The 1131423-nt window shown below is 44.0% G+C and overlaps 2 protein-coding genes across 4 annotated transcripts; both read right to left on the bottom strand.

Moving 5' to 3' along the window:
• Nucleotides 1-10696: 10696 nt before the first annotated feature.
• On the bottom strand, nucleotides 10697-57783 carry LOC139277983 (hepatocyte growth factor-like). The gene is made up of 18 exons (XM_070896631.1): nucleotides 57683-57783; nucleotides 50171-50327; nucleotides 44949-45061; nucleotides 43403-43517; nucleotides 41139-41281; nucleotides 40735-40855; nucleotides 39894-40012; nucleotides 38926-39091; nucleotides 35682-35815; nucleotides 32626-32728; nucleotides 29209-29339; nucleotides 27096-27125; nucleotides 24869-24980; nucleotides 21277-21351; nucleotides 19996-20139; nucleotides 17790-17896; nucleotides 13814-13959; nucleotides 10697-11189 (listed from the first exon to the last, which is right to left on the bottom strand). The coding sequence occupies exons 1-18, from the start codon at nucleotides 57735-57737 to the stop codon at nucleotides 11004-11006; spliced, it is 2157 nt and encodes a 718-aa protein (XP_070752732.1). The 5' UTR covers nucleotides 57738-57783; the 3' UTR covers nucleotides 10697-11003.
• A 108864-nt stretch (nucleotides 57784-166647) lies between these two features.
• LOC139278518 (voltage-dependent calcium channel subunit alpha-2/delta-1) lies at nucleotides 166648-960949 on the bottom strand. Of its 3 annotated transcripts, none has more exons than XM_070897370.1 (39): nucleotides 960365-960949; nucleotides 871262-871343; nucleotides 863138-863254; nucleotides 691482-691541; nucleotides 629493-629537; nucleotides 611956-612076; nucleotides 519011-519142; nucleotides 489540-489609; nucleotides 436093-436143; nucleotides 435894-435993; nucleotides 379086-379244; nucleotides 366374-366478; nucleotides 346652-346730; nucleotides 346453-346502; nucleotides 343249-343338; nucleotides 330223-330291; nucleotides 328010-328084; nucleotides 326513-326587; nucleotides 307899-307955; nucleotides 300718-300789; nucleotides 298582-298653; nucleotides 295979-296040; nucleotides 292212-292288; nucleotides 286848-286908; nucleotides 284311-284408; nucleotides 244137-244221; nucleotides 231959-232021; nucleotides 223875-223978; nucleotides 220083-220178; nucleotides 207636-207703; nucleotides 206100-206138; nucleotides 204959-205030; nucleotides 202207-202359; nucleotides 200321-200373; nucleotides 198680-198735; nucleotides 196404-196533; nucleotides 195195-195307; nucleotides 191195-191277; nucleotides 166648-170985 (listed from the first exon to the last, which is right to left on the bottom strand). In XM_070897370.1, exons 1-39 carry the CDS (start codon nucleotides 960460-960462, stop codon nucleotides 170869-170871), a joined length of 3309 nt encoding a protein of 1102 aa, XP_070753471.1. In that variant the 5' UTR covers nucleotides 960463-960949; the 3' UTR covers nucleotides 166648-170868. The 3 variants fall into 3 exon arrangements, with proteins under 3 accessions (XP_070753471.1, XP_070753473.1, XP_070753472.1); XM_070897371.1 differs by lacking the exon at nucleotides 166648-170985 and adding an exon at nucleotides 178825-178920; XM_070897372.1 differs by lacking the exon at nucleotides 307899-307955.
• Between the last annotated feature and the right edge of the window lie 170474 nt (nucleotides 960950-1131423).

Consider the following 1131423-nt stretch of genomic DNA (forward strand, 5'->3'; position numbering starts at 1 on the left):
GGATAGCATTTGGGTTGCTCCCCTCTATATTGTTCTCCAGGACTTTAATATCCCCCCTCCCCCACCATGTTTGGGCTCTAAGAGTCGGCGTAATGCTCCAAATGTCATACAAAGCTTTGTGCAGCTGAAGTGTAACATTCTTAGTTTTATAGCAGACCGAGGATTGTTTTAAAAAGTGTATATTTTATTAGTATTAGCTTTATATTACTGTTATAAACCATTGCTGACGGTGTTTTATAAAATGTGGCCAGCATAGTGGTATTAGCAGCAAGATCAAAATAACTAGACTAGGTTAACTGCAGGCAAAAAGAAAAACGCTGCAAATGCTAGAAATCTGAAATGAAATAAGGAATACTGGCAATATATTGCAATTCTGTAAGCTTGTGAAAAGAAAACGGTTTGCATTTTGCATCGAGACCCTCTGTCAGAGCTCAAGTGGACTGCAATAAGCCAGCATTTAAAAATGAAGATTTTAATTTTAAAATAATAATTATGGTAGAACTCGATTGGAGAAGAGTGACAGCCACACTGCAATATGAAGTGATGAACTAGTTGACAATGAAAGAATGCTACTTTTGGTAGAATAATATCACACTATTCCTTGTGAAAGAGACATATTGCACTACTTCTTGTGAAAGAGTGATACCGTACTGTTGGTGAAAGAATGATATCACACGAATCCTTGTAAAAGAGTTATATTACATTACTTGTGAAAGCGTGCCATCACATCATTCTTTGTGAAAAAGTTGTATTACACTACTTGTCATACTAAACCTTGTGAAAGAATGGTATTGCACTACTCCTTGTGAAAGTGTTATTGAACTACATCGATGGCGAAGTCCAACACCGCCTTCAGTGTGCCAGTGCAGACTTCGGCTGCCTGAGGAAAAGAGTGTTCGAAGATCAGGATCTCAAACCCGGCACCAAGCTCATGATCTACAGAGCAGTAGTGATACCCGCCCTCCTATATGCTTGAGAGACATGGACTTTGTACAGTAGGCACCTCAAAGCACTGGAGAAATACCACCAACACTGCCTCCGCAAAATCCTGCAACAACGTCAGTGTTCTCTCTCAGGCCAACATCCCCAGCATCAAGGCATTGACCAGCTCCAGTGCGCAGGCCAGATTGTCCTCATGCCTGATACTAGACTCCTGAAACAAGCACTCTACTCCAAGTTACATCATGGCAGGCGAGCCCCAGGAGGGCAGAGAAAACGCTTCAAGGACACTCTCAAAGTCTCCTTGAAAAAATGCAACGTTGGCCCAAGATCGCTCAAAGTGGAGGAGAAGCATCCAAGAAGGCACCAACGAACACTTCAAGTCTCTTCACCGGGAGCACGCGGAAGCCAAGCACAAAAAGCAGAAGGAGCATATGACAAATCAAGCACCCCACCCACCCTTCCCTCCAACCACTGCCTGCCCCACCTGTGACAGAGACTGTAGATCCCGCATTGGTCTCAGTCACCTTAGAACTCATTTAAGAGTCATCGCGACTCCAGGGGACTGCCTAAGAAGAGGTAACGTATCTAATTCAACAATCTACATTTGGGTAATTTATTATCATTTCTATTAATAGATATTATTGTATTCATCATCATCATCATCATCATAGGCAGCCCCTCAAAATCGAGGAAAACTGGCTTCCACTCCAAAAGTGAGTTCTCAGGTGACTGAACAGTCCAATATGGGAATTACAGTCTCTGTCACAGGTGGGGCAGACAGTGGTTGAAGGAAAGGGTGGGTGAAGGAAAGGGTGGGTGAAGGAAAGGGTGGGTGAGGAGTCTGGTTTGCCGCATGCTCCTTCCACTACCTGCGCTTGTTTTCTGCATGCTCTCGGTGACGAGACTCGAGGTGCTCAGCGCCCTCCCGGATGCTCTTCCTCCACTTAGGGCAGTCTTGGGTCAGGGACTCCCAGGTGTCGGAGGGGATATTGCACTTTATCAAGGAGGCTTTGAGGGTGTCCTTGAAACATTTCCTCTGCCCACCTGGGGATCGCTTGCCGTGTAGGAGTTCTGAGTAGAGCGCTTGCTTAGGGAGTCTCGTGTCGGGGATGTGAACAATGTGGCCCGCCCAATGGAGCTGGTTGAGTGTGGTCGATGCTGGGGATGTTGGCCTGATCGAGAACACTGACGTTGGTGCGTCAGTCCTCCCAGGGGATTTGCAGGATCTTACGGAGGCATCGCTGGTGGCCAAGAATGTGGAGTCACTCATCAAGGACACCGAGTCAGTCTGGACCTGCTGGAAGGAGCACTTCGAAGATCTCCTTAATCGAGACTCTGTCTTTGACACGAGTGTCCTCGACTCCAGCCTGCAGTATGCTACCCGCCACTATCTCAGCTAAACCCCAGCCCTCCACAAGGTAGAAAAGGCCATCTGTCAGCTCAAGAACAAGGCATCGGGAGAGGATGGAATCCCCGCTGAGGCACTAAAGTATGGTGGAGAGGCACTATTGGCACGAATGCATGACCTCAACTCTCTCATCTGGAGGGAGGAGAGCATGCCGGGAGATCTCAGAGATGCAGTAATCGTGACCATCTTTAAAAAAGGGGACAAGTCCGTCTGCGGCAACTACAGAGGAATCTCCCTGTTGCCAGCCATTGGGAAAGTCATCGCTAGAATCCTCCTCAACCATCTTTTCCCTGTGGCTGAGGAGCTCCTCCCGGAGTCACGGTGTAGATTCCAACCACTACGGGGTACAACGGACATGATCTTTACGGCATGACAATTGTAAGAGAAATGCAGGGAACAGCACCAACCCTTGTACATGGCCTTCTTTGACCTCACAAAGCCATTGACACTGTTAACCGTGAATGACTATGGAGTGTCCTCCTCTGTCTCGGCTGCCCCCAAAAGTTTGTCGCCATCCTCTGCCTGCTCCATGACAACATGCAAGCCGTGATCCTGACCACAGACCCAATCCACATCCGGACTGGGCTCAAGCAGGGCTGCGTCATCGTGCCAACCCTCTTCTTGACCTTCCTTGCTGCAATGCTCTATCTCACTCTCAACAAGCTCCCTGCTGGAGTGGAACTAAACTATAGAACCAGTGGGAACCTGCTCAACCTTCGTCGCCTCCAGGCCAGATCCAAGACCGTCCCATCCTCTGTCGTCGAACTACAGTACGCGGACAACACTTGCGTCTGCGCACATTCAGAGGCTGAACTCCAAGTCATCGTCAACATCTTCACGGAGGCGTACGAAAGCATGGGCCTTACATTAAACATCCATAAGACAAAGGTCCTCCACCAACCTGACCATGCCACACAGCACTGCCCCCCAGTCATCAAGATCCACGGCGCGGCCCTGGACAATATGGACCACTTTCCATATTTCAGGAGCCTATTATCAGCAAGGGCAGACATCGACGATGAGGTTTAACACTGCCTCCAGTGTGCCAGTGCAGCCTTCAGTCGCCTGAGGAAGAGAGTGTTCGAAGATCAGGCCCTGAAATCTGGCACCAAGCTTATGGTCTACAGGACTGTAGTGATACCTGCCCTCCTGTATGGCTCAGAGACGTGGACCATATACAATAGACGCATTATTGTATTATGCCAATAATAACATATATAAAAAGTATTGTGCAAGTTTGGTTTGACTTATTCTTGGAATTTGGAAAAAGATCATGTAAAAGAAAGCCGTAAAACTTAAAACAACCATAATATTCTAAATTACTATTATACTGGATTGGTAAGCAAACACACTGAAACATTTTGAAACCATTGAACTGAACAGTTTTGTGTCCAACTCTTTGTTTACAAAGATTGTTATTCCCCTTACAGATATGAAACAATGCAGTGTTTTTGGCCAGAAGGTCAGGGATTAATTATTTGCATATTAAACCTCTCTTCACCCTTTGTAAGTACAGCCAGTCACACAGTTTTTGACCTATTCTCATATAGTATCCCAGTGTAATGACTATTCAGTAAACTTTATAATCACAGGATTACTGGACTTTGCAGAAGTTTGTTGGATTTCTGAACCTATTATTGTTGCGATATCTACTTCCAGTAACTAATATTTTGCTCCTTGAAATCCTGGAATTTAATTATTTTCTTTATTATTTCTACAGAATGCATTTTCTCCCTTAAAACAAGGAAAACAAGATTGTATCTTCAATCTTGTATTTGCAGATTCTTTCCAATCAACCAGCCATGAAAGGTTTGCTTATTCTATATAATAAAACAGAAGTTTCCATCTGGCTTGCACATACTTAATTCCACTGATAATGTGGAAACAACCCATACATAATTATATGAAATAGGAGTAAATCTTCCCGCAGAAGTTAAACATTTATGTCATCTAAGCAACAATTTGCTCATAATAATAGATACCAGACAGCAAGTTACCTTGCTGTAATTTAATCTGGGGATGGCAAATTATATCATGAAACACAAAAGTGAAATTCAAACTGTTTTCAAATACAGCAATATTGGATTAGAGTTTTTAAACTTAGTCATTGGTTATTTTACTTACTGCTAGTCCAAAGGTTTAATTTCCTTGCCATTATTCAGTGGGCATGCTGAGATCAAGCTGGTGGATATAGGATTTAAGAGTGTTACTGTTACACAGTTCTGATAATTCAGTGAATGTGCCGTGTACTGTGTTACTGAGTTTTAAAGACCCAGAAAGGAGGCAAGGTCAATCTCACGTCTCTGCTGGGCTAACTGACCTCAGATAGACTGGTGGTGGTAAGGTGATGATTGGCCTCAATATATTGGGCTTAAGGAGGTATAAGTAACAACCCAAGTTTCTGTTCCCAATTGCTGTTCAGTACGCCCTGCTGGAAGGTATAGGGCTAATTTTAACCAACTCACCAGGCGGGAAACCCATGGGATCATGTGAAACACCAGTTTAACTTCAATGTAGAGTAAAATTGGGCGGAGTGCAAAACCAGCATTGCACTGGATGCCTCCGGGTGGGTTGGGTTAAAGTCCCCCACATATGTATCGGTGCAGACAGAGACAGGAATCTTCATTCTGTCCATCCATCTTTCCCACCACAGACCATAGTGGATTTCCTGTGGTCAGTCTTATACAAATTATTTTGGTGGGGGTTTCCTCAGTATTTTCACTTGTACTGAGGAGCCCACCACATGTAGTGGGGAATCATTGCTGTTGCAGGATCCTCATACTATCTGTCATTGTGCATTGGTTTAGCAGAAGCATTTGGCTACTAAATAGGCAGACAGAAGTGTGGAGCCCCACTGTTTCCTGGCAAAATCTGATGTGGTGTGCAGTGCATGGATTGCTCCATGATTGTAATTGAAATTGCCTACTCCAGACAAACACTCTCTGCTGGCCCTAGAATGCCGAACGCCTGTAAAATCTGCTGTTGAACATTGCTTGGGCAGTAATGACAGAAACTGTGACATATGATGCCCCCTATCATTAATACCATATTTGAATGCACCCAATCATCAACAGGCACTTTTGATATGGCCACAGAAATAGTTGGAGAAGCAGCCATAAGGGACCTCACCCATTTTTTCACCCATACAATGCAGGAAGACTAGTGTAACTAGGGTGGAATATCAAGTATCTGCCAATGCTCAGTGCTTCAGCTCACGTGAAATATGGCTACATAGGTAACATACTCAAATGCTACACTATTCACAATGTATCAACTAACTAGAGTTGTGCAAGTCAAAAGGTTCAATTCCTGAAACCTAAACTAATGCACAATGACAGATAGTATGATTCAGTTGCAAGGACAAGATTCATTTTCACAGGTACCATTAGAAACCAACCAGCGGATCTCCAGTGATGTTCCTCGTGGGTAATCCGGAGGTTGAAGCGTTGTTATGGGATTCAGTGTGGACTTATTCTAACCAGGGAATGTAGCACAACCGAGCCCAGGGTGCAGAGTACAGCCTGTGATAGGGGAGGGAATAGTGCATAACTGGTTAGAAGGCAAAGAGTACTACAAGGACATTCATGTACTGCATAGATTGTTGACCCTAGCAGTCACCTCCTGTCAGAGAAATTGTTCTGCTGTGTTCTGGGGAGGGTGCTCCTAAATACCACATAGGATAACCCCACCCACCTGATTCACTTTGACAATGAAAACAGAGGTTGGATGATGTACCACTCCATCATTTACCCACAAACTCAATTTTCTGCCTTCACAGTGCTTTCCAAAGGCTCACAAATATTACCAACATCTATTTGAAGTTTCATAAAAACTGGAACATTGGCCCCGATATTTACAGAGAGGGAAAGTTCAAGGGCCGGGTGGGGGGGGTGGGGGGGCAGTTGGGTTCCATCTGCAGGTTGCGAGGAGGGTGTCTGATCATGGAAGGTTAGCTTGAGGGGCCAGGAGGAAGCATTGCTGCTCCTCCTGGCCCACAAGCAGTACTGAAAAACCACTTACTTACTGGATCCGAATGTTTCTCCTCCCTTCAGCTGCCAGGTTTCCCGAGCCCTGGGAAACCTGACCCGCAGCTGTTAAATCTAAACGTCTCTTGAAATCTCAGGCACGCAGCCTTACTAAACAGTTAAATTACTGCCCCTCCTCTCGAGAGCAGGTTATTCACCCGCCCCGGTGAAACCAGAAGCAGATGTGTTTCCAGTGGGTTGGATCCTGAGGGGGTTAAAATTCCCCCCAATATTTTTCCCGAAAGCTACTTACTTTCAATTGCTCACATCCCTTTAAATGTGAGCCATTAGACTTATCGAACACCACTCCCCAATTGCCTAGTTGATAAAGCTGTACTTGATGTTTATGCTAATTATTTAAATGAGCTAAGCTTGCGACGCGCTCAGTGTACTGTGCCCCAGTTTAGCTGTCACCTTTTCCAATTTAGATTTTTGCTGGTCTTAGAAAATTGTAAAGTGCAGTGAACCAAGATTGACAAAAGAGAAACAGCCATAAATTATCAAGCTAATAATATTTTTATTTTATATATATATATATATATATTGTTCATTATAAAAAAGTACACAAAAATATTTTTCAACAATCAGTACAGCTTTCAGATCGAAATTGATGTCGTACAAACCCTTCCCTTGGATAAATGGTTAAGTCTCTCCTGCTCAACAGAAGTTACCAAAGTGTATTTAAACATTTGCAGAATATGCAACACAAAAATTATTTAACAAGTCAATAGTTGTATACAGAATTGTGCAACACAAATGGTTTTCACCAGTTTCAAAACACTCGCAGAAAACAGTATTACTGTGCATTAGTGCCACTTGCAAATGTTAGTGTCAAGTACATTGCAAACAACTTTATTTCCATAGTAACACTTATCTGCAAAAGTACTATGGTTCAAAAAGAGGGGAACTCAGCCTTATTTTTATTTTTATTTTGACACAAACTGAATTCTCAGCCCAGTGGTCTGAGCCAAATGTGGAGGTCTGGTTTGTATATTGCAACCCCATCATTCAGTAACATCACAAACTTTACAACATTCCACGAAATGGACTCTTTTAGGGTCTATTCACGCGACAAGTTTAGCATTTTCTATTTCACATCAGCAATGCAAATCTGAAGTTAAAGCCCACCTGACTCTGGAGTAAAGTGGAGAGAGATTCTCTCCTCCAGGGTTTTAGTCTGCACTTACACTACTGCAATGATTGAGGAGTGTGTGCTCCCAGCAGGGAACTCCCACTTCAGGAGCACATTTTTGGAAAACGCAGCCAGGATCCCGAAGACTTTGTCAAAGTCGGACCTTAAAACTACTGCAAAGTGAAATCGCTTCACACCATATGCTACCCTTGTACTATAATTACACTCTTCGATCCTCCAGTACTGCTGGTGACCCCCCCTCTGCATGTTTTTTCTTCTTTGGGAGCTGGGAAGCAGGGAAGAGGAGGAGAAAGACAAACTGAAGACCTTTAAAATTATTTATTTCAACTTTACAAATTCCTTTGATGTATTTTTCAAAAAAGAAACCAGTTCTTTGTAAAATACAGGGAGTACAGTCAGAGAAAGATAACTGGAAATATTTTTTGATAAAGCAAAGCTGGAAACGTTATCTGGGTATTGTTTGAAATGTACAGGGTCGCCTCAAACTACTGCTATCATCATCACAGCAAGCACCAGAAAAAACTTGGTAATTGTACCTTTATACATTTGATAGCAAGTATGGTTTGGTTTGCTTTCAGATGCACAACCACATACAGCAATTGTGGCTTTAAATAATAACACAATCCTAGGTGCTAGAAGCACCATCAAGTAATGTCAAAATATAAACAGCTTTCAGATTGTCAAAAAGGATCGACAAAGAAATAATGAAATCCAAAAAACACTGATGTATATACACAAAATCTAGTCCAACATGCCTTGAATTTGCCAAAGATCACAAAAGCATTGAGACAAGAGATGACACAATTTGCACCAGCTTTAGTGCCAATGCTGCAACAATGCTCAGACGCTGTTTTAAAATTATATTGTTGTTCAGCATTAAAAAAAAAACTGGCTGGAAATCATTTATAGTTTTTAACCATTGGAGCCTGTGGGTAAGATGGACAAGTAACACCAGGTTATCTCTTAATGATTCGAATGGGGAAACAGTGAATGCGTAAAACTACCGTCTGTATCCACTAGAGGACATGAATGTAAATTTAAAAGAGCAACAATAATAAAATAACTTAAAGGTAAACACACAAGCAATCAAGAAGGTTACTTAGTAATTATGTTTGATGAAAACTTGTAACGTTTACTCAGTGGACACTCAACTTTCACCCAGTGGACACTGCAATTTATAATTTTTGTTCTCCCTCCCCCCAACCCCACCGACCTGCCCCCTCCCATGACCTTATTTTCTCCGCTCCTGAGAAATTGGTTTGATAGGCACTGGCAGCCTTCCTCTGCCGCACTCAAGTGACCACAGGTAGCCATTTTTAATATGGAGCCTACACATGCAAGTGTTGGCAGACTATTTTCACTGCGGAGGGCATCAGTTGAGCACATTCCTGTTCTCATCGGATATCCATGTGTATTTTCCAAGTAGGAGTGACTGGATAACAACAATATTGGGAAACCTGACTGACTCTTCCTAGGCCAGTGGCACTTGGGCCAATTATAACACATCACTTGCTGCCTGGCTCAGGTCAACTAACTCAGCACAGAGCAAGCATTTCATCTGGGACCTTCTGGTTTGCATGACTTAGATTTGCATCTGCTGCTGCTTTTAGCCAAAAGCCACTCAAAATTAGACACAAGATCGAAAATTGTTCATCTTATTGCTGGTATGGACACCAGATTTCTGTATCTTTTCTTGCACGAACATATTCAGAACATTTCAGCTCCCCATAGCAATCTGGGTACACAAAGAGAATTACAGAAACATAAACAGAATTCTACATTTTGTCACAGTCTGACTTTTGCAATCTGAAAACAGAGGTGTTTAAACCCAGGTAGTCATAGTTTGGTGGAAGATCTTTAAAAAACAGTCCTACAGCTGTACTTTGTATTCCAAGAGATTTGTTTTTCTATTCTCCATTCAAATAAAAGGAATGATTGAATAAAGATGGAAAGCTGCGTAGTTATTTCCATCAGTTCTATCTTCAGTGAAGAATAAGAAATGGAAAATTGGAAACATAACCGACACTAGGAAATGGAACTACCCGATAAGAAAACAAACAGAACTTCGAGAACGCAGATTTCTAAACTTGGGCTGAACTGTGTAAAAAGGGTATACCAGTGCACACATTATAAAGCAACTTAACTGGTTGTTCAGGGATCAGCTCCAAATCCCTTGTTACCCCAAGTAAACAGTTCTTAAATGTTAATCATGATTAGTGGAAGAGCAGTCACTTGAGGATTCAGCATTTCTCTAATTGCTATCACAGTCAGGTCGGAGGTCAGCAGGCGACAGGGCAGAAAGGTTTGGCTAATGGCCAAAAACACAGGCACCAAATAAAATAAAAGGCTCAACAATACTTTACTGCAATATCACCACAAAAGTAGTAGAAGCTCCAACGCTGCAGAAAAAACATCTGTGCTTCAGTTTTTGGAATGTGGATGTTGGGATATTTCAAATCTGCTTTTCTGTTTTGGATCTCATTCCCCAAGTTAAAAAAAAGCCTCAGTCTGACCAGCAGATAAGTGAAGGAGCAAGCTTATGTACAGGTGACACCACAAGTTTGGAGAAATGATTCTCTGGTTGCAGTGGGTTTGCAAGAGGTGTTCCAGCAAACAGAGGCTCGGCACTTTCATACTGGCATGGGGACAGTCTCACTCACTCAAGGAATAAGTAGAGGCTTATTTGCAGGTCACCCGATTTGTTGGTGAATAGAAATTTATGTCTTTGAAAAAAGATGAATAAACTTTAAAATCATTCCCTTCGCAGGGCACATTTGAATAAATGTGTACCACTTGAATTTTAATGAGAGCTTCAAAATCTGAAAATCCTGATTGAAATCCAATTCAGCGAACATGAAGGATTTTTAAAATCACTCTTACCGAAATTGGAATCAAGTGTAAAAAACACTTTCTGGAAAACTTACATCAAATTATGGAGAAGTGATAGTTGGAGGGTAAATGAGCCCAAGCCAAGACAGGTCAAGTTTCAACTACAGGGTATAGGTATATTACTGTGGTGTCTAATTCTTTGCTTGCCCTGATTCAATGTCAAAGATTTGGATCAACACTCTTAACCAGAAAAAGAGAATTTAAGAAACAAATTTGAAATAAAAGCATAAAAGTTTTAAGGAGTCTGCTGAAATTTCTGTCCAGGACAGGGCAGGCAGTTTTTCCAATGTATAGAAACTCAGACATAAAAGATTTTCAAGTGTAAATTATACATTTACATAAAATATTTAAAAGGCTTCCTTATGTGTGTCTACATTGCTGTAGCTATACTTTTTCAAGTAACCTCAGGAACCCTTCCAAACACATACACGCACACATATACAGATACAGTCTACTGCAACATGAAAAGGTCAGCGCAATCATTTGTAAAGGATAACAGACTTGCTAAGTATTTGCAGCAACATGGGTCTTCAATTGATAAATTATGTATTTGATAATTAAGTATTTCTGTGGACATACATTATATTCATCTCCTTGCGCTGTTATTTCTTCTGTATGTCCCAATAACTTTTCTTATCCATGTGACATAGTATGACACCCTCACAAAAATCCCAGGACGCTTTGGTTTTGCACAACCTCGGCCAGGAATGATGACACCTTGTAATAAATTCTTGTCACCTACTTCACAGACTAGAGGACCACCATAATCTCTCTGCAAAGCAAAAAACAAAATACAAGTAATTATAAAAGAAAATATCGTCAGCATCAGTTTATTGCACTTATTTTCTGTTCCGACATCTGGAGATAATATAGAGCCTTCTTTATGAAATATAAACAATTTATTTTGGAACAGCTAAAGTTCCATGTAATGTAATTTAAAGATCACAATTAAGGCAACCAAACATATCCAAGAACTAAAAGCTATTTGATCAAATAATATTCAGAGCCAAAGAATGAAAAAAACATTAGAATATTTATGTTCAGGCTCCTTGATAAAGTTATTGGGATATTACAGTGAAGGTTAATGAAACGTGCAAAGAGAGCAAGCAAGCTTCAAAGTGTGGACACCACTGCAATAAATACTCCCAATTACTCCAAACAAAATCAGTCATTATTCCACCTGTACTAAAAGTTGGGATTTTAATCCTTTCGCTTTTACCAGTTTTATTCACTTTGAACAGTTAGAGAGAGAAATGAGTTTAGTTTCGGCCAACTATGCCTGATGGTGCAGGAAAGCAAAGGAATGAATCCAGTCACACCACATGTTGCTGGTGATGCAGCTCCATCTTTTGCACTGCGCTGATGGGAAAGGTAAAGAGCTGGCTTAGCACAAATCTGGCAATGTGGCTCAAGTCGAAAGATAACAGGACCACCTACTTCGGAGCAGCCAACTTTTCAAAACCATTACGCTGGAGCACTGCAATCTAAATTCTAATTACCAAAAAGAGCTATTCTTCATCACTGAAAAGAATCAATGATTTCACTGGCTCTTTTCTGGCAGTCAGAGGCTGGGAACAGTACTCCATGCAGTTCAGACTTCAAACTGGCACAGCCTTCTTCCCCTCCCATCGCGCCCCCAAAAATATCAACAGTCAGTGCATTCCACCACTTCTCGCTCACACCACACTGCTATGGTGCAGTATATATGAGCAGAATAGGACACAATTAAGATAAGAGTAAAAGACTGTGTCAGTAGATGTTAATTCAGTTCCTGATATTGTCTGGCAGAGTAACAGCCACAGCTCCCAATTACATGTATTATCAGTGCACAGTTTCATCAAAAATTAGCTTTAATTTTTAGAAAGGGGTGTTGCAAAATGAACAGGGTTTAAAACTAACAAGACTAACCAGTTAATATTAGTGCACTTCATTGGCTGTGAAGCGTTTTGGGATGTCCGGTGGTTGTGAAAGGCACTATATAAATGCAAGTCTTTCTTTTTATATTGCCCATCTTATAGCAAGAGGCAGGATGAGGCATGCACAAAGCATTCTCCTACATTTAGATTCTGGGTGCTTTCCAGATTTATGATTTTGAAGTTCTGCTAAAATGATCTTACTCCATCAGTGCAGTATACAGAAGGTTGCTACTTTCAATTTAGAACGTTAATCCCAGCAATGCTTTGTTCTATGCCCCAATGTCACCCCCTCGCCCCTCAATTTGCAACAGACACTAACAGAAAACCTGTCCTCTGCCCCATTACTAAATATATAATTAATAGCACTTGTGGGGTAGTTATTATAGTTGAGGGGGAAAATCATGACAGCTGTTCTGGTAAAAAAAATGGTCATTCTTTCACTTGTAGATGTCTCAAGTTCAACTAGTCTAACAATTAACAGTCTATTGTATATTGTGCTCTCAGTTTAAGATGCACGCAGACTCAGAATAGCGAGGAGCGTTACTGAAATGACTATGCTCTATCAGGGTGTTAGTAAAATCTCTCGGTATAGACATGGTTTCTTTCATGGAGTTCCTAAATGGCCCCTATAACCCCTTAATATCAATTCCAAGTTATCTCACTAAACACATTTTTTAAGCATATGAATTAGGCATAAAATTATATTCATACCATTTATTTTAGATTGATATGTAGGAACTGGAGCTAGAATTTCAAGCACAGGTCTAAGACCTGACACTCAGTTTGCTGCTGTTCAACAATCTTTCATCTTTTGATCAACACTAATGCACAAGCAATTCTCACTTCATACTGCTCTGCACAAATTCGGTAAGCAATGAAAAAAAATTGCAAATCAGGGGTAACATTTCATCCTAATGTTAACAAAAACAAGTCAGTGTGACTATACAGCACACTGCCCTGCTTTAAACTTGCAATGATCTTTTCATTGTTTAGCGAATTTGTGCAGAGCAGTATGAAGTGAGAATTGCTTATGCATTAGTGTTGATCAAAAGATGAAAGATTGTTGAACAGCAGCAAACTGAGTGTCAGGTCTTAGACCTGTGCTTGAAATTCTAGCTCCAGTTCCTACATATCAGTGAAGGAAAGCATGGCCCACATTTCCTAAAATACCAGTTGCACCAACAACATGTGTGATAATGGGCAATATACTGCTCATCACTCTCGCCAGGCAAGTTCCACAATGCAACAAACTGCACATTATTTCTTCCCAGCAAGTATTTGTTTTAGGGTTTCTGCTTTGCCAATTAAATGCTTCAGGACAGGCTTTTTCCTGCAGGTGCACTACGTTAGCATTTGACAGATTAATCGAAGCATGAGTTATCTCGTGCTTGTTTTCTTTAATGCTGTGTGGCATTTGACAGTTTGACAAAAAGCACACATTTGCCTTTAAGTTATTTGTCCTTTAAAATGTTTCTCTTACCTCACATGTACCGACAGTCCCCTTTTCATCTCCCGCACAGATTTCAGATTCGTTAATTTGGATTTTTCCTTGATGATACTCATTGCATTTCTTATTCCCAACTATAGGAATCTGGGCAACTTTTAGTTCACCTTCATAGCCAGTACCTAAAAAAGAAATGGTAAAATTGGTTAAAATACCTGTACATACGCTAGATACGTACTACTCTCTCTCTGTATATACACAATATATATATAAATGGAACAGCCGAGGAAATGCTGGCAATTAAGATATTAATTTATCAACCAGCCTGGGGAAGAGAAGAGATGGAAAGAGAATGGAAGAAGAGAAACCTCCTGACAGCCAGCCAATAATACCAATGCATAGTTCCTTCCATTGAGCAGAGATCTACAGTGAAGGCATGAAACAGAACAATACACCGCGAACAAGAATATTTTCTCCTAGACATTTGTTCATGATCATCTCCGGTGAAAGAATTAGGGTTGAAAACCAGAGTGTGATTGATATGGGGATGGGTCAGCAAGGTGCTGCTCCAGCACAGTGCTAGGATGAAGGTTTATGCCTCCAGTTGCATGAGCTGTGGCTTCTTCTTAAGAGAAATGCAAAGTGGAATCTATGTCCCCGATTTTAACTGCCCCCACCTGGCAGAATCCGGGCTGGGGAGGATGCAGTTCAAATAAACAACCCCCACCGACCCGCCATATTAACCTGCTCTTTTGAACAGGCAACCAAAGGAAGGAAGTGGGGCCCTGCTTTAAATATGCAGATCAGGTCCAATGATGTCTTCAGGACCCGGTCTAGAATATCAACCAAAGTCCTGAGGCAGTATCGACTTCCCCGAAAGGCAAAAGCTATCGGGAGCCGGATCCCGAGCCAGAAGAGGCCCCGGGGTAAATATTACATTTATTGTTCATGTTTTCTAGTGGGCAAGGAGTTCTCCTCCAGGGCAAACCTTGAACCAGGTCACCGCTTTCCCGATCGTGGCAAGACCACTTCCCGTCAACTGATCACAGCCCCAACCTATCAGCCCTTAATTGTATCTCAATAGCATAGATGCATTTAAGGGGAGGCTGGACAAGCATATATGAGGGAGAAGGAAATAGAGGGTTATGCTGATAAATTTAGATGAGGACACACGTGAGAAGGCTTGGGTGGAGCATAAACGTTGGCATGGACTGGTTGGGCTGAATGGCCAGTTTCTGTGTCGTATACCCTATGTAAGCTCCCTCCCTCCCCTCCCGATCGTGGCCCCAAGCCATGGACCCCAATAACTGCCGGAGACTATCTATTGATCTGGCCGGCCGACGGGGGCAGACAACAGCATTTTATTTAAACATGATCCCCGGCCTTGCCAGGTTCTTCACCCTATCACAATCTCCCCCTGCACCGTTCACGCCAATATCGAGACCTATGTATATTGTCCATAATGGGAACATCAAGAGGTCCGGGGGAGGGGAGGGGGAAAAAGAGAAAAAGACGAAGAGGGAGTAGGAAGTGCAAGCCACACTGGCATCCTCTTACAGCACCGGTTAGTTCAACAGCAGGATTGACAAGGGATTAGGAGCAGGTCAATTCCCTGCTTTCTGGGCTGGAAAAAAAAAGCAATAAACTGTCGGCCAAAGTAGTCGAAGGCATTTGTAGGAGCAGGGCATCTGTGAAAATTGGTTTTATTTTGTGCGTAGATAGTTCAAAGCACTGAAGAGTTGTGATTAGTTAGGACAGGTGAAGCTTCTCGATTGCATGTCAATGCCACTCTCAGTTACTCGCAAGTGCACTATTGAGCACAAAAAATGTTCTTAGTGCTTCGTGTGTTATTAGTACTGATGTGGAATTAACATATTGCAACGTATATCGGGGATTGATTCTGTTTTGGGTGCAATCGGGAAATTGCGCCCAAAGCACACTTGAAATTGCACTGGTTAGGTGAGGCTTCAAGTTTCCACTAAGATTCATTTGCAAAACCACAAACGTAAAATCTTCAATGAACCAGCGCAAACGGGCAGTGTAATAGAACGTAATTGTTTCTTTTTTTCATTCCATTAAAAAATATTCCTATATGTTTTTAAGAGTGTTAACCTGGTGCAGTTTTATTACTACAGCTGAAAATGGGTTTATCATCAAAAATAAACATTTTTAATAAGGGTGGCCAGTCCTCCAGCTGTGAGTAATCTGATCAAAAATAACTTAACAACTATACTGAACCATTTACTAGTCCCATTAATGTGCACTAGTCAGTTCTTAATTTAAATATTTTTTGACATGAAAAAAAAAGGCCTACTGGTGTCTGTGCGTCGAAGAAATTGGGCTCAATTTGAAGAGCCTTCCTGAACCAGCGCAATTTCGACCAGTTTTGGGGGTGGAGCCTTGAATCCTGAACCAGTGTAAAAGATTGTGGAAAACTCAAAGGCAAGTGGTTTTGGGCATAACTCAGGTTTAAAATTCTACAATCCTTTGCACTGGTTCAACAGATTCTGCTGGGATTACATGGCTACAACTGACGGAAACTCAAAGTCATAGTGCTCTCATCCTGCCTCTACTCCAGGGATGAACATTGGCCCGAAATCTGCCATCCGGATGACGGCGAACTGGCAGCATTCGGTGTCATTCCGCCTTTGAAACTGACCGCAACTTCGGGATTTGGTGCATGCGGAAATCCTTAAGTTGTGGTCTGTCATTCACAGCTCATCCACAGGTTGTGCTGTCACATCGCGCGCCCCGCGCCCCCCCCCCCCCACACACACACACACAGAGCCGGCAATCAGTGTAATCACCCAAATCAGGGAAACTGACGAAAACTTTGGCTCTTCCGCGGTAATTACATTGTTAAATTCCCCACTAAACGTGAGACCCAAAGGGATTAGGTGTAACTGGGATTTTAACAGCGTATTGACTGCTAAACAAAGGCTAAGGGTCTGAAAAACTAATTTTAATTTTGTGCAGTGTGAAACTTATACATTTCAATTAAAATTTACATTTTTAAGAAACTTTAAAAAAAATATGTAATTTTATTTTTTTTAAAGTTTGTTCATCTTTATTTCAGGTTTGCCTTTTCCCCATATGAGAATCCTAATCTTTCGTTTGCTCTCTCTCACAGTTTAAAAAGTCCGAATTTTAAGAGCTTACTCACTTCCTTGTTTGCTGTCTGTGAGAATGATACGTTTTGATTGGCTGCTTAGATAGCGTGTTGATGTCCCAGCACTTCACACAAGGGGATCCCCATTATACTCTGTTAATGTGAATTGATGGTCGGAAAACCCGAAGTTCTCGACACAGAGATCGTGAGATGATTGTGCGAAGCTTATTTCAGGACCAGCAGTGAATGCCTTTGTTTCGCTCCTGACCACAAATTCCGGGCCAGTGGCACATATTCTGCCTTCCCTGATAATGTGCAGGACAGCTCTCAGACCCTTTACAGAACTGGCCTGATTTTCAGTTAATTGATTTCAATGGAATGAAATTCAGGCGGGATTTATGAAATCTGTGTGTAATCTACCTTATGAGTGAAGATGAAAATTTAACCCATTATCTTTCAATCTTGAAATCTCAGACGCTACATGAGAAAATGGCTTCACTTTCTACTTTGCTAGTCTAAAACTCATTGTTGAATTTCCACAATACATTCAGAGCACTGATTAAAAATATTTAGATTTAGTGGCACGACACGCGTTATGGTTTTAGTGCGACTGATTTAAAAATGAGTTAATGACCTGCCCTCAGGAAGAACAAAGTAAAAGCTCATTCAAGCTTTGGAGTGTCATAGGAAAGGACAGGAACAGAATACAGCAACACAGAACAAACTAAAGAGAACGCACGAGATTCCCATATGACAAGGCAAATTTACCCTCAGTATGAATCAAAACCAAGGGGCTTGCGTTTGGGTGAATTTAAATGATCCAACATAGGCCACGTCACCCGGACTGGAAAATATCTGGGACGTATTCTCCCCCTCCCAAATGCTAAAAGCTTGATTATTTACCTTTGGTATTTCCCCATCCAGAAATATTACAGTAGACACCTTCATGTATTACACATCCAGGCAGAGGCAGTTTAATCCAGTGGACGTAATCGGTTGATTTTACTGGTCTGGAAATAAATAAAAAACAAACAGATTAAAGCATAAAATTGCTAGGAAATGCTGTGCACATTCCAATTCTGGGCAAGTTCCAAATATCTAAATTAATAACATTCTAAAAAAATACCCCGGGTCAATAGATATTCTGTGCACATTTCCAATTCTAAATTTGCATTGACTAAATTCTATTCTTTGTTATTTTCTGGCAGATATTTTTTTCCCCCAGTAGAAACCAGATGATGCATCGACCTTTTACCTCGGTGACTATCCTTTTAATCAGCCAAGGCGGACTGAAGGATTGGTCGAGAACAATTAATTCAACACTGCATTCAGTTCTAATTTATATTGAAGGATTAATTCTGTTTCAACACTGCAATCGGTTCTGATGTATATTGAACAAACTTCATAACATAGTGAAGGTATTAAACTGCTTGATTCAGAATAGTCTTGCAGCTACCATTCCCATTCATAAGGCTTTGCAACAGATGAACTGTATCAGATATCCCTGTAGCTTTGTGTGTTAATCATAGAGACTGTGCAGCTCATAGTGGGGCCAAGGCAGGCAGCTCTTGTCTGGAAATACAGTATTTGTGATGCACACTGCATTAACAGTGTCTGGTCTTCACCCCTCCCCTTCCCTATAAAGCACGTTTTCAGACACTGGCAAGGGCAGTTTGCAGTCAGGTTTCTTGTGGCACTGTGCCAGAAGACTAAACTGCTTTCCATCTGGCAACACATGGTACTGAATTAGCGCTCTCCCTTAGGAGAGAGAGAGAGAGAGAGAGGACAATATAACATTTAATCCCCAAAAAAATTCAAGGCAGAGAGCTCGTGCAGGGGTTCAGTGCAATTTGCAAGGTCCAAATCAGTTGCTGGTTTGGTTCACTTTGTTAAACAGGCCATTCGACAGCACTCTCAGTGACACAACTTCATAGAACCGTATGGGGGCAATTTTTGTTTCAGGCATTGATCGGGCGTCCACTCCCCCCACCGGATACAATCTGCGGGAGAGCTGATCAATTTCCATGGTCGAGACTGGTTGTCACCAAATCGACGAGCTGCCAACACCACGCGTGCTTCTTATCAGGAGGGCGGGAGATCAAGTAGAATGGCCGATCTTAATGGGCCAGTAGTGGCAGCTTCAACAGTGACTATTGGAAACGTCGAGAGTGAAAGGGAGCAGCAGTTTAAAGTGGCAGGGAACATTTCTGCAAGGCCTACAGAAGCAAGGAGATCAAAATTTTGAAGTCTTTAAGGCCCAAACCACGCATGCGACTGCTGTAAAATGTGTTAATCAGCCCTGCTTTCAGCTTTCCGTTATCACAGCTAAGGATCCCTTTAAATACAGCTGGAAATTGCAGCCGACTGACTTGTAACGCTATGGTTTGTGGGCAGGTTAAGGAACTGGCAGTAGAGACAAAAATGGCATTGGGGTGTTAATTGTATCATTTGCGGCCCTAAGTTGCACATACTAATGAGGTCCCTGCCCGTTTCTGGTGAAAGCTCTGGCCACCTAAATCGAGGTCCATCTGAAAATCGGAACAGGCAGAGAAGTTGACGGGTCAACTCTCCACACAGTTTTGGTCCCACTACTGCCCCATTTTTGGGCGTAAATGGGACGGAAGACAAAAATTGCTCCCTATAAGCTTATAGTACAGAAGACAACCATTTGGCCCGTTGTGTCCATGCTAGAGCAATACAATACTAATCCCACTGCTCTACTCCCTCCCCTTATCCTTCTGTCTTGCTCTGCTTCAAATTTTTAACCAATTTTCCCTTAAAAAAAAGTTTCAGTGGTCTCTGGCTCAACCATTCCCTGTGGCAAATCACTCCAAGCTCCATCAACTTTCTGTATAAAGACATTTCTGAAAATAGCAATAATGACAACTCAAATATTTGAACGGAAGCCAGGAGAATAAATGGGTACAAGTGTTACACATGTTGATTACCTGGATTCACATGTAAGAAACCAAAAACATCATTATCCATATCGCACTCAGCGATCAAACAGACTACAAAATTGAATAATAGTAAATGATTCAAATGGATTTTGGCCGAGATGCCAATTCCTGACTTTGATATTCTACAGCAAAGTGGTTAAGTGACAAACCTGGCCAATTTCAACATCACAAGATTGGATCCTTCTGGTCCACAGACAAGTTGAGATATCTCCGTTACTTGCTTATGGGCTTCCTCACTTTTGTCATCTTTGAGAATTCCCATCACAGCTTCATATCCTCGCAAATCTGGCTTACTAAAACCAAAAACATATGCATCAATTCGACAGATTCTTCCAACCTACGCACAGCATCTCTCTTCAGCCTAAAATCACAACAAGCTAGATGCACGGAATTATACCAATGACTACAAATTCATAAAATATAAATATACTACAACAGTTTGAAAAAATAAGTCAATAGGAGAAAGCCTGATTATTTTCAAAATTAACTAGTGTGCTTTTTGAAAGCAATTACAAATAATGAAAGTCCAGTCAGCTAGTGATGTTCAGTGCATCATTTTTAATTAAAAAAAAACCCATCAATTTAATATAAACCTGGGCTAGGTTGACTAATCTGTACAGATGGCGTGAGTTTACTCCCAAAAAGGAAATTGTGATAGATATTCATTACTGTGATATTCCCTTATAGCACACAGTGAAATTAATCCTGAGACATAGTTAATCAAATGACCTGGTACAACAGCACTGTTAACCAACATTGCTCAAAGACGGAAGCAGCCAGCTAGTTCGCTGAACTCCAACACCACAACTGAAGTCAACATTTCAGGATAGATTCCTAAAAACTTTGTTCTTGTGGCTCACAAGATGTTTTTTTATCATTGTATGACTATCTTGTAGTAGACTGTGAGGGAACATTACAGCCTAAAATTGATCCCTTACTATGTGCTATGTAATTACTAGCCTTTTATAACCACCATGTTGCTGCAAAGCCCACAAACAGCTGTTACTACGATTAAAGGCACTTGGGATTATATCTGTCCTACACTTCTGGAATTGGTATATTTCTTTGGAACTTTTGCTTATTATTCTATGCTTGGGGTAAGTTTCCACATTTGCAAGTCATTCTCTTCTTGGTCCTCCCAACTTGATACCATCTGCAACCAAGTGAACAGCAGGACCGCTTGCTCCCGGATGGCAATCAGCACCCATGTACCCAGCTACCAAGAGGCAACAAGGGCCACCCAAGGTGTGACCCTATCATCTGAATTCCCTCCCTCCCTGCTGGGATATGCCACAGCTTCCACAGGCAACACCTGCATTTGTGTCTGCTTCCCAACACTGAACACTCGTGGTCTAATGCTCCGCTCCATGCACCCACAACCAGACCCTTTTAGCTTTTGAATAGTTGAGTCAGATGAAAAACTTGAATACCATGTGGAAAAACAGTGCTTGGCTGTGAGAACCCAGTCCTTATCAATCAGCGAGCCTCCACAGAAATGTATATCCCTGAGAGGAAGAGAAAGCATTTATAAATTAAACTGTTACGGAAATATGCTCATTACAGCCACTTGCAGGTTATAAAATACATATTTGCAAAAATAGCTTAGGGGATGTTCATTTTCTTCAGTAATCTGAATATTGGGAGATGCAAAATGAAGATCTCCACTCAGAGTTATTTGTCAATTAAATCTGAAAGTTGTTGATAAAAACCTCTGGCCAAGCAATCTTGCCAGTTAATCAGTTATAGTGCTCTACTGGTCTGAAGCCAGCAGCGAGAGTGTAAACCACAGCCAGCAAGACTCAGTTACATTGCGGGTCAGGAGAGAGAGTGCTGCATATTGTGTACTTGTACCATACGCAGAGCTCCACTCCTCCAGCAGCTTCTTTGTGAATGTTAGAAGGGGGTGGGGGAGAGGTGCATCTGCATTTTCCAATTCCCAATTTAGTAAAAAGCTGCATTCTGTATCAGTCTATGGGGCTAATTTTAAATTTGGGCGATGGTGTAAAACAAGCGATACCGAGTTAGTCGCCCATTATACATCCCGCCCGATTTTCCTCATCATTAAAGTCCAGCGAGCAGAGTGCATAACGGGCAGCTAATCTATAGCACCTGCTTTACACCGTTCGACTAAAGTTAAAATAACTTTTGTTGCAAATTATTAAATTATTTTTGTTGAAAACAATTCCTTGAATTCTGGAAATGGAGGGGGTTAGAAAATCCAGATTGGAGGGTAAAAGGGGCTCACTCAATGAAGTCAATGCATAGTGAATCTTGACAAATCTTCTAGAATTTTTTGAGGATGTAACTAGAGAGTGGACAAGGGAGAACCAGTGGATGTGGTGTATTTGGACTTTCAAAAGGCTTTTGACAAGGTCCCATACAAGAGATTGGTGTGCAAAATCAAAGCACATGGTATTGGGGGTAATGTACTGACGTGGATAGAGAACTGGGTGGCAGACAGGAAGCAGAGAGTTGGGATAAACGGGTCTTTTTCAGAATGGCAGGCAGTGACTAGTGGGTTGCCGACGGGATCAGTGCTGGGACCCTAACTATTTACAATATACATTAATGATTTAGATGAAGGAATTGAGTGTAATATCTCCAAGTTTGCAGATGACACTAAGCTGGGTGGCAGTGTGAGCTGTGAGGAGGACACTAAGAGGCTGTAGGATGACTTGGACAGGTTAGGTGAGTGGGCAAGTGCATGGCAGATGCAGTATAATGTGGATTAATGTGAGGTTATCCACTTTGGGGACAAAAACACAAATATTATCTGAATGGCGGCAGATTAGAAAAAGGGGAGGTGCAACGAGACCTGGATGTCATGGTACATCAGTCATTGAAAGTTGGCATGCAGGTACAGCAGGCGGTGAAGAAGGCAAATAGTATGTTGGCCTTCATAGCTAGGGGATTTGAGTTTAGGAGCAGGTAGGTCTTACTGCAGTTGTACAGGGCCTTGGTGAGGCCTCACCTGGAATACTGTATTCAGTTTTGATCTCCTAATCTGAGGAAGGACGTTCTTGCTATTGATTGAGTGCAGCGAAGGTTCACCAGACTGATTCCCGGGATGGCAGGACTGACATATGAGGAGAGACTGGATCGACTGGGCCTGTATTCACTGGAGTTTAGAAGGATGAGAGGGGATCTCATAGAAACATATAAAATTCTGATGGGACTGGACAGGTTAGATGCAGGAAGAATGTTCCCGATGTTGGGGAAGTCCAGAACCAAGGGACACTGTCTAAGGATAAGGGATAAGCCATTTAGGACTGAGATGAGGAACAACTTCCTCACTCAGAGAGTTGTTAACCTGTGGAATTCCCTACTGCAGAGAGTTGTTGATGCCAGTTCATTGGATATATTCAAGAGGAAGTTAGATACGGCCCTTACGGCTAAAGGGATCAAGGGATATGGAGAGAAAGCAGGAAAGGGGTACTGAGGTGAATGATCAGCCATGATCTTATTAAATGGTGGTGCAGGCTCGAAGGGCCGAATGGCCTACTCCTGCATCTATTTTCTATCTTAAAATTAAGGCACATGGTATTGGGGGTAATGAATTGACATGGATAGAGAAATGGTTAGGAGACAGGAAGCACAAAGTGGGAAAAAACGGCTCCTTTTCAGAATGGCAGGCAGTGACTAGTGGGGTGCCGACGGGTTCAGTGCTGGGACCCCAGCTATTTACAATATACATTAATGATTTAGACGAAGGAATTGATGTAATATCTCCAAGTTTGCAGATGACACCAAGCTGGGTGGCAGGGCGAGCTGCGAGGAGGATGCTAAGAGGCTGCAGGGGGACTTGGACAGGGCATGGCAGTTGCAGTATAATGTGGATAAATGTGAGGTTATCCACTTTGGTGGCAAAAACTGAAAGGCAGATTATTATCTGAATGGTGACAGATTAGTAAAAGGGGAGATGCAACGAGACCTGGGTATCATGGTACACCAGTCATTGAAGGTAGGCATGCAGGTACAGCAGGCAGTAAAAAAAGCAAATGGCATGCTGGCCTTCATAGTAAGGGGATTTGCGTATAGGAGTAGGGAGGTCTTGCTGCAGTTGTACAAGGCCTTGGTGAGACCACACCTTGAGTATTGTGTGCAATTTTGGTGCAGCGAAGGTTCAGCAGACTGATTCCCGGGATGGCAGGACTGACATATGAGGAAAGACTGGATTGGCTAGGCTTATACTCACTGGAATTTAGAAGAATGAGAGGGGATCTCATAGAAACGTATAAAATTCTGACATGACTGGATAGGTTAGATACAGGAAGAATGTTCCGATGTTGGGGAAGTCCAGAACCAGGGGACACAGTCTAAGGATAAGGGGTAAGCCATATAGGACCGAGATTAGGAGAAACTTTTTCACCCAGAGAGTTGTGAACCTGTGGAATTCTCTGTCACAGAAAGTTGTGGAGTCCAGTTCGTTGGGCATATTCAAAAGGGAGTTAGATGTGGCCCTTACGGTTAAAGGGATCAGGGAGTATGGAGAGAAGGCTGGGGTGGGGTAGTGAGGTTGCATGATCAGCCATGATCATATTGAATGGCGGTGCAGACTCAAAAGGGCCGAATGGCCTACTCCTGCACCTATTTTCTATGTTTCTATGTTTCATAGTGTGATACTCAACCACATAGATCAGGACCGGTCAGGACCACAGTGTGGGCACAACAACAAACATCACGGTCTGTGTGCTCCAGAGAAAAACAGCAAACAAAAGCACAAATGAGAAAAGACTGGCTACTCTGGTGAAGTTCCAGAGAGCTGGGGAATGACAGCCAAACTCACGTCCTCAATGCCAAGGGAGTAAGATGGGGAACGTGGATAGGGGGGAAATGTTGAATTCAGTGCATCAGGATATCAGTGATGTATATAATAAACTTTTACAGAGAGAGAGAGTGAGAGACAGAGACATGTGTTTCTTTACGTTTGTATAGGCCACTTCTCGATAGATATTTGATCATATTTAAAAATAAATTTGTGGACTAACTAGGAAGATTTGTTCACAAATCAGACTGGTTTACCTGTGTCGCAAACTAACCATCCAGCTGGACGTTTTGGCTTTTGCTTGAAATCCATTTATTATTCTTGTCTCTTTTTTAATTATACAATTTTGAGTGCTACCTGGGGCTGGGACTGGGAGGAAGAAGAAATAGTTTGCCATTAAAATTTAGACTTCACATAAACCGCTAAAACATAATGCATTACCCTTTTAACCCCCCCCCCCCCTCCCCGCAACCACAAATAACATTTCTGTTCTTGGCATAATCTCATTATGAATAGCAAGTCACACACCTCTTAAAGATGGAGCGGTAGATCTGAAATATATTCTGAATATTTACAGGTGCGATGTCCAAACTCCGGAGTTCCGGAAACCGGGCCGATCCGTGGCAGGATCATCCGGAAACCGGAAAATGTTCCAAAATCTGGACTCTCTGGCCTTGGCCTGACCTCTGGCCACTCTACCTCCCCCTGCCTCGGCCCGACCTCCGGCCGGCCTACCTCGGCTCGACCTCTGGCCACTCTACCTCCCCCTGCCTCGGCTCGACCTCTGGCCACTCTACCTCCCCCTGCCTCGGCTCGACCTCCGGCCGTCCTACCTCCCCCTGCCTCAGCTCGACCTCCGGCCGGCCTACCTCGGCTCGACCTCTGGCCACTCTACCTCCCCCTGCCTCGGCTCGACCTCCGGCCGGCCTACCTCGGCTCGACCTCTGGCCACTCTACCTCCCCCTGCCTCGGCTCGACCTCCGGCCGGCCTACCTCGGCTCGACCTCTGGCCACTCTACCTCCCCCTGCCTCGGCTCGACCTCCGGCCGGCCTACCTCGGCCCGACCTCCGGCCACTCTACCTCCCCCTACCTCGGCTCGACCTCTGGTCACTCTACCTCCCCCTGCCTCGGCTCGACCTCCGGCCGCCCTACCTCCCCCTGCCTCGGCTCGACCTCCGGCCGGCCTACCTCGGCTCGACCTCTGGCCACTCTACCTCCCCCTGCCTCGGCTCGACCTCTGGCCGCCCTACCTCCCCCTGCCTCGGCTCGACCTCCGGCCGGCCTACCTCCCCATGCCTCAGCTCGACCTCCGGCCGGCCTACCTCGGCTCGACCTCTGACCGCTCTACCTCCCCCTGCCTCGGCTCGACCTCTGGCCGCTCTACCTCCCCCTGCCTCGGCTCGACCTCTGGCCGCTCTACCTCCCCCTGCCTCGGCTCGACCTCTGGCCGCTCTACCTCCCCCTGCCTCGGCTCGACCTCTGGCCGCTCTACCTCCCCCTGCCTCGGCTCGACCTCTGGCCGCCCTATCTCCCCCTGCCTCGGCCCGACCTCCAGCTGCCCGACTTACCCCCTCCCCCCCCCCGCCCCCAGCCCGACCTCCGTCCGCCCGACCGACCCCCCTCCGCTAACTACCACAGCCCAGACAAAGACGTTCTGAAATCCAGAAATACCCGGAATCTGGAACCCAGTCCCGAGGTTTCCGGATTTCAGACGTCACACCTGTACCTATATTCAGATGGAAGTAAAATGTAAGTGCGTTTATGTATGGGATGTGTATTCCGTACAGAGAGCTAATAAAAAGGTAAATTGAAGACTTGAAGCGTATTTCAGTGGGAAGGTTTATACTTGCGAAGGGAGGAAGAGGAATACATTAATTTAGAAACACCAAAAAGGTCATTATTGGAAGATAAATGTTTTAGGTACTGTGTGCACATTGATTTTGGAAGTGTGTATGTGTGAGAGTGAGTGAGTGAGTGAGAGAGAGAGTGAGTGAGTGTGTGCGTAACAGAGGAAAAACCAAAAAAGCCACAAAAGTGTACAATCATTGCGATAACATTGGACTCCAAAGACATGATATCCGTGTGCTTAAGTTTTGTTAACACACACATTACAATAGTTTGACAGATAACTTTACTGCATTTATATTACAATGCTCTACATGTTTCTGATTTAATAACGGATTTAAGGAATTCAAAGAAAAGCAGTTTGAAAACAATTATAAGAAAGAAAGTACAAATGAAAGAACAAAAGAAAGAACGAAAGAAAAGAAAGTTAATACTTTTAACAGCTTGATAACTCAATGGAGGGGAGGTTTAAATTAGAAGGCTGTGAGGAGGCAGAAAAGGCATGAACATTCTGTCCAAGCTACAGTTTTAACATGGACCAATAAGCTCCTGTTTAGGTGAAAGGCTCTCACTAAGAAACAAAATCAGAACATTCCCATAAAAGCATATGACGCCAAATGACAAAATGAGAAGCATACCTGCCGAGGGTAATTTGAATATTTTGTCACCTGAACAGAAAGGATATGAAGTTAATACAAGGCAAATCATTCCTGAACACAACGGATTGAAATGCAATATGATAATCATATATTGTGTCCTCACACACATCCAAAGCAAAATTCAGTTTTAGGAACCATCTAAAACCAGCTAAGGCTAATCTTCTCTGTACTGTTCCAATTTTAGTATATGTGCTGCCGAAACAAGTGCAAGGAAGCTTCGATAAGGATGGGGTTTGAAGCTACTCGTGCATCATCATCATAGGCAGTCCCTCAAAATCGAGGAAGACTTGCTTCCACTCTAAAAGTGACTTCTCAGGTGACTGAACAGTCCAATGCAGGAATTACAGTCTCTGTCACAGGTGGGACAGACAGTCATTGGAGGAAAGGGTTGGTGGGGAGTTTGGTTTGCCGCACAGAGAGCAATGGGTTAGCAGTTAGAAGTTAATAAACACTTACAATTTAATCTGATGCCAATTAAATTAAAATGAGCATTAAGTTTCAAAAAGATACAATGTAGATCCAATTGTGTGTGTGTGCACATACATACAGAAAAGGTTTAAACTAAAGCTTAAGTAAAATGACATACCCAATATACAAATATCGTGTTTTAGTACATATTTTTTTTTTGCCAACAATTCTTTGGCACTCGTAGCTACAGTATTAGCATGCTTTCTTTGGGAAGCATGGAAATCTGCACTGTTTAGACAGGGAGCCTTAAGTAGTTTATAAACAGAGGCTAAAAGTCATGGATAAATAGTATTATATCCACCAGTTCCCATTCAAAGATTAATGTGGCCTTAAATGTTTTCTCCAGTGGAGTTTGAGAGTTTGAATTTCTAGGTAATGTTTAAGAACACTAAACATTTATAACTGGTTTTTAAGTAAACATTAGCAAGTTCCCACTTCATGCTTTGAATAATGGAAACATGGACTCATCATTCTATTGAAATGCAGAGGCAATAGATGACAATTTCACTCGTCACCTTTTTCTGTTCCTCAACCTAGCTTTTCCTCAGGGGCTTTGGAGATCTGCTGGAACTTAACAAAACACACAAACACAGCAAAAGGTTGCAACATCTATGGCAGTCTGTCTGGGAACCAGATGCGGAATTGTGGTCCAATCATTACAATGTCACGGTGCACATATACTATTAACACACAGATCCTGATGTAATTTCTCTGAAATGTTTGCATTGCATCATGCAACGAAAGAATACAACAGTCCCAAAATTGTGACTCTCACTTAACGAATCGAGCATGGGTGTCCACATACCCGTCTAGTGAAATTCCCAATGTTCTGGCCATTCAAATACAAAGCAGACAAATCAGAAGCGCTGTAATGCACATATGGATCTCCATGCCCAATTCCTGATCCGTGCTCCTGTTGAGCAATTCTTTGCATTGGGTGTTGATACCCGCCCTCCTATATTGCTCTGAGACGTGGACCATATACAGCAGACAGCTCAAAGTGCTGGAGAAGTACCACCAGCGCTGCCTCCGCAAGATCCTGCAAATCCACTGAGGATAGGTGCACCAATGTCAGTGTCCTCGCCCAGGCCAACATCCCCAGCGTCGACCAGTGGACCACACTCGACCAGTTCCATTGGGTGGGCCACATCGTCCGCATGCCCGACACAAGACTCCCTAAGTAAGCGCACCACGCAGAACTCCTACACGGCAAACGAGCTTCAGGTGGGCAGAGGAAACATTTCAAGGACACCCTCAAAGCCTCCTTGATAAAGTGCAACATCCCCACTGGCACCTGGGAATTCCTGGACCAAGATTGCCCAAAGTGGAGGAAAAGCGTTCGGGAGGATGCTGAGCACCTCGAGTCTCGTCACCAAGAGCATGCAGAAACCAAACGCAGACAGTGGAAGGAGTATGCGGCAAACCAGGCTCCCCACCCACCCTTTCCTTCAACCACTGTCTATCCCACCTGTTAGAGACTGTAATTCCCGCATTGGACTATACTGCCACCCAAGAACTCACTTTTAGAGTGGAAGCAAGTCTTCCTCGATTTCAAGGGACTGCCTATGATGATAATTGGGAGTGGAGGCTTACAATCTCTGGGTTAAGATCTTCAGGTACTTACAAGGTTCTATTGCACAGTAGTCCCATGGAGTGAGAGGATCAGTAGTGTGACACCAGGGACCATGCTTGTCTGTATCTGGATTGCGACAGTAGTTCATCACCAGGCTTTCAGAATTAGTGTACGAAATGGTTCTGCACATGGGTAAAGGACAGCGGTTACACAATGAAAAGCCTTGCTCACCTCTGAAAGGATATGGCAGGATGGATGTTTTAACTTTTCCGCCCAAACAATTCATTAATAATTTGTCATAACATTTAAAACTAATGAGCAAAGTCAACCTTAAAAGTAGCCCCATCTAGCCTGCGCTCCACAACCTACAGAGAGACGGGTAGGCAGGTCATTAGCTTTCAAGTCTCGCAACCACTGAAGGTTGACTACCCAATTCTCCAAATATGTGTCTGTGGAGGACCCAGCAACACTCACCATTCACCTGGATGGTTGCAGCAACACTCAAAAAGCTCAACACCATCCAAGACAGGCTCTGCCACTGGACTCAATATCCACTCCCTCCATCACTGGTGCACTATGGTTGCTTTAACCTACGCCGTCTCTAGGCCAGGACCAAGATCACCCCAACCTCTGTCGTTGAGCTACAGTATGCGGACAACGCCTGCATCTGCGCACATTCTGAGGCTGAACTCCAGGATATAGTCGATGTATTCACCGAGGCGTATGAAAGCATGGGCCTTACGCTTAACATCTGTAAGACAAAGATCCTCCACCAGCCTGTCCTCATCGCACAGCACTGCCCCCAGTCATCAAGATTCACGGCACGGCCCTCGACAATGTGGACCACTTCCCATACCTCGGGAGCCTCTTGTCAACCTCTCGGCCGCCTGAGGAAAAGAATGTTTGAGGACCAAGCCCTCAAACCTACCACCAAGCTCATGGTCTACAGGACTCTAGTAATACCCGCCCTCCTGTATGGATCAGAGGCATGGATGATGTACAGAAGACACCTCAAGCCGTTGGAGATATATCACCAACGATGTCTCCGCAAGATCCTGCAAATCCCCTGGGGGGACAGACGCACCAACATCAGCGTCCTCGCCCAGGCTAACATCCCCAGCATTGAAGCACTAACCACACTCGATCAGCTTCGCTGGGCAGGCCACTTAGTTCACATGCCAGACAAGAGACTTCCAAAGCAAGTGCTCTATGTGGATCTCCTTCATGGCAAACGAGCAAAAGGTGGGCAGCAGAAACGTTACAAGGACACCCTCAAAGCCGCCCTGGTAAAGTGCGACATCACCACTGACACCTGGGAGACCCTGGCCGAAGACCGCCGTAGGTGGAGAAAGTGCATCCGGGAGGGCGTTGAGCTCCTCGAATCTCAACGCTACGAGCGTGAAGAGGTCAGGCGCAGGCGGCGGAAGGAGCATGTGATAAATCAGTGCCATCCCCCCTTCCTCTGATAAATGTCTGTCCCACCTGTGACAGGTTCTGTGGCTCTCGTGTTGGACTGTTCAGCCACCAAAGAACTCATTTTAGGAGTGGAAGCAAGTCTACTTCCAGGGACTGCCTATGATGATGGCTGCTGTATGTACTAACTACAGGATGCACTGCACCAACTCACCAAGGCTACTACAACAGCAACTCCCTCCCTGTTTCGTCAATCACGAAGAAAGACAAGAGCATGGGAACACCATTATGTCTAAGATCCCCTCCAAGTCAGACACCACCTTGAACTGGACATATATTCCCATTCCATCATTGTGGTTGGGTCAAAATCCTGGAATTCCTCATCGAACACCATTGTGGGAATACCATCAGCACATGGGCTGCAGCAGCTCAAGAAGACCCAGCAGGACCTTTTCAGAGCATCTAGGGAAGAGCAATAGATGCAACTGAACCTGCATCCCAAGAACAAGAAACGAAAATGTGGATTAGGAGCTTGTGAATCTGAGCATGGAGGAGATTTCACAACTCGAATCCATAGTGCAGCTTATTGCTGCAGCAACAAGCCATTTTGTACAATGCTCCAATTTGATTCAAAGCTTTTCTTTTGAGCTGCACAATGTAGAAGACACAGCAGATTCTGATATGAAGGTTGCCCATAGTAACACGATTCAAAAGATTGCATTCGCACCAAGTTGAATACTGATCTTTCACATTTCCAGATTGAAAATCAGCTCAACAGATCACTAAACAGCTACACATTTCTAAGACTCAAACTTCCGTGAAAGGTTGTGTTAAAAGGCAATCGTATGAAGGAAATTGTATTGACTAATTATGGGAATCAATTCTTTAGCACGCAATCTGTGGGGAAGTGGGAGGAAGGAAAATGAGAGATGGTGGTAATAGGTACACTGAATTATTCAATAAACGGATGGCTCCTGAAAAGGAAAAACTAGGAAGAATTTAAAACTAAAGAACCCATCAATAGTTATAAATCTATTATTTAATTATGAAGAATATTTGCACTTAGATGCTCAATTACAAAAACGTAGTGACATGGTCAAATGTTGCTAGCAGGGCTACACCATCATCCAAGTCATCGCTGCATATAATCCTTAAGTATTAAAGTAGTGTTTCAACAAAATGTTGGCAAACCTCAGTCCCAACAGATATTCAGCAGGAACAACCTTGTATTTTATTACGGACGGACACAATGGGCCAAATGGCCTCCTTCTGTGCCGTTATCTTTCTATGATTCTATGATAAAAGCCAAATTCAGTAGACATCGAGAGTCTTTTACTTCATCTCTGGGATATGAATTTGAATCCAGCCCAATAGAATGAAAGTCTAAAGGGTTGATCCACAACACAGTCATTCATAATTCAGAGTTCTTCAGTAAAGACAATAGGGTTGCACCTCCCTTATCCGGAACCCTCGGGACCTGGCCTGTTCTGGATAAGGGATTTTTCCGGACGAGGGGTGGTGACGTTAAATTGGATGGTACAGGTACTGAGCAAGGGGATATCGGGGCGGCTGGCTTGGGGCTGGGCATGCGGCAGCAAGATCATTTGGGGGGATGGGGGAACAGGCGGTGGGTCGCAGGGTCAAGCCAACGATTGAGGGATTCAGCAGTGAGAAAGGACTTCAATTTGTTCATGTCGGAGTTCTGCGGATGTGCAACCCAGTGGCCGGGAATGGTTCTGGATGAGGACTGGTTCCAGATAAGGGAGTTCTGGATAAGGGAGGTTCAACTTGCATCACTTTGAGGTCATATGAATGGCAAGTGTAGGGAATAGAAATTTACAGTAGGGGTTGAGACACATTGTTGGAGCAGAGTAAACTTTAATCTAAACCTATCTAAACCATGCTATTGCTGACCTCCATCTTAAATGCCAATACTGTGTGCTGATGTTTAAAGGGGTGTGGACTGGTTAGACATGTTAAAGACCGGGTGGTGGGACACAAGTGTTCAATTTCTTCAGCACCAACAACTCCAGCACCCAAAATAATGAGTCTTACCTTTTAGGAGCCTGGTTGTAATTTATCCACGGTGCACATGCTATGCCAGTCCTAGTTTTAGATACAGCTCCTCTATAGGCTGTTCCAATCCCTTGGTAACATTCTAGACAAAAGGAGTCATAGATTAAAGTTAAAAAATCACAGTATCAACTTGGATTTTTATCATTGTAATTGTTTTCTTTTATTATCTTTCCAATTTTCTCTCCTTACTCCCAGTTCTTTGAAAGTAATTTCACAGACCCCACCACAGCACCCAAGGGTCCTGTTGACGCAGACAGCCCAGCATGACAGGAGCACAGCAGTGCAAAATACCCATCAAGTGCATTTCTTCCACAGACTCCCATCAATCAGATCTTTTGACCCTACTGATTTCTTGAACACGTTTTACATAAGAACATAAGATTATAGGAACAGGAGTAGGCCATACGGCCCCTCGATCATGGCTGATCTGATCATGGACTTAGCTCCACTTTCCCGTCTGCTCCCTATAACCCCTTATTCAATGTTCCAGTTTCCACAGCTCTCGGAGACAGTGAATTCCACAGATTTACAGCCCTCAGAAGAAATTTCTCTTCATCTCTATTTTAAATGGGTGGCCCCTTATTCTAAGATCATGCCCTCTAATTCTAGTCTCCCCCATCAGTGGAAATATCCTCTCTGCATCCACCTTGTCAAGCCCCCTCATAATCTTATACATTTTGATAAAGATCACCTCTCATTCTTCTGAATTCCAATGAGCAGAGGCCCAACCTCCTCAACCTTTTCTCAAAAGTCAACCCCCTCATCCCCGGAATCAACCTAGTGAACCTTCTCTGAACTGCCCCCAAAGCAAGTATATCCTTTCGTAAATATGGAAACCAAAACTGCACGGAGTATTCCAGGTGTGGCCTCACCAATACCCTGTATAGCTGTCGCAAGACAGCCCTGCTTTTATACTCCACCCCCTTTGCAATAATGGACCAAGATACCATTGGCCTTCCTGATCACTTGCTGTACCTGCATACTATCCTTTCATGTTTCATGCACAAGTACCCCCAGGTCCTGCTGTACTGCAGCACTTTGCAATCTTTCTCCATTTAAATAATAACTTGCATTTTGATTTTTTTTCTGCCAAAGTGCATGACCTCACACTTTTCAACATTATACTCTATCTGCCAAATTTTTGCCCACTCACTTAGCCTATCTATGTCCTTTTGCAGATTTTGTGTGTCCTCCTCACACATTGCTTTTCCTCCCATCTTTGTATCGTCAGCAAACTTGGCTACGTTACACTCAGTCCCTTCTTCCAAGTCGTTAATATAGATTGTAAATAGCTGGGGTCCCAGCACTGATCCCAGTGGCACCACACTAGTTACTGGTTGCCAACCAGAGAATGAACCATTTTTCCCGACTCTCTATTTTCTGTTCTGCAAAATTTATTCCCGACACTCAAAAGGTAATTAAGTGAAATTCCAAACAAACATTTGAACCATTCCCACGTCGCAATTCCTAATGAGGAATTATGTTCAGCATGACCTCCGTGTCCCCGGCCTTGGCAAGTTCTTCAGCCTTATCCAACCTCTCGCGCCCCTGCACACCAATATCGGGGTCGATGATTCAGTAACACCTGATGCAGTTACCCATTAAACTACCAGGGAAAACCCTGCCATCTGTTTAATCACATCATCTGCACATGTTCTGTGAGCCAAAACAAAATCCAATTTCTCAGATCTCATGAGTTTAAATCTATAGATGAACTGCAACACAAAAGGGCTTGCATAATGAAGGTGTCGATCTAATGTCTAGCTATTGAATATTGAAACATATTTAATTATAATTCTATATTTAAAAACAAACGTGGCAAAATTAAGTTGGCTTTTACAGATCAGGCCTCATTAAAATAGTTTGGAAGATTAAAAATGACACTGCTGTCCACTGGGTCATTGAATATATTTAAGGTGGAGTTCGACAGATTTTTGAAAGATAAGGGGGTGAAGGGTTATGGTGAGAGGGCAGGGAAGTGGAGCTGAGCCCAAGATCAGATCAGCCATGATCTTAGTAAATGGCAGAGCAGGCTCGAGGGGCCAAATGGCCTATTCCTGCTCCTATTTCTTTTGTTCTTATTAAAGAGGCAGTATGAGTTTAGAAAGGATGGTTATTAATTATTATATAAACCCCTATCCTATTATTAATTTCTGTAATAAAAAGCCTAGTGACCTGAATCTACAGTTTGCATGCCTTCTGGAAGTAGATTGTCTTGTGGGACATTTTAGGGTGACTGCAGTATATACACAACAGAGTAAAGTTCAGCAAAGTTCCACAATCTGTTTAATGTCCCAGAAATGCCACATGAGGCAATCAACCTCAGGAATAAAAGTTAATCAGCCAAATATTCTTCTAGAGTTGATTTGTGTATGAACTAAAAATTGTTTGGATAATTTTTTTCACCCCCCTCCACTTTTCATTCCCTTTCCAGTCTCAATTTAAGTGGTTTTAGTCAAATCCACCCCACAGTGTACTTCAGCCATGATAAAAAGACAAATCGCAAATAAAAACAGGAAGTGCTAGAAATACACGCAGGACATAAACAGGTTACATCAGTATTGGAGATGGACCAAAGTTCATGTTTTGGACGTGATATAATGAGGTGTTATTTAAATGCAATGCTTTTTCCAAAGGGCCTCGCCACAAAACACCATCAATTTTTCAAAGTTTCTAATTCCATAGTTCTCTTCAGATGCTGACCAACATGTTGTATTTTCCTTTCAGCAATAGTGTACTTTACTTGTCCAATGATTCTGTGCACAGGAGTGTGTATAATTCACGGATAGTGCATGCTTTTGCTGCCCTCTTGTGCTCCAATAGTTTTCAATGAGACTGTAGTGAGGTACTTTGCTGTCTGTTTAAATGGTGCAGAAGTGTCTAAGGAAAGCAGTCAATTAAACAGTAACCGAGATGCAGCAGGTTCATCTCTGTGAAATTAGAAGCACCTTCAGTGACTCAAAAATTTTAATGAAAGCAACTCCCTATTTTAGGTAAATTTAAAATCCAGACAGATGGTCATTTGTGCATTTTACCTTCTGAATGCAAAGCCTCAATCTCACATCTTGGGATATGAAAGCAGTAGGCCACTCGAATTTCTGGATCAGTAGTGAAACACCAGGGGGCTTCTGTTCCATCAGGATTCCGGCAGTAATTTTTGTTCAAGTCCCTGTAAAGCGATCAGAACTAAATATTGCAGGATGTAAAAGGTCTGGGTAAAGGAACAGACTTACTCCTTATTCTGTACAAAACTACAAAATGGAGTATTCACTTTGAAAAACAATTCTAGTTTCAGGGTTTTTAAATATAAAAATGATCAATTTAATTTTTATATGTTTTAAAAGTGTTACACTGGAAAACATAGACTATATGCCTGCTTTTTCCAGGCGTAAGAGTTTGAAGGACATTCGCTGGGCAGGAGTTCCCAACCTCTGCCCCGCAGATGTCCTTCGTGTGGGGATGTGTAGAATCTGTTTAAAGACATTTTGACAAAGCGGAAAAGCCGATTCTCAGTTATGCGCATCGCGCCCCAAGAACCGGCTTTTGAGAGGCCTCGCCGGGTGCATGCGCACTTCGTACGAGGCTGCAATTTTCGGCCCATTTACTCTGTTTCTCTCTCCACAGATACTGCCTGACCTGCTGAGTATTTCCAGCATTTTTGGTTTTTATTTCAGATTTCCAGTACCAACTATGGCCCTTTCTAACCAGGCAAAACATAGCTCTGCTTGTTAACATCCAAATGTTTGTTACATTTGATGAGACAGTTGCTGTTTACTAACGTTAAGGAATTGAAACGTTCCTTAGCAATCCAACTGATTGTGTGATAACTGGCTTGCTTCGTGCCATTTGCAGTCCATCACCGACGGCGTTTGATCTGACTGACTTCACTCCAAGTTATACTACACCGTTTTGAGTTGAAGCAAAGCTAAAATTGTTTCCCATTGCAAACTGGGAAGTGTAACTCAGCTGTTAAAGATCTTCGTTTTGTTCATGATGCAATATTAACTTAAGCATTTTTCTACTATAATATCATGACTACTACATAGGAAAAAAATGGTGAAGTATTACACATCATGGATGCAACCATAAAATGCATTAAACCTTAAAATTATTAATCGTGAAACAAAAAGTTAAAGATTATTCAAGAATATAAATTAGAAACATAAAAAGCAGCATTATATTCAAAGATTTCTAACCTCCATGCCAGAAATTTAGTTTACGGTTAGTTCATGAGCATCACAAGCAGGCGAACAACATGGATGCATTTAAGATGAAGCTAGATAAACACGTGGGAGAAAGTAACAGAAGGTTATGTTGACAGGGTCAGATGAAGAGGGGTGGAAGGATGCTTGTTTAGAGCATAAATGCCGCACAGACCAGTTGGGCCGATGACCTGTTCCTGTGCTGTACATTCTATGTAATCAAGGAGACTGACGGAAGTGCAAGACAGCCACAATTTCTTTTGACGAATTTGCAGGAAACTGCTATCTACCCCTCAACCTTTCACGGTCAATAGGATTTTCTGTTTTTCAACTATTTCTAAAATAGGTTCCAAGTTTTTTTTTTAAATGACTGTGGGCTATAAGAGTTTTACTGGTCCGCTATGAATGAACAGTTGACTAAAAACAGGCAAGGAAAATCATAAGAATCCTACTTGACCTTTATACCACTGAGTGTTCACAGCTTTCTAAATACACATGCACAGAACACACACGTCATACATATGCACACACACACAAAATATTTGGGCTAAACAACCACCAGTTCTTAAATTACTACAATTCTGAGAATATTAGAAACACAATAGGCTGAAACACGGTTCGATCATAAAATGGGATGATTGTATAGAAAATTCCCGTAGAATGTTTTAAAATTTAAACAAAAGTTTCCAACATTTGGAAGGACTGTACTTTCAGAAAGGAAAAAAATCTACCCCGTACCTAGCCTCGAAATAGTGATGCAACTATCTTACACATTCATAGACCAATTCACCAATAATAATGTGTAAACAGTATTTTGAGTGAAGGATTTACATCTTTATTAAAATTCTGTATTCTCCACTAATCAACAAAGCCTTCGATAGAAGGGCAAAAGGATATTATGCTTTGCACAAGTCGTTTGTGTAAAGAAGTTATTCCTCCAGACTAAAATCAAACTGCACAAACAAATTCAAGAGTAACAGGATATATTTACAAACCCTCAGGCAGTCATCATGACAACTTAGTTTGAGGGGACATATCTAAAAATGTCCACCAAGTTATTACAACTTGGTCCTGCGTAGGTGTGTACAAATGCACCACAAGCTCATCATAAGAAGTTGTTATATACCCTACTTATCACAATTTTTTCTGGTCTAAACCCCTGAAACAGAAATGGTAACACCTCAAAAAGATAGAAAAGAGCATCCTTGGCATGCCCAAGTTTGTAATAGCAAAGTTAAGTTGCCCAATGATTTGAATGATGCAGCAAATCTTTCCAATTATGGAATCTTGCAATTGGAACACAAACCGAAGACTGTAACCATGGTAACATCAAATCCTCTAAAAGACTAAACAATAGCGACCAGTATTCTGCAACTGAATGACAGATATAATACGTTTAGTTTTCTCTGCCCCAAAGTATGGAGCAAGAAAAGGCATTTGGCCCATCAAGTCCATTCCTTCCACAAAGTATGGACAATTTACTCGATCGCAATCTCTGCCTCCCACTGTAAAAAGATTCTACACAATTTCATTTTGCACCTGAAAATGTAATTCAGTACATCTCCAGTTTGTCCTTGAGCAATGTTATTGTCTCTAGTTGGGATATTGTATTCTTCAGTGCGACAATTATTACAGTCTTTGATTTGTGTTTGGGTGAAAGATTGCATCATCTTATTTTAGGAACTTGGCATCAACCAATTTACTGTCAATGCTAAAACTCTGAGTATACCTGATATCCAGTATCAATCAAAACTAAATTCTTAATAATCTTTGCATTTAAGAGGAAGCTAGATAAGCATGAGGGAAAAAGAAACAGAAGGATATGCTGATAAGATTAGATGAAGTAGGGTGGGAGAAGATTCATGTGGAGCATAAACTCCAGCGTAGACCAATTGGGATGAATGACCTGTTTCTTTGCTGTAAATTCTACGGAATATTCTGCTCAAAGCAATAGGTCATACAAGTATTTCAAGAAGGATGGGAAAAAAACCCACACATCATCTGGAAAAACTTAGATAGTCTTAAAAAAAGATACATACTCAGGGTTTATAACCTCAGCAACAGCTAGCTTACTCACTTGCACTTATAGTTCTCAGGGGTGAAGTTGTGATGGTGAGGATACTGCAAATCCCATCGTTGGCAGGGGATTCCTGAAGGTGTGGTGTTCATAGTCCCTCTGTAACTCTCCCCAAGCTCCTTGAAGCATTCGGTAGTCACCTCCGAATCATGATCACAGTTATGAACTGAAACATTTGTAACATGTTAAACAGATAGAGGACCACTTTCAGAATGAAGTTGTTTTTGACATGATAAAGCTGTTACAGAACTCACAACTCCAACTTCAAAATACAAAATGTTTCTAATCCACGTTCTTTAGAAAAATCCAGCCTTTTTTCAGAAATATTAATGTATTTGCATGAGGCCAGAGGTCCCATTCTCTATTCATTCTACATTAGAAATAATGCATTTACACAAAATTTTCTATTGCCAAAATCATCTCTCTAATATTAAGGATGATACATGTCTCATTAAGTAAACATCTTGAAACAATTAATTACATAATTTCAGAGGATAAGGAAATGCATAAAAAAAGGCAAGTTGTGAAGCCCAAAGATGCTTTCTGCTTTTGCAAACTCCCTGGAGTGATTATGGTTTAATGAGGTTCCCAAATGATTAGCTGAACTCCAAAGACCAGTTCTTGAGTCATTATCGTGCAGATCTTGACCAGAGCCAAATGTGAACAGGGAAGAGGGATTTTGTAAATAACACTTATTAGTCACACTGTATATCACTGAAAAGATCATTGCTTTCATGCTCAAATGCTAACAATCCGATACATGAGATTTTACAGTGGTCAGTAAGGTTTTTTCCAACTAATGTTTCTGCAGAAAGGAAAATATGAATCATGCTTCTGGGTTTTAGGATTGACAGTGTGTTTGAACTAAGGAAGTCATTAGCAATGACCAAAGCCTTCACTAGTTGCTAATGTGGAAAACCTCCAATTATTATTTTTATTTAGCAAAAAAAGAGAAAATATTTACTCACCACATTCCTTAATTGCACAGTATTCCCAAGGGGTTTGGGGATCAAGAGTATAACACCAAGGCTTGATACGACCATTAGGATTACGGCAATAATTATCATCGAGCCCCTTATCTGGAAATCTGCAAATTAAATCACAAGAGTTGCACTGGCTCATGTTGCTCAAGTTTTAAGTAGTCTCAATGTTATAGTTAAGTCAAGATCACCTTTTTGGAGAATCCAAGAAGTTTCAAATAGTTCATGAAATAAAATGAAGTGTGCAGCACAAAGCTGACAAACAAGATGGAACATTACAACTTATTGGCATGCCAGATGATGTCTGATTTTCTGTGAGAAAAATGTTAATGTCAGGGAAGGCAACACCTTCCCCATTTCAGGCAGCTAATGCAAGTGGCAAGCACTCTCTGCTGCAGTGTAAAACTCCTCTTCCCTGCCTCAGCATGCGATTTAGTCCAAAACTTAGAACAGCAGCTCGCTTCATCAGTCTGATATTTCTATTGCCCACATCAATCACCCTTGTGGCACTTTGAACAAGATTGCCAATTTAGTTTCACTTTGTGCCAAATTAAAGGCAGCTTCATGTGTGTTTCTATACTCATAAGGTAAGCTGTCAGAACTAATTCCGTGTCAGTTCTTGCATTGAATCTAAGTAGAAAACTCTGATGTCATTATTCCTTTCTTATTAATTTGAAATTTATGCTCAATTCTTCAGGTCAGTACTGTATTGAGCGCCTCTTTTGACAGCACCCTGTTTGATTTATGCGAGTCATTCAAAGCATGTGGGGTTGTTGAAATCTTGCAGGTCAATCTCAAACAAGCTCTCCTGCATTTCAGCCTCTCTCACCGTTCAGGATGGAATCTGTGATTATGTGGCATCTGAAGGTCCCAGCGCTGACATTCCTTTCCAGATTCTGTGTGGTCCATGGGTCCTCTGTAAGTTTCTCCATTACAAGTTACACATTCGACTACATTTTAAAACAGGAAAAAAACATTTTGGTCAAAAGTTTTTTGAAATCAAACATTCCACATTATTGTTTTGAGCGGGTGGGGAAAGGTGACCTGGAAAGAACAAGCTGACCTTTTCATCTCATCACTGAGTCGCATCATCTGATTCTAATGTGCATTCTAAAATACATGAGATGCTTGTTCTCAATCCAGACCCTTAACCTTACTGATCAGATCTTGCAAATCAGATTTAAATATTTAGCAAATAGAGATTCAGCTTTTTTGTGCAAAGAGAGTAATCACCTTCTGCACATTGTGGAATAGCGCAGCTCTCCAGACGGATCTTTGGGAGCATCGTGAAGCACCATGGACCTCCTTCCTCACCTCTTGGATTCCTGCAGTAGTTCTCTTGCAGGTTCTTATTACGGTTATTTGAAGGCAAAAACCTAGTCAAACAGACAAAAGTTGTTCCAGGTTAAGGACATGTGCAAACTGTATCCAGCCTAAAAATTATGAAATGTATTGGGTTTCAAAATGTGGAATCAACTAAAACAAGAATCATCTGGATTTTATCAATCTCCCATACTATGTCCTTTTACCTCTGGGAGCTGGGGTTTAATCTAGTTCAGACAGATGGGTTGAAATGCTATGCTAGCTGCAAGAGTTCAAAATCCTAAATGAGTCTGAATTTAGTTCCATGAATAGAGTTAACAGCACAGAAATATATTATAAGGCTCCAATTTGCACTAAATTAACAACTTTATTCAAAGATGCCAAAACGATGGCAAAATAAAAGGACATATCACCCCAGAACACAAGACATACTTTGGAGGTTGAGGTTCAGATTTCTTGCTGGGTTTTACCCTGTATTTGACCCACATAATAGCGAGCTGGAAGTGACTGATACCAACACTCGATGCAAAAGTATTCCCCAACACAGATATTCCTCAATTTGATAAGGTAATAAGAAGCCTTGTTCAAATCAAAAATTGGTGTTCATCTGCATATTTTCAGTTATTAATATAGTTTACAGAAGTGCTTCATGTTTGCTTTCTGAAAGTTCAAAACACGAATCCACTTGACATGCTTTATGTTCACTGAATACTTGATGTCAGGATTGCATAACATCTATCAGACAATGGTTAGTTTTCTTTTGCCTTTACAGAAGAAAATCTCTTTGGATCATCAATCATGACATATGCTTACATCATGTTTTTAATATGCAAAACAGAAGCTATTGTTTTGATGTGGTGACTAAACAATTATCAAGGGACAAACAAATGAACAAATAGGACAAAAATCCCCTTTGACTCAACTTGGTTACAAAAGTGGAGGAATTAGGATGGTTTGAAGTGAGGATGAAATTCTGACTCTTCAGAGTCAAATATGGTGCCGGGAAAGCAGTTAATTCTGTAGACAACAATTACTGATTCACGACAAGCAAAACCAGTTGATTCACAATCCTAGATTTTAAAGTCAATTTATTCATACAGAAAGAAGTGACCATAAGGAGAAGTGCAGAACTACACTGGTGTAAGCTGCAAAGCTCCATCTACTGTATGATGTTTAGAAGCATGGAAAGAGTATTCATAAAAAGTTAGTTACCAATCAGATTGTTTTAATGGATAAAGGATGTTACTTGGACATTCTGACAATGTTCTTTAAGGTTTCTTAAATGGATTTTGAGTGTTTTTCTACAAGTAGTGGGCAATGATGCTCCATTCAGATGAGTGGTACAAGAGTCTATGACAGTGAAACAGAAGTTTGCTTGTATGTCATCTACAATTCCTTCGAAAAGCCATGGATAAAAAGCAAGTCACCCAGAAGGTTACTGTTCGCAGAAGAATGAGCACATTCCTCCAGGAGTGATAGAAAGTACATTGGCAGAATCAAATATAGAGGTTGAATTACCTCCCAGGAGACTGTTTAGTCTGTATCTGGACAAATATCATTTGTAACAGATTGAAATCTTTGTTGAAGGACTTATGGAAAGCATATTTTGCTCCTCAGGTTTATCTGCAGTATCTAAAAATCACAGCTTTAAAATCTAATTTTTCAAACGTAATGCACTTTTTTGTGCAATGTCATCTTACAAAAATATATTTTTCTTGGCACTTCGCAATCTTACCATCCAGTCAATGACTTTTAATTTTTCTCTGATGCAGTTGTTTAATGTTCTAGCAGCATTTACAGTGAATTCGAAGTGATCGGTATCCTGCACAGCAGGCCTCGGCCCAAGGCTGCAGGCCCAGGAGCAAAGAAGCAAATCAAGAACCAGTAATTTAATGATGACAAGCTTGAGGTTTAAAAATCTGTAAATGGGAAGACAAACCAAAGACAGAGGGAGGTATTGTGTTCCTCAGTTTTGAAGTTCTTCTGTTAAACATATTCCCAACTGCAGCAGATTAACAGAAACCTGGGTGGTATTGAATTCAGACAGTGAAGCTACTTTGGGATGGCTAAACAACGCATTGTTGCATTACGATCTTTACACTAAACAAACTGTTTGGCTTGGTGGGAATTAAATCAATAACATCACTCACGTCAAAACGAATGTTAAAAGTTACCTGTGGTCGTGTGGGATTGTTGAATTCCAGTGTTGACAGGTTTGACCACTTTCTGTCACTGACTTTGTACCCTGGTAGTTTTTCCCTTTTCCAATAATGCATTCTCGAATATAGTCTGCACAAAATGAGACCGTTTTGTTAATGAGATGCTCGTACATTAAAAGATTTTCATTGACACCATATGCGTTAAAGCAAGTAGCTTTCCAAATTTCACTTTAGATACATTAGAATGATAAGATGGAGATCACTCCCTGCTATTACCTCCCAAGTCAGATTTCTGTTTTTGGCCTCCCAATGTCGAGCTGTTAATCAGGCAGCTGATAGTAGAAAATGAGCAGGAATTTCATCCTGCAGGAACTCCTCTCACTTTACACTATGGCCAACTTTATTGAGGAGCATTTGAGGAGGGAGACATGCTAGCCACCATTTCCCAATCAATGGGCATATAGGATGTCAAGTCTAGAGGATTTCTAGGGTATCTCTGTGGCATTGGTTGATTTAAGGAGCACAATTAAGTAACTTTTCATAATTTGTTTCTGCTGCTACTTTCAGTGGCAGTGAATGAAAGAAAGTATATCACAGTGATCAATAGGCAACTTACCCTGATTGAGCACTGCTGCCAAGATCTCAACACATTTGTTGGTGCAGGCACAGCTACTTGACAATGAGCATGAAGAGCTATCTTTGCAGGGTAGGCAGAGAGCTAGATGTAAAACCATGCCCCCTGCTGCAAGGACACCTTCAGCTACCATGCAGCATAGGGCTGGCAAATTAAGTAACTGATATGACCTGAAATTTGACCCCGCTTCCTTGCTGGCACAGTATAATGCTGCTTTATGGGGATGGTGCTATGGGGTGGTACAAAAGGCCATCTTCCTCACATGCATCTCCTGCACCACTACCACTTTAGCAGGCATGAAACAGGAGGTCAGGATGCTGAACTGACTACCTCCACCTTAGGTTTTCTTATTCTTAGGTTTTGGGTGTCACTTCTGACATCCACTTTTCCTTCTGTTTAAATTTCACATGCCCACTACTAGTCTGCTCCCTGTACCTATCCAGATCTGTATTTGAAGCAACCCAAATATGCCAAGCTTGGAAATTTGGGTATAAATAGTTCACTTCCATTGGGTCTGTCTGAACCCCATTACTGGCCATTCAGGTCTAAACCATGACAATAGCAGAAATTCAAAGCTCAGGTAGCTGCAAACTAATAAAACTGAAATATAGTGAGCTTCAATCCATTTCACTCCATCAGAAGCTGTTAGGCTACAAAATAAAAAGATTGCTTGAAAATGATTTCCCAGAAGTAAAACACCTGATAGAGTTTATAGGTTTTTTTTCTCCAGTTTTGTAATTTGCTGGGATAATCTAGTGAAAGCTGGAAAGTTGTAAATCTACACTTTGAGGGATCTGTAAATGGGGCAGTGCCCCAGAGGTGGAAATTCTACCAGCTTTATCCTCCTCTCAAAAATCACTTAGCCCATAATGCACTTGTTATTCAAATTAGCAGCTCACACATTTATTCCATTTTCACCGACATTACCTTTTCTCTCGTAAAGGTCAAATCCTTTGACTTGCTTTCCCTTCACCCCTTTTGTTTTGCTATTAAATGACAGCCAATGGCACCGCTTCTCACTTTTAGCAAAATAAAAGGCCCTGGAAATAAAAGCAGTAAGTTAGGCTGAACTCTTTGGTTAGACCTTTCACAACTAGACAAGTTTCATTTGCAGATAATAGAACAACATTTTCAATAAATTAAGCAACTCCTATTCCTACATTTTATTGCTACATGTAATAATGGAACTATTTTAAATAGATCCAGAAAAAAAATTAAACACACTGCAATAAAAAATGTTGGGGTTGAGTTTCCGCTATTTTTTTTTGGTGCAAATCACCCGAAAAGATCGGCAAACTTCAAGCACAAGTTACGTCGAGCTCAACTCGAGCTTCCGCAATCTTTTGCGCGAGCTTAAAAAACATGCCACTAGAAGCTGGCCACACCCATAAAACTGGTCTCCGCCCACCCAGAAAAATAAATTACCATTGGAAGTTTCTGCAAATTAGTGTCAGCTGTGGCTCAGTGGGTAGCACACTCACCTCAAAGTCAGAAGGTTGTGGGTTCAAGTCCCACTCCTGGGACTTGAGCACATAAATCTAGGCTGACACTACATTGCAGCACTGAGGGAATGCTGCACTGTCGGAGGTGCCGTCTTTTGGATGGGACGTTAAACCAAGGTCCTGTCTGCCCTCTCATGTGGACGGAAAAAATTCCATGGCACTATTTCGAAGAAGAGCAGGGGAGTTATCCCCGGTGTCCTGGCCAATATTTATCCCTCAATCAACATAACAAAACCAGTTTATCTGGTCATTATCACATAGCTTTTTGTAAGCGCTTGCTGTGCACAAATTGGCTACCGCATTTCCCACAGTACAGCAGTGACTACACTCCAAAAGTACTTCATTGGCTGTAAAGCGCTTTGAAACATCTGATGATCATGAAAGACGCTATATAAATGTAAGTCTTTCTTTTAGTCTTTTTAATTGTGCTCGTTTGCAGGCCTTTGAATCTAAAAATTAAGCTGGATCTTTTGGGCACAATTTAAAAGCTTTTGAATGTAATTTTACTAAGAAACTGACTACTGTACCCCAATATAACGAGCAAATGGTTCTGTATATTTTTAAGTCATTTTCAGTAATTTAAAAATGAGTTACTGAACCAGATGGTGGATTGGCAATGTGCTAAAAATGCTTATTTTTTGTGATAACCCATTTTCTTTTGTAGTGATCAAAATACACCAAATTACCAATCTTAAATAGGAGTAAGGAATATTTTTTTTTTAATGTTTTAAAATGCTGCCCTCATGACAGACTTTGCATTCAGCAAAATGAAAATTACATAAGAAGAACATAAGAATTAGGAACAGGAGTAGGCCATCTAGCCCCTCGAGCCTGCTCCGCCATTTGAGCAGAAACTCAAGAAATAAAACCACGTCTCATAACGGGTGCAAGATGTACCAGAATCGGCAATTGTGCTCAAAAAATAATTAATACGAATGTATCTCATTTGCTCGCCAATATATCGGGGTCAAGTTTCGGTCGCCCGCTAGGAGGGCGCACATCGGTGAGGCCCGCCTAATTTATAGAACAAAAATTGCGCCGAATACTTCCCTCGCGATTCTCAGATAGCTGTAGGCCCAATTCCACCTCGGCACTGCGCAGCAGGAGCTGCTGGGGGCGGAGCTGAGCGCGTGCGCAGTGGGGGCTGAGCGCGTGCGCAGTGGGGGCTGAGCGCGTGCGCAGTCGCTGCCGGCGTCTTGTCTTCAGGGCAACGACCCTATTCCAGGCCTAGTGGCCTGTGTATCTTACCTCGGCGGTGGGGCCCGCCCGCCCGCCCGGCCTCTTGCTGGGGGCGGGCCCCGCCGAAAGAACTCCTGGCAGCCGGCGTTGTCGTTGTCGTCGGCGGGGCCCACCCATCCAGCCTCTCGCTGGGAGCAGGCCCCGCCCGAAGAGTCGGCAGCCCAGCATCGGCTGCGTGCGGGCCCCACCCGAAGTTCTCGGCAGGACCCGGCTTCCTCGTTGGCGGCGGGGCCCGCCCGCTCACATCTCGCTGGGGTGGGCCCCGTCTGAAGTCCTCGGAGGGGCCAGGCTTCTTCTTTGTCGTTTTCTATCTCTCCCCGCACCCCCCCTCCCTCATCTTCTCCCCTCCTCATCTTCTTCTCTTTTCTCCCCCCCCTCATCTTCTACACCCCCCCCCCCCCAAATCATCTTCTACCCCCCCCCCACACTTCTTCTCCCTGGTGCTGCAGTAGGTGAGTAGAAATAATTTTTTATTTATTGAGTGATTTTTAATTTTTTTTTAATTTTTTTATTTATTTGGATTGATTTATTGGTTTATTTATTGATGTATTTATCATTTATTATTGATGATGGCTCTTTATTTGTAAAAGTGAAGTGTTTAATGTTTGTAAACCCCCCTCTCGCTCCCCCCCACCTATCTTTCGTTCCTTACGCCTGATTTCCAAGTGTAGGTAAAGTTTTTCTGAGCGTACAAAAATCTATACTTACTCCATTGTAAGTTAGTTTGGAGTACGTTTTTTGCTGCCTAAATTTGCAAAACAGGCATAAGTGGCTGGGCATGCCCCCTTTTGAAAAAAAAAAATCTGTTCTAAAATGAAACTTTTCTAACTCACTAGAACTGGAGCAAACTAAAGGCTGAGAATTGCAATTTCTAAGATACTCCATTCTAAACTAGTTGCTCCAAAAAAATAGGAGCAACTCAGGCCAAAACTTGACCCCATAGAATCCCTCCTTGCTTGATGTCAAGCCTTTTTATCTAATTTCTCTATAAAGTTCAAATGCAACATCCTACATGCGGAAATCAAGGCTGCTTGCAGGATTTCTCACTCAAACTCTTTCCATTTCAGGATCTCAAAAATCAGGAGCTCCTGAAAGATCTCCAGTCTTCCATTATCTTGCAATCAAAAACCATTTAAAGCTAAAAACTTAGCTTGCCCAATGGTATCATGAATAAAGGCAATGCTCAATGCACAGAAGATCACAGCTTTCATTACTATTTTTTGCTGAAGTAGCTGATTTTAGCCATGGCAATATTTGAGGCACAACAATAAAGTCCTCGCTCCTGGTTGCTAACCTCTGACTCCTGCTGGAAAGCGAGCACATTGTATAAAGGGAGAAACAGGTTTGAATGGGATGCTTTGCAAGAGGAATTAGGCTGCCAATATTCACTGTCTGCACTCACACATGAAGAAGGACCTCTTGGGAGAGGTACAAGAGAGCTGCGGGAACCCATGGAATTATACCCCAGCAAGTCAGTGCTTTCAAGAGAGATGGTGAGAAAACAGATGATAGGACAATGGCCAAGCTTGGCATGATTGAATTATTACTTCTCGATTTAATCTCCCATTCTTTTCAACCCTTATGTTTTACACTACAAGTCTTTATCTAGGTTTCTGAAAATAAAAAAATGATACGATGTGAATGTTTCACTACACTAGGAAGTAATATATTCCACAAGTCAATATTTAGAAAAGTATTTAATAAAGTCTTATTTAACTCAATGCTTCCTTAGATTGTAATTTTTTTTTAAACTTCTGGTCCAGAACACAAAAAAAATCTTCAAATCTCATTAATTACCTTCATTTACAATGGAACAGAAAATCAGATGCTATGTAAAATGGGCTGCTAATTCGCTACCACCCAAGACCAATTTCAACCCCATTGGGTTTTGAACAGATTAACCGAACCATAACTTCCCCAAATCGACCTCAACAACTCCTCCAAATCCTCCTCTCTCCCCCAGAGACACTCGATCACCTCTGGATGCAGTTCAAAGAGACAGTATACTTCCACCAACCCCACCCAACTCACAATGATGGACTTTCCCCTTCCAGTTCTTGCTGGCACTCCTCTCCCTCCCCTACTTGAAGACGTCACTCTCCTTACCCAGCTCAAGTATAAGTCTTCCACCAGAGATTATGCTGCACTCTCCTTCCTTTTCTCCCCCCATCCAAATTAGAATTGTCTCCCTGTTCCCAGTTCGATATGGCACTCATCCATTCCCCGTAGTTCATGTTGCACTCTCTTCCGAGCCCTCCAGATCACGCTGGCACTCTTTCACCCCAAAACACTCCTCAAAGTAAATCCCTTCAAGGAGTACTGCATCTTGCCTATGGTTCCATCCTCCAAGTGATGTTCCTGGCTCTGTTGCTCTCTCCTTCCCTCCCCCAAATTACTTTTCACAGCTTCTCCACCCTCGCCCGCCCCCTAACCCCACCCCTCAGATAGTGTTGCTCGCATCTATTCCCTTCTCTTTCTGGTTTCTGGACTGTGGAAGATGGTGCCTAGGTAGGGCAGTTGGATCGGTGAAGATAAATATGCTCTAAGAGTGTTCATTTATGTAGAACTTTGACTATGAAGATTAAATATGTGGGTGGACTCATAAGTAGATCTCACAGGTCTGTGGAAAGAGTGTGATAGATCAAATGCCTTTCCCAATTCAGTTTCTTCCTGGAGATGTAGTAACCACCTTCAGAAAAAAACGGACACAAGCAGACCACATTTTGTGCACACTCTACAATATGGATTAACAATGATGGATCATCAGGAAATTACCAACTGCTTTTGACTAGATTTTTTTTTGGATTGGCACATCACAAAACTACCAAATTAAACTGCAATATAGGAAAACTACTTACAGTAGAAAAAAAGTTCAAATTGCCAATTCATTACAAGTACACAACTACACCACATATAATAGTAAGTTTCATTTCCATCACCAAAGCACATTAAGCTTTGACGGTTTGGTGGTGATAATGAAAAATGTAGCTCCTGCACCTTAAACACATTTTGAATGACTCCAAAGACAGGAGCAGATAATGCAATGGTTGCCGCAGATGCCAGATCCCCATATAAAATAAGCTCTAGTCACTAAGTGCCATTTTGGACACTACAGGAGAAGCCCAGAGGGGGGAACTTTGCCATTGGATGACTCTCTTCCAAATGTAGGAGCACTCTTTTCTTCAGTCATCCACAGCCAGATCCACCAAGGAGGCCTCAAGTTCCTTGTGGCAGTTCAGAGGGTGGGGGTCAGGGGGAGGTAAGGGTTGATCTGGCAGCAATTATTTGGCAGCCAGCAACCCTTCACTGGCAATCAACATCTCCGCTCCAACTCCACTGTACTCCCAGCATGTCATGCGCCATGCTAGGAACATATTATTGGTCTTACAGTCTTCAATGTTTATTTACCTGCAAACAAATCCTTTGTATTTTGTACATCGCTTTGCACATTCTTCAATGGTGTTCATTCTCTTAGACTTATGCGGCAGGGACTTTTTGTCCAATTCAAGTCCAGGTGTTTTCAGAAAATCGTGAAGTGCATTTTTTCCTGCTGTCATTGTATCAACTGATGAAAAAGGGAATAAACAAGTCTATAAATATTGAACTAATTGAAAATAGGGTTTCCACAACTTATGCAAAATCCATAACTGTATAGTGGTAGAGTAAACACAGGGTAGGCTGTTTCATGTATTCAACTGTCATTGTAACCCATGTATAAGCTGACCTAAGTTGTACACCTTGAGAACATTGACCACAAGTGGGTGAACTTGTGGGAGACACTCCTAACCTAGACTTTCCGGTATAAAAGGGGAAGCTCCACCCACCTTCATCACTTGAGGTCTTGGTAATAAAGGTAACTGGTCACAGAGTGACCTTCTCTCAAGTATGGGCCTCGTGTGCATTTATACTGTATAGTAAGGACATATCTTTGGCGACGAGAAACTGGAATTTAAACCATGCAAGCATGGCCACTAGCAGCACAGAAGAGAGGTACTGTGTTGGTGATGATTGGGACGACTTTATTGAGAGACTAAAGCAAAGTTTTGTCACTGGTTGGGACAGGATTCGGCCGACAAACGCAGGGCTCATCTCCTGAAGGTTTGTGGATCCAGAACGTACTCCCTGATGAAGGACCTTCTAGTGCCAAAGAAGCCGGCGGACAAGACGTTCAAAGAGCTCAGTAAGTTGATCGGGTAACACCTTAAACCGACGAGCAGCATGCACATGGCGAGACACTGGTTTTACACGCACCGGCGGCGAGAAGGGCAAAGCGTTCCAGACTTCGTGGCAAATGTCCGGTGACTGGCGAGCCTATGTAAGTTCCCAGATGCATGCAGAGCGGAGATGCTGCGAGACTTTTTTATTGAGGGCATCGAGCACGGTGGGGTTTTCAGGATACTGATTGAGACTAAAGACTTGACCTTGAAAGCGGCGGCTCTGATGGCCCAGACATTTATCTCAGGGGAGGAAGAGACCAGAATGAAGTATGACAAAAATCTTGGCTCAAATGTGGCAAACGACCAGGGAGTCAACATTGTTAATGCGGCACACAGTTCTCTAGGCAGGCAAAGGCAATCGTTCATGCCCCAGCAGGTAGTCGAACCCAAAGGGGGAATTCAACAGAGACAATGGCTAGCTGAACGGCGATTCATGCCATCGCAATGGACAATGCGGCCAGTAATGGGGCCATCAACACCTGTTAATGGTGCGCTTAAGGACAGTTACAGAGACAGTCAACTGGTAATGGACCTTTTATTTTCAACAACAGGGCCTCCAGCTCATTCTGGAGGTGTAGAGGCAAACACCCAGCCAGAGCTTGCAGGTATCAGCAATATACCTGCAGAAACTGCAACGTCAGCAGTCACTTGGCACGTATGTGCAGGAAGCCTGTAGCCAAATTGATGTACGAGGAAGATGGGCCCGATGTAGGCCCTTCGAGGCCAAATGAATCCTGGGAGAAATCGCTGGAAGCTGAAGTTCAGCGAGTTCATGTGGAGCACATGTACAGTTCATACACCAGGACGCCACCGATAATGATGAAAGTGCTCCTCAATGGCATCCCAGTATTAATGGATCTAGACACGGGGCCCAGCCAATCCTTGATCAGTATCAAACAGTTCGAAAGGCCAGGAGGCCAAAATTATTGCCGATTGACGCACAGCTACGGACATATACAAAGGAGATCATTGCGGTGCTAGGCAGCGCCACGGTAGTCGTGACCCACAAAGATTCAGAGAACAGGTTGCCACTCTGGATTGTCCCGTGGGACGGTCCCGCACTACTGGGGAGGAGTTGGCTTGCTATCATGAACTGGAAATGGGGCGATGTCAATGCAATTTCCTCTGTGGAACGAGTATCATGCTCACAAGTCATGGACAAATTTGACTCAGTAAAAAAAAAATGCACCAGTACCTGTTTGGCAGGAAATTTGAGCTGGAGACAGAACACAAACCCCTAACGTCCCTTTTGGCCGACACCAAGGCCATAAATGCGAATGCATCGGCCCGCATACAGAAGTGGGCACTCACGTTAGCCGCCTATGACTACACAATTCGGCACAGACAGGGCACTGAAAACCGATTCACTCAGCAGGCTCCCACTAGCCACCACTGAGGGGGCAACCGAGCATGATGCTGAGCTGGTCATGGCTGTTGAAGATTTCGAAAGCGAAGGCTCACCTGTGACAGCCCGTCAGATTAAAGTCTGGACAAATAAAGACCCGCTACTGTCTTTAGTTAAGAAATGCGTCCTGAATGGGGACTGGGCAGCCACGTACGGGGCATGCCCTGAGGAATTTAAACCGTTTCATAGGTGCAAGGATGAACTCTCGATTCAGGCCAATTGCCTACTGTGGGGAAACCGAGTAGTCATGCCCCAGATGGGCAGAGAAGTGTTTATCAGAGAACTTCACACTGAACACCCGGGCATTGTCATGATGAAGGCAATTGCCAGGTCACACGTTTGGTGGCCAGGGATAGATGCAGACCTGGAACTTTGTGTTCGCAGGTGCAACACATGTGCTCAGCTGGGCAAAGCACCCAGGGAAGCCCCCCCCTTAGCCCCTGGTCCTGGCCCGCCAAGCCATGGTCACGCATCCATGTGGGCTACGCAGGTCCTTTCATGGGAAAAATGTTTTTGGTTGTAGTAGACACCGACTCCAAATGGATTGAGTGTGCCATTTTAAATTCAAGCACATCATCTGCCATGGTAGAAAGTCTACAGGCAATGTTCGCCGCCCATGGTCTATCAGATGTCTTGATCAGCGACAATGGCCCGTGCTTCACAAGCACTGAATTCCGGGACTTCATGGCAGGCAATGGAATCAACCATATCAGAACGGCACCGTTCAAGCCGGCCTCAAACGGCCAGCAGAACAAGCAGGGGATGCTCAGGATCCAAATGGGTTCCCTACAAAGCCACTTATCACGCCTCCTGTTGGCCAATAGATCCCGACCACACTCGCTCATAGGGGTTCCACATGCAGAGCTGCTAATGAAAAGGACGCTCAAAACCAGGTTATCCCTTATACACCCCACTATGAAAGAAATTGTTGAGAGCAGGCGTCAGTCACAATGTGACTACCATGACAGGAATGCGAGGGCGTGATATATTGATGTCAATGACCCTGTTTTTGTCCTTAATTATGCTGCAGGGCCCAAATGGCTTGCAGGCACTGTGATTGCCAAAGAGGAGAATAGGGTTTTGGTAGCTAAACTTACCAATGGACAAATCTGCCGCAAACACGTGGATCAAACTAAAAGGAGGTTCAGCAACCCCATAGAAGAAGCAGAGGAAGAACTCCACCACAGGTGACCGAACACCGGAACCAAGTGGGGGAGAGCCCAGTCACTGTGGGCAGTCCGGACAGGCCTGAGGCACCGCAAACAGCAGACACTCAGGCCAGCGCCCAACAACCGGAGCCCCAACTCAGGCGCTCTACAAGGGAGCATAAACCACCAGAGAGACTTAACCTGTGATCCCAATAAGACTTTGGAGGGGGGGGGGGGAGGTGATGTCATGTATTCAACTATCATTGTAACCCATGTATAAGCTGACCTAAGTTATACTCCTTGAGAACATTGACCACAAGGGGGTGAACTTGTGGGAGACACTCCTAACCTGGACTTTCAGGTATAAAAGGGGAAGCTCCACCCACCTTCATCACTTGAGATCTTGGTAATAAAGGTAACTGGTCACAGAGTGACCTTCTCTCAAGTACGGGCCTCATGTGCATTTATACTGTATAGTAAGGACATATCAGGCTGGAGTTCTGATGTATGCTTTGCTGCTCATAAAAAGTAATCGAAAGTCGACATTCAATGTATAAGATAGAAGTCATAGAATCATAAATGGTTACAGCACGGAAGACGGCCATTCAGCCTGTCGAACCCATGCCGGCTCTCTGCAAGAGGACTTCAGCTTGTCCCACTCCCCCACCCTTTCCCCCTAGCCCTGGAATTTTTTTATCCATCAGGTATTTATACAACTCCCTTTTGAAAGCCATGAGTGGGTCTGTCTCCATCACCCTTTCAGGCAGTGCATTCCAGATCCTAACCACTCAGTGCGTAAAAAAGTTTTTCCTCATGTCGCCTTTGGGACTTTTGCCAATGACCTTAAAAGTCTAAATAAAATGGACTTCTATTTAAAATATACTTCTGACAAGTCTGCATTTTTGGGTACAGGCGTAGAACCATAACAGAGCATGAAATTTGTGCTGGGTGGTGGGGGAGGATGGGTGCACCAGCATTTGATAAGGAGCATCTAGTAATCCCATTGTTCTGCTTACTCCTGGTACTCTCTTTTTCAAGAAGATATCCTTTTAAAATAAATAATTTATGGGCTCTGTTTTAAAAGGACTTGTGGTGGAGAATTCCACATTCTAATCACCCCTGGTATGACGGATTTTTGTTGCAAATTGTGCACGGTCATTACTCTCACTGACCATCATACTTAGCTTTTTATATCTACGTCACACATTACATTTCCCCACTCGAGAAAAAAAGTCTCAACTTCTTAAGTCTCTCTTAATAATTCTAATCCCTGGTAACATGTTTGGTAAATCTGCATTGAATCTTTTCCATTGTGTTTACATTCTTCCTACAATAGGGTGCCTAAAACACTGCACAATACTTCATTTGCAGCCCAAGATCTTGTACAAATTTATAATTGCTTTCTTAGTTTTATATTCCATGCACTAGATACAAAACCAAGAATTAAGTTTTACTTTTTTATAGCTTTATACACTTGGACTTTCAGTTTTATTGACCTTCGTATCTGCACACCAATGCTGCTCTGCTGCCTTTACGGTGTATTTACTTCCCTTACTCTTCCTTAAATGTAATATTAACATTTTTGCACACTGAACTGCATCTGCTGTCCAGTTGCCCATTCTGCTCACTATCCATGTCCTCCTGTAGTCTTTGTCACAATGTGGTGTTGTTAGCCAAGTTCAATATTCCCTCAATTCCCAAGTCTACATAATTTTATAGTGAATATGCGTGGTCCCAACATGGACAGGCCCATAATATATTACTCACTACACCTTTCCTTTTTGAGAAACTTCCTTATACTCTTTTATTCCTCCAAATAGCGCTTCATTCATATGATTTCCTTTAATTCCATATATCTTATGTAGCACCTTATCAAATGCTTTTTGAAAATCCATATGAACTAATTGTTCCATATAAACAATGTCTACTGCTATTTCTTCAAAAATTTCTATCAGGATGGCCACATATAACCTGCCTTTTAGTAAGCCATTGTTTCTCCATGTGTTTCAATATTTCATCCTGTATTATTGTTTCTGGTATCTTGCCAATAACTGAAGCAAGACTACCTTCCAACTTCCTAGCTTACCCCGCTCTCCTTTTTTTTGAAGTGGGGTTTCAGATCCGCCAACCCTTCAGTCCTCTGGCACAATTTTTTGTTCCACAGAAAATCAGAGCAATAATGCAAAAAGTGACAAAGCAACCCTTGAGCTGCTTTGGCATTTCAAACCCTTTTAGCAGATGCAAGAGGCAGTGTGGAGTTCAGCTATACTGGAGGATGTTGAATGATCATCTAATGCAGCAATTTGCAACAATATGTAAATAGGATTTAAGGAAACCAGCTCATTGAGAATTTTTTCTGATAAATTGGTGCAATGTATAAAAGACATAGAATAAATAATTAACTGCAGATTTTGATTACCTTCTTGTAACTACTTTACACATTAATTATCACTCTTCAACAACACCAATACTCACTATAAACACACAGCTGCTTCTGGTACAAACGTGGCAGAATAAATTCCCCATATATAACAGAAACTCATCAATGAGGGAATTACATACAGACAACCAATTGTGTGGGTTCATGTGCTGGTTAAAAGTCACAACGACAGATCTCCCACTGTCAGCAGAACACAATTAAATTACTGGCTTATAATTACTCCCAGGTATCCATTCCATATTTAAATTTGCAGCAACCTACAGTCATCATGAAGTTAATTTTGATGATCAAAAAAAAATGTAAATTACTCTTGGTTGTCAATCCCATTTATTATAAACAAAAACAAAAACATTTTTCATCAGCAAATAACAAAAATGTGAAATGAAATCAGGGACTGCATCTGAAACATTGACGTAAGTTTTCAGACACTGCTGTCTATTTTTTACCATTTGTTGTACAGTTCCAATTAGAAGTGTGTGGTCTGTGTTCTCTCATGGCTGAGCTCCACTCTTCAACCTTGGGTTGTGTCTCAGATTGTCAGCAACCCCGAGGCCAAGACTGAGTATTCAGCAGTATGAGCACACAAACCATGGCCTCCTGAAACTCAACACTAGCTGTAAATTCTTAACAACAGACAAGGCTAGAAAATCTCTATTTCAACAAAATAAACAGGCGTTCATTACTACACTCAAACCTTTCCTGCAGAAAATTAAAGAAGAAGTGACTTTTGGAGGTGGAAGGGTGGTGGTGGATAAGGAGCAACGATATGTAAAGTGTTGAGAGGGAGGCATGGGGAGGGGGCAAATTGGAGCAAATTAATATAAAAAGGGGAACACATCCCACTTCAGTTACTACCCTCACCCCATGATTGCACCTTTGACGGAAGGGAATATTTATTTTTCAACATTAATTTACAATGTTGACTGGGAGGTCTCAGCCACCCGGTGAGAAAACTCCATCAACTTTTTAATTACCTGTGATAATTATTCCCACACACAGCAAGCAGGTTACCCTGCACACTAACTCCTCAAACACTCTCATGCATACTGCTTATCTTTTTAAAAAGCACACAAAAGAAAACATTTTAAAGTAGTTAACTGACAGTAAGTCTGTCCCTTTAAATAAATATTGAAGCTATTCTTTATCATTCGGATCTCGTTATCTTTCCAATTTCTAGATTTCCAGAACAGCAGCAGTCAGCGGGCAGAAAGAAGTGGTTAAACAACTCAGCACACAATCCTGCCCCAATAAACTATGACTTAAAGTGGTATCACAGTAAAGGGGAGGGGATCAGCATTTGATCCAGAAATTCCTCAACAGGACCTTAGAATCTCTTGTTGTGATTGAGGGAAAAATAATCCAGAGCCATTTCCAATAATAAAGATTTTTTCAGCTAATTTCCCAAATGTCTAAATAACAGCCACTGTTTGCCACTCAAAAGATCGGGTTATTCCAATCAACATTACTACAGTGCTGCTAACTGTCCAGGGAGCCGCCAGCTCTTTAAAAGCAGTTTAACTCCTTCAAGAACACTAAAAGCTTCCATCCCGATCTCTAAAGCACACACAATAATTGTTCTGTAAATGCAATTTCCCCGCTGTCAATGCACAATGTTGGATCTCCTCTAACTTTCCAAGTTATCCACTGAACTCTCTCTTCAGCAACTTTTACCCCGCATTAGACCCAGATGCACAAGACAAAACATCAAACCTGCTAAGATGAAGCTGGGCAGCAGCAGCAACAGGAGCCTGATTGTCCACAGCATGGTGAGTGTCAGCAATGGATATGAGCAAAGGATGCTGCTCCCGAGGTTTTATCCTCTCCTGCAGTGTTTGGAAAACATTACTGGAAAAGTGTGTTTTTTTCCCGTAAAAACTGCTCTCAGGCCAACCAATCCGGCAACATCCCCGCCCCTTACCGATCTCCACCAATCACGACGCTGCTCACTGGTTTGGACTATTTCAGTCGAACAACATTCGGAAATGAATCCCAGGATCAGATTACTGGAGTTCTGAATGATCCCCGGTAATCTATAGGCATGTTTTAAACAAATCTGCATTGTATGAGGCAACAAAAAATGCACAATTTCCAAACTATGATCCTATTGCTATAATATCACACAATACATTACTTCACCAACAGACCAGTAAGAATGTGTTAGATAATAATTTACATAATCCATCACTTGGTGTAGGCATTGAAATGAACCTATTTACACCAGTTAATCTGTTCAATCTGAATTTAATTTACAATATTTAGGCTAATTTAAACCCATAAATGTCAATTGAGGGTTTATGCAAAGTTACATAATTACTGTAACATTCCAACCTGATTTTATAAAATGATTTCATAATTCTGGCATTCTTTAACTGGACGGCTGATAAATGCAAGGAAAAATTGGACTAAAACCAAGCAGATTGTACATCTGGTGCTGCTCAAACCATCTCATTGGTGAGACTGAAACTCACTGTAAAACTTTGCGAGTCCTGTATATAGTACCCTGGCCAGAAACTTGGAATCATTACATTAGCAAGATCCAGGAATTTAAACTTGTTGCATTAATATTGATCTGAAATGCTAAACCTGTTTCTGATTGTTTTATTACAGCAACGCAGATGTTCTATGGCTCAGCTGTGACTAGTCTGCTTCTGGAGTGCATTTCTAATGCTTATTGTCGTCTTTCAGTCAGAGCAGGATTAAGAATTTTTGGGGCTGTGGACCCCACGGACATTCGGGGCCTTCCGCACCCCACCACGTAAGCCCTGGCCCAAATCCATTAAAATCCATGAGAATGTTTGCAGACTGCAATGGTTGGATGCAGTTTTACACCATTATAATGGGCTGGGGGCCCCATTTTTGCCTCGGGCCCGATCGAGGTGCCCATATTTTGCTGGGGCTCCTAGGCATGGCCCTCACTGGCCCGTGCGTTAATCCGTCCCTGCCCGTGGTAGCCTGAACCTGACGGCAATTTACCCATACAGCAAATTTACTGAAATAATGTATCTGGCACGAGGTAAAATACTACACACCTAACTGGTACTGAAGGATACAGGTCTCACAAATATACTTGTAATAGACCATAATTATACATCACCAATACACTTTCTTCAGAGGAGAGTAGCTTTGTTCTTCTCTGTCTCCCTATAACCTCTTCTCAGTTAGATTGGAATCCTCTTGTATTGATCATGCAAAGGGAAATGAATGGATGGGACATTCACGCCCGAATTCCCGATATGCCATCCTGGGGCTGAGGGCCCACATCAGGAGTACGATGTGTAAAATGACTCTGAAATTGCTCAAATCCCTCTTGCCAAGACCCATTTGAGACAAAAACAGAAAATGCTGGAACTACTCAGCGGGCCAGGTAGCATGTGTGGGGAGAGAAACAGAGTTAACGTTTGAGGTCGATGACTTTTTATCAGAGCTGGAAAAAGTTAGAGATGTCATTGGTTTTAAGCAAGTACAGAGGCAGGGAAAGGGGGAGAGGAGGAAAGAAAATAAGGGAAGGTCTGCAACAGGGTGGAAGACAGGAGACATTAAATTACAAAAGGGATGATGGTGCAAGGTGAAAGGAGACAGTAATAGGACCAGTAAAGAAACAAAAAGGTGGGTCTAAAGGAGGTAGAAATGCGAATATCAGTATTACCAGCAATAGCTGTCATCTGAAAAAATCTGAGCAGAAGTTATGATCTGAAATTATTGAACTCAATGTTGAGTTCGGGAGGCTGTAAAGTGCCTAATAGAAAGATGAGGTGCTGTTCCTCAAACTTACACTGAGCTTCATTGGAACAGTGTAGGAGGCGAAGGACAGAGAGGTCAGAGTGGGAGTGGGGTGGAGAATTAAAATGACAAGTGGCCGGAAGCTCAGGGTCACACATGCAGACTGATTGAAGGTGTACCACCATTTGGTCATCCAATCTGAAGGTGCATACTGCTCCAAGCTCGGCTCGTCTTCAAATGTTCATTGACAGCTGCTTTCTGGCTCGTCCTATCTGCTTGCTGCCTGCTTATTGGTAGATTTCTTACCCGTTCAGTAGTATTTGAGTCAATCAGCATCATTCAGCTAACAGCAATTTGTTGCTTTTTTCTGATATTTGAGCCAATCATGGCAAGCATGTTGGACAATGTGGCATACACTTTGCACATCTGGCATTTTGCAGTGGGCCAGACATAATGGATGTTGGACTTAATTATATAGATAATTATCAGACACAACCACGGTGAGTGGAGTTTTCTATAATAAATAGAAAGTATCATTGCATTGTAACACCTGCTTTGAAGACAATCAGTAGCTCGTACAGTTTTATTAAAGGGACTTTGGCTTAAAGGGAACTGTTCCGTGGAGCGGTCTATGATTGAATGATGCAGTCAAGCCAGCTCTGTGTCTGTAAAGACTTAAATTGGAAATGAAAACTAGCATTTTAAAACAATTATAGTGTTGTTGGAATTCATTCCATGAATGGTGTAGTGCCTACTTGCTTTGATCATATTCAATTGTGCTTTTGGAATGAGCTATTAACCTTTACACATACTGCAGTACTTGAATTCAAAACCCAGGTTTAGACATAATTATTAGCAGAAATCAGTTTCGGATCACAAATGCTGACTTACATGCAACAGTGGGAAACAGGACTGAGACACTGTCAGATCTGATGTCACTGATGGTCAGATAGTAAGCTTTCAACTGTCCTTATCACCGGCACATTAATGCTGTTTCCCTCTAGTTTTACCCATTTAAAACAGTGGCCCTGAAATTGCGATCGGCGGCGTTGTTCAGGAGTACGCTGCTGATCACCGAACAAAATCTGCACGTACCTGGTGTGAAGCCCCAAGCCAAAACTCGCTTTGAAACGCTGTGGAGATGTGGGCAGCGTAGTGGCCCACGGACTCCAGGGTGCACTGTTGTACGTAAGCGCACCTGGGGTCACGTGGGACGGTGCTCCTTCCACTAGCCAATCAGGAAGCATAGAAATCCCCATGTATTACAACTTGTGAATGAAACGGTGTGATACTAATTATATTTATTTAACAAGTGTAGTACTTGGCTTGAAAAAGCACAGGGAATACACTTGGAGTAAGTACAGTTATCTAATGGAAGACACTACAACATTTAAAAAAAAGATGAAAACAATCTCATCCCTTAAAGTGAGCCTTTCCAGCTGCCTGGTAGGTTATTTTATGTGTTCCTTTTTAATTATATAATTTTCTCATTCCCCCCCCTCCCCTTATGCTGTGCGAAACAGGCTGCTGTGCCAGACGTAGATTTTCCAGCATAATTGATGTGCAGTAGGACGTCAATTAACCCAACTTTTCGATTTCAATGAGGAGTTGAAAGTCGCAGCGGATCATCTGTCTATTTGGAACTTGATAGATCACAAGTTCGGCACATAGCGCATGTGCAAGCACATCCAGAAATCCCAAACTTGCCGTCCATTTCAAAGGTGGAATGCTAGCGTACTCTGAGACTACAGCGTCATACCGACCCCAAATTCAGGGTCAGCGTCTATTCTCACTTTAAGACAAGATTCATTGGCCCTTAACAATTTCAGTATTTGCAGCACTTTATTACCGTATTGCCTGTTTGTATCTATTGGGCTAAAAATTGCGGTCGGAGGCTTTTACCAGGCATAAGAATTTGAAGGACAATCGCTGGTCAAGAGTTGGGCAAATAGCCCAAATTTCTGCCCACTAAGGCCCTTCTCCCAGGGATGCATGCGATCTGTCAAAAGACATCTTGACAGATTGCAAGTGCCAGGTTCAGGCGGATGCACTTTACACGCCTAAACCGGGAACTTGCGAGGCCTCTTCGGGCCATTATAGTACGCAGCTGACAAGGCTGTAATTCGAGCCATTCTGCAGATGCCATGAATTGCAAGAGTAAAATCCTTGTGTTCATTAATGTAAGCAGGCCTCTGTGATTGAATTACAACAACGAATGCTGTCATCGAATTTGTTGTTCTAACTGATACTGGTAACCTATTATTTTTAAATTAAACATTTATTTTCGATTACTTTACTGCTATGCAAGAGAAATTATGAGTATGATAAAGGCTAGGTGATGTAGAGAAAAGAGTAACAAAGCTGAAAGTGATCTACAACTGGCAGATACCCAATAAGGCAACATAGAAAGATATTCTTATAACACCAGTATTGTTTCATTTTGCAATGAACCAGTCAATAAACTATATTTATTTCAATGGAGTTTTTTATTGTTCCCAATTTTCTCTGTCTTCTGAAGGTGCTGGGTCATGGCGATTCCAATGACTTGGCTTTTCAGCCAGAGGAATCAAGACAAATGGCAGAAATTACCAACGAGTTACACACGTGGGAGATCAAAACTGTGGGATGGAGGGGTCATGACCTGTCATGTGAGACAACCATTGAATGCAGGACAGTTGGTAGGATTGCTTTGAAGGTTGACCAAATCCCAATTGTGACTTCACTATTCATGAGTCGTGAGGTAAGGCTGATTGAAACAAAATGTTATCGTACTTATTACCTAAAGCTTGGAGAATGTTACAGGGCATTAACCTGACGGGTTGAGATGACATCATAAACCACAATGGTGAAAATCAAAGAGTTTACTAAGTCAGATGAATCCCAATATACCTTAAAGCTTAGAATTATCTGAGCAAGTGCTGCCTAACAAAGTTCCCTACCACCAACACGTGCTCATAAAATGACCCCACACTCCTACGGCGCTGTTTTACTACAGGCACCGTTTTGACATCAGGACCTGCTCTGGAAGGCACTGAGTTACACCACTTTACATTAAAGTAAAATGTTAAGCATGCTTGCTCTATTGTTTCTTTTATTGTTTCAATGTATTTAGTTTTCTTAATGTCTCAAATATGTGAAAGATGCTTTAATACCTGCATTGGAAAAACATTTCAAAATAACAATATACTCCCGCCACTGAATCAGATCGTTTAAACTGCAATGACATTTTACCATTTGACTCCAGATACTGTGTTTTATTCCACATAATATTACAGAGAAAAAGGCATATTCTACGATAATTACTGTTTATTTTTTGCTTTCTTTTATCTATAAGAAACAGAACTGCATTGTCACTGAGCTGACTGAACATTTATGAGCAAGACAGCAATCTGCAGTAGTGATATCATCTAAATGACCTCATTCATAGTCTGAGTGCAGCTCCAGCCATGGATCTGGGACTCAGTCTGATAGTGATGCTGAACAATGACATCACACTCTTCTGACTCAGTTCTCTTGCTCAGGGCTTGTCTCAAGATGTTTTCACTCCTTTTCCGAATGCACAGTGTTACATTTAGGTCTTAAGCACCATGCTAAACACTGAAGCAGTATACTAGGGCATACTGAGTATACCCAACTTTTATTTTTGGAGACTACGGTATGTATTTCTTCCAAATACATATACACGTGAATTAATCCTCATTTGTAGCTGATCCCAATTATCATTATATACTGCGTATAATGCACAATACCATTACAAAAATTGATTAATTCATATTCACATATTGTTCATATTTTCCTGACCTAGAATTCTCCCCATATAAATGTAATTTTCATTAATGGTAAGAAATTCTACTGCTATGTTAAAGGGATAATTCTGAATACTTTTTGGCCCATTGGTTCATTTGATCATTTCAGCCATCTTTGGAGAGTATTAGAACATAAGAATATAAGAATTAGGAGCAGGAATAGGCCATATGGCCCCTCGAGCCTGCTCTGCCATTCAATATCATGGCTGATCTTCGCCCTCAACTCCACTTTCCCGCCCAATCCCCATATCCCATGATTCCCCTCGCATCCAAAAATCCATCTATCGCAGCCTTGATTATACTCAACGATTCAGCATCCACAGCCCTCTGGGGTACAGAATTCCTAAGACTCACAACCCTCTGAATGAAAAAAATTCCTCCTCATCTCAGTCTTAAATGGCTGACCCCTTATTCTGAGACTCTGCCCCCTAGTTCTAGACTCTTCAGCTAGAGGAAACAACCTCTCAGCATCTACCCTGTCAATCCCCTTCAGAATATTATACATTTCAATGATATCACCTCTCATTCTTCTAAACTCCAGAGAGTATAGGCCCAATTTACTCAATCTCTCCTCATAGGACAACCCTCTCATCCCAGGGATCAATCTAGTGAACCTTCGTGGCACCGCCTTTAAGACAAGTATATCCTTCCTCAGATAAGAAGACCAAAACTGTGCACAGTATTCCAGGTGTGGTCTCACCAAAGCGCTTTACAATTGTAGTAAGACTTCTTTACTCTTGTACTCCAACCCCTTGTTCTTATTTAAGATTTTTTAGCTGAAACTGTATAGATTGCTCACTTCTAATTTGATGAAACCCCAATTTTGAAGAGCGCAGAATATTTATTAAGACAATGCTCCTCATCTAAATTAAATCTCATGTAGTTGACCTGAATGGACCACCTCTTCCCTTGTGAGATGTAAAGAAGTACATTGGATCCTGGCTCCAAAAGTGCAAGGAGGCAAATGGCGCAAGGTGAAGGTAATATGGACATCCATCTTCTGATGAAGATTGCATGGCTCAGTGACGGTTATATTAGTGAGTCAGTCTGATCCCTAAGCCTAGAAAATATTTTTGCTGGTATTAGAGGAAAAGCTTTTCAGGCGTTCATAGGACAATTCTTTGGTTGCTAGTTTAACAAATATGTTCGGGTTAATGTTCAATGCCTGAAGGAGGCTTTATGACTTTCATCGAGGGGGAGTCACTGATCCTTCCAGTCATACTGCCCAATAGAGGGAAAGACTTCTCACAACCTGAATATCAATATGTTCAATGATGGTGATAGCAGCAGAGTACAAAATAAACTTAAAAGAGACAAAGGAAAGCCAGCACAGATTTGTTGAAGGCAAAGCGTGTTTAGCTAACTTGATTAACTATTTTGATGAGGTAACAGAGAGGGTTGATGAGGGCAATGTGGTTGACGTGGTGTACATGGATTTCCAAAAGATGTTTGATAAAGTGCCACGTAACAGGCTTGCCAGCAAAGCTGAAGCCCCTGGAATAAAAGGGCAGCATGGATTCAAAATCGGTTCAGTGACAGGAAACAGAGAGTAGTGGTGAACGGTTGTTTTTCAGACTCGAGGAAGATATGCAGTGGTGTTACCCAGGGTCGATACTAGGACCACTGCTTTTCTTGATATAAATGACTTGGACTTGGGTGTACAGGGCATAATTTCAAAATTTGCAGATGACACAAAACTTGGAAGTATAGTGAACAGTGAGGAGGCTAGTGATAGACTAAGAGGATATAGACAGGCTGGTGGAATGGGAGGACACGTGACAGATGAAATATAACTCAGAAAAGTGTTATGTGATACATTTTTGGTAGGAAGAACTAGGCAATATAAACTAAAAGGTACAATTCTAAAGGGGGTTCATGAGCAGAGAGACCTGAGGGTATATGTACACAAATCGTTGAAGTTGGCAGGGCAGGTTGAGAAAGCACTTAAAAAAGCATATGGCATCCTGGGCTTCATAAATGTAGGCATAGTTTATAAAAGCAAGGAAGTTATGACAAACCTTTATAAAACACTGGTTTGGCCTCAACTGGAGTATTGTGTCCAATTCTGGGCACCGCACTTTAGGAAGGATGTGAAGGCCAGCCACCTGGTTCAGGAGGATTGACCCCGAGGCTGGTGCAGCCACCAGGAATCCTGAGCCCTGGGATGCCCAGCCACCTGCAGTAAAACCTGCAAAGCAGGGCTTCAGGCCTCTTTATCATGTGTAAATTGCCAACCCGCCTCCTGGCAATGGGTTGGCAGCCCCTCCCTCCCGCCCCGCCTGAATTAAAGGTGAAAGTGGGCGAGTTGGGGTTGGGTTCACATTTTTTCAGCTTTCACTTCCCCCGCCCCTCCCCACCCCCCACGCCTCCAACCCACCGGTTCTTACCTCTGAAAATTCTGGCCATAGAGTACAAAAGCAAGGAAGTTATGTTGAACACTGATTCGGCCTCAACTGGAGTATTGTGTCCAATTCTGGGCAGCACACTTTAGGAAGGATGTATAGTCCTTTGGGAAGGTGTAGAAAAGATTTACGAGAATGATTCCAGGGATGAGGGACTTCAGTCACTTAGATAGACTGGAGAAGCTGGGGTTGTTCTCCTTAGAGCAGAGAAGATTGAGAGGAGATTCAAAATCATGAGGGGTCTAAACAGAGTAGATAGAGAGAAACTGTTCCCATTGACAGAAGGGTCGAGAATCAGAGATCACAGATTTAAGGTGATTGGTAAAATAACCAATGGTGGGTGGTTAGGATCTGGAATGCACTGCCTGAAAGGGTGGTGAAGGCACTCAATCATGGCTTTTAAAGTGGGAATTGGATAAGTAGATGAAGGAAAATAATTTGTAGGGCTACAGGAAAAGGGCGGGGATGGGGAACTAGCTGAAGTGCTCTTGCAGGGAGCCGACACGGGCTCGACGGGCCAAATGGCCTCCTTCAGTGTTGTACCCATTCTATGATTCTCAGAAATGGAGGGGCTTAGACTTTGGAGCAGATTATGGAGCAGCAGACAGGCTGAGGTAGGTGGGGATCATGCAATTGTTAACCTCTCCCACTCAGAGGAGTCCAAACGTAGCCATCATATCATTCTCTAAAATGGCCTTAACTACCTTGCTATAGTTATCACCTTCTTTTGAAACTACTTATATAACAACTTTAATATTACATATTGCTATTATTTATAATAGTAAAACAATAAGAATGTTGCCTATTGGAGACATAGGCGCAAGAAGAGGTTATTCAGCTCATCCCGTTTGCGTTATCATTTCAGACCATTTTTCAGGACCCAACGTGTTTGAGTTATTTCTAAACATTATTTTAGGACTGTATTGTGCAAGACATTAGCCATTAGCCACATGTGGCTAATTGGGGATCCAGATGAGGGTCATTTCATTTCTGAGTGGTAAATAAAAATTGAGTAATAGACACCGTACTTGGGCATGTGATCGCAATGCTCGTATTCACACGGCATATCCATGTGTACTTTAACCTTTTTGTACATTGGTTGGTAAAATAAGATGAAAAGCATAATGTGCGAGTACTTTTTGATCATTGTGAATGTCTTTCTACCTTGGGTACTGTGTAGTGGTCAATGTTTATTAAATAAAAATACACTGAAGTACAACATTTATCTATATTGTGTGTGAGTGCATGTGAGGCACTTTCTGCTAAAATGTGTGTATGGCTAAAAGGGTGTTGCCATGGCCACACCTGTATCTAGTCAGCATTTTTTATTGGACAGCATTGTCATCGGATTCCTCTGCGCTTTGCAGAATTTGGAATTGATCAAACTCCCTTTTAAATCCTTCAACAGAACCAATATGTACTGCAATCTATTTGACATGTAAAAATGTATTCCTAATGCTAACATTTACTTGTGGCTTCTTCTGTTTACAATTTGGTCTGCTGATTATTCTATTCTTTATGGATACACTTAGTTGTACTGCCAAAACAACCAAAATGCTCCACTCTTTGTTTATGATTGGTTCCCTTGGAGGATAAGTCACACCCTGAAGTTTCACAGGAATGTGTAACTGGAACCGCCCATCCCAAGATCTCACTGACTTTGCAAATTGTGACTCGATCCACTTTGACTCCCTGAAGCAACAGAGGACAGAGCTCCGCAGTAGACAGCAAGGCCAGCCAAAGTGCCTTAGCCCATTCCAAGTGCATGCCTCCCCCAGCCGAAGTGCCTTATCCCAGCGCAAGTGCATCCTTCCCCCATCCCCCTGCCCCCCCACCATACATAGGGCAGGCATTGTGTATGGATTGTTAACAGGTTATTTGGGTAAGAAGTGAATAGTGACAGTGTTGTGACTTCTGGATATCATCCACTCCAACGATGTCCCTTATAGGGAATTGGAAGAATGTGATCCGACTTCCCCCCTACCCAGGTCTCTCTCTCCCCCCCAACCATGATTTCCCCCCCACCCCCCAGCCGCTCTCCCCCTCCAGCCTCTCTCTCCCCCCCAGCCTCTCTCTCCCCTCAGCCTCTCTCTTCCCCCCAGCCTCTTTCCCCCACGCCAGCCTCTTTCCCCCACGCCAGCCTCTTTCTTCCCCCCCCCAGCCTCTCCCTTCCCCACCCCCAGCTTCTCTCTCCCTCCCGCCAGCCTCTCTCCCCCCCACCCCCCCAGCTTCTCTCCCCCACCCCCCCAGCCTCTCTTTCCCCCCACAGTCTCTCTCTCCCCCAACCCCCCAGCCTCTCTCTCCCCCACTCCCCCCCAGCCTCTCTCCCCCACCCGCCCAGCCTCTCTTTCCCCCCCCCCAGCCTCTCTCTCCCTCACCCCCCAGCGTCTCTCTCCCCCACTCCCCCCCCCAGCCTCTCTCTCCCCCACCCCCCCAGCCTCTCTGTTCGCCCCACACCCCCCCCACCCAGCCCCAGCCTCTCTCTTGCTCTCAGGCCCAGGCTCGCTGATCTTGGGCTCCCCCCACCGCAAACCCCCCGCCACTGCCATCAGCCCCAGGACTGCCGCTCTCGGGCCCAGGCTGGCCGGGGTGGGGGTGGGGGCGGTGGAGGGGGGGGGGGCAGGGGTGTATGGAGAAGAGTCGGAGCCTCAGATCCTGCTTCTCGCTTCTCGGCACCACGTGCATGGAATGATTCGGGCCGGGGGGGGGGGTAGGCGGAGCTTGACAGGGGGCGGGGCAGACACCTGTCTGTCAAAGAAAAGTGCAGTATAAATAGTTACATTGATTCTTTATACCAGAACAATTTGCATTTTTACAGTGCCTTTAATATTGTAAAACATCGCAAGGTTATTCAGTGCCAAGCAGTGGCAGCAAGTTGTGGATGTCGGAGTTTTGAACAAGTTGAGAGTTTATATAGAGAGGAGCATGGAAGGCCAGTGACGAAGATTTTGGAGAAATTAATTCTACGGGTGACAATTGTATGGTTAAGGATTTCAGTGGCTGTTTAGACAAGTCAGGTTGAATCAGGCCATGCAAAGCTTTGGTATTCCATTCAACTTAGAATCAAGTTTGAAATCCAAAATGCACTTCCAGTCCCCTGCCTTTCAAATGCAATGTGCACAAGTTTTGTCCGCAAGAAGATTGAGTGAATGAGGTTGAGGCCACCATTTCGGGACTGTCTCTCAGACCGTCAATGTATTAGATCTGCTGGTAGCACCCTTGAAAGTGGACGCCTGGTTTTCAGGTCCTGCATGCAAATAATTGCTATTGGGGAAGATGGCAACTAATACAATGTCACATCGAGACTTAGTGAACCCCTTAAGCACAAAGCAGTGTGAAGTTTCTTGTGCTGATATTCATTTTAGAGGGTTAACAGTGTTGTTGCCTATGAAAAGGGAAATTGTCTGGTGTATTACCATGCCTTCCCTCATCAGGTCATTGAACTTGTGACACTGCTGCCTCCCTCCACATGGCGCACTAGTTAATCGTTTTGCCGCTTCCTCACATGGGCATCCAGCAGTCTTTCACTCCCTGGTTGCATCTCATCCACGAGGGTTTGTAGAGTGATCCCATTAAAATTTTGGGCTCTCCTTTTTTTCCTCTTTCTAATCTCCTAGTCCCTTCTCTGTGTGCCACTACCAGATCTTCCACATGGAAACATGCTTTAAAAACACCACAAAATCTCATTTTAGGTTCTTTAAAGGTCTACATCTGCAATTTCCTTTCTGGTGTTCCATCGTAGTGCGTCCAACCAATGCTAAAGAAGTGCCCCCCTCCTATTTACTATGAGGGCAGCACTAGAAAGGTACGGCAAGTTGGAGTGGCCCCTCCAGAGCATAACACTGGCTTAAATGGCCCCATAGATTTTTGAGGCCAACACGTCAATAGAGCAGGGTGAAAGACTCCCTATTAGTATTGTACTTCAGGAACTAGCCACTGAATTTAGAAACATGTAGGTCGAGTGCAGGCTTTCAAACCCCTCGAGAATAGCGGCACTTTGAAGGAGCAGAGCGTGCACTCTCAGTATAATGGGTCAGAATTTGCGGTGGTATGATGGCGTACTGGCCCTTGAAATGGACCACAAGTTCGGGATTTTCGCGTGCACGTGCACATGCACTAAATCCCAAACTTGCAATCTGTCGCGTTTTAACTTGAGGAAATCCTCATTGCTGGCACAAAGTTGGGCTAATTGCCCACCAACTGCACAGCAATTACGCCTGGAAATGTTGTGACTGGTGCAAACAGACACAGGGCCTGTTTCCACAGCATAAGGGAATACCTCCTGACAAATCCAACTAATATTAAAACCTTATGAGGCCGGAAATGGAAGCATTTTCGGATTTTGTCCATGGAAAGTATTTATTCATGAAAAGTTCAGAGGAAGCGGTTGCTACATTGAGGGTTTCATTTTTGCATCGATGTGGAGCATAAGCTTAAAAAATATCCGCACTGGAAGTATAATGTTTATGCACATTAAATCACGGGTTGTTTTTTTTCCCTTTCTGGAGATCATAAATGAATGTGACCCCTTCTGTTTACTGTTTGGCGACCCACTCATGTGATCCCAGATAGGCTTCCACATAAGGTGTGCCCTGAGATCCGTGGGCCATTACATTGCCCTTTAGTACGCAGCGTCAAACAGCTAGTTCACGAAGGAGGGTCCCCAGCAGGTAAGTTTGCATTCCGTTCGAATGCCAGCGGCGTAATCCATAGTTACGCCGCCGATCGCACAATCGGCAATAAAAAATATATACTCGTTGAATCGAGAATCAGGTGGGACAATGTCTCCCAAAGGATAACGCTGCAGTCAACAAGCTCCCCGCATGAGTGGAACTAAACTACAGAACCAGTGGGAAGTTGTTTAATCTATGCTGCCTCCAGGCCAGGTCCGAAATCACCCCAACCTCTGTATCTTATCAATAAAAGCAGACATTTATGCGAAGATTCAACATCGCCTCCAGTGCGCCAGTGCAGCCTTCGGCCGCCTGAGGAAAAGAGTGTTCCAAGACCAGGCCCTCAAATCTATCACCAAGCTCATGGTCTACAGGGCTGTAGTAATACCCGCCCTCCTGTATGGATCAGAGGCATGGACGATGTATAGAAGACACCTCAAGTCGCTGGAGATATATCACCAACGATGTCTCCGCAAGATCCTGCAAATCCCCTGGAAGGATAGATGCACCAACATCGGTGTCCTCGACCAGGCTAACATCCCCAGCATTGAAGCACTGACCTCACTCGATCAGCTTCGCTGGGCAGGCCACATAGTTCGCATGCCAGACACTAGACTCCCTAAGCAAATGCTCTATGCAGAGCTCCTTCACGGCAAACGAGCCAAAGGTGAGCAGTGGAAACGTTACAAGGACACCCTCAAAGCCTTCCACTGACACCTGGGAGTCCCTGGCCGAAGATCACCCTAGGTAGAGAAAGTGCATCCAGGAGGGCGTTGAGCTCTTCGAATCTCACCGGCGAGAGCGTGAAGAGGTCAAGCGCAGGCAGCAGAAGGAGCGTGCGGCAAACCAGTCCCACCCATCCCTTCCCTCAGCAAATGTCTGTCCCACCTGTGACAGAGTCTGTGGCTCTCGTATTGGACTGTTGAGCCACCAAAGAACTCAGTTCAGGAGTGGAAGCAAGTCTTCCTCGATTCCGAGGGACTGCCTATGATGATGGATGATATAAATGACATTCTGCACGAGTGAAAGAGGTAACAAGAATAAAAGACTGCATTGCCCAATCTCCTCTAAGACTGGATCATTTGACCTGTCCATTTTCACCTTTGGCTCAAACCCAGCTCAAACTGCCTTCTCTCTGTCTCTCTGATGGTTGCAAGGGTCTAAACAAAAATGTGTTTGAAACAATCAAAACCTAATGTCAAGTTTACAGTGCAAAATTACAAAGACATGGTGCAAATAGAAAATGTCACATTGGTAAAGTTGAGGATGCTTTTCTGAGCGAGGACTTGAGGTGCAGAGTAGAGGAACTTTACTCTGTCCCGACTGGAGCAAATTGAAGCTGACACTGGGTACTTACATGGAAACTATTCCTTTCCTTAGCACCTGGATGAGCGCACAGAATAAGATTGCCCCCAAGATACTCCAGGTCACGATCCCCTGCAGTTATGCCCGCATCATGCCCAATGGTGCCCTCCAGCGCTGACGTTACTGAACTTTGCGGGATCAACAAGAGGTCACCTTATTGCATCGGCCAGTCAGGCACCAGTGCCACTTTGGGAATACCTCCATTACTTGCCTGCACATGCCTGCTGGAAGCTCCAGTGCCTGCCTACTCATTGAAATAGGGAGCTTGTTCAGTGCTGCCCTCTCACTTTGTGTGGCCATTATATCTTCAGTTCCATGAACAAAGAGGCCAATCTGGAAACATTTAAAATCAACATTTTTGGAGAGCCAGGCTGTTGTCCAGTAGCCTCCCTATATAAAGAATGGAAGAAGAAAGAAAGACTTGCATTTGTATAGCGCCTTTCACAACCGCAGGACGTCCCAAAGCACTTTACAGCCAATTAAGTACCGTGCTTTTAAAGTGTAGTCACTGCTGTAATGTGGGAAACATGGCAGCCAATTTGCACACAGCAAGTTCCCACAAACAGCAATGTGATAATGAACAGATAATCTATTTTAGCGATGTTAGTTAAGGGATAAACATTGGCCAGGGGAGAACTCCTTCCTCTTCTTCAAAATAGTGCCATGGGATCTTTTACGTCCACCCGAGTAGGCAGACATCTCATCTGAAAGACAGCACCTCCGACAGTGCAGCACTCCTTCAGTGGAGTGTCAACAGAGATTTTGTGCTCAAGTCTTTGAATCCACAATCTTCTGACACAGAGGTGATAGTGCTACCACTGAGCCACGGCTAACTGTGTGTCCACACACGGCACACTGGCTGCTACACAAACATTCGACCTTGACTGTGGAACTCGAGTGGGAACTCCCATCATTGAGAATCCCTGCCCCTGGCTCTATCACGTGTCCATCATTTGCCATGTAAGATGCGGGCTGAAGTTGCACCCGTTACAGGCCAATGAGTAATTTCCCCGAAATGGCGGATACCCCCGCTGGTGGAATTTCTAAAAGCTTTCCAATTACGAATGAGGAATGTCTGTACTTATCTTGTGAGCAGCTATATTAACAGCTCCTGAATAATCATAGTTTTTGTTGGGTTCATACTCTATTTATTTGTTACAGTTCACTGGATGGGCATTAGGACCCTGCGGGAGCTATTCACAGTTGCTGTATTCATTCTGGTTCATGCTGATTTGGGATTCCATTTTGGGAGTTGTTATAAAGCACAGTTAAGTTACATTTCTCCTGGCTCAGTTTGTCAGTTATTTACACGTACACAACAGTTTTCATTAGTATAATTGTGGTGGTCGTTTTTCTATTTCTTGGGGAAAGTCAGGTTTTTCCATGTTCATATAAAAGCTAATACAGAAAAAGAGGGGGCTTTGTCTGGAGACATGTCACAACATACCACGTGATTATGGTTTCAACAATGAAACTTGAAATGAAATCTGGCTCATTTTCGTTGTTGAGATTGTGCAGTATACTGCACAGCAATCCAGATTGTTGTCCTCTTTTTTCAAGACTAAATGAATTATAATTTGTAATATAGTTTATACTGATAGTTGCAACAATTAGCCTTGCCCAAATCAATTCAAATTGTTTTGATTGAAAGCAATCTTTATTTCCTTTACATTTTGGTGCAATTTGTGTTCATTGAGATGAAATATGTTATTACTGGGAAGCTAATCACATTCTCACTGCGGGCACGTAGTGGGGATGTTAATTAGTGCCCGGGAGGTACTGCGAGAGGCTTGGCCTATGCTAACAGCCAGGCCTCGTTGAAATAGACGCGGTGAGCTGACCACCTGAAATGGGCATCCAGGGGCAGCTCCCCTGACCTGCCTCTGTGCTTCTTCCGCCAACCAGAGCAAAGTGGCCAGGATCGCGCCCACGTTCAGTACTGTCCAGTCCCTTGCTCAGCTTCTTGAGGGTTTTAAAGCAGAAAAAAGCAGAAATCGAATGGATTTCCAAAGCCAAAATGCAGCAAGGTGAATTGCGAACAGATCCCAATGATCTGAGTAATTGCAAGTGAACGCCACTCTAAACTGTACTTCCAAATACAGTTACATGCCTTTACCACCCAGTAGTACTGATCCAGTACTGCATGCTTACTTGCGACTTTTCCAGTAAAAGTGACTTTAGGGTCCTATTGACGTTGTAGGACTCTGATTACTTTAATGAGGCCCCCGTTTGTTTCAGCCAGGTGTCCGGGCCGCTCTCATGGAGGCCTCGAACAAAATTGGCAGCGTGCAGAAGCGGGAACAGGGTGGTAAGCACAGCACTGCGATTTTCAGAGTGCAAACACCCCATTCCTTCGTGGGAGAGGGAATTAAAATTGTCCCTTTCAAAACAGGATATTGCAGCAATTAATTTCTGATTTTGGCTCATTGCTCATCCTTAGATGCAGCTAATAGCGAGTAATCGCTTTTGTTACAACAGAAAGCCATTGCAACATGTGGACAGACACGCACATTGACACTGACATTTATCACATGGAAAACATCTGATTCTGATCAACAGAACTAAAAAATGCATTTTTCCTGCTATTACTACTGAGGTAGTTTCCCCAGCTGTAAATTCTCTAGACTGCTTCGAGTACCACTAATAGAATCACCAACATTACAGCACAGAAGGTGGCCAATTGGCCCACTGTGCCTGTGTGTCACATCTTTGAATGGAAACTCGCCAGGATTAAGAGCTTTTCACAAGAAAGCAAGATTTAAAAGCTAAATTACAAAACACTTTCAGACTCGGGGCTAGATTTTACACTTTTGTGCAGATCGCCCAAAAATGGGCGTTATTTCTGGCGTGGGTGTTAAAAATTGGTTTTCAGATCGCCGGCTTTCTGCCCATTTTCAAAGCCCCTAGACTCTATTTGAAAATTTGGGCATTACCGCGAGCGATCTGAAATGGGCGTTCGTGTTAAATTTCTCTGACCTTCTGCCGTAAAGTGTCGCCGTCCTTCGCAACGGCATGGCAACGCTCGTTTCCCGCGATTCAGGAGGTCAGGGGTCATCATTACAAGCGCAGAAGAGGAGACAGAGAGAGAGAGAGCAGAGAGGGACTGAAAGCGTGTGTGGGTGTGGTGTGTGCTTGTTTGGCTGTTGTGGGAGGCACGAAGGAGATTCACCGGCAGCAAAAAGCCTACTAAGCACCAAGAACGTAGTCCAACAAATAATACATAACATGGAGGGGATGGAGGAGGCCCTGGAGCTGTTAGCCAGGAACACTGGTGGCAGGGGGCTCCCAGTGGTCCCGGAGAGCGGCACTGCACCCCAAGGTGCCGAACCCCCATTGCCAATGACACATGAGATCCAGGAGGAACATCTTGCTTCTGGCTCGGAGCACGTTCCCACCTCGGGACCGTCCTCTCCCGTATCCGTCCAAGCAGCGATTCTGCCATCATCCCCCCCCCCCCCCCAAATGAAGCATCGCCTGAGGAGCTCTTTGGCCAGGCGGCGGCAGGGGGTGGGGGGGGGGGGAAGGAAAGTGAGGTACATGGCTGCAGGTGTTGTCTACAGCATATTTTTAGGTTGCTGTTGCTATTTTGGTGGGAGGGTCGAGGCAAGGGGCGAGGGTGCTACCTTATTGGTTTGCATTTGTGTTCTGTATTGCGGGAAATGGGGACCATTGTAATGATGTAAAGGTGATAAATTTGTTGTGGGCTGGGGCAGGGGTGGGGTATTTTTTTTACAGATATATTTATAATTTCAGACAAATGGTCGGATTAAATGTTTTTTATTTAACATAACCTTGTTGCGCATTGGCTCAGATAGCTGCACTGTTACACACTGGTGATTCCTTAACATGAAAGGGTATAATTACACTTAACTTGAATCAACTTTAACTGTCACCAAGGTGATGCACACCATTGATGTATGACCTGCATACCCAGCAGTGTTGCAGCTTTGTAAACACCAACATTCTTTCAAGCAAAGCGCTCATTGATGAGCTCCTGATGTAAGAGTCTTGCAGCTATGATGCCACCACGGGCCCTTTCCTGTGGTCCACGTGGGGGCAGGGGCATGGCTTCAGCATCAGCCTGATTGTCTGGCCTGATGTCAGCATCCATCTCCTCATCCTCCTCTTCCTTTCTCTCCTGAGGTGGACTCTCAGACCCTCAGGCACTTCTTGTCCCCTCCTGATAGCCAAGTTGTGCAGCTACTGCTCAGGGTCATATTGGAGCTCGCCTCCTGAGTGGTCCAGGCATCTAAAGCGTTGCTTAAGCACTCCAATGCTTTTCTCGACGATACTGCGAGTGGCTCTATGGCTCTTGTATTGCTTCTCGGCTTCAGTGGGGTGTCATGCAGGGGGGTCATCAGCCAGGTGGCGAGGCCATATCCTTTGTCACCAAGCATCCAGCATTGACCTTGTGACTGATTGGTAAACATGTCAGATACAGTGCTCTCACGCAGGATGTGAGCATCATGGATGCTGCCTGGAAATTTAGCATTCACTGCCATTATAATTTGCTGGTGGTTGACAACGAGTTGCACATTCAGTGAATGGAAACACTTGTGCTTCCTGAAAACCTCTGTATCCTGAAAAGGTGCCTGCATTGCGATGTGTGTACAGTCTATTGCACCCTGCACCTTGGGGAAGTTAGCAATTCGGTAGAATCCTAAAGCCCTCTCAGTCTGAGCCTCCCTGGTCATAGGGAAGCTGATCAAGTCCATCCCACATGCGTACTTGGTTTCAGTGACCTGTCTAATGCAGCAATGTGTGGCAAGCTAAGAGATACCGCAAATGTCGCCAGCTGAGGCCTGAAAGGAACCCAATGTGTAGAATGACAGTGCCGCGGTGACCTTGACCTCGAAGGTCAGTGCTGTCCTGATGGTGCTGGCAAGCTGCAGATCTCCCTTACTGAGCTGGCATATCTCAGTGATAACCTCTTTGTAGAAGTGCAGTCTCCGAAGGCAGGTGGTGTCGCACAAGTTGAGGTAAGACCGCTTGTCCCTGTACTTGCGGGTGGTGTAACGTCTGGTCCTCCTCATCAGTCTGGCATGTCTTACATTGGGCATATGATGCTGTCGAATGTACCTTCTGCCATCTCAAGTGTGCAGCATGTGCGTGGTGATCAAAAGAGGGTGAGAAATGACAGACCCCATTCCAATAGCTATCTGTTTTCCACCGATTGTTCACAAAGATTGAATGTCTCCACTAAGACACCTTGTAAATTCCACAGTAAGATAAGATGTTTGGTCAGATGTTCACATCACCTCCAAACACCTCCAGAGTACATCCGATCTCCCCCGAGGTTGAAGCAGAGCAGCCTTTTAAATGATGCGACCTGCGATTTAGAACATGGTGTCCATAACACTGTGAGTAGTTCTGGTTAGTTCAACTTATTCACAGCATTTTTTTCAGTGAGCAATATTGTCGGTAAGATGTGTGCGAGGTGCCGAAAGTAAGGATGGGTGATATACTAGGCGTTAATTTCGGCAAATGTGATCTTTACGACAAAAAACAGTGGGCAGTCGGTATTATTAAATCTTGGCGTTAATTACGTGCCGAAAGTAACGCTTGGCGATAAGTGACCGAGAAATGGGCGTGAGTTTCCATTTTGTGGCTAAATGGGCGATATATGGGCGTTACACCTCATTTCAGCATTAAAATGGACGTTAAGTGGGTGGTATGCATGCAAAAATAATGGAAAATCTAGCTCTCAGTCTTCTAAAAAAAAAATCTGGTTTTGTCATGATAAAGTTTAGGAAAATAAACTTTTATTGCAAGATATGCAGTCATCTTTGTCAATATTTAATTAAAAATCAGCTAGTGCCTGCAGCTCACCAGCTTTCAGTATTCCTTCAGATACATGGTTGATATCAATTGTAATTAAGTTGTTCAATCACAACAAGGGTTCATTCATGGATAGATGGCCCCTTGAGAAACGAGCAGATTTTTTTTTAGCTGTTTAGAATATTTGTCACAACCAGAAGGGATTGGCCCCGAAGTCGATGACAGCGTGTGCACATCGTAAACCTGATAAAAGGCCCTGCAAGTTCTGAGTTTCCGGATGCGCTGCGCGTGTGTGAAAACCCGGAACTTGCAATCTGTCGTGGTTCGCCTGGACAGATTATCCGAACCGGAAGTAAATTCACTTTCGCTGCCGCAGAGTTGGGCTCAACTACAGCCCGGCAAATAAACTGCCCACGAAACCCTTATGGCTGGTAAAAACAGGCGTAGGGCCTGCTTGCACCAGCGTGAGGATTAATATAACTGTTAAATTCAAATTTTTAAAATGAATCATCCACAAACATTTAAAATTAGTTTATGTAATTTATAGCCTGGATTAAAATATTTAAAATTATTTGTTTTAATGTAATTTTTATTGTAAAGAGACTTTTAAACTAAATGGGAACATTCATTTTTATTAGAACTGTGTTAATTTTTTAATTATTTGGGGATTCTATGGCTTGTCATTAGGGGATTCTTTTTGGAAATGACAGCAATGGAATCCTCCTTTCTGATACGAGGACCTGGTCCATGTGATCCCAGGGATGCTTCCAATTCGCCTGGATCCCTGGGATACATGGGCCTTTACGCAGGCGTACTCAATGCCTACAGGCCCAGGACCCGAAGTCTTCGAAGGCAGGAGCCAGCAGGTAGGTTTGGATTTTTTTTTTAGAACAGAAGCGTACTCCGAAGGTATGCCTCCAACTGCAAATTCCGACCCATTATATGGTTCATATCTAACAATTATCTGAACTTCACTTTTATCCTTTTTCCTAAAAGAGTCTCTACAGATAAGGAATAAATGTTCTGAATTCGAAAGTCTTATACATTATGTCATGATTTACCATGGTGCTCAAGTGGTTTACAAAGAAGCTACTCCATGGCTCATTATGGGATGTCATATGCAAAACAGTAAAGTCAACTTTTAAAAATTAATTGGACAACATGTTTAATAAATTCAAACGTATCTAACCAAGAACATTTAAATGATTTCAAAATATTTAAAATTATTTTGAAATTAAAGAAACTGGAGCCTTTCCTATAACAGTGTGGTGCACTACAGTTTATAATGCTTCAAATGTACTTTCCGCATAGCCCTGTCTCACACTCTTAGAATGTTTTACCACTGGTACATCTGAAGAACTGGAAACCACTGGAGCAAATATCAGTGCAAGAATCATCATTCATTTGTGGGCTGCTAAAAGTATGGGCACTTGTGATCTGTCTAAAATTCTTTTGACAGATCGCACACCTCCCCGGATGAAAGGCATTCGCGGGTGGAGATTTGGGCTATTTGCCCAACTCCTGCCCAGCGAATGTCCTTAAAACTCTTACGCCTGGTAAAAGCAGTCATAAGGCTTGCTTTTACCCGTATAAGAGTTTTAAAAGATAGAAAAATTAAATGTTATCACTAATTTTTATATTAAAAACCCTGTCCATTAAGATAAGTTTATTGTTAACCCTCTTAAAGCATACTAAAGGAAATTTCAAAAAAATAGTTTTTTTTCTAAAAAATTTAATTTAATTCAATTTCAATTAATTTTAAATATGTATGGTGTTTTTTTTTATTTATCTATCGTGGTTTCTGTGTTTTTGGGGTACTCTCATTGATAGTAATTGGAGCTCCATACAAATGAAACTCAGCATTACTATCAATGAGAATACTCCATTGTGATTGGTGGTCCAGGCCCACGTGATTCCAGGATATGCGCATGCTCCTGGGGTGCGTGGGCCTCTGCGCTGGGCTGCACATCTAGGCCTCGAAGCCGAAGTGTTCGTTCCTCTGGGACCACCAGGTACTTTCGCAAAAAAAAATTGCCCGTGGGAAGTCTTCAACCGCAATTTCTGGCCCTATTATAAGCTTACACATTGACACAGAGGACAATGTGCTAACTTTGGCCTGGGACTTTACGGGGCCTATGACGGTATACGTATCCCATCGTAAGTACCTCTCATGTTCTGAGTTTCCGTGAAAACCTAGAACTCACGATCTGTCAAGTTTCTCCTTGACAGATTGTATGCATGCTGCAAATTCACTTTCGCTGGCACAGGCTTGGGCTATTTGCTCAACGACTGCCTGACGAATACCAACAAAACCCTTAGGCCTGGTAAAAGTGGGTGTAAGGTCTTCCTTTACCAGCATAAGGGTTAAAATAAATGATTTAAACATCCACTTCCATTTAAAATTAGCTTAGGTCAATTCTGTCCCTGTAAAAGATTTTTACATTTATTTTTCAAAAAATTTAATTTTTATTTTAAATGCTTAATTAAAAGTTATTTTCATTCATTTTGAACCTGCGATTATTTATATTTATTTCAGTGTTGTGAAATTATATTTTTTAGGTGATTTCTATTATACTTACGTACATAAATAGAATCCCCATAAGCATCCTAGGAATTCCCCTTTGTCATTGGTAGGTTTGGCCCACATGATCCCAGAGATGCTTGGGAACTGCCTGCACCCCTGGGATACGTGGGCCTTTACACAGGCCTCGCATGAATCCGAACTCCGGAGCCATCAGGCAAGTACGGAGTTTTCTTACAGTTCGGAAGTGTGCATGGGGGCAAGCCCACGACTGCAATCTCCAGGTCATTGTTGACGAATATGAATCAAGTAAGAAAATTACGCAAAACAAATGTGTTTAGTCTTATGTAACATGGCATGAAATACCACTAGGATATGGGAGAACATAAAAAAGTAAATCAGGAACCTGGAACAAGACAATGTCATTAAAAGAGAAACACAAACTGGGGAAGGAGAGAGAGAAACAAACTGGGGAGAGCGCGATTAACACAAATTGGGAGAGAGAAACATAATCTGGTGGAGAGCGAGAGAAAAACACAAACTGTGGAGAGAGTGACAAATAAATGGCCAGAGAGTGAGAGAAATAAAAACAGGACGGAGAAAGACACAGAAACTGGGGAGAGAGAGAGATAAATTGGGGAGAGAGAGAGAGAGAGAGAGAGAGAAGCACAAACTGTGGGGGAGAGAGAGAGGACAAACTGGGGGGAGAGAGAGAGACACACACACACAAACTGGGGGAGAGAGAGAAACACAAACTGGGGAGAGAGTGATAGAACTGGGTAAGAGATAGAGAAAAACACAAACTGGGAAAGGAGAAAGAAAGAAACAAAGACTTGGATTTATATAGCGCCTTTCATGATCACCGGATGTTTCAAACGTTTTACAGCCAATGAAGTACTTTTTGAAGTGTACTCAGTTTTGTAATGTAGGAAACGCGGCAGCCATTTGTGTACATGCAAACTCCCACAAACAGCAATATGATAATGCACAACAAAAGATATGTACTTATTTTTCCATATATATATAAATCAAACTTAACCATTGTTTTTCTGTTTTGAAGAGAATGCCTTCGCTCTTGAACAGAACTTTCCCAACTTGGTGTCGAATTTAGACTCATTCCAGGCTTATTTTGACTCACTACAACTTCAGACTGTTCGTCTGCCTCAGACTTAAATTCTGACTTTCTCCTGGACTTGTTTCTAGTACATTTGATGTAGGATTTGCTACTGGTACTCTACTTGTAACCAGACTATCTGATTCATCCAAAATAATCGAATCATTCCAACTTTCAACTCCTTCCACATCAGTCGGTAAAATATGATCAATGTAAACAAACCTAACCTTTCCATGATCAAATATCGACCAAATATGTGTGAGGGCCACATATCTTCACAACTCTTCCTGGTAACCCGTTAACCATTTATGGTGATGGTTCTTAACTCTGACCTTCTGATTCAATTTCACACTTCTCTCTCTCACGCCACCTTTATCATGATTCTCTTTCTGTCTTAATTGTGTCTCTCCTACTGACTGTGCCAAGTTTAGCTTGAACAACAAGAACCTGGTTTGTGGCTGTTGTTTGAAAAACAGCTTTGCTGGTGTTCTACCAGTAGATGTATGAGGAGTATTACGATAAGTAATTGGAAAATTTGCTAGTTGGTGGTCCAATGACAAATGATTATCAATCACAATGAACAATTGTTGTCCTTCTACATGTAACCTTTGCCACACCCTGGAAAGCCATTTCCATAGCTGCAATGGTACTGATCATGGTTTCTTGCTTACCGATTGACATGTTGTACACTAACTAATGAGGTACTCTATGGGCTCAATTTTCCTCAATGCCATTTTTTGGCGTATTTCAAGAGTTATGCCAGTTTTTTTTGGCCCCCAACTACTCCCAAAAAATAACTTGCAAGTTTCTCCGTTCTCATTTTTGAAATTGGTGCCATGCAGCCTGTCCTTTAGCTTTGGGGGAGGGGGGTGGAGCCTAATGTCTGCACCAAAAAAACAAAGTCCCCCCTTCTGCACATGCGCAAAAAAAAGAATGACATTTTTTACGTGACTGCTATGGGCATGCATGCTCAGTACAACTCCCGATCTGCATCCGGCCATTTTTAAAGAGCCAGTTGTGTGTGAGAACTTTAATTGGAGCTGCATTATGCAACTTGGCTCGAGGACCAAGAATTTCTCACAAGATGAAGTGGAGGCACTAGTTACTGTAATTGAGGCCAGATGGCACGTGCTGGACACATAAAAGTGGTGTCTTAAAGCAGAGGTCACATAAAAGTTTCACCAAAAGAAATGAAGAAACGCTGGAACCAACTTGCAGAAGATTACTGTGCAATGGTGACCACCCCGGGGTCTGGAGGCCAGTGCAAAAAGAAGTGGCAGGACCTTGGTCAAGTAGTTAGTATAAGTAATATTTTCATTTATTTACTGGAATTGCAATTGTAAATGTAACCATCTGTATGTCCCGTCCAGCATAAAGACACCCTCTCTAAAAAGTTATATTTTCATCTTTGCAGAGGAAGGTGGCACACAATAAAAGAGAGAGAGAACTCGAACAGGAGGAGGCCCGGCAAATCTGCACCCACTGACACACATGGAAGAGAGGGTCACTGCTTTGATGGGCCCTGCCTGGAGAAAAGCAATCACCACTGCACAAGCTGGGCCCACACTCGAGGGAGAAGGAAAGTACTGCAAATTCCACAGTCTGGCTTTGCTAAAAGTCAAGTATTGTACGGACTAGCCATGGGGATGTCTCCGTCAGCTACGCTTCGGTTGATGCAATGTGCTATCATTGATCGTGCTCCTTCAAATCAGCCTGCTGCCTGCGCTGTGTGAGCCTACTCATGCCACCCTGCCCCCTCCTCTGCTGCTAACCATTTGTCTGTTCGGTTATATTTTGCAGAACATGAGGCCAACCCTGATGAGGCTGAAGCCGATGCAGAAGAAGATTCAGACGCAGACCAAGAGCATGGGGGTGAGGGGGAGGGGCAGGGGGAGGGGGAGGAAAAGCCTTTCATCTTGTATTTACTCTGCAGGAGGTGCAGGTGCCGCCCATTGAGGTGCCAGCCCCTTTCCTGAGTGGTATGAGTGTTGGGACATTCCATGGTTTCGCACAGTCTGAGGCTACGGGTTCCAATGGGGTGCAGCGAGGCACACCTAGGGCCCCACCATCCCAGGCTGCGGGTCCCAGTGGGATGCAACAAGCCACATCCAGTGTGAAGAGGGGAAGATGAGTTCGACAGCGCTCTCCTGAGGTGTAGGATGTAACAGATGTGGTTCAGATGATGGAAATGAGTGCGGAGAGCATTGACCTGACACGATCACTCCTACACACCATCAGTGGGGGTGGGTGATGAGGTATCGGGACTGTCGGGAGAAGTAACAACACTCACGAGAAATGGGAACACTGTCAGTGAACACGAGGGAGGGAATGTCGCAGGTAGTTGAGACACTGTCGGAGCACATGAAGGAAGGAATGTTGGAGATAGCTGCTGCAATAAGGGAACACGCCCAGACCCCGCGGCCATTGACAGAATCAGCTGCCACTCCCACTACAATCCCCAGACCAGCCACTGAAGAGGCCCAAGCCGGGCCTTCCATGTTACCGGCTGTCCACGCCTCCCATCAAGAAGTGCACATTACCTGAGATGCACGAAAGAATAAGCTTGGTACCAACCCGAGAAATGCTGCGTCATCGCCTGCGGGCAGGGGTGGAGTCACCAAGACCAAGCGCAGCGGGCGGTCTTAGAATAAGGTGGAGGCGAGATGGGTGCAGCCTTTCTTTGCTGCTGCTGCTGTTATTGTTATTATTGTTGTTACTGTTGTAATTGTTCTCAAATTTAAAGTTTTTTGTAAGTGATGTCAATTTACAAGTTTAAAAGTTTGTCAGTGATATTAAAAACTGAAAACTTTAAAGTTTGATAGGAGAATATTTTTATTAAAGTTAAGTTACGTACAAACAAGTGTTAAACTTTTGAATAAAGTATATTTTAAATTATAACGGAATCATTTCCATTATTTGGTCCATTATTAACTCTTTGAACGAAAGAATAATCATTTCCATTATTTGTTCCACTAACACAACACAACATTACAGAACAGGTCCAAACAGTAAACCTGGTCCATTTGGAATAGTTGCCGCTGAGCCTTCAGGCAGCAAAGCGTTCACGGATGAGCTGCTGGTGCAAGGCTCGAGCAATCGTTAAAGGGGCACGATGGCCCGCCCTCCTCCGCCATCGTGCTCCGGGTTCAGGTAGTTGAATGACTTCCTCCTCATCGTCCTCATCCTCCTGCTCATCATCTCCATTTTCCTCCTCATCATCAGCAACTCTCACCACAGCTGGGTCTTGCACCAGCAGCTGCTGCTGCCTCATGATGGCTACATTACGCAGCATGCAGCACACAACAGTGAACTGACTGACAATCTCAGGGGAGTATTGCAAGTAGCCTCCGGAATGGTACCAGGCATCGAAAACGCTGCTTCAAGATTCCAAGGGTCTGTTCTATAATGCTGCGCATCGTAATGTGTGACTTGTTGTATTCCCGGTCAGCTTCCGTCCGGGTTACTTGTAGAGGCATCATGAGTCAGGTGGCGAGGCCGTACCCTTTGTCTCCGAGCAGCCAGCTCTGCCCTTCTGGCTGCTGCTGAAACATGGCAGATATAGCACTCTTGCATCATGGGTGCTCTCAGGGTATCTCGCATCAACTGCCGTGATGCGATGCATGTCATTACAAATGAGCTGCACATTCATGGAGTGAAAGCCTTTTCTGTTCCTGTACATCTCGGAATCCTCCAAAGGTGCTCGCAAGACGTTGTGAGTACAATCAATGCAGTCCTGGACCTTTGGAAGCCAGCAATCCTGGAGAAGCCCACAGCCGTTTCACACATTGCCTGGGCGGTCATGGGGTACTTTATGTAGTCATTCCTCCGGGCATATAGTGCAGCAGTCACCTGCCGAATGCAGATATGTGTTGCATGTTGAGAAATGGTGCACACATCCCCAATTGTGGCCTGGAATGATCCAACTACTTAAAATGAAAGTGCAGCTGCAACCTTTACCTCAACTGACAAAACAGTCCTCCTGATGCTTCTAGGTTGCAGGTCTGCTTTTACTAACTCACAGATCTCAGTTACAACTTCTTTGCAGAAATGCAGCCTTCTGACACAGTCTGTATCACTCAGGTGCAGGTACAAACGCCTGTCTCGATGTACCCGATGTGGTTAAGGGCTCCTGCCCATAGAAACATAGAAACATAGAAAATAGGGGCAGGAGCAGGCCATTCAGCCCTTCTAGCCTGCACTGCCATTCAATGAGTTCATGGCTGAACATGCAACTTCAGTACCCCCTTCCTGCTTTCACGCCATACCCCTTGATCCCCCGAGTTGTAAGGACTTCATCTAACTCCCTTTTGAATATATTTAGTGAATTGGCCTCAACTACTTTCTGTGGTAGAGAATTCCACAGGTTCACCACTCTCTGGGTGAAGAAGTTTCTCCTTATCTCGGTCCTAAATGGCTTACCCCTTATCCTTAGACTGTGACCTCTGGTTCTGGACTTCCCCAACATTGGGAACATTCTTCCTGCATCCAACCTGTCCAAACCCGTCAGAATTTTAAACGTTTCTATGAGGTCCCCTCTCACTCTTCTGAACTCCAGTGAATACAAGCCCAGTTGATCCAGTCTTTCTTGATAGGTCAGTCCCACCATCCCGGGAATCAGTCTGGTGAATCTTCGCTGCACTCCCTCAATAGCAAGAATGTCCTTCCTCAAGTTAGGAGACCAAAACTGTACACAATACTCCAGGTGTGGCCTCACCAAGGCCCTGTACAACTGTAGCAACACCTCCCTGCCCCTGTACTCAAATCCCCTCGCTATGAAGGCCAACATGCCATTTGCTTTCTTAACCGCCTGCTGTACCTGCATGCCAACCTTCAATGACTGATGTACCATGACACCCAGGTCTCGTTGCACCTTCCCTTTTCCTAATCTGTCACCATTCAGATAATAGTCTGTCTCTCTGTTTTTACCACCAAAGTGGATAACCTCACATTTATCCACATTATACTTCATCTGCCATGCATTTGCCCACTCACCTAACCTATCCAAGTCACTCTGCAGCCTCATAGCATCCTCCTCGCAGCTCACACTGCCACCCAACTTAGTGTCATCCGCAAATTTGGAGATACTACATTTAATCCCCTCGTCTAAATCATTAATGTACAATGTAAACAACTGGGGCCCCAGCACAGAATCCTGCGGTACCCCACTAGTCACTGCCTGCCATTCCGAAAAGTACCCATTTACTCCTACTCTTTGCTTCCTGTCTGACAACCAGTTCTCAATCCACGTCAGCACACTACCCCCAATCCCATGTGCTTTAACTTTGCACATTAATCTCCTGTGTGGGACCTTGTCGAAAGACTTCTGAAAGTCCAAATATACCACATCAACTGGTACTCCTTTGTCCACTTTATTGGAAACATCCTCAAAAAATTCCATAAGATTTGTCAAGCATGATCTCCCTTTTACAAATCCATGCTGACTTGGACCTATCATGTCACCATTTTCCAAATGCGCTGCTATGACATCCTTAATAATTGATTCCATCATTTTACCCACTACTGAGGTCAGGCTGACCGGTCTATAATTCCCTGCTTTCTCTCTCCCTCCTTTTTTAAAAAGTGGGGTTACATTGGCTACCCTCCACTCCATAGGAACTGATCCAGAGTCAATGGAATGTTGGAAAATGACTGTCAATGCATCCGCTATTTCCAAGGCCACCTCCTTAAGTACTCTGGGATGCAGTCCATCAGGCCCTGGGGATTTATCGGCCTTCAATCCCATCAATTTCCCGACTAATAAAGATTTCCCTCAGTTCCTCCTCCTTACTAGACCCTCTGACCACTTTTATATCCGGAAGGTTGTTTGTGTCCTCCTTAGTGAATACTGAACCAAAGTACTTGTTCAATTGGTCTGCCATTTCTTTGTTCCCCGTTATGACTTCCCCTGATTCTGACTGCAGGGGACCTACGTTTGTCTTTACTAACCTTTTTCTCTTTACATACCTATAGAAACTTTTGCAATCCGCTTTAATGTTCCCTGCAAGCTTCTTCTCGTACTCCATTTTCCCTGCCCTAATCAAACCCTTTGTCCTCCTCTGCTGAGTTCTAAATTTCTCCCAGTCCCCAGGTTCGCTGCTATTTCTGGCCAATTTGTATGCCATTTCCTTGGCTTTAATACTATCCCTGATTTCCCTTGATAGCCACGGTTGAGCCACCTTCCCTTTTTTATTTTTACGCCAGACAGGAATGTACAATTGTTGTAATTCATCCATGCGGTCTCTAAATGTCTGCCATTGCCCATCCACAGTCAACCCCTTAAGTATCATTAGCCAATCTATCTTAGCCAATTCATGCCTCATACCTTCAAAGTTACCCTTCTTTAAGTTCTGGACCATGGTCTCTGAATTAACTGTTTCATTCTCCATCCTAATGCAGAATTCCACCATATTATGGTCACTCTTCCCCAAGGGGCCTCGCACAATGAGATTGCTAATTAATCCTCTCTCATTACACAACACCCAGTCTAAGATGGCCTCCCCCCTAGTTGGTTCCTCGACATATTGGTCTAGAAAACCATCCCTTATGCACTCCAGGAAATCCTCCTCCATCGTATTGCTTCCAGTTTGGCTGGCCCAATCTATGTGCATATTAAAGTCATCCATTATAACTGCTGCACCTTTATTGCATGCACTCCTAATTTCCTGTTTGATGCCCTCCCCAACATCACTACTACTGTTTGGAGGTCTGTACACAACTCCCACTAACGATTTTTGCCCTTTAGTGTTCTGCAACTCTACCCATATAGATTCCACATCATCCAAGCTAATGTCTTTCCTAACTATTGCATTAATCTCCTCTTTAACCAGCAATGCTACCCCACCTCCTTTTCCTTTTATTCTATCCTTCCTGAATGTTGAATACCCCTGGATGTTGAGTTCCCAGCCCTGATCATCCTGGAGCCACGTCTCCGTAATCCCAATCACATCATATTTGTTAACATCTATTTGCACAGTTAATTCATCCACCTTATTGTGGATACTCCTTGCATTAAGACACACAGCCTTCAGGCTTGCTTTTTTAACACCCTTTGTCCTTTTAGAATTTTGCTGTACAGTGGCCCTTTTTGTTCTTTGCCTTGGGTTTCTCTGCCCTCCACTTTTCCTCATCTCCTTTCTGTCTTTTGCTTTTGCCTCCTTTTTGTCTCCCTCTGTCTCCCTGCATTGGTTCCCATCCCCCTGCAATATTAGTTTAACTCCTCCCCAACAGCACTAGCAAACACTCCCCCCAGGACATTGGTTCCGGTCCTGCCCAGGTGCAGACCGTCCGGTTTGTACTGGTCCCACCTCCCCCAGAACCGGTTCCAATGCCCCAAGAATTTGAATCCCTCCCTGCTGCACCACCGCTCAAGCCATGTATTCATCTGCGCTATCCTGCGATTCCTACTCTGACTAGCACGTGGCACTGGTAGCAATCCCGAGATTACTACTTTTGAGGTCCTACTTTTTAATTTAGCTCCTAGCTCCTTAAATTCTTTTCGTAGGACCTCATCCCTTTTTTTACCTATGTCGTTGGTACCAATGTGCACCATGACAACTGGCTGTTCTCCCTCCCATTTCAGAATGTCCTGCACCCGCTCCGAGACATCCTTGACCCTTGCACCAGGGAGGCAACATACCATCCTGGAGTCTCGGTTGCGTCCGCAGAAACGCCTATCTATTCCCCTCACCATCGAATCCCCTATCACTATCGCGCTCCCACTCCTTTTCCTGCCCTCCTTTGCAACAGAGCCACCTACGGTGTCATGAACTTGGCTGCTGCTGCCCTCCCCTGATGAGTCATCCTCCCCAACAGTACTCAAAGCAGTGTATCTGTTTTGCAGAGGGATGACCACAGGGGACCCCTTCACTATCTTTCTTGCACTACTCTTCCTGCTGGTCTTCCATTCCCTATCTGGCTGTGGACCCTTCTCCTGTGGTAAGAGCAACTCACTACACGTGATACTCACGTCATTCTCAGCATCGTGGATGCTCCAGAGTGAATCCACCCTCAGCTCCAATTCCGCAACGCGGACCGTCAAGAGCTCGAGGCGGATACACTTCCCACACACGTAGCGCCCAGGGACACCAGAAGTGTCCCCGAGTTCCCACATGGTACAGGAGGAGCATATCATATGGCCGAGCTCTCCTGCCATGCCTTAACCTTAGATACACTTAAATTGGTAATAACAATGTTACAGTTCACTTACTGATATGAAAAATAAAAGAAAAGCTACTCACCAATCACCAGCCAATCACTTACCCCATTGGCTGTGACGTCACTTTTTGATTACTTTCTACTTCTATTTTGCTTTCTCTCCCGCTGTAGCTGCCTTTTTATAGGCTGCTCCCACGTCTCACCAACTGCCGCTGGCTCTCGATCTCCCGCTGGGCCTTTTATAGGCCGCTCCCCTCTCACCAACTGCCGCTGGCTCTCGATCTCCCGCTGGGCCTTTTATAGGTCGCTCCCCTCTCACCAACTGCCGCTGGCTCTCGATCTCCCGCTGGGCCTTTTATAGGCCGCTCCCCTCTCACCAACTGCCGCTGGCTCTCGATCTCCCGCTGGGCCTTTTATAGGTCGCTCCCGCGTCTCACCAACTGCCGCTGGCTCTCGATCTCCCGCTGGGCCTTTTATAGGCTGCTCCCGCGTCTCACCAACTGCCGCTGGCTCTCGATCTCCCGCTGGGCCTTTTATAGGCTGCTCCCGCGTCTCACCAACTGCCGCTGGCTCTCGATCTCCCGCTGGGCCTTTTATACGCTGCTCCTGCGTCTCACCAACTGCCGCTGGCTCTCGATCTCCCGCTGGGCCTTTTATAGGCCGCTCCCCTCTCACCAACTCCCCTCTCATCCTGAGGTTCCTCATGTGATGATGTCTAATCAATCTTCTCCTCCGCAGCATCATCATGCAGAAGGCTTGCACGAGGCATGGCATTGTCAATATTGCCCCCTTAATCAAATTGTAGCTTTGCAAGAAGCTCAAAACAGCAGGAGAAAGCACTCACACCTTCTTTCCTCTCTCTCCCCCCAAGGTCGACGCCCTAGTATGGACCACATGCTAGTCTGTGCATGCGCAATAGGCTTGCTTAGAATGGGAAGCTAGGCATTCAATGAAGACATTTGGGGCAACGAAGTCTAATGCAATTCTTTAATTTTCGATTTTTTTCAAAGTATCTCCTCACCACCGACCGGACGGCTCCTCACCGGGCTCGAGGGTCGGCCGGTAGAATCGCTCCCTCGCCCGGACACAAGGGCTCGGTGTCCATTCCTTCCCCTCCCGGGCTTCTTTTGAAGCTGCTGTATAGTCTAAGGGTTCTCATCCCTTCAGTTCGGCTTCTACCACACCCCAACCCTGCCCCCGGGCTTCTTTTGAAGCTGAGCCCCGAGCCCCTCTGTGATGCAAAAAAAATACTAACCTAAAAAAATCATAACCAGCTGAGTTACGCTGGCACAGAAACTTTGGGGAAATTTGCATATTTTAATTTATGCCAAAAAAAGTGGCGGACGCCAAAAAAAACGCCGCAGATAACGTGAAAATTCATCCCTATATTTTTATCGAAACCTGGCCACCATAAGTAACTGCATGCAAAATTCTTGGTCCAGCACATTCCCAGGTGTTGGTCATGAAGATCTTCTAACAATTTAGACCTGAACTTGTCAAGAGAGAGAAACACAAACTAGGGGGAAAGAGAGAGAAACATAAACTCCGGGGAGAGAGAAACACAAACTGAGAAAGAGAGAGAGAGAGAGAGAGAGAGTGAGAAACACAAATGGGGGAGAGAGAGAAACACAAATTTGGAGAGAGAGAGAGAGAGAGAGAGAAAAAGACAAATTGAGGAGGGAGAGAGAGAGAAACACAAACTGGGGGAGAGAGAGAGACAAACACAAGCTAAGAAAGAGAGAGAGAGAGAGTGAGAAACACAAACTGGGAGAGAGAGAGAAAAAGAGAGAAATACATAGAAACATAGGGCGAGACTTCCCACTTCACATCGCCCATCTATGGCCCATCTATCACCCAAAACGGACCTCTATCACCCATTTTGAGCAAAAAGTGGAAACTAGGTCCAAAACATCGCCGGAAAAACAGGTGCTTAAGTTTCCACTTTGATCGCCGAGATGATCGCCCACACAAGGCCCATCCCAAGTTTCGGCACCTAGCATGCACTTCGCTGGGCCCAAAAGAGTGCTGAAAAATAGTTGCTTTTTCAGGGCCTAAGAGAAGGAAATGGGCACTGCGGACACCATTTTGAACTTCGGAGGAAGGGTGGAGAATTAGTTGTGAGTCATTTAGAGAGAAAATTGAAGAAAATTGTACTCAGAAATTTGGGACAGGGAATATAAATAGGTATTATCAACTTATTTATGCTAAATAGATCTCATATATTGGAATTATTTGGTAAATAGCTTTTACATGGTGAAGTTATTTAATGATATTGTTGGGGCCATTAAAACTGACTGGTATACAGCTTAGAGAGTAGAGAGAATGCAGACTACAGTGATTAGAGAGTACAGAGTAGAGAGATTATTAAAATTAGTGAAAGTAATTATCGATAGTGATGGGGCCCATGCTTTCCCTGCCTTTAATTGCAACTGCGCACACACTGATTACTGAAAGGATCAATCGAAGAGGTGGCAGAGAAATACATAGATGGAGATGGAGACAGAGGAGGAGACCGTACAGCCAACGAAGGTACTTGGAAAAGCAATCCTACCTGAACTTGTCTGAAAATGCTTGTCTTAGGAGGCTGTGATTCCAGAAGGAGGTCATCGATGAGATATGTCAACTCGTCAAGGATAATCTGCAGCCTTCCAGCACCATCAGAACCACACTGTCCGTTGAGGTGAAGGTTACTGCTGCCCTAGCCTTCTACACATCAGGATCTTTTCAGGCTACAGCTGGCGACATCTGCCATATCGCTCAGCACGCTACACACTGCTGCATTCGACAGGTGACTGAAGCCCTTTACGCTTGCAGGATGGACTTCATAAGCTTCCCAATGACCAAGGAGGCACAGACTGAGAGGGCTTTGGGTTTCTCGAGAATAGCAGACTTCCCCAAGGTGCAGGGAGCAATAGACTGCACGCACATTGCCCTGAAATCACCCTTAAAGAACACGGGGGTGTTTTGTAACAGAAAGGGGTTCCACTCACTAAATGTGCAGCTTGTTGTCGACCACAATCAAACAATTATGACAGTAAATGCTACATTTCCTGGCAGCATCCATGATGCGCACATCTTACGTGAAAGTGCTATCCCTGACCTGTTTGCCAATCAGCCAGAAGGTCACGGTTGGATGCTGGGGGATAAAGGATATGGCCTTGCCAGTTGGCTGATGACCCCTCTGCGTAATCCCATCACTGAAGCACAGAAACGGTATAATGAAAGTCACATAATGACTCGCAACATCGTTGCAAAGACAATTGGAGTCCTAAAGCAGCGCTTCAGATGCCTGGATCATTCTGGAGGCAGCCTGCAGTACCACCCTGATCAGGTTGCAGAGTTTATTGTGGTGTGTTGCATGCTGAATAACCTAGCTATAAAGAGAGGACAAATAATGCCAGATCATGCTGCAGGTCCACCTCCAGAAGGAGATGAGACAGAAGAGGCAGCCGGCGAGGATTAAGAGGAGGAACAGGCGGGAGAGGACGTGGGCGAGGACATAGGGGAGCTTATTCAGCCTGGCGATCTAGCACCGGTACCACCACACCTTTCCCGAAGACCAGTAGCCAGTGGCAGTTACACGGCCGCTAAGCTTTTGCGTCAGCAGCTCATTAATGAACGCTTTGCATGAACTATTAATTGTTGATATTCAAACGTTCAATTACAGTTACGGTTAATCAAAAGTTTCATTTCCGTGGGGGAACAGAATAAACAAACAAATATGCATGAAAAACTGTACATTGTAAAACTTATGTAACTAAGAGAGAAGGTACAAAAGTTGTAGAAAAACATTTTTTTATTAAGAAACAAAATTTTTTTTAAGAACTAATGAACAACACCCTCCCTCCAACCCCCCACCCCCTGCACCAACCCACCCTTCCCTCAATATCCCCAAAATATTAGAAGAAGAAGAAATTGGACATTGAAGTATTACTAACAAGTGGCCATTTAAGTGTTGATAACAAGTGATCATTTAAGTAATAATAACAAGTGACCATTTAAGTAATAATACCAAGTGAACTTCTAAGTAATGATAACAAGTGACCATTTAGGCAATAATAACAAGTGACCATTTAAGTAATGAGAACAAGTGACCATTTAGGCAATAATAACAAGTGACCATTTAAGTAATGATAACAAGTGACCATTTAGGCAATAATAATAAGTGACCATTTCAGTAACAATAACAAGTGACCATTTAGTAAGAATGACAAGCGAACAGTGAAGTAATGATAACAAGTGAACATTTAAGTAATGATAACAAGTGACCATTTAGGCAATAATAACAAGTGACCATTTAAGTAATGAGAACAAGTGACCATTTAGGCAATAATAACAAGTGACCATTTAAGTAATGATAACAAGTGACCATTTAGGCAATAATAACAAGTGACCATTTCAGTAACAATAACAAGTGACCATTTAGTAAGAATGACAAGTGAACAGTGAAGTAATGATAACAAGTGAACATTTAAGTATTGATAACAAGTGCCCAATTTAGTAAGAATAACAAGAGAATAATAAAGTGATAATAACAAGTGAACATTTATGTAACAACGGAACTATTGAAAAGCACTCCCCCCTCCCTACCTGTGGCCACGTTTCCCTCCAGATCCTGTCCCACCCTGTGTTCACACCCCACCCGCCCGTTTTGGTCAACACAGACCGACACCAAGACGTCGTGCAGAGTGGAACGGCAAGACTTCCTGCCGTGCTGGAGGTAACGGAGCGGAAGCAGAAGCCTCAGGCTCTACTTCTGAGTCAGGAGGAACTGTGTCCTCCGTACTCGTTTATGTGCTTGGGGTCTCGCTGAGAGTGGACACAACACCTTGGATAGTAAGCTCTCCGTCTGGTCCTCCGTGGCAGGCGAGTGCATATCGCGCTGAATATTCTTATTCTTATTCTCATTCTCATTCTCATTCTCATTCTCATTCTCATTCTCATTCTCCTATACTTGTTGACCTTTGAAAGACAAATGGAAGTTATAAACAACGTTTAATTATTCAAATCAATTCATCTCAATTTTTCAAGAACTCAAAACATTACCATAAGCCCATATGCACAAGTGCTCACCAGGCCTAACATGACCTAATTTGAAGGTCAATAGTACATCTCAATAGTATAACTCAATTATATATCAAATTAAAGTATCATTGCATAGGATTACCTGTGCAACAAATATTTACTATTAATTCACACATTGCACAATGCACAGTTCTCATTACTCACGTGACTCTAGGGTGGGTTCGGCCACACCACGGGTTGTGACCGAACGGCTTTCTGCCTCAAGATATCACAGATTGACGACGAGGATGGGATTTTTGGATTCTTAGCTGATATTTTTGTTGGTGGATAATCCTGCCAAGCATCGGAGAGATTTTGAGAGATTCTTTGTTTCGCAGAACTGCTAAAACACCAATGAACATTTCAAGCAGACGGTTGAATTGTCGAGGTTGCCAGACTCCAGATGGCCACGCCTGTGGGAATAATAGGGTACTTGAGTGGGTTCCATCATGACCAAGAGACTTTCGGAGCATATGTGGAGCGGCTAGAAATGTTTTTCACCGTGAATAGTATTGTTGAAAGTCCCCGATGATGTAAATCATAACCAGGTGGTTTTAGAAAGGAAACAGGCTATTTTCTTGCCTGAAGCAGGCGTCGGGTTGTATGAAACCCTGAAAAATGTGCTTGTTCCCTCCAAGCCGAAGGACACACCACTGATGGAGAGTCTAACCAAGTTAGAACAGCACTACAGTACTGAGCCACTGGAAATTGCTGAAAGTTATTGTTTTAGAACACACAATCAATTAAACAATGAGGGTATTAATGAGTACATTGTAGCTTTAAAAAAGCTATCCATTCACTGTCATTTTGGAAACTTTCAGGACCGAAAATTGCATGACCGCTTTGTTTGTCGTTTGAAAAATGAAACAATCAGAAGGAAATTGTTGACAACTCCTAACTTGACTTTTGATTTAGCTTGTCAGACATCAATGTCGATGGATATGACCAACCAATACTCCCGAGAATTTGGTGCCATTTCCAGTTGTCAGTCAACCGAGGTGAATCAGCTGCCAGGCTAAAAGTAAAAGGCAGTTGGGCCCCAAAGGCTCAGCAACTGGCCATAGTAACAGGAGCACGAAGATATCTAACAGCAATTCACAAAGTATCAACACCCAAGTAGACATTGCAGGAATCAGGATACCCATGGAAATCAACACTGGTGCATCCGTGAGTATTGTACCAGAATCGTTATATCTCGACAAGTTGCATTATGTTCTAGAGAAATTGAAGATAGAGCTGCGAGGCTACTCAGGAGCAAATCCCTGTTGTAGGAAGTATCGCCATATCGGTGAAATATAAGGATCAGTTTCAGAGCTTGCCTTTCATAGTAGTATGCCTTGATGGGTAGAAATTAGTTGGGATCACTGAAGCTGGATTGGAATGAGATTTTTCATTTGGAAACAAAATTTGCATCAAAAGATGACATTATCAAGCAGTCTCCAAAGGTGTTCCATGAAACAGGCAGTCCGATCCAAGACTTCAAGTAGAGTGTCAGAGTGCAGAAGGATGCAAGACCAGTTTACTGCAAGCCACGTCCCATACCATGTGCACTCAAGGAGAAGTTGAGCAAGAACTCAAAAGACTAAAAACTGAGAACATTATCTCTAAGGTAGATCTAATTGGGCTACACCCATTGTTGTTGTACCTAAGTCAGATGGTAAGGTTGTGTGGTAATTATAAAGTAACTGTAAGCCAGGTTCTAGAGGGTAATCTACCCAATATATTGGCAAATGTAGAAGATTTGTTCACAACACTGACAGGTGGCCAGATCTTTTCAAAGTTAGATCTAACAAACGCCTACTTACAACTTAAGTTAGATGAAGAGTCCAAGTCATGCTTGACTATAAATACTCATCTAGGCCTATATCAGTTTAATAGGCTACCAGTTGGAGTGTCTTCCGCCCCCACCATACTCCGAGGGGTGATGAACCAGATTTTGCAAAGGATTGAAGGGGTAGTGTGTTATTTAGATGACATATTCATTTCAGCACCAAACAGGCAAATCCATGATAAGGTGTTGAATGAAGTGCTCAAATGGCTAGGGAAGCACAGAGTATGAGTGACTGCGCACAAGTGTGAAATGTTTCAAAACTCAGTGGGCACAGAATAGACAAAGGTGGTTTACATCCATCCAACCAAGGGAAAGCTGGATGCAATCAGAAAAGCAACCACTACCAAGAATGTCTCTGAACTGCGATCATTTTTGGGTCTTTTGAATTATTATGGGACGCTTCTCCCAAATTTGGCTACAGTGTTACATCCATTAAATGAGCTATTGAAAAATCAGGTCCATTGGAAGTCGTCAGAAGAATGCGACACAGCATTCAAAGAGTGTAAAAACCAATTAGTAGAGAGTACCATTTAGTTCACTATGACGTATCTAAGGAGATCAAGCTAGCATGTGACACCTCTCCATATGGATTGGGGCAGTGATCTCTCATGTACTAGATAGTGGGGAGAAGAGACCAATTGCTTTTGCTTCACGCATTCTCAATGCCAGTGAGCAGAATTATGCGCAGATCGAAAGGGAAGATTTGGCATTGATTTTTGGGGTCAAGAAGTTTCACAAATACTTGTTTGGTCATAAGTTTACCATAATTACTGACCATAAGCCCCTGACAGCAATCCTCCATCCAAAGTCCCCAGTTCCATCCTTAGCTGTAGCCTGAATGCAGAGATGGGCTTTGATTTTGTCAGCATATAATATGACATTGAGTACAGACGATCAGCTGATCACAGTAATACTGATGCTATGTCCAGGTTGCAATCCCCATCACAAGTTACACCCAATAGGGAAGAAGTGTTCTATTTTTCATACATTGATGAGCTGCCAGTCACAGCTGAAAAGATTGGTAGGGCAACCAAATGTGACCCAGTTATGTCAAAGGTGTAAGATTACATAACAAACAAATGGCCAAACCAGTTATCAGAGGAAGATAGTCATGCATACTTCGTTCATAGGAATTAATTATCAGTGGATAAAGATTGTATCATGTGGGGAGCAAGAGTGGTTATCCCACATAAGTTCAGGTCCAAATTGTTAGGCGATCTTCATGACCAGCACCTGGGAATGTGCTTGACCAAGAGTTTTGCATACAGTTACTTATGGTGGCCAGGTTTAGATAAAGAGATTGAGTACATCATCAGTCAGTGTACAACATGTCAATCAGTGAGCAAGAAACCACCATCAGTACCATTACAGCCATGGAAATGGCCTCCCAGGGTGTGGCAAAGGTTACATGTAGATTTTGCTGAGCTAGAAGGACAGCAATTGTTCATAGTGATAGATTATCATTCAAAGTGAGTAGAGGTTTTCTGATGCAAAAAATAACAAGTAAAACACTAGAAAAATTTTAAAGATTGTTTTCTTCATATGGCCTCCCAGAAGAAATTGTGTCTGATAATGGGCTACAATTTTGTTCAGAAGAATTTACACAGTTCATGAGTAGAAATGGTGTGAAACAAAGTAAAGTTCCATCACACCACTCTGCTTCAAATAGTGCAGCAGAATGCACAGTACAAATTGTAAAACTTGCCCTCATCAAGCAAATGTTGGATCCAAGGAAATGGACCACAAACTAGCAAATTTTCTGATTACCTATTGGAATACTCCTCATATCACTCCTGGCAGAACACCAGCAGAGTTGTTTCTCAAATGACAGCCACACACCAGGTTTTCTTTGTCAAAGCCAAACTTGGCACAGTCAGTAGAAGATAAACAATTAAGACAGAAAGAGAATCATTATAGAGGTAGAGAAAGAGAGAGAAGTATGAAATTGAATCAGAAGGTGAGAGTGAAGAACCATCACCATAAATGGTTAAAGTGGTTACCAGGAAGAGTTGTGAAAATATGTGGCCCTCGCACATATTTGGTCAAGATGTTTGATCATGGAAAGAATAGGTTTTTTCACATTGATCATATTTTACTGACAGATGTGGAAGGAGTTGAAAGTTGGATTGATTCAATTTATTTGGATGAGTCAGATAGTCTGGTTACAAGTACTAATAGCAAATACTACATCACCTATACTAGAAACAAGTCCAAGAGAAAGTCAGAATTTTAAGTCTGAGTCCGAATCAGACAGACAAACAGTCTGAAGGTGTAAAGAGTCCAAATGAAGATCAAAAACTTTTCTCAGGCTCAGCCTAGAATGAGTCTATGTCCGATAACAAGATTGGAAAGTTCTGTACAAGAATTAAAGCATCCTCTTCAAAACAGAAAACCAGTGGTTAAGTTTGATTTGTAAATATGGAAAAATAAGTTCATATCTTTTGTGGTGTATACTATGCAAATTATGTATAATGATTATTTTGTTGTGATTAACTTCTTCAATAAGGAGGGAGAAATGTTGTAGATTAGTGGACTACTCCCTCTAGTGGACTGCTGATGTAATAACTACTGATGTAATAATAATAAAGCACATGATCACACAATTCTGTTGGAAGCCAACTTGTAAATGTGTGTGCTTGTGTAGCTTTGTCTCAAGATATCACAGAGAGAGAGAGAGACACACATACAAACTGGGGAGGGAGAGAGAGAAACATAAACTGGTGGAGAGAAAGACACACGCAAACAGGGGGAGGGGGAGAGAGAAACATAAACGGATGGAGAGAGAGACACACACAAATTGGGGGTGGGGGGAAGAGAGAGAAACATAAGTGGATATAGAGAGAGACACACACACACAAACATGGGGGAGAGAGAGAGAGCAACATTAACTGGGGATGGAGGATGTGGGAGCCAATTACATTTGGTTTTATTTATTATTTTTACAACGTGTTGTGTATTGTAAAAAGTCATAAAATTGTATGAAAACTTTAGTTAGAAATTATTTAGAGCGATGATGTTTGTGGAATTTATTTGGTGTTTTTCATTGACATCGATAGTGTAGAAACATCATGAGTAGTATTTATTTAAACAATACTTCACCTTAAATCTTTCTATTCTTTTGCATTCTTTATTTGATTGACAAATTGCATTATTCATCTCACTATAAAACAAAAATTTAATATTTTCTTTGGGGCTTGGTGATACAAAGTCACTCAACTAAGGTAAATTCAATAACATTTGCAAACAGTGATTGACTGGCAAGCAATCAAGTGTCACATGATCAAATCTCCTGGAATTTGTCAAACCAGAGTTGGCAATCTTAGACGAAAATAAGGCAAGTTCTACAAAGGTGACAAAGGTGAAAATTATCCCCATGGTGTAAGTCACTGGTTTGACTTTGCGGTGCTTCATTGAGTCTGATCACTTACAGTATCAAAGGCTATTTGCAGCTTCCATGCCCTTCCTTTGAGTCATGCAGAACAGAAGATGTTTGCAAAACAAAACACATGTTTAATAACTTACAAAACTCCTCTGCGGAAATGTTTTCAAAGTTAACAATTTTCACATTCAGTGCATTGAAAAATAAGATTAAAAAAATAATTCCCACATGCATACTTTTTATTATATATTACTTGGCAATAGTTTTAAATCACAGCCCACATCGGGTGAAAAGGTCATCCCAGTTTACAGTATTTGGGTCTAAAGCAAAGTAAGATGGAAATTAAATGAATCAGTCAGAATGTTTGGTGCAATAACAGATGTGTGATAACCAGCTCTCAGGAAAGCTCAGCTTCAAACATTGGGCCGGATCGTGCTGGAGTGGGACATCTCGCAGCAAGCGACGCTAGTTAAACTTCTTCAGCTCAAAAATATATTGCGCTGTAACTTGCTGGATGTGCGAGCTGATAACGGCATGGCGAGAACAACAGGGCATCTGGGACCTCAGTGACCAACAAGACCAACACTGTGTCTCCTTAACCAATGAGACTTAAGTAATGAAAAAGAAACAGAGGAACAGAAGGAGGGTGAATTCATCATCATAGGCAGTGTAAGAATAAAAGCATTTAGTAATGATAAAATTGATTCTATATATATATATGTAACTGTTAAAAGTGTAGATTATATGAAAAGACAAGTTAAAGAGACAAAATGGTTACCTTCCCCACGTTCATGTCTTCTGGTTGGGCAGAGCTCAATTTACAAAGGAAGCATGGATTTGAAACTCACCAAATTAGAAAAGATGTTAATTGGAAAGCCACTAACCTAATCAAGGAATGGCACCAGCCCTCCAGACAGACACATGTATGAGGAGAAGCCAATCAGGAACGGCCCTGGAACCAAAACCCAATCCTAAGGCTTTCTGAGAAACCATGGCCTTAAGAGGTATTAAAACTCAAGCCAAAGATTGCTCTCTCTCTTCTTAGCACACGGCAAAAGCAGGATCTCCCTCAACAGACAAAGGAGCAGGCCCTGTGCTTTGCCAGAGGGAAATAAAATATACCTTTTTGTACCTTTTTTATTTTAACATTCGTGTATCTGTTGTAACTAAGTAGATCCGTAGGACTACTGTTTCTCTGATAGATATGCATGTATGTGTGTTTAATAAACTATTCCAAATTGTTTGGATGAAGGGATGAAGGGATCGGTCATGTACAAAAAAAAGCAGCAAAAGATATACAGGTAGTCTATGAGAAGAAAGTATACAAAAAGATACTCATAAAGGACATACAAGAGTTGCATGCACAGGCACCATACTTCTGTAAGGGCCAACATGCGCCCTTTCGGTAGCTCGTGGTATTTATCCAGGAGAAAGTAAATCAAGGAGAGCTAAGGCCAAAGCGGGTAAACAGTCTCTTGGCATACATCGCACATTACTGTGCTCAGAGAGATGTGAGATTAATGAGGCAGGATGCAAAAGAGATTCAAAATTTAAGGAAAGAGATACAAGATTTAAAAGACCAAAAGGCAAAAGAGATACAAGATTTAAAAGAATCGCAAGTAAAAGAGGTTTGACTAAACAAAAAAGCGATTCAAAATATAAAAGAGCGAAAGGAAGAAAGCCTTCAACTTATTCTGCAGCTAAAGGAGGGAGAAATACAGCATTTGAGAAAATAAATTGATTGATTAAACCATAGTATTAGGCAATTAGAAAGAGAGGCCACACAGGCAGCTTCATTGCTACAGCAACAAAGCCTCTCAAATTTAAATGCTACAGCATTCATCATTAAAGCGAATGAAAACAAATTAGAGTTAAAAAAATATAAATTGGAAAACTTGGGGTTCCAGCAAGAGGTAGAAGATGCTAGGGGAGCATTAAGGGAAGTAATTAAGAAGCCACATAGGGAGGCAGACCACTCCCGGTGCCAACTAGAAATAGCGAGGCTAAATGTAAGTTAGGGGAGCAGCAGGCCCTGGTATCCGCAGTAACACAGGGAACCATAACAGAGACAACAGAAGGGGACAAGTGGGATACAGATTGTAAAGAGGAAGTCAAGTCAGTATAATCCCCAGGAGGGTGGTGAAGGATGGGATACCTTGGAGACACGAGGGCTAACCGCAGCAGTAGTAACCACTTCTTTACGACGTAATGCGCATGGTCACATCACTAGTAACCATACCGACTCATGACCCATGTCTCATGCTGATACCACGGAGGGTAGCCACAAGTTGGGGCTCATTAATGATAGGGATGACCCACTGGGAGTTAACAGGAGGTGGGCAAATTTCAGGAGAAGTCACCCCGAGTTAGAAGAGAGAGACTTAACACGAGTCCTCCTCTTGGCCTGTTCCACTTCCCTAAAAAGATAATCTGCCAGACACAGTCCTCCAGCCTGGCACAGCAGCCGATGCAGACATGACTGAGATCCTAAACCATTTAGGGATCCAAAACTTAAACTTAGTGGCTCTGCTTAATCAGACCAAGCAGCGCCCAGAAGAAACCCCTAGAGCCTTCAGTAATCGCCTGTACGATATCTATCAACGTACCCAGAACCAGGCAACCGCAGATGCTGCAGTAGGAAAGAATCAGGAACAATTTAAATCGATGGTCCTTACCCAACTCCACTCTTCAGTTAAAACAACCCTGAGTCACCATTACATCTGACACACCATAAAATCCCTAATCGAGCAGAGTGTTCTTAGGGCAGGCACTTTCACGACCAATTCGCCCACATGGCCGGTTAAAAAGCCTGACAGCAGCTGCCGACTGACTAATGATTACAGAAAGTTAAATACTGTAACACCAGACTGCTCACTGGTAATAAGAGAAACTCCCACCATATTATCTCAAATTCCTGCTGGTTCCAAGTACTTCTCGACCTTCGACATCGCCAATGGATTCTGGAGTATCCCTGTTAAAAGGGAAAACCAGTACAAATTCGCGTTCACGTTTGAGGACCAGAACTGTACCTGGACATGCTTGCCGCAGGAGTTTCACAATGCTCCGACGATTTTTCACAAAAGAATGGCTGCAATTCTAAAAGACCTTTCCCCCCCTACCTGTTTGCTGCAGTACGTAGACGGCCTACTGTTGGCAACCGACAGCATGGAGGCGCATCTGGTCCTTTTGCACGAACTGTTGACATTGTTGGCTCAGGCGGGACTAAAGGTGAATCCCCGTAAAGCTCAATTAGAAAAAGAACCGGTCACCTTTCTAGGAGTGTCTCTATAGAGAAATAAAGGGGACAAAATTGCCCTGCACCCCGATTGGGGGCTGTAACCTGCTGGGGGCGGGACTTCCTGCACCCAGCAAAGCAATCCCGCCCCCGCCGCTGAATTCTGCTTACCACCCCTCAAAGGAAGTGGAGCGCAATCTCGCACGCTCCACATCCTTTAGGAGCGGGACCCAGGGCGCTACTGGGGTGGGGAATGAAGCACTACACAGATGCTCTGCACCCATCCCCTTCGCTTCAAGCGGGTGGGCCGTTGAACACTCTGCAAGGCCTCTGATATCCTCCACTAGGCCACCAGGGCAGTGCGGGACTTGACCTGCAGCCCGGCACCTAAAACGGAGTGCTGGGTTGCACGATGGCGGCCCGGAACACGCAAGGGGGCAGTTAGTGCAGCCGACCCAAGAGTCGGCAAACCAATTAAGATGGCGGCGTGGGGCGCTGGCAACCTCCCCTTTAACTTCCGCTACGCAAGCGGATGTCAGCCAACTTCATGACCTGCAAACTGGCGTTGACATCCGCTCGCACCAGCCTCGCTTGTCATGGGGCAATATCCCGAGGGGCGGAAAGGGATCACCGCACATGGCGATGACGTATTCGCCGGTTGCGTAGCGGCCGGGGGCATTACCCGTGGTGTGCATTGCTGCCGTGACAGCGCCTCCGCAAACTGCCGGGAAATCTCCCGGGAACCGGTAGCACCGCACCCCAGGGTGAAAAGTGTCTTCTGACCTGTTAGCGCCGCCAGGAGGTGTTAATGGGCCTCTAAAAAAGGGGCACTTTCTCCCCCAAAGAGAGGGAAATAAATACTGGGTTAAGAGAGAGAGAAAAGAAAGGTAGAAAGGAAAAGTAAGAAAACGTATTTAAAAATTTAAAATCTCCAACAACAATTTACTACTTGCAGAGATGAGACGCCACAGTTTAAATTGTTCCATTTCTGGGCCAGCGAGATTGATTGGCATTTCATTAACAATTATTACATCATCAAAAGGGTACTTACGCTATTAATTATGAGCCCTAACTTTGTGTAGCGAGTTTAATGGACAATTAATTTGCAAATCCAGCAAGTTCGGGACAGTAATGGAAAGCGGGAAGGGGGAGGGGAGGTGTTGTGGTGCTAAGGACGAGATGCCGTTTGTGCGAAGCAAACCGCGGAGTGCCGTGAATCGATCAGCACGTTCTGGAGATTCGCAACACGTGACATATCTCTTCGTTCCTTGAACTTGCTAGTCCAGTTGCATATTAATAATGGCGTGCATTGTTAACACGCTGTTATTTTTCCAGGAAGATTTTGCCCCATTGTTTCCCGAACTGTGAGGGTTACAGGGCTGGAAGCAAGTGGGAAGTTTTATATGGAAGCACAGGAAGAGCGCACACAGGTTTCTTCCCCTTTCACAGCTATTACATTTAGGAATTGCTGGGCAATTCAAGCATACAGTTAATCTTCATGTCAACTTATTTCAAGATTCCAAATTTGCTCAGCTGTCTCAAAGATCCAGTCCCACAGGACAATAAATCTACACTTTATCGCAATAGGTGTGAGTGTGGTTAAGAGTACACTTGGGAACAGAAAGATGACTGAAAGGTAAGGTTAAGTGAAATTGAAAAATATATAAGGATATAATCTTAAAGGACAGTTCGGCTCCACACTGCAGTTTAGCATGGTGCCAAATGATTAAAATAAAATCTATGAATATCAACTCAGAGACTATCATATTATAAAAAATAAAGACAAGAATAGTGAAGAGAAAGAGAAGAACTTGCATTTATAAAATACCTTTCACGACTTCCAAAGTGTATCACACTCAAGGAATTACTTTTGAAAAGGAATCACTGTTAAATGTAGACAAGTGAGACAACCAATTTGCGCACAAACAGCAATGAGATAAATGACCAGATCATTTATTTTTAGTGTTGAATGGGGTATAAAGGTTGGCCAGAACACTGGGCTGAATCCTTGCTCTTCTTCAAATAGTACATGGCATCTTTTACGTCCACCTGAGAAGGCAGACATGACCTTGGTTTAATGTCTCATCTGAAAGATGACCCAATCCAACAGTGCCGCACTCCCTCACTACTGCACTGACATGTCAATCTAAATTATTTCCTTCCAGGCCTGAATGAGAGTTGAATTCACAACCTTCTGAATCAGATGAGAGGATACTGCACTGAAGCCAAGCTGATACGTCATGATTAAAATATTAAGGGCTAGAAATTCCGTATCGTTCCGGTTGGGGCGTTAACTTTTGAGAAGTTGGAAGTTAAGCGCCAGGCACTAATCAATCTCGCTTCCCGCTAAATTCAGTCTCAGTGCTCAAAGAATGCAGGGGAGTACGAAATCAGGTGCTAATAACGTAGGTGAGTGGCGTTAAGCTCCAAGCGATAACAAATATTAGGTGTTGTGTAATCGGGAGTGAGGATTGGCGAAGGCGCCGTTCAACCATTAAAGGGGAGGGTCACTGAAGTCTGCACACCAGCCCCCAATGAATCAGGCAGTGCAGAATGGCGATATGCTGTGGGATGAAATGCAAAGTCTTTTGATGGCCCGCAACACTCCGCGGATTAAGCAGCCCCTATATTTGGCTGCAGATACATCCTGCACTCTCTGCCACTCATAACTGACCTTTGGAACGGAAGTTCCTTGACAGCTGGGGTGCATCCCTTTAAGTAGCACCTCGCCAGCCACCAGTCAGCTTGTTCACGCCTCTGCTCCGTAGCGTTGTCAGCACGAGGTGATAAATTGGGGGGTGCTGCTGAAGGTTGCAGATCGGGTGCCCAGCGAGCGTTGCATACGCACTGACATCATGATCTGCATGGTGAAAGGTGGCGACACCCTAACTGTTATCGCCGGCACTACAGGGCCAGCGAATTTGCCGAGCAACGCAGGATTTATCCCGCCATGGCGCTGCTGTCTGACTGAGTGTGTATTATTTGACTGTATAGAGCTTCACAGCTGAGCTCAATTTTATACTCACCCAACCTCCACGCCCAAGCACCGTTTAAAAAGGGAACTCTGAATAGCAACCAGGAATGGGAATCTTGGATTGATTTTCTTCCTTCTCTCGAGTTCAGAGGCACCAAAGCCAATTGTTGCACCCCAACAGTTGACTGGGATGAGATCAGTTAACTAGGCACTGAGTACAAATCAAACATGGGGACTATTCTTCACGTCTCATAGAGAATTGGGAGGTTAAGCAACAATGTTAATAATCCTCAACTATTTTTGATAAGAATACTTGGATCTGGTGAGATATTCCTTGAAAAGTTCCTGCTGTTTAAGTAGTGATGAATAAATCCTCAGCTATTAAGCCATATCTTCTACATGCATGTCATCATGCACACAGGCCGTGATCCTGACCAATGGATCCATTACAGACCCAATCCACGTCCGGACTGGGGTCAAGCAGGCTACGTCATCGCGCCAACCCTCTTCTCAATCTTCCTCGCTGCCATGCTCCACCTCACACTCAACAAGCTCCCCACTGGAGTGGAACTAAACTACAGAACCAGTGGGAACCTGTTCAACCTCCGTTGTCTCCAGACCAGATCCAAGACCGTCCCAACCTCTGTTGTCGAGCTACAGTATGCAGACGATGCTTGCGTCTGCGCACATTCAGAGACTGAACTCCAAGTCATAGTCAACATCTTCACTGAAGCATACGAAAGCATGGGCCTTACACTAAACATCCGTAAAACAAAGGTCTTCCACCAGCCAGACCCCGCCACACAGCACTACCCCCCAGCCATCAAGATCCATGGTGCGGCACTGGACAACGTGGACCACTTTTGATACCTCGGGAGCCTATCAACAAGGGCAGATATCGACAACGAGATTCAACACCACCTCCAGTGCGCCAACGCAGCCTTTGGCCGCCTGAGGAAAAGAGTGTTCGAAGATCAGGCCCTCAAATCTGCCACCAAGCTCATGGTCTACAGGGCTGTGGTGATACCCGCCCTCCTGTATGGCTCAGAGACGTAGACCATATATAGTAGACACCTCAAATCGCTGGAGAAATATCACCAACGATGTCTCCGTAAGTTCCTGCAAACCTTAGCGTCCTCGACCAGGCCAACATCCCCAGCATCGAAGCACTGACCACACTCGACCAGCTCCGCTGGGCGGGCCACATTGTTCGCATGCCTGACACAAGACTCCCAAAGCAAGCGCTCTACTCGGAACTCCTACATAGGTGGGCAGAGGAAATGTTTCAAAGACGCCTCCTTGATAAAATGCAACATTCCCCCCGACACCTGGGAGTCCCTGGCCAAAGACCGCCCTAAGTGGAAGAAGTGCATCCGGGAGGACACTGAGCACCTCGAGTCTCAATGCCAAGAACATGCAGAAACCAAGCGCAGACAGCGGAAGGAGCATGCGGCAAATCTGTCCCACCCACCCTTTCCTCCAACAACTGTCTGCCCCATCTGTGACAGAGACTGTAATTCCCGTATTGGACTGTACAGCCACCTAAGAACTCACTGTTAGAGTGGAAGCAAGTCTTCCTCGATTCCGAGGGGCAGCCTATGAAGATGAGATTTAACTGGCAGTAATTACACTAGAAAGTTTATAATGGCAGCAGATGCAGGAGTATCAGCACGATATATGTCTTTAGATAATAAACACAGAACAGTAAACTGTCTGTTTTAAGTAGTCACCTCCCGATAAACAGTTGCATGGTTAAGTGTAATTGTAATACTCAATACTGGACCACATCCTGCTCAAACTGTTTGTTTAGAAGATCCGATCCCACCATGAAATATTCACATTTTCCCAGTGATTACCAAATATTACCAAGGGACGTCAGCAGATTTTGAAAGTCTAATTAATTTAATATGCCTGTACTATGTATTTGTTTAGACTAAATTACTGAATAAATGATTAGTTGGGCTTTGGTACAATGTTGACAAATTCACAGCTTACAAACATCATGATCTAAGCAGAAATTTACTTGGCAAATCATTTATACAAAGAGTTCAACTGAATTTTAATTTTGAATTTTTTTAGCGGCAGCTGACAGATATCTTTCTTTGTGTTTTGAAGAGGGATTGTTGGTAAAATGATTGGCACAGCATTATGACAGGTTTGCAAATGGAAGCACACATTGATGCCATTGGTGACGTGATGAAGCTGCCATACAGCTGGTCACGCTTGCTGTTCTGAATTTTCATGTTTATTCAAAGTTTACAATAAAATTCTAGCATATAGATAGGTTCCTGGAGCGCAGATTGTTTTGGAACATGCTGTTTGAAAAACTATTCTTGCCCAAAAAGTAATCAGACTGCTGCAATATGAGAATATTTCCCCGCACTGATATAATTTACCATTTGTCCTTACAAAAATGTTAGCCTTTCACCTTCAGCAAGGGTACCAGTCCTGTATCTGTTCAGCAAAGGTACCAGTCCAGTATTTATTCACCAATGGTACCAGTCCTGTATCTATTCAACAACTGTCATCATCAGCATCACAGGCAGTCCATCGAAATCGAGGAAGACTTGCTTCCACACCAAAAATGATTCTCAGGTGACTGTACAGTCCAATATGGGAATTATAGTCTCTGTCTCAGGTGGGACAAACAGTCGTTGGAGGAAAGGGCGGGTGGGGAGTCTGGTTTGCCGCACGCTCCTTCCGCTGTCGGCGTTTGTCCTCCGCGTGCTCTTGGCAACGAGATTCGAGGTGCTCAGCGCCCTCCCAGAGGCTCTTCCTTCACTTAGGGCAGTGTTGGGCCAGGGATTCCCAGGTGCTGGTGGGGATGTTGCATTTTATCAAGGAGGCTCTGAGAGTGTCCTTGGAACGTTTTCTCTGCCCACGTGGGGCTCACCTGCCGTGTAGGAGTTCCAAGTAGAGCGCTTGCTTTGGGAGTCTCGTGTTGGGCATGTGGATGATATGACCTGCCCATCGGAGCTGGTCGAGTGTGGTCAGCGCTTCGATGCTGGGGATGTTGGCCTGATCGAGGACACTGACGTTGGTGAGTCTATCCTACCAATGGATTTGCAGGATCTTGCGGAGGCAGCATTAGTGGTATTTTTCCAGCGCTTTGAGGTGTCTGCTGTATATGGTCTATGTCTCTGAGTCACATAGGAGGGCGGGTATCACTACAGTCCTGTAGACCATAAGCTTGGTGCCAGATTTGAGGTCCTGGTCTTTGAACACTCTCTTCCTCAGGCGACCGAAGGCTGTGCTGGCGCACTGGAGGCGGTGTTGGATCTCGTTGTTGATGTCTGCCCTTGCTGATAGTAGGCTCCCTTGGTCTTTAGAATCCCACCACAATCAGCCCCAACATCATCATCGGCAGGCACACGAGCATCACCAACAACAACACCAACCGTCTCCGCAATCACCTGATGCTGCACAGGACACATGGCATCAGCACCTGACCATATTACTGCCTGGGAGGCCCTGGATGGCCTCACCATGGCCAGATTTACTTCACTTGACGCTGTACACCCTGACTGCCACATGATGCACCAGATTGGCACCACCCCACACCAGCTCCATAAAGCATCCCTGCAATATCCAACCCATTCCTTTCACACTTATCACCATTGTGGAGGGCACCCTTATGTCTCACCATTCACTACAACTCACTTCCAAAGCTGCCTACAAATCTGTCCAAGAACGCAAAGTGCTGAAAATAAAAATGTCAATGTTTGACAACACATCAACATTAACTATACATGAACATTAGCTAAAGGACCCAAGTGCCTACCCTTGTGTGTTGTTAGTTGGTATGATTGGACAAGGATGAGGATGGGTGTTAAGGGTGGCTGCTGAAATGGGGAACTGATAATGCAGATATATAGAGAGAGCGGGATGGGTGGAAGTGCAAGGTAAGTTGGTGTGACTAAGGATTGTGCAAGGGTAGAGTAGGGAAGGCAGAGTGATGGGGATTTAATGAGAGGCACAGCAGGATGAGGTTGAGTGTGGCTTTGCAGTAATGTTTCATGATCTCCTGAGATCATTGAAAGGTTTGCACCATTGCAGCCAGGTCCTCCTGACGACATCCCTGCTTGTGCCCTCCTGTGCAATGTGCAACCAGGCTGTGTTGGTCTCTTGGAGAGGTCTCTTCCATCAATTGGAATGGAAGCATCTGGAGGGAGTCATGGGAGAGCCTGTGTGCAGCCGTGCACCATTGTGCAGTGCTTGTCAGTGTTTTCCGAGACTCAATGCTGCAAAATACTGACAGAAGAACTGTCAAAAAAAGTTGGGAATGGTCCCTTTAAGGAAACCGGCTGATGATGCATCATCAGATGAGGTCATCAGACCCACTTCCAGTTAATTGGCTAGGAAACCCGCAAGGTGGGCTTAACAAGCCCTAGCCACAGAAAATTAAAGGGAGAGAGCGGGCTGCACTTCGGAGCAGGTTTCCCACACTGCACCAATGCCGCCCGCATCGAACTCGCCTCTGTTGGCGAAACCACAGCGTTTATGTCCTCCTCACAACTTAGAGCCCAAAATTCATCATATTACCGCCCACTTACCGCCCAGAAATGCAAAGTTGATCAAAAAAAAATCAATTATTGCTCACTTACTGCCCACATTCCCGTTGGCAGTAAATTCATCAGATATTTACCGCCAGCGGTATTCAATACTGCCCGCCCATCAGAGAAGGCCCAAAAACGCAAATTTGATCACTATGATCCATTTACCACCGGGCCTAAATACTGTCCTGAAAAGTAAGGTCTTACTTAATCTTAGCCAATCTTAAGTAGGAACTTTAGTACATCTTGAACAATTTTTTTTTTCTTACACTCTCTCTCCACTCTCTTCTCATCTATCTATCTATAAACTGACTTTTCCTGCTTTTCCCTTTGTCGTTTATACTTTCTGTTTTGTCTCTCTCTCTCTCTCTCCTAAAGCTTCTGACTGTCTTCTATCTCTTTTGAAATCCCTATCCCTCCCAAGCTGTTCTGCACATGTGTGGGTGACCCCAAATCGCGGGAAAAATAAAGTTAAAAAAAAATTGTGCATGCGCAGAACTCGGTCTCCGATGTTTGTCGAGTCTAATGCCCTCTACCACTCGCCACCACTCGCTACATCCTGCTCCCGCCACCACCTGCTAAATAATGATGAAATTCGCACTCCTCGATCTCAGCGGTATGCAGGTGGTAAAAAACCAAGGACTGCCCGAATACCACCGAGAAACGGGTGGCAGTGCGTCTTCATGAATTTTGGGCCTTTGCTTTCCCACCTATCTTTGTTTGGCTACTGTACACTTGGTCCCTTCATCCAAGTTATTAATATAGATTGTAAAAAGTTGAAGCCCCAGCACTGATCCCTGTGACACCCCACTTGTTACAGTTTGCCCATCTGAAAATGACGCATTTATCCTGGCTCTCTGTTTTCTGTTAGTTAGCCAATTCTCTATCCATGTGAATATGTTACCCCCAATCCCGTGAGCTTTTATCTTGTGTAGTAACCTTTTATGTGGCACCTTATTGAATGCTTTCTGGAAATCCAAATACTGTTCCCTTTTATCCGCCTTGCTCATTACATCCTCAAAGAACTTTAATAAATTTGTCAAACATGATTTTCCTTTCATAAAACCATGTTGACTCTGCTTGATTGTACTATGATTTTCTTAAATGTCCTGCTACTACTTCCTTAATAATGGATTACAGCAGTTTCCCAATGACAGATGTTTGGCTAACTAGCCTATAGTTTCCTGCTTTCTGTCTCCCTCTTTTCTTGAATAGCAGTTTTACATTTGCGATTTTCTAATTCCCGGGACCTTTCCAGAATCTAGGGAATTTTGGAAGGTTACCACCAATGCATCCATTATCGCTGCAGACACTTATGTTATGACCTTAGGATGCAGACCATCAGGTCCAGTGGACTTGTCAGCCCTTAGTCCCCTTAATTTGCCTAGTACTTTTTCTGTGGTGATAATGATTGTTTTAATTTCCTCCCTCCCTTTGCTCCCTGATTTTCTACTATTATTGGGATGCTTTTAGTGTCTACCATGAAGACAGATACAAAATATTTATTCAAAGTCTCTGCCATTTCCTTGTTTCCCATTATTAATTCTGCAGTCTCATCCTCAAAGGGACCAACATTTACTTGAGCTACTCTTCCTTTTTATATACTTGTAGAAGCTCCTACTGTCTGTTTTAATGGGCCCGAACTCAGTGGAAGCCAAGGCGCACCCAAGTGCCGCCCAAACAACAGCCGACGGCCGGCGAGAGACCGGGCGGTACTTTGCCAGGAAGATCCCTCTAAAAAAGATGGCAGTACCGGCCGGCGGCCAAATAACGGCTTATGCCGTCAATCTGGGCAGCAGCGGGTAGGAGCTCTAAATCTCGGTGGCAAATGCGTTCCTTGCCAAAGTGCTGCCGAGGATTGAGTTGGGCCCAGGGAGGGGGGACCACTGAAAAATAAAAATATTCACAATAGCAAAAAACACCATAACACCTTCAGGGTACCCCATACAGGTAAAACCCAGAAAGAAAGAAAATTTAAAAATGGTCACTAACCTGTTTTTTTGCAGGTCTTCTTACTTACCGTCAGGGTCAGACCTGCCTCCATGCAGCGGTCCTTCCTCCTGCTGCCGCCGACTCCTGCCCGCACCAATATGCCAGCTCGGCGGGCGGGAGGTCACTTACGCAACTTGGCCGCCAGAGGCCGTCAGCGGGCGATTCCCGGCGGTACTCCCCTCCCGCCGGATGCAGACCTGGAGGAATCTGTCACCGAGGGGGGAGCGGCTAACAAACTTGGTGGCAGACGGTGGCAGTGGGTAATAAGGCCACCAATTTCGGATCCTATATTTCTTGCTGGTTTACACTCATAGGCCCCGAACTTGGTGCACTCACCGCCCGTTGCCGCCCGCTGCCGGCGAGTTTTCTGGACGGTCTCCCCTCGGTGCCAGTTTCCTCTCGACCTCCCGCTGACAGGAGGGGAGGGGAGGACCGCTGGGAACCACTCGCTGACGTCTGCAAGCGCGCAAAGCGCGTAAGTGTCCTCCCGCTCGCTGAGCTGCCAGATTGCTCCGGGCGGGAGTTGGTGGCAGCAGGGGGAAGGACCACTGCAGGCCTAACCTCAACGGTAAGTATGAAGACCCGCAAAAAAAGGTTAGTAAACTTCTTATATATTTTTTTTCCATCGAATCAGGTGGATGAGGTCCCCTGAAGGTTTTCCAGTTTTTTTTTGTGTACATTTTTATTTTTACGTGTTCCCCCCCCCCCCCCTCCCTGGGCTCAACTCAATCCTCGGCGGCACTTTGGCGAGGATTGCATTTTGCCACTGAGATTGGGAACACCTGCCCGCTGCCGCCCAGATTCACGCATAAGTTGTTTTTTGCTGCCGGGCGATCTTTGCAGATCTTTTTGAGGAATCTCCCTGCCAAAGTATCACCAGGTATGTCAGCAGTCCTTTGGGTGGCACTTGGGCTTTATTTAAAGCTTTGGCCAAATTCGGACCCACAATCTATTGTCTCCCTCTTTATCATATTTTTTAGTCATCCTTTGTTGGTTTCTAAAAATTTCCCAATCTACTAGCCTACCATGAATCTTCACAACATTGTATGCTTTTTCTTTCAATTTAATACCATCCTAAATTTCCTTAGTTCGCCACGGATGGTTTATCCTTCTCATAGAGTCTTTCTTTCTCCATGGAATATATCTTTGTTGATAATTATGAAATATCTCCTTAAATATCTGTCACTGCTCATCTAACGTCTGCCCTTTTAATCTATTTTCCCAGACCACTTTAGCCAACTGTGTCTTCATACCTTTGTAATTGCCTTTATTTAGGTTTAAGACACTAGTTTCAAACATAATTTTCTCACCCTCAAACTGAATGTGAAATTCTATAACGTTATGATCACTTTTCCCTGGAGGATCCTTTACTATGAGATCATTAATTAATCCTGTTTCATTACACATTACCAGATCTAAAATAGCCTGTTCGGTTGGTTCGACAATATATTGTTCCAAGAAACTGTCCTGAACATACTCTATGAACTCGTCCTCAAGGCTCCCTTTGCCAATTTGATTTCTCCAATCTATATGAAGATTAACGTCACCCATAATTATTGCAGTACCGCTCTTACAAGCCACCATTATTTCTTGATTTATACTGTGTAGCTACTGTTAGGGGGCCTATAGACTACTCCCACCAGTGACTTCTTTCCCTTGTTATTTCTTGTCTCCACCCAAACTGATTCTACATCTTGGTCTTCCAAGCCAAGATCATTTCTCACCACTGTTAACTCATCCTTTATTAACAGAGCTCCCCCAGCTCTTTTTCCTTTCTGCCTATCCTTCCAAAATGTCAAGTACCCCTGAATATTCAGTTCCCAGTCTTGGTCACCTTGCAACCACGTCTCTGTAATGGCTATCAGATCATACCTGTTTATTTCTATTTGTGCCATCAATTCATCTATCTTGTTATGAATTCTGCATGCATTCAGATAAAGAACCTTTAATGTTGTCTTTTTACCATTGCCATTTTCCGTACTCTGAACCTATTTGCTGGTACACTCTTATGTTTGAACGCCCTGTTCCTTCCCATCACGCTCTGATTATCATTATCAATATTGTTACCCTGCACTATTGCCTTATCCTTTCTCTTTAATTTTCTAAATTTCCCCTCACCTGACCCCTCCCCCTCATTTTTAGTTTAAAGCCCTATCTGCTGAGACACCGACACCTTAAAAAATGGGCTCGTATGGGAATTGTCAAATAATATTGTTTATATTGAGGCTTTACAACACAGATTCACTAGGATGCTGTCTGGTACGAGAAACTATTACAAAAAAAGATCTGAAAAGTTGGGACTTCTTTGTTAGAACGATGCAGATTATGGGCGATATGACAGAAGTATGTCAAATTATGAAAGGATAGGACAAGGTAGATAGAAGCAAACTGCTTCCAGTAGTTGATGGTCTAGAATGAGGAGCCAGAGATACAAAAATAATTGTAAGAGATAAGAACAGAGGGGAGGAGAAATGTCTTAACGCAGAGAGTTTTGAGGTTGGGCAATTCACTTCCAGGGTTAGTGGAGGAGACAAAAATTGTCAACATTCAAGAATGGATTGGATAGGTGAATGAAGGAGAAGGGGATAAAATGTTATGGGCTCATGATGAGGACTAATTTATCATGTGGATGGTAACTGTTGATAAAGACTGATTTGGCCAAATAGCATGTCTCTGTGTTGCAATTGTTGTGCATTTCTGAGTATTGTTATCTATCTCACTTTGGTAGGGTAAGGAAAACATGACATCTTCAATGAAAGCTGTGGTTAATTCTGTGTTATAAAGGTTTTTTTTAAATTTGAGAAATAAAACAATATGTCAAACCACATAGTCGTGTCATGCTCTGCTACTTTAGTATTGGGAAACATTGGGAAACATTGGGATTCCACACAGACTTGTTCAGAGAAACTAATCCAAGTTGTTGCTTCCACAGTATTGAGGAAAATATTCCAACATAACATGCAAGGCGATGGATGTATTAGATGAAAGAATGTGATCTGGGCCCAGGGGAGGCGTGAGTTCGGGGCACAGAAGAGGCAAGGGCCCAGGGGCAGCACCGGCCAGCCCACACTGCGATATGTGTGTGCGCTAGATCCGTGCAGCAGAGCAGGTCTCCAGATGTCTTGGGTAATCCTTGCCACTGGACCAAGCCCGTGTCAAGCCCGTGTGGTGGCTGGTGTGCAACAGCCACCACACGTTAAAAAAAATCCAAGCACAGGCAACTTCCACCCTTGAGGATGTAGTTCGGGTTCTTCATTCGAAACACCTGTGAATTCATCCTTTTTTTTTGGCGTGGAAGCAAATCATCCTCGTTTCGAGGGACTGCCTATGATGATGATTAGCACAGTGAATGCAGCGGTACCAGTCCTGTGTCTATTCACCAATGGTACCGGTCCTGTGTCTATTCACCAATGGACCAGTCCTGTATCTATTCAGCAAAGATATTATGAAAGGTTGTGAAAAGTAGATAGAAGCAGATTGTTTTCAGTAATTGAAGGTCCTAGAACGAGGGGCCAGAGATACAAGATTAAATGTAAGTTGTTGCACACTTGAAAATCTATTGTAAATTGTTTGGCAGCAACCAAATGTATGGTTTGTCTATCTGGCCTTCTATGTCTTTTGAATATCCCTGCCACGGCGGGAAGGTTCTTTGTCGAATTATTTTTGAAATGGTAATAAGGGTCACTGTTAATCACTGGTGACAGAAAGCTTCCGATACTTCCTTAGGCTGTGGCCTGTACAGCACTGATAGCATGAGGTCCAGGCTTACACATTCCGATTGTTGACATGCTGAACATTTCTACATAGTGCCATACTGAGTGATGATGCATGGTGTGCAGCACCTACCCACAAGACTTATTTTTCCTCTGTGGAATATTAGATAAAGGACAATAGTTCACGAGAAGTGGTGCACTAGCTTTTAAATCAAGAATATGAAAGATCACACAACTCATAAATGTCACAGGCATGAGCTACTTTATAAATGAGGTTTGAGATTTTGTTCATAACTGATTATGACCCTTTGAAAACCTGAATTTTTTTTTACATCGTTCAACTACTGACCACATATTCACCTGAAATCCCAAGTGACATAGCATAATTAACCCACAGGCAATGTTCACATCTCTTGCAGTTCTGTATTTCCACGAACACCATTGCTAAAGGAACAAAACCAGTAAGTCACAATGCATTGAAAACATATAACCATTGCAAATCTGTAATTGGACATTTTAAAAGTCAAATACTTTCGGGGAATTATTGAATACACAAAAAGAGCAATCCCACAAATATGATCCAAAAATCCACCTTTGATTCAGAAAGTACCAGAATAACCTCACTATTTCTCTCAATATTGACCTTTCAAAACAGTCCAACATCTGATTTGATTTACGCCCTTAAAAATATTCCACTTTAACCAATGATCACACAGGCACTCACATCTAGTAAGATGAGTGGTGGTGCTCACAATGTTGCTCATACTGAGCTTCAGCTATCTGCCGAGTAAATGTTCAAGCCCATGTTCGTCAGTTGTCTGATGAGCAACTGGTGACCATCTTTCCTGGAGTATTTTGAAATAATGACTGCTTGTCTAGACAAAGGAAATGCAGTAATTGTAGCATGTATAGATTTTCAGAAGGCATTTTACAGGAGGTTTGCTGCAAAAATTCAGAAATGCAACAGCATCGATTGAAAGTTAGTTGATGGACAGGAAACAAAGGGTCAGGATTAATGGGTGTTGCTTGGTTTAGAGAAGATTTGGAAACAGTGTACCCCAGTGGACAAGGCTGGGTCCACTTTTGTTCTCAATACATGCAGATGATTTGCAGTAGGGTATAGAGAGCATGATATCGAAATTTGATGCACCATAAAAGTAGGGGATTTGGCAAATGGTGAGGAAGACTGCAAAATACTTCAAGAGGAAACAGATAAGTGGCACATACAATTTAAATGAAAAGTTTGTGTGAGTGGATAAATACAGGAATGAGAGTACACTGAGAAGATACTGCTCTGTGTGGAGAAACAGAGAGATTGAGGGATGCAAATGCATTAATCCCTTGCAAGTGCGGTGCAAATAGATGAAGCCATAAAAAAGCCAGTAGCATTTTGGGTTTTATAAATGAGGACATAGAGTACAAGGACAAAGAGGGAATGATAATTCTGTACAGACAATGGTTAGGCATGAGTTGGAGTATTGTGGGCAGTTTTGCGTGCCCAATTATAGAAAGGACATGAAAGAGATAGAGATCATACAGAATTGATTCACCAAGATAATGCTAGGGGTGACAAATAATAGTTGAGGAGAGTGTGAATATTTCTACTGAAGCAGTTAAGAGGAGAGTCGATAGTTTTGTTTTAAATTATGAAAAGAGTGAATAGGAAAAGATTATTTGCTCTGGTTGGGAAGTCAGTGATGAGGGTTAATCTATTTAAATTGTCTCCAAGAGCATGAGGAGAGAGGTTATGAGAAATTGTTTATACAGAGAGTAGTTGAGACAGAGACCATTAACATATTTTGAAGCAGAGGAAGATACCGGGCTAATAGCAGAGAGAGCAAAGCAGTAAATGTAGTTTTAGATTGCTCTGGCAAAGAACTGGCACAGACATGATTTACTAAATGTCCTGCTTCAGTGCTGTAAACCTCCATGCTTCTATGGGAAGGGGGGGAATTAAGTATGGTATCTTTCGGACTGCGTTGGCACTAAGAAGTAACCTAGAGCTTTGCTTATGACTGACTAGCCATCCTAGCTCATTAATGAAACCTGGAGGGCAGACCAATTAGTAGGGTTTGTAATTCTTCCCACTCCACTCCAGGAAATGCTGAAAACCATTGCCCTGGCAAACTGCACGGTTTTAGCTAGTTAAACTCCATCTGTATCTATACTTGTGGGTCCCTAAAGCTTGGCTTTTGCCAAACTGAAGCAGGGCTCTACAGTTAGGTAAGCTCTTATCAAATCTCCTCTTAGCCTTCTTTGCTTTAGTGGAAATAATCCCACTATCTGAAGTCTCATCTCTTAACTACTATTTCTCATCCCTAGCATTATCTTGGTGAAACAATGCTGTACGATCTCTATAGCTTTAATCACCAGGTAAGAAATATGTGCCACTATGGGGACAGAATGGGTACTCCATATCAGCAAACAGAAAGTACTTGTACGGATTTCACAGTCGCCTGGTTTGAAGACACATGAGAATGGTGATCGGTTTCCACACACAACAGATATTAAACATTAAATTGACACAATAGTTATTTAGTGCGCCTTACATCTCAAGTGTAAGCTAAACTGCATATGCAACAGCTGAATGATTAATGTTTTGTATACACACAGCTGGTGGATGAATAAATGGCCTCTCTCATTTGGTCATACGTTGGACAAATAAAGGAGCAGAATTTTTATTTTACTTACTAAACCACAAATTAAACATTGCTGATCGTTTTGTTTGCATTTTGTCTCAAGTCACATTTAGACTGGATATTGTGTTGCTTCCTATATGATGTGTGGCATCAAAAAGATTCTTATGAACTAGTTGCAGTTTAAACTGAATTCTCCACGTTTCGCTGGCAAAGCTTAGATCTGCCGAGCACAGTAATCAGTTCTTCCCCCTCCCCCTGTCGTCCCTTGCCAACTGGCCCCATTCAGTGCTGAAGGATATTGGGCCAAATTGTGCTGTAACAGGACATCCAACAGCATCTGCCTTCAGTTAGACTTGCCCTTGCATGTTTAGGTTTTTAAATTTTTTGCGTGGGAAGTTGCTGAAAGTGCGAGCTGATAACATCGCAGTGAGGGGAAACAGGGCATCTGGAACCTGAGTGAACAGGCCAAGCAACTGTGTATCTCCTCAACCAATCAGATTGAAGGATTGTGAAATTAACAGAAGGAAGTGTAAATTAGAGTGGGTGAATTCAATGTCAAATCAGGTACAGAAAGAGAAATAAAGAGAGGGAAAAAAGATTGGATTAAGAGAGAGAGAAAAGAGACAGAAAGGAAAAACTTTTTAAAAAGTGAATTTAAAATGTTACATTTTTAAAATCTGCAACAACAATTAAAACCTGAAGGAATGAGACTCCACACTTGTAATAGTTTATTTTCAGTACCAGAGAGGTGGATTGGCAGCAATTTACACTTATCACTTTGTGAAACGGGTACTTAGGCTGAAATGGAAAAGACGTCGGGCTAGATTTCCTCAGCACGTTTAGATTAAAACGCATGTTTTAATGTGATTTTTTGTTCTTAAAATGAATTGCACAAAATTCCGCAAACTTTAAGAATGGCATTTTCAAAATATCGCCAAAAAGCGGATTGCCCTGGTGCAACGCGAAAAAAACCCACACCGCCTCAGTTTGGCCATTCGGCAAACCCACTCTCAGATGGAAAAAAAACGCTCAAGAAAAGCAGGCGTTGCAGCCTCAGAAATATTGGTAAGTAGGAAGACCTGCAAAAAAGATAAGTTAAAGTTTTTAATTTTTAATTTTTTTGCATTAAGGATCTTGTAAATGTTTCGTGATTTTTGATTTTTTGTTTTTTGCAATTTTTTTTGTGTTTTCTTCCCTCCCCCAGGACCTGTATTTTTGCCGTTGATAGGCCTTGGGCTAAAGTTGGCGACATCGCGGTTTTTAACGTGAATCGTTGTGCAACGCCATTTTTTAAGAACAGGGGTACTTTGTGGCCAAATTTACTCCCTTAAAAATGGTGAAATTTTTATTCTTATTTATTCACTAAAATAAGAATAAAAATTTCTTATTTACTAAATGATGTTATTTATCAAATAACGACAGGCTAGGGCATTTCTAGCCCTTTATTTTCAGTGGTGGGTTTAGTTTGTAAATACCACACAAACACAGCAACTCCACGCCATTCAATGCATTTTAATGGTGAGGCAGACAGCGAGATGCTGTTTTCACAAAACCAATGTGGAGCAGCCCAACTCAGACAGCAATGTTTGGATATTTAAGTTTAACCATGCATCCCTCCCTCGCCTGATGTTTCTGTGCCATTTGGCATAAATAACAGTGAGCATCATTAGCCTCTCGGCTATTTTGACAGGAAAATTTATGCCATTACATCTGCCCTTTGAGAGAACAATTAGATTTATGTGGCTCCTTATCACTTCGCTCAGAAACATCCCATAAGTGCTTCACAGTCAGTGAATTACTTTTAAGTGCAGTTACTGCTCTGTGGGTAATAGACTGGTTTTGTGATATTTTCTACCAATTCCTAGATTTGCAACAGATGTCAAGTATTGAGGCAAAAAAATACAAAAGCAGAGCTGTTACAGCAATTTACCACTAAAAGAGTTGCATAATTAATAGCAATTTTCTTTTGAAGATTTGTTCCACACAATATAACCCATACTATTTTAGAGGAATTGGTTTTCAGTAGTTTGCAAAGGCTTTTAACCCAAGGCCAAAGTTTGACACATTTATATTAAAATTAAGTATTTGTGGCATGGCAGGCCAGTGCTCTAACACATGTTCCAATTGCCTCTGGACCCGAGTTTCTAATCTGACTGATGGGATGAAAGTGTCTTGCTCCAAGCTGTAAGGCTGCATTCTACTGAATTGAGCATAGAGAGTCTCAATCCAGTTTCTCATAGGCATGGCCATGTCCCTAGCACAGATGGGCAATTAACTGGCAATCTCATTCTTGCATTAATTATGTCAAGATTTCTGGCCTAATTTATCCTTGTAAGTAGTATGAATTTGTAATGAAAATTTGTGTAAAGAACATCTAAGTTATGCTTTGCTTACAGATGAAAGATAATTAAGATTAAAAATTCCAAAAGGAATGAAGGTTTCCTTCGGAAAAAAAATTCCGAGTAGGCCTTTATAATTCAGCCTGCTAAATTTCCAATCAGAAGAGGTGGTTCTGAGGATAACATGAGCTGTGGGTGAGATCAGTTACTGGGGAGAGGAAGGCCAGTAAACGCCATCACTGCTATGTGGAGTGGGGTTTGACAATATCCATGCTTTTCTAAGAGCTGCGATGAATAAGTGCTTTACATATCTCAACCTGAAGCCAAGAGTTTATCTGAGAGCAATAACAACATTGAGGAAAAAAATAAATAGGGAAACAACCATAATCAGAGCAGATTGGGAAACTCGTGTTGAGGGGAAGTAGGAGAATAGCCATCATAGAACATGGCACTGTGTACAGGCTACCAGCATAAAGCAGATTGAGGGCGAGTTTGTTTACAGTCCCTTAAAAGTCATATACAGTACACTAAAATTACAGAGTGCGTCAACAGAATGAATTAAATACTAATTGTGACTAGCTAATTACAGAATATTTTTTGGTTAAAACGCCCTAATTATGCAATTAAACACAGGAAGTCACTGTTCAAAGATAGATATGTAGGAGAGCCCAGGGAAGGTAGTCAATATGGGCATGATGTTATATACAATATTACAGACATTCTAGACATTTGTGGTAGTGGCTTCTTTAATTCTCTGTACACAAGGGATTAAATAAAACCAGCTTCAGTCACAGAAAAACATGTTCTAGTTTATTTTGAAATAAATCTAGCAGATTTATTTAGTCTCAGCCAGGTATCTGAGGAAAGGACAATACCAATCAATTCAAATACAAACATCTTGTGGGATTTGTTCAAAAATATTTTTGATTAGCAGCTTTTTTTCCAATTTAACAAGGAGTCTTTAAATTTGATAGCCCCCAGTCATTTTCTGGAAAGTTTTTTTTCCAGCTAGGCTGGTTCAAATTGGAGTCGGTCTTGAGCCTTTGATGAAGTATTTTCATCCCAACTAGCTTCAGTGGATGGAGTTAAAAGGAAAAGATTGGCACATAAATATCTAGATTGGTGCAGCAGTCACCACTATTTCCTATTTTCTACTTACTCAAGGAGATGGTTATGTTTGATAATACTATGTTTTGTTATTGTTGTTATTCACTTTTTTTTACGGTATTTAATGAAGCATGCATCATACTCTAAAGTAGTGTCATTCTGCCACCTCCCAACGTCAAAGCAACCTAAATTCCTTCGCGCCACAGACTTTCGGGCTGTTTTTGGGCAGTGCACACTCTGCTCATTTGAACCTGAAAATTGCAGTCCGGGTCCTACGTATATTTGAATATCACGTGGCCTCATGCCTGAAACAGGTGAAAGCTCTGGCCACCCATTACAGGACCCTAACCCAAGATACGAGCATACAATCAGTGACGGACCGGTAAAGACCCTATGGTCCATTCAGCCTGTCCCACACAATTGTGATACCTTGTGTATCATAATATATACACTCCACCCCATCCAAAACCATGCGATCTCCTGGGAGAGGCAAAAAAAACAGATTAAAAACCCAGGCCAATTTGGGAGAATAATATCTGGGAAATTCCTCTCTGACCCGTCTAGGCGACCAAAATTAGTCCAGAAGATCATTCTGCCTCTGAATTCCCTGCGGCACCTACCTTTTGTGAGCGGTGAAACCCGCCCCAGCCAGGAACAGGTCCACCTCTTGTTTGAAGGAATTCAGAGTATCGGCGTCCACTGTACGAGATGGCAACCTGTTTCAGATGGTGGCAACTGGAGCTGGCCCGCTGCCATTTTCAGCCCACTGCTGCACATGTATGCCATGTCAGTGTCCTTAAAATCAGCCACAAAGTGCGCATGTAAAAGCGAGAGAGGGACTGTATATAGGATCTGATGAGATGGGCCTCATTGTGGTCTGGCACCAGGCCCGGTTTTCAAATCCATGCAGGGGTTTGTTTGGCACGGCTTTCAGATCTGTTTTTTTCATGTGGGACTAGAATCCTGATTCATCATTGCAATTGCAATTCATTGTCCTGGTTCAAAAGTGCAGCACCCTTGTTATGGTAGCAACCTTCTTAAATCTAGCAGTGTAGCAGTTATGTTGCTGGACTAGTAATCCAGAGAACGTGAGGTCAAATCCCATCATGGCAATTTGAGAATTTCAATTCATTTATTGAGAAAGTCGGAAAGAAAAGCTGCTTTGGTAGAAGTGACCGTGAAGCTGTCGGGTTGCTTTACAACCCAACTTGTTCATTAATGTCCTTTCGAGAAGGAACACTGCCATCCTTACCCAGTCTGGCCGACATGTGAATTCAGACCCACGCCAACATTGTTGACTTTTTCTAAAAAGTCGGAAAGCCAGTTGGTGAAGGATAGAAGACTAGAGCCTAGTCTTTAGTTCCCTCCGAACTTCAAAAAAAACCAATGAACTTACGTGATGGTCCAGGAGGTTTGGACACGCGCTCCTGGTTTCTATGCATAGGCCTGCGTAGAGGCCCACGTATCCCAGGGGCGCATGCCATTTGCAATCAAACAAGGGAATCCCATTCATGCTTATGGGGATTCCCAATGTACGGAATGTGCATAAGTATGAATGCAGATCACATAAAAAATACCTCCATACAGCAAATAAATAAATAACATGACATTACATATTTAAAATTAATTAAAAATTTGATTTTTTTGGAAAATAAATTTACAGCTTAATGGGGTTAAAAATAAATACCTTATTGCACAGGGTTTTCAATGTATAATTGATTGATAACATTTTATTTTACTGTTTTTGAAATCTCTTACGCTGGTAAAAGCATGCCTTACACCTGCTTTTACCAGGCATAAGAATTTCAGGAGCATTCGCTGGGCAGAAGTTAGGCAAATAGCCCAACTCTCCGCCTGCGGAGGCCCTTTTCTCGGGGATGTGGATTCTCTTGACAGGTTGCAAGTTCTGGGTCTTAGCGCATGCGCAGTGCATACCTAAACCTGGCACTTGCGTGGCCCCTGCGGGTGTGTGTTCAGCTCGTATGTGACGCAAGTTAAGGCCCATTACATACCGTGCACCTCCAAGATAAGCTTGCAACTCTTCCCCAGCCTACTCCCATATATACATGAGAGCAAGAGAATCCTCAATTAATTCCCACTACCTGAATACCATTAACACCCAATTGCTATACATCACTTGAATAAAATTAACACTCTTGACTGCCCTCTGAAGTGGCCCAGCAAGCCATTTAGTTGTATCAAACCACTGCAGCAGTTCAAGAAGCTCCACTGCCACCTTCTGAGGTTGGGCAATAAATGCCAGCCTTGCCAACAATGCCCACATCCTGAGAATGAAAAAAAAATCTGGTACTGCAGCATTTATGCACGTGCTTACAAATGAACTCTTAGAGATGCGTCAGTTTTAAACTATGGCCGATTAACATACGCTTGCATTCGTTTCCATGTCACAATCTGTTCATATATAACCCCAAACAGAAGCCTTCCTTAATAAGTTCAGGCTAAATTAATTTCTGACTTCTTGCACTATTCTGATCTGAAGACTAATAATCAGAACACTGTTTGAAAAACAATGTTGTATAATGCTCCTCAGGTACTGGAAGGTGTTTCAATGCACTTTACAAGGCGGACAAAAAACACTGGCCATTTAACAGAAGGGGAAAGGGAAAGTTGAGGGTCGGTGTGGGGGGGAGGGGGGGGGGAGGTATACTCAAAGAAAAACCTTTTGAAAGCAGTCAGGGAGGTGACACAGTGGTAGGAATTCAGAGAGCGAATTTCAAAAGGCATAGCGGCTGAGAGAGTGAACACTAATGGTGGAGCAGAGGGAGTGAGAAACAAGGGCTACACAGGGGTAGGAGGACTAAATGCCGTGATAAATAAGGTGGGACATGGCATTAGAGGGTTTTGATAGCAAGGCCAGAGATCTTGAAGTCGATTTTCATGGGTGTGGGAAGCCAGTGGAGTTTGAAAAGTTTGAGGGGTAATGGGATCATTTGAGCGAGTGAAGACATGGAATTGGGGGGGGGGGGGGGGCAGGGAATAGAGGCAGGGAGACCAATTAGAAGTGTGTTAACTGGATGTGTTTTTATTGACTAACTTTGCTCTTGATTTGAAAAAGAAAGTGTTACTTTTGAAAATGATTGGTATTCGGCCTGATCAAATGCTGAATAGCCAGAGGTCGAGAAAGTGGTGGTGAGCTTCCTGCTTGAACCGCCACAGTCCGTGAGGTGTTCGCAGCAGTTTGGTATAACTAGGCCATTGCAGAGGGCAGTTAAGAATCAACCATATTGCTGTGACATAAAGGCCAGACCAGGCAAGGACGGCAGATTTCTTTCCCTAAAGGACATTCGTGAACCAGACAGGTTTTTACGACAATCTACCAGTTTCACCATCACTGACACTAGTTTTTTAATTCCAGATTTTATTTAATTAACTAAATTTAAATTCCCCAGCTGCCGTGGTGGGATTTGAACTCACACCTCTGGATCATTAATTATCATGGGCCCAAGTTTCGGGCCGCGCCTAGAACGGCGCAGCCCCGACCTGGACGCCCGTTCTTCGCGCCCGAAAGTGCGCCTAAAAAATACCCGCAGATTCTCCGGCTCCCTGCAGGTCCTTTGGAGCTCGGCGCGGCGCAGCACGAGCTGCGGGGGGCGGAGCCAGGTCCCTGCACTGAAATCAGTGCCGGGACCTCTGCACAGGCGCGCTACAGTGGGCACGCATGTGCAGTAGCTCCAGGCGCCCGAAACTGTGTGGGAGGGGCCCAAAGCATGCAGCCCCTAGCCCTGGCCGGATGGGCTCATTGGGACTGCGAAGATCAGGCTGCACCTCCCTCGTCCAGTTCCTGCTCTGGCTCCAGCTTCCTCCCCTGTTTAGCTCCCGCTCCGACCCCCCCCCTCCCAGCTCCCGCTCCGACACCCCCCCAGCTCCTGCTCCGCTCCTCTCCGGACACCCCAGCTCCCTCACCGACCCTCTCCCCAGCTCCTGCTCCGCTCCCCCCCGGACCCCCTCCCCCCAGCTCCCACTCCGACCCCCCCCCAGTTCCCGCTCCCCCCCAGACCTCCCCCCCCCCCAGCTCCCGCTCCCCCCCAGACCTCCCCCCCAGCTCCCGCTCCGACGACACCCCCCCCCCCTGCCAGCTCCGACTTCGACGACCCCCCGTCCCCAGCTCCGGCTTCCCCCGGCCACCTACCTTTAACTCCGCTCCCTCTTCCTTCGGCGGGGCCCACCCGCCCGAAGTCTTGGGCCCGGCTTCTTCACGTCCGCTGGACCCGTTCAGCCTCCTCCCTCTCTCTCCCCCCTCCCCCTCCCTCCCTTTCCTCTCCCCCTCCCTCCCTCCTCCCCCCTCCCTGCCCCCTCTCCTCTCCCCCCCTCCCTCCCTCCCTCTCATCTCCACCCCCTCCCTCCCTCCCTCTCCTCTCATCCCCCTCTCCCCCCCTCTCCTCTTCCCCCCCTCCCTCCCTCTCCTCTCCCCCCTCCCCCTTGCTCCCTCTCCTCTCCCCCCTCCCCCTCTCCTCTCCCCCCCTCCCCCTTCCTCCCTTTCCTCTCCCCCTCCCTCCCTCCTCCCCCCTCCCTGCCTCCCTCTCCTCTCTCCCCCCTCCCTCCCTCCCTCTCATCTCCACCCCCTCCCTCCCTCCCTCTCCTCTTCCCCCCCTCCCTCCCTCTCCTCTCCCCCTCCCTCCCTTTCCTCTCCCCCTCCCTCCCTCCTCCCCTCTCCCTACCTCCCTCTCCTCTCCCTCCCTCCCTCTCATCCCACCCCCTCCCTCCCTCCCTCTCCTCTCATCCCCCTCTCCCCCCTCTCCTCTTCCCCCCCTCCCTCCCTCTCCTCTCCCCCTCCCCTTCCTCCCTCTCCTCTCCCCCCTCCCTCCCTCTCCTCTCCCCCCTCCCTCCCTCCCTCTCCTCTCCCCCCTCCCTCCCTCTCCTCTCCCCCTCCCTCCCTCCCTCTCCCTACCCCTCCCTCCCCCTGCCTACCCCTCCCTCTCCCTCCCTCCCCCTGCCTACCCCTCCCTCTCCCTGCCTTTTATTATTATTGATGATGGCTCTTTATTTGTAAAACTGAAGTGTTTAATGTTTGTAAACTTCCCTTTCCCCCCACCCCCCCATTCCCTACGCCTGATTTGTAACCTACGCTTGATTTTCTAAGTGTAGGCAAGGTTTTTCTGAGCGTACAAAAATCTACATTTACTCCATTCTAAGTTAGTTTGGAGTAAGTTTTCACTGCCTAAACTTTCAAAACAGGCGTAAGTGGCCGGACACACCCCCTTTTGAAAATAAAATCTGTTCTACAATGAAACTGTTCTAACTGACTAGAACTGGAGCAAACTAAATGCCGAGAATTGCAATTTCTAAGATACTCCATTCTAAACCAGTTGCTCCAAAAAAACAGGAACTCAGGCCGAAACTTGGCCCCTATGCCAGGAACATAACCACTATGCTACCGTACCGTCTGCAGTACACTTGACAACCAGCAGATGGCACAATGCTTTAATTGTTAAAAATTAAACTCCAATAAAAATACATATGCCCTTTTACTTCAAAGTTTAGAGAAAGAAATCAGTGCTTTTACTGCTTGAAAATACCTTTCAATTATTAAAAAAAACTTTCAAATACGCAGCATGCCCTTGTTCAGCTGCTTCTGATGTAAACTGTTTATTTCACAGGCTAAATGTTTCTATTTCCCCTTCTTTTCTTCTGCCAAATGTTCCCACCCACTCATGAAGGCTTTGACTATTTTCTGGCGTAGGTTCCACATGGCCAGTTGCCCTCCAGGGCTTTGTCCAGAAGACCGTTATATGTGTGCAAGCTCAGACAGTGAGTGTCAGCTGGTTATTTAACTGTGGGGCACATGAACAGATTTTATCAGCAGTGGGCAAATTGACTTAAGAAATCTTCTCTGAGTTCAATGACATTACAAGGAGACACGTCCTTTGCTCTGGATTCAAAACATTGGTGTAGTTAAAATACACAGGTGACAGGTCTATTTAAATTCCCTTTTTTTATTAGCTACGAGGAAGGTTAGGTTTAAATATTGTCCACTCGTTTAGGATCTTGACATCTTTGTATGAATCACTTTCAGCTTGAACCGTTTCACTAGACAGCTGTGGTCCTGCAAATATAGTCACGGTTGAGTCAGCTCTGATTGCAGTACAAGTTTGCACCTGTGAAAGAATTAAATAATACACTTGCTCAACTCGCGCACACGGTTCTTAAAGGGGCACATTCTTCAATATAAAATGTTTGCCAAACTGTTTTTATTTGCAGAACACTGCAACACGATACGACTTTGGCAAACTGATCCACTGCAAGTTTAGCTTCCCCCTCAATATCGGCTCCACTTTCTTCCACTCCTGCAACACTGGGGGCAATTTTAACCCTCAAAAACGGGTGGGTTGGGGTCTGGTGAGATGTGAACATTTCAGAAATCTCAAACCCGCCCACTTCCGGATTTAATGGAAGCAGGACAGGGGGCGGGCAGCCAACCCGCTCCCAGGAGGCAGGTTGGCTATTTAAATATTATAATGAGTCTGCGAGCCTCACTTTAACCTGTCTTACAGGTTTAACCCTGGCCGAAGCAGGGAACCTGTTAAAGCTCCTCCCCTCTCCTGCACTCCACCCCCGCCACCCCAGGCAATCCACCCCCATCAATATCCGGGCCATTACCTCCAGCCACCAAAACCCCCAATTCATGCTTTCTTCACCTTGCGTTCTTACTTTTGTCATGTTCTTCTAAATAGCCTCCGTGCCTCAACCCTTCACAATCTTCAACTCATTCAAATGTTGCAGCCCACATCCCAACCAGCACAAAGTACAATATGCTTATCATCTCCTCAGTGTTAGAAACTAAAGATGCGACTAAAACTGTGACATGAAAAAATGCTGTGTTTAAACTCTGATGTTCGAATTGCAGACAAAAAGTCTCTTTGGACCAGATGGATGCTTAGAAATACTAATGTCTTGGTTTCCTGTGGATGGTATGGCTTCTTTGTACGATATACAATCTCCCTGTTTGCTAAGCGATTATCTGTCGTTTTTAAGTTAAGACTTGAGCCTTGATAATATATTTTATGTATAATGCTAAGGTAGGATTTCAAGTTAGCTTAACAGAAGTGCTTGCGAAGATAATGGAAGGAAGTTTGTTAGGATTTAGCATAAACACACGACAGTTTGCTGCGTCATAAAGGAGGTAACACTCTGAAGCGAACAGGTTTCTGGCTTGGGCCTTATGGGACCAAAAGGCAGGATAGGGACGAAAGAGATAACATACGAATTTCAAAGTATGAACCATGGGAAAATGTAAACAGAGAAAGACATGTGGCCAAAATCTTTAGGGCGGGCTTTGACTCAAGAATCAAGACAAAAAACACGATACGACATTGGGTATTAAGGTTTTAGAAAACCTCTATAGTTCAAAAGTTGGTGGCAATTGCGGCCGAGTGCGGTGTTTGGGGCTCCGGCCTCCCAGCAGGTCTGGCCGGTGTTACTGACCCGCCCCCTTCCTGCAGGGAGCCTCCTGTGGGGCCCCGAGACTGCGGGGGCTGAGAGAGAGACTGGAGTGCGAGGAGGGGAGAGACTTGGGTGCGAGTAGGGCGAGAAGAGAGACTGGGGTGTGGGGTGCGAGGGGGGAGAGATTGAGATGCGAGTGGGGCGGGAAGAGAGACTGGGGTGTGACGGGGGGAGACTGGGGTGCGAGGGGGGCGAGAAGAGACACTGGGTTGTGAGGGGGGAGACTGGGGTGCGAGGGTGGGGTAGAAGAGAGATGGTATGAGAAGGGGAGACGAGAGACTGGGATGTGGGGGGGGAAGAGACTGGGCTGCGAGGGGGGGAGAGACTGGGGTGTGGGGGGGGGAAGAGACTGGGGTGCGAGGGGGGGGAGAGACTGGGGCGTGGGGGGGGAGACCGGGGTGTGAGGGGGGGAGACCGGGGTGCGAGGGGGGCGAGAAGAGACACTGGGGTGTGAGGGGGGAGACTGGGGTGCGAGGGGGGGGTAGAAGAGAGATGGTATGAGAAGGGGAGACGAGAGACTGGGATGTGGGGGGGGGAAGAGACTGGGGTGCGAGGGGGGGGAGAGACTGGGGCGTGGGGGGGGGAAGAGACTGGGGTGCGAGGGGGGGGAGAGACTGGGGCGTGGGGGGGGAGACCGGGGTGTGAGGGGGGGAGACCGGGGTGCGGGGGGGGGGAAGAGACTGAGGTGCGAGGGGGGTGAAGAGACAGGAGTGCGAGGGGGGGAGAGAGAAAAAAAGAGAGAAAAGGAGAAAAAAAAGTGGAGATAGACAGATTTTTGAGCAATAAGGGAATAAAGATTTATGGGGAGTGGGCAGGGAAGTGGAGCTGAGTCCATGATCAGATCAGTCATGATCTTATTAAATGGCGGAGCAGGCTCGAGCGGCCAAATGGCCTATTCCTGATCCTATTTCTTATGTTCTTATGTAATATCCCGGTTCAGGCCCACCCCTAAAGATAAGAGAGGAAGAGAGAGAGAAGGGGAAGTTCTAGATGAAAGGAAGGGGATTGCTCACGTGGTGTCACCTACTTGTCACGGTCGTATGTTTTTGCTGTATAACTAATGTTATATTCCGTCTTAAACTCTGATTAAACACAATATACCCACCATATTGGTTTGCACTCGATCCTGATTATTTAAAGTGACCAGAGATAGCAGTAAAGAGGTTATTTCTAACAAATTCAGCTCCAGTGGACAGTCCAATCAAAATTCTCATCCTCACTTTCAAATCTCTCAATGGCCTTGCCCCACTCTGCTGTAGTGATCTCCTGCTCAACATCTTTTCATGCACTCTTAGCTCATCTGACACCAGCCTTCTCCTCATCCCCCAGGCTCTCCACTCTACCATTGGTGGCTGCTCATACAATCATTGCACTCCTGCCTGTTGCAACTCCCTGTCCAGTTCCTCTGCCTTACCACCTCCCTCCCTGCTTCTAAAAACCACCTCAAAACCTCAGCTGTGCCTTGGGCTCCCCATCTAATGTTCCCTTTTACCCTCCTGTTCGCTGTCAATTGTCTTCCCTTCCTAACATTCAGCACTTCAAGACATCATCCTGTATGAGATGAGTGCTATGGAAATGCAAGTAGCTGTTGTGTATGTCAGCCTGATAAAAGCAACTCATAGCTGCTCTCCGTCCCTGGAATCGACAGTGTCTCTCTCAAGTAGAACAAAGCTTGTGACTAAAGCCTAAAAGGCTGAATGTATGCTCATTTTCATGGCTGATGCTCGCGAGATATAGGTCAACTCATTCACCAGAAAAATCAAAGGGAACCATCGGTTTGCCTGAAGTAGTCATTTTCAGGACGGTGGGACCTCTGTGGGTTGGAGCAGAAGTAACTTTACTGCACCACTGTTTGAAATCAGTCCTTCGCTGCTCAGTGCTGTACACCAGGAGATGGACAGTTGGATTTTCCACTGCCGGTTCCCCATTGTAGTACAGCAAATCAGACATAAACTGGTTGAGAGTTCTGTCCCACCAGTCATTCAAAACTCGGCTGTCCATGTCCTAACTCGCACCAAGTCGCGCTCACCCATCACCCCAGTGCTCGCTGACCTACGTTGGCTCCCAGTTAAGCAATGTCTCGATTTTGAAATTCTCATCCTTGTTTATAAATACCTCCATGGCCTCACCCTTCCCTATCTCTGTAATCACATTCAGCCTCACAACCCCCCCCGAGATATCTGCGGTCTTCAAGTTCTGCCCTCTTGAGCATCCCTGATTATAACTGCTTAACCATCGGTGGCCATGCCTTCAGCTAACTGGACCCTAAGCTCTGGAACTCCCTCCCTAAACCTCTCTGCCTCTCTTCCCTTCTTTAAGATGCTTCTTAAAACTTACCTCTTTGACCAAGCTTTTGGTCATCTGCCGTAATTTCTTCTTATGAGGCTCGGTGTCAATTTTTTTTTTTGTTGTCTTAAAACATTCCTGTGAAGAACATGAGTATAAGAGTTAGGAGCAGGAGTAGGCCATTTGGCCCCTCGAGCCTGCTCCGCCATTTAATAAGATCATGGCTGATCTGATCATGGACTTAGCTCCACTTCCCTGCCACTCCCCATAACCCTTTATTCCGTTATTGCTCAAAAATCTGTCCATCTCCACCTTAAATATATTCAATAATCCAGCCTCCACAGCACTATAGAGCAGAGAATTCCACAGATTTACAACCCTCTGAGAGAAAAAAAATCCTCATCTCAGTTTTAAACGGGCAGCCCCTTATTCTGAGGCTATGCCCCCTAGTTTTAGTTTCCCCATGAGTGGAAATATCCTCCCTGCAACCACCTTGTCGAGCCCTCTCTTATATATTTCGATAAAATCACCTCTCATTCTTCTGAACTCCAATGAGTATAGTCCCAACCTACTCAACCTTTCTTCATAAGTCAACCCTCTCATCTCCGGAATCAACCAATGAACCTTCTCTGAATAGCCTCCAATGCAAGTATATCCTTCCTTAAGTACGGAGACCAAAACTACATGCAGTACTCTAGGTGTGGCCTCACCAATACCCTGTACAGTTGTAGCAGGACTCCATCCCCTTGGCAATAAAGGCCAACATTCCGTTTGCCTTCCTGATTACTTGCTGTACCTGCATACTAACCTTTTATGTTTCATGCATAAGGACCCCAGGTCCCTTTGTACTGCAGCACTATGCAATTTTTCTCCATTTAAATTATAATTTGCTTTTTATTTTTTCTGCCACATTTTCCCACATTATACTCCATCTGCCAAATTTTTGCCCACTCACTTAGCCTGTCTATATCCCTTTGCAGATTTCTTGTGTCCTCCTCACAATTTGCTCTCCCACCCATCTTTGTATCATCAGCAAAATTACACTCGGTCCCTTCATCCAAGTCATTAATATAAATTGTAAATAGTTGAGGACCCAGTACTGATCCCTGCAGCACCCCGCCAGTTACTATTTGCCAACCGGAAAATGACCCATTTATCTCGACTCTCTGTTTTCTGTTAGTTAGCCAATCATCTATCCATGCTAATATATTACCCCCAACCCGGTGAACCTTTATCTTGTGCAGCAACCTTTTATGTAGCAATTTATCGAATGCCTTCTGGAAATCCAAATACACCACATCCACTGGTTCCCCTTATCCACCCTGCTCGTTACATCCTCAATGAACTCCAGCAAATTTGTCAAACATGATTTTCCTTTCATAAAACCATGTTGACTCTGCTTGATTGAATCATGCTTTTCCAAATGTCCTGCTATTGCTTCCTTAATAATGGACTCCAGCATTTTCCCAATGACAGATGTTAGGCTAACTGGTCTATAGTTTCTTGCTTTTTGCCTGCCTCCTTTTTTAAATAGGGGCGTTACATTTGCGGTTCTCCAATCTGCTGGGACCGTCCCAGAATCCAAGGAATTTTGGTAGATTACGACCAATGCATCCACTATCTCTGCAGCGACTTCTCCTAAGACCCTTGGATGTAATGCATCAGGTCCAGGGAACTTGTCCGCCTTTAGTCCCATTATTTTACCAAGTAGTAGTCCCTTGATTATCCACGATTGGGATATTTTTAGTGTCTTCTACCGTGAAGACTGATACAAAATATTTGTTCAAAGTCTTTTCCATTTCCTTGTTCCCCATTATTATTATTTATTGTATTTATATAGCGCCTTGAGATGTTTTATTACGTTAAAGGCGCTATATAAATACAAGTTGTTGTTGTTGTTGTTGTTGCACCACAATATGACATCCGGTGAGTGGGGACCATTGGCGCTGGGAATACCCACCTCAAATAAGCAAGCGCTTCACTTAAATGTTAATATGGGATTATGTCAACCCTGAATTCCATTTCCCAATATTTGAGCAAACCTTTTTATCTTCCTTTCAGGCAGCAAGCTCAAGAAACTCTTGGATCCTAGTTGATCTCCTGACCTCTGTTCCCCTTCATTTTCTACTGACCCATATCCTCTTCCAACCTCATTCCTGTCAGGTTTTCGCCAGGTTTTCACTATCCTCCTTTGACAACCTCCCCCCCCCTTTCTGATCTTTAATGATCTATTGTCAGCATGGACTTTATCCCATTACATCCCACCTCAACGAGTTCCAAATTCAATATGACCCAAGCTCTTCTTATGCTGTCTTATCAGTGGTGCTTTTTTTTGGCCCTTCCAACTCGGTCCTGGCTGGCTTCCCTCATTCTACCTTTTGTAAACTTGAGGTCATTCAAAACTTGGCCGGCCATGTCCTAACTCGTACCAAGTCCCATTCACCCATCACCGATGTGCTCGCTGACCTACATTTGCTCCTGGTTCAGTAACACCTCGATTTAAAAATTCTCATCCTTGTTTTCAAATCCTCCCATGGCCTCACCCCTCCCTATCTCTGTAATCTCCTTCAGCCTCACAACCTCCCCCACCCCCCCCCCCCCCCCCGAGATATCTGCCCTCTAATTCTGCCCTCTTGACCATCCCTGATTATAATTGCTCAACCATTGGTGGCCATGCCTTCTGTTGCTTAGGCCCAAAGCTCTGGAAGTCCCTCCCTAAGCCTCTCCGCCTCTCTGTCTCTCTTTCCTCCTTTAAGACTCTCCTTAAAACCTACTCCTTTGACCAAGCTTTTGGACATCTGCCTTAATTTCTTCTTATGTGGCTTGGTGTCAAATTTTTTGTCTTATAATACTCCTGTGAAGTGTTTTGGGCCGTTTTACTGCATTAAATACAAGTTGGTTTTGTTGTTGTATAAGGGTGCACCTCACGAATTTGACCACTGCTGTCTCTTGCCTTCGCAATCTCCCTGGAGCTGTCCCTCTGGCTGTTTCCTAGAGGTTGGGCTTCCTGGGATGTACGGTTGTAAACCTTTTGTCAAAACATTGTTCTGGCTGGTGGTGGGCGGGGGTGGGGGAGCAGTGAGATTGTCTGGACCTGGGATGTTGAGCAGTAATTTTTCTATATTATGCCCTTTTGTTCCATAATGCCTTACTGAAGTGATGTTCAAACATTATCCACCAGCTTTCATCTTTCTCCAGTGCTAAACAAAAAACTGTTTTGGTCATTTAGCCCCTTCAACTCAGATCTGTTCAAATCCATCAAAGCCCTCACTTATCTTCTCACTTCCAGTTCCAGTCCTCAAACACAAACCCATTTTTTTTCTCTTTAGACACTGCTGGACCCGCTGTGTATTTCCAGAATTTCCTGTTTTTATTTGAGATTTTCCCGTATTCACTGTTTTTTAAATTTCACTAATATGGGGGTTTGCATTTCGGAGTTTTCAACTTGCAAATCAAATGAACCTGAAGGTAAATGGACTGTCCTTCTAAACTCATGAAGGGCTAGAAATTTGCCCCCAAGAAGTTGCCAGTTCTCTCATTTCACCAGATTAAAATCAGAACATCGTTCACTTTTCAGAGAGAAAATGTTTTGAGGACGAGTCAATTTGTTAATTAGTGGGCAATGCATTAGTTGTTGGATTTGCATCAGTGGTAATTTGGGCTTTTTAAGTATAATTCTGCAAGTTCCAGAGGACATCAGGAAACATTTACGGGAACAACTAAAGTGTTCCCATGGAAACACATACAGTTCAGTGGAGAGCCAACTAGAAAGCCATATTTAGAATACACACTGAGTTGAAATTGCCAAAAGCTACATGTGCACTTTAAGATTAACATGCGATTCTGAAGTCGAAGGTGTAGAACACTCCTAAAGTTGAGCAAATTGTAGGATCTGGAATGTATCCACCACATTTCTGGAGGAGGTGGAAACCTGCACCAAACCGATAGTCGTATTTACTCCAGCTACATGCTGATAGCCGTATACACTCCAGCGACAAAGTCCCATTGTGTAGTTCCATTGTCATGTAGATGAATCAAAGTAAATAGGAATAAATAGGTGAGTCCTAACAAGAAGGAGTACATTTAAGATCATTCCTCGAAGAACAGAAAAAAAGATTTTGATTGGTCATGGACTGCCTTACTCAATGCCTTACTAAAAGCAGTGCAGGAAGCAGAATCTATAAAGGGATGGATTTTCGTTATTTTGCTTTTTCGAGTCTCTCCGGGTGCAATTCGCAGCAGAGCGAAACATTTAGCACTGAGACAGCATTAGTGTCAGAGCGAGCAACTTTCGCCGAATCAAAGTTCACGTGGAGCATTAGCGTTAACTCCGACGTTACGCCACAGACTCTGTGCGCCGGAGCCGAAAGTTTCAGCGTTGTTGCAATCTTCCGTTTTGCACATGCGCTTTTTTCCCCTGCGCTTCCACCTTCTGCTTTCCTGTCGCAAACGCTAATGCAGGGCGCGGCCACTTCCTGCGTGCGCATGTGCAGAACAACCGGGGCATTTCACATTTCACATTTTGAATTAGATGATGGAGGCAGAGGATAGGCTGGGTTTGTTCTCAGTGGAACAGAGGCGGTTGAGAGGAGACCTCATTTGAGGTGTACAAAATATTTAGGGGCCTGGACATAGTGGATAGTAAGGATCTATTTCCATTGGTGGAGGGGGCTATTACGAGGGGGCATAGTTTTAAGGTGGTTGGTGGAAGGTTTAGAGGGGATTTGAGGGGCGGCTTCTTTACACAGAGGGCTGTGGAGATCTGGAACTCACTGCCTGGAAGAGTGGTGCATGCAGAAACCCTCACCATTTTTAAGAGATGGTTGGATGGGCACTTAAAGTGCCGTAACCTGCAGGGTTACGGACCTAGAGCTGGTAATTGGGATTAGACTGGATGACCTTTTGTTGGTCAGTGCAGATATAATGGTAAGTACTGCAGGAAATAGAATACGGCCAGGGTGATCTCCTGGACTAGTTTCGATTGCCTGGATGGGTTGGAGAGGGATTTTCCCAGATTTTTTCTCCCTAAATTGGTCTTGGTTTTTATCTGGTTTTTGCCTCTCCCAGGAGATCACATGGCTCCGATTGGGGTGGAGTGTAGATGTTTTTAGTATAAGGGGTGTCGCAGTGGTGTGGGGCGGACTGGTTGGGCTGGGTGCTCTTTGCCTTTCTGTCATTGTTCATGGGTTTGTATGTAACCTTTAGGGCTGCTGACCAAGGGCCATGCGGCTCTTTATCGGCTGGTGCAGACACGATGGGCCGAAATGGCCTCCTTCTGCGCTGTAAATTTCTATGTTTCTACGATTGAAGATAGCGTGCCAGGCGATTCAGCCACGAGGCTAATGAAGCTTTAGTGGGGGCTGCGGAACCGAGATGACAGGAGTTGCATCTTCGGGGTGGTTCTAGATCACTGCCATCCACGTTTAAGAGAATTTGGAGAAACATCGCAGAGAAGGTCTCTGCCTCAGACACTGTGGTCAGGACTGGCACACAATGCCAAAAGAAATTTAACGATCTCACCAGGGTCATCAGAATAAGTACCATTTTCATTCATGCACTCCTTCAATACTTTAAGGATAAACCTGACATACTTTTTGATCTCATGCTCTTAACACTCTGTGGGTTGCCTCCTAAAATACATGACACATAGGTAGGCTTAGTTCAGCACCCTATTTGCCATGAATGATCTTTACGCATTATTAAGATTGCTTTCTGAGATCTCATAAGATGGCTCCCTAATGCGATGTCCTCTTGATGAACCACGTGGAACTTCCAAGGCCATTAAACAGAGAACTCTATTACATTCAGACTCTATTACATTCAGACAGTATGGCGTAAGTGGTTTGGTGGCTATCTGTGCCACAAGAGCCGTGAGCAGGTACTGACAAGCAACGGTCCACTTCAGACCCTGCCACTCACTGACATTGAAGAGAGGGTGGCAGGCCTCATCGGCGTCACAGGTCAGGCAGCTGCCAATGAGGGTGCTGCCCCCCACTCGGATACTGAGGGTAAGTCCTGCACACGCCCTGGGCTGGGTTGGGGCAATGTTCTGCACACTCCCTGGGATAGGTTGGGGCAATGTTCTGCAGTATCTATGGACTAGATATAATGGAGCAGCGTCAGTCCTTCAAATGAGCCTGTGCTATGTGACCTTCCTCAAGCCACCTTGCCCCCTACCCTACTGCTAACCACTCGTCTGTTGCTTTCTACTTCCAGATGACCAGTCACAGGCACCGCATCCCTCTGATGAACCCTCCATGTCAGGCCATTGTCTGGAGAAGGAGGCGGAGGAGGAGGAGGAAGAAGAGGAGGATATGGATGTGCTGACTCCTATGGCCCCTGTTCCACCATCGGCACTCAGCTCCTACGTGATGTTCTCGGGGTTTGAGGAATCCAAGGCTCCTGGAACCAATGGCGTACAGCAACGCAGTGCTGGGGTTGAATCCCGCAGGCCATTTCTCTAGGAGGGTGAGTTGGCAAAGTCGGTCTGCTGACAGACAGGCAGACGTGGAACTGGACATGGTGGGAATGTCCAGGGAGAGCATGCAAATCACCCGTCTGCTCCTTGATGTCTTGGGAAGGATTCCCACGAGCATTGACAGTCTGAAAGCGATGAGTACGGAGGTAGGGTTGCAGATTGTCAATGCAAGCCGTGACACCAGCGAGGCCATCAATGTCCACACGAGGCCGGTGGCCTCCAGCAGTGACAGTGGAGTCCCAGAGAGTGTGGTGCGAACCCTCGCAGAATATGGCGCCTCACAGGCACAAGCTCTGCTTCAGCTTGGGCAGGTGATGCGGTCCATGCCTGCCGCCATACTCTCTGCGTACCCCACTGTCACGCAGGGAAGTGACGATTCCCGAAGCATGCAGCAAGGTGTTAATTTACATCGTGCTCCGGTTGCTAGGGGCCAGCCCCGTTGGCAACAGAGTGGCTCCAGGGATATGGGAGGTGGTGTCATTCTTCCGGATGACAGCATTCCGTCTCCCCCCACTCAGTCACCAACCAAGCATCAGCGACAGTTGTCACCCAAACCACCTGTGACTGGCGACGCTGATGAAGAGGCTAGCCAATCAGAAGCAAGGCCTTCCACACCGCGAGCTGGCCCAGTGTGTCCCCAGACACCGTCTCTCCCCCAACACAGCTGCGCTCTGGCAGCCTTACTGCACACCCTGGTGCCACTTTGATTAGGAGCAGCAGGCAAGGGAGGGTTGAAGGGAAGGGGGCAAAAGACAGTGGGAAAAAATAATGGGGCAGGAATTGATGTTATTGTATCACACTGTCGGATTATGTTCGTGATGCTGTTCTGATAACGTTCTTGAATTATCACACTTCTGGATGTAGCTCATTATTTTATTTAAGTATCACAATGAAGGTTACAAAGTTTACAATGTTACCATGTTTAATATATTTTTTTGTTCACCTTAAACATTCCTGTGTAGTGTCTCATTTGCAGAATAAGAGGGGAAATAGTCAACAAGGTGGGATAGCGTGGCCAGGCAACGCTCAAACCTGCCGTTCACCCTTCAAACAAAACATTCAATTATGAGCTGCTGATGTAAGGCTTTTGCAGCAGTGAAATCTCCACGATGCTGCCCCTGTGGTTGTGGTGGTGGTGGTGATGGTGGCATGGGTTCCTTGCCAGGCTGCTCTTTCTCGTCTTCCTCCTCCTCCTCACGCCCCCGACCCCCCTCTCTCCTGATGTGGCCCTGCAATCCCCATTTACAAATCCTGTCCCCTCATGATGGCTAAGTTGTGTAGCATGCAGCACACCACAATGAACTCAGAAACCTGCTGAGCTGAGTATTGTAGGCAGCCTCCAGAGTGATCCAGTGCCAATTGTCTGTTCGACGATGTTGCGTGTGGCTGCATGGCTCTCATTATAGCGATGCTCGGCTTCTGTCTGAGGGTTCCGGAGCGGGGGTCATGACCCAGGTGGTGAGGCCGTAACCTTTGCCCCCGAGCATCCAGCTCCGGCCTTGTGGTTGATGCTGGAACATGCGTGAGATACTGCTCTCATGCAAAATGAAAACATCATGGATGCTCCCTGGATATTGGGCATTGACTGCCATGATGTGCTGAATATGGTCGCAGATGATCTGTATGTTCAGGGAGTGGAATCCCTTTCGGTTTCGGAAAACCTCTGGATTCTTTAAATGTTTGAATACAGTCAACAGCACCCTGAACCTTGGGGAAGCCAGCAAATTGTCCAAAACCTATAGCCCTTTCATTTTGGGTCTCCCTGGTCATTGGGAAGTTTATGAAGTCCATTCTGCGTGCATACAGTGCATTGGTCACCTGATGAATGCAGCAATGTGTAGCGTGCTGTGAGATGGAGCATATGTCTTCTGCTGATGCCTGGAAGGAGCCAAAGGCATAGAAGGCAATTGCCACTGTCACCTTCACTGTACAGTCCTGTTGCCGCTGGTAGGCTGTAGGTTCGCTTGTAGGAGCTGGCATTTCTGTCAACACTTCTTTTCAGAAGTGCAGCCTTCTAACGCACTGTGCCTCAGAGAGTTGGAGGTATGAGCGATGTTCCCTGTAAACTCGTGGGAGGTAAGGCCTCCGCCCCATACGTCTGCGACCGCTTCGATTACTTTGCAAATGATCAACACTACGCCCTCTTCCAGCTTGAAGCCACATGGCAATAGCAATCAGGATTACTGGCTCCTGGCCTAGCATGGCACCCATATCTTTTAAAATATCCTTAAAATGTCCTTTATAAAACAAACTACAAACTCGTATAAAACTTCACAATGAAAAGTATGTAGTAATGCAGCATTTTTCTCCCAATCCTTTTAATCACTCTGGTTAATCAACTGCGACTTCTCCTTCGCTTTCAACATGGCGCCGTTAGCCCCTGGTGCGCCCTGGTTTTTCTGGCGGGTCCTCGGGCGGACGCTAAATCGGGTGAAATGCTCGAAAGTTCTGCATGAGGCGCATGCGCAGCGATGCACGATGATTTACATCATCCCAATGGTCAAGGCAGCGGCGCGGCGGGAAGTTTTAGCGCCACTGCAAAACGATTATCTAACGTTCCGCCCAGGCGCTAAATCTTGTGTGTCTTGTTTCATGCCAAAAAACAGTTCTACGCCCTGCCGAGGTGTTAAAAGGACAAAGATTAACCAAAAAGGGTGAATGGCTAATTATTTGAAAAATATATTGGAAAGGATCTGGGGAAAAGGAGAACTCATTTAGAGAACTAGCTACAGGTGCACTAGGCTGAGTGGCCTCCCTGTGCTGTGAACTTTACGATTCAATGACTGAATATATCGTTGGGAATAAAGTCTACAAACTCTGCCTGCTGGATTTTTATGATTTTGCTTGTTATTGTTTTCCATCGCTAACAATAATTTAACTCTTTCTCGCCCAAAGCTAATTAGTTGTGCCTAAAGACAGGTCCTGGTACAACTTACTAGGAAAAGGTTGATATTGAAATTCCTCGCTCACAAAAAGAGGATAATGCCTAATTAATCTTTAGGTAACAACTACTGCAACACGTGGCTCATTGGGGCTCCAACAGGCTTCCCCATTCTCAGAATGTTTTAATGTACACTAGTCAATCTCCTGTGTCATTGAACATAGGGAGTCAAAGGTAAGTCTAGTATTCAGGTTAGGCAGGTTAAAAAACAATGAGATAACTAGGCCTTGGTCAAGAGACAGCGAGGAGGGAGATGGGGTGAAGGAGAGATGAAGAGACACAGAGAGGAGCTTAAAGGTAAGGAGAAGGACAGAGAGAAAGTGGAGGGAGGAAGGGAAGAAGAGCAAGACAATGAAGACAATGTGGCCAGTCCTGTGTCTTCAAAGTGGGGGAAAGGGAGATTTGGAGAGGGGGGAAGGTGGACAGGGAGAGGAGAGGAGGGAAGATAGCAGGAGAGGAAGAGGAGAGAGACAGGGGATGGAGGAAACGGGGCAACTGTGGATGGGTTGAGTTGCATCAGAGTAGGTGCAAGCCAATTTTCCTCACTGTGAGAAGGGGGAGCTGCACTGGGTCAAGGGATTCAATGATATCTCCTTGAGGGGAAGTGGTGAGGAATGCAGAGGATAGGTTTTCAGCTTATGGAGCGGGTTGGAAGAGTATCATTTGTTTTTCAGTGGGTGGAGAAGGGCAATTATTTCTACTGGGTAGGAGCTAGGTTTAGTTCCTGCTCACAGAGGGCTGGAAATTGGCCCGCGACCCGATTGAGGGCGGTAACCTTCCGGGGATGGGACTTTTAACGCCCAGCACGGAAGTCCCGCCCCCAACGCTGAATTGGGCTTACTGCCCCTCAAAGGAAGTGGAGCGCAATCTCCGGTGATCCACTTCCTTTGGGGGAGGGTCCCGGGGCACTACTGGAGCGGTAAGTCAAGCGCTACGCGGATGCTCCATGTAGCGCTGATGCGCTTCAATGTCCCTCCACTTCGATTAAAGGGGCGTGCCGCTGCGCACGCTGCATGGCCTCGATGGCCGCTACTGGGCCACCAGGGCAGCGTGCGACCGGGCCTGCAGCCTGGCACCCAAGCCTGCAACTATATTAATGACTTGGATGAAGGGACCGAGTGTAATGTAGCCAAGTTTGCTGATGATACAAAGATGGGTGGGAAAGCAAATTGTGAAGAGGACACAAAAAATCTGCAAAGGGATATAGACAGGCTAAGTGAGTGGGCAAACATTTGGCAGATGGAGTACAATGTGGGAAAATATGAGGTTATCCACTTTGGCAGAAAGAATAGAAAAGCAAATTATAATTTAAATGGAGAAAAATTGCAAAGTACTGCAGTACAGAGGGACTTGGGGGTCCTTGTGCATGAAACACAAAAAAGTTTATTGCAAGGAGTATGGAGTATAAAAGCAGAGAAGTTCTACTACAACTGTACAGGATATTGGTGAGGCTACAGCTGGAGTACTGCATACAGTTTTGGTCTCCATATTTAAGGAAGGATATACTTGCATTGGAGGCTGTTCAGAGAAGATTTACCAGGTTGATTCCGGAGATGAGGGGGTTGACTTATGAAGATAGGTTGAGTAGGTTGGGCCTATACACATTGGAATTCAGAAGAATAGAGGTGATCTTATCGAAACATATAAGTTAATGAGGAGGCGCGACAAGGTGAATGCAGAGAGGATATTTCCACTCATAGGGGAAGCTAAAACAAGGGACTATGGGCTTAATTCTCCCCAGTGATTTGCGCCGTTTTTTTGGAGCAGGCTGCTTTTTCTGGCCTAACTTAAAAATCCACAGATTCCCCAAATCAATTTGCACCAGCGTAACACATTTAGTTGCGATTTTTTTTTTTTAGGTAAGTTTTTTTTCATCCAAAGGGGGCATAACTAGCCACCAATGCCAATTCTGGCCATTTAGTGAACTTTGGCCAGCTGTTAGTTATTCCATTTCTGCTTAGACCAGCGTATGTGGCCTCTCCAGAAAACCCTTGCGGAGAGTTAAGAAATCGGCGCAGGTAAGTAAATCGGAGGCCATTCGGCCTGGGCTAGGGGCGGGGAGTGGAGCGGACTGGGAAGGCACTCACTCGGGACCAGGAGAGGGTCGGTGGGGGAGGGAATGGACGGACCGGCAAGCCCTTCGGCCTGGGCTAGGGGCGGGGAGCGGAGTGGACTGGGAAGGCACTCACTCGGGGCCAGGAGAGGGTCGGTGGGGGAGGGAATGGACGGACCGGCAAGCCCTTCGGCCTGGGCTAGGGGCGGGGAGCGGAGCGGACTGGGAAGGCACTCACTCGGGGCCAGGAGAGGGTCGGTGGGGGACGGAGCGGATGGACCGGCAAGAGAGGTTGTTGTGCAGTAATTAAGACATGCCACACCATTAAAAGGATACTTAAGACTATAATGGACAAACCCTAACATTTTGTGGTGCGTTTAGTCCGCATCTACAACGTTAATACAGGAACTTCATGCCGTTCAGTACAATTCAGTAGGTGAGAAACCATTTTTGGGATGCCTCTCCTCGCCCTGAGTGCCTTCCCGGTCCATTCCGCTTCCTGTCCCTAGCCCAGGCCGAATGGCCTCTGATTTACTTACCTGGGCTAGGGGCAGGGAGTGGGGCGGAGCGGAGCGGGAAGGCACTCGGGGCCAGGGTCGCGTGGGAGGGAGCGCTTCTCTGTAAACCCTGTAGAATAGAAATTTTAAAATGCGCACTTACCTTAAGCTGCTGTGCCCGCTTATGATCCCAGTCCCAATCTGTAGGTCTCTCCATTGCCAACTCGGAGCTGTTCATTGCAGCGAAGTCAAAAACATAAGGTTTTTTTCCCGCGCGAGCACAGAAGGCCGAGCTGTGTTTTTCGGTGCAGACAGCATGCTCCACCCTCTCCCCCTCCCCCCGCCTCCCGAGGCGACTGGCCACGCTGCGTGGCTCCTGATTGCAGTATAAAGATTGGGGATGTTTGGACATGTTTTTCTGGTGCATTTCTGGACCTAAAATCCCGGCATAACTCTGGCAATACGCCAGAAAACGGGCTTGGGCAAAATTGAGCCCATAGTTTCAGAATAAGGGGCCGCCTATTTAAAACTGAGATGAGGGGGAATTTCTTCTCTCAGAGGGTTGTAAGAAATTCTCTGCCCCAGAGAGCTGTGGAGGCTGGGTCATTGAATATATTTAAGGCGGAGATAGATAGATTTTTGAGCGAGAAGGGAATAAAAGGTAATGGGGAGCGGATGGGGAAGTGGAGCTGAGTCCATGATCAGATCAGCCATGATCGTATTAAATGGTGGAGCAGGCTCAAGAGGCCAAGTGGCCTATTCCTGCTCCTATTTTTTATGTGCGAATGTGCGCCAGCTTCGCTAATGGGGCAATAAAAATTGGCAATTTCGCCCCCTTTGTGTGAGCTATTTTTGTATAATATGCTGCTGCTGTCTGCCCGCCTTCCAGTTTCCATAGAAGCTTTCTCAATAATTCTTTCGACTGTTTGCCTATGTGTTGACATTCACTAAATGTCCAGTGGACTTTCAATGGTATTATTTTAAGTTAGAAAGCTCCATTTCACGACAATATATTTAAAACATTTGTTCCCCTTGGTTGTGCTTATCTTGGATGCCTGGTATTGCAATGTTTTTCCGGAAAAGGTTGTGCATTACTGAATATTGAGCAAGGGGTTGTCATGTAACTAACTATAAGTGCTGCCCCATTGCAACCAGTTGTAACTGAATGGTATATTTATAGTTGCAGTAACTTGGTAATCCTGAGACCACACACTGTTTAATAGATAATTTAATATAGGCCTTGTTGGAAACCAACATTTGGTCAACTCAATTTGACCCTTCTTTTGACCCGAAATAATTGGTAATTACTTAGCCTAGATTTTCTGATCTGCCAACCCATTAATTTTAAATGGATTAATGCTGAGGTTAAAATAATGCTGATAAGAAAAGCTGAACTGTTTTGTCTCCAGTGGATCTTATAGTATCAGAAAAATCGATACAATATGAAGTTCCTATTTTGTTTCAGTATTTCAGTAAAGATATCCCTTTTGTACTTCGGCGAACTAAATAGGGCTGACATGATAACTTGGAGATTTACCGGGAAACACGGAAGATAAGTACAATAGCATGAACAAGGCTGTTCTTGGCATCAAATGGGTCCTGTTAGCCTGATATTGGGAAATTGATGCACTGTTGGGAAACAAGAATTAGTTGACACGGAGCAGAGTTAAGAATGACCTAAAGCACAACAAGAGCCATGTCTGGTTCCAAAAAACTGTCAAACTAAACTGCATGGATTATGTAGAGATTCTATGTGTCCTCTTTGAAGTTCAGGCTCTGCATGGCACCAAGAATAACTAATTAGCACTCTTTATAAAGAAGTAGGTTACACTGAGATACATAGAAGCTCAGAAGAGAAATTGTAGAAATGTTGTTATGGGTAAAGCAAGATTAAGGTAATTATGTATTGGGCTGCAGAAGAGACAAACTTAATTGACTGAATGGCCTTTTCTCATTCCAAGCTTCATGTTCTAATGGCACAACAATGATCTCTATACATTATAAAGAATAACATATAAAAACAGAAAATGCTGGAAAAAAACAAAGTTAGCGTTTTAAGTCAATGACCTTTCATCAGAACTAGAAAAAGATAGAGCTGTAACAGGTTACACGCTAACATTTTCCAGTTCTGATGAAAGGTCATCGATATGAAACCTTAACTGTTTCTCTCTCCACAGATGCTGCCTGACCTGCTGAGTATTTCCATTATTTTTTGTTGTCTCGCGATTTGTTTCAGATTGAAATTCTATCTTGAAGTTCTACTGATGCCAAGTTTTGCTGTGCCAGTTAATGATATAATTAAAACTACATGCCTTGTGTTTACTGCCACTCGTCTTTTAGCCCATATGTCACCCTCATTTTCTCCTTCCTTCCTTTAAAAACCACAAATTTTACAACATTGTGCGTCTTTTTCTTCAATGAGTCAACCAATTCACCCATCCGACAGCCAGCAGCCAGGCTGTGGAACCCCTGGTTCAAAATGAAAGAGCTGTGAAGCAAGCAAGCCGGGACATTGCTCAATTCACCTCTACAGATCATATATTTTATAAATATCTATATACGATATCAAAAATATTGCATGATGCACACTTCCTGACCACAATTTTACTTCCCGTTTGCCTAATTTTTATTTCTTAACATACCTGTATAAACATTTGTAATGACAATCCTCAATGTAAACGATAACCTGTCACTGTATGTTGAACCAATTGAATCACTCAAAATGCTTTTTGGAAAAAAAATCATCCACAATTTCTTTCTCAGTAACTGAAATTTTTATCATTCAAAATAAGGTTCGAAACAAAATTAAAAATGAAATATTTCAAAACAACGTGATTACTCACTGAATTATAAATTGTCTTTTCTTATCGTTTTTGAAGTTTTACTTCAAGATCTCTGTCTCCCAAAAGCTTGGCCTTTTACTTTTTTACCTTGCAGTAGTTGGAGAGAGCTTTCAACCACAGCAGTGTCATTCTGAGCACATGCAGGTAACAGAATGCAATCTGTGTCAACAGACTTTGAACGGTAGAGGGGTTTGTCTCTTCTTCTTCTGAGAGTTTCTTTGCTTATTCCAACAGACTTTGAAAGAAACAAAGGCAAAATACTGTGGATGCTGGAATCTGAAACAAAAACAGAAAATGCTGGAAATCTCAGCGGGTCAGACAGCATCTGTGGAGAGAAACCGACTTTGAAAGAAACTGGGGATTGAACTGTCAAAGCTTTGGTTGAAGCAAGTCTGGCACTGATTTAAATGTATTAATGAATGCTGCTTGCTATTAAGGGGAAGCTAGATAAGCACACAAGGGAAAAAAGAATAAAAGGATATGCTGATAGAGTGAGATGAAGAGGGTTGAAGAAGGCTCGTGTGGAGGATAAATGGCCACATAGATCAGTTCAGTTGAATAGCCTGTTTCTGTGCTGTAGACAGTGCGAATCTATATAATTCTGAATTGATCAGACAAACAATACCAATGAACAATGGGACCTGTAATTGTGGTTTCTCTGATGAAGCTGGAAAAGAAAACAAAGAAAATTGAATTCATAAATATTTCTTTCAAATCATGTTTGAGGTGTAAAGATTTTAATCTAGATATATAAACAAATACTTGGACGCTGTAAAAACCATGAACTTTTGCGCATATTATGATGTCGGTTTTGTTTGTTGACAGAAATTTTTCCTTATCAAAGACTATTTAAGTCAGCAAACGTCACTAGCCGTGCATTGTATTTTCTTGGCTTCTGCACTTGCTATCCATGCCAGGAGTATACCCGAGATAATTGTGCACCCCAGTGAATGGATTACCATCCATATGCCCATCCATTCACTGTAACAAGCAGAATATTTACACGATAGATTTACGGCAGGAACATGAAGCTCAACAGTGGCTGACAATGGGGAAATTAGTGGGGGTGAGGGGGGTAGCTGAGGGTGAAAATGGGGGTTTCAACAGGTTGGGGAGGCGGCTGATGGGTGGGAACATGGTGGGGAGCTTAGAACCTGACGGTTTGAAAGGGACTAGCGGCAGATTGGCAGCGTCTATGTAACACCGCCCCATGATGGTGGGTTATGTTTTTGCCACAAATCATTTCCTGGAAAAAATTCATCCGCCATTTTATTGCTCAGGAACTGGAATTTCCAATGTCTAAACCAAGATGGTTTTGAAAAAATTCCCAAAACATAATTAACTGCAGCCATTGCCTTTCTTTTGTGCTTTTACACCCCCATTGAAGTTTTTATTTGAAGGCATCAGCTTCTTCCAAAAGCCTTGAACTTGATGCTGTTGCCCAGTGCGGTGACTCTTGAATAGATACAGATTGTGCTGTCTGAGAATATGCACCGTACCCTCATTTCCAGGATGCATTAACACCATTTAATCCGAATATTTTTCGTTCGCTTCTAGCAGTTTCTGCTTGATGGTTTTTGAAAACTATTTGAAGAAAAACAAGGGGATGGATTTCAAAATATTCTTTCAGGCAAAGTTTATATTGAGTGTTTTTTGTTAAACAGAAAGACTGTATGTGTAATGAGAGAGAGTAAGAGAAGAAATCAGATGGGGTCTATTTTAACTTTTGGACAGCCGACTGGCATGGGGTTGGGGGAAAATGAGAGCCATTTTGAGGCCCTGGCCTGATTGAAATGGAACTCGCTGGATTCAGGTTGCCCCATATCAGGGAGCTCAGAGGCCTCTGTGCAGACAGTAAGGTTAGTCCGTATAGGAGATGTTGCGACCTCAGGGCATGGGAGGTGGGCGATTGCTGGGGGGGGGGGGGGGTCAGTGGGGGAGTCCTGGGCAGCAGAGGCACAGATTACTTTTGGGGGGCTAGAGCACTGTTTCTGGTGTTAGACAAGGGAAGGGCGAGTGGTGGTAAGGGGTAGGGAACACAATGGGAATGAGGGGTGGTGGCAGTATGAGTGTTGGAGGAAAGGGACGTGAAGGCCACAATTTCCCTGCAGCCCTCAGTGGCTCATTTCCCGCTTCTTACCATGGGGTAAATGCCCTGTAAATTGCCTGAAATATCTTCTCAAAATGGAGAATCAGCTAAAAGGTACTCACACAAAATAGAGTCAGTAATTCAACTGAATGCTGCGAAATTAAATCTAAATTCGTAAAACTAATTACGAATTAACTTTGACATCTTCCAGCCTATTTGCATGATAGTTAGAAATAATTGACACCAAGAGAGGTAAACTCTTCTGTCACATGCATTACACCGATTTGGTGAATTGCATAAAGGAGTTGTTGTTCTTTGAATTTAGGGCGTAGAAGTTGTTTAATCAGAAGAAGATTCTCTTTGTCTTCTGTTGTAATTCTTCCTGGAAGATGTAGAGGGCTACCCTTACAAGTACAAAGTATGTTCAGGACAGAGAATAAGGGGTTATACAAGTCAGAATGTATGGATATACAAGTCAGTTGCAAGCAGATATGAGTGTGTCATTTACTTGTACAAGTTGTCTTGAGATCAAGGAAAGTGAGCATTAAGCCAGCCAGCACAGATACAGCAACTCATGTGTAAGGAGTACTCAACCAGAACAGAGGATCCAAGTGAACAGATAATCCTGTCATCCAAGAACATATATTCTCTAAATTTAAGAACTCAGGAGGGGGAAATTCAGTTTCGGCCAGTTTGGGGTCGGTAACAGTCGGGAGGCGCGAGACTTAGCACCAAGCGCTGAGGTCTCGACCCCCTCGAGAAATGAAGGTTACCGCTTCCTCCCTGGGGCGGTAACGGGGCGGGTTCCTCAGCAGCGCTGCACACAGGGCCGTGCCGCGCTGCCACGTTGGAGGGGCTTTTCCCTCACATAAAGGGAAGGGCCCACACTGCAGGCTCTGGAAAAGAAAAAGGGACCTACCTGGAACACCATTTTTAAAAATTTTCCATCAGCCACCTCGCCTTTAATTTTCACCCCGGGAGCAGGAGACACGCCCCCTGCAGCTGTCGGTGTTATCACCTGGTGCTGCTGCAGGGGGCGCCAGCGGGGCGATGCGCACGGTGATGGCGCAGGAGATTGAAGCGCAAAGCCATAACTCCACCGCAACTCCCACCCAATATGGTGGGAATCATTAACAGAGCCGCTGGTCATTAACTCATTTGCGTTCCCCCCCCTCCCCGCTCCTGTAGGTGCAAATGCACCCAATTTCTCCCCCTAAGTTTTCTTTTGTCGTGAAGTGGGGATCCCAAAGAAAGTAATATTTTCTTTAGTAATTGGTCACTCTTACTATTTTTGTACCCGTGTCAGAGTTGGGCTTTTAGGTTGCCCGAACAACGTTCATTAACTGCAACCAGGGCAAAGCAGTCTCACGGCCACTAAACAAATGTGACGTTCTATTTCTTATGCCGGACGTTATTGTGGTTTATCGGAGTGCCATTTGCTATCAGGCATAAAATAAGTTTGGTGTAATGTCTAGCTCCACGTGGCTACATAAACAGATGCTAATTAGGGCCGTGTTATTTCCCTAATAGTTTGTTGGCATTATACCATGTACCAAACCCTGCATCAAACTGTCCAGAAAAGTATGTGCATGTTCTCGTGGAGATTAAATTGAATTTACAAAGGTTTGTTTTTGAGGATGAAAATGTAATTTTGAACTGTTCTGTTACAATTGATTATCCATACTTTATGCCGGCGTCTTGTATTTTAGAAAATTATGGGTTAGATTTTCCTGCAACAGAGAGATCGGTGACACACACTGTAAATGTCACCATCTCACCCACCACTCTTGCTGTTGATAACTTGCTCCAGGGTTTGCTGCTTTTATAATGAGAATAGGCCGCAGCGAACACCACGGTGGATCAGGCACTCCCTGCCGGTCAAAGAGCTGAAGTGATGGCACATTCACTATCCGGGGTGCGTTTCAGTGAACGGAAGAGTAACTTCTTGAACAAAAGTTTAATCTGCAGTCCAGCTTTGCATTAAGCATCGATGTCCCGCTAAAATACTCACGTACACATGACCGAAAGAGTAAGAAAACTAATTGACTCAACTAAATAAATGAATCAGTAAAAACTGCCTTGGTTCATTTGCGATTTAAGGCAGATGAAACGTTCCCCAAATAGTCACCATCACAAAACTATAGCACAGACTTCCGAGTAAAGGATAAATAACACAGTGGAAAACAACTTAAAGCTCTTCCCTCTATTACTCTGTCTCTCTCATTATAGCACCCAGCTGCACTTTGAACATCCCTGATGCTTCAGCTTTTACTACTCTACTCAGCAGATTATTCCCAATGTCCATCACATTTTAAATACAGAAGGTATATTTATTTTGAATTAAACTTTTACTAGTTTAAACTTATGACTTTTCACCCTAATTTGAAGTAATATTCTGTGCTTCCATTGTCTATTATATATTCCTCAGTCTCTCTCTAGACTGTAGGGAACGAGGTTTCTTCAATCTTTCCTCATACCTTATCTCCACAATTGGGATCAATATTATTGGCTCTCCTTTGTACCCTCTCCAATGATTGAATGTTTTTTTTGGTAGTTCATACTTATGATAGGCTTGCATTGATAGCCAATGAAGTACTTTTGAAGTCACTGTTGTAATGTAGGAAACGTATAAGTCGACTGCCAGGGAACCAAAGCCTTTACCATCCAACGTATTGCCTGGGGACAGAGCATATTCCACTGCCAGGGAATTAGATACATAATAGACAGCTTAACAATCGGAAGGAAACATGGGGGGGAAAATTGTGGTCGGAGGTTTCCTTCATACGAACGCATCCGACATGAAAAAAATCTATGAAATTATCTGCTGGTCCTGGAGAAACGTAGGATTCCGGCCTGAGGCCTTCATTCGCAGTGCAGCATGCAGATGTCTATATTGCAATCATGTGGGCCTGGACCACAAATCACTATGTAGTATTCTCATTGATAATAATGGGAACTCCATTTGACAAGGTCCCACACAAGAGATTAGTGTGCAAAATTAAGGCACATGGTATTGGGGGTAATATATTGACGTGGATAGAGAACTGGTTGGCAGACAGGAAGCAAAGAGCGGGAATAAACGGATCCTTTTCAGAATGGCAGGCAGTAACGTGGGGTACCGCAAGGTTCAGTGCTGCTATTACCAATATATATTGATTTAAACAAAGGAATTGAATGTACTATCTCCAAGTTTGCAGATGACACTAAGCTGGGTGGCAGTGTGAGCTGTGAGGAGGATGCCAAGAGGCTGCAAGGTGACTTGGTCAGGTTAGGTGAGTGGGCAAATGCATGGCAGAGCAGTATAATGTCGATAAATGTGAGGTTATCCACTTTGGTGGCAAAACAGGAAGGCAGGTTATTATCTGAATGGTGACAGATTAGTAAAAGGGGAGGTGCAACGAGACCTGGATGTCATGGTACATCAGTCATTGAAAGTAGGCTTGCAGGTACAGCAGGCAGTTAAGAAAGCAAATGGCATGTTGGCCTTCATTGCGAGAGGATTTGAGTATAGGAGCAGGGAGGTCTTGCTGCAGGTGTACAGGGCCTTGGTGAGACCACATCTTGAATATTGTGTGCAGTTTTGGTCTCCTAATCTGAAGAAGGACATTCTTGCTATTGAGGGAGTGCAGCGAAGGTTCACCAGACTGATTCCCGGGATGGCAGGACTAACATATGAGGAAAGACTGGATCGACTAGGGTTATACTTGAATTTAGAAGAATGAGAGGGGATCTCATAGAAGCATATAAAATTCTGATGGGATTGGACAGGTTAGATGCAGGAAGAATGTTCCCAATGTTGAGGAAGTCCAGAACCAGAGGTCACAGTCTAAGGATAAGGGGTAAGCCATATAGGACCGAGATGAGGAGAAACTTTTTCACCCAGAGAATTGTGAACCTATGGAATTCTCTACCACAGAAAGTTGTTGAGTCCAGTTCGTTGGATATATTCAAAAGGGAGTTAGCTGTGGCCCTTACGGCTAAAGGGTTCAGGGGGTATGGAGAGAAAGCAGGAATGGGGTACTGAAGTCGCATGATCAGCCATGATCATATTGAATGGCGGTGCAGGCTCGAAGGGCCGAATGGCCTACTCCTGCACCTATCTTCTATGTTTCTATGCTTCTATGAGAATAACTCCCTAAAACACCGAAACACAGCACAATAAATAAGAAACACCTCACATAGTTAAAATTAATTGAAATTAAATGTAATTAAATGTTTTAGAAAAAAAAATTGGGGGGAATTTAAAAAAAATGTGTTTTAATAGGGTTAAAAAATAAACTTACCTTAATGGACAGGGTTTTTAACATAAAAATGAATGATTAAATGTTTCTATTTTTTTTAAAGCGTTACGTAAAAGTAAGCTATGCACCTGCTTTTAGCAAGCGTAAAAGTTTGAAGGACATTCACTGGGCAGGAGTTGGGAAAATAGCCCAAACTCTGCCGCGCGGTTGTCCTTCCTGCGGGGATGTGTTCGGTCTGTCTGAAGAAATTTTGACAGATCGGAAGAGCCGGTTTTCAGCGCATGCGCATCCCGCCCCAAGAACGGGCTTTTCCGAGGCCTTGCCAGTTGTGTGCGCACTCCGTACGGACCCAGCAGGGCTGCAATATTCAACCTATGATCTTTACACAGTCACCACAATAAACCAAAATCAGAAACAAGGGGCACACAGAGAGGTCTAAATCCCTCACTAAAAGCACTGCTTTCTGTTTCTAGACAGCCTATGTAGGAAATTGTCACTAAACATCAGTGAGGTGTGGCCTGTGTAGACCTGAACCAACAAATAGTTCTTCAGCATATTCCTGCCACATTTTAAATAAAAGAAAACATTTTTTTTAAATGTTAGATTTATCCAAATCCAGGAGATCCAATTTGGAACAAAATTCAGATTTTCTGAATAACAAACCTTAGCCCCAGAGGAGTTTATTTTGGATTTAGAGTCGGTGTTCACCCTAAGTAACATTCCAAAACTAAGACTTCATAACAACATCTGGGCTATTTCAGAACAAATGTAATTTCGCACCACTTAGTGCTTAGGCCTTTCAAGCTGAGCAGGGGTGAACTGGAGAAACGACTTTCACAAATCCTTGAGAAGCAACAACATTCCTTAATAGTGCTTAAAATGACTTCTTCACCTCTCTCCAAATATCACCACTTCAGTATCATAGAAATAGAAAAAATACAACACCATAGTGAATGGCATTGTTGACTTCTCAGTCCCTGCTGTTCTGCAATAATTGCAGACTTCAACTGTTATTCTATATCAATAACACCTTTCCCCTCCTCCTGATCTCAACCAGTTCCAGTAAATTATTATATGATAAATACAATAATACAATATTGTAGTCCTGACTGAGACACTTATTCAGACCATCATCTTTCTATTCAGCACCCAACAGAGTGGAGATTTGACCTAATCTCATCCAAGCATTAGAAACATAGAAAATAGGTGCTGGAGTAGGCCATTCGGCCCTTCGAGCCTGCACCGCCATTCAATAAGATCATGGCTGATCATTCCCTCAGTAACCTTTTCCTGCTTTCTCTCCATATCCCTTGATCTCTTTAGCTGTAAGGGCCATATCTAACTCCCTTTTGAATATATTTAGTGAATTGGCCTCAACTACTTTCTGTGGTAGAGAATTCCACAGGTTCACCACTCTCTGGGTGAAGAAGTTTCTCCTCATCTTGGTCCTAAATGGCTTACCCCTTATCCTTAGACTGTAACCCCTGGTTCTGGACTTCCCCAACATTGGGAACATTCTTCCTGCATCTAACCTGTCTAAACCCGTCAGAATTTTAAACGTTTCTATGAGGTCCCCTCTCATTCTTCTGAACTCCAGTGAATACAAGCCCAGTTGATCCAGTCTTTCTTGATAGGTCAGTCCCACCATCCCGGGAATCAGTCTGGTGAATCTTCGCTGCACTCCCTCAATAGCAAGAATGTCCTTCCTCAAGTTAGGAGACCAAAACTGTACACAATACTCCAGGTGTGGCCTCACCAAGGCCCTGTACAACTGTAGCAACACCTCCCTGCCCCTGTACTCAAATCCCCTCGTTATGAAGGCCAACATGCCATTTGCTTTCTTAACCGCCTGCTGTACCTGCATGCCAACCTTCAATGACTGATGTACCATGACACCCAGATCTTGTTGCACCTCCCCTTTTCCTAATCTGTCACCATTCAGATAATAGTCTGTATCTCGGTTTTTACCACCAAAGTGGATAACCTCACATTTATCCACATTATACTTCATCTGCCATGCATTTGCCCACTCACCTAACCTATCCAAGCCACTCTGCAGCCTCATAGCATCCTCCTCGCAGCTCACACTGCCACCCAACTTAGTGTCATCCGCAACTTTGGAGATACTACATTTAATCCCCTCGTCTAAATCATTCATGTACAATGTAAACAGCTGGGGCCCCAGCACAGAACCTTGCGGTACCCCACTAGTCACTGCCTGCCATTCTGAAAAGTACCCATTTACTCCTACTCTTTGCTTCCTGTCTGACAACCAGTTCTCAATCCACGTCAGCACACTACCCCCAATCCCATGTGCTTTAACTTTGCACATTAATCTCTTGTGTGGGACCTTGTCGAAAGCCTTCTGAAAGTCCAAATATACCACATCAACTGGTTCTCCTTTGTCCACTTTACTGGAAACATCCTCAAAAAATTCCAGAAGATTTGTCAAGCATGATTTCCCTTTCACAAATCCATGCTGACTTGGACCTATCATGTCACCATTTTCCAAATGCGCTGCTATGACATCCTTAATAATTGATTCCATCATTTTACCCACTACTGAGGTCAGGCTGACCGGTCTATAATTTCCTGTTTTCTCTCTCCCTCCTTTTTTAAAAAGTGGGGTTACATTGGCTACCCTCCACTCCATAGGAACTGATCCAGAGTCAATGGAATGTTGGAAAATGACTGTCAATGCATCCGCTATTTCCAAGGCCACCTCCTTAAGTACTCTGGGATGCAGTCCATCAGGCCCTGGGGATTTATCGGCCTTCAATCCCATCAATTTCCCCAACACAATTTCCCGACTAATAAAGATTTCCCTCAGTTCCTCCTCCTTACTAGACCCTCTGACCCCTTTTATATCCGGAAGGTTGTTTGTGTCCTCCTTAGTGAATACTGAACCAAAGTACTTGTTCAATTGGTCTGCCATTTCTTTGTTCCCCGTTATGACTTCCCCTGATTCTGACTGCAGGGGACCTACGTTTGTCTTTACTAACCTTTTTCTCTTTACATACCTATAGAAACTTTTGCAATCTGCCTTAATGTTCCCTGCAAGCTTCTTCTCGTACTCCATTTTCCCTGCCCTAATCAAACCCTTTGTCCTCCTCTGCTGAGTTCTAAATTTCTCCCAGTCCCCGGGTTCGCTGCTATTTCTGGCCAATTTGAATGCCACTTCCTTGGCTTTAATACTATCCCTGATTTCTCTAGATAGCCACGGTTGAGCCACTTTCCCTTTTTTATTTTTACGCCAGACAGGAATGTACAATTGTTGTAGTTCATCCATGCGGTCTCTAAATGTCTGCCATTGCCCATCCACAGTCAACCCCTTAAGTATCATTCGCCAATCTATCCTAGCCAATTCACGCCTCATACCTTCAAAGTTACCCTTCTTTAAGTTCTGGACCATGGTCTCTGAATTAACTGTTTCATTCTCCATCCTAATGTAGAATTCCACCATATTATGGTCACTCTTCCCCAAGGGGCCTCGCACAATGAGATTGCTAATTAATCCTCTCTCATTACCCAGTCTAAGATGGCCTCCCCCCTAGTTGGTTCCTCGACATATTGGTCTAGAAAACCATCCCTTATGCACTCCAGGAAATCCTCCTCCACCGTATTGCTTCCAGTTTGGCTAGCCCAATCTATGTGCATATTAAAGTCACCCATTATAACTGCTGCACCTTTATTGCATGCACCCCTAATTTCCTGTTTGATGCCCTCCCCAACATCACTACTACTGTTTGGAGGTCTGTACACAACTCCCACTAACATTTTTTGCCCTTTGGTGTTCTGCAGCTCTACCCATATAGATTCCACATCATCCAAGCTAATGTCTTTCCTAACTATTGCATTAATCTCCTCTTTAACCAGCAATGCTACCCCACCTCCTTTTCCTTTTATTCTATCCTTCCTGAATGTTGAATACCCCTGGATGTTGAGTTCCCAGCCCTGATCATCCTGGAGCCACGTCTCCGTAATCCCAATCACATCATATTTGTTAACATCTATTTGCACAGTTAATTCATCCACCTTATTGCGGATACTCCTTGCATTAAGACACAAAGCCTTCAGGCTTGTTTTTTTAACACCCTTTGTCCTTTTAGAATTTTGCTGTACAGTGGCCCTTTTTGTTCTTTGCCTTGGGTTTCTCTGCCCTCCACTTTTCCTCATCTCCTTTCTGTCTTTTGCTTTTGCCTCCTTTTTGTCTCCCTCTGTTTCCCTGCATTGGTTCCCATCCCCCTGCCATATATTTTTAACTCCTCCCCAACAGCACTAGCAAACACTCCCCCTAGGACATTGGAGAAAACAGGGGCCTCTCTATGTCACTCTTAACTACCCTGCTGTTGCTTTTAATAAGTGCTAATGGTGGAACTGATATCTGTGGTCTTTACAAAACTATCCTCCAATGGTTATCCAATGGAAGCATCTGATTTTTGGTCAACAAGTAGAGTGGAAATCTAAGTTCTAACAGGGAGAGAGGGGCCATATCCATTTCAGAGGAGCTTACTGCTGGGCCTGTGTCCATATTGTCTCATGATCTTGGCCATTTAGATAGGTCGGACTATCCTGTCTTCACCCCCCCCCCCCCAAATAAAGTCAGCCATGCAACTTCCATTTAGACACAACAATCAATGGACTTTATTTTTTTTAATGGATGCTCCTATTGTGATTGTTCTGTATTAAAACCAGATTCTAGTGTCAGCTTGGCTCAGTATATAGTGCTTTTACCTTTAAGTTAAAAATTTGAGGATTCATGCCCTACTCCAGAACTTCTTAACAAAATCCAGGCTGATACATCAGCACAGTACTGAAGGACGTTGCACTGTTGCAGTTGCCATTCTTCAGATGAATTGTTAAACCAAAACCATATTTGCCAGTTTTGATGGTTCCGGTGTACATTAATGGTCACATAGCACTATAGGAAAAAGAGCAGGACATTCTACCAATCTCCTAGCCAACTTTCTTCTATCAACCAACACCATCAAAAATAGATTAACTGGTCATTTATCTCCATAGCTTTTTGTGGGATCATGCTGTGTGCTAAGTGGCTGATCTATACATAACCAGTAGTGATTGAATTATTTTGAAGTACTTTGTGTGTGAAGTGCATTGGCTGCCTTTGAGATGAAACGCTATATAAATGCAAATCTTTTTCTTTTGTGCTGAATTTTTAATTGTGACACAACTAACATAATTTTCATCTCCATGGATAGAATGTTTGATGGTTTCAAACACTGACAATGTCTTCATTTCTCAGAACAGTTCATTCATACAATAACAAAGCTTCACAAACGCAGCATGGTGAAACAGTTTAATGATTTAACTGATAAATCTTTTATTCTGAATATATTTGCACAAGAATAAAGTAACACACCATTTCTAAGATTATAAACTTTGTTTTTTTAACAGTATTGTACAAATTTATACAAAATTTCTTTCAGGCTTGTCAAGTTCCACAAAACGTTCAGAAAGCACAAGAAGTAAAAGGGAGAGAGCCTCGAGCTGCAGGCAGCAGTGAGAACCTCTTGCAAGAGCACACATTGAACCATCTGCGACCATAAATAAATCATCCATCAAAGCAGGATCTGGACACTCTGTACTATGGTCAACAACAGCACGATTCCCTTCATTCACATTGTAAAACAGCTTTGCAACTTGCAACCCAGTAAGGCTACAGGGCTAGATGATTTTGAAAAAAAGCTATATAAACCTCATATAAACACACACAAATGGCAGCAATGCTCTTCAACAATTTATCTACCAGCTTAAGCTTTAAAAAAAATCAACATCAAATTGTACATGTACCAGGGACTTTGAAACTTCACAGCTCAATCATAACTAAAGCTGCTTCATTGAAAATGTATTAAAAACCAAACTGTTCACTAACTGGCAGTGTTGTGGATACAACAATTCTACTGTTTTAATCCCAATTATTCTTAAGTCATGACTTTTGAATGAATAATCAGTAAAATGATCAGTCTATTTTATTTTCCCCTTCACAGTTCTATCTTTGTAATCTTATTAAAGGACATTAATACTTTATTGATTATGCTTTATGGGATGTTAGTTCATCCATTGTTCACCGTGTGATGGGATTCTATTGCCATGTCAGTTAAGTTCAAATCCCTAGAAATCTTGCTGTAAGTGCACAATGCTCAATTCAGGCATCATTTGGAGTGTACAATATAGTATCATTGCCAAGGTACAAGGGACTCATCCAATCCCCTGAGGTGGGTAATGCCGACTTTGCCAACCAGATTGATCCCGAATATTAGAGGGATGAACTAAGCAGAATAACTTCATAAAATACCGTATTTCAGTTTTGAAGAAAGATATATCGGAGGAGCTGCTTACAGTACTTTATATGATGCTTATCACGACAGAGAACGTAAATCTTAATAATACTTTAGGATGTGCTAAATATGCCCCTTGCGTTTGTATTTAACAGCTCAGGAGTCGAGGATTGTTCCCATGGACTGGAGGAAGGCTCATGTTATGCCAATATTCAAAAAGGGCAACAAGTCACAACAGGAACGTTAGAGGCCCACAAACTTAACTTCAGTTATAGGCAAGTTGCTGGAAGGGAACATTAGAGATACACTGTATGACCACCTAAACAGAAACGAGGTTATTAGATAGTCTCAACATGACTGAGAAAAATAGGCCATATCTCACTAACCTGGTTGAATTTTCTGAGCAGGATACTAGGTTGGTGAATGTCGGCATTGTATACTTGGTTTTCAAAACGCTTTTGACAAGGTGCCACACAATAGGCTGCTTTACAAGATAGATTTTTGTGAAAACAGATACTGAGTTGGATAGGAAAATGGTTGCTTTTTTCATAGGCAGAGGGTTGTTATTAATTATAGTGCTTCTGTATGGAAACCGGTTACTAGTGAAGTCCCACAGGATCTGTGTTAGTTCTGCTGCTTTTCATAATCTATATTCAAGATCTGGATGAAGTCATGGGAGAACTGTTCATGTGTCCATGGATTTGTGCAACTGTTAGAACCTTGGCTAAAAAATTACTATAATCAGATCTAGATGCGATGGGAGATGATCACACATCTGGAAGATGACACTGAATATAGATAAACATGGGTAGGGCTAATGCCCTGCATGTGTATGCCATGCAGGCTTCTGAACTAAAGCCTGTTGAATGGGAAAGAGACCTCGGTGTTATTGTACAAGTCTCTTAAAAAGTTCTCTACCAGTGCTGTGAGGCTGCAATGAAAGCAAAACAAAAGGTTTTGAATGTGTCACTCGGATAATCCAATATAAAACAAAAAGCATTATAGTGTCCTTGTACAAGATCTTGGTATGGTCTCATCTAGAATACTGTGTCCAGTTTTGGTCTCCTCACCTGGTGGATGATATGGAAGTGCTGGTAAAGATTCAGAGAAGAGCCACTAGTGTAAAATACCTAGCTTAAAAGCCCTTACTTAGCATGATAGGTTTAGAGAGCTGGTTTTTCTTACTCTAGAAAAGCATAGTACTTCAGAGAGATTGGATTGATAATTTAAACAAAAATGAAGAACGAGGCTGTGCCCGTGTGGATAGACTATATGAATTAGATAGGTTAGGGAGAAACAGGGGACATGCGCATAAGTTAAATAAGCATAGAACTAGCTTGGATGTTAGAAGGTTCTTCTTTTCGCAGAAGTCATCAGCCTTTGAAACAAATTATCGACTCATGCAGTGAGTGTGGATTCACTGCAAGTGTTCAAAAGAGAGCTGAAGGCGCTCCTGACTGTAGCTGATATCACTGCATACAAAAGGTAAGTGGGATGTTAGGGATGTGCCTCATGGCCACTGTGATCTCTTGGAACTCATTTGGATCACTTTTGTGATTTGTTTTCTATGAATTAGTCTAGGTTATTTTTTAAATGTTTTTAAAAATCTTTTCCAGGTGATTACTTAGCTTCTGGTGGGTGGGAATAATGATGCTCAACTACAGCATGTCTGTATTGGACAGACTCGATGGACCAGCTGGTCTTTTCCTGGTAGTTTTTTTTTGCTCGGGCAAATATATGCTAGGGCAGCAGGACAAGGGTTACGAAAATCAAACTTAGGACAGGGGTTTGGAAATATTTCTTTGCAAAGATGGTGATCAGCAGTTGAAACAGGCCAACATGAAAGGCCATTGAGGAAACACACTACTTTCGTTTGTAGGAGTCAAATTAAAAGTTTAAGGAGATATTTAGTTGCCTTGATGAAAGTAAATGTGAAAAATGAATTGGCAATCTGATGAAGGAACACTTTATCGCAAAGGGCTAATTGCTCAATATTGTTCATCACACTAGAGAAACCGAAAGAGCTTTTGACCGAATTGAGAGGACTACCCAAAAACTGTCAATTTATTGAAATTTAGAAGCTGATTTATGTGCGGGCTCACTTAAATTCAATTCAGAAAAGAAACTCTGAGGAAATTCATTTAAAAGTAAAAAAGCACTTGACATTGCCTCAAGTGTAGAGAGAGTGTAAACAGACAAATGTGTATTCCTACAACAGGCTGCAGCAAACGAGGATTATGGAACCCAAAGGGAACTTTTTCATTGTAGGAAATTAAATCATAAATGCAGATTCTTGTTGTTACTAGTGTCATCTATGTAATGAGATTGGACATATGTGGAAAATATTCCAGTATAACCGAGATTGTCAAAACTTACAGGACATTCTGAGAACTGAGGTTTCAAAGGAAAGACAAAAGCAAAACCTTATAAGCTAAAGAGAGAATCAGTAAAACAAACATTCTTACCATTAGAAGGGGGAAGGGCTGAAATCTGACTACATCATCTAAAAATTAGTAACCAATTTGTACTCTCAAATCAGGGAAATCAGAATCAAACTCTGAAATTATTATTCCACTACAAGAGAATAAAAGTTTGGCAGTAGAATTATGTTTTTATCCATTTTACAGGAAGAAACTTTTATTTAGAAAAAGTAACACTCCAAGATATAACAGCCATTTTAAAGTCAGGTATGAGATAAATAAACCTGACATTGGTAAGATTGATCGATCTGTGACACATGAAGACCAAATGGTTGTCTTAACTTTGCTTCTTGCTCAAGAAAAATGTCTGTTTTTTTCCAAATAAAGCTAATCATCTTCCATACAGCTAAATCGGCTGAAAAGGGTAGAAAAGAGTCACCAGAGGCAAATAGTTACTGCAGAAGGGTGCAGTGTTTTGATGACATACTGAGAGCTGTATGTAGCGCAGAGTACAAGAGTAAAAGAAAACACACATCAATATGCTTTAAATCAAGATCTATTCCATAAACTTTAAAAACAAACTTTATGATGAGCTGAATAGATTGAAAGGACAAAGAGTAACCATAAAGATGGAGTACTCAAATAGACAACACCCATTGTTCCAATATTAAAACCAGATAGAAATATTAGAACTTGGTGATTATAAAACCATGTGGTATTGCAGACATGAAAAGCTTGGCAAGAACACATGTTTGGTGGGCAAGTTTACATCATGCTGATCAGGTATATGAAATCTATTATCTTGCTATCACAATCAAACTAAGCATATTACAAGCCCAGATAATCCCTGGATTTGATCTTCAAATCAATGACAATAAGATCAAACTGATTTTGCTGGCTTTAGTATGAATGAGAATGTTCTTATATTGGTGAATGCAAGATCGAAGTGGGCTGGCATCATTCCTAGGCCATTTATAACCATCAGTACTACTGCTACTAATGTTGTTTTTCACCTCTGGTCTACCAGGGAAACTGATTTAAGACAAGGATCCTCAGATTACAGCCAAAGAATTTAAGGTGTACTGGAAGATCTTATCATCCCATAAGATTATATGAGGCTGCCACCCCCCCCCCCCCCCCCATGTCTTATGCATTTTTGCAGTATCTGCTCATTGTCCTTTGTATACTCTCCTCACCTGCCCTGAGACTTGTGCATTCTGTTAGAGCCAGCTGAACCTGCGAAACCCATGACTGTGGAGGTAACCCAGGTGGTTTCCTCATCAACATGAGGATGAACTTCAATATTAACAGGAATGATTAGTGGCACAATCCTATCCCCCGCCCCCCCCCACCCACCCAAAGCACCCTCATTTGTTTATAACTTGTATACATATGTACTGAAATATTTTTCGAGAAGCTGTAAGATCTGTACATCTATTCATTGCATTAAGTTGTGCAAGCTCAATGTTTGTCTCAATAGAACATGATTCCAATTTGTCTTTCAACAAAAATGGCTCCCTGGAATCCCCATTGTGGAAATAGATATATTGTAATGTTTGATCATGTAATGATATTACATATTGAAACAAGTGAATGTTATTTAATTTAAAATTGTATTTTTTTTTTAATAAATATGTCCCCAGCAAGTGATATACAGAAGCAGGCTCAGCAAAAACTGATTCATTTCCTTATAGATACTTTAAATTATTTTACTAGTGACTTGCAAATTGTTGGAGGATTTATTCCTAATAAAAGTGGGTCAAAAATGGATCTGAAAGAATGTGATAAAAACAGCATTTCTATTGGAAAATTAAGTTTTTGTTTAGTTAACGAGTGAATATTATAATTACATAGGTAACCAATAGTTTCCTTGCGGACATTATCTTGCTAAAGCTACCCGTGGTGCCTACTAACAAAACTGACCACAATTAGCAATTAAACATGAACTAGCCAATAAGCTTCGGTACTGCAACCTGATCGCAGGGTAGTCACACAGAGAAACTTGGAGACTAAAGTGAAAATAACCATGAGTAACCCAATCTGGTTTGGGGTTGGGCAAAAGGTAGCAACCAGCCTACTTTTACCCTGGGCATGGTGAAGTACTATTGTGGTCTCTGGAACTGGACGAATGAGTATGAGCTTTCTATAAATATCCATTGTGTTGATTTGAGGAGCAGCAGGAAGCAGAGTGACGATGAAAGAGTTTACAATTCAGTTTGCTGACCTGCCTCTGGTTCGAACAAAGTGAAGCAGGTGGCACAATCTGCATCACTGAAAATGCTTTGCAAGAACTGCATTATAACTGCAAGTGGTGTCAATTTAATGTTTGCCATTGGGTGTGAGACCACCTTGAGGAGGTCGTTTAACATTTTCAAGGCTTTGCACTAGTTGCAATTTAATTGAAGTTTAAGATGAGTCCAGGTAGCCCAATGGCCACCTTTAAGTTTCCAAGGGTAGAAAAAAATCAGCTGCCCCATCAGCTGTTTTCTATTATTAGAAATGTCACTGGCACTCTTCGAGGCCGACGAGTGGAGTACTGCGCAGTGTTTACTTAGGTGCTGAGTTTTGGTTCACCTTGTTGAGAGTGTTGTGTGTGAAGGCAGTGTAACTCAAAGCTATCCCCGATCATGGTGCTAACAACACTACAGGTCTTAAAATGGTTCCTCCAACATGACACCAGAATAAAAGAGTTGTGAAAAATGTCCAAAAATTATGACTAAGAGGATGAAGACTCACAACATGAAAAATATATATTCTCAGTACGAAGGGTTACACTGTGAATAAGAAAATAATTATTTTACTGAATTTGAACCATTAACAACCAATCAGAATTATAGGGCCCAAATTTCCCCGACCACTTTTTCCGGCGCACTCTCCCGAGATGCGCTGACTTTGTGCGCTCAAAATGGCGCCAAAGAACTTACCACTCTGGCCACTCTGCTGTGTGTCCCGGGTCCTGGCGGTGCGTTTCTCATGGAGTGGGGGACGGAGCTACAGCCCTGCGCTGAAAACAGTGCTGGCAGCTGCGTGCATGCGCAGTGGAGTCTGCGCGCATACGCAGTAGCTCCTCGCCCTCCTAGTGCATCCTGCAGGCTGTGAGCCGGACCCAATGCTCACCGCCCCATCCCTGGCCGAAGGGACGACCCGATAATCTTCAATGGCACCTCCCGATAAAACATGGGCCAGCAGGCAGCAGTGTGGAGAGAGCATTGCATTGTGTGTGGGCACATGTCAAATCGTTATGACCCAACACTGATTAAGTTTTCCCTGGAGAGAAGTCCAGTCCCTCAGTCAAGTCCCTTGGAGAGCCAAGTTAGGAAGGTAGGACTTAAGTTTTATTTATTTATTTATTTATTAATTATTGATGGTTTTTATGCTTCTTCAATGTTGTTGTGAAGGTGTTTAGTGCTTTGCAAGATCCTCTGTGCTTCCCTCCACGACCACCCCCCCCCCCGACAATCTCTGGCTACCTGTGCTGATTTCTTAACTCTCCGCAAGGGTTTTCTGTGCGGCCACAAGTGGCCACATATGCTGGCCTAAGTTAGTTTGGAGTAACTGTTAGCTGTCCAAACTGGCTTAAATGGCCAAAACAGGCGTAGGTGGCTGGTAATGCCCCCTTTTGAAAAAAAAAGAAACTAAAAAAAATCCTAACTCATTTACACTGGCGCAAATTGAATGTGCAGAATGGGGATTTTTAAGATACTCTAGAAAAATCAAGTTGCTCCAAAAAAAATGGAGTAACTCCTGGGCAAATTTGGGCCCATTGCATCCAACTCATTTAAGTGCTTCACATCTGTATTGAGTGATCCTTTTGTCTTCACAGATTGACTACACAATATCTGAAATGACCTATACATTCATTCTGACTGGAGTTCAGACTATTACATCAATCGTGATAGCCACTACAATTGCACATATTGATTCAGATCCATAACATCAGGCTCTCGGCCGGATTCAATAAACTTTGCAGGATCAGAGCTATCACAGCTATTAAAAATAAGATTTACATACCAACCCATTGCTTCAAACTCATTTCAAACAATAAGACAAAAGCAAAAATCAGACCACTCCTTGTAATTTCCTGCAGACGTATCTGTAATCTAATATTTCCTTCTATTAAATCAACAGGTTAACCTCAGCCAACAAGCTGTAGAATTCTACCCAACTAACTGACTGCGTGTGGCGAAGAGCAGTAACCAGCCCTGATTTATAATTTCTACTCCTTTTTGAAACTTAGCAGAATGTACACTATTAAGTTTCCTACAAAAGATCAGTAAAAATTAAACCGAAAGTAGGACAATTCCTTTGGAAAAGCCAACATCTTTTAGGTGTTAATTGTTTCCTTTCTCTTTTGTTATAATTTCCATTTGGCAATGAACATGTGCATAAGGATTTGTGAGCTGAGAATGTGCGTACTGGATGGCAGCAAAATACTTGTGCAAAAATGTGCTCAGTTCAATTCTTGAAGCTCGTGAGCAACACTGGTTTCCCAGAATCTTAAAACCAAATTGGCTCAGTGTTCAGGACGATATAATATACATAATTTACAGTAACACAATGCTAGTTATTGAACGGAAAACACAAAAAAATCTGAATTTTTCTTCACAGGTTTTAACATTTTGGGTGAAGTTTACTTATCAATATTTAAATACAAACCAACCTTAAAATGACATAGTAGTATGGAGAAATTCCAAAATAACAAGTGAAATATGCATTATGTTTTAATTCTTAAAATATTAATGACATCATCACAGAAATGTAACACCAATTAGATTTCCAGAAGGCATTTGACAAGGTGCCACATAAAAGGTTACTGCACAAGATAAAAGTTCACGGGGTTGGGGGTAATATATTAGCATGGCTAACTAATAGAGAACAGAGAGTCGGGATAAATGGGTCATTCTCTGGTTGGCAACTAGTAACTAGTGGGGTGCCGCAGGGATCAGTGCTGGGACCCCAACTATTTACAATCTATATTAACGACTTGGAAGAAGGGACTGAGTGTAACGTAGCCAAGTTTGCTGTTGATACAAAGATGGGAGGAAAAGCAATGTGTGAGGAGGACATAAAAAATCTGCAAAAGGCCATAGACAGGCTAAGTGAGTGGGCATAAATTTGGCAGATGGAGTATAATATTGAAAGTGTGAGGTCATGCAGTTTGGCAGAAAAAAATCAAAGTGCAAGTTATTATATAAATGGAGAAAGATTGCAAAGTGCCGCAGTACAGTGGGACCTGGGGGTACTTGTGCATGAAACACAAAAGATTAGTTTGCAGGTACAGCAAGTGATCAGGGAGGCCAATGGTATCTTGGCCGTTATTGCACAGAGGATGGAGTATAAAAGCAGGGAAGTCTTGCTACAACTATATAAGGTATTGGTGAGGCCACACCTGGAATACTGCATCCAGTTTTGGTTTCCATGTTTACGAAAGGATATACTTGCTTTGGAAGCAGTTCAAAGAAGGTTCACTAGGTTGATTCCGGAGATGAGGGGGTTGACTTATGAGGAAAGGTTGAGTAGGTTGGGCTTCTACTCATTGGAATTCAGAAGAATGAGAGGTGATCTTATCGAAACGTATAAGATTATGAGGGAGCTTGACAGGGTAGATGCAGAGAGGATGTTTCCAATGATGGGGGAGACTAGAAGTAGAGGGCATGATCTTAGAATAAGGGGCCGCCCATTTAAAACGGAGATGAGGAGAAATTTCTTCTCTGAGGGTTGTAAATCTGTGGAATTCACTGCCTCAGAGAGCTGTGGAAGCTGGGACATTGAATAAATTTAAGACAGAAATAGACAGTTTCTTAAATGATAAAGGGATAAGGGGTTATGGGGAGCGGGCGGGGAAGTGGAGCTGAGTCCATGATCAGATCAGCCATGATCTTATTGAATGGCGGAGCAGGCTCGAGGGGCCGTATGGCCTACTCCTGTTCCTATTTCTTATGTTCTTATAAGATTAACAAATTGGCTAGAAGCTCATTTGATGAACAAAATTTTCTATGCAAAATGCTTACTCTTAAATCCCATGGCTGCTCATAGCTGTATGCTGTGAGGTTAATGCCACAACATAGCTTCTTTCACATCTCATTTGCAAACCCTATGAGCAGTACATTGGCCAGAAGACAGACAGGTAACCATGTTATGACAGCATTTAAATCGGTGTGCGCTGCCTATTAGTATCAACCATTTCAGCAGGGGGTACTTGCATTAAACATTTATAAAGTGTATACACTTAGGGAGAGCCCCAAGTGGAGGCAAAGCGCAACTCCACTGAGGCAGAAAGAAAACGGGTTAACTGAGAGTGTTCATGTGTGCCTGTTAATGGTGGTTACAAAGTGGTATCATCAGAGCAAGGAGGCTGTCTGCCTGACTGCTCCATCAATCAGAAAATGGCATTTGCTACAAGGAGACTGAAAACAGGAGAGATAAATATTAACGTGGAGATGTTTTTTTATTTGTACCTGCTGTTTGTGATATACTGATGACGTGCTGGTGAATTCTGCATCAGTGTCACACTGTGTGTAAAAGCAAAACTAAATATGTGCACATAGGATAATACTGCCTGGACAGACATGAGCTAAGCATGCTAATCCACAAGTAATCTGGCCTTTGGGATATCTAGGTCAGGTTGCATGCAGAATAGTATCTGCAGTCCACTGATGAAGCTGTAGTGTTATATTAGCATTGTGATAATGCTGTCAAACACTGGTAGCATTTCAATTTCTGAAAAATTTTTGAATGTGGCCTCACTGTCACAAGGGCAGATTGGCACCCTAATTGTGAGGTCATTCATTGGTCACGTGCCTCCGCAACACTTTGCCAAGCCCCAAATCAGATGCGTGCTTTTGCATGGCATACCTCTAAGTCACAAGCACTGGGCACTACATATTCAATAGTGCATTGGACAATTTTCCTGGCCTTTTAAAACAAAAACATTGAGATGAATGAACTCTTCTGCTAATCTGACACTGCATCAATGAAAGCTAACAATTTAAATCCTACTGGCAAAAGGGTCACTGATACAAAAGCTATAGAATCCACTGAATTTGGTACCATAACTGACAGACTCTCAATTAAAACTCTTACCCAAAACGATTACAATCAGCCATACAGCAAAACTATCCTCATCTTATCCAAACATTTTAAATACTGTTTCCACACACAAACATCTGATTACTTACATATTTTGAAATACTGAACTGATCTTGCAAACTCATTATTATGGTGCATTTCCATTAGATGGCCAAAACAACCAAAAAGTTGCAAATGATTTGCTGCCATCTTGATTTTTTTTTACTGATGCAGTTTAAATTCTTTAGTCATTTTAATTGTTTTTTAGGAAAATTTCCCCCTCTCTTTATCCCCAGAGGGCTGATGTTGACAGAACAACCATTCCAATTTAGTTTCAATACTTTGGAGTTACATCCATTTATGACCAAGACCAGAGGATGATACTCTTAAAAATAAATAAAAGACTTATGCACAATCAATAAATGTGCACTAAGACAGGCTGAAATATAAAGTGAAGGTGGTTATCCATTATCTCAAAGCACTATTTAATTCAAATCCACTCCTTTTTGTGTTTTGTTGACATATCCATGCCTTTGGTTATCTAATATCACATCACAATTTGTTGGTAAATAAAATTACTACTTAGCTGTGATATGAAATCAATTATCAGGCATCATATTATATAATTTTGCTGTAGAATCAATTGCCTAACAAACATCAGCTTTAACTGTTCGGTATTAAATTCAAATTTCCTTTGTTGCATTTCAAATACTTTGGGAACTTTCCTGTAACTCAATTAAATGACTCCTATTTCTCATATATTACAGAATTGCACAGAAGTAGATTGTGCTATGGGAGTAACGTGGAGCTCTTGGCTCAATCCCATCCATTTAAAATATAAAATCTAAACCTTGAAATGGCATTTGAGTATAATTCCCATCCTTTCAGCCTGTTCACTGCACTTTGAGAGAGGTATGTTTGACAATATTTAGTTGTGATAAGTGAAACAGTTATATTACATCATATTATCTAAATTCCACATCAACAACATTTGGTTCACTCAGTCGCTCTTGCACATTAACTATACTCCTACATTAAAACAAAGAGAGAAAACAGTAGCAGCAGCTTCATGCAAAAAAAGCATCAGTGTCCAAAACTCAATCGCCACAATGACAGCTTTTTCATTCACAAGCCTTAGCACTATTTCTTGAGTGGGGTACAACAATCATTATGCATTTGCTTCAGCAAACATGAAGGGCATCAGGCATAGAGTTATGGCTTAATGAGGTGGAAGAAGAGGGAGACAGGCATCCTATGGTAACAGAATAGCTAACGACAATGTAATAGCATAAGCCACAGAATAAGCAGTGGACTTTGGTGTTTCAAACCCTTAAAAAGGTTGCAATTACTGGTTGGTATCCAACATGATAATGGTTAAGCTTTCTGGTGTCTTATACCAATAGGACAGTTGGTCGTGCCTGTGTGTTACTAGGCCAATTAAATGGTGTTAAAATTAGCGACAGTCAACCAATCTAAGCCATGAACAAAGATTACCCTTCATCTTATTTCGAGAAAGCTAAACAAAATATGAACCTGATGATAAGCAAATCTAGGGTACTTTTTATGAATTGTTTCTTTGTATAAATGCATTAGCGTTCCCATAGGTTGCCTGGCAGGTTTCAGTACTGACAATCCAATTTGCTACCATTGTATGACTGTTACATTTTTCTTTAAACTCATCAATGGAGCACCTTAACCATTCTTCATATGGAGAGTCAACAATGAAGCTTTCACACAGTGATACACCAGGACATGGACATGGTCAGTCTGCTACTGCCTGGGGACAAAAGTTTCCCTAGTTTAATCCAGGGCTACAGTGTGGTGGGTCTAGAAAGCGGAGATGGGTGTCCGTTCTCTGCGGTCATGATGGATAAGGTCTGGCACTACTTAGCAGCCAGAGCAGAACAAGCTGAATCCCTATCATTGACCATAAGGATGGGCTCAGACCAGAGCCTCCGCCACACTCAGAATCATCTTCCTGTTGTCAAGGGAAAAAAAACAAAGTTAGTCACCATGTTATATTCTGCACAAGCAGATGCCATTGACCACTTAAGCTCAGGCAGCCTTTAACCACATTTCTTTGTCCAATTTTGAAATTGTATGTGTTGGTTTTACCATTATGCGTTAGGTGACATCCAGCATTTCTGTGAATTATTGCACACATTATGCACTATGCAACTTTCCATTGCTTGAATATATCATTATCTTCTTCCCCTCTGAATCTACCTTAAATCCTCTTGGAATCACAATCCCAAATTTGAACCAATAAGTTCAAGTCCTAGATCCCTAATAGTTTTACAAGATTGGATCTTTATGTCAAAGTTAAAACAACTGGAGGTGCCAGAAACAAAAAAAAGAGTTTGAACAGACTGGCTGCCAAGAATGCCTGCAGAACAGTGTGACTCCATTTCAAAATTCATGCATCGGTTGTTAGGTGCTTTGTGACATCCCAGGACGTTAAAGCTGCAGCATAAATGCAAGTTTTTTTTCTTTTCCTTTAAGTATTTACTACGTATTTTACAAAGGCTGTGAAAGGAAAGGCCAGTTTTCTTCAATTAAATAGGTATACAACTTAAGCCTGGGAAGATAGAAACACCATTAAATTTTAATTTTGTTTGAAACATATACATGAATACTCTGAAAATGTCACTTTTTGCCTTCCGACCATGTACCAAGAAATTTCACATTTCTCTTCTCTGCACACCAGTCCACCACCACCAAGTTTGCTTCATTACTACACATTGCTGGGGGATACGGTACCTGGAACTTCCCACTTCAGTGCCATGAAGCTAACTAGTTGAAGCATACAAACTAAAGAAAACCAGCTATCTCAAGGTCTTTGTGCCAGAAGAAGCCCATCCCATCATCAGTGTTCAATATCGAGACATTCCTCACAGCTCCACCTCTTTCCCACAGAAGTGTATACATTATCTGAGAAATTAATCAAACTATTTTGCCCTGCAAGCAACAATATAAACAGAGGTGAGTCACTCCCTGTAACACTAGTGCCCATGCTCCACAAATTGTCTGTGCATTTGCTGTATTTATGATCCAAAAGGTTACAAGAGTTAAAAACAGCAACCATGGTCCCCATTTTAACAACAGCAGTACCATGGCCTTGCTACAACTACAATAAAAAAGATATAATAAAGAGATTCCGAAAGAGAGGAAATCATCATTTCTGTGACACTCAGACTAGGACAAATTACCATTTCTGTCACACTTTACTGCTCACTTTTCCACCTCTCAACAGCAATAGTAACTTCCTTTGAACTAGTGTTCAGAATTACACACACTTCTCCAGACAGGGTTTGACCCATGCATTAAACTGCGATCTTTTATCATTTCTACCCTTGATGACATCCTGCACGATAGGCCTCAGCCCTTGACCCTGGTTTCACAACAGAAAAATAATTTTTTGAGATAAAAGTGAAAAACTGGGAATGTTGGAAATCTGAAATCTAAAATAGAAACGAAAAATGCGGGAAATACACAGAAGATCTACTGGCGTCAGAAAGGATGATTTATTTTGATTTCTTCTTCTCTGCCAAAGCAACTCAGAGGGGCCGATTCTAACCTGCCCCATCTGGCATTAACAGGACAGTAGCAAGTATTAAAATAGTATCGGTACACTTCCCACCGTGTATATACTGGCGATGCTGCCCATGCCATTTTGGATAGGGTCCTGATTAGGCAGCCGCCGATCATTATCTAAATTGGGGTTCTATAATGTAGATAGTACACTAATTTGATTTTAATGGCAAAGAGCAGGACTATCACTGAGTGGAGGACCAGGCCAGTAAAGTGGCTGGTAGGCCCTTTGGCACATAATTTAAAGGGAAACTTACCTGAAACTTGTTGGATCAGTTGGTCCAGGTGGAAAATAAGCCTGGCTTTGGTTTGGGAAAGAGAGAGAGGGATGTTCTCAAATTCGATGACTTTTGGAGGCTCGAACCATCTATGAATATCCTGGAGGATGGAAATGCTCCTAGCAATACCCACATGGTTGCAGGGGAGGAGGAGGAACAGGAGCAGCTGCAAGAATCACTGAGGACAATACAAAGGCAAGACTACACACCACTCGGGGAGTACAGAATCAAAATTCACTGAGGAGCAATGTCTGAGGAAACTGCGTTTCAGCCGAGGGGCTGTAACTGCCCCATGCCACTTGACAGGGCCTGGTTCTGATGGTAATGATGGGATTAACATGTGCACGAATTAAACAGGTCAAACGATACGTCAGGGCACGCACTATGATTAAGGCCATAAGGGATGAAAATTTAAGCAGTCATACAGGAAGGACTTACCTTATATAACTCTGTGGGAAGGTTTCAGGAGGTCCCGAAGCTTGGGAGATGGCCACCCAGGTGAACGAACCTATCTGGAACTCGCCTACAGGGAGATAGTTGTCGGGAATTATGGTCAGCTTGGCGTATAGCCAAGGGCCAAAAGGGGGGAATTGTAAGAGAAATTTGGCATTAGGGGTATCAGCGGGACAAGGGTTAAAGTGCTGGTTCCTGCAATGGCCCATAAGGAGGTAAAAGGCCCCTTGTCGGCCTTGAACCAAGGCTCCAGAAGTTATCAATTCAATAATATTCCGACAGGATACGATGTGAGAACCTAAACAGACATTGATAAGACCCTGCGAAGAGGCTCAAGAAGACTCACAGGCACCAAGGAAATGTATAACAAATTCCGACCGAATGAAGTCATTCTAGTCACAGCCTAAAGCGGTCACGAGGGTCTTGGCCTGTCAATCCAAAGTAGCACTAATAAGGTAGTCCAATTAGAGAAGTAGTACTGATAAGGTAGTTCAATTAGAAATCTAGGGAGGTCTTGTCCGGGAACAGAGAGGTTTTGAAATGTATAAAAGATGTATGATTGTGCTGTTCGGAGAGCATCTCCACTCACAGGCTACTGTGATAAGAGGTGTTCCCGGACGTTCGTAATAAAGATCGTTATACTTTGCCATCCGTCTCTGTCTGCTAACTTTGAGAATTGCTACGTGGGCTGGGGCGAGCGTCGACCCTCTATATCAGTGGGCCCGCTCGTGGGAGTGGAAGCCTTCCCATCTCCCCCTTACATCAAGCCAACAGTGAGAGATTGACATGCCTTGCTGTTGGCCATGAAGGTGACTATGGCTCCACATTTTTTCACCTCCGGGTACTTACAGCCTGCAGCAGGTGACATGGTCCACAGCCATTGTGCCATGCACTGCTGTATAAAACAGGTCACAAAAACCCTTTTTTGCAAGCCTAAAAGATGATCTCCTTCCTACAGGCAGCAGGATCCAACATGAATGGGGGAGGGAGGGGGTGTTGGCTTTGCAGCCACAGTAAGCTTCCTCAAGCCTAGGCAGTAATAGACTGCTAAGTAGCTATCAGGTAACCAACCATGAGTTGGCAGCATACCTCATGTGAAAAAAGTTTAATTCCCTAACGGCGAAAGAATAGAAGAACATAAGAAATAGGAGCAAGAGTAGGAAATACGCCCTCTCGAGCCTGCTCTGCCATTCAGTACGATCATGGCTGATCCGATCATGGACTGAGGTCCACTTCCCTGCCCACTCCCCATAACAGCTTATCGGTTAAGAAACTGTCTATCTCTGTCTTAAATTTATTCAATGACCCAGCTTCCACAGCTCTCTGAAGTACCGAATTCCACAGATTTACAACCCACTGAGAGAAGAAATTCCATCTCATCTCAGATTTAAATGGGCGGCCCCTTATTCTCAGGTTATGCTCCCTAGTTCTAGTATCAGTAGAAACTTCCTCTCTGCATCCACCTTGTCAAGCCCCCTCATAACCTTATACGTTTCAATAAGATCACCTCTCATTCTTCTGAATTCCCATCCTACTCAACCTTTCCTCATCCTACTCAACGTCCCCCCCGCTGCCCCCTCCATCTCTGGAATCAACCTTGTGAACCTTCTCTGAACTGCCTCCAAAGCAAGTATATCCTTTCTTAAGTATGGAAACCAAAACTGTATGCAGTATTCCAGGTGTGGCCTCACCAATACCCTGTATAACTGTAGCAAGACTTCCCTGATTTTATCTCCATCCCCTTTGCAATAAAGGCCAAGATTCCAGCTGGTAAGTAAGTAAATGCAGATGTGGAATCGGTATGGGTGGAGCTATGGGCAGAAAACGCTAGTGGGAGTTGTGTACAGACCACCAAACAGTAGTAGTGAGGTTGGGGACAGCATCAAACAGGAAATTAGGGATGCGTGCAATAAAGGTACAGCAGTTATCATGGGCGACTTTAATCTACATATTGATTGGGCTAACGAAACTGGTAGCAATGCGGTGGAGGAGGATTTCCTAGAGTGTATTAGGGATGGTTTTCTAGACCAATATGTCGAGGAACCAACGAGAGGGCTGGCCATCCTAGACTGGGTAATGTGTAATGAGAAAGGACTAATTAGCAATCTTGTTGTGCGAGGCCCCGTGGGGAAGAGTGACCATAATATGGTAGAATTCTTTATTAAGATGGAGAGTGACACAGTTAATTCAGAGACTAGGGTCCTGAAATTAAGGAAAGCTAACTTCGATGGTATGAGACGTGAATTGGCTAGAATAGACTGGCGAATGGTACTGAAAGGATTGACAGTGGATAGACAATGGCAAACATTTAAAGATCACATCATGAACAACAATTGTACATCCCTGTCTGGAGTAAAAATAAAACGGGGAAGGTGGCTCAGCCGTGACTAACAAGGGAAATTAAGGATAGTAAATCCAAGGAAGAAGCATATAAACTGGCCAGAAAAAGCAGCAAACCTGAGGACTGGGAGAATTTTATAATTCAGCAGAGGAGGACAAAGGGTTTAATTAGGAGGGGGAAAATAGAGTATGAGAGGAAGCTTGCTGGGAACATAAAAACTGACTGCAAAAGCTTCTATAGATATGTGAAGAGAAAAAGATTAGCGAAGACAAACGTAGATCCCTTGCAGTCAGATTCAGGTGAATTTACAATGGGCAACAAAGAAATGGCAGACCAGTTGAACAAATACTTTGGTTCTGTCTTCACGAAGGAAAACACAAATAACCTTCCGGAAATACTAGGGGACCGAGGGTCGAGTGAGAAGGAGGAACTGAAGGAAATCCTTATTAGGCGGGAAATTGTGTTAGGGAAATTGATGGGATTGAAGGCCAATAAATCCCCAGGGCCTGATAGTCTGCAGCCCAGAGTACTTAAGGAAGTGGCCCTAGAAATAGTGGATGTACTGGTGATCATTTTCCAACAGTCTATCGACTCTGGATCAGTTCCTATGGACTGGAGGGTAGCTAATGTAACACCACTTTTTAAGAAAGGAGGGAGAGAGAAAACGGGTAATTATAGACTGGTTAGCCTGACATCAGTAGTGGGGAAAATGTTGGAATCAATTATTAAAGATGAAATAGCAGTGAATTTGGAAAGCAGTGACAGGATCGGTCCAAGTCAGCATGGATTTATGAAAGGGAAATCATGCTTGACAAATCTTCTAGAATTTTTTGAGGATGTAACTGGTAGAGTGGACAAGGGAGAACCAGTGGAGGTGGTGTATTTTGACTTTCAAAAGGCTTTTGACAAGGTCCCACACAAGAGATTGGTGTGCAAAATTAAAGCACATGGAATTGGGGTAATGTACTGATGTCGATAGAGAACTGGTTGGCAGACAGGAAGCAGAGAGTCGGGATAAACGGGTTCTTTTCAGAATGGCACACACTGACTAGTGGGGTGCCGCAGGGCTCAGTGCTGGGACCCCAGCTATTTACAATATATTTCAATGATTTAGATGAAGGAATTGAGTGTAATATCTCCAAGTTTGCAGATGGCACTAAGCTGGGTGGCGGTGTGAGCTGTGAGGAGGACGCTAAGAGGCTGCAGGGTGACTTGGACAGGTTAAGTGACTGGGCAAATACATGGCAGATGCAGTATAATGTGGATAAATGTAAGGTTATCCACTTTGATGGCAAAAACATGGAGGCAGAATATTATCTGAATGGCGGCAGATTAGGAAAAGGGGCGGTGCAAGGAGACCTGGGTGTCATGATTCATCAGTCATTGAAGGTACAGCAGGCAGTGAAGAAGGCAAATGGTATGTTGGCCTTCATAGCTAGAGGATTTGAGTATAGGAGCAAGGAGATCTTACTGCAGTTGTACAGGGCCTTGGTGAGGCCTCACCTGGAATGTTGTGTTCAGTTTTGGTTTCCTAATCTAAGGAAGGACGTTCTTGCTATTGAGGGAGTGCAGCGAAGGTTCACCAGACTGATTCCTGGGATGGCAGGACTGACATATGAGGTGAGACTGGATCAACTGGGCCTTTATACACTGGAGTTTAGAAGGATGAGAGGGGATCTCATAGAAACTTACAAGATTCTGACGGGACTGGACAGTTTAGATGCGGGAAGAATGTTCCCGATGATGGGGAAGTCCAGAACCAGGGGACACAATCTTAGGATAAGGGGTAGGCTGTTTAGGACTAAGATGAGGAGAAACTTCTTCACTTAGAGAGTTGTTAACCTGTGGAATTCCCTACCGCAGAGAGTTGTTGATGCCAGTTCATTGGATATATTCAAGAGGGAGTTAAATATGGCCCTTACGGCTAAAGGGATCAAGGGATATGGAGAGAAAGCAGGAAAGGGGTACTGAGGGAATGATCAGCCATGATCTTATTAAGTGGTGGTGCAGGCTCGAGGGGCCGAATGGCCTACTCCTGCACCTATTTTCTATGTTTCTATGTTTCTATGTGTTTGCGTTGGTTCCTGGGAGTACCTTGATGCTTCCATACTGTGGGTAGGTGTAAATTCCAGCATGGGTTGACCAGGAGCACCCAGTGCCTGGATAGCTGATGGGGCACATCGAATACCCTCTCACCACCTGACCAATGGCACCCTCAAGACATCCTCACTTGCCCACTGAAATAAAATATAAGCAGAGCAACAGTGACACAAGAGCCAGCGTAGAGCAGACTGCTCGCCATATTGAAACATCATTATCATCATCATAGACAGTCCCTCGGAATAGAGGAAGACTTGCTTCCACTCTTAACATGAGTTCTTAGGTGGCTGTACAGTCCAATACGAGAACCACAGTCTCTGTCACAGGTGGGACAGATAGTCGTTGAAGGGAGGGGTCGGTGGGACTGGTTTGCCGCACGCTCTTTCCACAGCCTGTGCTTGATTTCTGCATGCTCTTGGTGACGAGATTCGAGGAGCTCAGCGCCCTCCCAGATGCACTTCCTCCACTTAGGGCGATCTTTGGCCAGGGACTCCCAGTTGTCACTGGGGATGTTGCAATTTGTCAGGGAAGCTTTGAGGGTGTCCTTGCAACGTTTCCGCTGCCCACCTTTGGCTCGTTTGCCGTGAAGGAGTTCCGAATAGAGCACTTGCTTTGGGAGTCTCGGGTCTGGCATGCGAACTATGTGGCCTGCCCAGCGGAGCTGATCAAGTGTGGTCAGTGCTTCAATGCTGGGGATGTTGGCCTGGTCAAGGACGCTAATGTTGCTGCGTCTGTCCTCCCAGGGGATATGTAAGATCTTGCGGAGACATCGTTGGTGGTATTTCTCCAGCGACTTGAGGTGTCTACTGTACATGGTCCATGTTTCTGAGCCATACAGGAAGGCGGATATTACTACAGTCCTGTAGACCATGAGCTTAGTGACAGTTTTGAGGGCCTGGTCTTCAAACACTCTTTTCCTCAGGCGGCCGAAGGCTGCACTGGCGCACTGGAGGCAGTGTTGGATCTCGTCGTCAATGCCTGCTCTTGTTGATAGGAGGCTCTCGAGATAAGGGAAGTGGTCCACATTGTCTAGGACCTGGACAATTCTGAGGGATCCGTCCATGACAGCTCATGATGGTGGCATGCTGTATCCTGAATAATTTAGTCTTGCAGTGTGGTCATCCACTTGAGACAGAGGAAACATCAAGACCTGTTAGATTCAGATGAAGTGGAGCTTAATGATGAAGGCAAACCAGCAGAACAACAGCAGTAAAAGCTGTTTGTGACCAACTCATCGCCCCAGTGCTTCACAAGCATCCCACCCTCACTTTAACAGTGCTGCCAAACACCATGATCAGACATGCAGTTCTTCCAATCTGGAAAACCGCCTGACCAGGGAACAATTAAATTCTGACTTACCTCAAACTCCACTCACTTAACAATTAGACTCTGTGGTTTAAATACTTAAATAAAGATAGTGGAGATACATTTCACTGAACCCGCCCAACAGGACACTGATCGGGTCAGACTGGCCTTGCGATGTTTGCCTGATTTTACTTTCTATGGAAATCCATCTGGTAAGTTGATGGTAAGTTGCTTTATTTAGTGAGTTGGTCTTGCCGCAGGTAAAGGGTCCACAGCCAGATAGGGAATGGAAGACCAACAGGAAGAGCAGTGCAAGGAAGGTAGTGCAAGGGTCCCCTACGGTCACCCCCTGCAAAACAGATACACCGCTTTGGGTACTGTTGGGGGGGATGACTCATCAGGGGAGAGCAGCAGCAGCTAGGTTCATGGCATCGTGGCTGGCTCTGCTGCATAGGAGGGCAGAAAAAAGAGTGGGAGAGCAATAGTGATAGGGGATTCGATTGTAAGGGGAATAGATAGGCATTTCTGCGGCCACAACCGAGACTCCAGGATGGTATGTTGCCTCCCTGGTGCAAGGGATGTCTTGGAGCGGGTGCAGGTCACTCTGAAAAGGGAGGGTGAACAGCCAGTTGTCGTGGTGCATATAGGTACCAACAATATAGGTAAAAAATGGAATGAGGTCCTACGAGTCAAATTTAGGGAGCTAGGAGTTAAATTAAAAAGTATGACCTCAAAAGTAGTAATCTCAGGATAGCTACCAGTGCCACGTGCTAGTCAGAGTATGAATCGCAGGATAGCTCAGATGAATACGTGGCTTGAGCAGTGGTGCAGAAGGGAGGGATTCAAATTCCTGGGACATTGGAACCAGTTCTGGAGGAGGTGGGACCAGTACAAACCAGACGGTCTGCACCTGGGCAGGACCGGAACCAATGTCCTAGGGGGAGTGTTTGTTCGTGCTGTTTGGGCAGAGTTAAACTAATATGGCAGGGGGATGGGAACCTATGCAGGGAGACAGAGGGGAATAAAATGGAGACAGAAGCAAAAAATAGAAAGGAGAAGAGTAAAAGTGGAGGGCAAAGAAATCCCAGGCAAAAAACAAAAAGGGCCACTGTACAGCAGAATTCTAAAGGGTCAAAGTGTGTTAAAAAGACAAGCCTGAAGGCTCTGTGCCTCAATGCGAGATGTATTCGGAATAAGGTGGATGAACTAACTGCGCAGATAGCAGTTAACGGGTATGATGTGATTGGCATCAAGAAGACATGGCTCCAGGGTGACCAAGACTGGGAACTCAACATCCAGGGGTATTCAGCATTTAGGAAGGATAGACAGAAAGGAAAAGGAGGCAGGGTGGCGTTACTGGTTAAAGAGGAAATTAATGCAATTGTAAGAAAGGACATTAACTTGGGTGATGTGGAATCGGTATGGGTGGAGCTACGGAATACCAAAGGGCAGAAAATGCTAGTGCGAGTTGTGTACAGGCCACCAAACAGTAGTAGTGAGGTTGGGGACAGCATCAAACAAGAAATAAGGGATGTGTGCAATCAAGGTACAGCAGTAATCATGGGCGACTTTAATCTACATATTGATTGGGCTAACCTAACTGGTAGCAATGCGGTGGAGGAGGATTTCCTGGAGTGTATTAGGGATGGTTTTCTAGACCAATATGTTGATGAACCAATCAGAGGGCTAGCCATCCTAGACTGGGTGATGTGTAATGAGAAGGGACTAATTAGCAATCTTGTTGGGCGAGGTCCCTTGGGGAAGAGTGACCATAATATGGTAGAATTCTTTATTAAGATGGAGAGTGACAAATTCAGAAACTAGGATCCTGAACTTAAGGAAAGGTAACTTCGATGGTATGAGGCGCGAACTCGCTAGATTAGACTGGCAAATGATACTTAAAGAGTTGACGGTGGATAGGCAATGGCAAACCTTTAAAGATCACATGGATGAACTTCAGCAATTGTACATCCCTGTCTGGAGTAAAAATAAAACGGGGAAGGTAGCTCAACCGTGGCTAACAAGGGAAATTAAGGATAGTGTTAAATCCAAGGACGAGGCATACAAATTAGCCAGAAAAAGTAGCAAGTTGGCGGACTTTGATAAATTTATAATACAGCAGAGGAGGACAAAGGGTTTAATTAAAAAGGGGAAAATAGAGTACGAGAGGAAGCTTGCCGGAAACATAAAAAATGACTGCAAAAGCTTCTATAGATATGTGAAGAGAAAAAGATGAGTGAAGACAAATGTTGGTCCCTTGCAGTCGGATTCGGGTGAATTTATAATGGGGAACAAAGAAATGGCAGACCAATTGAACAAGTACTTTGGTTCTGTCTTCACAAAGGAAGACACAAATAACCTTCCCGATGTACTAGGGATCCGAAGGTCTAGTGAGAAGGAGGAACTGAAGGATATCCTTATTAGGCGGGAAATTGTGTTAGGGAAATTGACGGGATTGAAGGCCGATAAATCCCCAGGGCCTGATAGTCTCCATCCCAGAGTACTTAAGGAAGTGGCCCTAGAAATAGTGGATGCATTGGTGATAATTTTCCAACAGTCTATCGACTCTGGATCAGTTCCTATTGACTGGAGGGTTGCTAATGTAAAACCACTTTTTAAAAAAGGAGGGAGAGAGAAAACGGGTAATTGGAGACCAGTTAGCCTGACATCAGTAGTGGGGAAAATGTTGGAATCAATCATTAAGATTGAAATAGCAGCACATTTGGAAAGCAGTGATAGGATTGGTCCAAGTCAGCATGGATTTAAGAAGGGGAAATCATGCTTGACAAATCTGGAATTTTTTGAGGATGTAACTAGCAGAGTGCACAAGGGAGAACCAGTGGATGTGGTGTATTTGGACTTTCAAAAGGTTTTTGACAAGGTACCACACAAGAGATTGGTGTGCAAAATCAAAGCACATGGTATTGGGGGTAATGTACTGACGTGGATAGAGAACTGGTATACAGTCAGGAAGCAGAGAGTCGGGATTAACGGGTCCTTCTCAGAATGGCAGGCAGTGACTAGTGGAGTGCCGCAGGGCTCAGTGCTGGGACCCCAGCTCTTTACAATATATATTAATGATTTGGATGATGGAATTGAGTGTAACATCTCCAAGTTTGCAGATGACACTAAACTGGGTGGCGGTGTGAGCTGTGAGGAGGACACTAAGAGGCTGCAGGGTGATTTGGACAGGTTAGGCGAGTGGGCAAATACACGGCAGATGCAGTATAATGTGGATAAATGTGAGGTTATCCACTTTGGGGGCAAAAATTCAAAGGCAGAATATTATGTGAATGGCGACAGATTAGGAAAAGGGGAGGTGCAGCGAGACCTGGGTGTCATGATTCATCAGTCATTGAAGGTTGGCTTGCAGGTACAGCAGGTAGTGAAGGCGGCAAATGGTATGTTGGCCTTCATAACTAGGCGATTTGAGTATAGGAGCAGGGAGGTCTTACTGCAGTTGTACAGGGCCTTGGTGAGGCCTCACCTGGAATATTGTGTTCAGTTTTGGTCTTCTAATCTGAGGAAGGATGTTCTTGCTATTGAGGGAGTGCAGCGGAGGTTCACCAGACTGATTCCTGGGATGGCAGGACTGACATATGAGGAGAGACTGGATCGACTGGGCCTGTATTCACTGGAGTTTAGAAGGATGAGAGGGGATCTCATAGAAACATATAAAATTCTGACCGGACTGGACAGGTTAGATGCAGGAAGAATGTTCCCGATGTTGGGGAAGTCCAGAACCAGAGGACATAGTCTTAGGATAAGGGGTAAGCCATTTAGGACTGAGATGAGGAGGAACTTCTTCACTCAGAGAGTTGTTAACCTGTGGAATTCCCTACCGCAGAGAGTTGTTGATGCCAGTTGATTGGATATATTCAAGAGGGAGTTAGATATGGCCCTTGCGGCTAAAGGGATCAAGGGGTATGGAGAGAAAGCAGGAACGGGGTACTGAAGGAATGATCAGCCATGATCTTATTGAATGGTGGTGCAGGCTCGAGGGGCCGAATGGCCTACTCCTGCATCTATTTTCTATGTTTCTATGTTTCTATAAGGACAGGAGTGTTACTGCAGTGTATTATTCTGCTGGTAATGACATCCTATTTTGACCGCGAAATCTAATAAATAAGTAAACAAAGTTGAAGGTCAGTCAGAATTGTCATGGAACTTGGTAAATTAGAATGTGCAATTCAGTGTGGGAACGTAGGTTGCGCTTAATCCAGCAATATGACAATTGAAATAAATTTGAGTCCTGGAGCCTCTCGGCTAGGAAGTGAAAAAACATCGGGGGGGGGGGCGCTCGGTATGGGGCACTTATTTCAAATTAAGTGATTGTTTTTCACCCGGTGGTAGGTGGACGCAAGAGCCCCGGAATTGGGCACTTTTACTTCCGAGCACTCTTGGGAGGCGGGAGCAGGTTGCTGTGAGTCAGCACGACGCGGACATGCCATGGCACGCTGACTCACGCAACATCCCTCCCCTTCTCTTAAAGGGGAGGGTGCTGTGAACCATGGAGCTGGCTCTCTGGCGCCCATTGGGCCACCAGGGAGGGTTTCGGCCGGGCAACTGGCCCGGCACCGAAGAGGTGGGTGGGGGGCTGCCTGTTGGTGGCCCGGCCGAACTAACGGCTTCCACTTTCGGGCCGACTGCAAAGTCAGCTGACAATAAATTAAAGATGGTGGCCGCGGCGCAAGACCCTCTCCTTTAAGGGCAGCCGGGTGCGCCAGCCACCACAGCATTGCGACTCACAAAGCGGTCGGTAGCATCGTCCTGCGCCAACCTCACTCCCAAGGCGCAATTTCCCCCGCGGGGCTTAAAGGGGTCACGCAGGACAATAAGGGGTTAGCACACATGGCGATGACGTCATCGCCGCGTGCGCCGCCGTGCGGGGTGAAAACTCCGAGGCCCAGCACAAAGCTGCTTTCGCCCACGGCATCCTGGGGGCAATTCCAGGATGGTCGCTTCCTCCGTCTGCCCCTTGTCGAAAAGTACTTAACGCCCCATTAGCGCCTCCCAGAGGCGCTAACAGGCCTTTCAAAAAGTGGCAATTTCAGCCCGGCATAGCTCAGAAGTGGAAAGAGACCCATAGACTCAATGCTAATCATGTCCAACTATGCAGCAGCAATCAACAAAGCCAATAGATGGTGGAGCTACAGAGCAAAAACAGTACAATATAAGTCACAGGAAATTGTGGTCAAACAGCACAGTGCATTGCTCAGACTACAACTTGAATACCATTGTGAGCTCTGTCACCACAACAGAGTCATTCAAGTAAAAGATAAATTTAGAACTGATATCAGGAAGTTCGTCACTCAAAGAAGGATCAATAGTTGCAGATAGAATCACAAAGCCAAAAAACGTGGATCCGTTTAAGAAACAATTCGATTTACGAATCTGTATGGAAGAATGAAGATGGGCTAAATGACCTTCCCAATTTGTAAGATGGAAACTATCTTGATGTCTGAGCAGTAGTTACACAGGATTGTATTTCATTTCACATTTAAATAAAATGCGATAAAGTGCTGCCTAATCTTAAAAAAGAAAATCATTCATTCTATTTGCTCTTAACAGTGTCCAATAGTTTAAATCAGGGGACTCCATAAGATAAAGATATCGTTACAATCAAAATCAAATGACTTTAAAAAGAAAAATATAATGCTGGAAATTCAAATAAATATTACATATTTTTTTGTCAGCTCTTAATCATTTTGAATTAAGTTCTGAATAAAATTTGTGACAGTTTTGTTTTAAACTACGTAACTAAGGGGTAAAAATTCCAATGCACCTGCTCCTGGCACATGCCTGAAGCACATAACACAGAATTGCACAATTTTGTGATATGGACTTGTATCAGAATTATAAGCCCCAAAGTAACTCATCAGTTCAGGTGTGCAGGGAGTGAATGGGCTGCTTTTTGGGATTTTGCTGTTCTACATCTGGAAGGCCCCAAGAGAAGGATGGAGCAACAGTGAGGAGATTTTTTATTCCAGATGGAAAAAATAGCTGCTCGATCACTTGCCATGGTTGATGAGCTTGGCTCACCAGGATCGACTCAGGACAGAACCACAGATCCTGTCAGTGTTTGGACCAGGGCTGTGGAGAGGTCCATAGTCCCACTTATCCATCACACTCACCCAGCCAATGGGGAACTAGAAGAGCTTGAGAAGGGAAGGGCAATATTTGGAAGGGGAAATACAGAGATTACCATTTATATTATATCAAACTTATAAAACTAAAAAACACATATATATATTTTATCTTTATATAATCTCAGCCTAGTCATGTTAAGTTCCATCAAAAATTTATATTTTCTTAATCTATTTTGTAATTTTTGTATTTCAGGAAATTAAAATGTACATCTTAGTGCTGCAAAGCTTTTTTTTAAGTCAGTCTATTTTTTTTAAGTAATTTCCCTTTACTGAAAAGCAGTTAATATGGCTCTCCATATGGTATAATTACATTTAAATTTTACCTACCAAACTGACAAACTATTAGGTATGATTTCTGTTTATGAAAATAAATTCAAATGCATTATTAAATAATACATACACGATGTACAAACACTCATGTTCTGGAAAGAACACTAAGGAAAAAAAGCTAATTCCAAAAGGAAATACAAACTTAGTTGTAAAAAACTCGCTTTGCAATTATCAAACCACAATAAGTTCGCTCTGGACCACAATCATTTGTAGGATGTTAATTTCATGTTAATATCACACCTAAGAAGGAAACTAAAGAACAAAATCCAGTGAAAGTAACTGACCCTCCGCACCACATCAAAACGTGCAGTAAAATGAAGAGAGGAGCTGACTCCACGGCAGTGGCCCGACTCGTTGTGCATATAGGCTCATCCTATTAACAACGGGCAAAGTAGCAAGAAGAAAAAAGAAAGGGAACACAAAAAAAAAAGACAAACAAGATGAGTTCATGCATTTTGCTGGCTGCTGGCAGAATTAATGTGAGCGTCCACCTAGAGCAGAAAGTCACAGTGTAAATCACAAAACAGAAAATACCCCACTATCAACAAATTAAAATCACACACAATAACACATCGATCAGCAAAGACGACAAGCTTGTGAGCAACAGTGCTACTGTACTTTCACGCAAAAAGACTTGCGGGGAGCCCACATGATATTTTTGGCATCATGAGAGATCAGGAATATACAGATCTTCAGCTAGTTGCAGGTATGGTATGTGTAACCATCTCAAATGCATAATATGGAACATTTTTTTTGTGACTAGATCCCCAAACAGTTATGATGCAAGTTTATGAAGGGCAGCATGAGGCCAAAGTGGATAAATAGACCACATCTTTTAATGTACTTGGTTTGGGATGTGTAGCAATGATATTCCCACTCAGTATACAGAGAAAATTGCTATTATCTGAAGGCAGCAACTCAATCAAACAATTCTTAAATTATGAGTGAAAGCCACCATGAGTGTTGTATAATGTAGAAAGGTCAGAACAAAACTCAAGCCATGTAGGAAAATCATTAAACTCGGAAAATGAATTATTGCCTCAAGTCACTACATTTGCTATTCCTCATACCACCTGCAGGATTACGAAAAACTGTTTATGAAGAAGGCTTCCTGGTGACCTGATTGAAGTTTCCAAGATTATGAATGACCAAAGTTGATCTAGGCTAATTGTTCAATGCAATTAAAATTTCAAATGCCAGGGAATTGGGGAAGTCAAGAGAGAGAGAGAAAGGAGACTGGCAAAGTTTGTAACGTACCCAGCTGATACAATATGTTCTCAGCAGGCATAACATTCCTAAGCCTGTTCTTAGCTGCAGTCCTCACTATAAGGAATGGGGCCCATACATTGTCCTCGTGAGGTCATGGAATTGCTCTGGGTGGGAAGGAGACCCAAAGTGCCAGGTCTCTGTGAAGACTAAAGATTCAAGAACATTTTACTAATGGTGCAACATGTATTTTTAATTATATTTTTTGAGATAGGTACTGAGGAAGCACTCTGAACAGAAACTGTTCCTACTTCAACTTTAAAGGGGACTGTAATGGTAAACATTCAGCTGCTGGTAGTCTAGTACTGCAAGTTGTAACTGTGTTGACAGTGCTGTAGAGTGCTAGGTTTAGAGTTCACAACTCCCGGCCTAATTATTGGTGGAGGCATAGAGTGGCAGCAAGGTGGTTTCCTAGCTCAAGGAAGAGGAAAAATCACAGGGCAAAACATCTTTGACGAGGGTCACACAACTCACACTAAGTAAAAACAACACCAGTTTAGATCACCAAATCATCTTCTCAGCAAAGAATGGTGTGCAATATAGTACAAGAGGAGTAAACTCAAGTTTAGAAATGGGGAACACAACCTTGTTTTTTTTTTTAAAACACAGCTCCTGCAGCTCATCTATTATGTTGGGGTTTTTTTTAACCAAAAAACGCACCCATAAGTGAATGTTTTAAGGAGCTATGCTACCCAATAATGTGACGTAATACACTTTGGAAGTACTGGAGAAAAGGAAATATGGCTTTGGTGTACAGATCACAAGTTACTAATGACAGTAATTCAAGTCGATAAGGCTATACAAAAGGTAAAGCAGAATCCTTTGTCTTGTACATCAAGACACTGAACAAAAATGTATGGAGTTAATTTTGAACTTGTACAAGAAATTAGTTAAGCTGCAGTCAAATATTGTATAAAGGTTTGGCCATCCCATTATATAAGGAAGGACATACAAGCAATGGAAAAGGTGCAATGTAGATTCACAAAAATGTTACCAAGGATGGTGGGTTATTGTTATGAGGAAAGGCCTGAGTGGAACGAGCTTTATTGCTAGAGTTGAAAATGTTCAAGGTGACATGACAGAAGTTGTCACGATCATGGAGGTAAATAGTAATAGATTACTGAAGGTCAGTAAAAAGATTCTTTGCACTAAGGATGGTTAGAATATAGAATTCTCCATACTAAGTGCTTGTTGGAGCAGAGTCCATTAATTCTTTTAAAAAGGAATTAGATAGTTGCTTGAAAAAGAGAAATATTAAGGGTGCAATAAAGGTGTAGCAGTTATAATGGGTGACTTTAATATGCACATAGATTGTGCTAGCCAAACTGGAAGCAATACGGTGGAGGAGGATTTCCTGGAGTGCATAAGGGATGGTTTTCTAGACCAATATGTTGAGGAACCAACTAGGGGGGAGGCCATCTTAGACTGGGTGTTGTGTAATGAGAGAGGATTAATTAGCAATCTCATTGTGCGAGGCCCCTTGGGGAAGAGTGACCATAATATGGTGGAATTCTGCATTAGGATGGAGAATGAAACAGTAAATTCAGAGACCATGGTCCAGAACTTAAAGAAGGGTAACTTTGAAGGTATGAGGCGTGAATTGGCTAGGATAGATTGGCGAATGATACTTAGGGGGTTGACTGTGGATGGGCAATGGCAGACATTTAGAGGCCGCATGGATGAATTACAACAATTGTACATTCCTGTCTGGCGTAAAAATAAAAAAGGGAAGGTGGCTCAACCGTGGCTATCAAGGGAAATCAGGGATAGTATTAAAGCCAAGGAAGTGGCATACAAATTGGCCAGAAATAGCAGCGAACCTGGGGACTGGGAGAAATTTAGAACTCAGCAGAGGAGGACAAAGGGTTTGATTAGGGCAGGGAAAATGGAGTACGAGAAGAAGCTTGCAGGGAACATTAAGGTGGATTGCAAAAGTTTCTATAGGTATGTAAAGAGAAAAAGGTTAGTAAAGACAAACGTAGGTCCCCTGCAGTCAGAATCAGGGGAAGTCATAACAGGGAACAAAGAAATGGCAGACCAATTGAACAAGTACTTTGGTTCGGTATTCACTAAGGAGGATACAAACAACCTTCCGGATATAAAAGGGGTCAGAGGGTCTAGTAAGGAGGGGGAACTGAGGGAAATCTTTATTAGTCGGGAAATTGTTTTGGGGAAATTGATGGGATTGAAGGCCGATAAATCCCCAGGGCCTGATGGACTGCATCCCAGAGTACTTAAGGAGGTGGCCTTGGAAATAGCGGATGCATTGACAGTCATTTTCCAACATTCCATTGACTCTGGATCAGTTCCTATGGAGTGGAGGGTAGCCAATGTAACCCCACTTTTTAAAAAAGGAGGGAGAGAGAAAACAGGAAATTATAGACCGGTCAGCCTGACCTCAGTAGTGGGTAAAATGATGGAATCAATTATTAAGGATGTCATAGCAGTGCATCTGGAAAATGGTGACATGATAGGTCCAAGTCAGCATGGATTTGTGAAAGGGAAATCATGCTTGACAAATCTTCTGGAATTTTTTGAGGATGTTTCCAGTAAAGTGGACAAAGGAGAACCAGTTGATGTGGTATATTTGGACTTTCAGAAGGCTTTCGACAAGGTCCCACACAAGAGATTAATGTGCAAAGTTAAAGCACATGGGATTGGGGGTAGTGAGCTGACGTGGATTGAGAACTGGTTGTCAGACAGGAAGCAAAGAGTAGGAGTAAATGGATACTTTTCAGAATGGCAGGCAGTGACTAGTGGGGTGCCGCAAGGTTCTGTGCTGGGGCCCCAGCTGTTTACATTGTACATTAATGATTTAGACGAGGGGATTAAATGCAGTATCTCCAAATTTGCGGATGACACTAAGTTGGGTGGCAGTGTGAGCTGCGAGGAGGATGCTATTAGGCTGCAGAGTGACTTGGATAGGTTAGGTGAGTGGGCAAATGCATGGCAGATGAAGTATAATGTGGATAAATGTGAGGTTATCCACTTTGGTGGTAAAAACAGAGAGACAGACTATTATCTGAATGGTGACAGATTAGGAAAAGGGAAGGTGCAACGAGACCTGGGTGTCATGGTACATCAGTCATTGAAGGTTAGCATGCAGGTACAGCAGGCGGTTAAGAAAGCAAATGGCATGTTGGCCTTCATAGCGAGGGGATTTGAATACAGGGGCAGGGAGGTGTTGCTATAGTTGTACAGGGCCTTGGTGAGGCCACACCTGGAGTATTGTGTACAGTTTTGGTCTCCTAACTTGAGGAAGGACATTCTTGCTATTGAGGGAGTGCAGCGAAGATTCACCAGACTGATTCCCGGGATGGCGGGACTGACCTATCAAGAAAGACTGGATCAACTGGGCTTGTATTCCCTGGAGTTCAGAAGAATGAGAGGGGACCTCATAGAAACGTTTAAAATTCTGACGGGTTTCGACAGGTTAGATGCAGGAAGAATGTTCCCAATGTTGGGGAAGTCCAGAACCAGGGGTCACAGTCTGAGGATAAGGGGTAAGCCATTTAGGACCGAGATGAGGAGAAACTTCTTCACCCAGAGAGTGGTGAACCTGTGGAATTCTCTACCACAGAAAGTAGTTGAGGCCAATTCACTAAATATATTCAAAAGGGAGTTAGATGAAGTCCTTACTACTCGGGGGATCAAGGGTTATGGCGAGAAAGCAGGAAGGGGGTACTGAAGTTTCATGTTCAGCCATGAACTCATTGAATGGCGGTGCAGGCTAGAAGGGCTGAATGGCCTGCTCCTGCACCTATTTTCTATGTTTCTATGTTTGTATGTGTTAGAAATAGTAGAGAAGATTGGAATGGATGGTTCATATGAAGAAAGACCATGCAGACATTCTTTGCTGTAATATTCTATAATATACAGGAGAAGCTGTGATCCTGTTGTCATCAACAGTGTGCTCCAGTTTACACAACTACTGTTTTTCTTAACTCAAACTTATTGCATGAAATTTGAGATCAGCAGAGAGATATATCCATCCATTATGTAAAAACTGTCTTGAAGAACATGGATATAGAACAGCCTTATGGTATTATAGAAAGAGTGTGCATAGGAGAAGCTAGGCTCCAAGCACTGGGGATAAACTTCAGTCACGATTAACCAAATTTCATGCGTGAAAGTAGAGTATTCGAAGAAAGGATATCGAAAGCTGCAGTTAATTTTATGTTAACATTCCAAAAGAGTTATGATATGTTATCAAAATAAAGAAACTATGGCCCAGAGCAGTATCACATTTGTACAAAGTTGCTATCTGAACACAACCTCGCCAGATGCTACATATTACAAGTAGCCGACAGCAAAACTCCAAGATATTCATTTACTGCTCGATTTTCTTCCTGAATCCTAACCTTGCATACTTACACGCTCATCAGAATCAAAGCATACATCGGGACCTTTCCTGTGTCTAGGGTTCTGAGCTAAAAGACATGGATCAGGTCCATCAGCTGCAAAGTGTAATTAAGGAAAAACAAACTATGAAAGAAAACAAAATACACCCCATAACTGTTCACTTTACATTATTCTCCACCTATTCATCATTTCGTCAACTGAAAATCAATTGAGTTGGTGTTTTTGCACGCTCTTTCACATTTAACCAATTAGTGAGGATTTATATGGTCTATAGTTGAAGGGAAATTGGTCAAGGCAGCAGGGTTGCCTGCAATTCCCACAGAGATTTTTTGTTTGGTCCTTTCAAAATGAATGCATTCAGGAATGATCAATTGTAACATTACTTATTTTATGTAGCCTGGGGCCTCTCTCAGTCTCCCGGCATATCACCAGTCATCAACTGTGTGCACCATATTGAAACTAAAATTCAGGAGATTGGGAATAAATTAAGATTTATAGAATGTGTCAAGAAGGGAGAGAGTGCTCAATGGGCCTTTTACAGAAGCAGATTATAAAAAATGATTGAGATGCCAAGAAAAAAAACTGGAGAGGACATGGGACCCAAATTTTCCCAACCCTTTTTTCCGGCACACTCACCCGAGATGCGGCGACTTTGTGCACTCAAAACGGCGTCAAAAAACGTACTCACGATTCTGGCCGCTTTGCCGTGTGTCCCAGGTCCTGGCATGGTGTAGAAAGTGGAGTGGGGGACGGAGCTACAGCCCTGCACCGAAAACAATGCCGGCAGCTGTCCGCACGCGCAGTGGAGTCTGCACGCATGCGCAGTAGCTCCTCGCCCTCCCAGCGCATCCTGCAGGCTGTGAGCAGGACCTGATGCTCGCCGCCCCTATCCCTGGCCAAATGGTCTCCCACACCAGCCCGTGAGCTATTGAACAAATGGAAACCTGCTGTGCTAACTTGTTTCTGGCAAAAATATGGGGAAATTGTTTCTATTTTACACATCTTTTGGGAGTATCGTGGCATACAGCCTTTGGAGCCAATTACTTACAGAGAATGGAAACATCGTTCAGCTTAATTTGTTTTTGGGAGATCCCTGTACAGGTAAAAAAATGATTGTAAAGCAGACCTGTAAAAATGTGCAAAGTAATGAGTGATATGAAAAAACCCCGGTACATGTAAGTAGCTGCTTGTGTTATTTAAACTATTGTGATTGTGTGTTTGCAGAGTTCCTTTATTTTCTTTTAATCTTTCCTTAAAACCTTGTAAGTCTTGGTGCTTTAGTTGCAGGTCTTCTCTGCTTCCTACTATTTTTTATTTGTTATTGAATGCTTTTTGTGCTTTGTTTAGTGCTTGTAAGTCTTGGCGCTTTAGAATGTACTAGCCTGCGCTGATTTCTTAACTCTCCGCAAGAGTTTTTTGTGCAGCCACAAGTGACCACATACGCTGGCCTGTTAGTTTGGAGCAACTATTAGCTGTCCAAACTGGCTTAAATGGCCAAAACGGCTGGTAACGCCCCCCTTTTGAAAAAAAAACTCAACTTGAAAAAAATCCTAACTAAATCACTTATACTGGCGCAAAGTAAATGTGCAAAATGGGGATTTTTAAGATACTCTAGAAAAATCAAGTTGCTCCAAAGAAAACGGAGCAACTCCTGGGCAAATTTGGGCCCATTGATCTAAATGCAAAACATAATTCTAAAAAAACAAAATCTTAGGATCTAATAACAGCAATAGGGCAGTCAGGGAGGAACTTAAGACCTGAAGGAACCCATATGGAGCTGAACAGGAGAATGAACAGGTCATAAAACAAATTCTTGGAGGATTTTTTTTTTTAAACCAAGCTGGACATATATTCCATCCAAATGAAATGCGCCTCAAATGTTATCCAGGACTTCACCATAAGTGAAGCAGAGATTTTAAATAAAACGAAAGGACTGAACCATCAAAACAAGAGATGAGAGTTCTGAAGCACTGACTGGTACTTTCTAGGAATCAGTGAATACTGGGGAAGTTCCAACAAACTGGAAAGAGACAAAAGTATTTCTAATATCCAAGAACAGCGACACAAGCCATTCTGGCAACCACAGAGCCATACCTAGAAACTGAAGGGTGATCTGTAGCTGTTCAACAATAGGAACATAGAATCAATAATCAGGGAAAAATGAACTGTATGGATAACCTCATAAATAGCCTAAAAAGAGTAAATACTGCCTGAAACTTAGCCGTTTGAGGTAGTGACATCCCAAATTAATGGGGAAACCATCAGACAGTGCACTCAGACTTCCATAAGACTTTTGTTAAGTACTACATGGAAGACTCGTCAAGAGTGTGAGCTCGGTGGGCATTGAGGGGAAGACATGGATTAGTAACTGACTAGCGAGGAGAAAGCAGAGAGTAGTCAAGAGCTAGACCACATTGTTTGGGGGTGGGGCGGTGTGAGTATTGAGTTTGCCTCCCCAGGGGTCTAACCTGGGGCTCCTTCTGTTCCTGTTCTACATCGATTCCCTGGACTTGTAATCTTAATGAAGATAGTTATTGAAGATCACATCAAGCTATGACTCAGCCGAGGCAGCCTAGGATGTTCAATAGCAAATTAAATTCAATATGGACAATGTAAAGGTATTGTATATTGGAAGTACAAGTAGGAGGCACGTGCACTTGACAGGTAGGATGGAACTTGTCAAGAATGAAGTTGAAACAGAGGAAGGGATTGTAGGAATGGTGCCCCATAAAATGCCCAAAAGATGCCTTCAGAGGAACTACCTGAAATGTGACTAAAATTGAGTTTTAGTTTGAAAGCTGGCTACACAAAATGGAATTGAGCTGTTGAAGTTAATGCTGGGGAAAGGCTTTTAGCTAACACAACCTCTCAGCTAGTTCAAGCCATTGAAAAGTCATAAACTAATTAAAGCTTCCAAGCTAAGTACTCCAGAAGGGACTGTGTTTATACTACAGACATTCCTTCCTAGTATGAGAAGCCATTATCCCAAACTCGAACCACTCATCTAATTCTAAATGGAATATAAAGATGTCACAGCTCCCCATTTGTGTGAAAAAAATGCTTGAGAAATGCGCGATTGATAGGGAAAAGGCCATAAAACTGCAGACACAAAGTCAGTCATGCTGGGGGTGAAGCCATGTCAATGACAGTTGCAGGACTCCCCAGATTTATCAGGTTTGATTCACAGACAGGAGGGGGGTCAAGATCTTCTAGCACAATCTCAGTCTAGACCCCCAAGTGAGCCCTATTTCCTTCTTTTGATAGTAATAGCACACTCCAACCAACCCTACACCAGATCCCTCTGCAGGCCAGAGATGTGGAAGCTCCTGATGAAGGGAGTCTCCAGCCCACCTTATACCTTTAGCTTTGGTTGAGATGGGCAGAGGCTCCCAACAAGACCTGCATGAATTTCTATGCAAGAAATTGGCTGATCCAGGGCCTGGTTTAAATTGTGCCTCACCAAAGTTATTGTGGGAGTGCACCACAGGGGTTGCAAATTTTTGGCCTCCACCTTCTTTAAACACACTACTAAAATGATCCGTTACTACTATTAATTCCATAGTTTAATATTCCAACTGTCTTGCCGCTTCACAAAAATGGATCTAATAAAGGATTTCCAGTAACCATTTTGAGCCTGCAACTCACGGGATTGGCAGCATACTCCAGCATGTGCTTTCTGGGAATATTAAGATAGATCTCAAGTCTAGCTTTGTAATCTCCAGTCTGTTGGCTATGCACTGGCAACTGATCTGGAGGAGGATGTTGCAGCCCATTACATCCCAATATCAAATCATGTAACATTTTTATCATTTGTGATTAACAATGCCTCTTTTATTACTGTGCAACACATACAACAATTTTGAGTTGACTCCACATCTTTGAGCAGTGATAGCATCACTATTGCAATCACATTAGTGCCCCATTTGTAACTACCATTCCTAATCGCCCATTAAACTACTGTGCTCGGATTGAAAATAGCCCTTTAGTACAGCATTGGCCCAGGAGAGGATACATTTTTGTTCTGCTTGCATAAGAGGCTTTGAGTCACAGGACTGACACGTGGGCTTACTCTCCACCAATATAAACACCAGGTTAGTCTTGGAGAGCTTCTCCGCATGGTAAAGCCTAAAAATTAAACAAATAAATCAATTTAATATTGAGCAGAGTGAACACAAAAAAAGTAATAACTTTTGATCAAAAATGATTTTGTGAAAAAGGGGGATGGATGTGCATCATGTCAGGGTTGACGGATCAAAGATTCTGATCAAAGGATAGGCCATTACGCAGCCATTTTAGTCTCACTTTTAGGGTTAGATTTCATGGGGATGAAATTGATCTTCACCAGTCACATGAAATTGACTCTCAGTCGATCAGCAGCCTCTTTTACACCACGCCCAATTGTCTTTCCCATTGACTTCCAGGGGTGGTGTAAAATGGGCTGCTGATTCGCTGGAAGCTCATTTCGTTCCACTGGTGAAGACTAATTTCACCTTCTTATTTTTAATATTAACAAAAATAACCACAAGCATTTTACCCAACCCCATTTCTTTTTTACACAACCTACAGTCGGATCCCATATGGCACACATCAGCATTGTGTCATTAATAGTGAGGCACCGCCTTTCATGAAAGGTGTCTCGCAAACTTCTTCCCTATGATTGTCAAATGGTGCAACGTAATTTAACAATTTCTGTTAAATTGAATTGAATTTCTTGCTAATTTTATTACAACAGTAAAAATGAGCATGTAGCTCTCCCGCAACAAATGCAATGCTAATGTTCCATTTGCCAGGCATGCTCATCATGGGAGCAGCTTCGGCAGGAATAAGATGGAGATGTCATGAACCATGAGCTAGGTGATGTGCAGACACCAATGTCGCAATTGAGTCGCCTCCCTCCTTCCTGTTCAGTGTCAATTATTGCTGTGAAAATGCCTTGGCATGTTTCATTACATGGCAGCTTCTGCATAAATGCAAGTTGCTGTTGTATTTCTGTTCCTTTAGCGCTTTTATCTAGCCAAGCTAAGGATTTCTGTGCATTGGGGCCATTCACACTTTGCAATAACAACAACTTGCATTTATATTCAAAGTTTTAATGTAGAAAAATGTCCCAAGCTGTTTCATAGAGACGTAATCAGACAAAAATCGAACAATCTGAAAATCGCTGATCCAAGCCACATCACAAATAGAGTTCAACAGTGCGAGTGCTTTGTTGTAATCCTACCTCGAACAGTTACCACAGTCCACAAGCCCATAGAAGGAGGATTCATTGTCATAAAAGTAATACTGAGTCTGTTCAGTGATACAGCTCGACTTTGATAAAGGTTCGGAGAACTCCTCAGCATCTGCGTCAACTGCAAACCAACAATGAAAGGCGAGTCAATGTTGAGCTGCAATATTATTCTTCACACGGACAGGTTAACATGCTTATAGTCACTATAATATAAATGTACTGTCAGAATAAAGATTGTTGCATTTGTAGAATAAATCCTCCTAATAAATCCCTTTAACGGTGCATTCACACTGCAGGTGCAGCAGCATGAAGATATGTGCCGGCGTTAGATGTTAACCCTTGATAAGTTTCGGAGGAGGGCCACGAGACTGATACTTAGTTTAAAGGCCCATAGTTACCAGGAAAGGCTGAGAGAGCCAGGGCTTTTCACTTTGAAAAAAACATAGACATTGAGAAAATAGGATTAAGGTCTTTAAAATAATGAAAGGGTTAGACCCGGTCCAAGTGGGTAGGCTACTGGAGCTCGCTAGGTTAGGGAGGATCAGGGGAGATAAGTAGAAGATACAAAAACATAGATCTAGGTTAGATGCTGGGAAGTACTTTATTTCTGCAGCGTGTCATTGACCTCTGGAATAAGTTGCCGGCACATGTAGTGAGTGTGGATTCACTGCACGGATTCAAAAGAGATATGGAGGAGTTGCTGAGAGTGGCAAATATATCCACCTGTAGAAGATAGGTGGGTTATTGAGGGTTCTGTTACTCAGTTACCAAAAGAGTCTCCTGAAATTTGCTTGATCACCTTTGGGAGTCGGAGAGGAATTTCCAGAGCATTTCTAAATTGGCCTAAGGTTCTTTTTGCCTAACCCAGGAGATTACGTGGCTACCTGGGGCGGGGTGGTGGGTGCACGGGGAAGGTGGGGCCGATGAAGGGTGGAAGTTGTACCATGCCAAGTTGGGACAGGCTTGATGGATCTGCTGATCTTTTCCGATCCTTTTTTTGTATGTTTTGTGAGTCAGTGCCAAGAAATTTAGCTTGGAAGGCAGACACCCTGGAAGCAATTGTCTTACCCCATGTCTCACTTTAGAGTCAGCTCAGGCATCGACACACTGATCTACACTGCACAACTTTAATGTCCGTACAAAGTCAAAACTGCCCATCACAACTGCTAAACTTGTGGGCCCGCATTTTCTGCTGGAGTTATCCGGCTCTCCACTATCACTCCAATAGACAGGGATTGGAACTCTCTTATGGAGCTGCCCTACCAGCTTCCTGCTCTCCCATGTCACGCCTGGAATTTTCCATCCAAAAATAGGTGGGCTTAATGTAACAGCAAGTAAATGAAGGGAATACATCATTCAACAAATTACCCATCACTTGCGCCTCGGCAATGTCGAGAAACACCCAGGCATTGCTGGTGGCCAGAGTTGCCACGGCAACGGGGAGATTTAAAAATTAAAGGACCATGCCAGCCTGTACAGTCAATCGCCGGGTGATCGACTGAAGAGGCTTATTCGTTCAAAAGAATTTTGACATAATCTGATTGGCAGCACCAATGTTGCCAGCCACATTACAATGCAGCAGATCTGAGGCCTTCCACTGCCATTTTCCTGCACCCCTCAGGTGGGATTCACAACAGAGGCCCACCAAAAAAGTTTCAAATAACCGTAACCCTGGAAGATCGTTCATGGTCAAGGGATGGGTAGGCTCTCGCCGAGGGTTGCCAGCCCTCCTGGGTTCACCTAGAGTCTCCGGAAATTGAAGATTGATCTCCAGGAGCGCTGTAAGCAAACCAGGAGAAAAACAATTGTCTTTTTTTCCCCATTTTTTTGAATATTTTCACTTATTTATAAAAATTAGTTACAAAACTAAGTCATAAAAATATTGGAGATGGTAGGCAAAAGGCCGTTTGACTGAGTCAAGAATTATCCAATCAGGTAACAAAAAGTCTGTTAATTTACCAATTGGTGAAAGGAGATGGATTCCGATGAGGATGGAAGTGTCAAGTGACTAATAGCGGGACACTGGGGGCTGGGCGGTTGGAGACAGTAGATCATGTGATGAAACCTCCAGGAATACGCCCCAATAGAGTTAGCAACCCTACTCTCACCTGACCAAAATGTGCAGGGATTCCATCCAAGTGGAAAATCGTGGCCATAGTGCGAATGCACCATAATTCATTTCTCCTCTAATGTTTTTTCATTTATAATAAAATCTGCATAAAGGCATGTTAGAAACAGCAGCTTCCACCAAACAAATCTTCATGTACCTGCTTCAAGGAAGTGTGGGAAGGTAAGGCTGAGGAACACCTGCTGCAGTAAGGACCTAGACATCAATTCAGAGATAAAGAGTGAATGTTCGAACACTAGCGACAAAAACTGCAGGGTCGATTTCCCCCCTCACTGCCCGGGTAGTAATCTGGCTCGGCGGGTCACATGTCCTTTATAGAACCTGCCAGATGCTCATTCCACTGTGGAACAAAAATCAGGCCGGGGCTATAAAGGCCATGTGACCTGTTGCCCCAGATTCCTGACCAGGCGGTGAAGGTGAATATCTAACCCTTCTTGTTGAAAGCTGAATGCAGAACTTAGTAAATAATGACATATTTAAGCAGTTCCTAAGTAAGAATACTTAAAACAAACAACATTTGAAAAAATGATTAATGGCAGCTATATTAAATCATTTATTTTTCTTTCAACAATTATATTTAATTGAATTTAAACTCTATAGTGAAACAATTTATTCACTAATTTGTGTTACTGTGACATTTTTCACTAATATATAAGCTTATATCGAAACTGTCTCACAGCTAGAGCAGTCATAAAAAAACGTGGCCCATCCGCATGTCCCGATCCCAATGGCCTGCCTCTTCCCAGAGGAAGGTGCCAGCTGGTATAACAGCTACAAGATCGGCACTTATGAGGAAGGTCATTTGACATATCTTAGCTCATCCGTGCGAAGTATAGAAAAATAATGACATCTCCATTATTTTCAACTCCACTGCTCTGCCCAGGTTGGCTTTCTGGCCGAGGCTTTCTGCCTCTTACTTCTTTGTTGGTCTGGTACAGCTTGAGGTGGAAAGCTACAGCTCTGTTGCATCCCCTTCTCCCCACTGTTTTCCAGGAAACAACAAGCCCACCCACACACAGGCGGGTATATGTAAGCCACATGCAAATGAAGGAAACCTCAGCCTCCACTCTGTATCCTGCCATTTGCACTCCTCAAACCTGTTCGGCTCTCGCATGCAGTGTATGGTCAGCAAAGGAAGGGGGACTCACTCACTCTCGTGACAGTTACTCTGTATTTCCAGTAATATTTACATACTGCTGGGTGCACCCGTTTAAATTTGGAAAACTCTCCCATAAGAGAGCTGCTCACTCGTTGGTCCATAAATCCAAAATCGAGTCATGAGGAAGCAGCACTGAGAACAGGCCTTGCCGAACCATTGGCCACACCAACTTTAAACAGGTGAACCGAGCAACATAATAAAAAAATACACAGGAATAGAAGCAGAGCGACAAATTCAAACAGGCACTGAACCCATTTGATGAATCACTGCTGCGCAGGTTGGGGCAGTAACGCACTCTCAAAATTAACATTGGGTGAATGGCTGGACTCCTCTCCCGAACATGTGCAGGTGGAGCATACAGGTGCTGTAAGAAAGTTAGAGCACCATTAACAAAGTTAAATGCTCGACGAACAAGATTAAAGTCGGGCAAAGTTATCCCAGAATGTCTATCTGAATTTAATCTGTGGTCAAACCGCATGTCCAAAGCCTGAACCGTTACATATTTAATCCCGCCTAATGGCTGTTCAACTCACTGCTGCCTTCAAAACGGGGGTATTTTTGTCACGTAACTAGCTAATTGAAGTAAGGCTGATAATGTCAAAGTAAACTAATTTCACTTACCATGCCGCAGCTGATGCCCACCAACCTATATTCAAAATATCGACTATGCTGGGCTAAAAATGATTTAAGAAACAGCATTATTAATTGAGGAGATTATTGAAATCAGTAAGCAGTTTCCAACTAACCATGATTTTAAATGTTTAATATTAATATAAGATAATTCAGGAAGACATCATTCAAATTGCCAACACTTTTCCAAGGTAGATCAACATGTTTAAAATGGAAGGGGTATGGGGGAGGTGGTGAAGAGCTGGCTGGGTCTCTCCAGAAAGAACTAGTGAATTAATATATAGTAACAGATAACTATGATTCTAGGTGAATGGGGATAATACTTGGCAGAACAACAATGATCCCTCTGTCATTTTGTTTATTTTTTGTTTGCAGGACTCTACTGTTATATACTTGCAGTGTATTCCCATTCAGTCTGTAATGTTTAAGGATGAACAAGGCAATTGAAATCAATTCAAGTTCCCCCAACACAAAAAAAAACCTTGAAGTGTGTTCACACCCAGAGACTGAAGCTACTCCTGTCATTTTTTCTAAAGGTCACTATAAAGCATTACAGCCTCACAATATCATTGCTGCATCACTCATGTACGACACAACAATCCCACATTTAATAACATGTTCCCCCCTCCATGTTGGGAGGGTTTGGGGCTGAGGGGAAGGGCTGCCTACACTGGGAGTGCTGATCAAGCAGACTGCTTTGTCCTAGCTGAGGAACTGCAAATGGAGCTGAACACTGTGCAATCATCAGAGAACAGCCCCACTTCTGACCTTATGATGGAGGGAAGGTCATTGATAAAGCAGCTGAAGATAGTTATAGGGCCTAGGGCACTCGCCTGAGGAACTTGTGCAGTGATGTCCTGTGGCTAAGATGATTGGCCTCCAACAACCACCTTCCTTTGTCGCAGGTGTGAATCCTGCCACTGCATAGCTCCCCCCGCCCCGCTCCCCCCACCCACCATTGACTTCGGTTTGACAAGAACTCCTTGGTGCCGCATTCGGTCCAATCATCATCATCATTGGCAGTCCCTCGAAATCGAGGAAGACTTGCTTCCACTCTAAAAGTGAGTTCTCAGGTGACTGTACAGCCCAATACGGGAATTACAGTCTCTGTCACAGGTCGGACAGACAGTCATTGAGGGAAAGGGTGGGTGGGGAGTCTGGTTTGCCACATGCTCCTTCCGCTGCCTGTGCTTGCTTTCTGCATGCTCTCAGCGACGAGACTCGAGGTGCTCAGCGCCCTCCCAGATGCTCTTCCTCCATTTAGGACGGTCTTTGGCCAGGGACTCCCAGGTGTCGATGGGGATGTTGCATTTTATCAAGGAGGCTTTGAGGGTGTCCTTGAAACATTTCCTCTGCCCACCTGGAGCTCGCTTGCCATGCAGGAGTTCCGAGTAGAGCGTTTGCTTTGGGAGTCTCATGTCGGGCATGTGAACAATACCTCTTTGATTTCAAGGGCAGTCACTCGCATTTCATCTCTGGAATTCAGCACTGGTGTTAGAACATGCAAATCTGGAGCTGGGACTGATGGGGTTTGGTATGCTCCAGACAGAAGGCAACACTGCACCATATGGAGGCCCACAATTACATTTTGATGGGGCACGCTGTGCTTAGTGACATATAGTAAGAAAGTCTTGCAGTCTTCAACTACTTCTCATTACAATGCCAGTAAAACATATTGAGGTTCTTAAATTAAATGCAAATTTGGGAACAATCTCCTTGTAAGCAAAATTCTGTAAGCTAAACATAACATGTAGGTCTGTGCCTCCAGTGATGTGAAATTAAATCTGTTCCAGTTTGTAATTCTCCGACCATATGCAGGCATTGTCTTTGAAGTAAGGCGACATTGTGATTGATATCAATAACTTTAATTCACTTACAACACAGACCGAACGAAGCCCAGCTGCTGCTTTTGTCTCACTTTCTGGATCACACACAGACTGAAAATCATAGGATTTGTTGAAGGCGTACAGCGATGTGTTCAGAAGGCGTCTCATCAAACTTGGGTCAATCTCACCAAAGAACTTGCCAATCTGAAACGGCAACGGGAATTTGACGTAACTGTTCGGCCCACAGCTCATGCCAGAGTCTACCGCCAGGAATTGCCTCAGGTGTTCTCCTGATCAGCTGCCATAAATGTGTCAGAATATCATCGGAAATCCCGGATAAACCGTGTCAGTGGGCTTTCCAAAGTTGTGGCGACCGATCGGGAGAAGCCTCGAGGAAATTCCAGGCGTGCAAGTCAGACATCAATTACTTTGCACAAATGATCGATGTAATTGATAAATACAGAGCAACACAGGCATCATAAACACTACAAAATATTACTTTGAAATCATCATCATAGGCAGTCCCTCGGAATCGAGGAAGACTTGCTTCCACTCTAAAAGTGAGTTCTCAGGTGACTGTACAATCCAATGGGGGAATTACAGGCTCTGTCACAGGTGGGACAGACAGTGGTTGAAGGAAAGGGTGGGTGGGTAATCTGGTTTGCCGCACGCTCCTTCCGCTGTCTGCGCTTGGTTTCTGCATGCTCTCGGCGACGAGACTCGAGGTGCTCAGCGCCCTCCCGGATGCTCTTCCTCCATTTTGGGCGGCCTTGGGCCAGGGATTCCCAGGTGTCGGTGAGGATGTTGCATTTTATCAAGGAGGCTTTGAGGGTGTCCTTGAAACGTTTCCTCAGCCCACCTGGGGCTCGCTTGACGTGTAGGAGTTCCGAGTAGAGCACTTGCTTTGGGAGTCTCGTGTCCGGCATGCAGACGATGTTTGAAATGGCTTCCAAGAAAACCCAAGAAAGAAATAAATAACAGCACAAACTGGATGCTGTGATTGCCTACAAGATAACAGCGACTGCACTTTATAAAGTAACACCACCGGCTAATTCTGCCTTGAGTCGAGCACTTCAGAGGGTCAATCAGACCAGGGCCCCGATTGTAATTCGGGATGAATTTTGGGCAGGCGGACACAATGTGGACAGCGGGATCGGGTTCCGGGGGCGTCTTATGGGATTCCCACATCTGAGAAGAGAGAGCTTCTAAGCTTGAGCACAGAAGAGCACTCTGGCTTCTTCATCATTCCCGGCGAGTCCTGACTGGCCTTCACCTGGTGGGAAACCTGTGGTGCCTCAGTTCAAATGCCATCATCGAGACTCGATGTGCATATGTAAGGAAGGACCTCGTTGACTGTGTGTGGGTGTCCTTGCTGCCTGCCCTGGAGAGCAGGTTAATATCCCGGACAGCTTACGAGCGAGTAAGTAACTTGGGCAATTATAACTGCCCACCTGCCAGGCGAGTAGGTTTAAATCCTACAATGGATTTCAGACCCCAATGAAATATTGAGCTTCCACAGCGCATGCCCCACCCAGTGGAGCTGAATGCAGAGCAGCCAAAGCAGCGGACCTTAAAGGGGTAGCATGAAGCTGCTCGGAAAATGTGCTGGTTAGTTTTTTTTTAACAATTTCTGTTGTTCAGGAAGAGCATGAATATTTTTCCTGGCCCCACAAAAATCGACCTACACCCGGCGGTCCACCTGCAGCATTACCACCGCCTCCCCCCACCCCCCACCTCTCCCCGCCCTCTTACTATCACCTGGCTCCCTTCTTAAAGCCTTTGCCAGCTCGGCTCTGTGGAAGACCTGCCGGGTTTACCGCCCCCAATTGACGAGCTACCTGTCAGAAACAGTTATTTTGCACTGGCAGTTCTCTGACTTTATTTAAACATGGCTCGGATCACCAAAATCGATCGATCCCTCTCAGTCATTGGCCCTCAGGCTGGTGGTCCGATTGTTGCGCACACCACCTGCTCAATATACGCTTGACATGAAAATCGTCCCCCACGTTTTTCAGGTGGAGGGCTTGACAAAAATGTAAATCTGGGAGATCTAACTTCTGGGCAATCAGACCGCAGGGCCGGGCATGGCAGTCTCGGAATCTCCACATGTTATCAGTTTCTCCACGATCAGCTGACAGATGGAGCATTTTTTAAAGGTTTTCCTTCCCTCAATCTGGTAAGCTGCCAAAATTTCCGCACCTGAGTGACAGGCAGGCCAGACACTGACCGCTTGATCAATCGATCAGGAAGCTTGTGTTGACTAAAGAAATGTTGCAATTGTTAGTTTTTTTCTTTTTGTTAATTGTGTGTCAGGCAGGAGCCATCGGTGTTGAGGAATTGACCACTTTTCCACTGATTGCATCCAGCACTACTCGCTCAGGTTTTGCATTGGATTGATGCAATGATTCCTAGCTATCCAATGAGAATCAGAAGAGCAGCCCCTACTATACCAGAGAGACATATCCATTTTCCACACTAACTATACATGTAGCCTCTCATAATATTGCTAATTTAGTGCCAATTAGGTTTGAGCAAGGGCCAGTTTTCTGCTATAGGAAATAGTCTGGGATGAATTCAAACCCAAAGGTGCAAGGACCATGTGCAAACCCATTGTGTCGCCTATTCTTCCCTTACTTTAAGATTATTGCCAATGTTTGTCCTGAACAAAATCAATATTATGACTTCAGAAAACATTCCTGTAAATGTGCGAAGGAAACAGGTTCATCATCTTTAACATAATGCAGCTATGGAATAACCCGAAGGATTAAAATTGATCAAGGCCGAGGGGCAGATGGGAATTTACCTTTCCAATATAATCATCCTGGTTTGACATGAGCAGGAACCCACCATCGTCCAATATAACACAGTCAAAGTGCTGTAGGGAAAACACCGGCAAAAGTGATTAATACAATCTGAACTGCATAAACATGCATCTATGCAACTTTTTGGACTCCGATACAGTTACAGGCTAATTTTCACTTAAGGCCCTCCCAGTTACTGCACAATAGTCAAAGTCAGTAGCTTGCATGAGATTTGCACTGCGGACTCACACTCACTAGGCTGAGATTGTCCAAATGGTTTCATTTGGCATTAATGTCAAGTGAATATTTTATCCGCAATCCATCTCAGTAAAAAGTCTAATCCAAATGAGGAAAGATATTTTTTGCTCTTTTATAATTATAATTAATCAACAAATTCTATTACAAGTTTATGCTGACATGAAACTGCAAAACTCAAATTTCAAGTTTCATTTTCAAAATGTGTGTAGCAAAACATTTTGCAACGTACTGACAGGAATATTTCAATTCATGGCGCTCACAATTTTCCAGTCCTTAAAATGAATCAGAAAATGAACGCCCCGAATCAGGCACACTGACCTCTGGGTCAGGTCCGTGATCCGTGCATCTCTTGAATGAAGCACACAAAATTTATTGATATGTAAATCAGGCGCGTGGTGTGAAATCGCCTCCATTCTTGGTTTTCCAATCAGGCCGGAATGGATTCAGGATTATCTCCATGCTGCCTTTGGCACAACTCCTGGAACTTTTATTGCCCGTGTATGCTTGTCAAATCAAAGCTATTCCTGACCTTATTAAAATGATTCTGCTCCATACTTTACCACTAGGTTGGGCACGACCACCATTAACAGACTGTCAGCACTACTTATTTTACAAATGTTAAATGCCTGACTACCACTGACAGTATTTCTTTAGCTGGGATCAATTTATTTTACTTTCTGAAACAAGGATTGAAACTTGCACATATTAAAATTTAGCTCAAGAGCAAAAAAGGCAGAATTTGGGCAAGTTTATTCCACAGAGCAGCCAGGGAACAACCTACTCTCAAACCCTCCACTGGAGAACTCTCATGTTGACAAAGGAAAGGCAAATATGTCTTCTTCTGGTCGAACAACACAGGTGCTGTAAAGGTGAGCTCAGTCTTACCTTGCTGTTCTTTGTGCAATCGCAGATCTCTCCGTAACACTACAACAAAAGCATCAGATTAGTACATTAGAAAAGTATTCGCAATTTAAAATTAAGACACATAAGCCATATTTGCCAACTGCTGTTAATTTGTTATTTGGACCTTTGGGAGATGATGCAAAGAGGGTTTCAGTGGGGATAGAGTGAGCAGGGTTTCAATAAAGGTGGACAGAGAGCAGCACTTCAGTAGGGGGGTGGGAATGGCAAGCTTTTGGTGGGGCAGGGAGAGAGAAAGACAAATGTGTATTTGAAAAAGGGAGCGTTTTTTTGAGAAATGAGGGAGGAGGATGAGTTAGGTGCTGCTGCGTGAGGGAGTTGGAGAAGGTTCAGCTTGATTTACAAGTAAAGTAAGGCCCTGAAATTTGGATGGGTTCATTCAGACAGTGCATGTGCAGTGGAAGAAAACCCACGCTCGCCCTAGCCCCAAACCAGAGACGCTACCCAAGCTCCTAATGCAAGGGTGATCCATCCTTATTCTATAGAAGGCTAGGGGCATTTGGAAGGCCTAAAAGAGACTCACACCAGCTCTCAGCTGATGAGAGTTCTGCTGAGGCCTTTTAAATACCCGCTTGAATTTGAAGTGCTGTTATAAATGGTGTGGAATCCCAGTGTAACCGGCTTCTATATTCCAACTTACCCAAGTGGAAATTGACCATTCAACCCTCTCCAACCGCAGGAATTTCAGGACTTAAATATATGACGTGGGAAATGGTAAGGTGTAATTGGAAGTGAAGTCCAGAGTATATAAATTAGAATTGTCCTAAAAATCGAGTCAGTATGGGTGTCAACAGATTGTCCAAAATATGTTCAATTGTAATAATATTTATGTTTAGTACTTCTGAAAAACTTTAAAATTAAGATAACCATGAACTATCTGCACCCACAATCGACAAACTACCTCTGAGAGTTAACAACAACAACCTCTATTTACATAGCGCCTTTAACGTAGTAAAACGTCCCAAGGCGCATCACAGGAGTATTATTCGACAAAGAAATTAACACTGAGCCACATAAAATGAAATTAGGGCAGGTGAGTAATTGCTTGTTGAAAGAGGTAGGTTTTAAGGAGCGGCTTAAAGGAGGAAAGAGGTAGAGATGCGGAGAGGTTTAGGGAGAGAATTCCAGAGCTTAGGGCATAGGCAGCTAAAGGCATAGCCACCAAAGATTGAGCAGATTAAAATCTGGGATGCACAAAAGAGCAAAATTAGAGGAGCGCAGACATCTCGGGGGGTTGTGGGGTTGGAGATTACAGAGATAGGGAGGGGCGGGACTATGTAGGGATTTGAAAACAAGGATGAGAATTTTGAAATCGAGGCGTTGCTTAACCAGGAGCCAGTGTAGGTCAGCGAGCACAGGGGTGATGGATGAGCGGGACTTGGTGCGAGTTAAGACATGGCTAGCAGAGTTTTGGATGACCTCAAGATTACGTAGGGTAGAACATGGGAGGCCAGCCAGGTGTGCGTTGGAATAGTCAAGTCGATAGTTTCATGCTCTTACCTTGCTCTTACTTACTACTTTTGTGAAGTTTTCCATCCAGGCATTTACATCAAGCTTTATTCCAACAACTGCAACCCAAGCAGAAATACACCCATCAGTGAATTTGTGTTTTGTTTTTTGAACTCTCTCTATTTCATTTAGTTTTTTCCTAACTCCCCATTATACCATGCATCATTCTTCAGACAAGACACAGAACCATCAATCTGTCAACATCACTCTGTTATGTCTATTCAAAGTGAGGTGAAAACAATCCTCCCAGTGTTCTTCCCTCTTGCGAGCCTACCTGGCCGAGATTGGCAATGTATTCAATAGTGCATTATCGGTGTGAAACCACAAACTCAAGGATGCGTTCTGTGCTCTTTATCTGGGGTAGATTTTCTGAAGTTACCACAAAAATTAGCAGCTCACAGGAAGCTGGGAGTAACTCATCCTTGTAGTTTTGAAGAGGCCATCACTGTGCTAGATGCCAATCTGCATGCAAACTGTTCAAGTTGCTCACAGGAGCAAAAGGAGTTTGGATTGTGAATGTTTTCAGACCCCTTCTGTAAACAAACTGTACGATAGTGATGGGTTTTACCTCTTGCTATGAATGAATAAAATCAGCTTGACAACATTTCATAATTTTCAAGCTTAATTTTCTTGTCTATATTTATCTTGGGTTCAAGTGACATCCATTAAGAAGTTATAAAAAAAAAATTGTAAATCCATTCTGACAGTACAGCAGAAATGCGCACACAATGGGGTCAAGTTTCGGGCCGTGCCGAGAACGGCGCAGCCCCGACATGGATGCCCGTTTTTCGCACCTAAAAGCGCGACAAAAATCTACCTCGTAATTCTCGGGCTCCTTGCTGGTCCCTGGGAGCTCGGCGCAGCGCGCAGACAGCAGCGGGGGGCGGAGCCACAGAGGCGCGCCAATTCTGCAAGTGGGGGGGCGGGGCTAAGTCAAATGAGGAACGTCATGCCGGCAGCCCTGCGTGTGCACGTTGGAGCGTGTGCACACGCACAGTAGCCCATAAACATTGGCACTCGGTCATTTTTAAAGGAACTTGAAGAAAAGTGCTGATTTGTCTCGTGGACCTCTGGAAAGGCTTGGGATTGAATTTTGGTGATTTTTTAGTGTCTGAAGGAGTGTTTTAGCAGCACTGTTGAATAAATCACCTGCTGAAATCAGTGAGTGCTGCTTTTCACTGCTAGACTTCCAGAACAGGTGCTGCATAGGTGCATGCAAATTAAGGACTGTATGTTTTGAAAAATCAGAGTGTCAATTCAATACAGCAATGGAACAACGTCCACCAAGAACAAAGAATTTCTTGCATGAGGAAGTAGAGATATTAGTCAACGTCATTGAGCAGAGATGGCAGGAGCTAAATACCAGCGACAGAGGTTGCATAAAAGTGCCACCTAAAGAAATGAAGAAACATTGGAACCAAGTTGCAGAAGATCACTGCGCAGTGGTGCATACCATGAGATCTGGAAGCCAGTGTAAAAAGAAATGGCACGACCTTGGTTAAGTAGTTAGTGTAAGTAATATTTTCATTTTTTTATGTAATCGTAATTGTAACGTGACTATCTGTATGTCCCACCCTGCAGAAAGGCGCAATCTGTAAAAAGTTATATTTTACTTTTTGCAGAAGAAATTGGCCCACAACAAAAGGGAAGCAACTCGGACAGGAGGAGGCGTGCCCAATCTGCTTCCACTGACACCCTTGGAACAAAGGGTAGCTGCTATGATGAGTTGTACATGGAGAAAAGCAATCAGTACAGCACAAGCTGGGCCCGCACGCGAGGAAGAGGGTAAGTCCTGAAAATGCATCGTGGCCCTTCAAATAAACCTGCTGCCTGGCCTGCTATGTGTGAGAGTACTCATGCCACCCTTCCTGACCCCTCCCTTGCTGTTAAACATTTGACTATTCTGATGTATTTTGCAGAACATGATGATGTTGATGATGATGATGCCAACCCTGAGGATCCTGAAGATACAGAACAAGAACCAGTACAACCAGATGTGGACGATCCAGACTGAATGATGGCTGCGATGACTGAAATGTCTACAGGGGAGAGCTTCCAAATTAATGTTTATGAGCCCCCATTAAGGGGCATCAGAGTTTCAACTCTTTGTATAGGTTCTGGTTCCACCTGCCATGGTTTTGATTCCGATGTTGCGGGTCCCAATGGTGCTGCTGGTGTAATGCAGCAGTTTACAGCCAGTGCACCACCGTCCGAGCCTGCGCCTCCCACTCGCATAGATTCTGGTTCCACCTTTCATGGTTTTGATTCCGACGTTGCAGGTCCCAGTGGTGCTGGTGATATAATGGAGCAGTTTACACCCATTCACCCACCATCCCAGCCCACGGCTCGCACTCTAGTACTGTCGTCTGGAACACCGAGCACCCCACCGTCCCAGCCCGTGCCTCCTTGTGTAGTGGTGCCGTTTGGAACACCGAGCGTCCCAGCGTCCCTGCCCACGCCTCCCAGTGTAGTGGTGCCGCGAGGCAGACCCAGGCAGAGGAGAAGGAGCTTGGAGACACGCTCTCCTGAGATGCTGCGTGCAACAGATACGGCTCAGGTTGTGGCATTGGGTATGGAGACCAGTGAGCTTACCCGATCACTCATCGGTAGCGTCAGCGCAGTGGGTGAAGAGGTGACGGTCCTGACGGGAGAAATAGCAGTAATGACACGGGAACTTAGGGAGGGAATGTCCGAGGGAGTGCAAGTGTCGGCACAGGCCGTCATGGAGGTAGCTGCTGCAATAAGGGCACACAGCCCGGCCAATCAAATGACACCCTCATGAAGAAGTGAACATTCACTGAGATGTGGATGAGAGATGGTTGCAGCCTTTCTTTGCTGCTTTTTTTCTTGTTCTTGATGTAGCTGTAGTAGCGTTTTTCAAATTGAAATTGTTTTGTAAGTTTTGTAACTTTACAACTTATAAGTGATCTTAGGGTTTTTAAGTGATCTTATAGTGTAAATGCTCTCACTTTTTGTAACTTATTTAATTTTGTACCTAAAACTGATCTTGAAGTTTAAATGATCCTAAGAGTGTAAGATTTTTCACATTGAAATTGTTCTGTAACTTTACAAGTTTATAAGTGATCTTAAAGTTTTTAAGTGATCTTCGTCATATTAAAAAGTGAAGTTTGATACAACAAATATTTTATTACAGTGACGTTAACTTTTCAAGAAAATATTTTTTCATTAAAACTGAATCATGTTCCATTAACACAACACAACGTAGGAACGACTCCAAAGAATAAACATGTCCATGCGCAACAGTGGTTGCAGAGCCCTCAGGCATCAGTAATTGAAGCTTTCACGGATGAGCTGCTGGCGCAGGGCTCAAGCAATCATTAAAGGAGCACGATGGACGGCCCTCCTCCGACTCGTGCTCCGGCATCAGTCACTTGCATGCTTTCCTGATCATTGTCATCATTCTCATCCTGCTCTTCCAAAATACTATCATCAGGCACTGGACCCTCACGTGGGTCTTCTGGTTCCACTACCAGCTCCTGCTGCCTCATGATGGCTAAGTTATGGAGCATGCAGCACACAACAGTGAAGTGACCGACAATCTGTGGAGAGTATTGCAAGTGGCCTCCGGAATGGTCCAGGCATCAGAAATGCTGTTTCAATATGCCAATGGTCCTCTCAATGATGCTGCGCGTCGCAATGTGCGCCATGTTGTATTGACGGTCAGCTTCTGTCCGTGTCACGCGTAGGGATGTCATGAGCCAGGTGGTCAGGCCGTACCCTTTGTCTCCCAGTAGCCAGCTCTGCCCTTCGGACTGCTGCTAAAACATGTCAGATATACGCTGTCGCGTAGGATGAACGCATCGTGGGTGCTGCCAGGGTTTCTCGCATCGACTGACATGATACGCTGCTTGTCGTCACACACAAGCTGCACATTGATGAAGTGGAAACCTTTTCTATTCCTGTACTGCTCGGAATCCTCCACAGGTGCTCGCAAGGCTATGCGGGTACAATCAATGCAGCCCTGTACCTTTGGGAAGCCAGCAATCCTGAAGAAGCCCACAGCCCTCTCATGGATCGCTTGTGCGGTCATTGGGAAATTGATGAAGTCATTCCTCCGCGCATACAGTGCAGCCGTGACCCTGGTAAACGTAGGCATGTAGTGTACGTTGAGAGATGGCGCACACATCTCCGTTTGTAGCCTGAAACGATCCCGAGGCATCGAAGGCAAGTGCAGCTGTTACCTTCACTTCAACAGACAAGGCAGTTGGGCGTTCTGCTTCTGGGCTGAAAATCTGCTCTCGGCATATCACAGATCTCAACGACAACTTCCCTGCGGAAACACAGCCTTTTGACACAATCAGCCACGCTCATGTCCAGGTACGAGCGCCTGGCTCGATATTGCCAACGTGGGTAAGGTCTCCTGCCCATCAGCCTACGGGCTATGACGTTCCTGGTGCAGTGAGCTCTAATCAATTCTCTCCTATGCAGTGAATTGCTGGCGAACCATTGCACAATCCGTGGTGTTGACAATGCAGCACCCATTCTGCAATTACAAATTTAAGTTTCAAACTGCCTCTCCCTGTCCCTGGCCGAATGGCCTCAGCTTCCCTCGGAATTGTCGTCATTTAGTTTGCTCCAGTTCTAGTCAGTTAGAACAGTTTCACTTTGGAACAGAATGTTTTTTTCAAAAGGGGGCGTGTCCGGCCACTTACGCCTGTTTTCAAAGTTTCGGCAGTGAAAACTTACTCCAAACTAACTTAGAATGGAGTAAGTGAAGATTTTTGTACCCTCGAAAAAACCTTGTCTACACTTTAGAAAATCAAGCGTAGGTTACAAATTAGGCATAGGGAACGAGGTGGGAGGGGGATGGGGGGGGGGTGAAGGGAAGTCATTAAATTCTACAATCAATCCTTAGTTATACTTATACAAATATTATACAAATAAATCCAACCTGAATAAAAATTTACAAACAAAGAAAAGATTAAATAAACCATGTTCCTACCTGTGTGAAATAGCGGCCGCCTTCGAGCTGATGTGCTTCAGGCAGGCCTTTCATGTTGGAGACAGGCAGGGGTGTGACATCAGTGTCTCGACAGCAGCGGCAGCAAGCAGCCTTCGAGCTGAGCTGCGGTGCTTGAGGCAGGCCTTCATTCTCTTCGTGACTGGCCGCGAAGAAGCAACACCGGATGGACTTGAGGCCATTCGGCCATGAGATAGCAGCGGCGTCAGTGGCTGACCGGCAGCCGAAGAAGCAACACAGGACACACGCAGCTCATTAAGGTTCTTGAGGCCATTCGGCCATGCTTTAGGGGCGGCGTCAGTGGCTGGCCGGCAGCCAAAGAATCAGCAGCGGACGGACGTGAGGCCATTCGGCCATAGGATATCAGCAGCGTCAGTGGCTGGCCGGCAGCCGAAGAATCAACACCTGACACACGCAGCTCTTTATGGTGCTTTAGGCCATTCGGCCACGCTGTAGGGGCGGCGTCAGTGGCTCAACAGCAGCCGAGTCCTTTTAAAAATGGCCGAGTGCCAATGTTTGTTTGACACTGCGCGTGCGCGCACGTTCCAACGTGCACGCGCAGGGTTGCCGCACCACGAAGGCTCATTTAAATTGGACCCGCCCCCCACTACTTATAGAATCGGCGTGAGTGTTTGGCTCCGCTCCCCGCTGAGAAGAGCGTGCCGCGCCAAGCTGAGATCGAGCTCCGAGGAGCCGGAGAATATTGGAGTTTTTTTTTAGCGCACTTTTAGACGCAAAGAACAGGCGTCCAGCTCGGAGGTGCGCCGTTTTCGGCGCGGACTGAAACTTGGGGCCATAGTGTGGGTCATAATGAGGTTAGAAGGGGAGAAATAAAAAGTCACAAGCCAAGGTTGCTGACACAATAAATGGATAATTTGTTAAGGCTTGATCGAGTATTTGACTATAACAGGGTGGGATAAATTGTTCGAATGTGAATCTATAGACCACCAATGAAAACGTGGCAGACAATTTATGTGCAGCAAGATCCCACAAATAACAATGAGATGAATGACGAGATAATCTGTTTTAGTGATGTTTGCAGAGGGATAAATATTAGCTAGGGCATTCACTGATTATGAGAATCAGTGGAAATGGAAAGCAGGCAGCAAAATATGATTGAACAGATAGATGTGCCATGACTAGCAAAATGGGGAAAATTAATTTTGTCTGTTCCACCGTAAATCTTAAAACAAACTTATACGGCCCCACCTCCAAGGGTTGTGGTGTGTTCCGAGTGCTCAGGGTGGTCTTGGCTTCGATCCCAAGTCTCTACTGCCCTAATTTCAGTTGCTGTGATAGTGGGGCTCTGTGAATTCAAACCCCACCACGGCAGCTGGGGAATTTAAATTCAGTTAATTAAATAAATCTGGAAATTAAAAAAGCTAGTACAGGGTTGAGCGTCCAAAATCCAGAGTTCCGGAATTCGGAATGTTCCGGAATCCAGACCAATTGGTGGCAGGGTCATCCGGAATCCGTAAAATATTCCGGAATCCAGATCCGCCGACCCTGCCGACCTCAGAGCCCCACCGCTGCCCGACCTCGGGCCTCACCTTGCCGCCGCTGACCTTAGCCCGCCACCACTCGCCCCGTCCCATTCGCCGCCGCTGCCCTTACCTCGGGGCCTCCTCACCGGCCCACCCCAACACCTCCTCTGCTATAGGGCCCGCCGGCCCGAACACCTCCTTGGCGGCGGAGCTCACCAGAATAGCTCCACCTTGGCGGGGCCCCGCCCGAACACTTCCATGGCGGCGAGGCCCTGCCTGACGACCTCCTGGACAGGGCCAGCGACCCGAACAGCTCCTCGGAGAGCAACCCCATCGCCCCCCCCCCCCCCCCGCCAACCCCCAACCCCCTTTCTGACATTCCGAAATCCAGAAATACTCGAACCTGGAGTCAGGTGTTTCCGCATTCGTGACATCAGAAACGCGTTCTGAAGTCCGGAAAAACACGAAAACCGGCTCGGCCTCGGTCCCGAGGTTGCCGGATTCAGGACACTCAACCTGTATCAGTAATGGTGACCATGAAACTACCGGATTGTCGGGAAAAACCCATCTAGTTCACTAATGTCCTTTAGGGAAGGAAATCTGACGTCCTTACCTGGTCTGGCCTATATGTGACTCCAGACCCACAGCAATGAGGTTAATTATTAACTGCCGTCTGCAGTTCAAGAGGGCGGCTCACAACCAACCTTCTGAAGGGATGGGCAATAAATGCCGGCCTTGCCAGCGACACCACATCACGAACAAATTTTTTAAAAGCACGGCAGGGAAAGGCAGCCAGGGTTCTCGTTCCTCATCATTATCCAGCAGCACCCTGCTGGATGTTTCACATAAGAATGGTTATCAAAGACCGCGTTCAGCTTTGGTTGTGATGATCACCATGAAGGAAAAAGGCTTGCGTTGATGCAGCAACTCAAAATGTGTCATAGATTTGATTTCAGTGGAGTGAGTCTTGTTTTGACAGCAAACATGACAGCCACTTTTCAACACAGCAAGATCCCACAAGTTGTGTCCGCAGCCTGCCTACAGTCAGATGAACACTCTGCTGAAACCTTCATTTAGGTGCTGTCCATCCATCTGAATGTATCTGTATCTGTCAGTGATGCACTGCTGTCAGGAGCTGGGCTTATTGAGCAGACACAAGGGGATGAATTAAAAGTTTGTGACAGTAGCTGCAGACATAATTTATAGTCCACCAATTATTCTGGCACGAAAAAGGAAAGATTGGCTCGCATTTTAATTAAATGCTTGTAATAGTTTTAATGATTAACTGGTAATGAATAGTACAGGAAACTCCAGATAAGCACATCTCTGACCCGAATCCTAACATAAAATTAAAACATAATGCTTCAGGACAACAACAACTTGTATTTATATAGTGCTTTTAACATAGTAAAACATCCCAAAGCATTCACAGGAGTATTATAAGGCAGCACATTTCACACCGAGTCACATAAGGAGAAAAATAAATGAACGGCTGGGGTCCGGAATTCTAGTGCACACATCTATTTCCCTTTCAATCCCACTGTACAGATTTCCAGTGTCCTAGAACATCTCTCATTTCCTCCTTTGTACAGAATTCCAATGAATCAAATGACCTCCCATTTCCTCCACTACCAGGTATTTCCATAACCACTTTCCACTCATTAATGAACAGAATTCCAATCGACTGGATTATGAATTTCATAGAAACATAGAAGATAGGTGCAGGAGTAGGCCATTTGGCCGTTCGAGCCTATACCACCATTCAATATGATCATGGCTGATCATGCAACTTCAGTACCCCATTCCTGCTTTCTCTCCATACCTCTTGATCCCTTTAGCTGTAAGGGCCACATCTAACTCCCTTTTGAATATTTCTAATGAGCTGGTCTCAACAACTTTCTGTGGTAGAGAATTCCACAGATTCACAATTCTCTGAGTGAAGAAATTTCTCCTCATCTCGATCCTAAATGGCTTACCCTTTATCCTTAGACTGTGACCCCTGGTTCTGGACTTCCCCAACATCGGGAACATTCTTCCTGCATCTAACCTGTCCAATCCCGTCAGAATTTTATATGTTTCTATGAGATCCCCTCTCATTCTCCGAACTTCCAGTGAATTTAAGCCTAGTCGATCCAGTCATTCTTCATATGTCAGTCCTGCCATCCCGGGAATCGGTCTGGTGAACCTTCACTGCACTCCCTCAATAGCAAGAATGTCCTTCCTCAGATTAGGAGACCAAAACGGTATACAATATTCAAGGTGTGACCTCACCAAGGCCCTGTACAACTGCAGTAAGACCTCCCTGCTCCCATACTCAAATCCTCTCGCTATGAGGGCCAACATGCCATTTGCCTTCTTCACCGCCAGCTGTACCTGCATGCCAACTTTCAATGACTGATGTACCATGACACCCAGGTCTCGTTGCAACTCCCCTTTTCCTAATCTGTCATCAATCAGATAATATTCTGCCTTCCTGTTTTTGCCACCAAAGGGGGTAAACTCACATTTATCTACATTATACTGCCTGCCATGCATTTGCCCACTCACCTAACCTGTCCAAGTCACCCTGCAGCCTCTTAGCATCCTCCTCACAGCACACACTGCCACCTAGCTTAGTGTCATCTGCAAACTTGAAGATATTACATTCAATTCCTTCATCTAAATCATTAATATATATTGTAAAGAGCTGGGGGTCCCAGCACTGAGCCCTGTGGCACTCCACTAATCACTGCCTGCCATTCTGAAAAGGATCCGTTTATTCCTACTCTTTGTTTCCTGTCTGCCAACCAGTTCTCTATCCACATCAATACATTACCCCCAATACCATGTGCTTTAATTTTGCACACTGATCTCTTGTATGGGACCTTGTCAAAAGCCTTTTGAAAGTCCAAATACACCACATCCACTGGTTCTCCCTTGTCCACTCTACTAGTTACATTCTCAAAAAATTCTAGAAGATTTATCAAGCATGGTCTTCCTTTCATAAATCCATGCTGATTTGGACCGATTCTGTCACTGCTTTCCAAATGCGCTGCTATTACATCTTTAATAATTGATTCCAACATTTTTCCCACTACTGATGTCAGGCTAACTGGTCTATAATTCACTATTTTCTCTCTCCCTCCTTTTTTTAAAAAGTGGGGTTACATTATCTACTCTCCAATCAATAGGAACTGATCCAGAGTCTATAGAATGTTGGAAAATGGCCACCAATACATCCACTATTTCTAGGGTCACTTCCTTAAGTACTCTGGGATGCAGACTATCAGGCCCTGGGGATTTATTGGCCTTCAATCCCATCAATTTCCCTAACACAATTTCCTGACTAATAAGGATTTCCTTCAGTTCCTCCTTCTCACTAGACCCTCGGTCCCCTAGTATTTCCGGAAGGTTATTTGTGTCTTCCTTAGTGAAGACAGAACCAAAGTATTTGTTGAATTGGTCTGCCATTTCTTTGTTCCCCATTATAAATTCACCTGATTCTGACTGCAAGGGACCTACATTTGTCTTCACTAATCTTTTTTTCTTCACATATCTATAGAAGCTTTTGCAGTGAGTTTTTATGTTCCCTGAAAGCTTACTCTCATACTCCATTTTCCTCCTCCTAATTAAACCCTTTGTCCTCCTGTGCTGAATTCTAAATTTTTCCCAGTCCTTAGGTTTGCTGCTTTTTCTGGCCAACTTATATGCCTCTTCTTTGGATTTAACACTATCCCTAATTTCTCTTGTTAGCCACGGTTGAGCCACCTTCCCCGTTTTATTTTTACGCCAGACAAGGATGTACAATTGTTGAAGTTCATCCATGTGATCTTTAAATGTCTGCCATTGCCTATCCACCGTCAACCCTTTAAGTATCATCCGCCAGTCTATCCTAGCCAATTCACGTCTCATACCATTGAAGTTACCTTTCTTTTTCAGGACCCTAGTCTCTGAATTAACTGTGTGACTCTCCATCTTAACAAAGAATTCTACTCTTCCCCAAGGGGCCTCGCACAACAAGATTGCTAATGAATCCTCTCTCATTACACAACACCCAGTCTAGGATGACCAGTTCTCTAGTTGGTTCCTCAACATATTGGTCTAGAAAATCATCCCTTATACACTCCAGGAAATCCTCCACCACCGTATTGCTACCAGTTTGGTTAGCCCAATCTATATGTAGATTAAAGTCACCCATGATAACTGCTGTACTTTTATTGCACGCATCCCTAATTTCCTGTTTGATGCCATCCCCAATCTCACTACTATTGTTTGGTGGTCTATACACAACTCCCACTAGCGTTTTCTGCCCTTTGGTGTTCCGCAGCTCTACCCATACAGATTCCACATCATCCAAGCTAATGTCCTTCCTTACGTTAATCTCCTCTTTAACCAGCAACGCTACCCCACCTCCTTTTCCTTTCTGTCTATCCTTCACTTTCATACTGTATCTCTTGAGGCACAGGAGTGCTAAGTGCTCCTAAAATTGTCACACAATGGCAGCTTCCTGTGCCTGTTTCTTTATGCTACCCAGTAAACTCATAGCACCTGGAAATCTGTTCCTGTTGTGGCAGAGTTCAGTGCATTTGTGCAAGAAAACATAGTCCAGGGGTTCAGTGCATCATGACATCATGATTGTTCTCGTGCAGCCAATCCTTCAGATCAATCATTTAAAAACAAAATAATCGACATGCTGTAAATTTCCCCAATCGAACCTTTCACACCCAGAGTAGTTGCAGGCCACTAGACCACACAAGAGGAGGGAAGTGAGCAATGTATCTTGATGCAAAAAAGCAATTTGCTGCTGCCAGCGTGATGAATTTACACTGCAAAGGGGAAGGTGTTGACACAGGAGGGATGCAACACTTCAGAATTCCTTTCAATGGTTTAAGACAATGGTTGATCTTTCTACGAATCTTTCTACAAAGGGTTTATTTCTAAAGGTATAGAATTGAAAAGTAGGGAAGTTATGCTAAACCAGTATTGAATCTTGGTTAGACTACTACTACGTACAGTTCTGGTCGCCATATTATAAAAAGGATATAGAGGCACTGGAGAGCGTGCAGAAAAGATTTCCAAGAATGATACCAGAAATGCGAGGGTATACATATGAGGAAAGGGTGACCTAATAGAGATCTTTAAAATTATGAATGGTTTTGATAGAGTGGATACAGAGAGAATGTTTCCACGTCGGGAAGAGCATAACTAGAGGCAAACACTATAAGCTGGTCACCAAGAAATCCAATAGGAAATTCATCCCTGTAATCCTTGTAAATCTTCTCTGCACCCTCTCCAGTGCCTCTATATCCTTTTTATAATATGGCGACCAGAACTGTACGCAGTAGTAGTCTAACCAAGATTCTTTACCTAAAGAGTGGTGCGAATGTGGAACTCGATACCACAGGGAGTGGTTGAAGCAAATAGTAAAGATGCATTTAAGGGGAGGCTAGACAAGCATAGGAGGGAGAAAGGAATAGATTTCAATGAGAAGGCTCGAATGCAGCAGGACTGGTTGGGCCGAATGGCCTGTTTCTGTGCCATATATCCTATGTAATCCTATGGTAACAGAAGGCTGTTACATTAGTTTTAGCTCCTTTACCTAGTTGGACCTACACCTTCCCTACAATCAGACGGGCACTTGGAACACTATCCATTAGAAAGTATCTGTATCTGTCAATGATGTATTGCTGCAGGGAGCACAGCTTATTGAGCAAGCGCAAGGGGACAAGTGAAAAGCCCCAGTCCAATGGGTTTTGTGCTGCTGCAAACATTTCCTGCCACTGCGCAGTTTACATTGTGAAGTGCCTCCAATGACAAACTTGCTGTGTGAGGCAACATGAAGGTAAAAGAGGAGCAAAGTTAAGCACATGTGGTTTTGACCTCCAAAGACTGGTAGCGTACTTTCCCCCATGCCCTTGTGAAAACTTCAACTGATTTATAATGGGATAGCGTACAGTGAAAAATGTAAAGCAACTACTGAAATGATCAACCTACCCGCAGGCTTCAGAAGTTTGCCATCGATTTTAATTTCGACGGCTCGGCTCACCATAATGCCAGACTCTGCACTGCTCTGTATCCCGTCCCAAGTTTCTGCAATAAGAATGGAAAGAAAACAATGACTATTCTTCTGTCAATAATGACACACTGCCATGTGGTGGCACAGCGGGATTTAATTCTTCGAGCACTGTGTTTCATCAAGTGTAAAATAACATTTCTGTCCCCAGAAGCAAACTGAACAGTAAAATGTCAGGAGCAGCAGATATCACGGGGCAGGCTAATATATTTTTGCAAAGCTGCAATAGAACAAAAACAGCTGTTGGGAAAATAGCAGAGCTACAGAAAATCGTTAACACGCTGAAATCTGCCGTTTAAATCCACGTTAGGATGAGACGACAGGCACACAAGGAACTCTAGGATCTTGCCTAGAGTTACGCTGTTGCTGTGCTTGCTGGAGAACCAAAGTAGTCACACCAGTCGTTGCCCCGACTGGTCGACTGTGTTGCTGTCTACAAACACCCCATCAAATATCACTCACCTCATCAAGTATGTGGTCAGCAGATTTATACACGAGCCACTCCTGGTACTCGGACCCATGACCAAAATTGACATGAGACAATCTTCTGAACATGACTCCTGCCGGCTTTATTTGGGTATATTTTCCTCTTTGCTGAGCCTGAAGAAAGTTTAATTTACAGGCGCGCAAGAGGAAAACAGAGATGATGACCTGTCGTGTCAAGTCTCCGCCCCTACCGCTCTGCCGGGATTCCCTGGGGTTTCCCAGGTGGGCGGTACCAGGCCTGCGCCAGTAGTAAACACAGGCCCAGTTAAATGAGGCAGTCGGGGGACCAGCCGGTCTCCCACTTTATTTCCCTCATTGTTGGGCCACTCAATGACCAGGGGGATATGCGAAGAATCCACGCACCAGGGATTGCAGCTGCAGCGTGTAGATTCTGCAGACCTCTCAGGTTTGCAACTGTCTCATGTTTACTGCAAAGCTCTGCCAGGGGCAGGAGTGAGCTTGTGCCAAGTGAATGGCCAAGGCCAGCAAATTCAAGGACACCTTTTTCCTCAAGGGTGCAGTGCAGGGGGCCCCAGAGGGCAATTGATTCTATTTTCTTTCCCCAGATTTGTCGTCCCTCTCCTACAAGTGCTCTCTTTTGTTGGCGTACAGGGTGTCAGGAGCCTTCCAGTGCCAATGCCAAGTGCCCATTCTACATATGTGAGATTGGACAATGAATATCAGTCGGTTATTTGACCAGAACGTGCATCATAACTGAGCCTCATCTTGTGCTCACCTAATGCTCATACATGTACTTTTTATCCAGGATTGGTGGACAGTGATTAAGGACAGCAAACTTTCTTCTCGTTCATTCTCGGGATGTGGGCATCGCTGGCAAAGCCCATATTTATTGCCCATGAGGCCGGCATTTATTTGTCTGGTTTGTGCCCTATTGGAGTGCTAAGAACAATTAAAGCATCCTAATTTCTTTTTATGGCTGAGCTTAGTTAACTTAGTACAGATGAAGGCTCAAGCCTCCTGATGGAATTGATCTGACTGATGTACTGGCTTGACACAGCTGTATTGTATAATGGTACTGTGAGAAGCTTTATGATCGGCAAGTAATGGTGCTGGCCAAAGAGTAGGCTTGAACTAACAATGCAGGGCTGCAGGCAGATGTAAGATTTAAATTGACTGTTTCATTAATCCGCTAGAGTCTTGATGAGAGTTTTGCTCAATGGATTACAGATTGAGAAAGTTGTGGGTTCAACTGCTTGATCTGAGCACATGATCAAAGCTGATGCTTCAGTGTATTACCGAGGGGACGATACACTGTCACAGATTCTGCCTTTTGGCTGAAATGTTAAACAGAGGCCCAGTCTCACTTTTCAGGTGGATGTAAAAGATTCGATGACACTTTTTGAAAGAAGAATGTTCTGAGCAACATCCATCCTTCAACCAATGCCTAAACGGATCATCTGGTCATTAATCTAATTCCTTGTTTGTGGAACCTTGCTGTGTGCAAATTGGCTGTCACACTTTCCTACAGAACAACAGTGACCACACTTCAAGAGTAAATAATTGGATGTGCAGCACTTAGGGATAACTTGAAAATATGAAAAGTACGACAAAAATGCATGTTCATTCTTCATTTCAACAACGAGCCTGTTGTAGTTCAGGAACACCATTATGCCTCTAGCATCTGGAAACTGGCAAAGTGACTATAATTACATAGAAATTACAATATGGAAACAGTTCATTCAGCCCAACCAATCTAGGCTGGTGTTTCCCCTCCACAAGAACAGTGTTCCTAATCCCATGTGCCCTATCTATTCCCATAATCGTTTATTTCAAGACTTGGGGCTAGAATTTAGTCAGCATTTCTGCTGCATTTTTTGGAAGTATTCGTATTTTTGGGTAGAATACCACCCGGTGCGAGTTTGATCAAAGTGTTCCGCCGGTGGTTTCGAAATACCGCTGAGGAGCGTACCGCCGGCGTGCAACACCAATAAAACCGCTTTTCGCCCAAGTTTGGTGGTAGCGGTGAACCGTAGATGAGGAGAAAGTAACCGCCCAGGAGAACCAGCCCTTCAATCGGCGGTAGGCATGAAACCTGCAAAATAAGGTAAGTTAAAGTTTTTAAAAAAATTATTTTGCAGCGATTCAGTGGAAAAGGGTCCTGTGAATGTTTTTTAATTTTTAATTTATTTATTTATTTAATTAATTAATTAAATATTTTTTGTGCTTTCCCCCTACTAGGCCCAACTCGCAGCCTCGGTCTAAATTTGACTAAAATATGACTGAATTTGACCAGGATCGTGTTTTCCACCGAGAATCCACGTGGAACACCTATTTTTCCCACCAGGTGGATTTTTTTTTACATTTGCTGATTAATTTTCCGTCGATATTAATTAAATAACCATAGCGTTTTTTTTCGGTGGTAATCCAGTGGTGGCAGTTTTTCACCAAATTCCAGCCCTTGTTCTCTGCTTCAATCACTAACTCTTGTAGTATATTCGACAGCCTCACAACCAATCCCATCATTACAATGGGAATCAGAGATTATACGTACCAGATACAAGGAAAACATTATCAGCAGCTTTTAAGAAAATAACAGGGCTGAATTTAACCGCCTCCCCACTTCACTCTCACTCGGTGGGACAGTAAGTGGGTTGGGAGGGCGGGGTAGAAGTGGTTAAAATCATCCTAGTCCACTCAATAGCCCGACGACATTCGATCTTCACTGAATTTGAAGTTGGATGAAGCTCCACTACAAGCAGATTGGGGCCTGAATTTAACTCTAAAAGTCATGGGCGGATGATGTCACTGGCACCGCATCCCCCATTTGAACTGATGGATTCAAGAGGCCTGCACAGTACCAACGGCGACCGCTCGACCATGGCAGGAATCTGTGGAGTAGCCAGATGGGGCCAATGCAAGTTAAAAATTTTATTCCTAATCCTTGAGGGCCAGGAGGAGCAGGGAGTGCTCAATCTTCGGTCTCTGCAGCCCCAGCCTCGTTGCTCCCTTCTCCGACCGGCATCAGCTCTGCAACCCATCACTTCAAGCTTGTGCCGGGATCCATTCTCTTAGGACCCCGGCTCCCACGCCAATTCCTGCTCCCACCCATGGTCCTGACATCATTCCCGCTGACTTCAGGCGGGAGGCCGATTTTAAACATTTAAATGAGGGCCGGCATTAAAATCGGCGGGTTTGTACAATGGTGAGCCCAATTTCCAACCGTCACTGGGAAAGATTCCCTATTCAATAAAGCACGGTAAGCTTACTGTTGATGTAAGGTGCAGTGAAGATGTAAATATTGTTGTTTAGGCTCCTTTTGTAGTAGCTCGCTTCATATGTCTCTGGATTTTCTGTCCATTCTTCTCCAGCACTAAAAAGAAAATAATATTTTTTGAGAAATAACAAGAATCATACTTTAAACTGCTCTTCAACAAAATCTTGAAAGTCTTCTAAACCCACGATCTTTTCTGTACATCTATGAAAGGGAAGGAGAAAGTTACAAATACAGAATGCTCCTCAATTAAATTGCACATTAAAAACCCTGGAATTCTCAACACTGGGTTAAATAAACATCTACTGCAAACATCTGCTGGAACCACCAAGTAGATCAATCTGCAAAAAGTCTATTTTCAGGTCAAAGGGCCGAAGATTGTGAGCAGACCCTGGTGCTTCTCTGGTGGAACTGCTGGAGTGCACTGGAAAATGGGGCACAGCTCACTTCTGCCAGGATTCCGCCCTGTGTGAGGAACCCAGTGATATTCTGAAGGGTGGAGGGAATGAGGGGGAATCGTTCATTCACCCCCACACATGAAGTAGACATGGCTGCTAGAGTTCCTAGACTACCCTTGGAATTTTGCCGAGTACACCCTTTATAAGGCCTTAGAAAAATTCTCGCCAGCTGACATCTGGTTTTAGTCCAGCTGAGGGCCCAAGGCCCCCAAGACTACACCAGCAATCGATCCTAGAGGAGCTCGATCACCTTCAAATAGAGGCCTGCTTGCTTCATGAGGAGCGGAAGAAAAGAGTTTATTTTTTTAAATGGTCCATACCCAAGGCCTTCCTTCTTCCCATGGAGTGATACAGCACCACTCCGTGGAAATGGCCGAGACCTTAAACAATTATTTTGCTTCGGTCTTCACAGTGGAAGACACAAAAACCATGCCAAAAATTGCTGGTCACGGGAATGTGGGAAGGGAGGACCTTGAGACAATCACTATCACTAGGGAGGTAGTGCTGGACAGGCTAATGGGACTCAAGGTAGACAAGTTCCCTGGTCCTGAAGAAATACATCCCAGGGTATTAAAAGAGATGGCGGAAGTTATAGCAGATGCATTCGTTATAATCTACCAAAATTCTCTGGACTCTAGGGAGGTACCAGTGGATTGGAAAGCAGCTAATGTAACGCCTCTGTTTAAAAAAGGGGGCAGACAAAAGGCAGGTAACTATAGGCCGGTTAGTTTAACATCTGTAGTGGGGAAAATGCTTGAAGCTATCATTAAGGAAGAAATAGCGGGACAACTCGATAGGAATAGTGCAATCAAGCAGACACAACATGGATTCATGAAGGGGAAATCATGTTTAACTAATTTACTGGAATTCTTTGAGGATATAATGAGCATGGTGGATAGAGGTGTACCGATGGATGTGGTGTATTTAGATTTCCAAAAGGCATTCGATAAGGTGCCACACAAAAGGTTACTGCAGAAGATAAAGGTACACGGAGTCAGAGGAAATGTATTAGCATGGATCGAGAATTGGCTGGCTAACAGAAAGCAGAGAGTCGGGATAAATGGGCCCTTTTCAGGTTGGAAATCAGTGGTTAGTGGTGTGCCACAGGGATCGGTGCTGGGACCACAACTGTTTACAATATACATAGATGACCTGGAGGAGGGGACAGAGTGTAGTGTAACAAAATTTGCAGATGACACAAAGGTTAGTGGGGAAGCGGGTTGTGTAGAGGACACAGAGAGGCTGCAAAGAGATTTAGGTAGGTTAAGCGAATGGGCTAAGGTTTGGCAGATGGAATACAATGTCGGAAAATGTGAGGTCATCCACCTTGGAAAAGAAAACAGTAAAAGGGAATATTATTTGAATGGGGAGAAATTACAACATGCTGTGGTGCAGAGGGACCTGGGGATCCTTGTGCATGAATCCCAAAAAGTTAGTTTGCAGGTACAGCAGGTAATCAGGAAGGTGAATGGAATGTTGGCCTTCATTGCGAGAGGGATGGAGTACAAAAGCAGGGAGGTCCTGCTGCAACTGAGGCCACACCTGGAGTACTGCGTGCAGTTTTGGTCACCTTACTTAAGGAAGGAAATACTAGCTTTGGAGCGGGTACAGAGACGATTCACTCGGCTGATTCCGGAGATGAGGGGGTTACCTTATGATGACAGATTGAGTAGACTGGGTCTTTACTCGTTGGAGTTCAGAAGGATGAGGGGTGATCTTATAGAAACATTTAAAATAATGAAAGGGATAGACAAGATAGAGGCAGAGAGGTTGTTTCCACTAGTCGGGGAGACTAGAACTAGGGGGCACAGCCTCAAAATACGGGGGAGCCAATTTAAAATTGAGTTGAGAAGGAATTTCTTCTCCCAGAGGGTTGTGAATCTGTGGAATTCTCTGCCCAGGGAAGCAGTTGAGGCTAGCTCATTGAATGTATTCAAATCATAGATAGATAAATTTTTAACCAATAAGGGAATTAAGGGTTATGGGGAGCGGACGGGTAAGTGGAGCTGAGTCCACGGCCAGATCAGCCATGATCTTTTTGAATGGCGGAGCAGGCTCAAGGAGCTAGATGGCCTACTCCTGTTCCTAATTCTTATGTTCTTATGTTCTATGTTCTTACTACTGGTGGATCAGGTGCCATTGATGCATTGTTACAGGTGAAGGCTGCCCAACCTGAGTATGCAAATGACCATGTCCCCGTAACCTGGGACAGGATCTGGGCCTCCTCACTTTGGGCCTATCCTGTTGCACCTCACCCCGATTGGAATTTAGGGTTCTAAAATGTATCTACATGTAGAATAGGGAGATTGTGATTGAATACGGGCAGGCATTTGTTTTTGCATTAGTGCTCCACCAAAATGATCGAATGGTACGATTAGAAGGAAAAAAAAGAAAGACTTGGATTTATATAGCACCTTTCACAACCAACAGATGTCTCAAAGTGCTTTACAGCCAATGAAGTACTTTCGGAATGTAGTCACTGTTGTAATGTAGGAAACGCGGCAGCCAATTTGCGCACAAGCAAGCTCCCACAAACAGCAATGTGATAATGACCAGATAATCTGTTTTTTTGTTATGTTGATAGAGGGATAAATATCGGCTAGGATACCGGGGATAACTCCCCCGCTCTTCTTCGAAAATAGTGCCATGGGGTCTTTTACGCCCACCTGTGCGAGCAGACGGGGCCTCGGTTTAACGTCTCATCCAAAAAACAGCACCTCCGACAGTGCAGCACTCCTTCAGCACTGTACTGGAGTGTCAGCCTAAATTTTTTTGTGTTCAAAGCCCTGGAGAGGGACTTGAACCCACAACCATCTGACTCAGAGGCGAGAGTACTACCCACTAAGTCACAGCCGACACAGAGGGTACATATGCAACCCTGAGAAGAATGAGGAATTCGAACATGTCTGGAATTCCTCTTCCTGTGATTTGAACAGGGTTTGATTGTAAACCAGCAAAAGGAACAGCACCGTGCCAAAGTGAAGTGTAGTCCACAGCGAGAGACATCAATGGGTCCAAGTCGGATTTTATGATATTAGTAACAAATACATAAAATAATTGGCAGAAAGGTTAGTGTGTTTATTTTTATTATCGAATTGTGCAATATTAACCTTCAGTAGTTGTGAGGTGATGAATACCAGACAACATGGAGTGAGCAATGCTAGCGAATCCAGAAATGAATTTAATAGTTTACAACTTATACCATACACATGCTGTCAGCCCCATTTATTTAAATTTTGGGGAGATGATTTCTTTACACTATATTTCAGTTTAACTAGTTGACACTCACACTGCCTCCACAGAAACATAGAAACATAGCAAATAGGTGCAGGAGTAGGCCATTCAGCCCTTCGAGCCTGCACCGTCATTCAATGAGTTCATGGCTGAACATGCAACTTCAGTACCCCATTCCTGCTTTCTCGCCATACCCCTTGATCCCCCTAGTAGTAAGGACTACATCTAACTCCTTTTTGAATATATTTAGTGAATTGGCCTCAACAACTTTCTGTGGTAGAGAATTCCACAGGTTCACCACTCTCTGGGTGAAGAAGTTTCTCCTCATCTCGGTCCTAAATGGCTTACCCCTTATCCTTAGACTGTGACCCCTGGTTCTGGACTTCCCCAACATTGGGAACATTCTTCCTGCATCTAACCTGTCTAAACCCGTCAGAATTTTCAACGTTTCTATGAGGTCCCCTCTCATTCTTCTGAACGCCAGTGAATACAAGCCCAGTTGATCCAGTCTTTTTTGATAGGTCAGTCCTGCCATCCCGGGAATCAGTCTGGTGAACCTTCGCTGCACTCCCTCAATAGCAAGAATGTCCTTCCTCATGTTAGGAGACCAAAACTGTACACAATACTCCAGGTGTGGCCTCACCAAGGCCCTGTACAACTGTAGTAACACCTCCCTGCCCCTGTACTCAAATCCCCTCGCTATGAAGGCCAACATGCCATTTGCTTTCTTAACCGCTTGCTGTACATGCATGCCAACCTTCAATGACTGATGTACCATGACACCCAGGTCTCGTTGCACCTCCCCTTTTCCTAATCTGTCACCATTCAGATAATAGTCTGTCTTTCTGTTTTTACCACCAAAGTGGATAACCTCACATTTATCCACATTATATTTCATCTGCCATGCATTTGCCCACTCACCTAACCTATCCAAGTCACTCTGCAGCCTCATAGTATCCTCCTCGCAGCTCACACTGCCACCCAACTTAGTGTCATCCGCAAATTTGGAGAGACTACATTTAATCCCCTCGTCTAAATCATTAATGTACAATGTAAACAGCTGGGGCCCCAGCACAGAACCTTGCGGTACCCCACTAGTCACTGCCTGCCATTCTAAAAAGTACCCATTTACTCCTACTCTTTGCTTCCTGTCTGCCAACCAGTTCTCAATCCACGTCAGCGCACTACCCCCAATCCCATGTGCTTTAACTTTGCACATTAATCTCTTGTGTTGGACCTTGTCGAAGGCCTTCTGAAAGTCCAAATACACCACATCAACTGGTTCCCCCTTGTCCACTCTACTGGAAACATCCTCAAAACATTCCAGAAGATTTGTCAAGCATGATTTCCCTTTCACAAATTCATGCTGACTTGGACCTATCATGTCACCTCTTTCCAAATGCGCTGCTATGACATCCTTAATAATTGATTCCATCATTTTACCCACTACCGATGTCAGGCTGACCGGTCTATAATTCGCTGTTTTCTCTCTCACTCCTTTTATAAAAAGTGGGGTTACATTGGCTACCCTCCACTCCATAGGAACTGATCCAGAGTCTATGGAATGTTGGAAAATGACTGTCAATGCATCCGCTATTTCCAAGGTCACCTCCTTAATACTCTGGGATGCAGACCATCAGGCCCTGGGGATTTATCGGCCTTCAATCCCATCAATTTCCCCAACATAATTTACCTACTAATAAGGATTTCCCTCAGTTCCTCCTTCTTACTAGACCCTCTGACCCCTTTTATATCCGGAAGGTTGTTTGTGTCCTCCTTAGTGAATACCGAACCAAAGTACTTGTTCAATTGATCTGCCATTTCTTTGTTCCCCGTTATGACTTCCCCTGATTCTGACTGCAGGGGACCTACGTTTGTCTTTATTAACCTTTTTCTTTTTACATATCTATAGAAGCTTTTGCAGTCCATTTTAATGTTCCCTGCAAGCTTCCTCTCGTACTCTATTTTCCCTGCCCTAATCAAACCCTTTGTCCTTCTCTGCTGAGTTCTAAATTTCTCCCAGTCCCCGGGTTCGCTGCTATTTCTGGCTAATTTGTATGCCACTTCCTTGGCATTAATACTATCCCTGATTTCCCTTGATGGTTGAGCCACCTTCCCTTTTTTATTTTTATGCATGACAGGGATGTACAATTGTTGTAGTTCATCCATGCGGTCTCTAAATGTCTGCCATTGCCCATCCACTGTCAATCCCTTAAGTATCATTCGCCAATCTATCCTAGCCAATTCACACCTCATACCTTCAAAGTTACCCTTCTTTAAGTTCTGGACCATGGTCTCTGAATTAACTGTTTCATTCTCCATCCTAATGTAGAATTCCACCATATTATGGTCACTCTTCCCCAAGGGGCCTCGCACAACGAGATTGCTAATTAATCATCTCTCATTACACAACACCCAGTCTAAGATGGCCTCCCCCGTAGTTGGTTCCTCGACATATTGGTCTAGAAAACCATCCCTTATGCACTCCAGGAAATCCTCCAGATGTTGCAGAACACTAAGCAGCAAACGTACACCACTGCATCCAATTATTTGCAGCCTATTTCTTTACCAGATGCCTTTGAACACTTTCGAATACAAGGTGAGGTTGGTACGTTGGTTCTATATGCTGTAAAAGGAACCTAATCTTTGCTTGTTTGATAGCCCACTTATCGCACTGACCAGAGCACACTGCTGATTTAGTTGTTCATGTAAGTCGACCTATACTGGATCCCATACTAGGGATGAGCATTTGAAATATAACTTCTGTCATTGGGAAAACCGGGCACCACAAAGACAACATTTAAAGTTGACAGAAATGTCCATTGCCTGGATAACCCAAATAATGGGCAAAACAGATCTCTCAGAACCAAATACAAGTATCAATGTAAACATTCCTACATTACATCAGTGACTACACTCCAAAAAGTACTTAATTGGCTGTACTGCGCTTCGAGACGTTTGGTGGTCGTGAAAGGCGCAAGAGCAAAATACTGCGGATGCTGGAATCTGGAATAAAAACAGAAAATGCTGGAAATCTCAGCAGGTCAGGCCAGCACAATTCCCACTAACCCTTTTCTGCACATGCGTCCAACACCACCTTGCCTCCGATCCATCCAGCAACAGCCCAGAGGCTCGATCAGCCGAACGCATCTGCCGAGTCCCGAGCCCCCTGCAGCGCCGAGCCCCGAGCCCCCCGCAGCGTCGCAAGAGTCTGCTTGGGGGGTGGGGGGGGGGGGGTGGGAGGAGAGAGAGCAGGGCGGCGGGGAGAGCGAGAAGCGGGGCGAGCTTGGGGGGGGGGGTGCGGGGAAGAGAGAGAGAGAGAGAGAGAGAGAGCCTGGAGGGGAAGAGAGAGAGAGAGCTTGCGGGGAGAGAGAGAGAGCTTGGGGTGGGGGGGAGAGAGCTTGGGGAAGGGGGGAGGGAGAGAGAGAGAGAGAGAGCCTGGGCGGAGAGAGAGAGAGAGCCTAGGGAGAGAGAGAGCGAGCGAGCCTGGGGGGGGAGGGGGGGGAGGGTGGGGGGTGGGCGACAGAGAATTTGGGGGGGTGGAAAAGAGAGAGCTTTGGGGGGGGGGCATCGGCGGGGAGAGAGGGAACTCAGAGAAGATGGATCACATTCCTCCAACCCCTGATGCGTGCAATCTTGGTGTGTGTTACAAGGGACATCATTGGGATGGATGAAATCCAGAAGTCATGACACTGGGGGAGGGATGCACTTATGCTGGGGTAATGGACTTCGGCTGTGGGAGGCAGCACATGTGCTGGGGTAAGGGTCTTCAGCTGGCGGAGAGGAGCACTTTCGCTGAGATAATGGACTTCGGCTGGAACTTGGTGTCTTTTGGGGAGATCTATCCTCTGTGGCTTCTGGTCAAAATGGATTGAATTACAAATTGGAAATTTACTTAGAACTTGGGCTGGGCGGTTCCAGTTACATATGCCAGAGGAACTTCAGGGTGTGGCTTATCCTCCAAGAGGACCAATCAGCAATAGGTCCTGTGAAAATGGAGCACCAATCAGCGAAACGGCTGCCTTTCAGTTAGTACAAACAGACACAGCCTTAAAATAATGGCTTCCATTGTTCAAATACCTTTGTTGGATGATTGCAAAGAATGCAAGGCATCTTACTTAATATCTTGACAGGAATTGTCCATGTGAAGTCAGGTTTATGTAATGGAGGCAGAATAGTTTGTATGTGCTCTGGACAGTTCTGAACAAATCTGTTTTTAGCTGAAGGAATAGGATTCTTGAAGTCACCATTTATTAATGATCGACAATCCTCAATTAACATCGACATCTAACAATATTCTATAATTAACCGGTATGAACTGTGGCAAAAACTGAACACACAATTGTTTCCAAGACACGCACTATTGGTTGTAAAAAAAAAATCCTACCTTTTGGGGTAAATTCTTGTAATTCCACCATCAGTCGCTACAAATCTGGCAAGAACCCCAGCCCTATTTTACAAAGAAAAGTTAGATTATTTGAGTGGCAACATATAAATCATCACAGAACTTTCCTACATATACTGGTACTCTGATTCTTGATGGAGCAGTTTTGCCCTGTTGTGTTTCCTGCTCCATGACTGGGTTTTAGAGCTGGGGGCCAAATCTTTGTTGCTATAACAACGGTTTGTCCTTAGAGCAGGACTTCCACACACCCCACATCGGCGCTCCTGATCCCTGCCCATTTCATGTGGCGAGAGATCTCAAAATATTTTGGCAGGCACTGAGGCCCTTAATGATACCAGTGGGGTGCCTGCCCTCTGTGGAGGGTATGGGGGCAGGCAAGTCACTGAGGCTCCTTGCTGGGGTCCTGAGGAACAGTTAAAAAAATAAATGATGGCTGGTTAATTATGGCAGTGCTTTCCCTGATGTGGTCGATCACTCTGTGATGGAGCGCATTCGGGAAACTGTCTTCTAAATGTTAACCCTTAGCAACACTGGATACCAGGGACATGCAGGTGACCTTTCCATCCAGTATTACTGGGGCATATATGATGGGAAAAGTGTCTTATTTTAATATTCGCACTCATATTTGGCTGGTTGGATTAAACATCTGACATTATGATGTAAACTGCTGGAACTGTGAGGGTGTCGGGAGGGGGAAGTCAGAGGAATGTTACAATGGTTTGCTGTCAAAGTTTGGGCCGTAAGTGTGGGTGAGAGGTTTCATTTTGCCTTGTGACACACTCTCAAATTTTGAACAAGTACACTTTTCAGCGTCTGTTACTAGGAGTGCATAGAGGACAAATTAAAACATTCATGCTGTGACTGGTGCATCCATTAATTTAGTATTAGATGTCTTCACCCAAAGAATTTTCCAATGATGAGAGGTGTACTACAAAGAATAATGTTAAATATGAATCTGTAAGAAGAAAGGCAGCAGAGGTATGTTAGAATTATATATAATCCAAGATTTATTTTGGCAGATGGTCTTGATGTTGTTACATTACTAGAAAAGCAAAGATAAATAGCAAGCATCCTGGAAGAAAGAGTGTTTTTAATAGTTAGTTTGAATACTGTACTTTGTATTAATTAAAAATGCTATGTCGAAGCACATTTGCTGTCAACATTTTCTATTATAAATTCTTATATCCACATTTATAATGGAACTGTCTTGTATATACTTCTCATACTATGATTATACCTCCCCCCCTCCCCGATGCAGACACTGCACTGGTGTAATTACAATGGGGCAAGTTGACACAGCGAGTTTTCACATTAAATGTGGAAGCAGGAATTTATAATGGGAATATAAAATTAAGGACAGAATCTATGACTTTAACATTGGCTCTGTGCATCTTGTTCCAATTATCGAATTATTTTTGTTTGTTCCTCTCTGTTGTTTTATTTGTCTGCTGCTTTTAGCTTCTCGATGAGGTTCTTCCAGGTTCTCTGTCAAAGTGGAAGGCAACATGCCAAAGCTGGGTACTGAAATTGAGCAGTGAGATACCAAGAGCCGTGAGGGAAGAAAGGGTTTCGGGCAGATTTCAGATCACGCCCAGCTAAGAAGGACTGAGGCTCAGGGTTCGGTCTGGGAGGGAGACCGTGACCTGGAAGGAACAGAGCAGAGGTAGAGGATAGACCTTCAACCAAATGTAGACGAGAGGCTAGACAGAGTGGATAAAATGCCTGTGGTTGAGGTTCAGTGGAGGGGTGAGATGGAGAATGATCATGGCATTTTTTGATCTGCGATGTTACATGATTCGCTGTTGGAGTAGTGTGGTGTGGTTAGTGTAGACAAAAGAGCAGTCAGAACTCTACAATGGTCCATTCTAACCACAGTACCACAGGGCGAATGATTGCATACATTTCCAGAAGTTTGACAGGCAACACAGAAGCTGCCAGCAACATCACACTGCTGCAGCCAATCACTGTCTCGCTCTCCAGGCAGGCTCGCCAGCGGAGACCAGAGACCCAGTCTAAAAAATGCGCATCATCCTTGACTGAAGACAATCATTCAGGACTGGGAGCACATTCTTGTGACAGAACTCCCATTACTGAAAATGCACGTGGATTTTGCATTAGTGGAAAGTCCAGTCTATAATGTTACAAACGCACAACTTTTAATAATATTGATTACACGCATTCCCATTACATTGATAGACTTGATGAAGCTAGCCCAACATATTTCTGCACTTTTGACTTCTTTTTTAATTGCAGGATTCTAATTATTTATAGTCCACAACAGTAAATGAAAAAATGCAAGGTTGGACTGGAAGAATTTGTAATTGTATATACAGTTCATTATCTCTCTCTTTAATATGGCCTTTTTATTTACAATTATTTCTGAATTGTAAGGAGGTAATGTCAGCCTGACATGGTGAAATAAATAAAAACTACTGTGTGTACTGTTTGGCTCATTTTGATTTTGTGAAGCTTGTTATAGAGCTCCACCTAGTGGACTACTGATGTAATGTAACTACTGATGTACTAACAATAAAAGGTCATGTGGTAAAGTCACATGATGACAGTTTTTGTAAAGGATCCTTCTTGTTGAGTGTGCTTGTGTTAGATACCACAGATGGCAACGAGGATATGATATTTGGATTCCCTAGTGGATATTTTTGTTGGTGGATATTCCTGCCAACTGATAGAGAAACTTTCAGAGGTTCTTTGTTTTGCAGAACAGCTAAAAATCCAAGGTAAATTTCAAGCACACTTGGCTGAACTGTCAACGTTGCTAGAGTCCAGATGGCCGCGTCTATGGGAATAATAGGGCGCTTGGGTGAGCTCCATCATGACCGAGAGACTTCCGGTGTGTATGTGGAGTGGCTAGAAATGGTTTTCACTGCGAATTGTATAATTGAAGTCCCTGATCACGTATACCATAATTGGATGGTTTTAGAAAGGAAGCGGGCTATTTTCTTGACTGAAGCAGGCCCTCGACTGGCGAAATCGAAGATAGAGCTGAGAGGCTACACAGGAGAGCAAATCCCTGTTGTAGGATGTATCACCATACCGGTGAAACACAAGGGTCAGTTTCAGAGCTTGCCTCTCATAGTAATGGCAGGAGACAAGCCTCCCTTGATAGGTAGAATTTGGTTGGGATCACTGAAGCTAGACTGGAATGAGATTTTTCGTGTTGAAATGAAATTTGCATCGAAAGATGACGTCATCAAGCAATATCCGAAGGTGTCCTGCGAAACAGGCAGTCCGATCCAAGAAGTCAAAGTGAGTGTCAGAGTGCAGAAGGACACAAGACAAGTTTACTGCAAGCCATGTCCCACACCATACGCACTCAAGGAGAAAGTTGAGCAAGATCTCAAAAGACTAGAAACTGAGAACATTATCTCTAAGGTAGATCGAAGTAATGTTGATCACAGTAATGCTGATGCTATGTCCAGATTGCCATCCCCATCACAAGTTACGCCCAATGGGGAAGAATTGTTAAATTTTTCATACATTGATCAGCTGCCAATCACAGCTGAAGAGATTGGTAGAGCAACCAAACATGACCCAATTATGTCAAAGATGTATGCTTACATAGCAAATGGATGGCCAAACCAGGTATCAGAGAAAGATATTCATGCATACTTCATTGGTAGGAATGAATTATCAGTGGATAAAGATTGTATCATGTGGGGAGCAAGAGTGGTTATCCCAAATAAGTTCAGGTCCAAATTGTTAGGAGATCTTCATGGCCAACACCATGAATGTGCTTGACCAAGAGTTTTGCACGCAGTTACTTATGATGGCCAGGTTTAGACAGAGTACATCATCAGTCAGTGTACAACATGTCAATCGGTAAGCAAGAAACTACCATTATAGCCAGGAAGTGGCCTCCCAGGGTGTGGCAAAGGTCACATGTAGATTTTGCTGAGCTAGAAGGACAGCAAATGTTCATTGTGATTGATAGTCATTCAAAGCAGAGGTGTTTCCAATGTGGAAAATAACAATAAAACACTAGACAATTTGCAAAGATTGTTTTTTTCATATGGCCTCCCAGAAGAAATTGTACCTGATAATGGGCCGCAATTTTGTTCAGAAGAATTTGCACAGTTCATGAGCAGAAAGGGTGTGAAACATACCAAAGTTCCATCATATCATCCTGCTTCAAATGGTGCAGCAGAGCGCACAGTACAAACTGTAAAACGTGCTGTCATCAAGCAAATGTTGGCTCCAAATCCAAAGAAATGGCAGATGGCTTTGGACTACAAACTGGCAAATTTTCTGATTACTTATCATAATAATCCTCTTACAACTACTGATAGAACACCAGTAGAGTTGTTTCTCAAATGACAGCCATGAACCAGGTTCTCATTGTCAAAGTCAAACTTGGCACACAGTCGAAGAGAAACAATCAAGACAGAAAGAAAGTCGTGATAGAGGTACAGTAAGAGAGCGAAGTGTGAAATTGAATCAGAAGGTTAACCATCACCATAAATGGTTAAAGTAGTTACCAGGAAGAAAAGTGAAGAAATGTGGCCCTCGCACATATTTGGTCGATGTTTGATTATGGAAAGGTTAGGTTTGTTCACATTGATCATATTTTACCTACAGATGTGGAAGGAGTTGAAAGTTGGAATGATTCGATTATTTCTGATGAGTCAGATAGTCTTGTGACAAGTAGCGCACCAGTAGCAAATCTTACATCAGATGTACTAGAAACAAGTCCAACACGAAAGTCTGAATTTAAGTTTGAGTCCGAGGCAGAAAGACAAACAATCTGAAGTTGTAAGGAGTCCAAATATAGATCAAGGGCTACCCTGGGAGAAAAACTCTCCTCAGGCTCCACCTAGAATGAGTCTAAGTACTACCACAAGTTTGGAAAGCACTGTACAAGAGCAAAGGTATTCTCTTTGAAACAGAAAACCAGTGGTTAAGTTTGATTTGTAAATATGGAAAAATAAGTTCATACTTTTTGTTGTGTATAGCATGCAAGTTATGTACAATGATCATTTTGTTATGATTACTTCTTCAATAAGGATGGAGAAGTGTTATAGAGCTCCACCTAGTGGACTACTGATATAATGCAACTACTGACGTATGAACAATAAAAGGTCATGTGGCAAAGTCACATGATGACAGTTTCTGTTAAGGATCCATCTTGTAGAATATGCGTGTGTTAATGGTCTCTGTAAAGATATCACAAAGCTGATCTGATGTTGACGTCAGTAAAAATGAGTGTACAGCTATTGAATGAACAAATGGACAAAAGTTATGAGAGTTGAAATCCATTAAATGTAATAAAATATGAACTTATTTGTCCCTATTTCAATATCTCACCTTAAAGGCAATATCTTTAAAAAAGCAAACTTGCATCCCATCAGTCCTGCCTATTTATTTTTCATCCTCAGTAAGACTATTTCCACAAAAGCAGCCAAAAAAACATTCATATATTATTTATTGAATGGAATCTCTCAACATTTTTCATTCAGTGTCTTGAGTTTGTGGCTAGTCAGGTTCAGTTCCTGCAAACGAACTGAAAACTATCCTGCCACCTATCTGCGAACAGTTTATCAGTTGCTGCACAAATTTTTAATGCAGTTTTTGCAAAATAAAATTTTGTTCCAAATGCAATTCAAAACCAGTAATATCAGGTGTAAGTTAATCAAAACAATTTAATTAAAAGCAATACAAAACAAAAAACAATATTACTTTGTCATTCTGGTTCCAGCCACCCGATATTAAATAAATCTGGACTAAAAAGCTAGTATCAGTAATGGTGACCAGGAAACTATCGGATTGTCATTAAAAACCCTCCTGGTTCACTAATGTCCTTTAGGGAAGGAAATCTACCGTCCTTACCTGGTCTGGACTATATGTGACTCCAGACCCACAGCAAGAGAGGTAAGGCCGGGGGATTGACCTGGAGGGCTGATCGGAGGCCTCATAAGAACATAAGAAATAGGTACAGATGTAGGTCATACGGCCCCTTGAGCCTGCTCCGCCATTCAATAAGATCATGGCTGATCTGATCACTTCCCCGCCCGCTCCCCATAACCCCTTAACCCCTTATCGTTTAAGAAACTGTCTATTTCTGTCTTAAATTTATTTAATGTCTCAGCTTCCACAGCTCTCTGAGGCAGTGAATTCCACAGATTTACAACACTCAGTGAAGAAATTTCTCCTCATCTGTTTTAAATAGGCGGCCCCTTATTCTAAGATCGTGCCCTCTAGTTCTCGTCTCCCCCATCAGTGGAAGCATCCTCTCTGCATCCACCTTGTCAAGTCCCCTCATAATCTTATACATTTTGATAAGATCACCTCTCATTCTTCTGAATTTCAATGAGTAGAGACCCAACCTACTCAACCTTTCCTCATAAGTCAACCCCCTCATCCCCGGAATCAACCAAATGAACCTTCTCTGAACTGCCTACAAAGCAAGTATATCCTTTCGTAAATATAGAAACCAAAACTGCACGCAGTATTCCAGGTGTGGCCTCACCAATACCTTATATAGCTGTAGTATAACTTCCCTGCTTTTATACTCCACCCCCTTTGCAATAAAGGCCAAGATACCATTGGCCTTCCTGATCACTTGCTGTACCTGCATACTATCCTTTTGTGTTTCATACACAAGTACCTCCAGGTCTCGCTGTACTGTGCCACTATGCAATTTTTCTCCATTTAAATAATAACTTGCTCTTTGATTTTTTTCTGCCAAAGTGCATGACCTCACACTTTCCAACATTATACTCCATCTGCCAAATACTTGCCCACTCACTTAACCTGTCTATGTCCTTTTGCAGATTTTTTGTGTCCTTCTCACACATTGCTTTTCCTCCCATCTTTGTATCATCAGCAAACTTGTATACATTATACTTGGTCCCTTCTTCCAAGTCGTTAATATAGATTGTAAATAGTTGGGGTCCCAGCACTGATTCCTGCGGCACCCCACTAGTTACTGGTTGCCAACCAGAGAATTAACCATTTATCCCAACTCTCTGTTTTCTGTTAGTTAGCCAATCCTCTATCCATGCTAATATATTACCCGCAACTCCGTGAACTTTTATCTTGTGCAGTAACCTTTTATGTGCCACCTTGTCAAATGCCTTCTAGAAGTCCAAATACACCACATCCACTGGTTCCCCTTTATCCACCCTGTTCGTTACATCCTCAAAGCACTCCAGAAAATTTGTCAAACATGACTTGCCCTTCATGAATCCATGCTGACTCTGCCTCATTGACTTTTGCTTTTCCAAATGTCCTGCTACTGCTTCTTTAATACTGGACTCCAACATTTTACCAACCACAGATGTTCGGCTAACTGGTCGATAGTTTCCTGCTTTTTGTCTGCCTCCTTTTTTAAATAGGGGCATTACATTTGCAGTTTTCCAATCTGCTGGGGCCTCCCCAGAATCCAGGGAATTTTGGTAAATTACAACCAATGCATCCACAATCCCTGCCGCTACTTCTCTTATGACCCAAGGATGCAAGCCATCAGATTCAGGGGATTTATCTGCCTTTAGTCCCATTATCTTACTGAGTACCACCTCCTTACTGATTGTGATTGAGTTAAGTTCCTCCTCCCCGATAGCCCATAGACTATCCACTGTCGGAATATTGTTAGTATCCAACATTCAGGAAGAATGGACAGAAAGGAAAAGGAGGTGGAGTAGTGTTGCTGGTTAAAGAGGAAGTTAACGCAATAGTAAGGAAGGACATCAGCTTGGATGATGTGGAATCGGTATGGGTAGAGCCGCGGAACACCAAAGGGCAGAAAGCGCTAGTAGGAGTTGTGCACAGACCACCAAACAGTAGTAGTGAGGTTGGGAATAGCATCAAACAAGAAATTAGGGATGCATGCAATAAGGGTACAGCAGTTATCATGGGCGACTTTAATCTACATATAGATTGGGCTAACCAAACTGGCAGCAATACAGTGGAGGCGGATTTCCTGGAGTGTATTAGGGATGGTTTTCTAGATCAATATGTCGAGGAACCAACAAGAGGGCTGGCCATCCTCGACTGGGTAATGTGTAATGAGAAAGGACTAATTAGCAATCTTGTTGTGCGAGGACCCTTGGGCAAGAGTGACCATGACATGGTAGAATTCTTTATTAAGATGGAGAGTGACACAGTTAATTCAGAGACTAGGGTCCTGAACTTAGGGAAAGGTAACTTCGATGGTATGAGACGTGAATCAGCTAGAATAGACTGGCGAACGATACTTAAAGGGTTGATGATGAATAGGCAATGGCAAACATTTAAAGATCACATGGATGAACTTCAACAACTGTACATCCCGGTCTGGAGTAATAATAAAACTGGGAAGGTGGCTCAACCGTGGCTAACAAGGGAAATTAAGCATAGTGTTAAATCCAAGGAAGAGGCATATAAATTGGCCAGAAAAAGCAGCAAACATAGAAACATAGAAAATAGGTGCAGGAGTAGGCCATTCAGCCCTTCGAGTCTGCACTGCCATTCAATAAGATCATGGCAAACCTGAGGACTGGGAGGAATTTAGAATTCAGCAGAGGAGGACAAAGGGTTTAACTAGGAGGGGGAAAATAGAGTATGAGAGGAAGCTTGCTGGGAACATAAAAACTGACTGCAAAAGCTTCTATACATATGTGAAGAGAAAAAGATTAGTGAAGACAAATGTAGGTCCCTTGCAGTCAGAATCAGGTGAATTTATAATGGGGAACAAAGAAATGGCAGAACAATTGAACAAATACTTTGGTTCTGTCTTCACAAGGGAAGACACAAATAACCTTCTGGAAATATTAGGGGACCAAGGGTCTAGTGAGAAGGAGGAACTGAAGGAAATCCTTATTAGTCAGGGAATTGTGTTAGGGAAATTGATGGGATTGAAGGCCGATAAATTCCCAGGGCCTGATAGTCTGCATCCCAGAGTACTTAAGGAAGTGGCCCTAGAAATAGTGGATGCATTGGTGATCATTTTCCAGCAGTCTATCGACTCTGGATCAGTTCCTATTGACTGGGAGGTAGCTAATGTAACACCACTTTTCAAGAAACGAGGGAGAGAGAAAACAGGTAATTAGCCTGACCATCAGTAGTGGGGAAAATGTTGGAATCAATTATTAAAGATGAAATGGCAGCGCATTTAGAAAGCAGTGACAGGATCGGTCCAAGTCAGCATGGATTTATGAAAGGGAAATCATGCTTGACAAATCTTCTGGAATTTTTTGAGGATGTAACGAATAGAGTGGACAGGGGAGAACCAGTGGATGTGGTGTATTTGGACTTTCAAAAGGCTTTGGACAAGGTCCCACACAAGAGATTTGTGTTCAAAATTAAAGCACATGGTATTGGGGGTAATGTACTGACGTGGATAGAGAACTGGTTGGCAGACAGGTAGCAGAGAGTCGGGATAAATGGGTCCTTTTCAGAATGGCAGGCAGTGACTAGTGGAGTGCTGCAGGGCTCAGTGCTGGGACCCCAGCTATTTACAATATACATCAATGATTTATATGAAGGAATTGAGTGTAATATCTCCAAGTTTGCAGATGACACTAAGCTGGGTGGCGGTGTGAGCTGTGAGGAGGATGCTAAGAAGCTGCAGTGGATGACTTAGACAGGTTAGGTGAGTGGGCAAATGCATGGCAGATGCAGTATAATGTGGATAAATGTAAGGTTATCCACTTTGGGGGCAAAAACACGAAGGCAGAATATTATCTGAATGGTGGCAGATTAGGAAAGAGGGAAGTGCAGTGAGACCTGGGTGTCATGGTTCATCAGTCATTGAAAGTTGGCATGCAGGTACAGCAGGCGGTGAAGAAGGCAAATGGTATCTTGGCCTTCATAGCTAGGGTATTTGAGTATAGGAGCAGGGAGGTCTTACTGCAGTTGTACAGGGCCTTGGTGAGGCCTCACCTGGAATATTGTGTTCAGTTTTGGTCTCCTAATCTGAGGAAGGACATTCTTGCTATTGAGGGAGTGTGGCGAAGGTTCACCAGACTGATTCCCAGTATGGCAGCAGTGACATATGAGGAGAGACTGGATCGACTGGGCCTGTATTCACTGGAGTTTAGAAGGAGGAGAGGGGATCTCATAGAAACATATAAAACTCTCACAGGACTGTACAGGTTAGATGCAGGAAGAATGTTCCCGATGTTGGGGAAGTCCAGAACCAGGGGACCCAGTCTAAGGATAAGGGGTAAGCCATTTAGGACCGAGATGAGGAGAAACTTCTTCACTCAGAGAGTTGTAAACCTGTGGAATTCTCTACCGTAGAGAGTTGTTGATGCCAGTTCGTTGGATATATTCAAGAGGGAGTTAGATAAGGCCCTTACGGCTAAAGGGATTAAGGGGTATGGAGAGAAAGCAGGAAAGGGGTACTGAGGTGATGATCAGCCATGATCTTATTGAATGGTGGTGCAGGCTCGAAGGGCCGAATGGCCTACTCCTGCACCTATTTTCTATGTTTCTATGTCCTCTACCGTAAAGACTGATACAAAATATTTGTTCAGAGTTTCTGCCATCTCCATGTTCCCCATTACTAATTCACCGGTCTCGTCCTCTAAGGGAGCAACATTTACTTTAGCCACCCTTTTCCTTTTTATATACCTATAGAAACTCTTACTATCTGTTTTTATATTTTGCGCTAGTTTACTTTCATAGTCTATCTTCCCTTTCTTTATCATTTTTAGTCATTTCTTGCTGGCTTTTAAAAGCTTCCCAGTCTTCTGCCCTCCTAATAGTTTTGGCCACTTTGTATGCCCTTGTTTTTAATTGGATACCATCCTTTATTTCTTTAGTTAGCCTCATGGGGGGCTGGTCTCCGATCACAGGGGAATGGTTTAGGCAGGGAGCCTGGATCCAGGAGGGAGGTATAAATCCACTTACCTCCTGGATGCAGCAGTCCCTGCCCCTGTTTCACTGCCGGGTTTCACGAATTGTGTGAAACCTGTCTACAGGCAGTTAAATTCAAAATGGAGGGGAAAAAAAGAGGCTTTCTGCCTCATTACAATATTTAAATTGAGGTACCGCCACATGGGAGCGGGGTTGGTCTCTCGCCCCCGGCCCACCCCCATCCCCCAAAACCGGAAATGGGTGGGTTGAAGGGGGAATCCCATTTTTAACACTAACTGCCCTCACAATCCAAACCCAACGTTTATTCTTCAGGGAAAATTCCAGCCAATGTGTGTCCTCTCAATTCTTGAAAAACTATAATTCATTTTTTAAAAGAACTGTTTATGTTATTGAAATACAATTCGCAGTGCAGACCAGTGATTTATTCAATATACCTCACTCACACCTGCTCTAGTACCAAGTAATGCAGCCTGCACAACACAACGGGCCAGAAATTGCGATTGGAGATTTCCCGTGGGCAAATGCCTCCAGTCCTCAAGAAAAGTACACACTTACCTGGTGCTTCATACTCTTGCAATCCTGGGCCTGCAGCGTACACCATGCATAAAGATCCACGTATCCCAGGGGCTCATACGGCTCACAAGCATCCCTGGGATCACGCAGGCCGGCCCAACCAATCAAAAAGGAGGATTATGCTTCTGGGGATTGCATTTAAATACAGAGTCCCCATAAGCATAATAGGAATGACATAAAAACATACTTTCACACAACCTAAATAAAAATAAATCACCATATGTTTAAAATGAATACAAAAATACAATTTAATTAAACATTTCAAACAAAAATTTAATTTTTTGATGAATAACTTTAAAAATTTTAAAGGATCCAAAAATAACTTACACTAATTTTAAAGATTTTTGAATGTTTAAATGATTTTTAAAAATGCATTTAAATATTTATTTGAACCCTTACATTGGTAAAAGGCCCTATGCCTGCTTTTACCAGGCATAAGAGTTTTGTGGGCATTCGCTGGGCAGTAATTGGCAAATAGCCCAACTCTCCACCAGCAAATGTCCATTTCCTGTGCATGTGGATGATCTGTTGAGCTGAAATGTGACAGATCTCAAGTTCCGGGTTTTTGGGCATGCACAGCGCACACAGAAACCCGGTCATAAAAAATCCAGATCATAGGCTTATTTTCTCTAAACCACTGCTTTCTGAGATGCATCTTTCCATTTCTCTATGTGCTTATGGTGTAAATACAAATTCATTGTACGGTAAGAAATGAAGCAAAAGTTTTCTTTTTAAATTTTGTACAGTTCATACGAAGTGGGAAGAAGTAACTTACGGCTTTTGTTTAGTCCAATAGTTGGTAACAAGTTCACTTGTAAATCCAGCATCAAGCAACAGGTTATTGATCAGATCAGTTTTGCCTAGAAAAAGAATGAAAGACCAGTCAGGAAACAAATCCGCAGCCTACAATAGGAGAGGCCAAGTACTCGAATAGTATCAAACAAACACAATAACGGTTGCTTTCCTTACAATACAAGTCATTACAGCTTCAGGCTCTAACTAAAAATCAGCTCGTGGCATCCAACTTCTCAGCCGGACTCTGCCTAGTCATTGGCCGGAACCCTTTCCCATGTGACAATTAGCATTCCACCGCATCATCCTCTCCTCTGCACTCTCAATCCTTTTCATCACAGCTGTGATTTTATACATTTCTTTGCTAATATTTTCCAAGTTATTTTCTACCAGTTTTGTAGTTTTTTTCTCACCTCCCAGACCACACTGGAATAAAGATCACAATTAGTCTACCTGAACTCTGACATTCTCGGTCGAAATCGGCCTGTTCAAGGAACGCACAAATGCTGTGGGCGGACTATTTTCCCTTCCTTCTTTACAAGAATCACTTTGTCCCCATGTTGTGGCCACCCTCATTCAGCTATGGCTGGGATTAGGACTGTGCTGTGTGGAGAAGAATGGGCAAGAACCCATGCTCTACCACGCCATGTTACAGCAGGCCAGTGCACTGACATACAACCTCCTCTGTGCTGCCTGCAGAGCCTGAACACCTAAAGACGTCGAAGGTTTTACCACCCATTTCCCAAGCAGGTCCAAGATTATCTCTAACGAGTGAAATTATGAGAAGCAATGATAAAGAGACCAATGCTGCAACTGAATCACTGCATAAAATAATTATATCCTTACATCAAACATGTCAACCAAACTTGTACTTGATTATGTCAAATTGTGTAATCAAAAAAGCATTACATCTCCCAGAAGGAAGGAAGGAATATGATCCAAATATTTATTTATAAATGGGAATACTTATATATTAATCACAGGATACACTATTATTTAATAATCATAATATTCAAATCTAATGTACTAGATCACTTTAAGCATAAAACTCAGGCAGGACTGCTTTCCTATGTTAAGTAGTTGGGTTACTTTGGCAACTCTAATATATAGAACATATAAACAATATTGTATTAACTTTACAAAATATTTTACTTTGAATTTGAACATTGAATATTCAAAAAAATGTATATGTATATTGCTGCCATTCTTGGGTTCCCTGTGTTTGGTTGAATGAGGATCTGTTTCAAAAACTTAAGCTTCTACATTGCTTCTCAGGTAGAGAACAGGCAAAAGCACAGTCTGGAAGCAGGCAGGAGATGGTGTGATGGAAGGACTTTGGGACAGACTTCCAGAGAATAGGGTCATGAAGCTGCATGAATGATTACCATTAGTGCAGCAGAGGAAGCAGAGAGGTCAAACATCCAGCTGATAAAGGGATATGGATAGCTTTCGGAAAGAAAACAGACAATGTTTTCAAGGTGGAAAACGGGATCTTGGTAATAGATCAAATATAAAGAGGCTCAGCTCCACTTTGAACAGGACTCTAAATGCCACTTCTAAATTAGCTTCCTGTCAGATGCTGAGAGGTTGACAAGAGGAGCCTATATAGACTCCCTTGAAGGTTTTTAAACGGAATCATCTCACAATGCCAGAGCTGAGATCAAACCTTGTGGGGAACCACAGGTAAGAACCCACATACTTTGATTCCAGAGTACAACCAATTTCAGGTTCACAACACCTGACGCTTAGCCATCCAAATAAGTAGCTTTAGGTCCGCAATAATGAAAACATAGTTTCATGCAGGGCAAGACATTTGGTCCATCTAACCGACCTATCTTCAGTATTCCCTTGGTGCATTTCTAATAACCCTGAATCCCATTTATTGGCAAGAACCTATCTATTACCTTCTTGAAACCAATTAAGGTTTCTTGTTCCACCACCCATGCTGGTAATCTGTTCCACATACCACCCTTTCAGAAAAAATGTTCCTTATTTCAAAACATGTGCTGTTAGGGAGGGAGTTTCAGGATTTTGGCCCAGCAACAATGAAGGAACGGCGATATAATTCCAAGTCAGGATGTCGTGTGACTTGGAGGCGGACTTGCAGTTGATGGTGTTCCCAAGCGCCTGCTGCTCTTGTCCTTTTATGTGGTAGAGATTGTAGGCTTGGGAGGTGCTGTCGAAGAAGCTTTGGCAAGTTGTTGCATTGCATCTTGTAGATGGTACACTGCAGCCATGGTGCGTCGGTGGTGGAGGGAGTGAATGTTTAAGGTGCCAATCAAGTAGGCTGCTTTTTCCTGGATGGTGTCAAGCTTCTTGAGTGTTGTTGAATCTGCACTCATCCATGCAAGTGGAGAGTATTCCATCACACTCCTGACTTGTGTCTTGTAGATGGTGGAAAGGCTTTGGAGAGTCAGGAGGTGAGACACTCGCCACAGAATACCCAGCCTCTGACCTGCTCTTGTAGCCACAGTATTTATGTGGCTGGTGCAGTTAAGTTTCTGGTCAATGGTGACCCCCAAGATATTGATGGTGGGAGATTTGGTGATGCTAATGCTGTTGAATGTCAAGGGGCAGTGGTTAGACTCTCGCTTGTTGGAGATAGTTATTCTGTGGCGCGAATATTACTTGCCACTTATCAGCACAAGCCTGAATGTTGTCCAGGTCTTGCTGCATGAGGGTATGAACTGCTTCATTATCTGAGGAGTTGCGAATGGAATTGAACATTGTGCAATCATCAGCGAACATCAGGAATGCCCTCCTGTATGTCCTATTTTATTTTATTATCCTTAATTTGTAAATATCACCCCTTCTGCTTAAACTCTGTATGCAGCAGAGAAGCTTACTTGGACCCAATTTGTCCAATGCTTTCATAATTTTAAATACTTCTATCATGATCCCCTCTCAGTCTTCTCTATTCAAAGAATGTGGAATAGAATTCAGCTGAAATGCCAGTCCAGAATGGTGCTTCCTGCATATTAACTTCAGGTAATGGATGTTTATTAAAGACATTCCAGTGAAGAGTCATGCATGATGTGTTGGAAAGGCTTCATTCATGTGAACCCAGTGAGGCTTTGCTGCCTGGAGCCGAGACCTAAGAGGGCAGAAGCAGGTTTAATTGGTAGCGCGATTACGCAGTTCCTGAGCATGGATAACTGGGGGAGTGTCAGAGGGCAAGCCTGTGGCTTCCTTTCCAGGTAAGAAAGGAGATCGTCTGCAGAGATTTTGCAAAGAGCTCAGAGAGTGAGAGCTCCAGGCTTAAGTTCAGCCTTGACTAATTTCCAGTCAGAAAGTGTAGTTAACCCTGCTAAAAAGCATAGCTTGGTTTACTTTGTTATTTTTTTTATAAGGAACAATTAATCAAAGGTTGTTCCATTCACTGGCATATTCTATGTAAAATAAATCAGCTTTTGGTTTATAGTTGGTGCTGTCTCAAAAGAGTGTTCATCAGTCCACCTTCCAGAAGATAGGAGAAAGCAGAAATCCTTGCTATGAATTCAATTTCAAACAAGTACACAGTCTACCTCGGAGGCCATAAATTACATGGCCAGAGGAGTTACTGTACAGCTCATGAGGAGCACGAGATTACAGTATCCAGTTCACATAACAAGCGGTTGCATTGTTACAACCCAAGACATGCTATCGTATGACTAAATATTAGGCAGTAAAGGTAAATGCCTGATTGTGAGGGAAATGGGATCAGGAGGTGCTGGTGCACACTGAACCCGTGAGAATATTTTTAGTGTGGACCCAAAATCTCCAAAGAATGGTTCAGCACAGCGAATTTGTGATGAGTATGTCCATGCTTCAGTCTTTATTTAATGGAGAACATGTTCTCATTTAGCTGACCTTTTGTAAGAGGTGCCAAAATATTCAGGCTACAAAGTGTGGTTAAAAAAAGTGTGGTGAAACAATCACATTAGACACACACAAAGAATTGTTAACTGGCTAGACATTCTCTTCAGTTTGTCTCCATCCTTTCTCTTCAGTTGTAATAGTTTGAAGAGCGAGTGTCAATGACCAGGGATTCTCATTCTGAGTCGTTACTGAGTTCATAAAACACTCACGACAGAGTTATTTTTGTGATTTATGGCAATAGAACTTGTTGGGTGGATTGTATAATCGTTGTCCAGTTTGGGATTAAATTTGTGACAAGGATTTCTGACCAAGCGTCAGGCTAACGCTTAGCAAAGTAAATATCAATCACCTGCTAAATTTTACCCAAGAAAGCAGCATATTTTAGAAGCTGTATCACTTCTGTACAAGACATCTGTTTTTGCTTAGTTCTTTCTGCAATCATTTTATTGCATTGTGGAAGTGGTTATGGTACAAAGATCAGCAACTTGTTCAAATTTGTCCACAATTCTTCAAAGTCCTGTTTCAATCATAAATTATTTTCACAAACCATTTCTGCTTTGCTAGTAGTTACTCTAATGTAAGGTTGGTGTGTTTATTCACCTGTACAGCCCTCAGTCACGTGGGCACAAGTGGAACTATAAGCTTGAGAGAGCAGACTGGTTTCTCACCATGTCCATAAGGCTCACATTTAGCTCTAAATATAGACCATTACAAAAACACACAGTAGATACAGGTTTATAATGAATGGGAATTGGGAAAAACTGCTTTTTCACACCAAAATAGGATTATTTTGAAATGCATTTTACAATCACAGAAAAAAATTTAGTTATGCTGTTTTAGAGCACTTTCCAAATTAGTTTGGAACAAAAAAATCTTCTTTAGTTTCTTTGGGCCCAAATTTGGCCCTCTGGGTTTTTTGGCGCACTTACCTGAGGTGCGCCGACTTTCTGCTCTCAAAATGGCGCCGAAATGTAGCTCCGTATTCTCTCCACTCTGTGGCCACTCCCACGGCTTGGCGCGGCGTGGTCTGTCCATTAGGGGGTGGAGCTAGGACACTGCGTGAAAAACAGTGCCAGTAGCTCAACGCATGCGCACTGGAGGTTTCGCGCATGCGCAGTAGCTCCTGTCCCCAGCCGGAGGTCCCTCGGAGAAGTCCCTCAGAGAAGTCCAGTCCTCGGAGATGTCCCTCGGAGAGTCGATGCGTTCTCCCACCCCTAGCCCTGGCCGAAGGGCTTGCCAGTGCGTTCTCGAGTCGGTGCATTCTCCCGCACTGGCCAGCCCGGCCCACTGACTTCCCCAGCCAGGTAAGACTTGAGTTTTATTTTTTATTTATGTATTTTTTATTTATTATTGATGGTTTTTATGCTTCTTGAATGTTGTTGTGAAGGTGTTTAGTGCTTTGCAAGGTCCTCTGTGCTTCCCTCCCCCTCCCCCATCTCTGGCTACCTACGCTGATTTCTTAACTCTCTGCAAGGGCTTTCTGTGCGGCCACACATGGCCACATACGCTGGCCTAAGTTAGTTTGGAGCAACTATTAGCTGTCCAAACTGGCTTAAGTGGCCAAAACAGGCGTAGGTGGCTGCTAACGCCCCCTTTTGAAAAAAACGAAACTAAAAAAAAATCCTAACTAACTCACTTACACTGGCGCAAATTAAATGTGCAGAATGGGGATTTTTAAGATACTCCATAAAAATCAAGTTGTTCCACAAAAAACGGAGCAACTCCTGGGCAAATTTGGGCCCGTAGATGCATGTACAATAGCTCATGAACAGCAGTAGGATAAAGAAAATAATTATACGGAACTATGAGGAAGACAAACTAGATACTTGTGGCTAGAATCATAGAATAGCACAGGACAGAAGGATGCAATTCGGCCCATCGAGTCTGTGCCAGCTCTTTCGAAGAGCAATCGGGTTGTCTCACTCCCCGGCTCTTTCCCCATTGCCCTGCAATTATTTCTCCTTCAAGTATTCATCCAATTCCCTTTTGAAATCTATTATTGACTCTGTTTCCATCTTTGCTCTTTAATTGTACTGGTGATTCAGGTGGTCCAGGCCCACGTGACTCCAGTATTTTTGGACGTACGGGGAAGTTATCTTCCCGTACGCTACACATCGAATTTAGGCCTCCGACCGGAATCGAAGAGCCTCTGGGACCACCAGGTATTTTCGCTAAAAAATTTGGGGTCGGAGGCGTTCGTCCGAAGGAAGCCTCCAACCGGAACTTGCCCCCCAGTATATTTTTGTTTGAGTATATTTTTACCTATATGCTATTACTTTAGGACTCCGGGGCAAAGGGCAGCAGGATTTCAGAAGAAATCTAAAATATAACAAGCATCTTAAACTAGTTTGATTGAATGTAATATTTGAATTACGATACTGCAATACAGTTGAATTGTTATAAAGCAAAAAGATCATTCTTTTCCGGACAGGATGAACATATCCAGGCTTTAGCAAATTCAACAGTTGTTATTTTCTACTTCTGTACTTGCTGACCCTGATTTTCCATCGAGTGAATGGGAGATAAATCATTGGCTAACAAGTGCAGAAGTGTAAATTCTGGCCACAAACTCTAGTAGAGAGCATCCAGTGACAGTTTTGTATAAATTGTCTATTTTTTAACTGCCACAGCTGTTATCTGTTCCTGGCGATGCTCAGACATTAGCTTGGCTCAGTTGAAAGCACTCTCATCTCCGAGTCAGAAGCTCCACTACAGACTTGAACTCAATCTGGACTGACACCTCAATGTAGTACTGAGGAGACTGCTCCAGTGCTGAAGATACTGCCAGCTCAGGTCACATAAATGATCCTGTAGCAGTATTCAAAGAAGACCATCCAAGTCACACACCATATCGACTTGGAAATATATCGCTGTTCTATCATCGTCACTGGGTCAAAATCATGGAACTCTTTGCCCAACAGCACTGTGGGAGAACCTTCACCACACGGACTGCAGCGGTTCAAGAAAGCGGCTCACCACCTCTCAAGGGCAATTAGGAATGGGCAATGAATGCTGGCCTTGCCAGCGATGCCCACATTCCGAGATTGAATAATTAAAAAAGGAGCTTTTCTTCCTCAACTCACATCACTAAAAATAGATTAGCTGGTCATTCGGTTGCTGTTTGTAGGACCTTGCTGAGTTCAAATTGGCTGCCACATTTGACTATAGAATAACAGTGACTGCATTTCAAAAGTAATCCACTGATTGTAAAACAGATTGGAGTGTCCTGAGGATGTGATGAAGCACTATTTTGTATATAAATGCAAGTTCAGTCTTTCTAAAGTTTTTTTTTAATGGGTCGCTTTCTCACAGTCATGTCCACATTTTACATCAGCAGTCTCACTGAGCTTCCAGGTGGAATAGACTTTAAACTGATGGTAAGTTCAGAACACATTCTCTCGGAGGAGCTCAGCAGTGAACTCTAATTAGACACACGCAGAGTTTGCATTGTGCTCTCTTTGAAAGGATTCGCAGCTCTCCATCACAATGTTGCTTGGCACTACAAGTTCCCCATCAAGTTCCATAGTTCAGGTAAGCTTCTCTGTCCCTCTCTGCACTCTGGGCTATAAAGTCTCACGTTTATTACAATATTTCAAAGTAACCTGGAGGCTTCTTAAAACATCGGGTTTATAAAGAAGTACCCATTCTTAATTCATGTTTGAGAAGTACCAATGTAATAGAAGTTGGATGTTCATGCATACCGTATGAGGTTACCTACATTATATAGTCTGCTTGTTATACAGCAACAATGGAATTTAGTTCTTTGCCACGAGCTGGTGGCAGGGAAATTATAGTGAACATATTTTTAGTTTAAGTAGGATAAATAATATTTTGTTCTTAAATTGTTATTGCACAAACAACTCTACTAAAACTATCTATGAGGTGGTAGTGTGACAGCATCATGCCACAATAACCCTTCTGAAAAAGGACTACTAAGAGACAGGTTCCTATTGGGGTGGGGTGGAGAGTGAGATCAAGGGTCTGGACACGTATTTGGACTGTTTGTTGTTCCTTTAAATAAAATTGAGTTTTCACTGAATATGAGGAAGGTGTGGCCAGGATATATTAGCACTATATGCAGATGTATTCAGGACCTCAGAGAAAATTAACACTAATATGTTCAGATTCTAGTGTTATAGCCTGTGACACACCACTAAACAGAATATCACTAGTCATAAAGGCAGTCCCAATGTCAACAGTAATAGCAATTGTATACCCTTGCCTTTGGATTTTTTGAATTTAAGAAAACATTTTTAATTTCTAATAATTTAGCTATCTTTAAAGACCTATTTTTGGATTACAATTATTGCTGGCTCGATTAATTGGTGGAAAAATACATGTACAGAATTAAATTCCTTAAATCATTATAGATTCAAAAATCAAAACTCTATGGCACATAACCCATGCATTTCCTGGAAGCCACAGTATAAACAGTATGACATTAAAAAAACAGACATTTTTATTTTCACTCAGACAGTGATTTCATTTAAACCACATGATCAAATCTGACCTTGGTGGTTCCATAATTCATTCAAGTTGCTGCGCTTTCAAAATGAAATCACAGCACTTTTCATAAACCAGATATTTCCTCGATCTGCAATATAACCAAGGCAGCCCTGTACCTCTGGCGACTCGTCAAAGGAACACTTAAAACGTTATGTTTCGTAGCCTTCTCCATCAAACAGAACTGCAGCAAATAAAATGGCAGACCCTAAGGTCTAATGAGTCATCTGTGGGAGGGACCAATTGGTCCCAAATGACTCATGGATGTTGCAGGGAAGGATGTCAGTGAATGATGATGCAGTAATTCACTGTAATGGTTTGAATTTCTCCTCCCCATTGACTGTGCCACTTTGTATTTATTTTACCATCTGAATGCTTCTCACTTTGATTGGACAATATTATTAGCTCAGCTGGAAGGTTCAAATAGCCTAGGATAACAGAGAAGCTTTCGAAACAAAGCATATAATCACAAACTGTTGGCATCTATTAGCAAAGCTAAACTGTTCTCATATTGTGTTAGCTGTTCACTGATATCAATTTTAGCTCTATAAATGAGAGGGGTTGTGGTTGAAGACGTTTCTAGACACTGAGATATCCCATTCCATGCTCCCCTGTGGAGCACCACATTAAAATTCCACCCACAGTCTACAAATCTTGGGAAGAAAAGGTCCCAACAGAAAATATGAAACAGATTCCCTCTTCAAAGATTCAAATTTATATTATTAGTTGTTTTTCTTATTGATGTTAATATTGCATTGTCTCAGCAGAGATTTCAACTCACAGCATTATAGTCCGTGGAAGCTGATGTTTTTATCAAAAATACAAGAGTCCATCTGTGGTTCTAATGGTTCACGAGTCTACAGATCATGCAGATGATACAAAAGCAGTACACAGCGTTGCTGGCACTACACAATACGCTCTGAACGACTGAGGAGTTTGCTTTTTGCAGGTAACACATGAATGCGATATCACATGACTGACAATAAACAACTTATTTCAAATCCAGCCTTTTTTGCTTTCTTTCAGAAATATATTTTTTTATTCATTCACAGGATGTGGGCGTCTCTGGCAAGGCTGGCATTTATTGCCCGTCCCTAATTGCCCTTCAGAAGATGGTGGCCACCTTATTGAACCGCTGCAGTCCATGTGATGTGTCATAGCGGTTTGGTACAACTGAGTGGCTAGCTAGGCCATTTAAGGACAGTTAAGAGTCAACCACATTGCCTTGGGTTTGGAGTCACATATAGGCCAGACCGGGTAAGGACGGTAGATTTCCTTCCCTAAAGTACAGTAGTGAACCAGGTTGGTTTTTAACGACAATCTGGTACTTACATGGTCACCATTACTGACACTGGCTTTAGATTTCAGATCTATTTAATTAACTGAATTTAAATTCACCAGATTAGTCCAGGCCTCTGGATTACTAGTCCAGTAACATAACCACTGTGCTACCATCCCTAAATACACGGTTAAGATTTTGTGATACGATGCAATACCTATATGAAAAATAATAGCGAATACTGTTTAAATGCAAGACTAGTTTACGAGAAAATGCAATGCTTGGATCAGAACTTGCAGGAACAATAAATAAAATATTTGCAAATATTGAATTAGTCATTCAATAATTTAAGTTTCTAGGAACAGACTGAAGAAAAACAGTTTACACAAATCAATCTGATTTCTAAAATATATCCTAGTTTGTGGGTAAGCTTTGTCTGGGTTGTCTACACAAAGCTAACTGGGGGTAAGACTGTAATCCACTGACCAACTAGGCAACTTGCAGCTACACATTCAGCCCCATCCCCAGTTACAGCTCAGCACAGCTCAGTAGTAACAAATACCAGACACCAAGTGGTTGTTGAACAACCAGATGGTCATAGATCTGAATGCCAGACCTAAACCACTACCTCAGGGAAATAGAGTATTCCTTCTCAGGATGATGTTGTATTGTGAGGTTTAAAGCACCATTTTTTTTCATTAATTGCTTTCGTAGCATTCCTGTGAGTGGACCGTGCCCTCATGAACCAGAAGTTGCACTGTTACAAGGTTTGTTCTTGCGGTTGGTGAGAGACCTGGGCTTATGCTTACTAAATTGCAGCAATCAGTGCACTTTGTCAGCTGTGACTCAGTGGGTAGCACACTCACCTGTGAGTCAGAAGCTTGTGGGTTCTAGTCCCACTCCAGGAACTTGAGCACATAAATCCAGGCTGACACTCCAGTGCAGTACGGAGGGAATGCTGTACTGTCGGAGGTGCCGTCTTTCGAATGAGATGTTAATTGAGGTCCTGTCTGCTCGCTCAAGCGGACATAAAAGATCCCATGACAGGGGAGTTATCCCCGGTGACCTGGTTCATATTTATCCCTCAATCAATGTAACAAAAATAGATTATCTGGTCATTATTGCTGTTTGTGGGAGTTTGCTGTGCGCACGTTGGCTGTCATATTTCCCACATTACAACCGTGACTGCACTCCAAAAGTATTTCATTGGCTGTACAGCGCTTTGAGATGTCTGGTAGCCATGAAAGGCATTATATAAATTCAAGTCTTTCTTTCTTTCTTTTCTTTCACTGGACCTTTTTGCTAGTTTATATGACTGGGGCATGCAATATTTTCCATTTCAGGTACCGAATATTCGTATCAAGCACTCCTACCTAGGTCAGGTACATTACCAATGATGTTGAATTAGGGTTGTGTTTGTGTCGTTGGCCCATACCCCCGTGGAATTAACATTGTCCAGACTTATTTAGCATAGGACCCCTAGAGTCAGCAGGCAGAAGAGAATTTAATCCTGTCATTTGAACTCTAGTCCCAGAGATGAAAGGTCAGTTTCTAACCCATTGCACCCCCCAGTTTCCAACACATGACTTTACATGCAAAAGAAAAATAATATTTCATCAAGGGTTTATTAATTTTCCTTTACTGTGTGTCTCAGTTTAAAATAGGTTTCTGCAATGCTACACCCAGGCTGGAGATTACCCATTCATCAGCAAGCACGCATGTTGGCTAGAGCACTCCAAGCACGAACATAAAATCATTCTAATCTAATTAAGTCCTGATCCAAAGATGGTTAATTGAATGATTTGTGCTTTGAACAAGATGCCAATGGGATAGGTGAAATGGCCCAAATGCAGACAGTATGCCTCATAAACCACAGGCTGGCATGATTAAAACTTTGTGATTAATTATTTTGGAAGATTGTTGACATTGTTCAAGAAGACTACCTCTATTTCATAAGTTATCTTCCTAACAATACCTGTTTTTCAAAGACTTACGAATATAGAACTCTAGTAACATTTCCTGCATCAGCAGTTTAGATCTGTCAGGCTTTGATGTATGGGTTGGCCAAGAAACAAATTTGCTACCTTTTCCCGACAAGTATTAAGGTCTGCAAGGAAGTTTTCGAAGGACTGCATTTGGTTGGTTCGTCTGTTTAACCTTTTGTGAACTGATTCTAGACAGCATTCAATATCTTGCATTTAAGGCTTGTTATTGTAAATAAACCCATTTGATAGCTTTGCTTGTTACAAAAAATATCTAATGCGGCTCATATTATCTGTCTTCTGAAGTACATGGAATATAACGGAATTCTCGTGCTATTGAGTAAAAATAGAAGGGCTAGAAATTCCGTTGCACCCCATTTGGGGCGATAACTTTTGAAATGTGAGAAAATCCTCTTTTGATCCCAGGAACTTGAGATTTAGCGCTCCAAGAAGGAAGTGGAGTGCTAACTCAAGCATTAACCACTTCTCTTATTGCACTAAAGTGTGAGAGAGGAGCGGTAGCGGCAAAGTGCTGAAGAATGCGCAGTGTATTGCTGCCAGCATCAGAGGCTTCATTCCTCGCTTAAAGGGAGGGCAATAATAGGTCGCAACATTCTTATTCATAGTTCTGTGGGGCCAGTGGACCTGGGCGACTGCAATTGGAGCCCCAATCACTCTCCGAGTGGAGGGCTGAGGCATCGTGCAGCAATGAGGCTTCCAAAACTTTCAGCAGGCACCCGACTGGCGCGAAGAATAACGTTTGGCCTACCTGACCACCACTGCCTTTAATTATTGCTCCCCTAGCGGCCAACTGAGGTGACAACGCCTCCTGTTGTTGTCATTGTTGATGCCCAGTGAGGCGGGAGCGAATTTCGCATCCGAGGCGGTAACGGGGCACTGTGCACTTGATAACATCACAATCTATGGGGCGCTAGAGAGCAAGGCAGTAAGTGTTAGCGCCAGCGCAAAACCGCCAGGGAAGTTCATGGGCATCGCTAAATTCTCCGCACCCGGTCAGTAACCCCTTAGCTCCCTGTTACCGCTCCCCGCAGACGCTAACGGGAGGCGCAAAGCAGCCAAATTTCTCCCCCAAAGTGTTCATTGTTTGCTCAGAACACGATATTCCAGATGACTATTTTTGATCATAGGGAATAAAGACTTGTCTATGTAAACAAACTTCTTGAGTGAGCACTAATCATAGTTCCAGGATATTTTCAATTAATTCAGCATTTCTGAATGTCAATACACAGAGCAGGGCATTTACAGGCAAAATTAACTAAAAGCATTTATTTTTTCAAAATAAAGCACCTAAGAAATTACCAGAAATAGTAAAATGCAAAATACCAGAAAATTTAAACAAAAACAGAAAATGCTAGAAACATATAGCAGTCAACCAGCTTCTGTGCAGGGGACAGATGCTCTATGTTTTGGGTAGTGTAATATATTTGCTTCATGGGTTCTTTGCTTAAGAATTCATATCAACACGTTGCTATTAAGTACTACGGGTTGTACCTCCCTTATCTGGAACCCTCGGAACCTGGCCTGTTCTGGATAAGGGATTTTTCCGGACGAGGGGTGATCACGTTAAATTGGATGGTACAGGTACCGAGTAAGGGGATATCAGGGCTGGCTGGCGTGGGGCTGGGAGTGCGACAGAGAGATCATGGGGGGGTGGCGGAGGGGGCGGTGGATCGCAGGATCAGGCCAGCGATTGCGGGAGTTGGCAGCGAGGAAGGACATCAATTTGTTCAAGTTGGAGTTCTGCGCATGCGCCACCCGGCCGGGAATGGTTCTGGATGAGGGGTGGTTCCAGATAAGGCAGTTCTGGATAAGGAAGGTTCAACCTGTAGTTGAGTAGCAAAGGTTTAACAATCACATTAAACATTACCAGTTCATCCACCAGGCTCACAACCACATGGATCATTGTGGATCCCCTGAACCCAACTGGCTGGAGTTTTATTGAGTCTTGTGAACACCATGTAACTGGCTAAGCCACTTACAACTCAACAGGTCTACAAACGTGGGTACCTTCTTCAAAACAGAAGGTGGTACACACACAAAATGTCAATTGTCCACGCTCTCCACAGATGTTAGTTGACCTGTGTGTTTCTAGTTTTATTAAGATTAGGCACAGCACAATATTATAAAAATCCTTTGCAATGTCCACAGAAGTTAATTATCTTTTTGAATGCTAATAAGAAACGAGAATAAGTCTTTCTGTTTTGCTGCACCAAGTTACAGGATAAAATACTGCAGCAAAGAGCTCCTTTTTTTTTTAAAGCTCTCTTGATCAATGCTTCCTTAATGATTACTTCCCACAAATCAGGGTTCAGTGATAAAGCCCTGAGCAAAGATCAGCTTTTACTATTCAATATATTCCTTTAATTTTATACTTCCCCGACACTCTCAACATTGATAAACATAATTAAGAATGAGTTTGTGTGATGGGCTGAAAGATGGAATATTAATTCCAAGAACCTATTTTCTATGTTTCTATATTCAAAAAGGAGTTAGATGAAGTCCTTACTACTAGGGGGATCAAGGGGTATGGTGAGAAAGCAGGAATGGGGTACTGAAGTTGAATGTTCAGCCATGAACTTATTGAATGGCGGTGCAGGCTAGAAGGGACGAATGGCCTACTTCTGCACCTATTTTCTATGTTTCTATGTTTCTAAGTCACTAACAATGGATACTGGACTACCCTTTGACACAGAAACACTTGCATTTATATAGCGCCTTTAACGACCTCAGGATGTCTCTTTACAGCCAATGAAGTACCAGTGAAGTGTAGTCACTGTTGGAATGTGGGAATTGCAGCAGCCAATTTTGCGCACAGCAAACATCAATGTGATAATGACCAGATAACCTGTTTTTCGTGATGTTGATTGAGGGATAAATATTGGCCAGGACACAAGGGTTAATCCCCTGCTCTTCTTCGAAATAGTGCCACGGGATCTTTTACGTCCATCTGAGAGTGCAGACAGGGCCTTGGTTTAACATCTCAACCGAAACACAGCAACTCCAGCAATGCAGCACTCCCTCAGCACTGCACTGGAGTGTCAACCTCGATTTTCGTGCTCAAGTCTCTGAAGCGGGACTTGAACCCACAACCTTCTGACTTAGAGGCAAGAGTGCTACCCACTGAGCCATGGCCGACACCAAGGACAAAGCAACACATATTGAAATGCATATAATCTATACATTTGCACAGTTGCTACTGCCAGAAACAGACATAACTATTTTTAGTGAAAATCTTTCTCCCCAAAAGTTGTCAAAATCTTTAGTCATCTTTAACATACATCATCAATTATACACCTTTGTTTGCAGGAACAGAAAAATCACCACATCTGGGGGGGGGGGCGGAAGAGGTAGAATCCTAGCGCCGAGCTCCTGTGCTTGTTTCCGGCCAAGGGAGCGATCCTTCGGCTGGCCGGCACGCCTCCAACCCGTGCCCGGAGCCCGGTGAGCAGAGATTCAGTGATGTGGTGGGGTGGAGTCACAATTTGCCCATTCTCAAAAACATTCTGTCAGAAAAATTAACTTTCCGAGTTATTTTCCGAGTTCCCTCTGCAAAAATCATGATGAATTTGTGTTTTAAATTGTCTTCTTCCCTCGCTTCAAAAAGTCAGAAATATACTCAGCGACGATTTCCTTAAGTTAACGTAGGGTTTTTCTGATCGGTACGTAAGGCCACTGTGTGCCGTCCTGAAAAAAATCGTTGTTAGCGAATATCGGTTAAAGGGCCTAAAACGACGCGGAAATCAGTTTTCAACTAGACCTGCGGCAAAAAATCTTGCGTACAAAAAACCGCGCTGACAGTCGCTGCTGGCATATAAAAGTTGAGAAAAATTGCAAAATCATGATGGCTCAAAAAAAATCAGCGGACGCCAAAAAACGGCAGCCAATGGTGGCGAGAATAGAGCCCCAGATATCTCAATAAATATCTCAAACCAAAATCCAATTCCCATACAGAAATTCTAATTAGGCTGGAGTACCTACATCTTAGCGAAAGGACATATATCGACTTGATTAAAGTACATTTAAAAAAATACAAACACATGCCGATTATCAGGACCTATTTTCAATTTGCACCAAAGAGAAAAGTTCATAAACTGGATACCTCTGTTTGAAGAAAACTACATGGAGATTATGATTTGAAATTTGCCAGAAATAACCTTTATTTCAAAAATTATAGGCATATGAAAAATATGAATCTGGGCATCAAAGCTTCTGTGCACATTTGCTTATTCTGCTTATCTCAATATTACCCAGTTATGGGGGGAGGTTGGAAAAGTTAGGACAGTTCTTCTTGGAACCGAGAAGATTAAGAGGTGACCTGATAGAGGTTTGCAAAATGATGAGAGGTTTTGATAGAGTAGATAGAGAAAACTATTCCCGCTGGTGAGTGAGTCAATAACCAGAGGTCATGGATTTAAAATCACTGGCAAAAGATCTGGAGGGGAGATAAGGAGAATGTTTTTCACTCAGGGAGTTGTCGAGATCTGGAACGCTCTACCTGAAAAGGTGGTGGAAGCTGTTTCCATGGATCATTTTAAGAAGGAGTTGGACAGGTACAGAGGATGAGGAACTTACGGTGTTACGGACAAAAAGCGGGCGTGGGGGACTAAACACGACTGCTCTTTCAAAGAGCCAGCACAGACACAATGGGCAGAATGACCTGCTCCTGTGCTGTAAGTTTCTATGATTCTATGCTCATACCAGCAAGTTTCCTGTAGCATTGCTCCCAGCAAGTTAGACAATTTGTGCTTTTAGAATGACAGTATTATGTAGGAAAACAGTCTTGAGCCCAACAATAGAGTTAATTTCCAACATGATTTCTACATTCAGTCAGAGAGTTCACTTTATATAGAAGCAAGTGGTATTGACTAAATAAAGGAGAATATATTTCTGCGTCAAGTAACCTTGGGCCTTGGTTAAAAGCAAGTCTTATGATTGATAACACTGGCCAGACAGTGTTATCAGTTCAGCATGCTATCTTAGAAAATTCCCGCAAGTCAGAAAATGTATTGCCGTCATACTTTGTAAGCCCCGTCATTAGCTGAAGTGCACTTTTAAAATGGAGTTGTCTATTTAATGGAATAATACCTTTGTTTCAACAAAAGTTTGAGGGCGGTCATCGGTACCAAGCCTTCCTGCCTGGTTTACTACACAGTATGAAAAAAAGGATTAAAATAATTGGAAGATAGCTTAACAGCTTTCTGTGAAATTAATTAAAATCTGGCAATACTTGTTTAGTGAAATGCTACCTTTGACAGTGATCTACAAAGCCGAATTGGCCACTTTAATTAGTCAGGTTGAAGTAGGATGTTTCAGTGATCCTTTCAGGTCAAACAACGTACAATAAAATAATTAGATTCAGAAGATCTTTGAAGGTTTTAGAAAACTTTTGTAGGAGGTTAGAAGGCTAAGAATGCTTTTAAAAGTTTGAGGGAATGCTTAAAAATATAATGTTAGGTTTAAGGAAGGTTAAGCTGCAGTAGCTCAAAATAGCAGAAGCTATGGGGGCGAAATGGGCCTGTGCCCCGATTGGGGCGGTAACCATCTGGGGGGTGGGACTTCCTGCCCCCGGCGCAGAAGTCTCGCCCCCGCTGCTGAATTCGGCTTACCGCCCCTCAAAGGAAGTGGAGTGCAATCTCGCGTGCTCCACTTCCTTTGGCGGCAGTTACTGGGGCGCCGCTGGGGTGCTGAAGGAAGCGCTATGCGGATGCTCCACGTAGCACTGATGCATTTCAACGCCCCTCCCCTTCGCTTAAAGGGGAGGGCCACTGCGCACTCAGCAAGGCCTCTGATGGGCTCCACTAGGCCACCATGGCAACGTGGGACCAGGCCTGCAGCAGGTACCCAAAATGGAGTGCCAGGCTGCATGATGGTGGCCCGGAACACGCTAGATCCGCCATCGTTCAGCCGACTTGAAATTCAGCAATCAAAAAAGATGGCTGCCCAGAGCACGGGCACCCTCCCCTTTAAGGAGCGCCCCGAGAGAGCAGGTCAGCCAGCTTCTGGCGTTGACATCCGCTCGCTCCAGCCTCGCAGCCCGCGGGGCAATTTCCCCTGCGGGGCGTTCAGGGCCGGCGCGGGTGGCGAGGGGTAGCCACGCATGGCAATGGCATCATTGCCGGTTGCTCGATGGCCCGGGGCGCGGCATTGCCATGGCAACGCCTCCACAAACTTCCGGGCAATTTCCCAGGAGGCGGTAGCGCCCCCTCCCCCGGGCGAAAAGGTCCTGTTAGCACCCGCCGGAGGCGCTAATGGGGCTTTAAAAAGGGCCAATTTCGACCTCTATGTAACACAACAGTTAATTAATAGCCCAAGTTCCAGATAGAACGCAATGAGGTTTTCTTTTCTGTTAACTTTCATGGAAAAGAAAATCAAGGGAGGTACAAAAAGAGCTACTGAATCGCTGTCACCTTATGATAAAAGTTAAAACTACCCCCAATTAATTCATGCTTGTTCAGTCTTAAATATTCCACCAATTGTTTGTTCAAATATTAAATGCCATCCCATTGCTTTTGCCCTTTTTGCCCACAACCATACTGCAATGCACCAGTCTGAAAATGTGTTAGATGAAATAAGTGAGCATATAATGCAACGAGAACAATGCATCATCATCTAAAACAGGCCCAACAATAACCTTTTGTTGTTTTTTCAATCTAGCACTGCAGATTCATCTCTACATAGCAAAAAGGCAAGAGATACGTTGGGGGTAATTTTAAACCCAACGATGGCCGGGGAAAATGGTAAACATGACCCCAACCTGCCGTGACCATGCCGACTTCCTGCGGGTTTGTGGTTGGCCGGGTAACCCGCCGTGGAGAGACAGGTCGGTCATTCTAATATTTAAATGAGGTTGCGTGCCTCAGATTTTGCCAACCATTTGCATTTAGTGGTTGAGGGCTGGGTTTCACAAGGCTCGAGAAACCCGGAAGCTGAAGGGAGGTGAGAGCTACTAGATTCATCAGGCAAGTGCTTTTCCAGCACTGCTTGTAGGCCAGGAGGAGCCGGAGTGCTTTCCCCCATCTTTCAAACAAATCTGTTGCCATCTCTTTCCCCCCGCTCCCCCCCCCCACTTTCTTTGAGCCTCCTGCAACCCCACCCCTGCTGCCTTCCCCCCCACTCCCCAAACCCCCACCGATCTCTGCGGGCCTCTTAGTCTGGCCGGCTGCCCAGTTGGAAATGGAGTTAAAAGATTGTAATGAGGTCTGCCATTAAATTCAGCAGGACCTTAGCATCCCCGGCATATCCGGATTTCCTGGTATTTCACGGTTATCCAGTTGCTACCGCACTCCCTTCCCGCCGCCCCGAAAGATCATTAACTCTTAAAAGTAACTTCAACAATAAGTAAATCACAGTCAATATTCAATATTGCATTTAAAAAAAAGAAAATTAATATAAGGCTCCCCACAATCACAAGTACATCCTGTATCAGCGGAGCATTCGAGGTTGCACAGCAGTCAATAATAATGGGCCAAAGTTCAGAATGGCGACTGCATTTGTCTATATAGTAATCGACGGACAGCAAAAAAAAATAATTGTCTCAACATTTTAAATTGCTTCACACAATGTGATAGCGCACTATATAAATGCAAATATTTACTTTCCTTCTGACAGTAAGCAATGCCAATATGTCTAAGTTCTTCTCATTAATCTTTGAGAAGGTGCATAATTAGGTAGGTAAAACTCTTACAAAATATAATAGAACAAGTCGTTCAATGTACCATTTTAGAGAGCAGTGGATTTGTTGCACGCAAATACTTGCTTCAGTAACTAAACAACTCATTGCAGAATGTAGAAATAGGTTGATCCACAGAGGCATCCATTTTCCTTTATAATGCAGCACCGAAGGAGTATTGCCCTATTGAAGCTGCCAACTTTTGGATGAGACATTAAACCGAGACCCCTTCTGTCCTCTCAGATGGATGTACAAGATCTCACGACACTATTCAAAGAAGAACAGGAGAGTTCTCCCCAAGTGACCTGGCCAATATTTATCCCTCAACCAGCATCACTAAAACAGATTATCGAGTCATTGCTATCTGTGAGATCTCACTGTGCACAAATTGGCTGCCTGTTTTCCAATATTACAATAATCGACTACACTTCAAAAGTACTTCATTGGCTGGAAAGTACTTTGGGGAGTCCTGAGATCATGAAAGGCGCAATATAAATGTAAGTGCTTTCTTTTTTCTAGGTATTATATAATTCTAAGCATTATAATTTAGAAGGGAATTACATTTTCCAATTGAATGATTCATCTGAATTTTTAAGTGAGGTTGTAAGCCACTCTTTTAACTTAGTTTCATTTTTTTCATTCTCCGATGTTAAAGTTAAAAAAAAAAAGAAACACTTAGATTTATACAGTACCTTTCACAACCACCGGACGTCTCAAAGCACTTTACAGCCAATGAAGTACTTTTGGAGTGTAGTCAATGTTGTAATTGTGGGAAACACAGTAGCCAAATTGCGCACAAGCAAGCTCCCACAAACAGCAAACAGCAGTGTGATAATGACCAGATAATCTGTTTTTGTTATGTTGATTCAGAGATAAATATTGGCCAATACTCACCTTCTCTTCTTCAAAATAGTGCCATGGGATCTTTTATGTCCACTTGAGAGAGCAGACAGGGCCACAGTTTAACATCTCATCCGAAAGATGGCACTGCCAACAATGCAGCACTCCCTCAGCACTGCACTGGAGTGTCAGCCTAGATTTTTGTGCTCAAGTTCATGGGGTGGGACTTGAACCCACAACCTTCTGACTCAGAGGCGAGCGTGCTACCCACTGAGCCACAGCTGACACTAAAGGCAATGTTAAAAATAAATATCATGGATGAAAGGACATACCAGTCATATCAATGGAACTGTTATATATTTCACATAACAAGCTTTTGAACACTTCTGCAGCATGTTATCTAAAATAGATGAGTATAAGCAGATGCATGAGCTGGCTGGATAATTCAGCAATCTTCCTTGCAGTTAAGATTGTTTTTGCTTGCTGACGGAATATGTGCATTACGAAACAACTCCATTATAACAATACACAACTATCACCCAACTGGAAATGATGTGAATGCAAGAACGACGTGATTGCAGAGATTGAAATTACTTAAACCTAATGGCTGTTTTTGCAGTGTGTTCGAGGATTAAATTATTTGGAGATTACATTTAAGGTTTCCTAACTGCATTTGGTTAAAATGAAGAGCTGTATTATTCTTGAGGAATATTTTATCCAGTATTTTATAAGAAACCAACTGCAAGATGATGCTTACTTTTTTAGATCCCGACTATGTGTGCAGATGTGTGTGCATATATATTGGAGGGGTTCCACTTTCTTGAAGATCATGTGCAGATTACTTCCACCTCATGTATTCCTCTGTCAGTTTAACTGGAGAGAAAACCACACAAAACAAAGCTAGAATGGCAAGATCTCCACCAAGCATACCAGTTACATCTGTGCTCATCATCTCAAAAGGAAACCATGATTTGTGGCTGTGTTCAGGTACCTGCAAATGATGACATTTTCTGGATAACATTGGGATTTATTTAATCACATGAATTGTTACCTATGATGAATATTCTTGCTAAATTTAATTGAGGTTTTTTTGGACCAAGGACACATTCTCTTTTATATATCTACCCATCTTTGGCTCCATCTCCCACCCGCCCTCACCCCCCTACCTCCATCTTAGTTTTTTTCTCTTTTTGATTCCAATGGCAGCTGCTCATTAGTCCGCCATTCACAACCTATCTAGATTAACCTCTCTCAAACTTCTGTCATTACCATTTCATCCCGTTTGTCTCTCTAATCTCTCCTGCCTTCCACCCTATCACAGACCTTCCCTTTTGTTCTTTCTTCCCTTCCTCCTTTCAGTGCGTCTTAAATATGTTCTTTTCGAACATTCGGCAGTAGTGAAGAAGGGTCATCGACCTGAAACGCTAACTCTGTTTTTCTCTCCGCAGCTGTTGCCTGACCCGCTGAGATTTCCAGCATTTCTGTTTTTATTTCAGATTACAGCATCCGCAGTATTTTGCTTTTAAACACATTCTCTTTGTTCTTTTTGCACGCCTGGAGAACATCCCAGATAAATACTGGTATAACAATGAAGAAACTCCTTTGATCACCTCAAAGTACAGTTTAACACAATCTGCTCTAAGTGGAGGGAGATCAGAGCTCTGGAAAATCCCTGACTGAAATGAAAAAGAGACAGAGGACGAGCCATTAATTACAATACGAATACAGTGATTAAGGAAACTAGACAGCCATGAACATAGCTGTGCTGGGAATGTATATAGCACTAAATTGTTTCATCGTGCATGGGCCAGACTTTGTCAAAGCAATAACTTTGGACCAAAATGTTCAAGAACAGAATTCCAGAGTTGAGAACATCATAGGCTATAAAATTATTAGTGTCGTGGCCAAGCCTGAGAGCACTCTGAAGATCAAGGATTAGATCATAATGTTCACGGTTGAATTAATTTGAGAGTTAACAGTAGCTCCTGTAAGTTTACAAAATACTGATGGAAGGGCAATAGAACAGTAGTTAAAAGGGTAAAAGGATCATCTCTCTTAGGGACGATAAACACAACAACATTTCCAAGGAGAAAGAAATGTGGACTGGCGATGGAAGAGATTAAAGAGAAGGCATTGTACGCTGATATGTTTGGATGCACAAATCTAGAAGATGATGGCGCGCATGGCACCAGGGTCATAGGTCTCACTGGAGATTAGAGAGCAGAGGACCCAACAGACCTGACAAGAATACATTTTGGTCACAGTGGTCAAATGGTATGGACAATTGAAGGGTAAACTATACAAGATCATCAAAGTTAGAGCTGAAGCAAAACAGTGAACCAAAACATCACCTTTCCATTTAGGAGGGCGAGCAACAGTATGTTCAGGCGATGAGAGAGGTGGACAGGAAAACTCAACAAATAATATACGTTTCAAAACAGGTAGCGGCAGGAAGGCAGCAGCAGTTGATGCATCTTTCAATAAAGCTGCAATTAGCAGCTCCAGTAATGGATTTACAGAAGCTACAAGCAGAGATAAAGCTGAGTCAGGTGCTTCAGACTGATCAAGGCAGCAGATATGATAATTAGGATTTTCTTTACAAGAGAGATCAGAATGACAGGTCTGATTGAACTAAGTATAGCAGTACAACTGACAACCGAGGAAGAATGAGGTATGTAACCTTCCATACCAAACATTAATTCAGTGGAACAGACAGAAAGGTGAAAGCAACAGTCGGATGAGTGAAAGGCAGTTAAGTATTCTCAAAGATCGTCGCAGCTGGCTGAATTATAGGCTAAAATATTCTGAGGCCCTGCACATTGAGTTCTGTAAGGAACAAAAAATGAGGATTGGATGACTGAAATTATAGAATACCTATACAACTCACAGGCAGCGAATACTTCATAATGTAAACAACACTGCAAGGTCTGCAGTATTTTCTGAGTAAATCAGAAATCATTACTTGATGACACATTATTTTTTGTGGAGATACTCTTAGAAAAAAATAGATATTTATTCAACACTCTCTCTATATATACACGCACTGCCCTAGATATACTGAAATACTCCTCATGGAGAGTGTGATAGTTATGGGGAAACATTGCTTTACCTCAAGGGAGTTAGAAACCAATGTGATGACCTTGCCATGCATCAGCCACAATTCCTATTGGGAGATATAAGAACTGTTGGTTGCTGGTGGTGTCTCAGGATAAGCACATGCCGCTGCTGGAAACAATTAAACTTAATCACCTGATGTCGGGCACCACTCGATATCGACTTCCACAATGGTGAATATGCCCGAGAGACAAAATACCTAATTACACATTAGCCTTGTGCAACAGAAAAGCTTTCAAAATACCGGAAAGAAAACATATGTTTATAACCAACACTTTAAGATTCAGAAGAATGCCTGTGTGGGAGGGGCACATTTCCTCTGTGTATTACATGTAACAAAATTATAAATATGTTTACAAAACAATAAGTATATGATTTTGCTAAAAATGAGAGAGAGGAATTCTTACCCCCTTATCATGGCTGATATAACTCGATGACCTTTCATCAGAACTGGAAGGCGATAGAGATGAATAGTTTTTAAGCAAGAACAGAGCTGGGACGGGTAACGGGCCGGGGGTGGGGGACAACAGCGGGGGAGGAAAGTTCAAAGGAGAAGGTCTGTGATAGGGTGGAGGGCAGGAGTGATTAAATTACAAAAGTAATGATGGTGCATGACAAAAGGAGGTGATAATGAGACAAATAAAGAAACAAAAGATGGGTCTAGTCCATCTCTAACATCTTCCACTTCTGATGAAAGGCCTGTGGCTGGAAATTCGGTATCGGCTGCTTTGAGGCGGTGATGCCGTCGGGGTGGTACCTTTAGCGCCGGCAATGTTTACCGCCTCAAAGTGCGATATTCAGTTGTATCGCCCCACGAGGAGAGTGGAGCGATAAGAGAAGCGTTCCACACTCCTCTTGGGGCACTAATGGAACGATAGTGCAGGAGGCCTACTCAATTTGTTGGCATTAGGATGCCGGCATCCTAGCCCCTGAAGATGAAAAAGAAAATCCTGGTGAAAATTTCAATAAACTTCACCCACACTTCCCCACTCCTGCAACAAATAAATAAAAGTTTTAAAACTGAAATTTCAGCACTTACCACGCACTGTGGATGGGTCCGACTGCTTTCCCCTGCTGGTGTCAGTGCCAGGCGCTGCCGCAGGCTAGGGAGTGAATTTTGCAAACGCGGGACTACGGGGGTGTTGCACACTCAGTGACATCACCGAGTGGGCGGTGCTAGCGAGTGCAGCGCAAACTGTCAGCATCGCCGCTAGACCCTGACTGAAGTTCGCGGCACTCGTGTGGGAGGTGTTTAGCGGTCCCTTGGCGCCCCTCTCTAGCGCCACTATTAGCACCAAACAACCGAATTTCTACCCCCGAAACGCTAAATCGGTTTCTCTCTCTATAGACACTGTCTGACCTTCTGTTTTTATTGGAGAAAGTTAACTGTAAATGACTACTTTGATTTTGTTTGGCACGACACAGCAATCCGTTTCCTTTCAGGCTGGCCATACCTATTATCTTGGCTTTTCCTTCTCTTCACTGGTTAACACATATGAATAAAGCCAAGAGAAATGGAACTGCCTCTGCCCTTTCTCCTTTTTATAGTTCTTTGCTTTGTCTTTTTGCATTCTGTCACATTATGAAAGGGCACAGCACATCATTCAGAAACAGGAACCCTGTATCCAGTAAATCAACTGAATAGATAACACAATGCCTGGGGCCGCTGGGCACATGGCAGTGAAGCACAGAGGCAGAGGATTGAATAGAGTGTATCAGCTTATTGAGTGCCTATCGGGATAATCTAAAATGCTTCAGTCATAAATAAAGCTGAGTGAATATGCGCTCTTCATAACCTCAGTACATCCCCAAATGCTTCACAGCCAAGTGTATCTTACCAGTTATTACAGGCTAACCGTCGATATGACACATTCTACTTTTTTTATGGAAGTAAGCAAGTGGTCCTAAGTTCAGCCAACAAATGAAATATATTTTCAAGAATTGCTTTAAGCTGTGTGGGTCTCAGCCAGGAAGATGACAGGTGGAGAAGATTCAAACCACAAAATAGAAATGTTTGGAAAAGCACAGGAAGTCTCCCTGAAATCTGTTGTGCCCAATTACTAGTGCATCGTGACTTCACATGTACACACGCACACAGTAGACAGGGAGATATCAATATAATCACACTCTAGGTAACAGAAGAAGCCAGTGGCATAAAAGTTAATGGCTGCAGCAACTTCACAGTTAGAGGTAATGCAATGAGCTTCAAAAAGAGTGATTCCAGACCTGATGGGTTATGTCACTGAGCAGGTCTCCATTGAGGTGAAAACAATGCATTAAGTAATTCTCTGCTTGTAAGTTCTCCTGTATGGATAGTACTTAATTTGTCCTTGCTGTTCTATGATCTAGTATTTCTTCAAGCTCATTCATTTTATACTCAAGAGCATCACTTGAAAATCGTAATACTGAGAAGCAAGTTTCCCCAATACACATCCTATGCTGCAATGGGATATAGATCTACTCATCTGGCTGGATTACTTGGAAATGTTGATATATCCACACAAAGGGCCCAAGTTTCCACATGATTTGCGCCTGATTTTTAGGAGCAACTGGTGGAGAACGGACTATCTTAGAAATCGCAATTCTCCACATTTATTTTTCTGCAGTTCTAGTCAGTTAGAACAGTTCTACTTTGGAACAGAATTTTTTCTTCAAAAGGGGGCGTGTCCGGCCACTGACGCCTGATTTGAAAGTTTCCACAGTGAAAACGTACTCCAAACTAACTTAGAATGGAGCAAGTGAAGATTTTTGTCGAACTGAAAAAACCTGTTCTACACATTAAAAAATCAGGCGCCGGTTACAAATTAGGCGTCCAGAACGAGGTGGGGGGGGGAGGGGGGGGAGGGAACTCATTAAATTCTACAATAAATCCTTATTTATACTTATACAAATATTATACAAATAAATCCAACCTGAATAAACATTTATAAGCAAAGAAAAGATTAAATAAACCATCTTCCTACCTGTGTGAAAGTGCTTCAGCCAGCCTCACAAGTTCGTTCGTTCGTTCCCGACGGCAGGGGGGGAGGAGGAAGCCGTTCCCAATGACGGGCGGGAGGGAGGGAGTGCGGGACCGACCGACCGACCGCCCGACCGCAGCGGGGGGGGGGGGTGGGGGAGGAAGACGTTCCCGACGGCGGGCGGGAAGGAGACAGTGAGAAGGCTGCAGGAAGCCTCAGTGCTGATGTGCTGATGGCAATGTGCTTTTATTAAAAAATGTTCAAAAATTAAACAGCTACAAAGAACTACAAAAATGGCCGAGTGCCAATGTTTCCTTCACACTGCGCGTGCGCGAACGCTCCAACACGCACGCGCAGGGTTGCCGGCAGGAAAAAAACTTTTAAATAGTACCCGCCCCCTCCCACTTACAAAATCGGCGCGAGTGTAGGCTCCGCCCCCCCTGGGCGCCGCGCCAAACAGACAAGGAGCTGCAGGGCGCTCCAGAATCGCGAGTTTTTTTTCCGGCGCCGTTTTAGGCGCGAAAAACGGGCGCCCAGCTCGGAGGGGCGCCCGTTTTTTATCGTGTGGAAACTTGGGCCCAAAGATTTACAGGCAACATGTTCATCCAATGAGTCACACTGGAACACAGCTATGTTCTCCCCTGCCTGCCACACACAAACAACCATTAAACTGATATATTAAAAATGCATTTCCTGTGCAATATCATTCAAGGCCCTTTATCCATAAAACTGAATGCTGGCTATTTAGAGAGAATTCTGCTAAAAATGCAATGTCCGATGACTTTCTGCTCCGAATTCTTCTCCACACACTTGAATGTATCTGTGCAGCAGTCACCAGATTGGAAATATTAGCTACATTCTCCAGAGTAAATACGATAAAAAATTCCCAACCTGCACTGACTCAATTAATTTAGATTTCTTTTAAACTATTAATACTTTCACAGCTACCAACTGAAATTAAGAATCTTCTGTCTCCCCATAGTCCAGGATGGTTTGTATTTCCAACTAGATGCAATTTCCATGAATCTACAATTCCAATTAAGAAGTATCTCCATGGAGTATGCATGCATTATTTGGAAGGGATGAGGACCGACTGTACAATTGCATGTTAGGGACATTATGGCAAAAAGAGCAGTCAATTTGACTTGTGGATCAGTTACTATTTCATACATTGTTCGCAGTTAACATTTACACCTTATTTAACAAGTCTTCGCTAAAAAAAACTGCATTTTGAAAGCTGCAAAGTAGATTCTGTGCTGCAAAGGTTTATGAATAAATTCTGCAATCGAATTCAATTTTATTCACTTTACATCATTTAGCATTCATTTGGAGGACAGGACAGGACAGCAAACCACTTAATTCAGAATGGATGCAAACCTTTATGCAGGAAATTGCTTTTGCTTATTTTCTTTTTGAAACAGTTTGTAACTTTGGAACAATGAATGCTTTTGCAGTGCAGTCTCTCTTTGAATGAGGTAATAATCCTCGAAAAATGTAAACACACTAGTGGATCTGCCGTGATACCGTTCATGGTGATGAGCAGTAATATGATTTTAGTAGTGCTGAAATCATAGTCCAGGGGTGTGGGAAAGAGATGGTGGGCCTTGGGAGGAGTAGAGGTGTGTGGGAGTATTGGAGAAAAAGGTGGGGGGTGGGTTAAGGGTCCTTTGGTGTCGGAGTAGTGGTCTGGGAGATACTGTGAGTGTTATATTGGGAGTCCTTCCCCTTCTGTATATCTCTTACTTTCCCTGTGTACATCTGTCTTCTCTTCTGTGTTTCTGTCCCCTTTCACCATCCATTTTTAATCTCGTGTTCTTCCCCTGTGATTCTTCAAGTCTGCCCTTTCAGTTTCTTTCTCTGCTCCTTCCTTCTGTCTCTTCCTTCCTGTGTATCTCTCGCGCCGGCTTGCATTGTGAGTTTTTCTCTCCTCCTTCTGCCTATATAGTCCCCTTCCTTTCTCACCCTTGTCGATTTCTCTCTGCCTCCCCCTATAGTTCCAGCTCTTCCCCCCACCCCTCTAGTTTGCCTTCTCTTTTTGTTTGGGCTCTATCACTCCCTTCCGCCTTTTCTGGCTTGCGATGTCTCACTTTACTTTTCAGGTTTACATGCTCTCTACTCCTCGCCCACATTCTCCGCTTGATGCTCCCTGCTCCCTCTTTGTCCTTTTCTGGTTTGTGCTCCCTCTCCCCTCGGTTTGTGCTCTCTCTCCCCTCGGTTTGTCTCTCTCCCCCCTCGGTTTGTGTTCTCTCTCCCCTCGATTTGTCCCTCCCCCTCGGTTTGTCTCTCTCCCCCCTCGGTTTGTCTCTCTCCCCCCTCGGTTTGTCTCTCTCCCTCGGTTTGTGTTCACTCTCCCCTCGGTTTGTGCTCTCTCTCCCCTCGGTTTGTCCCTCCCCCCTCGGTTTGTGTTCCCTCTCCCCTCGGTTTGTGTTCCCTCTCTCCTCGGTTTGTGCTCTCTCTCCCCCTCGGTTTGTCTCTCTCCCCTCAGTTTGTGTTCTCTCTCCCCTGGGTTTGTCTCCCTTCCCCCTCGGTTTGTGCTCTCTCTCCCCTCGGTTTGTATTCTCTCTCCCCTCGGTTTGTATTCTCTCTCCCCTCGGTTTGTCCCTCTCCCCTCGGTTTATGTTCCCTCTCCCCTCGGTTTGTCTCTCTCCCCTCGGTTTGTCTCTCTCCCCTCGGTTTGTGTTCTCTCTCCCCTCGGTTTGTGCTCTCTCTCCCTCGGTTTGTGTTCTCTCTCCCCTCGGTTTGTGTTCTCTCTCCCCTCGGTTTGTGTTCTCTCTCCCCTCGGTTTGTCCCTCTCCCCTTGGTCTGTGCTCTCTCTCTCCCCTCGGTTTGTGCTCTCTCCCCTCGGTTTGTGTTCTCTCTCCCCTTGGTTTGTGTCCCCTTTCCCCTCGGTTTGTGTTCTCTCTCCCCTCGGTTTGTGTCCTCGTTCCCCTCGGTTTGTCCCTCTCCCCTCGGTTTGTGTTCTCTCCCCCCTCGGTTTGTGTCCCCTTTCCCCTCGGTTTGTCCCTCTCCCCTCGGTCTGTGCTCTCTCTCCCCTCGGTTTGTCTCTCTCTCCTCGGTTTGTGTCCTCTCTCCCTCGGTTTGTGTTCTCTCTCCTCGATTTGTGTTCTCTCTCCCCTCGGTTTGTGTTCTCTCTCCCCTTGGTTTGTGTCCTCTCTCCCTCGGTTTGTTCCTCTCCCCTTGTTTTGTGTTCTCTCTCTCTCCATTTCCAGTTTCATACTTATATCTCATTGTCTGCTTCACCTTCTGTCTTTTTCTGGTTCATCTTCTTCTGATCTGGTTCTTTCTCTATCTGGTTCACTTTCTCTTTATCGAATTCTCTTGATTATTAATGTACTTTGCTTTGTGTCCATTTCTAGTTTGCTTCAGTTCTCTTCATTTCTGCTTCGCTCTCTCTCCTGTCTCCCCACAAAGAAAGATTTGCATTTATATAGCCCCTTTCACAACCTCAGGACATCCCAAAGTGCTTTACAGCCAATTAAGTACTTTTGTAGTGTCGTCACTGTTGTAATGTAGGAAACACAGCAGCTAATTTGCGTACAGCAAGCTCCCACAAACAGCAATGTGATAATGACCAAATCATCTGTTTTTGTCATGTTGATGGAGGAATAAATATTGGCCAGGACACCAGGGATAACTTCCCTGCTTTTAGTGCCGTGGGATGTTTTATGTCCTCCTGAGAGAGCAGACGGGGCCTCGGTTTAACATCTCATCTGAAAGACGGCACCTCCGACAGTGCAGCACTCCCTCAGTACTGCACTGGGGTGTTCAAGTCTCTGGAGTCAGACAGTAAATGTCTACTGTCACTGCCACCCGGAGATTTCAAAGTTAAGGAGCAGCAGCACCTACCTTGGAGACCAAAGATGGAGGACTGAACCAGAGGCAAGTAAAATCAATAGAAATACGTTAGCATTACAGAAAAGTGTGACAACAACAGTATGGTGGAAATAGTGGCCCCAAGTTTCCACATGATTTGCTCCTGATTTTTTAGGAGCAACTGGTGTAGAACGGAGTATTTTAGAAATCGGAATTCTCCACATTTAGTTTTCTGCAGTTCTAGTCAGGTAGAACAGTTTCACTTTGGAACTGAATTTTTTTTTCAGAAGGGGGCGTGTCCGGCCACTGACGCCTGATTTGAAAGTTTCCACAGTGAAAACGTACTCCAAACTAACTTAGAATGGAGCAAGTGAAGATTTTTGTACGGTTGAAAAAACCTTGTCTACACTTAAAAAAATCAGGCGCAGGTTACAAATTAGGCGTCGGGAATGAGGTGGGGGGGGGGCGGAGTGGGGGGAAGGGAAGTCATTAAATTCTACAATCAATCCTTAGTTATACTTATACAAATATTATACAAATAAATCCAACCTGAATAAAAATTTATAAGCAAAGAAAAGATTAAATAAACCATGTTCCTACCTGTGTGAAAGTGCTTCAGGCAGGCCTTTCAGGCAGGGGTGTGGCGCCAGTGTCTCGGCGACAGGGGCAGGCAGCAAGCAGCAAGCAGCAAGCAGCCTTCGAGCTGAGCTGCGGTGCTTGAGGCAGGCCTTCATTCCCCGCGAAGATGCAGTACCCGGACGGACTTGAGGCCATTCGGCCATGGGATTGCAGCGGCGTCAGTGGCTGGCCGGGAGCCAAAGAATGAACACCTGACACAAGCAGCTCATTAAGGTTCTTGAGGCCATTCGGCCACGCTTTAGGGGTGGCGTCAGTGGCTGGCCGGCAGCCAAAGATACAGCAGCAGCCTTCGAGCTGTGAGGGGGACTGAGGCCATTTGGACAGGGAGAGGCAGCCACATCGACATCTTTATATTTAAATTTGCAGAATGGGTGCACCACATATTATGCAATGGTTTGCTTCCTCATGCAAGAAATTCTTTGTTCTTGATGGAAGTTGATCCATTGCAAAGTTGAATTGGCACTTTTATTTCTCCAAACACACAGTCCTTAATTTGCAGACACCGGTTCTGCAAGTTTAGCAGTGAAAAGCTGAACTCACTGATTTCAGCAGGTGATTTATTCAGCAGTGCTGCTAAAAGCACTCCCTTACACACAGAAATATCAAGAAAATTAAAATACAAGCCTTTGCAGGGGTCCAAGAAACAAATTTTCACTTTTTCTGCAGCACTTTTAAAAATGGCCGAGTGCCAATGTTTACTTCAGACTGCGCGTGCCCGAACGCTCCAACGCGCACGTGCAGGGTTGCCGGCATCAAGAAACCTCATTTAAATTGTACCCGCCCCCTCCTACTTACAAAATCGGCGCGAGTGGTAGGCTCCGCCCCCTGCGCGCCGCGCCAAGCAGACATCGAGCTCCAAGGAGCTCGAGAATATCGCATTTTTTTTCAGGCGCCGTTTTCGGCACGAAAAACAGGCGCCCAGCTCTGAGGGGCGCCTTTTTCGCCGCATGTGGAAACTTGGGGCCAGTGTAACAGAAAATCATGACAGAGAAAGCATCACAAGAAGAATTTTAATTTATCATGGATAGATAATTAATGCTTATTAAGACTGTCACAATAATTCATGAGCAAATTAAGCCCAATAATAAATGTTTAATAATATCTTCGAAGGCAACTGAATCTGAATTCAGTGAAATGTAGGAATGGAAACTTCATGCGTCACGAGGGCTGACATGTGAACTAAGCTGCATGGTGCAAAACATGATATAAAACTATAATTAAATAAGTAAATGCCATGTGGAGGTTGCTACCTTTCTAATTTTCTGACAACGGAGATGAATCAGCAGCTATTTATGTTCATGCAGCGGAAGAAATTCTCCTTTCATCTGCTTCGAATGAAACCCCTGAGAAAATGCAGGTCTCTTGTAAACACAAATGAGGCATTTGTGAGCATGGGGACCACAATGTTTCCCCAATGTTATTTGGGAAGCGAGAAACCTGAACCCAACCAGACCACTGCAGGCAGTTTAGAAGAGCCTGACTGGGCTCAGATTTCACAAATTGCATCATGGCTCCTCAGGGCAACTGGCCCACTTTTTTTACATTGGGCTTCTCCTGTTTCTCTGACTTCATTCACCCGAAAGACTGATTTGCCATTTTGACTTCTTTCCATACTCTCAGAGACACAACCAGCAATCTACAACTTTATAATCCAACAAGCGAAAGTTGGAAACTCGATGGATGCTGTCACGTATCTATTTTAGCATGGGAGCAGAATTTCATGAAGGAAAAGCAGAACGATAAATCTGACAAAGTCACAATGACTTATTTGTTTCTGCTTCAAGGTTAAATTGCAGCACCTTAAATTGTGGAATCTACAACATTTAACCAGTAGTCTCCTTTTCCGAAAGGAGTTCCTAGTTTTGATTTGTTTGCTGAGTGGTTATTCCAATTAACCCAATATCAAATGGTAGAACTAAACATACACATCTCCCTAGATAACCCCCCCTTCTCCTGCCCAATGTTCCCACCTGACACACGCACACATTGTCGGCTCTCAGGCAGGTTTCTAGGAGTCTATATTTCCCAGCGGTCCTTTCAAGCTCCCCCAAAGTTATGATTTTTTTTTGTTGATTAAGGGTTAGAAGAATATTTAATTTCCAGCAGAAACAATAAATAACCTCATCATAAATATTAACTCGATGTAGGGAATCTGACACACAAATTTATCCTTAAACAACATCGCTGAAAATGTTCCTTCTTTCAGCAACAGGAAGCTTAATAGTTTGCTCCTGGCTCCTCTCAATACTATAATCCAAATAACGTTTGATAAAGGCCTGCTGTTGATATGGTTACACAGGACAGGACACATTTAAATTTACTGATGTGCACATTGAGGATTAGCGGTTCATTCACACTTTGCCGGTGGGGTGTGGTTCAGCCTTGCACCAAAGCTAAGCACGAGGGGCCCTCATCATGGGGTCGGTGGATTTAATGGGGTCAGTGGATTTACTGCCCCATTAACATCGACGCTCTGGCCCCTTTCTTTACAGGGGCCTGCTGCAGGACATCCAAAGTGAACGCCTAATCCAGGCAGTAGGTCTCTTTTAATATGCAAATAGGGGTCCTTTGATGTCCATAGGGCGCCATTTGGCATTTGAGGACGGGACTGGTAAGAGCACGTGCCAGTTTTACTGGAGAGAGGGAGGGGAGGGGAGGGGAGGAAGGAAGGAAGGAAGGCACCCATTACAATTTTCAAAATCATTCCTTTCCAACCGGTACTGTTATGTCTGTCTGCCGACTGCAAACTCGGAGGCTCACACACCGTGCTATGTGTAAATGTTGCAGTGATTGTGACCTCCAAGGGAAGCGCTTCCTCATCCCTTCAAGTGGTCACCATTTAACACCTCTGAAAGGCTGTACCGACTGTTTTTTCAGACTTGATTATTGGCTGTCGCTAAATGAGGCAGCCGCACCAAATTTACGACCGGGGACCAAGCGTAGGTGTTGCACCAGGAATACATCAGGATCAGAGTGATTGTCAGCAGCCAGGCGCTAACGGTTTACGCCCCCGGTGAGCCTCTAATGAATTTTCGGTCGGGGCACTAAAAGCTCTGCTCCTGGTCGTTGACCTCTTACGCTCCCATTAATGCACCCCCCCCCCCCTCTCCCGGCTGCTAATTGAGATGTTAACAACAACCGAAAATCCAGCCCATAATATTTAAAATTGGATATGGCAGGCTAATTGGTTTGTATTATGCTTGGAACAATGATATTTAGTTGTAAAATTAAGATATTTTAAATATTACTGCCTGAACAGAGAACTTTTCAATGCATGATTATGTACTTCCCATAAGCCATGGTATTTATCTTACAGGCAAACGATAATTTCTTTGATGTTTAAAATAGCTTTGTTGGGTTCAGAAGAATTAAAACAATTGTACAGAATCTATTAATCATCTTGAACAAATTGTGTGCTTGTATTTTCTAGCTTTTATTCTGCCATTGTCAGACTGGATACCATTTGTTATTAATTAATTGTAAAAAGGGACATTTTGTTATTTAGCTGAAAGGAAACAGCTTGAAATCCAATTATCAGTAATATAATTAATTCTGTTTTGCCTTTTTTCTAGAATTTTTATTTTAATTTATGAAGATTAAAGTGGCTCCAAACTTCAATAGTAGAACTATTCATTTCGTTTACTCTGCTTAAAGCCACAGTTATACTGCAGTGTCCAGTCTCCGAGTGTGGCGAGCGACACACAGTCAATAGACTGGATCTGCTGCACTGCTCACTGCACATCACAGTATATTGTACTGAAGTCAGTTACAAAAAAGCTCTTCTCCCCAAATGGGAAAGTTTTCACATTAAGAAAACATTTCCCCCTATTACTAAGAACGATCTCACACAAAGTTTTTTTAAATTCTCAGGCAGCTGAATAAACCATCTGGCACTTACAAAATGAGGCTTCATATCAGGCAGGAGTGATATTGCATCCATTTTGAATTCAAGCTGATGTGAGATGGCTTTGCTTCGTTTTTAAAATAACAAATCCTTGTCTGGTAAAGTTTGAATCCTACTGATTTAAAGCTTAATGCATAGTTAGACATATGTAAAGGTCATTCGACTCATCAGAGCCCATTCTTCCAACACATTAACTCTCCTCTCACAGCATTCAACTCTATTTTAGAGTTTCCCTACATTACAACAGGGACTACACTTCAAAAGTATTGGCTGTAAAGCGCTTTAGGACATCCTGAGATTGTGAAAGGTGCTATATAAATGCAGATCTTTCTTCCTCCTTCTTTCTGAAATGGCAGCAACACCTCTACCCCGGCACATTATTCCCAGCACTAACCACTCTTTGGGTAAAGCACTTTTCCAGATATCTGTTTCACATTTACATTTCGTTAATTTCTAGTTATGTCTTCTGATCCTACTTAGTTTGCATATTGTGATGCAATAATCATGGTTTATTTTATCTATATTGGCTCATATATTTATACAGTTTGATTAGCCCTATCCCCCTTAATTGCTTTCTTTCTAATATACTCTTTTATATTTGAGATTAATCTTGATGCTCTTTTCTACTTTCTAATCCAAGTATATCACCAAAACAGAACACCATTCTCTTCTTCTCTTCTTAGACGGTCCCTCGAAACGAGGATGACTTGCTTCCACGCCAAAAAGGAATGAGTTCACAGATGTTTCAAAGAAAGACCTAATATTTCAAGTCCCGAACTACATGTTGAAGGATGGAAGGTGCCTGTACGTGGATGTTTTTAACGTGTGGTGGCCGTTGCACAGCAGCCAAAGTGTAGTCTGACCAGCACAGTGCAAAGCCTCAGTACAATTTCTGCAGGCTTATAATCTACTATTCTGGCACTCTCTCTCAGCATTCTATTAGCTTTATTTTTAAATGCTTCGGCATGTCTTCCAAGACTCCCTGTGCCAGTTCATTGCCACTAATTGCAAACTTACATCTTACATTTTTTTGAAATATATACAACATACTACTGCGATGTGTTTGCAGGCGTGTTACCCTACTTTTATCAAGGCAATCACACCAAGTAGGGCCACATTCTCACTGGGTTACATGAACTAGGTCATCCATTCACTGCGTGCATTTTCTTCATTGTGCCTAATTTGTTTTTCTGTTTGGAAGCCAGCACACTTGAGTAAAGAGCAACATGTTTCTTATTATCAAGTGTGAGATCTCGATCACATGATGTTGACGAAGAGGAAAAGTGTAAAATGGCTTTGTGATGGAAGGTGTCACTCATGCTATTTTAACTTGTACAAAGGAAAGGCCTAAAAGCAGTGGTCAGAAGGAGAGCAAACATTAGGATTAACAGCTCAAAAAATGGCCGTATAGCAGATCTCAAGTGATATTATAAATTACGCACTTGAGAAAAGCATGATGAGCAAGTTTTCTGATGGGGAAAAAACAATGACCTAAGCTCTGTTTTACCGAGCTCAGTATTTTGTTGTTCCCAGCGGAGTTATTCTTTTTCCTAATCTATCCCAGACCACTTATTTTCTTTGTCAGTCCAGTCTCTCTTCCTTTCACTTTCCTAAATTATCTCTCTTCCTTTTCCAGCCCAGTCACTCCGGTGAGTCAACATTAACCAGCTTGGTGAATACTCAATAAAAGTGATGGCTTTTCCTGCATCCTTAATCTTGGAGAGAGCTAAAGGACCAATTAGACAAAGCCTGTCCTTCCAATTTGTTTATATTTGCCCTTAAAGAATTCTCCAGTTTTCAAATCAGTTCAAATCCTATCTCAATATTTTTTTTAAAAATCACACACACTACAAGACCAGCAATTATAGAGTCCTTTTAGATATCTGTGAAATGGAATATTTATTAAAATTCGCTTGTGGTTTCATTTGCAGTTCCATCCTAATCACAACCTCGTCACGTGTCCTTTAACAGCGTTTATCCGTCTGCATTACGAACGGAACTGACCTTTACTGTTAGCTCGAACTAGGACGAGTAAACATTAGGCTTCATCCAACTGACTAGTGCAAGAGACTGGACAATTTGGAACATTGTGCAGGCAGTGTTTTCTGAGTAGGGACTGTGACCACAGACCACACAGGATGCTTAACTTGTACAACAGTTCAGGATGCTTAACTTATACAACAGTTAACAGGCCAACATACACAGAATTTAGAACAATTTTTAATAAGGCTTTTAAATATCACAGATCAGTTTGGATGAAGAAGGCCCTACAATTTGCTGGAGTCCTTCGAGGATGTAACAAACAGGATGGATAAAGGGGAACTAGTGGATGTGGTGTATTTGGACTTCCAGAAGGCATTTGACAAGGTGCCACATAAAAGGTTACTGCACAAGATAAAAGTTCACGGGGTTGGGGGTAATATATTAGCATGGATAGAGGATTGGCTAACTAACAGAAAACAGAGAGTCAGAATAAATGGTTCATTCTCTGGTTGGCAACCAGTAACTAGTGGGGTGCCGCAGGGATCAGTGCTGGGACCCCAACTATTTACAATCTATATTAACGACTTGGAAGAAAGGACTGAGTGTAACATAGCCAAGTTTGCTGATAATACAAAGATGGGAGGAAAAGCAATGTGTGACGAGGACATAAAAAATCTGCAAAAGGACATAGACAGGCTAAGTGAGTGGGCAAAAATTTGGCAGATGGAGTATAATGTTGGAAAGTGTGAGGTCATGCACTTTGGCAGAAAATAATCAAAGAGCAAGTTATTATTTAAATGGAGAAAGATTGCAAAGTGTCGCAGTGCAGCCGGACCTGGGGGTACTTGTGCATGAAACACAAAAGGATAGTATGCAGGTACAGCAAGTGATCAGGAAGGCCAATGGTATCTTGGCCTTTATGCAAAGGGGATGGAGTATAAAAGCAGGGAAGTCTTGCTACAGCTATACAGGGTATTGGTGAGGCCACACCTGAAATACTGCGTGCAGTTTTGGTTTCCATATTTACGAAATGATATACTTGCTTTGGAGGCAGTTCAGAGAAGGTTCACTAGGTTGATTCCGGGGATGAGAGGGTTGACTTATGAGGAAAGGTTGAGTAGGTTGGGCCTCTATTCATTGGAATTCAGAAGAATGAGAGGTGATCTTATCAAAACGTATAAGATTATGAGGGGGCTTAACAAGGTGGATGCAGAGAGGATGTTTCCACTGATGGGGGAGACTAGAACTAGAGGGCATGATCTTAGAATACGGGGCTGCCCATTTAAAACAGAGATGAGGAGGAATTTCTCCTCTCAGAGGGTTGTAAATCTGTGGAATTCACGGCCTCAGAGAGCTGTGGAAGCTGGGACATTGAATAAATTTAAGACAAAAATAAAGAGTTTCTTAAACGATAAGGGGATAAGGGGTTATGGGGAGTGGGTGGGGAAGTGGAGCTGAGTCCATGATCAGATCAGCCATGATCTTATTGACTGGGGAGCAGGCTCGAGGGGCCGTATGGCCTACTCCTGTTCCTATTTCTTATGTTAACATATTTGATCTCATCCCCCCAGGACACCAATCCGGACAGGCTAATACACAATACTCCCAGGTGGAATCAAGGGGTGATCCAGAGTCTGGCTAGACACTTTGACTGGGTTTTAAATTGACATGGGCACAATGAAGTATTCGGTATCATGAACCATAATCTCAGAATCTAGTCAACACTTAACCCATGCAGCAACACTCAAGAAGCTCGACACGATCCAGGACAAACAGTCCGCTTGATTGGCAGCCCACCAACCACCATCTTAAATATCCACTCCCTCCTTTATCGTGTGTACTATTCACAGGATGCAGTAACTCAGCAAAGCTTCTTCAACAGCAGAACCCACACCCGCGACCTCCACCACCTAGAAAGACAAGGGCAGCAGGTGCATGGGTAGACCATCACCTCCAAGTTCACCTTTAAGTCGCACACCATCCCGACTATATCCTTCATCGTTGCTGGGTCAAAATCCTGGAACACCCTATCTAACATAAGAACACAAGAAATAGGTGGAGGAGTAGGCCATAAGGGCCCTCGAGCCTGCTCCGCCATTCAATAAGATCACAGCTGAACGTCTACATCAACTCGACTTTCTGGCCCTATCGCCATATCCTTTGATTCCCTTAGTGCCCAAAAATCTACGATCTCAGCCTTGAATATACTCATCGACTGAGTATCCACAACCATCTGGAGTAGAGAATTCAAAAGATTCACAACCCTCTGAGTAAAGAAATTTCTCCTCATCGCAGTCCTAACAACACAGAGACTGCAGTGGTTTAAGAATGCGGCCCATCACTACCTTCTCAACTAGTGGTGGACAATAATTGCTAGCAATGCTCATATCCTGAGAACAAACTTTAAAAAATGAATAAAAAGTCTGGAAGATTTTGCAATCTAAATTTTTGCTTCCAAAGGCAATTACCTCCTCCTTACTCCCTCCATCATAGCCTGCAATCTTGGCTGTTTATGGCCAGGATCAAATGCAAGACTTTTAGTAAAACAAAGCTATTTCTTAGCAAAGAGAAACAGCCAGATGACTAAACTACCGGTGCATGTCTGCATACCTGTCTGCAATGATCATGTTAACTTGTCCGAGGGCCATCCTGAATATCTGTCTGTACTGATAAAGTTCATTCAAAATTCAGACAATCTGTAATGTTCACTCACTTGAATAAAATGAGATCTAATATATTTTGTGCAAAGGTATAACCATTCCAGGAAACAAAATGATAAATACAGCATAATTTTTTGAAATGGTACCTTATGTCTCAGCATATTCTCTATCAATTGGTTGTGCAAATTAAATGATTAGCAAAATTGTCTTCCCTTTCCACCATGTTAGGACTGCAGGCTTGGAAGATTTCTTTAGAATGCCAAGTACATATTCAGGAGGCAGAATCGCATCTGCTTGTCAGGAAATAACTTTTGATTTTTTTTTTCTCTCCTGGCGTTCAGAACTGATGCTCCTATTGCATCTGAGCATTGTGATTCACAAGAATCTGTTTTCTCCTGTCTGAGTTTCGGGCAAGATTGCCTAATGTTATTCAAACCTGTCGGTTCATATGTAGCATGTGGTTACCTCGACTGTTCTTAATCAGCTAGTCCATTCTTTTGTACCTTTTTGTGCTGTAGCAGCAAGGTGCAAATATCCACATATGCCTGAGTTCTACTCCATAAAGGTGAAGGGTACAATTCCTACCCCGATGGTCTGAAACAGTGTGTGAGTAATCCACTACAATACCGTTGTGCACAAAATCATTAATAACATGATCCAGCAGTGGTTGGAATTCTGCTAACTGCAGCAAACTGTATATGAAGGTGTATGGGGGATATAACACCTCTTCCTTTCCTCTACAGGCTCATAAGACCAAGTCTTGTTTTTTTTTACTAACCACTGCTTGATTAATCATCTTCTCCCCAAGTGCTTTTACTCTTTGTGGTCTTGCAATGTGGGCCTTGATCCCTTGACAGGTTCTTCACAAACTCAACAAAAGCACTTTGAATATTTGGAGTTCTACACCACAGACAATGACGAATGGTACTCACAGTTTGGAGAATTTGGAGTTTGGCGGTCAATAAAATGGATAAAGTTCTCCAGGAATGCTGTATTGTTGATTGAATGAGTCAGTCCATTGCAGTATTCCCTGAAAGGCATGGTTAACACATGCACACTATAACAGCCTTCCCACATGTAAACAAACATCGTCACTGTGAGAAGAAAACACATACAACCAGGCGGTGGCAACAAGACACGTGAAGCGGACTCGGCTCTACACATCACAGCACACAGAGCACAGCAATCTCTAAAACACACAAAAGACATTGATTACAGAACAACACCGTCAGTGCTGGGTTCAAAAGGTGCCAACTATAGTTAGAAAATTCCACTGGCCAATCTAAAATCCAAATCTACTCTCCTCCTTGAATATAGCATCAGGGTGTTTTTTTCAGCAAAGCAATTGATGTTGTTCCTTGTTGTGCTTTTCTGCTGCATCTGATTCATTGTGGCCTGTTGCAAGGGCCATCACTTCTCACTGACTGTAACAAAGATGGCGTTTATTTATTGCCAAAATTCATATTTTCTAATTAATTTATTTCCCTTCCTGTCCTGAAGGTAATGGCTCATGTTAAGGTGCAGGTCCATGGGTGTCAATAGCACTCCCGTACCTTATTCAAGTGACTTTTCTATGTTTGAACCTAGACAGTCAACATGCTATTTGTGAAGGGTAGCACAGCCCTGTCAACCCCTGTCTTCACTCGACCACACTTTCCAACACTGGATAGTGCGCAGGAACTGGAAACCTGGCTGATTTCCTTAGTCCAGTGTAAGGTCTTAGCTTTTCACGGCTCCCTCAGTTAAGATCAGTTGACTCATTACAGAGCAGGGATTAAAACTGGGATCCTCTTGGTCAAGCTGCACATTCACCCATTGGGCTAACAGAGGAGCCCTGACTATCTCTGCTGAAAACCCACATGGTTTTGTGAGTGAAAAGTTAACTTAAGTGAGGTTTCCCCATAACATCTCACTCAGCAATCACTGAATAATAGACAAGGCATTTTTCCAGTATTGAAGCCAACATTACTGCTACTGTATTAGAGTACGTTCCAATAAACAACATTCTATCCTATTTCTTATGGTGATCCAAAGTATAAAGAGAAATTAGATAGTGTTTTTTTGAGGGCTGCAAAGCCCGAGCCCGAGGCAATAGCTATTGAAAGCAGGTGTTTTCATAAAGTTCTCATGTTTCGAATATTGGCTTTAGTCTGCAGAACTCTGCTAGTAGGGTAATGCTTGCCCGGCCCTTGTGTGTAGTTTCTGCTGCTCGGAAGGCTAGAACAGGAAAACATTTAAATGAAATTATGAAAGGCTTCTGTCGCATCTTATTGCTTATTTAATAAGGACGTTTGTGAATATAATTCACAGATTTCCCTGTGTGCTTGACATATGCTGTCAATTTAAATATTTCATTCCAACAATTCCTCAGTTTAATGGTAAATAGTTGTGGAAACTAGTTAACAAGTCTCTTGCAACAGATCAATTTCTTATTCATATTTATAATTTAGTGCTCGTCTTGTTATGAAAGAACCCCCATTGTGTTGTAATGTTTTCAGTTTATATTACTTCAGCAAAGCTGAATTGCCACTTTTACATGCTATGCATGCACTGCTGACTTAATATAATTGTGGCAAAGGTCCCATCTAAAATGTTAACCTCTCTCGGTTCCAGGTGACCTTTGTGTCATTCTTAAGTGATTGGTCCAGGAAGACGATTCACGAATTGCTATCAGGATCCAGACTGTGAACGATCACCCTCGACAACCAGACGACTGTTTGTTTCTTAAACGATGCTACGAATGCCGTTCAAATGTATTTTTACTTTTCCTTCTTTGGCTCGTTTACCGCTTTTGTGTTTTGATTTTTCCTCTATTTTATATCTTTTCATTTTCTTCCCATCTGCCTTTTCACCTTTTTTGCCATTTTTATTTCTGCACTTTTTTCAGACAAACTAATAAAGTCAGGACTTTAATTCACAACCACAGGCTTTTTTGTGTTGGTATATGACTGGCTAAAGAAAAACGATTGGAGCGAACAAATGATCTCAATGTATTAATAGATTGTCAGAGGCCATTTTTATTTAAATCAACACTTACGGATTAATTCAAATTTGTTGTGTTAAAAAACACGGCATGTTTTGGTTAATCCTCAGGTCCTCAAGACCAAGAGTTAGGAAGTGTGGACATGCTAAGACCATTGAGGACTCAATGAACGACTGCTTTCAAAATATTCCTTGCTCGTGAAAAATGTGTTTTCTTTCTTTGGGATTTAAACCTACTGAATGTCGCTGAAACAGGATGGATGAGAAGCAGGCCAGAAATGGAAGTTCTTCACCATAGGCTAAACGTCAACATTTTTAACTCCTGTCCAAAACCCAGCGATCTCCTCAAGTTGGCACCAGTCCGGATTACTTTAAAAGCAGTTATTCCAGTGCCAGGAGCTCCCAAGTCACAGCAAATCAAGCCCCTCCTCCACCAAACAGTCATGCTTTACATGCGCTCTCACAACGAAGCATTAAACTGAGCTACCTTGGTGCGAGATACACATATCCTGTAGTGTCGAAGTTATCGGGCATTATTGATTCTAAGTCTGAAAAGAAACAATTGTTAAGATGCTCATTATTACTTCCATTTGTAGCCCTTTAGGTAGCCAGACCTTGACATGGAACAGTTTGGACAGAACTTCTCTTACCAAAACAGCAAAAATAATTATTCATCGACCAATTCTTTTTGCATAGTGCAGCATTATAGAAAATAAACAGACAGCAAGCAGTAATTCATATAAAGTAAGCTAAAGCTATTAATGTAATGATAATGGACACCAAGAGCTAATAAAGATCAGATACGATAAACACAGGAAAATATCCAACAGGGATAGGAGCACTAGTGCATTACAGTATACTCTATAAAGACAATACAATGAGGAAATTGACCAACAAAAAGATACTTGCCCTTGCTTTTGGCTGTCAGAATCCATCAGAAAGAGAAAGCAGGGAACAGGAAAAAGGGTGAAGTAGAAGGGATTATAAACAATATTTTATTCAACGAGTGCTTGAATAAAAATATTGTGCTATACTGGGAGACTTAATGCACAGTAGAAGTCTGAAAAAAGACACACTCGCTTGCAGACTGAAAAACTGTATGTGATCACCATTAACGTTACCTTCGAGAAGCTGTATCATTTAAAGGTCTGTTTACTGAGCAACAAATGTATCTCAACACAAAGGTTATACAAGTCTGGTTATACCCAAGGCCCTCGGCTCGGGCAATAGCATGCACAGTATTAACTATAATGAGAGGCATTGCAACTCTTTGAGAAGTGAAGGACCTTTAGCTTCCCTCAAATAATGTTCTTCAATAAAATGTAGAAATAGTGGTTTGCAAAATGGATACAGTAGCATGAGGTGCAGAACATATGGCCCAATGTCTCTCGTCGTCATGACAAATCATTACTTTTTATTATTTTTGGATACCAATTTGTTTAAAAAAATTTGTTTTCTTAGATAGTGATCAATAATCTTCCTTAATGTCTTACAGACCAACAGTCCTTTAAAAGTGCACAAAGATTCAGGCCTACACAAGGAAGAAAGAAATGCATAGAAACACAAATCTCCAGGGGAGTTGTAGTTTGAATTATAGCGGATTATTCTGCTGAACTTACACATGCTCTGTAAATGGTATTTTTAAATTCTAAAGCTGTTGCTGACCTGCGTGTGCGTATTTACATTTCTACTGAACTGCCTGGACAACGCAAGGCTGTTTCCAATAGCAACATCGTCTTTTGAATGCGACCCAGAACAATAAAATATAATAGGTACACAATGTATCATGCTGTTTAGTGATTTTCTTCTCATCTTATCCCTATCCAATTGCTTTTTGGTATTCCCCCCATAATTTATAACATCTCTGTTGTTCCACTAGACTGGATAGGGCTGTAAATCCAGCCCAATCAGCTCCTTCCGACTGAATTCATTTCACAATAATAGCAGGAATTTATGATGAATCTCCTGATAAAAATTGATATTCTTCATCAGTTTATGAGCAGTTGTATGACAATGACATGATGTTGTGGGGCAGCATGTTGGAGCACCAACAGACAGGGCCATGTCACAGACTGGACTTTCAATTCTACCTTATTCAGCTCCTGATCTCATTCATAGTGTTGTAGAGAAGCACCAATGGAGGAAATTATAATGCAAAGTAGAGTAGTTCCCAGGCCTGGTCATTGTCGAGGCCTTAGTGCAGATTGCCTTTCTTTTTGACCATAAAATGCACAGCACAGAGAAACCAAAAACGGCTGGAGAAAAAATGAGTTAACTTGTTACAAATTAAATCTAGCCATGGGCAAAACATTATTACAACACTGCCATTGAATGGCATTAACTAATAAGTGGCATCTTAAAATTACAGAAAGGGAGGAATTCAACTTGTAACCAAAACAGGCATGAAGTCGGTGGAGCGAATGTTCCGCATGCCAGACTGTGTCGGCTCAAGGCCCAAGCCAAATTTGTTTTTGAGGCCTCAGTTAAATGCTGCCAATAAGTTGTGAGCACAAAACAGGGGTCAAAGATGAAGCCCACCAGTTGGGGAGGGCGCAAAATTGTCTGGCTGTTACATGGAGCTAACCTGCAAGTCGGGTCAGGGGTGGGGGGAGCGGCTGGGAAATGGTGGGTCGGGGATGGGGGGGGGGGGGAGAATAGACTATTCCGTATTGGGGGGGGCGGAGGAATGGTGTGGGGGGGGGGAGAATAGACTATCCGTATAGGGGGTGGGGCGGGGAGGGGAGGGTGTGGTGAAGCGTGGCTCAAATATGCTGGCAGTGGGCTGGAGTTCATTGTTAGGCCCAGGAACAATTCACCCGCTTCTCTTGGGCCCACACCAACAAAAACTGAAAATGTCTGGTGCCACTTTTTGAGCAGCCTCCGGTCTCTTCAGGGACCACTGGTTAGCTGCCCAACACCTATTATAGCTAATTGTAACAAGCTCCATTTGTAGCTGCATTTTGCATTTGTGGTCCTAAAAATGGCGTATTTAAATCACCTGAGCCAACATGTCATCCAGCACACTTCCAGATTGCAATACGAAATTGGGAGGCTGAGCGGCCATTTTACAAGCACCAAATGGGCAGCTGTGAGTTGAATTTCTCCCCAAATGTATTTTAATCTTTCCCATCAATGGCAGTGGGAGGATGCTGTTGTGATGGGACAAACAGCCCCAAAGAAACCTCGACTAATGACAAAATGGGCGACAGATAGAATTCCAAGAATTTTGTGACAAACAGCCATCCTCAGCCCAGCCCCACTAAAGCATCACTCTGGAGAAGACACCTTTGTGGAGTTATACTATCACTTAACATAATGCCACAAATATATTTGCAGATCCTAGGAATAAGGGGGCAGAAGTTTCCAATGGTTTCAGTGTAGTTTTAAGACAGCTTCCCTTTTCCCTTTTAGTATAGATTTTTTGTGGTCAGCCATGGAAAGACATTCATTTCTTGGGTTGTGTATGGTCAATCTTTGCCTGTGCACGTCTTGTATGAAAGGATGCTGGAGATACATTTAAAAGGAGGGATGTAGCATTAGTCACCTAGAACAGGAAATTTGAAACATCTGTGATTATCACTTTATAAGCTTCCTGTGGTTTAGTTTTCCGTCATGCCTTATCTGCATGACAAACCATTACTAAATTTATATTTATAGTCACAGGCTCGGAAAATGTATGGGTTAAAGGTTAACAAGTGAATTATTTTGCCCAAATCTTGCTGCTCACACGTGCCGAAGGTGCCAGGGTCTTTGTTTAGCCAAGCATGATGTAAATGGGCCTTTGGAACACAAGGCTAAACGGCACTCTGTGCCAAATGAATATGCTGGGTATAAAAGGGGTGGGAAATTAGCGCATGCTTAAGACTATGCCATCCAGGCTGCTAACAGGTTTCAAATATCACACATGCAAGTGGGGAATTGTCATTTTATTTTATTTCTTTGCAACTTTTTTTTAAATGTTAAAGTGCAATAAAGAATTATGTTGCAAGATAAAACAACAAGATAAACTAGCACAAGGGAAATGGGTGGGTGAGACTTGTATTACTTCTGTGAAATTGATTCAGATACAAGTCAAATTAAACTTGCAAAGAAATTCCATTGAGGGGCAAACTCATTTTTTTTGAATACAATGGCCCGAATTTAGCGGTCAGCTATTAACAAACGGCACAGGCTGTTCACTATGCTTACACTTGCCCACAGACGTTCTGTGGGCTTTTACATTGCGATTTGCTGTTAGCAACAGTCAAAACAGCCCAGCGCCCTCTACAGGGGATCTGGGACCTGTGCGGAAAGGGCAACGAACGGCGTGTCGCTTCAACCAATCAGATTGAAGAATCCTTACTGAGGCATGCAGATTCTAAACCAGGAAGTGTAAGTTAGAATGTTGAATTCAATATCTACTCAGGCACAGAAAGCAAAATAAAGAGAGGGAAAGATAGGTAAGAGACAGAAAGAAAAAGTTAAAAAAAAGTATTTCATCTTTTTAATGTTTTAAAATCTCCAACAATATTTAAAGTTTGACGAAGGGAGACTCCGCACATGTAATAGTAAATTTTTCAGTGCCAGAGAGGTTGTTTAGTCATAATTAAAACATATCATGCCATTAAAATTCACTTACACTTGAATGGACAATGCCTAACATTTTCTGGTGTGATTAGTGGGTAAGTATCGCCATGTCAGGCCCGACATGTGTTTGAATGCTGAAACCGATGTAGCGAAGCTTGTGAAGGGGCAGGACAAATTGGACAGCAACCTTCTGATTTAAATTTAAGAAAGGCTATATTTGCTTTGGAGGCAGTTCAGAGAAGATTCACGAGGTTGATTCCGGAGATGAGGGGGTTGACTTATAAGGAAAGATTGAGTAGGTAGGGCCTCTACTCATTGGAATTCAGAAGAATGAGAGGTGATCTTATCGAAACGTATAAAATTATGATGGGGCTTGACAAGGTGGATGCAGAGAGGATGTTTCCACTGATAGGGGAGACTGGAACTAGGGGGCATAATCTTAGAATAAGGGGCCACCTATTAAAACTGAGATAAGGAGGAATTTCTTCTCTCTGAGGGTTGTAAATCTATGGAATTCGCTGCCCAGAGAGCTGTGGAAGCTGGATCATTGAATAAATTTAAGACAGAGATATACAGTTCCTAAAACGTTAAGGGAATAAGGGGTTATGGGGAGCGGGCAGGGAAGTGGACCTGAGTCCGTGATTAGATCAGCCATGATCGTATTAAATGATGGAGCAGGCTCGAGGGGCCATATGGCCTACTCTTGCTCCTATTTCTTATGTTCTTATGTTCCGTGTTTAACTGCGCATGTGCGGTCGCTGGAAGTAGCTGTCCGATTTACTCTTTAACAGCAGTGAGCTGTTAAATAGCCTCACCATTATTCTTATCGCAAAATCCGGGCCAATATTTCAATGAATCAAAAGCAGGGTTTTGTTTCTCTCCCATACTATTAAATTATTTATACAAACATGCAAAAAAATCCATTAATCAGAAGAAATAAACAGACCTTTTAATGGATGCATAGAACCAGAAGGTACAGCTGTACAATGATTCTAAAAATTACATGGCAAGGGAAATTGTGCATATTCAATAACGGAACTGTGACATAGAAAGAAAATGAGCACTCTTGCAGATTCAAACCATGCAGTCATTTACATCCTTGCATGTTTGTTTCTCTGATGCTTTAGAATCATTGCTTCACACTATGAAGGACATCTATCTGATAACCTACTTCTTACTGTTTCAGAAACTTTCAAAATATTTATCTTAAGATCTTTTATTACTTTACTGCATCAATACTTTGGCATGCATTAACTGGTCAGCTTGAGCCCCTCCCAATACTTACGTTTCGCCTGGGTGATAACCTCGTCTAACTTGGCTTTGATGTAGTAGGAACCATATGGCGGCAGAACCAGTGCCAAACTGGGGAAAACAGATAGATCTTATCACATAACTTATTGATTCTGGTGAGCGAGAAGCAACCATACAGGAAACAGCATGAATAAAAGATATCATTGCCACGATGGTAAACTCGCTGCCATTAATGTTCCCATTGCAATTCCTTCTCATTGCCACTAGTCAGCCGGTGATTTCAAAGGTTAATTTGCCTTTGCTGCCAAATGGTTTTAACATGCAAAGTGCCGATCCCCGGTGGAAAAGGGAATAGGGATGATGCAATCTAGCAGAAAATGACAGCAGATTTTTGTTATGGTGATACAGGTAGTGGCTTTCCCCTCAACTAAACTCTCTTGCCTGCTTTCTGAAATACCGCAAACAAAATCACATTTCCTAACCTGTCCTTGATTCCAGTGAACTGCTTACATAGGAGGCCAACAGGCCAGTGTGGGCATCAAGCAGAACGTGTGATTATTTAGCTGACGCCAGTGTGTCAGTCAATAAAAACTCAGTATTTTTGAAAGTTGCTCACACCACCAAAATAGATGGCGGAAGCCAGGAGAAAGAGAAAAATATTTTGTCTCAATTAAGAATGCTGATGACATATTCCATTGAGCTGGCTTAGAGGAGTTACTGAGTCAGACAGTCTAGTGAATAAATGGACATATATAAAGCCATTCTTTGCTCATTGCTAAGTCAATATCCTGCAAATTCTCTGCCTAAAATCATACTAAATCTGAAATAACTGAAGGCACGAGACTGGTAAATCACTCTGACCGAGTAACTGTGGTATTCTGCACTCTCACACGGTTGCAATGCTAACCTTCCTAGCTGTTCCCCCTTCCCAATCATGTCACAGAGAATCTTATTTAGTTAACCAGATTGAATGGATCAGAACAATGACAAAATGCTTTAATCAAAGTTGAAATGTAATGTTCTCTATAAAGCTGACTTTATAAAGCGGCATCTGTTGAGAATGTTCCTCTGCTTTCCAGGAAGAGGCATTTATACACTTGACTGCAGCTAAAAGATGTCTTCTTACAGAACCTCAGGTCACAGAGGTAAAGCAACATACTCAGACTTCCACCCAGCAGAACAGAGCTGAAGAAACATAAATGGTCAAATGTTTTCTTCTGAATACAATCACACAGGACTTTTTTTAAAAAAGGTGTGAAAGGTAGCAACGGAATTCTCCAATCCAAGTTCCCCAACAGTGTGAAGAAAGTTTATTTTAAGGCATGAAAAGGTTCTTGGCTTGTTCAACAAAACTTGTTCCGTGAATAGCTAAGCCACATACACCAGGGAAGTTCCAGTTTTCATCCTAAGTTTTTGATCCCAGCTATGGCAGTGATACAGGAAAAGTGATCAGGGTTATCCATCCATCCATCCTGGAAGTGTGTGTGTGTGAACATCAGGTGAGGAGAGGATCATGTATGGTTGTGATGACTCATATGGCGAACAATGACTGGCAAGGTTCGTATGTGAATTATGGCTACTTGAACCAGGCAGCAAAACATGGCTAGCATCTATGCAACCATACTAAAGCATGGGAACACCACCTTTAGGAGAGACATGGCAAGGAAGAAAAATGGGAGAGAGAGGGAAAAACCGATATCTCCATCATCCTGGCATGGAAAATATCAAGCTACGTTGAACAACTAGTAAAGAATAATGATCCTTTTGGTTCATCCATGTGTTATGTAAACAGCAAGCATACTTCTTTTGTGGGTAGGTGTTCATTCATGTTTGTCTACTTGAAAGATTTTGCAGGGTAGGAATACTTTTGATAATTTTCACTTGATCCTCGGCCATCTGATAATGGCCCAGGCAGGCTCATGCACAAGCTTGCCTGTCAGCTGCACCAACTCTTCTGATGGAGGTTCCTCATTCACATTAGAGGGAGGTACGGCACATGATCAGAATGCTTCGAGAGCGTGGCCTGCAGCACACTTGGTTGGGAGCAGAAAATCTGGCACTGCAGCAGTTCTTAAAAGGCAGCAGCTCATTGAAGGGGATGTTGAAGGGGGTGATAGAAAAGTTGACTGTTTGCTCACAAAGGCTCCGTGGAGAAATGTGAGCAGAAGTGTTACCTACATTTTAAGGTGATTGGCAAAAGAACCAAAGGTGACGTAAGAAAAAAACTTTTTTTACACAGCGAGTGGGTTAAGATGTGGAGAGAGACTCAATTTTATCTTTCAAAATAAGTATCTGAAGGAAAAGAAATTTGCAGGGCTACGGGGAAGGGGCAGGGGGAGTTTCATTAGCTGAGATTCGGCATGGGCTCGATGAGTCGTATGGCCTTCTTCCGTGCTTTAACCATTGTATGATTCTATGATTCTATACTTTTGAGGTCTTACCTAAGAGATCTTATTGCAGGAAGTGACCTAAAGAAAGGTTTTTTTTGGGAGGGGGGGGCTTGCCTTGATAAAAGAACGGGTGTAATCTGTATTCAGAGAGGTTGTTGACTGAGTCAATACAGTCATCTAGATCCTTAACACCTGGCTCCAAGTGAGCAAGACGTTTTCTGGTATCAGGAAGGCAGCAAGGATAACCATACTCCTCACATTTCATGTAGGGCCCATCTTCCATAGCACAAACCTAAGTTGGTAACTTCCACCTTCTCTGAGAAGTACCATTTGAAGCACTGTGCATAACCACTGTCCTTTTACACACACATTTTTATTTTTATTGTGCCAAAGTACACAGCACATGTTTTTGAAGATGAGAATCAGCAAACTGATGCTCAGGCAAACAGGTTGTGGTGATTCTACACAGAGATACACAGGGTCAAAGCAGCACAATGTAATCTACCAGGAATGATAATTGGCATTCCCCTTTAAAACACCAGGTCCCAGGACTCCTGCATGACCAGTTTAGATGGGAGACATGCACGCAGTAGATGATGCCTTGCCCGGAATTAGAAGTTACAGCGTGGGACCCATCTTAAATCATTTAAATGAGGCTTCTGTTGGCTAGATGTATTCTTTGGTCCCAAATTCCCTGTTGGATACAAACTGGAAGCTTGAGGTTCAGGGATAGAGTTTCTAAACCCCACCTGCCATCAGCAAGCCACCATGTTGCAGAAAGTGTCTCCATAAAATCAGGGCTTTAGTGTCAGCATCAAGCAATTCCAAGTCAGGCATGGGTAAGAGATAGAATTATGCTCTCCCTACATTGTCCGAACAACCACAACCTCAGAAAGGTACCCCTACTGCACAAGTGAGACATTTTTCTTTTCTGCACCAGCCATCCAGTCAGTCCCTGCAAAATAGGTGCACTTCTGTAGAGAGTTCCCTTTCCTTGGATGGCTAATTTTCAAAGAAAGAATACAAGGCAGGGACACCTGCTTTCTCCTAATATTGATAAAGACCCTGTGCTATGTTTAGAAACGTCCAAGGAGAATTCGTGGATTGCATGAGCACCTTTTAAACTTGGATTCGAGTCCAAGCAGTTTCAGAAGTCAGATCACAGACTGACTCCACAATTGCGTTGCTTTTGCGTTGATGCACATTTGAAGCCATTTAGCATCATGCAAAATTGATAGTATAATGGCAACCTGACTGAGACAGATTCAAAACCAGGTCCCAGAGATGACAAAGCAGAACTCAAAGTTTAATCAATTGTGCTCCTTCCAAAAATAGATTGTTTGAACAAAGCTCAGCCTCAAAAGGTTATTGGAAAGGAAATGGGACCTCTTTTAATATAATATTTCAGTACCTGTAATCTGTACTATTTACTAGAGTCCACGTGTACTTTCGAGTCCCTCTGTCAATATACCTCTGTGAAGACAAGAGAAGGTTTTTTATTAATGCAATTCAATTTATTTTCAGTGTCCTTTGCATTGTTATATATTCATGTACTTCGATTGCAGTAGTATATTGCATTTACATAGTGCTTTTCACAACCTCTGGATGTCACAAATCGCTTTACAGCCAATGAAGTACTTTTCAAGTGTTGTCACTGTTGTAATGTAGGAATCACAGCAGTCAACTTGCACACGGCAAGCTCCCACAAACAGATCTTATAAAAAAAATTAAAAATAGTAAAATTATCAGCGTGATTGTTGCACATTTGATCTGATTGCCTTTCGTTGCACTGCAACGGTTTGTATGTGATGCCTGGCCTCCCTCATCAGTATTTAAAGATCTGGACTTAGTAATGTAGGGCTGGATTTTACCGACGTCGGTGGGTCTGGGGCAGGTGACATCCTTGCTGATTCCTGACTCCGGCCTCCAACATAATCTTACCTTGATTGGGCTTGTTAAGCCCGCCCTGCGAGGTTCCCGGCCAATTAGAGGAAGCGGGTCTGATGGCGTCATCTGATGATGCGTCATCAGCCGGTTTCCTTAAAGGGACCATGCCTACATTTATTTTGACAGTTGTGCTGTCAGTGATCTACAGCACTGAGGTGCTGCAAACACTGACAAACACTGCACAGAGGTGCACGGCTGCACCCAGGCTCTCCCATCACCCCTCCAGATGCTTATGGAGGGAGTCACAGCATGCAGGGAGGTTTTCTTCCCTTCCAATGGGCAGAAGCGACCTACCCAGGAGGTCGACGCAACCTGATTGCACATTGTACAGGAGGGCGCAAACAAGGATGTCATCGGGAGGAGCTGGCTGCAGAGGTGCAAACCTTTCAATGATCTCAATGGATCACAAAATGTTACTGCAAAGCCACATTCAACCTCTTCCTGCTGTGCCACTCATCATATCCCCATCACTCTGCCTTCCCGATTCTGCTCCTGCACATCCTTACTCACACCAACTTACCTTGCATCTCCACCCATCCCTCTCTATCTACATTATCATAGCCCCCATCTCACTAGCCACCCCTCACACTCACCCTCATCCTTGTCCAATTATACCAACTAACAACACACAAGGGTAGGCACTTGGGTGTTATCGCCAATGCTGATGTAAAGTTTCTACTAATGTGTTGTCAAACATTGAGATCTATATTTTCAACTCTTTACATTCTTGGACAGATCTATGTGCACCTTTGGAAGTGGCTTAGTGAGATGCAGTGAATGGCGAGACATAACAATAACCCCCTAATGGTGATGAGTGTGAAAGGAATGGCTTAGGCATTGTAGGGATGCTTAATGGTCTTGGTGTGGGGTGATACCAACCTGGCGCATCATGTGGCAGCCAAGGTGCACAGCGTCAAGTGCAGTACATGTGGCCATATTGAGGCCATTCCTGGTCTATGTGGTTGGGTGCTGATGCCCTGTGTCCTGTGCAGCATCAGGTAATTGCGGAGAAGGCTGATGTTGTTGTTGATGATGCTGGTGTGCCTGGTGATGTTGATGTTGGGGCTGATTATGGTGGGATTCTGAGGACCAAGGTGAGATTTTTTTTCAAGGGCACCGATGCTGATGGAATAGATGGCAGCTAAAGTTGAGATGACAGAAGCGATCTGTCAATGGTGAGAGAGGTTGCTCCAAGGGGATGACACTGGATGGAAAGTTCACTGTAAACACTTCAAACCGCCATAAGGCTGAAAAGTGTATTCCACTTGAAGGCTCCAGCTTCTTTGATTGGAAATTGAACAGCTGTGAAATGGTAGCTTTTATACCACTTCTGCAGCTGTCAATTAGTCAAACCAATCCAGAGTTGGTGAAAACCTGACACACTTACCTAATGTGATCCCCGAGGGACATGAACCTCGTAAAAAACTTGGAAAAATCCTTTGGACCTGACAAAATGCTGCATAACTAGCTTTAAGCAACTTCATAACTAGCACAATTGCCTGACACGTCGCTTAGTACCAGGTGTGCAATCCGCAAGTAGAGCTGCCGCTTTGGAAATTCCCCAGGAGGTGGGTACAGAGCGGACTTTCGTCCCGCTGTCAATCACGGCTATTTTGACAGTGGACGCACCTCCAAACTCGCAGTGGCAGGGCTAGTAAGATTCCAGCCGTAGAGTGGGCAATCAGTGAGCTACTGAAGGGATACTGGTGCAGGTGGAACCACATCTTAGGAAGAATCAATCCTTCAGAAGAGAGGGGAAGGAAGAAAGAAATTTCAGCAGTGCTAACTGCAGGGAGGCAATATAATGCTTGCATCGTTAGAGAGGATTAGCAAAACTTGTCTCAGCTCAATATCTGTTTAACACCAACACTCTAATAATATAACCTTGTCCTGGGTGATTGTAGTGAAGGCTGACTCTTTATTCCTGTTAATTTTCACATGTGAGACTCAGTAAATATTCAAAAACAAAGTACACTGCGTATCCCTTTCTTGAAGCAATTAATTTCTGTTTAAAAAAAAATTCAACACAAGAGACCAGTTAGATAAGCAATTAGCTGTAGACTGTACCTCATCGTAGGATTTGATTAGTGTCTCAAGAGTTCTCTCACCATTTTGTCCTTCTATCATGCTGTGTCGAATCTGGAAGACATCAATGAATAACTTGAGTTATTCAGTTTTGTGCTACAGTTTTCTCCAGTGACTAATATGGGATGATGCCTCCAAACTGTTCTGCAGCCCTACCTCAAGCAAAGCACAATGAAGCCATTTAAAACGCTAGTTTAACATGTAACTCTATAAAGAAAGGGACCAAGGGCACAGTAGTAGAGTAGGAACATAGGCCATTCAACCCCTCGAGCCTGTTCTGCCATTCAATGAGATCATGGCTGATCTGTGACCCTAATTCCATATATCCGCCTTTGGCCCATATCCCTTAGTATTTTTGATTAACAAAAAGCTATCAATCTGAGATTTAAAATTAACAATTGATCTAGCATCAATTGCCATTTGCAGAAGAGAGTTCCAAACTTCTACTCCCCTTTGTGTGTAGAAGTGTTTACTAATTTCACTCCTGAAAGATCTGGCTCTAATTTTTAGACTATGCCCCCTAGTCCTAAACTCCCCAACCAGCGGAAATAGTTTCTCTCTATCTACCCTATCCGTTCCCCTTAATATCCTGAAAACATTGATCAAATCACCCCTTAATCATTTAAATTTTAGGGAATAAAACCCTAATTTGTGTAATCTCTCCTTATAACTTAACCCTTGAATTCTGGTAAACCTACTCCCTCCAAAGCCGCTATTTCTTTCCTAAGGTGTAGTGCCCATGAAGTAGTTCGAATGTACCATCTAAAAGAAATATGAAGATGAAATTGTAAGTGTAATATCATGAATTACAGGGATCAAAGTGCATGATGATTGATACATGAATGGCTCAAAGACTGCTCAAAATCAATACTGCCTTAGGGAATTAAGAAAATTGCTATGTTCTGGAAACATACACACATTAATAAAACTCAAGATTAGCTGTTACCAAATATTGTGGACTTTTGTCAGTTTCATTCTCCAGCTCTTTAATTACCACAAACATTTTAAACATTTAGTTCTATATATATATATATATCCTATGTCCTATTCACAAACCTTACTTCCTGTTGTCATGATTTTAATTCATGCTTTCCTGCCAATCGTTCCCATTCAATTTGCTTGGTCTAAATTGCGGAACTCCCTCCCTGACAGCACTGTGGGAATACCGTCACCCCATGGACTGCAGCGGCTCAAGAAGGCGGCTCACCACCACCTTCTCCACGTCAATTAGGGATGGGCAATAAATGCTGGCCTTGCCAGCGACGCCACATCCCGTGAATGAATAAAAAAAAACTCTAGGTCAAATATCACAATCTCGTTGTAGGCTTGAGTCCTGGTTGACTCTCTGGAGAGAGTTTCTGAAGTCTCCCTTCCAAATTTGTTGCCACCTTGTATATGAAATTTACATTTATCAACCGACCGTGGGCAATGTCACTAGGTAATTTGCTGATCATCGGTAAAATGGTGTATTGAAGCTCCCCTCTGTATTTTACGGAATTGCAATCAAATATGTTCCTTTATAGTGAAGAGCACAGCACTTAAATTATTTGTAGAAAGCACATCAATTTGGTTTGGGGTTTTTGGCATAGTGTTAGACCTGGATACATGCACTTTTAAGAACAGGCAGACAATCCAGCTATTACATTGTGTGGTAGCCCATTAACCAGCAATCAGTGCTTAGATTTTCCAGGAGTGACAACACTATTCAGCAGTTCAAAGATCTGAATGGTTGCCAAAAAATATATAAAATTTCACTAAAATAAAAAAGTTTTGTTATTAAAAATGAGGCACATCGCATCACATATGTGCAAGCTACTTAACCGCTAACTAAAATAATCTCCCATGGTCCGGCCAATTGGCACTGAAGGTTTGCCAGCCAGAGTCTGTTCATGATTACACACACAGGCTGTCATGTTCAATTAGGAGAAGGCAAAGTTTCTTCAAGTAAGCACATGATCTATACTAAACAAAAAACCACGGGAAAAAATACAGGCAATTTACATTAAATATAGACAGTTCACATTATTATTATTTTTTAAAGTGAATCCAGACATTATGGAGTTAAAAGGCTTTGACATGACACTGTCGGTAGCCACTGGCCAACTAAGATCATCTTACCTCCACTTTAATTTCATTCTCCAGCTCAGCATCTAGAAAATCCAAAGTGACGGGCTCCTGAGATTTAGGATTCTAAACCAAAAGGAATAATCATCAAACAATAAATGGAAAGAAAATACTATGTGACATAAAGTTCAACATTTGAGCCTGAACCAGTGCAGTCTAGATTTACTTTTTGTGCCCTTCTCAGTAAGGATGGTTAAACAAAAGGTTCGCAGTAGATGAAACAAAAGGTTTGTTTAGGAAATCATTTCTCCAACATATCATCCTATGTAATATTCAGGCGTAATATGTTTCATTTCAAAAGTGTTGGTCGGAGATTATTGATCTGAATGCACGCACTGTAAAATATTTCTTCTACGGTAATTGTTTTAACATTGTATGGATGTTTGTTGACATTTGGCCCGTATTAACACCCGTCGGCATTAAACCATTGCAATTAACTGTTCAGTGGTTTAACCTTTATGTAACAAGTAAAACTATTGAATTATAGTAGCAATGGCTATCTCCTGCATCTCCAAAGGTGAAACTGCATGAATTTAGTTATATTATCCAGTACAATAAGGATTGTGCATTCTCAGGAGCAGAATAGACCAACTCTGTCTGGTTTAATGAGCTCAATGTAAATGTTACAGTCTGTCATTCAGCCCTGTTGGCAATAGTCAATAATGTACATGATCACTTTCTTCAGCAAGGTTCAGCTTTTCCTCTGCATTATTTTTTCAATTTGCAAGTGATACATCAACACATTTTGTTGGTATGTTTTATTTAATTCACGACCCATTAAGAGAAAAGCTCCACAAAATTAATCTCTACTAACTACACGGAATAGTAAGGTCAAGTAATCCATTTTAATTACCCTACTGGGATGTGGGGAATGTTTATGAGACAGGTGGAATTGCCTCCTAATACTGGTTGTGCATTCTTTTGATGCTATGCACTATTTTTTGAACAATTTGATTATGGATTTTGCTTGAGGAATTGTTTCACACAGGAACAACATGGAGCTGTAAGCATCACATGGCTCAGGCAATGGTGAATGAATGCCAATCACAATTATCACTGAACTGAGGATTGAAATCCTCTTTCCTGAACACTTGGGTTTTGGTTGGAGAATTAGGGAATGAATTACAATGGGAATCTTACAACTTGCCTGCAAACTGTGTTCTGAGCAGCAGACAGATTTTTTTTTGTGGAAACTCAGCTATCGTTCAAATTGGTCATGAAAGTGTGAGCTCTCTTTCATGTAGTTTGATGAGCTTACTACTGCAGCTCTTCTGATTGGGGTCAAAGCACTCATTTTGAAGGGGTTAGAAATTGGATTTTTCAACGTGTCAATCTTGAAATCAGGCGAGAGATTTTAGAAAGTGTGTGGCCAAGCATTGGGAGCCAATGATGACCCCTCACCAATGGACACCACAATCAAACTGATCCAGTTTCTCAGCGTACACCTCACATTTATTCAGGATGTTAAAAAGAAAGATCAGGAAAGAAGCACAAGATCGTATCAAATTAGTCTCTTTTCGTCTAACTGAACTGTTTTAACACTTATCAAATATCAGTAAACATATCTGTTACAACATGCCAATCACACATTGGCTTCATTTAGCGTCCGTAAAACTTATATTCAATTTTGCAAATAAAAGTGGATTGGTGACCAGTGCAGCTTTTATCTATGGACCAAGGAGCACCTTACTGCAGGTGCTTAATGCAGCAACATCCTGTTCCTGCAGACAGAGCAACAGAATACTCTCTCTTGATGTAAGAGTAGATATGGGTTTTGTTACATATTTACAATATAGAACACAGAGATTACCCTCATTAAATATCAAATCACACTGAATTAAATGACAGTAGTTTACATGCACAGAAGACCCCATGACATTACCAACCATGCAGCATGCATCAAAACATTGATACGGTGAGGTAAGCAAGTCACGTCACATCCCGATACATGCGGCCATGGAAAGAAAAATAAGAGTCAGAAGCAATGATATCAAACAGCTTACACAATAACAAAATAACGAATTACAGAGGAAGAAACTGGCCACATTATGATGACTTTAAAAAAAAACACTGGGCTAGTCATTTATAAAATGAAAGTATTTGTGTGCAGAGTAATGCAAATCTGGTCAAATTATTTTCGTGAAAAAGTGTTAAGTAGCAATGTGAATACTATGTTATGCAAGAGATGAAAGGTAGTCATGCCTTGTTGGATATTTAAATTGGATTGGGCCCTGATACAGGTGGGGTCAACCCAAGAAAGAAATCAGATTGCACTGTGTTCAGAATGACATTCTTAGGTCCCATTTGGAATCAGTGCACCACCATCTCTTCCACCACACTGACACCAGATGCACAACATAATGTTGCCAATTTTGCAGTAACAGGCAGTTCAGGGCTGATTGCAAGACTGCACATCATTGGCATTGCACATCAACAACACACAGCCACGTGCTAAGTTTAAATTATTCAGCTGGCTCAGTATGGAATAGAGCCGACTGCCCTGTCAGCTCGAGTCTGCGCTGGGAAATCGCAGCAGCAGTTTGAGGCCAGTGATCAGTACTCCAAGTACGTGTTTGAGTGTGCACAAGTACAAACGTGTAGAACTCTGCCTTCTCCCATGCAACAACAATGAAAGCAGGCAGTACAACTGTGGCTGCTTGCTCACATCATTGTTAAACATGCAGTGGAACATCCATCGGCTGGGACCTGATAAACCTACGGTTTTGGATTTCAGTTTTTTTCCTATGTATTTCAAAAAGAAAAAATACCTAATTCTGTTGGTCACGTTTCCCCTTTTCTGCTGGCCACAGGCCTATTGATAGGGGAGGCACACAGTCAGTTTCTAAGCTTCTAACAATGCTCCTACTCTACTTCCACCACTATATTATTATTGGTCTCTGGTGCGAGAGTATCATAGAATGATTCAAGACAATTTCCCCTCTATTTTGGACAAGAGGCCGCCTTCTCAGCTTTTTGCATTATGACAGTGGCACACCCATAGACTTACAGCCCCTATGTATAAAATTAATTCTATCGCCGGATAATCAAAAAAGATCACACTTCTTTAAATTTTATGGAACCAGAGCTGCAACCATGGTAACAGAAATCCTTGCTGCCAGGATATGAAACATACTAGACTAAATTACTTTTCCCCCGCAGCAACCAGAGCCACCTTTGTATGTTAGATCTACACTAACCCCTTGGTTATTTTACATCTTATTGCAGCGAACTGCATGGCATTTCATGTCTGGTGAAGATTTGATGAATTCTCTGCTAACTTTTGAAACAACATAGTCAAGAGAACCCCCTTTCAGAAGTTTTCTGTCAGACTGCATTTTCAAACATTGGGGATTAAGGTACCATGGTTACCTTAACCATGAACAGGCATTCTGATGAAGGGTTACACTTTAAACACAAACCCGTTTCTCAGATCCTGCTGTGCATTTCCAGCATTCGCTGGTTTTATTATTGCCATCCCTTGAGGGGAACAAAAATGCATCAAAACTCTTAACAGAACAAAACCTCAGTCTTGGGTAGGATGTATCCACAGCAAGAATCCGGTAAAAGAACCATACATTATCTACCTAACCAAAAGTATAGTGTTGAGGGTGTACCTTTTGTAAATGTGACAGATCAGCCTGGACTAACTGTATCAGTAAGTGAGAGTGGAACTAGGGCTCATGAGTTTAAGATGAGAAGTAGAATCGGGCAGTGTGTAAGGAAACATTACTGAAAAAGTGGTTGTTTATTGTAGCAGCAGCAAGTAGCTTAGACATCTTCAGGGAAAATTTGAATGAGTATTTTGAAGAGAAACACTTGATGAGATCCAACCGCTAGGACAGTAGGACAGCAGATCAGATGGGCTTACGGTAGAGTTCTGTTTCTATGCTGTTTCCTATATGACTTTGGTAGCTGAGATGACCTTACTTTTTTGATTATTTTGAGCCCAGACATAAATTCTGATATATAAATTTCATGTTAGGAACTGGCATCTAGAATTTGTTCCCATGAAACTCTGGAAACTGCAGAATATTGGAGCATGAAATGGCAGGGAAATAGCATTAAAACGATATTTTTTGGTTATTGCGAGTGTTTGTTCAAGATTCCCGAGTGCCGTGATCCATGAGTTAAGTGACAATATTCTGTGGTGCAATATTACCAATGTATTACAAATTCCTTAGTTTCTTCCACTGTACTTCCATTAATCAATGGCAACTTACCAAAAATGTTACTACAGGCAGCGAGCTTACAATGGTTGTTTCCCACAATGCACGCATGCAAGTATTTCAAAGGAACTCCTACAAGTCTATAAAAAGCAGCACATCAAACACAAACAAAATCAACAGCCTCCAAAGAGATGTCACTTGAAATGGAAGGAGCAAAAGAATTCAAAGTATTTCAGAGAGTTGTGCATGAAACAGAAAATGGAGGAACTTTTTCCACATCCATTTTATGCTTTCAAATGTAGTTCACATTAGTTTCATGCAAATACTTTGAGTGAAAATGACAACGAAATAGTGATGAATATTTGACAATTACATATTTATACAGGACCTAAAAAAGGCTAATTTTTGCAAAGCTGTGTTTCTTATATTTTAAAGAACATTTAATTGTAAACAAGTTCTTAAATTTGGCAGAATCCTGAACTCTTTTCCTTTCTATGTACAGAACAGAAGTTGTTAAGTCATACTGGCACTGAGGCTATTCATATTGATGAACAATCCACATGTAATATATGTGAAGTTTACAGAGAATTTATTAAATAATATTCAGAATGAAAGCAAGACCAGTTTGCAGATAAGAATCCTTAATAGCTATTATGGATGAGCAAATCAGTTCATTTCAGATTCCTAAGCCCAAATCTGGTTTAGATTTTACCAATATGCACTGCAAAACTTCTGGTAAGTTATTATTTGTGCTGTCCTAATTTTACCATATGTCACTAGTTTACTTTAAATTGTCTATGACCTCGGGGCAATCTCCTTGGCCCTGTGTGGGCATCAAGCAGCATGCTGAGTTACAACTTCTTGCTCACAGTTCCCACACTAGGAGCACCTTATTGTAACTGGGCCACTCGAGGAGTTGGGAAATGCAGTTCAAGTACTTGCCCGCAGGGAGGGAAGGTAAGTTAGACACTGTCTATAGGCTGCTTAAAAATTGGCACTGGTGGAAACATAGAACAGGTTCTCTATCAAGCCTTTTCCTTGGGAGAGGGCTCATGGATTAGAAGTACGTAAAGTGGGAAAATAAATGGCTCAAGATGGCAGAGATGTAAACCCAGAACATCTTAGAGCATTTGACAAAACATGTTGATGATTTGTTCTCACTGTACAACATAATGACCTGTAATTTGCAGTCAGCGGCGAAGCAAAGGTATTCGCTGCTGGCCCCGAAGAAAGCTTCCCACAAAGTGCATGCGATCTCTGTGGCCAGAAGTTCGGCTTTTTCAATGTGCAGTTGAGATCAGTGCCGTTTAGCGGGAATCCCATAGTGCAAGCTACTGTGATGCCAACAAGTTGTCTAAGCAGCCAATCACAATACAGAATTCTCACAGACAACGAACAAGGAAGTGGGTAAGCTCCTCTGATTCTAACTTTTAAAAAATGTTAGAGAGCAAAACAAAGACTGAGGCTCTTACATGGTGGAACGATAAACCTGAAATCAATATGAACAAACTTAAAAAACAATATATAATTTTTTACGTTTCTTAAAAATTGTAATTTTTAATATAATGGAGAAATTTGACACACTACAAAATAACGTTTGTTTAGCATTCAATACATTGTTAAACCCCGAGTTACACCAAATCCAACAAGGTCTAACATTTAATGGGGTATTTAACAGCGATATCACCACGGAAAAGCCCGTTTTCATCAATTTCACTGATTTCCCTGATTGCCGGCTATGGTAGCGGGGTGTCACTGCGCAGCCTGTGTCGGAGCAGTGAATGACTGACCGCAACTTCAGGATATCTGCATTGGGGTGAAATTGCGGTCAGTTTCAGAGGGGTAAAGGGAGAACGGTGTTCATTCGCCCACTGCAAATTCCGAGGCCATTTTTCTACAGCTCACCTTGGGTTTGTTACTTTCACAATTATTTGTGGAGAAAAATTCAAATCTAAGTATCGGGTTAACATGTTATCTGAAAACTGATTAACTATTTCATTGCTGAATATAATGATATAAAAGTTAAAAGCAAGCGTGATTTTTTTAAATTCAAGTAGGATTTTACCAGGAAACAAATACCAATTAAAACCCAATTGCAAAACAAAATCCGAATCAAGATTATTTTGGGTTTCAACTATTGCTCATCCCTGACCAGCTACCATTTGTAAATCAACAGACATGATCTGCTATTGGGTACTTAGACTTTATTTGCAGTGTTAACCAACAGGTATTCGATTTTGTACAAACAATTCTTACATGAACCAAAAGGTAATGTATTTCACCAAGTGATAAACCCATTTATATAATCATCAGTTGTGTGTCAAACATTGAACTAAAATGGATTCATTGTATTGGTTTTTATAAGGGGACTTCCATTAGTCAGCATTGTGAATTCCCTGAACAACTCTGTAGTATTTTATCCAAGTCTATTGCAGTGAAACAGCTTGAATTTGAGGGTACATTCATGTTGATTTCTACTTGAGATATGGTGATTATATTTATGACTAAAAGCTTCTTGTTCTAAAAATAGTTATGATGTGCTGGTCAGTCAAATCTATGAAGGAATGGCCTACAATAGAAAATTTACTGTCCACAGTTACATCACCGTACATGAATGCCTACCCTAGTCACCAAAGAAATGCCTGCACTGCATTCAGTGTCTGTAATAAATAGTATGGGCTGTCAAATACAAAACTGACCATTTGCTTCATTGATCTTCAAATCAACAACAGTAATCCTAAATGTTACATTTCTCTTTACTCTGATGTTATTTTCAAATATAGCAGCCTGCATTAGAAAACAAGTGCACGATACAAAAAGTTATCGCTAGGCTAGTCATGCACCAATGCTCCTTTGGCAGTTTATTAGTTATCGTCTAAGCCAGTTGAAAGTCATGCTTCAGGATATTTTGCCACAGGTAGGCAATTAAATGTAATCTTGCCAAAGCTCTTTCCAAAAGCTTCAATACTGGCAGCTTTGCAGCGCCAACACTCCCTCCAACTACATTACCTGCGTGTTAGGGTGCCTCTGTCTTAAATTAATCTTTGGGATCTCTACACCAATTGACTGAGGTAATAAGAAAGTAAGGGTTTTAGGTTAACATGACAATGATCGGTATGAAATGTAATGTGACTGAAATGCTACATTAATGGGATGAAAATCAAATCATGTATTTCAGGTTTGAAATGAATCAATATATACAGCAATGGTCTTGTTATCAATAACGTGTGAAAGTTATTGACAAATTCATCAGGCATGTTGTATCTATCAGAATCCAACACTCATGAAGGCGTAAGTTCTGAAGGCAAATTTTGACTTCAGCATCACCTGGGCTCATAGTGCATTTTATAATAAATCTGTTATTTCATGTGAAATCATGGAGGTAGACATTGGACTTCATTGCATGGGTTTTATGGCCAAAAAATGGGAGCAATGAGGCCCAATTTAAGGGATCAACACTCCAAAGCCGCCTGAAAACGAGCTTAAACAGACTTTAGGCCTCTAGCATATGCTAATGAGGAACCAAACGCCTGATAATGACCACTCGGAGAAATGGGCTGTTCAGGTTTTCCAGGCGATGCTAAAGAGGTAAGTAAATAAATTATATTTTTTTATATAATGAGGAGCCGGGAGAAGCTCCTCCCTGCTCAACAGCACTTTTCAATGCTGCCGTCAATCGCCCCCTAACCCGCCTTTTCCACACCCCCTCCTGGCACTTACCTGAGGATTGCTACCAGTGAGGTAACCAGCCTGAAATTCATTGTTAGCGATAGGTGGGTTGCCCGTGGAGGCCCGACAAGCACCAAAAACTCCCCCAAATTATTGAAATGAAGCCCGAGGCCCAATTTCAGGCCAGCCTTGGGCCTCCTCATTGAGGCAAGTGCGGCACTGAACCTGGGCCCAAATGAACTTTAACCATGTTAATTTTGACTGTCATTTGATCCCAGCTGGTAAGGTTACCAGCTTTAGGTTTTGGTCATTATTGAGGGAAAGAAGTTCTCTTCCTTTCCTGTATTGTTCAAACACACTTTACGGCTCTTCAGTCGTAGTGTTACTTTTCATGAATATATCCATGAATTGGATTCCTCCCTCTTGAATGAGGACAATTTGTAAGCAGGGGGTTCCTATGAAATCTCTGATTATCTTAATAGGCTATTAGTCAATACATTAAACTGGGAACGCCTGTCCTGTGATAGCTGTAAGAATATTGGACGGTCAGGGGATCTTCTGTGAACACCAACGCAATGAATTCTACATCTTCTCAAAACTAAAAATGGAAACTAAAAGGTGTTGACTGTTAATAAATTAGAATGAAAAACAGTTTCAACAGCATTATAACAATTAGCAAGCTCAAGTTAGAAAAGTGAACTGTAAATAGAATAAGTCTGGAGATCAACATTCTCAGAGTAACAGAACCGTTTACTTGCAGTTCTAGACTGTAACCCACTTTTTGCAACAATCTCCATAGTAGTCATATGTCTTTATTCTTAAGTTGCCATTATCTTTAATAAACTAACACACAAACTTGAATTTATTGTTTATATATCTAAAACATTCTTGAAAATAGTTTTTCAAAATATCTATTTTCTAATTCTATCAGTGAACATCAATGTTAGAGAAATATGACTACTTAGGAATTAAATTCACAACAGGTTTAAAGAAAGTTCTTCTTTCAGGTTTAGATTGAGAGTAACATATACATTAAAGAAAAACACAATTCAGAGTCTCAAGACTGAATTGTTGACAAGCCAGTTTACACCTATTTTCAAGCCTTTCCCAGTGTTATTAGTAACGATGTTCTCACTTCCCCGGCACTGTACAGGGAGAGAGTTTATGCGCTTTCATTTTCTTGAGTTTCCCTTCAAATATTCTCTTCCAACATGAATAGTAATGACTTTGCAAAGCAATGGCTACAAAAGGTAACTTTAAAGAAAAGCATATCCACATCCCCAGCTCATCACAAGCTCAATTGCACCTTTTGTTTTATCAGGCACTTACAGAAAAATACCCAGGCACTTAGCTTCTTTCTGTCCAATTACACCCCCCAAATATGAGTTCCAATGTGAGTGCACAGGCTTTTGTGCAACCATGCTAGTTGACCAAGTTAGTAACTAGCTGGTGCTGAGTGGGACTGGATGGGGGAAAGGCTAGTCAGTATCGGTTTTGCTCTGTATTTGTATTATATATTTTATACATAGTTAGTGCTTTTTTAATGGAAATATCAGTCTTTATACTGAAACATCTAAAATGATGAAACAAGGGACTGACCACAGAGTGATGCGATGAGTAAAAAGGATCAGCAACGCCATATTCAAATTGTAATTTGTTTTTGTCTATTACTCCAATGTTGAGCATTGCATTTTTAAAGCAAAGTTGTGCACTACATTAAATGCCATCTATTTTATTTGCATTTCTATAACAATTAGCTGTGTGCAAAATGTATATATAGAACACACAAATACACATACACACACTCTATATATATGTATTAAATACTTACGACTTTTTAGAAATACAAAAATCAGGAAAACGAATTCAGTTTTAAAAGGTTGGCTTGGCAAAGTAGTATGTTGGGGGAGAGGAAAAAATAAATTATGCTCTGACACTGCTCCAGTCATATAATGCTCTTTCATGCCCTGCTTTGGCCTGATCCTCAGTATCAAATGTAATTGGTTAAGTGCCAGAAATAATGGAACCTGAGCCTAGGTGAGTTGTGTTAGTCCTCTCGCCACTTCATGCAATTTGATGAGGTGGGATTGTAGAAGCCAACTCTTTAGAAATCTAAAATACACTTGAATCTACACCTTTGGAAGGATTGTAGGAACGATCAGCTAACGATAGGGTTTGAAATTTGCCTGGAAAATGCAGCTTTGCATTGTTGGAAACATGAAACTGAGTAGATTTTACGAATCAGACATCTATAAATTGCACAAATAATCTCTTTAGAAGATATTGCTGGCTTTTTGAACAACAGTCTGCTCATATTAATCAAATGAGTCTGTACATTAAGTATTTTGCCATGCTCAGACATTGATACTTATTATCTGCAGATCTGAGAGCTGCTTGATGCATTATCCTTCCTGTGGGGTCACTGGTATTTCAATTTGCATTACTGGTCTTTATGTTGACTGACCTGACTATCTACTGCAAATGCTAATTAGCACACTTTCACATTTCCAAACATCTTAAAAATATGCAAGAACCAGAACTGCCGTTTAAGTTATTTGAATGTAGAGTATAAATGCATTTCTGCTATTGTCTAAAGACTATTATTTGAAATGATTGAATATAATTTTAAATAGGGGCGTTTGTTAACTGTGATCAACAACAACGAGACTGTGTCTTAAAGCCTGCCATAGTGCAATCGATTGCGATCTGCTGCTTGTACAAACTTTTAAAATTTAGTATAAATATATTCAAAGGATCTGCTGTCCTGGCAAGATGCCATGGGTCTTGTTTATACTTTCAGAAACAGCTCATATTGAATGTTAAATATATCTAAATGCAGAACTCATTGAACCCGAATTTAACTGCATGTTAACTCATTACAAATCAGATTCAACTTAAATAGTAAAAATATAAAGAAAAATCTCTTTTACTGTAAGAGGACATGAAAAAAGACTTGGCAATTGTCTAATTACTAAACATTTGACGAACATCTAATTACAATGTAATAATTAATTCGTCTCCACTGACATATTACAAATGACTTCATTGTTTAATGACTATACAGGAGCAATGGGCTTATTGCAAAACAATGACGAGCATTTCTATAAAAAATGTATTTACAACAAACCAAACAAATTATTATGTTGTTGTCAAAAGATTACAAATAGAAAATAAGTTACGAGGGCCTGTGGTGTATACGTATGTGCAACTGCCAAGGTAATCTTTGCCCAGTTTACTCATCAAAAGAATCACCATAAATCTTGTTTCCTCACAGCACATTCCATTTATAACTTTCCAGTGGATTGCATTGTGCAGTGGTTGTTTGAAGAAACTTTGATTGTGGAGAGTTTTTATTACAAGATTATGTGAGACAGTTCTTCTGCAACACCTCACTTGTGCTCTTGATACAGAAGGGTGAAAACAGGGATATGAGGAGGTACAAAATAACATATGTGATTTTGTTGGATTGGGTTTGATTTTGTTTTCTTTGGAACAGAGGAGGCTGAGGCAAGACCTTATTGAGGTGTATAAAATTATGAGGGGTCTAGGTAGAGTGGATAGGAAGGACCTATTTCCATTAGCAGAGGGGTCAACAACCAGGGGGCATAGATTTAAAGTAATTGGTAGGAGGTTTAGAGGGGATTTGAGGGGAAAATTTTGGTGGGAGTCTGGAACTCACTGCCTGACAGGGTGGTAGAGGCAGAAACATTCATCACATTTAAAAAGTACTTGGATGTGCACTTCCAGCGCCGTAACCTACAGGGCTAAGGACCAAGAGCTGGAAAGTGGGATTAAGTTGGATAGGTCTTTGTCAGCTGGCGGGGACATGATGAGCTGAAATGGCCTCCTTCTGTGCTGTAAATTGCTATGTTTCTATGATTCTATGATTAGATGAGGCACAGCCTGCAATCTGTAGCATTTTGACAAAAAATAAAAGTCGTAGTCAGCCTGTCTAGGGTTTTAGCTTGGTACATTTCAGTTTGCATACTATATTAAAATGTATGAGAAATCTACGATAGCTTTGATAGGGGAGTTTGGAGGAGAGAGTTGTATTACAATTGCCACTGTTTGGGATAGATGTGGCAGTAGAAGTGGCCTTGACAGTTTACTTTTTGTTGAGATTGAGAGGGGTTCTGTTGCTCTGGTAACAGTTATATGGGGAATGCAATACTGATCGGCCCGTGATGTCTAAAGTGTGGACTGATGAAAAACAATTCCACACTTTAGAGTCCACGCAAGTATTATAAATTGCAACTATGTAAGATTTATTAGCTCGCTGAGGTGAGCAAAACAAAGCCTGACAACCAGGTGAAATTATTAATACAATAAAAACAGAAAATGCTGGAAGCACTCAGCAGGTCAGGCAGCATCTGTACAGAGAAAAACAGAGTTAACATTTCAGGTTGATGACCTTTCGTCAGAATTGGAAAAGGTCAGCGACCTGAAACCTCAGATTTCCAGCATCCGCAGTTTATTGTTTTTGTATTGGGTGAAATTATTCTGGGCTGCAGAAGCCACAAAGAGGACTGTCTAGTTAGGCAGTCAATAAAATTCAAAATTTAGAGACAGAATTCTCTTCAACACACAGCTAAAATTCGTTCAGTGATCTTGAGGTGAACTCCCCAAGATGAATCCCTTGGTGATGAATTTGGAGCGTGGTAGCATAGAGGACACTTTTCCTTCCCTTCCTCCAACTGCTGTTGGGTCCTTTCCAATTTTATCTTTCACCGAGGCCCAGCTGCAAGTCTGAGGCGGGGGCGGTGGAGGGGGGGGAGGGGTATGAGGGCGGGGGCAAAGTGGGGCTGGCATATAGCAAGCTCCAACTAGGGCAAATCGATTTCGGAGTCCGGGTCTGGAGAGAGCACAGGAGCCTAATTTCAATATTGAAATAAGGCCTGCGCTCATTTTAAGTGGTCACCTAAAAAAAAGTCCCCAACCAATTGAGCAGTGGCCTGAATGCCCATTGGTTATTGGTGCGCCTGTTAGGTCCATGTCAACCATGGTAAGTATACAACCCTTTGGCAGCACAAACAATTTGAATCAATGTTGCCTTTTGTGAAAGCTTCTATTACACAGCACAGAATGAGACAGCTTTTAAAGGAAAAAATTATATGCAGTTTATTTTCTAATTCGGGGTGTGCTTTCCTCTTGTATTGTCTCCAACTTTTTTTTACTGGCACTTCCTTTCTCATCTTTTCTTTCCTATTTTGTATCCTATTCTTTCATCTTTTCTCCTTCGTCTTGCTTTTCTTTCTTCTGATCTCTGTTTTTGAATCGTCCCTTTTCTTTTGGTCACTGACATTTCCCTCAGTGTTTAGTGTCGGCTCAATGTGGTCTTTCTGCTACTTAAGAAATTTCTACTAATTCTTTCCAGGTAGTGATTCTTTTCATTTTGACTAATACTGATCCTAATTTTGTTAAAAAATAATTACTTTCAAGCTCCCTTTCAATCTAAACTGCATGTGTTGGATTTTCGGCTCAATTGCGCCTCTGTTTGCACCATGGAGGGGCCAGACGAAAAGCCGGGCGTCCAGCTTTTACCGGCTGGCCATCAAATTTGGCTCATGTTTGTGGCGGCACAAAAGCTTACTATCCTGCCCTCTGGTTTCACTGAGATCATGACGTCAATCGTCGTGCATTGTTCTGCTAGCGCCCCGGCTGCAAAATTCGACCCCAACGCCTCATTTAACGCCCACCCCAGGAAACGTCTGAAATACCAGGCATTCCCTGGGGATAGCAGGTGGTATTGGCAGCATTTTTAAATGGAGAGATGTGGAACCTACATCGAAGGTCACATTGACTGCAACGATTGCGCACATCACGCTTGTGTCAAGCTCCAACTCGCAAACGGCACTTTTATCTGCCATTACAGTGCCCTTACAAGGTGAGTGGGAAAAGTTAATGGGCATTACTAGTTCGCCAGCGTATCATGCTCCATGCTATTGCCAGGCGGTGTCAAGCTGGAAGAAGGGCTCTTCGCCATGTTGGCCCACGGATGAGAAGACGCCGAAGACATCTGGGGAAGAGCGCTTAACCCCCACGGGTTTACAGGCACCAATGCTTATACCTCCAGCTCTCTAAGGAGCAATGTGAGAGAAGGCTGCGCTTCTGAAAGGAAGTGCTGACCGAGATATGCCATCTGCTACAGGCAGACTGGTGCCTGGACCTCTTTGGAGGCAACCTTCAATGCTCCCCTCAACAGGTATCTGAATTCATTGTGGTGTACTGCATGTTACACAACTTGGCCACCATGAGAGGGCAGGCATTGCCAGTGGAGATTGCATGCCCACCTCAGGAGGAGGAGGAGTAGGACGAAGAGGAGGAGCCTGGCGAGGCCCCCATTGGATAACCACCCCATCCACAGGGAAGGCAGCGTAGAGATGCTGTCGGACCAAGAGTCACATATTGTCAGCTCATAATGGGCCGGCTCTCCTAAATGGAGGAAACTGAGGGTTGGAGCTAATACTGGACATGCTATCTGCCCCCATAAAGGTACATCTCCAGTGAATGTTGGAATGATGCACAAAACACCAATGGCAAATGATGAATCATAAATTTTACTGCAACAAAGTCACAAAAACTCCCCCCACCAAAATAAAACCATACAATATGCAACGTTATGTTCCAGGGCAGTAAACAACAAAACTTTCTTGACGCCGCAATTTTCGGCTCGGGTGCAAAAACCCAAAAACCTCCTTGTGTAATGCCTGATTTTGCGCCCTGATCATGGAACCTCATTTTTTTTTTACTGAATTTTGCAGACGAAGGCGCAAACTTTTTCCAGGAGATATCAGGACCACCCCACTGCCATTACCGCCCCAAAATCTCCAAGGTCGAAAATCCAGCCCTCCTTCTCCTTCGCTGGGATCTATGATGGCGTGTCCTTCCATTTTACCTCACCTGCAATATCTTTCAGAGAAAAGAAAATTCCTCTATGTGTAAAGAACGACTGTGGACTTCAAGTTTTACTTCTCCGGTTTCCTACAAGATGTTCAATTTGCTGCAAATTCTGGATACGGAGTGAAGCTCCCTCAACTCTTATAGTATACCTTGACGACTTTCTCAGAATAGCACCTCTACTGGCCTTCCCAGTTCAGGCACCCGTCTCTCTTGTTGCTGTTGTGTATCTCTAAAGTATGCACTCCCATGTTCCGCCACTAGTGAGTGCATCCCCTGAAGTCCCAAGGGATCCCAGCATCCCTTGTGAGCACTGTATATAAGCTGGCCCCTAAGGCCTGTTCCTCACTCTGGAGTGTCTTAATAAAGACTGAGGTCACTGTTACTTTAACCTCCTGTGTGCAGTTTCATCTGTGTTAGGAACACAATAACTGGCGATGAGTATACGAATCCAATGCAAAGATGCAGCAAACTGTGATCATCCTGGAGAAGTTCTCGGAGGGTGAGGACTGGGAAGCCTATGTCGAACGGCTAGACCAGTACTTTGTAGCCAACGAGCTGGACGGAGAAGGAAGCGCTGCAAAAAGGAGAGCGGTCCTCCTCATGGTCTGCGGGGCACCGACCTACAGCCTCATGAAGAATCTTCTGGCTCCAGTGAAACCCACAGCTAAGTCATATGAGGAGCTGTGTACACTGGTTCGGGAGCATCTTAACCCGAGGGAGAGCGTGCTGATGGCGAGATATCGGTTCTAAACGTGCCAGCGATCTGAAGGTCAGGAAGTGGCGAGCTACGTCGCCGAGCTAAGGCAACTTGCAGGACAATGTGAGTTTGATGGCTACCTGGAGCAAATGCTCAAAGACTTTTTTGTACTGGGCATTGGCCATGAGACCATCCTACGAAACCTTTTGACTGTAGAGACACCGACCCTCAGTAAGGCCATTGCGATAGCACAGGCGTTTATGTCCACCAGTGATAACACCAAACAAATCTCTCAACACACAAGTGCTAGCAATGTTCATAAATTAACTGGAACTGTGTTTGCGAGCAGAAATGTACAGGGCAGAAACCACAAGTCTGCAACTGCCAGCAGACCTCAGGTGACCCAGATGACTCAGAGTCCGCAACAAAGGATGCATGCAAGGCAATTCACACCTTGTTGGCGTTATGGAGGCTTCCATTCAGCCTATTCATGCCGCTTCAAAGGGTATGTTTGCAAGAGCTGTGGAACAATGGGGTACCTACAACGAGCAGCAAGCTGTGGAAAACCTGCTGACCACCACGTGGCAGAGGAAGATCGGTCCATGGTGGATCAAAGCAATTTCGAGCCTGAGAGAGAGGAGGCAGATGCTGAAGTACACGGGGTGCACACATTTCCGATGAAATGTCCACCTATAATGCCAAATGTAAAATTGAATGGCTTACCCGTAGCCATGGAACTGGACACTGGCGCTAGCCAATCCATCATGAGTAAAAAGATATTTGAGAGACTGTGGTGCAACAAGGCACTCAGACCAGCCCCTGAGCCCCATCCATACGAAACTGAGAACGTACACCAAAGAGCTTATCACTGTCCTGGGCAGCGCCATGGTCAAGGTCACCTATGAGGGCACGGTGCATGAACTGTCAATCTGGATTGTCCCGGGCGATGGCCCCACACTGCTTGGAAGGAGCTGGCTGGGCAAAATACGCTGGAACTGGGATGACATCCGAGCGCTATCACATGTCGATGAGGCCTCATGTACCCAGGTTCTTAACAAATTTCCTTCCCTTTTTGAGCCAGGCATTGGAAACTTTTCCAGGGCAAGGTGCGGATCCACTTGGTCCCAGAGGCACAACCCATTCACCACAAGGCGCGAGCGGTACCTCACATGATGAGGGAGAGAGTGGAAATCGAGCTGGACAGGCTGCAACACGAGGGCATTATCTCCCCAGTAGAATTCAGCAAGTGGGCCAGCCCGATTGTTCCAGTACAGAAAAGTGATGGCACGGTCAGGATTTGCGGTGATTATAAAGTAACTATTAATCGTTTCTCACAACAGGACCAATACCCACTACCTAAGGCAGACGACCTATTTGCGACGCTGGCAGGAGGCAAGACATTCACCAAGCTTGACCTGACTTTGGCCTCCATGACGCAGGAGCTGAGGAATCTTCGAAGGGCCTCACCTGCATCAACACGCACAAGGGACTGTTCATCTACAACAGATGCTCATTTGGAATTCGGTCGGCTGCAGCGATCTTCCAGAGAAACATGGAGAGCCTACTCAAGTCGGTACCACGCATGGTGGTTTTTCAGGACAATATATTGGTCACGGGTCGGGACACTGCCGAGCACCTACAAAACCTGGAGGAGTTCCTCCAGCAACTGGATCGCGTAGGGCTATGGCCGAAGAGGTCGAAATGCATCTTCATGGTAACAGAAGTGGAGTTTTTGGGGAGAAAGATCGCGGCGGACGGCATTCGGCCCACAGACACCAAGAGAGAGGCTATCAGGAACGCGCCCAGGCCACAGAACGTCACGGAGCTGCGGTCGTTCCTGGGACTCCTCAACTATTTTGGTAACTTCCGACCGGGGTTAAGCACCCTCTTAGAGCCCCTACATGTGTTATTGCGTAAAGGTGAGAACTGGGTATGGGAAAAAAACAAGCAATTGCTTTTGAGAAAGCCAGAAACATTTTATGCTCCAACAAGCCGCTTGCATTGTATAACCCGTGTAAAAGACTTGTGCTAGCATGTGATGCGTCGTCGTACGGAGTCGGGTGTGTATTACAACAAGCTAACGTTGCGGGGAAGTTGCAACCTGTTGCCTATGTCTCCAGGAGCTTGTCTAAGGCCGAGAGGACCTACAGCATGATTGAGAAAGAGGCATTAGCGTGTGTGTTCGGGGTAAAGAAAATGCATCAGTACCTGTTTGGCCTCAAATTTGAGCTGGAAACCGATCACAAGCCCCTCATATCCCTGTTCGCTGAAAACAAGGGGATAAATACTAATGCCTCAGCCCGCATGCAAAGGTGGGTACTCGCGCTATCAGCTTTTAACTATACCATCCGCCACAGGCCAGGCACCGAGAACTGTGCAGATGCTCTCAGTCGGCTACCATTGTCCACCACGGGGGTGGAAATGGCGCAACCTGCAAACTTGTTGATGGTGGCGCAGCCCGCAGACTTGTTGATGGTCATGGAAGTGTTTGAAAATGATAACTTACCTGTCCTGGCCCGCCAGATTAGGACTTGGACCAGCCAAGATCCTCTGCTGTCCCTAGTAAAAAACAGTGTATTGCTTGGGAGTTGGGCCAGCATCCCCGTTGAAATGCAAGAGCTAATCAAGCCGTTCCAGCGGCAAAAGAATGAGCTGTCCATTCAGGCAGACTGCCTGTTGTGGGGTAACCGTGTAGTGCTACCTAAAAAGGGCAGGGAGACGTTCAGCTCGGATCTTCACAGCACACACGTGGGTATAGTAATGATGAAAGCGATAGCCAGATCCCACGTGTGGTGGCCTGGTAGCGACTCTCATTTAGAGTCCTGTGTACGGCAATGCAGCATGTGTGCTCAGTTGAGCAACACGCCCAGAGAGGCACCACTAAGTTTGTGGTCCTGGCCCTCCAGACCATGGTCAAGGATCCATGTCGACTATGCGGGCCCGTTTCTCGGTAAAATGTTCCTGGTGGTGGTGGATGCTTTTTCAAAATGGATTGAATGTGAAATAATGTCGGGAAGCACCGCCACCGCCACCATTGAAAGCCTGAGGGCCATGTTTGCCACCCAGGGCCTGCCTGACATACTGGTCAGTGACAACGGGCCATGTTTCACCAGTGCCGAATTTAAAGAATTCATGACCCGCAATGGGATCAAACATGTCACCTCGGCCCCGTTTAAACCAGCCTCCAATGGGCAGGCAGAGCGGGCAGTACAAACAATCAAACAGAGCCTCAAACGAGTCACAGAAGGCTCACTCCAAACCCGTCTGTCCCGAGTACTGCTCAGCTACCGCACAAGACCCCACTCGCTCACAGGGGTGCCCCCGGCTGAGCTACTCATGAAAAGGACACTTAAAACCAGACTCTCGCTGGTTCACTCCAACCTGCATGATCAGGTAGAGAGCAGGGGCAGCAGCAAAATGTAAACGATGGTCGCGCCACTGTGTCATGGGAAATTGATCTGAATGACCCTGTGTATGTGCTAAACTATGGACATGGTCCCAAGTGGATCGCGGGCACGGTGATAGCTAAAGAAGGGAGTAGGGTGTTTGTAGTCAAACTAGACAATGTACAAATTTGCAGAAAGCACCTGGACCAAATGAGGCTGCGGTTCACAGACTGCCCTGAACAACCCACAGCAGACACCAACTTTTTCGAGCCCACAACACACACCCAAAGGATCAACGACACCACAACGGAGCAGGAAATTGAACCCATCACGTCCAACAGCCCAGCAAGGCCAGGCTCACCCAGCAGCCCTGCAGGGCCAAGAATACGCCAGCCCAGTGAGGGCACAACCAATACACCAGAACAGACATTTGTACCGAGGCGGTCCACCAGGGAAAGAAAGGTTCCTGACCGCCTCACCTTGTAAATAGTTTTCACTTTAACTTTGGGGGGGAGTGATGTTGTGTATCTGTAAAGCATGCACTCCCATGTTCCGCCACCAGGGAGTGCAAGGGAGCACTGTATATAATCCAGCCACTAAGACCTGTTCCTCACTCTGGAGTGTCTTAATAAAGACTGAGGTCACTGTTACTTCAACCCCCTGTGTGCAGTCTCATCTGTGTCAGGAACACAACACCTCTGTGCCAAGAATGCCAATTCCTGTTGAATTATGGGTGGTATCAAGCTGCAGGCTCAAGCCCAGTAGAATTACTTTGCAGTGGCTCAATCTCATTTCTGCAAGAGCCCTTATAGTCTCCGTGGATTTGAATGCAGGCCTCAGAGATGAGTTCCAACCTACTGCTAGTGCTAAATAATAAATCACAAAAATACATGGACAATAGAGTGAAACACTGGGGAAAGTATTGTTAGATGATTCTCCCTTTTCCTGCAATATTTATGGGGCTAATTGGTCCTAATAAAATCAGTTTGAATTGTAATATTTAGTATTATGGATGCTGCTCAAGGGCACAACTGTCCTTTAATTACATTGTGGTCCTGACAAGAGGCATCATAATTGGTGATTGCATTCATGAGGAGATATGTCCTCAGTGACAGTTGTGGGGAAAACCCATGGCTGCCTGTCTTCCTGCCAGTAAAAAAAAGTTTACCGTTTTTTTGACAAATAAGAATGACTTTGACAGTATTGTTTGAATTATTAAGATTAGTTCATGAAGATTCATTCTGGATGCAAATGGTGCACAAAATCAATTCTGTGATTAATGATAGAAAAGCACAGACACAATTTAAGAATAAGATGGCTAGAGGCAAGCAACATCAGTAAGCACTTGCCTACATCCATGTCGGAAAACAAATAACTCTTCCTTCTGCAGGGGAAGGAGGTGAAGGGGCAAACATAGAAACATAGAAAATAGGTGCAGGAGTAGGCCATTCGGCCCTTCGAGTCTGCATCACCATTCAATAAGATCATGACTGATCATTCACCTCAGTACCCCTTTCCTGCTTTCTCTCCATACCTCTTGATCCCTTTAGCAGTCAGGGCCATATCCAACTCCCTCTTGAATATATCTAACGAACTGGCATCAACAACTCTCTGCGGTAGGGAATTCCACAGGTTAACAACTCTCTGAGTGAAGAAGTTTCTCCTCATCTCGGTCCTAAATGGCTTATCCCTTATTCTTAGACTGTGACCCCTGGTTCTGGACTTCCCCAACATCGGGAACATTCTTCCTGCATATAACCTGTCCAATCCCGCCAGAATTTTATATGTCTCTATGAGATCCCCTCTCATTCTTCTAAACTCCAGTGAATACAGACCCAGTCGATCCAATCTCACCTCATATGTCACTCCTGCCATCCTGGGAATCAGTCTGGTGAACCTTCGCTGCACTCCCTCAATAGCAAGAATGTCCTTCCTCTCTCAGATTAGGAGACCAAAACTGAACACAATGGCCCCAAGTTTCGGCCCGAGCTGGACGCCCGTTCTTCGCGCCTAAAAGTGCGCTAGAAAAAAACTTCGATATTCTCCGGCTCCTTGGAGCTCGATCTCAGCTTGGCACGGTGCGCTCTTCACAGCGGGGGGCGGAGCCAAACACTCGCGCCGATTCTGTAAGTAGTGGGGGGCGGGTCCAATTTAAATGAGCCAACGTGGTGCCGCCAATCCTGCGCGTGCACGTTGGAGCGTGCGCGCACGCGCAGTGTCAAACAAACATTGGCACTCGGCCATTTTTAAAAGGACTCGGCTGCCGGCCAGCCACTGACGCCGCTCCTATCCCATGGCCGAATGGCCTCAACCCCCTTGAAAAGCTGCGTGCCTCCGGTGTTGATCCTTCGGCTGCCGGTCAGCCACTAACAGAATGAAGGCCTGCCTGCAGCACAGCAGCTCAGCTTGAAGGCTGCTTGCTGCCGCTGTTGGGGCTGCCGTCGAGACACTGACTCCACACCCCTGCCTGTCTCCAACATGAAAGGCCTGCCTGAAGCACAGCAGCTCGAAGGCTGCTAATGTTTCACACAGGTAGGAACATGGTTTATTTAATCTTTTCTTTGCTTATAAATTTTTATTCAGGTTGGATTTATTTGTATAATATTTGTATAAGTATAACTAAGGATTGATTGTCGAATTTAATGACTTCCCTTACCCCCCCTCCCACCCCGCCCCCATTCCCTACGCCTGATTTTCTAAAGTGTAGACAAGGTTTTTTCGAGCGTACAAAAATCTTCACTTACTCCATTCTAAGTTAATTTGGAGTAAGTTTTCACTGACGGAACTTTGAAAACAGGCGTAAGTGGCCGGACACGCCCCCTTTTGAAAAAAAAATTCTGTTCCAAAGTGAAACTGTTCTAACTGACTAGAACTGGAGCAAACTAAATGCCGAGAATTTGAATTTCTAAGATACTCCGTTCTACACCAGTTGCTCCAAAAAATCAGGAGCAACTGAGGCCGAAACTTGGGCCCAATATTGGGCCCCAGGCGAGGCCTCACCAAAGCCCTATACAACTGCAGTAAGACCTCCCTGCTCCTATACTCAAATCCCCTAGCTATGAAGGCCAACATGCCATTTGCCTTCTCCACCGCCTGCTGTACCTGCATGCCAACTTTCAATGACTGATGTACCATGACACCCAGGTCTCGTTGCACCTCCCCTTTTTCTAATCTGCCGCCATTCAGATAATATTCTGCCTTCATGTTTTTGCCACCAAAATGGATAACCTCACATTTATCCACATTATACTGCATCTGCCATGCATTTGCCCACTCACCTAGCCTGTCCAAGTCACCCTGTAGCTTCTTAGCATCCTCCTCACAGCTCACACCGCCACCCAGCTTAGTGTCATCTGCAAACTTGGAGATATTACACTCAATTCCTTCATCTAAATCATTGATGTATATTGTAAATAGCTGGGTCCCAGCACTGAGCCCTGCGGCACCCCACTAGTTACTGCCTGCCATTCTGAGAAGGACCCGTTTATCCCGACTCTCTGCTTCCTGTCTGCCAACCAGTTCTCTATCCCCGTCAATACATTACCCCCAATACCATGTGCTTTAATTTTGCACACCAATCTCTTGTGTGGGACCTTGCCAAAAGTCTTTTGAAAGTCCAAATACACCACATCCATTGGTTCTCCCTTGTCCACTCTACTAGTTACATCCTCAAAAAATTCTAGAAGATTTGTCAAGCATGATTTCCCTTTCATAAATCCATGCTGACTTGGACCGATCCTGTCATTGCTTTCCAAATGCGCTGCTATTTCATCTTTAATAATTGATTCCTACATTTTCCCCACTACTGATGTCAGGCTAACCGGTCTATAATTCCCCGTTTTCTCTCTCCCTCCTTTTTTAAAAAGTGGTGTTACATTAGCTATCCTCCAATCCATAGGACTTGTCTGAAACTTGGGAAAAGCTGTATTTTCTTGACACAGATGAATTCTAATACACTGTTGGTAATTGTAGATATGGGAAATGGTCCACGTTGTCCAGGGTCACGCCGTGGATCTTGATGACTGGGGGCCAGTGCTGTGCGGCGAGGACAGGCTGGTGGAAGATCTTTGTCTTACGGATGTTTAGATGTTTAGCATAAGGCCCATGCTTCTGTATGCCTTAGTAAATATGTCGAAGATGTCCTGGAGTTCAGCCTCTGGACAAGGTGGACCATTTCCCATACCTCGGGTGCCTCTTATCAACAAGAGCAGACATTGACAACAAGATTCAACACCGCCTCCAATGTGCCAGTGCAGCCTTCGGCCGCCCGAGAAAAGAGCGTTTGAAGACCAGGCCCTCAAACTGCCACCAAGCTCATGGTCTACAGGGCTGTAGTAATGCCCGCCCTCCTGTATGGCTCAGAGACATGGACCATGTACAGTAGACACCTCAAGTCGCTGGAGAAATACCACCAACGATGCCTCCACAAGATCTCACAAATTCCCTGGGAGGACAGAAGCACCAACATGAGCATCCTCGACCAGGCCAACATCCCCAGTATTGAAGCACTGACTACACTTGATCAGCTCCGCTGGGCAGGCCACATAGTTCGCATGCCAGACACGAGACTCCCAAAGCAAGCGCTCTACTCGGAACTCCTTCATGGCAAACAAGCCAAAGGTGGGCAGAGGAAACATTACAGGGACACCCTGAAAGCCTTCCTGAAAAAGTGCAACATCCCCACTGACACCTGGGAGTCCCTGGCCAAAGACCGCCCTAAGTGGAGGAAGTGCATCCGGGAGGGCGCCGAGCACCTCGAGTCTCTTCACTGAGAGCCTGCAGAAATCAAGTGCAGGCAGCGGAAAGAGCGTGCGGCAAACCAGTCCCACCCACCCCTTCCCTCAACGACTATCTGTCCCACCTGTGACAGGGACAATGGTTCTCATATTGGACTGTTCAGGCACCTAAGGACTCATTTTTAAGAGTGGAAGCAAGGATTCCTCAATTCCGAGGGACTGCCTATGATGATGATGATGGTAACTATAATGTTAGTGTTCTTTTCACTATATAGAAAAGTGGCAGTAGAGCTAAATATGCCAACTGAGAATCAGGGCCAAGGACTCCCCAACTCTTGGTGCAAGTCCATGAGTATACATATTGTAATGTATGCGCCTGTGAGTATGTTCACAGGTTTGTAAGCTGTTGCATTGTGAGTGGCTTAGCCAGTCACGTGATGTTCACAAAACTCAATAAAACCCGTCAGTTGGGTCTAGGTCATCCACAATGAGGTATGCAATTGTGAGTCTAGTGGATGAACTAGTAATGTCTAGTATGATTGTTAAACCTTTGTTAATAAACCGACTTCATGAATCCATGAAGTAAATACATTGTACATATCATTAATGAAAGTAGAATCGATATTTTCCTATTACCCAAGTACCAATGTCTGATTTCAATCAAAGCAATGGGATTTTTTTTTATTAGTTACTGATGTGATGATACGTGAATTATCTCCCCCTGACCTGGCAAATTTCAATCCCTAACTGCTACAACTCAATTAGGAAAAAGCGTACTTCTACTATATTTTAAACACACTCGCACAAGCTCACCTCCTTGTATGATATGTTAGTGATAATTTTAGGTCTAAGAAGCAGTTTCTAGTGAAAAAAAAAGATTGAAGTTCCAAAGTCAGTATATATTTTCTGTTAGTGCTAGCTAACATTAGTGTTCTAGTTAATCAAAGACAGCCAATGCATCAGCTGCCTTTGCCGTGTACCTTATACTCAGAAGCGAATTTCTTTAGCAGACTCCCTGCCATGCCGCATCACAAGCAAACTGGCAAAATTGTAGAAACTCATCAGCATTCCTGTTGGGGATTTTATTAAAGGTGTTCAAACTGGCTTGGTTAAAATGATGCCACTTCCGTCAAGTTTGAACTCAATTTTCTGGATGCTTTGCCATTAGGCTCAAACAGAGAAAGAAAACAATGGCTTACCGATGTTCATCACTGCCCAATGCAGGTTAATTTGTGAGGTTTTAAAAAAATGACTATAACCTTTGCCCCCATCATTGTGAATTTACATCAAAGTGAAACCTGCAGAACAGACTTAACCCACACACCGCTATATCTTGCGTACATCATTTACAATATTCACATTGTTATTATCTAGCATTGTACACAGGACAGGTTTATTTTAATATCTACAGTACAGATGCAAAATACTCCATTTTGTTCAGATTAATTGGAAAAAAGAATCAGGTATAAACATGTATTGCATGAATTTATCAAATGGGATGGAAAATATCCAATACAGAAGTGCCATGTTAATATTGGCTGCATATACATAAGGCAGTTACATTCATAATTAACTTAGCTCGCTCAACTAGTCGTCTTAATGGAGCATGAGCGCATCATTGCCCATACTTCCAAAATTTCTCCCAGGACCAAACCAGTTTAATGTGCTATCTTACAGATGCTGCATGAACATGTTTTGACTTATAAATGGCCAATTCAAGGTGAATGTGCAGATTTGCTCACCCTTTTCTTCCAACCTGCCAACAGATATTTACATACATGTTCAAAAAGAGACTGTACAGGGTCTCAGATTCTCACATCGCTCTTTGTGCAGTTAAGAGTACAAAGTATAAAATGGAATCACTCCTTCATGATACAGACTTACATAAAGTGTAACAAAGATTTCAGTTCTTGCAGTCCTATTAAAATTGATAACTGTAATTTGTACACTTCTAATATTACAACAGTAGCATTTAATGACTCAAGCAAAGCATCTCCATCACAGGCACAGAGTAGTGCCATTACGTTATTAAATGATGTGTTGTGAATTGCCTCATTCTACTAGGAGGCTAAGAAACAAAATCAATAAATAACTGGGATGCTTCATTTTGGCAATTCCTAGGATACCCAGTTTTAATAATTTCAATGCAAGTCACTGACTCTCTTTTTAATAGCTCTAGATAGTAGGTCCCCATACATTTATCATTAGAACACATAACATTTTCATATAACTTACCTTAGGCTGGAGATTTGGATGAAGCAATACATAACCATTAGGATCGATGGCAAAATAATACCCATTCGGCCCAAGCTGTTATAATATAAAAAAGGACTTTAATAATGCAACAATATAGTTTACATCCAAAATGAAAGAAAACATTTGAATTACTTCAATAATATTCAATATAATGTGTATGGTCTCCATTTCATTCAAAGACTGTGGTAATATAAATGAATGATTTTCTAATTTTTAAACATTGAACAATTTTACATTTTCAAAAGGATACAGCTGCACTCCTTAGAGTTTGATAATCTTTATGCGAGTGCTTCATAACTGTAATTATGTACAATTACATATTAAAGGCAAAGTAATTAGAACACATACAGAATCTGAGGGGAGACAACACTGAATCTCATCAGTAAATCCATTAAATGCTTTGTATAATTTTCAACTTAAGTCTACTTTAATTTTTGTGTTAGCTTCCAATTTAATTTGTTAATTAAGCAATTTAATGATGTAAACCAACATTGATGATAAAGCAGTGATATTTTCTTCATGAGCATCAACCACATATCCCATTGGACATTGCGAACTTTGGACATTAATCTGTACGTAGAACTGAAGAGTACAGATAGCACACACAAGATAGAGTGCGCAGAATAATGGACATAGGGAGAAAACTCTACAATATACTGTGTGGAAAACATTAACGCAGAAGTCGGGCTGAATGGTGTACACACGGAGAAAATAAATGAACATATAGGGCTAGAAATTGTGCAGCGCCCCATTTGGGGCGATAACTTTTATGCTAGCACGAAAGTAAGCCAACGGGAACTTCCGGTTTAGCGCTCCAGGAAGGAAGTGGAGCGCTAAATCAAGTGTTACCACTTCGCTTGGAGCGCTAAAGCTAGCAAGAGGGGCTGTAGCGGTGCAGCGCTGCCCAATGTCGAGAGCAGCGCTGCCGAGATCCGAGGCTCCTTCCTTCCCTTAAAGGGAAGGGCCATTGCTGCAGGCTCTGCATTATGGCGGTCCCTGATCGCCAACAACAGTCACGATCCACAACGATCAGCCCCTAGCACACTAACAGAGTGAAGGGCTGATCAATCGCTGCAGAACAGACTGTAAAAAAAATCACCTAAGGGCTGAAAACACGTTTTTAACTTACCCGAGCGGCATCACCTTTAAATACCGTTGCGTAAGTGGCCGGCCTCTCTTACAACGTCTCCTGCAGCTGCCGGTGTTGACATCCGACGATGCTGCAGGGGACGGAACCAAAGTTCGCGCCCGGGGCACTACTGGGGCACTGCGTAGCCGAATGACGTCATGATCTCCGGGGCGCAGGAGATCGTGGTGCTTGGGGTTACCGCCACGGCAATTTCACGGGTGTCGGTACTCTCACCGCGCCCGGCCACAGAGCCGGTAGCGCCCCGTTATCGTCCCCCCTGGAGGTACTAACGGGGGGCGCAAAGGAGGCCAATTTCTCTCCCTATAGGATTTCTGAACTATACTTACAGTGTATCGAGGTGTGAGTCTCTCTACATCCACGAGAGACACATCAATGCCCATCACGCCAAGAATCAATTGGTTCTGAAAAGTAAAATAAACAAAATAATGATATCTATCTCTCAAAAATGTATGTTTTGCTCCCCCATTATATTTTCTTTTCATCTCAAACTTACTTTTGTATCAAACTATTGGGCAACTTTTGCACTTAGTGAGGTGGAGTGAGGCAGTGCTTTTACACCAGGTGTCAGCACTAACCCAACAGTGTGGCAGGTCCTGGGAATTGCAGACTGATCTTTGTTGAAACTTTTCTGGTGCCGCACTGTTATGCTGAAGCAGACATTAGCAGCGCGGTAATAACTCTACTCATATTATTACTGTAATATTTTCCCATAAAAAACAAAATAAAAACAAAGCATTTTTTGGTGGAAATTTGGTTGCGTCTCTGTCGTGGCGTTAACCTGGACGAAGCGGTAAATTTTGCGCCGGGAAATGGTTTGGTCTCCAGCCACAAAATTTATCAGCTGGGCCCTGAGTGCGGAGCGGAGCGCTAAGGGAGGCATTCCACACCTCTTTTAGGGCACTAGGCCAGCTGAGCAAATGAAAATCCCGAGAAAAACAGCCGGCCTCGGAGCGCCCGTAGAGAGGCTTCCGTGAAAAAAAAAATCTGATAATAACCCACCAAAAACATTCCCAATACTTTCCTGAAGCCACATCCACATGAATCGCAAAAATAAAAAAATTAGAAACAAATCACATTTCCCTTTGGCACACATTTCTTCCCTCACTGCGACCGCTACAGCTGGAACTGCCAGCTTTCACAGACGGTCCCACTAGGGTGCGCTACGGATCGGGCGAGTTTGAAATTTCGAGTCGGTGTCGCAACAAGGGGCATTGTGTGCCGGCTCGCCTCTCCCGGGCGGTACTGCTCCACGCCCCAGCAAACCCGGCGGGACGTTGGAAGCCTGCCGTCTACCCCCCCCCACCCGCCCACCCCGGAAATGTTTTCTGCCGCTATTCCGCTATTACCGTCACTCCAGGGCGAAAAAAGAGACGGCAACGGACCGAAAATCCAGCCCAAGATACTTCAATTTTCCTTGTGCTATTGAAGCACCTTGGGCTTCAATAAATATATAACTGCAAACTGTTTTTGTTATTCTCGGCCCCATCTACTTCCCCATTCTCAGTCTCTTCTATTTTTGTGTTAACATTATTTTTATGTTAACATTATTTTTGCTCAAATTCTAGTTAATGTAACCTACTCAAACTTTTTCCAAGCTCTTTTTACTTAAATATTTCACTTATACCTCTTTCATTACTAGTTATTGTTTCTGCCTCCCAACTTCCACTATCAGAAACAACTTCATAACACAGTTTTTCAGCCATTCAGAGCACAGATGGTTCAACCGATTATCTTATTGGTGGCCCTGGGACCATGATGCATCTGGGTGATGCACGGCATTACAATTGCTCCAAGAGTTAAGTGCCGTCACCTCGATTAAATATCGCACAGATTAGATACACGAGCGCTGAAAATCTGGAGCCATTCTGGTAGAGTCTCAGTGTTACTCCAGCAGGAGTTGACTGGAATGATCGCATCCTCTGCCAGTACACGGATACTCCGTCAATGGCAGGGAGTGGGGCTACGGGAAAGGTGAAGTGGGAGGGTGGGGGGGAGGGGGTACAGGGATATGGAGTTCAGAAGGACAAAATTCCTGCGTCCAGACTCTCAGTCAAGTCCTGATGTAACATGAGGAGCGTGCAAATTTTTTAAAATATATACATTTATAAAGAGACCTCTTACAAAGGAATGACACGGACATGGCATTTTGTCTCTGAAGGTCACAGATCTGACGTAGTGGCTTTTTAGCTGAGGATAAAAAGCGAAACCATTGTAAGGAAGTTGGGGCAGACCCAGAGGGCAAATCACCTTGCGACCAGACTCAGCAACTGTATGGAGAGGTCTCGCGCAGCCCTCCCATTAGTGTGTGTGACATGGGTGAGTATCATTCCCTATAATAAAATCGGTAACGTTGGACTCTGCGTTGGCTGAAGCTGGTCTCTCAGGCAATATTATAACACTCAGAGAGTATTATAACTTTGATGTGGTATCATATTTTAGAAGGAGCCTAGATTGAAATGTCATACATGGTAAGTACAATATCTGTATATAGCACCTAATAATGACAGCCCATACTAAACTCTGCTACTACACAACCTACCTGGTTTCCACTAGCATCTTTAGTCAGGTTGAAGACTGGCAGTGTTCCTGTGATAACAAGACCGAGTTCCTATTGTAACGGTAAAGTGACAGGCACATATAGACAGACAGGAATACAAGACACACACAGATGCACATAGAAACAACAACAGGTTAGAATATCTGTTGACATAATTCAATTAAAACACATTAATCAGGTTGAAGCGAACAAAAACATTCAAATTCCAAAGATTGTTGCTCATCTGGAAAAATTCATACATCATTCAAGTATTTAAGCATTATGAAGTATCACGAACCTTATCATATCCCTTTCATTTTCATTGTGTTCACTGAATTACATTGAAGTGGTGTAAATCTGGTCTAACTAGTCTGCACTTCATGAACATCAATATAAGTGAGCCCAAGAATTAGGACCATTGCACCATACTATGTGGCTCTACAATTAATTTCAATCAAATTCCTTTAAGGGCAGCCGGAGTGAGAAAATCAACGCTGGGTGATGCAGCATTCCCTGCTGGGAAATGCCAGTGGGACAATAATTGAGTTTGCCAGTGATGCCTGCCATGATTGAATAGGCTGCCAGCACTTACTGTCTAGGCTCCCACATGAAGAATGGTCACTTGCGTGAGATGCTGGTGAACTTTGATGCCAATACATCACATAACACCATGAGTCAGGACAGCAGAAAGAAAATCCAAAGAAACAACATAAATATCAAATGTGAGCCGTACTTACTGGCACGCAAATAGTTTTAATCAAATGGACAATGGACGGCACATGAGATATTGTTAACTACTTCAATTAGTACATGCCATTTCTTTCTGTGCAATTGTGTGCATGTTTTGAGAATGCAACTTCTTTTTAGAGATGTTTTCTCTCCTTTCTTTTTGTCGTGTGTACCTGTGCCAGGTATCACCAACGGGGAATGGGCAGTTCATCTTCTGCTTGGACTCTGCTACTCTAAATCCAGCCGCAGGAAAGTGCATGGCCTGCTGTAATTCCAGTTTCTAATGTTCTCACTCTCACGATGAGAAAGTATCTCTGCTCAACACCTCCCCAGGAAGCACAGTTAGAATTAGGAACTCAACCTACAGCTGATTGTGGGCACAAACCACAATGTTGGAGCTCCAGTATGCTGTGCCATCCTACCACCCTTTACCACATTACACTGTTTAACAGAGGAAGTAAAATAGCTGAAGCTCAGTACCAGTCATTAAGATCACTGTTCCATCTCTTCCACATGGTGATTGTAAAACCCTGGGCAATACTGAGGTCGCAGCATAAAAAAAATGTGATTCTACAGTGCTTGCAACTTACACAGAACTACATAGAAGGTACAACATGAAAACAGGTCATTCAACCCAACCAGTCCATGTAGGCATTTATCTCCAAACAAGCAAATAGTTCTAAGCACAGTCACCGACAATGAGATGAGAAAAACAAATTGACTAATAATCATGGGAGATTTCAACTACCCCCAAATAAACTGGCAAGAGGAGGTAGGGAGAGGGGAGGGGAATAGAGTTGTTACAATATGTTCAGGACTCTTTTCTTACATAAAAATCCCAACAAGAGAGAAATCATTGCTGGATCTAGTGATGGGAAAGTAACCAGAGAAGATAAGAGTAAGCATTGGGGAACATCTACGCAATAGCGAGGTTAATAAGTTTTAAAATAATGATTGAGAAAGACATAAGTAAGACAAAGACCAAAGTAACAGATTGGAAAAAAGCTAATTTTGAAGGGGCTGAGAATGGAACGAGGGAAGATAAACTGAAAAAAAATTGGCAGACAAAGAGATAGAACAGCAGTGGGAAATATTTAAAGCAGTGATCAATACAGTTCAGGAGAAATATATTCTGCTGAAAACAAGAACAAACTAGCCAATAATTAAACAGAATTGAATAAAGAGATAAAAGTAAAATTGAAACTAAAGAAAAAGGCATACACTAGGTAGGTGGACAATAAAGGAGAGGATAAGGGAATCAAGGGATATGGGGATAGTGCAGGCAAGTGGAGTTGAGGTAGATGATCAGCCATGATCTTACTGAATGGCAGAGCAGGCTAGATAAGCCAAATGGCCTACTCCTGCTTTTATTTCTTATGTTCTTATGTTCTTATAATATAGTAGACTCATGACTAAGGTCGGAGCATGTGGATTCCGGGGACAGGTAGAAGAATGGATAGCAAGCTGGCTACAAAACAGAAAACAGAATAGCGGTTAAGGGTAGTTACTCAGACTAAGGGGAAGCTAAATAAGCACATGAGGGAGAAAGGAATAGTGGGATATGTTGATGGGATTAGATGAAGAAGGATGGGAGGAGGCTCACATGGAGCATAAACACTGGTGTGGACCCGTTGGGCCGCATGGCCTGTTTCTGTGCTGTAATTACTATGCAATACAAGGAATAATCGAGGCAAATAGCATAGAAGCATTTAAAGGGAAGCTAGATAAGAACATGAGGGAGAAAAGTATAGAAGAGTATGCTGATAGGGTTAGATGATGAGCGGTGGGGAGGAGGCTCGTGGAGCATAAACACCAACATAGACGAGTTGGGCAGAATGGCCTATTTCTGTGCTGTAAACTCGAGATAAGAATTACATTAGCTTTTGTTATTACAGCCTGATCAACCTGAGGTGGTGCCTTTAATATCCTATGAACCTATTGTCCTTGGATGTATCCTGTCGAGCTTTGTTGCTTTGTCTTGCTTTAGCCTTTTATCCATCATAATATTGCACTTCACACTCTCAACCACTACAGAATTCACCTCCTTTCCAATATTCTTCTCTTCAGTAATGACCAGTGTGAAGTACTTATTAATACCTCTGCAATTTTTTGATCTTCTATAAATTGACAATCCCTGGGGTCCCACCTCACCTTTAACAATCTCTTTTTACTGACACATTTGAGTGTTATGTGGATATTATAGATTCGCAGGCAAGTTTTAGTCAGATTTCCAGAGTCATTAACAGACAACAGCTTGTTTGCTGATATTTCAGGTGGGGCGTGTGCAGACACCATTATTAAAGCGAGACACCACTATTAAACAGAAACCGCCAATGCTATGAAGATGTATGCATATAAAAGCAATCAGTTGGGATAAATTTTTCACCAGCATCTTTAAAATGCTAATTGGAATGATTCATTTTAATTTTTGTAAGTGATTTATGCAAAGTAACATGGCCCCTAATTCCCACTCCAATATGGTAGAATGAGCAAGGTCATTCATTCCGCCAGCACAGTTTAAGGATTTGAAAAATTGGCAACCTTCTGAAATATTTTACTTTGCATAGATATCAAAGATGTCCTAGATTTCAAATATTAATGAAAAGAGTGATTAGACCAGTAAAAATAGAATCTACCTTTAAGTGTGACATCGCTTTTAAGATAAAGCACCCAGGCGTTGAACTCGGGCTTCCAATACACAAAGTCTATACGTGCCTGGATTCTAAACACTGTATCCATGAAGGTCAATTTAAAACTCAGCAGAATTACTACCAAGATATAAGATGAATTCAGCTTTTAATCAACTCTCTTGCCACTAGATCCGCTCTTCCTAAATGTAAATACTGTCATATCGCCCTGTATTCTGCCTCCGTCTGACGAAAAAATTACCCAATTATTCAAGTCCTTCTATTTCCTAATAGCAGGTAACGCGAGCAAGTGATGAGAAAACATCACTTGTGCCTGCAATCACCTCCTGCACAACAGCAAAGTGGGCTTTTCCATATAACAAGTAGTTAAGACTGCTGCTATTGTTCACCTCAATGGAGAGAACATCATTGCCTGATTTTTGTAATGATAGTACTGCAAAGTTATTTGAGCTGCCACCGAATAAAATACTGTTTGTAGGGAGGGGGTAAGAGAATTGTTGAGGTTTGTTTCTACCTAGAATGGGTTATCAAAAAGAAAAATGTTAGAAATGTAATTAGCTTTAGTTTTAGTTGATTGTCATTAATGTTTAAAACCTCTTTATTCTCTAATCTTCACACCTATAAAAATCGATTTGATACAAGGATGTTTAAATCCCACCTCAAACGTAACCAAACTGTAAACACATTCAATATACTGAGATTTATGATTTCACAAATAATAAAGATCAGAAACCTTTCCCCTCCAATTCCTGATTGAGAGATTGAGCTAGCAACCTTCTCCTGGGCCCCTGCTGACAGCGACCCTTTAATCAATCACTACAAGATGTAGAACTATAAAGGAAAAATAAAACACAGTGAAAGCTGGAAATCTGACATTAAAAACAGAAAGTTTTGGAAATGCAGACCAAATTTGTCGGCATCTGCAAAGAGAAAAGTGCAGTTAATATCTCAGCAAATCTTTCAACCTGTTCTCTTTCTGGAAGCCGGCAGACCTGCGGTGGATTTCAAAAACTCCCTGTTTTTATTTAATTACAGGGTGTACGCGAATGGAATCGGTTAACTGTTTTCCTCCTGGCCCTGGGAGGGGGAGCCCCTTGCATTTGTTTGCCAGCTCAGAAATTCAGCCTTGAACAGATTGTTACTATGTGGGAAATCACAGGCATGAACTCTCACCTTTCTGCGACATGACACCAAAGCACTAGCACAACGTTGCATGCAGAACTAGGTCACTCCAGTTCTTTTATTGCTTGACGAAATTAAACATGCTAATACCACCATACATCAACAACAACTTGTATTTATATAACACCTTTAATGTAGTAAAATGACCCAAAGCGCTTCACAGGAGCATCATAAAATTAAATCTGACACTAAGGCATGTAAGGAGATATTAGGGCAGATGACCAAAAGCTTGGTCAAAGTGGTAGGTTTTAAGGAGCATAAAGGAGGAAAGAGAGGTAGAGACGTGGATAGATTTAGGGAGGGAGTTCCAGAGCTTGGGGCCCAGGCAGCTGAAGGCACGGCCGCCAATGGTAGAGTGATTAAAATCTGGGATGCTCAAGAGGCCAGAATTAGAGGAACGCAAACATCTCTGGAGGGTTGTGAGGCTGAAGGAGATTACAAAGATAAGGAGTGTCGAGGCAATGGAGGGATTTAAAAACTAGGATGAGAGTTTTTAAATCATTGTGTTGCTTAACCGGTTGTCAATATGGGTCAGCGAGCACAGGGGTGATGGGTGAACGGGACTAGATGCGAGTTAGGACAGCAGTGTTTTGCTTGACCACAAGTTTACGGAAGGTAGAACGTGGGAGGCTGGTTAGGAGTGTGTTGCAATAGTCAAGTCTAGAGGTATCAAAGATATGGAGGAGGGTTTCAGCAGCAGATGAGCTGAGGCAGTATAGAGAATTGAGCGATGTTCTGGTAAAGGAAATAGGCGGACTTAGTGATGACCAGGATGTGTGGTCGGAAGCTCATCTCGGGGTCAAATTATGGCATCATTTGCTTATTCCAATGCTGTTATCGGTTTTTTAAACTAGGAAAAGAAGAAAGTGGCAATAAGAATTTATGTATTTTTACAATAACGCAAGAGGTAAAATTTGTCTATACACAAGGCTCGTGAAAATTCCCTAATGAATCACCAGAAGCATTCCCCATAAAAAAACCTAATTTTCACGTGATCCTGTAAACGCACAACCTAAACTGGAAACATATGCTTGCCAAGTACTCACTTTTTAAAAGGAAAAAGGTTGCATGATTTGTTTTTTGTTTTAAATTTAAAATCGGTTGCTGAAGGTCAAGAAAAAAAATTGCCTGCTAATACTTTAAATGTCAAATGATGTTTCCATTTTCCTGGTACATTGTGTTCCTGCCATACTGTCCATTCGGCAATGACATTGGCCCACAATTTGCTGTCAAAATAATGGCATGGATAATAGCGCTGGCCGTTATTGATGTGCAAATGCCGCAGCAACCTCAGGTGTGGGGCAGATACACGATTAAAGGCAGAAGTCCAAAAGTTACTGTCTAAGTTGTGCCGCTCTGCCGTTAGTTTTGTGAAAACGGCATCTCGCTGCCTGCCTCAACAGTGTGCGGTGGCTGGATTTACACGATCGATACAAACTAAACTTGCCACAAAAAATTAAAGCTGATCTCAAGTGATGCAAGGGCCTGTTTTGGAGCCATTTGGGGTTTGCTTGGATGAGCTGTCAGAGGTTCTTTTAATGATATACTAATTGTTAATTACTGCTAATGAGCTTCTCATGCAGCATAGAAACATAGAAAATAGGTGCAGGAGTAGGCCATTCGGCCCTTTGAGCCTGCACCACCATTCAGTAAGATCATGACTGATCATTCCTTCAGTACCTCTTTCCTGCTTTCTCTCCATACCCCATAGAAAACTAACTATTACAAGTGTGGTTTTAATTGTTGTCGGACATTTCAAAAATATGAAATTTAGAATTAAAACTTTTCTCTCTTTTCCTTTCTGTCTCTTTTCTTCTCTCTCTCTCTTAAACCCATTTTTCTTTCCCTCCCTTTGTTTCTCTTTCTATACCTGATTTGACATTTAATTCAAATCTAATTTGCACTTCCTTCTCAGTCCTTGTGCTTTAATAACACAATCTTCCATCTGATTGGTTAAGGAGATACCCAGTTGCTTTCCCTGTTCACTCAGGTCCCAGATGCCCAGTTTCCCTCATTGCGCCATTATCAGCTCGCACTTTCAGCAACTTGAAGCGCAAAATATCGTCAACATTAAAACGGACAAGGGCAAGTCTAACTGATGGCAGATGCCATTAGATTCAGTCCATCAGCAAATTATGGCCCATTATGTCCAAGGTTTTATTGTCATTACTGGCCTTGGGGCTTTAATTCTGGTGCAGGTGAAGCGAGGAAAAGTAATCAGCCCATCAGGCACCCTAATGGTCAATAAAATGGAAAATGGGTTATTCTCACTCTCGCAACTAGATTTGTAATTCGCTGTTTATGTTTTATGTCATGCAGAGGTTTTGATAAAAACAGTCTTCTCAACGTTACTTGTCGAATTACTCTATCTCCTGCTTCCTCTCCTGTGTTGAACGGTCAGCTGACATCAGCAAGATATTTGATTACATAAGAACATAAGAATTAGGAACAGGAGTAGGCCATCTAGCCCCTTGAGCCTGCTCCGCCATTCAATAAGATCATGGCTGATCTGGTCGTGGACTCAGCTCCACTTACCCGCCCTCTCCCCGTAACCCTTAATTCCCTTATTGGTTAAAAATCTATCTATCTTTGACTTGAAAACATTCAATGAGCTAGCCTCAACTGCTTCCTTGGGCAGAGAATTCCACAGATTCACAACCCTCTGGGAGAAGAAATTCCTTCTCAACTCGGTTTTAAATTGACTCCTCCGTATTTTGAGGCTGTGCCCCCTAGTTCTAGTCTCCCCCACCAATGGAAACAACCTCTCTGCCTCTATCTTGTCTATCCCTTTCATGATTTTAAATGTTTCTATAAGTAAGATCACCCTTCATCCTTCTGAACTCCAAGGAGTAAAGACCCAGTCTACTCAATCTATCATCATAAGGTAACCCCCTCATTTCTGGAATCAGCCTAGTGAATCGTCTCTGTACCCCTTCCAAAGCTAGTATATCCTTCCTTAAGTAAGGTGACCAAAACTGCACGCAGTACTCCAGGTGCGGCCTTACCAATATCCTATACAGTTGCAGCAAGACCTCCCTGCTTTTATACTCCATCCCTTTCGCAATGAAGGCCAACATTCCATTTGCCTTCCTGATTACCTGCTGCACCTGCAAACTAACCTTTTGGGATTCATGCACAAGGACCCCCAGGTCCCTCTGCACCACAGCATGTTGTAATTTCTCCCCATTCAAATAATATTCCCTTTTACTGTTTTTATTCACAAGGTGGATGACCTCACACGTTCCGACATTGTATTCCATCTGCCAAACCTTAGCCCATGCGCTTAACCTATCCAAATCTTCTTGCAGCCTCTCCGAGTCCTCTACACAACCCGCTTTCCCACTAATCTTAGTGTCATCTGCAAATTTTGTTGCACTACACTCTGTCCCCTCTTCCAAGTCATCTATGTATATTGTAAACAATTGTGGTCCCAGCACTGATCCCTGTGGCACACCACTAACCACTGATTTCCAACCGGAAAAGGACCCATTTATCCCGACTCTCTGCTTTCTGTTCACCAGCCAATTCTCTATCCATGCTAATACATTTCCTCTGACTCCGCGTACCTTTATCTTCTGCAGTAACCTTTTGTGTGGCACCTTATCGAATGCCTTTTGGAAATCTAAATACACCACATCCATCGGTACACCTCTATCCACCATGCTCGTTATATCCTCAAAGAATTCAAAGTTAATTAAACATGATTTCCCCTTCATGAATCCATGCTGCGTCTGCTTGATTGCACTATTCCTATCAAGATGTCCCGCTATTTCTTCTTTAATGATAGTTTCAAGCATTTTCCACACTACAGATGTTAAACTAACCGGCCTATAGTTACCTGCCTTTTGCCTGCCCCTTTTTTTAATTAGCCAAGCTGAAACTAATTACAGCCACGTTTCATTAGGTCTGGATTAATCACCATTTGGTCACAAAGATATTAATGTTATTTTAGGCAAAAATGTTGATTTGCTGTGAAACCGCTCAAGCATTCGCTTGTCTTCCAATTCTCTAATTCTTTCAGGTTTGCTCCCTCTGTTCGCCACATTTTCTGACACACTTCTTTTCTTTCCTTGCATGCCCCTCACAGTTTAGTCATTATCTCTCGGGGGAGAGTTTTAACCTAAAAAAAATGGGTGGGTTGAGGTTGGGTGGGAAGTTAAATGTTAAAAATCTGAATCCCGACCTAAATGCGCCTGCAACCCGCCCAGTTTCGGTTTTAACGGAAGCCAACCCACTCCCAGGAAGTGCATCATCTATTTAATATTATAATGAGGCTGGAAGCCTCTGTTTTAACCTCCATTTGGAATTTAACTTTAGCTGGTCAGGTTTTGCAAGCCTTGTGAAACCCGTCAGTTAATGCAAGGCGAGGACTGCTGGATCCAGGAGGTAAGTGCCTTTACACTTATCCCCTGTATCCAGGGTCCCTGAGTAACCCCCCCCCCCCCCACCACCACCCAATGGGCTTTTGATTTGTTCCCCCACCCTGCAAGCCTCTTATCCCCCCCCCCACAAAGCCTTCCCACCCCCTGCTCTCAAAGCCCTGATTTTCACGCGTGCTCCTCCGGCCCACAATCCTTCTCTGACGCCCCCCTCCTGTCGCGCTGGTCCTGGTCCCCGATCGTTAGCAACCCCCACCTCCCCCACCCTGTATCTGCGGCCGAGTGCCGCAGGCCTGCTCGACCGAAGACAGCCAACCTCTCCATCCAGCTGGCTATGGTTGGGAAACAGAAGATTCCCATGCAAATCATGCCCTATGGGAAACCTGTTCTCCCAGGGTTTTCCAACTGCCTCAGAGCACCACACCCTTCCCCCCGGCCCCCACCCCCACCGCACCACACACTCCCAGCCCGCCTTCCCCATTCAAATTCAGCCCAATATCTCTGCTTGTCTGGCTGTTCTCACTCTTCCTCTATGGCTTTCCTACCATCATTTTTTTCTCTCTTCTAAATATCTCCGCCTCTCACCGTATATCTCTTATATATGCGTCTTTCATGTTTAAATGTTTTTTTTAATCCTCAGGGCAGCAGTGAGCTGCCAGTTAATAGATACTTGGTGAGAAGTGGGGACCAGGGCCTTGAGTGTGGGTGAGTTTGAAACTTTGAACTGCTGGAAGAGATAAGGGGCAGGATATCTAGTTAAATACTATACTATGCAGATAACAAATCATTTTGTATAGTTTTTTTAATAATTGTCTATTAATTCAATATACTACTGGATCTCCCGTGGTGTTGATCACAGTAGGTTGTTTGATATGGTGTTTTATAGCAATAGGAACATTATACCATATAACACACTGTATTAATCTGCTGCTGATGTGCAGTTGTGTATAATTTGCTATATCCTTTTCAGGCCATAAGGTACTGTGCAAATAATTATAAGTATCCATTTTGGTAGGAAAATTAAGAAAAAAAGAAAATATAGCATTGATATTAATTGTCACAAGAATAAAACATCACCTGTATTCTTATAGTTATGGAAAAAGACTTTGATCCTTCAATAAGTTTATTAATGCACAATATCAATATTTGGATTTATCATCTGTACTTGATAATGTTTCCCCAAATAGGTTCATCAAATTAGACAAAAATAGAACCTTCCTGGGATAACGGAAAGGTTCCTAACATATGCTGGACACTTCCAGTAAAGCGTGTTATCTAAAGCTTGGTAAATGTGGTCACTGTACTTTGATTCATGTACTGCAATGCAGAAATGTGGAGAAGCTGTGGCAATTTAATTAAGAGGAGAAAGGCAAAGCTATTTTGAACTGGAACAAAACATGTGGAGGCGGGGGAAGCTTTCTTTGGTTTCATGTAGAATGAGCTCCCTGATAAGATAAATAGCATTTTGCTATAAACCAGTTCACAGGGAGAAGAGCACAACTTAAAGCAATAAAGCTAACCTTCTGTACTACACTCAGTATTTATGATATCATTAAGGACCAGTTCCAGTTTATCAGCAATGTACGTGTGAGATGCCACATGCTATTGATAACTCAACAAGCTCATGAAGGGCAAATGAGCAGAGGTTGAGCTGAATATTTGGGGGTAAACTACAACATGCATGACTCCACAGCTGGCAGGTATGGACCCTGGAACAGCTGTTTTAACAGCTTCCTGCACTCCCCACGGGTTACAGGTGGCTTATTGCTACTTTACTCCATCGGTATATAAAGCAACGGTGTCACTGTGGTTGGAGCACCATTATTGGTACTTAGTAAATGTCTTTGGGTTCTACACTCCTGGCCCCTAATGAACTCCGTGAACGAATAAACAGTCTCAGCGGTGCTTCTATAGGGAAGAGCTAAATGGAGCACCAAACTTCAACTATCTTCCCCTCTGCCACACACTGACAGCAGGGAGAGAACATTGAATGGGGGCTCCACACTCACACAATGTTGGCAGCTGACCAAGAGCAACATGAATGGTGGCCTGGGAGGTGTATGTTCGAGGAAGGAGAACATCGAAGGGAAGTCAGAAGCCACCTGCTCTCACTGAAGAGGAAGATACCCTCCAAATAATCCCTTAAGGGGACAGTTTGATAAAATGTTATCTCACTACAGTGAAAGAGAACTAATCAAACAGCACGACACGATACCACTGCAACCATGTATCTCCCAGCACAGCGCCCAACAGTCAGCAGCCTCCTGGTACAGCCAAATTAAATCAATATTTCTTTTAAATTTAAAGGACACGAATATTTGTTAGTGGCGGTACAGTCTAAAAGAGCTCGCGCGAGATGTACCGAGAGGGGATAAAAATCTCCTTGAGAGAAGATAATCTCCAATTTGTCAGGTTACAGTAGATACATCAAGCCCTGTCACATATAATGGGTCGGATTTTCGAGAGGTTTGCGAGCAGGCTTTCGCTGCGATTTGACTCCGTGGTGAAAACCCAGTCGCAAAGCTCGGGCGGGATCCTTGGGTGCCTGTTTGTGGTAGCCGCCAGGGAGAGGTGCGCCGACGTACAATGACGCGGACTGCGTTTGCGTTGGACTTTCGGCATTCTCCCGGCCTGTACACCACACCCAGAATAGCCTGTACGGTACAGCCCTGCCAGCAGCGGTAAGTATGAAAACCTGCAAAAAAGGCAAGTTAAAGTTTTTATTTTTTAATTCTTTTTCAGCAATTTGCTAGCTAAGGGTTTTATGAATGTTTTTTGTAATTTTATTTTAATTCCCCCCCCCCACCCGCCAGGCCTCTCTTGCAGCGCTCCTGGCCCTGAACTAAATTTGGCGAAACTCACGTTTTTGCGCTGCGAATCCTCATGCAATGCCCCCCTTACACAGACGTAAAACCCGAAAGTTCGACCTAAAAATGTTAGCGCAGCGAAAACGGTAAGTTTCACGTATCGCTACCATTTTCGCCAAAAAAAAACAAAAGCCGAAAATGCAGCCAAATATTGTGTCTCCCAGTTACATAAGAGCTATTTTGAGGGTATGAGTAATGCGTGCACCTCTGACTGATTTTACTGAGCTCAGTGGAAATCAGCAACATTCTTGGTCCTGGATGCCGATTTCAATATTCAAACAGAAATCAACTTGGTTGCTCAAAAACAAAGAGGTAACTAATGATCAAGAAAATAAACCTGCTATACAAACAGAACACTGTGAAGCACTTTGGGATCTTTTTATATGTGTTATCTAAGTGCAAGGTGTGTTGTTCTCTTTATAACATCAGAGAGGCAGGACTATATGACTCATCCACATTTGTGTCACTGTTTGCGTGCCTCCACTACGTGATGAACATTGTATCACTGCCATTCGTGTCAAACATCCCAAGTTAATTGTGTGCGCTCTTGGTCCATGACACACCCGTTTTACATGATGAAAATAAGCACAGTAATAGCTAAGCTTTCTCAGGATTATATTTTTGGTTCAAAATAACTCATTAATATTTTCTTTGCCAGAAGTGCATCTTTGAAATTTTGAAAACATTCTGGGGCGAAATAGCACATTACAATTTTTACCCAAAAACTGCTAATCTAATTAGAGTTGAACAACAAGGAGTAAGATTAAAATTGAACTCAATTCTGTCACTTATTTTTCTTTTTATTAAGATAAAAGGCTTATCTTTTATTTTTCATTCCCATTGTCAAACTACACTGGGCTTCCCTAATTAGAGCTATTCAGTTGCCGTGACATCCTTTTTCTGCTTGGAATAAAAGGGCCACAGTGTAATTGAGGACTGATGTATCCAATTCAAAATAATTCCGTTCTCAAGTGCTCATCAGCATTACGTATTGTTTCATTCAAGCAGGAAAACAATTTGATTGCATCTGACAAGTGTGTTCTTGTTAATAACTGCTCACGTTCCTGCTAATTTAAAGCTGTATGTTGCAAAGAATGGGATGTTTTCCAGTAACAATCACTCTTTAGCAGCTTTCCAATGTCTATTCTTAGCTGCTCTTAAAGTAATATTTCTAGTCTCAATGAGGATGCTAGCAGTGCTAAGTATAAATTGTTCATATCATACCAATGCATCCAGATATACGTTGGTCCACTGAACTTGCTTTTCCTTTGTGCCAGCTAAAACCATCGGTCTCCCGAGCACATCCAAATATTCCTATCAAAAATAAACAGAATAACTGATTACAGAAACAACAGCAGTCAAAGCTTTCAACAATGGTCATCACAGACAACAATTCTTACTTTCTGTCACACTTCATAGATACTGAAGATTTCAGAGAAAAAATACTTTGCAGAGCGTGTAGGTTTCTTCCACAATGGATTGGTTTACCAGAAGTGGTGTCATATTTTGCTTATAGAGAGACTGCAGAACATTCAATATTAGTGGACCTCCGATATAATTGCTCATGGTAAGTCACACGATCCACTCGGGGGAATTTTAACTCTGGGGCCATTGAGTGGCGAAAGGTGCCGGCAGACCATTCGGGAGGTACGGTGGGAGGTCCGGTGTATTTTAATGGCCGAGCCTTATATAAATGGGACTAGCGGGCTGCCTACCCCAAATGGACGTCCAGAGGCAGGTGTCACGAACGAGAAGGGAGAAAGAGCCCGGGGAGGCAGCGGCCCAAACTATTTCTGTCGGGTTCGGGGGGGAACCCCTCCCCCAAAATGTATTTCTAACTTACGTTGGGGAGCCTCCACTTCTCATCCGACAGCTTCTACCGTCGAGGATCCACGGTGAACTCACCCATCCATTGCTTTAGGATCCTATCTACCCAACAGGATCGTGATTAGCATGATTCATGAGGCTCCCATCTGAGTCAGGCATGCACCTCACAGGAACACTAGACCATTCAACCCCTCAAGCCTGTTCTGCCATTCAGTTAATTCATGATTGATCTGTATCTGAACTCCATAAAGCAAAGAACTTTTGCTCCATATCCCTTGGTATCCATAACCCAAGAAAAATCTATCGATCTCAGTCTTGAAAATTTCAATTGACCCAGCATTCACAGTCTTTTGGGGAGAAAGTTCCAGATTTCCACTAACTTTGATGTGAAAAAGTGCTTCCTGATTTCAATCCTGAATGGCCTAGATCTAATTTTAAGATTATGCCCCCTTGTTCTGGATTTCCCCACCAGAGGACATAATCTCTCTGTATCTATACTGTCGAATCCCTTGATCATATTAAACACCTTGATTTAGATCACCCTTCAATTTTCGAAACGCCCCAGAATACAAGGCAACGTTTTGCAGCCTGTCCTCATAAGTTAACCCTCTAAGCTCTCGTATCATTGTGGTGAATCTGCACTGTACTCCCTCCAAGGCCAGTATATAAACTTCCTGAGGTATGGTGCCCAAAACTGAATGCAGTAATCCAGATGGATCTGGCCAAGGCTCTGTACAACATCAGTCCCCAGGGGCTGTAAAAGAGCAGTGAGCAGACCACTTTGATTTTAACTCCCATACCTCCCGGTTTTATAATGACAGGAGCATTACACCAGATACTATTATTCTGTTGCTGTGGTGTAGCTGTGTTTAAGATGGCCTATCCCTTTAATGTCTGAAAGTTTAATTGTTGTAAGCAACCACAGGCTGAGGATACAATGTTTAATTGTTGTTTGGTCAGGGAACTTTGCAGATTAGAGTGGGCTCATCAGTTTCAGATTCAGCTCAGAAGTACCAACATTTTAAGATTATCTTGCATCTTTAATAAAGTGTGTTGTCTCGAGTGTGGCAATTGTATGCACTTAACATCTGCTTAAATATAGTTTATATTACATACATGATAATTAGCTGTTCTTTATGATGTTGATCTCGGGTAGTTTGGGATCTGAAGCACAATTATAATGTCTAACTGTTAAAAGGAAGCTCTTGTTGACAGCCTAGCTTATCAAAGTTAAATAAATAACAGAAAATGACTAATTTTCGTTCCTTTTTAATATTATTTTAAGAAGATTGTTCAGATGAACTGTGACATCAGACTTGTGACACCAATGACTGGCACACACTAAATACAACATTGCAGCAAATCTCCTGCAGCATTGCTTAGAGCAAGTCAGAGGATGCAATGTGTTATAAGAGCAGTAGCATTTTACCACATAACACACAATATATTATTCTGCTGCTATGTTTAATCTTTAATGTCACAAGGTCTATCTGCATGCCTCCCTCAGGTCAGTTAGAGGCTAAATTCTCCTGCTTTTGTGCATTTAAAAAAAAAATTATGAAACATAAATGTGCATGTGTGTTAATAGACTCCTAAAGTATCCCAGCTCTGTCAAGCCGTGTGGTGGCTGGTGTGCAACGGCCACCACACGTTAAAAAAATGCACGCACAGGCATCTTCCACCCTTCAATATGTAGTTCAGGACCTGGAATATTAGGTCCTTCATCTGTGAACTCATCCCTTTTTGGCGTGGAAGCAAGTCGTCCTCGATACGATGGTGAAAGTGTCACATAGATGTCTCTAAATGTTTACATAGAAAGGTACGTATGCAGATATGAGGGATATTACCTCTTGGTGTGAATTATATTTCCCCATATATTGACCCAATGCCACAAATATCTCCCAAGTCTAGCATAGATCGAAATGAAACTTCCTTTACTCTACCCCAAAGTATCATAACCCTCTGTTCAAAAAACAAAATTAATTTCCAAAGCCAGCCCCCTTGGTGACCTCTCTAAAAGAATGCTAATTAATGCTAAATTTTGCATATATTGAGCAAGAACTGAGCCCTAAGAACTGAGTTTAGATTTATCAAACACTTTCATGTAGAATCTTTTGGGGATGTCAGAGAGTAGACCTTCTTCCCAGCAATCTAGCTGGATTGAAGCTCAGGTCACAGAGGTGAAAGGGCAATGTATTCCAACTCAATGTGCATGAACTTCAGTACATTCACTGTAGTCTGAATTCTGAAACAGTCTTTCTTTATAAATAACAAAGATAGAAGGATGTGAGCTGGGGCATATCGATGATGACACAACATCTCTTTAAAAATACTTGTCTGATGTCAACAGGGATTTTAAAAAAATGATAAAGGCAAACTACAGGCACCATGAACAACTTTTAGTTCAGTACAATATCTTAAACCGGATGGAATGTTACTTGACATCTTTACCACAAGAACTATTTTAAATTTCCAAATATTTATCTACTAATTAATCATTATCCAATTCTGTTCCTGGATATTTTTTTTAATCCACAACAAGCACCAGACTATTCAGCAAGTTGCTAAGTTCAGCCTAGTAAAGTAAACTAATATTATTACCTGTGTGTTAATACGTATCGCTCCAATGGATGGAATTTCAAAAAAGTAACCTGAAATATAAAAAAGAAAATATGTAACAATGTATTCAGAATCATTTGTTGTAAATTGAAAATGCGGAAGTGGAACAATTAAAATGGCCAAGTGTTCTCTAAATATATTATTGCTACACTGTGACCCTAAAGGACGAGTCATCAAATACCTTTATTGGTGCAAGCCATCCATTGTAATGGTCCTTTATCATAGTTATGTTGACCAACGGAAAAGGTGAATACTCGCACCTAAAATGGAAAGTCATGACTGTTTAGTAACTCAGGAAATTTGAATTGCACTATTAACACATTTTGCATTATCCCACTGTATGTATATGCAGCATAATAGTTATATTATAGAATCTTATGGCATAGAAGGAGGAAATTCGGCCCATCGTGCCTGTGTCAGCTCATCGGAAAAACTATCCAATTAGTTCCACTCGACTGCTCTTTTCTCATAGCCCTTCATTTATTTTCTTTTTCAAGTATTTATCCAATTCCTTTTTGAAAGTTAACATTGAATCTGCATCCACCACCTTTCCAGGCAATGCATTCCAGATCACAACAACTCGCTGCGTAAAAAAAATTGCCCTCATCTCCCCAATGCTTCTTTTGCCAATTATTTTAAATCTGTGTCCTTTGGTTGTCCGCACTCCTGTCCATTGAAAATGTTTCACCCTATCTACTCCATCAAAATCCCTCATAATATTCAACATCTCTAATAAATGTCTCCTTAATGTTCTCTGCTCTAAGGAGAACAAGTCCAGTTTGTCTAGTCTTTCCACCTAACTGAAGTTCCCCATCCCTGGTATTATTCTCTCTGCACTGTTTCCAAGACCTTGACATCCTTCCTAAAGTGCGGCATCCAGAATGGGACACATTACTTCAGCTGATGCCCAACCAATGATTTATAAAGGTTTACTATCACTTCCTTGCTTTTGTACTCTATGCCTCTATTTATAAAGCCCAGGACCCATATACTTTTTAAACAGTCTTATCGGCCTGCTCTGCCATCTTCAAAGATTTGTGCGTGTGACCTCCAGGTCTTTCTGCTCATGCAGCCCCTTTAAATTTTTACCATTTAGTTTATATTGCCTCTCCTCATTCTTCCTTCTAAAATTAATCATTTAATACTCCTCTGCATTAAATTTCATCTGCCAGAAGTCTGTCTATTTCACCAGTCTGTCTATGTCCTCTTGAAATCTGCTACTTTCCTCCTCCTTGTGAACAACATTTCCAAGTAAAATGTCATCTGAAAACTTTGAAATTATTCTCTGCACATCCAAGTCCAGGTCATTAAAGTATATTAAAAAGAGCAGTGGTCCCAATACCGGCCCACTGTATAGCGACATCACAGTATACTTCCCTCTAATTTGAAAAGCAACCATTCACTATGACTCTCTGCTTTCTGTCTCACAGCCAATTTTGTATCCACTCTGCCACTGTCGCTTTAAGCCTACAGGCTTTGATTCTGCTAAGAAGTCTATTTTGTGGCATTTTATCAAACACAGTCTGAAAGTCCATATACACATCAACGGCACTATCCTCACCAACCCTCTCCGTTATCTGACCGATATACTCAATCAAGTTTGTCATACATGATTTGCCTTTAACAAATCCGGATTGGAACCTATGATCTTCCAAGTGACAATTAATTTTGTCTGGGATTATGGTCTCAAGAATAATCTAGTCTCAACAATATTACTAAAACAGATTTTGTAGTCATTTTGCTCATTACTGTTTGTGGGATCTTGCTATGCACAAATTGGCTGCCATTTGTCCTACATTATAGCAGTGACTACATTTCAAAAGTAATTCTTTGGCTGCAACGATGTTCTGAGGTCATGAAACATGCAATATAAATGCAAGTTCTTGCTTTCCATAAAATCCTTCAATATACTTTTTTCATTGTTGTTCCTTCATTATCCTTGCTTGGCCATTTACACTGAATGTAGATTGAAAATCCTGATGGAATCAGATCAGAACAGGGTAAAACGTGGTCTGTAACATTCCTTGTCCCACTATTGCACTAGTGTAGGTGGAGATAAAAGTCAGTCCCTCCATTGACTCGTTTTGCATAGCAAACAGCCCATATCATCCAAACCTCACCATCGTTTGAAAGTACCACCACATTTTCCTCCATTCTGAAGCCACCAAATATATCAGTATGGAATTCATAACTATTTGTTTGTTTTAAAAAAAAAAATGAGTAATAAAGGAATGAATGTCATTGGAAAGGGGGTAAACAGAGGAAAATGAGGGAGAGAGAAACACCCAGCAAGAAACCTCCAGTCGCAGATTTTTCCAGAGAATGAGTCCACCAATTCCGGATTCCCGGTTAGGTACACATGCTGACCTTTTTGGGTAATATTACTAACAGGAGGAATTTCATTCTCTCAGAAAGCCACAAGTAAAGAGGGGAAAGAAGGAAAGGAGGAAGCAATGGAAGGAGGGAAGAAGAAAGTATAACTGCAGCCAGTCCCATGATATTGTGAGCTTATCATTTCGATTTTGGATTCTCCCATCCTATAATACCGAGGCTTGCAGAACCCTAAAGATGGTACTTTTTAAATTATGTGACCTAATGTGATTTGTTATATTAACGAATAAAATCACAGCATGTTTTGACTGTCACACCTTATAAATTTTCTGCATAACCATAGGCACCAAAGTACATGGAGAAAAATCAAATTCACTGGACTGCATCTGGATTCCTCCAGTCTTTCACTTTTCAGAAGCATCCTTTGTCATTTTTATTCAGATTACTTTCTTTTCCCCAGCAAAAAAGTGAAAATGACAAGAACAGATCCCTTCCTTGACTCACTGTAGACAGACGCCTGAGGAGCTTCATTTGTTTTTAGTTATTTGCCCATCAAAGCTGCACAATAGTAGTCTCCTTTAAGTAAAAATCATGAGTGATTTCCTCTCTGCACTTGGTGCAAGAATGTCATCAACATATTCTTCATAAGCAGGTTTACACCTGGAACCTTTCCCCTTCACGTTCATCTATGGTGTGGTTAGTCGTTAATTAACAACTATGACATACTGGGCTGCTCTTACACTTTCTCCTTCCAGCATGTTGGGGGTGGGGATAGTTGGGGGAGTTTTGCAGTGCGGGAGTGCAGCAGCCATGTACACCTTCACTGAAATAACTTAGAAAGCTCGTATGACATTCCACTCAGAGACACAGGTCCCTGGGAAATAAAATTATTTTCTTATCTATTACAAGTAGATAAGTAGCAAGTGCATTTGTTCCCCTCATATCACGCTGTTATATAAGTTAGTAAATTTGTGCATATCCAATGGGGATTGGAGGGAGAGGGCACAGGGGATTGGTGTGGGGGGGGGGGGGGCGGGGGTGGAGACAGCTCTTTACCTGCACTATCAAATGGCACTGTCCAATTTTTGTTGAGAGTAGGTTATATAGTGAGGGCCAACAACTATAAAACTTATGAAAAGATTAAATTAAGTTGCATTTATTGTGTTCCTAACACAGGTGAGACTGCACACAGGGAGGTTAAAGTAACAGTGACCTCAGTCTTTATTAAGACACTCCAGAGTGAGGAACAGGCTTTAGGGGCCGGCTTATATACAGTGCTCCCAAGGGATGCTGGGATCCCTTGGGACTTCAGGGGATGCACTCCCTGGTGGCGGAACATGGGAGTGCATGCTTTACAGATACACAACATTACTCCCACCCAAAGTCAAAGTAAAAACTATTTACAAGTGAGGCGGTCGGGAGTCTTTCTTTCCCCGGTGGACCGCCTTAGTACAAATGTCTGTTCTGGTGTGTTGACTGTGCCCTTGCTGGGCTGGCATGTTGTTGGCCCTGCATGGCTGCTGGGTGAGCCTGGCCTTGTTGGGCTGTTGGGCATGATGGGTTCGATTTCCTGGTCCGAGGTGGTGTCGTTGATCCTTTGGGTGTGTGTTGTGGGCTCGAAAAAGTTGGTGTCTGCTGTGGGTTGTTCAGGGCAATCTGTGAATCGCAGCCTCATTTGGTCCAGGTGCTTTCTGCAAATTTGTCCATTGTCTAGTTTGACTACAAACACCCTACTCCCTTCTTTAGCTATCACCGTGCCTGCGATCCACTTGGGACCATGTCCATAGTTTAGCACATACACAGGGTCATTCAGATCAATTTCCCGTGACACAGTGGCGCGACCATAGTTTACATTTTGTTGCTGCCGCCTGCTCTCTACCTGATCATGTAGGTTGGGGTGAACCAGCGACAGTCTGGTTTTAAGTGTCCTTTTCATGAGTAGCTCAGCCGGGGGCACCCCTGTGAGCGAGTGGGGTCACGTGCGGTAGCTGAGCAGTACTCGGGATAGGCGGGTTTGGAGTGAGCCTTCTGTGACTCGTTTAAGGCTCTGTTTGATTGTTTGCACTGCCCGCTCTGCCTGCCCATTGGAGGCTGGTTTAAACGGGGCCGAGGTGACATGTTTGATCCCATTGCGGGTTCTTTAAATTCGCCACTGGCGAAACATAGCCCGTTGTCACTAACCAGTAGGTCAGGCAGACCGTGGGTGGCAAACATGGCCCTCAGGCTTTCAATGGTGGCAGTGCTTCCCGACATTATTTCACATTCAATCCATTTTGAAAAAGCATCCACCACCACCAGGAACATTTTACCGAGAAACAGGCCCGCATAGTCGACATGGATCCTCGACCATTGTCTGGAGGGCCAGGACCACAAACTTAGTGGTGCCTCTCTGGGCGCGTTGCTCAACTGAGTATACACACTGCATTGCCGTACACAGGACTCCAAGTCAGAGTCGATACCGGGCCACCACACGTGGGACCTGGCTATCGCTTTCATCATTACTATACACGGGTGTGTGCTGTGGAGATTCGAGACGAACATCTCCCTGCCCTTTTTGGGCAGCAATATGCGGTTACCCCACAACAGGCAGTCTGCCTGAATAGACAGCTCGTCCTTTTGCCGTTGGAACGGCTTGATTAGCTCTTGCATTTCAACGGGGATGCTGGCCCAGCTCCCATGCAGTACACAGTTTTTTACTAGGGACAGCAGAGGATCTTGGCTGGTCCAAGGCTGGCCGTAACAGGTGATTTATCATTTTCAAACGCTTCCATGACCATCAACAAGTCTGCGGGCTGCGCCATTTCCAACCCCGTGGTGGGCAATGGTAGCTGAATGAGAGCATCCGCGCAGTTATCGGTGCCTGGCCTGTGGCGGATGGTATAGTTATATGCTGATAGCACGAGTGCCCACCTTTGTATGCAGGCTGAAGCATTAGTATTTATCCCCTTGTTTTCAGCAAACAGGGATATGAGGGGCTTGTGATCGGTTTCCAGCTCAAATTTGAGGCCAAACAGGTACTGATGCATTTTCTTTACCCCGAACACACACGCTAATGCCTCTTTCTCAATCATGCTGCAGGCCCTCTCGGCCCTAGACAAGCTCCTGGAGGCATAGACGACAGGTTGCAACTTCCCCGCAACGTTAGCTTGTTGAAATACACACCCGACTCCGTACGACGATGCATCACATGCTAGTACGAGTCTTTTACACGGGTTATACAATACAAGCAGCTTGTTGGAGCATAACATTTTTCTGGCTTTCTCAAAAGCAATTACTTGCTTTTTTTCCCCATACCCAGTTCTCACCTTTACGCAATAACACATGTAGGGGCTCTAAAAAGGGTGCTTAACCCCGGTTGGAAGTTACCAAAATAGTTGAGGAGTCCCAGGAACGACCGCAGCTCCATGACGTTCTGTGGCCTGGGCGCATTCCTGATAGCCTCCGCCTTGGCGTCTGTGGGCCGAATGCCGTCCGCCACGATCTTTCTCCCCAAAAACTCCACTTCTGTTGCCATGAAGATGCATTTCGACCTCTTCAGCCGCAGCCCTACGCGATCCAGTTGCTGGAGGACCTCCTCCAGGTTTTGTAGGTGCTCGACAGTGTTCCAACCCGTGACCAAAATGTCGTCCTGAAAAACCACCGTGCGTGGTACCGACTTGAGTAGGCTCTCCATGTTTCTCTGGAAGATCGCTGCAGCCGACCGAATTCCAAACGGGCATCTGTTGTAGATGAACAGTCCCTTGTGCGTGTTGATGCAGGAGAGGCCCTTCGAAGACTCCTCCAGCTCTTGCATCATGTAGGCTGAAGTCAGGTTGAGCTTGGTGAACGTCTTGCCTCCTGCCAGCATTGCAAATAGGTCGTCTGCCTTAGATAGCGGGTATTGGTCCTGTAGCGAGAAACGATTAATAGTTACTTTATAATTGCCACGTATCCTGACCGTGCCATCACTTTTGAGTACTGGAACAATCGGGCTGGCCCACTCGCTGAATTCCACTAGGGAGATAATGCCCTCGCGTTGCAGCCTGTCCAGCTCGATTTCCACTCTCTCGCTTATCATGTGACGTACCGCTCGCGCCTTGTGGTGAATGGGTCGTGCCTCTGGGACCAAGTGGATCCGCACCTTTACCCCGGAAAAGTTTCCAATGCCTGGCTCAAAAAGGGAAGGAAATTTGTTAAGAGTACATGAGGCCTCATCGAAATGTGATAGCGTCCGGATGTCATCCCAGTTCCTGCGGATTTTGCCCAGCCAGCTCCTTCCAAGCAGTGTGGGGACATCGCCCGGGACAATCCAGAGTGGCAGTTCATGTACTGTGCCCTCGTAGGTGACTTTGACCATTGCACTGCCCAGGACGGTGATAAGCTCTTTGGTGTACGTTCTCAGTTTCGCGTGGATGGGGCTCAGGGCTGGTCTGAGTGCCTTGTTGCACCACAGTCTCTCAAACATCTTTTTACTCATGATGGATTGGCTAGTGCCAGTGTCCAGTTCCATGGCTATGGGTAAACCATTCAATTTTACATTGAGCATTATAGGTGGACATTTCATCAAAAATGTGTGCACCCCGTGTACTTCAGCATCTGCCTCCTCTCTCTGAGGCTCGAAATTGCTTTGATCCACCATGGACCGATCTTCCTCTGCCACATGGTGGTTAGCAGGTTTTGCAGAGCTTTCAGCTCATCTACAAGTTCGTTGTAGGTACCCCATTGTTCCACAGCTGTTGCAAACCCTTTGAAGCAGCATGACTAGGCTGAATGGAAGCTTCCACAAGGTGTGAATTGCCTTGCATGCATCCTTTGTTGCGGACTCTGAGTCATCTGGGTCACCTGAGGTCTGCTGGCAGTTGCAGACTCGTGGGTTCTGCCCTGTACATTTCTGCTCGCAAACACAGTTCCAGTTAATTTATGAACATTGCTAGCACTTGTGTGCTGATAGATTTGTTTGGTGTTATCACTGGTGGACATAAACGCCTGTGCTATCGCAATGGCCTTACTGAGGGTCGGTGTCTCTACAGTCAAAAGTTTTCGTAGGATGGTCTCGTGGCCAATGCCCAGTACGAAAATGTCTCTGAGCATTTGCTCCAGGTAGCGATCAAACTCACATTGACCTGCAAGTCGCCTTAGCTCGGCGACGTAGCTCGCCACTTCCTGATCTTCAGATCGCTGGCACGTGTAGAACCGATACCTCGCCATCAGCACGCTCTCCCTCAGGTTAAGATGCTCTGGAACCAGTGTACACAGCTCCTCATACGACTTATCTGTGGGTTTCACCGAAACCAGAAGATTTTTCATGAGGCTGTAGGTTGGTGCCCTGCAGACCGTGAGGAGGACCGCTCTCCTTTTTGCAGCGCTTCCTTCTCCATCCAGCTCGTTGGCTACAAAGTAGTGGTCTAGCTGTTCGACATAGGCTTCCTAGTCTTCCCTACCCTCTGAGAACTTCTCTAGGATGCCCACAGTTTGCTGCATTTTTGCGTTGGATTCGTATACTCGTCGCCAGTTATTGTGTTCCTAACACAGATGAGACTGCAGACAGGGAGGTCAAAGTAACAGTGACCTCAGTCTTTATTAAGACACTCCAGAGTGAGGAACAGGCCTTAGGGGCCGGCTTATATACGATGCTCCCAAGGGATGCTGGGATCCCTTGGGACTTCAGAGGATGTACTCCCTGGTGGCAGAACATGGGAATGCATGCTTTACAGATACACAACTGCATTTTTCCTCCTTCACCAAATAGCTGTACACCAATAATTAGTGTTACTAAAAGATTCTGTTCAATAAATATGATAATAAATGCTATTCCGAACCTCCCTCCATTTTTCTACTTATTGATTTGCGTTTTCTCTCAAGGACACATAATGTAAAAGAAATGCAGTTGCTACAATAATTGAGAATACATTACAAAATACAAATAAAAATTATAACCTGGAAAGATTACTGTTTTGCACTGTTTTACTGCTTCCACTGCTTCCTTTATCTTTGGTTGGATTTGAATTTTCCTTCTCGATTGATGGTTTCCAAACATCCTGAGTAGTTTGTCATTGGAAATTTATTCATCCAGTTCTCCCCATTTGTTGCCTGTCTCGCCAGTTGTGATTTCCCATTGTGTTGTGAGTATGAAGTGCAAGTGTGACACAACATTTGCATATATTAAAGTGTCATGTACAAAGTATGATGTCTGACGTTTGATGGACAATATGCCCTATACAAGACACATGTACAATCAACTCATTCAGATAGCCAAGCTATTCTTGGGAGGTGGAATCAAATGTCTGCCATTGTGACAAACGGTGAAGTCACCTGTGATACAGACTAGAACATGGATGTTCTAACCAATGTCACTAATTCCTTCAAAGAAAACGGAAATAATCCGTAGACAAAAAAGGTCACATGGCAGAGAGTTTATGGAGAGTATTCCAGAGTGTGAGGTCGAGATAGCTAAAGCCTTTGCAGCTTAAGGTGGAGCAGAGATCGGAAGGGGATACAAAGGAGGCCAGGGTCAAAAGACTGGATGGTGTATGCAGAAACATAGGACTGAAGGAGGTTGCAGAGGTAGGGAGGGGCCAGACTGAGGATGAGGACTGTAAAGTCCTTACTCTACAGCATGAAACCACACGAGGCACATTCTGGGGACAAGGTCACTCCGTGACCTTAACTCTTTATTTCAGGACTCCAGAAGTGATGACCCTGCATGGGACCTCCCTTTATATATACCTGAGTGATCAGGTAAGGAGTGCCTCCCACAAGTTCACCCCTTGTGGTCAAGGTGTGCATCTAGATTGAGTGTATACAGTGATACAGTGGTGTTACATTGTGGTTACAAACATGACAAGGACCAAGATTTTAAAATCGATACATTGGAAGAGGGAGGTGCCAATGTTGGTAACAAGGGCATTGCAGGAACAGCAATCAGTATGGGGACTAAGATTAAAAGTCTGAGATTCGTATATGTTGAGAAGTGGATAGGATTGATAGACTGCTTATACATTAGTCTATACATCGCTCTAACCCATGAGAAAAATCAGTTCTCCTCTCACCAATGACTGAATGGTAGTAAAACTATATTGGGCTGGATTATCAGATGGAAAATTTTGTCAGGCGATAATGGCGGGAAATGGTTTGTGTGGCAGCCACAAAATTTAGCAGCTGGGCCCTGAGTGTGGAGCGGAGTGCTAAGGGAGGCGTTGCACACCTCTTTTACGGCGCAAGGCCAGCTGAGCAACTGAAAATCCGTTGTTAAAGAGCCAGCCTCAAAGTGCCCAAAGAGAGGCTTCCCTGGGAAAAAAAAAATCGACATAAACACAAAAAATATTCCCAATACCTTGAACACCGTACGTTAAGATAAATTGCAAAAAAAAAAACAATCAAACTTACCTCAGTCAGTATTTCCTTCACTCACAGCCACCGGGACAGCTCTGACTGCCTGGTTTTCAAGGCGGTCCCACTATGGGCCGCTAGAGGGTCAGCGTCAACCTAAAATCGAAGCAACGGTGAAACCGGTGGCGTTACACACCAGCTCGCGCTCCTGGTGTTGCTCAGCGCCCACAAAACCGGCGACAAATTTTCCAGTGGCATGCTGGAAATGGGCCGCCCGCCCGGAAATCATTCCCGCCGCCATTACCACCCCTCCAGGGCACAAACAGAGGTGGCAACATCGCAAAATTCCAGCCTTGTAACTTTAGGATACAGCTTACTGTTCTCCTGAGTTGTCTGCCAGCCTTAAAGTTATTTAAATTTCAGATTTTTCTCTTATAATATGCTAAGTTAGTTTTGTACTTCTTGACAAAACAAAAATAAAACTCCAATTATTCATCTGTCCATTGTAGCTTATTTAGAAAATGCACACAAAACAATGAATGGATATTTTTGGAAGTGGCCATAGATTTCCTTCGCTAAAGGACATTAGTGAACCAGATGGGTTTTTCCCATAATCCGGTAGTTACATGGTCATAGAAACATAGAAAACATAGAAAACATAGAAAATAGGTGCAGGAGTAGGCCATTCAGCCCTTCGAGCCTGCACCGCCATTCAACAAGATCATGGCTGATCATTCCCTCAGGACCCATTTCCTGCTTTCTCTCCATGGCCCTTGATCCCCTTAGCCGTAAGAACATAATAAGAACATAAGAATTAGGAACAGGAGTAGGCCATCCAGCCCCTTGAGCTTGCTCCGCCATTCAACAAGATCATGGCTGATCTGGCCGTGGACTCAGCTCCACTTACCCGCCCGCTCCCCGTAACCCTTAATTCCCTTATTGGTTAAAAATCTATCGATCTGTGATTTGAATACATTCAATGAGCTAGCCTCAACTGCTTCCTTGGGCAGAGAATTCCACAGATTCACAACCCTCTGGGAGAAGAAATTCCTTCTCAACTCGGTTTTAAATTGGCTCCCCCGTATTTTGAGGCTGTGCCCCCTACTTCTAGTCTCCCCGACCAGTGGAAACAACCTCTCTGCCTCTATCTTGTTTATCCCTTTCATTGTTTTAAATGTTTCTATAAGATCACCCCTCATCCTTCTGAACTCTAACGAGTAAAGACCCAGTCTACTCAATCTATCATCATAAGGTAACCCCCTCATTTCCGGAATCAGCCGAGTGAATCGTCTCTGTACCCCCTCCAAAGCTAGTATATCCTTCCTTAAGTAAGGTGACCAAAACTGCACGCAATACTCCAGGTGCGGCCTCACCAATACCCTGTCAGTTGCAGCAGGACCTCTCTGCTTTTGTACTCCATCCCTCTCGCAATGAAGGCCAACATTCCATTCGCCTTCCTGATTACCTGCTGCACCTGCAAACTAACTTTTTGGGATTCATGCACAAGGACCCCCAGGTCCCTCTGCACCATTAGTCATCATTACTGATACTAAATTTTTTTATTCCAGATTTATTTAATTAACTGAATTTAAATTCCCCCAGTTGCCGTGGTGGGATTTGAACTCATGTCACCGGATTATTAGTCCAGACCTCTGGATGACTAGTCCAGTCACATAACTGCTATGCTACTGCTCCTATGGAGAGTTATCCTTGAAGATCAAACAGAACAAAACATAGGCTGCAGCAAAGGTGACTTCAAAATGAACATGAATAACATGCACTTACATGGCCTCTTTAATGTAACAAAATATTCCAAAGTGCTTCATAAAGCAGGAGCAGACCCAAGCAGAACTAGGGAGACAAGTTAAAGGTGCTGGCCAAAGACATGGATGCCAAAGAAGATTTTGGTTCTGAGGAAATAGAACAACCCAATCTAAAATGGTGTAGAATGGAGATTTTAATGGGGAAATTAATTTGGTTTAGCCCTTTAAGGAGTTATGACCTTCAATAGCTGAAAAATAATTGATTTACTAATGAATCAATAGGCTGTATATTCTGTATAGCTTGGCTATATCTGCATTTCTGGATCACTAATATGAATATTAAGTTTAATGTTGATGAGTTGTGTTGTCGTATCTTACTCTTCCTTTGGAGAGCAGTGGCAGGATTCTCAGGCTGATGAACAGTGGTCAGAACCATCTTTATACCAGCCAATAGAGTGGTGTCCTGTACGGAGGGAGGAAGTTGTGGACTCCCACAACTCATACAATGAAGGGGTCAACTCACACCATGCAGGCGTCAAAGCCAAAGCTCCAGTTTCCACTCACCAGGACTGTCCTGAGCGTGTTTCGAATCCTACACATTCTGACTCAGAGGTGTGAATGCTAAGGACTCACTCAAGTTGGTGAGCAGCAAGACAAGAATAACCTTACTATAGTACTGTTGGCTCTCAGTTCAAGGTTGCACTAAAAGTGGCCATGTGGCTTTGTTGTTTTCCACATCTAATATCAAGGGCAAAGACTATATCAAGCTTCCAGATGCTAACAGGCTTAAAACAAGTTGCGTCACACAAGACCCTCTGAAACGTTTAGTTACTGGAAAAGTCTTCAGTTGCCAGGTTATTAAGTTCAAGTTCGCTTTTAGAATGGGCGTAGATCCAAATGATACTGTATGTACACATAATAAAGGAACAAACACAACATAACTTCATGTCTGGGAATAGCTACAGCAATTTATAGAAGTGATAACGCTGCTTGAATTAAATGATTTTTTGCTTATTTTAGACAAAGACCGATGCTTTGTTCTACTGGGAAATTTCAAGGCCAAAGAAACCATCGTGTTTCCTTTGTCCTCTAGAATCATCCTGGATAAATGCAACAAAGCACAATGGTTGACAGCTTCAAAATAAATAATTAGCTGATTGAATAAAAAAGGAAATTTGAGCGATATTCATCCATATACTCCATCTGCAAAGATTTGGCAGATGGAGTATAATGTTGGAAATTGTGAGGTCATGCACTTTGGCAGAAAAAATCAAAGAGCAAGTTATTATTTAAATGGAGAAAGATTGCAAAGTGCTGCAGTACAGCAGGACCTGGGGGTACTTGTGCATGAAACACAAAAGGTTAGTATGCAGGTACAGCAAGTGATCAAGAAGGCCAATGGAATCTTGGCCTTTATTGCAAAGGGGATGGAGTATAAAAGCAGGGAAGTCTTGCTACAGCTATATAAGGTATTGGTGAGGCCACACCTGGAATACTGCATGCAGTTTTGGTTTCCATATTTATGAAAGGATCAACTTGCTTTGGAGGCAGTTCAGAGAAGGTTCACTAGATTGATTCCGGGGATGAGGGCGTTGACTTATGAGGAAAGGTTGAGTAGGTTGGGCCTCTACTCACTGGAATTCAGAAGAATGAGAGATGATCTTATCGAAACGTATAAGATTATGAGGGGGCTTGACAAGGTGGATGCAGAGAGGATGTTTCCACTGATGGGGGAGACTAGGACTAGAGGGCATGATCTTAGAATAAAGGGCCGCCTATTTAAAACTGAGATGAGGAGAAATTTCTTCTCTGAGGGTTGTAAATCTGTGGAATTCGCTGCCTCAGTGAGCTGGAACATTGAATAAATTTAAGACAGAAATAGACAGTTTTTTAAACGATAAGGGGATAAGGGGTTATGGGGAGCGGGCGGGGAAGTGGAGCTGAGTCCATGATCAGATCAGCCATGATCTTATTGAATGGCGGAGCAGGCACGAAGGGCTGTACGGCCTACTCCTGTTCCTATTTCTTATGTTCTTATATGATGTTTATCTGTTAACACCAGAAAAACATTTCTTCAATGTTGCTACTCAGTCCTCCTCGATGTTTTGCTCTGCAGCATTGCTCAAATTTCACTTTTAAATCATTATTCCTATGCAAAACAAAACAAAATATTTTGGATAGTCTTCCAGTTCATCAGTTCTTCTGATACCATCACAATAAGGGCTGGAGATCCCATGGTTCTGACAGAACCAAATGCTTATTATGTAGGTGTAAAGTCCTGTCCCCTCAGTACAGATTCACACGGGGCATGTAGTGAAGTCAAGGTCACTCTGGACCTGCACCTTTATTTCACAGCTCTGGAATGCTGCCCTTGCCTGAGACCTGTCCTTATATACCTGTCTCTTGCAAGTGCGCCCCTGGTGGTAAGGTATGCTGGTGGTTACAGGTCATATCTTATTACAGTCATGTATAGCATGTTAGGATACAGTTATATATAATAATGTAAGATACATGACAGTAGGCGTCAGCTGTGGTTCAGTGGTAGCACTCTCGCCTCTGTGTCAGATGGTTGTGGGTTCAAACTCCACTCGAGAGTTGAGCACAAAATCTAGGCCGACACACAAGTACAGTACTGAATGAGTGCTGCCTTCAACTGAGAAGTTAAGCTCAGGCCCTGCCCGCCCCGTCAGATGGACAAAAGATTCCATGGCACTACTTTGAAGAAGAACAAGGGAATTTTCCCTGGGTGCCGGACAATATTTATCCCTCAAATTAACATCACCAAACAAATTATCTGTTCATTGCTGTTGGTGGGATCTCGCAATGTGCCAATTGATGATCCCGTTCCCTACATTACAACAGTGACTACACATCAACAGTACTTCATTGGCGTAAAAGTGCTTTGGGGCTTCATGAGTTGTGAACTGCGTTATGTGAATGCAAAACTTTCTTTATATTATGGATGTTGATCCAGGCCAATAATGAGGGGTATTCATTTCTGAGCCTGACCAGCTGGACTGCAGAATCGTTTTCAGTCATATACTTCCTTATGTTCCGATTAGTGAGAGCATAAGCAATGGTCTCACCACTTCTTGCGTCGGTATTGAGGAGGTGTGGGTAAATGTGTTGTGTTATCTATTACTACTGCTTATCTACTACATTTAGTAAAGCTGTTCTGTAGTTTCTAGCTGAAACCACAGCCTGTTGGTCTTTCTGAAGTCGAGGAGATCGCAAGGGAGCTTGTGAGTAATTACAGCCACAAGAGAAACACTGTAACATTGGATATTGTGTGCTGAACATCATACTTTGGTCCACAGGGACTTTTACAAATTCCAGGCCTGCACTAGATATTCTCTTGGGTTTAATATCACTGTAAGCAGGCCCCACGTCCTCTACAATTTACAGTTCCTTTTTACTGCCCAATATCTAGGCATACAACAGCAGGACCTCGGGGTCATAGCACACCAGTTACCCAGAGGCTGAGCAGCGTGCCAAGGACACAGAGCCAATGCAGAGTGCCAGAGATGGAGGGTCTGTGCAGCATGTAGGAGACTTGGAGGTTCTTCACTTTACCTATTGATAAGTGAAACCTCGTATTATGTGAACTGGATATCATAATCTCGCATTTGATCCCTTTCGCATGCTTCTATCTTCCAGAAGGTGAGCTGATGAGCACTTTAGTGAGACAAAAATAAAAATAAAAGGAAAGGCTTGCATTTATATAGCCACTTTCTCGACCACCTGATATCTCAAAGTGCTTTACAGCCAATGAAGTTCCTTTGGAGTGCAGTCACTGTTGTAATGTGGGAAACATTACCAGCAGGCTGATTTATGTAACATATGCTATGTAAATGAATAGTAAAATGTTTACAGTGAATTTTAATTCATCTTGTAACAAATCGCACTACATTATCAATAATTGCAGGATAAATACACTATTGTGACCAGTACATTCTCTGAAATTAGTCAGTGCTAAATTTAAGCAGCGAGCTGTCACTCTGTGAGCCGGGCTTTCTTATCAGATCTCTGCAGATTGTATCTGTGCCCTTTCTTAGCTGGATAGAAAGTCTGTATGTCCCCCAGCTATCTGTGCCCATTCAAGCTACTGATAAAGCGCACTTCTAGGTTTGGGCCCCAGGTAGCCAACCCCTGCTGAGGTTGAACATGAACGAACAAATTGGGGCTCGATTTTGAGTGGCTTCGCCTCGTATGAACAGGGCAGTAATGGCCTCAAAATGGGGTCCCGGCCAGTTCCATTTTGTAAAGGGTCTACCGCTGTGTGTCCAAAGTACCTGCTTGACTCAGGCGATGAGCCCCTTTTAAGATCGAAATCAAGGTTCTATAATGCCTCTGTCATCTCTACTACACCTGCTATCTATTCCATCAATGTGGGTGCCCTTTATACTCTCTCACCTTGATCTTCAGAATCCCACCACGATCATCCCCAACACCAGCAGCACTGGGCACAACTGCAGCACCAACAAAAACACCAACCTTCTCCGCAATCACCTGATGCTGCACAGGACAGAGGACTTCAACACCTGCCCATATTGCTCCCTGAGAGGCCAGGATGGCCTCACCATGGCCAGATTTTCTTCACTTGATACTGTATACCCTGGCTGCCACATGATGCGCTAGATTAGCACCACCCCACAGCAACACCATAAAGCATCCCTACTATGCACAAGCCATTCCTTTCACACTCATCACCACTATGGCGGGTACTGTTATGTCTTGCCAGTCACTGCAACTCACTTCCAAAGGGGCACACAGATCTGTCCAAGAACACAAAGTGTTGAAAATAAAGGTTTCAATGTCTGACACCAAATTAACAAAAACTTTACATGAATATTGCATAAAACATCCAAGTGCTTACTCTTGTGTGTTGTTAGTTGGTATGATTACACCAAAATGAGGGCGAGGGTAAGTGTGAGGGGTGGCTAGTGAGATGGGGGTGATAATGTAGTTAGAGAGAGAAAGATGGTTGGAGGTGCAAGGTAAGTTGGTATGAGTAAAGATGTGCAGGAGTAGGATAGGGAAGGCAGAGTGATGAGATGTGATGAGAGGCACAGCAGAATGAGGTTGATTGTGACTTTGTACTAACATTTCGTGATCTACTCAGATCATAGAAAGGATTGTGCCACTGCAGCCTGGTCCTCCTGATGACATCCCTGCTTGTGCCCTCCTGTGCAATGTTCAACCAGGCTGTGTTGATTTCCTGGGGAGGTCTCTTCTGCCCATGGAAGGGAAGAGAACCTCCCTGCTTCTCTGACTTACTCCATAAACATATGGAGGGAGTGATGGGACAACCCGGGTGCAGCCCTGTACCTCTGTGCAATGATTGTCAGTGTTTGCAGCACTTCAATGCTGTAGAACACTGACAACAGAAATGTCAAAATAAAGTTGGCCATGGTCCCTTTAAGGAAACCGGCTGATGATATGTCATGTAATGACGTCATCCAATCCGCTTCCTCTAATTGGACCGGCAAATGTGCTAGGCGGCCTTAACAAGACCTATCAAGGGAAAATCAAGAGATGGTGCCAGCAGCGGGGTCGGGACATCTCCCACCCCGGACCTGCCGAGGTTAGCAAAATCCCAACCTAAGTGTTATATACGAAAAGTGCTTGTGCAAGGAAATATGTGACATTAATGATGTCAGCCATGAGTGATTAAAGTGTAACTTTAGTGGCTCAGGTATAAAATATCGGTAGAGGTTCCCTGCATTTTTCCTGCAGTTATGCTGCAAAAATCATGTCCATTGTGACCCCAAGGGGGACAAAATCCGTACTGTGACTCCGGGAGGAGTTCCTCAGCCACAGAGAGAAGACGGTTGAGGAGGACTTTAGCGACGACTTTCCCAGTGGCTGATAACAGGGAGACGATGTCTCCGCAAGATCCTACAAATCCCCTGGGAGGACAGATGCACCAACATTAGCGTCCTCGACCAGGCCAACATCCCCAGCATTGAAGCACTGACTACACTTGATCAGCTCCGCTGGGCAGGCCACATAGTTTGCATGCCAGACACGAGACACCCAAAGCAAGCACTCTACTTGGCAAACGAGCCAAAGGTGGCCAGCGGAAAGAAGGACACGCTCAAAGCCTCCCTGATAAAGTGCAACATCCCTACTGACACCTGGGAGACCCTGGCCAAAGACCACCCTAAGTGGAGAAAGTGCATTCGGGAGGGCGCTGGGCACCTCGAGTCTTGTTGCCGAGATCATGCAGAAATCCAGCGTAGGCAGCGGAAAGAGCGTGCGGCAGACCAGTCTCACCCACCCCTTCCCTCAACGACTATCTGTCTCACCTGTGACAGAGACTGTGGTTCTCGTATTGGACAGCCACCTAAGAACTCATGTTAAGAGTGGAAGCAAGTCTTCCTCGATTCCGAGGGACTGCCTATGATGATGATAGTTAGAGGGTCCATTAACTATATTATAGAAAGAAAATGGATAATAAAGCCTGTTCTTCAAAGAAGTTAAGAAAAGTTAGGTCATGAAGACTTGTTTGAGGGAAGTATCTTTGGAAAAACAACTACAGCTGTTTACATGAACAGAATGTCTTCAAAGGATTGGGGATAGATACGTCATAAGGTCTTATCTGTGACATATACCTTTGATGTTGGCAAAATATGGGCCCTGAATTTGCAGTTGGTATGATGAGGTACTCTGAGTACATCGTAATGTTGCCTTTGAAATTGACTGGAAGTTTGAGATTCCTGCATGCACTTACACATGTGCTAAATCCCAAACTTATAATCTGTCAATTTCTGACTACACATAGGCTTCGCTACATCTTTCATCCCCTCATACAAATCAACATGTTGGCAAAATGTTGGTCGGCCGACTGCTAGGTAATTACGCTGAAAATATTTAAGCCTTCTACAAACAGGGTGCAGGAAGTCTGTTGCACAGCGTAAGGGGACTGGATGAGAAAATTGTAATAACAAAAAGATCTGTAACAGGACAATGCTATAATGGGAAATTTGTTTTAAGAGGTTAGCATAAGCACAGTGAATACAGCATTAAACGAGTGCTTTATAACTTTTTTTAAAAGGAGAAGTTAATATTCAGAGTCTAAAATAATGAGAGATGTGTATTGCCAGTATGCATTATAGAGGTTTGTAACAATTAATATTTGTGAATTTTGAATAAATATACTTTGTTCTGATGAGAGATTTACAATGACAGTTTGTTACCATGAGAAGATTGCTGTTACAGACTGTATTATAAACGCAGCTTTTTAGTGTTAGATTTGTTTACAATGCATTTGTGACAATTAATTTTTACATACTGTATTATAATGCGTGATCTGCACTGATAGAATGAGAAGTTTGTAATAGCAAAAATTTGTACAATTAAAGTTTTGCAATACTTTGTTTTAAAGGAGGTTTGCAGTAAACATTTGTTGTTATGAGAGAACAACAGAATATTTTTCAGATTCACCTATATCTGTATAAAGGAGAGTCAAAGAAAGGTCCCCGGTATTCCCGTTGAGTTTACCCAGAATGTTCACTTTGGGATTATTAGATCAGCAATTGGCTAAACATCAGGAAATGAAAGGAGTGCCCACGTGATCCCAGGTTCACATACACATAACAGCGTGCTCCTGGGCTCTGTGGGGGAGTACACTGCACGGAACTCCGCAGTATTTGAAAGGAAGTTCTCGCAGGGAGGATCGCATGAGGTAAGTACGGATTTCCTTGCAATGTCGGTGGTGTTCCCCTTAGCTAGGTGGCCGACCGCAAATTCAGGCCCATGTTGTGTAAAGGAGTATGGTTTTCAATAGTTCTTCAGAAAGCACGAAACATAGAGAAACCGAAAAGCTGCTCTCTTTGTATACAGATAGGCCAATCACTGCTGTATATCAATAAAGTCTGTTCCGTATACTTTACCATCGTGTCTCTTGCTTATTCGAAAACGTGCTGTTATGTACTATAGAAGGAAGGAGATTGAATGCTAACAGCAACATTTAATGCATTAGTGATAGCTTGCTTTAGTGCTGTTCTTGGTAGTTTTTCTCAACTCATATCATTTGACTGGCAAGTGTGCTCATTGTATTGCATTACAATATTAGAGGGGTATTGTTAGAACAGTTTAAAGAATTACATTGTAAAATTTTGGCAAATAGTTTAATGTTACTGCAGTTATTATTTCATGTTCCCCTTAAGATAAATTATCCAGCTCTAGGGAAACATTTCCATTTCCAGGTTTACAGCACTATTATGTCAGCAAAATCTCTCATGCCATATTATATTTTTAAGTTATGCCAAATGATACTTGACCAACGGAAATCTTTGACTGGACGAGGTCCCAATAACTTGATTTCTGTAAACAAGACAAATATGCCCCCTATTGGATTACAATATATTTTATGTTAAGCCAAATTCACTTGGTTTTAATTTGGATAATTTCTATCCATGCCAACTCTGTCACTATCAACTCTAATATAATTGTCACTGAAGTTTTGTTTCAAAGCCAATAGTTTTACAGATACTTACTTTCTTTTCCTGGTTATACGTTGTAAAGATTTCCTGGGCTCTTTCTTCCCCACCATCTGTAAATAGCATGATGATCTTGTTGCAATTTGCTCTTGACACATTGAACTACAAAGAAAGAATAGCAAACATTATTCTAACGTCTGTTCAATTTTAAAATGCATAATATGTTTCTTAAACCACATTGCATTCCAAACTGACATATTTTAATAAAATAATGGCATATATTTTACACGTTCTGATCTTCAGTCCAGCTTTTGAAGCCTGTGGGGTCCCATTACATTTTGGGGTTTTTACTCGAGATATTCTTCTCGAGTTTAGCATTTCAGACCACTCCTGTTGATGAGTCCTCACTCGAAATAGGCTGGATCATCTTTTTACCTGCTCAATATCTAGGTAATTTGCCGTAAGCCCAGGAATCAAATAGAAAACTCTCATTGTTATATTGCAGTGCTCTGGTTATATCACATGCCCTCGTGTGATCTTCTTCGGCTTCAGAAGGTAATGCAATCAACATTTCACTGGACTGTGGTTTAGGCTATAACCAGCCCAACTGATTTATTCAACAGTAAATGGGTAAGTGAACAGAAGCAGTTACATGCTATAGATATACAATCATTATAGGTTTAACTATACTCCCTTAGATTATAGAGAATAATAAACTGCCGTGCTAACACACTTGTGCTGAATTGAATGGCCTGGTCCCTCCATCCAACAACTAACCAGACTATGGGCTCAATTTTCCCCAAGACTGTTTTCTAGTGTATTGCCAGAGTTACGCTGGGTTTTCTAGGCCAGAAATGCACCAGAAATATTTTGCCAAATTTTCCCCGATGTATAATTCGAATCTGGCACCGTGCAGCGTGTCCATCTCCTCGGGGGGTGGAGCCTGCTGTCTGCACCGAAAAACAATACCGCACCTTCTGCGCATGCGTGGAAAAAATGTTTTTACGTTTTTGACAGCGCTCCAATGGACGCGCAAGCTCAGTACAGCTCAGATTTGGCAATCGGCCATTTTTCAAGAGCCAGCTGTGTGTGTGAGAAGGAGTGCTGTGTAAGAGCATTGGAAAAATCACAGCTGGAGCAATGCAAGACGCAACGCGGACCAACGATCAAGAATTTCTTGCTGGAAGAAGTGGAGGCACTAGTTACTGTGATTGAGAATAGATGGCAGGAACTGGATAGCAGCAGAGGTCACAAAGTTCCACCAAAAGAAATGAAGAAACGCTGGAACCAAATTGCAGAAGATTACTGCACAACGATGAACACCATGAGATCTGGAGGCCAGTGTAAAAAAAAATGGCAGGACCTTGGTCAAGCAGTTAGTGTCAGTAATATTTTCATTTATTTAATGCAATTGTAAATGTGACCAGCTGTATATGTACCACCCAGCAAAAAGACACCCTCTCTAAAAAGTTGCATTTTCATCTTTGCAGAGGAAAATGGCACACAACAAAAGGGAAAGAACTCAAACAGGAGGAGGCCCGGCAAATCTGCACCCAATGACAACCTTGGAAGAGAGGGTCGCTGCATTGATGGGTCCTGCCTGGAGAAAAACAATCAGTACAGCACAAGCTGGGCCCACACTTGAGGGAGAAGGTAAGTCCTGAAAATTCATCGTGGCCCTTCAAATCAACCCGCTGCCTGGTCTGCGCTGTGTGAGCCTACTAATGCCACCCATCCTGCCCCCTCCTCTGCTGCTAACTATTTGTCTGTTCTGTTATATTTTGCAGAACTGGAGGCCAACCCTGATGATGCAGAAGACGATTCAGACAAGCATGAGCCTGAAGAGGAGAACATCTTACAATCCAACCCTCCAGGCCAAGAACATGTGGGGGAGGGAGAGTGGACTGGCTGAATGAAGCTCCCACTGTTGTACTGAATATGGAGGATGTGCTGCTCATGGAGGTGCCAGCCCCTTCCGTGATTAGTGGTTTGAGTTTTGGTGGGACATTCCATGGTTTTACAACTTCTGAGGTTGCGGGTCCCAGTAGTGGCGTGCAGCAAGGCACACCCAGGGCCCCACCATCCAAGGCTGCGGGTCCCAGTGGGATGCAGCGAGGCACACCCAGGGTGAGGAGGGGAAGGAGAGCTCGACCGCACTCTCCTGAGATGCAGGATGTGGTTCAGATGGTGTCATTAAGTGCGGAGAGCATTGACCTTACCCGAACACTCCTGGACGCCAACAGTGGAGTGAGTGATGAGGTAGCCGGATTGTCGGGAGAATTAACAGCACTCGCCGGGACCATCAGTGAAGGAATTGTGGCCATGAGGGAGGGAATGTCAGAGGTAGTGCAAACCATGACACTGGCATTGAGTGAGGGAATGTCAGAGGTAGTACTGGCCATTATGGAGGGATTGTTGCAGTCCGCTGAAACACTGTCAGGGTGCATGAGGGACGGCATGTGTGAGTTAGCTGTTGCAATAAGGGAACATGCCCAGACCCCCGCGCCCATTGATAGAATCAACTGTCACTCCCACTCCAATCCCCACACCAGCCTCTGAAGAGCCCCAAGCTGGGCCCTCCACCCTCCCCCACGCCTCCCCTCCCCCACGCCTCCCCCCCACCACCTCCCGCCCCCACCTCAACAGGTGCGCACTATCCGAGATCTTAGAAAGAATAAGCTTGGTACCAACCCCAGAAATACTGTGCCACTGCCTGCGGGCAGGGGTGGTGGAAAGTCCAAGACCGAGCGCAGTCTTAAACTAAGGGGGATGAGAGATGGGTGCAGCCTTTCTTTGCTGCTGTTGTTGTTGTTGTTGTTGTTGTTATTGTTATTATTATTGTTACTGTTGTAACTGTTCTCAAATTAAAAGTTTTTTGTAAATTATTTAAATTCACAAGTTTATAAGTGATCTTAAAGTTTTTAAGTGATCTTAAAGAGTGATATTAAAGTAAAGTTTGATACCAGAATAATTTTATTAAAGTTAAGTTAAGTACATTGTAAACTTTTGAATAAAATATATTTTACATTAAAACTGAATAATATTCCATTAACACAACGCAACATTACGGAACAGCTCCAAACAGTAAACATGGTCCATGTGGAAGAGTTGTCGCTGAGCCCTCAGGCATCAGTAAAGCGTCCACGGATGAGCTGCAGGCACAAGGCTTGAGCAATCGCTAAAGGAGATCGATGGCCCGCCCTCCTCTGACGTCGTGCTCCGGCCTCAGGCACTTTGCATGGCTTCCTCATCCTCGTCATCATCCCCCTCCTCCTCCTCCTGCTCGTCACCTGCATCTTCCACATCATTATCAGCCACTCTCACCGCAGGTGGTTCTTTCACAGCAGGTGCTGCTGCCTCATGATGGCTAAGTTATGCAGCATGCAGCACACAACAGTGAACTGATTGACAATCTCAGGGAGTACAGCAAGATGCCTCCAGAATGGTCCAGGCATCGGAAACGCTGTTTAAATATGCCAATGGTCCTCTCAATGATGCTGCGCATTGCAATGTGCGACATGTTGGTATTGACGGTCAGCTTCTGTTCGTGTTACGCGAAGGGGCGTCATGAGCCAGGTGGCCAGGCCGTACCCTTTGTCTCCCAGCAGCCAGCTCTGTCCTTCTGGCTGCTGCTCAAACATGTCAGATATAACGCTGTCGCATAGGATGAAAGCATCATGGGTGCTGCCAGGGTATCTTGCATCGACTGAAATGATGCGATGCATGTCGTCACACACGAGCTGCACATTAATGGAGTGGAAGCCTTTTCTAGTCCTGTACATCTCGGAATCCTTCAAAGGTGCTCGCAAGGCGATGTGGGTGCAATCAATGCAGCCCTGTACCTTTGGGAAGCCAGCAATCTTGACAAGCCCACAGTCCTGTCATGGATTGCTTGGACGGTCATGGGGAACTTTATGAAGTCATTCCTCCGTGCATACAGTGCAGCCGTGACCTGCCAAATGGAGACATGTGTTGCATGTTGAGAGATGGCGCACACATCCCCAGTTGTAGCTTGAAATGATCCCGAGGCATAGAATGAAAGTGCAGCTGTAACCTTCACTTCAACTGACAAAGCAGTTCTCCTGACACTTCTCGGCTGCAGGTCTGGTTTCACCAACTCACAGGTCTCACAGACAACTTCTTTGTGGAAACGCAGCCCCCTGACACAGTCTGCATCACTCAGGTACAGGTACGAACACCTGTCTCGATATACCCAGGGTGGGTAAGGCCTCTTGCCCAGCACCCTAGGGGCTCTGATGTTCCTGATGCGATGAGCTCCAATCAATTGTCTCCTACACAGCACCATGATGCAAAAGACTTGCACAAGGTATGGCATTGTCAGTATTGCCCTCATACTTAAAGTTAAAGTTAAACTTTCAAAGAAGCTCAAAACGGTAGGAAAGCAGGTAGCACAGGTTCGCAGTTCTCTTTCTCCCCAAGGTCTGTATGGATGGACCACACACAATGGTCTTGTGACATCTCCTCTCTCCTCCCCGCTCCCCCCCTCCTTGAGTCTTGAGACCTCTCTCTCTCTTCCTCCTCCTCCCTGGGCTACAAGCTGTAAGGTCGGCTATCTCTCTCCCTCCCCGGGCCACAGGCCATAAAATCGGCGATCTCTCTCCCGCCCCGGGCTACAAGCCGTAAGATCAGCTCTCTCTCTCCCTCTCCCTCCCCGGGCTACAAGGTGTAAGATCGTCTATCTCTCTCCCTCCCCGGGCTACAAGCCATAAGATCGGCGATCTCTCTCCCGCCCCGGGCTACAGGCCATAAAATCGTCTATCTCTCTCTTGCCCCGGGCTACAAGCCATAAGATCGGCGATCTCTCTCCCTCCCCGGGCTACAGGCCATAAAATCGTCTATCTTTCTCCCTCTCCCGCCCCGGGCTACAGGCCATAAAATCGTCTATCTCTCTCCCGCCCCGGGCTACAGGCCATAAAATCGTCTATCTCTCTCCCGCCCCGGGCTACAGGCCATAAAATCGTCTATCTCTCTCCCTCTCCCGCCCCGGGCTACAAGCCGTAAGATTAGCTCTCTCTCTCCCTCTCCCTCCCCGGGCTACAAGCTACAAGGTCGGCTATCTCTCCCCCTCCCCGGGCTACAGGCCATAAAATCGTCTATCTCTCTCCCGCCCCGGGCTACAGGCCATAAAATCGTCTATCTCTCTCCCTCTCCCGGGCTACAGGCCATAAGATCGGCGATCTCTCTCCCGCCCCGGGCTACAGGCCATAAAATCGTCTATCTCTCTCCCTCCCCGGGCTACAGGCCATAAAATCGTCTATCTCTCTCCCGCCCCGGGCTACAGGCCATAAAATCGTCTATCTCTCTCCCGCCCCGGGCTACAAGCCGTAAGATTAGCTCTCTCTCTCCCTCTCCCTCCCCGGGCTACAAGCTACAAGGTCGGCTATCTCTCCGCCTCCCCGGGCTACAGGCCATAAAATCGTCTATCTCTCTCCCGCCCCGGGCTACAGGCCATAAAATCGTCTATCTCTCTCCCGCCCCGGGCTACAGGCCATAAAATCGTCTATCTCTCTCCCGCCCCGGGCTACAGGCCATAAAATCGTCTATCTCTCTCCCGCCCCGGGCTACAGGCCATAAAATCGGCGATCTCTCTCCCGCCCCGGGCTACAAGTCGTAAGATCGGCTCTCTCTCTCCCTCTCCCTCCCCGGGCTACAAGCCATAAGATCGGCGATCTTTCTCTCCTCTCCTCTCTTCCCCCCTTCCCCCCACGGTTTGTTTTGTAGCCGAACCCCGAGCTGCTGTGTACGGACGCGAGGCCGATTCTGCCGACCAGACCTACAGCCAGTTCTTCAAGACTTTCGGTGGTAGCTTGTGAGTGAGTTAAAAAATGAGAAAACTTGTGAAATCCAACAAATTTACACTTCTACGTTGACAGGTTAAAAAAAAAGTTGAACTTTATTATTGATTTTGATGGTGTTCTTGACTCCCTCCAAAATCTTCGATTTAAAAACAATGGCGTCTTTTCAGCGCAGATTTGTGAATGTGCGCTGGTTTCCTTAACTCACCAGAGGATTTTTTGGGAGTGGCCTGATACAGCAACATAGTGCAGAAAAATGTTGGCCAAACTGCGAACAATTGAAAAAACTGGTGCAGACATGAGGGAACCTCAGACTCTGAGGTGAAAAAAAACTGGCCGAGAAAAACCGTAACTAAGTCCGTTACACCGGTGCAGATTGCAGGGGGAAAGTTTGAAAAAAAATATGCCAAAAATTTAACTCAAAACGCCAAAAAAGACAGCCTACTCCAAAAAAAACGACGCAAATCACTGGGGAAAATTGAGCCCACAATGTTTATATTTAGGTTTTTAACCCCATATGTACATAAGAATCCAATACCTAATGGATAACAATACTCTGCTTTTGCCACAAGCTCCTCATATCTTTGTTATTTTTAGAGTGCATTTACATTGCAACTGTAGCATCAGTGTGAAGTGGTTTTACTTGGCGCCAATGCTACAGTTATGGTGCAAATGCAGCCTGAATCCAGAGTCAGGATCTGTAATGTAAATGCACCTCCATAAACTATCGTAAACTATTTAAATAGGATTCCCTACTTTATATATAAAATATTATTTTAAAACTAGTGCTGATACTATAACTAAACATTGGAGTAACATTCTTATCCTTTTTTCTACATTTTAAATATATCATATCCTTTTCTTTATTGTGTTGAGAAATGGCTGGACGGAAATAAATGGAGCCTAACCCTTTCGTATAAAAAGACTGATGTGCAAAATACAAAGCATGATCACAATGAAAGAGGACGAACTTTGCTCAGCCTGTTAATTTAAATAGGATTTCTAATGTTGTATGAATGGTTCGTAGTGATGGGCAATTGTCTCAAGACAGCACAGAGCTTCCACATTTATGTGAGAATCACTTGCGTGAACCTTGAATAGTCTGGAGAAGCTGGCGTTGTTCTCCTTAGAGCAGTGATGGTTAAGAGGAGATTTGATAGACTTGTTCAAAATCATGAATGGTTTGGATAGAGTAAACAAGGAGAAACTGTTTCCATTGGTCGGAGGCGGGAGTTCGGGAGGCGAGCGGCCTACAAGAGGCCAGCTGGTACAGCTGCAGCACGGAGGCAAAGAAGCAGAAAGAAATCAAAAGATGACGTCACAGCCAAGGGGGTAAGTGACTGGCTGGTGATTGGTAAGTAGTTTTTCTTTTCCTTTTCTTTATGAGTAAGTAACCTTGAGCATTGTTGTCAAATTAAGTTAATCTAAGGGTTAAGTCATGGCAGGAGAGCTCGGACACATGTACTCCTGTACTATGTGGGAAGTCAGGGACGCTTTCGGTGTCCCTGACGACTACGTGTGTGGGAAATGCATCCACCTGCAGCTCCTGACGGACCGCATTGTGGCACTGGAGCTGCAGGTGGATTCACTCTGGAGCATCCACGATGCTGAGAATAACATGAATAGCACGTTTAGTGAGTTGGTCTTACCGCAGGTACAGGGTACACAGCCAGATAGGGAATGTGTCACCAACAGGAAGAGCTGAGCAAGGAAGGTAGTGCAGGGGACCCCTGCGATCATCCCCCTGTAAAACAGATACACTGCTTTGGGTACTGTTGGGGGGGGATGACTCATCAGGGGAGGGCAGCAGCAGCCAAGTTCATGGCACCGTGCATGGCTCTGCTGCACAGGAGGGCAGGAAAAAGAGTGGGAGAGCTATAGTGATGGGGATTCAATTGTAAGGGGCATAGATAGATGTTTCTGCAGCCGCAACCGAGACTCCAGGATGGTATGTTGCCTCCCTGGTGCAAGGGTCAAGGATGCCTCGGAGCAGGTGCAGGACATTCTGAAAAGGGAGGGTGAACAGCCAGTTGTCGTGGTACATATAGGTACCAACGATATAGGTAAAAAACGGGATGAGGTCCTACAAAATGAATATGGGGAGCTAGGAGCTAAATTTAAAAGTAGGACCTCAAAAGTAGTAATCTCAAGATTGCTACCAGTGCCACGTGCTAGTCAGAGTAGGAATCGCAGGATAGTTTGGATGAATACGTGGCTTGAGGAGTGGTGCAGAGGGGAGGGATTCAAATTCCTGGGACATTGGAACCGGTTCTGGGGGAGGTGGGACCAGTACAAACCAGATGGTCTGCACCTGGGCAGGACTGGAACCAATGTCCTAGGGGGAGTGTTTGCTAGTGCTGTTGGGGAGGAGTTAAACTAATATGGCAGGGGGATGGGAACCTATGCAGGGAGACAGAGGGAAGTAGAATGGGAGCATAAGCAAAAAAGATAGAAAGAAGAAAAGTAAAAGTGGAGGGCAGAGAAATCTAAGGCAAAAAGCAAAAAGGGCCACATTGCAGCAAAGTGTGTTAGAAAGACAAGCCTGAAGGCTCTGTGCCTCAATGCGAGGAGTATTTGGAATAAGGTGGACGAATTAACTGTGCAGATAGCAGTTAATGGGTATGATGTAATTGGCATCACGGAGACATGGCTCCAGGGTGACCAAGGCTGGGAACTCAACATCCAGGGGTATTCAACATTTAGAAAGGATAGACAGAAAGGAAAAGGAGGCGGGGTGGCCTTGCTGGTTAAAGAAGAAATTAATGCGATAGTAAGAAAGGACATTAGTTTGGATGATGTGGAATCGGTATGGGTGGAGCTACAGAATACCAAGAGGCAGAAAACACGAGTGGGAGTTGTGTACAGATCAACAAACAGTAGTGGTAAGGTAGGGGACAGCATCGAACAAAAAATTAGGGATGCATGCAATAAAGGTACAGCAGTTATCATGGGCGACTTTAATCTACATATTTATTGGGCTAACCAAACTGGTAGCTATGCGGTGGAGGAGGATTTCCTGAAGTGTATTAGGGATGGTTTTCTAGACCAAAATGTTGAGGAACCAACCAGGGAGCTGGCCATCCTAAACTGGGTGATGTGTAATGAGAAAGGACTAATTAGCAATCTTGTTGTGTGAGACCCCTTGGGGAAGAGTGACCATAACATGGTAGAATTCTTTATTAAGATGGAGGGACACAGTTAATTCAGAAACTAGGGTCCTGAACTTAAGGAAAGGTAACTTTGATGGTTTGAGACATGAATTGGCTAGGATAGACTGGCAAATAATACTTAAAGGGTTGACAGTGGATATGCAAACATTTAAAGATCACATGGATGAACTTCAGCAATTGTACATCCCTGTCTGGAGTAAAAATAAAACTGGGAAGGTAGCTCAACCGTGGCTAACAAGAGAAATTAGGGATAGTGTTAAATCCAAGGAAGAGGCATATAATTTGACCAGAAAAAGCAGCAAACCTGAGGACTGGGAGAAATTTATAATTCAGCAGAGGAGGACAAAGGGTTTAATTAAGAGGGGGAAAATAGAGTACGAGAAGAAGCTTGCCGGGAACATAAAAACTGACTGCAAATGCTTCTATAGATAGGTGAAGAGAAAAAGATTAGTGAAGATAAACATAGGTCCCTTGCAGTCAGATTCAGGTGAATTTATAATGGGGAACAAAGAAATGGCAGACCAATTGAGCAAATACTTTGGTTCTGTCTTCACGAAGGAAGACACAAATAACCTTCCAGAAGTACGAGGGGACCGAGGGTCTAGTGAGAAGGAGGAACTGAAGGGTATCCTTATTAGGCGGGAAATTGTGTTAGGGAAATTGATGGGATTGAAGGCGAATAAATCCCCAGGGCCTGATTGTCTGCATCCCAGAGTACTTAAGGATGTGGCGCTGGAAATAGTGGATGCATTGGTGATAATTTTCCAACAGTCTATCGACTCTGGATCATTTCCTATGGACTGGAGGGTAGCTAATGTAACACCATTTTTTAAAAAGGGAGGGAGAGAGAAAGCGGGTAATTATAGACCGGTTAGCCTGACATCAGTAGTGGGAAAATGTTGGAATCAATTATTAAGGATGAAATAGCAGCGCATTTGGAAAGCAGTGACAGGATCGGTCCAAGTCAGCATGGATTTATGGAGGGGAAATCATGCTTGACAAATCTTCTGGAAATTTTTGAGGATGTAACTAGTAGAGTGGACAAGGGAGAACCAGTGGATGTGGTGTATTTGGATTTTCAAAAGGCTTTTGGCAAGGTCCCACACAAGGGATTGGTGTGCAAAATCAAAGCACATGGTATTAGGGGTAATATACTGACGTGGATAGAGAACTGGTTGGCAGACAGGAAGTAGAGAATCGGGATAAACGGGTCCTTTTCAGAATGGCAGGCAGTGACTAGTGGAGTGCTGCAGGGCTCAGTGCTGGGACCCCAGCTCTTTACAATATACATCAATGATTTAGATGAAGGAATTGAGTGTAACATCTCCAAATTTGCAAATGACACTAAACTGGGTGGCGGTGTGAGCTGTGAGGGGGGACGCTAAGAGGCTGCAGGGTGACTTGGACAGGTTAGGTACGTAGGCAAATGCATGGCAGATGCAGTATAATGTGGATAAATGTGAAGTTTTGCACTTTGGGGACAAAAATGCAAAGACAGAATATTATCTGAATGATGGCAGATTAGGAAAAGGGGAGGTGTAACGGGACCTGGGTGTCATGGTTCACCAGTAATTGAAAGTTGGCATGCAGGTACAGCAGGTGGTGAAGAAGGCAAATGGTATGTTGGCCTTCATAGCTAGGGGATTTGAGTATAGGAGCAGGGAGGTCTTACTGCAGTTGTACAGGGCCTTGGTGAGGCCTCACCTGGAATATTGTGTTGAGTTTTGGTCTCCTAATCTGAGGAAGGACGTTCTTGCTATTCAGGGAGTGTAACGAAGGTTCACCAGACTGATTCCAGGGATGGCTGGACTGACATATAAGGAGATACTGGATCAACTGGGCCTTTATACATTGGAGTTTAGAAGGATGAGAGGGGATCTCATAGAAACATGCAAGATTCTGACGGGAAGGAACAGGTTAGATGCGGGTAGAATGCTCCCAATGTTGGGGAAGTCAAGAACCAGGGGACATAGTCTTAGGATAAGGGGTAGGCCATTTAGGACTGAGATGAGGAGAAACTTCTTCACTCAGAGAGTTGTTAACCTGTGGAATTCCCTGCCGCAGAGAGTTGTTGATGCCAGTTGATTGGATATATTCAAGAGGGAGTTAGATATGGCCCTTACGGCTAGGGGGATCAAGGGGTATGGAGAGAAAGCAGGAAAGGGGTACTGAGGGAATGATCAGCCATGATCTTATTGAATGGTGGTGCAGGCTCGAAGGGCCGAATGGCCTACTCCTGCACCTATTTTCTATGTTTCTATTGATAGAAGCATAGTAAGCAGAAGGCATGGGAGTGAGCCTTTGGCTCAGTGGTAGCATTCCCGCCTCTGAGCCAGAAGATGCAGGGTTTAAACCTCACTCCAGACAGTTCTCATGAGTGAAGTCAGAGCTCTGGCTTTGAATTCTGGGTTGACATCCAGCGGGATACTTACATCCGGTGGGGGTGGGTGCCCCCCCCAACCCCTTATCGTATGGATTGTGGGAGCCCTTAAAACCATCCCGCCATTAAGGACTAACCACCCTATCGGCTGGTATAAAGATGGTTATGGCCATGGAAAAACAACAACAACTTGTATTTATATAGCGCCTTTAAAATAGTAAAATGTCCCAAGGCGCTTCACAGGAGTATTATAAGACAAAAAATTTGACACCGAGTCACATAAGGAGAAGTTAGCACAGGTGACCAAATACTTGTTCAAAAAGGTAGGTTTTAAGGAGCACCTTAAAGGAGGAAAGAGATGTTTAGGCAGGGAATTATAGAGCTTAGGCCCTTGGCAACATAAGGCACGGCCACCAATGGTTGAGCAATTATAATCAGGGATGCTGAAGAGGACAGAATTAGAGGAGCGCAGATATCTCAGGTTGTGGGGCTGGAGGAGATTACATCGATAGGGAGGGGTGAGGCCATGGAGGGATTTGAAGACAAGGATGAGAATTTTGAAATCGAGGCGTTGCTTAATCGGGAGCCAATGTAGGTCAGCAAGTAGAGGGGCGATGGGTGGACAGAACTTGGTGCGAGTCAGATCACAGGCAGCCGAGTTTTAGATCACCTCAAGTCTATGCAGGGCAGAATGTGGGAGGTCAGCCAGGAGTGCATTAACATGGCCAGGCAGATTGTTAATCATCCTGCAAATCCTTCCACTATTTCACATAACAGCGAGAAGACATGGAAAGAAGACCATCAGAGGACACAGATTGGCAAAAGAACCAGAGGTGACATGAGGAAACATTTTTTTACACAGTGAGTTGTGATCTGAAATTCACTACCTGAAAGGGTAGTGGAAACAGATTCAATAGTAACTTTCAAAAGGGAATTAGATAAATACTTGAAGGAAAAAGATTTAAAGGGCTATGGGGAAAGAGCAGGGAGTGTCATTAATTGGATTGCTCTATCGAAGAGCTGGCATGGGCATGATAGGCCGAATGGCCTCCTTCTGTGTTATATCATTCTATGATCCTTCTATGATTCTATGACCCTGGGATACTGAATCTCCAATTTATTTGGACTATTGTTAATTGATTCTTTTTGTTTTTAAGTTGCAGCATTTACCTGAATACAAAGTAATTGAATTGTCCTTTAGCCACTCACTGATCAGACAGTATACGTTACATTGATATTTTCTTGCTTTACCTTTAAATTTTGAAATAATTATTAGAATTTTTTGCATGTAATTCCATTGTTTTAAAATGTAATATGACTACTAAATACTTAGCCTAATTTCAAAACTAAATTCAATCTGGTGCCATCCATACAATCATTTAGAACAGAGACATGCTACTTACATTTTGCAACTGTTCAAAAGCAAACATAAACCCTTTTCTATAGTCAGTGATTCCTTTCGCCTGCATCCCGTTAACCGCATCTTTGAGGACCTTCTTATTCCGTACATTGGCTTGCACAAGATGTCTGAAGCAGCTGACAGATTGTGCTTGATTGTTGAACTGAAATTTAAAAAATTAAAAAGGGTTTACAATCAGAATGCATTGTATAAATAAGTTAAATCATTTAGTCCCTCACCCCAAGGGTCCAGTTGGTAAATGAATTGTCTGGTGTCAGACTAAGCCACACAGACCACAAACCAAGGTAGCCCAGGTTCAATCACTAGTTTGCGCTAGTTAACTAATCTCAACTGGAGCAGTTGTATGTAGTGCTCTAACAGACTACTCTGATGGTGGTTCTTCCCTGGCCAGGTACCCTGCTCTTCACCACTACACAATGACCTTCACTGGAAAGTGTGCATATGGGATGTTCGTCAAGGGCAGGACAGGTTGTGATGACCCCTGATTAAAACCCTGCCTGGGCTCACTTGGCCACTGTACCAGAAGGCACCAGCTGACTTGGAATCATACTCTAGCATCATTGCTTGCCTTTAAGAGAGAAAGGGAGAAAGTTGGAGGGAGGGTGGTAAAGAGCAGCTTATTGCCATTATTCCTCATATGCTGTGCACCTTTTATGGCTCCTTAATATGAAGCACCATCTCACACAAATTGCAATGTAAAAAATGAATGTTTAATGAGTTTGTATGCCATTGCTCTTTCCATTATTTAATACTTATTTAAAATGCATTTGTGGCTCTGCTGAAATAGCAGACAAAGAATCTTCATGAATGCATTACGCATTTATTCACTAATTCTACCAATAGTAATTTCTAGGCTTTTAATTTTGGTCCAAATGCTAAAAAGATTACTTTTAACTATGACAAGGACCCTTAATTTGCAGACCCTCCGAGTGCATACAAGGTGTGGACGTGCCAGTAAGCGCGAAGCACATGCATGAAAACCTGAAACTTGCAATTTGTCAAGAAAATTCTTGACAGATCCAATGCATCCGAGAAAAGGGCCTCCGCGCGCAGAGAGTGGGGCTATTTGCCCAACTTCTGTCCAGCGAATGCCCGTGAAATTCTTACACCTGGTAAAAGCAGGTGTAAGGCCTGCTTTTACGAGCATAAGCGTTTAAAAAAAATGTAAAAATATATATTTTTAAAATCATTTATACATTGAAAAACATGTGCAATAGGGTAAGGTTATTTTTTAGCCCCTTTAAAATATTGACTTTTTTTAAAATTAAAAATGTTTTAAATATTTAATTAAATGGCATTTTAATTAATGTTAAATATGTAATGTTTTTTTATTTATTTGACATGTAGAGGTATTTTTTGGGGGTATTCCCATTCATACCTATGTGGTGTCCGTACATATGCATGAATGGAAATTCCCTTCTTTCATTGGTTGGGCTGGTCCATGTGATCTTAGGGGCGCTTGTGAACCGCCTGTGCGGCTGAGATACATGGGCCTCTACCAGGAGAGGCCCAGGACCGCGAGTCTCCGTACCTCCCAGGCCACTAGGTACGCGGGCATTTTTTGCGGATCGGAGGCATTTCCCCGCGGGAAGCATCCGACTGCAAATTCAGGGCTAATATGTTTTACACCAAGTTCATTATATATTTGATTTAGTACTATAACCAACAAGTAGTACCATTGCTTGATATAATGCTGCAGAACATCTGGCTTTATACCCAGAGATTCCATTATTCTACATTTTTATTATATTATTTAATCATCTACGACACTTTAATTAAATCATTTTATTAGAAAAGAAAGATGAATTCTATTAGGCAGTTATACAATGGCATAAAACACAGGAATTATGACAGTAATTTTATTTTTTTAAATCTTACATTGGTTTACATATTGATGCAATTTTGTTCAGATAATATTTATATAAATAGATATCATTGCAGTCAGAATATGTGTTATGTGTAAATTGTGTTGTTCAGTTGGGATGCGATTCTTCTCTGGGATTATTACATAGGCATTACAATTACATAGAAATTTTCCATCATCAGCAGTGAAAACTGCTCTACAGACTGTCGACTCAAAACAGCAAAGAAGGGATTCAGTCAGAGGGAATCTAACTGCTGGTCATGGCATGAATCTTGGATGCTGCCCAAAATGGCTGGTTTCAGGAATAGGACCAGGTTTGAAGGAGCATACCAGATTAGCCACAGCCTCCACAGCATTCATGCAGAAGTGGTGGGCCCATGGAGCTAATGCAGGGGATGGTTACTTAGAGTAAACGTTTGAACTGGTCCTGTCACAATTTACTGCATGTGGTGATGGCTTGTCTCAAACATTGCTTCCATTGTTCTTGCCTCGGACTTACTCCCATCATTCCCTTAGGCTTTCTGTGGAGACTGAGCACAAGCACAGTGGACAAGGCAGAGGCATTTGGGGGGCTGATGCAGTGCCATTGTTGTGAGGGGAGGGGATTTTGCTTCATTCTGCAGTGCTTTGTGGGTTTTGGAGGAAGTGCTTGATTTGGAGGTACTGGAAAAGAGCCAGCTAAGTGCGATAGGACTTCTGTGTTAATTGCTGGAAAACAGGACGAGGAGCATTTCTGTAGCCCTTCTTGTTTCTTGCCAGGGTTTTAAAAAAGTCCGTTGGGCAGAGGCTTGATTGAGAAGCCTCAGTTTGCATTTTCAACTGTGGGTTTCGCAGCAAAACTCTACTGTTGGTCATAACGGCCCTAAGCTGAGATACAGGCTGAGTCCTCCCATCAGCTTAGAGTTCCAGGTATATTAGTAAACTCATAGTCCCCCTCAATAATAACTCCTATAAAATACCAAAACCCTTTGCTCTCAAACAGGCTTCTGCTGAGAGTGGTTCAACATTGAAACAGCATCCAACCCCTGGCCCAACACTCTCCCGAGATGCTGAGAAGACATTCAACTGGGAAAACAGCTTCTTTCTCGCCATACTTGAAAGGAATGGAATCATAACCCTTTACTTTGAGGAGGTGTTACGACGCTCTACAGCTACCAAATCTCCATGTCTCCCCCCCCCCAGCAACAAGGAATTAGTCAGTATTTCACCTCCTCCTAACTTTGGCCATGGCTATGAGGATAAATTTACGAAGTCACGGTTGCACACTGAAGGGACCAGCCACACAATGGGCCGAAATTAATGAAAGCCCCCGCTCGCCCAAGTGCTGCCCAAAGGACCGTCGATGGCTGCCAAGGTACCCGACGGTACTTTGGCTGGGGTTTTCATCGAAAAGGCCCTTCAAAGATCGGCGGGCGGCAAAAGAGGGACTTACGCCGCCAATCTGGGTGGCAGCTGGCAGGAGCTCACAATCTCGGCAGCAAAGGCGCTTGCCGCCCAAGTGCCGCCGAGGATGGAGTCGGGCCCACGGAGGGTCAAAGACCTGAAAAGGAAAAACATCAAATTATAAAATGTTTACTCACCTTTTTTTCAGAGCTTCATACTCACCGTCGGGGACAGACCAGCCTCCAGCCAGCGGTGCACCCCCGTTCTGGCGCCGATTCCTGCCCGCACCAATCTGGCATCTCGCCAGGCGGGAAGTCAGTTACCCCACTCGGCCGTCCGCTGACATCAGCGAGCGGTTCCCGGTGGTTCTCCCCTCCCACCCAGTCCAGCCCAAATCGAAAGTGACACTGGCCGCAACTCGAGGAGGATTGTTGGCGGCAGTGGGCGGCAGTGGGCGGCAGGGCTATCAATTTCGGGCCCAATATCACTTTAAACTAACAACACATGACCATCCCTACTACCTTTCTACTATACATTTTACAGTCAAGAACTTTAGCCAGCTTCACATTACAGACTTAACTCTCCGAAGCAATTAGGTGACACCATGGAAATTCTATCCTTTAATGGTTAGCGAAGGGCTTCAGACACCACAATATAACTGTAACCACGAGCCTTTTATCCATCATCCTCCCAAGTATATACACCAGAATAGATAGGGGAGGATGTCCAGAGTACTCTTGGAGCAGATAAGCACAATAAAGATGGAAGTACACTCATAGCTCCATCACTTGCTACAGATGCACGAGTCCCAGTTCTATCAACAGTGTAATGTATTTGATTCATGGGTTCTTTGCTTAAGAATCCTTGGCTCACATTGCTATTAAGAACTAGTTGGTTTATAAGCAAAGATTCAACAAGCATCCTACACATCAACTAGGCTCACAACCACCTGCCTCATCGTGGATCCCCTGAACCCAAGTGGCTGAGGTTTTATTGAGTCTTGTGAACATCACGTTAACTGGCTAAGCCACTCCTAACTCAACAGCTCTACAACTCTTTTGTTGCAAAACAAAAATAAACATTAAATCAAGTGCCCCCTTATTAAAGGGGGGGGGGGGAACACACCAAACAGTTTACAAGTGCCCTTTTTTGTTTTTTGGGGGGTTTTTTTGGGCACCTAAACCACAAATTATATAAGTGTCCCCTGGCTAAAATGGGAGGGGGACACGAAAACCCGGCAATAAAACAAATTAAACTTTAAAACATATAAAATCAAATTAAAATTTGGTTGCCGGGGGTGATGATCCACTCCAATCCCTCCGGCGCCCACCTCTCGCGGAAGGCCGCGAGCGTACCGGTGGACACCGCGTGCTCCATCTCCAGGGACACCTTGGCTCGGATGTAACCGCGGAGGAGAGGCAGGCATTCGGGCTGAACAACCCCCATCGACCTCAACAGCTCTACAACTCTTTTAGAAACAAAATAAACATTAAATCAAATGCCCCCCCCCGGATCTGGGGGACACTCCAGACACTTTTCAACTGCCCTTATAAAAACATTTTTTTTGTTTTTTGGGTTTTTTTGGGGTTTTTTTTTGTGGGTTTTTTGTGGGCTTTAAAATCATACATTTTACAAGTGCCCCCTATAAAAGGGGAGGGGGACACTAAAACTGGCAATTAAAACAAATTAAACTTTAAAACATATAAAATCAAATTAAAATTTGGTTGCCGGGGGTAATAATGCACTCCAGTCTCTCCGGTGCCCACCTCTCACGGAAGGCCACGAGCGTACCGGTGGACACCGCGTGCTCCATCTCTAGGGACACCCTGGCCCGGATGTAACCGCAGAGGAGAGGCAGGCAGTCGGGCTGAACAACCCCCTCAATCTCAACAGCTCTACAAACCTGTGAGCATACTCATAGGTGCATACATTACAAACAGGTACTTACTTAAGTTCCTCAAGGCCAACAAACAACATTAACATTTTTGCCAGATTAGGGCATTGATTAAATTCTGAAAAGCAGATTGTGTGAAAACGGCAATGCTGATAGCGAATGATTCTTAAAAAAAAATGGCAGGTTTCTGACCCTGGGCATTTGACGAAGTACCAAGTGGCATATTCTGTAAGCAAGCGCACAGTTCCCATTAATATTCATCACAAGTTTTACTGGTCTAAAATATATAGAAATAAATGACAGGAAACAGAGAGTAGTGGTGAACGGTCTGGAGGAATCCTAGGCTTTATGAATAGAAGTATAGAGTACAAAAATGTGGAAATTATGATGTATAAAACACTGGTTCGGCCTTAACTGAAGTATTGGGCCCAATTCTGGGCACCATGCTTTAGAAAGGATCTGCTGAAAAGATTTACGAAAATGATTCCAGGGATGAGGGACTTCAGTTACATGGATAGACCAGAGAAGCTGGGGTTGTTCCCCTTGGAGCAGAGAAGGTTGAGAGGAGATTTGATAGAGGTGTTCAAAACCATGAGGGGTCTAGCCAGAGTAGATAGAGAGAACCCGTTCCCATTGGCAGAAGGGCCAAGATCCAGAGGACATAGACTTAAGATGATTGGCAGAAGAACCAAAGGCGACATGAGGAAAACTGTTTTTACGCAGCGAGTGGTTAGGATCTGGAATGCACTGCCTGAAGGGTGGCGGAGACAAATTCAATTGTGGCTTTCAAGAGGGAAAGTATCGGAAAGAAAAATAATTGCAGGGTTACGGGGAAAGGGCGGGATAGTGGAACTAGCTGAGGTGCTCCTGCAAAGAGTCAGCACGGACTCGATGGGCCGAATGGCCTTCTATAATGCTGTAACTATTTTATGATTCTATGATACCAACAGAATGTTTCGAAAATATATTTGAAAAATACTATGGCTAAATATTCAACAATTTCTTGCATGAAGCATGGATTTCCAGCACGTGAAGTAACTTCTATTAACACATTGGTATCCCTACACAATATGTGGGTCCTATCTGGTCCAACTTTTTGCAGGATGCTTGGGCACTTGGGGCCTTGCCCTTGGCTTTCTTTCAATCAAATCACTACACAGGGTAATCAAGCACTGCAGTCACAGTGTCACATTTGTAAGTTATAACATAAATTGCAAACACAAATTATTTTCTACCCGTTAGTCCCGACTAATTGAACACTTAGCAATAAATATGCTTAATCACTTTGAGGGAACTCCAAATCCAGGCTTCTTCACCAACCTTTAATAATACTGGATCAAATTGCCCAACAGACAAATTCTGCTTTAGAAAAACGTTAAAATCTACATCTGTTTCCACCTTAAGTGTCCGTGATTATCATCTGAATCCAAATAGATGAAATGGGTGATTTGCCAATGATTCAATGACACAGTACCCTGTAGCACCAACATGTGGTACCACAGGATGGTGTTTTTCCCCACACAGGTTAAGGTCTTGGTCTGAGCTACATTGTAGCAGCGGTTACAGTTGGTATGTGGTCTGGATCAGAGAAGATAAAGGGACAAACCAGCTGATGCTTTTGAGGGAATCTCGTCACCAGGACCTGCTATTATGAGTCAGAATTCTCAGGACAATGAAATATCAACACAGCACAACGGATTAAATTCCAGTTCATAAAATTGCTTATGTACATGGAATTAACAGAAAAGGAATATTTGGGGCGTTAATACTCGTGTGATGAGATGGGAAACAAATTTAAACGAAGAACAACCGACCAATTTCTTATTGTTTAGTCAGCAAATGGAAATATCCCGACATAGTCGGGCACCAAAGGCTAGTAAACATGCCTCTAATGCAGTTAAAATAACTACTTGTTTTCACTGGATAGGTGATTAAAAAGAAATGATTAACGCTGGGAGCTGCCACAAAAGTAACCGAGGCGAGATTTTGGGGTAGATTTTCAACTTGCTGCTCAGGCACAGAACTGGCATTCTGGATCATTGTAAAAACTGCCAGATTTTCATCTCAATCAAAGTTGAAAATGATGTCGGACTGGGCAGGAAGCGTCGAGTTGTGTGAAGTACTGCATGTCTTTTGGAAGTGATGTTAAACCGAGGCTCTGTCCATCCTCTCAGGTGGATGTAAAAGTTCCCATGAACATTATTCAAAGAAGAGCGAAGGAGTTCTCCCTGACCTCCTGGCTAATATTTATCCCTCAACCAACACCTGAAAAACAGATTATCTGGTCATTATCACATTGAGAGATCTTGCTGTGCACAAATTGGCTGCCGTGTTTCCTACATTACAACAGGAACTATCCTTGAAAAGTACTTACTTGGCTGTAAAGCGCTTTGGGATATCCTGAGGACATGAAAGGCGCTATATAAATGCATGTTCTTTCTTGGCATAGGGATGCAGAAAGCAATTGTAACTCTCTTAATGTTTCAGATATTAAAAAGGAGCAGTAGGAACAGAGGATGCAGTTAATGAAATGTAATACTTACAAATATAACACATTGCCTACTGGGTGAAAAGATTAGCAAAAGAAGGCAGCTAATTGACAACAGCTCTTTCAGTTCCAAATGTTTTCCCCTGAAAAACCAACTTGATCCTAGGATGTGGTAATCTTAGTAAAAATGCGTAACTAGTATGGACATCGGTGGGAGTTTAAGCTTGTCACAGTAATAGACTTATGTCTTGATTAATCAGGATTCAAAGCTATGTTTAAAATAAATTCCTTTCTGCATTTCATTCTATTCTTTTTTGATCAGTGAGTTTCTATCATGATTGTTGAGAAACCGTCTTTCACAACTGCCTTTTCCAAATGACGAGTTGCCTTCGCACAGTTGTTTGAGAAGTAATGAATATTTGAACAAAGAGACATGAAATGAGGACAGAACAGGGTTTGAAAATGTGAGGAGGCTTTTTGCTTTTGTCTGTTACAAGCTTTCCACAAAATTAAAAAATCTGTAACTTAATTAGCACAATGTCAAAAATGTACGCGTGGTTCAAAATATTCATCATTGACATAAAATAATTATTAGAGTGACAATTTATAGTTAAACCATAGTGTGTATATGTGAAGGGGGGGGGGGAGTTAATTTTAAAGCTTGTCCACACAAAAGGAATACTGTACTGCCTCGTTAAAAGCTTGTATTAGTCACAGTTATGGATATTCAATGTCCACCATATATCCAAGGAAATTAAAGGTATAAGAACATAAGAACATAAGAAATAGGAGCAGGAATAGGTCATACAGCCCCTCGAGCCTGCTCTGCCGTTTAATACGATCATGGCTGATCTGATCATTGACTTAGGTCCAATTCCCTGCCCAATCCCCATAACCCCGTATTCCCTTATCGGTTAAGAAACTGTCTATTTCTGTCTTAAATTTATTCAATGTCCCAGCTTCCACAGCTCACTGAGGCAGCGAATTCCACAGATTTACAACCCTCAGAGAAGAAATTTCTCCTCATCTCAGTTTTAAATAGGCGGCCCCTTATTCTAAGATCATGCCCTCTAGTCCTAGTCTCCCCCATCAGTGGAAACATCCTCTCTGCATCCACCTTGTCAAGCCCCCTCATAATCTTATACATTTCGATAAGATCACCTCTCATTCTTCTGAATTCCAATGAGTAGAGGCCCAACCTACTCAACCTTTCCTCATAAGTCAACCCTTTCATCTCCGGAATCAACCTACTGAACCTTCTCTGAACTGCCTCCAAAGCTAGCACATCCCTTCGTAAATATGGAAACCAAAACTGTGCGCAGTATTCCAGGTGTGGCCTCACCAATACCCTGTATAACTGTAGCAAGACATCCCTGCTTTTATACTCCATCCCCTTTGCAATAAAGGCCAAGATTCCATTGGTCTTCCTGATCATTTACTGTACCTGCATACCAACCTTTTGTGTTTCATGCACCAGGACCCCCAGGTCCCGCTGTACTGTCGCACATTCCAATTTTTCTCCATTTAAATAATAACTTGCTCTTTGATTTTTTTTTCTGCCAAAGTGCATGACCTCATACTTTCCAACATTATACTCCAATTGCCAAATTTTTGCCCACTCACTTAGCCTGTCTATGACCTTTTGCAGGTTTTTTGTGTCCTCCTCACACATTGCTTTTCCTCCCATGCTTGTATCATCAGCAAACTTGGCTACGTTACACTCGATCCCTTCATCCAAGTCGTCAATATATAACAAGGTCAACTTCAAGAGAATGAGGGACAAGCTTCAGCATTTTTTGGTGGGCACAATCTGTTTAATGTTTTAGTTGTGGATAATTGGAGTACCTTTACAGGCATACAGCTGAGCAGACAGGATAAATTCATTTAAAGGGCTGGATTTTTGAGAAGTTTGCAACCCTCTGCGGCGAAAACCTGATCGCAAAGCCCGGGCGGTAGCCTCGGCTACCAGTTTGCGGCGGCGATGGAATGTACCGCCGGGGAGAGGAGCGCCGACGTGCAACGATGCGTTTGCGTCGTACTTTCGGCTCTCTCCCGACCCGTACACTGCTCCCAGAATACCGACAGGTCAAACCTCTCGGTGCAGCCCTGCCAGCAGCGGTAAGTATGAAAACCTGCAAAAAAGGTAAGTTAATTTTTTTATTTTATTATTATTTTTCAGCGATTTGCTAGCTAAGGGTTTTGTGAATGTTTTTGGAGTGTGTTTTGCAATTTTTTAATTTCCCCCTCCCAAGGCCTCTCTCGCAGCACCCCCGGCACCAGACTAAATTTGGCGAAACTTGCATTTTTGCGCCTCAAATCCTTGTACAACGGGGGCCTTACCAATGCGCCCCAGCACAGACATAAAACCCGAAAGTTCGACCTAATAACAGTAGCGCAGCGAAAACGGCAACATTCACATATATCTAACATTTTCGCCGGAAAAAGCCCTGAAAGCTGAAAATCCGGCACAAAAGATAATCCATCTTTGAGAAAAAGGTGCTCTGATGGGTTATTTCTAGATAGATAAATTTAGATGGGTCCAATACCATCTTCATCGTTATTTAGTAATCTTCTGAACCTGAGGTAAAATGATTACATTGAACTCAGTCCCCTCAGCATGCAATAACTTAAATACATACAGCGCAGCTGGATCTTAGTTTTATTATTGTTTCCATTGTTTTTATAATGTCAGAGGGCATCAAAAGCGAGGATATTTCAAAAATCAATGTGGTAATTTGCAGTGCCTGTGCCAAAATTAGGAGAGAGGATCGGGGCTTGCCACCAGAGGATTATGGTCAGCCTCCGCTTCATCGTTGGAGTAGCGGGGTGGGGGGGGGGCCCTCATGGTGGGAATCGGAGGCCTCGTGGTGTGGTTTCTGATCGCGGTGGCTGGGTTAGGCAGGGTCCCTGGATCCAGGAACCACTTAGCTCCTGGATCCAGTAGTTCCCGCCTCGGTTTAACTGCCGGGTTTCACGAATTGTGTGAAACCCGCCCACAGGGAGTTAAATTCCAAACTGAGGTAAAAAGAGAGGCTTCCAGCCTCATTGTAATATTTAACTTGATGTACCACCCCCTTGGGAGCGGGTTGCTCGGTGCCCCCCCACCCCCCCCCCCTCCCCCGACACACCCCCACCCAGTCACACCCCTGTTAAAACCACAAGTGGGTTGGGTTGGAATCGGGATCAGGTCGGGAATCCCATTTTTAACAATTTAACTGGCCCCACACTCCAAGCCCACCCTTTAAATTTTAAAGGGGAAAATTCCGGCTAAATGTTTTCCATCAGTAGGTTCTGGTACGGTTGAGGTAAAGTCTGATGAGCTCAGTTAATAGCATCAGTTTTTAGAATTCATGAGAAGATTCATTGAGCTTCATTCACTACTCATAATATTTCAGGTAGGCTGATGATTTTCATGTCGGAAAGAAAATGAAACAGTACCCGGAGGGCAGAATGATTCATTTTGAAAAGAATGCTTGACATTTAGAAATCAGACTCAATTAAACCCCTTCAGGCAAATGATTTGGTTCAACTTTGAAAATAACCAGTGACATCTTACAACATTAGAAATGTTTATTTGTTTGCTGGTAAGTCTGGCTGTCATTATTTAATATGCTGTGAGGTAAATTATTAATTCTCTGTAGTTATCCTTGCTGTATGGGGTCTATTTTTTCATATATGCTACACATTGTGTCATGGTATTCATTGACCTGCTGATTCTGGTTCTGTAGTCACTAATGTCAAGAGGAATCACTGGTAAGATTTAATGCACACATGTTTATTTGGCACACATCTATCAGGAACTTCTATCTGAAAAATATCTAACGGTGCACAGAATGGTCAATGTTTACTGCTATAGACATGTTTTTCTTGAGTGGGGCTTTTTTTCAAATGGATGATCATGGTTGCGTATTTTGTAACTCGTGGCCACATTAAGAAATAAATGTCAAGTGTTCAGCGGTGCAATATTTCCCTTGATGAAGTTACTGACAAAACTCCAATAATCTTAGCTGTTAGACTGCACGCCGTCTTGACAAAGTAATACAGTACTGCCAAAATCCCAATACCTCTGAAAAATGCAGCAATTACTGGGTTTATTTACACAGTATTTTATAATAAAGAATATTGGGCACGTTAATTTGAAAGATGCACTCAGCATTCACCAACCTCGTGGTAAAGGTTACTGATTGCTTCAATAAAATATACCTCCCAAGTCACTAATGTTAGCAAAAAGCGTTGGAAGCCCGATTACGCTCACTATTGCTTTTTTATCAACATAGGTTAAAAGAGGAAAGTATAATCCAAAACAAGCAACTCCATTTAAAAAAAATGTTTCTCTTCTTGCTCTGCACTCGTAATAAATTCTGGCACAAAGTGTACCGAGCTTCGTGGTCACTTGCTCTTAAATTCTTTCCCTGTAAGAAATTGAAACGGGTCATCAATTACTGCAACTGCCCTGATGGCACGGCTAAAATCAGGCACTGATCATGTTGCAGCACATTGAAGCACAAACCCAGTACCAAGCAATAGCAAGGTGGTTTGTTAGGTTGTATTGAACACGGAAAACCCAGAGGAAATCGTTTAAAGTCATTCCAGTTTGATCAACATTTTAAGTGTCCTCATCTAATATTTTTAGTTAGCTTCCCTCAACAGACTGAGTTGTGGGTATCAGTGAGGTGTTTAGTTTCATTTCTTTTGTGAGCTCAGTGTGGGAAGGGTGGGGTGGGGAGAGGAGAAGGAGAGAGAACAAGAGAGCGAGAGAAAGAGACAGCATGTGCGAGAACAAAAAAATTCAAATAGAAAGAGAAACAGTCAGAGAAAAACCCATCACAAACCTGTTAAATGCAATACCAGCAATCTAGTCCGACAGAGAAACAGGGGAGAGAGACAACAATACTTACAAAAAGGGGAGATTATGAGAGAAAGAAAGACATGCACACATAAACAGTCCAAAAACAAATGAGACTCACATTACCCAGAGATTCTACTTCAAGGCGTACTTAAAAAGGATTATCAAAATCTTGTGGTACAAGTTAAAAAAATATTTTCATTCATCAATTTGAAAAAAATATAAAATATTTAAAGTGTTATTATTTATATTCACTTTATTACTGGAATGTCTTTTAAGCAAGGAGTTAGAAATATTTTGTTAATTGTCCTTTACTGTCTCATTTTAATGTTTTTAAATTTAAGTGTAACTATCTGCATAGCACCGGTCAACCTGATGAGATAGCCAGTGCCGTGGTTGCAATCGCTCACATGTCCAGATGAGGTCCGTGCTTGTTCAGCAGACAAAGGGTGTGACAACCGGCTAAAGTAAAACATTCAGCATCCATTTTGTATTTGATGATTTTTCTCGAAGCGGTTTTGTTTATTTATTGAGGAAATGTTTGCAAGGATCGTGGGTTACTTTACTTGAATGTGCATTAAGGGGAGGAAATTACCATAATTCTTTGTTACCACACAATTGAAAGTGAATGCAGGCTGCCACGGATCAAGTGCTCAATGTCAGGCAGGCAGCCCTGTCAAGCATAGCACTAACTGGGCGCACATGAATAAAATCCGCAAACTGTCACACATCCACGCTCCAAATGTTGACAAATCCAGAGGAAATCAAGTTAGATAAAATATGTATAAAACATGGAAAATAAGTCAGGAAATTAAGCAAAGAAGAGAAGCTGGACTATCTTTTTCTTGCATCTATTCCTTTTATTCATGTTTTTATTTTATGCTAGTAGTACATCCCAGAAAAGTGATTGGTATTGTGTGCGGAATGAGTCTGTTTGGAGGCAAGAATTCGGCACTCTCTCAGGTGCTGGCAAACTTGGGTGAGGATCCCAAGGCAGCAATCCAATAGAGGGATTCTGAGCACCTCACAAATCCCAATCATCCAAAGCCAGAGATTAGACTGCTGCCTGGAATTCTCGACCATCCGTCCAGCATTTATTTTTAATTACACACAGAGCAAAACTGATTTGCTGATGGGAGGGAAATCAGGGAGACATAATTAAACGCTTTGGAAATGATGTGTTCAACACGACCATTACTCTAAATGTGAATTTCTTGCTTGATTTACAGAATAGACTGTCTTTCACTAACACCGGTTTTATCTCAACTGGACGATAATACAAGATGACATCGGACTTCTCAAAATGTTCGGCTGTTACAACATAGCAAAAAGTATACAAGTCATCTGACAATTGGCTGGAGTAGTAATTATCAATAAGGTCATGGCTGATCTTCGACCTCAACTCCACTTTCCAACCCGATCTCCATATCCCTTGATTCCCTTAGAGTCCAAAAGTCACATGGACAGAGCGATGGTCACAGGGCAAAAGGAAGTTTCTTAAAGTGGAAAGGTATAGTGAGTGGTGTTTAACAGGATTGTGTTTGTCTCTCTTACTGACTATATATTTCAATGGAATTAGGAATTGAAGGAGCAATATCTGAATTTGTTGATGACACCAACTTAAGGGAAATGGTAAGTTGTAACAAAGAGTGTGAAAGATTGCAAGAAGATGAAGATCGGCAAGCAGGATGTGCAGATCAATGTAGAACTGGAAGTAAGAATAAGGAAAGGAAGTACACCTTAAATGATTTTGAATGGACTAGAGGAGCAGAGGGATGTTGATGTGCAGATACGCAGATCATTAAAATTGGGAACGCAAGTAGATAAGGCTTTAAAAAAAAGCGACCGGAATCGCTTGATTTTGTACAATAGATGCAAGGAATACTAAAAACAAGGTATGCTGATACAAGATCTGAGGTAGGCCACAGTCATATAGTTTTGGTACACAAAGGCCATAAAAGCAATGGAAAAGGTATAGCATTTGTTAACTGGCATGTTACCAGGAGTGAGGGATTATTGCTATGAAGAGATACCTGAGAAATGAGTGCTTTTATCGTTATAGCTGAGAAGATTAAGGGGTGCCTGACACCTTCAGCATTACGAAGGGTTAGGAGAAGGTAAATAGTGATTGATTGTTTCCACTGGTCAGCTTGGGAGGACACAAACGTATGACCAGACTGAAATAAAGGAGAGAATGAAAGGTATTTCTTTACACACAAGGTGGGTAACATGTGGGATGCTCCACCACAAACCATTATTTAAGCAAAGCTCACAAATTCTTTTAAAGGGGAATGGCTGGCTGTCTGAAAAATGGGAATGTTAGAGGATATGGGGAATGAGCAGGAGAGCGGAATTAGACTCGATTGGTCATGCGGAGAATGGATAGTGTGCTGTCACATTCACTTTGCATATCCCAACCGCGACACCTGTGCATTTAGAAGAACCATGGTTCTGAAAAACTAATGCAGTTTTGTGTTTGACAAACACTGATGTGATGCCCTCAAAATGAAAAGATGCCAATATTCCTTCTCCTCACAAAAAGACACTGCCTCTTCACAACAAATATTGAATATTTTACATAGAGCTCTTAATCTTATGTAAAGGAGTCTTGTAGTAATGGTGGAAATGCAACAACTGCTGGTGACATAACAAATGGAGTTAACTGTGCAGACTTGTGTGACTGATCTTCCTGCAATATGGGTAATTTCTGCTATATAGCAGGAAATGGTAAAAGCAGGATATGGGGAAGAAGGCAGGTGGGAGGAGGGGGTGGGGGGTTGGCAGTGGGGGGACTGAGTGAAATTACTCCTCGCCACTTTTCCAGACCCCGACAGCTTTGTTACCACCCAATGTCAGGCAGAGAATCCAGCCCACCATCTCAACAGACTTGCACATTCACCTGATTTCAAGCAATTCATCTCATTTCCATGTACATTTACTCCAGACTCAGCCTACCTCAGAGATCACATGTTGATCACAGCAGTTCATGCCCCCTTCAGAACTGACTATGATACACAGATAAATCACCGTGCTGTGGTATTAGCGAGATGACTGTTGTCTCCATGCAGTTTTACAGCTTGATAGATCCTACTGTGATCAGAAGCATAGAGGAGAGAAAGGGCGAAACAGATGCAGACACGCACACTCGTTGGAGAGAGATTGAGGCAGAGGGAACACACCAACCCACACAGGTTAGGCACAGATTTTCACTGGGGATGGTGCTGCTCCCCATTTTAATTACTGAGCAGTTAGGAGCCTCTGAAGACAAGATACTGTAACATCAAGGCATGTAGTCTCCTGCTTTGTCTCCACATCCTGAGATACAGATTATAGAGATGGTGTAGAATTTCTGCAAATATGTTACGGCCTCACAAAGCCAGGAGAAATACAATGCTCTATTGGCTATTTATACCTGGGACCATTCGATTTAGCACCATAATAAAGACACAAAGCATTCAGAAAATTTGTATTGAAAAATATATTTTAGACAACAACAATCCCATCACTCTCAATTATCGCTGAAAAGGCTTAAGCTAGAGGTTTCATCAAAATCAGGAAGATACAAAATACAAAATTCTCCTTTAAGAAAATGTATAATTATTGCCACTAGGGTTGCGGTAATAATGGGTCCTTCTGTGCGTGTGGCATTTGCCTCAATTTTATGAACAGGGTTAAATATTTATTTCCACTGGGTGTTGAGTATGTATTCGTAGAACAGAACTACTCATTTACAGACTATTCAAGGTAAGCTTTGTGTAATAACCATTTATAATCTCAAAGGGATCTCATATTTTTAGCAAAGATGTTGCACTGTAGATGGGATTGCAGAGCAGTTAGAGTTTGTGACATGTCACGTGCCAGATTACTTGCGTGGGCTAAGCAAGTGGAAATAATTCAAATGAAAGCAAATAGAAGCTCTCCATTATTTATTCGGAAATAATACAGCAACTTCAGGCAAGGGGCAGATGCATAGTTAAACTCGAATATTCAAAAGTTGCACTGCTCCGCAATTAGCTTCGTGAAAATAGCATCTCACAGTCTGCTTCACCATTGAAATATATTGAATGGCATGAAGTTGCTGTATTTGTGTGGTAGATACGAATTAAACTCACCACAGAAAATTAAGTTGTGTCCATTTCAGTCTACGTACTGTTTTAACAATGTGTTAAGTATTAATTACTGACTGTCAATCTCTCTAGCAGTGAAAATTAATTATTACAAATCTCATTCCTTCATGTTTTAATTGTTGTTGGAGATTTTAAAAATGTCAAATTTTCTATTGACATTAAATTCACTCACTCTAATTTACACTTCCTTCTCAGTCCTCATGCTGTTAATTACACAATCCTTCGATCTGATTGGTTAAGGAGATACCCAGTTGCTTGCCCGGTTCACTCAGGTCCCTGATGCCCGGTTTCCCTCGTTGCACCGTTATCAGCTCGCACTTTCAGCAACTTGCCACACAAAACTTCAGTTTTGCAACATGGAACAAAATGTCAATTTCTGATGGGGATGTGATTTGCATGAGGCGGACACAAAAGCACACGGGCAGCCAGAACATCACAGTGTGCTCCTCAAGGCCCCACAGGAAATGCTTAGGCCTCCCCTGCCATGGACTCCCCCCGCCACCCCCCTTCCTCTCCTTTCCCAGACGCAGGATGGGTCTCCGAAGCCAATCCTGATGTCACTGGGTGGATTCCCGGCCGTGCAATGTTCTGTCACTTCCTTCCCAAGAACAGTAGGAAGTCAGCCAGCAGAATTTAATTGAGACCCGGTCGTTAAAATCTGCCGTGGCCAGGCAGAAAGTTAACTCGCCAGCGCAGTTTCCTGCCGGAGTGCCGCTGGCAGTTAAAATCTGGCCAAGAACACAGTAGATTTATTTTTCCAAGTGCTGGTGCCTGCAGGGTAGTAGCCCCAGTCAGTGAGTTCTACACTTTGTGCCGTATAATAATTATTTCAGAGTTACTGTCCACATAGATTGTATACAGCTAAAACAAATACCCTCCGGGGCAAGGCTCATTTTCTGTACACCTTACCACCCCATATCTAACAACAGTTGAGATTGCACTAGAGATGGAGTGGGAGCTTGAAGCCAGGCAGTCTCATCAGGCTGGGGGTGATGAGGAGGGTGTGCCTTGCCTGGGGCAGGGGTGGGGGCAGTTCGTCCCCATTCTGTTCCTCATTATATAGCATGGAGATGGTTGCTAGTGAAGTCCAGCCTGGTCTTCTGCTGGTGAATCAGCGGCAAGATGGCTCCCATACATCTTTTAAAAGTGGTAGTTGTGGCATCTCCTGGATTTTCCCAAGGAGATTCTTTACTACAATAAGACACCTGATGTTCGGAGGCCATATATTTGAGACGGCTGGTAGCCACTCGATCTCATAGTTCCTGTTATTATTCTCGTTGTTTGATTTAATTTCAACTCGTTTTATGTAGAGCTGAACATTCTGTGACTGAGGAGCAGAGAGACAGTGATGAGTTACGCAATGATTACATTAGATCCCCAAGGTGAGGCCACAGACTTACTTAGGAGGCCATTTCTGCACTTGATCTTCTGAGCTACCTTAGTCATGTGGTCCTTGTATGCAAATGTGTGATTTAGAGAAAGAAGAAAAGAAAGACTTGCATTTATATAGCGCCTTTAACGACATCCCAAGCCGCTGTCTCAGGACTTCCCAAACCGCTTTACAGCCAATGAAGTACTTTTGGAGTGTAGTCACTGTTGTAATGTGGGAAATGCGGCAGCCAATTTGCACACAGCAAGCTCCCACGAACAGCAATATGATAATGACCAGATAATCTGTTTTTGTTAAGTTGATTGAGGGATAAATATTGGCTAGGGCACTGGGGATAACTCAACTACTGTTCTTCAAAATAATGCCATGGGATCTTTTACGTCCACCTGAGAGGGCAGACGGGGCCTCGGTTTAATGTCTTATCTGAAAGATGGCACCTCCGACAGTGCAGCATTCCCTCAGCACTGCACTGGAGTGTCAGCCTAGATTTTTGTGCTCAAGTCCCTGGAGTGGAACTTGAACCCTTAACCTTCTGACTCAGAGGCGTGTGTGCCACCCATTGAGCCGCAGCTGACATACTCTAGATATACTGGCTTTCAGAGAGGTACCAGCCATTCACTATACAAGAAGTTGAATTCTCGTGAAGCACTGGCATAATTAAAATGGAAGCGCGACAACACTGCCATGGACTTAACTCTCCACTTTTTGCTATAGTCACTGATGGCTGCCATGTCACGGTCCAAGTTTCCTCCATCTTTTTGAAGTTTCTTTCTCTTGAAGCCAGGCAGACGTAATCTGCATTGCTGTTGTGTTCCTGTCCTGCAGCCAGTGATTAATCTTCGGGGGGAACCAATGCAGCAAACAGCGGATGGAATGTGGACAACCCAGTTCCTGGTTACAATGGGTGCTGGAGCGGTTGGTAAATATATGGGCTAATTTGAAGCTGAGTTCTACATACTGGGGGAATATCCCGATTCAATCCCTGGCCTAGGCAGAGTTAACTGATCCCAGCCAGGAAGGCAATGCATGTAGCCTGACGAAGGGTCACTGACCTGAAACGTTAACTCTGTTTCTCTCTCCACAGATGCTGCCTGACCTACTGAGTATTTCCAGCATCTTCTATTTTTATTTCAGATTCCAGTATCCGCAGTATTTTGCTTTTGTATACATGCAGCACAATTGGCTTCAGCACCCTTGGGTTAGCAAAGGGGGAAAGAAAGTAAGCTAGCGTTCCTGCCCCTAACCACCCTCCAGTGATCCCTGCTGCAAATGCAAGTGCAGGACTTGGAGCTGAAAGCAGCATTGGGTTTAGCTGTGATGCTCGTAGTAAAGTTGCCTGCCGACACTCCAGCTTAGATTTTCTGCTCAGCATGATTTCATTTCCAGCATTATCTCATTCATTTTAAATGGGTTAATGCCATCGAAATAACACTGATTGGCAAATCTATGCCTTATTATATAGATCTATCCCTGAATTATGGTGAGTAGGGAAAGATATTGGAAGTCAGCTGGTACTCGGAGAACTGTACATCGACATGAGCCACTGCCTTAGGGAGAAGCAAAAATGAGAAACAAATGAATGTTCTAAATAAGAAAATTAACTTGTCATCAGGACGTGGTGATTACATCACTCACTTCTATCTCACTGCAGAACCGACAAAGTACCTTGCACATAATGACAATATGCCTTTAAATAATAATGAGCAGACTCATGAATAATAGTCCAAACGCTGGAGCAGGGAGAGAGAGCTAAAAATATCCAAGATACTAGTCTCACAGAATGACATTTATGTGGCGGGCCAGTTCAAATGCCAAAGAGCTACGAAGGAAATTTACTATTAAAACATGAAAGAAAGTAAAATAATTAGAAAGAATAAAGAACTGAAAGCAAGAAAATTAACCCCATGAGTATAAAAGCCTGTGAACTCTAGATATATTACATAGCCAAGCCCCCTCCAGAGATCAACAGTAACATCTCTCGCCAAAACACTCAACTTCAATGGAGGTGTATATCGGGTGATACATGATCGCTCGCCCATTATACATTCCACCCAATTTTCCTTTTATTAAGTCAATGGAAAGAAAGATTGAGAGAAGTGTATCACGGGCGGCCAATTCGAAGTCTGTTTTACACCCCCATTGAAGTTGAAGGTTACACCCATTGTCTTCAACTCACACAAATATGGAATGTCCCAATTCTGATCTCCATCCTTTGCTGAGTGAGCCTATTTTTTTGAATTATAATTTTTTTAAATTTATCGTTTTACTTATTATAAACTCTTGTTCTCTTTATATAAATGTGTTATAGTACTCTTTACATGGCAAAAAAAGTGACTCCAATTATTAAACCAGTCCTCAGAAATCATTGCGTCCACAGGCACATTCACTAAGAGGCACAGAATGTCTAATGAAGCCTTTGGGCTACCAACAGAAATAAACCTATTTTTTCTCAGGCAACCAGCCAATCTGTCACATTTGACTTGTGCGCAATCACCATGAAGCTGTGCTGCACTAATTAAAGCCAGGGAAGGTTTATTCATCCATGTTGAATAGCGAGACTATCTCAGCCCTGCGTGAGGGACTGGGCATCATTGGCGTGGGCACTTTTATGACAAACGCGAGCTTTTAAAAAGCCAAAGTGTCACTCAAAACCCATTTCTGCTTTATCTTCCTTTCCTTTCACGGCACAAGTACAAAAGTTGGAAATCACTGAAGTCGCACAACTGATCTAATAAACCCATAATATTCTAGAGCAGGAGCCCCACCATCACAACCCTCGTCAAGATCAAACCAGTACAAAGAATTAAGATCAACATCAGGGAAGCAGCTTGGAGAAATTACAGAGGCGGAGTATGAGAGGGAACATCAATAAGGATACAATCAGAAACCCACGGTGCTTCATCAATTCTCTCATCTCTACTCTATGTGAATTCAGCTCCTTCTTGCTGTCAGCCTCAATAATACCACAATGCCAATTCTCTTGACAATATAATCAGCATTCATTGTTCAAAAAAATATATATATTCGTTAAAATAATAGTAACAGAAACAACATAATGGTGCCAAGATTAATCCTAGTTGCCAACAATCGCAACTTTAAAAGGTTCAAATTCACCCTTTAAAGTATCAGGTAACTTTAGGGTTTAATGAATGCTAAACATTTAGGCCTAGAAATTGGCCTCCTTAGTGCCTCCTGTTGTCGCCTCCGGGGGCGATAACGAGGCACTAATGACATACCGACTGGGCGTGGTGAGATGACCAACTCCCTCTAACTTGGCTGAGAGGTTCACGACGGAGATCACGACATCATTGCCGTGTACATCGCCCCAGTAGAGCCCTGGACCCGAACTTCGGTTCCGCCCCCTGCAGCATCGCTGGGCGCAAACGCTGACAGCTGCAGGAGGCGTTGTTCGGGAGGCCGGGCACTTCGGGGGCGAAAGTTAAAAGGGATGATGACGTGGTATGTAAAAATTGTTGCAATGTGTTATTTCAATTTTTCCCATTTATCTTCGGCCGCAATCGATCAGGCCGGCACTTTGCTAGAGAGCATGGGGCTTATCGAGCCAGATCGCGCATGGGATCCTTTTGTTTTCTGACTGTACTCAGATATTGCTCTGTGCTTTCTACCAAAAGCCAGTTCTGTAAGAGAGTGCCCAATTCTAGAATCATAGCATGGTTACAGCACAGGAGGCCACACGGCCCGCTGAGCCCATGTCGGTTCCCTGCAAGAGCACTTCAGTTATCTCCACAAGTGTGACTTTATACACACAATCTCTAGTAGTTTAGCACTGGCTAGGGATCAAACAGAAACCATCATGATTGTAATAGTTAATTCAATTGACATAAACCCTGTCTTGTTCTCTGAGTCTTCAGATAGCAGAAGAATGAACAGTATTAGACCACGTGGCTACACAATGAACCAAATATATTAAAAATAAGGGTAAATGGCACCATAAAATCAATACAGCAGATTTCACTTATTACATCATTTCTAACTTATATTGCCAGGAATGAAAAATAACAAAAGATGTAAGATTTTGCTAACTCTCAATATGACTAAGGCAGTGTCCAAGACACAAGATGTATAGGTGGGATTTTGTTTGTCCAGGGAGAGTGGGGAGAGGGGACTACAAGACCAGGGGAAAGTGTGTCTTAACAAACGGAGGGCTTTCACAAAAAGACAAAAGTATAATATTTTACAGAATATCCAATGCACAAGTACAGAAATGCTCATTGTATCACGCAACAGCAATCTTGTTTTAACAGACACTTTAAAGCAGCCCAAGACAATTTCCCTCTTTTGCACCCTTTACTCGGGGTGAAATGCATGCTGGGGACCCAAAGTTGCCAAGTTCAGCGTGGGACCTCATTTGCTCACGCATGCCTGTAGTTCAGCCTCTTTCAGCTCCACTGAATTGCACATCGGAAAACTAAGTGTGTTGCAAAATAGGTGCTGATGCCTTGTGTCCTTTGCAGCATCAGGTGATTGCGGAGAAGGTTGGTGCTGTTGTTGATGCTGCTGGTGTGCCTGGTGATCCTGGTGCTGGGACTAATCGTGGTCAGATTCTGAGGACCAAGGTGAAATAGTATAAACGGTGCCCATGCTGATGGAGTAGTTGGCAGGTGAAGTTGAGATGACAGAAGCAATCGGTCAATGGTGGGAGAGGTTGTTCCAATGAGGTGGCACTGGCTAGAGAGTTTGCTCCAAACACTTGCAGCCTGCATAATGCTTAATCTGTCTTCCAAATGAGCTTGGGAAGTGAACAGCTGAGAGATGGGAGCTTTTATAGCACATTTCAAGTTGTCAACTAGTCAGCTGATTCAATGGCCATTCAACTCCCACCTCAGGTTTACAGCAGTGGTCCCTGAGCAGCGTGGAACCCATGGGCGAGCAGTTAAAATTAAAAGGCAAGGTTAAAAGCTCTATTAACGGTTTGTCAACAACCCAATAATGGTTTAATTGGGTCACCCGCCTCTGCTGGTCAGGTCAGATCGGAGATCATACATGTGCCATTGGGAAAGACACATTGCAGCGGGTTGACAGTAGGGTCCCGCCACTGGAAACTACCAGATCATCGGAAAAACCGATTGGTTCACTAATGTCCTTTAGGGAAGGAAATCTGCCGTCCTTACCCAGTCTGGCCTCTATGTATGTCCAGATCCACAGCAATGTGGTTGACTCTTAACTGCCATCTGAAATGGCCTGGCAGGCCACTCAGTTGTACAAAACCGCTACAACAAAGTCAGCACTGTGGGAATACCTTCACCACAAGGACTGCAGCGGTTCAAGAAGGAGGCTCACCACCACCTTCTCTAGGTCAATTGGGGATGGGCAATAAATACTGGCCTCACCAGTGACGCCCTCGCCCCGTGAATGAATAAATAAAAAAATAACATTTACAACAATTTTTTCATGTGAACACTTTAAGATGCAGCAGAATTTTTAAACATAAGATCCCATCCATGCACATCAATTTTCCTGTTTAATAAATTAATTGTTCAATAAGTACATGATAATACAACCAGAATTACTGCTCTCACCAATCTACCTCCATCAACTTAGCTTGGTCTTCTAGAACGCTGTGTTCCTGACTGGCTGACTGGTATAATGCAAGAATATCTCATCCAAACTACTACTTATTCCACCAGAGAAAGTGTTGAACTGGGGAGCTGCTACTCTAAGCATTTCAGTTCCATATGGGTGTAAGTAGTGTTACATTGTTCGGTCAGTTTAACAGAGTTGCTATGGAGAGATTATATTACAGTTTGAACATTACCTTGAAATATTGTATTTTGATTCTTTTGGTCTCTGTATTAAGCCCTATGTTTGCTTTCCTGCTTACCAACATGGATGTGTTGTTGAGATATTTCGAAAAGAATCTATGACTTGCATTAGTTGTGAATACACATTGAGATTCAATGAGCACTAAAACTGAAATGTACCCAGCTCTGTTGGGATTTACAGCATCTGCATTTACTATTATTAGTACAGTAAGTACCTATAAACAGTGACATTTACATTCTGTTTAACTGCTTGCATTTTACAGATTTCATTTTAGTGGGGCGTTTAAAAAAAAAACTGTAAACAGGCAAAACATGTCTTCATGTGGGTCCTAATGTCTACCAGTTGTATGCAATTATAAAGTATTGCCTCTGCATTTAGGGATCTTGTGGTATAGTGTGTTCAAACAATGCTCTTCCAGCTCAAACAAGCAGGATAACAAAATGTTCTCAAGTACATACAGATCGCAGAGACTAAAAAATCTAGAGAATGCTTTTTCTGTAAAGCATTCTAATACTGGTTGAACTCGACTGGAAAATTCTAAACAAACGAGCTGTTTCAAAAGATAAATTACTACACATTTATTAATTTATAAATTAATTGCAAAGAAAAGTTTTAGAACAAAATCATATTACCCTGCAGCAGGAAGATAACCTTTACTGAGAAGTTATAATGAAAGAATAGAGGAGACTCAAAAATCGAGTATCTAATTAAATGTCAGCACCTGCAAACTGGGAAGAAGGTCTGAACTTTGTTATTACTATCTTGAGATATTCAATTTAGGTTATTATTAATTGTCTCCTCTTCCCGTACCTCTGTTATGCAACCTATACATTTATTTCATTAATAGATGTATTAGACATGGTAAGTGAATTTTTGCAGGGATTTACTGTAAAGGCAAATTGAAATTATTACACTGTATATGCAAATGAGGGCACAATTCAGTGAGAATTCAAAATGGCAGCCGTAACAGCCTCTACCGCCATCTTTATATTGTCAGTGGACCTGTTGATCCAAAGGCACTGCGACCGCAGTACACTACAACATAATGCCACAGATTGGCACCACACAAGTTAGCCTCTGCACCAATGCTTATTGATTTCCCAACCTCTGACTGCCTCTGATTGAGGCCGCGAGGAAGTGAGAAATTGCTTTAGTGGAAATAAAGGAGAATTCAAGCAATAAATTGACATACATCTGTTATGGAACTTTTAGTAACAGAGAGATCTTAAAAGCAATTTGCTTGCTCGTCCCAACAATTATGGAGTGGTCCAAGACTGGAGGGTTTAGAAAAGCAGGAGAAACAAAGGAAAAAACACATTCCTGTTGCACCTTAATCCTCTGACACTTACAGATATGTTTCCACAGTTCCCTGAATAATAAAATAACGGACATCAAGACAGTAATATTTTTTAAATTGTCTATTTTCAATAACCAAAAAACACTGATGAGGGTTGTAATTGCCATTTAATTGGTTATTTCAGTTGTGTCATTATGACTGCTAAACGTCAGTTGTGCTAATTTAGGGAACTTTACTCTTAGAAAGCCATTTTTTTCCTTCTGGTGCTTTAAATTGCCCATAACAAACTGCAATTAGTATTTTCAATTCCAACCTCTTTCCCAAGAATTAAGATTTGCTGCTTAATCAGTGACGATGCTAAGTTTCCATCTAAACGCAAGAACCAATAGTCAAACTTTCTCCATGTTCATTTCACTCAGTATTTTGGTCCATGGATATAAAATAGACCTCAATTATTAGTGAAACTCCTTTAACATTGAAAGTAAAACCCTAAACCCTGACAAACTAAAATAAAAATGCATGAAAAGGAAGCAATTCAGCTTAATCCTTGTTACAAAATGTTCAAGCATTACACTAGATAGTCTCTCTGATTCAGGATCATCAGTAAGTAGACCTCAGATCCTCCACAAAGCAGAGTAAACCTTTACTGCTCAATATCTAGTTAAACAATAGCCTGGCCTGAGGATTGTAATACAGACCCCTTGCTGCAGATGCCAGTTACTGTAATCTTGCATGTGCCGCTGCATGTATCCTGACCTCTTTAATGAGGTTGAGGTGAGGCATGATTGTAAATCAAGAAAGTGGTTTACTTTACATAAAATACATGAAATACAGTTGTCACAATAAGGTGTTAGTTTCCAACCACTCCTTCTTCCATGAAAACACAAATACACCACTGTGCCAACATTCTAGACGAAAACTCACTTTCAAACTAGCTAACGTCAAGCCAACTGGTACTATATTGAAGGTACGAGCTGCATGTGTTCACAGACTCTAGCTTGGTGTGTTTGACTGACCCAGAAAACACAGCCTTGTCTTAAGCCTGGATGTGTACAAAAGCCTTTTCTGATTTAATTCATTTACAATGGGATTTCCATTGACGTTGATTGAAAACAAAAAACATCTACATTAATGGTGGAAGGCACTTTCTCATTGTATAATCATTTTATCAGGGTCTTCCCAATGGTTAAAAGTTCCAGTAACACACAAAAATAAGCAGTCTCATGACTATCCCATCTTACTTTGGGTAGCCTATTAACATTACAAATCACCAAGGCTTTCACATATTGTTTAATGTCTACAGGCTTTAATGTGATATCAAAAATACTGTATCTCCTTTGAGTTTACCCCTTTTAAGCTCAATCTAACCATATAGCAATAGCATAACATAAATCAAAACATAAACCCACGAGAGACCATGGAAACTAAAAATCCCAAAATGTTACAATCTGACTCACTGCACATTTTGCTTTTGCACTGACAGACGGCTCAATTTTCACCAATGCCATTTTTTGGCATATTACAAGAGTTACACTTGTTTTTTTTGGCCCCGACTACTCAAAAAAAATAACTTGCAAGTTTTCCCATTCCAATTTTTTTAATTGGCGTTGCACGCAGACTGTCCTTTATCTTCGGGGGGGGGGGGTGGAGTGGAGCCTAATGTCTGTGCCGAAAAAATGATGCCCCCCCCCTTCTGCGCATGTGCGGGAAAAAAAAATGTTTTTTACATGACTGCGATGGGCGCGCATGCCCAGTACAGCTCCCGGTCTGAATTCGGCCATTTTTAAAGAGCCAGTTGTGTGTGAGAACTTTAATTCTCAGTGGAAAGATCAGAGCTGCAATGTACAACGTGGCTCAAGGACCAAGAATTTCTCACAGGATGAAGTGGAGGCACTAGTTACTGTAATTGAGGCCAGATGGCACGAGCTGGACACCAGCAGGGGTCACAAAAAAATTTCACCAAAAGAAATGAAGAAACGCTGGAACCAACTTGCAGAAAATGACTGTGCAATGGTGACCACCCCGAGGTCTGGAGACCAGTGCAAAAAGAAGTGGCAGGACTTTGGTTAGTATAAGTAATATTTTCATTTATTCACTGGAATTGCAATTGTAAATGTAACCATCTGTACGTTCCACTCAGCAGAAAGACACCCTCTCTAAAAAGTTATATTTTCATCTTTGCAGAGGAAGGTGACACATAACAAAAGGGAAAGATCTTGAACAGGAGGAGGCCCGGCAAATCTGCAGCCACTGACACCCTTGGAAGAGAGGGTCGATGCTTTGATGGGTCCTGCCTGGAGAAAAGCAACCACCACTGCACAAACTGGGCCCACACTCGAGGGAGAGGGTAAGTCCTGCAAATTCCACAGTCTGGCATTGCTAAAAGTCAAGTACTGCGCAGGATAGCCATGCTTCGGTTCATAGGGATGTCTCCATCAGCTACGCTTCGCTTGATGCAATGTGCTATCCTTCATCGTGGCCCTTGAAATGAGCTTACTCATGCCACCCTGCCCCCTCCTCTGCTGCTACCATTTGTCTGTTCTGTTATATTTTGCAGAACTTGAAGCCAACCCTGACTAGGCTGAAGCCGATGCAGAAGACGATTCTAGACGTGGACGAGCCTGAAGAGGAGAACATCTTCCAATCCCACCTTCCAGACCAAGAGCATGGGGGTGAGGGCGAGGGGATGTGGCAGGGGGAGGATAAAGCCCCTACTCTTGTACTCACTCTGGAGGAGGTGCAGGTGCCGCCCATTGAGGTGCCAGCCCCTTTGCTGAGTGGTACGAGTGTTGGGACATTCCATGGTTTCTCACAGTCCGAGGCTGCGAGACACATCCAGGGCCCCACTGTCCCAGGTTGCGGATCCCAGTGGGATGCAGCGAGCCACATCCAGGATGAGGAGGGAGCGCTCTCCTGAGGTGCAGGATCTAACAGATGTGGTTCACATGATGGCAATGGCGGAGAGCATTGACCTTATGCGATCACTCCTAGACACCATCAGTGGGGTGGATATTGATGTTAGGGCCTATCCGGAGAAGTAACACGAGAAATGGGAACACTGTCCAGGCACCTGAGGGAGGGAATGTCGCAGGTAGTTGAGACACTATCAGGGCACATGAGGGAAGGAATGTCGGAGTTGGCTGCTGCAATAAGGGAACACACCCAGACCCTGCGGATATTGACAGAATCAACTGCCACTCCCACTCCAATCCCCAGACCAGCCTCTGTAGAGACCCAAGCCAGGCCCTCCACATTATCGCCTGCCACCAGCACCCCCCTCCTCCCCCGCCCCCGATCAAGAAGTTTGCATTACCCGAGGTGCTAGAAAGATTAAGCTTGGTACCAACCCAAGAAATGCTGTGCCACCGCCTGCAAGCAGGGGTGAAGTCACCAAGACCAAGTGCAGCGGGCGGTCTTACAATAAGGTGGAGGAGAGATGGGTGCAGCCTTTCTTTGCTGCTGTTGTTGATGTTATTGTTATTATTGTTGTTACTGTTGTAACTGTTCTCACATTAAAAGTTTTTTGTTCGTGATGTCAATTTACAAGTTTAAAAGTTTGTAAGTGATCATAAAGTTTGTAAGTGATCATAACGTTTGTAAGTGGTCTTAACTAAAAACTTTAAAGTTTGATGCAAGAATACTTTTATTAAAGTTAAGTTAAGTACAAACAAGTGTTTGTTAAACTTTTGAATAAAATATATTTTAAATTATTACTGAATAATTTCCATTATTTGTTCCATTATTAACAGAACTTTTTGAACAAAAGAGAAATAATTTCCATTATTTGATCCATTAACACAAAACAACATTACGGAACAGGTCCAAACAGTAAACATCGTCCATTGGAATAGTTGCCGCTGAGCCTTCAGGCAGCAAAGCGTTCACGGATGAGCTGCTGGCGCAAGGCTCGAGCAATCGTTAAAGGGGCATGACGGCCCGCCCTCCTCTGCCGTCGTGCTTCGGGTTCAGCTAGTTGCATGGCTTCTTGTCCTTGTCCTCCTCATCATCAGCCACTCTCACCTCAGCTGCTGTTGCCTCATGATGGCTAAGTTGTGCAGCATGCAGCAGACAACAGTGAACTGATCGACAATCTCAGGGGAGTATTGTAAGTAGCCTCCGGAATAGTCCAGGCATCGGAAACGCTGCTTCAAGATGCCAATGGTCCTCTCTATTATGCTGCCCGTCGCAATGTTTGATTTGTTGTATTCCTGGTCAGCTTCTGTCCGGATTACGCATAGGGGCGTCATGAGCCAGGTGGCGAGGCCGTACCCTTTGTCTCCCAGCAGCCAGCTCTGACCTTCTGGCTGCTGCTGAAACATGGCAGATACAGCGCTCTTCCATAGGATGAACTCATCATAGGTGCTCCCAGGGTATCTCGCATCAACTGACATTATACGACTCATGTTGTCACAGATGAGCTGCACATTCATCGAGTGGAAGCCTTTTCTGTTCCTGTACATCTCGGAATCTCCAAAGGTGCTCACAAGGCAATGTGAGCACAATCAATGCAGTCCTGTACCTTTGGGAAGCCAGCAATCCTGGAGAAGCCCACAGCCCTGCCACGCATTGCCTGGGCGGTCATGGGGAACTTTATGTCGTTATTCCTCCGGGCATATAGTGCAGCAGTCACCTGTCGAATGCAGATATGTGTTGCATGTTGAGAAATGGCACATACATCCCCAGTTGTGGCCTGGATTGATCCAGATGCATAAAATGAAAGTGCGGCTGTAACCTTTACTTCAACTGACAAAGCAGTCCTCCTGACGCTTCTAGGTTGCAGGTCTGCTTTTACTAACTCACAGATCTCGGTTACAACTTCTTTGCAGAAACACAGCCTTCTCACACAGTCTGCATCACCCAGGTGCAGGTATGAATGCCTGTCTCGATATACCCGACGTGAGTAAGGCCTCCTGCCCCTCATCCTACGTGCTGTGATGTTCCTCATGTGATGATGGCTAATCAATCATCTCCTCCTCAGCACCATCATGCAGAAGGCTTGCACATTGTCAATATCGCCCCCATAATTAAATTGTAGCTTTGCAAGAAGCTTAAAATAGCAGGACGAAGGACTTAAACCTTCTTTCCTCTCTTTCTCTCTCCCCGAGGTTGACGCCCTAGTGAGGACCACACCATGGTCTGCGCATGCGCAATAAGCTTGCTTAGAACGGGAAGCTAGGCATTTAGGGCAGCGAAGTCTAATGCAATTCTTTAATTTTCGATTTTTTTCAAAGTACCTCCCCACCACCGACCGGACGTCTCCTCACCGGGCTCGAAGATCGGCCGGCAGAATCGCTCTCTCGCCCGGATACAGGGGCTCGGCATCCGCACCCCTCCCCCAACCCACCAGGCTTCTTTTGAAGCCGAGCCCCAGTGTGCAGGCGAGGGAGCGATTCTGCCGGCCGACGCCCCGACCCTCGAGTCCGGTGAGGAGACGTTCGGTGGTGGCATGATACTTTGAAAAAAATCAAAAATGAAAGAATTGCATTAGACTTCCATTTTCTCCCTTTTGACTTTGAAAAAATTAAGCCTCATGATGCATATTCTTTGTCTTCTTGACTCCCTCCAAAACTTCGCATAAAAACAATGACATCTTTCTGCGCGATTTTTTAATGTGCGCTGCTTTTTCTTAAATGCTCAGAAGTTTTTTTGCGAGCGGTCACATACGCCGTCCTAGGAAAAATGTAAGTTGGCCAAACTTGCTTAAATCTGAAAAACTGGCGCAGACATCAGGTTACACCCCAACAACGCAAAAAAATCCTAACCTAAAAAAATCATAACGAACTGAGTTACGCTGGCGCAGAAACTTTGGGGAAACTTGGATATTTTAATTTACGCCAAAAAAATGACGCAGATAACTGGGGAAAATTGAGCCCCATATTCTATTCTTTCTGAATCACAATTCTCTTATGAATGTTGGAACTGTACCTGCATAAATAAAATTCTATTTTGTAATTTAAAAACAGTTAGCATGAAGAGGTTTGTTTCTAAGTTGCATTTAGTTTTTGGCTTCCACATTCATTCCATTCTTGGTTGTCTTTTTCAGATTATCCATAAAATACCTCGCTACATTCATTTTATTAATCCCCCTAATTACTATCATGCCTTAATCTTGTTTCTTTCCCACAAACAGATGGAGTTCCCTTTGTCTCTCTGTGCGGTCTCACTAATGTTTCATTAGTGCACATAATCACTTCCTTTTACTTTGAAGATCTATTTTTTGGCCTTGTAGCAACTGCCATAACCATAATTACGTACTCGGTGTCTTGTCAGCTATGATACCCAGATCCTTATCCTAATCTATTTTGTTTTATAATTATAGTTCTTATTTTAACACTGCTCTGTGTTACCTCAAAATTAAAACCAGATGATTGTTAACTGCAACACAAATCTTTGAAGGCGGCAGGGCAGGTTGAGAAAGTGGTTAAAAAAGCATACGGGATCCTGGGCTTCATAAATAGCGGCACAGAGTACAAAAACAAGGAAGTTATGATGAACCTGTATAAAACACTGTGTCGGCCTCAACTGAAGTATTGGTTCCAATTCTGGGCATCGCTCTTTAGGAAGGATGTGAAGGCCTTAGAGAAGGTGCAGAAAAGATTTACAAGAATGGTTCCAGGGTTGAAATACTTCAGTTACATGGATAGACTGGAGAAGCTAGGGTTGTTCTTCTTCGAGCAGAGAAGGTTGAGAGGAGATTTGATAGGGTTGTTCAAAATCATGAGGGGTCTGGGCAGAGTAGATTGAGAGAAACTGTTCCCATTGGCGGAAGGGTCAAGAATCAGAGGACATAGATTTAAGGTGATTGGCAAAAGAACCAAAGGCGACATGAGGAAAAACCTTTTTGCTGCTCAGCGAGTGGTTAGGATCTGGAATGCACTGCCTGAAAGAGTGCTGGAGGCAGATTCAATTGTGGCTTTCAAAAGGGAGTTGGATAAGTACCTGAAGGGTTACGAGGAAAGGGCGGAGGAGTAGGACTAGCCGAGTTGCTCTTGCAAAGAACCGTCATGGGCTCAATGGGCCGAATGGCCTCCTTCTGTGCTGTAACCATTCTATGATTCTATGAACTTGGCAATTTATCATTGCCCTAGTTCTCTGAATTTTGTATTTGACTTGGAATATCCTGCTATCCCACACAGCAGGAGCTGTCTGACCTGGAGGAGTGAGTGCTGTGGCTCATGGGCCCACAAGTGGTGGGCGTCATGGCCGGTAGAGACGTTGACCCTGCTGGGGGCAACATCGGTATCTTTATCCCCTCTCCTTTTCTCATCCCACTTCCCCGTCACACCAGAAGACTTCATCACTTTCAAGCTCCTGATACTTTTTGCCTTCCTTCCTCCATTCCTGCCCTCACCTTACTGCAAGTCTTGTGCTATTTATGCTTTCAGATAATCAGCCAGCAGATGTGTAGCCGGTACCTGAACCCCGCCGTCACACGAAGAAGGGAGAAGAGGAGGAGGAAGACCCAAGCACTGCCTCATTGCATCTCTCACCCGCAGGCACCAGCTCAGAGACTGGCACTACGCAGTCCTTAGAGGTTAGATGAGTACAGAGGTCTGCACTGGGTATTGCACTGGGACCTAGCAGGCTGCAGCACGGTCAAGGGGAAAGGTTACCTGAGGAGCCAGCTCCCCGAAGGGAGAGTTTGCGCGCGAGTTCTGCTGCACAGGCATCCGATGAGAACCTCGATGGGGAGGCGTTTAAAAGAAGGGTGAAGGCCATGCAATTCGACAAGATAGGTGCAATAGCAAGGACGCTCGAGAGCCTCTCGGCAATGCTAAGGAGCGTGAAGGAGTCCGCCTCCAACATTGCACACAGTTCTGCGCACACCATGGAGCCCATCATTTCCAGTCTGCAGACGATGGTGGACATCCAGAGAGGCCGTGCAGATGCAAATCTATGATGCGTGTCATGTGCGATGTGGCAGCTTCCCTGGGGTGTGGCAGTGGGTCAGTGGAGCAGGAAACCTGTTGTCCTCTCTCAGGATGACAGCATTCCTGATCCCAGCACTGCCATTCCGCCATTGCACTTATCGCTGCCTGTCACCCAGCCAGCTCAGATTGCTGCCGCCCAGCCTGAGGTGGTACAGTCCACAGGCGGGCCTTCCAGGCCCAGAGCTGCTTGAGGGTGTCCTGCAAGGCCATCCGTGGTCTCTGGCCCTGACACACAGCAACCTTCCACCAGCTCTGCAGCAGCCACAGGGGACACATTGCAGAAGAGCTGCAGAATAATTAAATCGAGTGTTAACAGGGGATATAAGGAATTGCACAAGGGTGATTGTTAAATATATTTGTTCTTTATGATACTGTTAAATGTTATGAGATAAATTTTAATTGGCATGTCGCATCTTTGGTGGTGTCTCTCATTTCAATTTTGGGCCTGTGGTAAGGAGGAGGAAATGGATGTGCTGATGGGGAGGTGCAGAGGAACCGGAAAGTGGGATGGAATTCACTGGAACCGATCTCTGGTGAGACGGTTGCGGACTGCCCTTGCAGAATCGCGATTGAGTTGCTGCCTCCTCCGTCATGGTGTTGCTGTTCCTGACCCTCGTCCTCCTCTTGCTCCTCCTCCTCCTGAGGTGGTGGAGCTATGCCTGATGGCAATGGTTGCACTCTCATGATGGCCAGGTTGTGCAGCATGCAGCAGACGATGACGAATAGGGACACCTGCTCAGCCGAGTACTGGAGGACTCCTCCCGAGCGGTCAAGGCAGCAGAACCGTTGCTTGAGCACGCCGATGGTTTGCTCAATGATGTTCCCGGTGACAGCATGGCTCTCATTATATGAGTGCTGGGCACGGGTGTTGGGGTTGCGGAGGGGAGTCATGTGAGCCAGGTGGGGACTGGATAGCCCTCGTCTCCGACCACCCAGCTGCGAGCTTGATGTGGTGGCTGGAAGAGAGCTGGCACATCGGCCTGGCACAGGATAAATGCATCGTGGCTGCTGCCATGAGAGCGGGCATTGACGGTGAGGATTCAGCATGTGTGATCACGCACCAACTGTACATTCAGTGAGTGGTAGCCTTTGCGGTTACGGAATATCTCAGGATTGTGATGCGGTGCCTGCAAAGCAACGTGGGTGCAGTCAATGACACCCTGCACCATGGCAAATCCTGTTATCCTGGCAAAGCCACATACGCGTCCAACTGCTTCTCTCTGGTTATGGAGGAAGGAAATATATTACCTTCTCCTTCTGTACAGAGCATCTGTGACCTTGTGGATGGAGCAATGGACGGCAAACTGGGAGATGTTGGAGATGTCTCCCGTTGCACACTGGAAGGATCTGCCGGCATACAAATTGAGTGCGATGGTGACCTTGACTGCCATTGAGAGAGCCATCCTCAATCTGGTCAGAGGCTCGAGGTCTGGTTGCGGGAGATGGCAGAGCTCTGTGACCATGTCCTTGCTGAAGCGCAGCCTTTGAACACACTGTTCCTCAATGAAATTGATGTAGGAGAACTGCTGCCGGAATATCCTGGGAGGGTAAGGCCTCCTGTTGACAGCCCTATTGGGCCTCCTCCCTCTGGCAACATTTTGCTGTCATTCTTCTTGCCTTTCTCCCTGCCTAAGTTGCCTCCAACAGTGACATCGGAGCAGGAGGTTGAGTGCCAACACAGCCCCCGTGAAACGATATAAATGTTGTCATTTCAAATTTGCCCTCAATGAAAGACAGGAATATTTAACAGCCAGAACACTCCTTCAACTGATAATTGCTGAAATCTGCCAAACAGCCTGTCTGCCTATGTAGTAAGCTGCAAACCGTAATGGCACCTTTAAATAGCGGTCCTCCAGCCGACTCCCGACTGAAACTTGACAGCTGAAACTGTTGTTGGCATTGTCAGTGCCAGGTGGTATGACAGGGAGCACGACCAAAGTTAGCTTCCGGGGCGGTAACGGGGCATTGCACACGGCAAAAATACTGAAATCATTTGAGAAACAGCGGGGTGTTGTGATGGGATGTTCTAGGATGATTTTGGATGCAGATGCATAAATGGACTAAATGGCCTTCACCTGTATTTATCACATGATCCAAGATTTACTACTAATTAATAGATCAAGTAGAATCTTTTCTCTGATTACAGTCTCACTAAAACCTTGCAGCAGTTCCATGAACTCATCCCCTTATTGGATAATCTTATGGTGAAATTGTCGTTTTATGTGAAATCATGAAAATTGCACCATATAAAATCTGTCGAATTCATAACCCGGCAATTTCATTAGATCAATGGAACCTGGTATTGTGAAACATCAAAATTCTCTTCACACTGAGTAAATCTCTTAATTATACTTATTCATTATGACTATTTTCCCAATTGCTTTGGATTTACAAGAGCATTTTGAAAATATAATTTTCTACAGCTTTAAGCTGCCTTGATTAACAAGCACTGTTTCTGCTGTAAATATTGATACCACCTTGCACTGACTGTCTGTGCTGCCTATCTCGTCTTTCAGTGAATTGCTGAAACATTAATATTCGATACTAATAAACAACATTTCATTAAAGTTCTTACTCAGCTTAAAAATAATTTTGAATGTTCTGCTCATCGTGGGAAATGGAATAATTTTGCACTTTTGTCATTTAGTGTTAGCATCCAGTACTTCCATGTGATGTAGGGCAAGGGTTAAATTCAAAAGGAGTCTGCCTCTACTTTACCCCATTCACCTGCTTCAACCACAATCTCAGAAGATTGAGTCAGAGTAACATGTACATTTTCAATACCAGTTATTTTTGTACCATTTGAATGAGACTGAAGTTTAGTGCTGAGTAGTACTGACAAGTGTTATTAAGAAACGAGTTCAGATTATCCAACTACTTTCACTTAAAGTCCTGTTGTTTAACACATTGGTCTGGACTGGAGTTATACCCATTCCTAGAAATCACTGAATTACCAATCCCTCTAAAATACTTGAGCAAAGGACCATCACAAATGAAAGAATCTTTCACTCCTGATCAATAACGTACAGCGGACAAAAATGATGTCCACAGGACAATGAATTAAACGATTGTTAACGTAATACAGAGGCCGGAATTTGCCTAGCATCAGATGGAAAGATTTCAATTTACTCAGGGTATTACGATATTGTGGCTATATCCATTCAAGCAAGTGGTGAGTATTGCATCACACTCCTGGTTTGAGCTTTGTAGAAGGGGGAGAGGCTTTCATGGTTCAGGAGGTGATCCACTCGTCACAGAATACTCAGCCTCTTTAGCCATGGTGTTGATATGGCAGTTAAGCTTCTAGTCAATGGTGACCCTCAAGATGTTGACAGTGAAGGACAGTGCTGGTGATGCCATTGACATTCGGGTGGCGGGGGGCCGAGGTAGCTGGGTGTTTGGGTTCAGAGTGGTTCTTGCTTGCCACTTATGTTACATGTCATGTGTCAGCCCAAGCCTGGATGTCATCCAGGTCCTGCTGTAGACTGGCATGAGCTGTTTCATTATCAAAGAATGTGTGAATGAAGCTGAACATTGTGGAATCATCAACAGCCACATAATGAACTAAAGATGGAGGGAAACAGCTATAATTGGTTGGGTCAAGATTCCCTCAGGATTTATCAGTAAGATTTGGGTTACCTACACATAGCTACATTTCTGGTAAATGCTTCATACTAGTAATGGCTCCAATGTCACCATGTCAACAAATTGCAATGGTAATATATATTACTATTAAATGTGATATCGCTGGTATAGAGAGCTGCAAGGAATTTTCAACGGTTCATGCTGCAATTTAATATAGCTGAGGGAAGGGTCATTCCTTCCACTCTGATCCTTATAATGATATGAATTTGATGCATACTATGAGTTTTTATGAAAATTACAAGTTACATTGGAATGGAGACACTGTGGTCACTAGACCTTTGGAAGTACATTGATATTGTCAATGGACGATATATGCTGCTCTTAGGGTCCACAGTCTGTCTATTTTCCCAGTGAAAGATAGAATGAGTTCAGACCTCTGTAAATAGGTGGACAGAAGGAGTAAGGAAAACAAATGTAATAAAGTATTGAAATGTACTGGTCCTGTCATTTCCTGCGCTCGTGGGAATTTGGTCATTTACTTATGTGGTTTTACGATTGAACCACTTTAATGGTATCGAGTTATACGTTATATATTGAACAGTCCTGTGTCACTAAATGGAAATTGTTCGACCATTGAAGCACTGAATTTGGTGTCAGTGTCATTTTGACTTCCAGTTAATTTTCTTGTATGTGTTTGACACACAATCTTTCGTAGAAGCTTCTTCAAGAAAACACAAGCTAAGTTGAAAAAAAAGGTTTTCTTTATCAAACTGTTCTTATTAAAAGGCACACTGTCATTGCGTTGGGGAGTTTTCAGGAGGCGGAAGTTCTTAAAATACCAAAAGCTTTGCCAACCATCTGAGACGTTGAGGAAGTTGTGTGCTGTAGCAGATATAATAGTTACTGCAGCATAAAGTAATGGTATTTTTTTTTAATTTTGATTTATATTTTACTTGGATTGAAAATTTGACAGTCACAGAAGGTACAACGATGGCGAGCACATTCTGGACCAAGCACGGCATTTTACTGACTGTTTCCACACCAGGTGAGCAAGCTAATATAAACACTATCGATCTAAATGTAGAATAAATGGATGCTTCTTTCAGTAGATATCTTCAGTAAGCGGTGTGGACTGTGCACACAAAATAATGAATACCTTGATCTACTCCATGAAATGAACCGTAACTATAATTAAAAAGAGAGGGGCTAACGATTTCAAAGTAGTAACCTGCTTTGAAGGGATTCTGAAGACCTCATAAATCATGAGAGTCGAGCTCAGGTTCTTTTCAGTAGGGCTCAGAAAGCTGAGATTAGATTACTCGCTTGAAATCACTCCAGGGGGGTGTTATTCTTTTCTCTAATAATATGTACTGTTCATTTTATGGACTTTTTTTGCTTTGTGTGACAGTGCTGTCAATGCTGATGCTGATTGCCCACGCACTTCAACACCATCGATGTGTGGCAGCATTCTCACTTAAGGATTAATGACTGTGATAGGACTAATAGAGCTTTATAGAAGAAATAATTTGTAGTCATTTAGTGGAATATCCCCATTGCTAGTTAATAAGTCTGATATCATATCGACAGCAAACTTTAACATTAAATTCCAGAGTGCTGATCATAATGTTGCAGTTAGACAAGAACTAAGAAACAATATTTTATAATAGAAATAAAGCAATAAAACTTCCAATTCCTGAAACTGTTACTCATGTACCATGACTGCCAGCATCATTTTCACAGTAACGACTGGAGTACAATTTCCAATTTTGTCAGAGAAGGAGATATTATACAACATATGGCTCAGGCAAGAAATCCCATTAAGCTAGTTAGATCACAAAACTAGACAGAAATAAATTATCACATTCCCATTGATGTATGGAATAATGAGTAGCAAGGCCAGAGCATATCAGTCACCTTATCTCATTAGAGTTCCAGAAACTTGCCAATAACCTCATTTCATTCTGAGCTTACAGCGTTGATACCACGCAGTCCCTCGAGCCTCTTTCTGAAGCTGAATCTGCAGACTAAATCCAATGTCATTATATTTAATCTCCAAAGCTAAACCCAACTGAACTGCTTGATTAACCCTCAAACTCTTTAGCATGCCTTGCTATGGCCATAAAGACATTGCTGGACAGGCTATGAACAGAGTTAATTCTGGATAATCCGCTGGTATTTCTGTATGAATTACAAGACACAGTTATCCAAAAAACAAAATGTGCTGTTTATGCATGCTGAACCATTACTTTGTCAACTGTATCTTTGTTTCCTTTTAAGTTACTCGACATTTTTTGCCAACCAGACATGATGGCAGCCAGGTTCACCGATTGCTACACCACTGTCAATACTGCACTGTGACCAGTTGCAAAAGATGATGCACAGCAGTGGCCAGGTGCACCTTAGTCTTGATTTTTCGATGAGGAATTGTTGATCTGTAACCTATGATGGCATTATTTTGCTTACCTTGCTCAGTGGTACTGGTTTAGGGAAAGAAAAAGGTTACAATGCTACTTTCCTACTGGGGTTAAGTTGGGCCAAAATAGAGAAAGGTATATTCTGCATATCTATCATCTTATACCCGAGCTGGAAGTGCTTGTTGCCATCGTTCAGTAAAATAAGTAGAAACATGTTTCCATTCCTAGCACCAACATCCTCACTTTGGGAGCACACATGCAGAATTTATTTTTTTAAGCAACTGAGGTAAACGAATGATGAGAGGTATTTAGATGGATGTGTTTCTATAGCTGCATATCGAAGAATGCTACTTTTACATATATATTACATTGAGTAACATGTGGCCTACTGCACAGAAACAGAACATTCGGCCCAACTGGCCCATGCCAGTGTTTATGCTCCACACGAGCCTCCAGCCACTCCTCTTCATCTAACTCTATCAGCATATCCTTTTATTCCTTTCTCCCTCATGTACTAATCTAGCTTCCCCTTAAATGCATCTATACTTTTTGTCTCAACTACTCCCTTGTGGGAGTTCCACATTCCTATCACTCTTTGGGTAAAGAAGCTAATTTGCAAGTATTATTTTTATTCAATTGGGTAGGCCACTCCAGTTTAAAGGTAATTACTAAAATAACCTACAAGGACTCTCCTAACTGTTTAGTGAGTAAATACACTGCATGTTATGGCAATGAACAATAAAACCAGATTCATTCCTTTTTCAACGCTGAGTTAGCCAATCAGCTGGAGTTGCCCTGTGATGCTGCAATTGACGTCAATGCCCGTGGATGGGAGGAGGAAATCAACCAATGTTCTGGCGCTTAATTGCTTTCCATTGATTCTTGCTGGAAATTCAATGTGTAAAAATTAGATGAAGATAGCATTAGGCTCAGCTCTGGTATTTTATGGTCAAGCAACCTGCTGACACTCATTGTCCAGGCTCAATTATGAATGGCCACTTGGGGAAGGTACTGGATTGATGCCAGATTGCTCAGCTTACCTCTGTATCCAACAAAAGGAAAGACAATTTGGATAGAGGCACTACAGTCTGCTTCAATTTATCATGTAATCAATGGAGTTAACAGTTGTCTAGATCATGGTTATGAACGAAATCTACTTTAAATATTTTTCAAAAAAATTAGGACCTCGATAAAATGGGAAAAAAAATGGTTAATGTATTCGTTGCTCTCTTCATTTTTTCATAGGCGATCTCTCGATCGAGGATGACTTGCTTCCACATGAGTTCACAGATGTTTCAATGAAAGACCCGATGTTCCAGTCCTGAACTCCAATTGAGGGGTGGAAGATGTGCATGGATTTTTTTAACATGTGGTGACCGTTGCACATCAGCCACCACACGGACTTGACAGAGCTAGGCCTTTAACGATTGGCAAAGGATTAACCAGGACGACTGGAGACCTGCTCTGCTGCATGGACCTAGTGCGCGCACATATCGCAGTGTGGGCTGGCCCGTGCTGCCCCTGGGCACTCGGCTCTTCTGGGCCCTGTACCCTTATTCGCCGCACCTCCGCCACGATCTCTCGCCGCTCCTCCGCCACGATTCCTCGCCGCTCCTCCGCCACAAAAACACTCGCCGCACTTCCGCCACGATCTCCCACCGCACCTCCGCACCAAACATTCGCCGAACCTCTGTCACGATCACCCATCAAATGTCAGCCACAATACCTCATCGCTCCTCCGCCCGATCACTCATCACAAGTCTGCCACGACCTTCCCACTCCTCTGCTTTACCAGGGCCCAGCTGATGCTCCTGCCCACGCTCCAAACGGCGACCTGGGTCCTGGTGACATCACCCAGTCGCCCACCTCAAAGCCATCGCATACTTGGAGCGGCTCGTACTGGAAGCTGAAGTGGCATGCTCCAACTCTTATACTCCCGACTTGTGGTGGTGTTCTCTCGCAGGTTGGGGTGGCTCACGATGTTGCAGGGGCCCGGCGATCCAGCTCTTATACTCCCGACATGTGGTGCTCTCTGCATTGTGCTTTTAACATGCCTACAACCATAAGCAAGAGCACAACAATATGTTCAATCGAGTTTGATCTGGAGCCGCCCAGTGTACCAAATGAGATATTTGGTTGCTGTGAATGGCACATGTTCGCCAGAGTACCGTGGTTGTATCCTAGCATCTCATATTAGTGAAACGGGGAACTGGTGAGGGTTTTCACACCATAAATGTGAGACCTATCGATTGAATTATCTGCATTTGTAGCTTTAATGGAGCCTGCAATACAATTGCCCAGTCTCCCAGATCAAGAAGTTTCTGTAGCTATGAGTATCGTAGCCGTATGACTAGCAACATAGAGGTTGTGAGCTGAAATCCCATCATGGAAAATTAAAAAATTTAATTCAATAAATCTGGTCAGTTATGGGCCAGCGCCAGAAAAAATAACTATAAAAGCTGCCAGATTGTCGTGCAAACCCAACTGATTCATTCATGTCCTTTAGGGAAGGTAACCTGACATGCTTGCTCAGTCTGGCCTACATGTGACTCCAGTCCAACACTGAAGTTGACTCTTAACACCCTCAGAGCAACTAGGGAATATGTTGCCCACATCCGAAGAACTATTTTCAACAGTCAAGAAAAAGGCAAAATAAGGGATGAATGTCAAACCAAAGCCCAAATCTGGGTTTACTTTGGAGGGGTAAGGGGAGAGAGATACCAATAGAGCCCAGCAAGATTTACTAGTCCCAGTCTTAGATTGCACAGCTGTTTCCCCCCTTGAACTGAGTCAAGTATTCACGTTTCCATCCCCTGGAATGATCTCATTGGTGTGACCCAGTTTTGATATCTATCAAAAGGTAAATAAAGCATCGAGGACCCAAAAGGTCTGTGTGAAGGAAGCCAGAAGATGTAAAGAACAATCTAGGGGGAGAAATTCGGACGCGTCCCATTTGGGGCGCTAACTTTTGAAAGTTGAATAAATTAGTGGCAGGCGCTAATGTTTCTCAGCTTTCAAAAAATGTGGTGTTTGCGCTCCAGGAAGGAAGTGGAGCACTAAATCAAGCACGCCACTTCCTTCCTGGAGCGTAACAGGACGCAAACCGGGTGGTGGCCATGCAGCATTGCCGTGTTCCGAGGCTTTTCCGTCCCCTAAAGGGAAGAGCCATCGCTGCAGGATCTGCATTGGGACCAGTCAGCTGGTCCCCGACGGCAGCCGCGATCCGGCCAGATCAGCCCCATGCACTGCAGCAGAGTGCCGGGCCGATCGATCGCGGCCGAAGAGGAATCAATCAAATTGAAAAGCACCATTTTTGAAATATTGTACTTATCATGCCATCATCCCCTTTAACTTTCGTCTCCGAAGCGCTCGGCCTCTCGATCACCGTCTCCTGCAGCTACAGGTGTTTTCGCCCGGCGATGCCACAGGGGACAGAACCGAAGTTCGGGTCCGGGATGCTACCGGGGTGATGCACGCGGCAATCACATCACAATCTCCTGGCGAAGGCAATCGGGGTGCAACTTCGTACTACCGCCACAAACCTCCCGCTGAAGTTAGCGGGAGTCGTTAATCTCGCCACGCCTAGGCAGTAAATCGAAAGCATCCCGTTATCGCCGCCCGGAGGAGATAATGGGAGGCGCTAAGGAGGCCAATTTCTAGGCCCTCGTGTTTTCACATCAGTTCTGTCATCATAGATCACAGAAGTTTACAGCATGGACGGAGGCCATTTCGGCCCATCATGTCCATGCCGGCCAACAAGAAGCTATCCGGCCTAATCCCACTTTCCAGCTCTAGGTCCGTAACCCTGCAGGTTACGGCACTTCAGGTGCACATCCAAGTACTTTTTAAATGTGGTTTCTGCCTCTGCCACCCTTCAGGCAGTGAGTTCCAGACCCCCACAACTCTATGCATTTCCCCTCAAATCCCCTCTAAATCTTCTACCAATTATTTAAATTTATGCCTCCTGGTTGTTGACCCCTCTGCTAAGGGAAACAGGCACTTTTCTATTCAATCTAGCCTATCCAATCAATCCTCATACCTAAGTTTCTCCACTCCCGGCAAGATCCTCGTAAATCTCCTCTGCACCCTTTCCAGTACAATCACATCCTTCTTGTAAAGCGGTGACTAGAACTGCATGCAGTACTCCAGCTGCGGCCTAACCAGTGTTTTATACGCAAGAACATAAGAACATAAGAAATAGGAACAGGAGTAGGCCATACGGCGCTCGAGCCTGCTCCGCCATTCAATAAGATCATGTCTGATCTGATCATGGAATCAGCTCCACTTCCCTGCCCGCTCCCCATAACCCCTTATCGATTAAGAAACCGTCTATTTCTGTCTTAAATTTATTCAATGTCCCAGCTTCCACAGCTCTCTGAGGCAGCGAATTCCACAGATTCACAACTCTCTGAGAGAAGAAATTTCTCCTCATATGTTTTAAATGGGCGGCCCCTTATTATAAGATCTTGCCCTCTAGTTCTAGTCTCCCCCATCAGTGGAAACATCCTCTCTGCATCTACCCTGTCAAGCCCCCTCATAATCTTATACGTTTCGATAAGATTGTAAAGTCCTGACCCTGCAGTACAGACTTACACGAGGCACATCTTGAAGTCAAGATCACTCAGGACCTGCACCTTTATTTCACAGCTTTGGAATGCCTCACTTGCCTGAGACCTGCCTTCATATACCTGTGTGGGACTGGTATCCAGTGTCTCCTGCAAGTGCACCCCTGGTGGTAAGGTAAGCCAGTGGTTACAGGTCATCTCTAGTTACAGTCATGTATAGCATGGTAAGATACAGTTATATACAGTGGTGTGAGATACATGACATCACCCTCCCCCAAGGTCTTATTGTCTTTATAGATTCAGTCTCTCAGGTGGTCTATGCTCTCGCGTGGAGCGTCTTAGTTGTGGTTCAGTTGTTTGCCTTGGTGCCTGTTTTTCTTTCGGTGTGATTGCTGGTATCTCGCCTGGGCTGTCTGTTTCGTTCAGTATGATTGCTGGTTTCTCGCCTGGGCTGTCTGTTGAGACTGCCCTTTGCTCAGGTTGTTCCCTCTGTCTGTCCACCAGGTGTGGTGTGAGTTCCACATTGTAGTCTGCCTCTGGTTCTGCAGTGTTGTTGGTGAATCTACTTTTTACTTGGTCTACATGCCTCCGGCAGGTTTGGCCATTGTCCATTTGTACAACCAGTAGCCTGTTTCCTTCCTTGCCTGTTAGTGTCCCTGCAAATCATTTGGGACCCCTGCCATAGTTTAGCACAAACACTTTGTCCCCTAGCTCATTCCACCTCCCCTCAAATTTCGGTCATGGTACTCAGTTAGCTTCCGGCACTTTGCCTCAACAATTACATGTATGTCTGGGAGGATTAACGAGAGCCTAGTCTTTAAGGTCCGTTTCATCAATAGTTGCGCGGGGGGAACCCCAGTCAACGAATGCGGATGAGATCTGTATGCTAGCAGCAGTCGCGACAGGCGGCTCTGCAGCATGGGACCTTGGATTTTAAGCATGCCTTGTTTAATGATTTGCACTGCTCTCTCCGCCTGGCCATTGGTGGTCGGCTTGAACAGTGCCGTCTTAACATGATTTATGCCGTGGTCAACTATAAAATCTTGGAATTCTGCGCTGGCGAAGCACGGACCATTATCACTGACCAATATGTCAGGAATTCCGTACGTTGCAAACATGGTTCTAAGACTCTCCACAGTGGTGGAGGTGGTGCTTGAGTTTAAAATGGTGCATTCGATCCACTTTGAAAATGCATCAACGACTACGAGGAACATTTTGCCCATGAATGGGCCCGCATAGTCTACGTGCACCCGCGACCACGGTTTGGTGGGCCAGGGGCTCAGGGGGGCCTCCCTGGGGACATTACTGAGTTAGGCACAAATGGTGCACCATCAGACGCAGAGCTCCAAGTCTGCATCAATGCCAGGCCACCAGATGTGGGATCTGGCTATGGCCTTCATGAGAACGATCCCCGGGTGCTTGCGGTGGAGCTCCCGGACAAACGCCTCTCTGCCTTGCAAAGGCATAACTACTCGGCTGCCCCACATCAGGCAGTCTGCCTGTAGTGATAGTTCATGCGTGCGCCTATGGAAAGGTTTGATCTCCTCGGAGCAGGCATTGTGAGCCTCTGCCCAGTCACCAGTTAAAACACATCTTTTGACTAAGGATAATGTGGAGTCGCTGGTCGTCCAGGCTCTGATTTGGCGAGCCGTCATGGGTGAACCTGTGGACTCAAAGGCATTGATTGCCATGACTATCTCACAGTCCTGTTCATCGGACCCTTCCGTGGTCGTCAGGAGTAGCCTACTGAGCGCGTCGGCACAGTTGTCTGTGCCTGGGTCTGTGCCTTATTGTGTAGTCGTAAGACGCCAGCATGAGTGCCCACCGTTGAATGCGCGCCGAGGCGTTGGCGTTTATTGCCTTACTCTGGGATAGCAGGGACATGAGGGGTTTGTGGTCGGTTTCTAACGTGAACTTGGCCCCGAAAAGGTATTGGTGCATCTTTTTGACACCGTACACACACGCGAGCGCCTCCTTCTCCACCATACCGTACCCACGCTCCGCCCGCGAAAGTGACCTGGAGGCATAAGCAATGGGTTGTAATTTACCCTCACCATTGACTTGCTGTAAAATGCACAAGACCCCGTACGCTGACGCATCACATGTAAGAACGAGCTTTTTACCTGGGTCAAAAAAAGTCAAAACACTGTTAGAACATAGAAGGTTGCGTGCCTTATTGAAGGCGCGTTCTTGGGCGTTCCCCCAAAACCAATCACACCCCTTTCTGAGTAGCACGTGGAGAGGCTCCAGCAGTGTGCTCAAGTTCTGCATAAAGTTCTGCATCACAGTCCTGTTCGTCGGATCCCATCTGTAAAGTCCTGACCCTGCAGTACAGACTTACACGAGGCACATCTTGAAGTCAAGATCACTCAGGACCTGCACCTTTATTTCACAGCTCTGGAATGCCTCACTTGACTGAGACCTGCCTTTCTATACCTGTGTGGAACAGGTGTGCAGTGTCTCCTGCAAGTGCACCTCTGGTGGTAAGGTCTGCTTGTGATTACAGGTCATATCTAGTTACAGTCATGTATAGCATGGTAAGATACAGTTATATACAATGGTGTGAGATACATGACATCAATCACCTCTCATTCTTCTGAATTCCAATGAGTAGAGGCCCAACCTACTCAACCTTTCCTCATAAGTCAATCCCCTCATCCCCGGAATCAACCTAGTGAACCTTCTCGGAACTGTCTCCAAAGCAAGTATATCCTTTCGTAAATATGGAAACCAAAACTGCACGCAGTATTCCAGGTGTGGCCTCACCAATACCTTATATCGCTGTAGTAAGACTTCCCTGCTTTTATACGCCATCCTCTTTGAAATAAATGGCAAGATACCATTGGCCTTCCTGATCACTTGCTGCACCTGCATACATGTATTTCATGCACAAGTACCCCCAAGTCCCGCTGTACTGCGGCATTTTGCAATCTTTCTCCATTTAAATAATAACTTGCTCTTTGATTTTTTTTCTGCCATGGTGCATGACCTCACACTTTCCAACATTATACTCCATCTGCCAATTTTTTGCCCACTCACTTAGCCTGTCTATGTCCTTTTGCAGATCTTTTGAGTCCTCCTCACTCATTGCTTTTCCTCCCATCTTTGTATCATCAGCAAACTTGGCTACGTTACACTCAGTCCCTTCTTCCAAGTCGTTAATATAGATTGTAAATAGTTAGGGTCCCAGCACTGATCCTTGCGGCACCCCACTAGTTACTGGTTGTCAACCAGAGAATGAACCATTTATCCTGACTCTCTGTTTTCTGTTAGTTTGCCAGTCATCTATCCATGCTAATATATTACCCGCAACCCCGTGAACTTTTATCTTGTGCAGTAACCTTTTATGTGGCACCTTGTCAAATGCCTTCTGGAAGTTCAAATACACCACATCCGCTGGTTCCTCTTTATCCACCCTGTTCATTACATCCTCAAAGAACTCCAGCAAATTTGTCGAACGTGACTTCCCCTTCATAAATCCTTGCTGACTCTGCCTGACCAAATTTTGCTTTTCCAAATGTCCTTCTATTGCTTCTTTAATAATGGACTCCAACATTTTCCCAACCACAGATGTTAGGCTAACTGGTCTATAGTTTCCTGCTTTTTGTCTGCCTCCTTTTTTAAATAGGGGCGTTACATTTGCAGTTTTCCAATCTGCTGGGACCTCCCCAGAATCCAGGGAATTTTGGTAAATTACAACCAATGCATCCACAATCGCTGCCGTTACTTCTCTTAAGACCCTAGGATGCAAATATTTTGTTTCAGTCTTTACGGTAGAGGACACTAACAATATTCTAACAGTTGATAGTCTCGGGGCTATGGGAACTTAACACAATCACAATCACAAAGGAGCCATCAGGTCCAGGGAATTTATCTGCCTTTAGTCCCATTATCTTACTAAGTACCACCTCCTTTGTGATTGTGATTGTGGTACGTTCCTCCCCGCCGATAGCCTCTTGACTATCCACTGTCAGAATATTGTTCGTGTCCTCTATCGTAAAGAGTGATACAAAATATTTGTTCAGAGTTTCTGCCATCTCCATGTTCCCCATTACTAATTCCCCGGTCTCGTCCTCTAAAGGGACCAACATTTAATTTAGCCACTCTTTTCCTTTTTATATACCTATAGAAACTCTTGCTATCTGTTTTTATATTTTGCGTAGTTTACTTTCATAGTCTATGTTCCCTTTCTTAATAATTTTTTTAGTCGTTCTTTGCTGGCTTTAAAAAGCTTCCCAATCTTCTGACCTCCCACTAGTTTTGGCCACTTTGTATGCCCTTGTTTTTAATTGGACACCGTGCTTTATTTCTTTAGTTAGCCACGGATCGCTATCTTTTCTTTTGCACCCTTTCCTCCTCACTGGAATATATTTTTCCTGAGAGTTGTGAAATATCTCCTTAAATGTACACCACTGTTCATCAACCGTCATATCCTTTAATTTATTTTCCCAGTCCGCTTTACCCAACCCAACAGTTCCAGCATAACCGCCCTGCTCCTGTATTCTATGCCTCGGCTGATAAAGGCAAGTATTACATATGCCTTCTTAATCACCTTATCTACCTGGCCTGCTACTTTCAGGAATCTGTGGTCATGCACTCCTTTGTTCCTCTACACTTCTCAGTATCCTACCACTTATTGTGTATTCCCTTTCCTTGTTCGCCCTCCCCAAATGCATTACCTCGCACTTATCTGGATTGAATTCCATTTGCCACCGTTCTGTCCACCCGACCAGTACATTGATATCTTCCTGCAGTATGCAGTTTTCTTCTTCATTATCAACCACACAGCCGATTTTAGTATCACCTGCAAACTTCTTAATCATACCCACTATATTCAAGTCTAGATCATTGATGTATATCACAAAAAGCAAGGTACGTAGTACTGAGCCCAGCGGAATCCCACTGGAAACAGCCTTCCAATCACAAAAACACCCATCAACCATTACCCTTTGCTTTCTGCCTCTGAGCCAATTTTGGATTCAACTAGCCACTTTGTCCTGGATCCCATGGGCTTTTACTTTTGTGACCAGTCTGCCATATGGGACCTTATCAAAAGCTTTGCTAAAATCCATATACACTATATCATACGCACTGCCCTCATCGACCCTTCTGGTTACCTCCTCGAAAAATTCAATCAAGTTAGTCAGGCACAACCTTCCCTTAACAAATCCATGCTGACTGTCCTTGATTAATCCGTGTCTTTCTAAATGAAGATTTATCCTGTCCTTCAGGATTTTTTCCAATAATTTTCACACCACTGAGGTTAGGCTGTTGGCCTGTAATTACTCGGTCTGACCCTTTCTCCCTTCTTAAACAAGGGTACCACATTAGCAGTCCTCCAGTCCTCTGGCACCACACCTGAAGCCAGAGAGGATTGGAAAATGATGGTCAAAGCCTCTGCTATTTCCGTTTTTGCTTCGCTTAACAGCCTGGGATATATTTTATCCAGGCCTGGGGACTTATCCATTTTCAAAGCTGCTGAACACCTTAATAGCTCCTCTCCCACTATCTTTATTTCATCTAATATTTCACACACCTGCTCCTCGATAGTAGTGTCTGCATCGCCCCTCTGTTTTGTGAAAATGGACACAAAGTATTCATTAAGAACCATAACCACATCTTCTGCCTCTACACACAGATTACCCTCATGGTCTCTAATAGGCCCTACCCTTTCTTTAGTTAACCTCTTGCTCTTAATATATTTGTAAAACATCTTTGAGTTTTCCTTGATTTTACTTGCCGAGAATGTTTCATGCTCTCTCTTTGCTTTCCTAATACCCTTTTTAATTTCCCCACTGGAGTTTCTATGCTCCTCTGGAGATTCTGTAATATTTAGCCCTCTAAGTGGATATCTAAGTGAAGTTGCAGATTCCCTATTTCAGCTGGATTTTAGTTACCATCTGATGCTCATGTAGGAAAATTGGACTTTAAAAAATCCCCAAACTACATATCTCACAATAACCCAAGTAAATTTACCCATTGAAATTGTCTTCAAGCCTCAGCCTGTCTCAAAAGCCGATGCTCTGATTGGAATTTTTTATCCCAGAAAAGTTCTGTACAGATTCCATTCACCTCTGTACGTTTTGCAGACTATTCCGGCTTGCAAGTTATGCATTCAACTCCATTAACTGCATTTGTTAGGGTGCCCACTCTTCTAATCAACTCATGGTGCTCACTTCTTCATTAATTTATATCTTCATTATTTTCTGCTGCTCCAAGAATTAACTAATACTCCATGCTCCATTAAGTTATTGATTTGTTGGTGTGTTTTGGGCCTATGAATTTATTAAATCACTGTAGCGTGCTTCGCAACTAATTTGCCAATGCCTATTGTTGCATTAATTGATTAACCGGTGCCCTCTGCTCCATTAATTTTTTAATTCACTGCTACAACCACTGCTTAATTTATTAATTTGCTGGTACCGGCTTGTCTATGAATTTACTGATTCAATGGAGCCCAGTAGTCTACTAATTTGTTAATTCATGGGTATCCGTTAATGTCAGTCTTGGTTTAATGGTAGCACCCTTGCCTTGGAGTCAGAAGGTTGTGGGTTCAAGTCCCGCTTCAGAGACTTGAGCACATTATCTAAGCTGACACTGTCAGTGCTGCCATCTTTTAGATGCTATGTTAAACCTCTCAGGTGGACATAAAACATTTCCTGGCACTATTGGAAGAGCAAGGGATTTCTCATTGTGTCATGGCCAGCATTTATCCCTCAACCAACATCACGAAAAACAGATTACCTTGTCATTCATCTCATTATTCTTTGTGGGACCTTGCTGTGTGCAATCTGGCTGTGACATTACTGTGCAGTGACTACACGTCAAAAGTACTTTGTGAAGCGCTTTGGGACTTCCTGAGGATGTGAAAAATGTTATATAAATGCAAGTTCTTTCTTCCTAGCTGTGCTACAATGTCCATCAGTAATCTTGAGTTGTTGTTAGTGAGTGCTGAAGCACATGGTTTGTGTTGTTTCTGTAGGTTGAGTTTCCCTGTTGTAACTTTACAGTGTTAAAAAAGCTAATGACGTAGCCTATTATCATTTAAGTTCCATTAATGTTTAATTTCCTTGTTATTTTAGTAGCATGATATTGTCCACTGTCTTAGGGTCAATTGTCACCACATTCTTTGGAAACATCAAGGTAAGATGTTTCAATAAGTCTTGACTGTCCATGTGCAATAAACATATTATATACATGCCATCATGCCCAATTCAATGTACCATTTGTGCTCAGGGAATATTAACAACTATTCGCATTCTCATCATACAGATTAGTATCTCCAATGAGCTATATTACCACACCACCTCTATCTGTAATGTTTTTGGCTGTCACAAAATAGAGCAGCAATAACCAAATTGAATGTCACTAGATTTTGTATAAAACTGTTGAGAATACTTAGGCCGAATACTAAAATGATTATTTTTGTCCATCTTTCAATAAAAGTAGCTAAGAATTTCTGATAAATCAAATCAAACACAGTTCACAAATGGTGATGTGCTGGAGATTTAAACAAGTACTGCTATCATCTCTGTCATCTGGAAGGAGGAGAGCATGCCGGGAGATTTCAGAGATGCAGTAATTGTGACCATCTTTAGAAAAGGGGACAAGTCCGACTGCGACAACTACAGAGGAATCTCCCTGTTATCAGCCACTGGGAATGTCGTCACTGGAATCCTCCTCGACCATCTTCTTCCTGTGGCTGAGGAGCTCCTCCCGGAGTCACAGTGCGGATTTCGTCCTCTACGGGGTACAACGGCATGATTTTTACAGCGCGACAGCTGCAAGAAAAATGCAGGGAACAGCACCAACCCTTGTACATGGCCTTCTTTGACCTTACAAAGGCCTTTGACATAGTCAACCGCGAGGGTCTATGGAGCGTCCTCCTCCGTTTCGGCTGCCCCAAAAGTTCATCACCATCCTCCGCCTGCTCCACGACAACATGAAAGCCATAATTCTGACCAACATATCCATCACAGACCCAATCCACATCTGGACCGGGGTCAAGCAGGGCCGCATCATCACGCCAACCCTCTTCACAATCTTCCTCACTGCAATGCTCCATGTCACAGTCAACAAGCTCCCCACTGGAGTGGAACTAAACTACAGAACCAGTGGGAACCTGTTCAACCTTTGTTGTCTCCAGGCCAGATTCAAGTCCGTCCCAATCTCTGTCGTCGAGCTACAGTACGTGGACGACACTTGCGTCTGCGCACATTCAGAGACTGAACTCCAAGTCATAGTCAACATCTTCACTGAGGCATACGAAAGCATGGGCCTTACAGTAAACATCCGTAAGACAAAGGTCCTCCACCAACCTGACCCCGCCACACAGCACTGCCCCCCAGTCATCAAGATCCACGGCGCAGCCCTGGACAACGTGGACCACTTTCCATACCTCGGGAGCCTATTATCAGCAAGGGCAGACATCAACGAGATTCAACACTGTCTCCAGTGCGCCAGCGCAGCCTTTGGCCGCCTGAGGAAAAGAGTGTTCGAAGACCAGGCTCTCAAATCTGCCACCAAGCTCATGGTCTACAGGGTTGTAGTGATACCCACCCTCCTGTAAGGCTCAGAGACATGGACCATATACAGTAGGCATCTCAAATCACTGGAGAAATACCACCAACGATGTCTCCGCAAGATCCTGCAAATCCCCTGGGAAGACAGATGCACCAACATCAGTGTCCTCGATTGGGCCAACATTCCCAGCATCGAAGCATTGACCACAATTGACCAGCTCCGTTGGGCAGGCCACAATTGTTCGCATGTCGAACGTAAGACTCCCAAAGCAAGTGCTCTACTCGGAACTCTATACGGCAGGCGAGCCCAACCTGGGTAGAGAAAACGTTTGAAGGACACCCTCAAAGCCTCCTTGATAAAATGCAACATCCCCACCGACACCTGGGAGTCCCTGGCCAAAGACCTCCCTAGTTGGAGGAAGTGCATCCGGGAGGGCGCTGAGCACCTCAAGTCTCATCGCTGAGAGCATGTAGAAACCAAGCGCATGTAGCGGAAAGAGCATCCGAAAAACCAGTCCCACCCACCCTTTCGTTCAATGACTGTCTGTCCCACCTGTGACAGTGACAGAGACTGTAATTCCCGTATTGGACTGTTCAGTCACCTAAGAACTCACTTTTAGAATGGAAGCAAGTCTTCCTCGATTTTGAGGGACTGCCTATGATGATGATGATGATAATGATGACTATCAAGTTTCAACCTATGAACTATTACCTACAGTGCAAAGAGCACCACAAGCTATAATAGAAATGGATAATCTGGACAATTACACACGGCACCACCAAGGATTTTTGGAAGGATATCAACTCTAATAAACAGTGAGGAAATCAAACAGCTACAGATAACCCAGAGCAGCAGTGGACCTAAGAACTTAAGCATTGCGTTCTACAAAACAACAAGCATATAGTCCTTCCTGAAACTGATATTGCAGACAGATATCCACTGGGGACCCCATCAGAATAGTATAGACAGTTACCATACTGGACCACCATAGAATCTGATCAAACAGGCACACACTCAAAAATAAGGTGCAATTTTAATTTAAAACACACACTTGTCACTTCCTTTCAGAAGGTCCAAAAGCAAAAAGAGAGACGTGTTGATTATGTGTTGGTGCACACCTGCCACAACTTCATCATACATGTACAGAACGACAAGAAGTTGCCTAACTGTCTCACTGCACATCTTGCATGATTTTCATAAAGGGGCAAAGCATTTGGGGGTCATTTTAATCTAACCCGCCATGGAAAGTAAAATCAAGTCGGGTGTAAAAGGGGCAGCCAATCCGAGCGCAGCAGATTCCTGCTGGGTGGGTTAGGGTAAATTGGGAGTCAAATGTCAGAATTTAAGCAAAATTTTTTTTTTTTTTTTAAATTCGTAGCCAATCGTTCCAATTCTTTGTCAAATCACAAACGCCAGAGGTCACCTTGCACACGCCAAGGATCACTCAGCGCCAATGCTCTTAGCCAAAAGGCCTAGAGCCACTGCACCGTTCCTGGAAGTACTGCAATACCAGGTTCGTGCCATGGAGGTGGATGGGTCAGGTCCCCCACACACCTCCGTGGAGGTGGATGGGTCAAGCCACCCCACCCACCTCCTGTTTCCAAAAAAGCAAGCATATACCTTCCTGATCCAGGGAGAACCACCCGGAGGTCATGGTGGCTACTCCCCTGTCAGGTCAGTTACGCATGATCTTAGCCAAAAGGCCGAATTTAAGCAAAATTCCTTTGCCACATCCAACTGTTTTGCTCAGTTTGGATTCAATTGGATTGAGAAAAAACCCAGGCCTGGAAATTGGATACCACTGGAAACTGTGCATGGGCACCACAATGCGAGATATCCCCGCGTCTGTTCAAAAAGCATAGGCAGCACATCAACTTCGTGCTGCCTGCTAATTACCATGATTGTAGCACAGTCATGCACGGAATGCACTGCTGACAGGCTGTGCGCTCAATAGGGGGCCGAAATTTGTGTTGCTGGAGCGAGACTGGCTTTACTTAAAGCTAGCCTACTCCTCTTTAAAGCAGTCTGCAGCTCTTAAAGGTGAGCTATCTTCTGCAGATTGAAAAATAAATAAAATTCATGCAACACTAGGCAGCCTGCACCGCTTAAAGGTAAGCTGCCTTCTGCTGATCAAGAATGCTAAATGTGCTTCAGCACAGACACAAATGGTTCAACAGGCCAGGGGTAGGATACCCAGTGTCTCGGATGCAGTACTCCAGCTTTGTGCAGGGGGTCGACACTGGAAGAGAGGTCTTCTTTCAGATGAGATGTTAAACCGAGGTCCCATCTGCCCTCTCAGGTGGATGTAAATGATCCTATGGCATTATTTTGAAGATGAGCAGGGGAGTTGTCACCGGTGTCTTGACTAATGTTTGTCCGCCTATCAACATCACAAAAGCAGATTATCTGGTCATTATCACATTGCTGTTTGTGGGAGCTTACTGCGTGCAAATTGGCTGCCATGTTTCCTACATTACAACAGTGACTACACTACAAAAAGTACTTCATTGGCTGTAAAGTGCTTTGGGACATCTGGTGGTCGTGAAAGAAGTTACATAAATGCAAGCCTGTCTTTCTTTATTTAGTTCTCTCTCTCTCTCTCTATCTCTATGATAGAAGGCCAGGAGCCCCTCCAAAAAGAAAGATGTGGGACCAGATCGCTGAGACAGTCACTGCCAGTCCCCCGCTGCCCCCCCCCCCAACGACCTGGCCTAAAGAAGTTTCATGACCTCAGACGAGTGGTCAAGGTCAGTGAATGCACTTCAAAAGCCGTCTCCTACCAACTACACCATTAGCCTCACACACTGCTCAGTGCATACCCTCTGTCCTCATCACTGACCTACCAACAATCTTTACCAAACACAAGGCACACCTCACATTCCTAGCTTCAATTCACCCCTTTGGAGGAGGCGGCACTGGCCATTCTTGGCAGGGGCATGGCTGAGCTCTTGCCAGCAAGGGGGCTGAAAGAATACGAGATGCCAGTATCCTCATACGTTATCTTCCTTCACACATCCCACTTCCCCCTCATCCAACAATCTCTTCTGATTTACAAGCTGCATATGGTGTAACCATGCACCTCTTGCTTTTCCCCCTCCACCTCATCACAACTCCACCCTTGTGTCTCCCTCATTTCACACACCCAAGAAATCCAGCTTGCTCAGCCACTGGGTCAACAAGGAAAGGGAGAGGAGAGTGAAAAAGAAGAAAGTCCGTCACTCGATTTCACACTCCCAGCCACCAGCTCCTCGAGGTCGTCCTGCAAGGCCATCTGCAGTGTCCCCCCCACTGAAAGTCAGCTCCAATGTTTCATTGCTTCGAGACTACTATTAAATGTTTTGTGTGGTTTACAGCAATCACTGGAATATAACCTTCCATCCATCCATAGGAACAAAATAAAATGATAAATGTACATCAGTTTTTCCCCACAATTATACTCCTCTACTTGTGAGAATTCCTGTAATTTAGTTTATCCAATAAGAGATATTTGAAGAAAATATACTAAATTATTTAACAAAAAAATTCCATTTAGAAATAAAATTGAAAGCATCTGTCTTAAACAATGTCATGAAATTAAAGGCATAGGGGTGGGAAATTCAGTATAGCCCGGTTTGAGGTGGTGACACTGCTTGGTGGTTAAATTTAGCGGCGGGCGATATTTGCCGCCAGCAACTGGGATATTCACTTTTAGCGCCACAAGACGGGAGTGGAGCACTAAGGGAAGGGTTAAACCTTCACTGAAGTTCGTGGCAGGCGCTGATACCATGCCGCTCAGGCGGGAGGTGCTTAGCGCCCCTTTAGCGCTCCTCTGGGGCATTAACGGGTGGCGCTAACAACCGAATTTCTCCCCCATATAATCTAAAGGAGGCTCATATTTGTAACCCTTACCTGTGTTAGATAGGAGTTTGAAATGTAGAATAGGCTATCCCATCAATGATAATAATGACCACCATTATCATCTTCAGTGTAATGAATGGTGTGGGGGTGCTGGATATTAAGCCCACAAAGTTACCCCAAACCACTGCTGGCACTAAAACTGGATTATGACACTAGGATTCTCTCCCAGCAGCTGAATTCTTGATGCTATTCATGAGACCCATGTCATTTTATTGCATTGGGACACTCGAGCCCAAAACAAGACAATGGTTTGGTCCAATCTAGTCTCAAAAATTTCTCAAAGTATTTACTTCAAAAACACATGTTTTATTTAATCAAGACTGCCAAGCAGTGCTTGGTGCTGATTCACACGCTGGATACAACTAAGATCTCACACAGAGCACAGTTTGACATCAACTAAAGACACACAGCTCTCATTCTGCATTGACTTGTTATACTCAATTTAAAAACATAAGAGTAGAATGATAAAAAAAAGTTTTATCCCATCAAACATGCTCTTTCCAGAGTCTGTGTGTAACCTATTCTCACGGATTCTACCCTTTGTTGAATTGCTGTGTGACAACTGAGCTAGTTCTCGAGATACTGATGGGGTCATTGTATATATGCAGCAGGGAGCTGCACTAGTTGGGAGCCTGTGTTTGAGAATCAAGGTTACAATTCTGTAGACCTAACTCCAACCCACAGTCCCTTTGAGTGTGGTTTCCATGCTGGGAGCACGGACAACGGACAATCTGTTACGTGTATTGCCATTGATCCCAAACACTGCTGGAGGTCATCACATGACTCATTGTTGCAATACTCACAGAAACTACATTCACATAGTCGTCATCGGAAAGTGTTTCCAGCATTTCGGAGACTGATGTTCGAATTAGTTTCAATGTTAGTCCACTAACACTTCCGCTCCTTTTTTGTGGAAAAGAAAGCAAGGAAATGGTAAAACATTTTAATCTCGACAAAAAAAATAACAGATAGAATATTTTGCAATGTTTGTAAAGTACTTACACATCTACAAGAATGAGCATGTCCTTGGGTGAAGCAGCTCCCTGAATGTACCTGAGAGAGAAGAACAAATCAGTGATGCACCATTAACATTACGATGTGAGACACTGCCTAATAATCTATTTAAATATAGCTGCTGCAGTCTTTTGGGGGTATTATTTTGTTCTTAAACAGTTTACTCACAAACATAATCATCTGCCAAGTTTTGTGACCAGTAGAGAAAAATAACTGGTACTATTACCGCATAATAATAGTGTAATAGCACGTCTATGGGGAAAGAGCATGGAGTGGGAATAATTGGATAGATTTTTCAAAGAGTTGGCACAGGCCACATGGCTTCCTTCTGTGCTGTATGATGATTGGCTCATCGAGTTGGCACCATGAAAGTCATTATTTTACCTATCTGCAAAACACACTAGAAAAAAAATTGTTAACATTGTGAGTACAGATCATTTAAAGGAAAGAACTAGCATTTTTCATGTCTTTAGAATGTCCCAAATTGACAGCCAATTAATTACTTCTGATATTTAGTCACTATTGTTATATGGGCAGGTGCAGTAGCTAATTTGCTCACACAAGGTCCCATAAACAGGAATAAGATAAATAACCAGTTAATCTGATTTAGGTGGTGTTGATAGATAAATATTGGCCAGGGAACTGGAAGAACTCGCCTGCTCTTATTTGAATATTGCAATGGAATCTTTTATGGCCACCTGAACAGGCAGATGGCAATTCAACACTCCTTCAGTTCTGCACTGTAGAGTCAGCCGAAATGACATGCTCAAGTCTTTGGACTGGGTTTCAACCCATGACTTTCTGACGTACAGGTGAGAGTGCCCACTGAGCAAAGCGGACATTGTCACAACCGTATTCTGATGAAGGGTGTTTACTTAAAAACATTAATCTATCGTTTCTCTTTTCAGATCCTGATGGACAAGCTCATTCATTTGCTTATCAAGTCAATTGTTTAATTTTTTAAATGGATAATGAAATAGCATAATGACTTAGTAAGAGCAAACTATTATGATGTTTTCTTAATCCAAATATATTGTTCTGAAATAATTCAATGTTACAAAGGATTTTCTTCACAAAATGGCCACACTTCCTAGGGAATATTGTTTATGAATGAATTATTGAAGATTATCAATTTTACAATAGCATAGATTTCCCCTTTATAAGTGTTACCTTAAAATAAAGCTTTTATTGTTGCTTTTATAATATCCCTTGTTGGAGTCCACTTGTAGAACCCTTTATCCATCCTAATCTCTATCTGTCAATGTTGCAAGTGCTTATCCTCAGATTTAGGGGAAAATGGTAATTTAGTTGGCAATTTACTTACTTGCACGTGAACTGTAATACAGGGTGTAACTAGTTTCGTATTACTAACCACCACCAATACCAAGAACAGCGTCAACTAAGGAGGAAATCCAACTGCAACACTTGTATGTAATTTATTCTCTGTATACCAAGGTTGATGACCTTTCATTAGTACCGGGAGATGTTATGGAAGAGCAGCTTATAAAGGTAAAGGGGGCAGAGGGAAAACAAAGGAATAATCTGTAATTAGGTGGAGGACAGGAGATGATTAAATGACAGAAGTGACACTGATGTAAGGCAAAATGATGTAACAATGTGAGAAATAAGTGATGTGTCTGAGATCTGGAGGATGTGTGAATGGTTACAACAGAATAGCAGAGGGAGAGGGAATCATGGAAAATCTGGCAAAATGGAGACGATTCCAGTGGCCCGCGAATATGGTGGAAGAAAAGGACAGGTGACACCAGAGGTACAGACCATCCTGCCGGCTGTGTACCTATAGGGGATTCCCATCCCAAGCACCAGCCCACAACCTCTCCCATTCCTGGAAGCACAGGTGCATCCATGCTGCATTACAAGCGCCTGTTCGCTGAGAGTAACTGGGAGCTATGGATACGGTCTGGAGTTGTTAAAGTCAATGTTAAGGCCAGAGGGCTGTAAAGTACTTCATAAAAGATGGGGAGGCCTCTCCTACATCGAGGAGACTAAATGTAGATTGAGTGATCGCCTTACTGAGCAGCTCTGTTCTATTCGCAAGTGCGACACTGAGCTCCCGGTCACTTGCCACTTTCATTCTCTGTCCCACCCTGACCTCTCTGTCCTTGGCCACCTATATTGCTTCAAAGATGCTCATTGAAAGCTCGAGGATCAGCACCTCCTCGTTCTACTCTTTATTAGGTGTTCATGTGTAACTTCTCCCAGTTCTGACAAAAGGTCATTGCCCTGACACACTAACCCTACCTTCCTCGCTCCACAGATGCTGCCCGACCTCCATAGTGTTTGCAGCATTTACTTATGTTACTTCACATTTCCAGCAGTATTTTTCTTTATGTTGAATTTGCCTTTCTCCAGTGTGGATCTGTGTTCACTTGTCCTACTTTCAGGGACTACTTCGGTAACCAAGCAGGTGCAGCACTGTTATGTGCTCTGCTGTTCCTTTTATACCTACTGAGCAAGAACGTATTCCTCAGATCAGCTGACGGACTGCTGAAGGCAGCCGCTGTAAGGCAATCGGTTTGTGCTTTCTGCCTGTCAAGTATGGGATAAAGTGTTGGATTCAGAGCTCAGTATTGAGATGGAAGCGGATGTTATTATGGATGCAACAGTTGGGCGTCTGAGCACAGCAAGATAAACGAGGAATATCTCTGTAATTTCTGTTATGCACCATCCATTGGGCACAAGGCACTGGAGCACATTGCAACAACCGGTCTTATCTGACTGTGTGTGCCTGGTCATGCTGAAGTAGCATTGAATAAGCAGACTGACTGGCGAGCTACACCTGCATCACCAATGGCAAACTTCGACTTGAAGCCAAAGACGTCATTACTCCTATTAGCACCAAAGTTAAAATCTCAGACACACACAAATTAGGTTTATAGACCAGAGAAGTTAATTGCACCATTAACATTGAGGCCTTTGAATTACTATGGGCCATAATTTATGGCCCCTACGGGTGTGTAAGGGGTGCGCATGCGCCCATAGGGGCCGCCCAAGTTCCGGGTTTAGGCACGCGAAGCATATGTGCTAAATCCCGGAATTCTCTTGACAGATCCTCTGCATTGCTGGGAAAGGGCCTCCACAGGCGGAGTGTTGGGCTATTTGCCCAATTCTGCCCAGCGAATGCCCGTGAAATTCTTACGCCTGGTAAAAGCCCAGGGATATGTGGGCCTCTACGCAGGCCTATGCATAGAGGCCCAGGAGTGCAAGTCTCCGTGGATCCTGAGGCAGAAGGTAAGTTCATAGATTTTTTTTGCTGGTCGGTGGCATCCACCCGCGGGAAGCCTCTGACCGCAAATACAACCCCAATATGTTTTTACAGACTTGTTTTAAATTGAGAATGATAGTGGAAGGACTGATGCAGGACAGTAAGCAGGAGGGAAAATAAACTAACAACAACTTGCATTTGTATAGCATGTTTAATGCACCAAGATGTCCCCTAGGTGCTTCAATGACAGGCCTATGGAAAATAGTGAAGTGAATTCTGGAGAGTAGGATCCAGGCAACTGAAAGCTCGATGGTGGGGCAAAGGGAGATGCGCAAGAAGCTAGGGTGAGAGTCTTCCTGATGATGAGCTGAAAGAGGTTTAGATTCATTCAAGGCTGGATACCAAACAAACAGTTCAGCAGTACAGAGGCAGTGGAGATGGAGAGCTGGGTGTTTTGGTATACATATGGACTCTGCAACTGGTGTGGCCAAGAAGCAGCATGTGTGAGAAAGAGGGGGACAAGGACATATCCTTGGGTGACTTTGGAGGTGATGGGAAGAAAAGCTGTTGCATAATCAAATAGTAATGCTTCGATTACCTCAAACAGGTTTGAAATGACTGCAGATTATAGAGAGGATAATAGTTTTGAAGTGCTGAGAAAGATGGAGATGATTTTATGAGCTTTGATATCAACACAAGACTCTATAAAGAAGGAAGAGTGATAGGATGGAGCTTAGGAGGAACAAAAGTGGGAAACTTAGAGGAGTAACAAGCATGGTAACAGTTTTAAAATAGATGAGAAAAGTAGTAATGAAAAGAAAAGATTTGAAAGCCAGAAATTAGAGGATAGCCCAGATAGGAAGGTTTATTATCTCATCTCCCATCTAGATATTGAGAGGTGTGTTTGTCAGCTAATGCTTTGAATTCTAATGCAGCGAGGTATACCAGAGATTGGTCCCAATTTAACTAAATCTAGGAAGCCGTATTGACTAAGTAGACAATGAACAGTGAATATTGAAGAGAAATTATGGGAAGGGCAAATCAATAGGGGGATAGGTGCTGTTCTCTGCAGCCGAGAGCGTAAGTCCTGAAGACTGTGTTGCTGCCCGGTGCCAGGGTTAAGGACATCTCCTCTGAGCTGGGGAGGAACTTGGAGTGGAGGGGGAAGATCCAGTTGTCATGGTCCATGACATCCCAATGACATAGAAAGAACAAAGAAAGAGGTTCTGCTGAGGGAGTATGACCAGTTAGGGGCTAAATTAAAAAGCAGAATCACAAGGGTAATAATCTCTGGATCACTACCTGAGCCAAGCAAATTTGCATCGGGTAAATAAGATCAGATAAATGAACACGTGGCTCAAAGATTGGTGTGGGAGTAATGGGTTTCAATTCCTGGGATACTGGCACCAGTACTGGGCTAAGAGGGAGCTGTTCGGTTGTAATGGGCTTCACTTAAACCATGCTGGGACTAGAGTCCTGGTGAATCGAATAACTAGGGCTGCAGAGAGTGCTTTAAACTAAATAATGGGGGATGGTGGGGGGGGGGGGGGGGGGGAGGGCGGGGGGAGGGTTCAGATGAACGAAAAAGTAATAAGTCAAAGAGAAAGGAGAAGGCAATAGAGCAGGGTAGCGATGGTGGACATGATAACCAGAGTGTGACAGGAAGGGGCAGAATGTATAAAAATGAGAAGGTGTCAGAAAGTGGAGTCAAAGCAGGAAAAACAAGGTAAAAAGGCTAAATTAAAAGCTCTTTATCTGAATGCATGCAGCATTTGTAACAAGATAGATAAGTTGACAGCATAAATAGATATAAATGGGTATGATTTGATAGCCATTACAGAGTCATGGTTGCAAGGTGACCAATGCTGGGAACTGAATATTCAGGGGGATTTGACAATTTGCAAGGACAGACAGAAAGGAAAAGGAGGTGGGGTAGCTCTGTTAATAAAGGATGAGGTCAGTGCAGTAGTGAGGTGATGATATTGGCTCAGAAGATCAAGATGTAGAATCAGTTTGGGTGGAGATAAGAAATAATAAGGGGAAAAAAATCAGTGGTGGGAGTAGTAGTCTATAGGCCCCCCTAATAGTAGCTACACTGTTGGGCGGATTATAAATCAGGAGATAATGGAGGCTTGTAAGAAAGGTATGGCAATAATCATGGGCGATTTTATTTTTAATATTGATTGGACAAATCAAAATGGCCAAGGTAGCCTTGAGGAAGAGTTCATAGAGTGTATTTGGGATGGTTTCCTTGAACAATATGTTGCGGAACCAACCAGGGAGCAGGCTATCCTGGATCTGGCACTGTGTACTGAGACAGGATTAATAAATGATCTCATAGTAAAGGATCCTCTAGGAAAGAGTATTTATAACATGGTTGAATTTCAAATTCAGTTGGAAGGTGAGAAAGTTGGATCTCAAACCAGTGTCCTGATCTTAAATAAAGGCGATTACAAAGGTATGAAGGCAGAGTTGGCTAAAGTGGACTGGGAAAATAGATTAAAGTGTATGACAATTGAGAAGTGGCAGACATTTGAGAAGCTATTTCATAACTCTTAACAAAAATATATTCCAGTGAGAAGGAAAGACTTTAAAAGAAGGGAGAACCATCCGTGGCTAACTCAGGAAGTAAAGGATGGTATTAAAATGAAAACAAAGGCATACAAAGTGGCCAAGATTAGTGGGAGGCCAGAGGATTGGGAAATTTTTTTAAACCAGCAAAGGACGACTAAAAAAATAATAGAGGGAAGATAGATTATGAGAGAATACTAGCAAGAAATATAAAAACAGATAGTAAGAGCTTCTACCGGTATATAAAAAGAAAGAGGGTGGCTGAACTAAATGTTGGCCCCTTAGAGGATGAGACTGGGGAATTAATAATGGGGAACAGGGAAATGGCAGAGACATTCAACAAATACTTTATATCGGTCTTCATGATAGAAGACACTAAAAACATCCCAATAATGGATAATGAATGAGCTATAGGGAGGGAGGAACTTAAAACAATCACTATCACTAAAGAAAAAGTACTCGGTAAAATAATGGGACTAAAGGTGGACAAGGCCCCTGGACCTGATGGCTTACATCCCAAGGTCTTAAAAGAAGTGGCTGCAGAGATAATGGATGCATTGGTTGTAATCTACCAAAGTTTCCTGGATTCTGGAGAAGTCCCAGCAGATTGGAAAACCGCAAATGTAACACCCCTATTTAAAAAAGGAGGCAGACAGAAAGCAGGAAACTATAGACCAGTTAACTTAACATCTGTCATTGGGAAAATGTTGGAGTCTATTATTAAGGAAGCAGCAGCAGGACCTTTGGAAAAGCATAATACAGTCAAGCAGAGTCAGCATGGTTTTATGAAAGGGAAATCATATTTGACAAATTTGCTGGAGTTCTTTGATAGACATAGACATAGAAAATAGGTGCAGGAGTAGGCCATTCGGCCCTTCAAGCCTGCACCACCATTCAATAAGATCATGGCTGATCATTCACCTCAGTACCCCTTTCCTGCTTTCTCTCCATACCCCTTGATCCCTTTAGCCATAAGGGCCATATCCAACTCCTTCTTGAATATATCTAACGAACTGGCATCAACAACTTTCTACGGTAGAGAATTCCACAGGTTCACAACTCTCTGATTGAAGAAGTTTCTCCTCATCTCAGTCCTAACTGGCTTATCCCTTATCCTTAGACTATGACCCCTGGTTCTGGACTTCCCCAACATCGGGAACATTCTTCCTGCATCTAACCTGTCCAATCCTGTCAGAATTTTATATGTTTCTATGGGCCAAAGTTTCGAGCCGCGCCTAGAACAGCGCAGTCCCGACCTGGACGCCCGTTTTTCGCGCCACAAAGTGCGCCTAAAAAAACCCTCCAGATTCTCCACCTCCCTGCAGGTCCTCTGGCCCTCGGCGCAGTGCAGCAGGAGCTGTAGGGGGCGGAGCCAGGTCCCTGCGCTGAAAACAGTGCCGGGACCTCTACACGTGTGCAGTAGCTCCAGGCGCCCAAAACTGTGTGGGAGGGGCCAAAGCACGCAGCCCCTAGCCCTGGCCAAATGGCCTCACTGGGGCTGCGTGAATAAGGCTCCTCCCACGGCCAGCTCCTGCTTCCTCCCGACCCGACTCGACTCCCACTTCCCGCCTCCGGACTGGACCCGACACCGACCTGACTCCCGCTTCCCCCCCCCCCCCCCCGCCCCCGGACTGGACCCGACCCGGCTCCCACTCCCCCCCCCGACTGGACCCGACCCAACTCCCGCTCCCCCCACCCCGCCCCCGTCCCCGGACTGGATCCGATCTGACCTCCCTCCCCCCAACCTGACCTCCCTCTCCCTCCCTCCGACCCGAACCGAACCGACCTCCCTCCCACCATCCCCCCGACCCGACCCAACGCCATCTACCTGTAAATCTGGTGCTGGGGACGGGCCCTGCCCGAAGTCTCGGGCCCGGCCCGTTCAGCCTCCCTCCCCCTTCTCCTTTCCCCCTCCCCGCCAATCTCCTTCCCCCCCCCCGCCAATCTCCTTCCCCCCCCCCCAATCTCCTTCCCCCCCAATCTCCTTCCCCCCATCTCCCCTTTATCCCCTTATCCCCCCCTCCCCTTTCTCCCCATCCCTCCCCCTTCTCCCCCATCCCTCCCTCTGCTCCCCCCTCTCTCCCTCTACCCCCCTCCTCCCCCTCCCCTCGCTGTCAGAAACACAGACATTGACAGACAGAGAATGAGAGACACACACAGACAGACAGACAGACAGAGAGATAGAGACACTGACAAAGACACACAGGGGGGCGGGGGGGGGAGGGGGGGGCATCCCAGCACGCTGTTGGAGGGCTCCCGGTGCCGCAGTCAGTAAGTAGAAAATGTTTTATTTATTTTTTTTTTTTGATTGATTTATTGGTTGATTTATTGATGTATTTATCATTTATTATTGATGATGGCTCTTTATTTGTAAAACTAAAGTGTTTAATGTTTGTAAACTTCCCTTTAACCCCCACCCCCCCCCCCCCACCACCATTCCCTACGCCTGATTTGTAACCTACGCCTGATTTTCTAAAGTGTAGACAAGGTTTTTTCGAGCGTACAAAAATCTTCACTTACTCCATTCTAAGTTAGTTTGGAGTAAGTTTTCACTGACGAAACTTTGAAAACAGGCGTAAGTGGCCGGACACACCCCCTTTTGAAAACAAAAATTCTGTTCCAAAGTGAAACTGTTCTAACTGACTAGAACTGGAGCAAACTAAATGACGACAATTCCGATTTCTAAGATACTCCGTTCTACACCAGTTGCTGCTAAAAATCAGGAGCAAATCATGTGGAAACTTGGAGCCTATGAGATCCCCTCTCATTCTTCTAAATTCCAGTGAATACAGGCCCAGTCGATCCAGTCTCTCCTCATATGTCAGTCCTGCCATCCCGGGAATCAGTCTGGTGAACCTTCGCTGCACTCCCTCAATAGCAAGAATGTCCGACCTCAGATTAGAAGACCAAAACTGAACACAATATTCCAGGTGAGGCCTCACCAAGGCCCTGTACAACTGCAATAAGAACTCCTTGCTCCTATACTCAAATCCCCTAGCTATGAAGGCCAACATGTCATTTGCCTTCTTTACCGCCTGTTGTACCTGTATGCCAAATTTCAATGACTGATGTACCATGACACCCAGGTCTCGTTGCACTTCCCCTTTTCCTAATCTGCCGCCATTCAGATAATATTCTGCCTTCACGTTTTTGCCACCAAAGTGGATAACCTCACATTTATCCACATTATAATGCATCTGCCATGCATTTGCCCACTCACCTAACTTGTCCAAGTCATCCTGCAGCCTCTTAGCGTCCTCCTCACATCTCACACCGCCACCCAGCTTAGTGTCATCTGCAAACTTGGAGATATTACACTTAATTCCTTCATCTAAATCAATGATGTATATTGTAAATAGCTGGGGGTCCCAGCACTGAGCCCTGCGGCACCCCACTAGTCACTGCCTGCCATTTTGAAAAGGACCCGTTAATCCCGACTCTCTGCTTCCTGTCTGCCAACCAGTTCTCTATCCATGTCAGTACATTACCACTAATACCATGTGCTTTAATTTTGCACATCAATCTCTTGTGTGGGACCTTGTCAAAATACACCACATCCACTGGTTCCCCCTTGTCCACTCTATTAGTTGCATCCTCAAAAAATTCTAGAAGATTTGTCAAGCATGATTTCCCTTTCATAAATCCATGCTGACTTGAACCGATCCTGTCACTGCTTTCCAAATGCGCTGCTATTTCATCCTTAATAATTGATTCCAACATTTTCCCCACTACCGATGTCAGGCTAACTGGTCTATAATTCCCCGTTTTCTCTCTCTCTCCTTTTTTAAAAAGTGGTGTTACATTAGCTACCCTCCAGTCCATAGGAACTGATCCAGAGTCAATAGACTGTTGGAAAATGATCACCAATGCATCCACTATTTCTAGAGCCACTTCCTTAAGTACTCTGGGATGCAGACTATCATGCCCTGGGGATTTATCGGCCTTCCATCCCATCAATTTCCCTAACATAATTTCCTGACTAATAAGGATTTCCTTCAGTTCTTCCTTCTCGCTAGATCCTCTGTCCCCTAGTATTTCCGGAAGGTTATTCGTGTCTTCCTTCGTGAAAACAGAACCAAAGTATTTGTTCAATTGGTCTGCCATTTCTCTGTTCCCCATTATAAATTCACCTGATTGTGACTGCAAGGGATCTACGTTTGGCTTCACTAATCGTTTTCTCTTCACATATCTATAGAAGTTTTTGCAGTCAGTTTTTATATTCCCAGCAAGCTTCTTGTCATATTCTATTTTCCCCCTCCTAATTATACACTTTGTCCTCCTCTGCTGGATTCTAAATTTCTCCCAGTTCTCAGGTTTGCTGCTTTTTCTGGCCAATTTATATGCCAGCTCCTTGGATTTAACACTATCCCTAATTTCCCTTGTTAGCCACCATTGAGCTACCTTCCCCATTTTATTTTTACTCCAGACAGGGATGTACAATTGTTGAAGTTCATCCATGTGATCTTTAAATGTCTGCCATTGCCTATCCACCGCCAACCCTTCTAAGTATCATTTGCCAGTCTATTCTAGCCAATTTACGTCTCATACCATCGAAGTTACTTTTCCTTAAGTTCAGGAACCTAGTCTCTGAATTAACTGTGTCACTCTCCATCTTAATAAAGAATTCTACCATATTATGGTCACTCATCCCTAAGGGGCCTCGCACAACAAGATTGCTAATTAGTCTTTTCTGATTACACATTACCCAGTAGAGGATGGCCAGCCCTCTAGTTGGTTCCTCGACAGGATGTAGTGAGCAGGGTGGATAAAGGGGAACCAGTGGATGTGATGTATTTGGATTTCCAGAAGGCATTTGATAAGGTACCACACAAAAGGCTACTGCACAAGATAAAAGCTCACAGGGTTGGGGTAATATAATCACATGGATAGAGGATTGGCTAACTAACAGAAAACAGAGTCGGGATAAATGGATCATTTTCCGGTTGGCAAACGGTAACTGGTGGGGTACCACAGGGATCGGTCCTGCGGCCTCAACTATTTACAATCTATATTAATGACTTGGATAAAGGGACTGAGTGTAATGTAGCCAAGTTTGCTGATGATACAAAGATGGGTGGAAAAGCAAGTTGCGAGGAGGACACAAAGAATATGCAAAAGGATATAGACAGGCTAAGTTAGTGGGCAAACATTTTGGCAGATGGAATATAATGTGAGAAAGTGTGAGGTTATCAATATTATTAAACAAACATAATATTCCTACTTTGGCAAGAAAAATGAAAAAGCAAATTATTATTTAAATGGAGAAAAATTGCAAGGTGCTGCAGTGGAGAGGGACCTGGGGGTCCTTGTGCATGAAACACAAAAAGTTAATATGCAGGTACAGCCAGAAATCAGGAAGGCAAATTGAATGTTGGCCTTTAGTGCAAGGGGGATAGAGTATAAAAGCAGGGAATTGCTGCTGCAATTGTACAGGGTATTGATGAGACCACATCTAGAGTACTGCGTACAGTTTTGGTCTCCGTATTTAAGGAAGGATATACTTGCATTGGAGGTAGTTCAAAGAAGATTCACTAGGTTGATTCCTGACATGAGGGGGTTGACTTATGAAGAAAGGTTGAGTAGGTTGGGCCTATATACATTGGAGTTTAGAAGAATGAGAGGGGATCTTACTGAAACATATAAGATACTGAGGGGGTTCAACTAGGTGGATGCAGCGAGGATGTTTCCACTCGTGGGGGAATCTAGAACTAGGGGGCATAGTTTAAGAATAAGGGGTTGCCCATTTAGAACTGAAATGAGGAGGAATTTCTTCTCTCAGAAGGTTGTAAATCTTGGAATTCTCTGCCCTAGAGAGCTGTGGAGGCTGGGTCATTGAATATATTTAAGGTGGAGATTGACAGATTTTTGAAAGGTAAGGGAGTGAAGGGGTATGGGGAGCGGGCAGGGAAGTGGAGCTGAGCCCAAAATCAGATCAGCCATGATCTTATAGAATGGCAGAGCAGGCTTGAGAGGCCAAATGGTCTACTCTTGCTCCTACTTCCTATGTTCCTAATACCTTTCAAATGAAAAATGCATTATAGGGTTAAAAGATCCAATATTATTAAACAAACATAAAATCCCCAAAATATTGTAATTGAAACTGTGCCACTTTGTTTAAAAATGCTTAGATTCTTTGGGGGGAGCAAATTATCAGCATTTATTTATGAGCACTTAGTGCATTCACTCGTGTAAAATTGCTGTGTGTGCTAAACTGGTCAATCACGTTTATAAAAATAGTGCACATAGGAATTCTACAGTAGCACATTAACCAAGTCATTTTTTTTTTTAAGTGCTGAAGGTAATTTCTGCCCCTAATCAGATATAGCTCACCATTATTTGGGCGTTTTGCATTGCCAGGCTGATTTTCCTTTATGAGATTTTAAAAAAATGCTGCAATGCACAAAGGAAGCTTTGAGTTCAATGGCTTAAAGCAAAGTAGAGGAACAAAAAAAATTAAAGCTATCTCATTGAATTGTAGTCAATCAAAGAACGGGGAATCAAAGACTGTTTTAAAGCTTCCATCAAAAGATCAGATTATATGATTATATGATTGCATTTCCAAAGCAGCCCATTAAAAAGGCAGCAGTAGATTGTGTTACTGCTGCCACTTGAAGTGCCGTAACCTACAGGGCTACAGACCAAGAGCTGGAAAGTGGGATTGGACTGGATAGCTCTTTGTCGGCCAGCACGGACACAATGGGCTGAATGGCCTCCTTCTGTGCTGTAGATTTCTGTGATTCTATGTTTCTACGATTCTCACACAGCAGAGCAAATGGTTTCTTTCCGAAGTTGAATTAATGGTTATCAAACCACCAATTCCTGAATCTAAATGACAGCTTTGACAAAATAGGAACATAAAACCAAGAGTAGGCCATTCAATCCCTCAAGCCTGTTCCGCCATTCAATGAGATCATGGCTGATCTATGACCGAACTCCATATACCTGCCTTTGCCCCATATCTCTTAATACCTTTGGTTAACAAAAATTTATCAATCTCAGATTTAAAATTAACAATTAATCCAGCATCAACTGCAGACTGCGGAAGAGAGTTCCAAACTTCTACCATCCTTTGTGTATAGAAGTGTTTCCTAACTTCACTCCTGAAAGGTCTGGCTTTAATTTATGTCCTCAGTCCGAGATTCCCCAACCAGCAGGAATAGTTTCTCTCTATTTACCCTGTAAGTTCCCCTTAATATCTTGAAAATGTTGATCAAATCACCCCTTAACCTTTGAAGTTCCAGGGAATACACTCCTAGTTTGTGCAATCTCATCTCATAATTTAGCTCTTGGAGTCCAGATATCATTCTGGTAAACCTCTGCTGCACTCCCTACAAGGCTAATATATCCTTCTTAAGGTGTGGTGCCCAAAACAGGACACTGTACTCCAGGTGCGGTCTAACCAGGCATTGTATAGCTGTAGCATAACTTCGACCCACTTGTCTTTGAGTCCTCTAGATATAAAGACCAGCATCCCTTTTGTCTTTTAGATTATTTTCTGTACCTGCTCATGACACTTTAATGATCTATGTACCTCCACTCTTTTTAGTTTTTCATCATTTAGAAAGTACCCTGCTCTATCCATTTTAGGTCTAAAGTGGATGATCTCACACTTGCCTATATTCAAGGTACAGCGCGAGCTGTTGCAGGAGGGAGACGGCTGTGAAGAGTGACATCATCAAGATCCAGGTCAGTGATTGGAGCGTGGGCAGGTACAGCAGGAGTGGTGAGGTCGGGGCGAAGGAGCAGCAAGAGATTGTAGAGGGACGTGATCAGGATCCAAGGGAGGCGCGAGATCAGGGCCAGGGGCAGCACGGGCCAGCCCACACTGCGATACGTGTGTACGCTAGGTCCGTGCAGCAGAGCTGGTCTCCAGTCGTCTTGGGTAATCCTTGCCACTGGATCAAGACCTAGCTCTGTCAAGCCCATGTGATGGCTGGTGTGCAATGGCCACCCCACATCAAAAAAATTCATGCACAGACATCTTCCACCCTTCAGGATGTAGTCCGTGTCCTTCATTGAAACACCTGTGAACTCGTCCTTTTTTTGGCGTGGAAGCAAGTCATCTTCGTTTCGAGGGACCGCCTATGATGATGATGATGATATATTGAAATCCATTTGCCACAGTTTTGCCCATTCACTTAGTATATAAATATCTCTTTGTAATTTTATGCCTCCATTTACACTACTTACAAGGATGCCTGCCTACCGTTGTCATCGGCAAACTTAGATATCTGGCTTTCTATCGCATCATCTAAGTCATTAGTAAATATGGTGAATAGTTGAGAGTCCAACACAGATTCCTCTCGAGGTGGGGGTGTGGGGGAGTGGGTGATGGCAGCCCCGATTGTGGAAGGTGGATGGTGGTTGAAAGGGTCTGACTGTGGGGGTGGGGGGGGGGGAGGGGGGGGAATGATGGTCAGGGAGGGGGGTACAATCATGTTGGGTGGTTGGGGGGGGTGGGGGGAGCCATATCAGGTGTGGAGAAATGGTGGTCAGGGGAACAATCGTGCCGGGGACGGGTGAGGGAGCAGATCGCGGGTGGTGAATACAGATGTAAGCTTATTGGGACTGGAGGAAACACTCCTGTTCCTTCTGGCCCACAAGCAGTACAATAAAAGCACTTCCTGAGAGTGGGTTGGTCGTCCGCCCCTTGTCCTGCCTCTGTTAAAACCGGAAATGGCGGGCTCGAGACGGGTTGGGATCCTGTTTCAGATTTTTAGCTTTTTTACCTCCCACCCAATCCAAACCCACCCATTTTTCTGGTTTAAAATGGTCCCCATTATGATCGCTATTAGATAAATATTCACGCACCATTAGACTGTTAACTAAATCTGGCTCGTTACTCATTATTAAATCTAATATGACCTGCCCCCTTGTTGTTCCTAGGACATATTGTTGCAGGAAATTATCCTGAACACATTCAAGAAATTCATTACCTTTCTGACAGGAGCTAGTCTGTTTATCACAATCTATATGAAAGTTAAAATCCCCCATTAAAACCACTCTGCTTTTGTTAAATGTCATTACGTATTTTACCACTTCACAGCTGCTACCAGGGGGCCTATACACAGCTCCCACTACAATCTTAAATCATTTTCTATTTCTTAATTCTATCCATAAAGTCACCACTGTCTGCTTACCAATCATTATATATTCTCTCATCATTGAAGTAATTTCATCCGTAGTCGCCAAAGCTGTCCTCCCCCTCTACCAGTTTCCCTATCCTTCCTGTAGGCCTTATAACCGGGTATATTCAATTCCCAGTCCTAACCATCTTGCCGCCATGTCTCATTAATGGCTACCATGTCGTACCCTCCAAGTTAAATTTGTTCAATTCATTCAGTTTGTTCTTTATATTCCGTGTGTTTGTATAAAGAATGCTTATTTCGCTACATACTCTAAACTGCCCTTCTGCTGTAATGTTTTTCTCACACATTTCTTATTTCTCTCTCCTGACTTCATTACTTTACATTTTTTAGTTTTTCCTTTACATTTAGTGACTATTACTCTACTCTCCTCCCTTAGTTTTATTTAAAATTATTATTTTTACTACCTTTGCTACCTGAGCCCACCCCAACTCTCATTGAAAAAAAATTGCAGAGCTATGGGGAAAGGGCGTGGGAGTGGGACTAGCTGAAGGGCTCTTGCAGACAGCTGGCATGGGCTTGATGGGCCAAATGGCCTCCTTCTGTGCTGTAACCATTTTATGACTCTACAAGTCCTTGTGACCACCCTATATATCCTTTCCGCTAGGACCCTGGTACCAACCCGGTTCAGGTGGAGCCCGTCCCAATGGTACAGTTCCTTCCTGTCCTGTACTGGTGCCAACGTCCCATGAAATGCAACCCCTCTTTCCCACAACACTCCTTCAGCTACGTGTTTATCTCCCTAATCTGCTTGTCCCTATGCCAATTTGCACATGGCTCGGGTAATAATCCACAGACTTAAGGTCCTATTTTTTTAAATTTAGCTCCTAGCTCCTGATACTATCTGAACAGGATCACTTGCCTACTCTTCCCTGTGCTGTTGGTCCCAACATGGATCACAATAACTGGATCCTCCATCTCCCTCTCCACTATCCTTTTAAGCCGGTTTGCGATGTCTCTCACCCTGGCACCAGGTAGGCAACATACCATGTGGGACTCTCGATCCTGCTTACAAAGGATGCTCTCCGTCCCCAAAATTATTAAATCCTCTACAACTACCACATTACACTTCCCGACCTCCCTCCTTTGGACAGCTTCCTGCTTCAGGTGCTGTGGTCAGCATTCTGGCTGTCCTTCCAACAGTCTTCATCCTTATCCTCACAGGTAGCAAGTAAATTGTACTTGTTGGATAGGATCAGTTTCTGCAGATCCTCATTCTCTATCTCACCTGTGTTCCCCTTACTCTGTACACTATCAGTCACACCGACCCCGTTCTGATATGCACCTCTCCACCAGGTGTGACCGGGGTCGGGAACAAACTGTCCAGATATTCCTCCCCCTCCCTTATGTGTCGGAGTGTCTCCGGCCCGCACTCCAGCTCAATGGGCCCAAGTTTCGAGCCGCGCCTAGAACGGCGCAATCCCGACCTGGATGCCTGTTTTTCGCGCCACAAAGTGCGCCTAAAAAAAACATCCAGATTCTCCACCTCCCTGCAGGTCCTCTGGCCCTCGGCGCAGCACAACAGGAGCTGTAGGGGGCGGAGCCAGGTCCCTGCGCCGAAAACAGTGCCGGGACCTCTGCACATGCGCGCTACAGTGGGCGCGCATGTTCAGTAGCTCCAGGCGCCCGAAACTGTGTGGGAGGGGCCCGAAGCACACAGCCCCTAGCCCTGGCCGAATGGCCTCACTGGGGCTGCGTGAATAAGGCTCCTCCCACGGCCAGCTCCTGCTTCCTCCCGACCAGACTCGACCCCCGCTTCCCGCCTCCGGACCGGACCCGACACCCGCTCCCCCCGCCCCGCCGCCCCCGGACCGGACCTGACACCCGCTCCGCCCCCCCCCGTGCCCTCGGACCAGACCCGACACCCGCTCCCGCAGCCCCCCCCACCCCCGGACCTGACACCCGCTCCCCCCCCGCCGCCCCCGGACCGGACCTGACACCCGCTCCGCCCCCCCCCCCCCGTGCCCCCGGACCGGACCCGACACCCGCTCCCGCACCCCCCCCCCACCCCTGGACATGACACCCGCTCCCCCCCGCCGCCCCCGGACTGGACCCGACACCCGCTCCCCCCGCCCCCGCCCCCGGACTGGATCTGACCTGACCTCCCTCCCCCCGACCTGACCTCCCTCTCCCTCCCCCTTCCTCCCTGCCCCTGACCCGAACCAAACCGACCTCCCTCCCACCACCCCCCCGACCCGACCCAACGCCACCTACCTGTAAATCTGGTGCTGGGGACAGGCTCCGCCCAAAGTCTCGGGCCCAGCCCGTTCAGCCTCCCTCCCCCTTCCCCCCCAACCCCCCCAATCTCCTTCCCCCCCCTCCCAATCTCCTTCTCCCCCCCCAATCTCCTTTCCCACCCCATCTCCTTTCCCCCATCTCCTTTCTCCCCCTTCTCCCCCATCCCTCCCCCTTCTCCCTCATCCCTCCCCCTTCTCCCCCTTCCCTCCCTCTGCTCCCCCCGTCTCTCCCTCTGCCCCCCTCCTCCCCCTCCCCTCACTGTCGGAAACACAGACAGAGAATGAGAGACACACAGACAGACAGAGAGATAGAGACACTGACAGAGACTCACTGAGGGGGGCATCCCAGCACGCTGTTGGAGGGCTCCCGGTGCTGCAGTCGGTAAGTAGAAAATGTTTTATTTATTGATTTTAAAAAATATATATATTTCCTATTCATTTTTTTTGATTGATTTATTGGTTGATTTATTGATGTATTTATCATTTATTATTGATGATGGCTCTTTATTTATAAAACTGAAGTGTTTAATGTTTGTAAACTTCCCTTTAAACACCTCCCCCCCACCATTCCCTACGCCTGATTTGTAACCTACGCCTGATTTTCTAAAGTGTAGACAAGGTTTTTTCGAGCGTACAAAAATCTTCACTTACTCCATTCTAAGTTAGTTTGGAGTAAGTTTTCACTCACGAAACTTTGAAATCAGGCTTAAGTGGCCGGACACGCCCCCTTTTGAAAGAAAAATTCTGTTCCAAAGTGAAACTGTTCTAACTGACTAGAACTGGAGCAAACTAAATGACGAGAATTCCGATTTCTAAGATACTCCGTTCTACACCAGTTGCTCCTAAAAATCAGGAGCAAATCATGTGGAAACTTGGGGCCAATGACTCTGAGCTGGAGAGGTTCGAGATGGAGACATCTACTGCAGACATGTTTGCTCGGGACAGTCTCGCTGTCCACAAACTCCCACATACCGCAGTCCAGACACACAAACTGTTCTGCCATATCTTAGTCCTTATTTATTTATAGATAATTACTTTTTAGTCTGTTTTAAGTTTTTTTTTTACATATTAACTTACACTAAGCAATAAAACACTGAATAAAATTTTAAATACTTACTGCCTCAAGTTTACACAAACCCTGCAAGTAATAAAGGCAAAAAGGAACACCTTCTTTCCCCTGTGCACCGAATTCCAACTCGCACCAAAATCTCAACTTCCTACTCTGTGTACGTTGCACTCAGTTCACTTTGTGATATCACAATATGAAAAACAATTGGGGGGGGGAGAGCAAAAATCAAAGGAATACAACTTTTCCTCAAAAAAATGAATTAGGAAAAGCTCAAATATCATTCTAATGAATGGAATTTAAGCCATCCGCAATACTAGCGAAATAAAAACACCCAGTATCAGCTTGGCTCCATTAGTAGCATTCTCAGCTGAGCCAGAGGCTTGGGGGTTCAAGCTAGACTCAGAGCCCTGATTTTAAACTGGAACAGGCAGGGCCGGCGCAAGGGTGATTGGTGCCCTAGGCAACCTGTTTACCTGGCACCCCGCCAAACCTAGAAATCCCAGTCGGCTGCTTCCCGCGGGCGATCGACTGAAAAAGTTAAAAAGGATGCGCACTTACCTGTTCCTGCTGCGCCCATGAGAGATCCCAGTCCTGAGGCCTTCACTTCCTGCGCCTCGCAGCGCATGCACGTCGGGACGTCCGTAAGTTGGAGCTGCAGTCACATGGCTCTGGGCAGCCAATCAAGATACAGCATTTTCTCATTCATAACAATGGGAACTCCGTAAGTAGGAATTCCCATTATTATGATTGAGAAACAGCCCCAAAACACAAATAAAAAAATAGAAAAAATACACTACATATTTAAGATTCATTTCAATTAAAGTTATTAATGACTTATAAAAAAAATATATTTTTCTGATTTTTGAAAACATTTTTTTAATTATGGTTTAAACTTACAGTAGTGGGCAGGGTTTTAACAATAAAATGTGTTTTTAAAAATTTTATTTTATTATGTTTATGTATGTTTTAAAACTATTATGCCTGTAAAAGTAGGCAATGCGTCTGCTTTTACCGGGCGCAAGAGTTTTCAGGACATCCGCTGGGCAAGGTATGGGTAAATACCGCAATGTTGCCCATGTGAATGTCCTGGTTGTGGAGTTGCGGAGGATCTGTCGAGCTGGAGCTTGACAGATCATAAAAGCTGGTTTTCAGCGCATGCACATTGTGCATTGAAAACCAGCTTTTTCAGGGCCTTCCCGGGTCCATACACACTCCATACAGACCCGGGGAGGCCGGGATTTCCAGGGGGGATAATACTTACAGTGCACATATAATATACATTTGTATATTATAAGTTTTATAAGTATAGCTCTGTGTATGTTAACTGTGCACCTACAGTACCATACACCAGTAGTATTATACATCAGTACATACAACACAATCTGCATTGGTGAGTATCCTGTGACCATCCATGTATCATGACACAGATATGTTTCACTTTGCAGAGGACAAGACTATTGTATTTTAAAGTAGATGATATAAAATGGCACTTCATTCATTTTTTTAGACCAGGCGATGCTAAAAAAAAACAGCACCACAGTTGCCAGAGAGTTGATGCTTTACTGGGGAAAGAGAAGTGTGATAAAGATGGGAGAGAGTAGGACATTTTCAAGATTAGGATCTGTAATGGGGAATCATTTGGAAGACAAAAAGGATCTTAAAAGGATAAATCAGAAGCAGCATCCAAACTCTGTGCAGCAGAGCTGTCTCTGTTTAAAGGATGTTTTCACCCACTGTTCATACAGTGCTTGTCCTTTTAATGCATGGGGCTGGATGGTTGTCTCATCTGATCTGAGCTGCGCTGATCTGCATGGGATGGCGGGAGTGTGCCTGCCGCTGTCAGTTTCACCGTGTCCATTTCACTCCCTGTCTCTGGGAGGCCGGCTGGGCTACACCAGGGAGGGGGTGGGGCAAACAGACAGTTCAGCGGCTCACAGGGTGCGCCGTGTGATCAGTAAAACAAAAACCCCACTCTCCACAAGCAAAGAAAAGTCAAATGAAAATTAAATAAAAAGGAAAGCTGGGAACCCACTGCTAACTTTAATGCTCTCCCCTTGCTCAGCAACCAGCAGCGTCTGGCTACATCTTTTTTCCGGTTCCAAATCTTCCCACTTTGTCCTAATCATCAAACATGTCAAGGTGTTTAAATGAAAGAACAGCGCAGGGCAGTGTCAGATTAACGAGCTAGGAAGAAAGAGGGCGGTATCACTTGAGTACCTTTATTTCCTCCCCCGCGCCCCCTTCCAATCTGCTCCATTTTACCTCGGCGGGGTCTCGGTGTTCTATATAACACTCAATACATCGCTGTTTGCGCCCTAGTTACAAATTACTCAAAATACTCAAGGTAGGTTCATTACTCGGGGCTCTAGTTAGGAGAATTCCCACTGGATTCAAACCCATTTCCCAGCGCATTGTTTCATTCTTTTTTGGCGCCCCCGCAAATTTTGGCACCCGAGGCGACGGCCAATTCGCCTAATGGTGCGTCGGCCCTGCGACCGGGGTTGGGCGGGCACATGGAGGGGACGAGCTGACGGCAAACAATCCTGACCGATTTTAACTCCCGGACTTCATCCCCGCCTGAAACGGGCAGGAGTAGATGTTCGGGTGGCAAGGACGCTGCTGGGAGGCTGACCAGCAAGAAGGTAAGTCACAGGGAGGGGGTTTTAGGAGGGAAATGGGTGATGGGGGTGGGGGAGGAGTGAAAAGAAAGCAGGGGAGGTTTAAACTTTGCTCTTGTGCTCTCACAGTGCTTTGACTTTGCAAAGCCCATTTTTCACCTCAGCAAGGGCCAACATTCAACCTACACCAAAAAGAATCTCACTGCCTGAGTCAGCACCCCATTAGGAGCTCACTGTAAAATATGCGTGCTTCAGCCCCCCTCACTGACCACAATAAGAATGAGCAGGATGTATCATAGCTCACCATTCCCACTGTCCCTGAAATTGTACTGCAGCTGATGCAGCGTCCAGCCACCCTTTAAAATCCCTGACCTGAAAAGGAAAATTAATTCTATCAATGCAATAGCACCAAATCCAATTAGTTACAGGGCTATTTTGCAGCTCCATAACTTGAAATGAACGCCAAAGCCCTGACTCTGCAAAACTCAGAAATGTGAATACTCACACTGAGCCTGGATTTCATCTAAAGTACACTGTAATGATGTGTAATGAGAGAGGACTAATTAGCAATCTTGTTGTTTGAGGCCCCTTGGGGAAGAGTGACCATAATATGGTAGAATTCTTTATTAAGATGGAGAGTGACACAGTTAATTCGGAAACTAGGGTCCTGAACTTAAGGAAAGGTAACTTCGAAGGTATGAGACGTGAATTGGCTAGAATTGACTGGCAAATGATACTTAAAGCGTTGACGGTGGATAAGCAATGGCAAACATTTAAAGATCACATGGATGAACTTCAGCAATTGTACATCCTGTCTGGAGTAAAAATAAAACGGGGAAGGTGGCTTAACCATGGCTAACAAGTGAAATTAAGGATCGTGTTAAAACCAAGGAAGAGGCATATAAATTGGCTAGAAAAAGCAACAAACCTGAGGACTGGGAAAAATTTAGAATTGAACAGAGGAAGACTAAAGGTTTAATTAAAGAGGGGGAAAATAGAATACGAGAGGAAGCTTGCAGGGAACAATAAAAACTAACTGCAAAAGCTTTTATAGATATGTGACGAGAAAAAGATTAGTGAAGACAAACGTAGGTCCCTCGCAGTCAGATTCAGGTGAATTTATAATGGGGAACAAAGAAATGGCAGACCATTTGAACAAATACTTCAGTTCTGTCTTCACGAAGGAAAACACAAATAACCTTCCAAATGTACTAGGGGACAGTGGGTCTAGTGAGAAGGAGGAACTGAAGGATATCCTTATTAGGCGGAAAATTGTGTGAGGGAAATTGATGGGATTGAAGGCCGATAAATCCCCGGGGCCTGATAGTCTGCATCCCAGAGTACTTAAGGAAGTGGCCCTAGAAATAATGGATGCATTGATGATCATTTTCCAAGAGTCTATCGACTCTGGATCAGTTCCTATGAACTGGAGGGTAGCTAATGTCACACCACTTTTTAAAAAAGAAGGGAGAGAGAAAATGTGGAATTATAGACTGGTTAGCCTGACATCAGTAGTGGGGAAAATGTTGGAATCAATCATTAAGGATGAAATAGCAGCGCATTTGGAAAGCAGTGACAGGATCAGACCAAGTCAGCATGGATTTATGAAAAGGAAATCATGCTTGATGAATCTTTGAGGATATAACTAGCAGAGTGGACAAGGGAGAACCAGTGGATGTGGCGTATTTGGACTTTCAAAAGGCTTTTGACAAGGTCCCGGACAAGAGATTGGTGTGCAAAATCAAAGCGCATGGTATTGGGGGTAATGTACTGACGTGGATAGACACCTGGTTGCTAGACAGAAAGCAGAGAGTTGGGATAAACAAATCCTCTTCAGAATGGCAGGCAGTGACTAGTGGAGTGCCGCAGGGTTCAGTGCTGGGACCCCAGCTCTTTACAATATACATTAATGATTTAGATGAAGGAATTGAGTGTAATATCTCCAAGTTTGCAGATGACACTAAACTGGGTGGTGGTGTGAGCTATGAGGAGGACGCTAAGAGGCTGCAGGGTGACTTGGACAGGTTAGGCGAGTGGGCAAGTGCATGGCAGATGCAGTATAATGTGGATAAATGTGAGGTTATCCACTTTGGGGGCAAAAACGCAAAGACTGGATATTATCTGAATGGCGGCAGATTAGGAAAAGGGGAGGTGCAACGAGACCTGGGTGTCATGGTTCATCAGTCATTGAAAGTTGGCATGCAGGTACAGCAGGCGGTGAAGAAGGCAAATGGTATGTTGGCCTTCATAACTAGGCAATTTGAGTATAGGAGCAGGGAGGTCTTACTGCAGTTGTACAGGGCCTTAGTGAGGCCTCACCTGGAATATTGTGTGTTCAGTTTTGGTCTCCTAATCTGAGGAAGGATGTTCTTACTATTGAGGGAGTGCAGCAAAGGTTCACCAGACTGATTCCAGGGATGGCTGGACTGTCATATGAGGAGAGACTGGATCAACTGGGCCTTTATTCACTGGAGTTTAGAAGGATGAGTGGGGATCTCATAGAAACGTATAAGATTCTGACGGGACTGGACAGGTTAGATGCGGGAAGAATGTTCCCGATGTTGGGGAAGCAGAACCAGGCGACAGTGTCTTAGGATAAGGGGTAGGCCATTCAGGACTGAGATGAGGAGGAACTTCTTCACTCAGAGAGTTGTTAACCTGTGGAATTCCCTGCCGCAGAGAGTTGTTGATGCCAGTTCATTGGATATATTCAAGAGGGAGTTAGATATGGCCCTTACGGCTAAGGGGATCAAGGGGTATGGAGAGAAAGCAAGAAAGGGGTACTGAGGGAATGATCAGCCATGATCTTATTGAATGGCGGTGCAGGCTTGAAGGGCCAAATGGCCTACTCCTGCACCTATTTTCTATGTTTCTATGTAAGCATGATCATTTTCAGCACCTGAAGATGTCTCACTTGAATGCTGGACAGACAAGATCCACATGGAGAGGTTAAACAGAAAATCTAAGCAGATTGAGTAGCACCAGATAACCTGACATTTTAGCCGACTGTGTTATATTGCAACTGTAGATTCAGATTACAAAGAAGTTCCTGAGTGAGGCAATAGCATGAAAACCAAGCACTATCGGGTCAAAATTCTTAACTGGCTCCATCTCCGTTGGCGTCTACATATATGATATGCCCATTATTTTCTCGGCAGTGCATCTTAATTTCACATGGTGGAATTCAATATAACACTGTGCTAAGTGTTACTGGTGTGCTACTGAGCTACAAGGATGAAATGCATTCAGAAAGAAACCATCCTGATATTATTCAGCATGCTGAAAAACTTAAATACACTTATAAATCTCTCACTTATCTTGGCCTGAGAATGATCCCCTAAATTAGGAACTGGAAATTTTAATTTTTTTTTTAATTGCTCAAATTTGAGATGCACACTGAAAAAGTTAATAGACACATTTTTTAATTCCCCACTTATTTGGCTCGATAATGATCCTCTAAATTAGGAACTGGAAATTTTAATTAATTTTTTTAATTGCTGAAAACTGAGATGCATGGAGCAAATTACCGACCCATGAATAATTGAGGAATCTTATATTTTCTTGTTTATGTTCCTACTTTGAGTCAAGCACAAAGTGGTGCAGTGTTTGTATATCAATCCTAGATAAAAAAGAAAAGACTTGCATTTATATAGCACCTTTCATGTCCACCGGACGTCTCAAAGCGCTTTACAGCCAATTATTACTTTTGGAGTGTAGTCGCTGCTGTAATGTGGGAAACGCAGCAGCCAATTATATGCACAGCAAGTTCCCACAAACAGCAATGTGATAATGACCAGATAATCTGTTTTTGTTATGTTGATTGAGTGATAAATATTTGCCAGGGCTTGTTGGATGAACAATGCGTGCAATCCACTTGCATTTCTGTACCTTTCTGGTTATGGCCTGTGTCCTGCCTCTCCCTCTCCAGCTGGTTTTATATCCACCTCATTTATCACTCCTTATTATGATCTTTCTGTATCCCAACACCCTCTCCCTTTATTACATTATTGAAAATGACAGTGCCTTTATTCACCACAAAAAGCTTGTGCAGTGGAGCGGGAGCTACACCAGCCGGGTGTGTAAATGGAACTGGAGATATACCAGCAGCGTGTGAGGCTGGAATTGGTGTAGGGAGTCCGAATGCACAAGGAGTAAGTTGAAGGGTAAGTTTTACAATTTTTTTCAATGAATTATGTAATTTTGCATTTATGATACAATTAATTTTTGAGGTATATTGTGGGGTCGGTCAGGTCCCAAAATGCTCAACTAAAAAAATTTGCAAAAAAGTGCGATTTGGTTTATTTCCTGTTATGTATGTATGTAAACCTTACCAAAATGTAAGACTTGCCACTAGGGGGCACACCTGCGGGAGACCTAAGGGCCACTTGTGCACCCTCAGGTAAGCAGGTATAAAAGGTGATTCAACATGCTACTTCCCCACTCTGGAGTCTGAATAAAGAGACCAAGGTCACAACAGTTTGAGCTTGCGATATAGTCCTGTGGATTTATTCTGAACATAACAAATTGCCGACGAGTAACAGATCACGAACTTTCACATGGTAATGGCTGCCGTTGGTATTCTTGAGAGATTTGTTGAGGATGACGATTGGAAAGCCTTCATTGAGCGCCTCAGCCAGTACTTTGTGGCCAACGAATTGGACACGACTGAAACAGCGATCAAGCGCAGGGTGATTCTCCTGACCGTATATGGGTCATCAGTATATGGCCTCCTTAAAAATTTGCTGCCACCAGTCAAACCAATGGACAAATCTTCCGCAGAGCTGTGTACGCTGGCTAGGGAACACCTCAAGCCAAATGAGAGCCGGGTATCACTTTTATACGCATCGTCGCTCCGAGGGCCAGAACGTGGCGAATTTTGGCGCCGATCTAAGACGCCTTTCAGGGCAGTGCGAATTTGCAAGATCCTTGGGGGAAATGTTTCGGGACTTTTTCATGTTTGGAATTGGCCATGAGGTCATTCTTCGCAAACTGCTGTCTGCAGAATCCCTAGATCTGAACAAGGCCATCACGATAGCCTAAGCCCTCATATCCACGAGCGATAACACGAAACAGATATCTTCACAGAATCGAAGATCATGGGCAAGTACTGTGCATAAAATAATGTTTTCAGCAGGCAGATCTGTACAGGGCAGGGCCCACATGACTGCAGAGGCCAGACCTAGGCGTAGAGTGACTCAGAGTCTGCCGTGGGGCGTGAATGTGTATCCATTAGCACCATGTTGGCGCTGTGGGGGCAGCCATAGAGCTCATCAATGTTGATTCAAGCCCTATGTGTGCAAGGGCTGTGGAACAATGGGGCACCTCCAGCAAATGTGCAAACGATCTCTGACTCACCACGTGGCAGAGTCAGGAGAGGACAATCGACCCAGCGAGGATCACGATGAACGAGCAGGAGAGGCAACTGAACCTGAGGATGAAGAGGAAGTATATGGAATACACACCTTCACCACCAAAAGCCCTCCGACAATGTTAAAAGTTGAACTTAACAGCACTCCAGTCTCCATGGAACTAGACACTGGGGCGAGTCAATCAGTTATGAGCCAGAAGGCATTCAAGAGGCTGTGGGGCGACGAAGCACAGCGACCCAAGCTGATCCCGATTCAGGCAAAGCTGCGCACCTACACCAAGGAACTGATACCAGTTATTGGTAGTGCGGACATAAGAGTATTCCATGAAGGAGCAGTGCACGATTTACCACTGTGGATTGTTTCAGGTGATGAGCCAACTCTGTTGGCAGGAGGTGGATGGGGAAGATTCGATGGAACTGGGAAGACCTCCGTGTACCTTCTCCGGCAAATGACATCTCCCTTGCTCAAAGGCTGAGCAAGCCCCCACCTTCAGTTGAACCAGGCATCAAAATGCAGATCCATTTATAAATCCCCGAGGCACAGGCCGCTCGTCACGATCACGAGGAGGTAAAGATCAACCGAGCAGCGACACGGGTGCGGTACCCACCACCCGAAGCCGACGACCTTCTCGCGGCGATGGAAGAGGCTCCAGGTCGACCATGCGGAGTGGGACTCCAGCCGAAACGATCCGAATGCATCTCCCTGACGCCAGAGGCCACATCCCTGGGAAGGAAGATCGCGGCAGTTGGCATCACGGACACAGATGAGAGGGTGTCCAGACCACGGGACGAAGGTGCGCCCAGACCACGGGACGAAGGTGCGCCCAGACCACGGGACGAAGGTGCGCCCAGACCACGGGACGAAGGTGCGCCCAGACCACGGGACGAAGGTGCGCCCAGACCACGGGACGAAGGTGCGCCCAGACCACGGGACGAAGGTGCGCCCAGACCACGGGACGAAGGTGCGCCCAGACCACGGGACGAAGGTGCGCCCAGACCACGGGACGAAGGTGCGCCCAGACCACGGGACGAAGGTGCGTCCCGACCACGGGACGAAGGTGCGTCCCGACCACGGGACGAAGGTGCGTCCCGACCACGGGACGAAGGTGCGTCCAGACCACGGGACGAAGGTGCGTCCAGACCACGGGACGAGAGAGCATCCAGACCAGGGGAGGTCGCCGCAATGCAACGGAGGAATGTGTCGCCCAGCAAGGAAGACAACTGGGTTTGGGGCAAAAGTAAAGGGTGGCCACTGAGAAGGCCAGGAACCCACTACGCTCCAATAAATTGTGTGCACTATGTAACCTTTGTGAGTGGTCTTTCGCGACCAATGATGTACCATTATATGGGGTTGGGGGTACCTTACAACAAGCCAAAGTAACGGGCGAACCCCAACCGGTCGAACATGTATCTGACAAAGTACTTGTAGCAAGTGAGATGTTACCGCACGGGGTCGGGAGTGTTGTGCAGCAAGCAAAAGTAGCGGGAGAGCCCCAAACGATTGAACATGTATCCAATAAGTTAAACAAAGCAGCAGCCTGTATTCACGGGACTAAAGAGACATACCAAAGAGTGTTCCAATACGTGCTCGAGTCAGACAAGCTGCTCAACCCACAAGCTTGGGAGAGCAGAGGTACCATTATCGATGTTTCGAAAATGTCTAACACTGTCTGTGCTCTGTAACATGATCCACCACGGGCCAGGCACTGAGAACGGCACCTATGCTCTCAGATTGCCACCGTTGCCCACCCCTGGGGTGGAAACCACGCAGCCTGCAGACCCACTCGTGGTTATGGAAGTGCTAGAAAGCGAGGGGTCAACCGTAACAGCCCCCCATCTTAGGACCTGGACCAGCCAGGATCCCACATTACCATCTGCCATAGGTGAACTGCTAGAAGGGATGTGGCAACCTACCATCGCAGAGACGGAAGACCTATCCCAACGTTGCAAAGTAAGGCAGGGTGGCTACACACAGTCGGTAGTCTGGGGCCCCCATACCATGGCCCAAGGTCCACGGGGACCACCAGGCCTCCCGCCACTACCGAAAGTCTCAAGACCATTGCAGCCATCCTGGGCTTGCGAGACCTCAGGATTAGCGACAATAGCCCGGAGCAGGCAGCCCAAATCACTAAACCTAGCACCACGAGTATCACTGTAGACTCCCTACAGACCTGGCTATCCTGGGTGCTACGCAGTCACCAGACAGAATCACTCAGAACCAAGCTTTCCGTATGCCATCAGCAGAGAATGCACCATAATTGCACGGCCACTCCACGCAACACCAGAATAAGTGATGTGGACCATGTTTAGGGCCCCAGTTGGGCCGCTAGCATCGCATTAGCCAAGCACGGGAATGGAGTGTATGTGATGAAAACGGAGCGTTTGTTTGTGAAATCATGTACCGGACTAATGAGTAAAGCATTTGGACAAGACCAAACTGCAAACTACAGATAAGCATAGAAACATAGAAACATAGAAAATAGGTGCAGGAGTAGGCCATTCGGCCCTTCGAGCCTGCACCACCATTCAATAAGATCATGGCTGATCATTCCCTCAGTACCCCTTTCCTGCTTTCTCTCCATACCCCTTGATCCCTTTAGCCATAAGGGCCATATCTAACTCCCTCTTAAATATATCCAATGAACTGGCATCAACAACTCTCTGCGGTAGGGAATTCCACAGGTTAACAACTCTCTGGTTGAGGAAGTTTCTCCGCATCTCAGTCCTAAATGGCTTACACCATCCTTAAGACTGTGTCCCCTGGTTCTGGACTTCCCCAACATTGGGAACATTCTTCCTGCATCCAACCTGTCCAGTCCCGTCAGTATTTTATATGTTTCTATGAGATCCCCTCTCATTCTTCTAAACTCCAGTGAATACAGGCCCAGTCGATCCAGTCTCTCCTCATATGTCAGTCCTGTCATCCTGGGAATCAGTCTGGTGAACCATCGCTGGACTCCTTCTTCAATAGCAAGAACGTCCTTCCTCAGATTAGGAGACCAAAACTGAACACACTATTCCACGTGAGGCCTCACCTAGGCCCTGTACAATTGCAGTAAGACCTCCCTGCTCCTATATTCAAATCCCCTAGCTATGAAGGCCAACATGCCATTTGCTTTCTTCATCGCCTGCTGTACCTGCATGCCAACTCTCAATGACTGATGTACCATGACACCCAGCTTTCATTGCACCTCCCCTTTTCCTAATCTACCGCAATTCAGATAATATTAAGCCTTCATGTTTTTGCCACCAAAGTGGATAGCCTCACATTTATCCACATTATACTGCATCTGCCATGCATTTGCCCACTCACCTAATCTGTCCAAGTCACCCTGCAGCCTCTTAGCATCCTCCTCACAGCTCACACCGCCACCCAGCTTAGTGTCATCTGCAAACTTGGAGATATTACACACAATTCCTTCATCTAAATCATTGATGTATATGGTAAATAGCTGGGGTTCCAGCACTGAGCCCTGCAGCACCCCACTAGTCACTGCCTGCCATTCTGAAAAGGACCCGTTTATCCCGATCCTCTGCTTCCTGTCTGCCAATCCGTTCTCTATCCACGTCAATACATTACCCCCAATATCATGTGCTTTAATTTTGCACACCAATCTCTTGTGTGGGACCTTGTCAAAAGCCTTTTGAAAGTCTAAATACACCACATCCACTGGTTCTCCCTTGTCCACTCGACTAGTTACATCCTCAAAAAATTCTAGAAGATTTGTCAAGCATGGTTTCCCTTTCATAAATCCATGCTGACTTGGATCAATCCTGTCACTGATTTCCAAATGCGCTGCTATTTCATATTTAATAATTGATTTGAATATTTTCCCCACTACTGATGTCAGGCTAACCAGTCTATAGTTCCCCGTTTTCTCTCTCCCTTTTTTCTTAAAAAATGGTGTTACATTAGCTACCCTCCAGTCCATAGGAACTGATCCAGAGTCAATAAACTGCTGGAAAATGATCACCAATGCATCCACTATGTCTAGGGTCACTTCCTTACTACTCTGGGATGCAGACTATCAGACCCTGGGGATTTATCGGCCTTCAATCCCATTAATTTCCCTAACACAATTTCCTGACTAATAAGGTTTTCCTTCAGTTCCTCCTTCTCACTAGACCCTCGGTCCCCTAGTATTTCCGGAAGTTTATTTGTGTCTTCCTTCGTGAAGACAGAACCAAAATATTTGTTCAATTGGTCTGCCATTTCTTTGTTCCCCATTATAAATTTACCTGATTCTGACTGCAAGGGACCTACGTTTGTCTTCACTAATTGTTTTCTTTTCACATATCTATAGAAACTTTTGCAGTTAGTTTTTATGTTCCCAGTAAGCTTCCTCTCATACTCTATTTTCCCCCTCCTAATGAAACCCTTTGTCCTCCTCTGCTGAATTCTAAATTTCTCCCAGTCCTTAGGTTTGCTGCTTTTTCTGGCCAATTTATATGCCTCTTCCTTGGATTTAATACTATCCTTAATTTCCCTTATTAGCCACGGTTGAGTCACCCTCCCCGTTTTATTTTTACTCCAGACCAGGATGTACAATTGTTGAAGTTCATCCATGTAATATTTAAATGTTTGCCATTGCCTATCCACCGTCAACCTTTAAGTATCATTCGCCAGTCTATTCTAGCCAATTCACATCCCAAACCATCGAAGTTACCTTTCCTTAAGTTCAGGACCCTAGTCTCTGAATTAACTGTGTCACTCTCCATCTTAATATAGAATTCTACCATATTATGGTCACTCATTCCCAAGGGGCCTCGCACAACAAGGTGATTCACAACCAGGAACCACCGTGAAAGAACCTGCCCCCAACGACTCACTAACACGATCAACTTCGCCGTCAACCACGAGGATGAGCCCACCATGTCAGCACTTCAACCCAGGCGATCGATCAGGGGACGCAGGGCAATTTCCACATAACACTTTGCGGGGGCAGAGTTATGTTATGTATGTATGTAAACCTTACCAAAATGTAAGACTTGCCACTAGGGGGCACACCTGTGGGAGACCTAAGGGCCACCTGTGCACCCTGGGGTAAGCAGGTATAAAAGGTGATTCAACATGCTGCTTCCCCACTCTGGAGCCTGAATAAAGAGACCAAGGTTACAACAGTTTGAGCTTGCGATATAGTCCTGTGGATTTATTCTGAACAAATTGGCGACGAGTAACGGATCACGAACTTTCACGCGGTAATGGCTGCTGTTGGTATTCTTGAGAGATTTGTTGAGTGTGATGATTGGAAAGCCTTCGTTGAGCGCCTCGACCAGTACTTTGTGACCAACGAATTGGACACGACTGAAACAACGATGAAGCGCAGGGCGATTCTCCTCACCGTATGTGGGTCATCTGAACATAACATGTCCCATAGAAAAGATTCTGTCCTTTTAGTATGAATAGAGTTTAATTGACCTCAAACAGGATACAAAACTCGAGCTGCTATGCAATTTGAGCCAAATGAAAATCTTTGGACATTACAGGGGTTAAGAATAGAGGGACACTTCACTTTCCCATTTGTTGCGGGTGCATGCAGATCACAAACTTTAGATAGTTTAATCCGTCTGGTACCAGGGGCAGTCTTTCTCCACCATTAGCCTGGGCAGGTACACCTGGCCGCTGTGCCAGTGGGTCAAAATCCACATGGTGTAAGCTGCCAGGTGAGATCTCGGATTTTGAGATAGTGGATGGGGATGGGGATGGTGGGGGGGCAGGGGCTGCTCTCCCCTGTACTGAGTGTGCTGATGACCTGACGCAAAGTCATGTGGCTCCCGTGGAACCGTGTTCAAATGCAGCCAAGGGTCATGCCACCTTGTCGATGGGGTGAGAAGATGTAAGGTGGGAGGAGGCTCGTGTGGCGCATAAACGCCGACATGGACCAGTGGGGCAGAATGGCCTGTTTCCATGCTGTAAAGTTCTTATGCAATTCTGATGGGAGTTCAAAATAGCAATAACTGCCCTCATACCATTATGTTCTTTGTATCTCATAAGCATAACCCATTGAAAGAAGCAAGCCTGCCTCTTGATACCTGGTTTGGGAATTTTAGACCAAAGGCTCTGACCTTCTTGTTAATGTTTAATTACATTTTTCAAAAACTGTTAACGTCTGTATCATGTCAGCACTCACCGCTCTCACCAATCCTGTCAAGGATATCACGAATCCAGTTCCTTTTCTCATAGCAAACATGTGTAAATTAGATTTGAGAGACAATTGTAGTTAAAACTAATACATTTCAATCCCCTGAGAAACATATCAGTATAAACTAGATTACTTTTTGCTGTCAAATATATTTGATGGTCATTAGCATTACGTTCACTACACAGTAGAATGTTGTCTCGCTGCAGTGGAAGGCTGATAATTAACTAGAGTGAAGCCATGCCTGACGTCCTCGACTATCTCCTCATGGAAACAATCACAGCTGCCAATCAGAAATGAGCAGGCTACGAGTGCTCGGCAAGGTGAGATGCAGTATTCAAAAATACTGCTCATTACCAGTAACAAAGTCAAGCAATCTCAGCTCTGTGCGTGTCAAAAGCAGTGTATAGCAACACCTGCAATTTATTCCAGCCCCATCCCCAGAAGAGCAGCCCACAATTCCAGCAGTGCATGTGTGGGACCTATCCCTGCGGCACTTATCTGTCTGAAATGTTTCTCAGTTGGTGACAACTGCAGACAATTCTGTGTTGCATTTGTGGCCACCGAGACCACTGAAATTGTCTTAACTCCCTCAACTTCCATCAGCCCTTGTCCTGCTAAATGTCATTTTTAATTATAGGTCTCAGATAAATTAATTTTTGCTTATTTAATTATATTTCCACTCTTCAGTAGTTTACAACTATTATTCAGAGAGCACTGAAGATCAGTGAAATACAAGGATAATAATTATATCGAAGGGTTCAGATTGGAGTATAAACAGATCAACGCCTGAACAATTTGTTTTTATCATTTGAATGACAAATCTGGGATTACTACCTTCAAATTAGAGCACTTTTGGGTAATATTTATATCAAGACTTGGGGTAAGATCTCTCTCCGCTCACAATTAATGGATGTACTGCCCAAAATTTCCACAATCCCATTAACACTGAAATTACGCCAACATTTATGGTGATTTCTATGCTGACCTTACCGATGGGAATTTGTGCTGAAATTTCCTGCGGAGCTCATTAGTCTCCGCCAAATATAAAAACCAGCGTACAATAAATGCAAATGCAGCAGCGGGAAATTGAAAGTTCGTAGATCTCCAGGGCCCGAGCAGCAGCACCCGGGAAATCCATGCCTCATGTCAGGAGACTCCCAAGCAATGCGGTAATGTCGGCAGCTCTGCACAGCAGGGAGTAGGCACTGAATTTTTCATTCTAAATCCAGCCAATGTTAATGCATATTTTGCTTTGCATTTCCACAGTTGTTACCTTTCTCTCCTCTAGGGACTCTCTTTCTTTACCTCAATTAGGTACGTAATTTAGCCAACTGTGGTTAAAAAATAATGGATTTTTCTTTATCGCACAAGTTAATTTATCGATTGGCCGCACTACGCTTAACAAAGCAGCAGTCAAGGTGGCTTGTTTACAACTTAAGGTGTGTTCTTATAACAAAAAACAAACCAAAACCTCAGGAAAATATCAAACTAACTTGCATCTTTCACTCTTCAGCGAACGTGTATTACGATAGTATTTATTGTTACTAAAGAACTCCAGCTTATCTGCTAAGAGTTTTTAATCAAGATTTCCACTCCACAGTTGCATCATGGTACAGCCTTCCCAGAATGCCCCTTTTTTATGGTAACTCTTTCAATCTGCACATCCTTCCTCTTTCAGACACACAAAAACAAAGATATAACTGCCTCAACCAGTCAGAACACACTACAAAATAAACAAATGCCGCTTGACTTCTCACACATGCAACATATTGCTGTTCGCCAAAATACGCTTTTTTTTAAACCACAGTTCGCTAATTCACATATCAAATTGAGGATAGACAGAAAGGAAAAGGAGGTGGGATAGCTTTGCTGGTTAAAGAGGAGATTAACGCAATAGTAAGGAAGGACATTAGCTTGGATGATGTGGAATCTGTATCGGTAGAGCTGCGGAACACCAAAGGGCAGAAAACGCTCGTGGGAGTTGTGCACAGACCACCAAACACTAGTAGTGAGGTTGGGGATGGCATCAAACATGAAATTAGGGATGCGTGCAATAAAGGTACAGCAGCTATCATGGGTGACTTTAATCTACATATAGCTTGGGCTAACCAAACTGGTAGCAATACTGTGGAGGAGGATTTCCTGGGGTGTATAAGGGATGGTTTTCTAGACCAATATGTTGAGGAACCAACCAGAGAGCTGGCCATCCTAGACTGGGTGTTGTGTAATGAGATAGGATTAATTAGCAACCTTGTTGTACGAGGCCCCTTGGGGAAGAGTGATCATAATATGGTAGAATTCTTCATAAGATGGAGAGTGACAAAGTTAATTCAGAGACTAGGGTCCTGAACTTAAAGAAAGGTAACTTCGATGGTATGAGACGTGAATTGGCTAGGATAAACTGGCGAATGATACTTAAAGGGTTGATGGTGGATAGGCAATGGCAGACATTTAAAGATCACATGGATGAACTTCAACAATTGTACATCCCTGTCTGGAGTAAAAATAAAACTGGGAAGGTGGCTCAACCATGGCTAACAAGTGAAATTTGGGATAGAAACATAGAAACATAGAAAATAGGTGCACCACCATTCAATACGATCATGGCTGATCATTCCCTCAGTACCCCTTTCCTGCTTTCTCTCCATATTCCTTGATCCCCTTAGCCGTAAGGGCCATATCTAACTCCCTCTTGAATATATCCAATTAACTGGCATCAACAACTCTCTGCGGCAGGGAATTCCACAGGTTAACAATTCTCTCAGTGAAGAAGTTTCGCCTCATCTCAGTCCTAAATGGCCTACCCCTTTATCCTAAGACTGTGTCCCCTGGTCCTGGACTTCCCCAACATCGGGAACATTCTACCCGAATCTAACCTGTCCCGTCCCGTCAGAATCTTATATGTTTCTATTAGATTCCCTCTCATCCTTCTAAACTCCAATGTATAAAGGCCCAGTTGATACAGTCTCTCCTAATATGTCAGTCATGCCATCCCGGGAATCAGTCTGGTGAACCTTCGCTGCATTCCCTCAATAGTAAGAACGTCCTTCCTCAGATTAGGAGAACAAAACTGAACACAATATTCCAGGTGAGGCCTCACCAAGGCCCTGTACAACTGCAGTAAGACCTCCCTGCTCCTCTACTCAAATCCCCTAGCTATGAAGGCCAACATACCATTTGTCTTCTTCACCGCCTGCTGTACCTGTATGCCAACTTTCAATGACTGATGAACAAAGACACTCAGGTCTCGTTGCACCTCCCCTTTTCCTAATCTGCCGCCATTCAGATAATATCCAGTCTTTGCGTTTTTGCCCCCAAAGTGGATAACCTCACATTTATCCACATTATACTGCATCTGCCATGCACTTGCCCACTCGCCTAACCTGTCCAAGTCACCCTGCAGCCTCCTAGCTTCCCCCTCAAAGCTCACACCGCCACCCAGTTTAGTGTCATCTGCAAACTTGGAGATATTACGCTCAATTCCTTCATCCAAATCATTGATGTATATTGTAAAGAGCTAGGGTCCCAGCACTGAGCCCTGCGGCACTCCACTAGTCACTGCCTTCCATTCTGAAAAGGACCCGTTTATCACGACTCTCTGCTTCCTGTCTGCCAACCACTTCTCTATCCAAGTCAGAATATTACCCCCAATACCATTTGCTTTGATTTTGCACACCAATCTCTTGTGTGTGTCAAAAGCCTTTTGAAAGCCCAAATACACCACAGCCACTGATTCTCTCTTGTCCTCTCTACGAGTTACATCCTCAAAAAATTCCAGAAGATTTGTCAAGCATGATTTCCCCTTTACAAATCCGTGCTGACTTGGACCGATCCTGTCACTGCTTTCCAAATGTGCTGTTATTTCATCCTTAATAATTGATTCCAACATTTTCCCCACTACTGATGTCAGGCTAACCAGTCTCCAATTACCCGCTTTCTCTCGGCCTCCATTTTTAAAAAGTGGTGTTATATTAGCTACCCTCCAGTCCATAGGAACTGATCCAGAGTCGATAGACTGTTGGAAAATAATCACCAATGCATCCACTATTTCTAGGGCCACTTCCTTAAGTACTCTGGGATGCAGACTAACACTATCCTTAATTTCCCTTGTTAGCCACGGTTGAGCCACCTTCCCCGTTTTATTTTAACTCCAGACCAGGATGTACAATTGTTGAACTTCATCCATGTGATCTTTAAAAGTTTGCCATTACCTATCCATCGTCAATCCTTTAAGTATCATTTGCCAGTCTACTAAGGGAGTGCAGCGATAGTGTTAAATCCAAGGAAGAAGCATATAAATTGGCCAGAAAATGCAGCAAACCTGAGGACTGGGAGAAATTTAGAATTCAGCAGGGGAGAACAAAGGGTTTAATTAGGAGGGGGAAAATAGAGTATGAGAGTAAGTTTGCAGGGAACATAAAAACTGACTGCAAAAAGCTTCAATAGATATGTGAAGAGAAAAAGATTAGTGAAAACAAATGTAGGTCCCTTGCAGTCAGAATCAGGTGAATTTATAATGAGGAACAAAGAAATGGCAGAGCAATTGAACAAATACTCTGGTTCTGTCTTCACGAAGGAAGACACAAATAACCTTCCGGAAATACTAGAGGACCAAGGGTCTAGCGAGAAGAAGGAACTGAAGGAAATTCTTATTAGTCAGGAAATTGTGATAGGGAAATTGATGGGATTGAAGGCCGATAAATCCCCAGGGCCTGAAAGTCTGCATCCTAGAGTACTTAAGGAAGTGGCCCTAGAAAACTACCTGGGCAAGACTGGAAGCAATGTCCGAGGGAGAGTGTTTGCAAGTGCTGTAGGGGAGGGGTTAAACTAATATGGCAGGGGGATGGGAACCTATGCAGGGAGACAGAGGGAAGTAGAATGGAGGCAGAAGCAAAAGATAAAAAGAAGAAAAGTAAAAGTGGAGGGCAGAGAAACCTAAGGCAAAAAGCAAAAAGGGCCACATTACAGCAAAATCCTAAAGGGGCAAAGGGTGTTAAAAAGACAAGCCTGAAGGCTCTGTGCATCAATGCGAGGAGTATTCGGAATAAGGTAGCCGAATTAACTGCGCAGATAGCAGTTAACGGATATGATGTAATTGGCATCACGGAGACATGGCTCCAGGGTGACCAAGGCTGGGAACTCAACATCCAGGGGTATTGAACATTTAGGAAGGATAGACAGAAAGGAAAAGGAGGTGGGGTGGCGTCGCTGGATAAAGAGGAAATTAATGCAATAGTAAGGAAGGATGATGTGGAATCTATATGGGTGGAGCTGCAGAATACCAAAGGGCAGAAAATGCTAGTGGGAGTTGTGTACAGACCACCAAACCTTGGTAATGAGGATGGGGACAGCATCAAACAAGAAATTAGGGATGCATGCAATCAAGGTACAGCAGTTATCATGGGCGACTTCAATCTACATATTGACTGGGCTAACCAAACTGGTAGCAATGCGGTGGAGGAGGATTTCCTGGACTGTGTTAGGGATGGTTTTCCAGACCAATATGTCGAGGAACCAACTAGAGGGCCGGCCATCCAAGACTGGGTGATGTGTAATGAGAAAGGACTAATTAGCAATCTTGTTGTACGAGGCCCCTTGGGGAAGAGTGACCATAATATGGTAGAATTCTTTATTAAGATGGAGAGTGACACAGTTAATTCAGAGACTAGGGTCCTGAACTTAAAGAAAGGTAACTTCGACGGTATGAGACGTGAATTTGCTAGAATAGACCGGCAAGTGATACTTAAAGGGTTGACAGTGGATAGGCAATGGCAAGCATTTAAAGATCACATGGATGAATTTCAACAATTGTACATCCCTGTCTGGAGTAAAAATAAAATGGGGAAGGTGGCTCAACCATGGCTAACAAGGAAAATTAAGGATAGTGTTAAATCCAAGGAAGAAACATATAAATTGGCCAGAAAAAGCAGCAAACCTGAGGACTGGGAGCATTTTGTAATACAGCAGGAGGAGGAAAAGGGTTTAATTAGGAGGGGCAAAATAGATTATGAGAGGAAGCTTGCTGGGAACATAAAAACTGACTGAAAAAGCTTCAAAAATATGTGAAGAGAAAAAGATTAGTGAAAACAAACGTAGGTCCCATGCAGTCAGATTCAGGTGAATTTATAATGGGGAACAAAGAAATGGCGGACCAGTTAAACAAATATTTGGTTCTGTTTTCATGAAGGAAGACACAAATAACCTTCCGGAAATACTAGGGAACCGAGGGTCTAGTGAGAAGGAGGAACTGAAGGATATCCTTATTAGTAAGGAAATTGTGTTAGGGAAATTGATGGGATTGAAGGCCGATAAATCTCCGGGGCCTGATAGTCTGCATCCCAGAATACTTAAGGAAGTGGCCCTAGAAATAGTGGATGCATTTGGTGATCATTTTCCAACAGTCTATCGACTCTGGATCAGTTCCTATGGACTGGAGGGTAGCTAATGTAACACTACTGTTTAAAAAAGGAGAGAGAGAGAAAATGGGTAATTATAGAATGGTTAGCTTGACATCACTAGTGGGGAAAATGTTGGAATCAATTATTAAAGATGAAATAGCAGCGCATTTGGAAAGCAGTGACAGGATCAATCCAAGTCAGCATAGATTTATGAAAGGGAAATTATGCTTGACAAATCTTCTGGAATTTTTTGAGGATGTAACTAGTAGAGTGGACAAGGGAGAACCAGTGGATGTGGTGTATTTGGATTTTCAAAAGGGTTTTGATAAGGTCCCACACAAGTGATTGGTGTGCAAATTCAAAGCACATGGTATTGAGGGTAATGTACTGATGCAGATTGAGAACTGGTTGGCAGACAGGAAGCAGAGAGTTGGGATAAACGGGTCCTTTTCAGAATGCCAGGCAGTGACTAGTGGGGTGCCGCAGGGCTCATTGCTGGGACCACAGCTCTTTACAATATACATTAATGATTTAGATGAAGGAATTGAGTGTAATATCCCAAGTTTACAGATGACACTAAGCTGGGTGGCGGTGTGAGCTGTGAGGAGGACACTAAAAGGCTGCAGGATGACTTGGACAGGTTAGGTGAGTGGGTAAATGCATAGCAGATGCAGTATAATGTGGATAAATGTGAGGTTATCCACTTTGGGGGCAAAAACACACAGGCAGAATATTATCTGAATGGCAGCAGATTAGGAAAAGGTGAGCTATAACGAGACCTGGGTGTCATGGTTCATCAGTCATTGAAAGTTGGCATGCAGGTACAGCAGGCGATGAAGAAGGCAAATGATGAACCTTCATAGCAAGGGGATATGAGTGTAGGAGCAGGGAGGTCTTACTGCAGTTGTACAGGGCCTTGGTGAGGCCTCACCTGGAATATTGTGTTCAGTTTTGGTCTCCTAATCTGAGGAAGGACATTCTTGCTATTGAAGGAATGTAGCGAAGGTTCACCAGACTGATTCCCAGGATGGCGGGACTGACATATGAGGAGAAATTGGATCAGCTGGGCCTTTATGCACTGGAGTTTAGAAGGATGAGAGGGGATCTCATAGAAACTTATAAGATTCTGACGAGACTGGACAGGTTAGATGCAGGAAGAATGTTCCCAATGATGGGCAAGTCCAGAACCAGGGGACACAGTCTTAAGGATAAGGGGTAGGCCGTTTAGGACTGAGATGAGGAGAAACTTCTTCACTCAGAGAGTTGTTAACCTGTGGAATTCCCTACTGCAGAGAGTTGTTGATGCCAGTTCATTGGATATATTCAAGAGGGAGTTAGATATGGCCCTTACGGCTAAAGGGCTCAAGCGGCATGGATAGAAAGCAGGAAAGGGGTACTGAGGGAATGATCAGCCATGATCTTATTGAATGGTGGTGCAGGCTCAAGGGGCAGAATGACCTACTCCTGCACCTATTTTCTATGTTTCTATGTTTCTAAATAGTGGATGCATTGGTGGTCATTTTCCAACATTCTATAGACCCTGGATCAGTTCCTATGGATTAGAGGGTAGCTAATGTAACACCACTTTTTAAAAAAGGAGGGAGAGAGAAAACAGGGAATTCTAAACCGGTTAGTCTGACATCTGTCCTGGGGAAAATGTTGGAATCAATTATTAAAGATGTAATAGCAGCGCATTTGGAAAGCCGTGACAGGATCGGTCCAAGTCAACATGGATTTATGAAAGGGAAATCATGTTTGACAAATCTTCTAGAATTTTTTGTGGATGTAAATAGTAGAGTGGACAATGGGGAACCAGTGGATGTGGTGTATTTGGACTTTCAAAAGGCTTTTGACAAGATCCCACACAAGAGATTAGTGTGCAAAATCAAAGCACATGATATTGGGGTTAATGTATTGGCGTGGATAGAGAACTAGTTGGCAGGCAGGAAGCAAAGAGTAGGGATAAATGAGTCCTTTTCAGAATGGCAGGCAGTGACTGCTGGGATACCGCAAGGTTCTGTGCTGGGACCCCAGCTATTTACAATATACATTAATGATTTAGACGAAGGAATTGAATGTACTAGCTCCAAGTTTGCAGATGACACTAAGCTGGGTGGCAGTGTGAGCTGTGAGGAGGATGCTAAGAGGCTACAGGGTGATTTGGCAGGTTAGGTGAGTGGGCAAATGCACGGCAGATGCAGTATAATGTGGATAAATGTGAGGTTATCCACTTTGGTGGCAAAAACAGGAAGGCAGAATATTATCTGAATAGTGACAGATTAGGAAAAGGGGAGGTACAACAAGACCTGAGTGTCATGGTACATCGGTCATTGAAAGTTGGCATTCAGGTACAGCAGGCGGTGAAGAAGGCAAATGGCACGTTGGCCTTCATAGCGAGAGGAATTGAGTATAGGAACAGTGAGGTCTTACTGCAGTTGTACAAGGTCTTGGTGAGGCCACACCTTAAATATTGTGTACAGTTTTTTGTCTTCTAATCTGAGGAAGGACAGTCTTGCTATTGAGGGAGTGCAGCGAAGGTTCACCAGACTGATTCCCAGGATGGCAGGACTGACATATGAAGAAAGACTGGATCGACTAGGCTTATATTCACTGGAATTTAGAAGAATGAGAGGGGATCTCCTAGAAGCATTTAAAATTCTGATGGGATTGGATAATTTAGATGCAGGAAGAATGTTCCCGATGTTGGAGAAGTCCAGAACCAGGGGTCACAGTCTGAGGATAAGGGGTAAGCCATTTAGAACTGAGATAAGGAAAAACTTCTTCACTCAGAGAAGTGTGAACTGTGGAATTCTCTACCACAGAAAGTTGCTGAGGCCAGTTCGTTAGATATATTCAAAAGGGAGTTAGATGTGGCCCTTACGGCTAAAGGGATCAAGGGATATGGAGGGAAAGCGGGAATGGGGTACTGAAGTTGCATGATTAGCCATGATCATATTGAATGGTGATGCAGGCTCGAAGGGCCGAATGGCCTACTCCTGCACCTATTTTCTATGTTTCTATGTTTCTTTATCTTGTACAAATCCATTTAACTCATTGATGCATTTCAAAAGGGAATTGGATAAGTACCTGAAGGAAAAAAAAATTCCAGGGCTATGGGGAAAGGACACTGGAGTGGGGCTAGCTGAAACACTCTTGCAGAGAGCGGCATGGGCTCGACGGACTGAACCGCCTCTTTCTGTGCTGTAACCATTCTATGGGCCCAAATTTGGCCCACTCGTTTTTTTAGCGCACTCATCAGAGATGCGCCGACTTTGTGGGCTGTAAATAGCGCCTAAAAAATTTCCCCCGACTCTGGCCACTGTGTTGCTTCTCCCAGGGCTTGGCATGACTTGGCTAGTCGATTGGTGGGCGGAGCTAGGGCCCTGCACAAGAAACAGTGCCGGCAACTATGCGCATGCGCATTAGAGCGTCCGCGCATGCGCAGTAGTGCATAACATTGGCAATCGGCCATCTTTAAAGGGAAACGAAGCTGCTTGATTTTTGGGGCCAGAAGGAGTGCTGTGAGGAACGCTGTTGAATAAATCAGCTGCTGGAATCAGTGAGTGCTCTGTGTTGCTGCGAAAGTTCCAGAAGGAGTGTTGCATATCTGAAAAGCATTGCTGCATGCAAAATAAAGACTGTGTGTTTTGAATAATCACTGAGTGTCAATTCAATACAGCAATGCCACAATTTCTTGCATGAGGAAGTGGAGATATTAGTTAATGTCATTGAGAACAGATGGCAGGAGCTGGATACCAGCAACAGATGTCACACAAAAGTGCCACCCAAAGAAATGAAGAAACGCTGGAACCAAGTTGCAGAAGATTACTGCGCAGTGGTGAACACCATGAGATCTGGAAGCCAGTGTAAAAATAAATGGCAGGAGCCTGGTCAAGTAGTTAGTGTAAGTAATATTTTCATTTATTCAATGCAATTGCAATTGTAAATGTGACCAGCTGTATATGTCCCACCCAGCAGAAAGACACCCTCTCTAAAAAGTTGCATTTTCATCTTTGCAGAAGAAATTGGCCCACAACAAAAGGGAAAGAACTCAAACAGGAGGAGGCCCACCAAATCTGCACCAACTGACACCCTTGGAAGAGAGGGTTGCTGCTTTGATGGGTCCTACCTGGAAAAAAACAATCAGTACTGCACAAGCTGGGCCCACGCGCGAGGGAGAAGGTAAGTCCTGAAAATTCATCGTGGCTCTTCAAATCAACCTGCTGCCTGGCCTGCTATATGTGAGTCTACTCATGCCACCCATCCTGCTCCCTCCTGTGCTGCTAACCATTTGACTGTTCTGTTATATCAATTGTCTCCTACATAGCACATTGATGCAGAACGCTCGCAAACGGTGTGGCATTGATATTGCTCCACCCATACTTAAAGTAAAAGTTAAACTTTCAAAGAAGGTCAAAGAAGGTGAAATGGCAGCAAATCAGGCAGCACAGCAGAGTTTCCCAATTCTGTCTGTCTCTCTCCCTCCCCCAAGGTATGTATATGGACCACACCCAAAGGTCTTTTGTTCTCTCCCCCTCTCCCCTTCAGTCATGTGACTTCTCTCTCCCTCCTTGTCCACCCCGCCTCCCCACCCAGCCTATTGCAGCCTGTCCGTGAGGTTGATTCCTGCAGCCAGCCTGTGTCTTCTGCGAGCCTGTGGCCAGTTCCCTGTGCTCTCCCTGGTCGTCCCACACCTATCTCCGGCCAAGTGACCTCTCGCACCGGCCGGCCCGCTGACTTCCTGGGCCGAGTTTTGATAGGAAGGTGGGACTTAGTTTTATTTTTTATTTCTTCTTGAATGTTGTTGTGCTTTGTTTAGTGATTTGCAAGGTCCTCTCCACTTCCCTTCCCGCCCCTATCTCTGGCCGAATGGTCTCAGATGTACCGACCTGCGCTGATTTCTTAACTCTCTGCAAGGGTTTTCTGTGCAGCCACAAGTGGCCACATACGCTGGCATAAGTTAGTTTGAAGTAACTATTTGCTGTCCAATCTGGCTTAAATGGCCAAAATGGGTGTAGGTGGCTGGTTAACGCCCCCTTTTGAAAAAAAAAACTAAACTAAAATTATCCTAACTCACTTACACTGGCGCAAATTGAATGTGCAAAATGGGGATTTTTAAGATACTCCAGAAAAATCAAGTCGCTCAAAAAAAAAACGGAGCAACTTCTGGGCAAATTTGAACCCTATAAATCTAACTCAATATTAGTGCCAACAGCAATGAAAAACCATCATCAGTGAGCATCATTGCCTATACTGTGCATTCCATCGCATGGCCTGAGAATTTTAATTTCTAAAACCATTGGAGCAAAAATATTTAAATATATATATATAAAATAGTTTAAAAACAGATGTTTAATCAAATAACTCAAAATTATATTTGAGTACTGTAATTAAATGTGATATTTTTCACTGTAGGTATTCTAATGTGTTTTAACATGCTGTGCAATTAAAATGACTAGGTCAGGCATTCTGTGCCAGATTCTGTTTCAATTTGCATAAGATTTACAGCAACATTTATCGACTTTACAGAAATGCAAAATGCAAGTGAAAAAGAATCCATTGAGCACTTTTGAGACACGGAATATGACACTGGGGCAGAGAGCCCCGAGACTCAGGAAGCACAAGTACATTATTCATTATATTTGATTGACACTCGCAACATACTGTGCTGCGAGCAATGTATTAATTAATGGTTCATGCCTGTAGATTTCTACAATTTCACCCACACAAATCTCACAGTAACTGGCAGAGAAGTGTGCAGGGCATTCCACTGACTGACCGCTCCATCGTTATCTTCTATTTATAAAGTTCCAGTTTTATTTCCCCCGATTAAAAATATATTTTTTCTCCCTAACTTTTTGTTTATTTTCTTCCTCTTCTGTTCACCCTGCACAGGGTGTTAGTTTCTAATCTCATTGTGAGGATTCAGGCAATTGGTCCCAGGCCAGTATCACTCCTGCTCCTGGTGGTTCAGTGCATGGCGTCACAAAATAGTAATTGCGCCTGCAATCTCCCATGTGGCAAGTTCACAGTCTGTGCATGCTATTTGTAACAGGATGTCAGTCTGAGCAGCAGAATCTATAGATGTTCCTTCAATGTCTCAATTAAACAACTATTAGAAATGCACGTGGAGGAGACTGCAAGATGACAATTTTACGCCAATAGTGAACATGCCAGCCGAGAAATTGGAGGTGTTAGCATTGGTTGTTGAGGCCCGTTTTTCTAAATAAAATGGCCGCCGCCTCACTTCCGGCCAGTCCTGTGGCTGCCGCCATTTTCGGCAGGTCGGCAGCGCTGCCATTGCCTGCGCTCACGGGAAGTATTTAAATTAGGAGAGGGACGTCGTTGCTGCACGTTCATCCATTTTGGAGCTCGCCGCTCCTCTTACCGCCCTCTCCAAAGCACGGCTGTGCGTGCAGTCGTTGACAGCATGGCGCGGCGGGAGAAAGCAGCAGTGATCAAGAATCCATACAGTAAACAGCTGCTGGGATAAGCTAACTATGGAGAGCTGTTGGAGTGAAAACATACTTGCAATATGATGCATTAAATCACCCCTCTGGTCAGTCAAACAGTATCGGTTGCAATAATCTCAGGAAAAATCAAAGCTGCATTCTCTTAAATTTATACATTGGGGTTTTCTAGTTTAGAAACTAATTTATACATTGGGGTATTTCTAGTTTAGAAACTAATTTATACATTGGGCTTTTTCTAGTTTAGAAACTAATTTATACATTGGGGTTTTTCTAGTTTAGAAACTGATAAAATGATATTCATTATCATCATAGGCAGTCCCTCGAAATCGAGAAAGACTTGCGTCCGCTCTAAATGTGAGTTCTCAGGTGACTGTTCACAGTCTCTGTCACAGGTGGAACAGACAGTCATTGAAGGAAAGGGTGGGTGGGGAGTCTGGTTTGCTGCATGCTCCATCCACTGCCTGCGCTTGTTTTCTGCATGCTCTCGGCGATGAGACTCAAGGTGTTTAGTGCCCTCCCCATGCACTTCCTCCACTTAGGGCGGTCTTTGGCCAGGGATTCCCAGGTGTCAGTGGGGATGTTGCACTTTATCAGGGAGGCTTTGAGGGTGTCCTTGAAACGTTGCCTCTGCCCACCTGGGGCTCGCTTGCCGTGTAGGAGTTCCAAGTAGAGCGCTTGCTTTGGGAGTCTTGTGTCATGCATGTGAACAATGTGGCCCGCCCAGCGAAAAGTCTGCTTTCAAAAGGCTTGACAGCATATTCTCACCAGGAGTTCTTCAAGAGTCTACTGTTAAAATTGTAATTTAACTCTCTTATACACCATTTACACCAATGAATTCCTGACCAAGAGTTATGTTCCCCCTTTTTTTCAATTTTTTCCATTGATGTCTCATGCCTTGCCTGTGACACCCACATCCCAGAGCACATTTTTTAAAAAGCAACAATTTAAGGACATCTGTTCCACAATCTTTATGTGGTGTTTCCAGTCACAGTACCTCCAGATCTCAGCCTGTGCTTTAAGAGCTACTCACTAGGGAGTGAATGCCCTCTGTGATATGCAGGCTAGTGCAGTGTCACTGCATGCTGCAAGACAGTACATCCTCATCCCCCTTCTCCTCCAGCACCATGGTGGAGCACTGAACATCAAAGATGTGTGGCGCTATGGCAGCCAGCGAAGGTGGGAGTATCAGGTAGCCTGGCACACATTTGTGGACCCCACACAAGACCCAGAGAAATGTCCGTAACAGTAAGAGAGGGGAGCACAGGACAAACAAATGCCTTGTCATCAGCCACAACGCATAATGCTCCAACCCTGCAAGGCAATCAGCGGACTCAATAGCAAAACCCAGGAGCCGTCACCAAATGATCCGACATAGCACACTGCCCGAGATCGCTGCACCGAATCTTCAGACGCGACCTTTGGCCTCCTGTTGAGCTTAATGCCAGAAAGAGCGCGTTGCATTAGAGATTCTCCGCTCTGCTCCTGTAAATTAGCAGGCCACACCAAAATACTAGTGCCTGCGCTCTTTCTGCCTTGGTCCACGCTGTTACAGGCAGGTTTCCGGCCTACTCGGTTTTCTAGGCCAAAGTTCCTTCATTGTTTAGGAAACCTGAGAACTACATAACAATAGCAGTACACTATCAACAAATGGTGTCAAACAGGCTGTGTGCTTCCCCACAAGGAAGGGCAGCAAACTCCAAGTCATCTCTGCTCATTTATACACACATGCTGGTGACTGATTGCTAACTAGTGTTGGCAAAGGCCTAGCAGCAGGCTAACTGCCCCACCTTCTGGCTGGGGAACACTACAAGACCAACACCACTTAACTAAATTCATGGATAGGGGAACTATGCGTTTAATATTTTAAAATTTGAAACTAATCGCATGTTTCCACGGAGGCCATTCACATTGCCATCATCCACAGAGAGATAATGGCGCCTAATTTGGTGTCACAATAAGGGCAAGGCTAAAGCGCTCACCGTTATTTATGAGCAAATGCTACAGAAACTTCAGGTGAGGGGCAGATGCGAGGTTAAATAGGGAAATCTAAACATTGCTGTCCAAGATGTGCCGCTTTGCGAAAACAGCATCTCGCTGCCTGCATCACCATCGAAATGCATTGAACGGCATGAAGTTGATGTATTTGTGGGGTAGATATGAATTAAATATATCTTGTCCATTTCAGTCTCAGTACCGCCACAGACACGATGGGCTGAATGGCCTCCTTCTGCGCCGTCAATTTCTATTATTCTATGAAGTATCCTTTAACGATGTGATAAATGTTATTTACTGCCAATCAACCTCTCTGGCACTGAAAATTAACTATTTCAAGTGTGGAGTCTCATTCCTTCATGTTTTAATTGCTGTTAGAGATTTTTTAAATGTCAAATTTTAAATTAACGTTTTTTTAAACTTTTCTTGTCAGCCTCTTTTTCTTGCACTTTTAATCCAATTTTTCTTTCCCTCCCTTTGTTTCTCCTTCTGTACCTAATTTGACATTGAATTCACCCACTCTAATTTACACTTCCTTCTCAGTCCTCGTGCTGTTAATTCCATCTGATTGGTTAAGGAGGTAGCCAGTTGCTAGCTCTGTTCACTCAGGTCCCTGATGCCCGGTTTCCCTCGCTGCACTGTTATCAGCTCGCAAGTTCAGCAACTTGCCACACAAAAAATGTAAAAAACCTGAATGTGCAAGGCCAAGTCTAGCTGTTAGATGCCCTGGCACTGCAAATTATGACCCCTTGTCACACCAGTCACAGCGTAACTTTGAACTATGAACTTCCATGGCACACAACTTAACTATAACCAGAGCCAGAAAGACCAATCTAATTAATAGTGACACAATATCAAACTATGATGAAAGGTTAAAATCTCCCAAAGGGATGGATTTATTTTGACAATTGTTCCTTTGCACTATGGGTCATCCTCAGTGTCTCTTCTACCTAAATATCAAAGCAAACACAGTCATTCTCATTTCTCATGAGTTGCTTCAAGGCCCAGGGTGCTAAGGTTCCGAAGCTGCACCTGGCTTCAAGGCTGCAGTTTGGACATCCCTGTCTTCGACACACAATGTTTTCCCCCAATTTTCTCCTGAGTCATGCTGGTCTATAGTTTCACAGGTGCAATGCCCAAATACCCTCATGTGTTGCCAAGCTGGTCAACCTTGGGAGGGCATCACAACTAAGACATGCTGTTCATTCCACACACATGTTCTACCCAGCGTATCGATGAGGAGTAGGATTCCACAATGATTCTTGCCCCTCTCCCGAGTCGTGGGACTCCAGAAGCAGATTCCAACACCACCTCAACTGAGATCACCTAACTCAACAAAGATCGGGGATGGAACTTGTAACTGTTATATATGTGAACTTGTATTTACTCTGTACAGCCACCAGAGGGCTCATCCCCTGGAGTCCCAAGGGATCCCATAATCCTTGGGAGCATAGATATTTAAGGAGGCTTCACAGGTTGGAGAGGCAATCTGGAGACCTGCAATAAAAGACTAAGGTCACACTTTACTTTGAGTTCAGTGTTCAGTATGACTCTTTCTCCATACACAACAACTGGCGACGAGATACAGATAGCGAACCCAAAGATGCAGAGAACAGTGGGCAACCTGGAGAAATTCTCGGAGAGAGATGATTGGGAAACTTTTGTGGAGCGACTCGACCAATACTTTGTAGCCAACAAGCTAGATGAGGAAGAGAGCGCTGCCAAACAAAGGGCGATCCTCCTCACCGTCTGTGGGGCACCAACGTATGGCCTCATGAAGAATCTGTTCACTCCAGCGAAACCCACGGAGAAATCGTACGACGATTTGTGCACACTGGTTCGAGAACATTTGAACCCGAAGGAAAGCGTTCTGATGGCGAGGTACCAGTTCTACACCTACAAAAGGTCTGAAGGCCAGGAAGTGGCGAGTTATGTCGCCGAGCTAAGACGCCTTGCAGGACATTGCGAATTTGAAGACATTTGGAGTACATGCTCAGAGACTTTTTCGTACTTGGCACGAAACCATACTTCGCAAACTTTTGACTATAGAGACCCCAACCTTGAGTAAAGCCATAGCGATAGCCCAGGCGTTCATTGCCACCAGTGATAATACGAAGCAAATCTCTCAGCACATAAGTGCTGCTACAAGTACTGTGAACAAAGTGATGTTGTTTTCGAATTGTAACGTACAGGGCAAGTCACACATACCTGCAGCTGAATGTCCTCAGATGACTCAGTCCACCATCAAGGGTGATTAATGCAAGGCCATTAACACCTTGTTGACGCTGTGGGGGTGATTTTCGTTTCCATTCATGCTGATTCAAAGAGTACATTTGCAAGGGCTGTGGAACAATGGGACACTTCCAACGAGTATGCAGGCGAGCTGCAAAGCCTGTTAAACCTGCAAACCACCATGTTGCAGAGAAGGACAGATCCATGGAGGATCACGACGAACCAGAGCCTCAGACAGAGGAGGCAGAAGTACATGGGGTGCACACATTCACCACGAATTGTCCCCCGATAATGCTGAATGTTGAACTAAATGCACTCCCAGTATCAATGGAGCTGGATACGGGCGCGAGCCAGTCCACCATGGGCAAAAAGACTTTCGAAAGGTTGTGGTGCAACAAGGCCTCAAGGCCAGTCTTAACTCCAGTTTGCACGAAACTAAGAACTTACACTAAAGAACTGATTCCTGTAATCGGCAGTGCTACCGTAAAGGTCTCCTACGATGGAGCGGTGCACAAGCTACTACTTTGGGTGGTACCAGGCGATGGTCCCACACTGCTCGGCAGGAGCTGGCTGGGAAAGATACGCTGGAATTGGGACGACGTGCGAGCACTATCGCCCGCTGACGACACTTCGTGTGCCCAGGTCTTAAACAAATTTCCTTCGCTGTTTGAACCAGGCATTGGGAAATTCCAAGGAGCAAGTGTGCAGATCCACCTAGATGTTCACGAAGTTGGATCTGACTTCAGCCTACATGACGCAGGAACTGGAGGAGTCATCGAAGGCCCTCACCTGCATCAACACGCACAAAGGTCCTTTTGTTTATAACAGATACTCATTTGGAATCCGATTAGCGGTGGCAATATTCCAGGGAAACATGGAAAGTTTACTGAAGTCAGTGCCGCACACCGTGGTCTTCCAGGACGACATCTTGGTCACAGGTAGGAACACAGTCGAGCACCTGCAGAACCTGAGGACGTTCTTACTCAACTCAACCACGTGGGGCTCAGGTTAAAACGCTCGAAGTGCATTTTCCTGGCGCCTGAAGTGGAGTTCTTGGGAAGGAGGATTGTGGCGGACGGCATCAGGCCCACCAACGCGAAGACGGAGGCAATCGAGAACGCACCGAGTCCACATGATGTGACGGAGCTGCGGTCGTTTCTGGGACTCTTGAACTACTTTGGTAACTTCTTACTGGATCTCAGCACACTGTTAGAACCACTACATGTCTTACTACGAAAACGGGGTGAATGGATTTAGGGCAAAAGCCAAGAAAATGCCTTTGTAAAAGCGAGAAAATTGTTATGCTTAAACAAATTGCTTGTGTTGTATGATCCATGTAAGCGTTTGGTAGTAGCATGTGATGCATCGTCATATGGCGTCGGGTGTGTACTGCAACAAGCTATTGATTTCGGGAAACAGTAACCGGTTGCTTATGCATCCAGGAGTCTGTCTAAGGCTGAGAGAGCCGACAGCATGATTGAAAAAGAAGCGTTAGCTTGTGTCTATGGGGTAAAGAAAATGCATCAATTCCTGTTTGGGCTAAAATTCGAATTGGAAACAGACCATAAGCCACTTATATCCCTGTTTTCCGAGAGTAAAGGGATAAATACCAACGCATCGACCCGCATCCAGAGATGGGCACTCACGTTGTCCAGATAGAACTACGCCATCCGCCACAGGCCAGCCACAGAAAACTGCGCCGATGCTCTCAGTAGGCTGCCATTGTCCACCATGGGGGTGGAAACGGCGCAGCCCGCAGATCTAGCCATGGTTATGGAAGCATTTGAGAGTGAGCAATCACCCGTCACTGCCCGGCAGATCAAAACCTGGCAAGCCAGGACCCCTTATTATCTCTAGTCAAAAGCTGTGTGATTCACGGGAGCTGGTCCAGTGTCCCAGTGGAAATGTAGGAAGAGATAAAGCCATTCCAGCGGTGCAAAGATGAAATGTCTATACAGGCAGAGACTGCCTTCTGTGGGGCAATCGAGTAGTGGTCCTCAAGAAGGGCAGAGACACCTTCATCAATGACCTCCACAGTACCCACCCAGGCATCGTAATGATGAAAGCGATAGCCAGGTCCCACGTGTGGTGGCCCGGTATCGATGCGGACTTAGAGTAATACATGCTCGCAGTTAAGCAATGCATCCAGGGAGGCACCGCTAAGTTTATGATCTTGGCCCTCCAAACCGTGGTCCAGGGTACACCGACTATGGAGGCCCGTTCTTGGGTAAAATGTTCCTTGTGGTTGTAGATGCATACTCCAAGTGGATTGAATGAGATAATGTCGGCTAATACATCCGCTGCCATTACCGAAAGCCTGCGGGCCATGTTTGCCACTCACGGCTTACCCGATGTCCTGGTGAGCGACAACGGGCCATGTTTTACCAGTGCTGAGTTCAAAGAATTCATGACCCGTAACGGGATGAAACATATCACATCTGCCCCGTTTAAACCAGCGTCCAATGGTCAGGCAGAGAGAGCAGTGCAAACCATCAAGCAAGGCTTGAAGAGGGTAACTGAAGGCTCACTGCAGACTCGCCTATCCCGAGTCCTGCTTAGCTACCGCACAAGAACCCACTCACTCACTGGGATCCCACCTGCTGAATTGCTCATGAAAAGAGCACTTAAGACAAGGCTCTCGTTAGTTCACCCTGATCTACATGAACAGGTAGAGAGCAGGCGGCTTCAACAAAGTGCATACCATGACAGCGCAAATGTGTCACGCGAGATTGAAATCAATGATCCTGTATTTGTATTAAATTATGGACAAGGTCCCAAGTGGCAAGAGGGGAGCAGGGTGTTTCGGGTCAAACTTTCAAATGGACTCATTCACCGGAAACACTTGGACCAAATCAAACTCAGATCACAGACTATCCTGAGCACCCCATCTTGGACCCTACCTTTTTTTCATTCCCCCAACATACACACCAATGGCAACTGGCACCATGGTTGACCACGAAGCAGAACCCATCATCCACAGCAGCCCTGCAGGGCCCAACACACCAGGCAGCCCAGCAAGGCCTGCTGCACATCAGCCCAGCGAGGGCCCAACAAACAATTCACCAAAACTAGCATTTGCACCGAGACGATCAACCAGGGAAAGAAAGGCCCCAGATCGACTCACCTTGTAAATAGTTACTTTGGCGGGGGAGTATTGTTATATATGTAAACCTGTATTTACTCTGTACAGCCACCAGAGGGCTCATCCCCTGGAGTCCCAAGGATCCCATAATCCCTTGGGAGCACAGGTATTTAAGGAGGCTTCACAGGTTGGAGAGGCACTCTGGAGACCTGCAATAAAAGACTAAGGTCACACTTTACTTTGAGTTCACAGTGTTCAGTCTGACTCTTTCTCCATACGCAACAGTAATCTTCCCAGTCTATATTGCTAGGTGCTTGATCACAGGTTATATTTATGTATTGAGCCATTATGGAAGTGCATGAGTAATGCTGCAGTTCCATCAATAACTCTGAACAATTAAAGGATTAAGTAAAATCTACATGATTGATTTGAGCACCTTTATGTGCTTTTTTTCTTCTTCCCTGAAATAGATTTACAGTAAACTCTGTCAACCAATAAAATCATGAAGGAAACTGGCAAGACAGAATTACTGAGCTCAACAATACAGCGAACAACCTCTCAGCATGCTGGGTAAGGGCCTAAATCTGTACATGCCGGTTAAACTCCTTCCTGCTGTCTTGGCTCAGCAAATCCTCCAAGCAAGTTCGACCAAAGATCACCATCAGCACTCAGAACTGTCCATGAAAAATTTTGTCTTTTTCAATAAACAAAAGGAATGTTTGTGCTTTATACTAATAATCTACTTTAAGATCGCTATATATGTAAGTGTTCCTTTTTTTCTTGCTACATTGTTATAAATAATATTCAGGATTCAGCAGAGGTGAAAGCCAAGAATATGTGTGAATTACTAATGGTATGAAATGATCCCAGCAGCCCTTACCATGGTCTTCTCCGGACGTCATACAAGTCAATCCTGTTGACAGTCTTCGTTAGATCCACCCATGGAGATGCTGAAAATAAAGCAAAAAATGGAACTTGATTGGAACCAGTGATTAAATCAGCTTTCAACAAATCCACATAATTCACCAAGGAAATTGATTAGATATGGGGCCAAAGCACTTCATGAAACAAGGGAATTATGCCATTTTGTAAATAATTAACCAACTTACAAATAATTATCAGAGATAAGGATGCTGATAATGAGAGAAGAGGGTGATACTTGTAATGAATGAACCATGGATTGGTTTGGGTTAGTTTGTCATTAATTGCAACACGTAGACAGTTGTTGCAAAGGTTGCGAACCAGTGCAAGGAATTACAAAGTCGGTCCCTGGATGGGTTTGATAAGATTCTCTGGAATGGATAAAAGTAGAGAAATTGAAGCATTCTTCCACTTTTTCCTCTCTATAGATCAATGTAGTTACGCAGAGTGCCTGTTCATACTTTGAACTACAAGTCTTCAGTCATACTTGTTTCAAGTAAAATCACAGCTTCACATTTCAACTAACTCCCATTTAAAGAGAGCAGCGCTGATAGTTGAAGAGTAACTTTTCACGAATACAGTTTATAATTTCATAAATATCTGTGGAACACAGAAAATACAGGGACATCATTTCATTGAGGAGTAAAAAAGGCAATGAGGCCTAATAAGAATAGTTGCACTGTTTGTTTCAGTGACGTTCCCTGAAAGTCCACAAATCTATTACGTTATGAGTAAAGAACGTTCTGCTAACTTCACTCCCTACTACCTAATTGTTAACTTGTGTCCCCAGATATTTGAACTCTGCACCACGGTAAACAAGTTGGCTCAACCAGTTTCATCAACCTCCTCTGTATCAGTCGTATGATACAGCACAGAAGGCGACCATTCGGCTCCTTGGTAGAACTATCCAATTAGTCCCACACCCCTGCACTTTCCCCATAGCCTTGTCATTTTTTTTACCTTCAAGTATTTATCCAATTTCCTTTTTTAATATTGAAGATTTTAATTATGTCATCATGTAATCTATTTTCCAAAGAGAACATGCCCAGCTTCCTCAACCTTCCCCTAAATTAGATTCCTGATATGTAAATCATCTTGGCTGTTAGTATATAATTTCACTTCCAAGAATAAGTGCCAAATTCCACCATCATGAGGCCATGCTGACAAGAAAAAGGTTTTTACTCTCATAGGATTACATTACATAGGTTTACAAAGGATGCCATAGAATCATAGGCATTTACAGCATGGAAGGAGCCCAGCGGTATGTCGATGATGAATATTCTGCCGAGCGGTATGTCGGCAGTATGCAGGTGTTTTTTGATCAAAATCGCATTTTTGGTTGGTACGCCGGCGGTAGGAGGCGGTATGATGACCAATTTCGGGCCCATACTGTTTTGGATAATAGCATTGACATGTTTGCATTATAAAATGCTAGTTCTCAGCAGTGTCCACCAAATGCTGGTATAGAAGTACATGCATTATATCTTCCCACTATACCTTGCAGATAGTAGCTTAGAAATTACTCTGAAAAGGTTAAATTCCACACATGGAGCCAGTGATGGGGTGGTGTTGGTGGGGGGGTGGCGGGGGGAGTTCCTCTATCACTAGGTGCGGTGATATCTTCAATATCTTCTTTAGGATGTGTTTATGATTTCACTGCAGCTGGTGCAGGGGAAATCTTCTCCATCGGCAGCTGATGGATACCTAATTTTAGTCACTACTGCATATTTAAAATTGTACAACTTGGCAGCACTCTTGGCTCTGAGTCAGAAGTTGACATGGTTGCAACTTAAGCTTAGAACCCCTTTATCTGTTTTAGTGCTGAAGATGGGTGTTAAAGGTTCCCATGGCGCGATTCAAAGCAGACCAGGAAGCTTCTCTGGTATCTGGCTAACATTCGTCTCTTTACCAACACCACCAAAAGTAAACTGACTAGTCATTTGCCTCATTGCTGTTTGTTTTTTCTTGCTGTGTGCAAAAGGCTGCTCTGTTAAGCTACATATCGCGCCATGATACTGCAAGGTCATTCATCGGTTGTGAAGTGTTTTGAGATGTGTCTATGGGATGTGATAAGGCACTAAATAACATGCAAGGTCTTCTTTCTTAAAACTTTTCCTATCAAGTTAAACATGGTGGATAACTTGAACGCTAGAAATTCAAACTGTTATGTATGTAACTATGTAATACTTGCCACCAGAGGGCGTGACTGTTGGAGTCCTAATGGTCACCTGCACACACATGCAGGGCGAGTATAAAAGGTTGGCTGCCATGTTGTTTAGGCACTCTGGAGTTGTAATAAAGAAAACTAAGGTCACACTAATTTTAGCTCACAGTACTCAGCCTCATGAAGTTCTTCTATACATAACACAAACAGTGTACTGTTTTGGGGCAACTTTCAATTTCCTGTTGGGACTGAACAGGTGGAGATGCTACCAGCATTTACCAAGATCCCCTACCCACCAACTATACCTTCTACTCCTAAAGAAAGCCTACTTGATTCACTGCAACATTGTCATCACTCCTAATTGGGCATCTGCAATTTAGCTTTCAGCTTGGTTCAAATTATAGCATCTCTGAATCAAAACATTGTAGATCATTTCAGGACTTCAGCACATACTCTGGGCTCACACTTCAGTGGAGCACTGAATTATTAGAAGTGCTGAATTTCAAATGATGCTGCGAGTCAGATAGATATTAAAAATCCCATGGCACTATTGCAAGAAGACGAAGGAGATTTCTTGGCCTTGGGCAAGTTTCTTCCATCAAATACAACCACCAAAAGCAGAATAATTGGTCATTTATCTCATTGTTGTTTCCTTCAATCCTGCTGTGTGCAAAATAGTCGCCATGTGTGGCCACATGGTTATCACTGCACTTCGAAGTAACTCACTGTTAGTGAAGCACTTTGCGCTATTTCTGAGACATGATGAGACACTGGTGCTCCTCCCACCTTTTTGTGGCCATTAGCGCCAAAACTTTTTCATGGCTGGACCACCCCATATTCAGCTCCAAAAGTGAACAAATGGGTTCCAGCACTAATGAATCCTTCCAAAGTGGATTTTTCAGCAGTGTGGCTGTCTTAATTTGAGCGTTATCACCACTGAGAAATTCAGCATGCAGGTAAGGGTTTCTAATGAGCCAGCTGCTCTGCAGCAAGGCTCTGAAGGGGGAAGGAGGTTGGAAGGAGTTTGGAACGATGGCTGTAAGAGGTTCAAGGAGAGCCAACAGGTTCACTGATATGGAGCTGGCGACACTGATGGATGGTATGGAGGACAGAAGAAGAATACTGTTTCCTGACATGGGGAGACCTGGCAGACAGGCAGTATATAATGCATGGAGGGAGATTGCAGGGGAGGTGTCAGGCACCTCCATATTTGTGAGGACGCACCCTCCCAAGAGGGTGCTGGCCAGTCTGCACCTGGTCCTTCCAGGGTGGCGATGGGTCGACGCCTCCTAGCTCTGGGGTGACGGGCCTCCTCCTCAGGTGGTACTGCTAGCTCAACCTCCAGCGGTTGGCCCCTCTTGATGGCCAGGTTGTGCAGCATTCAGCAGAACACGACGATTATAGAGACCCATTAAGGAGAGTACTGCAAGGTGCCACCAGAGTGGTCCAGGCACCAGAACCTCTGTTTAAGGATGCCTATGCACTGCTCGATGATGCACCTGGTGACGCAATGAGCATCTTTATATGCATGCTCTGGTGCTGTCCTGGGGTTCCGTAGTGGAGTGAGCAGCCAAGTGGACAGGGGATATTCCTTGTCCCCAAGCAGCCAACCGCAATCCTGATTCAGGCCGGTGAAGATGGCGGGCACACTGGTCTGGTGCAGAATGAATGAATCATGGTTGCTGCCTCCCTTGCCCGCTGCCTGTCTGCACGGTGCTGATGGCGACGCCTTCTCCTGCGTGCCGCCCTGCTTCTGACCAGGTGTCACCCTCCCAACACTCATCCCATCCTCAGGGTGAACCCTGCCAAGCAGGTCTCTGCAGCCCACAGGACTCCACTAAAGAGTCAAACCTGAAAGTTGTACAAAAGAACAAGGGTATGTGCAAACCTCTGTGCAGCATCCAGCAGGAACCAAGACAATTAATAAAACTATATCAAAAGATAAATACTGCAGATGCTGGAAAATGAAATAAAAACACTAAAAAGTAATAAAACGATTTACCTACCAAAGGGCCCCAGCGGTGTTGCGTACAAGCACCGCATCGAAAACCTCGCGGGGGCACTGCCGGGAAAAGCCCTACCTTTTCCTCGGTAAATTTCGCTGTCCCGGTGGCTTTCTAGCAGCCTGCACGGTGCTTCCCCTTCCACTGCAAACTCACCTTTACAACAGCGTCACTGCGCCGATTCTGGCGGAAGTGAACACCGCTCAAATCCTCCCCAAGCTGAATATGACTCGGGGAGGGAAACGTACCCGACTGCGGCGGCCGATTGATTTTTTTCGATTGACTGCCCAAACTCTGCGGAAGCCGTCCCTTTGAGGACAGTGATTTTCGGGCCCACTATATAAATGTAATTTTTTTTTAGTTTTACACAGACCTTTATGCATTTTCCCATTCATGTTGCAATTTTTCCAGATTTGGAAATAGCAAGCTTTCTGACGTCTCAGCAAAAGTAACTGTATTGACAATGCACCAGCAATGTTCCCTTTAAGCTGCACGGCCACGCACCGCTCTGGTGCTCCCATGCTGGCTCACCGGTTTTTAAATGCAAAAAACCGCGCATGCGCAGATGTTTGAATGGGCCGCGCAGCCCGTTAACGGGCCACGCGACTCAAAATAAAATTAGAGGGAACTCGCCCCACCAGTATAAGCATTCCACTCCCTATCACACTGATTTTGTATTCTGATAACGTCACATTCTGGGGTGGCACTGTTTTTCACGTGAAGATCGGGTCTATAGGAATTGAACTATAAGTGTGTCCTTAACTGATGGATCGAGACTGACAGGCATTCACTATCTCTCATTCATCAAACAAGTGCGGCAAAATGCAAATCATGTTCAGTAAAACAACCCAAGAGGAAGGAATTTGCAAACAGTATATCAGGTTCAGGGAAAGCATGTCTGACATTTTATCTCTGTGGAATAACGTTCGATCCTCGAGTCTGCAATGCCACACAGGTTTTTTTTTAAGAGTAATAGCCTTGAACTTCCATGCAATTTTTGGCAGTTCTCCAGCATTGTCAGGGCGACTAATTTTTCTGGCCAGCAACGGAAACCATTTCCAACAGTTTTCTGTCTCAAAATCGATTCCCTTAAACTGCTTGATGCCATATGGCCCTTCCCACAATCCACCTCCAAAATCACCACTCACCTTTTAAATAAGGAGCAGTGGTGCCGCAATCCCAGATTTCCTTGTTTTACACTCACAATGCACTAGCAGTTATATAGAATGAGAAATACAGGTTGAACCTCCCTTATCCGGAGCCCTCGGGACCTGACCTGTTCTGGATAAGGGATATTTCCGGACGAGGGGTGGTCACGTTAAACTGGATGGTACAGGTACTGTGCAAGAGGATATCGGTGCTGGCTAGCTTGGGGCTAGCAGTGCGGCAGAGAGATCATGGGGGGGGGACAATGAGGCAACATTTAAGGAGGATGCACCACACAAGATATTACCCTCCTCAACCCAAAGAATATACAGACAACACAGGGTTTTTATTCTGAGCCTTCACCATTCAGGCAGAGAGGGGTGTCTAGATCGTGCCGGTGTCTAGATCTCACCCCAACCCCACCTCCAACCCAGCCACATTCCCATCAGCCCCCTCGCTTGGTGCATCCATTTCCATTGATACTTCATGTCCCAGTCTAGCCTAAAGAGTGGAAAATGCCAGAAAAGGCAGTCCCCAACCCTGGCTCACCCCACCCCTTGCAGTTACTTTCGTTGTAAGGGGTGGACAGAGATCACAAAGTAATCAGGAAAATTCCAGAGATGGTGGAGATTTGGCTCAACTGGCTCTCTGCTGTTTACCTGAGAGACTGTGATCGCCTGGTGGCATTCCAGCAGGAGTACAGTGGATCCACCAGGGAATTTTGGGGCCTAGATCTTCAATTCTTGTTGCTCACGTTAGTTTACTGGAACTCATAGGTTAATAAGGATTTTAATATTTAATTTGTGCACTGAAAGCTCAGTAATTTTTTCCTTCCTACAATTTCCAACAGTGCAAATGCTGCCAATTCCAGAAGGTCATCAGCCAAAATATTCACTTCTTGCATTAGTGTATGCTGTTTGCCCTGCCGACCGAATCTACAGTTTGGTCATCATGAGGCTATGAATGCCATTTAAATATGACTTGGGATATTCACAGGCATGAAGAGTCGAGGTCTCATGCTCGATGTGAAATCGCTAGACTCCAATGGATCAGTTCTCAGAGAAATGAACTTTGGCTGGATCGACGCTTTATAAAATACTGCAGGGAAGTTTTGTCTTGATTGCTGTCGATACTTGAGCGCAGAAATGACAGCTTTCAGAAAAAAATCAGAAACGAGACGATAAATTATGATTGCTGTGGACTTTCCCAAAACACAGTCCAGTAATTCAGTCATATTTGTTAAGCTACAGGAACATATTTGTGTTGATCGAATGTAGGAGAAAATTAGTGCCTTCTAAAATATTTGCCAATTTAAAAATGAATGGCATATTTTCAATGATCTTGGATTCCAGCCAAGACATCAGTAAGAAAGAGGCAACAGCTTTGCTTGCTTGTTACATGGACACATCCGGTCAACATGCCGTTAAGACACTGGAGTGCTTAAATTGAAGCACTGACTTGTGATGATACAAGTCGAGGGAATCTAGAAAAAGACATCAAGAAAACGATGCCGCGTGATGGATTAGATCTGAATAACATTATTGGACAGAGCATGGGTGGTGCAGGAAACATAAAGGTAAAGTACAAAGATCTGAAATATTTGATGTTGTCATAATTCAAGACAGCTCTGTGCATCTAGTGCTGTTCGCATCACTTTGCTGTAGTCAACGAGAAATGTATCAAAGTCTGTCCACTTCTCAACGATCTTTTTGATGTTCTAGAACACCATTAGCACCATTAGTGCCTTCAGCTGCCTAGGCCCGAAGCTCGCGAATTCCCTCCCTAAACCTCTCCCCGTCTCTCCTCCTTTATGACGCTTCTTTAAACCTACCTCTTTGATCAAGTTTTTGGCCACCTGATCTAGTATTGCTATGCGGCTCGGTGTCAAATTTTGTCTGTTAACGCTCCTCCGCAGCATCTTGGGACATTTCACTGCGTTAAAGGCGCTATATAAATGCAGTGTGTTAAAGGTGCTATATAAATGCAAGTGGCTGCAGTTTTATCTGATCATAAATGACATCACAAACTTATTAGGAGCTTACACAAGCCAAATGCAAACAGACATCTAAAGTGAGTCCAAACAACGAGGTGGAGCAGTGAAGCGGATGCACTGATAGCGATTCCACAATTGTCTGAGGAACTCACTGTGAGGCTTTGACTTCTTGGAGAAAAGAAAAACTGTACTCTGAAGCAGTTGAATGCGCTAATGACTTAAAATAGCGTGTCTCAGAGACAGAAATAATTGCAACGGTGATGATCTGTAAAAAGCAATTGACACTGTTATCGCCAGTCGTGATTTGCTTACAAGGAATGGGAATGGAGTTCAGAGTTGTTTTTGATCGCCTCAATAATACAAAGACTAGTCTTCTAAAGCTTCGTAACAATGAGTCCTGGAGAATCATAGAAACATGATATTAACGTTCAGGCTCCAATGAGAAGCAGAAAACGAAAACAGTTTTCATTGGGCTGTAACTTGCGGACCGTAGGGGCTCGGTACGTTAGGGTTTAGGCATGAGCTGTGCATGCGCTGAAACCCGGAACTATCGATCTGTCAATCTTGACAGATCACCCGCATCCCTGGGAAAAGGGCATTCGTGGTTGGAGAGTTGGGCTATTTGCAGGCATCAGGCCTGCTTTTACCAGCGTAAGAGTTTTAAAAAACAGAAAAATTTAATTTTATCAATAATTTATACATTTAAAAACCTGTGAAATAAGATATGTTTAGCCCTTTTAAAACATGTCAATTTATTTTTCAAAAAACTAAATTTGTTTTAAATATTTAATCAAATGCCATTTTAATGAATTTTAAATATGTGATTTTTTTAATTATTTATTTGATATGTAGAGTTATTTTTTTGGGGTATTCCTATTCATACTTATGGGTTTTCTGTACATATGGGATCTCCATAAGCATGAATGGGGATTCCCCATCTGTTATTCGTTGGGTCGGCCCAAGTGATCCCAGGGGCGCTTGCGAACCATGTGTGCCGCTGAGATACCTGGGCCTCTTCCCACGGATACCTGGAGAGGCCCAGGACCGCGAGTCTCCATATCTCCTGGACCACCAGGTACGTGGGCATCTTATTTGCGGATCGGAGACATTTCCCTGCAGGAAGCCTCCAACCGCAAATTCAGGGCCAATGAGGTTAGTGTTGGTACAACCCCTCACAGATGGATTTCACCATGTCAACATAATAAACATTAATTCATGTACCTTAAACCATTATGCTATTAAATGAAGGGACATTGTCTGCACCTTAGAGATGTATGCAAGCTCTGCTTGATGTAATTACTCAGGCTCTCACATCCTCTTCTCAGGAAAACATATCACACGTTGGCTCTGTGATAAGAGCTGATTTGTTTTTGGCAAGTTCAACAATTTGGAGTGAACTCAATCCTGCAAGTTAACGACACAGAAATTCTTCCCACTGTACTAGCTCAATGCTGTGTCTGTTTTATGATTTGCATTTTATAAGGATGAAGCATCTTTTACACCAGTTTTTTAATGGGATGCCACTGTAGCTATCATGGGCCTTATGCTAAACATCAGTAAGACAAAGGTCCTCCACCAGCCTGTCCTCACCGCTCAGCACTGCCCCCGAGTCATCAAGATCCACGCGGTGGCCCTGGACAACGTGGACAACTTCCCCTATCTCGGGAGCCTTCTATCAACAAGAGCCGGCATTGACGACAAGGTCCAACACCGCCTCCTCTGCACCAGTGCAGCCTTCGGCTGCCTGAGGAAAAGAGTGTTTGAAGACCAGACCCTCAAAACTGTCACCAAGCTCAAGGTCTACAGGGCTGTAGTAATACCCGCCCTCCTGTATGGTTCAAAAACATGGACCATGTACAGTAGACACTTCAAGTCGCTGGAGAAATACCACCAAAGGTGTCTCCGCAAGATCCTACAAATCTCCTGGGAGGACAGACACACCAACGTCCTCGACCAGGCCAACATCCCCAGCATTAAAGCACTGCCCACACTTGATCAGCTCCGCTGGGCAGGCCACATAGTTCTCATGCCTGATACGAGACTCCCAAAGCAAGTGCTCTACTCGGAACTCCTTCACGGCAAACGAGCCAAAGGTAGGTAGTGGAAACGTTACGAGGACAGCCTCAAAGCCTCCCTGATAAAGTGCAACATCCCCACTGACACCTGGGAGTCCCTGGCCAAACACCGCCCTAAGTGGAGGAAGTGCATCCGGGAGGGTGCTGAGCTTCTCGAGCCTCATCGCTGAGAGCATGCAGAAATCAAGCGCAGGCAGCGGAAGGAGCGTGCGGCAAAACCAGTCCCACCCACCCCTTCCCTCAACGACTATCTGTCCCACCTGTGACAGAGACTGTGGTTCTTGTATTGGACTGTACAGCCACCTAAGAACTTGTGTTAAGAGTGGAAGCAAGTCTTCCTCGATTCCGAGGAACTGCCTATGATGATGACTATCCACGTGCACAACAGCAAAAAATGGAAGGAACTCCATCAAACCAGCAGGAAAGCGGACACTATAATTAATTAATTAACAATTAATTACTCTAAGAAGTAGTGACTGTAACATCGGCAAATGTGGCAGTCATCCTACGCAATGTCCCACAAACAGTCACAAATTGACCCACCAGTGAACCCTGTCCTTTCCTCAGTGGTGTTAGTTGAGGGAGGAAGGTTGGCCAGATCGCCGGGAGAATTCCTTGTTCTCCTGTGAATATCCCAATGGGGATTTCATCATCTACTGGAACTGCCAGACAGGGCCTCTAGCTAACATTTCATCTGGAGGAAAGCATCTTTGACAAAGCAGCACTCACTTGGTACTGATCTTTTTATGTCAGGCTAGGTTATGACCTTAAATCCTGTGACTGGAGATTGAGCATCCGACAGGTGAAAGTGCTACCAACTGTATGAGAGAGGATAAATGATACAATGGTATATAGGATCAGGAATGGGGCATTCAGTCCATCAAGCCTATCCCACAATTCTATTTGATCATGGTTAATTTGTACCTCAACTCCATTTACCCACCTTCGATCCATATCCCTGGATATCCTTATCTCGCAAAAAATCTATTTACCTCAGTCTTGATCATTTTAATTGACCCAGTATTCCACAGTCCTTTAGGGGAGAGAATTCCAGGTTTCCATTATTCCTAATTGCACTGTTAAGTGACCTAGCTCTAACTTTAAGATTATGCCTCTTTGTTTTGGATTCTTCCACTGGAGGAAATAGTTTCTCTGTAGCTACCTTATTGAATCCCTTTATCATTTTAAATACCTGTACCACCATTAGATCTCCTCCCCTCAACGTTTGAAACGCAAGTTTAGGCAACCTGTCCTCGGAAGTTAACCCTTTATGCCTTGGTGTCATTCAGGTGAATCTGCGTTGTGTTCCCTCCAAGACCAATATATTGCTATTCAATTCAACAATTGAATTGAATATGTTTGGCATGCATTCAAATTGGAAATTTGTTGTGATTTCCAATATTATATTGAATGACTGGGAAACAATCATTGTCCCTTTCTTTCTTGCTGTTTGTTGACATTTTTCTGTCACCTCTGGTGTCTCCCGAGGAGCTACCCTTGGCCCCATCATTTCTCATCTATCTACATGTTGCCCCTTGACGACATCATCCAAAAACACAGGGTCAGTTTTCACATGTACGCTGATGACACCCAGGTGGCTGTGCCTTCTGTTGCCTGGGCCCTAAGCTCTGGAATTCTCTGCCTAAACCTCCTCCTTCAAAACACTTCTTAAAACCTACCTCGTTGACCAAGTTTTTGGTCACCTGCCCTAATTTCTCCTTACATGGCTCGATGTCAAATATTTTGTCTTATAATAGTCCTGTGAAGCGCCTTGGGATGTTTTACTATATTAAAGGCACTACACAGGAACATCGGCGGGGCCCAGCGAAGGAGCAGGAAGGTCGGGGCGGATGAGCAGCAAGAGATCATGGCGGAGATGCAGCGAATGTTTTGTGGCGGAGGAGCAGCGAGAGATCATGGTGGAGGTGCGGCAAATGAGTATAATGGGGCCGGAAGAGGCCAGGACCCAGGGGCAGCATGGACCTGCCCACACTGCGATGTGTGCGCACTAGGTCCGTGCAGCAGAGCTGGTCTCCAGTCTTCCTGGTTAATCCTTGCCACTGGACCAAGACCTAGCTCTGTCAAGCCAGTGTGGTGACTGATGTGCAATGGCCACCATGCGTGAAAAAAATCCAAGCCCAGGATTCTTCCACCGCTGGAGTTCAGAACTGGAATATCGGTCCTGTTGTGTATCTGTAAAGCATGCACTCCCATGTTCCGCCACCAGGGAGTGCATCCCCTGAAGTCCCAAGGGATCCCAGCATCCCTTGGGAGCATTGTATATAAGCCAGCCCAGAAGGTCTGTTGCTGACTCTGGAGTGTCTTAATAAAGACTGAGATCACTGTTACTTTAACCTCCCTGTGTGCAGTCTCATCTGTGTTGGGGACACAATGACTGGCGACGAGTATACAAATCCAATGCAAAGATGCAGCAAACCGTGAGCATCCTGGAGAAGTTCTCAGAGGGTGAGGACTAGAAAGCTATGTCAAACGGCTAGACCAGTATTTTGTAGCCAACAAGCTGGACGGAGAAGGAAGCGCTGCAAAAAGGAGAGTGGTCCTCCTCACGGTCTGCAGGGCACCGACCTACAGCCTCATGAAGAATCTTCTGGCTCCAGTGAAACCCACAGATAAGTCATATGAGGAGCTGTGTACACTGGTTCGGGAGCACGAGCTGATGGCGAGGTATCGGTTCTACACGTGCCAGCGATCTGAAGGTCAGGAAGTGGCGAGCTACGTCGCCGAGCTAAGGTCAATGTGAGTTTGATGGCTACCTGGAGCAAATGCTCAGAGACTTTTTTGCACTGGGCATTGGCCACGAAACCATCCTATGAAAACATTTGACTGTAGAGACACCGACCCTCAGGCCATTGCGATAGCACAGGCGTTTATGTCCACCAGTGATAACACCAAACAAATCTCTCAGCACACAAGTGCGAACAATGTTCATAAATTAACTGGAACTGTGTTTGCGAGCAGAAATGTACAGGGCAGAAACCACGAGTCTGCAACTGCCAACAGGCCTCAGGTGACCCAGATGACTCAGAGTCCGCAACAAAGGGTGAATGCAAGGCAATTCACACCTCGTTGGCTTCGTGAAGGCTTCCATTCAGCCTATTCAGTCCGGTCCATGGTGGATAAAAGCAATTTTGAGCCTCAGAGAGAGGAGGCAGACGCTGAAGTACACGGGGTGCACACATTTTCGACAAAATGTCCACCGATAAAGCTCAATGTAAAATTGAATGGCTTACCCGTAGCCATGGAACTGGACACTGGCGCTAGCCAATCCATCATGAGTAAAAAGATGTTTGAGAGACTGTGGTGCAACAAGGCACTCAGACCAGCCCTGAGCACCATCCATACAAAACTGAGAACGAACACCAAAGAGCTTATCACCGTCCTGGGCAGCGCCATGGTCAAGATCACCTACGAGGGCACGGTGCACGAACTGCCACTCTGGATTGTCCCGCGCGATGGCCCCACACTGCTCGGAAGGAACTGGCTGGGCAAAATCTGCTGCAACTGGGATGACATCCGAGTGCTATCACATGTCGATGAGGCCTCATGTACCCAGGTTCTCAACAAATTTCCTTCCCTTTTTGAGCCAGGCATTGGAAACTTTTCCGGGGCGAAGGTGCGGATCCACTTGGTCCCAGAGGCACGACCCATTCACCACAAGGCGTGAGCAGTACCTCACATGATGAGGGAGAGAGTGGAAATCAAGCTGGACAGGCTGCAACGCGAGGGCATCATCTCCCCAGTGGAATTCAACGAGTGGGCCAGCCCGATTGTTCCAGTACTCAAAAGTGATGGCACGGTCAGGATTTGCGGCGATTATAAAGTAACTATTAATTGTTTCTTGCTAAAGGAGCAATACCCACTACCTAAGGCACACGACCTATTTGCGACTCTGGCAGGAGGCAAGACGTTCACCAAGCTCGACCCGACTTCGGACTACATGACGCAGGAGCTGGAGGAGTCTTCGAAGGGCCTCACCTGCATCAACACACACAAGGGACTGTTCATCTACAACAGATGCCCATTTGGAATTCGGTCGGCTGCAGTGATCTTCCAGAGAAACATGGAGAGCCTACTCAAGTCGGTACCACGCACGGTGGTCTTTCAGGACGACATATTGGTCACGGGTCGGGACACCGTCGAGCACCTACAAAACCTGGAGGAGGTCCTCCAGCGATTGGATCGCGTAGGGCTGCGGCTGAAGAGGTCGAAATGAGACTTTATGGCAACAGAAGTGGAGTTTTTCGGGAGAAAGATCGCGGCGGACGGCATTCGGCCCACAAACGCCAAGACGGAGGCTATCAGGAACGCGCCCAGGCCACAGAACGTCACGGAGCTGCGGTCGTTCCTGGGACTCCTCAACTATTTTGGTAACTTCCTACCGGGGTTAAGCACCCTATTAGAGCCCCTACATGTGTTATTGCGTAAAGGTGAGAACTGGGTATGTGGAAAAACCAAGTAATTGCTTTTGAGAAAGCCAGAAACATTTTATGCTCCAACAAGCTGCTTGTATTGTATAACCCGTGTAAAAGACTTGTGCTAGCATGTGATGCATCGTCGTACGGAGTCGGGTGTGTATTACAACAAGCTAACGTTGAGGGAAAGTTGCAACCTGTCACCCATGCATCCAGGAGCTTGTCTAAGGCCGAGAGGGCCTACAGCATGATTGAGAAATAGGCATTAGCGAGTGTGTACGGAGTAAAGAAAATGCATCAGTACCTGTTTGGCCTCAAATTTGAGCTGGAAACTGATCACAAGCCCCTCATACCCTTGTTCGCTGAAAACAAGGGGATAAATACTAATGCCTCAGCCCGCATACAAAGGTGGGCACTCATGCTATTAGCGTATAACTATACCATCCGCCACAGGCCAGGCACCGAGAACTGTGCTGATGCTCTCAGTCGGCTGCCATTGCCCACCTCGGGAATGGAAATGGCGCAGCCTGCAAACTTGATGGTGGCACAACCCGCAGACTTGTTGATGGTCATGGAAGCGTTTGAGAAAGATAAATCACCTGTCACAGCCCGCCAGATTAGGACTTGGACCAGCCAAGATCCTCTGCTGTCCCTAATAAAAAACTGTGTACTGCATGAGAGCTGGGCCAGCATCCCTATTGAAATGCAAGAGCTAATCAAGCCATTCCAGCGGCGAAAGGACGGGCTGTCCATTCAGGCAGACTGCCTGTTGTCGGGTAACCGTGAAGTGCTCCCCAAAAAGGGCAGGGAGACGTTCATCTCGGATCTCCACAGCACACACCCGGGTATAGTAATGATGAAAGCGATAGCCAGATTCCACATGTGGTGGACCAGTATTAACTCTGACTTAGAGTCCTGTGTACGGCAATGCAGCGTGTGTGCTCAGTTGAGCAATGCACCCAGAGAGGCACCACTAAGTTTGTGGTCCTGGCCCTCCAGACCATGGTCAAGGATCCATGTCGACTATGTGAGCCTGTTTCTCGGTAAAATGTTCCTGGTGGTGGTGGATGCTTTTTCAAAATGGATTGAATGTGAAATAATGTCGGAAAGCACCACCACCGCCACTATTGAAAGCCTGAGTGCCATGTTTGCCACCCACGGCCTGCCTGATATACTGGTCAGTGACAATGGGCCATGTTTCACCAGTGACGAATTTAAAGAATTCATGACCCGCAATGGGATCAAACATGTCACCTCGGCCCTGTTTAAACCAGCCTCCAATGGGCAGGGGAGCAGACAGTACAAACAATCAAATAGAGCCTTAAATGAGTCACAGAAGGCTCACTCCAAACCCGCCTGTCCCGAGTACTGCTCAGCTACCGCACGAGACCCCACTCGCTCACAGGGGTGCCCCCGGCTGAGCTACTCATGAAAAGGACACTTAAAACCAGATTCTCGCTGGTTCACTCCAACCTGCATGATCAGGTAGAGAGCAGGCAGCAGCAACAAAATGTAAACGATGGTCGCGCCACTGTGTCACGGGAAATTGATCTGAATGACCCTGTGTATGTGCTAAACTATGGACATAGTCCCAAGTGGATTGCGGGCACGGTGATAGCTAAAGAAGGGAGTAGGGTATTTGTAGTCAAATTCGACAATGGACAAATTTGCAGAAAGCACCTGGACCAAACGAGGCTGCGGTTCACAGATTGCTCTGAACAACCCACAGCAGACACCACCTTTTTCAAGCCCACAACACACACCCAAAGGATCAACGACACCATCTCGGACCAGGAAATCGAACCCATCACGCCCAACAGCCCAGCAAGGCCAGGCTCACCCAGCAGCCCTGCAGGGCCAACAACACGCCAGCCCAGCGAGGGCACAGCCAACACACCAGAACAGACATTTGTACCGAGGCGGTCCACCAGGGAAAGAAAGGCTCCCGACCACCTCACCTTGAAAATAGTTTTCACTTTTACTTTGGCGGGGTGTGATGTTGTGCATCTGTAAAGCATGCACTCCCATGTTCTGCCACCAGGGAGGTCCCAAGGGATCCCAGCATCCCTTGGGAGCACTGTATATAAGCTGGCCCCTAAGACCTGTTCCTCACTCTGGAGTGTCTTAATAAAGACTGAGGTCACTGTTGCTTTAACCTCCATGTGTGCAGTCTCATCTGTGTTAGGAACACAACAACTGTAACACAACAGGTCCTTCATTGAAACATCTGTGAACTCATCCCTTTTGGTGTGGAAGCAAGTCATCCTCGTTCGAGGGACCGCCTATGATGATGATGATGATAAATACAAGTTATTGTTGTGGTTAATTAATGCACTGTTGGAAACATGGTATTTATTGCTAGATTTTGCCTCGAGTGATATTCGCACTTTGACTTTGAAAGCACCTTGATCGTATTTAAGATGACCCCATGTGGTTAGGTCACAGAAATCAAGATGGATGTAAAATGATCGAGGAAGTAGAAACAGCAAAACTTGCTTCAAAAATGAGGCAATAATATTCCTGCCGGCCTGTACAATTACTGTGAACCAAGTCCTGAGAGAAAGTAAAATGTTCATATGAAAAATGTATACATGTTTATTTCATAGATAACTCCCCAATTGCTCCTTTGGAAAAAGAAACGATTGTTTAGAACAAAAAGACAAAAAACAACTTTCATTTCAGACATACATAAGAACATAAGAATTAGGAACAGGAGTAGGCCATCTAGCCCCTCGAGCCTGCTCCGCCATTCAATAAGATCATGGCTGATCTGGCCGTGGACTCAGCTCAACTTACCCGCCCTCTCCCTGTAACCCTTAATTCCCTTATTGGTTAAAAATCTATCTATCTGTGACTTGAATACATTCAATGAGCTAGCCTCAACTGCTTCCTTGGGCAGAGAATTCCACAGATTCACAATCCTCTGGGAGAAGAAATTCCTTCTCAACTCGGTTTTAAATTGGCTCCCCCGTATTTTGAGGCTGTGCCACCTAGTTCTAGTCTCCCCGACCAGTGGAAACAACCTCTCTGCCTCTATCTTGTCTATCCCTTTCATGATTTTAAATGTTTCTATAAAATCACCCTCATCCTTCTGAACTCCAATGAGTAAAGACCCAATCTACTCAATCTATCATCATAAGGTAACCCCCTCATCTCCGGAATCAGCCGAGTGAATCGTCTCTGTACCTCCTCCAAAGCTAGTATATCCTTCCTTAAGTAAGGTGACCAAAACTGCACGCAGTACTCCAGGTGCGGCCTTACCAATACCCTATACAGTTGCAGCAGGACCTCCCTGCTTTTGTACTCCATCCCTCTCGCAATGAAGGCCAACATTCCATTCGCCTTCCTGATTACCTGCTACACCTGCAAACTAAATGAGTTTCATGCACAAGGACCCCCAGATCCTTCTGCATCTCAGCATGTTGTAATTTCTCCCCATTCAAATAATATTCCCTTTTACTGTTTTTTTTCCCCAAGGTGGATGACCTCACACTTTCCGACATTGTATTCCATTTGCCAAACCTTCGCCCATTCGCTTAACCTATCCAAATCTCTTTGCAGCCTCTCTGTGTCCTCTACACAACCCGCTTTCCCACTAATCTTCGTGTCATCTGCAAATTTTGTTACACTACGCTCTGTCCCCTCTTCCAGGTCATCTATGTGTATTGTAAACAGTTGTGGTCCCAGCACCGATCCCTGTGGCACACCACTAACCACCGATTTCCAACCCGAAAAGGACCCATTTATCCCGACTCTCTGCTTTCTGTTCGCCAGCCAATTCTCTATCCATGCTAATACATTTCCTCTGACTCCGCGTACCTCTATCTTCTGCAGTAACATTTTGTGTGGCACCTTATCGAATGCCTTTTGGAAATCTAAATACACCACATCCATCGGTACACCTCTATCCACCATGCTCATTATATCCTCAAAGAATTCCAGTAAATTAGTTAAACATGATTTCCCCTTCATGAATCCATGCTGCGTCTGCTTGATTGCACTATTCCTATCTATATGTCCCGCTATTTCTTCCTTAATGATAGTTTCAAGCATTTTCCCCACTACAGATGTTAAACTAACCGGCCTATAGTTACCTGCCTTTTGTCTGCCCCCTTTTTTAAACAGAGGCGTTACATTAGCTGCTTTCCAATCCGATGGCACCTCCCCAGAGTCCAGAGAATTTTGGTAGATTATAACGAATGCATCTGCTATAACTTCCGCCATCTCTTTTAATACCCTGGGATGCATTTCATCAGGACCAGGGGACTTATCTACCTTGAGTCCCATTAGCCTGTCCAGCACTACCTCCCTAGTGATAATGATTGTCTCAAGGTCCTCCCTTCCCACATTCCCGTGACCAGCAAATTTTGGCATGGTTTTTGTGTCTTCCACTGTGAAGACCGAAGCAAAATAAGTGTTTAAGGTCTCAGCCATTTCCACATTTCCCATTATTAAATCCCCCTTCTCATCTTCTAAGGGACCAACATTTACTTTAGTCACTCTTTTCCGTTTTATATATCTGTAAAAGCTTTTACTATCTGTTTTTATGTTTTGCACAAGTTTACCTTCGAAATCTATCTTTCCTTTCTTTGTTGCTTTTTTAGTCATTCTTTGCTGTTGTTTAAAATTTTCCCAATCCTCTAGTTTCCCTTGGCCACCTTATACGCCTTGGTCTTTGATTTGATACTCTCCTTTATTTCCTTGGTTATCCATGGCTGGTTAGCCCATCTTTTATCGCCCTTCTTTTTCACTGGAATATATTTTTGTTGAGCACTATGAAAGAGCTCCTTAAAAGTCCTCCACTGTTCTTCAATTGTGCCACAGTTTAGGCTGTGTTTCCAGTCTACTTTAGCCAACTCTGCCCTCATCCCACTGTAGTCCCCTTTGTTTAAGCATAGTACGCTTGTTTCTGACACAACTTCCTCACCCTCAATCTGTATTACAAATTCAACCATACTGTGATCACTCATTCCGAGAGGATCTTTTACTAGTAGATCGTTTATTTTTCCTGTCTCATTACACAGGACCAGATCTAAGATAGCTTGCTCCCTTGTAGGTTCTGTTACATACTGTTCTAAGAAACAATCCTGTATGCATTCTATGAATTCCTCCTCCAGGCTACCCCGTGCGATTTGAGTTGACCAATCGATGTGTAGGTTAAAATCCCCCATGACTACTGCCGTTCCCTTTTTCACATGCCTCCATTATTCCCTTGATTATTGCCCGCCCCACTGCGAAGTTATTATTTGGGGGCCTATAAACTACGCCCACCAGTGACTTTTTCCCCTTACTATCTCTAATCTCCACCCACAATGATTCAACATTTTGTTCATTAGAGCCAATATCGTCTCTCACAACTGCCCTGATATCATCCTGTATTAACAGAGCTACCCCACCTCCTTTCCCTTCTTGTCTATCTTTCTGAATCGTCAGATACCCCTGTTATCATACTGACATATGTGTAGCTTGGTTATAATTATATAAAAGCTAAAAAAAATGAGAGTAAATGTGAACTGCTCCGTATATTTAGAAGGCACAGTATTCTCACTGGGAGGAGGCAGCCATACACATTATGCAAAAGGAAACAATTTATATCTGGTATAATTTAAAGCTGTGTCAAATCTGCTTTATATTTACATATTTAATTGACGAATTGTTTGTAATGAATTTTTAATCCAGTAGCCCCACCATCAGCAATGGCACTTGAAGGAAATCACTCCTTTCAAGATGGGGTGTGCCTGTTGTTTTGCAGAGTGACTATTTGCAAGGTCCATCCGTCTTTCTGCGCATGTATTCATGTTTGGGGTGCCTGAAGACCGTTTTGGGACAGCGCATGTGCACTCGATGGGTCGCACATGCGCAGTACGAGGCAGGAAGGAACCGGGAATGGGCCTGCCAAAACAGGTTGCCGAGCCTGGAGCCTGAAGCTGCTCCCCTTGCTACCTGCGCTTATCTAGTGTTCTGCAATTATAATTATAGTTGTCCTTGGCTGGTAAAATAGTGGGTTAGTTACTTCTTTGGAAGATTATGTTTCTTTCCCTTTCTGGAAAGAATAAAAATTGTTTCATTCAGAATGAAGGGACATAGGTCAAGGCTACAACTGAATGGCAGAAACACTCATTAAAATAGGAAATAGAAAACAAGAAGTGCAAATACTCAATGGCCTTCGGATCCCAGGTGGTGCTTCTATAGCAGGAAGCTAGTGAGGATTTGCCAGTAAATAAACCAGTGGTTGCATGTGTGTGGGGCATGAGTGTACGAGGCATGTGCGTGTGGGGGGGTGGGGGGGGGCATGTGCGTGTAGGAGGGGGGGGCATGTGCTTGTGGGGTGCGTGTGTTTGGGCACCCATACACACACGCACCCCAAACACACAGACCCCACTATCCGCTCCACCATCTCGTGATCGGCCCTCCCCACACCTCGATCATCATCCACCGTCTGAGCCCCTCGCGATCGGATCCCCCCAATCACCATCTGACCCCCCCACCCCACCTCAGTGATCTCTCCTCCCCCACCCACCCCCCACTAAACCTACCTGCTCTCAGCTCAGCTGCGGCCTTGTGTTGCAGGCTTTCCCGCCGACAGGCAGTCAGCCTGTCAATCAGGCTAGCTGTGGGCGGGAAACCTATGGAAAAAAGTTAAAAGATGCCGTTCAGGAAACCCGTACTTCCCGACTCCCCTTCCCCCCCCAGAGCGTGCCCCAAAAATAAGATCGGGGCTGTAGTGACTGTTAAGTTGGCAAGCACATCGCCCATTCTTGCACCAGCAATGTTCCATAAAGAGAAATGAGGTAAATGATCAGTGAATCGGTTTCTGGGTGGTATTGACCAAGACACAGGGAAAACTTTGCACTTGGAATCTTTAACATCCAGCTGATCAGGCAGTAGATGGGAACTTGGTTTAACATTTAATTAACGGAATAGAAATTTGAAAAGCAATGGTGCCTGATCCAATCTGAAGTTATCTGATTTAAGCAGCATAGATTCCTAACAGAAGAACTCCTCAGAGGGCTTTGACAATCCAAAAATTGTATTTAAATGAATTGCAATTATGCAGTGCAAAATAAAATAGAGCAACAGAAACAAAAATATTCATTGGATGAAAATTTAAATCGAGTGATTTCCAATTGAAGGGACTTTTAGTATACCCGTGTGTGAAAGGAGTGATCTATAATTACCCCTTCATTAAATCCCAAGTCTGGATTTAAATGTTCCCAACATGTTCAACCTTGTTCTTGGAGAAGCTGCACCAACACCAAAATACAAATGTCACATTGTTGAGGGCTTTGGAGCCAACAGTCTTCTCTTCCTATGTTATAAAACAAACTGCATCCTCAACATAATGCAGTCAGCACCACCTTTCCAAAGTGCCAAAACACAACACTCCATCTTTCACAGCTCAGGCAAGCCCGAGGCCGACATTTCTTAGACGTATGGGAATAGTAAGCAGCTTAAATACGTGCTGAATTCCTGAACTGCCAACTCCACATGAGCACACGCTCCGATTTGAAGACTCTTCAGTTAGCTGCTTAGACAATTGCTCAAGGAAAGTTTTGAACCCAAGGTCTTAAATACTACAAATGGATGAAGATATATCATCAGCGTCACTTTCATAAAAAGTTTAAAAAATCTTGTCTGCATTTTGATTTTGTACAACTTCAGAATAACTATTAGTAATGCCAATGGCATTTTAGTTTGGACCTTAACTTCCATATTTTCCATTTGAAGGAGTCCTTCAAGAAAAGGTCTTATCAAGTCTCATCCAAGAGTATTCATGGGAACAGCACTTGCTGTCCCTCATATCTAAGTTTTATTAAAAAATATATTATTTTTAAATGAAACAGTCATCAAACCACTCTGATCCCCTGATTAGTGCTATAGATTTTTTAGGCTGGCACTGAAAGCCACTGCAATGCATTATTCTAGATCACTCATTTGAATTGACATTTTATAGCTCCGCAGTGGAGCAGATTGCTTCCTCCAGAATACATGTCCATCTTTCCTGCAACTCCCTGTTTGAATTTCTCCAAAATCCAAATCCGATTTCCACCCCTGCCACAGCACTGAAATGACCTTTGGCATGCCATCATCCTCCAACACCTCTCGTCCGTTGCCCAGCTTAGTGTTTTCACTCTTACCTGTCTGATCATAACCAGAGTATCACCAGCAATGGCTTTTCTTCTCCTGCCACCGCAGCAACCCCCCCCCCCCCGCCCCACCCCCGACAATACCCTTACCCCTGAAGTCCCCCAAAGTTATATACTTCACTAACTCCTCTTCCTCATCTACATGCTGCCCCAAAGACATGGGGTCAACTTGCACATGTATGCAGATGACACCCCACTCTACCTCTCCACCACCACCACTTTTGAGCCCTCCACTACCCTTTTATTGTCAGCCTTCTGGTCGAACATCCAGCTTTGGATGAGTCACAATTTTCTACTGCGAAACATTGGGAAGACCATAGTCATCATCTTTGGCTCAGATCAAAACTCTGTACCCTTGCCACCGATTCAAGTCCTCTTCTGTCTCAAACTGAATCAGACTTTTCTTAACCTCGGCTTCCAATTCGACCCCGAGCTGAGCTTCCAACCAAATATCTTCTCCATGACAATGACCACTTACTTTCACCGCTGTAACATCACCTGCCTCAGCCCATCTACTGCTGAAAACCCATCCATACCTTTGTCATCCCAAGATTCGACTATTCAAATACTCTCCTGGCTGGCCTGCCATCCAAAGTTCAGCCCATCCAACATTCTGCTGCTCGTATCTTATCCTGCAGCAAATCCCGCTCACCCATCACCCCTGCTGACCTGGTTCTCAAGCACCTCCAATTTAAAATTCTCATCCTCGAGGTTAAATCTTCACAGCCTCGTCTCTCTGTAACCTCCTCCAGCCCTACAACTCCTCAGATATCTGTTCCCTCAGCTCTGGCCATTTTGCAAACACCCTCATTTCGCCCCACCACTGGCGGACATTCTTTGCCCCATTTCCTGGATTTCTTCATGCCCCGACACCTCTCCTTCATGCCCCTACACCTCTCCCCACCCCCTCTCATCTTTTCAGACCCTCCTCATTGACCTAACTTTTGGTCATTCCTCCTAATATCTCCTTTGGTTTGGCAATCGCTTATTTCAGACTATGCCCTCTGATTAGCCCCTTGGGAAGTTTTTCTACATTAAAGGTGCGATATAATCACAAGTTGTTGTTGGACATTCATTCAATTTACTTCTTTATCTCATTACTCTATTCACTACTTGTTTATATTTCATGCTGTGCTGCGCTACCCCCAACAGCGCATGCCTATCTGGTAACATATTTGTTTTCTAACCACCCCTCTTTCTTTTAAGGAGGCACTTGGCTTTGGTACCCTATTTTAAACCAGTGATGAATAAGACATCAAGTAGCTAATGTTACACATGAAATATTCTGTTCTGCCCAATGCATCTTTTTAACCCACTTTCTTTTTGGGCCCGCACATGACTACAATTTATCAACTTCCTGTTTTTATAGTTTATTATTTCAGAAAACAGTCCCATATTCATTACCAACCTCAATGTAATATATGTAAATTACACCTCCACTTCTTGATTTTATGCATTGTCGTTAGTGAAAAATCATTCATCACTGGGCTGTGAATATATTTTGAATTAGTTATTAGATTGTATACAATGGACTGGAAATATGATCATCTGTAACAAGAACAGATGGCCATCCAATGGCCCTGATGGCTGCTGCAAACACAGACAAACAAAACATTGTACCAGCACACAGATTGTTCGCAATATGCTTGAGCATGTGCTGCAATGGAAACACCTATGTCCCGTGTCTTTCAAGTGCATCCATTTCAGTAAAATTGCTGTAAACAGGATTCTCCATGATATTGTACTGTGATACATTTCCTTTTACCCATCCCTCGACCAGGCCAACATCCCCAGCATTGAAGCACTGACCGCACTCAATCAGCTCTGCTGGGCAGGCCACATAGTTTGCATGCCAGACACGAGACTCCCAAAGCAAGTGCTCTCCTCGGAGCTCCCTCACGGCAAACGGGCCAAAGGTGGGCAGAGGAAACACTACAAGGGCACACTCAAAGCCTCCCTGATAAAGTGCGACATCCCCACTGACACCTGGGAGTCCCTGGCCCAAGACCGCCTGAAGTGGAGGAAGTGCATCCGGGAAGGCGCTGAACATCTCGAGTCTCAACGCCGAGAGCATGCAGAAATCAAGCACAGGCAGCAGAAAGAGCGTGCGGCAATCCAGTCCCACCCACCCCTTCCCTCAACGACTATCTGTCCCACCTGCGGCAGAGTGTGTGGCTCTCGTATTGGACTGTTCAGCCACCAAAGAACTCACTTCAGAAGTAGAAGCAAGTCTTCCTCGATTCTGAGGGACTGCCTATGATGATGACAACTCAGTTCCTGACATGAAGGGTGTGCAAACCATCTGTCCCCTGGTATCTCTGAATGCAGTTCTGGAGTTGCTCACTAGGAGATGGTGAAGAGCCTTCTGGATGATTTGCACGATGGCTTACCCCTCTTTGGCCTCTACTCAGTAACTCCCCTGAAAGCAAATTCAAAAACTGATCATCATCAACCACTGATGCAAATAATGATCTGATCATATATCAGCCAATGGTACCCTTTGGTCATGGTAGCAGAAATTGTGTAGTTATGAGAATCAGCATGTTACCAAATCATGCTCAAGACTTTTTCCTGTACTTTTCCTTGTAAAGACATGCAGATGAGAGCTAAAAGTATGTATTCTAGTGAGGTGGCATATATGTACTCTGGACACTCATATCTTTGCCTGATTTAGCAAGTTATCTTGAGCAGTCTGGCCCCGCATTTAAAACTTTCATCTCGTTATTAAAGGTGAAAATGTTGAGCTGAGGGAAAATCTACTTGTTAAACCAGGGTTAGGAGAAGGAAGTGCTAGACTTTCTCATTGAATCATATAGAATGTTATGACATGTACTCTCCGAGCTTAACCTAATTTGTCTTTGAAGAGCTAGTCCTCAATCAGTAGTCAGTTACCAACATTGTTCTATTTCTACACACAATCCTTCCTCCTCTCTTCCTGCCCCCACCCCGCAACTTCACTTTCCAGGCTGGCAGATTCTCGCATCCACCTGAAGTTATTACCCGGGTGTGGGCTTGATGGATCTGCACATTAGTAGATTTTGGGTGGCAGGGAACAGGTCTCTGTTTTAAAATGTCTACTTAGATACTCAGAAATTATACAAGATAATGCTCTTATGCTCTTTATCTGAATTCTGCAAAATTCCTGATCTCAACATCCATTTTGAGTTGTTGGTCTTTGGCTCTTCGTAGCCATTTTGAATCGGGAAGCGCAATTGACAGAAAATATAATTTTCTTATCCTGTGAGTGTGGTGGCTTATTTCCCATTTTAAGTATGTTAATTCCTCCCATTGTATAGCGATTCAGGGGATTGACAAAACTAATCTTTTTAGACAGTAGCACAAAATAGGTCGTGATAGTGACTGAGCAATTTTGTTTTCCTTTCACTCGAATAGCTTTTTTTTAACAAAAATATTATTTGTAATTACTAGTTTGTTACCTGCGGTACAGTATTTGGACAAAATGAAAAACGGTTTTCTGTTGCACTCAATGGTATCTTCATCATCATAGGCAGTCCCTCGGAGTCGAGGATGACTTGCTTCCACTCAAAGTGAGTTCTCAGGTGGCTGAAGAATTCAATAGGGGAATTACAGTCTCTGTAACAGATGGGACAGACAGTGGTTGGAGTAAAGGGTGGGTGAGGAGTCTGGTTTGACACACGCTCCTTCCGCTGTCTGCACTTGGTTTCTGCATACTCTCGGCGAAGAGACTCGAGGAGCTCAGCGCCCTCCTGAATGCTCTTCCTCCACTTTGCGCGGTCTTTGGCCAGGGATTCCCAGGTGCTGGTGGGGTTGTTGCACTTCATCAAGGAGGCTTTGAGGGTGTCCTCGTAGCGTTTCCTCTGCCTACCTGGGGCTCGCTTGCCGTGATGAAGCTATATAACTATATATTATCTATAACACTTTGTGGTATCTTATGTTGCTTGCATATCAAAAGGCAAAAAGCTGATCACCTTTTATTATAGATATATAAATAGGTGTTTTTAACCCTAATTTCCAGTTGGTTTGCTCATCTTAAAATGTAAACAAATGAATCGCGTATAATTATATGCATCCACTGCCTGTCTGTAATGCCCATCCAGCATTCTAATAGTGCTGCATTGATGGTCACAGTTAAGAAAAAATGACCTTTCGATCCCTGCACTGTCCCTGATGGGATCATCCAGACTTTAAAATTGTGTTTAATGATGGCTAAATTTGCAACGGTCGCCTTGTTTCATCACTATATAATGCAAGCTTAAAAATTCTCCTGCTGGTTAAAGTCCATGTGAATCACCTGGTTACCATGCACCTTCTTTCTTGCATCTGATTATACTTTTGCTAAGAATCAAGATGAATGGTAACCAGGTGATTCACATGGACTTTAACCAGCAGGAGAATTTTTAAGCTTGCATTATATAGCGATTTATATAGCGCCTTTCACATTTTCAGGATGTCCCAAAGCGCACCACAGGCAATCAATTACTTTTGAAGTGTGGTCACCACTTGCGTAGGCAAGTGACAAGTAGGCAAGAGCGACGTGATCAGGGCCCAGGAGAGGCGTGAGTTCGGGGCCCAGAAGAGGTGAGGGCCCAGGGGCAGCACGGGCCAGCCCACACTGCGATATGTGTGCGCACTAGGTCCATGCAGCAGAGCTGGTCTCCATCATCTTGGGTAATCCTTGCCACTGGACCAAGACCTAGCTCTGTCAAGCCCGTGTGGTGGCTGGTGTGCAACGGCCACCACACGTTAAAAGAAATCCACGCACAGGCATCTTCCACCCTTCAAGATGTAGTTCGGAATCTGGAATATTAGGTCCTTCACCTGTGAACTCATCCCTTTTTGGCGTGGAAGCAAGGGACTGCCTATGACTGACTGGTAGCTGAAATAATACCAATCCTCCAATACTCCAGGCACATGAATGTGTAACATACCAACTAGCATTAGTTCAGCAAAATCAATCTAAAAACCAACAGAGATGTACTGAGGCATGAACCTACCAATCGATGATCTCATTATACTGGACATAGAATTTTCAACAACTGCAGATTGCTCTTCAGTAAACCAGCAGTAATGGTGTCACAGTCAGTAATCCTCTTGTACAAATGACATCACGTATTAAGGACATGGCGTATAGGGGATGTTGGTATCTGTACAGAACATTTAATTTTATACAACAAAAAGTAACAGATGCCAGGGAATGGGATCAAGATGTTGCTTAATCTCTGGCTTCGCAGATGGCTATAAATTGCTTGATTTTTGGTAACAGGCTTTACGACATAATCTAATCCATGTTGACCTTGTAATCGCCAACAGGTGTCCAATATAATTTTTTTTTTAATTCTAATTGTGTTTTTATCCCCTTGTTATTTCTCTCCCCCCACCCTTTTTCCCCTGACTCTTTACTGGGGTGAGGGTTCGTGGAGAGATGCTCACTCTCATCTTTCTTATGTGGCTATTGTTCAAATTTATAGCTCAACAGTGAGCATTGGTATGCTATAAAATGCGGTGGGGGGGGTGGAAGAAATCACAGCTGAGCACAAATCAGTGCTCACTGCATATGCATATCTGAGCACTTCCAACAGGATTCGTTGGGAAGTGAGGAGAAAGAGAGCCCTGGCTAATTTCCCCTCCCTAAACTCAGCATACTGAAGCCAACTGCACCCTGCTAACAGCAGCTAGCTCAGCACAGCATAGGGATCAAACTTGGGACCTTCCTACTCTGTCTGGTTCAGCTGCTCCATGAGTCACATTGAATTTATATTTAATCCCATTCAGTCTAATTCTTGGCTCTTGACAAATTGTATATGTGTGACTAGACCTTAAATTTACTTCAACTATTTATAGCAGTCTTTATAACGTTGAGGACAGGGTACAAATTACCACTTCCGCAAACAATTATTTCTAATTCTGGAAATAGTTACTTGACAGTCAAATAATGAAAAATAAACACTGATGGGTTTCTTTTCATATTGGGCCTCATTGTTTTGGCAGCTTTTCAGCCATAATCCCCGAGTGTCATTATTGTTTTGAAGTTAGAAGGTGATGGGTTCAAGCCTTGCTCCAGAGTACAAAAGTGCTAGCTGACACTTGGAAGCAGTACTGGGGGAGTGCTGCATTCTGAAAGATGCTGTCCTTCAGATGAGATGTTAAACTAAAGTCCTGTCTGCTTGTTCAGTCAGGCCAAAATGCATTCTTCAACCAACACAACCAAAAACAGATAGTTAGTCATTTAATTCACTGTTGTGTGTGTGACTTTGTTGTGTACAAATTAGCCTATGAAACAACAGGAACTTGTCAAGTGACTGCAAAGTGTTTTGGATAATCCTGAGAATCCATGAAATAACCCCGGCTCCCTCTGCAATATAGCCAGTATGAAAGTTCATCTGACCCTACTGACCAACTACAATCAATTCCAAAGGTAGATTATTGAGCATGTTTCAAGGATTTTGAGTCAATCGACAATTACCACTATTGACCTTGATGTTGAGTCATCAACTTAAGTATTGAAAATAATTTTACAAGGTCAGTAGATTCATCTATAATATATCAAAAAACTTATGTCTGTGTACATTTCCTCTCAACTTATTCTATTGTAAATTCCTACGTCTGCAATTATAATGGAAACTGCCTGTGTAAATATCACACTGTAATTACAATGTCAGTGGGTGCTTCAGTGTCACCACTAGTGGGAGGGTGTAACTGCAGAACAATAGGTTTATTCTCACCAGCTGCCGGCATGGTGGGAAAATGTGGTGTCTCCATTACTCAAGCCCCAGTTAAAATGCAATTGGGGTCCTCTTGATATCATGGAGCCCTGATTAGCATTTATACCTGAGGTTCCCACCCGAGTCTAGCGCGCAGCCCATCTGCTGCCAAAACCATTGTGTTAAAATCAAAGATCGGCAGGAATGGAATGGGCAGAGAAGACTGCTGTTCTGTTCCTGCTGAGCAGGGAGAGTTAAAATGATCCCAATGGGCCTGACTCACCTTGTGCAACACCATCAAGGATTGAGATATTCCGTATAAATTTGGAGGGAACGGTTCAATGAAGTGAATATAAAAATGCAACAGAACATTAAGCTACAGAGTAAGATAGCAATGTGAAAACCAGCTTATTTATCTAATGCATTTATCCCAGCATATTTGTATTACTATCAGGAAAAGGGTCTGCTCCACAATTAAAGAGGTGAGATTGAATTACAAATAAATTGGATCAATTGCAGCAAGTCAAAAGAAGATCGACACTATCCTGTTTTACATTATCTCCAAAGATTAGGGTTTTGGCAAAATGCATTTCGTAACCGAGGTGGGTGAAACTGCAATAAGGTCCAGAATTCTTGGCATGATTCCATCCACTTTTTTTTAAAACAGGGATTTAAATACACAACTTCATACAGTGAAAGGTAATAGTTGTGCATATACACATTACCACTCGTGAACTGCAACTCCCAGTACCAGTATATTATTTAGATGTTCATTATGTTGTTTACCTGGATAATATCTAGCCAGGCCTGTTGCACTCCCAAACACCTGCCACATTAACGTGGGGTCTTTATCTTTGTTACGCTTGAAGACGTGATCCAGCGCTGCAGTCCAGCTCAGCTCATTTAAAACGATCGTTGCTGCAAAGAAAGAGACGCTTGGTTAATTATCAGTCTGTTACCCAAACACCCAAATTAAAGGCAAAGTGGTTATTTCTTCTATTCAATTATTTCTGGACTAAAATGGTAGGCAGGCAGTTAGTTATTATTGAAACTTATATTACACCGTAGAAAGCCACGTAGTTTAGAAAGTGTATTTTCCTACTAAAATGTACTGCGAGTCACAAAAATAAATCAGGCACAAAATGTACTTTTAGTTACAAAAAAATACAGGGATATGAATGAAATGGTCAATCATCAGTGAAGGTAATAACTTTTTATGCATCATATCTGCAGTGCTCGAGATTGATTAGATCTCTCTTTGTGTCGCCAGTGGCAGCTCCTGCCACTTTATTTCCATTATTAGATTCATTACACAAGAGAGGCTCCATTTTATACTCGGACTGGCTTTTTCACTCGCTTCAGGACCTGGAGGAGAATAGACCCCGGAGAGATTCATCAAAGCCTAGTTGAACATTCATCATGCTGCCCTTCGTCCCACCAAACATTGTGCTTTTGCATAAAATTACCAAGTGTTCTCCAAAGTCTGACTGAAGCTTGGTATTCACTTTGTCCAACACACCTTTGCTGGTTATAGGCCAGCATTGCTTTGGTGGGAATTTCACTTCAGGAAGGCTATACACCCAGAAAGCACTTGGCATAAATAACATTGAAAATGAAATAAAGCATGAAGCAAGAAAAGGCCATTTGGCCAATGAGAATTCTCATTTTCCTACATTACAACAGTGACTACACTCCAAAAAGTACTTCATTGGCTCTAAAGTGCTTTGAGACGTCCATTGATCGTCAAAGGTGCTATCTAAATGCAAGTCTTTCTTTCCTTCTTAATACCTGGGCATTAGCAAGCAATGACTATGAAGCCTCCCATTGCCCCAATCCCACTGATGGCACAGACACAACAACATCATCATCATCATCGGCAGTCCCTCGAAATCGAGGAAATCTTGCTTCCACTCTAAAAGTGAGTTCTCAGGTGACTGTATAGTCCATTACAGGAATTAGTCTCTGTCACAGGTGGGACAGATCTGGTTTGCTGCACGCTCCTTCCGCTGTCTGCACTTGTTTTCTGCACACTCTCGGCGACAAGATTCGAGGTGCTCGACGCCCTCCTGGATGCTCTTCCCCCACTTAGGGCAGTCTTGGGCCAGGGATTCCCAGATGCCGGTGGGATGTTGCACTTTATCAAGGAGGCTTTGAGGGCGTCCTGGAAACGTTTCCTCTGCCCACCTGGGGCTCGCTTGCCGTGTAGAGCGCTTGCTTTGGGAGTCTCGTGTCGAGCATGTGGACAATGTGGCCCACCCAACGGAGCTGGTCGAGTGTGGTCAGTGCTTCGATGCCAGGGATGTTGGCCTGAGCGAGAACACTGACGTTGTTGCATCTATCCTCCCAGTAGATTTGCAGGATCTTGCAGAGGCAGCGCTAGTGGTACCTCTCCAGTGTTTCCAGTATATGGACCACGTCTCTGAGCCATATAAGAGGGCGGGTATCACTACTGCCCTGTAGACCATAAGTTTGGTGCCAGATTTGAGATCCTGGTCTTCAAACACCCTTTTCCTCAGGCGACCGAAGGCTGCGCTGGCACACTAGAGGCGGTGTTGGACCTAGTCACTGATGTCTGCCCTTGCTGACAGTAGGCTCCCGAGGTATGGAAAATGGTGTGCAACGGCCACCCCACATTAAAAGAACTCACGCACAGGCATCTTTCACCCTTCAAAATGAAGTTCAGGACCTGGAGCATCAGGACCCTCATGGATAACCCCAACAGCGATAGACCGGAACGCCGCACCGCCATAGTTGCCTGGGAACTCAGACGCTTTGACGTCGACATCGCCGCCCTAAGCAAGATCCGGCGGGCGGGTGAAGGCCAACTGAAAGAACAAGGTGGTGGTTACATCTTCTTCTGGAAAGGCAAACCAGAAGAATGCTGCCTCCATGGAGTTGGCTTCGCCATCAAGAACGAGCTGGTTGACCGCCTCAGAGACTCCCCCTGCGGGATAAGCGAATGTCTCATGACTCTCCGTCTCATGACCAGCCCGGAACCAGTGTGCCACAGTTATTAGCGTGTATGCCCCAACACTCGATGCAACAGATGAGACCAAAGAGGAATTCGACTCCAGCCTCAAACAATCCCTGTCCCGAGTCCCTACGCAGAGAGGGGGTAGGGAAAACCAACTCCAGCGGTACACTGCTCCTGACAAAATGCTTAGAACACGACCTTGTCATTACCAACACCTTGTTCCATCAGAAGGACAAGTATAAGGCATCGTGGCAACATCTTCGCTCCAAGCACTGGCACCTGCTCGACTATAGACACAACATACAGGTTTGGGCAAGTGAATTGTCCGCTAATGTGCTAATCAGCCACTTTCTCTGCTGATACTGCTGACAGTGCAGAGAAGGCCATTCAGAGGCTTGTTGTATCTCCAACAGTACTAGAGGTTATGTTTAATGGACCAGTGGAGCTTTTACTACAGTCTATAGCCTTGTTCCTGCCACTAACATAAGCATGAATGAGAAAGAAATTTGGGCCAACTGAGGCCATATGCCATTTGTACTCTCAAGAATCCTTTTGAATTTAATCTCCTGACAAAGGTTAATATCCACGTGCAATAATTGCAAAAAAATAATATTTTAATTTAAAAGCAAATATAATTGTCCTTTGGCCTCTATAGTGGAAGGTTTACAGGTCAGCTGTTTGCGCTCCTACGAACTGACTGGCCAAACCAATTACCAGTATCAATGACCATGAGTCAATGGTTACAATCTATTGCTTCTGGTCTATTTCTTAAAGTTAGCTTAAAATGTTTCTTGTAAATGTGTGAATGACCATAAATTGCTACCAAAGCTCTGGTACTGTTGAACTTGTGACATGCTGTGATCTTTCATCGGACAAAGTTAAAGCTCATGTTGAACTTCATTTTTAAACTTGGATTTACTGCATTCATTTCCACACTTCTAATTGGTGCAATTGTTGTAATCCTAGATCTACAATGTGGTGCTACGAGGCAGCAATGACTGGAAGTGGCAGCTAACATTAAAAATACCCTGGAATACGGCGTGTTGTCTTTATTTTTATATCTTACTTTTCCTCCAATTTTAGTTAATCTTCCTCCTAACTCCTAACTATTTACTGGTCATGAAAATGGAAAAGCAACCCAGTATAAGGTCTCTACCAATGTCACTCTTAGGCCAGTTCCAAGGAGGTGCAAGAGCACAGTCGGGGTTACTTTATCCTCTGCATTTTAATCCACCTGAATGGAAGCACTTGGCTGCTTACCTCTCTATGGCTGTTGTGTAGGATCTCACCCCTTGGACATAAAACTGCACCTTAACACTCCATTGCACAGTGTATCTGAGCGCTAACATGCAGCTCGAATGCTTTATTTTCAATCAAGAATCTGAGGTGAAGGGCCAAGGTTCATAGATCAGAATGTAACAAATCTTGAAGAGGAGGCAGAAAGACGAGGTAAATGAAGAAATGATGATTAGGTGATACGAGGCATGGATTTTTAAAAAGCCTGAAGATTGCAGGAAGAATGGAAGATTTTAGGAGGAAGGGATCACTAAAGAAAATAAGCAATGCAACAATAACATGGTGCCCTTCAACTCTCATCGATCCATTGCCTATTCATTGTAAAATGAGAGAAAAATACATACTTCAGGCATTGCATTAGTGGCCTTGCGGAGATGTATGAAGGTATTATTAGGTTTGAGTTTGAATCCCAGCTTCGACTATCATTCGGATTGAAACAATCTGGTGCTAAAGCTACCAGACCATTTGCCTTTATTTTGTAATTTAATAGACTAAGATCTCCGTGCGGAAGAGAAAAAAGTCAAAGCTGTATAGACACAAGTAATATTTCTATTGCTGCTGGTTAAGCTGTGTGTGAGAAAACCAATTGTCAGCTATTCATCACTAAAATGATGCCGTACTTCCAGGCTCGACTTGGCATTGGTTGAAGGAGTTCAGCTCTCGTCTGATATAAATCAATATATTAATATCAGTGCGACACAGCAAAAGAAAATTAAATACTTCATCACACAATGGGGAACATCACGATCCCCAACGATTTCGACCAGATATGCATCTCCGTTCTTTTATCACCAGCAAATGACACAAAATTGTAAAGCATTGACAATAACTATTTCAATTTTCTAATAAAATTGGAATCAATACAACGGTCTCGTATATCTCCTTCCAAGCAGTGCAGATGAATATATATATATATATAGTTGATGATTTATGCTGGGTGTCCTTCCAGCAGTGTGTGGAGCAATGTTTAACACTTAATTTGAAGTGAATCTGACAGTGCTATTTAATTTCTCCTGACAGACAGAATTGCAGCATGCCCCACAATGTGCATCTCCACCATAGTGGTTCTTGGCATCTTTGTATTAAGTTGACCAACATATCTAGGGCGGGATTTTCTGCTTTGCCGTTTTCGGGGTGAAAACGAAGGCGGGGCGGGAAATTTACCACCCGATTAACGTTTGCGCTTAATGGAGTAATTTTTGTCATTTGGGCCCTGCGCTGGGCGCAGTGCAAAGGAAGGACTTTCACGGCGCAAAAACGGGACCCTCGCCAACTAAAGTGTGGGGCCGAGAGTGGCCTTGGAAGGGGGAAAAAAAATTCACAAAAACATTCAAAAGACATTGCAACACAACACCCTTACAAAACAAATCGCTACAAAAAAAAAATCAAAGAATAAACACTGCAACTTAGCTTTTTTGCAGTTTATCCATCTCAGCGCCGCTTGACCGCTGTGTGTTCCCTGGCGGTCATCAGGGTGCGTTTCGGAGCGTACGGGTCAGGTGCGAGTCGAAACTCGTGCCGGTGTCACAACGCGAACCGTTGCACAGGCGGCGCACTCTCCCCGGTGGTGCCTCGAAGTGCCGTCGCAAAAGACCGACCCGAGGATCGCGACCGGACGAAAAAGATCTCACCGCCCCATTTTTCGCCGCGGAGAGTCAAAACCCAGACCACAAACGACCCGAAAATCCAGCCTCTCATCATCATGGGCAGTCCCTCGGAATCGAGGAAGACTTGCTTCCACTCTAAAAGTGAGTTCTCAGGTGACTGAGCAGTCCAATATGGGAATTACAGTCTCTGTCACAGGTGGGACAGACAGTGGTTGAGGGAAAGGGTGGGTGGGACTGGTTTGCCGCAGGCTGTCTGCGCTTGCTTTCTGCATGCTCTCGGCGACAAGACTCGAGATGTTCAGCGCCCTCCCAGATGCACTTCCTCCACTTAGGGCAGTCTTTGGCCAGCGACTCCCAGGTGTCAGTGGAGATGTTGCATTTTATCAAGGAGGCTTTCAGGGTGTCCTTGAAACATTTCCTCTGCCCACCTGGGGCTCGCTTGCCGTGTAGGAGTTCCGAGTAGAGCGCTTGCTTTGTGAGTCAACCCCTAGAGTTTCTCAGTAAGACAACATCTTTATCAATTTCAACTATTCAATCTATTGAGCCAATCCACTGCAGGCTTAACATCTTAAAGGGCTCAAGTTTCAGACCCCCACTAGAACGGCGCACATCGGAGAGGCCCGCCTAATTTGTAGAACTGAAAAAGTGCCAAATACTTACCTCGTGATTCTCCGATATCTGTAGGGCCGTTTCCAGCTCGGCGCGGCGCAGCAGGAGCTGCTGGGGGCTGGCCCCGCCCAAAGTGGTGTCCTCGTCGGCGGTGGGGCCCACCCGAAGTCATGGTTGGCGGCGGGGCCCGCCCGACCGGCATCTCCTAAGGAGGGCCCCGTCCCAGCACGCTGTTGGATGGCTCCCGGTGCTGCAGTAGGTGAGTAGAAACTTTAAATTTTTTATTTATTGATTGATTTTTTATTTATTTATTTTGGATTGATTTATTGGTTGAGTTATTGATTTAGTGATTTATTTACTATTTATTATTGATGATGGCTCTTTATTTGTAAAAGTGAAGTGTTTAATGCTTGTAAACTTCCCTTTTCCCCCCCATCTCTCGTTCCCTACACCTAATTTATAAAGTGTAGGCAAGGCTTTTCTGAGCGTACAAAAGTCTACACTTACTCCATTCTAAGTTAGTTTGGAATAAGTTTTCGCTGCCTAAACTTGTAAAACAGGCGTGTGCCGGTAGCGCCCACTTCTGAAAAAAAAATTGTTCTAAAACAAAACTATTCTAACTCACTAGAATTGGAGCAAACTAAATGCCGAGAATTGCAATTTCTAAGATTCTAAACTAGTTGCTCCAAAAAAATAGGAGCAATTCGAGCCGAAACTTGAGCCCAAAATGTCGATTATAATCACCTTGGAACATAATGCACTATACAAGGGTGGTCATAATATTAATTAATTCAATGTTATTTGACAGATCAGTCAGTGGAATAGTCAACACACTTTTAGGTCTGTGCCAAATTTCTGGAAATGGTCTGTGTGGCAAAAAATTCTGAAGTGTGCCAAAGATTAAAGCAGCATAATAGCTCACATAACTTAACTCCCAAATACAATGGTGCAGAAATTGCAGTAGGAGGCTTTCGCGGGCGGATGCCACCGACCTGAAAAATTTCAACGACTCTACCTGGTGGTCCGTGAGGTTCAGAGATTTGCGGTCCTGGCCTTCTACGCGAAGGGCTGCGTAGAGGGCCACGTATTCCAAGGACGTAGGCATTTGCACGCATCCCTGGGATCACATGGGCTGGCCCAACCAATCCAAGTAGGGGTATTCCCATTCATACTTATGGTGATTCCTCCAATCACCAGAAATTTGAATAGGTAAACTCCCAAAAACACACAAACACTTCAAATTTTTTTTTTTAAACAACATCACATATTTAAAATTAATCAAAATGGAATTTAATTATTTAAAACAAAAATGTAATCTTTTGAAAATAAATTTACATATTTTAAAGGCTCTAAAAATAAACTTACCTTATTTAACAGGATTTTAAATGTTTAAATTATTGAAGAAAATGTATTTTTCTATCCTTTAAAAGTCTTGCACTGATAAAAGTAGGCCTTACTCCTGCTTTTTTCAGTCGTAAGAATTTCAAGGGCATTCACTGGGCAGAAGTTGGGCAAATAGCCCCACTCTCCGCCCACGGAGGACATTTACTTCCGGATGCGAGCGATCTGTCAAGAGGTTTCTTGACAGATCACAAGTTCTGGGTTTGGGTGCATGCGTAGTGCTTGCCTAAACTTGGGACCTGCGGGGCCCCTATGGGAATTCAGGGCCAATATAACAAATCAGAAACATGGAGATACCCATTACTTAAACTTAGTTCCCTCAACAGTGTGTGCTTTATTATCATTGGCCTAGATTATTAGATGCAAGTAAGGCAGTTCCCATCATGGAATCACAGAAGGAGGTCATTCAGCCCATCGAGCCGGTGCCCATCAGGTGAAGAAAAATGCACAATGGTCAAGTCGTGTGCCCCAAAACAGTAGTAATGATCATAATGTCAGTGACTCAACACACGGCCATCGCTGGAACAGGAAAATAATGTGTGGAGGCAGGTAAGCAGCTTGCCAACGGGAAAATAGTGGGGAAACCACAAAACAATTAAACACTACAACAATACTGTTGATTTCTTCAACATGCTAACAGGCGAGCTCTCGGAATCCCTGCTACAACCAAACTTCGCCACTGTCACAGTTGAAATTAAACTGTGGAAAGATTTTGAAAGCAGCTTTGTGCACATGCATACGGCATTCACTTCACACAGTGCATGTGAAAACACTGACAGATTGAAGACAAAGATTTTACTTTTAAACTTTAGTAACAGAATTGTTGTTAATTCACAAAATACTGTGAAATGAAGAATGTTATTTAGTTCTGTACATTGCTGTAATTGTTTTGTAACATTTACCAATAGAAATTTACAAAAAATAGACTCTATGGGCTGGAGTATCTGCTGAAACGTGTTGGGTTTTTTCAGCATAATTCCCCCGATATTGTCGTAACCAGCGCAAAAGATTGCGGGATTTGCAATCAGCACAACCCAAGTTTCCGTGATCTTTTGTGCTGGTTTTAAAAACATCGTGCTAGAAGCAGGCCCTGCCCACAAAACTGGCCTCATCCCCAGGGTGAATTAATCACCATTGGGAGTTTCCGCTAATTGTACTCGTTTGCAGGCCTTTGAGGAGGCTCCAAAAATTAAGCTCGATCTTTTGGGCCCAAGGACACTAAAAGGTACGTTTTCAAAGGTTTTGAATGATTTTTTAAAAATTATTAAGCAATTCACTATTGTACCCCAATCTAACTAGATATTAGTTTTGTACATTTTTTTAAAATCATTTTCAGTCATTTAAAATCAGATTACTCACTGGATTGACACTATGCTTTAAAATGCTTAATTTTTGTGATTAATCAAACTTTATCACGTTACCACTCTTAAATATATTAAGGAATATTTTTTAAAACAACATTTTTAAAAAAATTTTAAGACGCTGCATTTGGCAATATGTAAATGAGTTTGAGCGGAAACTTAGCGGGAAAAAAATGATTTCAAAACTTGTACAATTTTGGGCACAATTTGCAGCCAAAACGGAAACTCTACTCTTATGTTCTCAATCACAGCCCTCTGGGTAGAAAATTCCAAACATTCACTACCGTGAGTGAAGAAATTCTCCTCATCTCAGTCCCTTATTCTGAGACTGTAACCCCTGGTTCTAGACTCCACAGCCAGGGGGGAAATACTCCCTGCAAATAAATGGCATATTCTGAAAGCTGAGAAAAGTATTTCAATCTAGTCTTGCCATGAAGACCATCAACACTAGGTGACGACGCAGTGAACAATTGAAGAGTAATGCAAACTTAAACCTGCACTAGGTCTTCACCAATCCATAAACCCAGATGGGACCATTATTAATCAGCTTTAGTCTTTCAAGCTAAATGTGGATGGGTATAATTATTCAAATTTAACATAGTGAAAGTAACACAGAATAAAAATTCACAGGAGATTAAATTATTTGTATTGTTAACTGCCTATTTCCTGCATTTAATACATATTATTACTCAGGGTGACTTTGTACAGACTGCAAAGCATTAGCCATTACTCACTCTGAGCACTGTAAACTTTACGCCTGTGACTTACAACAATAATTGTAGCACTCTGGCAGACCAAGATTGCAGCCTCATTAACCTCAACGTGAAAGCATAACTGCAGGATCAGAGCTTCCTGATTGTTAAACAGTGGAACTCTAAATACGAGTTGTTATCAATAATACTGCAGATGGACATTTTCTGGCACACAGACTGCACACTGCTATAATGGTAGCTTGGCCTCTGGAAAGACTGTCACTCACTGAAGTACTTACATCTATTTAAGTTTTTAATACAGATTTGGAGAAAGTGAACAGTGTCTAAACCGTCAATAATGCCACACACAGACACAGACAGATAATGAGAGGCAACCACTTGCAGACTTAGTTTGGTAGGCTGCCACTATGATAATGGTGTTGGGGGGGGAGAGGAACTTTGATGTAACAGAGTCTCAGAGAAAGGGTCCTGGCTTGTGATTGGGACTATAAAGGGTCATGTCCTAGTAATCTTTATGTTCCACATAAGGCTCAGAGTTGGAAGCAATTGTCAAGGGATGTCATTAAAGGTAGAATGTATCCCCCACAAAAAAAAAATCACAATTATCAGATCTAACATGAAAGGTGAGATGGATATCAGCAAGACCAATAAAACACATGCTGTCAGGGTTTTAAATAAAGAAATGCCACCTTCCCTTTTTTCTAATATCTCCTCAATTTATTTTTAAATTGCAAATATAGTAAGAGCAAGAGGATAACTAAAGAAAGGGTAGGACCTATTAGAGACCATGAGGGTAATCTGTGTGCAGAGATGGAAGATGTGGGTATGGTTCTTAATGAGTACTTTGCATCTGTTTTAGCTAAAGAGAGGGGCAATGCAGACACTGCTATCGAGGAGAAGGAGTGTGAAATATTAGATTAAATAAACATAGTAAGAGAGGAGGTTTTAAGGGGTTTAGCAGCTTTGAAAGTGGATAAGTCCCCAGGCCCGGATGAAATATATCCCTGGCTGTTAAGCGAAGCAAAAAAGGAAATAGCAGTCTTTGACCATTTTCAAATCCTCTCTGGCTTCAGGTGTGGTGCCAGAGGACTGCTAATGTTGTACCTTTGTTTAAGAAGGGAGAAAGGGTCAGACCGAGTAATTACAGGCCAACAGCCTAACCTCAAGTGGTGTGAAAATTATTGGAAAAAATCCTGCAGGACAGGATAAATCTTCATTTAGAAAGACACGGATTAATCAAGGACAGTCAGCACGGATTTGTTAAGGGAAGGTCGTGTCTGACTAACTTGTTTGAATTTTTCGAGGAAGTAACCAGGAGGGTCGATGAGGGCAGTGCGTATGATGTAGTGTATATGGATTTTAGCAAAGTTTTTGATAAGGTCCCACATGGCAGACTGGTCATGAAAGTAAAAGCCCATGGGATCCAGGGCAAAGTGGCAAGTTGGATCCAAAATTGGCTCAGAGGCAGGAAGCAAAGGGTAATGGTTGATGGGTGTTTTTGTGACTGGAAGATGTTTTCAGTGGGGTTCCGCAGGACTCAGTACTACGTATCTTGCTTTTTGTGGTATACATCAATGATCTAGACGAATATTGGGGGTATGATTAAGAAGTTTGCAGATAATACTAAAATCAGCTGTGTGGTTGATAATGAAGAAGAAAGCTGCAGACTGCAGGAAGATATCAATGTACTGGTCATGTAGGCAGAACAATGGCAAATGGAATTCAATCCGGGTAAGTGTGAGGTAATGCATTTGGGGAGGTCTAACAAAACAAGGAAATACACATTAAATGGTAGGACACTGAAAAGTGTAAAGGAACAAAGGGACCTGGGAATGCATGTCCACAGATCCCTGAAGGTAGCTGGCCAGGTAGATAAGGTGGTTAAGAAGGCATAAGGAAAGCTTGCCTTTATTAGCCGAGGCATAGAATACAAGAGCAGGGGGGTTATGCTTGAACTGTATAAAACACTGGTTAGGCCACAGCGTGCAGTTCTGGTCATCGCATTGCAGGAAGGACGTGATTGCACTGAAGAGGGTACAGAGGAGGTTTACGAGGATGTTGCCGGGAGTGGAAAATCTTAGCTATGAGGACAGATTGGATAGGCTGGGTTCGTTTTCCTTGGAACAGAGGAGGCTGAGGGGAGACCTAACTCAGGTGTATAAAATTATGAGGGGCCAGATATAGTGGATAGAAAAGGCCTATTTCCCTTAGCAGAGGGTGAACAACCAGGGGGCATAAATTTAATGTAATTGGTAGAAGGGTTAGAGGGGATTTAAGGGGAAATTTCTTCATGCAGAGGGTTGTGGGGGTCTGGAACTCACTGCATGAAAGAATGGTAGAGGCAGAAACTGTCACCACGTTTAAAAAGTACTTGGATGTGCACCTGAAGTGCTGTAACCTACAGGGCTACGGACCTAGAGCTGGAAAGTGGGATTAGGCCGGATAGCCTCTTGTTGGTCAGCATGGACATGATGGGCCAAAATAGCTTCCTTCCATGCTGTAAACTTCTATGATTCTATGAAATCAAGCATCGTGTAACTTGATCATCATCTGTCATGTTTAAAGAATAAGCATATAATTATATTGTTTCTTTCCTGTTCTCAGGATGTCCCAAAGTGCATCACTATTGAAATGTAGTTACTGTTGCTATGCAGGCAAATGTGGCAGCTGATTTACACACAGCAAAGTTTCCACAAACAGCAATGAGATAAATGACCAGTTAATGTATTTCAGTGGTGTTGGTTGAGAGATGAATGTTGGCAAGGGCACCAGCAGTACTACCTTACTTTTGTGATTATTGCCATGGGATCTTTTCTGTCCACCTATACAGGGTGATGGGTCATCAATTTAACTTCTCACCTGAAAGACAGCATCTCTGACAACGCAGCATTCCCGCAATACTGCACTAAATTATGTGTACCGGTCCTAAAGTGGGGTTTGAATCGATGACCTTCTGACTCAGAGGTGAAAATGCCATTGAGCCAAAGTTTAAAGCTTACTTATCTATATAGCCATTCAGCAATTCACTGCAAGAGAAATCCAGTGAAGCCTTCGTGTATAAAAATCCTATATGTGAAAGTTTTGTCCATGTCATAAGAACATAAGAAATAGGAGCAGGAGTAGGCCATTCAGCACCTCGAGACTGCGCCACCATTCAAAAAGATCGTGGCTGATCTTCTACCTCAACTCCAGTTGCCTGTACTATCCCCATATCCCTTGATTCAAGGCATCAAGGGGTATGGGGAAAAAGCGGGAATATGGTGTTAAGATAGAGGATCAGCCATGATCATACTGAATGGCCTACTACTGCTCCGATTGTCTATGTTTCTATGATTCCCTTAATATCCAAAAATCTATTGATCTCTGTCTTGAATATACTCAAGACAGAGATCTCTGGGGTAGAGAATTCCAAAGATTCATCACCCTTTGAGTGAAGACATTTCTCCTCATCTTAATCCTAAATGGCCGACCCCTTATTCCAAGACTGTGACCCCTGGTTCTAGACTTCCCAATCAGGGGAAAAATCCTCCCTGCATCTACCCTGTCAAGCCCTGTAAGAATTTGGTATATTTCAATGAGATCACCTCATTCTTCGAAATGACCATATACCTTTCTAATAATGTTGGCCTTCTTATACACAAGCCTGGTTATCTGTAATGCTGTTTTAGTCTGGCTGTATATAATAGGGCTCCATTGCACTCGGATAATTTTTATTATTTGGCACAGTGCATGACAGAAAGATAAACCTTCGGTCATTAGTGCCTGAAATGGTCTGGGGCCAATTCTATCTGCTGGCATTGACAGCCACGAACATAGTGCGAAAAGGCTCAGCTTTTGTGTTGGCATATGTAATTCACTGAATTTAACTGGTGTTACATCGAAACACAATTTGGCTGTCTCTGCTGCTTTCAAGCACTGCTGAATATTGACAGTTTAGATTCAGGAAGCAAACTAGAGAAAGATTGCCCAGGTGAATCCAACGACAGCAAACAAGACAGCAACATGTCTTGCTGTATCGGCAACAATGAGACCAGGCTAATTAGCAAGCTTACATAAAACCTGTCACCTTGGCAAGTCTAATTGATAATCCCTGCCTGTTCCCATCAGAAATGTCTGGCTATTCCACACAATGTGATGCTGTCAGGGAAAATGCATTTTTCATGCTACTTTAACATATTCACATCTATACTGAACAATGTACTTTTCTAACTAAAATTTGAATACAATGAAACTTAATACATAATGTAAGTTTAAAATCTGTAAAATATAGTATTTACTTTAGAACTGTTCTATCATTATTTGTGTGCATGTTTTAAATATAGCGTATGTCTGGAAAGATCAAGTTAATTCAAAGATTAATTTCTCTTCTTCCAAGTTGAAACAAAACCAAAAGGATCTCTTTTTAAATCTATTTCTCCCACTTGCTTCTAAAGCAGAGGCACCGGGCCTGAAATACAGTACCGCTGGAAAGCTGGTGCTGCCTGCCAAGCAGGTCTCTGCAGCCCACAATGAGGCCAACAGTTCTACAAAAGTCTGTCAAAACCTCTGAGCAGCACTCAGCAGGTTTAATGAAGACAAAACAATTACTACAACTTATTTCACTTTAAATTCAAATCAAAACTTTATGAGACTATTTTCTTGCCAAAGGGCCCCGATCACGGCAACACTCCAGCGGTGTCACGTTCGAGCACCAACTCGAATACCTTGCGGGGGGGGGGGGGGGGGGCGGGGGGGGGGGGGGGGGGAGGTGGGCGCAGCCTGAAGAACTCCTGCCTTTTTATAGCTGAAAATCCCTGTGGTGTCCATCTTCTAGTAATCAGCCCGCTGCTTCCCTCACCGCACAAAATCATCCTTTACTTCGGATTCACCCGCCATTTCCGGCGGAAGTGAGCTCAAACTCCCGCTTGCCCCGAGCTGAATATGGCTCGGGGAGGGAAAAGTAGCCAACCGCGGCGGCCGATTGATTTTTTCGATCGGCCGTCCAAACCCCGCGGTAGCCGTCCCTTCAGGGATGGTGAATTTCGGCCCCACCATCTGTCCATTTTCCAAAACAGTATTGAGGGAAATGTTAAGTAACAGCGATTGACACTGCAACCACAATAAAGTCTCAACCTACATCTCTGTCGCCCATAACCCAAATTAAAATCCAAAGAATCTTACCAACAAAACTAAATTGGATTTATTTTAAGTACGGTAATTTAACTATCCACTTGAAAGTAAGGAAAGGCTTGTAAAAGGATACATTTATAAGATAACTGGCAGCACTCTACTAAGTTTCACTCCACCATGGTCATTTATTCCCCTCCCGCCACCCCGACCCCAGTTTCCAATACCCCATTTAAGATCCCCTGCGGTTAATAGATGATATATTGTAGTTTAACCTACGGGTTGAAGCCACAAGTTAAAGCAAACCGCTACAGAGCACAGTTCCCATCCCCTGACCCTATTTGTTCGATAGTTTCGCTGGTTGGTCTTTCCGAAGGTTGGGAGTCTGCTCATTTTCGATTTCCTGGGCTCTTTCACCATCAGGACTATATTTTAAGCTCAGCTGTTGTAATTGAGCTCGGCCACACATCTCCTCAAATTCTTATGACGTCTTTTCCAGACCAGGGCGTCCATCGCCCACCAGCTGCTGTTGCCTACCGGGCTGTACTCCACTGACCTGCTGGTGTCTCGGCTTTACCCTGCTGCTGCGATGCTGGGCCAAATCCCATTTCACTGCTGGTTTCTGGCCTTTACTGTGCCTTCCATTTCAGCTCCCCTTTCTACTGAGACTATTCTCTGCTGCAGTCTCTATTCCGCTATCTGACTTACTTCTACTGGCTGAGTTTCTGTTACCCAGTCAGGATTCTTCGATCAGCGCTGTGCTAGCTATGGTCCAGTTCTGCTACCTCCTAACCTGGTGAATGATCGCTTTACGCTGCAATCCACTTACGTCCCATGGTCACTGACTCAGCTCTGCTCCACTTGTCCTTCACTGAACAAACTCCTCAGCACTTTGGCTAATATTTTACTCTCAAACAGCCCCGAGATTGATATCTTCTCCACAATTGTCTCCGAATCTGGACATTGGCTCATGGACACTCGGAGCTAACTCCATGTTGTCTACAAGAATCCCACCACAAGCTCTCAGATTTTAACTCTGGACTCTTTCTTATGTTACAACAGTGACATGTCCTGGGCCAATATTTATCCCTTAACCAGCACCATTAAAACAGATGATCTGGGCATGATCACATTGTTGTTTATGGGACCTTGCTGTGAGCAAATCGTCTGCCCCATTTCCTACATTACAGCAGTGACTATACTCCAAAAGTACTTCATTGGATGTAAAATCCTTTGGGACGTCCCGAGGTCATGAAAGGCGGTATATAAATGCTAATCCTTTCTTTTCTTATGTCTCACAAGATCTCTGCCATATCTATGTAACCTAGAATTCCCTTTGTATACATTCGCTGGTGCACTTGTGCTGCCGCTGCAGACCCGAGATCATTATTTATATCTCCATTTCTTTTTCTTGGGTCTTCATCTCTCTCCTTCCTGTCACCCACTTATGCCGCCTTTCATTTCTCCCTCTCAGATGCTTTGCCTGCCCAATCCCTAGCCCAACCAATAACAACTGCTTTGCCTTCCTTTCCTCCTGCCATCATACCAGGCTTGAATGCCCTTTGAATAAGCCAGTGGTCCTTGAACTCACTGTCACTTCCCAGTTCTGTGCCTATCTCTCCTCCAACTCCATTTGGATTCCTCCATTCAGTTTCCTGTCTCTGCTAGAGCAGCAAATCGGCCCTAACCAAAGTCACAATGGAGAGTCTCAGTGACTGTGGTGCATTATCCCTCTACTCATCGCAACCTTTGATACAATCAACCACAACGTCCTCCTCCAATGCCGCTCCTCCATCACCCAGTTCAACGGGACTGTTTTTATTTATCTGATTGTAGCCAAAGTAATTCTAGGTCATTTCCACATTGTCATTTTTAGTGTTCATCCAGAATCTACTCTTGGCCCCCTCTTCTTCATCAAGTACAAGGTGGTAATATCATCCTCTGACACAGGTCAGTTTCATAGGCCACAGCAACAACACCCAGCCCTCCCTCTTCACTACTTCTCGTGACCCCACCACTGTACTGTGCCAACAGACTGACTGACTGATATCCAGTCTTGGATGAGACACAATTTCCTCCAGTTAAGCAATGGGAATATTGAATTCATCATCTTTGGCCCACGTTGTTGAAACCCGACATCCATGTCTTTGTCACCTCTGGGCTTTATTACTCCAGTGCTCTCATGGTTGTCCTCCCATCATTCACACTCTAAAGTTCAGCTCACCTAAAACTCTGTTGCCCATATCCTATTCTACTTCAAGTCCAGCTCACCCATCATCTGTTCTTGCTGATCTACACTGGCTTCCAGTACCTCATAGTTAAAATCCTTATTCCTATGTTTAAAGCCCTCCCTCCACTGCCTCCAGCACTACAACTCCAAACTTGTGTTATTGATTCTAGCCTCAGGAGCATCTACCCCTTCCTTTCATCCCTCCCTGGGGCTGTCAACTCTGCTTGGACATTTTCCTGGAGGTTTCATCACCTGACCTCTTGCCTCCAACTGTCCCACCCCCACACTCTCGCCATTGGTCACCTGACATGTCCATCCTCGCGGTGCATCAATTGATAAGTGAATAGACTCTCCATTGCTTGATTGGATAATTCTTGACCGTCAATCATAAGAACATAAGAACATAAGAATTAGGAACAGGAGTAGGCCACCTAGCCTCTCGAACCTGCTCCGCCATTCAAAAAGATCATGGCTGATCTGGCCGTGGACTCAGCTCCACTTACCCGCCCTCTCCCCGTAACCCTTAATTCACTTATTGGTTAAAAATCTATCTATCTGTGACTTGAATACATTCAATGACCTAACCTCAACTGCTTCCTTGGCAGAGAATTTCACAGATTCACAACCCTCTGGGAGAAGAAATTCCTTCTCAACTCGGTTTTAAATTGGCTCCCCCGTATATTGAGGCTGTGCCCCCTAGTTCTAGTCTCCCCGACCAGTGGAAACAACCTCTCTGCCTCTATCTTGTCTATCCCTTTCATTATTTTAAATGTTTCTATAAGATCACCCCTCATCCTTCTGAACTCCAACGAGTAAAGACCCAATCTACTCAATCTATCATCATAAGGTAACCCCCTCATCTCCGGAATCAGCCTAGTCAAACAGCTTTGTTTCCCGTAAGCAATATTTTTACAACTAGAAGTGTTCAATTTTTATAAAACACAATCTTTTAACGCCTCTATGACTTTTCTCCTGGGTTGCTCGCAGCAGTGCCCTGGAGATTTGTCTTTAATTCCTGGAGACTCCAGGGCAATCCTGGAGGGTTGGCAACCCAATCCCTCCATTGGCAGCCCTACCTCCAACTCCTCTGAAATTCCTCTTTAAACATCTCTGCCTCTCCAAGGTGAAGACCTTCCTTAAAACCCACCTCTTTCACCAAGCATTTAGACATCCTGTCTACTATCTCCTTCCTTGGCTCGGCATTCGCATAATTGGACATTATTATGTAATTACATATATTTCCACTAGATGGAGCATAGTCCTGGAAGTAATACTATTAGCAAGCTCCTGGCTGTGAATTTAGATGATCAACAAGAACGTGACTGCTGAATAAATACTTTTATGGAATATTATTAATGCTCACATAACGATCGCAAAATCCGTAAGGATGGTTTGATGCCCTAGTGATATTGCACCAAGGTAGTGTAGTATCTGGCATGTATGCGAGGTTGTAAGTGGGCAACATTAGTACCTACCTCTCTCACCATATTTAGTTCAGGATCATGGAGTTCCATGCATGTGTATGGCTAGGCTTACTGCCAGATAGATATCAAATGTTAAAACAGAGCTGTGTGATAGAGGTACAGATAGAGAGAAAGTCCAGCGACGTGTGGAACATGATTATGGATTCCTGATCTTCTGGGGCCTATGAAAGTGTTACACCAAGCAATGCCACAAAGTCCAGACTGAATATTAGAGCATGTAAGCTTATATATCCTGGAGTTTCATTTAAGTTAACTTTAAAGAAATAATTATAAACCTTACATCCTCTTTCCTCAGGAGATTAAACATTTTTGCCTACAAATTCCACTCAATTATCATTATTTTTTCCGTGCAATTTGCCCCAAACCGGCAAAAGATCACGGAATTTTAAGCGCAAATTACGTTCGGTGCTACTCGAGTTTGCGTTGGTTTAAAATACATTGCACTAGAAGCCGGCCACGTCACAAAACTGGCCATGCTCCTGATCAAATCAGTCACCATTGTGAGTTTCCACTAATTGTGCTCATTTGCGGGACTTTGAAGAGGCTCTAAAAATTAAACTGTTTTTTTTTAGGTGCAAGAACACTAATAGGCACGTTTTAAAAGCTTATGAATTTTTTTTAATCTACTATCAAACTGACTGCTGTACACCAATACAACCAACAAATGGTGTTTTTTTTAAAAAAGCCATTTCCAATTATTTAAAATTGGGTTACTCACAGGTGATGCACTAGACACTCTGATTAAAAATACTTATTTTTTGTGATAAACCTATTTTCAGCTGTATTAATCAAACTGCACCAGTTACTACTCTTAAATATATCAAGGGATATTTTTGAAAGCAAATTTTTTTTTAAAAAATGACTTTTTAAAACACTGCCAATTGCACTGGTGCATGGAAGATTTTGGGCTAGAAATTTAGTTTTTGGTGAAAGCAGTATTTTTTTCCCCCAAAATACTGCTTTCACTCCGCTACCACTATGGGAGTCCTAAAATTCAAGCTTCAATTTGCGCAGCAGTAAAAATCGGCGTTGCACGAGGATTCATGGCCAATTTTCTGCAACTTTACTCCAAGGCCAATTCTTGGGAGGGGGGGCAAAACACTAAAAAAAAATTGCAAAAAACAAAAATAAAACATCACAAAACATTCACAAGACAATTAAGTGTCGAAATGCTGAAAAAGAATCAAAAAATAAAAACTTTAACCAAGGGCTATACTAACTAGGCTAAACTCAGCAGTCTGCCACCTCTTTGATGGGGCACATAATGCTCTTCAATAAACCTTCTCCCATCTCTATTCTGCAGCATGTGATTAGTCATCAATACTGGTTGAGAAATTATAGGCCACATCACTATAAATCACTATAAATGCCCTTAATTTGTCCTCAACAAACACAAATGTGATTAGATGATTGGCAAGAGTTAAAAACGCCCTTAAAATCACTCTCAAATTGATTCTCCTGACAAGCGCTTCAAGCAGCCTTTTATTAAAGATCCTCCGAGTTACAAAATGGCACCCATACCCCTGGGTTAAAATCAGGTGAGTGCAGCTTTTCTTGAGCGTCTTTTTGGGCGAGCGATTATTTGGGCGGTATATGGGCGAGATGTCAAAAGTTGCGCTCGGCGATAATCTGGGCGGTATTTGGGTGTTAGTTTCCATTATAAACAGTCTTCTGGGCGGTGCATGAGTGATGACGTCAGATTTTATTAAAAAAATATGGGCGGGCGGTTCAGCTCATTCCCAGCGTTAATTGTATGCCAAAAATTACGCCGGCGATAAATGGACGATAATTGGGCGTTAGTTTCCATTTATAATCAAATATGGGTGTTAAACTCAATCTTAGCGGCTAAATGGGCGGTAACTGGGTGATCCCAATGGAAAGTCTAGCCCATAGAAAGTAACAAGTTACAGTTCTCACTGAAAGTGAAACATTATCGATAACATATTGTTTACCTATTTCCTCCCTTCCAGAGCGTTTAATGACCATTTATTTTACAATACCACATCACAGGCGTTAGCCGTGGCTTTGTTGGCAGTGCTGCAGTGTAAACGAGTCATATTTTTGGCTTTGGGTAGGAAGGGTGCCCAATGTGCCATAAGGGGGATTAATACAATCTTCAGATTGCTGGCCTGTATGCATTTTCTCAGGCTGTGGAAGGTCAGAGGACAGAAAATGAAACTTTTAGACACGTCTTTCACCTCTGATGCCAATGCTCTGACGTTGGCTCAGCAGACAGACACCGCAGTAGATTTCCAGCATATTACAAAGTAGCCTCAAGTGGAAGTGGCTTTGCAATATAAACACCTGTTATTTTATACTGAATAAAGCAACGACTCAGGAACTAAAATTCCACTGTATGATGGTTGTATCATACTGATTAATACATTCATGTGAAATTTTCCTGATCACTATTTTAATGCTCATTAAAGCAGCATTGCCAAGCAATGGCATTATAAATAGCACGGAGCAGAATTTCAATTAATATTTAGAGAAGGAAAAAAAAACTTTATATTTTCTAGCCTTATCCATTGGTCTATTTTAACTTAAAACATGTTCAGTCATATATTGGATGACATAGCTGAAATGTTAAGCATAGCTGTACGACTTCAGAAAAATTCTAAGTATAAAAGGCATAAAAGCGCAAAATAATACTCTAATTAGAGAACAAATTCACAAGCTATAAAACAGATCCGATTTGAAGAAATCTCATTAATCACTTCACTCAATTGCAGCTGTACCTTCATCTGCATAGAGATATTACCATACAGTATAATGATCGTGTTCATTTCTAACGTGAAAAGTCATTAAATGTTACATCTATTGGTAATAGAACTTACAGTAAAACTTGCTGTTTTTGTGTAGATAGAATGTGCAAGCTACTAACTGTTCTGAATACAAAGGAGAAAAATATACTTTCGATGAGTTTAGCTAAATAATTGATCAAATCAAATAATAATCTAAATGAAAATTTAATGAGATTTTCACAGATAGACAGGATCAGTCTAATCTCTGTAATCTTATTTTAGGTGCAGTGCACCCAGCATGGGACTTGAATAAAAGCAGTCGACGAGCTCAGCATATTAATGAGGAATACTGAATGTGTGTAGTATTTAAAGACAAAGGGCCATATTTTTCCTCTTCTCAGGAAAAGCTTAATAATCCTTATTTTTGTACATTTTAATTGCTGCCTACCAAAAAGATGGCTGTCAGCGATTTTGTCTGTATATGTATACACACACATGATAAGTTATGCATTATAAAATAATCAGCCTCACAAAATGTCCAGGTGCGTATATATTTATGATAATTGTTAACTCGGTAATTTGAGTTTATATTTCTTTTGCAAGACCTTAAAATAAATGACAGTTTGTCTTCTAAGTTACAACAGCTGTCTACACATTGTATAACAAATAATGGTTTTCAAATGCCTAGAAATTTCTCTTGATTGAACAAGGAATTTTTCTCCCACATCATACAATGGAAGGAATGCTCACGGTTGCAGTAAGCAATGGAGACAAATCTTTGACCTCTTTCTACAGGTCGAGCAAATAGCAGCATAGTGGCACTGTTACTGGACTACTAATCCAGAGACCTGGACTAATGATCCGCAGCCATGCGTTCTGAACATGAGTTCAAATCCCACCATGGCAGCTGGGGAATTTAAATTCAGTTAATTACATAAATCTGGAATAAAAGGCTAGTATTAGTAATACCAGATTATTGTAGAAACCCATCTGGTTCACTAATGCGCTTTAGGGAAGGAAATCTGCCTATATGTGACTCCAGACCCACAGCAATGTGGTTGACCCTCAACTGCCCTCTGAAATGGCCCAGCAAGCTACTCACGGGCAATTAGGGGTGGGCAATAAATGCTGGCCTTGGAAAAAAAATCATTGAACTAAGATTCAGGCTTTCTCATTGTTAAACAATGCTGCAGTCCCATGAAAAAATCATTTCCATGGGGGAAAATTCAAATTAATGCTCATGCAACCACTTGAAAGAAGCAGTGATGTTTGCTGTTTGTCTTTTGGTGGCTGATTTTATAGTCCCAAGACACCAGGTTTATTGATACATACCATCTATGTAACAGCGCAAGCATACTATCTGTGCATTAACCATCACGAGTACAGTGAGAGCACTAGTCATTTGCATATTTTAATGTTCACACATATGCCAGGGTGATGCCTCCCATTATATTACTCCATTTTACTTTGATTAAAAAGAGTTGATAAGGCAATCAGCATTGAATCACAGTACTGACAGACAAACACTGCAAAAACAGTGAATAAATTCACGGCCATTGTGTTAGCTGCAGTTAGTCTGTGGCACTCGTGAAGAAAAGCTGTTAGTACATTCAAGGACTTCCCAGCATTGGTAATACAATGCTAATGGGCTTTGCTGGCTGAACCTCTCTCTTTCACACAGGATTTCTCTTCAATAATTTCACGTAATCCTCCCGAGGTTAGGATAATCACAACATGTGCACAGATGCACGCCAACTAACTTCTGTCACGTAGACAGCAGCCAACTTTCAATCACAGCGAATCATGTCAAACATACCTTTTAAACAAAAGGGGAAATTGGCCAAAAAGACTGTAAGCAGCTCACAGGCTTAAGGTGAAATCAGCAAATAAATCAAACAGTTTAAAATTGGATAAACAAGAGAATGTAATTTGTCAATAATTACATTTAAAAAGTGGTGTTAGAGATAATTGACATCCTCAAATCATGCAATGTATCCAATTTCACTGATGCATATTCCCTGCACTAGTATGTGAGTATCCTGCATTCCACACAGTAGACCCACACACAGACACACTTGGTAACTGTCACTTTCTCATCGACAGATAGCATTTCATGGGTTCTGTCAGCTTGTCTGAATTTGCCGAATGAATTTAATGTAAGATTTCCATTTCTTCCACTGCCTCTTTGTTGTCCCGAAGTCACTCCACAATGTGCCACAAATATCTCCTGTGTGTTTGCAGAAATTATCCACCTGCGCTATGCATCACCGGGTGATTCCTGCAGGTGCTCATAATGAAGTCACCCAGTAACCGCTAAGTTTGTTAGTATTTCAAACTAAAATAAACCATCACTATTGTCTATTCCTCGAATCAAGTTAAATTTAAATTGAAATCGTGCAAAAAAAGGCTCCTGTGCGGTTTCATTTAAACTGTAATTACAATTACTGGATAATTTGAATTTTTGGAGCAAAAATAACTGAATTAATAGGAGAAGACTGTAGGGCTAGCCTTTCCACTTTGTTCACTAGGGCCCAAAAAATGGACAATGTTCCAGCCTTAGCGATGTTGCAGCCTTCGTGATCACTGGAACATTGCCCATTTTTTGGATCGCGATTTTCGGCTCAGCGATAGCCCAGCGATGTGAAATGGGCGAAGCAATAGCCCAGCGATGTCACATCGCCCAGTGATAGCCCAGCGATAGCAAAGGGTATGCAATTTTTTTGGGGGGTTGGCCATGTTTCCCGTGTTTCGGGAGGTCAGGGATCATCCACACATGGGCAGAGAGGAGAGAGGAGAGAGAGAGAGAGAGAGAGAGAGGGGGAGAGAAAGATTGAGAGAGAGGAGGAAGGCAGAGACAGAGAGGTGAGAGAAAAGAGAAAGAGAGAGAAAGACAGAGAAATATGTCTGACAGCGCTGAAAGTGGAAGAGATGTGGAGACGGGGAGGAAGAGGAACAACCCCTTCTCTGAGGAGGCCAACGAGGCCCTCGTGGCGGAGGTGCACTCCCACTGGGCCCAATTGACTGGGTGGGGGAGCGTGGTGGGATACCAGCACCATGTGCGTACCGCAGGTTATGGGGCGAGATAGCCGAGGTCGTCTCGTCTGCGTCCCATGAGCCCAGGGGCTCCGACCAGTGCCGCAAACGCTGGAACAGCCTCATTGCTTCAGCAAGAATAAGTACAACTTTATAGTTTAATGATGCACGTTCTAAGTATAATAATCATTATAACAGTAATTCTCCTGGATTGAATGTAAGCTTGTTACTCTAACTTATGTAACATATATCATCCCTGCTAAGAACTGGACAGGGTGATGAACCTGTGCCCGTTTTAAGTCTCTCTAGCTGCTGTCACTTACACAGGGACCCAGCATGGACTGGGGGAGAGCTGCCTTTGCTCACTGTCTGGTCTGGGACACTTTTGGACATCAGTCACTGAATTGTGGACACAACCCTTATTAGCATATAACATTTGAAACTGTTGTGTATAAATGACATAACCTAGTCAAATAGCTTATGCCATGCTCTATTCGCAGAGGAAGATATCTCATAATCGGGCTCAGCAGAGGTGCACCGGGGGAGACCCTGCTGTAATACTGACCCTCACTGACCTGGAGGAACGTGCTGCGGCACTAGTGGGGGCCCACAGTCGAGCGGTCACCAGCCGTGGTGTTGCCGGACCATCGCATGCGCCATGTGAGTAATGTGTCAAGCAGTGTAAGAGCTATGTGACATCATTTCATTCTCATATCAGACGAATGATGTCATGTTATGCACGCAGCCTCTGTGCGACTCTCTGCCATGCTCAGGTCGACAACATAAGAACATGAGAGCAGTCCATCTGGCCATCTATCCCCTTCTCTGTCTGCACCCCATAAACCCTCACTCCCTTATCATTCGGTCTATCTGCGATTGATCCAGCCTCCACAGCTCTCTGGCGCAGTGATTTCCACATCGATGTACTGCCACAGATACCACCATATGATGCATTAATATATAACGTTTCTCTGTCACGTTTATGGGATTAGTGCTGTTCCTCCTACGTCTGCCAGCGCGGTGCAACAATGCTTTCTTCTCTAATAATCTCAATTGTGTTTTGCAGCTTTACCAGCTCCAGAGGCACAACGGGAGGACAGACGCTCACATGGACCTGACCCACTGCATGTGTCATTCACCACGGGTGGTGAAGCGTAGGAAACCACCGAGCCCGAGGAGGGAGGAGGAATACCTGGAGAGAGGAGGAGGATGCCCCTTGCATCCCTCTGTCTGGGGAATCTGCGGCCCTGATGGAGATCCCAACTGAGGAGGTACCGGAACCAAGCGGCATGCAGTTGGTGATGACAAGGCACACATTGGTGCTGTCACAGACCCCACGGAGGCCGGGTCAGCGTCTTAAGCAAAGGCCTACCCTGGACCACCGCGTGGAGCGCCTGGCACGACTGTGTGAGGAGTCTGTCGCGATCCAGCGGGAGCAGCTCCAGGTGTTTGTGGGGTTCACGCAGGAATTCTCTCGGGTGTCTGCTCATCAAGCGGAGGCAACGCAGCAGATGATCCTGGAGTTGCGTGGAATCTCCTCATCCAACCATGCCATGCAGCATGCGTTCTTGGCGGTACACGGAGCTCCCGTGACCACAAGCACCGGCACACAGGCGGGTCAGGAGGATGCACCACCCCCTGACTCGGAAGGCGATCCCCCTGTTTTGTCTTCCCCTCCAACAGCCTCCCAACAGGCGATCGTCCCAGCATGTCCCCCACCGCGGCAGGAAGTCTTGCCATCGCCCACTGCACGCCAGCTTCGCAGCAGTACCCGGGGACCAAAACGGGTGGGTGAGGCAACGACACGGGAGGGTGCAGGATCTGGAGGGGAACGTGGCCGCAGATAGGGAGGTGGGTGCACTCTTTTTAATATTGTTCCTATTGTTCACATTTATTGTTGGTGTTGTCGTTTCACTTTTGGGGTGTGGGTGGGGGGTGGGGGGTGGGAGAGTGTTTTGGTATTTGTAATTGAAAAAATACGTCCAAAAGTTGTCATTTTATTAAAACCATTTACAATTGTTGTGCAGTGTCTTTTAATAATGTAAGTTAAAATCGAACATTTGTGCAACTGTTGTTAAACAATGTCCAGACCAGACCAAGTAAGTATGAAACGTCACTTATTTATATAAATATAAGAAAACATCTAATTCTGAGTGTATCTATCTTTAAAAGTCCTTAAATAATTCACAAACTGTCTAAGCCCCTGTTTGAAGCCTCCTGTCTTCCTCCGACATTCAAAATGGGCGTCCGTAGTGCCCAGTTCTGTGAGGAAGGCCAGGCAATAGTAACTATTCTCCAGCGATGTTCTCGGCGAGCAATCAGCCCGGCGATGTGCCGAAAGTTAATCGAGGCGATGCGTGGGCAATCACCTCAGTGATCATCTCAGCGATGTGAGCCGAAAGTTGATCGAGGCGATGCGTGGGCAATCACCTCAGCGATTATCTCAGCGATGTGAGCCGAAAGTTGATCGAGGCGATGTGTGGGCAATCACCTCAGCGATCATCTCAGCGATGCGAGCCGAAAGTTGCGCCGGGCGATGTGTCGGCGATAAGCTCGGCGATGTGTCCCAACTTTCCATTTTTGGCCGTTATCGGCCCTTTTTGGGCGATATATGGGCACTAGCCCAATGATGTGAAGTGGAAAGTCTAGCCCGTATTTTAACGCTAATGTTTTCTGTTTAATAGCCACTTAAAATATTTCATAAATAATTGACTGAGAAGGTTGAGGCTGTCAATTATTTTTGATAGAGTACTAGCAAGTGGCATTAACATGGCCCATCCTGATGAACATTGTCTGTCCCACTTTACACAGTGTTTTGAATCCAGTCTCCACATTTGTGCATTTTCAGATGAAGATCAGCAAGGATTTAAACTTCCCAATTAGCCTCACTGAGGCTGCCCAATGCACCACCAATGCTCAGTTGTAATACTCATGTTGCACTCCCAGCTCTGCCCCTGGTGCCGATCTAATGCTTCCTCTGCTTTGCTTACGATCAAAATCTATTGAGTGGTAACAACTACTTGTATTTATATAGCGCCTTTAACGTAGTGAAACGTCCCAAGGCGTTTCACAGGAGTATTATGAGCTAAAACATTTGACACCGAGCCGCATAAGCAGAAATTAGCGCAGGTGACCAAAAGCTTGGTCAAAGAGCTAGCTGGCCGCCTGCCGCGAAGTGCTTACCGCCACCATCGCCGCCCCTCCGGGCCACGAACAGGGGCAGCAGAAACTCGAAAATCCAGCCCAGTCACTTACTTTAAATTGAAATTCAACAAATTTTCCATTTCAGTATCTTAAATAAATCAATCGAAATACTATGGGGCGGATTTTCCGCTCCTTTGCGCTCCGTTTTTCACCCCGGAGCGACAGCAAAGGTGGCGGTGAGGTCTTCTGGGGGAGCGATCCGCCTCCAGCGGCTGCAGGGTTTTTTGGGGCTGGTTTTGCGGCAGTGTGGAGCAGTACCGGCCAGAAAAGCTGCAACGCCCCTGGTTGCGACACCGGTGTGCTTTTTGACTCCCGCCTGACCTGTACGCCCCGCAGTGACCGCCTGGGAAATGCACCGACTGCAGTGAGGTAAGTAATGTAGGTGTGATTGTTTTTTTTTTTAATTGAATTTTTCTTTACATTTTTTTTGCGAGTTATGTTGTGTTGGCATGGGCTATGTATTGGGAATGTTTTTGCGGGGGGGGGGGGGGTTTTCAGGTTTATTTTTTTTCTCCTCAGCCGTCTCTTGGAGCGCTCCTGGCCTGGCTCTTTAGCTCGGGATTTTCCCATCTGACGCCCTAAGAGAGGTGTACAACGCCTCCTTCAGCGCTATGCCCCAGACTCAGGGCCCAGCTGCCCAATTTTGATGACTGAGGCACAAACTGTTCATGGGCGCAAACTTTACCGCACCGTCGCCATTCCCGCCCCAAAAGCATCAAAGCCAAAAATCCAACCCTACAGAACCCGAATACCAAGGCCTTCGATCCCAGCATCAGTCCTGGGAGCTGCTCACTCACTGACTCCAACAAAGATTCCCTCTTTAGCATAAACATGGCAGCACCTGAATCACTATGGGTGTGCCTCATCTGCCCACCAGAAGGTGGGTGGGAAATGCAGCTCCAACAACCTACGGTAGGAAAAACTGGGCTCATATCAGCCTGCTTTAAAAAGAGGCTGAAAATACATTGCAGGAAAGTTTTGAGGCCCAGGCCAAGTCTCAGACCTGGACCCTCAGTTGGGTCCCACTTCAGGAGACCAGTATGTCTCCCATTACCTGGCACCCTCGATTCTTAGTGGATCCCAGGCCAGGGCCATGGAAACTTCCACCCCGGGAGTCCCCTCACCAGCATTTTCCCTCTGAGCCAGTTGACCCTGTTTGGAGCAGGCAAAGGTTCCACCTGAAACAAGTGGCTGCAAAAAGTGTCAGCACAGATCTGGGCCCAGCGTATCCAGGTCCACGTTATTTGCCAGGACTTTCACTGAAGGCACAGAAATTCAAGGCCATAGCTTTTTAAAATATGCTGCTTATTTTTACAAGAGCTACTGAATATAACAAAAACTGGAGATGGCATACTCTAACAGGATCTAAAATTATACTGTACCTATCTTAATTATAGGAACTAACAGGAATCTATTAGAGTAATACTACAGCGTCCAACACTGGATGAATGTTTCATACTATTCAAGGTTCACTTTTTACATCAGTACTGGAAATATCCCTCATCATAATACGCCCTTAGCTGTATTCATTTTCCAAAGGACTTCATTCTCACTTATGCAGGTGGAGTGTGATAAAAAAAACAGGTGTGCAGTGTGTGAGCAGGCCACACAGCCTAATCCTCGCTGCAGTAGGCTTCTCCTGAAACATGTGCACTAGCAATCGAATAGTACTGATTAAACTGTGGGACTGCATTACAAAATGTATTTCTTCAACACTTTAAGAACTGCAGTATTACACTAACACTGAAATAGGCCACGGAGGATGGCATAGTGTTTTGGTTTGGCCTATTGTCCTTACATCTCTGAGGCCTGAAATCAAGTTTAAATAATACGATGAGAGTTTCTTCCCTCTGCTGGCTGTAAGGGTCCCCAAATACAATGCCCCTGAAATAACAGTGTCTGAGAGTACGCCGTCGTATTCCCTTTGAAAGGGTCTGCAAGTTCCGGATTTCCGCATGTGCTTGCGCATGCGCGAATTCCAGAACATCCGAACCGCCTGAAAACTGCTGGTGCAGAGTTGGATTATTTGCCCAACAACTATATTCTAGAGTTTAGAAGAATGAGAGGTGATCTCATTGAAACATACAAAATTTTTATAGGGCGTGACAGGGTAGATGCAGGGAGGATGTTTCCTCTGGCTGGGGAGTCTAGAACTAGGGGTCACAAGGGGCCACAATTTAGGACTGAGATGAGGAGAAATTTTTTCACTCAGTGGGTGGTGAACCTATGGAATTCTCTATCCCAGAGAGCTGTGGAGACTCAGTCGTTGAGTATATTCAAGACAGAGATCGATAGATTTTTGGATATTAAGGGAATCAAGGGATATGGGGATAGTGCAGGAAAGTAGAGTTGAGGTAGAAGATCAGCCATGATCTTATTGAATGGCAGAGCAGGCTCAAGGGGTCGTATGGCCTACACCTGCTCCTATTTCTTATGCACTTATGTTCTTAACTGCCTAGCAATTGCCCATGCATCTCTTATGGCTAGTAAAAGCAGGCTTAGGGCCTGTTTGCATCGGCATAAGGGTATATATAAGTCTTAAATAAAAACATTTAAAAATCCCAAATGATGCACATACACTTTAAATGAGTTTATGCAAATATTGGCCTGAATTAAGATGTTCAAAATTATTTACCAAAAAATTTAATTTTTATTGAGGTTGGTGCAATGAAGGAACTGATGAATAAAATTGCAATTCTGTACATTATATAATTATTTGGGGATTCCATCGCATATCATTAGGGGATTCCCTTCATAAAGGATTACAATGGAATTCTCCTTTGTCATTAGTGGACCGGGCCCACGTGTTCCCGGGTACGCTTCCGAACTGCCTGCGTCCCTGGGATCCATGGGCCATTACGCTGCCGTACGCCTGGAGGACTGAGACTGGAACTCTTCGCAGCCTGGGCCCCAGGAGGTCATTTCATAAATGTTTCGCAGGTCGGAGGCGTACTCCAGTTACAATTTCTAGGCCATTAGGGCTGGGGAAATCAGAAACACGGACATCAGCCCATAAGACAAAACTGCCTTTAATTTGACATTAAATCGACAATCTTACTGAAAGGCCATAAAAGATCGCTGTGTGGAAAAGTGAAAAATGTCACTAGAATGTCACCATGGCAAATATCAATCCAGTCATTAATATCCATTGATATTAATTCCCTCCCTTCACGCTGTTTATGCTCAGTCAGTTCTCCATTAGTTCCTTCATAATGTCATTAGTAAAATATTTAAAATAAAAGCAACAGAATCAATATCTTAATACTCTTAGCTAAAAGAGGAATAAAATACATATGGAATAAGTTAAATTTTAATGAACAGATAATTAAAATTGACAGTAACTACACTGTGCACCTCAATTGGTCATTAGTGTTCATTTGATAACAATATGGTTGTAACTATCTCAAAGGAGTACCTGTTTTTATTAAGTGGATGTTGTTGCCTTTACTAATTTGCCCTATGGTGGAATCAAGCAATAAAACTCCTTATACTTTGCTATGTCACAGGATTGAATGAATGTTGAGGACTAAATGCACGTCGAGGATTGAATGTGTGTAAAGGAATGAATGTGTTTGAAGGAATGAATGTGTTTGAAGGAATGAATGTGTGCAGAAGGAATGAATGTGTGCAGAAGGAATGAATGTGTGCAGAAGGAATGAATGTGTGTTGTGATCAGAATGTGTGTCGAGGACAGAATGAATGTAGAGGACTGAACGTTGGGACAAGGTTCATACAGGCCAGAAATGCAAAAGAATGACTGCCTGCCTGTGAGGCCAAAACATTAGCCTGTCCATAGCTCAAACAAAATGGCATTTCATATCACCAGTGGTGACTTTTCATGTTCGCCACTGATGACATTTGTCTTCAATGGCAATGGAAGGAATCACCAGTCGGGCTAGGGGCAGGGGAGAGCTGACTGTCCATAGAAACATTAACATTGCTCCATTTATTCGGCACTGCTACAATGTAAGCACAGCATTAAACTTCAACGGGTAGGTTCTAATCTCGGGTCAAGTCAAAAAGATCATAAACTTCCTAAAAACAAAAATATTTGGGGCAGAAAATCAACCTTCTGTCACTGAATTTCTGTCAGAGGTCAACTGGGGCAGAAAATCTGTTATTCAGGATTTTTCTCCAAATTCCTGCCCCTGCGCATGATCCGCCCAAGTGGGGCCCTCCCACATCCCAGGAATGTCAGGATCTGAGTCCTCAAAGATATGTTCATGTTGCCAGTTTCCAAAACTGGGAAAATAAGCACTTTAAAACCTTTGGAACAACCAAACCTTGCAGCAAACACACAAAATGTTTTTTAAGAATTCAAGCTATGGCCTGGTCTCAACAATTAGCAACACAATTGCAGGTAATGATTGTGGCACTGGATAATGATGCAATTGGTGTTTGCTGAGGCAAGTATCGAATTCATCCCAATTTGTAAAGCTGTAATTTATTCAGTGTTCCTGTTCTCTGCTGAGCATTGTGAAGATTACAGCGCCCTCCTGTAACCTCTGCTGAGCAAACATCACTTGACGCATTACTCGAACAGATGCAGAAGAATGATAGGGCAAATCATTAGCAATGCATGGTGGGAATTTCAACAAGAAACCATAAGTTCGGATCGAAATTCCAGTATTGCTAAACATTGCTAATTGAACTGGAAACTTGTCTTAACGGTGTAATCCTTTACAGTTCTTTGTTCACAGTGGTAATTGCTTATAAAGTGATTAAGCTTGGTTTTACTTACTATTTTCTAATTGATCATACTCTTTTGAATCTTGGTAGTGTCCTGCACAATTGGTTTCCACCCTAGATTTCTCAAAATAATACTAACATCACTCAACAAATGCAAACTATTTAATACTGTCAGAAAGAAAGATTGGAATTTTTTCACAACCTCAGGACATCCTAAACCTCTTTACAGTCAGTTCAGTACTTTTGAAGTATAGTCACGGTTGTAATGTAGGAAACCCAGCAGTCAATTTTGCACATAGCAAGGACCCACAAACAGCCAAGAAATAATGACCAGATAATCTGCTTTTAGTGGTGTTGGTTGAGGGATAAATATTGGCCAGGCACAACAATAACTAAGGGAGCTATCGAGTCCATTTTAGCCGAAACTAAACATGGGAGGCAAATACAACAACAACTTGTATTTATATAACGCCTTTAACATCGTAAAACACCCCACGGCACTTCACAGGAGTATTATAAGACAAAAGATTTGACATCGAGCCACATAAGAAGAAATTAGGGCAGCTGACCAAAATCTTGGTCAAAGAGTTTTAAGGAGCGTCTTCAAAGAGGAAAGAGAGGTAGCGAGGCGGAGAGGTTTAGGCAGGGAATTCCAGAGCTTAGGGCCTAGACAACAGAAGGTACGGCCACCAATGGTTGAGCGATTATAATCAGGGATGCTTAAGAGGGCAGAACACCCCTGATCGGCTTCAAAATAGAGTCATGGAATCTTTTAAGTCCACCTGAGGGGGCAAGCAGGGGCTTGGTTTAACTCATTCGGAAGAGGTCACCTCTGACACCTTCTTTCTTTAACACAATCGATTTTTATTTGGGTTATCTAGATAATAGGAAGATATATAAGCACAGATATTGTTGCTAGTTTTATGTTTAGGCCTCATTATGTAATTCTATTACTGTTGTCAGTATATTCAGACCTTGTTATGTAATTCCATTCAACGGTTGAATTTGACTGTTAAGAGCTGTACCTCCCTCTCTTGTAGAATTGTGTGTTGTTCATCTGGCTGAACATTATCATTATATTTCTAAGTTATTATATCCACCTGTTGTTTAAAAATACAAACAAAACTATGTAGTTAAAAACAAACACACAAAACTTTCATATCTGACCTAAATGTGAAAAAGTATAATCCTTCCCCTTCACTAGGCCTACCATTCTGGATCAGGAGCAAGAGTGTAAGAATCAGTTACTATGCATTCCCATTCCCCTGCAGCCAGACCTGCTTTCCTAGACAACCAACAGTAGCATAGTCAATGGCCCTGAAATCCCGGTTCCTTCTTCCCGCGGGCGTTCGACTCAATTCCAGAGAAAAGATGCGCACTTACCTTTTGCTGCTGCGCCCACCAGAGATCCCAATCCTGAGGCCTCCTCTCCCTGCGCATCGGAGCGCGTGCACGTTGGGATGGACGTAGAGCTGGAGCTGGAGTCACATGGCATTGGGCAGCCAATCCAAGTAAAGTATTTTCTCATTCATAATAATGGGAACTCCATAAGTAGGAGTTCTCATTATGATTGAGAAACATCCCCCAACTCCAAAACACCAATAAAATATCGATAAAACCACATCATATATTTAACATTAATTTAAATTAAAGTTCATAAATATTTTTCCAATTTTTAAAAAAGTTTTTAAATTATGATTTAAAATAAACTTACCTTAGTGGACAGGGTTTTTAACATTAAAATGAGTTTTTAAAATGTTATTTTTAATGTTTTTGTATGTTTTAAAACTCTTATGCTGGTAAAATTAGGCTATGCGCCTGCTTTTACCAGGCACAAGAGTTTTAAAGACATTCGCTGGACAAGAGATGGGCAAATAGCGCAATCTCGCCTGTGCGAATGTCCTCGTTGCCGAGATGCGTGCGATCTGTCAAGCCAGAACTTGACAGATCGGAAAAGCCGGTTTTCAGCACGTGCTCATTGCGCACCGAAAACTGGCTTTTGCGATGCCTTCCCTGGTCTGTACACACTCCATATGGACTTGGGGAGGCTGGGATTTCGGGGCCAAGATCTCCCACAATGGAGTCACAGTCTGTATTGAAAGTACAGCTGGCCTTAAATAACCTCAGGGTACTTCACAACAAGAGAACATTAAAAAAACCATAGAACGAGAAAGGGCCACTTTGCATATCAAGCACGCTGCTGCTACAGACCGCGTACAATCTATCAAATGATGCACTCTACCCCACCCATTTACACTGCAACAAAAAGTTCTTCATTAATTGTGTCTGATCCCGAAAGATATTCAGACACAATGACTTGCATTTATATAGCTTTTCTCCAGGCAGGACCCATCAAAGCAGCAACCCTCTCTTCCAAGGGTGTCAGTGGGTACAGATTTGCTGGGCCTCCTCCTGTTCAAGTTCTTTCCCTTTTGTTGTGGGCCACCGTCCCCTGCAAAGATGAAAATATAACTTTTTAGATATGGTGTCTTTCTGCTGGGTGGGACATACAGATGGTCACATTACAATTGCAATTCCAGTGAATAAATGAAAATATTACTTACACTAACTGCTTGACCAAGGTCCTGCCACTTCTTTTTGCACTGGCCTCCAGACCTCAGGGTGGTCACCATTGCACAGTAATCTTCTGCAAGTTGGTTCCAGCGTTTCCTCATTTCTTTTGGTGAAACTTTGATTTGACCTCTGCTGGTGTCCAGCTCGTGCCATCTGGCCTCAATTACAGTAACCAGTGCCTCCACTTCATCCTGTGAGAAATTCTTGGTCCTTGAGCCACGTTGCATACTGCAGCTCCAATTTTTTGCACTCAGAATAAAAGTTCTCACACACAACTGGCTCTTTAAAAATGGCTGAATGCAGACCGGGAAGTGCACTGGGCATGTGTACCAGTCATGTAGAAAACGGCATTTTTTTTCGCGCATGCGCGGGGGTGAGGGGGGGGGGGGCAGGGGGGCCTCCTTTTTTCGCCACAGACCTTAGGCTCCACCCCCCAAAGCTAAAGGACAGGCTACGCGGCACCAATATCAAAAATTAGAATGGAGTAACTTTAAAGGTTGTTTTTTGGCGTAGTCGGGCCCAAAAAAACGGGCATAACTCTTCAAATACGCCAAAAATGGCATTGGGGAAAATTGAGCCCAATATTTCACACTTATCTGCATTACACTGGATTTTCAACATATCTGTGCAACCCCCAAGCCTGTATTTGTCTACCTGTACATTTTGGTATTGTCTGCAACTTTTGAGGAAATACCCTCTCAGCCTTTGTCCAAATGGTCTTTCTCTAACTAATTATATATATGGGACACAAGAGAAATCCAAAACACAAATCCCTGTCACACACCATCAGCTACATCTGGCTAATTTGAAAAATTCAATTCAATAAAGATTTATATACCTACTGACCTTCAGCCATCCCTCCACCAATGATACCACTTCATCATCAATACCATGGGACTTAATCTTCACGACTTTTTATGCACCAAGTTATCAAATTCTGTTTGAAAGTCCAAAATGCATCAAATTTACTGCATTTACTTTGTCTACATGTTGGATCATTTTCTTGAAGAATGCTATTCCATTAGTCAAGTATTTTCTAAGCATTCTTTATAGCGGTCTCTTGCAGTTTACTTAACAATAATGTGAGGCTAAATGGTTAATCTTTTTGTTTTTCCTTCCCCTTTTTCAAACAGTGGTGTAACAACACCTGGAGTACTGCGTACAGTTTTGGTCTCCATATTTAAGGAGGGATATAATTGCATTGGAGGCAATTCAGAGAAGGTTCACTACATTGATTCCTGAAATGAAGGGGTTGACTTATGAAGAAAGGTTGAGCAAGTTGGGCCTATGCTCATTAGAGTTCAGAAGAATAAGAGGTAACCTTATTGAAATATATAAGATAATGAGGGAGCTGAAGAAGATAGATGTAGGGTGGAACCTAGAACTAGGGAGCATAGTTTCAGAATAAGGGGTCACCCATTTAGAACTGAAATGAGGAGGAATTTCTTCTCTCAGAGGGTTGTAAATCTCTGGAATTCTCTGCCCCAGAGAGCTGTGGAGGCTGGGTCACTGAATATATTTAAGGCGGAGATAGACAGAATTTTGAGTGATAAGAAAGTAAAGGGTAATGGGGAGCAGGCAGGGAAGTAGAGCTGAGTCCATGATCAGATCAGCCATGATCTTATTAAATGGCGGAGCAGGCTCGAGGGGCCAAATGGCCTACTCCTGCTCCTATTTCATATGCTGTTATGTTCTTATTTACCATCCTCCAGTCCTTTGATACAATTCCCATTTCCAGCAGATTTGGGAAGTGACAGTACCTCAGCTAGGTTGTCAGTAACCTTCCTCAGTATTACGGATGGTAGACCATCCAGGTCGCTGATTTATCAACTTTAACTCTCATTCACCCTCTTCCTACAGCATCCTTTTAATACTGCGATTTATTAGTTGCTGTTACACATCCTGCTCTGCTAATCCTGTAGCCTGTGTGTCACCCTACTCAGCAAAATATTTGTGCATTTCTAACATTCCTTTATTTTTCACTGTTAGATTGCTTTCCTCAGATTGCCTTCTAGTGGGCCCACCCACCCCTTGTCATCTTACTAATCATGTACTTAATCATTCTGAATGTGTAGAGATTTGGTATGGCAACATTTGCTTATGTATATATTCAACTTGTTGATGGGGAGGAGGTTATACTTTTGAAGAAGTGTAACAGCAATAAGATTCAAGGCCTAGGAATTGGATCACGCCCGTATTGGGGCATGATGCTGATGCAGCACACACTGCACGTGCCTAATGAGGCCAGCGGCAGGACCACAGTAGATCGGGCTACCGGCCTCATTTGTTTGTTACCGGCGAGCTGCACCAGTAGCAGCCCCAGAGACAGCTCACCGCTCATGGAGGGGAGAGTGGATTCGGCTGACTCGGGTATCAGCCGAGATCTTCAGCAACTGTCCAGACCATTTACACCATCATTTTGAACAGTTTCAATAGCTGTGCGCACGACATTTATATGAATGCACCAATTACATTCAACATCATACTATATTTTCCACAGCTACCAACGGCGAGCTTATCAAACTTGGCACTAATCCGGCTGCACCTTCGGCCATCCATTCTGCACAGGCTGATTTCTAGCCCTTTTAAGACTATGATTATGGTCATGTCTTGCCAATACCTTTTTAAATTTAAGTGCAGTTGAAACAGATAAGGTTATACATATGTACCACTTCTTATAACACTTGTGCAGCCTCGCAACTGTGGAAATAAAACTCCCAGTTCCTTGTCCTCAGCAGGGCAGCACCTCACTGTGTAGATTCTCAGTAATTGTAGGACAGATGAAGAGTATTTTTAATGTTATCTTTTCCTTATGAAAATAGTCAAGGTCTCTGTCATTATACCTATTATCTTGTCCAAATGGTAAAGAACCTCTTCAATATTTTTTCATTGGTGAAATTCAGCTGCTTTTACTATCGCTGGTAAGAAATGTAAGCATTACGTTTAGTTATTCACCATTAGGACTGGAAAGAGGCCAGGAACCGAGACTATCTCTGGCACCTGTTAAGCCCTAATGCACATGCCCCCAGAAAATCCTCCATTGCATCTTTAAAATGAGAAGTGGACATGTTTAGATTTTGGAATTTACACTAGTATCCACTTTACTGCAGTCCCACAAGAATTCCGTGCAAACATCATTGATTGCTATTTGTAGCATCCCAAGAAATCAATTCTTACTTATTTAAAAAATATGTGCATGTAAACAGTCATGGAGGTAATTAATCTACTTACTTAATGTGGAAACACCAAGTTAAACCTATAGTTCAGGTCTTAGAACTGAACCATAGTCCACATTATTTACAAATTCAATTGCTTTAACAATCATATACAAAAGCGAGAGACAGCGAAAAAGAGAAAGATTGAGATTGTGTGCAATGCCATTTTCTTGAAAGTTATCCTTCAGCCTGAAGCAGTTGAACTCATCTTGATTGCCAACTTCTGAATGGCAAATCCTGAAGTCTCTAATGACCATGTTTTCCTCTCCTAGTCGATACCTGGATGTAGACATGAAGCTAATTGAAGTGCTGTGCAATCAATCACTTCCATTGTTTTTTCCAGTTCTCTACATCAATGGGAATAACGTAAAGGCTCGCCATCTTATGCACGAGCCCCTGAGATGGCAATAAACTTCATGAGGAATAGATCTGCCCAGTTTTAACACTGCTGTTTCTTATTATATTCGACTTTCACACTCAGGCCAGCTATAATTGTATAATTGCTGCTTTTTAAGAGCCTTTCACCAGAGGTGTGTTATAAACCGCATTCAGAAACATAACCTGCTGATTTAGTGCAGAGTAGAGGTGAGCAAAACTGATAATCAAGACGTGGGGGCCAAGTTTCGGCCTGAGTTGCTCCTGTTTTTTTGGAGCAACTGGTTTAGAATGGAGTATCTTAGAAATTTGAATTCTCGGCATTTAGTTTGCTCCAGTTCTAGTCAGTTAGAACAGTTTCACTTTGGAACAGAATTTTTTTTTCCAAAAGGGGGCGTGTCCGGCCACTTACACCTGTTTTCAAAGTTTCGGCAGTGAAAACTTACTCCAAAGTAACTTAGAATGGAGTAAGTGAAGATTTTTGTACGTTCGAAAAAACCTTGTCTACACTTTAGAAAATCAGGCGTCGGTTACAAATTAGGCGTAGGGAAGGGGGGGGGGGGTTTAAAGGGAAGTTTACAAACATTAAACACTTCAGTTTTACAATAAAGAGCCATCATCAATGATAAATGATAAATACATTAATAAATCAACCAATAAATCAATCCAAAAAAATTAATTAAAAAATTTTAAAAATAAAAAGTAAATAAATAAAACATTTTCACTTACCGACTGCAGCACCGGGAGTCCTCCAACAGCGTGCTGGGACGGCCCCCCCAGTGTGTCTCTGTCAGTGCCTCTATCTCTCTGTCTGTCTGTGTGTGTCTCTCTCACTCTCTGTCTGTCAGTGTCTGTGTTTCTGACAGCGAGGGGAGGGGGAGAAGGGGGTTGGGAGGGGGAGAAGGTGGGTGGGAGGGGAAGAAGGGGGGTGGGGGGGTGGGAGGAGGAGAAGGGGGGTGGGGAGGGAGAAGGAGGGGTGGGGGAGAAGGGGGGGAGAGGGGGAGGTAGGAGGAGAGGGGAGGTGGGGGGGAGAGGGGGAGGAGGAGGGGGGGAAGGAGGAGGAGGGAGGGAGGAAAGGAGAGAGGAGGGAGGGAGGGAAGGAGAGGGGAGGGAGGGAAGGAGAGAGGAGGGAGGGAGGGAAGGAGGGAGGAGGGAGGGAAGGAAGGAGGGAGGAGGGAGGGAAGGAAGGAGGGAGGAGGGAGGGAAGGAAGGAGGGAGGAGGGAGGGAAGGAAGGAGGGAGGAGGGAGGGAAGGAAGGAGGGAGGGAGAGAGGAGGGAGGGAGAGAGGAGGGAGGGAGAGAGGAGGGAGGGAGGGAGGGAAGAGAGGGAGGGAGGGGAGGGAGAGAAGGAGGCTGAACGGCCGGACCCAAGACTTCGGGCTGGATTTACAGGTAGGCGGCGTCGGGTCTCGGGGGTCGGGCAGGTCCGGGGAGGGGGGGGCGGGGGGCGGGGAAAGTCGTGGAGGTCCGGGTACGGGGGAGGGGAGAAGAGTCGCGGAGGTCTGGGGGGTTAGTCGCAGAGGTCGGGGGGGGGCGCGGAGGTCGGGTCGGGGGGGGGGAGCGGGGGGAAGCGGAGGTCGAGTCGCCGGGGGGGAGGGCGGAGGTCGGGTCGGGTCGGGGGGGGGGCGGGGGGAAGCGGAGGTCGGGTCGCCGGAGGGGGGAGAGCGGGGGTCGGGTCGGGTGGGAGGTGAGCCTTATCCACGCAGCCCCAGTAAAGCCATTCGGTCAGGGCTAGGGGCTGCGTGCTTCGGACCCCTCCCACAGTTTTGGGCGGCTGGAGCTACTGCACTTGCGTGCCCACTGTAGCGCGCATGTGCAGAGGTCCCGGCACTGTTTTCAGCGCAGGGACTTGGCTCCACCCCGCACAGCTCGTGCTGCGCTGCGCCCAGCTCCAGAGGACCAGCAGGGAGCCGGAGAATAGGTGAGGTTTTTTTAGGCGCACTTTGTGGCGCGAAAAACGGGCGTCCAGGTCTGGGCTGCGCCGTTTTAGGCGCGGCCCGAAACTTGGGCGCATTGATTCTGCACCGTAGAATAACAATACAAAATAGATTTTGTGTGAAAATGGTGTCCAAAAAATATGCACTATTTTGTATCTTGACAAATCGTGACTCAATAGATTCTTTATTGAGATTTTACTTAGTTTCAGTCCATTGCATTTATTGATTTCATTTCTCTATTAATATCAGTATCCAATACAATTGCTGAATACATAGAAGACATTTGATGGTTAAACATTCAGCACAAAACATTAATTTAATTGAGGTGTTTAAATGTATTATGAACAGTGAGCTCCACATCCTCAGGACATCACAAAATAATTTACAGCCAAATGAATTACATCTGAAGTGCAATTAACTGTTGTTATCTGGGCAAACATAACAACCAATTTGTGCGCAGCAAGGTGCTACAAACATTAATAAGATAGACAACCAATTAATCTTGTTTTATTGGGGATGTTGGTTGAATGATAAAAGTTAACCAGGACACCAGGAGAACATGCCTGCTCTACTTCAAATAGTATCATGAGATCTTGGATCTGAGCAGACATATAGAGCCTCAGTTTAACGTTTCATTCAAAAGACATCTCTAATGAGGCAGCACTCTGTTAGTACTGCACTCAAGTGCAATCCTAAATTATGTGCTCAAGTCCTGCAGTGGGATTTCAACCAATGACCACCTGACTCAGAGACAGGGATATTACCACATAGCCAAACTAACACTTGACGAATCAAATTAGCTATCACAGAATGAAATAAAACAAATCGTGCTTTATCACATATTCACCCTTCTATGAAAAGCCAGATCATGAAAACAAAGATATAGACAAAACCCTGGCTTTCAACAAAAACTTGTCTTTATAAAGTGCCATTAACACAGTGAAACATCACAAGGTACTTCATGGGAGGGAAATGGGCGCTGAGTAGGAGTTAGAGGAAAAGACTGAAGGCATAGTGGAAGAGGTAGATTTTGATGAGGCTTTTTGAAGGTGGAGGTGTGATGGCTGAGGATATTGCCACCAATGGTGGAGCAGTGGGATGGGTAGTTGAACGCATAGTCAACCAAAGCCAAAAGAGTGCAAATTGCAGGCTTGGTTACAGCTTTGGAGAGGGTTGCAGAGGTAAAAGTGGATTGAGGCCATGGAAGGACTTGTAAATGAGGATGAAGATTTTCACATCAATGCTTTGGGGGAACTGAGACTCAAAGGAGGTTTGCAAGAACAGGGAAGGACTAAATATCTGGTTGGCAGAGCTCCAGATTCAGTTGCAGTTTGCAGAATTACATTCGTTAGGCTCAATTTTATCCAATGCTGTTTTTTAGCCTATTGCCAGAGTTATGCCTGTTTTTCTAGGCCCCGACTACTACCAAAAAAAAGTGTCAAGTTTCCCCGTTCTTTTTTTTTTGAAATTGGCGCCGCACAGCCTGTCCCGTAGCCTCGGGGGGTGGAGCCTAATGTCTGCGCATGCGCGGGAAAAAAAGAAAATTTTGACATGATTGCTATGGGCGCGCATGCCCAGTACAGCTCCCGGTCTGCAATCAGCCATTTTTAAAGAGCCAGTTGTGTGTGAGAACTTGAATTCTCATTGGAAAAATCGGAACTGCAACACAATATGCAAAGTGGCTCAAGGACCAAGAACTTCTTACAGGATGAAGTGGAGGCACTAGTCACTGTAATTGAGGCCAGATGGCACGAGCTGGATACCAGCAGGGGTCACATAGAAGTTTCACCAAAAGAAATGAAGAAACACTGGAACCAACTTGCAGAAGATTACTGTGCGATGGTGACCACCCTGAGGTCTGGAGGCCAGTGCAAGAAGTGGTGTCAGGACCTCGGTCAAGTAGTTAGTATAAGTAATATTTTCATTTATTCATTGGAATTGCAATTGTAAATGTGACCATCTGTATATATCCCACCCAGCAGAAAGACACCATCTCTAAGAAGTTATATTTTCATCTTTGCAGAGGAAGGTGGCACACAACAAAAGGGAAAGAATTCGAACAGGAGGAGGCCCGGCAAATCTGCACCCACTGACACCCTTGGAAGAGAGGGTCGCTGCTTTGATGGGTCCTGCCTGGAGAAAAGCAACCATCACTGCACAAACTGGACCCACACTCGAGGGAGAGGGTAAGTCCTGCAAATTCCACAGTCTGGCTTTGCTAACTGTTAAGTAATGTGCGGGCTAGCCATGCTTCGGTTCATGGGGATGTCTCAGTCAGCTACACTTTGGTTGATGCAATATGTTATCATTCATCATGGTCCTTCAAATCAGCCTGCTGCCTGCGCTGTGTGAGCCTACTCATGCCACCCAACCTGCCCCCTCCTTTGGTGCTAACCATTTGTCTGTTCTGTTATATTTTGCAGAATTTGAGGCCAACCCTAATGATGCAGATGATTCAGACGAGGACAAGCCTGAAGAGGAGAACATCTTCCAATCCCACCTTCCAGAACAAGACCATGGGGATGAGGGGGAGGGGATGGATGAAGCCCACACTGTTGTACTCACTCTGGAGGAGGTGGAGGTGCTGCCCATTGAGGTGCCAGCCCCTTGCCTGACTAGTGGTTTGAGTGTTGGTGGGACATTCCATGGTTTCCCACTGTCCGAGGTTGCGGATTCAAGTGGGGTGCAGCGAGGCACACCCAGGGCCCCACCGTCCCAGGCTGCAGGTCTCAGTTGGATGCAGCAAGGCACACCCAGGGCCCCACCATCTGAGGCTGCGGGTCCCAGTGCGGTGCAGTGAGCCATACCCAAGGTGAGGAGGAGAAGGAGAGCTCGACCGCGCTCTCCTGAGGTGCAGGATCTAACAGATGTGGTTCAGATGATGTCAATGAGTGCGGAGAGCATTGACCTTACCCGATCACTCCTGGATACCATCAATGGGGTGGGTGATGAGGTATCGGGACTGGCGGGAGAAGTAACAACACTCTCACGAGAAATGGGAACACTGTCCAGGAAATTGAGGGAGGGAATGTTTCAGGTATTTCAAACAGTCAGTGAACATGAGGGAGGGAATATTGGAGTTAGCTGCTGCAATAAGGGAACACGCGCAGACCCTGTGGCCATTGGTGGAATCAATTGCCACTCCCATTCCCATCCCCAGAGCAGCCTCTGAAGAGCCCCCCCCACCTCCCCCGCACCGCACCGCCCCATCAACAAGTGCGCATTACTAGAGATGTTCGAAAGAATAAGCTTGGTACCAACCTGAGAAACGCTGCGTCACCTCCTGCAGGAAGGGATGGTGGAGTCACCAATACCAAGCATAGCAGGCGATCTTAGAATAAGGGGGAGGAGAGATGGGTGAAGCCTTTCTTTGCTGCTGCTGCTGTTGTTGTTATTATTATTGTTGTTGTTACTGTTGTAACTGTTCTCAAATTAAAAGTTTTTTGTAAATTATGTAAATTTACAAGTTTAAAGTTACTAAGTGATCTTAAAGTTTTTAAGTGATCTTAACTGAAAACTTTAAAGTTTGATACAAGAATATTTTTATTAAAGTTAAATTAAATACAAACAAATGTGTTAAACTTTTGAATAAAATATATTTTAAATTATAACTGAATCATTTATATTATTTGTTCCATTATTAACACAACTTTTTGAAGTAAACAAAAATCATTTCCATCATTTGCTCCATTAACACAACACAACATTATAGAACAGGTCCAAACAGTAACCACAGTCCATGTGGAATAGTTGCCGCTGAGCCTTCAGGCAGCAAAGCGTTCACGGATGAGTAGCTGGCGCAAGGCTCGAGCAATTGTTAAAGGGGCACGATGGCCCGCCCTCCTCCACTGGCTTCAAGTAGTTGCATGGCTTCCTCGTCCTCGTCCTCCTCCTCATCGTCATCTGTATCTTCCTCATCATCATCAGCCACTCTCACCTCAGGTGGGTCTTCTACTACCAGCTGCTGCTGCCTCATGATGGCTAAGTTATGCAGCATGCAGCACACAACAGTGAACTCACCGATAATCTCAGGGGAGTATTGCAAGGAGCCTCCGGAATGGTCCAGGCATTGGAAACACTGCTTCACGATGCCAATGGTCCTCTCTATTATGCTACACATCACAATGTGCGACATGTTGTATTCCTTCTGGGTTATGCATAGGGGCGTCATGAGCCAGGTGGCGAGGCGATACCCTTTGTCTCCCAGTCGCCAGCTCTGCCCTTCTGGCTGCTGCTGAAACATGGCAGATATAACGCTCTCGCTTCTCCAGGATTGCTGGCTTCCCAAAGGTACAGGGCTGCATTGATTGTATGCACCATGGGTGCTCCCAGGGTATCTTGCATCAACTGACATGATGCAATGCATGTTGTCACAGACGAGCTGCACGTTCATTGAGTGGAAGCCTTTTCTGTTCCTGTATATCTCGGAATCCTCCAAAGGTGCTCGCCAGACAATGTGGGTACAATCAATGCAGCCCTCCACCTTTGGGAAGCCAGCAATCCTGGAGAAGCCCACGATCCTTTAACGCATTGTCTTGGTGGTCATGGGGAACTTTATGTAGTCATTCCTCCGGGCATATAGTGCAGCAGTCACCTGCTGAATGCAGATATGTGTTGCATGTTGAGAAATGGCACATACACCCCTAGTTGTGTCCTGGAACAATCCAGATGCATAGAATGAAAGTGCAGCTGTAACCTTCACTTCAAGTGACAAAGTAGTCCTCCTGACGCTTCGAGGTTGCAGGTCTGCTTTTACTAACTCACAACTTCTTTGCGGAAATGCAGCCTTCTGAGACAGTCTGCATCACTCAGGTGCAGGTACGAAAGCCTGTCTCGATATATCCGACATGGGTAAAGCCTCCTGCCTATCACCCTACGTGCTCTGAGGTTCCTCATGCGATGACATCGAATCAATTATCTCCTCCGCAGCACTATCATGCAGAAGGCTTACACAAGGTATGGCATTGTCAGAATTGCCCCCATGATTAAATTGTACCTTTGCAAGAAGTTCACAATGGCAGACAGGACAAGGTCTTTTGTTCCCTCTCCCTACAAGGTCTAGTAAGGACCACACTACATCTGAGCAGGCGCAGTGATCGGGAAATACCCCTGGACTTCATTTGATGCATAGTGCAGGCTTCTGATGCCTTCCGCATGCCTTCCATAGCCCACCCCCCTGCCCACACCTTCCCCCTGTCTCCGCCCTCCAGGCTTCTTTTGAAGCTAAGCCCTTGTCCGGGCAAGGGATTGATTCTGCCGGCTGACACTCCAATCCTCGAGTCCTGTTTGGAGACGTTCGGTGGTGGCGTTCAGTTTAAAAAAAAAAGAAAACTTAAATAATTCCATTAAACTTCCATTTAAAATTTAAAAAAAACTTAAGCTTTATTATGCATATTTATGTGTTCTTGCGTCCATCCAAAACTTCGCCAAAAAACAATGGTGTCTTTCTGTACGATTTTTTGATGTGCGCTGGGTTTTTTTTAAGTTCCCAGAAGGGTTTTCGGGAGTGGTCACATACGCCGTCCTAGGAGAAATTTAAATTAGCCAAACTTACATAATTGCGAAAAACTGGCACAGACATCTGGCTATGACGCAAAAAAAAACAAACCTAAAAAAATTGTAACTAACTGAATTACGCTGGCGCACAAAGATTGGGGAAACTTGAATTTTTAAAAACTTAGGCCAAACAAAGCGGCGGGCTCCAAAAAAATGGCACAAAGCACTGGGGAAACTTGGCCCTATATAACTAACTTCTGTATTTTTTGAAAACGTTGCTTGGATGAACAAACTGACCCACCTATGGTTCTAGCTAGAGAAATCATTTTACACAAGTCACTAAGTCATTGCTAACTAAGGCTTTGCACATGCATGACCAAACATGGCTTTGTATAAGAGTGGATAGCTACATGTCCCATGTCCCATCCCCTGCCCAGTTTTGAAGTAAACAGGAAGTGGCAACCCTACTCACGTAAAGTATATAAAACATACACGGCTATACATTTGAAGCCTAATTAATATGTAATTCACCTGGTTCAATTCTATCTATCTAATCATAGCCAGAGAATCACCTGCAACAGCTTCTTCTCCTGGTGTCCCCCAAAGATCGATCCTTGGCTCCTCCTATTTCTCATCTACATGTTGCTCCTTGGCGATATCATTCAAAAATATATAACAAAAAGGGCACTTAGTGTGATGATCAAGATTCTCTTTGGGTCGCGATCACAATAGACTAAGTGTAGGATGGCCTTAACTAGACATGCAGCGTGTACTGCTAAGCTACATGGTTTAAATAGTTACATTTTAGCAATAACACTGTGCACATTTGGGAGTACTTAAGCATCAGCTATGCCAACTATTTGCCAAAGTTCTTTTGAATAAATGGAGTCTTTCTTTAAGGACAGTGAGTGTGCAATCCATGCTTGGCAAACAGAATCTCTACCTGTGTGGCCCTCTCAGTATCCTCCTTTGGACCTATTAGTAATGTGATGAGTTTCTGTGCATGTCTGATATCCAGTTGATGACAAAGAAAAATCCAATCTTATTGTCTCAGTTCAGCATTTAATTTACCAAGAGCTAATTGGAGTTTAGTTTTGGGGGTTCAGTTTTATTTTAAGTAATGACCTCTATTATATAAATAGGGCACATATCTGGGAGGGGAGCAGCAAATGTAAACACTGGCCTTTTTCTCTGTGATTTGGATTCAAAACTAGCCCAGATTGATGCAATAGAAGTCTACTACTGTAATTATCCTATGAAATGAGTTTGGGCAATCTCATCTCAGTTCTGAGTGAGCCATAGCACAAAACCGTCCCTAATTAGGCACTACTTGGCAATCTCAGGCACACGCTATCTAAAAAGGTTATTTCTGATCGAGGATCCTCACTGCTCACAATGGAAGTGGAAAATGTTCCATTCTCAACATTATCATTTCTCACCTCTATGAGCACAATGTTCACAAAAAAACAAAAAATTACAGATCAAGAACTAGTGGTTACAGACTAAACCACATGTGACTCAGTTCACATAAGCAGGCATAAACCACAGTCCCCACTTTATTTCCAGTGAGTTGCACTATGAGTAGCATATTCGAGATTAACTAATAGCAACTTACTTGTACTTCTTCCAACTTAGAATCCTGTATTCGCAGCTCATGATGCAGTCTCCTCTACATTAGGAGACCAAACGGAGATTGGGTGATCGCTTTGCTGAACGCTACTCTTCAGTCCACAAGCATGACCTTGAGCTTCCGGTCACTTGCCATTGTAATGACCCATCTTACTCCCACTCTGACCTCTCTGTCCTCCTACATTGTTCCAATGAAGTTCAACGCAAGCTCGAGGAACAGAACCTCATATTTCTACTCAGCACTTTCCAGCCTTAACATTGAGTTGAACAACTTTAGATCATAACCAGCTCCGCTCCCATTTCCTCTCAGACACCAGGTGCTGATAGTGGAGGATGGCTGCACCAGAGTCAGTGGGAGTGGAGGAGGGGTGGGCTGGTGCTTCGGGTGGGAAACACCGATCGGTTGGTGGAGTGATCCGCACACCTGGAGTCTTCCTGCCTTTCTTTGCCACATTCTTGGCTCATGGGAGCCTTTTCTGTTTTGCCAGATTTGACATGCTTCTCTCCCCCTCTGCTATCCTGCGGTAATCATGTGCATCTCCTCTGGACCCAGCTTGTGTTTCTATACGTCCCATTATCACCCCTTTTTTCCATGCACCACCCTCACTTTTGTCATTTAGTCACGCCTGCTCTCCACCCTATCACAGACCTCACGCTTTTGTTCTTTTCTGGCCCTCCTTTTCCTTGCCTCTGCACTTGCTTAAAATCTGTAGCCTTCTCCAGTTCAGATGAAAGGTCACTGACCTGAAACGTTAACTCGGTTTCTCTCTCCACAGATGCTGCCTGTCCTGCTGAGTATTTCCAGCATTTTCTGCTTTTTATTTTTAAATTAACTAAAATGTGTGTGTGTGGAAGTCATGAACCTCATGGGCCATTGTAGATGGAGAATATTATATCTATGATAAGCCAACTGGAGATTTTTTTTAAAAGCAGGCTCAGCAAGGATCACAATTATTGTGTTAGAAGGGGAAAAAAATCAAATCAAAGCAATCGATACAATGTAATTTTCACATGAAAGCGGAGTTAGATCTGGGACTGACTAAAACACAGCACTCAATCACTGACTGATAATTGTAATTCCTTCAAGTGTCTCTAACATCTTGTATATGACTGAGAGCATTTAACCAAATGAATGAAACAAAACCCTCATCTTTGATGCCAAGAAACCTTAATGCAGATATCACGATGTATCCCTCAACAACTTTTGAAATGTGCCAAATAATAAGCTGCCTGATCCTTCAACTCCCAAGGCTAATTCTGTACTGCAGAAACAAATCTCCGGTTTAGAATGACAAAGAGTATTGTGCCTGATGTCTTACCAGTGGAACACAGTATTGATTTCCTTTAGAGCAGAAGCCATGCTTAAGTAATATTGACTAATGAAGGAACCTTACTGGTGTCAACCAGTGAATGGGTGCTTTCAATTTGATGACAAAAGTATGAACAAGCTGGCAAATCAATTCCAAATATCTCAACAAAGGAGGGATGTAATTTTACTAAAATCACACATAAAGAAATCCTACAAAGGAGATGATATTCCTAAGCCAGATCGTAAACTAAACATTTGGGTGCGTGGATGAATTCCTGTCTAATTTTGCCCTTCGTCTGCATGACAATTGCTTTCCCAACCTCACAAATATTTGATTTTGATGCTTATAAATCTAATGATTAAACAGAAACTACAATATTCAGTCAGCGATCACTGTTTAGTTGGATTCATCCTGTGTGCCACAGGAACATAGCAGCAAGTACTGGCTGAGCAGAGGGAAATCTTTTCCAATGTAAACATTTCGATGAGCCCCTCACACTTGACATTGGTGGGGAGGATGGGTGAGCAGAGGAAGGAGGTCAAAGAAGGCAGGCCGTCGTCAAGAGGAGTAATATTGGATTGTCCTTATCCTCTAAAATAATCCTGATATAATAGTAAGATTTGGCTGTGAAGAAGGAGATTGATATCGCTTATGGTGGCCAGCCAGATCTGCTGAACACCAGGTCAGTATGTACTCAGTAATGCTAAGTGCTCCAGCTCTGCTCTCTCAGAACAATATTGCATTTTCATTATAATCTGATACACACTTTGTCTTTAATGGTTTTATTGCCAAAGAGCGCATGCATTTTTATTGCAGTAATTTACTTGCTGATGTGATTCAAGCTCCTCTCGCATACACTCAACTGCCATAATCAATCCAACTAAATAGTGATCACTGTCTGACTTTCAGTTTCTGAAACTGATCTGAAATTGATCAAGACGATCATTAGAAAGGACTCGCACATCACCTTTAATGCTTCCAGCAGCTGCAATTACAAGAGGGAGCTTTCATTTCCGAGGTTTGTTTCCTTTGTATGTATAAAATCCTTGTACCTAATCTCAACTCACAGGAGACGATTGGAAAGGAGATGTTCTCTCCAGACTTGCTATATCACAGAAATCAGAGTAAATTGCACAACCATATAGACAAGTCAGGCACTGCCATTTTAATAAAGCTGAATAGAAGTAGCTCAGTGATGTCTGCAGAATAATAATAAATAGCAGGCAGCAGTATTGTTTTCCTTTTAGAAATAAATTGTGGCGAGAATACAGAACGAGCCCATTTTGTATAAGCACCCTGGACTGGATTGAGCACAGTCCCATCAGTAATTCTCTGGGTGAAATGACCTACCTGAAAAACATGACATTTCCACATAGCTGAGACAACAAAAGGATATAGGCTGTGCTGAAAATGTTCAAATCTAATCATGTCATCAATGGCCGGGAGATTGAGACCAATCAAGTTGTACTACTAGGAGATATGATCCAAACAATACGAAGCTCTTCAGTTGTCAGAAGGAATGTCGTGTTTAGAAGTTATGTCTGGCCATGCCAAAAAAAAAGATCTTGCATACAAACTCCAATTTAAGGGTATCCAACACAAAATAGTCATGAAATATACATAAATGTTCATTATAGTTATGATTATTTAATGATACAATTAAATTAATTAGATGAAAATTTACAATGGATTCCATAACTGCTGCCGTATTGGGTTCTACGAAACTGGACACATCACTTATTTTGCTTTTGAAACAAAACCAAAAGTTCTTTTAAGATGAAGCTTTCATCTCCACTGGGAAAATAACTAATAAAATCTGAAAGAATTGATTTTAATTTGACCTTTCTCACTCACAGTGTAGTCTTATTAAAAAGCAGCCAAAAAAATCCCTCAATACATAAAATCAAAAAGTAAATTAAGTGGATCTAGAAATCGACAGGTACAAATATTGAACCTGCACTGGGTAACTTCACTTTATGTCTGAATACAGTGACTGTCGGAGCTCTATGGAACCGTATAAAAGTACTCCATGGCTCAAAGGAGCAGCATCGTCTCAGTTTAGTCGTGCTATAATGCTATAGATATCAGTCCAGATTCTAAACTACCATCAAATTTTAGGATTGTATGATTATGGATAATGATTGAACTGTAAGTGAATTAATTAGATGAAAATTTACAATGGATTCCATTACTTTAAGCACCTGTGGATGTGTTTTTGATTATGTGCCCTTCAGAGAACAAAATCGAGGTTTCTCAGTTAGTGTTTCCTTGCCTAGCAATAATCTACTTTTATATATAAAACCAATGAGTATGTGCATCACATTTCAAAGTGTTAAAAATATTACAAAAAATGGAAAGAAAGCAAAATATTCCAGGCTGTGTTTTTTTCAGAACTGACGTCAAAAATGTACATGCATATTCCAATCCAAAAACGTCACTTGCCAAAAAGCAAAACTGCGATTTCCCTCAGGCTGTGTTTCTTTACAGCAATTAACCTTATGACCTTAAAGGGACAGGCCAGATTAAGCACAACTTCACTTCACTGAATAACACATGGTATAATGTTCCTGTGATTAAAAACAGTTTATTATTTGACCTACCAAGATCAATGCTACTTGAGACTTTTAAAAAAATGACTTTGTATTGTTATTTTGTTGCAGCATTAATTAAAGTCGCCATGTTCTAAGCATATTTCAAATTCGTCTGGAATCGGTGTTTTAAATTCAGTTGAAGCTTTTTTATTTTCTCTGTTGACCTAAGTATCAAATCTTATCTTTTAAGCTGGTTTATCAGTCGTTACCCCTGTCCCCATCCCCATTATGCTACATTTCTGGAATCATTGCTCTTATCAGCCACATAGAGTGTAATACTACTGGTCCAGACACACTCAGCACTCTAGTGACCTGGACTATACCAGCTCGACGAGATGGTCTTGCACTGATCTTACATTGCGACAGGTGCAGTATAACTGTCATCCTTTTGTGCAAACAGCAGTCCGAGCTCTCTCAAAGATTCAGTGAGTTCCTCCAATGAGTACTTGCACTGTGCAGACCAGGAACTCGAGGTCCAATCCCCAATCTGTATTGTGTTAGCTCATCCTAAATTGAGTGGTGCTAAACGCTCTATATTGTGCCTCCATGGTTCTATGTTAAATCAGAGTACCCACTCTTGGATGCTATCCTGCCACCCCTCCTGGATGTGCCAGATGGATGCCAAGGACAGAACCCAGCTCACCTGTGGTGTCCCTTCCCATGATTAAATAGTCTGCTGACACTATCCATGAACAACAGCCACGTGGGCAAGGTAATGGAGCCATGGAACCATACTCTAACATGGAGTCACTGATAAGATAAGGGAATATGTGTATTTATTCCATAGACTTTTAAAATAGCGAGATTTAAAATAGCTGTCTTTCCTTAATAAATTTTAAAACGGAAGCTGGGAGATTGAACGGGACAGTGCTAAATCTGCTTAATCTGGAAATTAGTCAGCAAACAGGAGCTTTGTTCCAGGTGTTAAATTATATATGGTCAAAACATTAGCAGGTATCTGAGACATGGATAAAAATTAATGAAATATTTTCATCTAAGCAAGCAAGAAATATGTTCTAATTAAGGTATGTTAAACTCTACTGATGCTGATTCTAGTTTAAGTTTTTAAGTGCACTCAGCATCTTGATGCCTATGTCTATGTATTATGTAGCCCATAAATAAAAGATTGTAATATCAATTCATTATCATTGGTCTGGTGGTATTTTTTTAATGTGAGGGGCATGCTACATTGATCAATCTGTGTGACAGAAGCAGAGTGGTATAATTCCTAAACCAACAAAATCACATCTTTTTATATACAGAGGTATATATACTGCAATTTATAATGCACAGACACTCCCTGATATCCAGTTGTATTTAATACATGGATATTCCCCAATGTCTAATTATAGTTAGTACAGACACATCCCAATATCTAATTCTATTTAATATAGGGACACTTTGTTTGGCAACTTTATGTTGGATGTTAAAACTATTTCTTGGAAGTTTTAGAAAGTTACAGAAGAGCTAGAGGTTTTCCCCAGAGACTTTAATTCTCTGTTTCGCACTGCCTATTCCACATGAGATAGCAGAGAGAGGCTACGTGAGGGTCATCACTCATCACAGTTTATCAGAGGCTCAGTTTAAACACTATTAAAATGAATTTCTGAAGCTTCAGGACCTTGGACCTTGTGTTGTTTTGGAGCAGTTTGTGTTTTAAGCAAAGCAATTATTGTACTGTTGCTTTCTTACTGGGAGTTTCTGATCCAGTGTGATTATCTCATTTGTAATCAGTTAGTTTTAGACTGAACAACACAGTTTTAGAGAGTGATATTTAGCACCGTTCGAAGTGGACGGGAATACACGGTGGCAGCCCACATAGTCTCCAGTACAAAATACCAGTGAAAGGGGGCATTAGGCTGGGGTCATGCCGTCCTATTCACAGCATGCACAAGATAGTAAGTTCCACAACAGCAGGACGTCTCAAAGCGTTTCACAGCCAATGAAGTACTTGTGGAGTGCAGTCACAGTTGTAATGTGGGAAACGCGGCAGCCAATTTGTGCACAGCAAGTTCCCATCAACAGCATTGAGATAAATGACTCGGTAATCTGTTTTAATGATGTTGCTTGGGAATAAATATTGGCCAGGAGACCAGAAGAACTCCCCTTCTCTTCTTGAAATAGTGCCGTGGGATCATTCACATCCAGCTGAGGAGGCAGGTGGGGCCTCAGTTTAATGTCTCATTTGAAAGACTGTGCAGTGCTCTCTCAATCCTGCACTGAAGTATGATGTGCTCAAGTCTCTGGAGTGGAACTTGAGCCCACCACTTTCTGAATCAGTGACAAGAGTGCATCCACTGAACCACGGCTGACACATCAAGGGATGCCGCCTGGTTATGGAAGTTACCTACTTACTGTAGACATGATTTAATAGTTTTGGGAGAAACCCAATTTGTAACACCAAAGGTTGGGGAGAAATAGTTAAACCTGGGCATGTTCCCACATTACATAGAAATATAGAAACATAGAAAATAGGTGCAGGAGTAGGCCATTCGGCCCTTCTAGCCTGCACCGCCATTCAATGAGTTCATGGCTGAACATTCAACTTCAGTACCCCATTCCTGCTTTCTCGCCATACCCCTTGATCCCCCTAGTAGTAAGGACCTCATCTAACTCCTTTTTGAATATATTTAGTGAATTGGCCTCAACAACTTTCTGTGGTAGAGAATTTCACAGGTTCACCACTCTCTGGGTGAAGAAGTTCCTCTGCATCTCGGTCCTAAATGGCTTACCCCTTATCCTTAGATTGTGACCTCTGGTTCTGGACTTCCCCAACATTGGGAACATTCTTCCTGCATCTAACCTGTCTAACCCCGTCAGAATTTTAAATGTTTCTATGAGGTCCCCTCTCATTCTTCAGAACTCCAGTGAATACAAGCCCAGTTGATCCAGTCTTTCTTGATAGGTCAGTCCCACCATCCCGGGAATCAGTCTGGTGAACCTTCGCTGCACTCCCTCAATAGCAAGAATGTCCTTCCTCAGGTTAGGAGACCAAAACTGTACACAATACTCCAGGTGTGGCCTCACCAATGCCCTGTACAACTGTAGCAACACCTCCCTGCCCCTGTACTCAAATCCCCTTGCTATGAAGGCCAACATGCCATTTGCTTTCTTAACCGCCTGCTGCACCTGCATGCCAACCTTCAATGACTGATGTACCATGACACCCAGGTCTCTTTGCACCTCCCCTTTTCCTAATCTGTCACCATTCAGATAATAGTCTGTCTCTCTGTTTTTACCACCAAAGTGGATAACCTCACATTTATCCACATTATACTTCATCTGCCATGCATTTGCCCACTCACCTAACCTATCCAAGTCGCTCTGCAGCCTCACAGCATCCTCCTCGCAGCTCACACTGCCACCCAACTTAGTGTCATCCGCAAATTTGGAGATACTACATTTAATCCCCTGATCTAAATCATTAATGTACAGTGTAAACAGCTGGGGCCCCAGCACAGAACCTTGCGGTACCCCACTAGTCACTGCCTGCCATTCTGAAAAGTACCCATTAACTCCACTCTTTGCTTCCTGTCTGACAACCAGTTCTCAATCCATGTCAGTACACTACCCCCAATCCCATGTGCTCGAACTTTGCACATCAATCTCTTGTTTGGGACCTTGTCGAACGCCTTCTGAAAGTCCAAATATACCACATCAACTGGTTCTCCCTTGTTCACTCTACTGGAAACATCCTCAAAAAATTCCAGAAGATTTGTCAAGCATGATTTCCCTTTCACAAATCCATGCTGACTTGGACCTATCATGTCACTTCTTTCCAAATGCACTGCTATGACATCCTTAATAATTGATTCCATCATTTTACCCACTACCGATGTCAGGCTGACCGGTCTATAATTCCCTGTTTTCTCTCTCCCTCCTTTTTTAAAAAGTGGGGTTACATTGGCTACCCTCCACTCTATAGGAACTGATCCAGAGTCAATGGAATGTTGGAAAATGACTGTCAACGCATCCACTATTTCCAAGGCCACCTCCTTAAGTACTCTGGGATGCAGTCCATCAGGCCCTGGGGATTTATCGGCCTTCAATCCCATCAATGTCCCCAACACAATTTCCCGGCTAATAAGGATTTCCCTCAGTTCCTCCTCCTTACTAGACCCCCCGACCCCTTTTATAACCGGAAGGTTGTTCGTGTCCTCCTTCGTGAATACCGAACCAAAGTACTTGTTCAATTGGTCCGCCATTTCTTTGTTCCCCGTTATGACTTCCCCTGATTCTGACTGCAGGGGACCTACGTTTGTCTTTACTAACCTTTTTCTCTTTACATATCTATAGAAACTTTTGCAATCCGTCTTAATGTTCCCTGCAAGCTTCTTCTCATACTCCATTTTCCCTGCCCTAATCAAACCCTTTGTCCTCCTCTCCTGAGTTCTAAATTTCTCCCAGTCCCCAGGTTCACTGCTATTTCTGGCCAATTTGTATGCCACTTCCTTGGCTTTAATATTATCCCTGATTTCCCTTGATAGCCACGGTTGAGCCACCTTCCCTTTTTTATTTTTATGCCAGACAGGAATGTACAATTGTTGTAGTTCATCCATGCGGTCTCTAAATGTCTGCCATTGCCCATCCACAGTCAACCCCTTAAGTATCATTCGCCAATCCATCCCAGCCAATTCACGCCTCATACCTTCAAAGTTAGCCTTCTTTAAGTTCTGGACCATGGTCTCTGAATTAACTGTTTCATTCTCCATCCCAATGCAGAATTCCTCCATATTATGGTCACTCTTCCCCAAGGGGCCTCGCACAACGAGATTGCTAATTACAACAGTGACTAGACTTCAAAAGTACTTCATCGGCTGTAAAGCACTTTGAGATATCCGGTGGTCGTGAAACGTGCTATACAAATGCAAGTTTTTCTTTCTTTCATTTATGCCACAGAAAGTAATGCATGTTTTGGCACATAACCTATGGAAGCATGAGACAAACTTGTTGGGAAAAGGCCTGAAAAGGCTTGAATTGCAACGTATTCAGGAGGAGAGAGAGGAAACATGAAAAATAAGCAATCATTCAAAACATTTTCTGGAAAAAAATTCTGATGTATTGTACCGGTTGAACCCTTTGAACTCCCTTATCCAGAACCACTCCTCGTCCAGAACCATTCCCGGCCACCGGGTGGCGCATGCGCAGAACTCCGACATGAACAAATTGAAGTCCTTCCTCACTGCCGAATCCTGCAATCGCTGGCCTGACCCTGTGATCCACTGCCACCGCCGCCCCCTCCCCCTCCCCCCGCCATGATCTCTCTGCCGCACTCCCAGCCCCAAGCCAGCCAGCACCGATATCCCCTTGCTCAGTACCTGTACCATTCAATTTAACGTGACCACCCCTCATCCGGAAAAATCCCTTATCCAGAACAGGCCAGGTCCCGAGGGTTCCAGATAAGGGAGATTCAACCTGTACTCAGTAAATGGAAATTTCATTTTCTTAAATAAGCTTTGTGACATTAAAAATATTTCACAATCTTGACGATAATGTGGTCTTCTGTGCCATTGAGTGCCTTCATTATTGTCTCAGTCTTTCCTCGGCTTGGATTTAATACTTTTTCCAGAGCTATAACCATTGGAGCTGTCACTAGATCTTGCAGTCTGAGCATATGCCCTCTGCACAATTCCCATCGGAAAACCAAATTGTGTTTCTGTGCAAAACAATATTTCAGTTTGTGTGTATTTGAAAATTGTTTGAATACAAATTAAATGATGAATTGGAGTAGGAAGCAAAATTGCAAGAGACAACAACCGAGGCAGAGGGAAACAAAGGCCGGGCATTTCCTCGGAGTTGCTTGCGCTCTGCCACCGTAATTTCGCCGGAAGTGCAGTGGACATCCCACTTACACACATCTCCAAGGTCCCTGCTGCACCTCTGGAAAAGTTGCAGCTGGAGCAAAAGCAGCTGTGAAGAAATTGTGGAGAGGGAGCCTGGGATTTAGCAGGACAGGTAGCTCACTGGCGAATGTTTACTGGTGGACAAGCGGCGAGAGATCGTGGCAGAGGAACGGTGAGAGATCATGGTGGAACTGCGGCGAATTTTTGTGGCAGAGGAGCGGCAAGAGATCGTGTGCGCACTGGGTCCGTGCAGCAGAGCAGGTCTCCAGTCGTCCTGGTTAACCCATGCCACTAAAGGCCTAGCTCTGTCAAGCCCGTGTGGTGGCTGATGTGCAACGGTCGCCACATGTTAAAAAAATCCACGCACAGGCATCTTCCACCCCTGGAGTTCAGGACCGGAATATCGGGTCCTCCATTGAAACATCTATGAACTCATCCCTTTTGGTGTGGATGCAAGTCATCCTCATTCGAGGGACCGCCTATGATGATGATGGATTGCTGGTAACTGTCAGCAGTGAACAACAGCAACAACTTGTATTTATATACCACCTTTAACGTAGTGAAACATCCCAAGGCTCAACACAAGAGAATTATGAGACAAAAAATTTGACACTGAGCCACATAAGGAGAAATTAGTGCAGGTGACCAAAAGCTTGGTCAAAGAGGTAGGTTTTAAGGAGCATCTTAAAGGAGGAAAGAGAGGTAGATGAGCCGAGAGGTTTAGGCAGAGAACTCCAGAGCTTTCCAGGCAACAGAAGGCACGGCCACCAATGGATGAGCGATTATAATCAGGGATGCTCAAGAGCCCAGAATTAGAGGAGCGCAGACATCTCGGGGGTGGGGGGGGGGGGGGGGGGCGGGGCGGAGGGGGTAGGGGACTGTGGAGCTGAAGGAGATTACAGAGATAGGGTGGGGTGACGCCATGGGGGGATTTGAAAACAAGGATGAGAATTTTGAAATCGAGGCATTGCTTAACCGGGAGCCAGTGTAGGTCAGCGAGCACAGGAATGATGAGGGAGCAGGTGAAGGGAGAGAGCAGGTCATGGGATTGCGAATACTGGGTGGAGTGGGGTAGATTCCTATATCTGGCAGCATTGGCTTGTGACTTTTTAAAGGATCTCTATAAACATTGGCCCGGAATTTGTGGTGGGTAATGACAATGACTGACCAGTGTTCACTGTTATTACCCCTTTGAAACCAACCACAACTTGAGGCGCATCGTAACGCGGAAATCCTGAAGTTGTGGTCAGTAATTCCTACTCCGACACAGGCTGCGCTGTGGAACCCTCCTCCTCCTACGTGCCCACTGGCAATCAGTGTAATCAGGGGAGAAAAAAAATCAGGGAAATCACTGAAACTGACAAAATCTTTGGCTTTTCCGCAGTCATAACTCTTGTTAAATACCCCATTTGCATTCGGTGTAACAGGGGTTTTAACAGGGTATTGACGGCTAAACAAACATTATGGACCTGAAAAACACATTTTTATTTCATGGAGTGTCAAATTTTAATAAAAATTAAAATTTTTATGAAACTTTATAAAATGTTTTTTTTTTAAATTTGTTCATCTTTAGTTCAGATTTATCTTTTGCCCATGTGAGGGCTCCAATCTTGTTTTGCTCGCTACAACATTTTTTTAAAAGTTGGAATAAAAGCAGCTTATTTACTTCCTGGTTTCCGGTCTGTAAGAATTCTGTATTGTGATTGGCCACTTAGAGAGCTTGTTACCAACACAACAGCTCGCGGTCGGGTTTCAGACACGTATTTTAATCATACACAGGGGCACAGTATGGGCCCAAGTTTTGGCCTCAGTTGCTCCTGATTTTTTAGAGCAACTGGTGTAGAACGGAGTATTTTAGAAATTCAAATTCTCGGCATTTAGTTTGCTCCAGTTCTAGTCAGTTAGAACAGTTTCACTTTGGAACAGAATTTTTTTTTCAAAAGGGGGCTTGTCCGGCCACTTACGCCTGTTTTCAAAGTTTCGTCAGTGAAAACTTACTCCAAACTAACTTAGAATGGAGTAAGTGAAGATTTTTGTACGCTCGAAAAAACCTTGTCTACACTTTAGAAAATCAGGCGTAGGTTACAAATCAGGCGTAGGGAATGGGGGGGGGGGTTTAAAGGGAAGTTTACAAACATTAAACACTTCAGTTTTACAAATAAAGAGCCATCATCAATAATAAATGATAAAAACATCAATAAATCAATCAAAAAAAATGAATAAGAAATAATTAAAAAAACCATCAATTAATAAAACATTTTCTACTTACCGACTGCAGCACTGGGAGCCCTCCAACAGCGTGCTGGGATGCGCCCCCCCCCAGTGTGTCTCTGTCAGTGTCTCTATCTCTCTGTCTGTCTGTCTGTGTGTATCTCTCAATCTCTGTCTGTCAGTGTCTGTGTTTCTGACAGCGAGGAGAGGGGGTGGAGGGGGGTAGAGGGAGAGAGGGGGGCAGGGGGAGGAGAGGGAGGGAGGCAGAGGGGGAGGGATGGGGGAGAAGGGGGAGAGATGGGGGAGAAGGAGGAGGGAAGAGGGAGAAGGGGAGGGGGAGAGAAGGGGAGAGAAGGAGAAGGGGAAGGGGGAGGAGGAGAAGGGGAGGGGGGAAGAGAAGGGGAAGGGGGGGAGGAGAAGGGAAAAGGGGAGAGGAGAATGTGAAAGAGAAGGGGGGGAAGAAGGGGAAGGAGTGGGGGGGAAGGAAAGGAGAAGGGGGGAGGAGAGGGGTGGAAGGAAAAGGGGGAAAGGAGAAGGGGGGAAAGGAGAAGGGGGGAAAGGAGAAGGGGGGAAAGGAGAAGGGGGGAAAGGAGAAGGGGGGAAAGGAGAAGGGGGGAAAGGAGAAGGGGGGAAAGGAGAAGGGGGGAAAGGAGAAGGGGGGAAAGGAGAAGGGGGGAAAGGAGAAGGGGGGAAAGGAGAAGGGGGGAAAGGAGAAGGGGGGAAAGGAGAAGGGGGGAAAGGAGAAGGGGGGAAAGGAGAAGGGGGGAAAGGAGAAGGGGGGAAAGGAGAAGGGGGGAAAGGAGAAGGGGGGGAAGGAGAAGGGGGGAAGGAGAAGAAGGGGGGAGAAGAAGGGGGGGAAGGAGAAGGGGGGAAGGAGAAGGGGGGAAGGAGAAGGGGGGAAGGAGAAGGGGGGGAAGGAGAAGGGGGGGAAAGGAGAAGGGGGGAAAGGAGAAGGGGGGAAAGGAGAAGGGGGGAGGAGGAGAAGGGGGGAAAGGAGAGGGGGGAGAAAAGCAGAAGGGGGGGAAAGGAGAAGGGGGGAAAGGAGAGGGAGTGAGAAAAGGAGAAGGGGGGAAAGGAGAAGGGGGGGAAGGAGAGGGGGGGAGAAAAGGAGAAGGGGGGGAAAGGAGAAGGGTGGGGAAAGGAGAAGGGGAGGCTGAACGGGCCGGGCCCGGCCGGGCCCAAGACTTCGGGCAGGGTCCGTCCCCAGCACCAGATTTACAGGTAGGTGGCGTTGAGTCGGGTCGGGTCCGGGGTCCGGGGTCGGGAGCGCGCGGGTCGGGGTCGGGAGCAGGGTCGGGTCGGGCAGGCGGAGGGAGATCGGGTCGGGTCGGGTCGGGTCGGGTCCGGGGGACGGTCGGGAGCACGGGTCGGGTTGTGGGGGGGGGGTGGGGGGGGTGGAGGAGGGAGGTCGGGTTGGTTCGGGTAGGGAGGGAGCGCGGGTCGGTTCGGTTCGGGTCGGGGTGGGGGGGGCGCAAAGGGAGGTCGGGTCGGGTCGGGTCGGTTCGTGTCGGGGGCGGGGGGATGGAGGTCAGGTTGGGTTGGGTCAGGTCCGGTCCAGGTGGGGGGGTGGGGGGGGTTGGGAGCGGGGGTCGGGTCGTGGGGATGGTGGGAGGGAGGTCGGTTCGGTTCGGATCGGGGCGGGGGGGGAGGGAGGGAGGGAGAGGGAGGTCAGGTCGGGGGGGGGTGGGGGAGCGCGGGTCGGGTCCAGTCCGGGGGTGGGAGGGGGAAGCGGGAGTTGGATCGGTGTCGGGGTCGGGTCCGGTCCGAGGGCGGGGTGGGGGAGGGGGGGAAGCGGGAGTCGAGTCGGGTCGGGAGGAAGCAGGAGCTGTGTGTGGGAAGCAGCCTTATGCACTGGGCCAGGGCTAGGGGCTGCATGCTTCTGGCCTCTCCCACACAGTTTTAGGCGCCTGGAGCTACTGCACATGCGCGCCCACTGTAGAGCGCATGTGTAGAGGTCCTGGGCACTGTTTTCAGCGCAGGGACCTAGCTCCGCCCCCCACAGCTCGTGCTGCGCTGCGCCCGGCTCCAGAGGACCAGCAGGGAGCCGGAGAATCTTTAAGTTTTCTTTAGGCGCACTTTGTGTCACGAAAAACGGGCGTCCAGGTCAGGGCTGCGCTGTTCTAGGCGCGGCCCGAAACTTGGGCCCTAAATATCTGGCCTTGTCCTCTGTTAGAGTTCCTTTATATACTACATTTCAGTCATCTTTGTTTGAAGGTTGTTATTTCATTAATGTATTACTGACAGTATTACTTCCAGACAAAGATCACCTGTTAGTCAATTTTCAGTGGCACAAAATTGACCTGGAATTGATTAGTAAATCAATTAGTTTATCTAAGTGAGATCACTATCCACTTTAGCAAAATGAGTCATCTTTCTGAAAAGCCCTGGCTCAAAGGATACAAGTGAAATATAGGAATTAAAAGGTTCATCTTATGAGTCACAGCATTCATCAGCAAACAAGATTATCAGTGCAAGACAAAGGAAGTAGAATATAATAAAAGCTAAAATTCAATATTGACACAATCTACTGCCAATCAAGACCTAGGAGTGCATTGCCTTTAATTTTAGAATCCTCCTTTTGTGCAGAACCTTCAAGATTGCGCTCTGTTCACATATTTAACTCCAAGCCAGAACTACTGCACTCTCATACACATAATTTCAAGACAAATCTCTAACACATCAAGCATTCACTATCTCAGCCTTTTGGTTGAACAGCTGCTATTTTACTTTATAGCGTTCCATTCTTACACTACCTGTCTTTACAGAACCTAAGAAAAGATTGAGTTACTCATAGAATCAGAATGGTTACAGCGCAGAAGGAGGCCATTCAGCCGTCGAGTCCATGCCAGTTCTCTGCAAGAGCACTCCAGCTAGTCCCACTCCCCCACCCTTTCCCCATACCCTGCATTTTTTTTCCTTCAAGGACTTATCCAACTCCCTTTTGAAAACCATGATTGAGTCTGCCTCCATCACCCTCCCAGGCAGTGCATTCCAGATCCTAACCACTCGCTGTGTAAAAAAGTTTTTCCTCATGTTGCTTTTGGTTCATCTGCCAATCACCTTAAATCTGCATCCTCTGATTCTCGATTCTGCTGCCAATGGGAACAGTTTCTCTCTATCTACTCTGTCTAGACCCCTCATGGTTTTGAACACCATTATTAAATCTCCTCTCAGTCTTCTCTGCTCTAAGGAGAACAACCCCAGCTTCTCCAGTCTATCCACATAACTGAAGTCCCTCATCTTTGGAACCATTCTTATAAATCTTTCTGCACCCCCACAAGGCCTTCACATCCTTCCTAAAGTGCGGTGCCCGGAATTGGATACAATACTCCAGTTGAGGTCGGACCAGTGTTTTATAAAGGTTCATCATAACTCCCTTGCTTTTGTACTCTATGCCTCTATTTATGAATCCCAAGATGCAGTAAGCTTTTTAACCGCTTTCTCAACCTGCCCTGCTATCTTCCATGATTTGTGCATATATACCCCCAGATCTCTCTGTTCATGCACCCACTTTAGAATTGTACCCTTTAGTTTATATTGTCTCTCCTTGTTCTTCCTGCCAAAATGGATCACTTCACACTTTTCTACGTTAAAATGCATCTGCCACATGTCCGCTCATTCCCCTTGAAGTCTATCACTATCCTCCTCACTATTCACTATACTTAAAAGTTTTGTGTCATCTGCAAATTCTGAAATTGTGCCCTGTACACCCAAGTCCAAATCATTAACATATATATCAAGAAAAGCAGTTTTCCTAGTTCTGACCCCTGGGGAACACCTTCCTGCAGTCCAAAAAAAACGTTCACCGCTACTCCCTGTTTCCTGTCACTTATTCAATTTTGTATCCATGCTGCCACTGTCCTTTTTATTCCATGGGCTTCAACTTTGCTGGCAAGCCTATGATGTGGCATTTTCTCACACACCTTTTGGAAGTCCATGTACACCACATCAACCGTACTGCCCTCATCAACCCTCACTGTTACCTCAAAATTCATCTGAGTTTCCAAGCACAAATCTTTCATTCAAGTCCACATTTGTGTGATATCCTGGGTCGAAATAAGGCAGAGTGCAATTTGCAGTCACCCAATGAGAAATAGACTGATCCACTCACAGGTCCTATTAGGTCTGCTCTCCAGCCAATCACTGGCTATGCTAAGAGACTGGTCAGTATTGGTGGTATGGCAGGAAGAAGTACAGGAGATGGTGCTGCCTCTGAGAATGGCAGCACATGAGACCTACCGCCAGCCTCCTCTATGTTTGCAGATGTGGCGGATAGGTCGCAGGACTGGGCTGTTCATATAGCAGCGCATGGTGCAGCCAGCAGTAGATCTCTTTCAGAACTGAGTTGCCCAGAGGCTAAGGCTACCACATCCTAGATTCCAATAACAACTAGCCACCTCATGCACTCCACCAAAGCACAAAGGTAGTGCCACGAGCACTTTCTTCACACCAAGAGGGAGCGTGGGTGGTTAAAAAGCAAAGAGGGACTGTCATCAAAATTATACTTGTTGTGCGTGCAAATGTTATTCTGGGCGAGATTAAAATGTTGCTTTCAACGTGTGGCACAAATCGTAAGTGAAAGTAGATGACGATCTAGTGTCACTGATATTATGCTTGTTGAACCTGGAGGAAACACTCCTGCTCCTCCTGGCCCACAAGCAGTGCTATAAAGGCAGTTGCATGATGGATCCAGCTCGTCTTGCCTCCTTTCTCCTGCCGGGTTTCCCAAGGCCTGGGAAACCCCCACAGCATGGGTTAAAAATAGAAACACTGTTAAACTGGTGGCATGCAGTCCCCTCAAAATGTTTCACTGACCAACCCGCCTCCTGAGAGCATATTGGTTGCCCGTCCCTTATCCCACCTCCGTTAAAACCAGATGTGGGCAGGTTCGAGGCTGGTGCACTCCTGTTTCAGATTTTTAACATTTAAGAATCGCACCTAAGCCAAACCCACCTGTTTATGTGTGTTAAATTTACCCGCAAAGTGTCACTTCCTGTTGAACTGATATTAGAGGAATCAAACTGGGTGAATACACATGGTCATGCAACTAACATTTGGGAAACCAACATGAACTTCATCACCAATTCTAATTAGGACATTTATCGGTTAAAAGTTGAAAATCAACATGGTTCACGTCACAATTGGGAAGTCAGACTTAACTTGACTATGAACGTTGACTATCATGGTCAATGGTAAATGTTTGGTAAGGCCAATGTGCACCGGATAATCCGGATACAGATAGATGTACAGTATTTATTTTACATTTTTTCAGAAAATACATTTATAGCTGTGAATAAAATTAAAGTATGCACAATCTTATCTCGATGCTGCATTTCATAAATTAATTTATTCTGAATCATTTTGTTAACAATGTTTCTCTGGGTATTTTAATTTGAGATTTCATTATCTTCCTTCCTTCTCTTGCGGTGCAATCTGTCATGTGTTATCCCCATCAAGCTGAGTTAACCAAGTGCACCACAAATTTGCACAACAAACCAGGCGAGCGCAGCCACTGCTGAACCACCTTCAAATTTAAAACATTATTATCTATGCAAATAATCAGATTTCCACAGGAGAGACACAAGCTGGCAGCTTTATTAAGGCTGTTGCTATGGTAGCAATGACAATAGCAGTTGTTTATGAATATATTTATGTAGCTTCAGCAATTGAGCAAATGACAAATGAGGCCGCCTTTGCATTTCACTTACTGATAAATAATGGAAAAGAGGAGTGCCTCCACTCAGTGCCGCTAGCTTCTGGCAAATTAGAATGGATTACCCTTGCAAATATCTCAAACATTTCCTGTGAAATATTAGGATTAATTACTTTTTCATAAATCTCTATTTTTCTCAACCCAAATGTCCCTCTTATGCTTTAGAAAATGGCTACATAATTTGCTTTACACGGCATTATACTTTACAATGACAATAAAATCCATTGCTCGTGTAGCGAGAGCACATTCATCATGAGATTTACAAGAGCGCCTTTGCTTCAGGTATTTTGCAGTTAGATGTCCATAAAAATGCCCCACATCCTACTTCAGGCGAAGAACAATCATCGTAAACCCTAACATCTCATACGCCGTCACGCCTGAGTGGCAGCCTTCCAGGTTCAGTATTAGATTCATCAAACCAAGCTGATAGAACAAGAACTCTACTGAATTTAGCATTTTATTTCCATTTACCGCAAGCAACTTATTTGATATTCATGTCAAAAACATGGTCTTGGGAAAATTTATATATAGAGAACCCAGATTAATATCAGACACGGAGGAAAGTTTTAGGGGGCGAAATTGCGTATCGTCCTGTTTGGGGGCGGTAACCTTGGCAAGGCAGGACTTTCTGTACCCAATGCCCAGGGAGGGAGGCGGGTTCAGGTTGGGAATCCCATTTTTAACAATTTAACTACTCCCACACTCCAAACCCACCTTTTTTTAGGTTAAAATTCTCTCATGGTCTCTGGATGAAGTAGGCTTGATGAGTCAAATCATTTTTCCTCTCTGGACTTCATGTTCTTATGCTAGCTCAGTGGGGGGACAGAAGGGAAACAAGAAAGGAGATATTTTAATGCATTTCATCCTCACAGGCAGTCCCTCGGAATTGAGGAAGTCTTGCTTCCACTCTAAAAATGAGTCCTTAGGTGACTGAACAGTCTAATACGAGAACCACAGTCCCTGTCACAGGTGGGACAGATAGTCATCGAGGGAAAGGGTGGGTGGGACTGGTTTGCCACATGGGCTGTCCGCTGCCTGCGCTTGATTTCTGCATGCTCTCGACGACGAGACTCGAGGTGCTTAGTGCCCTCCTGGATGCACTTCCTCCACTTAGGGCAATCTTGGGCCAGGGACTCCCAGGTGTCAGTGGGGATGTTGCACTTTATCAGGGAGGCTTTGAGGGTGTCCTTGTAATGTTTCCTCTGCCCACCTTTGGCTCATTTGCCATGAAGGAGTTCCGAGTAGAGCGCTTGCTTTGGGAGTCTCGTGTCTGGCATGCAAACAATGTGGCCTGCCCAGCAGAGCTGATCAAGTGTGGTCAGTGCTTCAATGCTGGGGATGTTGGCCTGGTTGAGGACGCTAACGTTGGTGCGTCTGTCCTCCCAAGGGAGTTGTAGGATCTTGCGGAGACATCGTTGATGGTATTTCTCCAGCGACTTGAGGTGTCTACTGTACATGGTCCATGTCTCTGAGCCATACAGGAGGGTGGGTATTACTACAGCCCTGCAGACCATGAGCTTGGTGGCACATTTGAGGGCCTGATCTTCAAACACCCTTTTCCTCAGGCAGCCGAAGGCTGCATTGGCGCACTGGAGGCAGTGTTGAATCTCGTCGTTGATGTCGGCCCTTGTTGATAAGAGGCTCCCGAGGTATGGGAAATGGTCCACATTGTCCAGGGCCGTGCCGTGGATCTTGATACCTGGGGGGCAGAGCTGAGCGGCATAGACAGGCTGGTGGAGGACCTTTGTCTCACGGATGTTTTAGCGTAAGGCCCATGCTTTCATACGCCTCAATAAATACGTTGACTATGGCTTGGGGTTCAGCCTCTGTATGTGAGCAGACACATGTATATATTCGCAATATAAATGGACACCCACTGCTAAGTTGGTCAGTGTTGTGCCCGTTGTACACTCAAAAAACGCGTACCAATTTCTACCGCATTATTTCTTGACATGAGGATATAATATTTTATGAAATCATACGGCTATTATTTAATTAATGCAATGATATTGTTAGCAGTCGTCTGGAAGTGTGACAGTTCCATGTATATTTTATGCACAGAATGCCTCCCAGATGCCAAATTGCATTGCCTTTATGAAAGTGAGATGTCAGCAGCAGAGCCCACACTATAGGATTAGCCTAGCCAGGAGACATTCTGTTGCATTCTATATATAGCACAGTGTAGGGTGCTAATTTGACACCTTCTAGCTTGCAAACTGCTGGTGCCTTTTGAATCCTGTCAGAAAAGTGGGTTTCACAAGCAATAGAATAAATAAATAAATAGATGAAATTTAACGCAGAAAAGTGCAAAGTGATACATTTTGGTAGAAACTATGAAGAGAGGAAATATAAACCAATGGGTACAATACTAAAGTGGGTGCATGAACATCAACTGGAATATTGTGTCCAATTCTGGGCACCGCACTTTAGGAAGGATGTGAAGGCCTTAGAGAGGATTCAGAAAAGATTTACGAGAATGATTCCAGGGATGGGGGACTTCATTCTATGATTCTAGAACTTAAAAGTATCACTTAATAACAGTTCAGATTAAACATCTTCCATTTTAAGACAGTTCACCTATTAATTTGCTAAGCAGATGCTAATGAATATATTTACATAAAAAATGTTTTTAAAATGCAACTAAGGTAAAACAAGCATATTTTAAGAACAAATGCAACTTTTTTTTCTTCCATTTGTCGCTATGTGAGACGAGTTTATACCAGATATACAGTCCAGTGCTTGTGGATTTGAAAATGTACCCCTCAAAGGATTGCATTATTTTGGTTAATTTGTATATGCCCATTATATATGCAGTTAATATAGGAGCTCTAAATTTTGAACCTCTCCACCATCATGTAAGCACATGTCACAATAGGTCACATGTTTATAAATAAAGAGGAAAACAATAGCAAATTGTCCACATTTTGGCCAACCAAAAGCCCGGAGTACGGTTGAACCCTCTGTATTGGATTAGGCCCGTGGTTTCTTTTCATCAAGTTACATATATACTGGGCAATACTGGTTAGAATTTACAGTGGAAAGGTGGCCATGGTGCAAATTAGTGGAAAATATCCCTTGATATATTTAAGAGTGGTAACCTGGTGCAGTTTTATTAATACAGCTGAAAATAGGTTTATCAACGAAAAAAATCACCGCCTGTGAGTAATCTGATTTAAAATAACAAAAAATGACTTAAAAAAGCTAGACAGCACCATTTACCAATTACATTGGCATACAGTAGTCTGTATCTTAATAAATTACTAAAAATATTTAAAAGGTGCCTATTAGTGTCCGTGCACCTTAAAAAAAAGCTTAATTTTAAGAGCCTGCTCGAAGGCCCATACACTGGCGAAATTAGCGGAAATTCACAATGGCAATTAATTTGTTCTGGGGGTGTGGCCGGTTTTGTGTTTTTTAAACCAGCGCAAAAGATCACGGATTTGCCCTGAACGGAATTTGCGTTTAAATTTCCTCGATCTTTTGCGTGGTTTGGCCGATTTCCAGTGAATTGCAATGAAAACCAGCCCAGCCTTGCAGCAACTCCTGCCTCATACATATAGAGCAACCAAGGAAATGATCAAAAAGCCAACAAAGAGTTTCCAGAAAAGATGACTGCTGAAAAACAGCGCTGTCATGTGGAGATAAGAGTTTGCACTGAAAGTACAGTGGGACATGAGCACGTTATTGTTCTGTATCTGTAAAGCATGCACTCCCATGTTCCGCCACCAGGGAGCGCATCCCCTGAAGTCCCAAGGGTTCCCAGCATCCCTTGGGAGCACTGTATATAAGCCGGCCCCTAAGGCCTGTTCCTCACTCTGGAGTGCCTTAATAAAGACTGAGGTCACTGTTACTTTAACCTCCCTGTGTGCAGTCTCATCTGTGTTAGGAACACAATAACTGGCAACGAGTATATGAATCCAACGCAAAGATGCAGCAAACTGTGGGCATCCTGGAGAAGTTCTTGGAGGGTGACGACTGGGAAGCCTATGTCGAACGGCTAGACCAGTACTTTGTAGCCAACGAGCTGGATGGAGAAGGAAGCGCTGCAAAAAGGAGAGCGGTCCTCCTCACGGTCTGCGGGACACCGACCTTCAGCCTCATGAAGAATCTTCTAGCTCCAGTGAAATCCACAGGTAAGTCGTATGAGGAGCTGTGTACACTGGTTCAGAAGCATCTTAACCCGAGGGAGAGCGTGTTGATGGCGAGGTATCGGTTCTACACGTGCCAGCGATCTGAAGGTTAGGAAGTGGCGAGCTATGTCGCCGAGCTAAGGCGACTTGCAGGACAATGTGAGTTTGATGGCTACCTGGAGCAAATGCTCAGAGACTTTTTTTACTGGGCATTAGCCATGAGACTATCCTACGAAAACCTTTGAGTGTAGAGATACCGACCTTCAGTAAGGCCATTGCGATAGCACAGGCATTTATGTCCACCAGTGATAACACCAAACAAATCTCTCAGCACACAAGTGCTAGTAATGTTCATAAATTAACTGGAACTGTGTTAGCGAGCAGAAATGTACAGGACAGAAACCACGAATCTGCAACTGCCAGTAGGCCTCAGGTGACCCAGATGACTCAGACAATACATACCTTGTTGGCGTTGTGGAGGCTTCCATTCAGCCTATCCATGCCGCTTCAAAGGGTATGTTTGCAAGAGCTGTGGAACAATGGGGCATCTCCAACAAGCTTGCAGATGAGCTGCAAGCTCTGCAAAACCTGCTAACCACCACATGGCAGAGGAAGATCGGTCCATGGTGGATCAAAGCAATTTCGAGCCTCAGCGAGAGGAGGCAGATGCTGAAGTACACGGGGTGCACACATTTTCGATGAAATGTCCACCTATAATGCTAAATCTAAAATTGAATGGGTTACCCATAGCCATGGAACAGGACACTGGGGCTAGCCAATCCATCATGAGTAAAAACATGTTTGAGAGACTGTGGTGCAACAAGACACTCAGACCAGCCCTGAACCCCATCCACACGAAACTGAGAACGTACACCAAAGAGCTTATCACTGTCCTGGGCAGCGCCATGGTCAAGGTCACTTACGAGGGCACAGTGCACGAACTGCCACTCTGGATTGTCCCGGGCGATGGCTTGGAAGGAGCTGGCTGGGCAAAATCCGCTGGAACTGGGATGACATCCGAGCGCTATCACATGTCGATGAGGCCTGATGTACCCAGGTTCTTAACAAGTTTCCTTCCCTTTTTGAGCCAGGCATTGGAAACTTTTCAGGGGCGAAGGTATGGATCCACTTGGTCCCAGAGGCACGACCCATCCACCACAAGGCGCGAGCGGTACCTCACATGATGAGGGAGAGAGTGGAAATCGAGCTGGACAGGCTGCAACGCGAGGGCATCATCTCCCCAGTGGAATTCAGCGAGTGGGCCAGCCCGTTTATTCCAGTTCTCAAAAGTGATGGCACGGTCAGGATTTGCGGCGATTATAAAGTAACGATTAATCGTTTCTCGCTACAGGACCAATACCCGCTACCTAAGGCAGACAACCTATTTGCGGTGCTGGCAGGAGGCAAGACATTCACCAAGCTCGACCTGACTTCGGCCTACATGACGCAGGAGCTGGAGGAGTCTTCGAAGGGCCTCACCTGCATCAACACGCACAGGGGACTGTTCATCTACAACAGATGCCCGTTTGGAATTCAGTCGGCTGCAGCGATCTTCCAGAGAAACATGGAGAGCCTACTCAAGTCGATACCATGCACGGTGGTTTTTCAGGACGACATATTGGTCACGGGTCGGGACACCGTCGAGCACCTACAAAACCTGGAGGAGGTCCTCCAGCGACTGGATCACGTAGGGCTGCGGCTGGAGAGGTCGAAATGCGTCTTAATGGCAACAGAAGTGGAGTTTTTGGGGAGAAAGATCGTGGCGGACGGCATTCGGCCCACAGACGCCGAGACAGAGGCTATCAGGAACGCGCCCAGGCCACAGAACGTCACGGAGCTACGGTCGTTCCTGGGACTCCTCAACTATTTTGGTAACTTCCTACTGGGGTTAAGCACGTTCTTAGAGCCCCTACATGTGTTATTGCGTAAAGGTGAGAACTGGGTATGGGGAAAAAAACCAAGTAATTGCTTTTGAGAAAGCCAGAAAAATGTTATGCTCCAACAAGCTGCTTGTATTGTATAACCCGTGTAAAAGACTTGTGCTAGCATGTGATGCGTCGTCGTATGGAATCGGGTGTGTATTACAACAAGCTAACGTTGTGGGGAAGTTGCAACCTGTCGCCTATGCTTCCAGGAGCTTATCTAAGGCCGAGAGGGCCTGCAGCATGATTGAGAAAGAGGCATTAGCGTGTGTGTTCGGGCTAAAGGAAATGCAAAAGTACCTGTTTGGCCTCAAATTTGAGCTGGAAACCGATCACAAGCCCCTCATATCCCTGTTCGCTGAAAACAAGGGGATAAATACTAATGCCTCAGCCCGCATACAAAGGTGGGCACTCGCGCTATCAGTGTATAACTATACCATCCGCCACAGGCCAGGCACCGAGAACTGTGCGGATGCTCTCACGGGGGTGGAAATGGCGCAACCTGCAAACTTGTTGATGGTGGCGCAGCCCGCAGACTTGTTGATGGTCATGGAAGCGTTTGAAAATGATAAATCACCTGTCACGGCCCACCAGATTAGGACTTGGACCAGCCAAGATCCTCTGCTGTCCCTAGTAAGCAACTGTGTACTGCATGGGAGCTGGGCCGGCATCCCTGTTGAAATGCAAGAGCTAATCAAGCCATTACAGCGGCGAAAGGACTGCCTGTTGTGGGGTAACCGCGTAGTGCTACCCAAAAAGGGCAGGGAGACGTTCATCTCGATCTCCACAGCACATACCCGGGTATAGTAATGATGAAAGCGATAAGCCAGATCCCACGTGTGATGGCCCGGTATCGACTCTGACTTGGAGTCCTGTGTACGGCAATGCAGCGTGTGTGCTCAGTTGCACCACTAAGTTTGTGGTCCTGGCCCTCCAGACCATGGTCAAGGATCGATGTCGACTATGCGGACCAAGTAAAATGTTCCTGGTGGTGGTGGATGCTTTTTCAAAATGGAGTGAATGTGAAATAATGTCGGGAAGCACTGCCACTGCCACCATTGAAAGCCTGAGTGCCATGTTTGCCACCCACGGCCTGCCTGACATACTGGTCAGTGACAACGGCCCATGTTTCACCAGTGCCGAATTTAAAGAATTCATGACCTACAATGCGATCAAACATGTCACCTCGGCCCCGTTTAAACCAGTCTCCAATGGGCAGGCAGAGCGGGCAGTACAAACAATCAAACAGAGCCTCAAACGAGTCACAGAAGTCTCACTCCAAACCCGTCTGTCCCGAGTACTGCTCAGCTACCGCACGAGACTCCACTCACTCACAGGGGTGCCTCCGGCTGAGCTACTCATGAAAAGGACACTTAAAACCAGACTGTCGCTGGTTCACCCCAACCTGCATGACCAGGTAGAGAGCAGGCGGCAGCAACAAAATGTAAACGGTGGTCACGCCACTGTGTCACAGGAAATTGATCTGAATGACTCTGTTTATGTGCTAAACTATGGACATGGTCCCAAGTAGATCGTGGGCACGGTGATAGCTAAAGAAGGGAGTGGGTTGTTTGTAGTCAAACTAGACAATGGATAAATTTGCAGAAAGCACCTGGACCAAACGAGACTGCGGTTCACAGACTGCCCTGAACAACCCACAGCAGACACCACCTTTTTCAAGCCCACAACACACACCCAAAGGATCAACGACACCACCCGGACCAGGAAATCGAACCCATCATGCCCAACAGCCCAGCGAGGCCAGGCTCACACAGCAGCCCTGCAGGGCCAACAACACGCCAGGCCAGCGAGGGCACAGCCAACACACCAGAACAGACATTTGTACCGAGGCGGTCCACCAGGGAAAGAAAGGCTCCCGACCACCTCACTTCATCAATAGTTTTCACTTTGACTTTGCGGGGTGTGATGTTGTGTATCTGTAAAGGAGGCACTCCCATGTTCCGCCACCAGGGAACGCATCCCCTGAAGTCCCAAGGGATCCCAGCATCCCTTGGGAGCACTGTATATAAGCCGGCCCCTCAGGCCTGAACCCCACTCTGGAGTGTATTAATAAAGACTGAGGTCACTGTTACGTTAACCTCCCTGTGTGCATTCTCATCTGTGCCAGGAACACAATAGTTATAACTTAGGCTGCAGCTACACCCAACATTATCACTTTTATAGCAGCGAAAAATCTCAAGTATAGAAAAGTGCAGCTTTTGGCTATGCTGAATTTAGAAATTACAGAAGGCGGAGGTGAGGGCTGCAAGCGTGAGATTTTGGCCGAGATGTTCCACTCAGCCACGATGTCGGGCTCGTGCTGCAGGGCAGGAGTTCTGCCTGCCTCAAGGATGTGCCCTTGATTATGGATGGTGCTCCAGGGCCAGGGACATTTGAATGAGTTAGGTGGGTTTCCCAGCCGCCACTGGAGAGTCAAGCTTGGGAGTGGTGTGGAGAATGGCTGCAGCAAGACTTGGAGACCTGTCACAGAATGGCATGGCTTCCTGTAGAACTAAACAAAAGAATTACATTCTTAAAAAAAGGCATCTTGGCGCAAAAAAATCAATCACCCTTGCATTGGCTTTTGGCCCTTGAAAATTTAAATGCCCCTTCCACTGCCATAGCAACACTATGATTCCTGTAATTTCCATAGCATTAGAATATGTCTACCCCTATGTTGGCAGAAAATTGTAACCTCTGTTACAATAACAGAAAGAGGAACTCATTAAGCATTCATCCACTATTACTGCCAACAGTAATTTCTGCACTACGTTGCCCTAGGCAAAAGTTATTTTCTTCTACTGAAAATAAAAATTATTGCACACTGCAATCATTTTTTTTAAAGTCACAGAAATTGTGATTTCCAGGACAGGCATCGGGAGCTGAATCTTACATTCTCAGGTGCCTTTCACTGGTTATTAACATCACCTCCTTGTTTCCCTGTGGATCGTGACAGCTCTGATATAAATGGTGTGCGTTTGCTTTCCAGTTACTCCACGGGAACAATGGGACCACGGCCATATGTACATAAATAAACTAAAAACAGTGACATTACAGAACTGGGCACTGCAACTCACACCAAAACAAGCCAGTGGTTCACATCACAAATCACAGCAGTGCACTTCGCAAAATATTAAATATGGGAATAGCTGTGGAGTTTTTTTGCAATTAAATGAACCAGCTCTTTATTTCCAAACCCTGGCAATTCTAGCAGTGCAATGAGAGGAACACTCAGTGAAGCCAGTTAATCCGTTCACAACAGGCACATCCTCAAAAAAGCAGCTGCAATTAGTCTTTCGGAAACTAGACCTCTATACAAGGAAACAGCGAGGTTTGCTTCAGAAAGTTCCTTTAAGAAAAAAGATTTTAAAAGCTGCATTTTAGCAACTGATTTGTTTTATACACATTTTTTGTGGAACAAACAGTAAACAAAAACTCCTGTATCTGTAACTCTCAGAAACCATCAATGATCTTAAAGCTTTTCTGCCTCAAGTTGGTGTGTACCCAACAATGTGAGAAAGAGCTGGTCCGAAAGACCTTTATTGTTGCCCACCAACTGATCTGATTGGTTCTGACAGCCTCCAGTTGTACCCATCAACTGATCTGATTAGTTCATACTGACAACCTCCAATCCCAGTGATAGAAAAAGGACTTTTCTTGTAAAATGCTGACAAGCTGACACATGGGTTGAACAGCCGACAGTTGGCATTTAGTGCAGCTGAAGGCATGAGTTTAAAAGGTACCAAGTTAGGGTAAGAAGGGAAGTCAGGTGAACTATTTTCTTCTACACAAAGGGCAATGGACTTGTGCAAAGTATCAGCTGGGATGGCCACAGGAAGTAATTAGATGTCCTTCTTGGGAGAGAAGGGATTTATATTTTTATGATAAGGAGATGGGATTGTTCTGATTGATGGACCGAATGGTCATTTTATGTTCCCATGTAAAGTCCAGCAATATCTAATATATGATGACTGGCATTGTGTCAAAAATGAATTCCACTTTGAATTTCAAGGTGCTGCTTTGCAGCTTTATAAATGACCCCTTTCCCACCCAGATATTTAATGAATATTAATTGTTTCCAATCAAAATTCAGAGACATTTTGCAGGCACGTTGAGTGGGAAATGCTTACACAGTAATATTACACAGAATTTATTGGGGAGTGGTTAGAAAAGTTAGGACTGCTCTCCTTGGAACAGTGAAGGTTAGGACGTGACCTAATAGATGTTTTCAGGATGATGAGGGGTTTTGATAGAATAGATAAAGCCTGTTCCCTCTGGTGAGGGGGCCAATAACCAGAGGATATAGATTTAAAATCGTTGGCAAAGAGGGGAGATGAGGAGAAGTTGTCAGGATCTGGAATGCTCTACCCATAAAGGTGGTGGGAGCAGATTCCCTCAATAAATTTAAAAGGATGTTGGACAGGCACTTGAGGAGGAGGAACTTCCAGGGTTATGGACAAAAAGCGGGAGGGCGGGAGTGGGGAAGGGGAATAACCATGACTGCTCTTTCACAAAGAGTCAGCATAGGCACGAAGGGCCGAATGGTCTCTTTCCATGCTGTGAGTTTCTACGATATGATGATTTACTGTGTTCATCATTGGCAGTTTTGAACGTTACAAAGGAGAAATGTTGAATTCAAAATGTCTGTTTTCATTCCAATGTATAATTCAGACCAACAATGAGCAGTATGAAAGAGAAAATGCCTGCAAGAAATTCTCACATCAGAGTCCAAGACGCAAGTAAAATCTGGTTATTACTGACTGGTGTGACTGCTGGATTCATCAGAGATAACCTTACTGAGGTTTGAGCTACTCGACAACATAATGGAGACATTTATCATAATGGACTGGCCTCCCCTCCAAAACAGCTCAGGCTGCTGTTGTGGATAAGAGGCAAGACCATTATCATAAATGCTTCTTATTGTAGAATTTGCTATAATAAGGTTTGACTGTTCCACAACTGTTTTGTGGTTAAATCTCCCAGTGTAACATAGAGCCAGTGTAACATAGAGCCATATTGTTCTGAAATGTCCCGAGTTCAATCCGTGATATGTGCAGAGTTTGATCATCTCAAGCCAGGATGGCAATTGGAGTGCAACAACTTCCTTCACTCTCCCTGGGATGAGGGAAGTGGAGAGAATAGGCAGGATTCCCACTCCTGATCACTGTTCAGTGGCTGGAGCCACGTACATGTGATCTTTAGCTCGGGGCAGGATCAGGCTTAACTGTGATATCACTTATGCTGAAATAGCCTGTCAGCACTCACCATTAGGCTCAGTCATGAAGAATGGCCACCTAAGCAAGACACCAGAGGGTGCTATGTGTGTGGTACCAGACCCAGCATGAGCCAAGACCTTCAAGAGAAAAGAAAAGGAGAAATTGAAAGAAAAATAGTTGACTGCACTGTTTACAGCATTGAACTATAAGATTTGAGATTGTTGTTTTTCAATTTCTTCCTCGCCATTTGTTGTAGATGTAGAAAAACTGATGTCAAACTCCATCAATACTGGTCTGTAATTAGCTGCTAGAAGGTTTACAAGGTTGGCCTGTGATGATGTATGGGATGATTTCCTTTGTTTGCAATGTGTAGTAAAATCAGAAGCAAATATGCAATGATTTCCTCTGATGTTTTAAAGCAGAAATGCCAGAGAAAATGTCTCCACAATTGTTTGATGTCACTGCATTATAGCAGGGTTACTCAAACTCCACTCCACTACAGTACGACATTTCTCGGTTCTTGTAGATTCACTTACTGCCTCTCCATTGCCTTAGTGGCCAAGGTCACATTTCACTCTGTGGATATTTGTGCGGACAAACTCATGTCCCGAAAATGTGCATTAAACACATGGGGCAGAGCTTGCTGTTCCTGCACCGGCAGGTATTGGATTGCCTGGGCATGGCAAATGGAAAAAACCAGACTGCGAAGAGTGCACATCCTTAACGGAGCCTGATTTTCTGACATGTTAAATTAACTGACAGAAATCAGGCAGGTTCCCTTACCAGTATGTGATTCCTCATCCAATTTTCCTCTACGCACTGCACCCAGGTGATTCAATATGCCTTCCGTTAATTTTTTTTTCCTCCTTCCAAATGACTATATTCTTTCTTTTCAAATAACAGAGAATATTACTTTCCTCGGAAAAGAACAGTTCAAATCTATTATTTCAAGTGGAGACAATTTAACAACCATGATTAAATAAACTTTCATTTCTTATTCAGGCTTAAGAGATGAAGGGGTAGAATTTCTGCAAGGGTTCTCCTGATCTCCTTGGCAGAAAACCTGGAGCAACACTGTAAGCGGCCATTTTCTCCATTTTTCCAGGATTCGCTGAAATAAGGTTGAGCAGTCCCTGCAGAAATTCTATCCCAAAGGTTCAAAACAGTCTCGTATTTTTGGCTTGTAGCGTGTTCAGCAGCAGATGATAACTGGCCCATAATAGCAGTTATTTATGCGCAAATGCTACAGCAACTTCAGGCAAGGGCAGATGCGTGGTTAATCCAAAGATTGCTGTCCAAGATGCACAGCTCCCAAGTAGCTTCACAAAAATGTCATCTCGTCGACTGCCTCACCACTGAAATGCATTGAATGGTATGAAGTTACTGTATTTGCGCGTGAGATATGAACTAAACTCGCTACATTGTAAGTATCCTGGTGTGATAAGTGTTAATCACTGCCAGTAACCTCTCTGGTACTGAAAATTAACTATTACAAGAGTAGAGTATCATTCCTTCAGGTTTTACTTCTTGTTCGAGATTTGAAAAATGTCACCTGTAATTTAAAAAAATGTTTTACTTTTGTTTCTGTTTCTTTTTTTTCTCTCTCTTCATCCAATCTTTCTTTCCCTCTCTTTATTTCTCTTTCTGTACCTGATTTGACATTGAATTCACCCACTCTAATTTACACTTCTTTCTCAGTCTTTGTACCGTCACAATCTTTCAATCTGATTGGTCAAGGAGATACCCAGTTGCTTGCCCTGTCCACTCAGGACCCAGATACCCGGTTTCCCTTGCGAAGTCATCAGTTTGCACTTTCAGCAACTTGACGTGCAAACATTTAAAAAAAATAAACATGCAAGGGCAAGTCTAACTAACACCATTAGATGCCCTAGACAGCAAATTCTGGCCCAATATGTTTCACACCACATCCAGTCATGCCCCTTAGCCAAGTACAGTATGACAGCAATTACAAGCACTCACCACGTTGCCTGAAAGCACACCCTCAGTCTCAGTTGTAGTAGGCAAGCTATATCCTTCATAATCATTCATGTGCCTTGTCAAAAATGTGTCTCTGTGAGTACTTTCGAGCTTGTAAAATAATGGATTTTGACACCTGAAGTTGGTCTTCCAGAATTTTGCTATACTACACTACAACCAGATAGTTTGCAATTTATTTTAAAAATAATCAAACTTTACAAAACAAAATATCTGCAGAGACTCTTCATTGTTTTGCTGTTTATTATTTTCAGGATTTTATCCCACTTTTATCATAGTATCATGTAACAAGCACAGTATTGTTCAGTCGTTATAAGCATCACTTATCTTTTAACAGTAAAACAAGGCTATCCATAAAGGGATTGCCTCCTGTGAATAGTGGAATCTTTGGTTGCACAGCCCTGGGCTAACAATTACCCCATTAAGTAATTTACATAGAATTGTTACTACATTTTCAGTGTATTCTGTGTACCTTTGATAAGGGACCTCACAGTAAGCATATCTACAAGACAGAATCTTGCAGAATCAGTAGATTCAGTAGGGAAGGGAGTAAAGCTGGAATTGGAAAGCAAAAATAAAGAAAGTGAGTTTGAAGTAGAGAGGAAACAAGCAGGAAAAAAAGGGTAAAAAAAAAACTTAAAGGCACATTGTCTAAATGCACATGGCATTTGTAACAAAATAGATGAGTTGACAGCACAAATTGAGACAAATGGGTATGATCTGATAGCCATTACAGAGATATGGTTGCAAGGTGACCAGGACTAGGAATTAAATATTCAGGGGTACATGACAATCCGGAACGACAGACAGAAAGGAAAAGGAGGTGGGGTAGCTCTATTGATAAAGGATGGAATCACTGCAATAGTAAGAAACGATATTGGCTCAAATGATAAGGGTGTTGAAACAGTTTGGGTGGAGATAAGGAACAATAAGGGGAAAAGTCACTGATGGGCGTAGTCTATAGGCCCCCAAACAATAGCAACTCTGTTGGTCGGAGCAAAAACCAGGAAATAGTGGGGGGCTTGTAAAAAGGAACAGCAATAATCATGGGTGATCTTAACCTCCATATTGATTGGACAACTCAAATTGGTCAGGGTAGCCTTGAAGAAGAGTTCATAGAGTGCATAAGGGACGGGTTCCTTGAGCAGTATGTAACGGAACCAACCAGGGACAGGCTATCTTAGATCTGGTCCTGTGTAATGAGACAGGATTAATAAACAATCTCCGAATAAAGGATCACCTTGGAATGAGTGATCATAGCATGGTTGAATTTCAAATTCAGATGGAGGGTGAGAAAGTTGGATCTCTAACCAGCGTACTAAGCTTAAATAAAGGAGACTATGAAGGTATGAGGGCAGAGTTGGGTAAAGTGGACTGGGAAAATAGATTTAAGTGTAGGACGATGGGTGAACAGTGGTGCACATTTAAGGAGATATTTCACAACTCTCAAGAAAAATATATTCCAGTGAGAAGGAAAGATTGTAAGAGAAAAGATAGTCAACCGTGGCTAAGTAAAGAAATAAAGGACGGTATCCAATTAAAAACAAGGGCATACAAAGTGGCTAAAACTAGTGGGAGGACAGAGGACTGGGAAGCTTTTAAAAGCCAGCAAAGAACGACTAAAAAAATGATTAAGAAAGGAAAGATAGACTATGAAAGTAAACTAGCACAAAATATAAAAACAGATAGCAAAAGTTTCTATAGGTATATAAAAAGGAAAAGAGTGGCGAAAGTAAATGTTGGTTCCTTAGAAGACGAGACCGGGGAATTAGTAATGGGGAACATGGAGATGGCAGAAACACTGAACAAATATTTTGTATCAGTCTTTACGGGAGAGGATATGAACAATATTCCGACAGTGGATAGTCAAGGGGCTATAGGGGGGAGGAACTTAACACAATCACAATCACGAAGGGGGTGGTACTCAGTAAGATAATGAGACTAAAGGTAGATAAATCCCTTGGACCTAATGGCTTGCATCCTAGGGTCTTAAGAGAAGTAGCGGCAGGGATTGTGGATGCATTGGTTGTAATTTACCAAAATTTCCTGGAATCTGGGGCGGTCCCAGCAGATTGGAAAACTGCAAATGTAATGCCGCTATTTAAAAAAGGAGGCAGGCAAAAAGCAGGAAATTATAGACCAGTTAGCCTAACATCTGTAGTTGGGAAAATGTTGGAGTCCATTATTAAAGAAGCAGTAGCAGGACATTTAGAAAAGCAAAATTCGGTCAGGCAGAGTCAGCATGGATTTATGAAGGGGAAGTCATGTTTGACAAATTTGCTGGAGTTCTTTGAGGATGTAATGAACAGGGTGGATAAAGGGGAACCAGTGGATGTGGTGTATTTGGACTTCCAGAAGGCATTTGACAAGGTGCCACATAAAAGGTTACTGCACAAGATAAAAGTTCACGGGTTTGGGGATAATATATTAGCATGGATAGAGGATTGGCTAACTAACAGAGAACAGAGAGTCGGGATAAATGATTCATTCTCTGGTTGGCAGCCAATAACTAGTGGGGCACCGCAGGGATCAGTGCTGGGGCCCCAACTATTTACAATCTATATTAACAACTTCGAAGAAGGGACTGAGTGTAACGTAGCCAAGTTTGCTGATGATACAAAGATGGGAGGGAAAGCAATGTATGAGGAGGACACAAAAAATCTGCAAAAGGACATAGACAGGCTAAGTGAGTGGGCAAAAATTTGGAGTATAATGTCGGAAAGTGTGAGGTCATGTACTTTGGCAGAAAAAAATCAAAGAACAAGTTATTATTTAAATTGAGAAAGTTTGCAAAGTGCCACAGTACAGCGGGACCTGGGGGTATTTGTGCATGGAGCACAAAAGGATAGTATGCAGGTTCAGCAAGTGATCAGTAAGGCCAATGAAAGCTTGGCCTTTATTGCAAAGGGGATGGAGTATAAAAGCAGGGAAGTCTTGCAACGACTATATAAAGGTATTGGTGAGGCCACACCTGGAATACTGCGTGCAGTTTTGGTTTCCATATTTATGAAAGGATATACTTGCATTGGAGGCAGTTCGGAGAAGGTTCACTAGGTTGATTCCGGGGATGAGGGGGTTGACTTATGAGGAAAGGTTGAGTAGGTTGGGAATGAGAATGAGAGGTGATCTTATCAAAACGTATAAGATTATGAGATTGCTTGACAAGGTGGATGCAGAGAGAATGTTTCCACTGATGGGGGAGACTAGGACTAGAGGCATGATCTTAGAATAAGGGGCCACCCATTTAAAACTGAGATGAGGAGACATTTCTTTTCTCAGAGAGTTGTAAATCTGTGGAATTCACTGCCTCAGAGAGCTCTGGAAGCTGGGACATTGAATAAATTTAAGACAGAAATAGACAGTTTCTTAAACGATAAGGGGATAAGGGGTTATGGGGAGCGGGCGGGGAAGTGGAGCTGAGTCCATGATCGGATCAGCCATGATCTTATTGAATGGCGGAGCAGGCTCGAGAGGCCGTATGGCCTACTCCTGCTCCTATTTCTTATGTTCTCATTATGTTCTTATAATGGATTAAGATTTAGCTGCATTCCCTTCGGCAAAAAGTTGTTACTAACTGCTGTGGATCTGCTTGAGGTTTAGGAGCTTTCCAATGTATCTAATCATTACTGAATAAAACCTTATACCATGAAATCACTTTTCCATGAAAATTGATCATGAAAAATAAAAGACCACTCATTCATATATTATGTACCATTTCTGAAACAATCATCTCCATTTTGGTGTTTATCGCTTGAATGAATTCAATTTCTTATTTTTTCCTTGCTGAAAGTAGATTGTTCTGCAGTTCTGATATTAGCTATCGATGGCAAAAGTTAGCAAAAGGGCTGGGAAAGAATAGTGACAAAGGCAAATATTCAGCATGTTTCTAAAATTCATGTGTAGCCTGGAACTGTTAACAGAAGCAAAACATTTAAATACAAGACATAATGAAAGATGGAACAAGACAAGGCCACTTAGCTCATCAAGTCCACTCTTTCAACCAATCCCACCCATTTAATCTTTGGAAGTGAAGGTTCTGTAAAAATGTTGCCTGATTCCTAAAGGTAATTAAGCAGAGCTCCAGTGCATTCTACTATTCTCATACCTCCATTCAACCCTGGTCTGCTGGTGCCCATAGACAACTTTCACCCCCTACCCCCAGTAGTACAGAACTCATTCATGATCATAGGCAGTCCCTCGAAACCAGGATGACATACTTCCATGCCAAAAAAGGATGAGTTCACAGGTGTTTCAATGAAGGACCTAATATTCCAGGTCCTGTACTACATCCTGAAAGGTGGAAGATGCCTGTGCGTGGCAGAGCTTGGTCTTGGTCCTGTGGCAAGGGTTATCCAAGACGACTGGAGACCTGCTCTGCTGCACGGACTTAGTGCGCACACATAGTGCAGTGTAGGCTGGCCCGGGCTGCCCCTGGGCCCCTGGTCCCGAACTCACGCCTCTCCTGGGCCCCGATCACATCCCTCTACATACTCTCGCCGCTCCTTTCCCCCAATCTCGCCGTTCCTGCTGTATCCGCCCATGCTCCAATCATCGACCTGGACCTTGATGATATCACATTAGGCCCCCTATAACCATTATTTTCCTCAGCAACTCATTTATACATCACTTTGTCCATGTCAGGGTTACTCAAACTTTGTGCTGAAATTCACTATGCTCCTTTCTCTCTTTTTTGATATACCAGCTTTAGCAATGCCCCTGAGCAGGTGAGTGGCCGATAGACCCCCAAAGGAACATGAAACAACACATCCTCCAAGGGACACAGTTTGAGTACTACTGGTGTACGGTAACAGTGTGGCACTGCAAAGGTGAGAAGACATGGGGGAAACTTTTTTTACACACTGGAAGAGCGGTGGATACAGGTTTAATAGTAACCTTCCAAAGGGAATTGGAGAAATACTTGAAGGAGAACAAATTGCAGGGATACAGGGATACAGCGGGGGAGTGGGACTAACTGAACCGCTCTTCGAAAGAGCCGGCACAAATTCGATTGGCTGTATGGCTTCCTTCTGTATTGTAATATTCTATGATTCTATAAGTAAGTTTGGCCCCTGCCTCAAGATCAGCTGTGCTGCTGTTGGAAATAGCAGAGTAGAGGCTGAATACCTCGAGGGAAAAAAAATCACAGTGAGATTCCAGCTGGGTCACTAAAATTACTCTCTTGTGGTTTCCAGAAACTGGTGCAGACATCCCTGGGAGAGACCCAACAATAGCTTGTGCGTGACCTGAGGGAGTTAATTCTGTCACAAAAATCTGAATTCATTTCATCTTTCATTTGAAATCTTACAACAGGTTTTATTTGAAATAATTGTTGGTAAACTTAATTGTCCTGTGTAAAACTGCCCCATGTCCAAAGAAGTGATCAAATATGTGAGCCCACTATTTATTTGCAATCTGCACAAAGTTTCACAGTCCATTAAAAAAAAACGTTGCAGCACAATGGTGTAATGTGTTACAACCCCAATGCTCAGTGTTGTGGATTGGCAGGACATGGGTTGGCACCTTTGGTGCTCCACACTATGAGTGCATGATTGTAGCTTTATGCCTATGGGGAAATTACAAGCACAGGTCACAGGTGGCCTTAGAAAGAGGGAGGAAATTTGGCAGAAGAGCCGTCACCATCTTGCTCTTGAATATCTTCTGACAGCAAAATCAGAGAGGCATTGTGATTGGACAAGAACTTGGCTGCCTGCTGCCTCGAGGCTCCAGCTGGAACGTGACCCAAGGAAACCAAGGAATAGGGAGACAACAGAATCAGTCTGTCCCTCATTGTTTAATATCTTCAAATGTAAACAACTGTAGTACATTTCAGACAGATATGTTTTTAATTGAGTTTCACAGAGGAGAAATCACTGCAATGAGCAATGGGCAGTGCTGAATCTCTTAAGTTGTTTTTTTTTGCAATTCTAGTCCGAACAAGTGATTATTTTAACCAGTGGAATAGCAACGATGAGCACTAACAAAACATAGCCAAACAAAAGGCCCAAATTTGGCCCTCTGGTTTTTTCAGCACACCACCGAGCCCTCTGCCAACATTTTACCTCAGAAGCAGCGGCAAAAAAAATCCGTGCGATCATGGCCGATTCTCAGGCCGTCTGTGCAGCTGGCATGGCACAGAAGAAAGAGAGGGGGGCAGAGCTAGGTCCCGGCGCTGAAAACAGTGCCGGGACCTCTGCATATGCGCGCGAGAGTCTGCACGCATGTGCAGTAGCTCCTGACAGGCCGTTTCGGCAAACGCGCGCTGCAGGCTGTGTGGGAGGGGCCAAAGCAGGCCGTCCCTAGCCCTGGCTGAATGGGCTCCCTCATCGACGGCCTGCTGCATTCCCTAAGGTAGGAGGTCTATTTTTTTATTTGTTATTTACTGATTGATTTTGGTGCTTTAGGTGCAGGGTTCCTTCTATTTTATTTGTTAATTAATTGTTTATTACTTTTTGTGCTTTGTTTGGTGCTTGGTGGTGCTTTAAATGTAGTTACTTGCGCCGATTCCTTAACTGTAAGTAAGGTCTTTCTATGTGGACAAAAGTGGACACATACGTTAGTTTAGTACAACTTTTTTCTGGCCAAATTGCCATAAGTGGCTGGGAACACCAACTTTTGAAAAAAAAATGACCAAACCAAAAATCCTAACTAACTCACTTACACTGGCGCAAATTAAATGGCCATATTTGCAACTAAAAAGATACACCAGAAAAATCAAGTTACATCAAAGAAAAATGGTGCAACTCATGGGGAAATTTGGGCCCAAAGTATCCACTGAGGACAAAACAACGCTCATTATTGGCAGTTGTCCATACCCATAATTCCTAGCACCCATTAAAGTGTCTCGAGGAAGAGAATGATCAGACAGTAAATGGTATTTGGTAAAAATCCAAATTTATTGCTGTTGGATGGGAATAGAGTTGGTGTATCAGCAGCAGCAGAAGGAGGAAGAAACTAATGAGGGAAAATGCCCTCAAGGAACAAAGTTAATCTTGAAGGGCAGGAAAATGTTGCAGGTCAAAAAAACAGTAGACATAAATTTGAGGTGTAAAGGTGAATAATTGCTCAAATTATATGGACAAAAAAAATCACAGCAGTATCACTTTCTTGAGCATAATTTTAATCCAAAAACAGATTAAATAATTATAAATTTAGCTAGGTTCTACATAGGTCATCAATTAGTGCTGCCTTTGTCATATAATATTATATAGTTTATTAAAAATGCCAACATGCTGTACAGATGAGTTCACTTACATCATTTTTATTACATTTGTTACTTCCACTTGGTGGTTGGCACGCCACAGCTTATTTTATTGCTTTAATAGAACTATGAAGGAGTCCACAGCAAAGCAGCAGAAATTGGACATAAAACTATATGGCGTGTCAGCACTGTTAATTGATACCCCTCAGTTAGGATACTAGGGGACCGATATTACCCCATGGCCCGTCCGGGACGATAACCTTCCGGGCCCGGGTCAGTTAAAACCTGTGGTGAAAGTCCTGCCCCGGGCATGCAATTGCCCTTTGCGCCCCTCAAACGAGATGGAGCGCTGTCTCAGGTGCTCCACCTCATTGGAGGGACGCTCCCGAGGCATCATCGCAGCATGAGGTCAGCACCGCACTGTACGAGTCATCGCTACGTGGCTGCTTTGCGTAATGCTGACTCGCCACAATGACCCTCCCCTTCATTTAAAGGGGCGGGCCGCTGCGGACTCTGCATGGTCCTTTGGTGGCCAGCACTGGGCCACCAGCGATAATCTCGACCGGGCCCAGTTGAGACGAGAGCCGCCATTGTTGGACTGATAGAAAAGTCGGTCAAGAAAACAAAATGCCAGCCCGCGGCAGTCTCGTGTCCCATGGGGCAATTTTCCCTGCGGGGCACAAAGGGGTCAGCATGGGGCGGCGAGGGGTCAGCACGCACGACGATGACATAATCGTCGGGTGTCCACCGGCCCCGGAACGCAAATTGCGGTGCGCGGCGCAAACTCCAAATTGTCCCCAAAATCTTGGGACCATTTCGCCCATGGCACCACTGCCATCCGCGGCACTAATGGGGCACAAGAAAGGTGCAATTTCAACCCCGTGCTATTTGTAGATAGCCAGCGCGAATACTTCATCACATAAGGAGTTGCATTTACAATATTTGTGGGGTCTTTAAATCTGTTCCTTTAGTTATATTATATAAAATATATTCTGTTTAGATAGCCCTAACTGTATCACTATCACTGTAAAATCTGGAATATTCCATTTAAAGTTATTATGAAAGCCACATTACTATTGTTGCCCAAGGCGGTGCAGTCTTTGTTGATCTCTACAAATGACTGACCTATGAGGCTTTGCATTTCAAAGCAGAAAATTGATTAACTCAGTCCCTTGGGTCTTATTAAATGCTCTGACTGCCAATGGTGCCTTTGGCGACAATTAAACAAGAAAATTAGAAAATTCACTACTTCGAGTTACCATCATGTTAACCACACAGAGTATTCCAGCCAAACATGACATTGCATTGCCTTAACTGTAATGACATCACCACTATGCAAGATGTTGGGGGGGGGGGGGGCATTTATTGAAAAAATAGAAAATGCATTGTAATTTAAAATTACAGTGTAGAAATATGATTGTAATTATAATTAATCCACATTGCTCTCCTGAACTTTCTGAAAATGATAACTTTTGTAAACCGAATGCCAACTTCCTGTAATTTACCAGCTCTAATACCAGATCACTACTGCACAAGAGTAGCTATAATGCGAGGAGATTGTTGTTCCTCATTGCTAATGCCCTCCACACTTGTGCAGTCAAGCTATTTTTCACATATTCACATATCACATATGGATAATGGCAAAATTTAAAGGGAAATATTAACATAAAAGCTCAATCAAAAACTGCGATAACAGGAAGTAATGTTTATGTACAGGAATGGCACATTCTGTGCAAGATATTTAACAGCATAGAGATAGATAACTACAACTTGTATTTATATAGCGCCTTTAACGTAATGAAACGTCTCAAGGCACTTCATAGGAGTATTGTGAAACAAAAAAATTGACACCGAGCCACATAAGAAGAAATTAGGGCAGGTGACCAAAGCTTGGTCAAAGAGGTAGATTTGAAGGAGCATCTTGAAGGAGGAAAGTGCGGTAAAGAGGCGGAGAGGTTTAGGCAGGGAATTCCAGAGTTTAGGGACAAGGCAAAAGAAGGCTCGGCCACCAATGGTTGAGCGATTATAATCAGGGATGCTCAACAGGGCAGAATTAGAGGAGTGCAGACATCTCGGGGGGGTTGTGGGGCTGGAGGAGATTACAGAGATAGGGAGGCGCAAGGCCATGGAGGGATTTGAAAACAAGGATGAGAATTTTGAAATTGAGGTGTTGTTTAACCGGGAGCCAATGTAGGTCAGCGAGCACAGGAGTGATGGATGAACAGGGACTTGGTGCGAGTTAGGACACGAGCTGCCGAGTTTTGGATGACCTCAAGTTTACGCAGGGTAGAATGTGGGAGGCCAGCCAGGAATACATTGGAATAGTCAAATCTAGAGGTAACAAAAGGCATGGATGAGGGCTTCAGCAGTGGATGAGCTGAGGCAAGGACAGAGACAGGCGATGTTACGGAGGTGGAAATAGGCGGTCTTAGTTATGCTTCTGAGTACCACATAAAAAACGATCCTGATAATCATAAAAACTGGGTATTTATTTTTAGGCCCTTTCTTCCATCTTCTAGAATTTTTCTTTAAGGATATTGAGGAAAACTCAGGTTGAACAGAGTAAAGACGTCCGTGAGCAAAGGCGATGGATGGTCAGTACCTGGAGGCAAAGTGTATTAAATATTGAACTTCTAATGTATGAAGGGCTGGATTTAATTTAGATTCAGAAGTATCTGGAGAAAATGAGCAGGCTGCGATTTCTTTATAAATTGTTTGATTTCACTTCAAGAAACAAGAACAAATTTAATTCATATAGAACTTTCATATCCACGGGACATCCCAAAATGCTTCACTGCGAATTAATTACTTTTTGAAGTGTAGTCGCCATTGTTATGAGGCAAACATGGCAGCCAATTTGTACACAGCAAGGTTCCAGAAACAGAAAATGAATGAATAAACTTTCATCAACGAGTTGGTTAAGTTAATTTGGGAACATCTCATCTCTGAGAAATGTGAGTAGACAATTTGTTGATTTCAAGGTACATCTAAATGAAGAATCCCTCATCAACAACAACATGTATTGGTATAGGGTCTTTAATGTATTGAGACATCTCAAGGCGCTTCACAGGAGTATTATGAGATAAAATTATTTGGCACCAAGGCGGTCTTAGTTATGCACAATACAACAGGGAATGTAAAGGAAGGACTCAGTGACAGTTAGAATTCAGGCGATTGAGAGAAAGAATATTGAGAAGTTAATTTTCAGACAGGAAAACTAGATAACTCACATGAATCATACATTATTTCGAGTGTGAATTAAAAAAAAAAACAAGTTGTTTCAGGGAGTAAAAGTAGAAAAACTTATCAGGATAAAAAATATTTTTACGCCAATATAACGAGTTATATGAAAGTGCCAGGATTGTATAAGCAGAAAGAATGGGCATCTAACAGGCTGAACTGAATCATGGCTGTAGCCACAAGGCTGATAACATGTTGAAAGGGAAAGTTTTAAAATTGTAGCGAGAGAGGAGGCAAGCCTTGTTGGGCTGGGATGATGCAGTATGCCAGCTGTAAGAAGGCAGAGATTTCCTTAGGGGGTAAAACAGACATCGATTTGGGCTGAACTTCACAATGGAAAACAATGGTAAACTACCAGTCAAAAGGTAATTACTATCGACTGTCAAGGTACAGTAAAGAGGCTGATATGAAATTGCTTGTGAAAGGGTCAAGGAAGGGTCAAATGATTATCATAATGATTATTTTAAACATCTAGAAATTAAGTGGAAATTGTTACATTTGGGAGAATGAACTGCATTTATTTAAGTAATTCTGGATCATGTTTTTGATAAGATGCACAAATCAGGGTGTAACAAAGCAGGCTTTCGTCCAGACTTTTGACTTGTGCTCACATCATAAAAGCAGGACCCCCGAGCAGATCGAGTCTCCTATTAGCCGGACTGGAAAGGGCCATTGCAGACCATTTCGTCAGTTCCAAAATTCAGAAGTACCACTTTATAGGTCCAAATCTTGCTGGAAAAATAACAGTGAGTTCATGATGCAAGCCATTATTCTGTTTGAATGGGCATAGAGTACGTATATATTTAAGGAGTGGTAGCCCTGTCTGTTCACAAGTGGGATTAGCGGCACTATTGACACATGGATAGAGCCAAATATGCTTTGCATCCTGGGGAATCCTGCCACACAGTAGATTCATGGGCTCTTTTGTGCTGCTATCGGCTTTACAAAGGGAAACTGATGAGCTCACTGGCCCAGCAACCTGCATCAGAGAACTACGTGAAGGTTTGGAGATGTGGAAGAGATCTCCCGCAGTCGCTTTGAAGGAACCTGCTGTATAAAAGTTCAATGCCGCTGTAACCTTCAAGACCAAAGATTCAGCCATCCCTGTTCTGGAGATGGTTCCCTAGTCTGGCTTCAGGACTGGGCATAGTACTATTATGGCCTTTTTCGGGAATCACAGGTACTGAATTTATTGTGGCTTCAGTCACATCCAAATACAAGAGCCTGGCCCTGTACAGACAGGTGATGGTATAAGAACAGGTCTTAATAAAGTGTCTAAATGAGAACACACCAGTCTGAAGTGCATCTCTGGTCCTTTTCTTCCAGAAAATAAAATAGAGATGTATACCCATAGTGATACCTACTGTTGCAATTTCAGCAAAAGAAATACCATTCATTGAACAAACAGCATGGGTGACAGAAGCAGTAGAGCTTTAAGAAGCTTACAGTAGGCTCCAAAAAATCTCCCTATCTTCTTTTGGTCATCAGCAATATAGCAGAGAGAAATAACTTCCAAACCAATATACAACACATCAACGTACTGAAAGGTCAAAATTCACAGGAACCCCGCCCCGCTCCAGTGTTTAGACTCATTGGAAAGGAAATTTCATTTGGGATTATCTACTGGAAAATTTGAAATCCTAAAGTGCTTATGGAAGAAACTATGAACGTTAATCAAATTTTGGACTTTTACAAGACAAATTCAAGTCTGTGGGCAGCCCTAAGGAACTACAGGAGCCAGCTTGATTATTGGAACTGTCTGGGTGTTGGGACTAAGCTAAATTGTCTGGAGAAATGGGTATTCGAAAATTTTCTCCACAAGAGGCATTAACATTTCAACAATAACTCAGGAGATGGCCAGCCATCAAACTAAACCGAGAAAAGCCATCTTCAGCATGAATAAGAATAAAGGGCCCACTACAGCCAGTATGCAAAAACCAAGCACAAAAGGACATTGTGATTACCAAGCTAATATTTCCATCAGGAAACAGATTTAGACGAGCAACCCACCCAAGACATATTAACTTTTAACGAGCCTGCCAAAATATTACAAAGAAATGTCAAGCCCGCCAAATTTAAACAAATAATTCTGGACTGATTTGGCGCGAAGATTAGGACAACTCAAACCGTATAACTGGCCCCCTGTTTTAACAGAGGGTATACCATACTGTGCCTATGTCATTAAGAAGGGAGAGAAACCAATGCGACAGTTGTAAACTAACTTCTCCAGCCTCGAAGTCCTGTAGTCCAAAAGGAAGGAAGAACATCACCATCGCGGCAGCAACCAACCACAGCCAACGTGGCACCACCGAAAAATCACCGCGATCGACCAATTTCGAAACGAAACTCCACAAGGAAGAAACCGAAGAATCGAAAGTTTCCACTCTACAATCTAAGACCTGACTACCAACAGGTGAAAACATTACCTAAAGAGACTTTGAACCTATTTCTAACAAAGGAAACCGGGTACTTATCCCATAGATCCAAAACACATCTTACCGCATCAGCGGACTCAACCCAACTGAAGATTGCACAGTAAGAAGTCTTCTCCGACTTTCGGGGTACGGCAAGCAGAACCTACAGAATTCAACGAACCCCGAAATTGTGAACTACCGCTAACTGACCAGAAAGGATTGGTAAGCATAGTCCCTGCCTGCCCTGGAGTCTAACCTAGCTAGGATTGGGTATTGGGAGGTGGGAGGTGTAATTTTTACTGTAACCCCCTTTGAATGTGTAATGTATTGTTCTTCATTAGAGTGATTATAAGTTTGACACTGTATTTTTCTTGACTGTAATAAAATCAAAGTTCTTTGCATCAAACCAGTTGTCCTTTGCACTTTATCACACCCCCCAAATAAATCCAAAGTCTAGAACCCAAGGGAGTGGGAGCAATTCGAACCGCTCAAGTCGGTCAGAGGTGAACCTGACCCCCGGGACCACCCCTTACAGTACCTTTAAGAACAAGGACCTAGCTGAAGAGACCACCCATGCAATTCCCATTTTATTTGGTGTTTAACCTATGGAACACTGTCATATTAGGAATTACCTGCACGAGAAATCCTCCTCATCTGCATGGGCAATGAGACTTTAGCGAGCCTTGCACACAATGGCGAACAGGCTCTAAGTGCCTAAGGTGCTTATGGCTTGTATTACCGACAGCAGAGTATATCGGACACTCTATAGATTCACTGCCCCATTGTGAAGGGAACTCGCCCCATGCACGACACCGTAGATCACATTATTGGCTCCTTACAGCAAAGTAGGGACTCACAGAATTAACATAGAAATAGTGAACTGATTGAAAATGGGTTCGTCAGTAGAGTATTGTCATTATTCATGTTCGGAAGGAATGATTAACAAAGCATGAGCGGGATCGTCCTCCGACCGTGACTTTTCATAACCTACGTAAATTATTTTGAAGGTAGCACAAAATTGTGTGGAAACACAACAGATGTAGAAGAGGCAACAATTATTGAAAGTTACTTGTCAAGGCTCGAAAGCCATGAACTACTGATCAGCAAATGGTACTTGTGGTTTCAGTCACAGTATAAAGCAAGCTAAGTGGCACAAAAACAAAATAATAATCAGCATTTTCTCACTGCGTGGCTGCAGTGAAGACTTTTTGATGTCTTCATGACAATGAAAAGCAATCCACTGCAGAAAGATATTGTATAAGGTTTCAAATCATATCCTGGGTTAACATTCTCAATTCCAACCACAGCATGCATTACATATATTGCATTTTACAATCAAACTTTTGGACACTGCAACTTCCAAACTGAGTAGGATAAGAATGATTTCAAGACACTTTTACATTTACATATGGATTGTGTTCCAGTGCTTAGAAATACCGAGCAAAGTTTCTTACAGCACTTGAAGATGTGAAAATATATCTCTTTTAGATTGTACTGTAAAACAACTAGCACTGCACACACAATGCAGTATGGAGGAAGTATTAGGATTTTTCACTCCAATGGGACATTCTCTAAGTGTTACTTGTTTGTCTGTCAGAGAAGATGAACATGGATATTGAGTGGGAATTCACACAGACACAAGTGGACTAAATATTAGTGGACATTAAATCAGAGTCTAGTACCAAAGCCTAGTGAATAACATGTATGGCAAATGAAAAAAGCACCGGTGCACAATGTCACATGAAACACACAATTGAAGGAATCATTACCTTAGAGTGCAAGTTAAGTGGAGAACTGATTTATCTGCTTTAAATACCATTAGTTTGCAAAAATGGCAAAAGCTTACAGCAATGAAAGTGCTTAAGATGTCTATCTCCATTCACTTTAGACATTTACTGTGCAATTTTATATCACCCAGTTTTAAAGCTCTACTCAGCTTGCTTTAGAAGCCAAACAACCCTCATAATCTAAATAAGAAGTAAATGAGCACAATGACCAACAGTTTCTATGGCAGGTGCATTTTCTTGAATAATCTCACAGATGTCCTCCAAAATCTATGCTACAAAATTATTTCTACTTGAATTGTAGCCTTGAATGTAAATCCTGCAACTCTCTTTCAGACAGCACCTTCCTGTAAAGTAGCATCCACACATTGTACACTGACACCTGCCATTTTCAACTGAAGCTGTTCAAGGGTAGCGTTCATGTACCAAAGAGAATTCAGTGCTTTTAAACAAAAAGTTACAGAATGCAAAGAACAGAGAATACTCACAGCCCTCGTAGATGTCTGTGGGGATGTGGACAGCTGTCTGGTTGAAGTCCACACGGCGTCGGAAGGCTTGGTTTAGCTGAAAATCAGGCTTGATCCTTGGTCGGGTTTCATTTCTTTCAGACTTTAGAGGGAAGAAGAATCAAAGAGTGAACATTTGTCAGCTCAGAGTCTCTGACACAATCTTTCAGTTTGGGTGGTGATTATTAGATTAGAAGGACACCACAGCTGCAATTGTGATCATTTGATCATGTTGTTCATGTCTGGATTCTCTTGCTATAACAGGTTCATTTACCCATGAATACTAGGCCCTGGACAGTAACAATGCATGAAAACTATATCGAAGGGATCTTTTAAAGCCAATAAATCAAAACAAAAAGAACATTTTAGAACAAGCTAAAATTTTACAAATATTCAAACATGATTGCACTTTTATTTTTCCATTTAAAAAGCAAAAAATAAAACAGATTTTCCAACTTGCCGATCGTTTAATGTTGACATCCAAAAAGATATTTTTAGACTTTTGGCTGAAAGAGAAGGGAGCCTACCATTTCAATAAGGAGTCATACATAATTTATCATTGTTACCCAACCACAAAGAGTACTGATGCACATCTGAGCAACTGGTGGCACAGCAACCAGGTAATCGAGTGCATTCCCACCCTCTGGGCCAAAGGATGATGTAGGGCACAGGAATAGAGATAAACAAGAGGGAAGAAGAAAATTAAAATGGAGAGGACATTATATAGAATTACATAGAATAAACAGCACAGAAACAGGCCATTCAGCTCAACTAATCTGTGCTGATGTTTATGCTCTACATGAGTCTCCTCCCCTTCCATCTACTCATTTTAGCCATTCAATATATCTTTTCATTTCCTTTTCTCTCATATACTTGTCTAGTTTCCTTTTGAAAGCATCTAAGCTATTTACCTTAACCACTTCCTGTATTAGCGAGTTGCACATTCCAACCTCTCTCTGAATAATTTCTCCTTATTTCGCTACTGGATTTATTAGGAACTATCTTGTATTTATAGCCCCTAGTTTTGGATTTTTCAACAAACATAAACCGTTTCTCCACAACTATCCTGTCCAACCCATTCATAATGTTAAAGATCGCTATCAGGTCACCTCTACTTAGGTCACCACATTTCTAAAGAAAAAAAACACAAACTTTTCAATCTTTCCCAATAGCTGTAATCTCGCAGTTCTCTGACCAGCCGTTTTTTGGCACTTTCTCCAGTGCTTCTATGTCCTTTTAATAAGATGGATTTTAAGATACACAGTACTCTAAGTGCAGTCTGACCAGGGCCCTATACAAGTTTAACATAACGTCACTATTTTTGAATTCTATACCCCTGGAAATAAATCCCAGTATTTTGTTAGCATTTTTAATTGCATTGTTAACCTGTGATGCTGCTTTTAATGATTTGTTCACCTGTATTCCTAGATCCCTTTGCTCTTCCAGCCCATTCAGTTCTTATTTTCTAAGGTGTAGTTGATGCTTTTATTTTTCCTACCAAAGTGCATCATGTCACATTTATTTATGTTAAAGTTAATTTGTCACTTATCTGCCCAGTCTGCAATTTTTCAAATGTCTTCTTGTATTATGTTGTATTCTTCCTCGGTCTTAGCTATACCCACAATTTGATATCATCTGCAAATTTTGATATTGTGTTTCTTGTTCCCAAGTCCAAATCACTAATGTAAATTATGAATAACAGTGGTCCCAGTACTGATCATTGTGGAACACCACTGTCTATCTTTCTCCAATTTGAAGAAGTACACTTTATCCCTACTTTCCGTTTTCCATTTTCAATTTTCTTTCCATTCAGCTATTTTTCCTGACTCCTTTTTTCCCTAACCTTTTTCATGAGCCTGCTGTTTGGTACCTTATTGGAGGCCTTTTGTATGACATCTACTACATTACCCTTGTATACTCTTTCTATTACCTCTCCAAAGAATTCTATCAGGTTAGTTAAGCATGACTTAGCCTTTTGGAATCCATGCTGAGTATTTTTAAAATCATATTTTCTGTCTCTAGATGCTATTCTATCACTTCTTTAAGTATATATTCAGTATCTTTCCTTTCACTAACGTTAAGCTGACTGGTCTTTAGTTCCCAGATTTTGTTCTATCTCCCTTTTCGTATATAGGAACAGCATGAGCTGTCTACTGGTCCTCTGGCACTATCCCTCTTCTATGGAACCTTTACATATATATATATATATATATATATAAACTAGTGCCACTGCTGTCTCCTCCCTAGTTTCCGTGAGTTTGCATGTGTGCATATCATCCGGACCTCAGGTTTTTCCTATTTTATTGTTGCTAGTTTGTCAATTATTTGCTCCCTTTCTATCCCAACTGCATTAATAGTCTTAAGCTCATCCTCTAGTGAAGTGTCAATTTCATTACCTTCTTTAATACAAAACTGAGGCGAGGTAGTTATTCAATACTTCTACCATTTCTCTGTCATTACCTGTGAGCTTATCTTGCTCATCCTTTAATAGCCCGAGCCCTACTTCAATTTTCCTTTAGTTATTTATGTATATATAGAACATTTTATTATTTCTTTTTATATTCCTTTATAATTTGATTTTGTAATTTTTCTTTGCCTTTCTATTTTTTTAAACTTCGTTCCTAAATTCTTCATATTCCCTTTTGTCCTCCTCTCCTTTGGTATCTAAATATTTCTTACATGTCTTTTCTTGAAATTCAATTTTCTCTTTAGTTCTTTATTCATCCATAATTAACTTGCTTGTTTTTATCTTTTAGTGGAGCACATCTCTCGAACTCTATTGATTACCCGTTTAAAGACTTCCCACTGTTTTTCTGTCTTTGCTTTTCAAGATTTTCTCCCAATTTACCTTTTTTAGTTCCACCTTCACTTCCAAATAATTTGTTCTTTTCAAATCCATTACCTTAGTCTTTGTTCTACTTATGTCACTCTCAATCCTAATCTTGAACCTTGTGATGTTGTGATCACTACTACTAAGATGCTCTCCTATTCTTACTTCTCCTATCTGTTCTGGTTCATTACCCATTACAGCATGCAACAGTGATTGATTCTTTTCATGTTGGACTTCTTACGTACTGAGTGAGAAAGTAGTCCTGCATACACTGTAAAAACTCAAATCCTTGTCCTCCATTTGTTACTTCTTCCTGCCAATTTGGGGATAGTTGAAATTTCCCATGATGAATTTTCTATGCCTGCTCACCTTGTAGACTTACCTACATATTTCCTCCTCCAATTCCCTTCCACTATTTCGTGGTCTATAGTATACCTCTATTAGAGTGATGGATCCTTTCTTATCTTTTAACTCAATCTATATGGATTCTGTATCAATCTTACTGCTAGTTACATCCTATTGTTCTACACCATTATGTTATCTTTATCTAGTACAGCTATTCCACCTCCCCTCCTTCCTTCCCTTTCCTTCCAAATTGGTTGTATTCTTCGATTTAAAATCAAATGAGTCTTCCTGTTAACGAGCTGATTGCAGTTTGGGGGAGGACTTCAAGTGAATTCCAGTACGAAAGATGTAAACAATGTTTGGAATTAGTGAATCTTAACAACACAGTGATTGCAGAAGAAATTAAGGTGACACTAAAGATGTCGACTTGCTCGAGGTCTGTGCACTGAAAGTATAAGTGCTGGAGTATTGCTGCCCAATAAGGGATCTCCAATAAAAGCTAGCAGCTGCATTGCTCAGTGAGTCAGAGGTCGTTGGAAGATGGGAGTGAAAGGTACTCAGATTTGCTGGAGTTCTCCTTCACCTTTCGCTTGCTCCCTTGCTTTCAATTCTCACCTTCTCTCACTCCTGCACTTTCACTTTCACTCATTGAGTTAGGAAGCACTCAGAGCAGTTGGGAGATTGGGTGGGCCAGGCAGTATTCAGGAGGCCAAGCAGACGAGGTTGCACCGAAGGCTGGGTGGGCGGGTAAGCAGGTGAATGGGAAGCACTTGGGGCAAATAGACGAGTAAGCAATCAGGCTGGCAAGCACTTGGACGGGGCAGAAAAGCAGGTGAGCTGACAAGCACTAGGGTAAGATAGGAGGAGTAAGCTGGTCAAGAATCACTGCCTTGGTCCGGAGCTGGTTTTCTCCACACATATTTAATTCTTCCGCTGTATTTGCTGACTTGTATCACTATAAATCAACAAATACTGCAGGAGATCTGAACTCAATGGAGAAAGCCGGCTTTTGGTCAGAAATGAGCGTGGGGGAGGATGAACCGGCCAGCTTGGCAGGTCATTGTGGGCCAAGTCAGACTGAGAAGCAATCAGTGCAGGTGAAACAGCCTCAGAGCAGCACTCCAGGCAGGGAGGGAAAGCTTTTTAAAATAAACTTACCATGCCATAGTCCAGGAGGCTAGAAAGCGGCCATACAAAGAACACAAACATTGGCCTCAGTGCCAAATTCAAATCCATACTCCTGACAGAGGTTAACCCTCAGGAGTAAAACTTCATGTTGCCAATAAGAAGCGGACAATTTTATGAGAAATTTGAAACATTTTCTGCAAGGCATTTATGTTTTTACAGGTTTCTTACCGTATAAACTGTATTTATTATCTGTCTGTAGTCAACCAGCAGAAAAAGTAAAAAGGTACCCAAAGAAAAAGGAAAGGTTTATTTTGAGTGATTTGATTGGTTCACCTTTTACTTTTATTGGTAGATCACCACCCCTGTCCTTGTTGACCTACATTGGCTCCCAGTCCCCCAATGCCTCACATTTTCATCCGCATGTTTAAATTGTTTCATGTCAAGCCCCTCCCTATCTCTGCAACCTTGTCCAGCCCCACAAGCTCCCCCCTCTCCCCCACCCGCCACCCGCCCCCCACCGCCGGCCTTTTGTGTTTCCCTCCCTCTCTTTATCACGCCATTGGTGGCCATGTCTTCAGTCAACTAGCTCTGGAATTCCCTCCCTAAACTCCAAAACCTCTTCACCTCCCTCTCCTTCTTTAAGGCCCTCATTAAAACCTGCCTCTTTGAACACGCTTTTAGCTATCCCTCCTAACATTACCTTTGTTGTCCCGACATCCATTGTTGTCTGATTACACCTCCGTGAAGTCCCTTAAGGCATTTGTCAATGTAAAGGTGCTATATAAATGATAGTTGTAGATTTCACTGACTGATCATTATTTTATTTTTTGTAATTGCATGTCATTACAAGCTCCTGCTTGGTGACTTTTATAGTCACTTTCCTTGCTTCTTCAACAAAAAAATCTAGCTGTATGTAGAAGCTACAAACTAATAGAAAAACCAGGAAAGGAAACAATGTTTTTTCTTGTGGAGCAGGAACAGGTAAGGTTCATTCAGGAAGCATTTCTGAAATCTCCCTATCTATACTGGGTTACTTCATGTTGAACTGACAAATCAACCTCTCTAAAACCTACATATCTGACAGTGCCTATGGTCATATAGGGTGACTTCTCTTCCATTTCCTGCTTGTTGTCTTTCGATCTTCTGTGAAGCACCTTCGGATATTTGTTATGTGGGAGGTACTAAATTAGTGTAACTTGTTGTTTGATTTCTCTATTAGTATGCAGGCTACCCATCCAAGTGTACTGCTGTCCTGGCCAACCTTTTATCCCTCAACCAACATCACAAAAACAAATTAACTGGTCACTATCCCATTGCTCTTTGTGGGACTTTGCTAAACACAAGCTGGCTACTGCCTTTCCTACATTACAACAGTTACTACACTTCAAAAGCTGTGAAGCTCTAAAAAAAAGGATGTTTTGCCACATTAAAGGTGCTATATAAGTTCCAATTATTGATTTTGTTGTTGTTGTAAAGTGCTTTGTAGCATCCGGAGGTCGTAAAAGGCGCTAAATAAGTATCTTTTTTCTTTTGATACACATGTAAGCTGCCTCCTCAGTTCTGATTTGTTACTGTTTTATGACTATAAACTTCTCAGCTAATGCAGGAAATTTGTATATAAAGTAGGTGTGCTGCTCACAGTGTAATTGACAAAATACTCACTTGGTGATAATTCCCTGTTTAGTTGGAGTTAGAGAGATAGAAAGAAGTAGGGACAGAGAGAGGGAGAGACTAAGAGCCAGATTTAGAAAGAAAGAGAGAGTTAGAGAAAGAGAGTAATAAAGAGTTACACTGAGAGAATGAGAGAGAATGAGAGAGTTAGTGAGAGAGTTACTGGAGTGAGGGAGAGTTAGAGGGAGGATGGTACAGGATACTTTTGGTTAGTCAAATATACAGGAGTTCTCAGCAGTTTCACAATTATAATCAGTGTCAGTATTAAGCTTCATGGCAAACACTATTCACCACACTAAATAAAACCTTGGACTAAATCAACTAGTTTGAAGCAGAGCTGTAAAGAGAGTGGGGTAGAATTTCCACAGGGGTTCCCCGATCTCTCAGCCGTAACTGTGGCTGAAACCCTGAGAAAGCAGCGCAAAGGGCCATTTGTACTGTTGCATTGGGGTTTGTGCCAAAGTTGCAACTGGAGATGGAAGAACCCCCATGGGAATACAAGTCGAGAATCTTCAGTCAAACGTAAGCCATTCCAAACAATGGTCCCTTGTCTTGTAAATATAATTAAATTCTAAAGAAACAGAACTGTCTCCAGTGTGAACTGAAATGCAATCAGAAATAGCACTGAAAGTCCCATAGGAAATAGGCTCAAGATTAAATTCTTCATCTATTCAAACTCAGTCATTAGTTATTGAATTTCATTTTCTCGTACAGCTGGTAGTCTTCAAAACAGGTTGCGAATATAAGTGGAAACTATCTCAAGACAGATTCACTTGCCCTCAAAAGGCAACTGATTTCAAATTATGTGTTCATCAGACACCACTTGGAAAGTGATGATCACATTTTAATCACACCTTAAATATAAACAAAGTATTCATTCCACTGTTTCCACTGAAAAAAAATCCCCAAAAAGTGAACATTCATTTCAGATCATAAACCTCTTTGAAAGAAATGATCTTGCAGCAGCCAGAAGACACAGCGTAACTGGGTCTCAAATCGGAATGGTATGGTACAGGTTCATACCTGGGACTTCACCATAAAGAGAGCTGATCTTAGCCAGATTCCAAGGGCGCTGGTTCATATGGAATTGATTAAAATGGGGTTTCCCTCAGCCCTTTGTCATCTCCCACCCATTTCTATCTTCAACCCCATCCTTTTAACTTTTAATACAACCAACTCTCACAATTTTGGATTTTGCTGCTATTTTGTAGTGAGGGTTTAATTCCGTTTGGGGTTAGCTTGTACTAGCAGTGACTGGCTGCTCATCAATTCATAAGGACACTCACAATGATTATGGATTGTGATAGCTGCTGCTGAAACCCTCATCCATGGCTTTCTTCCCTCGAGACTCGACTATTCCAATGCTCTCCTGGCTGGCCTCCCACCTTGCACCCACCGCAAACTTGAGGTAATCCAAATCTCTGTTGTCCTTATCTTAACTCGCACCAAATCCTGTTCACCATCACCCTTCTGCTCGATGACCTACATTGGCAATGCCTCAATTTAAAAAATCTCATCCTTGTTTTCAAATCCCTCCATGGTCTCGCCTCTCCTCATCCCTGTAATCTCATCCAGCCCTACAACCCTCTGAGATCTCTGCGCTCCTCCAATTTTGGCGCATCCCAGATTTTAATCACTCCACCATTGGCGGCCATGCCTTCAGTTTCATAGACCCTAAGCTCTGGAATTTCCACCCTAAGTCTCTCCGCTCCTCCAACTTGATTAGATTTTTTGAGGAGCTAACGAGAAGAGTCGAGAAGGATAGCGTTTTTGATGTACTCTACATGGATTTTAGTAAGGCTTTTGACAAGGTCCCACATGGCAGACTGGTGAGAAAAGTAAAAGCCCATAGGGTTCAAGGGAAAGTGGCAAGTTGGATCTAAAATTGGCTCAGGGACAGGAAGCAAAGGATAATGGTCAATGGGTGTTTTTGTGATTGGAAGGCTGTTTCCAGTGGGGTTCCGTAGGGCTCAGTACTAGGTCCCTTGCTTTTTGTGGTATATATCGGTGTGGAAGCAAGTCATCCTTGTTTCGAGGGACTGCCTATGATGATGATGAGACTTAAATATAGGAGACATGATTAAGAAGTTTGCAGATGATACAAAAATTGGCCATATGGTTGACAGTGAGGAAGAAAGCTGTAGACTGCAGGAAGATAGCAATGGACTGGTCAGGTAGGCAGAAATTGGCAAATTAAATTCAACACGGAGAGGGCAAACAAGGCAAGGGAATACACTATAAATGGTAAGATACTGAGAACTGTAGAGGAACAGAGGGACCTTGGAGTGCATGGCCACAGATCCCTGAAGGTAGCAGGACAGATAGATAAGGTGGTTAAGAAGGCATACAGATATTTGCCTGTATTAGTCGAGGCATAGAAAATAGAAGCAGGGAGGTATGCTGGAACTGTATAAAATACTATTTAGGCCACAGCTAGAATACTGCTTACAGCTCTGGTCACCACATTACACGGGAGATGTGATTGCACTAGACAGAGGAGATTTACAAGGATGTTGCCAGGACTGGAGAAATTTAGCTATGAGGAAAGATTGGATAGGCTGGGGTTGTTTTAATAGAGGAGACTGAGGGGAGACTTAATTGAGGTGTATAAAATTATGAGGGGCTGGGAAGAATCTATTTCCCTTAGCAGAGAGGTCAATAACCAGCGGGCATAGATATAAAGTAACTGGTAGAAGGATTAGAGGGGAGTGGAAGAGAACTTTTTTCACCTAGTGGGCGGTGGGGGTCTGGAACTCACTGCCTGAAATGGTGGTAGAGGCAGAAACCCTCATGACATTTAAAAAGTACTTGGATATGCATTTGAAGTGTTGTAACCTACAGGGCTATGTTCCAAGAGCTGAAAAGTGGGATTAGGCTGGCTAGCTCTTTTTCGGCCAGCACAGACACGATGGGCCGAATGGCCTCCTACTGTGCCATAAATTTCTATGATGTTATGATAATAATGGTGGATTTCAACTATCCCAAAATTAATTGGCCAGATGAGGCAGGTAAAGGGGATAAGGGATTGGAGTTTCTAGAATGTATCCAGAATTCCTTTCTAACCCAGTGTGCAAGAAACCCAACAAGAGAGGATTCGCTACTGGATCTAGTAATAGGGAATGAACCAGAGCAGATAAGAGAAGTAAAAGTAGGGGAATGGCTGAACAATTGTGACCATAATATAATATGCTTTAAGATAATAATTGAGAAGGACATAAGTATGACGAAGATTAGGGTAATAGATTGGAGAAAAGCCAATTTTGAGGGGCTGAGAATAGAACTTGGGGAAATAAAATGGACAACAATATTGACAAACAATGATGCAGAACAGCATTGGGAAACATTTAAAACGGTGTTCAAAAGAGTCCAGGAAAAATACATTCTGCTAAAAAAAAGAACAAACTAAACACTAATAAGACACCATTGATGAATGAAGATATAAGAGAAAAATTGAGGGTAAGGAAAAAGGCATGCACTAAGTACATGGACAGCAGGGGAGAGCATGACAAGAGAGAATCTGAAGAGATTAGAAGAGAAGTCAAAAAAGCAATTAAGAAGGCAAAAAGAAACTATGAAATTAAATTATTAAGGAACATAAAACAAAATAGTAAAATATTCTTCAGGCACATAAATAAAGGAAAGTCGGGATGGGAATAGGGCCACTAAAAGATAAAATCTCAGGCAGTGATAACAAAAGGCATAAATATTAAATAATTACTTTGCTTCAGTACTTACCAAGAAGACGAATCAGGTGGGTGTGACATTGGAAGATGAGATTAGCAATGATATAACCCCGTTTAAAATAAAAATGAGAAATATTAAATAAACAAATCAAATTCAAAGAGGATAAAACCCCTGGTCCGCATGGATTGTATCCATGCATTTTAAAAGAATCTAGAGATGAGAAAGCAGAGGTACTATTACATATATTTAATAAGTCGTTAGAACAAGATGTAGTGTTGGAGGACTGGCGGATAGTTAACTTTATACCTATATTTAAGAAAGGAAATAGAACATGCCCGGGAAATTATAGACCAGTCAGCTTAGCATCGGTGGCGGGAGAAATAATGGAATCCCTACGAAAGGAGTAAATAAAAAAACATCGAGAAAACTAGGGGGAGAAATTTGGGAGCTCCCTGATTGGGGCATTCACTTTTGAAAGCTGGAAGAATTAGCGCTAGGCGCTAATGTTTTTCAGCTTTCTGTAAATTCGGTGTTTGCACTCCAGGAAGGAAATGGAGTGCTAAATCAAGCACTCCCCTTCCTTCCTGGAGCGCTAAAGGACACAGGCGGGGCAGTAGTGGTGCAGCGCTGCACAATGGGCCGTGCAGCATTGCTGTGTTCCGAGGCTCCTTCCGTCCCTTTAAGGGAAGGGTCATCGCTGCCGGCTCTGCATTGGGACCAGTCAGCTGGTCCCTGACGGCAGCCACGATCCAGCCCGATCAGCCCCATGCACTACAGCGAGTGTCGGGCCGATCGATCGCGGCCAAAGAGGATTTGGAAAAATGAGAAATATTCATTTGAAAATGTTTTCCGCTTACCTCCTCCTTTAACTTTCACCCCCGAAGTGCCCGGCCTCCTGAACAATGCCTCCTGCAGCTGTCAGTGTTCTTGCCCGGTGATGCTGCAGGGGGTGAAACCAAAGTGCTGGTCCGAGGCGCTACTGGGGCGATGCGCATGGCAATGACATCACGATCTCTGGGCGCAGGAGATCATGGCGCAACATCATACGGCTGCCCCAAACCACCCGGCCAAGCTAGCGGGAGTCGTACATCTCAGTAAGTTATTAGCGCCCCGTTATCGCCCCCGGAGACGATAAGGGGAGGCGCTAAGGAGACCAATTTCTAGGCCCAAAAATATAATAATGAATAGTCAGCATGGATTTCAAAAGAGAACGTATTGCTTCACCAACCTCATTGAATTCTTTGAAGGGATAACAGAGAGTAGACAAGGGTAAGGTGTAATTTATCTAGATTGCAGTAGATGTAATTTATCTGGATTTCAAAAAGGCTTTTGATAAGGTGCTCAGAATAAACTAATGAATAAGGACAGAGCATAAGGAGTCAGGGGCAAGTAGGAATGGAGAGTTGGCTGGCTGCAAGGCAGAAAGCAGAGAATAGGGATAAAGGGTAGCTATCCAAAGTGACAAAAGATGGAAAATGGGGTACCACAAGAATTAGTGCTGGAACCACTGTTATTCACAATTTATTTTAATGATTTACACTTTGGAACCAAAAACACAATTTCTAAATTTGCGGATGACATGAAATTTAGGGGAATACGGTAGCATAATGGTCCGGTTACGGTAGCATAGTGGTTATATTACTGGACTATTAATCCAGAAGCCTGGACTAGTGATGCGGCAACGTGAGTTTAAATCCATGGCAGCTGGGGAATTTAAATCCAACTAATTACATACACCTGGAATAAATGCTAGTGCCAGTAATGGTGATCATGAAACTACCGAATTGTCGTAAAAACCCATCTGGTTCACTAATGTCCTTTAGGGAAGAGAATCTGTTGTCCTTACCCGGTCTGGCCTATATGTGACTCCAGACCCACAGCAATGTGGTTGACTCTTAACTGCCCTTTGAAGTGGCCTACTAAACACTACAAAGAAGTGTCAAGGACTGCAGTGGTTCAAGAAGATGGCTCACCACCTTCTCAAGGCCAATTAGAGATGGGCAATAAATGCCAGCCTCGCCGGTGACTCCCACGTCCCGTGAACAAATAAAAATAAGATAGTCAATACTGAGGAGGACTGCAACAAATTACAAGAGGACATTAATAAACTTGCAGAATGGGCATATAATAGGCAAATGAATTTCAACACAGGTAAGTGTAAGCTATTACATTTTGGTAAGAAAAATCAGAAGATCACGTATTACTTGGAAAATAAGATTCTAAATGGGGTAGAGGAGCAAAGGGATCTCGGAGTAAAATACTCAAGCCACTAAAGATAGCAACGCAGGTTAAGATGGCCATAAAACACAAACCAAACACTAGGGTTTATTTCTAGAGGGTTAGAATTGAAAAGTATTGAACCTTGGTTAGATGGAGTACTGTGTACAGTTCTGGTCACCATATTATAAAACGGATATAGAGGCACAGGAGAGGGTGCAAAAAAGATTTACGAGGATGATACCAGAAATGCAAGGTTATACCTTTCAGGAAAGGATGAACAGGCTGGGTCTCTTTTCTCTTGAAAGGAGAAGGCTGAGGGGTGACCTAATAGAGGTCTTTAAAATGATGAAAGGTTTTGATAGAGGAGACACAGAGAGAGTGTTTCCAGTTGTGGGGAAGAGCAAAACTAGAGGCCATCAATATAGGATAGTCACCAAGAAATCAAATAATAAATTCAGAAAGAACGTCTTTACTCAGAGAGGGGTGAGAATGTGGAACTCGCTACCACAGGGAGTGGTTGAGGTGAACAGTATAGATGCATCTAAATTGCATTTAAACTCAAATTGTATCATCCCAATAAACTTTAAACACTGGCCATGGGGGAAACAGTGAGCAAAATACAGAAACATGGAGACCAGGAAGAATGTAATAGGATTCCATTCCTAAAGTTTCTTCCTCAGACAGCTTAACAGCTGATAGATAACTATCATACAATGTTTGTAGGCTGCAGGCCACATTTTGAAACACATTTTACATGAAAGGGCATTCTTCACTATGACCTGAATGCTCTTGCAGCAAATTGCAGGAGGATTGCTGCAGATAATATAGACATAAGTGTTGCATTTGTGCTACAATTGGATTTTAAAGGGCAGGTATTGTTTGTTGAAATCCACTGGCCTGGAATTTACGGTCAACAGCGAAGCGAAGACACTTTTTGCTGGTCCCCGAAGTACGCTCTGTACAAGGATCTCACAATCCCTGTATCGAGAACTTCGGATATTCTGACATTCAATTCAAAGCCAAAAAGGCAGAATTCTCACAAACAGCGAACAAGAATGTGCGTAAGCGCTTAAAATTCTAACTTTTTTAAATAGTTAGAGACAGCAATAGAAAGATTGGGGTTCTCACATGGGGAAAAGGCAAACCTGAAATAAAGATGAATAAACCTTTTTTTTTTTAAATCATTTAAAATCATTTTTGGAAAAGTTTCTTGAAAATTTTAATCTTGATTAAAATAGACAAATTTCACAAATTAATTTTCAAGGCCCTAAACACTAGTTCGGCAGTCATTACGCTTTTAAAACCCCAGTTACACCTAATCCCTTTGGGTCTAACTTTTAGTGGGGAATTTAACAGTATAATTACTGAGGAAGAAACATAGGGCCCAAATTTGACCCACCCATTTTTTTCCTAGGGTGAAAACGGTGCTGAAAAGATCTCCCCGGATTCTGGCCGTTCTGTGGCCTCTCCCATGGCTTGGCGCAGCATGGTCTGTCCATTAGGGGGCGGAGCTAGGGTCCTGCATGAAAAACATTGCCAGCAGCTCAACGCATACGCACTGGAGGTTTCGCACATGCGCAGTAGCTCCTGCCCCCAGCCGTCCTGCACCGTGGGACCCGATGTGTCCCGCCCTATCCCCGACCGAGTGGCCTCACGATGCATGCCGGGCTGGCTGCTGGAATAGTCAGAGTCAGATCGCTGGAATAGAAAGAGAGAGTCAGATAGCTGGAATAGAGAGAGTGAGTCAGATTATTGGAATAGTCAGAGAGAGAGAGTCAGATAGATGGAATAGAGAGAGTGAGACAGATCACCAGAATAGAGAGAGAGAGAGATTCAGATCGCTGGAATAGTCAGAGAGAGTCAGAGAGATTCAGTCAGAGAGAGAGTCAGTTCCCTGTGCTCTCCTGCCCAGTTGTCCCAGCCACACCTATCCCCGGCCGAGTGGCCTCTCGCAACGGCCGGCCCGCTGACTTCCCGGGCCTGAGTTAGGAAGGTAGGGCTAAAGTTTTATTTTTTATTTCTTCTCGATGGTTTTTATACTTCTTGAATGTTGTTGTGCTTTGTTAGGTCCTCTCCGCTTCCCTTCCCACCCTTATCTCTGGCTACCTGCGCTGATTTCTTAACTCTCTGCAAGAGTTTTCTGTGCGGCCACAAGTGGCCACATACTCTGGCCTGTTAGTTTGGAGCAACTATTAGCTGTCCAATCTGGCTTAAATGGCCCAAATTGGCGTAGGTGGCTGGTAACGCCCCCTTTTGAAAAAAACTAAACGAAACTAAAAAAATCCTAACTAACTCACTTACACTGGTGAAAATTGAATGAGCAAAATGGGGATTTTTTAGGGTACTCCAGAAAAATCAAGTTGCTCCAAAAAAAACAGAACAACTCCTGGCCAATTTTGGGCCCAAAGTTTTCATCAGTTTCAATGATTTGGCTGATTACACAGATTGGTGTGTGTGTGTGTGTGTGTGTGTGTGTGTGTGTGTGTGTGTGTGTGTGTGTGTGGGGGGGGGGGGGGGGGTGGGGGGGGAGGAGGAGATTGCGGGGGGGGGCATAACTGGAAGTATCCTGCGAGGCAGATGCATCAAATCCTGAAGTTGCAGTCAGTTTCAAAGGTGGAAGGACGACGAACGCTGCTGTTTCACTGTCATTCCGACTGCAAATTCAGGGTCACAAAGTTTAATGTTGTTGCTTATTGCAATGTTGGAGCTCCATAAAAGGTGCTAGCCGACACAAAGCCGCAGTTCATTCCTGGTTCTTTCGCTCCCGCACTTTCTAATGGGAAGTAGTAACTGCAGAGTTTGCTCAACTTTTGATACACTTACTTTGATCGGCCTCCACAGTTACAGTATTAGGAAAGGGAAGTTATGATTTTGAAAACACCGTATTTCAATGAGGCTGAACTTAAAGAAAAGGTTGTCGTTGATATCTGCCTTCACTAAGAAGAGAAGAGAAAAGCAGCTGGACATTTACAGTGTTGGAGTAACAGCTTCTAGGGTTGGAAGCCAAATATTGCAGTAATCCAGCAGAGAATCTGTCAGCACATTCCCTGTCAGGAGTATTTTAAAATGCCAGAATCATAGATTGGTTTGCTGATAAAAAAAAAATCAATGCTTATGTGGGAATATTTTCAGAAATGATAAAAGCACAAACATGTTGGTAAAATTAAAAGTTATTTGTATTTAACCGCCGAAATTGATATAAATAAACATTTAATACAAAGCTGCAGCCAAGTAGTTCAAACACAAAAAACAACTAAATCTGCACAGTTGTTTTTCCTTAGAGCTGCAAGACCTGACAGTTTTTCTTTTTCAGTTAATTCTAAGTTTCCTCCCCAAAACAGACCTCATTCAAAAGATACACGGGAAGGATTTGGTCTCCAATTCTCTTTGATTACCGCCTTAGTCAATTTAAAGCTGTCCAATAATGTTACTATGGGTTCCAAGTAATGCAAAATAAAAACAAAAATTTACAAAATTAAATTTGAGTGGGATTTATTTCATTTTGTTAACCGACCTGCATTCCTTAATTTGCCATTGCTGGCAACACAACATTGTGATCCATCACCAAATAATGTGTCAATTAAAAAGACAAAAATGTGCTCAAATGTGTTTTATGCCACCAGAATTCTAAATGTTCCTGCTGATGTCCTGCCTGACTGCGTTTCCCAGGCAGCACATGGTGCAGATATAGACCCTGGGTTTACCACTACGTCAAGTCACTCCAGCCAACAGGTTTAAGGGCTCTGATGTGTAGGGACTCCAAGTCAGGTAGCTTGCCGAACCTCACTACAAGGCTCACACATGACGAATGGACACCAGGGTGATGCGATGGAAGGCTTGTGGTACCCATGGAACCATACCCCAAGCAAGAGACAGCCCTTCCAGGACTGGAGGAGAAAAAAATCGGGATCGGGGGAGGAAATTAAAAAATAAAATTCCACAAAGAAAGGAATGCAGCTCCTTCAAAATTATTCTGAGAAGTACTTCAGAATTAAATATAAAAACTGTAGGCTGTTCTACCTTTTGTGAGTTCTAAATCTAACTGTAATCTAAATTCACTAGATCTATGATCTAATAAATCCACATAACCTGGAACCTCCTGAATCCGTAGTCTTGCTTTAAAACCTGTAATAATGAACACTGTTACTAAAGAAAATAACTTAATTTAAACATGCAGTTCTCAAAGTGTTTGTCACACAGTGGTCATATACTCAGGGGTACTTGGGACATTTACTGCTTCCCTGCCTTAACAGTGCTCAATATACCAACCAGAATTCATGGAATTTCCTGTGGGGATGTAATCGGAAATTGCACCCGAAATTACGCTCATTTTGTCGATGTCTATTTACACCCGAATGTCCTGCCAATGTCATTCGCATAGGTCGGAACGCAAGAATGGGCGTAAACAACAGAAATCCACGCAAACAATTGAAGCCCGAGGAAAGCACTGAATTGACACCATGGATTCCTTTTTAAAGTATGAAAATTAAAATTTTAAATTCATGCACATTGTTCACAGCAGGTTTAACATGCAATTGTGGAAGATATTCAATTTTTAATGTGATTTATACTGTTGCCATAAAAATACATTCAAAGAAATAGAAAACATAGTGCAGGTTTCTGTGACAAATTTTTTTTTAATTGCTCAAAAAGCAATAGAATACGAGAAAAATGGCTGTTCTCTGCTGCGCGTAAAATTCTGAGCTTAATCTTACACCCGTCTTGAACCAGCGTAATTGGAGGAAATTCATGTGTACAGCTCTTTAGCCTCGGGGGACGGAGCCATTATAATGAGCTGAGATGTGTTCGGGGATCAGGGATCAATAGAAGGACGTAAACAAGCAAGGAAATTTGGGAGGAGTGCAATTACATGGTACCCGAGTTTCCTCGATCTTTTACACCAGGTATTTGCTTCATGCCCAACTGCACATGTCTCTGAGCACAAATACACTGGAAATTTCCCCGCCAATGGGTAATATTGGAACTTAATTAAGTTTCTGTTTATATGCAAGTCACCATACAAATGATGACCATCAAGTATTGGGACAATCTTAGGCATTTAAGCGCCTTCAGCATCATCTCCAGTCACTTAGGATGAACAGCACAGGATACACAACACATTGTGCAGCAACTCCACCAGAGGAGGTAACTAGTTACCTCATCCAGAGTCACTGATACTAGCCTCATTGGGGGCTCTAAATAAAGAAAGCAGTAAGCACGGCAGAGAATGATGGAATTAAGAAAACCTCAGAACTTCATGTTAGCTCTACAAAAATAATTTGCATCACTCTGTAAAGTACTTTATTGTTTATTAATTCCAAGGCCTTTGCATGGCCTGCATGTTCAGGGTTAAGATTATCAATAATTACAGTAAAACATATTTTCAATCTGATTTTTTAATTAAGTGTTATTGCTGCTGATTTAAAAAGTGCAATTCATGCTTAAACCAAAGACCATACTGAACAGGACACATAAAAGATTGTTTTCCTCTTTCAAGGCAAGGATGAGATGAGCACACCTCTTCAAAAAAAATGCAATGGATTGAGGAAGCTCAGGTACATCATTGATTCTTAACAAAACCAGTTATTTTTTCTTTAGTAACGATATGTGATTCAAACCCGCTGGTTTGACTCATACTTACACTCGTAAGGTCATCTTTTGCATTGTAGTATATCACATCATTATCCTAATGAAACAAAGAAAAAATGATAATTAATACACAATATTGTTTGCACCCTTCTTGATTTAAGACAATAATAAAATAATTACATTCCTGAAGGTAGGGACCCAGAGTCAATACAATTAAATCTGTACACTGACTATATACAGTGATGTGGAATCACTGTAGTGCCATTTTAATAGTGCCCATGCCCTAAAGAATCCATTTTTATATAGCTATGATATTCTAAGTCTTCCATATGGTGCACTTCCTGCACCGAGTAGCCAGACTATCCTTGTCATGGTCTTTCAGTCATGTTTTATAAGTCAAAATTTGGGCTCATTGTCGTTTGACTCAAGATAAAACAGGAATGAAAATGAATCACAACTGGAGAGTAGGGAATGTACAGATCGAAAGTAAGGGAATGAGGTAGAAAACTGGAACAAAGACATTTCTATGGGCTTGTGAACACAACCAATCTTGAATGACCAGTCAGGGGAGTCTACCAATAAAAAAAATATTCAAAGGAGAAAAAAAGTGTGAAGTAACTCAAAACGTTATTTGAAAACACTTTTGCCTGCCATTGCTTCTTGTAACTTAAATTTCTAATGATCAAAATAAGATTTAAAACAAGATAAAATCAAAACATAGCACATTTCACAATAATATGATTACATTTTCCTGCTGACGTGTCTTTTACTAGCTTTACTAAAGTTTTAATTTAAGTGTTCAGCTTTTCCCAAAAGCCTGTTTGGATTGGATATTTGTGGCTTGTTATGCACTGTGACAGTGTTAGCTGAAGGCATTTTCTATAGCCTGAGCGTGTGCAGTGCGTACAATTTTCCAGGACACTCCAGTAGTAACCCAATACTCCAATGTTTCTCATCCGCTTCTACCAAGTTTTGATTGCTTGTTTCTCAAAATTATTTGACGAAAACCAGGTGTCACATTTCAAAAGGTTTATTCAGTACTGCGGAATATTGACCTCCACCAGTATAATTTGCACACCACCTTGCTGTATATGCTCAACTTTAAGAATGGTAAGGGAGTGCTGCACTTTAGGGTGTACTGAGGTCGTGAAAGGTGCAATATAATGCAAATCTTTTTTTTTGTTTTATATACATTTCAGTTGCGCTTTCCCCCTTTTTACAGCCCTTTCCATCATTAGTATACACCATGCTCAAATCAGCACAAAAATGTTACCCTCAAAGTTCCTCCATTGTGACACATATTGCATGCTGGGTAAATGAAAAATAAAAGATTGCACAAATCAAACCCGCAGGTTTTTAACGCATCAGAACCATCAGAACCTGAGTGCAGACTGTAGACCCAATTTTTACAGCTAGTATAAACCACACCCAGTCGACATACTACAAAGTACAAAGGCAACATACTGCAGATGCTGGAAATCTGAAATATAAACAGAACATGCTGGAAATACTCAGCAGGTCAGGCAGCATCTGTGGAGAGAGAAACATTTCAGGTCGGTGACCTTTCATCAGTCTTGCTGAATATTTCTAGCATCTTCTGTTTATATTCCTTTCAACAAGCTTGTCACCCAAGAAATTATGCCCTTTGTCAGAAGATAATCTAATAAAACATTGATTCATGTTACCAGTTAAAATGAAGGTAGACGTTTGGAAGATTTTGCAATAACAGAATCTGTACTAACATGTCTGCACGACATGCACATCATACGATAATTTAAATCGAAGTGCACATGCACAAACAGCAATCCATACTGATCAAATACCGGCCATGAACTCTAGCATCGGCAGCATTCATTATCAAAAGAAAGATGAATCAATGACAGTGGCAGTGACTCAGGCAAAGTGTCCAAGCTTTAGTCTACAAACAGGGCTGTGGACTGCTCGTGTGTCTAAAAAGCTGCCCATTTTTACCAGGTTTATTCATCAAGCTGGTCTACTCTGCAGCAGCAGCCTTCCACAACTCCGGAAGTTTCAGTGGGCCTCACTCAAACTTGTGCCTGGCGTGAATGGATTAATCGGCTTTACTGAGCGTTCCAGTCATCGCACAGCTAGAATTGCCGGGGTTATAGAATTATAGAATGATTACAGCACTGTTTAAACAGTTGGTTCATATAATTTAGGTAAACTCAACAGCGATTTCCTTATTTAATATTTTACTACCGTGTACTGCTGTGATTTGGGATGTGGACCACTGGCTTTATTTTGCATGAGTCACAGAGCCCAGTTTTGTCACTTTGGTGTATTTCGTTTATTTATGTACATATGGTCACATCCTCATTGCTCCCATGGTGTAACTGGAAATTAAGCCCACACCATTTATATCAGAGCTGTCACCATTCACAGGAAAATGAGGGCCTGACATTAATAACCGGCGGAAACATAAAAGATTGCCAACCCCAGATGGGGGTAGTCAGTTAGGATTGACTATAAAACAAATTCTAACCAATCATATTGTAACAAGGGAGGGAAATGGAGATCCAGTCACCATGTTAGCTCCCCTAGCATTTCTAACAACAGCACACAAAAACATTCAACAGTTGAGAAATCACAAATGTACCCATTCCCCATCTTCAATTCATTCCCAATCCCCTCACCTTTCCTGTATATCTAAATACAGATATGTGAGGGTATACATATCAGGAAAGGATGAATAGGCTGGGTCTCTTTTCTCTTGAAAAGGAAGGCTGAGGGGTGACCTAATAGAGGTCTTTAAAATTATGAAAGGTTTTGATAGAGTGGATACAGAAAGAATGTTTCCACTTGTGAGGAAGAGCGTAACCAGAAGCCATCAATATAAGATAGTCACCAAGAAATCCAATAGGGAATTCAGAAGAAACTTCTTTACACAAAGAGTGGTGAGAATGTGGAACTCGCTGTCACAGGGAATAGTTGAAGCAAATGGTAAGGATGCATTTAAGGGGAGGCTAAACAAGTATATGAGGGAAAAGGGAATAGAGGGTTATGCTGAGAGATTTAGATGAGGAAAGATGGGAGTAGACTCAAGTGGAGCATAGACGCCGGCATGGACTGGTTGGGCTGAAATGCCTGTTTCTGTGCCATATATCCTATGTAATCCTATGTAAAACATCCTGCTGTGACCCTCCCTGTTGGAGTGGATTTTTGGACATATACTTGATTAGTATACGGGACCAAACATTTGTTTTATTTTCCCCTTTAATGAATTTTGTAAGGAATACAATACTGATGCATTATGTTTTATATAAAAAACACACAGTTAGACTTCAAGGTATGCTGGCCTTGAGTTATGGAGATAGGAAAGTGAGATAATGAACACTGGAGAGTTAAGTGCTGGGTATGTTTGTTTATACCGGTACCAAAAGCCTGCACTTGTTTATACTGCCCTGTCACAATGCAGGATGGTTTATATCAAAAGCTTAGCCTTCGATAGTAAAAGCTTTGTAGTGCTAAAGCATGTGTTGTAAAGTGACGTAATTTGTAAGATAAAAGAACCTCACTGAAGATACCAATTTGAGAAGCTGGTTCAAAGACAGGGGTCTTTAACACTTCTCCCAAAGCTTTGTCTCCGATTTAATAAACCTCTCTTTATATAGTATACAGTCTTGGAAATATTTTTCCACAACAAAATGGCGTCACGGGAACAGGATACTGTCCGATCAGACGTGATCACTTAAGACAGTATCTGGAATCTGGTGTTAGAGACTGAAAAGAGAGGTGTACGGGCACGACGGGATAGTGTATAAGATACAAGTAAACAGATAGCGGGAAGAGGCTGACTAACCAGTTTGAGTTGTCTCTTTAGTAAATAAGGTCGGTGCGGAAGGGAACTGATCGATCCAACCTAGAGCCGAAAACTCCGGTGGTAAGGAAACACGCTAGCTTTGTTGCAAAGACAAAGTGTCTCCACAGAGTAGTCGTGGCCGTGAGTATTACAGAAACAAAGGGAAACGTCCGAGACTGGCGAACGTGGAAGGTAAGGAAGGGAATGTAAAACGCGGGCTGCCTGGGTCATTAATTAATTCCTATCATTAATTGTAACTTGCGTAATTACGTAATTCCATAAAAAAGCTGATAGTGACTATCTTAAGTGACATATGGATCCAGACATAAGCTTTGTTGAATGAAAAGAGACTTTTGTGAGTGTCTATTTTGAATGAAGAGAGTACTCGAGTGATTTTGACTGTGGAATGAATGAAAGCCTGCTTGGGAAGGTGTGGTGTTGCCTGCCTGTTTTAGCTCCACCCACTCTTTCCAAACAGAGTAAAAATGTTTTTAACCCTTCGTAGTGTTGTCCTGTATGTGGGAAGTTTAAGAAACTGTGAACCTTATGGTATTACATTTTAAGTTAGAAACGAAGGTGTGGATATATTCGGATGATAAGTTACGGAGCTAGGAAATGCACAAAGGATAGGTTTGTTGAGTAAAAGATAAAAAATACATGGTCCCGGTAGTAAAAAAAAAGAGAATTTATTTGACACGCTCACTTACATGTCGAAAGAAAACATGCAATTAGATTGAAAGACATAAATTTAGTCTCGGAATGAGATAAAGAATGCCTTTTAAAACGCTCCCATTTTTCCTTTGTGTAAAACCTTGACACGAAAGCTTTTTGCTCAGTAAAAAAAAAAGAGTTTTAAATTTAGAAATACCTTCAGGGATTAGGTCAAACTCTTGGGCGAGTGGTGAGCTATCTGTGAAGGTGTAAAAGGGACTTTTGAAAAAGGCTAAAACAGTAAGCTTTAGCAGTTTAGAAAAGAAAAAGATAAAGCAGGAAAAGATCTCTGCCACGGGAACAGGAGGAGGGCAGAAAAAGGGGGACTTGCCATAATTGTGGAAAACCGGGCCATTTTGCCAGGGAATGCAAAGGGAAAGGCAGTGAAAAGCAATGTACATATTGTGGTAAGAAAGGGCACCTGGAAGCGACATGCTATGGTAAAAATGGTTATCCTAATAAGGCAAGGACCCTGTCAGAACAGGAATACCAGAAGTGGCAGGAGTACAAAGCCACCCTGTGATGTCCGGCGGCCCCTGTACAAAGTAAAATGGAGGGAAGGATATATGTGTCTGCACTAGTAGGGGGCCGACAGTGTGAGATGCTAGTGGACACGGGAGCCTCAATATCCATTACCAATCCAGATGTATAGCCGCGCTAGATTGCGCAGCTTGGGCGGTAAAAATTAAGCGAGCCTGTGGTGATGACTGGAAACATCATTCTCCACACTAAACACACATTGGTAGAAATGTTAAACACTGGAAAACTGAGAACCGTATCTAATATGAGACGGGCAAAGTGGGAAGCAGTCCTCTTAACACCCAACAAAGCGGTAACCATAATTAGGGATGTAGGAAACAACCCCGCAGAAGGTATGATGGGTGAAGGGGAACCCCACTTTTGCGAAGAGGTATGTGAGGATATGGAAGAGGATAGAATAAAAGACGCCCCCCTTCAAACCGCAGAACAAACCTTGTTTGTGGACGGCTCACGAAAATACGTAGAGGGACTACCTCGTACCGGATGGGCCGTAGTTAACCAGGATCTAGAGACAGTTGAATCAGGGTGAATTAATGGGGGGTCGTCAGCTCAAGTGGCAGAACTGGTAGCCCTTATCCGGGCACTGGAATTATCGGAAAATAAGATTGTTAATATCTATACGGACAGTAGATATGCATTCGGGGTAGTACACGATTATATGACAGCATGGGGGAAGAAAGGGTATTTGCGATGGATAAAGACATAACTTACTAAATACCAGTTGATATCAGCTGTGAAAAATATATTGGTTTAATTGGAAAAAAAAGAATTTGAAGAGGTAAAAAACACTCTCCATTGATAATGATTTTAAATTATTAAAATTAAGTCAGTACCGCTGGGGCCCGAGATGAACAGATAAGTATTGAGAAACTACACCAGGACACTTCTGAGGAGGAAATAGGTATGTGGACAAAGCAGGGCGCAACGCAAGGGAAGGATAACGTTTGGAGACGAAACGACAAGGTAATGGCGCCTGAATGCATACAGAATACCTTATTGGAGTTGCATCATGGCCTGTCTCATTCAGGATGAGAGGCCATGACCGGGAGTCTTGTGAGTGATTGGTGGTGGAAAGGGATGGGGAGAGATATCGCCAAACATTGCCATCGATGCGTTACGTGCGCACAATATAATCCAGGCAGGCCCATTAAAATTAAAATGGGACACCAGCCCCGTCCACAGGGGCCATGGGAACACATACAAATGGATTTCACAGGTCCTTTGCCCCATCCCATGGAAAAAGATATTGCCTAGTGATTATAGATCAATTTACCCGGTGGGTGGAAGCTTTCCCCACACGTGATTGCACTGCCTCAACAGTGGCAAGGATATTCTGACCAAGGCACCCACTTCACCGGAAAAATTGTAAAAACAATATGCCAGCTGATGGGCATAAAACAAAACTTCCACATCCCCGACCAGCCGCAGAGTTCTGGGATGGTAGAGCGCATGAACCATACCCTTAAGAACGCCCTGGCAAAGGCCATGAAAACATCAGGAAAAACGTGGACAGAAGTATTACCCATTATATTGATGAAGTTAAGAGCCACGACAAACCGGACAACCGGATTAACCCCTTATGAACTAATGACAGGAAGGGCGATGCAATTACCAGAGAACATCATAACAGGGGGGGCCGATGTAGGCCCATTAAAAGACAAAATAAAACGGTATGTTTTGGAACTAAGTACTCAATTAAAAGGGATGCGTAAATTAGTTAGGGACAATCAGGAAGAAAGAGACGCGGAAGCGGAGCTTACAAAGCTCCCTGAAGTCCCGTTGGCGGGAAGTCACGTTATGGTAAGGGTCCTCCCGAAAAAAACGGGGTTTGCCCAAACAATGGATAGGACCGTATGAAGTTATAATCAGCAGGGACACTTGTGCCTGCATCGATGTTAAAGGGAATGGACAATGGAAGCATTGGACCCAGCTTAAGGTTTTTGAACCAGCCGTTTAGCACACGTATTAGTTGTTGTTGTTTGTCTATTTACAGATTGACAGCGAGAGATTCTTCAAGCAAGCCATACGGCCATTTTGCCTTTGACTATTTGTTAAATATAGAGTAATAAGATGATGAAACTATATATTGCGATCGGTGCGATTATCATAGTTCGTGTTAGGTCCGGCCTGCTAGCAAGACCGAAACGAGAGTTACATGTGAATACCTTTTTTGTACATGTCTAATGTTTATGCGCAAAATGAGAACTTTTCTAGTTGCTGGGTATGTTCGCACATCCCCATACATAGCAAAGGAGGCATCCCTTTGAGGTCAATCTCCCTTAACATTTCAGAAGTAGCGGAGTGAGTAATGCGACAAACCGGTACAGGGGAAGTAAATGATACTTGGAACCAGAGTGGAAAAAAAACGTGGAGATCGGGGGGGTTACCTTTTGGATGCATTTGACGGATGGTACCAGCCGGAATACAATAGGTCGGTACGACCCCCGTTCCTGGTTTTGACCAACACCTCAGGAGTTGGAAGGCCCACCGCTGACATTTGTTTCACTAGAAACCTGACTGGTGAGGAAACAGGTTTTGTAGCAGGATACTTTAACCTCGCCAGGTGGAACATAATAGCCAGCAAAACAACAAACCAGGGGTTCTTTGAAATAGAGGGTTTGAAGAATCAGACAAGTAGCCAGGACTGGGACCCTAAGATTAGGTGGCGACGGGGGCTGAGAGAGAGATTGGGATCGAATCTAACAGCATACAATGGCACTTATTTTGTGTGCGGGCATAAGGCCTACTCCTGGTTACCTCAGAACTGGAGGGGGTCCTGTTATTTGGGATATGTGGTCCCTTTTGTCAGACGGGTACGTACTTTAGCAAAAGTACAGACACCAGATCGACTAAGACGAGATCTTACCCCGGTAGAGAGGCTATTTGGGGTCATGATGCTCCCATTCGGGATAGGACGCACCATGGATGAATTACGTAACCTAGAGAGGGTACTGGAACAGATAGTTAACGACACTGCTGAAGCAATAGAGGGCATAATGGCTGAAATGGTAGCCATACGCACAATGGTACTCCAGAACCGAATGGCCCTAGATTATATACTAGCACAAAGTGGGGGCACATTTGCCTTAATTGGAGCTGAATGTTGCACTTACATTCCCGTTAATTCAGAAAACATAACCAACCTCGCTGATCACATAAGAAGGGAGGTAAAGAAGTTATCCATAACAGCAGGAGGATCTGGCTGGTTTGACCGACTGTTAGGGGGATCCTGGGGGTCGTATCTTATGCATGGAGTAATTATTCTGGTTGTAATAATAATTACTTGCTGTCTGATTATCGGGTGTTTTAATATCTGCTGTAAAGTTATGATGGCTCGACTGATGCCAGTAGTCAATGTAATCGCCGAAGAAGAAGCACACCTGATGGAAATACCTGAAGACACCATGGATGAAGAAACAGACGACAATGACACCGACCACTATCTTTGAAGGGTAGCCTAGAGCTACAGGCAAAGTGGACATACGGAACATCAGGGAAGTAACATATTCCAAAGGACGAATATATGCTACTATCATTGTGGTCATCTGGATTTCGTGAACATCCTCCAGGACCAAAAGGGGGAATATTGTTGGAGCGGATTTTTGGACATATACTTGATTAGGATACGGGACCAAACATTTGTTTTATTTTCCCCTTTAATGAATTTTGTAAGGAATACAATACTGATGCATTATGTTTTATATAAAAAACACAGTTAGACTTCAAGGTATGCTGGCCTTGAGTTATGGAGATAGGAAAGTGAGATAATGAACACTGGAGAGTTAAGTGCTGGGTATGTTTGTTTATACCGGTGCCAAAAGCCTGCACTTATTTATACTGCCCTGTCACAATGCAGGATGGTTTATATCAAAAGCTTAGCCTTCGATAGTAAAAGCTTTGTAGTGCTAAAGCATGTGTTGTAAAGTGACGTAATTTGTAAGATAAAAGAACCTCACTGAAGATACCAATTTGAGAAGCTGGTTCAAAGACAGGGGTCTTTAACACTTCTCCCAAAGCTTTGTCTCCGATTTAATAAACCTCTCTTTATATATTATACAGTCTCGGAAATATTTTTCCACAACACTCCCGAACATTCCTGACCTTGAATACACTCTCTCCTGCTGTGACCCAATGTTCTGAGCTAAGAAAGTCCACTCTAACTCCCATCAACCACCCTGAGGCTCAGCCAATATCTCAAAGCAGTAGGAGCAGCGCGAGTCCAGGGTCGGAGGCCTATAAAAGGCCCAGCGGGAGAGTGAGGTGGCGGCAGTTGGAGCAGCACGAGTCCGGGGTCGGAGGCCTATAAAAGGCCCAGCGGGAGAGTGAGGCGGCGGCAGTTGGAGCAGCGCGAGTCCGGGGTTGGTGAGGCCTATAAAAGGCGTGCTTGTGCAGCTACAGGGAGAAGGCAAAAAAGAAGTAAAAAGAAACAGAAAGGTGACGTCATAGCCAAAGGGGTTAATTGATTGGCTGGTGATTGGTGAGTAGTTTTTCTTTCTTCTCTTTAACAGTGAGTAAACTTTAACATTATTGTTGCCTATCTAAAAGTTAAGTCATGGCAGAAGAGCTCGGTCGCGTGTTATGCTCCTCCTGTACCATGTGGGAACTCAGGGACGACTCCAGTGTCCCTGACGACTACATGTGCGGGAAGTGTATCCACCTCCAGCTCCTGACGGTCGGCATTGCGGAGTTGGAGCTGAGGGTGGATTCACTCTGGAGCATCCACGATGCTGAGAATGACGTGAGTAGCACGTGTAGCGAGTTGGTCATAGCACAGGAGAAGGGTCCACAGCCAGATATGGAATGGAAGACCAGCAGGAAGAGCAGTGCAAAGAAGGTAGTGCAAGGGTCCCCTGTGGTCATCCCCCTGCAAAACAGATACACTGCTTTGAGTACTGTTGAGGGAGATGACTAATCAGGGGAGGGCAGTAGCAACCAAGTTCATGGCACTGTGGCTGGCTCTGTTGCACAGGAGGGCAGGAAAAAGACTGGGAGAGCGATAGTGATAGGGGATTCAATTGTTAGGGGAATAGATAGGCGTTTCTGCGGCCGCAACCGAGACTCCAGGATAGTATGTTGCCTCCCTGGTGCAAGGGTCAAGGATGTCTCGGAGCGGGTGCAGGTATCATTCTAAAAAGGGAGGGAGAACAGCCAGTTGTCGTGGTGCACATTGGTACCAACGACATAGGTAAAAAAAGGGATGAGGTCCTATGAAACGAATTTAAGGAGCTAGGAGCTAAATTAAAAAGTAGGACCTCAAAAGTAGTAATCTCGGGATTGCTACCAGTACCATGTGCTAGTCAGAGTAGGAATCGCAGGATAGCGCAGATGAATACGTGGCTTGAGCAGTGGTGCAGCAAGGAGGGATTCAAATTCCTGGGGCATTGGAACCGGTTCTGGGGGAGGTGGGACCAGTACAAACCGGACAGTCTGCACCTGGGCAAGACCGGAACCAATGTCCTAGGGGGAGTGTTTGGTAGTGCTGTTGGGGAGGAGTTAAACTAATATGGCAGGGGGATGGGAACCAATGGAGGGAGACAGAGGGAAACAAAAAGGAGATAAAAGCAAAAAACAGAAAGGAGATGAGAAAAAGTGGAGGGCAGAGAAACGCAAGACAAAGAACAAAAAGGGCCACTGTACAACAAAATTCTAAAAGGACAAAGGGTGTTAAAAAAACAAGCCTGAAGGCTTTGTGTCTTAATGCAAGGAGTATCCGTAATAAGGTGGATGAATTAACTGTGCAAATAGATGTTAACAAATATGATGTGATTGGGATTACGGAGACGTGGCTCCAGGATGATCAGGGCTGGGAACTCAACATCCAGGGGTATTCAACATTTAGGAAGGATAGAATAAAAGGAAAAGGAGGTGGGGTAGCATTGCTGGTTAAAGAGGAGATTAATACAATAGTTAGGAATGACATTAGCTTGAATGATGTGGAATCTATATGGGTAGAGCTGCAGAACACCAAAGGGCAAAAAACGTTAGTGGGAGTTGTGTACAGACCTCCAAACAGTAGTAGTGATGTTGGGGATGGCATCAAACAGGAAATTATGGGTGCATGCAATAAGGGTGCAGCAGTTATAATGGGTGACTTTAATATGCACATAGATTGGGCTAACCAAACTGGAAGCAATACGGTGGAAGAGGATTTCCTGGAGTGCATGAGGGATGGTTTTCTAGACCAATATGTCGAGGAACCAACTAGGGTAGAGGCAATCTTAGACTGGGTGTTGTGTAATGAGAGAGGATTAATTAGCAATCTCGTTGTGCGAGGCCCCTTGGGGCAGAGTGACCATAATATGGTGGAATTCTGCATTAGGATGGAGAATGAAACCGTTAATTCAGAGACCATCGTCCAGAACTTAAAGAAGGGTAACTTTGAAAGTATGAGGCGTGAATTGGCTAGGATTGATTGGTGAATGATACTTAAGGGATTGACTGTGGATGGGCAATGGCAGACATTTAGAGACCGCATGGATGAACTACAACAATTGTACATTCCTGTCTGGCATAAAAATAAAAAAGCGAAGGTGGCTCAACCGTGGCTATCAAGGGAAATCAGGGATTAGACGAGGGGATTAAATGTAGTATCTCCAAATTTGCGGATGACACTAAGTTAGGTGGCAGTGTGAGCTGCGAGGAGGATGCTATGAGGCTGCAGAGCGACTTGGATAGGTTAGGTGAGTGGGCAAATGCATGGCAGATGAAGTATAATGAGGATAAATGTGAGGTTGTCCACTTTGGTGGAAAAACAGAGAGACAGACTATTATCTGAATGGTGACAGATTAGGAAAAGGGGAGGTGCAACGAGACCTGGGTGTCATGGTACATCAGTCATTGAAGGTTGGCATGCAGGTACAGCAGGCAGTTAAGAAAGCAAATGGCATGTTGGCCTTCATAGCGAGGGGATTTGAGTACAGGGGCAGGGAGGTGTTGCTACAGTTGTACAGGGCCTTGGTGAGGCCACACCTGGAGTATTGCATACAGTTTTGGTCTCCTAACCTGAGGAAGGACATTCTTGTTATTGAGGGAGTGCAGCGAAGGTTCACCAGACTGATTTCCGGGATGGCGGGACTGACCTATCAAGAAAGACTGAATCAGCTGGAGTTCAGAAGAATGAGAGGGGACCTTATAGAAACGTTTAAAATTCTGATGGGTTTAGACAGGTTAGATGCAGGAAGAATGTTCCCAATGTTGGGGAAGTCCAGAACCAGGGGTCACAGTCTAAGGATAAGGGGTAAGCCATTTAGGACCGAGATGAGGAGAAACTTCTTCACCCAGAGAGTGGTGAACCTGTGGAATTCTCTACCACAGAAAGTTGTTGAGGCCAATTCACTAAATATATTCAAAAAGGAGTTAGATGTAGTCCTTACTACTAAGGGGATCAAGTGGTATGGCAAGAAAGCAGGAATGGGGTACTGAAGTTGCATGTTCAGCCATGAACTCATTGAATGGCGGTGCAGGCTAGAAGGGCCGAATGGCCTACTCCTGCACCTATTTTCTATGTTTCTATGTTTCTATAAAAAGCACATTCTACTGCGAGGTTCATGCAACATTAGCAAGCAATCAAACTACAACTCCCAGAAAGCACTGCATAAACCCAGACCTTGAATTTCCCTGAATCCTAACGCCTCCACTCCACAGCAACCCTAAGTCCCAAACGTTGACACTCTCAACATCTCAGCTCCAACCTACTTTATTCTTGTTCCCAAGCTTGCTCTTCCTAATCACAGGCCTCACTCAAAGCCCACTCACTCGTGATATAAGCCCACTCACTGCATGCACCTTCTGAATTTGAGCCTCCTCATTCTACATGCCCTCTAAATGTTTCTCACTCTCAATTCCAGTTCTTCCATGATCCCTGCTTCAGCACTGCTTTCCCCTGCAGCCAAAAGCTCTGCACTATCCCTCTAATTCCCAGCTCACCCCTTTACTTTCCCCCCATCTCCACACGTGGTCCATACTTCATTCTCATTTTTTTCTTTTCTTTTTTCATTAAAAATATCGTGATTGCTTTAATTTTAAAAAGTCAAATATAGTTGCAATTATGCTGCAAGGGGTAAGGACATAATTTTAAAACGTATGAACAGGTTGTCAAATACAAGAGGCAAATGTAATCAGAATGAACCACGAAGGATTGATAATTAGAGTACTAAAGTAAACGAAAAACAAAAACAAATATTAGAGATCAAATTTAAAAATTAATTGTTACGGAGAGCAAACAAAATACGAATAATTAGGGGATAATATTAGATTTTTCCAGAGTCAACTTGGGTCAGCATTCTCTCATCTATTCAGAAGGTGCTGGGTTTTTCAGTCCCACTATTGATTTCAGCATGTAATCTAGGCTGCCACTTCAGAGCAGTACAGAAGGAGTGCTTCACTGCTGGAGATACCATCTGCCTGTTCAGCTGGACGTTAAAAGGTCCCAAACCACTATTCAAATAAGAGCAGTGGGGTTCCCCTGGTATCCAGGCCAACATTTATCCTGGAATGGACAATGAACTCCAAATACAGTAAAATGCTACAACCACCTGTCCTCATCCAATCCCAAATCTGACAGTAGAGAGAGAGCTACCTTACACAATTTTCAGTGATCAGACTTAAAGTTCTTCTTTGCATTGTTGTTGTGGCTTGGATGTCTCCTTTATATCTTGGTGCCAAAACTGACTACATTAAATACAGCCTAGTCTGACTAGGGAACTGTACAGTTTTCATCTCCAATCACATTCTTCTGATCGACTAATATAATAATTACATTTTAATCACTTTGCTTATTGCCATTCCATAGTAATTTAGCACGTTATCTATTGAATCTATCATTATCCCCAGATCCCTTTCAAATTCATCATTAGTTATCCATCCATGGTGTACAAATGCAACCATTTTCCTTTCAACATGCAGTGTCTTGCACTTCTCAATATTGAATCTAATCTGCAATATTTGTCTGATTTATAGATTTTATCTACAGTTTTACAGGTTACTTCCTGAGTATCTGCAAATGTTGTTAATTTACATTGGGTTTCTGCCTGCCAGTCATTAATGTAGTTGAGAAACATTAATCCCTGGGGCACAGCACTCTGTACTCTCTCCTCCGCCCCCACCGCCACCCCTCCCCCCCGCCCCACCCCCAATCCATTCTTCACCGAACAATTCCACACTGCTTCTTTTCTTCAAACCAATTTCCCTTCCACAACCAGGCTTTATTTAAAATTCCCACTGCTTTAAGTCTTTCATGCAGGGCTCTCATTCATTTGGAATGTAATTTCTTCCCACTAGCCCATTTTATTCTATGTTTTTTCATCTCTTCCGTTCATTGTAATTTGAGATTTTGACTTGAATAAAAAAACAGGCTGATGCAACATATGGGCCCAAAGCAATCATTACAAACTGCATAATGCATGTTCCCCAAAGAGGTCCATTTCCATTTTATATGCCTGCCCAAAACAGTACAGTTTTTATCAAATTTTTCTTAACTATATTAATCCCATGGCCCTCTTTATATTGTATACTCCATTTCATTCGGTAGAGCAGGATCCCCTTCTACTGGAGGTGTCAAGGGTTGCAAGCTTGAATGCACATAGTTCAAAACCAGCCTGACCATACATCGCCAGATCTGCTTTAACTACATCAGTAATAGCTCTTCTTCCTCTCAGCAGCAAAATCCTTTTACTACTCCAGAACATCTTGTAAGAAACAAAAAACCCAAGCTCTTCTTCTGCAATACAAACCACCTCCCCTGACTTCACTCCCTTAGCTCCTTTATGCTCATCCCAGCTAAATACAAGAAGAATGATTTCCTCATCTCCAAAATTGCAGATATTAGCTCAGCTGTCTCAGATACCTCCAGTTTACCACCTGAAACCCCAACCCATTGAGTTACCCCACTCCTACTCAACATTTTGTTGTTTCTAACCCATCTCCTCTTCAGCTCTCATTGAATTCATCACCTCTATCAGACCCACATGGGCTTGCGGGGGTGTGGGTGACAGCAGTATGAGGGTCAAGAGAGGGAGAAATGAGTCCGCACGCGGTCAACGGGAAGAGGGAAACTGGTGGATTGGGGGACGGATGAGAGCGAGAGAGAGACCTGGGGTTGGTTGATTTTGGCTTGAATGGGGTTGGGGAAGTGAGGAAGACTGGTGTCTGGGCCAAGGTGGGGGGGGGGGGGGGGCGGCGTCAAGGGGAGGTTTGGGCTAGAGTGAGTGGGAAAGGGACACTGGGAAACTAGAGCAGGGGATGGGGTTTCAGGGGGAAGAACTGGAGAAAGGGGGCCGGGGCTCGGACAGGGTTGGAGGGAGATTGGGGAATGTGGACGTGGGATCCAACAATTTGTGCAGAGCCCAGAGCAGCAGCAGCATGGTGAGTTCGAATGGCACTTGGGATCAGGGGAGAGGGAGACAGAGGAATGAGGGTCTAGAGGGGATTCCCTGCAGACCTGGGACACCTATTGACAATGGCACTGACTGGGGAGCCTGACTATACCTTGTGCAATGCAGGGGGGATTCTAACTGTAGTTACAGAGTGAATATCAGCGGGTTCTACGGTTACTACTAATTACATGTAATATATCATTGGTGTTACACCCATTACTACCAGTTACAGGTAGGATATTGGGGTATTAGTCTATATGTAACTACTAGCAATAGGTGTATCAGTGAGTTATATTACTGTTATGAGGTGAATCTAAATGTTACCAGTATTATTATTAATTATCAGTACAATTTCAGTGAGTTACTATTAGTTACTGGTTATATCATATTCCTCCCCCTTACCCCTGCCCTCAGATTCCGTCCTTCACCTGCTCATGGGAGGCCTCCTAGTTTTCGGAACTTCTCGCACAACAACTGTTGGCCGGAAACCACATATTCAACTGCAGGGAACACAACCTTTATATGGTAAATGGAATAACATTTGCAGATGTCTGGATGTCTTTTTGGACTCTAGAGGAATCAAGGGATATAGGGATAGTGCAGGAGGTAAGTTGAGGTAAAAGATCAGCCATGATCTTATTGAATGGCGAAGCAGGACACTTGTTATGTTCTTATGTCGCGTGGAAATAATGGCAACCATGGCACGATCTATGACACGGCCTCTTCTGTCTGTCCCCATAACTGGGGGAGCTTCCGTGGTGACAAGGCATCAGAGAAAAAATGAGAAAAAACACACAAGGGAACAATATGGCCTACAAGATAGCCTAGCATCACATTAAAGCTGAAAAATTTAAGATAATGTCTGGGCTAAATGCTAACGTCCACCAAATTATATTTGTGAGCCGATTCAATTGAGGAACAGAGGAGGAACTGTTAATTCCTGTAATTATATTCATTGGTAAGTAGTTTAAGCACAGGCCCTCTAAGAATGTGCACTGCACTGCTTTGATATCGAAATTAGGTTACAAGAGCCTCTGCCAGGGATTAGTGTCGCTGATGAGCCAATTTGGAGCATCATTCAATTAACTACATGTTACTCATGAATATTAAAAACTAGGAAATAAAACACAAAGACATTCTAGAGCAAAATTATAGTAACAAATCTAAAAATTCTTCAACTGAGAAATATGTTGTGCCGTCCTTCTCTCCAAAGTGTTAGCACACAGCAAATGTTGCCAGATGACCTAAACACGTTTTAACCACCTCATGAAATCCCATTGGAGCCATGTCTGACTTTAAACAGTAATTAAGTAAAGGTTTCAGAAGCTAATGCCACTTTCGGTGTGTGGCTGCAAAATCTTTAATCCAGTGAATCCTGAACACTAAATTTGTAATGAGAGACGTGACTGAAGCTGGCACAAAACCTCACCTCAAGCAACCTCCCAGCTCATTTATTGTTTTTTCTTCCTCACGCAGGTAATTTCTCCCCTTCCTGTTTATCAGTTCTCTTCAGCACGATCCGCGACAGAGAGCCAAAGGTCCAATTACTGCTCCCAAGCCACTGCCAATCATTCTGAAGCTACCTACAAGGACATGTACAGAGCTGGCCATGAGAGGCCCTCCTTTCAGGCATGGCGTGGAACTGACAGTTGTCGTGGGATGACTTGTGCAAATGAAAATGATTTAGATCGACTTCTCTGTTCAATATTTACAGCAGACACATTTCATAAATTGACTGACAGGAGAAACTGGAGGAGGGTTTGATTCTGCAGAATCAAAAACTCTATTGTAGCTGTGTGCAGTATCTAGCACTGAGCATGGACAGATTATTAAATAGTGTTTGCACAAGTTGTCAAAGTTTTACAAGAAAATTATTTTCCAATAGCGACTTTATTTTATACACCACAGTCCTTGGACTGAGCCCTGCACCCATTATAACGTATGCCTATCCAGATTCTATTTAATTAATGTGGATAGTCCAGATTGTGAAGTAGCAGTCACAGTACCATATGGAGTATGTCAAAAGAACAGAGAAAAGAAGTGCAGATTAACAAAGTGAATTTTTGTTTTAATGATCTGGGAGCACTTACTTTGGTTTGGGATCCTGTTAAATATGGTTGTAATATGTTCTGATTATCGCTCCGTCATAGCTAACAACCAAGAACTCCGCAGGTAAAAATCTTTTGGGGGTGTGGGCGGGAAGCAAGAAATATTGTTCGGAGGATCTCTTCATTTGAAGAATGACTGATACACCAGAGATGAGTGATAGGTTTGTCTTCTTTAGAGAAGCATCTGAACAGGAGGAGAGAAGGCCAGTCTAATCTGAGGTGTAGTTGAACACTGCTCCACCAATCTACAGCTCTCTTATAGCAGTCAGTTTTAGACAGTAATGCTCATTGAAAGGGTTGAAAGGGTGCATATTAGTCTAAGAAGTTTCATTAAAGATGGTCTTTGAGAGCCACTTGCTTTAGGTTTGCGAGTGCTTGATGCTAGAATTCTCTGCATTATAAAGATAACAAGCATCATTTGTCTGGTGGTGTGCTGGAGCTTGCCATTATCTTGCAGTGGAGAGCTGCACAATTGCAACCAAAGTGAAAAGAAAAATATGTTGTTTGGAGGAAAGAGAAAATATCTTATACTAAGGAAATATCAAGTGGATTTTAGCCATTGAAGGGTCAAACATCCGATTCATTCACATTATTTACCTTGCAGAGTATAACAAATGAAAAAGTGAACATGTTCAGCCTCAACTGGAGTATTGTGTCCAATTCTGGGCACCGCACTTTAGGAAGGATGTGAAGGCCATAGAGAGGGTGCAGAAAAGATTTACGAGAATGGTTCCAGGGATGAGGGACTTCAGTTACGTGGAAAGACCAGAGAAGCTGGGGCTGTTCTCCTTGGAGTTGAGGAAGTTGTGAGGAGATTTGATAGAGGTTTTCAAAATCATGAGGGGTCTAGACAGTGTAGATAGAGAGAAACTGTTCCCATTTGTGGAAGGGTCGAGATCCAGAGGACACAGATTTAAAGGAATTAGCAAAAGAACCAAGGACGACATGAGGAGAAAGTTTTTTACACAGCGAGTGGTTAGGATCTGGAATACACTTCATGAAAGGGTGGTGGAGGCAAACTTAAATCATGGCTTTCGAAAGAGAATTGGATAAGTACCTGAAGGAAAAAAAATTGCCGGGCTACGGGGAAAGGGCAGGGGAGTGGGACTAGCTGGAGTGCTTCTGCACAGGCTCGCCAGGCTGAATAGCCTCCTTCTGTGCGGTAACCATTCTACGGCCCCAATCCTGATGGAAGCTATGTTCCGCCCCAAGTGCCAGCCAAAGGACTGCTGAGATCCTGACAGTACTTTAAGGCGGAAGTTTCTTGAAAAAGTCCTGGAAAGACCGCCCAGTGGCAAAAAAGCGACTTATACCCTGAATCTGGGTGGCAGTGGGCGGGAGCTCCCAATCTCAGCGGCAAATGCAATCCTCGGCAAAGTACCGCCAAGGATTGAGTCGGGCCCAGGGAGGGGGGAAATAGATAAAAATGTAAATTTCCCAAAAATAAAAAACAAAACACTAGAAAACCTTCAGGGGACCCCATCCGCCTGAATCGCTGGAAAAAAAATAAAGAAGTTTTCTAACTTTTTTTGCAGGTCTTCTTATTTACCGTTAAGGTTAGACATGCGTCCACGCGGCAGTCCTTCCCCCTGCTGCAGCGGACGTCTGCCCGGACCAAACTGGCAGCTCGACAGGCGGGAGGAAACTTACGCATGTTGCTCGCCAGTGGGCAACCCCAGCGGTCTTCCCTCCCTGCCGGCGGGAGGCCTCCACCAAACTCGCTTAGAGGGGAGACCGCCCAGAAAACTCGGCACCAGCGGGCAGTTGAGTCCACTAAGTTCGCCCCTATAATTCTATGACTTATCAAATGTTTGAACCATTTGAGAGTGGATCCTTGTTCCACCTTCTAGCTGTTGCAGATTTTGGAGACTTTTTAATTTTATCAACTTTAGAATTACTAATCTTAAAAAAATGTTGTCTTTATTAATAAGAAATGTTTGGCAAACTCTTTTAAAAATGTTTTTGGAGAAAGCAAAGGTGTATATTGTGTTCTTCACAATAATCCCACATTGAGGACATGATGCATTTCAACTTGATTTATTATCAGGAGTTGGAAGTTTGCCAATCACTTTTTCTGAAGGTGATGCCCCTTTAAAATATTAATTTTTCCATTCCTAGTTCAGAGAATGTTTGTTCAGGCTTCAATTAATCTCCTATTGACAGATCAGCTGGTCATTCACTTCATTCCTATTAGAATGCTGCTGGCACAGAAAGGTAGCTGTGTTTTCCTACAAAGCTGTAGTCGCTGTACTCCGAGAGTAAATCTTTAATTAAAACTTTAAGACGTTTCAATCGCGGGTTATAACTCAGTCGTGGTCTTTTTGAAAAAGTGACTGCTAAAAGTTTTGTTTATAAACATATCAATGGATAGGTATCACACTATGTCACTGACATGCAATAGGATTGTGGGGGGGGAAATAATCCACACCAGCAAAGGAATTTTGCTAAATAATTCACCACGAGTACGCAGATCAGCAGTTCACCAATATGCCATAAAAGGCCCAGATGCTGTACACTATCGAGTGCTCCAGAAATGTAAAGTAGCATCAGTCAAACTTTATGCTGGCCATTAAAAGCACCAGTTCATTCCTGGACCATGAAATGAAGGCCTTCACCAACTCCAAAGGCCAATTAATGACCAAGTGACAGGCTGGAACAGCTGAGATGCATTACAGCTTGTTGTTCACTGTAGTTTTGATAAATTCAGAAATTTAGCCAAATCTTCAGGCAAATATCTTATCCTTATCCAAGCCTTGCCCTAATTCCAGACAACTTCAAGCTTAATTTGTAACTTTTGTGTGGAACTTTATCAAATACCTTTTGGAAGCTCAAGTACACAAAGTTTATGGTTGAGTAGGTTATCATTTCTTCATAGAAATCAGGGAGATTGGTTCGGAAAGATCTCCCCCATCTGTAGCCATGTTTACTAAGATAAATTGTTATAGGGTTTTGTACTCAATCTGACAGTCAAGCATAGAGGTTAACGATCAAAGGTTAAATGGTATAAGCAAAAAGAGAAAAATATTTTGCAAACTCACTGTAAATCAAGGGGTGGAAATTGCTATGCATTGCACCCATTTTCCAGACGTAAAACTGCACAACAATGACCAATTTAGCAATCATCATAGGCAGTCCCTTGTATCGAGGATGACTTGTTTCCACGCCAAAAAGGGATGAGTTCATAGGTTTCAATGAAGGACCTAATATTCCAGGTCCCAAACGACATTCTGAACGGTGGAAGATGCCTATGCGTGGAATTTGTTAACGTTGGGTGGCCGTTGCACACCAGCCACCACACGGGCTTGACATATCTAGGTCTTGGCCCAGTGGCAAGGATTAACCAAGATGACTGGAGATCAACTCTGCTGCACAGACCTAATGTGCACACAATCGCAGGGTGGGCTGGCCCGTGCTGCCCCTGGGCCCACGCCTCTCCTGGGCCCCGATCGCGTCGCTCCACGATCACTCGCTGTTCTTTCGCCCCGGCCTCGCCGCTCCTGCTGTACCTGCCCACGCTCCAATCACCGACCTGGACCTTGATGACATCCAATCCAGTCACCCTCTTCGCTGTCGTCGCCCTCCTGCACCAGCTCGCGCTGTACCTTGCAGTCGTCTGTTCCACACTGCTCCAGGCCGACGCTCGATGCTCCTTTAATGGCCCCGACCTGCCGCAGAACCGCGATGCCGCTGAAAGAAATTTAGCAATAGCACAGCTATCTGTATGCGTGACGGGACCACTGTCAAATTCGGCAGTCCTATTTTTCAGGCATCCCTGGTGGCCACCTGAAACAGGTATGAGGCCCCTTACATATGTAAATGAGGCTCTTAACATCAGTTATAGGTCCCCTTGTCAAAATGTGTTTGGCGGATGAGCAGAGCTGTAGCCAGGCCTGCTTGGCTTGGGATTTGTCAGCAGCCTCTGTGCTGATGGAGCCTTGGGCACCAAGGAGATCCAATGAAAATATTCCCCTTTGCACCACTGGACAGGTACTTGAGTATGAGGAACTTACAGGGTTACGGACAAAAAGCGGGAATGTGGGACGAAGCAGGACTGCCCTTTCAAAGACCCAGCACAGGAACGTCGGGACAAATCGCCTCCTTTTGTGCCATACATTTCGATGATGCTATGATCTACGGTGTTCATTTTGAAGCTGCAAGGTGGTGTGAAACTAGAACTCTTCAAAATAATGTGTAAAGTATGCTGTAATGTATTTACTTCATGGGTTTTTTGCTTAAGAATTCATAGCAACACATTGCTATTAAGAACTGGTTGTTTTATTAACAAAGGTTTAACAATCACACTATACATTACCAGTTCATCCACTAGGCTCGCAACTGCATACCTCATCATGGATGACCTAGACCCAACGGACTGGTAGTTTATTGAGTCTTGTAAACATCACATGACTGGCTAAGCCAGGTGAGCATCTTTACAGATGCATACTTTACATATACTAATATAGCCAATGAAGCATTAAATGTCTGAAGACTTGTGTCTAAAAACTCATGTGAATTGAAAAACATACCTATCAAAACAATCTCCCATGGAACTATTTGACAGCTCTATTACTTGCATTTCTTGATGTCAAGGGGCAACCTGCATTAAATATTTATTTGTCTTTCGTAAACAGAAGTTTTCTCTTTTGAAATAAACCATCTTTCCAAAATCAATGAAACAGTCTGAATCATTAATAACTGGGTGTCAGACAGTTGATCTATTTACACACTTACAACTTATTTAGCAAGTAAAACCAAAGCCAAATTATCGTGTTTTCTTACATACAAATTGTGACTCAAAGAGGTCAAGGCAGCCAATGTGTAAAGAATCATGCCACCATAGAGAATGATCCTGACTGTGTTTGTCGATATAACCCATCTAGTCCAGTTGTGGTGGCACAAGGACGGGGGGGGGAGGGAGGAGGATGAAGACCCTATCTCCAACAGAATGTAGGGAAATTAGCCTTTTTAATGTCCTTGATCACTTCTAGAAGTTAGTTTAAACTCTCACAGTTTCCAGGTTACAAATTTCCTCCTGCAAATGTGAATTTTGAAAGCAAGAAATATGAATGGGCGGTAATTTGCAGCCCTACGGCCGTGTATGAGGTGTATGAGATGTATGAGGTGTGTACATACGTGTATGGGCCGCGCATACAGCTTCCGGGTTTAGGCATGCGCTGAGCATGCGCCAAAGCCTAGAACTTGAGATCTGTCAAGAATTCTTGCAAAAAGGGCATCCAGGAGCGGAGAGTTGAGCTGTTTGCCCAACTACTGCCCAGCGAATGCCCATGAAATTCTTATGGCTCATGAGGCATGCTTTCACCAGCGTAATAGTTTTCAAAAACAGAAAATAAAATGTTATCAATAATTTATACATTTAAAAACCTGTGAAATAAGGTAAGTTTATTTTTAGCCACTTTAACACAGGTAAATTTATTTTTCAAAAAATTTAATTTTTGTTTTAAATATTTAATTAAATGCCATTTTAATTCATTTTAAATACATGATTTAATTTTTTTTATTTTGAAGTGTAGAGGTATTTTTTAGGGTATTCCCATTCATACTTACGGCATTTCCGAACATACAGAATCTCCATAAGCATGAATGGGAATTCCTTTCTTTCATTGGTTAGGCCCATCCACGTGATCTCAGGGGCGCTTGTGAACTGCCTATGCCATTGAGATACGTGGGCCTCTACCCACGGGTAACTGGAGCGGCCCCAGGACCAGGAGTCTCCATACCTCCCGGATCACCAGGTACGTGGGCATTTTATTTGTGGATCATAAGAACATAAGAAATAGGAGCAGGAGTAGGCCATATGACCCCTCGAGCCTGCTCCGCCATTCAATAAGATCATGGCTGATCTGATCATGGACTCAGGTCCACTTCCCCGCCCGCTCCCCATAACCCCTTATTCCTTGATCGGTTAAGAAACTGTCTATCTCTGTCTTAAATTTATTCAATGTCCCAGCTTCCACAGCTCTCTGAGGCAGCGAATTCCACAGATTTCTCCTCATCTCAGTTCTAAATGGGCAGCTCCTTATTCCAAGATTATGCCCTCTAGTTCTAGTCTTCCCTATCAGTGGAAACATCCTCTCTGCATCCACCTTGTCAAACCCCCTCATAATCTTATACGTTTCGATAAGATCACCTCTCATTCTTCTGAATTCCAATGAGTAGAGGCCCAACCTACTCAACCTTTCCTCATAAGTCAACCCCCTCATCCCCAGAATCAACCTAGTGAACCTTCTCTGAACTGCCTCCAAAGCAAGTATATCCTTTCTTAAATATGGATACCAAAACTGCACGCAGTATTCCAGGTGTGGCCTCACTAATACCCTGTATAACTGAAGCAAGACTTCCCTGTTTTTATACTCCATCTCCTTTGCAATAAAAGCCAAGCTTCCATTGGCCTTCCTGATCACTTGCTGTACCTGCATAATCACCTTTTGTGTTTCATGCACAAGTACCCCCAGATCCCGCTGTACTGCAGCACTTTGCAATCTTTCTCCATTTAAATAATAACTTGCTCTTTGATTTTTTTCTGCCAAAGTGCATGACCTCACACTTTCCAACATTATACTCCATCTGCCAAATTTTTGCCCACTCACTTAACCTGTCTATGTCCATGGGAAGCCTCCGACCGCAAATTCAGAGCCAATATTAAATCAACACACAGCACTTTTCTCCCATACAGAATAATTTAGAATGAGTTACTAAACTCACCAACTGATATACAAAGAGCAGCCTCTGCGCCTGCACTCCTCTAAAATGGATAGGGCATATTCTAGCCTGCCATGCATTGTGGGGAGGGACATCTGCCATTAATCCCAATCATTGCCAAATGCATCTTAAGATCCTAATTGGGGAGAATCATGATTGGAGAAGGAATGCAGGGTGGGGCCCATAAGCGATAAAATAAACAGAAACATGAGAGCTTGGGGCCCTGGCACCTCGAGGGATACACATGATACCCACATATAATGTCACAACTACCAACCACCCACTCCCACTTTGGTAAACTTAAGAGAAGATTTTTAAATTGAAATAGTGTTCATTTATTTTTACTTTGTTTGGAAGCAAAGATCAGGAGAAATATAAAATGGGCTGCTGCTTCACTGTCACTCGTTTTACACTTCTGCACAAAGTCAGAGGGCCGGACTTTGTTGTGAAAAGAACGGTGAGGCTATCGGCACTCAATGTTATTTATGCGCAAATCGGACAGCAAGTTCCTGTGAGCACACATGCACAGCTAAGGTGAAAATATAGAAGTTGCTGTCCGAGATACATCACTCCTCTGTAAACTGTGCGATAACGGCATCTCGCCATCTGGGATCCCATTCAAATTTATTGAGCGCCGTGAAGTTCCTCTACTGACATCGTGGATACGGACTAAACTCATCACAGAAAATTAAGTCAAGTCATTCCAGTCATTCGTGGCGAAAACGGAGGTGGGGCAGGAAATTTACCACCCAATTAACGTTAGCGATTAATTGCTTAACTGTCATCATTTGGGCTTTGCACCAGGGGCGCAGCGCAAAGGGAGGCGTTGAGCTATTTTTGCGGCGCAAAAATGGGGACCTCGCCAACTTTAGTGCGGAGTCAGGAGTGCTTCGAGAGAAGCCTTGGGAGGGAAAAAAAAATTCAAAAAAAATCTTCAAAAAACATTGTCAACGCTCTTACCTCACAAATCACTGCAAAAATATCTAAAAAAATAAAAAGTTTAACTTACCATTTTTGAAGTTTATCCAACTCACCGCTGCCGGCAGGGCTGCACCGCTGTGTTTTCCCTGGCGGTCATCGCGGGGCACGCTTCTGAGCGCCGCCACAAAAAACAACCCGAGGATCGCGACCGGGCGAAAAAGACCTCATCACCCCATTTTTCACCACGAAAACCCAGTCGCAAACTACCCAAAAATCCAGCCCATAAGTATCCTTTTAACGGTGTGAAAAAATGTTGTAATGTATTTGCTTCATGGGTTCTTTACTTAAGAAGTCATAGCAACACATTGCTATTAAGAACTAGTTGGTTTATTAACAAAGGTTTAACAATCATGTTACACATTACCAGTTCATCCACTAGACTCACAATCGCATACCTCATCGTGGACGACCTAGACCCAACGGACTGGTAGTTTATTGAGACTTGTGAACATCATGTGACTGGCTAAGCCAGGTGAGTATCCTCACAGTTGCATACTTTACATATGCTAATATAGCCAATGAAGTATTAAATGTCTGAAGACTAGTGTCTAAAACCTCATGTGAATTGAAAAACATACCTATCAAAACAATCTCCCATTGAACTATTTGACAGCTCTATTACTAGCATTTCTAGATTTCAAGGTGCAACCTACATTAAATATCTATTTGTCTTTTGAAATAAACCAACTTTCCAAAATTAATGTAACAGTGTCTGAATCACTGATAACTGAGTGTCAGACAGTTGATCTATTTCCACTCTTACAACTCATTTGGCAAGTAAAACCAAAGCCAAGTTATAGTGTTTCTTTACATACAAATTGTGACTCAAACAGTTTAAGGCAGCCAATGTGTAAAGGATCATGACACCACAGAGAGTTATCCAGGCTGTGTTTGTAGCTGCAAAACGTAGGGTCAAAACGCAGCGAAAACCCGGTCGCAAACGACCCGACAATCCAGCCCATAAGTCTTCTTTTAATGGTGTGGTAAGTCGTAATTACTGCCACACAACCTTTCTGACACTGAAAATTAACTTAACACATGTGGAGTCTCAATTCTTCTAATTATTGTTCGGGATTTTTAAACAAAGAATTTAAATTAAACTTTTTTTGTTACTTTTTCTTTCTGTCTCTTATTTCCCTCTCTTAATCCAATCTTTCTTTCCCTCTCTTTATTTTCCTTTTTGTGCCTGATTTGACGTTTCATTCACTCTTCCAATGGACACTTGCTGGTTCAGAATCTGCATTGCTGATTAACGATTCTTCAATCTGATTGGTTAAGAAGATACCTTTGTTGCTTTCCCTGTTCATACAGGTCCCGGATGCCCTGTAGAGGGCACTGCGCCATTTGGCTATCTCGCTGTCAGCAACTTGCCGTGCAAAACCGCATGGAAAGTCTATGCGCAAGTGCAAGTAAAATCCGGCCGAAGATCTACCCCATGATGTCTAATCTTCAAAGCAGCAGGTACTTTTAACCAGCACTAATGTTTAATAATACTAATGTTGCATGTCAGTCACTAATGGTTGCGCATTTTAGGCAGCGATGGTACAATTGGGATTCTGCCAGGTGCTGTATTTGGATCCTGGATGGATATGTCGGACCGTAAACTTGTGGTATTTCACTAGCAGTGCACAGAGCAATTGAGGATTCCAATGATAAACATGGTGCCCTTCAGACATCATTAATCAGGCTATCGGGTTTCACTTATCACAGAAAAACAAACAATCATAAAAATCCTGAAATCTAAAGTAATAATGAGGAATTTAACTTACTCAGTCACCTTAATGCAGTGACTCTGGTCACAGATCTTTGATTACAGCTACTTTTCAGCTGTACTTTATTTTTGAGCTGTGTCAGAGTTTTTTTTGAAATAATTGGGTGCTCATTGTAAGTCCAAGGGCTGAATATGTTTGAGAAACTCGCAAACAAAAAATCTTCCCTTTCAATCAGTAAGTGGTACACAGTGATGGCTTGAAGTGATTGAGCTGTTTAGTCTGCATTATATAGAGGGAGCTATTGAGTCCATTTTAGCTGAAACTAAACATGGGAGGCAAATACAACAACAACAAGTATTTATAGAACACCTTTAATGTAGTGAAACGTCCCAAGGTGCTTCACAGGAGTATTATGCGATAAAAATTTGACACCGAGCCACATAAGGAGAAATTAGCACAGAGTGACCAAAAGCTTGGTCAAAGAAATATGTTTTATGGAGAGTCTTGAAGGAGAAACGAGAGATTGAGAGGTGGGGAGGCTTAGGCAGAGAGTTCCAGAGCTTGGGGCCGAGACAACAGAAGGCGCGGCCACCAATGGTCGAGCGATTATAATTAGGGATGCTCAAGAGGAGCAGAATTAGAGGAGCGTGAACATCTTGGGGGTTTGTGGGGGTGGAGGTGATTACAGAGATAGGGAATAATGTTCTGTTGTTCATTGATAAAAGTTAGAGTTCTGCATGGCTGCTCATCTCTGGAGTCATTTTATTCTAAAGAAGTGTTTAGAGATAAGGTAAGAAGTGACTAAACATTAATGCTATTTCGTTTTCGCCTTTTTCTCCCCTTTTCTTATTTTGTGACGCATTCATTGCTGATGGGGCATACCTGAAAGGTTGGCTCAGCTGACCAATGGTGCGAGTACCATCTCTGTTCCAGTAGATTAAGATGTGCAAGCCCACTTACATATTCTCCAACCAAGACAGCCATTCCAATTTCAAAGTCAATTGTGTCAGGGAAGTGTAAATGATTCATATTCATTCTTAATTAATAAAATAAATACCTAGCCTATGGGAAGATTTGCTTCAGTGTGAGTTCTTGAACCTACCATTACAGACTCATGCCACAGAGTCAATATTACAGAAATTTAAGAATACATCTAAAGTAAAAAGTTCAACTGTTTTTCCTTGCCCAATGATATGAACTTAAAAGTAAAATTAATATTCTTAAGAGCCTTTTATAATGTCCTCTCACAGAGTTCGAATGTAGACTGTATTTGATAGGCAATTTTCATAGTTGCAGTGGAAAGATGCACATCTTACTGAAGGTATTGTAAGAAACCTGAGCACTCCGAAGCTTGAAATGTTGAGAGCTTGTTGCTAAGTTGCAAATATAACATCACAAGAGATTACAGTGAACTAAAACTAGTCTGTCTCAAAAATCTAACTATGATGTTTGTTGAATGGGTCAAATGTAATAGCACGATCCATTAGTGCTTAGATTCCACAGGCACTGACAATTGTTACTAAACAGCCTTTTCACTTTACATTGCAATGTATCAAATGGATAGAATATGACAGATTTTTACTGGAGGTAGAATAGACTCTTTGGGCCCAAGTTTCCACATGATTTGCGCCTGATTTTTAGGAGCAACTGGTGGAGAACGGACTATCTTAGAAATCGCAATTCTCCACATTTTTTTTTCTGCAGTTCTAGTCACGTAGAACAGTTCTACTTTGGAACAGAATTTTTTCTTCAAAAGTGGGCGTGTCCGGCCACTGACGCCTGATTTGAAAGTTTCCACAGTGAAAACGTACTCCAAACTAAAGTAGAATGGAGCAAGTGAAGATTTTTATAGAACTGAAAAAACCTGTTCTACACATTAAAAAATCAGGCACAGGTTACAAATTAGGCGTCCAGAACGAGGTGGGGGGGGGGGGAGGGGGAAGGGAAGTCATTAAATTCTACAATAAATCCTTATTTATACTTCTACAAATATTATACAAATAAATCCAACCTGAATAAACATTTATAAGCCAAGAAAAGATTAAATAAACCATCTTCCTACCTGTGTGAAAGTGCTTCAGCCACGGAGAATGCTGCAGCCGTTCGTGCTGCTGAGCGGGAGGGAGGGAGGGAGAAAGCCATTCGTGTCGCTGAGCGGGGCGGGGGGGGGGGAGGGGAGAGAAAGCCGTTCGTGCTGCTGAGCGGGAGGGGGGGAGGGAGAAAGCCATTCGTGTCGCTGAGCGGGGCGGGGGGGGGGGGGAGAGAAAGCCGTTCGTGCCGCTGAGCGGGAGGGAGGGGGAGAGAGAGAGGGGGAGGGAGGGAGAGAGAGAGAGGGGGAGGGAGGGAGAGTGGGGGGGAGGGAGAGAGGGGGAGGTCAGGTCGGATCGGATCCAGTCCGGGAGCGGGAGTCGGGTCCAGTGGGGGGGGGCGCCGGGAGCGCGGGTCGGGTTGGGTCCAGTCGGGGGGGGGGGGGGGGGGGGTGGGAACAGGAACGCGGGTCGGGTCAGTCGGGGGGGGGGGGGGAGCGGGTCTCGGGTCGGGGCGGGGGGGGGGAGCGGGTGTCGGGTCTGGTCGGCGGGGGGGGGGCGGGGAGCGGGTCTCGGGTCGGGGCGGGGGGGGGGAGCGGGTGTCGGGTCTGGTCGGCGGGGGGGGGGCGGGGAGCGGGTGTCGGGTCTGGTCCGGAGGCAGGGGGGGGAGCGGGTGTCGGGTCTGGTCGGGGGGGGAGGGGGGGAGCAGGAGCTGGCCGTGGGAGGAGCCTTATTCACGCAGCCCCAGTGAGGCCATTCAGCCAGGGCTAGGGGCTGCGTGCTTCGGGCCCCTCCCACACAGTTCGGCGCCTGGAGCTACTGCACTTGCGTGCCCACTGTAGCGCGCATGTGTAGAGGTCCCGGCACTGTTTTCAGCGCAGGGACCTGGCTCCGCTCCACCACAGCTCGTGCTGGTTGCGCCGAGGGCCAGAGGACCGACAGGTAGGTGGAGAATACCGAGGATTTTTTTAGGTGCCGTTTTAGGCGCGAAAAACGGGCGCCCAGCTCGGAGGGGCACCCGTTTTTTTTCTTGTGGAAACTTGGGCCCTTTGCCTCTACTTATCTTGAATTCCTCTTACAATGTTACTATTTATATGTATCGTGTCACTGCTTTGTATGGATGGTGTTTATGAAGCACAAGTTCTGACTGACATCCAAATTATACAGAAATAAAAACAGAAAATGCTGGAAGTACTCAGCAGGTCAGGCAGCAACTGTGGACAGAGAAACAGAGTTAACGTTTCAGGTCGATTACCTTTTGCCTGAACTAGCAAAAGTTAGAGATGTAACTGGTTTTAAGTAGAGACAGGGAAAGGGGGGAGGGGAGGAAAGAACAAAAGGAAAGGTCTGTGATAGGGTGGAAGGCAGGAAAGATTAAATTACAAAAGGAATGATGGTGCAAGGCAAAAGGAGATGGTAATGGGACAAGTGAAGAAACAAAAGATGTGTCTGGAAGAGGTGTAAATGGGAATAGCAAATTCATCAGCAACTGCTGCACTCCGAAGAAATGGGGGCAGAGGTTATGATCTGAAATTGTTGAACGCAATATTGAGTCCGGAAGACTGTGAAGTGCCAAATCTAAAGATGAGGTGCTGTTCCTCAAGCTTACGTTGAGCTTCATTGGAACAGTGTAGGAAGCCAAGAACACATCTGCGTGTGTACTTTAACCTTTTTGTGGATTTGTTGGTAAAATGGTAAAAGAAAAGCAGTGAGAGAGAATTTTTTGATACTGCTTATTGGTTATCTGTTAAAATGGCGTGCACCATGGGTGAAAACATGTCTTCAGCACCATGGAAATACCAACATTATTGGATGGAGAGGGGAGCGATCATCATACTCAGCTCGACTACTCCGGGCCTGCCAAAGAAAGCAATTAATATAGTATATGTTATAGTGAGTCATGTATAAGTACAGGGAAACATAAAATGGGCATTTTTTAAAACAAATACAGAGAGAGACAGGGGGAGAGAAGAAGAAGCAGAATTTAATCTGAGGCTTATCCACAACCAGCACTATAAACATTGGTCCAGAAATCCCGGTTTCTCCTTCCCGTGGGCGTTCAACTGGATTCAAGAAAAAAGCGCACCTACCTGAAGCTGCAGCACCCACACGAGATCCCGGTCTTGAGGCCGCCACTGACTGCGTGTCGCAGCGCGTGCACATCGGGACGTGCGCAGGCCTGGAGCTGAATCACATGACTCTGAGCAGCCAATCAGGTAAAGTATGTTCTCATTCATAATAATGGGAACTCTGTAAGTTGGAGTTCCCATTATTATGAATGAGAAACAGCCCCCAAAACACACATAACCAATAATAAAAGATAGAAAAAATGCACAATATATTTTTCTTAATTTAAATTAAAGTTATTTATGTATTTAAAAAAATATATACTTTCCCGATTTTTTAATTATGGTTTAAAATAAACTTACCATAGTGGGGAGGGTTTTTAAACAATAAAATGTGCTTTTAAAATTTTATTTTACAATGTTTTTGTGTGTTTTAAAGTTCTTACGCTTGTAAAAGTGGGCTATGCGCCTGCTTTTATCAGGCGCAAGAGTTTTGAGGACATTTTCTGGGCAAGATATGGGTAAATACGGCAATCTTGCCCTTACAAATGTCCTCACTCCTGAGATGCGGAGAATCTGTCGAGCTCCAGCTTGACGGATCGGAAAAGCCAGTTTTCAGCGCATGCGCTTTGTGTGCTGAAAATCGGCTTTTGCGATGCTTTCCTGGGTATGTAGACACTCAGTACGGACCCGGGGTGGCTGGGTTTTCTGCCCCAATATACTGAGCTTATTGACACATTTTTTGCAACATGCCTACTGTCAAATTTTATAATCAGTTGAGATTATGCCACTCCTCTCTGTGTAGGACAATGTTGTCTAAAGCATTAGCTTCTAGCCTCATGTGGCTAATTACAAATCCAGATGTGGTTAATTGCATTGATGAATTGATTAGTAAAGTAAACAATGAGCAAACACCGTCGTTGGGCATGTGATCTCAGTGCTCATTCGCACACGTCTGCGTATGTACTTTAATCTTTTTGTGGAGCTGTTGATAAAATGACAAGACAAAAAGCAGCAAGAGAGTTTTATGTGTGTTTAATTCCTTGGATACGACTCACTGGTTATCTCTTAAACTGTTGTGCAACATGGGTGAAAAGGTGACTTCAGCACCATGGAAACACCAGCATCATTGGATGGAGAGAGGAGCGGTCATATTAGTCAGCTCGACCAATCAGAATAACCACTGCAGGCCAGCCGAAGAAAGCAAGCCCCACCCACAATGACAACGTGCGAGAAGCATCCAACCGTGCTGTGGATAGAGAGCAGGGGCTGGCCTGGTGTGTCACGTTGTGCAGACCAACGTTCTTAGTAATTACTCTAATAAAGTCAAAATACTGCTCGCAACTGCTGCACAAAAAACGGGAAACTGCACGCAGATGTGCTGAGTTTGATAAATTTATGCCAGAATTGCAAACTTTGGTGGAAGAGAAAGTTTTGCACCGAATGGGGGTAGATGGTCGTGAAGTAAATATACACGTGAATTACACTTCACCCCTCACAACAGTCCATTGTGGCTCGGCTGATAGCACAAACTCACATGATGTGGATATAATGGGAATAAATCCTCACCCAAGTCACATAGAAACATAGGTGCAGGAGTAGGCCATTTGGCCCTTCGAGCCTGCACCGCCATTCAATGAGGTCATGGCTGATCATTCCCTCAGTACCCCTTTCCTGCTTTCTCTCCAGACCCCTTGATCCCCTTAGCCGTAAGGGCCATATCTAACTCCCTCTTGAATATATCCAATGAACTGGGATCAATACCATTCTTTAAATAGCATACGCTGACACGAAACAAAGATTTTCCTTGACAAGAAACACATTTTTAAAACTTTTTTTTAACTGCACCGCTGTAGACCAGCATCAGGTCTCAGAACAGCACAACTATAGACACTTCCCAGAATTCTGGTCAAAAAATGGAATTCAATCTATAAAATGGCTAGAGCAATGTTTCCCCTAAGGCGTGCGGGTGTGCACCAATCGGGAGGTCCCACTGTGCACCAATCGGAAGGTCCCGTTGTGCACCAATTGCGACGTTCCATTGTGCACCAATCGGGACACCCCATTGTGCACCAAACATGAGGTCCCATTTTGCACCAATCGGGACGCCCCATTTTGCACCAATCGGGACATCCCATTGTGCATCAATCAGGAGGTCCCATTGTGCATCAATCGGGAGGTCCCATTGTGCACCAATTGGGATGCTCCATTGTGCACCAATCGGGATGCTCCATTGTGCACCAATCGGGACGCCCCATTTTGCACCAATCGGGAGGTCCCATTGTGCATCAATTGGGAGGTCCCATTGTGCACCAATTGGGCTGCTCCATTGTGCACCAATCGGGATGCTCCATTGTGCACCAATCGGGACGCCCCATTTTGCACCAAGCGGGAGTTCCCATGCAGGCTGCTCACCAGCTGCTGTCGCTGGTAAAAGGTACTGAGCATGCGAATGCAGCCGCACTGCAAATTTAAAGGGAACACGCACCGAAAAAAAATTAGAGGGAACATTGGGTAAGAGGTGTGCAGACAATTAAAAAAAAAGATTATTAGAGTCCTAAAGGTGCCAAGAGAAGAAATTGGAAACAAAATGAGCAGCAGCAACAAAGTGAAACATGGTGGAAATAGTGCTAACAGGAATGCCAAGAGCACCAAGCTGGGGAACAAAAGACACCCGGAGTTGGATCATGAAAACGGGTAAAGGGATCCTAAAAGTGTCCACTCAACAAGATTGAAGAGAAGTGATATTCAGCAACAACAGCAGTAAATAGAAATAAAACAGCAAAAGCAGCAACATGTTGAAATAGCAAATGAATCCAGCCTAGATTGATCAAATAAATGTTTCCTTTCTCTGCTGTCTGTGTGAATCCAAAGTGAAATAAAGAAAATGAGATTGGGTCATTTCAACGCAGTCGCTGGTGAACATAGGCCTACAGTTCGGTCACCCATAATTCAGCAATAATTGGCAAGTATGCAGCTTTACTCTGGAATGACAAGAAGATGGCTGCTGTGGGAAACAGACGATCAGGTGGACTTATCCATCATTTTAAGCAGCGTTGGATTTGGCATGTTTATGATTCAGCTGAAAGATGAAGGAGATGGATGGTGTGTTGCTTCTTTCCTCAGTTTTCTCCCCTTATTGTCTGAGTGAGCATTCATGCTTGAACTTGGTCGCACCAGCACTGTATAGCCATCCCTAAGCAGTCATTCCTTATTTGTAACCCTAAACACTGAGTGTCTGCAGGCAATTCGACCATGGGATGCTATGTAGTCAAACTTCAACCTTTCCTCAAGCGATGAACACATAGGCATATAGTTGGTAGCAGACACGCGCCCTGGAGTACTAAAAGACAATTGCAAGGTCTCACAAGCTGGCTCAGGAAAGGCCAGGGACTGATTCTTGAGCTTTCGGAAGACCCACGGTGTCCGGGATCGGAGCCCTTTGTCCCCGGGATCAGACCCCCTAGGGTTATGGATCGGATACCTCACTCCTGGGATCGAACCTACCTGCTCGTGGAGCCTGCTCCAGAGTGCTACCCAACCCAACTGGAAGTCAAGCCTGTCAATTAGGCTGACTTTTGTTCCGGACAGGGAAGCTGTCAGGGCCAAAAGATGCACTCTGCAGAGTTAAAGTTCCACAGCATGCCCGGAAAACTCGTCTTCCAGATTTCACATCTGAAACTCCGCCCCCTTCCTACGTAACCCAGCCATGTTAATATCTAGGCTAAAGTGACTTATTAGAAGGAACACTTCCAAAAACAGAAAGTATCTGAAAAAACTTCTGAATTTCAAAAGCAGCAGAGCAAAACACAAACATCCCTCTGTATTATCAGCATGCTGTTATACAAACCTGACCAGCTTCAATTCAGAGATAACGCAATAGCATCAGAACAGGAGGAGGCCACTGGGCCCATTGAGCCTGCACTGCCATAAATATTCTATTTTTAAAAATCCTATCCATTCTCCATATTCCGTAATATCTTTACTTCCTGAATAAATATCCATCTCCTTTTCAGGCACCTGAATTGTCTTCTGCATCTGTAGCCTTTTGGGCCAGTGCATTCCACATTCTCTCAGTCCTTTGTGCGATTATTTTCTGGGTTCACTTTTAATCAGCGTTATTTAAATTTTAGGATTATGTCCCCTTATTTTGGATTCCCCCAGTAGAGGGAAGAGTTGTTCCATACCTACGCCATCCATTCCCTTTATTCCTAAAATCCGCATGGTCCCAAAATGGATGAAGCCACAATTATTGGTCAATATTTGCAAACTCTTTGTTTGAAACAATCATCGTAACTGAATGATCACCCAAAAACAGCTTCTACAATATTGGAATATGGGAGGAGGGGAATCATAAATCACATTGTCCTTTGCTGAAATCTCATTATACATTCAAATCATAATCTTGTTATCCTGCTTACTTTGGTGCCAATGTTTTGACAATCTTTAAAGAACTTAGCGCTTCATTTAGTTCCCACTATGTTACAAATGAATAATTTCAAAATGTACAGAATCCCTGGTTTGAATGCATCAGACTTTGTTTAACTAGATTTTGATTGTATAACATTACTATGGTAGTTTATTATAATACCTCAATAGAAGAATATTATACTTCCATAAACGGGCATGATTTTTTTGTTAATCAGAGTTATTCCTCCCATATAAAACTGCCTGTTAAGTGAAGTGATTTACTGTTGCCCGAGTTAAATACACCCAACATCTCATTAGTGTGACAAAGCGTCATTTGCAACTCTGTCACATTTGAGTTATGTGGTCATTGCTGCATCTTAAATTATCTGGCATGCTAACAAAACATCATCACGATATTCATTTTATTGTAATTCCTTTTTCATTATCAGCAGTTTTCTTATTGGCGGACATTTGTCTGCTGGGACTTTGAGGAGATGTTGTTTTCCCCGTTTCCAGCACTGCAAGAATCAGAGATCTACATTTTTGCCATCCATTAGAAACATGCCGCAATTAGCAAATATTAAATGATCAAATCATTGATAGTCATTATGCAGGCAAAAAGCCAACCCCACTAGCCCCTCACATGTGGTGTTCAGTAGACTTGCCATTCTGTCAGCCCTGGGGCTTTATTCAAGACATGCCAGTCTTTGGAACATGGACAGAGCTAAAATCTAGTGACGTTTCCTCTCAGTTACTTGCTCACCAACTATAGGAAGCAAGGGAGCAGCTTCCATACGGTAAGTGAAAGGGTCTTATTGTTATGGAGCTGTTGGCCACACAGCTTTTTTGCCCCCCTTTCTGTGGGAAAGTGACTCAGTTCCACTTGGGAATGGCCCAAACTGGCATGAATTCACTGTGTGAAGAGTTTGCGGGTACCAACCTGTGTCCAGACACTTTAAGCTGCAACATTTCTGAGAGTGGCCCTCGGCAACACTGCAAATGCCTAGTCCATCGTAATTAATCCGACTCAGCTCACCAAAGTCTTTGTGCATATCCTGTCGAAGATCTCCAGGCAAGATCCTGTCAAGTTGTATTTAAAAAACATTTTAAACTAATACTAGGAGAGGTAAAAGGTAATTGGCCGTAGAGATTTATTTGAATTTTGTTAAATAAAAAAAAACAATGGAAGCCTCTTTGCTGCAAAATTCTATGTAATTGCACCCCAGTGAACAGTCGGCAGCTGGTTGGTATCAAACTTAAGTCATGCTACAAACCTGGTGAAATAGGACCTCAGGGCCACGGACCAGAAGCCCTGGGGATAAAGGGGTGGGAGATGGGCTCTAATATGTAAGCACTATAAGTAATAGCATAAAAGCATTTAAGTTTGATTGAGCATCTTAGAAATCTTTAGTTCCTCTCATAAATGCCACTATCTTTTTATTTGTCTTTGTCTTTAATCACACAAATGCGAATGTTACGAATGGTGATAAATGGCAGCTGCAGCGTTATGTTCCAGTTCAGACAGTTATCAGACCTCAGGGTGGGACTGTGTCCTCTGTCTGTTCCATGTTTCCACAGCAACCCGTTCAATGCACATTGCATCTGGAAGCAGTGAAAAAGACTTTCGCATCACAATACTTTCAAAGGAGCAGTGCTATTGCAACAAAGTGGTGCCAACAGACTTTTATCATCTTTACATGCAACAGCAGTAGGACCATGCCTGAGGCTGTAATTTATTTTCTTGTTGAAAAAGATTAAAATAAGGAAATGCACTAGAACAAATCAATGGGGTGGATTTTAGCCTGCCGGCCCCCCCCCCCCGCCCCCACCCCCACCCCACTCACCGGCGGGTGTAAAACTGCTGTTGTGGATGGGCCGCCAGTTAAGAACATAAGAAATAGGAGCAGGAGTAGGCCGTTTGGCCTCTCGAGCTTGCTCCGCCATTTAATAAGATCATGGCTGATCTGATCATGGACTCGGCTCCACTTCCCTGCCCGTTCCCCATAACCCTTTACTCCCTTATCGCTCAAAAATTTGTCTAACTCCGCCTTAAATATATTCAATGACCCAGCCTCCACAGCTCTTTGAGGCAGAGAATTCCACAGATTTACAACCCTCTGAGAGAAGAAATTCCTCCTCATCTCAGTTTATGATGGGCGACCCCTTATTCTGAAACTATGCCACCTAGTTCTAGCTTCCCCTATGAGTGGAAATATCTTCTCTGCATCCACCTTGTCGAGTTCCTCATTATTTTATATGTTTCAATAAGATTACCTCTCATTCTTCTGAACTCCAATGAGTATAAGCTCAACCTACTCAACCTATCTTCATAAGTCAACCTTCTCATATCCAGAATCAACCAAGTGAACCTTCTCTGAACTGCCTCCAATGCAAGTATATCCTTTCGTAAATAAAAAAAACAAAACTGTACGCAGTACTCTGGGTGTTGCCTCACCAATACCCTGTACAGTTGTAGCAGGACCTCTCTGCTTTTATACTCTATCCCCCTTGCAATAAAGGCCAACATTCCATTTGTCTTCCTGATTTACTTGCTATACCTGCATACTAATCTTTTGTGTTTCGTGCACAAGGACCCCCAGGTCCTTCTGTACTGCAGCATTTTGTAATTTTTCTCAATTTAAATAATAATTTGCTTTTTTATTTTTTCTGCCAAAGTGAATAACCTCACACGCTCCCACATTATACTCCATCTGTCAAATTTTGCCCACTCACTTAGCCTGTCTATATCCCTTTGCAAATGTTTTGTGTCCTCCTCACAACTTACTTTCCCACTCATCCTTGTATCATCAGTTATAGTGTATGTCCGCTGTTCCTTTGAAATCAATGGAAATTAAAATGGAGGGGTTTCTAAAACAGTTGGTTCAACCACAACGCTAGTTTTAAACCTGGGCGGCAGGTTGAAAAATCTACCCCAATAATGTCAGAGCTGTAGCACAGACTTACTGTGGTACCCAATATGGACAACTTCTGCAATGGTGTTTCCCCAGCAGACAAAAAAAGTCTGGCAAATAAGGAAATATCACCCCTTTTAAAAATAAATATTTTCCCTGACTCGTGACCAGTTCATCGGACACCAGCCATCTACCATCCTGGCCAAGCAGGCCATTCGTCATGTGTGAACCTAGGGAAGTAAGTGTCAGCAGGCTATTTGCTGTGGCGGTCATCACAGCAAAGCCCAGTTCTGTCCTTACCCAATGGCCATGCACGCGTACATTAGAGCAGAGGTCACTGACATGTGATCAGAAGCAGGGACTGTGGATGATGTTTCCCCTTTCTAGCCTGGAAATCCTTAGGCCTACTAAAGCATTCCAACGAGCACCTTGATTAAGATGAGCTATCTCAGAAAGGATCACGAATTAAACCTAGGACCCTCCTGGTATGCGGTTCAGTAACACATTATCTGGTAGACCGAACGACTGAACTCTCAGGGGAGTCTCAGCATCCTTAAAAATAAAAGTTACAAAAGAAAATTAAATTAGATTAAATAATTATGCTTCTGGAGTTCTTCCTCCACATGATTTTTGAAGATTTGTTAAAAAAAACTTTTTAAACTAAACATGGCTGATAAAATCATTGGGGGAAAATTGGGTGGAAAGATTAATATTTCCATTCAGTATAAAGGAGCTGAATTGTCACCATTGTTAGTATGGTAGCCTGGATGCTTATATTTGGATAAAGCAATTGCATATTTTAATCATTTCCTTACTGTCAGACCGAGCAACTCCACTCAGACATGAACCTCCCCCCACTCCCTCCACCGCACCCCATCACAAGCAGTCACTTTTTTTTTTAAATAAAGAAAACAGAATATCAACTTTAACTGTAATTCTTTGTAACCAATTGATTTTTGGTGTGGTTGGCATCACCTCCAAACCTGGACTGTGGGTCAGTGGATTGTGAAAGGAAGATATTAACAGTGAGCTGAGTAAGACTGAATAGCAGAAATGGTCGAGGTGCTTGCTGTTTGCAAAAAATGAGGAGACAATAAAGAATAAACCGACAGTCTTGACCTTTAGGGCTCATGCTTCAGTCATTCAGCTTAGTCTCATTTTCCCAAACACGCACGTCTATTTAACTAATATACATCAGAGCTGCTTAGCTTACGAGGCAGTAAAGCAGCCCTCGTGCACTGAATAACTGACGAGCCTACAGGTACCGATGTCTGATCATGTAGGAGCAATGTTACTGAATAAATTCACCAGACTTTCTAAATGGCACGAGACTAGAAACTGTGAGAAGCACAGGGATTTGGTTGTCCAGGTACAGAAATCACTGAAAGCTACTGCACAAGTACAAAAAGTAATCAAAATGGCTAATGGAATTTTGTCCTTTCTCTCAAGGGGAAGGAAGTGATGTTTCAGTTGAACAGAGCCTTCTGGAGTGCTGCTCTCAGTTCTGAACACTGCACCTCAGGAAGGATACATTGGCCTGTAATTTGTAGTCAGCGGCGAAACAAAGGCATTTGCCATTGGCCCCAAAGCAAGCTGCGCACAAAGAGCTCGCAATCTCTGTGGCGAGAAGTTCAGCTTTTCTGACACGTAATTGAAATCAACGTAAGTTAATGGTGAATCCCTAATGCAAGCTACTGTGACCTCAACAAGCTGTCGAAGCAGCCATTCACAACGCAGAATTCTCGCAGATAGTGAACCAGAAAGTGGGAAGCACCTTTGATTCGAACTTTTTAACAATGTTAGAGAGAGTAAAACAAAGGCTGGGGCTCTCACATGGGGAAAAGGCAAACCTGAAATAAAGATGACCAAACATTAAAAAAATCTATTTTTTTTAAAGTTTCTTATAAATGTTAATTTTTATTAAAATGGATAAATTTGACACTGCACAAAATTAAAATTAGTTTTTCAGGGCCATAACGTTTGGTTAGCAGTCAATAGGCTGTTAAAACCCCAGCTACACCTAATGCAAAAGTGTCTAACTTTTTATGGGATATTTAACAGCGGTATTACCATGGAAGAGCCGAAGTTATCGTGAGTTTTCCTGATTTGAGAGATTTCACTGATTACCGGCTCTGTGAGGGTGGGGGTAGGGGTCACAGTACAGCCTGTGGAGGACCAGTGAATGACAGACCGTAACTTTTGGATTCCCGCGTTAGGCTGCGCGTGCATTAAATCCTGAAGTCGCGGTCAGTTTCAAAAGCGGAATGACGGCTTCAGGAACGCTGCCAGCTCGCCGGCTTCTGGACCGCAAATTCAGGACCAATGTTCTTGGACGGGGTGCAGTGCAGATTTACTGCAATAATACTGGGACTTACAGTTAAATTATGAGGACATAAATAAACTTGGCTTGTATTCCTCGAGTTTACACGGTTGAAGGGTGATCGGATCGAAGTGCTTCGAGTGTTAAACGGATTGGAGTAGGGTAGATAGAGAAATTATTTCCTCTGGTGAGTGAGTCAAGACCGAGGCGACATATAGGCCATTTTGGAGAAAAATCAAGAAGCACTTTTTCCACACAGGGGCCGTAATTTCCCTTACCTTGGCGGGTGAAGGCGGGAGATGGTGATGGCAGGTGACAACTCCGCCCCTGCGGCGATCCTGGCCAAAAATGGAATTTTACCATTAAGGGCCTTGTTGGGCCCGCCCTGCGCGTTTCCCACTCCAATTAATGGGGTGGGTCTGCTGATCTCTCCAGATGACCCAGTTTATTTCAAGGGGCCCTGGTCCCCTTTGCCGACAATTCATTTCCCACTGCTTAGTCTGCTGTGAGTTAGTGCAGGTGTGAATTATGTCAGCAGCAAGACAAAAATCAGCTCCACGCTTCAGCGATGACTGCCTCCATCATTTTGTGGAGGGAGTGAGAGGACGTAGGGAGATTCTGTTCCCTGCGGATGGCAGGAAGAGGCCACCTCAACAACCAAAAGCAGCATGGCTGCAGGTAGCCCAGGTGATAACAGCTACATCAGTGGTGCCTCGCACCTGGGTACAGTGCCGCAAACAGTTCAATGACTATGAGATGTGGAAAAGTGAGTATAAAGCAACACTTACCTTGATGCTGCTGTGTCTGTCATCACATCCCCACCACTGTGCACTGTGCATACTCCTGCAAAAAGTTACTTACCCCAAGATCCCTTGGGCCTTAATCCCTCCCTCTTTATTGACATTATCAGGTCCCCCATCTTACTTTCCATCCCTCATTCTCAGCGTCATCATAATGCAAGGATAGCAAGTAACAAGACAAAAGGAGGCAACTTGGTATCACCAAGCCATTCCATCCCAGTCTGCCTGCAAAGCTGTATCCCCTTCCATAAATGCTCATTCCATCAATCTCATTCAACCTTCTCTTCTTTCCCTCCTTGCAGGAAAAGATTACGCACAATAAGGAGAGGGAGTGAATGGGAGGAGGTCCTCCATCTGACCAATGCAGGGGAGGCAGCAAATAACACAGCCAGAGTGGTTGAGGTTCCGGAAGTGGGGAACGGAGAGAGCGGCCCAATAGAAGAAGCTGGTGACAGAATTATTATTCGTGCAGTTGCATGCCTTTCATAATTCATTCACGTGGGGTGTGATGTGAACAGAGAAATGAATGGTCATGATGTGTATGATGGTATGTGCCTGCACTTGATATCTCATTTATGTAACTCATGTTTTTACTCTCCCACACGTCCATCTGAAGCTCCCCTACTGACCAGGAGGAACAGCAAGACGACTCCTGAGAGGGGCCTTCTGCCTCTGAGGACACAGCGTCACCTCAGACAGAGCAACCCAGCACCAGTGCAGATATGCACACCTCGGTGGGCCCATCGTCACATAGAGTAGTGTTGTCACCTGGTGTCTCACAGATCACAAGTGAGCCACAACAGATGGTAGAGACAGTGACAGCAGTGGAAATTCTTCATCAGAGGGTGCAGGTGTTTCAATGCTCTGCTCAGCTGCATGCCATTTCATAACCAGTGACCAGACACTGGCCGATTTTTTTTTTCCCAACCTGCATAGTCCAAGGACACACAGAGACCAAATGCAGTATCCTTACCACTGTCTTAGCGGAGATGAGTTAACTCAGCATGGGCGAGGAACTGAACCTGGGATGTTCCCTGTCAATGATCATTGCATCTCAGCTCATGTTTCAGAAGGTTCCCCCTTTGCAACCTCCTGCTTGATCATTTACATGCGGCAGCTCATACATTCCTTTTAATTATGGAAGTCACATTTATTTTCTGAGCAATGTTTACCCAAACAGGACAGCCAATGAGATCCATATAAACACATCCCTTATAAGCAAGTCTAGTTCTGCCTCCCTGATAAGTAGCTCCTTGTGAATTATCATTTTAACTACTGCACGCCAGACAGAAACTGATTCATTAAGAACAATCAAGTGCCCTTAATCTCAGTTAAACTGATTTTAGATGCCATTTATCAGATGCTGCAATTTTCTTCCATTGGTACCACTGCTCCAATGAAAAGCAGGAAACAAAAATCAACCAGTGATAAACATCAGCACTTTTTCATCTGAAAAGCCACCATCATCCATCTGGATGCTTTTAACTGCCACGATGAAATATTAGTGTGCATTACTTCAGATTTATAATTTTGTTAACAGAAATAGCTGTCTGTTGATTCAAAAGATAGCCTGGTAAAGGTTACAATTTATACTGGAGCACTGAGAAAGTGAGTATGGAGGTTAATTAGAAATTGGAAAGACGAAACTTAGCAAACTGTCCCATGCAAGCCAAATAGCTACAATAATTAAGTGAACAAATAAGACTTCTGAATCTATTAAAAATGACCAGTACAAATTGCATCCTAATCATGTAAAACTGCACATTAATCATGTTCAAACAGTACAAATACAGTGAAAATTACGAACCGACCATATGTTAAAATTACCATAGCTAACCAACCATCACATAGCAATCAAACCTTAAATTAAATGCAATTGTGTGAAGCTGTTGGGTGAATGAAGACAAATAATCCATACAGACTCATTTTTCTCTCAATGTCTGAATTGTGAAAACAAAATGCTCAGGGTTTACTAATAGAGACATGTGATGAGACAAAGGTCTAATTTCTCAGAATCTTGATTAAAATGCTGCTCTAATTTTTGTATTTATTATTTCAGAAGTGCTCAGGATAATAAAGGTGTCTTAAAGGGGAAAATATCATCACTTTGATGTAAAACTCTACATAACACTTTGGGAAGTCCAAAGATCATGAAAGGCACTATATAAACGCAATTTCTTCCTTTCTTTTTTTAATGACGTCCTTCTATAAATCTTGGTTTACAAAGATAGAGGGGCAAGAGTAACCTTTAAACACAGTGGGGGAGAAATTTGAGTTACTTGCGTCTCCCATTACCGCCCCCAAAAGGGGCACACCCAAATTTTTAGCCCTTGATTTATATATTTAATTATTGTTTGCAAAGATATCAAACTGCCACACGTATTTCCCGTCCACTGCCCTGGTCTCAAAGCCCTCATGCCACCTCCAGTCAAGGGGACAGATACCAAATTTTAGGCTTCTACTAAAGTGGCTCTGAGCTGTCCACTCGGTTTTTCATCAGCCAAGGAATTTTTATTTTACCAATTTTCCCTGTCCCTTTAGGAAAGTAGCCAGGAATCAAAGAAACAATTTTTTTTTTCTTGACGAGTAAAATGCCAAATTCGGGTGAGAACTTGACAGCTACACAGGCTACAACAGTGCTAAATTTGGGGGTTTTTGCCTCCATTCGAACAAAACTAGTGTGGAAAATAAAAGCGATCTGGGAGTCCTGATTGACAATACATTGAAGGTATCGCAACAATGTTCAGTGGCAGTGAGTAAAGCAAGTAAAGTATTGGGATGGATTCAAAGATCAATATTGAGCCAAGATTGTCAGGAAATACAGTAGATGTAGCATGCCTTGGAGGAACATGTGATTTAGAACATTGGTCCACAAAGTTTTCCACCACTGTGGGGTTTTCCTCGCCTGTATCATCCAACTGCCAGGATGGTAGAAGACAAACAAGATGGACCTTCTACTTTCTTCATGTAGCAATGCCTATTTTGCCACCGGTGAGGTGACATGTTGGATCTGTGCAGGATAGGATAAAATCTGAATCAAGGTGGATGCACAGCCAGAATGCTAATAAGCTGTAAGAGTTTACAAGCGTTTACAAGATTACATTTGCTCTCCCTTGCCAACTGTCTTTCATATACCCACAGAGTTACAGTTTGATTACTTTTCCATATTCCATCTCAAGCAAATTTGCCTCAAGATAATTGTCATTGTCCATATAAATATGGTTACTGTACAACTTCCTTTCTGATAAACACTATAGTCCGTGGATAGGTCACACCAATGGCAGGGAACACCAGTCTGTTTTGTTGATTATTAAAGTAGAATTGATAGATGAACAGACTTTTATATAAATTATGCTTTTTAAAAAACATTCTGAATTCTCTCATTTCCTGGTCTTGAAAGAGCGATCAGTTGATCCCTTTCCTCAAACCCTATGCCATTCTATCCTGCAGCAGCTTTCAGGCTATAGATGTGAATGTCAAGATAGTGTCAGAACACAAAGTACTATCTTGGGTAATGAAGTCTGCATTACAGTAATGACCCTAAATGACCTTTCTAAAACCCAATAAATTAAAATCCATAGGTCAACAAGTATCGCTGATTAAAAAAAAGGTTGTGGTTCAATCAACTGCAATTTATTACAGACACTGAGCCTTTAACCACTGATTAAATTCAATTTAGTATTCAATGCCAGCATTCGCCATGGAACTTTATTGAAGATAATGAGAGGACGGATTTATATGGAAGCAAAACCATTTTTTCCTGGGCCTACTAAGGCTGCATTTTAAAACTAAACATAAATCAGACTTTCAGTATGTGCCCTTTTTAATGTCATGCTCTTGTCAGAATTTATTTCACTTATAGCTTCTATAATGATACATAATTTTCAAAACTGCCCAAAGGTAATGTAAAAGCAGACTGTTTTCTTTAACTTCACTCAGTGGTTAAATTGGAAATATGAAGAAGGTGGAACCCACCTGTGAATAACAGTGGACTTCATAGGAAGCCAAGTAAGCTCCCCTTGTTACTACGTTAAAGGCGCTATATAAATAAAAGTAGTTGTTGTCAGTGGAACAGAAGAGCAGGAGTTAATGAGATGAGGGTGAAGGATCTCACATAAGTATAAAGTGAATCAGAGAAAATTCTAGGAGCTTTTATTTTATAAAAATACTCTTTGTTGGAGAATTCCAGTCCAATGTAATCACAAATGTTTGCTGAATTGCTGAGTTCAGGATTGTATCCCTCAGAATGTAATATTGTGGTGACCAGTTCAAATAATGTATCATTTAGATAATGCATTTATGGGATTGGGAGAATAGCCACAGAGAACCATCATGCCCTAATGGTTCAGCTCTGGAGAATGAAATTGGCCTGCAATTAAAGTATCACTTCTCCTTGATGTAGCACAAATACCAGATGCTGATTCTACCTCAGAAAATAGGTCTTCACGTCAGCTAGAGCTATTAGCTAGCAGCAATTGATAGTGCAGCAAGACATGTACAAGCATCATTGGATCCTGGAAAATAGGACTTCAGTTTCAACTCTAATTCGTTCAATTACCTTCTTTCCCCAGAGTGAAAATGGCTGCAGCCAAGTTAACAGATAAAACAAAAAATTGGAATGGACAGCTGTGGCCTTGGATAATTTTCAGTCCAGCTTTCTGAACAGTTATCAATTGAGTCTGTGGGCAATGGGCAAAATAAGTCACTGTAAATACAGCAGGGCTGGCACAAAGCACCAAAAGACTTCTGTGTTTACCACAACTCTACATTTTGCTGCATGCTAAAACAGGTTTATGAAAGTTAGTTTGTTAAAGACTATTATTCTGATTATAGGCCAATCAACAAGAAACATGTGCAAGACTGCATATGTATGGGTCAGGAAGGGGAGGGGGTGGAGGGAGATAAATAGGAAAGTTCACTTACTTTAGTTACACGATGAACAAGCAAAAGTTCTATGCTTAACCATAGAACTGACTGAAGTGAATAATATTTGCAAGTTTTCATTCCCCATCCCCCTCCCCTCCCCTCAGCTCGAGTGCAGCAGCTATTTCTGACTATCTCATAGCGCAGGAGCAGCTTCAAGGAGGTGGCAACTTAGGAGTTCAGAACAAACTAGCCCAAGCAATGGGTCTACCACAACAGATGCAACTCTCTGAACTTCATGGACAAGCAGTGGACGATTAGGGAGATTGTGAATGAGGTGTGCCATCTTCACCAATCTATCTGTAAATCCACTATGCTGGTCCACATCATAATCCTTTTCTGAAGAAAATCTTCTTACTTCAGTCCTAAATTTTCCTTTTACTAGTTTGAACTGGTGTTCTCTTGTTCTACTTTAACTATTTCAGTTAAAGTAATTTTCAAGATTTACATTTTTAATATTGTTAACTATCCTAAAGTCTCTATACTCAGATACCTCCGTTCAATGCTGCAATTTCCAAGCTTCTCCAATTTTTCCTCATAGTTGAAGCATTTCATTCTAGGGAGCAGTTTCATGACTCTTTTCTGCTCTGTCTCCAATGCTTCAATGTCTCCCTTGTATTTTGATGACCAGAAATGGTCACAATACCCAAGGTGTGGCCCGACCTGAGCAGTGCACAGTGTGATCGTGACATGTACTCTATGGTTTGGGCTATATAGTTCTACATCCTATTGGCTTTTTGGATTCCTGCCCTGCATTGGTTGAACATGTTGAGCATGAATCTCAGATACCTAGGCCTCTTTCAACTTCATCCTTGGTTATTTCAACACCATTCATGGAATACATACGTTGCCTATTATTCCTCCATATGCACAATACTTGTCCACCTTAAATTTTATTGGAATTCTTTGCCCCAGAGGGCTGTGGATGCTGTGTCTCTGAATATATTCAAGGCTGAGACAGATAGATTTTTGGAGTCATGGGGAATTTGGAGATCGGGCAGGAAAGTGGAGTTGAGGTCGATGATCAGCCATGATATTGAATGGCTCGAGGGGCCGTATGGCCGACTCCTGCTCCTATTTCTTATGTTTCTTATATTTATGTACCACTATTTTGTGCACTTGCATATTTTATCCCATTCAGTCTGTAATTTAACTACTTCGTCCAGTCTCAGTGTCCTTCTAGTTTTGAACCATCTGCAAATTTGAAAAATTTGCATTAGATTTCTAATGTAAACTAGAAACAATTGTAGTCCCAACACCAATTGCTGGGACATCCCAATTAGTATATGCCCTCACCTCAACATAACTGCTCTAACAAACTTTTGACTGGCAGCTTATAGTTTGCATTTTGATTTTTTTCCAAACTTTATTGTACCACTTGTGCATTCACACATAATGGGATTGAAGTACGACTAATGGATACCATAGAAACTTACAGCACAGAAGGAGGCCACTCGGCCCATCATATCTGTGCTGGCCGAAAAAGAGCTATCCAACCTAATCCCAGTTTCTAACTCTTGGTCCATATACTTGTAGGTTGCAGCACTTCAAGTGCATATGAAGGACTATGTCTGAAACGTCAACACTTTTGTTCTTTATATATACTGCCTGACTTGCTGGTTCCAGCATTTCTGGGTAAGTTGCTTATATTTGATTTTTCCCCTTTTTTGAATATGGGCACCACATTTGCCAGTTTCCAATTTACCCGCACCTTCCCAGTGTCCAGTAACTCCCTAATAATGAGTGCCAATGCCTCACAAATCTCCTCCCTAGTCTCTCTTGGAATTCTGGGATAAATACGCTCTCTGTGAATGTATTAGACTGGATTGGTTTTGAGCCCCTCTAGCCTGCCAATTGTACCCAAAGCGGAAATTCTACCCCGTTATGTCTACTTGGAGAGAAAGAAAAAGAAAGACTTGCATTTATATAGCGCCTTTCGCCACCACCGGACGTCTCAAAGCGCTTTACAGCCAATGAAGTACTTTTGGAGTTTAATCACTGTTGCAATGTGGGAAAGTATGTTGCTCATGTGAATACTTGGGAGAAAGTAACCCATTCCCACAAACTAAACATGACACAGTTGTTTGAAGAAGATGGGTGTATAGCTTCTTAGAGATTGGGCTATGAGGTCATCATCATCCTAGGCAGTCCCTCGGAATCGAGGAAGACTTGCTTCCACTCCTGAAGTGAGTTCTTTGGTGCTTGAACAGTCCAATATGAGAGCCACAGACTTTGTCACAGGTGGGACAGTTAGTCATTGAGGGAAGGGGTGGGACTGGTTTTCCGCACGCTCTTTCCGCTGCCTGTGCTTGATTTCTGCATGCTCTCGGCGTTGAGACTCGAGGTGCTCAGCGCCCTCCCGGATGCACTTCCTCCACTTAGGGCAGTCTTTGGCCAGGGACTCCCAGGTGTCAGTGGGGATGTCACACTTTATCAGGTACAACAATGAGGTACAACAATGGCAACAACCATTGGATATAATCATACACATGTGGGAACTAGAACCCTTATTGAGCTGATATTTTGAATGCAACCGATACTTTGGCCAAAGGGAGACTTACAATGGCGCAGTGAAGGGGGAACAACATTGTGTTAGCGTGCCATGCCAGAGGCCTCACCGTGGATCTGAATCAGAAGCAGATGCAAGGCATGAAAAGGGGCGTCAGAGTCAGCAGATGAGTCGCAGCAAACAAGTGAGAGAGGATTTCATTATCTAGTACTTTGGTGTGCTCCACAAGTGGACATTATAACAGTGCACATAAATAAAGGGAATGCAGCAAATGTTTTACATGTGAATTTTTAGGAGGTATTTCAAAATTGAAGTGCATGATATTAACACAAATGTGGCTGATAGATAATGGGATGGCTAGGGGACAGTACATAAAGAATAAGGCTAAATGGATGTTTTTTCAAATAGTCAGGATATGAGTTGTAGTGTGCTCCAGGGATCTGTGCTGTGACTTCTTTAGTTTTCCATTTCATTACATGATTTGGATATAGGTACAAGAGGAATTGAAGGTATTGAAGTTTACCAATACTAAATTTGGCAGCATGATATACTGTGAGAAAGGCCATAGTAGATGGGAAGAGCACAGATAGGTTCACAGAATTAACTAGGACAGGCTGTGTGAGCAGGGGGAGGGGGGCAGGGAGGGGGTGGGGAGGTTTGGGTTTCCCCACACACTGGAGCTTTGACTCCACAGCCTGCATCTTTTTTTTTCCAGCAGGTTCCCCACCCAGAAGCCAGCCTGATCGGCAAGCTTTGGCTCCCTGTCAGGCCAGGAATGCTCTTGAGGAGGCCACAGCCCCAGGAGCAGGTAGGGAGCCTGCAGCTGGGTTAGTGGGAGTGTATGGGGGGCGGTGGGGGGGGGAGTGTGGGGGGGGGGGGGCAGCAGAGGTCTGGATATTAGGGGGATTGCCAATCCCTGCCCCCAGGAGGTCCAATCACGAGGGATCTTTGAATGGGGGGGTAGGGGAGGGTCTGAGAGGGGAGGGGGTAGATCCAAAGGCGAGCAGGGAAGAAGGTAAGCTTGGGGGCCGTTGGGGGGGGGGTGGAGGAGCACTCTTGCTCCTCCTGGCCCACAAGCAGTGCTGTAAGGCCACTTACCGTTACCGTGAAGCACTCCTCACTCCGCTTCAGCTGCCAGGTTTCCCGAGGCCTTGGAAACTCGGCCGGCCAGAGTTAAACCTGGTAGACAGGTTAAATATGAGGCATGTAGCCTCAGTTTAATATTTCAATATCCAACCCGCCTCCTGGGAGCAGGTTGGTTGCGCACCTCCCATCCCGCCTCATTTAAAACTGGAAGTGTATAGGTTGGGGTTGCGTTCGGGATTTAAAAAATTTTAATATCCCACCTGACCCCAACCTATCCGCTTTGTGTGGTTAAAATTACCTCGTATGATTCTACAATGGGCTGAATGGCCACCTTCGATGGTGTAGCACATTAAAAGTGACAATTTTATTTTGTAAATAACTAGATGTGGTGCAACTTTTCAATGTGTTTTCCAGTTTTGTTTAACCTTTGTGATTGGTTTGCCTCTGGGTATTATTTCTGCATCACCCCAGCTGAGGGTGTACGAGTAAGTGTGCAACTGCTGAGCTAAGTGGCTCTGATTCAGAAAGACCACAATCTTCATCTGGAACCAATTCTGATGTGTGTGCATCAGTACTAGGAGTGCTGTTCACTGAAGTCACTGCGAGCACATTGCTTTCAGAGGGAGAGCCTGCAGCTAATTGTTCAGCTGATGCTTCTCTATGCATGCCACTGCTGGAGGTTAGCTCCTGACGTGTCCTCTTAAGATCTTGGAATCCTTCCTAAAGCCGGCACAACCCTGGCCTTAATGGCCTCTCAGAGAGATTTTGGATCACAAAACATCCATCGCAGCTGATACGGTAGCATAGTGGTTATGTTACTAAACTCGTAATCCAGAGGCCTGGACTAATAATCTGGAGACACAAGTCCCACCACGGCAGCTGGGGGAATTTCAATTCAGTTAATGAAATAAACCTGGAATTAAAAAAAATAGTGACCAAACTACGGGATTGTTGTAAAAACCCATCTGGTTCACTAATGCCCTTTAGGGAAGGAAATCTGCTGTCCTTACCCGGTCTGGCCTTTAGGTGATCCCAGACCCACAGCAACTTAACTGCCCTCTGCGACTTCCTTAGCAAGCCACTCCGTTGTCTCAAAAAAAACTGCTACGATGAACTGCAATGGTTCAAGGCAGCGGCTCACCATCACCATCTCGAGGGCAATTAGGGATGGGCAATAAATGCCAGCCTCGCCAGCGACGCCCACATCCCATGAATCAATAAATAAATTAAAAGTTGCGAGCAGCGCTACTACTGTTGTCCAATATGGCTGCATCACTAAGTTTGATGTTGACCACAGGGCAACTGAACTATCGACCTATTCTTTTGCACTGCCATGGGCATGGAATCAAGTGTATGCTCAACACAGTCTGTGTGTTATAAAGCAGGTCCAGTATCACAATACAGCTCAGGCTCAGGACAGCACTAAGCGTGCCAAACCTCACTATATTATTAAATTCAGTTGAATTCTGTAACATTTTAATTCTTTACTTTCTGTTATTTCTTCTGATTCAATTATTCAACCATCTGGCAGTGCAAAGAGAATTTACAATCGTTCCGGAGTACAAGCAATCTAAAAAGAGGTTGGCTCATTCAAGATTTCCTGATTCCAAGTGTAACCTCTGAACTGATAAATATTTAGGCTTCAAGGCTTTCCAAACTATAATGCAATGATGTTTCAGAATCCATTTCCATCAGTCTGCACTCCTGTCTCAGCCCATCTGCTATCAAAACTGCTTGCCTCTCTTACCTCCAGACACGACTATTCCAATGCTCCCATCCTCCATAAATTTCAGATCATCCAAAACTCTGCTGTCTGTATCCTATCGCACACCAAGTCCCATTCACCCATCACCTATGAGCCCACTAACCTACATTGGCTCCAAGTATCCTGACACCTTTCATTCAAAATTCTCATCCTCAAGTTTAAATCCCATTATGGCCGCACCCCTCCCTAGCTCTGTGATCTTCTTCATCCCTACAAGCCGCTGAGAATTCTGGATTCCTCCAACTCTAGCCTCTTATGCCTAATTCACTCCTTTCACTCCACCACGAGTTGCCGTATCTACTGCCATCTTGGCCGTAAGCTCTAGACCTCTCCATCTCCCCCACCTCCTTGAAGACCCTCCATAAATCTCACCTCTCTGACTGAGCTTTTAGTCATCCTTCCAAATATCCCTTTCTGTGGGTCAGTGTCAATTTTTGTCTGATTAAGCTTCTGTGAAATGCCTGGGACTTTATTTTTCCTACATTAAAGTTGCTATATAAACACAAGTTGTTGGATTTGACATGATGACAGGCAGTAGGAGGAGGGCAAGAAACAAGTGGGATGGGAGCAGTGAGCACAGGCAGCAGATGTTACTGCCGAGCAGGAGCATGAGCTGGTGGACTACCAGAGTGGGATTGAATGTCAAAGCTATCTACTTTCAAGCCCGACATGTGAGCTGCTTAAAATACAGTGCACCAATTTTAAACTGTGCAAAGAAATAAGCCAAAGGTGACATTTGATGACCTGATTTTTTTTCTATGCCAAGGAGTTGACAGATAAGCCTTTAAAAAGAAAGATTACCTTGTCACTATTTTCAACACATCAAGAATATCGTAAAGATAGTGAGGCCGAAGTTCAGGCACCCCAGAAACCTGGCACACCTACAATTTCTTATCTGGTTTTACCGCCACATGGAAAGAGCTCGCCTCCTGACCGATATTCAGTTCTTCGTTGCTTTTTTTCGACAAGAACAGAAGTCGGTCATAATGGGGGCGTAAGTGCAGCGGTGAGTCCTGATGAGAGGCGGAAGTTAGCGCGGGATCGAGTCTCCGCCGCTGTCACGCCACTGCGCGTGTGCGTCACCATGTCTCTCCCCTCATTTAAAGGGGAGAGAACAGGCGATCATTTAGCTCCAGCCATTGGGCCTCCAGGGAGAGTTTCAGCCGGCCCGGCCGAACCCAGGGCAACAATTGGCCGGCCGATCAGGAAGTCGTCCGGCAAAAATAAAAACATGGCGGTCCCAGCAGTGTGCCCTCCCCCTTGAAGGGCCGCTGCGCTGCCATACCACATACACACAGAACAAGGTACACAGACAGTAAAAGCTGTCGAGGGCACCCCGCGTGGAGCGAAGATTTTTGCAGGTAAGTTTGCTGGAGATCAGCGTTACGCGCTTAGATGACGCACTAGCGGCGGTCGGCAACGGCGGGGCGGAAGTGGGGACAGGCTGAAAAATCCCCGAGCTGAATTTGGATCGGGGCGACCCATTGACTGCAACGTGGCAGCCACTCAATTCCGCCGCATGGCTGGTAACGGGCCTTATCCGGACCCTGAATTTCAGCCCCAGTAAGTGCCCCTAAGACTCAACTGATCCAAAGTCTTTTTTTTTTAAATGTCACTATTTTACATCGATGATGGAGAAAGTCTGCTAAAGAGAGAAACTAATAAAAGGCAAGATTTTCCCTTTAAGCATAAGGGGAAAGGTTTTGAAACTGTAAAAGAATTCCCCTGAACCATTACCAGCACAGACACATGAACCCAAGTGAAATCTGAGTAAGTCGTCTTTCAACATTTTCATTCAGTCTTTACATCAAAAAAATCAATAACAATATAAATTTCACAGCACAGTGAAAGGCTGTGTAGTAACTGGATTATTTAAAAGGGGCACTGTCAATCTTTTGGGAGGTTTTAGGTATAGTATGTTCCTTAAAAGAGCCAGCTACAATCTGCTTCAGAAACTCAGCTTTCAAGTTGGCGTATTAGGTGTCAGGAGAGCTTACAGTGCAGATGACGCTAGGGTGACCAGGCGTCCCCATTTTCCGCCGACATTCCCCGGATGTGCCCCGGAAAAAATGTCCACAGAAGGTTCACAAAACCCGTCCTGGGTTGTGAGTGTGTACCCCCGGGCTGTGAGTGTACCCGCTGAGCTGTCAGTTTGCGGCTCTAAGGCTAAATTAAACAACAACGTACAATGGGCAGAGTGGCTCATTGCGCATGTGCGACCGGGCGGGTCTTTCCGCGCATGCACTGATTGTTAGTTCGGAGTTTCTGGCCAGGCTCGTGCTGCTGGATTGCCAGAGCCGGAAGCGCCTGGGAGCATGGCAACCGGATTGGGGGAGGGAGAGTCTGCGGGGGAGGACTTGGTCACAGTCACTGGGGAAAGAGGGGGGAACGGGCTAATCCTACACACTGTGGGGGCAGTGACCTCAGTCACGGGGGGATGGTCAAGTGTCTGAATGCGCTAGTTGTGAAGTCACATCCGCGCTCATTATATGCACATTTATTTTGCCTCGCTATACTGTGCATCCTACATTTTATATTCTGACAACTTTGCTGCGCTCCCACCCTGGGCTGTGTGTCCACAGATTCGGTTCAGAAAATATGGTCACCCTAACCAACGCCCAGACAATCTTCAAACTGTTGTGATGCAATTTTGTGGGCAGGGTTAAACTTTGAATATACTGTGATTTTGTTTTCCATGAAGATGCACTGGATCATTTATAGAACACGCACAAGAAGTTTTGCCAAATGTTTTTCAGTGGCAACAGTGTCACTTTAATGTGTAGTCCTTACTACAGGAGCTAATCTGGGAGTGTTGTGCATGAGCCTTTTACCATTATATGGGGGATAATATATTAGCATGGATAGAGGATTGGCTAACGAACAGAAAACAGAGAGTAGGGATAAATGGTTCATTCTCGGGTTGGCAATCAGTAACCAGTGGGGTGCCGCAGGGATCATTGCTGGGACCCCAACTATTTACAATCTATATTAACGACTTGGAGGAAGGGACTGAGTGTAACGTAGCCAAGTTTGCCATCGATACAAAGATGGGAGGAAAAGCAATGTGTGAGGAGGACACACAAAATCCTAAAAAGGACATAGACAGGCTAAGTGAGTGGGCAAAAATTTGGCACATGGAGTATAATGTTGGAAAGTGTGAGGTCATGCACTTTGGCAGAAAAAAATCAAAGAGCAAGTTATTATTTAAATGGAGAAAGATTGCAAAGTGCTGCAGTACAGCGGGATTTGGGGGTACTTGTGCATGAAACACAAAAGGTTACTATGCAGCAAATGATCAGGAAGGCCAATGGAATCTTGGCCTTAATTGCAAAGGGGATGGAGTATAAAAGCAGGGAAGTCTTGCTACAGTTGTACAGGGTATTGGTGAGGCCACACCTGGAATACTGTGTGCAGTTTGGTTTCCATATATATGAAAGGATATACTTGCTTTGGAGGCAGTTCAGAGAAGGTTCACAAGATTGATTCCAGAGATGAGGGGTTGTCTTATGAGGAAAGGTTGAGTAGGTTGGGCCTCTACTCATTGGAATTTAGAAGAATGAGAGGTGATCTTATTGAAATGTATAAGATTATGAGGGGGCTTTACAAGGTGGATGCAGAGAGGATGTTTCCACTGATAGGGGAGACTAGAACTGGAGGGCATAATCTTAGAATAAGAGGCCGCCCATTTAGAACTGAGATGAGGAGAAATTTCTTCTCATAGGGTTGTGGATCTGTGAAATTTGCTGCCGCAGAGAGCTGTGGAAGCTGGGACATTGAATAAATTTAAGACAGAAATAGACAGTTTCTTAACCGATAAGGAAATAAGGGGTTATGGAGAGCGGGCAGGAAAGTGGGCCTGAGTCCATGATCGGATCAGCCATGATCGTATTAAATGGCGGTGCAGGCTCGAGGAACTGTAGGGCCTACTCCTCCTCCTATTTCTTATGTTCTTATTGCCAGTCTGTGGATATTAAGCATCAATTTGCTATGGTACTTTCTACTGCTTAGTTTGATTCGGCCTAAAATAATTGAATGCATGTTACATAACGCCATAGCTGCATTCTGACTGCACTTGTAAACCTGTACTGGGTGCAGTCAGTTTATCTGAAGTAGCTAATTATTTACAGACATTCTTCCTTTCTTATGCACGAAGAAAGGAATAATAAATTTTCCTCCATTCAGCATGGAGAAGTTTCGAAATAGTTTTTATTTATAAACACAAAACTATGCAGTTTGCCATATTTGGATATACCAATGTATAGAAAATAGATGTTCACTGTTTTGTCTTCTAATTTTCCCCTGTTATATTTTTTCCTTTTTTCCCTGAAAATGATGATTCGTTCTGGGATCCAGTTCCATGCGCAGCAGTTCTTCAATTTCCTCCAGTTAAACACTGGGAAGACTGAAGCTATCTTGCCCACAAATTCCGTATCTTCACCACCAATTTCACCCTCCTCCATAGCCACTGTCATGGGTTGAATCAAACTGTGCCATCCTATCCACCACTGAGGAGCTTCCGACCCTGTATCCTCGCAATTACAAAAAACACCTACTTCCACCTCCAACATTGCCCACTTCCACCCCTGCCTCAGCCTATCTGCTGTTGAAACTCTCATCCTTGTCTTTGTCACCTTCAGACTATCCCAATGCTCTCCTGGCTACCCTCCCAACCTCCACCCTCCAAAACTGTGCACCTGTAGCCTATCCCACACCAAGTCCAGCTCAGCCATCACCTCTATAAAAGCAAGATACTGCAGATGCTGGAAATCTGAAATCAAAACAGAAAGTGCGGCAATACTTAGCGGGTCAGGCAGCATCTGTGGAGAGAGAAAGAGAGTTAACGTTTCAGGTCGATAACCCTTCGTCAGAACTGTTTTGACAAAAAGTCATCGACCTGAAACGTTAACTCTCTCTCTTCATAGATGCTGCCTGACCTATTGAGTGCTTGCAGCATTTTCTGTTTTTATTTCAGCCATCACCTCTGTGCTCACTGACCTTCACTTGCTCCCTGTCCCCCAACCTTTCAAATTAAAAATTCTTATTGTTGTATGTAAATTGATTTGTGGTCTCGCTCTTCCCAACTTTGTAAACTTCTCCAGCCCCACAACCCTCTGACAACTCTGTGTTCCTCTAACTTTGGCCCCTTCCCAACGTGTGATATCAATGTTGAAAATGTTCAAGTCCCTGTTGCAATCTTGGTTGAACCTGAGCTTAATCGGCCCAGTGGCCTTGAAGCAGCCTCAGGTTCTCCACCCATCAGATCCTTTGGCATGCACCCATCTTCCATTCTATATCGGTGACCAAGCCACTGGAGGCGTCTGTGTTTGAGAAGAGTTATTCGACTTTATTACCCATAGACAGGCAATAATGGTGAAAATGTGGAATTAAAGAGTAATTCCATGCTTAGGGTTTGCGTATTATTGTGAGGATAACAGCCTCACATGTAATGAACTGGGCTTATAATATATTCACAGATGACTGACTAATGACAAACAATCTTTCTGGTAACAAAGCTTAATTAATTTTTCTTAATATCGTACTACGAGACGTTAGAATTTATCAAGTATAAGAACATCAGAAGGCAGGAGAGTAAGGAGAAACTGCCGTTCAGCCCATCCTGTCCTGTAAAAGCTGATATACAACCTCCACTGAACACTCTCACCTCCCTCCTCGCTTGGTATCAATAAATCACTCTACCAGGAAAATCTATGTTTCCTTTTGAAATGTTCCATTCATATATATGTGTATTGCAAGCTGATGTTATAAGATCATTTCCATCTTGGCACACATTTCCATTTCTAAAGCATAAATTCTAATAATAGAAAACCAGTACTCCACAGAGCAGAGCTGCATGAATGTCCAGTAGACCTGTTGAAGCAATATATATTTCACTAAATCCAAGCAACGATTAGCTATCAGCATAAGCATAGTAGCTAATAGCTCATGAAATTCAGGAACTGCTCATTTCATTTGAATCAATTATTCCTTTTGTTTTCTTCGAGAAGATAGTGCATGGACTGGACACAAGATGATTTAGTGTGAAAACAAAACCAGCAGCACATAGGAATTAATGGAATGAGTCAGTTGTTAAATAGGGGTTTCATTTTGTGATGAGTAGGCGATTTAGAATATTGATGGTACAACTATCTGAAAGGCTACTGTACCCCTTAATTTAACATTTGACATCTTAAAAGTGCATTGTGATTAAATGTATTATGATACACAGTGCAACACTTCAGTATAACTCAAAGCTAATGGGTGCTTTTTCAGTCAATCAATTAACAAGGATGTCAAAAGTAGAGAGTCGATCTCAGGAAGGGGCTTTGCTAAACAAGTACACCTGTCAGTGGTCGGAGAAGAACTTGTCCATAGCGCATGATGGTTAAAACCTTTTTATATGTATGCATTCTCCAATGAGGAAAACATGACCAGCATTTTGGGTTTTGTTGCAAAACTCCACCAATGGTAATTCTTAAGGTTATCGTTTTCAAATGAGCAGAACACATTTTCTAACCTGAATCAAAAAATCAATCCAATAGTTATGGCAACAATGTTTCCGCTAAGCTGCATGGCTGCGCAGCAGTCTAGAGGTCCCACGCAGGCTGCTCACCAGCTTTTCAATGCAAGAAACCGCGCATGCGCAAAAATCTGAATGGGCCACACAGCCCGTCGAAGAGACCCCGCACCAAAATAAATTACAGGGAACATTGCACAGGAACAAAATAAAAATTGAAACATAGACAACAGCACCAGGGTCCCAAACTGCACAAGCTAAACATCAGCAGGGTTTTGCTAGCTGAATCCTGATTAATGAACTACGCAACAAAAAAAACCCATTGTGTTCGTCATCCAGCTTCGCATTTCAGGCCCGAATAGCACTCATTGATTGAGCAGAGACAGACACGTTAGGCAGACTGGTTTGTCACAGGTGTCTGCACAAATGGTACAGATGAAATATGAGAAAAATCACTTCACACAAAGTCAAAGGTCAGACTGCCAGAATTTCATCCAAGAGCATTGAGATGAGGGAGAGCACCTTCAACACCAGGCCACGAGAAAATCCAATTATTATAAAAGACAAGGTAGGAGTATACAGCTCCTTTAGATATTTTCACTTCCAATCTAGCCATGATCTTAATGGATTTCTACTTCAGTAATTTATATGGGAAACCACAGTAATGGATAATCCATTGGGTGTTAATACGATTGGAAATACAAGAGCTAAATAAGACACTGGCATTTATGAACAATGGATCAATACTGCACAGAATAAACTATTTACTAGCAGTCAACTATCTTATCTCTCGATAAGGTTTGTGATTTTGTTACAGTCATTAATCTGTCACTCTGTCTGTTTCATGCACCAACTTTGTGCACTGCAATGATTTCACTTATAGCCAGCATTAAAAACAAAATGGAGCAACATTGCATGCATGCATTCCGCAGCATTATGGACCCAAGTTTCGGCCACAGTTGCTCCTGATTTTTTGGAGCAACTGGTGTAGAATGGAGTATCTTAGAAATTCAAATTTTCGGCATTTAGTTTGCTCCAGTTCTAGTCAGTTAGAACAGTTTCACTTTGGAACAGAATTTTTTTTCAAAAGGGGGCGTGTCCGGCCACTTACGCCTGTTTTCAAAGTTTTGGCAGTGAAAACTTACTCCAAACTAACTTAGAATGGAGTAAGTGAAGATTTTTGTACGTTCGAAAAAACCTTGTCTACACTTTAGAAAATCAGGCGTAGGTTATAAATCAGGCGTAGGGAAATAGGGGGGGTTTAAAGGGAAGTTTACAAACATTAAACACTTCAATTTTACAAAAAGAGTCATCATCAATAATAAATGATAAATACATCAATAAATCAACCAATAAATCAATCAAAGAAAATGAATAAAAAATACATTTAAAAAAAAATCAATAAATAAAACATTTTCTACTTACTGACTGCAGCACCAGGAGTCCTCCAACAGTGTGCTGGGACGCCCCCCCGTGTATCTCTGTCAGTGTCTCTAGCTCTCTGTCTGCCTGTGTGTGTCTCTCTCACTCTCTGTCTGTCAGTGGCTGTGTTTCTGACAACGAGGGGTGGAGGGGGGGTGTAGTGGGGGAGAGAGGGTGGGGGGAAGGGGGGATGAGAGGGGAGGGGGGCTGAGAAGGAAGGGAAGGGGGGGTGAGAAGGAAGGGAGGGGGGTGAGAAGGGAGGGAGGGGAGGGGAGGGGAGGGGGGGTGAGAAAGGAGGGAGGGGAGGGGAAGGAAGGGGGGGGAGAGAAGGGGGGAAGAGAGAGAGAGAGAGAGAGAGAGAGAGAGAGAAAGAAAGGAGAGGGGGGCTGAATGGGCCAGGCCCGGGCGGGCCCAAGACTTCGAGCTTAGACTTACCGGATTGACAGGTAGGTGGCGTCGGGTCCGGGGTCCGGGGGGATGTCGGGAGCGCGGATCGAGGGGAGGAGGTGTCAGTCGGGGGGGGGGGGGGTGGGAGATCGACGGGGAGCGGAGGTCGGTCGGGTCGGGGTGGGGGGGAAGGTCGGGAGCGGGGGAAGCGGAGGTCGGGTCGGGGGGGGGGGGATGGGAGCGGGAGTCAAGTCGGGTCAGGTCCGGTCTGGAGGAAGCAGGAGCTGGGCGTGGGAGGCAGCCTTATTCACGCAGCCCCAGTGAGGCCATTCGGCCAGGGCTAGGGGCTGCGTGCTTCGGGCCCCTCCCACACAGTTTTGGGCGCCTGGAGCTACTGCAGCGCAGGGACCTGGCTCCGCCCCCTACAGCTCGTGTTGCGCCGTGCCTGACTCAAGTGGACCAGCAGGGAGCCGGAGAATCTGGAAGTTTTTTTTAGGCGCACTTTGTGGCGTGAAAAACGAGCGTCCAGGTCGGGACTGCGCCATTCTAGGCGCGGCCCGAAACCTGGGCCCATAAAAACAGTACATGCTGTGGGAGGATTTCAAGGCTCCAATGTAATTTGAATTTCTCATCAAGCTTACAGTTTTGAAATCAATCCATTGTCCTCCATGCAGCATATGCTGTGCTTTCTTTTGGCGGTGTGTTTGAAATTCCATCTGTATTCATATCCTTTGATATTAATTGCACAATATATCAGAGTAAGGCTCATGTTTTTGCATTCCCTACTGTGAGCTCTTGGTCTGAAGTCAGTCTGTAATATCAAGGTTTAAATTGACTGCCAGGCATTTTCTTTGTAGGAAGGGAGAAAGGGGGAAAAGATACAGTAGGCAAGATGCTCAAGGTTGCTCTGGCCCATGACTAGCCCAAGACAGGGGCACAGCACACTTGAGAAGCCATGGATCTGCTGGGTGGTCCTGGGACCCCCTCTGGTCCATAGAGGGTAAGCCCCGCTGCCTGGATTTTTGGCATACCCCACAGATATATTGAAAGTCAGGTGGGCGGCCTGGCAACACGCCTATTCCAGGCACAGGGACACTCCTACCTATATTAGGAACCCCTGGAAATCCTTGGGCTGTGTAGTAGCATGGAGACACGATTTAATAGTTTTGTGCCCACTTTACTTACTTTCTCCACCGAGGCCCAATGGACAGGAACATTTATCCAAGTGTCTTCAGTAAAGGAGGAGAAAAAATTGGGAGTGGGGCAGGTTGGGGTGGAGGGAGGAAGATAAGGATTGGGTTCAAATAAATTAAAAACGTCAGAACAAAACAAACATATCAATCAGAAAATACTGGAAATACTCAGCAGATCAGACAGCATCCGTGGAGAGAGAAACAGAGTTAATATTTCAGGTCAATGACCATTTGTCAGACTTTCCCCAGTTGTGAAGAAGAGTCATTGACCTGAAACGTTAACTCAGTTTCTCTCTCCACAGATGCTGCCTCGCCTGCTGAGTTTTTTCAGCATTTTGTGGTTTTAGTTCAGATTTCCAGCATCCACAGTATGTTGCTTTTGTGAAAATATCAATCAATTGGTTTCAGATGTACAGAACTGACTGGCAGATTGCTTTTGAAAATGAATCCTAGATTTAATAATTAACTACTCTTGGATCGATCGATACAGAAGTCGTAACAACAAAGTCTTAGTTACTGCTGAAAAGTAGGTCACTGCTGCATTGACGGATGACAGACAACTGGTCACAGCTCCACGGCTTTGATCGGTGCTCAAAACAAAGTACAAAGAGACGAGCATTGATTTTCAATCACCACGTATTGTGCACATCAATTGTAGATCCCTGCTACAAATGCTGGGAAGCCAGAGGCAGAATCACACCTAAAGGGCACAGTGTGGAGCAAAGGGAGACTTCAGCCTTACCCCAAATTCTTCTCTCCATGCATGTCTGTTCTGAGATTCCTCTGCGGCTTCTGCAAGTCTCTGTAAGAAAAGACAAGACATTTTGTGAACTTTGCTGTCACCGAATTTATTTCAATCTTTTCCCAGAAACCGACCTGAGGTACTGTTTAACCATCTCTAAAATCTATACCTGGGAATACTTCCATTTTTTTTTAAAGAAGTATAACAAATTATTTGTTGTAAATTAAAACTCTTTGCAGAAAGTTGCAACATCAATGCTGGTTTTAAATATTTTGTTGATCAATTTCAGTTGGCATGTGGCTTTGGCAGAAAGCAATAAATGTATACATAACCGATATATTCTTAAGGTATCACTAACACACACACTACACAAGATGGCTCTAATACCAGAAACTTGTCATCATGTGACTTTGCCACAAAGAACCTCTCAAAATCTCTGTTGTTTGGCAGGAACATCCACCAACAAAAATTCCAGCTACGGAATCCAGAAATCCTATCCTCATTGCCAATGTGATATATTCTTACAACATCACTAACACACACATGATAGCTCTTGTAGCAGAAACCTGTCATCATGTGACTTTGCCATATGACCCTTTTATTATTTACATCAGTAGTTGCATTATCACAGCAGTGCACTAGATGTAGCAAAAGTCCACGAGGGGAGCTCTATTACAATAATGATAACTTGCATTTTTGTAGCACCTTCAATTTAGAAAAGCAAACCAAAGCGATTCACAAAGCTGTCAGGAAAGAATGGACAGTGAGCCAACAGATATGAGGACTGGGAGAAATTTAGAATTCAGCAGAGGAGGACAAAGGGTTTAATTAGGAGGGGGAAAATAGAGAGTAAGCTTGCAGGGAACATAAAAACTGACTGCAAAAGCTTCTATAGATATGTGAAGAGAAAAAGATTAGTGAAGACAAATGTAGGTCCCTTGCAGTCAGAATCAGGTGAATTTATAATGGGGAACAAAGAAATGGCAGACCAATTGAACAAATACTTTGGTTCTGTCTTCACAAAGGAAGACACAAATAACCTGGAAATACTAGGGAACCGAGGGTCTAGTGAGAAGGAGGAACTGAACGAAATCCTTATTAGTCAGGAAATTGTGTTCGGGAAATTGATGGGACTGAAGGCCGATAAATCCCCGGGGCCTGAGTCTGCATCCCAGAGTACTTAAGAAAGTGGCCCTAGAAATAGTGGTAATTTTCCAACATTCTACAGACTCTGGATCAGTTCCTAAGGATTGGAGGGTAGCTAATGTAATCCCACTTTTTAAAAGTGGGAGAGAAAAAACAGGGAATTATAGACTAGTTAGCATGACATCGGTAGTGGGGAAAATGTTGGAATCAATTATTAAACATGTAATAGCAGCGCATTTGGAAAGCAGTGACAGGATCGGTCCAAGTCAGCATGGATTTATGAAAGGGAAATCATGCTTGACAAATCTTCTAGAATATTTTGAGGATGTAACTAGTAGACTGGACAAGGGGGAACCAGTGGATGTGGTGTATTTTGACTTTCAAAAGGCTTTTTGACAAGGTCCCACACAAGAGATTAGTGTGCAAAATTAAAGCACATGGTATCGGGGTAATGTATTGACGTGGATAGAGAACTGGTTGGCAGACAGGAAGCAAAGAGTAGGAATAAACAGGTCATTTTCAGAATGGCAGGCAGTGACTAGTGGTCACCGCAGGGCTCAGTGCTGGGACCCCAGCTATTTACAATATACATTAATGATTTAGACAAAGGAATTGAATGTAATATCTCCAACATTAATAAAAAGCAAACATTTCCACAAAAAATTCAAAATCTCAATTCAGTGAACCTTCATCATGATCAAAAATGTGTATCAATATTGCTGTAACTTTATGGTTTTCATCGACTCAGCTACCCACGGTGCAGTACATTCAGCAAGTGTCAATAATTGGAATTTCAGAGAAAGGCAGAGCGAGTGTCAGAGAAATAACTGAGTGAGACACAGTGCCAGAAAGAAAGATCAATACAAGGTGAGATAGGCTTGCATTTTTAAGCACCATACACATCTGAGAAAAATATCCAAGAATTTTGCACAAATTAATATTTAAATGCAGTCAGTGTTGTTGTGCAGGCAATAGCAGCAGCCAATTTGTATGCAACAGAACCCCACAAAGAACAATGAGGTGAATAATTATTCTGCTTTTGTTGGTGTTGGTCGAGGATAAAATGGTGGCCAAGACACCATGAGAAACTCCCTGAAGAATGCTTTGGGACCATTACCATCCACTTGAACAGGTGGATAGGGTTTCGATTTAATTCAAAGGAGAGCGTCTCCACCAATGGTATAGTGCAACGCGAAACCATTGTTTATTCTCAGGGTCAAAAAATCCTTTCTTCACCATACCAGCCTGAGCCTTAAGACAGAGAGCATTGCAGTATGGGCTCTGGAGTCAATTGTGTCAGTTTTCACCCGAGTAGTTGGCCTTCAAACTACATTTTGGAAATCCGAGAGCAGAGATTTCAATCATTCACGAGCATGAAATTTGCATTATTGCACTGTCTTTAGGCACACTCAGGTGCAGACATCAGAAAGACCTGAATAGGAAGTTCATATACGGCGCCATTCAGGAGCACCCATTTTAACACTCTATTGCAAGTTGTTTTGGGCACACTATGGGAGGAGGGCAAAAGAAAATCAGCCTTATTATAGTTATGTCATGCTGAGTCAGATAGACGTATGATTAAACACCTTGTCCAACTCTCAATGCATTTTTGGAGTTTTTGAGCTACATTATTTGCACCAAACATGATTGCGAAAAGAAAAAAAGAGTAGGATATTCTGGGCATCAGTAATGAAGAAATCCATCTCTCTTTCGCAATGCTACAAGACTTCAAATAACCAGGGCATGGACTGAAAGAGTAGGCAGATCTGGTGCCACTGCTGCCTTCAGCTCCCAGCTCCTCGGTTATATTCCACAAGCTCTCTCCGGCTTTGGAGTACAGAGACATTACATTGAACTGCAGTGTTAACTCTGTGCCTGTCACAATATATATCTGCCCACTTCTTATATGAAACAAGCAGTGGGCAATGAAAAGCTACTGGAGGAAAACATGGAACATGCAAGGATTAAAACTCGGGCATCTAACCCTTACACGACAGAGTATAAAGACACATGCTTTGGATCATCTGTTTGCAGTCTAGGCATGAACAGGAGAGTTGGAAAAAGTCCAAAGAACAACAGGCAGTTTGTAGAAAATGTAAATGAACTCTTTGAGCAATACAGATGAAAACACTCGTACTTACAACAATGAGCAAAAAAAGCTTCCCTTTCTTCAATATACAATGCCAATACATACAAGTTAGACCAAATGGTATGTTTCCACAGCCTCATCTTTAAAGTACTGCCCTGCTGCTACCTTGTAGTTATACAGAATTATGGCATCGCAAGAATAAACTCTTGATCCTGAGTGAACATCTCACAAATAATGATATCAAGTTACAGAAGATGTAAGTGAAGAGGAAAATCAAAGGAATCATGCAAAGGACAAAAGCAGATCAGAGCTGGACGTTACCAATTGTCTTTGCCTCAGAGAATAAAAACCAGGAAAAATTGTATTTTGAAATTTAAACTAGGATTTTAAATTTGGACGGATAAAATCTGCATCATCTCCAACAGAATGTCTTGTTACAAAATAAACTTTCAAAAGGAAACAGCGCTTCAGTGAATACTTTTAGGTGTTGCAAATTAATCATTATCCCCAACACTGAAAGGTTGAAAATGTTTATCGAATGGTCATGCGAAGACCAGGCATCACAAAACACCAGCAGATTCTTCCCAGTCTCTTGTCATTTCTATAAGGACTGTAGTATTATTATTATTATTCTGATGTCTATCTTGAAACAAAACATCAAATATTATTTAGAGTTCTTATTTTTAAAGTTAGATACAAAAGATGGAACACAATGGCTTGAATCACAGTGAAAATAATACTTTCTGAATTTGACTGTAATGTCTGATTGTTCTGTAACAGGTTTGAACGTAAACTCTGCATGGGTTTCAAAGCAGGACTTAAATGGAACGTTTTGAGTAATGGATTCAATTTGTGTACCTCAAGTACTGAATAGGATGCAGGAATCACTGCAGTGTATGTGCAGTTATCCACTAATAATTGGAACAACATGGCAATTTAGACAATGCGGCCTCAGTGGAAGAATGATTGAAACAATGCTCCAGAAACTGGGAATGGATATGCATCTCCTTTATTTTAATGAGCCATGAAAGGTACAAGAGTTAGTGCCTAAAAATGTCAGAACCATCAAAAAAAAGGCAGAATCCGTTGACTGTTGAATGACTTCACCTTTCAAAATGTCAAGGTCTTTCACAAAAGATCTGCCAAAATAATTTTTGATAACTTTATAGTAACTAAAGCCATAAAGCAGTTCAGAAACGGAGAAGCACAATTTCATGATTATTAAGCGGAGAATTAACAGTAAAATGTAAAGATATTACAGCGCTGTTTTCTACTTGATTTTGGTGCTCATTTGCCTTCGCAACCATTTTTGTTGTTTTGATTTGAACCAGAAAGTAGAGAACAGTAGGTATTAATGATGGAAGGTTCTTGCTGCTCACGCAGCTTTGCTCCTGTAACCATGGCATTAGCATATCCAGGTCTGCCACATCTGTTTGCAATAAATATTACTTTAGGCAAGTGGGAAGTTCATCCAATTACATTTACATGGAGATCTTGCTTCTGCGATGGCTTTAAAAAACAAACTTACTGTAGCAAACCTGAATTGTTGACACATTTAGCAAACATGCTTCTCTGTTAACAGCAAGGACCTTCCATTCTCAATATTTACTGTATTGATGTCAGTTCAGGAGGCTTTTGGACTTTGCTTCACAGTAGGTGCAATTATCTTTCAACCGATGAGGTGAAGCCAAGGGACCACTGGCTTAAATTTGATTTGGGTGAAAGAATCTGAGAAATATCTGACCTTCTGTTGGCTAAAGCCCAAAACTGCTTTCGATCAACACAAAGTGTGTGCAGTAACTGGTCTATAAAAGGCAGAATTCACAGGATTAGGTTCACGGGCAATAACACACTTTGAGAACCCAGAGAATAATTGCTGTCAAGATTAAGATGAGGCTTTTGGATATTATTTTTTAATCTGAATTCGGGTAAAAAAAAAACTGTTAAAATCAGCTGCAGGTAAATGTCTTTGAAAACAGAATGCTCGCAATGCGTTCAAAGCAACAAAACAATTTTGGTAGGAACACATAAAGTAAGTAAAAGCCTACGCTGTCTTCACGAAGTACAATGGTAAAAGTATTAAAGGTGCAGCTAATGATGCACACCATCACCTCCTCCACAGGAATTTCGCTCAGCCACCTCTTTGTGACCCAATCGACTGAAGGTACACGCAACATCGATGCGGGAGCTCGAGGTGCGTGGTGAGGCCTACAAAAGGCCCAGCGGCTGCGAGAGGCGGCAGCAGATCGGAGGCGGGAGCTCGAGGTGCGTGGTGAGGCCTATAAAGGCCTAGCGGCTGCAAGAGGCAGGGGCAGATCGGAGGCGGGAGCTCGAGGTGCGTGGTGAGGCCTACAAAAGGCCCAGCGGCTGCGAGAGGCGGCAGCAGATCGGAGGCGGGAGCTCGAGGTGCGTGGTGAGGCCTACAAAAGGCCTAGCGGCTGCAAGAGGCAGGGGCAGATCGGAGGCGGGAGCTCGAGGTGCGTGGTGAGGCCTACAAAAGGCCCAGCGGCTGCGAGAGGCGGCAGCAGATCGGAGGCGGGAGCTCGAGGTGCGTGGTGAGGCCTATAAAGGCCCAGCGGCTGCGAGAGGCGGCGGCAGATCGGAGGTGGGAGCTCGAGGTGCATGGCGAGGCCTACAAAAGGCCCAGCGGCAGCAAGAGGCGGAGGCGGGAGTTTGTGGCATTGGTGAGGCCTACAAAAGGCCCAGCGGCAGCGAGAGGCGGCGGCAGTCAGAGGCGGGAGTTCGTGGCATTGGTGAGGCCTACAAAAGGCCCAGCTGGTGCAGCTCCAGCCAGGAGAAAAAGCAAAAAAGTAGAAAGGAATCAAAAGGTGACGTCACAGCCAAAGGGGTAAGTGATTGGTGAGTAGCTTTTCTTTTTCTTTTTTATATCAGTAAGTAACCTATGAACATTGTTGTCGCCAAATTAAGTGTATCTAAGGGTTAAGTCATGGCAGGAGAGCTCGGTCACGTGATATGCTCCTCCTGTACCATGTGGGAACTCAGGGACATCGGACGACTACGTGTGCGGGAAGTGTATCCGCCTCCAGCTCCTGACGGTCCCGTTGTGGAATTGGAGCTGAGGGTGGATTTACTCTGGAGCATCCACGATGCTGAGAATGACGTGAGTAGCACATGTAGCGAGTTGGTCTTACCGCAGGTGAAGGGTCCACAGCCAGCTAGGGAATGGAAGCCCAGCAGGAAGAGCAGTGCAAGGAAGGGAGTGCAGGGGTCCCCTGCGGTCATCCCCCTGCAAAACAGATACACTGCTTTGAGTACTGTTGAGGGAGATGACTCATCAGGGGAGGGCAGCAGCAGCCAAGTTCATGGCACCGTGGCTGGCTCTGTTGCACAGGAGGGCAGGAAAAAGAGTGGGAAAGCGATAGTGATAGGGGATTCAATTGTAAGGGGAATAGATAAGCGTTTCTGCGACTGCAACCGAGACTCCAGGATGGTATGTTGCATCCCTGGTGCAAGGGTGAAGGATGTCTCGGAGCAGGTGCAGGACATTCTGAAAAGGGAGGGAGAACAGCCAGTTGTCGTGGTGCACATTGGTACCAACGACATAGGTAAAAAAAGAGATGAGGTCCTACTAGACGAATTTAAGGAGCTAGGAGCTAAATTTAAAAAGTAGGACCTCAAAAGTAGTAATCTCGGGATTGCTACCAGTGCCACGTGCTAGTCAGAGTAGGAATCGCAGGATAGCGCAGATGAATACATGGCTTGAGCAGTGGTGCAGCAGGGAGGGATTCAAATTCCTGGGGCATTGGAACCGGTTCTGGGGGAGGTGGGATCAATACAAACCGGACGGTCTGCACCTGGGCCGGACCGGAACCAATGTCCTAGGGGGAGTGTTTGCTAGTGCTGTTGGGGAGGAGTTAAACTAATATGGCAGGGGGATGGGAACCTATGCAGGGGGACGGAGGGAAACAAAATGGAGACAGAAGCAAAAGACAGAAAGGAGATGAGTAAAAGTGGAGGGCAGAGAAATCCAAGGCAAAAAACAAAAAGTGCCAATGTACAGCAAAATTCTAAAGGGTCAAAGTGTAATAAAAAGACAAGCCTGAAAGCTCGGTGCCTCAATGCAAGGAGTATTCGGAACCCAGAAGAGGGCTCTGAACTAGTTAGAGTGGGTGAGAGCACAGATGAACAGGATCCCAAGAAAGAATGCAAAAGGCAGGAGGCAACAGAGCAGAATAGCACTGGGGTAAGTGTAAACCACAAGGTGATAGGAAGGGACAATATGTATGAATATAAAGGGGCTGCAGGAGGGTTCAAAACTAAAAATCATGGTTTAAAAGCTAGTATTAAAACACTTTACCTAAATGCACGCAGCATTTGAAATAAAGTAAATGAGTTGATGACACAAATCATTATAAATGGGTATGATTCGGTGGCCATTACAGAAACATGGTTGCAGGGTGGCCAAGACTGGGAATTAAACATATAAGGGTATCTGACAATTCGGAAAGATAGACAAGAAGGGAAAGGAGGTGGGGTAGCTCTGTTAATAAAGGATGATATCAGGGCAGTTGTGAGAGATGATATTGGCTCTAATGAACAAAATGTTGAATCATTGTGGGTGGAGATTAGAGATAGTAAGGGGAAAAAGTCACTGGTGGGCATAGTTTATAGGCCCCCAAATAATAACTTCACGGTGGGGCGGACAATAATCAAGGGAATAATAGAGGCATGGGGGATTTTAACCTACATATCGATTGGTCAAATCAAATCTAACGGGTTAGCCTGGAGGAGGAATTCATAGAATGCATACGGGATTGTTTCTTAGAACAGTATGTACAGAATCTACAAGGGAGCAAGCTATCTTAGATCTGGTCCTGTGTAATGAGACAAGAATAATAAACGAAATCCTAGTAAAAGATCCTCTCGGAATGAGTGATCACAGTATGGTTGAATTTGTAATACAGATTGAGGGTGAGGAAGTAGTGTCTCAAATGAGCATACTATGCTTAAACAAAGGGGACTACAGTGGGATGAGGGCAGAGTTAGCTAAAGTAGACTGGGAACACAGACTAAACGGTGACACCATTGAGGAACAGTGGAGGACTTTTAAGGAGCTCTTTCATAGTGCTCAACAAAAATATATTCCAGTGAAAAAGAAGGGCGGTAAGAGAAGGGATAACCAGCCATGGATAACCAAGGAAATAAAGAAGAGTATCAAATTAAAAACCAATGCGTATAAGGTGGGCAAGGTTAGTGGGAAACTAGAAGATTAGGAAAATTTTTAACGACAGCAAAGAATGACAAAGAAAACAATAAAGAAAGGAAAGATAGATTACAAAAGTAAACTTGCGCAAAACATAAAAACAGACAGTAAAAGCTTTTACCGATATATAAAATGGAAGAGAGTGACTAAAGTAAATGTTGGTCCTTTAGAAGATGAGAAGGGGGATTTGGTAATGGGAAATGTGGAAATGGCTGAGACCTTAAACAATTATTTTACTTTGGTCTTCACAGTGGAAGACACAAAAACCATGCCAAAAATTGCTGGTCACGGGAATGTGGGAAGGGAGGACCTTGAGACAATCACTCTCACTAGGGAGGTAGTGCTGGGCAGGCTAATGGGACTCAAGGTAGACAAGTCCCCTGGTCCTGATGAAATGCATCCCAGGGTATTAAAAGAGATGGCGGAACTTATAGCAGATGCATTAGTTATAATCTACCAAAATTCTCTGGACTCTGGGGAGGTACCAGTGGATTGGAAAGCAGCTAATGTAACGCCTCTGTTTAAAAAAGGGGGCAGACAAAAGACAAGTAACTATAGGCCGGTTAGTTTAACATCTGTAGTGGGGAAAATGCTTGAAGCTATCATTAAGGAAGAAATAGCGGGACATCTAGATAGGAATAGTGCAATCAAGCAGAAGCAGCATGGATTCATGAAGGGGAAATCATGTTTAACTAATTTACTGGAATTCTTTGAGGATATAACGAGCATGGTGGATAGAGGTGTACCGATGGATGTGGTGTATTCAGATTTCCAAAAGGCATTGGATAAGGTGCCACACAAAAGGTTACTGCAGAAGATAAAGGTACGCGGAGTCAGAGGAAATGTATTAGCATGGATCGAGAATTGGCTGACTAACAGAAAGCAGAGAGTTGGGATAAATGGGTCCTTTTCAGGTTCAAAATCGGTGGTTAGTGGTGTGCCACAGGGATCGGTGCTGGGACCACAACAGTTTACAATATACATAGATGACTTGGAAGAGGGGACAGAGTGTATTGTAACAAAATTTTCAGATGACACAAAGATTAGTGGGAAAGCGGGTTGTGTAGAGGACACAGAGAGGCTGCAAAGAGATTTAGATAGGTTAAGCTAATGGGCTAAGGTTTGGCAAATAGAATGCAATGTCGGAAAATGTGAGGTCATCCACCTTGGAAAAAAAACAGTAAAAGGGAATATTATTTGAATGGGGAGAAATTACAACATGCTGATGTGCAGAGGGACCTGGGGGTCCTTGTGCATGAATCCCAAAAAGTTAGTTTGCAGGTGCAGCAGGTAATCAGGAAGGCGAATGGAATGTTGGCCTTCATTGCGAGAGGGATGGAGTACAAAAGCAGGGAGGTCTACTGCAACTGTACAAGGTATTGGTGAGGCCGCACCTGGAGTTATGCATGCAGTTTTGGTCACCTTACTTAAAGAAGGATATACTGGCTTTGGAGGGGGTACAGAGACGATTCACTAGGCTGATTCCGGAGATGAGGGGGTTACCTTATGATGATAGATTGAGTAGATTGGGTCTTTACTCGTTGGAGTTCAGAAGGATGAGGGGTGATCTTATAGAAACATTTAAAATCATGAAAGGGATAGACAAGATAAAGGCAGAGAGGTTGTTTCCACTGGTAGGGGAGACTAGAACTTGGTGGCACAGCCTCAAAATACGGGGGAGCCAATTTAAAACCGAGTTGAGAAGGAATTTCTTCTCCCAGAGGGTTGTGAATCTGTGGAATTCTCTGCCCAAGGAAGCAGTTGAGGCTAGCTCATTGAATGTATTCAAGTCACAGATAGATAGATTTTTAACCGATAAGGGAATTAAGGGTTACGGGGAGAGGGCGGGTAAGTAGAGCTGAGTCCATGGCCAGATCAGCCTTTTGAATGGCAGAGCAGACTCGAGGGGCTAGATGGCCTACTCCTGTTCCTAATTCTTATGTTCTTATGTTCTTATGATGCTGTCCATTAGCACAGAGAGAAGATGACTGCTCCCTGCACCACAGGGAGAGCAGTCATGTGCGTCACATGAGAACTGTAGTTGACATCTTTGCATTTTATCGTACTGAAACCTAATTTGGGAATTCATCTTTTGGGGAGTTATTATCAGGTCATACTCTAAAATAAGACGGCTTAATTAAGATTAACCCACGCAAAGTACAGGTAGTTTCAATACAAATGCACAAGGCCTAATTAGCTTCATTATACTCTTTGACGAAACAATTTTGCTCTAATCCTCCTCATTTTTGATCATGTCCTCATCGCTATTATAAATTTTGGAAAATTTATCAGCAGAAGCTTATGCGGGATTGAGCCCTGTCAGAACATGACTGCTTTGCATCTCTGGGATCACTGTTCAAACCCAATCAATACTGATGGGATAACAGCCTCTGCTCTTTCGCAACTATAACAGGTCCTCAATAAAATGAGCTTCAATGGGCAGTAATGTGCAGCTCTTATGGGCGTGTACAAAGTATGTGCTGGGCATGCACTAAAACCCAGAACTTGTGATAGGCCAAGAATTCTCTTGACAGATCCAACGCATCCACGGGAAAAGGGCTTCCGCGGGCTATTTGCCCAACTTCTGCCCATGAAATTCTTAGGCCTGGCAAAAGCAGGCATAATGCTTCCTTTTAGCAGCGTAAGAGTTAAAAAACATAAACATAAAATGTTATCAATCATTTATACAATAAAAACCCTGTGCAATAGGATAAGTTTATTTTTACCCCCTTTGAAAGATGTTTTAAATGTTTAATTATATTGTATTTTAATTAATTTTAAATATGTTTTTTTAAATTTATTTGTCATGTTAAATGTATTTTTTAATGTGATCCCCATTCATGCTTACAGGGATTCCATATAGAATGAATGGGGATCCCCTTCTTTGATTGGTTGGGTCAGCCCACATGATCCCAGGGCGCTTGCGAACCACATGCGCCTCTGGGATATGTGGGCCTCTGCGCAAGCCTACGCGTAGATGCCCAGGACTGCAAGTCTCCATGGATCCCGAGGCAGAAGGTAAGTGCGTTGATTTTTTGCTGGTCGGAGGCATCCGCCTGGGGGAAGCCTCCGACCGCAAATTCAGCCCCATTGATTCAAACTATCTCCCTGCACGTCCCAATCATCATAGATGGTCCCTCGATCGAGGATGACTTGCTTCCACGAGAGTTCACAGATGTTTCAATGAAGGACCCGATGTTCCAGTCCTGAACTCCAGTTGAGGGGGTGGAAGATGCCTGTGCGTGGATTTTTTTTAACGTGTGGTGACCGTTGCACATCAGCCACCACACGGGCTTGACAGAGCTCGGCCTTTATCCAGTGGCAAGGGTTAACCAGGACGACTGGAGACCTGCTCTGCTGCACGACCTAGTGCGCACACATATCGCAGTGTGGACAGGTCCTTGCGGCCCCCGGGCCCTCGACTCTTCTGCACCCCATACCCTCATTTGCCGCACCTCCGCTACAATGTTCCAGGGCCCGCGCTCCAGCTCTATTTATAACCCTGACCTGCAGTGGTGTTCTCACACAGGTCGGGGCGGCCCACGATGTAGAATAGTTACAGCACAGAAGGAGGCCATTTGACCAGTCGAGCCCAATGCCGGTTCTCTGCAGGAGCACCTCAGCTCGTCCCACTCCCCTGCCCTTTCCCCGTAGCCCTGCAAAAAAAATACTTTCAGGTTCTTCTCCACTTCCCTTTTGAAAGCCACTATTGAGTCTGCCTCCAGCACCCTTTCAGGCAGTGCATTCCAGATCCTAACCACTCGCTACGTAAAAAGGTTGTTCATCTTGTCGCCTTTGGTTCTTTTGCCAATCACCTTAAATCGATGTCTTCTGGTTCTCGACCCTTCCACCAATGGGAACAGTTTCTCTATCCTGCCCAGACACCTCATGATTTTGAACACCTCGTTCAAATTTCCTCTCAACCTTCTGTGCTCTAGGGAGAACAACCCCAGCTTCTCGTGTATCCACATCCCTGGAATCATTCTCGTAAATCTTTTCTGCAACTTCTCCAAGGCCTTCACATCCTCCCTAAAGTGCGGTGCCCAGAATTGAACACAATTCTCCAGTTGAGGCCAAACCAGTGTTTTATAAAGGTTCATCATAACTTCCTAGCCTTTCTATCCCTCTATTTATGAAGCCCAGGATCCCGTGAGCTTTATTAACCGCTTTCTCAACCAGCCCTGCTACTTTCAACAATTTGTGCACATATACCCGCAGCTCTCTCTGTTCATGCCCCCACTTTACGATTGTACCCTTTAGTCTCTCCTCATTCTTCCTACCAAAATGTATTGCTTCACACTTTTCCCAGCGCATCCACAGCACGGAATGCCCTATAATTGGACATTAATTGGCTATCACACTTGGGAGTAGCCATGAGAGATGTAAATGCACTCATTGGTGCAGTTAATAAAGCTGCTGGTCTGATCTTTTGTTAAGATGCACTCTTGTGGCTGAATTGAAGCAGCATTCTTCATCAAACCTGCGCTGTAACTGGCCTCAGAATTTTATACAGACACTAGATTCAAAAAGTGCAGAGAATTTTCCATTCTCTACCTAAATGAGCTCAAAATGCAACCCTCCAGCATAAAAAAAAACAAATGAGAAGTGTGTTGCACGCAGCGGGTTTGAAAGAGGTGAGTTATGTTCTATGAATGAGGTGAAAACCGTACTCGTGGTAGGAATATTATCCCATGTTTAAATCAAAGCTTGGAAGGTGACTCAATTGATATCACATCTATATGGGAAACCACTGAGCCACAAACTGGAAGGTCCCTGGGGCAGATTCCTGGTCTGTGTTGCTTTAGTTCATCTGGTGCTTGAATTGTGAATAGCCCAATCTTGGTCTTTGTTCACACTGGTGCAAGGCACCAGGGGGATACGAGCGTCAATGGGAGCTTAGTGCAAGACAAACCAGCACTGTAGGAAGAAAAGGAGAGACTTTGGATTTTTTTTATTCATTCCGGGATCTGGGCATCGCTGGCAAGGCCAGCATTTATTGCCCATCCCTAATTGCCCTTGAGAAGGTGGTGGTGAGCCGCCTTCTTGAACCGCTGCAATCCTTGTGGTGAAGGGACTTTAAAAGCAACAAAGGGCAATAGCCAATTTAGATCACAGTATTGAGTGGTATAAATCTACCTCAAAAAAAACCTATGTCTGGATTTGAAGTATAGCCTCTCCATGGTTCAACCATACAACACTTTTAAATGCAATATTCAAATATCATTAATAATAAAAATGCAATGGATTTTGGAGATCTGATTTATGTTCTATGAATATTATCGCATTTTTTGCAAATAACAGCTGCATTTAAGATTCAACAGGATTGGACTGGTGTTCTCCACTGCAAATGACCTTGGACAGCAAAACCCACTATTTAATGCTGAAGGCATATGAAATTACATATGTATCCAGCAGAGGGAGCATAGTCCTGGAGGTGATGCATTCACTCATTTGATTAGCTCCTGGCAAAGTTAGAGAATCAACAGGAACATGCTGCTGAGGGAATAAACAGAGAGATGGATCTTGTAGAGGAAGTAGTTTTCTCTGAATTTAGAGATGTTATGTATTGTCCAGGTACATTAATTGTGTAAGTACAATGGTGCACCACAGAGGGCGCTGTGGTGGGAGACCTGAAAGTACCTGCAAGACAGAGTATAAAAGGCTGCCCACCACACCTGAGAGGCACTCTGGAGTTGCACAATAAAGGACTAAGGTCACAGCAATTACAACACGAGACCGTGTGGAGTCAGTGATTTGAGTGCTACATACATCACGGTGGCGACAAGGACACGGACGAACTTCACGCAACCATGGCTACTCTGGGCTCGTTAAAGGATTTTACCATGGGCAATGATTGGGAGGCCTTCACGGAAAGGCTCGAGTACTACTTCACAGCAAATGACCTGACAGGGAACACGGACGCACTGAGAGAGAAGCGCAAGGCGATATTGCTTTCCAGTTGTGGCGATGAGGTTTACTGTCTCATCAGGGATTTGCTGGCACCCGAGAGCACCAGGGACAAGTCATATGAGGAGCTGATCGCACTCATTCGTGACCAACTGAAACCGAAGGAGAGCATCCTCACGGCCAGGCACAAATTCTACCACCACTGCAGACCTGAGGGCCAGGATGTCACCAAATATGCTGCGGACCTCAGGAGACTCGCGGCGCCGTGCGATTTTGGCACACACCTTGACGAGGCGTTGCGGGACGCTTTTGTTATGGGGATTGGCCATGAGGGTCTCCTTCACAAGCTGCTATCCACTGAACCTACAGTCACCCTGAAGCAAGCCATCACCATCAGCAGGGCATTCATGACCTCGACTTGCAGCACGAAGCAGATGATCCACACAGTCTCAAACCCGGCAGGCACGGTCCACAGGATAGCGCCCAGCATGGACAAAACTGCAGAACGTGGCTCTGCCCAGGGCAGAGAGCACGGACCTCGGTGTCCTGGAACTCAGAGTCCGCCGAGGGGAGCTAATTGAGTAGCACCACGCTGGCGCTGCGGAGGAAGCCAAGGAGCTCACCGGTGCAGGTTTGCGGAGTATACGTGCAATGCCTGCCACACGAAAGGCCACCTTCAGCGTATGTGCAAAAGAAACCTGACTCATCGTGTGGCTGAGGAGGTGGTAGATGATCTATCCAGCGAGGAGCAGGCAGAAGAAGATGAGGTGCTTGGACTATATATGTGTACCGATGATTCGGCTCCAGTGATTGGCGGTCAAGATTAACGGAGTCCCAGTGTGTATGGAAGTGGACACTGGATCGGGTCCGTTGTTGATGAGTCAGAGAACTTTTGATAAACTGTGGGTCAACCCAGCTGCACGACCCAAGCTGGTCCTGGTCACGGCAAAGCTGCGTACCTACACCAAGGAACTAATGCCTGTTCTTGAGAAAAGGGATGTGCAGGTATCTCACGGGGGCGAGACGCACGGTTTACCTTTGTGGGTCATTGCAGGTGATGGGCCAACACTACTAGGCAGGAGATGGATGGGGAAGGTCCATGGGAGCTGGGAAGACTTAATTCCTCGACAGACCGCTGTCCCCCGGGTTCCCAAAGAGCAGCGCCGACTGAGCTGGAGAAGAAAGAAGCCACACACAGACGAGCAGACCCTGGAAGAGCAGGCGGTGAACGGCAAACTCATCGACGGCTGACAAATCGGGAGGGGGAGGGCCGTGTGGAGAAAAAGTCGGGCGGCGGTGGTGGCGGCTACGGCGGCCGCAGGAGAGGCGGCAGTTACTGGGACAACAGCAGCAGAGGAGGCCACGGTGGCAGAGGAAGCTATAGAGGCAGCCGGCATAAGAGCCAGAGCGGTGGATACAGCAGCAGTTACAGCAGTTACGGAGGCCACAGGGACTATGACTGATCGAATCGTTCTTGGCTGCTGCTTTCGTCGCTGGAGATTTCTTGGCTGCTGCTTTCTTGGCTGCTGGCTTCTTCACCATCTTTCCCCTGGGGATCTGTCGTAGCGATTTTGAAGGAGTCCGAGGCGCCCGTGCCCTTGATCTGCTTCAGGGAGCCATTCATCACATTCCTCTTCTTGCTGGGAACCTTGGTTTGAGTGGCGGCAGGAGCCGCCTTTCCAGCGGCTGCAGTATCAGTCAGGTCCGCGACTCGTTCTTGGCCGTTTTTCTTTTTTTTCTCTCGTCTTGATCCCCTCCATCCCTTCTTAACTGCAGCAAAACATCAGGCCAGCGAGCTCAAGATAGTGGCGAGCCTCGTGGCTGCAAAGAACAAAAGCAAGCAGTACAACTAAAATGGCGGCGCCCAAGGGAAGCCTCGTGGGAACCACAAGATGGTGTCTTAAAAGGGAAATGCACCCAGGAGCCTTAAAAGGGCCTTACACCATTGGCGGTCCCCACAAAAAGACTTTTGTAAGGCAAGAGCGAGACTAAATATGTAATGTGATTTGTATGATGTAGTGATTTAGGATAAGAGTTGATATTTTGATGCTGAATGGTTACTGTGTTTAAAATGATGGATATGAATGATTTACGAAGCGTTAATACCACGAGGTACAAGTAAAAGGGTTAATGGGTCCGTGACTAACATGCCTAAGAGGCCAATGCGATTTCCAAATTTATGTGATTCATGCAATGGTTCAGCGGCTGCAGATGAGCCGCTAAGGCGACTACTGAGAACAGAAGCAACGCACTAGTTGCAATACACTGTCTCAGCACAGCCATCACCTCGGGCAAAAAGGGGCAGTAAACTGCCACCGTACCTCACCCAGTGGAGCTGGGATTAAATAACTTCAGTGCACCTGCAACCTTTTGACATAACATCTGTACCATATATCATATGTACCGTACAAATGTACCGTCTATGTATACCTGCTTTCTGTTGGAGGTTATACTCGTGTACTTCATCACCTATGTAAGGACTGCTAATACCACATGCTTGCACCGGATCGCAAGCATAATCTCTACATGGGGGGAAAGAGGGAAGTGGATGGTCAGGGACTCACACTCACAAACCAACCAGGACGAACAAGGCCGAGGTTACCGGCAATGGCTTTTGGAACTAGGTGGGGAGTGAGATGTTATGTATTATCCAGGTACATTAAATGTATAAGTACAATGGTGCACCACAGAGGATGCTGTGGTGGGAGACCTGAAAGTACCTGCAAGACAAGAGTATAAAAGGCTGCCCACCATGCCTGAGAGGCACTCTGGAGTTGCACAATAAAGGACTAAGGTCACAGCAGTTACTACAACACGAGACCGTGTGGAGTCAGTGATTTGAGTGCTACATACATCACAAAACCCATCTTCAATCCCAGTTCTATAGAATCAGTCCATCAAGATGGGTGGTCTTAGATAAGGGACCATAGAGTTATGCTAGGATTGGCAATACTTGTTGGATATATTCCTGAGATTTAATCACATTTTGATCATGTGGTTATATAAACATGGGACATTGCTCGCATGAAAATTTGATTATGTGACATTTGCTCACGGTTTGCAAATATTACATTTACCTTAGTTGAGTGTCTCAGGATCACCAAGGGTCGGTTAAAATAATCCGCCCCCGCTGCTGAATTGGGCTTACCGCCCCTCGCAATCTCGCACACTCCACTTCCTTTAGGGACGGTTTCCAGGGCACTACTGGGACGGGGAGTGAAGTTCCATGTTTAAAGGGGAGGGCTGCTGCGCTCTCAGCAAGGGCTCTGATGGCCTCCTCTGGGTCACCAGGGCAGCGTGGGACCGGGCCTGTAGCCCAGCACCCAAAACGGAGTGGCGGGCTGCACGATAGCGGCCCGGAACATGCTAGGGCCACCATACTGGAGCCAACCAAGAGTCGGCAAACCAGTAAAGATGGCGGCCTGGGGCACTGGCGCCTTCCCTTTAAGTACTGCCCCGAGAGCGGCAGTCAGCCAGCTTTGCAATCCCCGAAGCTGGCATTGACATCCGCTCCCACCAGCCTCACATGGCAATAAGATCAGCACCAGTTGCAGGGCGGCCCGGGGCAGTAACTGCGGGGCGTGGCGCTGCCATACATGCTCCATAAACTCCCGGGCAATTATCCAGGAGTGGTAGTAACCTCCTCCCGCCGCTCTCCCCACCGCTCCCTACCCCCCTGCTCTGGCGAAAAGTGCCTCCAAGTAGGTCTCTTTAAAAAAAAAGGGGGGGGCAATTTTGCACCCTCGGTTTTAAGGATAAACAGTTTTCTTTTTGCCTGAATAAGCAATTTATTTTTTCTTGCAGTAATTATGACATTGTTGTACATTTATTATTTACTTTTAAGCAAAATCAGACAAGACTTCTTTCCCCTACAATTTTAACATGTAAATATTGCACAGCAGGTAACTTTTGTTCACATTTTTCGACAAGTACTTTATAGATAAACATTAAATCATGGTGTAGTTCAATTCGTTGCAAAATGTTACTTTCTGCTCAGATGATTATTGATTTTTAAGCAGATTGTTTGTACTGTATAATGGCCATGCAATCTTTACAAGATCAGCAGTCGTACATTACAAATTACAGGCAGCTGATTCAAAACGTTCTCTGAGCGAGTTTTTACTTTGAGATTAGCAGGCGTGGCCGATCACTTCCTCGGCAGCCAGGGGATCGAGCGGCAATTCCCGGAAACACCAGGGCAATCTGGGAGGGTTGGCAACCCTCAGGTATACAGAGTCCAGTCAATAGGAAGCAGGTTGTCTGATTCCACTGCTATGTATTAGTATTATAAACCATATCGTTGATTGCTGCCCTTCTCAGGACCACTCCATCTCAGCCTCCTTCACAATATTATCTCCCAACTCATCTTGCAGATTCCCAAGTGTTTCCAGCATTTAAAATGTAAGTTATAATTATAGTGGATGTCAAGCCCCTGTACATATTCTTGGTTGATGAAACTGCGCAAACATAATAATTTGAATACTTAATGTCCCCCCCCCCCGCCCCGCAAAAAAAAATAGTGTAATCAAGGTACAAACCACAAATCTTTAACACTGGTACATGTTAAGAAATGCACCTCTCATTCAACTTGTCATATTCAGTGTTTAAGAGATTTTTGGACATAATTAGCAAATATAACAGAAAATCCCCATGTCTAAAATCTAAACTACTCTGCAACAAATTTCATACAGTAGTCATGCCTGGAAACTGATTAACAATTCAACCCACCATTGAACTTATTGACTGCTTTTATGAGGTTTAATACTGAGTACGTGTGTACCTGCCACTTTCAGCTTGTGATCACACAATGTGTGTGGCACACAACAAATATTACTCAGTTGTTCGTGCATGTTATCCTACCAGTTCAAAATAAAGCTGGACAGACCAGTCATCAAGCAATAGTGAATTAGAAATGCATCTTTATCTTGTGCGTCAATACCAGAGCGACTGTTTCAGCACGAGACAAGGCCAAGCTGCAGACCATTCAGTGCATGATTACACTGCGATTAGTGGAGTCACATTTTCTGTAGTTTTTGGTTCTCTGCAGCAATGTAGAAGTATGCCGATGAAAATTTTACGAACAGGTAAAAATTGCGTACACACAAGGGCTCCAGTTCTTCGCAATACCAAGTAACAGTAATCCTGACCCATAATCTTGCGTCACATGCTTTTTGGAGAATGAAACCTGTCATCCTTATCCGGTCTGATGTATATGTGACTCCAGTCCTACACCAATGTGGTTGACTCTTAACTGCCCTCTGAAGTGGTCCAGCAAGCCACTTGGCTGTATCAAACCGCTAAAGCGGTTCAAGAAGTAGGCCCACCACGACCTACTCCAGGCATCTTGGGATAGGCAGTAAATGGCGAGTGTATCCTACAGAGCCTATGCATGGTAAAGTATTCAACATGCTTAATTATTTTAGCAACATCAACAACCACTTGTACTTTACCTATGTTGCTGAAGTAAAGAAGCATGTTGGTCCCTTTGTCTTGATTTATAGCACTAGACAAACACTCATTCTCAGCACACTGCATTCTGTATATTTAAACTCCCACGTCAGGATATATAACACCACCCAGAGCCCATCACAAACAGAAATTAGCTCCCAAGGGTTATTTAGCAATGCGTTAATTCTATTTATCATTAAAAACAAGAAATATAAGATTCTCTTATAAATCCACTGAAAATATTAAATTGTATTTGGTGGAAATCACACTACAAGAGTAATCCATCTATAATTAATAATTTCTAGTATAATGAGACAGAATAAGCTTTAAATTATTTTTGGTTGACTAAACTCTATCAGAAATTGCAACGGAATCAAAATGTAGATAGCAAACACATTATCGTGTCAGCAACATTATGTTGCAATGTAAAGACATCTCCTTTGTTCGAACCAGACCAAGACCAAAGCAGTACGATTCAGGCAAATTAATGCCCTCTCGACTTATCCACACTCCCAAAAATAAGTGATTTCCAGACCAAGATTGGATTCATTAAAATTGTATTACATGCTCGTCAATGAAGAATTGCACAAAGATTAATCTACAAACTGCTGCAAAGCCAATGTACCAACTTCAAAAACCATGGCTGCTTTCCATCTCAAGTATGTACCGCATGAATAGCTCTTCCACATTTATATAATCGTGTCAAAGTTCATTGTTTCTGCATTATGTAAATAGCTAAGCCATATGAAGGACAAATATCAGAGGTAGTTGGAGTGCATTTAAATTCAAATCCCCATATTTTTCATTTCATCTTCCTTTCACAGCTAAAGGTATTTAATCAGTGTCATTACACACATCCTGTGATCAGATAAATTAATCAACACTTTTGTCACGCAGAGAACTACTGGGCCTTTTAATAATTCAGTGGTTCTTACTCAGTGCTTCTTACTCAGTGTACATCTCCAAGTTTTCTCATCAGACTCCCCCACTCAGATTTACTCCAAGGATGTGCCACTAGTAATTCTATTGGACGATTCAAGAGTAAGTTGGTTAAATATAGTCACATTCATTCAATACGAAGTAATAGTGCCTCTCCCTAGTTAAATGCACCTTTAGTGATTTGCACAGCAGTAATGTGCTACGGTCTCACAACATAATACACTGCTTATTATAACCAATGCATGTCAGTTGCTCAAATGAGGCCAAAAATACATTGCAGTATTGTTGCTCTTGACATAATATCAACTGTCTTCAATAGAGAATGATGTGAAGGGCCAGAATAAACCCATGTACAGTCCCGTACAACTCTCACACTGACAGCTCAGTGTCAGGCAAACTCAATCATTTATATTTTACTGTCAGTTATTCTTTTGCCTTATATTTTTCCTAATGTTTAGTCCTACCTTTTCTCCTGTTTTGCACCATCCATTAGTTTAATTGAAACGTTTCATTTTATATGTATATTATTTTTTTCTTTTCATTGATCCACGTCGAATTCCTGGGTTTTTAAATCATGGCCTTACTCCAATTCGGTGAGCCGAGCAGACAGCTCTTTTTGATTAGACACTAAGTGGCCCAGACTGCAACTGCAGGTATCTCTGTTGCTTGGTGGCTGTCTGGCAGGTGGTGTGAGTCTATCAGGTGAGTTGAATAGCTATTTTCTCCACAGGACTGGTCCAAACAGCAGCCTGATTGATTGACAAAACTCATACAGCACAAGTGTTTTCAATCGCAGCTGAAGTTAAGAAATGGCTTCACACAAACCCAGCTGTGAAATTAGGTTTCACATTTTCACATCAATAATATTGTAGTTAAGTTGTTGTAATTCCACTGTCACTTTGACTTATAGGATTAAAAATACATAAGAAATTGGCCCACAATCTGATCGATGATGGACCTGACCTCACTTAATCACCTGAGGATTCTTTCCCGAGATTTACTCATTTTGTACTCGTGCCCTGGAGTTCTGTGGTCATCGGTTAAGTAACTTTCTCAATTTCTCTGTGCATTTAAATAATCTTTGCCGCATTCGCCTCTTAATCTTTTTTTTCCTTCAATGATTAACAAGTTCAATTGTAAGGTTCTTCTCCGAGTTTACAGCCTGAAGCTCCAGAGCCTCTCTGCTTTTTGCTGAAGTCTTGCCAAAATGTTGATGGCCTTTTTACAAGTCGAGGATTCAAATCTGAACATAATACTAAAAGTGTGTCCTCACTAGTTTCTGTGAAATGTTACTGTAGTACTAAAGGAAAACTTAAGTACTGCTAATATATTTGGGGCCTATTTTCCGGCTTCTCTCTTCCAGTCATCCAGATTCTGGACAGAGGAACCACCCGCTGGGTTTTGCAGCAGATAGCAGAGCACAAAATGGGTCCACAGCAAGCAGAAGGCCCCGAGACTCTAAGGTACAGTATGCAGACAACAACAACTTGTATTTATATAGCGCCTTTAACATAGTAAAACATCCCAAGGCACTTCACAGGAGTGTTGTAAGACCAAAAAATATTTGACACCGAGCCACATAAGAAGAAATTAAGGCAGATGGTTTGGTCAAAGAGGCGAGGAACGCCTTAAAGGAGTTAGAGAGGCGGAGAGGTTTAGGGATGGCGTTCCAGAACTTGGGGCCCAGGCAGCTGAAGGCACGGCCACCGATGATTGAGCAGTTATAATCAGGGTTGTTCAAAAGGGTAGAACTTGAGGAGTGCAGAAATCTGACGTGATGGATTTCTGACCTTATTTCTGGACCTTTTGTGCCCAGAAAATGGGTGTTCCTGTGGGGAAAGGTCAGGAAATGAGTCCTTTAAATATGTATAAAGATACAATTTGAGGCCCTACCAGGTTTGCATAAAGGTGAACAGAGAGTTTTGTTTTATATTTTTTATGAAAAGCACCCATATGCACAACTTTAGGGTTTTGTGTTTAATTTGTAGTGAAACATTTGGTGTAAAGATCATTGTATGGGACTGCTGAATTGCTCTAATTTGAGTTTTTAATCCATCCTATTCCCCCCAGCAGGTAAGTATAACAATAGCAGGTACAGCTTGCTGTGCCTGCTTAAGAATCCAACAGGAAATGCATTACAGTTTCCAGCCGCTATTAGCCGACGGCATGCCACAAATTTGGGAGGAATTGGTACTCCAATCAGCAACTTTCCACAGCTAGACCAAAGAAGAATAGCTGGCATGCAAAGTGGAAAAAAATCTAACCTGGTGCAGCAGAAGGTCATCTTCTGAGGTTGCAATTAAGGCGTATCGTTAGGGCAATGTTGAAAGCTTTACTCCGCAGCTAACTATGGTATGTCTGAGCTGTACATGCTTAGCACTGATACTAGGAAAAGGATTCCACCACATCAGAGAAATGGCCAAGTGGAACTACTTGGCCCAACAGAGCGAGACGAATAAAAGGGTGTTGAAGTTTATTGTAATTTTTTCAGAAGCAACGTGACTCCCGTTGTTACAATTATTACACATTATGGGCCCAAGTTTCCACATGCGCCTAGAATGGCGCAGTCCTGACCTGGACACCCGTTTTCCACGCCACAAAGTGCGCCTAAAAAAATCCTTGGTGTTCTCCACCTCCCTGCAGGTCCTCTGGCCCTCGGCGCAGCGCAGCACGAGCTGTGGGGGGGCAGAGCCAGGTCCCTGCGCTGAAAACAGTGCCGGGACCTCTGCACATGCGCGCTACAGTGGGCACGCAAGTGCAGTAGCTCCAGGCGCCTGAAACTGTGTGGTCCCTAGCCCTGGCCGAATGGCCTCACTGGGGCTGCGTGAATAAGGCTCCTCCCACGGCCAGCTCCTGCTCCCCCCCCCCTCCCCCACCCCGGACCCGACCCGACCCCCGCTCCCCCCCCCCCCTGGACTGGACCCGACCCGACTCCCGCCCCCCGACCCGACCCCGCTCCCGCTCCGCCCCCCCCCCCGACTGGACCCGACCCGACCCACGCTCCCGCCCCCACCCCCCCCCACCCCACTGGACCCAACCCGACCCGACTCCCGCTCCCGCTCCGCCCCCCCCCCCCCCCCCCCCCGACTGGACCCGACCCGCGCTCCTGCTCCCGCTCCCCCCGCCCCCCCGACTGGACCCGACCCGACCAGACTTCCGCTCCCCTGCCCTCGGACTGGATCCGACCTGACCTCCCCCTCTCTCTCTCTCTCCCTCCCTCCCTCTCCCTCCCTCCCTCCCCCCGACCCGAACCGAACCGAACCTCCCTGACCCGACCCAACGCCACCTACCTGTAAATCTGGTGCTGGGGACGGGCCCTGCCCGAAGTCTCGGGCCGGCCCGTTCAGCCTTCAGTCCCGAAAGGCCTGCCTGAAGCACTTTCACACAGGTAGGAAGATGGTTTATTTAATCTTTTCTTTGCTTATAAATGTTTATTCAGGTTGGATTTATTTGTATAATATTTGTAGAAGTATAAATAAGGATTTATTATAGAATTTAATGACTTCCCTTCCCCCCCCAGCCTCCCCCCCACCTCGTTCTGGACGCCTAATTTGTGACCTGCGCCTGATTTTTTAATGTGTAGAACAGGTTTTTTCAGTTCTACAAAAATCTTCACTTGCTCCATTCTAAGTTAGTTTGGAGTACGTTTTCACTGTGGAAACTTTGAAATCAGGCGTCAGTGGCCGGACACGCCCCCTTTTGAAGAAAAAAATTCTGTTCCAAAGTAGAACTGTTCTACCTGACTAGAACTGCAGAAAAGAAAATGTGGAGAATTGCGATTTCTAAGATAGTCCGTTCTCCACCAGTTGCTCCTAAAAATCAGGCGCAAATCATGTGGAAACTTGGGCCCTATATATCACATATTTGTTACAAAAGATCAAGGTAATCATATGCCTTTCTTACTTCAGCAGGGTAAGATTAAAACAAAGCAAAACTAGAACCGTCTGCAGCTAAAGCCTCAACTGGTTCACAAGATAATGGATCAAGGGAGCTCGGCCAAGATGTTGGCCTACTTCACCAATAAAACTTCTCGCAAAATCAACATCAAAAGGCTCTGGTCTAATGCGTGTCCCAACAGTGGGTTGACACTGTGACTGGTATTTGATAAGAGTTGTATTTTTAGACACTGGTGTGCAAGTTGAAGGTTGAGAGCAGGTGATAGCTGCTGACACTGCTGAGCGGGCACTGCAGTTCCTGCCGACTCACCTCTGCTCACCAGCCAAGGCAATTCCAAAATCCTCAGGCTGTCGCAGGCCCATAAGCAACACAAATCCCTAAAATAAGAACCCGCAGACCTAGTCACAGATGTGACATCGAGCCTTCCCTTACCAAGTGGAGCAGGTGCAACAACACAAATGTTTATCAATGACAAAACATATTGTTCTACCTGCGCACGGCAATACTGCAGCAGGATACGTAACTCATTGCCTTGAAGATCATAGGTTAATTAACATTCCAACAATGATTGTTGCAGCAAGTTACTGCTGGAATAGAGGAGTGAGGACCCTGCATCTAACCTGCTCAAGGGCCTCACAGCTGGCATTAAGCACACCGATGTGCGAGTGTATGTGTGCGTAGAACCTCTCTGGTACTGCTCGTGATGTCAGAACACCATTTTTAAAGCATGTGACATACATTAAATTATCAGGACCACGCATTTTCAGAGATTGATCACGTCCAATTATATTTTTATTACAGGTCGTTGTAGGAGTGTTAGTGATATTTTCAGACTCAAAAGCTATGATTATGTGCACTTGACTTTGATTACTACTTAAAATCTAACTGTAATTAATGTCATTCATTTTACCGTTTAAAAAAAAACAAGTGCACAGGGAGATGGCAGGGAAGATTTTACAGTCTGCACATAGTTGGTAGGAACTGTGTGCAGCAATACTGGAGTGGGGGGAGGGGTGGTTGGAGGATCGTGTGGATTGGTACATTAGTCCTATGGCTTCAGAGGACGGGGTCATAAAGTGTGGAAGCATTGGAGGGGGGGGGTCAAGGGTTTGGGCACACAGGGGGACGGGGGTTGAGATATAATAGCAGTGGAGGGAGTCCTGGATTGGGAGAGGGGCCCAGAGGCATGGTTGCACTGTGTGGGTGTGACGGTAAGGAGAGAGCTTGGGATGTGGCAGCACTGGGCTGGCAGTGGGGGCATGTGGCAGCACTGGGCAGGAGACTACAGCATGCCATTGCTAGAGCTTTGCTTGCGGGTGGGTTGTCAGTGGGGTAAAAGGCATGGGCACTTTGCATGCTGGGTGGAAGTGATGAGTCGAGGGGGTTGAAAGTCGATACAGACTCCAGTCGCGACAGCTTTGAGGGGATTCCTTAAATCATTCGCAACAGGAACCCTTATTATTTAAAATACAGCTGAGTATTTCTCTATAAAAGAAAATACAAAGTAAACACTTAGCAGTAATTCCCCTTCTCCCCACTGTGCTCAGAGCCCGAGATCTTGAGTCGGGAATCAGTCCCAGCCCGGGTAGGGAAAGGATGAGGAGAGCACTGGTGGGGGAAGAGTTCAGTGCCACCATCGTGGGGAGAAGGGGAGCGGAGGAGGGACTAGTCATTTCTCGCAAGGCTTTTTTTTCCAGTATTGACTGAAGAAACCAGTATTAGTTAAAACACTCAGCAGTATTTATTTTAAATAATATCAGCTTCTCACTACTGTACTAGGAATACACTTTCAACAAATCATCTTCCTCCACCACCGCAATCATAGTCTGATCTCAAGTTTCCCCCCCACCCCTGCCCCGCCAATCACATACCAAAAAGCTGCCTTTCAAGCCTTTGCCAAGAATCGGCTTAAAGTTGCTCAAGTGCGTTTTCATCATTTTTGTTATCTTAAAAGGATTGGAAACACACTTTAGAACATTTAAAACAATTCCTGGCCACTTCTGTGAAGGCGGCTTTTAGGATTGCTGGTGGGTCACAAGGCTGGGGGTTGGGACCTGGACACAGAAAGGAGAAATCTGGTAATCCCAATGAAACGGCAAGCAGCATTAGTTCAGGGATGTGATCGCAGGGGTGAGAAGGTAGCTATGACAAGTAACAGTAGTCAGGGAGTAATCAGCCGAGTGCCAAAGCTCAATTTTAGCTGCTTCAAGATGGGTGGCACTGTTATCCTCAGAACCTTCTGTCTTGAATTTGTGCTGGGAAGTCTCAGAAGTAATCAACAGCGGCATCTATTGGACACTAAGCTTGGAGGGCCAAGCTTGGCAAGGACAATGAATAGCGAAGTGTCATCATAGAGTCAGATAATTTTACAACACAACAGAATGGATGCCAAACAGAGTTAACAGCGGTGACTGAAAGCATGGTTGAAAACGTTTTTAAGGAATTTCCAGAGAAGTAGCCAATGGGAATGATTTGTGGCGAGACCTCCAGAGAGAACAGCAGAGGGGGCTGGCGGAGGCTGCAGAGACACTGGGCTTATTTCCCATTCCTTAGCCCAGGGATATTAAGGGCAGTTTCTTTCACCACCTCCCCCCGAGATCAACGACGTCAATAAACATAGAAACATAGAAATTTACAGTGCAGAAGGAGGCCATTTTGGCCCATCATGTCCACACCGGCTGACAAAGAGCCACACGGCCCTTGGTCAGCAGCCCTGAAGGTTACATATAAACCTATGAACAATGACAGAAAGGCAAAGAGCACCCAGAAAACCAATCCGCCTCACACAACTGCAACACCCCTTATACTGAAACATTCTACACTCCACCCCAACTAGAGCCATGTGATCTCCTGGGAGAGGCAAAAACCAGATAAAGACCTGAAATTGAAGCTGGTATGTTGTTGGTCTGCAGGACTTACTGATACACTGGACTGGTGGGGTGTTTATCCACTTAGCCTTTGGGAGAACTGAATTTTACTTTTAAAATCTTTTAGTTTCCCACAAAAATAAAAAAAAATGTATATAAGCATAGCAACTCCAATGCCCAAAATGCCTCACTGCTGAATTTGCTCCATTCATACTGCTGGGTATATTGCGCGCTGAAAACTGACTTTTCCGATGCCTTCCCAGGTCCGTAGAAACTTTGTACGGACCCGGGACATCGGAATTTCAGGGCCTATAACTGCTATTTCAATGTATCGAGGCTGATGTAGTTGGCTCAAGACTTTCCTCAGTATCACAGGAACATCCGTACAGGTAATGGCAAAAGTATATCGCTGGCCTGTCGAGGCAAATTGAGAAGTATGCAAGCACACAGCCTGACCTAAACTTACAGTTTCAACATAAGACAAAAGATCCCAATGAAACACACGAGCTGAAACCCCCTACTCAAAAAGCAATTCATTTCGTCAGAGGGAAAGAAATTCAGGTTCTTTTATATTAGAGGGCTGCCTCAGAGAGAGCTCCTAAACCATGCGCACAATACCACTCAGACCTTCCTGGCTATGATCTTACAAAGAGACTTCACCAATGGATTAACAGCCATTGCCGCAGCTAATATGATTACTCTATTCAATCTACAAAACTATCAGTGGCTCTTTAGGTTTTATGCTAGAATAGAGGACTGATGTGCACGTAAAGCATGACAGGAGGATATTTTAATTTGCTTGAGGTTGTTGTAGAAAATCTCCTGCATCATTCACCATTATGGTTCAGCAGGGGCCATTTTATATTTTATGCAAGCATCTTTATTATTATTATATTTGTTGCTGGTTTTTGAGGATTTTTAGTTTGGACAGGGCATTCAGTGGCTCTCCCACCTCACCTTGGGATTACTTTGGATTGGAATGGCGAATTGCTCCCTTTCCCTTGACTACCACTGGCTCATAAATCAGCCTGAATGTTGTGTAATACTGTTGCATTTGCAATTGTACCAACTTCTCATTAAATATATGTTCCAGGTGTACATAATTTAAACTGCTGCAATAAACCAGCATAAAATCTTAAAAAGCTAGTTATTTTCAGAATATTTCTTATAAATCAGTAGAAATTGGAATTTATCCTAACCTGGTCCATCATGTACAACCTCAACACCTTTTATTTTAATTCATTCTCACTCCCCTTCCTCCAGTATTAATCTGCTGAAATTACTCAGTCTCAACACAACATGAAACAGGCCTGACATTGAACTGATATTAAGACTGCCTTGCTTCTTCACTTAAATGTCTCCTTGCAGGAAGTCTTTTGTGGCACAATAGGCCTTTATCACAAAAGATCATTCACCTCTTCACTAGCCCACTCTGTCAAAAGGAAAGTTCTATCTACAGTTATCTGGTATGTCCGCATAAACTGTCACAGCACTTTACGGTCAGTGCGTGATGCATTTAGACATATCTTGATGTGATAAGGTGCGAGGTAAGTGCAAGGATTATACTACCTGCTGTGAAGTCATGCCACAAGTATGTTCCTGTATTGATTTTTCTAATCATTTTACCGTAATTCTTTTGCTACTTTTTCAGGCTTTATTGCAGACTCTCCGAATCTCAAAAAGATGTAAGATTCTTCAACACAAATGCAAGCAAGTAAATCATATATGTCTGTACATGACTTCACTGAAAGTGCGATCATAATGGTATCATGGCACGGGTCAGTGATTGCATCCATTAGACCATCCAGACAGATTTATAGATTATAGATGTTTTTTTTCAGCTTTGGGTCAATGTGTGTCCCAACAGTGGAAGTCTGCTGGGACACTGACTCCATGTCACTGATTTATCAGAACACTTGTGCTGAATGATTAATAATTGTTCTTTTCTGACACAGCAATGTTACTTCCCAGTAATCTACTGCAGCTTTAACTAATCATGCCACAGCGACTGCATTACAGATATAATATTTCAGTGAGGACATCAACTTGGGTTACTTCTCAAAACATTGTCCTCATGCACAATTCAAAATTCTACCTCCATAAGCAAGCCTGCACTTCCTGAAGTGCAAAATATTTGGGATAGAATTGCCACAGGATAAACAAGGAACCCTTCTGCCCTCGAGGTATGCACTGGAAAATCATGACCCGTCCACTATGGATTGTATCATTTCTCTGAACCGACAGAAAACTCTGAACTGACCATATAGCTCAGGTTAAAAATTAAGGCTTGTTTATTAGAATAGTAAAATGACACAAAAGAATAAATGAGCAAATGTAAAATAGTATATTCCTTGGCTCTCACTATTACTTTAAAAATATTTTTCTCAAAGCAAAATAACAAAGATTTTTTTTTAACAATCCCACCCAATATTTTTCTATAAAATATATGCATAGGTATCATAAATATTGTGTAAACTCTCTTGTATTTGAAAGAGGTTTTGTAGGATAACATAATCTTATGCTTTACGATCTCAGGATCACAGTGTCCTGTATAGATTATCCCACTAGATCCCAGCATGGTTTTAGGAGGTTCAGAAGTGTTGATAGGGTGTTTTTGCTACTGTTTTGAATGGTGGGATAGCGCCATCTCTATAGCTGTCTCTTGTGAGTAAGTGAATGCAAAACAGTTCCAAGTCCCCAGCCAGACAGACGGTGAAGAGAGAGGGATATATTAACATCATTTGGCTGTGCCCTGCAGTTGCAACTTGCTGCATTTAGACATGTTTATAAGGGTCACAACTGATAATCTCAAACCTGAAATTTCAACAAGATTGACAGTTCTGGTTATATTAAACAAAATATATTCGTCTTTTCCTGTCAGCTGACAAATATAGCCCTGCACTGGTATCACAACTCCTTAAAAGCTCCTGTTTCCTTGTCATTTGTCAGAGCCACAAAGCGACAAGTAGTAGCCCAGTGTAAATTACACAATAAAGCTCCATGGGAAAGTATCGGAAAAGTATAAAAGTCAAATAATAAAATTACAATTAGGAGATTGCGCAAAGCTTTCAAGCTTAATTAAAGATCGAATGGCCATGTAAACACCACTCACGTGTTGTACAACTTTGGAATACTCTTTTAACTGCCCCTTATTTGACATGAATAATTTACCTCAGTTTCTTCTTACATAACAATTTAAAATCTTTATGTTTAGTGCAGGGGACCATTACATATGATCCTATTTGGGTACAGTAGCACAGTGGTTATATTACTGGACTAGTAATCCAGAGGCCTGGACTAATGATCTGGGGACATGAGTTAAATCCCACCATGGCAGCTGGGGAATTTAAATTCAGTTAATTAAATAAAAAATCTGGAATAGAAAACTAGTATCAGTAATGGTGACCTAGGGCCCAAATTTGGACCGCCTATTTTTTCGGCGCACTCACATGTGATCACCGACTTCTTAGGATAAAAACGGCGGCAAAAAGTTGTCCCCGGATTCTGGCCGCTTTGTGGCCTCTCCCATGGCTTGGCGCGGTGTGGCAATTCAATTAGGGGGTGGAGCTAGGGCCCTGCGCTTAAAAGAGTGCCAGCAGCTCAATGCATGCACACTGGAGGTTTCGCACATGCGCAGTAGCTTCTCTGCAGCGTGGCACCCAATGTCCCGCACCTATCCCCGGCCGAGTGGCCTCCCACACCGGCTGGCCCGCTGACTTCCCGGGCCGAGTTAGGAAGGTAGGACTTAAGTTTTATTTTTTATTTATTATTGATGGTTGTGCTTTGTTTAGTGAGGAGAGTTTTAATGGGGTGGGGGACGGGGGGGGGGAGTTTTGATGGGGGGGGGGGGAGTTATGATGGGGGGAAGAGTTTTGATGGGGGGGGAGAGTTTTGATGGGGGGGTAGTTTTGATGGGGGTGGGGGGGAGTTTTGATGGGGGTGGGGAGAGTTTTGATGGGGGTGGGGAGAGTTTTGATGGTGGGGAGAGTTTTGATGGGGGTGGGGAGAGTTTTGATGGGGGGGAGTTTTGATGGGGGTGCGGAGTTTTGATGGGGGGGAGGAGTTTTGATGGGGGGTGGGAGTTTTGATGGGGGGTGGGAGTTTTGATGGGGGGTGGGAGTTTTGATGGGGGGGAAGTTTTGATGGGGGGGGAGTTTTGATGGGGGTGGGAAGGAGTTTTGATGGGGGAGGGGGAGTTTTGATGGGGGTGGGAAGGAGTTTTGATGGGGGAGGGGGGGGAGTTTTGATGGGGGAGGGGGAGTTTTGATGGAGGGGGAGGAGTTTTGATGGGAGCGGGGGAGTTTTGATGGGGGCGGGGGAGTTTTGATGGGGGCGGGGGAGTTTTGATGGGGGCGGGGGAGTTTTGATGGGGGCGGGTTATAACTGTGTAGCCAGTAATTTTAATAAGCTTACTCAAAACTGTTGCTGAAAATACTTTCTTACATAAGAACATAAGAATTACGAGTAGGAGGTACTTCTATTTTTTAATTGGATATTCTGAAAGAATTATATAAATATGTTTCTTCTCTTTACTTCTTTTATTTTTGTGGTTTAAGCTTCCATGAATGCTTCTGTTGTATAGTAAATTAACTTTGCGAAGTTTGTCATATGATGTCCTGTATAGCTGTTTGATCCTATTCACATTCTTTAGTCAAGTCATTCGTACCTTCCTGCGCTGATTTCTGAACTCTCCGCAAGGGTTTTCTGTGCGGCCACAAGTGGCCACATACCCTGGCCTAAGTTAGTTTGGAGCAACTATTAGCTGTGCAAAGTGGCTTAAATGGCCAAAACGGCGTAGGTGGCTGGTAACACCCTTTTTTGAACAAAACTAAACGAAACTAAAAAAATCCTAACCAACTCACTTACACTGGCGCAAATTGAATGTGCAAAATGGGGATTTTTAAGGTACTCCAGAAAAATCAAGTTGCTCAAAAAAAACAGAGCAACTCCTGCCCAAATTTGGGCCCCATAAAACTACCAGATTGTCATAAAAACCCATCTGTTTACTAATGTCCACTTGGTTTGGGCCTATATGTGACTCTAGACCCACAGCAATGTGGTTAACTCTTAACTGCCCTCTGGAATGGCCTAATTGTATAAGGCGGCTCACCACCACCTTCTCAAGGAAAATTAGAGATGGGCAATAAATGCTGCCAGCAACGCCCACATCCCAGGAATTAATTTAAAAAACTCTCGGTGATAGCAAGCCAAAATCTAAAATAACTTGAACATTATTATTCATTGTGCTCCACATTATTTATCACAGCAGACTAGCTACAATTACGGTATTCCAGGTTTTAACAGATGCAGCAATGCTATTAAAACCGGTAACTACATTTACATTTTAATCTGTTTCTGCAACTCATTTGCTGCAAAAAAAACCTGAGGAATTTGTCAAACAAAAGATAAAATCCAAGACATTGTCACAAATAAAAAAACAACTATAACAGTGGAACCAGTGATGCTGTGGGTGAATTATAAATTAATTGCATCCTTGCCTACTCATTACTTTGATTGAATATTGTGTTACTAGTTGAATAATGGAATATTAAATCACTAATATATACCTCAGAAGTATTAGATCAAAACTAATACTTCTGAAGTATATATTAGTGTGCTGTGTTCAGTGTGCTGTATCGTAAAATGCTAATGTCACACTGGATGAATCAAATCCATTCAGATTACTTTAGATGTCAATACCCAGCCAACAAATTAAAGCACCAAAATACATTTTAGTGTTTTCTTTTTAAACGTTTAAAAGTTATCAGAATATCTGACCAGCCAGACTGAATTTAACTAAAATGTTGTCTATATTATGTCACTATCATACTGGCTGCTGGCTTCATTCCAAGCAGATTAGCTCTCCTAATTAAATTTTGAATGCATTTTTTTTGATACAAGATGAATGGTGGATGATCGGGAGGGATTAGAAGGCTGTTTGCCGAACCCATGGATTAAAGAGGCCAGTACAAACTATGGAAGAAAGGTTTGATCATTTTGCACCTATGAAATCTGATTTGAATACAGCCCCATGAATTTTTTTCCCTTATTTTTATTTCATTGATATTCTCCACTTTCCTAGTCAGTGTTGTTGTGCCACCCATTTTACCTTTCTGCTGTACTCTCTATAATTGAGTAGACAAGAGCTGCTCCAGAAGTGACCCTTCAACTTCTCTTCCTCTTTGATTAGAAAGTGCCTGCCCACCAGCTCGAACCTCAGATCATCACAGCTAAGATTGGAAGCTCACTCTTCCACTCCAGTGCATAACCCAGCACACGAATCTTTCATAACATTTGCTGCCAATGTTTGTGTGGGTTAGTTAAGGGACACGGTTACTCTTCTAAAGTTGTTCTGCAAACGCAATTTGACTATAGAAAGCATTTGCGTTACATGCACTGCACAATAATACTGATCACTCACAAAAACATAATTGAATCAGTTGTATACATCATGATATATGATGTTAGTGTTTTCTTTTTAAACATTTAAAAGTTATCAGAATATCTGACCAGCCAGACTGAATTTAACTAAAATGCTGTCTATATTATGTCACTATCATACTGGCTGCTGGCTTCATTCCAAGCAGATTAGCTCTCCTAATTAAATTTTGAATGCTTTTTTTTGATACAAGATGCATGGTGGTTAATGAGGCACACCTCGTCCCCACAACTTTGAAATCGTCTGCTCTCTCAAGTGGACGTGAAATATACCATGGCACTATTTCGAAGGTGTCCTGGTCAATGTCTATCCCTCAACCAACATGATAAAAACAGATTATCTGGCCATTATCACATTGCTGTTTGTGGGAGCTTGCTGTGCGCAAATTGGCTGCCGCTTTTCCTACACTACAACTGTGATTACACTTCAAATGTACTTCATTGGCTGTAAAGCGCTTTGAGACGCCCAGTGATCATGAAAGGCACTATATAAATCCAAGTCTTTCGTTCTTTAAACAGCAGTCTCCAATAAAGTCAAATATTACCATTTTCTTCTATGAATCTTTGTTTCGAGGCAGCAGGATTATTTCACATCAGCCAGGTTTCATTCTTGATAGCATTTTTTATTATTCTGGCCCTGAGCGTACTGACTCTCGCTGGGTACAGATGTCAGCAGCCCACTGGTACCTCATTCACATGGCCATCATTTAAGAGCAAGCCTCAATAATGAGATTCAACAGGAAATTCAACTATGGAAGAGGCATCTCAATCAAGACTGATCCGGTCCTCACTTGACAGCCACACATGCACACACTTCCCAGCAGTGATCACTGGATAATGATCAGTAGTGGAAATCGTGGCCACATTTTACATGCACAGACCAGACCAACACTGAAGCAAATTGTAGCAAACTATAGCTACCCGGCTGAAATCAGCAAGCTTTGCTTAAACCAGGGGAGGAGGTGTCTCGGGACCTTTCTGGTCTTTACAGTCCAACACAACACTAGGCAGCTGCATTTATCCACCAAGTTTCATGGGAACTTAATCTATTTTTTCATGTTGTGATACTGTGCTTTAAGCCCTCACAACGTTTCTATGGAGCATCGACAGCTGAGATTAGTAATAAGGACAAAGGCATTTATATAGCGCCTTTCATGACCTCAGAACGTCCCAAAGCAATTTACAGCCAATTAAGTACTTTTGGAGTGTAGGCACTGTTGTAATGTAGGAAACACGGCAGCCAATTTGCGCACAGCAAGCTCCCAGAAACAGCAATGTTTTTGAGTGTTAGTTGAGGGATAGATTTTGGCCAGGACACAGAACTCCTCTGCTCTTTTTCAAAATAGTGCCATGGGATCTTTTACGTCCACCTGAGAGAGCAGACAGGGCCTCAGTTTAACGTCTCATTGGAGAGACGGCAGCTCCAATAGTGCAGCACTGCCTCAGCACTGCACTGGAGTGTCAGTCCAGATTATGGGGGCTCAGGTCTCTAGAGTGGGACTTCGTGCAGTACATTTGGTGTTCCTCTTGATATAGAAAAACAATCTGGAGCTGATTACCATACTATATATGATGATAGATAATCCATTAGAAGTCATTCCTCAGCTTTCAGTTCTCTGGAGGAATCAGTAAAATAGTTCAACTTATTTCTATGTCTGTTGATGCTATTGATACAGTGGGAACTTCATTCTGGTATATTCTCAATGACATTTACAGAACGGCATCCTCCATTTTCCTGGCTCACTCACCACCAACCAACACACAAGGACTCGGTCATCACCTGCCACATGAACATCATTAGACACATATAAAAGGGGTTGAAAACACCAGAGTATAAAGAAAATATGAGAACAGCAAAATATCAAATATAATACAGTACTTGTAAGCTGACCAAACCAACCCTCGCACAAAGTGAAGCAGCTTAGGAAATGGCTGCTGCGGCAGCTTAAAAGGGATAGGCATCCACCAAGAGCATTGACATCGTCTGATACAAGAACCAAAAATGTCCCAGTATGAAAGTCTTCATCGAAGGTGCCTTTATTGATTCTACTGACTGCTTTGGCCATTGTTACGTTGGTGTGAAGCACCATCTAAATGCATACTGTAGTGTATTTTAAAAGCAATGTCTTTATGCTGTCTTAATACTCGTTGTAAAGGGAAGGGTTCTTTGTACTGATGAATGGAACACTTTGGGGACTTGGTGTTAGTATCAAGCTTTTGAAGTTAAGGTATAACTTGGCCAGATGTTGAGTAAAGTTTGCTCTAATCTGACTAAATAGTTGTTCTATACAGGACTACGGACCTAATGCTGGAAGGTGGGATCAGGCTGGGTAGCTCTTTTTCGAACGGCTCGGACATGATGGGCCGAATGGCCTCCTTCTGTGTTGTAATTTTTCTATGATTCTATGAAAGGTTTTGATGCTTTACGCATCATCCACTAATGCTATCCACTGCTGGGAACCTCCAGCCTCCAGCATTGCTCACGTGAAAATAATGGAAAATGTGATGCATGATGTCACTTCACAGTGACCACCTAATTTGATTGCACCTGCCTATCAGACGACCGACATTACCTCCACTGGAAAATGTGGTGAGCTAGAAATTAGATCGTAATCTAGCGATACAGGTTACCGTCCAATTTCCCACCCCCAAAAAGCAGCAGAAAATCCTGTCATCACTATTCTCAGAAACGCAAGACTTTTACCTCATCAATCTGTGACTAACTTCAATAGAGGTCTCAGGAAATGCCAATTTTCTAACCAAGTCTTCTACTGAATGTTGCTTATTTCATTTTCTACCTGCACGGTGCAAATAACATGATTAGAAACCTACAGATAAGCATCTTAAATGTACTTTGGTGTGGTTCAAGAGTTAGAAGGCCATCCTTAGCCAACGAGCTCCCCACTTCAAATGGATTATACGGAGAAATGTAATGGACGAAAGAGAGGACAGTTCATTCCAGCTGGGGGGGGGGGGGGTCACCTTTGTTATATTTAATATACTAATTCTAACTTGGCTTAAGTATCGAAAAAGGAAATGATTGAATAGAGAAGATATGGCTTGGCACTGCAGTAGATAAGTCATAAAATATTCTATTCCCAGGCCAGAATATGGATCTGCTGGGGTTGTCCAAATGACTATTTTGCATACTTTCTTAATTAACAATAAAATCCTTTCTAATCCTAGGCATACTATGCCCAGCAGCAATTTGAGTAAGCCGTACTTGCTGAGATGACAGTATCCAAACCTTACGAACAAGGTTCCACTTCAATTACCAATTTAGCAACCATTAAAATCTTACCTGGCTGAAGCTTGGCTGATTAATGGAAATTTAATATAACGTTAGTTACAACTTTAATTGATTTCAAATGATGTACCAGCCTACATACAACCCTTACAAATCTTCCAGAGTCAGGAGAGATGTATAGCAAAATGTATTTCTGTTGCAGAAATTCTTTGCCCAGCCTCACTGCCTTATCGTACACTTTCACTCACATCTTCATTCTTCTCACCCACTATTTTTATACTCAAAGGGATTTATGATTCTTTCACAGAACAAGGAATATGGCTGGCAGTGGAGTCAATCAGTTATATGATAAAATCCCCGACTTGCAGTTTACCTGCACAAGGATCAATCCAGGGGTGGTCAGGGATCTAAACATGAAAATAACTCCACCTACGATCGGCCACTTACTTTCCTCAGCAATTCACCCATTCATTCATTTGTCTGTCTGCTGCTTTGTGCTATTAATCGTCTGTTTGAAAAGCATATGTAGATTCCCAACTGACGCCATCACCAAAAAAGCAATACTACAAGCATCTGAGACAGAAGGCTGAATGGCTTTGTACACAAAAATGGATGACAAGATCACATTTAAGCTTGTAGCAATATATATAAAAACAGGTGCAATATATATTCTCAACTGAAATGCTAAACCCTTGTGAATTACAAGTATTAACACATTAAAATTCTGCAGCCATGTTAATTAATAACAATCGCAAACTTTTCCAAACTATTTCAAGTAATGGACATGCAGCCCAATAAATCACCCATTTTATTAGAGCTGTTCAGCACAAATAAGTGCCTAGGAAAGAGATTATGACACCACTGTGACAATTAAGGTTAAAACAGCTAAATTAACGACCGTTCTCATTGAACAAAGTTCCACAGAAACCATTAACTCTTTGTAACCTGTCTGATTGTCATAATGATGGGACGCGTTTATTTGTACTGTCAAAATGGCCAACATATTTCATTCTTTGTTTCTGATTGGTCTCCTTGGAGGATAAGCCACACCCTGAAGCTTCATAGGAATGTGTAACTGGAACCGCTCATCCCAAGGTCTCATTGACTTTGCAAATTGTAACTCGATCCACTTTGACTTCCTGAAGCGACAGAGGACAGAACTCCCCAGAAGACAGCAAGGGCCAGCCTAGGTGCTTTACCCCAGTCTAAGTGCATGCCTCCCCTAGCTGAAGTGCCTTATCCCAGTCCAAGTACATCCCTCCCCCAGCCGAAGTGCCTTACCCCAGTCCAAGTACATTCCTCCCCCAGCCAAAGTGCTTTACCCCAGCGCAAATGCATCCACCCCCCCACCCCCCCACCATCATAGATGGGGCATTGTGTATGGATTGTTAACAGGTTTATTGGGTATGAAGTGAATAGTGACAGTGTTGTGACTTCTGGATATCATCCACTCCAACGATGTCCCTTGTCGGGGGTTGGAAGAACGTGATCCATCTTCCCCGAGTTTCCTCTCTCCCCTCCGACCCCACCCCCCATGTCTCTCTCTCTCTCCCAACAATCTCTCTTCCCCCAGCCTCTTTCTCTCTCTCCCTCCGTCCCCATCCCCCCAGCCTCTCTCTCTCTCTCTCTCTCTCTCCCAAGCCTCTCTTTCTCTCTCCTCCCCTATCCCCCAGCCTCTCTCTCACCATTGGGCACCCATCCTGCCACCATCGGGCCCAGGACCGCTACCATCGCCCCCCTGCCCCCCCCCCACTCTGCCATCGGCCCCCCCTGCTGCCGCTGCCATCGGGCCCAGGACTGCCTGTCTGTCAAAAAAAGTGCAGTACAAATAGTTACATCGATATTGAAGCCTCAGGAAAGTTGAAAGAAAGTCACAGCTCCCAGTTCGATTGAATGCGAACGATTATTACAAAAGTTAGGAAAAACAAAACTTCTTCAAGATCATTTTGTCTCCTTACCAACCCACCTGCCTGGATCGTTCTGTATGACTGATGTATTTCTTGGTTAATTTTTGTCTGCAGTTTAATACATCTAATTAAGTAATGAAATATTTAACTGAATGGTGTCTTCCATCAAGGTTTTACAGCAATTCAGAATATCTTTCTTGGAAAATCACAAATGCCAAAATCTATTTAGGAGCTTACAGCTGCTGCAAAGAGGAGCCTTTCATATCACCCACCATCAAAGAAGTCAGTCTTCAGCCAATTCATTAATTCATCCAGATTAATTCATCCAGATTAATTCAATAAAGCTGCAATAAAAAGCTAGTACAGGTACAGACAAGAAAATCAATAGTCTGAAATCCAGAATCCTCGACCGAATCTGTGCCGGATTTGGGGTTTTGCCTCAAAAATGCCTAGTTTTCCGACAATTATTCCGGATTCCGGACGACTCCATCAGCTATGCACAAAATGTCCGGTTTTCGGACAATTCTGGTTTTCAGAGATCCGGATTCGGGATATTACACCTGTATCAGTAATTGTGACCATGAAACTGCTAGATTGTTGTAAAAACCCACCTGTTCCACTAATGTACTTCAGGGAAGGAAATCTGCTGTCCTTATCCAGTCTGGACTATATATGACTCCAGACCCACAGCAATGTGGCTGACTCTTAACTGTCCTCTGAAATGGCAGCTCACCACCACTTTCTCGAGGGCAATTAGGGATGGGCAATAAACACTGGCCTTGTCAGCAATGTCCACATCCCAGGAATGAATAAAAAACAAACATTAGTTTGTTACTAATTTAAAGAGTATTGTGTTCATAGTAAAATGGCTCATTTGTCATTTTACCAGATCCTACAGATCCCTAGTTAGTTGGTAAAATCACATCCTATCACTGATTCTAATATTTTGTGGTCAACTCCAGTAGCTTAGTTGGTAAGCGTACTGTGTGGCGTTCCACTGCACCATACGGAATTGGAAGGTTCTAGTTTCAATCTGGAACAGATCTCGTTTCAACTGCAATTCACATGATGCCAAGCACCAATTTAGCAACAAAAAAAAAAAAGAGATTATGGATCAGTGGATTCATGTGTGTTCCCGGAAAAGACCTGCCTGAAAGTTCTTTGATAAAGAATCTTTGCTACATTCACTCAATCATCTCCAAATATGAACAACACTGACCAAAGATTCTCCCAACGTAATTGGCAGAATGCTGCAGAAGTCATTGAGAATGTAACCTGAATGCCTGAGGAAATAACTGAGGCAGTGAAATGGGTGCTGTAACCTAAAAGACCCGGATCTAGAAATTCGGGTCATTTGCGCCTCCCGTTAACGCCACCTAAGGAGGTGGGGTAGCATTAAAGAGGAGGTTAATACAATAGTTAGGAATGACATTAGCTTGAATGATGTGGAATCTATATGGGTAGAGCTGTAGAACACCAAAGGGCAAAAAACGTTAGTGGGAGTTGTGTACAGACCTCCAAATAGTAGTAGTGATGTTGGGGAGGACATCAAACAGGAAATTATGGGTGCATGCAATAAGGGTGCAGCAGTTATAATGGGTGACTTTAATATGCACATAGATTGGGCTAACCAAACTGGAAGCAATACAGTGGAAGAGGATTTCCTGGAGTGCATAAGGGATGGTTTTCTAGACCAATATGTCGAGGAACCAACTAGGGGAGAGGCCATCTTAGACTGGGTGTTGTGTAATGAGAGAGGATTAATTAGCAATCTCGTTGTGCAAGGCCCCTTGGGGAAGAGTGACCATAATATGGTGGAATTCTGCATTAGGATGGAGAATGAAACAGTTAATTCAGAGACCATGGTCTAGAACTTAAAGAAGGGTAACTTTGAAGGTATGAGGCGTGAATTGGCTAGGATAGATTGGCGAATGATACTGAAGGGGTTGACTGTGGATGGGCAATGGCAGACATTTAGAGACCGCATGGATGAACTACAACAATTGTACATACCTGTCTGGCGTAAAAATAAAAAAGGGAAGGTGGCTCAACCGTGGCTATCAAGGGAAATCAGGGATAGCATTAAAGCCAAGGAAGTGGCATACAAATTGGCCAGAAATAGCAGTGAACCCGGGGACTGGGAGAAATTTAGAACTCAGCAGAGGAGGACAAAGGGTTTTATTAGGGCAGGGAAAATTGAGTACGAGAAGGAGCTTGCAGGGAACATTAAGACGGATTGCAAAAGTTTCTATAGATATGTAAAGAGAAAAAGGTTAGTAAAGACAAACGTAGGTCCCCTGCAGTCAGAATCAGGGGAAGTCATAATGGGGAACAAAGAAATGGCGGACCAATTGAACAAGTACTTTGGTTAGGTATTCACTAAGGAGGACACTAACAACATTCCGGATATAAGGGTCAGAGGGTCTAGTAAGGAGGAGGAACTGAGGGAAATCCTTATTAGTCGGGAAATTGTTTTGGGGAAATTGATGGGATTGAAGGCCGATAAATCTCCAGGGCCTGATGGACTGCATCCCAGAGTACTTAAGGAGGTGGCCTTGGAAATAGCGGATGCATTGACAGTCATTTTCCAACATTCCATTGACTCTGGATCAGTTCCTATCGAGTGGAGGGAAGCCACTGTAACCGCACTTTTTAAAAAAGGAGAGAGAAAACAGGGAATTATAGACCGGTCAGCCTGACATCGGTAGTGGGCAAGATGATGGAATCAATTATTAAGGATATCATCGCAACGCATTTGGAAAGAGGTGACATGATAGGTCCAAGTCAGCATGGATTTGTGAAAGGGAAATCATGCTTGACAAATCTTCTGGAATTTTTTGAGGATGTTTCCAGTAGAGTGGACAAGGGAGAACCATTTGATGTGGTATATTTAGACTTTCAGAAGGCTTTCGACAAGGTTCCACACAAGAGATTAATGTGCAAAGTTAAAGCACATGGGATTGGGGGTAGTGTGCTGACATGGATTGAGAAATGGTTGTCAGACAGGAAGCAAAGAGTAGGAGTAAATGGGTACTTTTCAGAATGGCAGGCGGTGACTAGTGGGGTACCACAAGGTTCAGTGCTGGGGCCCCAGCTGTTTACACTGTATATTAATGATTTAGACGAGGGGATTAAATGTAGTATCTCCAAATTTGCGGATGACACTAAGTTAGGTGGCAGTGTGAGCTGCGAGGAGGATGCTATGAGGCTGCAGTGCGACTTGGATAGGTTAGGTGAGTGGGCAAATGCATGGCAGATGAAGTATAATGTGGATAAATGTGTGGTTGTCCACTTTGGTGGTAAAAACAGAGAGACAGACTATTATCTGAATGGTGACAGATTAGGAAAAGGGGAGGTGCAACGAGACCTGGGTGTCATGGTACATCAGTCATTGAAGGTTGGCATGCAGGTACAGCAGGCAGTTAAGAAAGCAAATGGCATATTGGCCTTCATAGCGAGGGGATTTGAGTACAGGGGCAGGGAGGTGTTGCGACAGTTGTACAGGGCCTTGGTGAGGCCACACCTGGAGTATTGTGTACAGTTTTGGTCTCCTAACCTGAGGAAGGACATTCTTGTTATTGAGGGAGTGCAGCGAAGGTTCACCAGACTGGTTCCCAGGATGGCGGGACGGACCTATCAAGAAAGACTGAATCAACTGGGCTTGTATTCACTGGAGTTCAGAAGAATGAGAGGGGATCTCATAGAAACGTTTAAAATTCTGACGGGTTTAGACAGGTTAGATGCAGGAAGAATGTTCCCAATGTTGGGGAAGTCCAGAACCAGGGGTCACAGTCTGAGGATAAGGGGTAAGCCATTTAGGACCGAGATGAGGAGAAACTTCTTCACCCAGAGAGTGGTGAACCTGTGGAATTCTCTACCACAGAAAGTTGTTGAGGCCAATTCACTAAATATATTCAAAAAGGAGTTAGATGAAGTCCTTACTACTCGGGGGATCAAGGGGTATGGCGAGAAAGCAGGAATGGGGTACTGAAGTTGCATGTTCAGCCATGAACTCATTGAATGGCGGTGCAGGCTAGAAGGGCCGAATGGTCTACTCCTGCACCTATTTTCTCTGTTTCTATGTTTAGTGGCGGCGGTAACCCGTAGCGCCCTGCTCCACTGCACGGCGATGACAACGTCTTCGCCATGCACGGCGCCCCGGATCCTAAATTGAGTATCGCCCCGTGAAGCTGCGCCAGGCGATGCCAGCAGCAGCTTCAGGGGCTGTGTACAGAGCGAGTTAAAGGGGAGGTGTGGGCCATTCCCAAAAAATTAAGATTTTGCCGAGCGTCCTCTTGGCGCTTTGAACGCGGGGTCTGTGCCGTGATCAGTCAGCCCGGTACTCTGCTTGAGTGCGGGCTGTTGGCACGGCACCCCTGCTCCCCAATGGTACAGGGAGGGCCCTTTCGTTATTGCATAGTTTGCAGCTTGGGTCCTTTCCTTTAATGAAGGGAAGAGCCCCTCCTATGCGGCAGCGCTACGTGGCCCAGTGGATAGCGCTGCGCCCCGCTCCCGATGTGTCCACCCCGCTCCCGACGTGTCCACCCCGGCTCCCGACATGTCCACCCCGGCTCCCGACGTGTCCACCCCGGCTCCCGACGTGTCCACCCCGGCTCCCGTCGTGTCCACCCCGGCTCCCGTCGTGTCCACCCCGGCTCCCGACGTGTCCACCCCGGCTCCCGACGTGTCCACCCCGGCTCCCGACGTGTCCACCCCGGCTCCCGACGTGTCCACCCCGGCTCCCGACATGTCCACCCCGGCTCCCGACGTGTCCACCCCGGCTCCCGTCGTGTCCACCCCGGCTCCCGTCGTGTCCACCCCGGCTCCCGACGTGTCCACCCCGGCTCCCGACGTGTCCACCCCGGCTCCCGACGTGTCCACCCCGGCTCCCGATGTGTCCACCCCGCTCCCGTCGTGTCCACCCCGGCTCCCGATGTGTCCATCCCGCTCCCGTCGTGTCCACCCCGGCTCCCGATGTGTCCATCCCGCTCCCGTCGTGTCCACCCCGGCTCCCGATGTGTCCACCCCGCTCCCGTCGTGTCCACCCCGGCTCCCGACGTGTCCGCCCCGGCTCCCGACGTGTCCACCCCGGCTCCCGACGTGTCCACCCCGGCTCCCGACGTGTCCGCCCCGCTCCCGTCGTGTCCACCCCGGCTCCCGACGTGTCCACCCCGCTCCCGTCGTGTCCACCCCGGCTCCCGACGTGTCCGCCCCGGCTCCCGACGTGTCCACCCCGGCTCCCGACGTGTCCGCCCCGGCTCCCGACGTGTCCGCCCCGGCTCCCGACGTGTCCGCCCCGGCTCCCGACGTGTCCGCCCCGGCTCCCGACGTGTCCACCCCGCTAGCACCCCAGAAACGAGGTGGAGCGCGTTATTTTGCTCTCCATTTCCTTTTCGGGCCGGTAACCCGAATTTAGCGAGCGGGGCTGGACTTCTGCACCTGACGATTCCCAGATGTTCCCGCCCCCAAAAGGGGCGCAATGGAATTTTTCCCCCCTACATTTTCCCCCCTTACATTTTCAGAACATTAGCATCTGCATCAATGTACTCAATACTAATTTGGGGACAGAAACCACATTTAGATTATTTAATTGCTTTGTGACATGCATTTTCTGCCGGCATCGAGCAGTCTACACCAAGCATTTGATATTTTCAACATGACAGTGCAAAGTGGAAAATTCCCATTGTATTATTTTTAATAAAGTTAATGTTCTGAGAGGAAGTCATTTCAAAATCTAGTTAAACCTAATAAAGTCTAACCTATAGTTACCAATCCATTGTGAAAGATCTGTTAAACCCGGGGGAAATCTCCTCGATGACTTACACGTTTAACTTTATATTAAACAGTAAATCCGTTTATAAAGAACTGTTTTGTTACACATCATCCAGTATTTGTAGAAATGTCAATGTAAAACAAACATCAAATCAAAAGACAAATTCACATCATTGATTTTTTTTCTCTCAAAATTGCTAATTTTCCACAATTTTGTTCTTATTGAATGTTTAGAATCAGCCGAGTATTTATTGGCAGAAGATGAAAACCACATAACTCATGTACAAGTGGACCAGGGTGCTGATCAACTCATGGCCAAAGTAAAAGGCAGCAGGTGATGCTACCATAAGATTTTGTTGCTGCTCCAGCTCTGCCACTCCTGATGGCACAGGAATAAAAATCTACTGACTGCTTTCCCATTCCTCCAAAGCCAGTAACACTACTTCACCTAGTTTACAGCACTGCTGCCAAAGTTGGAGATATAAGGCAACCGCAGCATTCGGTCGTGAATCGCGTAACAAAGAAAGCACCAAAAAAACACAGATCATCTCGTAAACGAGGATTATTGTAGGGAACAATATGCGTCACCCAGGGAACAAACAAGTTAGGTGCTAAACTAAAAAAGATTCAGGCCCAAAAATTGGCCTCCTTAGCGCCTCCCGTTATCACCTCCGGGGGCGATAATGGGGCGCTAACGACTTACCGACCGGGCACAACGAGATGAACGACGACTGCTAACTTCGGCGGGAGGTTTGAGACGGCTGTAGGACGTTGCGCCCCGATCGCCTTCGCCTGGAGATCGTGATGTAATTCTGTGCACATCGCCCCGGACCCAAACTTCGGTCCCGCCTCCTGCAGCCTCACCGGGCGAGAACACCGACAGCTGCAGGAGGTGGTGATCGGGAGGCCAGGCGATTCGGGGATGAAACTTAAAGGGGAGGTGGCCAAGATAAGTAGAAAAAGTCTTAAAATGATTATTCTCCATTTTTAAAATTCCTTTTCCCCTGCGATCGATCGGCCCGGCACTCTGCTGCAGTGAATGGGGCTGATCGGGCTGGACCCTGGCTGCCGTCGGGCACAGACAGGTCCCAATGCAGAGCCTGCAGCGATGGCCCTTCCCTTTAGGGGATGGAAGGAGCTTCGGAACACAGCAATGCTGCACGGCCCAGTGTGCAGCGATGCACTGCTACCGCCTGGTCTGCGTCCTGTTACACTCCAGGAAGGAAGTGGTGCACTTGATTTAGCACTCCACTTCCTTCCTGGAGCAGAAACTCCCGAATTTTTAAAAAGCTGAAAACATTAGCACCTTGCGCTAATTTATTCAACTTTCAAAAGTTAACGCCCCAAATGGGACACTCCCAAATTTCTTCCCCTCAGTCTCCTCCTTCTTTCCTAATTCACATCAGTGGGATGCCAGGGGAGTACGAGGCAACAAGCATCAGCACCAATTTAATTTATTAGACCTCAGTGTGAATTGAACATTTAGTGGTTTGGAAAGTTAGGTGTGTATGGTACAGTTTCCTGATGTGGTTGGGTTGGTATGGTTTCCCCCCAGCTGTGGTGTGTAGAGGTTTTGCTTGGAGGTATTATTGGGGGATTTTGTTTCGTAGACATGTTTTTATATATAGTTTCCTGTAGGTGAATTTTTTTCTCCACCTTTTGTGTTTGTGGAGGCTGGGGAGAATTCAATGCCATTATAAATAGGCATAATTATTTGGAGGACAATAAGTACAATATTTGAAAATAGCAAGTTAACATTCAAGGACTGACTATTGGAAAATGATGTGTTAACATTAACCTGAAAGATGTACCAGCTGGAATAATTGCAGGTGGAGACATTGAGTGTTCAAAATACAATGTGGGTAATTTTAACTCCAAAAAACGGGTGGGTTGGGGTCAGGCAGGAGGTTAAAGAGTTAAAAAATTGAATCCTGACCCACAACCTGCCTCCAACCCGCCCAACGGAGGCAGGACAGGGAATGGGGGGGGATGCTCCCAGGAGGCGAATGTCTATTGAAATATTATAATGAGGCTCTGTGCCTCATGGTGATCCACCATTTCAAACTAAACTCTGGCTGGCCGAGTTTCCCAGGCCTCGGGAAACCCGCCAGCTAAAGGGAGGCAAGGATTGCTGGATCCAGGAATAGGTGCCTTTCCACTGACCTGCTGGATCCAGTGTCCCTGCCTCGCCATCCTGTGCAATCGGATACCCCCCCCCCCACCCGACTCTTCCGATCTATCCACCTCGAAGCCTCCGATCTGGCACCCAAGGCCACTGATTTCCCCCCCCCCCCCCGAGGCCTCTGACCTCCCCTACAAGGCCTCCGACAAATGCCGTCGCAGAAGACTCCGATCCCCAATTTCCCCTACGGTTATTGATCCTCGGCTGCTGTCCCCTGATGATCCCTCCATCCCCCAATCTTCCCAACCCCCCCCCATTCCAATTCCAATATCCCCTCTGACCTTCCGACTGCCCCCTCTGATCCCACTCCTCTGCCAGCCTCCCCCTCTCCCCCTGGCTCCAATCCACCTTCCCTCCTTTCTGTGCCATGGTCTCGCAGGCCTACCCACCCAACAGCCAGCCAGCCTCTCAATCTGTTCGCTGCTGGTGGGAATCAGTACTTTGAAATGCTAAATCAGGCCCGGCTGTTAAATTCGGCAGGGTCTGCGGAAAATCTGTTCTCCCGGGTTTTCCAACCTTTTTCCAGCCCCTCCCGCTCCAAATTAAAATTTCGGCCTATCACACTGTTTCAAACAAGTTGGGGGTATATTTACCTCTGTTTGATAAAGGGTCCACTTCCAAAACGTTAACCCCTAAATTCTCTCTACAGATGCTGCTTGACATACTGAGTGTGTTCTGGCTTCCCCCCTGCCCCAGATTTCCTGCATCCATAGCTTTTTGCTCTTTGTATATTTTCCTTTCTTCACCAATTATGAGTAATAAGTGTTTTTTTTTTCAATTTTCTTCCCCTGTTGACTTTTTTTTGCTAACATTAGAAAACTCACGTTATCAACATTCAGAGCTTCAAGCTGTTACACTGGAAGTGGTGGCCACTATTGCAGAATGTGCTGGAAGCACCGGGTGGCAGCATAGGCGAAATATGTCAGAAGAGTTTCTGTCTGAAGGGAAATCACAAGCAACTCTCTCCATGCTTAATTTTGAGGCGAGTTGCTATTATGTGGATTTCTTTGTATTCAAAAATTGAGGCCATTGACACAGCTGTCCGTCTCCTCCAGCACCTCTGCTCTCTTTCTCCATTCCCAGCTCACCCACTACCCTAGCTCTTATCACAGAACACTAACTTATCCCCCAACTCAACCTCAGCTCTCAACAGACATGTCCTCTGCTAAATGTTCAAATGTTGTGTCACAACACTAGAACTGGATTGAAACTATCCAAACTTAATTCACAAATGACTCTTACAGCAAACAGCAAAACTCTAAGCAAAATAGCATAACAAACAACAAAGTTACTGGCAGTTATCCTCTACTGTGAGAAGATGAAATGACATTGCCCTCCCCTGGTGGTTACAAAGCCACATTAATCCACAACACAACAGTTCAACATTTAGCAAAGGCTTGTGATGGTGAATCATCTACTGCAGTTTTTTTTCCAAATAACCTATGAGTCTACTTTAAGGGCTGTCTAACAAATGATTTCCGAGGGTGTAGGCTTGAATACAAAAATCAAGTTCTATGTGAATAAGCACTATTAAAGGTGTGATTTAACGGAACAAAACCGACAGACATCAATGAAAGAGAAAAATATTCATTGTTAAAATACAGTCAAGGACTTGCTTGCTTAAAATCTTTGGAAAGAATGATTAATAAACCTTTTGAAAATAGGGCCTTTACATAAATGCTTCTCTGTGAAAATGCAATGAAACCTTGAATTTTTTGTCTGGAGAATTCTAAAGGAGGACATGATTGGGAGAGAACAGAATAAGTTTAGAGTCCATACTATTGGCTGACACTTCAATACTTTGACAGAATGCTGCCATAAGGAGGTACTGTCCTTTGGATGAGATTAAATTGAGACCCAAGTTACTCGTTCCAGTGGTTCATGTGGCATTAGAGATACCATAATACTATGCAAAGAAGAACATGGAATTCTCCTGATATTGTGGTCAGCACATCTACCTCAACCAACTATCTCACCATCATAGGCAGTCCGTCAAAATCGAGGAAGACTTGCTTCCACCCTAAAAGTGAGTTTTCAGGTGATTGTACAGTCCAATACAGGAATTACAGTCTCGGTCACAGGTTGAAGGAAAAGGTGGGTGGGGAGTCTGGTTTGCCACACGCTCCTTCCACTGCCTGCGCTTGCTTTCTGCATGCTCTCGATGACGGGACTCGAGGTGCTCAGCGCCCTCCCAAATGCTCTTCCTCCACTTCGGGCGGTCTTTGGCCAGGGACTCCCAGGTATCAGTGGGGATGTTGCACTTTATCAAGAAGGCTTTGAGGTTGCCCTTGAAACGTTTCCTCTGCCCACCTGGGGCTCGCTTGCCATGTAGGAGTTCCGAGTAGAGCGCTTGCTTTGTGAATCTGGTGTCGGGCATGCGGACAATGTGGCCTGCCCAACCGAGCTGGTTGAGTGTTGTCAGTGCTTCGATGCTGGGGATGTTGGCCTGATCGAGAACACTGACATTGGTGCATCTGTCCTCCGAGAATTTGCAGGGTCTTGCGGAGACATCGTTCCAACTATCTAAAAAGCCGATTAGGTGGTCATTCATCTCATTGCTGCTTATGGGAGCTTGATATATAGGCAAATGCAGCCATTTTCCATACAAGAGCAGCCACTGCATCTCAAAGTAATTCACTGCATAGAATCATAGAAATTTACAGCACCGAAGGAGGCCATTTCGGCCCATCATGTCCGCTCCGGCCAACCAAGAACTACCCAGCCTTATCCCACTTTCTAGCTCTTGGTCCGTAGCCCTGTAGGTTACGGCACTTTAAGTGCACATCCAAGTGTTTTTTAAATGTGGTGAGGATTTCTACCTCTACCACCCTTTCAGGCAGTGAGTTCCAGACCCCCCACTACCCTCTGGGTAAAAAAATTTCCCCTCATATCTCCTCTAAACCTCCCCCCAATTACTTTAAATCTATGTCCCCGAGCTGTCGACCCCTCTGCCAAGGGAAACAGGTCCTTCTCATTCCCTCTATCCTGACTCCTCATAATTTTATACACCTCAATCAGGTCTCCCCTCAGCCTCTTCTGTTTCAAAGAAAACAGACCCAGCATCTCCAATCTTTCCTCATAGCCAAAATTCTCCAGTCCAGGCAACATTCTTGTAAATCGCCTCTGCACCCTTTCCAGTCCACTCTCATCTTTCCTGTAATGTGGTGACCAGAACTGCACACAATATTCCAGCTGCAGCTTAACCAGTATTTTATACAGTTCAAGCATAACCTCCTTGCTCTTGTATTCCATTCCTTGACTAATAAAGGCATATTCCGTATGCTTTTTGAACCACCTTATCTACCTGGCCTGCTACCTTCAGGGATCTGTGGACCTGCATTCCAAGGTCCCTTTGTTCTTCTACACTTTTCAGTGTCGTACCATTTAATGTGTATTCTCTTGCCTTGTTAGACCTCCCCAAATGCATTACCTCACACTTATCCAGATTGAATTCCATTCGCCACTGTTCGCCCACCCGACCAGTACATTGATATCTTCCTGCAATCAGCAGCTTTCTTCTTCATTATCAGCCACACAGCCTATTTTAGTATCATCTGCAAACTTCTCAATCATAACCCCAACATTCAAGTCTAAGTCATTGATTATATACACCACAAAAAGCAAGGGACCCAGCACTGAGCCCTGCGGAACCCCACTTGCTACAGCCTTCCAGTCACAAAAACATCCATCAACCATTACACTTTGCTTCCTGCCTCTGAGCCAATTTTGCATCCAACTAGCCACTTTGCTCTGGATTCCATAGGCTTTTACTTTCGTGACCAGTCTGCCATGTGGAACCTTATCAAAAGCTTTGCTCAAATCCATATACATTACATCATACGCACTGCCCTCATCTACCCTCCTGGTTATCTCCTCGAAAAATTCAATCATGTTAGTCAGACACAACCTTCCCTTACCAAACCCATGCTGACTGGCCTTGATTAATCCATGTCTTTCTAAATGAAGATTTATCCTGTCCCGCAGGATATTTTCCAATAATTTTTCCACCACTGAGGTTAGGCTGACTGGCCTATAATTACTCGGTCTATCCCTTTCTCCCTTCTTCAACAAAAGTATCACATTAGCAGTCCTCCATTCCTCTGGCACCACACCTGTAGCCAGAGAGGACTGGAAATAATGGTCAGAGTATCGGCTATTTCCTCTTTTGCTTCTCTTAACAGCCTGGAAAACATTTCATCCGAGCCTGGGGACTTTTCCACTTTCAAAGCTGCTAAGCCCCTTAACACTTCCTCTCTCACTATGTTTATCTTGTCTAATATTTCACACGCCTCCTCCCTTATTGCAAAGTCTGCATCATCCCTCTCTTTTGTGAAAACTGATGCAAAGTATCCAATATGAATCATACCCACGTCTTCTGCCTCCACACACAGATTTCCTTTATGGTCTCTAATAGGCCCCACTCTTTCTCAATTATCCTCTTGCTCTTAATGTATTTATAAAACATCTTTGGGTTTTCCCTGATTTTACTTGCCAACATTCTTTCATGCTCTCGCTTTGCTTTCCTGATATCTTTTTTAATTGCACCCCTGCACTTCTTATACTCCTCTAGAGTCTCTGCAGTATTGAATTCTCGGAATCTGATATTAGCTTCCCTTTTTTTCTTTATCTTACCCTTGATATCCCTTGACATCCAGGGGCTCTAGATTTGTTAGCCCCACCCTTTTTTTTAAGGGAACATATTTGCTCTGTACCCTCAGGATCTCCTCCTTGAATGCCTCCCACTGCTCTGACACTGATGTACTATCAAGTAACCATTTTCCAGTCCAGCTTGGCCAAATCCCATCTGAGCTCAGTAAAATTGGCTTTACCCCAATTGAGAACTTTTTTTTCTGGTTCACCTTTGTCCTTTTCCATAACTACCTTAAATCTTACCAATTTATGATCACGAGCACCAAAATGCTCTGCTACTGATACCCCTTCCATTTGCCCCTCTTCATTCCCCAAAACCAAGTCCAGAACCGCCCCCTCCCTTGTTGGGCTTGTTACATACTGGCTAAAGAAGTTCTCCTGAATGCATGTCAAGTGTTTTGAGATGTTCCATCCCTAACTGCCCTTGAGAAGGTGGTGGTGAGCTGCCTTCTTGAACCGCTGCAGTCCATGTAGTGAAGGTACTCCCACATAGAAACATAGAAAAATAGAAATTAGGTGCAGGAGCAGGCCATTCGGCCCTGATAGGGTGTTAAAAATACAAGTCCCTATTTCTCGATGCGCGATCAGTTGAACTCACAACTATATTTCACGATTGAGAAGTCTATGTAATTCACAACTCTCCGACTTTTAGAATTAAACTCCCGCGCTTTGCTTTCAATATTCCACATTTTTTATGTCTGTCTCAAAATTTTTTTTAAAAGCCTCCATATATTCAAATGAGTCTACAATCTTTTTTTTATTGGTTCCGGGATGTGGGTGTCGCTAGCAAGGCCAGCATTTATTGCCCATCCCTAACTGCCCTTGAGAAGGTGGTGGTGAGTTGCCTTCTTGAACCGCTGCAGTCCGTGTAGTGAAGGTACTCCCACATAGAAACACAGAAATTAGATGCAGGAGCAGGCCATTCGGCCCTTCGAGCCTGCATCGCCATTCAATAAGATCATGGCTGATCATTCAACCTCAGTACCCCTTTCCTGCTTTCTCTCCATACCGTTAATGCTTTTGGCCGCAAGGGCCATATCTAACTCCCTTTTGAATATATCTAACGAACTGGCCACAACAACTTTCTGCGGTAGAGAATTCCACAGGTTAACCACTTTCTGAGTGATGAACTTTCTCCTCATCTCGGTCCTAAATGGCTTACCCCTTATTCTTAGACTGTGACCCCTAGTTCTGGAACTCCCCAGCAACGGGAACATTCTTCCTGCCTCTAACCTGTCCAATCCCGTCCGAATTTTATATGTTTCTATGAGATCCCCTCTCATTCTTCCAAATTCCAGTGGATACAAACCCAGTTGATCCAGTCTCTCCTCATATGTCAGTGCTGCCATCCCAGGAGTCAGTCTGGTGAACCTTCACTGCACTCCCTCAATAGCAAGAATGCCCTTCCTCAGATTAGGAGACCAAAACTGAACACAATATTCCAGGTGAGGCCTCACCAAGGCCCTGCTCCTATACTCAAATCCCCTAGCTATGAAGGCCAACATGCCATTTGCCTTCTTCACCGCCTGCTGTACCTGCTTGCCAAACTTCAATGACTGATGTATCATGACACCCAGGTCTCGTTGCACCTGCCCTTTTCCTAATCTGTCATCATTTGGATAATATTCTGTCTTCCTGTTTTTGCCACCAAAGTGGATAACCTCACATTTATCCACATTATACTGCATCTGCCATGCATTTGCCCACTCACCTAACCTGTCCAAGTCACCCTGCAGCCTCTTAGCATCCTCCTCACAGCTCACACCACCACCCAGCTTAGTGTCATCTGCAAACTTGGAGATATTACATTCAATTCCTTCATCTAAATCATTAATGTATATTGTAAATAGCTGGGGTCTCAGCACTGAGCCCTGCGGCACCCCACTAGTCACTGCCTGCCATTCTGAAAAGGACCGTTTATTCCAACTCTCTGTTTCCTGTCTGCCAACCAGTTCTCTATCCTCATCAGTACATTACCCCCAATACCATGTGCTTTAATTTTGCACACTAATCTCTTGTGTGGAACCTTATCAAAAGTCTTTTCAAAGTCCAAATACACCACATCCACTGGTTCTCCCTTGTCCACTATACTAGTTACACCCTCAAAAAATTCGAGGAGATTTGTCAAGTATGATTTCCCTTTCAGAAATCCATGCTGACTTGGACCGATCCTGTCACTGCTTTCCAAATGCGCTGCTATTTCATCTTTAATAATTGATTGCAACATTTTCCCCACCACCGATGTCAGGCTAACCGGTCTATAATTACCTGTTTTCTCTCTCCCTCCCCGTGCTGTTGCGGGGGGGGTGTTCCCAAGATTTTGACCCAGCAACAATGAAGGAACGGCGATATAGTTCCGTCCGGATGGTGTGTGACTTGGAGGGGAACTTGCAGGTGATGATGTTCCTTTGTGCCTGCTGCCCTTGTCCTTCTAGGTGGTAGAGGTCACGGCTTTGGGAGGTGCTGCCGAAGAAGCCTTGACGAGTTGCTGCAGTGTATCTTATAGATAGTACACACTGCAGCCACAGTGTGCCGGTGGTGGAGAGAGTGAGTGTTCTTATGTCGGCAAATGCAGCCATTTGCATACATCAATCTATATAAATCTCTCTTAACAGTTTCAGTAGTCTGCTTACAACCACCACAACTGTCTAGCTCTGTAAAAATCAGTATGGATCAAAATTCGGTTAAGTGCAATAGGTTAGGTTGGACAAATGAATCACTTATAGCCACATCCTGTTCCCCCAGATTCCAAATATATCACCTTATACCCTCATCCTCACCATGCTGAAATCAACATATACTGCCATCTCCTATCTCAAAACTAGAGCTCCTTACCTCGTTCAGGCTATCCTTCCTCCTACATACTACTGGCTTTTAAGATCTGATTTGGTATTATGTAATCATTACTTCTCGACTTACCTAGTCTGCTACTATTTTTGGCTTTAGTGAGGCCCAGTTATTATCCAACACCCTGTAAAGCACTCATTATATATTTGTACCTAATGATTGCTGTAGCACTGCAAGCCTCCTTGAAAAAGGGAATCCCAAGACTGCACAAAGTGGAAGAGAAGCTTCCAGGAAGGCGCCGAACACCTCGAGTCTCTTCGCCGGGAGTAAGCGGAAGCCAAGCGCAACAGCGGAAGGAGTGCACGACAACCCAAGCACCCCACCCACCCGTCCTCTCAACCACCATCTGCCCCAGCTGTGACATAAACTGCAGATCCCGCATTGGTCTCTTCAGTCACCTGAGAACTCATATTAGGGTCGATGCAAGTCATTCTTGACTCCGAGGGACTGCCTAAGAAGAAAATGAGTACAGCAAGTGGTACTGTGCAATATTGGCTTTGGCCCCTCATTTAAGTTTCTCAATAATAAAAATATCTGAATATAATAGGACTAACTTTTTCAGAACAAATGGGATCTATATATATCACTCACCCATGCACTTTTTCTCTTATTCTTTATAGAAGATGCTCCTGAACCAATGGGATAAACTTGTGAATGATTTTAGAAACCTTCATAGATTTGAGAGAAACTGACACCTTTCAATTAAATAGTTTCACACTATTTTCTGCATCTGAAAACTGTTTGTAAAGGCAGAATATTGTATGGAATGCATTTCATTATCATGTCCTAGTTTTTTAGAAAAGAAAGATAAAACAAAGCACCAGTTGTAACAAGCTTGTTGAACCCCTGGCCTGATGGTACATTATATTTCGAGCATATGTTGATGCCCAATGCAGTACATCGTTATTGTAGTGTATGAATAAAGAGTCTGACCAGATTCTGTGAGCTCAAAGTAAAGTGTGACCTTAATCTTTTATTGCAGGTCTCCAGAGTGCCTCTTCAGTCTGTGAGGCCTCCTTAAGTACAGGTGCTCCCAAGGGATTGTGAGATCCCTTGAGACTCCAGAGTATGAGACCTCTGGTGGCTAAACAAGGTATTTACAGATTTACATATATAACAACACTTCCCCCCCCCCCCCAAAGTCAATAGTGTAACTATTTACAAGGTGAGTCGATATCTGGACCGACTCTGGATCGGTTCCTATGGACTTAAGGGTAGCTAATGTAACATCACTTTTTAAGAAGGGAGGGAGGGAGAAGGTGGGTAATTATAGACCAGTTAGCCTGACATCAGTAGTGGGGAAAATGTTGGAATCAATTATTAAAGATGAAATAGCAGCACATTTGGAAAGCAGTGACAGGATCGGTCCAAATCAGCATGGATTTATGAAAGGGAAAACTCTGATTGACAAATCTTTGAATTTTTTGAGGATATAACTGATAGAGTGGACAAGGGAGAACCGGTGGATGTGGTGTATTTGGACTTTCAAAAGGCTTTTGACAAGGTCCTACACAAGAGATTGGTGTGCAAAATTAAAGCACATGGTATTGGGGGTAATGTACTGACGTGGATAGAGAACTGATTGGCAGACAGGAAGCAGAAAGTTGGGATAAACGGGTCCTTTTCAGAATGGCAGGCAGTGACTAGTGGGGTGCCGCAGGGCTCAGTGCTGGGACCCCAGCTATTTAAAATATACATTAATGATTTGGATGAGGGAATTGAGTGTAATATCTCCAAGTTTGCAGATGACACTAAGCTGGGTGGTGGTGTGAGCTGTGAGGAGGATGCTAAAAGGCTGCAGGGTGACTTGGACAGGTTAGGTGAGTGGGCAAACGAGTGGCAGATGCAGTATAATGTGGATAAATGTGAGGTTATCCAATTTGGTGGCAAAAACACAAAGGCAGAATATTATCTGAATGGTGGAAGATTAGGAAAAGAAGAGGTGCAATGAGACCTGGGTGTCATGGTACATCAGTCATTGAAAGTTGGCATGCAGGTACAGCAGGCGGTGAAGAAGGCAAATGGCATGTTGGTCTTCATAGCTAGGGGATTTGAGTATAGGAGCAGGGAGGTCTTACTGCAGTTGTACAGGGCCTTGGTGAGGCCTCATTTGGAATATTGTGTTCAGTTTTAGTCTCCTAATCTGAGGAAGGACGTTCTTGCTATTGAGGGACTGCAGTGAAGGTTCACCAGACTGATTCCCAGGATGGCAGGACTGACATATGAGGAGAGACTGGATCGACTGGGCCTGTATTCACTGGAGTTTAGAAGGATGAGAGGGGATCTCAGAAACATATTAAATTCTGATGGGACAGGACAGGTTAGATGCAGGAAGAATGTTCCCGATGTTGGGGAAGTCCAGAAGCAGAGGACATAGTCTAAGGATAAGGGGTAAGCCATTTAGGACAGAGATGAGGAGAAACTTCTTCACTCAGAGTTTTTAACCTGTGGAATTTCCTATTGCAGAGAGTTGTTGATGTCAGTTCATTGGATATATTCAAGAGCGAGATAGATATGGCCCTTATGGCTAAAGGGATCAAGGGGTATGGAGAGAAAGCAGGAAAGGGGTACTGAGGTGAATGATCAGCCATGATCTTATTGAATGGTGGTGCAGGCATGAAGGGCCGAATGGCCTACTCCTGCATCTATTTTCTATGTTTTCTATGTTTTTTCTATGATCTGGGCCTTTCTTTCCCTGGTTGATCATCTCGGTGCAAATGCTGGTTTTGGTGATTAGTTTGTTGGGCCTTTGCTGGGCTGCTGCGCAGCTGGCCTTGCTGGGCTGCTGGGGGTGGTGAGCCTTGCTGGGCTGCTGGGGGTGATGGGTTCTGCTTCGTGGTCAACCACTGTGTCGGTTGCCAATGGTGTGTGTGTTGGGGGATCAAAAAATTTAGGGTCTAATGTGGGTTGCTCTGGATAGTCCGTGAATCTAAGTTTGCTTTGGTCCAAGTGTTTCCTGTAGATGATTCCATTTGAAAGTTTGACCCGAAACACCCTACTCCCATGACATGACAGTGCCGGGAAGCCACTTGGGACCTTGTCCATAGTTCAACACAAATACAGGATCATTAATCTCAATTTTGCGTGACACATTTGCACATTCATGTTATGTACTTTGTTGAAGCCGCCTGCTCTCTATCTGTTTGTGTAGATCGAGGTGGACTAATGAGAGCCTTGTCTTAAGTGCCCTGTTCATGAGCAGTTCAGCGGGTGGAATCCCAGTGAGCGAGTGGGGTCTCGTGCGGTAACTAAGCAAGGCTCGGGATAGGCGAGTCTGCAGTGAGCCTTCAGTTACCCTCTTCAAGCTCCGCTTGATTGTTTGCACTGCTCTCTCTGCCTGACCATTGGATGCTGGTTTGAACGGGGCAGATGTGACATATTTGATCCCATTGCGGGTCATGAACTCTGAACTCGGCACTGTTATTACTCACAAGGACTTCAGGCAAGCCGTGCGTGGCAAACATGGCCTGCAGGCTTTCAGTGGTGGCAGCAGACGTGCTTGACAACATTATGTCACATTCAATTCATTTGGAGTACGCATCTAAAAACACTAGGAACATTTTTCCCAAAAACGGGCCTACATAGTCGACATGGACCCTAGACCACGGTTTGGAGGGCCAAGACCATAAACTTAGTGGCGCCTCCCTGGGTGCATTGTTTAACTGTGAACATGTGTTACATTTGTGAACGCAGGACTCTAAGTCTCCTTCGATACCGGACCACCACACGTGGGATCTGGCTATCGCTTTCATCATTACAATGCCTGGGTGGGTACTGTGGCAATCACTAATGAAATTGTCCCTGCTCTTTTTAGGTACCTCTACCCGATTACCCCAAAGAAGGCAGTCTGCCTGTATAGACATTTCATCTTTGCGCCGCTGGTACGGCTATATTTCTTCCTGCATTTCTAATGGGACACTAGACCAGCTCCCGTGAAGCACACAGTTTTTTTACGAAGGACAGTAAGGGGTCCTGGCTTGTCCAGGTTCTAATCTGTCAGGTGGTAATAGGTGATTGCTCACTCTCGAATGCTTCCATTGCCATAACTAAATCTGCAGACTGTGCCATTTCCACCTCCGTGGTGGGCAATGGCAGCCTACTGAGAGCATCGGCATAGTTTTCTGTGCCTCGTCTGTGGCGGATGGCGTAGTTGTATGTGGACAATCTGAGCGCCCATTTCTGGATGCGGGCCGATGCATTCGTATCTATCCCCTTACTTTCAGAAAAGAGGGATATCAGTGGTTTATGCTCAGTTTTCAATTCAAATTTGAGCCCAAACAGATACTGATGCATTTTCTTTACCCCATAAACACATGCTAATGTTTCTTTTTCAATCATGCTGTAGGCCCTCTCAGCCTTAGACAGACTTCCGGATGCATAAGCAACCGGTTGCAATTTCCCAGATTCATTAGCTTGTTGCAATACACACCCGACACTGTATGACGACGCGTCACATGCGAGTACCAAACGCTTACATGGATCATACAACACAAGCAATTTGTTTGAGCATAACAGTTTGAGCTTTCACAGGCATTTTCTTGGCTTTTACCCCATACACATTCGTCTCCTTTATGCAATAAGGCGTGCAGTGGTTCTAACAGTGTGCTGAGACCCAATAAGAAGTTACCAAGTAGTTCAGGAGTTCTAGAGACAACCGCAGCTCTGTCACGTTCTGTGGCCTCGGTGCGTTCTCGATTGCCTCCGTCTTCGAATCGGTGGGCCTGATGCCGTCCGCCGCGATTCTTCTCCCCAAGAACTCCACTTCAGGCGCCAGGAAAACGCATTTTGAGTGTTTTAACCTGAGCCCCACGCGATTAAGCTGACTAAGAACCTTCTCCAGGTTCTGCAGATGCTCGACTGTGTCCCGACCTGTAACCAAGATGTCGTCCTGGAAGACCACGGTGCGTGGGACCGACTTCAGAAGGTTTCCATGTTTCTCTGAACTATCGCTGCGGCTGATCGAATCCCAAACGGGCATCTGTTGTAAACGAAGAGACCTTTGTGCGTGTTGACGCAGGTGAGGCCTTTCAATGATTCCACCAGCTCCTGCGTCACGTAGGCCGAGGTCAAGTCCAGCTTAGTGAACACCTTTCCTCCCGCCAGCATCGCAAAAAGGTCATCTACCTTTGGTAGTGGGTATTGATCCTGCAGGGAGAAACGATTGATAGTTACTTTGTAATCCACCATGGATTCTGACGGTGCTGTCTCCCTTGAGGACTGGAACAATCGGACTGGACCACTCGTTGAATTCGATCGGCGAAATGATGCCCTCTCGTTGCAGCCGGTCCAGCTCGATCTCCACCCTCTCTCTCATCATGTACGGTACTGCTCTCGCCTTGTGATGGATGGGTCGCGCCCCTGGAATTAGGTGGATCTGCACTTTTGCTCCTTGGAACTTTCCGATGTCTGGTTCGAACAGCGAGCGGAACTTGTTTAGGACCTGGGCACATGAAGTGTCGTCGACGGTCGAGAGCGCTCAGACGTCGTCCCAGTTCCAGCGTATCTTTCCTAGCCAGCTCCGGCCGAGCAGCGTGGGGCCATGGTTCGGTACCACCCAGAGTGGTAACTTGTGCACTGCTCCATCGTAGGAGACCTTTACAGTAGCACTGCCGATTACGGGAATCGGTTCCTTTGTGTAAGTTCTCAGTTTATTGCTAATGGGAGTCAGGACTGGCCTTAAGGCCTTGCTGCACCACAATTTAGCGAAAGTCTTTTTGCTCATTATGGACTGGCTCACGCCCGTGTCCTGCTCCATTGACACTGGGACTCCATTTAACTCAACCTTCAGCATTATCGGGGGACACTTTGTGGTAAATGTGTGCACCCAATATACCTCTGCCTCCTCAGTCCGAGGCTCTGGTTCATCGTGATCCTCTGCAACATGGTGGTTTGCAGGATTAGCAGGGTTTGCAGCTTGCTTGCACATACATTGGAGATGTCCCATTGTTCCACAGCCCTTGCAAACGTATCCTTTGAAGTGGCATGAATGGAAACGATGATCACCCCCGCAGCACCAACAAGGTGTTAATGGCCTAGCATTCATCACCCTTGATGGTGGACTCAGACATCTGCGGACATGCAGCTGCAGGCATGTGAGGCCTGCCCTGTACATTACGATTCGAAGACAACATTACTTTGTTCACAGTACTTGTAGCAGCACGTGTGCTGAGAGATTTGCTTGGTATTGTCACTGTGCGATGAACACCTGAAGGTTGGGGTCTCTACAGTCAAAAGTTTGCAAAGTATTACTTCATGGCCAATGCCAAGTACAAAGAAGTCGCTGAGTAGGTGCTCCAAATGTCCTTCAAATTCACAATGTCCTGCGACATAGCTCGCCACTTCCTGGCCTTCAGACCTCTTGCATGTGTAGAACCGGTACCATCAGAACGCTTTCCTTCGGGTTAAGATGCTCCCAGATCAGTTTGCACAAATCATCATATGATTTCTCTGTAGTTTTCGCTGGAGCAAGCAGATTGTTCATGAGGCCATACGTTGGTGCCCCGCAAACTGTGAGGAGAATCGTCCTACATTTGGCAGCGTTCGCTTCTCCTTCCAGCTTGTTGGCCACGAAGTATTGGTCGAGTTGCTCCACGAAGGTTTCCCAATCTCTCTCTCTCTCTCCAAAAGTTTCTCCAGAATGCCCACTGTTCTCTGCATCGTTGTGGTGGGGTTCGATATCTGTATCTCGCCGCCAGTTGTACAGTATGAATAAAGCGTCTGACCAGATACTGTGAGCTCAAAGTAAAGTGTGACCTTGTCTTTTATTGCAGGTCTCCAGAGTGCCTCTCGAGCCTGTGAGGCCTCCTTAAGTACAGGTGCTCCCAAGGGATTGTGGGATCCCTTGGGACTCCAGGGGATGAGCCCTCTGGTGGTTAAACAAGGTATTTACAGGTTTACATATGTAACAACTATGACTGCAGAAACTCTATGAAATATTTTTTATACTTTGTTTGCTTGACACATACTCTTGAGGAGAACATTCAAAGTACAAATGTTCTAAACTTACATAAAGAAAAATGAACCAATTAGCACTCACAGCACCTTCAGCCAAACCTTCAACAAATGTGTGGTAAAAACAAAATATATTGTAAAGAGCAAAGGGACATTTCTTCCATTTGGGACACAGGCCATAACAAGGAATTCAGAAAAGTTTATTCATGAGATATGAATCACGTCCTCTGAATCTTTATCATTTATTCTCCTTTAAGCCTAATGAATCCTAAAAGTAGAGTAAAATATAATTTTTATGTACAAAAAGCTGCTCAGTATGGTAGGGAACCAGTCATAAAGAATCAGATAGAAGAAGAAAGAAATAAAGCATTGGTGATAGCAGAAGTAATTTGACATGCAATATGGATGCTCCCAGCAAAAGCATAAGTGCAGCAGAGTGGAAGGACGATTGAACAATGAATGTAAACTTAAAATGCACATAGACTGATACGTAGACAGAGCAAATGAGTGAACGAGACCTGGGCAAAGACTTTTGAAACCTGGTTCTAAATGTAATTTGAGTTATATTTCACTACTGATCTGAAGTGACAGGAGATCCGACTCCCAAGCTATATGGTTTCTTTCATGTCACTGTATATTCAAGATTGCTTCACATCAGCATCAAGTGCCAACATGGCTGTGCCCTAAGAAACTGGAAAGAAAACAGGTCGAAAATTGAAGAATAATTTTTTTCAAAGCTTTTTGTCTCTTGCTCAATACCTCACACCAAAATACATCAATGGACCTTGAGATCAGTTTTGCAGAGACGACTTGTCTACAACTCGAGTTGTGGACAATGTCGAAAAATATTTTGTCACATTGTGATGGTTATCAGTTAATCCTATAAACCATTCAAGTTCCAGGGTATATTAAATTGACAAACTATTCTTCGTCATCTACACAGTTGTGTGATTGCTGGATGATATTCTGGGCTGTCCTATTGGACCATTCATGGTTGCACCAAGAATAGAAACATCACAATGAGATGACATGAGCATTCCAATGAGGCAAATGTTTCTTAACTTCATACATATACAATATAGACTGATTCTGAATTGAAATATTTTCAGGCAATATGGCCAAATAAGAAGCAGCCTCTTGATTCTATGATCTCATTATTGTATTAAGTTTTAGTGTGAAGGCTCAGCCCATCTGCTGCTGAAACCCTCATCCATGCCTTTGTTACCTCTGAACTTGATTATTCCAATGCACTCATAGAAACATAGAAACATAGAAAATAGGTGCAGGAGTAGGCCATTCGGCCCTTCTAGCCTGCACCGCCATTCAATGAGTTCATGGCTGAACATTCAACTTCAGTACCCCATTCCTGCTTTCTCGCCATACCCCTTGATCCCCCTAGCAGTAAGGACCTCATCTAACTCCTTTTTGAATATATTTAGTGAATTGGCCTCAACAACTTTCTGTGGTAGAGAATTCCACAGGTTCACCACTCTCTGGGTGAAGTTGTTCCTCCGCATCTCGGTCCTAAATGGCTTACCCCTTATCCTTAGACTGTGACCCCTGGTTCTGGACTTCCCCTGGTTCTGGACTCCTGGCCAGTCTCCCATCTTCCACCCTCCATAAACTTGAACTCATCCAAAACTCTGTAGCCTATATCCTAACTTGCGCCAAGTCCCGTTGATCCATCACCCCTGTGCATGCGGACATACACTGTCTCCCAGCAAAGCATCAATTTTAAAATTCTCATCCTTGTTTCAAGTCCCTCCATGGCCTTGCCTCTCCCTATCTCTGTAACCACCTCCAGCCCTACAACCATCCGAGATCTCTGCGTTCCTCCAATTCTGGCCTCTTGTGCATCCCCAATTTTAAATCGCACCTCCATTGGCGGCCGTACCTTCAACTGCCAAGATCCTAAGCTCTGGAATTCCCTCCCTAAACCGCTTTGCCTTTCTACCTTTCTCCTCTCCTTTAAGGTGCTCCTTAAAACCTACCTCTTTGACCAAACCCTGTACTAATATCTTCTTCTGAGGCTCAGTGTCAAATTTTATTTGATAATGCACCTTAGGACATCTTAATATCTTAAAGGCGTTATAGTTGTTGTTCTTTAAGGAAGCCAGGCTTTACAATATTCAAATCTGTCAACTATTTTGAACTTTGCCAGCAAAGTCAACTAATTCTAGTCAAATACTACATATTTACATTTTTCTGTTGTAGAACCTCAACTAATTCTGAAACCCAAGCAAACAAATTAGGTCCTGCAATTTATATTTTTAATTCACATCGGCTAAGAAGTCACATGCACAAAATGTCTTGTAAATAGTTGCAATCGGAGTATAGGTTTCAGAACAAAAATGTAAATTAAAAGATCATTGTGTCATCAGGGGAGGGAAAGGCAGAGATGGATCCACTTCAGGCACCTTTTGGCATATATCCGAGCAACCAATTACTGAACCAAGGCCCAGGAGTTGCTTGTAAAGCACCTATCATTAGAAAACACAGAAAGGGAGGGGAAACACATATAATTTTTGGAAAACAAATGAAAAAAAAATCAATGTCACTGGCAGGCTGATGGGCCAAATATTCTTGCATGATCAACAATCAATTTAATAGCAAATCCATGGGCTCAATTTTCCCCAGTGCCGTTTTTTGGATATTGGCCTCGACTACACCAAAAAAATAACTAGCAAGTTTCCCCATTCTATTTTTTGAAATTGGTGCCACGCAGCCTGTCCTTTAGCTTTTGGGGGGGGGGGGGGGGGTGGAGCCCAATGTCTGCGCCAAAAAAATAATGCCCCCCCTCTTCTGCGCATGCACAAAAAAAAAATGACGTTTTTCAAGTGACTGCTATGGACACGCAGGCCCAGTACAGCTCCCAGTCTGCATTCAGCCATTTTGAAAGAGCCAGTTGTGTGGGACATATATAGATGGTTACATTTACAATTGCAATTCCAGTGAATAAATGAAAATATTACTTACACTAACTACTTGACCAAGGACCAAGAATTTCTTACAGGGTGAAGTGGAGGCACTAGTTATCGTAAAGCAGAGGTCACATAAAAGTTCCACCAAAAGAAATGAAGAAACACTGGAACCAACTTGCAGAAGATTATTGTGCAATAGTGACCACCCTGAGGTCTGGAGGCCAGTACGAAAAGTGACAGGACCTCGGTCAAGTAGTTAGTGTAAGTCATATTTTCATTTATTCACTGGAATTGCAATTGTAAATGTAACCATCTATATATGTCCCACCCAGCAGAAAAATATCGTCTCTAAAAAGTTATATTTTCATCTTTGCAGAGGAAGGTGACACACATCAAAAAGGAAAGAACTCGAACAGGAGGAGGCCCGGCAAATCTGCACCCGCTAACACCCTTGGAAAAGAGGGTCGCTGCTTTGATGGGTCCTGTCTGGAGAAAAGCAACCAACACTGCACAAGCTGGGCCCACACGCAAGGACGAGGGTAAGTCCTGCAAATTCCACAGTCTGGTTTTGCTAAAAGTCAAGTACTGCATGAACTAGCCATGCTTCGGTTCATGGGGATGTGACCGTCAGCTACGCATCGGTTGATGCAATGTGCTATCGTTCATTGTGGTCCTTCAAATCAGCCTGCTGCCTGCGCTGTGTGCGCCTACTCATGTCACTCTGCCTCCTTCTCTGCTGCTAACCATTTGTCTGTTCTGTTATATTTTGCAGGACTTGAGGCCAAACCTGACCAGGCTGAAGCCAATTCAGATGCGAACAAGTCTGAAGAGGAGAACATCTTCCAATCCCACCTTCAAGACCAAGAGCATGGGGATGAGGGGGAGGGGCAGGGGGAGGGGATGGATGAAGCCCCCACTGTTGTACTCACTCTGGAGGAGGTGCAGGTGCCGCCCATTGCGTTACCAGTCCCTTTCCTGAATGGTGTGAGTGTTGGGACATTCTATGGCTTCTTACAGTCCGAGGCTGGGGATTCAAGTGGGGTGCAGCGAGGCACACCTAGGGCCCCACCGTCCGAGGCTGCGGGTTCCAGTGGGATGCAGTGAGCCACACCCAGGGTGAGGAGGGGAAGGAGAGCTCAACAGCACTCTCCTGAGGTGCAGGATCTAACAGATGTGGTTCAGATAATGGCAATGAGTGCGGAGAGCATTGACCTTACCCGATCACTCCTGGACACTATCAGTGAGGTGGGTAATGAGGTATCGGGACTGTCTGGCGAAGTAACAACACTCTCACGAGAAATGGGAACACTGTCTGGGAACATGAGGGAGGGAATGTCGGAGTTAGCTGCTGCAATAAGGGAACACGCCCAGAACCCGCGGCCATTGACAGAATCAACAGCCATTCCCACTCCAATCCCCAGACCAGCCTCTGAAGAGGCCCAAGCCGGGCCTTCCACATTACCACCCCACCCACCCACCCCCCGCCCAATCAAGAAGTGCGCATTATCTGAGATGTTCGAAAGAATAAGCTTGGTACCAAGCCAAGAAATGCTGCGCCACCGTCTGCGGGCAGGGGTGGAGTCACCAAGGCCAAGCGCAGCGGGCGGTCTTAGAATAAGGTGGAGGAGAGATGGGTGCAGCCTTTCTTTGCTGCTGTGGTTGTTGTTACTGTTCTAACTGTTCTTAACTTAAAAGTATTTTGTACGTTCTGTAAATTTACAAGTTTAAAAGTTTGTAAGTGATCTTAGAGTTTGTAAGTGATCTTAAAGTTTGTAAGTGATCTTAACTAAATAGGTTAAAGTTTGATACAAGAATATTTTTATTAAAGTTAAATTAAGTACAAACAAGTGTTTGTTAAACTTTTGAATAAAATATATTTTAAATTATAACTGAATCATTTCCATTATTTGTTCGATTATTAACATAACTTTTTGAACTGAAGAATCATTTCCACTGCATTATTTGTTCCATTAACACAACACAACATTACGGAACAGGTCCAAACAGTAAACATGGTCCATTTGGAATAGTTGCCGCTGAGCCTTCAGGCAGCAAAGCGTTCACGGATGAGCAGCTGGCGCAAGGCTCAAGCAATCGTTAAAGGGGCACGACGGCCCGCCCTCCTCCACCGTCGTGCTCCGGGTTCAGGTAGTTGCATGGCTTCCTCCTCCTCCTCCTCCTCGTCATCTGTATTTTCCTCCTCATCATCAGCCACTCTCTCCTCAGGTGGGTCTTCTCCTACCAGCTGCTGCTGCCTCATGACAGCATGCAGCACACGATAGTGAACTGATCGACAATCTCAGGGGAGTATTGCAAGTCGCCTCCAGAATGGTCCAGGCATCGGAAACGCTGTTTCAAGAGGCGAATGGTCCTCTCTAATATGCTGCGCGTCACAATGTGCAACATGTTGGATTCCCGGTTAGCTTCCGTCCGGGTTACGCGTAGGGGCGTCATGAACCAGGTGGCAAGGCCATACCCTTTGTCTCCAAGCAGCCAGCTCTGCCCTTCTGCCTGCTCCTGGAACATGGCAGTTATAGTGCTCTCGCGTAGGATGAACGCATCATGGGTGCTCCCAGGGTATCTCGTATCAACTGCCATGATGCGATGCATGTCGTCACACACGAACTGCACATTAACAAAGTGGAAGCCTTTTCTTTTCCTGTACATCTCAGAATCCTGCAAAGGTGCTCGTAAGGTGATGTGGGTACAATCAATGTAGCCCTGTAGCTTTGGGAAGCCAGCAATCCTGGAGAAGCCCACAGCTGTGTCACGCATTGCCTGGGTGGTCATGGGGAACTTTATGTAGTCATTCCTCCGGGCATATAGTGCAGCAGTCACCTGCCGAACACAGATATGTGTTGTATGTTGAGAAATGGCGCACACATCCCCAGATGTGACCTGGAATGATCCAGATGCATAGAATGAAAGTGCAGCTGTAACCTTCACTTCAACTGACAAAGCAGTCCTCCTGATGCTTCTAGGTTGCAGGTGTGCTTTTAATAACTCACAGATCTCGGTTACAACTTCTTTGTGGAAACGCAGCCTTCTTACACAATCTGCATCACTCAGGTGCAGGTACTAATGCCTGTCTCGATATACCCAACATGGGTAAGGTTTCCTGCCCATCATTCTACGTGCTCTGAGGTTCCTCATGCGATGACCTGGGCAGGACCAGAACCAATGTCCTAGGGGGAGTGTTTGCTTGGGCTGTTGGGGAGGGTTTAAACTAATATGGCAGGGCGATGGGAATTTATGCAGGGAGACAGAGGGAAGTAAAATGGGGGCAGAAGCAAAAGTGTAGAAAGGAGATAAGGAAAAATGGAGGGCAAAGAAATCAAAAGGCAAAAATCAAAAAGGGCCACATTACGACGTAACTCTAAAAGGACAAAGGGTATTAAAAAAACAAGCCTGAAGGCTCTGTGTCTCAATGCGAGGAGCGTTCGTAATATGTTGGATGAACTAACAGCGCAGATAGCTGTTAATGGATATGATGTAATTGGGATTACGGAGACATGGCTCCAGGGCAACCAAGGCTGGGAACTCAACATCCAGGGGTATTCAATATTTAGGAAGGATAGACAGAAAGGAAAAGGAGGTTGGGTAGCGTTGCTGGTTAAAGAGGAGATTAACGCAATAGTAAGGAAGGACATTAGTTTGGATGATGTGGAGTCTGTATGGGTAGAGCTGCAGAACACAAAAGGGCAGAAAACGCCAGTGGGAGTTGTGTACAGACCACCAAACAGTAGTAGTGAGGTTGGGGATGGCATCAAACAGGAAATTAGGGACGTGTGCAATAAGGATACAGCAGTTATCATGGATGACTTTAATCGGCATATTGATTGGGCTAACCAAACTGGTAGCAATACGATGGAGGAGGATTTCCTGGAGTGTATATGGGATGGTTTTCTAGACGAGTATGTTGAGGAGCCAACTGGAGAGCTGGGCATCCTAGACTGGGTGTTGTGTAATGAGAGAGGATTAATTAGCAATCTTGTTGTGCCCTTGGGGAAGAGTGACCATAATATGGTAGAATTCTTCATTAAGATGGAGAGTGACACAGTTAATTCAGAGACTAGGGTCCTGAACTTAAAGAAAGGTAACTTTGATGGTATGAAACGTGAATTGGCTAGGATAGACTGGCAAATGATACTTAAAAAGTTGACGGTGGATAGGCAATGGCAGACATTTAAACGTCACTTGGATGACCTTCAACAATTGTATATCCCTGTCTGGTATAAAAATAAAACAGGGAAGGTGGCTCAACCGTGGCTAACAAGGGAAATTAGGGATAGTGTTAAATCCAAGGAAGAAACATATAAATTGGCCAGAAAAAGCAGCAAACCTGAGGACTGGGAGAAATTTAGAATTCAGCATAGGAGGATAAAGGGTTTAATTAGGAGGGGGAAAATAGAGTATGAGAGTAAGCTTGCAGGGAACATAAAAACTGACTGCAAAAGCTTCTATAGATATGTGAAGAGAAAAAGATTAGTGCCGACAAATGTAGGTCCCTTGCAGTCAGAATCAGGTGAATTTATAACGGGGAACAAAGAAATGGCAGACCAATTGAACAAATACTTTGGTTCTGTCTTTACTAAAGAAGACACAAATAACCTTCCGGAAATACTAGAATACTGAGGGTCTAGCGAGAAGGAGGAACTGAAGGAAATTGTGTTCGGGAAATTGATGGGACTAAAGGCCAATAAATCCCCAGGGCCTGATAGGCTGCAGCCCAGAGTACTTAAAGAAGTGGCCCTTGTAATAGTGGATGCACTGGTGGTCATTTTACAACATACTATAGACTCTGGATCAATTCCTATGGATTGGAGGGTAGCTAATGTAACCCCACTTTTTAAAAAAGGAGGGAAAGAGAAATTATAGACTGGTTAGCCTGACATCGCTAGTGGGGAAAATGTTGGAATCAATTATTAAAGATGTAATAGCAGCGCATTTGGAAAGCAGTGACAGGATCAATCCAAGTCAGCATGGATTTATGAAAGGGAAATCATGCTTGACAAATCTTCTAGAATTTTTTGAGGATCTAACTAGCAGAGTGGACAAGGGAGAACCAGTGGATGTGGTGTATTTGGACTTTCAAAAGACTTTTGACAGGGTCCCACACAAGAGATTAGTGTGCAAAATTAGAGCACATGGTATTGGGGGTAATGTATTGACGTGGATGGAGAACTGGTTGGCAGACAGGAAGGAAAGAGTAGGAATAAACGGGTCCTTTTCAGAATGGCAGGCAGTGACTAGTGGGGTACCACAAGGTTCAGTGCTGGGACCCCAGCTATTCACAAAATATATTAATGATTTAGAGGAAGGAATTGAGTGTAATATCTCCAAGTTTGTGGATGACACTAAACTGGATGGCAGTGTGAGCTGTGAGGAGGACGCTAAGAGGCTGCAGGATGACTTGGACAGGTTAGGTGAGTGGGCAAATGCATGGCAGATGCAACTTAATGTAGATAAATGTGAGGTTATCCACTTTGGTGGCAAAAACAGGAAGGCAGAATATTATTTGAATGGTGACAGATTAGGAAAAGGGGAGCTGCAACGAGACCTGGATGTCATGGTACATCAGCCATTGAAAGTTGGCATGCCAGTACAGCAGGCGGTGAAGAAGGCAAATGGCATGTTGGCCTCCATAGCGAGAGGATTTGAGTATAGGAGCAGGGAGGTCTTGCTGCAGTTTTACAGTGCCTTGTTACAGTGCCTTGGTGTGGTCACACCTTGAATATTTGTGTACAGTTTTGGTCTCCTAATCTGAGGAAGGACATTCTTGCTATTGAGGGAGTGCAGCGAAGGTTCACCAAATTGATTCTCGGGATGGCAGGACTGTCATATGAAGAAAGACTGGATCGACTAGGCTTGTATTCACTAGAATTTAGAAGAATGAGAGGGAATCTCATGGAAATATATAAAATTCTGACGGGATTGGACACTTAGATGCAGGAAGAATGTTCCCGATGTTGGGGAAGTCCAGAACCAGGGGTCACAGTCTAAGGATAAGGGGTAAGCCATTTAGGACCGAGATGAGGAGAAACTTCTTCACTCAGAGAATTGTGAACCTGTGGAATTCTCTACAACTGAAAGTTGTTGAGGCCAGTTTGTTAGATATATTCAAAAGGGAGTTAGATGTGGCCCTTACGGCTAAAGGGATCAAGGGGTATGGAGAGAAAGCAGGAATGGGGTATTAAGTTGCATGATCATATTGAATGGTGGTGCAGGATCGAAGGGCCGAATGGCCTACTCCTGCACCTATTTTCTATGTTTCTATGACGTCAAATCATTCATCTCCTCCGCAGCACCATCATGCAGAAGGCTTGCACGAGGTATGGCATTGGCAGTATTGCCCCCATGATTAAATTGTTCCTTTGCCAGAAGCTCAAAACAACAGGACAAAGAATTAAAGCTTCTTTCCTCTCTCTCTCTCCCCAAGGTCAACGCCCTAGTATGGACCACACGCTAGTCTGTGCATGCACAATAGGCTTGCTTAGAACTGGAAGCTAGGTATTCAATGAAGACATTTGGGGCAACGAAGTCTGATGCAATTCTTTAATTTTAGATTTTTTTCGAAGTACCTCCCCACCACCGATCCAACATCTCCTCATCGGGCTCGAGGGTCAGCCAGCAGAATCGATCCCTCGCTCGGACACAGGGGCTCGGCAAACACAGACCCCCGGGCTTCTTTTGTAGCTGCTGCATAGTGTAAGTCTTCTCATCCCTTCAGTTCGGTTTCCAATCCCCCCCCCTCCCCACGGGCTTCTTTTGAAGCCGAGCCCCGAACTCCTGTGTCCGGGCAAGGGAACGATTCTGCTGGCCGACGCTCTGACCGTCGAGCCCAGTGAGGAGATGTTTGGTGGTGGCGTGGCATCTTGAAAAAAATCTAAAATTAAAGAATTGCATTAGACTTCCATTTTCTCCATTTTGATTTGAAAAAAGTTAAGTTTCATGATGCATATTTAATGTCTTCTTGACTCCCTCCAAAACTTCAACGAACAAAATGGCGTCTCTCTGCGCCGATTTTTTTTAAGGATGCGTCTATTTGTACGAACTGAAATGCAGCCGCTTCTCTTATTGACTCTCCAGACCTATTGCTGATTGGTCCCCTTGGAGGATAAGCCATACCCTGAGGTTCCTCTGGAATATGTAACTGGAACTGCTCAGCCCAAGTTCTGAGTGAATTTCCAATTTGTAATTTGATCCATTTTGACTTCATAAACCACAGAGGATAGATCTCCCCAAAAGCCACCAAGTTCCAGCTGAAGTCCATTACCCCAGTGTAAGTGCATCCCTCTGCCAGCTGAAGACCCTTACCCCAGCAATCCCTCCGCCAGCTGAAGACCCTTACCCAAGCACAAGTGCTTACCACGCCCCACCATAGATGGGGCATTGTGTGTGGATTGTCAATATGTTTATTGGGTATGAAGGGAATAGTGACAGTGTCGTGACTTCTGGATATCATCCACCCCAACAATGTCCCTTGTAACACACACACGCACCAGGGGGTAGGAAGAACATGATTCATTTTCTCCGAGTTCCCTCTCTCCTCTCCGATCACCCCCACCCCCACCTGTGTCTCTCTTTTCCCACCCCTCCCCCCCTTCCAGGCTCTCTCTCTCTCTCCTCCCCTCCCCCCCCCCGTCCAAGCTCTCTCTCTGCCCCCCCAAGCTCTCTCCCCCTAAAGCTCTCTCTCTCTCTCTGCGCCCCTCTCGCCCCCCCAAGCTCTCTATCTCTCACTCAAGCTCTCTCTCTCTGCCCCCCCAGCTCTTTCTCTCCGCCCCCTCCCCCCCCCCCCCCCCCCGCTACTCTCTCTCCCTCTCAAGGAGTATAAAAGCAGGGAAGTCTTGCTACAGCTTTATAAGGTATTGGTGAGGCCACACCTGGAATACTGCGTGCAGTTTTGGTTTCCATATTTACGAAAGGATATACTTGCTTTGGAGGCAGTTCAGAGAAGGTTCACTAGGTTGATTCCAGGGATGAGGGGGTTGACTTATGAGGAAAGGTTGAGTAGGTTGGGCCTCTACTCATTGGAGTTCAGAAGAATGAGAGGTGATCTTATCGAAATGTATAAGATTATGAGGGGGCTTGACAAGGTGGATGCAGAGAGGATGTTTCCACTGATAGGGGAGACTAGAACAAGAGGGCATGACCTTAAAATAAGGAGCAGCCCATTTAAAACAGAGATGAGGAGACATTTCTTCTCTCAGGGGGTTATAAATCTGTGGAATTCGCTGCCTCAGAGAGCTGTGGAAGCCAGGACACTGAATAAATTTAAGACAGAAATAGAGAGTTTCTTAAAAGATAAGGGGTTATGGGGAGCGGACGGGTAAGTGGAGCTGAATCCATGATCAGATCAGCCATGATCTTATTGAATGGCGGAGCAGGTTTGAGGGGCCGTATTGCCTACTCCTGCTCCTATTTCTTATGTTCCTATGTTCTAAGTTCCCTCTCTCTCTTCCCCTCCAAGCTCTCTCTCTTTCTGCCCGCCCCGCCCCCAAGTTCTCTCTACCCGCTTCTCTCTCCCCGCTTATCGCTCTCCCCGCCTGCCTCTTTCTCTCCCCACCGCTGCGGGAGGCTCTGGGTCGACGGCCCGCTCGGGACTTGGGGTTGTGGGAGGCTTGGCGGATGCGTTCGGCTGCTCAGTGGAGGCACCGTGGTGTTGGACGCATGCACAGAAAATGGTTAGTAGGAATTGCACTGGAGGGGGGGGGGCGGAGTCTGTGATATTTGTCCTAACTCTCGTTTCTGTGCATGTGTCAGGAGATGCATGTGCAGAAGGGAGACTTAGTACAAATAGTTACTCTGATTTTTTAATGTGTGCTGGTTTTTCTTAAGTGCCTAGTAGGTTTTTTAGGAGTGGTCACATATGCCGTCCGAGGAGAAATGTAAGTTGGCCAAATTTGCATAAATCTGAAAATTGGCACAGATGTCAGGTTACACCACCTACAAAGCAAAAAAAAAATTAACCTAAAAAATTGTAACTGAGTTACGCTGACGCACAAACTTTGGGGAAACTTGGATATTTTAACTTAGGCAAAAAAAAGCGGCGTGTGCCAAAAAAACAGCACAGATAACAGGAAAATTGAGCCCCATGTTCTGTAATGATTTTCTCTTTCACCACTGAAAGCATAATTCTTCATAATGTGTCGCTCATTACTTATCTGGACAACTGCAGGTCACAAAAGTTTCTTATTGACACCACATTTTGCCCAGCCTCATGGGAAAATGGTTTAGTACCTCAATTGTAAATCAATGTCAGTGCAATGTATCACTTACTGAATAATGTAATCCTGGCAGGAGCTGTACATCTGCTACATTTCAGCATGGGGCTAAAAGATCATGTGGACTGCTTCATGCAGTGGTTTTTTTCGTATTACAAAGAATTAGTAAGGCGCCTTCATGAATACAGTACAGCACATCAATTCTAGTAATCTCATATGCACAGCAGGTACAGAATGCAAAGTAGCTAGTTCGGAGCATCTGTCAATACCCTAAGCTGCAGAAGACAACTCGGATCTCTGACATTTTATTCGCTAGTAGTGGATGCAAGTGTTCTCCAGGGGATCTCTATTACCAGAAGGCGCTTGAACAAGTGCTGCCAGAGATATAAATTTATGCTCAGCAACAGCACCGAAGGCTCAGGCCTGCCCAGCAATTCAATAAAACAGTCAGAAAATATCAAAAACATGCATTAATTCAATCCCCACAAGACATGGAGACCCTGCAATTGTACACAATTTTCAAGCTATGCCAGAAGCTGCAGCTCCCAGAAGGGTCTGGGGTATGAGTCTCACTCTCAATCGATATTTAAATTTAATTGTATCCATTCTTGCACCAGTTCCAAATCAAGCGGCCAGACAGAGCCCTTTGTGAAAGAACTGCTTTGATCACGATGTGCAAGGATATCATTAGCACACTCTTTTTGTATGCATTTGCAATGCTGTTGGCCACAGCGAACAGAGCAGCTCTCCTCCTCCCACACCCTCTCTGTGCTACTCGGATGGCTGAGAGAAAACTGCTCGGGCTGGACTTACTCAACCCTGTAAAGGTTCACCATTACCGTGGGTCACCTAAAAACCTAATTCCTCTCGATGTTCCCCAAGTGAGTAAATTCCATATGACAGGCACACAGACATAGACACGCGTCAATGTCCGATGTGAAATTAAGCTTGGAATAACGGAGCATTCTGTTTTATATTGGATCATCCAAGCTTTACATCCCCATACTCTATTTGCTTCCGCCACAGCCTCTTAGCACTGGTCATGGACCTTTGGAGACTCATCGACTATAACACGCAGTTTTCTTTCCCTCTCAACAGACTTTAATTCAGAACCCAACATGATATACACATGTTTAGCATTAGGCCTACCCACATGCATTATACTACATTTATCTACATTAGTAATCTTCCAGAGACAGGCCCATTCTTCCATCGCTTCGAGATTAGATTGTAATTTAGTTTTCCTCAAAGGTTCGCACACCAGCACAGATCTTCTTGTCATCTGCAAACTTGCGGACAGTACCCCAACGCCTTAATCCAAATCACTGATATAAACTGTGAGGAAAAGCGGTCCCAGCACCAATCTCTGCGGGAGTCCACTAGTACCTAGTCTCCACGCAGGGCTGCTAACATTACTGACAACCCTCTGTCTATGAGAATGCAACCAATTCCCTGTCCAACACAGAATCCACCCTCCAATTCCACGGGGTACTATTGTGTGGCACCTTGTCAAAATATTTTTGAAAGACCAAATATTCAATGTCTACACAGGCACCTTCATCCATCAACCTAGTAAACTCTTTGAAGTATTCAACCAGCTTGGCAAGGTCTGTCCTTTTCCAGAAGCCACAATTCATATCAACAGAAATCAGGAATTATATAATGCCTTTAAAGTAGGAAAACTTCCCAAGGTGTTCAAAGGAGTCAAAGAAGGAGATATTAGGGCAGGTGACAAAACGCTTGGTCAAAGAAGTAGGTTTTAAGGAGCGCCTTAAACAAAAGAGAAAAGTGGAGAGGTGGAAAGATTTAGGGAGAGAATTCCAAAGCTGAGTCCCGAGATGACTGAAGGAACAGCCGCAAATGATGGAGTGAAGGGAGCGGGGCAATGCACAGACGTTGTCCCTAATAACTCCTTCTTTGTCAAGGTGGTCATACAGAGCATCCCTAATGATCCCTTCCAACAACTTTACTATAACTGCCAAACTAATGGGTTTATAATTTGGTGACTTATTATCCTTTTTGAATATCGATACGTGAGCCTCCCTCCAGTCTACAGAAATGATCCCAGACTTCAGGGAGGTATTAAATATATGAGCAAGGGGTTCACTTCGCACAACTCCACTTTGAGCAATATTGGACTGTGCCTACCTATCCAAAAACTGACCCAGCAGAAATGATGGATTTCTTACTAAGTTTTCTCCCCTCCTCTCCCAAAGGCACCAGTGCTTGCTGTGGTATGGTTTTATGGCTGCTGGCAGCACTCAAATATCTCACCCAAGTAGCCATTCTCCACAGGTCTAGATGGTGTCAGCAAATTAGTCAATCATGGAAAGCATGACAGCCAAGCCTGATGCTGTTCTAACCATGACCTGTACATACTCATTTTCCAGGGGAGAGGGGGGAGGGGGGGGCGTGGGGGGATCACTGGAGAGCAAATCAGAAGCTGGGGTCCTGGTGTTAATTTCTCCTCACAAGCTGACAGGCAGTGAGGCTATTAGACCATCCAAATGCTGCCCCAGTGGCGATCGTCTGCGACCTTTTTGGTTATATGGCTTACTACTACAGCACAGCAGGGTGGTCTTTGCTGTATAGGCCATTGGTGCAGCTTGTTCTGTGTTTGATATTATTTATCTAGCATTTAAACCTGCCTTTCCAACATTGTCATTTTTTGTTAAATTTGGAATTTTCAAATAATGAACTCCCAGGAAAAGAAAATCCAAAGGGAATTGTTATTTTCAAGATCATATATCTGAATAAACAATCTCAGTCTTGTTTGATTGATTATGCCTCTACTGTTTGCGAGGAGAGATCTGCGCCTGGTACGTGAAGAGTTAGTTGAGAAGAAGTTAAAGGGTGATATCTCACTGGACATAAATCTGTCCTCACACATAGGAAAACAGAAGGACAGAAAACAAGAAATCCTTTTTTTATATATCTTTGTGCACAAACCAAAACCAGTGCCCTGAATACAGATTTTAATATTTGAACACTCGGCCGTGCTCACGCAGGAAACAGATTTATCACAAGGTGCACCATTCTTTGTGCTTATTAGATGAGAAAGTAGGGGATCTAGTTCTTGAGCTTCCAAGTAACACTGAGATTTTTGTATTTACAGCAGTTTATTCATTTAAGGAGGCACGAAATTCAGGAATAAGGGAGGAAGCAGAATTTCTCCTTTCTGTTTGAAGAATGAGAAACAAGAAATTCTTGTTTCATTTCAATCACAATGAAATGAGCACAAGCGATGCCAGGACACAACGCAACAAAGCTCAGACCACAACTGAACAGGATCGATTGAATCATGGGTGTGTCCACAAGGTAAAAGTACAAGTACCACCTCAATGAACATTTTATTGAAATGCTTATAAAACGTCTGTCACACATCTCATCTATCCTTCAGGCTAAAGAAAAACACACGGATGTGAGCAGCTGATGGGGGGGGTGGGGGCAGGGGAGGGGAGCAAAGTGCAGAAGCTGATTTATTGTGCTGATCATCAAATTATATTGGCTTGTGAATTCTGGTACATTCAATTCTAACACTTCCCTTTTGTTTCACACCTTCTTGTTGTTGGAGAAGATGTCTGCTGACACTGGTCTTTAAATAGACTTTTGATCTGAAGCAAGTGTAGGAAAATATCTTGCTATCTATCTATAATTGGTTAAGTTAGATGCCTGCTTTTTTTGACAGACTTAAAAAAAAATATATATCACTGTCCGTCACGTTCCGCAGATGCAATTAGTCAACTGATTTGTCTTCAGAAACATTGGCCCCGACGGGCGGGAGGGGGTCAGGGGTAACATTTTTATGGTAGCAGCTATCAGGGCGTCCGAGTGTTCCATGTGGAGGCGGTATGCTTATTATCATATTTACATCAGACTCCCACAGTGCATTAAGGAGCCCGATTTAAAATGAACTGAAGTAGAAAGAGAGGCTAAGGGCCTCTTTCAGCACTCCTTTTGGCCAGGAGGAGCAGGATTGCTCCCACACCCCAGCTCCTCAAGGAAGCCTTCAGCCTCCCCCACTGGGAATCGGCTGGTTTCAGAAATGCTTTCATAAAAAGATGGGTGAAATGAGAAATTACTGACATTGCCATCTGGAACAAATCGTGGACAGGACAGCAGAGCTCATAAGCTTTTATGGAACGACTGGTAGCTAGATCATGGGTCAGGGCTTAAATTTGTACTTTCTTATGGGAACGCAAAACTACATAGGAAAGTCATTCCCACAGGAAGCATTTCTCATGCTCCCATGCTCTCAACCTTTGTGCATCAAATATCTATTATATCAGTTCCAATCCTGCTCCCATGATAGGGCTTACTAACTGATAAGAGTAGTGTTGCTTTACTGAGAATGCTTTACAATGAATTACTTTTGGTGTGCAGTGGCTTATGTAAGCGACGCATAGCAAGACCCCACAAAAACAAACACAATGAAATGAATAACTGGTCAACCTGTTTTGGGTGGTGCTGGTTAAGGGAGGAATTTTGGCAAGGGCACCAGGAAATCTTGCTTTCTTTGAATAGTGCTATAGGAGCTTTAACATCATCGGAACCACATAAACTGGCAGACAGGACCCTGACTTAACACTTCATCCTGAGGATGGCACCTCCAACAATGCAGCACAGCTCACCACTGCATTGGAGTGCTAGCTTAGCTTATGGCCTCAAATTCCACGAGCACGACTTGAACCCACAACATTCTAACTCAGACCATGAGTGCTATCAACTGAGTCAAAGTGATTTTCTGCATCTGAAAGTGAATGTGATGATACCTGAGGAGAAGAAACCAGCTCCCAAGAAGGTCATCAAGTAAATCTTAACTAAAGTGGCAGCAAAGGATGGCAAGAAGCAGAGAATGCTGGGGAAGGAGAGTTACTCCATCTACAACTACAAAGTGATGAAGCAGATTCAGCCAGACACTGGGAGCTTCACCAAGGCCGTGAGCCTCATGAAATCTTTTGTGAATGATATTTTCAAGTGCATGGCCTGGCTCATTACAACAAGTGCCACATCATCAGCTCCTGCTGCTGCCTGGGGAGCTGGCCAAACACATCGTGTCGATAAGGACTAAGACAGTGACCAAGTACATCAGCTCTAAGTAAAATTTCACCATGTACAGAAAAAACACTGAGTCAAAGTGACACCTAGATGGGGCAGCTGTAGCCTCTGATGTGCAATAGATCCGTGTGCAATGCAGCTACTTATGGAATCTGTGTATTTGTACACCTTCCAAGTAATAGTACAAATGGGTGATAGTAATTCACATCTCCAGTATCCTTAATTGTATCTTGACTAATAAGCTCAAAGGCCAAATTAGAACGGGTTACTCCTCTGTTAACTCTGATGATCCCTTTAATGGCATCTTTTCAGAAAATACAAAATCAGGAATAGATTGAATTCACCCCATACTCTAAGAGATGAGGTTTTACACATTAAACCCTGGGCTGAATTTGATGCTACATCTTAGAATCTAGACTGAAAAGGACAATGCATAAACCCAATATCTTTCATCACCCCAGTATTCACTCACATACATAATGCATGCCTATAATTTATGGCTTGTTGTAAAATTTCCATCTAAGATGGATCATTTCCCAGCTAAGGTATCCACAAATCACATATATCAAATGTACAGAGCTTTTCTTTAAATAAATCTGGCAGAATATTAATAGTATTTAATATTCAGTACTGAATTCTGAAAGTATATATATATATATATAAAATGACAATACCTTGATCAGTAATTCCACATAGAGTAATGGGAGTGATCTGAACATTTCCATATAGCAGAAACTCCATTATCAGCCATGCTGTAAGAGGTTCCCAGGTGGATAATGGAGGCGGGCATATAATGGCCCACATTTTGGTCTTGTATATTTGTTACAACAATATGATAAGTACAATATAAATATCATTATACATTTTTGTTCACAAAGAAAAGGAGCTGGAATACAAACAAAAGCAGCAGTGCAATGAGTCAATGGTTCACACAAAGCTCTGAACATTCTGGCAGGCAATTGGAAGGGTGGATAATAGGACTGCAGGTAAAGGAGTTCTTACTGTATATTGTTTAAAGAAGAATTTTGCATGCATAAAAGTGCCAAATTGGACCAATACAGAAAACATTTTTTCATTTACCTTATTTTAACTTTTCAGATTTCAAAGAGTACTGTCTCTTAAAATATTCCTCAGCTTTTAAAAATATTTTCAACATGTAATAAGAAAGAAAGACTTGGATTTATATAGCGCCTTTTACGACCACTGGATGTCTCAAAGTGCTTTACAGCATAATTAAGTACTTATGGAGTGTAGTCACTGTAGTAATGTTTGTGAAGATAAATACAGAGATGAAATAAGAACATAAGAAATAGGAGCAGGATTAGGCCATTTGGCCCCTCGAGCCTGCTCCGCCATTCAATAAGATCATGGCTGATCTAAGTTGAGATATTCAACTACTTGGGAAAAGTTGATCACAGCTTCACAAATGCAAAAATATCACATTCTGTCTGGATCCATTTTAACTCCGGGCTGGAATCGGACAGGCAGAAAGTGTGAGGCTCAGGTCATTTTAATGCCTGGCTCTCATTCACATTTGAATGACGTGCTGTCGTCCCAATCACCTGCAGAATTGGGCAGCCTGGCCACAGGGCGTACTTCCCGACTGTATTTAAAGCAGCAATGCATCGGAGGGGCCCAGGGTCTAGTGGTGGTGGTCGCTAAGGCTGTTGCTGCTCCTCTCCCTCCAAGTCTTAGTCCACCCAGAACAGAGAAGCACCCATAGTAAGTAGAGAAAGCTGACTCGGGTTGTAGACACAAAAGTCTAGGGGGCCGAAATAGACAACAAAAGTCTAGGGGGCGGTAGCCTTGGCGAAGCGCGACTCCCTGCACCTGCTGCAGAAGTCCCGCCCCGTGACCTTAAGTTGGGTTACCGCTCCCGAGAGAAAGTGGAGCACAATGTCGGGCGCTCCACTTCCTCTCGCGGGCGGGTCTGGGGGGCTAACCCCAGGCATGGCGCAGTGCTACACGGCCTCTCCGCATAGCGCTGACGCAATCACAGGGCCCTCCCCTTCTGTTAAAGGGAAAAGCACGCTGCAAGCTCTGCAGTGGTTTTGAGCGGCCTCCACTAGGCCACCGGGGATAGAGGATGACATGGCCACAGCTCGGCACAGAAGCGGAATGCCGACACGGACCACGCGACAAAAATAACGGAAGGCCGAAGTCGGACAAAAAAATCAAAATAGCGCCATGCACCTCCCCTTTAAGTTTCGCCCCGCGAGTGGAGTGTGGACCGGTTCGCGACCCGTTCGGCTGGCGTTGACATTGCCTGACATCACGGAGCGCTGCCCAATTTCCACCGCTGGGCGAAAACGGGCTGCACGAGGCAACAATGAGGCTTTACGCATGGTGGTGACGTCATCGCCGGAGGCGCAGCAGCCCGGGGCGCTACCGGTTTTGCATCTCCGCTAACTCCAGTGCAATTTCGCCGGAGCCGGAGCCCCCCATTCCTCTCGAGCTAAAAATGGTTTGCCCCCTGGAGATGCTAACGGCAGTCACAAACCATGTGAAATTCTCCCCCTAGAAGTCCTGATCTGGAAGCTGGAAATTCTCCTGGCAAACCAGACAGCAAAGGATCCTATGTTCCAGTAAGCTACCCCCTTTAATACTGCTTCACATGCGCTCAAACACCAATACAGCTATGTTTTTTTTTTGAACAGGGCATCCGTGATTTCTTGTTAAAAAGCAGTAGGGGTGAGTGTGACATCATCAGAGTGCAATTTTGACCTTTCAATTAGGACCCTGCTTGCCAGGGGCGGGCGCCTGACACGAAGACAAAAACTGGCAAGTTAAAATTGTGGTGGGGCAGAAACTATGCAGAAAAGGTGTGAGCAACCCCTCGATATGATTTTAGAGCCCCACGCATCCTGTGGCCTGGATTATCAGCCTTCACCAATTAGGAAAGGATTGGGCCACCACCTGGCTCCACAGTTGTTAATAAAGATTACATGTAGTTCAATATACTTTAATTTAGCCAATTTTCGGACACAAATATAACATGACAGTATCATTGGAATCATTTACATGAAGGCAGGGAAGGCTAATTTGCTACGGACTAGCTTTATTTTCAAGGAATTGTTGGAATGTTATAATATAAATCAATGCGGTCTACTCCTCTTAACTTGAAGCTACGTAATTCAAATTATCTGTTAATTTCAATTGAAATAGTGCCTGTTGTGATGTTTATTAAAATTTCTGAATTCAAACTACTGGATAATCAGAATTTTTTTCAAGCAAAAAATGACTTTGAATTAACGGTAGACTGTATTTAAGAACTATCAAGAAAATTAGATGATAGCTGTGGCAGCACTAAAAATAAAGATGAGGCACATCCATTAAAAGAGAACAGGGTCAATTTTTGTTTCCCAGCGCAAATGTGGTGAGCGGACGAAAGCACCGGCTGCCTGGACAAGTCAGCAGATGACACATCCCAATTTATGGGGTGTCCCTCTTTTGCATAGATGAGGCAAGCTGCCAACCAGAACCACAGATCTCACAGGCAGCTCGCCTGGCGATTAGACAGCACGACACCCAGCACAGCTGCAGGTTCTTAAGGGCTTCAAGTTCCAGCGGGACCCCAAAGTTTCCAGATACAGCTGTGGAGATGCTGGTGGAGAAAGTCCAAAAGGAGGCCCTCTTCTCCACAGATGGTTGGTGGACACCAAGATAAATTGGTCAATGGGCGCATGTGAATATGATCATCATTTTCTCCAGGACCAAGCTGTAGTGCAGAAAGAAATGTAATGATCCCAGCACGAGTGCCAAGGTAAGATTCCCCTTACTTTCATACTTTCTGCACAGCCCTGCAGGGGCCTTACCTTAACCTCAGCTCCCTCCCTTCACTGATTGTCATGACTATCCATAAGTCAGTAAGGAAGACTTTATTGCACCTACCTTAAAAACTGCTACTGCCCTCTCAACGACTTCTCCCTCTTGGCCTCATTTGTTGCTTCTTCCCGCCATCATGCACTCTAAGATAGATTAGCTGATACATGTTGGAAACCCTTGCCCAGGTCATATATTTACCCAGTTCCACTCTTGTTGCAGGTCAAACCAGCACACAACAGGAGAGAGAAACAACCAGCAAAAGAGGAGGTCCCATCACACTACAAACACTCACTCCAATGCCACTATCATCAAAGGAAGACTCACAGCAGTCAGCATCAGAGATGATGAGGCTGGAGGCCCGGTACATCATGGTGTGTTATCACATTCCCTTTCTTTCTCTTTGTAATTAATTCTTATAATCATACACTCACACATTCAGTAGGACAATTTGTTATTTCATTGAGCTGCCTCTGATTTGTTGGTGTTTACTCTTGAAACTACATGCTAACATCTTGTCCCTCTGCCCTTTTTCTCGGTCAAATCATAAGACTTGGTCATTAGTACCAGACAAATGATGGTGCATTGTCATCGGGCTTACCATCACTCACTCTTAACCTGCATGGAAATCAGCATCCAGCATGACTTAAATACAAGTTCAAGAGTCTATACAGCTTCACCTGCAAACAGCTTAGGATCACTTTAAGTGGCATTTGAAATGGCTGCCCCAGGACTTGTACCACCCATGGTTGATGTGCAGGAGCAGGAAGTTCGTGTCAGTCATTGCGTAAGGTTGTAAACTGGAATTCATGCCCTAATAATCCAATTTCAATATATTCATGAGGTTACTCAGTTTCCAGCAAGTCACTGGAGAGCGATCAGGTGTAAGAGCTCTGGCTGATTTTTTTCATTGTAAGCCTAGTGCAGCTGAGACAAAATCCACAGCCCCAGATCATCAACTAAGTTAACACAGACCAGAGACCAAACCTGGACCATCTTGTCTGTATAGCTCAATTCCAGAGTAGGCTGTGCATATGTCGATTTAGTCAGAATTCTGTGAAGTTGCTAACATACATGAAGATCGCCCAAGTCTTCTTGACATGTACTTCTAAACTCCATAAAAGAAGAAAGGAATGTGAAGATGATAAATGTGTACACGGAATCACATCCGAGGGCGTATTGCATTGTCAGAGGTGTGTGTACGGACCTGGGAAGGCATCGCAAAAGCCGGTTTTCGGCGCGCAATGTCTATGTGCCAAAAAACGCTTTTTCCAATCCGTCAAGTTTTGGTTTGACAGATCGCACGCATTTCGGCAGCAAGGACATTCGCATGGGCAAGATTGCGATATTTGCCCATCTCTTGCCCAGCGAATGTCCTTAAAACTTGTGCGCCTGGTAAAAGCAGGTGCATAGCCTACTTTTACCAACGTAAGAGTTTTAAAACATACAAAAACATATAAAAATAAAATTTTAAAAAACACATTTTAATGTTAAAAACCCTGCCCACCAAGGTAAATTTATTTTAAACCATAATTTAAAAACTTCTTAAAAAATTGGAAAAGTATATATTTTTTCTAAGACATTTATGAAGTTTAATTTAAATTAATGTTAAATATATGTTATTTTTCTATTTTTTTTATTGGTATTTTGGTGTTGGGGGGGAGGGTGTTTCTCAAACACCTACTTATGGAGTTCCCATTATTATGAATGAGAAAATACTTTACCTGGATTGGCTGCCCAGAGCCACGTGACTCCAGCTCCAGCTCTACGTCCGTCCCAATGTGCATGTGCTCCAATGAGCAGGGAGAGGAGGCCTCAGGACCGGGATCTCTAGTGGGCGCAGCAGCAAAAGGTAAGTGCGCATCTTTTCTCTAGAATTGAGTCGAACGCCCGCAGGAAGAAGGAACGTGGATTTCAGGGCCATCAAACCAAGGCCCTATTTGCCTGTTCCAGTGATTCAGATGAACATTGAAGATGCCATGACACTATCCAAGTAGGTGCTAGTTAATCTCCTGGGGTCCTAGCCAATGTTTTACCCTCAGTCCACATCATCAAAAACAAATTAAGTGGTTATTCAACTCATTAGTATTGTGTTAACTGGCTGCACACAAAATAGTTGCTGCAGGACTTCACTGCACTCAAAATTAATATATTGCATGTATGTCACTAATAGGCATTTTTGAGTTATGATAAAAGGTTGTATATAATCGCATATCTTCCTTTCTATCGAGTTACATTGCTTATGGTTTTATGCTGTGAGTATTATAAAATTCATTGCAAAGGCATAACAAAGGCTGTGTGGGAGTTAGACAAAATTCCCATTTATTCAATGTTAGCCAAACAAATAAATCTAATGAAAACTTAAATTAGTGACAATTCATAAAGGTGTAAGGGTGTTACTCCCAGCATTCCTCCCTCAGCCACCAGAAACAGATTAATTGTTCAATGATCTGTTGGATGTTTGTTACGTGTACGAAATGGCTCTCGCATTTACATACACAGCAATCATTGTGCTTCAAAGCAATTCATTTTACTTTGGGACGGTTCGGATAGATATAAGATATTATACAAATGCAAGTTTTTGTTGTAAAGTAAGCAGCATGTAAACAGGGCAAATCAATAGTTCACATCAATCGGCTTACCCTGATCTAAGTCAGGAACGCAATTTGACATCACAAACAACCTCTAAACAGGGCCACTGCTTCATTCTTTTAGTATCAAGGTCCTTTTTAATATTATTAATTTTAATTGATGAGAAACTATTAAATGTTGGTATTCTGAGAGATTTAGGTATCCTTGTACAGTTAGCATGTAGGTACAGCATGCAATCACAACGCAAATGTCACCTTGGCCTTTATTGCAAAGGGGTTGGAGTACAAGAATAAAGAAGTCTTACTACAATTGTACTCATCATAAGCAGTCCCTCGAATCGAGGATGACTTGCTTCCACATTAAAAAGTTCACAGGTGTTTCAATGAAGGACCTAAAATTCCAGATCCCGAACTAAATCTTGAAGGGTGGAAGATACCTGTGCATGGATTTTTTTAACGTGTGGTGGCCGTTGCACACCAGCCACCACACGGGCTTGACAGAACTTGGTCTTGGTCCAGTGGCAAGGATTAACCAAGACGACTGGAGACCAGCTCTGCTGCACAGACCTAGTGAGCACAAATTTATAATGGGGAACAAAGAAATGGCAGATCAATTGAACAAATACTTTGATTCTGTCTTCACGAAGGAAGACACAAATAACCTTCCGAAATACTAGAGGACCGAGGGTCTAGTGAGAAGGAGGATCTGAAGGAAATTCTTATTAGTCAGGAAATTGTGTTAGGGAAATTGATGGGATTGAAGGCCGATAAATCCTCAGGGCCTGATAGGCTGCATCCCAGAGTACTTCAGGAAGTGGCCCTAGAAATAGTGGATGCATTACTGGTCATTTTTCAACGTTCGATAGATTCTGGATCAGTTCCTATGGATTGGAGGGGAGCTAATGTAACCCCACTTTTTAAAAAAGGAGCGAGAGAGAAAACAGGGAATTATAGACCAGTTAGCCTGACATCAGTAGTGGGGAAAATGTTGGAATAAATTATTAAAGATGTAATAGCAGCGCATTTGGAAAGCAGTGACAGGATCAGTCCAAGTCAGCATGGATTTATGAAAGGGAAATCATGCTTGACAGATCTTCTGGAATTTTTTGAGGCTGTAACTAGTAGAGTGGACAAGGGAGAACCAGTGGATGTGGTGTATTTGGACTTTCAAAAGGCTTTTGACAAGGTCCCACACAAGAGATTGGTGTGCAAAATCAAAGCACATGGTATTGGGGGTAATATACTGACGTGGATAGAGAACTGGTTGGTAGACAGGAAGCAGAGAGTCGGGATAAACGGGTCCTTTTCAGAATGGCAGGCAGTGACTAGTGGAGTGCCGCAGGGCTCAGTGCTGGGACCCCAGCTCTTTACAATATATATTAACGATTTAGATGAAGGAACTGAGTGTAATATCTCCAAGTTTGCAGATGACAGTAAACTGGGTGGTGGTGTGAGCTGTGAGGAGGATGCTAAGAGACTGCAGGGTGACTTGGACATGTTAGGTGAGTGGGCAAATGCTTGCCAGATGCAGTATAATGTGGATAAATGTGAGGTTATCCATTTTGAGGGGCAAAAACACGAAGACAGAATATTATCTGAATGGCGGCAGATTAGGAAAAGGGGAGGTGCAACAAGACCTGGGTGTCATGGTTCATCAATCATTGAAAGTTGGCATGCAGGTACAGCAGGTGGTGAAGAAGGCAAATGGTATGTTGGCCTTCATAGCTAGGCGATTTGAGTATAGGAGCAGGGAGGTCCTACTGCAGTTGTACAGGGCCTTGGTGAGGCCTCACCTGGAATATTGTGTTCAGTTTTGGTCTCCTAATCTGAGGAAGGACGTTCTTGCTATTGAGGGAGTGCAGCGAAGGTTCATCAGACTGATTCCAGGGATGGCTGGACTGACATATGAGGAGAGACTGGATCAACTGGGCCTTTATTCACTGAGGTTTAGAAGGATGAGAGGGGATCTCATAGAAACGTATAAGATTCTGACGGGACTGGGTAGGTTAGATGCGGGAAGAATGTTCCCGATGTTGGGGAAGCCCAGAACCAGGGGACAGAGTCTTAGGATAAGGAGTAGGCCATTTAGGACTGTGATGAGGAGAAACTTCTTCACTCAGAGAGTTGTTACCCTGTGGAATTCCCTGCCGCAGAGAGTTGTTGATGCCAGTTCATTGGATATATTCAACAGGGTGTTAGATATGGCTCTTATGGCTAAAGGGATCAAGGGGTATGGAGTGAAAGCCGGAAAGGGGTACTGAGGGAATGATCAGCCATGATCTTATTGAATGACGGTGCAGGCTCGAAGGGCCAAATGGCCTACTCCTGCACCTATTTTCTATGTTTCTATGTTTCTATATCGCAGTGTGGGCTGGCCCGTGCCCTGATTAAACGCCTCTTCTGGGCTCCGAACTCATGTCTTTCCTGAGCCCCGATCACATTGTTCCACGATCACTCGCCACTTCTTCGCCCCGACCTCGCCACTCCTGCTGTACCTGCCCACGCTCCAATCACCAACCTGGATCTTGGTGACGTCCCTCTTCACTGCCGTTGCTCTCCTGCTCCAGCATGGGCTGCTCCCTAGAGTGGTATGGCGCCATTGTACAGGGCTTTGGTGAGACTACACCTGGAGTACTGTGTACAGTTTTGATCTCCTTATCTGAGGAAGGATATACTTGCTTTAGAGAGGGTGCAACAAAGGGTTACTAGATTGATTCATGGAATGAGAAGGTTGTCCTATGAGGAGAGATTGAATCGATTGGGCCTATACTCTGTGGAGTTTAGAAGAATGAGAGGTGATCTTATTGAAACATATAAGATTCTGAGGAGGATTAACAGGGTAGATGCTGAAAGGCTGTTTCTCCTGGCTGCAGAGTCTAGAATTAGGGGTCATAGTCTCAGGATAAAGGGTCGGCCATTTAAGACTGAGATGATGAGGAATTTCTTCACTCGGAGGGTTGTGAATCTTTGCAGTTTTCTACCCCAAAGGGCTGTGGATGCTGAGTCATTGAGTATATTTAAGGCTGGGATAGATAGATTTTTGGACTCTAGAGGAATCAAGGGATATGGGGATCGGGTGGGAAAGTGGAGTTGTGGTAGAAGATCAGCCATGATCTTACCGAATGGTGGAGCAGGCTCAAGGAGCAGTATGGCTCCTAATTCTTATGTTCTTATTATTTTCTAATACTTTTGATTTATTAGAGCTTAACTTCAGAGAATTATGTCACTGGGTCAGATATTTACCTTAAATATTAATTTACTTTACACATTCAACGATTTAAACTCAATTATATTGAATGACATAATGTTTGACTATTTCTCCTGCTGCTTCTGTACAGCTTGATTTATAGATATTATAATTTAGAAAATAAGCCTAATAAAGTAGGAATGAGAAAATGGCATTTGGCTCATCTAACTCAACTGAGTCAATGTGCAGGGCCCCCATAGACCATATGAAATCTACCTCCACCTTAGCACTAAACCCATATCCATCTATTTTGAAACACCTCTTTTTTTTACTGCTTCCAGCCAAACATTTGGCAAATAGACGTATGTGTAGTGATCATCCCATTGTGGCATATGCAGCAGGTGCCAGCATATCTTTCAGCACTTCACTGATTTTGTTCCTGTTGTGATACACATTAATTCCATGTTTAGTGATAGATCAATTCCACGTGACTAACGCAGGAAATATTCCGAGAGCTTACACCATATGGTCGAAGATGGTGCAAAGAATAGCAAGCACAGTATATTTAACTTGCTTTAAATGGCAGTATGTTCTATGTCCTTTATTCAGTACTGGTCTCCTCTCAGGCCTCATATGCTGTCTTTGTGGAAAATAGGCAGTGAGTCATGTCTAACCAAAGAGACAATGTCCTTGTTGCTACCTTTAGATGAATCTTCCACAGTTTTAATCCGAACAAACAGGGAGGGTACAATTATAGTCTTCAGCTGGACTGCTATCTGCTTTTGTTGTTGGAGAGTAAAATCAGAATGCCATTATAGGACCATCCACAGATTTACTCGTATCTATCACCACTCATCCATGCCCTGTTAGCGTCCTCGACCAGACCAACATCCCCAGCATCGAAGCACTGACCACACTCGACCAGCTCCATTGGGCGGCCATGTTGTTCTCATGCCTGACACAAGCAAGCGCTCTACTCGGAACCCCTACATGGCAAGCGAGCCCCGGGTGGGCAGAAGAAACGTTTCCTTGATAAAATGCAACATTCCCACCGACACCTGGGAGTCCCTGGCCAAAGACCACCCTAAGTGGAGGAAGTGCATCTGGGAGGGCGCTGAGCACCTCGAGTCTCGTCGCCAAGAGCATGCAGGAATCAAGTGCAGGCAGCGGAAATAGCATGTGGCAAACCAGTCCCACCCACCCTTTCCCTCAACAACAATCTGTCCCACCTGTGACAGGGACTGTGGTTCTCGTATTGAACTGTTCAGTCACCTAAGGACTCATTTTTAGAGTGGAAGCAAGTCTTCCTCGATTCTGAGGGACTGCCTATGATGATGATGTAGCTTAAATCTGGAGTCAGGACCTGGCTTGACACTGGAAGAGTTAGGAGGTAGTCTCACTCCAGTTCCAAGTCAGTGCAAGCTTGGTCATCACATTTACACTGCAGACGTTTGGTGTTAGCTTGGAGCCAAAATCACTTTTCAAAGATGCCAAACTGTTGTAGTGTGATTGCACCATTAAGAGCAAGAGGAAAACCTGGACCAATATTTCAAAAGAGGGAAAGGGCCTTTGGAAGGATGTGTGCCTGCATCTGCAATTACCTGCATGGTGACTATTTGATTTCAACCATATTACTGGGAGGTATAGAGTGGGTACCAGGCTTTACCTCACAGGCAAAAATCACAGGAATAGAGGTTAGCCCATAAAGCAACAAAAGTTGCTAAGAAAATTCAGTGTCCTTGTGAATCATACGAATAAGTTATTGGATACAGTTTGCAAAAATATCCCTTAATGAAACTTCCTTTGAACTAAATTACCAAAGTCTAAAATCACAGGATTGGCAAAGGTACAAAATGAGTGATATATAATAGAAAAGGTCAATAAAATTCCTGGAGCTAACATTCATCTGATTCATTATATTTCAGTGCCAATTCTCAGCTCGAATACTAAAACAAAGATGAAAAATAAAAAACTCTCGAATGAAATGAAGAGAAAGATCAATGTGCTAAGACTGAGCAACACTGACTCTGGAAAAGTTCCTTTTTTTAATTAGACTGTCAACAGATGCAGTGAAACAAGTCCCGCTGGCTGGACCCATTTTGTTTTCCCGTTCATACTCGGACATTGAATTACAGTAATCAATTTTACTGCAATATTAACCTTGAACCAAACATCTAAACCAAAAAATTACACAAACTAAAAAACACTTTTTTCTACTTTTGGTATTGCTTTATTCTACCTTTTGAAATTTCATTAAAAAAAAAACATACATTTCTGAAGCCTCCCTTTTTTCCACCTTCCATTTTTGAGCCCAGATCATGCAGTTTGATGTAGTCGTATCACAAACGCACCTAGAACAATCTTAGATTATTTTTTTTATTGAAGGTTTTGCTGGGGTAAACAGTCCCTGCAGCCTAGAGAGGTGAGTCTATCCATTGCACTGTAGACGTTAATCCTGAAACAAGAGCAGTACCATCACTCAAAAGTGCTTTTCACCTTAAAGAATTCATTCATAATAACCATTACTCTGTGTACAATAAGTTGAAGTGTGCACAATATAATTTAAAACAACTTAAATGATAAATATCATTTAAAACAACTTATCTCAAAGCACTTCACAGAGTCATTATCAGCCAAAACTAGAAACAAAGCCAAAGACTGTTAGGAAAGATGATCAAAATGTTGGTCAAAGAGATGGGCTTTAAGGAGGTCCTGAAAGGAGGAGAGGGAGATGGAGAGGCAACGGAGCTTAGGGAAGGAATTCCTGAGTGCAGGTTCTTGATAGCTGAAGACATGGCCATCAAAAGGAGGGGGAGAAGCACAAAAGACCAGAGTCAAAGCAATGGAGGGCTCTGAGGGAGCTGTACAGCTGGAGGATCTCTCTCCTGCGACAGTTGGAACTGGTGCTCTCCACTCTCCCATCCTGCGACACTGGGAACTGGTGCTCTCCACTCCCATCCTGTGACAGTGAGAACTGGTGCTCTCCAATCTCCTGTCCTGTAACAGTTTGAGCTGGTGCTCTCCACTCTCTATCCTTGACAGTTGGAGCTGGTGCTCTCCACTCTCTATCGTGCGACAGTTGGAGCTGGTGCTCTCCACTCTCTATCGTGCGACAGTTGGAGCTGGTGCTCTCCACTCTCTATCGTGCGACAGTCGGAACTGGTGCTCTCCACTCTCCCGTTGGTGTAGGAGGGAGGGCTTTAGTTTCCTGAACAATTGGGACCGCTTCTGGGGAAGGTGGGACCTGTACAAGTCAGACAGGTTACACCTCAACAGAGATGGGACAAATGTTCTCGCGGGTATTTTTGATAGTACGGTTGGGAGGGCTTTAAACTAGCTTGGCAGGGAGATGGGAACCCAGGAGAGGGCTCTGAACTAATTAGAGTGGGTAAGAGCTCAGATGAACAGAACCCCAAGAAAGAATGCAAAAGGCAGGAGGCAACAGAGCAGAGTAGCACTGGGGTAAGTGTAAACCACAAGGTGATAGGAAGGGACAATATGTATGAATATAAAGGGGCTGCAGGAGGGGTCAAAACTAAAAATCATGGTTTAAAAACTAGTATTAAAAAACTCTACCTAAACGCATGCAGCATTCGAAATAAAGTAAATGAGTTGACGGCACAAATCATTACAAATGGGTATGATTTGGTGGCCATTACAGAAACGTGGTTGCAGGGTGGCCAAGACTGGGAATTAAACATACAGGGGTATCTGACAATTCGGAAAGATAGACAAGAAGGGAAAGGAGGTGGGGTAGCTCTGTTAATAAAGGATGATATCAGGGCAGTTGTGAGAGACGATATTAGCTCTAAAGAACAAAATGTTGAATCATTGTGGGTGGAGATTAGAGATAGTAAGGGGAAAAAGTCACTTGTGGGTGTAGTTTATAGGCCCTCAAATAATAACTTCACGGTGGGGCGGACAATAATCAAGGGAATAATGGAGGCATGTGAAAAAGGAACAGCAGTAATCATGGGGGATTTTAAGCTACATATCGATTGGTCAAATCAAATTGCATGGGGTAGCCTTGAGGAGGAATTCATAGACTGCATACGGGATTGTTTCTTAGAATAATATGTTACAGAACCTACAAGGGAGCAAGCTATCTTAGATCTGGTCCTGTGTAATGAGACAGGAATAATAAACGATCTACTAGTAAAAGATCCTCTCGGAATGAGTGATCACAGTATGGTTGAATTTGTAATACAGATTGAGGGTGAGGAAGTAGTGTCTCAAACGAGCATACTATGCTTAAACAAAGGGGACTAGAGTGGGATGAGGGCAGAGTTGGCTAAAGTAGACTGGAAACACAGACTAAACGGTGGCACAATTGAGGAACAGTGGAGGACTTTTAAGGAGCTCTTTCATAATGCTCAACAAAAATATATTCCAGTGAAAAAGGGTGGTAAGAAAAGGGATAACTAGCCGTGGATAACCAAGGAAATAAAGGAGAATATCAAATTAAAAACCAATGCGTATAAGGTGGCCAAGGTTAGTGGGAAAAAAGAAGATTAGGAAAATTTTAAACGACAGCAAAGAATGACTAAGAAAGCAATAAAGAAAGGAAAGATAGATTACGAAGGTAAACTTGCGCAAAACATGAAAACGGATAGTAAAAGCTTTTACAGATATATAAAACGGAAAAGAGTGACTAAAGTAAATGTTGGTCCCTTAGAAGATGAGAAGGGGGATTTAATAATGGGAAATGTGGAAATAGCTGAGACCTTAAACAATTATTTTGCTTCGGTCTTCACAGTGGAAGACACAAAAACCATGCCAAAAATTGCTGGTCACGGGAATGTGGGAAGGGAGGACCTTGAGACAATCACTATCACTAGGGGGGTAGTGCTGGACAGGCTAATGGGACTCAAGGTAGACAAGTCTCCTGGTCCTGATGAAATGCATCCCAGGGTATTAAAAGAGATGGCGGAAGTTATAGCAGATGCATTCGTTATAATCTACCAAAATTCTCTGGACTCTGGGGAGGTGCCATCGGATTGGAAAGCAGCTAATGTAACGCCTCTGTTTAAAAAACGGGGCAGACAAAAGGCAGGTAACTATAGGCCGGTTAGTTTAACATCTGTAGTGGGGGAAATGCTTGAAGCTATCATTAAGGAAGAAATAGCGGGGCATCTAGATAGGAATAGTGCAAACAAGCAGACGCATCATGGATTCATGAAGGGGAAATCATGTGCAACTAATTTACTGGAATTCTTTGAGGATATAACAAGCATGGTGGATAGAGGTTTACCGATGGATGTGATGTGTTTAGATTTCTAAAAGGCATTCGATAAGGTGCCACACGAAAGGTTACTGCAGAAGATAAAAGTACGCGGAGTCAGAGGAAATGTATCAGCATGGATCGAGAATTAACTGGCGAACAGAAAGCAGAGAGTGGGGATAAATGGGTCCCTTTTCAGGTTGGAAATCGGTGGTTAGTGGTGTGCCACAGGGATCGGTGCTGGGACCACAACTGTTTACAATATACATAGATGACCTGGAAGAGGGGACAGAGTGTAGTGTAACAAAATTTGCAGATGACACAAAGATTAGTGGGAAAGTGGGTTGTGTAGAGGACAAAGAGAGGCTGCAAAGAGATTTAGATAGGTTAAGCGAATGGGCTAAGGTTTGACAGATGGAATACAAGGTCGGAAAATGTGAGGTAATCCACCTTGGGAAAAAGAACAGTAAAAGAGAATATTATTTGAATGGGGAGAAATTACAACATGCTGCAGTGCAGAGGGACCTAGGGGTCCTTGTGCATGAATCCCAAAAAGTTAGTTTGCAGGTGCAGCAGGTAATCAGGAAGGCGAATGGAATGTTGGCCTTCATTGCAAGAGGGATGGAGTACAAAAGCAGGGAGGTGCTGCTGCAACTGTATAGGGTATTGGTGAGGCCGCACCTGGAGTACTGCGTGCAGTTTTGGTCACCTTACTTAAGGAAGGGTATACTAGCTTTGGAAGGGGTACAGAGACAATTCACTAGGCTGATTCCAGAGATGAGGGGGTTACCTTATGATGATAGATTAAGTAGACTGGGTCTTTACTCGTTGGAGTTCAGAAGGATGAGGAGTGATCTTATAGAAACATTTAAAATCATGAAGGGGAAAGACAGGATAGAGGCAGAGAGGTTGTTTGCACTGGTCGGGGAGACTAGAACTAGGGGGCACAGCCTCAAAATACGGGGGAGCCAATTTAAAACCGAGTTGAGAAGGAATTTCTTCTCCCAGAGGGTTGTGAATTAGTGAAATTCTCTGCCCAAGGAAGCAGTTGAGGCTAGCTCATTGAATATATTCCAATCACAGATAGATAGATTTTTAACCAATAAGGGAATTAAGGGTTATGGGGAGCGGGCGGGTAAGTGGAGCTGAGTCCACGGCCAGATCAGCCGTGATCTTGTTGGGTGGCGCAGCAGGTCGAGGGGCTAGATGGCCTACTCCTGTTCCTAATTCTTATGTTCTTATTAATGTTGGGGAAGTCCAGAACCAGGGGTCACAGTCTAAGGATAAGGGGTAAGCCATTTAGGACCGAGATGAGGAGAAACTTCTTCACCCAGAGAGTAGTGAACCTGTGGAATTCTCTACCACAGAAAGTTGTTGAGGCCAATTCACTAAATATATTCAAAAAGGAGTTAGATGTAGTCCTTACTACTAGGGGGATCAAGGGGTATGGCGAGAAAGCAGGAATGGGGTACTGAAGTTGCATGTTCAGCCATGAACTCATTGAATGGCGGTGCAGGCTCGAAGGGCCAAATGGCCTACTCCTGCACCTATTTCCTATGTTTCTATGTTTCTTTGTTACAGAGATGAGGGATGAGGCCATGAGGAATTTAAACATGAGGATGAGAATTTTAAATTCAAGGTGTTAGAGGACTGGGAGCCAATGTAAGACAGGAGGGACGTGTGAGCGAAACTTAGTGCAGAATTGGATATGGAGGCAGAGGTTGCTAACAGTCTGATTCAACGTGGGATGGTGGCTGGGGACGAGGATGGAACTGGTGGCAATGGTTATGGTATTTGTGACAGGGGCCAAAGACAATGGCCCGGATTTTCCAAGGCCTATACTCTCATACACACTTGCAATCTGTCAATAATCTTCCATACATAAATGGAGTCCCCATAAGCATAATGGGAATCCTTTATCTGATAGGTTGGGCCAGCACACATGATCCCGGGGGGGTTTACGTGGGCCTTCACACATGCGTATGCATCGAGGCCCAGGAACATGAGTCTCCATGGATCCAGGACCATCAAGTGGGTTCGTAGTTTTATTGCAGTTCGGAGACATCCACCCATGGGAAGACTCCGACTGCAAATTCAGGCCCATGGTCTGCTGTCTTGCTTCTATTTAACTGGAGCAAACTACACGTCATCCATGTCTGGATATTGGACATTGTCGCCAATAAACACTCAAATTGGAATGGCTTCTTTTATTAAAGGATCACTAGAAGATTCTCTCTGGATGTAACATATGAGAGCAGACCCTGGAATACAATTGCCACGGTATACTTGCTTCCATCAATGGTTCCTCTCGTGTTCAATTATCAATATACAGGTGTAATACATATCATTGGACAGAGGCTTAGGGGGGTATCTTGAGGACTGTTAAAGCCCTTTTGGAGCAACAGAGTTCATGGATAATTTTCCCTTTTAAGAAATGAGACATATATTTGTTGCAGCATCACTTAGAAAACTTCAGATGCTGAATTTTATTGATTTCTTTTAGTGTGCTTCTTTAGAATATGTAAAGCAATAGGTGTGTAATATACATGGAAATGCCTTTTAAGCTTCCGTAGAACTAGCTGATCTGCCATGTCATTGCTCGTGAGTGGTCAGTTCTGAATGTGGTCCTATTCCAAACTGGGAACCACAGCACGAGGAAGCAGGGGAGCGGAACACAGTGTCAGAAGGGGTGTGGAGAATAGGATACAAAAATTAAAATGAAAACTATTGGAGCTCAAGAAGAGTAATGTTTTGTTATCAGTTTCCTTCAATTAGCTATTAAAACAAACTAGAGAAGTTAGAAATAAACACCAGACCATCACCCAGTCTCAACAATTTCCATTACACGTACTATTCAGAATGCTCTAAAAGACTCAGGATCCATGTTAGTCGTGCTAATTATTGCCTGCTAATCCACTTTACTGTACAGAAATGTCAATTCAGTTTAATAACTCTTGTGATATTTTTACATATATATATATTTTTAAATGTTAGTTGTAATATAGCCTCAGATTGCTACAAAAGCAACATGGCACAATGTCAGTAGTTCCTTTTCTCCTTAATTCATTTGTAGTTTTTCTGTTTGCTTTGATTGGTAGTTTCATGCTGTTTTATTCTTCGTTACAATTTTAGTACCTGCTTCGTAATATTTTAGGCAATCAGCATTATTCAGCTGTCATTTTGTTGCCTTTGATTAGGATATTTAAGTCAAACAAGCATGATATACACTTATGATCTGATTTAACCTAACCCACCGGGTGGGAATGGGGTGGGTTCGGATTGGACAATGGTTTTACACCCTGTCGGATTTTACTCTCTATTGAAGCTGGGACAAAGGAAAGCACACGACTGGAAAATAATATGCAATCCATCTGACCAGTTCCACTAATACTAATACTTCTCAGTCGACTACTTTCTTCAATATCTATCCAAAGCTACATTAAATTTTATGCACTATCTACCTTCACTGCCTCACTGAGCAGTCCATTCCACATATCACCACCTTCTGCGTAAACTAGTTAAATGGAAACTGCCTGTGCATCGTCTCTCTTCTAAGCTCAAAGCCTTGGTTCACCAGCATATTATCAAGGTTTGCTTTATCTACCTAAATAAGATTTCCCCATAGCCTTTGTTTGTCCAGAGTAAACCACCCTTGCCCTTCAATCTCTGCCCGTAGCTTAGATGCCTTAAACTAGGTATTAAGTTTGGTTGACTCTTCTGCACTTCCTCTTTGTTGTAATGGTACAGATGTGGCCATCCCAGTTGTAATGTATGCACTTGTGAGTATGCTCACAGGTTTGTAGAACAATCAAGATGGCCGAGCAGTCTAAGGCGCTGCGTTCACGTTGTAGTCTTCTCTGGAGGCGTGGGTACGAACCCCACTTCTGACATTCCTTATTTATAGAGGTTTCTGGAATGTAGCGGTTATCACGTTCGCTTCACGTCTCCGGTTCGAGCCCGGGTGGAAACATTAATTTAAAGAATACTCAACAAAATAGTTGTAGAGCTGTTGAGTTGGGAGTGGCTTAGCTAGTAACATGATGTTCACAAAGCTCAATAAAACCCCAGCCAGTTGGGTTCAGGGGAGCCACGATGAGGCAGGTGGTAGTGAGCCTGGTGGATGAACTGCAATGTGCACTGTGATTGTTAAACCTTTGCTAATAAACCAACTGGCTCTTAATAGCAATGTGTTGCTGTGAATTCCTAAGCAAATTGCTTAATTTGTGCTCTATTCCTCTGGAATCATCCCGAGATCCAGTTGGCTTTCTTTACCTTAATGCTGCAGTAGTGGGTGCTGTTGATTTCAGTAACCTAGTTGCCAATCACTCTCCTGTGTTTTGTTCAGTAGCCTAGAGCCATTTAGCTTATATTTCCACTGGCTCATTACATAATGTGCCCACGATAATTGCTATTTACCATTCACCGGTTGACCTTTCCAAACTATCCATATCCTTTGTTTTTGGTTTGCCTCTTCCCCATTGTTTGAATTGTCTCTCTGTAACCCAAAGGGCTGTGGATGCTCAGTCGTTGAGTATATTCAAGGCTGAGATAGATAGATTTTTGGACTCTAGGGGATTCAAAGGATATGGAGATAGGGCAGGAAAGTGGAGTTGAGGTCAAAGATCAGCCATGATCTTATTGAATGGCGGAACAGGTTCAAGGGGGAGTATGGCCTACTCCTGTTCCTAATTCTTATGTTTTTATGCTCTTATGTTCTTCCCCACGCACTCAGCCCCTTCCCACTGTCCAACTAGGTGCCATCTGCAAACTTAGACAAATTTGAATCTGACTCCAACTTTAAATCATTTATATACATGACAACCAGCAATGCTGCCAACACTAATCCACAGTGGCAACCCACAAGTGGCTCCATGCCATGTTAATGCAGCTCTATTCAGAAACACACTGTACTTTCTCTGCTTTAGCCAATTTTCAATCTGCCTCAGAAGTTTGCCTCCTACGCACAGCAGAGCTGAACACAAACCAATGTACATAGAATGATGAGCATGCCAAGAGCTGAGAAAGTGGAATTCTGTGGCAGGCTCATGACTAAATCATCAGCTGGCAGTTCGGTCTGCATGTGCCTGACTGAACATACCAATGCATGCATACATGATATTTTCCTATACTGCAAGCCATTTCTAAGCAGGTCTTGCACTTTTGTCAGCATGTCGCCATTGTACTGTAGCCCACTTTAACCGTTACCCATGTCCTACGGCAATTAGGCTCTGTGTCATACGGCTTCATTGTGAATTACACAAACTGGAGATGTTGGGTGAAAACTGCTGTATTCTTATCTTTCCAAGAGTAACATGATTTATTTTAATATTCCATTTTCTTTTTAAATTACTTGTGGATTTCTTTTATTAAAGCAATACTGCTCCTTTATCAAAGATGAGTAACCTTAGGCCCTACTTGGCTGAAAAGTGATGGTTATTTGTGCATTTTTACATTTCTCTCGAAGCTGACTCGACTCTGCATTTCCATAGTGATGCCGGGACCAATAAAGTAGTCATGGCAAGTGTTGCCAGGACCACTGCTCCTCAGGCACTGTGGGTGTAGGCAGTTGTGGCACATAATATCAGGTCAGTTTATTAGCTTATTTAAAGGTCACTCCCAGTGCATAGCACATTACTCACTAGGAGAGTGCTGAGGTCATGGAGGTAGATTAACAGGTCGCAACAGCTGTTAAAGGGCTGCGTGCTGCCCTTAAATCAGTGTCTACATTCTTTTGTAAAAGCATGGCCTCCACACAAAGGTCCAAATTGCCGATTGGGTGCCAAGAGGCCAATTGGTTGGTGGATCCTGTAACAAGGGGTGACCTTGCATGGAGGAGAGGGCCATGTAGCAAGGCAAAAGATTATTTATTTGCAACACCTATGGCAAGTGGGCACTGAGCACTGAGCAGATGCAGCACTGCTGTGGTGCTCCAGATGCTTAGGGGGCTTACGCTGGAGCGGCAGGCCCTTCAGCATCCTGGAGAACATCTCCGCAAGTCAGGGCTATAAATAGAGCTGGAGCATGCCGCTGCAGATTCCAGCGCAAGCTGATACAAATGTGCAATGGCGTCGAGGAGGGCAATGTCATCAGGACCCAGGTCATTGTTTGGAGCGTGGGCAGGAACATCGGCTGGGCCCTGGTACAGCAGAGGAGTGGGAAGGTCGTGGCGGACTTGCGACAAATAATTGGGGTGGAGGAGTGATGAGGGATCATGGCTGAGATTTGGTAGGTGATCGTGACGGAGGTTCGGCAAATGTTTGGTGCGGCGGTGCGTTGGGAGATCGTGGCGGAGCTGCGGCGAGTGTTTTTGTGGCGGAGGAGTGACAGGAGATCGTGGTGGAGCTGCGGCGAGTGTTTTTGTGGCGGAGGAGTGGCACGAGATCGTGGCGGAGGTGCGACGAATGAGGGTAGGGGGCCCAGAAGAGCCGAGGGCCCAGGGGCAGCACGGACCTGCCCACACTGTGGTATGTGTGCGCACTAGGTCTGTGCAGCAGAGCAGGTCTCCAGTCATCCTGGTTAACCCTTGCCACTGGATAAAGGCCTAGCTCTGTCAAGCCTATATGGTGGCTGGTGTGCTACGGTCACCACACGTTAAAAAAATCCACACACAGGCATCTTCCACCCCCCGCAATTGGAATTCAGGACTGGAACATCGGGTCCTTCATTGAAACATCTGTGAACTCAGGTGGAAGCAAGTCATCCTCGTTCGAGGGACTGCCAATGATGATGATGAGGGGGCTTTCCCCAAATTTACATGCACCTCGGGCCCTTGATGAACATTGAGCAGTCTGGGGACTCTAAGCACTTATAGCACATTGGACACACTGGCCAATGAGTAGGCACCCAATAACTCGAGCAGCATGTGCTGATGTACTGCAGGCACCAATGGTCACATTATTATGTCTGCTATGGACAATATCTGGCACTGTGTTACTGCAAGTAAAAAAAGTGATGATCTACATCATGTTTACATCCAACCTTTTGGCAACTTTTGATCAGATTTCTAAACATAAATAGCAACAGATGAACTTTAATTTCCTAGACATTGAGCAGTAATTCAACTAGTTGCAAAATACATAAGTTTGTTGGCTCATACAATCAAGAAGAACAGTCATCTCTCAATTTGTGTTGAGTGTTCTGCTTGAGCTTCTGCAGCATTCAGAGTGAGGTAGCCTATTTAGAAATCCTGGAGATCTTTCGCAGCCACTCTCTATAGAACCAACATTCTCATTTTTGCAACAAAATAGGGAGCAACGCATGTTATTCAACAGTGTCAATCAGATGGGAGTGCATAAAACTTTCAAACATGCAACTAGTGATAATACGATTTCATTAACAGCAACAAAATGTTAGCCAATGTACCCATAATAAGCATTATTTTTGATAATTTAGCTGTGAAGTTTGCCATCATTGAAGAAACTGACTGAACACCCTTCAACAAGGCAATTTTACCAGTGCAACTACTAGTTATACAGCTTTGGAATGACTAACATATTGTGGATAATTCAGAAGTCACTGCAACCATGCAGATCGGCGGAGAGGACAATAGTAATGGTATTTAATATATTCATCACATATTCTATGATTTGCTCAATGCATTACATAAATGTAGCCACATAGACCAGTTGTGTAGAAGTTCGTACAATGACACAGTTCCAGCTCCTGATCGCTATCTAGTGACTTCTGCTGCAACGTGCTCAGCCGAGGACAGAATCAGGCGCTATAATGATATATTCCATAGTCAAATAGCCTTTCAATGCTCACCGAATGAGTTCACATATGAAGAATGGCCACTCGCCAAGAGAGCGGAGGTTTGCAGACTGAGCTCTAGTCGATTCCTGTGTGTCATGGTCAGCCTCCTCTATTTGTTGCTGCATTTCTTCCCCTGACTGCTCCGTGCTTTGTTTCATTTTTAGGGCAAAGTTGTGCAAGAAAGCAACAATAATCTTTGAGGCTAGACTATCGCACTTCTGATCGGTTCAAGTAATGCAATTACTACTTCTGGATGCTTAAGGTGGGTTCCACTAAGACTGTGGTAGAAGCATGGGCTGTATTGTACCTCAACTCAGGTTTGGTCTTTGGGTAGTACAGTAATGTCATGAGTCATGGCTGTTAGAGATATCCCTGGCCCTCAACAACCATTCCTGCAACCTTCTTCACCCTTCAAATAACGCTTCAACCTGTTATATAATGGAGCAGCAGGACATGTTTCATGCCCACGATTCTGCACACAGAGTACTTAAAGCTCATCACTGTCATCATTGGGAGGAAATAGTCACCTTGGGCTGCTTTCATCCTGAAGATCTGGCTATGCAGCAACATTGAGAAAGGCTTGCAATGGGTGTCTAATTTATCTTCTTGACAAGGATAGTGTCACAGAGAAATCTCAAAGGAAGAAAAAAAAGTATAGAATGCAGTTGCAACTATTGAACATCTTCACTACCAAAAGGATAATTTCAGCATTGACTGCTGCCTCCGAGAAAATGCCGTTCGTTATTGGTTAACTTCTATTGAAGTAACCTTTTCCCTCTGCAGTGGCCAGTTTCACACTTGTCAGAATATTTTTCCACAGATTACAGACATTTCATTTAAATCCCTTTTCAGGAACACACTTACAAGCACATATTGAAGGTACATCTGTGCTTAGTTCCCTTAGTGGCCTGGATCGGGATTAGTTAAATATTATAATCGCACACATTGTTAAAGGGCCTCTGCTCAAAAAGAGTTATGTGGAAGATTATTTTTTAACTTGTCATGGTGTTCTTACTGTATGAGAGCTCTACTCTATTGTTTCCCACATTACAGAAATGACTACATTCCAAAAGTACTTAATTGACTAACGTGCTTTGAGACATCCGGTGGTCTTGAAAGGTGCTATATAGATGCAAGTCTTTCTTTCTTTCTTTTTCTTTCTTTCTATTCACTTGCAGTTCTTTACTAAATGCCATTATTTTGACATCAGTACAACTGATCGGTTGCACGAGACAGTTTTGAACGTAATTACTTACTTATATCACTTAGCTAGAAAAAGTCTCTTGGGTCAATCTGATTCAACTAATTGGAAGTTCTGGGAATGTGGCCATGACATGCTCATGAGGTCATCACACCAGTAGTGTGTGGTAACTTCCAAGGCTCTGTTTTCCCATTGATTTTAATGAAAAATGGAGTTCTGGCAAGTTTATGCTTCTCGGTATTTTCAGGGGCTCCAGAGAGTCTGTGCAGGAAAACCCAAGTACAGCTATTACCAAGCCGGAGAAAATACAAGTAAAATCTGATCACTCTCTTTCCAGTTAATAAATGTGGACTTGAGCCTTCCACAGTTACGATGCATTGCAGAGTGACATGAACAGGACTCAAAGCCTTGTCCACAGAATATTCTCGGCAGCTCAAGTCATTTACAAAGTTAGAATAGATCATTTTTATGATGTCACAGCTAAATCATTTGGCCACTAAACATGGAACATGTAACCAGAGTTGATAAGAACATAAGAAATAGGAGCAGGAGTAGGCCATTTGGCTCCTCAAGCCTGCTCCGCCATTCATGGCTGATCTGATTTTGGCCTCCACTTCACTCCCCGCTCCCCATAACGCTTAACTCCCTTATCATTTAAAATCTGTCTATCTCCACCTTAAATATATTAAATGACCCAGCCTCCACAGCTCTCTGGGGTAGAGAATTCCAAAGATTCACGACCCTCAGAAGAAATTCCTCCTCATCTCTATTTTAAATGGGCGACTCCTTATTCTGAAACTATGTCCTCTAATTCTAGATTCCCCCAGGAGGGGAAACATCCTCTCTGCATCCACACTGTCAAGAACCCTCAGAATCTTATACGTTTCAAGAAGATCACCTCTCATTCTTCTAAACTCCAATGAGTATAGGCCCAACCTGCTCAACCTATCTTCATAAGACAACCCTTCATCTCAGGAATCAACCTCATGAACCTTCTCTGAACTGTCTCCAATGCAAGTATATCCCTCCTTAAATAAGGAGACCCAAGGCCCACAATTCACCACCATTTAGCGCCAAATTTTTGGAGGCATCAGTGTTTTTTGGAGCTAACTTAATTTTGGAAATTACTTTAATAGGTAATGGCCGATTTTTTTAGTTAATGGTTTTATGACATCACTTGGGGTCAAACCCACCCATAATGCCATTTTTGCAAGTTTTTTTCAAAAACGGCACTTTGAAAAACCGTACCTTACCAAATCGGAGTCAGATAGAAATTGACGTTACAGACACCATCTTGTTTATTGGAGCTGAGTTATAGGTTTTGGAGAGAGGGAACAAGACTTATATTATTTCCAAACTAATTAAAAATGTTTCTTTGTGCGAGGGAAAAGAGAAACTTTATTTATTGCAGTAAATTGCAAGTTGAAATTCCACCACCGAGCCGCTGCTCACCGAGCTCGAGGCACACAAGGTCAGAGTGCCGGCTGGTAGGATTGTTCCCACGGCCGGACACAGGAGCTCAGCGCTGGGCTTCCAAAGAAACCCGGGGGGAGGTGGAAGCCAAGCCAGGGACAGGGGTGGCAATGGGAATTCATTTCAGCCAGGCATAGTAGAGGCTGTGGCAAGGGGCCTTCCGGCCAGGAGCGGCTGCAATGGGGGGGGGGGGGGGGGCATTTTGGCCAGGGATATCATCAGCAAATTTGGCTACATTACACTCGGTCCCTTCATCCAAGTCATTAATATAGATTGTAAATCGTTGAGGCCCCAGCACTGATCCCTGTGGCACCCCACTAGTTACAGTTTGCCAACCTGAAAATGACCCGTTTATCCCAACTCTCTGTTTTCTGTTAGTTAGCCAATCTTCTATCCATGCTAATATATTATCCCAACCTCTTGTGCAGTAACCTTTTATGTGGCACCTTGTCAAATGCCTTCTGGAAATCCAAATACACAACATCTACTGGCTCCCCTGTTGATGCAGCAAATTAACCTAGCAGACATGTGATGTGTTCACCTTAAGCTGAAGCCTTCAAAACAACTGATTTGCATTTGTGTTTCTTTATCATTGTACCTTCCAGAGGTTTTAATTGTTTCTGGGTTGATTGGATTGATGTCAAAGATTTCATTCACTTGACTTTCTAGGCACATCCTACATTTTCTTGATTCTCTTACATTCTTTGCCTAAGATTAAAATTGATCATTTTAAATTCCTCCTGAAAGGACGGCATCTTTGTGAAAAACTATTTTTCTAACCTTGCTCATTTCCCAATTAACTAATGCAACCCTTGTCAAAACCCGCTGCTAGATTGCTGTGTTGTGTGCACGTGGTATCAAGGTGAGAAAGTGACGCAAGGCTGCTCTGCCTCTTTCTCCCAGCAACATAATTCATGTTTTGGGAGTGATTCTTTTATGTGTCAATTATGAAGGATGTTCCTGCTGGACAGTGGAATGCTTTGCACCTGTCGTCAAATCATGCAATCCCAAGCTAAGTACAGCAAAGTCAGAAGCAGACCAAAGCTTCAACACTGTCCCTTAATCAAAACTTCAAAAGAACAGCCCCTACTCATGCAATGTGACATTTTCAATTGATACATTAGTCGTCCTTATGTTCCCTCAATGGGAAGTGGAATTTTATTAATTACATTGTGCAGTTGGTATGATTAAAATATTGGCATACTGTAACCATGCTTCTGAAACGTAATGAAATCAGACTGATTCGAGAGATTTTTTTTTAAACTGGGAGAAAACCAAAATAGAATTAGGTGACTGTATTTGAAGCATGAAATATTTTGACTAGTGCCATCAATCTGCAACACAGACGTTACAACAAATGCATCCAGTAATAAAATGCAAGAGAATAAGGACATGGTACAGTAAAGCCCCCTTAATAGAATAGAATGCACGTAGAAAATTGTTTTCAGAACATTCCTTAGAGGGGATGACTTTGAAAGCACATTTGTTATTAGGAGTAACAAATCATGTAAGTACCTGAGAACTGTATCATATATTGGTATGATTTTTTATCCAAAGTTAAATATAGCAAGTTCCCTCCAACCTGAGTCTTTGTTTATATCAGCAAACAGCACACATTTTATTTGTTAACAATTGATCTTAATAACAAGTGCTGTAAGGATTAAAGACATGAGCTCATTCTCTTGACGAAAAATTTGCATTTAAATTGTGAATGCGAAAGGTTGCCAAACATTTTTTGCTGAGTCTCCTTTTGAAGATTCATTTCCCACTTACCCTCTCCTTGTTCTAAGAAACTATATTTTGTAGACCCCGAGTAGATGGTAGAGTTTAATCCTATTGGTTTCAAAAACTAGGGGAACAAAGTAGAGAGAAGTTCAGTTAGCCTGTCTTCAGTCATGTAGGGATTATGTGGTACAAATAGTCCACTGCTTGAAGAATCTGTACTTTCATGCAGCAATTAGGAGATGCCACGGAGATGCCTTTCTCTTTAATCGATAGTACTGATTATTGTTGCACCAGAAGCAGCTCTGATCAGTCCAATGCCCACTGCTACAAATTAGCAAGGAATCAAACATGGGGCACTGTGCTGAGATTGCCCCCTAATACACCTCCTCTTGCTATGTGAGGCTGCACCGGTGGCTCTCATTCTCTTTCATGACCAGCCCGCTCTTCGTGAGGTCCTGATAACCTCGGTGTTCCCCCCCCAACTTGCGAACCTTTGGCACAAACTGACATCTATTCAGCCCCTCAGGGTTCAGCGTTCAGTTTACACCTGTCTGCCACCAGCGGGGTTAAGATCATTGTTAAACGGCTTCAGGTTGTAAATTTATTATTTGGAGAAACTGTTGTGTTAAAGTGGGGCTAGAGTAGTTCCTCTCCTGTCAGTACTAAACTAATAATAGTAATTCAAAACTGGCTTACTCACACTTCAATCAGTAAATACTTAATTTTTGTAAATGGTTGCAGTCACAGCGTGGCAGAGCACCAGTCATGTGAATTTATCCACCTTAGCCTTACTTTGCAGACAAATAAAATGCTTCTGGCTTGGACTTTCCTCCTGGGTTGGATAACCCCCTATGTAATCTCTGTCAATGGTATTTCTGCACCCAAATATAAAATGTCTGAACACTACCAGTAGAGTATTTGTATGTGTTAATTTATAAATATTGTGGTGAAAACCAGAATTATTTTTCACTGATCTAATGCCTACTACCTACCGACCCAACAACAGTGATATATCCAGCTGCAAATGCTGGTAATCAAGAGATGGGCCCAGATTTTCCTGTCAAAGTAACGGTGAGGCTAATGGTGCTCATCATTACTCATGTACAAATGGTACAGTCACTTCAGGCAAGGGGCGGATGCGCGGTTAAACTCAAATATCCAAAAGTCAATGTCCGAGTTGTGCCGCTCCACCATTAGATTCATTGAAACGGCATCTCGCTGTCTGCCTCAACATTGAAATGCATTGAACGATGTGAAGTTATTGTACTTGTGTGGCGGAGATGAACTAAACTCGCCGCAGAAAGTTAAGTCTTGTCCATTTCAGCCTAAGTACCCTTTAACAACATAAGTGTTAAATAGTGCCAATCAACCTCCCTGGCAACGGAAATTAACTATTACAAATGTGGAGTCTCATTCCTTTAGGTATTAATTGTTGTTGGAGATTTTAAAAATGTAACATTTTTTGTACCTTTCCTTTCTGTTTCTTTTCTCTCTTAATCCAATCTTTTTTTCCTCTCTTTGTTTCTCTTTCTGTACCTGATTTGACATTGAATTCACCCACGCTAATTTACACTTCCTTTTCAGTACTTGTGCTGTGGTAACACAATCCTTCAATCTGATTGGTTAATGCGATACCCAATTGCTTGCCCTGTTTCCTCAGGTCCCCGATGCCCAGTTTCCCTCACTGCGCCGTTATCAGCTCACACTTTCAGCAACTTGCCACACGAAAAATGTAAAAAACGAAACATGCAAGGGCAAGTCTAACTACTGGCAGACGCCATGGGATGCCCTGCCACGGCACAATATGGCACATGGTGTTTTGCTGATAGCATAGATAAACTTTCTTTAATTCGTCAACTGCTCTAACATTCCATTCGCAACGTTTTCTGATGACTGACAACTAAGGCCGCTAGCCACTGACTTAAAAGAAACTTTACAAGAGGTTATATTTACTCGTGTAAGGGAGATGAAACCCTGATGCAGCATTGAAAAGCAGGTGCAAGACGAATGCTGACGTTACAAATCACTGTAAAATATGGTTGTGCTATTTGTTTCTAAAATTAGACTGTCTCAGAATGTTTGCCATCTGTTTACTGTATAAACACCAGAAGCCTGGGATATCATGTTAGAAAGTCATTGGATGAGAGTTCAAACTAAAGCAGTTGGCTTGTGAAGCTCTTGCCATATATACTTCTGAAGAAAGGATTTCCGGGGCATGTTGAATTAATGAGGCAAATGCCATCAATGTTTTTCGGGGGTCTGAATGAAAGGAGAAGCTGATATGGAAACTCTATTTTAATATAAGAACATAAGAAATAGGAGCAGGAGTAGGCCATTCAGTCCCTCGAGTCTGCTCCGCCATTCAATAAGATCATGGCTGATCTTCTACGTCAACTCCACTTGCCTGCACTATCCTCATATCCCTTAATATCCAAAAATCTATCGATCTCTGTCTTGAATATACTCAATGACTGAGCCTCAGCCCTCTGGGGTAGAGCATTCCAAAGATTCAACATCCTCTGAGTGAAAACATTTCTCCTCATCTCAGTCCTAAATATCCAACCCCTTATTCTGAGACTGTGAGCCCTGGTTCTGGACTCCCCAGCCAGGGGAAACATCCTCCCTGCATCTACCCCATCAAGCCCTGTAAGGATTTTGTATTTTTCATGAGATCATCTCTCATTCTTCTAAACTCTAGAGAATATTTTGTAGCTGGTCTGTTAGATGCTGTGACACATTTCCAGCTCAACAACAGTTTTAGCAGTGTGAGCATCTTCAGCGCTCTCCTTATGGGTTTTTAAATTTAAATTTAAACTAAAATAAAAAAAATACGTGAGGTAATGGATACATTTGGGAATGCAATCACCCTGATTGAAGTGTTGGTGTCACTGCACTCTCCTATGCATGAGCACAGATATCTCTTACAGTGAGACATTTCATCATCATCATCATCATAGGCGGTCCCTCGAACAAGGATGACTTGCTTCCACACCAACAGGGATGCCACTGCAGGTCAGGAGTATAAGAGCTGAAGCATGCCACTATAACTTCCAGCGCGAGCTGCTCCAAGTGTGCAACTGCTTTGAGGTAGGTAACTGGGTGATATCATCAAAACCAAGGTCGGCGTTTGGAGCGTGGGCAGGAACATTGGCAGCTACAGCAGAGAAGCGGGAAGAGATTGTGGCGGAGATCCAGTGAATTATTGTGGCGGAGAAGCGGCAAGAGATCGAGTGAGACACAGCCCCATAGTGGCAGCAGCACGACCCACTCGAGGATTGCGTGCATAACCTCAGCTGATATTACGGTGCTGTACTCAAGGAGCAGGCCGTCCATCAGATGGACATTACATTGAGGCTCCTTTTTCCTGTTCTGGTGGTTCAGGTGGAACTAACAATCCCATAAATCAAAGCAGAGAAGGTATTCTTCAGTCTCCGAGCCAACATTTATCGCTTAGTCGAGACAGCAAACCTAATTGGAGAAGTTCAAACATGGAGTTGCGAGAAAGATGGGCACAGATTTGGGAAGTGACATTTTCACAAAGGAAAGGGAGGTTGAAGATGGGGCGGTACTTTGCAAGGACAGAGGGGTCAAGAGTGGGGTTTTTGAGGAGGGGGGGGGGAAGATGGCAGATTTGAAAGGAAGAGGGACAGTCCCTGAGGAGAATGAACCATTTACAATACCAGTGAGTATGGGGGCCAGGAAGTGAAGTTGGGTGGTCAGCAGTTTAGTGGCAATTTAATAGGTGTTAGCCTTGGCTCAATGGTAGCACTCTCACTTCTGAGTTAAAAAGGTCCCACTCCAGAAATGTGAGCACATCATCTAAGCTGACACTTCAGTGCACTACTGAGGGAGTGCTGCACTGCCAGAGGTGCCGTTGTTCAGATGATGTTCAACTGTGGCCCTGTCTGCCCTCTCAGGTGGTCATAAAAGGTCCCAGAGCAGGGGAGTTCTCCCCGGTGCTCTGGGCAATATTTATCCCTCAGTCAACATAATTAAAACAGATTATTTCAGTGCTGTTTGTGGCAAATTGGCTTCTCCGATTTCTACATCACAACAGCATTGGCTAAAAACTGCTACGGGACATCATGAGGTTATGAAAACTGTTAAACTCATGCAATCTCTTTCTTTAATAGGATCGAAAGAGCTGGAGGTGCATTTCATTGCCAAGATCTTCAGTATATTCTGAATTATAACAACGACATTGTTGATCATCTGAAAAGGAGTTTATATTGAACTCAATTGCTAATAATTTCTCAAACTTCTAATGATTACTTCATAATAATTAATCCTTCAGTGACAATGTCATTACACTCCAATGATATGGAATGCCCCAGTCATCAGCATCAACACAAATAAGGGAATAAAAATGATAAAACTACCCCATTATGATTCTAAAAAATGATATAGATACCCGAATGTGACAATTTGGTGATCTAATTTTGGGACTTAGTTCTCACAGTTCATGAAATCATCCAAATGCTTCAACCAAATCATTTTCTTGTATTCCCACTCAGGATCCATTGTTCTCTCTGTCTTGAGGGACCTAATTAAACAAGCAGCAAAAAGCATCCAGTGCCTGGCTATAAAAAGGTACAAATTATTTAATTAACACTTCGTGAAAGTGAAATGACTAGGTGAAATAACTTGGAAGCAATAAGGAACAGCTGCAATACATTTAAATTTGTTGTTATGTTGCATCAAATAATAAGAGATAGCTTTTATTTATGAACTCATGAGTGTGAATGTTCTGCACTCAAATGAAGAACTCCTGTAATGTCATGGGTCATGTTGGGGTCACTGCAGATCATGTTCTCTAACCATCCTAATTTATGTGGAAAGCATCTATAGTCACTGACTGTGAAGTTCATAACCCAGTTAACACACCAATTGTATTCACATATCAGAAGTGTCTTGTAATGAAGAATGTAACTTTTGTTTTTTGGGGACGGAAGGGGTGAAGTGAAAAGAGAGAAGGTTATTAGTGTAGGAAAATGGCTCACATGTTGCTAAAGCACAGTGTATTGCTTCTATATATTCCTGATTCCATTATAATTCCTCAGATCTTTTTCCAGACCGGGATGAATCTCCTGCCTCTCCTCCCTTTCCCACAGCTGCTACATAAAGATGAAAAGCTGTTTCAGCTTCCTGACACCCAAACACCCCTGATCAACATATCAAATATTTCAATGATACCACAGCTGCACTTAGCTACAATGAGCATGCAAGATAAAAGCTCTTGGCAATATTACCTCCGCTTTGACAGTATTATCTCATGCTTAACTTCCTGGATTGCAGTGGAAAGTCGAATCAATCCTTGTTGTGTTAACCACAATAGCAGGCATGAGTGTGTGCAAACAGGGTTGTAAACAAGGTATAACTTGCACAGAAGACATTCACCAAATTGGAATTTACAGCAAAATATAATTCATTAGCAGGACTGAAAGTGATGAATATGACTTACGTGGTGGAATCAACCACTTATTACAGGTCCTAAAGAACATACGAAATGTGTCTTACAGAGTGTGCTTATTAAGGCTCTCCATTAGTGAGCAAAGTAAAATGCATATTACATCGAGTAAGTAGTACACCATACATTGCGGGGCTGAGGTGACCACTTTATTGAAATTGCCACTTAAATGATAATCCTACACATTCCAGGCATGAAGACGAACCCATTACATGTCAATTACAATGATGTTTGAGACATTCACATATATTTGGTCAATTACAATCATCTGTAATTACAATCAAATCTGTATCAATGGCTAGTAAATTGAACTGATATTGATCTCTGAAGCACTCTGGATGGAGATCAACTGACAGACAGATTTATGTAATTTGCAAACTTCAGCGAACACAATTTTATTTTTAAGATTATTTCTGTGAAGAGTTGTTTCGCGCATCCCTGGTGTTCCATTTTCTTTCACGTCAGTCTGAAGATTCTATCAGTAGCAGAATCTGTAGCATTTACCACTGTTCCATTGGAATTCAATGAGACACTGTCTGACTACAGGGGGACGGGGACGATGAGAACCTGCAGCTGCAGTGAACTGTTGGCACTGGCAGAATAGTAAGGATATGACTTGCTTCAAATTATTAAAGATTTTCAAGTTGTGAATGACATGATCATAATACATTCCGTTGTCCCTAATTGTAGCCTCTACAAAACATAATGGGCCAGAATTTACTGTAACCAGCGAACGAACGATGACAACTTGCTCTTGCCTGTTTATTCTCCATGTTATTTTGCGTTGCAGGTTGCTGTAAGTGGAAGATGGAAATGGCGTGGCGCCTGCAACAGGGCACCTAGCATCTGGGTGAACAGGTCAAGTAATGTGCATCACCTTAACCGATCCAATTGAAGGATTGTGAAATGAACAGCGTAGAGTCTGAACAGGAAGTGTAAGTTGTAATAGTGAATTCAATGTCGAATCAGGTACAGAAAGAGAAAGAGAAAGGAACATCAATTTTTTAAATCTCCTGTAAGCAGTTCGAATCCGACACCAAATATGGTTTGCAGCAAATCTGATTATTGTGTTCAACCAAGTGCAGACTTCGCAATGAGTTTGAACAGTAGACATACAGAAAAATAAACATTATTATCCCTGGGTAGACAGCTAACCTTCGTCGAGCCTTTCAATCCTGACACCCAGGGGTATTCAATATTCAGGAAGGACAGACAGGAAGGAAAAGGAGGTGGGGTAGCGTTACTGGTTAAAGAGGAGATTAATGCAATAGTAAGGAAGGACATTAGTGTGGATGATGTGGAATCTATATGGGTAGAGCTGAGAAACACCATAAGGGCAGAAAACGTTATTGGGAGTTGTGTACAGACCACCAAACAGTAGTAGTGAGGTTGGGGATGGCATCAAACAGGAAATTAGGGACACGTGCAATAAGGGTACAGCAGTTATCATGGATGACTTTAATCGGCATATTGATTGGGCTAACCAAACTGGTAGCAATACTGTGGAGGAGGATTTCCTGGAGTGTATGAGGGATGGTTTTCTAGACCAATATGTCGAGGAACCAACTAGAGAGCAGGCCATCCTAGACTGGGTGTTGTGTAACAAGAGGATTAATTAGCAATCTGGTCGTGCAGGGTCCCTTGGGGAAGAGTGACCATAATATGGTAGAATTCTTCATTAAGATGGAGAGTCACACAGTTAATTCAGAGACTAGGGTCCTGAACTTAAAGAAAGGAAACTTTGACGGTATGAAACGTGAATTGGCTAGGATAGACTGGAGAATGATACTTAAAGGGTTGATGGTGGATAGGCAATGGCAGACATTTAAATATCACATGGATGAACTACAACAATTGTACATCCCTGTGTGGTGCAAGAATAAAAAAGGGAAGGTGGCTCAACCATGGCTAACAAGGAAATTTAGGGAAAGTGTTAAATCCAAGGAAGAGGCATATAAATTGGCCAGAAAAAGCAGCAAACCTGAGGACTGGGAGAAATTTAGAATTCAGCAGAGGAGGACTAAGGGTTTAATTAGGAGGGAGGAAATAGAGTATGAGGTTAAGCTTGCAGGGAACATAAAAAGTGACTGCAAAAGCTTCTACAGATATGTGAAGAGAAAAAGATTAGTGAAGACTAATGTAGGTCCCTTGCAGTCAGAATCAGGGGAATTCATAATGGGGAACAAGGAAATGGCAGACCAATTGAACAAATACTTTGATTCTGTCTTCACTAAGGAAGACACGAATAACCTCCCAAAAATTCTAGGGGACCGAGGGTCTAGAGAAAAGGGGGAACTGAGGGAAATCCTTATTAGTCAGGAAATGGTGTTAGGGAAATTGAAGGGACTGAAGGCCGATAAATCCCCAGGGCCTGATAGTCTGCATCCCAGAGTACTTAAGGAAGTGGCCCTAGAAATAGTAGATGCATTGGTTGTCATTTTCTAACATTCCATGGACTCTGGTTCAGTTCCTATGGATTGGAGGGTAGCTAATATAACCCCACTTTTTTTAAAAAGGAGGGAGAGAGTAATCAGGGAATTATAGACCGGTTAGCCTGACATCGGTGGTGGGGAAAATGCTGGAATCAATTATTAAAAGATGTAATAGCAGAACATTTGGAAAGCAGTGACAGGAATGGTCCAAGTCAGCATGGATTTATGAAAGGGTAATCATGCTTGACAAATCTTCTAGAATTTTTTGAGGATGTAACTAGTAGAGTGGATAAGAGAGAACCAGTGGATGTATTTGGACTTTCAAAAGGTTTTTGACAAGGTTCCACACAGGAGGTTAGTGTGCAAAATTAAGGCACATGGTATTGGGGGTAATGTATTGACGTGGATAGACAACTGGTTGGCAGACAGGAAGCAAAGAGTGGGAATAAACGAGTCCTTTTCAGAATGGCAGGCAGTGACTAGTGGAGTGTCGCAGGGTTCAGTGCTGGGACCCCAGCTATTTACAATATACATTAATGATTTAGACGAAGGAATTGAATGTAATATCTCCAAGTTTGCAGATGACACTAAGCTGGGTGTCAGTGCGAGCTGCGAGGAGGATGCTAGGAGGCTGCAGGGCGAGTTGGACAGCTTAGGTGAATGGGCAAATGCATGGCAAATGCAGTATAATGTGGATGTGTGAGGTTATGCACTTTGGTGGCAAAAACAGGAAGGCAGATTATTATCTGAATGGTGACAGATTAGTAAAAGGGGGGGTGCAATGAGACCTGGGTGTCATGGTACATCAATCATTGAAGGTAGGCATGCAGGTACAGCAGGCAGTAAAGAAAGCAAATGATATACTGACCTTCATAGCAAGGGGATTTGAGTATAGGAGCAGGGAGGTTTTACTGCAGTTGTAAAGGGCCTTGGTGAGACCACACTTCGAGTATTGTGTGCAGTTTTAGTCTCCTAATCTAAGGAAGGTCTTTTTTTCTATTGAGGGAGTGCAGCGAAGGTCCACCAGACTGATTCCCGGAATGGCAGGACTGACATATGAAGAAAGACTGGATCGACTAGGCTTATATTCACTGGAATTTAGAAACATGTAAAATTCTGATGGGATTGGACATATTAGATGCAGGAAGAATGTTCCCGATGTTGGGGAAGTCCAGATCCAGGGGTCACAAGGATAAGGGGTAAGCCATTTAGGACCGAGATGAGGAGAAACTTCTTCACTGAGAATTGTGAGCCTGTGGAATTCTCTACCACGGGTTGTTGAGGCCTGCTTGTTAGATATATTCAAAAGGGAATTAGATGTGGCCCTTACGGCTAAAGGGATCAAGGTGTATGGAGAGAAAGCAGGAATGGGGTACTGAAGTCACATGATCAGCCATGATCATATTGAATGGTGTTGCAGGCTCGAAGAGCCGAATGGCCTATTCCTGCACCTACTTTCTATGTTTCTATGACTCTCTCTAAAGAAAGCTTAAGCTGTTTGAAGCCATCTGTCACGAACACTGCCCATGCTGATTCATTATGGCATGACAAGTGCTATTGTGAACAAGACCCCCAGAAATGAGATATTTTCTTCAAAAACATCAGATGCCAACTTATTTACCATTTAGCATGTAACTAATCATCCTGAGCTCCATTTATGACTTTGAGCAGCATTCAGGTAATCTGAATCCTCGGTAAAACTAATGATATTTGATTTTAAAGAGACCAATCACAAGACAGGACTGAGGATTTGAATGTCGATTTGGTGGTAGCCCAGTTTTTCCTCACTACACATTATCATGGGGAAACTGGAGTTGTAAGATTAGTTCGTCTGTCAGACCCAAAGAAAACATAAATCATTAGGAACAATAAAATGAACCAACAGAACGACAATGAAATACTGCTCTGTGAAAGGAAAACTAAATAGATCTGCAAACCAATTCATTTTTTTAAACAATTAAGTGCTTTACGATAAAAGGAAACTACAGATGTTGGACACACAGGTCAGTCAGCATTCGTAAAGTGAAAAAGGTTATTGACATTTTAGAGGAGTAATTCTTCATCAGAAATGAAGACTGAAGGATAAACAGATATTTTAGCAAGATTGAAAAAACAGAAAACGAAAAAGAGAATCAACAGATGCACCAATCCCAGAGAAGGAGTAAGTAGGTTGTATGGATTTAAAGATCCCAACTGTTAAAGTTTTATGTATTCCAAATCAGTTGCCTTAGCTAGGTATGGCTGTTACCTCATGTGAAGTGATTGATTCACTTGTTTTAATGGCTTTAAGTATGAATGGTGTTCCTTGACCATTAGGATTGACAAGGCACACGAATCACTTGGATTGCTGCACTGGGCATGTGTGAGTGAACGAGCTGGATGGGCTAAACAGCCAGTTCACAGTTTTGTGTACTGATTGGTAAGAAAAGTAAAAGTACATTTTTGAAGATCGTTATAGAATCATGGATGTTTACAGTGTACAAGGAGGCCATTTTGCCAATTGTGTCTGTGCCAATTCTTTGATAGAGGAAATCAAGACTAATCACAATGCTCTACTCCTTTCTGATAATGCTGTACTATCCCCTACTAAATATTTATCCTACTTTCCCTTAAAAGATGCAATGGTCTCTGCCTCAATTGCTCCTCGTCCATAAGCATTCCATCTCCAACAATCCCGAGCCAAGAAATTTCTCAAACTTCCTCCTCACTGTCGGTGCCAATTTTGAATTAATAACCCGTCATCATTGACTCCCCAACCACAGGAAATAGTTTTTCCCGATCACCCTATTAAAACCTTCCCTAATTTTAAAACTTTATTGAATCACCTCAGTTTCCTCTGCTCCAGTATTTTAATGCTCTCCTCATGACTATAATTTCCCAGTCACGGTATCATCTTGGTGGAATCTTTCTGTGGCTTTAATGTCCTTTCTATAGCAGGGCACCTAAAACTGCACACATTGCCATAACTGTGGCTTAAGCAATGTTTTGTTACGATTCGTTACTTCTTTACGCTCATACACTGTACATCTATTTATCCACCTGTACACGGGTTTTGAAAGAATTATGTATTTGAAACCCCCAACCCCCCCTCGATCTTTGTTCATCTACACCCTTTGGTGTCTTTCCATTAAGTGTATACTTCCATTCCTTGTTTTTCATCCTAAAGTGCATCACTTCATATTTCTCCACATTAAACTGCATCTGCCACCTGTCCCCCTCTGAGATTAAACTATATCCTGCTTCAGTCTTTTACAGACTGCCCCAGTTTGCCAAACACCCGACTATATGTCATCAACATATTTTAGTATCATGCTTGCTATGCCAAAGTCCAAATTATCTGTTCATACCAAGAGCCAATCTATTAGTTCACCAATTCCAACCCTTCTCCGATCCGAGCAACACCATTAACACTAACCCTTTGGTTCCTGTTCATCAACCAACTTTCTATCCACGTTGCCACATTTCTTTTTATTAGCCGTAAGTCTGAAGATGTTGTAACAAGCTATCAGTGAGACATCTTATCGAAAATCTATATACACCACATCTATTGCATAACCTTAATTGGTCGCCATTTGAGAGTCTTAAAATTGATTCACTCATGAACACCTCCTGACCCCATCATGGCATGTACTATAGGTATATTCCTACTTCAAAGGTTGGTTTTAAATTTTATTAGGAAGTTGCGGATCTTACGTAAATGGCTGTACAAGTCACTGATAATATAACATTTAGTATACGGGGAAAATAAAGCAGAAGAAAAGAGCAAATTCAAGTGAATTAATCGCCTGCCTTAAAGGCCTAATAGAGACTCCTATCATCCACCATCTCCTGTTTCTAAATTGCTTGCAAATCCAAAGGCATTAGGAGCAGGAGACAATACCGTACCACAAAATTAGCTTTAAAAATAAAATTTCAGCTATATTGAAATTTTTGCCATAAAAATAAAGATGTGATCATTAGGGGTTTATCACACTGTTCTGAAACCTACCTCTTGGGCAAATTACACAATTCAATTGCATTTGTGCATTACATCATCATCATCATCATAGGTAGTCCCTCAGAATCAAGGAAGACTTGCTTCCACTCTAAAAGTGAGTTCTCAGGTGACTGAACAATCCAATGCAGGAATTAGTCTCTGTCACAGGTGGGACAGGCAGTGGTTGAAGAAAAGAGTGGGTGGGGAGCCTGGTTTGCCGCACGTTCCTTTCGCTGTCTGCGCTTGGTTTCTGCATGTTCTTGGCGACGAGACTAGAGGTGCTCAGCGTCCTCTCGGATGCTCTTCCTCCTTTTTGGGCAGTCTTGGGCCAGGGATCCCCAGATGCTGGTGGGGATGTTGCACTTTATCAAGAAGGCTTTGAGGGTGTCCTTGAAACATTTCCTCTGCCCACCTGGGGCTTGCTTGTCATGCAGGAGTTCCGAGTAGAGCGCTTGCTTAGGGAGTCTCGTGTCGGGCACGTGGACGATGTGGCCCATCCAACAAAACTGGTCGAGTGTGGTGAGTGCTTCGATGCTTGGGATGTTGGCCTGAGCGAGAACACTAACGTCGGTGCATCTATCTTCCCAGTGGATTTTCAGGATCTTGCGGAGGCAGCGTTACTGGTACTTCTCCAGCGCTTTGAGATATCTGCTGTACATGGTCCATGTCTCTGAGTCAGATAGGAGGGCGGATATCACTGCTGCCCTGTAGACTATAAGCTTGGTGCCAGATTTGAGGTCCTGGTCTTCAAACACTCTCTTCCTCAGGTAACCGAAGGCTGCGCTGGCACACTGGAGGCGGGGTCGGACCTCGTCATCGATGTCTGCCCTTGCTGATAGTAGGCTCCCGAGGTATGGAAAATGGTCCATGTTGTCCAACGCCATGGATTTTGATTTTGATGACCGGGGGGCAGTGCTGTGTGGCGGGGTCAGGTTGGTGGAGGACCTTTGTCTTCTGGATGTTTAGTATAAGTCCCATGCTTTCGTACACCTCGGTGAAGGTGTTGACGATGGATTGGAGTTCAGCCTCTGAACGTGTACACATGCAAGTGCAATAATTCCACTGTCATCAAACTTCAGTACGTGGACGACGCTTGCGTCTGCGCACACTCATTACATCATAATGGTATTTTTAAACCCCAAGTCATTAAATACTGTCTGCAAAATGTTTCAAAGTTATTAGCGTTGGTCTCACTGTGCATTTATCATTCATACTTCAGGACATCTTACTTCTTCATGGGTTTTATATAAAAGTCAAATTTGCATACAACTCCTGTACAAAAGGTTCTCTACAATTCAATTAATTTCTTTGCTACTGATCATTTGGAACATTACTCCTGGTCACAGAAAATATAACAAGTCCATTCTCGCACACCAGCAGCCTATGGCTAATCTTTCTGTCACCTACTTTAATGAATTTTTATAAATAATTCAGTTTTTAATTATGCGACAAGCTTGTGACCCATGGAAAAAAACGGAGTTACAAGCCACATCATGTCAACTGTTTTCGATTCATTCGATGGAAGGATGCAGCACAGGAGGCCGCCATTCGGCTCATCATACTCTTTGAAAGAGCTATCCAATTAGTCCCATTCCCATGTTCTTTACCATAGCCCTGCAAATTTAAATATACATCTGGCAACTAAACCACTTCTCAAGCCTTTTGTACAACAGAAAAGCATTTGCACTTTGAAATGAAAGACAACTTGAAGGTTTCCCCCTCCATTCCAGAAGGTTTGTGTATCACATTAAGGCACCAAGGCCTAAATATGACGGTTGTCAACTTTAGCGAATGGACGCTCAACAATGTCACATGACATTACACACTCCACTATTTTAACGCAGGCATTTACCAGATTATTAGCTCCACTAAAACAACAAGTCATTTATATTATATTCCTTTAAGTGTCTGTCCACTACTATTGCCATCAGTAACCTCTGGGCTCAAATCCCTTTTTACAGTACTGTGGTCATAAAGGTTTTAAAATTTTATTTAGATATGGTATAGTGTTGGGAACAGATATATGATAACAATGCAAATGCATTTTTTTTTTGCCTTGAAAATTATAATTGTGAAGGATGAGTGTAGTTTTGTAAACTAATTAAGAGCACTGTAATATGATTCTGCTAAAGAGCTAGTTCTAATCTGGTACAGTAGAAAATTATTATACGACAGACAAAGGGCAGTGTGAAGGTTAGTGGAAGTTGATATCTGCAAACCAATTCTGAGAGTTTTTTGAGGGGCCTTTCAATTGGCCATCGAAATTCTGAGGGGCTTTAAATTGGCCATCGTTTGGTGGAAACTCCGGACACAGTGTAATAACAGAGGTTACGCTGATCTTCCGTTGTGGTTACGGCAGTCGATCAGGAGAAGCCTCCGAGGATATTCACCGGGCAAACATTTGCAACACAGCCTGCGCTGATATATACTATATTTTGAAAATATAATTTTTGTAATTAATTAATGCAAACTGGATAGGGAACCCTTGCCTCATGTTACTAAGTTATGTTAAGCAAAACTATTAAATTGGACTATGCAAAGAAATTTAAAAGAAATTAAATTCTGATGCATAATGCTGAAAATTGTAATCAAACAAGACTTTCAACTTATTTTTACACTCCAAAGGATTAGAACTAGCTCTTTAGCAGAATCATATTACAGTGCTCTTAATTAGTTTACAAAACTACACTCATCCTTCACAATTATAATTTTCAAGGCAAAAAAAAAATGCATTTGCATTGTTATCATATATCTGTTCCCAACACTATACCATATCTAAATAAAATTTTAAAACCTTTATGACCACAGTACTGTAAAAACATTTCAAATATAGATTAATTAGTTGAATAATTAAGAATTAATTAATTCAGCTAATAATGTCACTTTTCTGTGTCAAGGACATTTTAAATCTTAGCTCTTTTATCTGAATAAAACAGCAATTATATTTCAAATCAAAGACATGTTAATTTCAAGAAACCGTCATGTAATTGCTGGACAAATGCTGGTGGTTTAAGTAATTGGGCGGGGGAGAAGGGAAGAGAAAAGGGGACGCATCAGAATTTCCCAGCAGCCGATTACAGGATGGGTCCAGTTCCCTGGCAGTATGGTAGAGACAAGTCCAAGGTTCTGTCTCAGTGTTATCAATGTCAGTACTACAAACTATTTTATTTTACAAACACTTTATGCACCAGTGACAAAAGTTTGGCTTCTCCATTCTAAGGGTGATGATCACTGCCATTCATTTTTTCCCCCATTTGAGAGGCTGATTTACATAGTGGAATAATGACAGTTGAGCGATGGATCTGTGTCTACATTATGGTGGTGGTTGGGCTTGGAACATGAACTCATTTGATCTCTTGGTCAGTCTAGATGACGGGAAATCTGTCCCACAGTTTATTCGTGCAACATGACCCCAAATCCCTGGCAGCTTAAGCCATCTCAGATTTTAGCTACAAATCGGAACTCAATCAACAGAAAAGGATATTAAAAATTGATTCGAAATCTTTACAATGCAGAAAACGGTAGACATTTTAGTACAAAACTTAACTTAGAACTCATCTGAATGGTCAATCAGAATTATAAAATATTTGCCACATCAAAAAATGATCAAACACAAATCCATCAACCAGTACCACCACCAAAAGAAAAAATCTCTGTCATTATCCCACTGTGCAAACCAGCCACTCAAATGGAAAAAATGAATAAATACAATTATTATCAACCATCACTGCCTACTGGGATTGGGGGAGGGGCAATTTTCACCCCCACTCTTACTTTCATTGTTAACATGTGCAGTGCACACTTCAGTGCCTTAACACCATACAGACAAAATACACTAGACCTAACACACAATGACGACAAAGTGTTTTGACGAGTTTTGAATATATCTAGAAAGTGCAGAGATTTCAATTTACTTTAATCAATTGTCGTGAATTCTTAAATACATGCACATACACCATTCTATTCCCAGAGAATAGTGGACCTCTGGAACAGGCTGCCATCTTGTGTGCTGAACGCTGATTCGCTGAATTCCTTCAAGTGAGAGCTGAACCTGTTTCTGGCTGGGGCAGAGATCACATCTTACAAAAGGTAGGTACTGCAGGAAATTCAGGGCAGAGTGATCTCCTGGACCAGTTTCGATCACCTAGATTTGCCGGAGAGGATTTCCCCAAATTGGCCTGGGTTTGTTAAACTATTTTTTTGCCTCGCCCAGGAGATCACATGGTTTCAGGTGGGGTGGAGTGTCTATATTGTACTACACAAGGTATAGCAGTTGTGTGAGGCAGACTCGGTGGACCAGTGGGTCTTTATATGTCTGTCATTGTTTGTATGTTCATATTCTTTTTCAGTCCAAGTGGCTGTAGTAAGAACTCTGATGTAAATCCAGGAAATTCACAATCGCCATCGGCTTGAGTGGGGGCGGAGTTACGAACGGCATGGAAAACTGGTTTTGGTCGACTATTCAATCAGTGGGGAACATGACAACCAAGCTTGATCCTATCCTAGTCTGACATCCACAGGCATACTTTCCAGTCACAGGGTACTGATCATAAACTGGAACCATGGCTGTTTTTTCTCTTCCTACTCTAGAGAAATTTAAGCTAATTAAAGCACCCATAGCATTGCCCCAGCAGAGACTAGCTGACTCAGGATAGACTGGGGACCAAGCCTAGAGCTTCCTCACCGAAATACATGGAAGTTACAACATGGAAAAAGGCCATCTAAATTGGCTCAGCCACCAACCAAGTTTGCTACTCAAACATACCTGTTAAATTCCCCTACTTCAACAAACGTTTCAGACATCCCTTCATTGCTCATATACTGAGATTTGGTGGGTGATCGTGACGGAGGTTCAACAAATGTTTGGTACGGAGGTGCGGCGGGAGATCGTGGCGGAGGCGAGTGTTTTTGTGGCGGAGGAGCGGTGAGGGATCGTGGCGGAGGTGCGGCGAATGTTTGTGGCGGAGGAGCAGCGAGAGATCATGGCGGAGGTGCGGCGAATGAGGGTACGGGGCCCAGAAGATCCGAGGGCTCAGGGGCAGCACGGGCCAGCCCACACTGCAATATGTGTACGCACTAGGTCCGTGCAACGGAGCAGGTCTCCAGTCGTCCTGGTTAATCCTTGCCACTGGATAAAGGCCTAGCTCTGTCAAGCCCGTGTGGTGGCTGGTGTGCAACGGTCACCACACGTTAAAAAAAATCCACACACAGGCATCTTCCACCCCCTCAATTGGAATTCAGGGCTGGAACATCGGGTCCTTCATTGAAACATCTGTGAACTCATGTGGAAGCAAGTCATCCTCGTTCGAGGGACCAGCTATGATGATATGATATAAACTTGAGAAATTGGTGGTATACCATGTGTGCTATAAGGTTTTCAAAAGGTCATCAGTGGCAGCATTGTAAAGATTTCTAATCAATTTTTAATATCCTTTTCTATCTATTGTTGATATTTTAAAATATATTTGAATGAAGTGCTGTTATCGCGGCAGGGGTTGCATTGTCAAATTGACCCCAACAACTGGAGCATTAAATGCACATCAGCAGAGATACAAGGGCTGATTTTGTGAATATGTGCAATCGGCAGGGAACCTTGGCTGACAGACAAACATTTAAAGAAACACGAGATGTGTTGCCCACAATTTTGCACCCAGAATGGAAAATTACAGGTAGCAAGCCTACATCCTAATCCATGTGACAGGTGGACAACAATCCCTGACAGTCGCATGTGCTTACAAAAGCAACCCTACAGTCCGATGGGACCCTCTCCTTCAATGTTAATAAGTTAAGTAATATCAAACGATGCCAGGCACTAAGGGTGAAAAACATATTAAAATGATGATTGACTGGGAGTGAGCAGTAAGCCTGTGATTTAATCTAGGGGGTCCAGATGACAAATACGATACTTGTATCAGATGATATCATAATCATTATAAGCTCCATAAACATCATCTCAATTCTGAATCTCAAAATGAGATTACTGCCTTGAAATCATTCAATATATCTTATATTTATTGCTATGACTGCGACTGCAAGCTGACATTGATGACCAACATCCTTCATGCAGCTGATCTCTGATGATGTCCACATTGAACATTTAAAGAAAGTCATGTAATCACTGCAAGTTTAACACGTGACAATTAACTGCACATTATCACAAAATAATGAAATCCCCAAATATTATAAAAGAAATTGTTCTGCATAACAGAATTAAAATAGCCCATTACAAATAAATAAAAGATTTAACAGCATCCGCCATGCTTCAGACATACTTCAAGGTGTTACAAGTGTGTAAAAAGAAGAGAAAAAGACATTCACCATATGCTGCTTTGTTCTGACATGAAACTCTTTCAAGTTTATCTGTAAAATAAAAAAACATTAAACCGTGCCACCTGCCCTGGATGACACAGCAGACATTTACAAGGCCCTTTTTTTTCCTTTTTTGTGTTTTTTTGTGTGTTTTTTTGTGTGGTTTTTTTTGTGGGTTTTTTTGTGGTTTTTTTTGTGTTTTTCTTTTTTTTTTTGGTTTTTTTTTGGGGCGCTAAAATCAAATTTTTCCAAGTGCCCCCTATAAAAGGGGAGGGGGACACTAAAAGCACCGGCAATTAAAACAAATTAAACTTTAAAACGTAAAATCAAATTAAAATGTGGTTGCCGGGCGTGATGATGCACTCCAGTCCCTCCGGTGCCCACCTCTTGCGGAAGGCCGCGAGCGTACCAGTGGACACCGCGTGCTCCATCTCCAAGGACACCCTGGACCGGATGTAAGAGCGGAAGAGAGACAGGCAGTCAGGTTGAACGACCCCCTCGACCGCCCGCTGCCTGGACCGGCTGATGGCACCCTTGGCCGTGCCCAGGAGCAGTCCTACGAGGAGGCCTTCGGACCTACCCGCTCCCCTCCGCACAGGGTGCCCAAAGATCAGGAGAGTGGGACTGAAGTGCAGCCAGAATTTCAGGAGCAGCCCCTTCAAATAATAAAACAGGGGCTGCAACCTTGTGCATTCCATAAAAACATGGAACACGGACTCTTCCAGACCGCAGAAATTGCAGGCGGCCTGGGAGTCCGTGAACCGGCTTAAAAATTTGTTGCACGGCACTGCTCCGTGCACCACCCTCCAGGCCAAGTCCCCGATGAATAGTGGGAGGACCCCTGCGTAGAGTGCCCTCCATCGGGGACCCCCGCCTCCTCCGGACGGCAAGATGGTACGCCATGGCGTGTCCGGACGGCCGGCGAGGATGGCAAAGTTGAGGGTGTGCAGGAGCAGCCCGTACAGGAAACCCCTCCGCGCGGAACTGAAAGGCACGGAGGGGATTTCCCCGAGGCGGCTCAAGTTGTGAGGCAGGACGGCCGCCATTCCAGCCGGCGGAGAGCTGCGCTTGGTGGAGACTTTGTTCCAGACCCTGATGAGTTCCCTGTAAAAGACAGGCAGCTCCCGGAGGGCGGTCCTGGCACCCCCCAAGTTCACAAACAGGAGCTGCGTGTCATAATTGAGGTCGCGCTGCTGGCGGAAGAAATACCTCGCCAGAGCGCACCACCTAGGAGGGGGCTCGACGTAAAGGTATCTCTGCAGGGTCTGAAGACGGAAAGTCGCGAGCTGGGCGCTGACGCACACCAACAACTGACCGCCCTCCTCAAGCGGGAGACTCAAGACCGCGGCAGAGACCCAGTGCTTCCTGTTGTTCCAGAAGAAGTCCACAGCTTCTTCTGTATCTTGGCGACAAACGCAGGGGGAGGGGTCAAAGTGACCAGCCGGTACCACAACATTGCGGCCAGCAGCTGGTTTATGACTAGCGCTCGACCCCTGTAGGACAGCACTCGGAGCAGTCCTGTCCAGCGCCCTAGGCGAGCGGTGACCTTGGCCTCCAGCTCCTGCCAGTTCGCCGGCCAGGCTCCCTCGTCGGGGCTAAGGTAGACTCCCAGATAGAGGAGATGGGTCGTGCTCCAGGCAAAAGGCCTGAGCTCCTCCGTCAGGGAGTCCACCCGCCACTGACCCACCAGGAGTCCGGAACATTTCTCCCAGTTGATCCTGGCGGAGGACGCGGCCGAGTAAGTCTCCTGGCACTCACGCATCCTCCGCAGGTCAGCGGGATCCTCTACCGCGAGGAGCACGTCATCGGCGTAAGCCGAGAGGACGAACTCCACGCCCGGCCCTTGCAGAGCCAGTCCCATCAACCTCGTCCGCAAGAGGCGCAGGAAAGGCTCCACGCAAACGGCGTATAACTGGCCGGACATGGGGCATCCCTGGCACACCCCTCTCCTAAAGCGAAGGGGCGCCGTCAAGGACCCGCTAACCTTAATCAGACACTCCGCGGCGGCGTACAAAAGTCGGATCCGGGCGACGAAATGCGTCCCGAACCCGAAAGCGCGCAGAGTTCCGAGCAGATAGTCGTGATCCACCCTGTCGAACGCCTTCTCTTGGTCGAGGGATAGGAAGGCGACCGACAGACCAGCCTCCTGGGAACAATGGATGAGGTCCCGGACCAGATGGATGTTATCGTGGATTGTCTGGCCCGGGACCGTGTAGGACTGGTCGGGGTGGATCATGTGGTCCAGCACGGCACCAAGGCGAGCAGACATCGCCCTGGCGAAGATTTTGTAGTCCGTGCTGAGGAGGGAGACCGGGCGCCAGTTCTTAAGGATGTTCTGACATGAAGCAAGGAACTTACAAGGCTCTGTGATCCTCATTACCAACAGCAATTGAGCTCTGAGTGACTAACAGCAATTAGACTTCCTGGCTTTAAAAGGGACAGGCCACCTTAAACACAAATCCACCTCAGAAGCAGAATAATAAATTGTTTGTTGCATGGTATCTGACTAAATATGACTGCCACAAGAGACATATTGCTATTTTTAACCTCTTTGGAGAAGATAAGCAATAGCTCTTTGTGGAAGATTTGGCTCCAAAATGACATGCCTAGCACTGGAAGTTTGGAACCAAGTCAAGCCTTTACAGCAGACTTGGTAATCAGACACCTGAGCAAGACAGAGCGGCAGTTCGCCGGGGCATTGTTGATGACTGACCAGCCAGCCTGCCTCGCTAATTGAAGCTGGAGAGGCAGACCAGTCACTGGGGCTGTGATACTTCCCATGCAGCTCTGGGTAACCCTACAAGTCAATACTAAAACAGATAGGGTGGTCCAAATTGAATGAACAGCAGGAAGATTCCCAGTGATCTGTGCTGGTTGGCTAAGCAGTTTTAGCTGGTCAAACTCCAGCAGTGCACCCCTCCACCCCATCCCCCATCGCCCACACCATGCACACCTATAGATCCCCAAACTTAGGATCCCACAACCTACGTCTAAACTCCCGGCACTTCAGCGAGAGTCCCTGCAGGGAGTGTATGCACACTCCATGGGCTCAAAATTGGCCCACCCATTTTTTCGGCACACTCAGCGGAGATGCGCCGCTTTTCTGCGTTGAAAAGTGCTCCGAAAAGAATCGGTCCCCACTCAGACCGCTGTCCGGCCTCTCCCGGGTCATCGCGCAGCGTAGCCAGTCGGGTCAGGGGCGGAGCCAGCGTCCCGCACTGAAAACAGTGCCGGGACGTCTGCACATGGGCGTTGGAGTTTGCGCGCATGCGCAGTAGCTCCTCGTCCCCAGCCTCTGTGCGTGCAGCATGGGACCCGATCATCATCATCATACTGGCTGCTGGTGCTTCCCGCCCCTATCCCAGGCCGAGTGGCCTACCGCACAGGCCAGCCTGCTGCCGTCCTGGGCTGAAGATAAAGGTAGGGTAGGACTTACATACTTCTATTTCTTATTTGGATATTTTGAAAAAATGATATAAATATGTTTTGTCTCGCAAATAGTGGTGACCATTTATCAAGCCTATTTACCTAGTGCTATTGTGAAAGAAGAACATAAGTGACAGAGGAACACTGAGAGAACATCTTATTTATTGAAGTAGACTTTATTTAGATAATATGGGCTCAATTTTGACCTAGTATAATCATTGCAAACAAATAGTTGTTTAAGTTAGTTGTGAGATTAGGGCAATTTAATTCAACTATCTTTTATTTTTGTAGTTTAAGCTTTCATGAATGCTTCTATTGTATAGTAAGTTAACTTTGCGAAGTTTGTCATATGATGTCCTGTATAGCTGTTTGATCCTATTCACATTCACATTCTTTGGTCAAGTCATTAAGTTCTGCTGGCCTCCGATGTACCTACCTGCGCTGATTTCTCAACTCACCGCAAAGATTTTCACAAGCGGCCACAAGTGGCCACATATGCGGCCTAAGTTAGTTTCTAACAACTATTAGCTGGCCAAAGTGGCCTAAATGCCCAAAACAAGTATAGGTGACTGGTAACGCCCCCTTTTGAAAAAAAAACTAAACTAAAAAAATCCTAACTAACTCATTTACACTGGTGCAAATTGAATGTGCAAAATGGGGATTTTTAGGATACTCCAGAAAAATCAAGTTGCTTCAAAAAAAAAAACGGAGCAACTCCTGGGCAATTTTGAGCCCCATATGGGGCAAAGAGAAACTGTGTGGGCTTTTCAGTAAAAATGGTTTGTAGAGTCTAACACAAGGAATGATTTCTATACATTACACATCCATCTGATCAAAAAAAATGTATATAAATTAATGTTTCCACTTCTGGGGAAGAGCATAACTCAAAACCATCAATATAAGATAGTCACCAAGAAATCCAATAGGGAATTCAGAAGAAACTTCTTTACCCAGAAAGTGAGAATGTGGAATTCTCTACCAGAGTGGTTGAAGCGAATAGTATAGATGCATTTTAGGAGCAGTTAGATAAGCATATGAGGGAGAAGGGAACAGAGGGTTATGCTGATAGATTTAGATGAGGAAAGACTGGAGGAGGCTCGAGGAGGAGCATAAACACTGGCATGGACTGGTTGGGCCGAATGGCCTGTTTCTGTGCCGCATATCCGATGTAATCCTATGGATGTAATAGCTCTAAGGCTTTCAAAGGTCACTGGTATTGCTTTTTGTTTAAAAAAGTTTTTTTTTTTTTTATTTAATTTTTCTGCTGTGTGAAGAAGGATTGAATTTACTGGATTATAAATATGGCAAAAAAATACAACTTCTTATAGCTGGTATATTATCTAGCTCAAAATATCCACATTAATCCATTCTACTGTCTCATGCTTACAGCTGGATAAACATCACCACCTGAAAGACAAAATACTGCATGTTGTGAGTTAGCTGAAATTTTGGAAATATCCTTTCACCAATGTGGAAATGAACTTGCCCCAATGGCTCAGAATTTCCTGGAATGGTGACATCATCATCATAAGTGAGGATGACTTGCTTCCACGCCAAAATGGGATGAGTTCACAGGTGTTTCAATGAAGGACCTAATATTCCAGATCCCAAACTACATCTTGAAGGGTGGAAGATGCCTGTGTGTGGATTTTTTTTATGTGGGGTGGCCGTTGCACACCAGCCACCGCATGGGGTGGACAGAGCTAGGTCTTGGTCCAGTGGCAAGGATTATCCAAGACGACTGGAGACCAGCTCTGCTGCACGGACCTAGTGCGCACACATACCGCAGTGTGGGCTGGCCCATGCTGCTCCTCTTCTGAGCCCCAAACTCACGCTTCTCCTGGGCCCCGGTCACTTCCCTCTACAAACTCTTGCCACTCCTTTTCCCCTCCTGCTGTGCCTGCCCGCGCTGCAATCAGCGACCTGGCTTCGCAGCCGTCGCCCTCCTGCAGCAGCACGCACTGCTCCCTGAAGTGGTATGCCACTGCACGCTGCTCTCTCCAACGGCCCCGGCCTGCCCGGAAATCGGCGCAGTCCCGGCCTGCAAGACCAATGGCAACATACACCTTTAAGGACACCATTTTATGCCCCGATGTTCCAGTTGTAAACTTACTCCAAAAGTTCCTGGTGAAGTAATTTGAATACGCCGCAGCGTGCGTAATGGTAAATCAGGGATCTGAGGAGTGACACAACCAATGGATTCGCTCATCTGCTTTAATGAACTAATTAGCAGATCAATATTGGTACAATTCCAAATTTCAAATCCTTTCACTACGCTGAACGTGATCACTTGTAGAAAATTGTTTTGAGATCTGGACACACTCGGCTGCTGTATTCAGTTTACAGTCACATTCCAAGATACAGATTTTTTTTTAACCATTTGTTTAGAAGATGACGACATTAGTAATTTATGATACATACACAGGCTTAAACAAACCACAAGTGAAATTGGACCTTGTTTTGTCGTTTCTCAGGGGTCAAAACCAGGGTTAAAAAGGTCCAATTTCAGGAACTATGTCCTGTGCCCCAAGGATGCTTGAAACACGTCAGATGCCATATTGGCTTGTGTGATATTCAGGCATCTCTGGTTCACACCTTAAACAAGTGTTAGACGCCATGCATAAGCTAATGAGAGGCCTAATATCCATTTAAGGACACTTCTCCAATATTGTTCAGAAACTGAGCAGGCATGCAATGTTCCGTTTTTCTTGTTCTTTCTATAGCCAAATCAACGATCTTTAAAGGGACTGCTCGAGGCCTCCAACAGACAGCTAAGTTTTTTATTTTTAACTTGCCATAATATTGAGGCAGGAGGAGCTTCTCTGCTCCTCGGCTCTACAGCACTGCTGCGGACCGCATTCACCCCCACCCCCATTTGCCTCTCCTCCCCCCCCACCCCACCCCACCCACCCACCCTCAGGATAAAAACCCTATCTGAGGGAAAGCTGCCGTAAATTGGACGAGAGAAGGCTGGCGAGCTGCCTCAGGAGAGCCGAGAGGCGTCCGTAGCAAATATTCAGGTGAGGCCTCAGCTTCTGGCCCGTGCTGTGAGCCACCAACCATTTCAAGCCCAAAACAAGCCTGAACACCTTTCTCCTCCACACTTACTTTCATCACAGCATGTGCACGCACTTCAGTGCCCTCCACCTGCACTGTGGAAGCAAAAGTGTTTTGAAAAGCAAAGATTTTCTGTAAATCACTTAGTTTGGTCCAATGAATTGAAATACATCATTCACCTGCTCGATTATCTTTCAGTCTAGGTGGTGGGGAGAAAACTGCTGTAAATCCAAATAGTTCACGATCGTCATTAACTTGACTGAGGGCGGAGCTATGATGATCAACTTTTGATGATTTTGGTGAGGATATTGGTAGTGACACAAAAGCCCCAGGAAATCATGGTGCGGTGTGAATAATAGTGTAACTCACTTACATCATAATTTCCTGAGACGTTTGTGCTGGAAAACAAACTCAACTCCATAGATGCGCCATTACAGTTGCGCCAGTCTCCAGGAAATTCTGGGCTACAGGGTCAATTGGCAAACAGCTCCTCATTGTATCATTCGTTATATACTGACTGAACTATCATTACCAAACACATATATGTAACTGAGTAAATGTGGTGCTTTTGATTCTAGATTTTTCACTGTACCAACTTAATGCCATGAGTCACAGCTCTCTGATCTCCCATCCCGTCACAAATTGTCACATACACTCTGCACCCAGCCCAAGGCCGAATAAGTCAACATGTGTCTCTGAAACGCAATCCTGTTTTCTACAACATATCTTACAATACACAGCATTAATAATTCATGGGAACAAAGTCAGTGGTGCTTTCACATACTTAAATGGATAAATAACTGATGAAAGTTGGCACAGTCTGCCGGTCTATTATTAGACAACAGTAACCGGCAGAACACTTTGATATGGCGGTGTAAATGCATATGTGTAAATGTCATGGCCACAGGAGCAGAGCTCACATTCTGCTCCAGCAGCCATGTTGTAATCAAGTGCCGGTGGAAATTTAGAATGGCAGCCACACAAATAAAATGTCTGAATAGCAAACACTGTAGTTTTAACAAGATTAATTTATTTCTCATGAATTTACTCACTTCTGTGCACACATTTTAAAAAAAAAGTAAAATTGCTTCTTTCAGTTGATTAAATGCACATCCCAGTGTGGAACTGAGCAGAAAGATCCTACATTTGTTTCCCAGTTACCCAAGTGAATTGACGAAATAGCAGCCCTACCATTGGCTTCATTATCCCAGGCAGGGGGGGTGGGGTGGGTTTAGCAGGGTTACCGCCCCTGACTGCTATCCAGCAACCTCTTCTGGCATGTCAAGTGAGGACAGGATCAGGCTCAGCTGTGGTGGCTCATGGAATTGACTGATTGGTGATACAAATTTCTAGATTCTTCCATAAAGAATGGTCCCTTGGAGGAGGCACCGGAGAGTTGGTGAAGCCTGTGGAACTATACTCTAGCATATCACTGCCTTCAGGGGAAAGGAGAGGAGTGCGAAGTCAACCAGAACCCAGAATTCTTCAAACTCAATGTATATGGATGAAATCAAATTGGGCTAACGCATGTCAATTCTGATTGGCTTCCCACCCTTTCTTTGTAGCATTCTATAAATTCTACCTTCCAGTGGCCATCAGAAAGAGAGGAAAGAGAGTTTCTGCAGAGTTTATGAAACAGAAAAAATTTTGAAATACTCAAAATAATTACCTTTACAACATGGTCTCCATGACCTTTAACTTTGATAGCCCAACCCATTTCACTGTAAATCTTACACGGTTCATTCCTAGATCTAAAGTAAATTTGAAATTTCTATTGGCTTCGCATGTCCAAACACCATAGTACCGAGCAAAAAGTGAAAAACGGACCAGAATTTTTCTGAACTGTTTTTAAGATTTAGTTCCAATATATAAAGACATTGTAACTGTAAACTCTGCATGAATGTGTTGCAATCATCACCATTAATTCACATCTCCATTACAATGATGATCTGTCAAATCACATGCTTTGTTTGTAAACTGAGATCATATAGGTTCAAATGAAGACGTCCCTTTGGCCCATTTGATTTCAACCTTCTAGGATACCAACCATACATCTACCCATTTAATGCTCACCTAAACAGGCAGCACTTCAGGTTTAAGAACAAATGGTTTAAGCGGCCCATGCACCAAACTAGGACCTCTGGTAGATTTTTTTAAGGAGATACATCGTTCCTTCTTGATGACTCACTGCACCACATGGTGTAATACTGAGCAGAAATTTCCCAGATTTAAATCTCTTGTCTATTCTAATCTGATTTTGGTCAACAACTAGCAAACGACAATTAGATTCAGAGCCACCCAATCAATCCAAGCTGGGAGGGAGTAGTTTTATACCTTATCACTAGCTAATGATCCCTCTTCTGGATTGTGCACTATGTGGTGGAGGTGTCAAGTGAGGACAAATGTGTGCATAACTGTGATAACACCCCTGACACACACACACACACACACAAATATTCAAATTGCTTGCTGACACTCACTGTCTACATAAAGTGCTTGGATGAGTTTCCAGGGTACAATAGTACCAATGCAATTTTAGCTAGTATGAGATAGCATCTTAAGATGAGAAAAAGAAAAGAAAACAGGGAAAACATATTTCTATCAATAGAGATGATACTACTTCCCAAAGCGTTTAAAATATAATTTTGGAAAAATAAATTCTGGCTCTAGCACGTTGAATAACCTCCAGACTCAACTATTCAGTACTCCCCTGACCAGCCTCCCAGTCTCCAAGCCTCCACTCTCTCTGATCTTCAGCTCATCCAAAATTCTACTAACTATATCTTATCCCACACCGCATCCATCTCACCCATCACCCCAATCTTTGCAGACCTACACTGGCTCCCCCATTCTGAACAGCTGAAAATGAACTTTCCCCTCCCTATCAATGTAACCTCCTTCAGTTCTACAATCTCACCCAAACGCTTCATTTCTCCGACTCTAGCCGTTTGTGCATTCCCCTCCCTTTGCCCCACTATTGACGGCTCTGCCTTCAGCCGCCTAGGCCCCACAGTCTGTAATTCTCTCCCGAAACCTTGCCACTACCTCCTTCTACTCAGTATAGGCTCTCCTTAAAACCCACTCCTTTGATCAAGCTTTAGGTTACTAATATGTCTCTACTTATCTGCAATATAACTCCGAAGCCTAGTGCTGTGCTTGAACTGCTGTGACCTTAGTCTCGTTATTGTAACTGCAGAGTGCCTTCACCGCGTGGTGACCAGCCGTTTATACAGCTCCTGCCTGGGCCTCCCACAGTTGCACCCTCTAGTGGTACCAGCATAGTATATGCACAGAGTATACATATATGACAGTTATCCCTCTTAATTTCTCCTTCTTTGGTTCAGGACTCATTGTTCTGATTATGCCTTATGCCCCAATGAAACTTGAATATCGGGGGTATGATTAAGAAGTTTGCAGATGATACAAAAATAGGCTTTGTGGTTGATAATGAAGAAAGCTGTGAACTGCAGGAAGATGTCAATCAACTGGTCAGGTGGGCAGAACAGTGTCAAATGGAATTTAATCCAGAGAAGTGTGAGGTAATGCATTTGGGGAGGACTAACAAGGAAAGGGAATACACATTAAATGGTAGAACATTGAGAAGTGTAAAGGAACAAAGGGACCTGGGAGTGCATGTCCACAGATTCCTGAAGGTAGCAGGCCAGGTGGACAAGGTGGTTAAGAAGGCATAAGGAATGCTTGCCTTTATTAGCTGAGGCATAGAATAGAAGAGCAGGTGGGTTATGCTTGAACTGTATAAAACACTGGTTAGGTCACAGCGTGCAGTTCTGTTCACCGCATTACAGGAAGGATGTGATTGCACTGGAGAGGGTACAAAGGAGATTTATGAGGATGTTGCTGGGAGTGGAGAATCTTAGCTATAAGGACAGATTGGAGAGGCTGGGTTTGTTTTCCTTGGAACAGAGGAGACTGAGGAGAGACCTCTGAGGTGTATAAAATTATATGGGACCTAGATATAGTGGATAGAAAGGGCCTATTTCCCTTAGCAGAGGGGTCAACAACTAGAGGGCATAAATTTAAAGTAATTGGTAGAAGGTTTAGAGGGGATTTGAGGGGAAACTTCTTCACACAGAGTGTTGTGGGGGTCTGAAACTCACTGCCTGAAAGGGTGGTAGAGGCAGAAACCCTTACCACATTTAAAAAGTACTTGGGTGTGCACTTGAAGTGTCGTGACCTGCAGGGTTATGGACATAGAGCTGGAAAGTGGGATTAGGCTGGATAGCCTCTTGTTGGCCGTCGCGGACACGATGGGCCAAAATGGCCTCCTCCCATGCTGTAAACTTCTATGATTCTATGATTCTATGAAACACTTTAGAATGTTTATCCACATTAACACCACTATATGAATGCAAACTGTTGTTTTATACGATGAATTGTCATAAGGATGGTGAAATGATCACTTATTCTGACAAGTTCACCGCTCTCGCACAACTATGTAATCAAATAAAAGTTCAGAGAAATCACAAAGCAAGCTGGAAACACATCTCCAATGTAACTCTAATTAATAACATGTACACATGTCAAGCCTATCACCTCCAGAGATTGTCTGAAATTAAAACTAAAATACATCACTACACCTGTGTCCCCACCATGATTGAAGTCCAAAACCATATTGGAGGTTAGTGTTGGGAAGGGGAAAGAGTATTTTCACTATGTTTAGGTATGCCACATCGCATTATGTTTTCTGCTACACACAATTACATGAAAGGACTGGGTGGACTTTACATGCCCAGGACAAGTGCATTACTCTTGAATTAGGTATGGCGTGTCACAACAAAGAGTTGAAAATCCATGTTTTTCCTTTGAAAATGTTATGAATCCAGAGCCAGCTGTAGGATTTTGAGGGCCTCTCTCTCTGCACCTGTCTCTGTCCCAGGCTTCAATCCAGGTTTCCTAGCTACCCAAACAGACATCATCACACACACATATTTTTTTTTTAAGAAACATACCTATATTTGAATTTGTTCTGCAATTTGCAGATAACCAGAAAACGGTTAACTTTTTACCTGAATTTGGTAAATATTTCAGGAGTTCGCTCTGCGAGACTCTAAAAAACGAATTTGGAGTTTAAGATTTATCTGATGTACTAATGAGTGTCTCAGATAATGTCCAACGTAATGTAATATTTCCACAGTGAAATTCAAATTCTTTCCAACATCTTCCAACAGTTTGATGTAATTAATCTAGTCTGCTCTTAGCTAGTTTGTGTATTGACTAAATAGATTCTAATATAACCTGAGACCAAGAAAAATATAAAATATATTATGCTCTGGCCTATTTTTTCTTTAAAAAAATAAAAAGCAATATTTAGTTTTTCCCACCCATTTCTCTGGTCTGGAGGATGGAAAGGTGAAGCTTAATGATATTCCTCTACTGTCTGTTCTATCTACAGTCAAATTTGAAAGCAGTTACCGTTGACAGGACTCAGGAACATAACCTAGGCTGACACTCCAGTGTTGACCTGAGGGAGTGCAATAGTGCTAAAGGTGCTGTTCCTCAGTTGAGATACTAAATAAAAGTTCTGTCTCACTGTTATAATTTGGGTGGAATTCAAGGGTCCCATGGGACTTTACTAAAAGGAGCAGGAAATTCTGTGCGCCTTGACCAACATGCCTTCCTGAACAGATACCACCAAAAAAATAGATCCACAGCACAGTCAAATCATTGCTGTTTCTGGGATCTTGCCATGCACAAAATGGCCATTGCATTTTGTTCGAAACCAGGGGTTGAAAATGTATAAAACTGACGTGAAGACTGCTGTGTTTAAATCGTTATGTTAGAATTGGAGCCGAAGTGTTGCCTCAGATTGGTATTAGATGCTTAGAAATGCTAATGTTCGAGATGTTACAGCATGAGATGCTCGAGCATTTTTCACTGTGACAACCATGCTGGGATGTTATAGCATTCTTCTCTCAACTAGAAAGTTAAGACTTCAACTTTGTTTATGTATCTTTAAGACAATTGCTACATCATAAAGGAGGTAACACTTTAAAGTGAGCAGGTTTCTGGCTTTATCCTCATGAAATCAAAAAGGGGATAGGAACGAAAGAGATAAGACACGAATTTCAAAAAAAAAAGAAAGACTTGCATTTATATAGCGCCATTCATGGCCAATGAAGTACTTTTGGAGTGAAGTCACTGTTGTAATGTGGGAAACCCGGGAGCCAACTTGCGCACAGCAAACTCCCACAAACAGCAATGTGATACTGACGAGATATTCTGTTTTTTTTGTTATGTTGATTGAGGGATAAATATTGGCCAGGACACCGGGAATAACTCTCCTGCTCTTCTTCGAAATAGTGCCATGGGATCTTTTACATCCACCTGAGAGAGCAGACGGGGCCTCGGTTTAATGTCTCATCCGAAAGATGGCACCTCTGACTGTGCAGCACTCTCTCAGCACTGCACTGGAGTGTTAGGCTAGAATTATGTGCTCAAATTCCTGGAGTGGGACTTGAACTTACAATCTTCTGACTCAGAGGTGAGTGTGCTACCTACTGAGCCACAGCTGACACTGGAAGAGCGCTAACAAAGGAAGAAACCCTGGGAACGTATAGGGAGCGTTCTTGATTCAGAATCGAAACAAAGAACCATTGGGTATTGAATTTTTAGGAGAACCTCTATAGGTCAAAAAGTCTTGTCAATATCCCATGTCAGGCCTACCCTAAAAAGAGAATAAAAGCAACCTGCTCAAGGTTGTCCACACAGCGAAACAGAAATTGGGCTGGTCAAATGCTCTTTACCGAAGAAAGCTCCAGATGAAGAGAAAGAGGCTGCAAGCCAGAGAATTGCTCACGTACGCCAGCCATTTTTCCGATCGGACCTGTATCAGCTACTTATCACAGTCATATGTTTTTGCTGTATGACTAATGTGTTATATTCCATCTTAAACTTTGATTAAACATAATAAATGCACCAGATTGGTTTACAGTCGATCCTGATTATTAAAGTGACCAGAGATAGCCTTAACTTGGCTATTTCTAACAAATTAACTTTTGCAGCAGGACTGTAAAGAGGGTTACTGTGGAAAAACGAGTTGGAGATGGATTTGTCTATAACGTCACCACAAGGTGCCAGGCAGGACAACTGGGTAGGAAACCTCATAAGGGGGTGTGTTTCATCACTGAAACCAAAAACAGAATGGCGAGTACTCATTGTAGAGATAAAGTTGCGAGCAGTCTCTCAGAGAGAGGTTATCAGAGTCAGAGTGGTTACTCCAAGTGCTGGGACGAGATAGTATCCCAAGTAAATGAGAAGACGATGAAACTTAAAGAAGCCGGATAAAAACTAGCTTACACAACCCACTTCTGTACGAAGCGTGAAGACTTGAGAAAAAAAGAGCAGGCGAGAGAGTGGGAGATAATCAGGGGAAAAGATCCAAGCTGCATGCTAACCCATCTGAGAACTCAGCAAAGGAAGGAAAAAAACAGGGAATGAGAGAATAAGTTGCTGAGATGACAATTAAAAAAAAAGAAAATGGAACCAACATGGAAGCTTCAACTTTTGTGCCGAGAAAAATAAAACACAAGATTTGTTGAGTGAAAGGAACCTTAAAAGAAATGCTGGAATTTCAATTTTTGTGGAAGTCTGTCTTTAAAAAAAGTGCTGAGAGCAGAAGCTGTTTAACCCTTTGTGTGCTGTTAAGTTTGTTAATTAAAATGTGTGGTTTTGTTTTAAATCAATGTGAATTGAAACAAAGCATTGCCTTCTTAATTTGGTTACTGAAAGTTTTCTTGAAATTATTAAGTTGTAAAAAACTTGACTTGCATTGCGACCAAAGTGAAATTCTGGTTATTTTAAATTGTGGGAGAGTTTCTAGTTCCGTAAATGATTCCCACATTTAAAAAAAAGATTGGCAGTATTCGAATTGGAATTTTGAGACATTTGAGGTGATTCTCCTTGTTAAATATTTTGATTGTACTGGAAAATCTTGGGTTTGGAAACCTTTTTAAAAGAAATACTACTAAAAAGTTTAAAAACAATTTAAAATAATGTTTTCTCTGATAAGAGACAAAAAGTGCTCGAGTTGGGGAGTCGAGATAAGATATGGAAGTTACCATGTAAATGAATTGCGATCACTTGCATCTCTCATGTTAAGACACCATGGGGCTGAAATTGCCCCTACCAATAAGGCCTCTGGCCACCTGAAAGCAGTGGCCACGGGACGGCGTGGAATGGCTGCCAACTCGCCGCGGAAGGGCCGCCATTTTGGAAATTGCCCTTCCTCAGTTTTGAAGTGGTGCCCGGGACTGCGCAGCCTGTTTTCCCGCAGCTGCGTGCACGTGCCGACCGCTTGCTGACTGGTGGGGCCCCGTCACGAAATTGCCCCTTGAAAAATATGCCCCACCAAGTTTTGCTGTTGGTACACTCTGGCATGGCGGCCCGGCCGTCCTTAAAGGGCGCACTGCCGCAGCCGTCATGTTAGTTAGTCGGCCGACAATTATGGCCAAGGATTCGGCCGAAACCCTCCCTAGTGGCCCAGTGTTTGCTATTAAAGTGGCTGCAGAGTTTGCAGTGGCTCGCCCCTTTAACTGAAGGGGAGAGGTGTTGTGATGCGCCAGCACGATGACATTATCAGCGCAGCGCTGATGACTGACAGCTTCGGCTACTCCACTCCACCCCTACTTCTGCCCCGCTATTGACAACCACTCCACCCCACACACACTTCCGCCCCGCTTGAAGAAAACCCCCGAAGTGCTGAATTTCGACAGTTAGGCCGCCCCAATGCATAGGGCAGCCAGAACACATCGAAACCGGTAGGTGCACCTCGTTTCCGGTGGTGGGCAATTTCGGCCCCCATGTAAACTACCAAACTCGGCAATCACTGGTTTCTGAAATTGGAATTAATAAAAGATAGAGATAAATTGATACAAGTTGATGTTTCAAGCATTCCAGAAGGGAAAGTCTCACTGAAGTTTAAAGGGATAATTATTTTTTCATTAAAAGAAACTGGTTGAGAACAGTCTAGGTGGACCTACTAATTGCTGTGTATCAAGAGAAAATGTTTGTGGAGAAATAAAATTGAACATTGACAAAACCTGTCAGTACGCAATACTGCTCTTTAGATTTGTGATTATTTTGAAATGATAAAATGGACTTGGGCACAATATAGTTGGTTATAAAGATTCTTTTTTTAAATGTTAATCTTTAATATTGTGTTGGACAATAAAGTTTCTCTGGAGCTCATGAATCTGAATAGTAATTAATGGGATGGCCACTTAAGATGCAAGATAGAAACAGGAAAATGACACCACTAAAAGGGAATTTTTCTAACGTTCTAGTGAAAATCAGGAAAGTGTAGCTAAAAATAGTAAAACAATAGCTTTCGCTTGGATCCATTTGTGTCCTTGCCTATAAATATTTTAAGAAAATTGTATTGATAACCTGGCCACTACCCGAGACATCCAGCGGAAGGTGAGGAAAGATCTCCAGACAATCTTTTGATAAGATCACCTGAAAGCCCAACATGGCTTGTATCGAATGGCATGATATTGAGATACTATGTGCAGAGTAAGTGTGCAGACGTGTTTTGTTACATGTGAAGCAATTACATGCAGAAATGCATGGTGAATTTGCACTGAAGAATGGGTCTCAAACATGCTTAGTTACTTGACAACTGCAAGACATGAAATGGTTAATGTGGCTCAGGGAAGTGAGACAATTTTTAAAGCGCTGATACATACTCCATCGACAAACTATCTAACTAATGAAAAATCAGGAGAGAGTTAAACACAATGGTACCTGTCAGAGGGATTAAATTTAAGTAAGAAACAATTGAAAGCTAGATAGAAATATATTTAGTAAGAATTATCCACAATGGATCTGGAGAATCTTTTAAGTCCATTGATTAGATGTTAAACTTCAGCTTTCTTTACAATGTCTGTTTTCTTTGTCTGCATCATTTTCGCTTGAACTGTATGTACTTAGTCAACATGCTACAGGAAACTATAGACCAGTTAGCCTAACATCTGTGATTGGGAAAATGTTGGAGTCCATTATTAAAGAAGCAGTAACAGGACATTTGGAAAAGCAAAATTTGGTCAGGCAAAGTCAGCATGGATTTATGAAGGGGAGTCATGTTTGACAAATTTGCTGGAATTCTTTGAGGATGTAACGAACAGGGTGGATAAAGGGGAACCAGTGGATGTGGTGTATTTGGACTTCCAGAAGGCATTTGACAAGGTGCCACACAAAAGGTTACTGCACAAGATAAAAGTTCACGGGGTTGGAGGTAATATATTAACATGGATAGAAGATTGGCTGACAAACAGAAAACAGAGAGTTGGGATAAATGGTTCATTCTCTGATTGACAATCAGTAATAAGTGGGGTGCCGCAGGGATCAGTGATGGGACCCCAACTATATACAATCTATATTAATGATTTAGAATAGGGGACTGAGTGTAACGTAGCCAAGTTTGCTGACGATACAAAGATGGGAGGAAGGACAATGGGTGAGGAGGATGTAAAGAGGCTGCAGGAGGACATAGACAGGCTAAGTGAGTGGGCAAGAATTTGGCAGATGGAGTATAATGTTGGAAAGTGTGAGGTCATGCATTTTGGCAGAAAAAAAATCAAAGAGAAAGTTATTATTTAAATGGAGAAAGATTGCAAAGTGCTGTAGTACAGCAGGATCTGGAGGTACTTATGCATGAAACACAAAAGGATAGTATGCAGGTACAGCAAGTGATCAGGAAGGCCAATGGAATCTTGGTCTTTATTGCAAAGGGGATGGAGTATAAAAGCAGGGAAGTCTTGTTACAGCTCTCCAGGGTATTGGTGAGACCACACCTGGAATACTGTGTGCAGTTTTGGTTTCCATATTTACAAAAGGATATACTTGCTGTGGAGGCAAGGTTCAGAGAAGGTTCACTCGGTTGATCCCAGAGATGAGTGGGTTGACTTATGAGGAAAGGTTGAGTAGGTTGGGCCTCTACTCATTGGAATTCAGAAGAATGAGAGGTGATCTTATAGAAATGTATAAGATTATGAGGAGGCTTGACAAGATGGATGCAGAGAGGATGTTTCCACTGGTGGGGGAGACTAGAACTAGAGGGCACAATCTTAGAATAAGAGGCCACCTATTTAGAACTGAGATGAGAAGAAATTTCTTCTCTCAGAGGGTTGTGAATCTGTGGAATTCGCTGCCTCAGAGAGCTGTGGAAGCTGGGACATTAAATACATTTAAGACAGAAATAGACAGTTTCTTAAACGATAAGGGGTTATGGGGAGCAGGCAGGGAAGTGGAGCTGAGTCCATGATCAGATCAGCCATCATCTTATTGAATGGCGGAGCAGGCTCGAGGGGCCTACTCCTGCACCTATTTCTTATGTTCATATTGTTAGAGCGGATTTTTGGACATATACTGGACTAGTATACGGGACCAAACATTTGTTTTATTTTCCCCTTTAAATGAATTTTGTAAGGGACAATACTGATGCATTATGCTTTAAACAGTTAAGACTTTAAGGCATGCTGGCCTTGAGTTAATGGAGATAGGAAAGTGAGATAATGAACACTGGAGAGTTAAGTACTGGGTATGTTTGTTTATACCGGTGTCAAGAGCCTGCACTTGTTTATACTGCCCTGTCACATTGCAGGATGGATTATATCAAAAGCTTAGCCTTCGATAGTCAAAGCTTTGTAGTGCTAAAGCATGTGTTGTAAAGTGACGTAATTTGTAAGATAAAAGAACTTCACTGCAGATACCAATTTGAGAAGATGGTTCAAAGACAGGGGTCTTTAACACTTCTCCCAAAGCTTTGTCTCCGATTTAATAAACCTCTCTTTATATATTATACAGTCTCGGAAATAGTTTTCCACAACATTATGTTTTTGTGTGCTAGTGATTATAAGAGTGAATTATAGTTTAACTGTAATAATTGTGTTTTGTAGGTAACAGAGTGTGGGAAAAGCCAGTACGAATCCAGTATGACGTGATTTTGGTGATGCCTCCTGTACCATTCTTTACGGATGCTTTATGTCTCAAAAACCTATGCTCAAGTGAAATTGAGATACTTAAGTATAAGCAGCACAATTATGTGGCACAATTGGTACAACGTTCACATTGGTGGGTTATTGGGCTTACTATATTAGCACACCCTTAGGTTCAAATTATTTCACACACTCTGGTAGTTTTCCAACTTGTAATGATAATGTATTTGATATATATATACCCAGTGAAGTCTTTGACTTTGATTCATAAGTCTATGACTAACCAGCACTAATTTAATTAATTGAACACACTTCGGAACTGAGAGATCGAAATAGAGTTTTCTCTCTCTCGGGATGGGGAATAGGTTAGAAATCAGGGGTTGAAAATGTATAAAACTGACGCGAAGAATGCTGTGTTTAAATTGTTATGTTAGAACTGAAGTCGAAGTGTCGCCTCAGACTTGTAGTAGATGCTTAGAAATGCTAATGTTTTGGTGCCTGCTGAGCTGTTGTAGCATTCTGTTCTATGACAACCATTATCTGTTGTTTTCAAGTTAAGACTTCAACTTTGTTTATGTATCTTTAAGACAGTGGGGCAGAAATTCACGCCCGTCGGAAACCTGGTGCTCCGACCATTTTCAAAGTGTTTTTCGAATCGTGTCAGACGAGGTGGACTCTTGATCGAGTTTCAGCTCTTTGACTTCCGGTCCTCTCCAAAAAAATTGCCAGTCATAATGGGGGCGGAAGTGCGGCGGTAAGTACTCTAGAGGGGCGGAACAAAGTCTCTGCCGCTGTCAGTCTGTGCGTATGTGCGTCACCTCACCTCTCCCCTCATTTAAAGGGGAGAGAACCAGCGATTATTTAGCTTCGGCCACTGGACCACCAGGAAGGGTGCCAGGCTGCCTGTTGACGGCCCGGCCGAACCTGGGGTCATAATTGTCCAGCCAATCGGGAAGTCGGTCAGCAAAAAAAAACATGGCAGCAGCAGCAGTGCGCCCTCCCCTTGAAGGGCCGCCATGCTGCCATGGCTCACGCAGTGAAAGGAAGGTGCACCAACAGAAAAAGCTGTCGGGGACAACATACGACGGATCGTGGATTTTTCCAGTTAAATTTCGCGGTGGTGCCATGGCGTTGCGGGAGATCGGCAGTGTGTCCTTTGCTGACGCACTTAGGACGGTCGACAGCAGCGGGGCGGAATTGGGGACCACCAGAAAAATCCCCGAGCTGAATTTCGCTGGCGGAGGTCATTGGACCGGAAGTTGGCAGCCGCTCGACTCTGCCACCTGGCTGCCACTTTCTGGTGGTAAGTGATCTTTTTGGAAGGCTGAATGTCGGCCTCAATGTGTTAAACATAGCCTACGCAATAAAGAAGGTAACAATCTGAAGCGAGCAGGCCTCTGGCTTTGTCCTTGTGAGATCAAAGAGAGGATAGGACGAAAGAGATAAGGCACAAATATCAAAGGAAGAAAGCCTGGGAAAGTATAAACAACAAGACATGTGGCAAAAATCATACATCTTTAGGGAAGGTTCTTGATTCAGAATCAAAACAAAGAACAAGAAGCCCCATTGGGTATTGAGTTTTTAGGGGAACCTCTATAGGTCAAAAGATCTTGCCAATATCCCATGTCAGGCCCACCCCTAAAAAGAGAATAAAAGCAGCTCGCTCAAGGTTGTCCACATAAATGGTGTGAGGGGAGAGGGAAACAGAAATTGGGCTGGTCGCACGTTCTTTGAGTGATCCCACGCTTTACTGAAGGAAGCTCAAGACGAAGAGAAAGAGGATGCAAGCCACGAGAACTGCTCATGTGCGCCAGCCGTTTGTCCGATCAGATCAGTATCAGCTACTTGTCACGGTCGTATTCTTTGCTGTATAACTAATGTGTTATATTCTGTCTTAAACTCTGATTAAACACAATATACCCACCAGATTGGTTTACAGTCGATCCTGATTATCAAAGTGACCAGACATAGCCTTAACTTGGCGATTTCAACAATTTACCTACATAACAATTCATTTGAGAGCTTCTAAACATTTCAATGGCACATATGGCACTGCATAAATCAAGTACTTCTATGTTTCCACTTCAGTTAGCCTTCAACGCCTGAATTTGTATCAAAGACGGAAATAACTATAGGTCCAGAGTTTGCAAAAGAATGAGCAGGTAAATATAGTTATTCAGTGGCTTATATCCCCACAAACATATTGGGTAAACTACTAATATCTATACAAGTGTGAAGAGACTGGCCCAGATGTCAATAATGTAGCAAGGCTATTGGTGATTAGCATAGAGACATTCCCAGAAGCAGGCTGCATGGCAACAAGTGCCCGTGTAGAGAAAAATTATAAATAAAAGAAGCTACCAATAACACAGGTCCAGCTGTATCACTCTTGAAGCAGTATTCCTATGGGTCCAATATCATATTGGGACAGAATTTTCTGTAACCGGCAAATGAGTGCCACGCGTCGTTTGTTAGACTTGCCCTTGCCTGTTTAATCTCCATGAGATTTTCAGCAAGTTGCTGAAAGTGGGAGATGGAAACAGCACGGCACCCTCTACTGTGCATCAGGGACCTGTGTGAACAGGGCAAGCAACTGTGTATCTCCTTGACCAATCAGATTGAAGAATTGTAAATGAGCAGTACAGAGACTGAACCAGGAAGTGTCAGTTAAATATTGAATTCAACATCAGGTACAGAAAGTAAATTAAAGAGAGGGAAAGAAAGACTGAATTGAGAGAGAAAGAGAGAAAGAGAGAAAAGAGACAAAGCAAAATTTAAATTTAACATTTTACGTTTTTTTTAAAATCGGCAACAACAATTAAAAGCTGAAGGAATGAGACTTCATGCTCGTAAAAGTTAATTTTCAGCACCAGAGATTGTTTGGCAGTAATTAGCATTTATCACTACTGTAAAAAGCGTACTTAGACTGAAATGGACAAGCTCTAACTCTCACGGCGAGTTTAGTTTGTATCTACCACGCACGCACAGGAACTTCACGCCTATTAATGCATTTCAATGGTGAGGCAGACGGTGAGATACTGTTTTTGCAAAGCAAATGGGGTAATAGCACATCTCAGACAGCAACTTCCGGATTTTTATGTTTAAACACACATCTAGCCCTCTCCTGAAGTTAGTGTGTGATTTGCGCATAAATAACGGGGAGCGCCATTAGCCAAGCCGTTTCTTTAACAGTAAATTCTGGCCCATTATGACAAACATAATCCATGTCATTCAGTAATACCATGGTGCACCACACTCCTCAGCCAACCACAGTAAAGAACTTAATGTACCATTTAATCATTTACAGCCTCTGTAACCTTTGATTACTCAATTGAGTTCTTTTTAAGTCACATTGTACTTCATTTTCCTTCTTCATTTGATACTTGTAGCAAATAAATGTCACAGTTGCTATCACATGGTGAAAGCAGCTTCCCTACAGAGAATTCATCTCAGGCCGTCAGCTCTGTATCATTAGCCCAGGCAGGAAGGAGCAATCTGCATACTGTTGAAAGCCAGGGTATAGCTGTTCTCTACACTTCATTACAGTAAATACCATTGAAAGCATACACCATTTCGATATGTCTCAAGAACCTATAATTTTGTAACTCGGGCAACATTTCTGCTTGTTTAACAGATTATCAAGAATGGCTAAGTCAATCAAAGGTTGGAGTAAAATGCAGTGCGCACTTACACAAAGGGCTCAGAGTGGTTAGCAGTGGGATATGCTGTATTCATTGTGAAAGCAGAAACCTATCCAGGTCATGCTTATCATTGCGGTCAAATCTATATCCTGCAGCTAACAATTATGTGATTACGTTTCACGGTGTCAGCTACAACAAACATTAAACTAGCTGTTGGCCCAGGTGCTGGAGGCCTGCAAATCTGACAGTGCGCTCAGTCATGAGCAAGCACGACTCGTGCAAAGGAAAGATGGGCAGGATGTTCCCATCCCGCTCGCACCCCACCCCCACTGCCCCCGGCCTTCTCCACAACACTGCTTGGGCACCAGAAGAAGCCTCTTCCTACAGAAGTGTGTTTGTCAGTGCACATGGGATTTTAATGTTTTGTTTTCTATTAATGCAAGAGAGGTATATATTGCAGAATATTGGTAAGGTAGCATTGTGCAGGAAAAATACTGATTTTTACATTTTTGTCTTAAAATACACAGAATACACATTATATAGAGATACTATAGGAAACTACAGAAGATTAAAAACAATTCCTGGTTCCCTTTCAGGAAACTAATTAGGAGCCAACACTACATTCCATTATCCACTGGGCCCCATGGTTCTCAAATGTTGGCCAATTCATCTTCAGCATCATGATAAAAATGAGCATTGGTTCAGTCCCTGCCCTATGCTGCCAGCTGATTTCAGCCAGGATAAGGCATGCCACACTAATACTGAAGCAAACTACTGCGGATGTTGGAAATCTGAAACAAAAACAGGAAATGTTGGAAATACTCAGGTCAGGCAGCATCTGTGGAGACAGAAACAGGGCTAGAAATTCGGGAATTAGCACTATCGCCGTTTTTTGGGCAATAATCGCGGCTTTATTTTTAGTTTCGGGATACCGCTATCGCTCGATGTCGCAAAATTCGGCAAACGGTGATCAACAATAGTGATAGCGGTAAATCTGGCCTTGCACGACTGTATTTATGCACCGGAGCTAAATTTACCAATCTTTAAAAAAAACGGATCTTCTGCGCATGTGCAATTTTTTTTTCCCCCCGATTTTTTTTTCCTACGATTCTAGTCAGCTGTCATGGTATGCCCACAGTACACAAAGGGCTAAATCAGCCATTTTTGACGAGAATGCTATGGGCGCGCATGTCCAGTACAGCTACCGGTCTGCATTCGGCCATTTTTAAAGAGCCAGTTGTGTGTGAAAACTTTAATTCTCAGTGGAAAAATCAGAACTGCAATACAATATGCAACGCGGCTCAAGGACCAAGAATTTCTTACAGGATGAAGTGGAGGTACTAGTTACTGTAATTGAGGCTGTGGTGTCCTTACACCCTGCTATAGAATCACACGAGGCATGTACTGCAGACAAGGTCATTGTGTGACCTGAACCTTTATTCCCAGGACCAAGAAGTGATGACCCTCCGTGGGACCTCCCTTTATATACCTGGATGACCAGGTGAGGAGTGTCTCCCACAAGTTCACCCCCTGTGGTCAAGGTGTGCATTACTCAGGTGTATACAGTGTACAGTGTTGTTACATAAAGGTTACAGTTGTGTGAAGGTTACAAACATGACATCACCTCCCCCCAACATCTTTGGGTCAAAGATTGAGTCTTTCAGGCAGTCGACGCTCTCTCGTCGAGCGCCGCAGTTGGGGCTCTGGTGGTTGGGCCTTGGCATGCATCTCTGTCGCCTGAGGTGATTCCGGCCTGTCCGAGCTGGCCGCAGGGACTGTGCATGCTGGTGAATGTCCTTGTTGCTCGTTCTCTGGCAGTGGTGTGGGTAGCATCTCCTCTGCCTTTAACCATTTGTCTATTCTATTATAGTTTGCAGAACTTGAGGCCAACCCTGACAAGGCTGAAGCCGATGTAAAAGAAGATTCAAACGTGCACGAGCCTGAAGAGGAGAACATCAGCTTCCGTCCGGGTTACACGGAGGGGCGTCATGAGCCAGGTGGTTAGGCCATACCCTTTGTCTCCCAGCAGCCAGCTCTGCCTTTCTGGCTGCTGCTGAAACGCATCATGGGTGCTCCCAGGGTATCAACTGACATGATGCGATGCACGAGCTGCACATTAATGGAGTGGAAGCCTTTTCTGTTCCTGTACATATCGGAATCCTCCAAAGGTGCTCGCAAGGCAATGTGTGTAAAATCAGTGCAGCCCTGTACCTTTGGGAAGCCAGCAATCCTGGAGAAGCCCACAGCCCTGTCACGCATTGCCTGGGCGGTCATGGGGTACTTTATGTAGTCATTCCTCCGGGCATATAGTGCAGCAGTCACCTGCCCAATGCAGATATGTGTTGCATGTTGAGAAATGGCACGCACATCCCCAGTTGTAGCCTGGAATGATCCAGATGCATAGAATGAAAGTGCAGCTGTAATCTTCACTTCAACTGACAAAGCAATCTCCTGATGCTTCTAGGTTGCAGGTCTGCTTTTACTAACTCACAAATCTCGGTTACAACTTCTTTGTGGAAACGCAGCCTTCTCACACAATCTACATCACTCAGGTGCAGGTATGAATGCCTGTCTCAATATACCTGACGTGGGTAAGGCCTCTTGCCCAGCATCCTATGTGCTCTGAGGTTCCTCATGCGATGACATCGAATCAATCGTCGCAGCACCATCATGCAGAAGGCTTGCACAAGATTTGGCGTTGTCAGTATTGCCCCCATAATTAAATTGTACCTTTGCAAGAAGTTCAAATCAGCAGGATAAGGAGTTAAAGCTTCTTTGTTCTCTCTCCTCCCCAAGGTCAATGCCCTAGTATGGACCACACCCTGGTCTGCGCATGTGCAATAAGCTTGCTTAGAACGGGAAGTTAGGCATTCAAATGAGGACATTTGGGGCAACGAAGTCTAATGCAATTCTTTAATTTTAGATTTTATGCAAAATACCATCCCACCACCGACCGAACGTCTCCTCACCGGGCTCGAGGGTCGGCCGGCAAAAATCGCTCCCTCACCCGGACACAAGGGCTCGGCAAACACGCCCCCTCCCCCGCTTCCTCCTCAGGCTTCTTTTGACGCTGCTGCACAGTGTAAGGGTTCTCATCCCTTCAGTTTGGCTTCCACACATCCTCCACCAGCCCCCCAGAGCTTCTTTTTAAGCGGAGCCCCGAGCCAGTGTCCAGGCGAGGGACCAATTCAGCCGGCTGACACTCCGACCCTAGAGCTCCGTTTGGAGATGTTCATGGTGGCGAGGCACTTTGGGGGGGCGGGGCCAATGCAGTAAACACTCCTTTTTGCCATGGCCACTAGTTCTTTGGAGGAAGAAACATTCTCGGGCTTTGGCCTATCCGAGGCACGGGGTCCAACTGCAGCAACTCACCCCCCAGGGTTGAATCCCGTATGCCGTCTCTTCGGAGGGTGAGTCAGCAAAGCCGGTCTGCTGATAGACAGGCAGACGCACACCTGGACATGGTGGGACTGTCCAAGGAGAGCATCGAGCTCAGCCAACAGCTCCTGGAGGTCTTGGGTGGCATTTCCGGAAATATTGCGGCACTATCTGCGGACATGAGGGAGGGCGAGGGAGGGCATGTCGCAGATTGTAGCTGCGACGCAGGAGAACACCGAGGCTGTCAGTTGCCCATGGGCAATTGATGGTCTCGACATTTGGCACTGCAGTCCCCAGTGTCATACCACCCAGACCGACAGCACCTGCCACTCAGAAGCCAGGCCTTCCATACCCCGAGCTTCTCCATGGGTCCACAGGCGTCTCCATTACATCACTCCAACAACAGCAGCACTCTGCGCATCTTGTTGCACACCATCTTGGTCCCAACTCGGGTAGGAGTAGAGGCAAGAAGCGAGTTGGCGGGGGGAGGGGGGGGGCGGGGGGAGTGACCGCAGTTAAAAGACATTTGGTGTAGGGTTGTTCTTGTTTTGCTGTTATTTTGCTGTTTTGGTTATTTTATAAAATTTTTAGTCAACATGGTGGGATAGAGTAGGCAGGCAATGGTGAAACGTGTCGTTCACTCTTCAAGCAAAGCGTTGAATTATGAACTGCTGACATAAGGCTTTTGCAGTGGCGAAGGCTCCACGAGGTCTCCCCTGTGGTGGTGGTAGTGAGGATGGTGACATGGGTTCATCGCCAGGCTCCTCCTTCTCCTCTTCTCCCCTCTTTCCTGAGGTGGCCCTGCAGTCCCCAGTGGCAAATCCTGTCCCCTCATGATGGCTAAGTTATGTAGCATGCAGCACACCACAATGAACTCAGCGACCTGCTCAGGGGAATACTGCAGGCAGCCTCCTGAGTGGTTCAGGCATCGGAAGCGCTGCTTCAGCAATCCAATTGTCTTTTCGACGATGCTGCATGCGGCTGCATGGCTCTCATTATAGCGATGCTCGGCTTCTGTCTGAGGGTTCTGTAGGGTGGAGTCATGCGCCAGGTGGCGAGGTCGTAACCTTTGTCCCCCAGCATCCAGCTCGGGCCTTGTGGCTGACGCTCAAACAGGTATGAGACACTGCTCTCACGCAAGATGAAAGCATCATTAATGGTCCCTGAAAATGGGGTATTTACTGCCATGATGCACTGAATATGGTTGTAGATGATCTGTACGTTCAGGGAGTGAAATCCCTTTCAGTTTCGGTAAACATCTGGATCCTCTAAAGGTGCTCGCAGGGCGATGTGCATAGTCAATGGCAGCCTGAACCCTTGGGGAGGCTAGCAATTCATGCAAAACTTACAGCCCTCTCATTCTGGGTCTCCTTGGTCATTGGGAAGTTTCTGAAGTCCATTCTGCATGCATACAGTGCAGTAGTCACCTGGCGAATGCAGCAATGTGTAGCGAACTGCGAGATGGAGCATATGCCCCCCGCTGATGCCTGAAAGGAGCCAGAGGCATAGAAGCCAAGTGCCGCAGTCACCTTCACCTCGACACGCAGTGCAGTCCTATTGGCGCTGGTAGGCTGTAGGTCTGCCTTTATGAGCTGGCATATCTCTGACCACCTCTTTTCAGAAGCGCAGCCTTCGAACGCACTGTGCATCAGACGTGTTCAGGTATGAGCGCTGTTCCCTGTAAACTCGTGGGAGGTAAGGCCTCCTCCCCATACGTATACGAGCTCTTTGATTATGTTTAAAATTATCTTGAATAAGTCTTGTTCCAGCTCGATGCTGTATAGAAAAAGCAGCCAGCAATAATGGCAGAGATAGTATAACCCCCATTCTTTTAAATGTCCTTAAATATACTTATAAAAATGTCGATATTGGCGAATTTTCCGCCACCGGCGATAGCGGAGTGTTGCATGCCGATTGACGTCATAAAAACGGCAAATAAAATGGGCGGGCGATAATTTTTAAACCTGTCGCAAAACCGCTGCTGTATTTTCGCCCACGGCACTAAATTTTATGCGACTCGTTTAGCGCCAAAGAAATTACGTTTTCCGCTTCGCCATGGCGGAAAAATGGGCGCAAACCTGCCGCATTTCTCGCCCAGAGTTAACGTTTCAGGTCGAGGCTAGACTTCCCAATGCTCTCATTCTCGACTCCCATACACAAGGTAAAAGGGGTACAAGAAGGTTCCCTATGCACACAAAACCATACCGAAGCAAGAGTTGGCACCATCAGAAAAGGAAGCATGTTTGGAGGATAAGATTAATCTTTGTGGTCGACAGTTATAGATTACACACTGCTGGTACTGCAGGGAAAGTGGACTTAGATTAATTTCAAGATGCAGTAATTGACTTTGGTGGAAACACCTGATTACACTTAGATTTTGAATTTATGAAATTGATCTATCAACAAGCTAGAGGGAAAGAGGCTAACACTCAAAATGGACAGTGAAATTTAAGAGCTGCCTTGCAAGGTATTAGGTAGAGTTAACTCCAATTTTCAGTGTCGAGACAATTTCAGAATGATTTATGAAGCATTTTACTGATTTATCTTATCAAATGAAGAGACTATTTTGCTTTATTAAATGCTGGGTTATAGATTAGTTCTAGCATTTTTAGATACAAATGGCTGGGTGGTAATGATGTCTAAAATTATATCATGTTATAAAATGCACTTTGGATTTTTGTAGCCACTGAAGATTAATAAGGGGAAAGCTACAGTATGTAAGCATGATTTAGAGTTCTGCCTAATAGAGTGACAGGATTATTTTCTGTGATAAGGATGTTACAAATCGAGTTTCTCCAGATACTTTTTCTTGTGCCCAACATAGAAGTCAGCTCCCAGAGGAATAAAAGAAAGACTTGCATTTATATAGCGACTTTCATGACCACTGGGCATCTCAAAGTGCTTTACAGTCACTGTTGTAATGTAGTAAAAGCAGCAGCCAATTTGCGCACAGCAAACTCCCACAAACAGCAATGTAATGACCAGATAATCTGTTTTTTTTAGTGATGTTGATTGAGGGATAAATATTGGCCAGGAGATTAGGAATAACTCCTGTGTTCTTCTTCAAAATATTGCCATGGGACCTTTTACGTCCACCTGAGCGCGCAGATAGGGCCTCGGTTCAACATCTTATCCGAAAGATGGCACCTCCGACAGTGCAGCACTCCCTCAGCACTGCACTGGAGCATCAGCCTAGATTCTTGTGCTCAAGTCTCTGGGTTGGGACTTAAACCCACAACCTTCTGAATCAGAGGCGAGGGCGCTACCCACCGATTCATGGCTGGCATTCAAAGTGAGATCTTCCCACGAACTGAGGTAAAACTAATGCACAAAGTAATCTGGGATAGTAGGGTGGCGGGGAGTTGGGGGGGGGGGGTGGGAGGGGGTGTAATTCTCAACTTTACCGCCTGAGCAGTAACCTGGTGAAATGGATCTTCCGTCCATTTCCACCAGATTTCCATTCTATTAACTTCAATGGAACAAACATTAGTTGGGCTTCACAATGGGCGGGCGATTGGCTCTACCAGGTAACAGCCCAGGCGGTGATGTTGAAAATTAACCCCAGCATGCCCTGCCTGAGCTAACAATAATCTCATTTACGGCTTTTGGGTTCACAAACAAGATTTCCAGTACATGATCCATCATTTCGGGAGCCAATTAATATTCGTCACACCAAACATGTCAATTAATATTTGTCACACCAAACTATCAAATAAGTTTATTCACAGGACAGTCATTTACACAGATAAGCACTAACAGCCAATTGTTTCCCTCAGTTCTAATAATACAGCAGCTTTACAATCAATTCAAGAACAGTTAAATAGACAAGAGTCAGTCGAGTTCTTTTGAATGGCTTTCTTTGCAGATCTTTCAAACTGTAGTTAATACTTCTGAGAGGCGTAGCCACCCAATTCCTAACTTGTTCTAACTTCCTGCCTTGCTGTCTGTCTCAGTCATACCAAAATCATAACTGACATGGACATCAAAAGTGGCCAATCCTTACACCCATAAGATTCTTTCGAATACTGGCCATGTTTGGTGATTGGAACCAGATGAATGCGTCGGTTAGTAAATCAATGGTACTGGCTTCTTTCTGAAATATGTCACACAGAGCCAAAATAATAGAAGCCAATTTCCCAGCATGCAATTGCAGGAGCTCAGAAACATGGGAAAGAGCGGACCATAAAACTACGATCAAACATCTCCCAATTTTTGTCACAGAAGAATTTAGTGTAAACTCTCGGCGGACTTTTAAATTAATTCATTCACAATAAATAAACTATGTATTATACTTTGAAGTCTGTAGTACCTTATGTAACCACATTTATTTAGATTGGTTATTGAAGTTCAACATTTTACCCTCTTTTTCAAGTATCTGCAATCCTGTGAAGCTCAAAGTAAGCTCTGGGGCAGCAACTAAGACTGCGAATTGGTGCATTAAAATAGGTGAAGCCAACTTAGAGGAAAGAAATTTGCTGTCGAACAGTATCAGTGGAGGGCTGAAAGAACATCGCCTGTATGTGGATTAATACTCAATAAAAACAAATCTAAAAAGTTTACTTTTATCTTTTTCACTCGTCTTGTTTTGCGGAAGTCGGGGGTGGGGAGGAATTATGATAAACACAAGTCTACTTCTAAACAAGTCTATTATTAGAAACACATTTGTATTTCTCAGTAAAACTAAAGCAAAATACAGGTTGAACCTCTTTATCTGGGACTCCATTATCCGGCTCCACCCCTCGTCCGAAACCATTCCCAGCCAGCGGGTGGTGCATGCGCAGAACGCGACCGTCAAAATCCTACTCAGCAATATAAACTTTCTCCTCAATCAGCTGCGTCCCCCTCGTCGCCCTGCTGGAACTCCTGCAACCACAGTCCTCGGGCAGGCCGCTCCTCCTCAGAGCACTCCCTCGGCGGGGTCAGGCTGACTCTCCTCAGCCCACCGACTCTTCTGGGCCCGAAGGCTCTTCGAGGCCCGCCGGCACACCGATTGGCTGATAGACTGACAGTCAGTCCACACACACACACACACTTACCCCAGCAACAGCACTTAAAGGCACAGTCCACCCAAACACATGACCGCCCCATATGCGGTAAAATCCCTCGTTCAGGACAGGCCAGGTGCAGAGGGTGCCGGATAAGGGAAGTTCAACCTGTGCTACAGATGCTGGAAATCTGAAACAACAGCAGCAAATGCTGGAAACACTCAGGTCAGATAACATCTGTGGTGCTCCTGACCTGCTCAGTCTTTCCAGTATTGCCTGCTTTTATTTCTTAGCCTTTATGAAGTAATATTGTGAAGAGGTAACTAGTTTGGGGAGAGAGCGCTGAGAGAAAGCTCAGTTCTTCCCCTGCCGAAGTGGCATTCGTGGTCGGACCTGCTGATTCTTGTCCTTCCTGTTGGGAGCTTCAACTCAGATCAAATTAAAATGAGTCTGAATCCCTGGATAATCGCAGCTACTGATAAGGTTATACAGCCTAAAACTCTGGTCTATAATGATGAAAATTCTGAGATAAAAGCCATTACATTTTAAAAGTAACAATTAGTTTCCATTTAATCAAAGGTCAAATTCATTGATCAAAGTAAAAACTGCCAAACATCTAAAAAGCTGAATTCAACATTTAAACTGATCACCAGTCTAATTACTGACTCATTAAACATTTATGAAGCCCATTCTTTGTGAATGCCCTGAAATTAATGCATTTTAATTGACCACACCATACAAGGGCTTAGGAGCCTCCATAACTTTCACATATTGCATAACAAGAACATTCTTTTATGTTTCAAAGTATATTTGAAACATTACCATCTCCAATTGTAGCCTTGTGAAAATTATCAAAGGACAATCCCCTCAGAGCACTGTATTACTACACTTCGATCTTTTGACTCCAAGAGGCGGAACTAAGGAACCTATAATGACTTTCGGCCTCCAGGATTCCGGTTTTTAAAATAATGAGGGGGAAAGATGAAGTATAAGTTAGTCAATTCCTCAAAATGAATCAATAATTTAGAACAGAGAACTGAGTTCTCAAAACGTTGACAAGTATTTTCAAGCTGGCAACATAAGCTATGGGCAGAGACAACATTTTGAGGACAAATATTTAAAAATGGACCTTGGTACTTGTTGCGAGAAAGAGTTGGAGAAACCTTGCTGGGTCACCAACATTCAATAGGTTTCCAATAGGAATAAACTTGGAGAAAAGTCCTTTTCATATGACGTTAATGTATCAATTGAGCCATCGCACTGGATCAGTACCAAGTTTCACAAGAAACATCCAAAAATAGTTGTTGCAAGACAAAAACTCAAACCTAGGAGTAAAAACTACTAAGTGGGGTATGAATTGACAGCAAAATCAGAAGACAATGGAGATGCAACAGATAGTAACATCCCTCTGATAGTTGGTATTGGTTAAATAACCTAAGATACCATTCCTAAAAATGCATGATGTTTAATGCATGTTAATTGCAATGTAATTTAATTATTCCCTATTTGTTGAGGAAAATTTGCAAGCCAAATATTTAGTAATACTAATGTTATTTAAAAGAGCTGTAATGATCCAGACAGTGGGATAGGGTCCCTTAAGTGCACTATTTGTTCAATATCCAGCAGTTTTTTCACTATCATTTCTTCACAGTATACAATCCAAATACAGGGAGGAGATTTCCTCTGTGCTACATGGAACAAAATTGTAAACCTATTTATTAAGAACACATTTATGATTTCACTGCAAACTGGGAAAATCTTCATCCAGTGCTAAAAGAAGACCATAAATACAAACTATTGACAAACACATCAAAATAAATTCCAGAAGGATCCTGGTTTTTTTTACACAGTGAATGATTACGGCCAGGCTGCTAGATGGGCAGAGATTGAATATTAGAAAGTTGGACTTTGGTCAGCCAAATAGCCTTTTCTAGCCCTTGGCTTTTCTATGTGTGCAAAAGCTCCCCAAGTTTTCTATCTTGTGCCGTCCACTGAGAAAAATCAAAGGAATGCTATTTGGAAGGGGGCTATTCTGGCATCCATAGATTAAGTGACAGGACTCTATTAAAGCAAAAGAATCCCATGTGGTGGCTAGTGTGCAACGGCCACCACATGTTAAAAAAATCCACGCACAGGTATCTTCCACCCTTCAACATGTAGTTCGGGACCTGGGATATCAGGTCCTTCGTTGAAATACCTGTGAACTCATCCCTTTTTGGTATGGAAGCAAGTCATCCTCGATATGAGGGACCGCCTAAGAAATCAAAAGAATGTCTAGCTTTACTATAACTATTGGTCCAATAGGATTTTTTCATCCCTTTTGTAGGGAAATGCATGGTGTCCACTCAGCAATTGCTCAAAGTGGCATGATTGAAATCAGGAGTCCACCATAAAAAAAAGTAACAATGCCGATGCCTTTGTTGCCCCAGTCGCCTGGCATAACCTCAGCAGAAAAAACGCGTACACAGTCATTTTCACCATTTCCCCGAGGCTTCGCCCGATGCCACACCAACGTTAGGGCTGGTGATTTGAAGAAAACCCATGGAAATTCAGCGGCAGTTTTATTTCCATCCCATCCCCATCGCCTTCCTCTCCGGAAGGTGCTGACTCTGTTCACTTCAATATATTCTCTTTTTTTTTTTTAAAAACAATGTAGTACTTTCTTTGGGCTCAATTTTGGCCCACCCCTTTTTTCGGCGCACTTACCAGAGATGCACCACTTTTCTCCGTTCAGAAGTGCGCCGAAAAAATTCCTCCCCATTTTGGCCGCTGTCCAGCCTCTCCCTGATCGTCGCGCTGCATGGCCAGTCGAGTCGGGGGTGGAGCCAGCGTCTTGCGCTCAAAACAGTGCCGGGACGTCTGCACATGCGCACTGGAGTCGGGTCGCGATGTCAGTGCATGTGCAGTTGCGCCAAAATTTGGCTATCGGCCCAGCCTCTCTCTCTCTCCCCACAGATGCTGCGTTCACTCGCTCTCCTCATCCTCCACCCCCGCCCCCCCCGTTCATTTGCAGCCCAGCCTCTCTCTCTCTCTCTCTCTCTCTCTCTCCTCATGGAATACAGATGCCGCGTTGAGTCCGAATGCCGATGGTTCCCGCCCCTAGCCCAGGCCAAGTGGCCTCCCACACAGGCCGGCCCACTGCCTTCCTGGGCCGAGTTTTAAGATGAAGGTAGGACTTACTTCAATTTTTTATTTGTTATTTCATTCTTAGAACTTTTTATTTGCAAGGTTTGATGATTTGTAAGGCTTGGTGCTTTAGGTGCAGGTCCTCTCCACTTCTTTTATTTTTGTAGTTTAAGCTTCCATGAATGCTTCTGTTGTATTGTAAATTAACTTTGCAAAGTTTGTCATATGATGTCCTGTATAGTTGTTTGATGCTATTCACATTCTTTAGTCATTAAATTTCTTTATTAGTGACCAAATTAAATTTTAGTCTTTTGAAATTCACTCGGCCAGAGCTAGGGGCGGGCGGGCAGCAGAACTGATAGAAATCATCCGGGCAGGAGCCCTATCAGTTCTCCTGACCGCTCCTAGCCCAGGCTGAATGGCCTCCGATGTACCTACCTGCGCTGATTTCTTAACTCTCCACAAGGATTTTCTGAAGTGGCCGCATACGCTGACCTAAGTAGATTTGGAGTAACTATTAGCTGGCCAAAGTTGCCTAATGGACAGAACAGGCGTAGGTGGCTGGTAGTGCCCCCTTTTGAGAAAAAAAAAACTAAACTAAAAAAATCGTAACTAATTCACTTACACTGGTGTAAATTGAATGTGCAAAATGGGGATTTTTAAGATACACCAGAAAAATCAAGTTACTTAAAAAAAAAGGAACAACTCCTGGCCAAAATTGAGCACTTTAATACTAAACTTTACAGTAAGAGAAGTGCTTCTAGAAAGACAATATAATGAGTAGAAGTACAACTCTTATTCAAAGTACACTGCAGCCTGCGCACAAAGAGGCAGAGAGGTTGTTTCCACTGGTTGGGGAGACTAGAACTAGGGGGCACAGCCTCAAAATACAGGGGAGCCAATTTAAAACCGAGTTGAGAAGGAATTTCTTCTCCCAGAGGGTTGTGAATCTGTGGAATTCTCTGCCCAAGGAAGCAGTTGAGGCTAGCTCATTGAATGTATTCAAGTCTCACAGATAGATAGATTTTTAACCAATAAGGGAATTAAGGGTTACGGGGAGAGGGCGGGTAAGTGGAGCTGAGTCCATGGCCAGATCAGCCATGATCTTATTGAAAGGCGGAGCAGGCTCGAGGGGCTAGATGGCCTACTCCTGTTCCTAATTCTTATGTTCTTATGTTCTTATATTAAAGCAGCTTTATATATTACACTCCCAAATGTCCTGTGCTTCCACACAGCTCACAGTAATCACAAATGTCCGAGAAAGGTTGTAAAGAAGTAAATGCGTTTTCCTCCAGCGCAGTTTGAAACATTAGCTAATCTATTAACTTCACCTTTGTATTGCTTCCCCTCCAGTTTTCTCCCCACGTCTGTTGTGCCAGTTCAGGCTGAAGCATAAACGCAATGGATAGCCCTCCTGCACCTCATCCAAGTGGTCATTCTTCATGTTTGAGCCTCGACTGTGAGCTACAAGGTTATTTCACCCATAGGGGGCCTCACTGGTGAACTTGAACCTTTTCAAAGGCAACATCTATGCATGTGTGCTTTCTAGCAAAGGTCACTGGATAGAGGTAATTTCAAGCATTATAGTATAGCTCCTCTATTGTTTAAATATATTGTGATTCACTGTGTAGAATCTTGGCAGTCACAGTGCAGTCAAAGCTACCCACATAATACATGAACACATTATCAATGTATGTTTTATACACACACACACAGATAAACACACACACAGTACATGTATTTCCGATCAAGAACTTACATATAAATATCAAACACACAAATTGGCCACAGTTATACACACACATTCTTTTTGACTACTGAAGCAGTCGTAAATACAGGACCAAGGGGATCCTGCAATGGGTCACTCCCTGCGATTTGTTAACTAACCTCATGCATGGGCATTGTTATTGTGTGCCCTAACTGGGCAGACACTGTGAAAGGTATGCACCTGTACCAGTGATTCCCTTCACACTGTGTTCTTGATCTCAGCCAGACCAGTGGAGGGCAGAAGGGTGTGATGAGTCACACTCACACATTTCTTTGTGGCAAAGATCCAAGAGCAAAGTGCCTACCTGCTCTCAGCCAAGAAATGCTCCTGAGTTCAGCAGATCTGAAGATTCTGGGCTAAAACAACAAGGATCATCGCCACACACTAAGTTTAAAAAAAAATTGTTTGTGGTGAAAATCATTAATCATCGCATACTATGCTGATGCAGAGTCTGATAGACTGTCAAAATAAAATATCCAAATTATTATTTAAGTATAGTGCTATCTTCCCTATTCATCATGGGTGTAACGACCATAACAAATTCAGAAGAGGGAACCCCCCTTCCATCATTAATTTCACAACAGGGAACAACCTATTACTGCATCATTAGCCCAGGCTTCACTATGATCAGGATGTCCAGCTGCTTACACTCTCTAATCATAGCTCTGTGTTAACCAGCCTAAGCTTTTCTTAACATCTTAGTTTTGTGGATGTCCTAATTTAACAAGGAACCATTTATAGAGGATTGATTTTCCTTGTCAGGCAATGATGTAGCGATATTTATTACTGTAAATACAGCTCTGCCTATCACTGATAATCACCCCAAGTCCAGTTAGTTGAGTCACACTGACATCACGTTGGGCTCAATTTTAAACAAAGCTAATGATGCGAGTAATCTTTACTGCACTGCCGGAGTTCAAATCACTGTTGTCCTGTTTTGAAGCACCTTAGTTCGAAACAAGTAACTGCTGCTAGCTAGTATTTCACTAATGTTCTAATGGCATTTAAATAATATAAATAAAATATCGCTGAAAAAACAGATTAATTGGTTATTCAACTTATTGCAATTTGTGGTTCAGAATAGCTGTCACATTTACCTACATGACAAAGCTGCTGTACTTCAATGTAAACTGCGTGAATAAAGGAATTTACTGTAGGAAATGCTTCAAGACATTTAAAAATGTGTTATGGTGCTATATAAATGCAAATATTTATTATTCTCTTTTCAAAATTCAATTTGAGTTATTCGCCATATTTTAGTGTACAGACGTTGCACTGAGGGAGTGCTGCACATGTTCTCGCTGTATACGTTGTTTCAAGAAATTGAGCCAATTGTCCTCAACTTTGCAATAAATCTAAATTCAGTTCAGATTTATGACCCACTCACAAATACAAGATTGATTTGAATTTAAAATATTGCCAAGGTTAGCAATATTTGCAATATGTTATGAGAAGGTATCACAGATGCAATTTTCCCTGACTGCAAATCGTGCACCCAGATGATCGGTTTTGATTAAATGCTCTGGCCCACCTCCATCAGCGCTAATAATGCTGATCTTGGGTTGGCCAGAAGGAGTTTCTGTGGTAGAATGGATAGATTACTTTCCAATTTTCCTTCCTTCCTTCTGCTACAGAACCTGGCCTTCATTGGTGCTGCACCCGATCACCCATGTTGACACTGGTATTTTGCCATCTGGGAGCCTCCTGGGTACAGTCACCTTAGGGTAGGATTCAAACACAGCTCCCTCAGTGAGCACACATCAGCCACCTTCCGCAAATACAGATTTTCTAATTTTAACATATATTTTTTTCATTTCTTTTTGAATAAAAAGGCAACTCCTTCCCTCCACAAGCAAGGACACATCACAATTAATCTTAACATTTTAGGAGTAACCCTGGAATTTATGTCATGGCTCGTTATTAACAGTAGGGTTATGTAATTTAATATACAAAATAGAGAACTTGTATTTACCTTTGACCTTAAGCTAGTAGCTAATAAAGAAATAAACAGCGATTAATTTGTCTTCATATGGTCTAAAATCATGAATATACATCAAGTCTGAATCATGATAACACATGCTTCCCTAAATCACCCTGGAATATAATTTTATCTGTTGATATAATACATTAAGATATGCAAATAAGACATGAAGCACATAAGCAACTTGAATATTTGCTTCAAAGTAATCTGCAAGTCTGTGATTAAATAACTACATGTTTGCCTATTCAAATATTGTACAATTCCCCTTTTATGTTTTAAAACATCTATTATTCAATTGTTTTTCATCAACAAGAACACTTAACAATGATTCAATGCCTCAGTACCATTTAAGTGCCTCATAGTGCTAATTGTAGATATATTAAGGTTCAGGTGGATTACTCAGTAATGTGTGTAAAACAGTTAGCCAGGCTCCAGGAATTACGAGTAATCCTCAAGTAACAGAAATGTGGTGCTTCTTTTCAAACACAATGCTGCCTTTCATTTGACATGTGGATAGTTATTCTTTGTAAATAGCTAGTGATGAATAATCAAAGACAGTAGTTTTGTTGGTGCAAGTGCTTCTACCACCAATAACATCAACTAAGAACAGAGACTGGAAATTACTGCCGGTGATATTAGCAGATGGATGCTTAACATGGCCATGTGACATTCCATAGTTCCCAACTTTATCCCATTTAAAATGGCCTCTGTTGAAATAATGGACAGGGGAATGTCATAAAAACAACTTGTATTTATATAGCGCCTTCAACATAGAAGAATACCCAATATATTTCATAAAAATGGACATTGTGCCAAGGAAGGAGTTATTTGGAGGGCTGACCAAAAGCTTGGTCAAAGAGGTGGGTTATAAGGAAGGTCTTCATAAAAGAAAGGGGGTGGGGAGACAGAGGGGTTTAGAAAAGGGCTTCCAGAGCACAGGATCTAGACAGCTGAAGGCAAGGCCATCAATGGCAGGGTGAAGAGATGCACAAGAGGCCAGAGTCAGAGGAATAGAGAGTACTGTGGGGGCTGTAGGGTTGTAACGCCTTAAATCTTCAACTCCTAATATCCTCAACAGTCATTTCTACCGGTATATCATTTAAAAATGTAATTTCAAAGAAATGTTATAAATCCCACAACTCAGAGCCAGATGGAGAATTCTTGCGGCTCTGGGCACCAAGAGCATTCAGGGATCCTCCTCAAACCCCGCATAAGCCCACCCCCTCCCCTCCCCGATTGATTAAAAAGCAAACGTACTAAAATGCGTGAAGAAATTGACTTGTAGAATATTTACATATTGAATTGATAATAAAGAAACTCATTACAATATACTACACTTAGTTGGAACTGACCCAGTGGTTGCATGCAGTTTTTCTGCATTATGACGAATGCTACCGGGGCTCCATAATTGGCTGGCATCACATGCGTTACTCCGCCTCTGCCACAGCCCTTACGCTCACCACTTCTATCATCCCAGCCGACCTGGACGTTAGGATTAAAAGAGAACAAAAAGCAGCACCCTCCGAGATGGAGGAGAATACTGTTTACAATATGCATAGATGACCTGGAAGAGGAGACAGAGTGTAGTGAAACAAAATTTGCAGATGACACAAAGATTAGTGGGAAAGCGGGTTGTGTAGAGGACACAGAGAGAGGCTGCAAAGAGATTTAGATAGGTTAAGCGAATGGGCTAAGGTTTGGCAGATGGAATACAATGTCGGAAAATGTGAGGTCATCCACCTTGGGGAAAAAAAAAAACAGTAAAAGGGAATATTATTTGAATGGGGAGAAATTACAACATGCTGCGGTGCAGAGGGATCTGGGGGTCCTTGTGCATGAATCCCAAAAAGTTAGTTTGCAGGTGCAGCAGGTAATCAGGAAGGCGAATGGAATGTTGGCCTTCATTGCGAGAGGGATGGAGTACAAAAGCAGGGAGGTCCTGCTGCAACTGTATAGGGTATTGGTGAGGCCGCACCTGGAGTACTGTGTGCAGTTTTGGTCACCTTACTTAAGGAAGGATATACTAGCTTTGGAGGGGATACAGAGACGATTCACTAGGCTGATTCCGGAGATGAGGGGGGTTATCTTATGATGATAGATTGAATAGACTGGTTCTTTACTCGGAGTTCAGAAGGATGAGGGGTGATCTTATAGAAACATTTAAAATAATGAAAGGGACAGACAAGATAGAGGCAGAAAGGTTGTTTCCACTGGTCGGGGAGACTAGAACTAGGGGGCACAGCTTCAAAATATGGGGGAGCCAATTTAAAACCGAGTTGAGAAGGAATTTCTTCTCCCAGAGGGTTGTGAATCTGTGGAATTCTCTGCCCAGGGAAGCAGTTGAGGCTAGCTCATTGAATGTATTCAAATCACAGATAGATAGATAGATTTTTAACCAATAAGGGAATTAAGGGTTATGGGGAGCGGGCGGGTAAGTGGAGCTGAGTCCACGGCCAGATCAGCCATGATCTTGTTGAGTGGCGGAGCAGGCTCGAGGAGCTAGATGGCCTACTCCTGTTCCTAATTCTTATGTTCTTATGTTATTTCATTCATGCTTAAAACTTACAATTGAAAGGTTACTGTCTCTTTAAAGAGAACAGCAGCAATGTGAGGGACCACAGATCAAGTCTCAATTCACAGTATTCTACATTGCAGCACAGCGAAATTCATTTTGATATATGGTGCAGAAACACCACTGAAATCTTTAAAGGGCCTCACTGGTTCTCTGCAGCACTGTTAGCTCTCATTACATTATTAGTGGCCGTGTTTTAGTCCTGAATAAGACCCAGCACCTTAAGGGTTAATTGCGCAGGCTTGTTAGTAGATTAACACTGACCACATCTGCACATCCCTTCAGAAAAGGAGGAATTGCTGAGTGCTCTCAGACACTATAAAAACCACCTGGCTGCCTATATCTTTAACTGGCTCTGCTGACGTCAATGGCTTGCTCGTAAGTAGTGTAGCCAGCAGGCCCACTCAGCAGCAGTGAGCAATACTTGCGCTTTGCCAGCAGCTATGAGCATCAGTGGCAGGGATGACAGAAGCCCTCACATCGGTGTACCAGGCTATTGCCTATCAGGCATCAGGAACCCTTTCAATCACCAGACAGCAGCTGTTCCAGCCATCCATTCTCTAGATCTCAAGCAACGTGCTCAGGGCCAAAAATAGAGAGAGAAAACACTGCAGACGCCAACAGAGTAATTCTCCATCTAATAAGTGCAAAGACTGCTCATACTCCATAACTGCTTTCAATAGCAATTATCGGTGCATGCTAGTAGATTGAGTAAACAATAACCCAGTCAACTTTGTTTTAAAATATAATTCCATGCACAAACACCAGATGAGCTTTATACCAGGGCCAGATGGAGTGTACTTAACCCTGTGGGTATTGTGCTCTGCAGCTTTCCACAAAATAACTACCAGAAGTTATCTATCAAAAATATGGTATGTGCAACCTCAGATATAATTTTATAAAGTGATGTAAAATACAGAAACTAGAATATAAGGCCCAAATTTCCCTAACGTCTTTTTCTGACACCCTCATTCGAGCTGCGTCGCTTTTGCCCACCTCCAAGCGTGCAGAAAAAAGACCTCCATACTTTGGCTGCTCCCCAGCCTCTCCTCTGTCGTGGCGCAGTGTGGCCCAATGGACTGGGGGCGGAGCCAGGTCCCGGCACTGAAAACAGTGCCGGGACCTCTGCACATGTGCGCTAGAGTCTGCACGCATGTGCAGTAGCTCCTGGCAGGCCGTTTCTGCAAATGCGCGCTGCAGGCTGTGTGGGAGGAGCTGAAGCATGCCATTCCTAGCCCTGGCCGAATGGGCTCCCTCATCGGCGGCCCGCTGCGATCTATTTTTTATTTGTTATTTACTGATTGATTTTGGTGCTTTAGGTGCAGGGTTCCTTCTATTTTTTTGTGTTATTTATTGATTGCTTATTACTTTGGTCTTGGTGCTTTAGGGGCAGGGTTCCTTTTTTTTTTATTTGTTAATTAATTGCTTATTACTTTTTGTGCTTTGATTGGTGCTTGGTGGTGCTTTAAATGGAGTTACTTGCGCCAATTCCTGAACTGTAAGTAAGGTCTTTCTGTGCAGACAAAAGGGGACACATACACTGCCCGAAGTTAGTTTAGGACAACTTTTTTCTGACCAAATTGACATAGATGGTGTAAGTGCCTGGGAACACCCCCTTTTGAAAAAAAAACTGACCTAACAAAAAACCTAACTAACTCACTTACTTACACTGGCACAAATTAAATGGTCATATTTGCAACTAAAAAGATACATTGGAAAAATCAAGTTACACCAAAAAGAAACGGTGCAACTCATGGGGAAATTTGGGCCCTCTGTCCCTTACTTGTGAAAGGCATGGAATGAAGCAGGCCAGTTCACAGTGAGTCCCATTTCTGTAGTTCCTATCTATGGATGCCCCTCTCTCACGACATATCTTTTCAATTCTTTGAAACTGCAATTTCAAGCAGCCACTGCATGCCCTGTGTGTGTTGTTTAATTATGACCCTGAACCATTCTCCTGCTGCAAATCCAAAGCAAAACCATTCATCATACGTACAAGCAAATCGACACAGACTAACTCCCATCAGCTCTATTACGCCACCACTGCCATCACACCACACTAACAGCTCGTGCTCCCACCCCAACTACAGCAGTGGGATTCAAACAAGAATACTTCAAATATATCAGCAATGACTGAGAACGCCTGCTCCTGGTTAAATACCAAACTTATTTCATAACCTCCTAGGCAGCAATCTTCACAAATAATCATTTGATAAATAGCAGCTGTTGTGTAATGTTCTGATTTTTTTTTTTTTTAACATATATCTAATTTTAGTCTATTTTATGTTTATCAGGGTAAAGGGCAACATTCCTGGGAATGAAATACTTATCAATTTTTAGAACCAGCATCAAGGAAGGTCAGATACAGCATGTTCAGGTGCCTCGCCTTTCCCTCAATTAATTTCACGCACCACACCAGACTCTCAGTTTAGGAACGTAGGAACATAGGAACAGGAGTAGGCCATTTAGCCCCTCGAGCCTGTTCTGCCATTCAATGGGATCATGGCTGATCTGCGACCAACTCCATATACCAAACTTCAGCACATATCTCTTAATACCTTTGGTTAACAAAAATCCATTAATCACAGATTTAAAATTAACAATTGGTTTAGCATCAACTGCCATTCACGGAAGACAATTCCAAACTTCTACCACCCTTTGTGTGTAGAAGTATTTCCTAATTTCACTCCTGAAAGGCTTGGCTCAAATGTTTAGACTATGGCCTCAGTCCTAGACTCCCAAACCAGCGGAAATAGTTTCTCTCTATTTACCCTATCTGTTCCCCTTAATATCCTGAAAATTTCAGTCAAATCATCCCTATACCATCTACATTTCAGGGAATACCATCCTAGTTTGTGTAATCACTCCTCGTAATTCCATCTGGAGCCCGGGTATCATTCACCAACTTCGTAGCGGTGTGCTGAATTTGGAGCTATTCTATGTTGTGGAGCCATTCCTACTGGGAACTGGGCTGGCCCGGACACAATATGTTCCATGTAGGACCCCCTCAGCCAGCAAAGTGCAGAAACCTTCATCCGTCAGTTGGATTCAAAATCAAGAGGCTTTCTTCACATCAGTCTGGGCTGACTTAAGAGGCATGTCACAAAAGTTATAATAATGGTGTGCGAATTCAATGCACCTAACCATCCTCACAGACATTATTAAATGACATGACGTATGCTGACTGAAGAACTATTGATGGGAATAAAGCCAGGCAGAGAAGAATGAAGCTAAAAATGCAGCAAATAGATCTGAGAGATCCCATGGAAGGTAAAATAAAAAGAGTTGTAATGCAGAAGTAAGCAATTTCTTTCAGCTAAGCAGGACTGAGTTGAGACTCATTACAGATTCAACAAGTTAACAGGCCCAGGCATGAGGCAAGTCAACATGTGACAAAAATATTAGGAATAGTTTTATTTTTCTGTGCAAGTATGCAAGGGCAAAACTATTGTAAAACTTTATCCTTTAGCATATTTCTTCACATTTATTCTTCTACATTCCCACTGTTTTAGTTTTGTTTCTTCAAGTTAGCACTTTTTTTTTCAAACTCCATTTTAAATGTGTATCATATTGAACTGAAACTCCAGTGGCGATTCTGTTAATTCTATGCCCTATTCACACCGATTATTAGGGATATTTTCACAACCAGTTCTGGTACAGCACTCTTGACTCACTTGTTTGGTTCAGTTGAGTGGCCACAGCATAAAGTGAAACCAGACCCTGTTCATGTGAATAAAACTCAAAATCACCAGTCTTTAAAAAGAAAATAACAAGATTCTGAAGGGGATTGACAGGGTAGATGCTGAGAGGTTGTTTCCTCTGGCTGAAGTGTCAAGAACTAGGGGGCAGTCTCAGGATAAGGGGATGGCCATTTAAGACAGAGATGAGGAGGAAGTTCTTCACTCAGGGGGTTGTGAATCTTTGGAATTCTCTGCGCTAGAGGGCTGTGGATATTTTCTCTGAATATATTAAAGGCTGAGATAGATGGATTTTTGGAGAATCAAGGGATATGGAGATCGGGTGGGAAAATGGTGTTGAGGTCGATGATCAGCTACGATCCAACTGAATGGTGAAACAGGGTCGCGGGGCCTTATGGCCTACTCCTGCTCTTATTTCTTATGTTCTTATGATAACGTTCATGATTCTTCACACAATGTGCTGTACTGCTGTGGAGAATGTGCCAAGCAGTGATCAGGCATGTTCCCACAGGAAGTGGAAAATAATCTTAGGAAAAGGAAGAGAAACTTGTAATTACCTTGAAAAAGTAATTAAACCAATGTCATTTCTGTCCTTGTGCCTCCACCCAGGGGTGACAAGTTGCTAATTACACAGCCCCGAGCAGGAAAGCAGATGTCATGGCAATGCAGGTGCCTTAATCAGGTGACCACTGAACAGTAAACAAGGTAATGAATGGAATTACTGCACGACAGGGGTCTCGATCCACTTAGGTAGTTTTTTCTACCTACCGTTCTGATGTATATTGGACCTTCTTACACTTGGCCTGAACAATCATGATTTATCTGTTGTTAACTCCTGCCAGGAAGCTGTAGGAATTATACATTGCACCCCATTCATCATGTTCAACTAACCTTTCCCCCACCACTCCCCTCTAATTTGACTGACAATTTTTCTTTATTCTCTTTAATTCAAGATGAGCAAATTAGTTTATTCTGAGACATTCACTGTGAAGAAATGAGCAATTTTAAACTGTTCTAGCTAAGTATGATATTTATGAATGACTGCACATGCATAATCTTCACTAGCTCTCATAACATGGTGTGCAATAAACGCAAGGAAGTGTCATTACTGATGGGCTAAACACAGATCTGAAATGGAGAGGTTCATTTTCCACTTAATGCTTACTCGTATACATACTTTTAATCAACAAAGTAGTTATAAGTGAATATCTGAACCAATCTGTTGTCTTCAATTTCATAGGATTGGCTGAGAATATTGAGATGATCTCAATCATTTTTCCTTTGCAAAATAATATAAACAAAGTCATTTCCCTTGGCATATAGGGTGCATGAGGGCTCTGAATAACAAGACAGGCCAAAAGCCACTAAATATTACCAAAATCCACACTTTGGCACTAATCTGCATTTTGTTACACAAATCCAGGCACAGCATTTGTTTTACTAACCATTTCAGAAAATAGGTTGGGACCTAGGCATTACTCAGCCCAATTAATTCCCTCCTTCCAGAATACCAACACTATTGTATCCCTATTGCAGTATCTAGCCACTTCTTAAATAAGTCAAATGTTCTCACCTCAAGCACTGTTTCTGGCAAACATTTCCAACTGGTGATCACTCTCCATGTAAAGAAATACATTCTCGCATCTGTCCTAAACTTGTTCATCAAATCTGTGACCTTGTCTTATGCAGCCATGCTACATCTGAACGCCTTGTTTAGGGTTACGTCTCTATTCCATTAAACATTTTTTATATACTTCTAGAAGGTGCCCTTTCAGATATCTCTTTTCAAGGTTGGAGAGCCTCAGCTTATTGAGGGGCTTTAACATTTGTTGCTCTATAATACAGATGGAGCACAAGCTAAAACTGACTTCCTTATCCTACTGGAAAAATCTTGAACCCATGACAATGTGGTTCTTGTATTCTGCTTCAGGATAAGTAATGTAAACATGAGACGCCATTGTCTGAACTTCACTGCCCCACCATCTGAGCTACAGAAGCATTAAATGTAAACGTGCCTCCTTGTCTCTCAAAGCCCGTCCTTCGACTAACATTGTGAACCTGCTTCATTGCTCTACGCTGCTTTGTCCTGAGGATGTGAGTGAAAATACAAGTTCATCCATTCATCTGCCTTTCAAGCCTAGAAGGTCTACTTTGTTGCTGTGACCAAACCTGGACACAATATTCCAGGTATAGCCTGACCAGAGCCTGTACAGTTTCAGTATTGCTTCTGTAATATAGAGGTCAGCTTTATTTTGTAAAATAACAATTAACAAAGGCATGCGTTTTCTCTCTATTGTCTGGCTTCCTTAGCTTCATATATTTTTAACAGAAAACTAAAAGTCTTAATTCTAAAATCAAATCTTAAATTATCATCTCTCTAGTCTATCCTTCGACAAGCCTGATATATGTTCTTACCCCTATGGCCAGACCAGTCTATAATCACCTATTCAGAACGCTTGGCTTGTTGTGGTATCGCTTTTCTGCCATCAGTATGTGAAAATTTGAATAAAGCTTCTCATGACATCATTCTTTTCCTGGTAATCACCCTGAACGGAAACCAGCTTTTTTAAACACCTGTTAAGATGCAGAACTGTAAACCATTAAATCAGATCAATACTTTATGCAAAGCACTACTGTTAGGATTGCATTCTACACTGTTAATTGTAATGATTCATTGCAAACTTGTAAGGTAAGACTGCACGTTTTGTTTGGTCAGTCAGGCATCTGATACACAGAAAACCATCACCTTGAGTAACGGTTTTCAAGTTAAACTATTGAGAATTCCACACAAGTAATGTTTCTGTTTGCCTGATAAGAGTGCTCCAACACCATGAATCAGCCTTATTGCTCTCCTCTGCCTGCCTGGAGGATCTGAATGGATCACTGTAGTGACAGTGCTCCGAGTGCATCCATCAGCATCTATAAAGAGAAAAGACCAACTAACCTTTTAGGAGTGGACACTTCGTCAGAATTCTGATGTAGCTCTGAGGAAGAGTCGGCTCCTCAAACGTTAACATGCCCTGTTTACAGACGCAAACTGAACTGCTGTGCATTTCCAACATTTTTTGCTCTTACTTCAGACGTGCAGTTTTTCTTTTGTATTTATATTCCTAGTGTGAACAAGGCTCAGGTATCAGATTACCACATCTGGTCACACCCACGTCTCAGGAATAATACCTCTTTACCCAAAATTTGTTATTCTGAAGTGTTATAGTACTCACTAATTCAGAGATATAAGTAAGTTCTAATACCCAATATTTTGATACACAAGAGGTAAGTGACCATTCACTTCAATGCGCTTTAGTGTTCTACTTTAAGAGTGGGGAGTAGATGGGCACAATGGATAAAAAGTGAAGACTATTGTAAAATGGATTCATAACCAAAGGTTACAAACCAGCACTGTCTTTCAATGCACCATTTAATCGCTGCAAGCGCACAGGTCCACCACCAACAGTAAGAAGTCATGAATCCAAAGAAATTGTAATTTATAAAAGAAATAATGATTTTATAAAAGTAGTATTTATGCCAGCTCAGCAGACAGAGAGCTATGGTCAAGACAGAAAAACAGGCCTTCAAGGCCTAGCTATTGCGATAAAGGATTTAGCAAGGAACCTTAAAGATAACAAGCTGTCTCTTGAAAGTGCAAAAAGACATTCAGACAGAGATAAGGAAGAAAATTACCTCAAAGGTACGCTTTCCCCTGTGATTGGACAATTGAATGGGCAAAAAATGATTGATGCAAGGTATCCACTAGCCCACCAAAATAAGGTATAAAAACGGGCAACTGAGAGCAAGAGAGAGAGAGAGAGAGAGCGAAATAGGCAGACTGAGGAGTTCCCTCAAGGTGGATCTCATGCGGGCTTCGGTCTAACCCCTTGATCAAGCTCAAACCTCTGAGGTGGACCCCCCATGCTGATTTCAGCCTAACACCTCTACCAGCTCTGGACCTGTTCAGAGATCGGGATCTGTTCTGCCTCAATGTCCGTCCGTTCCGAGGCCATAGATCGTTCTCATCTGTCACGGGTTGTATGTATCTTAATCACGTGTTGTATCTGATTATGCTTATAACTGCCGCTCTTCAATAAAACACCCTACAACTCCCAAGACCCTTTGGGTAATCCCATCAAACTTTTTTTTTTAAATTATGAAGTGACCACAGAATCCCATCTTGAATATTAACAGCAGAACTCCTGTACTCACCTTCAGGGCTTTCACTTTGTTGCTTAGCAGTTTTTCTATTTCTCTGGCTGCACTTTCTACCAAACGCTGAGCATTGTTCGTTTCAACTGTGTAGTACTGTCTGTTTTTTAAGTAAATCTGCGAGAGAAAAAAATTCAGAAAACAATTTATTGTAGTTAATCTTTGGATACAACAAGTTGCATTTGTATAGCGGCTTGGAAAAACACCCCTAGTCAGTGAAGGCACCACACCAGGAATGGATTAACACACAGGCCTATGGGGCCCAGGCATAGGGGCCCCAGCTAAAGATGGGGTGTCCGCAAGGGTCAGTTCATTTAGGTGTAATATTACATAGGATATACGGCACAGAAACAGGCCATTTGGCCCAATCAGTCCATGCTGACGATTGTGCCCCACTCGAGCCTCCTTCCATCCTTCTTCATTTAACTCCATCAGCATAACCCTCTATTCCATTCTCCCTTGTATGCTTATCTAGCCTCTCCTTAAATGCATCTAGACTATTCGCCTCAACTAATCTTCTTCTTGCCCAGGTGGTCATAGGGCCAGGGGAAGTGGTAGAGCACAGTCGGGCTGAATCTTATCAGCGTACGTGTCATCTACCGATCCAATCACCAAAGGACGGCAAGTTTTTTGAGTAAAAGTCACCGTCACATTCATAACAGTTGGAGTCACAAACATGCATGCATAGTGTACACTGCCTAGTGTACACAGCACAGTGTACATGATACACTGGGGACGGATTACAAGTGTTGCTAGTAGCAGTAGAAGAAAACTGAATATTCTCAAAAGGTTGAACCAGAAGAAATCTGCTCTACATTCCTAGCAGCCCACTGGCAATGCTCAATAGCGACATTCCGATTGGGTGCCCGCCAAGCACCTGGAATGCACTCCATCCCATATGTACAGGTTAGCTATCAATACTCCAGTGGATGAAGTGCCAGATTTTTCACCCATCAGCCGAGTAAGCTGTTCCACTTAACTGTAAATTTAACACCAAAAAAGACCTAGACCATAATCATCTTTCCTGGTCCTGTATTTCTAAATGTTCCTAAAGGTTAGCATCATTTACCTATGACTCATTTGAAATGGTTCACAAAGTATTAGATGAGGGACACCATTCAGCCCATCTATCAATAGAATCTGACAATCAACAACCCATCTCCCCCCCCCCCCTCCCCGCACCCTCCCACCCCATCTCAATTACAAAATCCAACTATCTGCTGAATGGTTCTGGAGTTTTGCTTTCTCTATGTCTAGATGAAGTAGAGTTCACCATTCCACATGTGCACAAATCCATTGTTGCGTTGTTTTTTTTAATTAATATGAAAACTAAGTTGTAAATTCCTTTGTGGTATTCATCAACTTTTAACATGCAACATCTTCTGTCCGCACACCAAAATCTTTGCAACATAGAAATGGCAGTTTATCAGTCTCATAACATTACTGACTCCAAATAGTTTTAAAACAAGCTATTTTTGCCAGTAGAATTTAAATGACTTGTCATTTCAAGCCAGTGTAGATTCCCTTCAAGCATGGAGAGAAATCTGACTTAGTGAAGTAGATGAAGAGGAAAGATTATAGCACAGAATACGTTAATCTGTGCCGACTTCTTGAACCACTGCAGTCCATGTGGTGAAAGTGCTCCTGCAATGCTGTTTGGAAGTTCCAGGATTTTGACTCAACAATGATGAGGAACGGCGATATATGTTTAAATTATGATTGTGTGCGATTTGATGGGGAACTTAGAGATGATGGAGTTACATGCACTGCTGCCCTTGTCCTTCCAGGTGGTGGAGGTCACGGGTTTGGGAGATGATGTCGAAGAAGCCTTGGTAAGTAGCTGCAGTGCCTGTCGATGGTACACACTGCAGCCACAATGCGCTGCTGGTGGAGGGAGTGGATGGCAAAGCATGGATACAACACCACATCCTGGTGCTTGGCACAGTACACGAGAGCACTTTATACCAGCCCAGATGGAGAGCACGCAAATCACTGGAAATGCTGGTGTCCCAAATTCTTTATGCCAGACTGCCCAGGACTCAGCAGAAACCGGTGGTAACTAGTGTTGGAGAAAAGAGATTTGCTGCCTACAATAAAAAAGCAGAGTGACTATTTGCACTAAGTTTTTTGTTTCCTTCTACGCATGCGCACATTGGACTCCACCCGCTTTTTGAGCATGGGCCCTCAATTCGGTCGTGCATGCGCAGAGCAATGTATGAGGAAGCCGGAAGTTGGAAATGAGACAGAGAAGAGAGACTGCCGCACGGAGCTGCTTCTAGCTTTTGCATTGTTTGGAACATATTTCGCGGCCTTCTGTGGGAGAAAAAACATCAGAGGCAGTGGGAGAGAGTGGAGGCAGGGCAGGTGGGGCGGGAGGGGCAGGCGGAGGGGAGTGAGAGAGTGATACCTGGGGTCAGGGGGGGGGGGGGGGAAGAGCGAGAGAGGCAGGAGGGGAGAGCGCAAGCGAGACCCGGGGGAGGGGGGGGAGAGAGAGAGAGAGAGAGAGAGAGAGACAGGGGGTGGGGAGAGAGATAGAGAGATACGGGGGGGGGCAGAGAGAGAGAAATATGGGGGAGGGGTGAGAGATGGAGAGAGAGAGAGAGAGACTGTGGGGGGGGAGAGAGAGAGACTGTGTGGGGAGGGGGGGCAGAGAGAGAGAGAGAGAGAGAGAGAGAGTGGGGGGGGGGGGAGAAGAGAGACGGCGGGGTAGGGGAGAGAGAGACTGTGGGAGCGGGGGGGGAGAGAGAGAGACTGGGGGAGAGAGAGGGGAAGTGGGAGAGTGGATCGAAGGGGAGAGGGGGAACTCAGGGAAGATGAATCATGTTCTTCCAACCCCACCCTCTTTACACCCACACCCAATTTCACGGAAAGCTCGGTGCATGTGTAACAAGTGCTATCTTTGGAGTGGATGAAATCCAGAAGTCACGACACTGTCACTATTCACTTCATACCCTGTTAACAATCTGTGGCCCACACACAATGCCCCACCTATGGCGGGGTGGAGGGTAAGGTCAGGAGCTTGGGCTGGGATGGGGCAGGAACTTATGCGAGGATGAGGTCAGGAATTTGGGCTGGGATAGTCAGAAACTTGTACTGGGATGGGGAGATCTATCCTGTCTGGGGTCAGAATGGCTCGAATTACACTTTGCAAAGTCACTCAGAACTTGGGCTGGGCGATTCCAATTACACATTCCAGGGAGTGGGTGTGGCTTATGCTGCAAGGGGACCAATCAGCAATTAGGTCATGTGATCATGGACAGCCTATCAGAGCATTTTCTAGTGCAAAAAGGGACACACCCATTTGGTGGGAAGAGGGATCACCTGACCATTGAGGATGTGATTTTCTTAACGGGCAATTCTCTAGGCAGATTTCTTCACAGCCACCACCCCAAAGAAATAATGACAACATTCTATCCATATTTGGAGTTTGTACATATAAAAGGATTAATTCAAAATATAAGACACCGGGGTCATTAAATTTGATCACCCCGAAAACAGGCACGGGGATTGCAATGCATGATTAGCCCACATCAGTTCAGTGTAATGCAGGCTGCACTGTATGCATCAGAAGGGGGCCCAATATGGTTACTTCCCAGCACTACTTAAAGCTAGCCTACAGCTCTTAAAAGGGAAGATCCATTGTGGCTGCTGGAGTTGCTGAGATCATTGGGAATAATGTGCTGACAACAATCAATGGTGCCTGACCGTGGGAGAGAGCGTGCATCAGGCTTTCAGACGCTGCACTGGAGGTCTTGGTGGAATAGGTAGAATCGAGGAGATATATCCTGTACCCTCAGAGGGGCCAGAGGCCCTCCAGACACATGCTCAGAATGCAGTGGAGGTCAATGCCAGGAGTTTAGCTCCCAAAACATGGATGAAGTGCAGGAAGAAGTTTAATGACCTCACACGAGTAGTCAAGGTCAGTGAATGCATCTTCAAATGCCATATCCTACCAACTGCACCACTAGCCTCGGTCACTGGTAAATTCACCACACCCTGATCAATCACTTACAACACTATCAATCAGGACTCATATCCAACATTCATAGATTCAGCACACCCTCATACACTTAGCACTGCTGCAAGCCTCACACCCACATCTCACGTGACACACACTACCAGCTATTCATAGAAACATAGAAAATAGGTGCAGGAGTAGGCCATTCAGCCCTTCGAGCTTGCACCACCATTCAATAAGATTATGGCTGATCATTCCCTCAGTACCCCTTTCCTGCTTTCTCTCCATACCCCTTGATCCCCTTAGCCGTAAGGGCCATATCTAACTCCCTCTTGAATATATCCAATGAACTGGCATCAACAACTTTCTGCGGCAGGGAATTCCACAGGTTAACAACTCTGAGTGAAGAAGTTTCTCCTCATCTCAGTCCTAAATGGCCTACCCCTTATCCTAAGACTGTGTCCCCTGGTTCTGGACTTCCAACATCGGCAACAATCTACCTGCATCTAACCTGTCCCGTCCCATCAGAATCTTGTATGTTTCTATGAGATCCCCTCTCATCCTTCTAAACTCCAAAGTATAAAGGCCCAGTTGATCCAGTCTCTCCTCATATGTCAGTCCAGCCATCCTGGGAATCAGTCTGGTGAACCTTCGCTGCACTCCCTTAATAGCAAGAAAATCCTTCCTCAGATTAGGAGACCAGAACTGAACACAATATTCCAGGTGAGGCCTCACCAAGGCCCTGTACAACTGCAGTAAGACCTCCCTGCTCCTATACTCAAATTCCCTAGCTATGAAGGCCAACATACCATTTGCCTTCTTTACCGCCTGCTGTACCTGTATGCCAACTTTCAATGACTGATGAACCATGACACCCAGGTTTCGTTGCACCTCCCCTTTTCCTAATCTGCCAGCATTCAGATAATATTCTGTCTTTGCGTTTTTGCCCCCAAAGTGGATAACCTCACATTTATCCACATTATACTGCACCTGCCATGCATTTGCCCACTCACCTAAACTGTCCAAGTCACCCTGCCGCCTCTTAGCATCCCCCTCACAGCTCACACCGCCACCCAGTTTAGTGTCATCTGCAAACTTGGAGATATTACACTCAATTCCTTCATCCAAATCATTGATGTATATTGTAAAGAGCTGGGGTCCCAGCACTGAGCCCTGCGGCACTCCACTAGTCACTGCCTGCCATTCTGAAAAGGATCCGTTTATCCCGACTCTGCTTCCTGTCTGCCAACCAGTTCTCTATCCACCCCCAATACCATGTGCTTTGATTTTGCACACCGATCTCGTGTGGGACCTTGTCAAAAGCCTTTTGAAAGTCCAAATACACCACATCCACTGGTTCTCCCTTGTCCACTCTACTAGTTACATCCTCAAAAAATTCCAGAAGATTTGTCAAGCATGATTTCCCCTTCATAAGTCCATGCTGACTTGGACCGATCCTGTCACTGCTTTCCAAATGCGTTGTTATTTCATCCTTAATAATTGATTCCAACATTTTCCCCGCCACTGATGTCAGGCTAATCGGTCTATAATTACCCACTTTCTCTCCCTCCCTTTTTAAAAAGTGGTGTTACATTAGCTACCCTTCAGAACTGATCCAGAGTTGATAGACTGTTGGAAAATGATCACCAATGCATCCACTATTTCTAGGGCCACTTCCTTAAGTACTCTGGGATGCAGGCTATCAGGCCCCGGAGATTTATCGGCCTTCAATCCCATCAATTTCCCTAACACAATTTCCTGCCTAATAAAGATATCCTTCAGTTCCTTCTTCTCACGAGACCCTCGGTCCCCTAATACTTCCGGAAGGTTATTTGTGTCTTCCTTCGTGAAGACAGAACCAAAGTATTTGTTCAATTGGTCTGCCATTTCTTTGTTCTCCGTTATAAATTCACCTGAATCTGACTGCAAGTGACCTATGTTTGTCTTCACTAATCTTTTTCTCTTCACATATCTATAGAAGCTTTTGCAATCAGTTTTTATGTTCCTGGCAAGCTTCTTCTCGTATTCTATTTTCCCCCTCTTGAATAAACCCTTTGTCCTCCTTTGCTGAATTCTAAATTTCTTCCAGTCCTCAGGTTTGCTGCTTTTTCTGGCCAATTTATATGCTTCTTCCTTGGATTTAACACTATCCTTAATTTCCATGACAGCCACATCAACCATGACAGCCACATCACCCCCATGGAGGAGACAGTGCTGAGGCCGTGGCTACCGGCAGGGCTGTAGCCATTGAAGATGAGTGTATCCGCGTACTTAATCCTTCTTCTCTCATCCCACTTCTCCCTCATCCCACAATCTCTTCCGAGAAGCTGCTGAAGGTGTAAGCTTGCACTTCTTACTTCCTCCTCTCTCCTCACCACAACCTTACCCTTGTCCCTTTTCCCTTCACAGACCCAAGAATTTCAACCTGCCCAAGTAGTGAAAGAAAAGCAATAAGACAGTGAAGATGAAGACACACTGTCACTCGATTTCATAGTCCCAGCCATCAGCTCCGATACAGATAGTGCACATAATTTAGACGATAGGATAGAGGCGGGATCGGCATGTGGTGAGACACCGGGCACAAGTGTGCTGGAGGCAGGGCGGGGGGAGGAGGGGGGGGGGGCGAATGGGGGAAAGGATAGCGCAGGTCACCGAAGGGCGAGGTCGCACATTAGTTCGGCTGCAGAGGACTCAGATGATGATTTTGATCGTGCAGGCAACAGAAGAGGACTGATGGATGTACACACCCAAATGCTTGGTGTACTGGGAACAGTGCTGAAAAGCCTGCCCTCAATGTCAAGGAACATGGAGGAGTCCAGCACAAACTTGGCATAGGGCTTTGCATAGAGCTTGAAGCCCATCCTTTCCAATGTGGAATGGGTGGCTACCTCCAGCAGCACACCTGTGGAATCCATGATGCAGCATATGATGGTCGATGTCTCAGCTTATAGTGCAGCACAAGCAGCATCCACCCAACGACTGAGTGCTGCAGTGGAAGCTCAGACTACTGTCATGCAATCTCAGCTTGCTGCCATGGAAGCCCCGACTGTTGTTCATGGTTCTAGTGTGCAAAGCGGCTTCCAGGGCATCGCAGTACCCCAGTAATCTGTTCTCCAACAGATCAGCTCCAGGAACACCCTCTGCGGATATGTCCTCCTGATGAGAGTGCTTCTCCCCCTCCTCCTCCTCCTCCCTCTTCTAGCAGCTTGATCTGCTCTGCATGGCCTCTGCTCATTCTCCCAGTCATGCTCAATGTCAAGAGGTAGGCATACTGGTCTGCCCATGGGAACAACTGCACAAGCCTTTAAGTCAGCAAAAAAAGTACTTCAGCAACGTCTACACCACTCCCTGTTCACTACTGAAACTGTAACCAACGATAGCACTCAAAGCTCGTAGAATTACAGCAACAGCCAGAAGAAATAATCCAGCAACTAACCTGCAAGTAGCTGATGATCCCTTTAAATAGCGCTGGTGGGGGGGATCCTTCATGCTGTTGAACACGTGTTGAGCTGTGCGAGGTTAAGGGAGGGCATTGGGTGGAGCTCCAAAATGGCAGTGCTGGCATCAAATCAGCGATGCATACTGATTGGCATCTTAAGAACATAAGAATTAGGAGCAGGAGTAGGACCTTCGGTCCCTCGAGCCTGCTCCGCCATTCAATAAGATCATGGCTGAACTTCTACCTCACCTCCACTTGCCTGCACTATCCCCATATCCCTTGATTCCCATAATATTCAAAAATCTATCGGTCTCTGCCTTGAATATACTTAACGACTGAGCATCCACAGCCCTCATGATCTACCTGCTCTGCATACTTCCGGTGGACATTAAGTGCATGCGCACTAACCCCATTACCAATATAGCGTCCAGTGCACTTCACATCAGAAATGTGCGAACGCACCGCAGGTGCCGTTTTGGAACACTAAGGGGCCTCATAGTGCCCAGAAAACAGGTGCTACTGAGCCCAATTTCAGCCCCTGGGGGTTCAGGTATATAATAAAACATTTAATTTAATCCTCTAAAACTTGTATTAATCATTTTCATGATGAGTAGCAAAATGAGCCTTTATTGCCAGAGGGCATACTTCCCTGTTGCAGCCAAGAAAGGCCCTGAAATGAGTAGCAGGTTCACTCAGAGATTGCTTATCTGATGTCAGTTGTTCTTACCTGTTCCAGCTGATCCACTCCACTAGAAGCACGTACCAACTTCACAAGGTCCTCCTTCATTTTCTCCGCCCATGACCGTATACTGCAAGAGATAAGATGTCCTATTAGATCGATGGCTTGTGGCTTTGATTGTCACAATGTAAATAAAAGCTGACATATTATCCTCACAGAAATGCTCTGCTTGGTAGATTCATATTAATGGCATTCAGTGAGGTCCCAGTATTTTCTAAAGAATGAAATTCTTTATGAATAAAGCTCTGAATGAAATTTCACCTCCAATATTTATTAAGCTGCTATTTTTCCATTTGATCTCTCGTGTATGTATTTTTCACATAAAGGATAGTAGAAATTTGAAGCTCTCTTCCCCAAAAGGCTGTGGATGCTGGATGAATTGAAGTTTTCCAAGATTCAAATTGATAGATTTTTGTTAGGTAAGGGCATCAAGGAATATGGATCAAATGTGGATAAAAGGAGTTGAGGTACAGTTCAGCTGTGATCTAACAGAATGGCAGAACAGATGCGAGGGGCTGAATGGCCTCGACCTGTTTTTTGTCTATACGTATTCATCTGGAACTGTATTCTTATTCTATCAGTGTTTTTTTCATGACAGTATAAGAACAACAATGTATAGAATGGGACACAGTAACTGATCTAAATATCTCTCCTTTCCACAAGGTGATTCAGAGTTCTTAATATAGAAACAGAGGGCTTAGTTAGAGCATTCCTAGTAGGAGTCAGAAGGTGAAGAGCTTGAGCTTTGCTCCAGATAACCCCGGCGACTGGAGACTAAAATACGGAGGGTAAAAATTGGTAAGTGGTGTACTTGTATTTCAGCAGCTAAATGGGCACAACAAATTTAGCAGTGGGAGGGATTGCACCCAACTGGCTCATGCATTCAAGTCACTGCTAAATTCATCGGGCACATTTTCTTACGCATCACAAATGGCTGCCTAGGCGTCAGGCTTCCTTGCATATGTTAATGAGGGGCCTAACACCTAGCTAAGGATCACGCTATGATGAACGAATCAGGAGCTGGGCCTGCTCTGCTCAGGATTCTTCACCGGCGAGGCAAGTGGCCCTGATATTCATTTTGTGCAAATGGGCTGGGTACAGGCCCCCCTTCAAACAACACTTGCGAACAGAGGCCAGTGCACAGCTCTGAAAACTGGGTTGATGTCTGTTGTGGGGACTTGCATCCAATGGATACGTGCAGCCCCCATATTGTAAAGGATGGGTGGGACTCTTTAGCCTTGGTTGCAACTCACCTAAGAGAAGGTGCTCCAAAGATAAAACCATGAGGAAGGCAGTAGAAACCTCCTCGCCAAAGTGGCTCAAGAATCTAATTTGTGAAATGTGAATTAGGACCTGCCCTTGGACAGAACACAACAGATGAATGAATGGACTATATAACCAATTCAAAAGAATTGGATAAAAGCAAGAGGACAATGTATTGGAGGAGCAAAGGCCGTGCTCCCACCCCCAGATTTGTGAGGATCTTTTACCCTGCAATGACCCATTTGGTGGGTTACAAATATCCATTGCACCAGATGCCCCACAGACAGGTGGTGTTGTCCTGACTGCTTTAAACATCTCCTAATGGCTGGCTCAAAGGATTTGTGGGCAGTCATCCAACGATCAGGCTTCCACCAATACTGCTATAGAAAGCTGTAAAAGGCACAGCGACAAGATGACATTATCATGATTAACAACAAAAGAGGAACAAAGGGTTTATCATAAATTTAGTATTTGCTCAATGAGTAAAGGAGTTATAAAATCTCAATTTGATTTTAAACTTAAGTAAAGCCAAGTTTTGAAGTTACAGAAATAAAAACAAAATCATTTTTTTAAATATTTTGAACCACACTGCAGCAACACAATTGTCTGACAATGTGTGACTGTAAATTATATTCACATCTGGTTTTGTATCTTCAGGTATGAGATATGGGTTCAAGTCTCTTATCAGCTTTTTATTTCTAGATTTTTTTTTAAACTGAAGTCTCAATTCTCAAATTGCCGTGGTGGGATTTGAACTCATGTTTTCTAAATTATTAGCCCAGTGCTCTGGATTACTAGTCCAGTAAAATAACCACTACGCTACCGTACCCCAATGCATTCCTGTGAAATGACAGAAACAATACGCATTCAAGACTCAAACAGGAAAGGTGTAACATTAAACAGCTTGCTCTAAAATGACTGTAGTAATGCATTTGCTGCTGGGGAAAGTTTTCTAAGACTACAGGACACATATTTGCAAAGAACATTTCACTTTCCATAATTAAAATTTGTTGTGTTTTACTATCTAAAATTAAACAAAAATAATTAGTTGTAATGTATTTGCTTCATGGGTTCTTTGCTTAAGAATTCATAGCAACACATTGCTATTAAGAACTAGTTGGTTAATTAACAGAGGTTTACCAATCACACTACACATTACCAGTTCATCCACTAGGCTCACAACTGCATATCGCACCATGAATGACCTAGGCCCAACTGACTGGGGTTTTATTGAGTCTTGTGAACATCACGTGACTGGCTGAGCCACTCACAATGCAACAGCTCTACAACAACTTTTTTAAAGGAGACAAATAAACATTAGTTCAAGTGGCCCCCGATCTGGGGGACACTTCATACACTTTTCAACTGCCCTTTTTTTGTTTTGTTTTTTTGGTTTTTTTTGTGTTTTACAGCTCTACAACAAGAAACCTGTGAGCATACTCACAGGTGCATACATTGCACTAGTGAAAGATACAATTAGTGGTGCAATGACATTGTTGTAACCTATGACCCCTATAATGGGCTGCGCAACCTGTGCAAAATTCCGCACAGGCGCGGATTTTCCATTTACAAGCGGGTGAACCGGCCGTGTGGGACCTACAGATTGCTGCACGGCTGTGCAGCTTAAAGGGAACATTGGCTGTAACATTAATCCTATCACTGCATTCTCCTTATTTTACAAATGCAATAAACTGCCGTTGTATGATTTTGTTTACCCCCAATGATAAAGCCCCATTAAGGCACCAATGTTTTATCGATTTGATCGAGACGACTGGAACAGAAAGTCATCAATAGATGAAGTAGGTCAAAAAATCCTGCCTTCTCTATCTAAAAAGAATGATATATATAATATGTGCATTTGATAAGCATAGTTTCATTGAACAGTATATTGCAGAACCGACCAGGGAGCAAGCTATGTACTGTATTGTGTAATGAGACAGGATTAAAAATGATCTTGCAATATAGGATCCTCTAGGAATGAGTGACCATAACATGGTTGAATTTCAATTCAGTTGGAGGCTGAGAAAGTTAGATCTCAAACCAGTGTCCTAAGCTTAAATAAAGGAAACTACAAAGGTATGAGGACAAAGTTGGCTAAAGTGGACTGGGAAATAGATTAAAGTATGGGACGGTTGATGAGCAGTGGCAGACATTTAAGGAGCTATTTCATAACTCACAACAAAAATATATCCCAATGAGAAGGAAAGACTGTAAGAGAAGGGATAACCATCCGTGGCTAACTAAAGAAATAAGGGATGGTATCAAATTGAAAACAAAGGGCATACAATGTGGCTTCGACTAGTGGGAGGCCAGTGGATTGGGAAACTTTTAAAAGCCAGCAAAGAAAGACTAAAAAAATTATAAAGAGAGGGACGATAGATTATGAAAGTAAACTAGCACGAAATATAAAAACAGATAGTAAGAGTTTCTACAGGTACATAAAAAGGAAATAAGTGGGTAAAGTAAATGTTGATCCCCTAGAGGATGAGACTGGGGAATTAATAATGAAGAACAGGGAAATGGCAGAGACGTTGAACAAATATTTTGTATCGGTCTTCACGGTAGAAGACACTAAAAACATCCCAATTGTGGATAATCAAGGGGCTATAGGGAGGGAGGAACTTAATACAATCACTATCACTAATGAAGTAGTACTCTGTAAAATAATGGGACTAAAGGCGGACAAGTCTCTTGGACCCGATGGCTTATATTCTAGGGTCTTAAAAGAAGTGGCTGCAGAGATAGTGGATGTGTTAGTTGTAATTTACCAAAACTCCCTGTATTCTGGGGCAGTCCCAGCGGATTGGAAAACCGCAAATGTAACATCCATATTTAAAAAAACGAGGCAGACAAAAAAGTTAGCCTAACATCTGTCATTGGGAAAATGCTGGAGTCCATTATTAAGGAAGCAGTAGCGAGACATTTGGAACAGTATGATTCTATCAAGCAGAGTCAGCATGTTTTTATGAAAGGGGAATCATGTTCAACAAATTTGCTGGAGTTCTTTGAGGATGTAACGAGTAGGGTGGATAAGGGCGAACCAGTGGATGTGGTGTATTTGAATTTCCAGAAGGCATTCGATAAGGTGCCACATTAAAGGTTACTGCACAAGATAAAAGTTTGGGGGTAATATATTAGCATGGATAGAGAATTGGCTAACTAATAGAAAACAGAGAGTCGAGATAAATGGGTCATTTTCCAGTTGGCAAACAGTGACTAGTGGAGTGCCACAGGGATCGGTGCTGGGTCCACAACTATTTACAATCTATATTAATGACTTGGATGTAGGGATCGAGTGTAATGTAGCCAAGTTTGCTGATGATACAAAAATGGATGGGAAAGCAAATTGTGAGGAGGACACAAAAAATCTGCAAAGGGATATAGATGGGCTAAGTGAGTGGGCAAACATTTGGCAGATGGAATATCATGTGGGAAAATGTGAAGTTATCCACTTTGGCAGCATAAATAGAAAAGCAAATTATAATTTAAATGGAGAAAAATTGCTGCAGTACAGAGGGACCTGGGGGTCCTTGTGTGTGAAACACAAAAAGTTAGTATGTAGGTACAGCAAGTAATCAGGAAGGCAAATGGAATGTTGGCCTTTATTGCAAGGGGGATAGAGTATAAAAGCAGAGAAGCCCTGCTACAACTGTACCGGGTATTGGTGAGACCACACCTGGAGTACTGCATACAGTTTTGGTCTCCGTATTTAAGGAAGGATATACTTGTATTGGAGGCTGTTCAGAAAAGGTTCATTAGGTTGATTCCGGAGATGAGGGAGTTGAATTATGAAGATAGTTGAGTAGGTTGGGCCTATACTCATTGGAGTTCAGAAGAATGAGAGGTGATCTTATCGAAACGTATAAGATTATGAGGGGGCTTGACAAAGTGGATGCAGAGAGGATATTTCCACTCATAGGGGAAACTAAAACTAGGGGACGTAGGGCTAGAACCTCCACTTTTGTGATTATCGCCCAAAAATGGGCGTTATTTCCAATGTGGGCGGTAAAAAAGGGTTTTTAGATCGCAGGCTTCTCGCCCATTCTCAAAACACTTAGTTTACATTTTTGAAAATGGTCATTACTGCGCGCGATATCAAATGGGCGGTAGCATTTAATTTTTTGTGACCTTCTGCAGTAAAGTGTGGCCGTCCTTAGCAATGGCATGGCAACATTCGATTCCCACGATTCTGGATGTCAAGAGTCACCATGACATGCGCAGAAGAGGAGACAGAGAGAGGGAGCGCAGAGGGACTGAAGGCATGGCTGGGTGTGGTATAGCTGCTTTGGGAGGAAGGAGGGAGACTTTAGAACTTCACAGCAAGTAGGCAAACAAAAATTAGCTGTTATCAGCCACATATTTGACCAAATTTGCCCTATACTGAAGGGAGAGGAGGAGGCAACACAACACGCTTTGGAGACTGACGCTGGAGAGAGCAGTGAGGTGGGAGAGGAGCACATTGGAGGCCGCAAAAGAGCAAGAGGTTTTCGGACAAGGCAAATGCCTCCCTCCTGCAGGAGGTCGAGTCACACTGGGGTGACTTGACACAGGGAGGGTGTGGGAATCCCACCCCAAAGGCCTACCAGAGGATATGGACAGAGATAGCAGAGGTGGTCTTATCGGCAACCAACGAGGTGCGTGAGGGCAACCAATGCCGCAAACGATGGAACAACCTTGTGGGATCCTCAAGAGTAAGTATTACATTGATTTACATGTACTTATGTATTTATATAATTTGATTTGTAACAGTCATGAGTGACTATCAGCAGATGTGACGTCTTGCACTTTTACCGGGAATGTTTTACTCAAAGCCTGTGGTCACGGTGTACATCTTTAGGTAAAGAAATATAATAATCATAATAATCATGATTCCATCTGTCGTTTATGTGTTGTATCAGTCTCTGTGACAGTACCTAGCAAAGATGTCACGCAATGATCTCATGCCATGTCGTCCTGTCGCCTTTTACAGAAGAAGCTACCGATGATGAGGTCCGTGCAGAGGCGAACGGGTGGGGGGCCACCAGTCCCCAGCGACATCACAGAGATGGAGGAGCGAGTGCTCGCACTCGTGAGGAAGCACCCCCGGACAGCCATGGACGCATCTGCAGTCCCTGAAGTGATGCCACGTGAGTAAAGCTTACACCATTTTGTGATGTAAAGCCATTAGATGCCACACCAACTCATATCCGAACAATCATATATTATAGATGATTTTTAAAAATGTCATAGAAATAATGCCGGCCTAATGAAAATCATTGCAATGCACAATGTCTTGATGGTCATTAAATGTTATGCCTGCGATGATTTTGAGAGCGGTGGTGCTTTTGTAGTGCATATGCTGTGTGTAGCGCTGGTCTCACCTTGTCACCCTTTCACCCCCTTCTCCTCTAATAACCTCATTTGTGTCTTGCAGCTCAGCCAGCAGCGCGGTCCCAGGCAAGGCCACAGTAGTCAGAAGGTGGGGGCGCGAGGCAGGAGTCGGCGGACGATCCTACTACATCTGGTGCTGAGGAGCTCCGATTGTCGCCCGTCAATGTGCTGGGCCTGTTCTCGACGGACTTCGAAGAACCTGCATCGCCACGCTCCAGAAGCCGTTCCACCGCAAGGCCATCTAGTGGTCCTCCGATCATTCCCGCCTCCACTCTGGAGGTGTCGGCCCCAAGCACCTCTCCACAGGGCACCCCATTTGTCCCCAGGATGGCGCCGACCCCACGGAGGCCTCGCAGACGCAGCAGGTCTGTTCCACAAGCGTGACATGAGAGCGGAGAGATGGTACAATTGTCCAGGAGGACTGTAGATATTGGTGACCAGCTCATCAAAGAATTGGGGGCATATCCTGACACCTGGCCACCATGACCGAGTACATTCCACGCATGGCAGAGTCCCTGGATGCGATAGCCAGGAACACTGCTGCCACAGGCCTCCCAGTGGTCCCTGAGTGCGTCACTCCACCCCAAGGTTCCGCACCACCACTGCAAAGGACAGATGAGAGCAAGGACCAAGATCCTGCTTCTGCATCAGAGAATGTTGCCCCCTCAGCACCTTCCACTCCCGCACCCGTGCAACCAACGCATCTGCCTTCATCCCCCCCCGAATGAGGCACCGCCTGAGGAGCTCCTCAGCCTTGCGCCGTGGAGCGCGGAGGGGAAGGGGTAGAGCTGGGGAGAAGGAGAGGGGGGGAAGGAAAGTGAGGTGCATGTGCGCAGGTGATGGCTATGTTATATCTCCATCTGGGTGTATGCAATTTGTTGCAATGTATGGGGGCTGGGGACCACGCTCCTGCTTTGCCTTTGTATTCTGTGATGGTGGACATGTTGAACATGTGATTTATGTCAATGGTGGAAAAGGTTGGTTGTGGGCGGTGGTTGGGTGTTATTGGCTGTGATACTTATGATTTCAGACCAATGTTGATATTAAACTTTTGTTATTGAACATAACCTTGTCGCACATTGTCTCAGATAGCTGGACCGTTACACACTGGTGAATCCTTAACATGAAAGGGTTAAATACAACTTAACATCAATCAACGTGAACTTTAGCTGGCACCAAGGTGATGGGCACCATTGATGTCTGAGCTGCACACACACAGCAGTGCGTCAGCATTGTCACTCACATCAGCATTTTTTCAGGCAAATCTTTCCGATATTAGCTCCTCACATAAGAGTGGGATTTAACAAATGCCAGCCACACCGCTGGCGTTTGTCGCGGTTAGTTCTGCTTTTTGTGGGCGGTTTTTTGAGCAAGCGATATTCTGGGCAATATGTGTGCGAGGTGGTGAAATTGACGATGGACGATCTCCATGGCCACTAGTTTGGGTAAATATGCTCTTTACGACAAAAAACAGTGGGCGGGCGTTAATATTGAATCTCGGTGTTAATTCCGTGCAGAAAGTAACGCTGGGCGATATTATGAGCGTTAAATTCGCCCATTCTGCTGATTCCGCCCTAAAAATGTGGGCGGGCAATAATATTTTTTTCCGGCATTATGCCCATTGGGAAAATAATGCTCGCCAATAAGTCTCCTAAAAAAGCCCGTCAGTTTCCATTTTGTGCCAAAATGGGCGATATATGGGCGTTATACGTCATTTCAGCGGTAAAATGGGCGTTAAGTGGTTGTTAAGTATGCAAAAAAAGTGGAGATTCAAGCCCATAGTCTCAGAATAAGGGGCCACCTACTTAAAATGGAGATGAGGAGGAATTTCTTCTCTCAGAGGGTTGTAAATCTATGGAATTCTCTGCCTCAGAGAGCAGTGGAGGCTGGGTCATTGAATATGTTTAAGACAGAGATAGACAGATTTTTGAGCAATAAGAGAATAAAGGGTTATGGGGAGCAGGCAGGGAACTGGAGCTGAGTTCATGATCAGATCAGCCATGATCTTATTGAATGGCGGAGCAGGCTCAAGGGGCCAGGTGGTCGATTCCTGCTCCTGTTTCTTATTGCTGAGCAAAGTAAATGTAAATTTGGGCAAAGTGAATGGAAATCTTCTAAACATTCTTGCATAGGAAAACAAAGACATGGGAAGTTTTAATTTGCTAATCCAAGAAACAAATTCAGTGCTAAAAATACAGAATGCTTCCTTGGGGAAAACTGTTGTCCTAAATAAAGCGGAGAGTCGCATTTACCAACCTCATTGTGCCTTTTACTAAACATATATCTGGGTTTCTATAAACTGCATTGTTTCTTGTCAGGACTATAGAGCAGGGACATCTTCTGTCAGGGACTTAAAATCAACAGCCATTCCAATGAACTTCCACCTTTAATATAACAGGTGCTCATCAGAACAGCAGAAAGTAGGCCAGTGCTCCGTTATCGTGACCTATTGCCAAGATATCCAGGATATTCACTGGGAGTTGAGCCTCCGCCTCTCCCTTACAAAACCACTAACGTAAGGTGGCAGTGGCAGAAGTGGGGACTCCAAACACTGGAGTTCCCACGCCCTTTTCCTACTTAGGGACCGGCCATATTATGGACGCCGCTGGTCATCATCATCATAGGCGGTCCCTCGAAGCGAGGATGACTTGCTTCCACACCAAAAAGGGTGTTTCAATGAAGGACCTAATATTCCAGATCCCGAACTACATCGTGAAGGGTGGAAGATGCCTGTGCTTGGATTTTTTTAACGTGTGGTGGCCGTTGCACATCAGCCACCACACGGGCTTGACAGAGCTAGGTCTTGGTCCAGTGGCAAGGATTACCCAAGACTAACTGGAAACCAGCTCTGCTGCACAGACCGAGCGCGTACACATATTGCAGTGTGGGCTGGCCCGTGCTGCCCCTGGGCTCTTGCCTCTTCTGGGCCCCAGATTCTGGTACACCTAGGCCAGCAATACCTGGTGAACAACTGGCGAAAGTAAGGCCCACCTAAGGGTCCAGGGTAGGATCATGGAACATAAAAAATGTTGTTTTCAAAAATATTTTAAGGCAGTTCACTTTTGGGGGCATGAGGAAACACAGAACCTTTTCTCGGTAGGGACGTGACACTTGCTCCAGCCCTGGGCACTTATGCCAGACTTTCTGGCATCTTTGGCAGGGGAGGACAAATACCTTGAATGCCCCTCCAGTCCATTGAAACCTTTCAAATTCCCAATGACCCTTTGAACTTTAGTGATGTCAATAGCAGACATCAAAGGCTCCTTGGCACTTACTCTGCAACACTCCAACAATTCTCGGGCCCACAATCTCTCTGATGCATATATTGGCCTGCGCCAACAGAAACATCGGGCAAACAAAAACAGGGTATCTAAATCAGACGTTGCCTTCGGATGTTTTAATCTTGTTGACCTTTCTGCCAGCTGCTTATCAATACAGAGTCCTGTCAGTTATCTATCTCCGTCACGAATGAAACAACACAATGAAAGTGGTCCTAAGCTCAACTATATCTCACAAAGCCAGTTACTCTTCAATACACTGCATGTCAGACCCCATCCTAGTCTCTGTCAGATGCTGCCTTATCTCTGACAAACTACACAATGGAATGTTTTTAAAATAAAGCAACCGTCTTTACAAAGAGGTATCCTGACATCTTTGCGTATTTTCATTTCATAAATGAAACACCACATGGTATTATGCCACATTCATACAAGTGCCTGGCTGGATATAACGCAGCCTCGCCAGTCCTGTTGTGCAGGTATCACTGCCGCGGAATGAAGACTTCTGGCTACTATCTGTGCTGCGTATTAAAGCAACAGAATTTCACAACTGCTAGAACTTATATCCAACGCTTTTCCCAAAATAATTTTATTTTGCAATTGAACTCGTTTTCTTTGCAAGAGATAACAATGGCATAATCTCCTCCCTGGAGGTATCTGGGAGTCGGTGGTAAACTGATTGCCTACCTGGCTTTGACAGTAAATCCACTATTGTCACCTAGTTAAACTCCCACTTATCATGCGTGACAGCGGAGAGCTGCCACCCAGACTCTGGCAGGCAAGAGATCCACAAGAGGCCAGTTTTCTGTTTGTATGAATCTGCATTCTATTTCTGCTTTTTTTTCCTCACCATTGCTCCTAAAGAGAGAGTCAAGACTGAAGCAGTTTTGCTCTTTCTTTAACTGCGTTAGTCCATTAAACTGGGCATGTGTGGCCCTGAGTATGGCAATGGAATCTCATCTTCAGCGAGGGAGAACACTAATTGCATTTAAACATTTGTTAAAGTAAATACATGCAGCATCAACATCTCTCTCTCCTCCCACCAATTATGGCTCGGGCAGCCTGCCCACCGACTGCACACTGACAGCCATCAACACCGCTTTGGAATTGCATTGATTTGCATTCCTCCCTTAATTTTTTCTCCTTATCCCCGGGCCTGCAGTCCTGCTGGGTGAGACCAGATGGGTTGACTCATCTCCGTACGTGAATCAAAATGCCAAAAATAGAAGCTGACTCGAGGTGCAGTGAACACTGAAAACATTACTGAAATATTAGAAATTACTGAAACGGGAATAAATAAACGGAACCTACTTATGTTAAAGAAATCTTTCTAATTTATAGTCACAAGACAGGTACAGATGAGGGAGGTTATTCAGCCAATCTTGGCTCATCCATCTAGAATGAAGGACCTAAAATGTCCCAACAATGTTATCTAACCGATTGCTAAATGAGTCGAAGGTCTTTGTCTCCACTACCCTATCCACAAGGCCATTCCAAGTACTGATTACTCTTTGTGTGAAGCAGTTCTTCCTGAATCTATCCTACACTTTTCTTTCACAAGTTTTAACCTAAATTCCATTGTTCCAGTAGCCACGCAGACTTTGAAGTTGTGTTCTAGATTAACTTTAAGCCATTTAATAGTTTATATGCCTCTATAAGGTGTCCTCTTTGTGCAGTACTGATGGAATACTACACTGTCAGAGGTGCTGTCTTTCAGATGAGATGTTAAACCGAGGCCCCATCTGCCCTATCAGGTGGATGTTTAAGACCCCATAGCCTTGTTCAAAGAAGAGCAGGGGAGTTCTCCGGGTGTCCTAGCCGACATTTATCCACCAGCCACCATTACCAAATTTTTTTAAATGCTCATTTATCTCAGTACTATGCACAAAGTAGCTACCACGATTCCCTACATTAAACAAGTGACCAGACTGGAAAACTACTTCATTGGATGTGAAGTGCTTTTCGACATACTGAGGTCATGAAAGGCACTATATAAATGCAAATTATTTTTGCTTTCTAAGTGCTGAATCTAGTAACACACCCAGATCCCTGTATGCATTATCTTTAGCTATTTTTACACCATCCATAGTAATCTTGTCAAATCAATTTTTCCAAAATCTTGCATTTATCGGAATTACAATTCAATTGGTATTGATTTGTTTAATTGCAAAATTTATGACATGTCTTTTGTGTGACCCTGGCTACTTTGTCTGCCTTGACAGTTCCCCCCCTCGCCCCCACTCTAATTTGGTACCATCTGCGAGCACAACCAGTTTGTATTGGATTTCTGTATCTAATTTAGAAATCTTGCTTAGGAACATGCACTGATCTTAAAAGAATCGGCTCTAAAAAATCCGGATAAATAGATTCTTTCCATTGCATACCATGGTGTTTATCAGAAATGTGATTAAATATAAAAGTGTTGAGAGATCCTTTGGCAATAGTCAGGAAACATAGTTAAGCTTTACCTAATCAAAGTAGGTTACATAGCTAGAGAAACAAAAATATAGGATGAATATCATTCTCCAATAATGCATTCATTGTTATATCATGTTATTTTGAGAGTAATTTGAACAGTGCTGTCCACGTGTAAATCAGATTAGGTGACTCAAAAAATCTTCCCTTTAAATCCACAGTGCCTGGCCATCGAGGCTTCATTAAATGCATAGATTGCTTCAACATTTTGCATGGTACACTTTTATGATTTCTATATTTCCGACATTTTTCACCTGTTTAGATATTCCGACCCCACCAGAAGCCTCCAGCTCGCTCCCTTTTAATCCCCAGCATCAGGCTCTCCATATTTCCGCACAATAATTCTGCACACTTTGGGGTCAGTTTTCACTTCTATCGCCTGGTGTTAATGGAGTGATAATGGCCTCAAAATGGTGTTGGTAGCCTTAACACCTTGTTGATACTGATGGCGAGGCTGGCAAATTTTTTAAATGGGCCTAATGCTGAGCAACCGCTGTGCCCGCCTGTCTCAGGCAGTAGGCTCTTTTAATATGCAAATCGGAGGCCAAGGACCCCCGCCTGCCGTGTTAGCTTGGAACCGGTCGTGGTGTGCACCACACACACTCCAACCGATTGCCTGGACGATGGAGCCCAAGAGGCCCATCTGAGGTAAGTTTGGAATTAATTTTGTCAGGCCTGGAAGTACGGGGCTGGTTGCCGCGGCACCTTGATACTGGGAGGCCTCAATCCGGCGCACTGCATCGGGTTCCACAATGAGAAGTAAACAATATGGGACAGGTTTTTATCTCTCCCCCCCATCTTGAAATGATGTGGGGCAGATGGGAAAAGAAAATTTGATGAGGAGCTAAACCACTGGCTCTCCCGCACCCAATGCCACTTTGAAGATCTCCTACCAGATGTTCCATTGGGCATTTGATATATCCAAATTTGGATGGTATACTCTATTATAAGTAAAACCAAATGATGAGAATAAGTAATATTTGTCAAAATGTGTGCCTTAGCAACACTGGCCACTAGGATCATCATGTTTTCCTGGCACACAGAGTTGCTATGGTGAGGGACTGGGGATTTACATTTTAACATCCCAAGGGCGTGCAATCGATCACAGGCTCGTGACTTTAGATCATATTTGAGACCTCTTCAGCTGCCCCAGACACCTGTCACAGCAATTTCCTTTCCTCCCCTTGCCTTGTTTCTACCTCCCACCCTCCTCCCCGAGCCACCTCCTGAACCACCCCCAGATGAGTTCCCTGACAGAGGCAGGAATTCGCCAGAAGTCCACCTATAATGATTAAATAATCTGGATGCTGGTAAATCAGCAGGCAGGAGTCTCACTGCACCAAACTTAAGCTGGCCTTCATGCAAAAAAGGAAATTTTGCTCCTAAGTGTTTCCAATGCTAAAGTGATACTCCTTATGTATAAAGAATGATGATTGTTTGCTGCAACATAAAATCAATGGCTGCACCTTACTTGTGGTATGACGGCACTACAATCTGAGTCATGAAATACAATCACATGTGCCTGATACCAGGAACCTTTATTCCCCAAATTCCCTTGTGATTTGTGGTGAAACGCATATTTGGATATATTACAGAACACAGAAATAAATGGTGACTTGTATGAAATGACTGTGGCTCACTGACTGACCATGGCAGATGCAGCCTTTCGTCACATTCAAGCCCCAAGCCCACACTCCATCTCCCACTCACTCCAAGTGAGGCACAGGCCACCATCTCCCACCGCTCCCCCTTGTCAGCGCCAGTGAACATGAACTAGATAGAAAACCATCTCAGGCTGCAGATGATAATTGCTAAATAGCTTGGGTTTCACTCTTATGGCTTATGATGTCACCTGAAACATTCCTGTGTTGCTTCCTTGTAAGTCACGCATTATTTCATGGTCTGACAACATATAATGGGTAGTTTATGGGATCTCTTTTGCCAACAAGCTGCTCAGCATAAAAGGCAAGGGTGCGACCTTTACACCAATGTGACCAATGTGCCATCGTTTGCATTATTACATTGCGTTATGGACCACATAAAATGTGTAAGAAGACAGATTTTGCACCGCCGACAGTACAGACGGAGCTTCAGTCATATAAACAGCAGTAACATTTGCACTCAACAGCCATTCGCTTTGCATTAAATACAGTTACACAGATCTATGTGTAATTAGTAAAATGAGGCTGGCTTCATTTTAAGGATCTTTCATGTGACATCTCCAAACATCAGAGGGAACACCAGAAGCTGATGAATACTTAATGTTTGTGCTTATATAGTGAATCTACCATTCCCTGCATATCGTTAATGCCAGTCATAGAATCATAGAATGGTTACAGCACAGAAGGAGGCCGTTTGGCCCATCGAGCCCATGCCAGCTCTCAGTAGGAGCACTCCAGCTAGTCCCCCTCCCCAGCCCTTTTCCCATAGTTCTGCAATTTTTTTTTCCTTCAGACACTTATCCAATTCCCTTTTGAAAGCCACGATTGAATCTGCCTCCACCACCCTTTCAGGCAGTGCATTCCTGATCCTAACCACTCGCTGCATAAAAAGGTTTTTCCTCATGTCGCCTTTGGTTCTTCTACCAATCACCTTAAATCTGTGTCCTCTGGTTCTCGGCCCTTCCGCCAATGGGAATAGTTTCTCTCTATCTATTTTGTTTTGACCCCTCATAATTTTGAATCATCCTATTATTTCATTTTCATTGTATCGGGGAAATTCATTTTAAATAACAATGGATCAACCAAGCTCCACAAAACTGCACTTTTCAATTTTATTTTGAGCTTTTGATTTTCTTTTCATGCTTTAAATTTTAAAAGATGCAGATTGATTAAACAGGAAGGGCATTTTATCAAGAACTATTTTTTTTGTTATTACATTGCAGCCCACATTTTGCCCCTTCCTCTTGCGAAGGTATAAGTTCCAGTGCTACCAGCATCCCCTGAGTATCTCACCCAAGGGGCCTCTCTTCATATGTGCACCTCTACAATAAATGTCAGCATGGGGAACATTGCAGCTGAGCTCAGTCCTGCCTTCATCTGAAATCCATAAGGACACAGGGCTAGAATTTCCCTAACCTGTTTTTCTGGCGCCCAAACCCAAGGTGCGCCGTTTTTGTCCGCCTCCAAGCGTGCCGAAAAAAGACGTCGGTATTCTGATCGCTCCCCAGCCTCTCTTCCGTCGTGGTGCAGCATGGCCCAATGGATTGAGGGCGGAGCCAGGTCCCGGCGCTGAAAACAGTGTCGGGACCTCTGCACTTGCGCGCTAGAGTCTGCGCGCATGTGCAGTAGCTCCTGGCAGGCCTTTTCTGCAAACGTATGCTGCAGGCCATGTGGGAGAGGCCCAAAGCACGCCATCCCTAGCCCTGGCTGAATGAGCTCCCTCATCGGCGGCCAGAGTGTGCTCTGCAGGTTTTGTATCAACTCTAACCTGATTGTAAAACTCCTGAAGAGTTTCTGGGTATCTGGGTTTGTAACTCTCGACCAGATGAACCGGGGATTCATGCGAGTATCCGATGCCATGCCGGACATCAGTCTAGACGTGCAGGACTCCGAAGGGGTTTGTGGACCATTGTCATCAGCAAGCAGTCATCACCAAAGCCCTCCAAGATCAATGCCCCAAACTTAAAAGCCAGGCCCTCTGTGAGCGAGGACGGGAGTAACTGCATCGCGCAGGCAGCCCAGTAAGCAGCCCCGACAGTAGGAACAGATGTGCCTGAGCGGAGGAAACGTTCACCGTATCTCGGTGCTTTGATTGGTGCTTGGTGGTGCTTTAAATGTAGTTACTCGCGCCAATTCCTTAACTGTAAGTAAGGTCTTTCTGTGCAGACAAAAGTGGACACATACGCTGCCCTAAGTTAGTTTAGTACAACTTTTTTCTGGCCAAATTGGCATAAATGGTGTAAGTGGCTGGGAACGCCCCCTTTTGAAAAAAAAACTGACCTAACAAAAAACCTAACTAACTCACTTACACTGGCGCAAATTAAATGGCCATCTTTGCAACTAAAAAGATACACCAGAAAATTCAAGTTACACCAAAAAATCGGTGCAACTCATGGGGAAATTTGGGCCCACAGCTTCCAGCGGTAGTCATCGGATAACAGTCAGCAACTGGAACCCTGGCTGATGTTACCCCTCCTTAGTCCAAGGACAATAAGACTAATTATGCAGTCTGTACTAATGCCCTAGCTGGCCTCAGCATAGACTGGGATTAAGTCTGTCAAGTTAAGAATTTTTTATACTATTAAATCTCCCACAGATAATAATTTTAAAATACTGCAGATGCTAGAAATCTGAAATATAAACAGAAAATTCTGATGAAAGGTCATCCACCTGAAACAATAACTCTGTTTCTCTCGCCACAGATGCTGCCTGACTTGCTGAGTGTTTCCAACATTTTCTGTTTTTATTTCATAATTTTGAAGTAATCTTCTTCCCTACATTATAACAGAACAACCTTTCTAAAGTACTTCATTGGCTGACAAGCTATTGGGGCATCCTGAGGATGTGGAAGGTGCTACATAAATTCAAGTTCTTTCCTCTGAAAAAACTGTTATGAGAAATCCTAAAATGAACAACTTTTTTAAAATTATTTTAATACATCAGCACCGATGCTGCAGTTTTCACTTGGGGTACTTTGGTGTTTGAAAAGGGTGGGAATATTGTTGATGAAAATCAATGTACTGCTGCATCAGTGTTAATGTACAGTAAACACCATCTTATAGGCATCCATCACTGTGAATAGTTATTTACATGAGAATATGCACTCAGGAACAGATTAGAGTTAATGCTTTGGAGTCATGTGGTATAGCATAGAAGAACACAGAAATTACAACACGGGAACAGACTGTTTGGCCCATGCAGTCTTTGCTGCTGTTTATCCTCCACTTGAACAATAATCACATGCCCAGTCTTCCAGCCCTGTTCATATACCCCTTCATTCCTCTTTCCTTCAACCACCTATCTAACCTCGCCTTAAATGTTAACATGAGCCAGGATGGGGTGGGGTGGGGGGTTGGAGCAGTTAAAATATTGGAATTAAGGTCTTGCTAAGGTTTTATATAGATTGATATCATGCCTTGCCTTAAAACCCAATATTCTATTAGCTTTTTCATGGTCTTATCCACTTGAGGTGCAGGGAATATATGTTCAAAAGCTGACAGTGCTTCTTGTACTTTTCTCCTTGGTGCATGCCCTAGTCATATTTAGTCGTGTTACTAATCCTGTTCAGTGACCCAACTGGAGCAAATGTTGAGGAAGGACAGGATCAGGCACAACTATGATGTCCCCACAGTCAAATAGCCCACTGGCACTCAAGCCTGGACTTTCTGCTAGGGAGCAAACCTTGCTGGAATTGTGACAGGACTAGAATGTACGATTTGCAGGCCTGTTACATCTTAAAGGGCCAGGCATCCCCAAAATCATCATTGTGGCTGCAGGAAACCTTGGGAGTCCTTATCAGCAAACCCTCCCACCGACAAACTGATGGAATCAGGTCAATTGCCGGTTTTGCACTTCACCTGATTTTATTCAGTCCTTGGAACTGACACAAGGGGCCCAAGTTTCCACAAGAAAAAAAACGGGCGCCCCTCCGAGCTGGGCGCCCGTTTTTCGCGCCTAAAACGGCGCCTAAAAAAATCCTCGGTATTCTCCACCTACTTACAGGTCCTGTGGCACTCGGCGCAGTCAGCACGAGCTGTGGGGGGGCGGAGCCAGGTCCCGGCGCTGAAAACAGTGCCGGGACCTCTGCATATGCACGCTACAGTCGGCACGCAAGTGCAGTAGCTCCAGGCGCCGAACTGTGTGGGAGGGGCCCGAAGCACGCAGCCCCTAGCCCTGGCCCAATGGCCTCACTGGGGCTGCGTGAATGAGGCTCCTCCCACGGCCAGCTCCTGCTCCCCGCCCGACCAGACCCGACACTCGCTCCCCCTCTCCCCCCCCCCGCCGACCAGACCCGACCCGACACCCGTGTCCCCGCCCCCCCCGCACCGACCCGAGACCCGAGACCCGCTCCCCCCCCACCGCCCCAACCCCCGCTCCGACCCGACCCGAGACCCGCTCCCCCCCCCCCGACTGACCCGACCCGCGCTCCTGTTCCCCGACCCGACGCCCCCCCTCCTCCTCCCCCCCCCCTCTCCCTCTCCCTCTCCCTCCCCCCTCTCTCCCTCTCCCTCCCTCTCTCTCCACCTCCCTCTCTCTCCCTCTCTCTTTCCCTCCCCTCCCTCCCTCCCTCTCTCTCTATCTCCCTCCCTCCCTCCCTCTCTCCCTCCCTCTCTATCTCCCTCCCTCCCTCCCTCCCTCCCTCTCTATCTCACTCCCTCCCTCTCTCCCTCCCTCCCTCCCTCCCTCTCTCTCTCCCTCCCTCCCTCTCTATCTCCCTCCCTCCCTCCCTCTCTATCACCCTCCCCTCCCCTCCCTCTCTATCTCCCTCCCCTCCCCTCCCTCTCTATCTCCCTCCCTCCCTCCCCCCCCCTCTCTCCCTCTCTATCTCCCTCCCTCCCTCTCTATCTCCCTCCCTCCCTCCCTCCCTCCCTCTCTATCTCCCTCCCTCCCTCTCTATCACCCTCCCCTCCCCTCCCTCTCTATCTCCCTCCCTCCCTCCCTCTCTCTCTCCCTCCCTCCCTCTCTATCTCCCTCCCTCCCTCCCTCTCTATCTCCCTCCCTCCCACCCTCTCTATCACCCTCCCCTCCCCTCCCTCTCTATCTCCCTCCCCTCCCCTCCCTCTCTATCTCCCTCCCTCCCTCCCCCCACTCTCTCCCTCTCTATCTCCCTCCCTCCCTCCCTCCCTCTCTATCTCCCTCCCTCCCTCCCTCTCTATCACCCTCCCCTCCCCTCCCTCTCTATCTCCCTCCCCTCCCCTCCCTCTCTATCTCCCTCCCTCCCTCCCCCCCCTCTCTCCCTCTCTATCTCCCTCCCTCCCTCTCTATCTCCCTCCCTCCCTCCCTCCCTCCCTCTCTATCTCCCTCCCTCCCTCTCTATCACCCTCCCCTCCCCTCCCTCTCTATCTCCCTCCCTCCCTCCCTCTCTCTCTCCCTCCCTCCCTCTCTATCTCCCTCCCTCCCTCCCTCTCTATCTCCCTCCCTCCCTCCCTCTCTATCACCCTCCCCTCCCCTCCCTCTCTATCTCCCTCCCTCCCTCCCCCCACTCTCTCCCTCTCTATCTCCCTCCCTCCCTCTCTATCTCCCTCCCTCCCTCCCTCCCTCCCTCTCTATCTCCCTCCCTCCCTCTCTATCTCCCTCCCTCGCTCCCTCTCTATCTCCCTCCCTCCCTATCTCCCTCCCTCCCTCCCTCTCTATCTCCCTCCCTCCCTATCTCCCTCCCTCCCTCCCTCCCTCTCTATCTCCCTCCCTCTCTATCTCCCTCCCCTCCCCTCCCTCTCTATCTCCCTCCACTCCCCTCCCTCTCTTTCTCCCTCCCCTCCCCTCCCCTCCCCTCCCTCCCTCTCTCTCTCTCTCTCTCTCCCCCTCCCGCTCAGCGGCACGAACGGCTGCAGAATTCTCCCTGGCTGAAGCACTTTCACACAGGTAGGAAGATGGTTTATTTAATCTTTTCTTGGCTTATAAATGTTTATTCTGGTTGGATTTATTTGTATAATATTTGTAGAAGTATAAATAAGGATTTATTGTCGAATTTAATGAGTTCCCTTCCCCCCCCCCTCCCCCCCACCTCGTTCTGGACGCCTAATTTGTAATCTGCGCCTGATTTTTTAATGTGTAGAACAGGTTTTTTCAGTTCTACAAAAATCTTCACTGGCTCCATTCTACTTTAGTTTGGAGTACATTTTCACTGTGGAAACTTTCAAATCAGGCGTCAGTGGCCGGACACGCCCCCTTTTGAAGAAAAAATTCTGTTCTAAACTAGAACTGCAGAAAAAAAAATGTGGAGAATTGCGATTTCTGCACTCCTCATTGAACCAGGGTTGGTCCTCTGGCTTAATGGCAATGGTAGAGTGAGGGATATGCCTGGTCATGAGGTTACAGATTGTGGTGGAATATAGTTTTGAGCTGCTAGATCTGTTCTGAATCTATCCCTTTGAGCATGGTGGTATTGCCACACATCACGATGGATGGTGTGCTCAGTGTGAAGACAGGACTTCATCTCCACAATGACTGTGTGGTGATCACTGCTACCAATGCTGTCATGGACAGATGCATCTGCGACAGATTGGTGAGGACGAGGTCAAGTAGGTTTTTACCTCGTGTTGGTTCTCTCACCACCTGCCCCAGGCCCAGTCTGGCAGTTATCTCCTTCAGGATTCAGCCAGCTCCATCAGCAGTGGTGCTTCCGAGCCACTCTTGGTATGGACATTGAAGTCCCTCACCTAGAGTACATTCTGTGCCCTTGCTATCCTCAGTGCTTCTTCCAAGTTGTACTCAACATGGAGGAGTAGTAATTCATTAATGATTTAGATGAGGGGATTAAATGTAGTATCTCCAAATTTGAAGATGACACTAAGTTGGGTGGCAGTGTGAGCTGCGAGGAGGATGCTATGAGGCTGCAGAGTGACTTGGATAGGTTAGGTGAGTGGGCAAATGCATGGCAGATGAAGTATAATGTGGATAAATGTGAGGTTATCCACTTTGGTGGTAAAAACAGAGAGACAGACTATTATCTGAATGGTGACAGATTAGGAAAAGGGAAGGTGCAACGAGACTGGGTGTCATGGTACATCAGTCATTGAAGGTTGGCATACAGGTACAGCAGGCGGTTAAGAAAGCAAATGGCATGTTGGCCTTCATAGCGAGGAGATTTGAGTACAGGGGCAGGGAGGTGTTGCTACAGTTGTACAGGGCCTTGGTGAGGCCACACCTGGAGTATTGTGTACAATTTTGGTCTCCTAACTTGAGGAAGGACATTCTTGCTATTGAGGGAGTGCAGCGAAGATTCACCAGACTGATTCCCGGGATGGTAGGACTGACCTATCAAGAAAGACTGGATCAACTGGGCTTGTATTCACTGGAGTTCAGAAGAATGAGAGGGGACCTCATAGAAACGTTTAAAATCCTGACGGGTTTAGACAGGTTAGATGCAGGAAGAATGTTCCCAATGTTGGGGAAGTCCAGAACCAGGGGTCACAGTCTAAGGATAAGGGGTAAGCCATTTAGGACCGAGATGAGGAGGGACTTCTTCACCCAGAGAGTGGTGAACCTGTGGAATTCTCTGCCACAGAAAGTGGTTGGGGCCAATTCACTAAATATATTCAAAAGGGAGTTAGATGAAGTCCTTACTACTCGGGGGATCAAGGGGTATGGCGAGAAAGCAGGAAGGGGGTACTGAAGTTTCATGTTCAGCCATGAACTCATTGAATGGCGGTGCAGGCTAGAAGTGCTAAATGGCCTGCTCCTGCACCTATTTTCTATGTTTCTATGTTTCTATCAGCTGAGGACAGGCGGTAGGTGGTAATAGCAGCAGGTTTCCTTGCTCTTGCTTGACCTGAAGCCATGAAACATGGGGTCAGGAGTCAATGTTGAGGACTCCCAGGGCCACTCCCTCACGACTGTATACCACTGTGCCACCACCTCTGGTGGGTCTGTCCTGTTGGTGGGACAGCACATACCCAGGGATGCTGATGGATTGGCTGAAGCATAGAAGCATAGAAATCTACAGCGCGGAAGAAGGCCATTTCGGCCCATCGTGTCTGCGCCGGCCGATAAAGAGCCACATAGCCTTTGGTCAGCAGCCCTGAAGGTTACATATAAATCTATGAACAATGAAAAATGGTGGAAAGGTAAAGAGTACCCAGCCCAACCAGTCCTCCCCACACAACTGCGATACCCCTTGTGCCGAAACATTCCATACGCCACCCCAACCGGAGCCATATGATCTCCTGGGAGAGGCAAAAACCAGATAAAAACCAGGCCAATTGGGGAAAACAAAATCTGGGAACACTCCTCTCCGACCCATCCAGGCAATCGAAACTAGTCCAGGAGATCACCCTGGTCGTATTCGATTGCCTGCAGTACTTATCATTGTGTCTGCGCCAGCCAACAAGAGGTTATCCAATCTAATCCCACTTACCAGCCCTAGGTCCATAACCCTGCAGGTTACGGCACTTTAAGTGCCCATCCAAGCACCTTTTAAATGCGGTGAGGGTTTCTGCATCCACCACCTTTCCGGGCAGTGAGTTCCAGACCCCCACAACCCTCTGCGTGAAGAAGCTTCCCCTCAAATCCCCTCTGAACCTTCCACCAACCACCTTAAAATTATGCCCCCTCGTAATTGACCCCTCCACCAAGGGAAATAGGCCCTTGTTATCCACTATATCCAGGCCCCCCAAATTTTTTTTACATGTCAATGAGGTCTCCTTTCAACCTCCTCTGTTCCAATGAGAACCCAGCCTATCCGATCTGTCCTCATAGCTAAGATTCTCCATTCCAGGCAGCATCCTAGTAAATCTCCTCTCTAGTGCAATCACATCCTTCCTATAATATGGCAATCAGAACTGCACGCAGTACTCCAGCTGTGGCCTAACCAGAGTATTATACAATTTAAGCATAACCTCCCTGTTCTTGTAGTCAATGCCTCGGCCAATAAAGGCAAGCATTCCGTATGCCTTCTTAACCACCTTGCCTGCTGCTTTCAGGGATCTGTGGACAAGCACTCCAAGGTCCCTTTGTTCATCAACACTTTTAAGTTGCCTACTGCTTAATGTGAATACCCTTTCTTTATTAGCCCTCCCAAAGTGCATTACCTCACACTTCTCTGAATTAAATTCCGTTTGCCACTGTTCTGCCTACCTGACCAGTAGATTGATATCCTCCTGCAGCCCATGACTTTCCTCTTCATTATCAACCACACAGCCAATTTTAGGGTCATCTGCAAACTTCTTAATCATACTCCCTATATTCAAATCTAAATCATTGATGTACACCACAAAAAGCAAGGGACCCAGTACTGAGCCTTGCGGAACCCCACTGGAAACATCCTTCCAGTCACAAAAACATCCATCAACCATTACCCTTTGCTTCCTTCCTCCAAGCCAATTTTGGATCCAACTAGCCACTTTGCCCTGGATCCCATGAGCTTTAACCTTAGTGACCAGTCTACCATGTGGGACCTTATCAAAAGCTTTGCTAAAGTCCATATACACTACATCATATGCACTACCCTCATCGACCCTCTTGGTTACCTCCTCAAAAAATTCAATCAGCTTAATCAAACACGATCTTCCCTTAATAAATCCATGCTGACTGTCCCTAATTAATCCTTGTCTTTTCAAATGTAGATTCATCCTGTCTTTTAGGATTTTTTCCAATAATTTTCCCACCACTAAGGTTAGGCTGACAGGCCTGTAATTACTCAGCCTATCCCTTTCTCCCTTCTTAAACAAGGGTACCACATTAACAGTCCTCCAGTCCTCCGGCACCATGCCTGAATCCAAAGAAGACTGGAAAGTGATGGTCAAGGCCTCTGCTATTTCCTCTTTTACTTCGCTCAACAGCCTGGGATGCATTTCATTCGGGCCTGGGGACTTATCTACTTTCAAAGCTGCTAAACCCCTTAATACCTCCTCTCTCACTATGTTTATTTCATCACGAATTTCACATTCCTCCTTGATAGCAGTATCTGCATTACCCCTTTCCTTTGTGAAAACAGACGCAAAGTATTCATTAAGAACCATACCAACATCTTCCGCCTCCACACAAAAATTACCCTCTTGGTCTCTAATAAGCCCTACCCTTTCTTGCTATATTTATAGAACATCTTTGGGTTTTCCTTAATTTTACGAGCCAAGAATTGTTCATGCTGTCTCTTAGCACTCTGAATATCCTTTTTAATTTACCTCTTAACTTTCTATATTCCTCCAAAGATTCTACAGTACTTAGCCATCGGTATATAACATAAGCTTCCCTTTTTTTCTTTATCCTCCCCTGTAAGTCCCTAGACATCCAGGGGGCTCTAGAATTGTTATTCCCACCCTTTTTCTTTAACGGCACATGTTTGGCCTGAATCTTCCAGATCTCCTCCTTGAATGCCTCCCACTTTTCCGACACTGATTTACCCACAAGTAGCTGTTTCCAGTCCACTGTGGCCAAATCACTCCTCAACTTAGCAAAGTTAGCTTTTCCCCAACTTGGGACTTTTATTCCTGGTCTATCCTTGTCCTTATCCATAATTAACAAGGTTGTGATATTGTCAATAATACTATGTTGAAAGGTTTGATTCTGTGAGTATGACTATGGGTTCAATTTTCCCTGGTTATTTGTGCTGTTTTTTTGGCGCACGCCACTTTTTCTGGCGTATTTATTTTTTTCCAAGTTTCCCCCTGTGATCTGCAGTGCCATAATTGACTTAGTTTCGATTTTTCTAGGCGAGTTTTTTTTGACGTCATAGTTCCCTCATGTCATTTTTTCAATTCTTCGCTGTTTACCCAATATTTTTTTCTCTTAGGTGGTGTATCTGACCACTCCCCAAAAACCTTCTGGTGAGTTCAGAAAACCAGCGCACATTCACAAATCTGAACTGAAAGACGCCATTGTTTTCAAATCGAAGATTTTGGAGGGAGTCAAGAACGGTGTCAAAATCGATAATAAAGTTCAACTTTTTTTTATCTGTCAACGTAGAAGTGTAAATTTGTTAGATTTCAGAAGTTTTCTCATTTTTTTACTCACTCACACGCCACCAGCGAACGTCTTGAAGCAGGGCTGGAGAGTCGTAGGTTTGGCCGGCAGAATCGGGCCTGTGCCCGGATACAGGGGCTCGGGGCTCGGCTACCAAATAAGCCATGGGTGGACGGGGGGGGGCGGGGAGGAGAGAGAGAGCAAGGTGCCGATCGGAAGGCTTGGAGCCTGGGGAGGGGGAGGGAGAGAGAGATGTCACAAGACTCCAATTAAAGCAGGGGGGGGGGGGGAGAGAGAAGTCACAAGACCTTTGGGTGTGGTCCATCCATACAGACATGGAGAGATACAACTGCGAACCTGTGCTGCCTGCTTTCCTGTCATTTTGAGCTTCTTTCAAAGGTTAAATTTAAGTATGGAGCCAATACTGACAATGCCATAACTTGTGCGAGCCTTCTGCATCATGGTGCTACGTAGGAGACAATTGATTCGACTTCATCGCATCAGGAACATCAGAGCCCGTAGGGTGCTGGGCAGGAGGCCTTCCTCACATTGGGTATATCGAGACAGGCATTCGTACCTCCACCTGAGTGATGCAGACTGTGTCAAGAAGGCTGCGATTCCGCAAAGAAGTTGTAAGTGAGATCTGTGAGTTGGTCAAAGCTGACCTGCAACCTAGAAGCATCAGGAGGACTGCTTTGTCAGTGGTGACCATAGCGCAGTAATCTTCTGCAACTTGGTTCCAGCGTTTCTTCATTTCTTTGAGTGGAACTTTTATGTGGCCTCTGCTTGTGTCCAGCTCCTGCCATCCGTTCTCAATCACAGTAACTAGTGCCTCCTCTTCTTCCTGTAAGAAATTCTGGGTCCTTGCACCGTGTTGCATCTTGTATTGCTGCAGCTGCGATTTTTCCAATGCTCTCACAGCACTCCTTCTCACACACACAACTGGCTCTTTAAAAATGGCCGATTGCTAATTCAGAGCTGTACTGAGTAGGCACGTCCATTGGAACGACATCAAAAATATAACTTTTTTTCCCCGCGCATGCGCAGAAGGTGCGACTTCATTTTTCGGCGCAAACAGCAAGCTCCATCCCCTGAGGTGACTGGACACGCTGCATGGCGCCAAATTCGAATTGTACATTGGGGAAACTATGGCAAAATATTTCTGACCTAGAAAAATGGGCGTAACTCTAGCAATACGCCAGAAAACGGGCTTGGGGAAAATTGAGCCCTATATCTGTGACTAGTCTGTAGGACAGCTCTCCCAATTTTGGCAAAAGTCCCCAGATGTTAGTGAGGAGAACTTTGCAGGGTCGACTGGGCTGGGTGTGCTGTTGCCGTGTCTGAAGGCGGTGCCAAGGTTGATGCTGGGTGGTCTGTTCGGTTTTATTTTTATTATTGTTTTTCGTAGCAGTACAACTGAGTGGCTTGCTGGGCCATTTCGGAGGACAGTTAAGAATCAACCACATTGCTGTGGGTCAGCAAATTTCCTTCCCTAAAGGGCAGTAGTGAACGAGATGAGTTTTTATGATAATCCGATAGTTTCATGGTCACCATTATTGATACTCGCTTTTTGTTCCAGATTTATTTAATTAACTGAATTTAAATTCCTCAGCTGCCGTGGTGGGATTTGAACTCACGTTTCTTGGTCATTAATCCAAGCCTCTAAATTACTAGCCTAGGAACAAAACCACTATGCCACTGAATCTTTACATTAAACATTCTGGTTCACCTTAAGCACTTTTAAATTTCACAAACGATAGATTTTTAATTGAATAACAAAGTGACATTTAGATTTTCAGCAGAGCAACTTGAACTTAGTTTCCCAAAACTTACTTTAATTGTCACTCAATAAGTGTAAGAGAATGCATTTTGGCTAAAAAAAATAATAACACCACTAATTGTACCCTGAATGGAAGTCGGCTTGGTGCAGTGGAAGGCAGAAGGATTTTGGGGTGCAGGTTCACAGAACATTAAACAGCACCTCATGTTGATCAAGCTGTAAAAAATAGCTAATAGAATTCTAGGTTTTCGATCTAGAGGTACATAGAATGTAGAAACCAAGAGGTAACGATGATCTATACGAAACCTTAATATGATCTCAGTTGGAGTACTGTATGCAGTACTGGGCCAACAGCAAGGCTGTGAGGTCGTGAGGCTCACATTGCGTACTATGAATTCCACGTAGAAAGAGGTCCTATAGGAAAGAGGAAGGAAGAACAGTCAGAGTATGTTTGAGTTTGTGTGTATGTATTGGCACATGTGACGGAGCCTGGTCTCCAGTTGTCTTGGATCCCCTTGTCACTGGACCAAGACCTTGTTGCGTCAAGTCCGTGTGGTGGCTGGTGTGCAATGGCCACTCCACGTTAAAAGAATTCACGGACAAGCATCTTCCACCGTTTAAAATTAGTTCATCAATCACCTGAGTACTCATTTTTAGTGTGGAAGCAAGTCATCCTCGACCCCGAGGGTCTGCCTATGATGATGATGACTGGGCTCCACACTGTGGAAAGAATATTGAGGCTTCAGAGAGGGTACAATGCAGATTCACTAGGATGCTGTCTGATATGAGGAAATACAAATATGAAGAAAGATTGAAAAATTGGGTTGTTTTTCAGCCGAACAACAGATTGCAGGACGATATAATAGAACTGTTTAAAGAGCTCACTAAAATGTAATGAAATGTTCAGAGACATTACAAGGCAGTGACATGCTAAATATATTTCTGTTATAATCATCATCATAGGCGGTCCCTCAAACGAAGATGACTTGCTTCCACATGAGTTCATAGATGTTTCAATGAAGGACCCGATGTTCCAGACCTGAACTCCAATTGAGGGGATGGAAGATGCCTGTGCGTGGATTTTTTTAACGTGTGGTGACCGTTGCACATCAGCCACCACACGGGCTTGACAGAGCTAAGCCTTTATCCAGTGGTAAGGGTTAACCAGGACGACTGGAGACCTGCTCAGCTGCGCGGACCTAGTGCGCACACATATCGCAGTGTGGGCAGGTCCGTGCTGCCCCTGGGCCCTTGGCTCTTCTGGGCCCCCTACCCTCATTCGCCGCACCTCCGCAACGATTTCTCGCCGCTCCTCCGGCACATTGGCCTCACCTCCGCCACGATCCCTCACCGCTCCTCTGCCACAAAACACTCGCTGCACCTCCACCATGATCTCTCGCCGCTCCTCCGCCACAAACATTTGCCACACCTCCACCACAATCTCTCACCGCTCCTCCGCCACAAAAACACTCGCCGCAGCTCCGCCATGATCTCCCACCGCACCTCCGCACCAAACATTCGCAGAACCTCCGCCACGATCACCCACCAAATCTCAGCCATGGTTGCTCATCACTCCTCTGCTCTGATCACTCGTAGCAAGTCCACCACGACCATCCCACTCCTCTGCTGTACCAGGGCCCAGCTGGCGGCCTGGGTCCTGATGACGTCACCCAGTTTTTTTTTTGGAAATTCGTAGCCAATCGTTCCAATTCTTTGTCAAATCACAAACGCCAGAGGTCACCCTGCACACATCAAGGATCACTCTGCGCCAATGCTCTTAGCCAAAAGGCCTAGAGCCACTGCACCGTTCCTGGAAGTACTGCAATACCAGGTTCGTGCCATGGAGGTGGATGGGTCAGGCCCCCCACACACCTCCGTGGAGGTGGATGGGTCAAGCCACCCCACCACCCTGACGTCACCCAGTTGCCCACCTCGAAGCCAACGCACATTTGTGTAGGCTTGCGCTGGAGCTGCAGTGGTACGCTCCAGCTCTTTTTATAGCCCCGACCTGCGGAGATGTTCTCTCGCAGGTCGGGGTGGTCCACAATGTCCTAGGGCCCGGCACTCCACCATTTTTTATAACCCCGACCTGCAGAGCTGTTCTTTCTGTTATAATGCTAACATGTTGGCTACACACAGAAATGTATTCTAGTGTGTATTTGTTTTTGTTTCCTGTAAGGTGGAACGGTAGTCTGGTGAAAGTAGTGTGTTAATAGCACCTACACATTGTGTGATCAAGTTAGTTCCCAAACTGATCCACATTGCTGTAAATAGCACCGAGTGGAGCTTGGCATTTCCTTACAGAGAAAGTGAAAGGGAAAAGTCATTCCCAGGTCATTCGTATCCTCCCTCCTTCAGCTGTTGGTTACAAGAAAACCAAAATGCCAGGACCGGTGTGTTCTTTCAACTGGGATGCTGTACAGAACAAAGAGATTGACATGAAGAGGGGAAATTTTACATAATCATGGAGATACACCTCTTGTAAATTGATTGGCCTCTCCCCGGGTCTCTTGCACCATTCCCTTTCTCAAGGGGCAGACAAAGTGACCTGCTCAAACCCTCTCTGACAGTGGCCCATGCTGATTCACCTTCAATGTTCCTTCATTCCGTGTGGGGAAGCATTGCTGACTCCCACTAACACCTCCTACCATAGGAGTCATCATCGTCATCATAGGCGGTCCCTCGAACGAGGATGACTTGCTTCCACATGAGTTCACAGATGTTTCAATCAAGGACCCGATGTTCCAGTCCTGAACTCCAATTGAAGGAGTGGAAGATGCCTGTAACGTGTGCACCAACACTGTAACACTTGCCAAAATTCAGCTCTCTAAATTGTTTGTACATGGGTTTAAAGCAGTGTTTATTTTCTCTAGCGTAGACTTTGCCATTGTACTTCAATAAATCATTTTATTTCAGGGCTTAATCCTTATGTTTCTTAGTTTGTGGGTGACTTTTTTTAAACACATTGATAGATGAATTCTCCTTCTGTTAAATGCCTTCTGTAATTAGATGTACAGAAGGCTCTGCCTGCAATGCAACACCTCCATAACCCTGCCGGATAGGGCTCTAATCTAAACATTACAGCCATTCAAGACCACATGCAATTGACATACAGTCATCTCACAGATTTATTACAAACTAGGGAATTACACGGTGGGAAATACCCCCTACTTATCTATCACAGAATGATGTACAGATCATGAGCACAATGCTGAACAGTGGGATTCGGACCTGTGACATTCTAAAGCATTGATTGGACAGTAATTTCCCAGCCAGCACTGTCTTTATTGTACCTTATAATGTCTGATGTTCTCTCGATGTAGATTTTCAGGTATGTTGCTCTGACTGAAATAAAGCAGACTAAGCTGGAACTTATGACATTTGATTTTTCTGCGATAGAGCAACCACTAAATCTGATTTGACTGCACTAGGATCTGGTTGGTTATCACTGTGGGAGATGATGTGGAATAACTTCACGACCTTACTGGTAGCTTTTTAATCCTCAGATAATCCTCATAACCTGCTTAACTTTCAATATAGATTAATTTCATGTCATGCGTCAATAGAATGAGATTCAGATTTTTATACTTACCAAATGGAGAAGAAATACCATGTAGTGTGAAAAAATTATTTCTTGAATTCAACATAATTCTAATCCCAATACAATGTTCCAGTGTACTGTTCCCATTTACTTACATTGTAAATAAATGAATAGCATAATCCTCATAAAAACTATCAGTATAAGAAAAAGCGATGTTATGTTAAGCAAGAAAGAATATGGAAAAGTGAAAATTCCGTTCAGTTGGCCTTGGTCACCCACTAATCAGAATCCTCTCAGACTATTTTCATCACCGGCCACCTCCCTACCAAGCCTCTGATCCTTTACTTCCCAAGTAAACATTTTATGACTACCTCAGAGTCCTTTTTCGGTTTTATTTATTTGTTCACGGGATGTGGACGTCGCTGGCAAGGCCAGCATTTATTGCCCATCCCGAATTGCCCTCGAGAAGATGGTGTGGAGCTACCTTTTTGAACCGCTGCAGTCCTTGTGAAGGTACTCCCACACTGTTGACTTTGTCATAACGATTTGTTACAACTAAGTGGGTTGCTAGGCCCTTTCAGAGGGCAATTAAGGGTCAACCACATTGCAGTGGGTGTGGAGTCACATATAGGCCAGACCGGGTAAGGACGATAGAGTTCCTTCCCGAAAGGACATTAGTGACATGGGTTTTGACGTCAACCCGATAGTTTCATGGTCACCATTACTGAGACTAGTGAGCAGGAAATTGCTCAGTAACATAACCACTATGCTACCATAGCCCATACCATGGCCAGCGGTTCTGGAATGGAATGTTGATTTGGGGTGGCAGAAAGTCAGACGGAGATCACTCAAGCCAGATTTCCCCTTATTGTGCTCTTCACAGTATCTTCCAGCTGACCTTTGACTTCTGGTGAAAAGTGCACAGGTGCATACATTGGGTAAGGACAGAGTTAGACTGGCTACAATCCCACTCCGCAGTCAAATGACCAACTGATATTGTTCAGACTCACATGCAAAACATCCACTTAGCCAGGGGCAGGTAAGGGGAACAATTGAAAGAAAGGTTCTGGATAAGCATTGTCAGACACAATCCTATAAATTCAAGATACAATGATAATAAAAAAGGTGCCAAAAATGTAACCCTTTCTCAGAAGCTGTCATTCCATACATGGTATTTCAGGTTAAAATGAAAGTGCACATTAATAAGTACATAACTTAAATAATGACTAAAATGGTCCTCCAAATCATAGTCTGATGATTTGACTTTTTTGACCAAATTAAAGGGAGTCCTACTATAGTTGAAAATAAAAAGTAACTGCCCCTAGTTGGATTCGACAGCAGTATTTTCTTTTCCATCTCTTCATTACTCATCATTGACCACTTGCTCAGAGCCTATTCGTTACACTGCATTATCCTGACAGATCATATGCGCATTCTTAGAAATTACCTCAATTCTTGCATCAGTTCATCACTCTGATTTAAAATCTCGGTTCATTATTAAAGTCAAAAAATCTCCAATCACTCGGTTCTCAGTCAGTATTTCAGTTCCAAATATTTATCCTGCGCAGTTCCGTTTCCCTTTCTCTAACCTTCCTTGCTATATCTGGACACACTCCAAGATAGCAACAAAAAGTGTAAATATTCAAAAATACATGTTGCCGTTTTTTGTAGATCGGGCAGAGGCTGCAGGTGCTGCTTGCTGGGAGAAGAGGAAATTGAAAGAGAATGCCATAGCTGGGTTGCTATCACGTGTCTCCTAGTGACCAGAGAAAGAGTACGTTGGCAGAGATCCAGAAGCAGGCCCTCTCTGTAGCAGGGACACAGAACCTGGAGGACACTAAAAAGGCATCAGGAAGGAAGCAGAAGATATGGGACCTTCATTGGAAGGTAAATACCATCAACAAATAAATGATGCGCACACAAACACTGAAACGTATGTATGCCTGGATTTACCTGCCACCAGGGGGAGCGACCGTCGGAGTTCATTGGGCCACAGACACACACGTGCAGCCCTTCTATATAAACAAAGCCTCCATGTTTAAGCCTCACTTTGAGCTAATAAAGTAGAGTCAGGTCGCACCTGATTGAGTTCACGGTACTAAGCCTATTGAGTTATTGCGTACGCAACATTTGTCGACGAGCCACAATACGAACTTTCACACACAAAAAAAAATGAGCACCGTTGGAATCCTGGAGCGATTCGTGGAGGGAGAAGACTGGGAGGATTTTACGGATCGCCTCTGTTGTGTATCTGTAAAGCATGCACTCCCATGTTCCGCCACCATGGAGTGCATCCCCTGAAGTCCCAAGGGATCCCAGCATCCCTTGGGAGCACTGTATATAAGCCGGCACCGAAGGCCTGTTCCTCACTCTGGAGTGTCTTAATAAAGACTGAGGTCACTGTTACTTTAACCTCCCTGTGTGCAGTCTCATCTGTGTCAGGAACACAACAACTGGCGACGAGAATACGAATCCAACGCAAAGATGCAGCAAACTGTGGGCATCCTGGAGAAGTTCTCGGAGGGTGAGGACTGGGAAGCCTATGTCGAACGGCTAGACCAGTACTTTGTAGCCAATGAGCTGGACGGAGAAGGAAGCGCTACAAAAAGGAGAGCGGTCCTCCTCACAGTCTGCGGGGCACCAGCCTACAGCCTCATGAAGAATCTTCTGGCTCCAGTGAAACCCACAGATAAGTCGTATGAGGAGCTGTGTACACTGGTTTGGGAGTATCTTAACCCGAGGGAGAGCGTGCTGATGGCGAGGTATCGGTTCTACACGTGCCAACAACCTGAAGATCAGGAAGTGGCGAGCTACGTCGCCGAGCTAAGGCAACTTGCAGGGCAATGTGAGTTTGATGGCTACCTGGAGCAAATGCTCAGAGACTTTTTTGTACTGGGCATTGGCCACGAGAACATCCGACGAAAATATTTGACTGTAGAGACACCGACCCTCAGTAAGGCCATTGCGATAGCACAGGCGTTTATGTCCACCAGTGATAACACCAAACAAATCTCTCAGCACACAAGTGCTAGCAATGTTCATAAATTAACTGGAACTGTGTTTGCGAGCAGAAATGTACAGGGCAGAAACCACGAGTTTGCAACTGCCAGCAGGCCTCAGGTGACCCAGATGACTCAGAGTCCGCAACAAAGGATGAATGCAAGGCAATTCACACCTTGTTGGTGTTGTGGAGGCTTCCATTCAGCCTATTCATGCTGCTTCAAAGAGTATGTTTGCAAGAGCTGTGGAACAATGGGGCACCTCCAATGAGCTTGCAGATGAGCTGCAAGCTCTGAAAAACCTGCTAACCACCACGTGGCAGAGGAAGATCGGTCCATGGTGGATAAAAGCAATTTCGAGCCTCAGAGAGAGGAGGCAGATGCTGAAGTACATGGGGTGCACACATTTTCGACGAAATGTCCACCTATAATGCTAAATGTAAAATTGAATGGCTTACCCGTAGCCATGAAACTGGACACTGGCGCGAGCCAATCCATCATGAGTAAAAAGATGTTTGAGAGACTGTGGTGCAACAAGGCACTCAGACCAGCCCTGAGCCCCATCCACACAAAACTGAGAACGTACACCAAAGAACTTATCACTGTCCTGGGCAGCGCCATGGTCAAGATCACCTACGAGGGCACGGTGCACGAACTGCCACTCTGGATTGTCCCGGGCGATGGCCCCATACTGCTTGGAAGGAGCTAGCTGGGCAAAATCCGCTGGAACTGGGATGACATCCGAGCATTATCACATGTCGATGAGGCCTCATTTACCCAGGTTCTTAACAAATTTCCTTCCCTTTTTGAGCAAGGCATTGGAAACTTTTCCGGGGCGATGGTGCGGATCCACTTGGTCCCAGAGGCACGACCCATTCACCATAAAGCACGAGCGGTACCTCACATGATGAGGAAGAGAGTGGCAATCGAGTAAGACAGGCTGCAACGCGAGGGCATCATCTCCCCAGTGGAATTCAGCAAGTGGGCCAGCCTGATTGTTCCAGTACTCAAAAGTGATGGCACGGTCAGGATTTGCGGCGATTATAAAGTAACTATTAATCGTTTCTCGCTACAGGACCAATACCCGCTACCTAAGGCAGACGACCTATTTGCGACGCTGGCAGGAGGTAAGCCGTTCACCAAGCTCGACCTGACTTCGGCCTACATGACGCAGGAGCTGGAGGACTCTTCGAAGGACCACACCTGCATCAACACGCACAAGGGACTCTTCATCGACAACAGATGCCCGTTTGGAATTCGGTCGGCTGCACCGATCTTCCAGAGAAACATGGAGAGCTTACTCGAGTCGGTACCATACACTGTGGTTTTTAAGACGACATATTGGTCACGGGTCAGGACACCGTCGAGCACCTTCAAAACCTGGAGGAGGTCCTCCAGCAACTGGATCGCGTAGGGCTGCGGCTGAAGAGGTCGAAATGAGACTTCATGGCAACAGATGTCGAGCTTTTGGGGAGAAAGTTCGCGGCGGATGGCATTCGGCCCACAGACGTCAAGACAGAGGCGATCAGGAACGCGCCCAGGCCACAGAGCGTCACGGAGCTGCGGTCGTTCCAGGGACTCCTCAACTATTTTGGTAACTTCCGACCGGGGTTAAGCACGCTCTTAGAGCCCCTACATGTGTTATTGCGAAAAGGTGAGAACTGGGTATGGGGAAAAAAACAAGTAATTGCTTTTGAGGAAGCCAGAAACATTTTATGCTCCAACAAGCTGCTTGTATTGTATAACCCGTGTAAAAGATTTGTGCTAGCATGTGGTGCATCGTCGTACGAAGTCGAGTGTGTATTACAACAAGCTAACATTGCGGGGAAGTTGCAACCTGTCGCCTATGCCTCCAGAAGCTTGTCGAAGGCCAAGAGGGCCTACGGCATGATTGAGAAAGAGGCATTAGCGTGTGTGTTCGGGGTAAAGAAAATGCATCAGTACCTGTTTGGCCTCAAATTTGAGCTGGAAACCGATCACAAGCCCCTCATATCCCTGTTCGCTGAAAATAAGGGAATAAATACTAATGCCTCAGCCCACATACAAAGGTGGGCACTTGCGCTATCAGCGTATAACTATACCATCTACCACAGGCCAGGCACCGAGAACTGTGCGGCTGCTCTTAGTCGGCTATCATTGCTCACCACGGGGGTGGAAATGGGGCAGCCTGCAAAGTTGTTGATGGTGGCGCAGCCCGCAGACTTGTTGATGGTCATGGAAGCGTTTGAAAATGATAAATCACCTGTCACGGCCCAGCAGATTAGGATTTGGATCAGCCAAGATCCTCTGCTGTCCCTAGTCAATAACTGTGTACTGCATGGGAGCTGGGCCAGCATCCCCATTGAAATGCAAGAGTTAATCAAGCCGTTCCAGCGGCGAAAGGATGAGCTGTCCATTCAGGCAGACTGCCTGTTGTGGGGTAACCACATAGTGCTACCCAAAAAGGGCAAGGAGACGTTCATCTCGGATCTCCACAGCACACACCCGGGTATAGTAATGATGAAAGCGATAGCCAGATCCCACGTGTGGTGGCCCGGTATTGACTCTGACTTAGAGTCCTGTGTACGGCAATGCAGCGTGTGTGCTCAGTTAAGCAATGCGCCCAGAGAGGCACCACTAAGTTTGTGGTCCTGGCCCTCCAGACCATGGTCAAGGATCCATGCCGACTATGTGGGCGCGTTTCTCGGTAAAATGTTCCTGGTGGTGGTGGATGCTTTTTCAAAATGGATTGAATGTGAAATAATGTCGGGAAGCACCGCCACCGCCACCATTGAAAGCCTGAGGGCCATGTTTGCCACCCACGGCCTGTCTGACATACTGGTCAGTGACAACGGGCCATGTTTCACCAGTGCCGAATTTAAAGAATTCATGTCCCGCAATGGGATCAAACATGTCACCTCGGTCCCGTTTAAACCAGCCTCCAATGGGCAGGCAGAGCGGGCAGTACAAACAATCAAACAGAGCCTTAAACGAGTCACAGAAGGCTCACTCCAAACCCGCCTGTCCGAGTACTGCTCAGCTACCGCACGACACCCCACTTGCTCACAGGGGTGCCCCCAGCTGAGCAACTCATGAGAAGGAGACTTAAAACCAGACTCTCGCTGGTTCACCCCATGATCAGGTAGAGAGCAGGCGGCAGCAACAAAATGTAAACGATGGTCGCGCCACTGTGTCACAGGAAATTGATCTGAATGACCCTGTGTATGTGCTAAACTATGGACAGGGTCCCAAGTGTATCGCGGGCATGGTGATAGCTAAAGAAGGGGGTAAGGTGCTTGTAGTCAAACTAGACAATGGACAAATTTGCAGAAAGCACCTGGACCAAACGAGGCTGCGGTTCACAGACTGTCCTGAACAATCCACAGCAGACACCACCTTTTCGAGCCCACAACACACACCCAAAGGATCAACGACACCACCCCGGACCAGGAAATCGAACCCATCACGCCCAACAGCCCTGCAAGGCCAGGCTCACCCAGCAGCCCTGCAGGGCCAACAACACGCCAGCCCAGCGAGGGCACAGCCAACACACCAGAACAGACATTTGTACCAAGGCAGTCCACCAGGGAAAGAAAGGCTCCCGACCGCCTCACCTTGTAAATAGTTTTCACTTTGACTTTGGGCGGGGGGGGGAGTGTTGTTGTGTATCTGTAAAGCATGCACTCCCATGTTCCGCCACCAGGGAATGCATCCCCTGAAGTCCCAAGGGATCCCAGCATCCCTGGGGAGCACTGAATATAAGCCAGCAACTAAGGCCTGTTCCTCACTCTGGAGTGTCTTAATAAAGACTGAGGTCACTGTTACTTTAACCTTCCTGTGTGCCGCCTCATCTGTGTCAGGAACTCAACAGCCTCGACCAGTACTTCGTGGCCAACAAGATAGATGAAGACGCTGACGAAGTTAGGCACAGGGCGATTTTCCTCACGGTTTGTGGTCCAAAATTCAATGGCCTCATAATGAATCTGCTCTCACCTGCATGTCCAACGGAAAAGACCTATGAGGAATTGTGTGCTCTGATTCAGGAACATCTCAAACCAAAAGAAGGCATCATCATCTTGAGATATCGCTTTTACAAGCATGTTTGTTCTGAGGGTCAGGACGTGGCGGAATTTGTTGCTGACCTGAGACGTCTTGCTGGGCCGCGTAAGTTTGGAACCGCGTTGGAATACATGCTGCGCGACGTCTTTGTAATAGGCATAAACCACGAGGTGATCCTGCGGAAGCTGCTGGCTGCGGAAATGCTGGATCTGAGCAGGGCCATCACAATCACCCAGGCTTGCCTGACCACGGTCGATAGTACAAAGCAGATATCCTCGCAGAGTCGGAACCCCACGGCAAGTATTGTGCGCCAGATTGTGTCGCGGTTGGCAGAGCTGCACCTGGCAGGGCCTACCCGACTGTGTTTACGAAACCTGTAGCTGCTCGAAGTCCGCCACTGGGAACGAATCCGATTTCACCCTGTTGGCGTTGTGGGGGCAATCATCGGCTTCATCAGTGCCGTTTCAGACAGTATATTTGTAAAGGCTGTGCGAAAATGGGGCACCTTCAGCGGATGTGTCCACAGCTCAGCAAGGGTGCTGCGACACACCACGTGGATGGCGATGACCGATCCGGAGCGGATCCGGCAATGCAACCCGAGATACCCGAGGAGGAAGTGTATAGTGTACATTCGTTCCTGACAAAGAGCCAACCGATAATGATTGAAGTAAAATTGAATGGCGTGCCAGTATGTATGGAATTGGACACGGATGCGAGTCAGTCAATTATAAGAACATAAGAACATAAGAATTAGGAACAGGAGTAGGCCATCTAGCCCCTCGAGCCTGCTCCGCCATTTAACAAGATCATGGCTGATCTGGCCGTGGACTCAGCTCCACTTACCCGCCCTCTCCCCGTAACCCTTAATTCCCTTATTGGTTAAAAATCTATCTATCTGTGACTTGAATACATTCAATGAGCTAGCCTCAACTGCTTCCTTGGGCAGAGAATTCCACAGATTCACAACCCTCTGGGAGAAGAAATACCTTCTCAACTCGGTTTTAAATTGGCTCCCCCGTATTTTGAGGCTGTGCCCCCTAGTTCTAGTCTCCCCGACCAGTGGAAACAACCTCTCTGCCTCTATCTTGTCTATCCCTTTCATGATTTTAAATGTTTCTATAAGATCACCCCTCATCCTTCTGAACTCCAATGAGTAAAGACCCAGTCTACTCAATCTATCATCATAAGGTAACCCCCTCATCTCCGGAATCAGCCTAGTGAATCGTCTCTGTACCCACTTCAAAGCCAGTATATCCTTCCTTAAGTAAGGTGACCAAAACTGCAGACAGTACTCCAGGTGCGGCCTTACCAATACCCTATGCAGTTGCAGCAGGACCTCCATGCTTTTGTACTCCATCCCTCTCGCAATGAAGGCCAACATTCCATTCGCCTTTCTGATTACCTGCTGCACCTGCAAACTAACTTTTTGGGATTCATGCACAAGGACCCCCAGGTCCCTCTGCACCTCAGCATGTTGTAATTTCTCCCCATTCAAATAATATTCCCTTTTACTGTTTTTTTTCCCAAGGTGGATGACCTCACACTTTTCGACATTGTATTCCATCTGCCAAACCTTAGCCCATTCGCTTAACCTATCCAAATCTCCTTGTAGCCTCTCTGTGTCCTCTACACAACCTGCTTTCCCACTAATCTTAGTGTCATCTGCAAATTTTGTTACACTACACTCTGTCCCCTCTTCCAGGTCATCTATGTATATTGTAAACAGTTGTGGTCCCAGCACCGATTCCTGTGGCACGCCACTAACCACCGATTTCCAACCCGAAAAGGACCCATTTATCCCGACTCTCTGCTTTCTGTTCGCCTGCCAATTCTCGATCCATGCTAATACATTTCCTCTGACTCCGCGTACCTTTATCTTCTGCAGTAACCTTTTGTGTGGCACCTTATCGAATGCCTTTTGGAAATCTAAATACACCACATCCATCGGTGCACCTCTATCCACCATGCTCGTTATATCCTCAAAGAATTCCAGTAAATTAGTTAAACATGATTTCCCCTTCATGAATCCATGCTGCGTCTGCTTGATTGCACTATTCCTATCTAGATGTCACGCTATTACTTCCTTAATGATAGTTTCAAGCATTTTCCCCACTACAGATGTTAAACTAACCGGCCTATAGTTACCTGCCTTTTGTCTGCCCCCTTTTTTAAACAGAGGCGTTACATTAACTGCTTTCCAATCCGATGGCACCTTCCCAGAGTCCAGAGAATTTTGGTAGATTATAACGAATGCATCTGCTATAACTTCCGCCATCTCTTTTAATACCCTGGGATGCATTTCATCAGGACAAGGGGACTTGTCTACCTTGAGTCCCATTAGCCTGTCCAGCACTACCCCCCTAGTGATAGTGATTGTCTCAAGGTCCTCCCTTCCCACATTCCTGTGACCAGCAATTTTATGAGCCAGAGGACTTTCAAAAAGCTGTGGGACACCAAGGCTGTGAAACCCAAGCTAAGTCCAGTAAATGCAAAATTGCGTACCTACACCAAAGAGCTCATACCAGTGATTGACAGTGCAGCAGTCAAGGTGTCGTATGATGGGGCGGTTCATGACCTATCGCTGTGGATCGTTGCAGGCAGGAGTTGGCTCGAAAAAATAAAGTGGAACTGGAACAATATTAAAGCTTTGTCATTGGTGGATGACGCTTTGTGTGCTCAAGTGCTGAGCAAATTTCCCTCGCTGTTTGAACCGGGCATCGGCAACTTCACGGGAGCCAAGGTGCAAATCCACCTGGACTCGGATGCAAGACCCGTCCATCACAAAGCCCGGGCGGTCCCGTACATGATGAGGGAGAAGGTCGAAATCGAACTGGACAGACTCCAATGTGAATGGGTCATTTCACTGGTCGAATTTAACGAATGAGCTAGTCCCATAGTTCCTGTGCTGAAGAGTGATGGCACTGTCAGGATTTGTGGAGACTACAAGGTTACGACGATCAGTACCCGTTACCAAAGGCTGATGACCTGTTTGCAATGCTAGCCGGGGGAAAGTCGTTCACCAAATTGGATCTAATGTCAGCCTATATGACACAGGAGCTTGTTGAATCGTCAAAGAAACTTACGTGCATCAATGCGCATAAAGGGCTGTTCATTTACAACAGGTGTCTTTTCGGAATTCACTCGGCTGCAGCCATATTTCAGAGAAACATGGAGAGTTTACCGAAGTCCGTTCCAAGACGACATTCTGGTCACAGGTCGTGACACTGCCAAACACCTGCACAACCTGGAAGAGGTTCTACATCGTCTGGACAAAGTGGGACTCAGGCTGAAACATTCAAAGTGTGTCTTTATGGCACTGCAAGTCGAATTCCTGGGAAGTAAGATTGCTGCAGATGGCATCAGGCCTACGGACTCGAAAACAGTGGCCATCAAAAATGCACCCAGACCCCAGAATGTGACAGAGCTGCGTTGTTCCTTGGTCTTCTCAACTACTTCGGTAATTTCTTACCTAAATTGAGTACATTATTAGAGCCACTGCACTTGCTGCTCAGAAAAGGCGACAACTGTCTGAAACGGCACTGATGAGGCCAATGATTGCCAACAGGATGATATCGGATTCGTTCCCAATGGCGGACTTCGAGTGTATCTCAAGACAGGGCCTTCGAGAAGGCTAGAAATCTGCTTTGTTCCAACAAATTGCTGGTACATTATGACCCGTGCAAGCGTTTAGTATTGGCCTGTGACACTTCATCACATGGGGTTGGTTGCGTGCTCCAACAATCTAATGAGTCAGGCAAACTACAACCCGTTGTGTACGCGTCGAGAAGCATGTCTAAAGCGGAAAGAGGCTATGACATGGTGCAGAAAGAAGCTTTAACCTGCGTATATGGGGTTAAAAAGATGCACCAGTATCTGTTTGGGCTTCGTTTCGAGCTTGAAACCGATCACAAGCCGCTCATAGCTTTGTTTTCAGAGCATAGAGGTACCAATACCAACGCGTCGTCCCGCATCCAGAGGTGGGCGCTGACATTATCTGTCTATGATTATGTCATTCACCATAGACCTGGCACCGAGAATTGTGCCGATGCATTGAGCCGTTTACCGTTGCCCACACCGGAGGTGGAAACGCCACAGCCCACAGACCTACTGTTGGTCATGGATGTCTTTGATAGTGAAGGGTCGCCTGTCACTGCTCAACAAGTTAGGGCCTGGACCAGCCAGGATCTGATCTTATCAGTTGTAAAACGTTGTGCCCTTAGTGGTGATTGGTCGGCCATTCCCAGGGAAGTGTGTGATGAGACCAAATCTTACTACCATCGCAAAGACGAACTATCCATTCAATCTGATTGTTTGCTATGGGGTAATCGTGCCTAAGAATGGCAGGGAGAAATGTTTACGGGATTTACACAGTACCCATACCGGTATTGTGATGATGAAGGCCATTGCCAGGTCTCACGTTTGGTGGCCTGGCATTGAATCTGATTTGGAGTCATGTGTGCATCAGTACAACACTTGCATGCAGTTAAGCAATGCACCAGTGGAATCTCCGCTAAGTCTGTGGTCATAGCCATCCAAACCATGGTCGAGGATCCACATCGACTATGTGGGTCCTTTCCTGGGCAAAATATTTTTGATGGTGGTGGATGCGTATTCCAAATGGATAGAATGTGTAATCATGTCATCCAGCACATCCACAGCCACCCATTGAGAGCCTTCGTGCCATGTTCGCCACTCATGGTCTGCCTGACATCGTTGTGAGCGACAACAGATCGTGCTTCACGAGTTTGGAGTTTCAACAGTTTATGAGACTCAATGGTATCAAGCACGTAAGGTTAGCACTATTCAAACCGCGTCTAATGGTCAAGCGGGCCGTCCAAACCATCAAGCAGAGCCTGAAACGCGTAACTCACAGTTCTTTGCAGACTCGCTTGTCTCACATACTACTTAGTTACAGGATGAGACTCCACATGCTTACCGGGGTCCCCCCTGCTGAACTGTTGATGAAAAGAGGCCTCAAGACCAGGCTCTCGCTTGTCCACCCGATCTTAACGATCACGTCGAAAACAGACGTCAACATCAGCAGTGGTATCACGATCGCACAGCCGTGTCACGCAACATCTCTATTAATGATCCTGCGTATGTGCTAAATTATGGTCAAGGCCTCAAGTGGATCACTGGCATTGTTACAGCCAAGGAGGGTAACAGAGTGTTTATTATCAGGCTCACTAATGGGCAAACATGCAGGAGGCACATTGATCAGACGAATTTGCGGTACACAGACGAACCGGAACAGCTTGAAGAAGACATCATCAAGAACCAACCGATTCATATTCAGCCATCAGAAGACCCTGCTGTTGTCAATGAATCTGGACCTTCAATCCCCGACATAGACACTGCCACTCCCATTAGATCAGCTACCCAGCCTCAAGTCATGAATGCCTCGGAGAGCTCACCCAGATCTGGAATTGAACTGAGACGATCAACTCGGGAGCGAAAAGCCCCGGACCATCTCAATTTGTAAATAGGACTGATACCAAGATCTTGGAGGCGAATGATGTAATGTATATATGCCTGGGTTTACCTGCCACCAGGAGGAGTGACCGTCGGGAGGTCATTGGGCCACAGACACACAGGTGCAGCCCTTGAATATAAAGAAAGCCTCCATGTTTAATCGTCACTTTGAGAGCTAATAAAGTAAAGTTAGGTTGCACCTGATTGAGTTCACGGTACTAAGCCTATTGAGTTATTGCATACGCAACAAACACTTAACTATTGTGGAGAATAATGAGGGGTGGCCACTTCCAGGTGCATCTTTGGAAAAACAATTAGGCATTACGTTCTTGCTACATTTAACTATAACAAAGTTTAAATTCTGATTAATTAAGAGCTAAGATAAAACCATAGAAATCAGTCGTGCAGCTGTGGTTCAAATACCAACCTCAAGTGACAAGTGAAGGGAGTTATTTTCATGGATCTGGTTTCACCAATTCTCAGTCATGCCGATGTACAAAGCACTGCGTGGCAGGTGAGGCCATCGAGGGGAATAAAAGCACACAACCCATGAAGCTTTGCTGGTCAAACCATCACAAAGCAACGGAGTAATGAACAAACAAGACTGTGCCCTCACTTCACTCAGTGTAACGTTTAGAAGCATCAGCAGAAGAGGAATAATATAAACCAATAAAAATAGCTGATTCCCATTGAATTGGACTGTGGCATCTTCCAACAACAAGCTCCATCAATTTGAATCGAGTTAAGCATATTTCATTTTCATATGGTGATATCCTTGTTCCTGAATTGAGATACCAGCCACTTTTCATAAGTTGCTGATTGTTATTTTCAGAAATACCATGCACAAAGACACTGGGTGGATCTCGATGCTGTGCCAGTGTGAAATGGGTGATAGCAAGTCAGCAGCCCAATTTACATCTATCCTGATTTTAACAAATAGGGGGAAGAGATGTAAACCGGTGGCTGCTGTCTCTCTATCACCCGTTTTATACTATCGCACAAAGTCAGGATCTACCCCAGTGTGTTTTATTTTTAACCTCATTGCCCATGCTAATCAAATAAAAATGCTGCAAAAGTTATCACTCTGTAAACTATAATCATTCTCACTAACGCCTACACACTGTACATCTGATAGCAACACAGCACATTTAATAGGTTATGAGTCTTCGTTTTAATGAAATATTGTTGTCAGCTAGCTCCTAGACCTTTGCTTTGCCACTTTTAAACCCGATGGTGACGCACTTGAAATTGTCAAGGCTCTAACATAAGAACATAAGAAATAAGAGCAGGAGTAGCCTTTTCGGCCCCTTAAGCCTGATCCGCCATTCACTGAGATCATGGCTGATCTTCTACCTCAACCCCACTTTCCTGCACTAGCCCCATAATCCCTGGATTCCCTTACTATCCAAAAATCTATCACTCTCTGGGGGTAGAGAATTTCAACGATTCACAATCCTTTGAGTGAAGAAATTTCTCCTCATCTCAGTCTAAAATGGTTGACTCCTTATTCTGAGACTATGACCACGATTTCTAGACTCCCCAGTCAGGGGAAACATGTTCCTAGCATCTACCCCGTCAAGCTCCTTAAGAATTTTATATGTTTCAATGAGATCACCTCTCATTCTTCTAAACTCTAGGGAATATAGGCCTAGTTTACTCAATCTCTCTTCATAGGACAGTCCCCCCATCCAGGAATCAGTCTAGTGAACCTTTGTTGCACTCCCTCTAAGGCAATTATATCCTTCCTTTCGCATGGAGACCAAAACTGAACACAGTACTCCAGATGTGGTCTCAACAAGGCCCTATATAATTGCAGTAAGACTTGTTTACTCTTATACTCCAACCCCCTTGCCATAAAGGCTAACATATCTTTTGCTTGCCTAATTGCTTGCTGTACTTATATGCTAATGTTCTGTGATTTGTTAACAAGAACACCCAGGTCCCACTGAACACTAACGTTTTCCAGTCTCTCACCATCTAAAAAATATTCTGCTTTCTATTAACACCCTGAGAACTCTCCCTACTTCCCTGGGGAACGGCACCTGTCCTCTGCCAGATGTTTCCCCCACAACAGTACAGCTGGAGTTAAAAAATAATCATGCCAAAGATTAGGCTGCAAAGCTGCATTCTGGTACACTGTGGCATAGCACCTTGGAACCGTGACATCTTGAGTTACATCAAAGGCAACAAACAGTACTTCAAGAGCTGCGATGTCTGCCTCCTGAGAATGAAAGCTCTCCGCGACAGCTCAATTGGTAATGGCAGCCTGTAACTGAGCCAAGCAGACCGAGAGATCTCAATTTTTATTCTATACTCAGCCAGAGCAGCAATTGAGGGCTGCATACAGCGAGAGTCCTGGCAGAAGTCCTGTCCCGAGACCAACTCAATGGCTGACGCTGTGGTGTCAATAGACACTCTGGCAATCGCGGGTCTACAATTGACCTCGCTGCTCCTGTGTCAGGGAGGCTGGAAACCAGCCAATGCTTTGCTTTCTGACTACTCTCCAGTGACCTCTGTCAGAAAGTATGTGTGTGGATGTCAGGTGAGGTCAAAGCTAGCCTGGCTACGATCACTCCCACTATCACATAGTCTGCCAACATTCCCAGTCGAGGCTTACACGTGAAGTATGATCAGTTGAGTAAGATACAGGAGAGTAAGGAGCGCCCATGTAGTCTTATTCCGGTAAGCAGCTTAAGAAGAGGAAGGGAGAAAACTGACAACAAAAAAAACCTGATAAAATCATAAACAATCCGAATCAACTTTAATACAAGTCTGACAAATAATGATTTAATTGAATATTGTTGCATTTTAGTCCATGGTGCATGCTCACCATAATAAAGGGGGAAAACAGAATCAGCATCACGCACTGGATCAATCTGGTGTATCATCTAACTTGAACTAAGGTAAAGTGAGACACAAGCACTCATCATTTATGCTGCACACGCTCCAGTGACATTTAATAGCGGGTTTCTCAGCCGTTTCCCTGCAGCTGCTTATTTTGGGTTGAAAACACCACTGGCTATTGCTACTGATATTTTAAATTAAATTTGTGTATAACTTACTACATCAAACTAAGAACATGTTAAAGATCATGTAGTTGCATAAAGAACCACTGAATTAAATTTATCTGTCTGCCGCACATCATAATTTTGTTGATAAAATTCCCGTTAAGTATTAAAGTCTTAATGAACTTTGGTTGCAGACACCTAAGTATTAATCTGAGTTATAGTGCTATCCCCAGGTACATTTTCATAATTTCTCAGGCAATAAAATAAAAAGTTGAATCTTTAATAAATTATATTTAATATAAACATTACCACTGCAGTTCAAACAAAAGCATAATTTAGAGAGACACTCTAGTAGCAGAATTATTTAATCGTTATAGCACATTCGGCCCATCAAGCCCGTGCCGGCTCTCTGCAAGAGCACTTCAGCTAGTTCCAATCCCCCAACACTTTCCCTGTAGCCCTGCAATTTTTTTACATAAGAACATAAGAATTAGGAACAGGAGTAGGCCATCTAGCCCCTCGAGCCTGCTCCGCCATTCAATAAGATCATGGCTGATCTGGCCGTGGACTCAGCTCCACTTACCCGCCCGCTCCCCGTAACCCTTAATTCCCTTATTGGTTAAAAATCTATCTATCTGTGACTTGAAAACATTCAATGAGCTAGCCTCAACTGCTTCCTTGGGCAGAGAATTCCACAGATTCACAACCCTCTGGGGGAAGAAATTCCTTCTCAACTCGGTTTTAAATTGTCTCCCTCGTATTTTGAAACTGTGCCCCCTAGTTCTAATCTCCCTGACCAGTGGAAACAACCTTTCTGCCTCTATCTTGTCTATCCCTTTCATGATTTTAAATGTTTCTATAAGATCACCCCTCATCCTTCTGAACTCCAACGAGTAAAGACCCAGTCTACTCAATCTATCATCATAAGGTAACCCCCTCATCTCCGGAATCAGCCTAGTGAATCGTCTCTGTACCCACTTTAAAGCCAGTATATCCTTCCTTAAGTAAGGTGACCAAAACTGCACGCAGTACTCCAGGTGCGGCCGTACCAATAACCTATACAGTTGCAGCAGGACCTCCCTGCTTTTGTACTCCATCCCTCTCGCAATGAATTATCTTTCGGGTACTTATCTAATTCCCTTTTGAATGCTGGGATTGAGTGATCCCACCACCCTTTCAGGCAGTGCATTCCAGATCATAACCACTCGCTGCATAAAAAGGCTTTTGCTCATATCGCCTTTGGACCTTCTGCCAATCACCTTAAATCTGTGTCCTCTGGTTCTTGGCCCTACTGCCAATGGGAGCAGTTTCTTTCTATCTAGCCTGTCTGGACCCCTCATGATTTTGAACAAGTCTATCAAATCTCCTCTCAGTCTTCTCTGCTCTAAGGAGAACAACCCCAGCTTCTCCAGTCTATCCACGTAACTGAAGTCCCTCATCCCTGGAACCATTCTTGTAAATCTTTGCTGCACCCTCCCTGAAACCTTCACAAAGCGAAAGCACGGTGCACAAAATTGGACACAATACTCCAGTTGTGGCTGAACCAATGTTTTATAAAAGTTCATCATAACGTTCTTGCTTTTGTACACTATGCCTTTATTTACAAAGCCCAAGATCCCGTTGTGATCTGGCCTATCTCATATTTGGATGGCTAAAATCTCATTTTGGTTGAACGAGTTAAACTATTCCAATGTTTTGAAAGCTCACAGGCAAGATCAACTTTCCTTTCTTCCATTGTCTAGTTAGCTGTTTCTTCAGGTGCAAAGTTCACAAACCGTTTCAGTCTCCAGGCTCAAATTATGGGTGAACTTTCAGGCCTCCAGACTAGCAGAAACAGGGCGGTAGCACCCGTAAAATGGTGGCCAACGCCCTAGTGGCTGTGGCAATGTTTCCCCAGGTGGCTGGAGCTGAAAATGCTAGTCGGGGTCCTATGCCGTACATAGGTCCTTGATTGCGATTTTTGGACTGTGCTGCGTGGAGCATGTGCCGGGGCCACACTCCGACTAGCATTAGGTGGTGGTCTGGCTGAAGAGGATCCCGAAGGTCCTTTTTATTTATATGGGGCAGGAGGAGCAGAAGACCACCTCCTGGCTTCACAAACTCGGCCTGGACCGCTGCTGCACCAGCTAACCCCCTCAGTGCAATCAGTGTCAAGGGGTGGGATAGCCACACAGCCGCAGCTCCAAAAGGGGCCCTGCTCTTATCTCAAGCATTCTGGCTCCAGGAAATCTAGCAGGTCAACAATGGAAGGTGGACAAAACAAATGTGGCCAAAGCTTCCCTTTTGATGAATAACGCCTGAGGTGCGATCATAAACGCCATCTTATCCCCGCATGAAGACCTATTCATCTTCCAAATCTAGGATTACCCAAAGCAAATTCCTTGCATGGACAATTTGCTTGCTGCAAATGGCAGCTTTCAACCAAACAGCTGTAGAAAAGGATCGTGGAGAAACAGCCCTGCACTGTGAAATACGAGTGCAAAATACCAGCTGATGTAAATATGCTCCAAAGAAACCCGGAACTCCAGGCGCAATACGAAACAGTCAAACACACCTTAAAGGCGGCCAAAACAGCAAATCCAAGCAGCAGTTGTTTTACATGGCCGGTGCAGTAAGTAGGTGAAAACAGTTGGTGATTTCAGCGTGGGAACTGATACGTCCTTACTACACAGTATGCACACGAGGCCCATGCTTGAGAGAAGGTCAGTCTGTGACCTGTCCTTTATTCCTTAGCACTCAAGTGATGAAGGTGGGTGGAGCTTCCCCTTTTATACCTGAAAGTCCAGGTTAGGAGTGTCTCCCACCTAGTGGTCAGTGTTCTCACGGTGTACAAATTAGGTCAGTTTATACATGGGTTACAATGCTGGTTGAATACATGACATCACCTCCCCCCCAAAGTCTTATTGGGATCACAGGTTGAGTCTCTCTGGTGGTTTACGCTCCCTTGTAGAGCGCCTGAGTTGGGGCTCCGGTTGTTGGGCGCTGGCCTGAGTGTCTGCTGTTTGCAGTGCCTCAGGCCTGTCCGGACTGCCCACAGTGACTGGGCTCTCCTCCCTTTGGTTCCGGTGTTCGGTCACCTGTGGTGGAGTGAACTCTATATCGTGTTCTTCCTCTGCTTCTTCTATGGGGTTGCTGAACCTCCTTTTTGTTTGATCCACATGTTTGCGGCAGATTTGTCCATTGGTAAGTTTAACTACCAGAATCCTATTTCTCTCTTTGGCAACCACAGTGCCTGCGAGCCATTTGGGCCCTGCAGCGTAGTTGAGGACAAAAACAGGATCATTTACATCACTACATCGCGCCCTCGCATTCCTGTCATGGTAGTGATATTGTGACTAGCGCCTGCTCTCGACAATTTCTTTCATGGTGGGGTGTATAAGGGATAATCGGGTTTTGAGCGTCCTTTTCATTAGTAGTTCTGCGGGTGGAACCCCTGTGAGCGAGTGTGGTCGGGATCTATAGGCCAGCAGGAGGCGTGAGAAGCGGGTTTGTAGGGAACCCCCTTGGATTCTGAGCATCCCCTGTTTGATTATCTGCACTGCTCGTTCTGCCTGGCCGTTTGAGGCCGGCTTGAACGGTGCCGTTCTAACATGGCTAATTCCATTGCCTGCCATGAAGTCCTGGAATTCAGTGCTTGTGAAGCACGGGCCATTGTCGCTGACCAAGATGTCCGGTAGACCGTGGGCGGCGAACATTGCCCGTAGACTTTCTACCGTGGCAGAGGATGTGCTTGAATTTAAAATGTCACACTCGATCCATTTGGAGTAGGCGTCTACTACAACCAAAAACATTTTCCCCATGAAAGGACCTGCGTAGTCCACATGGATGCGTGACCAAGGCTTGGCGGGCCATGGCCAAGGGCTAAGAGGGGCTTCCCTGGGCACATTGCCCAGCTGAGCACACGTGTTGCACCTGCGAACACAAAGTTCCAGATCTGCGTCTATCCCTGGCCACCAAACGTGTGACCTGGCAATTGCCTTCATCATGACAATGCCCGGGTGCCCATTGTGGAGTTCTCTGATGAACACCTCTCTGCCCATCTGGGGCATGACTACGCGGTTTCCCCACTGTAGGCAATCGGCCTGAATCGAGAGTTCATCCTTGCGCCTGTGAAATGGTTTAAATTTCTCAGGGCATGCCCTGTACGTGGCTGCCCAGTCCCCATTCAGGACACATTTCTTGACTAGAGACAATAGCGGGTCTCTATTTGTCCAGACTTTAATCTGACGGGCTGTCACGGGTGAGCCTTCGCTTCCGAAAGCTTCAACAGCCATGACCATCTCAGCACCATGCTCGGTAACCCCCTCAGTGGTGGCTAGTGGGAGCCTGCTGAGTGCATCGGCGCAGTTTTCGGTGCCCGGTCTGTGCCGAATTGTGTAGTCATAGGCAGCTAACGTGAGTGCCCACCTCTGTATGCGGGCCGATGCGTTTTCATTTATGGCCTTGTTGTCGGCCAAAAGGGACGTTAGGGGTTTGTGATCTGTCTCCAGCTCAAATTTCCTGCCAAACAGGTACTGGTGCATTTTCTTTACCGCATATACACATGCGAGCGCCTCCTTTTCTACCATCCCGTAGCCCCTTTCTGCCTGGGACAGACTCCTGGAGGCATAAGCTACCAGCTGTAACTGACCCTTGGCATTGACATGCTGCAACACACACCCGACACCATAGGACGACGCATCGCACGTTAACACAAGTTTCTTACATTGGTCATATAGCGTTAACAGATTGTTGGAAAATACAAATTGCGTGCTCTATTAAAAGCCCTTTCCTGGCTGTCCCCCCAGACCCATTCGCGACCTTTGCGTAGGAGCACGTGTAGCGGCTCTAGCAGCGTGCTCAATTTGGGAAGAAAGTTATCACAATAGTTCAGGAGCCCCAGGAACGAACGCAGCTCCGTCGTGTTATGGGGTCTGGGTGCTCTCTGGACCGCTTCCGTCTTGGATGCAGTAGGACTGATCCCGTCTGCTGCTACCCTCATCCCCAGGAATTCTACCTCTGGAGCTAGGAAGACGCATTTCGCCTTTTTCAGTCGCAGACCTACCCGGTCCAGTCTGTGTAGCACCTCCTCCAGGTTGTGGAGGTGTTCTTCAGTATCGTAACCCGTAATGAGGATGTCGTCCTGAAAAACCACCTTCCCTGGAATCGACTTGAGGAGGCTTTCCATATTTCGTTGGAAGATCGCGGCGGCCGAGCGAATCCCGAACGGACATCTGGTGTACTCAAACAACCCCTTGTGTGTCGTGATGGTGGTCAGCTTCTTCGACTCACTCGCCAGCTCCTGGGTCATGTAAGCTGAGGTCAGGTCCAATTTTGAAAAAAGTTTGCCACCGGATAGCGTCGCAAAGAGGTCCGCCGCTCTCGGTAGCGGGTACTGGTCTTGGAGTGACACCCGATTGATGGTGGCCTTGTAATCGCCACATATCCTGACCGACCCATCCGCCTTGAGCACCGGCACAATCGGGCTCGCCCAGTCACTGAATTCGACTGGCGAGATGATGCCTTCCCTCAACAGGCGGTCCAATTCGCCTTCTGTCTTTTCCCGCATCACGTACGGCACCGCTCTGGCCTTGTGGTGTACTGGTCTGGCATCCGGGTTTATGTAAATCACTACCTTGGCCCCCATGAAAGTGCCCATGCCGGGTTGAAATAATGAGTCAAATTTGTCCAGGACCTGTGAGCATGATACTCGCTCCACAGAGGAAATTGCATTGACATCGCCCCATTTCCAGTTCATGACAGCAAGCTAACTCCTCCCCAGTAGTGCGGGACCATCCCCTGGGACAATCCAGAGTGGCAACCTGTTCTCCGAATCTTTGTGGGTCACGACTACCGTGGTGCTGCCTAGCACCGGAATGATCTGCTTTGTGTAAGTCCGTAGCTGTGCGTCAATCGGCGATAATTTTGGCCTCCTGGCCTTGGATGCCCACAACTTTTCGAACTGTTTGATACCCATCAGGGACTGGCTGGCACCCGTGTCTAACTCCATTGATACTGGGATGCCATTGAGGAGCACTTTCATCATTATCGGTGGCGTCCTGGTGTATGAACTGTATACGTGCTCCACATGAACTCGCTGAACTTCAGCTTCCAGCGATTTCCCCCAGTGTCCATTTCTGCAATTTCTGCAGGTATTTTGCTCATCTCTGCAAACTCCGGCTGAATGTATGCCTCCACGCTTCCAGCATGAGTTGCGGTTTGAAACAAAAGGTCCCTTGCCAGTCGATCGTCCCTGACTGCCCCTGTTATTGTCCTTGAGTGCACCATTAACAGGTGTTGATGGCCCCATTACTGGCCGCATTGTCCCTTGCAAAGAAAATGGCGTGAATCGCTGTTCAGCTTGCCATTGTTACTGTTGAACTCCCCCTCTGGGTTCGACTACATGTTGGGGCATGCCTGACTGCCCTTGTCTGCCTGGAGAACTGTGTGCTGCTTTAACAATGTTGAATCTATGTCCCAACCATTCCTTAACACAGTACCTCTCGTCTGTTCTGCTAGTGGCCATGCTCGCGTGGTTTAAATCCCAGTTTCTTGTCGCCATTGATACGTCCTTACTACACAGTATAAATGCACACGAGGCCCATGCTTGAGAGAAGGTCAGTCTGTGACCTGTCCTTTATTTCTTAGCACTCAAGTGATGAAGGTGGGTGGAGCTTCCCCTTTTATACCTGAAGGTCCAGGTTAGGAGTGTCTCCCACCTAGTGGTCAGTGTTCTCACAGTGTACAACTTAGGTCAGTTTATACATGGGTTACAATGCTGGTTGAATACATGACAAGAATGATTTACAGAACATTAGATGAATTAAGAAATATAACAAGGCTGTCACACCTCCATGTGAAGCCACCAACAGGTAGAACACTTTTTAACAGCCCTGAAAACGGCTTCTTGCGAATCTGGCGCTCAGCCTACTGGTTCGATTCCACAATGTGCACTCCCCGAATGCACAACTGTACTCCTACAAGACTAAATCAGCCCTCTCTTATTAATACTCCTTACAAAAAAGGCTTATTCGCCAGTGTAGTTCACAAGCTGAGACGACTGATGATTAAAATCTTCTATGGAAGTTTATTTTGGAACAAACTGGATTGCTGCCAAAGTGTAAGATTCCCCTGCCCGGAGGGGACATTCTAGATATGAGTGCTAGGGCTGGATTTTCCGGTCTTTTAGGCTCCGGGTTTCGCCCCGGAGTGGCGTGAAAGGCGGCGTTCAGGTCTCCTGCACCCCGTCGCGATCCTCTGATCGTTTTTGGCAGCAGCGCTCAGCAGCACGGCCGGGAGGAGCTGCGCCGGGTGTGCAACGTCCCTCGGTGCAACGCCGGCTGTACTTGGGCCTTTTGCCCGATCTATCCGCCCGGAAGTGCGCCCGCAATGACCGCCTGGGAACTCAGTACGGTCCAGCCATGCCTGCGGCGGTGAGGAAGGTAACGAACTCCGAAGGTTAGTGCGAGTGTTTGTTCTTGTAATTTTTTTTAGCAATTTGTGTTGCAGTGGACAATGTTTTAGGAATGTTTTTGTGGGGTTTTTTGAGCTCCCCCTCCTGCCCCAAGGCCTCTCTCGGAGCGCACACAGCCCGGCAGTTTAGTTCGTGAGTTTCCCATTTTTGCACCACGAAAAATGTACAACGCCTCCCTTCGCGCCGCGCCCCCTAACACAGGGCCCAGATGCCGAAACTTCCTTACCAATGCGCAAACTATTCCCAGCTGCTAACTTTCCTGCCCCACCTCCGTTTTCGCCCCCAAAACAGAAAAGCCTAAAATGTAGCCCCTAGTGTTTTACATTCATTTTTTCTTTTGTAACTATCCAAACCGGACTTCAACTACGAGTAGTGCAATCAGGCAGTTGCCTCTCTGCAGTGTTTTCCAACAGTGGCAGCATGCAATCATGCTTATCCGTTCTGAATATAGTTTGAAACACATCGAAAAAAAAACAGCAGTTTGACAGCAGAGATCAATTACTTCAATACTCAACATTTAGGGATCCCATGGAATAACACTTAATGACTAAAAGATGTTTACTGCTGTGTGGCTGCAGAAAGTTTCTTTAGACCTCAACAATTTAAAAGCAGCTTCCAGAGACATCCCCCTGCCATGGTGAAACTCATTAATAACCAGAAGGTCCGTTTGAATTGAACACCTCATTCATTTTATTACCAAAGGACAGACATGTGACAGACTACGAGGAAAATCAATACAAATGCTTACCAGATGAATCAGCAACAGCACAACAAAGGCTCTGGACTGAACCAAGAGCAGAGAATTAAAGGGATTTCATTCAAATGCATTCCTGGTTTGCAGGATATCAATTCTATCTCATAAATAAGAAGCTTGTTCTCGTGAAATCTAAACCAGTGGCGGTTAGCTGAACCCACCGTAATTGTAACCAGAATTATGTTTTTGAAAAGTTTCAAAAATGTAAAAAGATACAAATTCATTAATGTAGCAAAGATTCACATGGATGCTACTATATCTGTTTTTGTCTGTAGACAACAAGTTGTTAACTTAAAGTGGGCAAACCCAATCTTGTTGGATCCATTGCATATTCCAGATTTTAAAAAATGCCAGTGGTCTCTGGTGGATGATACGCTGTTTTAGAAAGAGTGCCGCAGACCATGTAATTTACAATGGGGTATATTTTCAGCTTACCGCCCAGGCATAACCTGGCATTGTGGATCGCCCTTGTAGCAACTGCCCGATTTTGATTTCAATTCAAATGAATGGAAATGAAAATTGGGCGGTTTCTATAGCGGAGGCTGATCCGCAATGCCAGTCTTACACCCCAGGGAGTGTATTATTCTGCTGTTACGGTTCAATGTATCGCTTTAAAGTTGCACAGTATAATTATTATTAATTAAACAGTGCCGCAGGTCAGAGTTTAATTCCTGTTTGCTGAGGGAACTGTGCAGATTGGAAAATGCTTGTAAGTTTCAGGGTCCAGGTCAAAAGCACTCAGTATTTTTAATGCAAGTATTTTTTCTTGACTGGTGTTGTGCCATATAATGCACAATGTAAACAGTGCCATTGGTTTATAATAACTAAATGAGCAGTTTTTATTAAATGGTATTCTGGCTTTTATTATTGGGGGTTTGAGGATAGAATTTCACAACTCTTCATTTTATCTATAAATGTAAATCAGCAGCCTTGCTTATTCTTATAATTATAATCAGATGCCTTTATTTTATGTGTATGCACTAACCTTTAAAATTCTGATCCTCATATTCCAATCACTCCATGGCCTTGCTCATCCGTATCTCTGTGACTTCCTCCAGCCTTATTACCCTCCGAAAATTCCACATTCCTCCAATTCTGGCCTCTTGCACATCCCCCACTTCCTTCGCCCAATCATTGGCAGCCATGCCACATCATAGGTTGCAGCGCAAGATGTATTGGAGGTAATGTATTGGCATGGATAGAGGATTGGTTAACAGACAGGAAACAGAGAGTAGGGATAAATGGGTCATTTTCCGGTTGGCAGTGGGGTGCCGCAAGGATCAGTGCTGGGGCCTCAGCTATTTACAATCTATATTAATGACTTCGATGAAGGGACCGAGTGCAATGTATTCAAGTTTGCTGATGATACAAAGCTAGGTGGGAAAGTAAGCGGTGTGGAGGATACAAAAGAGCCTGCACAGGAATATAGACAGGTTAAGTGAGTGGGCAAGAAGGTGGCAGAAGGAACATAATGTGGGGAAATGTGAGGTTATTCACTTCAGTAGGAAGAATAGAAAAACAGAATATTTTTTTTAATGTTGAGAAACTATTAAATATTGGAGTTCAGAGAGATTTAGGTATCCTCGTACAGGAAACGTGGAGAGTTGACATGCACGTACAGCAAGCAATTAGGAAGGCAAATGGCATGTTGGTCTTTACTGTAAGGGACTTGGAGTACAAGAGTAAGGAAGTTTTGCTACAAATGTATGGGGCTTTGGTGAGTACTGTGCACAGTTTTGGTCTCCTTATTTAATGATAAACTTGCCTTAAAGGCAGTACAACGAAGATTCACTAGATTGATCCCTGGCACTATATTCCGTAAGTACTTCATTGGTTGTAAAGCGCTTTGCGACATCCGGTGGTTGTGAAAAGTGCTATATAAATGCAAGTCTTTCTTTCTTTATACTCTCTGGAGTTTAGAAGAATAAAAGATGATCTCATTGAAATATATTAAGAGACTGAAGGGGATTGACAGGGTAAAAACTGTGAAGTTGTTTCCCCTGGCTGGAGAGTTTAGAATGAGGGGGTATAGTCTCAGGGTAAGGGGTCAGCTTTTTAAGACTGAGATGAGGAGGAATTTCTTCATTCAGAGAGTTGTGAATCATTGGAATTCTCTGCCCCAAAGGGCTGTGGTAGCTATTTGAACTCTCGGGGAATCAAGGAATATAGGGATCGGGCAGGAAAGTGGTCGATGATCTTACTGAATGATGGAGCTGGTTCGAATAGCCTTATGGCTGACTCCTAATTCTTATGTTCTTATGTGCCTTCCGTCTAGGCTCTAAGCTCTGGAATTTCCCCCCTAAAACTCTCTACATCTCTACCTCTCACCCCTCCTCTTAAGATACTGCTTAAAACCTCTTTGAGAAAGCTTTTGGTCACTAGTCCTTATATCTCCTTCTTCGGCTCAGTGTCATTTTTCTGCCTCATTACACACTGTGAAGTGCCTTGGGATGTTTTACTATGTTGCAGGCGCTGTATAAATGTAAGTTATTGTTGTTATTGCTACCTTTTTTTTAAATCTGAAGACACACCATAAGGTGGCATGCAAGCTGTACCAGACTGAAGGTACAATCTGCTGTTTAGAATTACTGAGGAAGTGGTGGGCCATAGGTTTTAGCAGCGTAGTGGATGGGAGCAATCCTGAGCTTTTATCACTGGGTAAAGGGTCCATCATCAATAAATGCACCGAGTCCACTCTCTGGGGGGGGCAATATTCGACTGCTGTCTGCTCTGTTTATGAGGTTTCCGGCAATTGATAATGGCAGCGAAACAGCCACTGCCCCTTGGACATCCAAGGCCTACTTGCCGCAATTTTCAGGATGGCCTGTAAATGAGCGGCCTGCACTCCTGCCTGACACAGGTGGGAGGCTGCTTCCATAAGCAAATTGAGGTGCAACGCTGGTTGCAGGACCCCGTTTGCAATTTTCAAGTACAAACCTTCCTTGTGACCCCACACACATACTGCGGCCTGCTGCCAGCCACTGAATAGAACCCACCCCACTCTCCCCCACACTGCAGTGCCTCTGAACCCCTTTTAGAGCCAGCTCACTCATGGAGCAGTCATATCTTCGGGCACCCACCCCGGTTGGGCGAACAACTCGCTCACACTGATTCAGCGCTGGGCAGCTGGCCAACAGTATTTAATTGGGGAAATGCTTCATGCTCCTGCTGAAAGGTTGGGGTGGGAGGTTGTGGGGATGCCCCGTCAACATTACACCCTCTGTGCCTCTGCCAATCTGGAACAGAAAGTAAACACTTGGCTTCTTTGATTAAATTTATTTCTATTTTCATTCCGAAACGTTTGCATCACTTGGCATGTGAGTGAGACAGGGTGGGACTTACAACCAGGGTCCTTCGCAAACAGCCTGTCGTCCCATCAGTCATAAACACTTCCAGAAATTACTTTAGGAAACATTATTATTTACCCTAAATAAGTGTCCCAAAGAATTTTGGCGGGGTGGGGGGGAGATTAAAAAACTGAGAACCAATGGTTTATGTTGTTATCAGTTTATTATACAAAATTATGTTAAATAGCCTCTGGGATTTTTCACTCACTAACAAATAATTCGAGGTGGAGATACCTTTCGACTGTTTTTGGGCCTGAAGTTAGCACCCTGAACGAAGCCCGTGCCCGAGACAGGAGGCCCATGGCTGGCCGAGAATTGGATCTTGGGCCTCAAAAAACCATCATCATCATAGGCAGTCCCTCGGAATCGAGAAAGACTTGCTTCCACTCCTGAAGTGAGTTCTTTGGTGGCTGAACAGTCCAATACGAGAGTCACAGACTTTGTCACAGGTGGGACAGATAGTCGTTGAGGGAAGGGGTGGGTGGGACTGCTTTGCTACACGCTCTTTCCGTTGCCTGCGCTTGATTTTTGCACAATCTCGGCATTGAGACTCAAGGTGCTCAGCACCCTCCCGGATGCACTTCCTCCACTTAGGGCAGTCTTTGGCCAGGGACTACCAGGTGTCAGTGGGGATGTCGCACTCAAAAACATCACAACCAGCTCACCCTTTCTGAGCAACAAATTTTAAGGCCACCTCCCTCGCTGAGGAAGAAGGGGACAACAGTGAGAAGGTGTCTGATCATGGCATCAGGGTTGCTGTGGAGCCAGTCAGAGCACTCCAGCACCTTCAGGCTCCACATAAAGATTTTTTCTTAAATTTTTTTTTAAAGTACCATGAGTTGGCAGCCATACCTCCGGCCCAATGCCCAACCCGCTCATCGTAAACCCATTTCAATGCAGGGATCTAAAATAAGCAGTGCAGCCCTTATTTATATATGTAAAGGACCTAATGCCTATTTTACGCAGCCACTGCCTGAAAAATGGCCTCACCCAATTTCGGGTCAGATATTTCTCAGGCATCCTTGGGCCACAGGACATTGGTCCTCAAAACTGCACGTTGTTACACCCATTTTATGCCTGTAAAATGGGCGCATGGTCCAATTTCGACCTCCTGGGGTTTTCATTCACAGTGAGTTGGAGAATATGGTGTTTGACAACAGGGATGTATGTCCACGTAACACACAATGGGTAAATTTTAATTCTACATATATATTAACTCTCTCTCTCTCTCTCTCTCTCTCTCCGTATATAGTTAAGTCTCATTCTTTGAAAAAAAGCACAGATTTATGTATTTTATTAGGTTTGTGATCTGTGTCACTTGTTTTAATCGAAAAAATCTCACAACCGGCAACCACATCTTCAACTGTGTCTGACCCACATTTACTGTGGTATTATTTTTCAGTGTTTAACCACTAACAAACCAATTAATTAAGTTTGGGAGAAAAATGGTTGCGTCTACCACTAATAATATATTGTCAAAAAAACTTGCATTGCGATTACCAGTCTCAATTGGCAGACATGAGTTATATTCCCCGATTGAAGCCAGACACAGAATAACAGCTTACATGTGACCTGGACTCCTACATCATTCTGTGATAATATCATGCAATATTTTAAAGGTTGCGCTATAAATATGCAGCTGAAATTGTTTTGTACTGATGTAAAGACATCACTCCAACTGCCACGTCTGCTTACATGTTGAATGATTTAAAAATATACCATCATGAAAATTCCATGTTGCTATCTTCTGAAATTCTTTTGGGGGACTTCCATTAAAAGAGTTGTGTTTAAAATACCAAAAGAACTCTTTTTGCTGGCAACAACAAACTTGAAAAGTAGGTGACAGATTAAGTAAATAAGGGACTTTGAAATTGCGTAGCGCCCCGTTTGAGGCGGTAACATTTGCAAGAGCGCAAAAGTATCACCGGGCGATAAAGATTTGCAGCTGACGGGAACTTCCGCTTCAGCGCTCCAAGAGGGAAGTGAAGCGCTAAATCAAGCGCTATCACTTCCTTTAGAGCGCTAACGGGAGTGAGAGGGGCGGTAGTGGCAGGGAGCTGAACAATGTACCGTGCAGCGCTGCCATCTTTACAGGCTCCTTCCCTCACTTAAAGGGAAGGGCCAATGTTGGTTTCAATCTTCATCCTATCTCTGTGGGGCCACGGGACCTGCGCTAGGTGAATAATAGCCCCAAGCACTCTGAGAGAGTGCTGGGCTGACGAAGCGCGGGGGCCAATAAAACCAAACGGTACCAGACTGGGGAGATTGATACATTTTTCCCCACCTGACCACCACTGCCTTTAAATAGCACTCCTCAAGCGGCCAGCCGAGGTGACAACGCCTCCTGCAGTTGCCGTTGTTGACGCCCGGCGATGCAGCAGGGGGCGAGAGCGAATATCGCATCCGGGGCGGTTAATAGGGCGTCGGATTATGTCACAATCTCCGGGGCGCTACAGAGCAAGACAGTAAGTGTTAGTGCCAACGCAAAACTGCCAGTGAAGTTCACGGGTGCCGGTGCTTTCGCCGTGCCCGGTCGGTATCCTCTTAACGGCCCATTACCGCCTCCCAGACGTGCTAACGGGAGGCGCAAACCAGGCCAATTTCTCTCCCAATGCCTCTAACACCATCACTGTATTGGGCGTTTTCTGTTTCATATTCTAGGCAGTACTTATTGCTGCTATTAGTGGTCCACATCGGCAGAAATGTGAAGCAGTTGTACTTGAGCTGTTTAGACAGCTCTTCTTTAAATAGCCCAGCTACTTACAGGTTATATCCTAAAATGGTTTGAATTTGCAGCTTGGCTGTTCATTAAACAAAGGCCAGAAAAAGATGGCACTCGTCAATCTGTATAAATAATTGTATCTAATATTTATAATATAGCACATCCTTGCAAGACATTATATTATCACAGAGTACTTTCTCCATTGATATACTACTTCAATTACCAAATCTCCTTGTAGTAGCCAGATTTAGCTAGATTTGCACACTGATCATATCTGCAATATAAAAATATTGTAAACATCATTATACACTTTGATAAAGAAAAATCCAATGGAAGAATCTTGTCTTAATTTCCTTTCAGAATTTCACATAAATGTTAGCCAGTTGACCTGTGTCACCATAGCAACCATTTGATTTTGTGTTTATAGCAGTAGAATTAAATGATTTCGCCATTTTTATGGAAATATGCTTTCAATTTGGATGAATTATAATTTAAACTATTATAAGGTTGTATGAAATTTAAAATATAAATATATATATAATTCAATTTAGTATGATAGAAATAGCTTACTTCAAAATGTAAACGCTTATTTGGCATTTAACTCCAAACCAATCTACTAATTTTCTTTTACCGATTTTAGCACTATTTTTTAGTGTGTGTGTGTATGTGGTTTGTTGCTCCCTTATACATCTAATGTACGCCATGCAGTTAATAGAGTGGGCAAGCAACCTGCCCCATATACTTTGCCAATGGCGCTCTGTAACTAAATACTATCAGGTGACTGGGAGTTGTCTGGGTTAATGTATCCCTAAAAGGGAAGAGCAAGCTTCTACTTGGCACCTTTCCCTGCGTGAGGCTCAACACCCACCGCATACCGAGCACTAGATTATATCCCACGTCACTGTGCTGTTATGTCAATACATCGTGTTACTGAGCACCCTGTATAATATTTCTTGGGAGCAGGAAAAGCAGGTAAATAGAAAAATAGTTTACTTTTAATATCCTTTAATTTTTTTTCTTTCCATTTCTGTGGACCATTTTACATTTTGTTTTATACAATAAGGGCTGATGATCTTATTGGGGAAGCTGGCTTGGAGAAATGCGAGGGTGCTGAATTACACAGCTGAATTGACACGGCCTGCGGTTAATGACTAGATCTATTGATGTTAATTCAACTCCCTTGCCGTGTCAGGCTCAGTAACTCCTTCAAGCATGTTGCATTTATTGCTTAAACACAAATATTAGAAAAAAAAGATGAGAAAAGAAGAGCAAAAGGATGCTAATAATGCAAACAATATTTTATATTATTAATAATGCCAAATAAGTATTTTTTTAGGGACTATTTCAGATATACAGTACATTCGGGTAATCAAATGTGTCTTCCCTTTCGTTTTTGAGGCTTCCAAAGCTCAATGCTACAGCTAGTAAATATGTGGCCTTTAAGCAATGGATCTATGAGGAAACAGAATCCCAATTACTACCATGCACCAATGAGAAGTGAAGTACTCCACCATCTTGAACTGGATGCAGAAGCAAAATGGAACCAATGATAAAGGTGCACCAATCCATAAAAAATGTTTCCAAACGTCAGCAAAGAAATGAAAATGACTTTAAAACATACGACAGTTGGAACTAGAAAACAGAAAGGTAGGCAAACATTCACGTACTTAAATAATCAGCTAAACAGACAGAAAGATGGATGGACAACACAAAGTGATAAGTAGCAAGGACACAGTGATTAATTACAGGATCCTTATTTCCAACCTCATGTTAATTAACCAAAACTACTTCCTGTCTTTTTTTTCTTGTTGCTATAAGTAGCCATGACAAACGAATAGCTCTCTTTAAATCTGAAGCTGTGCTCTCACATATGCTGCTTGTGCTTGTTGAAGCATCTGGGTACCAATGATCCTAACTAGCCAACTGAGTCATCCACTTTATTTTGGTCTAATCGCAGAGATGACTGTATTTTTATAGAACAGGATCGTTTAACTAAGGGTAGGGGTGAAATTATAGCATTTGTATAGATTTGGCAAAATTATTTTGCAAACTTAACAAATACCGCAGCTCTAGCAGTGATCGCAGTATCAGATAGCGGGCGCCAACGTCGCTAAAAACATTTAAAAATAAGTTTCCAAAGTTCCCTGAAGGCCCAAGCTTGGCCACTTTCCACATGGCTGCAGTTATAAAGCACACAGCACAAAGCCCAAATGGTATTTGGTCGCACACAACAGGTAGCCTCACTTCTCTTGCTTTAATGTGCTCAGGATTCAACTCACTGAACAGGCTCCTGAGTTACTGTGCAGCTTTCACATCGATTCACCTAAAACTTTTTGTATCCACTGAAAAGTGTAACCGCACATTAAATAAAAGAGCACATCTGCTTAGGAACACGAAAGGTTTCATTGATAGTTGAGCCAAGGCTGTATTAATGCCTTGATGAATAAATGCAATCAGAATTCAGTTTAATTAGAAACACACATGTGGACATTCAGTAAATGTATATTTCTAATATATAAAGTATACATCTTCACAAAATTTCCCTGGCACAGGGGGCTGGATCAATAGAAGTTTGTGTGCCTCTTCCCCTCACTGCTTAACTCCATTGTCCTAAAAAAACATGGCCTGTATCAGCACAATAACCTGCTTTCTTATTAATAATGCTCCTCAATTTACTTCAGCCACATATCGAGTCAGGACTAGAGGAGCTGAAGATGCCAATCCTATTAAACAACTCAAAATGCCTTAAAAAGATAGCCCTTTAAGAATCACAAATAACAATGCATAGCTTATTATGTCATATCATTGGTTTTCTTAATACATGCTTTATATTTCCACAACTAACAATGATCAGAAATGATTACACTGTGAACAGAGCTATGACAACATCTTTGTTACATCACAGTATTACTTCCAGGATGGACAATGCAGATAATCTCATAGGTCTGGAAATTGGATTGTGCCCGAGACAGGCGCCATTAAACTGTGATAATAAATACTGTTAAAACATATCTCTTATGATGGCAAATGTCTCCTCATGCTCCATCTGAAGTACCAATGAACCTAACGAGGCCAGCAGCAGGACCACCGCAATTTGGTTAGGATTGGGGGAAAATTAGTGACTGGCAGTGGCCCACGGATTCAACATGGAGCTGGCAGGAGCACTCCTGCTCCTCCAGGCTCTACAATAAGTCAAAAACTTCAAACTTATCTCTCGTGTGGCAGCCTGCAGCGATCCTTTTGGCTGTTAAGGGCCTGAAGAAACTGATCTCAGTGTGTACAGTGCACGCTGTGGTCATTCGCAGCCCAATTTCGCAAAGGGGCCTGAAACAGGCTTAAGGCCTCCTATTTACATATGCAATGGGCTTGACATTAATTTCCGATGCTCACCCTCAACGCCTAGAGAGGAGCCCTCACCAAGATGGCAGGTGGCGCACTTGCAGCGCGAAACGAGCCAGTCCACGCCGCCCACCATATTGGACTCAGAGTCGCCCATTTCAATCCAATCTAATGTCCATGCCAATGAGTTTCGAGTTACATTCTTATTAATAGAACTAAAACAGACAAATGTAACACAAAATCAAAGCAGGAAATGTAAACACAACAGCCTACCCTAGCAACAGGGCATGTGTAAATTATACACTTTTAGAATTTATATCATTCTAGATTTTCCTATCCAAGAGGGTTTGGCAGGCAAGATGCTCTGAGAGTGTTTTCTGGCAATTCATTCATTGATCTACAGGACTAGTCATACTCTTACTGAACCACTGCTGAATGTCCTGGTCTTGGTCAGGTGGAGCTTATTAATTTGGAGCTGTTACATTGAGCTATTTGAGTACAGATAGTTTAATTAACTATGTGAATAGAATAAAATTGTACTGTACTGTGTTTTTGCAAATATACTGGGGATGGCAAAGTAAGTTCTGCTTTCTCATTGTTTGAAATAATTGCCATGTGTACACTTTCTTCCTCCCTCCACCTTTCCTTTATTTTATTTTGGTGCCCTTGGACAGCACTGAATCTACAATTCCTAAATCAGGCATCCATTCAAACTCCTATGTCCAAAAAAAAAGTGTTACCCTCAGTGATAGCTCACTTGCCTCTAAGCCAGAAGGTTGAGGGTTCAAGCCCCACTCTAAATGCTTGAACACATAATCTAAGCTGATACTTCAGTGCTGTACTAATTTAGTGTGGCATTGTCAGAAAGGTTGTCTGTCAGATGAGATGTTAAACCAAAGCCTTATCTGTCTTCACATGGCACTATTTGAAGAAGAGGAGGGGAGATATTCCACAACCAACATTGTTAAAAAAAACAGATTAACAGCTCCTTCCATCTGCAACCTTCCATAAACTTAAGCTCATGCAAACCCCCGCTGCTCATATCCTAACTTGCACCAAGTCCCATTAACCTGGCCATCACCCCTGTGCTCACTGACCGACACTGGCTCCTCATCCGGCAATGCCTTGATTTTAAACTTCTCATCCTTGTTTTCAAATCCCTCCATGGCCTCACCCATCCCTATCACTGTAACCTCCTATAGCCCTACAATCCTCTGAGATCGCTGCGTTCTTTCAATTCTGGCCTCTTGCGCACCCCGATTTTCAATCACTCCACCACTGACGGCCGTGCCTTCCACTGCCGACACCTAAGCTCTGGTATTCCCTCCCTAACCCTTGCCCTCTCTCTCCTCTTTTAAGACGCTCCTTAAAGCCTACCTCTTTGATCAAGCTTTTGGTCACCTGTCCCAATATCTCTTTATGTGGCTCGGTGTCAAATTTGATCTGATAAGGCTCCTGTGAAGCTCCTTGAGATGTTTTTACTATCTTAAAGGTGCTATATAAAAACAGGAAATTGCTGTGCACGAAATGGCAACTGTATTTCCCCACATTACAATTGTAGGTCAGTGAGCACAGGGGTGATGGCCAGGTTAATGGGCTATGAAGTGCTTTGTAATGTCCTGGAGTTGTGAAAAGTGCTTTCTTAATGTAAGTTCTTTCTTTCCAGGAGTTCAAATTACTAGTAATACCAAGTGGTCAAATATCATTATTGCACCTACCTTTATTTCTATTATAGTAACAGACAACTTGTATTCCCTTTATAGAGATTAATTGGAACATTAACCATCCACTATATATCTCTACAGATGGGTAGATTCAATACTATCTTAATATTCTCTCTGTGAAATAAAAATGCACCTAGTCACAATGTCACCTTAGTTTGTTACAATGCTGCTAAAAGATAGAAACATAGAAATATAGAAAATAGGTGCAAGAGTAGGCCATTCGGCCCTTCGAGCCTGCACCACCATTCAATAAGATCATGCCTGATCATTCACCTCAGTACCCCTTTCCCGCTTTCTCTCCATACCCCTTGATCCCTTTAGCCGTAAGGGCCATATCTACCTCCCTTTTGAATATATCCAATGAACTGCCATCAACAACTCTCTGCGGCAGGGAATTCCACAGGTTAACAACTCTGAGTGAAGAAGTTTCTCTTCATTTCAGTCCTAAATGGCCTACCCCTTATCCTAAGACTGTGTCCCCTGGTTCTGGACTTCCCCAACATCGGGAACATTCTTCCCGCATCTAACCTGTCCCGTCCCGTCAGAATCTTATACGTTTCTATGAGATCCCCTCTCATCCTTCTAAACTCCAGTGTATAAAGGCCCAGTTGATCCAGTCTCTCCTCATATGTCAGTCCAGCCATCCCTGGAATTAGTCTGGTGAACCTTCGCTGCACTCCCTCAATAGCAAGAACGTCCTTCCTCAGATTAGGAGACCAAAACTGAACACAATATTCCAGGTGAGGCCTCACCAAGGCCCTGTACAATTGCAGTAAGACCTCCTTGCTCCTATACTCAAATCCCCTAGCTATAAAGGCCAACATGCCACTACTAATAATACTGAGATCTGGCAGTTAATTTGTTTTAATTAGAATATAAGAATTAGGAGCAGGAGTAGGCCATTCGGCCCCTCGCACCTGCTCCGCCATTAAATAAGATTATAGAAACATAGTAACATAGAAATCTACAGCGCAGGAGGAGGCCATTTTGGCCCATCGTGTCCACGCCGGCCGACAAAGAGCCACACAGCCCACGATCAGCAGCTTTGAAGGTTATATATAAACCTATGAACAAGAAAAAGCATCCGGCCCAACCAGTCCACCCCACACAACTGCGACATTCCCTGCACCGCAACATTCTACACTCCACCCCAACCGGAGCCATGTGATCTACTAGGTGAGGCAAAAAAAGATAAAAACCCAGGCCAATTGGGGAAATAAATCTGGGAAAATTCCTCTCCGAACCATTCAGGCATTCAAAACTAGTCCAGGAGATCACCCTGGCCGTATTCGATTCCCTGCAGTATTTACCATCGTATCTGCACCAGCCAACAAGAGGTTATCCAGTCTAATCCCACTTACTAGCTCTAGGTCTGTAACCCTGCAGGTTACAGCACTTCAAGTGCCCATCCAAGCACCTTTTAAATGTGGTGGGGGTTTCTGCATCCACCACACTTCCAGGCAGTGAGTTCCAGACCCCCACAATCTTCTGCGTGAAGAAGCCTCCCTTCAAATCCCTTCTAAACCTTCCACCAACCACCTTAAAACTATGCCCACTCTTAACTGGCCCCTCCACTAAGGGAAATAGGCCCTTGCTATCCACTATTTCCAGGCCCCTCAAAATTTTATACACCTCAATGAGGTTTCCTCTCAGCCTCCTCTGTTCCAATGAGAAAAAACCCCAACCTATCCAATCTGTCCTCATAGCTAAGAATCTTCATTCCGGATAGCATCCTAGTAAATCTCCTCTGCACCCTCTCTAGTGCAATCACGTCCTTCTTATATTATAGCGACCAGAACTGCACGCAGTACTCCAGCTGTGGCCTAACCAGAGTATTATACAATATAAGCATAACCTCCTTGCTCTTGTATTCTATGCCTCGGCCAATAAAGGCAAGCATTCCGTATGCCTTCTTAACCACCTTATCCACCTGGCCTGCTACTTTCAGGGATCTGTGGACAAGCACTCCAAGGTTCCTTTGTTCATCTGCACTTGTAAGTGGCCTACCGCTTAATGTGTATACCCTTTCCTTATTAGCCCTCCCCAAGTGCATTACCTCACACTTCTACAAATTAAATTCCATTTGCTAGTGTTCTGCCCACCTGACCAGTAGATTGATATATCCTCCTGCAATCCATGACTTTCCTCTTCATTATCAACCACGCAACCAATTTTAGTGTTATCTGCAAGCTTCTTAATCATACTCTCTATATTCAAATCTAGATCATTGATGTATACCACAAAAAGCAACCCAGTACTGAGACCTGCGGAACCCCCCGGAAACATCCTTCCAGTCACAAAAACATCCATCAACCATTACCCTTTGCTTCCTACCTCTAAGCCAATTTTGGATCAAACTTGTCACTTTGCCCTGGATCCCACGGGCTTTAGCCTTCATGACCAGTCTACCATGTGGGACCTTATCAAAAGCCTTGCTAAAGTCCATATACACTACATCGTATGCACTACCCTCATCGACCCTCCTGGTTACCTCCTCAAAAAATTCAATCAGGTTAGTCAATCACATTCTACCCTTAACAAATCCATGCTTACTGTCCCTAATTAATCGTTGTTTTTCTAAATGCAGATTTAAGCTGTCTTTCAGGTTTTTTTTCCAATAATTTTCCCACCACTGAGGTTAGGCTGATTGGCTTGTAATTACTCGGTCTATCCCTTTCTGGCTTTTTGTGGCTGATCTTTTACCTCAACTCCACTTTCCTGCATTATCCGCATATCCCTTGATTCCCGTAATTTCCAAAAATCTATCGATCTCTGTCTTGAATAAACTCAACGACTGAGCCTCCACTGCCCTCTGGGATAGAGAATTCCAAAGATTTACCACCCTCTGAGTGAAGATATTTTTCCTCATCACAGTCCTAAATAGCCGACCTCTTATTCTGAGACTGTGACCCCTGGTTCTAGACTTCTCAGCCAGGGGAAACTTCCTCCCTGCATCTACCCTGTCAAGACCTGTAAGAATTTTGTATATTTCAATGAGATCACCTCTCATTCTTCTAAACTCTAGAGAATATAGATCTAGTCTACTTAATCTTTCCTTATAGGTAACAAGACCAAAACTGTACACATTTCTCCAGGTGTAATTGCAGTAAGACATCTTTACTCTTATACTCAAATCCTCTTGTAATAAAGGCCAATCATTTGCATTCTTAATTGTTTGCTGTACCTGCATGTTAACTTTCAGTGATTCATGTACAAGGACACCTAGGTCCCTCTGAACACTAACATTTCCCAATCTCTCACCATTTAAAAAATACTCTGCTTTTCTATTTTTACTGCTGCAGTGGATAACTTCACATTTCTCCAGTTTATTTAATTTGCCATGTTCTTGCCCATTCATTTAGCCTGTCTATATCTCCTTGAAGCCTCTTTGCATCCTCCTCACAACTTACATTCCCACCTAGCTTTCCCACCCAGTATCATCAGCAAACTTGGATATATTACATTTGTCCCCTCATCCAAATCATTGATATAGATTGTGAATAGCTGAGGCTCAAGCACTGATCATTGCGGTACCCTACTAGTTACAGTCTGCCAACCTGAAAATGACCCATGTAATCCCACTCTCTGCTTTCTGTCCATTAACTAATCCTCAATCCATGCTAGTATATTACCCCCAATCTCATGAGCCCTAATTTTGTTTAATAACCTCTTGGCTAGTATCTTAGTGAATGCCTTCTGAAAATCCAAATACACCACATCCACTGGTCCCCCCTCATCTATTCTGCTAGCTACAACCTCAAAAAACTCAAACAAATTCGTCAAACATGATTTCCGTTTCATATATCCATTTGACTCTGCTCAATCCTATTATTGTTTTCTAAGTGCCCTGTTACCACATCCTTAATAATAGATTCTAGCATTTTCCTTACTACTGATGTCAGGCTAACTGGCCTGTAGTTCTCCATTTTCTCTCTAACTCCTTTCTTAAATAGTGGGGTTACATTTGCTACCTTCCAATCCGCGGGAACCATTTTAGAATCTAATGAATTTTGGAAGATGACAACCAATACATCCACTAACTCTATACCCACCTCTTTCACAATCCAAGATGTAGCCCATTAGGTCCAGGGGATTTATCGGCTTTCAGACACATTAATTTCTCCAGTGTTATTTTTTTACAAATACTAATTTCTTCAGTTCCTCATTCTCGCTAGATCTTTGATTCTCCACTATTTCCAGAAGGTTTTTTGCATTTTCTTCCACGAAGACAGATACAAAGCATTTGTTTAATTTCTCTGCCATTTCCTTATTCTCCATTTTAATTTCTCCAGTCTCAGTCTTTTTTCAATATTCTTTTCCTTGAGCTCTGGAAAATAATCTAAATAAAACTTCAAAGTATCCTCTGCTACAAGACTTTGAAACTTGAATTTGTCCACATAGACCCACATTTACTTTTGCTGATCTTTTCCTTTTTACATACCTATAAAAGCTTTTACAGTCTGTTTTTTATGTCTCTCACTGGTTTAATCTCAGATTCTATTTTCCTTTTTTTAATCAATTTTTTGGGCCTCTTTTGCTGAATTCTAAAATCCTCCCAATCCTCAGGCTTACTGCTCTTTTTGGCAACATTATAAGCCTCTTCCTTTGATCTAATACTATCTTTAACTTCTCTTGTTAGCCACGGTTGGACTACTTTTGTGCCTTAAAGGAATATACATTTGTTGTAAATTATGTATTAATTCTTTAAATACTAGCCATTATTTGTTTACCATCATACCATTAATGTAGTTTTCCAATTTACCTTAGCCAACTCGCCCCTCATACCTACATAGTTTGCTTTGTTTAGATTTAAGACACTAGTTTCGGATTTAACTAAATCTCTTTCCAACTTAATATAAAATTCTGTCATATTATGGCCACTCTTCCCTAAGGGCTCCTTTATTGCATGGTTATTAATTACAGTGACTCCTGCCAATGAATCGAAAGCTAGTGGAAGATCCCAAATTTAAAATACAACGGTCCCAAATTTAAAAAATAACGTTCACAACAGACTGCGTAAATGCAAACACTTATTTGCTTTTGATGATCAAAATCCATTTATTATGTGTAATATTTTCCATCTTTACAGTTAAGATTTGTAGTTCTGTGGAGACTCCGATTTGAGAATAAACAGAGGCAAGAAATGGGAGTAACTATTTGTACTGTGTTTTTTCTGCGCTTGCATCTGTCAAGTTCCGCCCCACCACCCCCTCACCCCCGCCCCAATGCCTCCTGCCCAAACTGAATGTGCCGGAGCGGAAGTGCGGCCCTGACTGAATCATTCAACGTGACCGAGAGAGAGCTGCCAGCGGGGGGCCAATAAGAGTGCAGCCGGCAGGGGGCCGAGAAGGAGCAGTCAGTGGGGGGCCTAGAGGGAGCGGCCAGTGGGGGGCCGTGAAGGAGCGGTCAGTGGGGGGGCCGAGGAGCGGCCAGTGGGGGGCCGAGAAGGAGCGGTCAGTCGGGGGCCTAGAGGGAGCGGCCAGTGGAGGGCCGAGAAGGAGCGGTAGTGGGGGGCCTAGAGGGAGCGGTCAGTGGGGGGCCTAGAGGGAGCGGCCGGTGGGGAGCCGAGAAGGAGCGGTCAGTGGGGGGGCCGAGAAGGAGCGGTCAGTGGTGGGCCGAGAAGGATTGGTCAGTGGGGGGGCCGAGAAGGAGCGGTCAGTGGTGGGCCGAGAAGGATTGGTCAGTGGGGGGGCCGGGAGGGAGTGGTCAGTGGGGGGCCTAGAGGGAGCCGTCAGTGGGGGGCCGAGAGGGAGCAGTCAGTGGGGGGCCGGGAGGGAGTGGTCAGTGGGGGGCCTAGAGGGAGCCGTCAGTGGGGGGCCGAGAGGGAGCAGTCAGTGGGGGGCCGAGAAGGAGCGGTCAGTGGGGGGCCTAGAGGGAGCGGTCAGTGGGGGGCCGAGAGGGAGCGGTCAGTGGGGGGCCGAGAGGGAGCGGTCAGTGGGGGGCCGAGAGGGAGCGGTCAGTGGGGGGCCGAGAGGGAGCGGTCAGTGGGGGGCCGAGAGGGAGCGGTCAGTGGGGGGCTGAGAGGGAGCGGTCAGTGGGGGGCCGAGAGGGAGCGGCCAGTGGAGGGCCGAGAGTGAGCGGTCAGTGGGGGGCCGAGAAGGAGCGGTCAGTGGGGGGCCGAGAAGGAGCGGTCAGTGGGGGGGCCAAGAGGGAATGGCAGGTGGGGGGCCGAGAGGGTGTGGACAGTGGGGGGCCTAGAGGGAGCGGCCGGTGGAGGGCCGAGAGGGAGCGGTCAGTGGGGGGCCGAGAAGGAGCGGTCAGTGGGGGGGCTGAGAGGGAATGGTAGGTGGGGGGCCGAGAAGGAGCGGTCAGTGGGGGGGCTGAGAGGGAATGGCCGGTGAGGGGCCGAGAAGCGGCATTGGGCCGAGAGAGCTGGCGGGGTGCGGAGAGGGGGGTGGAAGAGAGAGAGAGAGAGAGACTGGGGGAGAGAGAGAGAGAGAGAGTGGGGGGGATAGGAGGGGAGACGGATCATGGTCTTACAACCCCATACAAGGGACATCGTTGAAGTGGATGAAATCTAGAAGTCACGACACTGCCACTATTCACTTCATACCCAATAAACCTGTTAACAATCCGTACACAATGTCCCATCTATGGTGGGGTGGGAGGGATAAGCTCATGCACTTGCATTGGGGTAAGGCAATTTGGCTGGGGAGGGATACACTTGCACTGAGGTAAGGCACTTTGGCTGGCCATTGATGTCTTCTGGGGAGATCTATCCTCTGGCTTCTGGAAGTCAAAGTGGATCGAGTTACAAATTGCAAAGTCAGTGAGACCTTGGGATGGGCGGTTCCAGTTACACATTCCAGAGAAACTTCAAGGTGTGCCTTATTCTCCAAGGGGACCAATCATAGACAAAGGGCGGACCAGAGCGGCCATTTTCACAGTACAAATAAGCGTGTCCGCAAGGAATACAGAGAAATGAATATTAAAACATTCCCGTTGGATTGGCTCGATAAACATCCTTGTTATTTAAAAGTGCATATAGAATTTTTTTCCCTTGTTGGAAATAATTTTATTATAAAGAAATGCAAAGAAAATTTAAAATACGCATCATGTTCTCATGAGCAATCCAGGCTCAACTTTATCTCAAATTTTATATGCTTCTCTGTTTTTTTTGAAGATCTTTCCTATCATCTAAGCAAGGTGCATGCTCAACTTTGCCATCTTTAAAAAAAAACACTTGAACTGCGCATGTGCTACTTCTTCCGGTGCTTTGGCAGCTGTCCTGTCCCATTAATGAATCCTTTCTCATTGCACAATACTTGATCTAAAATAGCCTGTTCCCGGTTGGCTCCTCAATATACTGATCTAGAAAACTATCTTGTATACAATCCATGAATTCGTCCTCCACACTTTAAAGGCTGGAATCTTCCCAGCCCTGCGAGTGTGGGTTTGTAGGCGGGTCCGCTGTCAAAATGGCCATGATTGACAGCGGGTCGGGATCCCGTTCTAAACCCGCCTCGCTGTGAGTTTCTGACCTGTCATATCTATGTGCGGATCACAGACCCGACAGCAAGCGGTGGGCCCATTAATTAAGTTGTTAACAGGTAGTTGAATTCTACTTAAGAGGATTAAAAGCAGGCACTTACAATTTTATCAACTTTTTGATGGGTATGTCATCCCTTGGGGAACACGCCAAGTAAGTTCAGTCAGATTCTCAGTGACTCTCCATTGCTTTGGCTAGTTGACAGAAGTAGTTTAAAAGCTACCATTTCACAGCTGTTCATTTTCCAATGTCAGAAGATGAAGCCTTCAGGATTTGGAAGAAACTTTTGAACTGTATGCAGTTTGAAAATGTTTGCAGTGTACTCTCTATTCACTGTCACCTCCTTGGAGCAATCTCTCTCACCATTGACAGATCACTTCTGTCATTTCAACCTCACCTGCCATCTCATCGTGGTCTTCAGAATCCCACCACGATCAGCCCCAACACCAACATCACCAGGCACACCTGTATCACCAACAGTAACACCAACCTTCTCTGCAATCACCTGATGCTGCACAGGATATAGGCCAACAGCACCCAACCACATTGCTGCCCGGGAGGTCAGGGATGGCCTCACCATGGCTACATTTAGTTCACTTGGTGCTGTACACCCTGGCTGCCACATGATGCACCAGGTTGGCACCACCCCACACCAGCAGCATAAACCATCCATGCAATGCCCAAGCCATTCCTTTCATACTCAGGGTACCGTTATGTCTGACCATTCACTATAACTCACAAAGCCACTTCCAAAGTTGCACACAAATCTGTCCAAGAACACAAAATGTTCAAAATAAAGATTTAAATGTGACAACACATTAGCAGAAAGTTTACATGAACATTGGGCAAGTGCCTGCTCTTGCGTGTTGTTAGTTGGTATGATTGGAAAAGGAAGAGGGGGCGTGTGAGGGATGGCTAGTGAGATGGGGAAGTGATAACGTAGAGAGAGGGATGGGTGGAGTTGCAAGGTAAGTTGGTGTAAGTAAGGATGTGCAGGAGGAGGGTAGGGAAGGCAGAGTGATGGGAATGTAATGATAGGCACAGCAGGATGAGGTTAAGTGTGGCTTTGCAGTATTGTTTTGTGATCTACTGAGATCATTGAAAGGTTTGTGTCACTGCGGTCAGGTTCTCCTGATGGCATCGCTGCTTGTGCCCTCCTGTGCAATGTGCACCCAGGCTGCGTGGTGTCCTGGGGAGGTCTCGTCCCTCCATTGGAAGGGAAGAGAACCTCCCCGCGTGCTGTGTCTCCCTCCATAAGCATCTGGAGGGAGTCATGAGAGAGCCTGGGTGCAGCTGTGCATCTTTGTGCAGTGATTGTCAGTGTTTGCAGCAGCTCAATGCTGCAGAACACTGACAGAGGATCTGTCAAAATTAATGTGGACATGGTCCCTTTAAGGAAACCGGCAGATGACACATCATCAGATGACGTCATTGGACCAGCTTCCCGTTAATTAGTCGGGAAATCCCGTAGCCCCATCAAATCAGTATTGCTGTCAGAGGGCGGGCTGGAGCTGGGACCGTGTTCCACATCCACCACCAATGTCGCCCGCACCCAACTCGCACCCGTCGGCGAAATCGCGGTCTATTACTGCAAATTTGGTTTGCCCAACCTATATGTAGAATAAAGTCCCCTATGATTATCGTATTATCCTTGTTACAAGCACCACAAATTTCCTGATTTACTCTGCCCTACATTGCAACTATTATTTGGCCTATAAACAACTCCCACCAAAGCTTTTTGCCCCTTGCTGTTTCTTAGCTCTACCTAAACTGATTCTACTTCTTGATTTTCGGAGCTAAGGTCTTCTGTCTTTATCCTATTCTTTATTATCAGGGCTACCCCTCCTCCTTTTCCATTTTGCCTATCTCTTCTAAAAGTTAAGTATCCTAGAATATTTAATTCTCAACCTTGCTCATTTTGCAACCACATTTCCGTAATGGCTATTAGATCAAACCTTTCATTTCTATCTGCGCTATTAAATCATCTATTTTGTTGCAAATGCTTCGCACATTAGATATAGTGCCTTTAGCTTTGACTTTTTTCTATTTTTCCCTGATGTCACCTTTGTCACTGATGCCTTTGTTACTCTCTGTCCCTTCCTGACCCACTCTATTTATTTTTATCCAAAACTCTGCTCTGCTCTCGAGCCTTGACATTTCTCTTGTTGCTTTTAAATTTGGTCTTTCCTGAATCCTCCCACCCCACCATTAGTTTAAAGCCCTGTCTACTGCCCTAGTTAATCAATTCAGCCCAGCACAGCTCCCTCTTTTCCCAGTACTGGTGCCAGTGCCCCACAAAGCAAATCCCCTGCCTCCAACACCACTCTCTGAGCCATGCATTTAACTGTCTAATCTGCTTATCCCTATGTCAATTGGCACTTGGCTCAGGTAACAATCCAGAGATTATTACCTTTGAGTTTCTGCTTTTTAAGTTAGACCCCAACTCCTCAAACCCTCTCAGCAGAACCTCATTCCTAGTTCTACCTACGTTGTTGGTTCCTATGTGAACCATGACAATTGGATCCTCCCCTTCCCATTCCAAGTTCTTCACCAGCTGCGAGGAGATGTCTTTAACCCTAGCACCGGGCAGGCAACCCAACATTCGAAACTCCGAGTCGCGGCTGCAGAGAACAGTATCTATCCCTCTGACTATACTGTCCCCTACCACAACTACACTCCCTTTCTCCCTTTCACTCCCCTACTTGAATGGCCTGCTGCACCGTGGTGCCATGGTCAGTTTGCTCATCCATCCTGCAGGCTTTTCTCTCATCTACACAGGCAGGAAGAACCTCGTACCTGTTTGATAAGGACAAATGCCGAGGCTCCTCCAGCACTGCACCTGGAGTCCGCTTACCTGCCTGAGTTGCAGGAATAATGGAAGTATTAAAATAATTCTGTCTTACTGCAATTGAACACAATTAGTTTCAATCGAACTTCAGATGGAGCAGAGGAGACATTTGCTATAGCAGGAGATATGTTTTAATTGTGTTTATTGTAACAGTGTTTAATCTGTGTTATTTCCACCACTTTAAACTCATTCCAATAACAGAGTTTTCTGACTGTCAACATATAGGAAGCCCAATGAAAAGTTGAGAATTCCTGCCAAGGAAGTCCTAAATATTTATATTTAACAAATATATGTTGGGATTGGTTCAGTACGTCAGTCCCCAGAACTTTCTGCATGGTGAGTCCATGACCTTGGCTGTGGCACTGAGAGAGGTTGGAGTGAAAGCCTGTTGCTTCATCATAGCAAAGGAAGGCTTAGCAGGCCACTCACCTGGCAACTGCTGCAAACCTCATAGAAGCTATAGAGTTGAACTCTCAAAGCCAGTGAGGGAGAGGGGAAGAGAACAAAAAAAGCTGAGAATTACAGATGAAAGACTTTAGATTAGAGTTGCACAATATATAAGATTTAATTATTTAATTAACAGTGTTGTTATATGTTGAAGACAGGCTGGCCCTTTGAGGGATAAGGCCATAATCCATTATCAATGTTGAATTGCATATTGCATTTTCATTGGATATATTCCAGCTTTAAAATAAATTGATTATGACCTGTTTCTAAACCTCTCCCCAGTCTACAGTTGAATCCAATACGTCAGCGTATCACTACTCCCATTGCTTGGTCACACTAAACTCTGCTCAGTCAAAGTTCACATGGATTCAATATACCAAGAGTCAAAGACATTTTTATATACAAAAATGTCTTTACAATTGAAGATGATTTTATATATTCTGAAAGTCAAATAAATAATAAATCTTAATTCATCACTGCCTGGTGTAGTTTTTCCACACTTCACTAATTGTTTCTGGAAGTATGAACAGCAGTGGCGTACTTGTGTTCTTCGAGTATTCCTGCTCTGGAACATGATAATGGGGAGCTGCTTTCGCATGAGCCAATCAACACTGGTTTTCCACACTCTCTGATTCTTTCCAACAATCAAAATATTTAAATATTCCTTCATTCTTATGATTTATGTGCAGCATCTGCTATTTTACTGACCCTCTTCTCATTGGGTTGATTAATTTATTACTTTTCTCATCGGGTATAAATTATTCAAACCTATCAAGTTCTACACATTAGGCATAAAATGTGTACCTTATAAGCTCTCGTACTTCCAGATGCAACTTTCGCCACCTCATAACTAAAGCAGCGGCATAACTGAGCAAACTTATAAATTAATCAGTTGGTACAATAGGCTGCTGGAAGCAACAGAAACATGACAATGGCAACTGGGTCAATAGTCTCCCCTTGGGCCATGGCATAGTTAGGATAAACACTCATCCTCCTATGCAAACAATCGGATCCTAACCCTCACATACTTGAGGGCCTTCTGAGGCTTTCTCATATTATTCACAATTGAATGCTGTTATGCGATATTTCAAGTTAGGCAAAGAATCTGTTTTTGTAACAGGAATGGCAATATCAGGTTCCATAGGCCTATACATAGGATTACATAGGATATATGGTACAGAAACAGACCATTCAGCCCAACCAGCCCATGCCAGCGTTTATGCTCCACTCGAGCCTCCTCCCATCTTTCCTCATCTAAATCAGCATAATCCTCTATTCCCTTCTGCCTCATATGCTTGTCTAGCCTCCCCTTAAATGCATCCTTACCATTCGCTTCAATCACTCTCTGTGCTAGCGAGTTCCACATTCTCACCACTCTTTGGGTAAAGAAGTTTCTTCTGAATTCCCTATTGGATTTCTTGGTGACTATCTTGTATTGATGGCCTCTAGTTATGCTCTTCCCCACAAGTGGAAACATATTCTCTGTATCCACTCTATCAATACCTTTCATCATTTTAAAGACCTCTATTAGGTCACCCCTCAGCCTTCTTTTTTCAAGAGAAAAGAGGCTCAGCCTGTTAAGCCTGTCCTGATATGTATACCCTCGCATTTCTGGTATCATCTTTGTAAATCTTCTCTGCACCCTCTCCAGTGCCTCTATATCCTTTGTATAATATGGCAACCAGAACAGTACACAGTACTCTATGGGCCCGAAATTGATGGACTCACCGCCCACTGCTGCCGACTGCTGCCGACATTCCTCTTCGGGTTCCGCCCAGTGCCACTTTTGATTTGGGCTGGAGCGGGCGGGAGGGGAGAACCGCTGGGAACCGCCCGCTGACGTCAGTGGATGACCGAGTAGTGGAAGTGGATTCCCGCCTGCTGAGATGCCATACTGATGCGGGCAGGAGTTGGCGGGAGTCGGCGCCAGAACGCTGGCTGGAGGCTGATCTGTCCCCGACGGTATGAAGAGCTTAAAAAAAAAGGTTGGTAAACATTTTTTTTAAAAATTTTCACAGCAACTTACCTGATTGGGGTCTCCTGAAGGTGTTCTGATGTTTTTTTTCCGATGATTTTTCTTTGCAGGTCTTCGACCCTCCCTGCCGACTCCATCCTCGGTGGCACTTAGGCAGCAAGCGCCTTTGCCGCCAAGATTAGAAGCTCCCACCGGCTGTCGCCCAGATTGGCAGCATAAGTCCCTCATTTGCCGCCCTCTGACCTTCGAGGGACCTTGTGGATGAAAACCCCACCCAAAGTACCGTCAGGTACCTTGGGGGCCATTGGTGGTCCTTTGGCACTTGGGCGGATGGAGGCCTTCATCAAATTTGGGCATTAAGTGTGGTCTAACCAAGCATAACTTCCCTACTTTTCAATTTTATACCTCTAGAAATAAACCCTAGTGCGAGGTTTGCTTTTTTATAGCCTTGCTAACTTGTCTCAATTTCTAGTGATTTGTACTCTGAGATCCCTTTGTTCCTCTACACCACCTAGACTCGCTTTCTCCAAGTAATAAGTGACCTCCGTATTCTTCCACCAGTCCTCTGGCACTACACCTTTTTCTAACGAATTATTAAATACGTGTAGTAACGCCTCTGCTATCTCTTCCCTAGATTATTTTAAAATGCATGGATGCATTACAAGCAATCGCTGCCTTATGATTTAAAAAAAGGTGGCCCCTGCAGTTTTAGCAGGATTGTGCTAGGCTCCTGGATCAAATGTCGTAGTTTTAAATACCAGCTTTGACAATCATTCAAACTCAATTCCCTACAATGGGCCACTGACATTGAATTGGCAGGACTTAATTGTGGAATAACACTGTGTCATTGGAGGAGGGTATGTTAGCAGGACTAGACCTCCAGAAGTTTGTGTCCTATGGAAGAGGCTCGAGTAGAGCATAAACATCAGCATGGACTGGTTGGGCCGAATGGCCTGTTTCTGTGCCATACACCCTATGTAATCCTATGCAATCCAATTCAGTAATGATTGAGTAGGCATTGTAAATGCCATTTCGGGGTGTCTGCGATCAACCTCAACCTCTCTCCCTCCTTGTAGGAACCAGCACAGCAGCCTGACCTGCAGGAAGTCTACTCAGAGGGACAGAAGCCACTGAGGTATAGTGCAGCCGAGTAGCTTTCTCACCAGCAAAAAAATAAACAAAAATAAACAATTGAACATTCAATACTTGGTGAGGAATTTAAAAAATGAGAGTGAATGGCAAAAGGATTTTGAACTTGGGACTCTGGAATTGCCAATTTTGCCAAATCGGGAATTCTATGAAATGGGAGTAATAATTATGATTGGATAAGGTAAACATTTGTCTGAAGGCAGCTGAACGTAAATACATGTTTGATCCACTTAGGGATCTCACAATATAGTAACATACCAATAGATCAGTTCTCAAATCCACAGTAATTCTATCATCTGTTTCTCCGTATCATGATAATCATAAACAAAACTAACTAAGAATCATAGACGCCTGAAAAATTCATTGTATTGACCATAACACATTGTTTTGACCTTCATTAAAATTGCTACAATATTGGGACTTGGAACCAATATCAAGCACTCCCAAATGTAGCAGGTCGTGGGTTGGCTATGGGTTAATATTACCCGTATTTTGCACTAACAATGAAGATGATATTGCTCTGTGTGTTCGAGCTAATATATCGACGGAGTATGAGTAATTTGATATATTAGCATTAATGTAGCACTCACTAATTTTTGCGCTTCGCCCTAATATTGTTTATTGCTGCTGTTTATATTATTGAGGTCAATGCCAGGATTCTCCTCTTCATGGCTGCTCAGGATGTGCCCCAATTCATCCCATTTCCCTGGGTCAGGGACCATTCTCTACGCACGACCTAAACCTGGCATGATTCCTGACACCAAGAAAAAGCCCACCAGTATGAGGGCAGTATTCTCGGCAGTAAGGATGCTGCTGTCGCACCAAAAGAGAAAGCAAGAGACCTTAAAGGGCCAAACTGTCCTGAAGATCAGACCCGCTGTCCCACTGAAGGACTCATCTGAGATCAGGGCCTTCAACGTGTCAGGCCAACTGCGGGAGGAGGATGAGGCTGCCTTTTCAGTAGTGGGCTGTGAGGAAATATGCTTCACACCATATAATAGTTAGAGAGTAAAAGTGATACATCCTGAAGCTGCTATTATGTACTGCAGACTATTATCAAATGGGTGGGACTGTAACTCAAACAGTGCAATTATTTCCTGATTTTAAAGCTGCATATTCCAGCACTGGGTTCTTTGCCAGTCACATTCAGTGGCCGCAGGAAGGCGAGTTTAGTCAAAAGCCAATCAGGCTTCTGGAGGAAGTGTGTTACATTCCAGCCTGGAGCCAGCTCCTTCCATTTAAATCACAATCTGTCTGGCTGATCATAGAGCAAATGTAATGGCAACCCAGAACGCTAGGCTGCTGTCCCACCTCAATCACATGAGGGTAACCACAGTCTCGTTTTTAAATTCTGTCTCAGGATGTGGGTGACAACAAGGCCAACATTTATTACCCATCTCTAATTACTCTGAGATGGTGAACATCATGTATTTGCTTCATAGGTTCTTTGCTTACAAATTCATAGCAACACATTGCTATGAAGAACTAGTTGGTTTATTAACAAAGGTTTAACAATCACACTACACATTACCAGTTCATCCACTAGGTTCACAACTGCATACCTCATCGTGGATGACCTAGACCCAACTGACTGGGGTTTTATTGAGTCTTGTGAACATCATGTGACTGGTTAAGATATTCACAAAGCAACAGCTCTACAACTATTTTGTTGTAATACTTTAATCAAGTGCCCCCTGATGAAAGGGGGGCACACGCCATAAACTTTTCAAGTACCCCCTTGTTTTTTTGGTTTTTTACATTATTTTTTGAGGGCACAGAAACACAAATTATACAAGTGTTTCCTGACTTAAAAAAAGGGGGGGGGCACTAAAACCGACAAACATGGACAGTGTGGAACTGAAGTGCAACCAGAATTTGAGGAGCTGCCTCTTCAAATATTGGAACAGGGGCTGCAACCTCGCACATTCAATAAAAACATGGAACATGGACTCCTCCAGACTGCAGGAATTACAGGCGGCCTGGGAGCCCGTGAACCAACTTAAAAACTTATTGCACGGGACTGCTCCGCGCAACACCCTCCAGGCCAAATCCCCAATAAATAAGGGGAGGACTTCCGCATAGCGAGCACTCCATTGGGGACACCGCCTCCTCTGGACGGCAAGCTGGTGTGCCATGACATGGCAACAGCTCTACAAACCTGCGAGCAGACTCACAGATGCATACATTACAGTGATGGTGGGCCATCTGCTTGGATTGCTGATGGTAGTGATTTGACACAACTGAGTGGCTTGTTTAGCTACTTCAAAGGGCCGTTAAGATTCAATCACATTGGTGTGGGATTGGAGCCACATATAGGCCAGACTGGATAAGGATGGCAAGTTTGCTAACCTAAAAGACATTAGTGAACCAGTTGACAGCTTCTTGTCACTTTTACAGATACCATATTTTTTTTAACTCAATTTAAATTCTCCAGCTACCATGGTGGGATGTGAACTCACCATATTAGTCACCTGTCATATGGGGTATGGTAGCATAGTGGTTATGTCACTGGACTAATAATCCAGAGGCCTGGGACTGAGGATCACAGTGATATGTGTTCAAATCCCACCACGGAAGCTGGGAGAATTTAAGTTCAGTTAATTAATTAAATCTGGAATTAAAAAGCTAGTATCATGTAATGGTGACCATGAGATTGCTGGCAAAACCCAACTGGTTTACTAATGTCCTTTAGGGAAGGAAATCTGCTAACCTTACCTGGTTTGGCCTATATGTGAGTCCAGATCCACAGCAATGTGGATAACTCTTAACTACCCTGTAAAATGGCCTAGCAAGCCACTCAGGTGTACCAAACCACTATGGCAAAGTCAGCACTTTGACAGTACCTTCACCACAAGGACTGCAGCAGGTGTTGGGCAATAAATGCCAGCCTTGCCAATGATGTCTACATCTCCGTGAATGAATAAATAAATAAAAATAACCACTACTGGGGAGATAAGTTATTTGAAATAATCCCCAAAGTGAAGACATTTCTTCTTTTGGCAAAAAGGGCAAAGTGGTCCTGTATCAAATTTTACTGATATTATTAAAAGAACACAAGTTGAACTAATACCAGTCCATTGTCAGCTTCTCTTTGTATACCAACAAAATCATACAAAAAAAAACAGAAAACGAAAATCTCATTCGACCTTCAGGCTCACTCCATTCACAGACCATACAGAATTTCCCTGTTATAGGCGTTACCCAACTGAATCAATTGAAGGAAATAACAACAAGAAAATACACACATGTCAATTCTCCATGTTTCACAAAGTTAGTCAGTGTTTTGGAATTAGTGCCCATTTGTCCATGGTTGCAGATGAAAATCAGTCTCCCTTCTAGCTCTGCACTTCACCATTACTCCCTTCCTCTACCTGATGCTGCTGCCACTGCAGGTGATGTTACTCTGCTGTAGGTCACGGTGAGGAATTCTCACCACAGTATCACACTGAAGTAGCAAAGGCATTAAGTAGGAGCCAGGCTCGGCAGTGAAAGGGGTAGTAGGTGGCAGCATAAACTGTTAGGACAGGGGTGAAGATCGCAGGCATAAAGTGAGGGAGTGCAGGAGGTAAGTGCCGGTATGATCTGAAGGGGACAATGGGGGTTGATATTGCCAACATGAAGTGGAAGGGGCGGGAGGAGGGAAGTGCTGGTCTGAACTTAGGGGAGAAAAGGAGGTCAGAGTCAATGTGAACTGACGGGTGGGGAAGTAGAGTATCCGTTGGAATTGAGAGGGAGAAAGAATTTCAGTATTGTAATGCATGCACCTGTGAGTATGCTCACAGGTTTGTAGAGCTGTTGAGTTGGGAGTGGCTTAGCCAGTCACGTGATGTTCACAAGACTCAATAAAACCCCAGTCAGTTGGGCCTAGGTCGTCCACAATGAGGTATGCAGTTGTGAGCCTAGTGGATGAACTGGTAATGTGTAGTGTGATTGTTAAACCTTTGCTAATAAACCAACTAATGCTTAATAGCAATGTGTTGTTATGAATTCTTAAGCAAAGAATCCATGAAGCAAATACATTACAAGTGTGAATTGAGGAGGTAGAGACTAAAGGCATCAGCAAAATCTGTGTGTTGGAGCGAGAAGGACAAGTGCTAGCATTAACTGGGGAGAAAAGTGTTTGTGTAAAGTAAGGAGTGAGAGGGTAATGAATGCCAGCATGAACAGCAGAGGGGAGAAGATTGCATGAATGGGACTGGGTGGGGGGGTGGGGTGAATGGCTGTGTGAACTGCAGAACGAGAGAGAGAAGAATGCTGGCATGGACAGAGGGTGACGAGGTGAATAGTGCTTCTGTGAACAGGGGGAGGCAGAAAGGAAGCGCACATTTGTGTCACTGTGACAACATATAAACAATCTTCAACCAATTTAACATCAAATTCAGTAACAGCGAATACTAATACATATCGACAAAAGCCTTCAAACCCTCTATATGAAATGGGGGGAAAATCTCCACAACTTTAACTATAAACTGCTACAATACAAGTGATGGAATGTTGGGTATATCTCCAGCTAAAGTTTCGTCAAGCCTGCGTCCGACTGCACTCTCAGTGCAACTATATCATAAGTTTATATATTTTTGAGTTGTCTGCCTTTGTGAAGCTGCTGGCCAGCTTTTGCTAGTTTTCTAGTCTGGCATGTGCAAGAACCTACATGCAAATGAAAGTCACTAGCCATCAAATGTTACAAAACAACTCTTTGCAATACCTTACAACTAAACTCTTCAACTCTAACCAGTGGCATTCCACAGACAACATAACCATGGTTCCAGCAGTACACGAACAAATGTTCTATGCAGCATTTGATGATCTATGTCTATTTATATCCTCATAGCCCTCAATTATATTCTTAAACAGATATTTATTCAGCTGTTATCTTTTAAAGAAGTGCTTTTGCTCGAACTGCATTCCACATATCCGCGACTCTGTTGGAAAAATATATTTTAATCTCTTGTCTTACATGAGAACAGCCCCCTCAGCCCCCTTCTGGCTCTCTCCCCGTGCTCTATCAGTCTTAGGGGTACAGCAGCATTGTGGTTATGTTACTGGATGAGTAATCCAGAGGCCTGGACTAATGATCCAGAGTCATGAGTTCAAATCCCTCCATGGCAACTGGAGAATTTAAATTCAGTTAATTAAATAAGTCTGTAATTTTTTAAAAAGCTAGTATCAGTAATGGTGACCATGATTGTCGTAAAAACCCACTTGGTTCACTAATGTCCTTCAGGGAAGGAAATCTGCCGTCCTTACCCGGTCTGGCCTATATGTGACTTTAGACACACAGCATTTTGGTTAACTCTTAACTGCCCTCTTTATTGAGGCTCACCACCACCTTCTGATGGGCAATTAGGGATGGGCAATAAATGCTGGCCTTTCCAGCGACGCCCACATCCTGCGAATGATTAAAAAGGTTGGGTCGCCAGCACAGATGCGCCCACCTAGAGCGCTGCTGTGATGTTATAATGACAGCTGCAATTACTGCTCCCCTTGCTATTACAGTGCTCATTTGTATCGACTTTAACTGTCAAAACCCTAATGTTGCTTTGTATCATTATTTATGTCGCTACGTTTTCAGGGTAATTAAACGTAAGCTGTCTTATACTAATGCAGAGACTATAAAGCACAGATGGATAAGGCTACTCAGTGGTAGTGAGACTTACTAACTTAAACTGAACTTACATTTTTCTTCTCAGTATGGAAAATGGTTTCAGAATTAGTTGTTCCTATTTAAAAAAACAAGAAAAACTACTAAGGTACTGTGCCCCCAGGCTGGCAATTCTGCCAGTTTATACACTGCAGTTGCCTTGGAATAGGTCATCATAGGCAGTCCCTCGAAATGAGGATGACTTGTTTCCACGCCAAAAAAGGATGAGTACACAGGTGTTTCAATGAAGGACCTAATATTCCAGGTCCTGAACTACATCCTGAAGGGTGGAAGATGCCTGTGTGTGGATTTTTTTTAATGTGTGGTGGCCATTGCACACCAGCCACCACACAGGCTTGACAGAGCTAGGTCTTGGTCCAGTGGCAAGGGTTATCCAAGACGAATGGAGACCTGCTCTGCTGCACGGACCTAGTGCGTACACATATCACAGTGTGGGCTGAATAGCAGGTACCTATTGGAATAGGTACCTAATTGATAATGGACATATTGCTCCTGTCCTATACCTGTAGCAACAACAACTTATATTTATATTGCACCTTTTATGTAGTAAAACATCCAAAGTTGCTTTACAGGAGTGATTATCAAACAAAATTTGATACTGAGCCAGATACGGAGATATTAAGATAGGTGACCAAAAGCTTGGTCAAACAGGTAGATTTTAAGGAACATCTTAAAGGAGGAAAGGGAATTAGAGAAGCAGAAAGATTTAGGGAGGGAATTCCAAAGCTTAGAGCCTAGGCAGCTGAAGACACAGCCACCAATTTGGTGAAGCAACAAAAACCAGGGATGCTCTGGAGGTCAGAATTGGAAGAGCGCAGAGATCTCAGAGGGTCATAGGGCTGGTCAGAGGTTATAGAGATGGAGGGGGCGGCAGGCATGAGACCATGGAGGGTTTTGAAAACAAGGATGAGAATTTTAGTATAGCACACACTAATATCAGGCTGCCTGAGATCTGACAGTAGTTTGGTTTTTAAGTCTTTATACACAGCAACTTTTCTTTTGTTTTAATCCAGTTTGATGGTGAATGTAATTGAGCAGTTTCTTAGCAGCAGTGCTGCACAACCTCGAATAAAGCTGATCCTAAGAGTTATCTCTTTACTATTACAAAAAGTTAAAAGCAAACAATTTATTACCAATATTATGTAAACAAAACTTGAAGTAAACTATTTTGGTCAAGCTTCCAGTTTTGAAATATCGAAGCATACACTTAGTCTTTTTCTCCTTTTCTGAAAATGCCTTCTCTCCAGTTTTACATTCCACCTGTTTAAAAGTTCCTCATAATAAAAAGTCTGACTCTGTATACATTGTAGTACTAATGATAATTTATAGATAGCAATCCATAGTGTGTTTCTGGTTCATCTTTTAATTAGTTATGTTTCTCTATCTTCCAATCCACAAACACCTACTTCTGATACATTATCCTGACACCCTAGGCTGTCTGCATTGAAGCAATGTAAGTTTTGATTAGGGTGTAATATAGTAGGGCAGCAAAAGAAACAGGAGCATTCACTTTTAATGTAGGTGCAAGTTTACATCACATATATAGAGGATTAGAAGACTGGGCTACTCTAGTGCTTAAGGGGTTAACACGGGTGCACAAGACAGTGCCACTGATTGCTAGGGCCAGCTGATGATTTCTTTACTTCTATATTTAGGCAACTTAGGCATGGCAGGAGAACTCAATCCTAAAATACAGATCTGAACACTTGTGCTAGCTAACAGATTTAAAAATATACCACTGCAAATTAGCAGGGGCAAAATGATGGCCCCATTCCTGCAAGCACTAGTAATACCTAGCATCTGTGCAAACCTGGCTAGCTACTATTTACACTCTTTACATTCACACCATCAAAGTTATACAATTTCATGTGGAAACAGCCAACCTAGGCTCCTCTAAATAACATGCCAAAGACTGTACTGAGATAACCTAAGCACAGCATGTGGTCAGCAGCTGTCACTGAAGGCTTCCTTCAAATACTTGTTCTAAAAACAGGCTTCTTTTTTAAGAGACCATGGGGGAGAAATTGGTCTTCGTCGCGCCCGTTTTTTGGGTGAAAAATTCTCCCCCAGTATTGCGTCAGCTGCCAAATTGGAAGACGGCAACTTCCAAGTGTCCAGGCTGCCAGGCCGCCCACGTGAAACAGGCATTACATGCCTTAAATGTATAAATTAAGGCCAGTTTTAAGACCCCACTCCAAATTCGTTATCAATTGGGCGGACATGTACCGCACCTGCTCCACTCAGTTTTTCCTAGTTTACAGCGGCCGAACCAGCGGGCCTTAAAGAAATTGCTGGAGGCCAGTCACTAAAAGGGAAACAATTCTTTTTTCAGTTTGATTTTTGTGGAGCCAGAAATTATTTATATGGTCTTTATCCCTTGGTCTTCCTATACCACGTAACATCTATGGTCAAGAAAGAATAAAGGCGATTTGCTCCCCAGGTATTTGTCACTGCTGCTGCACAAAATAATTTTTTTAACAAACCACAGGGTTAACAAGCACTGCTCTCACACACCTCCTAGTGGCTCTCTGTAAAGCTCTGCGTAGCAGAGACCTAAGAACAGGTCACCATCCATCCCCGTGGGCCTATTGGGGAGGTAGAGGAGAATAGTGTAACTTTTTAAATGGGAAAATTGAAGAACAGCTACATACAACTCTGCTCCTAATGAATCAGAATAATTAAACTGTAATTAATGTAAACCCTGGAAATACAAATGTGTATCTTTCTACTACATCCAGAATTAATATCATCCGAGAATTTGCCACTGCCTTCTGTGCACTACAAGCAGAAACTGGCAGTCTGTCTTAATGGCTCTGCAATACAACATTTTATGTTCTCCACAAAACAGCATCAAAATAAATGGGCTCAAATTTATCATTCTAATCCAAACAGTTACTTGAGGAGCCATTGCTTACACAAAATACCTTTTTCGACAGCAAAACCCAAAAATATTTTAATTAATGCTACAAATCTGGTAAGTGTAGAACACATGGGCCCAAGTTTCTTGGAGGGGCAGGACAAGATGGTTCAGAGGGCGTTGGTACCTTCAAGTACACAAAACGTATCTGCTACATTTACAGCTGCCCCTAAATTATTTTTTACCAATCAAATGATTCTATTGGTGCCTGAGCATACCTTCAAAACAATGCCTCCACAGACTCCTTTAGTGCTATACAAGATTTGTTTTTGTTTTAAAGAAAGGATGATCTGCTGGGACTGTCGGTGCTGTGAAAAAATGTCACGTTCTGGATTAGAGTGCGCCTGAGGTTGTATTGCAAACCCAGCATGGCCCTGCTACACCATGACATTCAAACATAAGTGTGCTCCACCTCAAGAGCAGCTCAATTAAATTAAAGGCTCAGGGCTGTTTCTGCTGCTCCTCCCTCAAAGGATCAACTGCGTTACCTTGATGAACTAAACACAACATAGTTAAAGGTGTTTTTTCGGGGGGGGGGGATATAATAATAGTCCATTGTCATCACTATATCAGCGTCCTCTAGTAAATGTTATATTCCATTCCCCCCTCCCCCCTCCCCAAAAAAGGAAATTGGTTGTTAAAAACTTAAAGAATTCCTATAATCCTGGCTAAATATACAGTTCTGAGCCTGTGTTCTGTTATATTCTTCTTGTCAAACCTAGTTCTTTTTGGCAGGGTTGGTGGGGGAGGAGGCGGGGGGGGGGGGAGGTTGTAAATGTTATTCTCGCCACGTTAACATCACATGCAAGTGACGCCACAATGCATTTCAACATAGTTCACATAATTGTGCCTTGTGTTTATCAACAAAGTAAAAATGTGTCAAACACTTCATAATGAAGAGAGTGCGCCTTTAATACCGACTGTGCATCACTGAAAGCTGACGGGAGCAGTCCCAGTGACACCAGTCAAAGCAAACCTTCTTGCACAGCCCCCGAAATAGATACTTTTTCTTAACTTTTGCAACAAGTTTCTTTGAACAAAATGATTGCTGAAATCCTGAAGGGAGAATATACAGCAAGTTCCCCTATAAAACATGGCAGCTCGTTCTGAATCACATACTGCCATCTTTTTAGTCTAAATTATCTGCTTGCAGACAACATTATTAAACTTTTGGGGGGTCTGGCTGTTTCCTTCAAATAGAGCGTTCGAAAGTTTAAAAAATATAAATCTGTACACGCGTCAACCAAAAGAAGAGCGTCTCTTTAAATGTGTTAAGTCGCTGATCTGGTGGCTCGATCGCAAATGCATCAGAAGATTGTTTTTGTCTCTGTCTACAGCACGCTGTTTAATCACTGAGATACACCGTGAGATACAGTGGAGCCCCATTATAAGACCTCTTATAGGCAAAGGACCGCGACCAGAGTCAGAGGCACTGCACACAGTTACAAGGACAATCAGCGAACGGGTTCGGTGTTACTTACTCGTTAGCTTGAGGGAAGCTTTCTTGCGATGTACAAGATAGCATCAGGCACAACTGTATAACTGCTATTAGACCCACTGAGCTCCTCGACGCAGCCATCTTCCACCGTGAATATATTTTACAAACACACACAAAGTGGGAGGGAAAATAAATAAATCCACAAAAAAAATAAAGAAAGAAATCTGTCCCAAGTTAATATCAGGGAGATGAGATCAGGAAGGGGGAGGGGGATGGAGGTTCCAGGAATAGGTTCAACAACAGCAATAAAGAATAATAATAATCCCAAACTATAACATTAGCAGCTGATCTGAGGAGCCGCCATCAGCCCGGGTTCCATCTCCAAACAGTTCAGTTTTGTTTTTGTTTTTTTCTTCTTTTTCCTGGGGCGGGATTTGTGCTGGGGTTGTGCAGACTGCTGGTGGTCGCCACTGTCTCGGACTCTCAGCCCCCTCCTGCAGCCGCCCTGTGAAACCAGTGTCATCAATCCCCCTCGATCCCACTCGATCCCCGACTAGTTTCCATACAAGGAATACCAGGAGTACACACATACACACACACTCGCTCCGTCTCCTCTCGGGGAGCCAGCGGGTGAGCGCCTGTCACAGAAACATCGCAGCCTAACCCTGCTTTATATCGACGCCGTTAAAGCGAGATGCTGCGTGCTGAAGTGACGCTTTGAAAAGATTCACGAGGCGGGTTCACAACTTGCGCCTGTTCCTTTTGGGCTTTCTCCTTCGAAAATCAGTTTTTTAAAACCAAAGTGTTAATTATAGTCTATGAATCAAAATGTGAAGAACCCATATTCTCCAAATTTCTACTCAGAAACCAGCTATTCTGTTTTTTTATGTGGTTACTGGAAATAATATCAAAGCTATATTGTAGCAGTTGATTTTTTGATGGAGGTAACTTTCAGTTTACACTGTATAGCTGTTGAGTGCACAATAAAACCCTTTTGGGGAGGCTCAAGAACGAGGAATAGAACTCGTTCTGAAAACATTCCTTCCACACATTGTACATGAAGGTTTGTGCTCTAATCAATTAATTAAGATTTAAAAACTGACTGGTGGAACAGACTTGAGCGCCTGAATGGCCTACTCCTGTTATTGTGTGCTGTGGCTGTTTCAGGGTGATTTTCAACAGTCTCCGCTCCTCAAGCAATCTACTCTGAAACTTTCACTTCAATGCCCCTGTCAGAAATGCTCACCCTGGTGGGGAGGTTATCCGGCAGCAGATATCAAAACTGCCTATGAGGATGATGACAATAGCCTAGGAATGACTGTTGCTGATACTAGTGGGGGACGCTTAACAGATTTCCATGACAGTCCTCTATCCACTACTTTAGTAGAGACATTAACTCATGCAAAAGCATTAGGTTAATGTTAGTGTTAAAACAGCAGAGAGAAGAATGTCCTGGGAATGTTTGGCCGCTAATATAATCAACAGTGATTAAGCCTTAAATTTGCTACAATGTAAACGTTTACAAGGCAGCTTTTTTAATCTTGACCTTTATTTAACATAAAATATATCTGTAATAAATTTACATTGCCTAATGTGATCAGCAACACAATTATTTAATTGCATCACCAATCACATGGATGCAGGCTTTTCTGGGTTAAAAAAAACACAATAAAGTGACATTCTACCCTTTGAAAGAATGGCCCGTGCTAACTTTCTTGTCTCGGTGAATGTTAAGCTTATTAAGATGTGGGATATCACTGTTGGGGAATGGAACACATTCCCATATTTAGCCCTCAACATCAATGTGGGTGGTAAAGGACTGTATTCACTCAGAAGCACACTGCCACCTAGTTCTCCCATAAGTAACCCTTTCAGCACTGACTGGCTTTCAAACCTTTATGAATACGAAAATGCTTTCTGTCAGAAAACATTTCAAAATGATCTTGTGTTAAACGTAACCTTATAAATGTCGTGGTAAAAAAATGTTACCTGATAAGCAGTGTACAGTGATGTACACTACAATTATATTTTACGTTTTTAAAAACATTTTGCTGTGTTTTTGTAGCTCACCAAATTGAAGATATCACCCATTTTTGGCACAATGTGTCAGTATCAGTCACTCCCAGGTTAGGTCTAATATGTCAATAGGTCACTTTACTCTGCTCCAATAATATTGTTCAACCCAAATCTCAAACGATAGTTCCTCCCTGTGCTTGCTATCATTAAGGCATCTTTCAGTAAGACAGTCCATTCCATGCTGAACTTGCCTGTTTGTTTTTAGTTTAAGCAGAAACTCAACTCACTGACTAACATAAATGACTGTTAGTCATGACAAAAGACCACAGTGCTGGCCTTTTTTGGAAAAAAGATTGGGCAGAGGGGATGTGATCCATATATTTCAAATGCTGAACATTCCAAGTAATACGGATGTATTGCAGCTATTTGACTTGAATTGTGAGTGAGAGACACAGGGTCAAAATGAATAAATCGGAGATAAGACTAGAAATGAGAAGAATTTGTTTTCTTTTATAGAGAATTGTGGAATAGACTCCAAGCAGGTTAGTATAGAATCATAGAATAAAGCACAGAAGGAGGCCATTCGGGATTGGCTATAGACATAAGTAATCAAATACAATGGATTCGGTGCAGCCGGGATGGAGTGCTATCTGTGAATGATGCCAGACCAAACCTGAATAGTTGGGAGGATATATATGCAAGAGTTTCACCTGATTACATTTGATGATAGAGCATTTATGTAGAACTTACCCTCAAAAGATTAAATAGGTGAAGTAGAATCCATGAGAGGGTAGATTGTGTGTGGTTAAAGGAAATAATGTGAATAATGGACTGAGTGGCCTTTTTTTGTTCCCAGTTTGCTGTTGCTCTGAATACTTTTTTGAATTAAGGGAACTTGGCTTGGAACTTAAGACACGTTCACATTATAGAAATGTAGCCTGAGACCAAGCTCGGTTCTCCCTCTGTTGGTTGCATTCCATTGTGTAAAGAATGCTCTGGGAACGGGCAGGATCAAAGACACTCAAAAATATAGGTCGTCGAATGTTCCATTGACTTGAGGGAGCCAGTTGCTGTGAAATAAATGCAGGGAGCTGATCCCCACACTCACACTTTGGGTCTCCCTTTATGCAACTTAACAGGCACCAGTCCCGACTCACAGGATTAAAACAGGAAAGCAGACCACATAGGTCAGTCTTTCTAAGCAGGTTCACAGAACAAGTATATTGGTAAAAGCCCCTTTAACCAACCTGAAACTCACTATACCTCTTTAATTCACAGCATTCTCTGAATACACATAAGCTTGATATATAATTTTATTAAGCAATGGTAGCTTTAACTATTTAAAGATGCTGGTGGCATTTCTATAGAAATACCACTGGAATCTTTAAATAGTTAAAGCTACCATTGCCTGATACGATTATGGCTTTAAAATTTAATCAAAATGTTCTCGGTCTTATTAGAAATCATTCTACTCGTCATGTTTCACTTTTGAAAAATTGAGACAATTACAGTTGCAGCCCGCGACCAAAATTTCTTTTAATCCATCACATTCACCGGAGCTCTAATGACATCTTTACATTTTCATCATATTTTACCTGCGTCATAAGCGATAACCATGGCCATATGAAAGCAGTTGGCTACTTTTACATTATTGTTTTTAATCATGCAATCCTAAGGTTAGAAATCTAATATGTTCAACTGCATTAACACTTTTCTTTCGTCGATGATTTAGACCCATAACTCACAAGCCTTGTTTTCCCATGAGCTAAGGAACAACAACGGTGCTGTGTGCACCACAAGCAATACTTCTCCACAGTGACTTACTGTTTTTAATTTTATTGAAGTGGATTATTACATTTGGGATTAATGAAAATACCAGCAATGATCACAGCACATTAAATTATACACTTAGTCTTATATAGAGAGAAAGGTAATAATTGCTCTGTAAAACACGGTTGATTATTGTTCAGGAAAATCTTACTTTTCCCTTATCTGATACTATTGTAACCATTGCCTGTATCACAATGTTACACAGGAAAGTACAGGACTGACAAAGACTCTGCAATCCACCTGACCAGTTCCAAACGAGAATGCCTCACAATCACTCCTCTTTCAAGTATCTATCCAATGTCCCTTTACATTCTCCCACACTATCTACCTCCTGTCTCCCTGAGAACTTAATTCCAAACTATCACCATCTTCTGTATAAAGTAGCTAAACAATGTATGCACCTTTCATAAGAACATAAGATCATAAGAAATAGAAGCAGGAATAGGCTATTTGACCCCCTCGAGCCTGTTCGCCTTTCAATAAAATCATGGCTGATCTGATCCTGGCCTCAACTCTACTTCCACACCCACTCCTCATTATCCTTGACTTGTGGGGGAAAATGTTGGAATCAATTATTAAAGATGAAATAGCAGCGCATTTGGAAAGCAGTGACAGGATCGGTCCAAGTCAGCATGGATTTATGAAAGGGAAATCGTCTAGAATTTTTTGAGGATGTAACTAGTAGAGTGGACAGGGGAGATCCAATGGATGTGCTGTATTTGGACTTTCAAAAAGCTTTTGACTAGGACCTACATAAGAGATTGGTGTGCAAAATTAAAGCACATGGTATTGGGGGTAATGTATTGATGTGGATAGTTTTGTGTTCCTAACATAGATGAGGCTACACACAGGGAGGTTAAAGTAACAGTGACCTCAGTCTCTAATAAGACACTCCAGAGTGAGGAACAGGCCTTAGGGGCCGGCTTATATACAGTGCTCCCAAGGGATGCTGGGATCCCTTGGGACTTCAGGGGATGAGCTCCCTGGTGGCGGAACATGGGAGTGCATGCTTTACAGATACACAACATCATTCTCCCCCCAAAGTCAAAGTGAAAATTATATACAAGGTGAGGCGGTCGGGAGCCTTTCTTTCCCTGGTGGACCCCCTCGGTACAAATGTCTGTTCTGGTGTGTTGGCTGTGCCCTCGCTGGGCTGGCGTGTTGTTGGCCCTGCAGGGCTGCTAGGTGAGTCAGGCCTTGCTGGGCTGTTGGGCGTGATGGGTTCGATTTCCTGGTCCGGCGTGGTGTCGTTGATCCTTTGGGTGTGCATTGTGGGCTCGAAAAAGGTGGTATCTGCTGTGGGTTGTTCAGGGCAGTCTATGGACCGCAGCCTCATTTGGTCCAGGTGCTTTCTGCAAATTTGTCCATTGTCTAGTTTGACTACAAACACCCTATGCCCTTCTTTAGCTATCATCGTGCTCGCGATCCACTTGGGACCATGTCCATAGTTTAGCACATACACAGGGTCATTCAAATCAATTTCCCGTGACACAGTGGCGCGACCATTGTTTACATTTTATTGCTGCCGCCTGCTCTCTACCTGATCATGCAGGTTGGTATGAACCAGCGAGAGTCTGGTTTTAAGTGTCCTTTTCATGAGTAGCTCAGCCAGGGGCACCCCTGTGAGCGAGTGGGGTCTCGTGCAGTAGCTGAGCAGTACTCGGGACAGGCAGGTTTGGAGTGAGCCTTCTGTGACTCATTTAAGGCTCTGTTTGATTGTTTGCACGGCCCACTCTGCCTGCCCATTGGAGGCTGGTTTAAACGGGGCCGAGGTGACAGGTTTGATCCCATTGCGGGTGATGAATTCTTTAAATTCGGCACTGGTGAAACATGGCCCGTTGTCACTGACCAGTATGTCAGGCAGGCTGTGGGTGGCAAACATGGCCCTCAGGCTTTCAGTGGTGGCGGTGGCGGTGCTTCCCAACATTATTTCACATTGAATCTATTTTGAAAAAGCATCCACCACCACCAGGAATATTTTACTGAGAAACGGGCCTGCATAGTCAACATGGATCCTCGATCATGGTCTGGAGGGTCAGGACCACAAATAAAGTGATGCCTCTCTGGGCGCGTTGCTCAACTGAGCACATACGCTGCATTGCCTTACACAGGACTCTAAGTAAAAGTCGATACGGGTTACCACACGTGGGATCTGGCTATCGCTTTCATCATTACTATACCCGGGTGTGTGCTGTGGAGATCCGAGATGAACATCTCCCTGCCCTTTTTGGTAGCACTACATGATTACCCCACAATAGGCAGTCTGCCTGAATGGACAGCTCGTCCTTTCGCCGCTGGAACGGCTTGATTAGCTCTTGCATTTCAACGGGGATGCTGACCCAGCTCCCATGCAGTACAGTTTTTTTACTAGGGACAGAAGAGGATCTTGACTAGTTCAAGTCCTAATCTGGCGGGCCGTGACAGCTGATTTATAATTTTCAAACGCTTCCATGACCATCAACAAGTCTGCGGGCTGCGCCACCATCAACAAGTTTGCATGCTGCGCCATTTCCACCCCCGTGGTGGGCAATGATAGCCGACTGAGAGCATCCGCACAGTTCTCGGTGCCTGGCCTGTGGCGGATGGTATAGCTATAAGCTGATAGAGCGAGTGCCCACCTTTGTATGCAGGCTGAGGCATTAGTATTTATCCCCTTGTTTTCAGCGAACAGGGATGTGAGGGGTTTGTGATCGGTTTCCAGCTCAAATTTGAGGCCAAACAGGTACTGATGCATTTTCTTTACCCCAAGCACACACGCTAATGCCTCTTTCTCAATCATGCTGTAGGCCCTCTCAGCCTTAGACAAGCTCCTAGAAGCATAGGCGACAGGTTGCAACTTCCCCGCAACGTTAGCTTGTTGTAACACCCGACTACGTACGAAGACACGTCACATGCTAGCACAAGTCTTTTACACGGGTTATACAATATATAGCAGCTTGTTGGAGCATAAAATGTTTCTAGCTTTCTCAAAAGCAATTACTTGTTTTTTTTTCCCATACCCAGTTCTCACCTTTGCTCAATAACACATTTAGGGGCTCTAAAAGGGTGCTTAGCCCAGGTTGGAAGCTACCAAAATAGTTGAGGAGTCCCAGGAACGACCACAGCTCCGTGACGTTCTGTGGTCTGTGCGCGTTCCTGATAGCCTCTGTCTTGGCGTCTGTGGGCCGAATGCCGTCCGCCGCGATCTTTCTCCACAAAAACTCCATTCTGTTGCCATGAAGATGCATTTCGACCTCTTCAGCCGCATCCCTACGCGATCCAGTCGCTGGAGGATCTCCTCCAGGTTTTGTAGGTGCGCGGCGGTGTCTCGACCCATGACCAATATGTCGTCCTGAAAGACCACCATGTGTGGTACCGACTTGAGTAGGCTCTCCATGTTTCTCTGGAAGATCGCTGCAGCTAACCGAATTCCAAACAGGCATCTGTGGTAGATGAATAGTCCCTTGTGCGTGTTGATGCAGGTGAAGCCCTTCGAAGACTCCTCCAGCTCCTGCGTCATGTAGGCCGAAGTCAGGTCGAGCTTGGTGAACATCTTGCCTCCTGCCAGCATCGCAAATAGGTCGTCTGCCTTAGGTAGCGGGTATTGGTCCTGTAGCGAGAAACGATTAATAGTTACTTTATAATCGCCACAAATCCTGACCGTGCCATCACTTTTGAGTACTGGAACAATCGGGCTGGCCCACTCGCTGAATTCCACTGGGGAGATAATGTCCTCGCGTTGCAGCCTGTCCAGCTCGATTTCCACTCTCTTCCTCATCATGTGAGGTACCGCTCACGCCTTGTGGTGAATGGATCGTGCCTCTGGGACCAAGTGGATCCGTACCTTCACCGCGGAAAAGTTTCCAATGCCTGGCTCAAAAAGGGAAGGAAATTTGATAAGAACCTGGGTACATCAGGCCTCATCGACATGTGATAGCGCTCGGATGTCATCCCAGTTCCAGCGGATTTTGCCCAGCCAGCTCCTTCCAAGCAGTGTGGGGCCATCGCCCAGGACAATCCAGAGTGGCAGTTCATGCACCGTGCCCTCATAGGTAACCTTTACCATGGCGCTGCCCAGGACAGTGATAAACTCTTTGGTGTACATTCTGAATTTTGTGTGGATGGGGCTCAGGGCTGGTCTGAAAGCCTTGTTGCACCACAGTCTCTCAAACATCTTTTTACTCATGATGGATTGGCTAGCGCGAATGTTCCATGGCTACGGGTAAGCCATTCAGTTTTATGTTTAGCATTATAGGTGGACATTTCATCGAAAATGTGTGCACCCCGTGTACTTCAGCATCTGCCTCCTCTCTCTGAGGCTCGAAATTGCTTTGATCCACCATGGACCGATCTTTCTCTGCCACGTGGTGGTTACAGGTTTTGCAGAGCTTGCAGCTCGTTTGCAAACGCGTTGGAGGTGCCCCATTGTTCCCCAGCTCTTGCAAACATACCCTTTGAAGCGGCATGAATAGGTTGAATGGAAGCCTCCACAACGCCAACAAGGTGTGAATTGCCTTGCATTCATCCTTTGTTGGGGACTCTGAGTCATCTGGGTCATCTGAGGCCTGCTGGCAGTTGCAGACTCGTAGGTTCTGCCCTGTACATTTCTGTTCGCAAACACAGTTCCAGTTAAGTTGTGAACATTGCTAGCACTTGTGTGCTGAGAGATTTGTTTGGTGTTATCACTGGTGCACATAAACACCTGTGCTATCGCAATGGCCTTACCGAGGGTCGGTGTCTCTACAGTCAAAAGTTTTCGTAGGATGGTCTCGTGGCCAATGCCAAGTACAAAAAAGTCTTTGAGCATTTGCTCCAGATAGCCATCAAACTCACATTTTCCTGCAAGTCGCCTTAGCTCGGCGACGTAGCTCGCCACTTCCTGACCTTCAGATCGCTGACACGTGTAGAACCGATACCTCGCCATCAGCATGCTCTCCCTCGGGTTAAAATGCTCCCGAACTAGTGTACACAGCTCCTCATATGAATTATCTGTGGGTTTCACCGGAGCCAGAAGATTCTTCATGAGGCTGTAGGTTGGTGCCCTGCAGACTGTGAGGAGGACCGCTGTCCTTTTTGCAGCGCTTCCTTCTCCGTCCAGCTCGTTGGCTACAAAGTACTGGTCTAGCCGTTCGACATAGGCTTCCCAGTCCTCACCCTTTGAGAACTCCTCCAGGGTGCCCACAGTTTGCTGCATCTTTGCGTTGGATTCGTATTCTCGTCGCCAGTTATTGTGTTCCTAACACAGATGAGGCTGCACACAGGGAGGTTAAAGTAACAGTGACCTCAGTCTTTAATAAGACACTCCAGAGTGAGAAACAGGCCTTAGGGGCCAGCTTATATACAGTGCTCCCAAGGGATGCTGAAATCCCTTGGGACTTCAGGGGATGAATTCCCTGGTGGCGGAACATGGGAGTGCGTGCTTTACAGATACACAACAGATCGAGAACTGGTTGGCAGACAGGAAGCAGAGAGTCGGGATAAACGGGTCCTTTTCAGAATGGCAGGCAGTGACTACTGGGGTGCCACAGGGCTCAGTGCTGGGACCCCAGCTATTTACAATATACATCAATGATTTAGATGAAGGAATTGAGTGTAATATCTCCAAGTTTGCAGATGACACTAAGCTGGGTGGCAGTGTGAGCTGCGAGGAGGATGCTGAGAGGCTGCAGGATGACTTGGGCAGGTTAGGTGAGTGGGCAAATACATGGCAGATGCAGTATAATGTGGAACCAATGTCCTAGGGGGAGTGTTTGCTCGTGCTGTTGGGGAGGAGTTAAACTAATATGGCAGGGGGATGGGAACCAATGTAGGGAGACAGAGGAAAACAAAAAGGAGACAAAAGCAAAAAACAGAAAGGAGATGAGTAAAAGGTAAACCCAAGGCAAAAAACAAAAAGGGCCACTGAATATAAAGGGGCTGCAGGAGGGGTCAAAACTAAAAATCATGGTTTAAAAACTAGTATTAAAACACTCTACCTAAATGCACGCAGCATTCGAAATAAAGTAAATGAGTTGACGGCACAAATCATTACAAATGGGTATGATTTGGTGGCCATTACAGAAACGTGGTTGCAGGGTGGCCAAGACTGGGAATTAAACATACAGGGGTATCTGACGATTCGGAAAGATAGACAAGAAGGGAAAGGAGGTGGGGTAGCTCTGTTAATAAAGGATGATATCAGGGCAGTTGTGAGAGACAATATTGGCTCCAATGAACAAAACGTTGAATCATTGTGGGTGGAGATTAGAGATAGTAAGGGGAAAAAGTCACTGGTGGGTGTAGTTTATAGGCCCCCAAATAATAACTTCATGGTGGGGAGGGCAATAATCAAGGGAATAATGGAGGCATGTGAAAAAGGAACGGCAGTAATCATGGGGGATTTTAACCTACATATCGATTGGTCAAATCGCACGGGGTGGCCTGGAGGAGGAATTCATAGAATGCATACGGGATTGTTACTTAGAACAGTATGTTACAGAACCTACAAGGGAGCAAGCTATCTTAGATCTGGTCCTGTGTAATGAGACAGGAATAATAAACGATCTACTAGTAAAAGATCCTCTCGGAATGAGTGATCACAGTATGGTTGAATTTGTAATACAGATTGAGGATGAGGAAGTAGTGTCTCAAATGAGTGTACTATGCTTAAACAAAGGGGACTACAGTGGGATGAGGGCAGAGTTGGCTAAAGTAGACTGGAAACACAGACTAAACGGTGGCACAATTGAGGAACAGTGGAGGACTTTTAAGGAGCTCTTTCATAGTGCTCAACAAAAATATATTCCAGTAAAAAAGAAGGGCAGTAAGAGAAGGGATAACCAGCCATGGATAACCAAGGAAATAAAGGAGAATATCAAATTAAAAATCAATGCTTATAAGGTGGCCAAGGTTAGTGGGAAAATAGAAGATTAGGAAAATTTTAAACGACAGCAAAGAATGACTAAGAAAGCAATAAAGAAAGGAAAGATAGATTACCGAGGTAAACTTGCGCAAAACATAAAAACGGATAGTAAAAGCTTTTACAGATATATAAAACGGAAAAGAGTGACTAAAGTAAATGTTGGTCCCGTAGAAGATGAGAAGGGGGATTTAATAATGGGAAATGTGGAAATGGGTGAGACCTTAAACAATTATTTTGCTTCGGTCTTCACAGTGGAAGACACAAAAACCATGCCAAAAATTGCTGGTCACAGGAATGTGGGAAGGGAGGACCTTGAGACAATCACTATCACTAGGGGGGTAGTGCTGGACAGGCTAATGGGACTCAAGGTAGACAAGTCCCCTGGTCCTGATGAAATGCATCCCAGGGTATTAAAAGAGATGGCGGAAGTTATAGCAGATGCATTCATTATAATCTACCAAAAGTCTCTGGACTCTGGGGAGGTACCAGCAGATTGGAAAGCAGCTAATGTAACGCCTCTGTTTAAAAAGGGGGGCAGACAAAAGGCAGGTAACTATAGGCCGGTTAGTTTAACATCTGTAGTGGAGAAAATGCTTGAAATTATCATTAAGGAAGAAATAGCGGGACATCTAGATAGGAATAGTGCAATCAAGCAGACGCAGCATGGATTCATGAAGGGGAAATCATGTTTAACTAATTTACTGGAATTCTTTGAGGATATAACGAGCATGGTGGATAGAGGTGTACCGATGGATGTGGTGTATTTAGATTTTCAAAAGGCATTCGATAAGGTGCCACACAAAAGGTTACTGCAGAAGATAAGGGTACGCGGAGTCAGAGGAAATGTATTAGCATGGATAGAGAATTGGCTGGCGAACAGAAAGCAGAGAGTCGGGATAAATGGGTCCTTTTCGGGTTGGAAATCGGTGGTTAGTGGTGTGCCACAGGGATCGGTGCTGGGACCACAACTGTTAACAATATACATAGATGACCTGGAAGAGGGGACAGAGTGTAGTGTAACAAAATTTGCAGATGACACAAAGATTAGTGGGAAAGCGGGTTGTGTAGAGGACACAGAAAGGCTGCAAAGAGATTTAGATAGGTTAAGCGAATGGGCTAAGGTTTGGCAGATGGAATACACTGTCGGAAAGTGTGAGGTAATCCACCTTGGGAAAAAAAACAGTAAAAGGGAATATTATTTGAATGGGGAGAAATTACAACATGCTGCGGTGCAGAGGGACCTGGGGGTCCTTGTGCATGAATCCCAAAAAGTTAGTTTTCAGGTGCAGCAGGTAATCAGGAAGGCGAATGGAATGTTGGCCTTCATTGCGAGAGGGATGGAGTACAAAAGCAGGGAGGTCCTTCTGCAACTGTATAGGATATTGGTGAGGCCGCACCTGGAGTACTGCATGCAGTTTTGGTCACCTTACTTAAGGAAGGATATACTAGCTTTGGAGGGGGTACAGAGACGATTCACGAGGCTGATTCCGGAGATGAGGGGGTTACCTTATGATGATAATTTGAGTAGACTGGGTCTTTACTCGTTGGAGTTCAGAAGGATGAGGGGTGATCTTATCGAAACATTTAAAATAATGAAAGGGATAGACAAGATAGAGGCAGAGAGGTTGTTTCCACTGGTCGGGGAGACTAGAACTGGGGGACACAACCTCAAAATACGGGGGAGCCAATTTAAAACCGAGTTGAGAAGGTATTTCTTCTCCCAGAGGGTTGTGAATCTGTGGAATTCTCTGCCCAGGGAAGCAGTTGAGGCTAGCTCATTGAATGTATTCAAGTCACAGATAGATAGATTTTTAACCAATAAGGGAATTAAGGGTTACGGGGAGCGGGCGGGTAAGTGGAGCTGAGTCCATGATCTTGTTGAATGACGGAGCAGGCTCGAGGGGCTAGATGGCCTACTCCTGTTCCTAATTCTTATGTTCTTATGTTCTTATGGATAAATGTGAGGTTATCCACTTTGGTGGCAAAAACACGAGGACAGAATATTATCTGAATGGCGGCAGATTAGGAAAAGGGGAGGTGCAACGAGCCATGGGTGTCATGGTACATCAGTCATTGAAAGTTGGCATGCAGGTACAGCAGGCGATGAAGAAGGCAAATGGCATGTTGGCCTTCATAGCTAGGGGATTTGAGTATAGGAGCAGGGAGGTCTTACTGCAGTTGTACAGGGCCTTGGTGAGGCCTCACCTGGAGTATTGTGTTCAATTTTGGTCTCCTAATCTGAGGAAGGATGTTCTTGCTATTGACGGAGTGCAGTGAAGGTTCACCAGACTAATTGACGGGATGGCAGGACTGACATATGAGGAGAGACTGGATCGACTGGGCCTGTATTCACTGGAGTTTAGAAGAATGAGAGGGAATCTCATAGAAACATATAAAACACTGACGGGACTGGAGAGGTTAGATGCAGGAAGAATGTTCCCGATGTTGGGGAAGTCCAGAACCAAGGAACACAAGTCGAAGGATAAGAGGTAAGCCATTTAGGACCGAGATGAGGAGAAACCTCTTCACTTAGAGAGTTGTTAACCTGTGGATTTCTCTACCGCAGAGAGTTGTTGATGCCAGTCATTGGATATATTCAAGAGGGAGTTAGATATGGCCCTTACGGCTAATAGGATCAAGGGGTATAGAGAGAAATCAGGAAAGGGGTACTGAGGTGATGATCAGCCATGATCTTATTGAATGGTGGTGCAGGCTCAAAGGGCTGAATGGTCTACTCCTGCACCTATTTTCTATGTTTCTATGACTCCCTTATCATTCAAAAATCTGTCTATCCCCAGCTTAAATATATTCTAAGATTGAGCCAACGTGCCTGTTCTTGGAGTTTGTGGCAATCTCTATCATAATATTGGGGTCCAGTTTATCTATTCCGTTACAAATCTTAAATGCTTGAATAATATCTCCCCTTAATCTTCCCTTCTTGAGAAGAAACAATCACAAGCTCTTCAACTTCCCTCATAGCTCACATGCCTTAAGTTAGGTATCATTTTGGTTTCTCTTTTCTGCACTGCCTCCAGTGCTTGGATATCCTTGCTGTAATGCAGTGACCAGAATTGTATGTAAGACTCTTGTTGTGGCCATTTCAGTGCCTTCTACATATTCATTATCACTGCCTGAAATTTGTGCTTAAACCTACTAATTATATATCTCAAGATCAGATTAGTTTCCTTATGCTGCCACACAATACACTGTTGGTTTCAGCTAGCTATCTGTCAGTACTCCCAGATTCTGCTCCTGTATTGTGTCCTGAGGACACAAGCCATTTAGTTTATTTCGCTTCCTTGTCTAATTTCCTTGCGCTCGTCCACATTAAATGCCATTTCCCACTCATCAGCCCACCTTCCCAACCTATCCAGACCTTTTATTATTTGGTTTCCATGCCCCTTGTTGTTTGAAATTCTACTCCTCTCCCAACTTGGTTTCATCTGTAAACTTCAAATCATTCACATACATTGTCAAAACGATGGTTGCAGCACTGATCCCTGTGATCCTGCTGGTGACCCTGTCCCATTGTGACACAGTTCCATTCACATGCATGCTTTGCTTTATCTGGTTGAGCCTGGATTCAATTTAGTTCAGAAGCTGCCTCTTATTCCACAACTTCTTACCTTCTGAATTAATTGCTTGTATGCAAGATCTTACTGAAATCTAAATACAGCACATCCACAAAGTTTCCATTGTCAACAGGGTCCGACCTGGCAATCTCTATCATAATATTGGGGTCCAGTTTATCTATTCCGTTATGAATCTTAAATGGTTGAATAATATCTCCCCTTTATCTTCCCTTTGTTAGGTGAGACCATCCTGCCATAAAGCCATGTTGACTCCTTTTACAAAACCACATGGTCAGTTCCTGCTCCTCGGTAGAATATAAATGGGAAGACACTGAGGAAAGGTGCACGCTAAAGGTGCAATATAAAAATAAGTTGCTGTTGTTACATTTCCTTTGAGTGGGAGAGGAGAAATTGAAGACTGAGTCCTTCTTGTGCACGTCTTTATAGTCATTACAGTGTGTCACGGGCAGATGGCTGGGAGTGGGTCAATATAAATTATGCAAAGCAGCAATAAAAAAATGAAATAAAACCAAAACTGCTGTAATTACACAACAGGTGGCTAGTGAATAGTGAGCTCGATTTCCAGCCTTGAGGATGTCACCTGGAAGTTCAAAGCCCACTGGAGGGAGTTGCAGACAGTGGTGAAGGGTGTGGAAAGCAACACATTTAAAAAAAAAAGATTTTTTAATAAAACTAACGTTTCAGGTGTACAACCTTCAGCAGTTCCATATGGGCTGTACTTGAAAATTAGCATAATGTTTCTCTTTTCAGGTATTGAAGGATCGAATATATATTTCCAATTTTTTTGAATTTCCAATTTCGAATATTTATAGTTTTTCTTTCCATCTGTGATGGAGATCATCCTTCCCCCCATTCAGCAAAAGGAGGCCAGAGATCTTTGGAATGGCATAAATCAAATTTAATTTAGCAAATTGTGTTATGGGAGAGTGGGGAAAAAGAATCTAAATCTCAGAGATTACTCACATTCATATAAGAAGGCAAGTGTTGAGCTCAGTGTATTGACTTGAGTGTGGTTTCAAGGGATAGTTTTTTTTCTTTAACGTTGAGCGTTAAACATTACCTGGGATGTTTAACACTCACTGGAAACATCCATGGAAAGGAATACCTGGCTGGAAGGGTCAGCCTCTTACAGAACCCGCTGGATTTTTCTACCGTTAACCATTCAAAGAAAATTTGCTTTGTGGGAGTGCAGCTTCTTGCTCAGTGGAACACGCGCGCACATTCCATATACAATGATTTTCAACAGAGTTCAGGTTGTATCCCTAATGAAATGCAAGTTAGAATAAATACACGTATAGGGAGAGTATCATCATTAGTACAAGTTTCATTGTGTAACAAGGAATTATCACTGATTATTTTTGAGAGTTAATTTGCTCCGTATGTCAGAGCTGATGCATTTGCTAATTGTTTGTTAGGGGGGAATAACTTTGTGATTTTTTTTATTAATTGAGTGATTAATAACTTTTGCCCATGCTCTCCTGGGTATAAATATTTCTAATGCACATTAATGTACAGACCCAGCTTTCGCACTTTTGTTGCGGACTTGTAACACACCTGAATCCCGGTAATGTGCTCTGAGTAAACCTGTGCATTTTTGTGAGCATGCCAACAAAGAATGGGAGAAAAAGGTAAACATATCTAATAGCCGACCAGTTTACTGAGCAAATTAAACCCCTTTCTGTTCCTTTTATTGATTCTTTTTATTGCGTATATATTGGTGAATACCGTTGACAATATCAGTGCAAGGGCTTCGATATAATTTTGACCTCTGAGCACATCTGAGGCATCCAAGGTTAATGATTTTCATTTTAATGATGTTAATTCAGCCTCCCTCATACTGCTACGCTCTGTCCGTCTCCAAGATAGTTATTCAGATAAAGACATCAACATTCAATATTGAAACAGAAACAACAAAATTGCTAATGATAATTCTTTGCAATTGTTGGATGTTTTTAAAGTTGTTGGTGACAACACTGCTCTTAAACCCAAGAAGTATAGGACCCGAACTTGGTCCAAGTTCCGCCCACAGCCGCCCAGGTCCCGCGGGGCAGGAGATTCCTCAGTGAAATACCGCCAGCGCAACATCCTGCCGCCCGCCCATGCCAGAGGCTCAAAAGCAGGGATTTTCCTCGTGCACGATTCTCTAAGATCGTGCTCCCGCCAGAAGGACCGCTGGCAAAATGGTGGTGTGAGCTGGCTGTGAATCGGGCGGCAGGGAGAATCGCTCAGAGTGCTGCAGCGCTGCACATCCCGGGTAGCGTCTATATGCTGCACCATTATCACAGGCTCAGAAATAGTTTTCGGATCGACCTTAACCTGCACAGAATGAGTTCAGATATGTAAATGAAAAGTACTCCGTTGAAGGGAAGGTGTGGTAGAGGAAGCGGCAATGAGTTCCGACCGATGGTAAAGGCTCAATGGAGATGCCCTACAAGAGTTTTAAACCATTGCAGGCAGAACAGAGTTATTGACAGAATATGAGTGCACAGATGGTATGAGCTTCTGTCAGAGTAAACAGGCGAAAATGAGAAGATGTAATGCTCTGGCAGGTCGCAGCATGTGATAGTGAGAACAGCATGACCTCATGTGTAGAAGACGGAAAAAGATATATAATGGACTGCAAGGTCACTGAGGAACATGTCATGTCAGGGCTGGGACTCCGAGATGGTGGACCTAAGAATAAGTGAACTGAAGCGCAAGCTTAATGTGTGCCCTGCAAGTAGTGCAACTGTCTCTCGTTCAATGGCAGTCTTCTTGCATTGATGACCCTTACTTGTCACAGTCGCAATCGCCTGATGACAGGACCCATTAAACAGTCGCATCATATGTGGAGGGCAAGAGATTCCTCATACAGCAGTACACCTGAAGGAGATTTGTCTTTTTCTCAGAACGTACCCCTGATAATGTAACAATGAGACACTGACCACGAACGGGTGAACAATGTGACTGTATTGAATAGTGCAGCATGCGAAAGTGACAGAACATGCAAACAATTGAATCCAACATATGTACAGTTGTTCCAAGACCAGTCAAGTGACATTGACAAAGACCCATGTGAAGCAACAGCCACAAATTAATGAGGAGTAAAGAACATCTCCACCACCAACACCCATCCCTCGACCCACTACCACCACCTCTCCTCCCTCCCACACCACCTCAATGTGAGGCCCATCATCCTCTTCATGGCTCCACCTTCACCACGGCGAGCCACACCCCTGCCCCTCACCGCCTCTGCTCCATCATATTGTGCAGGAGGGCAGCCGGAGCGCTGCTGACATGTTCGTCTTAGAGAGAAGGTAGGGGGCGTGATTGGAGGTGCCGACATCTCCGGCTCCTCGGGATCTGTCGGCCTCGATGGTGTGGGCTCGGGGGGGTTGCATGACATGGCCAGAAGCCATCGCTTGCTTCATCGCCTCAACAGATTCGGTGTTGTGTCCACCGCACTAATGAGCCGCTCCATACTGGCAGTGTGCGGCTTAGCAAAGGTGGCGATGCTGGCAGCTATCCCAGCCATGGTGTGCAGCACATCTCGACCTAGGTCGATGCTTGTCCTTGAATTGCTGCGAGCCGTCCTGCATCCTCATCGGATTGGTGCATCATCCTGGGTACTTGCAGCTTGGTGGCTTTTCTGGCACGGCCTCTGCGCCCCCCACCACTTGTTCCTGCTTCATCTGACTCAAATCCTAAGAAGTCCGATCCCGACACCAATGTTGGCCGGACAGGTGGCACACATGCCAGGAGGCTGGAGTCCTCCTCTTCCACCTCCTCGACCTCAAGTGGTTCGAAGACTGGCACTTCTCCCTCCTCTCCCTCCTGGTCTTCGTGACTCTGGGTGGCGGAGGTGGGTGCAATGGATATGGGTGATCTTGGGGGGGGGGGGGGGGGGGCGATGGAGGAAGGAGCTGGTGTGTTGGGCTGGTGACAACGTCGGGGTGGGAGATGTTGGTGTCACACTCGGCCTTTGTGTGCCAGAAGTGGATGGGGTGCATTGCTCGGTGCTGTCCGAATCAACATCTGCAAGTAGAGGACAACATTTCAGTATATAGCCGAGGGGTGGGGTTGGTCACGCTGACATGTGAGCTTTAACATTTCACATTCTTACTTAAAGAAGTTCCATTACTAAATGAGCACACCATTAATGGCCGACACACAGTGCGTTAAAGGGCATTTGACTTAACCTTTCATGACATGAGCGTGACGCAGACCGGAGTTTAGTATAAGCTTACCATGCTCTTGCACGGGGTCTGCATCACCCTTTGTGGTGACACAGTGGTGGTCACCCACCAATGCCAAGACATGCTCCTCTAGGCTGTTCAACTCGATGAAATCTGCCGGGCCCCCTCCCATGGCACTCAGGCTTGATGCCTTGGAAGTTCTTTTCTTCTGCAGAAACGTTGCAGCCTTTGCCCCTTTTGCTCACACACACACACACACACATTCACACATAGTCTCACTCACTCACACTCTCACTCACTCACACACACACACACTCAGACACACACACACACACACACACACTCACACACACTCTCACTCACTCACACTCTCACTCACTCACACACACACTCACACTCAGACACTCACACTCTCACTCACTCGCACTCTCACTCATTCACACTCTCACTCACTCACACACAAACTCAGCCACACACACACACTCAGACACACACACTCACACACAGTCTCACTCACTCACACTCTCACTCACTCACTCACACACACACACACACACACACACACACACACACACTCACAGAGTCTCACTCACTCACACTTTCACTCACTCACACACATACACACACACTCACACGAGTCTCCATCCCGCACAATGTTTCCCACTGAGGACACGGCCTCACCAATCTCCCTCCAAATGCGTCTATATTGGGGTGGTGGAGGCTTGCCACGACCATCCCGGGTTATACCGATGCTCCACATCACATACAAGCTCCTCCAGCTCGTCATCATTAAACCAGGGGGCTCTGGCCTTGGCTCCATCAGACTTCTCGGAAACTTTTTTGCACTCATTATTACTTTCCTTGATGGATGGCTGATGATGAATTTGTATCTCTCTCTCCAAAACTGACCCGTCTCCAATTGGCAGGTGCAAGTGAGTGCACAGCTTTTATGAGCATGCGCAGCTGTGCCATCAGCCCCAATCGCAGCAAAAGTGATGTCATCGCCCAGAGAAAACTACAAAAAAAAACAAGTCTCGCGCATGCGTGGTGCACGGCCTCCGATGTTTGCCGAGTCGAGAGGCCTGCACCTAGTGCCCATTGCTGCCACCGCCTGCTCACGCCCACTCCCGCCCGCTGACTCCCACTGCCTGCCGTTGCCGCTGCCACCAACACAACCGCAACGAAACTCGCTCCCGACTGGCTCCAGTGGCAGTGGCAGTGGCATAAAGGTACATTCTGCCCAGGGACCACCGAGAAATGGGCGGGCCTTAGCGTTGACCAAGTTCAGGCCCATAGTATATAACCTAAAAAGGATCAGGCCCTTAGCAGTATATATTGCCTTAAAAATCAATCTGAGCTGTCTTTGTTTATCATAATACATTTTTGTTGAAAGTTACACCATAATATTTCTAATATTAACTATAAACCTAATCCTAAAATGAAATCAAATCAGGAAGTGCTAGAAATATACAGCTGGTTAATCAACATTGAAAAATAAAAAAACTAGGTTAATATTTCAAATGTAACCTTTCAAAATGTCAACCTTGGCTCAATGGTAGCACTCTTGCCTCTAGGTGATAAAGTTGCGGGTTCAAGCCCCTCTTCTGAGACTCAAGTAGATAATCTAGGCTCACACTTCAGTACAGTACTGAGGAAGTGCGGCATTGTAACAGGTGCTGTCATTTGGATAAGATGTTAAACCAAGGCCACGTTTGCCCGCTCAGATGGATGTAAAAGATTATATGGCACTATTTGAAGAAGAGCCAGGGATGGTGTAGTGATGTAATGCATCTGAATGCTATGTGGAGCCATACAGTGCTGCCTTTTGAGTGCAGCCCTGCACTAATTCTTGACCTGAGCCACATCAATGTTCAGAGGTCCCAAGGGAATAACAGGTGCCTTGTCAAAGGAAGGGAGGGAAAATAGGAAGAGGGGTCCCAGGTTCAGTCTCACACACCTACTGGTGGCTGTTTCACAGCAGCATTTACAAAGGTTTGGAAGCGGACTCCTGCCTGCTTCGTATCTGCAGTTGGTACATTAGGCGGATGGAGGGGGAAATTAGTGAACACCCACAGACTCTTAATGGAATGAATAACCTAATGTTTTCTGTGTAATTGAATATTAGTCTATGATGTTCTCAGTTTGGAAATATCTCACACATTTCCTTCGCTGTATCAGATATTTATCGTTGTCTTGGGAATTAGCTGGCATTCAAACCCGTCAAATAAATTATTTAAATCTATATGCTGTCAGGCAGACATTATTTTCCTAAACATTTCATGTTTTTGACATTACAATGGAGTCAGAGTTACAAATGAAATTCCTGCTTGTCGCTGACAGTTGATGTTCTTGACACCACATAGCCATTGTTTTAAGGTAGATTGTAGATTTTTCTGAACTCACTTCATGCTGTTTTGTTTTAGTATAACTGCTGTTATTGCGGTGATAAGTTCAAAAATGCTCTTAATTGGGGGAAACAACGATTTGCAGTGGGTTAGCAAACTGTCCTTTCATGTCTAGGACAATGGTTCATATCCAGTCCAGGCAAACATGATAAAGATCTTCACTTTCTGCTGACTGCATAGGTCATACATGCAATTAGTTTAAGAAATCTAAATTCCTAGCAGAATTGGGTCTACAGTACAAAGCTGACCATACATTGGCGATCTCACACCAAAAGGCCATGAGGATGACTGGGGTGAGAATTTAAGAAAAAAAATCATAATGATAAATTAGGGCTGTTCTTCTGAAATGTACATCATCAGGGCACAGCAGACGAGCTTTATTATGCATTTGATCCGTGCTAAATCTGACCTGCGAGTCGTTGATACTGACGTTGGATGGAAAAAGTAGGCAAATGTTCCCTTCTCGCAAATGACTTTTTTCACTTTGATGTACATAAAAAAAATCAACAAAGAACATAAATCAAAACAGCTGAAACGCTTTTCTTTTGTACTTTTGCTCTTTTTCAGTGATTTCAGTAGCCTGCTTCTGTATTTGGAAAAGTTGAAAAAGAAAAGGTTAAAAATATTCTCAAGATCACAATGCGTCACTCTAATATAAATTAATGCACTTGAAAGCTAGAAATGAAATCTAGTATTCAAAGAATCAAAAAAATGACATTGTGGGGGAAAAAAAACAACTGTTATTCAATGGCAAAGAGGGTGAAATTGAATTGTGATCTCTCCAAACTGTAGGGCCTGGTAATTGGCTCATGCAGGCCTGGGTACAGGGAATGATGACTGCGCCAGAATGCGTAGGCCTGAGGCCCACCCAATATTGGGCCTCGGGCATTATTTACATGAGACCGGTGAGCTGCACTAGCTGGATGTCCCCAAGTAGCTTGTCAGTGAAGAGGATTTCTCTTCAGACCGCTATGTCGTGGTAGTGGCTGTAAGGTAGTTCCTGGAAGTGGGAGGGGGTAGCGATCGGGAGAGGGAGGAGGCAGCGATTGTTAGAGGGAGGTGGCAATATCCCACACTTCTGGCTCCTAATGAGCATACACAGCTCCATCAAATTTCCTAGGCCTAAGTATTTAGGTGTTAATGGCCCATGTTTTTTGTATTTATTGATCTTGTGGTTGTTAGCATTGTGAGCAGACAAGGAGAAGCAGATGTTAACTGAATGTCGCTGATGCACACAACATTTCACAAGAAAAATTACACAATAAAAGAACCGATGAAACTGACATAATTAGCTGCACATGGCAGGATTATTAGGAGAGAGATAGAAGACTCAATGAAAAGGGAAATACACGAGCTCTTAAGGGATAGAAGTCAAGAAATTACTAGGAAAATGGATAAGTTGTAGAAAGAGAAATAAGCAAAATCTGTAGTGAGCAGCACAGTTCAAAGAAAAACAGAGTGCGTGAAAAAGCAAAGAGTAAAAGAGTAAAGATGGTTATACAGGGGCAGCATCCAAAATCCGGAATTCCGGAATCCAGAATGTTCCGGAATCCGGACACCAGGCTGATCCATGGCAGGGTTGTCCGGAAACTGAAAAATGTTCCGAAATCTGGACTCCCCCCGCCCTCAGCGGCCCAACCTCGCTTCGGCCCTCAGCGGCCCTACCTCGCCCGGCCCTTGGCAGCCCGACCTCCGCCCAGGCCCGACTTTGCTCCGGCCTCAGCTCTGGCTCCCCCCTCCTCCCCCCTCCCCCTTACCTCGGCGGGCCAACCTCGCCCCCTTACCTCGGCTGCCCGACCCCACCTACCTCGGTCCAGGGAAATAACCGAAATCCAGAACGGCCTGGGTCCCGAGGGTTCCGGATTTCGGACACTCAATCTGTAACAAAAATAACAACTTGCTTTTATATAGTGCTTTTAGACCATCGCACTTCACAGGAGCAATATGAGACAAAAATTAACACTGAGTCAATGAAGGCGATATTAGGGGTCCAATTTTGGCCATGACTTGCATCAATTTTTTTGGAGTAAGTTGTTTTTTCTGGCATAAGTTAAAAATTGCCATTTGCCCCAAAATATTTGCTCCAGAGTAAGTCAGTTAGGTACGATTAATTTTAGTTCAGTTTTTTTTCAAAGCGGGGTGTTCCCAGACACTTACGCCAGTTTTGGCCATTTATGCCACTTTGGCCAGCTAAAACTTACTCCAAATCGACTTAGGTCAGCGTATGTGGCCAGCTCTGAAAAACATTGCGGGCAGTTAAGAATTCGTCGCAGGTTAATACGTTTAAAGCACCAACACTTACAAAGCACTAAACAAACTACAAAAAGTAATAAGCAATCAATCAATAACAAATAAAAAATAGAAGTCCTACCTTTATGCCAGAATCAAGTCTTTTTTTTAAGGTTCTCCACCCCCCATCAAAACACTCTTTCTCCCCCACCCCCAAAACTCTCCTCCTCCAACCGCCCCCCCCACCCCCCGCCCCCACAATCAAAACTCTCAAGCACAACCATCAATAAATAAAAAATAAAACTGAAGACCTACCTTGGCCCGGGAAGTCAGCGGGCCGGCCGGCCGGTGCGGGAGGCCACTCAGCCGGGAATAGGGTGCAGCGAAGATCGGGGCGTCCCTTCGGCCGGGGATAGGAGCTGCGAGCATCGGGTCCTGCTCACAGCCCGCAGGACACGCTGAGAGGGCAGGAGCATGTACGCAGCTGCAGGCAATGCTTTCTGCGCTGGCCTGTTGCTCCGCCCCCCACTTCACTAGCTAGGCCATGCTAGGACACCGGAGAGTCAGCAGAGTGGGCAGGATGGGGCCCCTTTTTTATCGGCGCCGTTTCCAGCGCGCAAAATCGGTGCATTTAAGGTAAGTGCGCCGAAAAAAGGGGTTGGGGAAAATTGGGCCTGAGGAGAAGTGATTAAAAGTTTGGTCAAAGAGGTAGGTTTTAAAGAGAATCTTGAAGGCAGGGGAGGGTGGGTGGAAGAGGTTGGAAAAGAGCTTAGGGACTAGACTTAGTTCGCCAAAGGTGGGGTGAAGGAAATCGATGATGCATAACAGGTCAAAGTTGAAGGAATGCATAGTTCTTCAAGGGTTGTAGGGTGGGATATTTATGAAAGGATATACTTGCTTTGGCGGCAGTTCAGAGAAGGTTCACAAAGTTGATTCCGGAGATGAGGGAGTTGACTATGAGGAAAGGTTGAGTTGGTTGGGCCTCTACTCATTGGAATTCAAAAGAATGAGAGGTGATCTTAGCAAAATGTATAAGATTATGAGGGGGCTTGACAAGGTGGATGCAGATAGGATGTTTCCACTGATAGGGGAGACTAGAACTAGAGGGCATAATCTTAGAATAAGGGGCCGCCCATTTAAAACTGAGATGAGGAAAAATTTCTTCTCTCAGAGGGATCTGTGGAATTCGCTGCCTCAGAGAGCTGTGGAAGCTGGGACATTGAATAAATTTAACACAGAAATAGACGGTTTCTTAAACGATAAGGGAATAAGGGGTTATGGAGAGCGGGCAGAGAAGTGGATCTGAGCCCATGATCGGATCAGCCATGATCATATTAAATGGTGGAGCAGGCTCGAGGAGCCGTATGGCCTAATCCTGCTCCCATTTCTTATGTTCTTGTGAGAAGATTACAGAGAATGAGAGGGGCGAGACCATGGAGGGATTTGAACATGAGGATGAGAATTTTAAAATTAAGGCATTGGTGGACTGGGAGCCAATGTAGGTCAACGAGCATGGGGATGAAAAGTGAACGCACCTAATGCAAGTTGGGATAAGGGCAGGGGAGTTTTAAGTGACCTCATGTTTATGAAGGGTGGAAGATGGGAGGCTGGCCAGGAAAGCATTGGAGTAGTCAAGTCCAGAGGTAACAAAGACATGGATGAAGATTTCAGCAGGTGTGGAGATTACCGATGTACGGAGCTGGATGGAGAAAATTTGGGGTTGGAAGCTCAGCTCAGGGCCAAATACAAAGTCAAGGTTGCAAATAGCCTGGTCCAGCCTGAGATGATGGCCAGGGAGGGGGGTGGAATAGGTGGCTAAGGATTGGAATTTGTGGTGGGTATCGAAGACAATAGCTTTGGTCTTCCCAATGTTTAATTGAAGGAAATTGCGGTTCATCCAGAATTGGATGTCGGCCAAGCAATCTGACAACACAAAGAGAGTGGGGAGATTCAGAGAGGTAGAGCTGGGTATCGTCAGCGTACATGTGAAACCTGAAACCTGATATCATGTCTTTGGATGATGTCGCCGAGGGAGTGACATGTTAAAAATAAATAGGAGGGGCCAAAGAGTCTGGAGGTGGGTATAGAAGTCATTGCAGGAGTTTCTCTGGCTATGATTGGATAGATAAGAGTGATACCAGCCAAGGGCAGTAACACTCTACTGCACAACACAGGATAGGCATTGAAGGAGAATGGTGTGGTCAATTGTATCAAAGGCTGCAGCGAAGTTGAGAAAGTCAAAGAGAGATAACGCACCTCAGTCACAGTCATTTGTGATTTTGATTCGGGCTATTTTGATGCTGTGGTAGGGGCAGAAATCTGATTAGAGATTCAAGCATGGAGTTGTCGGTGAGGTTTTTGAGGCAGAGTTGATGCTGGCAAATTTGAAAGGGAGAGGGACAGTGCCTGAGGAGAGGGAACTGTGTACAATATCAGGTAGTATGGGGGCCAGGAAGGAAAGTGGGATGGTCAGCAGCCTTAGTGGAAAATGGGTTGAGAGAGCAGGAGGTGGATTTCAGGAACAAGATGAGTTTGGAGATTGAATGAAGGGAGCTAAGACAGATGTGGGTTCAGGGCTAGGGCAGAGAGGAACCCTGGGAGAAATTTGGCAGGCAAGGAGGGATACAGCAGAGGTAGCTGGACGGATGGTGTTAATCTTAGTGTCAAGGAAGTCCATGAAGTCCTTACACTTGTTGTTGGCAGTGTGGGTGGAGGGGAGCAGAAGAGAGGGGTTTAGGAAGAAGGTGGATAGCGGGGAAAAGATTATCTTTGGATTCCAGGATGATCTTGGGAGTAGCGAGCAGTTTTGGCAGAGGGGAGCAGGGCTTGATAAGTGCTCGAGGTGGTCCAGCCTTTTCTGGCAATGAATGGCTAAACCAGTTGTGCAACATATGCGTTCAATTCTGCATGCCTTGAAATTGAAGTGAAGATGCGGGCCATAACAGGGTGAAAGACTAGGGTGGGAGTGAGTAAGGGTTTTACTGGGGATAAGGGCAACATAGGCAGAGATGATGGGTTAAAAGATTAATGGAGCAGATTGACAACCGGTTAGAAGACTTTAAGAAAAAAGTGAGATGGAGGATTACTGTAAGTTTGCATATTGTTAATGAGTAAATTATATTGAAATATAATTAGTTTGAATTTAGGACACAAATTTAATACCCATTATATGTCAGAACACAGCTAATCAAGCAAATAGATCAATGTGCTCCAAGCTATGATAAGAATGATAATTATGTACATATTAGTCAATAAATGAGACAACAATTCAATCTCATCTCTAGACTGTACTCACACTTGAGACAAAATGTACTTGTGCATAATATTTTAAAAATTGCTTCTCTTTAATTAAAAAAATTGCCATGTCTGTCAGGATCATCAACTATGTCAGGACCATTAAGCCAATGAATTGTCTTCTTCCTCATTGGTTAAGTGTTTAAGTCTATGGCCCGGATTTTTCAGTAGAAATAACAATGAGGCTATCAGCGCTCACTATTATTCATTTAAATCGGACACCAACTTCCGGCAACCGCACATGCACAATTAAACGTGGAAATCAGTGAGTTGCTGTCCAAGTTTCCCTGCTCCTCCAGAGCCTTCACTAAAACAGTATCTCACCCAGAACATGGCATTGAAACACGTGGAAGGACACGAAGTTGGGGTACTTACGTGATAAATACCAACAAAACATAGCATAAAAAGTTAGGGCTTCTCCATTCAAGCATAAGTGAATTTTTAACAGCGTAATAAGTCTTAATTACTGTCAAACAATCTCTCTGGCACTGAAAATTAACTTTTACAAGTGTGGAGTCTCATTCCTACAGATTTTAATTATTGTTGGAGATTTGAAAAAAATTTAATTTTTAAAAACTTTTTCTGAATCGTTTCTCTCTCTCTTAATCCCACCTTTCTTTCCCTCTCTTTATTTTGCTTTCTGTACATAATTTGGCATTGAATTAATTATTCTAACTTACAATTCCTGGTTCAGACTCTGCGCGGCTCAGTAGGACTCTTCAATCTAATTGGTTAAGGAGACACAACGCTGCTTGCCCTGTTCCTGTAGAGGGCACCGTGCTGTTTTTGATTTCTAATAACTGTAAGTTCCAGTGCAAAAGCCCATAGAAAATCTGTGGGCCAGTGCAAGTGTAATGAATGGCTGGTGCCGTTCATTCACCCCTGACTACAAAATCCAGGCCAATATTATGTTATTCTATTTTCTAATTGATTATTTTCTATTTTCATTTTTCATCAATCATATTGTGCAAAATCTTCCTCCCCAGTTTCCATTTCTCACTAGTCACATTCTACCCCCAAAAATTAACCAATCAGGCTCAGAGTAAGGAGATTTGATGGAGTTATATATAATAGTTAAAGGACGAGATTGTGTTCCAATTAATAAATTATTTCCATTTAACGTATTGGGGAAGACCAGGGGTCATACGTATAAGATATGCAAGGGAAGCACTGGGTTGGATGTTAGGCTGTTATTCATTTCCCAGAGGATAGTAGAACTTTGAAACAAGTTGCTCTCTCTCTAAAAACCTTCAAAGGAAGCTGGTCCAGTTTCTGCCTGGGGCGGAGATAACATCTTATAAAAGATAGGTGAAGTTCTAAGTAATGATATATATAATATATATGTGTGGTCAATGTGATCTGATGGACTTACTTTCGACTGTCTATGGTGGTAGGAGCTGAATTTTTGTTTAATGTTTAATTCTTCATTTGTCCTAATTTTGAATGTGGTTGAAAAAGGGTAAGCAGCGTGCTTTATTAAATAATGATAGGGTACTTCAACTTTACAATTTCAGTACAAACTTATCAATCCAAATAATCTGACTTTGCTAGTTGCAGTCACGATTCTCAGAGTTCTACACATCATCAATAAGGAAACCATGAGCTTCTCTCAAAGACCACAGTAAAGTCAATCTCAGAAAGGTGCGCACCAAATTAATTACAATTTCATACAGGCCAAAGTTATTAAATGGTACAATGACAGATTGCTTTCAACAGATTTGATCAATATTTCTTCTGTTGACTTTTGCAAGGCTTTTGCAAAGAAACAGGTTTTTTTTTAATTAAATAAATAGCTGGTCTGTGGACAGGTGCTCCTGAAGAGGCAGGCTTCTGGGGATTTGCTTTCAGTGGTTGCTTAGCAACAGAGGTATTGTCACTATACAACAGCACGATCAGGCCCTGGTAAGCAGATGTACCTCAGAGACTCACATAGGAGCAGTAGCATTGGAATAGAGATAAGCAACAGACTTTGAAAGATGATTGCAGATTACATTTCAAAATGTATCAAAGATCAAATATGAACTACAAAACCTTCTTTTAAACTGGTACTAATCTCACCTTTACATAGATATTCAGGAAAATATCAAATTGATCAGATAAACAATACTAGCTCAATGCAATGCTTGATAGAACATTAAAATTTTGAAGTATAGTCACTGTTGTAATGTAGGACAGGCGGCAGCCAATTTCCACACAGTAAGCTCCCACAAACAGCAATGTGATAATAACCAGATTATCTATTTTTGTTATGTTGATTGAGGGATAAATATTCAGCGGGATACCAGGGATAACTCCCCTGCTGTTCTTCGAAATAGTGCCATGGATCTTTTACGTCCACTTGAAAGAGCAGATGGGGCCTCAGTTTAACATCTCATCTGCAAAGAAGACACCTCCGACAGTGCAGCACTCCTTCAGTACTGCACTGGAGTATCAGCCTAGATTTTTGTGCTCAAGTCTCTGGAGTGGTACTTGAACGTACAACTTTCTGATTCAGAGGCGAGTGTGCTGCCCACTGAGCCATGGCTGACATGGGCTTGTTGATACTAAGGGCGTATTGCGAAAAATTCCTTTTTTGCCAATATTGTACAGGAGGGCCTTATCCTGATTCAACAATTCTTTTACTTTGTGCCAGCTTGGCTCACTGTCACCACCTTCACCTTTGCGTCACAAAGTAATGGCCTTGACCACCACTCCAGAACTTTGAGCACATAATTTAGGCTGATACTTCAGTGTAATACTGAAGGAGTGCTGCATTGTCAAAGGAGTTATTTTTTGAATGTGTCATTATGCAGAAGTCCTGGCTGCCTGTCCAGATAGATGTAAAATATCCCATGGTACTATTTGAAGGAGGGCAAGGAATTTTCCTAGTGTCCTGGACAACATTCCTCCATCAGCCAGCACCACCAAAAACAGATTGGCTGAACACTTATCTCACTGCTATTTGAGGGAGCTTTCTATGTGTTAATTAACTGCCACATTTCCCTACATAACAACAGTGAATAGGAGGTGGGTGGGGTGGCTTCATCCATCCACCTCCACGGAGGTGGGTGGGGGGCACACACCCACCTCCATTGCATGAACCTGGTATTGCAGTACTTCCAGGAACGGTGCAGTGGCTCTAGGCCTTTTGGCTAAGAGCATTGGCGCAGAGTGATCCTTGACAGGTGCAAGGTGAGCTCTGGCGTTTGTGATTTGACAAAGAATTGGAAAGATTGGCAACGAATATAAAAAAAAAACAACAGTGACTACATTTCAAAAGTAACTCATCAGCTGTAAAATGCTTTGGACATCGGGAGAACTTCAGGGTTGTTCTTTCCTTTCATGGGCAATTTGTAACAACTATGACTACATTTCAAAAGTAATTTATCAGCTGTGAGGTTTTTGGGATATTCTGAGGAGATTAAAGGCACAATATAAATGTAAGTTCTTCCTTCCTTCATTCTTGGTATCGTTTTTTAATTACTATTCATATTATAAAAACAGTCTTGCCAGCACTCATGATTCATTCACAAGAACAGTGATTTGCAAAGGTTTTTTCAATGCTTGCACTTCACGTTGGGCAATAAAACATGTAGAAAATGGCAATTAAATATTAGAATTTCTGCATATTGTGGGATTTGCAAGTGAATCACAAGTCTTGGTAATGTGCTACCTGTATTAAATAGATCCTGTTTTTTTGGTTTGTGTAGTGCTGTAGGAACCATGAAGAAGAAATATTTTATGGGGAGGGGGTAGTGTAGTTTCAGTATTAACAAGGGAGCTATAAACAACATCTGTTGTGTCACAGTTTATCAGATTGTGCTATAGTGAGGGATTATCTATGAAATAGAAAGTGATAGACGACAAAAGAAATACACAGTGGGGTTTGGTTGTTGTGAACTACCCAATTCATTACACAAGTGAAAAAGACCACATACCACACAACTGAGAATAAGGAGTTAGGAAATATTTCCTCGTGAATGGAGAGGATAAACAAGCATTACACTCGTTACTACTGAGCAGTTTGCTATCATGTAAAAAATATTTAACATATTTTTATTTGTTCATTTTTTGACAGTGTAATTCCATTTATCCACTATTACAGATGGCAAACAATTCAGTACTGTTAGTGACATTGGTGTAGAGAGTGCCCCATCTCTCTCTCTCTCTCTCCCTCTCTCTGCACCAATGTTGGGGCCTTTATTTTCACCTCAGCAACTACAGTCACAGTGGTTGAAAAATAACAAAGGCTTCTTTTTTAAGGCTATATTACCCCTTTTTTTAAATTCATTTTATTCCCTCGCTGGTTCCCCATAGACAGGTATCTCCTGGTCTCAGAGTTGGAGGCAAGCTCCCAGTCCAACACCAATGTTATATTTGCTGGCAGCTAGGGCACCTCAATGGAGACCTTCCTTTCAAGATTCCGCACCCTGTAAGAGAACATCCAAACCTTCTGTTTCATTTTCCATAAGAATACAGCTGAAACTGGGGCGGTGGGGACTGGGGGTCTTCCCCCTGCCCAGCAGAAAGCTGGCGGGGGAAGGGGGGGAGCAGTTCAAATGAAACAGGAGAATTATCCACTGATCAAGTTTAAATTGCAGACACCAAGGACACCAAGGACACCCGCCGAAGCCGGGTTGCTATGTGTTGCTATGAATTCTTAAGCAAATAACCCATGAAGCAAATACATTACAACTGTGGAATGGGAAGCTGACCGTGGCGGATTCAATGAGGTCAGCTCATTGTAATCATTTCAATGTGCACCCTCTGTAGGGGGCGCAATCAATGGAGTCAAAAGAGCTGCAGTCCTTAAATAGAACGGGTTGCTTTTGCCGGATCGAAGAACAACGTTGGAAGGTCAGCAAAGGACACCAGCAGAACCGCTTCCTTCGCTAACAGCTTGGATGATCTGCTGAAAGAGGTGGAAAGGAGAAAGGTAGCCATATTCGGAGCTGAGGGAACTCGGCTCTGTTCTGCAGGGTGCAGAAAGTATGACATGACGTGACTAATAGAGTGAATGCTGTCACTGATATCAGTAGGTCTTGAGAGCAGAGGAAGACATTTTCAGGCTTAAGGAAGGGTTATAAGGTAAGGTTGCAACAGTGCGACACCTCAAATTAATTCTATGCCCATAACATGTATGCCACAAGCACTGTGTCCTGAATGTAGTGTAGCATCAGTGATGGAATGTGGCAACCAATCACATAACCTCTCACACTTGAACTTTTATGTCCACAATATTTTAGCTTGAACATTGCGGCTGGCATTTCAAAATGCTTCTAATGTCATAAATACTTGTTACATGGGCCACCAAGTCAAAATGTCACATGAAAGGACTTGCATTCTTTTTAGTTATGCAATCACAAGGTGAGATGTAGGCTGAGCAACTGGGATGTCAGTCTATGTTCTTCCACATGGTAAAAACATCGGTTTCATCTGATTATAAATGAGGAAGCTGCACATATCGACAGAGAGATGACCCAGATTGGGGCCAGCAACCTCTGAACTTTGAACCAGCATGATTCAGGGAGAGATTGGCGGCAGCCTAATTGGACAAGCGTCATCTTCAACTTCTTCTTGTTCCCCCTTCAAACTCACTTGCTAACATACATGCGCATCTACCAACAGCAGCATGGCACTCAATGTATTGCATTCGTACTGTGTGTTGAACCTTTTCATGTAGGTGCCATCAGGACACATGTCCTTTTTTTCTTTATGTAGGACCTTCCCACGATGACGTACCTATCACCAGAGATGAGCAGGAAACTGGGCAATTTCACAAATATTTGTCACACACTCCTGAGCACACAGGCACCAGCACAGGTGCATCTACCTTAGGGAATCAGATATAGAGGGCACAGGAGAGTACCTGGTAACAAGCAAGGAATGGATGGACGTGACTATAGACAAACAGGAACAACCTGACCAGAGAGCTAATCCAAGTCATAGGGAAAATGCTAGAATCTATTATTAAGGACGTGGTAACAGGACACTTAGAAAATAATAATAAGATTAGGCAAAGTCAACATGGATTTATGAAAGGGAAATCATGTTAGACAAATCTGTTAAGAGCTTTTTGAGGTTGTAACTAGCAAAATAGATAAGGGGGAACCAGTGGATGTGATATATTTGGATTTTCAGAAGGCATTCGATAAGATGCCACTCAAGAGATTATTAAACAAAATTAGGCCTCATGGGATTGAGGGTAATATACTAGCATGGATTGAGGATTGGTTAACGGACAGAAAACAGAGAGAAGGAATTAACGGGTTATTTTTAGGTTGGCTAGCTGTAATTAGTGGATCATTGCTTGGGCCTCAGCTATTCACAATATATATCAATGATTTGGATGAGGGAACCAAATGTAATATATCCAAATTTGCTGATGATACAAAGCTAGGTGGGAAAGTAAGTTGTGAGGAGGATGCAAAGGGATTTCAAGGTGATAGAGACAGGCTACGTGAGTAGGCAGAATGTAGCAAATGGAATATAATGTGGAGAAATATGAAGTTATCCACTTTGGCAGGAAAAATAGAAAAGCAAGGTCTTTTTTAAATGGTGAAAGATTGGGAAATGTTGATGTTCAGAGGGACATGTGTGACCTTGTACACGAATCACTGAAAGTTAACATGCAGGTACAGCAGGCAATTAAGAGAGCAAATGGTATGTTGGCCTTTATCACAAGAGAATTTAAATATAAGTCTTACTGCAATTATATAGGGCCATGGTGAGACCACACCTGGAGTACTGTGTACAGTTTTGATCTCCTTACCTAAGGAAGGATATACTTGCCATGGAGGGTGTGCAACAAAGGTTCACCAGACTGATTCCTTTGATGGGGGGATTGTCCTTTGAGGAGAGATTGAGCAGAGTAGGCCTATATTCTCTAGAGTTTAGAAGAATGAGAGGTGATTTCATTGAAACATACAAAATTCTTACTGGGCTTGACAGGGTAGATGCAGGGAGGATGTTTCCCTTGGCTGGGAAGTATAGAACCAGGGGGTCACAGTCTCAGAATAAGTGGTCGGCCATTTATGACTGAGCTGAGGAGAAATTTCTTCACTCAGAGGGTTGTGAATCTTTGGAATTCTCTACCTCAGAGGACTATGGAAGCTAGTCGTTGAGCTTATTCAAGACAGAAATCGCTAGATTTTTGGATATTAAGGGAATCAAGGGATACAAAGATAGTGCAGGCAAGTGGAGTTGAGGTAGAAGATCAGTCATGATCTCATTGAATGGGGGAGCAGGCTCGAGGGGCCAAATGGCCTACTCCTGCTTCCAATTCTTATATTCTTACTCCTCTGCTGCTGATCCCATGGTTTATTATCCCACAGGAGCTCATTTAACAGCAGTTCTATATGTAATCCTTTGAGAATGTTCATTGTTCCTTGTATGTTGGAAATTTCTGCATAAACACTGCTCCAACATCTATGCAATAATGCGAGAGGGATTGCTAAAGATTGATTCTTACTACAAATGTCATCAGTGGTGGTTTGGAAGGATCTGGTTGCATAAAAATGTAATAATGTGGCAATTTCCACAGGCATAGATAGGGCTGTCCCTGTGGTACATCTTGTTTGCTGGTTGCATTCATGACATAAGTACATAACTCCATGTACCTCCTTTTTGTAGCATAGACAGCAAAGGTGGGTCTTTTCAGATATTCAAAAGTAGGTGTACATAGGACTGAAGATTTCACTCCTGAAACAAAATCAAGTGATCACCAGGCTCCTGAGATGCAAAAAGCCAGCACTGCCATTGAAAATAATAAAACAGCAAGGAAAAAAAACAATAATTATATTTATATAGCACCATTCACATCTTCAGAAATTCCCAAAGCGCTTTACAGCCAATCAATTACTTTTGAAGTGCATTCACTGTTTTAATGTAGAGAAACATGGCAGTCAATCTGCACACAGCAATATCCCACAAAAGCAAACTATCTAAACGGCTAGTTAATATATAATGGTGTTGGTTGAGGAATAACAACCCTGCTCTTTTCCTATACTACCTAGGGGTCTTTTATAACTACCCGAACAAAAAGATAGGGCCTCAGTTTAACATCTCACCCGACAATCATCACCTCTGACAATGCAGTACTCTCTCGATATTGCACTGCAATGGCAGCCTAGATTATGTGCTCAAGTCCTGGAGTGGGGTTTGGAGTCTGCAGCTGTTAGCAACAGTGCTGTGGGAAAAATATCTGCAAAAGAAGTCTTGCATTGCAAAAATGGAGCTTCAAACACCAGCAAGTGATGCACCAACGGTGATTCCGTTACAGCTACATGTATATGAAAAACCATAAAAACCCTGAATTTTAAATGCAGTATTAAAACTGCTAATCATAACTGATTCAGTGAGGCACACTCCCAGGCCGCGATCTCACCAGCCGTGGCGAGACCGGGTCAGGTGGCGGGTGGCGAAGCCGATCCTCACTCCAGCCCGCACTATATAAAGAATCGTTCTTGATTGGGCTTGTTAAGCCTGCCCTGCGATGTTTCCGGCCCATTAAAAGGAAGTGGGTCTGATAACATCATTTGATGACCATGGCCACATTGATTTTGACAGTTGTTTTGTCAGTGTTCTACAGTATTGAGGTGCTGCAAACACTGACGAGCACTGCACAAAGGTGCATGACTGCACCCAGGCTCTCCCATGACTCCCTCCAGATGCTTATGGAGGTAGTCACAGCACGCAGAGAGGTTCTCTTCCCTTCCGATGGGCGGAAGAGACATCCCCAGGATACCAACGCAGCCTGGTTGCACATTGCACAGGAGGACACAAGCAGGGATGTCATCAGGAGGATCAGGTTGCAGTGGCGCAAAACCATTCAATGATCTCAGTGGATCATGAAGCATTATTGCAAATCCACATTCAACCCCATCCTGCTGTGCCACTCATCACATCCCCATCAGTCTTCCATACCCTACTCCTGCAAATCCTTACTCACACAAACTTATCTTGCACCTCCACCCATCCCTCTCTCTCTACATTATCACATCCCCATCTCATACTCACCTTCATCCTTGTCCAATCATACCAACTAACAACACACAAGGCTAGGCACTTGGGTAGGTAGTTTAGCCAATGTTCATGTCGAGTTTCTGCTAATATGTTCTCAAACATTGAAATGTTTATTTTGAACACTTTGCGTCCTTGGACAGATTTGTGTGAAGCTTTGAAAGTGAGTGGTAGTGAATGGTGAGAAATAAGGGTACCCCCTGCAATGGTGATGAGTGCAAAAGGAACAACTTGGTCATTGCAGGGATGCTTTATGGTGTTGGTGCGGGGTGGTATCAACCTGGTTCATCATGTGGAATTAAATGTGGCCATGGCCAACCCTGGCATCCTGGGCAACAATGTGGTCAGGTGCTGATGCCCTCTGTGATTGAGGAGAAGTGTGGTGTTGTTGTTAGTGATGCTGGTGTGTTTAGTAATGTTGGTGTTGGGGCTGATCGCGGTGGGATTCTGAGGGACAAAATTAGATTTTTTTCAAAGACACCGATGCTGCTGGAATAGATGGCAGCTGAAGTTGAGATGTTAGAAGCGATCTGTCAATGGTGAGAGAGGTTGCTCCAAGGAGGTGACAGTGGATAGAGAGTTAATTACAGACTCTTCCAAAGTGCAGACAGCTCAAAAGTGTCTTCAAAATCTTGAAGACTTTAGCCTCTGAGATTGGAAAGTGAACAGCTGTGAAATGGTAGCTTTTATACCACTTTTGCAGCTGTCAACTAGTGAAAGCGAGGGAGAGTCACTGAGAACTCAACACACTTACCTGACATGAAACCCGAGCAATGAGGAGCTGCTGAAAAACTTGGAAAAATGGTAAGTACCTGGTAAATTCTTTTTAATTACATTTAAAGTACTTCTTAATGATCTTAATTTGCAGGCCCATCACTTGGGGTCATGTCTGTGAACCGCAGTGAGACCGAGCATTTTGGAAACTGACAAGGAGGCGGGATCAGAGCGGGATCCCACCCCAATGTCAATCTAAGCCATTTTGACAGTGGACCTGCCTCCAAACCCAGAATGTGAGGGCATGATTGATGAGTGCACCATCACTGAACTGGGCCTTATAGTTCTATGGTTAATGATCAGGCATTTCAACATGAAAGTAATCAAAACGTACAGCGCAAAATCGCATACCGACCCAATAGGGGGCGGTAATACCTGCGAGGCGGAATTTCCTGCATCAGGCGCAGAAGTCCTGCCCCACAAGCTAAATTGGGCTTACTACCCCTGAAAGGAAGTGGAGTGCAAAATCTCACGCTCCACTTCCTCTCGGACCAGGGCCAGGGCGCTAACCACAAGCGTATTTTCCAGTGCTACGCGGTGAGCACATAACGCTGGTGAAACATGGGGGCTCTCCCCTTCCATTAAATGGGGGGGCACGCTGTTGATTCTGCTGGAGGGAGGAGGGTCCACCGCTGGACTACCAGGGAGCAGGATGCCGTGGCACAGAGCCCCGCGCTATGAAATTGAGAAGGCCATGACTGCTAAGTCGGCCATTTTTAAAATTTTCAGCGCCACACCTTCCCTTTAATTTTCACCCAGCAAGCAGCCTTAAATCCGGTACGCATCACCCCGCGAAGCTATGACGGGCATTGCCCATGGCAGCCTCACGGATCGCCACCAAATTTTTGCTCCGGGACGAAAATGGTTCACTGCGCACGGTGATGACATCATCATCGCCATCACAGTGGCCCGGGGCGTTACTGGGGCAGGGGGTTCACTACCTGTTAGCGCTACCGCTAAACATCTGCGGAATTTTCCAGGAGTAGATAGCGCCGCCATGCCTGGGCCCCGTTAGCACCCCTTAATCTGTTATCATAGAATTACAGGAAGCAAACACTGAATGGGCAAACTTCAATCCAGATGACAGATTAGAAGTGATTTTTCCCAACAGAATAATAGATGTGAGGCATAGATTCCCATGAAAGTTCACTAATGTCACATAAATTAATTCCTTAGAAAAGAGTTGCATGAATATCCAGTATCTGCTTATGAAAGGAAATGAAGATGTAAACACAAATAGAAGCATAGATGATCAGCTGTTCTATGGAACACTATACAATACATTTTCCCCAAAGTTATTAAAGTGAGTAGAAAAACCTGGTTTATACTCATAGATTTTTTTAATTTACATTTATAATCGGAAGAAAATATACTGATATGGTTCTGTAGTAAGAATATCATCTGTGAATTGCACTGGGTGATGGTTGAATAATCTTAGAGTGACGTCCAGATTTTTTCTGTTTCATTCTGAAAGTGAGAAATTTCACAACCTTCTTTCTTCTTCAAAGGATTATCTTTGGTTATTCAGTTCTTTCAGGCGAGCCCATGACATTGCCTTTGGGGCACGGGAAGGGATGGCCTTTTCCCTTTCTATATGTTCTAATCTTCTTTTGTAAAGAATTGATCTCTAGCTGCGTGGTTCATTTTTGACTATTCCCTCAATCCCACATCATATAAAACAGAATTGAAGCTGAATCAAGAAGCATTTTTCACTCTCCCGTTCAGCTGTTACTAAACATGTTTGCACAATGAGAGCTCTCAGCACTGAGTGTCAGATTGGATATTAAAGCCATTCTGCCTATCTGTGCTGGCTCTTTGCTCGACCGATCCAAAATTAATCCCATTGCCCTCTCTCTCTCCATACCCTTGTATCAAATATTTATACAATTTTCCCTTAAAAGATGCAATGGCCCCTGCTTCAAGACCAATTTCACTCGATCTAATTTTGAAGTTTGCTTTACTGTTTATCATTTCATATGTTTCTTGTACGATTCACAGATTTCCTGTAAAACCCAAAATATGGATCATTTTATAAATTTGAATTAATGAGCAACAACCAGTGTGACTGGCACAGAAAATGTCATCTCTTTGATCTTTTTAAATTGCCAGGCCATCTTTTCACCAAAGGAACAGGGATTTAGAGAGAGTATTGTGAAGGTCAAATTGAAAAAGAATAACCTTTAACCTTTAGCAGATGTCAAAGGATGAGGAAGTTCTAACCCAGGTAGAATTGAATCTGCATCTGAATCTTGTTTACCCAAAATGTGGCAGTCATACCTAAAGCTCTCGCTGGAAACTGGAAAGACATAGAGCTAGAACCTCCACTTTTTTGCATGCTCAACGCCCACTTAACGCCCATTTTACCGCTGAAATTATGTATAATGCCCATATATGGCACAAAATGAAAGCTGACGGGCATTTTTGGGAAATTTATCGCCAAGCGTTACTTTCCCCGTGTGCTTAACGCCGGGAAAAAATATTACCGCCTGCCCACTTTTTTGGGCGAAATCAGCAGAATGGGCGAAATCAACGCCCATAATATCGCCCAGCGTTACTTTCCGCACGGAATTAACACCGAGATTGAGTATTACTGTCCGCCCACTGTTTTTTGTCGGAAAGAGCATATTTACCCAAACTAACGGCCATGAGATCGCCCAGCATCAATTTCATCACCTCGCACACATATCGGCCACAATATCGCTCACCCAAAATACCGCCCACAAAAAGTGGAACTAACCGGAACGTTCGCCAGCGGTGTGGCTGGCATTTGTTAAATCCCACTCTTATGTGAGGAGTTGATATCTGAAAAATTTGCCTGAAAGAGGGCTGATGTGAGTGACAACGCTGACATACTGCTGTGTGTGTGCAGCTCAGACATCAATGGTGCCCATCACTTTGGTGCCAGTTAAAGTTTACGTTGATTGATGTTAAGTTGTATTTAACGCTTTCATGGTAAGGAATCACCAGTGTGTAACAGTCCAGCTATCTGAGACAATGCGCAACAAGATTATGTTCAATAACAAAAATTTAATACCAACATTGGTCTGAAATCATAAGTATCAGAGTCAATAACACCCAACCCCCGCCCACACCCAACTTTTTCCACCATTGACATAAATCACATTTTCAACATGTCCAGAAACACAGAATACAAAGGCAAAGCAGGAGCATGATCCCCAGCCCCCATACATTGCAACAAATTGTATACACCCAGATGGAGATATAACACAGCCATCACCTGCACACATGCACCTCACTTTCCTTCCCCTGTCCCCTTATTCTCCCCACCTCTACCCCTTACCCTCCTCGCTCCACGGTGGTGCCTCATTGGAGGTGATGAAGGCAGATGTATTGGTTGCACAGGTACGGGAGCAGAGGGTGCCAAGGGGGCAACATTCTTTGATGCAGAAGCAGGATCTTGGTCCTTGCTCTCATCTGTCCTTCGCAGTGGTGGTGCGGAACCTAGAGGTGGAGTGTCGCGCTCGGGGACCACTGGGAGGCCTGTAGCAGCAGTGTTCTTGGCTATTGCATCCAGGGCCTCCGCCATGCGTGGAATGTAGTCGGCCATGGTGGCCAGCTTTCAAGATATATCCCCCAATGCTTCGATGAGCTGGTCACCAATGTCTACAGTCCTCCTGGACAACTGTACCATCTCACCGCTCTCATGTCGCGCTCGTGGAACAGACTTGCTACGTCCATGAGGCCTCTGCGGGGTCGGCGCCATCCTGGGGACAAATAGGGTGCCCTGTGGCAAGGTGCTTGGAGCGGGTACCTCCAGAGTGGAGGCGGGAATGACTGGAGGACCATTAGATGGCCTTGGGGTGGAATGGCTGCTGGAGCGTGGCGATGCAGGTTCTTCGAAGTCTGCGCTCTCATCCGTGGAGAACAGATCCAGCACATTGACGGACGAGAATCAGAGCTCCTCTGCACCAGATGTAGTAGGATTGTCCACCGACACCTGCCCCGTGCCCCACCTTCTGGCCTCTGTGGTCTTGCCTGGGGCCGCACTGCTGGCTGAGCTACAAAACACAAATGAGGTTATTAGAGGAGAAGGGGGTGCTAGGGTGACAAGGTGAGTCCAGCGTTACACACAGCATATGCACGACAAAAGCACCACTGCTATCAAAATCATCACAGGCATAACATTTCATGACCATCAACACATTGTGCATCGCAATGATTTTCATTCGGCTATCATTATTTCTCTGCCAATTTTAGAGATCATCTACCATATATGATTGTTCGGATATGAGCTGGTGTGGCATCTATAGACTTTACACGACACAATGGTGTAAGCTTTACTCATGTGGCATCACTTCAGGGTCTGCAGATGTGTCTGTGACTGTTCGCGGGTGCTTCCCCATGAATGCGAGCACTCGCTCCTCCATCTCTGTGATGTCGCTGGGGACTGGTGGCCCCCCACCCGTTCGCCTCTGCATGGACCTCATCATCAATAGCTTCTTCTGTAAAAGGTGACAGGACGACATGGCATGAGATCATTGCATAATATCATTGCTACAGAGACTGATACAACACATACATGATTACATCTGTCGGTTATGATAATTACATTCTTTACCTAAAGACGTACACTGTGACCGCAGGCTTTGAGTAAAACATTCCCGGTAAAAGTGCAAGACCTCACATCTGCTGATAGTCACTCATGACTGTTACAAATCAAATTATATAAATACATAAGTACATGTAATACTTATGCTTGCGGATCCCACAAGGTCATTTCATCATTTGCGGCATTGGTTGCCCTCACGTGCCTCATTGGTCGCCGACGAGATTACCTCTGCTATCTCGGTCCATATCTTCTGCTAGGCCTTTGGGGGTGGGCTTCCCACGCCCTCCCTGTGTCAAATCACCCCAGCGTAACTCGACCTTCTGCAGGAGGGAGGCATTTGCCTTGTCCGAGAACCTCCTGGCTCTTTTGCGCACTCCAATGTGCTCCTCTCCCAGCTCACTGCTCTCTCCAGCATCAGTCTCCACAGCATACTGTGATGCCTCCTCCTCTTTCTCCATTATAGGCCAAATTCGGGCAAATATGTAGCTGGTAACACCTACTTTTTGTTTGCCTACTTGCTGTGAAGCTCTAAAGTCTCCCTCCTTCCTCCCAAAGCAGCCACACCACACCCAACCACGCGTTCAGTGCCTCTGAGCTCCCTCTCTCTCGGTCTCCTCTTCTGCGCATGTCATGGTGACCCTTGACTTCCAGAATTGCGGGAATCGAGCGTTGCCATGCCGTTGTTAAGGACGGCCACACTTTATGGCAGATGATCAGAAAAATCTAACGCTACCGCCCATTTTATATCGCTCGCGGTAACCATTTAGGTGGTTTGAGAATGGGCGAGAAGCCGGCAATCTGAAAACCCTTTTTTACCGCCTACGCTGGAAATATCGCCCCCACAAAAGTGGAGGTTCTAGCTCCTTGGTACTATCGGTACTATAGGCTATTGGTGGTGCCACACCGAGAATACTGCATACAGTTTTGGTCTCTGTATTTAAGGAAGGATATACTTGCATTGGAGGCTGTTCAGAGAAGGTTCACTACGTTGATTCCGGAGATGAGGGTGTTGACTTATGAAAAAAGGTTGAGCAGGTTGGGCCTATACCCATTGGAGTTTAGAAGAATGAGAGGTGATCTTACTGAAACATATAAGATACTGAGAGGGCTCAACAAGGTAGATGCAGAGAGAATGTTTTCCTTCGTGGGGGAATCTAGAACTAGGGGATATACTTTCAGAATAAGGGGCCGCCCATTTAAAACGGAGATGAGGAGGAATTTCTTCTCTCAGAGGGTCGTGAATCTTTGGAATTCTCTGCCCCAGAAAGCTGTGGAGGCTGGGTCATTGAATATATTTGAGGCAGAGATAGACAGATTTTTGAGCGATAGGGGAGTGAAGGGTTGTGGGGAGCGGGCAGGGAAGTGGAACTGAGTCCATAATCAGATCAGCCATGATCTTATTAAATGGCGGTGCAGGCTCGAGGGGCCAAATGGCCTACTCCTGATCGTATTTCTTATGTTCTTATGTAGACCTGGCATGAAGACATGTTGCTCATTTACAGTATGTGGATGTCTTGAAATATGTACTTTCTGTTGCTGTATTTATATTTTATCAAAAGTCTGTGGACTTCTCCACACCTGCTCTACCTGGTGAGATTTTACTCTGCTGTTGATGCGGAGTGGCAATATCTGTAGTGTCGGCCAATACTTTTGATTAGCAATAAACCCGATAGTCTGGATTTTCCTGCCGAAGTCCATCTAACCTTTTTGGTACGGAGGCAGTATGAAAAGGAAAATGGGGCTGGAACACCTTCTCCTGAAAAACCCCACCTTAAAAAATGTCTCTCCCATCACGCCGATTGTGACTGAGTCCTGAACCCACACCACTGCATGTAAATAGAGATGGGAGCGTGGCCTTTTTCTCACCTGGCTTCCCCTTTGTTTTTTTCCCAGTTCCCACCTCGAGGTAAATACCTGCCACTATAAAGATGGCAGTGATGGGACCATTACCATGTCCCAGAAGTAGGAAGGAATAGTAGGAGCCATTGCTGACACTTACCAGTCGGCCGTAAACCCTGGAAGCTACTGCCAATAACAACCAATTGAAAATGAATGTATTTGCTAGTTTCTGAAAAGAATATTAAAAATATAATTTAGGCCTAGAATTTCCAAACAATCCACCAGATTCCCAAAATTATCGGCGGCGAAAAACTCCCAAACAAAAAGAAAAAAATCCCCCCAGCTTAAAAAATGGTCCTTACACCCCGATTTGAGGCGAAAAAATGGAATCTTGGGCCATCTGGGCGGTTCTTAAAAAAAATGGCCGATAATGGCCAAAATTTCTAAAAATTTACACCAAGGCTGCGGGTTGGGCCTCGGAGGAGAAAAACACAAAAAATATTTTTTCAAAAAACATAAAATAAAATAAAAAATCAGAAAAACATTCTCAGGTTCCTTTTCACTTAAATCACTGCAAGAGAATTTTAAAATAATTAGTAAAAAAAAACATTTACTAACCTTTTTTTGCAGGGCTACTTACCGCCCAGCTCCGCTGATTCTCGTGGGCGTTTTTTTCAACTTACCTGTGGGTCACCGCTGAGCCAAAAATCGGGCGATGTCGGTCTATGGACAGTGCACACCCCCGGTCCGCGCCCCAGCAGTACTTCAAAACCGCCAGCGGAACTCAGCTGTGGAAAATTTCACCGACCCGGTTCTCGCCCAAAATATCCCCGACAAACCGGTCGGCGAAGCAATGGAAATTCTAGCCCTAAGTTACTTCTAGAGAAGTTATGGATTTCCCCCTTGGAATTCTATTGTTCCTGTGCTTTGAAGAAGGGGACAATAAGTACATGGAGGAGAAGATGGAAGGCCAGAATAACATCTGTAGACACTACCCAACCTGCAGATATTCAGGCCAGAGGGTCTGCACAGGCAGTTTCTTAAACGATAAGGGGATAAGGGGTAATGGGGAACGGGCAGGGAGGTGGAGCTGAGTCCATGATCAGATCAGCCATGATCTTATTGAATGGCGGAGCAGGCTCGAGGGGGCGTATGGCCTACTCCTGTTCCTATTTCTTATGTTCTTATGTTCTTATTGTACAGGAAGGCTGTGGTTTGCTCCAGATGTTGAGAGTTAGCACCAAAATTGTCATGTATCTTACATTATTATATATAACTGTATCCTAACATGCTATACATGACTGTAATAAGATATGACCTGTAACCACCAGCATACCTTACCACCAGGGGTGCATTTGCAAGAGACAGGTATATAAGGACAATTCTCAGGCAAGTGCAGCATTCCAGAGCTGTGAAATAAAGGTGCAGGTCCAGAGTGACCTTGACTTCACTACATGCCTCATGTGAATCTGTACTGAGGGGACAGGACTTTACAGTGGCGACGGGTTAAGGGATTGCAGAATCCACAGAATGGTGAACAACGGATCAGATGAAAAGTACAATGCGGGAGACAATTGGGAGGACTTTATAGAAAGGCTTCAGCAAAGCTTTGTAACCAAAGACTGGTTAGGCGATGATAAGGCAGACAAGAGAAGAGCTCATCTCTTGACCAGCTGTGGCTCGAAAACATATGCTTCAATGAAGGATCTGTTGGCACCTGTGAAACCAGCAAGCAAGTCGTTTGAAGAATTGAGCACACTGGTAAGAGACCACCTAAAGCCAGCGAGCAGCCTACACATGGCCAGACACAGGTTCTACAACTACAGACGCTGTGTGAGCCAGAGCATACCCGACTTCGTGGCGGAACTTCGGAGGTTGGCTAGTTTATGTGAGTTCTCCGATGAACTGAGGGGAGAAATGCTGAGAGACTTTTTCATTGAAGGAATAGGCCACGCAGGCATATTCCAAAAGCTCATAGAGACCAAGAACCTGACCTTAGAGGCAGCAGCACTGGTTGCACAGACATTCTTGGCAGGGGAAGAAGAAACGAGGTTGATTTACAATGCAGGTACGACAACTAACGAAATATCGGAACAAGAAGTTCACAGCACTAAACAAGCTGCTACCCCCACACACAGACAAAACTGGGAGAACAGGCTCTCGATAGCAGGCAGAAGCCATCAAGGGCCACAGGAACGGCCGTTCACACCTCATCAACCCACAATGCGAGCAATCAACTACAAACTGAGAGAAGCTCAAGAGAGATCAGCCAGACGCAGCTCATTCTTTGGGAACACTTAGAACAATGGAACAGGTCTGTGCTGGAGGTGTGGGGGTGGGCACTCAGCAAGGGGATGTCGATTTCAGCAGGCTGTTTGCAGAAATTGTGAATATACAGGGCATTTGGCCCGCATGTGCAAAAAAACGGTAGCTCGGCTGGTATATGAATCGGATGGGTCGGAAAGTGGACTAGAAGATGGGGAGGACAGTACCTGGGACACCGATGTACAGCGGGTCAACACTATCAATGGCCGCTGCTCCTACAACAGGACGCCTCCTATAATGATGAGGGTCCTACTCAGCGGGATATCTGTCAACATGGAACTGGATACGGGAGCGAGTCAATCTCTCATGGGCGCTCAACAATTTGAACAATTGTGGCCGCATAAAAGAGACAGACCAAAACTTACAAGGGTTGACACCAAACTAAGGACCTATACCAAAGAAATTGTACCAGTCCTCGGCAGCGCCATGCTCTCTGTCACACACAAAGGGACAGTGAACCGACTTCCCCTGTGGATTGTCCCCAGAGACCCCCCAGCACTGCTGGGGAGAAGCTGGCTGGCAAAACTAAACTGGAAATGGGATGATGTCCATGCCATGTCATTAGAGGAACGGACCTCCTGCTCAACAGTTATAAAGCGATTTGAACATCTCTTTCAGCCAGGTGTCGGCACTTTCAAAGGGGTCAAAGTCAAAATCTACATCACATAGGATGCTAGACCGGTCCATCACAAGGCCAGAGCTGTACCCTATGTGATGAGGGAAAAGATTGAACACGAACTAGACAGGCTTCTGCGGGAAGGCATTATATCACCTGTGGAATTTAGCGACTGGGCAAGTCACATCGTCCCAGTCATGAAGCCTGATGGATCCGTACGAATCTGTGGGGACTACAAATCTACCATAAACAGAGTCTCCCTACAGGACCAGTACCGCAGCCCAGAGCGGAGGACTTATTTGCCACATTGGCTGGAGGTAAACTTTTCTCAAAATTAGACTTCACATCTGCCTATATGACGCAAGAATTGACCGAGGAATCCAAGCTACTCACCACCATCAACACACATCAAGGCCTTTTCATGTACAATCGATGCTCATTCGGCATCAGGTCGGCAGCTGCCATATTCCAGTGCAACATGGAGAGTCTGCTCAAGTCCATCCCGGGGACGGTTGTATTTCAAGACGACATACTTATCACGGGCAGGGACACCGACTCCCATCTCCGTAATTTGGAGGAAGTACTAAAGCGGTTGGATCGGGTAGGCCTACGAGTCAAGAAATCCAAGTGCCTGTTTCTCGCACCCGAGGTTGAATTTTTGGGCAGAAGGATTGCCGCTGATGGAATCCGCCCAACAGAGTCCAAAACAGAAGCAATTCGCCTGGCAACCAGACCCCGGAATGTCTCAGAACTGCGCGCCTTTCTCGGGCTACTCAATTACTTTGGGAACTTTATGCAGAACATAAGCACGCTGCTGGAGCCTCTCCACATGCTACTCAGGAAGGGGTGCGATTGGTTTTGGGGGGGACGCCCAGGAACGCGCCTTCAAAAAGGCACGCAACCTTCTGTGTTCCAACAGTGTTTTGACTTTCTTTGATCCAGGTAAAAAGTTAGTTCTCACATGCGATGCGTCAGCGTATGGAGTCGGGTGCGTTTTGCAACATGTCAATAGTGCGGGTAAATTACAACCCATAGCTTATGCCTCCAGATCACTTTCGCGGGCGGAGCGCGGGTACGGAATGGTAGAGAAGGAGGCGCTCGTGTGCGTGTACGGTGTCAAAAAGATGCACCAATACCTTTTCGGGGCCAAGTTTGCGTTAGAAACCGACCAAAAGCCCCTCACGTCCCTCCTATCCGAGAGCAAGGCAATAAACGGCAACGCCTCGGCGTGAATTCAATGGTGGGCACTCATGCTGGCGTCCTACGACTATTCCATAAGGCACAGACCAGGCACAGACAACTCTGCTGACGCGCTCAGCAGGCTACCCCTGGCGACCACGGAAGGGTCTGATGAACAGGACTGTGAGATAGTCATGGCAATCAATGCCTTTGAGTCCACAGGTTCGCTCATGACGGCTCGCCAAATCAGCGCCTGGACGGCCAGTGACCCCACGTTATCCTTAGTAAAAAGATGTGTCCTAATCTGTGACTGGGCAGAGGCTCGCGATGCCTGCCCCGAGAAATTAAAACCCTTTCACAGGCGCATGCATGAACTATCACTACAAGCAGACTGCCTGATGTGGGGCAGCCGAGTAGTCATGCCTCTGTGAGGCAGAGAGGCATTTGTCCAGGAGCTCCACTGCGAACACCCGGGGATCGTTCTCATGAAGGCCATAGCCAGATCCCACGTCTGGTGGCCTGGTATTGAAGCGGACTTGGAGCTCTGCGTCCGAAGTTGCACCATTTGTGCCCAACTCAGCAATGCCCCCAGGGAGGCTCCACTGAGCCCCTGGCCCTGGCCTACCAAACCGTGGTCGCGGGTGCACGTAGACTATGCGGGCCCATTCATGGGCAAAATGTTCCTCGTAGTTGTAGATGCATTTTCAAAGTGGATCGAATGCACCATTTTAAACTCGAGCACAACCTCCACCACTGTGGAGAGCCTCGCAACCATGTTTGCAATGCACGGAATCCCTGACATATTTGTCAGTGACAATGGTCCGTGCTTCACCAGCGCAGAATTCCAAGACTTTATAATTGACCATGGCATAAATCACGTCAAGACGGCACCGTTCAAGTCGGCCTCCAACGGCCAGGCGGAGAGAGCAGTGCAAATCATTAAACAAGGCATGCTTAAAATCCAAGGTCCCACGCTGCAGGGTCGCCTGTCGCGACTGCTGCTGGCAAACAGATCTCGTCCGCACTCATTGACTGGGATCCCCCCTCCCGCAACTGTTGATGAAAAGGACTTTAAAAACAAGGCTCTCATTAATCCTCCTAGACATGCACGAAATCGTTGAGGCAAAGTGCCGTAAGCTGACTGAGTACCATGACAGAAATTCGAGAGGGAGATGGAATGAGATAGGGGACAAAGTGTTTGTACTAAACTATGGCAGGGGTCCCAAATGGCTTGCAGGGACAGTAACGGGCAAGGAAGGAAACAGGCTACTGGTAGTACAAATGGACAATGGCAAAACCTGCCGGAGGCATGTAGACCAAGTCAAAAGCAGATTTACCAACAACACTGCGGAACCAGAGGCACACTACAATGTGGAACTCACACCACACCTGGTGGACAGACAGAGGGAACAACCTGAGGAAAGGGCAATCCCAACAGACAGCCCAGGTGAATCAACAATAATCACACCAATCGAAACAGACAGCCCAGGCGAGATATCAGCAACCACACCCAAAGAAAAACAGACACCAAGGCAAACAACTGAACCACAACTCAGACGCTCCACGCGAGAGCGTAGACCACCTGAGAGACTGAACCTATAAAGACAATAAGACCTTGGGGGAGGGTGATGTCATGTATCTTACATTATTATATATAACTGTATCCTAACATGCTATAAATGACTGTAATAAGATATGACCTGTAACCACCAGCATACCTTACCACCAGGGGTGCACTTGCAAGAGACAGGTATATAAGGACAGGTCTCAGGCAAGTGCAGCATTCCAGAGCTGTGAAATAAAGGTGCAGGTCCAGAGTGATCTTGACTTCACTACATGCCTCGTGTGAATCTGTACTGAGGGGACAGGACTTTACAAAAATCTGCAGCATCGTTCTACCAGGGCACAACTTTGTCATCAGTTTTACAAATAACAACAGGCTAGAATTTTTATGTCATTAGATGTTTCATTATACAATCAGTTTCATTTTCTGCATCCAAAAATAGATAGATTGTCTTTGTTTAACTATTCTTAGCAAGAAGTATTCTGCAGCTCTCCGGCCGATATAAATGTTGCCTTTTTAGGCCTTCACCAGGTTTTTCTTTCGTCCCAATGTACAGCTCAGTGACAGCCCCCTTTGTGAACCAGAAGCATGCCTGAGACATTGTTCCTCAGTGAAGTTCATGTAGGAGACGTGCTTCCTGATGACCCGCTGTGGGTATAGTCTCTTGTGCAGTGCCCTCCCCCTCCCTCTTCTGTGAGCTGCTCCAGCTCCCTGCTGTCTTCCCTGCTGCTCCCCCTCGTCCTCCTGCCTCAAAGGAATGTCAAGGAGCACGCCCTTAAGTGAGCGCTTGCTCCCTAACAGATACTAGGGAATAGTAATCGATCCTACAAGGGTTGGACTACCTTCTCAAAGATCCCCGTTTGCTCCATTGGGAGTACAAGATCCAAAAAGGACAATTTTGTTCGAACTCTCACTGGGCCTCCTCTCTGCCATCGGTGCCATACGCCTTCCTGTCCGGGTAAATTACCCCATCCCCAAGGTTTGGGACAGGGTCTGGTTTGGAGTAGGGTTAGGCACAGGTTTCACTCCACCCCAGGAATTTCAGAACCATAGATTTATGATTTGAAATGTGACAGAACTCCCTATCCATCGAGCAAGAATTGAAAGTGAGATGAACAGGTATGGGCAGCAACGATGAAATGCTCTGTCAAACTCTGATCATGTTGCAACTACACTATAGGAATATTTTTTGTGCAATTCAAACAGAACAAAAAGTAGAGATTATAATGTTAGATCAATGGGCGCAATTTTCCCTAATGCCGTTTTTTGGCGTATTGCAAGAGTTATGCCCATTTTCTTTGGGCCCCAATGACTCTAAAAAAATAAGTTGCAAGTTTCTCCATTCTATTTTTTGAAATTGGCGCCACGCAGCCTGTCTTTTAGCTTCGGGGGCTGGAGCCTAATGTCTGTGCCGAAAAAACGATGCCCCCCCCCTTTTGCACATGTGCGAAAAAAAAGGACGTTTTTTGATGTGACTGCGATGGGCACGCATGCCCAGTACAGCTCCCGGTCTGCATTCGGCCATTTTTAAAGAGCCAGTTGTGTGTGAGAACTTTAATTCACATTGGAAAAATTGGAGCTGCAACACAGCTCAAGGACCAAGAATTTCTTACAGGATGAAGTGGAGGCACTAGTTACTGTAATTGAGGCCAGATGGCACGAGATGGACACCAGCAGAGGTCACATAAAAGTTTCACCAAAAGAAATGAAGAAACGCTGGAACCAACTTGCAGAAGATTACTGTGCGATGGGGACCACCCCAAGGTCCGGAGGCCAGTGCAAAAAGAAGTGGCAGGACCTTGGTTAAGTAGTTCGTGTAAGTAGTATTTTCATTTATTCACTGGAATTACAATTGCAAATGTGACCATCTGTATATATCCCACCCAGAAGAAAGACACCCTCTCCAAAAAGTTGTATTTTCATCTTTGCAGAGGAAGGTGGCACACAACAAAAGGAAAAGAACTCGAACAGGAGGAGGCCCAGCAAATCTGCACCCACTGACACCCTTGGAAGACAGGGTCGCTGCTTTGATGGGTCCTGCCTGAAGAAAAGCAACTACCACTGTACAAGCTGGGCCCACACTCGAGGGAGAGGGCAAGTCCTGCAAATTTCACAGTCTGGCTTTGCGATATGTTAAGTACTGCGTGGGCTAGCCATGCTTCGGTTCATGGGGATGTCTCCGTCAGCTACACTTTGGTTGATGCAATGTGCTATCATTCATTGTGGTCCTTCAAATGAGCCTGCTGCCTGCACTGTGTGAGCCTACTCATGCCACCCACCCTGCCCCCTCCTCTGCTGCTAACCATTTGTCTGTTCTGTTATATTTTGCAGAACTTGAGGCCAACCTTGATGAGGCTGAAACCAATGCAGAAGAAGATTCAGACGTGGATGAGCCTGAAGAGGAGAACATCTTCCAATCCCACCTTCCAGACCAAGAGCATGGTGGTGAGAGGGAGAGGGAGGGGGAGATGATAGATGAAGCCCACACTGTTGTACTGTAAGTGGTTTTCCCCTAGGTGGTTTCGTATCACCCCCCGCACCTTTACAACAGTTCTAGGCACTGGAATTATAGTAGTGGAAAGAATACTCAGTTATTGACAGATCTTTCGGTTTCAACAATCACAATACTTTTATTCAAGTTAAAGCACACACCTGCTTCCAGTAAAACACACCCTGGTGGCGTAAAACAAACACAGTACAACACACAACACTGGCCCATCTGAACAGGCCCCTATCGCGAAGTACCCATGACTAAAACACCCCTGCTTGGATCAATAGTGCACCACCGAATCTGACCAACAGAATTTGCGTATGCCTATAACCTGCGCAGAACCTCCCCGCTACACCCCTAAGGCTTGGTTGGGACACATGACACCCCTTCACACTATGCGGTGGTCTAAAGGATGTATGGGCTGGGATAATGCTCACCAGTTATCCCTTTGGCTTACTCGCTGCTTCTCCCGATGAGGCGTATCTTCTGGTTCCGTACCAATCTGTGGTTTCCAAGTCGCAGTCTCAAGGTCAGTTTCCCAGTCGAAATAGCGAGGCTCTCTTTGTTCATAGATGATTTCTTCTCTCCATCCCAGACAGAGTGCTCAGTCCTTGAATGCATTGAATGAAGCAAGCAAGCATAGAAGAGGAGAGAGAGAAAGAGAGATGGCAGCAAACTGCCTTCTCTTTATACCTGAAAAATGCTTGCTGAATCCTTGGGCCAAAAAACAGTCCTTTGCCTGAGGCAGTCCAACTAAAGAGCATTGAATCACATCTCCGGCCTATGCCTTTGTTACCGAGCTCTTCCTGGGGACAAAGGCACCAATGAGTCTGGGTGGCTGATAGCTTCCTTTGTCCTGAGGTTCCTGCACTCCAAGGTTATCTCAGTCCAGGATGATGGCTTGAGCACTGACCAATTTACCTGATCTCTCACTGATGGGTTCCCATTACATGACAAAAGGGTCCTCCATCAGCCATCTACCTGCGATGAGGTTCCTGGTTTCAGCCATTGACCCATCCCAGACTATCCCCACCATCTGATGTGTATTCCTGTGGAACATGCCTGGGCCTGTCCCAGTCATGCTGTCAGCTCTTCTGCAATAAACAAAACATGGAAAAGCAATGTCCAAAACTTAAAGTCCAAAATCCTGCGGAGAGCATTGACCTTACACGATCACTCCTGGACACCATCAGTGGGGTGGGTGATGAGGTATCAGGACTGTCAGGAGAGGTAACAACACTCTCACGAGAAATGGGAACATTGTCCGGGCACATGAGGGAGGGAATGTCGCAGGCAGCTGATACAATATCGGTGCACATGAGTGAAGGAATCTCGCAGGTAGCTGATGCGCTGTCAATGAACATGAAAGAGGGAATGTCGCAGGTAGCTGATACACTGTCAGCGAATGTGAGGGAGGGAATGTTGGAAGTAGTTGAGACACTGCCAGGGCACATGAGGGAGGGAATGTCGGAGTTAGCTGCTGTAATAAGGGAACACGCCCAGACCGCGCGCCCATTGACAGAATCAACTGCCACTCCCACTCCAATCCCCAGACCAGCTTCTGAAGAGGCCCAAGCCGGACCATCCACATTACCGCCTGCCACCCGCCCCACCCCCTCTCTTCCCCATCAAGAAGTGCGCATTACCCGAGATATTCGAAAGAATAAGCTTGGTACCAACCCCAGAAACGCTGCGTCACTGCCTGCGGGCAGGGGTGGAGTCAACAAGACCAATCGCAGCGGGCGGTCTTAGAACAAGGTAGAGGAGAGATGGGTGCAGTCTTTCTTTGCTGCTGCTGTTGTTGTAGTTATTATAGTTGTTACTGTTGTAACTGTTCTCAAATTAAAAGTTGTGTAAGTTATGTAACTTTACAAGTTTAAAAGTTTGTAAATGATCTTAAAGTTTTTAAGTTATTTTAGAGTTTGTAAGTGATCTTAACTGAAAATGTTTAAGTTTGATACAAGAATATTTTTATTAAAAAGTTAAGTTAAGTACAAACTAGTATTTGTTAAACTTTTGAATAAAATATATTTTAAATTATAACTGAATCATTTCCATTATTTGATCTATTATTAACACAACTTTTTGAAGTAAAGAAGTATCATTTCCATTATTTGTTCCATTAATACAACACAACATTATGGAACAAGTCCAAACAGTAAACATGATCCATTTGGAATAGTTGTCGCTGAGCCTTCAGGCAGCAAAGCGTTCATTGATGAGCTGCTGGCTCAAGGCTCGAGCAATCGTTAAAAGGGCACGATGGCCCGCCCTCCTCCGCCGTCGTGCTCCAGGTTCAGGTAGTTACATGGCTTCCTCATCCTCATCTTCATGACCTGCATCTTGGTCCTCATCATCAGCCACTCTCACCTCAGGTGGGTCTTCTACTACCAGCTGCTGCCCATGATGGCTAAATTGTGCAGCATGCAGCACACAACAGTAAACTGACCGATAATCTCAGGGGAGTATTGCAAGTAGCCTCCGGAATGTTCCAGGCATCGGAAACGCTGTTTCAAGATGTCAATGGTCCTCTCTATGATGCTGTGCGTCGCAATGCGCGACATGTTGTATTCTCGGTCAGTTTCCGTCCGGGTTACGCTTAGGGGCGTCATGAGCCAGTTGGCGAGGTCATACCCCAGCAGCCAGCTCTGCCCTTCTGGCTGCTGCTGAAACATGGCACATATAGGGCCCAAGTTTCCACATGATTCACGCCTGATTTTTAGGAGCAACTGGTGGAGAACGGACTATCTTAGAAATCACAATTCTCCACATTTTTTTTTCTGCAGTTCTAGTCAGGTAGAACAGTTCTACTTTGGAACAGAATTTTTTCTTCAAAAGGGGGCGTGTCCGGCCACTGACGCCTGATTTCAAAGTTTCCACAGTGAAAACGTACTCCAAACTAACTTAGAATGGAGCAAGTGAAGATTTTTGTAGAACTGAAAAAACCTGTTCTACACATTAAAAAATCAGGCGCAGGTTACAAATTAGGCGTCCAGAACCGAGGTGGGGGGGGAGGGGGGGAAAGGGAAGTCATTAAATTCTACAATAAATCCTTATTTATACTTCTACAAATATTATACAAATAAATCCAACCTGAATAAACATTTATAAGCAAAGAAAAGATTAAATAGATTAAATAAACCGTTCTTCCCGCGGGGGGGAGAGGAGGCGCCCATTCTTCCCGCGGGGGGGGGGTGAGGCACCCGTTCTTCCCGCGGGGGGGGGGGAGAGGAGGCGCCCGTTCTTTCCCGCGGGGGGGGGGGAGGAGGCGCCCGTTCTTCCCGCGGGGGGGGGGGGTGAGGCACCCGTTCTTCCCACAGTGGGGGGGGGAGGCGCCCGTTCTTTCCTGCGGGGGGAGGAGGAGGCGCCCGTTCTTCCCGCGGTGGGGGGGGGAGGCGCCCATTCTTTCCTGCGGGGGGGGGGAGGAGGCGCCCGTTCTTCCCACGGGGGTGGGGGGGAGGAGACAGTGAGAAGGCTGCAAGTGCTGATGTGCTGATGGCAATGTGCTTTTATTTTTAAAAAATTCAAAAATTAAACAGCTACAAAGAACTACAAAAATGGCCGAGTGCCAATGTTTTTTTCACACTGCGCGTGCACGAATGCTCCAACGCGCACGCGCAGCGTTGCCGGCAGGAAAAAAACTAATTTAAATAGTACCCGCCCCCTCCCACTTACAAAATCGGCGTGAGTGTAGGCTCCGCCCCCCTGGGCGCCGCGCCAGGCAGACAAGGAGCTGCAGAATGCTCCAGAATCGCGATTTTTTAGCTTGGAGGGGCGCCCGTTTTTTATCGTGTGGAAACTTGGTGTTCTCACGTAGGATGAACGCATCATGGGTGCTCCCAGGGTATCTCGCATCAACTGACATGATGCGATGCATGTCGCCACACATGAGCTGCACATTCATGGAGTGAAAGCCTTTTCTATTCCTGTACATCTCGAAATCCTCCAAAGGTACAATTACCAGGCATAAGGATTTTGTGGTTATTTGCTGGGCAGTAGTTGGGAAAATAGCCCAACTCTGCGCCTGTGAAAGTGTTTTGGGGGCGCATGCGGAGATTGCAAGTTCTGAGTTTTCATGCATGCGCAGCGCATACGGAAACTTCGAACTTGTGGGGCCTTTCTGAAGGCTTACAATGACAGCATAGGCCATCATAGGTCCCGCAAAATCCGAGCCATTGTTATTGACGTTTGGATTAAAATTAGTACTAGAGGCAGACATGGGTAGTGAACATATTAATGTGTTTATGAAAGTTTTTTTTAAAGCATTAAGCTGAAAAAAAAATAGAAAGCTGTATCTTATGCCTGCAACATTGGAACAATGAATAAAAAAAGTAAATGCTGGGAGTGCACTGCAGGTCTGTCAAATCTAAAAGAGAAATGATGTTATAAAGTTTTGGGCAGGAGCACTTCAGATGAATGGATCTGCTGGGTATTTTTATCATTTTTCAGATTTCTAACATCCATAGTTTTTCATTTCATCACTGTAGCGATGGATGGTGTTTACTTGACTTTCAATGTTTAACATTCTTCAGCTATACTATTTGCAAGTCGCTAAATTACATCTAAATGTCTGAAGAACTATACAGATTGTGTAGCCTAATGATTACAGTTCAGAATGGAGGCTGGAAGTCGGAAAGATTAAACTAAAATGGGACCAAAATCCTGAGATAAAAGAAAAACATAAAATGCTGGAAAGACTCAGCAGATCAGGCAGCATCTTGGCAGAAAGGAAGGTAGGGTTAATGTTTCAGGACTATGGCTCTTCAGCAGAACCCAAAAAGTCCTGATCTCACCTTGAAATGTATTATTTGCGATTAAATTGACTCTTATTTTAGCAAATGCACCATGGCAGCAAACAATGTCTTACATTTAAGGGCTTAAAGAAGAACCTGGCCATCTCAACATTATGTTGTTTCTTTATTTATTTTTCTCTTTATTTTATTATTCTGTACTTTTTTCTGCACTCTTGTTGGTATGACCAGATTCATCTGTGTCCACTTTTATTCGGTCCCATGGGCTTCCATTACGGGTAAATGACATCCGCAAGGACGGTCAAATCCACTTATATTTAAACCTAACATAAACACATTTCTGCGTAAGTCCGTATCAAGTCCAAGCTTTCATCTGTCAGGCACAGTCATATAGCCTTTCATGTTATATTCACATCTGAATTCAGCGGCTTAAGTCTGTCTTGATCTATTGCATGTTACAGAAGCCCCCTGCTTGTCTGAACTTGTAGCTTAAAGTATTTAAAATAATTTACATTATTTTGATGAAAGGTCAGGGGTTGATTTTTAAGACGTTTGCAATATTGCAAGGCCATTTGTATTTGAACTGTGTTTTGTATTACCTTACAATATATTTATGGCTCACTGTTATTTATAAATGTAGAGGATGTACTGAAACCCAGATTATTTTCAAATCCCTTGCTGAATTTTCTGTCGATCTATTGTAAATTGTTAATAAGAGAATAAAGAGTATAAATTCAAACAGGTCACACCTGAAATGCTCAAGTTGCTACCTAAGAACACTTTTGCTGATCCAGGAACATATCTGGAGGGATGCAGAAGTCATTTGAAATTGTTACAGTCTTTGAGGTTCAAATTCCATACGTTGTCTCATTATGCTTTGTCTTTCTATTTCCTCTCGTGCTTTGTGGTCTGTGTGACATGGATAATGAACTCCAGTGGCAGTCATATCACTCAAGGCCCATCTCTCTACATATTAATTAATCTCAGAGATATGGCAACACAAATGTTGTAAGATCTTTTCTGAAAGTACTGGATCTGGGAAATATCTCAGCTCTGTGAACCCATTTATATTAATTTTTTAAATAGACACTTGGTGTGTAATACCTTGCTATCAACTCAATAATGCTGAGCGTGGTTTTTATTGTTGTGATTTGAAAACCTTGTTACTTTAAGTTAAATCTTAATTGAATGTTATTAAATATGCTTTGGGGAAGCATTCTATTTCCTTAATGGTGCATGCTGCCTCATATTTGTCACCGGTCAAGGAAAAGAATGACATTATTTCAATGCTGCGCTTAACTGCTTAATATAATTGTCACCAATTTCCTGTCTAAGTTATTATGAGATGTAGTTAAAAGCATTTCAGGAAGAGCACGAAAGGTACCTGGGAGATTCTAACTCTACTTAGAAGGAAATCTATTAAATGCAGTGAACAGATTTTTCTGAGGAACAACAATGCTCTACATCCTGCTTAAATGAATCTTAATCCTATTGGGGAGAAAGCAGAAATAGCTGCAGTAGCCGTTCGATAACTGGCTATGTAATCAGTTGTAACTATCATAATGACTGCCAGATAAAGAGTAGGGTCACTCAGGTTCCACACTGGGAGCAGACGCTCAAACCCTCTGTACGGCAGCACTCGCCCTGCTGAATTTACTATGAGAATTATCATCAGTACGCTTTTATCGACACCAGCACCTTGGCTGCCCGTGCTTGCAAGCATTGCACCACCACACCTACACCGCGAATATGCAGCCTCCAGAGAATACAGCAAAGACATGCCGATCCAGGCCGACTTGAACAACCTACCACCAGCCAGTCTCAAATCTAGAAGGCCATTTGCTACCATCACCGAAGCCCTTCAACAACCTCCCCTCAGCCTTGATGACCGATGGTGAAATGTTTGGAAGAACTGTAACATACGGAATGGATTCCTTATAGAAGATCCCACAATTCAACCTGAAGGATCAAACCTTCCTCGCAAACAATGGGGAACCATCAACCGCCTCAGAACTGGTCATGGTAGATGCTGCCGCCTTTTCCACAGATGGAAGATTAAAGCATTCCCATCATGCAACTATGGAACTCCTAATCAGACCCTGGAGCATATCATTGAGCACTGCCCTCAGAGGAAATTTCACAGGCAGCCTACAAGATATCCACGCTGTTACACTGGAAGCTTTAGCCTGGATATCTGACTTAGATATTGACATTTAATTTGCTTTGCTACTTACCATATGAAAGAAGAAGGTTTCCAGGTATGTGGTGGAGGTATACTGTTTGCGATAGCCTATGGGAGAAGGGATTTAATAATGTTATAAAAACAGAAAATGCTGGAAATACTCAGCAGGTCAGGCAGCACTTGTGCAGAATAAAACAGAGCTAACGGTTCAGGTCGATGACCTTTCGTCAGAACTGAATATGATGTTTGAGATGAGCAACTTTTGTCTATCCAATTGTAAACTCATTACCTGAAATCACATATATTTCAGCAGTTCTATTTCTTGATAAGTAAATATTTCTTCCTCAGTAGCTAGAGTTTAAATATGCCAACTATTTATCCCTATTAAATTATTGCCTTTAGCAATCAATTTCTGTTCAGCTGATATTACATGTAGTCATGTACTTCACAGCCTGCGTAATAACGAGCTCGAACTATAAGTCACAATGCAGAAAGTTTAACATTAAGATAATAGCACAAAGCAGTTAATATTCCGTATGATTCATGTTAGTATAGGTTGAACCTCCCTTATCCAGAACTCTTATCCAGAACCACCTCTCATCCAGAACCATTCCTGGCCACCGGGTGGCGCATGCGCAGAACTCCGACATGAACAAATTGAAGTCCTTCCTCGCTGCCGACTCCCGCACCGCAATCGCTGGTCTGACCCCACAATCCACCGTTCACCCCGCCCCCGCCCCCCCCCATGATCTCTCTGCCACACTCCCAGCCCCAAGCCAGCCAGCCCCGATATCCTCTTGCTCAGTACCTGTACCATCCCCTTGCTCAGTACCTGTACCATCCAATTTAACGTGATCACCCCTCGTCTGGAAAAATCCCTTATCTACAACAGGCAAGATCCCAAGGGTTCCGGATAACGGAGGTTCAACATGTACTTAACGTGGATTCTTGCTCTTCATTCCTGATTACTTCAGACGTATTGATTGTTCAACAAAACAAGCTTGCAAGTGCCAGACAATGGCAATGCCTGCTACCAAGCTGAGAGTGTCACAGAAAGACATTATAAAAATATAAATGATGTAAATAGTTTAACACAGGAAAATCAGTAGAATGCATGTCTGCAACTTTATTTTGACTCTGGGCGGGAAATGTTGTTAAAAAAAATAATGACGCATTCCATTGTTAATGTGTAGATCGGCCAGCAACTTGTGGCAAGGAAGAGATACCCTGTGAATTACGAATTGCCACAAGTTGCTGGACAATTGCCGCTGCTCCGCCGTTTAACAGCATCGCGCATTTAACCTCTCTGTGTGTTTCATGGAGCTACTGTATTTGCACATTAAACGCCCATTGAATTCACCACAAAATCTTAAGACGAGTAATTGATAGTGTAATACCCATTTAACTATGTGATAATTGTTAACGACTGCCCAGAAAGTGAACAATTAAAAGTGAGTGTGTCATTCCTTCAGGTAATGAATTGTTGTTGGAAATTTTAAAATGTCAAACTTCAAATTATTTTTTAATTTCTTACTTTTCCTTGCTATCTCTTTTTTCTATTTCCCTTAATCCAATCTTTCTTTCCCTCTCTTTATTTCGCTTTCTGTACCTGATTTGACATTGAATTCACCCACTCTAACTCACCCTCCTTCTCAGTCCTTGCTCTGTTTATTTCTCAATCCTTAAATCTCATTGGCTAAGGAGATACACTGCTGGTCCCGTTGTTCACCAAGGTTCCAGATGCCCTGTTGCTCTCGCTGTTATACGCTCATACTTCCAGCAACTTGCAGGGCAAAACATTTTAGAGCTGAAGGGTGCAGGAAAATGTCTAACTAACAATCCCCATTCTGGCCCTACATTTTAGGGTTTGATTTAAATGCATGGATGGGAATATGGCAAAGCAAGCCGCATGCCTGTGCGAGAGCGGCAGCAGGCAGACTCGGACAATTTTAAGGGCTGGGCCACATTCAACAGAGCCAAGGAAGTCGGCAGAAAGCAGCTGCCCGATTGGTAAAATCAGGTGGCAGGCGGCCTCCCTCTGGGGACCCGCAACAATGGTCCCCAGCATAAGGTACGTGTTCGCACTCCTGCTCCTCCTGACCCACATGGAAACTAAAGAAAACTAAAGAAAAAAATTGTAAAAACCTTACCTTGCTGGACCTCTTCCAGCCCCCGATCCCACCCCCAGCAGGTGTGGTCTGGCGGGGAAGCTGTCGTTGCTCTCCCACTCAGTCCTCAGGATGATGGTATTGGAGCCCATTCTGCATAGCTAAAGTGACCCCGCTGTCTTCAGGTAGATGTCCTTGCCACCTATAATTTAATATTGCTGTTTGCCAGATTGTGGCGAGAAAGGACCACCCAAGTCCCCCGTTCCACTTTAGCTCCCCACCCCCCCGTCCCCCCCGTCCCCCCATGCCTGGATTCTGTTAGATGGAGGGCGGGCTAAATTGAAATTGGAATTGGAATTGGAATTGTTTCTCCCTCTTTTTAGTAACCTCCCCGTACTGTGGATCGTTCATGGTCTGTGTCCAGCACCCACTAGTAAATGCATGGGAACAGCCTAGTGATTTTCCAACTGGTAGAAGAGATATTTTTAATTGCCAAATGGTGTTTAGAGGGCCAGCATTAATTCAAAGACCACAAACTCTGTGTATTACTCGGCCTAGTTATTTTACGCTCTGTTGCTATTCTAATCATGGTTCATGGAGGCCAGTTTCCAGACCTAAAAGAGAGAGCATCTGGCACCATATATTTAATTGAACATGGAGCCATGATGGTAGCTCACCAACCCTACTAAAATATGTATCTCCATTAATGTTGGTTCTCTGGAGGTTGGATCTTCTTAATTAGAAGCGTATCATTAACGGTGTGAGCACATTGACGGCACTCCTTCATTATAAAAAGGCCTTTAATCTATCTCCCTGTGGGAAAGCATTGGGCCTCTGCAACTGACTAAACCAAAATGCAAAGTCAGTATGCAGTGAAACAATGCTGCATATTCTACCATTCATTGCCACGGCATGTTAAAGTGCCAGTCCACTGCTGCTATTTTACGCTGAATTGTTAATAAATGGGTATTGACCGAAAGTCAAATGGAGCGTTTTGTTTCCATGAAAGAAGCCTTCATCCAAGTGTATCCATATCAGTGAGGTGTACAGCAGATGCAAACACATATGGACAGACAGCTGAACTTTTGCACACAATACTGTTGAAATTGTGCAGTATGATATTGGTATTGAATGCATTAATGCCTTATACAAAATCCCTTTGCCACTCTTGACAAAGGCATTAATTCATTTATTTTAATATCAGAGAGTGCAAGTTCAACCCAATAACTCCTGATAGTTGTTCACCGTAAATTTGGGGAATAAATAAATTAGGAAAACCTTGGGGTAGCTGGACAAGATCAAAATAAATAAATAACTGGATGGGGTCATCTGGACGAAAAAATATACAAATAATTAATGTAAAGTGAATCAATAAAGTTAGAGTTATTGTGGCACAGGTGGAAGCAGCAAACAGAGCTGCATCTGCAGGGAGAACACATGGAAGGAGATTTGTTCACAAGAATCCTTATCCTCGCAACAAGTGTATCGGCCCAGGACAGTCTATCTGCAGTTCTGAGGGGCAGTGCAGAAAGAGGCAGTGCTTCTCGAGGGAGGCTGTCACTGAGTTATGTCACTTCCTGCAACTAACTGCCACAGCGAACACAACATTACCTCAGGCTCCTTGCAGGCTGCCACAGGGGATATCAGTAACATTAGTCAGTCCGCCACTCATGCTTGCAATGAGCAGGTGATTGATCCCATGTTTGCTTTCATTGCTTTCCCCATGGACATCCAGAAAAAGAACGATTGGGCTCTGAGGTCTGCATTGATTGCAAGCTGAAGGACTCATATAAAGGGCAGAGCGACAACACTTAGGACGTAATGGCAATGGTAAACAGCAGGTTGTCATGGTGTGTGGGCATGCATGTATTATGCGTGAATTAAATGGAGAAGTTATGCTGCTAGGGTTAGATGGGAGGCGGGAGGAGGCTCGCAGAGGGATATCCTCTTGCTCTTGAAGTCTCCTTTCAATTGTGTGCCAGCTTCTCCGGCAAAATAAAAGCGAGTCCTGTTGAAGGGTTTTGAAGACATATATGACGTGCAAGTTGAGAGCAAATTTGGGCGAGAGGGGAAATCGTTTTGAGGGCAGTACAAGCTGGTTAACCTTTGCCACTGGATAAAGGCCGAGCTCTGTCAAGCCTGTGTGCAACAGTCACCACACGTTAAATAAATCCACGCACAGGCATCTTCCATCCTTCAATTGGAGTTCAGGACTGGAACAGCGGGTCCTTCATGGAAACATCTGTGAACTCTTGTGGAAGCAAGTCATTCTCATTCGAGGGACCACCTATGATGATGATGATGATGACAAGCAATAGTGTAGTGAAGTATCTTGCTGTGATTGGAGGAGACACATGGGAAACGGGGCAGGGAAGTATTGCTCGTGCTGGGGCTCAAGTAAAATGTTGCAAGCCTGTGTAGAGAGATGTGAAGTGCCCATCAATCTTACCTCGGCAATCTTAGTATGGTCATTACATTTCTTCCGGCACTGCAACCAGGTCCTTGGAACTATGATGCTGGCATTGACCTTTCCAACCACCTCTCTCCACTTCTGCCAGCTAACTTTTCCAGAGACCCATGGGAGGGCAAATGGATCTCCTCCCTGTTCCTCACTTGCTCCACGAGCAGCTGCCTGGCTGGATCAGAGAATCGGGGGGTGGTCTGGATAACATCATGCTGCCTGTTAATTGGGCCTCCCACTGACTGCATCGGGTGGATGGAATGGCTGCCCCGCTCACATCATCTACTCCCATTATCAAACATTACTCCCGTTACATCCGAGGTTTAACTTTAATTTCGGGGTCCGGTAGCATTGTGGTTATGTTACTGGACTAGTAATCCAGAGGCCTAGTAATCCGCAGGCGTGAGTTCAAATGCCACCATGGCAGTTGGGGAATTTAAATTCAGTTAACTAAATAAACCTGGCATAAAAAGCTACTATCAGTAATGGTGTCCATGGGCCCGAACTTGGTCAATGCTCAGTACCGCCCAAGGACTGCCGAGGGTACCTGGCGGTACTTTGCCAGGAAGATTCCTCTAAAAGGTATGGCAGTACTGCTCGGCGGAAAAATAACGACTTACGGCGTAAATCTGGACGGCAGCGGGCGGGAGCTCCCACACTCAGTGGCAAATATGATGCTCGCCAAAGTGCCGCCGAGGATTGAGACGGGCCCAGGGAGGGGGGAGTACATAAAAATAACAATTTTCGCCAAAATAAAAACCTCTGGAACACCTTCAGGGGACTCTATAAGTCGCTGAAATAAAAATAATTAAAAGACGTTCACTAACCTTCTTACTTACCGTTGGGGTTAGGCTTGCCCTCACACAGCGGTCCTTCCCCCTGCCGCCGACTCCCGCCCACACCAAACTGGCAGCTCGGCGGGCGGGAGGACACTTACGTGCCTTGCACACCAGCGGCTGTCAGTGGGCGGTTCCCAGCGGTCCTCCCCTCTCGCCGGCAGGAGACCTCCACAACAATGGCACTGAGGGAAGACCGCCCAAAAAACTCAGCGGCAGCCGACAGCAGTGGGCGGTAAGGCCACCAAGTTTGGGCCCCGTGAAACTACCAGTTTGTCATAAAAAGGGAAGGAAGCCTGTCATCCTTACCCGCTCTGGCCTATATGTGACTCCTGACCCACAGCAATGTGGTTGACTCTTAACTGCCCTCTGAAATGGTTTAGCAAGCCACTCAGTGAATCAAAAACGACTATAAGAAACTACAATAAGAATAAAACTGAACAGACCACTCGGCATCAACCTAACAGCATTATGGGAGTACTTTAACCACAAGGACTGCAGCGCGTCAAGAAGGCAGCTCACCACCACCTTCTCGAGGGCAATTCGGGATGGGCAATAAATGTCGGCCTTGCTCATGACACCCACATCCCATGAACGAATAACTTAAAAAAAACAATCTTAAAGTCAAACAGTTCCATACCACAAAGACTTAGATTATAGATACATATAAGTAGAATTTTTTTTAAAGTATTCAAATAAAGCTGAGACATAGCACTTGGCTCTTGGGCTGATGATACTTAAGCCCTCAATATTCTGCTCCTAACCAACAATCTCTACAGAAGGCGCAAAAAAAGCCAACATTTCTACTCTCACTGCAATTTTGAGGATTACATGTCTTCACATGGACAGAAAGCAGAAACACTCCATAGCTTAAGGGCCATGTTGGTAATGCAGATGTCAACTTGGTACAGTTGAGCGTCCCGAATCCGGCAACCTCGGGACCGAGGCCAAGCCGGTTTTCGTGTTTTTCCGGACTTCGGAACGTGTTTCTGACGTCCGAAATCCGGAAACACCCGATCCCAGGTTCGGGTATTTCCGGATTTCGGAAGGTCAGAAAGGTGAGGGGGCGTGGTGTTGCTCTCCGCGGAGCTGTTCGGGTCGCCGGGCCCGTCCAGGAGGTCGTCAGGCGGGGCCTAGCCGCCGAGGAGTTGTTTGGGTGGGGCTCCGCCGCCGAGGTCGTCGTCGGGCGGGCCCTGCCGAGGAGGTGTTCACGCGGGCCGGCGAGGAGGCCCCGAGGTAAGGGCGGTGAGGCAGGCGGCAGCAAGGCGAGGCCACGAGGCCGGCAGGGTCGTCCGGTACAGATTCCGGAACATTTTACGGATTCCAGACGACCCTACCACAGATCATTCCGGATTCCAGAACATTCCGGATTCCGGAACTCCGGATTTTGGACGCTCAACCTGTAATCCTCATTAAAATGAATGATTCTGTTGCAATGGGCTGTTGTACAGAATGCATTGAACTGTCTAATACTTGATACATTGGCAGCCTCTTGTGGAAAATATCATAATTACAGCTCCTTGATACTGGCTGTAAATGGATGATACCAAGTTACAAGCTCATCAAACAAATGTGTTTTGACTAAAATGGTTATGACTTCAGAAGGTAATGACAAGGCTAAGCCAGAAACTTCACAATAAAATGGGAAAGGAATACAAACAGCACTGCATTTTCTGTTTCTTTGTGGATTTTTATGGCATAATTATAAGTCACATTAATAATTGAAAAGCTTCCCCGATAGCAGGTTCTTAAACGTGCTGTACCTGATGATTAAATGAATTGAAACATTTGATTTTTATACTTAAAGAAGAAATGTAACGCCGCTATTTAAAAAAGGAGGCAGACAAAAAGCAGGAAACTATAGACCAGTTAGCCTAACATCTGTGGTTGGGAAAATGTTGGAGTCCATTATTAAAGAAGCAGTGGCAGGACATTTGGAAAAGCAAAATTCAGTCAGGCAGAGTCAGCAAGGATTTATGAAGGGGAAGTCATGTTTGACAAATTTGCTGGAGTACTTTGAGGATGTAGGGTTGATAAAGGGGAACCAGTGGACGTGTATTTGGACTTCCAGAAGGCATTTGACAAGGTGCCACATAAAAGGTTACTGCACAAGATAAAAGTTCATGGGATTGGGGGTAATATATTAGAATGGATAGAGGATTGGCTAACTAACACAGAACAGAGAGTCAGGATAAATGGTTCATTCTCTGGTTGGCAACCAGTAACTAGTGGGGTGCTGCAGGGATCAGTGCTGAGACCCCAACTATTTACAATCTATATTAACAACTTGGAAGAAGGGACTGAGTGTAATGTAGCCAAGTTTGCTGATGATACAAAGATGGGAGGAAAAGCAATGTGTGAGGAGGACACAAAAAATCTGCACAAGGACATAGACAGGCTAAGTGAGTGGGCAAAAATTTGGCAGGTGGAATATAATGTTGGAAAGTGTGAGGTCATGCACTTTGGCAGAAAAAAATCAAAGAGCAAGTTATTATTTAAATGGAGAAAGATTGCAAAGTGCTGCAGTACAGCGAGACCTGGGGGTACTTGTGCATGAAACACAAAAGGATAGTATGCAGGTACAACAAGTGATCAGGAAGGCCAATGGAATCTTGGCCTTTATTGCAAAAGGGATGGAGTATAAAAGCAGGGAAGTCTTGCTACAGTTATACAGGGTATTGGTGAGGACACACCTGGAATACTGCGTGCAGTTTTTGGTTTCCATATTTACGAAAGTATATACTTGCTTTGGAGACAGTTCAGAGAAGGTTCACTAGGTTGATTCCAGGGATGAGGGGATTGACTTATGAGGAAAGGTTGAGTGGGTTGGGCCTCTACTCATTGGACTTCAGAAGAATGAGAAGTGATCTTATCGAAATGTATAAGATTATGAGGGGGCTTGACAAGGTGGATGCAGAGAGGATTTTTCCACTGATGGGGGAGACTAGAACTAGAAGGCATAATCTTAGAATAAGGGGCCACCCATTTAAAACAGAGATGAGGAGAAATTTATTTTCTCAGAGGGTTGTAAATCTGTGAAATTCGCTGCCTCAGAGAGCTGTGGAAGCTAGGACATTGAATAAATTTAATGCAGAAATAGACAGTTTCTTAAACGTTAAGGGGTTATGGGGAGTGGGCGGGGAAGTGGAGCTGAGTCCATGATCAGATCAGCTATGATCTTATTGAATGGCGGAGCAGGCTCGAGGGGCCGTATGGCCTACTCCTGTTCCTATTTCTTATGTTCTTTTATGGTGTGATTTGTGGGTTAGCCTGCAAATGCGGCCTGAGCATGTGATAAGTGGCTGGAGTTTAATATTTTGATATTTCAAATAACAGTGTGTCGATATTTAATGCCTCCAAGATAAGAGGATGTCCTGTTACTGACTTCTCCATTTTTGATCGGGGCGGAGGAGCAGTGAGAGATCGGGGCCCTGGATCGCGTGATCAGGGCCCAGGAGAGTCGAGGGTTTGGGGCCCAGAAGAGGCGAGGGCCCAGGGGCAGCATGAGCCAGCCCACTCAGCGATCTATGAATAGTAGGAGCATGTGTGCGCACTAGGCCCGTGCAACAGAGCTTGGTCTTCCAGTCGTCTTGGTTAACCCTTGCCACTGGATCAAGACCTAGCTCTATCAAGGCCTGCAAATTCATCCCTTTTTGGTGTGGAAGTGGGTCATCCTCAATACGAGGGACAGCCTAATACTAATAATAATACTATGTGGTGTGAGTTTGGCACTTACATAAGAACATAAGAATTAGGAGCAGGAGTAGGCCATACGGCCCTTCAAGCCTGCTCCGCCATTCAATAAGATCATGACTGACCTTTGACCTCAACTCCACTTTCCTGCTCCATCCCCATATCCCTTGATTCCCCTGGAGTCCAAAAATCAATCTATCTCAGCCTTCAATTTGCTCAACGACTCAGCATCCACAGCCCGGTGGGGTAGAGAATTCCAAAGATTCACAACCCTCTGTGAAGAAATTCCTCCTCATCTCAGTCTTAAATGGCCGATCCCTTATCCTGAGCGTGTACCTCCTAGTTCTGGACTCTCCAGATTCTAATGAGATTTGCAGGAAATTTGAGCTTAACTTGATATCGGCAGAATGGGTGTGTTTTTGAGTCTAACTTCCAGGTTGCGTCCACGGAGGAAATTCCAGGTTAGTGTTTTTGTGCACTGTTCACTTCTGTCACGACTGTTAAACTCACAAATGCCAGATCTGATCTGGATTAAAATACTCGCTTTTCAATTTAGCAAGTTCATAAATGCGTACTTTACCAAGTAAGAATCAGCTTTCACCTTTCACTCTTTGTCACCCCAATTTTGGAAGGGACAGATTCCTCAGAGCAGCAATAAGCATGGAGAAGTAGTTCCTTAGTGTTTCCTACTGGCATTAGCCCCTCTCTCCCGTCCAATTTTTCAATAAAATTATCAGAAGAAATAAAATAAAAATACAAAGTGGAAGGGTTTAGTGTGATGAAAAGGGCTGTATCTTTTTGTAGCCTGGTTTTGGCTGACATGGCTAGCTGGCTCAATTGAGGTACATATATAGCAAAAACATTTAATAATTTTATTTAGGTTTTCAAATATATGAGCAGGCTAAAACATACCAATACAAAGAAGCCATCAAAGTGATATATTTCTTGAACGCAACCCTGGTGCATTGTACTGCTTGTAGCTGATCTACACTGAGGTCTGTACATAGTCCTGTAGCCTCAGCATTATCGCTAATGTAGCAAATGAATATGATTCACTAAATATGCACATGTTGGGACCATTGCTGAAGTATGTGTTTTCTTAGACTTGAACTGGAACTCTTACTCATTCGTCTCATAGATAGGATAATCAAAATTTGTGATCATGCAAGAATAATTGGATTGCATATTTAAGGATTGAACCTAATAGAACTCCACATAGCTTTCTATAGTTGGATCACATTTGCATACTTCAATCTGTATCCTTCTCCAGGGGTGATCACCCATCCTTGCAGTTCAGAAAAATCATAAAAGATTCAATCAATTCCTTTCACCAGGGCAGGAAGAAATCATAAATAATAGAATTTCAGTCTAAAACTCATATGGCCAGAAAGATATGGGCCCCAAAATTCATCAGGACATAAGGGCCGCCCATTTCTCGGCAGTATTCCGGCAGTGCGTCATTTAAAACTGCCGGAATACTGCCGAGACCGAAGAGCGCTAGTTTGATGAATTGGCGATATACGAGCGGTGTGCAGCATTATAGTCGATCAAGATCGACTTTCTTCTTTTTGAATGGTGCGGCACTGCACTGCACACGCGCAAATTTTTTTTGCCGTTTTTTTTACAGATGCTTTTCCCCTGCGATTTTGGGGGTCAAAGGTCACCTGCGCATGCGCAGAGAGTTGAAGTCGAGGGAGCATGAGTGAGAAGAAGCAGCAAGGTATTTGAGGGTCAGTTGCTTTCATCAGAAATTCCAAAGTCAAATAATATTAATAACACATAATAATTATACAATATCAATAATAATAATACATATTATATAAATAACAATCATATAAATATAATGGAAATACTGAAAAAGAAGTCTAAGCACAGGAATATCAAGAAGGACGGGAGATTGGGAGCACCTGCCTTTGACGAAACGGAACTACCTGCCCTGCTGGAGAACATCACGGCGAGATACTCGACTTAACGAAAGGTGGTCATGGAAAGCCCCCCCCCCCCCCCCCAAAGGAGTACAACAAAATATGGGACGAGATCGGGGAGGCTGTGTACTCCACAGGTAACATAGTATGCACCGGGGGAAGGTGTCGTAAGAGGTGGAATGACCTGGTGAGGGTAGCAAGAGTAAGTAATGATTTTATTTATGCACCCCCCCCGCCTCCCCCATGTGCCATGTACCATGTAAATGTAGGTTCGGTGTCACACGGATGATGTTATTTATCCCAAGGTTACGGCGATGTATTTAGTGCTTTCAGGCAATGACAAGAGGATCAACACAGTGTTTTGATGTGTTTGTGTGTGTGTGTGTGTGTGTGTGTGAGAACCTGTATGTGTGCGATGTTAAATGGATTGAAGATTTTTACTTTCATTTACTTCACTTTCTGCAGAAGAAGACATCTGCAATAGCAACGGATCAGCGACGTATGGGGGGAGGACCCCCAACACAAGAACCCTTGACGGAGATTGAGATCCGTGCCCTGTCACTGGTCAGCGATAGCAACCATGCCACCACCGGCGTTGGAACTGACCCACCCACACAGGATGGTCAGTTCAATACAATCCCCGCTCTGTGTTGCGGTCCTGTAATGTCATGTAATGTAACTGTAACTGTAATGTTGGCCTCATGTGATGTAATGTAAGCTTATTGCACTGTAATGTTGGGCTCATGTAATGTACTGCAATGTTGGGGGCATGTAACTCAATGTATATGTATATATGTATTGTCTATCTGTGATATGTAATGCAGTAATGCAGCAGTGGTGGACATTTAAGTAAGACTGCGCTACGTCACTATACTCATGAAACCCTGACCCTTCCCCTAGTGCCAAGCATTTTTAAATGTTGTTTTGTATTTCCAGACTCGGAGAATTCAGACCAGACCGCCGCAGAGAGACCCGATGACAGACCCACTGCCTCCACCTGTGGTGTCACCCAGCCCTCTCCCGACTTCACCCCTGCCAGAGATGATGAAGAGGAAGAGGAAGAGCAGCTCAAAGCCATGGCTACGATAGCCGGAAACATCCCGGTGCATTCAGAACGACAGTCGGAGGATATGTCGCGTCTGATCACCGCAATGGAGCGAACCGCTGACTCCAGGTTCGGGACATGGCGCGGAATCCCCCCGTGCCATAGTGGTCGGGTCGACAGCACCTGAGGGTGAGGAGCTGACAATGCTGAAGCCAAGCCTTCCACATCACGAGCTTCTCCTGAGGCCCCATTCATTGCGCTTGCAATGTCTGACCCCCAACGACAGCAACAGCACTCGCGGTGCACTGCTGCACACTGGCTTGATACCACCATGGGGAGATCCGGGCTCAGGGGCAGTGGGAAAGGGAAGGGCGGGAGTAAGAAAGGGGGAAGTGAGTCCCAAGGGTGGTGGAGCACGCGGTCGAGGTCGAGGACAGTAAAGGGTGCTTTATTGTAGTCAAGTGTTCATTGTTCATTTAAAATAGTTGAAGTTTGATTTTTAAAAGTTTTTTTCAAGTTGTTAAAGTTGTTATATTTGTTCAAAGTTATAGTTATAAGTTTCACAAAGTTTTACAATTGTTCTATATATTTTACATTTTTACATAAATGTTTCAATTGAATTGAAGCACTCTCTTGTACAGTGTCAAACTTTTGGGGTAACAGTCATCAGGGTCCCAAACACTGCGTGCAGGAAAAGATGAAACGCAGCTCTCCGCATTCAAGCAAAGCGTTCATTTATGAGCCGCTGACGTAACAATTTTGCAGTGGCATACGCTCCACGTGCCCTCTGCTTTGGTGTTGGTGGGGGGGGGGCGGGGGGGCGGGGGGGGAGAGGTGGTGCCATGGGTTCATCTGGAAGCTCCTCGCCATCCTCCTCCCCCTCATTTTCCTCTTCTTTCTCCTCCGTCTCCTGCACTCTCTCCTCACGTGGTCCCGCAGTCCCCTGTGGCAATTCCTGTCCTCGCATGATTGCTAAATTATGCAACATGCAGCACACCACTGTGAACTGAGCAATCTGCTCAGAGTGGTATTGCAGCCTGCCTCTCGAGTGGTCCAAGCATCAAAAGCGCTGCTTCAGCACTCTAATTGTCTTTTCGATACTATTACGTGTGGCTATATGGCTCTTATTATATCGTTGTTTGGCTTCTGTCTGAGAGTTCTGCAGGGGAGTCAAGAGCCAGGTGGCGAGGCTGTACCCTTTGTCCCCCAGCATCCAGCATTTACCTTGTGGCTCAGACTTCAACAGGTCAGTCACAGCGCTCTCACGCAAGATGTGTGCATCGTGGATGCTCCCTGGAAAGTTGGCATTCACTGCCATTATGCGCTGTGTAAGGTCGCAGATGAGCTGCACGTTGAGGGAGTGGAATCCCTTAAGGTTTCAGTACACCTCCCCCTCCTGTAATGGTGCTCGCAGGGCAATATGGGTACAGTCAACAGTATCCTGCACCTTGGGGAAGCTGGAAATGCATGCAAAACCCAAAGCCCTCTCACTCTGTGCCTCCCTGGTCATTGGGAAGTTTATAAATTTCATCCGGCGTGCATACAGTGCTTCGGTTACCTGTCGAATGCACCGATGAGTAGCGTACTGAGAAATGCAGCATATGTCCCCAGCTGATGCCTGAAAAGAGCCGCATGCATAAAAGAAAAGTGCCACAGTCACCTTCATCTCGACAGAGAGTGCAGTAATGTTGGTGGTACTGGGCTGCAGGTCTGCCTTAATGAGCTGGCAAATCTCATTGATCACCTCTTTTTGGAAGCGCAGCCTTCGAACGCATTGTCGATCGGTCAGGTCCAAGTATGAGCGCTTCTCCCTGAAAATCCTTTGGGGGGCAAGGCCTTCTCCTCCTCATCATTTTGCGACCTCCTTCATTATCCTGATAACTCTGCTCAATAAACCTTCTCCCAACTGGATCCTGCATTAGACAGGTAGTCAGCAATACAGGCTGAGATAGTACATGCCCCATTCTTTTTAAATCTCCAGAATCTCCTCAAATATCCTGAGATGAACTCAAATGATTTTTCGATGAAAAAAATATTAAGCCAAATGCCTTCTATCTTAATGTACTCAGTACCAATAAAAATACCTTTCCCACTGTAAATCACACTGTAAAGTCACTGTTCACCTCTGAAATACTGAGGTGCTACTTTTGCTGACTGTTTCTGAACCGATTTCAAAATGGCAGCACCGAGCACTCCCGCCCACTCCCGCCCACTTAAGATTGAAACACCTTCTCCAGGACGGTATGCAGTTCCGGTGGCATGTCGGTGGTATGTCATGAAACTTGCACTTTTTGGGCAGTATGCAGGCGGTTCTACATGGCAGAAGGTGTGTCAATGATGAATCGTCCGCCGAGCAGTACGTCAGCGGTATGTACCTGTTTTTGACGAAACTTCTATTTTTGGGCGGTAGTGGGCGGTATGTCGTTGAATTTCGGGCCCACGAATCTTTGAGCTATCTAGAATAACAAAAAAGCATGATCCTGTTCGAAAAGAACAATTCAAAGCCTAAGGTTTACAATTTGTTTGGCATTTTTCATTTTCTAATTTCTAAATGGTTAATAACAACGATTAGGAGAGATATTTTTCAACGATATATGTTTTAAATTAAAAATTTATGAAATTCAGATCTGGTTCCCTGCAGAGGCAGGCATTTTATTGATAGTATCAGTTAACTGTCAGATAGCAGTTTTAGGAGAGAACTCAGCTACCGAATCATACAAAACCTATATTGCTGGAATCCATAAGGCACACAAGACAATTTACTTTGCTATTAAATGTACAGATTGTATTGACAGAGATACTACGATATCACTAATGACATCTGTCTTGCTGGGTCTTAAAACCATTGACAAAGGGTGTTAATTGGAAGGATTAGCACACTTTTTCAATCTTTGCACGCAGTTTTCTAAAAATTGAGTAGATGAAGATTTTCTTAAAAAAGCTACAGTATGAAGTCATAACCCAAAACGGATCAACAGGGTTACTCATTTGCTAGGTTTAGGTATTCCACAAATACTACCGGAATGGAAGAGGTGATGAAACTGCCATTCATTATAAGCCTATAACCATGCTAAAATCTACAGGAATTGCCCAGTTTATGTTTCGCTGGGAGTAGGTAGAACCAAATTTTACCTCAAAACAGGACTCTGTTCTTTCGAAATAAAACACCATGGGGCCAAAATTCATCAACTCACCGCCGACTGCCGCCGACATTGCTCTTGCAGATCCACCCAGTGCCACTTTGGAGGTGGCCTGGAGCGGGCGGGAGGGGAGCCCACCGAGCTCCCATATTGATGTGGGCGGGAGTCGGCGCCAGAACGGGAACACTGCGAGGAGACTGGTCTGTCCCCGACGGTAAGTATGAAGATCATTGAAAAAAGGTTAATGAACATTTTTTAATTGGTGTTTCCACAGCGACTTATCATGATGGGGTCCCCTGAAGGTATTCTTTTAATTTTTTGTTGTTGACTTTTATTTTTAGGTCTTTGATCCTCCATGGGCTCGACTCCATCCTCCGTGGCACTTGGGCGGCAAGTGCCTCTGCCGCCAAGAATGGGAGCTCCTGCCAGCTGCCGCCCAGATTGGCGGCGTAAGTCCCTCATTTGCCACCTGCCAACCTTTGAGGGACCTTCTTCATGAATATTCCGCCGAAAATATCGTCAGATACCTCGGCAGCCATCTTTGGGCGGTACTTGGGCGGCACTTGGGTGGGCAGAGGCCTTGACCAAATTCGGGCCCCATAAGATTTGGGAACTTTCCATTATTATTAGAACTGAAGTTAAATGTATAAAACTTGGGACGAAAAAATCCTATCTGAAAGTAAATACAGAGCACAATGTCTGTAGTTTGTTCGGTTTCTATGGAACTTGTATTTGGGAGCACAGTGCAAAATTGATTTCCTTGGGTTCAATTTTCCCCAATTATCTGCGCGTTTTTTTTGGTGTAAATTAAAATCTCCAAGTTTCCCCAAAGTTTCTACGCCAGCGTAATTCACTTAGGTACGATTTTTTTAGGCTATGATTTTTTTACCTCATTGGGGAGGTAACCTGCCACCTGCGCCAATTCTGGCTATTTATGCAAGTTTGGCCAACTACGATTTTTGTTAAGAAGGCGTATGTATCCGCTGTGAAAAGCCTTCTGGGCAGTTAACAAAATCAGCGCAGGTTAGAGAATTAGCGCAGAAGATCCAGTTCCATGGCCGGGACAACAGTGGCAGAGAGGGAGAGAGAGTGGGTCATTATAACCTCTTTTACTTACCGGTTCTATAATATAACTCCATTACTGTAACAATCTTCTTTTTGTCTTTAATCTCTAATGAATCAAATTCACTTTAATCTGGGGCTTTTGATTTGGTCTGTCCGCCCTGTCGGCCTGGGCTAGGAGCAGCAGCGGCTCCAGGGGGGAGGGAGGCCTTTCGGCCTGGGCTAGGAGTGACAGTGACTCCGGGGGGGGAGGGAGGCCTTTCATACAAACATAGAAAACATAGAAAATAGGTGCAGGAGTAGGCCATTCGGCCCTTCGAGCCTGCACCACCATTCAATGAGTTCATGGCTGAACATGCAGCTTCAGTACCCCATTCCTGTTTTCTCGCCATACCCCTTGATCCCCCTAGTAGTAAGGACTACATCTAACTCCTTTTTGAATATATTTAGTGAATTGGCCTCGACAACTTTCTGTGGTAGAGAATTCCACAGGTTCACCACTCTCTGGGTGAAGAAGTTTCTCCTCATCTCGGTCCTAAATGGCTTACCCCTTATCCTTAGACTGTGACCCCTAGTTCTGGACTTCCCCAACATTGGGAACATTCTTCCTGCATCTAATCTGTCTAAACCCGTCAGAATTTTAAACATTTCTATGAGATCCCTCTCATTCTTCTGAACTCCAGTGAATACAAGCCCAGTTGATCCAGTCTTTCTTGATATGTCAGTCCCTCCATCCCGGGAATCAGTCTGGTGAACCTTCGCTGCACTCCCTCAATAGCAAGCATGTCCTTCCACAAGTTAGGAGACCAAAACTGTACACAATACTCCAGGTGTGGCCTCACCAAGGCCCTGTACAACTGTAGTAACACCTCCCTGCCCTGTACTCAAATCCCCTCGCTATGAAGGCCAACATGCCATTTGCTGGGCTAGGAGCGACAGCGGTCCGGGGGGGAGGGAGGCCTTTCAGCCTGGACTAGGAGTGGTACTGGGCACTGGTGGGGGGGGCGGGGGGTGGGAGGGAGCCTTTCCAATTCAGTTTACAGGATAGACTTTTGGCACAAGGACTCTTTAATATTTTCATGTTGGTAAGATGCAATGTGCAAGATGTGTGTGCAGGTTGCTGTGAGCTAGCCAGAGTGTCTTGTACGTTTCACTTTCCAGCCTCAGCCCGCAGTGTGTCCCTTGTTACCCTGGCAACCCGATCTTTTTGCCGCACATCTTAGGCTCCACCCACAGAGCTTAAGGACAATGTGCGCTGAGCCAAATGCACAAGTTAAAACGGGGAAACTTTCAACTTTTTTTTGGTGTAGTCGGGCCCCAAAATAAACAGGTGTACCAAAAAACGGCATTGGGGAAAATGTAGTCCCTTACTTCTAGGCTATTGCAAAGTTTGAACTGAATGGATCATTCAGCTGATAAGAAAAGTAGGAACTAACTGCTGTTAGACAGTAACAACTGGTTACAAGCTCATGATTGAAGAGCTTGCACTGATATAAAACTGCAGGAGCATAACTCAAGTGGTTTATAGCATTCAGGTACGATGGGTACATTTACTGCTTTTTATATAATGCAGTGAACAGCTTGATTTGTATCCTGAAAATTGTTTAAGTAAATATTATTTGTTCATGTTATCTACTGTTCATTGTGAACAAAGATTGTCATTTGTATCTTTTAGATGTCAGTAAAATTAATTGAAGTATTGACTTCCTCCCAGCAGAAGTTTGTAGACGGATCTTAGATATACAAATCGATGCTGGGACCACAGCTACCCACATTAATAGGCGCTGTTAACCAAGGCAATTTCAGTACTAGCTACAGAATCCTGACTAAGTACATGATCTAAGCAGTCCAACATGCTGAATAATGCACAAAATGAACATATCCAAATACTCTGGGCAATATAAATCTGCAAAACGGGTGGGTAATGCAATTGATTCTGGGTGACTCACTCTCAAATTCTCCATTCCTTCCTGCACAGAATCCAAGTCATCACAGCTTGATTCCTCTCTAACAACCTGGTTAATATCAATGATCTATCATGTGAAGAATTGCACACATTTTGTAATCTTCCACATTATATTGGTGCCTTAAAGCACCAAAACTCCTTCTGGGGCCAGCATTGTGGTGCAGTCGACTTAGGGGATTAGTATTTGAGGGAGAATCCAGGTCTGCCTTGTTTACACTCCAGGGATCGATCAAGCGTGAATTCCCTACATCCCGACTGTAGTTTGGAGGAATGTCTGGAGCTGTTTCTGGGGCCCTACCCCCCCGCCCCCCTTCCCCTGGCCAGATAAGCAAACAGAAGGCCCACCCACACCAATGCCTGCAGAAAGCAGGTATATGCACCGTTCTGGGCTGAAGGTGGGTGAGGAAACAAATTGAATGACAATCGATCCCTTGGAGGTCTACCAGCGCAGGATCTTCTCTGAAGAGCAATTTGGTTCTATGTACCACAGGCCTGGTTTTCCTGTCTCAGAGTGGCACCATTGACTTCATGGCTGGATGTCCCACAGGGAAACATGCACAGTTACAAACTTACAGTTGTTTAAAAGTCACATTTGCAATTTTACATTCACATTTCACTAGATCTATATACACGTTCACTTTCTAAACTGGGTCTCCTGCTTGGAAATCTTTTTACATTTCTTTGAAGAAACATTTTCCTTCAATATTATTAATGCAGTTCATTAATATCTTCCAACCAGTGACAAATTATAATGAGGGAGGAGTTAGATTCTTTAAATTATAATTTTTCCTGTGGAAAGATTTAAATCAACATATAGACAGATATTCCTTATTGAGTTTTATGTCTCCTATTTCCAGAATACCTAATATTACAGATTGATATCTGATATTTCTGTGGATCCAGCAACCCAGAAACCATCATGTTCCATTCAGCATTCAATAGCCTCCATCTCTACTTATCCCATAAATAACTCCAATCCTATTACTAACCAGATAATATAAACCATAAAAACTCTAATATATTAGATAATTTCAGCTCATTTGCCACAATCATATACATTATCCTTTTGTCGATATCTTGCATCCGTTACCATGCTTGGTGTCTTCACTGCACAAAAGTAGGACGTTTGAAAATGATTGTCATAAAAAAAACAATCTATACAGTGTACATTAAAAATGGTAACAGATAGTTAGTGAGTTTAAGGCAATTATTCAATCCTGGGGTTCCTATTGACATTCAGAAAATATTTGAATTTCACTTTTACAGTTTCTGACCATCAAGACTGCTTAGTTGATTTTTTTTGTGTTGTAACTCACTGCTGGACAGCTGTGATCCTGTTGGTAATTTTATCGAGTAAATGAATGCAGATGTTAGACAATGAACGAAACACAAAAGAATGTTTTTTTAATTGCTGCCTCTCAAAAAAGCATTTGAAAATTATATTTCCTCTTTCTTTGTAAGGTCAAGGCCACATTTTCGTGCTAGAAAGCAGCTGGGAGCACTGCATTGCTGTAATAAAAGCAGGATTCTCATTCCCCTACTTTCTACTGCTGATAATAGGAAGTTACCACAATGGTTTGAGGAAGAGACAACAGAGGAAAGAGGGAAGGAGAAAATAAGGGAATTTGGCATGAAAATGAACATAATTATCATTCAGGAAACCTGTGCAAGAAATCTCAGATGATATCGGTGAAAAATATTACTGCCGCAACAAGTAAACTTTCCTGGGTGGATGTTTCCATATTGTTAACAGGCAGAAATAAATATAGAATTGGACAGCAGCAGAATTTTTCAAATAGCTATTAAAATCATTAAAGTTTTCATAGGTTTAACAAAGATATGATACTCTTTTAATCAGACTTGAGAACTGGTATCCTGCAGTACTTTTAAATATTATCATTCCATTGCAGTTTTACCTTGTGATCTATATGCCCTTGAGACATATGCCAGAATATAATTAGCTTTGTTGATAACTTCACATTGACTGAATACTTGCAGTGAATGATCACTCATCTCAGTCAAATCCTTTGCTTTTTTTCAGTTTTGACAACAGCATTATGTGCACATTTCATTCTTAAGGTGGGGCTGCTTAGGGACCAAAAAGGAGATCTTATGGAGGCAGAGGGTATGGTTGAGGTACTAAATTGATACTTTGCATCTGTCTTCACTAAAGAAGGGGATGCTGTCAATGTTACAGTAAAGTAGGCAGTAGTAGAGAAATTAGATCGGATAATAATAAAAGGTAGACAGTGTTAAATTCACCCGGTCCAGATGGGATGCACCGGAGCCTGCTGAGGGTAGAAGTAAGGGTGGACATTTCAGAGGCTCTGGCCACAATCTTCCAATCCTCCTTAGATATGGGAATGGTACCAGAGGACTGTAGGATTGCAAATATTACACCCCCTGTTAAAAAAGAGGAGGGATAAACCTGGTATCTAAAGGCCATTCAGCCTGACAGCAGTGGTGGGATAACTTTTAGAGACAATGGGCTCAATTTTCCCCAGTATTTGCTCCGTTTTGTTTGGAGTATGCTGCTTTTTGTGGCCTAACTTAAAAATCACCAGTTTCCCCAATCAATTTGCACCAGCGTAACTGACTTAGTTATGTTCTTTTAGGTAAGATTTTTTTTGCTCAAAAAGGGGCGTTACCAGCCTCCTACGACAATTCTGCCTATTTAGGCAACTTTGGCCAGCTAATATTTCGATTAGGCCAATGTATGTGGCCACTCGAGAAAACCCTTGCGGAGAGTTAAAGAAATCGCGCAGGTAAGGAAATCGGCGCAGGAAGTGCAATAGATGCCCGGACAGCAGCAGCAGCAGCAGCAGGAAAGGTAAGAGGGGGGGAGAGAGAGAGAAGGGGAAGAAAGAGAATGGGGAGAGGGGTGTGGGCGGGGGGGTGGGGGGGGGGAGAATGAGGGGTGTAGTTAGGTGCTGAGACCGGGAAGAAGGAGGCCACTCGGCCTGGGCTAGGGGGCGGGAGAACACACCGGGAGTTCACTCGGCCTGGGTTAGGGGGCAGGAGAACACACCGGGAGGTCACTCGGCCTGGGTTAGGGGCGGGAGGGAGCGAACTGGCCGGCATCGGGGGCCACAGAGCGGCAGCAAGTCAACGTAGAGGCTGGGTAGGGGCGGGGGAGGGTGGGGGGATGGAGGGTATTCACCACAATACTGATTTTTCATGCAGCAGTGATTTTTCCAAACACAGCATTCCTTCTGCCACGCAGTCACAGGTAGCTCTTTAAAAATGGCCGATTGACAACTCGGAGCGCTACTGCGCATGAGCGGCCATTTTAGAGACGTCAGGAACGTCACTTTTTTCCACCGCGCATGCGCAGACGTCCCGGCATATTTTTCCAGCGCAGAACGCAGGCTCCACCCCTCGAGATGATTGGCCATGCTGCGCGTCTGCAGAGTAGAGGCCAAACAGCGGAGAAAGAATGAAGATTTTTATCTGGTGCATCTACTCTTGTAATGAAGTGGCACAACTCGGGCAAGTACCCTAGAAAATGGGCTCGGGGAAAATTGAGCTCAATAATCCGGGACAAAATTAGTTGGAAAAAATGTGGGTTAATAAATGAAAGCTAGCATGGATTTGTTAGGGGCAAATCATGTTTGAATACCTTAATTGAGTTATTTGATGAAGTAATAGAGACAGCTGATGAGATTAGTGTGATTGATATTGTGTATATGGACTTTCAAAAGACATTTGATAAAGTACCACATAATAAATTTGTTAGCAAAATTAAAGCCCAAGGGATTAAAAGGGGCAGTGGTTGCATGGATACAAAAATGGCTAAGGCACAGAAAGCAGAGAGCAGTGGTGAACAGTTGGTTTTCAGACTGGAGGGAAGTATACGGTGGTGTTCCCCAGAAGACAGTTTTAGGACCTCTCTTTTTCATATATTTTAATAACCTGGACTTGAGTATACAGGGCATCATTTCAAAGTTTGCGGTTGGCAAGAAACTCAAATGTAATAAACAATGAGGAGATGAAATTGAACACAGAATTGTGAAGTGATACATTTTGGTAAGAAGAATAAGGAGAGGCAAAATATAAACTAAATGATACAATTTTAAAGGGGAGCAGGAATAGAGAGACCTGGGGGTGTATGTACATAAATCTTTGAAGGTGGCAGGGCAAGTTGAGAAGGCTGTGTAAAAGGCATACAGGATCCTTGGCTTTATAAATAGAGACATGGAGTACAAAAACAAGGAAGTTATGCTAAACCTTTATAAAACACTGGTTAGGCCTCAGTTGTGTTCAATTCTAGGCACCACACTTTAGGAAGGATGTTAAGGTTTTGGAGAAGGTACAGGAGATTTACTGGAATGGTATCAGGGAAGAGGGAATTCAGTTAGAGAGACTACAGAAGCTGGAATTGTTCTCCTTAGAGCAGAGTGGGTTAAGGGACGGTTTGATAGAGGTCTTCAAATTCATGAAGGGTGTTGAAAGAGTAAATAAGGAGAATGAAAGAAGGGTCAGCAACCAAAGGACACCAATTTAAGGTAATTAGCTGAAGAACCAGAGGCAACATGAGGAAAATAATGCTTAGGAAGTGAGTTATTGTGATCTGGAATGCACTTCCTGAACAGCTGGTGGAAGCAGATTCAATAGTAACTTTCAAAAAGGAATTGAATAAATACTTGAAGGGGAAAACTTTATCAGGGCTATGAGGAAAGTGCAGATGAGTGGGATGAATTGGATAGCTCTACAAATGGCCAGCACAGTAAGGATCGGCCGAATGGCTATAGCATTCTTTGGTTAAGAAGATTGAACAACCCCACAATAGTTGCCAAATTAAAGGCAGTGGGGAGGAATTTCCGACAAATAATGGTTAATTGAGGAGCCAATGGATACAAACCATTGTGGTATGAAGAAAGAACCAGAGGTTAGCATTCTTTTCCCTCCATGATCTTATTGAATGGCGGAGCAGGCTCGAGGGCCGGTATGACCTACTCCTGTTCCTATTTCTTATGTTCTTTTGATTAAGTCGCCACCTTTTGACAAAAGTGAAGTCTATTGCCCTGAGACAGTTAAAAGATTTTGAAAGTTTACAGAGATGAAATTATGTGTGACTGTGTTAAAAATAAGCGAAGTTACTTGATGTTCCTGTGAAACTGTTTGGTTTTAGATGGTTTTGTTAATTTAACCTTGTGCGTACTGTGACAGGGTCCTATCATCTTCGGGCCTTCTCACTTTGATAGCAATAGTCCTTAATCAACCCAATTTCCAAACCTCTTTTAATGCACTCCCCTTTTATGTTCACTTGTCTGGGGGACGTCTCTTCTCACTCCAGGTGCTATTATCTTTAAAGGGGAGGTTCTTAAAAGGGGCCATACCCTTACTTGGGAATCAGAGCCCTCATTCACCCTGCCACAGTACATAATAGAGACCTGGTTATCTGTTTTGTTGATGGTAAATCTGGCATGGCATGTGCTCTGTCATACTGACTGCTAATCTGTTTCTGTTTTACTCTACAGTGTTTGATGGTCCTTAATTATAAAAACAGAGCCCAGGCTGTGAGTTCTTGGAATCCCTGTTTCATGCTGGTTTATTCAGTGTAGCTCATGTAACTAGCATTCTATGTATGAAACAGAAGTACTTACATGATCAAATTGCCACGTATTTCTCTGAATCAACTACATTAGTCTGACTGTAAATATGTCCTGCACTTTATTTGAGCCTGGAAATGGTGACGAGCAACATAAACATCATTTGGAGATGCTTTCTTCTTTCTCTTTTCATTGAGGGTCTATTGAAATGATTTATGTTTTGGGATTTATTTTCCAGCATTGAACCACGATACGAATATATATGCAAAAAGCTCTACATGAATAAAACATTTATAGAATTGTTACTTTCATATTACTGTTTAATCTGCTCGTTAATATTCTGGCAATTTAATTTAAAATATAAAGATTTCAGAAATATGATAATATTAAACACAATTTATAGACTCGGAATCACATTTATGGGATTTTTTAAAACAGGAAAGTACAGCATTATTTTCCACTTTTCATTACCTTTACAGGCCAAGAACATAGCTCCCATTATGCGTATCGCTAGGTCTTTAAATAGGATTGAGCTTAATTTGGAGAGAGGGAAATTACAGAGCTTGCCTCTGCTGATGATATGCTGCCACATGTACGCTGATGACACCCAGCTCTACCTCACCCCCACCTCTCTCAACCGCTCCACTCTCTCTGATTTGTCACACAGCTTGTCCGATGAGCAGAAAGTTCCTCCAACTAAATATTGGCAAGACCGAAGCCTATGTTTTCGATCCCCACCACAAACTCCGTCCTCCAGCCACCGATTCCATTCCTCTCCCTGGCTGATGTTTGAGGCTGAACCAAATTGTTTGCAACCTTGGTGTCGTATTTGACCCTGAGATGAGCTGCCGGTCACATATTCACACCATCACCTACATCCAACTCTGTAACATTGCCTATCTCTGCCCCTGTCTAAGCTCATCTGCTGCTGAAACCCACATCCATGTCTGTATTACCTCGAGACTTGACTGTTCCAATGCTCTCCTGACTGGTTTCCCATCTTCCACCTTACATAAACTTGAGATCATCCAAAACACCGCTGCCATATCCTAACACACACCGAGTCCTATTCACCCATCACCCCTGTGCTCGCTGACCTGCATTGACACTCGGTCTGGCAATACCTCGATTTTAAAATTCTCATTCTTGTTTTCAAATCCACAGCCTCGCCCATCCCTATCTCTGTAACCTCCTCCAGCCCTATGACCCTTCAAGTTCTCTGAGCTCCTCCAATTCTGGCGTCTTGCGCATCCCCAATTTTAATTGCTCCTAGGCCCTGAGCTCTGGAATTCCCTCCCTAAACCTCTCTACCTCTCTTTCCTCCTTTAAGATGCTCCTTAAAATCTACTTCTTTGACCAAACGTTTGGTCACCTCCCCTAATGTCTCCTTGTGTGTCTCAGAGACAAATTTTGTTTGATAATGCTCTTGCGGTGTTTTACGATGTTAAAGGTGCTTTATAAATGCAAGTTATTATTGTGTCAGTTATATCCACATAGATTACCTTTATTTTATGGTCACCATAGATCCATATTCAGAAGTTATATTACAATACGCTAACTGCAGTTTTATTACTTCATGAGTTGGTTTTATGTTCTATGAGGCCTGCATCTTTTTAGTGTGTTATCTAGAGTTCTGGAGTTCAAGAGGGTCTTGCTACCTGAAAGTGAAAGTAGATCAACAAATGGCAGGGAGCAGTTGTAGAATTGGATGTAGTATCCTGCAGACTATAATGCATCTGTTGGTAATGTTAATGCCCAGTCCACCAGATTGGATGCAGATAATGTTTGCCGATGTGTCACCATGTAATTTGTCATGGTAATATTGTTGTTGGATTTCATAAGTTTTACTACGACTGCTACAACACGTACATTTATATAGCGCCTTTTGTAGAAAAACTTCACAGGCTACTTCACAGAACAGTAAGGAAAACTGACACTGAACCAATGGAGAGTTCAGAAGGTAAAAACAAGATCAAGCTCAAAGAGGTGGGTTTTAAGGAAGGTCATAAAGGGGAAGAATGAGGGAGAGAGGCAGAGATGTTCAGGGAGGTAATTTCAGAGAATGGGATGTAGGCAGCTGAAGCACAGCGACCAATAGTGGAGCAAAGGGAGGTGGGTGTACAAGAGGCTGAAGTTAGGGGAATGAGAGCATTGGGTGGGTAGAAGGGTGTGTAGGGCTGGAGGAGATTGCAGAGAGATGGAGGAGTGAGGCCATGGAGGGATTTAAACACAAGGATGAGGATATTAAATTTGAGGCATTGGAAGAGCGGGAGCCACTGTAGGTTAGTGATGGTGGAGCTGATAGGAAAATGAGACTTGATGAAGGATAAGATATGTGCAGCAGAGTGTTGAATGAGCTGTACAGTACGATTATTGGGGAGGGATGGGGCAGACCCAATTCTAGCTACATTGCAATTCTAGAATTGTTTTGTGGGACACTCACATGGAGATCTGATGTGAAAAAGTCACTCAGGCCAGGCCTTAATTCAATGCCAGGTTTGGAAAGTCAGGTGAATGAAAATCAATGTTTAGGCAGAAGGAGTCAGTGAAACTGAGTGACCATGAAATATTCATGCATGTTGTGGTATCAGGCATTAGTACAAGTGGTGGGCACATTGCTACATAGTGCTTCAGATTCGATTAGCCCACTTTCCACCATCATGAACAACAGCAACTTGCTTTTGAAACTTGTCTGGCACCTGACAAAATTCTGACCCACACCCAGATGAAAGATTGAAATATAATCACAACCCCAAGAAGAAAGGGATGGCAAATCAAATTGACCCCTCCAGAAACCATTCCAGTTCCTCCCAGGAGGGTGAACAGCTTCCACACTAAAGGTCATTTCTAGGTAAGAACTAAGTTTGACTTGGCGTAAAATGTATAACACTTACTTCAACAACTAGAAAAGTATCACAGGCACAATCAGCCATCATAAACATTTAAGTAGATTGTCCTTCTTAAATATTTAAGTAGTTTGTACAATTGAATAGGTAAATGTATAAGACTGTTTAAATACATCTTAGTGCAATGATTGCCATGTCATTTTTGCACACAATAAAATGCAAAGCCAATGTCACTGGTGCTTGTCCAATCCATGTGTGCTGAATTCATGTGTCTGCACCTCGAGAGCACCATCGAGTAATTGGCCATAATATTACAGCTTATACATAACGATTAATTTATCCTTGGAAAAAATGTACTAATCAATGTTAGATATCAAAACAGCAAGAAGGAACAATCCACAAACCAAAATTGCCTTAACTACCCACACAGATAATTTCCCTGATGGTTCTTACACTGTAGCATACTTAATATGCACTCATCTTAAATGCATAGATGAGATTACAGTACAAAAACTGTGGGATATTAATTATACTCTGAAGAAGAGTGCACTGAATTTAAAAGAATAGGCCATTTGTTGCAAAGTATTGATCTCTTTACCTGAATTTTTTCACAGCAGTTGCTAATATAGCTAGATTTTCATTGACTTATGAATATTCATTTTTGAGAAAATGAATTATTAATGCAATAGAATATGCAGCTTTCCAGACATGCTGTTGTCAGGCAACAAACAATTATCAGTGTGATTTACCATTTTCCGTGTGTTCAGTGGAAGAAATGATTTCCAGAACATTATTGAGGGCGTAACAACTCCCTGCTGCTATTTAGGGATCTTTGTGATGTGTTGACAAGGTAGAAAAATGGCTTACTAGCAATAATTCAGTGGATGTGGCAGGAGCTGATGCATACGAGAGCTGTGAATATCTTCACAAAAAGAAATGAAACCGCAGAGGCGTACTGTTATCAGGATTTGTGGAACAGACACTCTGAACTGTAAACAAAGTGAGATCCAAGATGGAAATGGAATGTGAGTCTGCCATTATCTTTTCAATAGGATTGCGTTTGAAGAGTTTAATTAGGGTAATCTTCGTTTCATACAAAATAGCAGTTAATCCTACTAGAAAGTAGAATTTAAAATACTAAATTTGTCTCCTATACAGCAACACAAAGCACCTGTTTGGGCTGCAAGTCAAACACATCGCAAATAGATATATTTTTAAAAGAGCACAGAATGACACAGTGCTTTACAAGTCCTCCCTTCTGTTTATGAAACTAGACTGAATGCACTCAACACTGAAAGCAATTTCAATTCACTTTCCAAAGTATGTGCTCACATAATTGAGTTAAGCAGATTACAATTTTAAAGTTGAGTTGACGTATGTGCCAGACAATTTTTTAATCTGGAATGCTTGTAACAATGATGTAAAATGTGGCAAAATACAATGCCAACCTTAAATGGGCAGTTTTGTCTATAAACATGGATGGATGTAGTGATATTCGGGTATATTGAGAAGATAAATATTGGGAAGACCGAAGCCATTACTCGCCACAAATTGCGTTCCCTAACCACTGACTCCATCCCTCTCCCTAGCATCAATCTGAGGGTGAACAAGACTGTTCGAAACCTAGGTGTCATATTTGACCCTGAAATGAGTTTCCAGCCAGATATCCACAGCATAACTAAACCCGCCTTTTTCCATCTCCGTAACATTACCCGCCTCCGCCCCGCCTCAACTCTTCTGCTGCTGAAACCCTCATCCATACCTTTGTTACCTCTAGACTTGACTACTCCAACTCACTACTGACCGGCCTTCCACATTCCACACTACGTAAACTTGAAGTCATCTAAAACTCAGCAGCCCATGTACTAACCCGCACCAAGTCAAGATCACCCATCAACCCTGTGCTTTCTGACCTACATTGGCTCCTAGAGAAACAACGCCTTGATTTCAAAAATCTCATCCTTGTTTACAAATCACTCCATGGCCTTGCTCCTCCCTAGCTCTGTAATCTTTTTCAGCCTCACAACCCCACAAGATCTCCAAGTTTGCAGATGACACTAAGCTGTGTGGCGGTGTGAGCTGTGAGGAGGACGCTAAGAGGCTGCAGGGTGACTTGGACAGGTTAGGTGAGTGGGCAAATGCAGGGCAGATGCAGTATAATGTGGATAAATGTTAGGTTATCCACTTTGGCGGCAAAAACACGTAGGCAGAATATTATCTAAATGGCGGCAGATTAGGAAAAGGGGAGGTGCAACGAGACCTGGGTGTCATGATACATCAGTCATTGAAAGTTGTCATGCAGGTACAGTAGGCGGTGAAGAAGGCAAATGGTATGTTGGCCTTCGTAGCTAAGGAATTTGAGTATAGGAGCAGGGAGGTCTTACTGCAGTTGTACAGGGCCTTAGTGAGGCCTCACCTGGAATATTGTGTTCAGTTTTGGTCTCCTAATCTGAGGAATGACGTTCTTGCTATTGAGAGAGTGCAGCAAAGGTTCACCAGACTGATTCCTGGGATGGTAGGACTGACATATGAGGAGAGACTGGATCGACTGGGCCTGTATTCATTGGAGTTTAGAAGGATGAGAGGGGATCTCATAGAAACACAGGCCTGGACATGTTAGATGCAGGAAGAATGTTCCTGATGTTGGGAAAGTCCAGAACCAGGGGACACAGTCTTAGGATAAGGGGTAAGCCATTTAGGACTGAGATGAGGAGAAACTTCTTCACTCAGAGAGTTGTTAACCTGTGGAATTCCCTACCACAGAGAGTTGTTGATGCCAGTTCATTGGATATATTCAAGAGGGAGTTCGATATGGCCCTTACGGCTAAAGGGATCAAGGGATATGGAGAAAAGCAGGAAAGGGTTACTGAGGTGAATGATCAGACATGATCTTATTGAATGGTGGTGCAGGCTCGAAGGGCCGAATGGCCTACTCCTGCACCTATTTTCTATGTTTCTATGTTTCTATGTAAGATGTCTGCACTCCTCAAATTCTGGCCTCTTGAACATCCTTCATTATAACTGCTCAACCTTCGGTGGTCGTGCCTTCAGCTGCCTGGGCTCTAAGCTCTGGAACTCCCTCCCTCCACCTCTCTACCTCTCTTTACTCTTTTAAGACACTCCTTAAAACCTACCTCTTTAAACAAGCGTTTGGTCATTTGCTTTAATTTCTTCTTCTGTGGCTCGGTGTCAAATTTATCTGTTTGTCTTGTAACACTGTTGTGAAGCGCCTTGGGATGTTTTACTACGTTAAAGGTGTTATATAAATAAACGTTATTATTATTTCATTATTATTATATTTTCTGCTCTATGTTAAATTTAACAGAACCATAAACACAAATATGGAGCAAGATTGGTAGAAAATGCTAATAGATTTTTTGCCCATTGATATCTTTACTCTCAGCCGTGTTTCCATCTTAAAATGTGTTAGTGAAAAACAATGTACATGCTGAGTAGAATTTCAGATGGATCAAAAGTGAAAATGACTTCTGACCTGGAATTAGTGCTCTTAATGAATGGCAATATTTCTGAGATATCATGGCAGCACCATCCAACTCTTAGAGTTTCCGTTTGGCCGTAATTGGTGATCCAGGCGGCAATTGCACTCAAATTTGCGCTGGTTTTGCAAAGTAAATTTTTTGCTCAAGTTTCCGCTCAAACTCATTTGCATATCGCCGAACCTAAAACCTTCCATAAACTAGCGCAGTCGGACAGCGTTTTAGAAATTTTTTTTTTTTAAATTTTGCATTAAAAAATATTCCTTGCCATACAGGTTGAACCTCTCTTATCCGGGACTCCCTTATCTGACATCACCCCTCGTCCGGGACCATTCCCGGCCGCCGGGTGGCGCATATGCAGAACGCGGCCAGATAAAATCCTTTCTTCCCCGGTCTCAGAACAGACATTAAAAACAAATTTATACAGGGTACTCACCAATATAATCTTTCTCCTCGATGTCAGGGTTATCGGCTGCCTCCTCCGCGTCACTCTGCTGGATTTTCTGCCACAGTCCTCGGGCTCCTCCCCACAGCGCTCTCTCCGGGGGGTCGGGCCGGCGGGCCGCGTCCTCGGGTCTGCTCGGGCCGCGCCAACACTTTGGGGCCCGCTGACCCGCCAACACTTCACCCTGCTGGAAGGAAGTCCCCTTGACTTTGAAATCATAGTAAATTAATTTTGATATTTTTACCAACAGCAACAACAACTTGTATTTATATAGTGCCTTGAACATAATGAAACGTCCCAAGGTGCTTCACAGGAGTATTATGAGATAAAACAATTTAACACCGAGCCGCTTCAGGAGAAATTAGTGCAGGTGACCAAAAGAGTCAAAAAATAGGTTTTAAAATTTAAGACTAAAATGACCTTCTCAAAACAATTATCATTGCCAGATAAACAATTCAGTGATAAAGTTAATCCTGGTAATAAACAATAAATAACACAAAGTACTGCCACTTATCAACAACTTATAATTCGAGAGCACTACATGCACAGATTTTTTGAAGTGCTGCACAAAGTGGAAGAAAACTTTGCTTTTGAATGTGAAGCTGAAAGCACAATTGAAGAGGAGGTATTTTAGAAGGTTTCTGAAAGAAGTGATAAGGCAGAGAGGGATTTACGAAAGGAGTTCCCGAGGGTAAAGGGTAACACCTGTTAAAGCAGTCACCAATGGTGGGGTGGAGGTACCAGGGGGCAACAAGTAGACCAATGTCATCGGAGGGGCAGTATATTTTATAACTTACAGCTGGAATTACTGCGGTACTTAAAATAATTATCAGATAAATCTAGTTTTTGTCAACAATGCACATTTTCGTGTCTTTCAAATATATAGAGAAAATCAATTGGCTAAGAAGTGAGCTTTTATATGATGAGGCCTTTAAAAATTCTGTCAGATCAAAATGGAGAAAATTGGTCTTGTGTTGAAAGCCTTAAAAGCTACAAGCCTTATGGCTTTGTTGAGTTTTGATGGAAAGTTAATCAGGATAAATTATAAAAGAACATTCCTTCATTTGTGGAAGTTGCCAATGTCACCCTTGAAGTCACATCTATCAAATAAAAGGATATTATTACAAAAGTGTTTGAGTGCATTTTGGAATTCACAAGAGCTTTAAATCTTGACTTGCAAGAATTGGCAATGCGTTTTTTAACTTAAAGGCTAAAAGGTTAAGAATTAGAGCTCATCAAAAGCAGACTGCAAATGGTGGAGATGTAATAACATTCATATTAATGGCATACTAGTGCATGGTAATTGGATTCCACATCTCCCAACCGTTCCCCCAACCCCATCTTCCACTATTGTATTCATTCTCGGTAATTGCATATTTTGTAAATGTAGATTTGTGCAATTTATTTTTTCCCACAGATTATCACTTTTCAATCAATTACTGCCTTAGCTTCAGAAATGTTAAAAATAGACGTAATGTAGAAAGAAATGCTTTCGCGTTTACCCTCTTCTAATTATATGTGCCACTGCTGTAGATATCATCAACAATCATAAGGCAATGAACAGGAATCAAAGGCACAGCAGCAGCTGAAGAATATTCACTTCAATTTTCTGGCTCTGATATTGAGCGTGATTAATGAGGGCAGCCACCAGCAAAGGAGAAGCCAAAATCTCTGACTTATGTCATCAGTGCACCGAGGGTAACTTAAACCGAACAAGGTGTAACTTTTGCCAGCATCAGCTGGTACTGGTGGAAGGGCTTTGCTTTGGAGCCTGCAGCCTGGAGAAGGAAAGAACATTGATTCATATAGCACCTTTCGCAACCTCAGAACAGCCCAAAGCGCTTCACAGCCATTGTTGTAATGTCGGAAACACGCAGCCAATTTGTGCCAGCAAGATCCCACAAACAGCAATGTAATAATGACCAGAATATTTGTTTTAGTGATGCTGGTTGAGGAATAAATATTGACCAGAATACTTGCGAGAATTCCCCTGGTCTTCTTTGAAACATTATTGTTACTAATATTATTATTATAACATTTTATTTATATAGTGCCTTTAATGTAGTAAAATGTGCCAAGGCGCTTCACAACAGTTTTACATAGAAACATAGAAAATAGGTGCAGGAGTTGGCCCTTCGAGCCTGCACCACCATTCGATAAGATCATGTCTGATCATTCCCTCAGTACCCCTTTCCTGCTTTCCCTCCATACCCCCTTGATCCCTTTAGCAATCAGGGCCATATCTAACTTCCTCTTGAATATATCCAATGAACTGCCATCAACAACTCTCTGCGGCAGGGAATTCCACAGGTTAACAACTCTCTGTGTGAAGAAGTTTCTCCTCATCTCAGTCCTAAATGGTCTACCCCTTATCCTAAGACTGTGTCCCCTGGTTCTGGACTTCCCCAACATCGGGAACAATCTACCCACATCTAACCTGTCCCGTCCCGTCAGAATCTTGTATGTTTCTAAGAGATCCCCTCTCATCCTTCTAAACTCCAATGTATAAAGGCCCAGTTGATCCAGTCTCTCCTCATATGTCAGTCCGGCCATCCCGGGAATCAGTCTGGTGGACCTTCGTTGCACTCCCTCAATAGCAAGAACATCCTTCCTCAGATTAGGAAACCAAAATTCAACACAATATTCCAGGTGGGGCCTCACCAAGGCCCTGTATAACTGCAGTAAGACCTCCATGCTCCTATACTCAAATCCCCTAGCTATGAAGGCCAACATACCGTTTGTCTTCTTTACTGCCTGTTGTACCTGCCAACTTTCAATGACTGATGAACCATGACACCCAGGTCTCGTTGCACCTCCCCTTTTCCTAATCTGCCACCATTCAGATAATATTCTGTCTTTGTGTTTTTGCCCCCAAAATGGATAATCTCACATTTATCCACATTATACTGCATCTGCCATGCATTTGCCCACTCACCTAATCTGTCTAAGTCACCCTGCAGCCTCTTAGCGTCCCCCTCACAGCTCACACTGCCACCCAGTTTAGTGTCATCTGCAAACTTGGAGATATTACACTCAACTCCTTCATCCAAGTCATTGATGTATATTGTAAAGAGCTGGGGTCCCAGCACTGAGCCCTGCAGCACTCCACTAGTCACAGCCTGCCATTCTGAAAAGGACCTGTTTATCCTGACTCTCTGCTTCCTGTCTGCCAACCAGTTCTCTATCCATGTCAGTATATTATCCCCAATACCATGTGCTTTGATTTTGCACACCAATCTCTTGTGTGGGACCTTGTCAAAAGCCTTTTGAAAGCCCAAATACACCACATCCACTGGTTCTCCCTTGTCCAGTCTACTGGTTACATCCTCAAAAAATTCCAGAAGATTTGCCAAGCATGATTCCCCTTCATAAATCCATGCTGACTTGGACCGATCCTGTCACTACTTTCCAAATGCGCTGCTATTTCATCCTTAATAATTGATTCCAACATTTTCCCCACCACTGATGTCAGGCTAACTGGTCTATAATTACTCGCTTTCTCTCGTCCTCCCTTTTTAAAAAGTGGTGTTACATTAGCTACCCTCCAGTGCATAGGAACTGATCTTGAGTCGATAGACTGTTGGAAAATGATCACCAATGCATCCACTATTTCTAGGGCCACTTCCTTAAGTACTCTGGGATGCAGACTATCAGGCCCTAGGGATTTAGCGGCCTTCAATCCCATCAATTTCCCTAACAACTTCCCGCCTAATAAGGATATCCTTCAGTTCCTCCTTCTCACTAGACCCTCAGTCCCCTAGTACTTTCAGAAGGTTATTTGTGTCTTCCTTCGTGAATTGGTTCAATTGGTCTGCCATTTCTTTGTTCCCTATTATAAATTCCCCTGAATCCGACTGCAAGACACCTACGTTTATCTTCACTAATCTTTTTCTCTTCACATATCTATAGAAGCTTTTGCAGTCAGTTTTTATGTTCCCAGCAAGCTTCTTCTCGTACTCTATTTTCCCCCTCTTACAACACGTTAGATATTGACCAGGGAGGAAAAGAGAGAAAAAGCGGGAGAAGGAAGTGTAAAAAGAGGTCAAAGGCTTGGGTCTGAAGCGGCAGCCAAAATGCGCCCCGGATAGACACAGGCGAAAAAAAGAAATTCAAGTTCTATGATAAATAATACAATAAGTAGTATACAATAGTAAAATCAGTGTAATAAAGATTAATTAAAATTAAACAAATTTAAATAATATATAAAATAATTATAAATGAAGTTAAAATTAGAAAATCAGCAACTGAAGCAAATTAAATTGGTTTTTAGCTTTCTTTCAAATTAGCTTTCTGTCCAGTGATTCAATTAATATGGAAGAACCAATCACCGCCCTCCAACATTGAAGACCAATTGCTTGAGTTATAGGAGGGATTTTGGAGCGGAGTTTTTTTTGATTTGCAGCTGGACAAAGAGGACCTTGCCTCTGGCAGCATAAGGGAATGTGAGATCATCTGCTACTCCCCCCCCCCCCCCACCCAGAGTAAGAGGTTCTGAGTAGCAGTAGGATTCCCAATGAGCATTCAATAGTTCTCTAATTTAATGGAGGTGGGGCAGGAGCAGTACAGGATGGAGGAAAGGAGAGTGAGGGAGCATTTGAGAAGGATGTGCTCTGCAAGGTATTGCACCGCTCCAAATAATGTATAGGTTACGCAAATCTTCTGAAGAGCTCAGTGATGGGCACTTTACCAAAGAGGCTATAGGAGAGCTTTGCCAGCTAACACATGAAGATCTGCAGCCAAGATCTTTCCACCGGACAGCTGCCTGTGATTATAAATGTTAGCACGATACTCAATTTCTATGCCACCAGCTCATTTTAAGTAGCCATGGGGTACCTATGTAATATCATCCTGGGTGCTGTCTGGGCATGAATTAGTCAGGTCACGGATGCCATTTTTAGGAGAACTGAGGAATTTATCTAATGTGGCAGGATAGCAGGTGCAGCATGATGGACCCATAAAGTTTCATCATGTTTCAAAGAAAAGGGCCAGTGGCCAATCTGAAAAATGGGCTGCCCTCAATGACGAAAGGTCATTGAACTTTTTCTGGTTCTGCTCCATAGTTCTGGGGGTGAGAGATGTCACTGCCAACTCCCTCCATGTGGAACATGAGACACCTTTTTTGGGTCAGCTCTCATGGCGGCCCAGTGGTCTCTCTCTCTTTCACTGCACTTCATCCAGAGTGTTTGAGGGTTGGCCTCGTTAACATTTAGAGATGTGCGTTTCTGCCTCTTTCTCAAGCCCTGCGCCGTTCTTTAGGTGCCCTGCCTGTTCTTCCATCTGAAGACATTGTTTAAAAGTCCCACAAGATCTCACATGAGCCATCCATTCCTGCTAATTGAGTCTTGCAAAAGTTTCAATATTCACCTGCTTCCCCTCGCCCCATCTCTGCAACTCCTGCTGAAACTTTCAGCCATTCCTGGCTATAGCTGAAACTTTCAGCCATTCCTGGCTATAGCTGAAAGTTGCACCCCTCCCCCTGCAGTAAAAAAAGGACTTGGATTTATCTAGAGCCTTTCATGACCACCGGCCGTCCCAAAGTGCTTTACAGCCAATGAAGTACTTTTTTAAAAGTGTAGTCACTGTTTTAATATGGGAAATGCAGCAGCCAATTCGCGCACAACAAGCTCCCACAAACAGCAATGTGATAATGACCAGATAATCTGTTTTTTGTGATGTTGATTGAGGGAAAAACATTGGCCAGGACACCGGGGATAACTCCCCTGCTCTTCTTCGAATTAGTGCCGTGGGATATTTTTTGTCTACCTGAGAGAGCAGACATGACCTCGGGTTAACATCTCATCTGAAAGTCGGCACATCAGACAGTGCAGCACTCCCTCAGCACTGCACTGGAGTGTCAGCCTAGATTTTTTGGCACTCAAGTGCCTGGTGTGGGACTTAAACTCACACCCTTCTGACTCAGAGGCGAGTGTGCTACCCAGTGTTACATGGGAGTTGCCATTATGATTGCTTATGAAAATGAGCTGACCCACTTTCATAAGAACATAAAAACATAAGAAATAGGAGCAGGAGTAGGCCATTTGGCCCCTCGAGCCTGCTCCGCCATTCAATAAGATCATGGCTGATCTGATCATGGACTCAGCTCTACTTCCCTGCTCGCTCCCCATAACCCTTTACTCCCTTATCGCTCAAAAATCTGTCGATCTCCGCCTAAATATACTCAATGACCCAACCTCCACAGCTCTTTGGGGCTGAAAATTCCATAGATTTACAACCTTCTGACTGAAGAAATTTCTCCTCAGCTCAGCTTTAAATGGACAGCCCCTTATTCTAAGACTATGTCCCCAAGTTTTAGTTTCCCCTATGAGTGGAAATATCCTCTCTGCATCCACCTTGTCGAGCCCCCTCATATCTTCTAAGTTTCAATAAGATCACCTCTCATTCTTCTGAACGCCAATGAGATAGGCCCAACCTACTCAACCTATCTTCATAAGTCAAATCCCTCATCTCCGGAATCAACCTAGTGAACCTTCTCTGAACAGCCTCCAATGAAAGTATATCCTTCCTTAAATACGGAGACCAAAACTGTACGCACCAATACATAGAAACATAGAAACATAGAAAATAGGTGCAGGAGCAGGCCATTCAGCCCTTCTAGCCTGCACCACCATTCAATGAGTTCATGGCTGAACATGTAACTTCAGCACCCCCTTCCTGCTTTCACGCCATACCCCTTGATCCCCCGAGTAGTAAGGACTTCATCTAACTCCCTTTTGAATATATTTAGTGAATTGGCCTCAACAACTTTCTGTGGTAGAGAATTCCACAGGTTCACCACTCTCTGGGTGAAAAAGTTTCTCCTTATCTCGGTCCTAAATGGCTTACCCCTTATCCTTAGACTGTGACCTCTGGTTCTGGACTTCCCCAACATTGGGAACATTCTTCCTGCATCCAACCTGTCCAAACCCGTCAGAATTTTAAACGTTTCTATGAGGTCCCCTCTCACTCTTCTGAACTCCAGTGAATACAAGCCCAGTTGATCCAGTCTTTCTTGATAGGTCAGTCCCACCATCCCGGGAATCAGTCTGGTGAATCTTTGCTGCACTCCCTCAATAGCAAGAATGCCCTTCCTCAAGTTAGGAGACCAAAACTGTACACAATACTCCAGGTGTGGCCTCACCAAGGCCTTGTACAACTGTAGCAACACTTCCCTGCCCCTGTACTCAAATCCCCTCGCTATGAAGGCCAACATGCCATTTGCTTTCTTAACCGCCTGCTGTACCTGCATGCCAACCTTCAATGACTGATGTACCATGACACCCAGGTCTCGTTGCACCTTCCCTTTTCCTAATCTGTCACCATTCAAATAATAGTCTGTCTCTCTGTTTTTACCACCAAAGTGGATAACCTCACATTTATTCACATTATACTTCATCTGCCACGCATTTGCCCACTCACCTAACCTATCCAAGTCACTCTGCAGCTTCATAGCATCCTCCTCGCAGCTCACACTGCCACCCAACTTAGTGTCATCCGCAAATTTGGAGATACTACATTTAATCCCCTCGTCTAAATCATTAATGTACAATATAAACAACTGGGGCCCCAGCACAGAACCCTGCGGTACCCCACTAGTCACTGCCTGCCATTCCGAAAAGTACCCATTTACTCCTACTCTTTGCTTCCTGTCTGACAACCAGTTCTCAATCCACGTCAGCACACTACCCCCAATCCCATGTGCTTTAACTTTGCACATTAATCTCCTGTGTGGGACCTTGTCGAAAGCCTTCTGAAAGTCCAAATATACCACATCAACTGGTACTCCTTTGTCCACTTTATTGGAAACATCCTCAAAAAATTCCAGAAGATTTGTCAAGCATGATCTCCCTTTCACAAATCCATGCTGACTTGGACCTATCATGTCACCATTTTCCAAATGCGCTGCTATGACATCCTTAATAATTGATTCCATCATTTTACCCACTACTGAGGTCAGGCTGACCGGTCTATAATTCCCTGCTTTCTCTCTCCCTCCTTTTTTAAAAAGTGGGGTTACATTGGCTACCCTCCACTCGATAGGAACTGATCCAGAGTCAATGGAATGTTGGAAAATGACTGTCAATGCATCCGCTATTTCCAAGGCCACCTCCTTAAGTACTCTGGGATGCAGTCCATCAGGCCCTGGGGATTTATCGGCCTTCAATCCCATCAATTTCCCCAACACAATTTCCCGACTAATAAAGATTTCCCTCAGTTCCTCCTCCTTACTAGACCCTCTGACCACTTTTATATCCGGAAGGTTGTTTGTGTCCTCCTTAGTGAATACTGAACCAAAGTACTTGTTCAATTGGTCTGCCATTTCTTTGTTCCCCGTTATGACTTCCCCTGATTCTGACTGCAGGGGACCTACGTTTGTCTTTACTAACCTTTTTCTCTTTACATACTTATAGAAACTTTTGCAATCCGCCTTAATGTTCCCTGCAAGCTTCTTCTTGTACTCCATTTTCCCTGCCCTAATCAAACCCTTTGTCCTCCTCTGCTGAGTTCTAAATTTCTCCCAGTCCCCAGGTTCGCTGCTATTTCTGGCCAATTTGTATGCCATTTCCTTGGCTTTAATACTATCCCTGATTTCCCTAGATAGCCACGGTTGAGCCACCTTCCCTTTTTTATTTTTACGCCAGACAGGAATGTACAATTGTTGTAATTCATCCATGCGGTCTCTAAATGTCTGCCATTGCCCATCCACAGTCAACCCCTTAAGTATCATTAGCCAATCTATCTTAGCCAATTCATGCCTCATACCTTCAAAGTTACCCTTCTTTAAGTTCTGGACCATGGTCTCTGAATTAACTGTTTCATTCTCCATCCTAATGCAGAATTCCACCATATTATGGTCACTCTTCCCCAAGGGGCCTCGCACAATGAGATTGCTAATTAATCCTCTCTCATTACACAACACCCAGTCTAAGATGGCCTCCCTCCTAGATGGTTCCTCGACATATTGGTCTAGAAAACCATCCCTTATGCACTCCAGGAAATCCTCCTCCATCGTATTGCTTCCAGTTTGGCTGGCCCAATCTATGTGCATATTAAAGTCACCCATTATAACTGCTGCACCTTTATTGCATGCACTCCTAATTTCCTGTTTGATGCCCTCCCCAACATCACTACTACTGTTTGGAGGTCTGTACACAACTCCCACTAACGATTTTTTCCCTTTAGTGTTCTGCAGCTCTACCCATATAGATTCCACATCATCCAAGCTAATGTCTTTCCTAACTATTGCATTAATCTCCTCTTTAACCAGCAATGCTACCCCACCTCCTTTTCCTTTTATTCTATCCTTCCTGAATGTTGAATACCCCTGGATGTTGAGTTCCCAGCCCTGATCATCCTGGAGCCACGTCTCCGTAATCCCAATCACATCATATTTGTTAACATCTATTTGCACAGTTAATTCATCCACCTTATTGCGGATACTCCTTGCATTAAGACACAAAGCCTTCAGGTACAGTTGTAGCAGAACTTCTCTGCTTTTATACTCTATCCCCCTTGCAATAAAGGCCGGCATTCCATTTGCCTTCCTGATTACTTGCTGTACCTGCATACTAACTTTTTGTGTTTCATGCACAAGGACCCCCAGCTCTCTCTGTACTGCAGCACTTTGCAATTTTTCTCCATTTAAATTATAATTTGCTTTTCTATTATTTCTGCCAAAGTGGATAACCTCACATTTTCCCATATTATACTCCATCTGCCAAATTTTTGTCCATTCACTTAGCCTGTCTATATCCCTTTGCAGATTGTTTGTGTCCTCCTCACAATTTGCTTTCCCACCCATCTTTGTATCATCAGCAAACTTGGCTACATTACACTCGATCCCTTCATCCAATTCATTAGTATAGATTGTAAATAGCACCGTTCCTTGCGGCACCCCACTAGTCACTGTTCGCCAACCGGAAAATTACCCATTAATCCCGACTCTCTGTTTTCTGTTAGTTGGTCAATCCTCTATCCATGCTAATATATTACCTCCAACCCTGTGAGCTTTTATCTTGTGCAGTAACCTCTTATGTGGCATCTTATCGACTGTCTTCTGGAAATCCAAATACACCACATCCACTGGTTCCCCCTTATCCACCCTGCTCGTTACATCCTCAAAGAACTCCAGTAAATTTGTCAAACATGATTTCCCTTTCATAAAACCATGCTGACTCTGCTTGATTGAATCACGCTGTTCTAAATGACTCACTATTGCTTCCTTAATAATAGACTCCAGCATTTTCCCAATGACAGATGTCAGGCTAACTGGTCTATAGTTTCCTGCTTTTTGTCTACCCCCTTTTTTAAATAGGGGCGTTACATTTGCAGTTTTCCAATCTGCTCAGACCGTCCCATAATCCAGGGAATTTTGGTAGATCACAACAACTATCTGTGCTGCCACTTCTCTTAAGACCATAGGATGTAAGGCATCAGGTCCAGTGGACTTGTCTACCTTTAGTCCTATTATTTTACCTAGTACTACTTCATTAGTGATAGTGATTGTATTAAGTTCCTCCCTACCTATTGCCCCTTGATTATCCACTATCGGGATGTTTTTAGTGTCTTCTACCGTGAAGACCGATACAAAATATTTGTTCAACGTCTCTGCCATTTCCCTGTTCTCCATTATTAATTCCCCAGTCTCATCCTCCAGAGGACCAACATTTACTTTACCCACTCTTTTCCTTTTTATGTATGTGTAGAAACTCTTATTATCTGCTTTTATATTTCATGCTAGTTTACTTTCATAATCTATCTTCCCTCTCTTAATCATTTTTTTAGTTGTTCTTTGCTGGCTTTTAAAAATTTCCCAATCCTCTGGCCTCCCACTAGTCTTGGCCACATTGTATGTCCTTTTTTTTCAATTTGATACCCACCCTTACTTCCTTAGTTAGTCACGGAATGTTATCCCTTCTCTTACAGTCTTTCCTTCTCATTGGGATATATTTTTGTTGCGAGTTATGATATAGCTCCTTAAATGTCTGTCACTGCTCATCAACAGTCCCATTCTTTAGTCTATTTTCCCAGTACACTTTAGCTAACACTGCCCTCATACCTTTGTAGTCTCATTTATTTAAGCGTAGGTTCCTGGTTTGAGAATCAACTTTCTCACCCTCTAACTGAATTTGAAATTCAACCATATTATGGTCACTCATTCCTAGAGGATCTTTTACTACGAGATCATTTATTAATCCTCCCTCATTACACAGTACTAGAGCAAAGATAGCCTACTCCCTGGTTGGTTCCGCAATGTACTGTTCAAAGGAACTACCCTGGATACACTCATTAACTCTTCCTCAAGGCTACCCTGGCCAATTTGCTTTGTCCAATCAATATGAAGGTTAAAATCACCCATGATTATTGCCGCTCCTTTATTACAAGCCTCCATAATTTCTTGATTTATACTCCGTCCAACAGTGTAGCTAATGTTAGGGAGCCTATAGACTATGCCCATCAGTGACTTTTTCCCTTTATTATTGCTTATCTCCACCCAAACTGATTCAACATCTTGATCCTCTGAACCAATATCATTTCTCACTAACGCTCTGATCTCATCCTTTATTAACAGTGCTACTCCACCTCCTTTTCCTTTCTGTCTGTCCTTCCTAATTGTCAAATACCCCTGAATATTTAGTTCCCAGTCCTGGTCACCTTGCAACCACGTCTCTGTAATGGCTTTCAGATCATACCCATTTTTTAACTATCTGTGCTGTCAATCCATCTATTTTGTTACAAATGCTACGTGCATTTAGACAAAGAGCTTTTACATTTGTTTTTTTACCTTTTTTTCCTGCTTGTTTCCTCTGTCCTTCAAACTCACTTTCTACATGTTTGCTTTCTAATTCCAGCTTTACTCCCTTCCCTACTGAATCTATTTTCAGGTTCCCATCCCCCTGCCAAGCTAGTTTAAATCCTCCCCAACAGCACTAGCAAACTTTCCCCTGCCCCCCCCACCCCCACCCTTCCCCGTGAGGATATTGGTCCCGGCTCTGTTGAGGTGCAACCCGTCTGGCCTGTACAGGTCCCACCTCCCCCAGAAGCGGTCCCAATGCCTCAGGAATCTAAAACCCTCCCTCCTGCACCATCTCTCCAGCCATGCATTCATCTGTTTCTATTTCTGTACTCACTAGCTCATGGCACCGGGAGTAATCCGGAGATTACTACCTTTGAAGTCCTGCTTTTTAATCTCTCTCCTAGCTCCCTAAACTCTGCCTGCAGGACCTCGTCCCTCTTCCTACCTATGTCATTGATCCCAATATGGAGCACGACCTCTGGCTGTTCACCCTCTCCCTCCAGAATGCCCTGCAGCTGCTCAGTGACATCCTTGACCCTGGCACCAGGGAGGCAACATACCATCCTGGAGTCACGTCTGCAACTGCAGAAACACCTGTCTGCTCCCCTGACTATTGAATCCCTTACTACTATAGCTCTTCCATTCTTCTTCCTCCCCTCATCACCCCCCCCCCCTTCCCCGTGCAGCTGAGCCACCCATGGTGCCATGGTCTTGCCTCTGGCTGCACTCCCCAGAGGCATCATCACCCCCACCGGTTGGAGAGCGAGATGGACTCAGGGGACTCCTGCACTACCTGCCTAGTCCTCCTCTTCTGTCTGCCGGTCACCTACTCCCTCTCTGCCTGCACATTCTTAAGCTGCACGCAGCTATCATTCTCACGGATGCACCGCTGTGACTCCAGCCGCCACTCAAGCTCTAAAATGCGGAGCTCGAGTTGGTGCAGCTGGAAACACCTCCTGCACACGTGGTCGTCCCGGCCGCACGAAGCGTCCAGGACTTCCCACATGCCACAGGATGTGCAATCCATGGGACTGAGCTGCCCTGCCATCCTTCTTGTTCTCGGAACTATCGAGCAAAAATAAACTCTAAACCTTAGCAAAACACACCCAGCAACCACTCAGCAATCAGCTGATGTAACTAACCTTTATTTAAAGACTAAGTACTAACTTAACACAGAAAACAAAACACTCACCAATCAGCTACTTCCCTTGTGCCGACGTCACTTTTAAACTCTGACATCCCTTTCGAATGTTGCCTGTTGAGCCTTTACTTCAGCTCCCGCTGCTGCTCCCACGCAGGTCCGCTGCCTCTGTGAAATATCACTCAGCTATTTTTAATTTTTTAATTAATCTGCCTCTCTTCTCCGAATTCCCACTCCTTCCAAATTTGCGAATAAACCACTCTGTTTAACTCCACTCGGTTTAAGACCTCTCTGTGCAGATCGGTGTGAGTGCTGGAGTGGATCAGCGGGCGCAATCACTTCCTTGCAGCACAACACTGGGGCAAATGGCTTCGTGCAATTTTGGGGCCATTCTGTTTTATGGACAAAACAAGAGAGGAATCAGATTAGAGGGTGAAGGGAATCTTCTACAACAGATACCCCAGCCAAGGACAAGTGTATTTGCTTTGAATGATAATCAGCCATTCCCTGACCAAATCTGTCACTTGTTAAATGAATATCTACAATCCTCATCCAAAATTGCAACAGGGCCATCAGTCACACTGAAGGTGACTGCTATAATAAATGATTGGCTCCTTCCAAGCATCTACACAAGATTTCTGTGATGCAGCACAATTTGCAATATCTAATCGAATAAAGGAAAGGACAGATGGTTTGCAGAAGGAGCAGAGGGAGATGCATCTACTTGCCTAAATCACCAGAGCTTGCCCCAGGAAAGTGTTTATGAGATTTCAGTATTTCTCCCATGCCCTTGGAGGAGACTTGAAATAAGTAACCTCGGCATCGTTTTATGACCTACAACAACTACAAAGGTTTGTGTTCTTTCAGTGTGCCGATCGTTTGAAATGCTAGACATGAAAGCCAGTAAGTGACTGCGACTTTCCCTAGTTTGAAGCATGATGCTTTCATTTTGAATTAGCTATATGGGAACCATGAATATAATATATAAGATAAGATATATTGTATCAGAAATTCCAGTATTTACCTATATTAGTTGAAGGGTGTCAAGAGAAGTCTTCCACCAACATATACACATCAGAAAGGTGTTGTGGTGCCTAGGGTTTCATATATGCCTAAATTAACTTGCTTTGGACTGCCCCACATACCACGGATCAAAAAATATAAATTGATTGTCTACCAAGTCAGATCAATTAATCAATAGCAGACCACAGCACAAAATGCAGTGACGTGTAACTTGACTCCTACTTGCCAGAATGATTGAATTGGACACATGGATGCTACTTTATTCAGCAACATCAATGATAATATGATTAATACGATCACAAAGTTAAATATTGATGATTCTAGCAAAACTAGATGGTTGTCAATCAACAAAATCGAGATCATAAATACAACAGTGATTTAAATGCATCACATTATCTCAACTGTAGCTGGGTTTTGCATAGCAACAGTGGGCCTGAAAATCTGTGGGACGCGAACTCGGCATGTTGTGTCCAGCATCGGCCATGCCAGAATTTGCACAGTCAGTGGGAGGATGCCTCATTTACATGGGGCTAATGGGCTCCCATGGAAATACAGGCTCAACTCCAGCATCCATTTGCTCCATGCAAGTACAAAGTCCAGTGCTTTCCCACCTTTGGGGGCAATTGTCCAGGTCCAACACCCCATCCCTCCCCCAGACCTCATGATGCTCCCAAAAACGCAGCATAACTGGGTTTCTACTTTTTTCTGGTGGATTCAGCTGGATTCACACCAGAGATATGGCTGAAGTCCTCAAAACCATTGAGGACATTCAGGACCAGTATAAGCAAGTTAATTCTAATGTCCAATGTCATAGTTTGGAGCTGGGATTTGTAGCGCACCTGATCATTTAAATGCAGGAATGAAAAATCAGAAGAGCTCTGTTACGGAAGTGCAATCCACTGCACCCAATTTTGCACCATCTGCAATTTTTGATGATCATGTTGTCAGAGGCCAGAAATTGCAGCCCCAGGACATCACTGCCAGATTTCCTCAGGGCAGCATCCTGAGCCCAATCTTCCCTCCATCATAAGGTCAGGAGTGGGACTGTTTGCTGACAATCCTACAGTGTCCAGCTCCATTCCCAACTCCTCTGGATATATCCTGCCATTTTTTTCAATGTTGCTGGGTCAAAATGTCTGGAATTCCCTACCTAACACCATTGTGGGAGCATCATAACCACAAATAGTACAGCAGTTGAAAGAGAGGGAGCAGCCCATATGGACAACAGGATCTGGACAACATTCTAGCTTGGGATGACACATATTTGTACCACATAGTTGCCAGGCAGCGACCAGCTCCAACAAGAAAAGGCACAGCCACCTCTCCCTCAACATATTGGGCGCCACCACTGATCAGAAGCTTAATCAATAGCTTGGCTCCAAGAGCAGGGTAGATACTGGGCAGTCTGTAATGAGTCACTCACCTCTTCACCCTTCAGTGCCTCTCCATCATCTACAAAGCTGAAGTAAGGGGTGTGATGGAATACTCATCACTCACCTGGTTGGATGTAGCAGCAGCAACACTCAAACAGCTTGATACAATCTAGAACTAAGTAGTTCACTTGATTGGTACCTTCATCACTGAATTTAGTATCCACCCCTCCACCAACGGCATATTGTGGCTGCAGTGTGTATGATCTACAGGATGTACTGCAGAAACTCGCCAAGCTGACTTTGATAGCACCTCTTAGCCCTGCAACCTCTATCACCTAGAAGAACAAGAGCATCAGCGCTATGGGAACAAAATAATCTGCATGTCTACTCCAAATCACACATCATCCTGTATTGGATATAGCTTTCTGCTCCTTCATCGTTGCTGGCTCAAAATTCTGGAACTCCCCATCTAACACCATCATGAGAGCACCATCACCACCAAAAACTGCAGAAGTTCAAGGGGAAGGCCCACCACAATCTTCTCAGAGCAACTAGAGTTGGCCAATAATGCAACCTTGTGAGCAACTTCCTATCTTGAAAGCAATTATTATTTTAAATGCTGTCACAAGTTGTGTGAGCCCTTTTTCTGCAGGTACATAGATAAAGGACAAATATTGGAATAAGTTCCCAGCCCTGCAGTCACTTGTGTGAACATGTCGTATGCACGAACATTGTGTTGGCATCATGCTTGGTGATTGTTGCTTGCAACATTTGATGGGCTGTTAGACAAAAATCTTGACATGACAGTAATACAGAGTGCCCTGTTAAAACATGGGTATGCTTGTGTTTTTGGCAGTGTCAATGGACTGTGTATTTGCATCCTGTGATGCTCCACTAAATTGGCACTGAGGCACTATAACGATGTATTGTAAGGTAACATAGTACAATTAAGCAACATGTACCATGGCGGGTTTCCTGAGACTAATAAATTTTCTCCTTAACTGTTCCCAGGTCTGGGACACAGGTGAGACATCATTCATTCTCTTAACCACTTCCATCCAGACTGCTCTGGCAGTTCTCTTAACTACAGCATGACTCTTAAATCCTAAATAGGGCCTCCTGAAGAAGAACCTCTAAAATTGCTCCACTCAATTAAATACTTCTGACTTTCTGCAGTCTTTGACATGGTCAACCACACCATCTTCTTCCACTGTCAGTGCAACTGCCCTCACTTGGTTCCACTCTTACCTATTCGATCACAGCCAGAGCATCTTTAGCACAGGTTTCTCATCCCACCTCTGAATCATTACCTCTGGAGTCCCCCAAAATATCCACCCATGGCCCCTTCCTCAGCTATGTTCTGAGCATTGGTTACATCTCTGGCAGCCACTTAAACAATCCTTAGGGATTTAATTCCCCACACTACAGCAAAGGTAGCTCATTGGCTGTAAAGTGCTTTGAGACATCCAGTGGTCGTGAAAGGCGCTATATAAATCCAAGTCTTTCTTCAATTAGGAATACTTACGACAATAGTGTACTACATGAAGGGGGAAGCGAAAACAGTTCTCGATTGCGACCTTTGGATACACCTCACCTGACGTTGCTATTATTATAATATGTGGGTGTTTTTTTTTCATATAATATGAATATCTTATCCAAAAAAATCAAGTACTGTTGATTTAATAATGAAACTTAATGTTTTTATCATGCTTCCCTATAACTATAGCAGGGTTTCACTGCACTGATTTTCAATGAAGAAAAACACACTGGCCCAAAATTTCCTGTGGCAGGGCAATGAACAGTCCCTACTGTTAGTTAGATTTGCCCTTGCCCGTTTAATCGCCATGATATTTTGCGTTGCAAATTGCTGGAAGTGCGAGGTGGAAAAAGCACGGCGCCCTCTACAGGGCATCTGGAATCTGCGTGAACAAGGAAAGCAACTGTGTATCTCCTTAACCAATCAGATTGAAGCATTGTGAAATGAACAGCACACGAACTGAGCAGGAAGTGCACGTTGTAATAATTAATTCAATGTCAAATCAGGTACAGAAAGAGAAAGGGTTTTTTAAATCTCCAACAATTAAAATATGAAAGAATGAGATCCAACACTTCTAATAGTATATTTTCAGTGCCAGAGAGGTTGACTGGCAGTAATTAACACTTATCACGTGGTTAAAAGGGAACTTAGACTTGAAATGACTTCACTTTCTGTGGCGAGTTTAGTCCATATCTAACGGTCAATTATAGGAACTTCACACCACTCAATGTACTTCGATGGGGAGCCAGACAGGATGATGCTGATGCAGTTTGTGTGAAGCTAACGGTGGATCGGAGATTCTCAGATTGCAACCTTTGGATCCACGTGGTGATTGTGCATCTTTCCTCGCCTGACGTTGCTTTGGCATTTGCGCATAAATAACAGCGAGCGCCATCAGACTGCTATTTTGGCAGCAAATTTTGTGCTGCCAAACAGATCAATAAAGTTTGCAGCAATGTGAATTATTTCCAATTTCATTTCCTGACAGTTTTCTTCCAATGCATAAGTTGTTTGTAAATCAGTTGATATATATTTACTTAAGGTTTGATGCCCTTCGAATAAAAGTGCAGCTCGATATTTGCCATTCTTGTGTGCACAGCTTTATTCACAACTGTAGGTGCCAGTAATGACTATAATTTACACAATGCATCTTACAGAGAATATGTTGTATTCACCAAATATATCGATATACATTAAATTTTAATAGCTTGACTGCTGCTATCAAAATGCAGCGGATGACAGAGAATGCACTGCATTACTGCCCTGACAGCCTACAGTTTAGCATTCACCATACTCAGGCAATCAGACTGTTCTCAGAAGAGATATCGACATTTTAATGAAAGTGGTTGTACATTGAGCACTGTATTATGCTCAGTAATTCAAGTCTTGATATCAAATGGCAAATATTACAAATTATGAACTGTATGGACAGAGATAAATGGAAGTTCTGAATGCCCACTGAAGCCATACACTCAGTGTCACCTGTTTTATTCTCATGTCCCTTTTATTTTCTGTTGTCCTAATTATTTCAGTCGGCCACTTCCATTCTCATTTATTTTTGGTGTGCCAATGGGCTAGAATTTGATCAAAAATTGCTACCATTGGATTCCCACCCAAAAAAACCGCAAAGATTATTCAATTAAAGCCAGCGGAAAATTGATCAAAAAATGGAAAAAATTCCGCCCGGCAGGAAAAATCGGTCTTACACGCGGATTCTTGGCGGAAAACACGATCCTGGTCAAATTGGGCGGTACTTACACAAAATTTAGTCTGAGGCTGCGAGTTGGGCCCAGGAAGCGGGGAAGATACAAAAAATATTTTCCCAAAAAACAAAAAAACAAAAATCGGAAAACATTCACAGGACCCTTCAGCACTGAATCGCTGCAAACTAATTTTTTTTGAAACTTTCACTACCTTTATTTGCAGGTTTCTTACCTACCGCGGTTCAAAGGGCTGCTCCGGCTGGTTTCTCCTGGGCGATATTTTTTCCCTCAGCTACAGAACACCGCTACCACCAAACTCGGGCGGCGGTGGTTTTTTCAGTCTTCACGCCGGCGGGCCGCTCCCCAGCGGTATTTTGACGCTGCCGGCGGAACACTTTGACGAAACTTGCACCGGGCGGTTTTCAAGCACAAAACAGGAATACCGCCGAGAAACCGGGCGGAAATGGTGATCAAATTCCAGCCCAATGTCACCTATTTAGTGTCAATTTGCATTGATGGCTTTGTTTGTTCACTGCTACACCATAATGCAGCAATGGTTTCTGAGTTCTTTTATGGACCACTTTATCCGGTAGCAGGATACTAATTTGCCTTGGTGGGTGCCAGAGACGTTACTGAGGCTCAAGTACTGAGGAGCCTTTCTTGGAAAAATCTGGAGGACGTTATTGTTTAGACAAAGGGCTTTGCCAGTGCAATTGGAGGAGGCTGTGACAAGTTAAAGCTAGCCAAGGGCCATCTGTCTCAGAGGCACAACAATTTCTAGATGCGAGGTCTGGGAGACAAACGTCAGGGGGCTGTGAAGAAGGTGGTTGCTGGAGCATCACAAATATTTGTGAACTCTGGAGTTGGTCAGGTGTCATTTGTTGCTCACTGCTGTGACCCAAGGCAGCGTTGTGGGATTCGGGCACCAGATGGTTACCATTCTCCAAGCGGTTTGTTCAGGCTCTTCAGAGTCCGGCAGAGACCTCGCCAGCCACCATGCAGCTGATGCCCATGCCCCCGAGCCAATGTCGCCCACTGCGGCGACAGTAGCGGTCCCAGAGGGCCATGCTGCTCGCGACGGCAGCAATTTCCTAGAGCTCTGGCCTTCCTCTCTGTGCCAGTGACACAAGCCAGACCAGGCCAGGCTGCTCGGGAGCATCGTCCACTGGCACAGCCCCATCACAGGACGCTGGGAGTCAAGGGATATCCTCTGCCCCAATCCCTTCAAGACGGCAATTGAAAACGCCCCTTCCACCACTTCCCAACTCCCTGATCCCAGCCAACAAGTCAGACTCAGCAGGAGGTAACGTGAATGAAAGGCTTGTCTAGGCCGAGGGGGAAAGTGCGGTGTACTGAGGGAATCGGGTGCCTGCCTTCCTGTCCACCTCCTCCTGCTCAGTCTTGCCTCAGGACTTCCTTATGCCACCATTTTAACTGTAAATAGGTTTACGATGGTATTAGTTTCTTTAAACGCAGTCATGCAGACCCTTTCTTTTGAGAAAAATGATTGCTATTAAACGTATGTTTAAAGTGTTGTTACTGGAAAGTCTTCATACGGCTGTAATACTTTGTACAGCTTGATACTTTACTAGCTCACCACTGTGTCAACTATTTCAGTCCACGACCATTTCTTTGTCCTTTCACAACAATGTTAAAAGGCTGCACTGAACTTTTAAGGTCCTCCTTGGCTCAGAATCATGAGAGAGCCGTAAATCACATCAATGCCAGGTGACCAAGTGCCCTGAACCATTATTTTTCAGTCAAGTGGCTGCAGCGAGAAAACTAGCGTAAATCCAGGAAATCCACTGTGATGTATGTAGCACTCAAATCACTGACTCCACACAGTATGGTGTTGTGACCTTAGTCCTTTATTGTGTAACTCCAGAGTCCCTCTCAGGTGTGGTGGGCAGCTTTTTATACTCTGTCTTGCAGGTACTATCAGGTCTCCCACCACAACGCCCCCTGTGGCGCACTATACATTTAATGTACCTGGACAATACATAACATCTCACTCCCCCCCCGCAGTTCCAAGAGCACATTGCCGGTAACCTCGGCCTTGTTCATCCTGGTTGATTTGTGAGTGTGAGTCCATGACCATCCGCTTCCCTCTTCCCCATCCCATGTAAAGATTATGCTTGCAATCCGGTGCGAGCATGTGGTATTTGCAGCACATGGGTGATGAAGCACACATACATAACCTCCAATAGAAAGCAGGTACACATAGACAGTACATTTGTATGGTACATATAGATGCATTGAAGAGTTATGTCAAAAGGTTGCCGGTGCACTGAACAGTTATTTAATCCCAGCTCCACTGGGTTAGGCATGGTGGCGGCATACTGCCCCTTTTGCCCGAGGTAATGGGCTGTGCTGAGACAGGGCATCGCAACTAGTGCGTTGCCTCTGTTCTCAGAAAATAGTTGTCTTTGTGGCTCATCTGCAGCCGCTGAACAATTGCATGAATCACCTAAAATCGGAAATCGCATTAATCCATTAGTCATGTTAGTCACAGATCCATTAACCCTTTTGCTTGTGTATGGTGATATTAACTCTTTTCACCAATCATATGAATCATTTTAATCAAATTAATCATTTTAGCATCAAAATATTAACTCTTGTCATAAATCACGTCATCATACAAATCACAGTAATCATTTTGACTCGCTCTTGCCCATACAAAAGTATTTTTGTGGGGACCGCCAACGGTGTAAGGCCCCTTTAAGACTCGCGGGTACATTTCCCTTTTAAGAAGCCATTTGTTTTTTTCACGAGGTTTCCACTGGGCGCCGCCATTTTCGGTGCTCTGCTGGTGCCTGCCTGCCTCTCTCTGCAGAACTCTGCTGCCATGAGGCTCACCGCCATCTTGAGCTCGCTGTGCTGAAGCCGAACCCGCGGGACTCTTGTGTGTCCCTGTACTTGATCATTCGCACCTCGGAGATCTGCCCGTACTTGGAGAACGCTTCTTCCAGGGTCTGCTCGTCTGTCTCGAAATTGAGACCGCCGATAAACAGCTTTCCTTCTTCGGACCCTTTTGCAAGGTTGGTTTTCTGGGTGTTTTCCCTGCTGGACTCTAGCCTGCTGCTGCCTGACGGTTCGCTCTCGACTCTCTGTGAAGATCCAGCACACTCCGACCACACCCGGGAGCTGCAACGCACCGGCCCCCGCACCACCGCATCCTCCGGAGCACCCCACGCAGCTGACCATTTTTGCCCCACACACACACACATCCTCCGGAGCCGACCTCTGCCTGCGGGCCGACGGTGCCTGCTGGAGCAGCCCATCGAAGCCCTTCTCCCTTCTCCAGCTCGGTCGGCGCTGCTGCTTGTGAACACGGAGGACAGCGGTCTGTAGAGAAATGAAGTCTTCCCAGCTCCCACGGACCTTCCCCATCCACCTCCTGCCGAGTAGCGTTGGCCCATCACCTGCAATGATCCACAAAGGTAAACCGTGCGTCTCGCCCCCGTGAGATACCTGCACATCCACTCTGCCAAGAACAGGTATCAGTTCCTTGGTGTAGGTACGCAGCTTCACCGTGACCGGGACCAGCTTGGGTCGTGCAGCTGGGTTGATCCACAGTTTATCAAAAGTTTCCTGACTCATCAGCGACTGACCCAATCTGGTGTCCACTTCCATACTCACTGGGACTCCGTTAATCTTGACTTCCATAATCACTGGGGCTGAATCGTCGGTACAAGTATACAGTCCAAACACATCATCTTCTTCTACCTGCTCCTCGCTGGATGGTAGATCATCTACCATCTCCTCAGCCACACGGTGAGTCGTGTTTCTTTTGCACATACACTGAAGGTGGCCTTTCATGTGGCAGGTATTGCACGTATACTCCGCAAACCTGCACCGGTGAGCCCCATGGCTTCCTCCGCAGCACCAGCGTGGTGCTACTCGATTAGCCCCCCTCGGCGGACTCTGAGTTTCAGGACCCTGAGGTCCGTGCTTTCTGCCCTGGGCAGAGCCACGTTCTGCAGTTTTGTCCGTGGTGGGCGCTATCCTGTGGATAATACCTGCCGGGTTCGAGACCGTGTGGATCATCTGCTTGGTGCTGCAAGTCGAGGTCATAAATGCCCGGCTGATGTTGATGGCTTGCTGCAGACTGACTGTAGGTTCAGTGGCTAGCAACTTGTGAAGGAGACCCTCATGGCCAATCCCCATAACAAAAACGTCTCGCAACGCCTCGTCAAGGTGTGTGCCAAAATCGCACGGCGCCGTGAGTCTCCGGATGTCCGCAGCATATTTGGTGACATCCTGGCCCTCAGGTCTGCAGTGGTGGTAGAATTTGTGCCTGGCCGTGAGGATGCTCTCCTTCGGTTTCAGTTGGGCACGAATGAGTTCAATCAGCTGCTCATATGACTTGTCCCTGGCGCTCGCGGGTGCCAGCAAATCCCTGACGAGACAGTAAACCTCATCGCCACAACTGGACAGCAATATCGCCTTACGCATCTCTCTCAGTGCATTCGTGTTCCCCGTCAGGTCGTTTGCTATGAAGTAGTACTCGAGACTTTCCGTAAAGGCCTTCCAGTCATTACCCATTATAAAATCATTTAGCGAGCCTAGAGTAGCCATGGTGCGTGGAGCTCATCCGTGTCCTCGTCACCAATTTGTGATGTACGTAGCACTCAAATCACTGACTCCACACAGTATGGTGTTGTAGTAACTGCTGTGACCTTAGTCCTTTATTGTGTAACTCCAGAGTGCCCCTCAGGTGTGGTGGGCAGACTTTTATACTCTGTCTTGCAGGTGCTATCGGGTCTCCCTCTGTGGCGCACTATACATTTAATGTACCTGGACAATACATAACATCCACAATTCCCATTGCCTTGAATGGGGGATGGAGGTGCTATGATCAATAATCTTTCATGGCTATGGTATCGGTGCAGTGGCAGAAATGTCCCAGGAATGTATGGGTCAGTATAAATAATGGTGTAACTCACTTACCCCATCATTTCCTGAGAATTTTGCACTAGAAAACAGACCCGATGCCATCTTTGGCAGCACCTCCTAAATCCATGACCTCTACCACCTAGAAGGACAAAGGCTGGAGGTGCATGGGAGCACCATCACCTCCAAGTTACACACCATCCTGACTTGGAAATATATTGCCATTCCTCCATCATCGCTGAGTCAAAATCCAGGAACTCCCTCCTAAACAGCACTGTGGGAGAACCGCACCACACGGGCTGCAGCGATTCAAGAAGGCGGCTCGCCACCATCTTGTCAATGGCAATTACTGATGGGCAATAAATGCCCGGCTTGCCAGTGACACCCACATCCCGTGGATGAATTTTTAAAAAGATAAGCCATTCTTGAGGCTCAAGTTTCTGTGAATTGTGAGCCAGTATATGGAAAATGAAGTCTCAGCAGCTAAAACCTGCAAAAGCATCATGTATTTTTCATATTTATGAAATATATTTCATTGGTCAGACCAAATGCTGTATGTCTGCACCTCCAAATAAAAGTTGTGTGCCACTGCCCTCTAGTGGTACAGGAATATTACTACATAGCATAAGAACCATTTCCTTGCAATCTCTGTAGATTCTTACCGACAGCAAGGAAAACAAATCACCTTTCAGATAAATAGGGTGAGATTTTTGTAATGTAAATGAAGAAGCAAAATATGAGATGCTGGAAAATGTGGTCCGGGGGCATAGATTTAAAGTAATTGGTAGGAGGTTTAGAGGAGATTTGAGGAGAAATTTCTTCACCCAGAGGGTGGTGGGGCTCTGGACTTCTCTGCCTGAAGGGTGGTAGAGGCAGAAACCCTCACCACATTTAAAAAGTGCTTGGATGTGCACTTAAAGTGCCGTAACCTGCAGGGCTACGGACCAAGAGCTGGAAAGTGGGATTAGACTGGATAGTTCTTTGTCGGCTGGCGCGGACACGATGGGCTGAAATGGCCTCCTTCCGTGCTGTACACTGCGATGATTCTATGATTCTATGAACTTGTAGCTAAGCATAAACACAATATGTTCTTATCAAGGATAGAGGGGCGCTAAAAGTGCATACAATTGAATTGGAAATATAGTTAGCCTCATGTTGGCCTGTGTTGCAAGGGGAATAGAATATAAAAGCAGAGAAGTCCTGCTACAACTGTATAGGGTATTGGTGAGGCCACACCTGGAGTACTGCGTACAGTTTTGGTCTCCATATTTAAGGAAGGATATATTTGCACTGGAGGCTGTTCAGAGAAGGTTCACTAAGTTGATTCCGTAGATGAGGAGATTGACTTATGAAGATAGGTTGAGTAGGTTGAGCCTATACACATTGGAGTTCAGAAGAATGAGAGGGGATCTTATTGAAACATAAGATAATGAGAGGGCTCGACAAGGTGGATGCTGAGAGGATATTTCTTCTCATCGGAGAAACTAAAACTAGGGGACATAGGGCTAGAACCTCCACTTTTTTTGCATGCTTAACACCCACTTAACGCCCATTTTACCGCTGAAATGATGTATAACGCCCATATATCGCCCATTTTGGCACAAAATGGAAACTGACGGGCATTTTTAGGAAACTTATCGCCAAGCCAGGAAAAAATATTACCGTCTGCCCACTTTTTTTGGGCGGAATCATCAGAATGGGCAAAATCAATGCACATAATATCGTCCAACATTGCTTTCCGCACTAATTTAATGCCGAGATTCAATATTAACGCCCGCCCACTGTTTTTTGTCATAAAGAGCATATTTACCCAAACTAGCGGCCCATGAGATCGCCCACCTTCAATTTCACCACCTCGCACACATATCGCCCACAATATCGCTTGCCCAAAAAACCGCCCACAAAAAACGGTGTGGCTGGCATTTGTCAAATCCCACTCTTACGTGAGGAGCTGATATCTGAACGATTTGCCTGAAAGGGTGTTGATATGAGTGACAATGCTGACATACTGCTGTGTGTGTGCAACTCAGACATCAATGGTGCCCATCACCTTGGTGCCACTTAAAGTTTATGTTGATTGATGTTAAGTTTCATGTTAAGGAATCACCAGTGTGTAATGGTGCAGCTATCTGAGACAATGCGCAACAAGGTTATGTTCAATAAAAAAATTTTTATTCCAACATTGGTCTGAAATCATAAGTATCACAGCCAATAACACCCAACCCCCGCCCACACCCAACTTTTTCCACCATTGACATAAATAACATGTTCAACATGTCCAACAACACAGAATACAAAGGTAAAGCAGGAGCGTGATCCCCTCCCCCCATACATTGCAACATATTGCATACACCCAGATGGAGATATAACACAGCCATCACCTGCGGAATTGCATCTCACTTTCCTTCCCCCCTCCCTTTCTTCTCCCCACCTCTACCCCTTCCCCTCCTCGCTCCACGGCGCCTGGCCGAGGAGCTCCTCAGGCGGTGCCACATTGGGGGGGGATGAAGGCAGATGCGGCCGTTGCATGGGTACGGGAGCAGGGGGGGGTGCTGAAGGGGTAATATTCTCTGATGCAGAAGCAGGATCTTGGTCCTGGCTCTCATCTGTCGTTCGCAGTGGTGGTGCGAAACCTAGGAGTGGAGTGCCACGCTCTGGGACCTGTGGCAGCAGTGTTTCTGGCTATCGCATCCAGGGCCTCCGCCATGCGTGGAATGTACTCGGTCATGGTGGCCAGCTGTCGGGATATGCCCCCCAATGCTTCGAGGAACTGGTCACCAAAGTCTACAGTCCTCCTGGACAACTGTACCATCTCTCTGCTATCATGTGGCGCTCGTGGAACAGACCTGCCGCGTCCACAAGGCATCTGTGGGGTCGACGCTGTCCTGGAGACAAATGGGGTGCCCTGTGATGAAGTGCTTGGGGCCAGTAACTCCAGAGTGGAGGCGGGAATGACCAGAGGACCATTAGATAGCCTTGGGGTGGAATGGCTTCTGGAGCGTGACGATGCAGGTTCTTTGAAGTCCACGCTCTCATCCGTCGAGAACAGACCCAGCACATTGACGGACGAGAATCGGAGCTCCTCAGCTCCAGATGTAATAGGATCGTCCGCCAACTCCTGCCCCCCGCCCCCACCTTCTGGCCTCTGTGGTCTTGCCTGGGGCCGCACTGCTGGCTGAGCTGCAAAACACAAATGAGGTTATTAGAGGAGAAGGGGGTGCTAGGGTCACAAGGTGAGTCCAGCGTTACACACAGCATATGCACGACAAAAGCACCACCGCTCTCAAAATCATCACAGACATCATATTTCATGACCATCAACACATTGTGCATTGCAATGATTTTCATTAAGCCAGCATTATTTATAGGACAATTTTAGAAATCATCTATCACATATGATTGTTCGGATATGAGGGGTCATGGCATCTATCGACTTTACATTCCACAATGGTGTAAGCTTTACTCACGTGGCATCACTTCAGGGTCTGCAGATGTGTCCGTGGCTGTCCAGGGGTGCTTCCCCACAAGTGCGAGCACACGCTCCTCCGTCTCAGTGATGCCGCTGGAGACTGATGGCCCCCCACCCGTTCACCACTGCATCGATAGCTTCTTCTGTAAAAGGTGACAGGACGACATGGCATGAGATCATTGCGTGACATCATTGCTAGGTACTGTCACAGACACTGATACAATACATAAACGACAGATGTAATCGTGATTATTATGATAATTATCAATCTTTACCTAAAGAATGTACACCGTGACCGCAGGCTTTGAGTGAAACATTCCGGTAAAAGTGCAAGACCTCACATCTGCTGATAGTCACTCATGACTGTTACAAATCAAATTATATATATAAATACATAAGTACATGTAAATCAATGTAATACTTACTCTTGGGGATCCCACAAGGTCGTTCCATCATTTGCGGCATTGGTTGCCCTCACGCACTTCGTTGGTCGCTGACGAGACTACCTCTGCTATCTCGGTCCATATCCCCTGGTGGGCCTTTGGGGGTGGGCTTCCCATGCCCTCCCTGTGTCAAATCACCCCAACGTAACTCGACCTCCTGCAGGAGGGAGGCATTTGCTTCGTCCGAGAACCTCCTGGCTCTTTTGCGCACTCCAATGTGCTCCTCTCCCAGTTCACTGCTCTCTCCAGCGTCAGTCTCCACACCGTGCTGTGATCTCCTCCTCTCTCTCCCCATTATAGGCCACATTCGGTCAAATATGTGGCTGGTAACACCTAGTTTTTGTTTGCTTACTTGCTGTGAAACTAAAGTCTCCCTCCTTCCTCCCAAAGCAGCCACACCACACCCACACACGCATTCAGTCCCTCTGAGCTCCCTCTCTCTCTGTCTCCTCTTCTGCGCATGTCATGGTGACCCTTGACCTGCAGAATCATGGGAATCGAGCGTTGCCATGCTGTTGCTAAGGATGGCCACAATTTACGGCAGAAGGTCAAAAAGTTGTAACGCTACCGCCCATTTTATATCGCTCACGGTAACGCCCATTTTCAAAAGTGGAGAGTAGGTGGTTTGAGAATGGGCGAGAAGCCGATGATCTGAAAACCTTTTTTTACCGCCCACGCCGGAAATTGCACCCATTTTTGGCCGATAACTACAAAAGTGGAGGTTCTAGCCACATAGCCTTAGAATAAGAGGCCACCCATTTAAAACAGGTGAGGAGAAATTTCTTCTCTCAGAGGGTTGTAAATCTATGGAATTCTCTGCCCCAGAGAGCTATGGATATAGTTAAGGCAGAGATAGACAGATTTTTGAGCGATAAGGGAGTAAAGGGTTATGGGGAGCGGGCGGGGAAATGGAGCTGAGTCCATGATCAGATCAGCCAAGATCTTATTGAATGGTGGAGTAGGCTCGAAGGGCCAAATGGCCTACTCCTGCTCCTATTTCTTATTTTCCAACATTCCATAGACTCTGGATCAGTTCCTATGGAGTGGAAGGTAGCCAATGTAACCCCACTTTTTAAAAAAGGAGGGAGAGAGAAAACAGGGAATTATAGACCGGTCAGCCTGACATCAGTAGTGGGTAAAATGATGGAATCAATTATTAAGGATGTCATAGCAGCGCATTTGGAAAGAGGTGACATGATAGGTCCAAGTCAGCATGGATTTGTGAAAGGGAAATCATGCTTGACAAATCTTCTGGAATTTTTTGAGGATGTTTCCAGTAGAGTGGACATGGGAGAACCAGTTGATGTGGTGTATTTGGACTTTCAGAAGGCTTTCGACAAGGTCCCACACAAGAGATTAATGTACAAAGTTAAAGCACATGGGATTGGGGGTAGTGTGCTGACGTGGATTGAGAACTGGTTGGCAGACAGGAAGCAAAGAGTAGGAGCAAATGGGTACTTTTCAGAATGGCAGGCAGTGACTAATGGGGTACCGCAAGGTTCTGTGCTGGGGCCTCAGCTGTTTACATTGTACATTAATGATTTAGACGAGGGGATTAAATGTAGTATCTCCAAATTTGCGGATGACACTAAGTTGGGTGGCAGAGTGAGCTGCGAGAAGGATGCTATGAGGCTGCAGAGTGACTTGGATAGGTTAGGTGAGTGGGCAAATGCATGGCAGATGAAGTATAATGTGGATAAATGTGAGGTTATCCACTTTGATGGTAAAAACAGAGAGACAGACTATTATCTGAATGGTGACAGATTAGGAAAAGTGGAGGTGCAACGAGACCTGTGTGTCATGGTACATCAGTCATTGAAGGTTGGCATGCAGGTACAGCAGGTGGTTAAGAAAGCAAATGGCATGTTGGCCTTCATAGCGAGGAGATTTGAGTACAGAGGCAGGGAGGTGTTGCTACAGCTGTACAGGGCCTTGGTGAGGCCACACCTGCAGTATTGTGTACAGTTTTGGTCTCCTAACTTGAGGAAGGACATTCTTGCTATTGAGGGAGTGCAGCAAAGGTTCACCAGACTGATTCCTGGGATGGCGGACTGACATATCAAGAAAGACTGGATCAACTGGGCTTGTTTTCACTGGAGTTCAGAGGAATGAGAGGGGATCTCATAGAAATGTTTAAAATTCTGATGGGTTTAGACAGGTTAGATGCAGGAAGAATGTTCCCAATGTTGGGGAAGTCCAGAACCAGGGGTCACAGTCTAAGGATAAGGGGTAAGCCATTTAGGACCGAGATGAGGAGAAACTTCTTCATCCAGAGAGTTGTGAACCTGTGGAATTCTCTACCACAGAAAGTTGTTGAGGCCAATTCACTAAATATATTCAAAAAGGAGTTAGATGTAGTCCTTACTACTAGGGGGATCAAGGGGTATGGCGAGAAAGCAGGAATGGGGTACTGAAGTTGCATGTTCAGCCATGAACTCATTGAATGGCGGTGCAGGCTCGAAGGACCGAATGGCCTACTCCTGCACCTATTTTCTATGTTTCTATGTTCTTATGTTCTTATTCCATACCACTTTAAAAGCTATCTTAAAAATTCTATACTGGTGGAGAGCATGGCTGTACAGTTTGGAAAGTAAGACTATGGATCATTTCCTCTCAAAGCGTTTTGCAAAATTAAAAAATATAACTGTTGTGTTTGCAATAACTCAATAGACTGAATACTGTAAACTCCAAACAGGTACAAACCTGGCTCTACTTTATTAGGGCCCAAAGTGATTACATTACAAGATGGCTGGCCTTTTATACCTGGGCCGCGCACACGTACGCACAGCCCAATGACCTCTGACAGTGGCGCCACCTGGTGGCTAGTAAAACCAAGCATACATACATGACAATAACACACAACAAAAATGGTAGCGTCATCAACTCTGAAGTACAGGGAGAGTTTGGATATTTTTTCCATTGACTTTAATAAGTTTACATTTGTTTGCTTTGTGAATTTATTTTCTCCTCCCAGTGGAAGACCAAAACTGCAGCAGGGTCCTAAATTCCTCATAGTACTCCAGCTTAAATGCATTAATTAGGTGCCTGCCTGTTTCAGGCCTGAGTGCTGGCCACCTAAATTGAGGCCCCCTTGAAAATGTATTCGGCAGAGTCAAAAGAAAAGGCAAAAAAAGTATTTGAGTCTGAATCTCACATTTATTTCCGATCTATTGGGATTCCTGTCTTAAACGACACACAATCTTCCTGTACTTCCGTGGAGTGGGAAGACATCGACTGTAGGTACCAAGGTATCAATAGAGCAGGCTGCTCTCTCCTTGATGGTGTCAAGCTTTGTGCTTCTAGTTGCAAACGATTTTGGATTGGTAAATAATAGGATCACAACGGTCTTATTGAGACTCTTTCAATACACACATTTTCAGAGCACGTTTAAAAAGCTACTGTTGTCTTTTCAGGGAGGCAAACTCTGTTTCGGAAACAACCTGTTCCATATCAGATCCTGATAATAGTGTCCCATGAGGTTATCCCAGCCATAACATCCTGCGTATTCCAATTCTATGCTTACTTTGGTAACATAAAGAGTTTATTTTTTAATGCCCATTGTCTGTTTTTGTTTTACAAGTGAAATCCTATTGGCTGAGCCCGAGCACATTTGGAGTGTAACCAGCTCGTTCACACATTCTGCTTGACGTATAGCACAAGATCACAAGATCGCCTTAGACAAAGCAAGTCCTCAGTCCCATTTAATTTCATTCTGACAGAATCCCAATCCTACCCTGATATATATTACTCAGCTCCAATGTAACAGATAGAAAGCAATGTTTGAGAATAAAGTTTGCATTTTGCTAAGAAACACAAATTGAGTTTGGGGTACAAATGAAAGAAAATTCAAATGGAAGAAACGTGAGCCTTAAACAATCAAGAGTTTACTTGATTAGTCACATTCTTACATTCATATAAATAAAGCACATGCCACAGTCAGCAGGATGAGGTGCATAATATCTCCACAAAAGGAGCTGACCAGATAACATGAGGGACAACATTTTCAGGCTCATGTTGTTGAGCATTAATGTCGGCCATGCCATATTCATTTTACAATCATTTAAATTCATACTTTGTATGCCCAACAATCATTTGTAGCTTTGTGATAGCACTTGAATGTTCATGTTATAAAGTACATAAGAACATAAGAACATAAGAATTAGGAACAGGAGTAGGCCATCTAGCCCCTCGGGCCTGCTCCGCCATTCAACAAGATCATGGCTGATCTGGCCGTGGACTCAGCTCCACTTACCCGCCCGCTCCCCGTAACCCTTAATTCCCTTATTGGTTAAAAATCTATCTATCTGTGACTTGAATACATTCAATGAGCTAGCCTCAACTGCTTCCTTGGGCAGAGAATTCCACATCCCCCTCCCCCCCCAAACACTGATCCCCTCCCCCCTCCAAACATCGATCCCCCTCCCCCCTCCCCCCTCCAAACATCGATCCCTCTCCTCCGCACACTGATCCCCTCCCCCCTCCAAACATCGATCCCCCTCCCCCCTCCCCCCTCCAAACATCGATCCCCCTCCTCCGCACACTGATCACTCTCCCCCCCAAACACTGATCCCTCCCCCCCACACACTGATCCCCCCCCACACTGATCCCCCCCCTACACTGATCCACCTCCCACTCCCCCCCCACTGATCCCCCTCCCACTCCCCCCCCCACACTGATTCCCCTCCCCCCCACCACACTGATCACCCTACCCCCCACACTGATCACCCACCCCCTCCCCACCCCCCCACATTGGTGCAGAGCAGGGAACATTTTCTGCTCCTGCACATGGTTTGGAATAAATTGAAATACAGTGCGAGCTGCTACAGGATTTACATTTGTGTGTATAATTTTTATTTCTGTTTTTTTTCCCCTCAATATCACAAGATCATGCATCTAATGTGAAAAAGAATTGTTTTAATCACCAGCACTGTAGACTATTTAATTCTTACAACATTATTGTAGATGGTCTCCTTGTCACAAATAAACTGCTATATATGTTTGAATCGAATTAATGTGGATACTTTCATCCTTTGAATACTATGGTATATTATTTTGAACAAATAGTTTTTTTATAATAATTTTAATAGTGTTATTTACATGCAATATAAAAGAAAAAATTGGTGAATGCAGAATAACAATAAAGTAAGATTTATCTGAATACTATTTGAATACCAATACAGATATTGTTCCTATCTAAAATGTTAAACATATGCTTTGACACCTCCATTACCAAGATAGACTCTCCTGATATCAAAGATCAACTTATTTTCTATAGTGGTTATTATTTAACAAAGTTACAGTACACAGGGTGCATGTACTCTTCAATGACACTGAGGCAGGCATAGGGCATACTGAAGCAAACAGATCTTTTTTGCAAAGTAAAGCACATTGTGAATGTTAATGTAGTTATACAAATTTCTCAAATGATGTTTTGCAATATTCAACATTCAAACTAATAAAAAGGTTTGCTTATCTCTAATGTTGAATATTGCAAAGAAATGTGTATCACATCATCTGAAGTACCCCTGCTTGTCAACATTTACAAGTGTAAGAGGCTGGTCAAATTACAATTATCCTGAGATCTCTCTTCTTGCAATTGCCAGATAAATCCTTGTCGGAGTGCTCTTGGGCAGATTTATTACAATTTCATGAGATGCTCTCACCAAGAGTCAATGTCAGTTCCCCATCAAAAGCAGCATCAGTGATACTTCTTCAGGTGTGGGAGAACAGAACCTGGACCTGTTCATAAGAACATAAGAACATAAGAAATAAGAACAGGAGTAGGCCATACGGCCCCTCGAGCCTGCTCCGGCATTCAATAACATCATGGCTGATCTGATCATGGACTCAGTTCCACTTCCCCGCCCACTCCCCATAACCCTTTATCATTTAAGAAACTGTCGATTTCTGTCTTAAATTTATTCAATGTCCCAGCTTCCACAGCTCTCTGAGGCACGAATTCCACAGATTTACAACTCTTAGAGAGAAGAAATTTCTCCTCATCTCAGTTTTAAATGGGCGGCCCCTTATTCTAAGATCATGCCCCCTAGTCCTAGTCTCCCCCATCAGTGGAAACATTCTCTCTGCATCCACATGTGAGTCTTTGCCACAATGAACAGGCAAATGTCAGAGGAGATTCTGGCAAAGCTCAGGAGCCCTGTCAAATTGAGCATCATTGCCAGCATGCTCCATCCCATCAGAAAGGTCTCGGGTGGAGACTGTGCAGAAAATTATCCAATGAGAATTTGGAAGTCGAAAGAACCGAGTGTTTAAGTGTATGACCTGAAACTAGAGGTGAAGATCGAAATGTATAAATCTGAGGTACTTCCCACTTTCAGTGTGGCTGTGAAACATGGAGTGTCTACTGAAACCACCAGAAGAATACAAAGTTCCCCATGCACCATCTAGATCATTACTGCAAGTGTTATGGCAAGATCATGTAAAAGGCAGTGAAAATGCTGTGAAGCGGCGAGGCTGCAGCTTCATTGGTCAGGTCACTTTGTGTGAATGGGCAATATAGGATTGCCAAAATCACAATTCCTGAAGCGAACTGCCTGATAACAAACACAACCACAGCCAGCAATGGAACCACTGCAGTGATGCTCTGAAGACAACTCAGAACCTTTGCAAAATACCAACAGGCAACTGGAAAGAATCAGCAATAGATTGCTCAAGGTGACGGAGCATAGTCACAGCTGTTGTTGTTTAATTTAAGATCAATTAGAACACAAGTGTGAAACTAAGTGAATGGAATGAAAATGGTGACGACACGACCATTGGTAGGTTCCCCTGTTTATGCTGCTACAAGCAATGGCCACAGGCAACAGCAATTCTGGAGTTAACTGTTACTGGCAATGGACAATCAAGAAGATTTGAACACATTCAAGCATTAGCTATACTAAACCAGACACAAATTAATTCTCATTTTTTATGTAATGTAACGCGCGCTTGCTAATAGAGAAATGTTCCGTGGTTCTAAACTTTTCTTTAATGATGGTTGGCAATATTCAGTATTAAAATTGAACAAATACACTAGAGAGAGTGTGCAGAGATTGAGACTGCACAAAATGTAATATTAAAATGTATGAACACAGTTGCAGCACAGAAGCAATTGATGAGATTGAAGTTCCACTTACAAATGAGTTATAGAGCTCAGTTATTATATCTGCAAGCCAAGGTCCCTATAGGCATGCATGGAATAATAAATATTTTCATCTAATATTGCTTATATATAGGCATGACTTATTTTATGCTTCAGATTTCATGGTTTTAACATTCTGATGTTGAAAAGCCACTTTAGGCTAGTTCAATAAAACATCCATCTGCCCTGCTCCCAACATAATAAAGAGATTTATTCTTTATTCTGATCAAAAGGCATTCATTTTTAAAATGGAACCTAAATGGAAGTGTCTGATACAAAAGCTTTTGTTATTATTAAGCCTTTGCTGTCTCTGTAGTGCCTAGTTTTTGTTCTTTTCCTCCCAGTATTTGCTCAAATCCTGATAATGTATGAATTCTGCTGCAAATGTGCAGGTATTTTAACATGTCATTTAAAAATAGCAAAAAACAACATCAACAGACTGTCATTTCAGTAATTATTTTAACTAGTGGTGTATGGGTTGCACATATTGTACATTAAAATAATAGATTGTTACTGTGGACCTAAATGGAAATTTAATGAAGGGTGGGAGGACTCAAGAAAGAGTAAATTTAAAAGTAGCAAGAGAAATGTCAAGGCTCCGGAGCAGAGCAGAGTTTTGGGTAAAAATAATCAGCATGGGTCAGGAAGGGACAGAGAGAGTAACAATAGTAATAGGTTATCAGTGACTAAGGTGACATCAGGGAAAATAGAAAAAAGTCAAAGCTAAAGGCAATTAAAAAAAGGCATTATATCTGAATGCGCAAAACATTTGCAACAAAATAGATGATTTAATGGCGCAGATAGAAAGGAATAGGTTTGATCTAATAGCCATTACAGAGACGTGGTTGCAAAATAACCAAGGTTGGGAACTAAGTATTACAGGAAACTTAAATTTTAGAAGAGATAGGCAAAATGGAAAAGGAGCAGGGGTAGCCCTGATAATAAAGGATGGGAAAAAGACAGTGGAGAGAAGGATCTTCACTCCAAAAATCAAGAAGTAGAATCAGTTTGGGTGGAGCTAAGAAACAACAAGGGGCAGAAAACACTGGCGGGAGTTGTTTATAGGCCCCCAATCAGTAATTGTAATATAGGGCAGAGTATAAATCAGGAAATTAGAAGCACATGTAACAAGGGTAATACAGTAATCATGAGCGACTTTAATCTACATATAGACTGGGCAAACCACATTTGCAATAATAGTGTGGAGGACGAATTCATGGAATGTATACAAAATGGTTTTTTAGATCAGTATGTTGAGGAACCAACTAGGGAACAGGTTATTTTAGATCTAGTATTGTGCAATGAGAAACGGTTAATTAATAACCTTAGGGAAGAGCGACCATAATATGATAGAATTTTATATTAAGTTTGAAAGTGATTTAGTTAAATCTGAAACTAGGGTCTTAAATCTAAACAAACCAAACTACATAGGTATGTGGGATGAGTTAGCTAAAGTAGATTGGGAAACTACATTACAAGATATGACATTAGACAAGCAAATGCTAGTATTTAAAGAATTAATACATAATTTACAACAACTATACATTCTTTTAAGGCACAAGAATCCCACAGAAAAAGTGGTCCAACCTTAGTCAACAAGAAAAGTTACGGATAGTATTAGATCAAAGGAACAGGCTTATAATGTTGTCTAAAAGCCTGAGGCTTGGAAACATTTTAGAATTCTGCAAAGGTGGACCGAGAAATTGATAAGGGAAGAGAAAAAAGAATATGAGAGTAAATTAGCAAGAGTTATAAAAACATATTTTAAATGTTTCTGTAGGTATATAAGTAGGAAGAGATTAATGAAAGTAAACATGAAAGTTAGAGGCAGAAAGAGGAGAAATTATATTGAGCAATGAGGAAATGGCTGAGACATTAAACAAATACTTTGTATCTGTCTTCATGGTAGAAGACACAAAAAAAATTCTGGAAATAATGGGAAACCAAGGGTCTAGAGAGAACGAGGAACTTGAAGAAATCAGTATGAGTAAAGACAAATGGCTCAATTTTGCCCAAGTCTGTTTTCTGGCATATTGCCAGTTACACCCATTTTTCTAGGCTAGAAATGCGGTGGAAATATTTTGCCAAAGTTTCCCCGATTTATAATTAAAATTTGGCAGCGCGCAGCGTGTCCAGTCGCCTTGGAGGGTGGAGCCTGCTGTCTGTGCCGAAAAAACGATGCCGCACCTTCTGCACATGTGTGACAAAAAAGTTACGTTTTTGACGTCGTTGCAATGGATGCGCATGCGCTGTATGGCTCCGGGTTGGCAATCGTCCATTTTTAAAGAGCCAGATGTGTGTGTGAGAAGGAATGATGTGTGAGAGCATCGGAAAAATCGGAGCTGCAGTAGTACAAGATGCAACGCGGTGCAAGGACCAAAAATTATTTGCAGGATGAAGTGGAGACACTAGTTACTGTGTTTGAGAACAGATGGCAGGAGCTGGACACCAGCAGAAATCACATAAAAGTTCCACCCAAAGAAATGAAGAAACGCTGGAACCAAGTTGCAGAAGATTACTATGCAATGGTGACCACCACGCGATCTGGAGGCCAGTGTAAAAAGAAATGGCAGCACCTTGGTCAAGTGGTTAATGTAAAATGTATGGTGGAGAGGCACTGTTGGTGCGGATACATGACCTCATCTCTCTCATTTGGAGGGTGGAGAGAATGCCGGGAGATCTCAGAGATGCAGTAATCGTGACCATCTATAAAAAGGGGGACAAGTCCGACTGCGGCAACTACAGGGGATCTTCCCTGCTATCAGCCACTGGGAAGGTTGTCACTAGAGTTCTCCTCAACCATCTTCTCCCTGTGACCGAAGAGCTCCTCCCGGAGTCACAGTGTGGATTTCATCCCCTACGGAGCACAGTGGACATGATCTTTGCAGTGCGACAGCTACAGGAAAAGTGCAGGCAGCAGTGCCAGCCCTTATACATGGCCTTTTTCAATCTCACAAAGGCCTTTGACACTGTCAACCATGAGGGTTTATGGAGCGTCCTCCTCCATTTTGGATGCCCCCAAAAGTTTGTCAACATCCTTCACCTGCTCCACGACGACATGCAGGCCGTGATCCTTACCAGCGGATCCATTACAGACCCAATCCACATCCGGACCGGGGTCCAACCCTCTTCTCAATCTTTCTCGCTGCCATGCTCCACCTCACAGTCAACAAACTCCCCGCTGGAGTGGAACTAAAATGCAGAACCAGTAGGAAGCTGTTTAACCTATGTCGTCTCCAGGCCAGGTCCAAGATTACTCCAACCTCTGTCATTGAGCTGCAGTATGTGGGCGACACCTGCGTCTGCGCACATTCTGAGGCTGAACTCCAGGATATAGTCGATGTATTCACCGAGGCATATGAAAGCATGGGCCTTACGTTAAACATCCATAAGACAAAAGTCCTCCACCAGCCTGTCCTCGCCGCACAGCACTGTTCCCCAGTAACCATCTTGCAATGACATAGTCATGTAACTGTAACTCATGTACACTGTACCTGTACCCTAGAAATGCACACCCTGACCAAAAGGGGTGAACTTGCGGGAGACACTCCTCATCTGGGTTTCCAGGTATAAAAGGGGAGGTCCCACCCAGGGTCAGGACTCCTTGGTCCTGGGTATAAAGGTGAAGGTCACAGAGTGACTGTGTCTGATATATATATGCCTCGTGTGAGTTTGTAGTAAGGTGCAGGGACACTACATACGGCGTGGCCCTCGACAATGTGGATCATTACCTCGAGAGCCTCTTATCAACAAAGGCAGACATTGATACAGAGATTCAACATCGCCTCCAGCGCGCCATCGCCTTCGGCCACCTGAGGAAAAGAGTGTTCGAAGACCAGGCCCTCAAATCTACCACCAAGCTCATGGTCTACAGGGCTGTAGCAATACCCGTCCTCCTGTATGGATCAGAGGCATGGACGATGTACAGAAGACACCTCAAGTCGCTGGAGATACATCACCAACGATGTCTCCGCAAGATCCTGCAAATCCCCTGGAAGGACAGATGCACCAACATTAGTGTCCTCAACCAGGCTAACATCCCCAGCATTGAAACACTGACCACACTTGATCAGCTTCGTTGGGCAGGCCACATACTTCGCATGCCAGACACGAGACTCCCTCAGCAAATGCTTTATGCAGAGCTCCTTCACAGCAAACGAGTCAAAGGTGGGCAGCAGAAACGTTACAAGGACACCCTCAAAGTCTCCCTGTGCAATATCACCACTGACACTTGGGAGTCCCTGGCCAAAGACTGCCCTAAGTAGAGAAAGTACATCCAGGAGGGCGTTGAGCTCTTTGAATCTCAATGCTGCGAGCGTGAAGAGGTCAGGCGCAGGCAGCAGAAGGAGCGTACGGCAAATCGCTTCCTCCGACGAATATCTGTCCCACCTGTGACAGAATCTGTGATTCTCGTATTGGACTGTTCAGCCACCAAAGAACTCACTTTAGGAGTGGAAGCAAGTCTTCCTCGATTCCGAGGGATTGCCTATGATGATGAGTTAGTGTAAATAACAGTTTCATTTATTCAATGCAATTGCAATTGTAAATGTGACCATCTGACCCACCCAGCAGAAAGACATCCTCTCTAAAAAGTTATGTTTTCATCTTTGCAGAGGAAAGTGGCACACAACAAATGAGAAAAACCCAAACAGGAGGAGGCCCGGCAAACCTGCACCCACTGACACCCTTGGAAGAGAGGGTCGCTGCTTTGATGGGTCCTGCCTGGAGAAAAGCAACCATCACTGCACAAGCTGGGCCCACACTCGAGGGACAGGGTAAGTCCTGTAAATTCCACAGTCTGGCATTACTAAACATTAAATACTGCGCGGGCTAGCCCTGCTTCGGTTCCTGGGGATGTCTCCATCAGCTACGCTTCGGTTGATGCAATGTGCTGTCATTCATCTTGGCCTGCGCTGTGTGAGCCTACTCATGCCACCCACCCTGCCCCCTCGTCTGCTGCTAACCATTTGTCTGTGTTCTGTTATATTTTGCAGAACTTGAGGCCAACCCAACCCTGAAGATGTAGAAGAAAATTCAGACGAGGACCAGCCTGAACAGGATAACACCTTCGAATCCAACCCTCCAGACCAAGAACATGGGGGTGAGGGGGAGGGAATGGAGCTGGATGAAGCCCCCACTGCTTTACTGACTTTGGAGGAGGTGCCACTCATTGCGGTGACAGTCCCTTCCGTGACTAGTGGTTTGAGTGTTGGTGGGACATTCCATGGTTTCCTAATGTCCAAGGTTGTGGGTCCCAGTGGTGTGGTGCAGCAGGACACACCCAGGGCCCCTCCTTCCGAGGCTGCGGGTAGCAGTGGGGGGGTGCAGCGAGGCACACTTAGGGCCCCACCGTCCCAAGCTGCGGGTCCCAGATGTGGGATGTGAGCCACACCCGTGGGGAGGGGGGAAAGGAGAGCTGGACCGTGCTCTCCTGAGGTGCAGGATCTAACAGATGTGCTTCAGATGATGGCAATGAGTGAGGAGATCACTGACCTTACGTGATCACTCCTGGACACCATCAGTGGGGTGGGTGGCGAGGTAGCGGGACTATTGGGAGAATTAACAGCAATCTCACGAGAAATGGGAACGATGTCCAGGACCACGAGTGAGGGAATATCTCAGTCAGCTGAAACCATGTCAGTGACCATGAGGGAGGGAATGTCACAGGTAGCTGATGCGCTGTCAGTGAACTTCAGGGAGGAAATGTCAGAGATGGTGCAAACACTATCACTGAACATGAGGGAGGGAATGTCACAGGTAGTTGAGACAGTTTTGCCCAACATAAGGGAGGGAATGTTGCAGGTCATTGAGACACTGTCAGGGCGCATGAGGGACGGCATATTGGAGTTAGCTGCTGCAATAAGGGAACCCGCCCAGACTCCGCGTCCATTGACAGAATCAACTACCACTCCCACTCCAATCCCCACACCAGCCTCTGAAGAGCCCTAAGCCAGGCCCTCCACATTGCCGCCTGCCCCTCCCCCCCCCCCGCCCCCCCCCCACCTGCCCCCCCGCCAAAACAGATGCACACTACCCAAGATGTTAGAAAGAATAAGCTTGGTATACCAACCCCAGAAACACTGCGAGTCACCAAGAACAAGCGTGACAGGTGGTCTTAGAATGAGGTGAAGGAGAGATGGGTGCAGCCTTTCTTTGCTGCTGCTGCTGTTGTTGTTATTATTATTGTTACTGTTGTTCTCAAATTAAAAGTTTTTGTAAGTTATGTAAATGTACATGTTTATTAGTAAGTGATCTTAAAGTTTTTAAGTGATCTTAAAGTTTGTAAGTGATCATAACTGAAAACTTTAAAGTTTGATACAAGAATAATTTTATTAAAATTAACTTAAGTTGTTAAACTTCTGAATAAAATATATTTTACATTAAAACCGAATCATTTCCATTATTTGTTCGATTAATAAAATTTCTCCTCTCTCCCTCCGCCCAACTAATTGCAGTCCTGTGACTTCTCCCCTTTTCTTCCCCCCTCCGCCCCCCCAAACTCATTGCAGTTGTCAGAAGCCTTCCAATCGGCACTCCCTCCCTGGGCTCAGTGCATAAGCTTTCCGATCAGCACCTTGCTCCCCGGGCTCAGTGCAGAAGCCTTCCGATTGGCACCTCCCTCTCTCCCCCTCTCCCTCCTCCCCCAAACTCATTGCAGTTGTCAGAAGCCTTCCAATCGAGTGGCACCTCCCTCTCTCCCCCCACACCCACTTCCAGGCTTGTTTTCCAGCCGAGCCCTGAGTCCCTGTGTCCAGGCACGGGGTCGATTCTGCCAGCCAATGCTACGACCCTCCAGCCCTGCTTGAACACGTTCGGTGGTGGCATGTGAATAAGAAAAAAAATGAAAACTTCTGAAATCCAAAAAACATCCATTTACTACGTTGACAGGTAAAAAAAAGTTCAACTTTATTATTGATTTTTAGAATGTTTTTGACTCCCTCCAAAATCTTCAATTAAAAACAATGGATCTTTCAGTGCTGATTTGTCAATGTGCTGCTTTCTGCTAACTCACTAGAAGGTTTTTTGGGAGTGGCCAGATACGCCGACCTAGGAGGAAATATATTTGGCCAAATTGAGAAAAAGCATGAAAACCGGCACAGACATGAGGGAATGTCAAAAAACACTCACCTAAAAAATCATAACTATCTCAGTTACGCCAGCGCAGATCGTAGGGGGAGCTTTGAAAAAAATAAATACGCCAGAAAAAACAGCGCAAATGACCCAGAAAAATAGTACTGGAGAAATGAATGGGACTAAGTGGCGACAAATCCCTTGGACCTGACGACCTGTATCCCAGAGTTTTAAAAGAGATAGCTGCAGAGATAGTGGATGCACAGGTATTAATCTTCCAGAATTCCCTCGATTCTAGAACAGTCGCCAAGGATTGGAAGATAGCAAATGTAACCCCGCTATTTAAGAAAGGAGGAAGAGGCAAAACAGAATTATAAGCCAGTTAGCCTTACGTCATTAGTGGGCAAAATGCCAGAATCTATTATTAGGAATGTGGTAATAGGGCACTTAGAAAATTGAAATATGATTAGGCAGAATCAACATGGTTTTATAAAAGGGAAATCGTGTTTGACAAATCTGTTAGAGTTTTTTGAAGATGTAACTAGTAGATTACGAGGGAACCAGTGGATGGAGTATATTTGGATTTTCAAACGACATTCGATAAGGTGCCACACAAGAAGTTATTACACAAAATTAGAACTTATGAGATTGGGGATAATATATTAGCATGGATTGAGGTTTAGTAAATGGACAGAAAACAGAGAGTAAGAATAAACGGGACTTTTTCGGGTTGCCAGACAGTCACTAGTGGGGTACCGGAAGGAGTAGTGCTTCGGCCTCAGCTATTTATATTGTGTTCCTAACACAGATCAGGCTGCACAAAGAGAGGTTAAAGTAACAATGACCTCAGTCTTTAATAAGACACTTCAGAGTGAGGAACAGGCCTTAGGGGCCGGCTTATATACAGTGCTCCCAAGGGATGCTAGAATCCCTTGGGACTTCAGGAGATAAGCTCCCTGGTGGTGGAACATGGGAGTGCATGCTTTACAGATACACAACAACACTCCCCCTACAAAGTCAAAGTGAAAACTATTTACAAGGTGAGGCGGTCGGGAGCCTTTCTTTCCCTGGTGGACCGCCTCGGTACAAATGTCTGTTCTGGTGTTGTTGGCTATGCCCTCGCTGGGCTGGCGTGTTGTTGGCCCTGCAGGGCTGCTAGGTGAGCTTGGTCTTGCTGGGCTGTTGGGCGTGATGGGTTCGATTTCCTGGTGTCGTTGATCCTCTGGGTGTGTGTTGTGGACTCGAAAAAGGTGGTGTCTGCTGTGGGTTGTTCAGGGCAGTCTGTGAACCGCAGCCTCATTTGGTCCAGGTGCTTTCTACAAATTTGTCTGTTGTCTAGTTTGCCTACAAACACCCTATTCCCTTCTTTAGCTATCACCGTGCCCGCGATCCACTTGGGACCATGTCCATAGTTTATCACATACACAGGGTCATTCAGATCAATTTCCCGTGACACAGTGGCGCGACCATCGTTTACATTTTGTTGCTGCCGCCTGCTCTCTACCTGATCATGCAGGTTGGGGTGAACCAGCGAGAGTCTGGTTTTAAGTGTCCTTTTCATGAGTAGCTCAGCCGGGGGCACCCCTGTGAGCGAGTGTGGTCTCGTGCGGTAGCTGAGCAGTACTTGGGACAGGCGGGTTTGGAGTGTGCCTTCTCTGACTCGTTTAAGGCTCTGTGTGATGGTTTGTACTGCCCACTCTGTCTGCCCATTGGAGGCTGGTTTAAATGGGGCTGAGGTGACATGTTTGATCCCATTGCGGGTCATGAATTCTTTAAATTCGGCACTGGTGAAACATGGCTCGTTGTCACTGACCAGTATGTCAGGCAGGCTGTGGGTGGCAAACATGGCCCTCAGGCTTTCAATGGTGGCGGTGGCGGTGCTTCCCGACATTATTTCACATTCAATCCATTTTGAAAAAGCATCCACCACCACCAGAAACATTTTACCGAGAAACGGGCCCGCATAGTCAACATGGATCGTCGACCATGGTCTGGAGGGCCAGGACCACAAACTTAGTGGTGCCTCTCTGGGCACGTTGTTCAACTGAGCACATACGCTGCATTGCCGTACACAGGACTCTAAGTCAGAGTCGATACCGGGCCACCACACGTGGGATCTGTCTATCGCTTTCATCATTACTATACCCGGGTGTGTGCTGTGGAGATCCGAGATGAACGTCTCCCTGCCCTTTTTTGGTAGTACTACGTGGTTACCCCACAACGGGCAGTCTGCCTGAATGGACAGCTCATCCTTTCACTGTAACGGCTTGATTGGCTCTTGCATTTCAACGGGGATGCTGGCCCAGCTCCCATGCAGTACACAGTTTTTTACTCGGGACAGCAGAGGATCTTGGCTGGTGTAAGTCCTAACCTGGTGGGCCGTGACAGGTGACTTATCATTTTCAAATGCTTCCATGACCATCAACAAGTCTGCGGGCTGCGCCATTTCCACCCCCGTGGTGGGCAATGGTAGCCGACTGAGAGCATCCGCACAGTTTTCGGTGTCTGGCCTGTGGCAGATGGTATAGTTATACGCTGATAGTGCGAGTGCCCACCTTTGTCTGCGGGCTGAGACATTGGTATTAATCCCCTTGTTTTCAGCGAACAGGGATGTGAGGGGCTTGTGATCGGTTTCCAGCTCAAAGTTGAGGTCAAACAGGTACTGATGCATTTTCTTTACCCGGAACACACACGCAAATGCCTCTCTGTCAATCATGCTGTAGGCCCTCTCGGCCTTAGACAAGCTCCTGGAAGCATAGGCGACAGGTTGTAACTTCCCCGCAACGTTAACTTGTTGTAATACACACCCAACTCCGTACGACGACGCGTCACATGCTAGCACAAGTCTTTTACATGGGTTATACAATTCAAGCAGCTTGTTGGAGCATAAAATTTTTCTGGCTTTCTCAAAAGCAATTACTTGTTTTTTTTCCCCATACCCAGTTCTCACCTTTGTGCAATAACACATGTAGGGGCTCTAAAAGGGTGCTTAACCACGATAGGAAGTTACCAAAATAGTTGAGGAGTCCCAGGAACGACCGCAGCTCCATGACGTTCTGTGGCCTGAGTGCGTTCCTGATAGCCTCTATCTTGGCGTCTGTGAGCCGAATGCTGTCCGCCGCGAACTTTCTCCCCAAAAACTCCACTTCTGATGCCATAAAGATGCATTTCGACCTCTTCAGCCGCAGCCCTATGCGATCCAGTCGCTGGAGGACCTCCTCCAGGTTTTGTAGGTGCTCGGCAGTGTCCCGACCCGTGACCAATATGTCTTCCTGAAAGACCACCGTGTGTGGTACCGACTTAAGTAGGCTCTCCATGTTTCTCTGGAAGATCGCTGCAGCTGACCGAATTCCAAACGGGCATCTGTAGTAGATGAACAGTCCCTTGTGCGTGTTGTTGCAGGTGAGACCCTTCAAAGACTCCTTCAGCTCCTGCGTCATGTAGGCCGAAGTCAGGTCGAGCTTGGTGAAAGTTTTGCCTCCTGCCAACGTCGCAAATAGGTCATCTGTCTTCGGTAGCGGGTATTTTTCCAGTAGCGAGAAACGATTAATAGTTACTTTATAATCGCCGCAAATCCTGACCGCACCATTACTTTTGAGTACTGGAAAAATTGGGCTGCCCCACTCGCTAAATTCCATTGGGGAGATGATGCCCTCGCGTTGCAGCCTGTCCAGCTCGATTTCCACTCTCTCCCTCATCATGTGAGGTATTGCTTGCGCCTTGTGGTGAATGGGTCGTACCTCTGGGACCAAGTGGATCCACACCTTCGCCCCGGAAAAGTTTCCAATGCCTGGCTCAAAAAGGGAAGGAAATTTGTTAAGAACCTGGGTACATGAGGCTTCATCGACATGTGATAGCGCTCAGATGTCATCCCAGTTCCAGCGGATTTTGCCCAGCCAGCTCCTTCCAAGCAGTGTGGGGCCATCACCCGGGACAATCCAGAGTGGCAGTTCGTGTACCGTGCCCTCGTAGGTGACCTTGACCATGGCGCTGCCCAGGACAGTGATAAGCTCTTTGGTGTATGTTCTCAGTTTTGTGTGGGTGGGGCTCAGGGCTGGTCTGAATGCCTTGTTGCACCACAGTCTCTCAAACATCTTTTTACTCATGATGGATTGGCTAGCGCCAGTGTCCAGTTCCATGGCTACGGGTAAGCCATTCAATTTTACGTTTAGCATTATAGGTGGACATTTCGCCGAAAATGTGTGCACCCCGTGTACTTCAGCATCTGCCTCCCCTCTCTGAGGTTCGAAATTGCTTTGATCCACCATGGACCGATCTTCCTCTGCCACGTGGTGGTTAGCAGGTTTTGCAGAGCTTGCAGCTCATTTGCAAGCTCGTTGGAGGTGCTCCATTGTTCCACAGCGCTTGCAAACATATCCTTTGAAGCGGCATGAATAGGCTGAATGGAAGCCTCCACAATGCCAACAAGGTGTGAATTGCCTTGCATTCATCCTTTGTTGGGGACTCTGAGTCATCTGGGTCACCTGAGGCCTGCTGGCAGTTGCAGACTCGTGGTTTCTGCCCTGTACATTTCTGCTCGCAAACACAGTTCCAGTTAATTTATGAACATTGCTCGCACTTGTGTGCTGAGAGATTTGTTTGGTGTTATCACTGGTGGACATAAACGCCTGTGCTATCGCAATGGCCTTACTGAGGGTCAGTGTCTCTACAGTCAAAAGTTTTCGTAGGATGGTCTCGTGGCCAATGCCCAGTACAACGAAGGTCTCTGAGCATTTGCTCCAGGTAGCCATCATACTCAGATTGTCCTGCAAGTCGCCTTAGCTCGGCGACGTAGCTCCCCACTTCCTGACCTTCAGATCGCTGGCACGTGTAGAACCGATACCTCGCCATCAACACGCTCTCCCTCGCGTTAAGATGCTCCCGAACCAGTGTACACAGCTCCTCATACGACTTATCTGTGGGTTTCACCGGAGCCAGAAGATTCTTCACGAGGCTGTAGGTTGGTGCCCCGCAGACTGTAAGGAGGACCGCTCTCCTTTTTAGCAGCACTTCCTTCTCCGTCCAGCTTGTTGGCTACAAAGTACTGGTCTAGCCATTCGACATAGGCTTCCCAGTCCTCACCCTCTGAGAACTTCTCCAGGATGCCCACAGTTTGCTGCATCTTTGCGTTGGATTCGTATTCTCGTCGCCAGTTATTGTGTTCCTAACACAGATGAGACTGCACACAGGGAGGTTAAAGTAACAGTGACCTGTCTTTAATAAGGCACTCCAGAGTGAGGAACAGGCCTTAGGGGCCAGCTTATATACAGTGCTCCCAAGGGATGCTGGGATCCCTTGGGACTTCAGGGGATGAGCTCCCTGGTGGTGGAACATGGGAGTGCATGCTTTACAGATACACAACATTTATAATCTATAATAATGACTTAGATGAAGGAAGTGAGTGTAACATATCCAGAAGAGCCAAGGGCCCAGGGGCAGCACGTGCCAGCTTACACTGATATGTGTGCAAGCTAGGGTCCGTGCAGCAGAGCTGGTCTTCAGTCGTCTTGGTTAATCCTTGCCACTGGATCAAGACCTAGCTCTGTCAAGCCCATGTGATGGTTGGTTGTGCAACAGTTAACAAAATCCACGCACAAGCATCTTCCACCCTTCAAGATTTAGTTCGGGACCTGGAATTTTAGGTCCTTCATTGAAACATCTGTGAACTTTTTGATGTGGAAGCAAGTCATCCTCGATTCGGGGGACTGCCTATGATGATGATGATCCTGGTGATACACAGTTAGGTGGGAAAGTAAGCTGTGAGGAGGACGCAAAGAGGCTGTAGAGAGATGTAGACAGGTTGACTGAGTGGGCAAGAATGTGGCAAATGGAATACAATGTAGGGAAGTGTGAAGTTATCTACTTTGATAGGAAGAACAAAAAAACTGAATATTTTTTGAGTGGTGAGAGACTGGCAAATGTTTGCATTCAGCGGGACCTTGGTGTCCTTGCACATGAATCACAGAACTTTAACAACAAGCAATTAGGAAAGAGACTGACTATTTGTACTGCCCTTTTTCTGTCCTTCTGCGCCTGTGTCCTCTCGAGACGCCGCCCTCGATGCCTCCTGTCCAAAACTGGAACCGGAAGTGGGGCGCCAAACATCATTGTCCGCCGAGCTTCCAATCAGGCTCCGAGCCTCCAGCTGAGCAGTGGTGCCAGCGCCGATGGGGGAGAGAGAGAGAGAGCCTGGGGATGTGGGGTGGTGGGTGGGGGGGGTGGGGGTGGAGAGAAAGAAAGAGCCGGGGGGGTGGTGGGGGCAGAGAGTTAGAGAGCCGGGGGCGGGGGGAGAGAGATAGAGAGAGAGCCTGGGGGGTGGTGGGGGTGGGCGGGGGAGAGAAAAAGAGAGCCGAGGGGAGGGGGGGTGGGGGAGAGATAGAGAGAGCTTGGAGGGGGTGGGGTGAGAGAGAGCCTGGTTGTGGGGAGAGGGGAGAGGTAGAGAGAGAGAGAGCTTGGGTGGAGAAGAGATATATAGAGAGAAAGAGAGCTTGGGAGGGGGTGATGAGAGAGAGAGAGAGAGAGAGTGCTTGGGAGGGAAGAGAGAGAGTGGGCCTGGAGGGGAGAGGGAGAGAGCTTGAGGGGCTGGGGATGGGTCGACGCCTCTTAGCTCTTGGGCGATGAGGATCCCCCTCCTTCTCCTTCTCCTCAGGTAGTACTGCTAGCTCGACCTCCAGCGGCTGTCCCCTCATGATGGCCAGGTTGTGCAGCATGCAGCAGATCATGACGATTATGGAGACCCATTGAGAGTACTGCAAGGTGCCACCAGAGCGGTCCAGGCACTCGAACCTCTGCTTATGGATGCCTATACACTGCTCGATGATGCAACTGGTGGCACAGTGAGCATCATTGGTATGCATGCTCTGGCGCTGTCCGAGGATTCCGCAGTGGAGTGAGCTGCCAAGTGGACAGGGGATATCCCTTGTCCCCAAGCAGCCAACCACAATTCTGATTGGAGCTGGTCAAGACAATGGGCACACTGGCTGGCACAGAATGAATGAATCATGGCTGCTGCCCACTGCCTGTCTGCACAGTGCTGATGATGATGCCTTCTCTTGCGTGCTGTCCTGCTTCTGACCAGGTGTACCAGGTTTCGCCCTCCCAACACTCCTCCCATCCCGAACCCTGCGAAGAAGGTCTCTGCAGGATTCCACTAAAGAGTCAGACCTGAAAGTTGTACAAAAGTATGTGCAAACCTCTGAGCAGCACTCAGCAGGTTTAATGGAGCCAAAACAATTAATAAAACTATATGAAAAGCTAAATACTGCGGATGATGAAATCTGAAATTAAAACACTAATAATTAATAAAACTATATGAAAAGCTAAATACTGCGGATGATGGAATCTGAAATAAAAACACTAAAATTAATAAAAGTATTTCCCTCCCAAAGGGCCCCGATCCCGACAAAACTCCAGCGGTGTCGCGTTCGAGCACTGACTCGAATACCTTGCGAGGGTACTGCCTGAAGAAGACATCTCTTTTTGTAGCTGAAAATCCCTGTCCTGGCCGCTTTCCAGTGGCCCGCACACTGCTGAGCTCAATGCTGGAAACTTACCTTTACAGCGGCTTCACCCCGCCATTTCCAGTGGAAGTGAGCACTGCTCAAATCCCGCCCAAGCTGAATATGGCTCGGGGAGAGAAAATCGCCCGACCGCGTCGGACGATCGATTTTTTCGATCGCCCGCCCAAACCCCGCGGTAGCCGTCCCTTCGGGAACAATGAATTTCGGCCCCAAGAAGCCTTACTACAATTATACAGGGCATTGGTGAGGCCACACATGTAGTACTGTGCACAGTTCTGGTCTCCTTACCTAAGGAAAGACACACTTGCCTTCGAGGGAATGCAATGAAGGTTCACTAGACTGGTTCCTAGGATGAGGTGATTGCTCTATGAGGAGCGCTTGAGTAGACTAGGCCTATATTTCCTAAAGTTTAGAAGAATGAGAGGTGATCTAATTGAAACATATAAAATTCTTAAGGGACTTGACCGGGTTAATGCTGGGAAAATGTTTCCTCTGGCTGGGAAATCTAGAACACGGGGTCACAGTCTCAGAATAAGGGATCGGCCATTTAGGATTGAGATGAGGAGAAATTTCTTCGCTCAAGGAGTTGTGAATCATTGGAATTATTTACCCCAGAGAGCTATGGATGCTCAGTCATTGGCAATATTCAAGACAGAGGTTGATACATTTTTGGGAACTGTAACTGTAACTGTAATATTGCAGCCTGTCCAGCTCGATCTCCACCCTCTCTCTCATTATGGTACATCATTCATTGAAAGTTGGCATGCAGGTACAGCAGGCGGTGAAGAAGGCAAATGGCATGTTGGCCTTCATAACTAGGGGATTTGAGTATAGGAGCAGGGAGGTCTTACTGCAGTTGTACAGGGTCTTGGTGAGGCCTCACCTGGAATCTTGTGTTCAGTTTTGGTCTCCTAATCTGAAGAAGGACGTTCTTGCTATTGAGGTAGTGCAGCGAAGGTTCACCAAACTGATTCCCGGGATGGCAGGACTGACGTATGAGGAGAGACTGGATCAACTGGGCCTTTATACATTGAAGTTTAGAAGGATGAGAGGGGATCGCATAGAAACATATAAGATTCTGACGGAACGGGACAGGATAAATGTGGGTAGAATGTTCCCGATGTTGGGGAAGTCCAGAACCAGGGGACACAGTCTAAGGATAAGGGGTAGGCCATTTAGGACTGAGATGAGGAGAAACTTCTTCACTCAGAGAGTTGTTAACCTGTGGAATTCCCTGCCGCAGAGAGTTGTTGATGCCAGTTCATTGGATATATTCATGAGGGAGTTAGATATGGCCCTTACTTCTCAGGGGATCAAGGGGTATGGAGAGAAAGCAGGAAAGGGTTACTGAGGGAGTGATCAGCCATGATCTTATTGAATGGTCGAATGGCCTCGAAAGGCCGAATGGCCTGCTCCTGCACCTATTTTCTATGTTTCTATGTTTCTATGTTTCTTTGGTGTTTTTGAATCACCCCCACTGGGGTTCTAACGCTGGAATTACTATACTGAACAGAAGAATGAGTCAGGGACAGGTACCTTGGTCCGGGGCAATGCTTTTATTAAAGTTAACACACACACCTGCACCCAGTAAAACCGCACACCCCCTGGTGTGTAAAACAAACAAATGTAGTACAATACACAGTCTGGCCTGTCTAAACAGGCTCCTAATGTGAAGTACCCACGTCTAAAACACCTCCCCCGAAAATCCCTAAGAATTTGGTTGGGAGAACACACGATACCCCCTCACACTGTGGCTGTGATCTTAAAAGATGTGTGCGCAGAAATGCTCACCGATTCACTGGCTTACTCGCTGCTTCGTCCGAAGAAAAGCTGTCTCTTCTGGTTTTTTCTCTCCGTCCCATACGGAGGGTTGGATTCTTGTGGAGGCGAAGCAACAAGGCAAGAGAGAGAGCTGTGACCAACACAGCCTCTTTTATATCTAAATACTGTCCGTCCCTTCAGGCTGAATAAAGTTTGTTTCGAGAGCTTCCTGTGGGTATGTCTTCTGCTTTTAGCTCAATAAAGTTTCTTCCTTTGTTTTGAGGTTTCCTGTTTTTCCAGTGATGGGTTTCACTTCTGAGCAGTCTGGGCTTAATGGCTTTCTATTGTTCTGGTATCTCATCCAGGTAGTGGCTCGATCACTGATTATTTCACATGACGAGTTCACATTACTTAACAAAACACAGTCCATTTGCTCATCACCTGCGATGAATTGCCTTAGCTTGGCCATTGTCTTCCCAGAACCCCTACCCATCATTCTAAGTCCAACATGGAGCAGCACCTGGGCCCCTCCCACAAAAAGCTTCCAGCTTTTTTCTGCGGTGAAAAAAATATTAAAACGCAAATCCTTGGGGATTAAAACGCAATGTCCAGATTTTTGGGGATTCGATGCTTACAGTCCTTACAGAACTAATGGAATTAAGGGATATGGAAATAGTGCGGGAAGGTGGAGTTGAGGTAAAAGATCAGCCAGGATATTGTTGAATGGCGGAGCAGGCTCGAAAGGCCAAATAGCCTACTCCAGTTCTTATTTCTTATGATCTTATGTTCTTACAAGTCCCATACAAGTCATAAATAGACAATTAAATCCTAAATGTGCGAGCATTAACAATTCTTCCATGTCCATATTGTATGGATTCGATGAGAAGGAAAGGGAAACAATGTAATCTTTGCCTAAGTGTCAAGCTTTTGTTTCCTTGCAGCTCAAATAAAAGAGATGGTATTTATCATCCGTAATGATATGTGGATCACAATATTGGTTAATGTACATTTAACCCACAACAAATAAATTGGTTCAGACTTTGTACCAGAACTAGGTTTTGTTTTACTGGAGAAAAAAAAACTAACATGTCATTGAATTTTTCTCTTTTTATGAAATAAATCAAAATTATCAACAAAAATCTACTTGTTCCTGTCCCCACACCCATAAATTTATGAGGTGACAACTCACACACAGTGCTCCAAGAAAGTATTCCATATGTAAGTTGAGAAAATCTTATGATTAGAATGAAAAGTGTAAAATGTAATTACCCATAGATGGGGCATTGTTGCATGGGTCACAGGTTGTTAACAGGTTTATTGGGTATGAAGTGAATAGTGAATAGTGACAGTGTCGTGACTTTTTGTCCAGTCCAATCATGGCACTTGCCACACTCGCACCAAGCTTTCCGAGAAATTAACCAGGTGTTGGAAGAACGTGATCCATCTTAACATCTGGATCACGTTCTCACTCTCAATTCCCCCCCCCCCCTTTAGACCTGGATCACGTACATCCCCTATCCCCACTCTGCTCTCCGTTTTTTTAACCACCCCCCCCAATTTCCTGACCTCCTCTCCCTGAGATCCCTCTCTCTCTCTCCCCTTAGATCCCTTCTCCCATGACCCCTCTCTTTCTCTGCCTCCCCTCCCTCTCTGCCTCCTCCTAGTCACTCTCTGCCCTTCTCGCTCTCTCCCAATCTCTCTGTCCCCTCTTGCTCTCGCTCTCCCCCCCACTCTCTCTGCCCCAGTCTCTCTCGCTCCCCCTCCCCCTCCTAGTCTCTCTTTCTCTCACCCCAGGCTCTCTCTCTCTCTCCCGTCTCTCTCTCCCCAGTCTCCCAGTTTCTCTCTCTGTCTCTCCCAATCTCTCTCCCCCAGTCTCTCTCTCTCCCCAGTCTCTCTCTCTCTCCCCCTCCTCATTCCCTCTCTCTCTCTCTCTGTCCCAGTCTCTCTCTCTCTCTGTGCTCCACTCTCTCTCACTCTCCCACATACTCTTTATCTCTCCCCCCCCCCCACCAGTCTCTCTCTCTCTCTCTCTCTCTCTCTCTCTCTCCCATCTCAGACTTCCTCTCTTTCTCAGATGGCCGCAAAAATGTTTGTGTGGATAATCACCGCGATAATCTAGACAAACGCCCTGGTGATAACCGAGTAGCAGGCTCAGGCTTGAGCAACAATGAGCTCCATGCGGATTGTGGTTCGGCCCCAATTCCGGCTTTCTCATATATCGTCCTGCACATGCGCAACCGGATCGAGCGCGCATGCGCAAAAAGAGGCGGAGTCCAAGGTGCAATGGATATAATCTGAAATTGTTGAATTCGATGTTGAGTCTGGAAGGTTGTAAAGTGCCCAATTAATAGAAGAGGTGGTGTTCCTCGAGCTTCCGTTGAGCATCATTAGAACAGTGTAGGAGATCGAGGACCTTTGTTTAGTCCACAAGCATAATCCTGAACTTCCGGTCGATTGCCATTTTAATTCTCTGCCCCACTCCCACTCTGACCTCTCTGATCCCAGCCTCCTACACTGTTCTAATGAAGCTTAACAGAAGCTTGAGGAACAGCACCTCATCTTTTGATTGGGCAATTTACAAGCCGCTGAGCATATCCAGGATTTTTTGTTTTTATTTCAGATTTCCAGCACCCACTTATTTTTTGTTGCAACAGATATATATCTCCTATTTTGAAACGTTGACAATAGGTTTGATTAAATGATGAGACCAAAGGTTGAATTCATCAATCTTCGAGCCTAGTTTCAGGGATAATTTAGTTTGTAACTTGAGAAATATGTTCTGAAGTGTTTGATCTAGTCTTGTTTCAATTGCACAAGATAGGGGCTTGAAGTTCATTTTTGCTACTTACCAATACCGTAAAAGATTTAAGTTATATGTGGATGTTTTATTCTGTAGCTAATACTAATAATTGTATTACCCAAGACTTTATATTTGAACTGTGTATATAAAAATGATATGCATGAGATGACATTTAATGGTCAACAATAGCATGTGGTGTTCCATAATTCACCCAAACAAACATTTGAGATTCTACCATGGGTGATGCACTGTCAGAACAAATAAACATTTCTTCACTGGCAGTGATTTCAAATATTCTTTCAATCATTACAATTATTATGGGTCTTTCAAACATTACATTGAAAAACTTATCATAACTCATTTTCACTAGTGTAAACCACCTTCAGTATAGTAAAATCTTAGGCACTTCACAGAGGCCAAGCAGCAATAGTAGATTTAAGGAAGCTGACTGAAGGCATGGTTGAAGTGATAGGTTCTAGGGAGGCTTTTGAAGATCAGGAAAGAAAGAACAAGGTGGCGAGGTTGAGGGAGAGATTTCTAGAGTCTAGTGCTTGGTTTTCATGGCTAACTAAAGAAGTTAAGGATAGTATTAGATTAAAAGAAGAATCTTATAATGTTGTGAAGAATAGCAGTAAGCCTAAGGATTGGGAAAGCTTTAGAAACAAGAAAAAGATGACCGAATACTTGGTTAAAAGAGAGAAAATAGAATGAGAGTAAACTAGCAAGAAATATAAAAACAGATTGTAATTGTTTCTACAAGTATGTAAAAATGAAAAGAGCAGCAAAAGTAAGCATTGGTCCCTTAGAGGCTGAGACAGGTGAAATTATAATGAGGTTAAGGAAATGGCAGAGACTTTAACAAAAACATTTGTATCTGTCTTTACAGTTGAAGTCACAAAAGTGTACCAAAAATGAATGGGGAACCAAGGGGCAAAGAAGAGTGAGGAACTTATAAAGTAATTAATATCAGTGGAGAAAAAGTTGTGATCTTACCAAATTCCCTGGATTCTAAAACAGTCCCAATGGATTGGAAGGTAGCAAATGTAACCCCGCTATTCAAGAAAGAAGGGAGAGAGAAAATAGGGAACTACAGGCCAGTTAGCCTGACATCAGTCATCAAGAAAATGCCGGAATCCATTATTAAGGAAGTGGTAACAGAACACTTAGAAAATCACAATATGATTAGGCAGAGTCAACATGGCTTTATAACAAATTTAATAGAGTTTCTTGAGGATGTAGCAGCATAGATAAAGGGGAACCAGTGGATGTAGTATATTTGGATTTCCAAAGGGCCACCATTCAATAAAGTGCTACATAAAAGGTTGCTGCACAAGATGGTGTTGGGGGTAATATATTAGCATGGATAGAGGATTGGTTAACAGATAGAAAACAGAGTAGGGATAAATGGGTCATTTTTAAGTTGTCCGGTTGTAACCAATGGGGTGCCACAAGGATCAGTGCTTGGGCCTCAGCTATTTACGATCTATATTAATGACTTATATGAAGTGACTGAGTACAATGTATCCAGGTTTGCTGACAATACAAAGCTACATGGGAAAGTAAGCTGTGAGGAGGTCACAAAGAGTCTGCAAAGGGATATAGGCAGATTAAGTGAGTGGACAATAAGGTGGCTGATGGAGTATAATGTGGAGGAATATGAGGTTATTCACTTTGGTAGGAAGAATAGAAAAACAGAATATTTGTTCAATGGTGAGAAACTATCAAATGTTGGTGTTCAGTGAGATTTAGGTGTCCTCGTACAGGAAATACAGAAAGCGAGCATGCAGGTACAGCAAGCAATTAGGAAGCCAAATGGCATGTTGGCCTTTATTGCAAGGAGGTTGGAGTACAAGAGTAAGGAAGTCTGACTACAATTTACAGGGCTTTGGAGAGACCATTCCTGGCATACTGTGCACAGCTTTAAACTCCTTATCGGAGGAAGTTCATATATGCATTATAGGCAATGCAACGAAGGTTCCCTGCGATGAGAGGGTTTTCCTATCAGGAGAGATTGAGTAGATTGGGCCTAAACTCTCTTGAGTTTTGAAGAATGAAAGGTGATGTCATTGAAACATTCTGAGGGAGAGGCTGTTTCCTCTGGCTGGAGAGTCTAGATCTAGGGGGCATAGTCTCAGGATAAGGGGTCAGCCATTTGAGACTGAGATGAGGAGGAATTTCTTCACTCAGAGGGTTGTGAATTTTAGGAATTATCTACCCAAAGGGCCATGCATGCTGAGTCGTTGAGTATATTCAAGGCTGTGATAGATAGGTTTTTGGACTCTAGGGGATTCAAGGGATATGGGGATCGGGCAGGAAAGTGGAGTTGAGGTCGAAGATCAGCCATGATCTTATTGAATGACGGAGCAGGCTCAAAGAGCCTTATGGCTTACTCCTGCTTCTAATTCATATTAAACAGCAGATATTGCCAACAATTGCTAAATCACAAGGCCCCTTTAGGAGACAAGAATCAAGAAGAGTGAAGGCATCTCTAAGTGTCTGGAGTGTTGTTCAGTTGTTCCAGGTGTATTTTGCGGTTTTGACCTCAGTTAAATATTTTAAGCCCTTCATGAGCCTTGTGCACAACACATGCACAGACTCTCAATCATTGTCATAGTTCTTGTACATGTTATAATGCACAGGTCTCAGTGCCCACTAAGACCAGGCACCAGCACCTGAAGTGCAGCAGGGCTATGAACGCCATTGAGCGCATTGTCGTTACCACAGTGATGTGAAAACTGGGTTTATGTTGCTGAATGGATAGTCTCAGCCAATGAGTATATAGAATCATGGGGCTAGATTTTCCACTTTTTATGCATGCTTACCCCCCACTTAACGTCCATTTTACCGCTGAAATGACATATAACGCCCATAAATCGACCATTTAGCCACAAAATGGAAACTGACGGGCATTTTTCAGAAACTTATCGCCGAGCGTTACTTTCCCCATGTGTGCAATGCTGGGGAAAAAATAATACTGCCCGCCCACTTTTTTTGAGCAGAATCATCAGAATGGATGAAATCAACGCCCATAATATTGCCCAGTGCTACTTTCCTCATGGAATTAACACCGAGATTCAATAATACCGACCGCCCACATTTTTGTCGTAAAGATCACATTTGCCGAAACTAGTGGCCACGAGATCGCCCAGCATCACATTCACCACCTCGCACACATATTGCCCAAATATCGCTTGCCCAGAAAACCGCCCAGAAAAAGTGGAACTAACCAGAACTAATCACAGCATTATGGACGCCATATTCTACATTACTTGTCGCATCCTTTAAAAGGCTGCTCTGCTTCAACTTCGGGGCAGGTCGGATGTACTCCGGAGGTCTTTGGAGATGATGTGAACATCTGTACAAACATCTTGACCATACTGTGACCGATTGGAATTGAATAGGTGTCTTCATCAGGACATTCATTCTTTGTGACCAATCGGTGGAAAACGGAGAGCTATTGCAATAGGGTCTGTCCTTTCTCACATTCTCTTGATGATCAATTACATGCTGCAGACTCGAGATGGCTGAAGGTATGCTCCACAGCATTATATACCCAGCATTATAAGACATGCCAGACTGATGAGGAGGACCAGACGTTACACCCCACGCAAGTACAGGGACAAGCGATCTTACCTCAACTTGCCCAGCACCACCTGCCTTTGGAGACTGCACTTCCACAAAGAGATTATCACTGAGGTATGCCAGCTAATAAGGGGAGATCTGCAGCTTGCCAGCACCATCAGTACTGCACTGTCCGTCGAGGTCAAAGTCACCGTGACGCTGTTGTTCTATGCCTCGGGTTCTTTTCAGGCCACAGCTGGAGACATTTGCGGTCTGTCCAGGCATGCCACACATTGCTGCATTAGACAGGTCACTGAAGCCCTGTACGCATGCAGGAGGGACTTGATCAGCTTCCCTATGACCAGGGAGGCACAGACTGAGAGAGCTCTAGGATTCTTCAGAATTGCAAACTTCCCCAAGGTGCAGGGAGCAATAGACTGTACGCACATAGAAACATAGAAACATAGAAACATAGAAACATAGAAAATAGGTGCAGGAGCAGGCCATTCAGCCCTTCTAGCCTGCACCGCCATTTAATGAGTTCATGGCTGAACATGAAACTTCAGTACCCTCTTCCTGCTTTCTCGCCATACCCCTTGATCCCCCGAGTAGTAAGGACTTCATCTAACTCCCTTTTGAATATATTTAGTGAATTGGCCTCAACAACTTTCTATGGTAGAGAATTCCACAGGTTCACCACTCTCTGGGTGAAGAAGTTTCTTCTCATCTCGGTCCTAAATGGCTTACCCCTTATCCTTAGACTGTGACCCCTAGTTCTGGACTTCCCCAACATCGGGAACATTCTTCCTGCATCTAACCTGTCTAAACCCGTCAGAATTTTAAACGTTTCTATGAGGTCCCCTCTCATTCTTCTGAACTCCAGTTGATCCAGTCTTTCTTGATAGGTCAGTCCCACCATCCCGGGAATCAGTCTGGTGAATCTTCGCTAGCAAGAATGTCCTTCCTCAAGTTAGGAGACCAAAACTGTACACAATACTCCAGGTGTGGCCTCACCAAGGCCCTGTACAACTGTAGCAACACCTCCCTGCCCCTGTACTCAAATCCCCTCGCTATGAAGGCCAACATGCCATTTGCTTTCTTAACCACCTGCTGTACCTGCATGCCAACCTTCAATGACTGATGTACCATGACATTCAGGTCTCGTTGCACCTTCCCTTTTCCTAATCTGTCACCATTCAGATAATAGTCTGTCTCTCTGTTTTTACCACCAAAGTGGATAACCTCACATTTATCCACATTATACTTCATCTGCCATGCATTTGCCCACTCACCTAATCTATCCAAGTCACTCTGCAGCCTCATAGCATCCTCCTCGCACCTCACACTGCCACCCAACTTAGTGTCATCCGCAAATTTGGAGATACTACATTTAATCCCCTCGTCTAAATCATTAATGTACAATGTAAACAGCTGGGGCCCCAGCACAGAACCTTGCGGTACCCCACTAGTCACTGCCTGCCATTCTGAAAAGTACCCATTTACTCCTACTCTTTGCTTCCTGTCTGACAACCAGTTCTCAATCCACGTCAGCACACTACCCCCAATCCCATGTGCTTTAACTTTGCACATTAATCTCTTGTGTGGGACCTTGTCGAAAGCCTTCTGAAAGTTCAAATATACCACATCAACTGGTTCTCCTTTGTCCACTTTACTGGAAACATCCTCAAAAAATTCCAGAAGATTTATCAAGCATGATTTCCCTTTCACAAATCCATGCTGACTTGGACCTATCATGTCACCATTTTCCAAATGCGCTGCTATGACATCCTTAATAATTGATTCCATCATTTTACCCACTACTGAGGTCAGGCTGACCGGTCTATAATTCCCTGTTTTCTCTCTCCCTCCTTTTTTAAAAAGTGGGGTTACATTGGCTACCCTCCACTCGATAGGAACTGATCCAGAGTCAATGGAATGTTGGAAAATGACTGTCAATGCATCCGTTATTTCCAAGGCCACCTCCTTAAGTACTCTGGGATGCAGTCCATCAGGCCCTGGGGATTTATCGGCCTTCAATCCCATCAATTTCCCCAACACAATTTCCCGACTAATAAAGATTTCCCTCAGTTCCCCCTCCTTACTAGACCCTCTGACCCCTTTTATATCCGGAAGGTTGTTTGTGTCCTCCTTAGTGAATACTGAACCAAAGTACTTGTTCAATTGGTCTGCCATTTCTTTGTTCCCCGTTATGACTTCCCCTGATTCTGACTGCAGGGGACCTACGTTTGTCTTTACTAACCTTTTTCTCTTTACATACCTATAGAAACTTTTGCAATCCGCCTTAATGTTCCCTGCAAGCTTCTTCTCGTACTCCATTTTCCCTGCCCTTATCAAACCCTTTGTCCTCCTCTGCTGAGTTCTAAATTTCTCCCAGTCTCCATCACGATGCAGGCACCTTTTCAGGATGCAGAGGTTTTCAGGAACCGCAAGGGATTTCACTCCCTGAATGTCCAACTCGTTGTCGACCACTAGAAAATTATAATGGCAGTGAATGCTAAATTTCCGGGCAGCATCCATGATGCTCACATCCTGCGTGAGAGCACTGTATCTGACTTGTTTAACAATCAGCCACAAGATCAATGCTGGATGCTTGGTGACAAAGGATATGGCCTCGTCACCTGGCCCTTCCGTGTGACATCCACACCGAAGTCAAGAGGCGATACAATGAGAGCCACAGAGCCACTCGCAATATCATGGAGAAAACCATTGGAATGCTTAAAACAACCTGGACCACTCAGGAGGCGACTTCCAATACCACCCTGAGCAGGTAGCTCAATTCGTGGTGGTGCGCTCCATGCTGCACAACTTGGCTATCAGGAGGGGGCAAGAATTGCCTGAAGAGTCTGACAGTCCACCTCACCACAGAGAGGAAGAGCAGGACGAGGAGGCGGATGCTGACATCAGCCCAGACAATCAGGCTGATGCTGAAGCCATGTCCCCGCCCCCTGTAGACCACATGAAAGGGCCCGTGGTGGCATGATAGCTGCAAGAGCCTTATGTCAGGAGCTCATCAATGAGCACTTTGCCTGAAAGAATGTTGCTGTTATTTACAAGGCTGACACACTGCTGGGTGTGCAGGTCATACATCAATGGTGGGTATCACTTTGGTGACAGTTAAAGTTTACGTTGATTGAAGTTAAGTGTAATTATACCCTTTGATGTTAAGGAATTACCAGCGTGTAACGGTGCAGCTATCTGAGCCAATGCGCAACAAGGTTTTGTTAAATAAAAAACATTTAAAACGAACATTTGTCTGAAATCATCAATATTTCTGTAAAAACAAACCCTCCACCCCCCCTGCCCCACTTCTCATCCCCCCCCTCTACCCCTTCCCCTTCCCCTCCTGACTCCAAGCCGAGGAGCTCCTCAGGTGATGCTTCATTGTGGGGAGCGGGTGGAGGGATGATGGCCAAACTGCTGCTTGGACGGATACAGGAGAGGACGGTCCCGAGGTGGGAACGTGCTCCGAGCCAGAAGCAAGATGTTGCTCCTGGCACTCATGTGTCATTGGCAATGGGAGTGCTGTACCTTAGGGTGCAGTGCCGTGCTCTGGGACCACTGGGAGCCTTCTGCCACCAGTGTTCCTGGCTATCAGCTCCAGGGTCTCCTCCATCCCTTCCATGTTATATCTTATTTGTTGGACAAAAACTCGGTGCCAACTATGTTCTTGGTGCTTAGTAGACTTTTTGCTGCTGGTGAATCTCCCTCGTGCCACCCACAACAGCCAAACAAGCAGACACCACAGCCACACACACCTTCAGTCCCTCTCAGCTCCCTCTCTCTCTGTCTCCTCATCTGCGCATGTCATGATGACCCTTGACCTTCTGAATTGCGGGATTTGAGCGTTGCCATGCCGTTGCTAAGGACGGCGAAACTTTACAGCAGATGGTCAGAGAGATTTAATGCTACCGCCCATTTCATATCTCTCACGGTAATGCCCAATTTAAAAAATGGAGACTAGGTGCTTTGAGAATGGGCGAGAAGCCGGCGATCTAAAAACCCATTTTTACCGCCCACGCCGGAAATAACACCCATTTTTGGGCGATATGCACAAAAGTGTAAAATCCAGCCCATGGAATTTTACAGCACAGAAGGAGGTTTATCATGCCTGTGCTAGCTGTTTGAAAGAACTATTCAATTAGTCCCACTTCCCTGCTCTTTCCAGATAGCCATGTAATTTTCTCCCATTCAAGATGAGGAAATCCTTGTGTCCCTAACACAGCATTGGAGGCAACTCTGGAGAGAACAGGAGAAGCTGGTCAGATTACCAAAAAGAGGAGTTCAATATTTCTCCAGGAAAATTCTGGATGGTTAAGAACATTTGGCTTTGGAGAGAGGGAGCGAGATATGTTAATTTTTAAGGTGGTCTAGCAAGATCTGGCATTGCACTATCCAGCCAATTCTGCAGCAAGTGTGTTAGTGAGCCCTGGCTCAGTGGTAATACTCTCGCCTCTGAATTAGAAGGTTGTGGATTTAAATTCCACTCTAGAGACAGATTGGCCCAGATGTTGTGGTCAGCGGCAAAGGAACAGCGCTCGTTGTTCACCTTGCTGACAGCTGCCCACAATGTTTTTGCAGATTTTAGAGCATCAGTTCCAGCACGGCGCCCTCTACAGGGCATCTATGGCAAGAAACAGCGAGCTCTTCAACCAATCAGATTGACGAATCCTCACTGAGCTATGTCGAGCCTCAACCAGGAAATATAAAGTAGGAAACATAAATTAGATTTAAATCATGTACAGGAAGCAAAATAAAGATTGGGAAATACAAATGGAATTAAGAAAAGATAAAAGAGACAGACAGAATTTTTTTTCAATTATTTTTAAAATCTCTAACACTTATTATCTTCTGAGAGAATGAGACTCCACACTTATAAAATTAAATTTTCAGGGTCAGAGAGGTTGTTTGGCAGTAGTTATCACTTACCATGACATTAAAAACTCAGTTACTCCTGAATGTACCAGCCCAAACTTTTTCTGGTGTATTTAATGGGAAACTAGTGGGCAAGTACAGCAAGTTCACGCCCTTACATTGATTTCAGTGCTGAGTCTATTGGCGAGCACAGTTACAGCACACCCTGTGGAGGAGCACTGTACCATTGACAACAACCTCCGGATTTCCTTGTTTAATTGCACATGTGCGGACTCCAGAAGTTGCTATCTAATTTACCCTGTTATAATTGTGAGCGCTGTTTGCCTCACTGTTATACTTAGTGCAAACTCCAGCTCATTATCTCGGCCGACACTTCAGTGCAATACTGAGGGAGTGTTGCACTGTTGGAGGTGCTGTCTTTCAGATGAGATGTTAAACCGAGGTCCCTTCAGGTGAACGTAAAAGATCCCATGGCACTATTCAAAGAAAAACAAGGGTATTCTCCCGAGTGTCCTGATCAATATTTATGCCTCAACCAACATTACCAAAAAATAGATTATCTGATCATTATTACATTGCTGTTTGTGCGCAATTTGACTACCACATTTCCTACATCAGAACAGTGACTATACTTTAAAAGTACCTCATTGGCCGTAAAGTACTTTGGGATGTCCTGAGATCGGAAAAGGCGCTATATAAATTCAGCGCGAGCCTTTGCTGCAGGTTCACTTTTGCCTGGTGTGAGAATGAACACCAATAAAGTTTTCTTTTCCCTTCTTTCAATCTTTGTTACAAATCTCCCATCCCTTCTTCCTGGTCCCCTCTATTGTTTCACTTAAACTAATTAAGGCTTGTTACCTGAAAGCGATTGGAACTCAGCCCAACTACACTGTTGCCTGGGTGTGTGTTTAATGCCCAGGGAGAGATCTGGCTAGCTATCCACCACTTTGAAAAGGTAAATGATCAACCCTTTCCACAGCATGCTTAAATATTCCCTTCATGCAGAAACGTGATGGGTTATGGGTGCATTTTGTTCACACAAAAAAACTTTAAGCTTTTATTTACATTCAGTGACAGCTTTTGATTTCCTGAAAGTTAAGTACAGATGAGTAGGCCATTTTGGCCACCTAGCTTTTCCTTCTATAGAAACCTACCATTTCTAAATCACAATATCCAACTGTGTCTTGAATGTTGTGAATATTTTGAGTTTATCACTTCCCAGAAGACCATTCTAGGTACTGATTATTCTTTGCTTGCAAAGGTGCCTCGTTACATCAAATCCGAACCTGCCTAATTAATGTTGAAAATAAAAAGAAGTATTGTTTCTGAGCTACATGTACTTTTCTTGTCCAGTTCTCTCTCTTTTTGTCACATCCATTTAGTAGACAAATGGTCTATCTTGCCTGAGGGTGACATTATCTAATATTTCTATCATTCTTTGGGGAAGCATCTGGCCTCTGCTCACCAGTTGAATTAAAAGTTAGGAGCTCAGCAAAATGGACAGCACCACCCAACTTATTTTTTTGGAATTTTTGTGTTGTCAGAAACTTTCCAGGTGATAATGTGTTGCGTATTGTAGATGGTATGAGGGGTGGGATTCAGAAGCCTGAGTAAATTCACAACCTTTATTGTGCAATAGAGATGTAATTGCTGGTATATGATTTGTATTTTTATATCCAGTGTAAACTGTGACTTTTGTTCATGCATCGGTAAGTAAAAAAAAAATGCTTTATAGCTACAGAATGGGTAGGCTATGATACGGCACTAAAGGTTCCTGATCTAATCCATGGAGTGGCTACTGGAAGCGGTTTCCAGCTCTGCACAATTTAGCAGTGATGTTTTGTGGTATGATATTGAAAACACTCAGAAGCATTCTCAATATTTTTGTAAATTAATTTAATGTCTGACTTCACAATATTGGGTCCTTATTAAAGGTTGTGGTAGTAGGGCCTTCTATGCATCAGATCAGTAAGTGAAACTTGTATTTGGCTATGTTTGAACCACCTTTCTATTGAGTACAGTAGTGTAGTGATTGTGATACTGGAGTTCAGTGGTGTAGTGATTGTGGTACTGGGGTATGGTGGTACAGTGATTGTGGTACTGGGGAACAGTGGTGTAGTGATTGTGGTACTGGAATACAGTAGTGTAGTGATTGTAGTTCTGGAATACAGTAGTGTAGTGATTGTGGTACTGGAATACAGTAGTGTAGTGATTGCAGTACTGGGGTACGGTGGTACAGTGATTGTGGTACTGGGGAACAGTGGTGTAGTGATTGTGGTACTGGAATACAGTAGTGTAGTGATTGTAGTTCTGGAATACAGTAGTGTAGTGATTGTGGTACTGGGGTACGGTGGTGTAGTGATTGTAGTACTGGAATACAATAGTGTAGTGATTGTGGTACTGGGGAATGGTGGTGTAGTGATTGTGGTACTAGGATACGGTGGTGTAGTGATTGTGGTACTAGAGTACAGTGGTGTAGTGATTGTGGTACTGGGGTATGGTGGTGTAGTGATTGTGGTACTAGAGTACAGTGGTGTAGTGATTGTGATTCTGGGGTACGGTGGTGTAGTGATTGTGATAATGGGGAACAGTGGTGTGGTGATTGTGGTACTGAGGTACGGTGGTGTAGTGATTGTGGTACTGGGGTACAGCAGTGCAGTGATTGTGGTACTGGAGTACTAGTGTAGTGATTGTGGTACTGGGGCATGGTGGTGTAGTGATTGTGGTTCTGGGGTACGGTGGTGTAGTGATTGTGGTAATGGGGTACAGCAGTGTAGTGATTGTGGTAATGGGGAACAGTGGTGTAGTGATTGTGGTACTGGGGTACGGTGGTGTAGTGATTGTGGTACTGGAGTACTAGTGTAGTGATTGTGGTACTGGGGTATGGTGGTGTAGTGATTGTGGTACTGGGGTACAGCAGTGCAGTGATTGTGGTACTGGAGTACTAGTGTAGTGATTGTGGTACTGGGGTATGGTGGTATAGTGATTGTGGTTCTGGGGTACGGTGGTGTAGTGATTGTGGTAATGGGGTACAGCAGTGTAGTGATTGTGGTAATGGGGAACAGTGGTGTAGTGATTGTGGTACTGGGGTATGGTGGTGTAGTGATTGTGGTACTGGGGTACAGCAGTGCAGTGATTGTGGTACTGGAGTACTAGTGTAGTGATTGTGGTACTGGGGTATGGTGGTGTAGTGATTGTGGTACTGGGGTACAGCAGTGCAGTGATTGTGGTACTGGAGTACTAGTGTAGTGATTGTGGTACTGGGGTATGGTGGTGTAGTGATTGTGGTTCTGGGGTACGGTGGTGTAGTGATTGTGGTAATGGGGTACAGCAGTGTAGTGATTGTGGTAATGGGGAACAGTGGTGTAGTGATTGTGGTACTGGGGTACGGTGGTGTAGTGATTGTGGTACTGGGGTACAGCAGTGCAGTGATTGTGGTACTGGGGTATGGTGGTGTAGTGATTGTGGTAATGGGGTACAGCAGTGTAGTGATTGCAGCCTGCTCAGGAATCCGTACCTCCACAACTGAGGTTTCAGGTGGCAGGCCGACGAGAGGGCTGTGGCTGGCGAGGTGACCAGGATCAGGGACCTGCTCGATGGCGGAGGAGCGGGCTGGATGGCGCCAGACGTGCTGGCACGGTGCTGAAATTGGGCTGACATCCGCCGCACGGCCGATGCCATCGAGTCGCTAAAAACAGCGCTGGGCCCTGGCTCCGTTAGGTGTGTCGAGGAGGCTCAAGCACGTAGGGAGATCCCATCCAAACTGACCCCCGTCCGGACGGAATTTCTCATCGCTGCCAAACCCCGAAACCTCCCTCGGGAGCCAGCGCCTCACAACTTGAGCCGCCTCGGGGAAATCTCCTCCGTGCCGTTCAATTCTGCGCGGAGGGGTTTCCTGTACGGGCTGCTCCTGCACACTCTCAACCTTGCCATCCTCGTCTGCCGTCCGGACACGCCATGGTGCAACATCTTGCCGTCCGGAGGAGGCGGGTGTGCCCGATGGCGTGCACTCTACGCAGGAGTTCTCCCACTATTTATCGGGGACTTGGCCTGGAGGGTGGTGCACGGAGCAGCCCCGTGTAACAAATTTTTAAGCCGGTTCACGGGCTCCCAGGCCGCCTGCAATTTCTGCGGTCTGGAAGAGTCCGTGTCCCACGTTTTTATTGAATGTACGCGGTTGCAGCCCCTGTTTCATTATGTAAAGGGGTTGCTCCTCAATTTCTGGTTGCACTTCAGTCCACACTCCTGATCTTTTTGGGCACCCTGTGCGGAGGGGAGCGGGTAGGTCCGAGGGCCTCCTTGTAGGACTGTTCCTGGGCACGGCCAAGGGTGCCATCAGCCGGTCCAGGCAGCGGGCGGTCGAGGGGGTCGTTCAGCCTGACTGCCTGCCTCTCTTCCGTGCGTACATCCGCGCCAGGGTGTCCTTGGAGATGGAGCACGCGGTGTCCACCGGTACGCTCGCGGCCTTCCGCGAGAGGTGGGCACCGGAGGGACTGGAGTGCATCGTCACCCCTGGCAACCAAATTTTAATTTGATTTTATATGTTTTAAAGTTTAATTTGTTTTAATTGCCGGGTTTTAGTGTCCCCCTCCCCTTTTATAGGGGGCACTTGTAAATTATGGTTTTAGAGCCCAAAAAACCCCACAAAAAAAACACAAAAAAACACAAAAAAGGGGTCTGGAAAAATGTTTGGAGGGGGGGGACACTCGATTTAAATGTTTAATTTTGTTTCCAAAAGAGTTGTGGTACTGGAGTACTAGTGTAGTGATTGTGGTACTGGGGCACAGTGGTGTAGTGATTGTAGTACTGGGGTACAGCAGTATAGTGATTGTGGTACTGGAGTTCAGTGGCGTAGTGATTGTGGTACTGGGGTACAGCAGTGTAGTGATTGTGGTACTGGGGTACAGCAGTATAGTGATTGTGGTACTGGGGTACAGCAGTGTAGTGATTGTGGTACTGGGGTACAGCAGTGTAGTGATTGTGGTACTGGGGTTCGGTGGTATAGTGATTGTGGTACTGGGGTTTAGTGGTATAGTGATTATGGTACTGCAGTACAGTAGTGTAGTGATTGTGGTACTGGGGTATGGTTGTGTAGTGATTGTGGTACTGGGGTACAGTAGTGTAGTGATTGTGGTACTGGGGTTCGGTGGTATAGTGATTATGGTACTGGAGTACAGTAGTGTAGTGATTGTTTTACTGGGGTATGGTTGTGTAGTGATTGTGGTACTGGGGTACAGTAGTGTAGTGATTGTGGTACTGGGGTTCAGTGGCGTAGTGATTGTGGTACTGGGGTACAGCAGTATAGTGATTGTGGTACTGGGGTACAGCAGTGTAGTGATTGTGGTACTAGGGTACAGCAGTATAGTGATTGTGGTACTGGGGTACAGCAGTGTAGTGATTGTGGTACTGGGGTACAGCAGTGTAGTGATTGTGGTACTGGGGTTCGGTGGTATAGTGATTGTGGTACTGGGGTTCAGTGGTATAGTGATTATGGTACTGGAGTACAGTAGTGTAGTGATTGTGGTACTGGGGTATGGTTGTGTAGTGATTGTGGTACTGGGGTATGGTTGTGTAGTGATTGTGGTACTGGGGTACAGTAGTGTAGTGATTGTGGTACTGGGGTTCGGTGGTATAGTGATTGTGGTACTGGAGTACAGTAGTGTAGTGATTGTTTTACTGGGGTACGGTAGTGTAGTGATTGTGGTACTGGGGTTCAGTGGTGTAGTGATTATGGTACTGGAGTACAGTAGTGTAGTGATTGTGGTACTGGGGTATGGTTGTGTAGTGATTGTGGTACTGGGGTACAGTAGTGTAGTGATTGTGGTACTGGAGTACAGTAGTGTAGTGATTGTGGTACTGGGGTACAGTAGTATAGTGATTGTGGTACTGGGATACAGTAGTGTAGTGATTGTGGTACTGGGGTATGGTTGTGTAGTGATTGTGGTACTGGGGTACAGTAGTGTAGTGATTGTGGTACTGGAGTACAATAGTGTAGTGATTGTGGTACTGGGGTACAGTAGTGTAGTGATTGTGGTACTGGGGTACAGTAGTGTAGTGATTGTGGTACTGGGGTATGGTTGTGTAGTGATTGTGGTACTGGAGTACAGTAGTGTAGTGATTGTGGTACTGGGGTATGGTTGTGTAAGGATTGTGGTACTGGGGTACAGTAGTGTAGTGATTGTGGTACTGGGGTATGGTTGTGTAGTGATTGTGGTACTGGGGTATGGTTGTGTAGTGATTGTGGTACTGGGGTACGGTGGTGTAGTGATTGTGGTACTGGGGTACAGCAGTGTAGTGATTGTGGTACTGGGGTACGGTGGTGTAGTGATTGTGGTACTGGGGTACAGCAGTGTAGTGATTGTGGTACTGGGGTACAGCAGTGTAGTGATTGTGGTACTGGGGTATGGTTGTGTAGTTATTGTGGTACTGGGGTACAGCAGTCTAGTAATTGTGGTACTGGGGTACAGTAGTGTAGTGATTGTGGTACTGGGGTACGGTGGTGTAGTGATTGTTTTAATGGGGTACGGTAGTGTAGTGATTGTGGTACTAGAGTATGGTGGTGTAGTGATTGTTTTAATGGGGTACAGTAGTGTAGTGATTGTGGTACTGGGGTATGGTTGTGTAGTGATTGTGGTACTGGGGTACAGCAGTGTAGTGATTGTGGTACTGGGGTACGGTGGTGTAGTGATTGTTTTAATGGGGTACAGTAGTGTAGTGATTGTGGTACTGGGGTATGGTTGTGTAGTTATTGTGGTACTGGGGTACAGCAGTGTAGTGATTGTGGTACTGGGGTACGGTGGTGTAGTGATTGTGGTACTGGGGTACAGTAGTGTAGTGATTGTGGTACTGGGGTACGGTGGTGTAGTGATTGTTTTAATGGGGTATGGTAGTGTAGTGATTGTGGTACTGGGGTATGGTTGTGTAGTGATTGTGGTACTGGGGTACGGTGGTGTAGTGATTGTGGTACTGGGATATGGTTGTGTAGTGATTGTGGTACTGGGGTACGGTGGTGTAGTGATTGTGGTACTGGAGTAGCAGTCCACAGGTTGTGATATTAAATCTCACTGTGAAAAGTTGTGAAACTTAATTCAATAAATCTGGTAATTTGTGAGTATGCAGCAGAAAACATGACCATGCAATCTGCCAGATTATCATAAAACCCATTTGGTTCGCAAATGTCTTTCAAGGGTGAGAAGCTATCATTGTGACCTAATCTGGCTCCTGGACAGTGCTACAAAGTGGTTTACTCAATTTCCAATGAAGTGGCGTAACCAGTCACTCGATTACACGGCCAATCATTACAGGTAGGTCCACCACCTTAAAGAAATTAGGGATAAAATCATCATCATTGGCAGTCCCTCGGAATCGAGAAGACTTGCTTCCATTCCCAAAGTGAGTTCTTTGATGGCTGAACAGTCCGATACAAGAGCCACAGACCCTGTTACAGGTGGGACAGACATTCGTCATGGGGAAGGGGTCGGTGGGGCTGGTTTGCCACATGCTCCTTCCGCTGCCTGCACCTGGCTTCTTCATGCTCCTTGCGTCGAGACTCAAAGAGCTCAACGCCCTCCCGGATGGACTTTCGACTCCTCGGGCGGTCTGCGGCCAGGGTCGCATTAGGGATAAACCTGGCCAGTGTTGCCCATGTGTAAGAACAAACAGTTGCAGTGAAGGTTATTGCATCAAGGTAGATTGCTGGTTTGTGGTAACTGGCTGTTTTGGTGTTCACTTTCAGTTGTTTGCATGTTAGTCTAGCCCTATTTTGTAACCAGTTTCCCAGTTGTTTTTGATACGAGCCATCCCTCTTCTTGTTCCCTCTCGTCCTGTCACCCCAAAATGCAAAAAATTATGAACTAGAAAATATGAATTTTTTTTTCAGTGTTTGTGCTGCAGGATTCATTTTGTAAAATACTGTAGGGTCCAATTTTAGAATACTTGAGCTTTGAAAAAGATACAGTTACCATTCATCTCAAGATCTGTTTTTCTTAAACCATGTCCTTTCCCAAGTATACTCACTGATGCTTGGTGTCTGCAGGTTATTTGACCATAGGGGGAATTAACAAATGAGCCTAACATTGTCCTTGTCCTTGTCTGATCCTTCAATATGTGCACTTTCTAGGAGATTGGGTTGGTGTCACTCAGGAGTCTGATCCCTAGCTGTTCAATCTTCAGTTGCCCTGCACTAAGTCCAGTTTGCCATCACCGATTCCTTGCTGATGTACACCAACCTCCCAACCCCAATACATCAAATTTCAAATCCTTGACTTTAAATCCCTCCATGGCATCACCCACCTATTTTCCCTTTCCTATATTTCTTTGCCGGCAGCAGAGACTTTGCTCGCCTCGGTCCTATTTTTTAGAATTCATTCCAAGCTTCCTGTGTATGCCTCTTAAAACGATTTAAACCCACCTCTAAACTTTTGCTTGTCCATTCTAATCTCCCCTTTCCCAGATCAGTGTCTGTATTCCATGTGTGTTTGAAACACTATGAAATGTTTAATGTTAAAAATGCTATATAAGTGTCTTTTTTTTCCTTCCGTTTCCACCCTCACCAATGTTTGTGGCACTGAAACTGGTAGCTTCCCGACCAGTGCCTCCGGTGAGATAAACTAACTCCGCACAGATCAGGAAATGAACCTAGGACTTTCTCCGTTTGTGTGGCTGAGTACTGGTTTTTGTCTTCTTACCTATGGATGGATATACTTGCCACAGAGGGAGTGCAACAAAGTTTCACCAGACTGGTTCCTGGGATGGGGGTCTTGAGCTATGTGAAGAGATTGAGTAGACTAGGCCTATATTCCCTAGAGTTTAGAAGAATGAGAGGTGATCTCATTGAAACATACAAAATTCTTACAGGGTTTGACAGGGTAGATGAAGGGAGGATGCTTCCCCTGGTTGGGGAGTCTGGAACCAGGGGTCACAGTCTCAGAATATGGGGTTGGCCATTTAGGACAGAGATGAGGAGAAACTTCTTCTCTCAGAGGATGGTGAATCTTTGGAATTCTCTACCCCAGAGGACTGCGGATGCTCAGTCGTTGAGTATATTCAAGACACAGATTGACAGATTTTTGGATATTAAGGGAATCAAGGGATATGGGGATAGTGTAGAAAAGTGGAGTTGAGGTAGAAGATCAGCCATGATCTTATTGAATGGTGGAGCAGACTCGAGAGGCCGAATGGCCTTCTCCTGTTCCTAATTCTTATGTACTTGTGTCCTTAAATGCAGGATCTTGCTTTCAAGTCTGTGACCCCAAACATTGACTCTAAAATTCCATGGGCCAGACTTTCCACTTTTGGGCAGATTGCCTAAAAATGGGCGTTATTTCCAGTGTTGGCGGTAAATATGGGTTTTGAGATCACCGGATTATCGCCCATTTTCAAAACTCCAACTTTCCATTTTATAAAATAGGCGTTACCGCGAGCGATCTGAAATGGGTGTTGCGTTACATTTTTTGATCTTCTGCCGTAAACCGTCGGCGTCCATAGCAACGCCATGGCAACGGTTGTTTCTTGCGTTTCAGGAGGTCAGGGGTCATCAATACATGTGCAGAAGAGGACAGAGAGAGAGGGAGCAGAGAGGAACTAAAAGCATGTGTAGGTGTGCTGTGTGCTTGTTTGGCTGTTGTGGGAGGTAGGAGGGAGATTTACCAGCAGCAAAAAGACTTGTGAGCACAAATAACGTCGTTCACACGGAGTTTTTGGGCAAAAAAATATATTTAAAATGGAAGGGATGGAGGAGGTGACACAGCATGCTGGGGAGACCTGAAGTACTGGCGAAAGCAGTGACGTGGGAGAGGAACTATTGGCAGGACGAAAACGAGCGAGGAGATTCTCCGACGAGGCAAATGCCTCCCTCCTGCAGGAGGTGGAGTCACGCTGGGGTCAATTGACCCGGGGTGGACGTGGGAAGCCCACCCCAAAGGTTTACTAGAAGATATGGGCTGACGTAGCCGAGGTGGTCTCATCGGCGACGAACGAGGTGCGTGAGGGCAGCCAGTGCCGCAAGCACTGGAACGACCTTGTCGGATCCGCCTAAGTAAGTATTACATTTATTTACATTTACTTATATATTTCTATAAATTGAACTGTAAGTGTAATGAGTGATTAAAATCAGATGTGATGTCTTGCACTTATACCGGGAATATTTTAATCAAAACCTGCGTTGACGGTGTACGTCTTTAGGTAAATAATGATAATTTTTGTAATAATCATGATTAAATCTGTCGGTTACGTGTTGTATCAGTCTCGGTGACAGTACCAGGCAATGATCTCACACAATGATCACATGCCATGTCGTGCTGGTGTTACCTTTTACAGAAGAAGCTTTCGAAGAATAGGGCCGAGCAGAGGCGAACGGGTGGCGGGCCACCAGTCATCAGCGAGTTCACCGACATCGAGGAGCGGGTGCTGGCACTAGTGGGGAGCCACCCCCGGTCGGCCACGCATGCAACAGCAGAACCTGATGTGATGCCACATGAGTAAAGTCAATAGATGCCACACCCACTCATATCCGCCCAATAATATATGATAGATGATTGATGATGGCCTCATGAGAATCCTTGCAATGCAGAATTTCGTCATGGTCATGAAATGTGATGACTGTGATGATTTTGATAGCGGTGGTGCGTTTGTCGTGCATATGCTGTGTGTAGCGTTGGAATCACCTTGTGACCCTAGCACACGCTTCTCTTCTAATAACCTCATTTATGTTTTGTAGCTCAGCCAACAGCGCGGCTCCATGCAACACCACCGAGCCAAGAAGGTGGGGGTGCGGGGCCGAACTCGCCGAACGATCGTCCATCTGGTGCTGAGGACCCCTGATTATTGCCCAAGGAGTTGCAGGGTGCCTTCTTCACGGATGACAGTGCTGACTTCGAGGAGCCTGCATCGCCAAACTCCATAATGCAGTCGAGATTGATTACAACGAGTGCTCCTGCAGCCATGCCCTCCTCCACCGTGGAGGTAGCAGGCTCAAGCACCTTGCCGCAGGGCACCCAAGGTGTCTCCATGACGGCGCCGACCACGCAGAGGTTGGTTCGACGCAACAGGTCTGCTCCACTAGCGGCAGATCTGAGCGGGGACATGGTACACTTATCCAGGAGGAGTTTTGAAATAGGTCAGCAGATCCTCCAGACAATGGGGGGGCATATCCCAACAGCTAGCCAGCATGTCCGCCACCATGACGGAGTACGTGCCGTGGATGGCGGAGGCCCTGGAGGTGATAGCCAGGAACACTGGCGGCAGAGGGCTCCCAGTGGTCCCGGAGCGCGGCACTGCACCCCAAGGTGCGGCATCCCCATTGCCAACGACACATGAGAGCCAAGAGGAAGGTATAGCTTCTGGCTCGGAGCATGTTCCCACCTCGGGAACGTTTTCTCCCGTATCCAGCCAACTAGGAGTTCTGCTGTCATCCCCCCCAATGAAGCAGTGCCTGAGGAGCTCCTTGGCTAGGCGGCTTGGAGTAAGGAGGGGAAGGAGAAGGGGTAGAGATGGGGAGGAGAAGTGGGAGGGGGGAAAGAAAGTGAGATGCATGGCCACAGGAGATGTATTGGTCACAGTATTTTGATGTTGTTGTTGCTATTTTGTTGGGAGGTTTGGGGAAGCGGGGAGGGGGCGGGGTACCATGTTTTTTTGCATTTGTGTTCTTTGATCATGAAGTTTTGCTTGAAATGTGAACACTTTTATGAATGATATAAATGTAATCAATTTGTTGTGGGGTGGGGTGGGGTGTTTTTTACAGTTATAATTATGATTTTACACAAATGTTTTCATTATATGTTTTTTATTTCACATAACCTTGTTGCACATTGTCTCTGATAAGACCGCTTCCCCCTGTAAGTTCTCGTCCTCCTCAGTGTGCCTCTTTGACTGGGCACACAATGCTGTTGAATATACTTTCTGCCATCTCTAGTCTGCAGCATGTGCGTAGTCATCAAGACAGGTTGAGAAATTACAGGCCCCATTACAATCACAATCAGCATTATACCTATTGTTCAAAAACAATAAATTTACAGACTAAAACATAGAAACATAGAAACATAGAAAATAGGTGCAGGAGTAGGCCATTCGGCCCTTCGAGCCTGCACCGCCATTCAATAAGATCATGGCTGATCATTCCCTCAGTACCCCTTTCCTGCTTTCTCTCCATACCCCTTGATCCCCTTAGCCGTAAGGTCCATATCGAACTCCCTCTTGAATATATCCACTGAACTGGTATCAACAACTCTCTGCGGCAGGGAATTCCATAGGTTAACAACTCTCTGAGTGAAGAAGTTTCTCCTCACCTCAGTCCTAAGTGGCCTACCCCTTATCCTAAGACTATGTCCCCTGGTTCTGGACTTCCCCAACATCGGGAACATTCTTCCCGCATCTAGCCTGTCCCGTCAGAATCTTATACGTTTCTATGAGATCCCCTCTCATCCTTCGAAATTCCAGTGAATAAAGGCCCAGTTGATCCAGTCTCTCCTCATATGACAGTCCAGCCATCCCAGGAATCAGTCTGGTGAACCTTCGCTGCACTCCCTCAATAGCAAGAACGTCCTTCCTCAGATTCGGAGACCAAAACTGAACACAATATTCCAGGTGAGGCCTCACTAAGGCCCTGTACAACTGCAATAAGACCTCCCTGCTCCTATACTCAAATCCCCTAGCTATGAAGGCCAACGTACCATTTGCCTTCTTCACCGCCTGCTGTACCTGCATGCCAACTTTCAATGATTGATGAACCATGACATCCAGGTCTCGTTGCACCTCCCCTTTTCCTAATCTGCCGCCATTCAGATAATATTCTGCCTTCGTGTTTTTGCCCCCAAAGTGGATAACCTCACATTTATCCACATTATACTGCATCTGCCATGCATTTGCCCACTCACCTAATCTGTCCAAGTCATCCTGCAGCCTCTCAGCATCCTCCTCACAGCTCACACCGCCACCCAGTTTAGTGTCATCCGCAAACTTGGAGATATTACACTCAATTCCTTCATCTAAATCGTTAATATATATTGTAAAGAGCTGGAGTCCCAGCACTGAGCCCTGCGGTACCCCACTATTCACTGCCTGCCATTCTGAAAAGGACCCGTTTATCCCAACTCTCTGCTTCCTGTCTGCCAACCAGTTCTCTATCCACGTCAGTATATTACCCCCAATACCATGTGCTTTGATTTTGCACACCAATCTCTTGTGCGGGACCTTGTCAAAAGCCTTTTGAAAGTCCAAATACACCACATCCACTGGTTCTCCTTTGTCCACTCTGCTAGTTACATCCTCAAAAAATTCCAGAAGATTCGTCAAGCATGATTTCCCTTTCATAAATCCATGCTGACTTGGTCCGATCCTGTCACTGCTTTCCAAATGCGCTGCTATTTCATCCTTAATGATTGATTCCAACACTTTCCCCACTACTGATGTCAGGCTAACCGGTCTATAATTACCTGTTTTCTCTCTCCCTCCTTTTTTAAAAAGTGGTGTTACATTAGCTATCCTCCAGTCCATAGGAACTGATCCAGAGTCGATAGACTGTTGGAAAATGATCACCAATGCATCCACTATTTCTAGGGCCAATTCCTTAAGTACTCTGGGATGCAGACTATCAGGCCCCGGGGATTTATCGGCCTTCAGTCCCATCAATTTCCCGAACACAATTTCCCGCCTAATAAGGATATCCTTCAGTTCTTCCTTCTCATGAGACCCACTGTCTCCTAGTACATTCGGAAGGTTATTTGTGTCTTCCTTCGTGAAGACAGAACCAAAGTATTGGTTCAATTTGTTCCCCATTATAAAATCACCTGAATCCGACTGCAAGGGACCTACGTTTGTCTTCACTAATCTTGTTCTCTTCACATATTTATAGAAGCTTTTGCACTTAGTTTTTATGTTCCCGGCAAGCTTTCTCTCGTACTCTATTTTCCCACTCTTAATTAAACCCTTAGTCCTCCTCTGTTGAATTCTAAATTTCTCCCATTCCTCAGGTTTGTTGCTTTTTCTAGCCAATTTATATGCCTCTTCCTTGGCTTTAACACTATCCTTAATTTCCCTTGTTAGCCATGGTTGAGCCAACTTCCCCATTTTATTTTTGCTCCAGACAGGGATGTACAATTGCTGAAGTTCATCCATGTGATCTTTAAATGTTTGCCATTGCTTATCCACTGTCAACCCTTTAAGTATCCTTTGCCAGTCTATTCTAGCCAATTCACGCCTCATACCGTCGAAGTTACCTTTCCTTAAGTTCAGGACCCTATTTTCCGAATTAACTGTGTCACTCTCCATCTTAATAAAGAATTCTACCATATTATGGTCACTCTTCCCAAAGGGGCCTCGCACAACAAGATTGCTAATTAGTCCCTTCTCATTACACATCACCCAGTCTAGGATGGCCCACTCTCTAGTTGGTTCCTCGACATATTGGTCTGGAAAACCATCCCTAATACACTCCAGGAAATCCTCTTCCACCGCATTGCTACCAGTTTGGTGAGCCCAATCAATATGTAGATTAAAGTCACCCATGATAACTGCTGTACCTTTATTGCACACATTCCTTATTTCTTGTTTGATGCTGTCCCCAACCTCACTACTACTGTTTGGTGGTCTGTACACAACTCCCACTAGCGTTTTCTGCCCTTTGGAATTCCACAGCTCCACCCATACCGATTCCACATCATCCAGGCTAATGTCCTCCTTACTATTGCATTAATTTCCTCTTTAACCAGCAACGCCACCCCGCCTCCTTTTCCTCTCTACCTATCCTTCCTAATTGGATGTTGAGTTCCCAGCCTTGGTCACCCTGGAGCCATGTCTTTGTGATGCCAATTACATCATATCCGTTAACTGCTGTCTGCGCAGTTAATTCGTCCACCTTATTCCGAATACTCCTCGCATTGAGGCACAGAGCCTTCAGGCTTGTCTTTTTAACACACTTTGCCCCTTTAGAATTTTGCTGTAATGTGGCCCTTTTTGTTTTTTGCCTTGGATTTATTTGCCCTCCACTTTTACTATTCTTCTTTCTATCTTTTGCTTCTGCCTCCATTTTATTTCCCTCTGTCTCCCTGCATAGGTTCCCATCCCCCTGCCATATTAGTTTAACTCCTCCCCAACAGCACTAGCAAACACTCCGCCGAGGACATTGGTTCCGGTCCTACCCAGGTGCAGACCGTCCGGTTTGTACTGGTCCCACCTCCCCCAGAACCAGTTCCAATGTCCCAGGAATTTGAATCCCTTCCTGCTGCACCTCTGCTCAAGCCACGTATTCATCTGAGCTACCCTGCGATTCCTACTCTGACTAGCACGTGGCACTGGAGCAATCCTGAGATTACTACTTTTGAGGTCCTACTTTTTAATTTAGCTCCTCAGTCCCTAAATTCGTCTTGTAGGACCTCATCCCGTCTTTTACCTATATTGTTGATGTCTATATGCACCATGACAACTGGTTGTTCACCCTCCCTTTTCAGTATGTCCTGCACCCGCTCCGAGACATCCTTGACCCTTGCACCAGGGAGGCAACATACCATCCTGGAGTCTCGGTTGCGGCCGCAGAAACGCCTATCTATTCCCCTTACAATTGAATCCCCTATCACTATTGTTCTCCCACTCTTTTTCCTGCCCTCCTGTGCAGCAGAGCCACCCACAGGCCATGAACTTGGCTGCTGCTGCTCCCCCCTGATGAATCATCCCCCTCAACAGTACCCAAGGCGGTGTATCTGTTTTGCAGGGGGATGATCACCGGGGACCCCTGCACTACCTTCCTTGCACTGCCCTTCCTGCTGGTCACCCATTTCCTATCTGGCTGTGTACCCTTTACCTGCGGTGAGACCAACTCCCTAAACGTGCTATTCACATCATTCTCAGCATCGTGGATGCTCCAGAGTGAATCCACCCACAGCTCCAGTGCCGCAATGCGGTCCGTCAGGAGCTGCAGGCAGATACACTTCCCGCACGTAGTCGTCAGGGACACCGGAAGCGTCCCTGACTTCCCACATAGTACAGGAGGAGCATAACACGTGTCCGAGCTGTCCTGCCATGTCTTAACCCCTGGATTAACTTAATTTGGCAACAACAATGCTAAATGTTACTTACTGATGTAGAAAAGGAAAAGAAAAACTACTTATCAATCGCCAGCCAATCACTTACCCCCTTGGCTGTGACGTCACCTTTCAATTTCATTCTACTTCTTTTTTGCCTTCTCACCCAGCTGCAGCTGCACCGCTGGGCCTTTATAGGCCTCTCGACACTGCTCCCGCCTCTCGCCAACTACCACCTCTCGACCTCCCGCTGGGCCTTTATAGGCCTCTCGACGCTGCTCCCACCTCTCACCAACTGCCGCCGCCTCGCGACCTCCCGCTGGGCCTTTATAGGCCTCTCGACACTGCTCCCGCCTCTCGCCGACTGCCGCCTAAATATAAAAACTCCTGATATAAATTCAAATGACCCACCGTATGATAAGATGTTTGTTCAGATGTTCAAGTCACCTTAAAAGAACCGTACAGTACATCAAAACTCCTCAGAACTTGAAGCAGCCTTTTATATGAACCGACCTTCGATTTACAACATGGCATCCATATCACTGGGTTTAGTTCAGGTGATATTATGGGCGTTAGTTTCGCCCATTCTGAACTTTATGACAAAAAAAGTGGGCAGGCGGTATTATTAATTCTCGGCATTAAGTACATGCCAAAAGTAACGCTGGGCGATAAGTGAGCAATACATGGGTGTTAGTTTCCATTTTGTTGCTAAATGGGTGACATCTGGCCGTTATACCTCAGCTCAGTGTTAAAATGGACATTAAGTGGGGTTGAATTTCCACAGGGGGATTGGGGAGGTCTCGTGATTGTCTGCCATAATTTGGAGAAAGATCCACATAAATTGTGTTTACGCTGTTACCTGGGATCTCTACTGATCTTCCGCTAAAGTTACGGTGGACAATCAGGAAACCCTCCACAATAATTTAACAGAGTTTAATGTAAAGTTCAACCACTCCGTGCATGGAGTGTAATCAAGGGTGATGTTTAATAATATCTTTGTTCCCTATTTTATTTAAATCTTTTAATTCCTTTGTAGCCTGCTGACCTTGTATATTTCATGACTCTGTTGCAGTATGTGATTCTTGTCACTTGGTGACACTGTAACAACCTTCTATTCTGAAAGATTCCATAGAACCTGATTCTAGCCACTGGCCGGCATTGTACCGAAACTGAGCAAATTTGTGTATTTCAATCTGTTTCTTAAAGAGGTATCACCACCATTTTGGAGAGTAAATTGTAATTGCTCCTTCCTGCAAGATTATTGCAACAATGTAATGTCATTACGGTGCCATTTGCAGGGGATTCAAAAGCAACATAATATAATTATTAACATTATTGCATCAAAAATGACAGAGTTGCATTACATACAATTAATTTTTCCTATCTCTTAATTGCTGGGCTACGATTTCACAAACATTGTCCTCCATCCGATACTTTTCCCAGATGGCAATGTTCGTGCATGATTGCTGACAGTGAAGCCTTGATGTTAAGATCGGGTACGAATCGGGTGGATCCACTTGGAAAATTGGGAAGAGTGCCATGCCCGCTTTTCTGTCCTATTGTTTGTTGCGATTTCTAGGAGCCACACAAAGTGCCGATTTTTGGGCAGTGCCATGCAAATTAGACAAAAATACCATCATGGCCCCGATTGACTGTAATTTCCTCCTGATTTGCATTGGTTCCTCTTCTCATCTGTTCAAAACAGGGTGTTACCAAGGAGGAGGAAGAGATTTTAAGGAACTGAGTATCAAAATTGATAACGTCAATTTGTAACTTATTTCTGACTCCATTTTGGTAGCTTTGGGTGTTTTTTGCAAATTATCATCTAAAAATGACATCATCCTTTGTGTCATTTGCTGTGAGCCACCTTTTTTTCCATGACTATTTCACACGGGGCACAATAAGTTTCCTGTTGGAAATTCCCGTGTATCTTTGCTTTTCAGAAGAGGAGCAATGGATGGAGGCGAGGCCGACTCGATAGCACTGAAGGCACATTGCACCCATTCACCAATACTCACAGGTCAAAAACTACAGGCAGTGGCACCAATGCCTCCATTTGTCAGAAGAGCAAGGTCTGCAGAGACTTTGCTAAAGACTGATACCACATGCTCAAGATGAACGACAGCCTACTCCACCACAGGCACAGCACTGCCAGTGGCTGCTAAGGTCACAACCACCCTTAGCATTTAGTCCCTAGCCAGACTGTATTGCAGGGTACCTCCAGGCACCTGAAGCATACCTTCAACATACCAATGGTGTGCTCTGTTATCATGCTGCTCTCATCCCAAGCTGCCACTGCAGACATCAATAACAATTGCTAATCAGCTGTGCACAGCTGTATTAAGCACGTCACCAATGTAGTGTCTGATGGAACAAGGCATTTTATCACTTTCCTATATTTTTTTGCCTTCACCTGGACAGCAAGATGGCACCTGAGTTCCATGAATTATCTGAAAGATGACCCCGCCAGCAATGCAACACGGCCACTGTACTCCATTTTTAAAAATTCGTTCATGAGATGTGGGCGTCGCTGGCAAGGCCAGCATTTATTGCCCATCCCTAATTGCCCTTGAGAAGGTGGTGATGAGCTGCCTTCTTGAACCACTGCAGTCCGTGAGCTGAAGGAACTCCCACAGTGCTGTTAGGGAGGGAGTTCCAGGATTTTGACCCAACGATAATGAAGGAACAGCAATATACTTCCGAGTCAGGATGGTGCGTGACTTGGAGCGGAACGTGGAGGTGATGGTGTTTCCATGCACCTGCTGCCCTTGTCCTTCTAGGCGGTGGAGGTCACGGGTTTGGGAGGTGCTGCCGAAGAAGCCTTGGCGAGTTGCTGCAGTGCATCTTGTAGATGGTACACACTGCAGCCACGGTATGTCAGTGATGGAGGGAGTGAATGTTTAAGGTGATGGTTGGGGTGCCAATCAAATGGGCTGCCTTGTCCTGGATGGTATCGAGTTTCTTGAGTGTTGTTGGAGCTGCACTCATCCAGGCAAGTGGAGAGTATTCCATCACACTCCTGACTTGTGCCTTGTAGATGGTGGGAAGGCTTTGACGAGTCAGGAGGTGAGACACTTGCTGCAGAATACCCAGCCTCTGACCTGCTCTTATTGCCACAGTATTTATGTGACTGAAGCGTCAATATAGAATGGGGTTTGAACCCATGGTCATCTGTCTCAGAGATGAGAATGATACAACTGAGCCAAACTGATACAAGAAACTTAAAGTTGCTAGTGGCAGTTGAATAGATTTTGAAGTTCATTTTTGAATAAAATCTGTCAGTGAAGTTGGTTACTCCAGGTCTTTATTCCGCAGGAGATGCTACACTGCTTTCTCTATCCAGTTGCTTTCTGTTGACCTATATGAGTGAACCAATTAGAGACGATTCAAATTAGAAAATTAATTTCCAAACATATCTTCTAAGAGATTATGCTTTAAGGAAAGTATGTTAGTTTAGAATCTTTAAAATTGTTCACTGGTCTTAATAAGATTCAATATATATCTCTCAGGAATTGTAATGCATGTGATCATTTCAGCTCCTTTCATTGGACCAGAACCAGGTTGAATCTGGAGCTCATAAATTACTTGGATTCTCTATCAGTTTTTCTCCATTCATTCTGAGATTAGGAAGCTGAGCTTGTGTCTCTTCAGGTGCATGAAGGTTTATACTTTCTCTGAACCAGATCATGAATAATATTTCTTGATATTTTATATCCCGTTGCAGCATTTTTTTCTTTAAGATTTATGAAAAAAATCATTTAACCCCGGACACCTCTCAGAGTTGTTTTCTATCTTTTCAGTTTTTGCCCCTGGAGTCCTGAAGTTACTAACTCTTGCTTTGTTACAGTTCCGAGGGCACTTACAGACGTCTGTGTCTCACCTAAGTGGCCCACACAATGAGTGTCAGCTGGCTTTAAGACCATGAAGAATATCACTGCCAGGACAGTGCTGTGGATGAAATGCTATTAAAATTGGTGGTGGGGGGGGGGGGGGGAGAGGCGTGGCATTTAGCTGGATAGAAAATCTATATCAGAGACTGGTGGATATGTTAATCATAGAAATAAGGATGGAATCCTTTCATCATCATACCCCTCCCTCCCCCACTCCACCGCATCACACACCCAGCCATGACTACCTTGTCTATCTGTACATAGTTACACTCACCTAATGCTGATGATCATGATACATAGGCAATTGGTCTCTGAGGACTTTCTTTTGTTAGATGAAGCTTCACAGCCCCAAATCATAAGGTGATGCATCACATGCTTATTCAACCAGAAAGGCGGAGCCATAATGCATGAGCTCTAGGTCAGATGCAATTAACTTCTTGCTTCAACAAAAGCTTTATACACGGTCCATTCCATCCTCGCTTTCTCTCTCACTCTCTAACAGATGGTTTAGATTTACAGCATTCATCCATACCAACCTATAAAACTAGCAAAATCTGACTAAGCACTTCAAAAAAGCTGACAACTCGAGAATCATCTTGACAAGTAGAGGCACGGGTTCTGTAAATTCTGTGTCGGTATACACAACACGGTAAATCTTTCACTGCTGCACACCCAACACCCACAGGGAGGATGTATTGTGAAAGTGCACACCTGAGCCTCTGATTTTTCATCCAGTAAAAGGATGACACTGAGTTAGTGGCTCTTATTCAGGAGAGCTGTGGGTTAC

The sequence above is a fragment of the Pristiophorus japonicus genome, chromosome 13, assembly GCF_044704955.1.
Source record: "Pristiophorus japonicus isolate sPriJap1 chromosome 13, sPriJap1.hap1, whole genome shotgun sequence".
In the NCBI taxonomy this organism is placed as follows: domain Eukaryota; kingdom Metazoa; phylum Chordata; class Chondrichthyes; family Pristiophoridae; genus Pristiophorus; species Pristiophorus japonicus.

What these genes read in the sequence shown, in the direction of transcription:
- LOC139277983 (XM_070896631.1), bottom strand. Translation starts at nt 57,737, where the DNA reads ATGCTGTGGACAATCAGGCTCCTGTTGCTGCTGCTGCCCAGCTTCATC. An exon ending in TGACCTTTACGAGAGAAAAG is followed by an intron (nt 43,518 to 44,948) that starts GTAATGTCGGTG and finishes CATTTTGTGCAG; the next exon opens with ACTATATTCGAGAATGCATT. An exon ending in ATGGTTAGTTTGCGACACAG is followed by an intron (nt 21,352 to 24,868) that starts GTAAACCAGTCT and finishes TCTTCCTCTCAG; the next exon opens with GGATATACATTTCTGTGGAG.
- LOC139278518 (XM_070897370.1), bottom strand. Translation starts at nt 960,462, where the DNA reads ATGGCTGCGTCGAGGAGCTCAGTGGGTCTAATAGCAGTTATACAGTTG. An exon ending in GAGTGGATCAGCTGGAACAG is followed by an intron (nt 863,255 to 871,261) that starts GTAAGAACAACT and finishes TTTCTCTCGCAG; the next exon opens with ATTTACTTAAAAAACAGACA. An exon ending in CAAACTTCTGAAGCCTGCGG is followed by an intron (nt 207,704 to 220,082) that starts GTAGGTTGATCA and finishes CTTGGGTTGCAG; the next exon opens with TTGTTGGAATAAAGCTTGAT.